We start from the raw sequence: 1060534 nt of genomic DNA, 5'->3' as shown, positions 1-1060534 counted from the left end.
TCCCACTGGTAGAACAATGTCCATGTTAGATACACTCCACTAGATTCTCTGCAGCTACCCTGAAGCCCTGGCAGATCAGACCTCCCCAAGTTGGGATGCTTTCTAACCAATTTCTCTCTCAGAGACTCTCCGTTTCTTTCTCCTTTTGTCTGTCTGTGCAGCTGATTTTTCTCTGAGCTTCCTTGCTGGCCTTGTCCCTTCTGCTTTCTGTAGATCCTGACTTGCTGTTTCCATACGAGTGACTTCATGTGTGACAGAAACAGGCGTCCTGATCTCAGTGCCTGGATGTTCGTCTCCCTCTGCTAATTGGGTTTCAATCACTTGGGCTTCAATCAGGCACGTAAAGCAGCATGTGGAAAAAGGATACGCAGGGATTAAGGGTCTCGGGAGCTTTGAAAGGAAGAGTCCATTGGCCTTTTGGTTCCCAGTCTGGTTTATGTTCGCTTCAGCGTCTTTGGCTGAGAAGGGGATTCGTGATTCCCGTCAGGCCAGGGTGTGCCTGGCTTGTGCAGCGCAGTCCAGATCAGCTGAATGAAACCACATGCCACATAAATTTAACCGGTTACTGTACAACGGGGTGTCTGATTGGTCTGGAAGCGGTACGAGGGCCATTTCTGAACGGCTTGTCCTTTCGAAAGAGGAGGGCGAGTGAAAGGCAAGAGTCGCAGCCACTGCCAGCGGGAGAGCACATCTGCAGGGAGGGCACATCTGCAGGGAGGGCACATCTGCAGGGAGGGCACATCTGCAGGCAGAGCCGAGCCGAGCTGCCGCAGCCCACGCCAGCTCTGGCTGCTCGGGGTGTTGCACCGGCGCATCCCCCCAGGCTGACTCACATTTTGGATGGCCCATAACAATAACATCGTCCGCGCTACAAAGCGAAGATGCCAAATCCCTTTTGTGCGTTATCAGGTTACACTTCATGCGTTGTGCAGCAAAACGCAACGAGGCATCTGAATAAAATTGTCCGTGTTGACTGCTGTTACTGTGACACAGAGCAGGCAGGGCAGCAGTGGAAACAGCAAATGGTCAGCACTGGGATCAAGCACATGCGAGTTTAAAACGTTTTCCTTTGCGCATATTGCAAAGATAGGTTCATAGAGGTGTCTGGAGCCCCTGTGTTACCCAGGCTCCTGATTAAACACAGGCCTTCTGCAGTCTTCTAGCCAGAATGACTTCGTAAAACCTACTTTTCTAAATTGCGCCAGTCAGGGAAACTGCTGAAACCACACCAGCGATCCACTGGGAAGAGCAATGTGTTTAGGATCTCCTGTTTCTATCACAATCTGCTGTACTTGTGCTGCACAGGTGCGTTCTGCTCATGTGGATTGATGCGGTAGGGATGCAACAGCTGTAGTGCCTGGGATTACCCGTAACCTTATTTACAAACTCACCGCCCACACTAATGAGGTGATTTGCATATGGCTATTGACCTTTAGACTGGGACTTTGCGGTATCAAGTAGCCACTCTTCTTGCTGGGCTTCAGGATGTTTAGAAATCTTGAGCAAATGGCCAAAGTCCTCTTTTTTAACTGTCTTTAGAAACCTTCAAACTCGAGGAAAAGCATATGCCCAGGAAAGTAAATATATTGTAGCCGTATATAATAAAATTAATTGCAAATGAGTTTTTTGCTTATCAAGCAAACAGAGCCATACACCTTGTGTTCGTAGACTATTTCTGAATATACTGATGAAGTATTATAAAACCTAGTGGAACAGTTGGGACCAGCTCGAGTGCAGCCGTGGGGTTACAGCAAGTGATTCTCTGGGTGTGGGCTCTAAATTCAGATGGGTTTAAGTATGTGAACAGTAGCTTTTCCCAAAGGGTTACAATTGTGAACATGAAAACTGGTCTAGATGAATCGCTGAGAAGTTAAATATTTAGGCCCGGGTTCTGCAGCCCGTTTGTGTGAAGGTGTCATTTACTTCAGTGGGAATTCAGCTCCAGGAATGCGTAGAGACTCAAACCTCGTGACAAGGCAAGCAAAAAAACATTCTGTTTCTTTATGTATTGGGGAAAAGGATGGGTAGCTGCTGTAGCTCAAAACCTCTCCTAGAAGGATTTTTGTGCAGCTCGAGCAAACCCTTCATTTCCTGTGAGGGCACACCATTTTGGGGAACCACAAGTCTTGGAATGTATATGAACACTCTTAAACTCTCTTCTGTAATGCACAGAAACCATTTTTAGCTTTAAACAGTATATTATCTTGTAGCCTAATGTATTTTAGTGTACGTGTGCATATATCTCTATGGGTCTGTGCTCATCTGTGTGATTATATATATATATACAGCTGCTCACTGAAAACCATGTTTCAAGAATACTAAGCTTGCAATGCCAAAGGTCTGGAAATGAGAAAATCTTCATGACTTCATGCCTAAATAGGTCCATGATGCAATTTTCAGTTATGTACTTATGTAACTATTTTTTTGCTGGACTTTTCCTTCATTAAGTGTGCAGGATGAATTGATTTGTTCAAATTGCGTAAACCCTGGCATTGCTGTCATCCGTGCTTCTTCCAAGACCACCAGTTCTCTGTTGCAAACCCCTCGTTACTTTGATTCTCTTTGATTCTCACTTTGATTCTCTTTGATTCTCACATTGTCCCTCACGTTAGTGACCACTGAGACATCCAGGGGGCTGCTCCTAGGAAGAAGGAATTGCCTCAAAGTCCTCCCATATTTTTCAAGAGACACAGGCTCATATCTGCTCTAATGTGACTCTAAAATGAACCAAATCCTGACATTTGGGAAGAACTAGACTTCCAATTCCACAGTCCACAAGTGCCTGGAGCAGGGGATTTGGTCTAGCACAGCATACGCATACATCATCCACATCCAGAGCTAAACTGGGTTCATCTCTTCTATCTGTACATGTGTTTCTTAGTTTAGGTTGATGAGAAAAATCTTGTTATTCCAGCGTTATGTGCATCAAGCCCCTGTTTGAGTACTTGGCTCAGTTTAGTTTTGCACATGTGAAAATGCAACCTAGTTCACCTTAACCACACACCTGCACATGCCCTAAGCCTTCGGTTTGTTTCTGTGCTCGTCCCCATCTGTTGGCAGAGGTGTCTGACCCTTCTCTGCAAAACATCTGCCAAGGGTGCTTAACACTGCAAAGCAGCTTCTTCGATGCGTCTTCGAACTTTAACTGCCCCCGCTCATTTCCAATGGATTTGATAATTGGAATCTTCATCTAGCAAAGAAGACTCCTGTTTCTTCAGACACGTGGTTGGACATTAACTATGATCAGACACCATCCGCAGCAAAGACTGCCTGAGGCTTGTCAGAGAGTCAAAGACTCAGAGGGAGATACGGTTTGACATTTAAAATGGAGGTAGTGACGTGCTTCCTCTGTTCTCCCTGATTGTCTACAAAACATACAGACTTCCCCAGCCTAGGTCATTCTGGCAGCACCACATGTCTCCCACAAAGTCCTGTATAAAATATTTGAGGGTCTACCTGATAGCTTGATTGACTGACTTATCACAGAAGGGGCGCGTGTTTGCGGACACTTGTAGGCTGCAGTTGCTAAGGGCTGCAAGATGCTAAGTCAGATACTTAGTGGCTTGGAGGACATGTGCAATACACGCACATGGGATTTGGAGACTGAGCGCAAAGTGCAAAAGGAGGTAAGTTTGATTTCAGCATCTCGGTTTTTGATCCCCATGTGACTTCAGTCAGCAGGTCATGCCGTTCAATGAATTAATTAATTTAGCATTAATAGCTACTATGAGTATTTTGGTGGTGGTAGTTGTTAAAGTTTGAGAAAGCAAAGGGTACAACTATCAAGGATATTTTGAACTATAGCCACTTTTGCTGATACCCTTCCTTGCTGTAAAGTAGCATATTTTGGCTTCACTTATGTTTTCCAACCCAAGTGGTAAGCTTGTTTTCAGAGGGAGCCAGAGCTCAGCAGCAGCCAAGGCAGGAGCTCATGGCACCCACCAAAGCCAGGGAGGCTCAGCTGCTTGTAGGGAAGGTGCTTTATGCATCACTTGCCATGGGTAAGATCAAATATACAAGTACAATAAAACTGTCACTTCACCTGGTCCAGGCAACTTACAACCTGAGCTTGACGTTAAATGTTAAATGCTCTTGGAGATACTTTCAACCAAGACAGAAAACACCATGATTTTTACCAGGGACTAGAAAACGCCCTCATTTCTCCTCCTAGGAGACTCGTAGCTTTGTGTTAGGTTACTGTGGGTGGGGATCAACATAAAGTTTTGGCTGAAGAGAGCAGCTGGTGGCTGCCTTTGCCGTGCTGTGCAGAGCGTGCCCAGCACAGGCTGAGCTTATTAAAGGCTGATGTTCAGTAGAAGATGGGAATTTGGTCGCTTGGTTCTCCTTCTGCAGTACCACAAATGGGTGTCTTCGTTGCTGCTTTCTCACCTGATCTGATGCAGAGGGAAAAAAACCCGCAGTACCGAGTGGATTTTTCTATATAATTTTGACTATACCGAGGAGTTTATCTGAGAGATTAATATGTTATGCATAAATCCAACAGAATGATGCTCGTACAGGATAGCCTCTTTTTTGTTGTTGGTTGGTTGGTTGGTTTTGTGTTTTTGTTTTGTGTTGGTGTTTTGTTTGGTTTTTGTTCTGTTTTGTGGGGTTTGTTTGTTTGTTTTTAAACACTTATTAGCAGAATGCACCTGAAGTGGTAACAAAGATATTAACGAGTTTGTTTGGACTTGCCTCTGTTCCCAAGATGACCTCTTTTCTGTGTCAGGTGCTACTGCTCAATACTCACATTTTTACAGACTCTCGGAGCTCCAAAGATATAAAGTGAACTGGGGTAAGTGGGAATTTCTGCCGTTAGCTTGATCCTCTGCATAAGAGGAGGCCCTGCAACAGGGGATTGTACAGAAAACCAAGAATCTCCACTGAGGGTGAAATATGACCGTGGCAAGGTCTTGCTGCTACTCAGCAAGGAAGGAGAGGACAATGGTAGCTGGCAGCTACTGCTTCAGCTGACATACTTGACTTAGATTTGCGTTGGGCTGAGACCACGCATGCTGCCGATCGCTAAAGCTCAGCTAACTTGCAGCAATTTGTTAAGCCGTAGTAAATCCATGGCTTGCATTGTCTCTTCAGATGGCAAACTAGCAAAATGCTTTTAATTTTTCAGTACTCTCAGCTTTCTGTGTGTCTCAGAAAGCAGCACCCATTTTTGTTGTCTTTATTTTCTTTTTCATTCAAAACTGCTAAACACAAGGGGTTTGCTAGTTCCTTTGGATGGCCTGCAAAGTTATCCAGTGGGTGGGACAAACATGGGAACTGCTGCCCCAGAGCACATGGTGCTGCAAATCCTTCAAGAGGAGATGGTAGGAACTAAGTTGCTCAATCCGCTCTGGCTTCTGCAGACTCCTTTGTGACCATTTCTAATACAATACTCTAAGGTCCCTATTTTTCCTGCCCCAATGACATGAGAAATGAGAAACACTGTTTTGAGCACAGATAAAAGAAACTCTTTCCCCTTGTGTTTTCAGGCCAGCATTCAAAAACTTCCATTTTGATGATAACATTGCACAACATGAATTGTGCTTCCTACCAGGGCCCTCTGAAGGGTCCTCTTCTATTAATTTGGCAGCAACACAACACCTTGTATCCAGAACGGACCCCTCTCTAGACCCAAGGCAGGAGAGATACAACAACCTGGAGGAACCCCAAGGAAATGACAGAACTGGGATTTGTCAGTAAAAGTTCACAGCTTCCATCAGGAATCCATGTCCACAGCCATCCTCGGGTGGCAGGGAGGCATTAATGTCTTCAAACACCCACTCTCTGTAACCCACGGTTCCTCGTGGACCTGAGGAGGGGTTTGGCCGCTCAGCCAGCCCATGAGCCTGGTGCGCTGGCTTCGCACCGAGCTGCAGGGACAAGCACTTGGCCAAATGGTAGATGCTGGAGATGCAGTGCACGTAGTGCAACATCGGTCCTTACCATCTCTCCCCAGCAGCCCAAGTTAGGCACGGTGACTTCAAGGTGACAGTGACAGGCTGCTCCTCGCCTTTACAGTTGGAGGCTTTAATTTGATCCCTCTGTTAATGAAGTGATGACTCTTGAAAACAAGAGCGGTAACACAATTATTTATGTTCATCTGTCAGAAGAGGAGATCAAAGCTCTCTGTAGAGCTGCAGACAAATATGACCACGGATGACCCAGAGGCTTCCTTTGTGTGAAGTGACAGACCGGAGCATGACTTCATTGGGAAACCAGTCTTAGATCCATACAGCAAAGCCACCCAGCCTAACGCTGACCCAGGGCTTTCCTCCGCGTTTGCTTACAGCTGAGTAGCGACAGGGGTTAGAGACGATGACGCCAACTTTCCCTGTTTTTGTTTTTCTGGTAAGAGACCTTATTCAGCACACCAGTATCGCTTATGCTCATCGTTATGTGTGCAATCTTCAGATGATATCTCGGCAAGTTCAGACACGATGGAGGCCTTTGGGTTGTGTCGCTGAGGGGTGCGTGTTGCAGCCTGGCGCTGTGCAGCGAGAGTGTCGTGCATCATTTGGGAACCTCTGCAGAGGTGTGAGGAGTCAGTCGCGTAGCAATCACTTCATGCCCAGCTTGGAGCCAAACCTGAGCAGATCCCTGCCATCCAGGTGTCTTGAAGCACACGTTCACCATAGCACTGACACCATTAACTACTAACATCTTCTCAAAAAGGAAGAGCCAAGGAAATGAAAGAGAAGATAGAGAGCAAATCAACAAAAGATGATGTCGAAGGCCAGCTCCCCCCTTGTGTTCAGTAGAGCTCTGTCGGCACGTACCAGCTGCGGTTCAAGCCTCTAAAAGGACAATGGTAATAAATGATGTGGTCACCCCTAAAGCCCCATTATATACTCATCAAGGATCAAGAGAGGCAGATCTGGGCCCTCTGCACCACACAATAGGTCATTCGCTCTCCACAGATCTCTGTGCACAACATTATTCAAGGTGCTATAAAAGGGATTATACACAAGTCATATTCTGAAGAGTGTTGAACACAACATTACAATCTTATGTGATGTTTGGTTCTTCAAAACACAGCCCCTGAAGCACTGTGATGGAAAGAGGGTCCCCATCTGCATTTACAAAAAACAACAACACAAACAAACAAACAAAAACAAACAAAAACCAAACCAACAAAAAAAACCTAATTCCAGCTCCCATGGCTGGAGGGAAATGAAAAAAAAAGTGGCTTCAATGAACACTAAACACTCAGAAATAAGAATCATACCAACCAAAAAAGGCCTCCCTGAGTAAAAAACCAAGATCCTATACATGTGAGCAAATATGTTTTGGGGCATGAATCACGGTGTTTTCATTTTTTGTGGGTTTGGGTCTTTTTTTTGTTTGGGTTTTTGGGGAGTTTTTCTTTGGTTTTTGCAGGTGTATATAATTACAGTCACAGGATGTGTTGAAGCATTTAGTGATTTGGCATAACCTCAGATGACACAAGTGGTGTTAACAGGTAGGTGCTCTGCACATCCTGGAAAATCAGTGTCTCAAGCTGAAAATTCAGTCATGACTTAAGGATGCCGACCACAAAAAATACAGGACACACAGACAATTACACTTAAATTATATGAGGGAACTATGTTTTCAATTTTACCTTTGCAAGAGTACGTGACAGCTATCTGAACTAGAACTCATTGGTTTACGTGGTTTTAGTTTCTTGCATGTGTAAAGACATACACGCACACACTTTTTCACATAAATGACCCTTGAAATGTGCCAGGGGCTGCTTGTGCCACAGGAGCATCAGTATCCACGCGCATCCCTTTGTCTAGTGGCTGAGCACTGAGACCATATTCAATAGAACATCCAAGTGCCTTAGAAGAAAACCATCTATTGCCACATGGTTTTTTTCCCTCTTCATATCTTGTGGCTGCACTGGTGCTTCAGTTAGTATAGTTCCCTTCCACTGCCTACTTTGTGCGCTTTAATGCTAATGTTTGTGTAAGCCTGCATGTTACCTGTGCTATATATATTTGTTTAGAAGCCACAGTGTCTAAGAATTTTATTTATGTTCCCTTCAGCTTGCACTGTGAAGGTGATACTATGAAGCAAAGGCATTTGTCATCAAAGGACAGTTGGGAGCCTAGAAAACACGGTGGCTTTCATTCAAATGCCTTATTGTCATTGGATTAGTTTGCAGGACTTGTGAGTGGCAAAGCCAGGAGCTACAGAGCCCATCCTAAGCCTTGCTTACACTCTCCAGTTCAGCCCTGGGCTTTGTGGGACCCAGAAATAAAAGCAGGAAAGGCGCTGTGGTTTCGCTAGCTGTAAATAGCGACCATCCCTGGGCTGCGCGAGAGCTGTCCTAGGGCAGCGTCTGCCCCCAGGCAGCGGCACTAGCAGTCACACTCCTGGCAGATGTACATTATATCATATATATTCTCTTTCCCTCTGCAGCCCCACAGGCTCTGTCCCACCCTCCCGTTCTGCACAGTGACACTCCTGACCCCATCCGGCCTCTGCCCACTGTCCTGGCTCCCTGGTGACAGGGTGGCACTGGTGGCAGGGTGGCACTGGTCGCACCCGCCTGGTCTGGCGTCTCAGCACATTTCCTTCCCTTCCCTTGCTGCCTGCCAGGCCACGGAGCGTATGCCACTCACCCCAGAAGCGAACTGCGTCACCTGCGTGTCCCCGGGGCTGCCTGAGCAGCGCGTCGGGCTCAGCCCTGCAGCCGGGAGTGCCCAAGCCAGTGGTGACACAGAGAGACATCAAGCAAGCCCAGGGAGCAGCTCCCACACCAGGCCTGGGGGTTCTGCCCCCCATGTGCACCCACAGTGGTGCCTATGAGGCTGGGCAGGCGAGAGGGGGCTCAACTCTGTGAGCCCATCCCCTGCTTTTCCCCATCGGCGTGAGCCCACCTGCCTACACCATCTATGGCAAAGCTGGATGCAATGTGTGAATTGGGTTTTTGTCGTCCTTTAGCTGAAGTTGCTCTGTGGTATTAATCCCAGCGATTATTGGGAGAATAATCCTCTTTCACCTCATTGGTGCCAGATACAGCCAGAGGCCTGTCTTGCTTTCTAAGAAAGAAATTACAGAAGAAGCAAGTGAACAAAGAAATTACAATGGGAGATGACCAGAAAGAAGAAAAGAGAGAGGAAAAAAAAAAAAAGAAGAAACAAAAGGGAAAGGGGAAAGGGGAAAGGGGAGGAAAGAGGGAGGAAAGAGGAAGGAAAGGAAAGGAAAGGAAAGGAAAGGAAAGGAAAGGAAAGGAAAGGAAAGGAAAGGAAAGGAAAGGAAAGGAAAGGAAAGGAAAGGAAAGGAAAGGAAAGGAAAGGAAAGGAAAGGAAGAGATTGAATGGGGAAATTAGTGGAGTGAGGTAAACCCTTAGCATTGGCTGGGATTCCCTGTGTGTCACACAGCTCCGAGGGGCACGCATCCCCTCCCACCCCAGCTGTACCACCCGAGCAGCTGCACGCCACAGGAGAAGGGGTTGCCAGGGCTCGTCTCTCTCTGACAAACCCCAGCTAGAGCCTCACGTGCACTTTCCCCCAAACCACCCAGGGATGCCCAGCTGTTCAGGGACATCTTCTTGCCAGATTTGCCGGGACTTCAGCATGACCCTGCTAATCCAGAGGGAGGAGGCTGGAGGGGAGACTGCTCCCTTCTGATGGTGCGGAGCAGGAATTTGGGTTTCGTTATTCCCTGACAGTCAGGTGTTGGGGGGAGCCCTCTGTCACAGCACCTGGGGTGAACAGCCCCAGCATCCCGGCCTCAGTACCCCCATGTCCCCATCCAGCTCTGCCCTGGGGTTGCTCCCGTCCTCGCCAGGTGATGCTTGCCCTGCCTGCATGCAGGCTGGGGTGTGCTGTCACCTCCCATGCACCCCAGCCTGCACAAAGAGACACACATGCACACCCATGTGTTGCTGCTGCTGGTGAAGCCCATCGCATGGTTGCTATCACAGACCGTGTTTAATTACACTGTGGAGCTCATTACCACAGGAAGCAGCCGAGGCCAAGAATTAAGTAAGACTTTAGAACAGGATCGGCCATTTGAACAGACAATAAGAATATCCAGAGTTGTCATAATTCATGCCGATAAAAATTTTGGAAAGGATGTACAACTCTTCGCCTCAGGGTTTAAGCCAAGTAGAAGAGACCAAGAGGCTTGGTCTGAGAGGAGGGGAGTCGGGGGGCAGATTACCTCACCGTCTGGCTATGGCCATGGCTCTGCGCCTCCCTGAACCATGTAGCCCTGGTCCTTATCAGTGGCAGGGCACCGTTTTGGTGCACTGTGCTGGCACCATGGGCATCTCCTGTCCTCCTCACCAGGCAATGCCTATCTGCCTATGGGAGGGGGAGGGATGGGGAAACTCTTCCAGCTCCATGGAACAAAACCCAACAGGGTCCTGGTCCATACCCACGGCTACAATGAGGATATGGGGCTGCCCCTGAGGGTGAGGCCAACCCCATGTCCTTGCCCAAGCCAGCAGTGAGAGCTGGTGGGAGGCTGGTCCTCCCCTGGTCACACGAGCCAGGGCTCTTTGCTGGGGGCCACCAAGGAGGCCAGTTACAGTTTAACTTGCTCAGCCCACAGAGCCTGCTGTTGGGAGCAGGCTTTAATGATTAAAGCGCTAAACGAGAAGGCATGAACTCTGCGTGCTCTCCCCAGCCTTGCTACCGGCTTACGTGGAGCCAGGCAAGTCAGAACTTCACCCCACCGCAGCCGCCCAATCTGTCTGGTTACTGCCACATCCTTTAAATCCTTGTGTCTTCACAAGGGTTTCTCTTTATTTGATTTCTTGGTATTCAGGACCTAGCTGATGGCTCAGTTCAGCCCTTTGTCCAAGGACTGAGGAGAAAGAGAAAGGAGCTGCAAGGAGGAAGGCTGCAGCCACAGGAGAAAGCCCTGGTACCCTGACCTTCTCTCCACCCTGTGGAGCAAGATGTTCAGAAATGCAGCTCCGGACACCGAATCCCTTGCAGGTACCTGGTGGGCTTCTCAGACCTGCTCTTTTGGAGGACCAGGAGTGCAGGGGCAAACCAGGCAGAGGATAACATCTGTAGCCACTGAAGGTGAAGAGGTAGCCTGCCGTCTGGCAGGGTGGCACACATCAGCCAGCACTGCGGGATGTCTCCATCTGCCCTCTGGAGGCATCCCCCAGCCAGCAGCACCATCCAGGTGGGAGATGGCTCCCAGGGACCCTACTAGTGCATCGCCGAGGTAAGGAAAGGCAAATGCACAGCATACAGTTGCTGCACTGCTCTTTGTGCCCTGTGCTGGTGGAGAGGAAGAGCATGCTTGGAGATGTCCAGCTTCAAAGGCAGCAGCTTCTGTCCATCCCATGGAGCCCCTGGCTGGCTCCTGTCTCTTCTCAGCGGGGTGTCCCTGAGCCCAGGATGGATTTTACTTGGTGATGTCAGGCCAGATGAATCCTGGTTTAATTGACTGTGGGTGAAATCGTGCTTCAATGGTTAATGTTATACTTGAGGCTGGGAAAACTACTGCAAGATCTTAGCAATTAGAGCTGGAAATGATTCAAGTCATCTAATTTGTTTCCTCTCCACCCCCCCATTGTCTCTCCTGGGGACGGGGGCAGTAAGGTTCCCAACAATATGTCTCCCTGTGCGTTGTCTGATCCTGTCTCACTGACTCAGGGAGCAGAGCATCCATGTGTCCCTGGAGAGACAAGTCTACCACTTGAAAGACGTCAACGTTAGAAAATGTTTCAGAAGTTCAGCCTATATTTCCTTTTGTGGAGTGCCACAAATTCTCAGGTCATGAGCTTTATGCCTAAAGGAAACTGGCTGCTTCCCACAAGGGCAGTGGCTGGGAATAAGGTGGTTTTCTTTGGTGTTTGCAAGGGCAGGTAGAGAACATGGGGGTGGGTCAATGAAGGTTTTCACACCTGCAAGGCAGTTCAGATTAGGTAACTCATTTGGAATGAGCCCTCCTTTGGCAAGAGCTTAAGATATTTTTTTTCCATTTCCAGATTTTTATTCCATTAATTCCACATTGACTCATAAGAATCTCACTGCTAGAAACTTGTCCAGTTCCTCGCAACCAATTGACCTCCTTTGTCTTGCTCCTACTACTGCTACTAATACCACCACAGGAGTGTGGGGTGAGTGGTAATGAAAGGGCCAAAAAAGGTCCATCCTGATGAAAGAAGCACAGTGAGAAGCAGCAGGTACTCCTTGAAAGCTGTCACAGAACAGGCATCAACTTGCCCTTGGCTCTGCACTGCATGCAGAGAGGACACAGGACCATCTCACCAGGGGGAGGCTTATTGTGCAGATGCAACAGGAATGGAAGAAACTTACCAAGAGATCAAAGCTTATGAGCACCACAGAAATGCCACACTGAGCCTGCATCTATGTTACGAAAAGTTGGAGCCACATGGCTCACTTTCTAGTGATGTCTCCCACTGCTGAATAAATTCTGCAGGGTCATGCCATTAACTGAGAGGGACTTATGTTCCTTATATAGTTTAAATTGCTCTCCTCTGCCTAATGAGCTGAGTATTTCCACATCTCAAACAGTTTAAGCACTTCCTCACCCTCTTCCTGATCACCAGCAGCAGAGGCCAGCCAGATGAGAGACACGAGATCCATTACTGTAGTAGAAGAGAAAGAGAAGTGTGAGGGCAATAAGAATGTTTCACCGAGATGAAGAGAAGTAAAACAGCTTGTGGTGTCCTAGGGGGCTGCATGGGTTAAGCTACTTTTTGCAACTGATCAGATGTAACATCTTCCCTGAGCATGTTGTGACAGCGTCTCCTACCAGTATTAATCACATCCAAGACTCTGGTCATGGAGTAAAGTCCTCACCCTGTTCAGTTCCAGTTGTGGACACTGCTCATTATTAAATCAGAGGGGCTTAGTCATATCAGGCCATCTTCTAAAGAACGTTTGGATGACATCTTTGGCAGCTGAGACTAGACAGGAGCCCCTCCTACCGGCAGCTGGTGCCCCCGGTACCTAGTGATGCTCACCCCTGGCCAGGGACAGGGGCCCTTTCCTCATCCATCCTCTGTAGATGGAGGAATAGCTTCAGTGGACAAAAATATTCACGAATCACTGTTTTGGTGGAGGATAAAGAGAACTTGGGGAGGAGACCAGAGGAAAAGAAGGCAACCAACTTTTCTCCTTCCAGGAGAAAAACATCAAAGACATTTTGGCAGAGAGGACAAAGTGAGGTAAAGCAAAAGCGGGAGAGGTCTCCTGTCCTTGCCCACCCATGTAAGTACGATGACCAGCTCGTTCTGTGTTTTTTGCCCTCAGCGCTGGCAGGAGTGCCAAATCTTTCCCCTCCTTGTGAGACACAACCCCCATGGGCCATGCACCTTGTTACTGCTGGCTGAGGACCTCTTGCCTGTTCTCTAGCCCTTCAAGTGGCCAGTCAGGGGCCTACGCCCACCCAACTTTTGAGGTGTGTACCCCTAGTTGTCCCTCCTGCCCTTCCTGGCACCCAGCACCACCACAGGACTGACACACGCCTATGTGCCTCCCAAGGGCTCTCCTTGTCCCATCAAAGCAGGAGTGGAGACAGCAAGGAAGGATAAAGACAGCAGGAAGCCCTCTCTTCCTCATGGGCTGAAGCCATGGATTTCCTCATGGACTGAAGTCTTCCTCCTACACTGAAGCCAGCATGGTCTTTCAATAAGCCAGGATCTTTGTTGAATAATCCACATAGACCATAGCTGGAGGTTTTAAGGAGCCTGTGTATCTAGTCCTGCCAGTCCATCTCTACTATTGGTCCTACAGCGGCTCTGCCTTCCCCTTCTGGCACCTCTGACTCTGATGTAAGACATCTCGAGGTGTGAAAAAGTGTCAGACCCAGGAGGATTCCTGTGAGGACTGGTAAGGATCTCTGGCCTGCTGACCCATTTTAGCCAGATGTCTCTCATAACACCAAAAGTGGAAAAGTGTGTGACTTGACAGGCCAAGCAATTTGTTACCAAGTGTCAGTTCTGTGATGCTCCCCTTCACACCTCCAGGTCCCAGGAGGGGACCCTGCTGTTTGCGAGGTCTCCAAAGGACCACCCTGCCCTCCACAGCCTGAACATGCAAGTTAGAAGTTCAACAGACAAGCAGGGAACAACAGCCCATATGGTAAACTGGCTTTACCTCAGAGCAAAAGAGCTGGCACCTAAAATTTCCTGCAGCCATCTGCAATTTCAAGACTGCCTTTGCCCTCTAATTACTTGGTATTTGCTGTACCAACTATTCTCTTTCTAGTTACATAGTGCTGAGGACAATGGCTCCTTATTTCCTACCACAAACACTGGGTTACTATTTACCTCCAGCTGTACCTCCTCTGTCTCCTATTTCCCACTAAAAGAAAGCATCATTAATGACTACAGTGATGGGAACACTGGAACACTTGGTCATAAATTAAGACACTCAGGGCCTTCAATTATTTTCACCATGTAGCCTGTATTCAAACATTTACCTGCTCCTCTAAAAATGCTCATGTATTTCCACTCTGAACCTGAAAGGATGCTCAAAGCTTTTTTGAAACTAGGCACTTGTGTAGGGTGTGTACACCAAGTCTCAAGCTGGTACAAATTTGAGTAGTTCCAGGAGGGCGAATGCCTCCCTGATTGAATTACCTTCAAAACATCACCTGCATGCAGCTGTGCATGTGTAGGATCAGCAAAGAGCTCCTTGCACTGCACACAAGGCTCTGCAGCTCCTGACGCGTGGACACCTTGGATGCCTGATGCAGTGGGACCTGGAGATGGGGATCCTGACATGAGTGTGAATCCTGGCTTTCTTGGCTGCTGCACAGCTATAACCCAGCTCGGAAGCCGAGCATGTAAATCCTGCCTCTGTGTGCTGAGATGCCCAACGATCCTGAGGTCTAGGCACCACTCTCAGTTACATCAACATCAATTTGCAGTGATCCTGCTAATGCCTGTGCAGCTACTCCCTACTTCTGCCAGGAAAAGTGAGAACAGGATCTGGCTATGAATCTGTGAAGTTTTATGAGAGGAGAAGCCGGGGAGAGCCCGTGGTATGATTCCTGGTGTTGCAGGCAAGGGATGGATGTGCCTGTTAAGAGCCACCCCCATCAAGAGCAAGCGGTACGCTGCCTCCTCTGCCAAACTTTGCCAGGCTTTTTTAACAGCGTCCCTGAACCAGGCTTTGCCTCATTCGCACCTTCCCTGCAACCCACCCCTGCCTGCACTTGGGTACAGATGCCAAAAATCCCTGCTCAGATGAAGCAGCAGATCACCAGGTCAAAAGTCTTCTGGCCAGAGCCAGCAACTCCACTGCCCACGCTGGAGGGGCTTTGGCTTCCAGCACGTTAGTCCCTGGGCCAGGGGCCACAAGGGCAGGATGCTCGTGAGCACCCACCGGGAGAAACGTGCAGGAGACGGCGCGTCTGCTGCACAGGGCAGTGGTGAGCTGGGCATTTACGGGCGCTGGGGCCCGGCGGCCGGGGAGGGAGCGACCGCTGCAGAGGTGCGCTGGGAGCGACCCACGAGTGACTGGGAACCCCCGGGGGCGCCGCGCTGCCGGGCCCGGGTGGGCGGCAGGGACCGGAGAGCTGCAGGGGCCGGACAGAAGCAGCCCGCCCAGTCCCCGCGGCCACCTCGCAGCAGCAGGGGGTTGCCCAGGGGTCTCCTCCGGCCCCCTCTGCCGCACAGGGAAGCGGCGGTTATCCCCGTCGCCCTGCCCACCCGCCGGCACAGGGTCAGCCCGACGGCAGCGGGGCCGGCCCTCGCCTCCCGGCCAGTCCCGGGGCCGCCCCGGCGGAGGAGGCCGCCGAGCCCCCTCGAACGAGCCCCATCCCGGCGGCGGCGGCGGCTGCGGCGGTGCCCGCGGCGGGGCGGGCGCAGGGCGCGGGGGGCGGGCACGGGGCGGGGGGAGGCGGGGCGGAGGCGGCCGGAGTCCCCGGGATCCGCCGGCACCTCCCGGGCCCGGCACTCGCCTCTGCCGCCAACTTCGGTCGGCGGTCGCCCTCGGTGCCGCCGTTCCTGGAGCCCAGCGCCGCCGCGGCGACGGGGAGAGCAGCGCCGGCAGCCTTCCCCCGCTCCCCTCTCGCTGCCGGCGGGGGGCTCGGCCCGGCGCTGCGACGGGGCCGCGGCCCCCGGGGCAGGTGCGTCCCCTCGCGGTCTCCAGCCGCCGCGACGCCGCGCAGGGAGGCGCGGAGCGCCGTGCCCGCCGCGGGCGCCCGCTCACCTGCCGCTGCCGCCCGGGGACGCGGCGCCCGGGAGATGCAGGTAGGAGGCAGCCCCGGCCCGCGGCGGCGGGGGGAGGAGGCCGGGGGGCGAGAGGTGTTTCGCCGTGCCGGGCGGCGCGGCTTTCCGGGCCCGTCCCGGTGCCGGGCGGTTCCCCGGGCGACCCCCGACGGGGCGGGAGGCGACGCGGGCGGCGCCGCGGGGTCCCTGCTTTCTACCAGCCCGGGAGACACGGCCGCCCTTCGCCGCTGATCTCTGGCAGAGCGGCCGGGGGCGCCCCCAGCCCGTTACGGCCGCCGGTCCGGGCAGGCAGGGCAGGGGCTGCGAGGGGCGCGGGGATGGGGCGGTCTGGGCTGCGCGGAGGCCCCGCGGCGGGCGGCCCCGGCCGGGGGAAGGAACCGTCGGGGGCCGCGGCTGCAGCCAGGCACCAACCCCCGGGCGAGCTCCGTGACGCGGGGCATCAGAGGGGCGACCGGGGCACTGGGTCGACTAGGTCGACTGCAGAGTGGCCCCGGGGTGGCCTTGACGGTGGTACTGCGGTGGGAGAGACCTGTGACAGGAGAGAAGCTGCTCAGGCATGAGAGGCTATGCTCCAGCTCAGGGGATGTTGCTGGGGTGTGAGGGATGCTACTCTGGTGTGGCAGGCGTTTGAGCTAGTAAAACAGATGTTCCTCGGACGTGACAGAAATGAGTTTGGCAAAACAGACGTTACTTCGGTAAGATGGACGTTACTCTGAGTAGAGGGATGTTATTCTCAGTTTAGGGCTCTGCGAGCACAGCAGCTTTCCTGAGAGCACCCGAGGTCCCTGCCCATGCCGTCCTTCTCACCTGCATGTCCATGGCAGCATGTGCCATCATGGGTTGTGGAATGTGGCACAGGAGAAGGTGCTCATGCACATGGAAACGCAGAGTAGTAACAGTGTGCCATGTCTCATGGTACCAGGGCACGAGCATCCCAGTTATGTCCGTAACAAGCACGCTGTTTCATGACACTTGTTTTTCTTCTGGGAATTATGGTGCAACACTTCCCGTAGCGATATGAGTAAAATAACTTCCCCAAACATATTTTTGTGTGCTGTGACGCACCTTGTTGCCCCATGCTTTTTTGTACTTTTCATCTGCCACCAGATGAGTGTGCCTGTTGGTCTCTATGTTGAACTTTTAACTGCTTCTTAATGCTTTCCCGCCTGCACTCTCCAGCGTGGGACCATCATCACCCTTGCTCTGCTACCTGCACCCACATACTCACGTGTTCATCTTTGGGGTGGTGGGGTTTTTGTTTGTTTGTTTCTTACACATATCTTTGTGTTCTCACTTCATTTTCTTTATAGCCCAAAACTCAGGTGCATGCGTATCATGTTCCTGGTGTGCATCTGCATGCTTCCGATATAATCTGCTCTACCACACTTCACCTGCACACACAGACGGTCTTTTTCACTGATGCCTCCTTATCTGCCTGCACACTGAGGGCTCTTCATGCCTTTTATTTGGGCTTTTGTGTCCGCACAACCTCTGATACACATGTCTAATGGGCACATAAGGTATCTCCTTCCTTTACGCTCATCTTTGTCCATATGTCCCTCTGGAGCCTGTCTGGGAAATGCGTATCTCTGACATCTCCCCCGCCTTCCCCTGCAAGTGGGAGGTCTGCAGGGAGGCACCAATACTCAGGTGTAAGCCTGTTGTTCTCTTCCTTCCCATATTCGCTGCTGGGCATTGACACATGGGCTGAAGCGACTGCTCTTTCTGGTGGTGGCAGGTTTAACCTGCAGGTGCCTGTCTTCTGTCACACACACAGACACTCTTGTAAACGCATAACCAAATTGGGTACGTGTTCTTCTTCCCAGAAGAGAAGGAAGTGAGCTCTCTGAAAGTTGGCAGGAGAGACAGACTCCTCTTAAGCCAGTGTCCTATGCATGGACACTTGGGTTTATCCAAGGTGAAGGCTTGGCACTGCAGGAATTCAGGTGGAATTTTTTTGCCCCAAGCTTCCAACATATGGGATAAGTTCCCACACTTGGCAGTGAAGCTAGCCCAAGTACTCAGGTTTTTTCCTCCTTCGTTGAAGAAATTAGCCAAGTATATGAAGAGAAAAGCAGGAGGTTGAACTGCCAGGAGGGGGTAGGAGGCAGAGCCGGAGGGACAAGCTGGTCCCATTCTAGTCACAGGTTTCCTCTGCTCCCAGGTTCCATCACTCACTCTCACTTCTTTGCCCAGGAGTGTCCACAAGAGATCCCTTCCTTTTGGAAAGGAGTCCCTCCCTGGCTTCTTCTGTGCCTTCAGTAATAACACATCTCTCCTCTTAGTGACTGTAAGCAGCCCCTGTGTCCTTTCCCCTGTCTCTAGTGCATGTACAATGAAAAATGTCTTTCCATGTGTAACTAAGCTGAAGCTAAAATAGTGGCTACAGGCTCCCAACCCTGAGAAGTCTTCTTTCTCAGCCCCTTCCTTCCCAATCTGCCAGAATTTACTACATCAGTTGAAAAACATTGAAGTTTTGAAAGACCTGGGTCTAAAAAGTTGGGGGTTCCTACTTTTTCTCAAGTAGTAAGGTATGTCCTAATTGTATTTTCCAGACTTATTCTGCAAAAGACCAGAAACTCTTTCTCTTTTTAAAGAGAAATTCACATTCTTGCATGGTGAAGTCTCCAGGAGCTTGACTTTCACGAAGTGATCAAATATTGTGAAATTTTAAAAAAATTAATAAATCAGTGCAGTCACCTTTAATGCTGTTTGTTCCTTTCTCTAGCCCAGTAGGCCTCTCTGTTTCTGGACTGCTTCAGATCTTAAGTCTTTTGTCCTGAAGTTGTTGGATTTGAGTTTCAAGGCGTGTAGGGAAACGAGTTCTTTTCTGAAAACTGCATGATTGCTCATTTAAATGAATATAAATTGTTTCTAGTCATAAGATCTTTTTTCTACTAGCTGATCAAAGTTTGAGTGAAGACCATTTCAAAATTTCCAAATTAATTGGACACACACACAATAAGCATTTCAGAGAGACTTTTAAACATAGTACATTTAAAATCAGGATGTGGACAGCCAAGGCATGTTGTCATCTAAGACAGGGCAGTCCATGATTTGGTTCCATTTTTTGCATAGAAAGGAACCTTTGCTTGCTGGAAAATGGCATACAGATGTCATTAAAACTGAAGGCAGTGCAGAGAAGATTCACAGAATTTTTTTCTGGACTGGAAAAAATACTTTTCTAATGGGAGATTTAAGGAATGTGGACCTAGGTAGCATTTCAGAAAGAAAATGAAGAGGTGGCATGGTGCAATACCTGGACGCTTTTAGCGGCGCTGAGTGTAGCTGCTACTTGGAGAGGTTTCTCATTTGAGAGGACAACTTAAAGCGTGTGGCTGGGCATTTAAGCTCTATGCATTCATGGTAGAAACAGGCAATGTTTTAACGGCAGTGTGATTAACCATCAGAACAACCAACCAAAGGCAACGTTAGCTTCTCTAGCTCTTAAAACCTTCAAATAAAGACTGAATGGCTTTTTGGAAAAGATGCTTCACTGGAGCACAAGTTCTTGGGCTCACTGTGGAGATAACTGGCTGAGACCGTATGGACAGAATTACAGATGAGACCAGACCCTGTGATCCACCGCCCCCTTCCAAGCTTTGGCTTAGGCCTCGATAAAGCTTACGCAAGCCTTCCCCTGCTCTGTGTGAGGCAGAGCAGTGGGCTCACTGAAAGCAGATTGTCGCTTTTTAGCACAGCAGTTTCCACAAAGCAGGGATGCTCTCATGTACCGTGCCGTTGCATGGCCACTCTCTGTGAAAACACCTTGCACAGGGAGCCCGTTGTAGATGGCAGGCTGTCCGTACATGGGGATCCTTCACTTGTCCTTGGGAGCTGTGAGGCCCACAGTGAGGTTCGATGGCTCACAGCGGGGCCTTGGGCAGCACAGGGAAAGGAGTGCTGTGTGTCCCCTCCAGTCCTCGGGGTCTGGACGACTCAAGCTGGAGTTTGGCTGAGCCTGCAAGACTTCAGCTCCTTGTTCTTGCAGTAAGTGTCATGAGCAATCACCAAGCCTCTTCTTTTACCCCCTTTTCACTCAGAAAGGGAGCTCAGCAGGGCTCTAGCACCCAGAAGGCTACACCGATGCTGTGGCTCCTGTGTTTCTGGTTGGCTTTTCCCTGGCAGGACCACAAAGCTGGTGAAGGTTTTGGAGGGGAAGCTGTATGAGGAGCAGCTAAAGTCACTGGGTTTGTTCAGTCTGGAGGAGACTGAAGGGAAACCTCATCATGGTCTACAGCTTCCTCACAAGGGGAGGAGGAGGGGCAGGCACCAAACTTTTCTCTCTAGTGACCAGTGACAGAACCTGAGGGGATGTCAGGAAGATGTGCCAGGGGAGGTTCAGGTTGGACATTAGGAAAAGGTTCTTCCCCCAGAGGGTGGTGGAGCACTGGAACAGGCTCCCCAGGGAGGTGTCACGGCCCCAAGCCTGACAGTGTTCAAGCAGAGACTGGACAATGCCCTCAGACACATGGTGTGACCTGTGGGGTTGTCCTGTGCAGGGACAGGAGTTGGACTCGATGATCCTTGTGGGTCCCTTCCAACGCAGGACATTGTATGATTCTGTGGTACCTTTCTTTTGCATGGTCCCCATGTACTGTTCATACCCAGGACTGTGTATCTCCTCAGGCTATGGTGTCCTGCACGCTCCTCTCAATAGCTTTCCCTCTTCCTGAGGACGCTGCCTGGCAGGGAGTTGCCTGGAGCAAATTATGGGGAAAAAGTATCCATGCAGTTGGGTGCTCCCCACCCGCTCGCCCCTGATGGCCCTGTTCTGGGATGCCCCAGCCCACAGCTGCAGCCCCCCAGCAGTTTTTGCTGGGGGGTCCTCCCCAGGGCCCAGCAGCAGCAGATGGTGAGAGCTGTGCGAACCCCATCTCTTCCCCTCAGTATGTTTACCTGTCTAAATTTAACTCCCCAGCCGGCTTCATCCATCCTAAGCCGACCTGTTCTCTTGTGGCTGGGCTGTGGGTCTGGCTCCTGCTGCAGCGTTTCCTGGCTGGCTCGGGCTGGTGGTTTGCCGCTCGCTCCCTCTCCCCGGCGGATGCTGGCTCTTTCGAGGTCTTGGACAAGCCAGTTCTCCCCGCTGGCAGGTTTTATTTTTAAATCTGGTCGCGCAGCCCTTGGGACTGGAGGGTCCCTTGTTCTCTCATCCCCAGTTGCTCTGAGTATTTACTCTGCAGTGGGCTTCAGGAAATCTCCCCTTGTCCCACTACAGCCCACAGCCATTTTCCTTCTGGCTGTGGTTGATCTCCAACGGGAGACCAGGCATGCTGAGGAGCTCCCTGGTCATCTCTAAAGGGACGGTGCCTCTTTCTGCCCCCATCAGGGCCCCAGTGGTGGGGTCGGTAGATGCTTCCCCATGGAGGCATCTTCCTCATTTCACTTTGTTCAGAGCTGGGCTTCCCTGAGCTGGCTTTCATCCCAGTTTGTTTGGGAATTGAGTGATGTGCCTCTTGGCTTCAGAGGAGCTGGAAGGAGGGAGAAGCAGGGGAGAGGGAGCGCTCCTGTTTCTGTTGGGCTAAACAGAATTTGCTTTCTTTAGAGTTCAGAGTTTGGGACAGTAAATATGGCCCAACCTGGCAGCTGCCTTCATCTAAATAAAATCATCGGGATCAAACCGTTCGTGCCCTACATAACCCTGCAAGGGACCCCTAATTGATCTCTGCTTTTCTAGGCATGCCTTCTTGTCATGTAGTTAATGCTGTGGTCAACCACATCACAGGGATGGTTTGAATCCTGGCCTCTTCTGTCACTCTTTGAGCTAACCCGGTGGCCTTGTGTTTAATAATCTCATATTTAGAGGAAAGGTAAGGAAGGCCAAGGTTTTCAGCAATGACTAGTGATTTGGGGTATCTGACTTGAAACGCTGTCAAAGGTCCCGATTTTTTTCCGAGGTTCAGCTATTTCTGATGCTTGGGTAGGCTTAAGTAGTCTGGACTTGATTACTCAAAATGAATAGTCTGTTTTGCAAGTCTTCATCCCAGGATCTGGAGCAGAATTAGGCAAAATAAAATAAGGTAAAATAATGCATGATGTTGGTCTCTAGCAGGGATAGTCAGATGGAGTGAGTCTTCCTAGACTGGGAATCGGTTCGTGGCCAGAGAGCTCATGGCATTGTTACGTGCAGGGATTTGAAAAAGAGTTCTTGGTTTACTTTAATTTGTGGGTTTTGATAGCTCATGGGAAAGGTTTGAAGGGCTCGATAGTTTTTCTCTTAGGGAAAGAAAAGGAGAGCAACATTTCTCTTTATGTTTAGATATGTGGTGTTTATATATACACACACATTAAGTCTTATTTTATTTGAAGGGTTTGGGGAAAATATAGCATGTTTTCTGCAGACTCTCCCATCTTAGTTGGAGGTGGAGACTAAAGTGGTTGGGTGGAACATGTATTTTGAGTTGGTTTTTTTCATCACTAAGGGCAGAGGGTTAACAAAAGCCATACCAATAGTAGTTTTTCAGTGGTCTCCCTCAATTTATCTTCCTTTTTCAGTTGTTCTCTGTTCAGCTTCTTGGCTGGTTTGGTATCATTGTTTCACTGAGTCCTGAAGCATTGTAGCACCTCAATTAGGGACAAATTGGAGTTCTAAAGCAAATTAAATTAGACTCTCTCTTGCTTAGCTGTGAAAATGTTTCTGAGCTTTGTTATTCATCAGAGAATGGCAAGAGAAACATATGAGCTTAAATATGTCTTCATTAATGGAACATTTTTCAGAAAAAATCATTTTGTGACTGCCAGGTTCATTACTCTCTGAGGTGTTCCTAAGTACTCTGAAGTTGTCTCTAATCATAAAAATTTGATACTGTACAAAAGAATATGAAGTACCTTTTTTTCCCCTCCTCTTTTTATAGATAGAACAATTCTAGAGGTTTCCTTATTATATTCTGTAGCCCAGATTTGTTAATAATTACTGTAAATATTGGTCATGGCAGAACGTCAGGGTTTTGTTCAGTAAATATTTTGCCAATATCATTTCTGTGTCACAGCTGGGAAGGTTTGGAGTATCCTGTGGTTTTCATTACTGTTGATTCTGCTGGGCTTTGTATCTTTGAAATCTAACTGGAGCTTTACAGTCTTGTATCAAGAGCATGGCAGATATTAATGGCGTGGCTTCATGACCCACTGAAGTGGAGGCTTCTGGTTTTGAATCAAAATGTCAGCTCTTGCTCCAGTGTGTGGTGTGTCCAAACCAGGTTTCTCAGCAACATCTGCAGCCCTGTGGGTGGCTGCAGCTGTTATTCCACCTGCGGAGATTTCTCAGCCTGCTGTACAGGTAGAGTGGAGGGAGTGCTCCTGTGAATTATGACCAATTACCTGTCCCAATTTCTTTTTTGTTTTTATAGCTATTCCCCATTTCCACCTATTCTTAACAAGCTGTTTGGGAGTTTTGCCAAAGTACAAAATGAACTTCTATTAATTTTTTATTAATGGCAAGAAAGTTTTCAGCTGGTTAAGCTTGGTGAGTGCAGCACCGTTTATGTTCAGCTTCTACTGTAACTGCACAGGCTCTTTCAGCATCTCTACCATTTTCCAAGGAGCCTGCACAATCCTGAAAGACTCAAGAGCTGGCTGTCTTCTCCGTAGCATGCTGAGATGATCTAAGAGTGCATCCGTATTTCTGCACAATGTTAGTTGCACTCCAATGGCATAAAAACCCCATGGCACATAACAACCATCTTTTTGTCCACAAGGCATGTAAAGCTTCTGTATCCTCTAAGAAAATGGTGCCATTTAAGTCGGACTCACATATCAGTGACAATTGCTCTGATCAATCTCTGTCTGAATTTGGCTGCTTGTGTTAGGTGGTGTCTATGCCAGAGCAGTGCCAGCATGGCTTTTCTGCCCACGTAGCTGTGACACCTTTCCACAGACCATGAATAAAGGCACCAACAGCTCCTTCTGCGGGCACAGCTGTGGCCAGCAGACATCTCTGTCAGCACATTGGGGTGTTTGGAGCCATGTGGTTTTATTATACTTTTTTTCACTCCATGAACTAACAAAGTTTTATGGGGTAAACTTGATAATCTGGACCAGGCCCTACTTGCAGAGGCAAGGTAATGTTTCTAAGTCAAGCATAAAACTAAACTACAAGCAATAGGAAGAGTGGTTATGTTTAGACAGAGTTGGTTTGTGTTAGCTGAGCCTAACTTTGGTTTATGGACAAGGCCGAACTAGGAAATTTATTTTAAATACATTAGAGAAAAGGCTCTGTCAGTTCGTTGCCACTTTTGGTAAACCCGTGTGAGATCTGTGTTGGTGAACCTTGCACTTCATGCAGTTGGTGCTGAGCTGAGCAGATGGAAGGTGACCAGGTGCTGCTCACCATCACAGCATGCCTCTGAGCCGGCATGGACCGCTTTGCCTGTCACCTGTACCAATTCCTGCACCTCCTTGAGGCAACAGGGAAGGTTATCCTTAGTTTCAAACCAGTCCAGTAACTCATTCTTCCTCGTGGTAAAAGAGGTGGTGATCTTCACAGAGCCCAAAACCTTTGTCCATAGGCAGGCAAGCATTATCCAGCAGACCTGGGAGTACAAGAGGACTCTGGCCTGCAGGGTATGCTGGAGCTGGACTTGGGTTGGGGAGGATACGGCCCTGTGGAAGTTGTGGCTCATTTGTGTCTTGGGACGGGCGTTGGAGACTGCCGCGCATAGCCTTCTAAACTCAGCCTGGGATTTAAAGAGCTCGAAAGCAACACTTGTTCCCAAGCTGTGGATTGCCATCTAGAGGGTCCATCCACCTGGCAGGTGTTGGGATGTTGAAAGCTGCGGAGTTGCTTGCACATGATCCATTCCCCTTTTGGGTCTCAGGCAGATGTTGCTGTTCTGCTCAGTCACAGTTGTGTCTCCACCTAAATAAATTTTACTTTTCCCTTTAGGTCCTCTGCCTAAATGTGCAAGAGCCATTGGCTTTTAGACCAACATCATCATATCACGTTCATCACTTGATCCTCCCACCCCTTCTTCGTTAGTGCTTTCTCTCAGTGTACCTGAGCATCGTGCTGAGTGGATCTTCCAGACCATCTTGTTGACTTGTAATCTGAGGTCCTGTGTCTGTGACTAGTCACCAAAAATTGACTCGCTGTGCGGGTTTTGTGCTGCTCAGACTTGCATGTTCGTAGCCATGGTCCCATGTGTCCAAAGCAGCATATTAGTGGCATAGTTGCTTTTCTGGTCAAAGTTTACAACTCCATGTTTGGGGTATACTGCTTTCTCTCATTGTCCTCTCTTCCACAGAAAACTCTGACTGGTTATTTCTGCACAGGTCAGAGGTTGCTGGTAGTTGTACATCTGCCTGGAGACATCTTCAGAAATGTTGTGGAACCTAGAGTTTGAGTTAGGCTTTTGTTTGCATTTTTCTGCAAAGAATGAATATTAAATAAGTAACAAGTGAAGTAATTTTATGTTTCTAGAGTCCCGTCTGCCTTTTCCTTTCCAAGGTTTTGCAAAGCAGACCTTTGGAAAGAGTTCTGTAATCTTGCTTGCTGATGAAGACATGCTACTTTGGAGGCCATCTAGGAGTATCCTCAGACTTTACTCCTCATCTGTGTGTAGAAATGGGCTTCTGTTTGTCTAGTGCTCATCTGATGCTGTGGACCCCTTCACCTAAATGAAAATCTGTTGTCGTTCTGTAATTTTTCAGAGGATGATCTTCCTAAACAAGGCTGGGTGCAGGCATGCCAAACTCCTGGACTTCTATAAGGAATCCCCAGTGTGTCCCCAGTGTGGATATGCCCATTGCAGACATCCATGTACTTGGAGCAAATGCTCAGTCCTCAAGCAGCAAAACAAACAAACATGGAGCTGGTGAAATAAAAAGGCTTTCATTAGAAAACAAGGCTTGGTCTAAATTGAAATTTTCAGAAAAACATATTTTTCCATAGTGATGTTTCAAAACCTAATGATTTCTGTTTCCAATTGACATTCAGACTTAAATGTCATTTTAAGTTGAAACCTGAAACAGGAGTTTAAATTTCAGGTCAACATCCCAAAATCTCTTGTTTTGGATCAGCATTTCATTTTTTAATGTTTTGTTTCTATCCATAATATCTTGGTGTTTTTTTCCCTTGCGTTTTCAAATCAAAAACGTTCTGAATTGTTCATGGCATGAAATAGTATAATATTTTGACCTTTCATCCTTATTTGGGACACAGGCAAATGTTGAAATCCCAGCCCTTCTTGGGGAACAGAGATTCCATTCTCCAACCAGATCCACAAAAGTATATTTCCACTGGTTTTGCTGGCCGGTTGCTTCAATACTTTGTGTGTGATGACTTGTAATTCACTGCAGATCGAATCTGTGGTGTGTCCACATGGCTGGTCTGGAGACGCTGAGGGCAGTTAATCTTTCTTGCTCTGTGTTGTGCTTTCAAATTAATATCCAGATTTCTTTCCCAAGATAAATTTTCCTTTCTAACCAGCATTTGGTAGTGCACTGCACAGCTGCTTGATACATATTCCATGCACGGATGAGGGATGCTCAGTCTAGCTACGAGCTTTCTTGCAAAATCAGGATGTTTTAATATTTGAGGCAGCTTCTTGGTTGTCTATTGTTTGCAGTCTCGCAGACTGCCATATGTCTTTCTGCTCAGAAGTTACTTCTCCCCCTTCCCACCATTTTGGGGAACTTTTTCCAGCCAGGCTCTGTGCAGTGTGTCTCTGAAGCAGTTTTATGGTGTTCCCCAGAAGCATGCTTTTGTCAAGCTGCCTCAAAGCATAATCCGGAGCAAGGTCTCTGAAGCAAGAAATGTCTTTTTCTGTTTGGCTTTGAGGTGTTATCTCCCCTCTTCAAAAATGCAATTGGCTCCATCTACATCCCCTAAGCTGTTTTGTTTGGAGCAAAGAGAGCTCAGAAAATCAAGGGAGGCCACACACATAAACAACTGTGTGTGAAATCAATTAATCTAAACGAGCAGGAGACATATTCTTGAAAGAGAAAAGACTGGTTCTCACAGAAACCTCCCTTGTGTACGGCATTGGCGGCACTGTTACAAACATTACGTCACTGGAACAATGATGAGCTAGGTGAATATTTTAAACTTTTTGGCTAGTATTGGCCAATATTTAGAGAAAGAGTGGTGTCCGATTGTGTTTCAAGAGCCTTCCACGCTCCTTCAGAATATTTTAACAAATTATTTTCATTATGGAAATGCTCGCAGATGTAATGTTAGCATGCTAAAGCAGACGCTATTGAAGAGACCTAAGTTTTGACATCTAAACTTCAAATATCCGCATCACAAATTTGATTCCAGGAATTGCACTCATCCAGTCAGGGATTAGAAGCCATGTCTCTCATTCTTGTGTGTTCAGGTAGCAGATATTGTCAGCAATACATACACAGGCAACCTATGGCACAGGAATTATTTGCAGGAGTTTTTATAAACAGATTTTTAATCTCAAATTAGAGAAAAATCTGATACTGCTTTTTTGAAAATCCGATAAGAAAAAAGAGGTTTCCTCAAGCTGTGTGTTATAAAATATTATTTGTGTCTGTGGTTGCAGGACTGTGAAACAGGACACCAATGTGGAGGGATTTCTAAAGCCGGTTAGCTTACGCATAGTGGCAGTGCCCAACCTTCCCTGAGGGAAAAAGGTTATTCATGTCTCAGCACATTGTGGGCCTGTGCTTTGGGATGCCCAAGGGTCAGTGATTACCATCATACCCCAGTTCCTCTCTGCACCTCTTTAAATAATAGTCTCCTCTCTTAGCTGGCTGGCCCCGGGCAGCAATAACACGTCCTGGAAGCAAAAAGCTGTGGTCGGCCTTTCTTGGCTGAGGGAAGGCCATGGAAAGGAGGCCTCAAGGGCTTTCCCTCAAGGGGAAAGCAGTGAGAGACTGGGTAATCTAGGAGACAGCTACTCCACTCAACCTCCTAAAATGCCACAGGAGAGGACAAAGAGTACAGCTCTGAGAAATCAAAAGTCTTTGTGCTTGAAGTGTTATTCAGACAGTAGAGTCTCTTCACAGCCATGAACCTTCCCTGGCCATACCTTACCTCCCGTTTGGGGATGAGGAAAATAACAAGAATAATTGCTTTGTGTTTTGCAGTGAGGTCTCCCTAATGTATGTCCCTCTGCTTAGTCCAGTCCTGAACTGAAAGTTCATCCTGTGGAGCAAAAGGTTCCCAAAGGCTTGAAGAAAAACAACCATGTTAGGGGAAACTGCAGGATAGGGGTCTTGCTTGGATGCTCCTGTTCATGCAACCTCGACATTAGATTTTGCCCGGATTTCTTGTTTCATTTCTAGTATGTAACAAATCATTTTCCTCATTTGAAAAGAAAAGGAAGTCCTTTACAGCTAAGACTTCAGTGTCTTATTTTTCAGTTGGGGCCAGGAGATTGTCCAGCAGGGAAGCCAAGAAGATGTCCTGTGATCCTGTTTTGCAGCTGGAGGCCCTTCTGGAGAAGGCAGAGAGCCCTTCTTAAAGCTTTCTGGGCGGAAGAACATGGTCATCACATATAACCTGCTGATGCAAAAACCCAAGAGGTTTGTGGAGGCATCTGAGCAGCCACTGCCTTTATCATTCTGATCATCATAATTTGTTTTATTTGCTATCTGATCTGCTGATGGCTGAGAAGGAGATCATTTCCCAGGCCCCTCAGGGCAAAACCTGGGCTTCCTAGAGCTAAGCTCTCTTGCCAACCCTCCCACAGCCTTGGGGTGAACCCCGAAGGCATCTTTCTGGAGAGGTGCTGCTAAAATGCACCAAGTCATTTCCAAGTCAGCTGGCTATACACTGCTGAAATTCATCTCCCTCGGGCACTTTTCTAGATCGCAAAAGCAGCTAGTGTGCTTCTTTGGGCACCTAAGTAGCGCTGTTGAAGTGGCTTATTATCCTGCGGTTTCACATCTATGAAAGAGGAATCCCAGCATGTTCATATTTCCGTGATGCTCATGTGGGGCTTACACCACTTTCTCTTGCAACAAACCTGAGGAGGAAAGGTAGATACCGTTCTCGTTCCCTACCTTCTCATCTGGTTCTTGAATGGAAAAAAAAAAAAGAACTTTGGATAACACAATAAATTAAACTGTTAATTTCCAGGACCTCATTACAGCTCTTGGTTTTGCTTCCTGACCTGAAAATAAAACTCCTCTTGCGAAGTTTCCTTGTTTTGTTGTTTGTTTGTTTTAAACAAAGCAAGTAAACAAGAGCCACTGAATAGGAGAGGATGGTTTGCCCGGTTCATTTTCCTGTGTTCCTCTCTGGGTTCTGCTTGGCCAGTTGTGCCCCATGCTGCGCTTTGGGAGGGGCGTACTAGGCTAAATATATCCACGCTGCCTGTGAAATGCAGTATGGGGTGCTGCGTCATTTGGTGGAGTTTACTTGGAAAGTAAGGTGGGAAGCCAGCTTTTATTTTCAGCCTTGGGTCAGATGCATTGGTCATTTGTCTCACCCAGAATTTTAGTCTCGATCAGGAGCTTGTCCTTGAAAGACTGACATAAAACCTACCCTGTAAATAAAAACCGCAGCAACAAAATAATGTTGGGGCAACCATATTTTTCTTGTTCAGCAACCAGATTTATGATCCAAGAGCTTCTTTGGATAGGTCATGTTAAAAAAAGAAAAACAAAGCAAAACAAACAACAACAACAACAAAAACCAAACCAAAACACAACAAAAAAACCTCAATGTAGCTCAAATATCACGGTTTATTGAGTAGAGGACTTGGTGTGATGCTGCATGCTCTAAATATATCAAGAAAGTACTCCAGCGCTGGCAGCACGCTGACAACTGGAGTCCTTGGGCTGTTGCTTATGTTGGGACAGAAATGTACGCCTCCAAGAAATGTGTGAGGAACAGATGCAACGTGGTGACTAAAGAGGATTACATTTTGCAATCTCTAGTCCTCCTCTTTGGCTTGTCTCTCTCTACTGTTTTTGTTTGTGCAGTGGGAGCGAATTCACGGGAAAGGAAGGTATTCCCACAGCACGGAAAATGCCGAGGGGTGGATGTGACACGGGGAGGCACACCTGAGCTCGCTGTAGTCTCTGCCACACGCAGGTAACAGCAGCAGGGCAAGTCTCCCTGCATTGGTGACACAAACCTGCTGGGGACTCTCAGGGCTCACCCAGGCCCACAGGCGGGTGGAAACCCTTGCTCTTTCTGCGTGAGCTTGCCAGGATCATCCGCCTGCACATTTAATGTACTGCAGTCACATCTCTGGCTGCTGAATACATTTTTTTGCTCTTCTTATGCCACTGTGAGAGGAATGCTGGTGTTGATATATGGCTGTCTTACTGAAAAAGGAGAGGAGTAAACTCTTCAGTATAGGGTTTTATATTTATCCAGGGGGATAACGATGATGTGAAGTAACTTCTGCCTTGTGCTTTTGAGTGCCTAGCACATTGGGGCCTCTGAATATTCCCCCTTCTGTAAAGCTTCTGGCACACTGGGGTCTTGATCTACACCAAGGGATCCTAGAGCTCCAGGATGCTAATGACAATAAAGTCTTCCACATTTCTGTCAAGAGGATTCAGTGGTGAGGGTGAGGGCTGGGCACTGGGATTTCTGGGGTTAACTCAGGCTCTGTGGCTTCTGGTAAGCCTGAGTGCCTCCTTTCCTTCATGGACTTCACCTGGGCACTGATGGCTGCAAGCAGCAGAGACTGCAGAGGATTACCATTGCCATTTGAACCTGCCCAGGTGTAGTTTATCCCCTCTGTAACATAGGAGTTTTGAGAGAGCAGATGGGAATTACTTCTCTTTAGTCTCTGGTCCTGCTTTTTTGACTGTCCAGTGGTTCCTAGGAAAGTTGTAGGTAAGTGAAGCAATCCTGGAAGATATCGTTGTAGAAGTCTGGTAGCTTGTTACCTCGTCTTTCCTGTGCTTTGTTCCTTGGTGCTTTACATCTGCGAAGTGATCTGTTCTCTCCCTCTTTCCCTCCATCAGTTACCCCCGCCTCAGCTCCTAGGGGTCGGTACAACTTCTGTAGCTGGGATTACCTGGTTTCAGTGATGGGATGGCAGGGCTCAGGGAAGGAGTTTTTTTCTGGTAGGGGCAGGCAGAATCCACAAATAGCTGTCCTGCAGCCATGTGCTCCAGCTGCTGTACCACATGCTGTGGCATAAACTTAATATTCATGGCTTTTATTCAACCGTTATGTGAAAAGTAAAGGCTATCTGCACAACATGCCAGAAAGGTACCCTCTATTAGGAGAGGAGGTGCTGGATGGAAGCGTGTGTCTCTAGTCCACCTCAGGTTATTAACTAAACTATAATAACATGTAATTAGCCATTCAAAAAAATAAGCATTGCTCCTGTAGGAAGCTTGCTCCCTTCTTTCCCCTTTAAGCCCTTCTACCTAGCCCTGTTATCACTATAGATCGCTTTCTGGCCAGGCACTTCAGCCATCCAGTATTGGTGGGCAGGTTGCAACCTGAGTGTCTGCTTCTTGAAAGGCATCTGTGGCTTTGCCTTGAATCCAGCTGGGGAAGGTGAAATTGGCTGAATCGGTTGCTGTGCCTGCACAGAGGGTGTGTTGTGTGAAATCGCTGAGTGAAAATGCTGTGGTCTGAGGACAGCGTGTGGTTTTGACCCATCAGTAATGCTGCTGATGCTCAAGCTGGAGTTCCTCTGGGTGCCTCCAGGAGTACTGAAGGGATGTGGTCTGCATTTCAGTACGTTAATATCCCCAGTCCTTACATACTGGGACTCCAGGGCAAGAAACTGCCTGCAAAGGGTAGCTGATCTTGAGATGTTGAGTTTGTGAACTGCAAGTTCCCACTCCCCTCTGCAGAGGGATGTGAGATAGCGCCAGAAGATGTAGTGGGCAGGAAAAGTGTGCACCTCTCCACCAGTTCTTCTCCTTATTGCAAGTCTGAACATAAAGCAGCAGTGAGATCCTGGCAGCACCCCCTCTCCCTTTGCCTTCTGCACAGGCCTCTCACTCTGGTGCCTTTGAGGGACCAGCTGACAAGCTGCAGTTTGGGGAGCAGCCGGGCCTTACAGCAGCAATTCCTTCAGCCGTGCCAGACGGAGTAATCATGAGCTTCCCTGCCCTTGGCGGGCATTGACCGCAAGGGGATGAGTAGGGGAGCCAAGAAGGTAAAAGCAGCCTCAGGACTGTGTAGAGCAGAAAGGGAAAGGAGCAGGGAGAGAGCACATGCTAACCCAGCTGGGATGCGACACATGAGAAAGAGGGTGCAGGTTTGATCAATGCACCTCCCAGTATTGACGCTGCAGTGGCGTGCAACCCTGGTGATCCCAGCACAAAATATCACGTACGCGACGGGCAGTGGTGTATGGGGAAGGATGGGATGTGGTAACACACAAGATTAACCCCACTGCTGTGAGCTTTTTTTCTCTGTTGGCATCTATCTCCTGATCTGTATTTTCTCACCCTTGCTTACCTGAGGGTTGTCATCTCCCAGAGAAAACCTGCATGTTGCTCATCTTCTGCGTAGGAAAGCCACAAAACCCCTGTAGCTGCAGAAGACAGAGTAGGAGACAACTCCCTGCCACCCCTGGCCTCCAGTCAGTTCCAGGAAAAAGAAAAAGTAGGGTGTTGTGTCATGGGAGAAACAGTCTTTCTCGTGGGACATAAGGCTTTGTGTCTGACTAGTAGTGGAGGTCTCCTGGCACTGATGCTAATCCTGCCCAGGTTTTACTGTGCAGTACATAATGTAAAAACATGTGATAATTCCTTCTGTAGAAATTTTTCATTTCCTAAACAAGTGTGCTGTGTTCCTACGTCCCGTTAAGCCGCTGCTGTGTGCCGCTCCAGCAGCTCTACCTTAACAGCTTGGCTGGTTTGCTGGGTGGTTTGGAGCCTTTTGATGGAAGGTGCTATTTAATTATCAGCGGTGTTATGTTCCCAGAGCTCCCTACATGAAAGCAAAATACCGGCAGTCTGTAATTAATCTAAGCTAATGTGCCACTGTTTATACTCCATCTCCCAAACCAGACAGATGTAAGAAGACACCCAGCCTTCATCTGGGATCCTCCCAGGTTATTTCTGAGCTATCTTTGGAGAACTGCAGTGAGCGTATCTACCCACCCCGCAAGTCCCTCAGAAATGAGTACCTTTAACTTTTCTAAGGAATGAGTGGGAGACTTTGTTTCCTAGCAGGGAGCAGGGTTAATGCCTTTTCGTTTGCGTTACCACAGCTGGCGCTGGCTGGAATGGTACAGGAGCACATAACTCCTTCAGTAGTCATGAATTTTGCAGTGTGAAAGGGTCCGATGTAATAAGCCTTGCTTCCTCCGTGGCTCCCCCGGCTTCGGGTGAGGAGGAGGCAGCTGGCTATGGGGATGTGCTGGATCTCTTTGGTGGAAAGATGAGTGATTCTCTGGGACTCTAGTTTTAAAAGTAAAATATCATATGTTCATTTCTGATCAGTCTGCTACAAATATTTAGCAGGAGGAGGTGATGAAAATGCTTAGAGCTGTGGAGAGACTGAAAACATTATGCATCTTTAGTTAGGGGGAATAGTAATAAAAAGCAACATGACAGAAGTATATAAACTTTGAAGTACAGAGAAGTAAACCAGGCATTCCTGTGTATACTTTTACATGATACAAGGTTTTCAATGAAATTGAAATAAAACATCTGACATAGGTGAAACTTATTTTTTCCTAACAGCACGTAAATAACTGAGACCAAGAACACAGTAGAATGCAGGAAGGATTAGACGTTTATGTGGATAAAAATCTTATGCACAGTTTATGAATTTCATTCTGGCTGTTCTAGAAGGTATCAGACCTCCTGCTCTTGGACAGCCTTCCAGCTGCAGCTGGTTAAATGTTCTTCCTGGCCGCGTAAACCTGCAATACCTTCTTTTGAAACAGTGGACGCTAGCTTAGATGAGTCATTGCCTGAGCTTTGTGTCCCTGAAAATCTCTGTATTGAATGGTTGCTATAAACCTGGTTGGGATCAGAGGTGACCACAACTTTCTAATCACCTGAAGGCTGAGATGTGGCATATGAGGATGTTGTGGTCATCCTCAGGGACTGTAGATTCCAGATGACAGTTACCCATCTTGTCAAACCACCAACTCACTTGTCTCAGTTACCTCCTTCCTAGTCATCCACCCCAGTGTTGCGGTGTATAGATGACCTCTGCAGGTCTGAGCTGCAGTGGGGGATGTTGCAATATCAGAGCCTATGTCGTTCCCATCCTCTTGGGGAATGATGCATTTTGGGTGTTGCATTGGCACCTTGTTTTCAGCAATATGTTTTGTTGAGTACTAAGTGAGGTGTAAGCAGCTTAGTCACGTGCCGAAGACTTTTGTTGGGTTTGACTTTTCCTTGTTATATGTTTGGGCTCTGATTGTTCTCAATGAACACTGATTTATCCAGCTACAGATATACTGGTGCGGAGTAGTTCTCCCCCATGCACTGGGCATGTTGTATGCTGGGGCATCCCGGGGGTACCCAGGACAGGCTCCCTGCTTCCACGCCCCAACATTTTGCTGGTTTAGGAGAGGTAGCCTGCTAGCATCACTGGCTGGGAGGGAAGAAAAAATTGTAATATCCAGCAGAGGGTGCTCATAAACAGATATCCCAAGTAATCGGGTACTGCTGGTGCCTCTGCACTCCAGTTCTCTGGGGACTGATCCCCAGTTTTTGGTGGCTGTGTCCATGTTAGCAGCCAGAGTGGGCCAGGACGAGAGGGTCTGGAGGGTGAATAGTTAGTGTTGAAGACCTGGCGAACATGCAATAGCACTGTGGGGTGGTGGAGGGGTTTATGTTGGACTAGCTCTTGTCTGGTCTCATGGATATGGAGGTGTGTGAAGTGCCCTCCAGCATGGTCTCCTGTGCAGTTTCATCCAGAGGGAATCCAGTTTGCTGGCTCTAAGGCTGTTCCAAGTTGCAGACCACCGCCAAGGTAGTGTGATTGATAGGAGATGTGCTTCAGAAGTGAATCCTGGTTTGAACTACAGTAGTAGCATGCTCATGGTTGTGTAGGTAATGGTCAGGTCTGCTATTGAGTCCCTGTCACCCATGTCAGGCTGATCCTTTTTGCCATGCCGGTGAGCGCAGATACTCCAGCCACTCTCTATTCAAGGCAGTTTCCAGCCTCTGAGTTTCAAACTGAGTTTATGCCTGAACTGAACTCAAACTCTCCGAGTGTCTCTCCATCAAAGCTTCCAAGTTTGATCAGATTTTTTTTTTTTCGTCCAAGCCACAAGATACAACACAAAACTGTAACTTAGTCCCAGCTGTGCTCAGAAGGGTCACAAACCTTTTAGTGAACCTGGGCTGAATTTGTGCCAAATTCCAGAACCAGGTGTATTTTTTGTGTGTTTTTAGAACTGTGCGTTGTAAATGTCACACGGCTCTGAATTTGAGTCCCCAGAGCAAACATAGCATGTGATCAGAGCACTGGGATTAAGGAAGAAGAGGAAGAATTTTTCTTCAGATAATTATAGGCAGCTGGGTTGCCTGTGGGGGGGGAAAAAAAAAAACAACCTTGCTAATGCTCAGCACCTTGAAAGTACTTAGAGTAGGCATCACCAAACTCCTCTGCATCGAAGTGGAAAATACTTGTCTGGTCTGTAATCCAAGGCGCTCTTGCATTAAAAAAAGAGCATAGGTCATGATTATATCAAATGCAGAAGACTTCACCGCTGTCTTTACAAATCTCTCTTATTTTCCCTAACACTTTTTCTACTGGAAAAATCCCACAATATTTAATCAACATACCTAATTAATAGTGCTATCTTGCATAATTCATCTTTATAGTGCTCTCTTGCATAGGTTTTTCCACCAGTAGCTCTCAATGCATTTTACAGATACATTCTTCTTGTGATCCCCTTTTGCACATGGGCAAAGCAAGGGAGAGGGGAAGGTAGAAGAGACTTGCTTAGATTATATGGCCAACCAAAGGTGGGGTCAGCAATAAAATTCCAGGTTCTTAGTCTGGGGCTCTGCTGAAGCTGCTCCTCCAGCCACCAAAGTGCATTTAGGGCTGGATGAAACACAGCAGCTATTGAAACAATTCAGGACACAAAGTGGAGGAAGGCAGAGATGTGATTACGCACATAGGGAGCGGTCACGTAGCCAAATGCCGATGTGTGTGTGAAGCGACATGTTGTCTTTAATAACCACAAGTGTGGTCGGGCACCCATTTATTTCCTCTGAAAGACAACGCGTCGAGCAGGTCAGCGCCCTCCGGCGTGATGCTGAAACACTGGGTCAGTGTTGACTCAGAGGAAGGAGCTCTGCTGCCTGAGTCACCCCCACCACTGCCTGGGGGACCCTGGTTTCCCCAGCAGTTTTGGCGAGACCCAGCGCTGCCATCCTGATCCTGCTGAGATCGGATGAGCTCATGAGCTGAAGTGGTCTGGCTGCAGTTAAAGAGATACTGGAAAGAAACACATCTTGCTCGAAGGGCTAGAAGGATAGTGTGTTTGGATTTTTTTTGAAATTATTTTTGGTTTTTTAAATGATTTCGTCTTGAATTACAGATCTTCCCCTGACTTCTCCCTCCCACTGCCCCCCCCCCCCGCCCCCCCCCCCCAAAAAAAAAAAAGACAAAAGCCTTCTTTAACTAGCTTGGTAATAATAGTATGGTTTTAAAAGTACTTGTTTAGCCAATGCTGACTATATGCTTACACAGCTACCTCTGGCCTGGGAAAGATCGAAACCACAATGGCTAAGTATAGAGGCCTCTAAAATATCTTCATATATACAGTGCCTGAATACACAAACAGAACTGGTCTCCCTTCTGTCCAGAGGAGCAATATTTTCCATAGGATTTGTATTGACAGAGGTTTTCCTCCTGGAGTTATGCATATTTATTAAAATAAAAATCCTCCAGAGCTGCATCCATGTGCTGAACTCCATTCCATGATCACCTTCAACCTGATGTAAGAAATATGTTTTCTTCCTGAAGAAAGCACTTTTTCATTTTGTGGCGTAGCAGGCTTCTCTGACTAGGGATTGTATTTTTTTGTTTTTCTTTTGTTGGTTGGTTTAGGTTTTTTCTTTCCTTTGTTTTTAAAGAAAGGAAGAAACTGTTGCCAGGACTTCAGTCTTAGCTCTTGGGAGCAGCTTGTGCATGGAGGAGAGATATTCCCATCCTTGAAGTGTGGTGGGATCCATGGACTAAGCGGCCAGAGCCATGCTAGACGCTGGGCACAACGAGATGCATTTGCCTCTGTAAAGAAAGCCCGTCTGTGCGCAGCGTGAAGCTCGCTGCTGGGATAAACTCCTCTTTGCATTTTAGTGCTTTGTAGCCTGTTTTCTGGAGTGCAAATCTCCTGTCTCTTTTGGAGCCAGACCCCTGACTTCTCTGTGTGCCTCCCTTTAAGCCTTTGACTTAACTTTGACAGTTGCTTTTGGGCAGTTGTGGGCAAAGTAGTTTTTCTCTTCCTCCTTTGTGAGCGTGATACCTCAAATATGTTCCTGCTGCTTCCCAGCTGTGGGCTCGGCTTTGTACTGACACAACATATTCTTGGGTAAATGACAGATTTCTCTGAACTGGGGCTGGCGCTCCGCGCTTTGCACGTAGCTGTAGGCAATGCGTGACATTGTGTGGTGGGAGCCAGGAGGTGGTAGGAGTGGCACACTGAACGCCTGCCCAAATTATGTGCTCCAGGGAGCAACACCTGGTTTACGAGACGTGCAGATGTTGCGTAGGTGGTCCTCAGGCGCTTGTAGATTTTCCTGTCGGTTCTACCGTGGTTATCTATCCTGGCTCTGGATCGTTTGCTGGCACACCAGCAACCCTGGAAACCCCCCCAGCTTTCATAATAATGAGAACTTGTCCTTCCTTTTTGGATGCAGCAACTTCTTTAAATGTTTGTAACAATATACAGCTGAATATATAGACAGTTCTTTCAACACCGAGCCCCTGTCTGACACAATATGTCTGCAGTTACTGCACTCAAGCTGCGTTTTGAAACCCTTCTGTCTACAAGGCCCATTCATTCTTCAGGGAAACAGTACGGAAGGGGGCAGAAATGTGCTAGGACTTCCTCTGGTGGTGTTGGGAGGCTCTGACACAGGAATATCGGGCGTGGGAATATTGGTGATTATGTTTGAGACTTCTCTGATGACTTCCATGCAGATGTCTCAAGTTGGGTTTTTTTTCATTTCCAAAAATAAGCTTTTGTGTTCTCATAGGTATGTACCACTCTGAGTTTAAACACAAAGGAGCTAAGATGCAGAGGAGTGGCAGGACTTCCCTGCAGTCGTGCGTCAAGCCCAGAACAGAATCCACTCTGTTATTTGTCCTGAGAGGTACAAGTCACCAGATGCTCCCGTGGTGCTCTGGGACATCTGAGTGCCTAGGCTCTTAAAAATTCAAGCTCTAAGCCTCTTTATTTGCCTCACTCCACTGCCATTGCTTTGCATAGCTACACACAAGGGCAATACACTGTATAAGACACAGAGTTGTAATTTCCTGGATGAGCAACGTTATTTCTGTACTGTATTATAGCTCAGTACTTCTGTTCAGTGATGAGCTTGAAATTGTGTCTCAAAAATAGCAGTGATAGTGCAAGCAGAAAACCACTACCTACCTGTGCACTGTACCTTCATCGAGTACAGAGACATTCAGCATGACTATGCTGCTGAGAGCTGGAAAGGGATTTTTTTTTTTCACTCTCTTTATGATTGTGGGACATCTTACACTGGTGACAGAACTGACAAGAGCCCATGAAGTTCAAAGGCCTGTGATACGCTGAGACAGTTTGGTGCAGTGTACATCTCAAACAGGAGTGGTTCCAGTTGTCACGGCCTACCAGTCCCCTCTTTCCACTTGCATTGTAAAGCTACGCTAGAAAAATAAGATCATTCTACTTTGTGCAGCTGCATGTGAAGCGCTGGTTATCTTTAGTCTTACCAAACTGAGCACATCCCTCATGTCTCCCTCAGTGGCCCCTGGAAGGGGACAGAAATACAGTCCCTGGTGACTCTTGTGGGAAACACTGTTGTTAGATCAAGAGGTGTGAGAGAACACCCATAAGGAGGATAAAAAAATAAAGTAGTGGCAGTGCTGGGACAGAAGGTGGATAGTGAATTACCTACATGTCTAAGGAAGCTTTAACAATTTACAAGTGGCAAGTTGTATCATTATAATACCTTTATGGTATATATTATAAGAATACAGTAAAATATTAAATCTTTATAACGTCCCAGTGAGTAAATCACTTCACGTTGGGATTCTGGATTCAAGTCTTGCAGGCCACAAACATTTGGGAGGATCGTAATAGTTTCCAGATGTGTTTATCTCACATTTAGAAATCTACTTGTATAATGCAGCGTGGTAATTGGGCTCTTCACAAGGCAAACCCTGCGCAGAGGTGGAGTTGAAGCGTGTTGCATTTGAAATCCATCTGCAGGGAGCTGAGCGCAGGGACTAAGGGAAAGGAGTTGTGGTCCAGGCCATGAAAAGGTGCCCTAAACAGAACAGTCATCAACTCTTTTCTGTTGCCAGTTGTGGAGAGCATTAAAAACACAGCTTAATCTGCAAGAAAAACAGAATATTTATGGTGGATCTGGAGAAAAGTTATTAGAAGTAAACTGGAAGTGGCTGGGTAGGGGAGCTGCAGGCTGTGCCTTTAGGCAGACTTTTAGGAATGGGTAGGATAAAGCCTTGTCAGGAATGATCCAAGTATACTTGATCCTGCCTCTGTGCAGAATTTGGATGGTGATCTCTGGAAGTCCCCAGTGTCTCAGTGATACTGTAAGTAGGGCTTTTCAAGGTTATCCATGGACGGCAGGCTGTGTATAAATAGAAGGACTCAGGACTCCAAGAGTGAGGCTTTTCTGTGGCGTTCTGGCTGGCACTCAGTTTATTAGGGTGAGAAGGTGGAGCTGGAGCTGACTCTTCACCTGACCTTAGATTTCTAGTGCCACCAGTGAATCACATAGGTCATATCCTACACTACTAGTTAATGGTGATTCTGAGTCCCTTATCTTTGGATAGTGAAGCTCTCAAGCTGTCTTGGAGAGCAGACTCATCCATCTTCCAGAAGTTAGACATGTACGGAGTACCTTGAAGCACATCAGCCTTAATGAGCGATTATGAGCAGGCTAGGCCATTTGTCTTTTTTCTTACTGTTTTAAAACTCTGCAAAAATAGTGTCCATTTGGATGGAGAGAATGAGGCAGAAAGGGGCAAAAGACCTGATCCAAGAGAGAGGAGAGGGAAAAAAAAAAAAAAAAGAGAGACATTTAGGCAGTATTCCAAATTGCAAAATCAAAATCCCCGGCTTAGGCACCACCTAGCTCCTGGAGGCATCTGAATTCCACAAATGCCTCATTTGCCTTTTTCTCTGTGCTTGTTTGTCTGGTGTTGTTTGCTTTTTTAACATTATTTTTATTTTTACACCTCTCAGGTGCTGAGTGTTGTACTTACGTGCCTGCCCAAAACTGCTGGAGTCTGATCACAATCCAGAAAGCAAGCATCCTGTCCCCTCAGCCTCCCCAGGCATTTTCAGAGCACACCTAGCACACATGGACACGATAAGATCAAAAACCCAGTGGCAGCTGCCACTTTGTTTTGAAACATCTCACATAGCAGCTGAACAGTTGGAAGGCTCAGGGACCAAAACCTCCTTCTGTATTTTATCCAACGGCTGCTTTATGCAACACACCAAGAGGTTTCAGAAGGAGACAAGCCCCCAGAGTAAACCCTCCTGCTCTATAGTCGTTGCTTCTACTCTGTTTCTTGCACCAAATCTGGAATAATCATCCACACCGTAGTGTGGATTATGTGAGGGTAATGAAGAGTGGCCCTTTCTCCTGGCCCTTGCCTGAGGGCTGATGGTTAGTGCCTTCTCCAGGAGTGTTAGATTTGAAGTGCCATGAAGGGAAGAAGGAATTAGGCAGGTCTCCTGCTTCCTTGGACTACTGTTTAACACAGGGCATGTCGCTGCTTCCTCTGGGTATGGCTCAGCTGCTTGCATGCAAGCAGGAACACGGCAATTTGACAGTAGAGGAGAAGCACCTCACTTTGGGTCATGTTTGAACATAGTCAGTTCCTGGTGGCTCCAAGCAAGGTACAGAGCTCCTCAGGCAAAGAGAGCCAGCAGCTTTTCTCTTTTGGCCAGCCCATGCTAAGAGTGCTGACAGTAAGTGGCCCCATGCCCAGCAAGAAGTTGTTTTGGAGCATCAGAGGTATCTGACTCTTCTTGGAGGCCGCAAAAGCACCGAGGACCCTAACCCCAGGATCCACCCTTGGAGCAAGGCCCTTAAAAGCTGGGTGTTGTAGCACACACATCTTTGGTGCCAAGTCTTTTTTGGAGCTTGCTGCATGTAACTTGTACAAGACCTCCTGCATAATGGCTTTGCAGAGCCAAAGGTCAGCCTGTCCAGTAGACCACGTCCCTGCCTGCTCCTTGGTTTTTCAGTTCAGCAAGACCCACAGGACTGAAATCAGTTGCTTTTTTTCAAGCTGTTACTAAAAAAAATAACCACCAAACTTCTACTGTTGCTTCTGTGGAAAAGTGTTTCCGTTCATTGCACGGTGCTGGAGTGGGACTCATCTCATCCTGAGACCAGGGTCCATCCTGTAGGACATAGAGAAGGCGTGCTGCCCAGCCAAGCCCTGGTTTCGCTAGATCCAGCTGCGGTGGTTTAGGTTTCTGGCTGAGCCTGTCTGAAAGCGACACAGAGCAAAACACAAAGAGAGGGAGGGTCGCAAGTACCCCCATTCTCTCCTGATAATCCCTTAAAAAATAATTGCAGGCCTAAACCTCTGGCCTCCAGCAAATTTTCCACTCGATTAGAGGCTTTTGTGAAACTGGGGAAAGGGACACGCAGACTTGCACATTGTGCCGCTGCCCGAAACTTCCAGCTGGGATTTTTTCCATCAAAAGGGGATTTTAGTAAAACCATTATAAGGGGCTTAGTCACAGAAAAGCAGTTGAGCTGAGACAGGGGTAGATTAGCTTTAACATGCTTGTTTTTGGCACTAGGGACAGGGTGGAAGTTACACCCAGCCACTCACATGCAGGCTCCCCCTGTCCGGCTGAGTCCCCAGCAGGTGTGTGTGGGAGATGCTGTCCCCCCGTTTCCTCCCTGTGTGCCTGAAACCGGTGGAGGTGAGGGGAGGGGAGCGGGCAGCCCCGGCGCGAGTCCTCGCGCCGTGTGGTCTAGGTCTGGAAGTCAAAAGTTGCTGCCGCTGGATTGGTCTTTGGTGTGGTCCGGGTGAGGTTTTTTTTGCTAATGGACAGGTGCCTCTCGGGAAGGAAAACTGTGAGGGATGATAGCATTTACAGCCTTAAGGACCATGTCCTGCCCCTGCCTTTGGTCTGCATGGGTGGTCCCGAGAGTCGCTGCAGGGACGGGTCTGGTGAAGATGTAGATAGAGCAGCTGGGAGAGCTGCAATCCGAGCTGTACCTGTTGTTGTGACTGGACGTTGGCCTTCAGGGCTGTCAAGGCTGCACTTTTTTGTCAGCTTGGTGTTTGGCTGGTGAGGCTTGAAATAAAAGCCGTGACGGCTGAAGAGTCTGAGCAGATAGGGATGGCTTGTTGGAGCAGTTCCTCCTGGGGGGTGCTCTTCTACAGCCCACACTCAAACGTCAGGGCTTCTGGGGCTCCAGGTGGCAGAGCTTGTGTGAGAAGAATAGGAAGGCGTCCTCTTCACTTACTGTTCCTCTGTCCTGAACCTCCCTCTCCAGGGCTACCATAGGTTGGAAAACTCATACTGGTTTTTACTGCTTCGGGTGGCAGAATCCAGCAGGACTGGAGATGGGAGAGGTGGGTGCCAGGCACTGTTTGGCTGCTCCCAGATTTGGGATGTAACTTTAGTCAAGTTGCTTCCACCTCTCTTTCCCCATTAGTGATGATACTTCACTTTCTGCCATCTGTGCATGTAATGAGCCATGCAGAAGCTAATTATTAATGCTAGTAAATTATAGGGTATAGCTGCTCCTGAAAAAGGCATTGTCACTCTATCTGTAGAAGAAGTGTGAGAAGTGGATTAAAAATAAATAATAAAAACCAAAAACTATTCAAGTTTAGGTGCTAAAAAGGGCATGCACGTACAGCCCTAGATACCTTCATCACTACAAAGGTACCCCACGGAGTAACTGTGCCAACATAGTGAAGTGCTGCACAACGAAACCAAACCAAAATAGAATCTTAGACTGTCTGGAGTTCAAAGGGACCCACAAGGATCATGGAGTCCAGCTCCTGTCCCTGCATAGGACAACCCCAAAATTCCAAGCATTAAGCTCAGTCCTGTTCCATTACGATTCTCATGCTTGCATGCTTAAAAAAAAAAAAAAGAATAATAAAATAATTTTTAAAAATTCTTAATGCCAAGCTATAGATGTCAAGAGATGCAGACTTGAAGCAGAATTACTAAGCCTACAGATGGGTGTTTTCCAGAAGGCAGCCAGTTCGGACTGGCGTGTGCCGGCTCTCACCCAGCGATGAGGTGCCATTGACCACCGGTCCAGCCACACCGGCTGCGGCTTCTTCCTTTTTTTTTGTTTGTTTTTGGTTTTGTTTCGTGGTGCAAAACCCACAGGAGCCTTGGGACCGGGTGCAGGGGCGTGCTTTAATTTTAAATTAATTAACGTGTGAACCAAAACGTGTGAAGTTTTAATTAATTAAATGGGGGGCAGGGACGCCTTGGCTCGGGATGGGGCAACTCGCCGCCCCCGGGCAGCCGGGGCTCCGCTGGGGCCCGGACGGGCCCCAGCGGAGCCCCGGCTGCCCGGGGGCGGCGGGAGGGGGGCGACTGGTCGACCCGGTAGCCGGCGGGCGGCGGCACTCGGCGGGCAATGCTGCCTCCCGGCGGAGCGGCGCCGCTCCTGCAGGCGGAGCGGCGGCGGCGAGAAGGTCGGGGAGCCGACGGGTCCCCGAAAGGTGCTGCGAGATGGAGAGAGAAATTTGGGGCTGCCGGTGGCTGTGCGGCTCAGGATAGGGGATGGGGATGTATGTAAGGGATGCAGATGCACGTAGGGAATGGGGATGAGGATGCTTCACCGAGCCCACGCCAACACAGAACCTGCCACCTCCCCCCCGCACGCCCCGGTACCATAGGCAGCATGTGCTTTTTGGGCTTGGCACGTTTTCCCCATTTGGTTTTACTGGGTGTTTGGCAGATGAGTTGGCCTAAGGAATCTCATTGTCCCCATCACCTCTGGCCAACCCGCATAAGGATTGGTGGCATGTAGGGTGCTTTGGCCAAGTGGCTGGAGATTTGCCGGAGTGGAGAGGCAGGCGTTGCTTCCCAGGCGGCTCCACAAGCCTGGAGGAGCAGAGGAAACCAGCTCGCCCGTGGCACAAGCAGCTTTATGGGGCTTCTCCCCAATGTGCTGCAGGAGAAGTTTATAGTGCTGAAGCATGCCTGTGCTTCACACTGAAGTTGGAGCACCAGGAATGCAACTGTGGCTGTCACAAACAGAGATAATGGCAGGGTTTTATTGCTGGCTGCTTGACGTTTTAGTTTGCCAAACGAGGAAAGAGGCTGCTGGCTGCAGTGTAGTGCTGTTTGTATGCCTTCTGTGCCAACCTGCTGAGCCCCTTAAGTTGCCAGGGGTTGTAAAATTTGGACACTTTGGGAGAAAAACGGTGGAAGGAGAAAGAAGATGAACCTCAGATAATTTTTTTTTTTTTTTTTTTTTAAAGCTGGGAGGGGAAGTTGCTTCATCTTTGAATCACTAAGCTCTGTCTGGAGACACAAGACTCAAAGGAAGGAAAATAACTAGGAGCTGCCCACTTCTCAATCCGAGCTAGTTTCTGTAGCAGAATAGGAGTTTGGTTTATATCTCAGTAACCTTCTCATGTGGAAATACTTGCTCAGGGCATGCGTCCAGGCCCTGGTATTAAACTTTTGACACTCTTTCCAAAACACGCCCCAGATTTTAGGAAATCTTTTAGGAAAATCCCATTTCCGTTCATCTTTCTGCCCTGAGGACAGATGGGATTTGGATCTTTCGAAATCTCCAAGGTGATATTTCAAGTTGGGCTGCCATTGAGCTAATGCATTTGGTAGATGTAATTGAAGAATGGGGAGAAGCAGTACTGTCCCTGCCAGACATGGCTGGAGTCTTAAGTTCTGGCACAGGAGCCCAGAGAACCCTCTCCAGCTCTTTCTTCCGTGCAGCTCGGGGCTGGGGAATTGAGCAGGACAGCCTTGCTGGCTGGCCGTGGCGGGGAGCGTCACGCAGCCCAGCCAGCAGCTCTGGCACAGGGCCTCGCTGATGTTCTGAAGGGTCTTCATATCCAGCCTGCACCACCCAGTTGAGTTTATCGACCATCTTTTTCCTCCGCAGAAGGCACTTTTAAAGAGCTGCTGGGAAAAAGGGTGGGATGTAAGGTAAAGGAAGGAGAGAGAGAAAACAAAAATTGTCCGGTTTGCTAGAAGCATCCCACACACATATGTTGCAAGGCTGCCAGATCTGAGGGATACCTGCCTTTGAGCAGTTAATGGCAGCCCATGCTAACTGCTAGCTTTGGTTCCAAAAACTTTGGGTGTCTTGGCCACCCAGCTCTCGTTTTAACTCTTCACTGACGGCCAAAAGCAGGTTCAGTAGTAAGCTCTGTACTATCTAGCAGGGAGATCACCTCTCATCCTAGCACAGGCCCCAGGCGGTTTGCATGACAGCTGCCCCGTGACCCCATTATTTATTAACAGGGAAACAAAGGAGCCCAGAATCACCATGACAAACTGATTCAGCTGAACCCACAGCGTGGGGTGGGAAGGTATAAAATGTATAAATCTGTCATGCACGGACCTCCTGCGTGCTAGTCCAAGGGCAGCAGGACCCAGGTGGAGCTGCTTTTTCCTTCCCATCTCCCCGGGAGAGGAGCCAGCCAGGGGAGCAGCTGCTCCAGCAGATCAGGGACCCCCACACACGCAGGGATTTTGCTGTAGCTTGCAAGTCAGCATCCCCCACTGCTGCCTCTTGTTCCCCAGCCACCTCCTCTCTTGCCCAGTCCCTTCATCCCCCCCCTTTGCATCACTCCGGCTCTGCTCCTCTTTCTGCCACCACCTCTCAAGCGTGGTCCTTCTGCTCCCTGTAGACACCAGTCCATAAAGCAGGTCCCTGGCTCATCCTTTGTGCCCCAGCTTTTGTGGCTGCGGGCAAGGGACCCTGCTGTCCCAACTGGCTCAGCTGGGTGGGCTGGGCATGCTTTTGCTGGGCACGCCAGTGAAGGTTGGCACCAAAGCCACCGCTGGGACACTGTGGGCTCACCGACACAGATGGGAGACTTCCAGCTCGCTTCCAACTAGCAGGGCTTTTTTATGGTTTTCTACCCCAGTTGCCAACTGAGTCATGTTCAAAAATTCAAGAGTGGCTAGAGAGTGAGAATTAAGTTTCCTTGTTACCCTGAGGAGTCATACGGTAATTGGTCTATGGTTACTGGCAATGGATTATTTGTTTTAAGAAACCCTTCTCTTTCCTAGTAAACACATGTGTTCCTCCAGCGCTGGCCTCAGTGGACAGGGCGGCTTGCGGCTGTGCCCAAGGATGTGCTGTCACGCTGGGGCATGAGAGAAAGGCAAGAGGAGCACTTGCTCCATTTACGCGAGAGTGTCTAAACCCTGGGCTTGTCAGCTTCCTTTGGCTTGGGTTCCCCTTAAAGAGCATGCCAGGCCATGTGGGCTATGCTTTTGGCTTTTTTTTTTTTTTTTAAGTGGGGAGAGGAAGTTTGGGGATTTTTTTTAGGAAAAAAAAATCCTGTCCTAGTTCTGATTGCAGAACTTATGAACACATACGTTATACGTTGTGTTTCAAAAAGGTGGACCCAATTCGAAATCACTCTATCTCTGCATCCATGAACCACCCATGAATGAAACTCTTACCACTTGAAAGGGCAGGTAATCCTTTACCTTTAACAGTGAAGCGTTTGTAAATTTTTGCGTAATTGTAATGTATTGCCATTGTGAAATATACTGCCTTGAAACTTGGTCCATCTTTCTGAAACACCCTATATTTAGACATAGATGGCCCGCTATTATCCATGTGAACACAAGGCTGAGTGGGATGCCATTTTCACTCAAATCCAGCAGAAACAAACCTACTTTACAAGAGATGTATCATTCCCCATCCCTGGCTGGAGCTGCTGCCTACCCCAGGAACACTAACATTTTCAGCAGTAATGGGAACCTCATCTGGAATTGCTGTTCTTTATAATGTTCATACATATACCCTCTTTTTCAGTCAAGAAGTTACTGCAAATTTTTTTCTTAATGCAGGAAAGACAGACCCCACAGCTCCCTCCAAGTAGGGGAATATGGATATAGTGTCAGGCTCAATTAGATCCAATTGTGGTGGCTTTCCCTGAAGTGAACAATGCAGCTTTTGTGACAGACTCCCAGCAGAAAGCTTGGAAGTCTTGGAAAGCACGGAAAAAACAACACACACCCTGAAGTCCAAACCTTGAGATAGTCCAGGCCCTTAGGATGCGGAGGAGATAATGTTTCTTTTTAAGAGGGCCAGAGTTGGGCACTATTTTTCCCCTTTGAAATGCAGCACTGACATAGAAGGGGTGAGGTGGTTAGAGCTGGCAACAAAGAAGTCTGCCTCGTCCAGCCCCAGCCAAAAACACCGGTCGAGGCCAAGGCTGAGCACCCGGGGCAGGGAGGGAACCTCCTTTGGTAGAGCAGCCGACCCACCTGGAGCAGCACCCCAGCCAGGGCTGCCAGAGCCGGGTAGCGCGGGGGGGAACAAAGTGGCCTGCTCAGTGCTGGAAGTGCTTAAAATGCAAATATACAGGAACTTCAGACCATCCCCCTCCCTCCTCCTCGGCACGGAGGGAAAGCAGCTTAAATACAGCCAGGCCTGGAGAGGAATGTTAAAAAGAGGGGAAGAATCGCCCTCCTCCTTTCCATAGGGACCCGGGCCCGGCCGGATTGAGTATGCATGACTGAGCAAGCAAGCAAGGACAGCTCCTCTTTTAACTTTCCTGAACAATGGCTCCGGCTTCTTCCACCATTTCGCATTCCCCCTCCTTCGAGGCAGGAAGGGGGCAGCGGGGCGAGCCAGCCCGGCCGCCGGGCTGGGGGGAGACGGGCTTTGTCGCTGCCCTGTAAACACCGCTTAAGCTCCATCTCCAGCAACAATAAAAACCCCGCATCGTGGAAGACTAAAAAGGGTCCCCGTCAGGTTAAAAGTCATATGCTGAGGAGAAAGATTATGGTATAGGACAAAAGGATGCCTTGGATTAGCCAAACTTTTTTCTTTTTTTATTTTTTTTTCATTTTTTATTTAAGGTTCCCACTGTACCTCCTCTTTAATCGTAGCCTGGGGAGTGGAAACCAACCAAGACATTTTGGATTTCCCAGGTCCTCATGCACCAGCAAGAGAACAGTTTTTGGTGGCTGTCACTGCTGGGAAATGCTTTTATTTGACTGGTCTTCCACCCAGGGTGGGCCTCAATTTAAGTAAATCACAAAAAAAAAACCCTCTGCCATCTACCTGGACCTTTAAAAAACTAAGAAACACAGCCCTTCTGTCCCCTCCTCCTAAATGTCTTCCTCTACTGCCACGTACTTGATTCACTTGCTAGCGAGCTTCAGCACTTTTGGGTTGTCTGATCTCAAACTGAGCTGACACCTCATACGGACATGCAGCTGAACTTGGTTTTTCCCCGCAGATGCTGCGGACGCCCTTGCAGACCAGACTGGTCCTACCAAACCCCTTCCTTACAAGCTCTTGACGATGATGTTACTCAACATCCTGCACAGGAGGCACCAGGCTCTCTTCCTTCCTTCTCCTCCTCCATCACTCACTGGAACAAGAGCAAGAACACCCAAACCCCTGACATTTGCCACACAGCATACTTACCAAACGCAACAGAGAGATAAATAGAGAGATACATGTCTTTAAAAAGCACAGACAACACAGATACGGCTTTTTTTTTTTTTTTTTCAAAAACATACTTCATATTTCCTCTTTTATTATATAAATATGTTTAACCTTTTACTGTAAGAATATAAAATGTTTTAAGAGGATCTTTGTTATTTTTTTTATACAAATTCACAAACAGTACAATTAATCCATAGGGGTCTCTGGGTTTGCGTTAACTCCGTGGTCTGGCCTGTTACTGTGGAGGATTTGAGATTCTGAGCAGACGAACAAAAAAAAAAGCCACAATATTTTCTTTAAAAAAAAGAAGAAAAACACAAAACCCAAAACTTACTCTTCCTCTTTAAAATAATAATTAAAAAAAAAAATCTAAAGACCCAGCTCCATTTTATTGACAGAACAGAGATAAGACAGATGAACTTCAGTCTCCTCCCCTTCACATTACAGCCTCAGGGCCTGCAGGCCAGCTCTGCTCCTCTCCACCTACAAACAGGAAGCCTCGCATAGTGACCTTTTGTAGGTGATCTGGGAGGGGAAAGCATTTGCATATATCTATATTTATTATTTTTTTTTAAAAAACAAACTTGCATTTTGCATGCTTCTGTTAATAGTAGCCCAATCCTCAGTGTGGATTTTCACGTTACACGTTTATGGTAGAAGAATAAAAATGCAGAAGCACAGTTTGGGTCCCCAGACCCCAGTGAAGAGGGAGAGGCACAACCGGAATGTGAAGGTGGGATACAATGGGGTAAGCTTAAAAAACCAAAAATTAAAAAAAAAAGGGGGGGGGGGGAGGACGGGGCAGAGAGAAAAAGACGAACAAACCCAAGGGGCATTATTCCAGTCTAGGCACAAAAATGTTTCAGTCTCAAAATCTCTTTCCTGTAAGAATTCCAGGGCTTTTGAGGAGAAAAAAAAAAAAAAAAAAGTAACAAATTAAAACGAGGTAGCCAGACATCATATATATATTTATATATATAGAATATATTCAGCAGAAAAAAAATGTACTTAAAAATCCACAAGAACAGCAACTTCAAATGTCTTTAAAAATAAAACCATGTAAGAAAATGAATACTGTGAAGAGGAGAATGAGTGAGGAAAAGTAGGATCAGTTACAGGACGTAAGCAAGGGATAGATGGGAGAGTAAGAGGCTGTTTTTGTAGCAGTAATTTTTTTTATGCATTTCAAAATAAAAACAGGTCACAGTATCTCAAATGAAGCAGAAATGAAGCTGGAGATTCCCCCTCCCCTGGGTGGAGGGGAGCTAGCCACACATTCTACCCCTTCACCCCCGACCCAAAGAGGAATGGATATGTAGCTAGATATGTCTATCCCTGTTGCCAAGAAGGAGAGGAGAAAAAGAATGATGAAAGGGAAGACAAGTCTTGGTAGCTCTCAGTGTCCCCCAGTGCACAGGAAAGCGTAAGAGACTGAGGTCTGCGTCGAGTCCCTACAGAGACAGGAGAAGGAGGAAATGGAGAGATAGGGAGAAAGAATGGAGTGCCCGGGCTTTTCCATTAACCATAGTGCAGGATGGCATGGAAATGTACTGACAAAAGGAGAGGCTGTAGCTATCCCTACTCTCAGTGCAGTGGAGAACTGGCACAGTGGGAGGTTGTATCCACCCACAACAGAGAATAACATGGAACTAGAGATTGAAAACACATTAAAAAAAAAAAAAAAAAAATCAATGTACCTAGGGAGCAGTATTTCTGTCACAATTCCCAGTTGACAGGGGAGGGGCAAGCGCAGAGGTGGAATGGTTATTTTACCAAAAGCTGTGTTTGTGCCCAGCATAGGATGACTGGATGGCCAGGTACATAAATGTGGCTAGGAAGCCTTTTCTGCTGTTATTTTTTTGTTCCCATTTCCATCCCCACTCTTTTATATAAACCAAAAATAATCTATTCTGAATACATGGCAGAACAAGGGTCTGTCTTCATCCATCCTTAGTGCATGAGGGGATGGAATCAGGGAGTGGGGATAAAGAGGGGTGTCTCTAGCCCCAGTGCATAAGAGTGTGAGCTTCTACCTGTTCTGCAGAGAAGGATGCTGTGGGGGAAGGGGAAGCTCTGTCTCCCCAGCATGGAGCTGGAGGCATGACCTGGAAAAAGGATAGGTGCCTTCTCTCTCTCCTCCTGCCCCCCTTCCTCCTCCTCCTCCTCCACAGCAAGAGTAGGTAGGCAGCACAGAAGGGTCAAGGATATACCCTCCTTCTCTATGTTCCTCCCTCTGGTGCCACGTTGCGTGGGTAGCATGGGTCTGTGCGTGCCCCCTCTCTCTCTTTCTCTCCTCCATTGCAGCAGTCAGTCAGTCAATGAGTCCCTCCAGAGGAGATGGAGGTCTTGGGGCACCCCCCTCCTCTCACCTGACCTTCTCGCTCTCAGTCATTTCCCAAAGTCCCAGGTTGAGCACCTTGAGGCAGGGCAGCTGGGTGATGCGCTCCAAGCCCCGCTTGGTAATGCGGGTGCAGCCGTAGAGATCGATGCCTGTTAGCTGGCTGAGGTGTTCAGCGATGAGCTCCAGGCCCTTGTCAGTGATGCGGACACACTGGCCGATGTTGAGGGTGCGGAGCCCGTGCATCTGTCGCACCATGCGGTTGATGCCCTCATCACTAATGTGGCAGGAGCAGAGGGAGAGGGAGCGCAGCCCGTCCAGGCCCTGTGCGATATAGGCTAGGCTCTGGTCCCCCACCTTGTCGCAAAAGGAGACATCGAGGCCAGACAGCCGCAGGCTGCCCATGGCCAGATGCATGATGCCCGTGTCGCTGATGTTGTCGCAGGAACGCAGGTTGAGGCTGCGCAGGCTGCTCATGTGCGACAGGTGCAGCAGCCCCGCGTCCGAGATGCCCCCGCAGAAGCTGAGGTTGAGCTGGCGGAGGCGGCCCAGCCCGCGGGCCAGGTGCTTGAGCGAGAGGTCACTGAGCTTCTGGCAGTCCTGCAGCGTTAGCTGCTCCAGGCCCAGGCAGCCCTCGGCCGCGCTGCGCGTCATGCCGGCCAGGTGCCCGATGCCCACGTCGGAGAGGTGCCGGCAGGAGCGCAGGTTGAGGCTCTTGAGCCGCTGCAGGCCCCAGGCAATGAGGAGGAGGCCGGTGTTGGTGATGTTGCTGCAGCCCCCCAGCTCAAGCACCTCCAGGCCCTTGAGGTACTGGGCGATGCGGCCCAGGCTGCTGTCCGTGATCTGCTTGCAGAGGCTCAGGTTGAGCGAGCGCAGGGAGCTGATCTCCGCCACGAAGGCGTGGCCCAGCCCGTTGTCGGTGAGGTTGTAGCAGCCGCTGAGGTTGAGGCTCTCGATGTCCGCCATGCCCTGGATCACGTAGCTCAGGCTGCGCCGCAGCGACAGGATCTGCACCCGCCGGATGCCCCGCGCCGCCAGGCTGGGGAAGAGCGAGGGGTTGGCGCGGCGCAGGTGCAGCTTGGCCTCCACGCCCCGCCAGACCGAGCGGTGGTAGGCGGCGTCCCGCCAGGCCGTGCACACCTGCGCCGCCCGGCCCTTGTCCCGCACCTCCAGGTACCCGAAGATCATGGCCAGCAGCTCGGGGAACAGGCATGAGATGTGCGTTTCCATCGCACGCCCGCGCCCGGCCGCCCCCGCCGGCGCCGCGCTCCTCCTCGCCGCCGGGCCCGGCCCGCTTCCGCTCGGGGCCCGCCCGCCTTCCGCTCCGCGCCGTGCCGTGCCGCGCTCTCCTCGCCGCCGCCGCCGCCCTCACATCGCCGGCCCGGGCGGCGCGGCCCGGCCCGGCCCGCGGGAGACGCTGCTGCGCGACCGCCGGCCCGGCCCCGCGCCCTGCGGCCGCCGCCTCTACCGCCGCGCCGGGCGGGCCGCGCCGCTGCTGCCGCCGCGCTGCTGCGGCCGCGCCGCCCCGTGCCGCATCGTGCTGCCTCCCGGCGGGCGGGCGCGCCCCGGCGGCGGCGGCGGCCCCCGCGCTCCGTCCCTGGTGCCGGCCGCCGAGCCCCGCCGCCTCCCTTTGTCTCCGCGCTTCCGCCGCTCACAGCCCGCGGCCCCGGGCCGCCCGCATCCCGCGGCAGCGAGAAGGCAGCGAGGGCAGGGGGTCGCGCCGGCCCGGCCCGCCCCGCCGCCGGTACCGACTCCGCCGCTCCGGGCCCAGCCGCCGCCGGCCGCCTGCTCCGCTCCGCCGCGCGCCGCTCGCTGCTGGGCCTCGGCGCCGCGCTCCGGCCGGGCGCGAGGGGGAGGAGGCGCGGCGAGGCGGAGCGGGGGGGGGAGGGAGGGAAGGAGGAGGCGGCGCTGGGCCGGGCCTGGCGGCGGCGGCGCTCACGTTCCCCCCGCCTTCCTCCCTTCCCCCCGCGCCGCTTGCGCAATGGTACGATCCGGAACACTCCGAGCCGTCGCCCTGGAAACCGCGCGGCCCATTCGCTGCGCCCCGCCGTTAACCGTTGCCGCGCCGCCGCGGCGTCCCGCTGCCTCCGCCCCCGCCGCTGCTCCGCCGGGGGCGCCCCAGGCACCCCCCCGCAACGCCCCCGGCGGCCGCCGCCCTGCTTCCCCCCCCGTCGGCGAGGAGAAGTTGCGGCTGGGCGCTGCGTCGTCACTCTGGGGTGACTTGTGCCCTCCTGGGCGGGGGTGGCGGAGCTCCCCGTGAGGAGAGTTGAAGCCGGGGGAGATGGCAGCCGCGCTTCAGCTCGGCCCCGCGTCGCTGTCCAGCCGGCCCTCTTGCTTCAGGCCTCCTTGCCCACCCGTGAGGGCCCGGCGCCTGCCACAGGCCCACCTGAGTGGCGGGGTTTGCCAAGGGCCAGGCGTTGGGCTGGCTGGGAGACAAACCCATGGGGTCTCTGGGGAACCCCGGGCTGCTGGACCCCATAAGGAGTGACAAGGGCTCATGCCACTGCACAGGGTTGGCAAGGGGAAAGCAGGCTGGTGCCTCACCCCTGCCTGTTGGAGCGCAGGCTGCTGTGGTGTGCGGCTTGGCCTCAAGACTGCGTGATGGCCTTGGGAACCAAAATTTGGGAACTCCCCGTCCAGGCGTCCCTGCAGGAGCGATAGGAGCGTGGCTGTATGTAGCTCAGAGATCTGGGTAACTGTCAAGGTTGCTAGAGCTCTCAGTGGACTGTTCTAGGGCCTTCGTGATGGGAAATGGAAAAACTCCTGAAAATGGCTTTCAGCTAATGGCTTCCTTGAACCAGAACTGAAGGTAGTTGAAGTACTCACATGAATTGAGCAATTTCCAATGATTTCCAGCGATTTCTTGAAAGAATGTTTGAAATCCGTGTTTCCTATGTGTCTGTAGCCTTGTGTAATGGTAACTGCGCATGTTTCAACACTGGTCAGTGCTGTGGCAGTGTTAAAAATGGGTTAAGTTCTACCAGGGATCAGGTAAGGCTTTTCAAAACAGTTTCAAAAGAGCAAGGCTGCCCTTCTGTGCCAAAGGATTGTAAAGAAAAAAAAAGTTCACATCTGTTCTAACACAACAGGGTGCATTTTTAATACTGTTTGGATTAGTAAAATACTACTAAAAAACGTGGTTACTGATGTTTGCTGTACAGAGACTTTCACTAACCTGAAGGAATAGGCTCTATTTTAATCATCATCTAGATTTATCTGCTACAGAAGCGTCCATGGCTCCATCTTCACATACAGATTCCAGACTACTGAGAGGTTAAACGTTTAGATTTCATTCTTTTTTCTTTCCTTTTTGCTTTGAGTTGGAGGCAATGCAAGTTGAAGGACTCTGAGGCCCTGATCCTGCAGTGAGATCCCCGTATATATAAGCATCACTATCAACATTTTAGACTGTGGCTTGGCAGCGCAGAAAATCCAGCAGTACCATTACTATTACTAGTGCAACTCCTGTTCTTGGCTCAAAAACGGGGTGGCCGCATGATGTGAAGCGCTGACCTGGTATTCATTCACTCTGCCTGCTCAAGTTAATTCGACAAGTTTTTGACAGGTTAACTTTTTACTAGCAGACTTTATGCTGGATCAGGTATCGCTGTACACAGCTCCAGCCAGATCGGGTATCGTCTGCACCCCGGCGGCTGGCGCACGGCCAGCGCAAAATTGGCGTTGGCTCCGTATCGTGCGCTCTGGCTCATTCAGCAGAAGCATGATCATGTGCCTTGGCCTGATCCCGATCAAATTTGTACTCCTGGGTGATCCAGCAATGTGTAGACCAGTTTTTACTGATTGTGGAGCCACAGCCCTGCACAGACGCTGTACTGGGATGTCACCCACTACGAATTATTTTTGCAGCATTATTTTTTTTTAGGTTTGTGCTGTTGGGTGGGCGGTTAACCATGGGGTTAATAAGGAAGTGATGGGGGGAATAGATTTTGCTGAGCAGCCGTACTGCAAATCTGCTGTGCTCAGACCAGTTGTAGAGCATCGCAACCAAAAAGGAGAATTTCCTTGATGCGAGGAGCAGATGAAAAATGCGGTGTCTCATGGGCTGCATTGGGCTGCCTCAGTGAGGGCTGCTCGGCTGAAGACAGTGGGGTCACCAACGAGAATGCTGAGTCCAGTAGATGTCAGGCAAGATGTGAAGGAAACGTGGTACAAAGGTGCTGCTGGTGTATCTTAGTGATTGTTGCATTAGTCATAACTGGCAGAGCTACAGGCAAGTTATACAAGTCACTCTGAAAAGTGCTAGTGAAGTCTTTTACCATATCATCCCAAATTCAACCACAGAATCTTACCATGGAAGTAATGTGGCATTTCCTCTCTCTACGCCTGTTACTTTCAAACCACATTTGAGGGGAAGCAGGGAAAGGTGTGCTCTTTAAGGTATAAAAGCTTACCTGAAATACTTTTTTCTTTATGTCTTAGCACGTGTCTGTAACACCTGTTGTGTGTAACCAGCAAAGGCTAGAAATAGGTGATGCATATTCTAGAGACCCTGAAGTTCCCTTTCTTGTATGTTATATGCTTCAAGCATCTGTGCTTCCTTGTGAATAAGTAAGATTTACATGTTAAATGGAACAGCCCTGGAATTTGAACTAGTATTCCTAATATACTGTGGGATTGGTTTTCGTTTTATTTTGAGGGAGGCACAGAAAGTATTTTTCTAGTAGTTTTTTATTGCTCACTTTATCTAAGTGACAGATGTTTGGAAACAGAGGTTTAGGAAGATAAAGTAAAAGTGCATGAAAAGGGCCAATTTATCACATGGTTGTTCAGTTGATTTTGCGTTTTCAGGAGTAAGGAAATATGTGCCATTTTTTTCATGATCTCATATGGTATAAATAGGAGGTGGTAATCACCATGCAATAAACTGCATTTTATTAAAAATCTCCATCTGCCTCATATGCACTCTGACGGCTGATCCATCCCCCTGGTACTGTCTCCAGCATTTCAGCCCCTAGAGCAGCTCCCAACAGCCAGTTTCTCTTTTTGAAAGCACTTGCCAGGTAAATGTTTTGTTCTTTTTTTTTTTTTTTCCTCAATTTACACCTGTGTTCAGCGAGGGCCAGACATTTTTGCTTGGCAGGGGTTCAGGAGGATCCACCTAACTCACTTCTACTGCAATTGGAAGTAATTTGTGCTGATAAAGCTGCATCATTGTCTATCCTGTATCTCTTATTGCATGGTTGGGCGTAATGACTACCGAGTCTTTCTGCAGCTCCCACATCAGTCTGTCCCTATTTGTTTGGGGTTTTTTTGGTTTGGTAGTTGGTTTCTTTTTTTGGCTTCTCAGTTTGCAGGGCAACTTTTGGCTCAACTTAATCTTTTAAGAGGTAACAAATACAGAGTCCTTCCCTACCTTTTCTTTCCTTCTGCTACCCTGCTGCATGTGCTTTCTGCGTTTTTATGGCTTCAGCCATGGCATGGAAAACTTGTGAATTTACCCACAGGAATCTGCTTGGCATTTGGCTTTTTCTTACCTGTGGGCGGTGGCCACGCGGACTGCAGGATAGAAATGATACAAAACCACTTGAACAATAAAGCCTGTGGTCCGCTAACTCTTCTCTCTCTTTTGATCCACTTAACCTTAATTCTTGAAGTGATACATTTCCCCGCCTTGGCTAGATAACTGTACTCCTTTCCCTGACCTGGCTCCTGGAGGGACTGTGTTCCTCGCCTTCTCTTGCTAATCTCTCCCATTGCCCCACTGACTTTGCTGTCCCACATCCCAGCACCCAAGAGACAAGAGGCAGCTTCATCCGAGGGAGCAGCTAAGACTGCAGGGAAGGGGTGTTACAGGCAGCTCAGATTCACGTGCCCCACTCGGTACAGCTGTGATGATCAAAGAGATATGAGGGAGGCAGGAGCCCAATGGGATCCTCCTTGACACAGACAGCTCTGGAGATGGAGGCTTTCATTTAAAACGTTGGTGTTTTACTTCCCACCTTTGAAAAAAACAAGGCACGGATGGCCTCAGCCTCCGTCATCTGTTGCAGAGGCTTCAGGCTGCTGCCATTTGGGTAGTGGCCTGATGGATTCCAGTAGCTAATTTCGTGTGACAGGCTGATGTTGGGTTTTCAGTCCTTTTGTCCAGCCCACCACATTACTTTTCAGCTTATAGCATTTTGATGCAATCTAAGCTACAGTGGGAAAATTTCTCCACTCCAAAAAAATGCGACTGGCTTTAATGAGTAGTTCAGCTAATGCTGGTTTGGGACTGGTTCAAGTTCTAATGTCAGCCATGCTCCAGGGGACTACAATTGACCTTCACAAATTGGCTTCCTGACCTTCTTCATTGGATTTGAATTGTGTCCACAAAAATCAACTAAGCCTGATATAACCCAGGGTCTTAAACTGGGTTTAAAGTTGGTTTAGTGGAACTTTAAAGTCAATTTGGGGAACGGTTTTTGTGTATGGATGAGACCAAAACCATCCTTTGGCACTAATGCCTAAGCCACCATCTTCTGACATGGCTCAGCAAAACAAGGGTGCCAGCTTGTCATGGAGAGAATGTGGTGCTCATCAGCATTTCACACTGAGTGAACTCCTGACTACTACTGTAGAGCATATCTGTTCTTTGTCAGAGAAGCTGTGCTGGGGTGTTTTAGAGGTTACTTTCCTTCTTTGAGTATAAAGCAAAAATGATCCCCTAGAACCCTTCTGTGAATGCAACCAGTAATTATATGACAAAGATCTCTGTTAAGACTTATGCATTTAAGTGTAGGCGGAACAGATGTGTAATGTGCATATTTTAGATACATAAGCATGTATACATATCCATGTACATGCATACACACATGCATAAATCAGGATAGAGCTGTTAAGTGAATGGATTCCCTTTGGAATTCGTGCCAGTCATGATCTTTTTTTGACCAGAGATTATAAAGAAAATGTAACTAATGAGCAGGTTATTTGGAAATTGTAACATTGGGATCCTCTAGCATGCAGAGCTTTGTTGTGAAGCTTAGGTCACTATGAAGCTTTCCTTAAAAATAAAAAACTTGTATTTTTTCTGTACTTTGTAGGTGTCCTGCCTCTAATACCGTGAGATGCCCCGCGAGTCTGTGGTTTAGGATTACATGGTTCCTCCTGCACAAAGTAATTCTGTTCTGCCATGTATTTCCTGGTATCAGAGTGGCTTATTCAAAATACAGTGTACTGTGAATATGTGGTCAGGTGCTGGGGCAAAATTCAGAGCCGTTGTGTCCATGTAGACTCTAGCTCTAAATTTGAACCTTTGGGATTCGGGTATTTTCTTCAGGTTTTTATTTTACCTGTTAGTCAATAACTGACAAGAATATAACTGTGCTGATATGAGGAGGAATGGTCAGAGGATGTAAAGCTTGGGAGGTTTGGATGGTATTCCCAGTTCTGCCATTAAATTGGCCAGTGGCGGTTGCTGCTGTAACAGATTGAACCAAGCATAAACGAAAGGATTGCTTGAAGAACTAAAATAATATATTATGGTCCGAGCAACTGCACTTGAATGCCTTGTACCTGTCATGTATCTCTCATCCGCTCTGGTGGGACAGGACTGTCTGGTGGTTTGAGCAAGTGACCTGGGCCCCTGGCTGCAGGCAATTCTCTGACTCTGCCACACATGCCACACCCTTTATGGCTTATACGAAGCTCAGAACTCAATGATTAAAAATCATCAAAGGGAAAGTGCTCTGGGAGGGCAGGATGTAAAATCTCAAACCTCAGCACTTGCAGTTCATTGCATTGGGTGCTTTTTTAAGTGTTGGGCTTTGTTATTTCTTTATGAGCAGCACCAAAGAAGATGGAGATGGCAGAAAATATCTGATGTAATCATTATTATTAAAAGCAATGGCACAGAACCAAATAGATCTTTCAGGTAGTAATTGCTTTCATAAACCATTCCTGGGGATTGAACTCTGAGACCTCAATAACTCGATCTAAAAGAGGCAGCTCCTGCAATCACAGAAGAAACGTGTGTCCGATGTGCTGTGTGGTACCTGTTACAGCAGCAGGTTTGTGAAATCTTCCTTAGTAACAGGTGTTTAGTCCAAAATCCAGTAGCGATGGCTAGACATTGTATGTGTGTAGCTCTGCTGACTGCCAGCACATTCATCCTGGGATGAAGTAGCAATACTGGCCAGTAATGGTTATTTGGCTATTGGAGAAGCTTCTTGCTGTTCTCGTTGTCAGAAGCTCCAAGGAAGAAAAGGCATCAGTGCCTGGGCTTGTCCCTCTTCAGACGAGCCTTGCATGGGGCCCTAGGAGCAAAGTCCAGGGATGGGTAATTCATATATTCTTGCAATAGTGAGAGTTAGAGGTAACCTTGCAAGAAGGTAAACGTGGCCCGAGGAGGGTACAGGTGCAACTGTGTGGTTCTTAGAACACAGGATTTTTGTACCTATGGATTACTGCACCATTACTTGTATTAACTCCTCCCTCTCTGGACTGTGGCCACCAGCACATTTTCAGGTAGTAAATAGCATTCTAAAATTGGCAGTTCAACAGAATTGCACGAAGTTATGTCACCTGCCTTACGAGCGTTGGCTCCAAACTAAGTTCTGAGAGGAAAACTGAAAAATTGGGCAGTATTGTTTTGGAATCATGCTGTAAAAATCAGAGTCACAGTTAGAGCCCAGCACAAACTGCAGGTGAGAGTTACAAAATACAGTTTTATACAGAAGGCAGGTTAAAGATACAAAATACCATTTTATACTTAATAGAGGGTTTGCATTAGTTCTGGTCAAAAACAAGGTTACTTTAACATGTTGTTCCTAAAAGCAACAGTGCAGAAACTGTTGGTGCTAAATTCCCCGGATCTTCTGAAAGTTACCTGGTGCAACTCCAGTGGATGCATGAGAAGTGGTGGCAAAAGGAGGTGCCTTGCAGAAACTGCTTTCTTTCTTGCTTCTGTTCTTGAGTACACGTGTGGAGTGTCTTGAGGACACCCCAAAATGCCATTTGAACTGCTAAATTTACCACCACGTGTTATCTACCTGTGCATGACAAAAATCTTGAAAATCCTCTCTGAAAATGCAGGTGTAAAATTAAGGGCAGATGCAAACAGGCTGGGAAGAAAGTATAGAGTTCACCGTGTTGGAGGTAGAAATATAAACGGGTAAAACAAGATCTGTGTTTTATGTTAGTTCTTTCAACTTGTTTCTACATAGTTCACAAAAAAACCCCACAATGATCCTTTGCCTTCAGTATAACATAAATTAATCTTCTATGTGACCAGAGCCTGTCATGTACAGTGAGAACACAACTTTCTTTAATCCATATGGTTTCACTTTTTTTTTTTTTAAGCGTGTGCACAGAAAAACGTAAGCTAGAAATACTGCTTTTACGCCTTTCCCACCGCCCCCCACCCCACCAGCATACATGCTGACTAAATTGTGTGGAAAAGCCTCTTTCTTTCCACTATTTCACCCCTGAGATCTACTGTTTTCCTAGTCTTGTCAGTGGTGTTGTCCTACACTTTTTGCCAGCAATTCTGGTTTGTATTCTTTATGTTCCTTTTGGAACAGTGAATCCTTTTGCAAGAAGATTATTTCTTGATGCCATGAAGCAGGAAATAAGACAAAAATCTTCAGATGTATTGAAATCTGTGAAAATATATACAGAATGGCAATGCTTGCCAGGATGTGGGAAGCAACAGGTACCTAAATAATACTCCTTTGCGTATCTGTAGCACCTCTCCTTGGGCAAAATGAGAGATCTATGTAATCATGTAATATCTGCAGCTTCGTAGCATTTTGGGTTGCTTTGCAGATTTTAGCCCCATTGCATCTGTGGTGAAACTGAGTCCCAAAACGTATCTTCTGCATGGATGGGAAGTGAGTACCTGCTGCTTAACATTGTTTGAAATCCTAGATGTTTGGGCTCATGCTGTCTCATGCTAGGTGCCCAGAAGTACAGGCATGAAATCAGTTTTTGGAAACTTTGGGGCTGAATGACTTTCCAGCACCACACGCTGGGTTTGTGGCAGGGCCAGGAACACAGCCCAGATCTCCTGGCTCCCTACCCACTGCCTGGACGGCAAGGCCAGTCCTCAGCTCTGTTTCAAGGGATCCTAGAGAGCACTGGCACTTTAGCAAGTCAGCTGGCAACTTCGCTGTGTTTTGTTTAGAATGGTTCACATTCTTCCATCTAATTCCCACACTGAAAAATTCCAGCTTCCTATTTTCCCCAAGCTGTCCCAGCAAGATGTATCGAATATGCAGATGTGATGGCACACACTCACACACGTGCTTTTCCTGAAGCAACTCCTCAAAGTTCATTCTGGATGTTTGTTTTACTCCGGTTCCTCTAATCCCCAAAGTGACATTAAACAGATTTTTTTGTTTAACCTTTGTATGAAACACTCTCTCTCCCTTTATTTGTAAGGATATGCGGTTTTAGTTACATTTTGTTATATTCCCTTGTGCATGGAGGAGACCCTGTTTAAATGAAAACATATTATAATTATTACACATCATGCACGAATGCCTTCTCAGACATCTCCCGTACATGCCTTCCCTAGAACATATTTTTGAATGTGCACGTCACTGTATTTTCAAACCCATTCATGTAATAAATTAGTGCTTTCACTCTATGACTGTTCAGCAACATGAGGGCTGTTCACTCAAAGTCTTGGAAATACATCTTAAAGGCAGCTGAACTTGTGACTGAGAGCAGGAATAGGAGCTTGGAGTCTTGGTGCCCTGTGTCTTAGTGATGAATCCCCCAGTACAAAACTGGCACTGGACTTGACCAAAGAACTGCGTGCTGTCAGCACGAGTGAAGTAAAGACAATGAAAAAGCTGGCTTCTGCTTCGAGTGAGGAAGTTATTTTGCTGGAGCAGCATAAATCCTTAATAGGATTTCTTGCTTTCCCTGCAATATAGAGACTCAGGCAATTCCTTCTCTCCTCCTACACCCTGCCCACTGCAGGGGTGGGTGCACATATCCTCATCCACCAGCTTTCTGTGGTCCACACCTGCAAACACATGTACAAGAGTAACCCTTCTATGCAACACAGCATGCTTCCCTGACCTGCAAGACAAGAAATCCTTACCTTCTCTACAAATACGCTGTGTTTTTGCAGGACAAACACATTTTTCACTGCTAGAACATTGTATTTGTCAAAAAAGCCAAGATTGCATTCCAGATGTACAGCAGTTCCACATACAGAAATGCCCTAGTCCTGTCTAGTCAACATGTTCAATAACATATTGCCAGAGTGAATAAATATGTTTAAGATAATGGGAAAAAAATATCTCTTGTACCGAAAATGTCCTTTTGAATGATAGCATGAAATAGATCATTTTAATATTTTAATTTTCTCTGTTTGAGTGGCAATTTGAAAAGCTTAACCCACTGGATTTCTCCCACTGAATACATTTTCCCTTTAGCTTCAAGGGAAGAATAAACATATTTCTTTCTTTGAAAAAAAGCTGTCTCCTATAGACTGTTCTCTTGTGTTTGGTAAGTTCTGTCTGAGGTATTACTGTGGACATGGACTTAGTAATAACTAGACTTACATGTTTTCACTGGAGGATCTTTAAATGCATTAGAGCCTGTGATGTATCACAGTATCCGCAGGCAAGATCATAATACCAGTCCTGAAATAAAATTACCTCCTCCTGGCAGTTGAAAAAAATGAATTTCAAAGTCTCAGTTAGTTATAACCAAAATAAGATGGCTAAGCAAATCAGCAGCAGTGCTGGGCAGTCCCGAACTGAGCCCTTGCTGTAGTCACCAGACACAGGGTCAGATCCCCACCTTGCCTAGATCAGCAGAGCTCCAGACGAAGTCACCTCAGCGAGGACTGTTTGTGCCAAATCGCTGGCTCTGTACGTGCTCCTCGCTGGAAATGCCAGCGCAGTGCAATTTAAGTGCCACGCATTATATGGCCAGAGAATACCATTAGCATAAAGGTGCGATGCAGCCTCAGTATGACCTGGGAGGGTAGGCTGGCTGGCCCCGCAGGGGTCCTCACCTCATGTCCTCCCTGTGCCCCCAGGGAAAGTTTGGCCACAGGAGGGGATTTTAGCTTCCATCTTCCAAGCTCTGCCTCTTCTGAAGGGAAGACACCTTTCCCTTTGGTAAATTGAGACCTTATTGCGGCCTTTCAGTACTTAAAAGGGACCTGTAAGAAAGATGGGGACAGACTTTTTAGCAGGGCCTGTTGTGATAGGACAAGGGGTAATGGTTTTAAACTAAAAGAGAGCAGATTCTGGCTAGATGTGAGGAATAAATGTTTTACAATCAGTATGCTAAAACACTGGCCCAGGTTGCCCAGAGAGGTGGTAGATGCCCCATCCCTGGAGACATTCAAGGCCGGGCTGGACGGGGCTCTGAGCAACGTGATCTCATTGAAGATGTCCCTGCTCATGGCAGGGGGTTGGACTAAATGACCTTTGAAGGTCCCTTCCAACCCAAACTATTCTATGATTCTCTGATAATTGTATCCATACATGGATTTTCACCGGGGATGAGAATCATCCAGTAGTAACTTGTTTCCTTCTGAGACCTGGTGACAATCTCACACCATCTGATGCTGTAGGTGTATGATCATTCAAAGATGACATCAACCCACATTGCATCAAAATAAGCAGTCCTGCCCTCCCTCAGCTCTTGATAGCAAACTGGATTGAAAAACTGGTTGGCATTAGAAGTCAAAGTATCCAAGTGCCTTTCTGAAGTTTGCAGGATCGTAACCATCTGAATTGGGTACTCTTATCCAGCCCAGCTACACGTGCTGCAGGAACCATGACTTTTAAATAAGTATTTGAAGGGCTGCAAAATGTGCGGTCTCAGAACAGCTTAGGGCCAGATTCTCCAGTGTCCATCATTCATGGGCTTGTACACTACTTTCTCAGTAGATGAGGTGTTAGATAAGCACCTACATTTTCCAGATAATTTAACCCCTTGAAGTTTTGCTTTTGGTGGTTACAACATTTTTCATGTCAAAAGCAGGAAAGGGAAAGCTCAGTTTTCCACAGGCACCTCTGAAATCTGATTCCTTGTTTTGAAGCCTAGGTGTGGGCTGAGGATAAAGTCCCCACCGGTGAAGTGCAGGATGTGTTCAGAAACCCTCGTGATGGGTGGAAGGCTGGTCTGGTGTTGAGGTAGTGCAAGTTTTGACTTTTGTTAGCCCTGCTAGGCCAGCAGAGCTGTGGAAGGAGAAGATGCATGCTGTGTCTGTACCACCAGCAAAAATGTCACATTACAGTTCATGTTGAGGAGAGAAGCAGGAAAAAAGCATAGCTTTTTTTGGAAGGCGTTTGGATAGCTTTGGCAGTTAAAATATCTATATAATCTGCTTTCAAAACTGGGCGAAATTCAAAGTCATTGAAAAGGAATACATTTGAGTAAAGTGCGCTAGCAATTTCAGTTACTTTTCCAGTTCTTTTTTCTTTCTGCTAAGGGAAGGATTTGCAAAGCAGCAAATACTAGTTGCTACACTGGAAATCTCATGTGTTCCAAAGCAGGTAATTTTACACAGAGGCATCTTTCAAATCAATGCTTTGTTACTAATTTATTAAGACTTAGATGTTTAAATTATTATTTTTTTTACTATCTTGTTCTTGTACTTAAGGCCTTGCCCTGGTAACACAGGGGCTTTGGCAGCAATATGGGTTTAAGTAGTTCCTGTCCAAGAAGCTGATGTTCACCCTCTGGGCAGTTGTGCCCTCGGCCTGTGGCAGCGAGCTGTGAAACTGGCCAGGGAATGGATCCACAATGAAAAAACCTCTCAGGAATACAACTCTTGTTGAAGTGCTGGTGCAGCTCCATGCAAATTTAACTCAGGTGAGGGTGGTATTGCTCTGGTTCAGCCCCCTCCAGCCACACGTTCCTAAGTCTAATTTTGAATCTTTTAGAACTGCTTATGTCGTATTTTTTAAGTGCTTATTATCATCAAGGGGCTGGCTGCACCTTGAAAGAGCAGTGTCCTGTGGCACAGAGCTGGGATGAGCCCACCAAGGTGGGAGAGAGCCAGCAGAACCGTATTGTCAGGCTCTGGCATCCTGAGCCTTAAGGGACAAGCTGACACATGAACCAGTGGCTGTGAGCTGACCGTGAATAAATTTAGACTGGAAGTTAGAGAAAGAGTGGCAGCTTTTTGCGTGATGAGATGCCAGGCAGATTAGGGACCCCAAATAAACCACGGCTTTCAGGATGCTCTCTAAGTTTCCATATGAGATCGTATGATATGTCGCTGAAAAGAGGCACAACCGCTTGTTCTTAATGTTAGACCTCATCTACTTAAAAAGTAAAAAATTGCAGTGATTCGACTGAACAGTCTAGTTAAATCAGTACAGATCTTAATTTTAAAGGCTTTGTTTTTGGTTTAAAGGCTAACTAACCTACACAACACTGATATATACATCTTCCAGATTAGGTTGCACATTTTGCTGAAAATGTGCATCTGGAAACTTTTTATTTCAGCAGGTAATAATATTATAATAGCACCTTACAAACGTGATCTTAAATGGGATACTTTATTTTCTGCAGTTAGAATTGCACATATATGATTGGTGCTAGAATAAAGGTGAGATATAAAATTATCTTATTTTTGGTACAAATTTATATGCAGTCTGTTCCCAAGACAGTTTGAACAGGTTTGGCTTAAATCTGTTGCATCCAGAATTAACTGGAAATTCCTACACTGAAGCATGACAGTATAGAAGTTCTGAAATTGGTTAAATCAGTATAATCTTCTGATTTAGGTAGGGGTTTATTTATATCAGCCTTTTCTATATATATTTTTTAATACTAAAACATAATAAGCATGCTTGGAAAATGTTTTATCTTTGATTTGGAAACTGTTTTGATAACTGTGCATGATACAGTTGGTACACTGGGCATTATTCTCAAAATGTTTATTACTTGCATTTTGAATGCACTGTATTTGAGCAGGAACAATGTTTAATTGATGGCAGAAGTATTTGGTGGTTGAAAGAATGGAAAAAGCAAGCAGGTTTAAATTTCGATCCTGATTCAGCAAAAATTAGTAGGTGTATGCTTACTTTTAAGCACCTGGTTTAATGTGTTGCTGAATGAAGGTAAATCTGCACCACAGATTTACTGTTTTGAACTTGTTACTCAGCCCGTCCTGCACTTCTGTAAGGTAAGGGAAAAATAGTGGCTGTTAGAGTTGTGGGGTCTAATGTATGGAGTGAATGTGCTTGCTTTGCAATTCTAGAGAGGAGGAAGAGCTGATCATTAATATTATTTTCATTAGGCTGGACTTTATAAGAACATCTTTGAAGACTCTAACAGGAAAGAGAGAAATTAAATTCAATTTGAATTTATTCCATGGCTTACTATTTCCTTTGGAAATGTATATATGAAGCTTTGGTGGCAATGATTTAACTGACAGGAGGCTATTGATCTGAGTCAGTCTGACACTGGTCCTTGCGTCCTACACTGAGATATTGAATGTCCAAGGCAGAGCAGTAACTGTGCATCTGCCTGTTTCCCCTGGTCATGCATGCCTGGAGAGCTCAGAACCACTGCAGCAGCAGATTAACTGTATTTTAAGTATTTGAATTTCTTTGCCAGTTGATATAATTATTACAGAGCATGGAACAAACTAAAAGGAATATATACTCAGAGCAAAAATGAGGTTCAGGCGTGTGAGATGCAGAGGCATAATCCTCTCAGTTTGGGATGATTCCAGTGGGACTGGGGGAGCTAGACACCTCTTTGGGGAGGATGAAGGGTGCTCTGTGCTTCGCAAGATCAGAGTAACAAAGAAAACACTTAAAGTCATCCAGATGTTTCCATCCCCTGGCCCGTTCTAAAATCGCTGCAGAGAAGTTGCTTTGGCTTGTGTTGCTTTTTGCTGCGTCGTTGCTCACACTGTCAGAGAACTTTGTCCTATTATCGTTCCTAATCTTCAAGAAGGGCTGACATACGTGCTCATAACCACCGTAATCCAAGTCCAGAGTTCTCATGCAAATCCTACAGCCAGCATCAGCTCTCTAGCAGGATAAGGGCTGCCCTCCTGTCACTGCTGGAGGAGTCTGTGCTGCAGGTAACACACCAGCTGCCAGGGTTGGCCCTTGGAAAATGAATAAAGGAGGGATATACTTTCTTCTTTTTCACTTTCCTGATGTAGCAACCCCAGGCAGTGCTACAGGCTCAGGGAAGAGTGGCTGGAAAGCTGCCTGGTGGAAAAGGACCTGGGGCTGTTGGTTGACAGTGGCTGAACATGAGCCAGCTGTGTGCCCAGGTGGCCAAGAAGGCCAACAGCATCCTGGCTTGTATCAGGAATAGTGTGGCCAGCAGGACTAGGGCAGTGATCATTGCCCTGTACTCAGCGCTGGTGAGGCGCCACCGTGAATCCTGTGTTCAGTTTTGGGCCCCTCACTACAAGAAAGACATTGAGGTGCTGGAGAGAGTGCAGAGAGTGGTGACAAGGCTGGTGAGGGGTCTGGAGCACAAGTCTCATGAGGAGCAGCTGAGGGAACTGGGGCTGTTCAGCCTGGAGAAAAGGAGGCTGAGGGGAGACCTTGTCGCTGTCTGCAACTGCCTGAAAGGAGGTTGTAGGATGGAGGGTGCTGGTCTCTTCTGCCAAGTAGCAAGTGATAGGATGAGAGGAAATAGCCTCAAGTTGTGCCAGGGAAGGTTTAGATTGAATACTGGGAAAAATTTCTTTATTAAAAGTGTTGCCAGGCATTGGAACAGGCTGCCCAGGGAAGTGGTGGAGTCACCATCCCTGGAGGTGTTTAAAAGATGTACAGATTAGAATCTTAGGGACATGGTTTAGTGACGGTGTGAGGTGAATGGTTGGACTCGATGATCTTGAGGGTCTCTTCCAACCAAAATGATTCTATGATTATGTGATTCTATGATTCTATGTCTTATTCTCCTCTAAAATGGCTAATCCTCCATGTAAACTTAACCCTTGGGGAAAGTGTTGGCTACATGGCCTTAGGGGTTGGAGTCTTCCATTCCTAGAAACCCGTGATGCTGGGGAGAAGCAGTGTGGGCTTCCTGACCCTGCCTGGGCTAGTGTTTCAACCTGACCTCCTGTGGCTCCTTCAAGGGGTCTGGAGGGCAATTTCTGAAGAAGAAATTGTAAGTGCAAATTAAGGAGATGTGGTGCCTGTTTGGCAAGGAAGCTGTGACACAGTGGGCATGTTAAATAAGCCACTGAACAGTCATCAGAAGATAATGCTTGGTATTTTTGTCAAATATATGTATTTAGTGATTTGTTAGATTATGACTACACACAGTGGAGCTGCAGTCGATTTGCTGCCATCCCATAAACCCTGGTATTCTAGTAGTCGTGGGAACAAGAAGTACAAAACTTGGGCCAAACATGTCCCAGTTCAGGTCTCTGGCTCTTGACTGAGGTCGCCAACATTCAAATAGAGTTCCCATGGAAGCGGGAACCGGATGGCCTGGATCTATCCCTGGGAATATCGTAAATATGGACATTTTCCAGGCAGCCATGTATGTGCAGGGATGGGTCTATGTTGCTTCCTTCCTGATTTCAAAAAATCGAAATCAATTGTGTGTCAGCACTTGCAGCTTCTGCAGGTGCTCCACAAGTCGCTGCTGAGTGTCTTGCACTTTTCTTCGAGTTATCTGGTGCTGGTCTCTGTGGACCAGGCTAGCTCAACACTGGGATTTAATCTGCTGTAAGAGTACAACTACCACCAAATCACCTTGAGAGGGAGGAGGATCATGTCCAGGTTTATCACTGGAGTTTGCTTCTTTTTTTTGGTTGTTGTAGCAGATGAGATGGTCTTGCTCCAGCTAAGCTTGTTGCCTGTCATGTGAAATATTATGTCATAAACACCAATGTTCATAAGGATTTACATATATTCTGTCTCTTATGCTAACAAGAAGCTGCTTTATTCATAGAATTACTATCCTTCATACCTATTCTGGTTTTAAATGGTGAGAATATTCAGTATCTGGCCTCTTTTGTTGTCTAAAACTTCTGCCTTTCTTGCAACCTTCCTCCATTCTTGCTGTCCTTGGTGAGGCACTTCAGGGACAGCTGCCACTGGGTCTGCTGAGACTGGCAGGTATATCTTGGCATTTGCTGCACTACATGCCCTGGTGACAGTGAGACTGGATGTCATTGGCCAGGGAAGTCATGGAAAAATGAAAGAGCAAGGTAGTGGTGAAAGGAAATCTGGATCTGTCAGCAGGGGTGACAGGTGATGAGATGCAGAAAAAGGTAGCGCTTGAGCACATCAGGAGATAAAACTGAGTGTGTAAGTACCAAAAGAAACAAGCAGGACATAAGATGGAATAATCTGCCATTCCAGTGGAGACAGACTGTGTAGCAATTCAACAAAGCAAGGCAATGTCAGGACAAAAGAGGTCAACATGAATGGCTGATGTGCTGGGATACTTTGAGAAGGTTTTATTACACCTTCTGTAACACCCTAGCTGGATCTGAACTTACGGATGTGACTCCAGTTGCTGTTTAAGTAATAATCGCAATACAAATAACATAACACATTTGGATCTGAGAAGGTTGACACCAGTACAGCAACGTGGAGGTACGGTGCTGAGAGAGGGACAGGTGGGCAGCAGAGGAGCAGCACAGGACCAAACAAGTAGAGGCTGATGGGATAAAAGATTATTTGGGTGTCTGGGTGAGGGCTGCAATTTAGCTTCAAGGGACTTTTTTCTTTCTTTTCTTTTCTTTTCTTTTTTTTTCCCCCCCCTAATCTACACTCCCTCTTAAACTGGTTCAGCTGAATGAGCAAGTATGTGACTTTAATGAGATTCCTGAAGTCTCAGTAAGAATTGTGGTTAAAACCAAGCCTGCGGCCAGAAGCAGATGTATAGCAGGATGTCACAGTACATCTCTTGGTGCCAATGGGTCCATGGCACAGAACTGGAGGGCGGGGATTCCCTTTTAAGCAGCACTTGTAAACCCTCCTTCTAGGGCAATGCATCTCTACTGGCACCTTAAGTAGAGGAGATTCTACTTCAGTGAATATTTTTCCCATCTTAATTAAGTGTCTTATGTCAGAGAGAGCAATAAATGTTTCTGGATGCACTGGACATTGCAAGGCATTAAAAACAAGAATTGAACCTCAGTCAAGTTGCAAGAATAAACAGGAACTTGAAAGAGTCTCTTGATCAAGAACATTTTCCAGCTCTCCCCAGTCCAGCAGAAACTGGACAAGATGCAGAAATGAGAATCATTGAGGTTACGTGGAAAGAGACGTAAATTTTCTTTCAGCACTTCTTATAGCACACGATTAAGATCTGTGTCATACTTGGGGACATCTGAAATTTTTGGAAAACAATAAGGGTAGGACAAAGAGTTTGCATGAGTAACTCCTTTTCTAATTTATCAGGGCTGTCTTCCAGCCAGGGTTCAACTTTTTTTCACAGGCTGCCAAATCTTTGCAAATGATCTCATGGACATGACCTCCTCTTCTTTCTTGGAGTCTTGCAGCTTCCCTCCGGCAAACACAGCAGGGACAGTATTGGGAAAGCGGTGATAGCTCTCCAGCTGCTCTGCCGTGACTTTGGAAACTCGATGTGTAAATCTGTGCTTCATGCACAGTTGTCACCTCTGAAAATCGAACAAAGGCAAACACAGGTACTAATTTTAGGCAGCCAGGCAACACAGTAGACAGTTGCCTAGGGCAGCAGACTGATGAATGCAGCAGAATGCCAAGGCTTTACGAAGACGCAGCCTTGCTGCCGCCGCTCTTTCCTCTAAGAAGGGACCCAGCTAGACCTAAGAAGGCAGCATTAGAACTTTAATCTGAGGGTTGAGATTCACGTTCTGTTTTCAGGCAACAGCTCCCTATTTGGCCCAGGGAATCCACAGCAGTCTGGGTGAAAGCATCAGCACTCAGGGCGCAGCATGGGTTCACTGCTGCCGTCTGAGTGAGCCAGACCCACTTGAAGGGGTGGGATGGGACCTTTTCCAGCAGAAACAAGAGCAGCTCTCCCATTTCGGAGGTCTTTCTGCTGCCTGTTCCTATAGCAGGAGCAGTGTGAGTTGATGTGAGTGGGCTGCTGCAGGGGAGTGATGGTTTGGGATGGGAGTGAGAGTCACTTGGGTGGTGCGGAGTGGACAGGGGTGGTAGCCAGGAGGGTTGATCTGCCTAGGGTGAGGTTGGCCTCTCCTGGACTTAACATAGGGGTTAACCAGGGAACAGAAGAGCAAGTGAGACCAGTTTTCTCCAGGGCCTCCCCTCTACCCATTAGTGTAGTGATGCCTTAATGTCATCTGTATGGAGCCATCCCAAACTCCTGCTCATTCTTAGCCTCCCTTCTCCGAGCCACCCATCTCCTGATAACTCTCCCAGCATCCCAGTCGGTCATTTGGGATTACTTGCCAGCAGCTCCTTACTCCCCCATCCCCTTACCTAATGCCTCTCTGGCTCCATTCATCCCAGCTTTCCAGCAGTCCCATTTCACCCCACCTCTTGTCCTGACAAAATTTGATTGACTTCTCCCACCCAGCCCTGCTTTGGCAAACGACCTCGCCGAAGCTGTTCGGGCTTTAAAAAAATAATCCAAGCTTTTTATTTACAAAATCGAAATATTGCTTTAAAGATTTTGGTGGCAAGTAGAAACAGGCATGAGGAAGAGGGATAGATGGTATTCCTCAGACCATTGGCCAAGTGCTCGCCACTTTTGTTCTGGAAGTTGTTAGCTGAGGCTGAAACGCTCCAACACCACCTCACCTGCTATTACCACTTTATCTGAAGTTATAAACACAGCCAGTGAAGAAATTATTTCAAGCATCTTGAAAAGGACTCACTTCCATAATTCACATCTTAACTAAATGGGAGTCATTCTTGCCAGCAGCAGAATTTAGGTAGAATTCAGTTTCAGACCTTTCCCACTGAAGCATCTCCTTTAGTTGCCGCCTTCGAGAGGATATTAGGTTGAATGGATAAGTGACCTTATCCCATATAGCAATTTTTGTCTCTCGTGTTTCAAAATAAGATCATTGCCTTGCTTGTGCTTGTTGGCAGTCAGGTTGCTACTAGCAGTATTCACAACACTTTGCTGTTGTTAATCATCAGCTGCCTTCAAATATTAATACTTAAAATGAGATAGTTAGTTAGTGCCATATGTTTCTGGACCAAGCTTTGCATGAGCACCTCCCAGGTTTTACCAGCTGGAAAAGTTTTCATTTCCATGATGGCACCATACCTTGGGTAGACCACTGGTCCAGCACCACGTGGTGATACATCCTTGCCCCGTGGAGTGCCGCGGCTGAGCACATGCGCCTGGAGAAGCTCACACGAACATGGACATTGACGTCACCCATATTTGTGGAAATGCTGTCTCACATTCCTGGCTGGGAGAGGCACCGGGACGGCTCACCACGGTTTACTCCTTTCTCAGAATCTGCGGGGAGACTTGGTGAGGGTGAAGCCTGGAGATACATCGCTCCCATCATGTCATCTATTTACATGGCACATGCCTTGTGTGCATGTGCGAGACAGGGAGGCCTTTTTTTTCCCCTGTCCTAGTTCTTCTTTCTGGCTGTGGTGAGATGGAAAGGTGGGACGGTCTCATCTCTGCCAGCGAGAAGGTTTTCTGTATCTGAGGCTGGCTTGGAAATTCTTTAGGTGACATCACACCATGTCTGTGCAGACTCATTGTTTGTCATGGAAAAGCCATTCATCCATATACAACTTCCTTCCTCCCCAGACTCCTGGAGATAAACTTTCCATTCTGTCTATTCCCTATAGAAACAGACCCAAAACATGTATGCGTGGCTACACACACATACACCTCGCCATCCCTCCGTCACACTTGGGGCTGTGGGAGGAGGAAAAGGGAGGATATAGAAGATGTGAATAAAGTCACCCTGTTTTCTTCAGACGTGGATCCTGCTGTGCCCGAGCAGTAAAACTCCTCTCTCGCTGAGGTTCTGGGTCACACAAGGCTTTTTTGTCCTGAGGCTAATTCTGGCACTCGCAGCCCCACATCTGCCTGCCAGGTGAGATGGGCCACCAGCTGCAGGTACAGTACATCTGGATGGGGGAGGAAGCGAAGCGTGCTGCAAACAAACACAGCAAGTCCACCGTGGCGGGCGCAAGGAATTCGATGAAAAATATACTTGAGCGGTCTGAGCTGCCGAATCTGGTGATTCATGTCTCGGGCGCTGCTCGTGGGGCAGAGTGAAAGGCCGGGTACTTGTGGGTCTTGCACCACGGATGCCGTGGCCACAACCTGGGAGTTGCTGGAAGGGAGCCATACATTCAGCCTGTGTTTGGGGAGCCGCAGGGGCAGGGTCGGGGGGATGCCAGGCCCAGCGCGAGGCTTTATGAGAGAGGAGGGGGAAGGCATTTGTCCATGGCAGAGAGGTGGAGACCGTGTGGCGCAGGGTAGGACAGGATGGTGAAGGCTATGTTGAGATGGAGGCAGCAGCAATGGTGCCGATGGCGTGACAAGGTGACTATTTCCCTGCGGCAGGCGTGGAGGAGGTAGGGTGCGAGGAGCGTTTGTTGCAAGTACCCGTACGGGTCTGGGATGCCTGCGTTTGGTTTCTGCCAGTGTCTGGGGGGAAGGGGCTGAGGAGCTGCCAGATTGCCCCCACTGTTGTGGTTCCTGGTGAGTCGAGCGGGGAAAAAGGGAGAGGGATGTTTGGACAAGAGGAGCCTTTGAAGCTTTTCTTCGGTCCACCTCCCCTGCTCATAAAGCCATTAGGCTCTGGTGCCAGCCCTATCTGCGCTCGTCGCCGGCAGCCCAGCCGAGCCTCGCAGACCCCCCGCCCGGGGCGCGGAGCTGGGGCAATGGCGTGGGGCCCTTCTGGAGGCCGTTTTGGGGAGGGGGCAGCTCATTTCCGAGCCGGCCCTGCATTACAAAGGCGGTGGGGCCAGCGCGGCGCTTTGATGTGCCCCGCCGGCTCCCCGCACACCTGCAGCCGCGGGGCTCCCGGCCACGCCACGGCCCGGGGGGGCACCCACGGACCACGGGCTGGCGAGGGGGAGCCCGGAGGCTCCGGGGGTCCCTCCCGACGCCCCTGAGGGTGAGGCCAGTCCCACACGTCTCCTCACTGCCCCCGGGCGGGACGGGGAAGCTCCCTCGGTGGCGGCGGAGCCCCGGCAGCGCGGCCCCTTGCCCCCGGGCCGAGGGCGGGAGGGAGGCAGGGCCGCCGCTGGAGTCCCCGGGAGGCAGCGACCGGGGGAGGGTCCTGCGGGGGGCGGCGGGGGCGGAGTGGGAGGGGGCGGCAGCCCGGGCTGTGCTCGCTGCGCCCCCGCCGCACGCAGGCCCCGCTCCAGGGCTTCTCCTCGGTGCTTCTCCGCAGGGCGCCCCGTCCCGGCGGCCGGCTCTGCGGGGGCTGCCCCAGCGCCGCCGCCCGCAGCCCACCATGACCGGGCCGAGGCTGGCCCTCGCCGCCGCGCTCCTCTGCAGCTGCACCTCGCCGGTGGCCGACGCCAGCTCCTGGTGGTGAGTGAGGGCGCGGGGGAGCCAGCGGCGCCTTTGTCCGCCGCCGCGGGCCGGGCACCGGGGGCTGGGACCGTCCCGGGGCGGGCGGCGGAGGGGGAGCGGGGCGGCTGCCCTGCGCTCCCCGCGGGAGCCTTCCTGCTTCCCGGGCTTCTTTCGTAGCAGCTTGCTTCTTTCCAGGTTCCCCCCTGCCACCGTCTCTACCCAGTTTTTGGGGGACGTGGGACGCAGCCCCTCTCCTCCAGGCATTTCTGGGCTCCTTTTGTGCGGGATCGCTGAAATCCCATCTGGGCTTTAAGGTGGGGGGAAAGCGTAAGGAGAGGATGGGTAAGGTTTCCTACCCGCTGCCAAAAGCGCTGGGAGCAGCCGCGGAGCCCCCTTCCCCTAAAGAGCGGAAAATAGCTCGGCTCGAAGGCAGGCATCGCTCGCTGGCGGTCTGTTAAAAAAAACTGCTCACTTTCTTCTTTTGCAGAGAAAGTGCTGAGCTTTCTCTCAGCCTCCTCCTCATCCCGGGTGTCCTCTGTGTTTAAACTCAGGTTACAAACGAGCTGTGTTTCTCCCGCTAGAGCCCTGGAAAAGCCTCGCATCTGGCAGAGTCGTAGAGGGAGGCAGCTGACATGAGAAATGCGCCCGGGCTTTGGGAGCGGAGCGGGGCTGGGCTGGGCTGGGCTGGGCTGGCGGGGAAACGTGCCGGGCGTTTCGCAGAGGGGGCCTCTCCCTCCAGACTCCCTTGGATGTTTTTCTCATCGCAGGTCTTTGGCCATGAACCCCATCCAGAGGCCTGAGATGTACATCATCGGCGCTCAGCCGGTGTGCAGCCAGCTGCCGGGGCTCTCCCCTGGGCAGCGCAAGCTCTGCCAGCTCTACCAGGAGCACATGGTGTTCATCGGGGAAGGGGCCCGCAGTGCCATCAAGGAGTGCCAGTACCAGTTTCGGCAGCGGCGGTGGAACTGCAGCACGGTGGACAACACCTCCGTCTTTGGGCGGGTCATGAAAATAGGTAGGAGCACCCAGTACGGGGCAGGTGCGGGGCTCAGGCCGGCTGTCCCGGTGCACTTTTCTCCCGTTCTTCAAATACACACGCAGGAGTGATGAGCCCCATTAGCGCTGATCTTAAAGTTGCCTTTAGCGAGCTGTTCCGTTGCCTTGTGTGCTGGTGCTGCCTGCGCGGGTGGCAGCGATGCACCTGAGCCAGGAGCGAGCTGGGGCAGCAGGGGGTTGTGTGTGGGGGGCACGCTTTCTGGAGGTGGGGGTGCATGGGAAGGTCAGGAAGAGGAGGGCTGCTTTTGTTTTGTATGCTTGTTCAAAGGTAGGGAGGGAAGAAGCTGGAGGCAGAAACAATGGACCCATGTTATCATTCCCAGCATCTGGAGTGCCTTCAGACAGGGAACGCGGCCCTGAGATGTGGGAAATACAGACTCCTCTGGCATGGGATTTTTACCCCTCCCTGTTATGCCACTTTCTGTGTAAACCTAAGAGATTTTTATAATTCCTGCCCTGCTGGCAGTAAGAGGCACATTGGCAGGCCATTACTGCACTTGAATTGAGGTGTGACCTAGCTACATTGTCTCAGCTCCTTTTGAAATGCAATCATCTGATGGCAAGAAACTGAGAAATCCGGGCTCGGTTTGATGTGTCCGACAGCCAGGACAATAAAGAAAAGGTGTTAAAACAGCCACTCACACAAACATGCACACGCACACACGCATGCTCTCCAGCCCCGTGTGAAGGTTTTGTTTCCCACCCACAAAGCCGATCATTTACCCTGAAGAACCATCACTATTTCTCAGTTGTGAGGTCAGAGAAAACACTTAGCAAAGAGTGGAAAAAGACCTCCAGCTCCTGCACCCCAGCTGCCCCCAGCATTCGTGGCACCTTTTTGGCTTCGCTCTCAAAAAAAGCACATGGGCAGCAGTACACCAAGAGATGCATCTTTAATACCTCTGGGGCGTGAAAGTGATAGGGTACCAGGATAACAAAGTCCTGTGATCCTTTCTGTTTGATCCCGAAATTCTAATGTGTCATCCTAGAGAATTTTATGGGTATTTCTGCATGTGTTACTCAACGTTTCAGAATTCCTAATTCAGCCCACCAGAGCCATACTAATTCCTCCCCTTCTGCATAGCTCATATCCCAACAAATCGCTGTTTCTCTGGGGTACTCCCCTGGAAAATGCAGTTTCCTGACACATACTTTCAGCTCCTGACACACATCCAAGGCATCTGCGCATCCTTGATCTCTCGCTTTCTGATAGCAGGAGTGGTGGCTAGATGAGGTTGCATGCAATCCCATATTGTTAAAACTTGTGCTTTGGGGTATGCACATTGAGATTTCGGCCACTAAAGGAAAAGGACGAACACCATGCCTCCATCTCTCCCTTCTCATGACCCTCCCTCATATGTAACTTATCCCAAAGAACAGGGTAAATTTCAGGTCCCCAAAGAGATCCTAGTGACTCCACAAGGACACCAGAAAATAGGACTCCTCTTCTGGAGCAAACCTTATCCTCTTCTACAGTACCTTCCTGCAGACCCAGGGTGGTCCAGTGGGTGAGTCCACACCTGGAGAAAAGAAGTAAGGGTGAACTAAGAGAAAGCAAAGATCAGAGCTGAAGGATGAAAAACTGTCAGATAGGATCAGAGGGCATATGCGAAGAAGGGACTAGAGTGGATAGTGGAAGAGGGAAGATTCATCCTCTCTAAAATGAATTTGATCCTATTAGTTTAGATAGGGAGTAGATTTGGGTTTTGATAAGGGAAGAGGTGGTGTGAGTATGTGACGGGTGTGTCTGGTAGTCCTGCTGCTGCTCTTTGGTTTGTGTGTGTGTGCATTTGTTAGGGGAACTGTTGTATCTGAAGTAGGAATCTGCTGATGGTAGTGTCTGTGAGATGGCTGCCTGTGTTTGCCTGCTGTTTAAAAACCCATCCTAACAAAGAGTTTTGAATCTATCTCCTTTAGATTCTCTGGTCAGTTAGAGCATATTCAGGTGTTTATACTCCAGCACAAGACAGCACGGAAAAGCAAGAAAAATGTCACCAAAGGTGGCCTGGGCTATTAAAGGGTCTATGATGGTTTATCGCTGTTGTCTATGTCAGTGATAAGCTGCTGTGGAGGGGGATGCTGCCTCTTTTTTTTTCCCCTCTTAGTTCCACCTTCCCCTTTTACTTTTTCCTACTTTGTAATGAGGCATTGCTCATCATTTCGGCAAATCCATTTTCCACACTGGAGAAGAAAACGAAGCCTTTCAGTCTCTCAGGTTGTGCGGACTATAAAGTCATTCTTCCCTGGGTTCATACTGCGTGCCTGTCTCCTGTTTTCAACGTCTGAGTCCCAGTTCTGGACCACAGCCCTTTTTCTGTACTCTGTGCCAGTGGCACGAGAAAGGTCTGGAGACCAGAATATCTGCAAGAGTGCAGAGGCATGCCAGAGTGTTGTGGAGAGCGGGGAGGGGGGAAGAGATAAGAAGGACTCAGAAGGTGTATAGTGTGCCAACAACTCTCAGCTGCCCACCCACCGATGCAGGCATGGCATACGTTATATGATTTCTTGAGCTGCTCTAGATTGTGAGAGGGAAGGAGAACCTGCCCTGGCCAAGTCCAAAGCCTGGGAGATGCTCCCGAGAGCGTTCACTCAGAAACCTGGAAGATTTGTTTCCTTTCTCCCTTGCAGAACTTGGCTCAGCTCAGAAACGGGAGACCCGGTCTGTGTTTAATCATTACACCTTCATTTTGTGCATTTCATAGAGGTGAGGCAGTCTGATGATCCAAAGCTTTTGTAGAGGCATTCATAGCAGTAAAGTAGACTGCTTTTTAGCATTGTTTTTTCCTAGTGTTTGTGTTGTGTTGCCTTTTAAATGTGGTTTATTCAATAATGATATCTGGCGATGTACAAAAATTATCCTTCTGAAGTTGCTTCTTGTTCCGTCATTACAGATTTTAGACTGCACATGTGTGTATATATATCTCTATACATTACATAGAGACACATTCCTTACTGCTACATTTATGAGGGAGAGGACAGAGCACCCAAAAAGGTCATGTTAGAATTTCCTGAGGGGAACAGAGAATATATCTCCTTCTGTGCAATCCTAAACACAGGGCTGGGGTTTCCAGGTTAGTCCAGCCATTTCTGAAGCCAAAGATCTCTCTTCTGCCTTTTCAAATGCAAAAAGAAGAAAAAAAAAAAGGAGTCATAACAAGTCATGAAAGAAGAGAACAAAGAGAAATATATTTACTCTTTCTTTTTTTTCAAGATTGCCAAACTTTAGGGAAATGCTTTTTAAAAAAATCAACTGAAACGAAAACTTTTTCATCAAAGAAGTTAGAGTGACACATTTTTATCATCTTTGCATCAGTCTCCCTTCTGGGGTCATCTCCTTCTCCTGCAGCTCCCAAAGAGCAAGCTGTGGGGACCGACACCTTGCCTGGGGACAGCTCACCTTGGCATCCTTGCTGCCGCCATCCGAAAGCTGCCTCCTCCCCGGGCTCCCCATGCCGGTGGCGGGTGGGCGGCGGGCACAGGAGGGCAGCAGAGCTCCGCGGAGCTCCCCGCCGCCCGGCACAGCCTCCCGGGGACCGCAGAGGCCAGGGAGAAGGCAGAAGCTGGGGGGGTTACTGCCTGACCCTCTCTGTAACCTCTGTTCAGGTTTGCACACATTTGGCTAATAACACCCCTGTCTTTTGAGGTGATGGCACGGAGGTGCGGAACTGGGGTGAACTTTCAGATGGTGAGCAAAAAAACGAAATGCTCTTCCAAGGCTGGGAAACTTGGATGTATAAGCCCACAATTGCCAGCTACAAATTTGCTTTGTATTAGAACAGAGTTTCATGCACATGTCCGATCCCACCTCCCAAACCGAGCCTCAGTCTTCCAAACCTATGTCTAACAAGCGCTGTGGTTTGTTCTGCTTTGTGGGCAGCAAGGGGGGAAAAAAAATCCTGCTGTGACTTGTTTCAGCCTCCAACCGCCATCCTTAGCAGCCTAAACAACTCGTGCAGATTCAGGGACTGCGTATCAAGTCATGCTGCTACATCTGAAACAGTGGAGGTGGTTAGAACATGGGCAGTAAAAGTGTGAATCCAGTCTGTGCTTTCAGAGATCTCCCCCAAGCTATAAGGATGCTAAGCACCTGGAGTCATGCAGGCTCTGTTGCACAAAGCTGTAGCACCAGGAGGTGCTTTCCTTGTGTCTGTTTTAATCTCTATAGATGCAGGGAGTGCTCCACTTAATAGGATGATTGGTGTATCTGCAAGGCCGTCACCATACACACACAGACTGGTAGGGACAAAACTGCACATTAAACCATTACCTTAAAATACCCATAACATATAAAATAAACTAGATGAGTAAAAGTTTGATTTTTTTTTGTTGCTGAAAAATGACCAGAACTCCCTTATTGGCTAGTCTCAGCAGAATTACTGTAACTGGGAGTCACTCCTCTTTACCTCTTGGATCAGGGAGGTTTGGGGGTCACAGTCCTCTCCTTATGACCTGCTAGCAGGGCCCTCCCTTCTATATTATGTGTCCTTTAGTATTTTATCAGTCTTATGCTGTACTCCAGAGCAGAAGCCATTAGTGTACAACTCTCATTTTGGGGGGTGGGGTGGGAAATCACAACTAGTTCTGAAAGGTGGATGCCATTCACAGCCTTGCCTTTGTCTTGGGTCATTACCACTAAGCTGGTGATAAGCTGCTATTAATTACAGATTGTCAGCACATGCAAATTGGAACAAGAGCATACCAAAAGCATCAGCTCAGTCCTGCTGAGGGATCTGGCACTGAGAGCCTCGTGGGTTGGTGACAAACTGTTCTTGGAGCATCTGCCCTCTGAAGTCATTCAAATTTGCTTGAGAGCACTAGAGGGTCACCTCTTGCTGGGGTTTGGTGTAAGTAGCTCTTCGCAATCAGATTGCTTATTCCAGTGAAGCTTTGGCAGTTGTTCTCTTTATCACCTGAAAGTTTGGTGATGCACACAATGACTCTGGAGGTGTCAGTTTAGCTATTTATTACACCCTGTGGGGAGAGCGCAGGTGTGGATTGCCTCCTCCTCATCCCCCTCTACCCGTCCCCCCCGCTTCAGCCCCACAGCACTGGCTGGTGCAGCACACTTGGCCTCATGCAGTGTTCTGGCTGCGTTGGTGCCCCGGTCAAATTGGAGTTGAATCACTGCCAGGAACACATAGCTGGAGAACCAATCCAGCTGCTTGGCTAAGGTTCGAAGCTGTATAGAGCATACACTTCAAGCAGGGCAGTCTCTAGTAAACCTGCTAATGGAAAGTCTTTTTATTATTGTCTACATGGGAAAGTTTTACTTGTTCCAGCACTGCAGTTCTGTAGGCGTTGGGAGAGCCTCTGACTTGATGCTGTCGTGTAAAAACGCGTTTTCTTCAGTTCGTCTCGAAACAATTCTCAGCTGACCTTAAGTAAACCAAAATAAGATCGATGAACTGAGGAGCCCATAAAGAGTGCTTGTCCCAATTAAATGAAAACTGTTCCAGAGTGATACCTGGCTTAACCAGATTGCTCCTTTTGCACAGACTCAACCTTGTTAGTTCTCAATGATTATTGGCAAATTCAGTGGCTGAGGCAGCAGTTGTATTTTCAGTAAGTGAATAACCCTCTTGCTGCTTGAGAGTTTCCTCTGGGTAAAAATGAGAGGATACTGAAGCACTGCTCGGAGGGGAAAGAGGCTGAGCAGTCCCTGCCTATGGTGTTGCTATTTCTTTTGGGCAAGGCATGGAATTTCCAGGGCTCTTGAAAGGGCAAACATAGGTGTAATAAAAATAATAACCCTTGAGGAGCAGCACCTACAAATTCATGAAGAGCATGCTCTTCCCAAGAACACTATTCCAGGTGACAGCAGGAATCTCAGCCCCTTCCCTGGTGTATGTCAGAGAATCAGATTTGGGTTTGATCCTGGTTACACAGGAACTGCCAGCTCTGGACAGTCAGTTGAATGGAGCTGTTAGTGTGAAATGAAAACAAAAACGAGATCCAAGGATTTGTTAGGACAGTTCCCCTTCTACCAGAACAGGGTAGTGCCCTTGTGCTTGACCACCCCATTCCTTCATTCATGTTAATTCTGTGCGCCTTCCCAGGGCGCACCATGTCCTGCTGTCCAGAGCTCCTTCGCTTGCTCCTTGCTGTGTGTTGTGTTTGTTAAATGAGATCTGTCTTTAGTTTATTTTGCTTCTCATGTCTCTCTCACAGGTAGCCGAGAGACTGCTTTCACCTACGCCGTCAGTGCTGCCGGGGTGGTGAACGCCATCAGCCGGGCTTGCCGTGAAGGAGAGCTCTCCAGCTGTGGCTGCAGCCGGACCGCCCGGCCCAAGGACTTGCCCCGAGACTGGCTGTGGGGTGGCTGCGGGGACAATGTGGAGTACGGATATCGTTTTGCCAAGGAGTTTGTGGATGCCAAGGAGAGGGAGAAGAACTACGTGAGAGGTTCGGAGGAGCAGGCTCGCATGCTGATGAACTTGCAGAACAACGAGGCTGGTCGCAGGGTAAGACAGATGTTTACCTTTTCCTCATTCTCAGAGGCAGATTCAGAAGGTTGCTAGATACCAAATTACTTGGAGGTTTGATGAGGGATAGTCCAATGATGCCCCACTAACAGTGTATGGTCACATATTCTGCATTTCTGTGAATATTACTGACACTATTGACAATATTATATCCCAGTTTTAATGGCAGGCTTCCATGGCCAGCTAAAACCAGTGAGTGTTTGGGTCTGCTGAGATACTGTATGACACAAGTGTGCAGGCGTGTAAGCCCTTTCCAAATAAACTAGGTGCTGTCGTGGCTCATTTTCAAGGTTTACATCTCAGAAACTAGCATCCCAGAGCTGCCGAAGTGATGGGCTGGTGGTGAAAGGAAGAATCTGATGGCATGTGGAGTTCTCTTCTACTGCCATCATTCAGATTTTGGGGATGTAAGGCCAGAAGCAAATATTGAATCAGGCTGCCTGGCTATCTCTGAAACTTATGCCTTGCTCAGTTACCTTGGTATTGGGCAAACTAAATTTGTAGCTAGGTGACAGAAATTTTCTAAGAAGATACACATTTTTGATCTGGAGACCACTAGGGATGGAGAGTCCATCACTTCTCTTTGTAGTGTGCTACCATCATTGATCACCTTGTTTCAACACTGTACGTCACTATCATTTGAATTTATCTGGCATCAGCTTCCAATCAGTTCTTTTTCAGACTTTTACAGTTAGATCCAAAAGCCTCTTCGTAATCAGGATTTCCTCTGCATAGAAGTATTTATCTACTGTAATTTATTCACCACTCTTTCTTGACAAACCAGATTGAGCACTGAAGACTCTCTTGCTTTCAGATGTTCTCATCAGCCACCACATCACTTTTACATCACTTTAGTGTACCCTTCCCAGTTTTCCCATATCCTTTAAGAAACCTGATATCAGAACAACATACTGGGTTCTGGTATTGATCTCACTGATTCTGTAAACATAGGTGAAGTTGCCCCCTTTGCATTCAGTATACGCACATTTGCTTTTTACACAATTCCTCTGTCTGTGATTAATAGGCTGGAAGGTGTAGCATCATTCATATGCAGTACAACTGTGTAATCCTGCCTCTTTCCCAATGTAGAGCAGGAATGCTTACTTGAACATTTGTGCCTTTTTCACAGGGTGTTTAAAGTTTTTATCATTCTGCCCTAGTAGTGAGCTCTTCTAAGGTTAATTTTATTTCTAACACATACTAAAAAATGCTATTAAGTGTACTTAGCCTTGCTCTTTTCCACATTCTTAACAAATATCCAGTTACCTTATCAATTTTCTGTCCTTTCTTACTTCTAATTGTTACTGAATTATCTTTCCCTTTCCCATGTATGTCTGTCTCTTCTGCATGTAATTTCGGCTTCATTTTGCCACCAAAGAAGATCTGCTCCATTTTTTTGATCATGAAATCAATGTGTCAGGTTGAAGCACTGCAAATATTCCATGGTTCTTTTGCAAAATCAAATTGGAGTAAATCTGCAGCAGGTGGAAAACTGTGGACTTGAAAGCTGTAGAACTCGATGGGTTTTGGGTTGGGCTTGTTTTTTTTTTTTTTTTTGGTTTGGAAGGACAGAGGGTCTGCATTTGCTTAGAAATGGGGAGGGGGGTGCATTCCTCAATTGAGTAGTAGCCTGAAAGTTGCATTCTTCTCTGCAGTATTTGCTCTGAACATCTTATATGTCTGGAGTTGTGAACCCGGATTACTACAAATAAATACCCTACCTAAAATAGGGAGTGAATGCGTTATGAGACTTTTTAACAGCCAGTCCTGAGACAGAATATGGCCAAAAGTTTGAGGTGCCAGTTGAACTGTGGTAATATCTGTATCAGAAGATCAAGTCAGAAGACTCTTGCTCCACAGCATGGGTAGCACTACCCTGTCTTGTTATTCTTGTTCTATGGGCAAGTGTCTCACTGAGCTGTGATTTCACATGATGGGATGGTGTTAGAAGGAAGAAAGCTTTCTCCTGCTGTAAGGACAGAACTAAAACCAGTTATGTCCTCCCTTTACTACAGTGCAGAAGTTTGTTTAAATTGTGCTTGGAATGCTATGGTGCCCATGCTTCTTTGGACTCGTCGACAAGCTCTCAGGGCAGTTTCTGTCTCCAGTTAACACAGAACCCAGACAAAAGCTTTCCAGAGGGGCCAGCAAAAGACAATGTTATTTCAAGCTTGGTTTTTGTAGACTCTGTAGAACAGATGGCCGTAGAAAATAACCTTAGATTAAATGAACGCAAGTCATTTTATATTAAATTAAATAGAAGTATAAACCAGTGTGTAATTAAGCTTGTGGATTTCAAACAACAAACTGATAAAGTAAGGGAGCTGGTAAGTAAACTCAGCCGAGGAACTCGATGTGGAGGAGGCCTGGAACTTTTTCAAGTCAAAGATGCTAAAGCCATTACAATTCTGCATGCCAAGCAAGAGGAAAAAGCTTGTAGGAAGAATATCCAGACCTCACTGAATGAATAACTACCACAGAGGAGTGTTAGCAATAGACTGAGAGCCTACTAAGAATGGCAAAAAATGAACTGATAGCAAATAAATAATGAAAAGCTCTGTCTTAGAGGTCAAGAAGTGTAAAGATGAAGTGAGAACAGTAAAATATCACACTGAGTCAGACCTTGCAAGCAAAGGGTAGTAAAATAAACAATGAAAGTTTATTAAACTTTGCAAATTGGAGGAGATTGGAAGAAGGGAGACTGCTAGCCAGTGTGGATGGGGCTGAGTCTAAAGACAGGGTAGTTTTGGTCCCCAAAGTAAGTGAGTGCTTTACCTGGGGCTTCAAGTTGGAATAGGGGGCATTGCTCGTGGGGAGGGGTACCGTATGTCTGCTGCACAACAGATGTCTTTCTCTGTCCTCAACACTTCTGCCTAGGGAAGCAAGTGCTTGTAGTGTAGAATTTTAAATCCCCTGGGACTGTGCTTTTGGGGGGAAGCCAGGCAAGAGGCTCTAGGGGCAGGCAAGGTCTAGCACAGGAGGCAGTGGCCGATGGTGCTGGCACCTTGTGGGAGCGAGGAAGGCATGAGGAGACAGCTGTCATGTTCAGACAGGTTGAGGAAGAGGAGCAGCAAGTACCAAAGGTTGGGGCCAGTGGACCTGAGATGGGTGGGATGGTGCAGGGGCTGCTGATGGAGGGGAGTTTGGGATCAGGTCAAATGATTCAGATGGGAGTCAAGTGGCAGCAAAGGGTTGGAAGGAGGATGAAGGGCTCTGGAGGAAATGAGAGTGGGGCTTTGGGGTGGATTGAGTGGATGAGGAATCTGGGGTAGTGAGGAATGGAGATGCTGAAATCGGGAAAGGAGACAAATATGAAAGCATCTGGATGGAGATCAGGCCTGGGGTGGCTGTGAGATGGCATTATGATGGGTTCCAGGTTTTCTGGTGAGGGTGGTATTTGGCTAGTACAGGGGACAGCCTTTCCTTTTGGCTCTTAGAAATGTATTGGCATGGGAGCAAAGGAAAAAGGCTGGAAATGTAAATTATCAGAACCAAGGCAGAAGCAAAACTCAGGTAGCATAAAGGTCTCAAGTCACAGGGAGTGCCCACTTTCTTTCCTGGCACTCGGAAAGACCTGGCACCTGGCGGCACACGCAGTGTGACCTTGGCAGCATTCACAGGAGGACCTGGGCGAAAGGACATCTCAGAGGAAGAGGCGGAATGGCAAACAATGTGAGAAGAATTTCTGAAAGATCGATCACACAATCATTTAGAACATCACTTAATTCCTAAAAAGCAAAATAGTCCTCACAGGTCTTATTTATTGGAACTTCTGTGAGACATTTAATGTAGCCGCTATGTGATGGACAAGAAACTGGTTCAAGGAAGGATGTCAGTAAGTTGTATGAAAGGACGTACCTTGACCTTGACAGAGATTAATTAGGAGAGCTCTTCAAGGACTTGCCTCAAGATCAACACTTAGTATTTTTGTTTCTTAGCCTCAACACAAGAATTATGAATGGGCTGATGAAATTTGCCAATGATGCAAAGGTGGCAGGTATTATGAATACAGAGGAGAATGCAAATTTTGTACAGCAGCTAATGATATCCAATACAACTACATTAAGACCATCATTTGAGGTCTTGTATGAAAAACATTTTAGTCATTAGGAAATAAGTAGAAAAGAATTGGCCACAGCAGTCAGCTGCAGATGACTGCAGACATAATGTGGCTCGGAAGGTGGTAAATATCCTATAATGTACTAGGGAAAGTCGTTTCATAAAACATGAGGGAATACTAATGCCATTGTATTAAGCTCTCTTGAGGCCCCTAAATATTGTATGTTCTCATATTCCCAAGCAAAATGACCTCAAACTAGAAAAGTCTTGTTATGGTTGACCTAAGCGATAGGAATCTTTTCTTAAGAAGTGGGGCTAGAATAGTTTGCCATGTTTAGCCTAGCAAAGTGAAAGTTGAGAGAGGATATGACTGATGTCTGCGTTAGCGGGAGAAGTAATAGGGGAGGAAAAGTACTTTTTAAGCAAAAGGCCAATTTGGCACAATAGCAACTGGGCATAAAGTGAATACATTTAGGCTGGAAATTAGAAAAAGATACTTGATCATTGAAATAGTGATCAGAATAATGGTGGCTGAAAACCTAATTGCTTTTAAAAGCGCACCCTGTACATTTAAGGAAAATATTATTTGAAGCAGTGCCCACAATAGGAAGAGATCATACTTAACAACCAAGGAGGTCCCATCTAGTCCTGCATTCCTAAATGTTAACTTCTGAGATTATGGTTTTGGAAGCAGGAAGGTGCACATGTAACTCTATACTCCCGAAAGCTGTTTTTGAAAGGAGTACTGGAGACAGGGCAGTGAGCTTTGCTGAGTGACCACCAGGTGCCATCCCACATACAGCCTTGCCCCACTTTCCAGCCAGTGTTTCAGTTGATGTCTTCTGATTTCTAGGCAGTCTTTTGGTGTGCCCCCTCACTTTCCTGTGGGCGAGAAAGTTCTCCTTGAACCCTGAGAAACTCTGGTGGCAGGAGAGTAGATCGTCTCTCTGCTCTTTGTGGTTTTCAGAAGGTGCTGAGAGGGATGGGAGGGGACCAGGGGTCTTTCATCTTTCAGGCAGTCCTGACCCCATCACCCCTTCACTCCACATAGGAGTCCTTGTGGTGGTGGCTCCTGGCTTTATTGCTCTTGTTTGTTTGTCTTTGGCTGTTATCTCAGTATGTTCTTTCCTTCCATCTGTTTTTTTCTTCCAGTTGGTCTCCGTTACCCTCTCTTTATTTCCCCACACCATTCCTTATCTGTCTCCCTGTCTGGTGGACTGTGGCGGTCTGTCCTTCCACGTTGTTTACCTAGTCAGCATATGGCAGGCCTCCATCATCAGTCACTCGAGCCACTGCCAGAAGAGCCTGGAAGGGGGTCTTGGCTAATTGACCACATAGGAATTTCCCATTAATTCTCTTCCCTTTCCTGTTCTTGCAAGGAAAGAATTGAAAGAGAACTTGTGCTTATGGGAAGGGGCTTTAAGCCTGTCCATTAGAGGCGTTTTCAACCTGTTTAGGTGGCATGGCCATCGATCAGACCCTGCCCTCAGAACTGCATGTGAGGTCTGTTATTCTTTACCTTGACCCGAGCCAGGCCAGGGAGGCGTTCTCCAATTTCCTCTGTTTTCTCCCCACCTGGGCAGCAAAGGGAAAGGGTGGGAGAGCCATTTAATGTCTGAAGCTGTGGTTACCTCCATGGGATGTTGATAGTGGGAGCTGCGGGGGGCTGAGTGGTGCCATGCTCACCTGTGATAACTGGTAGCATTTGCATTCCCCAGCACAGCTACTGCCCACATGGGCCAGATGTTTTGAGCATCAGTTGCTTAAATCCAAGCCGGAGTGAACTCAGTCCCATGACATTAACTGAGAGGGATCGAGTTGCAGTGTTTTTCTAAAGGAACAAAGCCCAGGATTAGGAAGAATCATAATACTTTATAAAAACACATGCAAGGGCAAGGGAGGCACGAGTGGCCTGGGATTTGACAGAGCCATAACGAAAAAGTGCTAACACAAGCTTATAACAAGTAGGCTGGCAGTGCAGTGAGGATATAGTAAGTGTCTGGGGCTTGGGAAATTCAGCTGTAGCTGTCTGGTTATAGTACAGCAGGAATCCTTAAGTAACGGTGTGGTTGGTCCTTCGCAGTTGTAGTTTGATCCAAGACAAGTGCTTAACTCCCAGCCTATAGCTGTTACATTGCACCATGAGGGATTGCCTCAGTAAATTGAGCTCCGAGGAGCAGAACTAAAGCTTCTCTGTTTTAAGGACTCACTCCATTGACTTTCTTGGGAGCTGGATTGGCCTCCATGTGATTTAGCCATTAAGCCAAATTGAATCTTCGCTAGCTGTCGAAAGTATTAGGTGTTAGTTAGACCAGGGGCAACCAGTTGTTGTAGGAGAACTCTGACCTCTCGCTGCTGGTCCAGAACGTAGTCGTAGGCAGAAGGTTTTGCTTGCACTATGCTCAATTGCCTTAATCACTTACCTCTTGGCAAGCAAATGCAGAGAGCTGGGAAGCTTTCTTCTGTGTCGGCGACTGAGGCAGAAAAGAACCTCAGTGTTTGGCTGCTTTCTTCAGCAGAAAAACAGGCTAGAAGACATATCTCCATCTCCTTCAGAACATCCTAGGTTTTTCTCAGGTTTCTTGATCTCCCCCACCAAATACAGCTGGTGGTAATTTTGCAGCTAATGCCAAATAGCATTGCTTGGCACATGCGATCTGGCAGAGGTGCTTCCCTGCGAACATGTGTGGTGCAGGATGGTCCTGGGAGAGCAGATGTGAGCCTGATGGTGAGAGCATGAGGAGCCAGGGCTGGGGGAGTTAAGCTGCTGGAACACAGCGTAGCTCTGATTGCGTGGGGATGCCATTTCTTCGCTTTGCAATCTCTTGTCAGTGCCTTTTGAGTGCTGACAGGATCTCATGTAGCATGCAATTTTGTACCCATCTCTGGAATTAATGGAAAGAACAAATGCAACCTGCATTTCAGTTTATTTTCCTAGGTTTTGAGCTTTGTTATTCCATAATATTTTTCAATATTTCTCCTCCCAGCTGGTGCAGGGAGAACAGTAAAGACCATTTTCCTTTACACCCCATGCTTGCTCTGCTGAGGGTTTAACACCCACTGCCCTGAATCGTTGAGACTATTTGCTAATTTTGGTTTCCCAGCCTGCAGCAGGTGATGCCTCATTTTCAGGGGTATGATACATATACAGCCCTCGCAGACTCCCCAAAACGTAGCTGAAAGTAACTCAGAAAAGACAGTGCCGAAAGCTTGCGTTCGCTGTTTAAAATGCAGGCCCTTCTGCACGGCGACAGTCCTGTTAGTGCAGGGAAATGTCTGGACACAAGACGGCGCAGGTTTGCAGTTAGGACTTGCAGCTCAGCTCTGCCTTGCAAGGAGGGCGCCTGATAACACCCCAAGCAGAAGTGAGCTCCTCCAGGGTGGAGATGTTCATCTTTCCCCCCACCACTGCCACCCCTGCTTGCTCCTCTCTGGAAAGCAATTTCTCCTCTGAACGCGACCCTGAACAAGCACCTCTCGGCAGAGATGGAGCGAAAGGGTGTGGGTCCATGGATTTATTTCAAAAAGGATGCAGATGTATCCCTACAGTGATAGCATCGGTTCCTGGTGCAAGTGGTAGGAAATGGGCAGGTTCCCTGGTGTTGCCTTTTCCGGGCTCTGAAGGGAAAAACATGCAATATCATGGTGGTCTGTGAGACTGGGGAAGTTTCCAGAGTTCACGTGGATGGGACTCTTCCCCTTCTTCTTTCCTACTGTTGACACTGCTGTCAAGTCAGAAATCTGCCAGGGGAAAAGAAGGTGGGGCGGGGAAGTCATGTTTGGAGGCAATGTGACACGAAATAGAAATATTTAGGGAACAAGAAGGCAGCAGTCACAACAGGAGGAAGAAGAGACTTTTATCTCTTCTGAAGGGCAAAACAACAGAAATTGGGGGATAATCAAAGCAGCTATGAAAAAGTGATGAACTCATTGTAATTAGCCAGCTGCTGGTACAGCAGGAATAAACACAGCTTTGCCTGATTGCACTCACAGAATCACAGAATGGTTAGGGTGAGAAAGGACCTCTGGAGACCATCTAGTCCAACCCACCTGCTAAAGCAGGTTCACCCAGAGCAGATCACACAGGAATGTGTCCAGGTGAGTTTCGAATGTTTCCAGAGAAGGAGACTCCACAACCTCTCTGGGCAGCCTGTCCCAGTGCTCTGTCACCCTCAAAGTAAAGAAGTTTCTCATATTCAGATGGAACCTCCTGTGTTTCAGTCTGTGCCCATTGCCCCTGATCCTATCGTTGTGCACCACTGAAAGGAGTCTGGTCCCATCCTCTTGAGACCCACCCTTGAGATATTTATAATCATTGATAAGATCCCCTCTCAGCCTTGTCCAGGCTGAACAGACCCAGCTCTCCCAGTCTCTCCTCGTAAGAAAGGTGCTCCAGACCCCTAATCGTCTTCCTTTTCCTGCAGGCTGTGTACAAGCTGGCGGATGTGGCCTGCAAGTGCCACGGTGTGTCGGGCTCCTGCAGCCTCAAGACCTGCTGGCTGCAGCTGGCTGACTTCCGCAAGGTGGGCGACCTGCTGAAGGAGAAGTACGACAGCGCCGCTGCCATGAGGATCAGCCGGAAGGGCAAGCTGGAGCTGGTGAACAACCGTTTCAACATGCCAACGCAAGAGGACCTGGTCTACGTAGACCCCAGCCCGGACTATTGCTTGCGCAATGAGACCACTGGTTCGCTGGGGACACAGGGCCGACTGTGCAACAAGACCTCAGAGGGCATGGATGGCTGTGAGCTGATGTGCTGCGGACGGGGTTATGACCAGTTCAAGAGCGTCCAGGTGGAGCGTTGCCACTGCAAGTTCCATTGGTGCTGTTATGTCAAGTGTAAAAAGTGCACAGAGATCGTCGACCAGTACGTCTGTAAATGAAAAGAGCCACCAAAGCAACAAATCTATATTATATAAATCTATATAAATATATTTTATATTTGTATAAATAAACAGATGATAATAATTAAAGAAGCTTATTTAAGAGACATTTTGGTTTTGAAATTTCCCCCATCAAGCCAGCTGATTTGCCATTCCTTCAGTTCTGCTGGGGAGTTTGTCTTTGGATGCATCTCCCCTTGGATGTTTCAGTCAAGGAGGTGCTGACAAAAGTGAATTCCCCCTGCATGCATGCACACACTATTTCATTACAGAAACAAAGCCAGCAAGAAGGAGGAGAAGGGTGGCTTCTTTCTGATCTCTAAATCTCAGCATTTTGCATAGTTATTGCACATCTGAAATGACAGCCAGATGTGAGTTCTAGTTCTCTTGAATTTCAAACCCTGCTACCCCACTAAACTAGTGGGGAATTTGGAACCAATTCTTGATTCCTAGAAAGGACTTGTCATGTTAGAGGGAAAGTTAGCCCAGGCTTCTCTACTGTAAACCATTCCTGGACGCTGCATGGACCACGGTGTGGTAGAGGAAGGTTTACAACCTGCTGTTTTGAGGAAGGAAGGTGTGACCTGTGGCTGACCAGTGCATAGCCTGGCACTCCCCATGAAGCCAGCACCTAGCTCTTCTGTACTGCTTGGGCACAGGGGAAATCTGTCCAGCTCTGACTATGTGGCTATGTGCATGAGGGAGATTTTTTTTTTTCTTTTAATCCTATGCTGCAACTTAATTTGTCAATATAGAGGAGAAGCTGCTGGTGCCCAGGGATGTTCGCAAAGGCAATATACTTCATAGATTGTCAGTAGAAAGAAGCATTGCATGCACACACATGCACATGACTGCATAAGTGCTCCTCATACCACTGCCGGTTATCGTCTTTGAAGTGGATGCAGGTGGTCACCTTGTTCAGCTCTATTAAATCCCCCTCACCACCATCCCAGATGTATAGTTTCTCTTTAACATTAAACACCCCTCAATGACATTTCTTTCCCTCTGCTGCTTGTGTATGTGTGTGGTTTTGTGTTATTGTTTTGGTGGGGTGTCTTTTATTCTGCTGCTCTTTATTTCAGAATCCAGGGGTCATGCTCTCCTCCAGCATAAGCTAACCACAGATAGGTTTGCTCCCAAAATGTGGGTGCATGTTCACCAATGGAAGTATTTTCTGTGTTTTTCATTGGTAATAAAATAGTACCATAAAATTGTACTAGGGCAGAAGGCATTACCAAAGTCTGCTAATCAGTCTTACCACATTGGAATTTTAGTAGAATCCAATTCATAAAGCAGGGAACAAATGCTTTTTCTAGCACAAGACATTTCCTGTGCCTCTCAGCATCTGCAGAGTTCATTTGCAGTCAGAATAATCAAGAGAAGCCAGTCCCCAAAATATAAGGGTTTGCTAATATACATCCCCTTCATTACTGGCATTCCAAGGGTGTTGTTTTCTTTTTTACTGTAAATTTTAAAATGCGCAAAATATGCCAATAAGCAAAGACCAGGCATGAAGATTATTATTTTTATATTAAACCTCTGTTTCTTATAAAGCATTGCAGTTTTACAGATTCCACCATTTCAACCACCAGAGAAGAATTTATATGTACCTTTCATACTTCAAATATTTGAGGATTCCAGAAAAGCACAAGGAAGAAAAATTATGTTTAATAATTAGGAGCTGTTGTTTTTTTAAACCAATGTGTCCCGTTTTAATTTTATTTTTTCTAATCCAACAGGCAATATATTTGCTGGCATCCCAGAATGCAGTTTCTTGGAATATAAACAGTGGCCTAGATTTATTTTATTATATAAAATCCAAAGCCAGTGGTATTGTAATTCAAAGTAACGGAAATAGTTTTCCATGCATGGAAAAAATGTGAGTGCAATGGCCTGATCCAACTCCCATTAAACTTCAGTGGGAGCTGGACTGAGCCCAAGATCGGATCAAATGTGTGAGCTATTCACTCCTGGGATACTATGCATTTCTAGCCCAGTAATAAAACTTACTCTACCTTGGATAAATCTAAAAAAGACCTTTCCTCCCACCACCCTCACCTCATGTTCTTGTCCGTCCTCGTTGCGTCAGTACTTAAAGGTGTCAGCTATTTGTATATGACACCCTCAGGCATTGTTAATCTGTCTAATAATTCCAAATGGTTTCATTTGGCCTTCCCGATAAAGACCACACATCTCCTTGCAGTTTGGCACCACAATTCGTTTTGTGGGTGTAAACAACTTTGGGAGCAGAAAAGTTGGCATTGTTAGGGCTACTATTCATCTGGATGTCCCTTGACATGTCCTTCTTTTTCCACCTAAACTTTTGTCTGGATGGAAAAAGGATGAATTTTGGCCTTTTGTCCCAGCACTCCAGACCTCCGGCCGCCTGGTTGGAGCCAGCAGTTCCTATTGGACTGGGACCACATTGCAGTAGAAGTGACCATTGGATTTCTTTCCTTCCCCCCTGCCCCCGCTCTGGGCTCTTTTTACAAGACCTAGGTTTCAGTCTTCCTCATTTACTGGGAGTTTTGTATCCAAAAACTTGATCCTGCTAAACTCTAGCTTAAAACTTAATTTCTATGGCGCCCACACATAAAAGAACCTCCTTAGAGTGGTAGTAAGTATAAAATAAGAGCACAGCTGGTTTGGTTTGATGCAAAGCCAAAGCAAGTCAAACAGAAAGCTGTAGCAGAATGGCTTCTTTTACCATGAAAGTGGCGGATTTTAAGTTGTGCCTTGTTTGATGCACAAAGTGGTAGAGGGATGTGGGGGTGGAGAGCTATGCTTGATTCTGAGCTCTGCCGATTATCTGCTTTGTAATCTTCAACAAGTTACTTTTTTTCATTTTAGCCTCCAGCCTCCTCCTGTATGAAACGAGGAGTGGAATACCTCCTTTTTCTGTAAAGCTCTTTGAGAAATATGGCTAAAAAACCCCCCATAATTGAAGGCCTACCCTCTACGCTTATTAACTCTGGTAGGCAGACAGCTGTATCCCCATTATGGAGGGACACGCTCAATTCGGGACAAAGAGGCTCAGCGGCACCTCGGACTGTCAGGTGCTCCGAGGTAGTTGCTAGGGGGCTCAGCAGGAACCTTGGAGAGTCTGTTGCAGTGCAGCCCTACACCGGCACAACGCTGGAGGCAAGACTGTTCTACAAAAGAGAGGTGAACACGGGGCTTGTTTATTTATAGGTATTGAATATCTGGTAGCAAGAGTGAGGCTTAGGGAGGTCAGCCTGGTTTCTGAATCAAATATCTGCCTGCTTAAATTCTCTTTGCAGTTTCATATGGATAAGATATTCACACAATACGCTATTATATAGCGTGTGCTGGTAACTGGCTGCCACATTCCAACCCTGAAGTCACTGCACTTCAAGGCTGATAGAAATGACCACCCATAAGTCATGTAAAACTAAAATATTTTGGAGTTAAAGGCACTATGCAAATATACGGTTATTGCAAGTCAGTGAACATCAGCTCCTAAATGGAGCAGAACAGGATGCAAATCTGTCATCATTTTCCAGCTGGCTAGTAATACATAAGTTATAACGTGAATGAATGAGGCCTTGGTATGTTCTCCTGCAAGGTAAGCTAAGCAATAGCTGATCCTAGAACAAATGGAAACTTTCATTTTATATTAATTATGGTAAAAAGATAGTGGCAGGGTTGTGAGAAAATTTAAGTCAACCTTTTAACACCACAGAACTCCAGGCTGTTTGGACTCTAGGCTCCCATTCTTTGTCCCCAAGAAGTCAGTGCCTACCCAGAGCTCAACGTAACAGAGAGACTGCTGCCTTTTGCAATTCAGGAAATAGCCAAGTTGAACCCACACACACAGCTTGAGTGTAACTTACACTTTCTATATGGACCCAAGTTTTGTAGCCCTGACAAAGCACTAATGAAGCAGATCGTGTTCAGTCATATAAAATCAAACATGCAATGGTCTCTCTCTGCTCACTTGACCCTGTCCAGGGAGAAGCCTAGTAGGTTTAAATTACGCTCTGGGAGCAATTCCTAATCACCTGTGGCTACAGAAATATAGACAGTATTTTCATCAGCTGATGCAGACACAGAACATCCCAAGGGGACCTTGGGAAATACCTTCCAGCGACTAAAGGGCATTTCTCAAGTGTCTGTCACAAGGTTGTCCAGAACCAGCTGCTTATATGGTCATTCACTTTCATTTAGCTTTTGTTTAACTACATTTCAGGTTGAATAGTTTTGAGAAAATACTGTATGAAATCAAGCTCACTGAGGGGTGGGCTCTGAAGGAACTCTCAGATGACAGACAGTGAGCAGATGTGAACATAATATTGGATCACATTCTCCTCAAAGGTAGATTCTGTCTATGTCTAATCCATGGGACCCAGATATAAGTCCCATCTCCTTGGCCCAGATCTGTAACCTGGCCATATTCCAACTTCCTGCCAGGGCAGTGCAGGCACCAATCCCCCATGCGCAAAGGCTGATGGATGCAGAGGCCGTCGAGTGGTTAGCCTGTCTCAGCTCCAGCATTAGGGTAGATCGCTGGTGGCTTTGGGACTGAGCCACATCATAAGCATACCAGCTCTGAAGTCTAAATATAACCAGCCTCAAAGATAAGCAAAACCGATTTCTGTGGCCAACAGGACACATACCAGAAAGGACAGAAAGAATCATGATCAGCCATTGTACATCCCCAAATAACAATAAAAAACCCAGTACAATACAATGATCGCAGCATGTTCATGCATTCCATCCATTAATCTTCTCCTGCAGGGCCTGAAGCTGTTACTATACCCTCTTATTTCTTAGCTCTGTTTAAATGATAGTTGAAATCTATTTTTTTTTTTGCATTAGGATTCAAAAATGCATGACCTACTCATAGCATTTCCTCAAAGAGAGAAAGGGGGAACAAACAGTAGGGTCAGGAGTTCTCCCTGTGAGCAGGGATGAAATGCAGCAGCCATTAAATGGAGTACTAAATATTGCCCTGTGCCACCCAAGCTGGACACCTGCCCTGAGTGTCACAGTTACCTCTGCATGCTGCCTGCCCGAAACAAGCTGGGCCTGATGGCATCGTGATACCAGCAACAGCTCTTCCTGTTTGGAATGTGGTGGCTGCAGCGAGCACCAGCCTTTGGCAGCATGATGGCGCGTGCAGTGAGGGTCAGACCCTCAGTGCTTTGGGACGGGAAGAAGACTCCGATAAGGAAGGAAATGCAAAGAGAATGAGCAGGCACGGCTTTACTGGGAGGGAGGGAGATGATAATACCTCCCTCAGGCCCCTTCCCCATTAGCGCTGCCCCATTGTACTGTCACATGGTGGCAGCCATCCTGGGGAATTCAGAAGGGAGCTGCTCAAGAATGTTTGCCAATAGAGATGAAGCAGTTTAAATGCTTACAGTAATAAGGCATAAAAAGGTCTGGGCTCTTCCTTACCCTAGGGCAGTTTTATTCTGAATCATAATTTGTCTTTTGGCTCTTCCTAGAGTGCCATATAGCTGTGTCAGTCCTTCACGTGACTGCATGAGCATGGTGATCACATGGGATGGACAGGATGAGGTACTGCCAGGACACATTGCAATCCTGCCTTTCAGAAGAAAAAAAATAAAAAGCTGCGGAGTAGACCGAGTGTCACTTAATGACTGTTACAGTCACTGTGCTGGAGCTAATTGTAGTCCTGCCTCATTCACAGCCCCGGGGAGCTGCACAAGTGCTTGGCCATTACCTTCCTTGGGCCCAGAAAACCTCTGGACCAGGTTTTCAGAGTGGCAGCCCTCTGCAATTCACTGTGATGAGTCTGGCCAGTCTCAGTTTCATTTACCACAGGCAAATTCATTCTGCCTTGCTGTGGAACATGAGAGTTAACTAATAACCTGCTAACTTTCACAAAGCGTAGGACAAAGCCATTCACAGACAGATTTAAGGCAATGAACATTTTATATTAATGCTGTTATTTCTAGGAATTATCTATAAATGCCCAGGAAGTATCTCAGCTTTTTAAAAAATGTGTCTTTCTGAATGAATACTTTGCCCCGTATGGCAGAGCACAGCTTTCCTTTTTGATTTCCACACTCTCAAATCAGAAAAAAAAAATCCACCCTAATTCCTTTTATTTAATATTTAATGAAATGGTATTCCTATCTCAATTTCCCTCTTAATTGGCTGAGTACACGTTAAGTTATGGTGACAGGAAATGACAGATGAAAATGACATGCAGTTTTTATATACGTATTTTTTGTCAGTGGAGCTCAAAAGTATTTTAAAATCATTAGCGTTATTTTACAGATGAAATACTGAAAGACAGGGCAGGAAATACTTCATCCAGCCAGCACAGGGTGGAGCTGGAGCAAGCGCTGCAGCTGCTGCTCTCTGTGCTGCTGCCTGATGGCTGTCAAAGTACATTTCAGTTGATGAGGGAAACCGTAGATTTATGTAATAGTGCAACTACAACGTTGAGTAACTACCTTGCTTTCTTCACAGTAATGAAGACTTTAATGAATGTGTGAGATGGGACATATTTTAAAGGAGACAATAGGGAATCATAGTTTTATAATTAGAGTTTTAAGGAATGGGCAGTATGTTTTAATGTTCGTATTAGGGATCAAAATGCATGTAATATTAATTTATAGGGATAATTTTCCTTCCATTAACTACCTTTTTCACAATCACTGGTTTGAGCTAAAATTTATGGGTGCGGGTGCAAGTGTATTGATTGGAGTGTTGCTCAGCAAAGCACTAAAGTGTGTAGAGCCACACAAATTACAGACGTGTCCTCCCAGATCATCCAGTTGTTCTCCTGGGCAATTCTTAAGATTGTCCTCTAACACGACAATGTTTCCTTAGCATTTTGACTAGTCTCACTGTATAACACACAGGCCCAGGATTTTCACCATTTTCCCCAAGGACACGATTTCAGAAGCTGACATCTCCACATCACGCAAGTTTTCCTGCTGCTCTGCCTACACTTCCCTCTACTTAACCAGAGAAACTTCTTTTTCTCTTTGGTGCTGCCTTTCCCTTCTCCCACCTCAGACATAGGTTTCAGGCCCTGTCACAGGGGCCAGGCTTCCCAGATGCCTCGAGCAGCATGAGGCCTGGTAACGCTGGTCTGGTTTTCATCATCAGGCATTTAGATGAGGTTCTTAGGGAGATGGTTTAGTGCTAGAGTTAGGTTATGGTTGGACTCTATGATCCCGAGTGTCTCTTCCACCTGAAGTGATTCTGTGATTCTATCTTTCTGGCAATGGCGATGGCTGTGGCCTCCCCACCCCGTTCCATGCCCTGGAGCACGTAGTTCAGTCCCAAACGATAAACACCGGTCCAGTGGGGCCTCTTCCCCCGCCCCCAGCAGGACCTTACGGCGGTTGCTGTGGCCCCCAGGGACGCTTCACAACTTCCCCCTGTGAGTTTCACAGTGCCTCTCTCAGCCTGGATGGCTCACGAGATGTTGCCACGGGTGCCCTCTCTCGGGTGGCCCCTTTGCGCCACGCCTGCGGAAAGGGCTGCGTGGCCTGGCGTTTCCTGTGGCACCGGCTGCTGTAGGAGAGGGTGACGCTCTGCAGCCTGCTCAGGGCCCGGAAGAAGCCGTGTCACAGGAGAATCCCACCGCGCAGCTCCCCCGGGAACCAAGACGGATGCGCCTACAGCCCCGGACCTTCCTGAGGGGCTGCCGGGCCCCTCCAGCCACCAACGGCCACCAACGGCCACCAACCGCCCCACACCAGCGCAGGACCGCGCCAGCGGAGAACAAAAGCCCCCGCCAACGTCACTCGCTTCCCTCAGCCAATCAGAGCCGGCTCCTGCCCGCGGGCGCGGCGGGGGGGGCCCGCACCCCCGGTTCCCCAGCCTGCCCCGCCCCGGTCGGGCGGCCGCTCCGTGCGCCTGCGCCTGCGGCCGGCGGCCGGCCCTCCCTGACTGCATTTCCCGGGATGCAGCCGGGCTCCCTCCCCGCGTTTCCTTCCGGCGCGTCGTGCGCCGGCGCGGTGGGGCGTCCCGCATTGGCGGCGGCGGCCTCGTGCGATGATGACGCTGTAGGGCCGGGAGGAGGCGACAAGGCCGGGGAGGTGGCGGCGGCGGCAGCGGTTGCTGCAGGAGGGGGGCGGCGCGGGGCGGCGGGCGGCACCTCGCGGGCGCCGGGGCGGGCGCCGGCCGTTGCCAGGGCGCGCGTTGCCAGGTGAGTGCCCGGCGGCCCCTCACCGGAGGGGCTGCGCGGCCTGGGCGCCACCCGCGGGGCCGGGGGTCCCGGGCCGGGACCGAGCGTCCGCCCGCTTGGCGGGGCGGCGAGGGGGAGCCTCTGAGGCGGGGGGGGCGCCTCCTTCCCTCCCGCCGATCCCCGGGGATGGCGGTGGGGCGGGGGTCGGCGCTGCCGCTGCCCCCGGCGACGGTGGGTGGCCCGGGTGCTGCCGGCGGCCGTGGCCGCGTTGTGTCTGTCTGTCTGTCCCTGCGGGCGGCTGGCCGGGGGCAGAAGTGAGGCGGGCTTGTGGCTCGGGTGTTTGCTTAGGGGCAGGAGAGAGCACTTGGAAATGCCGGGCCGGAGGAGGCTTTAGGCCGGTGAAGCACTCTAAAGTGGGTCAAGAACACTGTAAGTGGGTCTTGTTTGTACACTTGTTGCTTGTCAGGACAGGGAAATGTGCTGCTGCTCCTAAAAGCTTTTTATGGAGGCGATAAAAATAGGAACTCCTCTGCTTGCACAATATGGGAACCTTGCCTTGCCCGCAGAGCACTCTGTGTGTGCGTGCATGTCTGTGTATCTATAAACACTGGAGTTATCAACAGTAGATAATGTAAATATTTGGCACTAGCGTAGCCACAATTTAGGTATTTGCAAGTAACACTTTAATGAACTTTTTAAATAGGGGTTGTTTTTTTTGTTTTCTGGGAGAATCGAGTATCCATCTCTTGTTTGCTTAGAATGAGCAACAAAGATGTTGAAACATATGGTAATGGACTAGAAAACAAAGAACAGGGGACAGCTGTTGTCCTTACTAAGCTTTTCAAGCGGTATTGGTTTCTTTTTGTGTCTGTCGTAGTATTACGAGTCAGTTGATGTGGTGGCTTTGGGTGGGGTGTGTGTGTTAGCATTTTTTAAAGAAAATCGCTAATATTAACTAAACTTTTTTGATGTACAGGCTTTGTCACTTTGTGTATATAAAGTATGCACCTGTCACACGGCAGGAAAGCTTTTAGGTGTTACTCCTTATTTAAAGATATATTTTGTTCTTAGTGCTGCATTGAAGTTCTTCAGACAGTTGAATTGCCCCGTGTATAGCAACTGTGTTGTGTATTTTTATAAGATGAACGGGATTTTATAAGATTGGCCAGATTCTCTGGGCAAACCCTTCTGGGCATAATCTGGTTTTCAGGAGTTGAGCTCTTAATGTTCAATTTAAACTCTTGTTTTCACTTCTGTGCTTTAGTCAGCGTCAGGGAGTATTAAATTCCCAATTCTGTCCTGGCTGTGGTCTTCACAGCTCTGTTCTGGAAGTCAGTGAAGAGCTGAGTACTGCACAGTCCTTTTTCTGAGTACTGTTGTAAAAATCTTCAGCTTTCAGAGGCCTTTTTGTAGCATTTTAGTAGTAAGGTGCTTGCTTTCTATAGAACCTTAATAAGACTACTTCAAGTTTGGTGGTAGCTGTTGCAACAGAGGAAAATACATTTATGATCAACAGAACTAGATGTTGTGTCATGGAATTATGGGTGCAGCATGGTCATAAAATACAGCCTGCTTGCCTTATTATCTTCAGCTGTGAGCTAATATTGTATATACAAGAAAGGATGTGATTGTGTTTTGAGTTTTTTTTTTCCTTTTTATGTAGGGCTACTAGCCACTTCAGTTATGAAGATTTGATGCTGTGACTCTGTCCTGGTTTTGGCTGGGATAGAGTTAATTTTCTTCCTAGTAGCTGGTATAGTACCCTGTTTTGGATTCCGTATGAGATAGTACCCTCAGTATGGATTTAGTATGTTGATTATACACAAATCTTTTGGTTCTTACCATGTCAAGGGCTTTTCAGCAAGAAGGCTGCATGTGCATGAGAAGCTGGGAGGGGACACAGCCAGGACAGCTGATCCAAACTGACCAAAGGGATATTCCATAGCATATGACATCATACTCAGCATATAAACAGGGGAAGAGTTAGCTGGAGGATCACTGCTTGGGAACTGGCTGGGTGTTGGTCAACAGTTGGTGAGCAATTGCATTGTACATCGCTTGTTTTATATATTCTTTTATTATCATTATTATTTTAATTGTTGTTATTATTTTTCCTTTTTGTCCTATTAAACCGTCTTTATCTTAACCCATGAGGACTACTTTTTTTTTAATTCCCCTCCAATTCTCTCCCCCGTCCCACTGAGGTGGGGAAGTGAGCAAATGGCTGTGTGGTGTTTAGCTGCCCACTGGTTTAAACCACAACAGGCTCTTACATTGTGGAGATAACTTACTTATGTGTGAACTTCAGCTGTACTGTGACGCTTGTAAAGACTATGAGCGTGTGTTGGTAGGCAAACTGAAAGAAGTTCATTGTTGTGTTGGAAGTGTAAAATTAATTGATAAAATATGGAAATAACTCCCTTGTCTGAGCTGATGACTAAATATGTTTAAATAAACCTGTGGATAAGGTTGTTGGCAGCTTCATGGTGAAAACCATGTTGCTAATGTGAAAAACCGAATTGAAATTAGCGATGGACTTAAAAGCTGCATCCCAACTCAGTCCAGATTTTCAAAATTCTGCTGAGTATAAATCATATAAAGAAAACATAATCTGGTGTGAAGGGGCAGAGTGTATTTTTGGCGTACTTCTTAAGCAAAACCTTGCATGGTGAAAATTCCTTCAATGGATTCTTACCTATTACATGTAGGTACTCAAACATAAACGTAAAATGCAATGAGTAGAGAAGCAGAGGAGCTTAAATCGTATCAGGTCTTCAAGAGAGCCAGACACAAACAAAGGGCTCCCCCTTACTCCCCCACCCCAGTCTTTGCACCGATGAAGTTGTGTCAGTGACATTACGGTGAGTCTGCTCAAATGACTAGTGAGCGGTTGTTTTGGCAGTTGTGGGTAAGATTCAGACTGGAAGCCTGACTCCTGGATACAGGAGAAAAAAGCCGGAGTTTGGAAAGCCTGTGCTTGCTCTAGGCAAGAGTTTCTGTTGATTTGTCACGAAGGAAAATTAATAGGAATTGGCAAGGCATGTAATGCCAGTGATTTTAATACTTGGATCTCTGCTGTTATGTCTTCAGTTGCATGTTCAAGGAGCTTTGTCAAGCATTCATGTACAAAAGATACTCAGTATTAGGCACTACAAATTTTCCATGTTTTACAGGTTTCTGGTTGTGTAACCGTATTGTCAAAGACTGTGCAAGGAAACAAGGCTTGCTTTTGTCAGTGCAGAGGCTGTCTGGGCATGAGGAAAATCTCAACAAGGAAACTTCAGCAGATCGTTGGATTATTATGCCATCAGCAGTTTGAATGCTTAAATAGAAGTAGTTCTGAAATGGAAATAGCAATTTTGAGTATTTGTGGTTTGAAAGTGTGTCTGAGTCATTCAGTGAATTTTCTGACAGACGGTGTTGGTAGATTTGAAGATGTTTCACAAGATAATGGTAGTGATTATGAAAAAGTATTGGGGACTGTGTTTAAGGGGAAGGCTATTACTTTAAACTATTGTTCTCTGATAACGAAGTTGTTTTAATGCCTTATCTTTTCAGCAAGACATTGTATTTCAGCTGGTTGTATTTAATGTGATGACCAGCTGCCTTTCCTTTTTAAAGCAATATGTTTGTCAAGGCAAGTTCAATAAAGAAACTGGATTTCAAAAATGAAGAATATGGAGACAAACAAGGTACTAGTTCTGCTTCTTCAGAAAACAGTTCTCTGAAAACATTTCAAACTTTCACTTCTTTATTTGAATATACTCCTACTACCAGAACATTTTCCTTTTGAAGCAGGATGCTGCAGATCAGTATGTAAACTAATAAAAAACAGGAGGTGAATTGTTTCCACATAGTTCCTGTTCCAGTGCTTTGAAAGTATCGACCTCCTGCCTGCCGTGTGGCAACAGCTAGGAGTGAGAGATTCAGACTATTATCATCAGGTAACTGTAAAACTGAGCTGGGGTTTAACTTGCCCACTGATTGCATATGTTTATTGGAAAGTTTGTCTCAATGGTTTGACATAAAAATAAAATCTTTGTCCTAGTCCAGTTCGAAGATGAACTTCAAGGTTTCCTTTCAGGGCACAGTGACAATCTTTGTGTACAGAAGACTGCTCACCACATTGCCATGTGGCAGCTGGTGTGGTGATAAGCAGACAGCCTCTCGGATAAGGAGTTGCCACAGCTTATACTGCTTCTGCTTGATTTGAGAAGTAGCAAAGAACTTGAAGTAAGGAGCTGCTGGCAAAATTAAGGTGCTCAAAATTTTGAAGAGGAAGTAGTATATGTTTAATACCAATTTGCCTCTGATTTAATGTGATTTTCACTAACTTCTTTGGAATTTTCAGAACCTCATGGAAATATCTCTGTCCTTCAGTGTATTTTAAGTGACATCTGTTTGAGTTACCTCATGGCTAGGGTAGGAAGAAAATTACTGTCCAGGGTTGTTGTGTTGTTGTTATTAGCTTAATGGTCTCTTGAGCAGATGAAATATGTTGTAGGGATGATAAGTATAAAATAAAATCAGATGGCAGTTGTATTTGTTGTTCCATGTAGCCATGATGACTCTTATTATGGAGTTACAGATCTCTGCTGCTCTGTTAGTGGAGGAGAGAGTCTCTTTTTCTGGCCATGCATGACTTCTTAGAGCTGCCTTGTTGTTAAATTGCTTGCAGAAAGATGTCTTCAAAGGTACAGGTAGATAAAAAGGTTCACAGTACGTGTAATTGTCAGTGTAGAAAAATTTGCAGCATGCTTCAGATGGATTTCAGTAGCTGTGAAAATGTGATGGAGTCTGCTGGGATGTGCCAGCTGCTGTAGCTCTCTGTGAACAGGACTAATTAAGCCCTTGTGAGAACAGAAAATAGTCAGGCACTATTTACAGGAAGAAAGTGTTGGAACAGGCAGAGCTATAATCATTGGCTCTAAGGTACCTTTAGACAGCAGTAAGCAAGAGAGTTGACAATTTACTTGCAGAATGGGTTGGAAGTCAAGCCTGAATACTTAAAATGGGTATTGCTGTGTTCTGCCAGCAGATCTAAGTACGTTGCAAACTTCTGTTGGGGCCTGCTGCGGGGAAGGCTACTTCCTTTTTTCGCCTGGTCTTTTTATCTTCTTTCTCACGGTATTTTATCTCAAAATGGTTAGCATTCATGTTTCTTCATCTAATGCTGAATAACAAACTTATACTACCTATGTTGACAGATGTCGTAATGCTACAACGTAGCCTGCATTTATGTATGTTGTGCAAAAGTCTAGATGTCTTTGCCAACATGAATTGTTGTTTTTCTAAATGTATCTGCATGTATCCAAAGGTAAGGTGTGGCTTGGCTGATTTATCATAAGTACACCAAAGTAATTTTTCATATCTGTTGATCTAATTTTCCTATTTCTCAACCAAATTAAATGCTCTTATCCACAACCTGTTTGGTTCCATCTGCTTAGAGGATTGCAGAGACTGCCATTCCTTATTTGAAGTCAAGGTCAATTGTGCTGCTCTGTTTTGGTCTAGAGGATGACAGTTTATATGCTACAAATTTCATTAGGGGATCACTGGATGTGTTAAGCAGTTCTCGTACAGCTCTTAGATACGGGTTGTTTTGTGCGTAGGAACCTTTAGTGGACTTCTCTCCGATTTAATGACAGCATTCTGGTGAAGTTCCTGTTTTAGCTCCTTACCGATGGATAAGTTTATTGCTTAACTAGTATAATGTTGTCATAAGTGTGTTTTAGTGAACCGGATTTTTGCACATATTTGAATAAACAGGCTGTTCTTCTGGAGGGAACATGCCATGGACTTACAGGAAGAAAATGTTTCAGTTCTGCAGACTTTATTATAAAGGCATGTATTTGTGCTCTTTTGATTTCTTGTGCATACTACTTGGTGGGTGATGCTAGGTTTTGGGACCTGTTACCATAACAAGGACTTCAAGCCAACATATGTCTATACATTGTTTATAAGATTTTGAAAAATGCAGAACTCGTGATGGAAATGGAGTAATTGAATTCAGGCAGTAAAATCTACCTTTTGAAAGCAAATACCACCTCTGGCTTCTTAGATTTAATCTGAATAGTAAAATTCCTTTAGCTGGTGGTAAAATTCCTTTAGCTAATATTTAACTCCTGCTTGTACTAGAAATACTTATCTGTGTCTCCCAGTCTGCAGTGGGAGCTGTTCTAAAAAGCCATGCAGTGCAAAGATAACTATAGCTGAGGCTGCCTGTTCTCTTAGTCCTGATAATATTGGCAAGCTTTTACCTGCAGGGAAAGGGATTTCAGCATTTGGAACAAAGTGGATAGGTAGTAGGACTTGAGATTAAGAACTACTGAACATGCATTTCAGCTTCTCTCAGCTGACAGTTTAGGTGTGCTTTTGTTATGAAGAATACTGCACTGTATTTCCTAGTAGTTTGCTCCTGAGATTTAGTGGTTGCCATTCCCTGGTGTAAATGGAACGATGTACTTTTTCTGTTTTCCTAATGCTTTATGTATTCATCTCCTTGCCTGGTGGAATTTAAACAAATACTAGTGCTGTGGAGATAAGTTAATGGTGATTTCTGACATTATGGGATGGTGCAACTGTTTTGCTTGTGAAGAACAGTGTGCTTTGCAAATCGCTGTGGTTTAAGCAATTATTTGTGTGTCTGAATTCTCTAGAATAGCATGTAACATTGCAAGATTAATAACAGCAATATTCTGATGTTCTCAATGTTAATCTTTTAGGCAAATATTTCTTTTAATGGAACATGACTGTAGAAATAAAAGGAAGAGCCTATTCATAATTCTTACTAAATTAGCTATGTGACGAAGTGCCAACTACTGGCTTTCTGCCTGCTGTACCTTCAGTGGGGGACAAAATGGATGGTTTTCTGAAGTGAGTGTCCCGAGAGCTGAGAAAAGTATAACAAAGTCAACAAAAGCTTTACTTAGTGGTTTTCTGACCTTTATGTAGTCCAAGCTAAAAGGAGGGTGCTGAAAAAAGGCTTGTGTCCTGATGATCTTAATGTCCATCGTTAAGTGCAACTGCTGCTTGACTTCCTGCTTTGTGACCTTTTAATAATTGGCAACCATATGAATTCTGCAGCATTACAGAAATAGTTCAATAATGGATGTGTTATAAAAATCTTTTCCTTTTTGTGAAATTCACTAATGCGGTGAAGGAAGTTGCTAGGTAGCTTAGACTTGATTTGTAAGATGTTTCTTAAAGGAGCAATTTTCAAATACGTTTTTGGTGTAGAAGAGGAATACTAAATTTCTCTGACCATCTGGTAATTATGAATTATTCATTTCATTCTTATGAAGGATATAAAGGAATGGGTTTTGGTGGTGATTTTTTTGTTCTCTTTTTAGGTCATCCTTCAGAAACACAGAGCGTAATTTGCCAAAATGTTGTTTTTATTAGGATTTTTTCATAGCCGTTCTGGATTTCTTACACCAGCTAGGACTGTAGAGGAGAAAGATCAGTAAAAAACCTTAAAACTTTCTGGGCTACAGAAATCCAATATTTGATTCAGTAGGAGGTGACTTGTTGCTAAAATGATTGAGAAGACTGGTGTTGTTTCAGCTTCTATATCTGTAAAACTCGTCTAATTTGGCCTTGAACCTGTACTCTGGAGTTTAAAGGTAGATTATTGCCTGTTTTCTGCCACGAAGGCAAACTCAGAACTTCAGATTAAGCTGGTCCTTGACAGAGAGCGAGAGTGCCTGACCAAGTTTCACAGCGCTTGCATAAATGTTTCAGTCCAAAACATCTAACTAGCGCGTGATCCTGTTGAAAATGCCAGTTATGTCAACTGATTTGGAAGGACTCCAGTATACGGGGTCAGTGTAGGGAAAGGGAGATGGTACACAAGACTGTCTGCAATGATACCAGAAAAATCTGAGATACTCAGATAAGGTCAGGGTTGATATAACAGTACAGCTCTGCATGGCTGTGGGTAACCTAGGTCTGCTTGGGGTTTTGAGCAGCAGAGTCTTAAAATGCTATTGTAAAAGTGGTACACGATGCTGTCAGATTACTTTTTCATTCTTCCATGTAAGCACTTTCCAGCTGAATTTTCTGTATTAGTTAACAGGTTCAAATACCCCCTTGTTACACATCACAATAAAGTCATTGTGAAAAACAAAGCATGATCACAGACCCCATGACTGTTTTCCTCTGAAAACTCATGTCTTGGCTCTGTTTCAATAGTTCATGATTATGTAAATGCCTGAGGGCTTATCTGCCTGCAAGACTCACATGTTTTGTGCAGTCTAAGGTCATTCTTGAAAAGGTACAATTCCACATTCCTGTTCTTTTAGCAGTAAGTATGATGTGTCTAGTAGTTCTTGTAGTACTACCTGAAATCTTATTACCTTTTGTGAGGCTTTATCCTATGTAGAGATTAGAACTCCCTTAAAACTTGATGCTCTCTTCTTGGAGATCCAATTCTGAAGTAACAGAATATTTGAACACTTTATCATTTCAAGCTGAAGGGACTCCTGCATTGGGTGGTAATCTAAGTTATGTCTTTGTAATAAATGAACAGTTTATAAGCATATTATTTGTTACAACATTCAAAGCTACAGGTAACAGTGGTGGTATTTGGGGTTGACCAAAGCTTAGTTGCGTAATTCCTATTGTCGGATGACATTTAGTCATGTTAATGATGAAGTAATTGAGAATTACTGACACTTAAAATTAATTACTAGGCAGACATAAAAAGGAAAGGTGTAGAATGTCCGCATTACTGCTGCTTGCTTTGGAGACTGCTGCTTCAGGGGATGCGACAGGTCATAGACCTGTATCAGCATATTGTGCTGATGGTGATCCGGTTGCTAAGCGAACACACAGAATGTGTATGCTAAAACTACTTCTCTTCAGTGATTGTCCAGTCATCTTTGTCTTTGAACTTTTAACTGTACTGAAAATCTTGGATCATCTGGTAAGTGGTCTAGAGAATTGGTTATGCTAAGAGGCAAGTGGTCTGTTAGTGAAAACTAATTCTGTTTTCTGTTGGAAATATTGAATAAGGAAGCCATGCAACTGGAAGACTTTAAACTTTTGAGCATAAGACTTCATAAAGAAATATTACTGACACTTACTGTACATAATGTAGTATGTGTAATGTTTGAGCCATCTTTCTGTCTTGTGTACTACTTTCAGTATGGATGAAGTAGGTTGTATAACTTATAAACCTTCCTCTGCTGGAGTACAGTGACTGTCAGTTTGAAGCTGACATGTGAGTGCTGTATGCTTTACAACTCCAGTGACACGAGATTCTAAGATAAACTCAGCGTTCATTTAGAGACATTTTTAGGCTCTAACAACAAGCCATGAAGTGAAGCAGAGAAAATGGAAAAGAATTACAGGAAAAGTCTTCAGCATTCCTTGGTGTTTTCATGCTGTAGTATTTATGTCACAGAGGATCTTTCCCAAGCTCTGATTTCAAACTCCCATGGGGACCAAAACCAGCATTGTCTATGGCTTGACAAAAGTCTCTTCTGACTAACTTTAAGTGACCTGAGGCATATTAACATGTGGATTAGTGTGTTTGACAGTAATAAATCAGTTTTAACAAGCAGTGAGGTAGAGATTTGTTTGGCAGAGAGTTTGAATAAAATATGGTATCTCTAGTTACACTGAACATTTTATGGAGAATGATGTAGCTGAGATGGTTAAATTTCCTGCTCTCCTTGGTTTTGTGCTGATGCATCTTTCTACAATTTAGCTGTAACTGTGGAGTTTTATTTAAGTCAAAGTTGTTGTAATGGTGAGCAAGCCTACAAAAATCAAAGGATTCTAATTTAAATGGAATGCATGCATTTTGTCATCCACTGTAAATGTTTAATAGCTCCTGTATAGCACACATATTCTAAGGAGTGGGGGGGGGGTTTGTTTGTTTTTTGTTTGGTTTTTTTGTTTGTTTTGGGTTTTTTTGTTTTTGTTTGGTTTTTTTCCATCTGCGTACATTTTTTTTTAATCTACTTTTAAGCTAACTTGGAGAAACAGCCTTCATGTTGATTGCACATCCATCTTGTAGGAGGCTTGGACTGTAACCTTCCAAAGCTTAAGTATAAACCTCAAGAACTGGTGGCAAGTTTAAGGTGAGAGAAATTGATCTCTGCTTCCTCACAGGTATTTGTCAGAGAGCAGCAACAAATTAGAGATTAGGAATACCGAGTGTTTTAGGGAAATGTATTTTAGTGGTTAAGATAACTGCTTTGTGTTACTCCACAGAGCAGGTATGAGATCCATTTGTCTCATTGTTCTAAGTTGTGTTTCTCAGGATGTGTCTTACAGGAAATCTGTGTGTTTCTGAAATGAGGTGACACTTCATGTGACAAGCTTGGTTTCCACATTGAATTTGATAGTTGAGATGAGTGCTAGGTACATGCAGAGACAGGACTTGAACTAGTCATTCTTTTCCCCTTAGGAAGGAAACTAGCAGTGTGTGAGGTATTTGGTAGGGTTGTTTATTTGAGCAGTTGTGGTGGTGTGGGGTTTTTTGGTGATGTGTGGCTGTTGGTGTGTTTGTGTGTGTGGGGTGTTTGTTTTTTCTTCTCCCTGGGCTTGTGTTGTATTTGTTTTGGGTTGAGGTTTTTTGGTTTTGTTTTGTTTTAAAATTTTTTCTTAAACCTTTGTTCTTACTGTTCTGACTTTGGCAATGGAAATCAATGACATCAAATTACTGTGTGACAGTTTAAACACTATTCATGGAAGAAAGTAAAAATCATAGTCAGTGGTTAATTGATTTAATCTAATCTGTATGTAAGAATCAAATTTGGGGCACACTGAGTGTTTTAATTTCCTTGAGTCTCTGGAACAAGGTGAATCATTCCATTGAGACTTGGAATTCCAGAATAGCTATCACGTGAACCAGGCTGGGTCAAACTAGAAATCCCTCTGACTCAGGATCCTGCCTTCATTGTGGAGCTGCTGCTTAAGCTTCTGCCTTGTGAGACACTCAGATCACCCTCTTGTGTGTAACCCAAGTAAACTGTGTGATATCCACCAAGTCTGCCTCCAAGCCATACTACAGAAACATCTTTTATGTTGTCATCCTGCACTTGCTCTGTTTTCTTGCCCTTGTGTCCCACCCATTTACAAAGTGACAAGACTTCCTGCCTGAAGTGGGGAGACCAAGAAGCTTTGGGCTGGCTTGCGCTCAGCAGATCTGTGTTTCACTGGAGGCGAGTGGATGGGTAGTTTGAGAGTGGTGCTATGGGTGTGTTCATGGGACAGTTCACTTGATGTGTCTCCCTGCTGCAATATGAAATCTTGACATGTGTATGCCAAATGTGCCAGCTTGTCGCATCTCTCATTGAGGCTTTGACTGTGCTTTGTCCCTAACCTTTGAGTCTGAAGCCCAGCCAAGTACTTTGTCCCTATACCCTTTGAGTCTGAAGCCCAGCCAAGTTACAGGACCACCTATGGGTCCCAGCCAAGCTGGCTGTTCAGCGGAGAAGGAACAAACTTGACAAATAAGATTCTGGCAGCTATAGGGTTTTTCTGTTCCCTGGTCCTCTTGTATAAGTCTCTGCCCAGAGCACCTTAGGGTAGTACTTATTGTCTTCTTGGATGCCTTTGGGGAGTTGTTGGCATTGTTAGGGTGCTTTGCCTGGTGTCCCTGAGAATTTTTCTGGTTTGACCCTCATAATTTCCTGTGGAGTTTTTAATTTTCTGTCTCATGTTCTTTTCAGTTTGTGTGGGTTTTTTGGGTTTTTTTTGTTTGGGTTGTTTTTGTTGTGTGTTTTTTCTTCTTTTTAAACCCCGTCCTTCCTCAGAGAGGACTTTCAAGGTTTTAGTAAGGATGCCTATCCCCTAAATAAGAAAATAGCTTCTAATCATGAATATGCAAGCAATATATGATAGCCAGTATTTAGGGACTTCCAGAGCTTCAGGTGGTTTCATGTGCTCAACACCCCTTGATGTATTTATCCTGTGCGTCCAGTTTCCCTGTGAATCCTCATCTGTAGCAAGGAGTTCCAAAGTATGCCTATTTGCTGTGTCAAGAACAACTCCTTTTTGTGTTTGAGATTGCCATCTGCTAATTCTATGGCCTTACCTTTGCTGACAGGCAATGCTTGGTATTTTCACTTTCTTGTTGTTTTGGGTGGTGATGCTGTTGTTGTAGATATGAAGATTGGGAAACCTTGTGCTGTGTTGAAATCTTACTGCAATTTTGAGTGGTCAGCTGTGGTATTTAATAAAACTTTCTTTGCCATTGCAAAGCAAACCTTTTCTCAAATAATTAATAAATGTGTAAAATGTGCTATAAACCATCTGAACTATTACTGCTAGCACATCATAAAAATAGATAGCAGGTTTTATATTTCATAAACGCAGGGCTCATGTCACTTCATACGCGTTTCCTTAGCTACAACTGCTTGTTGTCTATATAGGTCAGCACTTGCCTGCTCATCTGGGTAGGTCAGTTGCCCTCCAAGATTTTACTACTTTTCTGTTCTAACATACTAAATTCACAACACCGATTATTGACTTTTCTTAGGACTTACAGATCTGTCAGTGTCTACTTTTTTTCCGAAAGCATGCATGCCACTACTGTGCTGTCAATACTGGCAAAACCTTTCATGCTTTTCGTAATAGTGTACCTGAGGATTTTAGAAGTAGATAAGGCCGTGTTTATTCTGCTTACATCTGACTCTTGTACAGAGTTCTCAGCTAGGTTTCCAAGTACATCTTTGGCATACAGATTAGTGGTTGGCTCTTACGTGTAGCGTTCAGTCTTTGTGGAGAAGCTTGGCCTGCATTTTCTCAGTATTGATGATAGCTGTCTGTGCACATCAGATGGATCTGAAGAGCTCTGTGTCTTAGTCACAGCCATGGACATGGTAGTTAGTCTTTGCATCAGAATTATACTAGATTGTTCTCTTTCTGTAAGAAAAAATAAGCTAACTTATACTAGAATGAGATCCCTTGTTTGCTAACTCCATTGACAGCAGATGTTTTGTCAGCACAAGGTACTTTTTCTTTTCAGAATAGTCTGTCTGAGTAGTTATTAATGTATTAACATCCCTTACAGATGCAACTAGGCTACAGTAAGAGTACCTTCAGTGAGTATTTGAAAACTGGGACAAATAACTATTCAGTAGTTTGCTGACCTAGTTCTTGCTCTCTGCTTGTGTTCCTCCTTTCTGGGCCCTTGTCCAGGAAAACAACCCAAATTCCTACCCTTCCTACGCTTAAGACTGTGGATGCTTATCGACTTAGCCATGCTTCCTTCCTGTTCTTAGGGTTTCTTAAAGAAATCAAGTGTCTTCTAAGATATCTAGAACTTACTTCTGCAATATACGAAGTGCAGATAGACAGCGACTGCTTAGCTCACTGTTTTTTGTGTTTAGGTGCTGTTGTAGGAGTGTATGTACATGTATGAAAGGCTCTTGGTACAAAACAACATTGACCGGGTCATCCTGGCACAAAGAGTTCCCTCTGGGGAAAGAATGTATTAAAAGTTCAGATGGCCCATTTGGTTGCTTTTCCTGGAGGTGTTTCAGACTTGCTATTATATTGTAATTTTCCTGTAACACTTTAAAGACTAACAATGCTCTTCAGAGTTGCCAAATGGGAGAAGGAATGGAGGACTCTGCCCATAAGCAAGAATGTAACAATGTGGATAAAGAGGAAACACCCCTTGTGTATGTGTGTCTGTGTATATAAAAGTAATGTGTGTGTCAGTAAAGCCAAGAATATATTGTTAGTATAATGAAAATCTTAACAGTCTGTCTCAATAATCATTAGCCTAGATTTAACTCTTAACAAAAAGACTATTGCACTAGAGTACTTGCATACTGGAAAGTGTTGCCAAACGCACCTAAAATTGTAATACACGCACTTTTTTGTTTCTGTCCCTTCTCCTGGAGTTACTTATACCCTTCCATTGCTCCTCTGGGTCTTTAAGTCAGGAACTTTTGGCTCCTGGAGAGTATAACAGGAGGTTGTCAGCCTCAGGAGTCCTTTGTTGGGAGGAGTATGATGTTGATGTTGGCTATTTCTTCATCCTCTGGGATCCACTTGAGGTGCGTTTTTTTTTTTTTTTAATATGTTTGCTAACATGCTTTTACACCTCTTTTCGTTCTTCATTGGTTTACAGCTCCAGGTTATGTCTGAATTTACTACATATGGTGCCCTTTACATATGTTGGTTACTCTGTCTTTGTTGCCCCTAAAGCCAGGTTTGTTCGGCTCCATGCCTGCATTTTTTGGACTGACCATCAGTGAGTTGTTGTATAGCTGTGGGATCTCTGGTGGCAAACCTGTGCCCTGTCTCCTCCCATGCCTGTACTGCTTTCTCTGCTTTTCAGGGCCTCTGCTGTTACACTAGATCCGTATTTCCTGACATCGTTGTAAATACCTCTTTCTCTAGAGGATAACTGGAGGTTATATCACACCAAGGTAAACAGAAGTAAAATAAATTAGCCATAGACATCTAGTCAATTAGAGAAGCTGCTGTTACAGCTAAACCAAGTAAAAGGCAGGTCAAGAAAAGTTCAGAGAGAGCAAGCCTGGCAACCCTCAGTCTTGCCTTGCGGCCCAGTACGGACCTGATGGTCTGCTGCTAGCACTGGTAGTGCTGTGTTACAGGGCTGGATGGTTATGATTTCTCCCGTTTGATCCTAAATTGCTGCCTATCACTCACAAGTCCAGGAAGGGTGCTGCAAACCCTCCTCTGATTCAAGGCTTCCGAGCAGGACCAAGTAAAGGATCCTGCTCTTTTCCTTCTTTTGCCTTGTGGTGACCTGTGTAGTTCTGAGGGTAGCCAGTAACACTTTGTGTTATATTGTCATCATTACTTAGTATAAGTGCCTTATATAATAGTGTTTTCGTTTATGAATTTCATAGTAAATGCTGTATTCTATGCATTATAAAGGCAAACTGGATGTCTAACTCTAGCTTCTGCTGTTTTGTGTGAAATTAGAGTTTTATTTCTCTTTTGTAATAAGGTATTTTTGTAAGTGTAAATATTGTGTCCATTTCCTTTGAGGATTTTTTGCTTAATCTCCGTTGTCACTATCTTCTATTGTGAGTTATCTACTGTAAATAGATTGACATAACAAAATTAATCTTTCTTTTCCTTTAATGGTGCTGTCATTCATCCAATGTTACAGCCAGTCCTCATTTTACTAAACAAGCGGAGTAGCTCTGTTATCCAAGGGTGGATTGCAATTACATGCTTCAAAGTAGGGACAGTATATTTTTAACTGAAGGTATACAGAAATGAAGTGCTTCTCATTGCCACAGCTCACAGCATTTTGTGTGTGTGTATTTGGGGGGCTCTTTTGGTTTTGGGTGGGGGTTTTTTTGAGTTTGAAGAGGCATGGATCACACCCACTCACCCCCCCTACCCCCGCCAGCTATCTGAATGCATCAATAAGTGATATTAAGTCATGCAAAACATCTAATGTGTATATTCCCAAAATGGTTCCTGGTTACTTGAAAATGAACTTGGAACATGTTTATTGTCTTAAACTGTTTCACACTTAAAATTTACACTAACATAACTGTGCTGATTGGACTGCAGGCTGCAGCTATACTAGTAAAAACCTCTGAGGGGAATACAGTTATACTAGCAAATAGTGATATGCCAAGGTGGTAAAACAGACCACAGCAAGATGAGTCTTTATGTGAGTGTCTTGGTCTAGGTCCTGTAGACATGTTTTGAATTTAAGCTACATCCCTATTTAAAGGGCTTTCATTTATACAGATAATAATTTTGCTTCTTAGAATTTTAGCTGTAATCTCACAGTATCATAATTTGACTCTGGGTGTTTTGACATATTTCCATATAGTACAGCAGAAAGTAAAAGATTAACTTAACATTTCTGCTTTTGAATTACATCAGTGATGTATTGCAATATCAGTGTCCTTGGCCTTGTTTCAGAATCTGAGATGATTTCAAATAATGTTACCAGGAAATAAAAGTCTATCTGAAAGAGTGGCACTAAGTGTTAGAGGACACTAGAAGTTCACTTCAGATTACTTCTTAGTTCTCAACAATAATTATCTTTTAAAACACAAATTATTCTCTGGCTATTGCATTAAGGAAGTTAAGATATGAAATTAATAGGTAGCTTTACCTGATCTTATCTGCATAGAACTTTAGCCATATGACTAAATGTGCTTCTGACTGACATAAATTAGGTACAGTCTAGTTACAGTAGTTCTGCCTCTTTTGCTTGAGTTTTGGTGGTTAAGAAAGGATCTGAAAAAGATGCTGCACAGCTTTTTTTGATCTTAGACTAATACAATGCCATGGGTGTGGATGTCGGTTATTCCTATAATGTTCTTGTAATGTTTTTGCTACAGAAAAGTAGCATGTTTTTAGAGTTGTCTGACTTGTGGCAAAACAACGTTATTGTTTTTGAGGAGAAAATATATGCTGTTTTCAACTGAAGAAATACCATTGTTGAGTGTAAGTAAAGGAGTGAGTTTTCTTCTTATTTTTCACAAATATGGTAATGCAAACATACTTTGTAGACCAAGCCTATCAGCCACAAAATAAAATGCTGATGAGCAAGCTCACAATGTCATGAATAACCTTATCAAGATTAAGTGCTTTCAAAGACTGGGAAGAGTGGTCAGCTTTCTGCAGCCAGCTTTTGAGATCCTGACCACTGTATTAAAATCAGTAATCCTGGTAAGGTGTCTGGTTTGCTGTGCCAGGTGTGGTCTGCAGCTGGTCAACAGGTCATCATCATAAAGGCTGTGGTATGTACAGACATAATAATTAGAGGCGTGGGCCAACAGATAACTGAGAGTCCTTAACAGGTCAGGAAAATGCTGACTACAAAATAAGTAAAGAACTAAAATCTTGGGTGCATGCAGTCCTCCCCTTTCTGTCATGTTGTTCACACTGCTTCTCTGAGGGTATGTCGAGGTTTAAGCCGAGCTAGCAATACAACCATGACAGCCGCTCGCTCACCTCCTTCCCCATGCCCCCCCGCCCCCAACAGGGGAGAGAATCAAAAGGGAAGGGAGAAACTTGGGTTGAGGTAAACATAGTTTAATAAAATAACAAAATACTAATACACTACTAGCAAATTTATATATATAGTGTGTGTGTATATATATATATATAAAAAAATATGTATATATTCCTCATGAACTCTGTCCGCAACTGAGCAGCCAGTCCCAGCATGCCATGCCTGGTCCTAAAGCTGATCCCAGAGAGACAAAAAGAGAGGAAAAAGGCAGAAAAGCCCAAAGGCTTCTGCAAAATAGCAAAAGGACTAAATGTCCCGACCGAACCTGCCCTGGCTCGATAGCAAGAGCCAACACAGAGAAAACGAAAGAGCCAACACAGAGAAAACGAAAGAGCCAACTGGAAAGCCCCACTCATCTGGAGCATGATACTAATGGGATGGAATATTCTCATTGATCAGTCTGGATGTCAGTCAAGCTCTGCCCCATTTGTGCCCAACTTCCTTGATGCCTAACACCTGTAAGCAAGGTGCTCAGTGTGTCCTTCGCTCTCAGACCAGAGCAATTAAAAATATTAACTCTGTGCTGGGGTGTTATCTGCTTGTTCTCAAACTAAGTCCAAATAATGAGCGTGCTAGCAATGAAAAAGAAAGATTTATAACTGCACGAAGAAAATCAACCCATTTTCAGTCAAACCAGCACAGGGTGTATTGAGCCACTTCAGTTTCCTGGTTTGATAGAAGACAATTATTTCATTCTTCTCCCCGGGTTAGCATTTTTCTAGACTGCTCCTGGGAATGGGTTGTGACAAACACCAGAGTGCCTTGAGGGGGCAGGCAGCAATGAGAAGTGGGGCTGTTTGCTCACCCAGGGAAGAGTGGGGCTGCTCGCTCATGGCACCGGCCAACCCTTAAATCTGCATGGTGATGGCATCTAAGTGAAGAGGTGTCCAAGCACACCAGTAAGAAGCACTGAAGGCAACTGTCTTAAATGCTTTCCCGCTTGAAGTTTGCAGCCCAAAATGTGTGTATTCCTCTTTGGTTTTACAAATGAGGTGGTAGTGTTTGTTTTTTGTACAGTTGCTTCAGGCTTTGGGGTATCTTCTTGAGTTATAAAAGGTCTCACTTCAGTTTCTAGAGAGATTCAAAACCACGCTTCCTAGGAGGAGAGTGGTGTACCTGCCAAGGTAAAGGAATGTTTTGCTCTCTAGTTTGCTGCTCTTGATCTTTGTGCCATTTACGTTCTCACACAAATGTGTGTGTTTGTGTTTTTTCTTTCTTTTTTTCACTCAGCAGTTCTTCTGTGAATCAGATGTCTTTAAGGCAGTAGTTAAAAGGATGTATTCTAAATTTTCACTTAAGAGGAAAGTAATGTCTAATTTCAGTCTTTCACTTTAGACGGTCTGTGATCCAAAGTGTTACTAACAAAAAACAACTGCATCTTTTTATTGTTGGCAACTGTGAAGTTAGTTGGTGTGAGCTAGTAGCATGCCATAAAAATAAAATCATGAAAGGGCATGAAATTGAAACATTTCTCACTTGGAGAAACAGAGCCATTTACTGAAAAATGAAGAAAAAGTAATTTTTCCAGGTCTGGGCTGTGGATTTTTGTGGAATGTGATGTGAAAAGAATTTCTGTTCCTTGTTTTGTGACAATTGTCTTGGTTTTGGTTTATCGAAGAGTAGAACTAATTCCCAGCAGTCATCCAGTCTGTAACAACCGGACATTGTGCATGGGGGGTGGGCCAACTGCTGACATGACACTTAACCCAGTTACAAAACTGAGGTTCAATTTGCAGTACAAATTGGACAAATGTTCTAACAATGTAATGGGATCCTCTGAAATGGAAGCATTTCGTTAATGGAGGCAGGCTGCTGGCTTGTTCCCTTTCTTTGGATCCAAACACATCAGAATGTGCTTGATTGTTTGCCCCTGCAGCCTGCTGTGAAATAGCTGAGGCTGAAGTGTCCAGTGACAGTTTACAAGTTACAAAGACAGCTTTTTGGCCACTGACCCTCTGCGGGAGTCTAATCTTTGTTTTGTAGATGTCTCTTTATCTATGGAAATTACATCTAAGAGAAGAGGTGCTGGATTGCTTCCTCATTGTTCAAGATGACCTCCAAAGAATTTTTACAGCCTGATTCATACCCTTCCTTTAGGGTACTTCAAGAAAACCAGGTTTTCTGTGATTTCCACCCCCCCCGCCCCCCCCTTCCCCTGTTCATACATACCCTTGTTTGCTTTGGTTTTGACAGTAGTTTTGGACAATATTTGGAATATTGCTATGGATATTTAACTCTTTCATTGAAAAAGACAGCTCAATCACTGAAAGACTGAAAAAAAGATAAAAATCCCTTATTTCAAGTTATATTATTGAATCTTTCAGCATTACTGTTTATTTAACTTTCTAGCTTGTGGGCTTCCAATGTAGTGGCAATTCACAAATCTACTTAAAGTGTACGGTTTTCTTATCTCTTCTGCTTTACATATAATGAAAAAAATCAGCCAACCAGTGGATACCCCATATAATTAATAAGTGACCCAGCATGGGTTAGCTAGGCCACATGTATGGGTGACACTCAACAGCTGTCTTAACTCATGTGACACAGTGCTCCTTGTCTGACTCCCTCTTTCCCTTACCCAAACTGCATATGTCTGCCTTGTGTTGGCACTGGTGCTTGCCTAATTTCCCCAGTAAATGGATCAAGGCGTCATGTAGGCAGAAAGTCAAAGAAGAGCTGCCTCTTCCCCCAGCCAACTCAAAGCACAAAAGCCAACACCTTACCAACAGCTCACTGCTGATGAACTCAACTGAGTACCAGTACTGGTGCCAAGGAGTAAGGGAACCAGACGGGTGATAGGGTGATGCCACTGTCACCTGAGAATAATTCAAGCTTTTGTGTGATGTTAATGAAAACGGTTGGTGTAAACAAAATACATTTTGTTTAGTATCCCTTATTTCAGTCAAGGTAGCCAGAGTCAACTATTTTGTAAGCAAAAATTCCCCCCCATCGATCTGTATAAGCTTTCTTCTTAGCATGAACAATCTGCCCATGGGTCGTACTGGAAGTACCTTGCTGTTTGTACTTGTGCTAATAGTTATGGAAGAGAAGTTGTGCCTATTCTGCTACTAAGGCCTAGTCTAAACAACTTTGGATTCAGTAGTGTTTTTCGACTGGTAGGTGGTTTACAGTTCAGTTAGCTTTGTCACTTTACTGGCATGGATGTAGTTAGCCAACTAGTAATGCAGTTGTAGCAGTGATGGCACATGGACACAGGCAAGGCAAAGTTTGTAGATTGAGGTAGTATCTCTTACAAGACTTTTCAGGCACTCACACCTTTCATTAAACATTAATGAATGTTCTGAGAAACAATGCAGCCTGAAATTTTCATTATGACCTTTTGTTCTTTTGATAACTAAGCTCTATGAGGGAGAATGAGCTAATTTTATGAAGACCTGTCCAGCTTGTATACAATGTTTATGCCAGTATATGGGATGCTTTGAAGAGGATTAGCAAGGAAAGAGCATACAGTGGATGCCAGTGCCTTCCTGAACAGGAACGTTTCTATCAGAAAGGCTGTTGGTCAATGAGAGGGGAGTGGAGGGGGATGCCATTTTCATTCTTCTGGATACTAGCTACAGACAGAACAAAATAGCTTTGAGGGGATCATTCTTGTGCCGCTTAGAGAGAGTCCTACTGGGAATAACGGGATGCTGGAGAGATTGCTTTGCCTAGGAGTAGTGGGAGGTAATCTGACCATCTGGGACTCTGTTTTATCCTAAAAAGAGAGTTACGGGTCTCTTAAATTTAACTACAAACACTACTCTTAGCATGCTTTCTTTGCTTTGCTGCCATGTGGCATTGCCTGGCTTGGGTAGAAAACCAGTTGTCATGCCAGGTGAATTGTGGGAGATTAGAAGGGCTGTATCACTTGTCCTGGAGAATATCCAGGAAGATCTTACAAAGAATAGTAGCATCATCCTGTGGTGCTTAAGTTTGTGTAAATACTTTTACCTTGTCATCTTAAGGAGTGAAACAGTGTCCTAAATGTGCTCTGTAATTGTGGATGTTGACTCCTCTGACACTGCACAATGGTGCTGAACTGCTGAAATATTTTTGCCTTCTGATTATGTTTTTGGAAAGACAGTGAGTATCTGTCTACAGACCGAAACAGGCACTGACTCTCTTTGCTGTGGGGTTGAGTTCTTCTGAACTGGGGTGGAGTGAGCAGCTGGGAGTGATGACCACTTGGGCTTTACAGGTTGTGTGGTGGCAGCAGCATAGTAAGTCGACTAATGGAGTGCTAAATTTTTTGTTTATAGGCTATGTTTAGAACTATGATAGTATTAAATTGGTAAATCCTTTCTAAAAGCTTATTTAGCCTTTAGAAGTTTTCTATTTTAAAAATAAAACCCAACAAACCAAACTCTTGTAGATGCTTTTCTCAGCTGATTTTTAAACACAACAGGAACTGACTGATTGATCTAGATGCTGATATGCTTGTTATATCTGCAATCATTAAGTTGATTTAAGGTTGTACATCACAACTTCCTCTTTAAAGCTAAGCTAATTTTAATGAAAGCTTTTAGTTTGTATGCTACAAAAAAGTGAAAGGACTTAAATATAAGATTTGTAATCTCAGTGAAACACAAAACAATCTCTTCCAAGACCGCAAGTGTTCTATAGCTTTCCATTTTCCAGTTTTTGTTTTCAGGAACTGCCTAGTCTTAGAGACAGAATGGGCAATAAGTCTCTTAGTTCACAATGTTTCAACCACTATCTTTTGGCTAGATGCTACTGACCATACTTAGACTTCCTATTTTCTTAGGAAAAGGTCATTGTAATCATTCAAACCCTTCACTGAACTGTGGCATCACAGAAACTTTATAATAGAAATTAAAGACCATCTGTGTCTTCCCTGTTCATAATCTCAGGCTGCTTTCTTTCACATGTGAATGAATAGTTTTGGTTATTAGCACTTTTCTGCTGGCAATGCCATGTCACATTCAGGCATGTGGTTTTGGCTTTTTTAGTACATTTTTAAAAAGGACTAAAAACCAATAGCGATGCTTTTGGACTGTTTCTTGGCTTGCTTACCTTTGTGTGCTCAGTAGGGGCAAACGTTGAGCACTAAAAGGATCCTGCACGAAGGGCAACATGGAAACATCTTTGTTCATTGAACAATTCCGCTGTAATGCCAAGAGACAAGGAATTCTGTTTATGCAGAGCTCTAAAGTTCAACTCTACTGCTGAATGCAAATCTCACTTGCTGGAGGTGAAAGGCATCTGTTTTTAGCCTTAGTGATCACTCGGCAGCAAGTGCTAGTGAAGTAAATCTTCAAGGCCTGATTTAAGAAGTCTCTTGGCATTCTCGTGTTAGAAGAACCTTTTGCAAGCATCTTGGCCAAGTGTGGTTAAGCGTGTTGTGTTGGTTATTACTGTATCTCTTTAAGCATTGCTCCCACAATGTTGCAGAGGTGATGTAAGGATGTGCTCCTAGGCAATATAGCAGGTAATGCAGCACAGAATGGCAATTCTATTGCTAAAAGCTGGTGGAAGGAAAAACTAGTAAAACTTGCTGGTTAAATGTCTAATGCAGATTGAACAATCTGTGAAAATAACTATGGCTGTTTCAGCTAACTACCTGTTGGAAATGTGTGGATTATCAGGTAGGAGTGTGTGGATGTGTGTTTTTAACCCTTGTTTACAAACAGCTGTTCTGGTTTATTGCGTTTGTTTGGTTTTAGCTACAGCTTTAAATTGGTACAGTGTACTGTACTGAAATTAGTCTCTTATAAGTTGCCTTCTAAAGACACCCAATAAGTTTCATTTTAAACTATAGTTCTTGTTGCATGTACTTTTCTTTTTTCCCCAGATCAGTTTTGCCAAATGGCAATGTGACGATGTCTTCATGTTTCTCACATAAAAATAGAATTGTGAATTGACTGCTTGAAATATGACAAAAACAGTCAAGATTTCAGTTGTTCTGTGGGTTTCTAAATATTTGTTCTTGATCTGAAAATCCACTTGCTCAAGTTCCTCATTGGGCTTCCTGTGTGATTAAGCCTTGGCTTAATTCTCATGAGGCGTTAGTCCCGTGGCTCTTGTGTTTACCAAGTAAACAGCTGCAGCCATTTTAGATGTTATTCTCAGATGGAGGTTACTGACCCTATAGTGGAGTTAGCAGGAAGGTGGGCAAACCATCTGCTCTGCTGTCATATTGCAAATTTACCTTCCTGGGTGATTAAGGCAGTGTGCCATACTGAACTCAGACAACTGAGGTATCGTTTGGTTCTGCAAAGTCTGTTACCTGCTCATTAGCAGCTCTCTCCTTTGGGGACTGCCAGGCAGCTGAGGGGATATAATATTGCAAACCGCTGCAGCAAAATTATCTGTAGCACATTTGTCAGAGCTGAGAATTATCTTTTAGTGATCATGTGTAAATGAGATTAGTCCCTGAAAGGCAGGAGTACATTATTTATTGGCTTTTTGGAAGTGATATTTTATTACACAACTGCCAATATCAATCCCCATCTTACATTTTTAATTTGCCCTCCTACATTAAGACAAATTTCAGCATCTTTTATTGGGCACTAAAATTCCAATCTAATTATGCACCCTGGCAAGTTAAAAGTTGTTAGATGGGTTATCTTAATGTTATGTGTTAGTCACATCCAAGTACTTAAGACACTACAGTAATAGAATGACACGAAGTGATTAGTACAAAATGAACAGATTCTCATTCAAAGAGATTCTGAAGCCTCAGCTAAGCACCAAGTCGTTTCAATGTTTTCTGGCACTCTGATTTCAAAATGCTCTGGCTCTTGTGCCTCCCAAGGCAACTAGTGTCAATCAAGTATGTCTTGGCTGGCTATTGAAGTGACCACCACACAGTGATGTACAAGCAATGTGGTTTAACCCCAGCCAGCAAGGAAGTACCATGCAGCCATTCATTCACTCGTCCCTGTGGGATGGATGAGAGAATCGGAAGAGTAAAAGGAAGAAAACTTGTGGGTTGAGATACAGTTTAATAGGTAAAGCAAAAGCTGCACACACAAGCAAAGCAAAACAAGGAATTCATTCACCACTTCTCATGAGCAGGCAGGTGTTCAGCCATCTCCAGGAAAGCTGGGCTCCATTGTGCATAACGGTTACTTGGGAAGACAAACGCCATGACTCTGAACATCCCTCACCTTCCTTCTTCCCCCAAAATATATACTGAGGATGACATCATATGGTATGGAATATCCCTTTTGCCAGTTCGGATCAGCTGTCCTGCCTGTGCCACTTCCCAGTTTCTTGTGCACCTGCAATCTTTTGGCTGAAAAGTCCTTGACTTGATATAAGCATGGCTTGGCAACAGCTAAAACATCAGTGTATTATCAACATTCTCCTTATACTGAATCCAAACCACAGCACTATACCAGCTACTGGGAAGAAAATTAACTATCCCAGCTGAAATCAGGACAAGGTAACAAATAATACTCTTGGATGAGGGCTCTGATATAACAGGTTGTGATTAGGTAATTTTCTGAAAATTTAAGTAATCTTTAGCATCTTGAGTAAAATTTACCCCAAATCCTTTCTGCAGTGTACCATGTGTAAAATATAGTTATACTTTTCTGAGTAGAAAGCATGGGTTATGGTTTTGGGGAGGAATTATCTGTTTCTGATTGCTGTGATGGAATGAATGGTGTTTAAATCTGTCTGGTCTAATTCCTTATACAAGTAAAGGCACAGACCCATTGCTGGCAGTAATTTTGAACATGTTAATTTAAGCAAGGAAAATGTAATAACCATGTGTACTAGTGCCCTCCTTGCAGTTTGTCTGAAGTTAGTTGCTGCTTGAGCTCTGCTTGCTTCTTACTACCAACTAGTACTTACTGTCCTAGTTTTGATGAAACCCATCCCAGATGATTGAGCTTGGGTATGAGCTTCATACCCACAAAAAGCTGATAATTATAGAGTGCCTATGATAAGTAGTTTATTTGTAAATGGTATTATCAGCCCAGCAACATTGTAAAAATAAAAATAATAATTTATAAAAACAATGTGCTTTTGTGAATTTACTGTTTATGGAGCTTACTTTCTATCATCTTTCAAAGTTGTGTTTAACTTGTGTTAGGATACGAAAGTATTAGTGGTCACAAGATGTAAATTCATTGTCCATCAGTGTAGAAGTCTGTATAATTGATCCTGTGGGAGTTTGGGCGCATATAAAGGCAGTCGTCATAGCTGTTTGGTATCTTTTAAGCATGTTATTCTTCCAGCCAACTCTTACACTCTACTTTTTAATTTCAGTTTAGTTATACAAACTGTTTGTCTTTCAGAGCCAACACATAACCAGCCAAACTGAACCAGGAGAAAGCAGAATATTTGAGAAGGCTCCCAGCATCTCATGAATGAACTAACGCAACCCGATAATGCTGGTTCTCCAGAGCCAGGTCTACGACTCAGAAAAGGACACATGTCTGACACTGCAACAACACAGGCAGCCTTTGAAGAGGACAGCTCTGAGCAGAGGCTTCTTCTAGTGGAACCACCCTTGTCTTCTGACCAGGATAATGTAAGTTATATGATTATCTATTGGTTTTGCTTGGAAAAAAGAGTTTTGATGTAAGTGCTTTGGTGCTTGAGGTAAGTTCGAGAAATATGAACCAGGAGCCTACAGCCTCTTTCTGCTTGCTGAATAATTGTAAAAAAACCAGGAAGATGTCAGAAATATTCATTTGAATGTATGGGAACTTAGGTGACAAGATGGGGCATACATGTAAGTTTACCAGCTTTGTGGTTTTTATTCCCTCCTCAAAGAAATGGGACTCATAATGGTTTGTTCTCTCCTCAGACGATGTTCATACCAAAGCTTTTTGTTCTGTAACTTCCAATTAATCATAAATAAAAGTAGAAGATAAATTTTGACTCTGGCTGAATGTAGTCTGAACCTTGGCTAATTGCTGTTTTTTTAGAGATTAGGACAGAAAAAATCTGTTTGCAAGCATTCCTGTTGGAAGAATGGCCATACTGAATTAGACCAAACATTTATACTGTGCAATATCCTACCTCAGACAGTAGCCAGTTGCAGACTCATAAGGAAGAGTACAGGGATTGGGAAGCATGTTGTGTTACTTCCCCAGGACACTCTCCCAGCCTTTAATGATTGGTGGCTCACAGATTTCCTGAGCCAGTGGCAATGTTTTTGAATGTTCGGTGCACGTTCTGCACAGTCACAACGTCCTGTGGAAAGGAATTCCACAGCTTAATTAGGTGTCGTATGAAGGTAATGTCCAAGCATTGGACAAAAGGACCTTCTGGTTAGAGAGTTTCAGAACTGTAATTAATGCTTCTTCCAAGATATATACAGATGGGTATCATCTCAGTTAAGTGGAAGAGGCATTCATCTTAAGCTCACTATTAAATTTGTCATAGCTTAATGAGTTTACTGTATCAGCTCAGTTACAGTAACTGTGTGGTTTTAGCCAGGAGCAAAAACATGCTGAGGAGACTTAATGTAGCCTTCAGTGCAAAAGAGTTGGGCTGTTGGTGTAATTACATTTGCCACAGATTCTGGATGTGGGCATGGACCACTATTGTGGTTCAGCTGACGTGAGAACCTGTCTTTATTAGTTTGAGCCCTTGTGGAATTCAGTTTTAAGTCTCTTTGTAAGGAGAAGTCCGAACAGGTATTAATGGCTAATAAGCCAAGCCAATGCACTGGAAGTTATACGCTCCTATAACTTCTATAGGACATTCTCAGTATCATGGTAATAGGAGATACAGTGTTTTTCTTCGCATTATGTGGGAAGTCATAAAGCATGTATATAAGGTGCAAAGTGTTAGCCACTAGCTGAATTTGCCAAGGTTAAAACCAAGAAAAGTTGAGTTGTACTAGTGGGTATTTTGAATGCACATATGTTTATCTGACAGTGTGTTTGGGATCATATTTTTTTGAAGACCATTTATCATTCTTGTCTCTGACTTTCCTGGTTGAATAATGTTAGTTGCCTGAAGATGGAATAGCCCAAAGTAAAAGCTCATGACTGATTATGACCTATAATTCTTTCTGTACATTTGCTTAGCTAAATAGAAATTATTTGGATGAGTCAAAGTGTTTAATTTTAGAATTTTGGAAATGAAATGGTTAAAGTACTCTTATTCTCTCTTTTTTTTTTTCTGGCATTCTTAGCATGTGTTAATATTGTTTGTTTGCTTTCATCTTTATGACAAAAGTATGTGTTTCTTTTACTTTGGGTCACTACAAATATTTAGCTTTCTTGTATTTGTCTTCTCTCTTTCACCATATCCTAAAGTGCTGCCATAGAAATTTGGTTTTGCCATTTGGGCCTTGCTGTTCTGTCTTAAACTGCCTCACTTTCTCTGCCTTATATGGCCTTCTGCTTGTTTGACTTTTTTTCAGCCTAAACTTTTATTTCTGTCCTCTATGATTTGTTTGTTTTAGTACTGCGATATCTTTACTTTTTTTCTTTTCTTCTTAAAAGGCTGAATAATTGATGCTTCAGATGGAGCATCCCAAAACGCTCTGCTGTCAAAAGTACCAATATTGTCTTGCCAAATGGCCTTTATGTGGCATACTGCAGTATTCTAAATAATCTGGAAAAAACATTATGCTATATATCTTCCTCTGTCTTGTATAAGCCCCAGCACAGCTCTTACTCAAATGCCAGCTAGGATTCACTTTTTTGCTCTACTATACATTCTGGCTGTGTGCAGCTGCCTCAGTAGAAATGGCTTACTAGTTCAAAAGCATGATTTTCCTCTGGTTTTGAAGAAAGTCTTGTTTAGATAACAGTAATATGAAGTTATCACTCTTCCATAGGTGGCAATAGTACTTGGGCACACAAGCTAAACATAGCCTTATAAAAGGACTCCAAGTGATGCCAGCTCTGTTACTATTCTAGTGGCTAAATGCAACCACGTTGAAGCTGACGATAACGATTAAGGAATTATTATTTTGGAGAAAGAAAGTGGATGAGAACTGTCTCGATGGCAGAACAACCATGATCATTTAATATGCTTTTAAATGCTTCTGCTTATGACAAGCTAATTGTATTAACTTGCTTGAACATCGTAATATAGATGTATTCTAATAGATACTATACTTCCCCAAAATTTACTGAGCCTAAGACTTGAGGTATGAGTTAAAAAAAAAAAAAGCCTGTATTTTATCCTGCGATAATATTGCATTGCTTAGTTTTTCTGTTGCCTCCTATTAGCCTATTTATATCATTGCAGCTCCTTTATTTATATAAAATCTGCCCCAGACTCTGCTTTAGAAGATTCCTTTCCCTTTGCCTACTTGCATATCCACTTTCTTCTCCACCTGTAGGAGAAACTATTCTGAAGTCTTTAAGAAGTAGTAGTTGCTTTTGATAAATTATTTTAATAGTCTTTTCTAAGGAGGTGTGTGGAAGCAGACCATTGTATTGTTCAGAAATATCTACACAACTTGCATTATATACTATCTATTTCCAATTTCGATGGGCCAAAATATTGGTCCTCTTTAGAAATAAAGCATCTTCATGGAAAAAAAAATAGTAGGTGGAATTAATAAATCAAATTTAGTCCTAAAAGGTTATGTGTTGTGTTTTGTTTTTTGTTTTTTGGTTTTTTTTTTAATGAGGCCTTTGTCCCTGTGCCTGGGCGGTTGCATTGAAGATCCTACTTGCCGTAAATTGTGGTATTCACTGAATACGTGTAGCAAACATTTACTAGCTGTATTGAGCATGCTTATCCTAAATAATACAGCTGCATCTGTCTGCCAGCACTGTTAATCTTATAATGATGCTTATAAGAAGAGAAGGGTCACATAAAATCAATATCCTTTTACACCTGAATCTCTTAGTCTGTATTTTATCCCATGTCTCCGTGTTCTCTCCTAGAGCGCATATTTGTTCTTGCCTTATCCCCTCTTCCAAGGATCTGTTCCGAAGAATAAGTAGACATCTTGCTATCTTGTTTAAACACACAATTAGTGTAGTGGCAGCTGAGCGGTGTGGTTTCTGTGACTTTGAGAAATAGTGACCATTTATCTGCATGTTGAGGATTTAGTGCTGAGAAGAGGATCAGGCAAGCTGCGTAAATATTCACTTTCAGCAGTTTAAACTTCTTTCCCTCCTCTAGTTCGTATGTGCTGGTAAGGCATTTTTCAGCAGGTGCTTCCCTCCTGTAGCATGCTGGATTGCCTAGCCTTTGGGACATAATCGTTCCTCCTGTTCTAGTGTTTCTGTGTCTCAATGCCTTTAATTCAAGCATTGATAGTTCCACAGGAAATCTCTCTTACTGTGGCCTTGTTAAGATGACACGGTCAATCGAATGCATGTGGCTTCTTATAATCTGATGAATGGGTTCTTTACAGAGCCCTAAAAACCTGTGCTTGACTCTTTTCTTTTATACTTTAACCTGTCAATGACAGAAGGCAAATGAAAGAACCATTTTCTCTGCCTTTATTCCAGTCCTCAGGCTTTCATGTTCCTGAATGACGGTTCCTTTTATGCAGTTGAGCTGTGTTGTGTAGTTGTCCTGTGTGGCATCAAAATGCACCCATGAAGTGGAGACCTGTTGCTCTGAAGTGTTTGATATCCCTCCTAGACCTTTACTAGAGGTTATGTAGCTCTCAAGTCATCTGAATGGACAGAAGAAATTTGGGAAAATACTCATCCATATTGCTTCTCAGGGAGCATGGGTTTTGACTTCCAGTGGAACTTACTTGGCCCCTGACAAATTTCATGATGTGTGCATGTAGCTCCAAGAGTCTTCCTAGAGCATAAATACCGAAGTGACTTGAAGGAGCAGGGTAGAAGGATGTAACAGATTTTGAGGTACAAAAGAAAAGTTTTAGAATAATTGGAAGGTGAGCAAATGGCTCAAGACTCTTAGCTTGAATCACAGAACTTACTCAAAGCCTTTTCTGTTACGAGAAGTGTGTATGTATTACCTGCAAAAACAAGCTACAAAAATAGTTTTGGTATTTACCGAAGGGTGTGTGTAAATTCATGGAATTGTCAGCTTGTCTTTATGGTGCATGCTGAGTGAAAAAGAGTTCAGGTGGAGTTTTAAAGGCCAAAGGTAGACATTTGAATTTTAAGAATAGTAATTCCGGAGCTGATATTCATAAATTCTGATTGCCTTAATTTTTGTCCTTGCAAGTTTCTTGCTCTGTTTGAAACCATTTAGCTTTATTTTCAATCTAGCACTTTACTATTGTTCTTTGGAGTTATGATTAAAAACTTGGCATCTGCTTCTGTATTTGCCTTCTTCCTGCATTGCATTATAGGTTTTGTTTGTAGAGGTCATCTTCTAAGTGTGTATGGGAGAGGCCTGGCATAACAGAATTTGAGGTCTCACAAAAACATATTTGCTTTTGTTTTAAAGTAGATTATGTTCAAAATTTGTTTTTCTGTAGACTTCTTCATCACGTCTTCCTTTCTTCCATTTTGCAGCTCTTAGAAAAGAACATTATTTCTTTGAAAGCATGCGAATTGGCATTTTACTTCAGGTCAAAATATGTTAACATCTGAATTTCTCCTTCACTTGTTCTAAGCACTGGAAGTAGCGCATATTTTATTCAGACTGCTAGTCACTGAAGTAAGTGCTGGAGTCTAGTATCTTTCCCTACAAATATGCCTTTTTTTTTCTTGGTACAGCAAAGCATTTTTGGATACACAGAGGAGAATATCTCAAAGTATTCCCACTTAAATAGTACGAAGACGTGATATGTCTATCGAGATGGTTTCCAGGCTCCACAGGCTTCAGTTGGTTGGATGCTGATGCATCTTTCATCGACAGTTGACATGCCTGGTTTATTAACAGGCTTTTAGAGATTGAATGTCTGCAGAAAAGACAGAAACTGTGACCTAGTCAACCATGAGTAGACAGTATTCTGCCCAGAAGGCTGGTAACCTGTGGGAAATGGCCATGTCTCTGTGTCTGCCCTGGCTTTCAGAAAACTCTCCTGTGAATGAACAATAAAGTTTTAATAGGTTATGTCTTGTAGAGTTGCAGCTGGGTTCAACTGTCTCCTTTTAGTCTGGAGAGCCTGAGCTCTTTGAGAGAGGAAGTGTTGGCACTCTGCTGAGTTTGCTGCCTGCCAGCTGGTTTTGTAACCATTGCTTGCTGTGCTGTGTGTTGAAACTGGGAGAGGGAGGGAGCGGTTTTGTTTGTGATTCACTGGCACAACTGTTTCCCTGGACAAGGGTTAGATTCCATGGTTTTTGCCTTTGTTCTGCTGGAGATAGTATCTCCCTGACTTGGGCAGCAACGGGAGATATGATGGCCTTTCACAGTGATACAAGAGAAAATAGTGTTCTGGTCGGTTAACTTGCATCTTCCTCCAACTGTTTTAAATTGATTGACTCTGATATTACGTTAAGTTCAGCAGTATACTTTCAGTCTCTGTTTATTTTAACAGAGCATTTCTTTCCATAAGCCCAGCATGCTTGTTTTCTTTTTCTGCTGTCAGGATTAACAATGACAGTAGAGCAGAAAAGAGTGCATGAGAATCTTCTGGTAGTAGAAGCCATTTCTACAGGCTTTTCACCAAAGTGTATGGATAAGCTGAGCACATGTGGCCGTTGAGGTCTTTGGTATTTGTCAAGTACTGGACATTGACAGAAAAATCAGTAGTTGCTGCTACTTAGAGATTCAACAAACGTTTTTCATCTGAAGATATTTAATGAGGGAGCTGTGTCTAATAAGGATGTATTAGCAAGGTTGCTGAAACCAAAACGTGACTTTGTCCTAGGACTGTTTGCTGAACGAGTGTTAAAAGTTAGTGCTTGTTTTTAATGAGTGCCAGCAAGCAGTCACCCATGACTGATTGTATAAAACCGTTTCCAAGTGCTATATTAAATGGAGTGTAGCTTTTATAAGAAGGTGACCTACAGAGGAAAAATACTAAACTCCAGGAACCTTCGAGTACTTAACATTTTGACCAATAGGCTGAAAGGGTCTCTGGCACAGTGCTATTGAAAGACTTTTTTTTTTTTTTGGTCCTGTGACAGCAAAAACAGATTTGCACACCCTGCATAGAGTGTGAATGTAGTTAGCCTTTTGGAAACTGTGGTGTGCCTGTGTTTACAAGCCTGTCAGATTGAGAGAATGTAAACTCTAAATGACAAAGCTGTTATTTTAAAGTAACTTGGTATGTGCAGAAGTTAGGGGAAGTCACAGAAATTTTTAAGGTGCTGTGCTTTTCCAGTTAATTAATTACAATCCGAAGAACACAAGCTGATGAAATTCTGAAAAATGTGCAGCAGGCTTTTAGGAGAAATGGCATGGCATGGCACCACCTATCAACAGGGCTTTTGTAAGAGGAAAGCATTGATAAAAGGTCAGTTGACAAAATAGGCACAGAGGATTTGCTGGAAAAAGCAATCTGGCTAGCTGAAATGGATGTTATAGGACTGCAATTAGAAAAATAGTATTTTTATATGATAGCCTTGAATGTATCTTGGCCATTATGCTGAATACTCTTGAGTTACTGAATCTGGCATGCAGCCCCAAGAAACATTAAATGACTTGAATGTCATGTTAAACACTATTAATCATTTATCTGATGAGATCAAGATAAACAAGAGCAAGAACTCCAAGTTCATGTCTAGACTTTGTGACTTCGGTTTAATATGGGGGATAACAGTGGTATTGTAAATGCAGCAACATATGTTTTCTAGTTTGTGTTCTAAGAAGAGAATTGTGTATAAGTACTGAGTCTTATAATATCCCACAATTCAGTGTTAATCAAGACTTTGCTTTTTCTGAATTATCTTGCCTGCGTTACAATGATGTGTTCATACTGAGGCAGAGTTCTGTCGGGACACAGATCGAGAATGGGGGAGCATCTATCAGCAGCTGAAGGAAGCAAGAACATCAGAACAGATTCAGACTGCATCACGCTTCAGAAATTCCTGTGATAGCAGCTTTAGGGCACCAGTGATGGCGTGATGGTGGATTGGCATCACAAACAGTTGAGCTTTGAGACGTGAGACTTCATTAATTCCAGAGCTTAATACTACCTAGGTATGTGCACAGTCAGTTAGGCCCTCAAGTAACTGAGTGGTGACTGTCCAAAAAGGAACCCTAACACAGAAGAGTTTTCCCCTTTCTGGGGTTTAGGAGACTTGTATTGCAGTTACTAGTGTTACTGGTTAACGTGCACTTCTGGTTGTGCATCAAATACCATACATGCAACCAATCAGAACTGTCACATTTCTGGAAGTGCAGTCCTGAAAGCTGCTGGAAGTTGTGGGAATACAGCAGCCTACTGAAGTGATCGTTAGTTTTACTTTCCTTAATCCATGGCTAGCCAGGTTTTTAGGCTCCTTTCTAACTGATGTACACTACAAAAAGAGGACTGGAGATCATTTGACATCCAACTGAAACGTGTTGAAAAGAAATATGGCCTTGAACGTGATCCACAGAAAGTATTCTGTAGTGGTTCTCAGTAAAATGGGAGCTGATGCTCCCTTTTGTTTCTGTCGCAGTAGCTTGAGCTCCTTAAATCCCTTGGTTTTCTGAACCAACTATAATATCTAATAGGAAGCTTGCCTAGCAAAAATGTGAGTGATTTCTGCCTGATTAGTGTTGGATCAGCTAATCAACCCAAGGATTAGAGGAGTGCCAGAAGCGGTGTAAAGGAAGATGAGGGTGAGGGAGAAGAGGACCACTTTTGACCGAGTAAGCTTTGTAGGTGGCTTCATTCAAGTCTGACTTATGTTTCAGTTTATACACTCTACTGAACACAGATTGATGCTTTCTAGCAAAATTGCAGTCTGAAGCGATGAACTAGAGCTTGCTTGTTGCCTGTGCAAGTAGTGGTCCTGTGTAAACCCTCAGTCTTTCTAGAAATCTGTAAACTGACATCAAGAAACTACAGACCTCAAGATAGTACACTCTTATCGCTTGAAGTCCAGAGAACACAATTTTTTCGAAAGTGAGAAGAGGGTTTCTGGAATCTTCTTCTACCGTTGTGACTTGACTTCTGACAGGCTTTTCCATAGTAAGGGCATTCATAAACAGTGTATCTGTTAACAGATTTGAGAGTGATAGTATAATAACTGTTAGTCTATGTGAGAAGGACAAGCTGTTGTAGTAGACAAGGGAAGTATATTGCATTTACTAGAGCAGGTTTTACTGCGGTTTTATCTGTAACAGGGTCTTTGGCTGTGTGGTCTGACTTCTTTGGACTGTATTCAGCCAACAAATTCTTGTACTACATGTAAAGCTTTTTTCTTTAATTTTGTGCAATTGCTATAAAAGAGTGAGATTTTTAATGTTAAACTTACTTAATGATGGGCACTGTGCAATTGGGATCTTAGGTTTCTTTCTCTTGTTTGTTCTGGTGCTCTAAGTCTTGCTTTGGGCATTAACCTTTTCTATCCCTACCAAAGCACACACTGAAATTCTTGCTTAGAAAGTGATCTGTCCCTGGAAGTGTGGTGCCTGGAACTCTGTACGAAGTGGTATAATCAAGTCTGATTTCTACCTCTTCCTTTTACTTTTTCTATCACCATTGTCGCAGGAGAATCTGGAAGACGTCTCAAAACAAAATGAGTATGGATAAACCATTAAAACTATTCTCTTCCAGCCATTGTCCCTTGTCCTTCAGGTTTAGTTTATTCTCTGGTGCCATTATTCGACTCGAGATGCATTTATACTTCTGTTCTATAATTTCTGTCTCATTAGGTATCTGTACTATGTTTGTTGGTAGCTTTAACACTCTATGAATTTGCGAAGGGGTAGGATTAAAACTGGAAGGACCGTGTGGCATTTCTGTAGAATTAAGCGTCCAGGCCATCCGGAGTGTAAGTATACAGAAGCCATGATTTTTGATTTGTATGAAAGACTGATTCTATGCAGTGCTTCATGTGTGCAGCTGAAAAATGACAGCTGATGATTGCAACAAGTGCGCTTGTTATAAGTGAATGGGGATTTTGATTTCAAGCTAGTCTGAAATGCTTTAAAAACTTCACAGAATTATTCAGTCAAAATTTGAGATGGCTCTTAAAAGAAATTGAGTAAATTAGATGACGTAAAAGAACATCTGAAACATTAGCCAGGTGAAAATCCTTTTGGCAAAAATTATTCTGGAAGCCCTTGGTTCAGGATACCATACTACACTAAAAGTGGGAGTATTGAGTTTTGTTCTGGGCACTCATTTCTTGCATGATCTTAGGCAAGGGGGAATATTTACCCAACCCGTTCCCCATTTTTAAAGTGTGATTCTGTGGACAGAACTTAAAAATATTTGAAAATGGGTCCTAAAGCCTTTGCTTGGTTATGTTGTTGTATTCTAGAAGTATTCTTGAATTTCTGATAAAATCAGCCAAATAAAAGAGACTGTGGTTATCCTAAGATACAAAGGAGCTTGTCACAGTGGAAATCTTAGAACAATATGCCTTCTGAACAGAAAAGTGGTATTTTTTTCCCTTCAGTCGTTGTCTGAAGAATTGAAGGTCAATAGGCTCCTTCAGATTTCCAAATGAAAACTGACATCGGTGTTGTGCTCCAACTAGAGAGTTCCACCTTCCAAGAAGCACAGTTTACTGTTCTTTCTAATGGGACCTTATGGGAAGGAGTCGAGAGAGGACAGATGTTCCAGAACAGACCTCGTTTTGCCTCCTTAGCAAGAAAAGGACTAAGAAGCTGAGCTTTAGTTTTTTCCTTGAATGCTAATTTTGCAGTTCGAGGGCAGGAAGGAGATAGTAAAATCAATTCAATTTTCTGGCAGTAATCTGGACTGTATATATGATATGAATTCTTTTTATCACTAAAAGAAGCTCAGTAATGATTTGTTTGTAGGCACATTGCCAAAATGCAAACGATTGGACTAGTTCATAAATAGCTGTGCTCTTCGAGCTTTACAGTCTGTTCAAATTTAAACCTTCCCATCATTCTAGAAATGGGAATATGTGGAGGGGGGGAATGAACATTTTTTGGCTTTGAGTCACTGGGCAGACTGCAATGAATACAGGCTTTGATTTCATAAGGGACCTTTTTTCCTTCAGTCCACCCAGTTTTATAAATTGAGGATTACTAACTTGTTCACCCCATTCCAGCTGGTCATGATGTGGTGCTAGGGGAGGGAATTCTAGGGTAGCTGAAAGGCACAGCAGTGCTTCTTGTGCCAAGTACATTGGAACTAAAACACCAGCCTTGCTTTTCTGTTAAGGCATGTTCTTGGAAACCAAAGATTTCTTTGATTTGTAACATTGTGCAGATTATCGTGAGCATCTTATCCAGACCTCCATGGCAGGGGGCTTGGACTAGATGATCTTCCAACCCAAACCATTTTGTGTTTCTGTGACCTTGAGTTAATTATTTATAGTGTTGAAAACTGAGACTCTTAACAAGATAGATCCATTAGTAGAAAAAGCCAGTAAAATTGACAGTATGGGAAATAATGTCAGTGAATGTTGTTGAGTCAGAATGAACCAAATTTGTTTTTTATTAATGCACTTTCTGGTCTAACAGAACATGTGCCTATTTTAGAAGGCTATTAAACCTGTTTACATCTTGGTGTTGCCTGATGCCTTTCTCAGTAGAATTAAGGGGATAATCTAGACAATGAAAGTGTATTTAAGACTGTTTTGTACTGCTCTACGATCTGCCTAGAGCTGATCAATATTTATGTCAATCATCTGCTGTAAAATATGAAATAATTGCCCAGACTTGCTCAGAGGGGATGTTGACTGGAATGATAAACAAAGGCAAGTAGATCGTACAAGGGACATGGATTATGTACAAAGATTCATTTAGTCAATAGAGTTGTCCTAGGATGGACAAATGTGAGGTCATACATAAAATGTGAAGGACGTATACTATGTATTATGTAGCAGAGATCTGCATGCTGTATAACCAAAATTGGGTCAAGATCTATGTGGTGGGGGGACCTCTTCAAACAGTGAAGCTTCAGTGGCTACTGCAAGCCTCTGGTACAACAGCAAGTATTAGCATGTCATTTCTCTCTCAGAAAACCCCCCTGAAATATTGAACCTAGATAAGCTCACTGTAGGTCTGAAGAATTCTCCTTTTATTTATTAAAAAAATGAAAGTTTTAGGCAGTTTGCTCAGTTAACTCGTTCATGGAATAATGGTTAATAAGGCTTTACTCTAAGGAGAGAGCTGTAACATGGGACAAACACACAGCCAGATCTGATCTCTGACTCAAAGTTCAGGACATTAACCTCAGCATTACTGATGATAACCTCAGATACTTTATCTATAAGTTATGTATTAAATCTTCAGTCACTTTGGATGGTATTATTGATAAGTAATCTCAATTTTAAAGTTGTTAACCTTGATATGAGGAGGGAGAAGAAGCATTCTGCCTTGTAATATAGAGGAGAGTGGTCTCCATACAGATTGTGGGGCTTTCTTGGCTCACTCACGAGGTGCGTGGCAGCTTTCGGCGTCAATCCTGAAGGGTACAAAAGACTCATTCTCTCTTTTCTAGCTTTCTCAAACTTGTTTACTTTGGAAGCTGCAGCATGGAATGGAATTTCTGGTGGGCCACGAACATTGTAGTAGGCAAACGGGAATCTATAACTCTTGCGACCCCCACTCCTCCCACCCCACATTTTTTGTAAACGGAAACCTAGAGTGTATTGTAACATGTAGATGATGTGATAAGTCAACGTAGGGTAGAAAACTACCAAACTTAGTGACTCATTCCTAGAAAGTTATTAGTGATACGTACCAGTCGAATAACCAGGCTCAGTGGGGTGTTTTTTGCTTGTTTGTTTGGTTTTGTTTTCATAATTCCCTTGGTACACCTTGGGGATATGTATGTTTCTTTTCATTTGAGTTTTGCTTTAAACTTTGTCTGTTACTGCTTTTCTTTGATAGCTTGCCTTTGTCTAACTGGCAAAAGTTTCATACTAGTTTCTGGAATACCTTGGAAGTCAAATGAGTAAATTTCTATTACTGGATTATGAGCTGAACAGAAGTGTCAGTTAAACAGAATAGATCTTCAGATCCAAACCAAAAATTGAGGTGAAGCATTTATAACAAGGTAAATGTATTCTGCTTTTTGGCTTGCCTTTTATTATCCTGAAATGCCAGGTAAGTTAGAGGCATTAAGGCAAGCATAGTGATATTGAAACATAAAACAGGAAGTAATCCTTCCCTAGAGGTGGGTAGGATGCAAGCCTCAGACTCCATATCTGGGCTTTAACGAAGCGTAACTTACAGAAGAATGCCGCTTTCTTCTAAACCTGGTGAAAACGTGCAAGATGGTTTAGACATGCGAGTTGTTCTCAGATACCTAAGAATATAATAATTTTTTTGCTGGTTGTTTTGAATTCCTTCCTCAGTGCAGTATAAGGAAAGAAGACTTCTTTATTTTCTAAGACCTCAAATCATAGCTTTGTATGGAAAACGTCACCTTTCTCTGTTCATCTTTCTACAAAACATTTTCTCTATTTTTTTCCCTCCAGTGTTCTGAGGATTCTAAACACAATGATGAGCCACCTCAAGAAGATGAAGGGTTTATGGGTATGTCACCTCTCCTCCAAGCCCACCATGCCATGGAGAGAATGGAAGAATTTGTGTGTAAGGTAAGAGCATGTGGAAACAGCTGAAGTAGTTTCAGTAGTTTTTCTAAGAAAATTCAGAGGGCTATACCTGCAGCAACTGCACTACTAATGTGAGGGAGAGCAGATACACATGAGCATCTCTTGTTATAACTAGTAATGCTACACCTTCTCAGGATCTCAGTCTGTCATAAATGAATAAATTGTAAAGCATGGAACAATAGAGACTACAAATGAGACTGTAAATATGATCAGGCAAATGAGGAGTCTCTCTTGAGAAACACCTGTTAGTGCAAAGCAGAATAAAAGCCTTCAGCTTCCAGTGTTTCTGGTTCAAGGCACTTTCATTTATAAGATCATTTTTTTCCTCAGGTTTCTTCAGTCTTGCAAATATTTTGTTTTTTCAGCACCATTTGCATGCATTGTAGAATAAGCTTTGTCTGTTACTTGAAAAGAAAACAAGGCTGTATTAAAACTGTATCTAAGTAAATCCATTGTAAACTTCGTAATTGCTGACCTGGCTCAATTTTTGTTACTTTTTAAAGCCATGGGTCTGTATCAGTCTCTGGCCCTCCTTTCTTGGTGAAAGGAGTACTGCCCCTTTATATGCTTGTTCGTGCTGGTTTTATGAACTATTCTTTGTTTTTGCAGAGGGGCCCTAGTTATTTGGTGATCTTTTCTGTGTGGGTTGTTTTGGGGTTCTTTTAATTTCTTGTTGGGTTTTTTGTTTGCTGGTTTGGTTTTGGTGGTGGTTTTTGTTTTATTTTTTTGTTTTGTTTGTGTGTGTGTGGTGGGTTTTTTTCCCTAAACTATTAATCTTTGCCCCTTTTTAGATGTTCTGTAGGGTGGATTGTGTAAAATGAATTCCTTCCTGCTGTTTCTACCTCAATTCAAATTTTTGGTTCATGAAGTAAACCAGTTAATTTTCTCATTAAATATATTTAAGAATCTAGTCTTCAACTGGGTTGGTAATTTTGATTAGTTTTGTTTTGCTTCCATGAAGGAGTGTGGAGAATTGATTTAAAAACTCTGGGCTCTTGTTGAAACTGGAATAAGAATGTAGTTTTTTTAAACTTAGTGTTTCAGGATTCTTCACACTTGCTCCTGTGTTACTAGCCAGACGACAAACCCAAGGAATACTGCAGACACAGCCCCGGTACATAAAGCAATTCCCTGGTGCCCTCTGCTTGGCAGTGCTGCTTCTGAAGCCAAACTGAAGACTACACGTATCTTATGTTACTGAAGCAGCGCTAAGAAATCCTGTGCACACTTTTTTCATTTGGGACCAGCTGCAAGAATTAGACGTGTACACATACGCGCGCTCTCTCTTTAAAGAAGAAATCTGATGGAATTGAGCGTGATGGATCTGTTGCCTTAACTGATCTCTCCCTATTTGTTTTGGGAGTGTGGGAGCTTTTTTTATTCCAACCTGGAGAAGGGACTGGCCACTTCTCACAGGATTCTTGCCACTTCATGCTTTCTGGCCCATATTAGTGCTGATGGGTGTAGCTTTTTTGCTAGACTGCCCCAAATGCTAGCAAATATATAGTCAGATTGGCTTGTGGTTAGAAGAACAGACTTTTACTTATTTATTGGAGAGAACTAGGTGTTGGCTTTTTCAATTAAATGGAAAGGATGATTTGTGAAAACAACAGAACATGGAAATGAATTAAAAGCTCTCCCTTTGTTAGCAGTGAGGAAGCCCAATAGCTTACCTGTTCAATGAAATACTGAAGTATTTCTTTCTCTGCTGGTGCAGCTCAACTTCATAATGATACGGTTCTGAATAGGGAACAGTGACTTAATTGCATTTCAGGTGTAAAGCCTTTTCCCCAAGGAGCTCCCATCAGCCCTTTACTGTACTCATAGATTACTCCAACGCTTTTACTAATACAGTTTTTCTAACTTTTGCCATAGATCAGAGGAGCTCAGTTCCCTGCATTTAACTATAGTCTTCTAACTTCTAGGTATGGGAGGGCCGATGGAGAGTCATTCCCCATGATGTTCTGCCTGACTGGCTAAAGGACAACGACTACCTGTTGCATGGACACAGACCACCCATGCCTTCCTTCCGGGCTTGTTTCAAGAGTATCTTCAGAATACATACAGAGACTGGTAACATCTGGACACACCTTCTAGGTATTTTCCATTTGTTCTATGCTAATTGGTTTGATTGTTCTCTTTCATTGAGAGCAAGATAGAATGGGGTGGTCAGCATTACCATTCCATTAGTAACCTATTAAATTAACAGGTTGGTGTCCCTCTCCTAATTTTATCCCACCAGGGCTGGATGGGACTTCATTAATCCAGGCATTCAATACAAGGGAATGAATTGGAAATTTCCAAATTGTTAATAAATTACCATTAGATATTCTTTATTCCCAAGTCTGTAGATGTTAATTGAGATCATTTCTTGCTACAGGAACACACTTAAGTTGCACTTTGAGTGATTTTCAACTTGCAAGGAGCATTGAAGGGAAAAGATTTCTCTGAACTATGCCTTTCTCTTTTTATGTTTTGCAACAGATTTTTTTTTTCATTGTTCTAGAATGTCCAACGGGTTGTAGGGCATCTTGCAAAACAATTAAAACTAGAGAGTCCACGCAAGTCTGTATTGCATCAGTTTGAGATAGAAATGGGATTGGAATGCATAACTGAAGTAGGGCAGTACTTCATTCTGCATGTGTGCTGCTGGTTTTAATGCAGCTCCTGTGTTTAGTGCTCCTGTACATTAAAGTCCTGCTTTTAGAAAGAAAAGCTTTCAGTATGCATGTACTTGACACCGTTCTGCCTTTTTTTCAGGATGTGTGTTCTTCCTTTGTTTGGGAATCTTCTACATGTTTCGGCCAAACATGTCCTTTGTAGCACCTGTGCAGGAGAAAGTGGTTGTTGGATTGTTCTTCTTGGGAGCCATACTCTGCCTCTCCTTCTCATGGCTCTTTCACACAGTTTATTGCCACTCAGAAGGTGTTTCCCGGCTCTTCTCCAAGTAAGTGCCTGGAGGACAGGGGTAGGCCAAATAAGAAGCAGGTGGGAAAACAGAGTTGGAATTTGTGCCTGAGCCCAAGTGCAGGAGTTGTTGATTGCATGACTGCATGTACTTTGGAACAGAGTTCAGCAGAGATTTAATGCAGCTTCTTCTAATTATTGTTTGTTTCAGCATGAGCTTTTTGTGCTGTCATTTTAGTCTTAAAACACCTTCATTTTTTGCTGTTTGGCAGGCGTCTGCATGCATCTTGCTGCTGCAAGTAATATACCTAGAGCTGAGTTGCAGGACTTTGAATTTTTAATGCAACTGTCACTTCTTGTCATTTCAACTGTTCTTAGTAACTTTGAATCTTAAACTTATGCAAGACAGCTCCACAATGTATCAGGATGTCTTGGTCTTCTGGTTTTTACTATGTGTTCTTTTTTTGGCTGGCTGCTAAATATCTTCCGTTTCCGAAGATTACTCAACCTAGGGTTGTGTAATCTGCAAGACCACCTCTAAAGTAACCCATCAATTAAAAATTCCCTACTGAAAACTAAACTACATCTTTTGTAGGAGCATTTTGTCAGGGTGTGGTAAAAAGCAATGCCTGTAGAAATCCTTTTTCTTTACTAGTGTACAGAAAAAACAGCGTAGTTGAAAAATTGTGACAGTATTCCCCAGTGATCACTTAAGCTGTTGCCTAACTAACCCATACTTGTCAGATACTAAAGTGTTTGTGTTGGCTGTGCTCTCGCAACATACTGTGTGCCATTTTTTGTGTTCAGAGGACTCATGCTGGTTTTTTTTCCTCATCTGAAGCTCAAATCTGAGTTTTCTTCAAAAACTTTTGGTCTAATGGCTGCTGTATGTATTGCCGATGACTGTCCAAAAATGGCCTTACTAACTGGCTGTCAAGGTAACCTCTGTCGCTGTAGGAGGGTTTTGGTGGAACAGTTGCCATCAGGAAGTAAATTGCAATAGTGATAACAACTTCATTTTGTACTGAGAAGTAGATAATTGGTCTACTGAAGAAGAGAGTGTTGGTATGAGGACTTCTAAAGCTTTGCATTTCTTACAAAACTGATTTTTGTTTCCTTCTAGGCTGGACTATTCTGGTATTGCGCTTCTCATAATGGGCAGCTTTGTACCATGGCTGTACTACTCCTTCTATTGCAACCCTCAGCCTTGCTTCATCTACTTGATTGTGATTTGTGTCCTGGGCATTGCAGCCATAATTGTCTCACAATGGGACATGTTTGCAACCCCTGAATACCGGGGTGTAAGGGCAGGTAAGACCTGAAGTTAATAGTTTTGCTTCTTGACTGCTTTTCCTCCTTCCCACTTGGAAAAACTATCTCAGGAAGACTTAGGAGAGCTTAATTTTATAGAGAGCTAATATTATTGAATTGGGAGCTTGATGGGTTTTCTTTCAGCATTAATTATAGCCAACTGGATGCACAGATAAGGGCTAGTGTGAGTCCTGGAAGTGCATTCCTGAAATGGACAGTAACACATGCAGTAGGATAGGTGTTGCAAAGTATTTCTAGCTATAGCTAGAAGCTTTTCTCTCTCAAAAAAATGACTGACTGCTTGGTGTGTGTGTATGTGTATATTCCATCTACTGTTTGTCTTAGTTTTGTAGTACTAGGCACAGACACTAGCAAATCGTCGAATGATTGAATTAATCTGAATGGTTTGCCTAGATAAAACACATATTTAAGAAAAAGAGCCTAGTTTTTTCTCTTCACGTGATCAAAAAGAACAAAGACAGATTTAGTTTCACATTCTGAGGTAGGAAAAAAGAGAAAGCATTAGGGGGCAGCTGTGGAATCTGAACACAGCTGGGTTGAATAGTAGTATTTCTTGTTACTTAACCTGCACATGCTGTCTACAGAAAACCTAGATTTCCTGGACAAGCTATGGGTGCGCCTTCAAGAGTTCAGCCTTCCAAACTGGATGGGACATGATTTTTCCCCCCACGCACACTTTTTTGACAAGATTTCTGTACTTGCTGCTAAAATCTAAATGAATAAACCATGTTCTCGTATATGGCAGATCAGATGAGCCTCAGATGCTACTTTTCTGTTTCCTAGGACTACTTGTACAGTGTATGATAAATCTCTTTGTCTCTCCTTGTCTTGCTCTTGTTGAGAGATTATGGTAAAGTGAGCCGTAGTTTGTGTAGTCTCAGTGCCCTCTACAGTCCAAGAAGTGTAACTGGCTTAATGTACATTAAAGCTGGCAGACATGATCATTAAATGAAATACTCCAGTATCTGCTGGAATGTATAACTGAGTAGCTTCTGGTATATGAAGGAAGTCTGTGCATTCTTTAAACTTCCTCTCCAATAAAGGTCTTCTGGGGACCTCCAGCTTCAGGAATTGTCCCCTTTCTGGTGCTTGGGCAAATACTGAATTTTCCTTCTGTAGCTTTTGTGTTTTCATTGTCTCCCTTTACCACCAGTGCATTCAAGTCTGACTCTTCCACATTTTCTTTACCTCCCAGGAGTATTTCTAGGTCTGGGTCTTAGTGGGGTTATTCCCACCCTGCACTTTGTCATCTCTGAGGGGCTCCTGAAAGCAGCCACAATGGGGCAGATAGGCTGGCTGGCACTCATGGCATGCCTGTACATCACTGGTGCTGCACTATATGCTGCCCGCATCCCGGAGAGATTCTTCCCTGGCAAGTGTGACATCTGGGTGAGTCTACAGAATGACTATGTGAGGAGACCAATGTGAAAGCTGGTTCCCCTTGAGGCTGGAGGATGTTGTGTCAGTGTTTTCTTACTGCAGGTATCAAACTCCTGCACCAGAAGCGTAGGTCTTAAGGGGCCAAACAACTGTGGCCTCTCTGAGCCTGGCTTATCTGGTGCCTCTCTTGTTGAGTTAGCACAAGCTGGCTGGTCTGAGGTAGCTGCTGGTGTGCAAACGCACCCCAGCACATGTACTAGATAGCTTTGATAGGCAGGTAAGCGACTTTGCGAACCTTTTTATGTGTACGTGTGTTGAAGGTCCTGCAAACACCTATCTTACCTTGCTTCTGTGCAGAATAGTGCATGGTTATTTCTCGCGTGTTCAGTGTGTTCTCTGGGATCTTTATCATGTCTGACTCCTCATCTTGTGCAGCCAGTGAAAGTGTTGGATGGAGGTGGTAGGCTTTGGAGGGATCTATGGCCCAGAAGAAGGGAAGGTGGGCTGAGCGAGGGGGTAGGTGGAGGAAACTTGGTATGAGGGAAAAGATCACAAACACTGGAGAGGAGAAATATGTGGGGAAGGTGTAAAGAAATTGGGTGGAGCAAGAGTAGAGGTGAGAGGGAGGTGGACCACTGGGATAGTTTAAGGTCTCTAAAGAAGATCAGAAATGAAAATGAGGCCTGGATTGTTTGAGTGGCTTTTGCACAGCATCAGTTTGCTAGGTTTGTTTAAATGGCTAAATGAAGCCTTGTCGCGATAATGAGCAAGGCTCCAAAAGCACTGCTGTACCGCCAGCTCTTTTCCAAGCTTCCTGTGGAGCCTGCAGATACACATTTGTAGAAATTTTTCAAGGGTGTTATTCATATTGGTTATGGCTTCCTTCAAACAAGAGCATGCTTTGTCATATAGCTCCCTCATGGTTTTCATTCTGCTGGACTATAATCAATAGCATCCTGGGCATTCATTCAGAACATCTGGTTGTTTCTAGGTTTTCTGTTTCTCTGTGGCAGAAAAATAGAATAATAACATTCTGAAAATCCACTTGGTAAAACTTTATGCCTGTGACCAGAGAAAAAGTTTTACCTGTTAGATGTGTGAGAGAGCCTTTTATTAATAAGCCACCAGCGTGTGTTGTGGAGGAACTAATTTTAGAAGTGTCCTGCTTAAGCCTTTTGCCCAAAGCTCTGAAATTACTGTTGTCCCTTGACAAAGATGCGCTATAGTGTTTATGTAGCATATTTGTTGATTGACCAGCTGGTTAAGATAACTGAAGGAACAGGTAGCTGGGGGGGTGTGTGGAGAATTTAATTATTTTGCTGGTGATAGGAGAGGGATGGGCTTTTGATATACAACTTGAAGAACTTTGCAGCTTGTGGGTTGAGGCACTGCTACGTGTTACTGTGTACTTCAGCTGAATGTGTGGCTTTTTTGAAGACAGGGGATCACTAGAACCCAAAGCCCCCGACTGAACAGAAATGTTTTCTTTTCTGCAGTTCCACTCCCATCAGCTGTTTCACGTCTTTGTAGTGGCTGGCGCTTTCGTGCACTTCCACGGGGTTTCGAACCTCCAGGAGTTCCGTTTCACGGTCGGAGGAGGCTGCACAGAGGAAGATGGGATGCAGTAAGACCAGCCTTCAGCCCAAGATCGTAACCAAAACAGTGCCGCGAGCGCGGCTGAAGCATACAGGCTAGTGAAATGAATACCTAAGAAGAATCCAAGTTTCAGCTGATGAGGCGTGGAGCTTCACGGGGATTCTGACTAACCAAGATAAATTCTATACCTCAAGCAATGGAATGAATCAATTTGAAGACCAGGAAATTCTGAAACCCTAATTTATTCTTGGGATCTACAGATTGAGCTACAGAGGACGCTTTCCAAATCGGCTTCTGTTCAATGCCATATTTATTTGTAGAATCGGGGAGGGATAGCTTAGCATTTCCTTTTTTTTAAAAAAAGAAAAAAATCAAGGTTAAATTTATATCCTCTTGGAGGGTTTGGGAATTGATTTTAGATGCTCTTTTGGGAGAAAAACAAATTGTAAATAAGATTTCTAACTTTCTGTTTAAATAAAATTTATATAAATGTTTTAAACAATGGGTGAGGGGAAAAGGGTTTTTGTAAAGAATGCAACATGCAAGTACCACACACTGTTTCAATTTTGCACAAAATAAATGATTGCAGGAGGACCAGGTAAAATTCCCAGGAGTGAAGCATGTTGGCCCTGCAGATTGTCCTGGTGGCCACCATGCCCTGGGCAATGTGGGGTCCTGGCCAGCACTTGGAGTAGGTTTTGTACGTGCACACAAGGGTTGTGAAGGCTGGATTAATCACATTGTCATCCAGGTCACAGTGTCAGCAAGTTTACTTACTCAAGTAATTCGAAAGACACATCTGTGCCCTGCCCAAGCGTGTGGGACAGCTGCCTTCCAAGCTTGTGTGGCCTGTGTAGTTTTGGATAGCGGATCTGACGGTGAGTTTTTTGATTTTCATCATATGAGTTGGAGTGTGATGGGATAACTGCACATGAAACAGCAAACAGTCTGACTCCATCAGTGCCTGCCTGTACCCAGAGGCCTGCATTGAGCAGATGGTTGCCGTGTGCGGGCCTGCGCTGTTTGGCCTGAGCAAAGGATGGTGATGCCTTTGTCAAAAGATAGTTGAGCATGTGAGGGGAAACAGAGGTGGGGTTGAGATGAACTGGAAAGAGGAAGCTGTGTGCTCCAGGACTTGGAGTTAACAGTTACTGCAGACCTCAAGCACATTACCTTCTCATGCATCAGGCTCCATAGGCCAAGGGAGTTTGCAGGTTTTTCTTTTTAAGAGGGAAAATCTATGATCAGCCCAATGCAGTTCCATTTTTTTTTTTTCTTTCTTTTCCTTAGGTCTGCTTCCCATCTGTGCTTTAGCAATGGGACTGCTGGTATTTCTGAAACCTAAAACTAAGTGTTCAGTTGGACTGCTGCGGAGCAGATGCACCTACTATATATGGGGGAGCATATACCCTTCTCTTGTGTAATTGATGTAGCTTGATCTTTGGAGCCCAGTCAGAAGCCAGACTGAAGGAGAATCTTTGGAGTTGCGTTATGAAACTTGAACGTTTTGTTTGTTATGGCACAGGTATTGCTTGGAGTGTTTAGTTGGAAACTCAGAGCAATTACCTCTCTCACAGATGAGTTAAACAGCTCATAAAATGCTGTGTTTCACAAGGAAGGAAGGTAAAGGGTGGGAGTTTTTGTTTTATGGGTGGTTTTTGGTTGAGTGGGTTTTTTTTTGTTTTTGAGACTCCTGCAAGTTTGAATTTTCATCCTTCAGGAGAAAAATGTGGATTGCAATGATCTTCCCATTACCTGGATATCATGGGGAGTTCCTTTGCCTAATGGAGTCAAGTAAAAGCAGAATGCCTTCCAAAAGTTGACTGGATATTAAGGCTTCACCCCTTGACTGGAGTCTTTGTAAAGCCTCTGAGAGCGATGTCAGCTGCAGAAAGAGGTGCTGCAGTAGAGCCTGCGAGCTTAATGGGATATGTTCTCAGTAGGATCCCTACACTGGATGCCTGTAGGGCCAGAAGTTGTTTATCACAGGTCTGTGTGGTACTAGAGTGAAGTAAAGAGCAGTATTAACTTGGATGTAAGGGCTAATAGCACTGGCATGCCTGACAAAGAGTTGCCTGGCAGGAAACACACTGGCGTCTGAGGAGAACGTGGCACATATCAGAATCAGAGTTGTCCATCTGGCGCTTTGGGATGCCTCTGTAACAGTACCAGCGGATGGGGCGGTCTCCATCCTGGGTCGTCCCGCGTTCACTCCTTGAAGGGAGTCCTGGTCCTACACAGCACAGAACTATTACAAAAACACAGTGCTCCACCTGCTATTCTTAACCCAGTCAGTCTCTCTGTTTGAGAAGTTTGTGTGTTCCACTCAAAGCAACCTAGCTGTGCACTTTTCTGTAGCTCTTGCTGAGAACTCTTCCCAGGTTGGCACCTGAATGCCTTACTCTCAGCAGTCAGAGGCTTGCTTGCTCTGTGTGCAGGTTATTGCCATAGAATAGTTAGGACCTACAGCTTCTTTCCTTCCCTATTAAATAGTGGCCTTGTTCAGTATATTTCTTTTTAAAAATTGCTTACTGTTGAAAGCAATGAAGCACATTCTGGGGTTTTGATGGTTGGGGACTCTGGTGATGGTTCCATATAAGATGGGATCTTATTACTTGCTGTATTCTTAACTTCTGCTAATAAAAGAACCAAATGGAATATTGTCTAGTTTGGGTCTTTCTGTGCTGTGTGTGAAGCTTGAAAGAGTCACTCTCCCTTTCCTTCCCAACGCTTGCAGGCAACACTTCATAGGTAAAAGGTTTCTGCTGGTGCAGAAACCAAACTGATGCCTGAAGGCTTCTTTATGTACAGCTGAACCGATGCTTGCTCTGTCTCCTCAGGCAAAAGCCTGAGGAATGGGAGGTTCATGCACCTGAAACATTAGTTCTGCTGCATGGCATCCTCTTAATGTCTATAATTCATGTCAAGCTTGTGCCTGGTCTTACCATGAGATGTCAATACTCTTTAACATATATAAACATCGCAGCAAACAGGTGTCCATGGGCTGCGCTGCCCCTCAGTGCTGATCTCGAGGGAAATTTGTTTTTCTGAAGTCCAGACTTTTGTTTGATGCCCACTGGAGTTGCCAGTTGTAGCACGTGGCAGATAGTGGTGTGGGGGAAGGAGGTGGTGTTGGGTGTGTCTGGTGCCACCACTTCGTGAAGCTGCTCATCGTAAGAATTCCACTGACATACAATTATTCTGAACTTGCAGAGAATGAAAAGCCTGGGACAACTTTTATATCATCACATTTCTTCTTGGTTGTGACCTCTGCCATATTTTAAAAGTAACTTGAGGAGAAAATGAGATTGGTGTTACTACTAAATTTCATCCCTTGCATTGGAAAGCTTAGCTGAACCCATGCTGTAGAGTGAGGACATAAAGCTGTGGGGTGGTCTTGGGGCTGGGTACCTGCTGTCAGGTCTTTCCATCCCCCAAGTCTCCATCAGAACCCAGGCTAAACATAATTTCAAAGGTTCTCTATTTTTGTATGTTTAGAGACACTGATTTTTTTTCAGTGGCTTAGTTTTCCACTCTTGCAGATTTTAGAGCAGACTGCATGTGTACTGTCCTGTCCCCTCAATCCAAGGTTTAAAAGGGTTTTCTCTTGCTGCTGCAGGCTGGGTGCCAGGGGGGTAACAGGCAGATAAGGGAAAGGAACAAACTGGCCAAGGAGTCTGGCTGGTTGGAGAGTGGTGGAAGGAGCAGAAACTGTGTTTTATGGACAGGATTGGAAAGCCAAAGGTGAAGCACACGTGGATGAGAGCTTGTGAGGAGGAAAATGGGCAGGAGGGATTGAAGGTGCAAAGAACAAGAGCTGAGGAGGAAAGAGGGTGGGTGCTGGGTGCCTTGGTTGATGTGAGCAAATTTTTAGGTGAGTTGAGATTGAGAAGAGACATTCAGGAGACCTGGACTTAAATTCCTGATGGAGAGGAAATGCCTCCCAGCCTGTACTCAAGTAAGGGATTGATTGTCTTTTCCTGGTATGCAGGCTTAGGGGTGGGAAGGAATAGAGTTTGGCTGGGGGGGGAGGGGGGCTGGTGCTGAGCAGAACAGCCTGGTGCCTGGACTGGAGTGTTTGGTCCTTCATGGTTGTTCCTTGGCTGTCAGCAAACATCTGTGAATTGCCAGGGCAAGATATACCTAATCCTGCTCTTGTGTTGGCTCACACTGAGTCTGGGCATCTACAGCTCTGCTGTTCATCAGTCACTTGACTCAAGATATGTGTTTTGCGGTGCCTTGTAAGAGAGTCAGCTCCAATAAATGACCTGTGACAGCTTGAGGTCTCAGGATGGATTTTTTTTTTTTTTTTCTTTTTAAAAATGCAAAGCAAATTCAAGGAGCATGGAGAACTTTGGCATCAGATTACACATGAATTATACTAAAAGAAGCTGCCACGTTTGAACATGAATTGAGTTTATTTTGTTTTCAGGAAGCAGAGTGATACTTAAAAGCTGCCTGGGCGGGCTGAAGTTGTATGTCCTACTTCTGCTGTGTGTAGTTGTGGCCACACTTTGCCCTCTCCCAAGAATCACTCGCTTTGTTCATTGCCAAGGGTAAACTTATCCTGAATAGGGATTAAAGTGCTGCAATCAGGGTGAATGTCTAAGGTCATTGACTAACTCTTTAAAGAGCTGGAAATAAATGAAGCATATGATTAGGACAGAGGAGCTGAGTTTGGTTTAGTTGAAGCTATTAGAGGCTTCCCTGCAAAACTGTGGTTTTTTTTTTTTCCTTTTTTCCCCCTCCTTGCCTCCTGTGTGGCATCAAGCAATTTGTTGGAACCAGACTCTCCTGCTGGTCAGTGCTTCTATGTTTGTCTGGAGTGCCCAAGCTGAAATTCTTCAGGCTGATTTCCAGGAGTACTGAGCATTGATGTGCTTTGAATGAAGTTCCCTAAAAAGATCAGCTCATTGGAGAGGATGTGTGTTAATTCCTAGGTACATATTGCTCTTTATGAAGAAGAAACACTGGCCTTGAGCTCATGGCAAGGTCAAGCATGTCACACTGGATCATCTTCACGTACTTTGACAATGTGCAATATAGGAGAAGCACATGAAGAAACCCTCCACCTGTCCAGCATCACCCGGCTAGCACTTTAGTTTGGCCGCAGAGGAACTGGTTCCTTCTTCACTATCTTTTAGAAGAGCATGTTACAACAGGACAAGGGGTGATGATTTTAAATTAAAGAGTGGAGATTCAGGCTAGACATAAGGATGAAATTTTTTACAATGAGGGTGGTGAAACCCTGGCCCATGTTGCCCAGTGAGGTGGTAGATGCCCCATCCCTGGAGACATTCAAGGCCGGGCTGGACGGGGCTCTGAGCAACCTGATCTAGTTGAAGATGCCCCTGCTCATGGCAGGGGGGTTGGACTAGATGACCTTCGAAGGTCCCTTCCAAACTATTCTATGATTCGATGATTTTGTTCACTCTCAGGCAGGTAGGCTTCTTGGGAGGGATGGTGGGATGCGAGCCTGGCGCTCCTGCATGCCTGCTCGGTCTTAGTTCTGGCATTTCTGGGAGCTTCACTTTTGCTCTTCTCTCCTCTAGTGTAATTCTTGTTTGAACAACAAGAGCTATTTCTGTTTCTGAGCTGGGAGATGTTTGCATTGGAGCTTCAAGACGATCTTGTGTTTAAGCAGCTTTGTCTCTGGTAGTGGTACAACTGGGCACAGAGGCTCTTCACAGTTGGCATTAAAATAACATGAACTGGTCTAGTTATAAATGAGATGGGAAAATCATGAGCCTGGCTGGGTTCCCAGAGCAACGAGACGTTTACCTAACAGAAGCAAATGACACCCAAACCCGCTCCAGTAGGTATATTTTGTTTTCATCTCTTACCATGCCGAACCTGTCCATGTGGTTTGAGCTTTGCCTCAGCGCTGTCTGGAGTCAAGCTCCCCTGGACCGATGCAGTTCTCTGCAGCTGACACCAGGCTGTGGGGCAGCTCCCCCCACCTGCAACGGGAGCAGCCGGGGCTGTGAGGCAGCAGCTGCCGCTGGGAAGGAGAAATGGGAAGCCGTCCATCCCGGGAGGGAGCAGCTGCTGCCACCACCTCCCTGTCTGCTGCCAGCCTCCGCGGCCAGCCCGGGGCTCTGCCCTGGCTCTTGCCCAGCTCCCTCATCCCACTGCCCGTGGGGGTGGCCAGGCTGGGTTTGCTGCCTTTGCCAGGGAGCCTCCTGCCAGTTTTGATAGGGATGCTGTGTTCCTCGGAGCTGGGCAGGAGCAGGGTGACAGCAGGCTCCAGCCCCTGCTCGCGGGGTGGCAACTGGCTGTGCGGCACTGAAGAAAGCCACTGCTGGCTGAGATTGAGCCAAGCGCGCGCAGCTTGGGTTTTTGGCTAGCATGTAACATCAGTGTACTCGCTGTTGCCAGCATGGGGGCTTCCCTGGAAATCCGTGTTATGAGACAAGGGGTAAATGGTTTTAAACTGAAAGAGGGGAGATTCAGACTAGACAGAAATTTTTTACAATGAGGGTGGTGAAACCCTGGCCCAGGTTGCCCAGAGAGGTGGTAGATGCCCCATCCCTGGAGACATTCAAGGCCGGGATGGACGGGGCTCTGAGCAACCTGATCTAGTTGAAGATGTCCCTGCTCATGGCAGGGGGTTGGACTAGATGAGCTTTGAAGGTCCCTTCCAACCCAAACTATTCTGTGATTCTACGATTCTCCTTCCCTGCTGCCCATGAGAAACCAGCCCCTGGTGTGATGGCCGGGGGGCAGCAGGGCCTCGGGGAAGCCCGGCAGCCTCCTGCCACCATCCCCACGGCCTCTGCTCAAGGAGGGCTGAGGAAGCACCGGCACACATCCCTGTGCAATGCATGTGCTGCTCCCCATCATGCCGGTGGGAAGGACGGGGGTGGCTGCCTGGCCCCAGTGGAGCAAAATGGGTGTGTACTTACAGGGCTTGGCGCACAGCCCTCTCCCACCAGCAACAGGGGTCTGCTCAGGGAAAGACGGGGTGACAGAGCACCCAAAACGTGAGGCAGTAGCAGGAAGCAAAGCAGGAAGAGCTGATGAAATTCTCTGCTTGGCCCACGAGGTATTTACTGAAGAAACGTGCTCGGTGGCATTCAGGTGGGGCTATTACAGTTTGCATCAGGTGCTGCTGATGAGCTGCATTGCTGCAGCTGATGTCATGGGAGGTAATGACAGCAGCATTTGGCTGGCTGAGTGACAGAAGATGTGAAGGCTCCTTTCAAGTGTGAGCGGAGGTGGCATAAGGGGCCCTGCAGCTGAGGCAGGGCAGAGGTGTGGGGAGCAGCCTGTGTGGAGGGATTTGGGAGCTCCCCCGTATCCAGGGTGGGCAGGAGCAGCAACCCCCTCCAGCGAGGGTCCTGCCAGCAGTGGAGTCACTCAGTGCATGGGAGTTTGATGCTCCTTCCCTGCTTGCTTTTAAAAAATTGCTTTGTGCAGAAGTGCTGCATTTGACTGCCCTCATCCCCCCTCCCCTGCAAGCAGAGGCATGTAAGAGCGCAGGGTTTCCGTGCAGAAGGTACTAGTGGGCTTTGTCAGCAGAAAAAGCATCCTGGAAAATACTCGGAGGAGCTCTAGCCTGAGAGATGCACACAAACCCAAGCAAGACTGTGGTATTGGTTCTTTGCTGTGAGAGAGGAGGGCACCCCCACTCTGTACAGCTCCTCGCTGCGACCGCTGCAGTGCCCAGCCTGGGGTGTGCCAGGCTCTTGCTAAGTGTAGGCTGACTCTGACCAGCCTGCTGAAAAGCTGCTTCTTTTGTGACTGCTCCCAATTGCGAACAGCTGCTGTAAATCCAGGGCTGATTTTTCTGCTATTTTGTAGGATGAAGTCATCCCTGTCTGGTCATACTTGAAGGTGTAGTCATCTGTCTGCTCTGTCCCAAGCCGTGAGTCAAGGGAGGGCACGTGTACGTGGCGCTGTGCAAGGTGTGTGTCCCTGCCCATGGCTCGGACACCCTCAGTGCCCACCACAGTGTTTGGGAGGGGACGGGGTTACCTCAGCCTGCAGCGGGGTGTTTCTGAAGCCTGTGAGGAGTGTAACAGAGAGATTTTTAGGTCACTTCCCAGCTCCCTCTCCACCTTCCTGCGAGGAAACCAGCTGCAGATTTAGGGCCTGTGAAGCCCCTGATTTGTGCAGCAGCCAGACGTGGCCGGGTGGGTCTGACAAACACCCTTCACTGCAGAGCATCACTTAAGACTTTTCTCCCATTGAGTTTTGCCTTATTCTGTTATCTAATATTCTGTTATCCCCATGCCTACATTTTGTGTGCTAATGGGGGTGGATGGGATCTTGCAGGAGGTACAGCTGTGATTTACAGTGTTGTCTCAGGATGGCAGTGGGATGCTGCTTGGCTGGAAGTGAGGGATGACTCCTCTCACAGCTGCTCCACTGCTGGTCGGATCCTCTGGCCACAGATCTCTGTTTGCTTTTGCTGACCTATTTTCATCTCCTGTGCCCAGCACATGGCTGAAGATATTGGGAGCTGGAGCAACTGCTTTTCCCAGGGATTTTTCCCTTGCTGCAGGGCTGTGAGCTGCTATCTCTGCCAGGTGAGCAGAGCAGTCATTGGAATTTGCTTGATCCCCAGAGGGATACCCAGTACTGCCCGATTGGTGTTGCTGGAGCTTCCTAGGGATCCTGGGGTCTCCTCCATCCCCCTGTGCAGGACACGGGCAAGGGGGATGCTTAGGACATCCCTATCAAGCAAAGAGTGCAAGTGCAGGTGCGCTCTCTGAAGCACAGCGGGAACAGGTGGTGCAGCCCCGTGAGGGGGCACAAGGAGGTGTCTCCCCCCACAGCCCTGCAGCCAGAGTTTGGGGAGTTCTGCCACAGGAGTGGGACACCCCTAGAGCAGCCCCAGCTCAGGTAGTGGGGGGCTGTGGGCTCATGTCTTACCCTTGCCCCTTCGCAGAGGCCAATCTTCTCTGGAAACACACCAGAGCATCTCCCAACTATTAGTTGCTGTCTGGTTTCACCCCCCTAGTCCCCAGCTTAAGCTCTGCAGTGTGGATGGGAGAGGAGCTGTTTGCTGGGGGATGCTTGGGGGGCAGCTGGTGGGCTGCTGAGGAGGCAGCACAGGCTATAATTCACATTTTCATTCTCTCAGTGCAGGTCTCCTTAAAGAACCGTGTTTATGGTGGATTAACGCACCTGAAATCAAACATAGTTTGTATGTGGCAGGGCAATGTGTATTTATATATCTTTTGTGAGATGAGTGGAGATGGGACTGCTAATACTTTCTGACAGGGAGGTCACCCTTGAGAGCAGTGCCCCAGGAGGGCAGGCGCACGGAGCTGGGGGAACTGTGGCAGCCGGAGAGGGATGCCCTGAGCCAGCGGCTCCTCTGTCTGCCAGCAACTCCTGACTTCTCGGCTTTGACAGCAGTCCCTTTTCCCTCTGTGCTGCCTTCATCTTCCTCGGCTGCTTCTGGCTCTGATAAGGTCACTGCATCTGGAGCCTGGAAACATCTCCACCTCCAGATTTACGTCCAGTAGTGCAGCTGTTCTTTTTTTTTTTTTCTGTAGTATCACCTTAGCGAGGCAAAACCAGCCACAGCAGGAGCTGTAACATCCTGAAAGGTCCCCATCGGGGTCTGGTTGTGACCAGCACTGTCCCCTTATTGTTGAGTGACACTGGCGGCAAGAATGGCAGCATCCATACCGACCCTAGCACACCTGGAGTGTGTTTGGGGGCTCAGATGGGGAAAGGGATGGTCCCAGTGTGAGGAAAAAGCCCTTTCCCACAAAACTGCCCTTTGCAGCAGCTGCTAATGGGTCTAACCCCAGTGGCAGTGGTGGCTGCAGGAGCGGGTGGCTTGGTGGGCCCAGTGGGGAGCCCAGCAGTTCCACGCAAGCAGCACGCCTGGAGGGCAGCGTGTGGGCAGCGCTGCTTGTTGGGCACAGGCATGTGCCCTGCAGGAGCTGGCACCTTGGCCCGCAGCTCTCGAGGGGCTGTAAGGGGTGCAGGGGGCTCCCGAAGTGGCCTGCCGGGAAGAGGAGGCCATGGCAAGGCTCTGCCTTGCTGGCCTGACTCCTTGGTGCCACTGCGGTGTACCCACGGGTGCTGGGGTGGCTACAGATGGGGATGGTACAGAGCTCAAGGTGAGACCCCGTTTGCTTCTGTAGCTGTGGCATCCCTACTCCAGGCATGTACCCCGCCAGTGCCAGGACATCCAACCTGCCTCAGGGGTGACAGATAGCTGTGGGGTGCCAGTGTGCACTGCATAGACAGAGGCTCTTCTTCCCGTAACTCTGGTAAAAACAGTGACCAGATGCTCTTCTTCACATTCCCATGAGTTGCCAGCATCTCCCTGATGGCCAGGCCACTGTAGCCATTTGCAGTCCCTCCACCCACAACTTCTACCCACAGGTCTGGCAGGGAGAGGGGTTTCTGGACTGTAGCACAGGGCTGCAATTCACACCAAACATGACATGATGAAGCTTAAGTATCTATTTAAAATATGCCATATATTTGTTTTTAACAAGATGGTACGGAGTAGTTCATACAAAAAAAAAAAAAAAAAAAAAAGGAAAAATGAGTGCTCCCCACCCATTGTCCATAAAGCTCTGTGAGAAAGGGCCCATGCCCACCAGCCAGGAATGCCAGGCTCAGGGCAGGGGGCTGCTTCCCCTGGTACAAGCAAAGACGGCTTCAATGAGCAGCACAGTGCTGCTCCGAGGGGAAAAGTGCCCGTTTCTTAGCTGCTTCTGCAGTGAAATGAGCAGGCAGTGGGGAACATACCCCTTCTCAGAGATAAGTTCACTTCTAGACAAGAATCTGGATGCTGTGCTAGCAGTGTTGTGAGAGATCTCCTTGGCAGAGCTGGCATTGCTGCAGCTAACTAGTCAAGCCCTGCTACTTCCCATCGTCCAGTTGTGTGTCACATTACTGCAGTTCAGGTTAGGTGCCACCATGTCCTGCCCCTGTGGTGTCAAGGACCACCCCTGAGACCAGGAGATGCTGCCTCCCTGCTGGGAACCACTAAGAGCCCTGTTCTGGCAGGGCTGTGCCTGGGCTGCTCCAGTCCTGGGTGCTCAAAATCCTGGCAGCTCCCACTGAAGGACGGGCAGACACCAGACTGCTCTCCTAAGGCCAGATCTGCCCCACCGAGCCCTGTGCCTCCTGGGGTCAACTATCTCAAAGTGGCTCCGTGGGAGGCAAGGTGATGGTGAAATCCAAGCCATGCCAACAACCTTGGCCATTCAGGCTGGGAGCTGATGGCTGGAAGGAGCAGCTCAGCAGGTGGTGTGCTGGGAGCCGACCCTGCCAGTCCTCAGAGAGGCCTTTCGCGGAGGGATTTTTGAGGAGGGAGCAGCTTCCACTGTTGGCACCACGCTGGACCTTGTGGTGAAGGACACAGGACATGCTGTGCTATGTCGTTAACACCTCATCTTCCCGGGGAGCTGCAGTGGGCATCCTGGAATGGCCTGTGCCTCCATCTCCTCCCCTCCTGTTGCTCCAGCCAGCGGCAGCCCCTTTCTTCCCAGGTCTCTGCCACATAAGGCGCATTGCAGGCAGCGTCACCATCGCAGGCAGTGTCACTGTTGCAGGCAGTGTCACCGCAGGAGCAGTGCCAAGGGCAGGAGGAGCAGTGTCGGTGAGACGGAGACCTCAGCAGCACCACCGCAGTCTTGGGCATTTTCCTGGCAGATGGGAGAGAAGGCGTCAGCTTGCTTGCAGCCTGGGTGGCTGCCTGCAGAGGGAAGGGTGCCTACCCCTCGCCTTTGGAAGGGGGAGCAATGCCTGCAGCAGACGGTCAAGAGGAAGGATCACCGGGGCCAAAGGAAGGGACTAGTTTGATGCCCCTGTGCCATGGCGTCCACCTGTGAGCCAGGAAGCCTCTCGCCTTCTTGGTTTTTACCATGCTCTGCCCCACACCCTGAAACCCATCCCTGCGCCTGGGAGGCTGCAGCCAGATCAGCTCCTGCCTGCAGGTCCCTCCTGCAGCGCCTTCCAGAGTCCCCTGCCTGTGAGCGTGTCCCCGTGCCTGCTCCTGGCCATGTGGGGCAGGGACAGGCAGCTGGGCTGCCTCACATGCTGTGTGAAGGTGCCTGGACCAACTCCTGCCAGCCCGGCAGGTGCGAGAGCTGCCTGGCTGCACCAGGCCTGGGTCACAAGGGGTGGTTACAAGAATCGTGGCTCTTCCAGCAGGTGACCCCCTTGAAGAAACCTAGCAATCCTCTGCCAGCCAAGCTGAAGCCCTTCCCAGGTGTCACCAGTGTGACCCTCCTCCTGCTGGGAAGCCCCCTGGGCTGCATCTGGGTCCAGACGGAGAGATGGACACTCCAGGTGCACAATGCAGGGGTGCAAGAGGGGATGTGTGTGCATGGGCACAGGCATGTCTGCAGTGAAAGCCAGCTGTGTCCTCCCCTTCCTCCCCTCCGTCCCTCCCTCTCGTGTTGTCCTGGGGTACCTCAGGGTGAAACGCGTGGCATGTGTCCGGCCGCCGCCTCAGCTTCTGGGAGCGCATCCGTTCACACTTCACTGAAGCGTTATGTGCGAGGCTGTTAAGGACACTGGCAGCAGCAGGGCAAGGGAAAAGTGGGATGAATGCTGCACGGACTCACAGGGCCCTGATGCAAGTTGTGCAGGTGTAACTGCACAGCCTAGGGGACAGAGTGGGGAGGACAAGTCACCCTGCATGGGCTGGAGACATCTCTAACCACTAGAAGGTGGCAAGAAAAAATGGTGGTGGCCAAAATGCACAGAGAGGGCTCACCGTCACAGTGACAAGCTGCGCCACATCACTGCCCTTATGAGGAGTAACGGATGAAGACTTAGCAGGGATGAGTTAGGGAAGCACCTGGGAACACTGTCAAGGAGTCAGCCTGGCTGTGCCCACCCCACCACTGACCCTTTCTCCTGGCCTGTCCCACTCTCACCCTCATACAGCACATCTGACAGCCTGGCCAGGGGAGGCTGGCTTCCTCTTGACAGTCTGGAGGGCAGGACCCAAGGGAATGGCAGGAAGATGTGCCAGGGGAGATTTAGGTTGGACATTAGGAAAAGGTTCTTCACCCAGAGGGTGGTGGAGCACTGGAACAGGCTCCCCAGGGAGGTGTCAGGGCCCCAAGCCTGACAGTGTTCAAGAAGAGACTGGACAAGCCCTCAGACACATGGTGTGACCTGTGGGGCTGTCCTACACAGGGACAGGAGTTGGACTTGATGATGCTTGTGGGTTCTCTCCAACTCAGGACATTCTATGATTCTATGTTTACCGTTACCTCCTCTCCACCACACCTCAAACCTGCCTGCTCTGTTTCTCCCTTCCTGTCTGTCCCACAGGTCAGGCCATGCTCTCCACCCCTGTGGCAATTGCCACAGCAGCAGGTTTTTCCACCCTAGCAAAGAGGGAGCCATGCATCCTTGCTGCGCATGGAAGGATATATTTGACCTCTTTCACATCCAGCAGGACAGGTGGGAAGACACTGCAGTCACAGGTAGCATCCGTGACGAGGAGCAGCAGGTTACTGCTGGTGATCTGTTGTGCCACAAACATCCTGCAAGAAAAGAGTGGGCAGGAGAAAGCACATCCCTCCCGCTGCAGGGCCAGGGCAGCTGCTCCCGCACCACCTGGCCCACAGCAAAGAAATCCAAGGAAAACACATAATTGGAAACAGGATCTCAGGAGGAAACGGGAGAGACACAGCAAGCAGCTGTGCACATGGGAGAGGAGGCTTTAGCACACCTTTTTGGTTCTGGGAAGCTCTGAACTGGCTCAGATTTACAAATCCATGCTGGGCACAAAAGCCAAAATCAAACCCAAAACCCAGCCTACCAACCACAAATACCGACCAGCCAACGAAACCCAATACATGCCCTCCCCAAATGGGGCAGCATCTCGCAGCAGATGATACCTGAGAACACCTGGTTTTCTCCAGAGGTGTGCCAGTGTCCATCCAACATACACTTATGCATATGCTTATACAATGCAAAGATGTATGTACTATGTGGTCCTGTAAGGGGCAGAGTTTTGCTACAGTTCATGTTGCTGGAGTGAAAGATGGAGGATCCCAGTAGCATCGCACGTTACTTTGGTGTGATGGGACTGACCAGCTGGTGCTTGGTCTTGCCCACTGCCATGAAAAACATGCAGCATCACTTGGCAGCCACAAGTTCGCCTGCCCCTTCTCCTCCCTGTCGGACAAGGGTGCGGTGACGAGCACAGGCACGTGCTGGTGGGGCTGTGTCTGCATGTCAGCGTTTGCCGCAGGACGTGCACGTGAGGGTTTGCGGAAGCGCCGCTGCCCGGTTATGCAGGTGGCGGAGGGCTTGCGTGGGCAGAGCACGCTGAGGGCAGGCACGTGTTTGGGCTGTGTGCAGGGGTTTGTGCACATGCGTGTGTGTGTGTGTGTGTGTGCATGGGCAGATCTGACGTGTCTCTGTGCTCACGAGGCTGCGTGCACCTGTGACCGTGGGCTCGCTCACTGGCACCTGCCCATCTGCAGCCCCCCCGGGGCGAGCACGAGGGGATGGCAGGGCTGTGCTGCCCACCCTGCTCTCCTGCCCGCTGCCAGGCTGCGCTGCCGCCGTGCAGCCCCGGCAAGGAGCCAGCAGGCTGGCCTGGGGCCGCTGGGCACAGGGGAGGCCAGGGATGGCAGGCTCGGCGTGCCTGCGCTGGTGGCCCGGCTGCAGTACTGCAGCCAGTACATGGCTCTGCACACTCCTGGTCCTGCCAACCACCTCCCTGCCAAGGGAGAGGCCTTCTGGGTTAGAAATATGGATTTGTGAGGATGTGCCCACTGCACCGACCAATCTGACTGCACTGGAGGCCCGCCCTGTCTCCCTGGTTATTCACCACTGAATCTCAAATCTCGTGCCTTCTCGCCTCCAGGGATTTCTGTATTCGCTTGTAGAGTTGTTGAATGTCACACACTGCAGCTCACAAACATTTCATTAGTATTCCCGGCTAATGACTGCTTTGGGAGCTTTAACATGCAGATTTTAACCCGTGCAAAATTCAGGAACCAGGATGGAGTGTGGCCCATGCACGAATCCACAAGCTGTTTTTTTGCCCAGGATGGAGCACCCAGCCTATCCTTGCTCCGCTGGCAACCACCTGAGCTTGTGAAACATGACGGGGAAAGCCTGCATGGCTGAGCGGGCCACTGGCTAATGCTCCACAGAGGCTGTGTGGGGGTGCATGTCTCTCCTGAGCATAAAAGATGCACAGGAGAAGTGCCCAGGGCCCAGAGGCTGCAACTATGCCTTTAACTATGAAGGAGCTGAGCAGCACTCAGCGGCTGCTGCTGACGGCGCTGGTGAGGTGCTGCCTCACCCCTTGTATCACATGGCAGTGAATCGAGTGGGATGGGCGGTAGGAGTCTATTCTGTAGTAGAATAGAGTCACAAAATCATTTTGGTTGGAGAAGACCCTTAAGATCACGGAGTCCAACCATTAACCTAACACTGCCAGGCCCACCTCTAAACTGTGTCTCTAAGAACCTCATCTATGCATCTTTAAACACCTCCAGGGATGGTGACTCCACCACTTCACTGGGCAGCCTGTTCCAATGCCCAACAACCCTTTCTGTGAAGAATTTTTTCCTAATATCCAATCTAAACCTCCTCTGGCATAACATGAGGCTATTTCCTCTTGTCTGATCACTTGTTACTTGGGAGAAGACACCAACCCCCTCCATGCTACAACCTCCTTTCAGGCAGTTGCAGACAGCGATCAGGTCTCCCCTCAGCCTCCTTTTCTCCAGGCTGAACAGCCCCAGTTCCCCCAGCCGCTCCTCATCAGACTTGTGCTCCAGGCCCCACACCAGCCTCGTTGCCCTTCTCTGAACTCTCTCCAGCATCTCAATGTCTTTCTTGTAGCGAGGGGCCCAAAACTGAACACAGGATTCAAGTTGGCGCCTCACCAGTGCCGAGTACAGGGGGATGATCACTGCCCTAGTCCTGCTGGCCACACTATTCCTGATACAAAGAAAAAATGCTTGTCACCCTGAGATTATTCAGCACCCCCCACCCCAGCTCCCACCACTCAGGGATTGCTGTAAACACCACAGTACAAAATACCCGGGGAGGAAACCTCTGCCAGCTTTCACGGGGAGGGCGGACGGGTGCGGGGCTCCAGCGGGATGGAGGCGCCGCAGCCAGGAGGGGTCAGTCCCAGGCTGAGATCTCTGCAGCGACAGCCTAACTCACAAACAGGTCAATTTGGGGCACGCAGCTCCTCTGGATCCACTCCGAGCTCACTGTACCTGCGCAATCCCTTGTTGTCACCCAGTCTGCAATCTCTTCTTCTAAAAGAGTGTTTGGCAAGGCCTGGTTTTCCTAAAGTCATGCTGACTCGTGCAGGCTGTTTTCCTAACCTTTAAGTCTTTCCTGCAGTTGGTCCAAGACTGAAGTCAGAGTAGGCAGGATTATTATTTTTTTTTTTTTTTTAAGAGGGATTCCAGCGAGATCTGTGTGGACACCTCATGTTAGGAAAAGCTGGCCCAGTGGAAATTCATCCTTCTGTCAGCTTTCCACACATGATAGGCAGGTGCTGAAAATGGGCTCTTTTCCCAATGACTTTTCTGTTATTTTGGACCGTTCATTCTCTTAAAATGAAAACAGAAAATAGAAAAGTGGATCCCTGTTCTAATTTCTTACTGTTTAGCACTTCTTTTTTTTTCTTTCTCCCTGCTTTTCTTTTTTTTTTCCTTTCTTTTTTTTTTTTTTCTGTAGAAAACCAGAAAAAAAGGGAAAATTTAAAAAAAAGGAAAAGGAAAGCTGAAAGCATTGCACAAATGAAAATTTTCTATGGAGAAAATTTTTGCCAGAAACATGAAAAAACAGAAGTAGTTCCTTTCAGAAATCTGTGGAATGGAAAGAGATATATATATAGGTATATAGATATAGAGATATATTTTAAAATGCTCTTTCCCTCATTCTGCAGCCACCTGTGCTTATTAACAGATGTTTTTAATTTTTTCAATCTTTTATCAATAAGTTGTAACCCAGTCAACCTCCCTGTTGTCCAGCGTGGCTGTTTAGCTTTGCTCTGTGGCCAGAGCTGTGGATGCAGCACTAGACCACACCATGGGGACAGTGGCAGGAGAGTCTCTGCAAGTTACTGCCAGCCCCAGCTGGCTCGTGTGCTGTCACACCCTGGGGAAAGGTATCCCCCAAATTAAAGGGAAACTGCAGTTCTTACTTTTGGCAATCTCCGCACTCGATCAGCCCATTGGTCTCCTTGATGGCCGGCTCGTACACAAAAACGGGGTACTCGGTGTCGCAGGGCTGCAAGGTGTCGTGCTTCTTGTGCTTGTGAGCTGCGGTGGTAAGGAGACAAGGTGAGAAATGAAGGGCAGAGGATTGCATTGGAGGGGGTCTGCACTGGGATGGAAGCATTTAAGACTAGCGGTGCAGGTTGGAGGACCAGCCCTGCGTACCCCCTCAACAGCGGCCAAGAGCAGGTGCTGACCAAAGAAGGGGAAGGAGATGCTGCAGCGAGCAGCCAGGCAGCGATCTCTGCTCCCGCTAGGTGGTGTGGGAAAACCAGCCTATGTGAAAAATATGCCTACTATTCCCCCTCGCCTCCCCAAAGCAAGGCTGAACCCTGTCCTACCCAAGCTGCAGTGGCCGCAGCACCCCAGGGACCCCGGTGGCCAGTTATGCAGGGGAATTTGGGCACTGGTGCCCTTGTGTTCAAAGTGGGGGGCAGGAGGGAGGGTCGAATCTACGGAACCAGCAGCACCAATAAAATCCCTCCTGCCTAACCCAGCCCAAGTTCATGCACTTTTTAAAATATTCACAGCTGTGACTGGGCTGTTCCTCAGTGCCCATGCTGAGGGACCTGCCCCTGCGGGGACCCTGGGTGTGCATGGTGGGGTTCTCCTTCAACCGCTGATCATTCCCAAGCCCTCTGACATGTCAGAGCAAGCCCACAGCAGACAATTTGAGGGGTGAAATACGTGTCACATTAAAAAGAAAACATCGCTGGCAAACATCTGGCCTGAGACCACAGGGAAGCTGACGATGGGTCTTGAGGACCAGCAGAGACCTGGCTAACTCATGGCAGTGGCTCCGAGGGGGAGCCATCCACGCAGAGGTAGGGACCAGCTGCTCCACCACTCATCACTCACACTCTGTGGGACTCCCAGACTAATTTGGGGATGAGGGGGAGCTGAACCGCCTTACTGAGCCTCCCTCAAGAAGCAAGGGCATCCTTTCTCAGAATTCAGCAAAGTCTGAATTGACTGAAACTACTGCCTTGGGCCTTTCTGGCAATTATTTTCTGCAGTTGGAAGCAGCAAAGCCAGCTCTTGCCTCTGTAAGACACAGGGGAACATCGCCGATGGAAATGCGAGGCTTTGTTGCTAGGGGAGAGGTGGCTGCAGCTCAGCCAACAACAAGTACGAGAAATGGTTTCTACATCAGCTTTGGGTCTGAGCACAAGAGACTCGCTCCGCAGCCCTCCACCCACGCAGCGGCTGCAGGCAGCCCTGCCGGGGGGACGGACAGGGCCCAGAGGCCTGATGCGGAGGACAACCAGCTTATCCCTTGCAGCAGCGGCGCTGAAGATGTATAGGAAAACCTCAGAAACGCAGGCTTTAATCAGTGAGTGGATGGTAAAAAGGCACCAAGAGGGTATCCAGGATCCTGATGGGTAATTTGCGTCACTGTAAAACCCTCCCTGAGATCTGTGGTCTCCTCTCCCCTGACACTGCCGGAGCACACAGAACAAGGCAGGCACCACTCTGCGACACTTGCCATCTAAACAATGTGGATTACATGAGAGGGAGAAAAAACCCGGATGATTTTCGTCTCCACCACAGTGATCCAGTGCCACAAGACATCCATTTAAGAGCCAGGGACTGCAGCCCAATCTCTCCCCTCTGATGCCTTCCCCAGGTGAATATGATGAGTACTCAAACACCTCCCTGCAGTCCAGAGTCTCCTGTAGTTGTGCCTTGTGCTTTTCTTTGGAACTCTTCAAAATGTCACTCATGAGGCAGCCTCCTCGTTAAACCCTCCCAGATGGTGGGATCCACCTTTTGGTATCATGGTTAGGTTCATTTTGCACAGATCCAAAAGCACACAGGGCCTGATTTCAGCATGATGCCTCATTCCATGTTCACCCTGGATTCACACTAAATTCATCAACTAAACTTGTCATTTCAGGGTCTGGCAGCAAATCTACCACCAGCCAGGAGCTGCCTGGCTGCGCTCTGTCACCATTTGCTGTCCCTTTCTGCAAACCCCATGCTGCAGGAGCATAGAAAAGCCTCCGCCTTTTTTTTGCTCTGACTGGTACCTGTCACAGGGGTGAACAGTCCTGAAGACATTCAGCATGAGCAGAAGACTCTGTTGCTGAGATGAATTTCAAAGGTTTAGACATTTCTGATGAAACACACAGAATATCTCCGTTTGTGCTGTAAGGAGAGAAGCTGCAAATGCTTTCTGGCTCAGAGCAGCTCCAGGCCTGGTAACCATATTCTGAGCAGTGAAATCCTCATGGACAAAAGGAGTGTGAGGGCCAGAGCAGGAGCCCTTTTCCTTCAGCCTTAATTCACTGTACTAGTAGCTGGGAAAACAGTTCCAAACTCTGAAACAGGTGGCCAGACCGTTGTAGTCTGGGCCAGGGACAGACCTTCTTAGGGACATGCTTGCAGCAAGACCACACATTGGTCCCTCAGCCCGAACCATCAAAGTCCCATTGTGTTACCACTGGATTTGCAGCACTACGTGACCAGGGCTGTCACCGCAGCAAAGCTGTTGGCGATGGACTGTGCCAGTTCTCACTCAGAAGAACATCTGTGATGACCACAAAGGTGACCTGATAAAACTGGGGCACAATGGCTTGCAAGAATTTAGCGTATTGCCTATGTCAGGAGCGGCAAAAGGTCCTGACATAGCAGGCACTTCAGCCAGGTCCTCATTTTTCCCCTACCCCTGGCAAAGAATGACGTTCTCCACTATCTCCGTCTTCCTGATGTAGTGCCATCAAAGCAGATGGAGTTAAAGCCATATAAAAACCAATGGTGTGAAGAATGGCATGCAGGGAGGGGGTGAATCAGATCATCGGCTTGGAAAACATGGGATGGAAGGAGATTTGAAGCCTCCCAGCCTCAGCCAGTGTTGAATCAGGGCCATTATGCTGGACTTGCTGGACTTGGAGAACTGGGCCTCAAGGGGAAAGGCAACTACAGAGCCTGCACGACGCACACCCAGGACAATCCGGGCCGGCACAGCCTCCTGGCCTGACCCACAGACATGGGCAAGAGCTGTACCTCAGCTCTGGGCACAAGACTAGAGAGACAACCTTCCAGCAGTAACCCTGGGCCAAACTGCGCCATGGTGGCACTCACAGGAGCAGCCTGGGCATCGGGAGGTCAGGGGTGAGAAGTGCACGGGGTTTAGTTCCTTCAGGGGCACTTCTGCCACTGGCAGTAGGGACTCAGTCTCGGACAGAGGCTGCGTTTCTGTTGGAGCCTTTCATGAACATCTGCAATTTGACTTGCTCTAGGTTAACCTCGTCATGTGCACGAAGATGTATTTTTAAACTCTGCTAAATTGGCACAACTCCCCTGCACACACCATCTTAAATCAGTTTCTTGGCACAGGCTAAATGAAAAGAAGCCACTTTAAAAACCTCCTAACTTCTGCACAGAGACAAGACCTATGACAGAGATTATGCTTAAGCCTACTGCCACTTAATTTGCTTGGAAGCGAAGCAGCTGCAGCAGTATTGAGAAGTTCAGAGGAGCCCTGTGGCATGTACATCATCAGCAAAATGCTTGGGCTGAGCCTCTGTGGGCACGTGCTGGACATCAAAACCTTATCAGCGCTCTGAGAGTCTGGTGGTCAGGGATTAGCAAACAGTCAGAGGAGCCGATAACAAATTGCAAATTTTATAGCAAAGAGTGAGTTAATTCCAGGCTGTCGTTGCTACCATCTGCACTTCCAGAAAGACTCTGTCAGACATTTGGCAACTGATCCTTCAGAGTAGCAAAGGCAGCCGCCGCGCCTTGTTATGAACCACACAGCCCAGACTGTGAACTCATTCCCACCAGCATAAGTCATGGATAAATGCACCCAAGTCAATGGATTTACCCTGGGACACATGAGACAAAATCTGCCGCTTAGTTACAAATACAAAACACAGAATTTAATCAATTACCTTGTGAAATATCCTCTGTGTAGAGTACCATGCAGTCAAAAAGAAACTTTTCTGAGCTACAGAATTCTAGAAATAGTCCTTCATGAGCTACGTGCCTTGGCTGGAAGTATTTTTGGTTTAATTAAAGGCTTTCAAACCTGTCCTGGTGTCCATAAAAGTAGAAGCCCTTACAAACACAGAGAGGAATGAGATGCTGAGAGCAGTGAAAAATCTGTGTAAGCAAACTCGTCTTCTCACCACCTCTGAAAAGCAGGTTTGCGTGATGAATGCAGGCTGAATATATCATGCCCGTATTCCAAAGGCAAGTCTCACCTTCCCAGAAAGCAAGAGAACTTGGGTAGCAGAAACAGGCTCCGCGTTCCAGAACCAGAGGTGCACAGCCAGACAAGGGTGAGCATTAGATCCCCTACCATTAATTCCTTTGCACATATCCCTGAATAAATGTGTGCTCAGTTTCTCTCTCAAAATGTCTCCTTCTCTCCATACTTTTTGCATACACCAGCCTTGGCAGGCAGTCAAGAAAATGTTAACATCTCTGGCAAAAATCTACAGCCCATTCTTAACAACATGTGCAATCCATTTCTTCCAGCCCCAATAGTATTCTTCCACCCTGCTATTCCCTCCCCTGCACATGGACACTCATTTTTTTTCATCCATAGCCATACTCTTTCTTTTCCTCTTCTTTGTACAGTAAGATACATTCCAACTGTCTCTGCTTCTCTATCTCTGTCTCACACATACGTCTTGCTGGGCAGAGGGCAAATCAGCAAATACAAGCTAGATATGGAAGCAGGGAGATATACAAATATAGCCACAGTCTGGACTCTGTCTTGGAGGGATTTCTAACTTGCCTGTAGGAGCGGATTTGTGGGCTAGAGCATACACTTATCAGTTGAACTGCTTGAAAGTAATTCTGCATTATCCTGGAGCTGGGCTGGAATTCATCAGAAGGAGCTAAGCCATAGGGTGTGGAAAAGACGACTTAAGTTGCCTCTTAATATCTCAAGTCTATGAGACTTGTATAGTTTTTCCTGCAAGAAGGCATATGTTGGTCTTTTGTTTTGGCATAACAACTGAAAAGAATGGTGCAGCTGGGAACCAAGGTGAAGAACACAGGCTACAGGCCCATTTATGCCATAGTATCGAGTGATAGCGTTGTCTGTGCCCGCAGTCCCTGAGGAGGCTGGTGTGTCATTTTTATTGATTTCTCAGTGACAGATCTTCAGTCACCAGCTCAGCCAGCCAAAGGAGCAACAATTTTGCAGTGCAGGGAAACAGAACCAGGCACCGCCTTGTCCCTGTCACACCTTTCTGCAAGTCCCCCATTGTCCAAAAGGTGGAAAAAAGTCTTTCCTAGCCTGGGATTTCTAGCTAAATCCTCCTCTTTTCACTGCTATGTGTTTCTACTTACAGTGATGGAAGACAGCCTTGGCTGGAAAAGTCAGATGACACACACAGACGCACAACGAAGATGGAGCCACGTGGCAGTTTCACACGATGGCAGTGCAATGAAGAGATGAATTTGCACACAGCAGTCATGGCGGTGATATGGGAAAGAGATGAAGAAAGCACAAAAGGAAATGGTGATGAGCAGGGCAGCAGTGAGAACCTCTCCCTCCCTTTTTCCTTACATCTTCTCAAGCAAAGACTAAATCAAACTGCGGTCATTTAGCATCCACAGCAGCTGCTCCCATTATCCTGATGCATGTTAAGCAGCAGCCAGGGCTGTGTAGAGGAAAGCTGCAACTCGTGCTGCCGTCTCTGGGGACCCTCATTGGAGGAGGTGAGTGAGATCTCAGCAGTACCCAGACACTGGGCTGATTCTCTGACTAGAATGAAATCCTGCTTTCTAAAAATGACTGTTTCCCTGTTATGCCAGGAGAGTTCAGTGCAGAAGACTCTGCCCCACAGTTAGCAGGGAAGGTACGACTGTCTCCACTAAAAACACCATTAGTGCTGAATAATTAGTGAGGATGTAACAACAGCACCTACGTGGCTGCGCAGAGCACTCCTCACCTTTCCTTTTGGGTTACCTCAGGGTCATTAATATCCCTCCTGCTTGCAGGGGCAGGGATGGGACCGCAGAAACTCCTGGGATGATTTTAGTAGGCAGCACTGCAGTTGCACGGCAGGTCACTGGATTTCACCCCAGACACACCCCTTGCTGCACTTGTGTACCATCATCTCCTCTATTCTAGAGTCCAGTGGGCAAGTGAAAACCTTCAATGTGTTATTGAACCTTACTGGTTTCTGGCTAGCTCCCTGGGACCCCTGCTAGGCTCCGGAGAGCCTGCTGCTCCAGTCCTGCACTGTCCCGTCCTATAGGCCACCCTTGGGAAAGACTGGAAGGGGATCTTTCCAACCGAAGGCCTTTGCAGCTGAAGGTTGCTCTCGTCCCACTGCACATGGGGTGGGGGTTCTTGGAAAGAAGAGCCTCCCGTCACGCCAGCAGTTACCCTGAGGAAAGCAAGTGGTGTGCTCCGAGCTGCACACACCTCACTCCGACCTTGCTCTCGTGCTGCCTGAAATGGGGGTGGGAGTGTGGGGAGATGGGGAAGTGGTGGGATGTGGAAGCTGGATGCCAGGGTCCACGGAGGGAGAGGCGGCAGGGCGGATGGTTGGCTCCTCACACGAGGACAGGCTTCCCTGTACAACTTCTTCTGCCACCAGTGGCTGTAACACTCACATGCTGTGGGGCGGCTGGACTTTTGTGTACTCACCATCTGCCAAGTTGTCTGAGTGCCAGAAGCTACTCATGTTAAACTCCAAAAGGAAGCTGTCAAAAGAGCAAGAACAGAGGATGCTTTTTCAGCAGCCTGGAAGGATGCAGGTGTCAGGGAGATGGCCCCGTTGCCCGGCAAGTATCAGTTCTAAAATGTTTACTATGAATTTGCTGGCAGTGGAAGTCTGAGGTTTTTTTATTTTATTTTTTTTTCCCCTCCACATGGTGAGAGTGTAGCTCTGCATCATGGGATCTGTACTGTGGAATAACTGAATGGGCTTTTACCTGAAGTGCATACTGTGTGGGGCCCTCACCAGCCAAGAAAGGACTGAGTACGGCAGCCCCCGAGGTTGGGAGGGGATTCAGCCACCCTAAGTCCCACCCAAGAAGCAGGCACGGATGGCCATCAGGGAGCCCGTACACTGGCTACACAGAAGTAGCTGCCCATCACATTGAATTATTCTGAATAATGCTTAAGCATGAGGAGCTGGATCTTTGCCATACCTTGCCTTTTGCACAGCCAGCAAGCTGAGCAGCGGCACTTTCATCCTCATTTGAACTTGAACTCTGACTCCCCCCAGCAGTTTGAGGTGATCCTGAATCCAGAGCTTGATTCATGGCCTCACCTCTCTCCTCCCTTGCCTGTCACTCAGACCTGAGCTCCCTGGCTTCCTTCTTTCAGCCTTCGCCCTCTGCAAAGCGAGGTTGTGCATCTGCTCACCACGGGCGAAGGAGACAGGCGAGAGGACTTCGCATCAAGTATCTGCGCGGGGCCCCGGGAGACCCAAGTCCTATTTCTGACTCTGCCACTTTGTATTGAGTGACTTCAGGTAAATCCCAGACCCGCTCCAGGCCTCTGCCTCTCAAAATGGGAATAGTAATAGGTTTCTGTCTCCCAGGAGCAAGGCGCTGAGTTGAATGTCAGTAGAAGGCTGAGAGCAATGCCCTACACAGGGGCCTCCGCTTGTAGCTTTCTCAGCTCTCGCCCCCACTGGTCTGAGCCTCCCAAAACCCCCATCTTTTGGTACTCACATGAGGAAATCACTTATCAGCCATTTCACTGCAGCTAGAAAGGCATATATTGGCTGGAGAACAAAAAAAGAAATGAGAAATACCATAACAACCTGGTCAGAGAGTTTATAATTTTTATGCAGGACCCCATATTTCTGACCAGTTCCCTCCACTGATCAGAGCTCTTCAAGACAGGCTGGAAATTCAAGGCCTGAGCATCACTGGAAAATGTTCAAAATACATCAAAAGCCAGCAGAGCTGCCTTGCTACTAATAATATCTTCTCACTCCCACCCTGTCAGGGTCAGGGAGTTTATCACAAATGTATGAAGGACTTTGAAGATGTAATTGCTTGATGATTTCTCTCCAGTATGGATGACCTTGAGAGCTCAGAGCAGAAGAGAAACACAGCTAAATGGGACACCACCAGTTTAGGATGCTTTTATATTCTGATAGCAAGTGGTGTTTCTGGGACAAGCAACAGCATTACCCAGGATTTAGTATTATCTGCCATTGATTGATTATGCTTAACTGTGCTTTCATCCAGCTTTTCCTCAAGATGGCATGACTTCTATCATCTTTTCAGCTACGAATTGGAAATCCAGCATTGTCCCAGGGACAATTTATCTGCCAAGGATCCTGCTGCTTCTTTTCTTCATGGTAACCATGTCTAATTTCCATCTCTCCCTCTCATAATCATGCCCGTATCCTCAAACCCAAAACAGATGCAGCAGTCCTAGGACACAAGATAATGTTCCATTACCGCTAGCTGACTTATCCTCAACCAAAGTAAGTCAGCAAATAGTAAAATGTATAGATGGTTGGGAATTTGACTGATTTTTTAGTTTGAACGATGCATATGAAAAATGGACTTTCCTTGATTTTTTTCCTTTTGGAGGGCTTTGCTAAGAGGGGAAAGGAAGAGATGAAGGCTGAATGCTCACCCTTTTATTCTCTTCCCAATCCACCTGTTTTTTTGGCAGCTTATATTTTGTGACATTTCTTTCAGTCATCAAAATTATCAAGGATACGATCAAGCAAATATTTGCACTGCAATCACAATATTTTACCTATCCAGCTTAAGTATAGCTATTACTAAAACTAATATATTGTTAAAAATAAAACAGATTATTAAAAATTAGCATTTTGTGGAAAATTCTTTGACTGGAAAAAAATGACCACGTGATCCTGTAGGATGTACTTCCAGCACACCACATTTTAAAGTATCAAAAACATTATCATAACAGCAAGAAACACATCCCTGGTTAGGGTTGCTTCGACCAGTTTGAAGTGGCCTGAGTGCTGACTAATTACTTAGTTCTGCCTGTTCGAGGCCAGTTTAGGATGGTAGAGTGCGGTTAGACTATTAGTTTGTATCAGACTAAAGAGAGGTTGCATTTGGGTACTGCCAAATCTGTTCTCTCTGATAGCTTTTTCCCTGGGCTACCAGCATTTCTCAGCAGCTTTAGCCCCTCTCTCTGTGGCTCCAAGCCCACCCATGCTTCCCTGAGAGGCTGACAGCTTTCTCCCAATGTTCTGTTCCCTGATAGTGCAACCTTTCTTTTTGAGCTGCTGCGTAAAACTATGCCCTGCAAAAGCATTTCTGTTCATTTCAGTTGCAAGCTGGTTCTTCAGCTTTTAGGAGGAGCCTGGCATAGTCTAGATGCTGTCCCCTCCCTGGTGCTTCTGATTTGCAGTGACATCCTACATGCCAACAGAGTGCCAAATTGGAAACCACTATCAGTGGCCACCACTGCCTCAGAAATCTGCCTTACATGAGTCTAGACATTCCCACCACTTGAAAGCAAACAGCTACTAAGCTCTTTTGGGGACTGTGCTACATCAAGGTGTTGGAGATGTCCTAGGAGAAAGCATCCAGAGCCGAGCCCAGAGAGGGCTGTGTGCTGACAGATACGTACGCTGAGCAGAGGCCGGGCACCGCTGTGGTGGTGGTAGGGTACTTTGCACATTGCTTGATAGTCATACATGGTCACCCTGCAACCAACACAAAACAAGCAAGCTGTAAAAAGCAAACAGTGAGGCTGCCTATGGGATGCACATATCAGCGTGCACTGCTTTTTCTGGAAATGTTTCTGTGTGGAAGAACTAAAGCACTGGCGTGTTTACGTGTGTCTTTGCTGTTTGGTCGGTGCTGGATTTTGCAAAGCGAGAAATACAGGCCCCGGATTAATGTAACTGGGTCAGTACAGAAGGAAGTATGTCCCTAATTTCAGATAGTGAGTAAAGCAGGCTGCAAAGCATGAGAATTATAATTGTAGCTACCTCAGGTCCCCCTAGTTGCTGTTTTCAAGCCACTGAAACTCTGAACTCTCTTTTGACATGGGCTAGGGGAGTGGAGTGAGACAGAGTTATTTTTAGAAGAGAGAGAGAAATGTGCTCAGCCAGCTGCAATGCCACATCTGGGAGGGCTCTCAAACAACTGCTCATAGAAAGGCTTTCCAAGTGGCAGAAGGAACTGAAGCACTTCACCCAAAACACCAAGAAGTGTTTCCCATAGTGTCTAGCCCTGGAAAAGACAGAGGAGCAGCTGCTTTCTGTCAAAACGGAGATCAGGACTTACGGTCTCTCTCGGTGCTTTGCAGCAGGTGGAAGAGCAGGAGATGAGGAGAAACAGGGTGTGTGGTGATGGCTCAGTGAGTCAGGGGAGCGGGCAGGTAGCTAAAGGAGCTCTTGCAGCCAAATAAGAGAGCCACATGCACCAGCACATGCACTTTCCCCTGCTCAGTGGTGCCGCTTATGGGGACCAGTACGCTCTGACCCACACACCAGCTGAAGAAAGAGAAGTACAGCACAGAGATCCTCCACTTACCGCCTGAACATGCCCATGTTTAGTAGCTGGGTCATTACTGAGCCTTCCACTGCACCAAAAAATTTTCCAGTCTGCAAGCACAAGAAAGGAAAAAAAAAAAACAGAACAGAGTGTCAACAGTAAAATTTCCAAGTGCTCGATGGCTCCAGCTGAACCAGTCTGTCTGGAGGCCTGCTACACATAATGAGTGTTTCATAAGGAGGTAAGGCTGAGCTTTATCCTTTGGCTGGCTGGAAAGCTTGAGGGAGGACTTCCCCCATCACCAGCTGGGCATCCTGCACCATTCCTACTGCGCTTCGAAATGATTTAGCCCACGTAAGTCCCTGCAGCTTGCGACAGAAAAAGGCAGATTCTCAAGCTGCAGAGACCCCACACGTTGATTTCCTGGCAGCCTGGGCTCTCCTGTGGGTTTTTGTGAATCCACATTCGCTGAATCTGAACGCCCGAGCCTCTTTCCACTTGAGCCTCTCTGCCCGTCCGTGGCCGCAGCGGCTTCGGAAACCTCTGCTCTCCTGCTGCCCGAGGCGAACTGACTTCACTGTGCGTGCACATATTTATTTAGGTAGCAAACACAATCTGACAACTCACTGCTGTGCAAGTTTGGAGCAGGCAGTAACCCAAACCAACACAACACACAATGACCCATCCCTTTAGCTGACAAACTACGTCCTGGCACGGCCAGAGCTGTGCCAGCACAGGCTCCACTCCAGCACAAGATGCATTCGTGGGGTAACAACCCCCAAATCCTGCTTGCATGCCTGGACTAAAAGTGGAGCTCATGACTCTCTGGTCCCATTTACATTTTGGAGTCAATAACCTCAAATACAGTTCTAATCTCAAATCTGGAAACCACTGTTCGAAAGACTTGTTCAAATAAACAACAGCTCTGGCTTTCCTGATTACTAAACTATGACAAATCTATTACAAAAAATGCTTTGAATCTGCCAAATCCACTGCTTTGTTTGCAAGCAAGTAAATAAAATACTCGTAAATAATAAAAATGCAGATATGAGCTGTTCATCTATTTTCCTGGCTCATGGGTCTTGACACAGTAAATAGCTTCTATATGTTATGGAACTGTTCAAGCAATTTGGGGGGCATTTTACATTTCCACTGATAGGCTAGCAGTCATTTAGCATGTATTAGGAGATGACAGATGACTTCATTTATTTAAGTGGGGCATTTCCACTAAAAAAAACCACACACACACAAACTTAGGCAGATTTACCTAAAATCACATGGTAATCATCTAACAGTAGTGTTACATGGTTATGAGCCTCTTCCCAACAGGCTTTTGAAGGTGTTTCACTGTATAAATCAATACATAACATCAACTCCCCTTCGAGCATTTAGGTTGTAATCATCTCAGACATATTGCCAAATGTGTCTGAGCAAGCGCTAACTTTTTTTTTATCTCCCTTGCTCTTTCAATCTGATTAGGGTGGTGAGGAGGCCAGCTGCTTCCATTTAATACCAGTCTACAGCCCCAGCAGGAGCTGGAGCTGTGGGATTTAATGCAGTGCAAGCTGCAGCTGGTGTGGCAAGGGCAGGTGGCCACTGTGGGACTGCAAATGGGCCCAACCCTGTCCAGAGGTGCTGATATCTGACTGAATTTGTCCAGGTAGGATGCCATTCCTATAGGTACAAGTATGAGGAGCTACTAGCGTAATTGCGAGTAAGGCCTAGGGAATGTGCTCAGAAAAGCATCAGCAAACTGGCCTTTAAAACTGAATCAGACATTGAAAACTCACTGCTGTTTTAGGTACCTCGTGCAGGTGGTAACACAGGAAAGCATCACTTGGCAGAAACCAAAGTGGTCCTGTACTGAAGCGACACCTTGCAAAGCAGGTCTCATTACAACCTGCTTCCTCCAGTAACTGGCTGCTGCTGTCCCAGACATCCCTCTGCTGTGCTTCTCCTAACTCCCAGCTCTGGGCAGATTTCCACAGGCCCTTGCAATTTCAGAGGTTCACAGCACAAAGCATCACTTGTGTCATCCTGCATGACACACACTGCAACACGTCCCCCCGCAGCTGAGAGCGTACAGGTACATATGCAGGCTAAGCACGAGAAGGAGATGCATCCTGGAGCACACATATGGCTCAAAAGGTACATCACTGCTCACAGACATATATGCGTCACAGAATCATAGAATAGTTTGGCTTAGAAGGGACCTTCAAAGCTCATCTAGTCCAACCCCCTGCCATGAGCAGGGACATCTTCAACTAGATCAGGTTGCTCAGAGCCCCATCCAGCCCAGCCTTAAATATCTCTGGGGATGGGGCATCCACCACCTCTCTGGGTAGCCTGTGCCAGTATTTTACCACCTTCATGTCCATGCTTTGCTGGCTCATTGAGCAATTTGCACTTTTGGTACACACAAAAGCTGTAGACAAACAAATGGGCCAGCTGTTGCTTCTCCACAGCCTGGGTCCAGCCATGGTGGGATCTTGGCTTTTTAGCTGTCAGCCTGCACCCTGTCCCTGCAGTCCCCCCTGGGCAGAGCTTGCAGACAGAGCCTTTGAGATGCCTCAGGCAGAAGGCAGCATCCCAGAGAAAGAGTTTTAGTGAGTGAGGGGGCATCTGGATGCAGCATGTGGAGGGAGCTCCAGACCTGTGATGTGCAGCTGTGTCTCCATCTGGCAGCATAACGCAGTTAAAAACTTGGGGGCGATTGTGGGGCCACAGCTACAAGCATCAGCAGAAACGTAGTGCAAAGAAGCCCCCACTGCAGCACAGCCTGGGCGTACCACTTATTTTCCCTTCCTCCCCTGCCCTAGATTGCCTAGTCCTCACCCAATCCCTTCTCCTGGCCCTGGCTATTAACTCTTTGCTCCCTCCGTGATGAGTCTGGATGGGGAGGATTAGCCTGAATTAAGAGATTTACTCATTCTTTCACAAGTAATCCTGCAGGGAGCTTCCAACTCATCACTCATTAAAATCCTGAGTCCCTCTTTCTTCTGCAGTGGCTTCTGGCTACTGGTAAGCTTCCTGCTGCCTTCAGGCAGAGGATATTAGAGCTGATCCCCCATCCCAATCCCCCATCCCAAGGGCAGAGTGGAGCACACCCCGAGCCAGGCTATGGGCTGAGCACACTGTAAAGCACCACAGACCCGAGGGAGCAAGCAGAGAGATGGAACAAAATATCTCAGAGCCCCCGGACTGGGTCCCTGGTGCCAGCTACTTGCCCAGGGGCTGTAAGGACACAGGTACTTCGGCACCTCTCTGCTATTCTTAGCTGAGCCACTCTTGTTGGTCCTGGTGTGAGGTATGAGGCAGGAAGGGAGGGCAGCAAACTAGCTGATTTCTCCAGAAAGGCAAAAAACCCCACAAAAATCCAGGTATGGGATTTTTTTTTTTTTCATTAAGTTAAAGGATGCACTGAGGGAAGAGTGTGGGATGGGGCAGGAAAGGCCATATAGCAGCAAGTGATCCCACACAGCAGCATTCAGGTAGCAATGTTATTAAACCCGGGGTATGGATTTAATGCTGCTGCTGTCTTGAATTCCCTGTAGGGTTTAACAGTCTGGACACTCATGGTACCACTGGGAAATAAAAGCAGTAACTGGAACAAGATAAAGAAATCAGCAGAAAAGTAGTGGTGAACTCTCTGAGGTCAGGGGAGGTAACAGCTGGAGGAGATGACAGCTCTGGTGCCTGCCAAAATTCCTAATCTTGGAGGCATGTAGATGATGTTTATAATTTAACCAAATCCACTATAATGTCATGTTTTTGCTAGTCAGGTCTTTCAGAGACGAGCTTTTTGAAAAACCCATTTTCCATAAGATGCAGGAAAAATACAAAAATAGAACCCAGGAGGCCAGTGCTTCTTTTTTGACATATCTCGTCATTGTAGGGGCACTTGTACTGGAATATTCAGTGTGTGAGGTAGGTCACTTTCCTGACAGAGAAGAGGCTGGTTATTCCTTGCAATATGCCCTTCTTGCTATCTGTCTGTATCACCCCTTGGTGCCACTATGTTGCTGATTCATTTTGCTTTGTGAGCCTCAGTAGTTCTCATCTTGGCCCCCCTGAACTCACTGTGTAGTGGCTGCAGAATTCATGATCTCACCTTTTTCTTTTGCCAGTCTATTCTGAAAATGCTAACCAACACAAGACCAGATGGGGAACCATGGGACTCATATTGGTGATATTCTCTGTCTAAATACCCATCTAAAATTTTCTTCTTTCTTTTCTGTCCCAGCTGCTTTGAGATCAGTGCCACTGCTTCACGCTTCACTCTTTAACAGACTCTTGTAAGGGATGCTGTTAAAGGCTTTTAGAAAAAACAAAATGCAGTAGGTCATCCATTCTCCCTTATCTCCTGATTTATTCACACTGTCAAAGAACTATAGCTGATAAGATAGGTTTTCTTCCTTTATAGAAGCTATGCTGCTTGTCCCAGTCACATTCATTGGGTGTTCTGTTACTTTATATTTAATTTCCATTTCAACCTGCTTGTCACATCTTGAAGAAAGTAAGTTCTGGGATCAGATCTACTGCTTTTTGGAAATACGCATACAGTATTTGTTAACTCCAGTACTATGGCAATTTCAATGAAACTCCACACTTCTGTCAGTAAAAAAAAACTGCTTCATTTCCCATTTCTTCTATGAGCCCACTTTTGCTATTGACTTATTGCTTTGTAGTTTATGAAACTGTTCCAACACGTTACTTTCTGACATCCAAATCTATGGCCTTTTATGATTTTGAAACAAATAGCTCTCTGGTGAATTTACTGGAGAGCAGAAAAGTATAGCTAAACCATGCAGTGGCTGGTAGCGTTGACTTTACCCAGGCTGCAGGGGATGTCACATCACAAACTGTGCACCTTCAGCTCCCTAGAAATGGTCATGGAGGCACTGGTAGCAGGAGGAAAAGGAAGCAATTTCAGTTGCTTATATTTTTATCAGTATTCCGAGTCTTCCTTACTTCTTTCATCTCCGCAAGTCCACTAAATCATCCAGTTCTTCAGGTGTGCTCCTGTTTTCAATTTGCATAAATGATTTTGTCTTCATTTTTGCCTTTGGCATTTTGGTCTTACCATCCCCTAAGTTTTCTTTCCTGAAGAATGCCTATCTCAACTTCAGAGGTGCCCAAGAGTGCTGCTCCCTTCCCTTCCCTTCCTGTGTCAGGTAACGCCTGCCTTCTGGGGCTGTCTCAGATCATCTTGCAGTAGCACCTGCACCAAGGGAAAGGAGTTTAATTTCCTCACTTCTGATAAAAAGATATTTTAGATAGTTCTTTCCTTTATCACTGCAAACTCCTTCCTCACCTAGGATGCGCTGTCACTCTGCTGGGAGGCTTCCCCCTCACCACACAGCTGAATTTAAATCTAAATACCATGGCCACCCTTATTACACAACTGAACTTCATTTGTTTTAACCAGCTCTGGTGGGTTATTTAGGAATAAGCCAAGCACACTCTCCTTCTGCTCTTATGCTCTCTTACCTCTGCAGGTCTTTTGGAAACAAATATAAAGCCGTTATTATCAATGAGGAAGCAATTCAGGATCTGCAGAGATGAAAGAGAAGCAACATTAAAGACAGTTTTTTCCGTGGTTGTCTGGTATGTACCACTGTGTGCAGGATGGAGTGGTGTAGGCTTGTGCTTATGGCAACAGCCTCAGCATTTCCACACCTCGCCCCACGGCTCAGCTACCATGGATTTGACACAATTGACTTGTCCTTCTCTGCCTCCATTTTAAGGTATTTAGTTTGTGAGCTGACTGTGACAGAGACTGCCTCTTGCCAGGGCTGTGTGCAGGCCTCGCAAGCTCTGAGCCACACTTAAGAAGACAAGACATCCTGCAGGAAGCGACAGGATATTTGGAGAGCACTTGTCTTTAATAAAATTCTACCTAATGCATTCCATCTTCAGATTTCAGAGTTTTATAATCACTCGTGAAATAACTCTTTCTTCACCATTGAGTATCAGTGCTCGTCTTTATTTTGCAGAGCAGGAAATGGAGGCAAAGAGTTTAGATGAAAACCTTTAGGTCTCACAGGGAAAAACAGGGGAAATCCTACATGAACATAGAAGGAAAATTCTCTGGTGATCCCACTCTCCAGGGCAGAGGAGCCCCTGTCCCAAATATAGCAGAGACCAAGGCTGAAGCAGTGGAATAAATGCAAAGAGGGGTGTCATGCATGCATGTCATGCTGACAGACACTCTCTTTGGCAGCCTTGGGAAGCCAGTGAGACAGCCTTAGAGGACATGGACTCTCCTTAGAGTCACTGGCTGGAATCCCCATGCCCCTGCCCAGGCTCAGCTGACAGTTCATAGCTAAGGAACATCTAAACTGCAGGTTTGTCTCAACAGCATGAGGTTCTGCCCCAGCTGTGCGGCCTCTTGTGAGGAGATGACAGGCAACACCTGACTTTTGGGGAGACAAAGACCTCCAAAGAGCAGGTGGTCAATCACACCCACCACAGGTATAGAGAAGAAATCTGGGCAACTTACCTCATCCTGACAGCTAAGTGGACAGGCACCGTCCAAGGCACTGCACTGGAAAGGAAAAGCAGGGCATTAACCATGTCATGATCTCATCTTAGTCTCCCTCTTGGGACTCCTGAGCTGAAGTTCTCCACACCAGCATCTCATAAAGCTCTGCAATTTAGCTGGCATTTCTAAGACAAGCTCTACAGCACGCACCAGTACCACCTCTTGGGTCAGCCACTCAGTGGCTCTGCAAATTCCCCACCTCTCTGAGCAACGTCCCCTTTGCTGAGGGCTCTGATCCTGCACATGCTTCCCTGATGTGCTTCCAACATCACCTGTGCATCTCAAGCAGAGACTCGCTAATGAAGGGGACAGCGTCAAGTTCTCCAGCTGTGAAAGCAAAGATTATTGTGCACCAGTGAGGAACGGGCATGCATTCCAGCCTCTGCAAGTATCTGGACTGAACACATGGTGTGATATTTCAGATTCTTCTCAGGCAGGGGTTTTTGTTGTTGTTGCTGTTGGTTTCTTTATTCTGCAGTCAGCTAATGATAAAATAGGATGTGAATGGTGTTTCTGTAGCCCAAGGCACCATCCATTTGTTTCATTTAGAATTTCTGTGTAGTGGACTTGACATGTGTTTCACAACATTGAACTGGATGGGGATGTGAAGGGTTAAGCGGTGAGTAACAAAGCCCTTCAGGTGATTATTGATTTCATAATTGTTCTGAGTTTGCTGTGGCTGCATGTGTCTGTCTCTTTGTGTTATTTTATAATGCTATTTTCTCCAGCAGCAGAGGCAAGAAAGCTGACATGGTGTTGCCATTTCTGTACACGGGGTCCCTTTCTTGCCAGAGGTTTTCTGGGGCTAGGGAAGGATGCTGACGTGTCGCGTAGCCTGCCTGCTCTCAGCCAGCTGCCCTTTATTTCTGCAAAACCCTTATACATAAGCCTCAGCCCCCTTTCTGGATGATTCTCAGTAACAAGAGCTGAATTTGCCATTTCAAACCACAATAAGACCATTACTTTCAGTTAGAATGTGTTTCTCCTCTTGAGTTTTGCAGACCAGAGCCAACAGTTTCAGGTTTCTGTCCCTCCGCTCAACTTCAGAGGAGGCTCGGAGATGCCTGATCTTGCTTCAACCCCCGTGGCTTTGCAATATCGCATGCTCACGCTCCAACTCCAACTGGCTTTTTGAGGGTCTAGGGATGATGGTTTAAAAACAGCCTTTTGCCCGCAATTGCAAGCATCGTCTCGCTCCTGCCTCACCACAAAATAGCATTGGGTTGTTTTGTCTCTCTGGACGTACGCATAGAGGTGGCCCTGTACTTTGTCCCCGGTATGTTCCTTCCTTTGGTCAGCAGAGAATTATGGCTAAAACGAACCACTATTACGGCCTTGGGGGTTAACAAATACAGAGTCCAGAGCTCAGAAACTGGAGCAGAAACCCAAGTCAACCAGAGTGGTATCCCATAAGAAGGGCCCATGTCTCACAGCATCTTCCTCAGCAGTTTGAGGACCAAGTCTCGCTGCCACTACTCTTCCAGACCTGGAGAAGCTCCAGCAGTGCCCAGTGCTGGCTGGCCATGTAGCATTGGGAGCACGGTGAGGAGCCCAATCTGAGAGTACCACCAGCTTGCAGGGAGCCCCTGAGAGGGTGCAGAGCTGAATCTGAGCTCCCTGGATGCTCTGAAACCACATCTACTGCCTTATGGGTGCAGGGCTGAACCTGAGCTCCCTGGATGCTCTGAAACCACATCTACTGCCTTATGGGTGCAGGTCCCTCCTCAGAGACCAGCCTACCTCACAGCATCCTCCTGCTGTTGGTCAGGTCTCCGAAACACTGTGACCCAGAGCCCTTTCAGCTTTGCCAAAGACCCTTAATTACTGTGAAGACAAACACAGCCTGTGACAGGCTTGGACTATCTGCAGTGACTACAGACAAGGGACAGTGCCTATAATATGCTGGCACACAAACGACACAATCACGAAGCTGTGCTGCAGCGAGGCACGCCAGGATGTCTCCCCGTCCCCAGCTTTTGTCTACTTACATCACTGTCATTGGGCTGGGAGACAGGAAGCACAGCGTGGACATCCAGAGGGGCACAGCATGTGGTGAAGCAGGAAAGAGAGAGAAAACAAAATCTGTTAGTCATTCCTCTGTCAAACAGCGGTCACGTCCTGCGAAACCATACGCAGGCTTTTTTCATACCAGCACCTACCAGGGCCATGGCGTGCAGGCACTTGGTACACAGGCCTCCTTTTGGCTTCTTTAGTAAGCCTTCCCGGTCTCACTTAATGCCCATGTGGGCTTGTTTGTGTGAGAACTGCCTGGGTATGGCCCTCAGGAGATTTTTTAAAATGAAGCTCTCTGCTGATGCTTGAGGATGTGCTCGTGTGCTTTGCCCAAGTATTTTTAGCTCAGGTTAGGTTTATGTGACCTCCCACCTGTGAGGATGCTCCCGCCACCGCAGCCAACCGGGCTTTTCCGTTCCCCAGGTGTGCTCGCTCCCAGCAAGCAGCCTCCTGCCCCCTCCTCTCTGTTACTCCCATCTGATGGCAGTTCCCTCTCCTGACAGCAGAGAGCCGCTTCTGCTCTATGCTGCTTCGATTCTGTCAGTCTCGCCTCTCTAGTATACCTCCTCGAAAGCAAAGCCCGGGGCCAAAACCCCTGGGTGGTAAAGGAAAGGTGTTTCACTTTTCCTGCCTCTCAGACTTGGTGTGTGAGGGGCGATGTTTTAATTATTCCACTTCTCTCAGTCCAGCAAGTTTCCAAAATTAGGACAATACTGAAAGCTTATCCCCGGGGCAAATAATTTTTACTTTGGCAAGCTGGTAGCATTTTGTTACCATTAGCAAGATGATAAGAGATGGCAGTGGATTTTTTTTTTCCATGTGCCCAAAATTGCAGATTTCCATGAGGTTTCTGAAAGGCTGAATGAGCACAAACATATTTCCACAATTAAATGTGTCATATGCAGCAGAGCTAATGCCAGGCCAGGATGCTGACACTGTCAACATGGCATTTGCGGAACAGACTCATGGCTCACACAGCATTAGTGCCATCAAAGGATTACGGAAATGTGTGACTTCAAACTAATCTACTTCATAAATCTTTTAATATGAATTCCACAAAAGCCCTCATCAAAATGTCATCGGATATGATGTAACATAGCAGTGACCTAGCTGAGAAAGAGCATTGAATTGTCTCTGCGTGATTGCTGATGCTCCTACCTGTTGCATGGCCATCCAAAACTTGCGTTGGAGCAACTCCAGCTGAATTTGCACACCCACCGCTATGAGAAACAAAAAAGGGGAGGAGGAAAAGAGGAACGTGCAAGAGAGAAAAAAGACAAGCGCAAGTTAGGAAAGGAGGGGTAAATATTCACCGGAACTAATGGGATGGAAATCCCAATTGCAACCTGCTTCCAAGTGTGAAGGATAAGCATCGGGGGATCAGCGCTGAGTCAGACTGCCAAGTGAGAGTCAGAGGTTTAACAAAGTAGAGGAAAAGGGGACACTGGTTGCTGTACCGAGGTAACGACACTCCCCCCCCCACTACAGAGCTACAAACAAATTAACAAAAAAACCACCTAAATAACAACACAAACCACCAGAAAAACCTCAGGAGAGTGAGCATGTGAGCTTTAATCTTTGTCTTTTGTAGCTTTGCCTGGCCAGAACAGATGTTTCTGATCACTCCAGCCTCACCTCCAGCACCACACAGCATCAATCAGAAATAAAGCAGGTCAGTGTGAGGAAGGGATTCAAAACCCCACCTGTCTCAAGGGGATACCATAGTGATTTAGATTGCTCATAAACCACTACGGAAGTACAGAAATATGAATGCCACTTGATGGAAAAGCGTCGATTAGAAGTAGTGCTTTGTTACCCAGTCCCAGCCCAGTGCATGCTCCACTAAGCAGAAGTGTGTGTGTGTGTCTTTCTTAATGAAGAGCGTCCTAATTTCTTGGCTTAATTTCTCTTCTATTCCCAGCATCATGTTCCTGAAGTAAGGCATAGCTCCACATGAGAAGAAATAGTGCAGGGTCTCCCTGACAGAGTAACCTGGCTGTCCCTGGGTGGGTTGCCTACAAGTACACATAATAACCACTGCAGTCATGCACAGCCCGGCGTGGTGACAGGGAACAACAGGGCTGTGTGTCAACTAGTTGAATCCAAGAGCTCTGCAGGAATTGCAGCCTCAAGCAGGACCTTGAAGTAGAACATAAAGTGCAAGTAGAGGGAGAAAAAGGAGTACGGAGGGAGAGTTAGAGCCTTTTTCATGACCACCAATATCAGGCAGATGAAGTGTTGCTGTTTCTACAGATTTCCTCTGAATTAGCAGGAGCTTCAAAGCCTGGAACAGATCCTTTAAATCTGAATCACATCGTGTGGGTGCTTTTAAGTTAACAGTATGATCTGGTGCTCTAATTCAGATGGGTATGAATTAAAACCAGAGTATGCAATGGTGTATTTTTTTTTGCAGCATGAACAGAGACCCTGGCATCGGTTCCGCTTTTTATACCAGTGTCAGTGTCCTTCTTATCACATTCCCACTGCTGGTACATCTTGCAAAATCCTCTTCACAGGTGCATTTCTTATCCAGCTCTCCCTGTTGTAGACTGAACCTGACTGCCTGTACGTGGGGGAAATTAATGATTTTGTAGAGCTGCCTTGCCCTAAGCCTCACAGAGCACAAACCAGACACGACAAGGAATGCAAACAAAGGAGAAAGGACAGGGCTGAGTCCAGCCCAGGTGAAGATTCATCAGCTTCAGTAGGGCGATCGCAGGCACAGCTTGGCCTGGTGCCTGTGCTGACAAACTGGCAGTCCATGGCAGAAGGCAAATCGTGCTCTTACTGCCGAGTCCAATGAGATTCACGTGTCCAATTCGGTACGCAGCTTTAAATAAATTCATTGTTGTCCTCTAAAACCATCTCAAGAAAGAGTTATTCCCCTTATGACAGCAGATCACACCAATAGGACTGAACATTACCCAGGACATGGAGTTTTTATGAGACTTAAAGACAAGTTGATACCTTCAGAACTAACCTTGCAGTGCAGAGCCTTACTGAGTCCCTCATATTTGTGCCAGTGAGAACATCTACCCTCAAATTATTCTTCAAAGGAAGCTTTGCCCCTGGTTATGAATCCTTGCCTCTGCCCAGGAGGCATGAGTAGCATGTACCAAACTTGGACAGAGTTGCTTGCAACATGAGGAAGGAGAGTACCTGAGGGCTTGCAGTGGCCGGTGGCAGGGACAGAAAGCAGAGGCTCCCAGCTCTCTCCTTGCTCTTTCCACATTGCTCACAGCCATGTCTAGCCTGTCTGTGGCATCTGTCAGCAAGCCCCATCCTTTGGATGCAATCTTTGCAGCTCTAACCTCTCCATAGGGCTTGAGCTCATTCACCTTCTCTGCACCAGCCCTTTCTTTCCTTCTCAGTAGTCCAGGACACATTTCTAGCTATTCCCCATGGAACTGCAGAGAGCACCCCTCTCCTCCTCACATCACAGCACAGTCTGAAGAGGACAATGAAAGCAAAGCTGGGGCCTTGCAGACAGGTTTGTCTGTCTGGATGGTGCCCATCACAGGGAACCGTATGAGAGGGATTGCTCCATGCTCCAGCCTGGCAGCACCACTCCTCACCAGTCGTGGTGGATTGGCAGCACCTGGAAAGAACTGTAAGAAACTTCCACGCATTCAGGTGACCTGAGGAAGATGTGTATGCTGAGGAGAAACAGGCCATAAACACCCTCCCAGTGCTAGTAACGAAGAGTTGCCTGAGTGCCTTCAGGCTGTTGGTGAGGACGGGTAGAAAGGAGGAAAGCAGTGATTCAGACTGAGGCAGGGATGATGCTACAGCTCGGGTGGGAGCGAGAAAACCAGAATAGCCCTCCCCTCTGCTTGTTCCAAAGTATAACTGATTGTTAATCAGCCTTTTTGCTCTGGTGTCAAAGAGCATGCTGCAGAAGCAGGAAGATCTGAGGCCGGTGAAATGATCTGTGGCCCTGGTGTGCAGCACAGCAAAAACCGTAGAGTCCTTAGAGAGACCGTGGCTAATAGTTATATTCCTACTAATGTGCAAACAACCTGCGCAACTGTAGCATCTCAGCAGTGAAATAAAACACGAGGACAAGCAACGCTGCACACCTCGCATGGTCAGACGTTCCTTCATCATGTCGGTGAGCCACCCAGCCCTGTGCATGACTTCTCACCAGCAGGCACCCTGCCTGCAAACCAAAGCAGCGCCCGCTGCATGGCTGCAGCCGCTTTCTCCAGACGCGTGTGCTGCCATTCACCGTGGAGATAAGAGTCTGCCCCTCCACCTGTTCATCCCTCCGTTGAGCATGTCTGCCTCATTAGCTCATCCTCTGCGTGTCTCTCTTTCTGTCTGCCTTTCCTGGCTCTTCTCTTTGATGATCCATATGCTGTTCTCATAAGGAGCTTTTCCCCAAGATTTAATTCTTGGGCCTGCCACACGACAAAAAGGCACAACGAAGAGTCACAAGATTACATCCTGTAGAGTGCTTATCAAGATGCACCTTGCCATTCATAACCTGTTTTCATGGAAGCCAGTCCAATGGTTAAATAAAACCTATGATTCAAGGGAAGAAGGTGCCAGAGCAGCAAAGCAGCCCTGCCTGTACTGTCTATTTGCACTCCCCATTCCTTGTTTCTGAAATATTCCCATTTTCCTTCTTGAGCCAGCAGCAGAGCTGCCCTGCTCAGAATTTTACTTGAAGTGTCCTAAAAATTCTACTTTAAAAATAACTTTCAGGCAAATTAAAATTAACAAAAGCCCAAACCAAGGGCAGTATGTCTATGATGAACCTGACAGAAGAGGCAGTTCAAGTGGATCAGTAAAAGAGTAATTATTGCAAATGTGAGCTGCCAAGGTCCTCAGCAAGCTGGAGAAAGGCAAGTGAGGGGTCAGATTTTGGGGGGACAGGCTGCAGGAGCCCATGGGAGAGCACAGAGGGAAGCCTGACAGAGGCAGTGGGTTGGATTCAGGTGCTTACAGCACCCCTGTACCAACAGGCTGTGTTGGGGAGGGCAGGGGATGCCTCTGTCATGGTGTGGATGTAACTGCACTCCACACTTGTGCTGGACATAGGGGCTGAGCACGCTCTCCGCACCGCACACCAAATCCAGGGGAGCAAACTGTGGGTGCAAACAGTCTCATCCATTCCCTGTGGCCCAACTACCCTCTACCAGCACTCCTGAAGTTCTCCCTGAATCCCCAAGGAAACAGACACTGGCTTGTGCTGCATCCAGGCAGGGGAGCGTTACAGTAGCCCCGGTGCTCAGCTGCTGGGGATGCTTGGTGTGGCTGGGCAGGATGCAGCCAGCCCACCACTGGCACCTCTCGCTTAAATCTCTGTCTCAGACACTGCTTCCCCCCGCCGTCTCCAGAGCACCAGTGGGAAAGGGGTGCCCTGCTCCCAAGCCCCTGGCTTTCTCCCCTGCTGCCTTGCCTTGGCTGCAGCCACTCACCTAACCCCTAGACAAAACCCAAGGCTTGTCTCTCCTCCTCCTCCTCCTCACGCCTTTCTCTCTGGGTTTATTGTCATCAGCCATACCAGGCAGGGGAGGGATGGAGGAAGGGGAGGAGGCGTTCAGCTGGGTGCCTCCTCTCATAACCTGTGCCTGAACAACCTGCCTCCCAGGGGTCTGCGGGGAGCTCCCCCCACCCCGGCATCTCCTCACCCCTCCTCTATCCCCTTGGCTCCCCGCACCCTGAGAAGGATGGCGGCAAGGCGGGGAGGAGAGAGACAGAGGGACTGACAGCAACTGCCCCTTCTCCAGGATGGGTTGAAAGAAATGAAATCCTCCCGAGCTCCTTCCTCTGGGTGTTTGGGAGCAGATCCTGCCTGCCTGGCGGGGTGACTCCTCTGCACTGTCTGTGCGCGCTCCTGTGTGTGTGCTGTGCCACCGCAGATGTACCCCCAGCTGTCACTTCCCTGCGCGCAGTCGCTCCCTCTCCCGCCTCTCTCTCTCTTTCCCTCTCCCCCTATTTATTATTTACGGAGGATTACAGTCCCTTTCCCACGCTGCCATCTCGCCGTGTGGCTCCTCTGCCCTCCGTGCGGGGCGAGCGGCTGGCTAGGAGGGGCTCCTGGAAACTAGGAGAGCCGAGAGCCCGGCTGGCAACCGAGGGACTTGCTGCTGGATTTGCTTTGGGATTGTACCGGGTTCACTGGAAGAGCTGCTGTTCTCACAGGAGGGTCCGTTCCAGCCAGAGAGAGGTAAGTAGAGATGTCTCCCTTTTGCATTTCCCCCACCCCCTCCTTGGCTATGCGAGATCAGTGGGGCTGCCCCCCAGAAACCGGCTCCTCTGGGGAGAAAAGCAGTGGTTGGGGGTAGCACCATCTGCCAGAGGGCACGGTGCAGGAGTCTTGGTTGTGTGAGGCTGATGGGCAGCGAGCTTCCCGATAAGGCAGAACGACAACCCTGCCGCAGAGGCTGCTGGTACTGGTTCCAGTCCAGTTTCAGCGCGGGCAACTGGGAGCAACTTCTCCCAGCTGTGAATGGCACCAGCGTCTTTCGCTGCAGCTCGGGCAGCTCAGGCGCTGTGGTCACCGGGTGCCTGGCAGCTCCTGGAAAGCCCTGGCTTCTGTCCCCTCCTCAGGGCTGTGAGAGGGGCCAGCATGCAAGGTGCCACTCACCTGGCCCATGGTGGCTTTGCTAAGTCTCAGCTGTCTTAGTAAGAACAGCCTAAAATGGAGAAGTGAGGATCAGAATTGGACAGGTCCAGCATTCAGTAAACAGGCTTTAGGCTGGGGAGTGTGTATGTATGTGTGTATATGTGTGCATGTACAATTTCACTCACAAAGCTCACAGACACGACCACAGGACATGAAGTGAAGGATGCTGTTTCACAAGTGGAGACAAAAATAAGTCCGAAGTTGCTTCCAGCATCTCTGCAGGCTGAGCCTGCGATTTCTGAACTTTTGGGTGGAAGGCACAGCACTGAGGGTGGGGGTGAAACACAGCACAGAGAAACTTCATAGCCTTTTCCAGCACTGCCTGGGAGGCAAGGAGGAGAATGAGGTCCCAAATAAGCTGATGTGAAGCCCCCTATGGATAGGGGTATATATGTGAGTGTTAGTGTGTGTGTGCATGTACACACATGCGCATATATACACATGCACAGACACATGCAGACATACATCCCACTCAGGGCATTCTGCCCTTCTCCTGCTGCCTGCTCAGTTTATTACTGCCACTGCACCTCATGCTAATTAAGAGAGACATGTAAAATTGGAGCTGTCCCACTTTGGGGAGAGAGGATGCCCCAGGCCCACCAAATGGACCATCAGGTAACCTGAATGTGGCATGTCCAGCACATCCCTGATGGCAACAGTGTCGAGCAGGGTACAGCACTGCTCTGCTGTCAGTGCCTGATCTGCCACCCAAGGATGCAGGGAGAAATGAAGATGTCATTTGGGGAAGGACTGGAGCAGCTGCTCTCGCAGGGTTTAAAGAAGAAAACCCTTAAAAGACAGCGGGACCCTTAAAGGCACACAGGGACTTGTCAGAAAGCAGGGGACGTTTCTGGCAGTGAGGAGGAGGGAGCGCCTTTCCAGAATTGCAGACCATTTTTCTTCTGAGCTTTGTCACTCAGGTCTGTTGGGGGCTGGGGGGTGGATCCTCCTCTAACTGCTGTGGGCAAACAACATTTGCAAGGGAATTATTCCACATGAGCGAAAGGCTTGCGGGAGTTGTCTCCCTGTCAGACATCAGTGCAGTCTCTGTTAGCGTATCTTGCCCACTTGGAAGAATTATGGTAAATCCTGAGCAAAGGGGCTGTTTGCAAAGAGAAAGGGGGGAAGCCCTCTTATGCAATTTTCACACCAGATCATAGATTTACCCTTGCCTCCAGCAAAGTGAATGCCACATGCTAGCAAGGTGCACCCCCTAGCTCGGATATCTTCATCAGCTACTCCAGCTCCCTGCCCTTCCTCCGGCTTTTCTCAACCTGAAGCGGAAGGATTTTCTAGGCTTTTCAGCACCACAGAAGGCTCATGAAGGCAGACCTGCATCTCGGTGCGGCAGGGAGCGCCAGCAGCAGCACAGGGCCATGAGGATACCTGGAGAGGAGCATCCAGGGAGCAGCAGAGGCTGTAACAGGATGGGGACAGGCTCTGGCCTGTGGGAGGGCATTTCTAGGCAGTTCTTCAGTGACTCTTCAGCATTTGCCTGTTGCTGATTCAAAAGAGAGACCAAGCAGTTTCCTTCACTTGCCATGTTTGGTTACAAGCAGCTGCTTACACCGCTTGACATCTATCCCAGCCCTGGGTGTCTCAAGCCGTAATTCAAATGACTATACTGGGATGCTCCTGCCAGCTGGGTAATGCTCCAGAGTGCTACACCATGACACATACTCCAGCTCTCAGTGGGAAGGAGCTGGAGTTCGAGTCCTGGGCTGTTTCTGTCCCTACTGCATGGAAATACCTTGTAACACATACCTTACTCCTGCTATGGCTTTACCAAAATGCTGGCTCACGAAAATGCTTTGTGTGGCTGAGGGCATCCTAATAGCAAGAAGAAATTTTTTTTCTATAAACCAGTTCAATTCCAGGCTGCAGAGATGGAAGGAAAAGTTGCTCCACCTGCGAGGGGTGGGATTACGTGAAATATGGTTTTATTCGCGTTGCAAAAACAAGCAGTTGAAAGTTAGGAAATGTCAGGATTCAGGGCAGCGTGCCATCTGCACCGGGTTGCAGTCCTGACTGGTGGGATCACGCACTGTATTTTCAGAAGCTGCCTCATTCAGGGCACCAGCTACACGATGCTCAGGCAGTGAAGCAGGGGGCTGTTATTTTATTTTTGGTATTGCAAAGTGTTTGCCTGTTTTATTTGTTTACTGCCTGCCATCCAAGCCCTGCAGGCAATACATCATTATTCATTGTCTTGTGGTGTTCTGAAGATGTTCACTGCTGCAACTGCCTCGTAGCTGATGATAGAGAATTTATGCTCTTGATGAGGCAAAAGAGAGTGGTTATTTTCCTTGCTTTTGAAGGGAAATGAGACTTCCCATTTAGCCACACGGGGAAGGAGCAGCAGGTGCAGGACTAGAGCTTGGGGCCTCTTGGCTCTTGGTGCCACTGAGCCCTCCAGACTGTACCAGTTTGCTGGCAAAGCTGCCAGCATTTTGGAAAACAGCTGTGAGCGCTCAGCAGTTCTGCAAAATGGCCCCTAGGGCCTCATGTTGGGCACCCACGAAATTAGGAATGTATAGACTGTGGCTACATGCCAAAACTGAGGTTTAATATTTAATGCTGACCATATAAAAATAGCCTTATTTATTACAACATCCTCATTGTTAGCTGAAGTATCAGGTGTCCTTTGCACTGAGCATGGGACAGGGTCCTGTGAAAAAAAGAAACAAGACCTGCTGGGGTAAGCAAAGGCTGTGTTGTAAGGCGTACATGCAAGTGGCTGAATTGACGTTGTGCAGGTATTAGCTCACATTTAAATGCTCGGCTTTGCAAGCCAAATGGCATATTTTATCATATGGCAATTACAAAAAAAAAAAGACACTTTCTTGATTCTGTTTTGATGAATGGGAAAACAAGAGACTTTCCATTATTTATACACTGCAACGTCCCACATCCACCACAGGAAGGACTGAGACTCAAATTTACAGCAAGGCCATACAAGTCTGAACTTCAAGACTGACTGCAAGCAAAGGCTGTTACTCTGAAGAGAAGCCCTGCTACCACATTCCTCCTCACTCCAAGGAGGCTGGGAAGCTGGGGAGCTTCCTTCCCCATGGACCATGCCCTCAGATGAGGAATAAAAAAGTAGGACCACACCGTGAGTCTGGAGAGGAGCTGTTAGAGGAAACTTAGCACACTCATCACTCAGGTTCTCCTTCCACTCCTGGGTCTCGGCTGCGGGTGCTCTCCAAAGCAGGGTGTGCTGCTGCTGTGGCTGTGAGGTACCTGAGAATTTTGCTGTGAGGTACCTGAGTGGGGGCAGAGGCACTGAAGGTGTGCCCTGCTCTCCACACCACTTGCATTTACTGATTTTGATGAGATATGAACATTGCCATGCCTGTATCTCTTCTGTGGCTGCAAACCCTCCAGAAAACTAAAGAGACACCATATGCGACGACCCTCCCCAGCCCCAGCAAGCTCTGCAGCATGGGCTGTGGTGTGTGTGCTAACCCAGATGCATCCAAATATCCCTGGCGGCAGCTCTGGGTTGTGAGAGCTGTCACCACATCTTGTTGAGCTATAGGCAATGTTCCCAGCTTGTAAAGAGCATGTGTCCCAGAGATACTCAGGCAGCCCTGGAGCTACAGGCTGCAGCCCAGACCCCAGGCAGTTTGTGTGGACTTTGTGGGGACGCTCCTCTTGGATGCTCTGGGAAGGCGATGGGGATCAATGGGGAAGGGCAAGAAGAGCTCCAGGCTCTCTTTTACAGGCAGCGTTGCCAACCTCATGCCACAGTGGCAACCAAGTGAAGCAGATCTATGCAACTCAGGAAGGCAGAAAGAGGTCTCCTTCAGAGTTCAGTATAAATGCATCGTGTGCAAACAAAGAGAGTCAGCCTTTCCTTGGGAGGTTTGCCAGGAGCTGTGTGCATGCTGGGTCACTGATCCCCTTATGATAAGAGGCAGAGAGGATTTTTACTGCTGGGACCTCATACTCTGCCCCACCGCTGTGCATGCATGGATGATCCCTGCCCCTGTGCACATGCCTGGGGCACAGGCTTGTGAGGTGAGGCAGCAGTGAAGTTCTTCCCTTGTCCCACCATATTTTCTACCTCCTCTCTCTCCTCCTGCTCCAACTGCCAAAGTGGCAAGTCACTACCCTTGCAGCCGGGGGTCTCATCCTGAGAGGCTTGCAGCTGGGGATGAACAGCCAAGGTGCTGGGTGAGGAAGAGGAGAAGGGACTCTCTCAGCAGCTGCGGTGACAGCTTCTCCACCAGAAGCAAAAGTAACAAGTGTCAAGCACTAGGAAGGCTAGTGAGCTTGCAGGCTTGGTATATTGCTGTGAAAAAAGGCAAAGCCAGTTCTTGGGCTAATGCAGACAAGAATGATGGCAAACAAGCAAGTATGGGACATTTTGTGCGCAGGGGACCACCCAAGCTTGCAGAAGCTCATCTGATTCTAGGAATGAGGAAGCACAAGGAGAAAGGCTTATGGCTGAAGTGCCCTGTCCCCCATATGATATAACAGGTGTTTCTTGATAGTGATCTGGAAGCCTCTTGATTTGGCAGTCTGGCCACACTGTTTGATAGACGCCTGGCCTAGCACCCCAGGGACAGAACTGTGAACTGAGAGCTTACATTAATAAAAAAACTTACGTTTTCCTGTTTTCCTGCTAAATTGATGCACCTCCATGTAAATGTATCTCTCATCTCAGACAGGCTGGTATCTTCCCTCTTATGGACCTGCTGCATCCATTGCCCCTAATGGGAGACCCAGGGAAGGTACTGGGTCATTTCAAAATTTCTAAGCCCTCAGAGAATCCTTCACAAATGTGGGCCCATACATACCCTCCTTCTTGCATACCACCTGAATAAAAACAAGAAAGGGATTACTTTGGGATCCAGGGCACCAACCAACTAAGAAGTGTGGAAAACACCTGTGTGTGTGTTGGGGAGGGGAATGAGGACCACAGAACCAGGATTCTCCCTCCAAGCCGCTTTCTCTGCCCAGAGCCTCTCCCTGGGCTGTGCCACGCACCCACACCCCCACGGTAGGCTTGGCAGGAAGGGAGGAGCGGCATTTTAAATGCCAGTGAGCTGAAGGATGCTGGTGGGGTGTAAAGGAGGAATGGGGAGCAGAAGGGTGGCTCCCTCAGACCTGCTGGGTCAGGAGCGGCCATAGTCCTTCTGTCAAGGATTAAGGGCATGAGCTGCTATTGGCCACAGGATTAACCCCTGCAGGAAATTAAAGTCATAGAAAAGGCTCTTCACTCCACAGCTGAGAGAATGAGAAAAACTGGGATCTGGATTAGAATTGGCAGGGCTGGTGACAAGCCACCACCCACAGCCAACTGTTCCCGGCTGGATCAGAAAATGTTATCTCGGTCTTTATGTAGAACCCCCATCCACATCTCACTCAGCTACCAGTTTTTGCCAACAGTGAGAAGAACGACAACATCACTCTGTGGCAAGAAAAAAGAGCAGGAAACTGGGTAGCCAGCTCACGTGTCCCTCCTCTGAGCCCCTCTCCCACTCCCTCACCCACTTTGCTTCTCAGCTGCCTCCCTTTCGCACGGAGGAAACATGCACGTGGTCTGTCGCGTTCGGAGAAGATGCTGGCACACACATGGCTGGATTTCTTCCTGTCAGCTGCCCCCTCAGCTCTCCTCCTGCTGCTGCTCTGGGCCTTCTCCATCTGCCGCTCTCTCACCGTGCTGGGACTTTCCTGTCACTCCTGTGTTGGATATCCCGCTCCCCCCACCTGCTTCCACAGCTTCCCAAGGAATCCCACATCTCTGTGGCAATCTGGGTCTTTCCCATCGGTGCTACCCGCCCTGGCTCCCCTTCAGATGCTCTGTGCTTTCTCAGAGGGTTTGACGGGGCCTGATGCCTTTGATATTTCCAGCCCTGCCAATATCTCCAAATTTCACTGTTGTGCATTGGTCAAGGAGGTTTGGCATGCAAATAAAGTTTCCTGCTTAAGGTACAGGACAAGGGATCAAGAAAACTGGATTCTCTCCTGATTTTGGCACAGGCCTATCAGGAAACTTTGGGAAAGCCCCACCAAAACTCCTTTAGTCTGTGTAACTTTGATAAGCCCTACAAATCACCACTGCAGGACAGGAGAGCATTTACAAGCCCAAGTGATCCAGCGCAAGCCCTACACTTGGCAGCTTTGAAAATCTTGAGTGGGGAACTGATGTGGGCTCATGGCAAGGTATCAAGAGCTGGGCAGCTGAAATTTCAGCCAGTCAAACTCATCAGCCAGTTTTACCTCTGTCGTAGTTTACCTCTCCATAAAATGGGGATAAAGTTGATTTTTCTTGGAGGGGCTTAGGGCAGAAACATTTTTTAACACCAATCACATTTGCATTTCAGAGGTGCCTACACATTGCCATTCCAAAAATCAGAAGCTTTTTGACCTCTTCATGTCCCAGAGAACAGGGTAAAGTTTTTATTCACACCAAGTCAGGAATGTGGCAGAGTCCCTTACAACACCAAGGAGGTTTTGCACGCTTTCTACTTTACAGCTTTCTGTATGAGGTGTTTTGCATAGCTGTGATCGATCACTGCAAGTCAGATGGCACCATTTCTTCTGCAGCTGGGTTTCTCGTGTGAGTTTAAAATGTGCTTTCCATTGATTGTGACAGCACAACACTAATGAATCCTGAACATGTGTTAATAAATCGGCAAGTGCTGGAAATGAAGCCCCCAGCTATTTAGCTTAGAAGCTCACTGGGGCAGCAACACACTGTATGTTTCTACAGAGCTCCTGAGCTTGGCTGCCACCTCTGGGTGTTTTGCAGTCCAAATAAACAACAAATAAGGAGCTGAGACAAGGTGACCTCTTGTGGTCAATAATTTGCTAGACCAACCTACCAAATTGGAGGACCAAGAATGGGCATTAACTCCATGCCATCTAAACCCACTTGTGGTACTGTCAGGGGCACAATTCCCCACTAGGACTCATCAGACAGGTTACTTCATTAAGTTCTGGTTGCTGCGATCAGACCCCACAGCTGCTGTGTCTCCCTGCCCTCTGTGCCAACTCTTCTCCCCCAAAGGTTGATGCAGGAACAAAATACAGAACAACACACTTTAATCACTGGACTCTGCGGTACCACTGTCCCCCTACATTATGGGTGATGATAATAAACAGGAATCTTAAAAGCAACAAGGAAAGGTGAGGGAAAAAAGAGAATCTCCTTTAAGTGTCCTCCCTCACCCTGCTGCATTTCTGATAAAGGCTAAAGCAATTCAGCATTAGAAAGGAGAAAGGGACTTTGCCACCTCTTGTCAAGGAGAGCGTCGGGGAGGGATGAATGTCAGCATATACTTCCTGATAATTTATTGCTGGCATCTGTTGCAGCCTCTGGTACCTACCCTTTTGTAATATAGGTCACCCGCATGCCCTGCCACTGCTCGTAATCCAGGCTGTTAACGAAGTCTGATCCCTGAGCCATGATCCAAGGGTTAGTGCTAGGGACTAGGAGAGATAATCAGAGACAGAGGTTGCTGGGCTCTGTTTCTGACTGCAACTCATCCGAGTGACACAGTCACCTGTCTCTCTAGCCTCAGTGTCCCTGTCTGGAAAATGGGATAGCTTTATCCACCTCCCTACAGCAGAGGCACTACAGGTTACAACCTCAGCCTTACTTCTGGGGGGTCATTAAATATAAAATAACACAACCACCACCTACAACTGTGGTAAGGGCCATTTGTAAAGTAAATGGAAATCTTTGGATAGAAGGTATCACAAAATTGGGAAGTGTAACTAAAACAGAATGTGGATGCAGGGAACTGAAACCCTCCCTACCCTCACAGTGTGCTCCTTGAGACCTGGCTTATGAAAGCTTGGGCTTTAGAGTGATGCTGCAAACATTACTGGTGTCTGGGCAGGGAGAGGTGAAGCACAAGACAGTGGTAGTGCCTGCTGCAGCTTTTATGGCCTGGCAAGTGCTGTAGAGTCATTACAATCTCCTCAGCATCTCCCCCCCAGCAGTAAAGTTCCCTGTTCAAGCTAATTAGGGGAATCCTCATTAGAGAGTCCTCTAGAGTCTGACAGCAGGCCAAATGTCCAAGTGGCACTTCAGCTGAGTGTATTTTTGGCCACTGGAGCCCATGGGCCAGAAATTGATGATTTCATTCTGTTGCTTTGAGCTGAAACTCTGTCTTTTACTGTCCTATATCAAACGGCAAGAAGAAAAGGCCATCGCCAGCCCCACAGACTGCTCTGTTCATTTCTCCAGAATCTGGAAAAGAGAATCAACTCCAAGCACATGGAGGAAAGCTCAGGACACTGTGTCCCATGGATCACAGGGCATTCGGCTGACACGTTGCTCCAGGGAGAAGGAACCATCTAGTAAGCCTGGAAAAAAGACTAATGTCTGGTTTATGGAACCCTTGAGTGACTTCAGAGCATTCTGAGCTCCAGTGATGCAGATCAGCCTTGAGCCCCCAAACCCAGGCAATGCCACGCTAGTTCAGAATGGATGGCATAGTGCCTCTCCTCTTGGGCTGGGGGTGTATGGGGGGCACTCCTAGGTCTGGCAGAGTCCTTGCTGCTGGAAAAGTCCCTGGCTGTCAGGCTGAAAGCAGCCGGATAGATTTGGTGGTGCTCTGGAGAGCCTGGAGGTGTGGGCAGGTGTTAGTTGCCCCAGGACTATTGGGGTTTCCAGTGCTGCATTGGCAGTGAGCGCAGCTGGCCTGGTGCTCTGCGGAGCAGAAGGCATCTCTTGGGCCACAGTAAAACAGCTAACTAAGTCAGAATTAAAGACAAGTCAAAGAAAACCTTTAAAAAAGAAACTCTTAAAAGTCTTTTCTGTCTCCTTGCTCTCTCCTGGCTGCAGAATATTAAGCTCTAAGGGCCTAAAGTGCTTATGGGCGATAGATGCACGGGAGAAACTGTTTTTTTCTGCATCCTTGGAATTAAAATTTCTCATAAACATACTACTTCAAAGCCTAAATGCAGAAGCTTATTGTCCCTTACACTTCAGCAGTCAGGAACCGCTACCTATCCCAAATCTACTGCTCTGCCACCTGAGCTTATGTTATTCTTGGAGAAGCAGGCAGTTTTGTGCAAATCATGGAAGTCACAAAAGAGTTCCTGGCATGTGTGCAGGTCCAACTCTGTGTACACATTTGTAAAAGTAAGCTAGATTTGCACCTATATCTGCATACGTACATGAAGATAGCTGCTTTAAAGTCTTATAAACATGTGTATGAGTGCACAAAGGGTGGCTGCTATCTATGGGGCAGGGAGTGTTGTGTTTATGTGACATGCATTTAAAATAATCTTGGGTTTATCAAGGCGCCTCCATCTTTGTGCATGTTGCAGCGCAGGAGACAGCATTAAAGCCTGAACAGGTGTTAATCACTATGCACTGTAATAAATTCTAAACATAGGGAAAGGGTTTATTTATACACAGCTGCTCCTCCCACCCTGCACTTTGTGCTTGAGCCTTGGGGCTGCCTGAGAGGCAGAGGCGCCGGTGAGGTACCAGAAACCAGTGCCAGAGCTGGACTTGCCTTGCCAGAGCATCAGGAGCGAGGGGCAGAGACCCTGACCCTGTCACCATCCTTGCACCCGGGTATGCTAGTCCTGCTCCAGCCCCGCACTGTCCCCTGGGGATGGTGTGGCCAAATTGCAGAGAGCAGCAAGAGGAATGGGGGGGACACCAGCCCATGGCCTGAGTGGGGACCTGGGCTGAGGGGACACCACAGAGGGAAGCTATGTCACAAAGCACCCAAGGAAGCTGTTTTGGTTTGTTTTTTTTTAAAGCTTAGCCCCCCTGATTGGAGCCAAGCCAGCTGATACAGATGGGGTGTTACAAAACAGAGCCAAAAGGCAAGAGTGCAAGGAACAGAGCTATCTATAACCCTGACAAAGTTAGATGGAGTGAAGGTGGGGAAAGGGGAAAGACAGAGCATGGCTGGCAGCCCCTGATGCCGAGAGCAAGGATGCGATCATTTGGCGGCGGGATTTGGAGCTGATCGACTCCCGCTATCCAGCAGGCAGATAAGGCTCTGTGGCTGTCAGCTTAACTCTGCCGTTTATTCCTGTGCTGTAGGGAGTTAAATAGAGCACACGGAAAGCCTGCAGCTGAGGAGGGAAAGTCAAGGAGGCAGAGGGAAGGAAGAGGCTGTAACTGGACAGTGCCCGGGCAGGCAGGTGGCAGTAGCTGTGGGCAGAGCCCCTCCAGGTAAGTGCTTGCGGCTTTTCATCCTCCTTGTCGATACCAACAGCCGGGGACAGGAGACTTTAGGGGTGGCATTTAGGATGGAGACATTGATAAGGGGAAGGCTGAAAGTCTCCTTCTCAGTCAGGGTGAGCGCAAGCACCGACTGGGGACAGCTATTTGTTGCGGCTTCTCCTTTAGCATGGACTGCAGGGAAAGGGCTCCAGCTCGGTTTGGGGAGCGGGGGGCTGCAGTGAGTGAAGGTTGGATCAGTTTTGGTGCCGTGAGAGGTATTAATCTACTTGGTGCACTGGCATTTGGGTAAATGATCTAAATAGCCTTGCAAAATGTACCAGTCCAGGCACCGAACCTACTTGTCTTTCTCACCGAGATGCTAATTTAAATATATGATTTACATTCCTATATAAAATAAATCAGTCATGGGAGCCTGGGGGAGGGGGAGCAGCTGGCACGTGTGTGGGGAGAGTGTCCCGGTGGGAGTGCAGCGCCCAGCTAAAATAAAGGCTGTAGATGTTGTCAGAGCCCCACAGAGGGGATGGAGGATGGTTTATTTCTGTATCTTGTTTGGAATGTGTCCCTCTAACTGCTGCTGTGTCTGTGGGTGGCACGTCAAAGAGCAAGCAGGAGAACAGGAGGGTCCACGGTGTTTTCCCTTTTCCTGCTTGCCTGTATAAAAAAGGGAAGCGGGAGGGAAGGAGGAACCTGTTGTCAGTCTTTTATTGTCAGGGGAGAGTTTATGGTCTTTGAGTTTCTAATTAGACTGAGCATTTTTCCTTCTTCTAATTAAGATGTAATTCCTCTCTTTTCAACACTCCCGCTCAAGTCTCTCCTGCCCCAGGTCCTCCTTTCTCCTCCGAGGCTTGCTTGCTCCTCAGCTCCTGCAGTTGCTGCAGTGTGGAATCCCCAAGCTGGAGCTGTGTTTTTGCTCAGCCCTTCTCTTGCCATCACATCCATTTTACCTTAGAACAGAAAGGAAGCGCTGGTGGGGAATTCGGGGATTGGGGAGAAGTGGCTTGGCAGCTGCTGGTGCCCAGACCTTGGAGAGCCTGAGCCGTGCGTCAGGGTGAGGATGCACAGGTGGTACCAGCCTGCATGGTGGCGACAGGGAATGAGCTGGAGTCTGCTGCCCTGGCAGCAGCACCTCAGCAATTCATCCCGTTAACCTTGAGCATGAGGGTAATGTAGCTCCTGTAGCAGGCGATTCAAACACAGACTTGTCTCTTCTGCACTTAGGTGAATCAGGCCTTATTTCTGTACTGCAATGTTCAGAGTGAATTAATGTTGAACCTTCATCACGCTGCGCCTCCTGAAACATCCTCCATCCTTCCTCCAAAACGCAGCTGATGCCTCAAAGCCAACACTCTAGTTGGGGAGGGGGAAAGGCAACACTGAGCCCAGCCCAGCCCCACGTCGTGTACCCAGGGAACTGAATCCCACCCGCTTCTGCTCTGCTCTCCCCCTCCAGGACTCGGCAGGCAGGCTACAAGGTCATTCCTCCTCCCTCCGAGGCTGTGTGCCAGGCTGGCTGGTGGATGTGAAGACACGCTGGAGAAGACAACAATGCTGCCTACAACTGCTGGCCACCGGTGGAGGAGTGGGTTCCTCATGAGGTGGCAAGAGGCTTGTTGTAAGTAACACCTGCTCAGGTACTAAGTACAGTGATCCTGTTTGTCAAGGGAGTGGAAAGAAAATAGGTCACATCAGGGTTAAGAACAGGGGAGAGGGACAGCTAAGAATGGAGATGTTTGAACTAATTCCTGATTCCTTTAGAGGCCAGGCTAGCTGGGAGGGAGAGCGGGACTCTAAAGATGAAGATGGGCTTAAAGTGGGACAGTGAGTGATGATTGCTTCTGAATTCCAGTGGGCCTGGCAGGTGAGAAACAGCGAGACAGATACCACCGCACAAAGATCCGCCCTGAACACTTCTCAGATCAGCATCCTGTAAGCTGCAGACTCCTCTCTGTGGTAGGGGTTTACACGTAGGCTGCTGAGCAAGGGTCACGGATCCTTATAGCAGAAGTCGTGACAGATTTTAGAAGGGATGCAGGATGCAAATGCAGAATTCTCCCACTGGGCACTGCCACATGTAGTGAAAATCAAGGAGTAAATAAAGAAGATCTCTTTTAAATTAAATTGTAAAAGTTCAGCCTGTGCATCTTCCCAGTGGACTGGGGTATCTGCTACAGTATTCCTGAGCGCAGAGCAGAGACTGCTAGGGTGATGTGGGGATCAGGGAATGTACCTGCACTTCAGAGGGGCATCTGGGAACCATAGTGGAGGAAAGTGAGCACTTGGAGGGTGTCCATCCATACTGCATGCCCAGGGAGCTGAGCAGGTCTGTTGTTTTCCTTGTTCCTGCCCCCTGATCAAATTTGGGGCTGCCACTGTAAGAAGCCGGGGCAACTGTTTCCTTCTTCAGAAAACAGGCATCCTCACAGACTAGACTGCTGCATAAATTATTTATAATGAATGCTACTGAGTCTTGACTTAATCTGATATACCTGGATCAGCTTTCTGCCACCTACTAGAGTCACCAAACACCCCACAAAGTAACTTCATCTTCCCCTAACACGAAAACACATGCTACACATCCTTCTGTAGGGTTGGAAGACAGTTTCAAGTTCTGTCTATTACTTCCCTGCCTCTCTTCCCTGTGGAGCTGCATGCATCCTAACCAGTGAGATGAATTCCTTGGTCTCAGCTTACATCCTAGTGGATGCATCTCTTGCAGGGACTGAAAATGAAATCAGACCATCTCTCTATGATTTTAGTAAAATATTTCCAAGAGCACAGAGCAATATATGGGTAACAACAAGACATTTTTGGCACATCCTACACGGCTGCAGAAACTTGGCATAAATCCAGTTCCCGAACATAACCACAGCAGCTGCCTGAGACTTTGTTCCTACCAGCCGCTGCCAGCATGCATACTGGTGGAACCCCACAGCCACCCAGTCGGGGCTGGTGGTGGGTAGGCATTTTGAGAGATAAGCCCTGAACAGAATGCCACCCGTATAGCATTACACACAGTCTGCTCTTGCGTTTCTTGGTGTACAAAGCAGCTAAGTGTTATCTCATCATCACAGCTGTCAATCTATTATTAATACTGTACTTTTGTTAAGCATCCAGGAAAATACAGGGTCACTTGAGTGACTCATGGCTCTCTCCCTTCCCCACTCTAGCTCCCATTCTTTTAACCCTCTCCCTAAACAAGAGTGCGATGTATTCTGAATGGAATTAAATATCAGCCAGACAGACAGTACCTGCACTGTGCCAGTCCATGGGCTATGAACTGCTTTCATGGCAGTCTCTGCTGTTGACCCTAACCTTTGCATGACAAGAAAGCACAGAGGTGCTCAGAGTAAAGATCTCTTTTGTATTCCACCATAAGGATCCATAATTATCATTAAAAGAGCAAAAAGACTGGCATAGCCTGGGCTGGTGTATACCCGACATCTCAACTGTAGGAGAAAAAAAAAATCTTGAAGGAATTGTAAAAGATGGATGAAATGAAAAAGAGCTGAGATGCTCTCTCTGAACACTTATCTCTTGGTCCTCAGTAAAGTCGTATAGCTTAGGATCCAAACTGTGTAGTTCTCCTTAGGCTACCCGTCCACAAATGCAACAACTCTCACAAGGATCATGGGAACACAAAAAGGCCCTATGCAGGATGACAGGGTTTGAGTGTGAAGGCAGCATCGCTGACAGAAGCCAAGTTAATATAAAAAATTAGGCTATGGGGCAGACTAAACTCTAGAGAGAGTGGCGCAAGGGAAGAGAGGAAGAGCATGGCTGACTGCAGAGATGTTCCAGGCAGAGCTTCTCCAGAGCATGGGACTCCACTGAACCCCTCTCCTATGGCAATCCTTTCGCAATTCCTTTTGGGGTTAAGAAACAAAACACCTGCTTGTTGGTTCTCTGGAAAAAAACAAAAACCAAACAACAAACAAAAAAAAAACCCAGGACAGAACAATCTGGTTTCCAGTCCAAGAAGGAACCATGAGATGATAAAGACATCCACTTTAGCTACCATTCACCCCTAGAAAGACTCTACCAACCCCAAGTGACTGCCTTCTCCCAAGAGAAGTGAGAAAGGGAGAGGACAGGGCATGACGTACAGACAAACCTGCTTCAGTTTTAGTCAAATGCTCAAACTTGTCACCTTAAAAAACAGCGAGGGAGCTGAATTTGCTTCCCACATTGAAGAAACTAATCTCAGTTCCACAAAAGGAATTAAGATGAAGGATGAAAATGTTTTACATAGTCTGCTTAAACATAACTCCCACTCCTCTAATGACAGGAGGCATAAAGCTTGCTTTCGTGTTGCTGATACTTCTTTGTCACAGAACTGAGAGTTTTAAAAGCTACTGGCTCCCAGGGAGGGTTGGTAACTAGTGTCCTGATGCCACTCACAGGATCTGGACCCATGTCTGTAATGGTGATCCACAACAGCTCTAAAAAATGCTGTTTTGTGGATTGTCTGACCTTGCCTTTGAGACACTGCAGGAGAAAGGGGGAGTGTGCTAACCCTTTTCCTAACAGCCCTTTCTTCAACCAACAACCTGCAATTTTTTTCCTCATCTCCATTGCTACAGGCAGTATTGGTTAGAGGAGATACTTGCGGGGCTGTTGCTGTGGGATTCAGAAAATAATTGGAGAGCAATGGCGAGTACCACGTGTCCAGTGGTTTAGGGTCTCCCTGTTACTTTTTAACAGCTTTCTTGGTCATCCCTTTGTAAAGTAATCTAATTAATAAAAGAGTCCCTTGCCACAAGGCCCACGCAACACACCGTAGATATGGAAAGCAAACAATACCCTGATTAGACTTAGACCTGAGTCTGATCTGTCACAAAGGTTAGGATTCAAGTTGCAGGAGCACCACTGAGATGTAGGTTGTTTTGGTTTAGTTTTTCTTAAAAGCTTTTCATTAACATGTCTATTTCTGAAAAAAAAAACCAAAAAGAGCTTCTTAAATACATACCAGTCCCTCCTCTCTCAACCCTGTTTAGAAAAAGCTGTCTTTTATCAGAGGTGACACCTCTCAGCGCTCTCTGCTCCATCCTCCTCTGACAGGTTCCAGTACTCCAGTATCTGGCAGCAAAGTCCCCTGGGATGCCCCATTCTGACCTTCTTGTGAAACTGAAAGGATATTTACTTGCTTTCTCATGAAAAAAAAAAACAACAGGCTAAGAGGAAAGTCATGCTGCTGGGGTGCAGGCCAGCAGTAAAGGGATGTAGCTGTGAAGAAGCTCATTACAGTGCAGGGCATCGCGGTGCAGAGTGCCGCTGTGAGGGTGATGGTGTAGCCGTAGCGGAGCTCCAGGTGGCGGTGGGTGAGGATGGGAAAGCACGGCTCTAATACCTGCACTTTTTCTCCTCTGCTTTTGACCTACCAGTGCTTGGCTGCTGGCTGTCGCTATGTGCTGCCGAGTCCTTCTTTGTGTGTCCTTCCTCCTGCAAGTGTAACAGCCGCAACCTGGAAGTGGACTGTAGCGGCTTGGGCCTCTCTTCCATCCCCTCAGACATCCCCACAAACACCAGGACCTTCCTCTTTCTCAACAACAAACTCAGCATCCTGCCGGGAGCAGTGTTTTCCAACCTCTCTGCCCTACAGAGGCTGGATCTATCCAACAACTTCTTGGACCAGCTCCCTCAGAACATCTTCAGTGACCTGGGGAACCTCACGGAGCTCCAGCTGAGGAACAACAGCATCCGGGCCTTGGACAAGGACCTGCTACAACACACGGCGCTGCTGCGCCAGCTGGATCTCTCCATCAACGGCCTGGCCCAGATACCCTCGGGCATCTTTGACGACCTGCCAGCCCTCCGCTCCCTCTCTCTCAGGTCCAACCGCCTGCAGAGCCTGGACAGGGTGACCTTCGAACCGCTGACCAGCCTGCAGCAGCTCCAAGTCGGGGACAACCCCTGGGAATGCGACTGCAACCTCCGAGACTTCAAGCACTGGATGGAGTGGTTCTCCTACCGAGGTAGGTGCTCACGCAGCGGGAGCCAAGCGCAGAAGCGCTGGTTTTCCACGGAAAGGCAGATAAAGACAGGCAGGGAAGAAGCTCAGGCAGATACATCTGGCAGGTCAGGCTGACCCAGATGCCTGATCTTAGCCAAGGAGCATGAGGACTGTGCTACAATGCTAAGAGACAGTTTAGTGCCACTGCACCTTCATATGGCAACACTGCCAGGCTGAGGAGTCCTCTGCAGCCCCAGATCTCCTATTTCCTTATTTTGTTTCTAATCTGAAAGATCGCTGTTTGGTTTGCTGTTGTTGTTTGTTTGGATTTTTTTTTTTCCTTTTCTTTTTTTTTTTGATAGGAAAGAACTTCCCTCAAATAATATCAAAATTTTAGGATTATGGATTCCCCTCACCCTTTCTGCCTAGAGAGAAGAAATGCTTTTCATGCTTGAAAATAACCATGCCATTCTGTTCCTTAAGCCAGAAGAAGTAAAAGCCAGATTTGGCTGTAAAGCATCAGGTTTGTTTTCAACAAAACAGATGTAGCAGACAGTGCCACTTAGAAAAATACTGCAACTAATATTAGCAAACCCACACTAAAGCTCCAATTAACAAGCCAGGCCTTATAATCTGGCTATAAAATCATCATTTCAAACCAAGCAATTTTTCACAAGTTTGTGTTTCCAGCTTTTCCTCAAAATACAGAAGGCTGGAAAGGTGCGCATCACTTAGCAGGAATGTCGACGGGATGACACGCTTTCAGGTGCTGAGACTCAAAGAAAGATGGCACTTTTTACAGGAATGACGACTGAAAGCCTAACCTTCTGTCGCTGGAGCCAATGAGTAGGAAAGGGTCTCAAATCATGCGGATAGCAACAGTCAGCTGTCACATCCCTGCTGATCACAGCCATGCTGCGAAGAGATTGTCTACGCCTATGGCTATGCTGCGGTCTGAAATATGAATTTGTGTGAGCAGAATCAAACAAGCATATGAGTGCCACCTCCTCCTCCTGCCCCTTTTATTTTTTTTGTTTGTTTTCCTTCTTGACTCTTATATCACAGAGTCGATGGAATGCACATGGAGTTAAGTTTGCTTTTTTCTCTCTGTCCAAAGAAATTGCCCAAACTTGCTCAAGCATTTGTTTCAACATCTGTCACTATTCTCACAGAGGGCGGATGGATTAGTTGTTAGAAGATGGGACTGTGTGTCTGTTGTTATATTGAGAAGATACAGCTCGGTCCTATCTTTTTGCTTTAATTTCTCCTTTTCTAAAATGGTTCTACTGACACTTACATAACTCACTAAACAGTATGAGGCTGACTTAATAGATGATCTCAGAGGGCTTTCGTGTCCTGGCCTGGAAGATGTCTGTCCAGATATCATACACTGTAAGCTCTACTGTCAAACCCAAACCCAATCAGCTGCCATGGTTGAAGCTGTCCCAGCTGTGGAGGGATAAGGCATGCAAAATGTCTCCAAGTTAGGCAAAACAATAATTTTAAAGGATACCATGTGTGTTCCTTCTGCCCGGTGCACGGAGGTGTAGCCATTCCTCCCTCCACCTTCGACAAGCACTGAGGATCTGTCAGGCTCTCTTGAATATTCTCTCTACTCAGCAATGTACTCATACATGAGGGACTGCATCTTATGGCCTCACTGCTATAATAAAGCAGTTCCCCACTTGCTAACCATAATGCTGCTATGCCTGACTTCTGTAGGGCAAATGCCTAGAATCATAGAATCATTTTAGTTGAAAAAGACCTTTAAGATCATTGAGTCCAACTCTTAACCTAACACTGTCAAGTCCACCTCTAAACCATGTGTCTAAGAACCTCATCTGTATGTCTCTTATATACCTGCAGGGATGGTGACTCCACCACTTCCCTGGGCAGCCTGTTCCAATGCCTGGCAATCCTTTTGGTGAAGAAGATTTTCCCTAATATCCAATCTAAGCCTCCCCTGGCGCAACTTGAGGCCATTTCCACTTTTGCTATCACTTGTTACTTGGAAAAAGAGACCAACAACCTCCATGTTAGAACCTGCTTTCAGGTAGTTGTAGACAGCGATAAGGTCTCCCCTCAGCCTCCTTTTCTCCAGGCTAAACAGCCCCAGTTCCCTCAGCTGCTCCTCATCAGTCTTGTGCAGGTGTGAATGGAGTGATAGGCACTTACTTCACCTGAGGATCTAGCTCTGCTGTCACTGTATCGAGATGAAGCTGTGGTTCACTCCTATTATCTCTGTTGGCACAGGTGGGAAAATCGACCAGCTGGCATGTACCCTGCCCAAAGAGCTGAAAGGGAAGGATATGCGAATGGTGCCCATGGAGATGTTTAACTACTGCTCCCAGCTGGATGATGAGAACAGCTCCACAGTGCTGGACAATACTGGCCCACCCTGCACTAAAGGAAGCCCAACTCCTTCCAAATCTAAATCGGGCTCAGAAACAGAAGTGGAGCCCAGCGTGGGATGCCCTCAGAAACAGCGATATAGGCCTGTGAGCGTGCGCCGGGCTATTGGCACTGTGATTATCGCAGGGGTGGTTTGTGGCATTGTTTGCATCATGATGGTGGTGGCAGCTGCTTATGGTTGCATCTATGCCTCCCTTATGGCCAAGTACCACCGGGAGCTGAAGAAGAGGCAGCCACTCATGGGTGACACAGAAGGTGAACATGAAGAGCAGAAACAAATCTCTTCTGTGGCATGAAACTCCTCTAGGAAGGAAGAGACAGCAATGAACAAAGGTACCTGAGAGCAGTCAAGCATGGGGTTCTCCCAAAATACATCCTCCCAGACAGACAGACAGACTGTGCTATTGCTACACTCACTCAAGTAGTGCAACATGCTTCTGGGGGGTCAGGGCACCTGGCTCAATTTCTGTTGCTCTGCCCCAGGCCCATTTTGTGTCCTTTCACCCTTGGGCCCTCCCAGACAAATAAAGTAGAGTCAGACCTCAAGTGCTTGCTGTGCCTCATGCCCTTGCACAGAGCTCCCCTCGCATGTCAGCTGTGGAGGCAGCTGGCACCTTCTGGGAACCTGTGTCATCCTCTCAGCTTTGGTCCTGAGTCACCTTGTATCCTGTCAAGAGCTCTCTGCAAACGGAGAGCAGCTCTGTGAAAGCTTATGATGTGAGGAACCGGACGCCAGAAGTGTCCATGCCTCACTTTTAGGGTCACTGCTGTTGTGTGACAGTAAGTTGTTGCCCACTCTACAAGTCAGTGCTGCCGAGAGCACATCAGAAGGAAGGGAAGGTTCCGAGGGGATGACAACCGTCAGGGAGAGATTTCCCTTCTCACTTTTAAAGGTGGAAAGATACCAGTGTCACCCTAACACACTGCCAGAGGGTGCCGTGTCCCTCTTTTTGCTCCTGGCCAAGTCCAAATCTGTGAGCTGACACACACGTCATCAGGTGCACAGATACAGAGCCATCCTCCTGTACACACACACAGCCCGACTCATTCTGATCCCACCACACACACAGAGTCAGTCCCAGCTCCAGACACCCAGGCACCCCGGCACCCCACCTGCACATGGAAAGCCACATGTGCCCAGACTGATCTGCCCTCTGCGGGAAGCCATGAACACATTCAGCCACTTTACCTTACTCTCATCGTAACTGTGCATAACACCTTCTGGTTCAGACAAAATACATGCACCCTGCCACTGAGGAGCTAATAAAAACATCTCAGCTATAGTGCAGAGGCAGTGGAAATGGGCAGGAGAGGATGGAGAGAGGAGAAGTTATTAAGGTTACAGCATAAGTCTGTGGAAATGAGTACACAGCATGAAAAAAATAAGGTCTGCTCTTGTTTTCTATTTTACATTTTCTATCATAAATGGTGAGGGTAAGGAGATGAAGCCTCCATTTGGAAATGTTTGACTGGCAGAGCAGAAGTGGGTCATCAGGAAAGACTAGAGGAAGAGGTGGCTTACCAGCCTCAGCATTGTAAGCCATACTGAGGAGCAGCGTGAGCCTAGGGGAAGGTGGTGGGAGAAGACACACAACCCAAGAGCTGGTGTGGCTAGCAAGAGGGGCAAGAACAGTGTTTGGAGCAGGGTTATGCAGCTGGGGCGACTGAAGAGAGGCAGCAGAATTCTGGAGGGTCTTGAGGTGAAGGCTGAAACCTGGACCACAGGTGGGAGAGCCCAGGAAAGGTCCGGCACGGTAGGCAGCACAGCCCACGTACTCTCCCTTTACCGTCACTGCTGTGGTCACGGCCATTCACAGCTGCACATGAGTGTGCCCCCACACACAACCGCGCACACTGCCACTGTCATGTAGGGTGACTTCCCCCAAACCAGATTTGAAAGCCCTCAGACTGCAGTGCCTCCTATTAGTCTCAGCTCTTTTCGACCTGACAGTAAAAAAAAAAAAAAATTGAAAGGAACTCAACATAAGGACTCATTTTGTATCGCTGGAAGTGGGATAACATGCTGTCTCCAGGGGAGAGCGCACATTGCCATGGTAACCTGCTCTAACCCGTCACAGTGGGTATTCCTGGGCAAGGAAGATGACACCGGAGGTCGTGCATCCGCAGTGCCTGTGGATGGTGTGATCCCTGCCATCAGGAACCGAGCTGGCAGCCAGCCCAGCTTTGCAGGGTGTTTCACTAGCAACCTGTGCTCAGAGCCCAGCACGCACTGCAGGTGGACCCTGCCAGGGCACGTCACCTCTTCCCCCTGCTCCAGCTGGATCCCGATGCCTTTGGATGTCTCACAGCCCTGCTGCTCGCTGCTGCTGGATCCCTGTGGAAGTGACGCACGCTGGCTCCTCTCCCCCTTCTGGTCCCAGACAGGTGGTTGTCCTGACCCATGGGCACATAATTCCAAGTCGTTAATCAAAGCCTGGAGTGGCAAACCCCCTCCTGGCCTACCCAGGGTGACCGGAAGCAAAGAGACAGGATGCTCTGGGTTGTTCTGGCATGACATCCCTTTGACACAGGGATGTATGGGACAGAAAAGGACGCTCTTCAGGAAGCAGAAGACCAGGCTGTCCTGGAAGAAGGACTGGGAGAAGCAGTCCACCCCCAAGTGTGCGCACACATTGTACCCCCACTCCCAGCTTGTGGGAAAGAGGAGGAGGAGGGGGGCTGGCAAGATGTGAGGAGGAAGGACTCTTCCCCCATGCACTGTATAGCTACTCCAACCATCCCATCTGCTGCAACCGTAGCCCGCTCTGAAGGGCAGAACTGGTGCAGTGCAGACTCTGTACGCGTGTTACTGCTGCTCCACATTCCCAGCAAGCCAGGACTAGACTCTGCCTGCTGGATCCAAACCTCTCCCCAGTCTCCCTCTCAGGGGAACTTCTCCCTTTACCATACTGGACTCCGCAGTCATACTTGAAATGGGACTTGAGTCAGAGCGGTATATTTATAGATCTATATTTTACTTGCATCAAATAATGGTGAGACATTGCACAAAACAAATGGAATCTATATATGTGTGTGTGTGTGTATATGTGTGCGTGTGTGTGTGAGCGAGCAAGAGAGTGAGACTGTTTTTAAGGGGACAGACTAGAGGTAAAATGAATAGGAGGAAGGCAGGGGACAATGCAAGGGTTGGGGCAGGGGAGAAATCCTCCTTTCCCTCCACTTTCCCTGTGACCTTTTCTGGCCCTGACCAATTTTTCTTTATTGCTAATAATATTTTCTGTATCTTGTGTCGTGGGGCTGATAATGACCTTGCCCATCCTTTCCTTTTTGTTTTCATTTATAAGGCAGAAAGTTTGGATTTATCTCAACCCTAGACAAGGGATTGCTACGTTTAGAAACCCATCCAGGAAAGGAGAAGAAGGGAAAGGGGATAAAAGAGAGTTGCTGAGAAAGATGAAGGCTGGCTGCACTGGAAAGCAAATACTGTGCTTGGAATTACAAGGACCTGTCCTCTTTCATGCAGACCAAAGTAACAGGGTTCACTGGGAAATGTCCTCTTTAGGCTGCTGCTGGCAAACGGGCTCTTACCTTGCTCCCCAGCACACCTGGAAGACAGGCTGCCCTTGTGTGACTGAGCTGCTGCACCATCCACTGGCACCCTGGGGAACATGGTACCCAGCCTGGTCAGAAACAAAGCTCTCCTGTGGGATGCTGGATACAGAATGTGACCCAGTGCTCCCTGCATGCCCAGGCAACACGTTCCTGTGGTGTGTGGGGACAGGGGCTCCCGTTCTCCCTGTGGGCATGGCTATGCACAGGGGGAAGCCCTTGAACACACCCTTTGCTGCGGGCAGGTGTACCAATGCCACGTGCAGGTGCTTGCCCTTGGGAAATGGTCATCTGGGGCAGGCAGGTCCAACACGTGCCAGGGCAATGTAGGGGCTGGCAGGGCCACCAGAAACACCCCTTCTGCTTCCCCCGCTCCCCTGGGTACAGGTACAGGTACAGGCAGGCACATTTCTTGCAGGGAACGGATGGCACTTGTAATTTCTTTTTCTTTTTGTTACTGTTTGAGGGAGAGCAACAAGATTTTCTTAAAACGATTGAATGGAGGTTTCTTTGGCATGAGGCAGAAAATTTTTAAAGGTATACTATATTTCTGGCTTGTTGTTACAGAAGAATAATAAAGAATGTATTTTCCTATGCTCCTTCTTGTTTAAATGAGATATCTGATAGTAACCTTCCCTCTCTCCCTTACTCCGTGCAAAAGCAAACACTGCAGGGATACAGCCAGTGAAACAAAAAAGCCCCTGAATTCCCACATATGTGTATGCTTGTCTATACATGGTGCTTGAACTTGGAATGAACATGTACATATATACACACACAGACACACTATATCAGTGTCTAGGCAAGCATGTACCTGTAGTTGGAGTGAGGCTGTAGGACTAAATACACAGTTAAGGTGAGACCCTATATCTAGAAACACAGACACACAGTGCTCCAGGGACACAGCCAGACAAGGGCGATTGTGTAACGAGGATAAGATACTGTGGCAATCAGCTCATTACATAAAAGTAGAAAGGGCCAAATTAATCCCTAGTGTAAGAACGCAGAAGCCAATGGAGTTATATTCAGGTCAAATTTGATTCCAAAAGCTTTTTTTTTTTTTTAATTAGAGCATAATGTTCAATAAAACTTACAGTAACAAATAGTGAGCCATGGGTTCCTACATCTCCAGATTCCTGACCCTCCTGAGCAAGGTTATTTGGAAACGGATGGAAATTGTTGTCTAATCCTATTGCACCCCCAAGTACACAAGCTGTCACCCTTAGAGCTAAAAGAGTCTCTCCACCAGCTGTTCACTGGCTAGGTCTATCACACACAGTTAAGAAATTTAAATTCCCCAATTCTCCACTTTTCAGTGCAACGCATACACAATCATTCACATGGTCTGCCTGTGAGAAAAAGCTCATCCGGATGCACGTGGAACCACAAAAGATGTTAAACTCCGCCATGAACAAACCCTTCTGCCACCATACTCACACTGTTATACTCAGCTGCTCTGCTATACTCAGTCTGATCTTCACAGCAAAACTGGGAGCAGAACCCAGATACTCCTAATCCGATAATATCTCAGGCATCTGTTCTGCTGAAAAGGTATGTGCTGTGAGAGAATCACCATTATTGCTTAACAGTATGGTGCCTATGACACATAGTTTAATCTAATTTTGCCATGCAGGTAGAGGAGTGCACACAGATACTACTAAGCAGTTCATATAATACCAGAAATGTAGAGCAGAAAAGTGTAAAGCCAACACACTCATCTGATGACTCTAGACTGCTTCAGCTCATGAATTATTTTGGAGCAGGCTGTGATTTTCTGCAATTTGATTATCTTTCATTTGGCAAATGTATTTGCCCTGTATACATATCCGCTCATGCACACATATAACTCCATATATATAAACACGTAAATGCGTATATGCATATATAATACATGTAAAATATATCGAGTAGAATTCCTCCTCACTATCTTGCTCATTGGCAGCTTGCTGTGCCAGCGTGAAAAGCATTCGCTAGTACTGATTGGAAGCATGGGTCAGAGGGTCAGCTTCTATCCTCTGATTAGATGAGGGCAAGTCCTCACATAGGATTTTTGAGGACTGAAAAGCCTTCCCTCCCAGAATACTGTGCAACGCAGACAAAAGAATAAGCATTCCCTGACAAGTATGGTTACAGAATGGAGTGGAAGTAAATAAAGATTTCCTGTGTCATTTTGGGGAACTCCCCACATCAGTAGCAGCCCTGGAAATCTGGGGACAAGGCAGCATCCTCGCAGCTTTTTTTTTTCCTTTAGAAGGTGGGGGGAGAAGCAACCAACAGGGGCTAAACCTCTCCTTCCCATGGTGGCGTTGTGCTGCAGCCAGGCAGAGGCCATGTGCAGGGCACCTGGAGCTGAGCAGAAAGCAACGCGTGATGCTAAGAATAACTCTGCCTTCCGTGGAGCTTCTGGGCCAAGACAACAACATGCTGCTCTTTGCTTGTGGCTCCAAGTTGAGCTGTGACCCTTCACATTTGTTTTTTCTGTGTCTTAACTTGGGAATAAACTTGTTTGTTAGAACAGCTGCAGAAAATCAACTCGTAAAGGGCATCGAACGAGTGATAAATGCAGGTATTTCATTTGAGGAAAAAGGCACAGACGATACACTGAGATATTCACCCAGCTCTGCATAAAGCTCAAGGGAAATATCCAGAGTAACAACAATGCTTTGCATTTCTGTAGCGCTTGCCTTTGGCAGCTCTCTGGGAGCTTGCAAACATTAATGAATTCACAGAGGCAGAGATTCAGAGAGTATAAAGGCCAGAAGGGACTTTAGATCATCCAGTATGACCTTCTGCATGCTGCACGCTACTTGGAAAGTGTGTGGAAAAGAACCACAAACATTATTTGAGGGTGGCAGAAAAATGCCTTGCTGTGGAAGGCTCAAAGAGCTCAATCTGCTTAGCTTATGAAACAGAAAATAGAGAAGTTATCCTGTAGAAAGCCCAACAGTGAGTGTTTACATGCAGCTAAGGTGAATTTTCCAGAAAGGCATCTACCTTTGATTTGAAAACATTCAATAGATTAAAAAAACCCTTTTTCCCTTGGTACCTTACTTCAATAACAGTTCAAGCTCACTGTTAGCATTCATGCTAAATATCTTATTTGAATCTGTTTGGTTTCACTTTCCTGTCATAGGTTTTTGTTATGCTTCTCTCCCTCAGATTAAAACAAGAAACACTCAGTAACCAGCATCTCTCTCTGTGAAGGTACTTCACACTCTAATCAAATCATCTCTCATTCTTCTTTTTGGTGTAATACACAGATTGAATTCATTAAGTCTTTTGCTGTAAAGCATTTCCTCACCTCTGGAACGACATCATAGCCTTTTGGTCGCACTCTTTCCAATTTTTCCTCCTCCTTTTAAAAGTATGCTCCTCATCCATCAAAATCTGTCCTCTGTGTTGTAGGTATTACCTGATTATTGCCATACACTTTACACCTCCTCACCAACCATGTCTCACAACACACTGGCTGTGTGAGCATTGCTCCTACTCTAAAGATGGAGGCATACGGAAAACACTTGGACAAAACCCTAACAAGTCATTTGGAAGGAGTCAGATTACGGGAAACTGGTTCTGATCCCACCCATAAGCACATTTATAGTAGTATAACTGCACTGGATTTTAAACAAGAGTCTCCAGTTTTCTTGGCAAGAGAAAAAACTAGCCTTTTATTTGAACTGATGGTCTCCTTCTAGAAGTCTCCACTTTCTGACCCACTCGTGGTCTCATACGGTTATCTTTCACATATCTCCCACCAGACAAAAAATGTCTTTGATTCCCTAGTTATTCTTTCTCTCTCCCCCTTATTTTCATCCTCTTGTGACTGATCATCCCCTTTTCAGCGACTGCCTCTGACCAGCTGCTTTTCAGATTCTCCTTTCTCTGATCTCCTCAACTGTCACTTCTCAGCTGCCACAAAACACACCAGCCCCCACATCCCCATCTGCTTTTTAAAGGCTTGTTGTCTTAAGCAGGGGCTTCTCCGCTCGCTCTTCTTTACTTTGCCAAACCCACATCAATCAACAGAAACCACCACACTGTGAAAGGCTGAGAGAGGAGCTTAGGTCAGCCCTAACTTGTGGCCTTTCAGGTTCAGTGAAAAGAAACCACCGCACTGTCTCCCGGGGCTGAGAGAGGGGTTTAGGTCAGCACTAACTTGTGGCCTTCCAGGTGCTGTGCTGGGGCTTTCAGCTGCACTAAGAAGCATGTTTTTATTCAGTCATTATGAAAATCATGGAGTGTATGAATCACACGTTAAAAAGGCCCAGCCTTGCATCCAAAGGGAGTGCAAGAGGTGAAGGGGGAGAGCTCTGAGTGACTGCCCCGTAGCTTGCTTGCCTGCTGGTAGTTGTACTGCGGCACGGTGAGACAGGGGACTTCAGTTGTTCCCTGGTGATGCAGAAGGGCCTGCAGGCTCGCAGAATCTCATCTCTTTCTATTCAAGGCATCAACACCTTCTTACAGACTTTACAAGCTCCAGCTTAAACTCATTTACCTTTTTACCTCAGATTCCGGCTAAAGCTGCATTACACTAAAGGCTAGAAACCCGCTTCTAGTTCTGCATCCTAAATATTTTCATGGCCTATGTCTATGTATACTACACGGGCTTCATACAAGCCGTGTCCTTTAGTCTAAATGTTTCCTCCAAGATGCATTTATTATAGCAATCCTATCTGCTGAAGCCTTGTTTCCATGTGGTTGAACAAGCTGGGTTCTCCCAGGCTCCTCTCATGGAGACAGGCTTCCCCTTCCTCTCACCATCTTTCTGTCCTGTCTGTACCTGTCCCAGCCCATATTCCTCTGGCCAAAACTGTAACACAAACTAGAAGGAGAGTCTCAGAGGGCTTTGGGCAGGAGCACTAACATACCCCCAGCCTCACAGGGAACAACTCTCCAGTTAAATTCTAGGACAACGTTTGCTTCATCCACAACTGCATCACATCACCACTTTCCATCATCCTACTATCGCTTCTCGGCATTTTTGTCCTCAGCTTTCTCAGGATATGTTTACAAACTCCATCCTGATGAGCTGAAAAAAAAATTCCTTAATTTGGTAAACAGATCCTAAGAACATGCACATTTGAGAGCCAAAGGCTAGTGAAGAACAGAGTGGAGCACAGCAGGATGTGGCTGAGACATGACCAGAGCTGCTGGGGACTGCTGAGTCTACCCAGTTGCCTTTCGGCAAGGATCTCAGGGCTGAATTTGGCAAGGCAAAGTTCCCTGAGTTTTATGTAGGCATAAGGGGGCAACACAGCCTACACTGAGGCTTGGCAAAATGGGCCCAACTGTACCCAGAAGACAAGGGCTGCCTCTACTCCTGTTTGCTGTGTACTCCCCCTTATCTCACAGAGTTCCCAGCTTACAGAAGACTTCCAATATTCATTCTCAGGCAGATGACCTTGTCTGTTGTACTACTGAAATTTGTTCTGGTTTTGGTACTCCTGCCAAGGTCAAATAAGGCTTTCTCTACAATATCCTGGGCCTTCACTGTACTAGCGATGTCTTCTAGCGTTGAATCATCAGGACACTTCCTCACTACATATTGCTGTCTGTGTCAGGGTCTCAGATTAATGCTAGCAAAGACCAATCCATGACTGACCATGGGGGAGTGCTACAAGTAATCTTCTGCTAGACTTTTACTTTTGTAGGTGATTTTGCTGCTGCCACCATCCCACACTGACTTCTATAATACCTCCCTGCCCCTTACAACTCCTCCACCTTTCCTAATCTGCTCCAATTTAACCCACTGTTTCTTACATGGCAAGTGCTCTACTGAAATACCGAGATGAGACCTTTGAAATTTATTTTTCTTCTAGGAAAACAACCATCTGACAGGAAGTGATCTGGTTAGTCTGGTTAGTCTAATTAGGTCAGCCCTACCTTGTGGCTCTCCAGGTGCTGTACCGGGGCTTTCAGCTGCATTAACAGTGTATTTCTATTCAGTCATGACTGAATGAAATAATCTGGTTAGTCTGGTTAGTCTATTTATCTAGCATTGATAAACTCATATTGCCTGACTCCCTTTTCCTCTAACCACTTGATAATAATTATACTTTCCCTCAAGATCTTCTCTAATGCCCTGCAAACATTACACAGGTCACACTTCCCAGCCTGATACTGACAAACTTATTTCTCCCTCTATTCCTTAACTCTAACTGCTGAATTCTCACTTTTCCAGCTGGCAGGGAGTCACCACTGCTGGTAGAGTTAAAAAAAGATCGTTTCTATAAGCCTGTGTTTCCATGTGCCAGCTCTCCCGGGGCCGGAGAGCACTCAGGCCCAGCACTGTGAGTGCACTAAGCAGCTTGAGCTGCTCGTTCCCAGTAGTCAGCTTGTTTCCTTCCCCAAAGACAATATTGCTGTCCTTATCAACAACTTGGGTGCAGAGTCCTCTTTGGTTTTGGCTCAGACTATAGTCTCCTTCAACTTGACTTCGCTCTTACAGCCCAGAAGTAGACTCACTTCTTATTCCCTTTTTTTTTTTTCCCCAATAGCTGAAGAATTTTTTGCTGTTTGTTTTAATCTCCTTTGCAAGGTCTAACTCAGCTTGATTTGTAAGCAATTCTCACTTTATCCCTATATTTCCTGACCTCTAAGATGCAGCTTTCTTTGCTGTCTGTTCTTTTTCCATTCCACAGAACCAGCTTAAGCAGCCTAAATAGTTGCCTGTGGTGGCAGATGGAGGGCAACTGAATCGGGCGTTGCTGTTTACTGACTCTTCCCAGAAACGTGGGCTCCACAGTGCCCCCAGTAGCCGAACTTCTCCCTCCCCACTCCAGACTTTGCATTGCTGCCTGTGAAAGCAGTGCCAAGAGCCAGCAGCAGACCACCCCTCCACATGCCCTGGGCAAGCAGTGTTGTCCACGGCTTGTCTACCTCTTGAACACACACCACCTCTGCCCTGCCTTGGGAAAGCGTGGTGCTGCCCAGGGCTTCCAAGCAAGAGGTCCCAGCCAAGCTACCCCACAGGCAAAAGCAGGATGGCCACCTTCCAACTCTCCTCTCACATCCTCTGTGCCTCACCACCCAACAGTGGGCTCATACCCACTGCAAACCACCTTGCATGAAGATTTGCTGACAGTCCTCGTACAAAGCAAGGATAGGGAGAGAAAAACAGGATGGCTATAAGCACACCCTCTGCACGGTATGGACAGTGAGAGCACAGTGTATGAGCATTAGGGAGGAACAAGGAATATTTCTGGGAATATTATTGCAATAAAGCACTAAGCAAACTGGTCTGATCTCATAGTTGACCCTGCTTTGAGCAGGAGGCTGTCTAGAGACCTCCTGAGGTGCTTTCCAACCAGAATTATCCTATGGTCCTATGGTCCTTCTGTATCCCAGTGAGGGAAAGAGGGGAAGTAAAGGTCTTACGAGGGGAAAGTGCTGGTAGTAGGAGTCTCAATACATAGCCTTATGTTGAAGAGATTTGTGCCTTAAGTGCATAGGTAGTGAAGGAGAAGAGGAACTCAGGAAGGAAACAGGCTAAGTTTGGCGGTAAAACAAGAATATCCTAGGAGTAGACTGGAGCTGTCCTGAGGTCTGCTAAGTTTCTGTGGTTCTCACCCTGCAAAACCTGTCTGCTTCTGCCTTGGCTGAATTTAAGCCAAACCATCTCACAAGATATTTCCTATAACCTCCTCTGCTGTAATATTTACCACCTTCATTCCTACATCTGCAGACTGCTGCTGTTATCCCTTTCAGCATCTTCTCACATTGACTTCGCACCTCTGCTGAACTATAGGTCCTAACACAGGTCATGACATCAATTATATCTATGCTAAGGCTGTAGTCCTTGCATGGACAACACCACTTTCCTCTATATCCTGAGATGAATAGGTGTGGGCTGTTGTGGGAGGACACATGAGTGAGGCAATGAACTGGCCTTGCAATCAAAAAAGATTTAGGTTTGCACCCTACTTGGTCAGATGTGTTAATGCCACTTGCTTGGCAACTGGTGGATCTTCACACAGCTCCGAATGGCAGGTCCTGGCCCATTCATGACCCTCACAGTTGGTCAGTCCTCCTGAACACTCAGTGAATATGGACAGATTCTACACATCCACAACAACTACACCCTGGGTACACCTCCACGTCCACAGGGATTACTCATGTACCTACCTGTGTGCACACACAGAAAACACGTGTCACCACAGACAGGAATACAGGCAAATTGCTCCACGAATATATGCATCTGTGCACACACCTAGTTATACTCACAAACAGGTATCACAGCCACACAATACACTGCAGATAAACTGTTTGCCTATGCAAATACACACTCATATGCACAAATTCCCCCACACAATGTGCATCTACACATACTCCATATGCAATGCACTCCTAAGGATCCCTGTGGCCCCAGGCAGAGATACAGGTCCCTGCTGATGCTGGCTCAGTAGGAGTTAATGCAAGAGAAGCTTGGGAAGGAAATTAAAAGCAAAAAAAAAGTTGAAAGCCCAGCACATGATTCTTCTCCTATCACATCTGTGAATCCTGGGGCGCAAGAGTAATTGTCTGCAATGAGTCAGACCAAAAGGCACAAGGAAATGGTTGCTATGGCAACCCGCACACTGCTCTAATTCGGCTCAGAATTAGAATGATATCAAATAATTTGCACGCAAAGGGAACACAGCAAAGGCGCCGGGTGCCAATCTAAAAAATCCAGCTATAAGCAAGCCTCTTCTGAGTCAGTGTCAAGGGCTCTTTTCCCTTCAAGCATGACAGCCGTGGCAATCAGAGGAGCTATAGAGGCGGCAGTGATGGATAACCTCAGGCTAGAAGATTTCTGCTACGCATGGGCAAGAACGGGCTCCTGGGCTGGAGCTCCAGCCCGGAACAGGCTCCAGGACTGGGGATGTCCTGGAGAGATGCCTCGGCAGACCTCACAAGAGAAATCCCATTGCTCACAAGTTGTTATGGTGCCCCGTTGAGAAAATACCCCGAAACAGGGTATTGAGGGCAAGGTCTGGGCACAGGCACCTATCCACAGCAGGGGAATTCGCTCTGTGCCGGGCAAAGCACTGCCTGCATGGGCTTAGGAAAGGAGGGCTGTTTCACTTAATCACTGGGGGTGTTTTTTTGTTTTTGTTTTTTTCCCAGTAAGTGGTGCAGCATGCAAATGCTAGCACTCAGCTGAGACTGCAGAGAAATATTTATTCTACAGAACTGGCTATTGTCTTGGCTTTTCCCCCAACCAAGGGCTCATCCCCAAGGCTACAGGCAATGTCCACACACACAAAGTGGAGGCGTGATCCCCAAACTGAAGGTCTTGCAGACAATGCAGACGGCAGGTGCACCATGGAAGAAAAGGAAATTGCTGATGTCCAGCAATGGTGTGCAGAATCCTATGGAAGATGTCTCACATACCTATTTTTAGCATTCTTCTGAGGATAAAATAAACATATTTGACCCATTTGTCACAAGTTACTCTCTATGCATGGAGACATCTATATGGAGTTTTGCAGGCAGATGCTTGCTCTTTCTGCCTGTTCACTGACCTGGCTGGAGGACAACCAGCTCTGAGCAGGGAACCATGTGGCCCCAGCACTGATACCAAACCTTGGCAAAAGACAGAGTTTGTAAGATCAGAGTCAGTGCAAAATAAGGCAACCATCTCACTTTTATCTGGCTCATAGAACAGCTTGTGTTTTCCCCAGGAACATCCCAAAAAGCAGCCTTTATGCTTGCAGGTCTCTCCCTCAAGGCTCAGCATGTAAAGTAGAATGCAACGGATGGCAGGCACATGGATGGATGAAGGATGCAAGAGACACTGGTTCTGGCACATCAATGGCATCATGTAATGTTGATACCTTGGCCTGTGGAGTATTGGCTCAGGCCTTAGGCCAGCCAAATGTGTACTGGCTGATAACAGCCTCCAGACAGATGTCCTGAGAGGTGGAGCTGGCACGGCTGCTATTAGTACTAAAATAATCAGCATTTCTGCCTTACTAAGTACTGCTAACAGTTTCTGTGACTGAGTTCCAAGGCACAGACCCTTCAGATGTCTCTCATTTTGTCAGATAAAAGGGATGCCAAAGTAACTGCTCAGTCTTTGGGGAGGGAATGGCATCGGGCAGAAACCAGACGTAGCAGGTGATGGGCTGAAAATGACTTGAGTCTTCCTTCTTTCTACCCATGCTATCACTGGATGTAGGGGAGGCTTTGATTTCCATAAAGACACCCAGCTGATGCCTCAGGAGCTCACAGAAGTCCCTGCACTGGGACAATGATGTCCGCGCAACCTTCGGCACTAAAAGAGGGGCAGCATTCCTTCTGAACACCGCAGCACACATTCAAGAGATCAGCTGCTCTCAGGTTTTGTATGGGTAACATTACTGCCAGTTTCCACCCCAGTCTAGTGAAATAATTTTACATCTCCAGCTTGGACACTGCTATTCCCATGAAAAAGGTGCTTATGCTATTGTAGCTTATTTCCATGCATTTTAGTGGCTTCTACAGGTGCGACTGTAATGTTCTAGAGAGAAGGTTGAAATGTTTTATCCACCCTAGCAACAAAACTGGAGGAATACAGAATTGTGCATAGATGAGTTTGAAAAGATGCCACAGCAACAGAACTGCTAAAAAAACCACCTGCACCTTCTGTCCCTGCTCACTGGTAACAGACAGCAGGTAGCCAAAACTAGGGACTAAGAAAGAGGAAGGAGAGACGTCAAGCTGGCCAGTAATCGCCTCTCAAATGAAGAGCTTCCGTCGGACTGATAGAGGTTGGTTGGATTTTAGCCAGCGGTATAAAGGCAAAATTACTTCCCATTATCTATTTTCCAGACTGTTTGATTTCAAATACTTTTGGAAAAAACCTAAGCTTTTTAAAAAATCTGTTCCTGCTGCAAGTACAGAGCTCTTCTGAAAATGCTGGCCTTAATAACTCAGTGTCTCAAAAACCTCTGTAAAATAGAGACAACATTTCTCTTCTCTCATCCTTGTTTGAGCTTGCCTAGGGCTCTCCCCATACATGCCCAGGTGGTCAAAAAGGCCAACAGCATCCTGGCTTGTATCAGGAATAGTGTGGCCAGCAGGACTAGAGAAGAGATTGTGCCACTGTACTCGGTGCTGGTGAGGCCCCACCTTGAATCCTGTGTTCAGTTTTGGGCCCCTTACCATAAGAAGGACATTGAGGTGCTGGAGAGAGTTCAGAGGAGGCAACAAAGCTGGTGAGAGGCCTGAAGCACAAGTCTGATGAGGAGCGGCTGAGGGAACTGGGGCTGTTTAGCCTGGAGAAAAGGAGGCTGAGGGGAGACCTTATCGCTGTCTACAACTGCCTGAAAGGAGGTTGTAGCATGGAGGGGGTTGGTCTCTTCTCCCAAGTAGCAAGTGATAGGACATGAGGAAATGGTCTCAGGTTGTACCAGGGGAGGTCCAGATTGGATATTAGGAAAAAATTCTTCACGGAAAGGGTTGTCAGCTGTTGGAACAGGCTGCCCAGGGAAGTGGTGGAGTCACCATCCCTGGAGGTGTTTAAAAGGCATTTAGACGAGGTTCTCAGGCACATGGTTTAGTGCCAGAGTTAGGTTATGGTTGGACTTGATGATCCTGAGGGCCTCTTCCAACTGAAATGATTCTATCCCTCCTTTCTGTTCTATCTGTATTTACTGTCGGTATCATGGGATAACGATTTCACTGTGGTCCCATCACTGCAGAGCTACCAGTAACTTTCAATATAAACAGAGGAGAGACATATTGTATAAAATAAACCTGCATCTCTCAAGTGCCCATTTGTTGGGGTTTTTTTGTTTGGTTGGTTTTTGGGTTTTTTTGGTTTTTTTGTTTTGTTTTTTTGTTTCTTGGTTTTTTTCCAATCAGGTACCATGGAGCCTATGCACGCCCCATGGCTTGCTGGTATTGGCTCTCTCCCATCCCTGAGACAAAACAACCATGGCAAGGAACCTAATAGAAAGAAACCCCTACCTGCCCCTGTTGGGATTGGCAGGCAGCTGACAGCCACATAAGTCGAACAACGAGAAGGTGAGGCAATGAAAGAGACGTCACACACAGCCCAAAGTGACAGCTAAACTCCTGTGCAGATTCCAACAGCTTCACTGGGGCTTTAAATCACTAAAAGCTTCTGTCAGCAGCTACATGTGATTTCTGCCATGCACCCCGTGATGACTAGAAAGCCTCAGGCTACTGACTCACGGGAGGGAGCAGATGACAGTGCTATCTGGGGCAGGACTTGGCTTGGGGAGAGTGTCATCACAGTTCCTTATTTTTCATTTCCAACAAAGTTAGTGTACGTGAAAGGTACTGGACTGACATCCCAGGAGAACAGCTGCCTTCTAATTAATTATAATTAATCATCCAGGCATTACTTAATGTTTGCATAGTGCTTTGAAGTGCCAAAGTACAATATAGCAGGTAGATATTATTAATTCGAAGAAACAGGTATAGCCAAGCCAGGGACTGTGTGGCTTCCCACCTAAGAGACCACACCAACTCAGCTTGCTGGAGCAAGTGCATTCCCCCCGCTTTTTTTCCGTACATCAGAAACTTCTTGACCGATGGACCCTGCATGGTGACTCCAGTCATGTACACGCTTTGGTCTGGTGCTAATCATCACGTACACACCTGGGTTTGGTGACTGGTCACATATACCCCTTGGCTGAGGGAACAGGAAAGGCCGGACCCCTCAGTCAACACACAGGGCCCTTAGCCAATGAAATGCCTTGGTCAAGAGAAGCTTCTAAACTGCTAATCATATATGATCACAAATCAGATTCGACCTAGGCTATAAATGGAGCCCTTCTGGAGATCCCATTTGAGCTGGTCCTCCTGGGAGCAGTGGGTCTGCAGTCAGGGACTCTCCCCTTGGGTTGGGATGCTGCCCAAGGAAACTCCTCAAGGACTGAGTGCCCTTGTCTTCTTGGTGAGTGATCATATATTCTGGATTATCCTTGAGCGCCCTTGCCTGATGGGTGAGTAATTGTACCTTGTGGGTTACCCCTGAGCACCCTCGCCTGACTGGCGAGTGACTGTGTATTGTGGGCTGCCCTTGAGAGTCCTCATGGAGTGAGTGTACATTTTGAATTCCTGTGTGTTCATGTGTAGTAATAAGATCCCAGCTGAGTCTGTGGGTTGCTTAATGTTATTGGAGTATTGAATGATTTTGGATAAATCCCATTTCTAGCTGGTTTTCTGCTAAGCAATTTTGGTTAGAATAAAGTTTGTTTTGAGTTTATCATTTGCCTGGTTTGGTTCTGGTGTGCCTCCATGACACTCGCACACGTGCACCCTGCCTTGCCTTCACCATGTCCTCTGAGAGACCTGCAGGCACCTCAAACCCTTTGTGCGTCCCCCTCATGCCCCAGATCAAGGGCTTGGCCCACAGGGGAAGGAGCGGGATGGGTGAAAATGGGAGAGGGCAGGGCAGAGGACACTGCTTTTCCCTCCTCAATTTGGTGACCTCCCCCCATGTCCTTCTGTGGAGCAGCATCTCCAACAGTGAGAGGTGCATCTTGGCCTCCCCCCAGACTTGTTCTAGGACTCCCTACAGAGCTAAGCCAGACCAAAACGGGGAGGAAGGAGGCCCTTGTACTCTCCCCCCAGCTCCATCTCTGCTCTCAGCCCTCCAGCCTGGCTGCTCTCTAATCCCAGCTGACTGCTCCCTCACACCCTGACAGCATCCAGGCCTGTGTCATCTTCTGGACATTTGATTTTACCAGTTTGCCTTTCTCCACCTTGGCTGGGGACTGCCATTCAGCTGCCAGAAGACAAGGGGCCCAACGCTCCCTGTCACTGGCATCCTCCCCATGGGGGCACTGGGGGTGCTCCCACCCCACAGGCATGGCTGTAAATCCTAGAACTTAATTTTTCGCTGCATGCATAGTGAACATTTCAGAGTGCTTACAAATCCCCCCCAGCACCATCAAGTCAAACAAATGACAGTAACAATCACTGGCAGAATGACAGGCCAGTTCATACCACTTGCACTTTTACAGGGGCACTAAAAAGCCCGTGTTGTTCCCTTTTTACAGAACTGTAGCAGCATTTACCCAGAAACTACAAGCCTACCCAGATATTTGGCTTTCTGGGAAGCAGTGCTAGGTACCAAACTGACTACTGGTAATATCCTAATTCTAAATGAATATGTTATCAAGCCCACTAAGGGCTGATGCCATCAGAATAACAACAACAATCTGCATCCCATTCTGCTCTGACTGCCTCTTGCTGCATCTCCACTCGCTCTCCCTCCTTTACCTCCCTCCTGTACCCAGGACGGTGTTACAGCACTGCCCAGCATCATTTGTGCTGCAGCCTCTGCTGTGGGGTGAAGTCCCGTAGAATCAGGTCCCAGCCACTCAGGGTGGTTATATTAGTGTGAGGAGGGATGAAAAGAGATCTACATCCTTACTTTCGAAGCTGCCATCCTTAAGATCGAACAGTAGTGCAATAGGTAGTGTGACCACAATTCTTTTTTTGTTTTTAACCACTATTTGTGTTATGGAAGATTCAGACGATGAACCTAGTCACTACTGGAAACAAAGCAGATGGTAATATAGATGTAATACCTTTTTGCTCTCTGAAATCTACAAAACATGTTGTAAACCTATGTCCAAGCCGGCAGACGGAACACACATCAGCAAACCCTTGCACTCCCGCTGAAGTCAATGGGCGCTACAGCTGGGGGCCTGAAGGACTTTGGATCATTTGGAAGAAATTCTTTCTCTCAGTGCTGTCCTGCAGCACATACTTGGGATGAAATATTGGTAGTTTTCCTCAATGCGTAAGAAACGTGGCATGAAGAACACCCAGTTGAACGTACTATATGTGGAAGTATGCAGGAGATACCTGTGGTCAGATTGCCTAATGTGCCTTCTAGTGACAGGGACTATGGTATCTTTATCTTTAAGGAACAAAAGTGATTGAGAATTCATTTCTGTGTCTCAACTTCTGTGGTTACCAGAGAGGAAACTGGTTTGTTCTGTATCATTTCCACAAATGACAGAAATTTTACCTTATTGTTACTGTTTTAACATGATTACTTTCCCTGTCCTCTGCTGGTTTCTCCACCCTCCTCTTCCCTCTGCAGGGGATCCTGTTCCTTCACAGCATGTCCACACAGACAGTTGATTCAGCATTCAGCATAACTGAGGGGGTGGAAATCTCCACAGGGATTGTGAAAAGTGCTGCTGACAGAAGAGAATGGCTCTGTCAGGGGTAGATCCTCCTGCCACTTGTTCTTGCTCTTCCACCCAGAAGTTTCCCTCCTTGTATTTATGCCGAGTGCCAGACAAACTGTGTGCCTCTGCTCTAACTCACAGGTCAGGAAACGGAATGAAAAGAACCATGAAAAGCAATCTTAAAAAAAAAAAGATTTTTCTATTTTTCTCCTCCCAAATTCTTGCTTAGGAAAATTATCTAGTGCTGCAAAGAGACCCTTGGTATAGTTTCAGTGCTATTTCATCCTCTGCTGGGTGTATTCATAAGTGTCAGCTAGCATCAGTTTTGGGAGCAGTTTCTATGACCCAAGCACCTACTTAACATGAACTTTATTGAAACCATCTCTATTTCACAAGGGTCTCTGGACAGACTTCGTAATAATTTTCTGGCTTTGTTTGGGTTTGAAATGGTGGTATATTAGTGAAAAATGCTATTTCATAACACCCCTCCCTTAGCTTTAATACTTTCTCAATGCCCAGTTGATACATACAGAGTACCACTGTCAACTGGGAGTTATTGAAAGCCTGGAAATGAAGGAATGCTTCATCAGATGAAGTGAAACTGCCATAGTTTTACTGACTAGTAGATTGAAGACCATTCATTGTGTCCTACCCAGCCTAGGCAAAAGCAACATTTTACTCTCTGATCTGAAGGTATTTGCAATATGGCCTTCTCTCTACTGGGTATTCCTATAACAATTGGCACACTCTCATGATGAGATAAACATAGCACAATTTTTCTTTAGAGAACTAGACATCTACTGTAATGCTACTCAGTACAGAAGGAAAGTGTAACTGACTTTATTGTTAAAATTAAAAGACATTACCATATAACTGGAAACTCAAAGTTGTAGTTCAGTATCTGTTCTACTCAGTATTTCCTTCTACTATATGGGACTCCATTAACACTAACCTTTCTTTCACAGGAAGCTTTGCATCGCTGCATGTTTCTGGTGATAATTACTCCATTACCTGTTCCAGCAACCTCTTCCCTTAGTCAGTGCTTCCAGGTCTAAAAAAATTCCACTGAGCTACGTCTTCTCTTACCCAAATACTCCCATGAAGAGAGTTTAAGTTGGATATGATGTCAACGTTATTAACATTGCTCTGTTTCATTAAATGGCTGTTCTGTTTCACTTCTGAGTTTACTGTACTTCTGCAAAGGCTGAAGCAATTGTTGCAGAAAATGGTAAAGCTTTACAAGCTTTGAGGTTCTGTTGGAAATAATGTGCTCTATGCATTTTCCAAAAGTAGATGCAAAGTCTAATGAAGGTCTGCCAGAGCGGGTTCAAAGCTCAGATACAAGGACAAGTTTGGCGCTCTATGCATCTGAGTTGGAAATCCAGCAACAAGCCCATTTCAGCAGCAAAAATTATTTTTCAGCTGAGATAATGATGGAGATGCAGGAACATGCTGTTCTTCCAAAACCAAAAGCGTCTCCTGCAAATGGCTCAAAACCTGCATGGACTTCTCAACCTACTCATGCTCCAGGGAAACAGACTCAATTCACGAATTCACCAGCATTGAAGATGGGAAGCTTCCATTCAAACAGCTAGTTTCCTTTTCAAAAGCATATCAGCCATTCAGTGCTTGTTCTAATATTCTCTGTTTAGCCTAGTTTTCAACATCACAAGCTATTGTGGCTCCCGTCACTTCCCTTGAATGACAAGCTAACAGCTCTCAGCTCCCACTCTCAATACAAGATGCAACCATTTCATTCAAGATAAAAAGAGAAACGAGCATGTCCTACCTGCAGCAATACCCATCTTCCCATCCACAGACACCGCCACAGCCGTGCTCACTGTCACCACTTTCGGCAGGCCACCTCCCTCTGTTAAGAAACAAATGCAGCAGGCCTGGTTAGCTTACCACCAGAGAGGAGTAAAATGCAGGAGTAAAATCACATCCATGCCTCAACCCTGAAAAATCTGCAGGTTTGGAGGACTTCATCTTTCAAGACACATAAGCAACCTAAGGGGCTAATAAGTAGATTTTTTTTTTTCCTAAATAATGCCCCACGATAAAAGCAGCATCCTCAGTGTGACTTGTAAAGGACTGGCCTCCTCAATTTTGGGCATGTAGAACTTCTCTTAGGCCAGAAGGCTGTTCTGCTTCCTGCACCAGCCAAACTCAGCAGGCAGAGAAACCAGACAGGTATTTCTGACACTGTCTCTTGCACAGCAAAGGCCAAGTTAACCTCTAGCTCTGTTAACCAAGCCAGGCCAGCACTACAAGCTGGAGGGACAGACACAGCACTTCCAGGTACTTCCAGGGTGCATCTGTTTTAGAAACAAAGTCTTCTGGGATAGATTCAGCTGCCTAAACTCTGTTATGCTCCAGGGTCTCCTGCTTATCCTTTAGCTGCTGCTTTAAGCATCCTGTAGGTCCTGTGTCACATCTGCCAGCCCCGTGCAGATCTCTTGGCTCCCACAGGGCATTTAAAATAGCACGGCTGGATAGGTTTAAGCAACTGAACCCCACCTCCCCTCTGTTAGTGCAGTTGTTTCAGCCTGCAATTGCCCATGTGACAGATTCCATTTCTGTATTTTTTAAAGCGATTAGATTAGCTTCAGCTGGGGCACCTCTTTTGGAACTGCCAGGGGACAGTTTGAAGGTCAGCATGATCGATTTAGCCTGCAGATGATTCTCTCCTTGCATGCTGTACAAAAATCTCTTGCTCCGACAGACGGGTCATGGATTCTTTCCTTCCCAAGAGCTTCAGCATTTGTTACTGCTTTCCATTTCTGCCTTCATCATTCTAGATGGTGACCACTGTGTCCAGAGCACAATTTGGTGTATACCACAGTCTAGCCTAGAGTGTCTCATTTTTTTTTTTTTGACTGAAGCAAGGATATCAGAAATAGTAAAGCCCTTGTGAAACAAATACCCAGCCAACTTAAGCTCACATGCCTTGAGCCTGACCTTGCCTTTATGGTGAACCCCAAATGTCTTGTTCTTCCTAGGATGGGACAAAGAAACAAAATACACTTAGCACCTCCAGAAAACAAAACAAAAAACACTAAACACATGAGAGATCTGGGCTGCAAGTTCTACTTGACTTGCAGAGCTTTTTCTTTTGGACTCTGGAAGGAGGAGACCTGGATAAATTATTCTAAGGAACTGCAGCCATTCCTGCTGTTTTCCTCCCCAACTGGGAGGTCTATGGGCTCTTCCCTTTTATGTGATGGGAAGTGCATCTGCCATGAAAACCCCTTGTCACAGGGCAGGCATGTACTGAGTAACATGGAAAATATGAAAGGGGGACTTTGGCATCAAAGTATCAGAAATTTCTTAAGAAACTGCGTGGCCTGCTCTGGCCAAAAGGTGGGGAAACCCTGCTTCACCGCATCTCAAAGAAAGGCCTGGACTTTTCTCTGACAGTGAAGCACTGTGTCTCAGAGGCACCGAGTATTATTTCTTGGCTCTTCACAGGCATCTTGTGTGATCTCATGGATCACAGTCTCTCTAAGCCCAGCTGTTCACTTCTAAAGACACAAACAGTCTCCCCAACAGCTCAGAGCACATAAGGTCTTCAGGGCCAGGCACTACTTCTTACAGTGTGCCTGTAGGGTTTTCAGGTAAATGGGGCCCTGGACTTGGTTGAAGCTTCTGACCGATAGCCATGTAATCAAAAAACAGCAGCAGCTGCTTGTCTTTTGTCTTTATCTCTGCAGAACTACCTGTGACTTCTAAAAAAGTCACATCAAGCCACAATCCCTATGCTTAGCCAGCAGTGACTACTGGGGCCAGGGTAATGCCTGCCTTAGGAAGCCCCACAAGGTGTCACTGACTGGTTTTCTAACTTACACTCTATTCCAAACAGTAAATGCCATGGCATGCAGGGGACTAAAATGTACCTCCTGCCAATGCTCTGCTTCTCTCCACATTTGCCTTTTAAGTGAGATGTAAGGATACTGGGCAGAGAGAGGCTTTTGTAGAAGATTTCAAGTATTTTCTCTTTCCATCCCTTTCCTGGTTCATCTCTTGCCTCCCAGTCTGGTTTTCTCCTCTTTGCTACTTGCTTTCCCACCCACGAGCCTCCCACCGCTGTGCCACAAAAAGCTTTAACAGCTAAAGTGCTGAGCTCCGTGACTGAGGTGGAGTGTTAAGGGCCAGGGAGGAGCACAGAAGGGATTTCTGCTTTCTGTGTAGGAGTCTCACATGTGTATTTTGTTTTGATTGTTTCTTTCTAGGCTCTTCTGCTCTCTTCCAGCCTTTGAGGAGGCCCTGGTTGGCCCTGAAAACTCACAGGAACCAACACTCTAAGCAAGAGATACTGAAAAGTCACTCACTCTTTGCTTTCCTCTTGTGTTTGAGCTCCTTAGCTGGGCAAGAGATGCCATATTCTAGTAGTATGATGGGAAGGACACAGGGCACCGATGAGATACCCTCACCAAGAGGAAGCTATGGAAAAGCCTCTCCCTCTTTTCCTCCACCGCCCTCCATAACAAGCCCATCCTTTCCTATCATGGAAAGTGATGATGGAAAAAATGATATCCTCTAAACTCTTACACTGTCTGTTACTATCATCCAGTATGCCTGACGATATTCCCTGGTCATACCTGTGTGTCTAATCCTTCTGTAATACCTTTACCTACCCCCTCCCACAGCCCATGATGTCCTCCAGGCCTGGAAGTACTTTCTGTTGCCGCACGCCCCGCATCCCTAAATCCTTCAGTCTACCAAGGCCCTGTGTTTCCATGTGTCCACTATCTCCTCTGCAACCTGATGTTACACAGCCCTGACTGCCTTCTCCACAGCTTGTAGCTTTGTCTTTCCACTGTGTCCAGTTCCCATATCTTGGCCATGACCCCTGTGCAAAGACAATGCCAAGAAGCCAGGTCTCAGCACTTCCTACTACTCAAGAGGTGGCACTAAAGGGATTGGCATGGCAGGGGACACAAGATATGCAGGGTTTTCTCTTCTCTGCTCTGGCGTTCAGGCTGGGGTTACCTGAATCATCTTCTGAAACAATGCTGTAGATGAAGCTCCCGGGGGGATGCTCGGCCGCCCGGCGGTACCACAGGGGGAAGTGGTCCATGGTGAAGATGCTTTCCTTGTCCTTCCGCGTCAGGAATTTCCTGCCGGGGCAAAACCCAGGGCAGCCTTTTGTACGGGGTGCAGAGGAGCAGCAGCCCTCCCCAGGGCTGGGCGCATCACCTGCGTCTCATCACCTGGGGCTTCTTCTGCCACGGAGGGAGCCCGGGGACCCACGGGTGACCCAGCCGCGCAAGGGTCTTCGTGGTGCACCCCTCTCCCCGGGAACTCTGCCGGGGGGGGGCGGGGTGTGAAGCCTCCTTCGCCACCGAAACGCGGACACCGCACGGGCTCAGCGCTCCCACCGCCAGCCGGGCGGGTCAGGACGGACCCCCCCCGCTCCCCCGCCGCCACTTCCCCTCAGCGCCCGGGGGGCCGGCGGCGGCGCCCCCGCCCCGCTCCCCGCTGCCCCGGGGCCGGCGCGGCCGCTCCTCTGCCGGCCGCCCGCCAGGTGCCGCTGTTGCCCCGGCCGAGGCCCTCGGCGCCGCCGCCGCCGGCCACAGAGGCGGGCGGGGGTCCCGCAGGCGGCCGGGCGGGGCCCGTCGCGGCTTGCGGCGCGGGGCTTGTGCCCGCGGAGGGGGGAGGGAAGGCGTCCGCCGGAGGCCGCGCAGGTTGCGCCGTGAGGAGCGAGGGGCAGGGCCGGGCACGGTAGGTGCGAGCGGGTGGGCGAGGGAAGCCAAGCTGGCGTGTGGCCGGTCGAAGGCTGCTAGTGGCCGTGGGAGAACGGGAAGCGGGTGAGAAAAGGGAATTAGACAGTCTCCCTACAAAAGGAAACAAAACCCAACAACGAAACCCAAACAAACAGACAAAAAAACCCCGCCAAAACACATCCCAAATGGAAGGCGATGCTGCTGTGGCTAAATAGAGAACTGGAGATGCAGGGGCTGAAGTACTTGAGGGAACTCCTGAGGGCAGGAGGACGAGGCCCTAGGGCACGGCAAGACAGGCAGTGGGTGCTCAGGGGACACCTCGTGAAAACCAGGTCGCTGGCTTCCCTGGGGTCCCTGCTGCCTTGCTTGACAAACCCGCTTTGCTTTCAGGCTGTCATTTTGCTATATACTTTGACGTAACGACAATTACTCATTTGTACCGTTCCTTCCTTTCAGGGGATTCCAGAAGCGCCTCTCGTGTGACACGCAAGGGGTCTGTCACTGCAGTGTGGTGGCTGCGGCTGCTTAAAAGCACTGAACGATGCTCCTGATGATCAGTGGGGGACAGGGAATCATCATATTGGCTTCCCGCAGCACACATAGTTTTCTTCCTTGTTGCCTGAACATGACTACTCTGACTTTAATCCAAATCGCCTCAAAAACGTGTCACCTTTCAGGTACAGCAGAGCTCTCTGGCTTGAATGTACGACTCGTGTTTGGGGAGCTCGGAGACAGTGAAACAGCTGCCAAAAAGCTAAGGACCACCACCGACACTGTCCCCTTCTGTTCCATCTGCTGGTGTGCCTCTGTGACCTGTCCTTTCTTACAGCAGCATGCGCCAGCCTGCGTATTCGAAAAGCCACAGAAATGCAAACTATACCCTTTCCATGTCAAAACCCTCCACTGAACACACACATTTGCCTTGAGGGAGAGAACAAGAGGATGAATCATATATGACAGATGTCAGTCACATCACTTAATGCCTCACTGGAAGGCACTGGGATACTACTGCGATGTGGTCTATGTAAGAGGTAGAACAGAACAAACCTGGAAAAGGAGTTGAGACAGAAATATCAAACCTAGCCAAGTTGGAATGTCACCAGGGCGCTGGAGAGCAGAGCCTCTGCACTGCAAAATGGTCCTGGGGATATATGGTAACTGTGGACATTTTCTCTGTTAGCTGACAAAAGTCAGGGAATGATTGGAGGTTTTCACTGAAATGAATGCACTTTGGGACAGTGTTTTAAGAAAAACTCAAAAGGACAAGAGCAAGAGAAAGGACCCTTACCCTGACTCTGCAAATCGGCACTAATACTATCATGTTGCTCCCTTGCTTTCTGTTTCTGTTTTCCCAAATACATTTCTAAGGCTGGTGGTGATTTCTTGCTTTCTGTTCAGAGTCATTGAGAGAAACCCCTTAATGCAGTTTAGGGACTTACCTGTTGGAAATTTTCTCAGATCCAACATATAGGGCACTCCTCATGAGTCCAGCCCGAGTGCCCAGAAATGCCACCTCAACACCTGACTCAGTCTCCCTGTGGAACAGAAACACACAAGCAGAAGCAAACGGTTCTCAGAGCAGCAGCCACCTCCCTGCCCCAGGGTGAGGACCTTTCAAACTAGTAGCCACATCTGGAGGTGTGGTCCCAAGTTCATTTGCAGTATAACCCATTTACACCAGGAGAAACACTGGGTCCTACCTGCTAACAGCAACTGGTTGTTACTGCCTAACAATTGTCAGAATTAGACTTGTACCTAGATTCACATCTTTAATGTTTGGTCATTTGGCTCTCTTGTAGGTAGGCCATAAGCTCTTCTCCTCCTGCCAGCCCTGCTCCAGGCTGCCTGCACGGAGCTGAATTGAGGGAGAGGGACAGCAGAGAGAGAAGAGCTGTCTCAGACATGTGCAGGAGGGGCAGGGTAGCAGACTGACTCCGAAGCAGTAGATTGATTTGGACTCCTGTTGCTGGAGGCATCAAGGGCACAGATGTGACAGCTACATGGTGGAGAGCTGGCTGCAGTGCGGTGGCCTTAAAGCAAGAGTGAGAGTGTTGGTGTAGCTGTTTAAAGATGCACTGATAATGGGGTGTCCTAGCACGATTGCTGCTGGCTCACGCTCTGTTAGTGGCAGCGATGCTGGTAACCAAAATGGGGGCAGGAGTCCCATGGCCACACATCTAAGTAGCATGTTGTTTGCTGAAAGTAGATCTTGTGATGTGGTACTAGATACTACAAGCAATAGGTGCCTCACTGGTAATAATAAAGTAGGAAGTTGTTTACTGAAGCCAGCCTGAGCTTCCTGAGGCTCGATGTGAAGGCATCACCAACAGAGACAAGATGAAACTCCCTTTGCTGCTGGTAAGGGTGCCCTGAGACACCAAACTCATGCAGTGCATCTGAGTCAGGTGCTGCAAAGAACTGGTGCTGAACACCCCTTGCAGTGACACATCTGGATCGCTGCTGTCCTCCAGTGATACTCAGACAAACTCACCAAACTAAAGGCTCCTCTGAGAAGGCCCAACCTACTGGAGTCCACTCCCGAGAGACACTTTTTGAGTTATTTCTAGTTATTGAGCTACTTCTATCAGCTTTTGGTACTATTTCTGAAGTTTCTTATATGCTGTGCAAGCATCTGTGACTGTTTCAGGCACTGCATAAGCCCATAGCATCTGGAAATGCATCCTCAGTGGTGTTTTACTCCTATTTATTTCTCATACACTTACGTGGACATATTGAGAGCTAGTGTTGTCCAGTAGGCCTCCATGGGTGCAGTGACCACTGCATCAAACAACACTTCCTGGACCAACTCCTCATCACCTAAGAAGAAGAGAGAACAAGAATCAGGAGAGAAAGACATGCCCTTCCCTAAATGTCTTAGAAAGTTCTTTATTATGGAGCATCTGGCTGACCCAGGGCAGCGAAGCAAAACAGCACAAAAAGAGGCCTCCCCTTCCAGGGCTGAGCACAGGACATGCCACCCTCGATGGCAGAGAGCGCAAGAACAGATGTTACTGCTAAGATTGTTAGACTGGTTCCCCTGCAAATTCAGGGGAAGGGATTTGGGTTTGAAAGTGTTGACTTCAAAGGAAATTATTCATCAGGCCTTCACTCTGACCTTCTTCTTGATTGAAGAGGCTGTCCACAACCATTTCCTCAAATCCCTGCTTTGACCTTTCTTCTAGATGCCCTGTAGAAGGGTAGCAGACACTCCATTCCACTCAAGAAGCTTCTTCAAAGTCCCTAGTGACTTCTTCATGGCTTCTACTCTGTCATTGTGTTCATTGGCTTCTCTGTCACCCCTCTGTTCTTCCTGTAAATCTCACAAAACACTGCCCTGTCCTGGTTTCCCTCAGATCCTCAAGCCGGTCTACCACGCTACCAGTCTAGTCCAGCCTGGACTGGGATGAGAGGTGTTTAGGAAGGTTCAAATATGCCACGTACTAAATGGCATATTCTAAGATCCCATTTATTTGACCTGCTTCATTTCTGTATTGCCCTGCCTGCATTCATTTCGTGCTGTGAGAGTGTTATGGCTACTGTATTGCAGATACACTCCTTTCAGTGCAGTTCGAGATGGAGCCACCCATCTGCCCCATTTCAGTGTTTCTGCCCCCACTTAATAGGCTGAGGTCCCAGGTCTCCCCTAATATTTTCTCCCAAGTTCTCCCAACATTCATTCTCTTTGTCACAGTTGTCAGAGTCCACTTCTCCATCCTTGCTGTCATTCGGACCTCAAAACCAGAGCTCACCAGTACATCATTTTCTCCCCAGGCCCTACATGTCTAAGATGTATCCCAAATCCTATTTCTTTTTCCTTCACAGCACTTCCAAATCTGCATGTTTCTCATAGTCAGCTCTCCTGAAACTTTCCTCCTCCTCCTCCCTGGCCTCTTCAACTCGTACATCTTCTCTTTTCAGCCTCCTCCAAGGACAGCCAGGAGGGGTCTGCTCACACTGTGCAAGAGAGAAACAATTATTGGATTGCATTTGGGTTTAGTTTTAAGAGATTTCCCTTTTCATGCCAAAGGTTTGTGCCTCTTGGCTGGAGCATTACATGCAAAAGCTTGTACTTGGCACAACTAAGGGATCTGAAGCCATGGAGAGTGAAGGGGCTGAAGGACATCTTAAAGCTAAATTGCTGTAGGGAGTTCCCATGCAGAGCTGCCCACCTCTGTTCCCTGACAGAGATCCCACTCTGTAGTGGTGCTATATCAGCTGCTTGCGTGGCTACAGGTGGCCTGGAGAATGGGAACTGGTGAAAGGGATGAGCAGGAGGGGGAGCAGGAAAGAGAATTGTTCTGTATCAATTTTTTCCCCAAATCAGTTACCAGTTGTGTTTGCAAAACAGAATTAATAATCCTTGTTCTGGAGAACCCATCTGACTGGATGGCACCATGCAGCCCTCAGAGGATGCTGGCTGGGGCCCTGGGGAGCAGAGTAGTCACAGCAGCTTTCCTGACTCCTCCTGCCATCACTCCCTCTAGCCCAGCAGGTCAGTCTGTCTTAAACGTGGTGTGCAGCCCCCACCAAGCTCCTCTCAACCCTTTCACCTTTCAGTATTTCCTGTGCTGAGACCTTCAATAAGGCCGAGTTATTTGACAGCTTTGAAATGAAAAAAAAAAAATTCCTCTGATGGCGACAAGAAAGTGGAACCTCAGCTCATTTCCACATGTGAATTAATCTGGGCTTGAGCTTAGTCCTGCCTGTGTGAGCAGGTGCCACAGGAACTCAATCTGACACCAACCAATTTGTCACAGTCCCCTCTCCCCCGTGATGGGTTCAGGAAAACCCCAGCAAGGCCCTTTTGGTGCTTGGGACTCACATTCCAGGTCAGGCTCCTCTCCAGTGAGGAAACGGATCACAGCCTCCAGCTGGCTGAGCTTCCGATGGTCCGGATCAATGTCAGTGATGCAGTAAATCCTGGTGGGGAGAGGAGAGGAAGACCACAAGGGCAAAGAAAAAAGCCACAATCAAGCAAATGGCTCCTGGAAAATAACAACTGCAAACAAAAATTCATTGAGAAAGCTTGGGCTGCAAAGATTTTGCTGCTGCTGCATGCCATACCCACTCAAAATCTAACAATTTGGCTATAAGTCAAACCCTACCAATAAACCAAACACCAATTAGTCTGACTGCTGCGCTTAGTGGGGCTGCTGTTGTGTTCTCCAACATAAGCTCACAACACAACGTAGCAGTCCCAAACCCTTCCAGCAGTCATTTGTATTACATGTTATTTAAGATGTGTACCTGTGTCTGTATAAATAATAACAATGTGATGGAGAGACCTGAAAAGCATACAGTCACATGGAATGTGAGTAAAACTGGATTGGGAGCAGATAAACAAAATGAGGAATGAGCTTGCAGTATGACATGGTGGCAACAAAAGCCAAAGGGATACAGCTGCGGGAGCCTCAGGACTCAGTTTGGGGATAAGTGGGAGAATGTATTACAAATGTGTTATAAAACAAACCGGTCTTCTAATCCTGCTTCCAAGTTTGACTGCTTCATTGTCGGGACAACAAAGAGGAAGGGGTTATAAGAGAGAATTACAACTCATAAAGGAGCTGAAAGGAATGATTTATGAGAGGCGTCTGAGAGAAATGAATATGTAAAGTGTGGTAAGCTGACACCCCAAGTCAGGAGTGGAAGAAGGAGAAGTCACTGCTTGTGTCTCAAATGCGCTGCCTGTGAAACTTGACAGTGTAATGAGAGGTGTGAAGGGCTGCGGGGCTTCTTGAATATAGTTATTTTGGCATTGATACAGGCTGGGTTCATGCGCCTGAGTGTAACTGAATGTTGGGTTCGTGAAAATCCCAAACCTCACAGCAATAAATGGAAAGTGCCATGCTTCACCCTATTTCATATCCAAACCAAGCAAAACCATAAATTATGTTTGCTATTGGAACAGAGGTTATAAATCACCTCCATGTTCCTTAGAAATTAGGTCTAGCCTCAGTTCAGAGAATGCCAACCAAAAATAAGCTAGGATTTAAAAAAGCATTTCAATCTCTCACTAAGCTTGAAACAAAATTTCCTGACAGGTCTGATATACTGTAGGTTTTGTAGCACAATTCTGAGCAATGTGAGGAAGAACAAAATGAGTTTGAGCACAGAAGACTGAGGATAACTGTCAGGAGATGTTTCCTAGCAGAGGGATGTGCCAGGCCTAGGTGAGATCTCCCGAAGGAAGAGCTGGAACTGAATTGCCTGGAGACAATCAGGTCTTTGCAAGTACAGCCCATGAACATCTTTTTTTCTCTAGGCCACAGAAGGTGGTGAAGTCAAGCCAAATTGCTGGGAGCTTTGCCAAAATCTCATGACAAAGTCCTGTGTCGTAGACAGGATTCCCTCCACTTACCATTCATTCGCTAAGGACAAGTCTGGCTGGAGCAAGTCGTGCAAACCTGAAACCAGATAATACGCAGAGTATTCAGGTAGGTAGCAGGCAGGCAGATACAGGCTGTGAGGGTGAAGTGAAGCAGCAAAGTGCAGAGTAGCTTCCAAGTCCCTTGGGACAGCGTGACTGTTTCGTATTAACCTACCTTCTTCCACTGAAGTGTTCCCCAGCAGAATGTACTCCCCGTGTCCCCTGGACAGCACAACACCCAGGCTGCAGGCAGGAGGGAAAACAAAGGGCTCGTCAGCAAGGAGAGATGTAATCCCTAAACATGACACTGCGTTTCTCGCAATTACAACCCTTAAAGACATTAACTCCCGCCACAGCTATTAAAGAAAAGAACATCATCAAAAGAGGATTAAGTGAGATCTGATTTCAGCACAAGAGGTTAAGGAACCTGTCTGTAGAGCTATGAGGCATTTTTGGTGACAATATCTTTGGCCAATGTTGTAGGTTCAAGTCAAAAACAGCATTTCTCAAATCTGTGCCAATTTCAAACCACTTCAGCTAGAGAAAAACACACAAAAAATTTAGCTTGCTTTCTCCTGTGATGTTTTGTCATTTTCAGTTTATAACAATATTTTGTTTAGAGCCATACACCAGAACATAAAACATATTCAGTAGAACCCAAAATTGAAGATGTCTCATTTCTGTGAAATGAAACAACATGCTTCACCTAAGGTACAGATTTTGGACTTGGAACTTCAGGCAAATCATAATATTCCTTTTGAGTTGACCCCAAACAGTATTTTAATGTCAATAGAAACAAAGAAAGCAGTTGTTGTAGCCAGCTTTATGAAGAAAAGGGACCGATTTGCTGTCCCTGATGACAGACTCCTGATACACTGCATTGGTGTCACGTGAGTCCTTGCTCACCTGAAGGGTGTGCCACTGATGTCCGTGAAGAAATAATCATTGGTGAGAAAGAGAACTCGTTTCTGGAATAAGAGCATGAATAAGAAAGTGAGAGACTATCTGACAGACCAAAGCATAGCGATGATGAGGACGCAGGATATACGTCCCCAGGGCTAAGCAAAAGCAGTGGATCATTACCAGCACTTCACACCCTGCTAGGGCTGGCTGGAGGCAGGGATGAATGTGCAGTGTTCAGCATATTCAGCAGCCTGTGACTTTCAGGATCCAGGCAGCCACTCTGTGTTTCCATCTAGGGCTTCAGTTAAGCCTTTCTTTGCTCTAGGGCTCCTGCACAGGCTGTGGGGAGGGCTGGGGGGAAGCTGCTGTCCCACTCTCGCACCCTCTGAGCCAACATGCTAGGGCCCTGCTGGTCTTTTGCTATACAGAGCAACCTTGATGGCTTTGCACATCATCATCATCCCGAGCAGGAGAATGGGGTTCAGTGGGGCAGGTAGGAAGGAGAGGTGGGAATCGGAGGAGAGGCAGGATGGCAAACCTACCCACTGTGTGGGTGGGCAACTGAGGCCAAATCTCCCCACTCCTGTGGGAAATGCTGAGATTCCTGACATTTGCTTTCATGCCAAACTGGGACAAAACAGTGACATGTTCCAATTTTGTTAAAAAAAATCAGTGAAAAAAAAAAAACGTTTTCGAATAGAAAAAAAGTGCTGATTCAAATCCAAGCTGTTTTGATTCACATGAAAACATTTTTTTCAGACTAACATTTCCACTGAAGACATTTCAGATTATTGAAAGCTGCTTCAAAACTTCAACTGTTTGCCAGACTGGCCTTTTCCTGTAGGAAAGTGTTGATTTCAGTGGAACGCTTTTCCAAAGGAGAAAAGTTTTTGGAAAATTTCTATCCAACCTTTATGCCAGTATATGAACCCTAATATGTTTAAAATCCCAGCTTTAGTCTGAAAACGAGGTGAGAGGATGTGTGTGGGAGACAGGGAGTGAACACAGAAAACTCAGTGTTCCCCAGGGGAAGCCATGCCTGCTGTAAACTGCTGGAGCTGTGCAGCAGTGGAAGTGGAGCGAGGCACAAAGGGTGAACCTGTGCCAGCTCCACAATGTGCCCTGAGCTTGTGTACACAGCGGATGGGCTGATGGGGGTTATTAGTGAGGAGGTGGCAGACGGCTCAACCTCTCCCCTCCCCTCTCTCTCCATGCATGGCGATCATGTACTACTGGGCAACAGGGTCTTTTGCTGGGACAAGATGCTCCCAAAGTGCTGTGATACCCCCCAAGGAGCATGGCATTGGTGATGTTTCGGTAGCTGTGGGAAAGGTACAAGAGGTAGTAAGCTTCCTTCTCCTTGCCAGTCTGAGGTAATGGTGGAGAAGTTGAGGCACGGGGAAGGAGACCAGGGGTTGTAGACCCGCCCCTGAGGGAAAAGATGCGGTAGAAATTAGTGCCACTACTCTGAGACCCTTTTCTTCAGCAGGGCTTTTTTCTGCTCCTCCTTTGTTCCCCTGACCTGTCCCTCTTCTGCACGTGCAGCCACTCAGCACTGGTGGGTAGTGGGAGGGAGACCAAATCTCCTTCTGGACAGAGGCAGGTGTTGGGTGGCCAGCCCTCCTGAAGACAGCTGAAGGTGCCACCACTCATCCATGGGAAGAGAGAGAAGCAGAGGCACTCTGGAGCCAAGCAGGGCTGAGGAAGATCAGGCAGGACTGTGCCACAGAGCAAGGGAGAAGACAAGACAATGGGCACCTTTGGCGCAGGGTAGGATGGCTGACTATCAGCACCTGTGGCCTGAGAACACGTGTATTTCCAGTTTTGGTATTGTCGCTGCACTAGGCTGTCACTCCTGGCTAGTGCCATTATCAGTGGTTTGCCACAGCTCCTACCTGTGTCCTTGCTCTTTTGCTTTCACGGCCACAACCCATTTGTACCCTGGCTGCAAGCGAAGGCATTTCTGCCACCAGATATCTCTAACAACTGCCCCTTGTCTTTGATCCTTATTTTACCCTTTCTGTCTCACTCCGCTCTCCATACCTTCCTGAGATCAACCTGGGGAATCAACGTTTGTGGCTGACAGAATAATTGCTGTCCCCTTCACTCAGCCCTTGTCTCTGCCACCTGGCTGCCTCATTCTCTTTGTTTCAAGGCTCTGTCAGCACTTCCTTTGTTTCAACCACTGCTCTGCTTCATCATTTAGCAGAGTACATGTGGGATTTGCCAAGTTTCAGTTCTGGTCCCCGTTCCGTGGGTATTCTGATAATAGTAAAACTGTCACATTCTCAGCTTCAGTCTCCTATTATCCTTCATAACGCTTGCAGAGTTGCAGAATAACACAGATGATACCTTTTACCAAAGCTACTTTTTGTTATCTTTTTTCCCTGGGTAAGAGGGCATAAAGATGTCTCTAAAATATGGAACTAAAAAGGTATCTTTGGATGACTCAGAAGAAATGTTATTGTGAGTGCACAGAGACAGAGAAAGAGGTTAAGCTAGAGAAATAAGCAATCTAGACTTACAAAGAGTAGATCTTGCTGGAAAATCCTGATTGCTTTTCTGACAGAATAACAAAGATAATGGATGAAGGGAATAAAGGACATGCAACGTATCTGGATTTATATAAAGCACTTAAAACAGCTTCTCAGGAAATTTTATTCTAAAGAATCAGTTAAAATGAGCTTAAATAAGATGTGGAGTGAGAACCAGCAGCAATACTGTAAACTAAAGAAATCGTAAACAACAGGGCACGGAGGGAAAAAGATCTAGTGAGAGGAACAGACAGACTATGTCTTAGGAGCCCTAACATACAGTGATCGGTAAAGACAAAATAAACCAGCATTTCTCTTCTTACTGAGAAAAAGTCCCTACAGCCCTAAACATTAGAAAGACTGGACAAAAAGAAGTAATGGGATTCATGTAGGAAAATGGCAACTGGTAAAAATAGCTAAGAAACGTGGAAACCAAGGCAGCCATTCCAGTGCAGTTGTGGGATGGAGAGAAAGTTGAAGGGACAATAGGAAGGAGATTTGAGGCTCCCTGTTCAGAAATACCCTGCTGCAGAGAACAGATGCTCTCTACAGAGCATCAGGGAAACAGTACTCAAATAATTCACTGAAGCTTCACTTCTGTACCAGAAATTGACACAGGAGACAAAGGGAAGAAAAATAGTTGCTGACCTGCTTGGACTGAAAAATGTGCAAGTATTTCAAATGCAGATGTTGGCAATGCCCAGGAGAGGAAGGGCAAAGCCATTGACTGGTAGTTGCAAACATTAGGAATAAAGAGAACTTGGTTACAACATCTTGCAGTATAACCATTCAGAGGAAACAGAGGGGAGTCTTCATGAGGAAATGGCATCATTTCAGCAGTGGTTGTGAGTAGTTGGTTTGTTGGAATTGGTGCTGACTGTGTCTTAGCATGGGAGCAGTTCATCCAGCCTGGTTACTGAAAAAAATATGCTTTCTATGGAAGACGGAAAATTTTCCTGAAATATGGAAGACTTCTGGGCAGTGTAACTTGCAGGACTCTGGAATACTTCCTGACAGGAAATGATGAAAGCCAAAAATCTTTACGAGAGTTAAATAAACCTGAATGAAAAAGTACCAGTGAACATAAATGTACATGACAATTTTGCACTGATTCCAAGGGAAGATGTATTACCCTACATTAGAGCTGGTAGGGAATGTTCTAAAGTCTCCATTTCACTAGAACTTTTCATAAGACGTCTGTAAATATTTGCATAGAAATTTAATCCTGGATCTGGATAAAGGAAATCATATTCTGACAGTGAGGGACAAAGTTTTTGTGAGTGCTTTTGGGTAGAGAAAGAGAGTAGCAAAATAGTCTCCAAATCTCTTTCTGTCTAGGTCAGCTCAGCATAGTCTTTCCCCATTTTAAACTCTTGAAGATCTCAATTTCATTTCACAGCACTATAAACAGTGAACAACATGGGTTTTGGCTTTGCCTGGACAACATAGGGAGCTACGAGGCATTTCCAACAGCTTTGTAAGAGCAGAATGTCAGTAGGTATAAAGGGTACTTCTAAAGATGCTCTATTTTATGTCTTTAGCACATGTGTTATATATGTGGTGAAACAATAAAATCCTCACGCTCAGAAATGGTGAGCATCAAATCCACATCCTTCGTGGCTCTTCAGCATCCATTTCCCATCCTCTCCCTCCTGCGACCTGAACAGAAGGATAATTTCTTACCCCTTTATCCACAGGGACCTTCACATCCATAGAGAGGTAGCCTGTTTCCCCATTGATCATGGCAGTTCTCAGCTGCAGAGGTGAAGAAGATTAGTATTAGTGCCTCCAGGTGGGGCAGGAACTAATAGAGCCACTTGTCCTTAATGTACAGGGGCTGGCAGAAAAGAGTGACTGCAGGTTCCCCCCCCTCTTTCTTGCTTCTTTTAAACTGAAAACCTGTTCTCCGTGATCAGGATGCTTGTTCAGTCAGGCTGATAAGTGACAGAAAAATAATGACTTATGCTGAAAGCTTGTTGATACGTCTTTTTAGCGAAAAGAAAGGATCTGGAAGCTATGAAATTGCCAGTCCAAGTTTCAGACTTCACCTTTTGGCAGACAGAAAGTCATTAACACAGTGCTTTGAGAGCCTGGAAGAGGAGACACCTGAGAAACGCAATAACTCCCCCAGACTGATTCCAAAGATCTTAAACACTTTTTAAACCGATTTATAAATTATAGGCTGTATTCAGCACTACTTCTGAGATGCAGCAAAGCAGCTGTTTAACACAGCAAAGCAAGACTCTATGATGGCAAGGGCGTACAGCGAGAAGACCACTTTATTCAATCCAGGTTCCGAAGGCAAAATGTAATTTTCACAGTGACTCCCAGTCCCTTCCAAGAAAGAGACAGGGAATTTTTCCACAAGTGCAGAGGCTTTAACTTTATGTCCAGCCTGACAGAGTGTATCAACCTATTTCTTCAGCCTGGATAGAAAAAAAAGGTGGGAAGTAGCTTATTCATTCACACAAATTGCTTCCTTACTTCCAGAGACAGGCCTCCATTCAGGTGCTGGCCAATCTTGACTGCGTTTGCTTTACAAGGCCACAGTTCTGTTTATTATGGCTGTTTGATGTGGGTTATTTACAGACCTAGAATATAAAGCTTGTGTTTCCCAAGGCTCACGTCTTGGAAATCAAAACACTGACTGGTACTATTACTCCTTTTTGGCTAGGAGCATTTGACCTCCTGCCAGAGCCACAGCATATTCTCTATTCTAGTTTGACAGCCTGCAACATTTTCTATGGGTTCTGGGTCTAGTTCAGATATTGTTATTTCATCCATATTTTCTTCTTGAATGTCAGGCATCTCTTGCTGCCCCATAAGACAGCAAAGAAGTTAATTAGTGGATATCTGAGATCTCCTTGGAACTCCTAGGAAATCCTTAGCTCCAGCTAGTCTGCAGGCATGCTACTTGTCCTGTGCCCAGCCCCCAGGTGGCAGTGGCTGTAGGTTGGTGCCACAATCCAGGCTTTCTGCTTCTTCCTCAATAGATTCTCTGGCTCTGAGAAGTCAACTACAGCCCTGGTGTCTGGGAGCCACCATCATGATCAGTCCTTTTGAGGCAGCAGAGCTTGGACAGAGGGATTATCTGGTGTGTGCTGAAGCACGTGTTCCCAACACCCCAAACAGCAATCTCTCCTGCTCCAGGGCAGTAAGTCTGTGCTGTCCCCATCACTGGCAGTGGGCGCTGCTGACTCTTTTTCCCTGTCTGCCTGTGTAGTTTCAAACCACTGCAGGTACACCGTTTTCCTGAGGGATCTCACAACATCTAGGCATTTTCCCGCTCAAGTTCAACATCCTTGCAAGCTAATTTCTTCTTCAGTGATTCTGTCAAGGCTGAAGAAGATCTGTTTGGGTGACAGCTCCTAAACTGCTGGGGAGAATCCATCAAGCCTTCCTTTTCCCCTCACACGGGAAATATCCCTGTGTTGCTTTACAAGCAAGCCAAACTTCCTTGCTGCCCAGCTGCAGTTAGTACTGTTGGTATTTTTCCAGACAGAGCCATCTTCCCTCCTCTAGATTTCTTTTTAGCAGCTGGCTGTATTACACATCATTAGCACTTGGGCATATTTTTCCAGTCTGAATTTGCTGCTTATCAGTGTTGCTGAGATTATACTGCAACTGATGTTCAGTCTGTCATTGATCTAATACCATAGCTGCAAATCTGAGTGTTGAAATGTTGGCAGCTTTCTGCTGCAGTGGGTGTATCTTGGGAGTCTCTAGACTTGCTGAAGTCACACTGCAGATATCGGTCACGTCACTGAATGTCTCTGTACCCTCAGTGACTGCAACCTTTCTTTCTTCTGGATGATGCAGTATAGGAACACAAGGTAGTTTTGTTTTTCATGCCTCTTTTTGGCATTTTTTCCCACTGGATAGTTTTACAGACAGATGCCTCACACTTTGCATCTTATTTGCATTCAGGTATCAATATTATTTGGTCAGATGGGAACCTGCTAGCCAAATAAATATGACAGCAAATAAAAATCCTCTCATTTCCTGTTTGGTTTTTTGTTTGTTTGTTTTTTGTAGAATAGCAGACTAGGTCAAGAGGAGCAGCTCTAAAAGTGATTCCAGTGAGAGAGAAAACTACAACGGTAGCAGAGCTCCTAGAAGACACCAGCAAACCCACACAAAGCCATTGGCAACCTGCATCTTGGTCGTTCCACTGCATGTGAAGCCTCTTGTTTTTGTCCTCCTTTCCACATTACACACCCAGTCCTGTTGTGTTTCCTTTCTCAATTTGCCACTCTTCCACTTCCCAAATTCCTTTGGTGTGGCCCTTTGTACTTGTCCTGCACTAACAACAGCAGCTACTTTGATCCTCTTGCTGGGCAGTTCGTTTGCCCTACCTGTTTAAGTGGATATCTATAGCATCAGATCCATTCATCTCAGCAGTTTCCCTTGTAATCCAGAGGCATGTGTCCCACAGCTAATTCTATCTTACTCCAAATTCAGGTCTTAACTTAGTAACTTAAGTATCTCTTCTCTCCTAATTCCTCTGAGTAAAAGAAAGCCAGCCACAGAGGAACCTCTCTACCTTCTCATTATACATGGGTTCCTTGTTGTACAACGTGGCAATGTGTAGCTGATGAGGTGCATGCTGTTTCTTGTTTATCACTTTTTAATAATTTTGCTCTAAAGACAGTAGAAAAGGTATCTTCTAATATTTTCTCTCTGGTCAGCTATTGTTTTCAGCAGCTCCACACCTGTGCAATAAGGTGGTTTCTGGATATTTGTTTTTCCCAAGTGTCTAAGTCCTTTATCTTATCCTCTTTGTCTATTATTAATAGTGACTGCAAGCTTCAGTCTCTTTTTGAATGCACTTTCTTCCTTGTTGCAGACCTCATTAGTTGAGTGACTTCAGCGATATCTCACATACTACATGTATGGGTAACATCACGGGACGCTGCCACACTCCTAAGCTATCTTGGCTTTGTATTATGACAGCATTTGGGCATTGTACACACAGACTGGCTCCCTGCAACACCCTCCAAAGTGCTTCCTTCCTCCTGCCAGTGTTTTCCCTCCCTGTTCCATGAGAAGGAAAACTCATACTGGGAGAGATGACAGACGCTTTGAAGGGGAGCATCGTCCTTGTCCTCTTGTAGACCACCAGCCTCTCTTAGTCAGGGCCAGCTAAGCACAGAAATAAACAGGAGTGCGTCCTGCCTGCTGCTCTCCCACCCCTTCTGTACAGGCACACAAAGTAATAAAAAGGAGCAGCTACAAAAAAGGCTAAATTCACTTTCTGATACTCACTATTTCGTCCTGGTCTTCCCATTCCACTTCTGAGAGGTCTACACTGTTGTAGTTCGGCTTAGGCTTCAGTTTCTTTCCTTCTTTGTACTGGTGTTTATTAAAAACAAACAAACAAGTAAACAGCTAGATAACTTCCTAGACCAGCCCTTTAAGGCTTGATATATAATTTGAAAAAGAGGGGTGTCTTTTCTCTGATTAGGAATGCAGTGTTTGAATGCAAGTACCTTCTTGGTCCCATGCCATGTATTTCTTTATGGAGTGTGGGGCTGGGAGATTTCTAGTGGGCGAGGCTGATCCAGGATCAAGGGACAGGCAGGAACACGGATAAACTTGGAGGTAAAGGCTACAGCCTCCTTTATGAGAATACTCTTCAAAATAGATCAGTACGGTACCCTTGCCTCCAGGAAATCAGGTTTTTCCCACAACTAAGAGTGTAATCCCATTAACACTATAACACCAGCAGGAGATCTTTTCTGATGGGAATTATGCTTTGGCTCTGCTGACAAAAAGGCAGTCTCTTTTCACCCAAGGCTAACTGATGCATGAGGCCCATTTCCCCGCAGTCTTCTGGGCAAAGGAGTGGGTGTGAAGCAGACTAAGAGAGACCAGTTTTAGGTGGCAAAGCAGTGCCGTTGCAAAGCTTTGCTTTGCCCCATTCTGCCAACACGATGTGTCCCTTCTCTTCACCTAGTGAAGTAACTGCCTGTGCTTGTGGGTATCCCTGTGCAGAGCTGCTGTTTTGCTGACGGCTGCTGCAAAGCCCTGTGGTGGCACCATCTCTTGCCAGTAACCACACTAGTGCCTCTAGCTGTGTGCAGGTGGACTTGTGCCAACAGGCATGTGTACGAAATGTAAAATCATTGCCTGCCTATCTGGGTAATGGGTCCAGCTGTGTGTTTGCAGACAGATGTGCAGTTTGGAGCTCCAGGTGGCATTGCGAGGGAGAAATCTTGCCCTTGTGTCCACTCCCTCAAGTCCCAGAACGTCTTTGCAGGCTAATGGTCTCTCAATTGTTTCTGACTTGCCACACTAAGATTAGTGGTGCTGGATCCTGCTAAACTCAGATTCCCAAAATGCCCAATGCTACAGCTGCTGGGTAGCTATTACTAGGGTGTTATTCATGATAAATCTTCTTGCAGGAGATATGCCCGAGTGAAAGGAATTTTTTCTTCAGCTCAGCAGCCAAACCTTGTGTGGATGCAGATACATGTGTAGCAAGTGCACACAGATAAAGCCCTCACATGCACTTTTATGGAGGACAGGCAGGGTGCCTTACACTTCATACACATGTGTATGCATATGTATCTATATATCTCTATATCTATGTATGTGTATTGAATTAGTTTATCTGGCCCTCACGCTCCTGGATGCCTATATATCAGGGCCCAATAACCTTCACAGCTCAACAAAATATGAGAAATCAGGAGCATCCCCAAAAGCCACTGTTTCCAAGTAAGCAAAGTTTCTCAAATTCACAGCTATACATACCAAAGGACGGAGGTCTGGGTGTGAAAGGATGTAGCCATTGTTGGTGTTGAGAAAGGCATATCCATGGACGCCCAGCTGGAGAAAGAGGCATTAGAATAATTAGCACTTTAAGTAGAAACACTCCTGCGTAACGGGTGCCACCAATACCCTGACACCACCGATGTTCAGAAACATTTTCCTTTTAAAGGTATTGACCAGCAGAAAATAGGATCCATCCCAAACCATTTATCTCTGGATCTCTGCCTGCTCTGTCCAAGCAGGCTGACTATGCTTGGAAGCACAAAAGGATGGGCAGGTAGTTGATTTGTGTACACATTCAGAAGAAGATGCCCTCCTAGAGTCTGATTGTCCTCGTGGACAATTACCACCCAGAGGCAGAATAAGCTGTCCGCAGCAGGCACAGCAGTGCTGCACAGAAAAGGGGCAACGATGGGGAATGTCGTAAGCAATACAGAAACAGTGGTGACAGGTCTGTATGCCCATCACTACATGTGCCCAGCAGCAAATGAACAAGCAAGTACAAATCTCACAGGTGGCTTCCCCGGAAACCCAGTTGGTCTTCAGAGGAGCTCTTCTCTCTGTTTCAGTGTTGACAAGACCAGACCTAGCCTAGGCCAATTGTACAAGCGTGTAGTCTTAAAATGTTTTTTAAGGAACAGCATAATCTAACAAGAGCAGACACTGGCTGACCTGATCTGCAAGAGATTTCCGAGAGAGCAATTTACTCAGATCAAGCCCGTATATAACACAAATTCCAGGACTACAGCAAACTTCCTTGTTGACCTATTAAAGCTGAAATTTCCCAGCCCAGTGAGCATGATCATAAATGTATGAGCTCTCAAGGGCTGTAACTCTGGAACTTGCCCTTTGTAATGCATATGCCAGGGGATTCAAGTTGAGGATCCTAGGTTTCCAAACTGGTCTGGAGCTGTAAGAGCTTCTGGGAAGCTGTGTGCTGCCCCTGACGTAAAGAAATTCTTCAGATAATTTTCTCTCCTTCCCTGGCACTGCTTGGAGGAAAGACCAGTGTCCCTCCTTGTCCCAGAAGAAAGATTGTTGTGACACGTGGCCTTTGAGTGACGTGGAGGAGGATTAAAAGGTGTTAGTTTTACAGAGAAAACAAATGTGTATAAAAATAGAATTTCCTAGACAAAGTTACTCCAGACCCCAACCAGCTGGCCTTCGCATGCTGAGTGCATGCACCCCAACACTCATAATTCCTGGGCTGCCTGAAGGATCATTTCCTACAGCTGCATGTGAATGGTCTGCCTGGCATCCATGTCTGGAAGCACCACACAAATTCATAGCTTCTGACAGCACTTTCAGTCCTGTGAGGCTTCAGCAATCATATTTTGGACAACTGCCTAACTGCTAGTAGTTGTCTGATAGTTATTTAAGTGAAAATGAAAACTTGGAATGATGGCTTAAGTTGCCTGATTTTTTGGCAATCCTCAGATGTGCTTGCTGTCTCCTGGTGTGCAGACTGATTGAACGAAAGGTCACTGCGCAGAATTTACAGCAGAAATCAAACTAAACAGTGCATCTCTGGGGAGTTTCCTACAGATGAGTGTGTTTTTTTAGATATATTGAAGACAGAGCTAATGGAAAGTTGTTGGACTAACAATTCTGGAGGGCAAATACTTTATCTAGTTACAGCACAAGTGGGTGAGAGCCAGATTCCTGTACACTGTTCTGCCAAGGAATCTTCATGCTGATCTGGAGAATGGAACCTCGAGGCATGTCAAAAAAGTTGGCTCTCCGTAGTCCATTCAGTCCTTAGTTTTTCTGCTATGAAACTAGTTTAATGTTTTGCCAGTTGGCATGGAAGCTTTTGTCCACGGGGAACTGGATATAAAACTTCAATTCTTCTGACGTAGGCTGTCAAGTCTGTATCATCTCTGAGGGATCTAGGCTGGCGACCATCAAGATGCAAATGCTCCATGACCTCTTGCCAGTCTACTGGATCATCCAATACTTGTGTTTTTGACGCAGCCTAAGAGCTTCTAGTAGGGAATGATTTCCCTTGTGCTGTATAGAAGCCACACATCACCACATCTCTTGCTTTATGCTCATAGTTCCTCCTACAGGTAGAGGAACTACTTTTTAGTCATGCCCATGGAAGAATGACTACTGACTTTGCTGTGCAAAATAATGAATTGCATTATGTCAGTCTTACCTTATACCGCGGAGCAAGTTTTAACAACTCCCTCAGCGGTACATCAGAGCCCACCACACCCAGGAGAATGCCATGGGATCGCTTAAAAACAAAGGAGAATCCGTTTTCAGAAGCAAAACTTGAGTAGCTTTCTACCTGAATACACATTATTGCCTTCCTACTAGTCTCTCACGTAACCTCTCTTATGTGAATATGTTCATTCAAAATCAACTAACATACCTCAAAAAGTCTAAAGGGATTGCTTCAGTGTTTAGGGAGAGGAGAATTTCTACCCAATACTATTCAGCATTTGTTATGATTCGGAAGTAACATAAAATCACTAAAAACAAGTTTTGAGGGCAAAACCCTGCATACATTATGTGTAAATAACAGAAAGGGCAAGGCAATCATGCAAAACAACATGGATTGACTGATAACTTGGGCCAACTAAACTAAACACCAAATACAAAATTGTTAACCTAAGAAAAAAGAATGCAAGAAATCCCCACAAAATGGGGAACTGGTTGTTTAATAAACATCTGAGGAACACAATGGAAAAATGACGCACAGGCTCTCACTGCAGTGCTGTGCTAACATGGGTTAAAACCAACCTCAGGTGGAAAAGGTATACAATTCTTCATAGGATCTAGTGTCTTGTACAGCAATAGTGAGCTACCGTCTGCCATTTAAAAAGGGTGCTGAGAAACTGGAAATGGTACAGAAAAGAGTGTCTAAAGGGTTTCGAAACCCAGAGGAAATGCCCTTATCAAAGACACCTAAATTGTTCAACCTTTTTCTCTTATCAAAAGATGGACAGGTTTGACTTTATTGCAGTGTAGAAGATGCTTCCCAGGAGAAGATACCGAATAGTACAGGCTTTTTAATCTAGCAGAAAAAGCCATTATGACAGGAAGGTGAGTCCAGACAAATTGGAAGTGGAATTTAAACACCAGTTTTTAACAAAGAGTGAGAAACCACAATGGAGAGCTCAGGGCTGGATGCCTGTCTTCAATGACACTTTTGCCAAGCACAGGTTATTGGGCTCATGAAAGACCGTCTATATGAAATGTAAAGGTCTGCAATAAAATGCACAGACTAGACAAGGTAATGATCTCTTCCAGCCTGAAACTTTATGGGTCTGGGAATTAGTCTCAATTTGAAAACAGAAGGGATAAACCAGGAAGAAGTGTCATATTTAAGGGCTATTTTGAAGAAATAACATTCACAGGAAATGACAGACTATAATTTTGACAGATAAATATCAGCTACACATCCTGCCAGAGGTCCCTAAAGGCCAGCTTTTCTTTCATAGACCCATTGGCTTTAAAAACCCCTCAAAGGCTCGCTGCATCCCTTCACCTCTGCTGGCTGGAAGGAAAGCGAAGCCCATGTTTCACTCACCGTCTCGTTCTTTTTGCTGAAGACTGGCATAGCCACTGTTGTCATGAGCAACAGACTTTGAGCTTGAGATGCAAAGAGCTGCCACAGAACAACGAGCCACGTGTTAGCAAATGCAATATCGTGGATAACCCAAATGAAAGGCACTGGAATTCCCAAGGACTCCAGATGTTGATTACAATTAGCCACCTCCTTGCCTCCCACACCCCTCCAAAACCAGATGGCAGCACTTTTCAATACTCCGTATCCAAGAGGATCGTGGGATGGATGCTTGCTCATGTGGGGTGATAAGGATGGGATGAAAGCCAGTGAAATGTATTGAAGCAGGAAAAATTAAAGTGTTCTTTTAATGAAGAGACAGGAACCTGTAGAAGTGGTGGCACAATTTATACCCACCATACTTTGGGAGCATAGACATGAACACTTATGCAACAAGTGTAAAAACCACCAACACAAAGAGCACAGAATAGAGAAGAGCAGCACAAATATGCACAAGATCACAAATAAGACATCATCTATATTGCAAACACATGAATACCATGAATGAGAAACACCACATACAAATATTTGAAAAGCAAAAATATACACAGAGCCTGCTTATATATACTTGTTACTCAAGCATCTAAGCTTAGGAAAAACAGAGACAAAATCATGATCCAAACAGATATAACATGGTGAGCTATCTCTACAGGGGATACAGGACATGCACATGTAATAGGCCAATAGATGCTCCCAGTACTGCAGAAGAAAGATGCTCTAAAAACACACAGGAAAGGAGGTAACACAGGCAAGACACATGCAAAGGGGTCTCCCAAACATGCCCAGCTATCAAAATGACCTAAACTCCTTGATGCCAGTAGCATCCCCCTTCCATCCTTCATTTGGTCAAATAAGTAGCAAGGCAAGAAATGACCTCCTGTCTCCATTACTGTGCACACTAGGAACCATAAAGGAGCCAGTCAATAATCTGTGGAGTTGCTTGATGGAGATTTGAGCCTGGTATCTTGAGTTACTGGTCCAGATGATTCTGTGTGGAAATTTCCCATTCACAGCAACACTCACACCAACACACAGCAAGTAAACTTCTGTGGCACTTACTGGACGTATGGAAAAAGAGATCTGGTGAACTAAGCTACAGCACAACAGAGACACCCCCAGCTACTCTGAACCAACAGCACAGCACAGCTCCCCAGTACATCCAGCATCGCCTCTTCTTGTCAGTGTAAGAGGGCTTCTTCAGCCCTGCAGCCCACCCCCCCTCTAGATGTACAGGCCAGCTGTGGCTGTGGGCACTGGCACTGACACACCAACTGGCACAAGGGAAGCAGCACGCTCACAAAACACAGGGGTGCAGTTACCTCCTCAGACTGTGGCAGCTAGTGAGAGACAGGGATGAACAGGTGAATGAATACATGCATGGAGGAACGAAACAAAGATGGGAGAGGCTGGGGCAGAGGAAGTGAAGAGCAAGCGAAGTGGTAAGAAATGAGATGGAGCAAAAAAAGTGCAGCAAACAAATCCCTGTGGCTACCTTGGGAAGTGGGACACCACACACCAGTGCCAGGGGTGGCATGCCTGCTATTAGAATTAACTTGTTGGGTAGCTAGTAGTGTTTCTGGAGGTTTTGCTTAGCACACTCAAGTACCATGTCCCCAGATCTCACTTGGCACAGCTCCTGCAGCAGAAGACATCCCTATGTCACCCTCACAGAGCTAGTGTGCCATGGCTGCAGCCTCCATGGTCAGCCACAGCACTGAGATGAGGGACAGACTCTTCCCGTAAGAGCACAGCACCGATGCACCATGATGGTGCAAGCCTGGCTGCCTTGTCGGTATTTCCTGGGGTTTCTGTGGTCTTGACTCTGAACACAGTATCAAGCACCACCATGTGTGACCTGGACTTTCATGTTTCCTGCTGCAAAGTTAGGTTCGGTACCCCTAGTTTTACTTCAACTCAGAGAGTTCAGGTTTCTCACCGTGGATCTTAAATGCAAAAACTGTGGGTTCTCCCCCGTGCTGTGGCAGACACCCTAATGTTGCTGCTGCCCAGACCTGGGCTAATAACTTCAGTCCCACAGTGGGATTGTGTATGGAAACGTTCTCCATGTTTCTAGAAGATTTTTTCCCTCAGATAGAATAAACAGTCTTGAGACCTCAGGTATGTTTCTGGAAGAGGAAAATCTGACTTCTGGTCAGCTCTGTCACACTTATGTAGACACTTCTCTGGGGTGAAGAGTCCAGTGTAGGAAAAAACCCCTTTATCTCTCTGAAAGCACAGAGAGCCCCAAAAGAACTATAACTTTCTCTTTCTGCAATGTAGAAAGGGATGATATGAAGACTGAATAACACCTATTTTGGGAAGTCAAGGGGAAGGCTTCTTCAGTGGTGATGTACTCTGTTGTCCTTTCTTTCACTCCTTTGAATTTAAAGCTGCCTTGGCAGCACAACACTGTAATAGTACCTGCTCATGGTCCAATCCAAGTGTCTCAAGTCTTCCCGTAGGGCAGGCCTGAGACAAAGCAAGGGGTGTTGGGAAGGCTGCCTGTCTGGTCCTTTGCAATATGTCCTTTACCCACAGGGCTAAGCACTAGACTACTGTGGTGACATTAGGTCTTGCTAGCCTAAGGAACAAAAGAGTGAGCCTGCTTCCCAAACTGAGGTCTCTATCTTCGAGCAGCAAGCAGTATGCCGTTAGCTACTGGGCTGGAGGAGATAAACCTTTGTGACCTGTATCCTGAGCTGTAAATATTCTATCCTGTGAATAATCCTTTAGAAGATAACCTGCTTTCGCAGAAGCATTGCTTAAGTCTTGCTGTGCCTGTGTGATTAGTCCTGGGCCCCTGGGTCACTGCAGATTCAGACCTCAGTCTACATACGCATCTCAACTCCAGGAGTGAGGAGAAAAGAAATATTGTCTGTCTCAGCAGAGCCAGAGACCAGTAATTTCTATCAATCAGCCAGCTCCCAGTTTTGCATAAGCTTCAGGGCTTTATTTGGTTCTGATACACATAAGAAATTTAGATGGGAAGCTAGGACAAGTTGTATGCCTAACATACTAGCTGGGTGTCTAACACCTTTGCCAGTTTGGCCCATAGGTCCTACTGTTTGCTGACTAAAGCACTGTGCTGCAGGTCCTTACCGCGCTGTCCATGTAGGCTTCAGTCCAAATAATGTCATGGTCGTGGTTGATGACCATGGGACGGCTGAGCACGTGCAGGTACTCCATCACGTTCTCCTGGACATCCGCCAGTGTGGAGATCTGAGTGTAGTAGCCTTCACAGAGAAACAGAGGTATGAGGCACTCTTCTAGCACATCTTCATTATTTTTAAATGAGTGTTTGTGTAAAGCTAGAAAACTGGATGTCAAAGACTGTATCTAAGTTACCTGTTTCCAGAACTTTCTCCCTGCAGATGGACCCATAACAATCCAACACTATATCAACGAATACAGGGTAAGAATGTCTTCAAGTTATCAAAATGTCTTCTAAACTAGCTGCTTAGAAATGCTAGCACAGTGTAATGTCATGAGGACTCTTTTCCTGCTTTTCACCACATGGAACTGATTGGTTGTACTTGGTATAGGACAGAGTATGTCAGATAGATGGAAAACTTTTGTTATCACTAGGAAAACACTGCCATGTGGAAAGGCTCATGATCTGATAAGCTTTGTGATGTAGAAACAGATTTAGTGCACTTGAAAACAAGGACTACAAGAGCTATACAATGTGTTGAAAGAGAAAAATCAAAACCAATGAGCCTTCTGCAGAGCTCAAGTCTGGTGAGAATTCAAGTGCAAAGAGCATATTTTTGTTTTGTTTGGTTGTTCAGGAGGAGCCATTCTCACGTTTTATGGTGAGCCAACAGCAACATGAATTCCGTGTCACTAATCTTATAGCTGAACATGCAATCTGAAATCCAGGATTTTTTATCTAACAAAACCTAAAAATGTTACATGTGATTCATAGTGCTAATAGACAAACATTTCAGCCTTGAACATGCCTAGTTCCACAGGCCAGCAACTCTTGTCTGTCAATTATTTTCAGTAGCATATGCACCCATGCATTTCACAGACTGCTGAAACCACTGGTCAGACAGGAAAAGAGTTGATATACTAGCTAGTCAGCCCACAGCTTCAATCTTCCCTTCCTTTCCTTGTTTAAGATGGATACTGTCGGACCAAGCATTGCTGACTGTCTCCAGGCACACTGAGACCAAGTCATGCCCAAACAGGGAAGACTTCTATTTTTTTTTTCCCACCTCTTCCTCTCTGTTGCACATTCTTGTAGGGCTAACTGGATGCTTTAACTGGCCCCAAATACAAAGAGGTGACTCATCTACTCTGAATGGATTTTCCCATTCATGCCATTTCATGCCAGCTAGAGAGAATATTGGTTTTGGGGTGGGATCAACTAGCTATTCTGATACCTCAGTGAAACCACTGGCACACAAAGAATTTGGCCAGGATACAGGGATTAACCCACAGATCTTGTGAAAAATGCTGCAAAATCTTTAAAGAAAAGATGTTTGTTTTACATCCCAGCCAAAAGATGTCAGGCTTTCTGACAGAGGTTTAGACAGATTGTCTAAAGCCAGTAACTGGGACACAATAAGCACAGGGGCTTAGGTGGACAACAGCCAGCATGAATCTCGGTCACAGTGTCCCTTGGCGCTGTGACAGGAAAATGTGGTGGCTCAGCATGGAGGACTTGTGTTAGTTGGACATGGGCACACTTCATGGGGACTAGCAGGGTTCACTTTTTCCTTAGGTTGTCTTCCAGCTGAGGGCTAGTGGGCCCCAGCTGTAGTGGGGAGGCCTTAGAGGGGTCCAGAGCCCTGTGACTGCAGCCCAGGTGTGAGGTTGGGGATGGGAATGATTCCTGTACAGCACCTTTGTTGTTGCAGGCAATCCATTTCACGTTGGGGGCAAAAGTGACCTCCCGTCCAATGAGGTAAGTAAAAACCCGGACCTGGGAACAAGAATGCAAAGATAGAAGAATCAGGCTGTAATGTGCTACCAAACCCAAATGACCGAGGTTCGGCATCCTGCTCTACACTGGTGTGAATGCCTGTTTGTGGTGCATAGCAATAGCTCTGCCTTCACGCAGAGACAGGAGCCTCTTGCTCCATTTGTTTCACATTTTGTGGGCTGGAACTTCATTTCCAATTACAATAAGCCCTGAAAGCCAAGTAGCACCCGGGATCATCTGAATAACAAGGCAGAAGTGCAAATTCTGTTTGATTTTATGATAGCAGCTCTGCCAGGCAGTCAGCAACCACATGCAGAGAGGTTTATAGCTCACAGGAATCCTTTACTCAGGGGAACAGCTGGCCCCGTGAATCACTTAGAGAAAGCTTCACCATTTCTCTTGTGTTTCACCAATAACGAAAGAGCCAATCCTGAAATAAACTGCTTTAACAGCCCCATGCTCTGGTCTCTCAGTAGCCTGCTTCTCTCCCCCTTTGTGCATTGCTGCTAGCCGAGATGAGGTAAACAAATAAATTAAGAGGGTTTAGGATGAGCCATGGTCTATTCTACTTTCACAGTCTGCTCTGCTAGTACAAGCCTATTATCACAGACCTCAGAATAAATAGGACTGGAAAGCACCTAGAGAGATTGTCTGTGCCATTCCCCTGCCAACCATAAGAACTGGGAAAATTATTAACAGTTCTGGATGGGATTAAAATTCTTTACACTTTTTTTTTTTTTTTTTTTAGTTTTAAAAAACTCACCACAGTCTTTAGCATCTTATCAGGGAAATGTTTTTATTCCCCACACCTTTGGAAAATGAGGTGTATGAAAAAAACCCTCAACCTGCACTGACGTACAGATATCCGTTTGTGATCCTGCTGCCTCTAAAATCACCATAGCAGGCTCCTGCCAGGCTGCTTTGTTTTGTGTTTACAACAGGATGCACGTGGGTATTGGAGGATGTGAATTCTCCACTCTGCCTGTCATCTTGGCTCACACTCCTGTATTCCCACCGTAGCAGCATAGGACCTTTCCTGCCCTTTCTACTTATCACTTTCCAGACAAACCTTCCGATCTGGCCAGTTGTATTTTTCAAACACAGCTTCATAATCCTCCACTGCTCCATCTGTGATCAGCATGATAGCTTGGTTACACAAGCCTCCTTGACCAGCATCTCTGAACTACAAACAGAGAAAAAGAGCATTAGTTTGCACAGGCCATTTCTGTGTAGTTGCGGTGTATTTATTCATGATGGGCCAGATCCTGACTCCCTCTTGCAAGTCTCACACTGTGCTCAGAAAGAGATCTGCTTAAATAAGGACTGTGTTTGTATAATGCTTATAATTTTTTTATTTGTACAGCCCTTCCTAGCACATGTGGACACAGGAGGCTTTACAGAAGTAAAATAGTAAGGAGAAAATAAGTGCTGTAGAGAAAGGGTGTGATTCCCTGCTGCCTCACATCTTGAACAGTCACATTCATTTATGCAAAATGACTATAAACTGACCATAAACACTGCAATTCTGATTTGACAGCAATAACTGTCACTTTTTATGACAGAAAATGTGAGAGGCAGGGGAAATCAGACTCATTATTTCAGGGCAAATCCATCAATCTGCCAAAGAAATAGCAGAGAAAGGCGGGAGCACATGAAAAAAGATGGCTACTGCCACCAGTGCTGAAACAGGTTATGAATGTGCCAGACAGAAAGGCCATACACTATAATGACAGATGACGTGTCATCTGTGCATAAGTGACATTTAAGGTAGAGTGGAAGTATGGCTGGGACTCTGGAACAAATGCTCCCAAGGACACATGGAGAGGTGTTGAACAGTCACACTCTTGCAGGCAAGTCAGACCCTGCCTGTCCATCAGCAGGGAAGACCGGCCCTTGGAATCACAGAATCACAGAATGGTTGGGGTTGGAAGGGACCTCTGGAGATCATCTAGTCCAACCCACCTGCTAAAGCAGGATCACCCAGAGCAGATCACACAGGAATGTGTCCAGGCAGGTTTTGAATGTCTCCAGAGGAGGAGACTCCACAGCTTCTCTAGGCAGCCTGTTCAGTGCTCTGGCACTCTCAAAATAGAGAAGCTTCTCTTCATGTTTAGATGAAATCTTCTATATTTCAGTCTGAATGCTGCTTGTCTAGTGCTCCTGCTTGCAGAGCTGCTTGCTTCTCATGCCCTCAGGTACACTGGCTCTGGAGGAGAACCCAGTGCCTCACGCAGCACCGACACAGCTCTGGAATCAGCAGTCACCAGATGACATAGCAGAGGACATCGAGGCACAAAAAATGAGCAGCTACTTTGCTGTGGTGCCCAGCTCAGTGTCAGTATGCGCTTCTCCTTGCACAACATCTCACCGCTTTTATGCTCTAAGCAAGAAAAAGTCTAATTGACAAAGGAGGATACAGAAACTCATGCAGAGTAAAAAAATATGGAAAAAGGAAGATATGACAACTCTGCACGAGAGATTAATGAGAGGCAATAGCATGAGATGGAAGGCATACAGATTAACTGATAAGAAACTAAGGATATATCAAACACAGCAACAATTTTAAGCTGGGGAGGGTAGTTATATCTTATAAATGAGGAAAAAGGTATCCAAGTAGCAAGACTAATTGCATAAAATAAAATCAAGCACTGGATGAGAGAACAAGAGCACAGGGTATGAACTGGGACTTTTTAGATGTTTTAGGGTTCAATTCACAAGTCCCTTCTGGTTTGGTAAAGCTGTGTTAGGACAGAAGGCAAATGCCTTTACTAACACAGATGGCACTGTGATTCCACGGCAGATTAACATCATGACCATCAATACGTGGAAGCCAACTCCAAGTCCAGATATCCCCTGTCATTTCACCACTCCCGCAATTACCTCTGTGTTTGTTTCTTATTAGGAAATTACCAGGTTCAGTGCTAATGTCACCATGTCTCTTTCCAGCACCATTTATATTATCAGTGCTGCCTCCTTCAACATTACTCTTAATGTTGTTTGAGTACCTGTTACTTAACTGCAGTAAGCATGGATTCAACAGCTTCTGAGTGACCACACATACGAACACATCTCTCCCTGTTTCTTGATCATCCCATTACTTGTGGCAGTGACCAGAATCAGTACAGATGGTTTTTGGGTCCTTTTGTGGCTGGCTGCAGCTGTAGCAAATGATCTGACAACATTCACATCAAGCTCTGAGCATAATTCCCTGCCCTGGCTGAAGTCTCAGGACAGTGAAAGAAGGAGAGATGAGGAACAAGATGTCTGAAGAGATGCAGGCTAGAGCTCCGGTCAGCAAATGAGGCATGGAGCTACATCTTATCCCATAGAACTTTGGTCATGTTACCAGGGGTAACAGGCATGTTCTAGTTAATTCAGGGTCATCGTATCGTGTACTCCCTTGTTTGCTCATTGCCATTTACTTTGCAGTTGTAGCCTGGCACAGAGTTACTAGCGAAGGGATAGGAACATCAGCATAACTCAGTGGGGGGCAGGCACACGTGCTGATTATATACACATCTGGCCAGATGTTGAGCGGCCCCTCTGTCTCCTCCTGTCCCATTCTTATGCACACCTGCCTCCAGAATTACTGAAAATTCAATCTCAGTGGAAAGCGTCCCATGGGGATAAAATTAGCAGTAGAGAAGGACACAAAGCCAGTGAAGAAGAAATGAGAGATGGCATTAAGCAAAATGGCATAAACCGGTAAACAGGAAATTGTGAGCTTTGCATATCCTAAAAAATATGCTCCAGATTCCAGGCCTATAAAAATGTGAATGGAATTGAGGAAAGATTTATAAAGATTTAGATAAGAAGCAACAAAGGGAGTAAAAAGACTGTGTTGCCAGATGATAAAAAACAGAGGGAAATGGCCAGGCAGAGATGCTTTATAACCTCCATATTCATCATCAAAAGGACAATATTGTAATGGCCGGGCACATGCTGAAGTGATAAGAAACAAAGAAAAGCATGAATGAATTACAGGCAGGGTCACAGAGTGTTAGGATTAAAGAAAAAGTTGATTGAAAGCATTTGAATAGTCTGTGGACAGCAGGGAGGGACAGAATTGCTGAAGGTGTTGCTGGACTACTTGCCTCATGGGCTGAGACCTGACTGGGACTATACAAGATTCCAAAGGATAAAGAGGGAATCAACAGAAAACATGCTTTACAAGAAGGGAAGAAACTAGATGGGAAGATTGTCCTTAAACATCTAGCACATTGACAGAAGAATTAGTAACAAAGTCCTCTTTGAGTGTACAAAGTGAATGGGTCTCCCCACAGATGAGGCGCAAGAAGCCACAAACTCCTTTGATTACTCACAGCAGCAAACAGGTTTATTCTTTGTATGATACCAGTGTGCTCAAGTTATATGGCATTGTACATCCCACTGAAATCCAGTTTGTTACCAGTTTCATCATTTTTTGTTCACCTATTGCCATTTTGGAGCTACTACTCATAATTAGCCTTGAAATTGGTGTAATGCCTGAGCTCAGCAGCAAGTCAAAGCACCATTAAACCAGCTTGGTGTTAAGATGAGGCATCATTCCCAGATGGCCTCAGAGAAAAGAACCTGGGGTTTCTTTTCCTTCACGGGGTCAGAAAAACATCAACTTTCAAAATACCTACTTACACTGAGTGGATCCTGAGAAAGAAGGACCCGTAAGAGTCACAGATTTTGTACTACCTAATCCTAAGAAAGTCATATATATTGAATAGTATTAGGGGTGTGTGTTTGCGTATGTATGTATATACACACATATATGTGGCATGCCTATGAAAATATATTAATATCTTTACAATTGGTTTACATTAGAAAGAATAGGAGGCTTAATACTGGCCAGAGAGGAAAAAGGCAGAGGCAGATCAGCTGGATAGGAATTAGCAATGTGACTGTCTGAAGAAAGGTAACTGTTGTCTTACGCTCTGTTAAGAAGACTATAGTGTGTAAAACAAGGAAGGTAATTATTCTGCTCTGCTTAGCACTTGATAGCTCTCAGCTGCAGCACTTACATGCTGTTGGGAGGATGGTGTTTCAGGGAAGGCAGACAGCCTGCAAGCAGCCAAGAGCAGAGCAGTGGCCAGAACAAAGGGGTATAAATCCTACAGGAAAAGGGTGAGAGGACAAGATATGCCAAGCTTGTTGAAACAAAGAGGAGAAGGCAGCAGCGAGATAGGCTAAAACATGATAAACAAGAGCTCAAAAGATAGCACTTGATGTCTGAGAATTTTGAAGCACTTTGTAAATGTATGCTTAACACCGTGGTTTCCCTGGGATGCATATTTTATTGAAACCACTTGGTGTGTGGCTAAATTGAAATAGAGAGTTTAAGTGGTTTATTGAGCATGGCAGAGAGGGGTAGGGAAGGCTCTGGCTAACTGTTCTCCTGAAACTGTTCTGCAAATTGCGTCACATATTAAAATATGCCTGTCTACCCCGGAGCATAATGGAGGAAAACGAAGACGGTGCTGCTCTTCAACCTCTCTCTGCTACTCATACCTCATCGAGTAGGTCTCTGCTGGGCTATTAATTCTATGAGCAATTGGACTGAGGAAAATTACCAGGGAAATTTTGCAGTCACTTTCATTACAGATATTATTATTGGTTGTCTATTGTAATCAGCAAAGCCTGTTTCATCAGTGCGATGTAGCAATTTTCATTTTCATTCTCTTGCGTATGCCCCTGTGAACAATAACAGGACAGTCTGTGAGGAACGGCTGTGATTACAAGCTGAGAATGTGAATTTTGTCGGATGGGAAGGGGGTGGCCAATTCCACCAAAGTTCCCCCTTCTCCCACCTGCACGACTGCAGCAGCACAGATTTGTTTTTCAGGACACAACAATGGAAACCCTTTTCCTCCCCTATTACTGATATAGACCTGAAAAGCTCTAAGAGAAGATTTCAGAGTCCTTAAAGCCTATGAGCACTTGCAGGTGGTACACTTTTACCTTAAGGAGCTTAGCTGTGGTACTTGCAGAGCCTGGGGTCTCTGAACTGATGATACCAAGGCACACTAGATGAGAAGGGAAGCTACAGTTTGGGGAAGACTGCTGCAGGACAACAGGCCTGATCCTCCACCTGCCTGCCTGTGTACATGCAGCCTCTGGGGCTGCTGTGTGTGCACCGAGACACAATCTCTGTCTCTTCTGAATGTCACCAGGTAGACAGAAGTCCTGGGATGAAGCTGCAAAGTGACTGCGGGGTGTCCTGCAGGCCTCCTGCTGCATATGCAGCTGGCCCACAGCTGGCTATCAAGAAGGTGCCCAGCTGATGGCTTCAGTGACCTTGGACTGAGGTCCCAGTTTGCTAGAGAGGAGGCAATCATGGTCCATGCTACAGTGAATTATCTCTCTTCTGTCATGCTGCAAGAAAGCTGCAACCACTGTTGCTGGGAAAGCTGGGTGGAAGAGATAGATAGCCCTGCTTCACACCTTTCTTTGACAAGAAAAAAAATCACTGTTTCTGAACTCCTGTTTCATGGAGAGCCGTTCCCAAGATGCAGAAGAATGACACCAGCAGCCACCAAGTGCACAGCCACCTTTCCTCATCTGCAGATGCTCAAAGGAAAGATGCACAAATGGCCGATTCAACTACCCTCTCCCCAGATGTGAGGCGATAACGAAAGGCATGAGGGAAGCAGCACCTCACTTTGTGAATCAATAACATCAGAAGGTTTTATCACAACTGGGTGCCATACTGTCTAAAACCAATTTCAGAGCCATTTTGACCTCATTAGCCATGGAAGGATCAGGATAAGTGATGACTACTTAAACTGTTGATTGCATTTCTTATGCCAATATTTTCTCTACCTGCCAAATAGCATTCTCTCTGTTACCGCAGTGGAGTTATGTTAGTCCACTGAGCTGCATGAACACTACTCTTTTTCTCTGAAGGTATTTTTGGTCCAGCTATGTCAGTGGAAGGCAGTTTTTTCTGTCTCAGCTGTTCCACCATGTACCTTCTATTTCCCAGGGGCATGCCTGACCCAAAGTATGCAGGGTTTTTCAAGGGTCCTGTCTCCTTGAGTCTTGCATAATGTCTAGTGAGTGAGCCATGCCTGCCAGAAAAGAGGTGTGAGGTCTCATCATTAGTGGAACCACCCCAGTTTTAGCATCTGTGCCTGCATGACTGGCTGTGCTGGTTGAGAGAGTCTGCAGTTGTACTGCATTGGGCTTCTTTAATGTGTTGTCACTGTACATAACCAGTGTTATATTACATATTAAGAAATATTTTTCCCTCTGGTGGAAAAATTGTTTAAATATTCTGATTCATACAGTGGAGACCCATATAGGCTCTGGATCTTTGTTTTTAAAGATGAAGTTAATTTTGTCATAAAATGCAAGGATACATATAGATAAATCTAGCAGCCATCTAGTCCATGTAATTGTTCTAGGTTTATATCATTACTGCTTCCCTATTCATCTTGCTAACTAATGCCCCAAAGATGTTGAACCATTACCACTAGGAGTGCTACCGTCCTATTACTGCAATGTCAAGGCTACATCACACTCATCTCAAGTTACCATGAAGACAGTTATGCTTCTATTACCACAGACAAGTCAGCTCAGCTACCATCATCCCTGGGTTCAGTGCTGATCATGCTTGCATTAGCATAAATTAGGAACAGCATTACCATAGACAATGAACTTAAACTTTTAGTTTGTAAAATAAGTAAGAGTGGAGAATCTTTCCTGGGATGTTAATACCTCTAGCATGCTACCTTTAGCATCAACACCATCATTATGGCCACTAGCACTGTACTGTGTCCACATTTTTGTCAGCACCAGAGGCATTGATGCCAATCCCACTATGGATGGTACAGTGAGGAGGTGGGGGTATTCAGCTGGCTCTTGGTCCTTTTTTGGATAATATTCCTTAAGAAACAGAGTTAAGTTGTATGTTTACCTCCAGGCTACAAGTCCCAGTTATTCACATAAGGCAATGAATCATTTGTGATTCTTATCACAGGACGTGATCAGACTGATTAATTCTCCTGTACCTGTGATTTCTCCCCCAAGCACTGATCCTCAGCAAACTGACATTGAAATAAATCTGGAGCCTGAGAATAATCTTTCATGTCTTCATCATCATCTACTTACTAAGGCTCACTAATAACATTACTTATGTCCAGAATTATTGCCCTTAGCCAATCAGTTATATTTTATTGCCACCATCTATAACCAAGGTGCCTGGGCAATGCCCGGTTATGGGGCTCATTAAAGAAACACAAGACCAAAGCCTTGCTGGCTCCTGAAAAATTACCCCGGGTTACTCCTTGTGCACTGAGGGGAGCAGATCCCAGCCCCTATAACTCTCACAGAAATCATGAGACTGACAGCAGGAGGAAATAAAAACTTCACTCCCGTTGGAGTCCATGAAGTTTCTACACAAAAGCAACTGATTTTAGTCCAGCGAGGGCAGCTGGGTCAGTTGTTGGGTCATGTCAAGACTTCTTGGGCTGTTTCCCTCATCTTGCTCAGCCAGCAGCCAAAATCCTCCTGTCCCAAGATGAGCTGGCACAATGCAGAAATGAGGAAGAGGAGGAGAGGCTGGTTTGGTGGGGCCAGCCAAGGAAAGCAGGAAGGCTGCCACTGCCCCAGCACCCCATCAGCAGAGTCCCCACACCTGCAAGTTCTGCTCTGCTGGGCACCCCACTGCCCATCCCTGCCCGCTCTGCTGCCCTCCTGGGCAGGGATTGGCAGCCCCAGGGCACCACGCACAAACCAACACCTCAATGAAGCCATGTCACCCCTGCACACTGCTCGTCACAAATTTGGGGCCCTGTGAGATCAGGTCACACTGCCTCCTCCCTGCAGGACCATGGCAGATGGACTAAGCTGTTAGATGTAGACATAGAGGGGAAAGGAGGGATGGGCAGGGACACGTGTGCCCTATGCAAGCATCAGCACCAATTCTCTTACCTCCCTCAGGATCTTGAAGGCCTCTGTCAAAGCCTTGTTCACAGTCCCCACTCCTTTTGCCTGCAGTTCGTCCACCAGCTGCTTGAAGTGCTGGCAAAAAGAGAGGCAGAAAGGCAGCAATGAGTTGCAGGTGGCAGGCAGGGCACTCCCTGGGACCGAGGCTAGGGAAGAGTAACCTGGAAAAGTCTGTGCCATTGGGCTGCTGATCCTTCACTGCTACTGGCAGGGCAGTGCTCCACTGTGGTGGATGGAGGTGGGAAAGTCAAGTGGCTGCTCCATTGGCAGTGCCATCATGTTGCACCTACGCTCAAGCAGCCACAGCACGACTGCGTTTCTCTGCCTGTGGGCTGTGAACCATTGCTGGTCCATGGAACGTCATGCAAAGGACAAAACTATTAGAAATCCCGATTTTCCTTACCTACCCTTTCAGGAAAAAAAATAAGTCATTCCTGTGCATGCAAGAACAACAGGATTGGGGGAAAAGTAATAAAAAAGCATTCAAATTTTAACAGGCATTGTTCTGGTTGTAAATTAAACCCTCAGAAACTGCTCTCTGTAGGATGGACAGTGACCAAAAGACTAGGGGTTACTTTGGGAAACACTGCAGGAGACATCACCCTGGAATCATACTCTGTGACGCACGGCTAAGCTGGGAAAGAAATTTGGAGGGAAAGCTGGTTGTTGAAGACATGGAGGGATGTGCTACCTCTGTGTTTATTAATAAAGAGAGAAAAAGGAAGAAAACCACAGTAAGAGTAGCTAAAAATACAAGTCAGGCCAGATGGTGGTGGAGCAGCCTGAGCACCTCGGGGCTGCTGAGCCCTCCTGGATCAGAGCAGCATAAGGCCTCCTAAGAGAAAGACTACTGGCAGTCCACTCTCGTAAAGGATGGGAAAGCATTCACCAGGAAAAGGCTGATTTTTCTCCATTGTGAGGGCTGAGGACAAGGGATTTCAAAGATGGAGAACCTTCGCCCCCTGCACGCTGTTTTTCCACAGCAGTCTGGAACAGGTCCACTTGTGCTCCGGCAGCGTGGTGGTGCCGAGTCTGTTGTGACGCAGGGAAGCTGGTCGCTGCTGTTTAGCTAACCAGCTGACCTGGTGTTACAGAGGCTTTGCGTGAGCAATGTGAACCATGGAGCCAGCATAAGCCACTGATCTGGTGCTTGTTTTTGAAATATTAATGCAAACCCCCCAACTCCTGGGAGATGGTTATTCCTTGTCACTGGAGTTTCATGTCACAGAATCTTAACCCCATGTACTTATTAGATTAAGAGTACTACCTGAGTAACATCAATAGGAGCCTGGTACTCACCTCTCTGTTATCTCTGTCTGCTTGGACCAGGATACCCTTAAAACAGGGCTCGATAAAATGAACATAATCATTGTACTGCAAAGAGAAAATGAAAAGAAAGGGGTTGTAATGGGAGAAAATTCACAAAATGGATTCAAGTCCTAGGTGGATGTTCAGAAAACAGTATGGAGCAATATGCCACCTATTCCCCTTAAGAATTATTTGCATTGATCATGGCAAATTCTAATTTTGACGAATCTTGTATTTGTTTAAATAATGTGTTAATTATGGTGTTTTGCTGAGTTCTATCTGAGCATATCTACACATACAAAGTTACTTTTTTTTCCCACTCACACTCCAGAGGTTTTATCAATACTCTATTAGCTTGTTTCCCTGGTTTTTCTTCTAGCACTATTTGCACATGTTTTTGGCTTCTGGATACTTTGAGCCCGCAGTCACCAGATGAACCTTGCAAGTGGTTTTGTAGCCTAATGTCTGATGCCTCTGGTGCACAGCCGAATGATAACACATCGAGTTATTGCACAACCACCAAACTGTGATAGTTAGTGGGGTGTATGCTTCTAGCCTGATACATATGTGAGGTAAAATATGCCAGTGTAAACCTTTTCCTGCAAGGTTCAAGAAGAGCATGATTCATAAGAACATGGCTAGCAGGCCGCTGATGCCCAGCTGATCATAAAAGCTTAGGTCAGGCTACAATTTGTCTGAGCCAGTAGGTTCTTTGTGTGACTACAGCAAAGAAATGTATGTTATGTGGTCTTTCCAAGATTGTTATTGAAGAACAGATGATATTTCAAACTCCTTAACGGCTTCCCTCAATTTTACTGCCAACACTGTTCACTCTTTCATCTATCCAGCCATATAAAGACAGAGCTGTCACCACTACAGTTTCCAACCATCCTACACATTAAGTAGCTATCAACAAAAAGTAGACTTTATATCTCAGTGACCGTGCCCTGGCAAACTTTTACAGAAAGGAGCCTGGGGAAAGAGATGGTGCCTGAATTAGCTTTGAAAATTAGGAGGTGAGCAGCCATTTGCCTTTAACCTGGCAGCAAATCCCCAGTCTTGGCATGGAGCATGGAAATGTTTCGCTTTCTGTGGTTAGCGGTGCTGGTTCTCTGTGGATAACTGGCCCATCCTCATCCTGGCTAGAGCTTAAAATGGGAGTGAGTAACACCAAGGCAACCTGACCAAACTCCATGCAGGCCTGTGCAGACTGACCCTGAACTGGATTGCAGCCTTGCAAGATGCTGATGCATAAAAAAGCATATGGCAGTAATTTTCTAGCCTAGAAACATTATCCTGAGGATTATACTGCTGCTGGGCCCAAACACAGTATTATGTTATGCTGTTCTAGGTGGATTTATTAGCTCAGGTCCCTGTTAGCTCAGGTGTCTCTCTACAGCACCTTGTTATCTGTTGCAGTCATATCCCAAAGTAAGCAAAAAGATGCAGTTGGCATCCTCCATAGAGGGGAGTGAGATGACTTAGCAGCCACCCTGCTGACCACACAAAGCTGACTTCCCAAGGATAAGTGGTTTTAATCCCCTATCCGATATAGGTACTAAGCACTGTAGTTACGCCACTCTAATGCCTGTAGTTTGCTGAGGGGCCTGAAGGGTTGGTGCGAGGCACAAAAACGATAACTCAGCACTGGAAATGGGACATACTTACTGCAATGATGTTGACAAAGTCATTTTCTCCCAGAGTATCTAAAATGGTGATGATGGTGTGTTTGGCAATGGTCATCCGCAGGCCCTTCATGCTACCACTGACGTCCACAATGATGACAATGTCCTTGGGAGACGTGGCTGCTTGGATGTACCTTTATAAAAAGAAGAATTCAAGGAAGAAGGGTGAACGTATGGGGAGGAGGAATGCTGGGTGTGCTGCTGTCACATGATGCTAACCACAGCATAATATACACCAGGAGCACAGCTATGCAGAAGGGTCAGGCTGGACATCCAATGGGTCCCTTCCTACCCACCTTCCTCTCTCACCAGCCCCAGCATTTCACTTCCTGCATTGTCAAGTGCTGGGCCTCCTGCAGACATGTGTCCACTTTCAGCTGAGAGTGACAACTGCTAAAGCCTCCTTTAGCCATGCTGAGTAGACTGAGTGAATGCTCTGCATCTCAGGAGTCTGAACAGCCCCATCCCTCCGGTCACAGAATTATAAAGAGGATGGGACAGAGGAAGGAGACATTGGTGGCGATCTCCATGTGGTATGTTTTAGATGCCATATGGAAAGCTGGCACTGGCAGGTGGTTGGGCTTCCCAGCCTGCAATTGCATTTGTTTATGTACCACTCATCTCTCTCAGGAGCAGCGTGGGGCAGTACCTGCTAATCAGCAACTCACCAAGGTGTCACCTTGGAAAAAAGGGAGAGAGGAAGACTGAAAGGTGCTTTGGCCAAGTCTCTCCAAAACTCTTACCAGCCACGATTCCTGCAGTCGAAGGAGATGACTCCATTCTCATCTGGTAACCACTTTATTCCTGAAGGGAGCAGCAAAAGGAGCAATCAACACACACAGACAAGCAGACATCTGCTCCCTGCTCCCCAGGCACCCTCACTTCTGCTGTTCACTGCTGAGGTGCGGATACCCCATGAGGACACATGAGACTGGCCAGCAATAGCAGTGACCATTCTGCACAAATACAAGCAGAGCAGCATGGTCTTCGGCAGTTCTTGGTAAACTATCTATTAATTTCTATTTAAAAATGTACCTAGACATAGTCTGTTTGAATTTGAGGAGCAATTGCACTTATTTTGAACTTTCTGCCACTTTCATGTAGTTTTCAACAGCATCGTTTTCTCCCCAAGGGCTGTTGAGAGCATCACAAAGCAGCAGCGGTGACAAGGACGTGTCCCAGATTCCCTGCTAAAGGCTCTGTTCACAGTCTTCTCTGCTTTCCTCTTCCGCAACATGTGACAGGTCACAGAACAAGGGCATGCAGCCATCTGACGAAGGGGCCACCAGGCCAAGCTACAGCTGCGGAGGAGCTCATGGGTTCCTCCGAACATGGGGCCTCCCTCTCATGCTGTGACCTTATGTGCCACTCACAGCTGGCGAGTGGATAACAAGTCAGGCTGACCAGATCCATCTGCCATGTGTGGCCTCAGATGAAGAGAGCCTGTAGCTGCCACTAAAAACCACAGGGGAGCATGAGGCAGGGAGCCTTCCTGCAGCCTCTGCACCCCACCTGTGAGAGTCACAGGTCCTGCCATGGGGTTTTGTGAGCTTTTTGGAGAGCAGTCTGCCTGAGGCACACCCCTGCAAGCAGACTCCTCTGGGGTTGCAAAGGCAACATGTCTGGAGAGCTGGTCCACATGAGAAAAAGGGGTTTATGCCTGCCGTGGACACTATTCCTTCAGCCTAAGCGGCAGCAGTCCATCCACCGAGTATTTTGCTCACTGCATCCTGCCCTCCCTGGGGCCATGCTGGCCCCAGCCTTCCTGTTGGGCTCTTCCATGGCACAGACTCTGTCCTGCAAGATTTTTGCTTCGCACTGGAAGAGCAAAGCAAATCTCTGCTCTTTTACCTCTGCTCTTTTACCTGGATAGAGCCTGAAGAATCCAGTGGAACTGCCAAAGTACTGCCAGGTCAGCGTGGGATCCCTTTCAAAGTTGTCCACAAAAATAGGATTCAAGGCTTCTGACATGTAAACGCCATTCAGGATGTCAGGGTCTGTGGGCAAAAGAATAGAAAAATGGAGAAAAAAGTGTGCAAGAGAGGGGAGGACATCCACCACCCCCAATGGAGGAGGGGGGTGGAAACAAAGGCAGCACCAGGAGGCATGCAGCCTTGTCCAAAGCTTTGACATTGGGCAGGGAATTGGATGCATCAAGAAGAGTGTGGCCATCAGGAACAGAGAAGTGATCACTGGTGAGGCCCCGCCTCAAATCTTCTGTTCAGTTTTGGGCCCCTCACTACAGGAAAGAAATTGAAGTGCTGGAGACTGTTCAGAGAAGGGCAACAAAGCTGGTGAGGGGTCTGGAGCACAAGTTTGGTGAGGAGCGGCTGAGGGAACTGGGGCTGTTTAGCCTGGAGAAAAGGAGGCTGAGGGGAGACCTTGTCACTGTCTGCAACTACCTGAAAGGAGGTTGTAGCATGGAGGGTGTTGGTCTTTTCTCCCAAATAACAAGTGATAGGATGAGAGGAAATGGTCTCAAGTTGCGCCAGGGAAGGTTCAGATTGTGTATCAGGAAAAAATTCTTCATGGCAAGGGTTGTCAGGCATTGGAACAGGCTGCCCAGGGAAGTGGTGGAGTCACCATCCCTGGAGGTGTTTAAAAGATGTATAAATGAGGTTCTTAGGGACATGGTTTAGTGCTGGAGTTGGGTTATGGTTGGACTCAATGATCTTGAGGGTCTCTTCCAAGTGAAATGATTCTATGATTCTAAGTAAATTCTGGAGGGCAGATCACCACTGGCCACTACAGGTAATCTCAGCTTGGTCATATGCTATCAACCTCATTTCTCTTTCCATCCTTGTCTGCTCTTGGGCTTTATCTTTGGTTGGAAGAGGGCTCCGAGAGACCCAGGAAAACCAGCACTGTGCTGAGCACAACTGGCACACCACACAGACAGGGCTCAGCTGCCACCGAGGAGGGGACATGTGGATGTTGTAAGGCAGCTGCGTGATGCACCACTCAGAGGAACAGCCTTTCTACAGAGAGCGTTTAAATTTGTGCTAGATATAATTACCCAAGACAGAGCAGCTCTAGGATTTACATGCTGTTTGTCTCTCTCTCCTCTTTCTCCAACAATTCTTTCTATTCTTCTTTGCCCGTCCTTACTTTCACAAAGCCTGAGCTGTCCTTCCCTGCCCCTGATCTCTTCAAAATCAATAGGAAGTTGCAGACTTGCAGGGAGTCATATGAGGCAGTGTATATTTGCTGTCTGTGTAGACTCATTGCCTCAGGAGACCAAACAGAGCAGCAGCAGTAGAAACAGGGAATAAGAAACCTGTCATTGTAGGATTAACTGTATTAATGTTGAAAGGCATGGGGCTTTGACCTACCACTTCCTGTTTAGTCACTTTGCTAAAGGCGGTTTTAGTCACAATAGGGGAAAAACTGAACTGTGGCTCCCCAGCCATGAGGCCCAAGTAACTCATGCAGGAAGGGAGCTAAACGAGCTGTGGAGAGCCAGGCTTGCTGCTGTTTGCAAGAGGGGGAGTGAGTTTGGCCAGGCACTGCTCTCGGGAGGAGCCCCGAGCATGGAAGAAGCCCTCATCCTCCTCCTCCATCTCCTGCTCATCCTCCCGCCACAGCCAGAGCAGCTGAATGGTTTGTGTTGAGCTGTACATGCAAGAAATCAGGCAGCTGGGCAGTGCCTCTCTGCTGCCTTTGACAGCAGCCATTTGGCCATCTCTTTCTGTATGCTGCTGTAAGCAACAGCCTACTTTGCTGGTGGCTCAATTGTGAGCAAGATTTTAGTGTCTGAGGCTGCCAGACCAGGTGGAATTAATTTAAAATCATGGTAGAAATGAAACTCCCTCCCTCTATGTCCTTCTAAATAACATAGCACAATCACCAGCGTCTGCCCTGTCTGGTCCTGAAGATTGTAAAGGTGCTCCATCTATGAGAGAAGTAATGGCGTTGTTGGTATGGTTTTGGTTGTGTGGGTTTTTTTGTTTTTGTTTTCTTTTTTGTTTGTTTGGTGTTTTGGTTTTTTTTTTTTCTTGCCCAAAATTGTGCAAGGGGAAGAGTTGATGGGGAAGCAAGGAGGGATCCAGTTCAGGCAGCTTCGATTGTTGGCCAAAAAGAACAGTAAACTTAGGACAATCACAACTGGTGTCTCAGCCTGCACATCTGGCAGTGTGCTGACCAGCCCGGACTAGTTTCTGGTATGTGGCTGGAATGGTGTGATTGTGCAGGGGGAGAGGACATAGTCCAGGCATAGACAAGGCCATGTGAGCCTCAGTGCCTCCCTGGGCTTCTGGAGCTGCCAGACTGCCAAAGGTTTGCTGAGAATGGAAAATAGCCCAGAACACTCATGTCCCAGTAGCAGCTGTCAATTACCCCCAGTCCTCTATATTCGCTGGGAACTGAGAGTGTTCCTGAGAGGTGTTAGTGCCTCATAACAAAGGTAGGCGGGGTCTAAATTCTCAGCTGAAATCAATGAGATCCTTGACACCTGGAGACCTGGATAGATCTGGCCCTTTGTAAAGAGTAACCATTGCCAATAAATTCACATCACAGTTTGTTCTCACAGCATCTTTGATTGGGTAGATGAACCCTAGGAGACTTTACTGCCTGCCTAAGATGGATCATTAGATACATCATTAGAGGTCTTCCAAGAGCAAATTATACCTAAGCCATGTCACAGTGAGGGACTGCAGCACAGACATGACTGCCTTGGAGCAGTATCTTTTGAGCCCTTTTTTTCTGTCAGGTGTTGTTGTTGTCCCATCCTTTTTTTCAGTATTATTAGTGGTAGTTTCCACAGCAACCTACTAGTAGTGAGAAAGTAGAGGCCAGTACAGGCCCTTACCTTTGTTGTAGACGTTGGTGGGGAGCTGAATATCACTGTACGTTGTGTTCACCAGCAGGTTATTGAAATGTTCATTTGGCTCCAAAATGAATTCATCTCCAAGCTCAACATAATTGTCATTTTCATCTTTCTCATTGATCAGTAGAGAGTTGTAGTAATCAAACTGTTGATGAGGACAATGGAAAAGAAAGGCAACGAGAGAATAAGACAGACTATTACCAGTACTGCCTGGAAAACAAACAAACAAACAAACAAAAAACCAAACCAAACCAAAACCAAACAAAAAACCACAACCCCCCCACTAAAACCAACAACAACCAACAACAACAAAAAAAACCAAAAAAACCACCCCACACCCAAAAACCAGTAACAAACCACTCTTTAAAACACAAAAAAGGACGTCTGGAGAATCCAGGCTTCAAATAAGATCAAGATGAGCAGCGAACAAGAGCCATTACCAATTGAAAAGCATTAGGCTCCCCAAATGATGTTTTCTGCCCTATTTCTTGTTGTCAGGTGCCTGTGTGACTGAAAGCATGGTCATAACCAGCAGCAGAAGAGCCACTTGAGAGCAAAGGGACACGATGGCAGAGTCCTGTGGTCCCTCAGGGGTATTTAAGTGACTAGCCAGAGAGGTGGAATGTCTCCCTGGGTCTGGCTCCCAGGTTTGCTACAGGGCATGTGGATGCTGACCTTACTTGCCCTGTCTCTACAGCTGTCAGAGGTTGCTAGAGTTAACTCCTGATGTACATCCAGCCAGGATTATCCCCTCACTCTGTCACGCCAAGCAGCAGACACTCATCAAGAGCAAAGGATAGAGCAGAAGGTGCTCAAAGACGATGCAATTTTCCCCCTGCGAAGGCCACCAGGGCTTTAGCATCTATGGTCACTTCAGTATCTTCAGGACACTCTTCACTCTTGGATAACAGATGTTTTTAAGATGTTTTTGTTGACTTTATCTGAGGCCAGAGTTTATTTAAGAATTTATGTTCCGGCAGTAACTGTGCTTAGGGGCTGTGAACTGTGTGTGCAAATACAGGGTGGTGTACCTCGACTCACCCATGATCTTTACCATGAATGCAGATAACCCAACTAGCATGACTGTAACACGATTCTTAAATAAATACATAGGAGAGGAGAAACTGGTAGCTTGATTTCAAGAAGCATTTTCATTCCCACACTTTCCCAGCATGGAGAAGTGTACGTGCAGGGGTAGCCTGGCCTTCTGCTAAGCACTCTGCTTGTACTGTGGACTTCCTTCATCAGAGGTTTCACTCCAGCTCCCTTCACCAGCAATAATCCCATAGCTTGGCTACAGTTTTTAACAGAAAGCCAATTATCCAAATTGCTTGGATAGCACCAAGCTTTCACCTAACAGAGAGTCCTGACAAGGGGGTGTCTGCATGGTGGAGAAAAGATGATGGGAGCTGCTGAGAGAGATGGTGAGAAACTCAGCTCATTGGGATTAATGGTTTGCTGTGGGTATTTGCAACAGCGTCCTCCTCATTGCTCAGACACACTCAATTTTCATCTCATTTTCCAGTCAAGTAACCCACAAAGCACCAACTAATTTGCGCTAACATGTCACATAATGACAATGTTGGTGTGCAGTAAATGTAATGCAAATAACATCACACAAACCACTATCCTTGCAAATCCTTCCCCTCCTGGAGCAAAGAGACTGACCCCTAGGTGTTACTAGGCTTAGGATATGCCAGGAAAGTCACTTAGTGACACTGGTTTATGGACAAGCTGAATGTCCTGAAGACAAGGAAACTCCTAACCTGTCTAGGAGGCTGAGGTGGCTGGGTGCTGCTAGGCCTGCCTTTTGGCTGGTCTCTCTGAGGATACGTGTCATATTTTGTCACTGAGGGGGATAAACTTACCTCCAGTGAGGAGTTGTACTCATGGTTCAGATCTGCATCTTCTGCTGCTTCCACCAACCTCTAATGCAAGCACACAGAAAGAAAGATGAGGGGGTGCTGTGGAGGCCCCTCCAGAAGCTCTTCCAGCTGTATCAGCCATTCATACATGTAGTGAAAAGACACATGGCTGCCTCATTCACCACAACACAGAGTCACAGGGCTAAAAACTTCCCTCTTTCCCTCTTTTCTGCTGACCTGTCATTCTGCACCACAACTTTACAGCTTGGAAGGTATATTCACACCTACTTACTCCAGTCGCTACTAAAGCCCTGAGCAATCTTAGCTATCACAGGACATATACAAACAGAAATATGTCCATTTAGAGAATCAACAGCCAGAGATTTAATTTCGTTTTCCATGAACCCTTCCAAAAATCCATGGGAAAGGCATTTCAGACCCAGCCTTATGTCAGTACCTCATCAAAGGAAAAGGCCTTGTGGGAGCCTCAGTCTGGTATTGTTAATGAAGACAAAGACCACAATTAGATTTCACGAAGGGCTCAGCAATGCTGTGGCCATTTATGATCTCTTACCATTTATGGAAGGCAATATAATCAACCAGTATTCTCCAATATGTTGCTTCAGGGCACTAATTCTCATTTGGTACTGACTGGGAAGGAATCCAGCTAAACATGTACGTATTTTCAGAGTTGCACAATCAGCAACAGTCTCAGCAAAACTACTTTTCTTCTCCTTCACAAAGGATAAGGCAATCCAAATATTGGAAAGGTCTGGCTATGAATTTAATGTTATGGGCCAAAGCTCTGGGTCTAAATATGTCCACATTTCACTTTGAGATTCAAATGATGTGTTTCTGGATGACTTTTCCACATTAGACACCTTAAACAGTCAAGGCTCTGTGACTACAGAAACGTGCTTTTCATAGTGGGTAAATATAAGGCAATATAATAGATCCTTAGATGCAAGAAGTAAGAGGGGCCATAATGATTACCTGCTCTGATCTCCAACACAGCAACAGCTAAAGACCTCTTGCCACCTCCTCCATGCTTCCTCCTGTACACAGCTGGAAATCCAAGCACCTTCCTTGCAGCTCCTGTTCAGTGGCTGCAGGAATTTCCCTTGAGCCACACATACAGCTGAAACAAGCTACCAGTCTTCAGTGGTCCAGAGGGCATTATGCAAGGATGAACTCTATTTTCACTTGTGGGAGGTTTGTGGTTTTTTTTTCCCTCTTTAAACAGCTATATAATCAAAACTCTTTTCTCCAAAAAGAGTGTTCATTCCCTCATATTTATTCCTAGACTGTTTTTGTCTTATTTCCTACTTTGAGCTGAAGAAGCAGCTAGCATTCCCTTGTCTGAACACCCACATCCTCCCACCAGTATCTACTTAAAGCTCAGAGCGAGCCAGCTGCACCAGCAGGCATTTGGTTCAGCAAGGAAGTCCTCATGCAACCCCTGCGCCCACACACTCCTGGTATAGGCAGGAGACCAGTGTCTACTGCTCTGGGGCTGACAGCAGAGGACTTCCTTCTCGTAGCCCCCATGGCCATACCTCAACGGCTTCGACCTTCCTGCGGAGCATGCTTTCCATCTGCTCTGAGAACTTCTTCACCAGCTCCAAGCCATCCACCTCTTTGATCTTCAGGGTTGGCTCCACATCTTTGTACTTCTACCCAAGGAAAACCAGAAAATCCTGCTGAGCTGGAGGCTTATATGGAGAGGGGTGAATATCTATTATTGTTAGCTGGGTATTGTCTTTGGTGAAGACAGATGTGTTCAAAGAACTGGTCTGATTTACTATCTGATTTACCACCTTCTCCCGTCTTTGCCTTTCCTCTTTTTTTACACCATAATTTGAGTATATGCAGATCACTGACCATAACACAAAACATTTTGACTAAGTAAAAGCAACTGATTCAATTGTGAGCTCATGACTTTTAAAAGCAGAAATGTACCTGGAGCTATTGGCGCCTAAAAGTAAGGGATAAAAGCAGAAGGCTGACTTTTGAAAACCTAAAATGAACATTGTGCTTACATCCATAGTTGCACTATGTGCATTGCATATCTGACATGTACTTAAGGCAGAGGGAACTGCAAAGGAATGGAACTGTATGCTGTCATTACACCACCTCCTATGTCATATATGCTCTGGGGCACTAGTGACAGGGATGTAATGCTAATGCATGTCCTGTCCTCCCACAGTGCCACCATATCTGTAGGGTAACCTGTCAGGAGAAGGGTCTGCTCAGTGCTTAGGTGGGAGACTGCCAAGGGAAGGTTATCTAGACAGTTATGACATTACTTATTCAGCACACGTGAGCATGCTTTGGGCCAAGAGCAGCGCAGAGACAAGTCCCAGAAACCAGGAATTACAAGCATGGCTACTTAGTGCTGCCTCCACTGGGAGAGATGCTGTAATGAGGACGATCGGGATCTGACAGCTTTAGATATAGCCAGTTTCTTCTGACCATGTTTCATATAATCTAGGCATTAAAAACCTCAGAGTAGTCCCAAACTGGGTAACTGTAATCTGCCTCCCTAAATCTGCCCTTTCAAGAGTGGATACAATGGTCTTTATTTCTCCATTTCAAGAAATCCCAAAGCTAACAGAGATAGGCAGAAAGAAAGAGTAAAAATGTTGCAAAAGGACACAATACAATTAACCTATTTCAGGAAACACGGAGACTTATCTCCCTGGCAATGTGGAAGCAGAAAGGCAACCAGCTGCATTTCCCTCATCATCATTTCTCTCTGCAGTGTATATACATCCCCTACATCTTTATGTTGTAGTAGCACTGCAGCAGCAATCTCAACCAGGGCTGGATTTCTTCTGCTGGTACAAAATGAGGGGGTGAAAAGGGTAAAGGGATGGCAGAGGCTTTAGTGGCACATTTGAATTAGAAGGAATTGTGGGGGGAAGGAGTTTGCATGCCTTTAAGGTGAGCAAGCAGAGCTCTTTTTGTTCAAGAAGCTCATTGACTGTCCAGGAGGGTGGCTGAGCACAGGCAGAGTAAGAAACGCCTCGGGGCTGGGGCCGGCTGAGGAGGTCAGACAGATATAGCAGCAGCATCCAGCCTGCAGCAGGCATGGCGGGGAGGCTGCTCGCTCTGCCTGGCGTGATTAACAGCGAGGGTTTTACTGGATTAAAACCGCCAGGCCTCGCATCCCCTCTGCTGCGGCTGGGTAGCCGGGATGGGCGGGGGAGGAGAAGTGCGGGTTGAGCACGAAGGTTTGCGTAACCACGCTGCCAAAAGAGGGATGTGCAACAACCCCCCCCCTGCCCCGACTGAGGTTCCTGGCTGCTGACATCCCAGCTGGTGCCTGTCCCATTTAGCTCCATGTCATGGTTTTGTCAGAAGGTTAGTGATCTCTGCCATGCTGGGCTTTAATCAGGCCCTCCTCGGGGGGAGAAGGGTAATCTCTCTTGGGAAAGCCAGCGAGGAGGGGGGACAACACCAGCATGGGCAAGCACGGGCTTTACAAAGTGACCTGCCATTGGTTACCTTGGGTCATCCCTTGAATTAAAAAGATCAGGGCTCTTTACTTCTCAATTATTTTTTAATGTGCTTTAGACACATTGACAAGTAGACACTATTAGGGTAAAAGTAATCATGAGCAATCTGCTAATACCATACGCATGTCTCAGCTCTGGGATCTAGCCAGAGCTGGGAAGACAAAAAACCCCCGAAAGACTTTCTGCAAAGTTTCAGTTGGCTGTAAGGAATTCACCATGTTTGAGCTCAGATCCTCTTTGAGTTTTTTTTCCTACAAATGATCCAGCAAACGCTTTTGTATCTGTATTCCTGCCCCTAGAATCTCCTGCTATTAATGAATATTCCCTGCAAGAGTTCCCAAAGGTGGGCAACAGAGTAGTACCTGTGATTTCAATACTGTTACCAGACACCATGGCTGGAAGTGTCAACACAGGTGCTTGGAGCTGACCAAGATTAACCTGCACAAACTGAGTCTAGGGTTCAGGTTATCAGATCATTATAATTTACAGAACAGGCATCAGCTACAGGCTTGGGAGAACTGGCTGTAAGGATCTGGTGTTGAAAGGGGTCAAAAAGTTAACTCTGATCTAATGAAATATTTTCATATTCATCCAGTTCTTAGTGTTTCCTTAAAACAACAGAAACAGCTCATTAAGATTCTTCTTCCACAGTGATGGGGGTGGCAATTTAGAAGTGGAAGATCCAGGATTCAGTATCCTTAGTTCTATCTGTGAACAGAAATATGTCACCAAATATATTTTCTTGTTCCCACCTCCAAGAAATTTAGCCCATTGAAGTATACAGTGTTGCATTACTCACTGCTAGTGAAACTATATTAAGAGTGTGAGAGACATTCCTTTCATCTTCACCCAGGAAAATGTCTTGACTGAACTTCTTTAATTTGTCTGTTACTTGCCATGGAGTTATTTGTCTTACTTTCTAGTAATTACATAGCTGGAGCCGAGTCCTGCTGTCCTTTCTCAGCCCTATCCACTGGGGAAGGCAATCAGCACTGCAGCTACAGAGGGAAGCAGGAGGTAATTCTCAGAAATGCTTATAATGCATCATTAACATAGTAGAAGAAAGAATAAGTTTTGAGTCTGCTGAAGCAGCTGGCGTTTCTGTCATTCAGAGGCCAGCCCTGAGAAACCCAGAGCCACCGTAGCATCCCCTCAGTGTGGCTGCAGTCAATGGCCCCGGGCCTTTGGTCACTGCCTGGCCAACTGCAGCAGCAGGGCTGTGGCAAACAGACCAAGCAAGCCACAGGTACAAGCTTTCTGTTCCTTAGCTCTGGGAGATGCTACTGCCCTCCATCCTGCTAAGCCTTTTGCTTCACCTCTGCTCTGGCTGTATCGCCCTCAGCTGTCCTAGACCCTGGCCAGCATTTTAATACAGTTCCATCATCTCTGAGCCAGGCTAAAGAAATGGGGGCTGAGAGAAGGACTGAAGAAATGGTCCCAGGGAAAGAAGATGAAATAAAATTGCTCAAGGAGTGGCACTTGAGGGGTGAAAGGTAAACCTGAGCTGTTTAAACTGCTTAAGGGAAGTTAGGGCAGGACGTGCATTTAGAAGACGAGTCTGCTGGAGAGTGTTGACAGAGCAAGGTTGGATCAAGCTTGTCTGTAGCCCCTGCTGGAAGAGGTGACAGTGACTCACCGAAGGACAGTTTTGCTCTGAGCCACAAGTGACACTATGCCCCACTCAAGGGGGTCTGTGCTGCATTCAGGCTCAAACATGTGCAAGAGCAAACCAGACACATTCCCCTCTCCGAGAACAAAACCACAGGGACGTGAACTGGGGCAGGCAAGTGTGATTATTTTACAAGGCTGTCAGACCACTGGAGAAATATAGCTCTGCCTTGGCTCCCCTTGACATGAGTGCTAGATTGGATTTGGTTACATTCAGGCTTCTTTTTCATCAGAAATTAGTTTTCTTTGCTTCCAGAGAATGACACCAAAAACTGATAGAGTTGTGAATTTTTGTTCACAGTCTGGTTGTCATGACTGTCATTTTTAGTGGTACTATAATAGCATCTACAGGTCTCATGTAACCCCTATCCTGAAGAGTTCAAAATCACAAGAGTCAAAGCATATAGTGTGGACAGAGGGAGATGAAATTACCTGGTGCAACATCTCCAGAGGACCAACACAGCACATCTATCTTGATACCCACCTCAGTGCTGTATCTGCCATCCTTGACCTCCACTGTTAACTTTTACAATGCTGGTATTTTCAGCTAAGCCCTGTTCTGCTTAGTCATGCTGATATTTGGACCTTAAGAAATGTGTACTCTCTTAATATGTTAGTAGAAGTAGCCACAGAAGCAGCACAAGTTGGCTGTGTTGAGGCAGTAAGGAGAAGACATAGCGGCTGCAGTATGGCTTCACACAATAAGGGGACACCCCTATCTTCCAGAAAGGCCTGGTGTCTGTAAACTTTCTGTTGGACAGCAAATACCTTTACAGCATCAGACACAGATACCTGACTATCAAATAACCCAAATTTGTATCTACTGCCTACTGGAGCTGCAGCACCCACCAGAGATGCTGTAGCATGTCACTTTGCCTCTGGCACTACCACTTGGGGACCCCATAGAAGAACAGGCAATGCGGAAGCAACATCAGAACTTCTAAAAGCCAAACTTTTGACTGCATTGATGTCCCACTACAGCTGCCTCATGATTAGGGCATGAAATACCTACACCAGTGCTAATAAATTTTCATTGCATGGTGGCGCATTCATCCTAAGAAGAGCTGAGGATCAGTATAGACTTTTGTGATGGATGCTAAAGGTCTTTCTTGGCCAAGCCTAGCAAAAGTGATGCTCTCTTCCTCCAGACAGAAAGCAGGACTGTGAGGACAGGGAAGCCAAGGGCAAGGCAAGGCAAATGATATCCAGATCCCTTTTTTTACACAGGGATGAGGGTGTTATTACTAGTCAGAAGACAGAAATCAGACACCCAAAAGGCCTAAGAGGCAAGGTACAGCTTGTGTTGAAAAGACTAATCAGAGAAAGACTAAAGAAAAGGAATCAGACAGCCACATGAGGTGGAGAGGGGACTACATCCCTTCAGATGTACTCAGCAGCCATCAGGCTCCCTGAGCTGCATTTGAGAGGTGCTGATCCATACAGCCCTGCTGCCACAGTGCGGAGTTCACAGAGCCTGAAAGAATCATAGGATCGTTTTTGTTGGAAGAGACGCTCCAGATCATAGAGTCCAACCATTAACCTAACTCTGGCACTAAACCATGTCCCTAAGAAAAGAGGAGCAACCTGATTGAGTTGAAGATGTCCCTGCTCATTGCAGGGGAGTTGGACTAGAGGACCTTTGGAGGTCCCTTCCAACCCAAACTACTCTATGATTCTGTGACTTCAGGAGTCGAAGGCAACAGAACAACTTCTCTACAGCTGCAAATGGAAACATTTACTTAAAGCCCTTGGAGCCTTTAATGCTGGTAGAGAGTTAAGCCGAGTAGTGCCTGTTGTTTGGTGACCGAGCCAGGCATGCCAGGCTGGGGAGTGAGGCAGATCTCTGCACCTCTGGAAGGTCACACCTTCCAGGGCATCTGCCTCAGAGACCCTGTCCAAAGAAGAGTTTTAAAGGCACAATTCAAAGAACTGATGAGTTACTGGAGGAAGACAGATAAAGCAGCAATAAACAAGAGTGCCAGCTGGAGAGCTGCAGGAGGGGAGGATGAGCAGGTGAGTGATGAGCAGGAGGAGAGGGACTGATATGCACTTGGGAAGGGCGGAGCGAGAGGTCAATGTGGAAGGGCATGAAATTATCATCAGAGGGGAAACACAACTAGTACTCTTAATTTTTTTTTTTTTTAAATGAGACAGTTTAGCTGACATTTGGCCATTACTAATGAAAGAAGGAAAGGCATTAGATGTATCCCCCTCTGCAGTTCAAGGGGAATTGCCACAAGGAATCATTCTTTGTGTATGGATATGAACCTGCATGGTTTTGCAAGTTAGCTGGAGACCTGTGTGTTTTGCTTTTTTCCACCCCAGGGGAAAGCTTTGGAGGACTACATGAGGAGATGATGCAAAGCCGAGGGAAACCTTCACAGCTTTTACCTACCTTCTGCAACAGGAGAGAGCCTGAATACTTAGTCACAATGGAGTACAGCTCCCCACTGAAGGCATCTGCCCAAGACTTCACCCTAAAAAAGGAAAATCAGTGTTGATAATTCAAAGTCAGCAGGACTGCTTACTTCTTCAGACAGGGAAAACTCCATCTTCCCTAGTATGACCTCCCTCTATATTTCTCTAAGCCACTATAGTAACAGTGACAATGCTTTCTCCCCAGATTGCTAGCCAGACAAGCAGTAAGGCAGGAGGCAGGTGCTGCTCTTGGACATTCTGCCCAGGACGTCAGTCAGCAAGGAGAAACACTGAGTTCTGCTGGTCTCGGTCACTGCATTTTGACTGGGGGTGGAAATTGTCTCATCTAACTTTAGAGGTACAAAAGTTGTATGCTTGGTCTTAGATATCATCTGTTTTCCTCTGTTGTTAGCAAAGTGAAATAAATAGCCCTGCAAACACCTATTTGTCTTCACTGATTGCAGAGAGAGCCTGGGGTGAAGGGCTAGACAGTGTCAAGACTGCTGAAGAGAATTAAGTGTCAGACCTGAAAGAAATTGTCAAGATTCACCCCTTGGATTCAATTCCCAAATCTGCGTGGGGCAGAGACTAACGAGGCATAAGAATTCACTGCTTTCAGTGAAGATACTACAGCTTGATAATGCCAGAGTAGATTATGCACCTCATAATTGTAAAACACTACTCACATTTTTGCCATCCTGTAAATAACTGATGATAGCAATACCACATGGAGAACATAAGGATGTTGAAGAGCAGCCTGAACACTGAGCCATCCAAATCAAAATAGATGGCTCTTGTAATTGACAGAGCACTTCATCAGAAATCTGTTACATGATTCACATTAGGCAGTTCCACCTACATACATTTCCTTCAACAAGGATTCACTTAGAAGAGATTTATTTAATGGGATAAATAGCCTGCTCCACTTACCAGAATACACTACTTATTTATGGGGTGCAGAGTCTTACCTGTGGCTTCCAGCAGATTTACTCCAGTCCTAAGCAGACTTTAACACCAGGGCCTGATTTCCTAGTGCATTGCAACACTTTTTTGATAGAATAATATGCCAATATAGAGACAAGCTCCGGAGTAAAGCCAGCGCAGCAATGGTGGAATAATCAAAACGGCTAACTTTAGCCTAGGAAAGTCTGTTTAGGCTCCCCTCTTGCAAACAGAGACAGATAGGCAGCTATAGGGGATAATTTGGAGCATACATAAGGCTTCTGCTCTGAACTGTATCTCTCTCTACTGCCTAGCAAAAGGAGTATGATAAGAGTGGGTGCCCTTTCTAATCACTCCTTAATTGCCAATGAGGCATTCATTTCTAACCACTGAGTGCGATCCAGCACCAGCTGAACTCAATCAGAGCAATGCTTTTTTGTTTTGGTTTGGTTTGGTTTTTTTGACATTGTGCTCTGCATCTTGTTTTGACAGCCAGAGCTTTTATCTTTTCATTTTATTCTTACAGAAAAAAAGAACGTAGTATTTTCTAGGAGGCCAGGATTCATTGTCCTTATCAGAGTTGCGCTAGGGAGCCTAGAATAAAAGAGGAAACCAGAAACAGGGACCCTATGGGAAGCTTTCCTGTTTGTTGTAGTGACTAACGCATTCCCTGAGGTGTGTGGATCTCTGAATCAGCATTTAACTCGATGCTTATCTGCAGCTGCTGTTTTTATAACTTTTATGTATAAGATGTTTTGTGCTGATATTAACGCATATTCTCCAGTCTCATCACCTTTTGCTGTAGAAAGGGAGCAGCTAAACATAGAGTTTGGGATATTGATGTTAGCAGGGAGGTTTATTTTTACCTCATTTCCCTGACAAAAAAACCCAAGGTGCACGTGATCCTGGTCTTTCTCTTTTGTGTTGTGTCTGTAGTTGTGTGTGTGCCCCTATTCTTCCCAATTATTAACTTCAACCCAGCAGGGCAGAAGAGTCTGTATATCAATTTCTGACTAGCGAGTGTGGTTGGGCAGCTTCAGCAGGAAGATGCTATTATTGAGGTAAAAGGTCCACAATATCAGCTTAGCAATGATCAGCCAGCAGAGAAACCAGACATAGACACAGTTTCATAGAAGACTCAGCCCTGCTGCTCGTGGAACTGCTTGTTTGAAAAATCCTGAAGTCCACGATGGCTTGGGATTCTCTGCTTTCATAAAAACAGGAAAAGGGAAGGTCAGTTTTTAGCCTTTGAGGCTGTGGAAAAAAAAGCCAAAGTAGTGAACCTTGAAACTTCCACTAACAGCAGAATGCAAGGAAAAAAAAAAAATCAGTATTTGTGTAACTTTGCAATTTCTACATGGGTGCCCTTGGTGTGGGATGCTCAGCTGGGGAGAGCTTTCCCAGCCTGCCTGAGGCAGTAGCCCCACAGCCACATCTGAGCTGCTGCTCCAACCTGGGGGCTGATATTTCTGCTGATCTCGAAGCAGGTCTGCAAGGCACTGTGCTGCAAAACCTACTCACCCTGGGAAGAGGTGAGGGGTGTGAGGAGGAGGAGAGGAGGGAGGAGGTGCAAAGGCATAGAGGAGCAGAGAGAGGATCAGAGACTGGCAGTGTCTGTCTGGCTGGAAAGTTAGGGGGCACAAAAGAATGAGAGGGCACAAAGGTCCCAAAGCCCTGTGTGACAGGGCTGAAGAGTGGGTAGTTAAAAATATATGGTGGCATTTCAAGGAAGTTGAAGATGAGGCAAGTGAAGAGGCAGAAATATGCTGGCATTTACACATTTAAAAGACTATTATTTGCCAGGGAAGGGAGTGAGCTAAGGGTACTGGTAGATTAAGGGCAGCCTGCTGGATTTAAATAGGTTTCTTTATTTTTTTCATAAACAAGTGAGAGAAAAGGTCAATCTACAATTCATCAGGTTGCAGAGAAATTTCACCTAAGGCTGCTGGCTCCACAAACTCAGGAATGGATGCAGTGAAGCAGTAGGGACAGCCTGAAGAGGCCATACCAGGTTGACCTTCGCATCTCCCACCAACGTTTGCTGAAGTTTCTGGAACCCCAACAAGCAAAGGCTGAGCAGCCAGCCCCAAATCCTCACCATCCTCACAGCTGCCAGCGCTCCCGCCCATGCCATGGCCAGCTTACAAGCAGAACAGTGTCCAGAAGGAAAGAGGAGGTGGTTTCTGTGCTGAACCTGCACCCCAGAAGCGTTGCTAATGAGTGAATGAGCAGATTTTCACACTGCTGGCGTTAAAGCAGAGTGAGCTTTGCAAAGATGCGAATAAGTTGGCGGCGAACTGAGGGTGGTGCAGCAAAGCCAGGCACGACTTTGGGAGCAGCACAGGCCAACTGGGCCTTGTGTCACTTAACTGTGATTGAACCCAGCTGTTGCTTAAAGGCCTCAGATTTGGTGTCCTCAAAATGTCCCTGTGTAATCTATGGAGCAGGTCCATTTTCTGCTGATTTACTCTCTTTGGTCCTCTGGCCAGTGTGGTGTTCTACTGAAATTTCATTCAGAAAGGGCAACTTTTATGTTTTAGTTAAATTCATGAGCATATTTGAAACACCAGGAACTAATTCAGCTCTTGGTCTGGTTTCAGTACCAGGGGAGAAAAGCTCTTTTTCTATTGTTTATTCTTTATTCTTGTACATGAATAAATCCCAGATCGTACAAAGTGATGTAACTCTTTTCTCATAGTAAAGGGCTATCACATTATAAACAAACACATCAGAAAAGGATTTGGTCAGAGGTTGCCTGCCTGTAATCCCCGCACTTGTATTCCGTGGTGAAAACAGCAGAAAGGACAGGCTGTCTTCTTAATGCTACAGATTTCAAGACCTAAAGGCATTTCCATGCAGTATTTACCCTGGGCACAGAAAGTTGATTTTTATTTTTTGCAGTTTGAAATTATCAGAAGTTGGATTTTTTTCCCTCTATAACCTCTATGTCCTTTTTTGTGAAACCCAAATCAAAAGCACTTTGTTGAGGAAGGGCTTGATAGTGCAGCCAAGAATAAAGTCGATGGCAAAGTTTTCTGAGATTAAGTCAGCGCAATGCTTGGTAATCACATGGGCTGTACTGGCGAGCACATCTGCAAGGGTCTTATTGGCACTTTTTGAATACAAAACATTTTCTCAGTCTCAGGAAAGGGCTTGAGCTGACTCTGGTTGGTTTAGTGGCCATATCTCCTCCTGAAACTCCATAGCAGTGTTGTCTTCTCTCCGGACTGATCTGCTGTCCTCTGCAGACAGAAGCTGTCCCCCAACAACTTTTACCAGCCGCAGTGCTGCCATTTTTAATCCTTAAAGGATTGAACTTGCCTAAATCAGCTTAACAAGGTGAAGTTTCTATAAACTGGGTCTGCTGAGGGCTGTTAGCCTCCTGCCAGGCTGCTGGGGTGGGCTGCACTGCTGGTGGGGACTTTCCCAGCAGCGACCATGACGGGACCAGCACAGGGCGGGTGACCATGATGAGGGAGCCAGTTGCACACACCAACAGGCACGTAGGCACCCTGCAAGCCCACAGCCAAAAAGTTGCATCAAAATTCCTTGTGTGCGCACTAGCACCTGGCCCCAAATGCAGTGCCTGCACAAAACACGGCTGTTTAGGCTTTGTATTGCAACTCAGATTTTCATTCCTATGTTCTAGAGCTCTGGGAAGGGCTATTGAGCCCTTTGTAGTAAGGTGGAGCAGGAACAAGCAAGGAAAGTTACCATGGCCTCTTTCTTCTATTTAGCCTCCCACCACTAATATCCACTGACATCCACACACATGAATAAACATGTATGTGTATTACCCAGTCTGCGTATATATACGAAAGCCTTTTTTCAGCCTTCAGTGTACCAGACCAGTGCATTGGAACAGTGCCAGTGATACATAACGCTAAAAAAGAGCTGCAAACATTGCATTGCACAATCTGGATTTCCTGGAGGTGCCTTCCGAGGCCAAATTCTGACCAGGGCTATGCAGCTCCGAGGTGCCCCCGGCAGGCTGCAAACCAGCAGCGTCTGCTGGAACTGCTCTGCTAAACTGGGGAGCTGCTAAACTGGAGCCATTTAAATCTGCCTCCATGGCTGAGTCGCCACAAATTGCACCAGCGGTGGGGTTTTACGGACGTGCCTTTAAACTCGTTTTGCCTTTTGCCATCCAGTGCATTAAGCAGAGCATTAATAGATGTCAAAGTGCTTAACTAAAGCAGATGATCATCATTGCCCTGCTTGATGAAGGGGGCAAAATGGGGCACGGCACCCGTGCTAGACCTGAGAACTGAATTTGTGGCTCCCGTGCTCGCGTCTTCTCCCAGGAGCCATCACCACCATCGTAAGGAAAAGCCACCAGCCCCCTGGCAGCGATGTGCCCCATCAGAGGAGCCTGCACCTGCAGTGCCTGCCACCGCTGGGGAGGCAGTCCCACCCACCCGTGCCCACGGCATCACCCACCCCGCACCAGAAATGCCCCATGCCAGAGAGGGGAACACTCACGTCTCCAGTGGGATCTTCGTCTGGGCCCTGGTAGAGGGCAGGAGGCAGAAGAGCCAGAGCATCATCCACGGGACGGCCCAGGGCCCCATCCTCCACCCACCAACCATCAGCAAGGGGACTGGCTGGTGGGGTGCGGGGGCTCCCCGCCCTTCCTGCTGCCCCGAGGGGGGTCCCATACGGCCCCCGCCATGCTGCCGGGCTGGGTGCTCTGCTGCTGCGGGGCCCAGCCCCGGGGCGACCCCGGCTGCCTCTGCCCCGGGAACGTTGCTCCTGATGCTGGGTGCTGTCAGGGGTCTCTGGCTTAGGGCAGGTGGCCAAAAACCCAGCGGGGACCCTCGTCAGCGGGGACCCATGGGTGCAGTGTGTCTCCGTGCCCCGAGGAGCGGCTGCGCCAGGAGGGAGCTCTGCGCTGGGAGCTGCATCGGCTACGTAATCCCCCGCCAGCCCCTTAATCCCCTCGCCGAGCAGCAGCAGCCACAGATTTAGGGAAGTGGAGTGGGATAAAATCACCCAGGATTACTCTGATTCCTGAAGACGGGTCTGGGCTTCTCCAGCCGGAGGTCAGGCCGTGCCTGCTTTGAAGGGGTCGCATCCAAACCCTTGAACAAAAACGCCCAGCCTTTGATGTCTGTCTGGCAGGCCTCCCTGTTGCACTGAGAGACGCTGGAGGGTCACCCTGGCACCACCTCCTTCCCACTGGGGACCGCGGGGTTGGGACCAGAAGCATGGGGCACATGGTGGGCTCTTGCAGGCACCAGTGGGTTTGTGCCATGCTGTCACCTCGTGCTGAGGTTTACAGGGGACCAGCGATGCTCTGCAGAGCCGGTGCCTTGGCAGTATCCAGTCCAGGTCACAGAATCACAGAATGGTTGCGACTGGAAGAGACCTCTGGAGATCTAGTCCAGCTCACCTGCTAAAGCAGGTTCACCCAGAGCAGATCACACAGGAACGTGTCCAGGCGGGTTTTGAATGTATCCAGAGAAGGAGACTCCACAGCCTCTCTGGGCAGCCTGTTCAATGCTCTGGCACCCTCAAAGTAAAGAAGTTTTTCCTCATATTCAGATGGAACCTCCTGTGCTTCTGTCTGTGCCTGTTGCCCCTGATCCTATCACTGGGGTCCTGCCAAGGTGCTCATCCTCCAAGCCATGTCTGGGGACCTCACACAGGCAAGAGGAGAGGAGGGAAAATGGGCAGCGGGAGATAAAACCAGCATGAAAAAAGAGGACTCTGACAGTTAACTGATTGCCTCCTAATGTAAGCAATTATTTATTAATAGTTGAACCTCTCTGTTTGGGCAACATTCAGTTGAGATTGCCGTCCCCTCATCTGTGTCTGGAGACGAATGAATCAAAGGAGCCCAGTGGCTGAACTTGATGAATAGCAGCAAGTAGCAAACTGCACACTCAGATGAGAGGCATGCTATATAAGCTCATTATCATCACGAGAAGTATGAATTATAAATAACTATAGATACAGCAGTGTAAAGATTATAAATGACTAGAGCAGCCTGTTGAATAGCTTGACTCTTTGGGCTACAGATTAACTCGTTTATTAGAGTATCTTCCAATCACCTTTTGCACTTTTGCAAATGGCTTATTTAATATAAAATGCAAAGCTGTGGTAGATCGTTAGGTTTCTCATGAGGATGTGGAGAGGAAAATTGGCTGTCAGAACACCGAATTAAAACTAAAGCACATATTAGAGATGTGCTACTGAGTGCAGCATTGGTGCTGCACTTTAAATGGGATAACAGAAGCAGCAGAGGAAGTATAGAAAAGGGAATAAAACTGTGAAATGTGGAATAGAGGTTAAATTGTATGATGAAGAGGCTGAAAGCCTGGGGTGAGCAATTAAGTAGTTACAGTAATAACTCAACTCAGGATAAGATGGTTTCATTATTTATTACGATCTTTACTCCAGACTGAGTATCTTTTTAGAAGTTATGATCTTGTTCAAGCAGAGGTTGTGGGCCTCAAGGGTGGAAATTTCCAGATGATGTTTTTAATCTGTGCAAAGGGTTACACAGGAAGGTTGAAATGCTTCTTTCTGACTCGAAAATCTACAAAAAATCAATTTCTACGCACACAAACACTCTAGAGACAGTGCCTTCAGGGCACCACATGGCTGTACAGCAAATGCCACAGTCAGTATGTGAAGGCAAAAGGCAGAGCAGAGCTGGATCTCAATAGTGCATTTCTCAAATGACCAAAATGCGGTGTGGGGGCTCTTGCCCTGGTACGTACAGACCTGCATGGCCACGAGGGAGTCTGGAGGTGAGGGCAATACGGAGAAACATCTTCCTCCCAGAAATGCTCATTGCAGACAAGGGGTGCAGCGCGTTGCCCATTAGAACAGAAGGGGCTGATCGCCCTTCCTTGGCTCTGGCCTCACGCTGCTGGGGCCAGGGACTGCGGGGCTGGGCTTCTGCTGCCTCCTCCTTCCTCTGAGCCTGAAATGAGGACAAGTTTGCTCTTAGAGGGGCTAGGAAGACTGGTCATCAAGGTTGCATTTCTCTGTGTTTACCAGGATTAAAAATGAGGGGTAGTGTCCAGGGTAGCAGGCTTCTCTGTCTGGATACTTCGGGGAAGAGATGATAAAAATTCGTGTTCTGAAAAAAAATCTGAAATGAGATCCGAAAGCAGGAGAATCAATGTTTTAGATAGAATTTTCTCACCACTTTGCAAGGAGTCATAAGCAAATAGTTATTGTGAGTGATTTTTGCAGGGTCTTTTCACTAACCCTTCAGGCCACTGTGTGCTATTTGCAGCTGGGACCCAGTTTAATCCAGATGGGTTCTGGCAAGAGCCCTTGTCTGAGTATGTTCGGAAACCCCTGAAACACTGATAGAAAAGGCAATAAGACACAGCAACATGCTGAGCTGGGAGATCCAAATCCCTTTATTTGGATTTATCTCATTTACTGGATATATCTCACTTAACCCCTTAATGATCCAAAGTTGCAAGGGAGTGGGATTTGAAGATGAAAACAGCAAGGAAAAGGGGAAAATCCCAGGTGACTAGAGGGTTCCTAATGGGATTAGTGCGCATCCAGTTACTTCTGCAGAGCTCAGCCACCACAGTGTGCAAACACAGTTGGAGCACAGGGAGGAGATAAAACTGGCAAGGTCTGACTGGGGAAAAGGAAAATTAATCCCATGAGAATGAAAGCAAATACATAATGAACAGTGAGAATTTGAGGCTCCAAGAGATATGGGGTAAATACAGCAAATTAGAGCTAAATTTACAAAACCATGGGGCAATAAAAAGTGCCAGTGTGATTTTGTGCTGTGTTTACAGGTGAGAGAAGACTTACCACCTCTATTTATTTCTGGTTTGATTGTAACCTGAGTTTAGTTTGGATTATCTTGTTATGAGAAGATGCTGGCAAATGTCAAGACCAGCCAAAGAACAAATATAATCAAAACATTGGTGTAAGCAGTGTGTGAGCTGAGTTTATTAAAAGCAGTAGAAATCCTCATTTGTAAATTGCATTCATGTGGTGACCCCGACCTGGAAATGTCTGCTCAGGCTAATATGTAATCTTACAGTGGGATAAACATGAGAGTGGGGCAAAATGAAGAACGGGGATGGCACAGCCTCTTGAGGCAACTTGTCTCCAGGCAGTATTGGTCAATAAGGCACATTTTGTAGCAGCCAAGTGTCCCTTTGTTAGAAAGTCAGCTGGAACAAGGAATATGGCAACAACCTTGAACACAACAAGGTGAAGATTATGCAGCTTCATGGAGACAAAGAGCAGATGGGACAGTGTCTTGGCTTCCTCAGGCATCAAGCTCACTGTGATACCACTCCTGTTGCCAGGAGGTTTATCAGGCTGGTCACCGGAGACACTTCTTCCGCATGGCACCCGTGGTACTGGTACCCAGTAGGCCCATGCAGAGAGGCAGGAGTGCTCCCTCCTGTTTTCTGGGTACTCTGGAGCTGTGTCTCAGGGCCCACACGGAGGGAGCAGCAGGGTTCTTTTTGCACTGTAGATATCGGGACTGGGGAAGAGTTTGCAAGAGATCGGCACTGACTTGTTTTTCATTCTGGAGATACTGGGATCTTGCTGTGTGCCTGACACCACCACATGCCTCAGAGCAAGTCTCTGCTCCATCGTGATGCTGAACTTAAAACCTCTGGGACATAATCAATAAGAATATTTTGCTTTGATTTTTAACAACTTAAAACAAGGCATGGTGGGAATAAACTATGCGATCTTGTTCCTAGCAGATGCATTTATTTGAGATCATAACGTTTTGTGTCTCATCTCTTGGCAGGACTCAGATAACCACCTGGGTACAAAAATTTCCTTTCTACCCTGGTCGAAGATTCTTCTTGTGAAACTGCTCTCTCAGCAGTGTTTGAGCTTGTGTCCTGTTCAGGAGATATGAGGACGATGTCTCTGGCCTGCCTTGAGTAGATTTAGCTGTTCCTTGAGGTCGTTTGGAAAGCAGTCGTGCAGTGTTTTGCCAGTACTAGAGAATCTGATCTCTCTGTCCCAGCATCCGCCAGGAGGAGGGGGCCCTTGCCAGAAGCAGCGATGGAAAAGCACTTTTAGCTGCGGTTTTACTGGCTGGGCATGCAAATCTCTTCTGATCAGGTTTCAGTGCTGTGGAGAGTTAGCACTCACAAGTCGAGTTTGCAGAGATGTGGATTTAATAGCTGAGCGGGGATGGGGAAGGGGCTGCAGACACCCTTCTGCGTGAGTGCTGGTGCTGCAGGCAGGGCCAGGCTGGGGCTGTCCCCCTACAGCTGAGTGCTGCCAGTTTGGGGCATTTGCAATCCCAGCTGAGCTCTGGGAAGCCGCATGTTTAAAAATATCTCAAGGGTGGATGTGAAAGAGGATGGGACCAGACTCCTTTCAGTGGTGCCCAGCAACAGGATGAGGGGCAACAGGCACAGACTGAAGCATAGGAGGTTCCATCTAAACACGAGGAGAAATTTATTTACTTTGAGGGTGCCAGAGCCCTGGAACAGGCTGCCCAGAGAGGTTGTGGAGTCTCCTTCTCTGGAGAACATCCAAAACTCACCAGGACACATTCCTGTGTGATCTGCTCTGGGTGAACCTGCTTTAGCAAATGGGTTGGACTAGATGATCTCCAGAGGTCCCTTCCAAACCCAACCATTCTGTGATTCTGTGGATCTTACTGTTTGGTCCAGGACTGGGTTGACTGTGTGACCGGCAACGTGCCTGGGACCTGGGACATTTGGGGGGGTGAGGCCTGGCAGATGCGCAGCGCTGGGTGGTGCTGGGTGAGCTCAGCCTCTTCGAGTGTCCCTTTTCACCTCAGCCATTGTGGGAAAACGATACCTCCCTCACTCCCAGGTGTGTTTTGAGTTAAATTACCTGCTTTTAACACCATCTAGGTGCAGAGGAAATGCTCCATACAGTCTGAAGCTGTGTGTTGAAGGATTCTTCTGCTGTCAGAGGGCAGACTGATGAGTGCCTGTGGTCACAAGGAGACTCCGTAGAGGAGGCACACAAAAGTCTGTTTACCGTAGGAATGCAGCTAATACCTGAATTCTTGATACCTCAGTAGGATCTCTGGAGAGCAGGACAGACTCATCCCTAGTGTAACATCAGGGGAATACGCAGGGAAATGTATAGGTACACCAACTGACATGTAGGCAGGTATTATGCCACTGACTTCCTTCATTTCAGGTTGCCTGAAATAATAATGGGTGAATATCTGTCCTGCAGAGCATTATGAGACGTCAGCAGGATGACTTGGACCAAATGTGTCCTTCTAGACCCCACATTCCACCTGGGTACTCTGTAAATATCTGCCTACAGACCCATTCATCTGCAAGCCACGTGCATTCCCTGTTGTTTATAGAAGCAGCCACATAGGTGTCGTATTAATTAATGCCTTTGGCTGGTTACTTTGCCTTTTTTCTTTTTTTTCTTTGATTTAATTTTCTTTCCATAGCTCTACTCTAAATTTAGACTTATTTAAATACTCTAAGATGAAATGAGCTTTTTTTTTTTCCTTTTTTTTTCTTTTTTTCTTTTTTTTTTTTGCTGCCAGCATTTTAAACCCTCATCAAGCAGTGTTCTGAGCAGCAGGAAATTTAGGGCACAAAGGGAGACACCAAGGGAGAGCAGAATGCACGGAAAACAAGGAGTACTGAAGCATCTTCCCACCAACTCTGAAGGCTAAGCAAGGAAAAAAAATAAAGGAAAAGGAAAGGAACAGGAAGTGAAAGCAGATGCCCAGTTTGGGAAGAGCTGTGAGCAGACAGCAGTTTTCCCGCGTGCTGTCACAAAGGCACCCAAAGCGAAAGTCAACTTCATCCTTATCTCTCTACTACCAAAGGGTTAAGCTTAATCTTTTCCATTTTGAGTCATGTGACCCAAAAGAATTTGATTAGGAGGGAAGGAACCCCTGTTTTAAAAGAGATTAAAGCCTTTTGTGATAAAGTGGCTGCACTAGAACAGCTTTTTTTCGAGGGAGGAGGCTTTGCTTCAAGGGGAGCCCCAGGAATTGTGGTGCCTCAAGTGACTAAATAAATGATGCCACTTATTCTGCTAATCTCCACGGCCACAAAGACACTTGACTTGGTGTATGTCTAGCAACATCATTTATGTTGCCAAATCCTTCGTATTAAATGCATGATGCAATGACCCTATTCAGAGGACATGCTACAAATACTTGCTTCTCCCTACTCAGAGTGTTAATAAGGATTCAGGACTTTATCAGGACAGAGGTATTTGGGTCAAATTAGGGTTGCTGCAGCCCGGCTGGGCTAGAAAGAAGGGGGGTCCCTCCTGCCATGTGTTCCCCTGTCAGGGTCAGCAGATGTGCAAGGCACAGAAATGAGTTACTTGCCTTTGTGATCTGACTTCATGGCCTCACCTATTTGTTGAAATCCTAATGAGGACTTATCTGGTAACAGCTGTAGCGTGCTTTGGAAATCCAGGGTGCTCTCTAATTATTTGCACTCTGGCAAAGGGAGACAGCAGAGCCCTCCGCGGGGCAAGGACCATTTTCTCCCTTATCAAGTGATCTACACAGGCAAAGCAGCAAACCTCTCGGCTTCCTTCCCTTTCCCTGATTTATTGGGATCACACTGTCAGTGGTCCAGGGGTCTGACAGAGCCCACGGGGAGGTTTTATCTGTTCCCTGACAATGGGGGTGGGTCAGGGAGCCAGCGAAGCTGGGCTGCAGCATTCTGCAGACCTCTCTGTAGTGATCTGGGCATTAAGCATCTGCCTGTCAGGAAAAATGGCATCAACACAGATGAGCTGACTACCCACAGTGCAGCGTCTGTGGGCCACGGGCTCTGCGGCTGTGGATTTGCACAAGATATACAGTAGTTGTGCCTGGGGAAGCTACTGCATGCTACCATAGCATAAATAAAGGGCAACATCTAGGCAGAAAGCCTTTATATATATATATATTTTAAATCTTTCAAAGGTTTTCTATTAATTTTATTTGTTTTGCTGCGGATACTGAATGTCCAGGCAAGAGAGCTATTTTAGAAATGCATATCAGCATTACTGGAATATTCAGAAGTCAATTAAAAATCTTAAAAGTTTGATTTTTCTTTTTTTCCCCTCCCTCCCTTTGATTTCACAGAAGGGAGCGCCTTTGTCAAAATTCTAGGTCACAAATTATAACATTTCATGCTTTTCTCCTTTGAAAACAAGACTATTTTTTTCCCCACAAAAATGAGAGGCGATCAGTTTCAGTGTGATTAAAGATAAAAGCTGGGCTTTGGATACATTTTACCACACATTGATGTAGGTGTAGATAAAAACAGTCCATTCTTTCATGAATATTAATGAAAACATGTTTTGTGATTTTAGGCAGCCATCAATTGTTATTAAAAATACCCTGACAGTTTTGAAGAAGAGAGAGAGAGTGGGGGAAGGGTCTGCAAGGCTTTCCACATCCCATTAACACTATTTTTGCAGGAGCTTGCCTTTTGCTCTGCAATGGCCCTGCAGAGAGTGTTAAAGGTGTTTCGCTGACCTATGGCTCCTCAACGTGCTGATGGGGAAAGGTCTTCAGCCCATCTGAGCACGGCAGCTCCGGCGCTGTCTCCTTTTAACCTCTGGCTACAATTCCAGTCACTTCCCGTCACCCTAAATTGCCTCCGAGTCGGTAATTAGCTCAGTCACCTGCCAGCCTCCATAACACACGCTCACTCTTCCACCCTTCAACATCTGACAGCATCTCGCTCAGTGAGCAGCTTTCAAAGAGATTCCCCCTCCACCCCAGGGGTTTTCGTGCCGCGAGCTTGCCCTGAAAGGATGAAGATACAAACCGTGTTGTGCCCAGAAGGATCATTAAATGCCTTCTTTGATTTCCTTCAAGGAGCACAAATTAGCTGAGGAAGCATTTCTTGCTAGCAGTTTTTGCTGAGGTTTTTCAACCTCCATCGGCACGGGATGATAGAGCCAGGAGAACCCTGCGGTGGGTGAGGTCTCTCCAGGTTGCAGCCGTCTCCTCCCGACATGGGTGCTGGACAAGGAGAATGTCCATCCCCTGAGAAAGAGTGGCTCATGAGGATTTAGCCTGGTTTAGATACATAAGGCACAAGAGCAAATAATCTCTCTCCTACTGCTGGAAGGCGTAACTGCTGGAAAGTGTATGTCTGAAGAAATCAGTTTCTAGCAGCATCTGGGCAGCACGTGGGACAATCAGTAGAGAGATGGGGACAACTGGCAAGCAGTTTTCTTTGGTTGGGGATGGAGCAATCTGCAGCACTCCTGAAACAAAAGTAAGAACTGCCTTCACTGTCCATGACAAAAGTGGAATTTGGGATCACTAGCACCATAGATAAATAAATAATGCACACGTATGTTGCAAACAAGAAAATTTCAATTCCATTTTAGGATCCAATTTAGCATTACTAGCACTATAGATAAATAAATAACGCATGCGTATGTTGGAAAACAAGAAAATTCTGGTTCCAAGTTGTGATGTCTGTCTAAAATCATCTGCCATTTGCTAAAGAAGCCCTCCAACTGCCTCCCTTCTGCTTGGTGCAGAGTCAAGGTTGAAGTTAACATCTTTCTGAGCCAGAGGCTCCTGAAGTTTCAGACAGAAGCCAAACAGCTGTGCCCCGAGGGATTCCTTCACAGGAAATCTGATGTGCATAAAGTAGGCAGAGCGGCACTGAAATCTCATTAGTGATGCTTGCTTGCTGCAGCTCTGACCTTTGCTTAATTCGTTCAAGTGATGCTGGAGTTAATTGGCATTCTCAGTTTGGAGTGATTCCCTTTTCTAGCTGCAGTTTAAACCTAGATCTGCTCTTCTCACCAGGCCTGTAAATCCCCTAGAAAGAAAAAGCTTTACCTCGCTCTTCTTGTACTCTAATGTACGGTCTCACATTCTGACAGCCACTAAGCTATTTTATATCTGCGTAACGGCCAAAATGTCATAGCAGGCAGTGGTAAAATGGGTATTGCAGCTTGTATGCTGGTAATTCTGGTGGAGCACTTCTGCTCTGAACACTTGCAACATCCATTAGACTGCAACGTCTTTGTCCATTTTCAATGCATTACATTGCAAGAAATGAAGACCACATCTGAGACACCGTGATGGATGGTGTCAGCAAAGCCACTCGGGCAATGCCAGCCCGGGAGCGGTGCCAAATGCTGGTTTGAAGGGGCAGGTCCCCATGGTGGGTCTCGCAGGGTACACGGTACCTGCACCACACTGGGAAGGAGAGTGACAGCAGCCTCTGCCGGCACGGGGGACCCATCGCGCTGTTGGTGTTGTGTCTTAGGAGAGCCCTAGGCAGACATGTGTGACGTTTCCATTGCAGGCCAGGACACAAGCGCTGTCACCTGAGCAGCTGTGGCTGTGTGGAGGTGGCTGTGACCCGGCAGCAGCCCCGCGTTGTGCTGCACAGGGACCTGCCTTTTCAGCATTAGCGATGTACGTAGTCTGAATTATTGTATCAGGCAAGTCATGCTCAAGTTTCCCCCTGCACTTCCCAGCTACATAAGACTAGGAGCTGCAGAGTGTCACCTACCCGTGTGGAGACCAGTGCTGGAGAGAAACCACGACTAAACACAACAGCTGGGTTTTACAGCAGAGACTGTTACGCAGCCTTATGGTTATCTGCTCTGCTCTGCCGAGGCACAGGGCCAGCCACCTCTGCCGGGACACTCCACCTGCTCTCTCCTCTTCCTGAAAATGCCCCTTGCTCAGCTTGCACCTCCACCCCACAAGCTCCAGCTCATTTAAGAGTTGAATTCCAGAGAGTGGCTGCGGCAGGGCAGTGCACAAGGCCAGAGATCCAGTGCTCCTCAAACCTTGGAGATGTAAAGAGTGCCCAGGATTAGCAAACTGTGCTGCAGCTGTTGCCACAGTCCTCAATTTCTCATCAGCTTTGTCTCGTCTTTAAAGTGCCGTAAGCTCCCACTTGGCTTCTCGAGGTTTTCCGGAGCTCTACTGATATTTTTTCCTGTGCACTAATGTCTGGCTTCACATCTACTGCTAGCTGCTTTCTCCTCATCTACCCAGGCAGAAACAGAAACTGCAAAGGTTATCTACTTGCAGAGCCTCCTCTCCAAGGATGGTCTCCAGCAGCAAAGGGCAGGCTGGTGACGGTTTCTCATCTCACTGGCACAAATATCTGTTGAGGATGATTGGGAAAGAAAGGAGCTCAGTGCTTTCACAGTCCTTCCAAAATGCTGGGGGGTGTAGGGGGGGTGGGGAAGCGCTGCACACTCCTGGTAATACCTGGGCTAAAAGAGAATAATAATAATAACAAAAAAATAACCTAAAGCATCTAGTATGAAATAAGATGGAAGCAGAGGAGGTTGATGTAACCAAAACTCCTTAGAATTGATTGCTGAGGATGGCTAGGAGGGCTGACAGGCTAAAATAATTGCGGAGCCCTTTTCCTGCTTTTTCACAGAGAAAACACCGATTAGCTAGATTTAGTATGCACATGTTAACCAAGTAGGAAATTGTTATTAGCACTAGAAAATTGCGAGTTGCATATATAAGGGCAAATAAGGTGCAGAAGCAAATGCAGATAATGTGAGAGCACACAGCGAGCTCAAATCTCTGTACAGGGGCTCTACGTAGACGAAGTGAAGAATTGCTGCATTCAGGAGTCAAGAAGATGTTTTATCATCCACAGCGGTTTTCGGCATTGCTGAGCAGCACTATGCTGGGCCATCTCTGAAGCATGAAGACTGGAGTGGCAAAGGACAGGGGCAGAAACAGACCTTGACAGCTCAATCGTCCAACTTGTTCTGGCAAATGTGCATTTTGGGGAAGTCACTAACACATGGGAGGCTTTTCCTTTTCCTCTCCCACCGAAAATAGGCTTTTTGTTAATTCTGGTCTTTTCTGAAATGCCAGTAGCAATTGCTTACCTCTGGACAGGCCATCAAAAAAACCTTTAAGACTCTCATTAAGCTGATGCAGTCATCTGGCAGAAGAAAAACATTTCAGAGGAGGAAGCGCAACAGCAGCTTTGTCAGCAGCACATCGCAAATCACATCAGAGACTCTGAGCAAAGCGCTGAGGGAAGAGCAGACACTAATGAGACAGGAAAGATAATGGGAAACTTGCACCAACTGGCCTCTTTAGCATGATCTCTATTGCACAGCTGGAGACAGTACATTTCAGAGCTACAGTAATTTATATTTTGATCAATACAGGAATTGCATATGACAATACTGTCGCTGTTCCATTCATTCCCACTGGGGTTATTCATTCCTCTGGCCCACGACAGGCACAGGGCACACCGGGCTGTCACACACCAGCCTGTGGGATGCAGAGGAAGGGAGATGGGAAGAGATTCCTGCAGGGTCATACAGCACCTGCAAAGGGAAAAAATGTAACATCAGAAATCCCACACTTGTCAGGACCCATTTTTGGTCGCTAGGCTGCTGCCGTTGCCTCTATCTGTTCTTTGCTTTTTCCAGTTTTCCCCACCTACACAACATGCTGATCTCTTACGAAGTGCTGCATCTTAAAAACAGAGCAGTTTGGGCTGAACTGAGGGATTTTTCTGTTTGCTGCAAACAAAACAGAGTGATGGAGAAAGCAGAGAAGCCCCAGTGAGGCACAACTGAGCATCAGACTCTGCCTTTGTCTCTTGACTTCTGCAACCTCCAGATATCCATTATGGAACCACTCTTCATGACCATTTAAAATGGAAATGATATCTCCTCCTTTGCAAGAGTAACTTGTATAAAAAGCACTTCTAGATACTTTGTATCTGTCTAGCTATTTTTGTAAAAGCTGTTTTAGAGCAATGCTGAAGATATAGAAATATATATGTAAGACATAGAAATCCTTTAAAATCATATTAGTTCTTATCCAAAGAGGTTTAAGTGGATTACGAAATCACCACTATTTTAATCCTTCAAAAAAAAAAAAAAAAAAGCAGATTGCTTTGGGTTAAATATTGATCAAACTGTGTCCCTCCCTTCTGTACCTGAACCTACCCATCTTCCCCACCCCACCATCTGTATATTCAGACCTGCTCCCTCAACACCGGTGTAATGAAACATGTTGTTATGGTGTGACAAGAAGAGCCCCCAACTTTTCTCCTCCTATCACCTCCTAAGCTGGTATTTTATCTTTGAAATCTCCCCATCTCCTGAGTTGATTTCTTCAAGGTATGCATAGTAGCATTTGCAGAGCACTCTGCTTTGCAAAGCCAGCTCCGATTGATTGCCTGCTTGCTGATGTCCCAGAAATGAGTGCATGTGATCTTTAGCTTGGGTCATCAGCTGGTTCAATGCACTCGACACTGAAGAACGTTTGTCTGATGGATTTAGGAGCCCCCCGCCGCAGTCAGGGATTCACTTAGTATTTCTTCTGAACTTTATTGCTCTCTAAATTTCAGCTTTTATACAAGGAAGGGAAAGTTTTCCTGAACAAAATGGTGTTTCATTCGTGCTTTTCCATCTCCCTGCTTCCTCTTCTAATTGCCACAGCTTCACTGCTGTCCCTACAGGTGAGATGAAAATTCCCAGCTTTCACTTCTGTTTATAATTATTCCCTATCCTTTCTTTTCTCACTGTACATAGCCAGTGTTTCTCCATACCTCTCAGTCAATGGATTTAACTGGAGATCTTCATCATCTTCACATTTCTACTCATTGCTTCTACTCTTCCCTTGATGAAGTTGATGTTTTCCTGCAGGGACTTTCCCCAAAGATAATAAAGCTTTTATTTGTTATAGGAGTCATCATCTCCATTTTCGTTGGTGTTGCAATTGCCCAGACATTCCTGAGTTGTGGCACACATTTTTGGTGGGACATGATCCACTTGAAAGTAGTACGTGGTGACAGCTTGTGCATGCATGCCAGACGTGGGCAAACATCCCTGCCAGCAGCTCCTTTGGAGGAACTGGAGGTGGGGATTGTAGGAATTGAAGCAGTGGTAGGAAAGAGAGGACACGTTACCTGGAAGTTTTGGGCTTTGAGGTTGTAGAAACAGGAAGAGAAAGGTGTGTCACAAGAGGGCGAGACAGCAGGGACAGGCAGTTGATCCTAATTGCAAATATAGCCCTAAAAGAGATGGGAAGTAGATCTCTCTTGCTAAACAGCAAGTGTTAAGTACGGGACCCCTGAATTATGCTATGATACCACAGGCTGATGGACCTCTAATTCAAACTCTCAGCCGCAGCTCGCTGCATCCATGGGAGAAGCCAGGAGAGACAGGACTCCCCTGATAAGAACCTGAGAGGGGAGCCTCAGACATAGAAAAATAACTTACTTAGATGAATGAGAAATGCAGGCACTTTTACTAAGTGGTAGGTCTGGGGCTACCGCTCTAAGCGGAAAGAAGGCAGCTGGTAGTGAGCCAGGCTGCTAAGAAGCAGTAAAAAATGAAGGAAACCAGAGCTTTTGTTCCCAGCCTGAGTAGCCCTACGCTGGGAGCATTGCCAAGAGCCTGCACGCTCCTCCCCTCTCTCCCTCTAAACATTTATCTACAGGCAAGTGCTGAAGAAGAGCACACGGGAGCGTTGGTTTTTGAAGTGACTCAATAATCACCTCCCTCCCTTTTTAAGTGTCTTTCACACACAGATTTCAGGTATGGGCTGAAGAGATGCACAGCAGCACGGTTCAAGGCAATGTATGGCAGCTCTGCATTCAGCATCTGGGCCTATGGAACAGGCTGCCAGGCCTTGGCCAAGAAAAGCGTTAATATTTATCTAGGATCTAACAATGGAATTAGCATCCCTCTATGCATGCAGTAGCGGCTGTAGGACTTGGCCATCATTTCCCATAGGTCCCTCATAGTTTGAAAGCAGGGTCCAACTGAAACACTTCTATTATTCTATTCTAATTCTATTCTAATTCTATTCTATTCTAATTCTATTCTATTCTAATTCTATTCTATTCTAATTCTATTCTATTCTAATTCTATTCTAATTATATTCTAATTCTATTCTAATTCTATTCTATTCTAATTCTATTCTATTCTATTCTTTCCTGATAGTGAGATGTCAACCTTTCTATTTCTAGACTTTAGTTTAGTCACCACATGCCAGAGGGGTTTTTTTCTTCTGCCTTTATCAACGGGTGCTGTTCATGAAGATACATTGTTCTGATCTCAGAACTTAATCTGCTCTTTGCAGAATTTGTGTCCAAAGACAGTAAAAAGGCCTTTTAATTAAAGTATGCTCCAAATACATTCAAAAATACTTTTAATACATGTATGACTGAAACTGCTACTCTCAAAAAATGTGTGGTGACATCCTATTGAGTACACCAGACTTTTATGCTAAATTTGTTCTCCTTGAAAGTCTTCATGATGTTGCTTACCTTTTAAAAGGAAGAAGCATGAAGATTAGTTGCAACTATTCCTTCCCATAACAACTCTCTTTTTTGCTTTCCACAACAGCTATAAAGTAAAGGCGTTCATATACTGGACACGCTTTCTCCTAAAGCTATTCTTTAAAATGACCTAAAAATCTCCTTTTTTCTCATCCCTTTATCTTTCCAGTACTTATTTCTAGTAGTTTTCTCAGGTACACATACAAAACCAATCTGGTTCCAGCATTTCACATTTGCTTCCATGCTGGGCAGATTTATATCTGAACAGTCTGTTCAGGTTTGACGGTAAATTTAAAAAAAAAAAAAAAAAGGGAGGGAAAATTCACCCAAAATTCTGCTGTAGTGTGAGGAAAGGTAGGAGCTGACTTCAATGTCAGTACTGGTTCAGTACAAGATGGTGGTGGTGGGGAAGGTGTTTGCAAAGACTAACTTTAGCCCAGTCAATCTAATCTCCCAGGCTAAATTAGGTTTGTACTGAGACTTTTCCTCAAGAGGATCCTGTCTTTCCAGTGGCTCTGCAGAGAGAGGAGGCTCCTGCACCGTGGTTACCCTTTGTGGAGGTATCTGCAAACACTTTCATGTGTTTCCACACAGAGCCAAGGTAGAGGATCACAACAAAGTCACCTTCTGACCTTTGTGGCATCTTCCGAGTCTTAATGTCAGCAAAAGGGCAAAGGCCTCCAGATCACGATGTCACAGAAGCTTCATGTCAGGTTAAGGCAGCGCTGCAGCTCGAGTCTCCTGCCTCACGTTCCTCTCCCCACATCCCAACCCACTTATCCCCGTGGTTGCACCCCCTGTCCATGCACCGATACAGCTGCTGCCCGCTCTGTAACTCCTCTGGGTTAAACCCAGCCTTGGCACCTGGACTAACTCTGCTGCAATACATTTTACCACACAGCTGTCTTAATTAAAATTAAAAAGGAGAAAAATAAAGGAAAAGGAAGGAAAGCCTGGTGTGAGGGCAGGGATGAGCAGTAAGGAGTGTGTTGCTAAAAGTGTTTCTAAAGCTGCAGCCCTTGTTTCTTCAGTGTCTTGCAGAACCACGTTTTCCTCCTCCTGTTTGTATATGCCAAGCTCCCTCCTCCTATATTTGCGACACCACTGCGCACAGATTTACATCTGGAGGCCAGAACAAGCTTGTCAGAGATATCCATAGCAGCTTGGAAAACCCAAGGACCTGTAAGAGTCTCTTAAAAGTCCTTAGGATTAGCAGTAAAGTTTACTGTAGGTTGACTGAGGATTAATTTTTTAGTGCATTATTCATTTCCAAGACTAAAATTTTGCCTTTTTCTAGGATTCAGGAATCCCTCTGGGTAAAGCTGCCATCTCATAACATTTTCTACATTACAGCCTCAAATGCTTACTGAAAAACATCTTTTAATTTTGCCTTTTCTTCAGCAAAGATCTCCAAGTTTGCTAAAATATTAAACTACAATTTTAATATCCTAAAGGGACGAAGATATCTAGAATACTCATTGCTGTTATGACAAATTCAAAGCTCAACATGTTCTAAATAGGCTGTCAGGAGGGTCGAAGCATCCTGCCTATTCAGCTGCATCCTGCTCCTGGAAAATTTTATTTTGCTGTACAATTTTAATTACCCCCTTTGCAGCTACAAGAAGCAAGAGTAAATAGAGAGCAATAGAGATTTAATGAATAAAAATCAAATTAAGGATTTGAATTCTCTGTGAGAATGGCCTGAGGAAAGATTTGGATGCCTTCATTGAATAATATGGATTTTCATGATAAACACTGACAGACTATGCTTCAGTATTTCACTGATTTTCTACTCTTCATCTTCTAACTCTAGTTTAATATGTGTGGAATTTTGTAAAGAAGTGGACAGTGGTTAAGTGAAAAAAACAAACAAAAAACCAACCCCAAAACTTAGCAGTATATTAAGGAATACACAGACAATAAAAAAATATTACACATGCATACTGTGGAAGCACCTAAAGCAGACTTAATATGATCCTTACATACCTTCGGATTTTCTGCTTGCTACTTTTTTCTCCTTTTTCAGATAAAAAAACCCACAAGCTCAAAGCAAGGCAATCCTATCGGCTGTGGCCTTTTCCTCTCCAAAGGCCTTGATAGCTTAAGGGCTTTCTAGTTCCAACAGTGTCTTAAAAAATAAACTAAATTAAACCGGGGGAACTGGAGTGTTCAGAACCATTCTAGTTCAGAGGTGATCTGTCAAACCTGAAATAAATGTTTTGGTATCGTGCATAGATCTGGCTGCATAAAGAGACAGTCCCAGCTCATAAAAAGGCTATCGAACAAAACACAACACCAAAAGGCAGACATGAAGTTTCCAGTATTATGTGAGGATCCTCCAGCTTTCCCACGGTACTGGAAGCCTACAGCTATGTATCTGGAAAAAGCCTTTTTCTGAGACAGATACTTCAGTCTGCAGAAGAAAGAAGAGAGAAAGGGGCACTGCACAGTTTTACACTCCAGTATGACTCCCAGCGCAGTCTCCAATTCCCAAATGCCTCTGAAGAAGCAGATCTTGCCATCTGAAATGGAAACCTAGACAACAAGTTTGGTTTCATTTCTCAGTGGAATTCTCTCACTACTTTTCTGTTCATTGTCATAAAATTCAGAGTTTCTTTCTGAGCCCAGTCTATCTTCTTACCTCTTGTTCTTCTTGCTAAGCACGCAAGTCAGCTAAAAGAGCACCTCTCTTCTTTAGCAACTACCCTTCTTTTCTCCACCCCACAAAAGGCAGGTTATGCCTCCTGAACAAACACAGGAATCTCTTATAGCATAATACAGTGAGAGAAATCCACCTCCGCCAGTGTTACTTGGTGTAGATGTAACCAGAAGAGAGGGCAGCAAGAAGAAACCTCGAATCAGCTCTGTCCTTGTCTGCTTTAAGATAAGCCTCAGCTTGTCAAACGTAGAGCCAATACTATTGTCATAAACACTAAAAGTTAACAGATGCTTAAAAAAATAATGCCTTTAATGTTTGTAAATGATATGTTTCTCTGAAAAGCAACAAATAAGGATGCTTTTAAAATGTCTACTTGCCTTTTTTGTAAATAAAATGTTTCCCCCATGACCAGAAAATCTACCACAAACACAGCTTGAGATGCTTAATGATTATTTTTACCTACCAATTACAGAAGTTCTACAAGTCAAATGAGGTCTTAATATGTGTCCCCATCATCTTTAAATTGCACTCTCTGATAATCCAGCATCAGACACCAATTATTCATGTATTTAGCCTCATACAAACTCTTTTGTGCAGATTCCAATTTCTTCCATGCCAGTTCATTCAGAAATAATACTAATTAACTCAGTAGAAACCCATAAATTATAATGGCTATATAAATTATAATGGCTACAGGCTTAGAACTAGGACTTGCTATCTTTAAAGTTTGCCTTTCCCGATATCTGCTCAACATGTTCTTTTCACTGAATCTGCAAGAATTGTAAGTAATTGGGTAACAAAATGGAACTAGAATACAACTTGCTCTCTATGAGTGTAGGAAAAGTCTGGCAGTTTTGTAGGCATGCGTCTCTTGGGGTTATTAACTTGTGTATAAAGAAAGTAGCTCTCAACTTTTTTGGTTTTAAATATTGATTTAGAGGCTTTCCCAAGGAATGTGAGCAAATCCCCTCACCCCTTGCCTCCCCCCCACCAGTCACACTCTTACACTGGAGAAAGGCCAGATGTATGGGGGTGGAAGCAGCTGTTTGAATCATTACAACTATACTAATTGAAACCTGCATCCTAATTTACACCGAAGAACCTTCACAGATGAGGCTACTGAGTTGTGCCGACATCAATGCCCACAGTAGAGTGTACACTCGTTTATGGGTTACTGATTGGGTTCTCTGCACCCACAAAAGAAATGCCTCCTTGGCAACAACTCTGGGTTCCTAAACTGTAGTAAACTGGTACTTTAGCAGCAGATGCCAATACAAATATACATATAATTTATTTCAGTAATTTATTCTAATTGATTTAAAACCTCATGTGTCTTCTGCCAAGTGTAAAAACATTTTAAAGTCATACATGTACAAGTGACCCAACAATTCTAAATACATAGCTCATGGTACATAAAAACAAATTCAGCACATAGTGGGGATTATCCATTTTATTTTCTTTAGAAACAGATCAATGAAATCACTGTGCTCCAGGAACATACTAAAAAAAAAATTAATGGGACTTTTATACCAGGTAGCTTTCCTCTGAACCAATTGTACATTGCTTATAATAATGCAGATTGGATCTGGAATAATAAAAACATGAATCCAGTGCCACTCCAGAGCTATGCTGATAGCAAGTACATTCACAAACAAACCCTCCCCCCCAGTTCTTCAAAACACGTGCAGAGTCTCATTTCTACAGCTAGCTAAAAATATTCTTGTTAAAATAGAAAAAGATTTTTCTACAAAAATTTGGGGGAAGGTCATGGCATTTAATCTAAATTGCTTTGCGGACAACTAAGTACGATGGTAGATCAGCCTTCCCAAGACTTTCCCTTCCAAGATTTCACCCGGATTTTCATGTTCCTAAAAGTAGTCCAACATTGCCACCCTGCGGCCAGAGATGGGCCCGCTCATCGTGACAGACGATGCGACGTCTCAGCGAAAATCCATGAGAGATAGCTAGTCAATGAATCATCACCCTGCAAGTAAAAAAGGAAACTGAATTCTGAGAACCGGGTCCTTATGCAGAGAAAGCAATTTTAAGTATGGGCCAATATAAGAAAAATAAGATATTTTGTGATTAAGTCTTCAGTATCGTGATGCTCCTCTCCCTCAAGGCACAATCCACTTCTGCTCCCTTCTTTCTCAGTACAGCATGTTATTTGCCAGCAAGCAAAATCTATGTGTATGCAAAATGCCTAAGACCATTCATTTCTTTAAACGTAAACGTATTTGAAAAATTTGAGACCTTTTTCCTGGAGTTCAGGAAGCAACAGAAATTGAATTTAAAAATCATCTTTCACATAGACTTTTTCATTGCCGCCTTCCTCACGCTGAAGAGATATGCTTCATAAATAATATTTAAGAAGTTGTCATCATTCTGAAAAACAAAACAGGTAATTGTTAGTGCACGATAGGTGTTTTGAGTGAAGAGATTAGAAGGATTTTCTATTCCATGGACCAGATAATTTTCAACCTTACAGTTTTAAAAAGTGAGCAATAGGAAGGCTGTTTCCTTTACAAAAAAAATACATATCATTTCCGAGCCTTGCTAGTAGCCTTAGCAGAGCTGGACGTGAATATAAATTTTACTGCAGCAAACAGGACTGTATCTCTATAAGAAGTAATGAGTACAGAGAAAGCAGATTGTCCAAACTCAGTGGATTTAACTTGAATCCACTATTCTTGCATGACAATGCAGTGACAGTACAACCCTGTAATTTCTTCTCTTTGGCCTCATTTACCGAGGGATTTCCTTAAGTAGTTTCCACCATTAGGGCAGTGATAATTCCAAGCATGTCTGAAGGAACAGTGAAACACTCTGGGTTTTGATCCTATACTAAATCCTACCCAGGCAAATCTTTGCATCTTGTTTAGCTCTTTCAAACTTAGTCCTCCTAACTGATGCTGCTTCTTTTGCTCTGATGTTTCTTTTAACTTTTTCCTTCTGAGGATCATTTTGCAGAAATGAGTTAACCCACATTAAGAAAGAGTGTCCTAGGTAGCTCACATAAACATATAAGGACAATTTAAATCAAGATACTACTTCAGGAAAATCAGGAGCATCCCAGATTCTAGTTTTATATAATGGAAAATAATAGGTAAGAAATTGGCAGTAAATAATTCCCATGTAATTCAGTTAATCCTAACTACCACCAAGAACAGCAGGGTCAAACATACATTTTAGAAGTATACAGTTTCAGAGGGTAAAATCCAATTTTCATTGACTAGTTTCCCTTTTAACTTCATATATGGTTTTACTACTGTCTAAACACTTGAAGTATGTAAAGACGGGACAATGTGATATTCTTACTTTTTAATCCCAAATTAAAAATACAGGGAAAAATGAGAAAAGTCTCTAATTTGTTAAAGATGCTATTGTATTTCTGGGTCTATAACTTAAACCACATTTTAAGTAATTCAACATTCCAATAATTACTTATATTTTTATTCCAAAGCCATAAAGACACAGTTTTGGCCTACAAATTGGACTCTTAAAAACTTGTGTCTCTATTTCTTGTGCTTTGTAGCGAGGTCTTTAGTTACATAAACTCTCAACTTCTACTCTTCAGATATTAATCACACGGCAACTTAAGAAAAAAAACATTCATAACCACTCACATCATTCCAGAGCAGTAAACAATCATCTCATACATAATGTTGTTAATGCTTTCTTATACTTAAACATGTAAAACTGTAGCAAAAGGAATTTTAGCATTTGAACTAGAGAATTGCATTGTATAAACTGAGCTAGTATATTTTTTAGGTTATCTAATCTGTATTTTAAAGTTGCTCACGCTCATCTTGCAATTTTAATTTCCCATCTGAGCTCCTCTTACTGCTAACACACATCTCTGAAATATTTGGCAACTAGGATAATCACTCATTATTTATCCTCAACTAGAAGTATAATAGATGTCTCTCTGGCTCATAGGCCAACCTTATGAGGCTTTCAGTCATCTTTGTTCTTTTCTGTCAAATTTATTATCTTTCCTGAACTCCAAATCAGATGCATTAATCAAAATCCAGTTAAGCCAGCAGTGTGCAAAGGGAGGCCATCACATCCCCAGTCTATGTCACAGCGCCCCGTTAACATGCAGCCGTACGTAGCACAAATTCCAACAGATATTTTAATTATTCATTTAGCCTCTAGACAGACAGACACGGCCGATCATAGGCTGCTTATATCAAAACAGGAATCGGGATTTTAAGCAAAGCAGGAGAATTCTTGGTGCTTTACCTGGATCAGGTGTAGAAGTGTTTCCTGCAGCTGCATCTTCGTCATCGAGCTGCTGTTGACCACAGATGTCTCGGGGGGTTGCAGAGGCAGGAGAAGGGCAGCTGAGCCACCAGCAGGTTCCTGGTTTGCTGTTGGCAACCGCCCACTGTCATTCGCTTTTGGTGGAGCAGGTGTGGCCTGAGTGAACACCATTGGGGACATCAACAATGTTGGAGTCACAGTGGCAGGAATGCGCTGAGGTGAGATTACCTGTCCATATAAAAATAAAGTCATCGATTAAGCCTGTCTACTTAATTCTATGGGAATAAAGATGATGAAAACTGCAGACCAATTGGCAACAGGTACAGAGGCTGCTGGAGATTGACAGAGTTCTGTGAAAACTCCAGTTCAGGACCACCTATATGATTTATTTCCCGATTAAAAGGTTTTCCATCCAATTTGAGACTGCAGCAATGGATTCAAGTGTGATTAAGTAGGCAAACAATCTAAGGATGAGAGCATTTTATTACAGAAATCAGACTACTATTAAATATCAATACTGGTAGAGAGTACAGCTATAAAGTCTTCTACACAGGAACAATAAATTGTTAAATTTAATCTTGGAGAACATGCAAATACCACTATTAAAGACTAATCTTTGTACCTAACACTAGAAAGTATTTTCCAATTATAACTTTCAAATTACTCTCTCTATATATGTACATATCTTTTTCTTCTCATTTTACTTGCGGAGAAGGAAAAGAAAACAGAGATTACGTCATTTATCTAAAGAGCCAGAGTGAGCTGGTGGCACTGTCAGAAACAGAACCAACCCCTAACCAACATGCAGCTGACAAAGTCAAGGCAGTTCTCAAAGAGAAGAAAAACCTTGTTGCTGCACTAGTCCTGCAGGTTCCCTCAGTATCATATCCATGTCAACCTACAAAGATAGGTGTCAAAGAATTTTTACTTTTAAATTTTGTAATGCATCTCGGAATTCTAAAACATCCAGGAAAAGCAAATACTATCAGATACAATATACAACATAGCAGAAAGTTTATTCTGTTTGCAGATATTGGAGCTCTCTCCAGATAATTCTAGTAATAAATCTTAATCCTAATCACCCATCTCCTTGCTATTCGAGTGTCCGATCTTTTTTTTTTTTTTTTCAAAGAATAGAACATACAAAGGAATTAATATGACCTCACCAAAGCTCCTTTCTTTTGGGCTGAAGCATGACCTACTGCTCCTGTGTGAGGATGAAAGGCTAGTGCATTGCTTCACTGCGTGTCCTGGCTTCCATTTGAATTTTGAAGAAAAATTTAAAATAAGTAAATAAAACTGAGGTTTATCTCCTAGGTGTGCAAATCAATGTAGTTTAATATTAAATAACATTCATACTTTTGTAGCTTGTCTTAGTCTTAGTTATGATTGTTCTAGCCAAGACATTTCTAAATAGGAAACAGAAAGAAATGAGGAGGACTGAGATCTCATGATGTTTTATGCAAAATTTAAGGAAGCAGAAAGACTAGGGGTCAGGAAAGGCTCACAGATATTACAAAGCGTGCAATATGCACCTAATGCAAAAATCTCCCAGTACACACTTTAGGTAAATGTTGTTTCAGTTTCTTTAATATAGAGTACTGCTTAAAAATGAAACTCCTGACCTACAGCTTTTTTCTACATAATCATAACAGAAATCGTAAAGTCTGTGTAACACACTCTTGAATGAGTTAAGGTATTCCTAACTCATTGTAGGTTTGCTTCAAACAGTAAGGGAGTGCATATGTTTGTGCACCTACACTTGAAAAACAATGCTCATCTTAGAAGAAAAGCCATGTAAGTCCAAAGTGACACCTCTATGGAGCGAGACCTTCAGACCATGCACAGATGCTCTCCTGTGATAAGATAGTCAATCTTCCACAGGCAGGAGAACAAAGTCCAGACACAGCGCTTCTGCTCTACTCCTCCACGCAGCTGAAGTAACTTCTCTTTAATTTACTTCAAGCAAAATTGGCAGGGTTTGCTTAAATCAGATGATTCTTCCTAATGCAATTTGAAGAATGCATATACAAGCTGCTCTCCAAGGGCAGGAACCTCCAGCAAAGGGATGGTGGTGAGCAGCTGGAGGAGATAAACTGTCCCACCAATACGGCTGAATTTACTACAGACTATGTCAAAGACCGAGATGACATGTCCTTCGAAATCCAAAGACATTTCCCTCTGCAGTCCAAGTCAAATAAACAAAACGCAAGACAAACTGTACTTTTAATAATATACAGTTACTACTGTCAAACACGTATAAAGTTGTGGTTTAAAAGACACGTGAAAAATGGTGTTTTCCTGGGATAGAAATGGCTTTTTGGTAGGACTTGCCAAGTATATGGAAACTATATGGAATGAGCAATATTGCCATCTACTGGTGACACAGCTAATATTTACAGGCTACTGCAAAACTTTCGTGTCAGAATAGAAAATAAATGCATCGATTTTTTCAGGGCATAGCATTTGTTTCTGTATGCAAACATTAAAATGTATTTTTTGCTAACAGTTTGTGCTCATAGCTTCTGCCATTTAACAAACTTTTACATACAGAACATTCTTTTTTCAAAACACAGAAGGCAAATTTTCATTTTAGGTTTAGTTCAGCCCACCTTCAGTCACTAGGAAAACTGACACCCACCCAAAAATGGGATGCTGATCTTGGCATTACTGGTGCAATTCTGTAGCACTATACTTTTGCTGAAAGCATGGAAAAGGCTCTGTAGGGACATAACAGCCTTTGGGCCAACTTTTAGCTTTAAGTAATTTCACACAAGGAATAACAGCCCTTCCAAAAGGCTGTTGGTCAACTTCTTTCCCACAGAATCTAACCTGAGTTGCTTGTTCATCCAGCCTCTGCTGAATTATCTCCAGCTTTAACAGGTCAACACTTAAATCTCTGAGACACTAATAACAGAATAGGGGGTCCACCATCAGTTGTGCAGCAACAAAGTACGAACAATGAAAAAATGTGCAAAATAATCATTGCAGCATATAGTATTCCTTCTCTGAAGCACAGATACTCACTAAGATATCTGTTTGATATTCTGGGTGGCTGCTGGCAGCTAGGTGACACGATAGCTGGCAAATTCACATAACACCATGAACTAAGGAATGTATTGGATCTCCTGTAATGCAAACTGGCACCCTCTGTTGCTTCCTAGACTTGTGGAATCCCACGTGCACCAAGTGCTCCTCTGAAACATCTAACTGGTTTTAGTGGCATCACTTAAAACCGAGAACATTTAATCTAAGAATGGTTCAAGAACCTTGAAGACAGTTACTACTAAAATAAAGCCAGCTACAATGCTAACATTGCTTTGTCTGTCAAGTTTAATTCGGAATTTTTTAATCCATGTTTAACTACAGAATCTTAAATTGCTTTTCAAAATGAGCTTATTGTACCTATTACATTCTTCCTGTACATGTTTACAATCTCATGTCGGAGAACAAGTAGAGAAGTAACAGTGAAATGCTCACATCAAAGATATTAGGTACTGTGCATGTATTCAGAAGAAGTAACACTATGTACAAAATACATTCTTGATGGAAAATGCTCCATGAAATGAGAAAAATGGGCTGCAAGATAAGTGGCCTTCTGAAGAAAAGATAAATTTGTGTCAAGGTTATTGGAAGCACTTTTAAAACCATAACTCTGATTAACATAAACACTTAAGCATGCATATATCTATAATCAGGATAACTCATGCCTAACACTAAGCATATGCTTAAAAGCCCACTGCAGATTAATGCTTTTTTATTGCATCTTAAGCACACGTTACTCACTGTCTGCATTAGGAATACTTCACAGAATAGGGCTGGCACCAGACCAGATTGAATGCTTCTATGTATTATTCTTCAGCTCTTTTTTTTTTTTTTTTCTTTTGGTAACTGGTCTCTTCCTTTCCATGTGGGAGATCAGTTCTTACAACATATGGAGATGCAGCAGAAGCCAATTTAAACTTGGACTTGTAATGTGTCAATTGTGGAAAAGACTATTGCTTTCTTTTCCTTAGTGCTGCTGATGGATCTAGTGTGTTCCTTTAATATGATTTTTCCAACAACAGACACTGTCCAGATACCTTTCTATTCCTGTCAGACTTTTTCGAATTTGCTTTTTCTCTATGCTGAATTGTAGTAAAAGCAGCAATACCAAAAGATAAATAATTACAGAGAACAAACCTTTTGCTGCATTTGTTGTCAGAAGCTGCTTTGATCAATTTTGCATGAGCATGTGCAGATATATTTGTGCCAATTCAATTTCACTCGAATGTCTGTGTTTGTCTGCAGGCATGGCAGCACTTAAAGCCTTTGGTATACAGCAAGGATGGTATTATAAAAAGATTAATGTTGGGTTTAAAAGTTGTTTCAAATTTTTATTTTGTTATTTTATTTCAAAAGTAGGAATATCTCACGTGGCTACTTCATGGCATTCTACAGGAACACAGACTCAGTCCTTCATTTTTAGCTCCACTCTTTTTTTTTTTTTTTTGGTTGGCAATCTGCTGCATGTAAAAGAGGCCATTCCTTCCAGATTATAGAGCTCTAGGTGTCCTAAACAATAATTAGCCGTATTTTCATTACCATTTTTATTCTATGTATTAAGTCTCATTAACAATACTAAATGTGTCAGAAGAACTGCATCTAATACTGCTTTGACAGCAGCTGTTGCTGTGCCAGCCCATAAAGCCACTCCTAGGCAGGTTCAGTCTACCCAATCTGCTCACAGCCATGCAAAGCGAGACTGGGAATCTCCTTAGTTGCCTTTTCTATTTTTTTTAAGGCAAACTTGCAGTAATAATTGCAGTGAATGAGACTTGTTCCAGTGAAGGTTTTTGCCTTCTCTCAAGGTACTGTTCTACTCGTACTCAAGCATAAAATTATTGAAATTGCGTTATGTCAGACCTCAGTAATTCCCTTCCCGTATTGCAAATAATGCTGCCATCATTTTCTTTTTCAAATATACACAAAGTCATTAGCCATATCAGTATCAATATGGATTTTTCATTTGAAAATATATTAGCATATTTGCCATTTTTTATTTATGCATACTGGCACTTGCCTCATTTCACTTTTACCTTCAAAGTAGGAATGCCTTATGTCTCCAAGCTATCTACATCTACCAGTGAAATCAGAGAATTTCATTTATAACAGGCAAATTCCATTCCCAGTGAAAACAGAAGTACGTTTTTTGTGACTCTGGATTCTCTTTTTATTCCTTAGTACTCCACTGGAAAGTCAGAATACCATCTGTAAACAGCTGATCCTGAATAATTTCAATGACTAATCCCCCTCGAACTCTTTCGCACAGATTCAAAGGCATGCTGCTTTAATTAAAATAATAAAAATAATGATGGCTATTTGCTATATCAAATTCATCTTCCTTCCAGAATGAGAAATCTTGACCTGTCACAGTGTTAGTGACAGATGTGGCCCTTAATTGTTAAATGACTGTTTCGGCCTCTTCATGTGTAGGACAACTTTGTAGAATAAGGAGGATTCTCGGAGCATACTGAAGTATTCTGTAGTCTTTCACTCAGCTTTCAAAGAAGTTGCAATATAAAAGCAGTTTGTGAGCTTTACACTGAAAAGGTGAATGTTTTATTATTTGGATAAGTAACTTCTAGACTCCAATACAAGTCAGACTCCAATAGAACACAAGTCCTGTGGACAGTCTGTCCACACTAAAGGAAGTAAAAAAGGGCTGAGATGCTTGCTCATCCCCAAACAGGACATTTAAAGATGTTTAAGTGCAGAAGATCCTACAGAGAATGAAGTTGTTAACTGCTGAACTGTTGTTCTCCTGAAATTTTAAGAGACCAATCTGACTTTTAAGGTCACAATTGCCAGAGTTAATGGTTTGGGGTTTTTTGACAGCATTCAGGCACAACATATATTTTTTCAAAATAATAGATAGCAAAAAAAAAAAAATAGCTAATGAATGCTAGAAGCAGCAGTTACGGTACAAGACGACTAATTCAGCAATACACAAATACTTAAAAAATCTGCTGTTAGAAAACAAGTGACCTTTTAAGCACCTTTAGCATTCAAAGGAATGCATAGCTACACAGGGAGAGCTATGACTAATTTTGTAAGAAAAAATAATTATTAAACCCAAGATATTACACTCAATAACCAGCAATTACACACAAGAACTTGAGACCAAGTACAGCAACTGAAAACTAGGTGAATTTTCAAAGTCTCTGGAAAAAACTGCAGTATTTTTGGTCATTATTGATATGAGAGAGATGTAGCCTTCAGTATTTACAGTATCACAGCATGGTAAATCATAACTTACTTGACGCTATTAAATTATCACCCAAAAAATGAATTATGTGCCACATGTAGTAAGATAATAACAAGAATATACTGGTCAAAACAAAGACTAACCTTACAAAATCCTGAGTTCAAAAGATTGCTAGATGTTTTAAAACTCATTTTAAATTTGGAAGTTGCCCATTTACCTGAAAGAGCGAGCTCTGTTTTTCTGTACCCGGTGACTTTTCTATCCAGGAATCCAGTGGTTTCAGCGTGTTGGTGTTCTGAGTAACAACAGGAAACTTAGCTGCCAAGGTTGGTCTGCTGGATACATGCAACTGTTGCTCTTGTTGCACAATCTGGAGTTTTTTCAATAACTCTTGAGGTGAAATCACCCCAGAAGTAGGTGCTTGATTGCCAGAGAGAGAAAGTGGCTGTCTAGGAAGTTTGGATTGTTCTTTACCAAGTGTTTGAGACTCTAAAGTCTGGCCCGGTAGGGAGCCATTGAAATACACCAAAGGTGGCTGGTTCATATTGTTTACTGGTGCTGCTGGTGCTCCAACAGCAGCAGGAGTCCTGCTGAACACAGAGGCTGTCGAGTTCACAGATCCTGTTGCACTGGGGTCCATCTTAGTCACTGACCCCGACTGACTCTGTAATTTCTGCAACAAGCTCTGAGTTCCAGCAGTATCCTGAACCACATGAGACGTGGCAATACCATGAGAAGTCACAGGTTGGAAGAGCCCTGTGAAAGTCTCACCCACAGGGTGGATATTGCCATTTTCACAGAGTCGGTTCTCGGGAAACTCAGCGAGTGGGTGAAGGTCTGTCCCACGCACCATGAGCTTCTGAATGGCGGGGCAAAGCTGCTTCTCGGCAGAAGGCGAATGCCTGCTGGGTTCTTCGTAGGACAGGGACCGTACCACCACACCCTGCCTCACAGGAAGATTCTCTTGATGCTGTTTATTAAGTGGGTCTGAGACATCTGGCTTTTCTTGCTTTCCAAACAGTGCTGTCAAAGACAAGTGCTGCGGTTCAGGATCCACATTCTGTGAGGGCACAAAGGAAAAAAGTAAACACAGTTCCCTCATGCATAAGTAACATTAAGCAGTGATAATATTTAGCCAGCAGAATTCACGGAAAAGCCGAGGAAACAGCTATGTTATTTTCTCCCAAGAGAATTTTTAATAGTTTTGTCACATAGGAAGGGCAAGAAGACAGTTGTCAAGTTGCTAATGTGGGAGAAAACCAGTGAAACTGAGATCTAGCAGTGGCTTCACTTTAAATAACATGAAAGAGCATCTTCCCTTTCAGCCATCCGTACGATATTAGCAAGAGACAGAAATCTCTCCTTGTGTGAAGCAGGGCCACTTCTTGTGCATCTTCCTGTCACAAACTAATTCAGTTTCTAGGATTTTGCAGTGTGATTTAGCTTAAATATATATCAAGATACTTTTCTTTATTTAGATTAACCTAAAGAAAAAGAACACAAAAAATGTGGTCCAGCAATTGACGAAATCAGCCTGTGATCAAAGCAGCTCTTGGTTGCATCAGCATAGTACGCCTGCAATTCACATGCTTCCACATCGTATGGTGGGGGTTGGAGGCTTTTTTAGAAAACAGATTAGTTTTTTATTAAAGTAACTCCTTACTGCAGTTTCACCTCAAATTCTGGCACTCACCTTCTGACTCAAATAAATATTCCTACATGGCTCCTCAGTTACAGCAGCACTAGTCAGAAAACACACAAAACATTTTACCTTGCTTTGCTGAGATATTCGTTGATGCTGGTTTTCACTCGGCTTCACTGGAATTGGTTTAATTAGATTGGGGTTGTTATAGATTGCAGAAGAACTGGTTATTTGTTTTGGTTCTGAGCAGGTCTTACACTGCAATAGAAAGGAAATATTTTTTAGTAAGCAGGACAGTATCTTTTCCTGTAGTTCTCCACTATAGTAAAATCCAGACATAGCCAAGTACTCAATAACTAAAAATATTAGTTGCAGCACTGATTATGAAATGTTATGCTACTGAAAGAACTATAAGAACTGCAACCTAATTTTCTAAAACCACAAAGCACACGTAAAAATAAACACTTGATTCCAAGATTCCCTGGGTATAAGGCCTCCTTCTAATTTAAATCTCAGTTCTCTTTCTTACCTTCTGCTTTTGCAGCACTTAAAAAAAATTTTAAAAGCACCTTAGAAACCAAGTAACAGACATGTTTTTCCTGCATCAGTAGGCAGCTAGGAGTAGTTTAGGTACATGGAGTATTAAAGTGCCCATAAAGAACATTTTAAATGCTCTTTCTTAAAAGCTGGAATTCTAACTCTTTTACATAAATATTCCACATTGTGCAAACTTGGAGGATGCATCTATCTGCACAGATAAATAATTAAAGATTTAATCCATTTGTAGAATCAGTAGATCTTCTGATTAAATATGACAGGATTAATAACAATATTTATAACAAGATGGGCAGAGACCGATGACTAAAAGTGATCAAGGACATGGAATCACTAACAAGAAGAGAGAAGGGCATGATTTAATTCAGAAAAAATGCACAGAAAATGCTGCATGAAAGAGAAAATAAATGGGATAGGAAAATGTCTTATTTACACTGTACAAAAAATAAGAATATACTCAATGAAACTACAAAAGCATTGCGTATACAAGGAATGCTATTGTCAGCAGGAAACAAGACAGTATATTGCAAGTCGTTGTCTCTTGATACAACTAAAACCAAGAAACCGGAAGGATTTTTTAAAGAATTTTTTAAGAAAAAGTTAATCCTATCTAACAAGAATATTCATAGTTAATCACCTGAATTTGATGGGCTCTAAATTTTATGATGCAGGACTAATGGTTGCATAATGAATGATTACTTTTGGTTTCTCACTCCTTCCTCCCAAGATCTCAGTCTTGTTCATTACTGGCGACAGAGCTCTGGACTGGACAGGCTGACATCAGGACACACAGCGATGTCACTGCTGTGCAATTGTGAAAATGTCAGCGTCCTTTCCAGAACTTTCTGAGACAAACTCCTTAGGATGCAAATGTGTTAGGCGAGAAAATAACCCCCACTCTCAAATACACAAAATTCAACATTTAATCCATTTCTGGCACCTACTACAACAGTAACCAGACACACTGGTTCCAGGGCTGCTCTGTAGAACAGAACTGGAGCTCTCGAGGGGCTCTAGGAGGTTCTCAATGCCTTCTTTGCAACACTTGCCTCTGTCGATGGAGATATTTAGAACTTGACATAACATGGCCCTGAACAACCCACTTTAGCTAATTCTGCTACAAACAGGGAGGCTGGACTAGACCATCTCCAGAGGTCCCTTCCAATCTCAATGATTCTTTGAGTCTCTGCTGAAAAATGATCTCGTGGGTATTTGGACAGCCAAGGGCTTCCGCAAGGAATTTCTGAAGACACGATCTTGTGAAGTAGAAGTGTAGTCATGTACCTGGCTTTCTTCTTTTGTATGACAATTGTTGGTTCAAATATTGATCTTAGAAAGAACTTTAAAGCATGCACAGACAATCATGCCATCAGTTGGTTAGCTATTCATTTGGAAGAAAGAATAAGCACATGTCTCTCCTTTCCTGCTCTACCCCTACTGCATAAAGTGAGAAACTTCCTCAAGCACTAGACTGGAAAAAACATGAAGAACAAAGTACTGACTTTGCCAACAATGCAGAGCTTCACAGCAAAAGTGCATTTCAGTTAAATATAAAACTACATAGCAAGCGCCTCATGGCTAATCTGAGCAGGCCACATTCGCCATGTAAATATTTTTAAATCCAGCAACATTTTCTTGCCTTCTCTGGAAAAACTAACAAACAAACATATAATTTTACTAGAATGTAGTTTCTCATTCACCAGAGCCTTGCTATGCATCTCACGGTGCAGTGCAAGTTTGATGGCTCAGGATGTCCCAAAATTCAAATAAAGAGCTAAGTCCAGGGAGTACTCATGGTAAGCCAAACAGTTTTCTTTTAAAGCTAGTCCATACTTATTGCCCTTCTCTACGATTCAAAGCCTGATTAATGGAAACCCTCAACAGGAATCTACACTTAAGTTTCACTTTTTCTAAGCAATTCATATTTAAAATAGCTACAATGGATTGCCTTGAAAAATCATAACAGAAAGAAGCCATGAAAAAACAGTGTAGAAAACAAGGCTGTAACACTAACATAACTAAAGCTTTTACGTTAAGGAAAAGTTTTCTTTCCATTTACTAGCTCCGAGTTACATTTATCAATGCACTACTCGAACAAATTTTCTTAGGCTCTTCTGAGCTTGAATTTGAGTAACTTAATTTTTTGTTGTTGTTCTCTACAAGCTTTATTTTCACATCATTTCCAGGCAGTTCATATGGACTCTCAACAATATCCTAGTATTGAGACTTCTGCAACCTCATCAACCTTTTAAAAATTTTAAATATACTAGGACAAATGACTGAATTATTCTTAAATCATTTTCCCATCCAGTTTCTGAGTGGTGACCTAGGTTGTTCCTCATTTACTTAATGACAGTTAAGCATCTTGTCTAGTTAATTATCAGGTGGAAGTTTTTTTCATAGTCCAAATAAGTGCTTCCTATAGCCCCTATTTTATCTATACTAAAACAGGCAAAGATTTTTTTTTTTTAGATTGGACGGATCCTACATGATACTACATAGACCAAAACCACACGTCAGTAAGATTAAGTAGCTTTTTTTTCTCCCAAACTTTTCTCTTTCTAATGATGCTGTCTTTTCTTCAATATACCTCCTTATCAATATTTTTCAGCATAGCTTTTTGGGCAAAAAACATATAAGCACATACTTAAACTTTTTTCTTTAACATGATAGATAACATACTCTCGTAATTTTGCAAAATTTAAACAATACTTTTATTTCCCCAGGGGATTTTAATAGGCTGAATTCTTCAGAAACCATGAAAATTTTTGATTGTACCGTCCTATGCTGCCTGCTCACAGAACCAAACATTTAAAAACGAAGTGAGAAGCAGCAGAGTTTAACAGAATTATCGCTATATAAGCATTTGCCAGATCAAATTCCTCAGAAAAATGTGCAGCAGTATACACAAAGGTCTATAGAGAACGACGTTGACCTGACTTTGTATCATCCCCATGGTTTGATAACATGGCTAGTAGGCTGGTATTGAATACAGAGAAGTATGCTGAAGAGAAAAAAAGCCTGTGATGGTTTTGAAGAACTCTGTAACTATTTGAGCTCAGAATATAAGGTGATTTTGGCAGATGGATAGCACGGCCTTGCCGATGAATAAGTTAGGAGCACCGGCATGACATTTTAAACAACTGTCAGGTGGACAGGTAAAGAAGATTTCAGATGCCATCAACATCAAACATGAAGGAACAGCATGAAAGAAATGTCACCATGCTCTTTAGCAATAGAACCAGAAGGGTACTCATCAGCTACAACCTTTGATGATTACTACATCTTGCTTCACACAGGTCTGGCCCTTAGTCATGTGTCTTGTTCAAAGCTAAGTTCCTGCAAAAGGTGCATAAGAAATCAAAAGGTTCTAAGTTCACGTCAAAAAAAGCTAAGCAACATTGGAAAAAGTAGACATATGGGGTGAATGTCAATGAAAAAGAACAAGACCATGACTGAGGGTGTTTTGGCAAGTTTGGTATAGTCAGAGACATTTGAGACAAACAACTGCTCTGTGTTGTGAGATTTTTCATAGTCTACCTGCACAATATGAAGTTCTAGCTGAACAGAAGATTGTCAAAGCAAATAGACAACAGACAAGCGTCAGACCTCAGTACTGCAGCTCTCCTGAAGCAAATACCATGTCACATCCCAATCTCATGCTCTGTAGCAAAAACCTGACTTTGAGACATATAAGCTGCTAAGACCTGTTAATTACCAGGAGGAGATGCTAGAAAGTCTGTTACAAGGAAAGAAGGTCAGCCAAGAGCTGACAGAACTTAGAAGAGCTTTGTAGATAGATGTCTATACCGAAAGAAATGAAGAGGACTTTGAAGGTGTCAGAGCTAAAAAGCCCTGGAAACTGAGCATTTCTACCTAGCTGATGTAAAGCAGCCACACAATGACATTAATGAACAGTCACATGAAGATGTCCAAGGTGCTTTGCAGAACAGAGGAACTAAGGAGGACAAGAACTTTCTCAAAGAAGATCAGTAGCAGCACGGATTTCCAGTCAGAGCCCTGCTGAAGTGAGACATGCAGAACCAATACATGCTGTTCAAGAACAGCAGAGTAGACTCTGTATCGTCCAGGCTGTGCATGACACAGTGCCCTTGGGAAAGCTCGGCCTTCTGGGTCTACTGTCAAGTGTCTCATGCAGTTAACAAATTAAAAGCTAACGTGCCATTGGAACATTTTGCTGAAAGAAAGTGAAGAAGCAGTAAAAGAAGAGAAGTCCAGAGGCCACGTTTGTTTGCTACCAGGAATTACGTTCTTATCAAATGGTTGTGTGTCCTTAGTAATGACGAAGGAAGCTTCAGTTATTTTGGGCATATCAACCAGACACAGGACGCCCATCTAATCTGATCTTTAATAAATCAAATAGAGTATAGTAATGGGTAGAGGATGTAGAAGAACTGTGCACATAAAACGAAAGCCTGTCCTGTAGCACAAGGCAAGGCACAATGGGTAAGAGAAACACATTTTTTCGTACTTGGTTCTGTACCCTAGCAGCTCTTCAACTGTTTATCTCCCCAGCTATCATTATGAGGCCTGCTAATATCACTTCTTCTCACCAGATATAAAGAGAAGACAAGAATGTAAGTAGTACATTTTTAAAAAAATACTTTAGTCATTTAGCAACTTAAAGCTCCATTAGTAAGAAAGGGAAGAAGGAGTCTATGTATTTTATTTTACATGTAACCTCTAAATGTGTAACTTAATTTGGGAATAAGATATACCCTCCAAAGTCAGTCGCACTCTTAAAAGAAATTCTCATCATAGCACTTTAAAATTGAGCAAAATTCCTTAGATGCTTTGAAAATTGATGTTCTTATTCTGCAGTTTCCAACACTTTAAAACACCCTCTTCTCCAAAACCACACAGAATTCTAAAAGAGAACAACATATTTCGTAACCGATTTCAGCACATCAGCACTGTAAGTCATAAGACATACACTGGCAAAGAAGTAGATGTCATAAAGCAGCCAAAAAGCATGACTGCTCTGAAACATATTGGCATTACATACAAAAATGGTTGTCATTGCCTTTATTTATCATACCCTTCTTGATTTTGTATTACTAACAAAGCAAGAAAAAACACATATCCAGTTCTTAAGAGTCCAGATACTCCTAGCACTCATGTCCCACATGAAGAGGAAGTTTTCATGTTATTTCCTTAGCAATCCCTTAAATACAAGAAGATTAAAGATGAAGAAGAAAATGTGCGAAAGATCTTATCTGCAGTGAAAGAATTCAAAAAGATTATTTAAACAGTAGGTCTTCTAGAATTTCCTCTCCTTTGTCTTGATTTTCTGTGTGCTCATGTAGAAATGGAAGGTAACTTTTTTTAGATGCATTACCTCCTACTCATAGAATCTGAAGACAGTCTGATATTTCTCCAGTTTTCCATTCACAGTATTTTTAAGGTTATTCAATTAAAACTGCTTAAACATTTCATAATATCTCAAATCACACTCTTATGCCAAGACTAGGTACTGATTCAGTATTAAAACATAGAAAAAATACCAGGTTTTGGAGGTGTTTGTCCAATATAATACCTTAAATCCCTAATACGGAAAATACGAAGGTCCTAAGCTTCAAAAGAAGCTATAGCACAACAAGAAGGGCTACACTTCACCATAACTCAAATAGTTTGCTATTTTCTTTCTGAGGATCTTATTAGTAGCCACGTTTCAGAAAAATAACATTTTCTCTCTTTAAATTGCTTATGTTTATCTATTTCCAGACTCAGAACCCTTATGAGCTTTATTATTGCATGGCAACACATAGGAAACAGCAGTAGGAACCTGCAGGCTCTGTAACAATTTGCAATGTATATATGAATAGTTAAATTTATTAGAATTTTATTTTCCAAAGTAAAAAGTTTTTGATTGCTCAATAATAGAGAACATTATTAGTCCATTAGTTACTTCTTTATTTAGAAGCCTCAGAAGTCCAAAGCTGCACGAGCTGAAATCATACTACATTTCAACCTTTCCATTTCCTTCCATTAGTGTTTGAAAGTAGCTAACGACCACAATTAAAAGCAGTAACTTCACTGTTAAAGGTCTCGTCTGAAGGCAGTAATTTGTTCAAACTACAGAAACTATTAGCAGGTTTGAATACTTCACGGAGAAAGAGGACACAACTTCCAGATGCTACTCAATAAGCAAGAAGCACAGGAGCTCTAAGGGTCAAACCAAAAGACAATTTATACTTGTTCTTACCTGCTAGCATTCAACAAATAATCATATACGTGTTCTTTCAGAAGTTTTTATTTATGGCATTAATTGCTTTTGAATCTTTAGCAAATTCTGACAAAACTTTTCTACTAGCAACTTTTATACAAAATAAGAAAGCACACTGTCCAAAATCCACTTCACTTTGAGTAAAACTATTTAAAACCAAACCAAAACCTTTTATGTTTTAAAATGTGAAGTGTGAGCAAGCTGGCATCGTAGTATCACCAAAAAGAAGCATCCTCTTTTTATAAACAGCAAGTCTCACCTTGGTATACTCATCTTTGGCCTTGGTAAGCATCCGTAAGATATCCACTTCCTTATTATTAGCAGAATTCGTGATCATTGGGGACAGTCCTGTTCCTGTGCCCTGCTGTGCTTTGAATTGTTCCTGCTGAGTTAGGCTGAAAGTTGGAGGTAAAAGGAGAACACACAAGACAAAAACCAGATAAAATATGGAAAGTTTAACCACAATTACTTTACAATAATTAATCAAAACACAAATATTTTCTTTTTTTGGCCTATCTACATTAAAACATCTATTAAAAAAAAACTATGAAAAGATCTATATTAAAAGATCATTTGACCAGGCATGAGGTTCATTTTCTGTATTCTCGAATACACTAGGCTATAGACTAAAATTTCTGTAACTCAGTCACAATTTTTATACCCAGAAGGAGCAGGAAATTTATAGTGTTATTCAGTTCTGCTGGTGGCGGAGAATGGCAAACACACAAATCAGTCATTAACTACTAGCAAATGACCGATTTCCTGCCCCAGCTGTTTCATTATTATTGTAGAATGCTGAGAATTAAAACATACAGCCAATTGGCTGAGCAACAGGGTATTTTTTATCTATATGCAACACTGCTATTATAAACCACTATACGTGGTTTACAATTGCATGAATCCTCTGAAAACTAGTTTTTATTGTAGTAAATTACCAGTTTGAAAGTACCTAATCACCACCAACTGCAACTTGAACTAGTTAACTCAAATTAGCTGTCAAAAACCTGGGTTTTCCTAGGGTTCATTGCTTATTTCTGTAAATACATCCCCATCAATTATTTCTCGGGTCACAACTGACTCATTTTAGAGCTGTAGGATATACAGCAACACCAACAAAAACCCCTAAACAAACCCCCACTATCGTCACAGTTTGCGTTTCACAATGTTTTGTCACTGCAAAATGAAAAGCAGCAGGTATTACTTGAAACAGAGGTATAGAGGAAATATGTATTTTGTAACAAATCCTATCTGGAACATTGTGGTAGAAGAGTTAAAGCACTGCCATGGAACGAGATGTGTTAGGATGAGCCTTGTTTGAACTTGGATTGCAGGGCACACAAATGGGCTTTTGGGCACTTGGTAACTTTGGCAATCAAAACTGATGTCACCTCCCCAGCATGCTTCTGGCTACAGAAGCTGTTAAGATGGGGACAGGCGACCTGAAAAGGAGAGATTCACAGGTCTGGCAGCGCCTTTGCATTGCGCTCTGTTAGTACCTAATGCTGTCAGCTTGACTGTATCCACCTCCCGTGGCTTTTCTTGGGATGAGACAGACCTGGCTCTACATCAGCCCTCCTCCTGTCCCTTGAAAGAATTGTGACACAAAGATATGTCCAACCCTACATACCGCAGGAAACCAGTATATCCAATCTCTGCCTGTTCCTATCAGGCCCTTTTACTAGATCCTCCACATTATACCTCTAAAAAAAATTTAAAGTGCATGTGTCGACAAAAATCTGTAAGACTTCAGCTCCTTCCTCCTCCAAACAAACATGAAAACCTGCAGAATATAGTCATACGGCAGGGATCATTACAAATAAGCCCATCATTAGGCCAACCAGAGGGTAGAGCAGAAGAATGAGCCGTGCCCATCCTGGACACGTGAAGAAAACAGTGACAGTGAAAAAACTATCCATGATATTGTTAGATTAAAATATAGCTGAGAATACAGTTCTGTTTAAAATTGCAATATCTGACTTGACAGCAAAGTTAAAGATTGTACAATGTACAAAATATTATTATTACGTACATAAAAGCAATGAATTCAAAGTCTTGCTTTAGATTCCAAAACCAAAGTGAATTTTGTACATATTGCTAAGAAATGAGAAAGCAGGAATTCACCCATGATGTAGAAACAGGACAAAACCCACAGAAATTGTATTATTACAGTATGGCTTCATGACTGCCTGCACTTACATTGATATAGGGAAAAAAGGAACAGCAACATTAAAAAAGAAAATCTCCCTAAACTGAAAAATATACTAAAACTCCAAAGAATACAAGTCTTCAAAACAGATCTCTGAGTCATCAGAAAATAAACCAGATGAACTGTTACACTCTGATGTAGCTGGAAAGCTGTGCAGCAAATTATGAAAAAGTATTGCAATACAGTGACTTATTTTTGATTATACGAAATGCAGGTGTGTGACAATTTTATTTGCAACAAAGTCTATAAATATAGGTTTACAGTAGAAAGGTATGACCATCCTAGTAATATAATGTGCATGTATGTACAGAAATACATACATTAAAAAAGCACAGAAAGTCTTGTTTACCCATCACTTACTTTTTCATGAGCTCTGCAATTCTTTGGCATTCTTCCTTATCATAAAACCAAATCCCATATATGGACACTGTAAATGCACATCAAACACAAACTATGAGCATCTTCTCAAACAGCAATTCTACCTGGTAGATCTTTAAAAGTGACCTGTAAAGGAATTTTTAAATTTATTTCTGTCTTATGTTTTCCCCATCTACAAACCTAGAAACGACACCTCCAAAATCAAAAAAGATCAAAGGCATATCTCTAAGGATGTAAATTACAAGCTCTTGAACCTTCAATAAAGGCAAAGGTATTTGATCCTTCAGAACACTAAACTAGAGGGTTTTTTTCTTTAAAACCTTTTCTTCTTGCCATTTTTTTCAGTTGCCATATCATATCCATTAGACTCCAGTGACCATTATATTGCAGGTAGTGTTGCATACACACGTAAGGCAGCAAGATCTGTTTAGTTTTCAGCAACATCCAGGTCTATCTTATGTATCATCAAAGCTGTTAGAGTAGTATGAACGCACCTCTGCCTTCCTGTAGATTTCCTAAAATGTTGCTCATTATTTTCACCACCAAAGAAGTAATTATCTGTAGTCGACCCCAGGATTAGAAAATCTATATCTAAGTTCAGACATCCACTAAGGTAAGTGCCTGCAGCTTTGCCAGGCAACAACAGATTTAAATTTACTGCTAGTTCAAGATTCTCAAACGTGCACACTGCTAATGAAGCCATCATGATGGTAATAGCCGTAATGGAACTGTAGTTAGCGCAGCTTCCATAATCATCATAAACAGGGAGGTTTTTCCACTCACAACCATCTTACATAGCTCTTGTAAAAGACAGCCTGGGAAAAAAAAAATCTACAACACTGTCTTCAAAATAATCTGGCCACATTTGTCAGGGTAACTGTCCTATTTTTAACCTCAGGCACAAATTTGCCATGAGAAAAGGATGGGAGAAGCACTTAAAGGGTTAACATGGATCTTCCCTTCTCTGTAACTGCAACCTTGAGTAACATTCATGTTCCCTTTACATGATACCGTAGCAAATAGCCTTGTTCCTTCCCCCTCCTACCACACTACAGGCCAGAGTTCTCCCTTAATCTTACTAAGAAATGGCAATTCCTAACATGTCTTCCAACACTGCCGGGGTGACATTTTACTTAAAAGGAGCAGAAATGGATTGAGTACCTGTTTAAAAACAATTGCAACACTGACCCTGATCGTGTAATATTTCCTTAAATTGGCAGAATCCAAAAGCAATCGCTTCTTCAACTCCACAGAACCAAAACCACGGCATACGAAGTATAAGTTGGCTTTATTAATGTTTGGAACAAAAGCAAATGTACAGCTCCTTGTAAGACACAAGTGTAATACTTCTCTCCATTCCCCCTCAAATATTCAGCCATGTGTTGTCTTTTATATAGCTAAAAATCGTTCAACTGTTTCATATAGCATACTGATGAAAAGCCTAAAAAAACCCCAAACCCAACAGCCACCATTTAGACATACAATAAATAACATTTAAAAGATGCACAGTCCTTTTTAGGATTAACTTCTAGAAAGTGTGATGATGATTTCTACTATTCACCTAGAAAGAGGCAAGTAACGTAATATGCGCCAGTGGTTTTACAAATGTGCAAACGTAAGAGCTGATCTGAACTGCACAAATAATATGTTTTGTAACACAGATATTAGCATTAAAATATGCATTTAAAATAGACATTAATATTCTGACATACTGCAACAAGTATATAATAATAAACTGCAAATCTGTAGAAAAGTGTCCAAACAATTCACAAGGTTCCAAAACACCGACCTATTCGGCAAAACTATGCATCCTTCTGATGAAAAACATTTGAAAACCATATTACAAGTAACCCTATATTCTTCAATGCGACAGCATAGCAAGCGGACTGAACACCCCAGACAAGTCAAATTTGTTTCTTTGTTATTAAAAAAAAAAGCTCAAGTGCAGAAGAGCACTGATGAAACTTTGACCATCTGCTCCATTCTCTCTTTTATTTTTTTTTTTTATGTCTGCCACAACTGGTGGCATCACCAATATGCAAGACAGGTTGAACAGATTCACCTTTTGGCCAATTGATCAAACATGTCCTGGACTATTTATGAATATCCACCAAATTCGAAAGCTGACAGTCCCATGGAAATACCGCAGTGCTTCTGGCCATTAGAAGTTAAAAGACGGGAATCAACAGCAGAAGCAAGGTACTTCAGCTCAGCTCAGTGACAAACACAAGTAAACTGACTGATTACCAGGATCAAAGACCATTTCAGATTTTACAGAACTACAACTAATACGATTCAAACAAATGCAGACCCATTTCAAATCGCAGAATAAGGGCACTAATTACTGCCAGTCCCACCAGATCAAACCACCACTCGACAATATATCACATCTTAACTGAAGCTTTAAGCCAGGATATTGCAGACCCAGAGACCTTCAGCCTAGATGCTACCTGAGCTTCAAACGCACCCACACTTCCTTTCTTACCTCAGTCAAATGGCACTTTCAACCCAGCCTAGGAAGCACAGCTGAATGCAAGCTAAAACCCAAACCCAACATCCTCTGAGCTTACAGCTCACTCATTCAGCAGTGAAATTTTGCAGAAGTGGACGGTCCTCTTCTTTCTCCCACACTTCTCCCGTCTGTCCAGAACACATGAACACCTTGGAAATAAACTGAGAAATAAGCACACAGCAGCTCCATTTGTTACAGCACAATGTACTGTGAGCTCTTTCATGCATGGCGAGAACAATGGACTGGTGAGAAGGACATAACTCGGTTGAAACTGGAGATACCAGGTATGCAAAGTACATCAATGTATGTTTTCATATTGGGTGCTCATCACCTGGAGTAACCATGGTGGAAATTCATACGACAGTAGCATATTCTGCTATAATCTACATTTAATGAAACAAAAATGTAAATAATAGTATTAAAATGTGTATTCACAGCCATCTTCTTGATTAAAGCTGAACACAAAATGGCAAAAAAAAAAAAGTTTATGTGTATGACACCACATAAAAACCCATGACCAGCAAAAGAACCTAAGATGTTTAGAAACTGCAGCTGTCAAGCTAGGAAGCTGGTACACTCTTTAATAAAAACTAAACACACATACAATATAAATTTCACTACAAGCTTTCTACTAGCATGAAAACACCGCATGTTTTATCAGGATTAAATCTAAATAGATTACTTTTATCCGCCCTCCATCTCTATCAGACTGTTTGACAGAAAGGAAATCCTGAATTAAGTATCATCTGTAGAATGGTAATTTCACTAAAATGTTCACATGTTAAAAATGAATCATCGAACAGCAGAGGCACAACTGAATCACTAAACAGCAGAGGCACAAAGCAAATTCTTCTACTGCAGCATAAAAGAGGAGATAGTAAGTCACTTCTAGGCCCAGCTTCAGATATAAAGTTATCCAAGAAGAGATTATTGGGGAAAAAAAACCCCAACAAACAACAAAAAACAAACAAACAAACCAACCCAAACAAACAAAAACAAACAGAAAAAGAAAAAGAAAAAAACAAATCAAAGTCTCTTCTGCTAACCCAGTGAGCCAGTTACATGAAAAGTAGCTAACAAAAGCCCAATAAGGAGAGTTAGTTTTATACTGAAAAGTCAGTACACATCTATTCATCCACTTTGAACAGTTCCAAAGTAATTTACTAAAATAAATGGGACTTAGTAATGAATTGATCATGTTAAAGAAAGACACCAAAGTTATGACATTTTTAATAAGATTACACAAAACTAGAAGGATATAATGCAGCTATCAAATCAACAAGAAACAATTAATATTGAACAGGAATAATCTAAATAAATTACTTCAATCACCTAATTGAAATTATTAAGTATTAAGGGATATCAGTCTTCGGAATCTTTAGAATTTGAAAAAGGTAAGTTACTCATAAAGCAAACTGAAAAATTTTAACAAAATCTGTGAAACTCAATATAGCTCAGTACTTGAATTTCAGGAAGTATATTATTTAATTTTGAAATCACAACTTCAGAGCTAATTCTACAGCTTCCGCCTTACAATTTTCATTTTTTGGCTATGGATTTCTCCTGTCCTCACCAACACTAGAGTACTTGATACTATTTATAAGCAGAAGCTGACAGCTGCTATCTACCAGAATTATAGATGACAATTTCTAACCTCTCAAAATCTGAAACATTTATTTATTTATTACAATGATGAAGAATTTCTTAACGACTTCCATATTTCATGCCAAGTATCCTATCAGAAAGCAAGGCATTTTCTCTAGGATTGTTTATTTTACTCTTCATTTGTCTAGCTTCAACTTCCAGCTATTAGATTTTTGTCTTCTGGATAGACGTTTCCATTATCAAAGTTTTGGGTTCACTGCATCTGCAACATTGTATTTTTTAGATATTGCTCTCCAGAGCAATACATACAGTATTTAAGCTTGGTAAAATAAATACAGAAATATCAACTACTGACTAGAGACTTCCCTGTACCTAGAAAATGTTTTACACTTGCTGGTATTAAAAATAAAAACATAAATAAAATGATTATTCAATTTTCTTGTTTTATTCTTGTTATCATGCTTCTTAAGGTACTTTATTCCCTACGTATGACCTAGATTCTTGCTCCTGAATATATTAATCCACACTTTGCTATATTAAAATGCAGTTTATCTATGCACATCTTACAAGGTAGTCAGGCTCCTTTATGTTGTTCATTTTTTCTCTTGCTATCTACCATTCATGTAATATTTGACTATTCGGCAAACTATCAAAGCTTGCATCTCTTTTTCGAGTACTTTCTAGAATATTGGGGCCTCCATTTTGCAGGATGTACTGAAAAAAGAACCAAAGTAGGTTATATCCACAATAATTATTTTTAATGTACGAGTTCTTAACTTAGAACATGAATTAAAGCATGTCATGTTAATTTTGTGCTCTTCTACTCTGATACAAATGTGATCCCTTTGTCCACGATACCATCTTATACAATTATGATACAAGTCTACGATGCTTCTTCCACTTTGCTCAGGGTTGAGTAGTGAAGGAGATTTGCCTGTTGAAGCTCCACATCCTGCTCTGCAGCATAAAGCAAGAGAGGACTGCAACAAATGAAAGAGAATATAAAAATCCTGCAGCTAAAGCAGCTGCACACTACCTTGGAAAGCTGAATTCCATCTCTGACGCCGCTCCAGAGATATTATGCAATGATACCCAAGTTGTGAAATGTCATCTTAAGTGGCTGTCACTGATTGTGTTCAGTTCATTTCCCAGTGTTCGATTTGAGGTCCTAGACCTGGGTGTAAGATTTTATTGCATGGCCCGCAAAAACAACAGCTACTTATAATCACAACTGAAGTCTATAAGTGTTTTTGGACATACAAATGATAAATATATTGGAAAAATTAGGCCCGAGAAGTTTAAAGTCAGACATCTTGCATTTAATTGATCTCTGTAATTGTAACTACTTTGCCCTAGGATCCTAGTTTGTAAAATGGGAAGAATACTACTTCTAATCTGAGCAAAGTACAACAGTTCAGCTTATTCACGAGTTATCGGCTATTATACTGATATACTAACCACCCAAACCAAGAAAAAAAACAATTAATAGTTCTGTTCCTAGTGCAGAACTTCAGTGGTATCTAACAAAGCAAGAGGCCCACATACCAGTAATGAGATAAAAACAGAATACTGCGTAGCCACATTTACATGAACGCTATTCAGACTATTTGATAACTGAAGCAAAATCCTTATTGCAAAAGAAAATGATCATGTAACTTAAAATTCCATAAGCAAAACAGAGAGTCACACAAGCAACCTTAATTTTGGTATTTGCTAATTTAGGAGCCTTGAAGTTCTTTTAGTTGTTTACAGCTTTAAAGTTCTTTCAGACAGAACATGTTGCTTAGCTCTTTAGGTATTTAAAAACAAAACACTAGAAAAAAAATATTTTTCATCCTATTATACCATATTAACAGTGACGTGGGTCATCAACAGGACCGCAACTTTCAGGTCTCTTACTTCTCTACATTGTGTAAAGAAGCACAATGCAAAACATATATAAAGCAAGTGTATTTGTTTATAAATAATGGAAATTCAACTTAGATACATCCTGTTATTTCTGGAAGTTCTTAGAGGGGAATTAAAAGTTTTATGATCTCCTAGGCACAAAAATGCCAAGAAATTGAAGCAAGGTAAGAATTTTTCAAACAACCAAAACCTGTGTTTTGATATGAGCTTAACTTAAATTCCTAAAAAGCTGCTGAGAAAAAAACAACAATCCTGTATAATCACCAGACACTTGTTCTTTCATTTAATATTGATAAAGCTCCTGATCCACTTGCTTGGGGAACTTTTTAATATAGACAGGGAAAAGGATGACTTGGTATTTTTGTTATTTCAAACATTATGTATAAACCAATAGGAAAAAGGCAGTTATTAAAGGGAAAAGCATCCTGCTCAGAGACCAATTAATGCAAACTGACGATCACACGTAGAGAGTGAAAAAGCTGAGTTTGGCCAGTCAAATTCAAGTCAGGAGGGAACTGTTGAAGCAACTTTCTTTAAAAAAACCCACCCCAAAATAACAAAAAAAAAAAAACCCAAAACCTCAAAATGCAAAAGCCCCTCAAAACCCATTTCCCCAAAAGCAGATGGGTTGAGAGCAGGCAATGACTGGCAACACTACTGAAGTCAACAATAAGTTCCTTACCACCATCTGTTTAATTGTGCCTGGAGCTATGCCTTAAAACAACGCAAGAAGCAATTTTTTTGTTAGTAGGATGGACCCTGAAGTATCCCTACCATCTCCAACCAACATGAAACTTGGGTGACCAGCTTGCAGACTGCCAGACAGAGCCAGCAAATACTTCTGATTTCATGAGGCAAAAAAGGGACAACTAAGAGATGGTGGATTATTTATTAAATCACATCTATGGCTCTACTGGGATAGCCTGACTTCAGGCAGATTTTTAATCAAAATTTATCAGAAATACTTTAGGAAAAAAACCAACTCTGTAGCAGACATTATCAACACTGTCTTACTAGAATGCCCCAAAGCTAAAGTTATGTTAGTACTGTAGGAAACTTTAAAGCCCATTCATGCATTTATTTCCATAAAGCTCAGCAGATATAAGAGTCCATAAGCAGGTTCTTTACTTGAATTTGCAAGAATTCTCTTATAATTGCACTCTGTTGATGCTACAAGAAATTTTTAGTCATGACACAGGAATAGGATCTATGTTACGATCCATCTGGCTTAGTACGTTTATATTTTCCCTCACCACTGGCTCTCCAGTCACATCCACTGCCGTTGCATCATCAGTTCCAAATAATCTTTAAATCATGATGATGCGTGACACTGAAATTAAGGCAGGAAGTCTGTAGATGCCAGACTATCCATTTCTTAAATAAAAAGTTGTTCTTAATAATCCTTTATTGTTCTTATTTATAAGTTGTTCTTAAATAACAAGTGGTTCTCATTACAATTTCACAACAGACTTCTGAAATGTCCACATCAGATAGGAGCTCCATTGCCTTTTGTAATGGAAATGATTAAACAGTCTCACTCAAGGAATGCAAAAGCTAAGTGAAGAGGTATTAAGATAAACGAATGGTCAGTGAAAGTACTGTTCCATTTTTGATATAGAAGAATGATAGACACTGACTTTAGAAAGGTAAGTGAAGAAGCTAAAAATCAAATCAAATATCCTGAGTCAGCAAAAGCACCTTTCCTGTGAAAAACACCCCATTAGAGAACGGCTCGGTGGAAAAGAAACGTAACATCTCAACATCAGAAACTATTACCTATATTAGCTTACCAGTTCTCTACATTCTCTGCTTTCTGCAGCAAATCATAAAACGTCTTCTACGCACTGAAATGAAGTCAGGCCCTGATCTACAGGAATCATCTGAATACAACACAAAAATGTCATTAAAAAAATCTTGGTTAAATATATATCCATGACTTCTATTAGCAGAAAAGCTTACTCTAGCAGAACACTATCCCAAGGAGAAGTGGAACTAGAAACCACAGTCTTTTCTTGATTCTATGCACATCACATTGTACCTCGTAGCTAAAAGCACTGAGAACTCTCCTCAATCAAGGAGAAAGGGACAACACTGCCTTTCCAACCTGAAGGCAAAAAACCCCTGCTTTTATTTTCAATAATAGGAAGGAGAGCTGCGTTCACCTTCTCAATTTTTCAGCCTTTTTATTTCCACTCTGCCTTCACTAGGTTAAGAAAAGCAGCAGCTTCTGTTACATTCTTGTGGAGTATCTGCGCTTCTAGTCCTGTGGGGATAAAGCTGGCTCTACTGTATGTGACATACACGGTTAGTAGAGGACTCATCAGGATTAGAACATCATGGTTCTCATTTATAATTTAGTCAAATCTAAGAATACGTTCCCAATGATTTTTAAAGTGCATCTCTGAGGTACCAGCCAAAGGTCAAAGTACACTTCCAATTCCACAGCTATGGTCAAGTCCAAGGTCAAGTTCTCCAAACTCTGCCGATGCCATTTTTTCAGTAAAATAGAAAAGAATGGAAAAAAGAAGGAAGAATATTTTTATCTCAAATAGGTGTTCAATAGCATGTTATTTTGTGGTTTTTTTTCCTGAAACCTGAATTTTTACTATAATCAGTCTGATGAGCTGTCACCCCAAATGGTTTAACTCCCACAAAATTATGAACAACTTCAAAAACAGCTTCACAAAGGAAAAAAGCAACCTTAACTATAGATGATGTTTCCAAATCTGACTGCTGTGATCTCCTCTCTTATTTCTTCATTGCACACCTTCAGATCCTACCTAACGGAAATATATTTGCAGATATGGACTAAGTTCTAAACCTGCAACAACAAAAGTTTCAGTTGCTTTTATATATATATACCTGTTCTTGTAACAAGTAACACCTAGGAAATATCATAAGATTAACTGAATTTAAAAAAAAAAAATATTTTTCCATTTGTATACTCTGTACACACCATCATTTTTCCTATACCATGTCTATTTCTGAAATGGTTAGAAAAATAATAAAAAAACACACCACACAGAAACAGGCAAACGTAAAGTCAACTAGCCTTCCTGAAATTTCAAATGTTTAGTCCATATTTACAGCATAGCTTATGCATTTGCTTTTAATGATTTGCCATAGCTTGTTAACATGTTATATTCAACATATTAAAGAGTCCTTTTCTTCTAGTCTGTAGCCATTCCTTCTCTTAGAGTCAGCTGTGAGATTGCCTTCAGTAATATCTGCTTATCCGTAGAGCTGCCGCTGTAAATTTCTAGCTATGTATGATTTTTAGCCATACGATACAATTTCATGGGCACAGAAAGGACTTTCAATGTTCCGATGTAGTGACAGGCAGACAGTAATAGATTTAGTCCAGTTGTGAGTAGGTTCATGCTGTACTTGCAAGCTAAATTTCAGTAGATGGCTGCACTTTGGACACTTTAATCACTACATTTAATCTTAAAGTATTAACTAAAATAATAATTAAAATAATTAAATGACCTACTTTCTTCTTGTGAAAGTTGCAATTTAGTAATTTCTTTCAAGAAGATACAAATACCACCTCTTCGAACTACCTTACTGCTTTTTTCTTTTGATTGCTTTAAATCTTTTTTAGCATATTTGTATATATTTTAAAAATTTATTTTAACTATTGAAGTTAGTGGTTAGATTACTACGAATATGAGCAGTTTACTGACTTTCCTACCTTCTCGCACACAAGACATTATGTGTGGGTATAAGTACATAGGGAGAAAAATAATGTACTCCTGAGATCGAGTTTGTCACCAAGAAAACACAACTTAAGCAGTAAGCATTTCCTAGTTTCAAACCCGTAATCCAACAGGAGGAAAAACAACAACAACCACCAACAACCAAAAAAAACCCCAGACAAACAACAAACACAACCAACAACAACAACATCATCAAGCACCTCCTCCCCAAACCAACAACAACAACAACAAAAACAAACAAAAAAACCAACCCAAATACATTTATCAAATTCATTTTACATTAGCAGCTACACATTGCACAATAGCAGCACTGGGAGCTACACTGCAATTTTGAATCCCTGAATATGGAACAGATACACACCTAAATTCAAATTAAAATTTGGAATTTTGCATTGGGTGATTTTCATTACAGCAGTTGTATTATTTTCACACAGAAAGTTAAAGTGCGTATTTCATTTTGCTTCAGAAGTCAGCAGTATTTTACTAGCTCATGGATAATATTTTAGGAATAAAACATATCAGTAATCATCATCTGCTCTCCTCTCCTTCAGCTTTTAACTATCTCAGTGCAAATTTGAACCTCTACTTTGTTTTCTGTTCGAGAGAGAGATGTACAAAATATTCATGTGAGAGAAACCAGAATAAAACCAGAAGAGTGATGACAACAACAAAAACGAGGTAAAGCACTGCAGGAAGGCATATGATACCTTACATAAAAATCCAATGTTATTTCTCTCCTCTTCTAATTATTATGAATTTTCATGAACCTCATTATTGAGAGACGCTACATGTGCCTGTATAGAGGATTTAACACTGTATGTTGTTAAGCAAGTAATACTGCAGAAAGGCAGTTTGTTTGACAGAGACAAAAGAATTGTTGGATCACATCAAACTGAAAGTCCATATCCTGTCTAAGACAATGACCAGAACCAGATGATTCACAGGAAGAATCTTCCTAGTCCCGTTATTGTTGACTTCTGACCTGAAGCATGTGTCTTACATCACTTACATTTTTTTTTTTCCCCCTGGCTACAGGATCTCTGGTTGTTTTTATTCATATAAATAATACCGCTATGCAAAGGGATTACTGTAACAGGCTCCAAAAGACCTAGGAGTATCTATGTCCAAATAATGAAGCTAGCAGGTCAAACCCATGTTTTTTTAAAGACTGATTTTAAGCAATACATAACAATATGAAGACGATACATTTTATTACATTTTATTAAAGCAAGCTCTGCATTGCAAAACCAACAACCAGGCTGCAGCCACAACCATTAAAGGACAGCAGATAGCAAATAATAAGCCCAACGCTGTTACTAGTTTGTACGCCAGTTAAGACAAAAAGCAACACTGCATTTGCAGCCTTAGTGGAATTCCACTGGAACAGTTGCACCGTGTTTCTGTATAGAACACATTCCTTGTCCTTTAAAGGGTATGCTATCTTATACTTGAGAAGGGTTTCTTTCTTTTTTCCTCCTGTAATTGAAAAGTATTGTTTACTGCCGATTTAAGGCTTGTTTTGACGAAGAGAGAGCTGATGAGACACTCAAGAGTTTGTATTAAATCAATACTAGACAGAAGCCAGCAGCTTGTATATGCGCTGTGGGATACACTTGCTCACATATTTATCTTCCATGTTTTGAGGGAAGGTTACAAATATTTTTATATATATACACACATATAAAAGAGTGCCAGTGAGCAAGCTCACATTCCACAAGAAGTTTTCTGGCTATGTCAGGAGTGAAGTCCACCCCCTACTAGACAAACCTATTTTTTTTCAAACAGAAGAGGATATTATCAGAGAAGTCTGTGCTGATATACAGAAACCAGAGATCGTCAGGGCTCGGTGAGGTGATGAGCTGACGGGTGGATGGCGCCTATTATCTCCACTTCTCAATCCAAGTTTTCCTAAAAAACCACAGGGGGAGGAGAAGGCTCCAGCTCAGCAGAAGGCACAGAGGACAAGAAAAGGATTAGGAGTGAAGAGCAAGGAAAGGAAGGATAATGCAAGAGATATTGCAGAGGTTTCAAAGAGCTGGAAAATAGTTTCTAGATTAAAAGACCAACTTGTCAGTAGTTTAAAGCAACATTCGGGTTTTAACTTCTGCACGAGGCTACTACATAAAATAAGTCTGAAGTAGGAAACTATTCACCGAAAGGAATTTACCTTTACTATATATAGAAAATATACTCAGGTTCAGCTGTTTCAACGTTTCTTGGAATTTTAAAATGTTTCAAGCCTTAGTTCGGCAAGCGTATCACCCTCTATCCAGCCACCAGCCAGGGGAACCTGAAACGAAGTACAAGGGGAAGCTGGTACATGAAACTCAGCTTAACTGCTTCTACATCAAACCTGGAGGTAAGACATTACCTAGCTGTGTGCACACAAATTGTACTGGTATCTACTTGCTGGGATAAGAATTCCCTTTCTATTTAAACAGAAGAGTCTATATAATGTATGAAACAATACTAATAACTTATAGTTGTGGATAATGTACTGTGAAGTCCTGTATGTGTGACTACACTACCACAGGATTTAGACAATTCTGTTAATTCTCAAATCTGCGGAGTCAATAGATGGATGGCTTTGCTTGGCAATATATTGTCTTTTGAGTATCTCATGAACATCGCTTTCCCACTTCTACTTTGACATGAGAAAAAAAAAAAAAGGCAAGTATAAAAAATAAAAAAGAAAGTTTTGTTTCATAGACGATGAGGCTAAGAAGTTTAAAACATACAAATGCACAAAATATTAAATGCATATGTGAAGGAAGTTTCTAAAAAGCAACTAGCTCCATAATATTTTCATTTGCAGAAGAAATATATATGCATTCATGTACATATTTACACTGATCTGGAAACATCTACCATTTTATACTATACAAGGAGGTGTGTATGAGGTAGAGGGTATACAGGTAGTCACATGAAAATAACCTATTAAAAAAAAAAAATTATCTGTTCCAACTTGAACTCTTGAGCTTTACTGCATCATATGCCTATCTTATCTTGAAAAGATGTCCGGAATTCTCAGTGCTGGCAGTACACACTCAGCCGTAAACGTCCAGACAAGCTAATACATTGCTTATATGCTGACATCCATAAATGGGAAACAAAGACTGTGTCTAGCAGATATACACAGTATTAGACTCATTTCGTTCTATACAGAAACTCATCCGCAACTGCAGGATGATTGATACATGCTTTTAATTCTATTCCATATACTTTTTCTACCAATTTGTTTGCCCAGGCAGGAATACAGTCCCACCACGCACAAAATAATTACCAGCCATCAAAAAACTACATAGCTTCGTTATCTTAGCTCCTTAGCCTGTTTCTTCTCACGTGACATATAGTTTCTCTGACTTTCAGATTGGATTCCATCATTCCACATAACTGAAAACCTACGTTAGGATTACTGCACTACTTTTCCTTACACCTTTTTTGGTTTTTTTTAACCACCTTCATCACACAACAGCAACACATCATTAGAGCAAAAAGGTGGCTGCAGTCATGATAGTTACAGCTGCAAAAAGCCACAGGACAAATGCAAAGTATTCTAAGCCCTTTGCTTTGCTCAGGCTTCCACAGCTGGTAACAAATCTGCAGGGTAGGAAGGCTGAGGAAGGAACAATAAAATATCCTTTTAGGAAAGGCTGAATAGAAGTATCTGTGCTGAATTGGGTGGAGTGACAAGGGATACAGTTTTAAGCATCAAAACTTATATCTTACTCTTAAAGCCTTCACAACTGGCGTGTAAAATTTCCACTGAAAACATATATTGTATTTAAAGGAAAATATGAATAAGGCAGCCCCAGAAAAAATAAACCTGGTAACACATACTAATACAAAAAATTTTGCTTTAAGAAAAACAAGCAAAAGAGGGATAACATAGATCCTCCACTGTGTTGTTTTACTTCGAACCTTAAAAACCTAAATCATTTACTCTCCACAATAACCACAAAAAAAATCTCAAACACTCTAAAGTAGAATTAACCAATACCTGCTAATCCTAGAATTGTGTTAATGATTTAGTGTGGTTGGGGCCTCTGCGTGTCATTTAGCGCAGCCTTCTGCCCAAAATAGGGCTAGCTTCAGTGAGACAGAGTTAAGAAGAGAAGAAATTATGATCAGCTACAAGTTACCAAACAAGAGTATATGCTATGGCCCTTTTTCAATTATTTCTTAAGGTAATTTGCATATATGTATTCTCTACAACGAATTATCCTGTCCCTTTCACTACATTAAAAATCCACTCCTGGTTCTACAGACTCAAGCAGAGTTCAGTTACAGATTTCAAAACCAGGCGTATCAGGTTGTAAACTCTAGAACAGGGAAGCCAACTAACCACGAGACAGCAAGATCGTGATTCCCCATCTCAAACACCACCTGCCTTCAGCCAGCACTGCTGCATGACTGTCCACACCTGATTGCAAAACGGCATTTAGTTATGCCATCAAGTTACAATAATATTTTTATATCTTGAAAGACAAGCATGAAAGATTTTTTTAGGTATCCTTGAAAATTAAAATGAGAGATAGAAAGCACCAGAATATAATAAAACATAAAATATGTACATGTATATATTTATAAAAATTTAAATATCTATAACCATTTCCAAGGGGAAATTTATTATTTTCCTTGACATCCTTTATACCATCTTCTAAGCACATCAAAATCATTAGTATGTTGAAGTATAGACCACAAAGTGAGGAACTAGATGGGAAATGTAGGAGGAAATTTGTAATGCTTTTACATATGCTTTTATAAACTGGTCTAAGAACAGATAATTTCTGAGTGTAGGTACAATGAAGTCAGTAAACTCAGTGCTAGACTGCATCTCACATGAAAAAAAATCATCACTGTGCATCTGATAAGCAAGTTTCTTCCTGCTCCTGTTTATTTGCTTCTCTCAAGAAAATTTGCACATGACAAACTATAAAATAGTTAATCTTGGACGCAAAATGTAAAACAGGTTTCCAAAAAAAAATAAGGCATGCAACATGACAAAGCTCATGCTACAACCTCAATTTTGGGGGTTTAGAATCAATTCTTACTACAAAATTTAAGTATTTTCAGTATGTATACTTTCCTTTTAAATTTAAAAAAGGAAAATAATATCTCTGCTTGACAGCGTTAATATTCCAACACCATCAGCAAAACTGAGGTTTCACTTTAAGGTCAGTAACATCCAGGGAAGGGAATTTTGACCGATGCTGCTGTTTTGTCTTGCTGGATACATGATGAATTTTTATAACGCTGATAAAAGGAAAGAAAGTGGAATGGGAAGAAGGAGGAACAATTTGTTTACTTCTCTGAGACAAAAATGTCCCCAAGGACAGAACCTCAGGTAAACCACAAGCATTTGTATTCTGAACAAATGGCAGTAGTCAGTCCAGGCAGGCTTTAAAAAAAAAAAAAAAAAAGGCTTTAGCCAAATCTGTTTAGCAAACAACAGACTGAGAAGAACATAGCTCTACCGAGGGCAAGGCCCTTCTGCCAAAATTACTTTGAATTTCTTTAGTTGGAGCTTTCACTTTTCAAACACTTTTGTTCCAAATTGAGAAACATTTCTCAGAGTTTTAAACTACATAAATATTTTCTTCAACAAAACATGAAGGTTCTAGCAGGACAGAATAATAATTTTGCAATCAAACTTAACCTCAAAAAATTGTTAAGTTATTCAGCTGTAATAAAAACATGGTGTTTTGCTTAGTGATACAGCAACAGAAAGCCATGTAATATTTCTGAACAGCAGATCACTGAATTTAGAGAAAAATAATACAAATTGAATGAAGTTAAAAACATTCAAAGGTATTTGTTTCAAAATTCAAAGAGACCAATGCGCATTTGAGGAATAGTCAATTGAATACACATTTAAGTTTACTGTGTTCATCCTGCTGGGTTTTTTTCTGTTACTGGATCAGATACTGTATGTTGGCAGGTAGGAGGCTGATAAATACAGCTCTTCATTTTAAACTGACATTTTTACCGAAACCAAAAACCAAACAGAAACTCTATTATATCATACAAACAAAGCCTTGAATATCTATTTTGCCTGTCTCAATGGAAACAATTGAGCAAGTATCTGTTTATTGGTCAATATGCAGAAGGTTGAATTTAAATATATACACAAGTAAATTTAACCACCAAATGCTGTTTTCACACTCAAATAAAAACATACTTCAGAAGGAAGAAGATATTTAAAATACTGAATTAGAGAATATATAGACTAAGAGCATATTTCAAGGTAAAAAAGACACTATAGTATCCAAAAGAAGATTGTTTTTCATGACATATTCATTTTTACATATCATTCAAATTCTATTACTGTTGTCTCCTGCTTTCTCTTCGGAGGCAAATTTCTAAGAGTCTTCGAACCAAGATGTTCTTTACAAGAGAAATGCTACTTGCAGGGTCAACGGGTCTTCAGAAATGCCTACAGAAATGGGACACTTGTTATCCATTTAGAATTTTTTACCAGGATGAATTTACTTAGAAGGGTGACCTGAAATGAGCCACAATTGGTCTCCAAGAACATGAGTTGTTCTGTTTGAGAGGGCTCTAGGATGCTGCTACATAGGATTTAAGAATGAAAAATGATAGTTTAAGAAAAATATACACCATTACCTTTTCCTGAACATTTTTCACTCACTTAGCCCCAGGCATATATTTGGAAAAATTTTCACATATAAATAATTATGACCTACAGGGAAAAAAAAACCCCAACCAACCAAAAAAAAAAAAACCCAAACCAAACCCAAACAAAAAGTCCCCAAACAAACAAAACAAAACACAAAACCAAAATAAAAACCAAACAAACCCCAAAACCTATGCTACTTCTTTAGAAACCTGGCAAACTTCCCTCTCCCTCCCATCCCATCTCATCCATTGGACATCATTGCAGTGTGAGAATCTGCAAAAATAATACTAAATTTTCAGGGTTCTGGTAGACATATGGTGGCAGGTTAAACTGGATAACTGAAACTAGTATGAGGTTATGTACATATCACGTGTCTAGACAGTTTTACCCAATCTAGGCATGCCTGGTCTGCTTTTGTACTGCTTCCTTAACCTCTGCAAAAGCTCAAATTCAGTAGAATATGCCACGTCTGATGAGGAAGCTTCATCCAGTTTCAAGCCCAGGAGATGACATAATCAAAGGCGTTGCTACAAGTGTGGCACAGAAATGAAAGTAACTTCCATGCCCAAATACATACAGAATCTAGTCAGATACAGAATACCTGTTGACCTGTCACACAGTTTCTTCCTCCACTTGCTATGGCACAAAAGTACCCAATTAACCTGCATCAGATCATTGTCATAATTAGCACACTAACTGTTATAAGGTAGGATCTTGTATTTTTTCTGGCAGCTGAAATGCTCAAGCTGAAGTTAGCTCTAAGATATGCAACTTAATATTCACCAAATTCTCTGTGTCCTGTAACCATGAAAAACAAATATTCAGTGATAAAATGATAAATCAGTCAACTCAAGGAATAATTCACTGATCCAGCATACACCCATATACACCTGGCACAACATACAGTTGAGAGTAGTTGTGAGCAAATTATATAGTTGACCAGTGCTAAAAGGAGAAAATTAAGTTAGTTTAACCAACAATTTACAGTTATGCATTTCTTCTGAACTATCTCATATAAACCGGCATCAAATATTAAGCAACAGGCTCTAAACATTGGTTTTCCCAATAAATATCACCAAGAATTAAGGAAAAAAAAAAGCACTAACTATGTAGTTAAGATTATTCAAATATAGAACCCCGGAAATTTTTAAAAATCCTTAAAATCACTAGATGATCTAAACAAAAACAGAATTACTGTCCTGCTCTTGGAAAGCAAGCGTCTACAAATGCAGCTAACTACATAAGTTTAAAGGTCACATTGAAAATACCAATTTGATCCATGAACCTTCTGTTTCTTGGTGGACAAGGATTTCTGCTGCAATAAAAACTGTAATTTGAGCTTCCCTCCTGGCTTTGAAATGAATAATCCTAGCTGTAGCCTAACAGATTTCCCAAACTAAACTTTTCTGTGAAATAGTGGATCGGTGCAAACATTAACTGGCACAGATCCCAAATCCAGCCTGAAAAGTCCTGGGATTAGACTGTAGGTGTCTGCAACATGGTGTTTAGACAGTATTTCAGCTTTACATGACCAAGATCATATGGAACAATAGAAGACATATGAAAACCAATAGAGCAAAAAGGTTAAAATACTTCTTTTCTTATTGCAAGTACTCATAAAGCTTACATTTATTGTGTTTAATTTTGGGAAGCTTTTTCTATTGTAATCATGTATTTGATGCAAAGCAATCTTTACAAAATGATAGCTGTAACATGACAAACTGTTGGCGGACTTGTCCAGTACGCAAGTACTACCCTTCTGCTGCCAAGAGCATTTATTTAGTGTGATACAAGCAGCCACAGATATTTAGCTGTACTGAAATTAAGTTGGTTTCAACAAATATTCAAAATATTGGAAGAAACAAAACACCGGGCAGGACTTCTTTATTTCTCCAAATGCTTGCATTTGTATTTTTCTGAAATTTACAGTCACAAAACCCAAAGGTAAGTCCTGGGAAAGCAACTATACCAACCAGAAAAACAGAGGAAACTCTGCTAGCTTAGTTACATCTAATACGAAAATATGTATGAAAAATAGAGTCAGAAGTAACCAACTCAAACAAAAGGTTAGAAAAAGATAACTTGTTTCCAGATCCTGCTAAGTATTACTGCCAAACTGTCTACTGTTTTGCCAAGTAAACAGCTATTACTGAGTACTCCTTGTTAGTAGCTAGAAGCAGGAGATAAAAATAACATTATAAGATTAGGACCTCAGAAACCCAGTTTTGGATGAAAACTCCATTTAATAAGGAAGAAGCTTGAAGCCTTAATTTTGCAAAAATTATAAAGGCAAGTTTTGTAGTACATCAAAACACAAGGAAAAAATTAATACAGAAAATTCAAGACATATCCAGAATAGTGTTTAGACAAGACCATAGTGAAAACAGATACTTCTATGAGTCCATGATACATTCTACGATTCTATGATACATTCTACGATTCTGTGATACATTCTATGAATTAATGTTGATGAGGTTCCTTAATTTTATGTAGCTTTAAAATAGAAGGAAGAAAGGGCTATAGGTATTCGCATCTTAGTGGATAAATCACCAGGTGAACAATCTGTAAGGACCTAGAGAAAACCTGGAAAAGTCAAATTTTGCTAAATAACTTTTCTTCTATGGGTCTATACCTGCAGCACATCTGACACTGAAAGAAATACTAAACTAGTAGATTTTTTTAGTAAAGCAAATATGAATCTTGTCTCAGACAAGAAAATTCTCAAATCAAATAACATATATAGATTTAGTCATGGCTAGATCAAACAGCTTATTGAGGTAAAAATCAAACCCACAGACCCAGGCCGAAGATGCCTTTATAAAACTGGGAGTACACTGGCTGGGGATCTTGTTATTTCTTTTTTATGGTTGCACTCAAGGGAATGATACAGTAAAGGGCACCACGAGGTCCAGAAGCTCTCAGATCTTGTGGCTGAGAGATCCTAAACTGAAAGAAAGGTGTTACTTTCATGTTGCCACTGGCAAATTGTCAGTGTAGGTGTTATGGTCTCACCCCAGCCAGCAGCTCAGCCCCACGCAGCCGCTCGCTCCCTCCCCTCAGTGGGATGCAGAGAGAATCAGAAAGGCAAAACCAAGAAAACTCGTGGCTTGAGAATAAAGAGAGTTTAATAGGTATAGCAAAGCTGTGCATGCAAGCAAAGCAAAATAAGGAATTAATTCACTGCTTTCCATCAGCAGGCAGCTATTTAGCCATTTCCAGGAAACCAGGGCTCCATCATGTATGATGGTTACTTAGGAAGACAAAAGCTGTAACTCCGAACATCCCCCATTCCTCCTCCTTCCTCCAGCGTTTATCGCTGAGCACAATGCCACACAGTGTGGGGTACTCCTTCAGGCAGTTGGGGTCAGCTGTCCCACCTGCATCCCCTCCCAAATGCTTGTGCACCCCCAGCCTATTCACTGGCAGGGCAGTGTGAGAAACTGAGAAGGCCCTGATGCTGTGCAAACACAATTCAGCAGTAGCTACCCTAAAAAAAAAAAATCACACATTGCCCAGACAGAAGCCAGAAAAGAAGCCTTCTGCATTTTGCTGTCACACAATTAGTCGAAAAGCCTCAGACGAGTTACTTGAACATAAGTCCACTGCTCAGAAGCACCTTAGTACTTATTTTTGAGACTCCGCAAATCTATGATTCTGACACATCTTAGTGAACAAACAGCCTACACCCTCAAAAACTCCCATTTTTTTCTCCTAATAAAAAACCCCAAATGAATCACAGTTTACATGCAGTAATCAGACTAAAGATGGTCTTACTTCATGTCAGCATGGAGTTATGACAACTTCTAGCCACTCTTTTTACACCAACCGTCTCAACAAAAAAGAAAAGTTAATATATTGCATTTCAAAAGGTAGATATTAGTATATACATACATAAACTCCTAATGGAATTTCAAAGGAGTTAAAAAAAGATTACACGTACATAGGAAAGCATCTTCAAAATCAGATGGGAAAAAAAGGTCTCACAGTACGTAAAATCCTAATGTCTGATCTACTCTAGGTTAACCTGGAGGTGTCTGAATTTCTTTCCTGTTTCTTTGGCCATTTCAATTCTTTGTCCAAATATTAAACAACCTAAATGAAACTTCTGAGAGGATTTAAAATGTTATTTCTCTATTGTTTCCACCACATAGTGCGTGTGAACAACAGGATTCCATCTTGATATACTTTCCTATGCCAGATTAGTTTACGAAGTAAAAAGGTCTAGGAGATTATCAAACTGGGCTACTTTCTGTATCACAAATTTCCTCTGCTTTTACTTCATCCAGAGGGAACACTTCTGCATCACAGTTTACACAAAACATTTTTGCAATATGCTTTTATGCAACAAGCAGAAAGTATAGATCATACTACAGCTCTGCTTCCAAGTACAGATATAAACTGTATATTTAAAACTGCTCATTCTCATATAATTGCACACTGTAACAGTCCATATGTATATCTGCATGTAAAACTACAGCTTTCTCTCATCTTCCACTTATTTCTGAGTTTGCCTGACACTTGCTAATTCTTGTATAATCATGCAAGATAAACACAGAGCCCAAAGTAATAACTTTGTCTTTCGTCAGGGTTTAAATTAGGCTCAACACTACGTTGTCAAGAGTTACCCCTAATAATCGAGAAGTAACCTGCCTTCCAACTTGCTGTAAGGACAATATTTTGTAGCTGGAGCAGAACACAGGGTTTGAATTGGCTCCATTTGTCTATTTTGATGCAGAAAACCAAGACTACAAATATTACTCCAGCCCTCAGTAGATCTGCTTTACGATCAGACTTCCCAACACTGACTGGGATATATTTAGAACAGACAATATTTCTGTGAGTCTCTACACCCATCACATACACATGACCATAAAAGTCTACTATTTGTCAGCTAAATGAAGACATTACTGTTAAGCACATTCTAATACTTTCTTTAGAAGGGTGGCATTTTAGGAAGCACTGAGCAACTCTTCTCTTTCAGCATGTCAAAAAGCAAACTGTATTCCTTCAATTTTAACTATTAACCAGCTAGTTTCAGCCCTTGAAAGCTGCAGTCTAATCATCTGGACTGCTTTAACCAAGAACAGACTCTAAAGAGGGCCTGGCTTCTTCAATATTTAACCCAACATATCACATACTTACATCTGGCATTTCTGTACAGTAGAAAAGGGTCCTGCAGCTGGAAATCGAGGTCTTTAGTAATAGGTTCTGTTCGATTTTCCATGCTCAGTCTGTTCATAATTGTGAAGCCATGCCTTGGAGAAGCTGATCTGAAAATTATCAATTAGAAATCACATCAAGTCAAGGAAAAAAGAAACAACTACAATTTCTTCATTGTATAGTTCTCCCATTTTTTTTTTTTCTAAGAGGTACTATAAAAATCTAATTTTGTTGCCAAGGAAATAACAATTGACTCCTGCGGTGTTTTGTGCAATCCTTTTAATTATGTCAAACCCTGCATTATGTATGAGAAATAACAGAAGCACCATTAATCTCACAATAGCAATAGAGAGTATGCCACATCGGTGATATTACCATTGCAGGTCAAATGACTTAGTCACAGCATAATCATACCTGCGTGTCAGGTTTTCACTTCAAGTTATAAGGCCTGCAACTTCTGAACAGGTAAAACATTATAAAACACCACTCTGCCCCAGACCATCACCATCACGTTGTCCAACCACCACCATCTACCCTATAGTTTCTCAAGGGAGTAGAAAACAGCGATTATAACAATTCAGTTAGGCCAGAGCAAGTGTATTTTTTAACACTCAAGTTAATGACTGCAGATAGTAACAGTCAACCCAGGTAAGATTTTCCACACTGTCTAAAGCATAAGAACAAAAGTGAGGGTGGTAAGACACAGAATAGGTTGCCCAGAGAAGTTGTGGATGCCCCATCATTAGAAGCATTCAAGGCCAGGCTGGATGGGGCTTTAAGCAACCTGATCTAGTGGAAGATGTCACTGGTGGTGGGAGGGGGTTGGACTAGATGACCTTTAAAGGTCCTTTCCAACCCAAACCGTTCTATGATTCTAGGACTCTAAATCATTATGCTTATTCATGAAGGTTACACTTCAAGTCACTTAGATACTTTTATTAATGTGAGCTGTTAAACCTATCAGTCCTGACAGGAGATACTACTTTCAAACCAAGTATGACAATAAAGGAAAAGATGACAGCTAAACATCTCTGGTAATTGCTGGGGAGTGGATTTCTCTATGAAATCCAACACACAAGAACCTGCATTACAGGACTGTAGTCAACAGAAAATTAAACAAAAGTGGAATCCTTACCAAGAATCCTTGTTTGCAATAGTTAGTACTTAAAAACATCCAAATAAAGACACAAAAAACCAGCCCACTTCCACTAGTGTTATCCCTATTGGAAGTCTGATGGTTTTGACCATTTCTCAGAATTTGCAAAGATGTGACAGGTGATAAATAAGTCAGCTCAAGTAAAATGGTCACATTACTTTACATCGTCACAACAGTAATAAGAAGCAACACAGGCAACAGCAGCGGTCTCCAACCTATGGTCTTTTGGCAATGTTTTTACCATAAGACTTTATAACTTCGTACAAAGCCACAGGAAATTTAAGTTGAAACTGCTGGGGAGGCCAATGTATGATGTTACTCACAGCTCACAACCTGTTCCATACTGTTGCCTATAGGGCAGCCAGGGTAGCAATCTCTGCTGTAAATGGAAACTTCCTCAACCAACAAAAAGAACAGTGAAAGACCACAGATGCTACAAGTGCCAGGTTACATGTTGTCAGTTACAGAGTTTTAAAACCAACGTACTAGAGAAATACTACTTCTGTTGTGCAGTCCGCAACTAGCCACCTCCACCTACTGCTAGCACAACTAAGGGCCAGTTCTTTCCTCTTGTGGTGGTAATTATAAGAGCATCTTATCTCCTCTTACCTGAAAGCAGCTTAGAAAAATTACTGATGACAATTTCCACTGCTGGTACAAAAGAGCTCAAAAGATTAAAACCAGCATTCCCACTTCATACAAAGCTCACAGTCTCTTGGGCCTCCCTGGCATTTCACATACATCTCTCAGCTTCTCAAAACAGCCTCTTGCTTTCTCAGTTCTTCTACCAGATCCTCATCGTCATAAATGCTGAAGGAGAAAGTTTCTGTGCTGGTGACCCACCCCAGTAACTACTGCAAGATCTGCTTACTGTATTATTTCCTGATTTTAACAATAGTCACAGGGAAATGATGGTACACTAACTTGGAAACTCAAATAGAGGGAAGGCTGCACAACAAATCTAAGGTACATGCTATTAAAAATTATGTAGTCAATGCTCTGAAAAGCCACAACCAGAGCTGCTGCTAAAAGAAAGCATTAAAAACATCCAAAATGTTGTATGAGCTATACATGAAAAATTAATAATCACAAGCAAGGAGTATGAAAGTACCCTAAGTAGGGAACGTAATATTTTGTAAGTTCTACCATTTGCTTACTTTAAGGAATACAATTATTTATTTCACTATTTGTTTTTTGTTCAGATATCTTTTAAACTGCAAATGCTACCTTCTGTTGAAAACAACATAACAGATTTATATGGTTTACCCATATTGAGATTTAAATCACATTTGGAAGTCTTCACAGAATCACAGAATGTCAGGGATTGGAAGGGACCTCAAAAGATCATCTAGTCCAATCCCCCTGCCGGAGCAGGAACACCTAGATGTGGCTACACAGGAATGTGTCCAGGCAGTCTTATCCAAATACAAGGTGATGTCTCCTTCCCAGCATTTTCTTCACTGCACTTGCCTCTGCCAATTTCAGTTTCTTTTCACCCTTGAACAAGGAGGAGCATTTTATTTCATTTCATTTCATTCAGCCATGCTCCAGCCCAGCTAGCTTTTCCACATCCACAGGTTTCACCTGCAGACATCAAAACACTACGTCCTCACCTTGTGTAAACAAACAGCGTTCCCTCCACGTCAGTCTTCTCCTGAAGAAAAGGAAGGTTAAGAAAGTTGTAATCAGGGCGGTATTCTGCTAGCCATCAGTGAGACTCCTTTTATCTTTTGTTTTACCAATACCATTAGTCACACCTCTCTGACCTGAGCCATGAAATATAATAATAACCTGGTGGCACAAGACTAGAGCTAGCACAGCTCACCGTGCAGCTGACCCAAGTTTTATAACAAGATATGAAAAGGCTGAAGGCTCAACACCACGAGACTAAACACTGTGCTGGATTAACTCTCTGCTATGCCCAAGGGTGAAGCACAGGCCAGATTCAGGGAGAGGATTTTCCAAACAGCTCCTGCGCTCAGGGGCGACGCACAGGACGGGCCAGGGGGAATCACACAAAAGGCAGAATGTGCAGGTTGTCCAAACACAGGCTCTAAGCCCCACCACTATAGCAAACCCAGAACCACCCACGAATAGCCAGAATGTTAAATTACTGAAAGATTCCCCACGTGAATTAATTTTTAAAATCTTAAATAGCCTTTTTAGCATTGGTAACTCCAATGCACTTTTGTACACGTTTTGGTCCTGCTATGGGTGTTTGGATAGCAGAGGAGGTCCCGAGGCCCAGATCCTGGTTTACACCCTGGTCTCCTATGGCCCTGCCCAGCGGGATAAACTTTTACAGCCCTGTGCGCCTTTCAGCACCCGCTCACGAGGCCTCGCAGAGCTCCTCACGCTCCCCGCAGCAGCTGAGCCAGGCACAGCCCCTCGCCCAGCCTGGTGAGGGCAGGAAGCACCTCAGCGCACCCTCCCTGACCGAGGCGCAGGCCGGCCCCTCAGCACGACCCTCACACCCGCCCTCACACCTCAGCCATGGCGGCGCCCGCCCCTTCCCGCTGCCCTCCCTCACACCGCGCAGGGGCGGGGCCTCCTCGGCGCCCGCCCCCTTTCCGGACGCCACGCCCCCAGCTATGGGCGGGGCCGCCTCTCGCCCCGCCCCCACCTCTCCGGGGCGGAGGGTGCGGGGAGGGGCGGCCGCACGTACCCACTCGTTGGCGCGGTGCCCGAAGGTGTAGAGCGCCACCTGGCTGGCCACGTCCACGATGCTGCTGATGTAGGGGTCGTGCTGCTGCAGCGCCGCCAGGCTGATGTCCAGCCCCTTGCCCAGCAAGGCGGCCCCGGACACCGCTGCCGCCATTTTGCCTCTCACAACAACACAGGGTTCCTAGTAGGCGAGACTAATCCAACACCGAGAGGAAGGGTGGCGGCGGAGCGAGAGCGGGCGGGAGAGTCAGTGCCCAGCCGCCGTAATCGAGCGCCGAGCGCCGCCGGCTCAGGATTGTTGCCGTTGGCGACGGGGCAAGGATGAGGGGCGGCCTGGCGGGGCCGGGGAGACAATGGGGTGCAGCTGGCATCGCAGCAGCCCCTCCGGCAGCGACCCGCCTGCGCTGGCTGGTTTTCCCTCTGTGCTGGCACCCTTCATTTTCAAGCCTCTCCCTGTCACCGGGGAGGCCACTGACTGGCTTCCTTTGCAGAGTGGCAGCTGCCCGCCCGGGAAACAACATGGTTCCTGCGGCTGGAGGCCAGAGAGAACCAGCAAAACTCGGTGGGACGTGCTGAGCAGGGAGTCCTGTGCCCACACCACTTGTCTGGTAGCCTCAGCGGGAGAAGGTGTGTTGGTGTGGTGTGGTGTGCGCCGCACGGTGCAGAGAGCCCCAGGAGGGCAGGAAGCCACAGGCCAACATGGAGCTGAAGCCACTTTGGCTCAGCCTGACATAAGCACGGGAGCGTTTGGGCACGCTGGTGTGCCTGTGGAGGGAATGTACGGCTGGGACTGCCCAGAGTTAGCAGGTCTGTAAGCACGTGTATCTATAAGGACGTGTGTGCTTCACGTGTGCTCACGTGTGCACCAAGGCAATGGGTGCACGGCACTCCAACAGGAAGACAAGTTGGTTCGGAGCGATGAATATGCAGAACCTGCATTTGCTGTCATACACTTGCAGACTTCTGCCTAGAACTTAAGAGAAAAAGAACACAAATACAACAATCATACAACCGTGGTGTGTGTGTATATGTATATATATATACACACACACACACATACATGTGACAAGTAGCTGAAACACAAACAAGCATACTATGATATGGAGATACCCAAACAGCAGAGGAACAGATGGACAAGAGCATGAATTTAGTTACCATATTTTCCTGTCAGACACACATATTTATTATTAATCTATTGATATCAACAGTTTACAGCAAATACATGAGCTTTATGTGGCATACAGATAACCTCAATACTTACTTACATTTATAAGATTTGCTTAACTGTGCAGCCTGAACCCCCTGCAAGAGCAAAATTTTTTTTACTTCATCACCTCAAGCTGATATAGCAATTCTGGAAAGACCACCTTCTGTGTATGGAAGCAGTAGGGTTACCCAGAAAGGGATACCCTGGAAGAACAGAAGGCAAAGGTAATGGATGCTATCATCATGTTGGTTTGCAATCACAACATTTTTACAAGCTGGACATAGGGATGAAGGCTGCCATTTTGTTTTCTCCCTTTTTGCTCTAGGTCAGATGGAGCCTGCGGGATAGAGCACGCAGTAGCGTCTGCTCTGAGAGCAAATAGGCAAGCCCTGATGAAAAAGCTTCCATAGTGTGAAGTAGGGGTAGGAGAGAACTGAGAGAAGGCAAGGTGGGAATTCATAGTATTAAACGTAGGGACAGTGAGTCTTTTGAGTGGAGTTAGGAATGGGCATGCTCTCAGGGCAGAAAGAGAAGCTGTTCTTTGTGACTCAGGAGAGAACATGTAGGTTTCATTGTAGCCCAGAAGCCCACTGAAAATTGTGTTGCTAAGAAGGACATACAGCTTGCTCTGCAAGCATGTGGTGGGAGAGGAAAACTCTGTACATACCCTTTGATTATAATCTGTCTCTTTTTCTAAAGCCACCTTGTTTCAATTGGGGCTGTAATGAGACACAGCTTTACATTTAGAGGGGTTTAAGTGTTTTCGGTACTCTTGTGGTAGGAAAATGGCTCTAAGCAGTTCCATTGCAAAGCTCCAGCTGACTTACAGATCCTGTAACAGCAAGGAGGATATGCGGGTGCAGAGAGGACAGGGGAAACTGCTGTCCTTGGTCTGGAAATGACCAGAGTATAATGGCCAAAAAAAAAAAAAAAAGTAGTAAGTAGGGAAGATAAGTCATGTTGCTCAAATAGTGAACAGATGCACAAGCATTTCTTTTTTCTGATTAGTCCTCAGTTCCCAGTTTCAAGGCACACCTGAAAGCACTCCTCCTCATGTGCTGGAGTTTCACATTACCATCTCATCTCCAATTCTTTGGCAATTCTCCTGCTTACAAAAAGTCTCAGCTTGTCACCAAGGCATAGAAGTGTCAAACTTTTGGAGTCCCACTCCTGGAGTTTCCTTTTTCAGATGCCTTTGCTCCTTCCAACAATAATGCTCACAAAAAAGATGCCCTGTTTGTTTGTTGCTGTTGTTGTTGGTTGTGGGTTTTTTTGGTGATGGTGGGAAGGGAGTATTGCAAAGTCCCGTAAGGAAGAATGTGTTATAGAAACTGTATTTCAAGGGCTATTCATTTGAACTGAAAACAGTTACTCATAACTGTTATTGGGCAGGAGAAAGCAGTATACAGAATATGGAAGATGTATTGCAGCCCTGTTCCAACTGAAAAAAAAAAAATGTTTGAAGCCCCCTTTGTTAGGTCAAGCCTTGCACGTTTGTTATGTTATAGAGACAGACTGACCAAGCGTGTCTCCTGTGCCCTTCTCTTCACATAAGAAGATTGTAGTGCCCTGTTTCCTTGAGATCCATGGAAGAAAACTCAGCTGTCAGGTTAAATATCTCGAAGTAGGCTTGTTAAAATTTTTGCCTGTTTTTGGTGCCCTGTTTGTAGATACTTCTTTAGAACTACCTGCCTCCTGGACTACTGTGTCCCTTTCCAACACAGCTGGACAGATGGTTCCCTAGCCCTGTGTTTTGAGTCAGCAAACGTGTCAAGCTTCTGATCGGGCCTGTTTGTATTTTCTGTTGCACTGTGAGGTAGCTTCTGATGGTTCCAGCTGTTTTGCTACGTAAGTGGGATGTAATTGCTCTTTCCATTTAGCCTGAAGTAAAGGTACTTAATAAAGCCATTAGTTCTGCTCTGCTTTATGAGATCACTTGATAGTAGACTAAAATTCTTCCAATGCAACAAGATCTTGTTAAGAGGAGGAACACTGTGAATTCTCACTGCATCTAAAAAGTTAAGGACATTTTGGCAGAAATGTCACAGTTTAAAAAGGGTGATTCTTTAAACTGCAGTTATTTGCTTGCAGTCAGTAATCCAGTAGTCCATAATAACTATCAAATTGAGTTAGAGTGATTTTGCTGTAATTTGTTTATGAAACAAAGTAATTTTCTAGCTTCCAAAATGTTGTAATTTCATGAAGTATATAATTAGAATGTCACATTTTTGTCTTCCACCCACCTGGATACTATTCTGTTAAAAAAAATACCCACACCTATGCTTTTGACACAGTATAAAAGGGATTTTATATAGACTGATTTAAGGCAAAATCCACACAGCATGACATTCTTAAGGTCTCCATTAATAATAAACATTAACATGGTTAGGCCAAGCCTTTTCGCGAGGATTGTTCAAACAGATATTAAGTGTTTGCTTCACATTCAAGAATCCATGGCACTTGTAAAGACTAAGCTGTGCCCCTGACAGCAAATTATCGACAATAAGGATATAATTTTCTGTGACTACATTTGGTGGCACTGCTGGGCACACGCAGCCCCTGACCCCGGTCCCAGCCATTCAGTCCTGCCGTTCTGGCACCTTGGTACTGTACAAGGGCATATGTGGCCACAGAGTGAACCAGTCAGACTGGGGAGATGAACTGATTGAAAAACAAGTGTTCATACTGATGCTGAGATCACAGCCTCGACTGGCTGCTCTCCTGCTTGTTCACATTCAGGCCTTTCTCTAAGCAGCAGGGTTTTTTAAGAATCAGCAGGAATCACTTGAGAAAATATAGTGTTGAGCACCTCATTTCCTTCACTTCCTCACCTCCAGCCCCTTTGGAGTTTTTGTTGCACGATAGTTGCCTTTTCCTTTCTATTCCTTCCCCAAGACTACCAAAATTTCTTCTCTGGTGGCACCACTGCTGGCCCTGCTAGCAGAAAGGGTGCTGAGGCAGTATTAATAACCTCCTCTTTCTCCATCCAGGGCCACGCAAATATCTTTGCACGGTGCTTTCCAGCATGACGGCTTCACAGGGAACACCAGGTTGCTCTTGTGGAGCTGGGATGGTCCCACAAGGCTTGGCTGCCCATGGTCCACGTATTTCTGGGGATATGCTTGCAATTCTGCAGTGTGGTACCTCTCATCACTTGGGAACCAGTGCTCCTGTGGTTTGTGCTGGAGGCTGCCTGCATCCCTTCCCAGACACTGTTGAAATGTATGCCCTTTTCAGCCCACATTTATTACAGGCTCTCAGTAGCTAGCTTTAGAGTCCTTTCCTCGTGCTCAGAAGTTGAAATTGTTGGTTGTGCTGTTGGATCACTTCTTAACTCCAGTCCTAGTGGTTAAAGCAATTTTAGTCTTTTTGTTCATAGTTTACTACTTGCTAAAGGTTCCTTAATGAATATAGGGTCAGACTGTATAGTTTCATCTGGTGCAGTTATTAAAAAAATTTCTCTCTGAGCTAAAACAAAATCTGGTTACTGTCATTACAATCCACAACAACTCCCTCTGCCTCCAAATAAACCCCTGTGCATTAAATTATTTGCATATACTTGTGTGTCTATAATGTTGCTCCCTGGTGAAATTTATGAGACTGTTTTGAGATTTTCTGCAGATGTTAGTCCACACAGGAATAGTATTCTTTGGTATTGTTGGTTTTGAAATTCTGATATTATACATACTGTGTATAGAATAATTAACTATAATTTACTATGATTTTCAGTTGAAGGTTGTTTTGGTGGGGGTTTTTTGGGTGTTTTGTTTTGTTTTGTTTTTCTGCATGTAAGAGCCTGGGTTTTTACCAAAAGACGGTTTATTTCTTTGACTTACATTTTGCTAAGTGATTCTGGTAGTAACTCACTCTACGCATTTTCTTTTGCTATAGATATGTTTGCAAAACACAGAGCTTTACCTGTCTTATAGGCTCAGCTTCTGCCAGTGGCCCAGCTGGAGAAGCAGTAAAGAAAAGATCCCTACTACTGTTAATTGAACTACAAGTTTTTTCTTTCTGACTTCCTATGTAGATATAATTCTTCTGGAGTGAAGAATTCTTTTTTATTTGAATTTAATCACTTCTCAGAGGGCATAATTTGACCTTAAAAAAATTGTAACACCAGGAAAAGACTATTTTAAGAGGAGAAAGGGAGAGGCTGTACCAATATAATTGCAATGCATTATAGTGTTATACAGAAAAAAAATCTTGTATACATTTAATCAGTAAAAAATCTGATTTTTATCAGTGGTAGATTTTTGGTGTTTTGAGTGACTATATGATGTCAGTGTCTTATCTTTTAGTAGAGCAGAAATGAGAAAATGATAAACCTAAAAATTAATTTTCTGTGTGGAATATTTTTCCCAGTTATACTAGTTGATACGATAAAAGGTGTTACCTTTGTTCATAAACTTTGCCTGACTCCTTTAACTATACAATTGTGATTATGATTCTGTCAGATCTCTTAATAAAATTCTAGATTACATCCTCCAGTCTCTCCCTAATGCTGATAATGTTCCAAACATACATTGTTTATTTTCCTGCTCTAACAAAGAAAAAGTACTGTCAAAACTTGTTGGCTTTTTCCACCTTCTTTATTTATTTAATGTAGCAGAAAACACTGACTTCCTTCAGTAATATTTCTCATAACATTTAACTTCACAAGTTCCTTTACTTTCAAGCCTACGCTGCTTTAATTACATTTTTTAAAAAAATAAGACTGGATTTTATTATGAGAAGGCAACCACTTTGGTCCAGTATTTGAGTTTTTCAGTAGTTTTGTTACCGCAACTGTATGTGCTTATAATCAAGAAAATATTGTTGATAGCCATGACCTTATTGCCATCCTGATAAACTGCTATGAACTGATTTGGTCCATCAGCTTAATTCTTTACACAGTTCATTGGCTAGACAAACCACCAAAATGCTGATGAGGGTAGCACATTCCTGCTATTTCCCTGTTTCCAGCGGGTTAATAAGATACAATAGTAGTTACATCTTACCTAAGATATAATAATACCTTTCCAAACACATCTTTCTGGTAATCGCCATTTAATTTAGCAGAACGAAACACCTGTAGCTCTAAAAGAGCTATTTTCCAACTAGTTACAGAGAAGACAGCCTCATTGAATTAATTCCTAACATGAGAAGTTCCATTAGATAATTACATAAAGTCAGGACCTCATTTTTACACCTCACCTGGCGTAGGAACTCTTGCTATATTGAGGAGATGGAGTCATCACAAAGGCGTGCTGCTGCTGCTGCTGCTGCTGGGAAGAAACTGGGAGCAAACTGGGAGCAAGGCCGGTGGAGCACTTGGGCTGAGTCTGGTCAGGTGCTGGGATGGGGCGCACAGGGAGTTGTACCACTGCTGCCAAAGTATCTTTTTATGAAAATGAGTTCTATACATTCAAATCAGCTTTTTTTTTTTTTTTTTTTTGAGTTGATTGACAAAGTAAGGACAAGCTCTGAATAACTCTTATACCTGTAGTTGTCACAGTGTTACTTTATGAGGAAAACTTGCATTTTTGCCTTCTCAACAGAAGTATATCGGGTTATTGTTTGTTTATGTTGTGGTTTCATTTGGTTGGTTGTTTTTTTGTGTCGTGTGTGTGTTTTAATGGAGAATGTTGGCATTTATTGAAGACTGATAAAGGATTTCATAGCTTTAGATGTAGCATAAGTGAATGAAGTTAGTATCAGTACTGAATTCCTGAGAGCTGCAACAGATAAAGGATGATATAAGGAAGAATCCTTAAAGTTAAAATAACCAAGAAAGTAAAGTAGGGTTTCTGCCTCAAATATTCCCCCAATCTTTTTGTATTTTTGATAGCTGCTCATGAAAATTGCCATGGGGAAATTCTTGTGATGCTAAAGGCTATTTCATATCTGGTCCCACAGATGGTAAGAGCTTCTGAAAGTTCTTACAATTGTATCTTCTGTAATTAAAGTTAGGCTTAAAAGCTATTGTATGTGTCTTTGAATGTGAGGTCACCTCATATAATAGCATGGTCTTTCCATTTTGGTATAGTGCTTTGGGTGAGCATTTTTATTTGTTGGTGGCTTATTTGGCTAGCAGACATCAAAGAGGTACTTCTTTTAAGGTATACTTCCTTTCAAACTGAAAATTGTATTTTTTTCTTTTGTTATGCGACGTGTTACAATAAAGATCCACAATTACCCCTACGCTTTAAAAGCAATTACTTACTTCTTCCTGAAATTTAAGAATGCTTCATTTTGATTTTATGTCTTTATTTTGATTATTGTTTGTGTTCCTCTAAGGTTTGTCAGCATGGGAAGAAAGGCCTGCATAGAAAAAGGAGCTCAGATTTGTGTAACGGTACCAGAAGATAAAACTTGAAACATTTGAAGTGTTGCCCTTGGAAACAATGAATTCAGTCTGTCCCTGTTTTTTAGGAGGGATGGATTTGGGCAAAGGCACCTTCCAGCAGGCAACCAGTAGAAGATTTAAGCACCTTAAATGAGATTTTGAAGTGGAAACTAAAGGTATTAGCACCACAAACCTCCAGTGGGTATCTGAGTCTGGGTTTATTACACTTGTGTGAATTTGTTTCCCCTGGTGAATTCTGAGAGCTGTGAAGGCATTTGGCAGTCCCTCTCCTACAATCCGATTTTGTCATTTTCTGGTGACACTGTGCTATGTCTTCTGTCAGATTAAATTTACAGGCTTATTACCTTGCTTGACACAAACATGAACTATGTGGACTTTTCAAAGGAAAACTTCTCTGAGCAGTAACAGGATGAAGTTTCTTTCTTCATTTTACTTTTCCTGCTTGCTTGCCCATATCTGTTAATTTTATTATCATCCTAAATTAATCTTGTAATCTTCAGATGGAGGTGCTTTGTGATCTACAGTGAAATTGCTGTGTCATTTAACCAGTAGTAAACTTAACAACACTGCGTAAACCTAAACCAGATTCAGGACATTTTTGTTAAGTGCTTCTGGTACTCTTGACTCTATACTCAACTTTAAGAGGAGATCTTTCTGAAACAGCTTTACATGGCTTCTGAAGGAGTTCAGTTATTAACAGATCAGATAATACATTGTATTTCATGGTGCTCTCAGAATCACAGAATGGTTGAGGTTGGAAGGGACCTCTGGAGGTCATGTTGTCCAACTCCCTCAAGCAGGGCCACCTAGAACGGGTTACCCAGGACCTCCAGTGCTCCAATGAGGGAGACACTGCAGCATCCAGTGCTTGGTCACCCTCACAGTTAAAAACCAAAACAAAACACAAAAACCACAAAACCAAAAACAACCCCAAAACCAACCAAACAAGACCAACCAACCAAACCCACCAACAAACAAAAAACCCCAGTGTTTCTCGATGTTAAGTGGGAACCTCCAGTGTTTCAGTTTGTGCCTGTTACCACTTGTTCTGTCACTGGACACCACTGAAAAGAGCCTAGCTTTGCACTCTCCATTCTGATATTTATATATATTGATAAGATCCCTCCTGAGCATTCTCCAGGCTGAATAGTCCCAGCTCTTTCAGCCTTATCTCATGGAAGAGATGCTTCAGTCCCTTAATCATCTTTGTGGCCCTTCGCTGGATTGTCTCCAGTACACCCATGGTTCTCTTGTCCTCCAGGTTGGCCACCATGCTAAGCAGAGGGGAAGGACCACCTCCCTTGACCTGCTGGCAATACTTTGCCTAATGCAGCCCAGGATACCATTCAGCATCTTTGCAGCAAGGGCACATTGCTGGCTTATGTTCAACTTGGTGTTCACCAGGACTCCCAGGTCCCTTTTTGCAAAGCTGCTTTCCAGCTGGGTGGGCCCCAGCATATATTGGTATATGGGGCTGTTGCTCCCCAGGTGCAGGACTTTGCACTTGTCTTGTTGAACTTCATGACATTCCTATTGTCCAGTTTCTCTAGCCTGTTGAGGCCTACTTTGTGTCATTTGTGAACTTGCTGAGGATGCACTCTCTTAAACAGGAGTTTAACATCTTAATGGCTTTAGTCCTTATTCTAATAAATATGTTGGTGTGGCTTGTTGTGTTTGTGTTGGTTTGTTGTTGTTGTTTTTTCTGATGCAAGAACCAGCATGTTTTGTTTTACCTCTGACTCAAAAAGAAAAGGTGTGGGGTGTGGAAAAAATGCATGAACAACTTGGAAGACTGGATTGTAAAGGAGAGATAAGGATTGGAAAAGAAGTAGTGATAGCACTGTATTATTGTTGATACATGACATGAGCATACCAACTGGTGAAGCAGGATGCACATGGAGTCACAGCTGATGATATGAGGGGACAGAAGAACAGGATGGAGCACAGGAGGCAAAGTTGACGTGGGACAAGGCTTGCCATGATGGAGTGGAAGGCAGGATTAGCATGGGGGCAAAACTGAAGAAAGCTTATGGCCGGAACGAGACATCTGCTAGGAATAAAATGAAATGGAAAGGACAGAGTTGTGTAGATCTTGGGGCAGAAAAATTCGGGTAGATTTTATAACTGGAAGGAGAGTGAGAGGAGTGTTTTGAGGTTTTGATGGAATGAAATGCTGAGTGCAAGGATGGGTAAACAGTGCGCTGTCCTTACTGGAAACTGCCCTTCTGCCATGACCATTTTTTAGGTCACTTTAATTACTGCTTGTGACATGACCTAGTTGGAAGTGGTTGCTGTTACAGAACAGAACGTATGGAGAGTCTCTTCTCATGCAGCGCTGAGCAATTAGGAACCAGATACAGCATCATGTACGTTTTCTGTCTCTTTGTCTCTCAGTGTTTCCTGAGGGAGACAGAATAACAAGCATTTTATCTGCCTGCTTGAGAAAGAAAAGGACATAGACTTGAGAATTGTAGGAGAAGTTAGTTGACCATCAAGAGAAATGTTGCAATGATTGAGGAAAAAATTAGTAAAGGATAAAGCCTGCTAGAAAGCATCTCTGTTTTCTCTCTGCTTGGCAACAGTTACCACAAGATGTAAAATCCCCCTGTACAATTCTGAGATGATATAGTCTAACATTTTCAAATGGTTTGGTAGCATTAATTCTAACTGATAAATAGCAGTTACATTTTATCCTAAGAGTAACTGTATGTCAATAGAGACTAGCGTTTGAAATGTGGCTTAGGATATAGAGGGCGGAAAAGGCGTAGGGTACTATTTTTAACATTCTATCTTGGATGTTACTGTGTGTAAAAAAAAAAAAAAAAAAAAAAGAAAAAAAAAAAAGAAAAAATTATGTAAACCAAGCTGTTTTGTCTGAGCTTTAGGTAGTATATGTATGTGTGTTTGTATACAAAAAACCCCAAACAAACAAAAAAAACCCAACACCACAAAAAAGAAAAATCAAAACCAACACAGGCCTAAAAGGGGAGATGGGCTTATTTTACTGAAAATTTCTAGCAATGAAATGACGTAAAGCATTTCTGAAGTTTGATTTCCTCTAGCATTTTGTTATCTGCATTAACTCCATTAATGATGACTCCATTTTCATTCTGCGTAAGTGAATAAGATGGCTTAGCTTATGGGTTTTTCCTTTCACATGGCAAATCTGTCTTGCTCTAGAAGAGCATTATAACTATGTTAAGCTTGTATTTTCATTGATTCTCAAGTGTCCTATGATACTGAGGAATATGATCTTTGTTCCGTGAATGACAATACTGTACTTAAACTGCTCAAGTAACAGAAAAAAGATCCCAAATTTTCTTTTTCCATAAATATGACTCTGAGCAGATCTTTGACTTGAAGCAAAAGTAGTAGCAACAGGAATGGAGGTTCCGCAGTATTTCTGGGCAACCTATTCCAGTGTTTTACCACCCTCATAATGAAAACAATATTTTCCTTATGTCTAATTGGAATTTCCTCCTTTGTGACTTGTCTGTTGCCTCTTGTCCTTTCACTGTGTACCTCTGGCAAGAGGCTGGCACCAACTTCTCTGTAGCCTTCCCTTGAATACCTGAAGACAGCAACAAGTTCTACCTTAATTATCTTCAGGCTTAACAAGCGCAGTTCTCTCAGCCTGTCCTCACAGTTCGTGAGCTTCAGCCCCCTAATTTTCTTAGAGGCTCTGGACTTCCTCCAGTATACCAATATCTTGTACTGGGTAGCCTGAAACTAGACAGGGTACTCCAGTTATGGTCTCACAGAATGACTTCCCTGTGACCTACCGGCAACATTCTTGCTAATTAGGTCCTGGATGTGGTTGGCTTTCTTCACAGCCAGGGTGTGTTACTTCCTCATGTTCAGCTTATTGTCTACCAGGACATCTGGTCCTATTCTGCAAAGCTGCTTCTTGGCCTCTACTTTTGTATGTGAGATTATTTTAACCCAGGTGCAGGATTTTGCGCTTGCCATTGTTGAACTTCGTGTGGTTCCTATCAGTCCATTTCTCCAGCCTGCTGAAGTCTTTCTGGATAGCAGCCCTGCCTTCCAGCATATTGACATCCCCCCCAGTTTGGTATCATCCACAAGCCAGTTGAGTGTGCACTCCCTCTGGAAATCAAGATTGTTAATAAAGGTGTTACACAATACTGGCCCCAGTTTCAATAGCTGAGGGACATATGCCACTAGTAGTTGGCCACCAGTGGGGCATTACACTGCTGATCAGAACCCTTTGAATATGTCAGTCTGGGGAAGTTTTTATCCTTCTTTGTTATCCAGTCCATATCTCTACAATTTAGCTACAAAATATTATGACATACTATCAAAGGGCTTGCTAAAGTCAAGGCAAGTGACATCTATTACTTTCCCCTTTTCCACAGAGCCCGTCTTCTCGCCATGGAACGTAGTCAGGCTGGTCTGGCATTGTTCGCCTTTGGTAAATCCAGTCTGGCTGTTCCTTTTTGTCCTTTGTGTGCCTGAATATGGCTTCTGGGATGACTTATTCCATAATCTTCCCAGGGATTGAAGTTAGGTTGACTGTGCTACAGTTACCTGGGCCCTCCTTCTTGGAAATGGATCAGAAACCTCCACTGATAGTCATGACCTTTCAAAAATGAGTGACCTTGCAGTGACATTGGGCGCCTTTCTCCACACCTTCTACAGAAGACCTTCTTGCCTTTCATATCTCCCATTATTTCCAGCTCCCTCTGAGCTTTGTTTTTCCTGACTCTATCTCTGCATTCATGGGCCGTGTCTGTGTATTCCTCCTGGGTACCTGATTGCTGCTTCCACCCTCTGCATACTTCCTTGTTCACATTTGAGCTCAGATGGGAGTTCCCTCTTCATCCATGGTAGTTTTCTGCCATGCTTGCTTCACTCCTACCTGTCAGAATGGCTGTTCCTGTGCACTGGAAAGTGGGTCCATGAGGACCAACCACCTGTCCTGGGCCACTTCGCCCTGCAAGGCAGTCTTCTGTGGGATCCCACACAGCACATTCCTAAACAAGCTGAAATATAAAGTCTGGACTTGTGATTCAAATATTTCCCTTGTTCACTTCTTTCAGGATGTTGAACTGCAGAATATCATGTTTGCTGCAGCCTAGGCAGCCCTTGACCTTCACATTACCCAGTTCTTCATCCTTTTTCATAAGTAGCATGTTGAATGCCTCTCCTGATCATCTTGCTGAAAATCTGCATCAGGCAATTGTCATCAATATCTTAACATGATGTCATCAACATCTTAACATGATTAACAAGATTTGATTTCATGAAATGTCTAGTTCAGAATTACAGACTAAAGGAGTTTGTGTAAGTTTCCAAAACTACTGGGTGATTATCCAGACAGAACTGTTTAAAGCTCTCCCACTCCTTATATTAATAGGAGCCACAATATTCCCATGCTGACTATGAGGGGAAAAATCAATATCAGCAAACGTGCATTCATATTGATTTATCTTCCCTTTTGGTTTTCTAATTTAGTAAAGGCTACTAATGCAACATTACATAAAGATTCTCAGGAGAGTAAAAAGGCTAATAAGATCAGGTATCACTGTTTGTTCTGTGGAAGTGAAGTGACTTTACTGCGTACAGCCAGCTGTGGAGTTGCCTGGTACAGGAAGGCCAAGGCATACTTTTGAGCCATGTATCAGAGGGACTAAAAGGAGCCATTGAGATGACTTTTTGGGATGCAGGCCTGGCATGCTGTTAGGATACGAACATTAGAGAGGTCCAAGGAACAAAATACTAAGCATTTTTTCCCCTATAGTATTCCAAGAAACGTGCATGTATTTGAATGTCCTACTATACATATCTGTTCAGAGCGGTTGGTAATCTTTGTCAGACTAGATTAAAAAAGGGTTTTCTGGTCATGTGCAAGTTCTGATGCAAGTATTTGATTTTTAAGGTATTTCATTTGTCGTATGAGGAAAAATCATTCGCATAATGAAAATGATCAGTTTGCTTCACTTACTCGTTCTAAACAAAGGGTAGCCAATATAGTTTTTATTATTTGAAAACTGAAGTTCATGACTGTCCAGAACACCAGAAAATTGTCTCATGGGAAAATAAGTCAACTATATACATATATGCTATATGTGATATTTAGAGATGAAAGTAGGACATGACATGGTGCAAGCCATTGTGTGTTTGAAAGGATCTGAAGCTTCAGAAGCAAAACTTGTTCATTTCACAGACTACACTTAACATAGCCATATCAATCTTGTATCACTATTTCTTGCACTGAATATTAAATCTCAAGATATTCAACATTAGAATTAAAATACATACTACTTGTTATGTTACAAACATGGAAGTGCAACGTTATGAAATCAGAACAGTATTATCTGTGTTCTTACTGAACGTCATCTATATGCACGGATTCATGATTGGAAGTATTTCCTTCATTCCACATAGTTGGGTAGTTTTTCCTTCCTTTTTGAGGATAGGACATTCATAAGGGCACTGTCAAAAAGTAGGACATTTCCTTATCCTACCAAAGGACAAGGAATACAGCAGATTACTGAAAAACAACACTGAATAATTAGGTCACCGAAGGCCCAGGCTCATAGAGGTATTTAGTGTCCCAGAAGAACAGCTGATAATCTGCAGCTGAAAAATCACATTTTCAGGATGATTGTAAAAGTTGAATTCTGTCTCTCAAGCCCCAAATTCCTAACATTTTCAACTTCTAATAGATTTGGCCATCAAGGCATTCTACTAGAGATATAAATACAAGAACAGTATTTGTCCCACTATAATTGATGGAAAATGAATTTTCACTAGTCACTTTCAGTGGGCCATCAACAACTTCTTGCTTATGAAGAAGGATTACGTCTTGTTTTGGAGTACCAAATGATAAGGTTGCTAACTCCAAATGGGCATGACATAGTTTAAAAATAACTGTGTTCAGACTGCTCTTTCCCCGTTGTCCATCAGCAAAGACTGTGACTCCTGCCTGGAGCTACAATAACGCTAGTTTGGTTCAGTATAGAGATGTGTCTTTTTCCTAGGAACAGAGTTTTTACTGTAAATATGACCTCTTTACTCAGTCCTTTGCTTCCAAAGGTAAAGAAGATAAATAACTATCACAGAAGGTATTCCAGTGGTCCTATCAGAACGTAGTACTTGGACATGACTTAAATATTATAAGATATTACTCCATGGAAACAGAATTGCAAGGTTACTCAGCCAAGCTTAATTCTTGTTTCTTTCATGTCGTCTTTTGAATATAATTTTCTTGTAATGCATCTCCTGAAACACACACTTTCACCCACCCCCAAATTTAAATATATAGAATGTTATTACTGTACAGTTTATTGGAACAGCTGGAACACTTCTATTCATAGCCCTTATTTTGCCATTTGAAAAACAAGAGTAACTGATCACAAGTGTAAGTGATCATACTGGTATGAGAGAAAACAGGGACTATGCCTGCAGAAGATGTGGAATCTGTTCTCTCTGAGCAGAAGAATGCTAGAGATCCAGGTGTGGAGTTCAGTCTAGCCTCTGAGGTCAGTGACTCTCATGGTCTGGGATGTTTCTGGCCCTATAGCTTGTTCTTTTTCGATACTGAGCACATGGAGGTCACAATTCTTTTATGGAACTTGAATTTTACAAGATTAAAGTCAAGAATCTTCAGGACAGAAGGCCTTGAAATCTGTGCAATTTTGCTTGTCAGGTTGCTAGTCCTAGCTCTGAAGCATTTATTCATTTATTACTAATTTTCACTGATAATTTCTAGTATATGATTTTTTGAATATCGTAAGATAAAGCACTTCTTACCCTTCTCTTAGAAATTACCGTTGTTGTTGATTAGGGGTTTTTTTGTTTGTTTGGTTGGGTTTTTGTTTGTTTTTGTTTTTTGTGTGTGGGGTTTTTGTTTGTTTTAGCTAAAACTTTGCTATCAAAAACTGAAAAGGATCTCTTGCGGTAGTGTTTCCTTGTACTTATGTCATGTAAAAGAGGGCCATTTGAAAATGAAAATAAATTTACAGGGTACCGTTTAGAAACACAATAGTTCACATGTAATAATATGGATTTGCAGTTCTTTCAATATCTCAAACAACTTCACAAATATCATCTCAGTGAGGTGTAGTATGTTCATCTTATTTTTGAGTAAAAATATGGGAGAAAAAGACCGCAATTGGTCAATATGAGTGAAGAGGCAAGATACATTTGAGGTTAGAGGAGAAATAATTTACCATGTCCTTCCTGTTAACCTTTGAAACTCTAGCTCTTCCTTCTGAAAGGTTCTTTACAAAAAAACTTAGTATTTCCATCTTTGTTTAGGATGGGTGCATTATTCACTGAAGTCAATGTGACCCTTTGACTTCAGTAGGTTTTGAATTAGGTCTCTTGTTATTGCTTGCACAGTCACAAAATCTTTCTTAGTGACAAGAATCTATATATATATTTTTAACCTCCATGTTCCTTTGTAGGTAATACTCTCCTTGTCCTGCCCAAGTGCCTGGTCAGTGAATCAACAAGTATTTTAGATATTTACTTCCATCATTTTGGCCTGGCTAGTGCAAAATCACTAACACCTGTGACATCTTGTTGTCTAGGAAAGTGCTATTTTGGAAATAATTCTGGATAGCTCATAATATAGGACTATCTTGGTGCCCTTTCTTTAAATAAAGTCTATTGACTGTAAGTTAAATGGACACTATGAAGCAATAATTTGTATGGGGAATTTTTTAAATGTATTTTAGCCATAGGCCTGCATCTTCCAGAAATAATTTTTAAAAGTCAACACTGATATATTTGTTTATCTTTGCTTTTCATTGTTATGATTAGTGCCATTCTTCATCTCTAATCCCTTCCACCTTTTGTTTCTAATGCACTAGTCAGTAGTTCTTCATCTCATGTAGCTTGGCGAAGTTATTAACCGCTTTACAATCAAGGATTTGCCCATATTAATGAAATAGCTCTGAAGAGACCTGATATAACATCTGTCTGGGCAGTTTTCTGCTGTTGATAAAATAATGAGAAATTTTTTCAAAAATATTTCCAGTATTCAGAAAGTTTGCCAGTAGAAATATTGCCAGTATTGCACTTTCCCTCACTGAGATGTCAGTGAGTTATTAGGGTCTGTGGGGACACTAGTTTTCACAAATCATCCTCAGGCTTCTTCAGAGGTTTTAGAATGTACGCCACTTTCCTGAAAAATTTATTTTCTGATCTTTAGTTTTCTAATCTGAGGAAGGGAGGCCTACTTGCATGTAGCTGTCCCCTGTCAGTGTTTATCCAAATGCCTGGGTGATATTAGAAAAATATATGAAAAAGATAAGTCAAAATTCAGTCTCAGAGAGTAGAGATGAAAGAATAGATGGGAAAAGCAATGCAAAGAAATCGTGATGCACACAGTATCCTGTCATGAGGAAATCTGCCTGAAGATTAGAAGTGTTGGCAGCCTTGTGTTCTCCAAGATATTTCATTACTTTCAAAAAGCAACAAAACTTCTACTGCTAATCAAATATTTTCCACTGAGGTTAGCAGGAAGACTGCATGTCCTCATGTGAAGCTCAAGTTTAGTCATAGAAAGCCATGTGCATGCCGTGGTCAGGTTTTTGTGTCTCCCTGCTGCTATCTTTTCCTGTGAAATGTGGAGACTAGAATCTTTGGGAAGAGGAACACAGAGCATGGAGAAGAAAGATCGATTTGATTCTTAGTGTTACAAGAGGCTAAAGATCTTGGGGGTATACCTAGGCAGAGATACAACTAGAAGTTGGCAAGGAGATGTCAAGTGTACTCTGCACTTACAAATCTGCTCTTCCCCCTTCCCCCAGCTGGGAGCACACTGGCTTCCACAGTGGCTCACGGGTGGAGGGGAAATATGGGAAGATGTCAGTAAAAACATCCTTACTAACTGTATGTGGGGGCTGGGAAGAGTGGAGGACATGACAGTTTGGCTAAGTCAAGATATGTCTTGAAACAAATATTAAGGAAGAAATCGTCTTTCTCTGTGGTACTTTAAATGCGATCTGAACCCAGAAAGCTAAGTAGGGGTAAGAATGAAAAACTAAGAAGAAAGTATGCAGAAAATGCAATGCATGCCTTAAATAGTGTGAAGTATTGAAGAAACAAAAGTAAAATATGTTGCATGTTTTTTTGTGGTTTTTTTTTTTTTTTGGAGGTGGGGAGGGAGATACAGCAGGTACATCTCGTTTATTCAAATATGTTATATTTTAAGTTATAGTCTGTCTTATCCTTTAGAACGTGAACAGTTTTCATGTGTTTAGTAAGGTACTGAATAAGAGAAAGTAATAACAAAGTTCTTGAGTAATTCAGAGGTCATTGATCTTTCTCTGATTATTTAACAGTCCTTTTCACTTGGGTATGAAGGATGACACCACTCTTTTCCTCAGTATTTTGTTATTATGAGAGTAAATGACTCAGGAGCACCTTCTTTATGTACCACTTGTAGTAACTTCTATGTGTGAGCCCTTCATAGGCTGACATTTTACTCAGCAAGTTCATGATTACCCACTAGTTTTTCCCCCACCATGTAACTCATGGCTCACTTGACTTGGTGGGTGTTTTTTCCTTTCAGAGCTGAAGACAGTTTATTCAGAGAGGTGAGTGCAGAGTGCTTTTTGCTTTGTCAGATATTTTGTGACACAGATAGCTGCGGGTAAGTGGTACCCTCGGTTCCTCCTGGAATCCCTTCTTGCATTCAGAAGAAACAAGGTGGTGGAAAATGTCTTTGCTCCCACCCTGCTGCATGTGGGTTTTCTGGTGAGAGATGATAATTCAGTTGGTGACGCATTCATGATGTGCGTTGTAGTTTTTTCAGGTCCAGCTCTGCCAGATGTGAAGACCGTAACAGGCTAAATGCAGTATTTTACTTTTGTCTACAAAGAGCTGAATTTGGCTCTGGAATTAGTTCTAATTGTTTAAAGTTACAAAAGCAACTTTTTTCCTTTCTTTTAACCCTATACAAAGGAGAGGGCTGCCAGTGTTGCAAAATAATTGAGTCAGAGCCTGTTGCAATCAGAAGATGATTAGTTTCTTGTGTTTATGTGTGTTCTGATGTGAATTAAGCCAATCTATTATGTCTGTTTTGTGTTCCTAGGGATGCACTATTTTTATGTGGAACTTGCAAAAGCAGACACAGTTCACTGATGTTTATTAGTGACCTTGTCCTCTGAATTATGGACAGTCTGCTTTGAACATGGCGAAACGCTACTAGCAGTCATTATGTGGATGTTCGGGTTTTTTGTAGTTATTTAACCTCTCCAAGGCCCTGCCGCAGTTCTAGATGTAAAAAAAAGAAAAAAAAAAAAGAGAGATAAACTGAATTATGGGTGTTTAAAGCTGAAGTATTTATAGACACAGTTTTTATTTAAAAATAGCATTTGTGCCTAAGACGATCAGATGTACTAGTTCAGTATGAAAAACAAAACCAGATTTTAGTTGATATTATTAATAGAAATTGCATGAAATTTGGTAATGTAATTTAGCTGAAAATATTTTCTTCCAGTCTAGGTTTTGGAGTGGTTTTGTGTTACTAAATTTTATAAAGGAAAAAGAAAATAATATCCTGTATTTTTTATAGTTAGAGGTTACAAAACCAAATAGTCAAATTACTGTTTATTAAAGAAGAGAATATACCAAGTATAAGAGCATACACCATAGAAATTAGATTTTTCAAATTAAAACAGAGGCAAGTGATATTAGAAACATGATTTCCTTACTATGGGAAGATGGGATTCCCATCTATCACCAACAAGGTGTTATCAATTAAGATGGAAATGTGTTCTGGAAATAGATTAAAATCAAAAACTGGATTATTTAGGATCAAAATTTTCCTTAATTGCCCGTGGAAGCAGCTTACATGGACATTCAAAATCCATCCTTATTAAAAATGAAAAGCAAAAATATGTGGAATCCTGAAGACATTATTGATTTGAAGTCACTATTTATGTTGATTAACATTTTACCTGAATGAAGTCAAGTACTGCAGGATGTGGCCCAATTGATTCGAAGGTAGCAGCAATCATTAGTGCTCCAGTATCAAAACTGCATCCAAATTTGGGTCATTGGGAAATGCTTCCTCATTTGAGAAATCATATAGTGATGGGATTGAAAGAGTAAAAAAGTATTATGTTTCTCTTCTAAGGCTCAGGTGAAGAATGTAACATACAGTGGTGTTTTTCAGCTCAATGAAAGAAAATCTTGCATGTTCTTTGTAAAATGCTAAATTGTGATAGTGAGTAAAGTAAATGCCTGTTATGAGTTACTGCTTTGACTTTTCAAATATTATCTTGGAGCACACTGAGGGAGAAGAGAGGTACCCTCGGAGCAATGACCCATGATTCCAAACAAAAAATGTAAATGTGAATACATTTTGAAGAGGGGTTTTGCTCCACTTTCTTCAATATTTGAAAATATTCACAGTACTGTAACAACTTTCTTAATAAAAATGTGAAGAAAAAAGCCTGTGTAAAACTTTGGGTACCACCTACAAGAAACAAAAGCCTGTCTGAAAAAAGAGAAATTCCTGCTTCATGTTTCTTTAGAATGACAGATCTCCTTGGCTTTGCAGCCTTCTCCCCCAGAACAGCATGAAGCAGCACTCTTGATTAGTCAAGAGAAGGCAGCATGCAACCATTAATATTAACCGTATCACATCACACCATCTGGCTCCACCAGCTTGGAAATGATGGTCTGTATTCTTTAGTCACGGCTGACAAACAACAACAAATTAATTGGAAGTACAATTGTGATTTACCTTTTACCCCTTACTCTTCACTTCCCATGGTCTACCATTCATTTTGCCTTCTAACTGTATTGGTTTATCTATTAAGAAGAGAATACTTCTTATATACTGGAGCACTAAGTTTAGAAAGAAAACCAACAAGTAGATGAAAGATGGTGTAGAAGTTAAGTTTCCTTTTAAAAAGCACACAAACTTTTTTTTTTTTTAACTACAGAGTTGAAGGAATATACTCTTCTGCGAGGGTCCATTTAACATTTATTCTCAAAGGTATTTATGAACAGAGAGAGGAATGTTAGCATGTAAGAATACTGCTAGGCAGACGTCTACTCACCTTTTTATTTCCTAGCACATAGTTGACCTGATACCCTTGCTTTATTTGAAAATACATTTGATCTTACCTCCATAAGTTTGGTTTTGTTGCAGGTAAAGTTTCTAAGACCCCTGCAATTTAGGCTAGTTCAATCTGAGCATAAAGAACGAGAACTTATTCACTATCTTCATAGAGCTCTAAAGCTAAATTAGCCCATGCTTTTCAGTGCTTTAAAGAGTTAAAAATGCTATGTAAGCACTATAATTTGGTTCTCTCTAGTGTAGCCCAGCTTTTAATTGCTCTGCTTGCTGTATTACCTGGAATTCAACTCCTGCAAAATAAGCAAAATCAGTCATAGTTATTAATCGGATGGGACTTCAAGTAGAATTCAGAGTGACATCAGATGTAGTGAAGCTTCTGAGCAGATTGCATTCTTCTCCTGGAATAAGTACTGAGCCAACAAAACTATATGCTTTGGGTTTCACTGTGCTGTCTAATATGCTGCCTTTCTGTAACTGTGACATACATCTGATAGCTCAACAATTTATGGTCATTATAGATGTCTCTGAACATTTTTGTAAAGTTTAGAGGACCAAGCTAATTTCCTGTTCTTATATTCTGACAAAATTCTTACAATAGCTAAATAATTTCACATGGCATTTTTAATTTCCAGTCTCGAAGTACGGTGCGGTCTTAATCCAAAGTGAAACTTTAACTCAAATGTCAATTCTATCTTTGTGACTGGTAGAATTATTTTTAAACAATTTTTGTGTGCTCTGAAGTTTTTTGGATGCAAGGCACTCTGAATATCATCAGTGACTGTATGTGCTGCTGCAGACTATGGGAGCTTCATCTCAAGGACTGAGAAACTTAGAACACGGGGAGTCACGAGTGTGTTCTCAACTGGTGCCAGAACATCAGCTCAAGCTGATTGCTCCTTTGTGTCATTCTTAGGGCAAGAGTGTGATTCATCACTTCCATTTTGCTGAATACTGAGGTGCAGATGCATCTCTATGGGTTAGATTTTACTTCCATTGAAGACTAAATGGCATCCTGATCTCATTTGTAATAATGTAAGTTGGGAGTAATTTGGTAAAACTGATTGACCTACATCAGTATAATTCTTGTGTGAGATCTTGTCAGATTCAACAGCTTCACTGGAAATAGGTTTGATCTTAGCAAATACATAAATTTAGTGCCCTTGAAAAGCATGTGGATTTCCCATGCACCGGGGAGCATGTCTGGATTATGACTGTTATTTACCAGTAGAATATTTGTAAAATAAATTCACAGAACATGTTTCCTGTATGAAAGTTCAAGCATGATGTAGCTTTCAATGAATGGTTAGACTTGACCACCAGCCTGCCTCCATTTTGACAGTAATACCATCTGCCATTCTTTCATCGTGTGCTTGTTCTTCTATCTTTGTAACTCTCTTGATGACTACATTGTTTTGATATGCTAGGCCAGTTAAGCTGCAAAAAAAATCCAGTTTAAAAATAGCTGTATGATTTTAAAATGATTTTAAAACTGGAGGAGCACAGAAGAAAAATTGTTTATATATTATTATAGATCTATTTCTGTAGTTCTATTTCTGGTAAACTGAAGATATCTGATACACTGGAGTAGCACAAAAATGAAGATTTATATAAGTATAGATACAGAGTCATTTTGGGCCGTGGTCAGGATGATCTCACTGGCATGTCTTTGGGTCACAGGGCCAAGCAGGGTTTGTTTTTTGTTTGGTTGGGATTTTTGTTATTTATTTTTTTCTCTGTAGCATTCTTCTTCTATCAACCTAGTTTATTTTGAGAACAGAATTTCCTTGCTAGTTTCTTCCTCCTTCATCTAATCATTGTCTTTCACTTCTAGACATCAGTTAGGCTGCAAAACAGCGGTACAGTAATGTACAGCTAAATAGAGATATTCAAAATGTGAAAACTGTCAGTCCATCCCCTGGGCACAAGTCTGTGCCTATTCATGTTAGAACAACAGTCACATGTCTTATTAAATCAAGTACTCTTTGTGCAGCCCATGTACTGTGGATTTGCTCTACTATACACTGCATGAGCTCCACTGTTGTGCTTGTGCTGATAAGAGTTCTTTCCTTAGGCTGCAGTGAAAACCAGCAGCTCCTGTTGTGCGTGGCAGCAATTGCCATAAACACCACAGACTTGAATGGAAGAGAAATGGAATCAGAGGGATATAATAGTCCCATATTATTTAAATATTCATTTTCTACATTCTGAAACTCTACCAACCTGAAACTCGCAGGCTACACTTTTCCTTTGGGATTGACAGGCAGCACTGACCAGTAGAAAGCTCAGAATGTCGATACCTCCATTTTTCTCTCTTCCTCCAAAGTTCAAGCTGTGTTTCTTCAGGAGATGGCAGCAGATGATACAGTAATTGTAAAAGTCATAGACTCTCCTATGAGACTGAAGAAGGGAAAAAAAAACCTTGTTTCTGTCTAACAGTTACTCAGTTAAATAAAAAAATGATCAAGCCTTTTACATTATGTTGATACAGATGGAACTGAGTAAGATTTCGAACCTTTTGTGTTCCTTTGATGCAAGAGAAGTACCCTCCACACTAAAGGAAGATGTTAAAGTACAGGTGGAAGTGAATGAACAGGGGGTTTTTGTCTGTTCTTGTTTCACAATTGCAGAATATCAATAGACATTTTATACTGATTACAATAAAAGACACACCAGCAAAGTCTCATAAAAATTTTGGCATTTTTTTACCCCTTTCAGTCTTAGAACAGCTGATGTTGGTTGGAAGGGACCTCAGGAGGTCACCTACTCCAACCTCCTGCTTGAAGCAGGGACCAGATTGCTTAGGGTTCTGTCCAGTTGGCTTTGAAAACCTCCAAGAAATATCCTTCTGAGAAACCTAGTCCAGTGCCTGACAGCTCTCAGGGTGAAGAAAGTTTTCTTTATGTCAAGTTGGACAATCCTGTGTTTTAGTTGATGACCATTGTCACTTGTCACTTGTATCTGTTGTAAAGAGCCTGGCTTTGTTTTGCTCTGTAAGTCTAAAAGAAGAAACTGAGGAACTGGATAGAGAGACTTCTTCAGGGATTTAGTTGTTAAGGAGCAAGATCTGAAGTGTTCATCTTGCTTTCACTCACCCAATCTTCTTCTGAAGTCAGAAGACTGAAACTGTCTTATGGAAACATAAGTAAACGAGATATAAAGAACATCTCCTGAAAAGACAATCACAGAAGAAAATGGGAAGTGTGTCCTCCCCTGTTCTCTTTACAGCCTGTTGCCTGTTTAACATTGGGTCAGACATTTATTCTGTTTTTCCCAATTTGTAAGAGAACTTACAATAAGTATTATTATATTTTATCAGTTTATTGGTTTAATGTCCAAAATTCTGGATCACGATCAAGGCCTGAGTTCTTTACAACTCCCGTTTTTTTTTTCTGATTTAAGAAAACAATGCAGAAAGGTGAGGAGGACAGGACAGGAAGGAGGGATAATGGCAAGGAATGAAATGATGCAATTGCACATGCTTGCTGTATGTGTAATTGGCATGAGCTTTCAATTCTCTTTTGATTTCATTTTTTCTTATTGAAAAATGAGTAGGTTTTCTTCCCACAGTGGAAAAGAGGAAATTAAATAAAGACTGAAATATTCCATGGTGCTCTGAAAAAGGGTGAGTTATGAATAACGCTCAAGCAGCCTCAGCTGGTGATGTAACCTGTTCTGAAAACTACCTATTTTGTTACTTTTCAGAATAGTGTAATCTTGATTAGCTGGTGAGAAGACAACAAGTTTTCCCCTCGGTGTAAAATTATTACTATTTTAAGTTCCAGCAAAAGGTGGTCCTCCTCTAGTTCTTGGTTACTGTCTCACCCTAAACCAAAGAAGATCAAAGCTTACTTCTTGTAATGCATTTCTTTTAGATAAAACTACCTTTTTTTTTTTTTCCTTTTTCTTTCCCACTTCTGCTGTGAGTGTTAGGATCTTACCTTGGTCATTCTTGGTCTCATGGAGTTCTTGAGAGGCAACTCTTATAAACTAGTGTACACATTGATGGCATTATCAAATAACTGAACTCAACTATTTATGTTAAGGAAATACAAGTATTTCCTTCAGAACATGTGGAACTAGTAAGTATGGATTTTAGAGCTGTTTATTTGTTTCATTTTTCTTGTCTGCATGCTTAAGCAAAGATGGGAAGAAATGAAAGGGGAAACATAAATAAACTGTTGTGATTGCATGCTGGAGGGGTAGTTTAAATAACAGTATAATATTTTTCTCAGTTTCTAAAGCTACAGATTTTTTTGAGAAACTGCAAACATAATGAACATTTCTTACACTGTGTTGATTCAAAACCTGCCCTGTTGTATTATCCCCGAAATCAAATAATGCTCTCAGCTTTGCTGCCTGTCACTTCACCTATTTTACTGCTTCTGTTCCACCAAGGTTCCACAGCAGCTAAGGAAGCTTTGGAGGGCACATATTCAGGAAACCACCCATTACATATTGCTGCAAGTATTTGGAATATTCTGCAGCAGCTGTGGAGTTCACAAACACTGACAGCCACGCAATCATTTTAAAATTAAAGCTATCTGAATAACTGTTGTGTGCAAGCTCAAATCCATGCAATTGGAGTGGATTTAATTCATACAGGAACATTCAGGAACATTTCCAGGATGCCATTAATATCTCTCCAGCAAAATACACTTTGAAACACTCTGTTTCCCGCTTCCATAACTTCTGTAACACTTTATTAAAGTCCCACAAAATGAGCTTTTGGATGTCCTAGGAGAAAGATTAGTCAAGATGGAACTGTAATGAAATGCACAGTTTTAAAGTTGATGATATAAGCAATTCAATTAGGGTCTGTGCAGCATTTGCTTATAGTGTTTTGATGATGATTTTTATGAAAATAGAGCTATTCTGAGCGATCTGTTGGAACTAATTTTGTTTTAAAGGGCTGTTTACAAAGAAGGGCTTTAGATCACTTGAATGCAAGGTTTAGGTGATACTGAAATAACCGTGGACTGACTATAGCCTCTAAGCATACGATTCTGGAACCTGGAGTTGAAATCAAATATTGCTACATGTGGAAGTTGTCTTTAACTTAGCACCCATTTGAATTGAACACGAAATCATTATTTAGCTAAACATAATTACCAGTCGTTTTAACAGGAGGCAGTGGGAGAACTGCAACTTGTAGAACAGATTTTCAGGTGACATGAAATAAAGATGCTGCAGTTGAAACAGAGGCTGATTACTAGGTGAGTTGTGATTTTATGCATTTTGGAAAGAAATAATGATGAGAAAAGCCAGAAAAAACACCGCAAAGATTGCATTATAACCAGATACCCTTACTAATCAAGTTTAGTCCTTCAGTGTAGAAAGACTTATTGTTCAAAATGAGATGTTGGCATTGTGCGTAAGGCAAATTTCACAGTAACTGACTATACCAATGAATTAATCTAATCATCTTTCTTGCGCCTGATATATAAGACCATGTATTTTTTTAGACCATTTTATCTCATTAGTGATTATTGTAGATGCCCCCAAATCTGTCAGAATTCCAAATTGTTGGCTTCCTTGAGTTTATCAGTAATTTTCTGTGTTGACAAGGCAGATTTAGAAGTTCTGAGACTTGAAATGCCAAAAGAGAAGGAAGGAACTTGGTCTTATAGCACACCCCTGCATTTAATTTATTTTTCTTTTTTGAGCTCAGTTTGTGACTTTTATACTTGGACTTGGTTATACTAGGGAAACACGTTTTTCTGCATTGCCTTCTTATTTTGACTTTATGTAGTTTTCATTATTTAATAATTAGATCCACTGAGGTTTCCAAATGCCAACATACTGTAATCCTTCGAGTCACTGTAAAGTCTTCCTTACCAGTTTGCAAAATCTACTTTTTGGAGAATGTGTCTCTCAAAAAAAAAAAAATCAAAACAAAAAAAACCCAAAGTCTTTGTACTTGCCCTAAATCTCAACTTATGTGTGGTGCTTAGTTATGAACAAGATACAAACTGCATATTCCTTAGTATTTTGTAGAACTGCGTTAGAAGATTAGAACGGTAATAGTTTCTTCATCTTTGTTGTGTAAGCAGTGGCAAGTATCTAAGATACCCTCAACAGTTCGCATGATGATTTTTTTCACCACAGTGTAGGCTGATTGGATTAAAAAAATAATTTTTCATTGTAGATCTCCTTGCAGACATTATTAGGTCATGTCTTTTGTCTGACTAGTGATTTCAGGCTACTATAGCAGTAATTATTTTGCTTTTTTTTTTTTTTCTTAATTGGCAGTAGCTAATGATTAGCTGCTGAGTTTAAATGTCTTTGTATCAGTATATATCCAGTCTAGATAGGCCGCATTATTTCTTGTCAAAAATAGAAACAGTGCAACACTTTTTTTTAAGTTTGGATCTTCCCCTTAAGCTTGTATGGCAAAGTCAACAATTGACCTTTTCCCTTCTTGAGGAAAAGTGACTACTCCTGTATTGTAATTCTGCAGAGGTGTTAGAACTTCCTGACTGCACTAATTAGTTCTGTGGTCGGGTGTCTGTGATGGAGATGGCATAATGAAAACTGCCACAAGTTCTCTTCAAGCCTGATAAGCATACCTGCATTTATACCTTACTTGGGATAAATGTCTGTCTTGTTTCAGTGTGTTCAAGCATTTGTTTGCTGCTACACTTCAAATTTGTGCTTGAATTCATACAATGCTACATAGTAATCGTTAAATACTAATCACCTGTTTTCAACTAGAAATGGCGACCTCTTTCATTTCTGCAGTTGGAATTTAAAAAAGCACCACTACTACCACCTATTGAAATAGGTCACACCTGAAAGCTGAGATAGCTAGCAAGGTTTGAATAAAACCACACTTTCAGATGCCCGGGTTACTTTCTAGAAAATTCTGCAGTCTAGAAAATCAAAACCTACTTAAAGGCTATCAATTTCTTCTACTTCCTTCTCTTCTGTGTATAATGAGAGTTTATTCTAATTACTAGCTACTTTCCTACCCAGTTTTCAGTTATTTCATTCTTTCATTTTTTTCCCCTCAGATCTAATATTTTCTATTGTTTACCAATACTAGGCCTTAATATGCTTTAGTAGACCATACAAATATCTTGATAAATCTTATCATTTTCCTTCTTTTTGTGGTTGCTTGTTGACATTTGAATGTAAATATAAAAGCTAATGACTGAAATTTCAAAACCAAGTAAGTATTCCTATTAATTTCAGTGTGAAAAATACAGCTATGTTTTCCAAGTTGACTTTGAAAATCAAATTTCAAAAGTTCCTGTGGATATTGCATTCCTCCAGATTTTAAGAAATGAAATCACCTAGAAATTCTGATCATCAGCCTTCCTCTTCTCTTCCATTCCAGATTTCTTTTTCTTGAGAAAGTCTCCTGTGTTCTAGCTAGGTGATAGTTTTAAAAGGTCTGAAGTTTCCTGACCACACTTTGAATAGCTTTAGATAGGACTGTCAGTTGTTTTCATTCAAATCAAAATTAAGCAACCAAAAAAATTAATCAAATAAAGAATATTTTTACGAATCCATATTCACAGATGTGAACAGTTATTGTTTTTCAGTAACAGCTAGGAAGATCAAATGGAGAGGATGACACATTTTTAGATGATATGTAGTTCAATAGAATAAAAAATAACTTTGAGAACAATTCTACACAGAGCAGTCCCAAATTATGAGAAAAAATTGCTATAATCAATACTTGTTAAAAAAATATATATAGTAGTCATGCAACACCAGCAAATACCCAATGTTTCTATTATGCTGAGTATGGATGAATGATGCAGCATTGTCAGAAATGACAGAAGTTGTTAAGAGTATTATGTTATTCGTGCATAATGATTCTTTCAATGGACCCATGACTGATCAGGCTATCGCTTTAGGTTTGAGTACACTGAAGGAAAGAGACACTAGACAGAAACCAGAATTATTGGCATGCTTGTCTTTGAAAAAAGGAAAGTCAAAGTCTTTGTGCAAAGATTACACTGTGTTTAGATCTCATTTATTTAAATCGGTGACAAAAAACCCCCACAAACCTATAGTTTTCAGTGCAAGAAAGTGCTGATTCTGATGGGAAGCCTTCTCTGTTTGTTGACAGGGGTGCAAAACCTTAAACTTGTGGTGAAAAAAGTACCTTTCAGCAAAGTAATAAAGTGCTCTGGCACTGTTTCTCTGAGCTGGCCCTGGAAAGAATCACATTTGTATAGTGAGCCGTAATACTATTTCTAGATAAATTTGTTTCCCACTTTCGAATAACTTACCTTCTTATTTTATATTAAAATACATTATTGCCAAAATAGTGTGAACATAATATACTGCGACTAGATAGCTAGATTAGTTATGCAGTAGGCCAAATGAAAACCTTAAAACATTTGAAAAGTACTGAGACTGCTTACAAGAGCCTTTCAAATGATTTTATAAGTTTTAAAAAATAGTTCAATACAGAATTATTGTATGCTTTTGTCTGTTTTCATCCCATTACTTTCTAACCCCATCTTTAAATACAGCCTGACAGTAACTCTTCCTTTCCGAATCAAGGAGTTGTTCTCCTGTGCAACCTATTTGGGCAATTTCTGTTCTGAAGATGGATGTAGGTTCTGATACTGGATTTTGAAGAAGCTGTTGTGCTCAGTATATTCTATATATGGCTGGGTAAGGGGGAAGGAATACTACATTGTACACAGAACAAAAATTTCCTGACATGAAGAATGGACTGTTGCATGTTCACATTATGCACCCTACAAATCATCTTTGACACTTTGTAACTTTAAATAGCTGTTTCTCAGAAAACTCTGTCTTGGTGCTTTGCATGGCCCTCATTACTATTGTTCTCACAGCAATTGGAGAACAATATTTCTCTTCGTAGTATTCCTGTGGGGTAGAAAACTAGTATCTCCACTTTAGAGCTGGCTTAAGGCTGAACATACATTGGATCGTTTGTCCAATCTATAGTCATCTGCTTAGAGGAAGTCTACAAGCACAGATTCAGCCTAGTGTGAGATAACTCTTCTGTCTGATCATTGCACTGTTTACCTCTATATCTGCTGGCTGCCATATCGGGCAGGGACTAAGATCTTTCTAATTGGTTTTCTATTGAAATAATATTATTTCATAAATCTTTTAAGATATTTCACTTATATACTCCTCTTTGGGCTGCATGTGTGGGCATCTAACTCTGAAGAAGGCAAAGTGTGCTTCCCCCTTCAGAAGGCCTTAAAGCTTTTCAGAGCATCGGTCATTCAAAAGTAACAGAAAGCCTTCTAATTCACTTAGGCTGCATACTTTGCCTTCAGAGTCCTGGCCTAGAACATACCCAATCGGAGAGCTCAGGATTCAGAGGGAAGGGGTGTTGTCATCCCTGAAGTCTCCAAGCTGGTGCTTTGGAACATCAAATAAAATCCCTTCTGCATTACTTCTATGAAAAATGGAAAGAGAGAGTAAAAGGAAAGAAATAAATTTTAGGCCAGTTGAATTTTCCTGGTTTGCTTGGAGGGTAACACCTCAGGTTATTTCCTGAGGGAATTATTATTAAATGAAAATTTCAGTAATTACATTATTAAGAGAAAAAAATCTTACAAGCACCTTTATTTCAGATGCCACTCTTTACTCAACCTGTTTTCACAGACTATATCTTCTTAGTGTACTTTGACAGTACAAATGCTTTAGGGGAAAGTGCCGTGTTCATTCTTACGCCATCTTATTCTCCTTCATTAGCAAGATCTTTCCATCTAATCCTACAATTGGTTTCTTTCCACTTCTCTGTATAAAAAATTATTTGCATCAGAATTGCTGAGTAAGGAAACCTCAAGTTATAGTAGAATTTTATTTATGCTGAAGAAATTAATGCCAGCTAATATTCTTGTTTCTTGTTCTATTTTTCTTCTGTATTTGATTTTTGGTAATTGGCCCAACTTGTGGCCCACTGTGGAAGCTTGGCAGAGAGAGAGGGATAAAGAACGAAGAAAAAGATTTGTAGGTGGCAGGGACAGCTTGTGTATGTGGCTGCATATGTATGTGAGCTGGCATAAAGCAAGGCTATGTGGACGTTAACTGTTTAATACTGTATATAAATCCATAGCTAGCTGAGATTGCAACCCAGGAAGGGCAAAAGAAGTATTTACAGGTGCCCCACTGGTGTTCGACTTCCGTACAACAGTGATCAGCATGCACTTAGTTGCTTCCCCAGAGATTATGTTCATGCAAGGGTAAACCATGCAACTCTTGGTCTACCCATGGCTGGAAAGAAAATGAGTTGGCACAATCCAAAATGGCAAGGATTTGTGGTCACAAGGAGAAAAATAAAATGTATATTTACCTAACAGATGTAGGCAATGAAGGCTTTGGTGTCCAGTACTTCATAAAAAGGATGAAGAGATGATATTTATTTTTAGGAAAAAGGCAACTTGAATTAAAAATGAAAGCTAATATATTGCCATTCCACCTCTAGCTGTGATCTTGCTTGATCTGGTAAGTTAAACAGGGTAAGTGCATGTGACATTATTAGAGAAAAAGTAGGCAATAGAGGAGAGTATTTTAATTGCTCAGAGGAACTCTTCCTCTTGAGTCAGAAATAAAACTGCGTCTCTACATGCTGTCAATGGCAATATGTTGTTGGTGAACTACCCTTTGAATAGCATCTAACACAGAAGTGGTGATGATCAGTGGTTATTAGAAACCAAAATGACCTTTTTTTAGGACAAGTGCTTTGACTGCATCCAGTTTTCGGTAAGTGCTTTACATCTGTTCCAGTTTCTCTTGTGGTTCCGAGTGGATGTGTTGTTTTCTTGTTTCTTTGCCTAAAACTGTTAGGTGGTGTTGTTTTCTATTATATTTTGAGTTCCATCTGAGGGACAGCTCATTTAGAGTAGTGGGGGAAAAGTCTCAAAAAGAGATGGATATTTAATACATCCCACAGAAATCCATTTGTAGGGAAGGCACTAAATTCGTTCTAAAGCAATTCCTTTATAGGGGTATTACCAACTTTAAAATAGTCTTTTTCTTGTTGAAATGGAAAACCACTTGAAAGGAAAGATCCACTGTGTTTTAAGTTCCACAAATAGTATTGCATGCATGGGATGTTAAATGGATACTCTATTAGCATGAGGATTTACAGCCACGGTTTGCACGTAAGGACATGATGTTCTGGACATTAACCTCCATGTATGTCAGAATGGTTTAGTTTCTCAGGTTGTGGCAGTTTCTGCAGTGGTTCCTGAGGGGTGTTTTTGAACTCTGCTTCTCTTGTTTAACATGGCAGCTCAGCGAGTCCGGATGCATTTAACATGTACTGCATTCAGTTCACATTTCGTTTTAAAGAAGTAATTTTTGCTCTCTGCAGAGGCTTCAATTATAGAGGGCCAAATGACAGGCATAATTAAGGCAAGCGGTGGGATACCAGCGGAACACTTTGGTGTTTCCACCAAGGATTTTGCAAATCCTAGCTTGATTAATCTGTTTAAACATCTGTGCATCCTCTCGTCTGTACAATTTATCCCTGGGTATCTCTTTCCCTTCCGCTGCCTGCCTACCGTGCCTCTATCTGCTCGTAGCGGATCAAACGCAACCGCAGCCCGTTCTGCCGTTTCGTTAAACGCCTGCACACGATGCCGCCTGTAACGCTTCAGCAGATGAGATTGTCCTCCTTGAAATGCAGCTCACAGTCGCATTCCGTAGGGGAACCGCAGGGCAGAGCCCCACAATATTGAGAAACCGGATCGAAGCGGGGCCGGAGGACGGCGGCGCCGGCTGCCTCGGGGTGCTGGGGGCGGGCGGGCGGCGGGCGCGGCTCTCTGCCGCCGTGCCGCCCCTACTACCGTGCTGCCGTGCCACCGTAGTACCGTGCCACCCTGTCACCGTGCTGCCGTGCCGCCGTGCTGCTCCCCGGCCCGGCCCCGCCGCCGCTCCCCTCGCCTGTCCCCCCACTTCTCCAGGCAGCCGGCTCCAGCTCGCCTCCTTGACGTCATGTCTGTAGCGAGGTTTCAGCAGGCGCAGTGAACGGCAAAGGCAGCGTGCGTTCAACTTTCAGATCAAGTCCGGCGGCTCCTGAAGCCGTGCGCAGGGGGGCTGCGTGCAGCCGCCGCAGCTGGAACATCTGGAAGCGTTCAGTGTGTCTGTCTGTCGGCGAGAGGGAGAGAGCGGGGAGCGAGCGTGCTGAGGGAGGGGAGGGAGTAAGGGGCTGGGACTGTGCTCTCTTCCTCTGCAGAAACAGCTCCCTGCCAACACAACGCGCTCAGAATGGCTTTGAAGAGGAGGAGCAGCAGCGTTTGAACATCTTTTTTTTTTTTTTTTCCTCCTCCTTTTCTTACTCTGGTAGTTGGTGGACTTTAAAGGGACATTTAACCCTCAGAGCTTTGTCCTGGATGGTTTTGCATTTCGTTCTTTTTTTCTTCTTGTTCTTCTTTTTTTTTTTTTTCCCCCTCTCGTTTCCCCCCTTCCTGTTCTTTTTTTATGGTTTAACAGCCAGAGGTGCTGTGCTAAATTCTTGGAAGGGGCCCGGATGTACTGAGGATGCATTGCAATTTCACTAAAGGAGGCAGTAGTGGAAAGGATCAGTTTTTGGTGTTTGATGCAATAATGGGAATCAGGTAATAATAAAAGGGGAAATACTGCAGCTCCCTTCTTCTTTGAATTTTACCAAGCCGATTTTCGAGGGATTAATCTGGACTCGTTTTAAATGGTCAATGAAAACAAGAGGATGTACATTCCAGAAGAAAACCATCAAGGTAAGCCTGAGATTTACCTCCGAGGATCTAGCAACCATTCTCTCCCCTAGCCTTTGTCCGTCATCTCTCGGTTCAGTTCAGCCGCTGCCGCCGCTGGCACAGCCAGCGGCAGGCGGAGAGGCCGGGGGAAAGGGACAGCCTTTGACACCGCTTTCCATTCGGAGACCCCTGCAGCCCCTCGAGGAACGGGTGTTTTATAGGAAACCCTGGGCAAAGAAAAGTTACATTAAGTCGCCGTCGTTGCCTTCCGAAGCGGAGGGGCGAGGAGGGGCGGCCGGCAATGGGATGCGCGCTGTGGCCGTGGGCGAAGTGAAGGCGCGGAGCAGCCCGCTCGTCCGTGTCAGAGGAAGATTAACTCGCAGTGCGGCCGGGATTAGGCAATCTTTCCCAATTAATGTCGTCCCGGTCCTCATAACCCTCGTCTGGGTACGGCTCCCTAAAGCACTAGGAGAGAAGCCTTTTGCTTCTCGTACACTATTCTTAATCTCTCACACGAAATGGGAGGGGAAGGGGGAATTATCTATTTACATACATAGGCACGCACTGAGAGACTGAGGGACACTTGGGGATGCCTATATTAAAATTGAAGTTGGGGTTTACTTCGGGCAGCGATTTCTTGCCGAGCTCCTCTTAGAATCGCCCGCATCATGGATACCCACCCGTGCTGCTGCTCCTCGGCATTAGCAAACGTCCCCAGCTATTCCCTGTAGTAAAACTTTGTTTGTCCAAACTACAGAAACCTTCCTCCCCCGCCCAACCTCGTTCCTGAAGTTATTTTTATCCTGTTACCTGCGTGTTGTCACCCCCTCCCTTCCCCACCAGCCCCGGCTGCACACACACGTCGAGATTGCAGAGCAGACAGAGCCATTTCCTCCCCTCGGCGAGAGAGGAGCAGCGCTCCAGTGGCTGCGAGCCCCCGAGCTGCCTCTCCCTCCCCAGCAGAGACCCCCCAGCCGCCGCCAACTTCTTCCTCAGCTTCCCCCCTCGCTCCCGGCCTCGCCCTGCGGGGCAGCCTCTCCCTCCGGGGCCAACTTGCCCGCCCGCAAACGCGCCCCCGCCCGCTGTGACTGAACACCTGGTCCCGGTGCGAGAGTGCCCGGGGGCTGGTGGGGGCCCTCACCAGGCCGGTACCTCCACCCCACAGGTGAGCTCCCCAGGTGCCCTCTGCCTCTGAACCCCTTGCAGGGATGGCCAAGGATGCAGCTGGGGAGGTGTATTTAGCCCTGTGGCAGCCCGGAATGGTGGAGGGGTAGTGGGTTTCAGGAATAACACCCCGCTCCTTCTGATTTAATACAGATTAAACAGGAAAAAAAGCCACCAACCCCCCACCTCAAGCCACTCTGTTGAAATGAGGTGGGAGGGGAAAGGAAGCAGCCCCTGATCCAGAGTGCTCCTTCCAAGTGGGAGCGAGTCCAGAGCACATGCAGGTGTAATTGGGCTGCTCTTCCTGGACCAGAGCTGATAAAGTGGACGAAGAGCTCAGCCTCCATAGCAATATGCCAATGCTATGGCAACCTAAATCCAGCTCCCTCCTTATCAGCTGCAGTGATTATATAATTGGAGGAACAGTTTTGCATCTCTCTTGATGCGGATTGTCATTACTCCAGGTGAAAGAGCAACTTCTAAAGCAAACAGAAAATCAGCCAGGTGGAAGAAAGTCCTGTTCTCTGATAGCGTTCAGGCTGCCATTTATTTACAATCTATTTTTATTTTGTGCAAACAGCACCTGAAAGGTTAAATTGATCAGTAGTCAAGAAAACCTGGTGGCAAGGAGATGGGAGCAAACCAATCACAATGTGGAATGAACTAATTAAAGCAACCACAGATTCCCAGTTGCATGGTAGAGATAAAAACGATGAGGAGAATGCAAAGCTAGGTCTGTGATCCTGATCTGCTTGTCACCTATAAGCGGGAAGATTGATTTGGATAAGTCCTTACTCTTGCATCCTTCTCTGTTACTGGCATCAAGGTGAATGTTCCAGGTACTACTGATGCAAGACAAATTTTTATGCCTGTTCTTGAAATGTGAATGACATGACTAGGCCTCTGCTAGCATTTTCTTTTTGCACATGTCTGTTCTTGGTTAATCCCTTATCAGCCTACCTGAACAGCCTTATGCTGAGGAGTCTGGGCAGTAGGGGAGCCAGCATCATAGTGGTGTTCTTAAGATAAAGAAGTAAAGTATGCTCGAGGCCATTAGCTAGATTGTGAGGACTGTGGGGAAGAGGAATTGTGTTTGAAAGTGCTTTGTTGACTTCTTAACTGGTAATTTGGGTAGGTTTGTAATACTTGTTTTATGCTTTTGAATGTGACCTGGTACACTGAAAATCTTTTGCCCTGAAGTAAGAATTTCCTTATTTTTTTTTCATGTTAAAATATAAGTCTATTGGGTTTTTATTGCAGTCTCCTATTGCACAAAGAAAGGGGGGCTAATGGTATTTTTTGTTGATGCTGAGACACTTTTCAATGTTTATTTTTGCTACACAATGGGCTGTATTTTTATAACAATTAAGTATTCATTATTACCATAGAGCATACGCTTATCTAGAAAACTTAAAAAAAACACCCAACAAGAACCTAAAAGCTTTCAGAACTAACTACATCACATTTAATGCACATGTGGGACCGGGTGGAACCCTAGATGGGCATCTTTAATGCATTCCCTCATAATAATTTGAAAACTTGCTCTCATAATATAAAATGGAAAAATCAGTTTGCAAACCCATGTTTTACAGCCCTCTCCAGGGAGGGACCAGAACGAGTCAACCCGGCCTCCGGTTTTGCAAGTTTGATTGTCAGGCGTAGTTTAACCATCTAGTAAAATTGTGCTGCTTGCGATCCTGGTATTTGGCGGGATCTTTCCTGGTGAGATTTGGTGAGCAGCCAGAAAATGAAAGCAACCCAGTAGTTTTGCTGTGTTTCTCAGTTCCAGGGCTTAGGGAGGAGGGGGAGTGAGGAGGGTGAGCGGGTGGGGGTCCCGGGCGGTGCCTCTCCCAGGAGGTGGCACTACAGGGCTGCGGAGCCCCGAGGCGCTCCGGAGGGGTTTGGCAGCAGACACTTCTAGGTCTGCTGTGTCCGTCCTCTGCTTTTCAGGAGGAAAGGCCAGATATAGCACCGATAGGTACATCTCTATCCCAGAATAAAATTCATTAGGATTGTAGAGCCCTTGGTAGGTCATTTATTCAATACAGTAGTGATCCTCTGAGTGAAAAGCCATTTCTGATACCATGTCTGAACTACCCTTCCTTCAGTTCCAGGCAATGCCTTTGGGCTTTGTCCTTATTGCATATTTTGAACAGATTTCTACCTGCTGCTTGTAAAAAAGAACCCCCTCAGGTATTTGTCAACCATAATTAGGTCTTCTTGCAACCTCCTTTCCTAACCTGCACATATTCTGTTCTTGAAATCTCTCCCTGTAAGACATGCTTTTTGTAGTCCTTGTGTCTTTTGTATCTGTTAAATTAGGAACTAATTAGTATTCCTTTTATTTCTCAGAAGCCTATTGATAGTGAGAGGGTCAAGTCACAAGCACAGTCCCTGGTGCATTTTCTGACCTGAAGTGAGGGTCAAACCCACAAATATTCCCCTTAACTTTGCAGATATAAGTGCAGAGGTGATTGTGTACGCTTCACAGCTGATTTCAGTTGAAGGGTTGAAATCTGTCTCGTGCTGTGCTACAAGACAAAACCAATGGAGATATGGACTAGAATTTGCTTTAATTTTCTGCTCTATTTTCAGGATGCCGTTTGTATTTCCTGTAACTTTTGGGGACAGTGCTTTGACGTGTAGGAGAAACTGTGCTCTTTCCAGGGTGATAAAGTGATCAGATTATCAAACTAGGTCTTCATTTTTGTGTATTTGTTTTTGTGCTCTTGTTTTCCTGTAAAGGTTTGTCAGAGTAGGCATTAGTTGTGGGGCATGAATAATACTGCTAAGTGGTTTGAAACAGCTTATCTTCAGGATTTTTGGGGAAGAAAACCTGAATCACCACTCTAATGCAGCACTAACATTCCAACCCTAACTGACTTACCAATAAATGCTTGTATTTATAATCTCCTATCTCAAAGTACTTGGAACATTAAGTAAGTGTTAAGCATTTAATTCAATATAATGTGAAATAGTGAAGTAATATAAAAATATTTAATATGATGTTAAATAACAGTATTTAAAGATTCTGCATAATATGTTGCACTGTGTTTACTTGTTGTAGTTGCCAGGAGAGCCTTCAGTAAAATATTTAAGTGCTTTCAACCATTTCCTATCCTTAAAAGGAGTATTTAAGTGTCCTGCTAAAGGCATGGAATCTAAAGCATATATTTTTGAAAGATTTTCTTTGACACGATCTTCAGTCATAGAGTCCAATTAGGGCTAGGTCATCAGCATTGTTCCTGCTACTGATTCTTCCTGAAGTTTGTGAGTTTCTGCCATCCTGAGCACTTTCTTGTGAAGACCGAGCTGGTGCACTCTCTGCAACCAAGACAGCCTCGTGAACCCACTCTTGGTTGCATCTCTGTTCTGCAATCGAGTATTTTTTGGGGGTTACAACTGTGTAATTCACTGCAGCAGCTGTGACACACCCTTGCCATGTGGAATTAATTTATCGTACCGGATATTTACTTTAAATTATTTGTCCTCATCTTTTTGTTTTGTTTTCTTTCCTTAAAATACTTTAGAGAACTTGTCGGATAACTGCAATATTACCACATATGCTTAGGTTTGGCTTACTTTTGATTTTGTGGAACATGGGTCTTGACATGCTTAAACTAGGATTCATCTGAATGGCGCTCACCCTTAAATTTACTTTTTTGGGAGGGTTGATGTGTATGTGTGTGTGCAAATTGTCATCATGGTCTTTTGGCTTGTTAGGAACTGTCTTGTTTAACCCTTTCTGGGAATTAATTCAAAGAACAGAGTCACTGAAGTTTGTGAAGAGCAAATAAAATATTTCCTCTGAGCAAATATGTTTTTAAAAATTATTTTCTATCTACCAACATAACAGATGTGACTATGTGCAGTAAAAGTCTCTCTTAAATTATTGAAAACAACAAATCAGATCAATGCTGAAGAAAGCTTTTACCAGTGGCAGATATATGCTTTACAAAACATAATGTTATTAAATGGTTCAATTACCTATCTCCTTTTATTTTTAAGACTGTAGACAACACCAATATATTTTTTGAGTCATTCATTTATCTGCGACACTGTTTCTATTTAGATAGTGTGGATGAGATGAATTTGAATGAAAGAATACCAGTTAATGTTTATTACTGGATTTAAGTATCATTAATTTGAAGGAAAGAAGGCAGCATTAGGCATTCAGACATATTTTTATGACTGAATACATTTTTCTCGACATAGTTCATCTATTACATAACATAGAATTGTCACTTTTTTCTTGTAATTTTACCAATGAACTTTTTTTTTAAAGAATACCATTTTTGGACAATTTTTACTTTATTGGAGTAAAAAACACCTTTGTGTGTTTAAGCAACTTGAGGATTTTTTTTTTCCCTCATCCTTCCCATTTTTTTCTTATGGGAGAGGAAGTCATAGTCAGTCTTCCATGCAGAGAGTATGGTGATGGGCTTATGATACTTCCGCTAGAGAGCCTGTGTAGTTTCAGGTGATAGAGTGGTCCTGCTGGGAGCTCTGAAACACAGTGATGAAGTTGTATGATCACAAGAACACCTGTTGCTATTGCAAGGTTGTGGAATAAATCAGGCTGTAGTCAATAGTTTATATAAATCTTCATCTGAAAGAGTCCTTGAAATAGTTTCAGTTTCCATGGATGGGACATAACGATGAGAGTAATATAAACTTCATTAAGAACTTGGGAGTGATTCAGGGTAACCCTCTTGCAACTGCAAGAGTCACAGGTGTCTCTGTACTGTGTACAGAGATTTCCTTTACAAAAGCTGAATTTCTCCAAGGAACCTAAATATAACATTAATAAATTTTATTGTTTGGATTATTTAAATTGATAGTTCAATAGGGGTGGGGAAAAAAAGAAAAGATTAATATATGTATCATAGAAGGTGACAGAAGATTTGATGGCATCATTTTGTCTTTATGTTGTCATAGTGGCAGTTGTCCAGATACCACGGTGAATTATTGTGATATATAAGACGAGAGATTATTAGCACGGTTTATCCTCAAGAGAATCTTAGATTGAGGGCAACCCAATGATGAGGGCTTTGAAGCTGGTCTGCTCTGTGTGTTGCCTTCCCAGGTATCTCTCCCAGAAAGTGTAGTTTGGGGAGACACTGCTCTCACTGGTACGCATTTCACTGCAAAGAATTGTATTTCTAAGGAGCGGGGATTCAATAAAATCATAATGTAGGATGGAAGGGACCTGCAGAGGCCAAGTAGCTCAACACTCCTGCTCAAAATGGGTCTAATTAGATGAGATTGCTCAGGGCCACGTCCAGTCAAATCTTGCATGTCTCTGAGGACAGAGCTTTCACAAACTCACTGAACAACCTGTTTCAGTATTTAACTACCCTCATGGTAACAAACAAACAGAAAAACTCAACACATTTTTCCTAGTGTCTACTCTGTATATTTAAATCTGTATATTTTAAGATGGAGAGCTAATTTACATATGTCAGCCAATAGCTAAACTACAACCATGTTTCTGTGTTTAATCAGACAGAGGGTTTTCATGTGTTGAAACTCTGAGATAGAAGACTTGAGGGACTTTTGCCTCAATGCATCACACCAGTTTCAGAGTATGGGGCGTGCTTTTTTTTTTGGTTTTGTTTTGTGTGTGTTGGTTTTTTTTTTAAATTTTATAATAGTTTATAGGTGAGGTCAGACAGCCTTGGAGTCTGCATTGCTCTGATAGACACACTGAGTTTGTAAGTGGGTTGTTTTTCGGCACTGTGCTAGAATAGCTTTCATGCAGAATTGTGGCTAGAGGCAGAGACTGGCATGTATAGTGATGAGGTAGTAGAAATCTATGAATAGTTCACTTTAACGTTCCTACACATGTTAAGATATCAGGTCAATAGATGAACCTTGCTGTAATTTACAAACGTTTGGCTGAATCTAATTACTTACTGTTGGTGTGTGTGTATATATATATACCCCCACGCATACAATTGCAATGGAAGTGATGACTATAGGACTTGAATCCATCCTGACTTCAATTTAGATTCCTTTTTCCCTACTGACTAAAGACAATTGAGATAACTTAATGGATGTTCTATGGGATCTCAGAAGCTTACATAGGAATGCTAAGGCTATATGTATTCGTAGGGGATGCAATTTTCTTTTTTTTCTGTGTGTGTGTGTGTGTTTTTAGTCCTAGTTCTAAATTTCAGTGACTGTTTTAGCAGGCAAAACATTTAGAATCCATTAAAAGAGACCAGCAAGTTGAATCTCCTTCAACAGCTGGAAGGAGTTATCAGAGTACCACTTAAAGCCTTGTCCGTGGGGGAGAGGGGAAAGAAAAGGTTATTTAATCTGGGACCTGTAAAGCGATAAAAGAAATCCATGAGATTCATCAGCCTCCTGAGATGGGCACCAACAAACTTAGGACAGGAAGGAGTTAGGGAGGGAAAACTTGCTTCTTTGCTAAAAGGCAGAAGATTGAAATAAAGTAATTCTTAAGGGTGACTGGAGACTTAATGGTTTTCAAACCAGACCTAGAAATGAGACAAAAATCTGGCTAATCCCATGGGAACTCTTTGCATCTTGTACATAAATCTTAAAAGTTAAGTGTTTTAAGGAAAATGTTGTCCGAGATCCATCTGCTGTTAAAGGGTGCTTTATCATATGTTTAAAATGTGCCTCTCTAAATGGTATTGTTATTTATCTGCAATTTTTGGGTTTTTCAGCTCATGATGTGGAAGATGGTTGCCTTTGGGTATTTTGGAAAAAACAATTAAATATGACTGAACATGACATTACAATTACAAAGTAAATATGCTCTAATTGAGTAATTAACTCAACATTTCTTCCTAAAGGCATTGTAGGAATGAATTCATGTTACTGATCAGATTTCAGATTCTTTATTACAAAGGAGAAGAAAAAGACTTCCATTCTACAATATGGCTGTCTAGATGTAAGACTACTTAAGATACTTGTTTTTTAAAATTCAATACGTATTTTCAATATATCGGGTGTTCCTCTAACACTTTTTGTCAGATGAAATAACCTCTTAAATATACAAAGAGAGTACCTGTGCCTTTTTGCTTGCAAGTCAGTCCCACTCTGTTAGGTACCAGCTATGTTCTGCTTCGTGCATTATAACAATAATTCTGAAATTGAAACCTGTATGATACAGCTGTTAGTAGTAGTTTATGAATTTTTAGATACAGAAACACTACAAGGGACTGTGTGAAGCAATGGAATCCAGGTGAATTCAGGAATTAAAATGGATGTTTGAAGACAGTGGAAAAATGAATTATTGTACTTAAATACACTACATTGTGTATTTATCTTAAAATTTATGTTGAAGTCTGATACAGATTGATAACTCTCAGGGAGTTGAAAGTTGACTGATATGCAATGCCAAACGTTGCTGTGTTTTCTATCTTGCAGCTTTCATATAGTTCAGACCCTATGTGTAAATATTAGAAATTTCGATTTAGTTAAGTATCAAGGCATCTGATTTCCTTGGGATAAATTTAGCATATTGACAGCAAACTTAGCAGATTAAACCAGGTAAGCCCAAGTGTCATTAAGCAAACAGAGGAAATCCATACTATTCATTACTTTCTCAAGTTTTAAACAGACTCATGTGTAGAGAGGAAAGTTCACCTGCATGCTGAAATTCCCATATGGTGGGTAAATTGTGTATTGTTGATTTATAAATTGTATAGATGCTCAGTGTTTTCAGGTGTAATTTAAATTTGAATTGGTGTCTTTAGAGAGAATTAGAATGCATTCATGGAGTGCAAATTGAAAGTGATCACGTATAATTGTGGTTTGAATGGAATTTTTGTATGACTGTATTCCGGAGCAACAGGTAGGAGTGGACTATAAAAATTTTATGTCGCTTTCACCTAAATGAAAATTTTAAGTGAAAAAAGCAGAGATTTACAAATGTCAGTTAGATTTGGTGCAGGCAGCATCAAAATTGAATTCTTAAATCAGTAAATGGCCTGAGTGATATAACTCCAATATCTTTAGTATGTCAGATTCTCACTAGCTTTGGCTCAATTGCACAAATTCTGTGAGTGTGAAATGTTTGTTAGCAGGTGTTTGGGATGTGGTAATCCCATACAGAGCAGTACACTCTGCTGAGCTCTGAAACACTTTTCTCTCCAGTTTTCTTTGAAGAGACTAGTTTGTTATTTTTTTAAATGTAATGGAGCTTATTGTTTAAATCAGAAATGGGGGAATCCCAAATTCCTGGTAATTTCGTGAGGGACTATGTTGAAGTTTAATTCTTATATTTTTGTGTGTGTGTTATTTATTTCATTAGGCTATGACCAAAATAGTTATAGTTTAATTTTGGATTTGAAAATAAATGCAATGGTGAAGTAGTGACTGGAATAAACAGAGTATCTCTTGTCAATTTGGCCATTATAGTGAAAGTCAGAAATAAAAGTACAGAGTGAAAGATTAGGATGAGCATGGCTTGAAGGCTTTTATCTGCTTTAAGGCAAAGGGTGTTAAGAAAGATCATAAGAGATGAAATCTTGTGTCCTAATTATCATGCAGTGACAAAAGCTGTTATGCATGCCGGGAAGTCAGTAAAAAAATAACTAGAGGTACTTGGTACTGGGAGTTCCTAAAACAGCTTCTAAAGTGTTATAAAATAAAGAAAAAGTCAGATATCAAGTTTAAGATAATTAGAGCATGGAGCTCTACAGGTGCTTGGCAGAATCTCCAGAGAAGTATTTTAGCATATGGTCAAACTCTAGAAAGGATCGCATCTTAAAATACGAATAATTCAACAAAACACTTAAAAAAAAATGCTGATAATGCAACTTCCATTAACAGTATGCTTAGACATCTTCTTAAATGCTTTTAATTTGCAGTGTGAGTTACACAACTTAGAGTATTTCTGTCAATAGATATTTATTTGACTAGACCATACATCCTGTTGCCTTAATGCAAAGGTTATACTGAAATAAGTTTTCATTTGAATCTTATGCTATAGATGGATCAGCAGCTTTCTATTTTTCTAGAACTTAAGATTCTTGTTGAGAACCTTGCAGTTATCTTGCTTTGCCTTAGTTTTGCTCTTATTTCACCAGAACACCTTTTTCCTTTATTTTGGGGAATGCCTTTTGAGATTTTGTCTGGTGTATTTTTTAAGGTGGTTTCTCATGGAGAACATGAGTGCATAGAATACAAAGCTGAGTTTGAGTGAATGTTGTTAAGGATGTTGGCATGAATGCTATGGAACAGAGAATGCATTATTTACAAGAAATATGGATGGGGCAACCCTATGTGGAGTCAATTCTACAAATATCAGAGGGGAGGAAATTTTTCCTTATAGCATCTCTGAGTGATATTTTGATAATTCAAAAGGAATGTGATGTAGGCTCATCCAGATGGCTTAATATATTGGTGAATTTTACTACTTATCTCCCTATGTCAGTGTTGAAATACTATTTAAAAAAAACTATTTAAAGATAGAATTACTGTAGAAGATGGAAAGCCCCACTTGTCATCTTGGGATTTAAACCTCTAGTTCATGTAGCTAGTTGTTTTAGTAACAGCAATAGAAAGTACCTAAACCTAATTCTGCAGATACTAAACACTGAGAGATTTGACAGATTGTCAGGTGCTATTTGGGAGATTAATGTAAAGACTAAAGTACAGAAATTTAGAGGATCAGACTGTATTAATTTATTTCTGTGTTACAATGTAGACTTCAGAAAGTCTGTCATACCTCCACAAAGGCTATATTTTTCCTTTTCGAAGGTTGGCAAATGAATGTTTTCTGTGAAGTTATCTACCTATGTTCTTATATATTTACATGGTCATGATCCCCCTAGTACGAACATCTCCCAGTGTTAAATGCTTTAATGCTCTTCCCAACGTGCTAGGTCAATAGGCTTGTAAAATTAATTTTCTTTTTCTCCATTAACTATGTTGTGAGTGTGTTATGTGAAGATATTACTTTGGGAGGTTCAGGCAAAGAAATTAATAAGACCTTTAATTCTAATGAGGTGAGTGTTATGAAATGGTATGTAGCTACTGGTGTTCTCAAGCCTGTAACAGACACTGACATGGCAATATTGGGTTGCTCGATCCATCTATCTGGGTGTAAGCCAGGGAGAGCAACCTCTGCCCTCGTCCTCCTGACTGCACAAGCAGGTTTGAGTCTTGTGATATGGTCAGAACAACAGGTTGGTTTGTTGTTGTGGTCCAGCTGTGGTGATCAAGTGCAGGGCTCCCGATGGGTACCTCCATACAACTGTTGCCCCATGATTTTCGCTGTACCTTTTCAGTCCTTCTGACTCTCATTTTCTCTGCCTTTGTGCCTCCCTTCTCTGGCCAGTCTTCTCCAAAATAAACAACCCACTCTTAGCGTCCTGGTTTTCTTAAAAACAAGTCTCTCTTTTAGTGAATTTCCCTGTCGGCTAAAGTTGTCTTATTAACTGCAGTTTTTCTGAAAAGCTAGATACATGTTTTGGTAGACAAAGCAATGGTATGCAAGGTTGCTGGACTGATAAGGGTGGATGTACATCCCGCAAGAGGGGCAATGAGAAGTAGTGAACTGAAACTGACCAACTAAGTATTCCATCCCATTCACGTGATACTTCATATGAAAGTGGGAGATCATGAGGATCGCGTCCCTTTTTCCTTACGGCCGACACTAGGAGAGGACCTTGCGTGTTGTCCCTGTGAACTGAGGCCTAGTGACAGACTGAATCCAGCTCCGGTTGGCTGCAGAGTCCAGTCCAGGACTTCGGGTGCCGGCCCTACACCTGCCGGAGCAGTTGCCAGGACTTTCAAGATTGGTTTTGTATATTTTGTATTATTTTCTCTATTTTTATTAGTAGCATTAGTAAAACACTTCTAATTTTTCCAACTCTCTTCTCTTGGTCCTTCTTTCCCTCTCAGTTGCCTGCCCTTAGTGGGAAGGGGGGAGAGGGAGGGGGCAAAGGGGGAGAGGGCCGGAGAGGGGGTTAACAGTACATCTGCCACGATTTTATTGTCACCCTGCAATCAAACCTCAACATCTAGTCACATTTTTCCCCACTAGTCCCAGCTTTTCTACATCCATACTCAAATTTGGCATTTCTGATACTAGTACTTGGTAATCCTGGCCTTATTTGTCATTACTGACACAGTTACCTGGGCGCTGTTGGCCTTGCCATACTCCACAACAGGACTCCAGTACTTCCCTTCAGCTAAATGCAAAGTTTGCTCATCTCTGACTCAACTCCTGTCTAACCATGTGTGAGATCTGGCCAGTCCTCACAATGCTACCCGTAACTCTTGTCAGCTGCTCACTCTGTCATGTCTGGTAATTTCACATGTCGTATCCAGTGGTTTTCCATGTCCAGTTCAGTTACCCGGGCCAGGACTGAGTCATCTGCCTGCAGCCCTAATACCGAGTGTTCTGAATAATCTTAACTTCGACAAGTGACTCCTGTGTACTAATAAGTAAAGAGGATTCCCTTCTGTGTACTTGCACTCTTTCCCTGGTGATCAGCAGTTTTATAGTTCAGAGATGTAATGGTCATTGAAGGAGATCCATATCTTGGGTAACTGGAAAGAAATTATCAGACAGTTTGGTCAGAGATCCACAGGTTTATGAGGAATAAGTGCTGAGAACTTGGTATGAATTTTGGACCAGATACTTATCATCAGCATGTGTGTGGTCTCACTCTGGATGTCAGTTGTAGAGATAGTGCACTTCTCTTGAATGTAGGAGTTGCCATGATCAAATGTTAACCTGATAGAAAAGGGGACTGCTGTCTGGTGTCTTTCTGGGGACTGTGCATGGTAGCGTGTAGTGTGCACACAGTGTACTCGGTGCTAATGGATAAGAGGAATTATGCCTCTTTTCCTCCCATCTCTACACACACTTCTCAGTAGACACCACTGAAGCTTGAATAGCAATCTAACTATACAGGCAATACTGGTTTTATCTGCCACCTTTCTAGTGTGTGTGCCGTGAAACATTTTTATTTTTGTTTTCAAATAGCTGGAAAAAATTGTCTACACTCTGGAACCATTAGAATGTCTCTGAGATGTCTGCAATTGCACTATGCCTACACAGTTGTGGAGATATATAGATATAGATATAGATATAGAGGTGTATATAGATATAGATAGATATAGATATAGATATAGATATATATAGGCAGCAGTATAATTTGCTTAGTGGACCAGAATGAATAAGTGACTATGATTGGAAGGGATCTAGCTGTGTTATGAAAGATTTGGAAAGAAATACAATAGTATTCAATAAGAGAGAAATGGTCTATGTTTTCAGGTTGTCATTCTTCATATAATAAAACTCATAATTTGGTATAGATTTCATTTTACCTCTCTGTAGGTGTTTAAATTGTCTAGTTGGACCTAATTGTCTAGGGTCCATGTGTAGTCAGTGGAGAGGAAGGCAACCATGGCCATGAAACATTATAGACATCTAAAATAAGTGGGATGGACTGCTTTTTTGAGGTACTTATCTGTGCCTTGACTATATAGAGAAGGCTCTGAAGACTAAGTTAGACTAAATGTCAGATTTTAGATTGCTAGAACTAATGAAATGAATTCCATGTTCTGCACATGTGTTGAACTCTAATTTTGGTTGTCAGAAACAAAAAGGTAGTATGAAGAAAGGAGTTATGTGCCTATAATAGATTTTAATAAGTCACCTCTTTAAGGTGACTTGTGTGAATGCAAATACGTTAAATGGATAGTTCCTGCCTGAATGCATGCCATTAAATAAAATAAATTGTTAAAGAAAAGCGTGACAAGAAAAACAATATAGACGGGAAAAATCCATTGGAAATTCAGGGGGGCTGCTACTTGAATAATATCACTGTCTCTATCTGGAGTGAGAACAATTCATTTTTCCCAAGACAATGTTTAGGAGTCACAAATATTGTGAATGCAAAATAGGTAGCCTCAGGAAGGAGATGGGGCTTTCCAGGCAGTGTCAGCGGGGGATGACAAGCATGCCAGAAGACACAACATCAGAGAAACCATGCTGTAATCACTTCAGTCAGCTTCTTGTAGCTAGCGAGTGTGGTTAGCCAGGCTGGCTGGAATGTACAAAATTTACAAGGAAAGATTAACAGTTAGGTAATGTAGAGACAGTTCTCTGCATTAACTCTGTGTGTTTTGTGCTTGTGGATGAACAAATACAACATGCCTAATTTTGAAAGCGCCAGAACAATTGCAAAATGGTACAGTAACAGGGTCCTAAAGAGAAGATAAACTGAGGTGCCAAGTTCATTTGGTCTCGTCAACTTGGCAACTTTGTCCAACTTTGGACATGTTGGCAAACAGGCTCTGCCTGCCAGAGCCTGGAGTACCAGGTGGAGTGTGCTGGGTCTTTGAATTTCAACCAGAGGGAGAGCTGTTGTCCCTTCAGGATGCAGCTAGAGGAGGAATAGAAAGGTATGACATTCTGGTGACATCAGGAAAGAAGGTTAACCTGTGTTGGCAGGACAAGTTTTATCATGCTAAATGAAGTGTGGCACACACAATTTCTTTATATCTTTATAATACTACATAATCTCAAAGTATGTGTGTCTTTTCAAAATTTGTTCCTCTCACTGCCACAAGCAGGAATACAAAGTCTTTATGTATCATCCTATTTATGTCTTCAGAGTGTCATTTCCCAGAATTTATACAGAATCGCAGAATGATTGGAGTTGGAAGGGACCTCTGGAGATCATCTAGTCCAACCCATTTGCTAAAGCAGGTTCACCCAGAGCAGATCACACAGGAATGTGTCCAGGCAGGGTTTGAATATCTCCAGAGAAGAAGATTCCACAACCTCTCTGGGCAGCCTGTTCCAGGGCTCTGGCACCCTCAGAGTAAAGAAGTTTCTCCTCACGTTCAGATGGAACGTCCTGTGTTTCAGTCTGTGCCCATTGACCCTCATCCTATCATTGAGGACCACTGAAAAGAGTCTGGTCCCATCCTCTTGACACCCATCCTTGAGATATTTATAAGCATAAATAAGATCCCCTCTCAGCCTTCTCTTCTCCAGGCTGAACAGATCCAGCTCTTTGTCTTTCCTCATAAGAAAGATGTTCCAGATCCTTAATCATCTTTGTAGCCCTCCACTGGACTCCCTCCAGTAATTCCCTGTCCTTCTTAAACTGGAGAGCCTAAAACTGGATGCAGTACTCCAGATGCGGCCTCATCAGGGCAGAGTAGAGGGGGAAGAGAACCTCCCTTGACCTGCTGGTCACACTTTTTCTAATGTACCCCAGGATACTGTTGGCCTTCTTGGCCACAAGGGCACATCGCTGGCTCATGGTGAACCTGTTGTCTACCAGGACGCCCAGGTCCTTTCTCTGCAGTGCTGCTTTCCAGCAGGTCAAGCCCTAATCTGTACTGCTGTCTGGGGTTATTTCTCCCCAAGTGCAGGACCCTACACTTGCCCTTGTTGAAGAGGGCACCTGGACTCTGTCATGCTGCCCTTTGCATAAGCTATATAGTGACTGAACACCTGCTGTGCCCTGGAAGAAAGGCTGTGCTGTGGCAGCTAAGATATGTGAAGCAACTCTTGTACAACAGCTTCCTGAAGAGCATCAATGAGAAATTCTCCTCAGAGAAATTGTCATCTGTGAAGGGGTAGACCACTTTAAAGCAATACCCTTCTTTTGAGGTGCTGATAAAATAATTGAACTTTTTGAACTCAAATTTGAAAATTGAATTTTGAAAATAGGAAGTTAGGGGAATTTTTGCTGAAAATAACAATTTTTAAAATGTAGCATTTCCTATCACTGGATTCCAGCTTAAACTTTCTATAGAAATCACAAATATCTGCTATGCCTCTATGAGAAGCTATTCTGTAATTTTGCATAGGGTTGTCTATGATGCTATCTGTCATCATTTCACCATTTGCTTTTGAATGCTCTTTTACTGCCTGTGCCTGGTAATGATACAATGACTCAAAACTTGAGACAAGAGAATGTTTCAGGAAATGTATAGATTTAAGTGGGAGTAGTTTACTTAAAATAACATAACTGTTTTTGTAACATTACTTTTCTGATTAAGCCATTGTGCTGCAAATAGTTTGAAATAGGGGCAACGATGGGGATCCCCAGTCTATGTGTGAAAATGTTGCATTTATCCCACCATGGGCCTCAATATGTTGCATGTTGCAGAGAAATTTCCCATTGATGTATTTTAAAAATCATAATAGCTTTGTCTTTCTTACCGTCCTTGGGCTGTCTGCGCATAACAGACTTTTGAAGGCATCTGCCAAGCTGAAGAATGTTGCTCAGTGGTTTCTGCATCCTTCTGTTTGAGCCCCAACAGGGTCATTAGCAAAATACCTAGGCCTGACCTGGAGAGACAAAGTGGAGGTCACCCCTGAGATTTCAAGGTTAAGTTTTCCAGTGGTTAGGCCTCCTCATTGTTAGCAACGTGTACCTTATTAAACATCTGAGTTTGCTTAGTTACATCTACAAAATATTTAATCTCATAAGGGTTTTTCCAGTTAAATTAAAGAGTCATGTGGTGTCGAATCTTTCACATGCTCATGCTGATAAATTCTGATCAATTTTTTTTTAACCATCTCTTGTATAAGACTAAATGATTCAGATTTATTTAGTCTCACAATGTAAGGTATTATCCCACTCTACATTTTCTGGTACATCCTTTTCTGTGTTCTTTAAACAATTTTATTATTCTTTTTAGGATTCTAGAACTGGGGCCTGCAATGTTGCATTCCATAGTAATGCTCTGTACAGCCACATTACCTTGACATTTAGGCTCACATGTAGATTTAAACTCCTTGAGGATCATATTGTCTGTTAGTTCACTCTGACCTTCAGATCTGGTCAACTGCCTCTCAAAACAAAGCAGCTCAGTCATGGAAAAGGAGTTAACTTGCAAAGGATCATAGAATCATTTCATTTGGAAGAGACCATCAAGATCATTGAGTCCAACCATAACCCAACTCCAGCACTAAACCATGTCCCTAAAAACCTCATCTACATGTCTTATAAACACCTCCAGGGGTGGTGACTCAACCGCTTCCCTGGGCAGCCTGTTCCAGTGCTTGACAATCCTTCCAGTGAGGAAATGTATCCTAATATCCAATCTAAACCTCCCCTGGTGCAACTTGAGGCCATTTCCTCATGTCCTATCACTTGCTACTTGGGAGAAGAGACCAACACCCTCCATACTACAGCCTCCTTTCAGGTAGTTGTAGACAGCGATAAGGTCTCCCCTCAGTCTCCTTTCCTTCAGGCTAAACAGCCCTAGATCCCTCAGTCACTCCTCATAAGTCTTGTTCTCTAGACCCTTCACCAGCTTTGTTGCCTTTCTCTGCACTCTCTCCAGCACCTCAATGTCTTTCCTGTAGTGAGGGACCCAAAACTGAACACAGGATTAAAGGTGGGGCCTCAGCTGTGCCAAGTACAGGGGGACAATCACTTCCCTGGTCCTGGTGGCCACACTACTCTTGATGCATGCCAGGATGCTGTTGGCCTTTTTGGCCACCTGGGCACACTGCCGGCTTGTGTTCAGCTGGCTATTGATCAACAGCCCCAGGTCCTTTTCTGCCAGGCAGCTTTCCAGCCACTCTTCCCTGAGCCTGTAGCGCTGCCTGGGATTGTTGTGACCCAAGTGCAGGACCCAGCACTTGGCCTTGTTGAACCTCATACAATTGGCCTCAGCACATTGATCCATCTGGTCCAGATCCTTCTGTATGGCCTTCCTACCCTCCAGCAGGTCAACATTCCCACCCAATTTGGTGTCATCTGCAAACTTACTGAGGGTGCATGCAATCTCCTTGTCCTGATCATTGATAAAGAGATTAAACAGACCTGGCCCAAATACTGAGCCCTGGGGAACACCACTTGTGACCGGCTGCCAACTGGATTTGACTCCATTTACCACAAGTCTTTGGGCCTGGCCATCCAGCCAGTTCTTTACCCAATGAAGAGTATGCCTGTCCAGGCCATCAGCTGCCAGCTTCTCCAGGGAAATGCTGTGGGAAATGGTGTCAAAGGCTTTACTGAAGTCTAAGTACACAACATCCACAGCCCTTCCCTACTCCACTAAGTGTGTCACCTTGTCATAGAAGGAGATCAGGTTGGTCAAGCAGGACCTGCCTTTTGTAAACCCATGTGCTGACTGGGCCTGATCACTTGTTTGTCTTGCATGTGCCGTGTGGTGGCACTCAAGATGATCTGTTCCATGACCTTCCCTGGCACCGAGGTCAGACTGACAGACCTATAATTACCCAGATCCTCCTTCCGGCTCTTCTTGTAGATGGGCATTATGTTTGCCAACTTCCAGTCCACTGGGACCTCCCTAGTCAGCTGGGACTGCTGATAAAAGATGGGAAGTGGCTTGGTGATCACCTCTGCCAGCTCCCTCAGTACCCTTGGAGGGATCTTATCTGGCCTCATAGACTTGTGGGCATCTAAGTGGTGTAGCAGGTCACCAATCATTTCCCCGTGGATTATTGGGGCTTCATTCTGCTCCCCATCTCTGTCTTCTGGCTCAGGGGGCTCTGTTCCTGGAGCACAACTGGTGTTACTGTTAAATACTGAGGCAAATAAGGCATTTAGTACCTCAGACTTTCCTTCATCCTCCGTCACTATGTTTGCCCTCACTTCTACCAGAGGATGAAGATTCTCCTCACCCTCCTTTTGTTGCTGATATGTTTATAGAAACATTTTTTATTCCCTTTTACAGCAGTAGCCAGGCCTAACTCTAGCTGAGCTTTGGCCCTTCTAGTTTTCTCTCTGCATGTCTTCAAGGCATCCTGGTAGTCCTCCTGAGTAGCCCACCGCTTCTTCCAAAGGTTATACATTCTCCTTTTATTCCCGAGTTCCAACCGAAACTATTCTGCTGGTGCCACCAGTCCCACAGCCAGGTATTGATCTGCTGGGCCTTCCTGTATCTTTCCTTGTTGTACCCTGCAAATGGGGGGACAGAGAGCACTCCACTGCATGTACACTGCCTCCAGACAGGGAAGGCACAATACTGATGCCAAACTCCAGACTCCAGAGGTAGTGAGAGGTGCCTTCTCCTTGTAAATAGGCTGGATGGTGTTGTGTGTGGGTTGTTTGGTGTTTTTTTTTTTTTTTTTCTGCTGGTTGGTTGGTTGGGTTTTTGTTTGGTTGGTTTTTTGTTTGTTTTTGTTCATTTGTTTGTTTCTTTCTTGTTGTTTGTTTTTGTTTCCATAATGAGCAGTAGAAATGTAGAATCTCTTGTCCAGTGTTTAGATGGTATCAGAGTAAACAGTTTATGAGAAATTTCTTGCCTCTTTTGTGATGCTGATCTGATGAAGTGCGGTGTCCTAAGAAAGGAACACAAAAGCCTCAGCTTTTGCTGACTTTGGTGTGAACTGAAAACTATGAGAAAGATGAAGCTGGAGCAATGGCTGGAGCTCTAACTCAATGGCAGTGCATAAATATTGGCCACTGACTTCTAAGCAAGTGCTCTACAAAACTGGTGCATCTGCTTTACTCACCTTTGCTTTGGTACGTGTAAATTCAGTAATGAACAATGAATCTGCTTTTATGTAGCAGGATTTTTATTTTTAGAAAGAATCTATAAAGAAGACTGTTCTCAAACATTTGTCTGCATCTACTGCAGAAAAGGTCACAGAGATGCTGGTTAACAATGTTTGTACAGACAACCAGTGACATAAGAACTATTTCAGGGTTATGTGTTACGGTGTTTAATCTAAAATGTAAGCCAGATGCTTTCTCCCTGCTCCGTCCCCATAACAGGTGCTTACAAAGCTTGTCTCTTGATTTTTCCCACCTTGGATTATACATGCTCCCCCCTCCTCTTTTTGCTACAGCTGCAATATTATGATTTAGTGCCTTATTTAGTTTGGAAATGCTCTTAACTAGCAGAGCAAGTCAAGAGTGCTTGTTTTTGCATCTGGATATTACATATGCTTAATATTCAGACTTGGAGCATTCTGCAAGAGTATACTAGTAAATAGAATGTTAGAGAAAAGTCTGCATATTAGAGATAGAAGGTACCAAACAACTCAATGAACTTATTTTCGTCTTTGCAAAGTGACTATGAAAATATGACTAAATCTGTTAATGCTGAGATGCCTCTAGATCACAAATGTCTAGTTTGCTAAAAGTGTTTTCTTTGTTTTTGTTTTTCTTCAAATTGCCTTTTAATATCAATTTGAAATTGAAACGACACTGTTTTCCTTCATATAGCATGGTTTATGTTCCTGCAGTTAGTAATTTTCTATGTGTCTTTTTTTTTTTAACAGAGGTTTATAAGGGCTTCCTTTTTCTTGCTTTGCAGAACATGTTGCATATGGAGCATCCTCTTGAGATCTGAGGATGAAAGGAAATAGAAGGACAGGACTGAGGCACAATATTTTGCCATTTTTTGGATGATTTCTTTCTAGCACCTTAATGGTACCAAGTTACAAAGAGCCCACCTGTTTGAATATTTTGTCTAAAATTATTAAAAAGATAACATTTATCAGATTATGAAAATAAGGGTAGAATCCAAACTTACCTATTTTCACATCCTTAATTCTTAGGATTTGGTAGAACTTCTTGTATAGTCTGTTTCAAAACTTTCTTCTTCAGTTGCTTTTCTGATGTTTTGTTGGTCTTGCTCCAAGCAGTAGGGAAAAAAAACCCCAACCCAACACACTGCAGTTTAAAAATAGAAAAATATGGTTTTTAGAACCCTAAGATTAATAGCTGAAATCAAAGTCAGTTTTGACACTTGAAATACCTTTTAATACCTCTTCCTTTGGAACTGCCTGCATTTCAAGAAGTGAGTACATCTTTAATTTATTAGGATATTGCATGCATAATCTAAAATTAGGTAAATTAAGTTTAAAATAAGTTCCAAGTTTTGCCTTACTGAAAAGCAACAAATAGTTTTTAGGTGACTGTTTTGTGTGGGTGCTAATGATATAATTTACAGATGTCTGGTTTTCACAAAGTATAACGTAGTATGTACCTCTTAAAATCAGGTATATGTTATTCTCTGAGGTGGTATGCCCAATACCTGAATGAACCTTTGATTTAAGTGCCTGCTGTGATCAGTCCTTGCAACCTTATCCACAGACTCAGAGACAGAAGTAGTGATGCCAGGTTTGGTGCTGGCTAGCCAAAGGAGTTGATGAATTTTGACTACTTTGAATGAGGGGGCTAAAAAGAAGGAGAGATGTGGACCAGACGGCCTTCAGAGATCCCTTTTAACCTAAGCTGTTGTATGATAACATGGATTAATGTCTTCCAAATGAGGGTGTTGCCACTGGGAGGGAGGGTTGGTAGGAAGTACTTATGGCTTGTATAGGAAGGTTAGACATACACTCTCCTTTTATATACTTGCTAAGCCCTTTCCAGCAAACTCTGCCTGCCATCTGTGTTTGTGCAGCTGAGCATTGGCCCCATAAGCAACAAGAGGAAGCAAAAAACTCAGCCTATAAGAACTGGCACTCTGTCTTGTTTATCAAGGCTAATCTCCATTTAGATATAGATACTAAAGGTTTGGTTTTTTTTTGTTTTGGGGGTGTGTGTGTGTCTTTATTGAAATTCATATTGTCTGTAGCTCAGATACACATCTATACAGCGATCTCTTTGGACTCTTTAACCATCATCTACCTGATGTAACTGGGAATAGACTGCTGTTTCTGGACTGAGAATACTATGAGTTGTGAAAGAATTATGATTTTTTTCTAGGATGAAGAATCATTGAAATTGCAGGCTTTGAATTATTTAGACATCATACATTTGCATGTATTTTCCACTTTTTGTTAACTTTTGTGCCAAAAGCAGCTACAGAGTTGCTCTGTACCTTGTGCACAAACACATGCATGCATCTACTCCCCACACATAAGTGGGAGTCATTTCATTTCATTTAGTCCACTTAAAGTTGATGTGCAATTAAATTTGTCTTAGATTACTTCTGTACAGTCTGAAGAGAGACTGGCACTTCCAGCAGTTGGTTTCGCTGGTATTTCAGACATCTGTCTTAATAATGGAAGAAATGGTCCTCTGTACTGACTATAGAGGGAGCCTAGATAAGATCCCCTTTTTAAAAATGATTTGGGTAGGGTGAGGCAAATCACACTAACAGGTTTGTTTATTGATTTCTATCTCACTCTGAAGAGAAGCTGCCTTCTCTGTTTCAATTCTGCATTCTCAGACAAATAATCTGGACACTATCTAATACAGTAAAGATTATTTTAAACCTGCAAGATCTTAATTTCTATAAAGAAGTTACATTACTCTTCACTTAGTGATTAATCTAAATCATTCACCAATAAGAAAATGATGAGCAGTTAAGTTGACAAGTTTGTCAGAAGAATCCAATCCATTGAATTACAGTTAATCTCCAGAGGAATTTTACCGAAGTCAAGGAAATTTTACCAAAGATGTGCTTGATTCCAGTATCCTTAATGACGATAACATTAGTTTATATGAATGATGCAAACCCATACATTTAAGCAAGAGAGCTCTCTGTGTCTCTGTTTGAGGATCTGTGCCTGGGGGATGTCCAAGAAACATGTTGTTCTTCCAAGAAACTCACCATGATGTGTATGCACATTACTACAAAGTTTTTGTACTGATAGGTTCCCTAGATTACTTTAAAAAGATGTATTAATGCACCATACCATGAGACGTGCATCTACAACTGTCAAGTGAGGAACCTTGTTTTTTAATTTATGTGCCATTTGGTGTTAGAAATGCCTTTGTGCTTTGTGTTCTGTGGGAGACTGTATTATCACAGTAGAACTATGGTTTTATGTAAAAGCTCTTGCTAGCCATTTCTTTGAATAGATGGTTAATTGGGTTCTCTAAGGCTTATTTGAGACAAATACAAATACTGTTATCAGTAAAAACTGTCCCTATGTCACTGGTCCTCTGTTGCTATTTTTGAGTTTTATGAATGTTTCAGTGAGGTGTGGTTGAAGGAAAGTGTTCCCTGGTTTGACTTCTGAGAACTTAATCTAGGTGCCACCAGAAACATGTCTCAAGAAACCAAAAAGGATTCTTTGTGAGTTTTTTTGTTTTCTTGTAGCTTGAAAACCACAAGAAAATACAAATGCTTCAAAGGAAATTGGGCTCATCACCTTCTACACCACCTCCCAGCCTAATAAATTTATGTCCTAATAGAATTTGTAGTCCAGCTGAGTTGTATTATAGACTTCTCTGGCTCTTTTGATATCTACATCGATCATCAAACTTTTCATATTAGACACTTGCCTCAGGGCTTAACATTTAGTAGGCTCCATAGTTTTTGCCCCTATTCCTCCTCTATAAATAAAAGACCAGTCTAGTTCTCTTGAATCCATAGTTACAGAAGAGAAAATCAGAAGCTAGGCAGATTTTTGTGACTGCTGAGGATTTTCAAACTTGTGGCTTTCTGGATTCTTCCAAGCAAGATTTGACAAGATGCATCTCTGGTGAAGGAGGCAGAACAGACCATTGCTTTACTTTGTTTTGTTTCAGAATGGAGAGATAAAACTAGAGAAATAAAAGAAGAAACATTTGAGTGATTAAATCTTAGATGATAACTTGCTATCGCCTGTTAATTAGAAGGGAAAAGAGGGGGCAATTCTATCATTTGTGTGTTAGACTGCTGTAAAAACCCAAAATTTGTTAGTAAATAAGAATATAATTTACTACAAGTATGGGATCGTATCTCTTATTAAAAAAAACCCAAGGCAACCCAAGCATCCCCTGCCACAAAAAAACCCCCAACAAACCCAAACAAAACAAAACCCCCAACAAAGCAAAACAAACAAACAAAAAACCCAAAGAAACAAAAAACTCAACCCACCCCAAACACCTGAATTGTGTTCATTGAAAACCATGGCATTTTCAAACAGAAAACTAAGAGAAATTTATATCTAGGTTCCTAGATCTTTTACGTGTTCAAGTGCACATGGAGGAAAGGTCTTATCAGCAAGCAATGGGTTTCCAACATATTGTGTAACAAGCTATTTCTGCATAGAGAGAACTATATACGTGGTGATTTTAAGGGAAGAGTTGTTCCATTATTTATTCCGGTGTGGACAGGGAATTATGACTGCTTGTATTCTTGTTGTGCCTTATTCTTGAATCTATGCTGGGTGTTCTACCAAAAAAGAATAAAAATCTGTCCTGTTCTCAGAAAATTCAAAATCTAAATGGTGTTGGCAAAGTTACGATAGCTTACCATGAAGTGTCCGCAGCTAATTTTCAAGCATAAATATTTAACTTTGGAGGCATTCAATACTTGAAATGAGAGGAGCTTGTGCACTTGCTCTTTTTATTGAAATAGACTTGCTTCTTCACATTGCTAGTAGCTCATTGTGTCGTCTTATGTTAATGGCATTCAACAAGAACCTCTCTGTTTGGAGGGGGGAGATAAAGGAAAAGAAAAATCTAGTTGCAAATGAAGAATGGTTCTTGAATAAGATTTTTTTTGTTTAGATTTAAAAAAATGTTTAGTCTCAATGATGGCAAACGAACTATCTTAAATCATGCATCTCTTACATGTGTGTTCTGAAGTCCCCAAACAATTTACAGGAAAAATTCTTTAACTCTCTTATCTGGGCTAACAACTACATACTGAATTTTAATCTGACACGATGTTTAAAGTGTATGTATATACTATAAATGTTGTTATAGAAACAGCCATAGTTCAAGTTGCAATCCAGCTTTCATTATAACTCCTATCTCTACTTACAAATTACCTCCAGAAAAATCTTCTTTTTAGAAAAAAAACCTATTGTCACTTTAGCAGTTACTTGTCAGAATTAATGTCTTGTAAACTTTTTTTTTTAATAGGCAAATAAGCAAAAATATCCAAATCATGCTTTAAAGAGTTTTATGTGTGTGCAACCCTGCATTTGCCAGGGGAAATTTCCAGGGATGTCAACAGAAAATTGAATAAAGATTTCCAGAAAATACTGTTTTCTCATACAAATAAATGGATTTATATAACTTAAAGATTTTAAACTTTGGGTATTTGTTGTAGTCCTGATATACTGAAAGACTTCTAGAAAAATATATTTGCAGAGTGAAGCTTTAAAACCAAAGAAATAGAGTTCCAGGTCAATCATTCTGAGGGCTCTCACATTTTCCAACGTGGAGCGATGAGCATGCATATGGAGTCTTACGAAGTGCTGATGTAGGTGTGATGGTCTAAAGGTTTGAATGAAGCAGGGTTAATACAGAGAGGTCTCTTTTGATAGATTAGCTGATGGAAGAAATACATCCACTTTCTGTGCAAAGGACTCCCTTCAGGTCAAACTTGCTTCAGACTAACAAAAGAAACTACTACCGACTATAAATCTTGCCTCATGTATGTGATTCTGGAGAAATGTTTTTCTGGCCTTGTCTAAAAGAACTGGAGTGCAGGAGGTAACTGTCACCAATCCAGACAGTCAGTAGATGTGCTTCATTGCAACTACGGTTAGAAAGTGTTTTCTGAAGGTACATCCTGAATTTTTCTTACTGCAAAAGCTGTTGCTCGTTCTTATTTGCTAAGAATATGGTAATAAATATTCCCTTTCTGTTGTTTGAAATAATATACGCACACATATAGCTATAGATATATATTTAAAACCTATATATAAATGTTATCATACCCTCTTCCCCTTCATGTCTTCAGGAGCAGCACTCCAAGCTCTGGCACTCCCATTTCTGTAACTTTGTCTCATAGTTCACATCTTCCAGGCCTTTGGTCTCCTTATTCTCTTCTGAGCAGCCTGAACTGAGCCACATCTTTCCTGAAGTGTGGAACTTGTAACTGCCCACTGTGTTTCAGCTGAAGCCCTGCCAGTTCTGAGCTGAAAAGCATTTCTTGTAGCGTTGCATAGATTTTTATCCCTGTTTATGTGCTACGTTGCAATGATTGGGAAGAAGGCAGTATGACAATATCAACTTCTGTTCTGTTGGGGATCCAGTATAAGCCCCAAGGCTTTTCTGAAAATAATTTGGGCGGATGATTCATTTTGCTTAAATGCTTTGCATTTATCCCTGCTGAACTCCATTCTATTTTTAAGACTTTCTCCAATTAATGAAGTTCATTTTGAATTCAAATCCTGTCCTTCAGTGTATTTGCTTTACCTCCCAGCTTCATAGTTACCTGCTTGTTTAATAACACCATTCACCATTTCGTCATCCAGGACATTAATGAAAATATTGAACAGAATCATATCCAGGGCAGGCACTTGGGTACCTGCATGTGACATGTCCTCCAATTTAGACTGTACCAATGATAACTGCTCTCAGACATCCACTGGTTTTGTATTCATTTTAGCTTTTTTTTTTTTCCTTGCTCATATGTGCCTAGCATCCTTGTGAAATTGTCATACAAGACCTCCTAAAACTATTAATGAAGTCAAGAGACATGACAGTTACTGCTTCCAACTTGCCTGTGAATTCCGTTACCTGGTTCTGGAAGGAATTGATTTTCTTTGACACAATGTATTCCTGGCAGATCCACATCATTTCCCCTCTTCCTGCTTTTTTTAACTGGGGACTCTATTCACTCTTCTGAGACTTTTCCTGTCTTCCATGAGTTCAAACTAGCAGCCAACAGCTTTGAGATTACTTCAGAAATCTCTTTAAATATCCTAGGATATTGTAGAGTATGGTACCTAGGTAGCTGGAATGATGGACATTATCTAAATACTTTCTAACATCTCGTTTCCCTTTTACAGTAGGAAATGATACCTGTTTTGGGGACTAATTGTGCTAGTCACCGGCTCTTGATAGATTTTTAGTAAAAATTGATGCAAAAAGGTCATGTAAGCCTTTTTACAATCGTCTGTCAAATGCTCTCCTTTTTCCATTGGTTAATGGATCGATATTTTCCATGTTCTCCCTCTTATTAAAAGAAGATCTCATACACCGACCATTTTTTGGTGTGTGTGTATGTGTGTTGTTATTCATGTTTCTTGTTAGGTACTCCTCACTTCAGTCTTTTATAACTTCTTTTCCTATGTGCTTGAATTGGTCTTGCATGTGACCTTAGTACTGTGACCAGTTTCCTACATTCTGTTTGCTTTCTTTCAGTATTCAGTTAGGACACTGTTTTAACCAGTTTTGTCTTTTACTGTACTCATCTCTCCTTTGCTTTCAGGAAAAATACAGCTGTGCAACACAGTTTCAAGGCTTGCACTTTTAGGATTTGGATGTCTTTAAATTCATGGGGGAAAAAATAAAAGGTGACACTCCACATTGGCATAGCTCTATTTTCATTTAAAGGATTAATCTAAGCACAAATTAATCTAAAATAAATGTGTGGCTAACTAGATGAAGCCAAGAAAATCAAAAGTCGCAATTCCATCGCGTCATTAACTTGCTCACTTCTCATATTAAAATAATCACTGCTTTTTTTTTTTAATGATGCTTTTGAGATAGTTAATACGTGGCATGATGGGTAGATGTTATTAAAATGCAAATAGCACTTGTAAAGGTATTAGTATCATCACTGTATATTTTAATAGTGTTTTTGGTGATGAGCATTTAGGTGATTTAGTTATAAGCTTACAATATCAGGTATTTTGTGCAACATGGTCCATTTCCTGTTGTTTAGCAACCTTATCTGTTACTTTTCTGACTTATTTCTGGTTTTGAGACCTGTATTTCTGTTGTTTTTGTATTCTATGTAGTTCTGCAAATTTGCATTTTGACAGAAATGAAAGTCTCCCCCAAAGATTTCGTCATCAAATTTGTTCACTTATATGGACTTTTACCTTTAATTACTATTCAAATGCTTAAACTCATGATCTATATCACAGAACTACTTGGGAGAGAAGAGTTTTTTTTCACCAGCTGGACATAGTCAACAGTACAAATTCTTGCCAAAGGGTGGTAGGGATTAGCAGGGTGATGATACTGTGGATCGCAGTGCTTAGTGAGTTATTGCAGTTGGGTGGGGGCTGAATCTCAATTTCCCACTTCTGGTCAACTTCCAGCTTAATAACAGTATAAACAAATATGACAAAAGTGATTTAGGTATCGTGAAACTGTATTTGTAGTGGGGAAATCGAGTGAAGTATTTTAACTGCTACATTGCAGAATAAAAATAGCAAATCCAGTAACTGCAGCTCTTAGGTTGCATCACAGTTTTCTGATGGGGGAGAAATGAGTGCTATAGGTGAAATTTAGCATGGTACCTCACAAGTTCAATATGAATTGTGTTCTGCTTACTTCCTAGGAATTAAGCGTTTAGATGATAGGGTAGAATTTACTTCTCCCTAAAACTTTGGCTATGCTGGCTTTGAAAATATATTGCTCAGTTCTTGAATGTACTTTCTGTGAAGCTGTGTGAGCTTCACTCTTTAACTTAAGCCATTTCTATAAACTGCCTGTGGATCAAGTCATTTGCCACTGCCATTAGTTATTTAGTACAGATAGAGTCTGCCGTCTCTGAGCTTCATAAAACAGACAGATCCTTATCTGTAATCAATATTTGTAATATTTGTTAATATAAATCTGTCATTACTGACTCATCTTTTGAAATTAATTTGAGACAAAGCACTTTATTATGGAACTGATGGTCATGGTGGAAACAAAAGCAATGAAACCACCAGAAGTTGTATCCTTAAATTTGCTGGCGCATCAAAGTCGAAATGTATAAACTTGAATGCTCATGTGAAACTTAATTAATAAGCAATAATAATGGTGAACTTGACACATTCCCAAATTGCAGAAAAGTCTTCACTAAAATGCAGCAGCTGTTTACTTTCAGGGCCACATGGTCTAGTCAGCATGATAAGAACACTGTGGTGATGGATCAGCAAGTTTGCTTTTATTGCAAAACACACATCTTTCTTAGCTGCTCTAATGGGTCGGTATTAAAGAAGAGCAGGAGTTGGAGAATAATTAGAGTAAATTTTTTTTTCCTTTTCTTTCCAGCGTGCCTTAGGCTAAGGAGGTCAAATAGATGCTAAAGAGAAAAACTGCATCTGGAACTAATCTGAAAATAAATATCTATCCCATGAGTAGTGCTGTGTACGATTTGCTTAGTCTTAGAAAACTAAGTTTGTCTGCCAGCTGATTGCCTGCTTCATTGAGGGAAATCTGCTTAGCCTGTGCAATTCTGAAAGCTTTTTCTTCAGTTTCAAAATCTGAGAGATGTGAATTAACTATATCCCATTTCTTGTGTCTTTCAGCTTTCCCTTTCACATCAGAGTTGTATTACTCATCAGCTTCCTTTTGGCTGGTTCGCAACTAGGAGGTTTTTCAGTGAGCAGAGATAAGCTCTAGATTTTCCTGCTATGCAATGAAACTATAACAGCCTGGAAATCTTATAGCGATGCCTGACATAAAATAATATCTGACTCTATCATGTCCTTCTTTGCAATTCAGTGAGATGAATTTCAAATCTTGCATGCTTTCTAGGTAGAGGTGTATCACGGTGCACTCTGTGCATCAATGTGATAGTATTTATTTTACCTGCTTTAATTAATCTGTAGTGCAGTTGTTGCTGTGATATCTTGGTGCTGCACATCCAGCTATGAAATATACATCTTCGGGAATTATTTCTGTTCAAGAACAGTTCGCCAGTTCCTTAGTTTTGAATGTCTGTCATCCAATATTTTAAAGAAAACAGGGTGTCGTGTTTATCCCTTTGCTTTTTCTAGTAGTGTATAGAAGCCTGTCTGATCTATTTAGTAACTATTTTTGTATTAATCTAAAATGGAACATGGTCAGTAGTAGACTTTGAGCTTGCTTTGAAGTAAAAGGTGATCTAACTCCTTTACTGGGTTTCTGCTCCCTGTCTCTGGCATGTACACTCTTTCTGAATCAGTCTCTGCTCACCAGATGTAAGGGCAAACACAATCTCTTGAGTGTGCAGTGTTTTGAAACTGAACACTGGTTTCAAAGCCTGTGAAGGAATAAGATCTGCAGGCCATTTGGGCTTCCTTTCACCCCTATCTCAACATATGGGCCACAGGCAAACTTGCAAGTCCATAGAAAAGATAAGTAGTCTCTTAAAAATATAGGACATATCTAAACAAGACATTCTTCCTAATTGAAGTTTGCTGTTGTGACTTTGTGTAGATTTTATGTTGCACGTTTCTAATGTGGTTATATTTTCTTCTGTGAAGTCTGGGTTGAGAATTCAGTTAATCTTTCACAGGTTCTCACATATCTCAATTGAAGCCTACTCCAAAGAGCAAGGGAGTCTATTCTGAAGTTTTAAAATTCACTCATTTTGAAGTTATTTAAGTTTTAATTTGAGTCACTGAAAAAACTTAATTGAAGAGGCATAAGTGACTTAACTGTCTTTACTGAAACAGTGGATCAACTGCACTAACTTGAAAGGGTGACTTTCATTTTTTTGTACTGCTAAGGCCCTCTAAATATCAGCCATCTGTCACCTGACATATATGCTGTTATTATGATCGGGCAAAGGCATATACTCCCTCAGTTTTGGCTAAAACAGGTGCAAAACTTGGGACTGCCAGCTTGTAGCATTCTTATTAATACACACATTTGAAGTAAGTGTGGCTATCAAGTTGGCTTATCAAGATCAGGAATCAGTTCCAGTTTCTAAATATTTGTTTGTTGGCCTAAACTATCCACAAAGCATCCTACAGAGCACAAAAGCCATGAAGTGTGCATTTGTGTTTTCATTTCTGCTTCAGTGTACCTTTGAGTCAGGCTGTTCTTAGGCTTATACCTATGTACTGTTTGCAGAGAGCTCTTGTCAAAATTTTACTGTACCTTGAGGTGATCTTGAAAGTGGATATCCTACACTTAACCTTAGCTATTGATTTTACTGATACTTAAGATTTTTAAAAACACTATTTCTCTTTTCTGCTGTTTAAAAAATATCTTCACAATTTTTTTTTTCTTTTTTTCCTCCTTTCACAGGTTCCAACTATGGGAGTCCCCGTCCAGCTCATGCCAACATGAATGCCAATGCAGCTGCAGGGCTTGCCCCGGAGCACATCCCTACTCCAGGGGCAGCTCTCTCCTGGCAAGCTGCGATTGATGCTGCCAGGCAAGCCAAACTGATGGGTAGTGCTGGCAATGCAACAATATCTACAGCTAGCTCCACGCAAAGAAAACGGCAGCAGTATGGGAAACAGAAGAAACAGGGTACCACCACAGCTACGCGTCCTCCCCGGGCACTGCTGTGTTTAACACTGAAAAATCCCATCCGGAGGGCATGCATCAGCATCGTCGAATGGAAATATCCTTTTCGATGTTCTCATTTGGAAAACAGCAAATTGTTTGTGCCCATCATGCACTATTCATAAGTGTGAAGAAATCAATACACTAAGCTGAAAGGCACCACTGGGAATGTAAAGTACATGAATAGTTTTCGGTGTTTTAACAGAATTTCTACTGGGGGAAAAAAGTTTAGGACTGAAGCTCTAACTATACCTTTGTGTAAGAAACCACTAGAAGTTTAAATTATAAAGGTTAGGCGTTGAATTTTGCTCTTTTAAAAACATGTGATCCAGGCTGAAATCGGTGCGACGTATGCAAGATATCTGAGGCCAGAACTAAACTGACTCCATGGGATTGATATAATAGCAGATGCTGGCTTTCCCTTCTTTTTCTTTGCAGGTACTTAAAGAGGTGCCATCAGTTAAACAGCTCTGGTACTTTGTATCGTACACTTTTTCTTGTTGAACACTTGGCATCACACTGTCTACAGTATGGAGAAAAGAATGGGACAAACAGAGGAGGAAAAAACCCAAGCCTATGTGATAAGACCCTGAAAGAGGGCTAAGGTCTTATAATGATATTGGGATTCCTCTTAAACTAATAAGACTCACTAATGTATGGTAATAGATATTGGTTATCTGGAAGCAGGGAAAAAGAAAGAGAGTTAGAGTAATACTGCAACACCTACATATGCAGTACAGTGCCAGATCTAGTAGTCTGAACAAGAGACAGACTGTGTCACAGATGATAGATGGTAACCACTGACACAACAGAACTGCAGAATGTAAGGGTCAGTGCTGCTTCCCTGGAGAGTCAATGAAAGTTTGGCCATTGGCTTCATCATGTGGAAGGAGCAAAGGCTTTTTAGTCAGCCAAGTCTGATCAGCACAAGCTGGAATTCAAGAATCTGGTGTGAAACACAAACTGAAATAAAATATATCTCCCTCGCCTCCCCAAAGAGAAACCAAGACGAACCCTGAACAGTAATTGTCAGTAAATCACAAGCTAATGGGGTTCTTCAGTAAATACAAAAGAAAAACCATGTTGTTAGGGGTAGATAAGCACGTCAAGGGAAGCCAGTACAGAACTTGGCAGTAGTTAATATGATAAAAAATGAATGTTGGCATTCAGGACAATGTGATAATATTGTTCTTTTGGGGGCCTGGTGGGATGTTAGAAAGATCAAAACAGAATATGAGTATATTAGGTCTTGCTGACATGGGCATATTTTTCAGATGAAGAACATATTAAAAATGCCCTTGTCAATTCTTACATGTCCTTAAATTACCTGCCTGCCTATTTCTTTCCTCTTTAGATGCTAATTTTTAATCCCCCTGATTAAGTTTGCTACTTTTTATCCCTTCTGGCATAGCTATGATACTTTAAGCATAAGATGATGGATGATGACTAACAGGATGAAGCTGAATATTGGTTTACTTGCTAGCGCCCCAGTAACCACATGTCTTTAGAAAAAGAGCACAGAATGACATTTGATAAATGAATAAGATCAGCAATGAATGATGGGAGTGTTGTGATGTAAAACAGGATACAGCACTGCTGAGATCAAGAGAGGACGAAACAATGTGATTAAAGGAATCCAAAGATGCTGATGCTTGCTTTTTTTGGTTTTGTTTGGTTTTAGGTGAGTTGATGGCAGTATCCGCCCCCCCACCCCGATCATAACCTCTCATTGGACATGTGGTGTTTATAAATGTGGAACACTTCAATGACATGTAACGATATCAAAGGGTTTTCATTAGGTTTAATTTTATTCTGTACTCTGGCTTTTCCTAATTGCTAAAAACTACCGAGAAAAGTTTAGCTTAATTTGCTGAAGCAAAGTCTACGCATAGTAGATATTAAAAAAATATCAAATGGTACTTCTGTGGTTTCTTACCCAAACATTATAGCATTAAGGGCCTGAAGGTGCAATTGCATATAAGAAAATATGAAATTAAGTAATTACCTTATTTTGCAAAGATTTAGCTGTGAATTTAATTTTCTGCTGTGTGTGCAATGTATCTGTAGATTTTATAGCATAATATCTTTACAGTGTGAAAAGAGAAGCAAAAATGCATAAACAGTGATAATTTAATAGATAATAATCCTGTGAAAAACAAAATCTAGGAAAAAAGCAATTAAGAAAAGGAAAGCCTATGAAAATTCAGGTTTTTTTTGCAGTAAACACTATATATCCAGCCTGAGGTATCTGAAAATTCCTGTTGATTTCACAGGTAGTCTACCTACACTGATCTGCTCTTCTTCCTCCATATTATCACATATCTCCTATTATTCATAGTCTTAAGCATGGTAGTCTGGCAAGCTTGGAACCCGTTGACTCTTCCATATGTGAAATGCAGAATGTATCTGAGCATATACATTGGTCAGGTGACTGGGATTTGTGTATATCTTGCAGTTCAGGCCACTTCACATCCTGATCTCCAGTTCTTTCCTGCTAAAACCTGCCAAGAACAGTAGTCTGCTGACCAAAATCATACATGCTGTGTTGACATTTGGCAATGCTGCAAAGCCAGTCCCATTGTAGATCAATTTGTACTCAAATATACTCTATGGCACAGGTTTTACTTGGTATTCTCCTTGTCCTATCCTGCTCTTCGTTTCCTTCCAGACTACTGGTGAGTTACTCCAGACCTAGCCTCCAGGATATTCTTGCAGGCAAATAGATGTAGACAGACCATAAATCTGGGCTCTAGTCTGAATTTGGAGACACTTCACAGCAATTAAGGTTAAGGAGTCCACACAGGTAGATAAAGTACAGTACCAGCAAATTGGTCAGTAGAAAAACGCTTTTGGATTCCAATGGAAAGTCAGTGGGACTTCCCATTTATGCCAGGCTGAAACGCCCCTGAATGGGTGCTAGTTCCTATGTCATAAGGAACTCTGGAACTCTTAGCTTCCTGGAGTTCCTAATATACTGTGTAGGCATGTGTTATTGTGGTGGTGGTGTTGTTTGGTTGGTTTGTTTGTGTGTTTGTTTTGTTTGGTGTGTGGTGTGTTGGGTTTTTTTTCAGTGTGCAGTATAAGCACGTTTTAGACAAAGACTTTTTTTTTTTTTTCCCTTAAACTGTATCATCATTTATGTGCCTTCTAACTAAACGTATGTATGTATTTTTGGGCCCTTGTGTTTGAGATGAGAAAGAGATTGAGAAAGGGGGAAAAAATACAACAACAGCAAAAAACAAAAACAAAACTTCTGTTAAAATTGTTTCAGGATTTGTAAATGCAGATGGAAAAGACAGAGAAACTAATCATAAGAGGAAAGATGACATTCCTTCTAGAACAGGCTTCTGCTATTAAAAATAGTATAGCCACACTTGAAGGAAAATAGAGAAAATGCAATTTAAATAAATAGAAGAAAAAACTTTAAAGAAATCTGTGTTTACTCTGGCACGCGACTGGCCTACACTGCTTTCGACATATTAGGAAGATTCTTGGCTGGGAGCTCCTAAAAGCACTTAAAAAGGCATATGTTTCTTTTCAGAATACAAGGGGCTTGGAATGTTTTCTTTAAACAGAATTCTTATAAATCTTCTCTTTTTGATTTTTTTTTTTTTTTTTTTTTTTTTTACATTTTATTTGTGTATGCACGTTTTGGAACAATTTCCTTAACTCCATTCCTCAGACCATTTGAAATAATTATTTTACTGACTATTTTTGCCAATTGTGTGGCCTTAGCTATCTATATCCCCTTTCCAGAAGATGATTCCAATGCCACCAATTCCAATCTGGTAAGTCCTTGATGGTGTTTAGTCTTACTATTTTGAAAATCCTTCTTAAAAGTGACCAGAGAGACTGTTGAAGTTAGGGAACATAAATATGTCCACCAAAGATGAAACATAATAAACTAAAAATTGGTTTTGAGTTCCATATCTCCTCTGTTCGTGTTAGCACCTGTTTCAGTTGAGCTGGTTTTAGAAAAGAACGTTCAAAAAATTGTGTGGGTGCTGTATGTGATATTTTCATTAACAAACCTCTGCATGCTGCAAAAGTGCTTGGTAAGTTTTAAACTGCAGGTATTTACAGAAGAAATCTTTTAATCATAGGTTATATGGTGGTTTTTGTCTTAAAGTGCCATGGAGAATTTGATACTGTCTTCATCTCAATGGATATACGAGAGCACAACTTGATGACTGATTTCTAGGAAGTACATTAACACTTAGATTTCACAGGCACATTTGGTTGGACAATGTTTGTGGATTTGAATTTGTGTTGGTTTTTTGTCGTGTGTGGTGGGTTTTGTTGTGGTGTTCGTGTAGTGGTGTGTTTTTTTTTTTTTTTTTTTTATCTTGTTGGGGAAAGCTTTTCCTCTGTCACCACTGATGATAATGTTGGTACTTTGGGATAGAGCTGTCCATATAAAAAGGCAAGAGTGTTTACTTTTGGCTTAGCATGAAATCAGCAAAGAATTCTGTTCAGTAAGGGCACAACACAAAACAGCTCTGGAACACGATTCACTGGATTAGCAGAAAATATTTTTCTTCCTCTCATGTGTGAACAAATTTCCTACTTGTCTCTTTGAATCAGGATGAAAACTTGCTCCCACAGTTTAAGAGTTGGGATGCTATTTCCTGATTAAAATTTATTGAGACTGAAGAAATTTTAGAGCAACAGGAGAAAACAAAAGCCATACTTCCAAAGTAGGGATAATTGGGATGGCTGACAGACATTGTAGTCAAAATGATCCATGCTGTTCGTGGAAGTCAGTCGTTTGGTTAAATATCCCTTGAAGTTGTATAAAACAAATCATGCACTTCAGAACTTTGCTGGAACAGTACTTCTGTGGTTTTTTGTTTGTTTGTTTTTTTGGTTTTTTTTTTTTTGTTTTTTTAAAAAGAGAAAAGATAGTGTTGTGCTTTTCCACTGTAACTCCTTAAAGAAGCTTAAAAATAGGAGCAAGAGGAGATAAGTAACTGTCAAGTTTTAACTGTTCTCTGTATTTACAGAACATATGAGTTGGTCTTGTTTCTCTTTTGCTGTTATCTCTTTGTTACTTTGATCTAGTGTTTAACAATGATGAACTGTGGTGTGTATGTTCAAAACACTTCATTATGGCACCTTTCAAAAGTGAATATCTTTTATTTTAAAAAAAGGCAGGTCAAATCGATCTGCTGATTATAAAAGTTGCTATGTTGTTTGTTGCACGTTCTGACTTGCAAGGTTGAAAGAGGAAAACAAAGCAGAGTTGAAGGTTAGAGACTCTTAATTTTTCTTGAATTTAATTGAGTGTGGGTATTTACTTTATTTCAGTGATGAGGTTGCTGGCTAATACAAGGTTAGGAGTACATTCATAACTAAATGAGGTGTATTGAAACTGTTCTACTATGGGAAAATATCTGCACCTTGTGAGCTGAGCTGCTATTCTGCATCTGTTTTCCAAGACATTTTTTGCATCATTTGGTCGATCTATCAAAACAGTCATGTAATTTGTGAGTAGGATTTAAAAAACCCCAGTCAAGCAAGAATTATCATCTTGGCGAAATTTAGGAATGTAACTGCCTCGACAATGAGGAGGCATTGCTAATTTATCTAAACTGCCTCACAGAAGTAAGAGGAGAAGAAAGTAAAATGGGGAGTCTGCCTGATTACACTTTGTTCTTTGGGTGTTAAGGGAAAGAGTAGTTAAAAATGGGAAATGGGGTACTTACTACCCCATTAGTGGCTTGCACTGGTGGAATTAAGACTCTCTTTTACACTACAGACAAAATCTTGGAGGTCTGACTGCTCAGTAGCCTTTGGTTCTGTGATCTCGGGGTAGTCCCTGTTTGTGGTGATTGGTTTTTTTTATGTTGTGGTGGTGGTGTTCTTCATTGTTTTCTGAGGGTGATATACATATATCTTGCCATGTATATACTGCAGCTGGGAAACAAACTTTTTGAGTATATTTTGTATACTGCATTCTGAAATTTTTCACAGAATTGTGACGAGTTGCATGTCGTGATTAGTGAGTGAAGTACTGAGCAATAGGGAGGGGTACTGGAGGTAAATTGGTGATAAAGGTGAAAAAATGTGTTACTTGTGTTTCTTTGAATGGGATGAAAAAACAGATAGAACTCAGAGTTAAAAGAAAGATATTCCAGGCAGCAAGAATTGCAGAGGAGTGGGACCTTATTCTGAAAGAGCCAAACTGTACAGGGAAGTGACTAGAAAGAAGTTGGGTTTAATATGTTCATGTAAAAGCTCATGTGCTCACCTGATTTTTTTTTTTAACATTTTTTTTTTTCTACCTGCGGGCATATATTTTGCCATCAGATTTCTTTTGAAGCCATGAAATCTAGAGCTCCAAAGGCTATTATGTGAAACAGGAAAGGAGTGTATGTCTGCAATATGTGCATGTAGGTTAATAATGTCCACAGATGTGTGTACAGTGCAGAAGTGTGAGTCTGAATGCATATAGAATCTTCCTAGCTGCCCCAAAGAAATTTTCACTTGTGTAAGAACTCTTGATTCATTTGTTTTGCAATCTAGTTGATTTAGGGGTAAGGCTGCCACAGAAACTCCCACACCCCTGGTTTCCTGAGCCATCCTTAACTTCCTGAGACATGAAGAAACTATCTACAGAAAACATGTGATGGGCAGTAACCGTTTTACAAGGTCTGAAAGTGACACTGCAACAGTTTTCCAATAAGCTGCCACTTTTCCCTTAGGATCCAAGCATTCCTTCTCTAGGTTTCATCATAACTTTCAAACAATGTTTTCTTTGGGAGTTGAGGTAAAAATTCAATCAGTTTTTAACAAGCTAATGGAGTAAAGAACAGTGAGAGAAGAGAAAGGAATTCTGAATCGTGTGAGTGACTGATTTCCTTCTCTCTGTAAAAGTAGAAAAATGATAGCTAAATGATGTTTTGATAAATACTTGCACTGTATGAATTTCACAGATGTGATCAGCCGTTGGTCAAATAAGGCAGACTTGTTGCTGTATGTCTTCCACATAAGTTTTGAAGAGACACACGCCTCATTTACCTGTACAAAACCAGTAACCCATAGTCATATCTCCAGTTAACTAAGTCTTGTCTTTAGGTGCAAGACCTATCTGATATGATACCACAGTAATTAGTATGAGCACTGGAACTAAATACAGAAAAGTCTAATAAATAATTTCTTCTCTTTTGTGTTAGCAAGGAGTTGTGACTAGCTGTTCTGTATTACAAGCTTATGCCCCATACCGTGTGGATGTTCTGACTGGTTCTCTGCAATCTGGCTTCCTATTATGATAATTCCTGTAAATCCTCAAGCCGTTTTTACCAAGTCTAGGGATAGTAATTTTGACTGTGAAGCACTTTCATTTTTCAATTGCACATTTATACTAAACCCCAGATTTTGTATTTTTATGCTCAATGCAGTCTCTTTGTCACTGGTTTTAAGATAAATGCCAGAGCAATATAATGTAGTAATAACAAATGCTTGAAGTTGTCTTCAGCAGTTTTTATGTTTTACTTCTACAGTGTGTTCACCGGAAAACTATTGAACTAGCACGAAAGGAGGGTGCAAAATTTTTTTTGTATTAATGAACTCTGCTGAGACTTTGCTTAAATTTACAAGTAAAGAAAGCTCATGCATGACCCTGTGCAAAGAACAATTATGCATTCTCTTGATGCAGTCAGGAAATTTGGAGCTAGTTTGAATGGAATTAAAGTTAGCCTGCGTGAGAGGCTGTAACTGATATGGAGGCTTTCTGCTTGTTATCCCTGCAATTATGCATTAGAACAGAGATAACGTGCATTTAGGAATAAAACTATAGACTGTCTAAGATAGGAAGCTGAGAGGAAAATGCTTCTGTCACTTTACTGGCAATTGCAAATGGCACAAGCCTGGTCAATGTCACAGCATGGTGATAACATAATGAGGTTAAGACCAAGGTTTACAACACGTTCCATGGATGACGACTCAGTCAGTTGTTTATGCTTTGGATAAATAGGAGAAGATTCCTTGTGGTGTTTTGAGAGCTCTGCTTTCCCTCCCTTGTCCTTATTACAGGAAGGAAATCCTGTTGTACACTAGTTAAATTTAAAAAATGATCTCATATGTTTATGTGTGAGCTCATAATGGGATGTCACCTTCAGACTAAACTGTTAAACCTGAAATAGGACCCTGTGAAAAGGAAAGATGGGATTTCTGTTTGCTTGTCAGTGTTTGTGGGAATGCCTGCCTATGGAAAGGGGGCTTGCATTTCAGGAAGATATGGCTGCTTTATTAACAGGTGATTATGATAGTACTCAGCTGAGCAGGTGATTCCTGTACAAAGAAAAGAAGAAACTGTTTTTAATCTTCTTTGCATTTGCAGCAGACTGACACAAAAGGTGTGGATGAGGTTATATATATATATGTATTACATTTCTAGATACTCGCATGACAAACTCAGCATTTCTTTATATCAGAGAATTCTGGAGTCAGCATATTGAGCAGTCTCTCAATTTTTCCTGTGCAAAGTCAGAAAATGTCAGAGAGCAAAGTGGGGGCGAGGGGGTCAGGAAAAGAAAGGATAGCTTTTCTGGATAAGGATAAGGAAGAATACTGCACAAAAGCTTTTGGTTGTCTTGTGTCATTGCTATAGTCCTCCTGTGTGACAGTTCCCAACTAGTAACTGAACACAGTAATGAGATATGCTAACACTAGGGGTGAGGTACAGGGCAGGATAGACTGGATACCAAGCTAATAAATTCTGATAGGTTTATTAGATTGGGCCTCATGCCAGCACTGCTACAGCTGGAGGAAGTCATAGAATTTGAAAAGTGAGGAGTAAGTGACAGAAGCTGGAAGAGAGGAGCTGAGGAGGCTGGAAAGGGACTGGAGTCAGGATGCAGAGAAGAAGAAAGGAGATTGTTCCAAAAAGTCTTTGAGGACTTTCTCCAGAAAGATTATGAATCACTGACCTATGTGATGCTAAGGAAGTTGATTATGATGGAATTTAGGTTTAACCTTTCCCAAAGTCCCCAGAAGCCCTGCCTCTAGTAGGGAGAGACTGATACTCAGCATTTCTAGCAGTAGTGAAGTACAATGTAGAAGAACAAGCACTGGCTTTGAGAGCAAGACATTCAAGCTTGTCTGCTGGTTCTGGTGTTGGCAAACTGTATGGCCTTGGGTAAATTGCTGTCTCAATTTCCCCACCTGTAAAGTGGGTTGGTTTCTGCTTTCATCATGAAGGTAGTCAGCGCCTTACGTCACACAGACCATTACAGGGAATGCTGTAGAAACGACTGTAAAGAAAAGAATAAAATCTGTAGCAAACAATTCCAAGCCAGTGGTCACTAACTGAACAAGTGTAAAAATGTAGGATAGAGGCTTCGTTTCTTTGCACTGATGGAGGATTTAATTTCTGCAGAGAAGAGCATAGGACTGCATCATGCCATTTTACTTGTGCGTGTTGAATTAATTTGATGGTGACTCTAAACTTTCAATACTTGCAGCCTTTGCATCTTTCTTTTAATGTAATAATGTCATTTCCTAGGCTTTGTGAAGACGAAACTAGTAAAGCAGAAATTAATGCCTATATGCGTTACTAGCAGGACCTGTTGGGTTCCTGGGCAGGCCTCTGCTGCTTGAGTTGTCTGGGTAATCAGCAGTGGCAAGAGGTGGTTCTCTCTGTGGAGCAAGTGAAGACAGGATTGGGAAAGTTTGGCAGAGCCATTCAGAGGAGCTCGCCCACAACAGAGGAATGCTGAGTTCTATTCCAGACTCTAGAAATGCATGTACTCAAAAGTCTCTTCTGTATCTTTGGGAAAAGGGGTTTTTTTCCTAGCTTTTTCTTCCAACAGTGCCTCCTTTTGAACCTCCCTCCATCTCAGCTATCATTATCTTTTTCAGTTCCATTTCTGTTTTCTTTGCCAGATTTAGAGTCCATACTTAAGGTTTCTTATCTTTCTACAATTTCATTAGCAGTTTTCTGTCCTACACAGGGCTTGCTGTTGAGTCCAAATCAAATCCCAGCCTTCTGCTTTTCTTTATACCAGTGGTCCCAGTGTCCTCACCCAGTCTGTGCTTCTTGTTTACCATGTCTTGATCTGATCTGAGATCTCTCATGTCTGCATGTCCTCATGTTTTTGTTGCTTTTCAAATTCATTAAATTAATTACATTCATCTTTGCTTTGCCAAGTAATTTTTCTCCTTCCAGCCCAGCTTCCATCAGACCTGTCTCTTTTGCTTTCCTGTTTTACTCGTAATTGCAGTCTCCCCATCCGTAGTGGTTTCATATGTTACTCATCTGTTTTGCCATTTGATCTCAGTGCTATCCTCACTCAGCTTTGGCTCCCTGACCACTTCTCTTGTTAATTCTAGTCTCAGATTCCTTTCTGCTCCTGAACCTAGTTTCTGTAAACAAGGAATCCTAGTGCTCCTTTCAGCATCTTTCTTATTTTCCAACTCCACTCTCAACACATTGGTCTCCCAGTCTGAGCCTGTCCCTGGTTTGCCTTAGCCCTTTTACTTTTAAAACCAGTAGTGTACTTCCCAATAATGTCTGGATTCCAGCGGCAGAAATACTGAGAGAGCAGCCCCAACTCAAAGTTCAGTTGCTTTATTCTGGCTTGATTCAGACCAGTTGAGAACAGTTATTTACCTGGGTCCTTGAAAGCCTTTGTAGCCCTTTCTCAGCTCTATGGATGTGACACATTCTGGTCTGCAGAAACTGTAAGATGCCTGATTAGTATTTGTAATAACAGTTTGGGTGTTAAGTCTTAGCAAGGCTCTGTGAAGCCTGTGCAGATGGAGATTTTTAAAAGCCAATCTGGCCAAATTTAAGTGGGTAGGCAAGGCAAAAGACAAAATTCTGACACAGGCCACATTTGGCAGTTCATATGACCTCATCGCAAAGAATGTGATCACTAAAGAAAATCATTGTTGAGGTTTGGTTGGTTTTGAACTGGGATAAATCAATGGATATTGTTAAAGAGTTTTGTCTTAAATAGTGTACAAATACTCAGCTTGAGAGAGAAGCAAGCCTAGAAAACTGTAGTATGAACTGGTACAATCACAATTAAAAGCAGCTGAAAACAGTATCTTAATAATGGAAGGTGTTGGGTAGTTTTAACAGAAGTAGTGCTAGAGATTCGCCTCCTTTAATGTCTTCCATATTGAAATGTAACACAGTGCTTCACTGAATCAGTGGCATGTTGAAAAGTGGCATAATAGGCTTTCAGAGTTAAATAATGAATTACATATAATGCTGTAATGATATCAAGTACATTTACCTTATGCAGTATATAATGTAGTAAAGAGAAGAGGATTAAGAGAGATAGGCCAAGGGGGAAAAAGTAGGTTTCGGATAGGATTTGAAAGTGAAATGCGTGCCTTTGAGGCAAAAGTCAACTATTCAAGAAGGGCTGTCCTGGTTTGGAGGACCTGCAGAGGAAGGACTTTTGTACAAAACAGCTACAAAATTGGTAGAAGAAATGGATACTCCTATTTGCTTGCAGCCAGACTGTAAGTCTAAGTTGAGAAAAAAAAATGACACAAACTAGTCCAAGTGCATTTGCAGATTGTGTGTTTCTGTGTAAGCGATTTGGAAATCTTAACTATAATTGCATGATGTAAATTGATGTCTTGATACTCACAGTGAGCTTACTCATGCAGACCTTAGGCTCCAGTGCAGAACACCTGGCCAAAGCAGCGTACCTGCTCTTTGAAAACTGTTACGCTCCTGTGGTTGCTGGTATTAGAGTTTCTTTACGGTCTCTCTAATGGTGGTGCTGACACCTTTAGCCCCATGCACTAAGTTTGACAATGCCAGGAGCAAGATGCGCAACTCCCACAGCATAAGCTTTCCAGAAGCAGCATGGATGTGGTTCCCCATCTAGCTGTGCTGGCAAGTGTGCAACTGGTTTTCAGGCTGTCCTGATGTAGTTGCACTGATGGGAGAGTTTGGGGTTTTGGAATTCTTACTATTCTGCTGGCTTGCTATTGTCTGTTGCTTGTAAAATTTATATTTAGGTAGCATATATTAGAAACTGAAGCAATCTTTTGCGTATTATTATCTTCATATGGTATGTTGATATGTTTTTCTAGTTAGCAATAAATGTGCTTAATCTCTTAATATTACTCTTCGATCTGAAGCATGGTGAGCACTTTTATGTGGACGTTTTGAAATGTTTTATTTCTATTACATACCCTCAAATATAAAACTTCAGACAAGAGCATAACACGTTATTTTATTATTATTATTTTTATTTTTATCTATTGAAAACTACTTACAGTGCTGTTATCCTTGTGTGGCCTTATTGTTTGAGTCACTTTAAAACAAGAATCCCGGTTTGGCTGCATAATCTCTTTTAAACATGTGGTCACAAAAGACTTTTTAAAGATCTAGTTGCATAATTGTTTCACAATCTAAACTTCTATTTAAAACAAAAAAACCAGAAAGCTTCTCCTCATTATGGTCACCAAGATAATGTTTGAATTTGAACAAAAGACATATCAATTCCCTTCAGGAGTAGTTGGCTGAGATGAAAGACTGCAAGATGAAATAATATGGGAAAGAATGAACAGCTCCTGTTCACCTTCTTTAACTGTTAATGCTAAATCATAACAATGACAAACTAATGTAACACTTCTACCACAGTAGTGACAGATATTGGGGAATTTAACTGTTAAGGATTGTTTTTCTGTAGAACAAGGAAATCTGCTGCCTCTGCTCTTTAAACCACTGCTGTCCTTGCAACAAAAGGAAGGAAACAGAGGATTTCCAGCTTCCCACTTCTATTAAATGCCTCAGGTGCCTCCTGAGTTCAAGAACATAACATTGTGTAAATACCGAATAATCATGCACTATAGTAATGGAGCAGCACTATACCTCCATCTGGATTTTTCTATAAAATCCAGTGCTATATGTCAAAGTGGGGAGAACAGTAGGTAGAAGTTGGCATCTGCATGTAGATATCTGGGCTGGATGTGCAGCTGTGGTGTACACCTGGTGTTGCATTGATTTCTATGAGCAAGAAACTGATAAATCTCCTTTAAGACAAACAACTTGTATCCTAATTTAAACCAAACAATTTGTATCCTAATTCTTATAAGTCATTAACTGTGATTTGTTCTTCCCTTATTCAGCCTGAATCAAGTGTTAGCTGCGAATCGAGTCACTGACTTCTTAATAGCTCTTATCTTATTTAACATTTTTACTGTATCCTACTTCTCATTTGACAATTATATAACTTTTATCCACTCAAGGATGTGATGCTTTCATGCTGACATAAATAAATTCTGGTTTATAGCAGTTCAAACTCCAGCGTTACCTTTTACTTGCTCAAATTAAATGTTTAACACATTTTACAACACATTTAAAAAATACATTCCAGTTTTGGCCCTTTTTTAAAATATTGGATATCAATATTTATGTCCAAATATGTTTTGTCTCCAGTTTTCATTGTCCTTATGATAAACCCAGCACTGCTTCTATTTTTTTTTTTCCTTTTGAAGCATCAGACTGTTGCATACAAATATTTGACAATCCATAGGGGAGAAAGGAAGAAGCAGGCAAACCAAAATTGAATGTTTTAGCCTTTCAGAGGCCATGAAATATGAGAATGTGTTTGAGTCTTTTGGATTATCTTTGTCATGAAATCTTATGGAGTGAAAGAAAAAGAGGAGGAAAAAATATAAGCTGAAATGTATTTGTAACTCTCAGAAGGTCTAACTCTGCGAAGTTTTGAGCATGTACATAGCTGTCACCCCATAGAGGACATGGCTATATGAGGGACATAGTGTTTTAAAGGTTTGAAGAGCAGGAGTTAATCTACAGAAAATGCAATGTATTTGAGAGAACTAAGTGCTGATACAACTATGGAAATATTTCTGATAAATATCTGTTGAAATAAATTCAGTCCTGGCTGGCAGCTCATTTTGGAAATGTTTACCTTTGCTTTCACATTTCAATATTCTATTGAAAAAGGATATCACAGAGATATTGATCCCCCTTTCAGAGGAAGAGACATCAGTTTGTATTCAAGCTGCTGCTCATGTGCTTCTCTGCTCTATTCATCTTGGTTACTCAAGCCGTTTTCCGTGGGAGGCAGGTAACATTGTTGGGCTCTGGCATGAATCTAAAGGAGTGTGTTTAAAACAGTCAGTGTTTTTTGTGGTTCTTTTCCTCCCTCCACTGTCCAGATGTGAACTAACATGGCTCCCAGGCTGTGTGCCTGCTGCTGCTCTTCAGTAGAATACAAAGAGAGGTTTCATTGGACGCTAACTTACCATAACTTATACATTTTTCCTTTTCTTAAAAGAATAATAGTTTCTCAAGAAGGATTTTTGAACCACTGGTTCTTCAGCATGTCTTGGCTTTTTTTTTAAAAGTCTCTGTTGAACTAATACATTGAAGCAGAACTTACAAAGAGCATGGTTCCACCTTTGCTAGGTTCCACTTGAGAGATCTTCTTGGGGGCTAGAGTTATGGATGTTTCTCAGTGATGCGCATAGCAGTTCACACCACCAAGAGGCAGCGTGATTGTCAGAGGCTGGCCTTGTCCCTGTTGTTCCCCATCTTTAACAAAAGTACACACTTGTGCCGACACAGATGCTCAGGGTAACAGGCACCAGTCTGGAGGCTTCTCCCTTGTCTCTGCAGGCAAACACAGCAGCTGCTGCATGTGTAGGAGGAGTTGCCTCTTCCTCTTCCTTGCACCTTCCCTCCTGTCTCTCTGGGGTGGGTAGCAGGTCCATTTGACAGCCTGTGCAGGAAAGGAAGATTTTCTGCTTTTGAAATAGTGGCAGAGCAGGAAAGGCCTTTCAGTGCTCTCCCGTGGGTGACTGTTTTAAACTTTGATCAGGCGAGTGTTGAAAATTGCCTCTAATCGATGCATGTGCACGTACGGACAGAGGGCTGAATGCAGCTAAATACAGTGACAACCACATTGCTCTGCACGCCTCTGGCCGTAGAAACTGATGTCTTTACCGTTCCAGCCCAGAAGGCAAACTGGGCTCAGCAGAGCCTTTGACCTTTTGAAAGCATGAAAATCCATAGGGAGCTGAAAATGATTCCTTTTTCGTTGAACTGCTTAAAATAAAGTGGCCTATGACCTCTTGAAAGTATGTCTGACCCTGTGGGACTAGGGATAGACCAAATGAACTAGACTATAGCAGGACCTAGAGGTGAGTATAAACTCAAATTTGGAGGCAAACTCCATACATCAGACTATAATGTAAAGTGGGAGGTGGTAAATTCAAGCATTTAGTCTTGCTTTCCACTGGTCATATATATTCATGCAGTAATTCTTCTATCAAGAAAAAGGAAGATGCGTATAGCATATTTGTAAGGACAACCTCAATCTTAATTTAAAGCTGTTTAAGAATAATGTAACCTGAAAAAAAAATAGTTTTTTTCATTGCTTCATATATTCTTCTACTACTCTACAAATTTACACCAAGAAAGAAAATGGCTTTCCTAACTCCGTATAAATTCTGTCAGATTATGCTTGTATTATGACTTAATTACCCCTATTATAAAGACTATAACTTTTTCTATGCTTTCACTATTTCCTGATGATTCTTTTTTTTTTTTTTTTTTTTTTCTCCTGAAAATACTCATTAGCACCATCTTTGAAGGATGTACATTGGAGGTAGATAAAGTTTTCAGTAATGCTCTCACTAGCACAGCATAGAAAGTTAGTAACTCTTCTCTGGTTCAGTTTTTCTCCTTGGGCATTCTAGATTCTTATTAGTCATCTTCTCCAAAAGCTTTGCCCTGATGCTTATGTTCAGTTGACCTTGGATGTGATCTGGAAGCCACCCTGAAGAACTGTTGCTCTCCAATATGTAATGACAGTTTGATAAGTTTGGCCTACATTCCGTGATCTCAAACGTATGCCTTTGTTTTTGGCTATGCTGAAATACATTGTTCAATAGTTTCCAGTTCTCTGATAAATACACTCTTAAGCTTACCCTGCTTTATGAACATCAGAAGCATTCAGATTGATCTCAGTGAGTCTCACTTGTACAGCTTGTAAACAACATGTTTCTTTTCTTCTGCTGTTTGGCTACTCCTGTCATGTTTCTCTCTTCTCTCCATCTTAACCTGCTGGAGCCATACATTGTATACAAGTAATTATGTAGTTATTCTGTCCTGCTATCAGTAAATATGTTTTAATTGCAACAGAGAGCAAGAGAGACTGATTGTGGGCTTTGAGTCTGTTGTATTTACTTACCATATTAAAACCTGTTATTTTACATCCCCTGGTCTGAATCAGAAAAGCAAGAACTGGAAGCTTGTAAACAAGTCCAAGTCTTGCTTCCTAAGACACAGATGAGAACATATTCTCCCTCATCATACGTAAGTGAGAAAAGTGGTGATAAAGCAAACACTGAGGGGAAAATGGCTCATAGAATAATGTACAGAAAAAAAGCACCAAGTGAATTTTAAAAAGCCATCACATTATGCCTAGCCAACAAGGATTGCACAACTATTTTTTCAGACATTTAATGTCAGGAAAAGAAATCATTTCTGCTTCAGGATATTTGCCATTTTCGTTATAATAGTGAAATACTATATACAGCCCCAAATCTTTTGGAATCTAATCTCATCATATCCATCAAATGACCATGCTTGAGGTATTTATTGATGAGGCTGGATAAATCCTAGCTGAAGAGAACATCACTTGTCATGGAGTGAGTAAAATCCTGGGCATGATGCCAGACTCTCAGGGACAATTTTGCCTTCATGGCATATAGTGATTTATACTTGTCTTTGCTTCCGTCACTGAGTGCTAGAACAGGGAGAAGGGGGAAGGAGGAAAGCAAAGGCACTGTATCCTCACACGGATGTTATTTACTTAAAAATTAAAGTCTTCTTATTGCCTCGCTGTTTTCGGGGCCAGGGTGGTGGTGGGGAAGTAGATTCCTAACTTCATTTGAAATGATATCATCTGTGCTAAACATGAATCAGATATGGCAGTTGTGATCTTTCTTTCTCACCCTAAATTAAGTTTTTTCATGCTGAAATAGTCATAATCCTGTGACAACAGAAGCTAGTTCATGTTAAATAATCTTAGGCTGGACTGCTAATAAATAGACTGAGTTCTTGGTAGAATTTTTCTTGCTACTCAGTGATGTTTTGTTTCAGTGAGCAAAAGTTGATTTTCCAGTCTGCTTTCAGTGAATCATAGTGAAGTTTATACACTTTAAAGATGGAAAATGACCAACATGACTTTCAGTAAAGCTTTTGGTTTTGCTAGCTTATTAAATGAATTTTTGCACTTGGGAGCTGACTGACTTGTGCAAGGAACAGTAGTTTCCTCCTATTCCCCACAGCCTCACAGTTAAAATAGCATTCCCGGACAAAAGTTGAGTCAGGAGAGAGAAATGACTCATTCTCTGTACTGTTCCCCTCTGACATTACTTCATGAACAATCAAGAGGTTTAGTCTGAAGTATGACTGTTGTATAAGAATGCAGAAAGTTTACATTAACTCTAGGGGAGAATGGAACAAGAATTTGGAAGAGATGTCCACTGAGAGTTAATAAATGGACAAACTGCATCAGGCTGAGGAAATCCCCTGAGCTGAAAATAATTGAAGGATGGGAGAGTATGTAGGAGAGCTACATGCCTGTCCTGTCGTTGTTCTTCCTTTGGTTTTTGAATATGGCCACCCTCAGAGGCACAATACTGAGTTAGATTAACCCTTTTTTGATGGGGTAGGGAAGCCTGAAAACCAGAACTTTGGGATTCAAAATCCAGAAAGAGTCCAAGTTTTATGGTTTTGTGGCCAGCCTTCTGCTGGCATGGAGGGGAAGGAAAGAAAAGGAATAAATATATTTTGAATACCTAAGACTCATAATGCTGAAACTGTCTTTTAAGGTCAATAATCTTTGCCTTTTAGTGAACTTTGTTTGACAGAACATACTTGTAAGTGAAGCTGAAGATTTGCGGCTTGTTATTGTAATTAAATCTGAGGAAAGAGGGAGGTTCAAATTTGTCAGCTGAAAAGCTCATCCTGAGACAGTAATGTAGGAGCTGCCAAACTCAAGTAGGTGTCCGAAAAAGCACTTTTACCTAGATTGCTAATTTTCTTGGTAATAAGCTTTGGCTTCATACATATTGTTGACTTAGATCTGAATGCAATTGGGTAATGAAATCTGAATGTGACTGGTAAAATTATTCATAAAGAATTTTCTTCTTTCGTATCCCTTCACATGAGAGAACTCTTCCCAAGAACATCGCTTTAATTCCCTCTTATTAGTTTCTTATTAGGCTGGTCATCAAAGCTGTGGCTTGTAAACCCAAAGCATCAGTGATTCCTACCATGAGATAGTACTGTCCAGATATATTTAAGGTGGTCTCGCTAACAGCAAAACTAAATTTTGTGCTTTTCTGAAACTTTCAGGATGCTGTCATGAATTGTCCACAGCACTGAAGGTGAAAGTGGTCTTGTTCTGTAAAGAAGTCTTTGCTTTGGGAGTTCAGTAATCGTGAAAGAGTATTCAGTAGGAATTCTACATCTCAGGGTGGTACAGAGAGTTGGAAGAGTGGTATTAAGCTGAGATGGCAATCTCAGCTAGGAATTGAGGAGGAGGGATGCGGATAATATCACACTGTCAGTTTGTTCACTTGTGATACAGCTCTCAATTAAAAACATATCTTTTAAAATCCAGTTTTGTTTTCACACTGCAGTTAAGCAAGAAAAATTGGAAATCTGAAGTGACACCACGAATCCTGCATTACAATCCTGGCAATGTAGTGTCTCAAAGAAGCTGACAACTCACCTTCAGACTTGTGCCACTTTCTTTTCTCTTCATAATATCCTTCAGTAGCTTTATTTCAAGGAGTTTTCAGTGGAGAGTCACACACAAGGACTATAAAGGAGATGGCAGAACCCAAGACATTTCGGGCTCTCTCCAAGGAAAACAGACCTAGCAGCACGGTCTAGATACTGTCCCTATTTTCATCAATTCCCTAGCAAGTTTGAGTCCAGATATAAGTGTCCTAGATATCAGAAAAATGGATCTCTCTAAGGCCTCAGAAACCTTGCCTGAACAGAATCCTCTCAGTCTTTCCAATAAAGTTCCTGACCAGGAAACTTTCTTAGAAGACAGCTTAGAGAAACCGGTTATGGTTAATATTAATACTTATGCACAATATCAACAAGTGCCAGCTCTAATTACATAGGGGTATTCTACCCATTTTTAACAAGGTGTTTGCTTCCCTTTTAATCTCTTCACTTCCTGCTGTCGTGGTTTGATTGCGGGGTGACAAAACCGTGGCAGATGTATTGTTAACCCCCTCTTCCCCCTTCAGCCCCTCCTTCCCACTAAGGACAGACGATTGGGAGGGAAAGAAGGACCAAGAGAAGAGAGTTGGAAAAATTAAGTGTTTTACTAATGCTACTAATAAAAATAGAGAAAATAATACAAAATATACAAAACCAATCTTGAAAGTCCTGGCAACTGCTCCAGCAGGTGTAGGGCCGGCACCCGAAGTCCTGGACTGGACTCTCCAGCCAACCGGAGCTGGATTCAGTCTGTCACTAGGCCTCAGTTCGCAGGGACAACTCGCAAGCTCCTCTCCCAATGTCGGCCATAAGGAAAAGGGACGAGATCCTCATGATTCCCCCACTTTTATATGAAGTATCACATGAATGGGATGGAATACTTTAGTTGGTCAATTTTCAGTTCACCTCCTGCTTGCACATCTTGTGAGATGCATTCCATTGCTATGTCTGCCAAAACATGTATCCAACTTTCAGGAAAACTGCGGTTAGTAAGAAGACTTTAGCTGACAGGGAAATTCACTAAAAGAGAAACTTGTTTTTAACAAAACTAGGACACCTACATACGGGAAACACAGCACCTGTTTGACATTTTCCCAAGGTGGCTTAGCCAGTTTACCGACTGTGCAGACATCATGCTATAAACCATTCAAAGCTGGGTGTGTAAGAGCTTTGAGGCAACTGCATTCACTCTATATTAGTAATGAAAGGGAATTTCTCTGGGATCAGGAATTAGTCTGGGATGAGCTCTGTGGCATCTGGGTCAGTCTCTAGTGTTGTTTGAATCCAAGGTCTGGATGCTGACTCTATGTTGGAAAATATCCTTGTGGTTTTGCATGTGTTTTTGGCATTTCTCAGATTCTCTAGGAAGACAGTTCAGCAAGGTTATTCTGAAAGCCAATTATAAAAAGCTGATTTTTTTTTTTTAACACTCTAGTATATCACCAAGATGCCATTAGAATTGAGACATTGATGCGTTTCCAAATCGAGAACCTTCGCTCTATGCACACTTTTCTGTTAAATTATGCTGTTAAATTTATCTTTTGTTGATAAGATTTCTTTGAACCACTGGTGGTTGCTACTGATGTCCTGAGGATATTATTTAAAGTCATTTAGTAGAATTTGGAGTTGCAGTTCTGAATTTCTAAAGATGGGCAAAACAAAGCTGCTGTGTTACATAACCTGTGGCTGGATCTCCTTGACTTCTAGATGGCTGTTGTTCTCTACCAGCAGATGTGGAGGGTGATTAGCATGAACCACTTTCTGGATCAGTGAACTTCTGGGAAGCTCAGATGCAAAACAGGACAGAAACATAGGAATAAATCACATAGAATCAACATGGTCCTATAATGACTCTTTGGGTCACCAGGTCATCTTCCCAGACTTACCCTAGGTTCAATCACTATATGAAAATGTTGACGAAGCTGCTGCTTATTTTTTATTATTATTTTAATGGCCTAGAAATCCGACCAGAACATTTCTTGTTATTTCATTGCTATTTTTACAACTTCTTCAAGTATAGAACTGTCATGAAAAAAACACACACATTTCCAGTCACAACTAATAAAGAAATAAGGAATATGCTAATTGTTTTACCGCATTTGCTTTAGCTTCCAGTATTTGAATTAGAGACCTGGATTTAGGACAGGCATCAGCTCCTGTTTGACTCGTACTTAGAGAAGGTCACAGAGCCCATAGAAATATCATCTGTGAGGTGTTACAGTATTTTCCACTTGTAGATTTTAAGTGTTTTACCATGACAATGCCTTTGTCATTTTAATAATAGTTAATATAGTGATTGGAAGAAAAGCAGTTCAGTTCTGTTAGGAACACTAATTATACACCTTTGAAAAGACTCTGATAGTACATAGGACAAAAGAGTTATAAAATGGTTATAAAAATCCTTTGAGTTGAAACTCTCCGGTAGGCAATTCAAACTGATAGTCCTAATTTAACCAGCAGAAATAAATCCAGCAAAAATATCTGTGACCTAGATTATGCAAATAACAATTACTATAGTCTTTGAGAAGGTTCTGAGTGTAAACGCTGATAACCACTATTTAAAAGACTAATTTAAAACTGCAGAAGAAAATTTATTTTCTCTCCAAATTATGTTATTAGCAGAAAAGTAGTCACTAACAATGTAAATTAGGTGTTTGTTTCTTGAAAGAACTTTATTTGAAAAAAAGAGGAAGCTGCATTTACTAATATTTATCTGGCTTGGTTTGCCTTTTTTTTTTAAAGCAACGTGGAACTATATCAAATAACACAAGCACTATAATGTGTAAATACTGACTTTTTGCATTGTTACTGATTCTGAGTTGGTTTATTGTTTTTAAGTGATATCAGTGCTCTCAGAGGTGCTATGTCCCTTCCATTACTGATATGAATGTTTGTGGTACGGTTGGCAAGATATGAGTTCTGGATGTATCTCATTGCTTGCTGTTTAGGACAGCATGTCTGCATGTGTGTTTGGGAGGGTGGAGGAGAGTGCAGTCATCACTGTTCAGGTGAAGGCAGTAGAGTAAGTAACAGTTTGCTTCTGAAAAGGGTTTCAGAATTGGAGGAGTGGGTTCAATTTCAATAGGCTGGAGCTGATTTTAGAAGCATTTTGTGTATCATTACGAAAATTTCTTCAGTACAGATTTAGTTGAAGCTGTCTTCTTGGGTTTGCTATCTTGAGCGAGTGCAGCTGCATGGTGAAATAATACTTGAGTAGCACATGGCATTTGCATTAGCATCACAGAGTAGCACACAGATTGATCTGGGCCATCTATGCCATTAGACTGCAGTAAAATTATTTAGAGAATCAAAGCTGCTAGGAGCCCAGGTGGTAGGCCAGACCCCATTGTGCTAGGCATTATAGAGAATAAAAGATGATCCCTAGCACAAATCTTTCAGTGTAGTGCTTGGAAGAGGCAATTCTGTGTAAGTCAAACCATTTTCTCAAAGTGCTGCTTTTCCTGCATGTGAACAGAGAATGTATATATCAGTATAAGCTGATATCTGAGTGAGTTTGTCTGAGTATCAAGAGTTGTCTCAAAGCAAGACATGTACCATAGCAAGCGACATGTAATATAGTGAATTACTGCTTTACATGCCTATATTTAATAATATGTGAGTTTACATAGTATTTCCAGTTCCTTAAGTTGTGCAAAGTTACCAAAACAGGAGGAGGGTGTCTAGGACTACTCTGTCATAACACTATATCGGTCAATGTAAATTGATTTTTTTAAAGCTATGTTTTCTTTAATGGTACAATTGGAAGAAGAGATGTCTGTTGGCTCTTGCATATCTAGAAGTAGAATAAAGTACCATTGCCTCAAAGCAAACTATATAAGAATATGAGAATGTCACTGATTTTTTTTTTTTGTGCTTTACAAAATTAGATATGAATTATGATAGCTGTGTTTTCACCTGCATCTAATGAATGTAAGGTAAAACATATGAGGAAGAAATTTTTAATTAAAATACGCAACGTGATTCCAATGATCTTATAGTATTCTCTAGTAGAATAGCTTGTAGGTCACATCATATTCTCTGTTTTGTGAAGAGAAAAAAAAAATAGTGCTAGTGTTATCTTCAGACCATGTTAAATATTAATTTTCTTTCCCCCCCCCACCAGAAGACGAATCTTTAATAGTTTCAATGTCTGACAGCCCACAGTAAAAGTTTTGTGCTACCTTTACTGCATGTCACATTTAGATTTAAGGCAGCAGGCTGAGATTCAACAGACGGTATTGCTTCCATGCACTGTTAGGCTTGTTGCTCCTGATGTTCCAGTGAGTGGCAAGTGCAGGTGTTCCTTCCTGTCTTGTGAATAAAGTGAGTTAGGGCTTTGAAATTGCTACTGCATGGTTGTGGGACCCTCCTCTCCTATCTGCTTTCTATAACACTGAATATTCCAATTGTCAACCATTCTGAGAGGCCAGCATTATACACATGACTGCTGGCTTGAAGTGAGGTTTGGCAGAAATGGGCATGCTTTCATTTTAGAATTTCCTTATACTTATGCAACTTGTGTATGGGTAGGACAACACAGAATCTTTTTTGTTGGAAGAGACCCTCAAGATCAGAGTCCAACCATAACCTAACTCTAGCACTAAACCATGTCCCTAAGAACCTCATCTACACGTCTTTTAAACCCCTCCAGGAATGGTGACTCAACCACTTCTCTGGGCAGCCTGTTCCAATGTCTGACAACCCTTTCCATGAAGAAATTTTTCCTAATGTCCAATCTAAGGACTAGGGAAGAAAAAAATGTCATTTACTTTTCAGAGAGGATGAAGTAAATTTAAAACAAACTAAACAAAACTGAAGAAGCAAAAAAAACAAATAGAAACACACACACAAAACAAAAACAAAGAAAAAAACAACAGCAGAAACCAACCAAACAAAACCAAACCATAAAGTGGGATTTTGCCCAGGCTTTACTGACCCTTTCTCTTTGCCTGGAATAAACGTCAGGAGGCTCCACTATGTTACATTGCTGGCAAGTGTTCAGAACATGTGTATCTAGCCCCATGGTGACTTACTGAGTTTTGGAAGAGAAAAGCATTCCTGCTATAATTACCCAGCCCATTTCCTACAAAACTTCTGCTTAGATTTTGTATTCAGGTTCTCCTTGTGCCACAACCTCCTTGGTTTTTGTGATTTAATGTTTGAGAACTGTGGCAATGAGAACTAATGAAGCACCAAGAATCATGGATATTGCCACGGTATTTTGAAATTAATTAGTGAGTGGTTGATTTGAGACTCTGGTCAAAGGGTTATGTTTTTTAGTTTAACAAAAGTTTCCAGTCTTGGTGCTGGAATTAAAAATAAATCAGAAAAGTGATTGACATGCAAAGAAGGAACAATAGGCATAAGGACAGTAGTCTCTCATTGCCTTCAGATACTTTACAGGTGGATAATAACTGCAGATTGGATGAAGCACAGTTTCTTATGAATTATGGGTTATGATAACTTTATTAAATAGTAGTAAAAATGCCTGTTAAAAAAAATGGTTCGTGACTAGCAATTTGGAATAAAGTCATCCAGATAAGCTGCATCCTTTTTTTGTGGCCTTTGCAGTTCTGCTTTCTCCTCCCTCAACCTCTTAGAGCAAATGGAATGTATACACTTTATATTCTGCATTTCATTCCTGAAGTCTAAAACTTAGAAGTAGATTAGTTATTACATATTTACAGGTATAAAACATTGTTATAGGACCAGGACAGAGAATGAGAGCTTTCTGCTAGACACAGAGCAATTCAAATAAAATAAAAAATGTAATAATTCAGCTTCATTGTAGTGAGTCACTGTCCTGAAGACTTTGTTCTGACACAGTAGTGGATTAAGACAGACTCTTCCATCTTTTCTTCATGCATGACAAGTCATTTGGAAGAACTGTGCAGCTGGCAGAGAAGAGGTGTGAGCATGTCTATCTCCTTGACAGGCCTGACACTCTTCCAGCGACATTAGGTAAAATTAAGTGTTTGACTAGAGGCAACTTCTAGTTTGTGCCAGGATAAGAAAGAATACCTTGAGCATGTCTTATGACTTACCTTAATTTTGTTTTCCATAGGCTTTATAATATGCAATTCTTTTAAAGGTAGACATATTTGCTAGCAACACAAGTATTTTTTTTTTCTTCACATGTAACTTTGAGCAGAAATTTGTGAAATGCTTATAAAGATGTTAAACTGTAGGATTTACTGATAAAACAATGTGGTAGCTGGACTTCAATGCAATAATATGATATCTATCACATTTTAATTATGCCACATGCTTTGACAGAAGAGGTTTGCATGTGGGAATCAGTGAAGTTCCTTGCATCTCTATACTTCCCATATATTCACAGATTTCTAATCTCATCAAAGGGTATGATGGAGATCTTGTGCTTTCCTATGAAATTTCAGAAACTGGTCACTGCCCAATATAGGTTATCAACTACATTAATGACTTGGCTGTATTAGATATTACATGGCTTCTTAGGATAAGTTTATTCTCTTCTCTGGCTTCCTACATATTGGAGTGGTGGAGCTTTCATCCTATGGTTGTGCTTGGAATTCAGTAGTCTGAATGTTGTTGTCTTTGATCTGGAATGTCAACACTTGTAATCTTGATAAACTCTTGGCTGTACATTGGTATTAAGACCACAAAGGAAAAATGTATTTATTTTTGTGTTCGTATATGGTACAATCTAAGAGGCATTTTTGAACTTCAGAATGGGAACACAGGATTTTAAAAATGAGCATGGAGTAGTACTATAGTGAGCTTTAGGGTGCTTCATGAGAACATTGCAACTGCCACATTACAAAAGATATTGGCTTTATTGTTTGCTGTCCTTCCTTTGGTAGAGGACTCTAGTGGTGTCTAAATAGAAAAGTGAAAGAGAAAAAGCCATTATGATGTGCAAGCTTGTCTGAGAGGGAGAATATTTTTCCTCACAGCAGTTGGTTTAGGCTCTAAAGACATTTTATTCCTGTGCATTCCTTTTAAAACCTCACTGAAGTTCTGAACACCCTAATTTTTTTTTTTGTGGCAATGAATTCTAGTATTGATATAAAAGCTTTTATTTATTTAGTCAAGCTTTCCTGCTTCACCTGTCAAATTTTCTAGCCGTATCATGAAAAATGAAAGCAAAACATGTCAAATAAACTTTGAAAAACATACTTTCTTAAAAAGAAAAAATAAAATCTAAATTTCAGTGCCCTTTATTATTATTCCTGAAAGTTAAAGTAGGAGCTATATGCTCAGCACTTTTGAAAATTAAACCAAGGCTTTAGATGCTTAAGTATAGACATAGAATGCTAACTTCAAGCAGTGACTTTACAACTTCTTGGCTTTGGTTACAAATGTTAGTGAATACAGGTAATAGCGCAAGTATTCCACATCAGGCCAGAATCTAAATAATGAAAAGATTTGTATGATAATAGATTAAAATCTATTATGAAAGCATGAAGGGATTATTATCATTAACCCAATATTAAATGACTGGATAACACACGAGGACATATTTTAAACAAATACCTTTTTACAACGTAATAAATACTTGGCTTTGGAGCACATGAAGGAAGAGGGAGGACATAAAAAACTTTCTTATTGGGACTGATGGAGGCAAATAGGGCATCACGGAAGTTACCAAATGGTGGCAATAATGTGCCATTCCCTTGGCCACCCATTTCAGCTTGGAAAGTAAACTCACCTGCCCTGGGAATCCTGCTGGTATACTAGATGGTGAAATGTGGCTGCTGAATCTCTGGCAGACACTCTGCGCACTGCTGCACGAGCCCCGGGGACAGTTATCTGGAGCCGTGTGAATTGGCAGAGCAGATCACTTGATGTAGCAATGGCTTTTTACACGGGATGAATTTGAGTTATGGCCAGAACCCAAGGGAATGGCAGGAAGATGTGCCAGGGGAGGCTTAGGTTGGATATTAGGAAAAGGTTCTTCACCCAGAGGGTGGTGGGGCACTGGAACAGGCTCCCCAGGGAGGTGTCACGGCCCCAAGCCTGACAGTGTTCAAGAAGAGACTGGACAACACCCTCAGACACACGGTATGAACTGTGGGGTTGTCCTGTGCAGGGACGGGAGTTGGACTTGATGATCCTTGTGGGTCCCTTCCAACTCAGGACATTCTATGATTCTACTCAACTGTCTCCAGGTTTGCCTATGAAATGAAACTCTTCTTCCTCCCCTCCTGGGGCAGCAGTGAGCACAAGGCACCTGTACTCCTCCAGTTGCTCCAGTTCATGCAGGTCCCAAGGGATGTCCCCTGCCCCTCTGCTATGCTCAACTGCCTGGTTACTTCCTTGTCTTCTCTGTGCTAATACTGCTGCTGCCGGGATCACAACTCAGTCAAAGAACTGGTCGAAGAGCTGGAGATAGTAGGGTGACAACTGTTTTTTAGAATTTTGGTAATTTGTAGCAGTTCATAAGAGCAGAAATTCATAGACCCACCCTCTATACAGAGGTCTACAAGTAGTTCAGCTATTAAGTGAGGGTGCTCTGATTTATTAGCAGAGGTGTTCTGAAGGCAATTTACGTGGCTTTGTTATTGTGAGGCTTGAAGGAAAATAGTTAATGTGGTTGAAAGTGAGATGGAATAACAAGAGAAACCTTAAACTATAAAGTCATCCTTGAGAAGGCCGTTTAAATGCGCTTTGCTACAAGAATAAACAGAATAATGAAATAAAGGTACTAAGTTCGATGCAATAAATCACAGAATAGAACTAATCCATTAGAGCTTAAAAAAACTTAAAAATCGCTGTAATTCTGTCCAAACACCATTAGTAGATTGGTGCACAGGTTATGATATGACCTGAAAATAATACTTATTAAAAGATAGGAAGATAAATACAAACAATAAAATGCTCTGAAGATATGATATAAGGCAACTGAATATATAAACAGAGGCTTCTGCCCTAGTAACAGATGATCTAGAGAATTCTTTGTATCTCAGAAAATATTGAGGAAATTCTTTGTTTAAAAGCATTTTTTAATAGAGAATTTTAGTATGGCCTCAACTGAAGATAAAACTTTTGGAACAGAGTTCATGTCTTTTTAGGTATTTGCAATTTGATCTGCTCCTTGACTGGCTCAGGGTTTTTTGGAATTTTTTTGATTGGGGTGACAGCAGTTTGCTGAGTTTTAATTATCTTTTATTTAAGTACCTATAGTAATAATCAGAATATAGGAGGAAAATGAAAACACCAGAATCAAGTTATGTTCACAGAAGCATTTTGAACAGATGGACAACAACTGAGATGTTTGGGTCTATATTCCAAAATCTAGGATGATTTAAGATATTATTTTATTTCCAGTCAGTCTCTAGATCTAAAGCATGAAAAGAAATGACAGATATAGGTGAGGAAACATCATGCATCCACAAAAACAACTGCGATCAAAGGCTTGAACTTACCAAAAAAACAAACAGAAAAAAAACCCCAACCCCAAACTGTTCAGACTCTGAATCTGTTTAAGGACAGAAGACCTGAAGTCTGCTTGGAGCTCAGAGCCGATCTTTGAGTGGGAGGTTGGATTGGATGACCTCCAAAGGTCCCTTCCAACCTAGATTATTTTATGATTCTATGATTCTCTCTGGTCTGTTTTACAGTAGGCACGGAGGGGTACAGTTTACCATGGACTTGTGCTGGATGAATTTAAAGGCATAGCAGCTCTCCTGGCAGTGCCCCTTTATATGGTACAAGTTGCCACACGTAAGCACTCCTCTCAGGGAACATGCTGACTGGCGTGGGTGTCGGCAGTGGGCTCGATTGCCCCAGCAAGGCAGCACCAGGTGGGTAGACTCCCAAGATGGTTGGACGTACAGCAGAGAGCCGGAAAGATGCAAATGCTTCCAGGAGTCAAGTGAGGATGGGTGGGTTTGGATTTGGATTCCCATTCTGCAGCAGATACTTTGCAAGTGAAACACTGAGCTTGTGCTCAGTAGGAGTCTTGAATGCTGTTTATTTTTCCTTTATTTGGGAATTAAGTATGACGAGTTGTGTGTTCATAACTGTCAGTGTGTTCACCTACATGGGTATTGTATTTGGTTTTGAAGAGTAAGCCAAGATGAAATAATTTTCCTTTTTGAATAGTCTGGGCAAAATTGTTTAAACCAGCCCTTGGTTTTTAATGACACTCTATGTTCATTAGGACAATATCTAAATCTGTGTGAAACTTGGCTTGTTGTCATCCTCTCTGCATTGCTTGGTGCCTAGCAACCTCCATCAGGGCCAGTATTTTCATCCACTTTCCCTTTGAAGTGTTTTCCAGTTTCTCCTAGCTAGGGTATGAAATAAAAACAGCCTGAGAGACACTTACCTCTGTATGTAATGGCAATAGCTGATTTTAAGTACTTCAGGGCAAGCTTACCATAGTAGGAAGCCCTCCAAATCATTCTTTATTATTCTAATATTATGATTTGGAATCCTTGCACCTAATCTCTTGGAAACCCTTCCCATGCATGTGGTAAGAAAATGCAATAATTTGTGTGTTCTTTATCACTTAATAAAAAATCACAGGTCATCTGCAGGGAGGAAGAGAAATCAAAAAATAGTCCAAAAGCTTCATTTTCCCAGAGCTGTTCTTCAAATGTATTATCAAGAGAAACAGTCTTGAATGCTTTCTAAATAAGCAGACAGCTTGCAGATATAAACAGTTTTTCATCTCTGTGCTGTTCAGATAATAATCCCATTTTCTCAATATTAATAACTGCAGAGGCTTTAGGGGAAAATCTACTCTTGCAGCAGATGTTAAACCAAAACGGCATAGCCTAGACCTTATGTGCAAACTACTCACTTCCTTTGCCAGGTTTCAGTTGGAAGGTATGTTGGTCAAGTATCATCCTTTATTTTTTCTCCTCTATTAGGAAAGTATTGTGCCTGCATTAGTTGAACAGTATCATGAGACTTATATATGTATTTGCAAGTGCTATTTGTCTATTGCATAAGGCTGCTTTCCTAAGTAGCGGCTTAGCATGATTATTTCTCTCAGCAGTAAAGCGAAAGAAGGAAATAACAACTATGTTTGCTTTCTTTTTAATCAAGTAGCTTTAAAATTGACCATCTACATTGCTAGCTGTGTAGCATTTAATTTCTTTACAGGATAATAGCTCAGCTGGGGTATGCTGGAGCTTGTAGTTCTCATAGGTTCTGCAGAGGCAGTTCAGGGCATGCTGCAGAACTTGCAGCTCACTTGGACAATAGCAATACTTGCTTTAATGAAAACACAATTAAAACCAGGCAGGAGCCTCTGGACTCCCACTATAAGTTATTTAATTACAAGTCATGGAGAGCTGGTGAGATGAGATTATTTTCTGCCCATATGAGACTCTTATGGTGATGAGCTATTTGTGGAAGATGAAATGGTTTACCATTTAAAAAAAAAAAAAAAAAAAAAGGCCAGTCTCGGAGCTACATCCTCAGACTGTAAACTGGTGTAAGCCCACAGATTTCAATGGGACTAGGTCGTAACTGTTTGAAAACATGGCTGTCATGTTAAAAACAAACTTAGATGTGCCGGGGGTGGGGAACAACCTACCTATAAGCTCCTCTTCCCTGGGCCTTTCCTTATTTTACTACTTTCCTGCAGTCTTCCCACCTACGTAGTCTTTTCTCTTTAACAGTCATACCAAGGAACAAAATGTATTTGTGTCATCACAATACATTTCGGGAGACTGTCCTCAGAGACTGGTTGATGTAGCACAAACATAAACTAAGGGTGTATTACCTGACTCATATGAACTATGCTGTTTGAATGAGAAAAGATCTTCTGCAAATATTCTTTCAGCTGGTGACTGAATTTTGCCTAGTGCAGGTTTGGGGTTTCTTATCTGATTACTACACTTTCCTGAAACATATTCCAAACCAGGATTCAGTATTTTTTTTAAACAAATTGAGTGCTTACAGCTGTGAAATTAAATGTTATGGATTAAGATCTGGGTGTTTTATCTGATGAGAAATAAATGTGTGTTATCTTTTACTGAGCCAATGAATGTACTGTTTCATATGTACAGACATTGTACTGCTAGTATGTATTTGTAATTCATTTGGTATTTGCAGCTGCTCAGTAACATCCCAGCTAAAATTTTAAAATACTAACCTTAGGTATATGGCAGTAAAAGGTCACCTGGGCCATGTGTTTATTTTCCTTGAATTACCAGTTCTGCTCCAGAAGTACCTTCAAAAGTTAAAAAACATTGAAATATATTGCAAATTATGTAATATGGGTAATGATTTTCTTTGATTTGCTTGCAAACTTTATTTTTTGAATGGCCTACTGTCTCAGTTTTGGCTGTAGGGGAGAAAGAATTTAATGGTAAGAGGGACAGATTATTTCTTTTGGCAGTTCCATAGCTTGTGTGGTCCTTAGTGCATGTGGAGCAAGGAGATTAGGAACATGATTGTCAGAGTGTGCTTGTTAAAACGATAACTGGAAGAAAGGTGGATGAATTCACCCAAGATGGCATCATCGTATTTTCCACCATATTTGACATATGTGGCAGCTTTTGACTTGGAACACTTACATTCTTGTGGTAGCCCCTTCACACAGAGATGTAGGAACCAAGGCAGCAGGTGAGAATTTTTTTATAGAAGCCTCATTTTTTAGACAGAGGACTCCCAGTAATTTTGTCCTCTAACTCAGATTCAGCCTGAAGAAACATCAGTTTCTATCATATAGGCTGCATAAACGTCAGACTGAAATTTTCCTATTAGCGCTTGTGTCACAATAGGCATTTTTTTATAGCAATGTACACTACAAGTTTCTGCAGGAAAAGCTTTTCAGGTTCAGAGTGGAATTTATAGCAAAGATGAGAACACACACAACCTGAAACAGCACCTGAGAGGTCAGTGTCCAGGGCACTCACTTGATGAGAGCGATTCATATTCAAGTCTTCAAAAAGCTCAGCAACCTAAGTGGTGATTCCTCTACCCAGCAAATGCCCCAACTACCAGGTTACAGAATCATTCATGGCGTTTTACCTGTCAGAGATATTCTTGGTGAACATAATTAAATACAGTGAGGAAAAAGTGAATGGAATTGAATCCATGTCCACAGTTAGGACAACGACTAGAGATGTGCAAAAGAGATTCAAGCCTGGTCTACAAATCAATCATTTATATATGATGAGAGATCTCCAACAGGAAACCTTGAGAGACAATAATTCTGTCACCTAGCTGCTAAGACATTATTTTAAAAAATTGAGAGTTGCATCCTTAAATAAGCAGCATAAAGATCTGTCTTGGGATTTCCCAAACCCAAGAAGAATGCTGTAATCAGCTTCAGAGCTTCTGGTTATGCAGTGGGTATGGCAGCTCTGTTTTTTCTTGTAGATTCCAGAACACATTCATCTTTAAGAAGAATTTGTTTTGCTTCATTTCAAACTCTTGTGTTAGGAAACTAGGGACCTATTTCACGTTTATTCAGTTGTTTGGGTCTAGATGGAGCATTACATGGTGCCTCAGCAGTGAGGATGATAGGTGGCTCCACTCCATTTTTATATGTATGTTCTTCTCTTGCTGCTGTTTCATTATGACTCTCTGTGGACAAGGGATGTGCATCTATGTACCAAACTACTTGTAGCTGGCTTCTCTTTGCAGTTCCCCATGTAATTGGTCAGAAAGAAGGATGAAAGCCAGTAATAACAGCAATACAGTTTGCATTATTAAACTGCCGCCTTTGTTTTGAAATGCCTCAAGTGTATAGCAACAGGAAAAATTTTAGAAATAGGCCTGTGTATATTTCACTGAAATGTTTCAATTACTTTAACCCTTATTTAATGAACTACACTAAGTGCTTAAAAGCCTTATAAATAGTTACAAAGATTGTAAGCAGCCTTTTTGAACCCAAAGCAGGCTAATGAGAAACATTGATTTAAAGGAACTGTATAACTTTGGCTCAAATTAGTAGTGAGACAAGAGAACATTTTACTGCTTCAATAGCTTGTGTGAAATGAATTGGTGGCCCCAATCCAGTTTCTAGTAAATGTTTCACTGCTACAGTAATAGTCTCTCTATAAATCATCAGTAGTGCCCACATCAGAAAAGTCACCACTGATATTTGACCATAATTGGCTGAGTGAACATGTTCATGCAGGATTGTCCTCAATGCCTTTCAAAGGAGTTTCTCTGTGCTCATGTTAAAAAGCATTGGCAAGGAATTTGGGGGTATTGGTGAGTGTTACTACAGACATTCTTTGGGTAAAACCCTTTGATTCCTAATTCTGTAGAAGCTTCAGTTTTGTCCAAGCTGAAATTCCGTGAAAATGAAGTAGAGGAATGTAAAAAAAGGCATTAGACTATACAGTCCTGACTTTCTCCTGTTCTAATGGCTGATGTTTCAATTTTTCTTATGCTGCTGCCTTTCAGTAGTACAGACAATAGTATCAATAGTAATTCTGCTTCTGAGTGTTCACAGAAAATGCGTTCTGCAGTTCTGTACTTTGTCCTAACACTTGCTGGTGTTTTCTTTACCTTTAATACAGTAAACCTGTTGTGTACTCTAAGAGTTGTTCTGAGTTGGCTGCTGGTTTAAGTTCTCTTTATGAGATGTACTATTTTGCCTGCTGTTGTATTGCTTGCCATAGGGAATCTCCATAATAAGTTCCCCTTAATGGGAGCTAGTAAGATATGGTCGGTCAAATTGCGAGTTTGTCAGAGAAAAAAATGCTTCAGGGTCTTAATCTGATATCTATGTAATAGCGCAGGTATAAGATCCACAGGACTGTGTTATTAGAGCACATAGGACAGCCATTACCAATAGGTGAATTAGTCTGGTTAAAATTAGAACTGACTCTGTTCTTTACCAAGTCCTTGAACTGAACCTAGATCAGATTACTTTTCAAATAACCGTCAAATCTCTTAGAGATTTTTAATTGGAATCACTAATTCAGGACTCTGATCTTTCCATTTTGTTAAGCTCTTAAAGTCAATCCACTTTTGTCCATTTTCATGAACTCTTCACTTCCTTGTTCTAGCAATGGCCCTTTGTGCAAAATCTGCATCATGGAAGGGTAGCTCTTCCCACCACAGCAGATTTGAGAGGAACCAGAAACTTCCCCGTGGAAGAATAAAAATGAACCAATCCATTACAACAAAGCAAGAAACATATATTCCCCTCGTCTGCTCTTGAAAGACTTCCTTCTGTGTTAAAAGACAAAAGGATTTGTTAAAAGTTTGAGGAATCAACCATTTGGTGTACTTAACAGAACCTTGAGGATGCAGTGGTTTGACTGTCACTGTTCAGCCTTAAAAAGTCTTTCCTTACTTGAGTGTATTATGTATACCTAGCAGCCAGACTCTCTTTTAGTGTGCTTCCAACACAGTAGTATGCTATTAGCATTAGCAGGCAAATCTCTTAAAGGTCAGATGAAGTCAGAGAAGCATGTTCCTCAGTGATAATAAAATAAAGCCAGAGCTGACACTTCAGCAGTGCCAAGGAAAACGCAGTCTCTCTTTGTGTGCATGCATGCACATGCACCTGAATCAGAAAGCCAGTCTCTGCACTCTTTTAGAACACCGTAAAAACTTCATGAACAGTAGGTTCCTCAAAGAAACATAATACTGATTCTTGAAATGAGGATTTTGTTTGTTTTTTCCTGAAACACTAATTAATAAGCATCAGTGATCCACATGCTGTGTCTAGGAAACTGTACAGCAAAGCCCATACCTGTTGCATTTGTACAATGTTTTTGCTTTTGGCAAATTAAAATAATAAAATCATTGGAGATATCTGAAGACCAATCCATCAGGAAGGAGTTTGATAAAATTGTGGTACTTCTTGTTTTGCCTCATGCTACCTTATTGCTAGATGTTGTTCAAGATAATTAGTAAGTAAGACTTCACAGTGGTATGACAGACAATGCTGGGAATGGTACTTTGGATTATTTCAGTATTTACTCTACAAACATATTTAGTCTAATTGGGGCAGTCAGGTAAAACTCAAAACAAGCAGGAAAAGAAGAATGGCTCATGGGCACTCCCTTCACAGCAAATCCTTAGAGGTTCAAATTTTGAAAGGCTGTTTTCTCACTCAGCACTGCTGATCACGAAGTCCTAACTGGAGTGAAGCACAGCAATCCAACTCAGCAACATCTACTGGGTTATACTATAGCACATAATCTGGTTATGAGTTAAAAACCATAGGAGTCTCCTGCAATGTGGAAGAATGAAGCCTAGGAGGTGCACAGAACTAGACATGAATTGGACACCAACTGCACAGGAGCACCAGTGGAGCAGAAGTAATTGTGTGGTTGTTCTCATACTGTAGGTAGGTTAGCAGTTGTGTGCCCATCAACTGTTCAAAAGAAAAACTATTTATTTTAGAATAAAGTTTGTTTACATTCCCCAGAGTGATAGTTAATATTATCTTCATTATTATGAAGATGATAGTGTGTACCTTGAGGTCTGTTCTCCCTTCCCACCTCCATCTAACATATTGGCAAATGATTATCTTCAGAAATTAAAGCTGCTTCCTAATGAGGCTAATCTTTGGAAACTAATGGAGTTTCTAGAACATTGATGATAAAATATATTATCTGTAGGAAGGTAACTGTCACATCATGTTCATTGGTAATTTTCAAAGTCAGGAATAAGTTGTCTTATTACATATAACAAGACCTTGAACACAAAAAGAAAAAAAAATCTAGCAAAATTGAAGAGACCATTGGTGTAAGTCCCATGAATGTGTATCATTCCTACCTCTTTACACATATGCCTCTTATCTTCTATACTTGCTTGTGACTTCCTCAGCTAGTTTCAAACTGATGATCTTCTGACTTCTTCACCTACACATCACCCATTTGAACCACAACACAGAGATGCCTGTTCTGCTTCCAATTCTGGTACAGGTGCAATTGGCTGAATGGGACAGAAGCTCCCCCTTCAGGCAACATTCCATCAGGGTCCCTCCTCCTTCAGGGCTCCAAGGTGTGTGAGATGATGAATGCTCACAGAAAAGGTTAGAGGGGTTGGAAATATGTGCAAGCCTGGATGATGACTGGCCAGGGAGAAGTGGTCATGCAATTTAAGAGCTGCTTTGAAAACAGGCCTCAAAAAAAAAACACCGAAAACCCAGCGAGTTGAACTCAGTGAAGAATCATCATCGTAGGATGTTAACTGCAGCCATTACTCATGAGAGTTGTAAGATGCTTCTGTCCTTAACCTGGAAAGCTTGACCTTGAAAGCAGACTCGGAAAATAAATTAGGTCAGTAGGGACTTCCTACGGTCATTTGGTCTAAGCATCCACTCAAAACAGAGCCAACTTTGAGCTTAGATTGAACTCCATGGTTAGATCAGATTGCCCAGTGCCATGTCCAGATGAGCTTTGATTGTCATCAAGGATGGAGATTCCACAGCCTGTCAGTTTGACCACATTTGTGATGAAGTGTTTTTCCTAATATCTTATTGGAAATGCTGTGGTAAGGTTTTCTACATATGTAAAGTCTGCTCTGAGTTACACCCTGCTATGACAGAAAGGATATATTCATAGTTTGAAACTGTTTGCAATTTATTTTAATCATTTAGAACATTTCAACACTTTTTTTTTCCTCTGGCAAACTGAAATTACAAAAGTAGAGGAAATACTTCCATTCTAAATAGTTGTTAGGCATGTAGCTTTAGGAGAGAAAGCAAATAAGGTATCTGAACTCTGAGAAACTAGATAGATGTTGAAGAATGAGTGAAAGAAAAAGCTATTAATACATGTTTCTGAGGAGCACCAAAATGCAAGCTGTTATTTGTTAAAGAAAAGTTTGTTTCCTTTTTATTAGCATGAGTTTTTAATGAACATATAAGACCATGCAATCCCAAAATTGCACTAAAAAGATGAACAAAAAATAAAATGCTTAGATTTACTATTTCTATGCTAATAAATACCTGTGAAAATCATACTGTTCTCTGCAGCAGCAAAGCCTATAGAGAAAATCATTATTTAAGTATCTTTTCAATGTGCCAGGAATCAAATATCAGTATGTTTAATTCCCTTATATAGGCATTGAAGAGATTTCACTAGAAATCAAATTTTCAATTTTTATGCCACATTATTCCTTCTTAGTGGTTTTTATACCGAAGGTTTTAGATGTGTGTCGTTTTCCATTGCAATCACGTATAGGTAAGAAATGCTAGAAACATTTCCTTTTTTCCTGTGGGGTAGATATGTTTACATATATACAGATATTTCTTCCATGCTTGTGCTTTCTTGACTGAGATTCTTGTAGCCAAGCAGCTTTCCTTCCTATATAGGCATCTTTTGCACTGGTTCCTTGATTTGACCTTGGATCACCTGTGCAGCTGCTTAATCTCAATTTTGCTAGGATGTGCCTTCTCACTTTGTGCTTCCTTTAGGGAACTAAGCATTCACTTCTTGTTAGTTTTATTTCAGTTCATAGCCACAGTTGTTCTTGGATGTTGTCTATGTCCTGAACATGCTGGACTCTTCCTTTCTGCAAACCTTCAGAGTAACAATAGTATGGTGTGTGTTTGTTTGTCGTTTGGGTTTTTTTCTTGTTGTTGTTGTTGTTTTTTGGTTTTTTTCATTGCAATGGAACTGGTGTGAGTTGCTTATTATGATGCTAAAGTGACATTGCTTTAGGAATCAAGATGAAACAAATAGTGTGAAATAGAGCATCTGAGATGAAGGTATTCTAGTTAGGTGAGGAAAGCCATTTCATGGTCAGAAACTGTCTCATAATCTCAGCATAAATACATTCACATCTTGATTATTCCCATATCTTCCATCACCTCGGTCAGTTCCTTACATCTCATTCAAGGCTGTTTTAGATGTGCCCTAGAAACACATAGAGCATGAATGTCTCATCTAGATCTGATGAAATAGAAAGCATAATTAGAATGTTTTAACATGTTTGTGGTTGCCAGCACATCATTAACCAAAGATTTAGCAGGAGTCTGTGGCCAGTAGATTTGGATGTGTGTAAAAGACCCAACAAAGTCTTTTAGTGCTTTTGTCTTTTGTGATTTTTCTTTTTTTTGAGTGAGCAACGAAGAAAACATGCAGAGATCTGAAAAATCTGTTCTAGAAATCTAAATTTTATCTTCCTTTGAGGTCTGACATTTAGTTAGGGAACAGTCCTAGTTCCATGGTAAAACTCCCACAAAACAGGAAAGCACTTTCAAGATGGATGTATCAATTAATCCTTTCTTCCGTCAAACTCAAACATTATTGATTGGTTTAGAGAAGTCTACTGGCCTTAGAGATCTGTTTCACCCTGGAAATCGCTCATCATATCCACAGCTCTTTTTATGTAACATGTTTTTCAAATCAGGTGTTCTTTGCTGGAAATACCTCTTGTCTTTGTGGAATTTGTAGGTTTATTATGATTTTATAATTAAAAATACTTTTGTTTAGAGACTAGCAAGGACACCACTTCCTTTGCATTTGATAGTGCATAACATACCCTGGCCTGTATATAATGATTTGCGTCAACCACATGTGAGTTAGGAACTAGGAACTGACTGCAGGGCTGTGCCTGGGAGATACGTGGCAGGTTCAGCAAGCTCATGCCATGCAGACAGACACTAAAGGCATGCTGTTTCTATACTAAAGGGTAAAGCAATGAGCTTTTATTTTCAAGATTATTAAGATTAGCAAACATTTCTCGCTAGATGTACATATAGGTATGGATATTAATATAGGTACGCAGAGCTGGTCAGAACCCTGGATTTCTACCACAAATTTTGATTAAACAATGAAATGCATTCTCCACATCAGCATGCAACCAGAGGAGGCGTTGGTTTGTTTGTTTTTATTTCCCATGATGGAAATTGCCTGAAAACTAACATGTTTTGTTAAATATTTTCTTTATCATTACTGATTTTGATTAAAAAAAAAAATCTAATAATGTGCTGAGGAAAGCTGCTGGTCACTAAAGTTATGAGGCATTATCACTACCAAAGATGATCTGATATATGACAACAACTTGATGATTATACTAAAGTAGTAAAAATCAGATGTAGTCCTGTAGCACAAAAAGCAAGGTCATGCGTTAAGAAGATTTCTGGTATCATCTGGAAGAGCACTTTTTGGAAAAAACATGATAGTTACAGTTTGACCAGAGGATGAGTATGAATTTCCACTGTAACATAGCTGAGAGGAAGGTTAATGTATTACTTGTGTCAACAGAAGTCCGATAGATTGAATGAGGTATTAACCCTGTCGTACATGGTACTCCACAGATAATGATCTTTAACGTTAGATGTGAATGAAACAGAGGGTGGGGAAAGACATCACAGCAGGACTAAGGAATGGAAACCATTATCCATCAAGTCAATCAAAGTAGTTTCACTAGTCCTGCTTACGGAAACAAAACTGGAGAGGAGATACAGTTACTGACTGTGACTTCTCAGGAAATAAGTACAAAGAGAAAAATACTTTGTTTAAAGCATAATTTAATGGTTTACAACATTTCTGGGGAAATCGTTTATCACACTGTTAAAACTTATTTTAAATTTGCACATGATTTTATATAGAAAAAATAGAATTTTTTCAGTTCCTCGCTAATACCCGACCAACCACCACTTGTTTTGAAGCAGTGAGGGTAATAACTCAAACAGAAAGGAATAGCAATGTCTTCTATGTAGAACTGTGGGATTTGTAGTGACTGTAAATATTAGAGGGTCTCAGCTGTAAAATGGTGCCTGTTGCCAGTAGCACAGCACACACAAAATTTGTGAGATCAGCCATTCAGTTATTGGTTTATCGATTCTGCTTGTGTAAGAGAAAGCCATATGCTGAATCATGGATGAGGCTTTCTGCAAATATCGCTTGTGCTGTCTGCTTACCCCAGTTCTCTTAAACAGCCAGTAAAACCTCAGACAAACTTGGGAAAAGAATTTTCCCCAGATGCACGTTTCGAATTACACTATTGTGCAAGGTCATTGCTACAAGCCCCACTACAAGGTGAATGGTGGAGGCTGAGCTGAGCAGAAGGTGAACATCTTGGTGAAGTGAAAAGAGCTCAGGTCTACGGGTACTGAGGAATGTTGTGCTGTTATGTACATGCGGTGACAAATTTATAGCATTTTCACAGTCTGTCCTACTTAAATTGTTGTCCATGTTTATCTTTAGAGCAGCAGAAAGACTAATAGTATAACATCATACACTTGAGGTGTCCCATTCAAATATTGTGGACAGTACAACTGCTTTTATACCCTAATAGAGTCCAAAATCCATTGCATTTGCAGGGATTAGAATAAATTGTTTATTGGTCACCACTGAAGCGAGCTCATCTAATAGATGCTATAGGTCTATAGGTTTCAAAAAAACCAGGTCGAATATGTTCTCCAGTATCCCCTTCCTTGCGAGCAATGATAGCATCCCTGAGGTGCTAAAATCTCAAGGTCACTTGGAAATTTTATTAGGCTTTGGTAGTCCTCTCATTTGACAAACAAATGTGGCCAGTGTTACAGGAGTACCAAAGGAAATTTAAACTTAGCAAAGTGCCGATAAATGCTTGCTTTTTGGAGACTGTTTTCTCATAAGGGTCTGCGAATCCTTTAAAAATGACTGCATAACAACTGTGAATAGGGCTGGTCAGGACGTTGCTGTTGTTGGCTAAATGTTTCCATCCCAGAGTTCAGCGAAAAGAAAGCTTTTGTAGGAACTTAGCACTTCTGATGAAGCTTAAACCAGAAGGGGTTCTTGGATGGGATTCCTGGCTGACAGCACTTCAAGCATAGCCAGCATTCTGGTGGATGAAGCACTGATTTGGGACACAGGAACCAGGGCTTCAAGTTCTCTGCTGTATCCTACTGGGAATCTGAGACCGGGCTTCAGCTGGAATGGCTCGACTGCCAGAAGAGTGCAGTTCTGTTTGTTGCAGCGAGCAGGTGAAAGTGGGTTATCCTCATCCCACAAGAGACACTGAAGGCTATATTTTTTTCTGTCCTTGTTATTACTTATTAATACAAAATAGAACTATTACAACAGGAGATGCTAGAAAGGAACAGCTGTGGCTAAGTCCTCAGCTGAGTTTAGACTGTCTAGGATTGAAACCTTTATTGCCCTGGCTGTGAATAGGGGTTTTAGTTCTTGCTTTCTACATGTCAGAGGCATTCTCTGACCAGTACCTAGGTGGATCTTACAGTACAGTACTCTGATTCTTATTAAATGAAAAAAAATCTGGAGTATTTTGCATTTTTAAGGCAAACAATTTTTTAAATCTTAAAAATCATATACAGCAGGAAAGACACCTTATAAAAATTCATCTTATAAAATTTCTGTCATTCTTTACAGATGAAGTGTTACTTCTTGAAGAAAGAATATTTTACTCTTGGTCAATAAAAAATGTGTAATACAACAATAAATGTTATACTGAATCTGAGTTTTGTGCTGAAAGAATAGCACCATAAATGACAGCTCTTTGAACTGTGCTTTTTCATAGGTTATTCAAGAAAAAAAAGAATAAATGATAGTCTTCTGCTAATAAATTTTGAGTTTGTTAGCAAATTTTAGTCAAAATTAGCATGTAGACATCGCAAAGGTGTTAAGTTCCTAAAACAATTACCAAAAAGGGGGGCTGATTAAAGGAGAGGAAACCCTGTTACTGGTTCCACTGACAGAATGGAAAACTCAACCATTATCCATTGAGTTTGGCAACAGCCAGTTGGGCAGTCAGCATAAGTGTACATCAGCGAAGAGCGTGTGTGGCTCCAGTCAAACTCATGTTATGCCTTGCCCAAGCAACAAATGTCAGTGAGATTTGGAACAAATGAGGAGTATCACTGCTAGGAGATGGGGTAAAGGAACATTGAGAGTAGTATTGAGAAATAATGTGAATATGGTGAGGCACAGAAGGTCTTTTGTAGATATCTGGTATTGCAGGTATCTGGGGAAATGTAGATCTAATGGAAGTACAATAGGAAACATGGGATAAGTTGAGCTTCTTGTCCTGGAAGTGGAGGAAGAAGAAGGCATCTGGTATAAATCTGTTTGAACTCTGATTTTATTAGTTCTCCTGCCTCAGGAGATATTTGTTCCTTTTTATTTTTGGGAGTGGAGGGAGTGGGGTGATGCACTGTTCCTCCTTTTAGGTAGGGCTCTATACAGCAGAGGTGTAGTGCTTGCATCTCTGCATAAGGGTCTTCATCCCAAAGAAAAAAAAATGAGTTATACAAGTTGGTTTTTTTTTAAATATTGTACATGTTTGCAGACTCCATTATTGAGAAAGAAGATAATTTTTAGGTTTGACTCTGTTTTGCTTGTCACATTCAAATTTTCTTTGAAGATTGTAAATTAGGGATTTGTGCTATGTCAGAGACCTTTCAAAAGAATCAGAAATATCCATATTCAAGGACCTCATGTTCTTTGGATGCTGATCAACATCTGTTTTTTTCCTTTGTGCCTCTTATTAGTTGAAGTAAATGGATGTGTCATGCTACCTTTAGTTTCCTTTTTTTTTTTTTTTAAAAAAAATCTTTGAGGCTCTGCTTGGAAGTCAGTGTTTAATCTATCATTTCAGGTTGGTTTATTCCTCACTTAAACTCATAACTAAAGCTGATTAAGTCTTTCTCTCCAAGAAGTAGGATGTTTGTTTCGATGACAATTACATCAAATCTTGGATAGATTTCAGCAAAACAGGTACAGATTAGTGTAAATTTGTGCACACAAAAGGCATGGGAGATGTGTGATCGAGTCCTTTTTCTGCCAATCAAAAAAACCTGAAAGAAATCAAAACTTCAAACACTTTCAATATGTAAATTTGTTGTTTTCTTTCCATCCTTACCAATATTCCATTTGGATAACACAGTTTATTGTTTGAAGGTGATGAGCCTGTTTCAAAGAAATAGTCTAGAATCATTAAAAAATATTAAGCAGTAGAACATATGGATCTGCATGTGATCTTAGTCTTTCAAAATGGTCCATTTGGTTTTCAAAATGTGTTCATTCCTATGTAGTAGCACCCTGAATAATTCTGAGGAGAAAAAAACCAATAATGGTGGATCACTGTGGATGTTGAAGCAGTAGGATGGAGAGACAGGAATGAGGCTGGCAGGTCTCCTGGCCTCTCTTATGAAGTAATTCTCAGAAAGAAAATGGTGCAGAACTCCAGCAACAGATCAACAGGCTGATTTCTGGCCCATTTTTGAGAGCTTCCCAGGAGGTGGGAGGTGGTGATCACTCCTGAAAGAGAAAGTTCTTCTTAGTTGTCCTGTACATCTCTGAGGGAAAGCTACCCTTCCAAGGGGCATATAAGCTAATTGCCTTGAATCTAAAGATACCTGCTAGAGCTTTGCTTGTTCATTATGCCCACTTTCTGCTTTCATAACCGACACAGACCTCAAAACTCGAAAGACTCCTTAAATTGCATTTCTTCTTAGAAATGTGACTTTGTTTAAAAATAAAAAAAGATGAGATAGGTTGTCATGTTTCTCTCTCTATAACTTCAGATCAAATATATTTAGATTACAGATATTTTTGCTGTCAGCCTTGCAGACTTAGCAAAGAAAGACAAGCCTGATTCTTTCCTACTTGTGCATCATCACCAGTAATATTCTGCAGCATAGATTTGACTCACAATGAAACTTATACAAGCTCATTGTTTCAGTGTAGTTTTACAGGTGCCATAAACTTCCAGATCTAGCACTTCTAACGGAGACTTATGAATTGATATACAAGTAAAAAAAATGAACCTGTCTGACTTTGTTCCTGTTAATAGAACTATTTTTATGCATTGCTATGTAGATGAAAAACCATAAAGAGATTAGTGAATCTTTCAAGTATATTTGAGTCAATTAGAAATTTTTAGTGGAAATTAGCTGCAATTCAATGATTCTAAGGAGGATTTTACTCCAAGTTTTAAGTTTAATTAGAGTTTAACTGGCAAAAAGTTTGTTAGCACCAAAATGTATGTGTTCATGCAAAACCATTTTAGATGTGGATTTTTTGACCAGAAATTCTGCAATTCTTACCCAGTCAAGGGTCAAGAGTAGAGTATCTTGTAACTTACTGAATTAGTTACAACTGAACAAAACCACGGAATTCTCTGGTGAAGGAAAAGAATAAATATGTCCTCATGGGAAGGGTATTCCAGTATACCTGTTTTATTTTAAATGGATACTTTGCTGCTATAATCCATTTAACTTCTGTACATAGATAAATGGTGACATATTAAAGAGATTGGGCCTTCTAATGTCTAAGTGCTCCTTCCTTCCTGAGGGTATAAGAGGTGGTCATGTTATAATACTTGATGATTCAAAACAGAGAAAGTGAATGCAGATGGCAATTGTGACAAGTTTAGAGCAAAAAGTACTTCCTCAGATGACATAACACTTCTACAGTGTATTTAAGGTGGTGTTTTCTCAAACTGAACAATGGTCCGGTAGAATTTGAGAAATGACATCAGTGCATCCTGATTCTAGTGCTGCACAAGAATGAGATCTGTGTTCTATTTTGGCTATGGTTCTCATCAGCAGTTCTTTCTCCAGTGTGCAATCTCTAAATTTTGGATTAATAGAGACACATCTGTTGTGTTTTGAATGCTTCCTGGTGTGGGACTCCAACTAGATGCTTTCCCCTGTTTCTCTGGTGTTATCTGAATGCAAAGCTTTTATTTCTGTTTTGAAGTGAAATAGGTTGATATTATGGCAGGTTTTTCATGTCTTTCTGGGGTTACCTGTTGTTTTAACCATAAAATAAAATGTAGATGCAAAAAATAAAAAGTATAAAACACTTCTTGAGGCTAGAAGGAGGATAGATACAGAATTGTTTGATTTCAATTGATATTTTAATGCCAATATTCTGGAGGTAAATTAATAATCACTTTTTCTTGCATGGATTCAGTTTAGCTAATGCTCCTGGGCTCCAGCTGTATTCCCCAGAAAATTCATGTGAATGTGTGATGATAACTTGTATCTAAAATACTAGGTTTTCTCTTCCATGGGAAATTCAAAATTTGAGTAGAAAATAATTTCAAGCTGGAATATACATGCAATATTTTCTGAATGAAGATTCAAAATATAGCAATCATTTTAGTGGTATCAAAACATTTTGATTAATTTAATTTCCACTTTTATATTGTATTATCTCACTAAGTCTCATACATATTACTTTTACATATACAATTTCAATTACTCGTTTAATATGACAAGGAGTAGACTAATTGCTATGTTCAACATCTGAAGTGGAAAGCTTTGACAATTTTCTGTTAAAGATTTAGTTGATATCCACGTGTCTGCAAAACATTACAATTTTGATAAAATCATTTTTATGTCAAAGAGAAGTTTTCTGCCTTTGTGGCTTGTGTGTTTGGGTTGGGGTTTGTGTTTTTTGGTTTTTGTTTGTTTTGGGTTTTGTTGGTTTTTTTGGGTTTTTTTTTTTAGCTTTAAAAGATACCAGAAGAAAGACTTAATATAGGTAATAGAAGTGCAGCAGAAATAAAATGAGAAAGACATGATGAGACCACTTGACGATGGCTGTTCCCTTATTTGCCCTTAGTACCACACATGTTAAAACTAGAAATAAGAGCTCGCCTCTCACTTTCTCCCCCCCTGCTCCGTCCCCACCCCCTACTGCCTCTGTGGTACCCAGTGAGGAAACTCTGCTCCAGCTTAGCTTGTAGCCATTGCTGGGCTTTGATCTCTGTACCCAAGGCAGCATTCGGGCCCTCTGTTTAGGATGTTGCTGAGGGATTTGCCACAGAAGACTCATTGGGGCAGCACTTCCCCATAACTAGTTAAGCTCTGTGGAGACTCGTGCATGCTACAGGGAACAGAACGTCTTTATAAAATCTAATTATATTTGAGAAACAAAACTGAGAAACTCAGAGAGTTCAAAATAACTCTTTTGAACTTCCTCTCTGGAAACCATGCCTGGATGAGTATTTGTGTTTCCCAAGGGGATGCAACAATAGGGAAAAATCGGGTCAGATTTTTTTCAGTATTTGAGTTTGTGGTTTCCTTACAGGTTATCACCATATTCAGAACACATATTTTTTTGTGTTTTTGTGGGAGTTGAAGCCTATCCAGACAAAAATCAAATTCTAGGCTGAAATCAGCAGAGTTGAGATACAGTTGTATTAACCGTTCTGTGTGTCTGGCTATGTTTGTATAAATTAATCTTATCTGATATTCAGCAAGTCAAAATGTATAAAATTCAATGACGGATGCCAGAACAAAGGGAAGAGGATAAGAATGATTGTTCTAACTAGAAGAGACATTTTAATTTGGGTTCTTTCTGAAAACAAACAGTCACTAGTAAGAAATCCAACTCTCATTGTTTTAACTTTCTTTGTATTGCTCTTGTTCATTTTTGGAAGTAATTTTCCACTCAAATTTGGCCTTTTTTTTATTTAGTGCCATTGTAGGATGTCTAAAAATATATTTTTAGAATATTTTCAGTAAATTCACTGCTACTTTATGTAACTGTTTCAAAGGTCCCTGTGCACAAGGAATGTTATTCCAGTTTCTCAAATCCACCATGCAACTATTAAGTGTTTGTTGTGACATTTTCCACTTGTCATTGATTCCTAATATACACTGAAGAAGATTTATGTTTTATTGAAACAGGAAAAAAAAAGGCAGAAATGAGAGTATCAGTTTCATCATAATGCAACTGATGTGTTGCTTCTTTCTAAACACTGGGTCATGTACAGCACAGGATTTAGGGGGAAAATATTGTCTGGGCTGGGTGCTTGAGGTAGAAGAGAACTAAATATTTTGATCAGACTTTACTGCTACTGAAGCATACAGATTTTGCAACATCAAGATGTTTTAGAAATTCCTTTTTTGTTGCCAAGTTATTCATTTGAAGCAACAATATTCAAAACCGACCAAATGTTTCATTTTAGCATCTTAAGCATTGAAAGTTTACGTATTTGAAACCGAAATTACTTTCCATTTCATGATTCCTTTTTGGATTATGTCATTACATCTTGTTTTCAGTTTACAAAAAAAGAAGAAAATAATGTTTCCTAGTAGAAAGAATTAATGCTTCTTCAGACTTTCCTTACTCGAAATGAAAAAAAAAAAAAAGTAAAATTCCTTTTTTAGTTAACAGAAAGGAATTGTTTATTTTGTATATTGAAATGGATTCAGACTTGATATTTCATTCTTTGTCTAGCTTTTCTTGTGAAAGGAGGCAGCTGGACAAGCAGTTTGGCCCAACCCTGCTGTATTTCTGCCATGGGCTTATCCCTTGAAACCTCCAAGGAATGGTTCTGGGGAATCCAGTAGCACAAACCCAAGCAGATCTTGGAGTCAATAACTGGAATACACTGCTGATTAGGATCAGTCTTGATTCTGGTATTTTATTCTGGTATTTTAGTTTGCAGAGGCTCTTACAGGTATCTGGCCTCTAAAATAATTGCTTCTGGGAAGAAAGGTGCTGCAGATCTGTCTTTTCATGTGACTTTGGGGTGAGTTGTGGTTGTCATGGGTTTTGTTTGTTTGGGGTTTTTTTTGGTCGTGTCCATGTAGTGACCAGGAAGAAGCGGTGAAAGCAACCTTTTATTTTCTTAGTTGAAAATTTTAGTAACTTCTGTTGAAGAATTTTTCACTTCAAAAAACTCTTTCTTTCCTTGGTGATGGGCCTTTGCAACATTTGCTTTCATAAACCTGGTTGCAGTTAAATGTGGCATATCTTGCATTCCCATCATGTGTTCAGTTTGAAAATGCCAAAGACCTTGATGTGTTCAGTTGCACAATATTCTAAGTCATGTTTTCTGTTATTTTATAGGGCCCATGTGCATAGGGAATGTTTAGGAATGGAAATGAAATTATTTTTTTTTCCTTCATCCCTGAAGTACAGCACAGTTCCTATAAAGATGATGTAAACCAGTAGAGCTGCCATAATTTCTGACTCTACTGAAGTAGAGATTTAGAAGATTTTTGGTCTTTTATCTGTCAGTTTCTTTGAATATTTAGAACAGTTTATCTCCGTTTCTGCTTTTTAGTCTCATGTTTTCATTGATTTGGAAAATCTTGCCACTGTCATGTTTTAGTTGGTTTTGTCGCTTAGAAAAATGTGCTAATTTTAAAAGGTGATCAAAGACTGCAGAATATAAACACCCCGTAACTGCTGAGCTCTTGAGGGAGTTTTATTATTATTTTGCCTGTTACACATGAACATCTAGGAAAAAAAGCCCGACATCTTTATTTTTAGGCCTTGCTAATTCTCAGTCTTCTCTTAGCGGCGGGCTACCTGGCAACAGCTCATCGCCATGGCAACGCTGTGCTGATGAGTGGGGCCCAGCCTGTCTGTTCTGTCTGGGTAGCTCTGATGGATAGAGAGCTGCAGTAGATTCCTGGCCACCAAAGGGGATAAACCGACAGGCTCCTTGCTCACTCGAGAGGCTGCAGTGCTGCTGGGGAGCTCCTGCGTGTTGTAGAGGTGGAAAGAGAGGGAAGGAAGGAACTTGTTGCCTGGCATTCAGATTTGTGTCGGGAAATAGGGAACTATTCCTGTCAAATTCATTTCTTCTTTTGAGGCATCATCCAGACTCTCGATGTGCTCGTTGTCTTCATGCAATTCACAACTGCAATTGCACTGGTACCTGTTTGTGTTCCTTACTCTGCTTACTGAAAATGTTTTTCTTTTACTGTTTCTGAATTCTTCTCTCAGCCACAGGCACCCAGCCCATGATGCTAGAACATATCCTGATTACATTCAGATGGTTCATGTCCAGCATCGTACCTTCTGCAAAACACCAATGGTAGTTTTGTCACTGATGCTAGAGTTTTACCTGGGACTTTAGTGCCAAAGCTGTAAGCCAGAGCAGAGTTTTGAACGTTTGACATATTGAGGTTAAACTAGCACAACAAGAAAGAGCTATTAGTCCTTTTGTAAGATTATGTAATACCTAGTGATAATTCAGAGGTTAGATTTCTTATTATTGTTTGTGTTCATTCCACAGAACACTCAGAACATAGAATTTATGATTTTCTGACTTCTGGAACCTAGGCACAAAGTTTGCCAGAGAAAGACCATTCTCTCCCCTGGATGTTAGGACACATTGCTAGCTTTGCTATCAGCTTTGGATTGCTCCAACTTCCATATTTTGGTTTTAACTCAGTGCATTATAACTTAGACCTGACTGTTCTTCTTTGCAAGGTTGATGCAAATTAGAAGTGATTGGCATCTCTGAATTAGAAAATATTTTTAATTGAAGTTCCCCTCAGTGCTGCTTGAGGAGGAGTGGATGGATCCTGCAGGTGAACAACTGGTCACACAGCTGGTTTTGACAACAAGGATTCTGCTTCTGTGACCATAGGATCCTCCTTGAGTATCAAGGACTGCTGGGAAGAGATGGGATCCACCTTACTGAAGGGGTCAAAAGCATCTTTGCCAACAGACTGGCCAGCTGGGTGGGAACTTTAAACTAAGAGCGATAGGGAAAGGAATGATGATCCACAATCGATTAAGGACGGAGTGGTCTGCGTTCTTAAACAAAGGCTGCAGGGTTCTACAAACAGGAGAGAGCTCTTAATACACAACACTGAAGGGGGCCCACATTGAGCCTATGTGTGCAATAAGGAAGTGCCTATAGGACAGCATTACAAGGAAAGTTTTCATACCTTTTCTGGGAAATCAGCATGACCAAGTACTTGTCTGTCTGCTAATGCACATAGTGTAGAGAACAGACAGGAGGAGTTAGGGGTCTGTGTGCAGTTTCAGGGGTCTGCTGCAGACACTCTGATCAAGACTAAGATGTTGATGAAGTCTTCTTCAGACAATTGAAAGAAGCCTCATGTTCAAAGGCTCCTGTCCTCATGTGGGACTTAAACCACAGCAATATCTGCTGGAAGGGCAATATAGGAGGCTACAAGCAATCCATGAATTTTCTGGAGTGCGTTGCTGATAAATTATTGCTAGAGGTAATTGAGTAGCCAACAAGATGAGGACACTCTGCACCTCATACTTACAAAGCAGGAAAAACTGGTCAGGGATGCTTAAGTTGGGGGTCACCTTAGCTGCAACATTCATGAGGTGGTAGAGTTCAGGATCCTGAGAGGGAGCAAGGCAGATAGCAGGATCACAACCCTGGACTTCAGGAAAGCAAACTTTAGTCTGTTCAGGATCTGCTTAGAAGAATCCTATGGGAGATGGTCCTAGGGAGCAGTGGGCTCCAGGAGAGCTGGTTGATTTCACCCCCCCCCCCCCACCAAGAATCACTTCCTCAAATCTCAAGAACAGTTGATGTCGACATGCAGGAAATGCAAGGTGGCTGGAGGTGTGTATGGGTGAAAACAGAGCTCCTGACAAAACTCAAATTTTGAAAAGGAAGCATACAATAGATGGAAACAGAGTCAAAGCTACAGAAGCACTGTCCAAGTATGAAGTGATAGGGTTAAAAAAAACAGAGTCTGCCTGGAGTTGAATCCAGAGAGCAATGTGAAAGACAAGAAGTGCTTCTGCAGGTACATCAGTCGTAAAATGAAGAGAAGGGAAAATGTGGGCCTGCTACTGAATATGGTGGTTGGCCTGGTCACAAAGGACAGTAAAAGACCAAGGTACTTGGTGCTGCCTTTGCCTAAGTCTTTACTGGTAAGACCATCCTTCAGGAGTCCCAGGCCCCTGAGACCAATGGGAAAGTCTGGAGTGTGAAAGACTTACCCTTGGTAGGGGAGGATCAGTTTAGGGAGCACATTTAAAAAAAAAAAAAAAAAAAAAAAAAAGACATACACAAGTCCATCGGACCAGATGAGATGCACTCTCAAGAACTGAGGGGGCTGCCTCTGTCATTGTGAGACTGTTTTTGATTATTTTTGAAAGGTAGTGGGAACTGAAGGACGTTCCTGATGACTGGATCATGCTGTGGTTTTTTTCCTTTGTAGTGTGCAAACAGAGGGTTGTACTAATCATAACAATAGAAGAAATAGTAAATTCAAGAATGCCCTCGAACTGGCAATCAGAAGCCAATTTTCTTTTGGTTTTCCAAAAATCTGAACCCACAAAACATTGTACATGAAAACTAATCAGTGTTACCTACAGAAAAGCAGACTTTTTTTCCTTGAAAGTTTGCTGGTTTCAAAACTTGGCTTTCCTCACAGAAGTTCCTGTGGGAACAGAAAGGCTACTCTAAACAGCCCCCATTTAAATACATTGCTTACTGGTTTGCCATTCCTTTTGGGTTGATGTCAGTGTAACCACGTTAATCAATAAGCAATGTGTTGAAGTTCTTTGATGTTGTTGCAGCCTTTCTGAACATGTAAGGAAGCTATGGAGCAAGTTTCCTTAGAGCAAAGTGAGCAGCCTATGGCAGGTGTGCTAATGGTCAAACACAGCAGGTACTAAGTGGCACAGGGCAGAGCTAGCACAGAGGCAGATCTAGGACACCAAGCACCCTTCAAAAACATTTGTGAGGGCAAGTGCCTCCCAGGGCCTGCTTTCAGAACTCAGTGGGAGGCTTTGACTTGTACTCATGAAGTGAGTGATAGCAAAGTCTCTTGGGTCCTGCTAAGTTTCCACCAGCATGTTCAAATATTCAATACCTTATCTGGGAAAGAAGCATGTCACTGTTCTTGGCAGGTAGATCGCTGATGTTTGCCTTGCAATTTCTCATCTTGAATCTGGATTGGTAGATTTGGGATTTTTTTTTTCTTTGCATTTTCATGTATTGGATTTTCTAAATGCTACTATTTGTTAGGTTCAGCAATACTACTTTGAGGGTTTTGATAATGTACAAGTCAAATGTTTTTCATTTTTATCCAACAATAGCCAAATATACACTATTAAAACCCAGATGTGCTTCCTGTCATGCCACTTTGGGAGCCTGTTGTTGCCCACAAAAGCACTGATTGATGTGCTCGTTTCCCTTATCTGTCAGTGGAATAGAATACTCTGTGACTGGTCTGGTATTTTAGTAACTGTCATCTCATACCTCTATTAGCAGCAGCAAAATACCAAGTGCTTATGCTCAGTTCTGTACTTGGACTTGACTGAAATTCCTGGGTTGATGCAAACTACAGAAGTAATGAATTTGTAGAATACATGTCTTGACTTTGAAAATTTTGGGATTATCTCATTTCAACATTTTGGGGGGAATTTGATTGTGCATATATATATATTACAAGAAATGATGAGATCTATGATTTTTACCATTTACTTTAGTTTCTACACCATCCATAATTGAGTGAAATGCCATATTATGTTGCATGTGAAATATGTTGACGATTATATACATCCTAGAAGTAGCTGCATTTACTAATTTGGATTGAGAGGTTTTTTTAAATAAAAAATATTTGCTGTAAAGCTACAGGCAAAATTCAGATTGATACTCACTCACCGAGAGTATTATGTTTAGTATCGGTGGGAGTAAAAACAGTTTCTTGGTGTTGGTGGGCTCTGCATTGTTGAACCCTGTGAGTTAAATGATTTCCTAAATCAAGATAGTGACCTACTTAGGGGAGATTACTTTTTAAATAAAACCTTTGGAAGCACAGTGTCATTGTAAATTCCTTAGCTATGTGCTATAGCAATCATTATAGTCTAATTCCATCAGTAATTGGTCTTTACTCTGAGTCTAGATTTCAGTGGTATATTGCTGATGTTCTTATGTAAGAATTTGTGGAAGTCATAATAAATAGGAATTTTAAATGAATTTGATTAGTACAAAAGAATTAAAAAGGTTCAATCAAATATTTATAAAGAGATTCCTTTTTGATCCAAAAATTACAGTACAATTTGGAGCTACTGGGTGGTCTTTGCAATCCTCAGTAACGATTTTACAGTTTGTTGGTCCTATTCAGGCCACTGGAAATGTTAAGCTTATCTTCTGTTAAAGACATATTTTACTCATTACATACCTCCAAGAGTCTTACCATTTTAACACTTAAAAGCTGAGGTTATTATTTTTCTTGCATTTACTTCAGTTTCAGAGCTCCAGAAGTCATCTTAAGCCCTTAACACAAGACTTGGGAACATCGAGAGTCTTTCTGGTATCTATAGAAGTTGTCACAGGAAGCCTCCTGAAAACTTTGTAGTGGAAAAAATATATTTCTTCTAATATTAAGAGTGAGGGACCTATTAGAAAGAATACATAAAGAAAAGAGAAACCTCTAATCATTCAAATGCTCTTCCAGGATAAGAAGTTGTCAGTGCTGGGCTGTATTGTGTGCATAGTGATAAGATAGAAGATGACTGACACCTTTGGAAGACAGGGAGGAAAGGATAGGTTGCTGTGAGCTTGCAGGAGAAACTGCTTTTAAAGTTGAGATTATTCGTACAGCCATCATTCTTTATTTTATCACATAATTCAGTTTTGGGGAGACACTTTATGAATGTTCATGTGTTTGTGGTGTGGTGTGTTGTTTTTTTTTTTTCCTGGATGTAGTTACGCTGCTGACATAGTAAACACTTTATTCTCTCAGTGACATAATCTGTCCAACAAGCTGTTGGCAGGATGGGACATGCTTTAGAATACATCCAAGCTACAACTCTTTTTGCAATCACAGCATTGTTGCAGGTGGCTGTTTGTAGTTCATCATCCCTTTGGGAATAAAAGCTTTAAAAATTTGAAGAAAAATACAACCATTACAAGCAGGACTGTGGTGTTGAGGGGAAGGACCATTCTCTAAGTAGGCTTTTAGAAGTATATTCAGAATTGTAATTGTGGCTGAGCCACAGTTTGTTCTCTCTTGGCACTCCAGTTCTTGAAACTGGATGCTTGAAAAATAAGAAATGCTGCTTCTCTCTCATTTCTATGGGCCTGGCAGTACCTTTCTCTTCAGAATTTCCCCTGCCAGCCACATGCAGGTTCCTACCAGTTCTTTCTGAATTCTGCTTTTTGCCTCTCTTATCCTGAAGCCCCTAACCAATAGCTGGGATATAAATACACCATGTAAATATACAGCACTTCGAAACTGTGGGGAGCACTCAGGAGAGGAGAAGGGTCTGGAAAAGTTTTGAGCAGAAATGGAACCTGAGGTGCATTCCAACTGTAGCTATGAGGGGTGTACTGATAGTTTTCATTAACTTCCCATCAATTGCCTTTAAGCAACAAAAGCAGAAAATGAAGATACATTGGGATTTATGGTTTTTATTCCCAATCCATTGAAGTTGCTGGGTGTGTAACTTGACTAAAGAGACAGCCGGTGGGCCTTGATGATTCACAGTACTAAAAAGAGGAATAAATACTGAAATTCTTTAGGAGAATGCATCTATGCAACCCTTCTTTGTAAACTACAATTATGGAGAAGAGCCTGAATCCTTTTATTTTTAACTGTGAAGGGTTGACTATGTTATGTAACTTCAAAATATTGCCCTCACGCTTTCCTTGAACATCTTACTTAAAATCCAGGAACAAAAGCATATGAAAAATCAAGTGCTTTCCTGTCTTGTATCATCTGTACTGTATGCTCTGTAAGCATGGTCAGGCTGGACTGAATATGCAATGCTGTGTACTGTTGCTATCACAGGTGCATTTTTGGCAATCAAGAATTTCCCCTTTCACAAGATGAAAAGATATTTTCTTAATGTTCATTACAGCGTATTAAGACGTTAGTGCTCAGATCCTTTCAGTGCATTAGACAGAGCATTGTCATTCTTTTTTCTCATCAGATGAAATCGGTTATCTGAAATTGCATTACCTTCAGATAAAACAGGGGAGAATATGGGCTCAAGCTTTGACAATCAAGGCTTACTTCAGATAATGCAGTTAACCACTTGAAATAGCAGAGTGAGACATCTGAGCTATTGCCACATAGCAAACCAGCAGAAAAAGGGGCAATGCTTTTAACTCGTTCTACAATACTGCATACCTATTTTAGGACAAAACCTAAGGCAAAGGTCAGTCTACTCGTGATAAACTTTCAAGTTGACTTTGCATTAATAGGTGAGAGAAAGATGAGAAGCTGTTAAGAAAAAATAAGAACATTTTATTTTCATTAACTTTTAGATTTTATACAGAGCCACATATGTTTGCGGCACTCTTCAGGCAAATAAAACAACAGGTCCTGACACTGAGGAATTAAGACCACGGAGAAATGTTACACAGTAAGGGATAACAATATTCACAGGGAGACTGGAAGTAAATGTTTTCCCAGGAGTGAAGTATCTTGAAATGTGTTTATTACACACATTTTAATGTCTATCAAATAAAAGGTCAAAGTAAAGCTATACCTAATATCATAAGGTTGTAACTGGTGTCCCAGAACGAGGGTTGAGCTGAAGGTCATTGATGGAAAAATGCCTGAAAAATTTAGAGCTACTAAAGTGGCTCTAAATCTGAAGATGAAAGACGGGATCTGGGAGAAAACTGCAAGCAGTGGGGAGGGCATGGCAGAAAAAAAATGTATTCTGCTAATCAGCAGCAATTAAGACTCAGACTAGTATGTGACCCTGAAATTTTAATTCTGGTTGCCATCCCAGCCTGAGGAAATGGATCTATGTCTTGGTGCATAGTCCAAGGCTATTCAAAGATCCCATTCACTTACACTCTTCCCCTGAAGAAGTGTCTGTTTTCTCTCCCAGTCTCTTGTGAGTGAAGGGATAGTCTGTTGCAAGGTGATGGGAGTGACCAGGTGGTCAATGGAGGGAAGAGCAGGAGACACCGATGATCTGGATTCAAACAATGAATTGGGGGAGCATTTAAACCTTTTAGGCTCTCTGGAAATAAGCAAATTAAGCAAAGTGGGAGGATTTTCTAGTAACAGCCTACTTGGCTAATCAAATCCCATAAACTTCAGAAAACTCTGGTTTAGGGAAAATGTCCATTTTCTTTCTGGGACATTGTAATAAGGCTTTTTTCTCTATGTGCTATGGAGGTAAACATGCAGAATTTGGTTGGAGTTGCTTGGTTGAGCCTTCTGTGAGTTTTATAACTAAAATGAACTTGCTATCTTTCCTTGTGAAACAGAAGGACAGAGAACATTTTTCAAGAAAATTTGAATTTCACCTGTTATCTAGGAACTGAAAGACACTCTGTTCATAGCAAAAAATCTTCTGCAGAGATCTGCTGTTTAAGAAACACTGCTTCTTGTTTGATAACTGCAGTGTTGAATGTCTTTAAAGTGATTTCATGGTGATGTGTAGTTTGCGTATTTTTTTTTATCCAAATGCATGAATTCAAGGAATTTCTGCATGACTTGGACAGTTTTTGAACTTGGACAAGAAAAAGAATGGGATTATCAATTTTGTGTGCCATGAAATTGTTGGAGTTTGTCATCTGCTTAGTAGTACCTCTATATTGAAGTGAGTGATGGGGAATGGAGTAATGACTGTATATTGCAAATAAAATTCTGAATCTAAGTGGACTTTGAAAGGCATTGGGGACTGGCTACCAGATGTAGTTTCATCAACATAAATACATTAATCAGCTTTAGAGGGCTGTGGTTAAGATATGTGGGGTTTTTTCAGGTAGGAGTGTTTGGAACAAAATGAAAACATCATCCTGGATGTGCCCTTTCCAAATGCGTTTTGAACTCATGAATCTTTTAATCTTGATTTTTTTTTTTTTTTTTTTTAATCAATTTGACTAGAGATGCTCTAGAAGATCTTCGGAATAAAACCATGTGTTTTGTTTCTTTGATAAGCTTAATTTTCAAAGATAATAATTTTAGCTGTTTTAAAACCTATGTAAATACATTTGGCATGTAAAATGACACTTGAATGCATGTTGTACACTGCCAAAAGATGTCCTTCTTAACTAAGAATAGTAAAAAACTAGGAACTTCCCTAACAATTGCATGGTAACAAAGATAAATTCTAATTTAATTCTAATTTAATACAATGAAAGCATGTTTTGGGATTAGGAGAGAATTCCATTGGAAGAGATTATGTGTTTTTGAAGTGAAGAAAGTACAGTTAGCTGTCACAGAGTTATTCTCAACGACAGTTTGTGTAACAATAGTTTACACCTCTATAGGTCCTTTCAGTAAGAACCATGAAGTACTTTAAGAAAAAGGCCACATATTGCTATCCACACTTTGCAGATAAGAAATTGAATTAAATACTATTTAAAGTGCAGGTCCCAGCTCTCAAATGAAGCAGGCGTATCCAAGTTCACAAACAAAACTTCCTTTTTAAACTGTGAGACCATCCTGCCAATCCTTATGACACTTCTTTTTAGCACACAAACTTTAGCAGATTGCAGTGAGATTTTTCTCAACTGACAACCATTTGGGCTTTATGGTGGCTGTTCTTAATTACGCAAATTTGCAATCATTGCCCAAACTGAGATTTAGGACTAGTTGGCAATTATATCTTTTCGAAGTGCTGCTGGGCAGTCATGAATGCTTTTGGATGACTGAACAGATTCACACTTGGGTGATTGCTTGACCTCTAAATGTGAGCTTTTTTTCTTTACTGTCCTGATAGCTCTTAGGGTTACACAGGAGTTTTCCAATGTGTCTTTTATAACTTTGATATTTTCATATACAATTTAATTTATTCAAATATTTTCATCAATAATTTACACAAGAAAAATTTCATAAATTATACTTTACCTAAGAAAAGTTAAATTCTTGCTGCCTACTTCCACGATGTTCCTAAGAAACTACACAACACTACATTTAAATGGAAACTTTCAGATTCAGGTTCATGGTTCAGTATCAAAGACAGGAGATCTAACTTCCCAAACCAGCAAAAATTAGGAGCCAAAATTTAAGTCTAAGCTCTCTGGTGCAATTTGTTTGAAGTCAATAGGAATGCAGGAGAGCAGATTGCCCTTCCCTTCCCACTACTAGCATCCTTCAGCTCCACTCTCTTCTTTCAGCTGAAAGCGTATTATATGTCTTTGGCTTACATTCTTTCAGTTCTCTTTCCATCTATGGTTACTTATTGATACTGTTTTATTGCCCATAGTTATCTTGCAATTGTCTTCCTTATCCATTTAACATCGTAATATCTTTGAGACAAGGACCATCTCAGCTGATGTAGAAATACAATCTCCAAAGAGATGGGAATTGAACTTCCATAACCACTCTCAGTAGGAAAAAGATAAAGCTTCAGGAAAAAAAATAATTCCTGCATCTTAGGTGCTGTGGAAAAATATTATACAGACTAAAATGTCTACAAAACCTACTCAAGAAAGTACTTAAACATTGGTTTCAGTCTCTTTGTAGAACTGCTGCACAGGCCTAAAGTTAATTGTATTTTTAAGCACTTTTCTGTAGCCAGAGCCTGAATTACATTCTGTTGCTGTGTGATTAATTTTAAAAAAAGAAAACCTGCAGTTTAATGCAAGATTTCCTTACCCTTATCCTTTGTTCTTTGGCAAATTGCACAGAGAAGTCACTGGAGAAATAGAAGCCAAAAGGACAGGTAAAGTGGAATAATTGACAAACACTGACAAACACCAAGAGAGCCCCACCGAGACTAAATCTCATTAACATTGTTGTAGAACCAAACTGGATAATCTCTTTCCTGATTTCCATTTTGCGTAGAGAGACAGTCATCACATACGTTTGTAGCAGAGAAGAATCCCAGCTATGCAGTTTAGATATTTTCTTCATTAACCTTTGAGAAGGTCTATTTATGCTCCGTATTGTTCACTTGTACCCAGCAAAGTAACAATGAGGAAATCACTTCTTAAAAGCAACAAACTTCAAGCAACAATCCCTCCCCATCACTGTGGAGGTTTTTGAAATTGGGGAAAAACTTTGTTCTGAAGCCAAACTGAACTTCATTTGACCTATGCATGAGTAATGGCTCTTTGCTATTCCTTTGCTGTTAGTCTGTTATTTTTATTAACTTAATAAAATTATTTTATTAGCTATAGGCAGGCTGCAGGATCTAACATCTTGATGTGACCATGGCTGGCTACTCTGGGTGAGCTGATCTGATGGATAATAATTTATGATGATATGATAGTGATTTGTTAGATGTTTTGCCATCCAGCCAAATTGTGCCATGTAAACAAGGCCCTAGTGGTTTGAAGTGTTAAAACAAAATACATCGGTGTGTAAAAGATCAATGACAAATCTGAGTATCATCTGGATATACAGTTTATCACACATATTTCAATTCTGTATATGCAGGAATGTAAAATATATATGATGTATCCTTCCAGACTTGTAAACACTTTGTCATTAGATCAGCATTAGCAGTCTGCATTCAATTCAGAATGAGATTAGGTTATTCTTAGTGAGTTGATAACATCTGGGATTAGGCATTCTTTTTCATTCATGGAAAACTGAAAAGAAACTCTCATTTGTCATCAGAGAGGATGATTTCTGTGCATCTGTATTATTATATAAACCTACCAGAAATTAATTGACAAAGGATGCCTGCGGAATACTGCTACAGGAAATGAGGACCAAGGAGACCTTCTGCATGGTTCTTTCACATTAGGGGTACCAGGAATCAAAACAATGCACGTATCTGCTTGTTTTTGTGGATGCAAATAGAGAATCTGATGAACAGACCTTTAGCTTTTAATATAATCTCTACCAGCTTTTATTTATCTGTTGCTCTTCATCTACAGGTAGTGTGTTGAATTTGCTGCTATGGTAACTTAGGATCTAAAACCAGCAGAAATTTTTCTGTTTTATAGATTTCATTTTGCCATGACCATCCTCTTCATACTTTTACCAGGGTCAAATTCTGGGATTATGGTAGAAAATAAGCAAAAATAAACTAAAATTGTGTGTTTTCAAGTGAGAATTAAATAGCCTAAGAAACAACTGAGTGAATGTGTTCAGACTGGGGAAGCTGAGGTATGGAAATGCTTGCTGTATGTCTTCAGTGATGTGTTGTTGTGACATGATCGGAAAGCAATTCATGCAGGGTCCTTTCAAAGTTCTGCAGGGAGAGGTTGACACTAAGCATCATGTTTGCAGATCACAAGGATATCAGTAGGAACTGTAAGATGCATGTACCAAATGGCCTTGCTTACAGGATTGATTTGGACTAACCTTTATTAACACAAAAAACTTAAAAGCAACCGTTAGCATCTCCTCGTTTGATTCCCTTTCCTAGGAGAACAAGTAAGCATAGCTCAGAGATTCCTTTGCAAAATCTTTTCAATTTCAATTGAAAAAAAAAATAATAAAGAACTTGTATAGGAGATGGAAGAAGATCCAAGTCTTTATTCTAACTTAATTCATACACAAACAAAACCAGTTAAAAAAAAAAATATATATATAGTGATTCCCTGGAAGCTGATAAAAAGGAGGAAAGAAATTAAACAGAAGCAAAAACATGCAAAACTGTGCTGAAACACATTCCCTAAACACTTATATTTTAGGGGAGAACAGATCAAGAAGAATAATCTTAACAATGTATTTATTACTTGATAATTTAAAAATAGATGCTGATAAATTTAAACCTGCAATTTCCAGTACTGTATGCTCACATTAGCATGAAATTGAATCAGTCTTTTTCTGCCTCTATTCTGTCTATATTCTCTATGACTAGATTCTCTTAGTCAAAAATAATCCCTGTCTCACAATGATTTCCTCACTGTTGTACAAATCCTATCCCACTTCACAGTGAGGTATAACGTGGTCTCATTCTGATCTGGTGCTGGAACGCTTGCCAGAGGAAATAAGCCAATTTTATTTCACTTTTTTTTAATAAGCTTCGTAAGACATGAGTTTCATATCAAGACAACTGCTCCCCAATCATGACAGCTTAATTTATCTTTCTGCAAATCTTTATGGATATTGTTTGATCTGCTCTTCAGAAGCAATTAGTAGAAATGGGCAGAAAAAACTGTTTCCTGTCCTGTGAAATGTTGCAGCATTTAAAATATTGACTCATTCTGTAGATGGACAAGTCTTTCAAAGTAAAGAAGGATACTCCTTCTAGGGCAGTAGGCAAGGCACTCACTTTCCATGGTAAGGTCTATGCTTGCTTGGTGCAAATTTTTAAACGTCCCTCTCCTGTTAGAATATAACAAGTGATTTTCTACTTATCTAGATTGCTCTTACTGCCTAATTGAGCTTGGTTGAGCCATTCCTTTTTCAGGTTGGAGAATCCATCCTTGTTGATACAGGCAAAGATGTTTATTTGAAGTTTTGACTTAAATTTATCAACAGCTTTCTTGGAAAAAAACAAACAAACAAACCAACCACAAAACCCCAAACCAACCAAATAAAAAACACAACACCAAAAAACAAACAAAACCACCCCCAAAAACCAAACTTCATTTGTAAATCTCTGGTGACTGGAGTCACACTTTGTACAGGGCTCTTTGTTTCTCAGAAGATGTTGTTTTCCCTGTGTGATGGAAATCGTAACACCTGCCTGCCACATATAGAAATTGTGAGGGTGAACACATCTATGTTCATGCCTTGGTAGGTGTTCTTCCTAAAGTTAAATGCTGCCTGAAATTGAGAGTTCTGACCTTGAAATGGGTTGTAGTACTGTTACAGGCAAAATTTACCACAGAGCGAATGTGCCAACCCTCTATTTATCACTTACCCAGCTGTTTTGCTAAATTGCAGCTCCTTTAAAATTACACTCTAATTCATCAATAATTCAGCAGTGGAGTCTGACGAAGAAAACACTAGATGCCATTTTGAATAGCTCCACTATCAGATGATAAGCTATTCAGAGAAGAGAGTGGGAAATCTGCTGAGATACTCTGTTACCAAGGAAAATTCACTTAACAGTAGAGAAAGCTACAGCACAACAGGGCTCAGGAGATTGTTTCACAACAGACCTTTGGTAGACACATAACAGAATGACGGGAAGGGAGAGGGAAGTCTGTGGGGTAAATACATCGATGTGATCTTCTTGCAGCTTTCCAGGCTTATCTGGGTATTTAAATCCCACACAAGAAAAGCAGATCAATGCATAAACCAGCATATTGCGCATGAGCGCAGGGGCTGGCAACCAGTCACACTCTGCCAAGGCTGCAATTAGTCAGTGTGTGTGAAAGATGTGTCTGTGGTTTCCCTTTAGATCAGCGCAAGGCTTAACTTCTTGGGGATGGCTGGCACAGCACAGGGCCTGAGCACAGGGTGCTGGTTCTCTGCACTTGTATGTGGGTCTTTCCCATCTCCTGAGTGCATCTGCTCATCGTGCAAAATGCTGCAGAGGGGTGGCTGCTGCAGTGTGTTTACTTTTTTGGTTTTTGCCATGGTAGAGTCATTTCAGTAGGACTTATTGGTATCTTGGAAGTCTGTCTTCTCTCCTACTCCCTTCTTCTGCACCTTTTACTGGGATAGACATTTTATCAGGGCCTGTTGCGATAGGACAAGGGATAATGATTTTAAACTAAAAGAAGGGAGATCCAGACTAAATGTGAGGAAGAAATTTTTTACAATGAGGGTGGTGAAACACTGGCCCAGGTTGCCCAGAGAGGTGGTAGATGCCCCATCCCTGGAGACATTCAAGGCCGGGCTGGACGGGGCTCTGAGCAACCTGATCTAGTTGAAGATGTCCCTGCTCATGGCAGGGGGTTGGACTAGATGAGCTTTGAAGGTCCCTTCCAACCCAAACTATTCTATGATTCTATTCTATGCTCCTACTGTGTGAGACAACATTTGTAATTATGTATCTAGATACAGGCACGGATATGCTATATGTATGCATTAATGTTGTAGTAACACTTAATGGGTAAGATAGTACATGTTAAATCATGGCTAGATCAAATGGATTGAATCATTGGAAATTATTTCACTTGTACAGTAATTCACCTGCCTTCGCTTTTGATTTGCATTGAAGTTCTAATGGGCTTTTAAGAATAAGTATACTTTTGAAACACACTCCAATGTATTATAAATTTTCTTCTACTGAAAACATGCATGAGATTATGAGAGGGCTTCAGTCAAACATACTGTATGTTTGGAGCTTCAACCTTTTGTATGACAGAAGGTGAAGTAACCTTCTCAAAAAACAGTTTTCATGCAAAGTATATGAAGCCTGGAACCTACTCACAATTCCCTGCAATGCTGCAAAATCAGCCCCAATGTGGAAGCTGCGCCATCCGTGGCATGTACAGGCCTGGGCACTCCCATATGAAATTTAAAGTCTTATGGAAGACAAAGTAATCTTATTTTCCAGTTTTGGTTGTGCTTGCTTGTCCACTTGATCCTGGTGATGCTGGTCTTTTGTCAGACATATTTCTCTCCATGCCCTTCTCTTTAGTCCCTGAATTTTTAAAATTTATCTACCTCTTTTTCCCTTAAGCTTTCCAAGGGATTTTCTTTCTCTTCCATATCTTAGAGAACAGCCCTTAGAGTTTCTTGGTTGAGTAATAGCTGCTTTTCTTTTTCAGGGACCACCTTACAGCTATGAAATGACCTGCTCTTTGCAGGTGCTATTTAGCTCTTGATGGGAAAAAAATCACCTTTGTTTCAGAGTTTTGGGGCCACTACCAATGTTAACTGTGATTATTTATATACAGTAATGCCTTAGAACAGCAGCCCCGTCCACCTAGACTATCATTTTGATGCTAGCAGAATTAGAATAGTGCTCTTATTTATAAAACACTCCATTTCTTGTTTTATTCTGTTTGTTTAAAAAAGAAATTGTTAATTTAAAAAAATCAGATTCAGTAATGCTAAATAAATAACATAGTATTAAAATGCAAACAGATTAAAAACAAAGGCAGCATCCTACTATCCCTCTCTCTCCTACACATTCACAGGCTCAGAAGGGAAGCTGGGAAAGCCATAGCGTTAATAAACATAAGGCCAGCAGCAGTCATTAAATAAATATAATTTAAATAATCCCCTTGATATTTAAAAAATGTTGAAGGCTTTTGTTTAATAAAAAATGGGTAGGAATATAAGATGAAATGGGTGCTGTAGAGTATGAATTCCACTATCAAGAAATCAGCCCTGATAAAGTACCAAGACCCGCCCCTTCAACAGGCAGCAGTGGGATCCCTGGAACAAGAATGATGTCAAGCCAGTGCAGAGGTTTCTGTGTTATATAGGGTCTTTCCAGTTGGGGTTTTAAAACTTAATGAGATCACCTTCAAGTCAAAATACCACTCTGAACAGCCCACAGAAAGCACTCAGAGCAGACTAAATCAAACAGCTCTTTGCTGAACAGAAGAGCATACAGGCTGACATTCTGAACAAGCTGCAAGATTCAGAGCTGCTCTGCAAAGACAGAATTACAGCACTTCCAGTCACATGGTGACCAAGGCACGTGTTGCTGATGTGTGGTTGCCATGGGATAAGTAAGCAGCATAAGCAAACTATGCAACAATAGAAATATTTTCAATCATGTATTCACATCTCTTTCCACAGAAATCACCAGCAACTTTAAAGGATACCTGTTTCTACATGTACTGAGGTTTGTAGAGTGGGAGGTATTTTCCAAATATACACAATGTGAAGACTCTTGGGAGTTATAAGACTCAGAAGAAGCTTCCTATTTAATCTAAATAGCTGACAGATCTCTTAACGATGATGTATATAACAGCAGCTTGTGCAAAAGTAGTGGAGCTAGCTTTAAAAATGAATAGTTTGGCTAGCAATAGCTTTTCAATCACAGCAGCACAGAGTTCAACTCAAGCTAACTGCCGAAGTGTTTTCTGAGCTTCTCACAGGAAAGCTTTGCAGCTTTTTGGGCATTCTGGGATTGCACAGCCATGCTGGGAGCTGAACATCTGTAAGCCGTGTTCAGGCATAACTCTGTGAACATGGCTGTGTGTGTATCTGCATACACGGAAACTAAAGCGGAGATGCGTATTTTGTCTAGTTCTGAAAACGTAGTTCATAGATTTAGCACCATTTAGGAGTGGGATCTCTATACCCGCATTCATTCTCTACAGAAAAAAAAAAAAAGTTGCTTATGTTGTTCATTTCTCCTCCTGTGAAAGATAAGTTGGAATATTTTGCAGTTACTGTGAGCTCATATGTAGTGAAAACTCTGAGTTCTTCCAAGTTAATGTGTCGGTGGTATTCCTGGCATCATATAGGCAATGCTTGATAACAAAGAGCTTTTTTGCTCATAGATGGTGAGAGTCCAGACCATTAATTTGTGATAGACCTTTTAGATCTAATTGACTTTTATTGTACCTACAAAATGGAAACGCGTTAAAGAGCATCTCCCTTTCACTTATGAGACCAATAGCCAATTTTCTGTTCTGTGTCTTTTGAGAATTTGTAATTGTCTTCCATGATTAGATATTGTGAGCGTAAACAATTTTATGACATAAGAGGATTTTTTTCAATACAGGGTATGGTGTAAACATCTAGGATTTAGGTTGCTGCAGCAGTGTTTCCAATTTTTCCTTTTGCATTGATTTTTACTTTGGAATTCCTATTTCTTGTTCAGTTCTGCATAATTTCTTAAAAAGTAAAATATTAACAAATGTAAAGATTTCTAAGGTTTGCAAATTATGTGGTCATCACAGTTTTTAATGAGTAAGTAGGATATCAAGACACTCCAAAGGGACATCACGGTTTTTAATGTAGAATAGTTAGTGTTTCATAGCATCTGAGACATCACAACCCATGGTTTTCCTGGTTTTTTTGTGGGCTTCCTCTGCAAAAATTCCACTAGCAAGGTTGCACTGCTTTGCGCTTTCTAGAACTATCCTGCTAGTCGAGGAACATCTATTTTACCCTCCAAAGCAAAACCAGGTAAAAGCAGAACTATCTCAAGGTCTTTTAATTGAAATGCAGATTTCATACTATTTGGTCCGTTTGGATGCATGCAATATTTGAACTCTATAGCAGTTTGCCTTGAGTATTTGACTGGAATGACAGTGGCTCTCATTTCTATCTGAGACTCATTATGCATTTGGTAGGAATTGTATTATATCCAACCGCACACGTACTCCTTAGATGAACTATCTACTGGACGGCTTGGGTACAACCCTCATTCATCTCTGCTGGTTTTGAGAGACTAGTAATCCGTCAGTCCATCCTCTCTCACAGTGAATAGATCATCCAAGCTGTGGAGCTCTAGAAAAGTTACTCAGGTAGAAGATCAGATAATATTTGGACAGCCACATGATATCGCTTTGCTCTGAAGGACATACTCAGCTGTAGGAAGGAACAAATTGGTTCAAATAAGCCTTAAATTGGACTTGATGGACCATAGAGAGGTCTTTGTCCCCTGGTACTTCACATTGTTGCTGTTGCTTTATAATGCATGCTGAAGCATGTGTTTTTATCAAACTTCCCTTTCTTCCATTTTCCTCTTCCTCCCTGTGTGTAGCAGCTGATTTCCATAGCAGTTATTAGGGCATAAACAGGGAAGACTTTATGTCCCATGATGGATAGGCTGGTGCAGTGTGCAAAGCACATGTTATATATCACACCTCCTCTCTTTTTCTTCCCACCTAAGCCCCTTGCTGCTATAACAGTTTGTCCATATTTCACTACAGTTAATAACATACTTCAAATGCAGCAGGCCCTGCTTGCATCAGGAAAAAGACCGCTCTTTTTTTTTTTTCCCCTTTCTTTCTTTCTTTTTTTTTTTTTTTTTTCCTGGAAGGGCAGTTTTAATATTAGTAAGTGGCTGCTCCTGTGATGTTTGCAATATGTTGCTAATCTGTAAGTACCTGCTCCTGCCAGTGACTGAGGGCTTCCTGTGTGGTGGGTAGCGTGCTCCACTGCCATTGATTTCAGTGGAAGCTGAGGATAATCAGTTCCCTGCAGGACAGGCCGTAAGTGAGTGATCCAGGCAATGGGAGCACAGAAGGGTAATCACAGTGCTAATGAAAGCACTAGGTGGCTGCCTGTGAAATTTAGTTTCTCCTATTGAGTTTGTCTTGAGAGATCAGGAAAAGTTTTGCTTGGATCAGGTGTGTGTACAAAAAAAAAAGAAGCAGGAGAGAAGACTATTTCTGTTTCAATTTTCTGTTCTCAAACAACCATACTTGGGTTGCTCAAAGGAAAAGTCACTGGAATTCTTAGATGTGGATGGAAGAATATTTTTCCACAATTATTTCTACTGAAATAATTTAAAAAATGCCCCTAAACTCAAATTGAGGCAGGATGAAAAATTTATATCAAGACAGTTACACATAAGTAATAAGCAGTGGAAAAGACTGTCTTTTAGCAGGATGCACTTAACAATCTTAAATGAGATGTTGCTGACAAGGATATTGCCACCTCTGGTAGCTTGTTTGTCTAATAGTAGAGAGTGAGCGGGGACACAGTAGAATGATGTAAATCTAACACTAAAGAGAACATTTTTAGGATGGAACTAGAGAGTTAAATAGAGATAATGACAGGAAATTACAACAGGGTAATTTTAGGCCTGAAGGGAATAGATTATGGAACAGAGAAATGGTAGAACTCGATTGTTGACACATTTAAATATAGACTGGACAAAATGTTAATAAATGTACAATATGGAACAATTTGACATTGTGCTCAAGGAGATGGAACGGATGCAGTAATGGGTCTTTTAAAAAGGACTGTCAGATTCTCTAATATACTTTATTTCACTTTAAACATGTTTAGTATAAATACAACATAATTTGTCCTATTTATCAAATAAAATGTCTTTTTTCTCCCATTCAAATGTTAAACATTTGATTTCAACGCACTGTCCTTTGTTGTCTTGTAGGTCTGTCTGCTGACTTGCACCTAGTGAGTGCATAGACAGTGATAATTTATTCTTTTGTACCTTATAGGCCCTAACCTGTTCAGTTTTAGTAAATCACTCAACAAGTAGCTCCAAAGAAGAGAATGGCATCCAAATATGGCCCTCTGAATCTGAAAGCTCACTGAAACTGTGAAAGAAAGGCATGTTTATATGTAACCAGTCAGCAGGATCTGTTAGATATTGGTGTTTTCTGAATCTCCTGTCAATATCTCACAGTCATGAATCACCAGTACTAAACTGTTGAAAACAATCAGCGCTATCAAAGGTCATTTTTAATTTGCAGGCAAGACAGTGTGAGAGTGGGTGTAGCTGCCATCTAAGGAAAAGTTATATTCAAATGAATATTTTTTTTTATGATTGAGTTTTGCTAATTTAGTTTATCCTTTCAAACTCAAGTGAATCTTCAGAAAATTGTGTTTGCTTTAGTATAACATGTTGAAAGATAACTAATGGTCCTTGACATTGAAGTTGTAGGTCAAGTGTAAGAATTTACCATAAATCTAGGGAAAAGTACCTTTCCAATGAAAATAATTTATATTTGGTATTATTTTTCATCTTGGAGGAGGTCCAGGTATTTTGCAGCTATTATCTATGTGATAAGGTCTTAGCTTCTCACTAATAGGAATTTATTGTTTACAAATTGTTGGTATACAAAATGTCCTCTGCATTCTATAGATACAGAAGTCAGTTGTTTTCCAAAGTGTTTGTGTGATAATAACAAACATGGTGTAGCAAGGGAAACATACTAAAGTGAGGCCACTCAGTCTTAAGGTTAAAACATAGCTGAGTAAAAATTTTTCATGTGGAAGTCTAGTAAGAAAATATTTCTCTCTACTGTATTTGTCTCAGCTTGCTAAAATGATTTGACTTGAGGATTTCCTTCTTACTAATTCTCACTACTCACTCTGACATTTCACTTCTTGGCACGTTCTTCATACCACTCCCCCTCATTCTGCTAGCCACTGAGCTGGCTGCTTCCTTTGGGACACTACCGCAGGTCTTCTTGAGTGAGGAACGTTATATATTGTAGGTGAAATCCAAAAGTGAGGAGTTCAGAACAGATTATATGTTATCCTCATTATTTTAATGTACACCAGAATTCTGCTGCCTTTCTGCAAATATTCAGCTTGGCTTTGCAGTTGGATGAGTTCATGAAAGAGCTAGGAAACTATAGATCATATTCGAGAACCTTATAACAAATCTAAGGGAATTACCTTTCTGTGATATTGTGTTTTGAGATTCATGGTCACAGTGCTTAGGAGGAAAATGTGTTCTCCTGTTCATAGGTAATGTTCATTATCTTTAAATTTTATATAGCAGAAATGATTTTTTAATGCATCTTGCGCATTTAGGCTGAGGGGAGACCTTATGGCTGTCTACAACTACCTGAAAGGAGGCTGTAGCATGGAGGGTGTTGGCCTCTTTTCCCAAGTAGCAAATGATAGGACAAGAGGGAATGGCCTCAAGTTGTGCCAGGGGAGGGTTAGATTGGATATCAGGAAAAAATTCTTCGTAGAGAGGGTTGCCAGGCATTGGAACAGGCTGCCCGGGGAAGTGGTGGAATCACCATCCCTGGAGGTGTTTAAAAGGTGTTTAGACAAGGTTCTTAGGGACATGATTTAGTGCTAGAGTCAGTTTATGGTTGGGCTCGATGATTCTGAGGGTCTCTTCCAACTGAAATGATTCCATGATTCTATTCTCTCTTTCTTAAAATATTTGACTAGATTACATGGTAGAAAACCTCTTTGAAATTCTGATGCTTATCAACAAGAGAAGACTAAGTCACTCTTATCAGAGGTGTAATAGCACTTTTTTAACCCAAGAAGCAAAATAAAGAAACATAGCATGCCACTGAGCTTATTTTTTAAGAAATCAAACACTGACATAGTTCAATATTATTGTTCCACAAACAGACAATCTCATGGAAGCAGACTTGTGGAAACGTAATACTCTGTCTCTTATTCAAAATTTTTTAACAGTGCTTCTTACCTTTCTTAAGGACATACGTTTTCATGAGAGAATATTATATGAGATCATGTGATTAAAAATAGTGGTATTGAGGAGTTTTTCCTACTTTTAAACAGAATTGAGCATTAAGACACGACTTGCTCATCCTAAATGGAAAGTAGTGAGTATTCAGCTTTTCTTGCTTCTCAGGAAGCACGAGCACCCCATGCCTCAGTTCAGAAGTGGAAAGAACATTTCTGTGCTGGAAAGGCTTTGGATGTCTGAATATTTAATCCATGGCCTCTTAAACAGTTGAGGTCCCAGATGACATCTGTTTGAGATGATGGCTCTTCTTGGTATGTTTTTACCTTGGACATTCAGTATCAAGGGCTGAATCTGCCTCACCAATGTCATGTTTACATGGTATGATTGCTGTACTGAAGTGCATGTTACCATGAAGTGCATGTTGGTTTGGTTTTGTTTTGTGGGTGGTGTGTGTGTGTGTGTTTTGGTTTTTGTTTTTCCTTGGGGTGTAGGCATTTATGGGGATTTCTGCCTTGGCAAACATGGAAAGAGAGGGTATGGGGCAAGCAGTTTGACCTGCTCTTCAACGAGTCTGATGGAGCTGAAAGTGAACCTGTGAGCACGTACTTCAATGCTTTTGATTTTTTTCTAGATCCACATAAAGAGAAGGAGGAAGGCTTGAGGATGCCTCTAAGGTCAGGACCAATGATTGTCAAGTATGAAAGATATGCAGGAGGGAAAAAACTGGGTGGTGAAGAGCACCTCTGCTCTGTAGAGGCATTACGTAGGGAGAGGGAAAATGTTTGGGATGGGTGAGTGCTGGTAGCTGTAGTTAAGGAAGGGTAGGAAATTGGGGACATCCTGAGTTCACAGGATACTCTATCAAAGAGGGCAAGACTGAATAAAAGGCTGTCCATTACTAAATAGTGATTTCCATAGCAAGGACAGAAGCAGGTTGAGGAAAGAGCAGACAGGATTTGACGTTTATTATATTCCGTACCTTACATTAATTCTAAAAATGTGTGGAACAACTATGTAGCAGTCAATTCTTTGTGTCACCTCCTGTTCACCTGCCCTAGAAATGTTATTTTTTATTAAATGACCTAGATATATTAATAATATCAATTAAAAGTAAAGGAGAGGGAACATAACTGTACATGTGAATTCCTTAGCTGACAGAAGGAGAGGGACAAACAAACCTACAATGGATACTCAGTTTTGTTTTCCTTTTTGATAGCATAATTGCCATTTGTACAATCTTGTTTGAAAGAACATCTGCTGCTCTTAAGAACCTTGTGATAGCAGGCTTTTTGTAGCACAGTGGTTAGACACAGCTTTTTTGCATTCATGTTTGTGTGCTGGTCGACACTCAGTTGAAGGAGACAACCTCAGTCTGTCAGAGCAAAACCACTGTGTCTCACTCTAATTTGCATTCCACATGCCATGTTTCAATTTTCCATCATTAAATAATAATTTGTAGCTATGTAGAATCTTTTATTAGGGATCTCAGAAAGCTTTATGAATATTGTATGAATGAATGGAGCCTCGCAACATACCTTTGAAGTACAACTAGGTAAGAATCATTATCCACGTTTTCTGCAGGAGCAAGATAGGACATTAAAGCACAGGCAGATAAAGGTTCTGAATTTCACCCCCAAGTTGTGAAAGTACTATCTCATAGCAAATCAGTCAGCTGTTGAACACGTACATTTGGAAAAGGTTGTATATGTATATGCGTATGTATATGCAAGTAACTTGGGTGCAGTGTCAAACTAAACCCTTTTTTCCTCAAGGTCACATAACGAGTTTAATCAGAGTGAGGAAGAGACTTGATGTTTTAAGTCTCCCTGTACAGTGTTTTAAACGTAGAGCTATTCATCCTCCTTGAAAGACTGAAATTAACAGGGAAGCTGATATATCCCAGTGAGGATTAATCCTACTCAGGAGTTCATGTGGGCTTCCCTGATTTATTTTTTTTTCTCTCTCCTTTTTTTTTTTTTTTTAAATTATTTTTTTTTATTTTCTCGCATTGTCTTTTCAGTTGAATTGTTCCCCATTGAGTTAAAAATAAATGTCAAAAATTATGACCTAGAGAAAAATCTTTGTGTTTCAGAACTGTCTGCTTTCCCTAGGAAATACAAGCCAATTAATAAAGCAAAATAAGGGATTTTGTCTAGGGAGCCATCACAAAATAAGAAGTGTGTATAAATACATGCACAAAGAGACACATACAAACCCATTAAAAGAGCATTTCATTTGGACAGGATCTACTCATCAGCCTGGAAATTTATGAGGCACTGTAGAACATGGACAAACACAAATTATGGGGAGGATGCTATTTTGAAAGGCTGATGAAATTTTCCATGTATATTTTTTTCCTACTGCATCAGGAAGCGTGATGAAGACCACAAAACTGTCTGTGCCGCAGAGGTTCTGAAGCAGTTGTTTTTCCCCAAAACACTTAGGAGGCTGTTATAATTAATTTATATACTACCATATCTATACTAGGATTTTCCCTTGTCATACAGCTTGAGTCTCCCTCTCTCTGACCACCTTCAATAACAGTTTTAACTTTCTCTGTGGAGATTTGCTCAAATACCTGGTTGAAATTCAAAACCAGATTTTATTTATTGACTGTGTACAAGCTGCCCGTGATGTTTGTACATGATCCGTGCATGTTATATGCAAGACATATTAATTTTCAGGTTACCCATCCTTGTCTTAATATTCTCCACCTAAAGGCTGTTAAGTGTTCTTTGATGGAGTTATCACAGCCATGCCAGGTAGCAAAAAAGGCTTCTTAAAAGAAAGACTCACCATTACAAATGCCAAACTATTAAAAGGAATATCTCACTTTCTGAAATGTTAGGGATTGCTTGTGGCAGAGGCAATAAAAATAATCTTTAAAGCGATTTGTGAATTATTAAATAAATTTCTTTCAAACTGCTTTATTACTCATAGGAATTGTATCAATCAACAGTGAGAGCTAAATTACTGGATCAGTCAGAAAATATTGTTGCAGCTGAAGAATCAATGCTAATTGAATCATTAAGGCATTATTACATGAAACACAAATAGCTACAGATGATAACTCTTTGCTCTGCTTGATCTATAGTCTACAAAGAAGACATAATACCAACAATTTTAATGCTTGATTGTTCTCCTTCTAAGCATCGTATTTCCTCAAACAGTATTTTTCACTATTGGTGTCATTTTGCTCATAAATCTCTTACTAATGAATTAAAAAAAAATTAAAGGTTTAGTTTAGATTAATGCAATATACATTTCCTCTGTGGTTCAAAGGCCAAACTTTCTTCAGCCGGACTCCTAGTGGTTGCAATGAAGTTCAGAGCTGGGGACATTTTTTGCTTGGAGTATTTTTGCAATTTTGAAGAGCCTTGTCAGTGCTGCCTTTACTACGCTAGTTGAAGCAATGTTGGGTCTGATAGAAACTTTTGGCAATCTCTAGTAAGATTGACACTGATTAGCAAACTCAGTGCCTTGGGTCTCCTCTATGTATGTGTTTTTTCATGGTTCACTCTTCACTGGCAGCCAGAAAAGCTTGCTATTAATGCAGGAGATGAAGGATGTGGGTGCTGTCACTATCCTTGAATTTATCAGGCTATAGGATCAACAAGGATGGTGTGGTATCTTCTGATTGCTGCCCAAGCCCTCTAACACATAAATAACTACAGTCGATTTGCTAGACTTTGCTCTCTTGATGTGAGATTCAAGGGAAGTTTTTCTGTCTTCTAGCTGCTGTAATATCATTGTATCATTGATAAAGCATAGCAACAGACTGAGAGCCCATGGGTTACATATGTATAAGTGAGAAAGTGAGTATATGTGAGTGTTGGTGCATATATACTAGTAGCGGTGATGAGGATAGGATTTAGGTGGGTAGATGGAAGCTTGCTGGGGTAGATGGGAATAAGAGCATCCATGTGAGAAAGTATGTGAATATGTAGGTTGGGGTAGGTTTGAGGTGGTGTTTTTGTTTTGATCTTCCTACTCCTCCTTTTTTTCCATAAAAAAACAACTTTGTGTTTAACATATGTGCTTGCAGTCATAGCAGGATTTTGATATATAGGGTGTGCTTTTTTCCCCCCTCTTGTCACGGCTGTAAACCCTGCATCCTGTGAGCCAAAGAAGCCTAGAGTATTTCCAGCCTCTTGATTTCTCATTTGTCTGGATCAGGAACATCATTCTAGTGTATAAGATAATTTCTTTTGCAAATTGACATCATCTGCACTCATCAAAGGTTTGGAGTAGTGTAAGAGCATATGCATGTGTGTGTATACAGTGATCAACTAAAGAGCTCTACAAGGGCTGAAAAAAATAAGTCAAGGAATTGCAGAACCCACGACATATTCTTTAAATCTAAAGTTCATTGGTTGTGTTAATAAGATGGATGACTGAAAGAGCTTGGTGCCAGCAAAGGCCTGGAGTGCACCTTTCAAATCTGTGTTAATGTAATTTAATGGGTAGAACAACACAGCTGCATAACTCTTCTGGTTTGTTTCTTTCTTTTAAAGTAAACATTCTGTTTTGTATTCATGCTGATGGCTTTTCCACAACCTTTCCAGGTGGTTTGCCTGCTAGTCCAATGTATCAGTTGGGAAATTTATGAAGTGTTTTTTTCTTTCTCTACCCTTTATACATTTCTGCTCCTCATCACTGCCACAAGTGAGTGGTCGCCACGTTCTGTATTCATAGCACTGCAGATGCTCATCTCAGGCTGGTGTAATTTGGCACAAGAAGCAGTGGGGAGGCAGCAAAACATCATGCAATCATTTTCATTCAAGCTAAAAGATATCTGAAGATTTTTTTCTTTTCCTTTTTTTCCTTCCTTTTCCCCACTCTATTTTCTAGGCCTATATAATGCAAGACAATGCATTGTGATAGGCATACATTCACATTTCACCCAACAAAGTACTTATCTTAACCACTGTTTGCAAAAGCTGGGTTTGTTTGGCAAACAAACAAATCCTTGTGAAGTCACCTCCATAGTCAAATAGAGGAATTGTTTTAAAGTACCCACAGTTACAGAATAATTTTAGAGGAGATCTTTCTGGGCATATCAGATATGAAATAATTCCCCAAGTTGAAATTTAGCTGGTGTGCCAGGCCAATGAACATGATCTGCAAATATATGGGGCTTGTTAGGAGAGAGAGGGGTCTGATACAAAGCCTCCTGCTGCTATTGAAAAGTGGTCCCTACCTAAAACCAAAAAATGCTTCAGATGTGGCCACATTCTAGTACTGATGCACTATTGCTTCTTGCAGCACTTAATTTTTTTCCTTTGGACAGTCTCCATTAGTTAGTGACCTATTCCCACCTCATTCAACTGGAGGTACTACTGCCTAATACAGTGAAAACAATGTGACCGAATTGAGAGATTCACAGCCATTTGAGGTACTTAACAGTGATTTACTAGCTCATCTATTTTGTGCATTTATTTTTTGGCTTTCCAATAAGGACCTGTCAGCAGTTTCTTCAGACGTCTGATCCTACAGACATTATTGAGGTTTATTCCATGTTTTGAGTAGGGACAGGATTTGATCTATAAAGAGCATTAAAAAAAAAAAAAAGAAAAGGAAAAGAAAGTATCCTAAGATCTCTGTCAGGTTAGTTACAGGTGAAAAGCTCTAATACATAGAAAAGTGAGGCCAAGGATAAAATGGAAAGAAGGTCCTGCTCATGAATACTGAGGAGTCTAAAAATACCATACACAACATCTAAAGATAAAGACACAGAAATCAACAAATTTTTTTGCATCATTGGTGATTGTGACAAATCACAAATTCCAAGTTACTTTTACGAGGATGATTCAAAACCTTCATGGCTCTAAAGCTTATAAATTTCTTTTACTAAAATAAGTATATTTCCCAGTTGATTTTAAGAGGCCTTATTCCCTCATGCAGTCCTCCAGGTTTGAATAGCAGGGCTCAGAAATATTTCCCCTGTTTGTACATGAAAAAGGAAAAAACAACCAAGAGGACTGAGATGTGCTTACCAGGAACAATGAAACCAAGTCCTGTTTTGGAGCTGCAGCTTTAGAATGTTACTCCATGCTCATATTTGAAATGTGGCGCTTAGTCCATCCTTAATAACATTCATATGAGAGCTGCCGGGAGGATTCAGTCTTCACACTCAGGTAAAGCTAGACATGGTCTTGCCTCCTAATGAAGTCTTACTTTGTGAACTTTATTCTCCTTACTGCCTAGATTCTGTTCAATATATATATCATCTGCTTATTCTTGCCTCTAGAGGTGTACACTCGACTAGAACTGGGTTTGATGCATAGCTGGATGATAGCTAACAGAGGACATAGAAATCTAAGAAATGTTCAGAACAGAAAAAGGCCACAGATTTCTCTGTTTCTGTTTTTACCCTCCTTTCCTGATTTTTCATTCTGTCCCTTGGTTCTCCTCCAAAAATAAATTGGACATTTCTTCAGTTTCTGAAATGCTTTGATTTTAAAGGCTTCTTCCAGTTAGTTCCCTATAGTAAATCTTGAACAAATTCTCAAAGAAAACAGGTGATGAATTTTTTCAGTGTTGGATTCTCAGAATCAATTTGACTGCAAACAGATCACCTAGGCCATCCAAACCAAATCTGGCCTGAATACAAACCTAATTTCTAGGTAGTTTGAAAATAGTGGTTGAATTCTCCCACCACCATTTTTATCTGGTATCAGCTTCTGGTCAGCTATCCCATATGACCTTGCATGTAATCCTTCCCTGCAAAATTTATCCTACTCTTAAAAGAGCTGTTGACTGGGATCAGTGGAAGCATCAGACTTTCTGCTCAGTCTGGTGCCGGTAATCAGCTCTGTTGGGATCTGATGAAGTTCAGTGGAACATGAGGAGGTCTGTCTGGAAAGTGTCCTTTGGATCAGAGGTGTGCAACCTGTTGATGATGGTTTGAGAGGAATGTTTTGAATGGATCATGGATGGAAAATAAACTTACTGAATTGGGCCTGATGATTTGTTAATGTTCAGATCATCTGGTATTAAGGAGAGGTAGTAGGAAGCACTGACTCTCCATTTGTTTCCAATGACTGCCCTCTGAGAGATCTGTGCAGCTTTGTCCCTTCCTAGCTGCAGCTGTATTACAGCAGCAGCAGAGAACAATCCATCTGCTCTCCATTCTGCATTCTACTCGCTTCCCAGGCTGTGGAAGTCAATGGGAGAGCATCACCTACCTCTTCCTTGCGGCAGCCGTGCCTCTGCCAAAATGCAGTCCACCTTCTCTTCCAGAGGCACCTGGAGCAGCTAAGGATAGGGGACAAGAGGAGAACAGACTGATAACAGAAAATGTGAGATATTTGAAGCAGTTCAGTTTGGTTTAGTCAGACCAACAGCTGAAAATGCAACTGGTCTGCAAGCTGTACGCTGAGTGCCCTACCTTCTGCTGCTGCTGGCCCCTGTCTGCAGAGGTCTGCCCAAGTGCTCAAGTTAGTAGGGAATTTCTCCATCCTCCACACTTCAAGCTCAGCTCTGTGTGTGTGTTTCTCTTTGCAGGCTCCCTCTCTCTGGCCCTGCTTTCTGCATCCTTCTCCCAGGCTGACTGATACTGTGACGTACTCTCTATGTCCCTGAATCTTGGTAGAGAGTATAGCAGCATTCAGGCTGCTCTAACTTGACCCTGTTAGCTGTGATTTGCAAGGGCTCACAGACTGTGTGGCATACAGCATGCTGCAATTATTTTCTTCCCTTCGGCTTGCTGCAGTTCAGACCCCTGGCTGGCTGGACACTGGCCGGGGCAATTCAAAGTTTAAATACTGTTCTCAGCAGAAGAGCAGTTTGGTGGTAGAAAATCTGTCCTAAAGCATTTACTGTGAGCTTTCCAAATCAGTTATTTCAATGCTCACTGTGAAATGATTAACTTCTGTTTTTTTACAGTATGGTATGACAGTGCATCGTATTGATGTTGGGACACTGAGATTCTTCATTATGCAGAACTGCATTTGCTGTCTTTGTTGCTGCGTGAATATGTGGTTGGATAGAGGTCACAATCCTCAAACTCTCCAATAGTTTTTTCTTTACTTGAAAACAGATCCTGTGACAATATTAATTGAAACTTACAGGTTTCAATAATTTAGGTACAGATTCTGCCTTCAGCTATCTGTGTACTTTTCACAAACAAGTAAGAGCTCTGTGTTTATTTTAGATCCATCTGTCCTCATCTCCTTCTGATTTTTCAGAAAGGCAGCTGCTATTGAAATTCAGTGCAAAAATAAGGAAGAGAAAAATACAGAAACCTCCTTTAAAATTCAACTCTGGATAAGGCCTTGACTTTTCTCCTTCCCAGATTTTACCAGGGCATCCCTTACTCATAGAGGCTTAGCTCCTACAGTCCTTTCTCAGGAAAGATTCACATTTAGACTTCAACACTCCTGAGCTATTTTGAAATCTAAAAGCACTTAAAATGGTTCAGGCAGAGTCTCCATTTCAGGATAATCATCTGCGCATTTTGCATTCCTCTTCATATTGTTTATGCTGAACATTCTCTTAATCTCACTTGCTGTAGTGCCGTCGTCTTTGTAAGAAATAATAAATCAAGCTCGTAGTGTTCTCTGCCCCTCACCTTTAGTCCAAGGCCTGTGCAAGAGTGAGCAGATCCAGCCACAGCGATGGCGCAGGAATGCCTGGAATCTCTCTGATCTGTTTCCAAAAAACATTTCCCCATGGCATGGCCAAGGAGCAAGAAAACTTTCCTTTGTAACAAAGCTGAAGCCCTTCCTCCACTCATGCTCCTCACTATATTTAGCTTCTAGCTGCAAGCGAAGTGTTGGGTCCCTGGTATCATAGAAACTGACAGGTGATATATGTTGCTAGTTGGCATCCTACCTAGGAAAATAGATCATAAGGGAAAGGTGGTGGCACTACCTGATGAATGAGAATTATTTTCTTTTACTGGCACAAATTCTCCGATGAGAGTTACCAGAGATGCTCAGGCTGTGCCTGTGATTCCCGAACATTTATGAAAGGGGGTGTGAGGTGAGGAGTAAGGGCAGATGATACTTCTCGTCCAATGAATTAGAGTCAGAAAGTAATGCTGTGTTTTGCCTGTGGAGGGGGGAAAGACTAACTGATTTTTGAATATTCATCTGTACTTCTACATGAAGTAAAATATTGGAGATACTTAGATGATGGAAAATTCAGCTGGTCTCATTAGAAGAAAATCTAGGTCTGGGCCTTAAAGTTTAAAGGTGTGATGAAAATTAGGCTTCTGCATCTTTCATCATCCCAGCTGGGGAGCTACTGAGATCAGTGCTTTGTAAAACCACACTGCCTTTCTAAATATTTAAGTATGAATTAGAAACTTATTTTCAGAAACCTGGTTATTCAAACATGTATCACAGTGATATAAACATTTTTCTTAGCCCTCCTTTTAATAAAGATGGCACTGTTTTGCAGTTCTTTGAATTATCTATAATGTCCAGCAGTTTGACTTCAAAACAAGTTTCCTCAAGTACTTCACTGTCTTTAATACATAAAGCTTTATCACATTCTTGTTAGGCAAGCTAATATTATTATTTCTGTTTTAAGAATGAGGAACAGAATGATTAAGATGATTGGTCAAAGATGCTGAGAAAGTCTATGGTAATGTTTCAAACAAGAAAAAAATCTTGGTTATCTTCTTCTTCTTCTTTTTTTTTTTTTTTTTAAGCCTTTGGTTGTCTCTGGCTTTAGAGTATTCTAAATGGTAGATTTTTTTAAAAAACCCCTATTACTTGTTTTATTTGAAATAACTCCAAGTGAAATTATTTTATTCCTTTGTTTCAAAAAGGGAATTTCAATTGCATTTATGAGTACAAACCCAGGAATATTTTAGGGTTTCCTCCTTATCCTTGTTATGTACTCAACAGTTTTGCTGACTTAGAAACAGATAAAATGAAAGGAAGTAGAAAACCAAGATTAGGAATTTGGCAGCAAGGATGGGTAACTTCTCATACTTGGGCAATAGAAAAAATTTAGGGGAAAATTTTAAAGTTTAGCAAATGGATTACTTTCTCTTATTCCATTTGCATTCTTCTCACGAAAGAAAGTTTTTAAAGTTTTTGGTAGGGTGGTTTTTTGGTTGTTTTTTTTCTAAAAGTAAACACACCGAATAAAATTAGATTTTTTTTTAACCAAAATAATGGATTTATTTTAATCAAACTGTCTTTAAAAAAATATTTTTTTAGCTGAAGTCTGAGGCCTCTGTCTAAATCGAGTCAGGAAATTTTATTTTAAAGTCATAACTTGTTTCAGAGAAGAAAATTTTAACTAGGCGTTGCCTTTCTATCAATATTTTATACGATTTTAAGTAGCTATATTGTTGGGTATTAGCTTTAGTGGGTAAATGTTCACACAATTAAAGAATTATACACAAAAATGTTTCATTAAAAAGCTTTAATTTATCTGCACTGAAAGTGATTTATTCTTGTAATGGATCTTCGAAATCAAGTCATTTTCAGGGGAATAAGGGACCAGTGTGTTCTGTATAGGGAACTAGTTGAAAGTCTTTACACTATATCCACAAACATGTACCAGTTGCATGTTTGAGCCACAGTAGTTAGTTTTCCATATCTAAGGTCACTGGAGGAGACCGTAATTGAAATAAATTATTGAAATTCGAGGCAATATTAGCCCAAAACAATCTAGATTCAAGCTACTGAAAAACGTATTTGTGCAGAATTTGGTAAATAATTTCAATTTTAAGAAATTAAAAAAAAATAGCTAAAGTCAAAATATTTCATTCTTTTCAAAACAGACTGTATGTATTTGATATATAAAATGATAGGAAACATTCTACCTACTTTGAAATAAATTTTCACTACTTAATTTTGCTGGGGAGGGAGGGGGAAAGAAAAAAGTTGTTTCTCAAGCTGAAAAAAACCTATGTTTTCAGCTAATGTCTAAGCTAAAAAAACCCATAAACATTTTTTTAGGTCTAAGGAGAAGTCTGCTTTCCTTATACTAAAAAAAAATAAATGTCAATTAGGATACAAGGTCCACAGTGTAAACTTCACTGTCGCCCAATACCTCTCTGCTCCAACCTTGTTGAGATTTCCTTCCTTGTATACCTGTCCGTGCTTTCTGCTTTCCTATGTAACTCTATGGAGTTGTACATATAACCAGCAGGGCAGCTGCCTGCAGGGCACCCGAAGGCATCAAAACGAATTTTTCACCACATCAGATCCTCAGTGTCTTCATTTTGTGGCCTGTTGTGGCCAGTCAGAACTTCATGGTAATGGCTGAGAACATCTTGCAGTAAGCCTGACCGCTGTTCCAACAGCACAAACCAAATGAATTAAATGAGGCTCTGTTTCATATCGATGGAAGTGGAAGGCCTATCACACACCCGTAAAAAAATTGCATTCTATTCAACAGAAAGCAATGGTGTAACATACACATTAAGAGCCAATTGAAGACAGCGTCATTATAATCAATCTTCTTGTTGGATACCTAATGCAGCCCTGTGACTGTGTCTTATCCTCTTATGTTATATTGAAAATCTGATTGTTCTGCTGCCAAAGGATAAAATGCTCTGGAATTGAGTCCATTTTATCTTACGTCTCAAGTGCCAGTGGCTGGCTTCCACCTCTTTTGTGATATTTGGAGTACCGAATAGCAGTATATAGACTATTTCGGAATCAAAAACATGCCCCTCTCACTAAGTGACAGAGTAGTTCCTAGGACTAGGTAATTGAAATGCTCTCCCAGCTTTATCAGTTTCATTTTACACACATGTAAAAATAATGTTAAGTAAGAATTTATTAAAATGAGCTCATAATCATTTCCAAGAATCGGTGCACTCATGCCACTGAAGTAGTGGAACACACATCTTTGTACCTGGTCATGGATTTATACAGCTTTCTGAGCAGGAACTCAGCTTCTCCCAGTTTGCTTAGGTGTAAAAACAAAATTGAGGGGAGGAGTGTAGGAGCCGTATGTTTCCTTATCATCAATTTTGTTTTAATTTTGTTTGTCTTAATTTGCATCTTTATTGGGAAAGGTTTCTGAGTGCTTGCATGGAGCTTCCAGACAGAAGAAGAGGGAAACTACAGTTTTGTGTTCCACCTCTGTCTGCTAAGGGCCAGGTACTCAAACCTGCATCTCTCATATGCATGTGGCTGCTGTAATCACAAGAATTACTGCAGGAAGGGACTGTGTTTTGTTCTAATATGGGACAGAAAAAATGAAGAAATAAAAGAAGTTTCCATTAAATGAATTTGTACTTTCTATCTCTCCTGGTTAGAAGATAGGAGAGAATGTCTTATGAGCAAAGGTCAGTTACATTAAGCATGACATAGATACGGTGTGGAGGGAGCATGACCAATACCTTGTGTAAACATGGACTCTACAACTAGTTTTGTTGCTCTGAACTGTGAAAGCTTCTAAGAAATTTCACGTATGTTTTTAGTTCAGTAAGAAAGTTCCACTGTTTCTTTTAGGAGAAAGGAAAATGTTTGTTCAGGAAACAGAAAAATAGGGAAGGATATGGAATAACAGCCCTTTCAAGAGTCGAAAAATAAATATTTCTGTCCACTTTGCTCTCAAAAGGCATGTGCTCGCACAAACTAACAAACACTCCTTTGGGAGAGTGAGCTAATGAGGACATTTTTGTGGCAAGCTGACATTTTTTTGGCCTAGCTTCTGCTTTGGCACCTGTTTGACCTGGCAATTTAAGTCCTTTCTGAAGAATGGGGTTTGTCTGTTAACTATATTGGAAATTGGATTTTCAGTGTGAATTTGTGATCCTAGCCTCTTCTAAACAGCCTTTGTCCTTCCGTGTAGGTCTTCCTAGCCTCTGCACAAATTAATATGTACAGAAGCCTCCTAAGCGATGACTTGTGCTGTTTTACTGACTTTTCTTCTGTCACCACAAGCAACAATAAAAGCAGTGAAATGAGAACTGTAACAAGCTTCTGCTTTGGCATAATAGCTTGGAAGTACTTTACCCGTAGTTAGTATGCACCTGGTGCACTGTCAGATAAACACCCCAAGCAGGGACCAGAATAAAAAAATATACCCAAATATGTAACCAAAACCACCATAAACGAACATTTATAGGATCCTGGCTATGCTGTATGTGTGTTTCCCACTTCTGGAATGTGTTGGCTGTTGGTCATACTGCTCTGAATATCATCTTACCTAGAGGTTTCTTCCTGCAGCTCTGTGGAAGGTAAGAAAGAGGAGGGATAATTGTTTCTAGATGAACAGATAATGACTGAATTCAGTGCCAGGGATATGGATCTCATATCTCCTTTATGTTTTAATTTTCAGTTACTCTGTGAGAATTAGGAGCAATTTCTGAAGAACACAGGGAGAGTATGGTTGGATTTGCAACCCTGAATCAAGTTGTTGGTTCCTTAAGTCTAATATCTACCTGGGAGTGGCCTTTATTTGAGGCATCAGAGGAACATAAAACAAACAAACAACCACAACATAATGACTAAACCAACCACCCAACAACAAATAAACCCAACCCAAACAAAAAAAACCAAAAAACGCAAACAAACCCCCCAATAACAACAACAAAGAACAAAAAACTCCAGCAACAACATTCAAGAGATGCAGTGATCTTTCTGGAGTGAGGAGTGAGACTCCCGTTGCCACAGAAGTACGTTTTCGTCAATGATAGCAGCCTGCACTGTTCCAGATGTTATTGATAATGTTATCCAAATCTACTGCATATCTTTTGGCCTCTTCTTATGGCAAATTAATTTCTCAAGTTTAGTATCGAAAGAATAAGAAAAAAATACTTTTAAGTTTCTTTTAGATTTGAGTTTTGTTTTTAAAATGGTGCTAGAAGCTGTATAGTTCCTCTAATTTTTCTCATGTCTGCAGTAAGTAATACCTCTCTTTGCATCCTCTACTTCAAAATATAATAAGTTGAACTATAGATTTGGATCAGTTTGGATCAGAACTACGGATTTGGATTAGTAGGTTTTCTTCCTTGTATACTGGTATACTTTGGTCCGTGTTTCTGTTTTCAGTGCCCTTCCTGACTCTACTTTTGTACTGGTTTGGCTGCCTTAAGTTATTATTAAGTCTCTGCATTTCAGTTTATAGTTCTAATTTTGGTACCAAATAGATTATTTAACATCTAGAGACCTTTAAGCTCTTGTAGGTGTTTATTAGCCTTTGGTGTAGACCACATAACTTTGAACAAGAAAACCTCAGCTGGAACCAAAGCGTAGCATAGTCATTTACAGTTTGGTACTCTGTTGCTTTACCTCTCTTTCCTTCTTCTTGGAAGGTCATGTTACACTGTTAAGTGCAAATTTCAATGTAGTGTTTTGGTAGTAATGTTTTTCAAGCTGTTATGTTTCCCATATTGTCCTTTGCTTAGTGATTTGGTGTTGTGCTCTATAAACAGAATGACTCAGATTTGTTGTATTGAGCATAGACTTGATTGTGGCAGAACTGTCAATATGAGAAGTTCAGCCCTTTTTGGAAATATTTTTTCAGGCTTCTGCAGATTACTTGATGAGCCAAACAGAAGTGGCTAGCTCACTTACAGAATCTCCTCAGCCAGTGTTCACAGCCAGCCTAAGGTCTGCATATAACACCCACCCCTCTTATAATGCTCATAGTAGAGCTAGAGAAGTGCAAGGGCACAAGCTTTATGCTAAGCTTCCACACAGGGAATTCATCTCATCATCCCACTCAAAAGGAAACTTGCATTAGCACCTCCAGTAGCCTCCTTAATGACGTTAATACATAGGAGTTAATTTAAAAAAATTCAGAAACTGCCTAATTTTCTGTTGAAGTGGATGTGTCTATGGTAGGACGTGTTAAGCACTGTCTCATCTGAATTATGTTTTCTCCATCCTGCAGAATCACTGTCAGTCTTTTGAGAGTATAAGAATACTCTTTACTTAAGTTTTTGTTCATTCATAAAATCTGATAACAGGAGTTTTGACTAACATTTTAATATACAAATAAAGGGTCAGCTTGACCTCAGGTTAAGAAAAAAAAATCCTTGTTCACTTTATTGCTATAATTATTTCTAAAAAGAAATAATTTTGTATCTCTAAAGAGATTTTTCAAAGAAGAATATTTTTGATAGACACTCTTTTTTGTACAGACATCTCTTTTAAAATATTTTGGCAGTTAGCAATTCCCAGAACCACAAATCACTTCCAAAACTCAGCCAAATAATTTAGCTCTTACATACCACAATGTCTTAGCCCATCAGGGTTGAACGCCCTTAGCAAATATTATGGCTTTGTTGGACTGAAAAAAATGAATAACTTGGAAAACCAAGAGGGTTGAAAACTGCTGGATCACAGACTGGGAAAATAATATTCCCATTAGCATATTCAGGCGACTACAACAGTTGGGTAAACTTCCAGGTCATAGAAGTCTCTCTTTGATGATCATAAAATGATGCAGGACACATATGTGTGAAATTTTGTTTGCATCTCCTCAGCTAGTACTTTTGCAGCTGAAAAAAATGGGTTTAAAAAAAATTGGAGTTCACTGTCTGCACTGTGACAGACAAAATAAATGAACCATAACTTACAATTAAGTGATGGGTCCCAGGTTTCCCATGTGACATAAATAAAGCCATGCAATAGTCACAGTGCTCAGGCATAAGTCCCTCTTTTCACAGCTCTATGGCTTTCTATGTTCCATATCCAATCCAAACTTATTTCTGTTAGTCAACTATTTTTTTCAGTGCTATTTGTTTATTTTTAATTATCCCATTATAGCCAAAATGAAAGGTGGCTCTATGTTAGCACTTTGATACAGAGAAGCAGTGCATTTTTTAAATGAGTCCTCTGATTGTCCCCACTTAACCACCTCTTGGTACATTTCTCGTGTGTGGTTTTGGTTCATGGTAAATAGATCCTTCTCAGAAGAACTATAACCAAAAACTCTACTCTGGGTATGTATCCAGAGGACTTAAATTCCAAAAGGGGACATGGGGGTCTGAACCAAGGATCAACCTGCTAGAGAGCTTTACACTAAATACATAGTGAGGAGGTTTTGATACAGGAAAACAGATTAAATTTAATTCTGAATTAATAATGCAACTTTGTATGGTAGTGGCCTGAGTACCAGCTGCTCTGACCTATTGATTTTCTTCTGTTGCTTTAGAAAACTTTCTCCTGTAAATGTAGTCAAAGAAAGCATTTTTTTTAATCAGCGGGTTTTCAAAGTTTAGTTGTAAAACTATCACCACCCATTATCTTTCTAATTCTTCTTTCTACCTTTAACCTGATGGGATATTGTACTGTGTTCTAGAGCCACATTTGATAGTTGAAAATATGGGAAGCCATGGAAGATCAAAATTGGAAATATTGTCATAGGACAATAGTCTTTCACACTTTCAGCTCTGCAGGCAAAGAACAGATGTTAGCTGCTGCTATGAAACAAAATTAAATGACATATAAAACACTAACCTGTCTTCCTAGTGAGAGTGCTCATAGTGGTAACATGTAATTGCTACTACTCCTGCTCTGGAAGGTCATTCAAGATCGAAACAGAGATGCTCCCATCTTGTCCTTGGTGTGAGTACAGTTACAGCAGGAAAAAAAGGTAGCCTGGTTTAATGGGAGCCTGCTGCTACTGAACACCTACTAAAGGAAATTCAGGATAGTATGCTTCTGAGTGCTCTGCTACTGTGAAAAGAAGATTAAAGGATAAGTGGCTTATGCTGTTACATTGACTTGAGCCTGCAAAACAAAGTGGCAGAATTTTTTTCTGTGGCAGTTTTGATATACTGTTTATCAGTAGTGTATGGCTTGCATTTGAGAATTATAGTATTAAAGAAATAGATGGGAAAATGTATTTTGTCCTGTTAAGAGGAGTGTATTCCAATACAAGAAGTGTGAGAAACATAGAAATCACTGTTGTACCTAACTTGCTCTATGACTTCAGGTAAATCATACTTTCCAGAATTAAAAAAAAAAAGTGCCTGAAATTATGTAATTGCAATATTGAAGCTTGGCTAACTAAAATGAAAGAAATGAAGAAGGGTCAGAGCCCTGCACACTGATGGAACAACTTTCTGGTTTACAACTTCAGTTTTGGGGAATTCACACCATTGCTGCTTTCAGAAAAATCAGTGGGTTTATGCTGTTGTCTGTGAAGGGAGGCACTTTGAATCATCTGTTTGAAAATCCTATTACAAAAATGCAGCAAGCTTCCTATGTGAGATGTGAAGAAATACTAACTTCCTAAATCATGTAAGGACCATTTCTAATCCAGGGCTCTCATCAGCCAGAGGGTGGAGGCACACCTAATTGCCCCACATCACTGATGATTTACTACACGGGTAAAGGGCAGCATGCACAAACAACCTGTAAATGATGTTGCTAAAAAGCACTTTTTTGATATGCAACATTAGCTTCCTCTTGCTATGATACAAGTGTGTGATTTCTGTTCCTGTCTGCCTAGTTCTGCTCTGCTGGAACTCACTTATAAATCCCTTGCTGTTTTCCTTGCAGGGGCAAGGTAGCTTCTTTCTGCTAAAACCAATACGTGGACTCTCAAGGTCTCATTCGCTGAGATACAAGCATGCTTTTATTCTCCTTCCAAAGATCTGATCTGTCTTCTGAATATAAACATTTATTTAATTCTTAAAAGACACATGAACTCTCTTATCCCTGATAAACTCAATGCTAACTACAGTTCAGTGAAACTAGACCTAAAGCTTCAAGCAAAATTCTTATGGAAGCTACAGTTTTGTGTCTCTCTGGACAGCAATGGTCTGACAAGGTGGAAAGTGGCCCTTTCAGACTGTGTTCTTGTAACACAGTGAACTGGAACGTTCTTTCTCCTGAACTTTTTGACCCATTTTTTTTCCTTGCTGTGCTGGTGAGTCCTTGGCCAATGTGCTGCAGGCTAGTGAAAAAGTTTCATCTCGAGGGTAAGGACAGAATAGAATTAAATGCTCATGTGCAGTCAAAATACTGACAGTTACAAAACACTCCAGACAGTAACTCGTTGGAGAGCAAGCAATGAGCAAAATGACTTCAATATGCAGAAGAAATTTAGATGCCCTGAGGGAATGCTAATTCAGAGAGATAGTGATAGGGATTACTACTTGATTTATAATGTGGCTTGAAAGGAATCAACAAGACCAGATCTTCTGCCTGCGTGTGCGCTTAGGCACACAGTAAAAATTCAGGAAGGAAGACATTAACTGTTCATCTTGCCTTAATGCTACCTTGTCCTCTGACCTCTTCTGCTCAAAGTCCAGGTGGTTTGGTTTCTGTCTCTAATTAAACAACTTCTCTGTGACTTCATCTGTCCCACTCATTTCCACCTTGCACCTTTTTTTTTTTTGCTTCACCTGAAAAGTTAGTGAGTTAATAATTTGCAGCTGTTGCCCCAGGTGCTGCCTCCTGTCTGATAACACACATAACCCACTTCAGTCTGTCTTCTTCCTTCTCTATTCTGTAGTAACTGTACTCATTAAGGTCTAGAAAAGTTCCTTTGCACACCAATCTCCTGTCCTCTTTGCCACCTGGAACACTTTTGCTTGGATATATCATTCACTTTCTCTGTTCTCCTTCCTATTCCCTCTGTTGCATCTTCCAGTTACTGCAGAGTTTTGTCTGGGCCACATAACCTCCAATTTGGAAAAGGAAATTGCACTTTGGCATGTCAGCCTGGAAATACTGCTGACCTCTCATTTAATTTCAGCTGTCTGACATGCTTCATGCTCAGCCCTCTGCTCTTTTGCTTTGCAGTGTTTCTTCTGCCACATTTTATGGAAAAGACTCAGAAGATAGAAGGATAATCTGTGAGTCACTTGTGCAATGATGACTTGCAGATTTCCTTCTTTCCTTCCTCGTTTTTTCCATCTTGTCAATCTTTTATTTCAGTTTCTTCTTTAAAAGGGGGAGAATTCATTTGTGAAATGCATCAAATGCCTCAGCTCTTACTGCAAAACATTTTTAAAATATCAATGCTTAGAGCAGAATTTCTCAACTTTCATCTGCAGGGTGTATCCATAGGATATTTTTTTTTTTTTTTTTTGGTCAGGAAACATAATCTTATCACAGAGATTTTAGAGCCCTCTTCATGACAGCTCAGACAGGGAGATTGTACACCCTTTGAACTCTGGTTCATTTATTAGAAGTTAACAGGAATGTTTTGCTTGTGTGCTTATGCTTTTTTTTTTTCCCCCTTTCCCCCCTCTCTTGTTGTTTCAACTATGTTAGACTACAGAGATACTGTAATATAATGATTTAGGATACTGAAAAATATTAGATTTGTTATTTGGGACCTGAGATGTCGTATTGTGTAAGTGGCTGGTTGAGTGGGGATGCATGATTTAGTATTGATCTGGACGTTTTTGTACTGAAATGACTAAGTATTCTGGAAGTCATCTTAAGTTTCTGCCTGGGGTACAGAGTTGCTGTGCTGTGTGTATTTATTAGTGACTGTCTAGATGGAGAAGACAAACAAAAGAGAAATGAGAGAGAATATTATATGGTTTTATTTTAATATATTTGCTGATAGCTTTGTTCTGAATGTATCTTTTGTTTTGATTTATTTTGATCTGCCCATGAATTAGTTATTACCATATGTTCTATAAGTAGAATTTGTGTCGCTGTTCAACAGTCATCATTTGACTATGAGACTTAAAAACATTTTCAGTTTTTCTTCTTTGACATTTTTGGGGTAAATATGTTTTTGCAATGATTTGGGTTGTCATTTAGTCAAAGCTGCTGTCGGAGCTGCCCAGGCATCTCATCCGTGGCACATGACATCTCATTACTTTAGTCCTGTGACCTTCACCTAGCTCTATGACCGTGTCACATTCAGATTTCAACCTTCCTCATTTCTGCTGTCCCAGATATGTGCACTACCTCTACCACATGTGATCTGCAAAAGCCTTTTTGAGTTTCTCACACAGTTTGCCTAAAGCGTTTCACTTCTGACCTGTGTAATAGCTTTGCTATTTGAATCTCAGGCCTTACTTGAAGAGACATTGTCGCTCCTGTCACGTCCTGCCAAATCTGGTAATAGTCCACAGTCGTAAAGAGTGCATCCTAAACCACACTTTTGTAGCAGCGCGATTCCTGTCACGCAGCTGGATTTGAGGCTGTCTCTAAAACATGGAATTTGTAAAATTAATAAATGGAGACTAAGACAATACCATTCCAGTCTCTTTCCCCTTCAGATATGATATATTCAAGGTCTCAGTAGAGAAACCAGTTCTTTTGGTCTTGTGGTGTTTAAGCAGAACAACAAATGCAAATTCTTTTCATCCTTATGAATGTTTTAAAACATTGAGAGGAAGCTATAATCTTCTTGAGGTTTCCTGGGATGGTACAACAGTTCCATGCTACACAGGTTTTGACTTTTCTTAAGGAATGCAGGAGCAGATCTGTGAAGCCACAAATAATTGAAAACTGTAATTAAAAAAAAAAGTCAAGAAATTAATGTTGTTTTTAAAATCAAGGAGATTATTTGCAGATAATCTCAGAATTTAACGTGTAAAGAATCCAGGTTTTAATGAGGCTAAGTGGGAAAGATCTTAGAAATATGGATTGAGAGTCAAAAATTGTTAGATAACTGATATCTTGACATTGTGTCATTCTCTAAGAGAATACTGGAGCTTTCACAGCTCATAGAGCATAAATCTGAAAGGCTGCATAAGGCTTTAATATTTCTTTAAGAAAGCAAACCACAAATAATAAAGGACACATTCAATCCGCTATTTTGATTTCTTTCTGAAATGTAATATATTTTCTGAAATTCCATCATGCATATTGCAGTTGGAGTGAGTTACTACTTTTTTATTTTATTTTATTTTTTTACAGGCTAGAAGTATTAGTCACTATCATAAAAACGAAATTTGTAACTTCTAATTAAAGAAGCTTAACACGTTCATATTGCTAGCAACATGTGTTTGCATGGAAAAGTTACTGAAAACTGATCCCATACTGGGAAAGTCGCTAATCTCCAAACAGAATCCTAGACAACTTAAAACAAACATTTTACTGCAAGCATTTTTAAGGTCACCTCGTGTGTTCTGAGACAGTATTTCATTGCACATTGGCAATGTGAATGGACTTGTGCCTCCAAAATATTGTTGTTTTTTTCTCAAGGAATCTTCTTGTCCCTATGCCTTACTACATCGTCCCCATTTAATGTTTTCTCAAATGGAATACATCAATTCCAGCCTTCATTTTTGGGTTTCTTTGCTGATTTTTCATTGATTACTCAAAAAAGACATCTTGTCGGCTGTCATTTACTTGATGAAATTTCATTTTAGTACAGCGTTGAAAGGATTTTATCATTTAGAATTACTTAATATAATCAAATTATAACTATATTATTATAATACACACTTAAATATGTTGCATGGATATATATGTACACATACACTTTCAGAAATAGTGAACTACACCTTATATCTCTCTCTTGTGTCAGCACGACTAGTACAATCTGCAGCCTCACAAGATTATTAGAAAAGATGCCTATCTGAAATATTCCACAGTGAAAAGCATCAATAGCTGAACTGGGAATATTTCTCCACTTCAGACATTTGGGTGCAGACAAATAAATGGAACAAGCTGAAGGCCAGATTTGATACAGGTGAGTGCCCCTCAAGCAGGAACAAAACTCCAGTGAGACACTTTCTACAGGGAGAAGAGAATCAAAAACTAAGTGTCAGCAAGCCAACAGCAGTGAGAAGCCTCTAGCTTAGACACAAAACAAAGTGGTTTGTTGTTTTCAGTAATATGATTATCCCAAAGTCATGTTGATTTGCAACTCATCATTATGTCTTTGGGAAAAATGCGCTCCAGTTCATCCACAAGGACAGATCTGATTGTCATAAAAGTCTCTTCTAGCCTCACAGTTCTTAGTGAAATCCTAACTTTGAATGAAATTGGTGACAGAACTACCAAGTTCAATACAGCCATGGCTGCTGCTTCTGAATCTATTGTCTTTATATATATTAACTATTCTAAAAAAACAATGATTCCTTATGTCTCGAAGGTGGGATGGCTCAATGTGTCATCTTCAAATCTTTGAAGTTTCAGATGAAGGGTACTTTGTAGATGTGAAGTATTTATTCTTAATACTTAAGTGCACATGTTAAAAATTTCTGAATTCCTCTTGAATTTACCTAAATAAGTGTGATGATAAAGTCTCCTTACAGCCGTGGTGAGACTTCAGCGATCATATTTTCCCACATTCTCCTGGAGAAGCTGGCAGCTCATGGCCCGGATAGGTGTACTCTTCTCTGGGTAAACAACTGGCCTGCATGGCTGGGCCCAAAGAGTTGCAGTGAATGGAGTCAAATCCAGTTGGCAGTCAGTCACGAGTGGTGTTCTCCAGGGCTCAGTATTGGGTCCAGTTCCGTTTAATCTCTTTATCAATGATCTGGATGAGGGGATCAAGCGTACCCTCAGTAAGTTTGCAGACGACACCAAGTTGGGTGGGACTGTTGATCTGCTGGAGGGTAAGAAGGCTCTACAGGGGGATCTGGACAGGCTGGATCAATGGGATGAAGCCAACTGTATGAGGTTCCAGAAGGCCAAGTGCCGCACCCTGCACTTGGGTCACAACAACCCCAGGCAGCGCTAGAGGTTCAGGGAAGAGTGGCTGGAAAGCTGCCTGGCAGAGAGGGATCTGGGGGTGTTGATTGACAGCCAGCTGAACATGAGCCAGCAGTGTGCCCAGGTGGCCAAAAAGGCCAACAGCATTCTGGCTTGTATCAGGAATAGTGTGGCCAGCAGGGCTAGAGAAGCGATTGTGCCACTGTACTCGGCACTGGTGAGGCCCCACCTTTAATCCTGTGTTCAGGCCCCTCATCATAAGAAGGACATTGAGGTGATGGAGAGAGTGCAGAGGAGGTGACAAAGCTGGTGAGGGGTCTGGAGCACAAGTCTGATGCGGAGCAGCTGATGGAACTAGGGCTGTTTAGCCTGGAGGAAAGGAAGCTGAGGGGAGACCTTATCACTGTCTACAACTACCTGAAAAGGGGTTGTAGCATGGAGGGTGTTGGTCTCTTGTCCCAAGCAGCAAGTGATAGGATGAGAGGAAATGGCCTTAAGTTGCACCAGGGGAGGTTTAGATTGGATATTAGGAAAAATTTCCTCACTGGAAGGGTTGTCAAACACTGGAACAGGCTGCCCAGGGAAGTGGTTGAGTCACCATCCCTGGAGGTGGTTAAAAAACGTGTAGATGTGGCACTTTGGAATATGGTTAGTGGGACTTTCACAGTTGGACTCAGTGATCCTAAGGGTCTTTTCCACACTAAATGATTCTGTGCTGCCCCTTCCTTTCTGTATCCACTTGTTTTCATATTTTTGTGAACTGTATTTTTTTTGTAAAGAAACTGTATTCTGTGGTGTGTTGTGAAGTGCCTTGCCTCGTGAAGGTCTGAATCCAGCTGAGACCTCTGGGTATTACTGTACTGTTAACAATAATTAGCAATACCATGTTTTACTAAATATTTATTTAGTCCTATACTAACAACATTTAGCACTCATATCATTGACACAATATTTCTATGAAACAAGGTAGAACATATTCTTAGTTCTACAACATAAATAGAGAATTCAAATCAGAGAAACAAAAAGGTGTGGCTGGTGATAGAGCTGCATTCTCAAATCCTGTTCTGCCTTCAGGCTTATGCTGGTTTCACAGGGCAGCCTGCAGAAGGAACTGTGCCACTAGAGTTTTCCTTTTAAATGGGAAGCACTCCATTTATAAAATAATACTTGACTGGTCTGATGGTCTGCATCTGGATATTAAGCTAATTAGGTTTGCCCGTCCAGCGTTCAGGTTACAGTGGGTCTGGAGTTTGCTCTATCGCTTATCGCCTCTCTCGTTAGCACATTAAGACTGGTTTTAGATTTCTCACACTTTAATTATATTGACAGATAGCTGTTTATATGAAGCCCCCAAATGGATTTGTTTTCCAGTGCTTCTCCTTTGTTGCATATTAATGTTTAATTAGCAAAAAGATCTGATTACCTCAGCACTAAAAGTGAGAATAGCTAAGGGACTTGCTAAATATAAAATCAGATGCACAGTCAACCTTTAATCTGGTCATAATGCTGTTACCTAAATATTATTATAACTCCTATGATAAACTATGATTTGATTGATTTTGAAATGTTTATACCCAGAGTGTCTGGCACAACTTGTTTTTGTGAATATGTTAAAGACAAAATGTCTGAACTAAAGGGACAACTACTAACAAGCTTTATTTGGGGTTTTCTTCAGTTCAAGTGGTTGTTCTGTGATGTCTTTTCTTTCAGAATGGGAACTGAGCTGGAATCCAAGCTGAACTTAAACCAAGAAAAACAATTCTCTAAGCAATACTTTAGTCACTCATAAATGTTCTCATGGCTCTGAGGACCGTCTTTCAGTGGAATCTGTTTTTGAAGGAATAGCAGGTTTTCCCTCATTCTGGAAATTGTGGGTGCATAACTAAATGCAGATGTAACACAGAAATATATACGAAAATATATTCTTAGGTTCCATTTTTGTTTTGGGGTGAGAGGCGTGAAGCCAAAGATTAGATGGGAGTTTTCACAATGGGATATGTAAGGAATGGCAAACCAAAGTGCTCCTGGTAAGCCTGTCCTTCTGCGGCTTTAATGAGAGCTTTGCTGTTTATTACAACTATTACCACAACAGTTTAAAAGGCTTTTGGCAACATGTCCTCTGCAAAATCTCTAGACTATTTTTTCCACTTAGTTTTTGTTGCTAAGTTCTGTTTCCATACATGAAATCTTTGTGTTTTGTTTTGTATTATGATGTCTCAGCAGCAGTATTTCATCATGCACAGTTGTTTTCATACTCACATATTAATATAGCAATGGACAACTAACACATTGCTCTATTTTAAAGTTGGATCTGCTGTTAAAAATCGTGATTTGAGAACATATAGTAAGGTTGTTGGGATGTTATGTGATAGGACATATATCTGAATTTTTCTGAGAGCATAGACGTTTGATCCAGCTTAGAAAAGAGATTTTTTTTAAACTAAAATTTTGATTATGCTTGGCCTTACAGCTTCCAATCAGAAACTTTGTTATTCTGATTCGAACTTTGAAGCTAAAATAGTTTGAAAATTGCACAAGTGATTTCTTTTTGTAGTTTAGGAACAAGATTTCTTCTGAGAGGATTATGTTTTGCCACAGTTTTGAGCAGTTTGCAAATGAAAGAGGATTTCATTGGTTTGTATTACTATTTATTACAACATTTCCTGCAAACATAATTGTAACAAAAAACTTTTCTTTTTAAAAACTTACATTTTCCTTCAGAAAATTTTTACCAATGTTTTCTTTTTCTTGGAAGAAAAAGCAAACAAAGTATTTAATTTCAAGTCTGGTTAACCGTAAACAAAGTTTTTCATTGCGTTGAACTGAATAGGAACATCTTCCCTTTGAGTCTATTTGCTGTTAATTTCCTGAACTGGTTTTAACGCTTCACAAGAGAGGTAGCTGAGGTACCTGCTGCCTCCCTGCTTCTGTAGGGATGAGCCTTGGTCTACAACACACTTGAAGCCTGTTCTCTGGTTGTATGCTGAGCGTCCGTCATGGGAGATGCAATGTCTAGGACATGGCCTGTCACGTGTGACTGACATGAAAAATCAGAAACATATCTAAGAAGCGATATGACAGGTTGCAAGGGTTTGCAGTAGTATTAAATGAAATTTGAAGAAAGTGTTTTCAGTGAGTAGTATCAAACAGAAATAGTCCAACAATTCCAAAGAGTTTTTAACATCTTCCAAGTAATTTGAAGAAATTGCTGGAAAAAAAAGTCTTAAAGCCTTATCCTTTAGCATGTTTTACATAATAAATTGCCTAAGTGGCAGTTCTTGGTTGTCATTGTGAATGTACAAGTATGAAAAACTAAATGTAAGAGGAACCACATTTCTTGATATGAAAGCTTGCAACACAGACTAGAACACCTATTAGAAAACTGTAAATATAATGCAAATTCCTTTGACCAGCCTTCCTTGGCAGGTAGGGTACAATTTCTGAAGCATACAGTTGCTGTTAGTGTATTGATTTTTGTGGTTAGTTCAATGACTGGATACTCTTGGAACTTTTCTCAGATATTTGCCGACATTATTTTTATTGTGTATTAATTAAGTTCTCCCATTTATTCACTTCTTCAGTGATGTTGCTGGGACAGACCTAAAGCTTTTCCGGTAAGCACCAAAAAGAAAGCCGAATGAAACTGCTCATTCCCTGAGAATACGTTTTTCTCTGCATTTTACATGTTGCTTTGAGTTCTGCCTCAAAGTTAAAACTGCTGACCAAACACCCAAGATGCATTCAAGATTGGGTCGAGGGTGAACCAGTTGATATTCAAGGGGGAAAACACTGAGCATGGCTCACCATGCGTTTGCCTGCCATGTGTTGTAACAGCTATGAAAAGCCCCCTGCTTATGACCCAGGCAACTCCATGTTTTCCATCTGTCATTGCCATGCCATAGCACCACTGGTGTTAGTCATAGCAGATGTCCTGTGGTCATCTGTAAAAATGCCAAACTCACCTGCTGCAAGGACAGATGGGATTAGTAGGTAACCTTGTTTGGACACGGGGGACAGATTTAAGGAGAATACTTGACAGCTTCCAGCTGATCCCAACACCAACCAGCTCAGGTACAGATAAGCAGAGCCTTCATGTTAAAACACCAATAGCCGCAGATAGGATGGTTCCCTTTCTAAAGCATATATGAGCTAGCTTGAATGAGTTTTGCGTGCTACAGTATTCCTGAGTTGGTCATATGTTTGTCAAATTTCCCTGTCTTTCTTCAGTCTTGTGTGCCTTTCACTACTGTTTTCTAATTTGTCCTGTCTGGGTTAGCTGTCCTGATTCCTGCTAGCACCAAGTATGTTTTGTGCATTTGCTTTTTTCTGTTTTAGTGCAATGTGGACAGTGACTCTGTGCGTATAATTTTAATTTTCCAGTTCTCTTGCATGACTTGTTTGCAAAATTAGAATTTGGGGACTAGGACTGTATTGCTTTTCAAACAGGCTATTTGGAAAACAAGAACTTTTTTCTGGCACCCTAAAGATTTAAGAAAAGGGGAACCCACTGAGAAAACTCTTCAATCCACAGACAGTAAATCATTTTGGTCCTTTGTAAATGCTGTCTAAAGACCAGATTTAATTCAAGTGTTTGGAGTGTGAATGTAATCTTTCAGGATAGTTAAGAAGCAGTGTCCTCTTTGATATTACAGCTCTCCAAATGTTCAGGTTGAGCAGAAACACCTGAGAGCGTACCCCAGCTTTTCAGTCACTTTAACTGAGCAAAACAAGTCGAGTTATTAGCCCTCCTTCTGAGAGAGGCAATTGAAATGCTTGCTAAAGTAAACAAAGCAGGTAGCAAGGTAGAGATTTTCAAAGTTGCCTAAGGGATTTGGAGTACCAGAAAAAGTGGCTTTGAAAACTCTACCTTAAAAGTTATCCAAAAAAAAAAAAAAAAAGAGGGGGGTGGAGGGAGGAAGAAAAATAATGGTATGAAAATCTGAATAGAACTGGTCCTTCAGGCTTCACCTTTCTATTCCTAGCTCCCATAACAGATCCTTTCTCCATTTGGATCAGTGCTGCAGCAAGGCAGTTGGTGTTGGAGGTGAAGCAGGATCCAGGGAGTCTCTTTCTGTCCTTTCCCACTGCGGGGCCTCTTCTGGTTCATCCTCTCCCCCCTCACTGTGGTTCCTAGCTGAGACCTGAGCTGTTGCATTGCAGGAGCTCCCTCACTGTTCTGTTACTAATTTGTGTGCAGAGTCCTAATTACAATTTACCAAAATGTTTTTCCATTTTCTATCTATCATGTTCTAAGTCTATAAAAGAGTGGGTGAGAAGACTTGTCAGTAAGTCACACCTCTTCCATTTTTTAAACTTTATTTTTAGTTGACTGACTCAGATGGACTTTTGCTGTCAGAATATAAAAAAAGACTTTCCCAGCATGTGTGTCTCTTTCCATGATCAGTCATTTCGATTTCAGGATTTGAGTTCATGAGGGGATGTATTCGTATCCTCAACTTAATTGATTAATTTCAACTTATGTGTTACTTCAGTCTCCTGAAGATGGAAGGTAGATTTCATGAAGCTGTGAATGTCACGTGTTGCAACCTTAACAGTTGCTCCTTCCAATAAATACTTTCAGTAGTAAGCATTTGCAGTATGTGGCCTCATTGCTGTTATGTAGCCTGAAATTTAGCTCTAATTTTGTTGCATGTACTGATGAGTCTGTGGTCTCTGCAATGACAGTGAACTTGTTATTGATCAGATGATTTATCTAGGATGGTAAAAGAACTTGGATACGCAATAGGATATGGAAGAGAGAGCAGCCACTGCTCTTGTTTAATTGCTGTTATCATTCCTCCATGTCTAGCACTTTTTACAATGCTGCTAGGTTTTCATTTGCAGTATTATGTGACATTCTTTAACAATGCTCTCTGTTATTGGCAAACATCTGTAAATTGTTTTCTCTACTAATATTAGTTTTTTCTTATCTTTTACTTGCCTACTTGCATACACCCCCAGTCACCTATGCATTCTTATACCCACCCATTTACAGGAAATGTACCTGCATGAGCACACACACAATTCTCTTTGTGGAAGATGAAAGTGCCAGAAAGTCTTCTTTATCTTTAAATGCCAATCATTCCGCATAATGGTGTACAAACGTTTTCCAAAGATGTGTTATAAAGAGCTGCTTCAAGTTGAAAGCCCAGCTCTGCACACACTGAACCTGGCAAAACTCAGCTTTGCAGCTAATGTGGTCTTCAACACAGGGGCACAGGGTGAGGCTCTGCCGTGAGGAATTGCTGCTTCCAAAAGTCTATGCCAGTCTTAATTTAAGTCACTTCCATTATGGTCAGAGTGCCTTAAATGTTTCATGCTGTAAACATCCCTAACAGGAAACAATTCATTCCTCATTGATCTTTTCTGGCAGCTTGCTTCCTCCCTCCAGTGGAGTGCACAAGTGCACCTTTGGGTTTGCCTGCCATAGAGCTGCCTATTTCAACACCAGTATTGACATTGCTGAAGCTTTACAGAGCCCATCCACCAAGGGGAGTTAAGGCCTGAGAGTTTGTTGTCTCCTTAGCAGTTGTCACAAAGAGGAGCAAAACACAGATTGAGTGATTGCGGGGACAGGCCCGACTCCAGCTGTCCCAGTCAAGGACAACTGTGTAATGTCACCATACTAGCTTCGTTTCTTCAATCTAATATTTTCTCAACTTCTTGCAGAAAGCTAGTGAATTTCCCCTTTTCCTCTTGTTCTGTCTTTGGTACCAAAGTTGCAGTAAATTTCTGCCCAACTCTATATTCTCCCTCCTACGTATATTTTTTTCTTGTGTTCATATGTGTTAAGAAATTCCTGTTACTAGAGTCTTTGTGGTCATCTTCATTTCACAAGGTTTCTACAAGGACATCACTAATTTCCATGTCTGGTAAAATATGGAAGTGTAAGTCCATTTGCTACCCTCTGTGGCACAGTATGGCAAGTACCAAAAGGGCTGAAAACCATGGTGAAGAAACTTCTGTCTTCATTCCTCTGGTTCTAGGAATCACAGGAGGTCACTGGGGTGACCTTCAGAGGGGTGTGTTCCCTGCAAAACCGGACTCATTTCTAAATTGAAATGAGCGCAGGAGTTTGTGCAGATTTGGCCAGCACAGGTTGCTCTCGTCAGAGCAAATTGTGGCTGAGAGGGGGCTCCTGCCGCAGGTTCCCCCCAGGTGGGAGCAGGGCTGTTGTGCTGAGGGTCAAAGGCTGCCCAGGTGTTCTCCAGTCCCATTAGAGGTGCGAAAGAGCCAGTCCTCCTTAGGGCAGTGGTACACAAGGGTGGGGTCTCTATCCTCTTGATGTAGAGATGAGCTTCTTTCCTCTAAGACGGACAGACGGACATCTATTGCTAAGCAGCAGCTCCCAGTCCTCCCTGGCCTCTCTGCAGGAGCACCTGTGTGAGTGCAGCATCTGACTGGTAATCTATGAGCTGGGACGTTTTCTGTAGCTTGTATTCCTCCTATTGAGATTGCTGATACTTCGCCGGTTAGCAGCGTTTGGTTGTTATCTGATATATGCATTTCTGGTGCATATTTAGTTTATGGAAAGCCTATATTTTTCCTGCGTTGTGTTCCATTTGCAAGTATTCCTTTGCACAGGCTGCACAGTGAATTTTAATAGCACAGCTGCTTGTGTATGCAGCAAACGGGTGGGGGAGAGTACACCGTCCATACTAATGAACAGACTGCTTGATTTGCTGCTATCTAGTGGCTCTCACAGCCTTTGCCGTGTAATATTAAGGATACTTGGTTGGAAGAACTGTGACTGACAAAAGGTAGTGCTAATAGGTACATCTGACCTGAAAATTATACTATAAACTGCAGGGCAGTGTATGTAGTATAGATGATTTTAATTAAACTCTGTTCAAAAGCTATGTAGCTCATTAAAATGTGGGGATGCTAAGTTGTCAACTTGCCAGTCAAACTAGAAGGGTTTCCATCTAAAAAGTGGACCCATTTGAAAAATATGGTTTATTGAAATTCAGCACCTTTCAATAATTATGCACTAAATGCATCTGCCCCGTGAAGCAACACCACAATGGATGGAGTTGTGCCTGGCAGAACGAAGCTTCCTGAGTAACAAAGAGGCTGAGAGACAAGTACGGTTTGTGTTTGAGGGCAAAGGGCAAGGCAGGAGATACCCAGTGGACTGGATGTGCGAGGTCACCATCGTGAGGATTTCTGCTGATTTAACATCTCTTCAGCTTGTAAACTTTGTGATTTCTGTATATGTCAGGGACTTTGTGCAGGTGTGACTGGATTGTTTGAGATCGTGTCTACCTAATGTATTTGTATTTCTTGCTAAGCCATTTACATGAGTATGACTGTGCTATAGATTTAAGGTGATGCAATGGGGGTGTTTGTAGCAGATGCATTTTAATTGTGGCATGAAATTGCAGGTTTAACTCATTACCAGTTATTTTCAGTTTGCTAGTTGGGCTCTATGCAAAATAGTCTTAAAGGTGATTTACAAAGAAGTCTACAGAATTCTACAGCATCATTTCTGAATTTAGTTAACTCATTAGTAATGGAACACACACTCCTTGTTCTGTCTTGGTTTTCCAAGGTCAAGGTTATCCTTAGGTCCCTTATTAACAGTGGTATCCAGAATTCTGAACATTTCAATGTATTTTATCTTTACCGCACAACTCTGAGGAAGAGTAATGCTGTCTGCTCTGATAATCTTGAGAGGAAGGGGCTCTGGAAAACTGTTGTTACCAATAGCTTGGAAGAAGAATAAAAGAGCAAAATGCCACTTGGACTATGGTAACAACTTTTACTGTTGGTGTTTTCATGTGAAGGATATTCTTAGGTTTGCACAATGCTGCTGTTCATTTTACAGACAGCAGGGAAAGTGAATGAGCAGAGTTGCATGGAAAGGCCCTGATGTAGTAGAAAAGTGTGTCTTTGATATCTTTGATTTCTGACTAGCACTATAACTGCTGGACTTTCCTTCTTTTCCAGCAATTCAAATACCAGCTTATTTTCAGGTCTTCGGTCTGAAAATGCTTATGAGACAGTTTCAGGCCATCAAGAACATCTGAAAGATGTCAGCCTGCTCAGCGTAAGTTAGCTAGAGCCATTAAAGCTGTGCAAAGAATGAAGTGTGGAAGAAACCAAGAGCAGTATGTGTTCAACTTCTCTTGGTAGGTCTTGGATCCTTTGTCCTTGTACTTGTGTCAATTAAGGGTGGGTTATTTTTTCCTATTAAAAAAAAAAATACTGCCAGTATCCTTCAAATCTCGAAGGAAATTATTTGGAACACTTAAGAAGCTGTTTCAATTTGGTAACCCCAGGATTTCCACCAACATGCAACTTCATAGCATAATATTGTTGGGTCAGACTTCTTGTATTTACAAGCAAAGTCAGATCCTTGTATAAACTACAAATCATGGGTAAAAGGAAGGCAATTCTTCTGCTTCCTATGGTGATGGAGAATAATTACCATCCCCCAGAAGGACCCAGAAGTGGCCATGTAGATGCACAACAGCTGGGGAGTGTAGCAGAGATCAAGACATGTTCTTCTAGAACAGTGGTGCTAAGGTCACTGCATGTTGCAAACTCTAAGAAACACTGAACAACAAAAAATTTCAGGATGTGGGGGATATGGAGAGGTTGAATGCTGTAGGACTTTTGTTTTGTTTGAGGATAGCAGACAAATAAAATCAAAATCATAGTTCAGTGATCATTTGTCGTCCTCACCAAAGAGATATGCCTGCCCTTTTCTGGCCTCTGGGTATACATTTCTGCCACCTCTTGTGCTGGCACTAAACTGCTTTTGCAGCTCTGTGGTGAGTCAGATCAGGCTGAAAGCTGAGCTTGTAGGAGAGCTATGACTGGTTTTCAGCAGAGCTGATCCCTGCTCAGGTGAAAGGGAAGCGGCTGGGGATGAGGAGCTAAGTGGACAGGGCTGCCCCTTTAGATACCAGCATGTGCTTAGATATTGGCATTAAGCTTCATCAACAGCAGCTTAAAAGCTACAGCATTCAACCTGGTTTTGGTCATGAATTGCATTTCTTTGTAAGATTTGGGATGTTAACTTCTCTAACTTTAGGAAGTGCTCTCTGCTTTTCTAAACCACTCTTTTGGCTGGATACAATAAGCTTCACCTATTAAGTGTTGTTACAAATACTCCCTTTTCCCCGAATTCAGGTGGGGACTGCTCTAGCAATGAGTGAAATAATGGGAGTTTTTACTATCTTCCCTGCTTCTCAGGAGGTGCTATGATACTCATGACTGAAGAATACTCAGAAACTGTTGAATCTAAGGCAGTGTGGGAAGCCTGAATGCTCTTAGAAGATAGAACGAACCTCACTAATATGCCTTTTGCTAATTTGCCCACAGAAAAATGATGGTTTCTCTGCCACATTTAGCAAAAAAGTAATAGCAGAATGCTGCAGTGAGGTTTTCATATTTCTTAAGACTTCATTGTTTTTATAAATAAACCACAGGACATGTACTATTACTTTATAAAGTATCATAAATAACTAACACCATAAATGACATTTGGAAAATAAATCATCAAAGTACTTTCTCTGATACATTGTGCTTGCTTTTGTGTTGGCGTTGTTCATTTACTTAGTACCTAAGAAAATTCAGGAATTTTCCACATGTTTCGTAGTGAAAGAACTGAGAAATTAAAATTGAGTGTATAAATTTAGAGACTGAAGGCTCTAGTTTAGTGGGACAGACAAGTAACTCCACATACTTTTGTGAAGTTGTACTTAGGTGTCACACTGATTATGAAAACAAGCAAAAATATGAAGAATGTAGTTTTGTGTATGGTTAATAATGACTACGGAAAAAAGAAAAAACAAACCATTTTTTTGGACTTCCTCGAAAAGGGATTTTTTTTTTTAATTCTAAAATATTGCATTATATGTATCATAGGTTTGATTTTTTTTTTTAAATGCTTTTTAAAAATTTAATGGTAAACTGAAATATTCTATTCTGAACACAAGTATTTTGATGTAATCTTTTTTTTTTTTAATTATTCTTTCAGCCATCAAGCGATTGTGGTTTGTTTTAATCCAATCATTCATGGTGTATTTTGCCACAAACTGGTTCTACCTCTAACTTCTGTCATGTCTAATTGTTTTTCCTACTCTTTCTCATTTCCTGCAAATGAGAGTTTTTTCACTTGTGGTATACAGCTTACATTACCTTAGCCTTGGCCTCATACCTAAATAAATATGTACCTTTCATGTCTTGGAGGAAAGATAAACAAAATGAGAAGACATCTAAAAATAAGTGAATTGGATACTAGTTTTGCCCGTTTCATGCATTCCTCAAGAAGCCACTTCCCATTTCAATCAGATGTTACAATTGGAAGATGAGAAAAAATCTGGTGCCTTGAAAGGAATAATATAATTTCATTTTGGCAGGCTAGAGATCAAATTTTGTCGTAGTATAGAATTCCCTTTCACTTTAAGAAATAATGGGCATATGAAATAGTGGGTGAAATTTGAAAGTAGAATAGGTGTTTGCTGGTATACGTGCAGACAGTCACATACAAGCTGATGTTATCAGATGCATTTTTGCTGAAAACATTGGAGAAATTTTTAAATCAAAGATCCTCAGTCATTTTAAAGGAAAGCAACAATTCTAACATATTAAATGTGTGGTTTATAAATCTGGTATTTCCAGAATATTTGGTTTGGTTCTGCTTCTTGTTGTTGTTATTATTATTATTATTATTATTATTATTTTAGAAATACTTATATCAGCTATTTAGATAACTGGAGAAATTGCTAGCACCACCTATTGGCTAAGAAATCCTTCCTAAGTCTAAATTGTTCCTGTTAATTTCTGTTCAAAAAGATGTGTATTCATTTGAAGCTGAAATATCTCTAAACAGACACCGTTCAAAGGGCCACTTCATTTAGTCTCCCTTTCAAAAAATATAGTAATTTAATAATTAGTTGCCAGAACTGAGGAAGACTAGGGTTTTATTGCTGCAGCATGAGGGCTTTCTTATGCTGGGAGTAAACCTAAAGCTGCTGATCATTTAGAAAATCCTCAGGCAGAGCACACTAATACTATAGCTGTCACTTTGCGGGGATATGAGGAAGTACTCAGAGCTTGGTGCATCCATTATTTTTGCCAAAAATTGCTTGTTGTTAAACCATTTGTACTCATCTTCTCATAAATAAAAGGTATTCAGGAAGAAAAAAAACCAACCTTCCTGTCTGAGCTGATTTATTTGAAAAATCCTTATGCGGAGCTAAAGCTTTGGCTCTTTAGTAACTATATTTAAAATAGAGCTATGTTGTTCAGCCTTCTTTTTTTTTTAATAGATTATTTATCCTTCCATATACATGAACACAGAAGACATGAAAGGCATGAAGAACAGTTATTTATTTCCACTCCTACTCTCCTGCCTTTTCCCTATTAACATTATCTCCTTGGTAACACATCGCATGGATTGTGTCTATGATATGCTGGTTACTGCAGTTTGTCTAGTATCTTGCTACTTAAATGTATTTGAATTCTTTCTGCGAGGTCTCACCGTAAGTGGTGAACTACTTAAAATTTCTTCCACCCCCATATTTCCTAAGTATGTTTTTTCTTCTTTTTTTTGTGACTTTTTTTTTTCTCCGTACTTTACTCTTGTGAAAAAAACTACTGATTTTTGTTTTAAATATTTGATAATGTGTAATCAGAATCCATCTGAGCCTAAAGTGTTACCACTTTTAGTACCAATTACAGCTGATAAGGTTTTTTCTTTTGCAAGGGGCTGATCAGACAGGTTTATATGAAATTTTTGGAAAATGACTGAGGTCTGCTATATTGCTATAATGTATACATTCTGTATTTCATTACAACTGCTGAAAAACTAGTTAGTTGTTTGGAACAGGATAATATTAATCTCTGTGAATTTCTAAATATGGGCTACATGAACTTGTTTGTTTTGGCACCGAAGAGAGAACCTCTTTAACATCCTTGTCAGAATAATATTAAACTGCATCCTGGGGTCTTTCTCTTGTCTATTAAAAAGTTATTAAATGGCTTCCCAAATAAATACAAGGACATAGAAGTTACATCCAGGCCCTAAAAAAAAAAAAAAAAAGTCCATTTGTAACCAGCCGTCTTCTGTGAAAAATTTTGGCTTCATTAGTTCAGAATTTTCTAGTAATTAGAAACTACGTTGGCTAGTTAAAAATTGACTTAGCCCTGCTAAATATCTCAGTGGCTCCCTCCCTTTTATAGTAATGAATATAGGCGGAGAAGTGAGGATACTTCACTCCTGGTTCTGTGAAGCAGGAATTCTGCCTTCTGTGGCAGACACCTCCTTTGGTGCGCCCTGTCCAGCCATGCAAAACAGAGACCTCAGAAATGGCTTTGGACTCCACTGCAATACAGTCCAAACGAGCTCACAAAACTACTGGTCACTAGTAACAGTGCTGTCTTTAATATATGTTTTATAATAGAAAATGGAGCTAATAATGGAAGTCATCTTTGTAAAATACATAAACATTGATATTCGCAAAGCGAAACCTTAGCCAGTACAGACTTAGAAATGCAAAGTGTCAAAAATACACAGTAGTGAGCTGGAGACATTGCAGAGGGCAACTTCTGTAATTTAATGCTGAGATTATTCTCGTGAGATAACTGAGTATTGGCTGTGTTAGGGGAAAGAAAGCTTGGCGTGAATGACCCACTAATAGGACTTGTATGTCTCGGGTGCTAAAAGCAGCTTAACAACCTGCAACTTCATGCCTGGCTGTGCCTCTGTGTGGGTACTCTGTGTGTGTCCTGGTGACAGCTAACACATCGCAAATATAAATGAATAGGCAAACTCCCTTTTTTGAAGAAGATAAGATTATGTTGAGCTGCTCCATTTGTCTTACCTAATTTATTCATTGGTGATAAAACTGGTACTTGTCTGTATGTGAAGCATCCAAAAATGGCTATAGTTTCTTGGCAAATAGACGAAGAAGTCACTCCAACTCCAAAGTTAAAAGACTGGGAGTAGTGTCTCAGTCTTGGGTGTCTGAGAGGTTCGTGACTTGTCCATGTAGAAGTAAAGACGTTGTACTTAAAGGTACAGTTTTGACAAATTAAAGGCTTAAGCATTTATTTGCTTTGTCATTGTCAACACTCTCTGTGCCAGGTGGTGACAAGATGCCTTATTCCAGTAACTTGTGCAATGAAACCTGTGGACACTTTTCACTAAGTAATCCTTAATTTTCTAGTGAAATAGGGTTTTGTAAAACAGGGGTTTGCTTCCAAGTTAATAGAAGCATTTGCCCAAAACGTGGGTGTTTCAGTATGCAAATATACCTTAATATTCAATTACCTTTATGCTTTGTGACTGGTGTGGTGCTGTATGTGCATGGGAAGCAGAGGAAGCGAAAAGAGCAGGATTGACAAAGAGAAGAAATTATTATTATTAGGCTTTTAAATGATTATTCTACCACATAGTTTAGAGGATATTATCTGAGGACAATCTGAGGACAGGTATTTAAGTAAGCTAGCAATCTACAAACCTGCACTTCTAAATAGCTAGGGACCCCAATATTTTTGCTGCAGCAAGGCTGGTAAGAGGAATGTCAGATTCTTTTGTTCTCAGAAGATTTTTGAGATGTATAAAGTAGGCTTATGCAACTTGGCTGCTCTGAACTTAGTGGAAAGAGCCTGAGTCTTCAAAGTTTCAAGTAGGATGCCCAAAATCTGTGCCAATACTTCTCAGGAATGACTTGTGAATGGCACAGTGATCTTGCAACCAGGGAAGAAATGGGAGTGGAAAGAGACATGTTAGTTTCTGGGAGAAAAAAATGTTGATAATATAATGTAGGCAAGTTGAATTTTGCTTGTATTTGCAAATTTTCTGAGCTCTCTTATTTCTTGGTTGACATGTCTAAATTCTTAAAGTCAATTACCCACAATGATGAGGAAGGCGAGAAGGGGAAATTACCCTGGCTGTCAGCACAGAGCTGCACTATTGACAAGGAGCATTTACCAGACGTGTTTAAAGGTTGTTCGTGTTATCAGCTGCATTGGCTGTGTTATAAAAGAGATACAGTAATCTTTCACACAAGCTAAAGCTGACAAAAATAAAGCCTCTGACAGAAACAGACACTGTTATTAGGTTACATGTTTGTAGCAGGATTTTCTTATTATGATATCACCTGTTTCAAGACCATAAAGACTGCCCAGATGGCAGACGTGGGTTACGGGTTTTACTCCCTTTCCCCTGCCAGGGCAGGAAGGCGGTGGGCAGAACAAACCCTGAGGAGCTGGGGTTTGGCTGAGGAGGAGCACTGATGTAATGTGCTACTTCAGTACACCTTCTGGATATGACAGAAATCTGACCCCACATCTCTGTAGGAGCCCTTATGATTGTTCCTCTCTGTCTCTCTCTTTTTGTTGTGTTTTTTGTTTTGTTTCGTTTTTGTTTGTTTGTTTTAATTTTTTTCCTCCTAAGAATAAATTGCCCTCAAATTTCAGGAAACCCTTTTGGTACAAGACACAATTTTTGGTTTTATGATTAGTTGCAAGGGAAGTTATGAATCTGGCCTTTGGACTTCATGCATGCAAAACGACTTGCAGTGTATTGAGCTGTGATACTTTCAAAAGTCTTGCCAGACTTCTCCTGTTTTATGCTGCGCTTAAGTTCAAACCTCAGCACAACCATTCAAGTTGAGCTGTTGGGTATTATCATTGAGACAATAAGTTTGAGCTATCATAATTTTGTCAGAATATAATAGGAAATATCCTATAGACTTGAGTATCATGACTGTGGCAAACAGCATTAGATCTATATGTGAAGGATTTAGCCTCCAAGCATATATAAATTTGGCAAGCTATATGTGCATGTGTGCAGAATTTTGCATGTGTTTTTATATTACTCTAGAGGTGTTTGGCTGAGTGAAAAATATTTGCCAATAAGCCTGGGAGGATGAGCTTACAGGGATACCATAAGATTATAGTTTGCGTGAGTGGCAAGTGAAAGGGCTCATCCAGGTGTCAGGGAGGATTTAAAGAGCATTAATGGGAATGAAGAAATTGGGTCAGACTATCTGCAGCCCAGGCAACAAGGACAAGATGTTTTACTGCCTTCCAGCTTCAGGAACTATTCTGAAAGTAGTATTTTAGAACCAGGGATTTAATATGTGCAATATAGTTATTGTTTTTCCCCAGGAGTCCCATCAACATGCATGTACAAACATGTATCCCTAGCAGAAATTGCACTGATGCTATGCAAGAAAATACTTAACAAAGGGTGACAATGAAGGATTCACAGGAGCCTGCTTACAAGACTACTTAAGGAAAAATTTGGGTCAAGTCTGAAGTTGTGTTTAAAAAAGGTTTATACAAGAAATACGAGCGTAAGCCAAAATATTAACACTTTTGTTTTTTAGTTTTACAATATTTCTAGCCACGCACAGTAAAGCAGTCCTGATTCCTGTTCCATTCAATCCTTTGCTTAGAGGAATTCCCCTCTTACATACCTATGGCTGAACAGAATAAATTGTCCAAGTTCTTACCCTTAGTGGACTAAAATAATTGCTTTTTGTAAATTTTTAAAATATAAGCAGAAAGTTCCCTTTGGATTACAAATTGTCCTCAGATTAACATGAGGACATGTCAAATAAATGTTCAGAAATTGTCGTGAATAGTTAAGGTACATCTAGACAAAGCAAAGCTGTGTAGGCCTGTGTATTGCAGGGGATGCAGGTAGGCAATTAGTTCTCTTAAGCACAATAAGAAACTAAATAAGAACTTGTTCTCCAAATTTTTCACTAGGAACAGCAAAATAAAAAATTACACTGTTCACCTCTTATTGCATTGACTACAGCTGTATCAGTGACAGTTTTCTTGATAGCTTTAAGTTAATACTAAATCGATGTGACACTTTGGACATCTTGAGTTGCTGGAAACCTAATAGTATGTAGAGATGCTTTTCTGGCCATCAATGATACCTCAGAACTGTTCACAAGGATAGAGCTTTGTGCATATAAATGTATGCCAATCACGTTCTAATTCAGGAAAGTAAATTCCCCTGCTTGATTTTGTGTGTGTGTGTGTGTGTGAAGTTACAGTTGCATACTGTATTCCCTTCTAGTCCTAAAATGCTATGCAGCATTCATTCCTTGTGGTGACTTTGTCTGTCAGGACCTGTCTTCTGAGTGCATGCCCTTTCTGGGGAGGTCCACATGCCTGAATGTCCTTCAGCAGAGAACCTTGCAGTTCCCCTCTGCCCAGACTCAGCATAACAGAGCTTTGGTTGCTCTGTTTCCTGAATTTCTGACCCTTCTATTCCCACTGTTCATATGTTTCTAAAATCCCCTTTAATCCCCTTTACTATTGTCACTTTGTAGCCCAGGAGTGGATATATTTCAAGGAAGAAAGCAGTGATTTCTGGAAGTATGCTTTGTAAGGTAATTTAAAATATTTTTAAGTTAAAGCTGCTGTTTACTCTGCAGCAAGTGTTATGACTAACATAAGGCATTAGAAAAATATTTTTTCTTCTCTTCAAAACCCACTGGTAATTCTTCTATCTAAGAATTACATCACACCAGTTTTTATCCAATACAATAACTGTTTTCTAGGGGAACTATTATGGTCTTCTCACTTTTGGCTATGCTGCAAATCAATTTGGTATGAACAATACTTACCTGAAAGCACGCAAGATCTTCTGAGAATATCCGTAAACCCTCCTCTTCCCAGCATTGCAAGTGAATCTAGAAATAGAAACTGAGAAGATGAAGAGTGTGGTTTACTAATGTCTTTGTCACTTGGAGAGTAGTTTGCTTTGGTGGACTCTAGATGAGGCTACATCTTAAAGCTGTTTGGAGATTGCAGTAATTTGCAGGCAGGAAGGGCTTCTGTCATTTCTTTAATGAACATATTAGCCCTGCCCTCGTCAGTCCAAACTCTCTGGTTTTCAGATATATTTGTATATGTATTTTTTGTGCAACTTTCTCTAGTTTGGGTCTACTGTCTAAGAAGCTCTCTTACTGTAATGTTTTGTTATTATAGGTGGCAATGGTATAAAGTGGAAGAGAGGGAGTGAGTAGGTAAAGAAGCTTGGCTGGCCAGACTTTCTTAGGTTTCTTATTCTTTAGTATGTGGAGTAAGACTCTCTTTTTTTCCCCTCGCTAGTGAGGTAATTCATGCAGGTCTATCACAGATGTTCAGAACTCTGGGCGTTGTATGACGGTATATTAGTCCATTATATTTATATTCACAATTGAAAGTTTAAGATCCATTGAGAATATTTCCTCCGACCTCTGGAATTACATGGGCTGCGGACTTTCTCTAAGTGATTTCATTTATCAAGTCAGGCTTAAATTAGAACATACCTTCTAGCTCCTAGAAAGGAAAGCCCTTGCTTGATGTATGACAACAAGGCACAGCAAATCTGTTGTGCCTCAGTAGTTTGAAAGGCTGTCAAAGGCAGGGTTTGAATCCTTTATTGAAATTTTTACCAATCTAAAGGAATAATTATTTTTCCAGTTTCTAGTTGCTATTCAGGTTTTCATCTAAGTAAGATGCATTCATGCCTGTAAGAATGCTTGTAACCTGCTTCCTTTTATTGACTGATAACCACAATGTAACCAGAAGTAATGGCTCTAAACTACATCCAAAATTTTATGTTATGTTCTGTGTGTCATTTGTCTGGATTTTTACAGCTTTTTTTACTTCTGATCTTGCTTCTCTTTTGACTGTTGATATGGTGACACCTGTTTCCTTGGGCAAAAACCATCATTTTGTATCCAATGGCATGCTTTTAATCTAGCTTGCTGCACCTGTATTGCCCATTTATTTTTTTAAGTAAATGGAAAAAATCCCATATTTGCATATCAGGCACTGAGCTGCAGATCTCTAGCCAGGATCCTCCTTAGAAATATTCATGTTTTCCAAACTGTTATAATGAATCAAATAAAAGCTGCAGAAAGTAGGCAAAACATTGTAAGGTATTTAATGGGTTAAAGAATAAAGCTCCAAAGAAATATCGTGAGTTTGCTCACCAAAGGTTTTCAGACCTATTTTTAGTTGTTTGAACATGTTGATTCTTATATAAGATTCATTCAGAATATAGAAACTAGTCGGTAAATATTCCCAAATATGAAAGAATCATATTTTCACCCATTTTGTTTCTGTCTTTCACATTGTAAAACAGGCCACGGGAGCATTTCAGATATATTTCTGTAACAGTTGCATGAAGTTCTAACATTGATTCATAAGCATACATCATGTGTTAATAACGTTGCCGGGAAGTCAGGACTTGGGCAAAGAGAGAGAGAGATACTATTTGGTATGTGTGTATATATTTAAATAGGCTCTGTGTCTTGATAAATGAGTGTATTGCTCTTTTTTTAATCATGTCTGCTTCACTGCAAAGCTATGACTGTGCTGGTGAACTTTGCAATACAGCTACTTGATCACTGAGTTACTCCATGATGTATTTAACTGCGGATATATCTATATCAGTTTTGGTAGCTGTGCTGGAGTTCAGGCTTGGCTATGCAGAGCAAAGTTGACTTTTATCCAACTGTCCAGAAAGGTAGAGGTTGTGCTTAAATCCAGCCTTATGTTCCCAAGTTTCTCTGCCAGCAGCGGAAAAATCAGAACTTGATTAAAACCTGTTGAGAAACTTTGGTCTCAGGTACAAGACTGAGCTTTCTGGTAACACAAGATAGCCATCTTATGTCTCTGTTGTTATAAGATGTTGAGGATGCAGTAATGGTACTTGACTCTGCACAAGTGTAGCTCAGTCTCCTTATGTGGGCAAATTTACAGCTTCTAAAAAAGAGGGTTTTTTTGCCGAACACTTAAAAGGGTATAGTATGTTTTATTTGGTTTGCTGCTACTTAGCTCCTACTAGTTTTAGGTATAACTGCAGTATGGTTATGCATACTGCTGAAGACCAAGAGCCCAAGAGAACCAGGGGGTTTGATCTGGGAAGGAATGATATTGAGGCAACAGATTTCACTCTGTACTTTAAGGGCATGTTATGTCTGAAAAATTGCAGTTTAATTAGGATTAGCTTGGTCTTTTTAGGTTAAAGAAATATATTTTGCTATACTTTATTATTCATATATAGCACTTTCAAGGGAATAGAAAAATATTTTGGCATATCTCCCTCTTGTTTACAAAAGAAAAAATTGTCAGCAACTATTTGGTGGCAACCCTGAAGAAAGGTAAAATAAATGCTCTGACACCCATACGTTAAATTTTATCACTATCTTCCCTAAATTCCACTGATCTGGAAAGCTATGTGAGAGTTGCTGCTGTGTCCAGTAAGAGAAAAGAGAGGACATCCAAGATCCTGTACTACTTGTCTCATGTGCCGCTTCCTTCAGGCAGAATTAAGAGCCAGTCTGACATAAGTGTTTCTGAGCATACACAGAATAAATTATGGGGAAGGGGAAGTGTTGGAGAGATTTAAAACAAAACCACCTTTCCAGCCTTGCCAAGCTAAATAATTTTAAATAGCTTTCCTTTTAAGAAACGCAGTTAAAGACCAGCATTGCAAATGAGCAAATACGTCCTGAATATTAATCCCTGTTCCTACTCCTCTCTACCTAGGAGAGGAAGGGGGGGAATTACTTCTGCTGCTGCTTCCCTTACCCACCTACTTTGGAAGTGGTTGCAACTCAATGCATAAATCCTGTTCTTTGACATCTGCGTGCTTCCTCACCTGGTTCTGCAGGGTACTGCAGAATATGGAAGAAATCAAAACTAAATTTTTCTTTCCTAAGAGAAATTGCATTACTGAACAGCAAATGTCCTCGGCCAGGTTCACAATGTCCCCCATATGTTGCCAGTGGTGGTCAGTGTGACGCATGGCTCCCAAACATTCTCACACCATAATTGTACTGGGGGTTGCACAGGCCCAACTTGAAGGTGATTTGTAACCTGACCACTACAGGGCATATACGGGATTTAATTAGTGCTACCACCACCACGAGGCCTGTAAGCCTGCAATTAATTGTTGATATTAATACCAAGCAAGGTAAACCGTTAGAAAGAACAAATGCAGTTGAGTGACTTCGTTCCTTTACCTGCAAGAGGGAGGGAAATCACTGATGGTCTGCTATCATGTGTCTTAACAAAAATCATCTTATTCTTTCCTTGTCACCACAATAATTTTGACTGTTGCACACTGGAGATGGAGTGCTGCTTGAAGAAAGCTCAAGTGCCAAGGCGTTTCATTTCTATTATGAAATCAAGACATGTTCAGTATGTGGGCTGATATGATCTGAGATTACTTAAGGGGGTTACGACTGGGCAAAAACCACTAAAGCTAATTCTACTTTAACATCAGAGAGGCTTGCAACATCATATTATGTATCCTAGAAATGAAAGAGCCTAGCTTAGGGACACATGCAATCCCAACAAGTAGTGTGTTGCACAGAGGAAGCAAAACGCAGGGTTTCCACAGAAATGAAATGCAGAAAATCTTCCAGGAAAAAAAAAACCAAACCCCACACAAAAAAACTCAACAAAATGGTTAAAAAATTCTCAAGATGCAGGATAAAATAGCTTCTAGTGAAAACAATGGAAAACAAATGTTGACAAAAAACAGAGCTTAGCACTAATTAATAAACATCAGCCTGCTCCTGAAAGTCTACAGGAGAAAACATAAGCTGCTGTGTGACTCACAGTATGCATCAGATGAAGCAAATTCCAAGCCCATTTTGCTGGTGCCTGGAGATAAACTATTTCAAAGATGACAACTTTGGCAACAGCAGTTTTGGAGTCACACCCTACATAAAGGAGGTGCTCCAGACAGCAGCCGCCTTTTGGGAAAAATGCTGTGCCTGGAGCTGGCAGCAGCTGTGGTTTGGGTTAGGGCTGTAGGGTGATGCTGCCCCTCCACTGTATGGTGAGGTGCTGGGCCCCACCATGGGCTCTGTAGTGTAGGGATACAGGAAGCAACAGCCCCCTTAATGTCACTGCCAGCCCTGCTTGACCCTTCTCTGCCACCTACTTCCATTGCAATCAGGAGACTATTCTACTCTGTAGATTTTGGGGAAAATGATAGGTTATGTAGGGAGATTATATTATAAAATGCATATTATATATGTAAATATATGTATATACACACACTTCTTTTTCCTGAGGCATTAGCAATTTTCTACTAATATGTTTTCTCGTGAGGAAATCTACAATTTTGCCCATACTCCTTGAGTTTTGTTTTTGGAATTCAAAATGACGTTTCACTTTATAGATTCATGCTGTTGAATCAATGTGTTTCAGGTCAATTTGATGTTAATCTTGGTTTGTCTGAATTGCTGCAATTCCTTGAGAATGTTCCAATTCAGGTGGTCCATGTCCTTGTTTTCCTCCTGTGCTAGGCCTTGCCTTGGGACACTCTCTGTTGCGATATTTTTTGTTTGACTATTGCAGTATTTTATGAGACCCAGCTATTCCATAAAAAACAAAATGCTTTTATTCAAAGTATAGCTTTGAGTTTCAATCTGACATTAAGGTCTAAACAAAAAATATTGGCATTTCTAATTGAAATTTTCTGGTACTTCATGTTCGACAAAATATGGATGATGTTTTGGCTTTTTGACTGAGTTTTGGCACACTTCTTCGATAAAAAGCAGTGCTGAAATATCAAATGACAGTACTGAACTTCCCATTTTTTTACTTGTTCTAGGCTTTGTTTACACCATCCAGCTTTAGTGTACTCAGTCTGCTCTGCAGCATTACAGAAACCCATATTTCATATCAATCAAATCATCAAGACTTCAATATATCAATAATAATTTATATATACTCCTACCAGTCCTACTGAAACAGGAGGAAACATGCATTGCCCAACTAGTAGTAAGCAGATAGTAGCAAATAGTGAGTATTGATAGTAATGGCATGACAGTGTCCTCACTGCAATGTTATTCAGTAATGCACCCATGTGAGTAACTTATATCACATGTGATCTCTTTAATTAGAAGAGAACATTGCATAAATGTATCTGTTCAGATAGGTTTATCCACATCATCTCTCTTAACTCTTAAATGAAAATGCTGTGGCTTTACTATTTTTTTTCCTCCCCCACCCCCACTGCCTTTGGTAGGAATTGTCTTGTATTTTCTCTTAACCTCTGTGTCTGTCCCATGTGTGTATTTATGAACCAAAGGCCCAAAGATAAGTCTTCCATGCTGGAGTCATACATTTTCCTGAATATATTTTCCTGAGTATCTGCATGTTGTCAAATATTTCAGTCAAGGTCACCAATCTCTGCTTTAATTGCCACCAGTGTTTTTGAGAAATAAGGGTTCTGCTCAGATGGTGCTATTTTTTGTGACCGGTACGTTTTCTACCTTCCCAATTAGACTTGCAGTAGTGAAATAACATTCAGCGTCTAGGTCTCTTGCACATGCGGTAAAATATGAGAAATACATGTTTCATTCCAACTTCATATTGTATCTCTCTAGATACTGTCAGTTTGACTGCATCATGGTTCTAAAATTGAGATCCACTCCTGTGGTCTTCATGCCATTGTATGAGTTTCAATTAAAATGTAACTTTTCTTGACAGTCCAAAATGCTCGTTCACAATTCAATTGACCTCACTGTAGTATAAGAGACCAGTTTAAAATATTAACAGTAGCAGTATAATAATGCAAAATAATAATAATACAAAATATGTAAATTACAAATATAATACATATAATAATAATACAAAAATTGTGTATATAATATAATAATACAAAATTTGTAATAATACAAAAAAACTACCAAAACCCAAGGTAATATCTTTAAAAGATTTTATACCTGAATTTTCTAGAAAATTAGCCTTACATACAACAGTTGTCCTGTAAGACACAAAAATTCACCTACTCTAATGAGCCATTTTGAGTATTTCTGAATGATTATTGAAATCACAATCTTTTAGCAGCCTCATTAAAACAAACATGGATGCTTCTGTAATCCAATGTACCCCTTTGTACTTACTTGGTGAACTTGTGTAGGGTAGGATTCAGCTGCCCATGTCTAAAATGAGATTCATCTGCTTAAAGGTAAACGTCTCAAATAATTGGTTGAATCTTAGCCTAGAAGTGTTTATTACTTGCCACTAATTTTTATAGTAGTAATAATAATAATAATAATAAAAAAGCTAGTTGGCTAGCTCAGTCACAGACCTGCAATATAGGTGAATCCTCTCATCTACTAAAAAGCTGGGAATCACATGATGCATTTCATATAATCTCTTATGAGAAAATGGAAGAATACTTTCTCCTGAAATAAAATAGCTATGATCACATATGCCAATGCGCCTGAATGCTGGTTGAAAACACTTCAATTCAACTTATTAAATTTTACTCAAAGGAGACAGGGAATAACTATTTGGGCAGAATATGTTATCTGAGCACTTCAACACCTCTCCGCCTGCCTGAGCGTGCTGGCTGCTGCTGCTGATGCCATTTCTGCTGCAGCTTGGAGAGAGACTAAAAAAAGAGAGGGCAGATGCCACTGGGGAAATGACACCTCATAGCACCAGCAAGCATTCCCCGTGTCCCCGGTGCTGGCAGAAGTGGCAGAGCTCTGCAATGTTGTGGGAAGGGATATGTTTGGCAGCTGATTGTGCTTGACACAGATGGGAATAGGCTTGGGAAGGATGGGTTGGATGCCACGGGGAGGGATTGTTGATGGTGCAGGGATGAGCAGGGGGGAAGGAAAGGCCCTTAGATCTGCCCTTGTATGGCTGGGGGACCCTGCCGTACACTGCAAATGCTAGTCACGTCATTGCCTGGCCTTCTTTTCCATGTAAAAACAACACAGTACTTTTTGAGGAAAAGAGGTGGCTGGATGACTGCAAATAGGTCAAGTATGAGCTTATCTCTCCAGTAAGTGAAACACAGAAAATATTGACAGCTTCCAACAGATTGCTGTGCTGCGGCAGGCTCGTGTTTGGAAGAGCAGGGCCGCTTCCATTCAAATTACCTTTGTCTAGTGACTCAGTTTGCAGATGTATGGATTGATACAAAAATCAGACCACTCAATGAAATTATCCTCTTGTGCTGCCGTTAAAAGGAATGGGCAAATGCTTTCTTCCCTCTTTAAGCGTTGTTTCCCTTAAGCTGGTCATGGATTTCTGACTTGTTTAGCAGTTTGTACTGCAGTTTCTTAAAACACACTGGTCTCTTTTTTTTTTTTTTCTTTAAATTCAGAAGACTTTTTAGAAATAGTTAAGAGGTATTATTCAGGAGGATATGAAGCCATAAAAGGTTTTTGTGGATGATGAAATGACAAAAAAGAAACTGAGAGTATGTAGCCATGAAACAGTGTTTCAACTATGTGCCAAGACTGAAAAACAGCCAACACAACAAAGAATGAAAGAAGAATTCTCGAGAAAATACAATATTTTGCTTACATTGGGTATTTCATACAGCTGCTTTTATAGATTCTCCCCTCTTTTCAGGATTTCTAGTTCTGACTAAATATTATTTTCCCTGCAACACCTTTTGTAATCTTTTTATAAGAACTCTATAACAGAACAGAAAATTTCCTGAAGCACAGGCAGAATTGTGACAACATAAGACTATACAGACCCAGTCTTGACTGATAATTGTCTCAGTCAGGAAAGAGAAAGAAAATGACAACTCTGAGGTCTTGGATGTTAGAAGCCTAAGTCCACTTTGACTGAATTCAGTTGGGTTTTTTTTCCACTGAATTCTGTGCAAGAGAAACCAGTATCCAGGTGAATGACAGTCTGTGGATGGAGATAAAAGTGGGAGTCTTTTACTTTGGTGTGACTTCCGGAGGGCTTTCTTCATTTTTCTTACAGTTGTCTTGGGGGTTTTGGCAAAATTAAACTCTGTCTGCTGCTTAACATGATGTAACACGTGTTTTAAAAAAGTGCATCATAGAAATAAATTGTCTAATACTGTCATGTTTACATTAAGTGACATAAGCCTTTAATATGTGGTGTTGGGCTCTGGTTGGTTGGTTGGGTGTTTTTGTTGTTGTTTTTTCCTCCAAGTGCAGGTTAGTTTTTCTAAAGGGCTTAAATACTAGACAAGAAAATAGACATTCTAATAGCATAGCTTTGAAATTTTGACTAAAGCTGATGGTTATTTCTGGAGATTGGGTAAAACTTAAGGTTTCAATGTGAGAAATTGATTTTTTTTTTTTTTTTTTTTTTTTGTGAAGTGGTTAGATGAAGTATGGCTTTTTTAGTGTTTAGGTTTTGAGTAGCTTTGTTATACATATAATTAACATACGCTTGTACCATTTATAGGTAATATCTATAATATCACTGTCATGCTAATTACAAGCAGTAACACCACCAATTCTTTTAGTACTTTTCCTTTGCCTTCAGCAAGTGAGAGAAATGCAGATTGTGCATAGGTATAATCAAAAAGATTGGGAACCAAAAGGCGGTTTGGATGAGCAAGCTGGAAATGCATTATTCCAGCTCAAAAATAACACTCTTATAAAAGGTGTATTTGCCCTTGTTCTTTGAAGTCAGTAAATGCCAAAACTCTTAACTCTTAACCAAAATTCTTACGTTAATAACAGGATATAAGGAAGCTGCTTGCATGTTATTTAAATGTAGCCAGCTGTCTGGGTTATGAAGGAAGATGAATATGAAGGCTCCAAAACAGGACAAATCAATGTTACCAAAGAGTTTGGGATGAGAGGTAAGGCTGAAAATACCATTTACAGCTGAAACTGCAGTAAGGATTTCAAAAGGCACCCTCTAATCAGCCGAGTGGGAATGGCAACCATCCTGCCGTATACAGAAAATATTGTCACCTCCTAAGCTGCCAATGCTAAATATGTTCTTTGGAGGACTTCCATTAAGCAACCGACCTAATACAGCATTCTTCAGCTCCTATTGTGATCTAGCAGTGTCAGGTGGGATGGCTGTAGGCTGTCAGTGGTATGCTGAGATACTGGAGTCCCTGTAGCAGGGGAGGTGTGTAGCAGCTTTGCAATAAAAATCCTTTGCAGTAGGATGATATAGGAGAGATAAGAGTTGCCAGGGCCCATAAACACATCAGAGGAAGGCAATGGAGAAGGAGCCCTTGGTCAGTAAACTGTGCACATGTTCCCAGCAAGTCTGTTCTGCCTTCATAATTTGGTATTGCTTTTGCAATTCGTACCCACACAATCAAAAGTAGTTTCTTTAATGCTGTAGAACATAATTATAGGTCTGACAGGCTCTGACAAGTTGGTAGAGACATTTATTCTTGCAGCCGGCAGATGCTTAAATGATTTTGTATTGGAAAATGCTGCCTGTGAAATGTTCTGTCTTAGTCTCTGTTGCTAAACCCAGACTCATAATGAAGTCTAGCATCAAATATTTATGTAAAATTACTTTAATCTGTAAATAGTTTTATCTATAAAAGATAAAAACAGCTGAGAAAATTAGTCAGGGCAGTTTCAGAAGTTTGTGTTACAAAACAGTGATGTGTTTCTTTTCTGGTCTCTTAAAATTGTTACCCAACTGGTACTTTACAGAGAGAGAAGTCCACAATATCCATTGCTACATGAGAGATGTTCATGTTCTGATGTATTAATAGCCACGTTACCTATCTCTTTTGGGGTCACTATGTATTATTAAAATCCTTTTACAAGACCCATTTGGAAAAGCAGAAGGCTTTATATAATAACCAAGAATCAGTCATAAATAAAACAGTTTCCCAGAGTTGTCCCAAACCCAAATTTGTTCTCAGCAGGAAAAGCCAACATTGTATACACTGACTTGTACATGTGTAGTCCTCTCTACCTCCTAGTTTAAGTTGTGTTATCTTTGACAACAAAACCAAGCGAGCAAACCCACATTTGCCATGAAGTGACCTCAAGTACTTGGAAAGCCACAAGGAAGAGAGGGATGTCTTCAGCTGTTTGAGATCTTACTCAGAGGTTTTGACAGTGACTGAGTTTCTTTTAATGAGTTGAGTCATTATTTGGAAGCTTCGGTAGCTGGCGGTTCATCCACAGCATGGTTGAGTTTGAAAGTGACTGCAGCCCGATCATATGGAATTGCACATTCCCTAAATATTTTAATAACAGCAAATCTCCTTGAGTCCACTTTTTCTAGCTTACATGCTCTCTGATGAAGGGCTCTGTGGAGGCTCTGCTTATCTCTGCCATGAGGGACACATAAATCTCAACCACTGACTCTACTTACAATTTTGTTTTTCATAAGGTTTCTGAAAGTAATCCCTTCCTAGCCACTAATCTGACCTAGTTACTATAAACTGATTTCTCTAGGATGAAGGGTCCAGTCTTTCCTCTGGGACTACTGTAGTGGGATTCACACAGATTACTTCATGGGTTTTATAATCTCATCTATGACTGCGTAATTTGGAGACTATCCACCAAAGTGTTTGTGTAGCCTATGTGACTGTGATATCTGTATATCTCAAAAATATTTTAAAAATAATGGTCTGAGCTGATTCCAGTTTAGAGAAAGAAATGGCTTGTTTCAGTCACAGGATTTTGTTGTTATTTGCTCACTTGTTTGTGCTTGTGGGTGGGTAGAAATTTGTCAAGGGACAGCTCAACAGGAGGAAAAAAAAAAAAAGAATTTGGTTCTGAAACTGAGATTGTGATTAGTTTCCTGTCTTCTAAGTACAATCTTACAAGACAGGCTTAGCTGATCTGAAAGTTGTGACATCATTAGTTGGTGTTTTTATCCGTGTCAGTGAAAAGTAGGTGTTGTAGGAAGGCTTGGACAGAAAAGGGTAGTTTTATGGTGGCCAAGAATAACCCCAAGAAGATTTGTTTTTCTGAATTAGAGACCTTCACCTCTGTACCTAGCAGACAATTGGAATAGGAAGCAGGATATTGCAGGAAGTGCCTTAGTGATTTGTGCTTCCAGCTGCATAAAGCTTCAAGATAAGCATGGCAGTGTCTCCAGATACTTAGGTGATATTCTTCTCTCTGGTCCAGTTTCTTTCTAGACACGCATGCAAGTGGGCTTTCTTGTTACAATGGCTATTTGGGTGATGTCTTAAGGAATCGAGATGAGACTAAATAAACCCCAGTTAGAAAAATCTGAGGACAAATGCCTTTGAGAGGAGAGGAAAAAAAAAGCTACTTCTTACCAGTGTTACTCAGTCTTGTGTAGGTTGTTCAGCTGTAGGTAGATACCATGCCTCCACATGCTGTTTTCATAGAGGCATGGAGAAAGCTGAGGGATGGGGCTGTTTACATGTGATGAAAAGGAGACTTAGAGCTGTGGGTTGGCTCACAGACTGCCAGCACAACAGTGTTTGTTATCTTACTGCCTCTCCTTGCAGCTTCGTATAGACAGTGAGTAACACGGAAGAAAGATCTGGTTCTTGAGGGCTACTCCGATGAGGATTCTGGAAGTGAAAGACCAATTTCCCAGACCTGTTCAAGTGAAGCAAAACAATATTGCTGTTGACTGTTGTTTGTTCTGTTCGGCAAAGGTCATAGAGTAAGTGTGAGACGTAGTGCTTTGATTCCTTTGTCAAAGTCTTGGAAGGAGTATAGACATCAGGCTCTCCTCTACTGATTAATGCATCAGAAGGAAGCCCAGAACAGTTCCTCCAGAACAGTAATGGTTTTGATTTGGGGGTCCTCCATATAGAGCTCATTATTCATACAGCTCTCATAAGGGTTTTGGTAGAAAACAAATTTTGCCCCAAACTCAGTTAATGGAATCAATGCTAGCATTTTCCTGCAAGCTGGAAGTTACCAGTAAAGAGGAAAAAGTCCCTTGTGGATAGTGTAGGAGAAGAAGAAGAAGGCTTCCTTTTTTTCAGAAATAAAAAATTAACAGAGAGTCGAAAGGAGAATTACAGAATACCATTTCTTGCAGATAGGAATAAAGCGTGTAACTGCCAGGTTTACCCTAGATTACATGCACTTTATAGAAAACTGTTTCTTCTTATGCTTTATTGCTATATCTATTGCATGTCTTGGAGTTCTTGTATCTCTGTAGGCACATGTGAATTAGCTCATAAAGAACATTTTTTTTTTTCAGGCATCTGCCTTTAGTGTCTATGAAATTCACTGACAAGAGCAGGACTAGCCAACTCAAGAAGGAACAGCAGAATTATTTTCATGTTTGCTTATAAAACGCACAGTTTGGATTCCCAGCATTACTTGCAATATGCAGACACACTTGATCCTCGTGCACCACACAGTAACCTCCCATGAGAATGTTTACTTGCCATACAACTCCTTATATCCTTTCAGAAACTAAAAAAAATAATGATGTGGTCATTTCACTGAATGTGTGCTGATGGAAATTGTTCTAGAGTATGACAGCAATCATCGCGAAGTCTTGCTCAGGGCTATTGAAATGTTTCCATTTCTGATGGGAGCTGCAGCTAAACCTCTTAATGTGATAAAAGGCATTAAGAATATAAAAAGGCACCAGCAGGTATTTAAAGCATTGGAAGGTCTGGTTTTATAGCCTGTAATCACATATTTACAGTGCTTCATTACTCTAAATTAAAGGTGTGTTAACCAAAGGAACAGACACTTTCTCTAGAAGTCAAGGGAGGGGAGGGCTGCCTGCCTTGATGAAGCAAGTGACTATATTGTTCAGAATAACAAGCTAGAAAAGACCCATTTGTTCCACCTTCTGGGAAAAAATAAAGGGAAAGAATTGAGGAGAGAGGAAAGGAGAGCAGGGAGCAGTGAAGGGAAAAGGAGGAGGAGAATATGCATATCTTGCCAAAGCTCATGTTAGGATTCCATAATTGAATACAGCAGGTAAGGAAACATAGAAGTTTTGTATGTTATAACATTAAGCTCCCCGCACAGCACAGACTATATACTAACTTGCATATTTCACTTTATTACCAGTTATGCAAAACAGGACATGTAGTTAAGGTCAAATTACCTTAATATCGTTAACATCTGTATTTCCTTCCAAAGGAATGTTTAATATTGAAAAATAAGATTATAGTATTCTAGATTTTTGTATTTAATTTCCCAAAAACAAATTTAAAATAATTAAGTGCAGAAAATAATTTTTAAAGGTTTGCAGCATTAGTCCTGGGAATTTATGCAATCATTGTTTTGGCAACTGTGTAGCCTATGTGCATACTGTAGATACAAGAAGAATACAACCAACCCAGAGCTGTATGACTTACTATTCAATTTGCCTTGTAGCTAGAGAAATGCATGATGGATTAATGTACCTAGAAAGCTGTTAATGCTTTTGCTCTTGATGGTGGCTACTTACTCAAGATTAGGTCCTCCACTGTATTCTAGGCTGTGCTTGCTCAGTGCTCTTGGAGAACAGAGCTACACCGTGGTGCAGGCTGGGACCTGCTCTAGTTCCCAGTGTAAGCAGCTCACAGTAGGAGTAAATTATATCCCTGATAGCTGGGGACCCAAGTGGCTGTTCTGGCATCCAGAAATTGTTGAGACAAAAGCAAGATGCATCTTTAACAGGAAAAGCAAGGAAGCTGATATTAGGAAATCAGCACAGAGCTATATAGCCCATTATGCCGTTGTGAAAAGAGTAGATGTAATCTTGGATGCATGAATAGGAGAACAGGTTGCAGAAGAAATGGCAGAACCCTTAAATCTTACTGAGCATTGGCAAGACTTTAGATGAAGCACTGAGCCTAGTCCTGGGTGATACATGTTAAGAAAGCTGTGCAACAACTGCAGAGAGTACAGAGGATGAATGATCCAAGCATGACTTGCAGCTTAAGAATGTTTAATCTGGAGATAGAAGGTGAAGACTAGATATTAGGAAAGAAATTTCAACAATAAGGATGGGGAAGCATTGAAATACATTGCCAAAGAAGGCTGTGGAGTCTCTTTGGTTGGAAGTTTTCCAGAAGACTAAGCAAACATCTGTTAAAAATGATGTATTTTGATTCTCCCTTGGAACATGAAGAAGGAAAATTATGCTTAAAGGGATGAAATAAACTAGCGATTTTCAAACTCTGGGTCATGCTACTCTTGAATTCAAAGGAGTCTTAAAGTGTTAGCAGTGGCTACATCTAATAGCATTTGACCTTGAAATTTCTGACCCCTATTCACATAATTGTTGCGAGAAGATATATAACCCAAAAGGGAGTTGTGCTTTTCAGAAGATGAAAATCATTGCAATAAATGGCTTTTGAAGCTTTGTCTTGGCCTTCTGACTCTGTGGTCCCACAGAACTGCCACTAGAGCAATGCAAAACTAAGTGGGCAGAGCAGATCTGAAATTCAGATTTCAGTTTAGGTTAATCTCTAGCAGTCATTTTTAATGGATAAAAATACATAATGGCTATTGCTGTCAAAATTTAAGCTAAATAGACATTGGTGTTTAAAGCTGTAGTAGTTGGTTTTTATAGCTACTCAAAATATTTCTGCAGAAAGACATGCAAAAATATTGTATTTTTCTCCTTGTGTAATTTATAAAATGGCCAGAAATATTAGCCCACTTCTGTGGACAAACGATAATTATAAAATCTTCTACCATACACATATTTCTTTAAAAATGTATTTGTGTAAGACAGAGCATGGCAAAACACAGGGAATTTTGAAAGTCTTCCATGGGTGAATCTCTGGTTTAGTCTTGATAATAGAGGAAGGCTGCTAATTCTGAAACTCACACACAAATGAAAATGTCTCTAGAGTGCATGAGTGAACCACGAACTAATCAGTTTGTCTAGTGGAAAAATGCCTGAGTGAGAACCACTGCCCATACCTTAGGAAATGTCCATGTATTTAGATCATTTAAACCTGGGATTTACAGTAATGGCTCATCTTTATTACTGGCTTTTAATGTATGCACAACAGAAGAAATCTGCTTTTCTGAGAGAAAACAACCAACAAGCAACAAACAAAACCAAAACAAAATAGAACAAACCACACACACACAAACCCACATAAAAAGGACAACTAAGAAATTATACAGTGTAACAAAAGCACAGAATAATTTAGGTTGGAAAGTTCCTCTGTAGGTCATCTTGCCCAACCATGTGCCCAAGGCAGTGGCGACTTCAAAGTTAGATTTGCTTGCTCGGAGGCTTCTTTCATTTGAGGTGTGATTATACCCCAGGATGGAGATCCCACAAGCCTCTCTAGACACCTGATACAGTGTTTGATCACCCTTATTGTAAAAAAAGAAAAGTACAAAACCAACCAAGCAACCAAACAAAAATATCCTTATAGCAGATTTTTGTCTCGCTGTAATTTGTGTCTATTGCTTCTTGTCCTTTTGTGGTGTAGCTCTGAGGAGAGTCTGGCTCTACTGTCTGTCCACCCTCACATTCAGTAGCTGCAGCTGAAGGCAGTAGCTACATCACCCTCGCACCCTCACCCCAACTTCAGCTTTCTCCAGGCCTAAGGAAACCCAGTTCTCTCTACCTCACTTCGTGTATCATCTCTCCAGCCCCCTAATCATCTTGGTAGGTCAGTATATTTCTTGTCTTTGGTGGAGAGCCTGATGTAGCCTCATATGTGCTAAATGTGGAGAAATGACCACTTTCCTCTGATTTTTGCTGTCATTCCTTCAGTTGTGGCATCTATATCACTTTGACATTAGTTAGATTATTCATACTGCTAGTTGAATACTTGCCATACCTGGTTGTGTGTCTAGGTGATGAGTAGCAGAAGGCTTCTCATTCTCTAATGATTTCAAGGTAATTGAATAAGGGTCAGGGCTCCTTGTAAGTAGTTGTCTGTTTTTAGCATCAGACACCAATGTCTAGTTGTCTCTGTCTTTTACCACAGGGGAAAAAAAAAAAAAAGAAAATGGTGTTGAGAATCTGCTTACACTCTGACATGTACAACTCAGGTTTTGCCTAAGGGGCATGGTTGCTTCTGGTGTTGTCAGAAATGTGGAGTTTAAGATAAGTTTAAGCGTCTTTAAAAGTGTCTTTAAGTGTCTTTAAAAACAAACAAAAAACCACAACAAAAAAACCCCACAAGTCCTCTCATTTTAAGTTCATAAGAGTATTTCTGAATATAAGAATCACAGAATAGAGTTGTAGAAACATTTTGGTTGGAAGAGACCCTCAGGATCATCGAGTCCAACCAAACTTATCTGCTCGCTAACCCTCAGTACCCCTTGTCTGCTTACTAAGATCAGAAAACTCTATATAGTTCTAACCACAAAGACACTGTGTTTTTTCAGCACTTGATGTGTTTGGATCCACCATTATTATTTAGGCCTCCATATTATTTTAAAATCTCATTTGAAAATATAATATTTTTGCCTTTTTCCCCATCCTTTCTTTTGTCTGTTAAGAAGTCTCTTGACTCTTTTTTTTCTTTCTTCTTCTGAGCTTATCCCTTCTTTCCATTCAAAAGAATTGCTGTAGACTGGTATCTTAGGTACATTGGTTGAAAGCTGCTGTAGTCATTAAAAAGAGTCACGGCTTGCTTTATGTGTATTGATACGCAAAATGTCCCTGAGAAACCAGGAGAGATTTTGTATAGAGCTACTGATTAAATTTTATTCTCTAGAGAAAAAATACTCTCTAAAAAAAGCTGACATGGATAAAACTGATTAATGAGTTCTTTTTTCTTTTTTTTTTTTTCAGTGTACCTACCATAAGATATTTTTGCTTAGCATCTGTGTAAGATATTGATATAAAGTCAGACCCTAGCAATGCCTATTTCAGACTTATCCTAGCCAGAGAAAGAAAAAAGTTTATTCTAGTTGAATTAAAATTTTTAAAAAACCTCTGTTTTATTGCAGGAGACTTTCATATCCATTCAGAAAGGAGGACAATATTTTTGTTGTGGTTTTTTGTTTGTTTTTAAATATATATACACTTTATTAAGTTTTTGTCACTGCTCTATTGCATCAATAACAAGGAGACAAAACAAGCAAAGCATTACTGCACTGCACGCTGGGCTTGCTCTCTCTGTGCGTTCCCATGTGCACATGTATACAGGCAAATTCAATCATTAATTGCAGCTGGGACTTTTTCCAAGCTAATTATGGGTCAAAGTTTCTCACAGATGTGATGAAAAGGAGTTGGAGCAGGTGTAAAAGCTACACAGGGCTTGTCCCAGGTGTAAGTACTTGAAGTGTGACACATTGCTGACGACCAGATCAGTGCTGCTTTAAATGCAAGATGTATGGGGGTTTTTTTCAGAAGAAAGCTAATAAAGTTAGATGGCAAAAAAACTATTATTACTTCAGTGCTATAAAACTATGGTCCCAATGAAGATAGCAGAAGCTGTTTTAAATGTCTTGGGACACAGGAAAGTCTTAATTGAATCTGGAAGTTCTGGTGAGTGGACTAAGAACTGATTGCATTTTACACAGAACCTAGTTATAGCCTTCATCAAAACATGAAGCCCTTTAGCTGCATTTGATTCTTGTCAAGAAAAGAAGTTCATGATTTCATAGATACATGTTTGAGTCTTTATTACTAAGGGTGTGCTTGGCATAATTATGTCTGGTTTGATTCTTTTGCAAAGAGGTTCTCTGGAAAATCTTATCTGCATGATGGTCTGATTCTGTCATTATTTGGATTTGTACTCATACAGCGATAAATACAGTGAAAACTTCATTCTAAAGTGTGTGGGGTTTGTTGGTGTTTTTTGTTTATTGGTGTTTTTATATATATAATAGTAAGATTCCTTAAAGATTAAAATATATTTGAAAAATATATTCTGGAATATGCTTAGTACTGGTGCTTGACGTGAGTTTTTCACACTGAACATATGCCTTTGATAGGGTGAAGGGCCCAGGGCAAGTATGCAATAGTACAAATTGTTTCAGCATAAATTGCAAAGCAAGTATCATTACTGGCCTAATAAGTCTGTCTCTTGCTAAGATTGCCAGGAAGAAGGCCACTTGGCAATAATAGTGACTGATAAATAGATAAAAGTGTGGTAGGAACAGAAATGAGACCAAAAATTCAACTTATTTCTTTATAGTAATACCTCTTTAGACAGACCCTTTGTAACAGATAAGATCTCTTCGATTCATGATCCAAACATAGATGATTACAGGAAGTAGCTCAAATGTCTTCTTCCAAATACAGTGTAAGTCATGTTGGCAGAATGATGGTGCTGCTTGCTGTTTCCAGCCATCAGTTTGTTTTCTATGAATGACCAAGTAAGGATTTTCTGTGGACCTCTGCACTTGTCACTTTTGTATCATCACTTCATTTGACCAATGTGAAATTTGACAAACTTGACACTACCTAGTAATTTCTACAAGTGCCTTGTCTTGTTTTCTTAGTTGTAATTTCAGTCTTCTCAGAAGACAAAAAACTGGACAGAGAGGAGGGAAAAAGAAGGAAAAAAAATATATTTTAAGGTCATTTGGATACCAGGTCCCCTGGAAGTTTCAAAACCTGGGAGCATGTTCTCAAGGGGTAACAAGGACTGTGTCAGAATAAGCAAGCTTTAATTCCTGTGTTTAATTCATAGAATCATAGAATAGTTTAGGTTGGAAGGGACCTTTAAAGGTCATCTAGTCCAACCCCCCGGCAATGAGCAGGGACATCTTCAACTAGATCAGGTTGCTCAGAGCCCCGTCCAGCCCGGCCTTGAATGTCTCCAGGGATGGGGCATCTACCACCTCCCTGGGCAACCTGGGCCAGGGTTTCACCACCCTCATTGTAAAAAAATGTCTTCCTCACGTCTAGCCTGAATTTCGTCTCTTTTAGTTTAAAACCATTACCCCTTGTCCTGTCATAAGAGGCCCTGCTAAAAAGTCTGTCCCCATCTTTCTTATAGGTCCTGTTTAAGTACTGAAAGGCTGCAATACTTAAATACTAAATTCCTTGAGTTTCTGAAAAAATTGTGGGTTAATTCAGTGGGTTTCAACCTAAATTCCCTCTAAAGATCATGGAAAGCTGATGTTCTAATCAACTATGAATGCTCTTCACAAATGTGACATTCTTGTCTAGGGTAGACCAACGCTTTAAGAAAGAGCACCTCAGTTTTGTTACTTGTGACATAAATACAATACCTTCTGCTGTTGCCAAAGGTTCCATGTCCAAATATCTGTCTATTTGCATCTCTCAAGAGCCAGTTCAATGGTGCACTGAAGAGAAGCATTTTCAGCCTGCTTGTCAATCTTTGATAATTTTTGGCAGCCACATGGAGTTTTGGGCACTCTTTTACAAGGCATTGTTGCCTAGACTTGACAAGAGTTAAGAGAACAGTCGAAGACTGGACTATTTGGGTTGCAGAACTCCCTTCTGGCATTGAATCACCTTAATCCCTGCCAATCTTGTTTCATTTTTCAGAATTCTATGGATTTTTTTCCACCTTTTCCTCAATATCTATTTTCCAGCTTGCCAGCTGTGCATGATCACATTCTTTCTCTTTCTTTCTAGCTTAGCCTCCTTTAAAATGCTACTCCAGGGACCAGAAAAAATGGGTTGCCAGATAGAGCATTACCTCTAATCACAGCCAAAAAATACTCCTTGAAACAATGTGAAATAACTATTTTAAAAAGAAGCCTGCCCATTTGAGGCAGTCATGAGCACAGGTGTGAGTACTCTAGATAGGATAAGAAAAAATTTAAATATGTTTGGACAATGGTTTTTCTGCTCTGCAGGTCTTTTGGTTTTGTTTGGGTTGTTTTGTTGTGGGCTTGGTTTTTTTTAATATATATAGATAATTTTTTCAGATTACATCTGAAAATATAGAACCTGATTAAAGCACTGCTTTCTGAATTCCGACAGTTTTTAAAATCTCATTTTCAAGCCTAAAATTTTAGTTCCTAAGACTGGCAGTTTGGTAGGATTCTTTGGAAATTTCTTAAATTCTTATGCTGAATTTTTCTTTGAAGACAGTAATACTCTAACCTTCCCAACTATTAAGTTGATCACTCATACTGTTTGGCATTGATAATAGTAATTTCTAAGTAACGCATGCAGGCCATTTGACAAGATAGAAGCACGCAGCTAGTGTCAAGGATATTGAGGCTGGTCTGCAAGAAAATGTGCTGATGCAGGAGATCAAAAGTTTAAGCTTCAGGAGTTCCTTATGATCACATGCTCCAATTCAGTATCTGAACAGGATTATTTTCTCCTATCAGTTCAGAAGACAGTTGCAGTTTCAATTCTGTGAAATTCTGTCATACAGATAAGTCTCTTTTTTTGTTAATTAAAATGATTGTAATTGAAATACTAATAAAATTCATCATGCTTATGGACTCACCATCAACACCAGATTCAGGATAAAAGGTGATATGTATCTGTGTATCTTTCTGAACTCTGATGTAAGCAAAGATATTTCTAATATGTTTGAGCATTGGAATGTGTATTCTGAGAGACCTGTAAAAAGCACTGAGGATTAGGTGGCAGGATAAGGTATCACTCCATTATCAGTTCAGGCATTCTTTCTTAAACATAATCAGGTTACTTCCAGTTATACAGGTCAGAAAGATACATCGTCATTGTTTCTTGAGATGTCTCTTCTACAATTGCAGAGGCAGATTGAGATCTGGTTTTCTAACAAAATTAATGAAATACAAGTGAAGAAACATAATGCGAACACTTTTGTTCATGTTTCACTGATTGCACATATTTGGAGGAAATATGCCTGCATTCAGTTCCAGGGTCTACAGATCCTATTTTTAGCAGCCACACTCTATTGTTAATCTGAGATTTTTGACTATCCAATGAGTCAGAAGGTCTGATTGCCCAGAGATTCATGAGTCAGACAGGCAGGAATAGTCTGTTCTTCTTCAAGACACCAGGAGATGTAGATTTAAAAAGGAGGTTTCATACTTAGTGAACAATACAAATGGAAACATGAAGTATAAATAGAAATCCTTTTACCCTTCACATTAGATTCTTTTCCCAGGAAACTCTTGTCCCCAAATTGTTACTTACTACACTACCTATTTGTATATGAAAAAGGGATAGCTTGCCACCCTTCTTATTCTTTTCATCTCCTCTGTCTATTGGTTAGTTAACGTATTTCTAGGACACCCAATCCTCTCACTGTGACATAGCTATTCCCACAGTAAAAGACAGAATACATCAGAAGCCTAGAGAAGGGGTGTGGGTCAGGGAGGAGAATTTCATAATCATTTAAATTTATCTTCTGGAATTGTCTTTAGGAAGGGCAAATTCCAATAAACCACCAAAGACACAGGGGTGTCTGTGATCCTGAAGTTTCCTTCTGCAATGTATTTTGGTTTTTATTTTCAATTGCTAATACGTGAACCTTTCTGACACTACCCATGACAGTGGAAAACTGTTAATATCCATAGGGCTACATATAATACATTATCTAGATATGTAACAGTAGCTTGTGAAAGAATGAATGTCATGAATGGATGTTCACCCTCAGCCTGTGCAGACTTTCCTCGAGGAAGGCAGAAACTTCCAGCCAACTATAAAATTTGATGGATCGTGAGCTGAGGATCAAGTTTAATAAGTAAATAGGAGACACAAATCCACACTGGAATGCTTAGCAATGGAACAACAGTTCTTTGGCGGCTCAGCAGTTCAGGAATGAAACAAGGATACTATTACTCAGAGGTCATGGGTTTAAAAGCTATCCAAATTACAAGAGACTTAAAGGCATGGCGGTATTCAGAGGAGCAGACATTGGTGATCTTAAGTCTAATTAGACCAGCTGGGAACATGAATAGCATCAGCTGGCTGCCTTTTGGTCAATTTTAGCAGAAAGGCATAAGATAAAGATTAAGGTTACCTACTGTTTAGGTGAAGAAAGCACATGAATCTCTAAGAATCCAGAAATTCTTTTTCAGAATGAGCTACGAAGTGATGCAAAGAAAATGCATTTTCTAGTGTCTGTATATTTAGAGAGAGGTTCTGAAGGCCTCTGTGAGCTTCTAAGTTAAGTGAGAGCTTAGAATGCTAAGAGTTCCCTTCAGATTTGGTCTAAGACAAAGAAGTCTCATGAAGTGATTTGGACAGCTAACTCAGAGGTATTTAAAGAAATAGTGGCCTGCAAATGAAGTGGAACTGGATTAAATGTGTAGTAAAATCGTTCCAATTATTTTTTTTTAAAAAAAGCAGTTGGCCTTTTATTTAGCCTGTAGTTTGATGTCTGTAACATTCATATCGTCTGTTGAGCTCTCTTAGGACTTGAAGTGGTACATGGTTTCTTTTGAGCCAAATATCTTCCTCATGACTAGGAGGTTAGAATAGAATAGTTCAGTTGGAAGGGATGTACAGCGACCATATAATCCCACTGCCTGACCACTTCAGGGCTGATCAAAAGTTAAAGCCTATTACTAGCAAGGAAACCTGTTTGAAGTACCTGTATTCCTGGAGCTGTCTGTTCTTAATGTCTCAAAGAGCTACCTCCTATTCTGCCCCATGGTCACTTGAGTGTTATTTCCAACAGCATAGTTAGCTTTGCAACTGACAGTGCAGAAACGTCCAAACTGAAAGGATGCCTGAATAAGGACATTGTAATGAGTACAACAGTTCTTCATTGCCAGAGGCATCAAGATGTATGACAGAATTCATCCAAGTTTAGTATTTTCCCACACAACAATAGGGAACACGCACCCAGACTCCAATGGATATGGCTCATCTGAATTTCAGTTGTCTCTTCCCCCTCAACAAAAGTTTTAGAAAGCATTGCCTTTGTCAGGAAGACTCATCAGAGCCAACATTTTCACAAAGATATTGCCGAGTATGCTAAGTCGAACAGAAGAGTCTGTACAACAGCTACTGATGGATGTCTGTATTGTTCCCCAAAACTGAACTCTTGTGCATTGTAATACATGATTTAGCATTACTTGTGTCATGAAAAGTGCCTTTAAAGGTGGTAGTCATTTCAGTTTTTTAAGCCAAGGGTGCCTGTTTCTGATGATTGATCAACACATGGTACACAGAGATTAATAAAGGGAAATTAACTTTGCATAATTGGTCATTTCTTTAAGTGAACGGTGAACCAATCTATCATCTTACCACAATTGCATCATCTGACTTCACATTCCATGGAAATTAAATTGGTAAGAGAAATATTAAAAGTTCCCCATGGCTTTTATACTGAAAGCAGTTACCTCTCTGTTTTGCTTAACATTTAATTATCTGGACGATTTCAAGATTATTGCCTTCATGGGACTTCCCTACTGATGCTCTCCTGCTGGTCAATTTCAAGCCAAAGCTACTTAAATCACGACAGTGCCCATGTTGATGCCAGGCTTAAGCAAAAACAATATTTAAAGCTGAGAAAATGAGAAGAAATATTCTTTACAAATTCTTTTGCAGAGTCTGTATTTCATTTTGAGCTCATATTTACCTCTAAACTTTACCCCTTCATAAACTCATTAAATAAAACTAATAACTCTCCTTAATAGTAACATTGTATTCATGAGAACTTTTGAAAAAAACCCCTGATTTTGGATCCAGAGCTAAAATAGAAATAATATGTTAATCTACAATTGAGTATATGGTTATAATATTAATCCAGGTGATCTGGGAATAGAAACAACACAAATTGGTTGATATTAAATGTGAGGATAATTTTTAGTTGAATTATTGTGTAGATCAGCAAAAATAGTTAACCAGCAATCCATAAAATTGAAATAAACCCAACTGTTAGGGAAATTGTAAATGTTGTAATCTGTGTGGGGCACAGTTCATAACAACTGCTCAATTTATTGAATAAACTTTCTGTAATACAAGTCTACAGTCACAACTGTAGATTTGCAGAAACAGATTGGTATCACTGTGTTTTTTCAATAAATGGGTGATTCCAAGCTATTTTGCATTACATAGGCATAATAGTGAATTTCTTAAGTTAGAGAAGCCTCTTGCACCTCTTCAAAAGAGCTGTATACCTCTGTCAGCAGAGCAGTATGGGACAAGGGCTGCAGAAGTAGTAATAGTGAGTTCAGGACCATGGTACTTTGGAAGAACTGTACAAAAGCAAGGAGTTGGAGGTGTAAGAGTGCTGGTTGTGTATCTCTTGACAAATTTTCATAGGAGCATGATATAGCATAGCAAAAAATGTTAGAGGAACATCATGTAGATGGCCAGAAGATCTTGCATGTTGTGATGAAAGTGTTCAGGGAGAAAAGTAATGGGTACAGGTTAGTCCTGGGGAGATTCCAATTGGATACAACAGGGAAATTTTCCATTATGAAAACCCTCAGCCATTGGAATAATCTCCCCAGGGAAGCGGTGGATTCCCCAGTATTGGACACCTTTAAGATTCAGCTGGACAGAATGGTGGGCCACCTTGTCTAGACCATCCTTTTGCCAAGAGGTTGGACGAGATGATCCTTGTGGTCCCATCCAACCTGGTATTCTGTAAGTTATTAGAAATGAGCCATCACTGGCCTGCGCTACACCCGGGTCAAGACAGCAGCATGGCTCCCTTTCGTTTCTATGTGGAGCAAAAAGTTTGTCAAACCAAACCAAACAAACTCAACAATAAAACAAAGAAACAACAACAAAAGAAACCAGGGAAGGAGGATGTACAGGAGAGGTGAAAAAGAGAACAAATGTTTTCAGATCAGGTCTGGAAAAATGAAAAATAAGGTCTTGGGCTCCAATTCAAGACATGGAGGGAGTACCCCTGGTCAGGGCTCTCTCCTCTTCCTTTGGGACTCCATCAGTTGGGTCCTTTGGTCTGCCTGGTCTAGTGCACTTGTACTGCCTGCTCCTTCAGTAGCAAGGAGCCTGAGTCCATTCCAATACCCGCAAGTTCCCTGGACAAAATGATTCTCCATCCAAAGGGAAGAAATTTGAGCAGTGTTAATAACAGGAAACGATATATCTGCTAAAGAAAAGACAACCTAACGGATTATTTTCAAATATTAAACAAGTAGAGGGTTCCTTGCTATTAAATATTATCGTTTCTGTCTTTTCTGTCCATCAAGCATTAATTTATGACAATCTGTAGCTCAGAGATAATTGTTGTTTTATTCCAGTTACGTTACTAACCTTGTAACTCATACAGTGTGTTATCTTAACTATCTAAAATGATTCTGTGGGAGGGATGGTTTCAATTCAAACCAAGATTTTTAGCCTTTTTTTCCCCTCTGTTGTACAACATTTAGCATCAAGTCCTAACAGACACATCAATTATTAATCAAAATTCTTGCTAAAAAAATTCACACTTTTCCTCTTGAATATGCTGTTCTAATGTTCTTTAGAAATTATTAACTAATCTGATTTGGGAAAAGCATCTTCTGGAAGTTTCATTATCACTTGATTGACATCAATTTAGTATTTAACTACAAAAGCATGTACTTTCCATAATTTTATCATGATATGTAATTTCTTTTCCATGCTGAAAGAGATGAAAGGTTTTAGAACTTACAGTTATGACCATTAATACTATTTTCTTTTACTGGAGCTGCAGTCTGTTTCATGAGCAAAAGAAATGGTTGTTAAATTTCTCTCATGATCTGCTTGCCAAAAACGTACAGTTTCCAGCTGGACTTAGTCCAGATTTTCAGTAATATAGATAGAATTAGAGTGAATTGAGAATGTTTCAAGATGCAAGAAGATCTTCGAAGTTTAAACTTGAAATATAAAATTCTGATTTTTGTCTACAATGATGAGGGTTAGAAACATCCCTAATAAAACCAGCAGAAATAACACTAGAGACAAGTCTATGCAAACGATATTAGAATCAGGTGGAATGGAAATAAATTCTTTCCTGTCAGATCCAAAATCTGGTTTAGGCTTAATTTATGCCTGGGCTAGAAGCCGAGAAGATCTTTCTCATGAATATACAGACATTGATTCTGGGTTAAGGAAAGTAGGGGATTTGTTGTCGACTGTTTAGCAGCAGCTACCTTGACCGTGAGTTGTTTTTAGTTAATTTCATAAATTTGCCCAAATAGAGAAATTTATATTGTGACGGATAATATATATCAATCTATACAATTATTATCCAGTTGCTAATCTGGAGAGAATAAGATGGAAGCTGCAGGCAATAAGGAGACGTGAAAGAGGCACATTCGCATTCAGCCCCACAGAGATGGAGTAAACAGAATAAGCAAATATGTAAGAAATATGTCTGATGAAAAGAGCAGGATAAAAGCTTTCACCTCTCAAAACTGGATTGGCTCTTGTTACTGAGGTTTGCTCTGCCACTGATGATGTAAAAATCGGAGTGGGATTTTATCCTCCATTTTCTTCCACTTCTAATATAGAAAGGTAAATGATAGCATTATTTTAAAAGTGACATTTTGTTGTAAGCCTTCATAAATATCAGCATAAACCTTGTCTGGAACATTAAAATATTTTTATAGCAAAAACACTTAGGATAATTTGATAAGGTGTGCTTACTCCAGAGGAGTAAAGGTCCTGTCTGCATTTATTCTTAGCAGAGCTTGAATAAAAATTCTAGAAAAAAGGGAAGCCTGGGGAAGAATTGATACAGGGCCTACTTATCTACTGTGCTTTATTTCAGAAACCACTTCAGTGGTCTGACAGCTTGCACACATTGTTCATAAATCCTGATAGCCACATGGACCATATTTGTAGAAAGATTGGTACCATATGGAGAAGATTTAAAAGTGTCTGCTAAATGCATAATCTCATATGATACGTCATAACAAAAAATGTAAAGCTATTACAGGTAGGGAATGAGAAAAGCGTTACTCAAAGCTCTCTTAGAATATCGCTGCTCTTACTTCTGTCAGCAAATGGGTGTGACTTTGACGGAAGTGCTGTACTTGGTCATTTTCAGACAAGCTCTTGCTGAAGGCAAAAATTGGTAAGAACTATTTAAGGTTCCACTTAGTTTTTCTTCTTCTTTTGCTTACTAATCAGAATAATTTTATCAAGTGTCTTATTTTAATTAATATATTTTGGATTCTGCTTCCATATCTGAAATTTGTGAGGTATTTATTATATACTTTTGAAATCATTGTGGTTTCCCAGAGGTTTATGATTGCAGTGAGGTTAAACATGATTAAAGGAGCTCCTGAAGAGGTAAATGACCATTATTTCAAAAAATTAGCTAGATACAGCTCTCTTAAAATCAACCACTTTTTAGTTATTTAAAAATTTGATTTAAAGATGTAAATTTAAAATTGTATTACAACCAGGAAAGCTTAGTTGCCAGTTAAATAATTAATCCACTAGATCACGTGGTGGCTGAGCTCTGCTATTAAGAAATGTGTGTCTGTGTAGCCTCTCTGAAATGGGGCCTCCTGATGAGATAATATATTAGGGAACAATGACAGGTTGTTACATAATGAAACCAAACTCCCTGTAATCTATGGCTGTGCTGGTTAAGCAGGAAAAAAAAATTGCTGTTCGATCTATCCATTCAAGAGGTGGTGTTCTGTGCTTAGTCCCTCCTTTAAAAAACATTGTAAAATAGCTTTCCAGGATCCCTTTTCTAAGGAAAAAAAGCCTACTGCATCTTGTTGTGAAAGCCTAGATATAAGCAAGAGTAGGAAACAAGTAGATAAAAGGTTGAATTGTCAGAGAACAGAGTTTCAAAACACACAGGTATCTGAAGATGCAGATATGTGCCTAATGAGATTTCCTGAAGTGCCTAAGCAGGTTAGGGCCTGGGAGATGTATACCTTATTTGGTTAGTTGTGTCTGAAAATCTCACTTGTCTCTATTAGCCCTTTTAGTGTTCTAAATAACTATGAAAATTTGGCTAAGGCAGCTGAAAATCTGTTTTATCTCTTCTAGAAGCCTGGGAAGTCCTTTATGCCCTGGCTGCTGGGGAAGTTCCAGTGATTTCTGATGAGTAGATTTAGTTATCTGTCCTCTGGGTTTATAGGCATGTGTTCCAGACGGTGCAGGCCACTACCACAGCAAATAATTCCTCTTTCTTTTGTGTTTTTATAGTATCTGCTCAATGCGTTTAACTGTTTGTGAGGTATGTATGCTGCCATATGAACCAATGTGCAGGCATAAGAAAATAAGATGTGCTATTGGTCCAGGAACACTCAGCAAGTGTGATACGTATATGCATTTGCTTTCACTTGATCTGCACCTCAGCAATTCGCAAGGAGTCTAAAACCTGGACCTTTCCAAGCTGCTTTTTTCACTTTCTAGGGAGCAAAGGCAATTGTATTCCTGTGCTCAGCTTCTCCAGTTCCGAGGTTGCTACTTGGTATAAATTAGTTCTTTTCCCTATTTTTGTAAATCACAAATTCCATTCTGTCTTCCATTCCTAGCAAGGACTTCTGCTTGTCACAATCTCCTTGTAACTGAAGGAGACCATCTGATTTTTTTTGTTTTTCTTTATTTTTTTCATTAATAAGGCTAGACACTGCATGGTCCCGGTCCAAGAAAACTGGTCAGGGCTAACGCTTTATAAAGGAGAATTACATGGATTACATGAGTGCTTAATCATTGAAAACAAAAGCCACTAAATAGCGAATGAAAAGTGAAAGATAAAACCAGATCACTTTTTCTTGGCCTTTCCATGAGTTTGCAAGTCAGCAAAATTAACGCTGTAACTGCAGAAGGCCTAGTGATAAGACAGGCCTTTCAAACCTCCCTTGCTGTTTCATTGTGCTGCACTTCTCTAATGCCGAGTGTGTTCTTTTCCATAAAATGTAACTGATCAAAGGAGACAGAGGGAGAGAAACAGAAAGTAATCCAAAGCCCACCCTGTTTTTTATATAGGATTTTCTAGCTGATTGGATTTGTATGAAAGAGGACTAGCGAGAGAAAAAGAAACCATTTAGTAACAATTACTTTAAAAATATTATTTTATGGTGGGGTGGAGATTGAGGCAATAAGTCTATAAAATTCAAATGGAGAGAAAAACCCTCCCAAATTCAAAAAAAGGCACTTGATTTGTGAGGGTCAAATGTAATTATACAAATTCTGCTCAGTTCTAGTCCTGAGATAGTAATCATATTATCACAGCTACAGAGGCCTTAAGCAAGAAGGTAACAAGAATAATATATCTGCTCTTTTACCCATTTTTAAAAATCAACACATGTGGCTTAAATGGGTTGTTTACTCTTAAATTTTCCTGAACAATGCAGGAGATGGCTATTTCTCAACTGTCTGGGGCATCTGTTTTCACATACTTCAAACACAATAAAGATTTTCGTTGTGCGTTTTGTTTGTTTTGAACTTCCTGTACAACAAAAGTAGGAATGGATGTGAGTTTATAATTGGGTGCCTCTTTTGGGTAAGACAGCTGGAAGAAAAACTGCATGAACCAAATTTTGCCCTTAGTTATTCTTAGATTATCTCATGGACCTTAAATTCTACAAGTGTAGAGAAGACACAAAACTATTCTTAATCATTCTATGTAGAGCAGATGTGTCTTTTAAGGAAACACTGGTTTAGTAATCCTTAGTCAAAATAACCTGGGTTTACTATCTTCTTTCAATCTGTTTTGCAGTCAAGCTCTGTCTCTGCCATTTGTCATAGAGTTGGTGTCAAAATATTTGATTTGCATGTTTTTTCATCCCTCTTTTGAACTTGAATTATTTTAACTTTTCAATAAACTGCAAGTTGCTTTGGTAACAGGAAAAACACCCACAAAGTAGGGACACTATACCTTTAACTGTTTAGGGAGCTAAAAGCTCTTAAACTTTTGTTACACATAAACTCATACTGGCTTGGTGTCAGAGACTCTTTGGGGGTTTTTTGCTACTGTTTTTCATAAACTTTTCTCGGCGCTTGGAAACAAAGGCTGGTCATTCTTTTCTTCTCAGTAAAGGCATTTAGTATCAAGATATTTGTCTTTATCTTGCTAGTCAAATAGAGTTACATTTGTTGTCCATTTTACAGTAGCTTTGAGCTTCTCATGTTAAATCAATGGGAGGAAAAACTGTGCCATTATACTTAAAACATTTCAGCAGTATTGCAGTGTACATTTTCTCTTTCTGCTTCTGTAAAAGGCTGTAGCGAGTGTAATCATTTTATTTATTGTGATATTTGGAAAATATATGTTCTGAATGAAGCAACCTTGACCATTTGAGGAAAATGCCCAATAGAAGCACGATGTTACTATGCAGTTTGTTTTTTTTTGGTTTTCTACATATCAGAAATGGTACTCTCTATTATGGTTTTAAAATATCTGTTTCGTAGTTTTCTGGGATTCTCTCTTTTTAGACTTGTGCCAATATCCGGACTATTGCTTCAAAAAGTAAATTTTTGACTCTAAAGAGAATATTTTTACTTAGTTCATAATTGTGATAAATTGCAAGGATTTGGACGTAACTGCAACTTTTCAGTCTACAAAGCCCAACTTAGCTATCAGTAGAACTACACAGAAGATTATACCGTCTGTATTTCAGATATTTTTTTTTTCTTTATTCTGGCTTTTCCATGTAAAATTCTGTCAATTTAGGCAGTTTCTAGATAATTGTAAAACCTTTTTTTTCTGCAAAAAAGCAAGAGGCCACTTTTCAAAGACAGATTATTTTCAGATAAGCTCAGTAGACCTTTTACAAGAAATAAACAGAATGTGTAGAGAAGATAGCAAATTAGATGAGCAAGTATATTTAGTACTGGGCTAGTGCAAGGAGTTAAGTATTGCTCATATAAACTTTTTGTGGCTCCATATACAATTAGTTCCTCGTTCACTGTGAGTTCATAGAGGGATTGTCTTTAGAAACACAGTAATGGAATTATTTCTTGTTTTCAGCAGAACTGTTCTTTCCATTGTCTGGAACAAAAAATAGAGCATAGCGAGGTTTTAAACGAGAATCTTTCTTAGGAGAAGATGACTGGGTCTGGTATGATAGCTCTTTTCTCTTTACTTCAGTCCTGTATTCCTTTTATTTTCCCGTTAATATATATCATTGGACCAGCTCTGGTTTGAAATTCCGCTTCGTAATATGGAATTCCCCAGGACCATACACATCAAATCTCTGTCTAGGAGGTTGATCTGTTAGGGTCAGAGACTTTTTTTCAGAACTTAAATAGTTTTCTGAACTGATGGTTATCCCTGCATATTTTGCATAATGTTTAGCTCATTTCTCAGATCCATGAGCACGGCTACAGTTTCGATAATCCATGGATAAATATACTCACGCTGTATGTTTCTGTGTAGCCTATTTTGCTTGAGTAGTGTTTTGAATATAGTCCAGTGGGTGAAATTTAGTATGTGAATGGTGTAATAAGAATGGTTACTATTATATTCACTTTTGTGTCTCTATGCACAGAGCTGTAGGCTGTAGAAGTCTTTCTGGCTATTTCTCATTTTTCCTATAATCAGAAGTTGTAATGCATTGCACACAGCAGTGATTCTTTCTCTTGATTTACTGCTATAAGACTTTTTATTCCACTATACTTTTATTCCTAAGTTAAAAGGAAAAAAAAAAAAAAAGCTAATGATTGTTTGTGACCATTTTTTCCCACCTCTTCCCAAATCACTATAATTTCTCTGATAGCACACAGAAAAATATATGCACTTTTTTTTTCTTTTGTATTTAAAAATGTTCCAAACTGTCCTGCCATGAAAGCAGTTTAGGATATACAAGCCAGTTTAGGTAGACTAAGAGCTAGCTGCAGTCCTTCCACAAAACTCAGATGGGGCTCTTTTTTGTAATTTGAAAATGTTCGGCCACTTTTTTGTGTTAATTTTTCATATTTTTCTGAGCTTTGTGCAGAAGCATCAAGAAACTGCAATAAAGACTATTCTGCAGCTTCAAGGGAATACGATACATATCAAATATTCTGAATGTCCACCTGAACCTTCAAGGTACTTGGAGTTTGCCCATGACTAATTTCTGGCTGACTCTGGAGGGAACAGCTCAGGATGACAATTTTTCCTTAGTAATGTACCTGGATGTACCATTTTTTCACCAACCAGGCCTTTAAGAAAGTTTTATTCCCCTTTCTGGGATGTTAGTTTGTGAAGCATTCCTTTGATTTTTTTCTACCACAAGAATAGAGAGAGAGGAAGAAAAAACAAAACAAAACACCTCCCCCCGCCCTCCTCCCCACCCCCCAAAAAAAAACCCCGACATAAAACCCAAAAAACAAGCAACAACAAAACCAAACAAAAACAACAACAAAAAAAACCTCTGCCATTTCTTTTATTTTAGCTGATGCTGCTCATTTGCTTGTTTAAAGTGATGGTAGGGATTGCTAATGCATAATACAGGGTCTGCCAGTTGCCCTTTTGCTGTTGATACAGCTCTTAACAGGCATTTAGTGTAAACAGGTAAAATGTCAGGGTGGCTGAAAAGAAAAGAGCAGTGGAGTCGGTTAATTGGATGAAACACTACAAGGGAAATTCTACCTTTAGTCATACCTGACCCAGCTCCTGAGTGTCAGCGAGATTTTTGGGTGTAAATGGTGGCAGACCATGCCTGGATGTATTTTGCTGAAACGCTGAATAGTAATAGCAGCCTCTCAGAGGAGACTATAGTTACAGGCTTCTGGCATTGACATAGTGCTTGAAATCTCAAGGGAACACACTTCCTTGTAATAACTTGGGAAATCATCTCTTTTTAAGAAGGCTAGCGTGTTTTGACAGTAGCATTTCTTACGTTATTTTGAGGATTAGTACAAAGTGTAGCAACTTGCAAGTGGCTTAAATGTGGGGCTCCTGACTGATCAAAAAATAGCTGGGGAAGTTTTAATACTTGTTTTAGATGAGAAGAAAGGTGCGGGCAATTTCTTTTTGGTTATGACAGTGTTTGCATATGCCAAAATGACAGCTATTTAAACTGAAATTTCTGTGTCCTCAAAGTGAGCAATATTTTCATCCAGCTGTTCCTGACCATCAGTTAACATTGTATTTAGTCAGGAGAGAAGGAAATGGAGGCGTGAATTTTTTTATTATTATTAGCCTCCTTGTTGGTCCGTTATCTTACATCTGGAAAATTTCCACTTCTAGAACATTCATAGTACACAAAGAACTTGCAGGCAATTCCCCACATAGCTACAGCATTTCAGGACGCGGGATATTTTCAGAAGAGTATGTTTGACTTTATAATATGATAGAGAAGAATGGGTAGCTATTTTCAGGGACAGGCATACTTCATCTATCTCCGTCTGTTATTTAATTCTGAATCTCAAGAAATATAATTTGTGGTACAAAATAAGACTTAGTTTCTCTAGGTTCATTAGTGAAGCACAGAGCCATCCTCCTAGCCAATATTTCAATCTGTACTTCAGTCTGACATGTGCTTAAATCTCTTATTAATCATTTTGTTTAAGACAAACTTAACTAGCATCCTAGACAGATAACAGGAAAGCCACCCAGAATGAAAATTTCCTCTTTTTAAAGAATTGAGGATGTAGTTACACATAACAGAGCATAACCACTGAAAGTTGTCCCTGGAGTAATAGTGTACAAATCATTTAGATAAGATTACATTTAAGCCTATTTAGACCTTGTGGTTAAACACTGTGTTTAGACTACTTGTCTCTGCAATGAGGAACATCTTTGAAGAATCTGTTCTAACACCAAATGCCTGTTCCACAATTTTACTTTCAAAGAAATGTTTAAAAAACCTTTTCAAAATAAATTGTGCAGCAAATATAAAGCAGAAGAGAGTATCAGCTGTAGAGGGGAGTGCATTCTTACTTAGTTCACTTCTGCTGGTTTCTCCTTCAGAAGTCGACTCTATAACATGTTGGGATTTTTCCTCTTTTGTTCTTGCTTCTACTCGACTAGCTAGCTGGTTTGGCATCTTATACTCATGAGTATTTTTAGCATCTCTTGAAAAACTCTGAGATGGATTCCTGCTGCTGATCAGCCAGTGCTGCATTCTCCAGTACTTGCCATCAAAATATCTTCTGTCTGCTTCCTTGCTTGCTCTTACTTGCTATCTTGCTCACTCTTTACTCACCTATTTTTTCTGTTCAGTGTCCATAATATTTATACCCCAGCTAGGGTTCCCTCCTTTTGTGGAAGGAGACCTCCGAATTCTAGCTTGTAATCTGGATGTCTTTTGCCCAGACTCTTGACTCACTGTGTAAATACCTGTCAAAAACTTTAGGGGTGTGTTTCCATAGTGATTGCAACATGTTTATTGTAGTATTTTCCTTGTATTTTTCAGGCATAAGAGGTCCCTTTCTCTCTGTGCATTGTGTTTAGTGAGACAGCAGGAATGTGCCTTACATTAATTCTGACAAAACAACCTTTCTGTGTATTTAATGTAATAGGACTTTTTTAATTATTGCAGAACAACTAAAACTAAGAGAGGAATTGTCTTCTGAACAAAGACAAGCCTGCAGGGGTGGTTTTTTTTAGATCTAACCAGTACATCTTTTCCTGATGCAATAACTACCTTATATAGAAACCTGAGTTTGCTCACTTTAAACTCAGATAAAATGTTCTTATTTATTACAGGCTGTTTATTAGCAATGGCAGTTTTCATATCAAAACTCCCAGATTCAGTATCCTTCTGCCTGGTGCCTCTCATAACACTTGCTGGGAGCCTAGAGTGACTGTCCAGTGTTTATCGCTGGGTTCCAGGGACTTTTCTTGCTGAAGCTTTTGCTAAGGTAAAAATGAGTTTGAAACACAGGCAAACAAGTAAAAGGCAAACCTCAAAGTGAGGCAAGATTGGGTTCACCTGTCTCATTACCTGGAGTGCTGTGCGACTGCTACCGCACCTGCTCAGTTTTCGGTCCACAGCACAAATGACCAGGTATCCATTTACAACTGGGTCAAACAAGGACAGTCTTTTACACAATTTCAGTAGGACAGCTCTGCCATCTACATCCCTGAAATGAACAACGTGTTATTGATTTCTTCATAATTCTTCTCACTTTTGAGGGCCAGATTTCTGATCCCCAGAGTACATTAACTGGATTCAAATCAAATTTCCGAATTAGCAGAATTTTCCGGGAAGCACTCTGGGAAGCAGGGGAATGTGGCTGTTGATGTGAGCTCTCTTCACTTCAGCTTAGGGAGGCAGCGTTGCCTGTGGCACTGGCAGGTATTCCTCAGGTGTTGCTTAGCCTTTTCAGCATTAGCCTGGAGAGTTTATTATTGTAGATTCATTACTTCTCCTGTGCCTGTCCACTTTTGCTGTTTCCTAGTCAAGTGAAAAAGATTAAGCCCTGTTATATTTCTTGCTCACTAACCTGAAGCAACAGCAAGTACACACTGCACATTTGTTGTGAGGGGATGGAGCAGCATCTTGGAAACCCCTGGTTTACCAGTAGCAGCCTCATGCAGAAAGCCCTGGATATCAAGTTTTACAGTAAGGAGCATGCGTTTGTGACCCATGTGCTCAAAACAGGAGTAAAAAAAAAACCAAACAAACAAACAAAAAAACACCACAAAAACCAACCAAACAAAAAACCAACCAACAACAACAAAATGAGAGAGAAAATAAAGAATTTAAATGCCTGCTGATGATATCTGGGAGTTTTCAGTCCACTGATATGACAGGTTACTGTAAAGAGAGGGAAGAATCACTGCGCACTAAAGTGGGGAAACAGGGGCACAGAGAAGTCAAAGGGCTGACTGATAATCTCCATTCTCACTGACCTGGCTATGCATGCGGCTGATGGTTCCTGTATCATGTCCAGCTGCCGTCACAGCTTTATGATGTTTATCTTAAATGTTTTACTGAAACCTTATTTATTCTTCTCTAGAAGCTTATTTCTTGTCCATTCAAAACTTGCAGTGATGTCAGACTTGGACATGCAAGGAGTACAGCAGTGTGCCCTACGGGAAGCTGGTTTAGTGCTGCTCAACACTTTCCTTCTTCTAATTCAATATAAATATATAAAAATTGAGTTTCTTATGTGAAAAGATGAGGCTTTTGATTTTCAAAAACAATCAAATGGACCTCAGTAATAGCCTTAAGGTTTTGGTTTCTTCTGTTTTGCTAAGAAAAAAGATACCAACTAACACATATTACATTTTGACAGTGCCTTTCTTTAAACAGAAACCAATTTATCTGAACTCTCAGTTAATTGGTTTAAAAATATGAAAAAATCTCAACTGGGGTGTGCAGCCAGCTTTTCATAGCACATCCCGGAGTCAGTTACCATGGCACTGCGAAAGATTTTTGGTCGCCATGGCAACGTCAGGTCGGCTTGTTGCACCTTTTATCTTGCGCAGACTGAAAGCAGGAGCTTGTGGTATCTGGAGTTAATATGTCGAGGAGGAGGCTGATACATTACCAGAGAGGTGTGGGTTGTGGTTTTGGTTTTTTTTTCCCCTGCTTTAAACTTGATCAGTCTCTTAATTATTGCTGATCAGGATAATGGCAGGAGCCGGCAGTAAGGGGTGAGTGGAAGGAGCACTGCCCGATGGGTGGTGGGGAAGCAGAGTGCTCTTGAGAGCCCTGCAGCAGGGGCAAATCTCCCCCCTTCCCTCCTGAGGAACAGCCTGCAGAGCTGTAAAGCCATGGCTCCATGTATTTTTTGAGACACCCTTTGCAGCCAGTTGCTCCAGGCGGCTTTTTGCTCACCCCGCAATGAGGCGGGCTGTGCCTTTGGTTCCCTGTACGCAGAGTGTTCGGTCAGGTTGCTTTGGCTAAGTGGACCCCACTGTTAGCATCCCTGGTGTGCAGCTGTGTCTCCTGGCCATTGCTCCATCCTCTCACCAGCGGCTTCAGCTCCTGCTGCATCTGTGATGCCTCGGGGCATTTTCCTGCTGCCTGGGCACAGCGAGAGGAGCAGGCCAGCCCAGCCGGGGAGGGTTGGGGCATGGTTTCCATGCATGAAGCAGGGCGGGACAGAGCATAGGCACCAGCTTGAGCACTGGGAAATTATGCTTCAATTGCTTTCTCAAGTAATCAACATGTAAGTGCTGAGTGACTTCCACAGGGAGGTGGAGCAGGCAGTATCCTTTAGCTTTGCGGTCCAGCTCTGCCGGCTGTGGTGTATGGCTTGTAGGGGATTTGTTTTGCTCATGTTCGCTCAACCCTGTCTGAGCTAAGCAGGATGCACCTTTAGACACAGTTATTACTGTTATTATACAATAGGCCCTCAGTAGCTGTGAAATCTGAGGCTGGAGGGAGAAGCTGCCTCCGTGCTTTTCTGGCCCAAGCAGAGTGCAGGAGCACGCAGTCTCAGCACTCCTGGCTTCCCTTGCACTCTCTGCCTTCACACGCACTTCACAAGCATTGCTGTGTCGCTCTGGTAGATCGCCACGTTCAGGCGACTGTTGCTACAGAAGATAGGGTGACACAGGAAGGCCATAGGAGGACCACCTCCGTTCATTAATTAAGCTTGTCTTGCAAAATCTTGGTGGCAGCAGTCAGGCCCTGGTGCTGTACAGCACGGAAAAGTTCCTGGAGCTGCAATTAGGGAAGTGTAACTCTGGCAACCTGGTGCTCAAAGCTTCTTCAAATGAACTTTCATACACTCACTATTTGTTTACCTTGCAATTGTAATGGCTGTGGTAGTGGGCTGGTGAGGAAGACTGGCAACAGAGGCAGGAATTAAGGTAATATTTTCTAATTCCAGAACAGATTTAAAACTCTTTATGTTGATCTTTTCAGGTCTTCTGTGTGCTCTCAGGGTGGAGAAGCACATGCAACCAGAAGATAGTCATTTCACAATAGGTGTGTGTGGTGTGAGGTGAAGCCACTCTACTTACACAGTTGACTAAAAATGGCCAATGCTTAACCCATATTAATAGTGATGTCTGAATGTTTGGTCTACCAGGACCTCCCTTCTTAATAGCCTAACAGAGCTTTCTGACTGCCTGTTTTTTAAAGCAGAACTTACTACAAGCTGCAGAAGCACATAAGTTTTGGGTTTGATTATGAGAAGATTGTCTTCAGATGAAGCTGGCAGCCCTGAAAATCTTAGGTAGCTGATAGACAAATGAGTATTACAATACATTTAAAAATGCCCCTACATTTTTCATACATATTGCCTTGTATTCACACAGCTGCCTCCAAGACGCATTTATTCTTCCTCTCCCTCTGTCTGAGCGGGTGATGAAAAGAACCTCAAGAGGCCCATAGATTTATTCAGTAGGCTTTTGTTAAACCTCATTTGGGCTATAGAGTTTTCTGCTTCCTTAATGTGGAAAGAAAAACTTTCCCCCCAAATCAAATCTTTTCTCAATTTTGCTTCTAGTTCAAGACCAGGGGAATGAAAATCAGGGCATATGGAATATTTTGAGGCCTCAAAATAGATTTGTATTTCATATGGACATAGGCTTTAGCTAAGTTTTATTTTATCATCTGTTTTTAACCTAATGATGAGGCCAAGGAGCAAAGTTTGGATCCAGTTTTGGCGGAGGAAAGTATGTGTTGCAATGAAGACTGTATTTGTGATGGTGTTAAACTTTCTGGCTAAATTTAGGAAGTCTGTTTTAAGATTCAGAAATGACATTTTTGTATAAAGCATTGATACATAAATCCGTATGCTTTTAAATATATGGATTTCATTTAGAAGTCTGACAGCCAGAATTGAAAACACTTCACTATGACAGAATATTACCCTGTTAAGTAACAGGGAGAAAAGAGGGAAGAATTAGCAAAGATGGGAACCAGATGCAAGAGCATGTTTTAAACTGATCCCTGCATTAGAGGGGAGTGCTTGCTTTCTCGCCTGTGTACTGGCCATTCTGCACCGGAGTCGAGCAACTTCCCTGCAGCTTTCCCAGCAGGCAGCTGCCCTGATAGCATCACAGTCCTGCTGCCTTGAGGAGGCAGAGCTGTAAGGATAAAGTTCTTGTTTACATTTTAAACGTTGCTCTTCGCAATACATTGAAACACCGAAATATATACACTTGTAAAAATCCAACAGCTTTTCAAGTTGGTCCTGACGCTGGAAGCTTCCTTGTTTATTTTGCCATAGCACTTGTTTTTTAGAGAAACCTGTGACTGCTGTAAGGGGCAATTACTTGTTCTGACTGCAGTGGTTTTCAGTGCTTAAAACAATGCTTAACAAGTGCATAAGATGTCTGTGCAGTGTTTTCAGGAATTGGCTCTGTAGCTACAGAGAGAAGGAACAAGCAAAGGCAGAGCACGCTCTGCATTCTGCCTGACTTGAGATAAATGACAGTCATCACAGAGACAGTAATGTGGCCTTTTCTGCTCTGCCCACCTGCTGCTGCTGTCAGGCTCTGCGCTCTGCTGCCATCCGCCGTGACAGCGGCGCCTCCAGCTTGGCACTGCTGGCAATAATTAGGGGTGGCACGGCTCTGCAGCTGCTGCGGTGGGAAACGGGAGTTGGGGGGTGCAGGCAGCGGGGGGGTAGAGGTCTGGTTCGGAGCACACGTAGCAGGAAATTAGCTGAGCTGTCATTCCTGCAAACGGTGAGCGTTTCAGCCCTGGTATTAGCTGAGGGCATGAAAGGGAAGTTTTTCTATCTGGAAGTCTGACTGTGTCACAGGGTGGAGGAAAGGGCATCATGAGAAGTCCAGCCATAGTCAAAAGTGTATATTGGCATAATGTAGCTCAGAGGGCAAGCCTCGGCATCTTTAAATACAGCCATGGTCCTTTGAAGTTTCTCCTGCCCTTCACAGGGCACCTCTGGGCCGGGCTTCAGTGGGATCATCCAGGGCAGAAATCGTCCCATGGACAGCAGGCTGTTTGAAAGGGCAGGCACTGTCTAGCTTTCAACACAGAAATGGCATGTCTTAAGACACTTCAACACATCTGAGCTGCAGTTATTGGGGAAAAAAAAAAAAAAAGAAAAAAGTCATCTTTAAGTGTGTATTGTTTTTATTTAATAACTGTTAATGGTGAATTTAAGAATGCAAGCCCTACTGGATGTAACTAATTGAAAAGACTATGGGGATATGGAGACCAGGTAATCAGCAAGCTGGCAAAGGAAGCAGGGTAAAGAGAAGCAAGTTGTAGGACACAGAGGTCTCGCTTAGCTCTGAGTTGACGGACTGAATGTAGATGTGATATTAGGGCTAAGCAGTGGCTTTTAACCATGCAGAGGTCGGGGGGTGAGGCAGAACCTGTTTCTAGAGATTGGAGGTGTTCCTATTAATGGCATGTATCAGTACTCATACTGGGCTGCAGCATGTGAGGTCCTTGTTTTATCTGATCTAGCTATTTTAGGCTGACCCTCTATAGTTCAGCATAAATAAGGACAGTTCTGAGAAATATAAAAGTATTAGGCTTGTTCTGAGGATATAATAACCTACGTTGCTTTGTGTGTGTGTACATGCATAAGTTTTTATGTATTTATATATATATGCACACATACATATAGCATAAAATTATAAACTGCCATGACAGTGTCTCATCCTTTTGGGATGATTGATTGAAACACATGTAATGCTGTAGATAATCTAGAATTGATCATAAAATGAGAAATAAATAGGGGTAGTTACTGCCTTTCTGTATCTTTATTGAAAAAATTAACTCGTTGCTATTTGGAGACATCTGACATGGAAGATGCTTAGGATCTATCATCAGTGCCTTTGGTAGGCCTCTGTGCATGATGGTTTGGGGCCCTCCCATAGTTTCCATTGCTGCCGTTAGACTTTCTTTAGTCAGACCCTATGGGTTACCCAGAAATGGGCACCCAAATTCGAAGCCTTCCAGTTGTTCAGTAGAACAAAAGGATAATTTTGCACATTAACTTTTCTTATCAATATTTCAGTGTCAGTGACAAATATTCTTTGTATATTGGGAAGTAATCTCTAAAATAATGTTCCTACCAGTTTGCACCTATTTTCGTCTAAGTCTACTTTTCTACATTTATGTCATATAAAAGCACATTATATACATTAATGAAGTCAAGTGGTATGACGTCTAATGTTTTTCCTCTCTTTCCACAAAGCCTGTTACGAGGTCCTAAAAAGAAATAAGATTGGTGTGACATGATTTTTTTCACAATCAGTCCCTGCTGGATGTTGGTAATTACCTTCCGTATAGTTACAAATGTTTCATAATTTTTTCCAGAAATTGAAGTTAAACTGACTGTTTCTAATTCCCTTGCTGCTTCTTTCGTGTCATTTAAAAAATAAAAAAACTAGAGAAGGGTAAATTTGATGTCTAGTACCTTCCCCAGTCTTGATGAGTTCTCAAAATAACTGCTAAAAGCTCTAGATTTCAACAATAAAACCTTTAGGTTTAAGCTGGGATGAAACTAGTTGGGTCTGGGCAATTTGAAAACAATTGAATTTAATACCTGTTAATCTGTAGAGTCTTTTTTTCTATTCAAAGACTTAGATCTTGCTCTTTTCTGTCTGAAATTAGATGTGGTAGCTGTCTGATAAAAGCTTATCTTTTGTGATGATCAACACACAAAAACCCATTAAACAACTTCACCTTTTTGACATCATACATCAATAACTTTCACTCAGTTTCATGGCAGACTACTCTTGAGCCTACCTTTATTGTGAATGTCATTACAGAATTATTTCGTGTTTCTTGCTGGTTACATCCAACTTTGTACACTGGACACTCTTAGTGAATAACCCTGTAATGTAATCTTGTTGGGCTTTTGTACTTTTGCTTGGCAATCTTAGTTTTCACTGCTGGTTTGCTTCATTTTCATGCTTCAGGTCAATGAAGAGCTCACAGTCTAGTCAAGATTACTATGTGACTTTTATTTTCTCAACGGTGAAAGAGCTGGCACATAAGGCCATAAGAATTGTTTCATTAAAGAGCTTCCATCTCTCCTTAATGCCTTTTTCCTTAGACCATCCCCTGAAGGTCTTTCCTGACGATCCTCTGGGATTACTGAAGTATGCTCCCTTGATATCCATTTCTTTGACTTCCCTGTTGTGCTACCTTCCCGTCCTAAGAATTCTGAACACTTTTAGCCTTTCCCTTTAAGTAATGCCACCAGCTTTTTTTCGTCTTTGTGTTTTTGTTTGTGCAAGTCCCCTCCAATTGTCCCAGATTTGACACACAAGAGTGTACTCATTCACATCACCTGCCTTACTCAGGTGCCCAAGTTCAGAGGTTGGTCTCTGTGTAGGCTCTTGGAACAGTTGGTGTAAGAGTTGGGGTATATGTGTGTGTGTGTGTGTGTTAGCAGAGTGTGATTCACAGGCCGCTTCAGCTCTTGCTTTGAGTTGCCATCTAGCAGGGCCCCTGTTTTTTCTACAGAATGTAAATGGAGACTGATAACCTAATTTAGGCTTTCAAGTTTGGTGCTCAAAATGAGGTGCTTTTCCATGTGATGCCTTTCTTCACTTTCCCTCCCAAACTCCATTTTAGCCTTGTGCTGCATTGAAATGTCTCTTTAAGACAGAAATGGAGGACCTGTGGGGAAGAAATGTGATCTGGAGAGTCACCATGCACAGTACAATTTTCTGCATTCTGACTGATAAATTATTGTCTTCAGTGTGCTTTGGCATGCAGTGCAATTTGTCCATGTAGCAGTGATGATAGGTTGTCCTGAGCTAATAATCAAGACCTCTTTGTTTAGATTCCTCAGCCTTTTAGGGAAGTCTTAAAAAAGAGTTCTTATCTCTTTGTCAGTTTTTATTCACATTTTATCATAAATGGAGCAAGCATTTAGCCTTGAGAGTTTTACTGTGATCATATTAAGAAGCAATTTAAGAAAAGAAAAATAATCAGCTCCGTTTGCAGTGACAGATTGTCTTTGTGCATCGCAAGAGGATACGGTTAATTGAATGTTGCAAAACGCTTAGGAAAGGAAAGCTGCTGTTCTTGTTGTACATCTGAGATATCTGTGCCACCAGAAAGCAACAATCTGGCTTTGCCCTGGAGTTCCTTCAGCCTTTCAGCAATGGTGTGTGATTTCACACTTTGTTTGTACCCTGTACCTAATCATCTTCATTCCACCTTCTCACCCAGAACAGTATTCCAGCATGTGATCCACAGCCTGGTACCCTGTCTCCCACTCTTCATCTTCCATAACACTTGCTTATCGTACAAGCTGAAAGGTCTCTTTCAAATTAAAAATTGGCTGTCAGGGTTGCAGGGGCAGTGCAATTAATTTGCAGAAAAATCTTGAAGGGAATTAATTTAGCTATTCAGCTTTAAGCCTGCATTATTACCTACTTAAATCTGATTATTTACACCAAAACTATTAATGGGTAGTATCTCGAGGGACTGAGACTGTTTCCTCACAGCAGAGGGAGTATTGACAGAGCAGGAATTGTTCCATGACTATCCAATGGCAAAATTAAAGGAGGTTGAAGGTGGCTTGTGTCCTCTTGAGTGCTTGTAATAATAGAATGTTTTCACTTGCTCAGTATCATCTGTAGCTCAGCTGGGTCATCTTTCACTGCAAAATGTAAGACTCCCTTCTGATGTTTTAATTCAATTTAAGATTGCGCGTATTTTGTTTTCTTGATTTTATTTAACGGTAGAGATGTTTGGCCTTCAAGATTCCCTTGTTCTTGTTTTGGGGATTTGCTTGGTCATGTTAGTCCAACTTCATGACCGTTTTAAGATCAGTTTTAAGTAACCAAATTAATATAGAGGCAATCTGACTTCTCACTCACCTAGTGCTATTAAAGAAGTTTTCCAACCAATTTCAATGACAGTAGCCTTTCAGTTTATTGTGAGAGGCCAGTTTAACAAAAGCATTTTTATTTTCCAATATCTTAATCCTTTTTTTCCTATGTCAACAAAGCTTAGCTCACCAAGACTGATGATTCCAGCTCTGTGAGACATTACAGCATGTACTGTACTATTAGCAACACCATGGAGCTAGTAATTAATATTTCCATGAATACTATTTTTTTCAGAGCAAGTGGATTCATCAAAACTGAACCAGTTCACAGTCACAAGTTAGTTTTGATTAGTTTTTCAAGACAAATATTTTTGGGGGGTGGAAATTTTCCAAATGTACAATACATCCACTTTGACCTTTTTTAGATTTAAAAATAGTGCTTTTTCATTTCAAAAATGACCTTTCGTTTAGAAAGCTAAGCTAATTATCATTAAAAATTTTCAAAACTGAGAAGTTTAGTATTAAATCTTTTCAGTGAGCTGAATATTTTTTTTTTTTTTCCTAAGTCCTCCAACTTCTGGGACAGAAAATTACATTTCTGCACAGCCACAGATGTTGCCTGCCACTGACCATCATGGAAGCTAGAAGCTTGCATTGAAGCAGAATACACGTTTTGGTGGGGGTTTCATGGAGAGGAGCCTATAGTCTTTGCCTATTCACTTATATAATCTGGAAAAAAAGAACAAGTCACTACACAACAAGATAACTACTGTGGCCTTTTTATAGTTGTAGATCAACCACCTGTTTAACACAGCTAGCAACTTCTTGAGAAGCAATCCTGATCCTTAAATCAGAAATTATGCTTGCCATAACTGCAGCACACATATCCAAGAACCTTTTTACTCCTCTCCTCCGCTTTCTCATGAGATTTCATGTGTGTTTTGTGGGTGCTTACCAGGCTGTGGACTGTGGTGAACTATCATGTTGAAGTTTTGAAAAATTCCTATGGGAGATCCAAAAGAAGAGCTCATAGTCTGTAGGGTAAATAAGCATCAGAAAGATGTGCAAATGTTTATTGCAGAAAGAGTTTTTCTACATGAACTCAGCTATCTTACAGCAAAAACCACAGCTATTTTTATGCTTTCCAAAATCATGTACTTGTCAACTAACACCTGCCAGAATGAAGACTGACATCAGTTTTCCGAAGCACTATGTCTAGATGTTATAAAACTTCTTTAGCCCATCAAACCATGGTTATTCAGCCTTGTATTTTCTTACCAAGATATGATACCCAAGGCCTCAGCCCTTGTTACAGCTTCCTCATGTGAATGCTTGCCAGACTGCTGTGTTTTGATCCTACCACCTAGACAAGGAGTAGTTACATTTATACAGTCTTAAAATTACATTTGGCCCTTTGAAGGCAGCCACAAGGCTGACGTGGCCCCCGGTGAAAAAGAGCTTGACACCCCTATCCTCGAGCCTACTTGTTCATGGGCTCCTACTGTTCCTGATACAGAGCTGACTAAAGCTGTGAGCTCTGCAGTACTTACTAGGTACATGGTCGCTGTCTACTCCTCCTTGTAGACGTGCTCCTTGTATCGTGCAGCTCATTTGCCTTCTCTCTGCAGGATCAGTGCTGACTACTTATCCTCTACCTTCAACCCAGATATTTTATGCCTCATACTTATTTATGCCCTTTCCTGTAGATCCACCTTTGATATATCTGCAAGTTCATAAGGGGCTTTTTGAGTGACATATAATAACTGAAGCATAGAGTCTCTCATAATATGTATGGATTCTTCATTGTATTTATCTAGTCTCTTTTTGCCCTAACTGGCCAGACTCCTTTCTCAGTGGGTTTCTTAGCTTCATGAGAACTCTGAGAGATGAACTCAGGTCCAGGCCTGCTCAGGATTTTTTGAGAGTCATTTTATGTGTCTTGCATATCTCTTGGGCTCCATGACATTCAAGATAAAGTCCTAGTTTCTGAACTCTTCATCTCTATGTGAAGATGTTTACCACTGTTCACATCCCAGCATTTGTCACACAGTTTGGAGGAAGCTTCTTTTAGCCATCCCACCAGACATGCATTGAGGTTTAATGAGTGTTCATTTTCCTTGGCCTGGGAAGTACACACAGTAACAATGACTCTGTGTGCTGAAGTATCCCCTGGATCACAAATTACAGAATTAATAATTTGTACATGGATAGATTCCTTAAAAGTCCACAAGGTCCTAAGCCTAGAGGAGCCAAGATTGCTAATTATATACATAAAGGTCTAAATCTGTGTTCTGGAGTCATCACTAGGATCCTGGAAACAGTATGAAGAGATGGGGTCGGGTCGCTGAGGACTGGCAATAAAGCTCAGAACCGGTAAAAAAACCCCAAAAAACAAAACAAACCAAAACCAAACAAAACCAAACACAAACAAAACACACACACACAAAAACAACAAAAAAAAAGGAGGGAAGGAAGCAACTGCTGTGAAGTCCCCTTTCAACAGTGTAGTTAGAAATCATGACTATAGATTCTAGCTTCTTGCTCCCTTACCAGAGCCAGACAAGTTTGATTTATGGACTTTAGTCTGCATTTTCTTATCAGCTATAGTACATTTGCACTGATCTTATGAAATTAAGACAAAAATCACAGCATCAATGTCAAGTAACAATAGGACACACTAAGCTTCTAAGTCAATATTTTCTGTATTGCCTTTTTTGCATTTGGTATTCTATCATGGTTCATACTGTCCCACCATCTACTTTTCATGTCCACAGCATACTGCCTTCAGTGATAACCCTGCCATACTGTATCTGTTATATAAAAAAAGCGAAATCACATGCACTATGTTTTTCGTGTCTAATCCTTGCCAGTTTTTCCATTTAGTTCTCCATGCAACTTTTGTACGAGATGCTATGTGCAGTGAGAATCTTTGTGACAGGGACAGGCAGGGACAACAGCAGATTAGGCTTTAAGCCTTCATAAAGTTAAAGGAACTACAGAAGTGGTTGGGGCACTGAATAGCTGAAGTCAGAGAAAGAGGAAGCCCAAGGGGGAATATGTTTTAAGCGGGGACATGGAATAATGCAGTCGAAGTAAATTTTATCTTACTGGAGAAGATAGTCGTACTGAAGTTATGTGGCGGACGACTTAGGAAAGTAGGCAGAGGAGCACCTGCTGCAGTTACACACCTTAATATGGAATAGCGTGTCTGACAACAGTGATACTTGGGACAGATTCCTGCATTACTGAGGGGATCACACAACTTAGCGTGTCCAAAAATGGTTTTGTCACAGTACTCTTGTTTCCAAGAGACATAAGATTACTTTACTGGCAAGAGTCTGGTACTGAAAAAATAAAGTTCTGGGTTTGCAGTTGGTTGGCTTTGTGTGCTAGGATAACTTCCCTAAGCCTATGTTTGACCATCCATAAATGAGAATAATTCTTACCCATCTTCCAGGCTGCTGAAATGTTTAATTAATTAGTAGTTTCAGAACTGTTCTGGACCATGCACATATGAGGCACAGTAAAGTGCTACTATTATTTCTTAAGACTACATACGTACCTTCCTTTTTTTTTTTTTTTTTTTTTGGTGACTGTAAAAACCCCCTCTGCGGTAAGCTACTGAAGCTGCATGGTGTTTTGTCTATCATGCTATACTAACTTTCCAGCCATAAAAAAGAACTGAGCCAGACATTGAAACGTTTACAGACACTTTTCGGTAATTGCTGCAGTTAATAGAAACTCCAGTTGCTTAAAGAGAAGTCTCAGTTTATGGCTGCGCTTGAATTTAACCTGCCATGAAACCATTCTGACACGTACAAAGCCTGAAGCTTTTGCTGCTCAAACCTTTCTCCATGAAGCTGAGAATCCCAATGAGAAATGAAGGCCTCAAGCTAAGGATCTTGCAACAGGCTGTTGCTATAAACAGAGCAGAAAATGCACCTCAAGGTGAGAAATCCTCTCTAAAAGATGACTCTGCTGTGGAGGTGGAGGAATGCCAGAGCTTTCTTTAATGACCATATCATTTGGAGCCAGGTAGATGTTTTGGCAGCTGCTATTTGATGAAGGAGGAAAACCCCACGGCACCTTGGAATATTTCTGCAGCAGTGCTCTGTGGCTGCTACAGGAGCTCAAAAGAAAAGCCCCTCCACTATCAGAGCTTCTCTTTCCTGATCGTTTATTTAATCCTCCCACTCACCAACCCTTTTTTCCCTCCTGAGTACACATCGACCCAAAGGTGGCTGGATGTGCAGTGTCCTTCCTCTGTCTTCTTCCTGCCACCTGCATCAAATCCAGACCAACCAAGTCGCACCCAGTCGAAGTCTATTTCTGGTATTTGGGTTATTTACAAAGAGAGATTCAGTGCAATGCAGCAAATCTAGCCTAAATTCTTGGTTTGTTAAGTTCCTTCACAAAGCTGGCTCTGGTCTGTGGGAGGCCGTTTCCAGAGGAATGGCTGCTGCCAACCAGGTGTACTGGTGTGGTCATGAGCTACCTGTCCCAGCAACACCCACTCCATGTTTTCCAGAGGGATTAGTGTGAGCTTCTCAGATTAAGGGTGAGAGGGTTAAATAAAAAATGCTAGTTAATTATAACCTCTGTTACTCTGCACAATATAATCTTGAAACAGATCTGCTTACTGATATTGTGGAAGTAAAAATTCACGTATAGCTAGAATGTGGTGTTTCTCAAGGCTGTAGCAAAAATCTTGGGCTGTTTGTGGATCTGGCTAGTACCAATTTAATGAGGGTGCAGAACTGCTAACTTAGCACAGGTACTTGCTGCTTTACATCAGAAACCTCGGGGATGATTCTGTCTTTGCTAAATGAAAAGGCTTAATAAACTGGCATGTGTACAAATATATATATAATTATGCACACGGATAAATATATAAATTAATGTGTACTAAATACATATAAAGGATCTGGAGGAAGAAAATTATTTCATATTTGTGTTGCTGTTGTTGCCAAAACAGAATGAACACAGTAAATTCAACAATGCTCTCTGATCATTGTTGTAATCAAATTGAGTGTAAATATTTTGGCAGAGACTCGAATTTCTGTCAACAATTATTAGTCAAAAATATATTTGGTCTTTGAAAAACAATTTTCAATTATGTCACCCAATTTAGCTGTTTCAGGGCATATTTTCAGTGTTACGTGTTTTTATGCATTAGGCCTGCTGCGAAACTCCCAGTTCCCTTTAATAAATAGATGTGAATTATTTAACAGTTGCTTGAATCTTTGTACCTATCCTATCTGATTGCTCACTGTGGGAATGGCCTTCTTGTTCTGTAATCTTTTTCATTTCTTGCCATGTAGTGGTATATTTGGGAGGAGAGAGAGACATACGTAATGGTGTTTGTCTGGAAAAGGATTTGCAATCTATTCTGATCACCTATTTTGGAGTCTATTTGTCCCATATACTCATGTGTTGTTTACTTTGAATGCAAATGGCACAAGCAACATAAAAACTGTTCACTGACATTTTGGCTAATAAAAATGAAAATTATTAATGGTCACCTGCAACCAGAGAGTGTTCATATAACCTGGGCCTTGAGCTCCCATTCTACCATGCTGCCTGTTCCAGAGCTGCTTCTCTACACTCTGCATTGAGAATTCCCTCAGTCTGGCCTTGACCGTTTTCAATACCTAGATGATTTAATTCAGCTGACCCACAACATACAATCTCCTATTACATCCTCCTTCCCTGGGTGTCTCGGTTGTTGTTGGAGTAAATGAGCTCATCAAAGACATTTGAATTCTTGTTGTCTGGTATAGCTGGCTTATTGCAAACAGAAAACATCGTTATCTCGAATTAAAAAGATTGCAGATATTTTTGTCGAATGTGTTCTCAAAAAAGAACGCATTGCAAAATTAATTCAAATCCCCTTACTTTTGTAGGTTATTTCTAGTCCACAAGGAAAGTTTTCAGTTATACAGTCAGTATTACCAAAGGCTGTGGGGTCATGAGTAACATCCTTGTCTTTCTGAGAGAGGAATAAATTCAGTAAATCAGATTACCCATTAGTTGGGTAGAAGATCAGTTTAGAAATTGTTTCTTTTCAGCCCTTCTCTCATAAAGGGAGGGTGGGTTTTGGGAGGTGGTAGCTTTGAATACCTATGAAAAGAGTCATGAATCACCTCGTCGTTGCTCCTGAAAAGGGCGGTTTGGTTGGTTCAGGTATGTAGCTTGGCTATCAGAAATGATCTTCACTTGTCAAGACTGTTCTAGTATCAGGGCTTTCTTCTCGATTTAGTGACACTGAATGACAACTTGCCACAAATTCCCTGTAATCCAGAGGGTACTTTTAGCTTAGTTACAAGCTGTGATAGAAGTTGTAGGAATTCCTTTGGAGAATCTTTGAGTTCATGCGCAACACAACTTCAGAGATTTTTGGTCTATTGAGAAACCTTAATATGACAACCAAAAGGGAATGAAAACACCCTTTTTCTGTTCAGCAATAGAAGTTTCTTAGAGACGTAGCAGAGCAGTACTATAACTGAAGCTTCAAAATTGCAGCAGTTTTTACAGGCAGAGCGTTTCTTTTTTGCTGGTTTTTGTAATGGGAACAAGCACTAGTCTGTAAATGTGGAATGGACATTGTAAACAATATTGCTGAATCACTTGGTAGGACATCTCCAAGAGAGAAAAAAAAAAAATAGAAGTATTATCCATCACTTATCAGTGGAAGTGGAAGATTCTTGCTAATTTCAAGTGCAGTACAGAGAAATCGCTGAGCTCTAGTAGCCCATCGGCTTTGTTAGTAACAAACATATAGCAGATGCCATGTTGTTTGTTATTGGTGACACCTTTAGAAAGCAGAGAATAGCGAACAGATTTTCTCTGTACTAGTGGGATTCGAAATCAGTCTATTGCAAGGCTGATGATAGCAAAGTGTGTATTTGGCACATATGAGAAGAAAAAGGAGTGTTCTTTATGTGCTGTCACAACTACCTCATTGAGAAACGCTGACAGGCGCAGGATGGAGTCTGCAGTGTACGTAGAAATGGAGGAGAGCGCGTGAGCCTGGGTTGTGTGAAGGAGGTAGTCAAATAACTGTAAGTCAACTGCAGGAAAAGGGGCACTAGGTTTAACCCTCTAAAACAGCGAAGTAGAGGAGGATGAGCAGGTCGGGGAGATAAGGTACTGAGCTGAAAAGTGTCTGGGGGAAATGGAAATATTGGGGCATATTTAGTTTTTTGTATGACAGACTGTAGGCTTCATTAGTAATTTTGCTTATTGTTAAATTTTTCGGAGGGAGGTTAAGACATGTCATTGTTTAAAAAAAAAATACAGTGCTAGATTAATCATGCAATTGACAGTGTCCTGTGCAGACACTTGTTATATAGAGCTGGCCCACTTCTTCCAGCATTCTCTTTCTTTTTTTTTAGAAATTATGCTATTGTCTGTGTGACAGTTATTTTCCAGAGTATCCTGAAAGGGGCAAGCAGTGAAGATTTGGTTTGGATCCCTTTCTGGTTTGGTTTAAGTTTAGCTCATTCTCTGGGCCTTGGTTCTGCATTACATGTGACATCGCGTGGCGGCAGCATCACTGCCAGCCTGAATTAAAAAATACTTCATTTGAAATCAGAGAGGCTTGAGCATGGTTGTCCTGAACGGAAACAAATTTAACACGCTAAGTCAAGATATTTTTCTGTGCAACGTGCAATTTGACCTATGTTACAAATAAGCAAATAGTTTACCAAGAGAAGATTTGACATGTGTTTGAATAAAAATAGCGATTAACCTGGTTGGGTTAAGATTACGAGCATGTCAGCTCCCTGAGTTTTAAGGAACTTTCAGCTGGCATCAGAAAGAAATCATGCATGTATGCGGCTGGTTTATAGTACCGAGATATTCAAGGCTTTGTGTAGGTCAAGTACTTTGGATTATCTATAGCTCTTTTATTGCATTTACATATGGAGTAGCTGACTTTGCTGTTGAAGAGTTTCTGTCTGTATCAATTTACTTGTTATTCTTGGGAAAGAAAGAGTGAAAGAAAAATTTGGGAATATCACAGGCTTCCATGATCATTGAAGCCAAGCCTTCTAGTGCTGCAGGCAAACCACAGTATAATCGCTTTTATAAACTGATCAAACCTCATTTTATAACAGTTTTTACTTGACGACTCTTACTTGACAGGCTGTGCTAGAACCCCATTTTTTTTTCTGTTAGAAATCTTCTGATTTCTGCTTGAAATGTAGGCATGTGCTGTTTCTTGAGCCACTGTGTCCTGTTGGTTAAACAGGTCTTCTCCCTCCCTAGTATTTACCATGGTTTGTGTACAGGCAGCAATTACATTCCCCCAGTAAAATGTTATTACTGGCTAGCCTCAGGTTAAGAGATTACGTACCAAGCTCACCCAAGCATTAGTGCAAATGTGTTCCCTTGTAAGAGAACATAATGTAGCCCTATAATTTGGAACTGTATGTTAAAGAATTTGAAGTGGTAAAACTTTCAGAGTTGATAAAGCCCATGTTTATTTCATTCCCCTAATCAGAAGTGATGAGTCATTTTTCTGTGCAAACCCAGTCCTGTGGCCTGTCAGCAGCTTCTAGGAGAGAATAATTTCTGAAGAAATATTGTCACTTCTGTGGTGCTGCTTGTCTTGGCAAATCTGAAAGCAGTTTCCAAAATGATGTTGAAACTAGATAGGAAGATTATTTGTCCACTCCTGAAGTGAAGCCGTGTCTCTGTGGTGGGATACAGTGGCTCCTTAGCAGAGCGTTTTATTATTATCATGAGAACAAATGAGGTAAGGATCAAATTTACTTAAAACTGCATGGCAGACTTAGGTATTTTGAGGCAGATGCTGGGTCAGCTGGTGTACCTGCTGCTGCATTGGGGCCTACCAGGTTTCCTCTTCCCTTTTGTTATTTCTGTCTTAACTTTGCAGCTCCCTCAGTCATGTCTGTTCTACCTGGTGGAATAGGAAAAAGCCCTAATGGTAGTGCTGCATCTGTTTTCCTTTCCTTTTGATGAATTTAGGCTTTTTGATTAAGTGACAGCTTTCATCACTTTCAGCAGTCACTCTCTGACAAGACAATTTATAGATGCATTGGCATGATATGATTAGGACAAGAACAGTAAATAACAAATGAGAGTGATTTATTTTGAAATCTAAACAGATCCTCCTTCAAAATTCAATGTTCATGCTGTTTTAATATAAAGAAATATATTTTATTTGTTTGCTGAGCATTCTAATACTCAGTGCACCTTTCAAGGATAACGGCTGCTATGCAACAATGAACACAAAGGACAAGATATTTAATATCACTGTGAAATTTGGTCTGTATTTCTGCAAAATCTGAGCTAGCTAGGTATAAAGAAGGAAAAGTTAAAGTTCAAACAGCTCTTTGGTGTTTCCATCTTCCACCAAATCAGCTGATAATTAAATGTCATGCTCTGGTTAATCAACAGCAGTTAATCTCCAGCTACCAATGTAACTATCTCAAACTCATGGCTTGCAGCCTCTCACTGGGTGTCTTAAGCCAGCTGTGCAGAGACAGACAAGCACTGGTGATTGACACAGCTGCTGGAATTGATCAGACATTTTCTGGAAGTATTTCACGTCTGAAAAAGTAATTTCAGCAAGCTCGAAATGCTTGAAAGATGTGTGTTAACAAAATAGATAAAACACAGAAGGAACAGAGGCAGAACATTCTAACATTTTACTTCAAAATTTTTGGAGAAGAATATTTTGATTTTTCATTTTGTAATGCATATTTGTTTTCAATAGCTCTATTGATGTTATACAATATAAACCAAACATATGAAATTGGAATGAAAGATTTTATTTGCTCTGAAAATTGTTTGATAGGTGTAGGAAGATTCAAGAGTTTTGGGGTTCCTTGCTTCTGTTGAGAATGTGGTTAAGTGTTACGGACTAGGATGTCTCTAGGAGCTGCTGGTAACACCAGCACTAGCTGCAGTGTAGTTATGTACAGGCCCATGGGGACAAACTGAAGGATGTCCAAGATGGGTGAGGAAGTTTCTGGGATTATGTGATGCTACAGTCACTTACAAAATCGTATTTGGATGTGATACCTCATCTGGAGAGGCAGTAATATGAAGCACATAGGTCCCAAAGTGGTACATTTTGATAGGTCTATTTTCAACCAAATGTTGAGGAGAAGGAAGGACAAAAGAGTCACTTCAGTAGTAGATGTTGTAGGTGCACTTAACAGAGCATGACCAGTGAATTGTCACGTATTAGTGCCTGATAATGGACTAGTTGCAGCTCTTGATACTCTCTAGCAGCTGCTGCTCCAGCTCTCAAACTGCCAGCCCAGGACAAATTATAAGATTTAGAAGCTCATGAAGTTTTCGAGACTGAAACCAAAACATGTTCACCAAGCTTTTATTACCTTCTCTGGGAATGTTCTGAGCAGATCCTGTCCTTGTCCGTACTGAAGTGATTCCCTCAAATGCGTGATGTCTTTGCACTCTGATACTAATTTTGCTTTTCCAGAGGTGGATGTTAGAGTAGGATGTAGTTCTTATTTGGTAGTCGGTTATAAAAACAAATCTTGGGTCTTCTCATGCCTCATGAGAGACTCCTGGAGGGGTTTCATTTCTGTTCTCACTACCGTTTCACACATATCATACTAATTGCCTCATTTTGAAAAAAGCTGTTTGGTCTATTAGTCTTCTGTTGGGTTGTTTGTCTCAGGCCTTGAAGCCTGAGACGAACAAGCAGGTTTCCTTATTTAATTTGATAAATGGGTGTGAATTTGACTAGGGGATTGAATAGAAATAAAAGATTAATGAAAGGTTGCTACCAATCAAAAAATGATGGTGTTTTAGTTTTTTTAAAGATATGGTAATAGAACACTGAAATATCTTTAAAGGACTGGCTTAAACATTATACCCAGGTGGCTGTGCATGTTCCTCTGCAGCCAGCTACAAAGGTCACCCAAGCTGCCATGCACGGATCCAGGGTTCTGTAATTCCAATGTATTTAAGCTGATTCATGAATTAGATTAATTTATTTGTGAAATTCCTTGAGATCCCTGCTAATGACAAATTCTTCTTAAAAGCATTTTTTTTCCTCCTAGATAGCTCCAGCTGATACAAGGCTATCTCTCAGGCCAAGTAACATTATGTTTTAGACCTTGTTCAGCGTATCTTTAGACCTCTCCTGCTCAATCTTGTTCATAATCTACCCTCGATTTGCAGCCACAGAACTGGGGAGCGGAATTCATCTTCTTGTCACAGGGAAGTGCACAGTGCAGCCAGGAATTACTTAAATGGATATGTGCAATTTCTATTGATTGAGAAATAGTACTTGCTGTGCAGTGGGGTGGGAAGTCACGGTATGGAAGATTACAGGACACTGTGGGATTTAACTCTGATTCACTGAAGGTGAGGGGAGGGACAATACTTTGATAGGACAAGAAGAAATGGCCTCAAGTTGTGCCAGGGAAGGTTCAGATTGAATATTAGGAAAATTTCTTCACGGAAAGGGTTGTCAGGCATTGGAACAGGCTGCCCAGGGAAGTGGTTGAGTCACCATCCCTGGAGGTGTTTAACAGACATGTAGATGAGGTTCTTAGGGACACGGTTTAGTGCTAGAGTTAGGTTATGGTTGGACTCGATCTAAAACCTTTCTTCCAACCAAAATGATTCTTTGATTCTGTGATTCTGTGACTCTAAGTTAAAAAGTTCTCTGTTAGAGGTGGGGCTGATGGATACATAAGCTAAACCACAAACGTCAGGATTCAGTAACACTGTTTAAGTTGAAATACCATGAAGGTTAGTAGCTGACTTTCCCAGAGTTTAAATGCAAGGGGTGGTGTTGAAACTTGACCCTTTTTTGTGCCTTGATATGTTGTATGCTGACCTTTTAACCATAAAACATAAATTCCTGCCCAAAGCTTCCTGCCAGACTCGGGGATTTCTAAGGAAGATCTATGTAGAGGCTTCCTTATGGCGTGCATGGAAGGGATGAGCCCACTCGCTGCCAGGAGCCAGCGATGCCCTGCAGCATTCTCGCAGCTTCTGACTCAACAGCTCAGCCAGATAATCCTCCCTTCCCGCTGACGTAAGGCTGCACCGCCGCTCAGAGCTCTGGCAGTGGCTGGAGCTCAGCTCGGCTGCGTGTCTCTAGGAGTGCCTTTTCTGCCAGCACACACTTCTCTGAACAACTCTGGGGCCTCTAAGATGCTTCACAGACCTAATACTCTTACGCTCAGGCTAGCCACGGTAGCCAAAAGCCAAGTGAGCCCTCCAGTTTTTCCTGGTGGGCTGCAGCCCTTTCTAAGAGCTGCCATAGCCCTCCTGCTTGGAAATGCAAACCTGTCTAAGTTAAGCATATGTTTATTCAAATTCTCAGGAAGCTGTGAGTTGAAGGATGCATTTTTGTCCTGGATTCTGTCTGCCTGTCTTCAGGTTTTTGCTTCCATGCCGCTGCTGTTGCTGTATGTGTTGGTTAGAGGCACTCAGACACTGGGACATCCGTGCTTGAGAGGAGATTGTGGGCGTATTGACAGAAGCACCAGGAGGTACTATACATGCTAAATCCCAAGAGGCTGGAATTAAAACAGAATTGCTGCATGAGAGCAAATGAGTTGATATGGATGTGCTTTCTAGAAGAGTGTGCTACTTACAGGGCGGGCATAAGGATTTTATTTTTTTTAACTCTTTTCACATTTCTCAATCCAATGTGCCTTTTTCCTTGCGAAGAGGGGAATTAGTTAAAATTGTAAACATTAAATTTATAGTGGGCATAAATCACAATCAAATTAATGGGTTTAAAAATCTGTGTACTTGTGGAGTTCTGGATACATTGTTAGCAGCTAATTCTTTTCCCTTTAATATATAACCACAAACCAGGACATAAAATAAGGATATATGTAAATCTGGACCTTTCAATCCAAGTTCATTTTTGCTTTTGGCACCGGCTTCTTAAAGTCAGATTTGCAGGTAGCTGCTAAAACTGTGCAGAATGTCAGTGGATGAACACACTTGCAGCACAATGCATTAACACATTCAAGCGCACGTTTGCACATGAAGATGCAATAACTGTCTCTCCAGATATTAGGTAGGTGTAAACGAGTAACAATTTCTGCACACATGAACCTGAGAGCATTTACAGGTAGTGGAAAAAATGGGTTTTCTGGAGGCTATTAGGACACGTGATCTCAGATACCTCATTAAGCCAGCATCAGTTCAGGTTACATCTTCTGTCTCTGTGAAAGCTTAGTAAGAGTTTACTTACTCCAGATTTCTGGATTTTTTTGTTTCTGCTTAGAAGGATGTGTTGAAAATGTTCTTCTCTGTTATCCTCTGTATTAAGTAGCCTTGAGTATTGCAGTGTCAGCTACAGCAAGTGAGCTCTGCACCTCCCCGGCTTCTGAGGAGAAGCGAGTCCGAGAGCAGGTGCGTGCAGGCAGGCATCCGGTTCTTACTCCTGGTTTCAGCCCCTCCATTGCTAATTAATAATCCCATGCACCTCATTTTCCCTGCCACTGACTAGTTTTAAAATACGCTGTCATTTAAGAAAAGAGCCTGGGTTCTTAGAGAGCTGCTTTCCAGCTCTAGCTGTGCCACAAACTTCCTAGGGCAGGTTGCGATTGAAATCCTAATGGGGAAACTGTTGTGAGTTTAGCATTGCTGCCTTCTCCTGGCAGCGTTTTTGTACACGTCATGTTTCTTAGATTTGAGAAATGACTTGGCCCCAGTACATGCAAGTAATGATTTTTCCGAAGTTGACAGGAATTATTGGTTCCCAGTAACCAACATTCAGTCCCTGTTCTGCTGATGCTCTGTACTGTATTTTGAAGAGGAACAGCATTGGGTAGTGTTTTCATATAAAATGAAAAGGATTAAAAGTTGTATTGTGTGGGTTCTATGCTGTCCCCACTCAAGATCAGATCTTCTGATTTATAAGTAGAGAAACATGTTTGTTTGTTTCTGACATAACAGCCAGTTCTGAAAATGTGATCTGAGAGCCAAGATGGAGTCTTCTTGGTTAAAGTAGAAAGTATCGTTCTGAAGCACAAGTAGACCTTGATTAACAGTTTTATTGCTAGTGCTTAAGATACAGAGTACAGAGGAATGCAGTTTCTTTTCAGGATGCAAACAAATGTCCTCCATTGTATTTTAACAAAAATATTTCATTTAGACTAATTCGATTTTTTTTGTTTATTTATGTATTTATTTTTACTTCATTTCACTTTTAGGCAGCTGTTTTTCAAAGTCCTTTGCTAGATCAACTGGTCTCAGGTATGGAGTGAGCCTCTTTGCAAACAACTGCTGTTACTGAAGACGTGCTCACCTACAGCTTTGTTAATGTCAAATGAGATTTGTAAGTGCTTAGGGACCTTGTAGTCAGGTCGGGGATATTTCTACTTTCTACCCAAGATGGCAGGTAGACTTGTACAGGCTTTCCCTGTTGTGGTCCTTAATTAGGCATATTTCCTACCGTGGCTAGAAGTGGTGTAACCACGAAAGCCTCAGGTCCTGGGGCTCAATTTTTGGACGTAGCTGCAGGTTGCAGCCTCCTCCCCTATATAAGGAGCTGCTTGTCTCCTGCCCTCACATAGCAACAGCATATTCCCACCAGAGAAAATGTTTTTCTCAGTTGCTGGGCCTGCTCATGTCTACAGCCATCGCGTGGCTTTTTAGATTGGTGCAAAAGGAGATAATCTGTAATTTGAATAGCCAGCTGCATTCAATCACAGCTGAACTGCGTTTTTGAGAGTTGTGCTGCATAAGCTGCTGTGAGGTTTCATAGATTCTGCAGGCAACTGTGTGGAAAAGGGGTTTTTTGTTTGTTTGGGTTTTTTTTAATACTTCTAGGTAAGTTTCGCTCTGCGTATTGGCACCTTTAAACACAGTACATAGCACCTTATTGCCCATCAGGAAATGAACAACTGCCACTTAGGTTGATACATATATCTGTGGAGAGCTCTGACATGGTTTACTATCAAAATAATGTTCAAAACTGATGTATGTTGGGCTGGTGAAGTATATTGGAATAGCGTTGTGCAAGGGAGCTGTGTAGGAACAATACTTTACAATGAGGAGAATATTTTTCTTTCTTACTCTTCTTGGGGTGAAATGCCAACCTACAGTCACTTCAGGTGTTATAGGTTCATGTTTTCTTCTTGTCGAAGCTATTACAAATGAGGAATACTTTGAGCAAGGAGACATAAGTGCAGATGGGACATGCAGGTCTTTGATGATAATGTCTGTGGAACTGGTGTGCTATTTCAGCCTCAACAAAACAGGTTCAAATGTAAGTAGTTGTAGGTTAAGGACTTCAACAGTAAAAGTAGACCTTCGTATACTTTACCACTCATATCTTCAAAAAAATATGTTGGGTATTTCATATTGATTTATACAAGTTCAACAGCTTTACAGAAAGCCCGTAGGCCGTACCTTGCCACAACCACGTTTCTTGACTTCTGTGCAGTCAAAATCTAAACTTTATGCCCATAGGGATTTTTAAACTGTCACATGGCTGATTATTTTAAAAGGTCTTCCACAGAGTGCTTGATGTTTGTTTGGCTTTTGCTTATATTACTACTAGTAGTAGCTGACTAAAGATATATCAATGTTTTCTGGGGAGGCTTGTCCTTTATGCACATATGTATTCATGCATGCATAACAATATACTTTCGTCTTATTTTATAACATTTAGGCTATTTATATTGCTGTATGTTCACACCCAGCCTTGGTCTAAAAGCATTAAGAATTATTTCCTACTATGATTCTCCGAACTTTGAAAATAGGCATTGAACAATGCTCCTGATGGATGTTTTTAAAGTGATTTAAAAAATTTTAAAATTGTAGATTTCTTAGTGCAAAAAAAAAAAAAAATCAGCTTTCCTAATCCCAAGAAAATCCAGATTCAGTGACCAAATCAGCAGCTATAACTTCAGCTCCAATATGCTGCATACAGTTTGTCTCAGTAAGAGACTGTTTTGCAGATGGAAATGATTAGCAATGAAATGTATTGTAATAACTGAGCGTGCTAAGGTTACATAAGTTCAAAAATACACAGTAAAACCACACTGTCTTTTGCCTTCTCATGCATCTGACCCAATTAAAAATGCTCGCTGTGTTGCATCACATGAATAGCCATCCTCTTAGTTCTCTCCACTTCTTTCCTTCAGTCTCCTTCCACTTCCATTCTTTTTCCTCTCCTCCCTTGATCTATCAGTTCTTCCCAATTAATGTTTGTGTGTCCCATCTCAGCCTCTGCTCCTCTATTTCCACAGGGAATACTACATTCCTTCTCTGTGGTTCTCTGAGAAAGAATGTGCAGAAAAGACATATGCCTGGTAGATTCACCCCAGGGTGCAACCCATGCCAACTAAGGGAGCAGTGCTGCCATACAGAGCTGGGAACACGTGTATGTTGATGTGGTGACAAGTGTGAAGGTTGCCCTTTGTATTTCCTTCAGGAATGTCCATTTAGCAAATGAATCAGTGCAGAGGGCTGGCTCAGTTAATGATAAATCATACTTTTCCATTCCCACCCAAGACGTAGTAAAATGACTTTTTTTCCACAGCAGGAAACAGGCAGGTGCACATGCTCCTTTGTCTGGCAGTGCTAGTAGCAGCTGTTCACTTATCCTCTGTTCAGGATAGCTGCGGGGAACAAGAGTATACAGGTACCACAGACTGTGTATTGCATTACAGTAAGCCTGAAAAAGCCATTTTGAACTGAGTTTTTAAAATCACAACTAGCACCAGGTGGGGATGTAGGGAAATAGCTGTCCACCGTCTTTGCCTATGCATGAATTGCAGAAGACAAAGGATTATGTGGAACTAGCAAGTGATAGGACATGTTCAAAGCAGTCAAAGGAACCTGGCTTTTAACATGTCCTGGGCTTCACCTGTGGAGCTCCTTCGTGCAGGCTTTTGTGGATATTGAGAGATCACAGAGGTTCAAGAAGAGATCTGGCTCATTCACAGAACAGAAACCCACCAAAGACCATTAGGTGCAAAGGTAGTACTTGTGGCTTAGAAAGTCCTTCAGCTGAGACTCTTGTGCTAGAAGTGGTGCTCTCCAGAAGCACCACTGGGCTTTTAGCTGAGCAGCTGCCGTTGGCCACCGTGAGAGCCAGGATAAAGGGCTAGGCAGATCTTCCACTGAACTGCAGCCTAATGTGGTTGCTGTATTTTTATGCTATCTTTTCTTTCCTAAGCTCTCCTTATTGCTCTCAAGCATTACTCCTGTTATAAGCAATATGAACCTATGCTTAAAATCAGGCTGCTCCTGATTTGAGTTGACGTTTTAATAATATACCTAATCTCATGTGGCAGCTAACTGATCCAAGTATGTCTTTTTTCTTTGATGGGTTGGCCACCTTTGTACAGTAGGGGCTACCAATTTCCACGCAGTTCATGCTTTTTTAATCTCACAAGATTGTTGGAGAATAAGATTTGACTCTGCCACTGTTCTCCATCTTTCTCATTCTCTTCTTTTCTTATTGAGTGTCTGGCTCTGCCTTGTGGTCTTCAACATTTAGAGTGCAATTCAGCTACCTAAGCTTGGGCATGTTGTGTCATTTTAGGTATCCAGGGTATCCTATCTGCCCTCCAGGAGAGCTTGGCTCTCCGTTAGGTTCTGTGTCAGATCTGCCAGCCCAACAGAGATGCCTCAGAAAATTTAAGTTTTTCAAAATGTTTCTTTTCAGAAAAATGAAACCCATCCTGAAAACACTTGTGGGGTTTTTCTTAGCAGCTTTTAGCACATCTGCATTGCCTGTATGCTTTGATTCTATATTTTCTTCCTTAATGTCTTTCTCTGTCCTTTATTCTTCATACCCCTTTTATACCTTGCCCTCCCTTCCTAGTTTTTCCTTTGTTCTGCTCTTTTTCTGAATTTCTCTTCTTTTCACTTCCTATCAATCTCGCCTTCTCTTCATGCCCTCCCCCTTTCCCAACTTTGTTAATGCAGTTGTCCTCCCTTTTCCACCCATGTTGTCATCTTTCCATCAGAAAGGCATTTTGGAGTATGGGAGGCACCTTCAGTTTGTGTGCTGAAATTAGCATGTAGATTGTATGGTGAGATCTATATGCATGTGTGTGACTAGAAACTGTTTGGATACTGACACTTCCCTAGGAGCTAAATTACAGAACAAAAGATAATCACTTCAGCTTTAAACAATGACTTCGGGCTTCTCACATGCCCACTAGCTAAGCTGCAATTGGGATAATTCACTAATGAAATCATCTTCCAATAATAGCTGCTTGTATTGAATCAGCTGCATCTCTGTACCTCTTCCTTCCGTCTGCCTTTTGTTTAGAGTATGACTCAAATACTGGAGTGCTGGGGCTCTTCAGAGTACCTAGCCAAGCATATCGGCTCTGTTACGTGGTGGTGGCTGTGTCAAATGTGCGGTCTCTTCAGCCCTGCCACAAGTGAGGTCAGGGCAGACAGGTCCATGAGCTGGCAGGAGCTCAAGGCTTCCTATGAGGCATTCCCAGCAGCCGCCCCTTCCTCGCTCACTTCCCTCCCCTGCCTCCTCCACCCTGGGAATCACAACAGCAAAGCAATTTCAAATCCACAGCACCAAGGAACGGGTTAAAACCTTGTTGAACTCTGAGAGTGAGCGTGTGTGTGTGTGTGTGTGTAATCCCTCCTGAGCCACCCACTGCCTGAGCCCCAAAGGGAAAATCTTAGATCTCCTTATATGGGGATCTTCTTTTCAGAAGAAAGTGGTCAGAAATTGAACGGTGTCTGTGTTCAGTCTCCGTGTGTGCACAGTGCTGTCATCTCCTGCATTACAGCTCCGCAGAGCTCGGTATAGACTTTCTCGGAAGCAGGGGGGTCAGGGCAGCTCAAATACTACTACTTTTAGTGGTACAGCACTGTTACAAAGAAACCTGGTGGGTATGATCTTTACTTTTGCAGATTTTTTTTTTTTTGAGACTGGTACATGACTTCCCTAGTTGAACCTAGTGGTACTATAGATTTGATGCTCCAGCACTACTGCCCCAAATTTTTCTTATATTACTCTCTTTATTTTTTTTCTTCTATTACTCTCCAGGAGTGAGTACACGTGTGTGTAAGAGCACCCACACATACACTCAGCCCAGTAAAGCTGGCCCACTCATTAGCTCAAGGGTATCTGCATGTGCAGGGGGCTTGGGGTGAATATTTAAATTTCCTTATATGGGGATCTTTGTAAGTGTATTTTTATGGTGATTCATATTTTGGCCAAGGCTTGGTCTTGAGCCTTTTTCAGCTTTTTCATTAGAAAGACTGTTACATTTAGTCGGTACAACTATCAAATGAAAAGTAATACTTTGCATTTTTCCCCTCCTGCCTGCCTTGACCTGTGCAGTGCTGCATATTGCACTGCTGAGGAGGAGAGAAGGAAAAGTGAGCTAGGACATGCAGGAGGCCAATGAGTGCAATTAGGATTGTGGACCAAAGACCTGCTCAGTCATTTCCCAGCGTCCTTCCACAGAGTGGCAAAGTGGCTTCCATCTTCCCTGCCTGTCAGTTGGAGCCCCGGGCTTCTTGTTTAATTTCAGTGCTGTACTCAGGGAGAGAGAGGCTGTTGTCTACACACAGGCTCATCTCAGAACCACGGCCACCCTCAGCAATCTCTCCTGTGACCCTGCTCCCCGTCCTGCTGCCTGGGGTGGCCGTGGGGTGCATCCTGGCAGGCAGCCACAGGCTGAGCTGGAGTTTGGCTGATCCCAGTCTGGTCTGCACTGGAGGGAGTTTCCTGTGGCTGCACATCTACAGCGTGTTCCTCTGGCTATGCATTTGCAGTATGTTCACCTTGGAGGAGCTGTGTGGAATAAAAGCAGTGACGTAGCCTGTCCTACAAGCTCAGCATGGTGGCTGCCTGGCCCCATGGTATTGTAAGGAATATATATATGAATGAGCATGCTGTGGAGGGGAAACTGAGAGTGAGCAGAAGATAAGAAGGAATCAAAAAGCAGCTGGCAAACTGTGTGGCACACCCATCACCAGCCATGGACTCTAGTGAGTTAATGACTCCAACAGCTCATATGCTTCCTTTTCTGTTTATATGTTGTATGTTTTATGAGGTGAATAATGCTGCTCCCTCCACCCCACATCCTTTCAGCTTCCCTGTAAAAAACTGCTAAATTGAAGGAAAAGGCAGGTTTCGCAGAGGCCAGAAATCCTTTAAGCCCAAGGCCAGAGCTTCTTTCCCTGGGAGAAGTGAAGTCTACTTTGCAAAGCAGAAAGAGCACTATGAGGATGGGCTCTGGGGAAACGGCAGCATTGTTCAGCCAACAGCCGGTACGAGCACATTTTCCCCTGTAATCTCAGTCTCATGCTTGGACAGGAGAGCCAGGGAGCCATGTCTGCCCATGAGATAGCAGTGTGTTCCCATTTCTCAGGTGTGAAGAAGAGTTACTGCCCTCACGCTGGTGTTCTGGCTGGAGAAGCCATCAGAGAAAGCCTCATCCTGTGGAAATGCATATGCCACACCGTGAGCCTGCAGTCCCTGTGCCACATATCCACCAGCAATACAAGCACAGCATCACTTCGCTGTTAGAGATACAGGCACGAAGTTTTATTTCTAGGAGAGGTTACAATAGTATCCTGTCTACTCTGTGTCCCCTTTCCTTAGAGTCCTGCGTTAATTTTCCGCTGCCTTAAGCTGCAATAGCTCCAGTAGTGTCCAGCAGCGGTACTTGCACAGCATCACATTTACTGTGGAGACTTAAACACCGCATGAGAGCTGCAGGCAACTACGAAGTGATCCAGTGGGATCCAGCTGCTGCCCTTCATTTCCATCAGTGAGCAGTGACTTTCAGCTGACGCTTTCTATTTGTGTTGGTGATGCAATTGCTTCATCCCTTTAGAAGGACTTGAATTAATTTCCGAGGGATTGGGCTCTTCTCATCAGCCTGCCTGTGCCCCTGACAGTACTACTACTGAAAAAATAGACTTGATTAATCATTAGGCTTTTAAAGGAGATGTCGAAGTCTAGCTGCCTGGATTATCTACAGCCATTGCCAACACTGGCAGGACAACCTTTAGCAGAATGGGATATGTTTAAAGTTCAGCTGCACATGCAAGCATGGTATCTCTTCTTTATGAGAGTAAGGTTTGGGAAGTGCTTTTTATATACATTGAGTCTATTTTCACTAGTACAAAGAAGAAATTATCTCATTGAAGGTCAGAAAGGTCTCTGTTCAATTCTCCAGCACGTATAAAAATCACCCAAATATTTTCAATACTGGAATGTGAACATGCTTTGTGGATTCAAGTTGGGTCACACGAAACAGGTACAATTCTTCTACTATTGACCCTTCAAACCATCAAGGTCCTGTTCATTTGAAAGGTGCTGTTATTACTTTTAATATAAAAATGTTTCTACTTCAGTTATCAAATTGCATTAATACAGCTAAATATGTCTGTTCCACCATGTGACTGCTTTGGGGCTGAAAATGTCTTTCACTTTCTGTGATCGTCAGCGTGCTTCTTAGTACCGCTTATAGCTTAGATATTTACCCAAAGTATATTTCTTTTAGTGGGAATGAGCTTTTAGTCATGACATGAGCGGATATGATACATGTCCCATAGATATAAGAAGGGAACACAGAGTGCCTGAGTTCTTGAGAACATTCCTGGGATCAATTATTTGCTCTACCATTGTCTAGTTCTGGACTCTGAGGAAGTCATTTAAGCTGCCATTACTTGAGTGTGTTTTTGTCTCTGATTCCTTGTGGTTTATATCCTTCAGATATGAAACAGAGATATCTGTTGAGTTCTCCTTCATTGCCTCTTTGCCAAGGTTTGCATATTTAGCTTTTTCTTAGTCTTTCCTTTTAAATTGGTTACACTGTGTTTAGATGTGGTGATGTCAAACAGTATCCAATAGGCAATGTATAATACTTTTAGAATTTGTAGAGTATCTTTACCAAGAGAAGAAAACATCCACCATCTTTGTGAGCTAGAAAATCTCATTCTGTTTTGTTTTGGAATAGATATTCAGAGAAGTCACAGTAAGAAGCAAACTTACTAAATCATGCAACTTCTCTGGCTCTCAGTATGGAATATTTTCCCTACAGAGCACTTGCAATTATTTGTCCAAAATCCTCTTAAATACTCAAAGCAATGGATCTTCTGAACTTTCTGTTGGAAGACTGCTTGATATCATCCTAGAACTACTTGTAAAGACAAATTGATGTTTCAGTACAAGTTTATCTTTTCTTAATTTAATGTCATTACTCATAGGTTTCCTACTTCTTGCACAACCCAAAATTCCTCTCCTTTCTTGGTGTTTATAGCCTTCAAGTATTTGTCATTTCTTGTTATATTATTTTTCTTCATTGTCTCTCAGCCAAGGTCTGTGTACTTCATTTTCTTAGCATCTCCTTTTAAATCAGCCCCCGGATGTTCTTGTTTCTCCTTTGCTTCTGCTTTAGCTAGACTTTTGTTTTAGTTAATGAGATGTCTCAAAGTGAATGAAATATCCCCGAGTGTTCTAGAAACAGGGACTGAGTCTCCCTGTTCTCTGATGTGCTGGCTCCAAATGCAAAACCAACTTAATGCATGGGGTTTTGAGAAGGTCAAAAGATCCCTGAACCAATGCAGGAATTCCCAGATATCGTATTTATTATAGATTTCCTATACACATAAAATATCTTGTGTAATAAGGGACTCAAAATAATTTTTCCCGTTTCACGGGAAGCCAGCACTCACAGCTTGCAAAGGCTGCTAATGTGCCTGTGCAAATAAATTGTGCATGCAGAGCAAATTTGGTGTGTTGAATTTAGTGTAGAGGCTTCTCTGAACTCTGTCACATGCTGTGTAGTCAGACTTGCTGTCTGCACGTGTCTGTCTGGGGTTGTAAAGATGTTTAATCATGATTGTGTCATGGGCCACTAAAACCCTTAAGACAGTCCCACCTCATCCTCAGCTATGCTGGGGTTACTTTGCACGTCTTGAGCCCTGAAGCTATTTTTCAAGGCTATTAGAGGGATGGTAACATTCTTGCAAGGTTTTTGGAAGAGAACCTGGCAGTGACATTTTTGCACTGGTGCAATCCACGGCACCAGATACAATCCTTGCAGCCAGTCTGTGACAGTGGCTAATGCTGCTGTATAGAGCTTGTTTCAGTCTCATGTTTTCCAGTTGTGGTTCCAGCCTTTAAAGCTACCTTCCTTTTATTTTTCTCATTTAATTAATGTTTTAAACAATTTTTAGGTTTATAACTAATCTTTATTAATAGACACTTTATTTTTTCTGTAACAGTGATGAAGACGGTAGGCAAATAGTGGACTAACATATTTACATATAATATTCCAGTAACTAAGTGTGCAAATCTGGCATAGTGCCAAAACCTGGATTTTGTTTACTGCCATTCAGTCTGTTTTCACCTTGGTTGATATTGTTCCTGTTGAGATTGAAGTGAATTATTTCTGTAAGTAATATTTCCTGAGGCGCTCTATCAAATGCTTGTAATTCAGGTACATCATGTATACTACATTCCCTACAGCCACTAATTTTACAATTCTGTAATAGATACTCAGGTTTTCCTGGCAGTCTTTATTCTTTACAAACTAGTGCAGCTGAAAAAGTTCTTCTATTATTCTGTAGATTAGAGCTGACTGACTACGATCTGCAAATCCTGGTTTTGTGTTTCATGTGGTCTGCAAAGAATTGTCTGATCACAAAGTGCAGTCTCTTCCCCTAGACATTAAATTTTGTTACAGGTAGTTGGAGTACATTAAACACATTTCTTAATACTAGTCATGTATATAAGCTGTTCTTCTGTTTGCTACAGGACTGTGATCACCAATAAAAGGGAAAGTAATCTGCATAATAGCAAGAGGAAAGGGTGTTGTGTTTTAATTAGTTTGCATTAAACTGTTGACCTTCCTCCAGAACAGAATATATGCTCTAGTAAGAAAGCTCAGCATCTCTTGGTCTTTGAAGATTTACACAGGGAGCTACAAAGGACTTTTCTACACCTTTTATACCCACTGCCTTTGCTGGCAGTCACTGCAGTTCCAGTCCTCTTATGCATATGGGAACTTCTCGTCTGCATATTGCTAGGCTTACATATTCTTCTTGGTGGACTAGAGAGCAGAGAAAACTGTGACACAGACCCCTGTACTGGCCTCCTGCTAGTTGAGCTGGAGATACCTTGCTCCTTGAGTTCTCCTTGCTCTGCATGTGTCCTGTTGTTCCCTGGTGAGATGCAGTCCTTGTGATTGTTGTTACCTGTTTTATTTTAGACTTCTTGTGTTGATCTGTTCCAATTTGTTGCCATACAGAACAAAACACAGTAATCGTCAGCACAAGCTGCACAGCTTGTGTTTTATAGGTGTGTAAGTGCACTGCACACTCAAAGGATTTTTTGCATTCGTGTGTTTTCCTGCCTTGTTGAGCAATCCGTGTTACTTGCCCATCTCTTTTCAGTGCTGTGACTTTGTTCCCTTCTTGCCACAGGCTCTGTGCATCTTTCCATGCCCTTTCTTCCTATATCTGTAGTTTTTCACACCTGGTTTCCTTCAGAGACCAGGTTGCGTCTTCAGTTTCTCTGTGCTAGGGCTCCAGGCATTCCTTCCTTCTGTTCAGGGGCCCACAGCTCATTTCTTCCCTCCTTGTGCCCTCCATTCTTCAGCATGGAAAGGATCTTTTATCCTCCCAAATACTGGCCTTATACCATCTTCCTCTTTCCCCTTGATCCTTTTTCATCATGGAGACAAGAGCGAAGCCTTGCAGAGAGTCAGTGTTACGATCTCTAGATAGGAGACAGGTAAAGGGAACAAAATATTGACTTTGGTGGTTGTTTGTTTTCTGATCTGGAGACAATTATTGAGGCACTAAGATGTGGGCTCTCCTCAGCTGTAGGTATTCTTCATTACCCATTTTTGACTTTGACTCATTCTCCATTTTTTTTTCCTAGACCAATACCTTTATTCCAAAAATGCTTCCTGAAACTATAGAATCACATTTCTTCCTCAGTCGGAAGTTCCCTTACCAAAGCAGGGCAGCTTCAATATGAGATCTCTTCGTCTATTTTTCTACCTTTCCGGAAATCAATACTAGAACCTTCAGACACTAGAAGTTTTGCTTTCTCATACATTTCTACATACTCTGCATTTTTTTGAACGTGTTTTTTTCTTCCTCACTTTGCCAAAAAAGTTGCTCTTAGCTTCTCAGGTTGCAGAACATAAACATGCTTTCTTTTCTTCCCCCCTTCTAATATTCATACTTACAGTAGATATTTTATTCCGTTTCACCCAAGTGGGACAGGGGTCTTTTTTTGCAAGGTCTGTCTCTTGCAAAAGAATAAAGTGAGATTTGTCTTACTTTGTAACCCCTCATTTTCTTCATTAAATATCCTCACATGAGGAGTCAGTGAAACTCACTGTTAACATTAGTTCTTTAAATCTCTGTTTAGGACAAACATCAGTAAATTATTGACCTAGGAAAACTTGCAAAAATAAACTAGATAAGTAAAAAAAATCTTATACCATGACAATGAATTTTGGGACACAGAGAAAACTATTTCTTTGCAAATCTTTGTCTTCCATTAATACTAGTAATGCACAAATTCTTTCACAAGTGAAGGCAGATAAGATAGCCACATAAAGCATATCTTTATATGGCTCTGACCCAGTTAGCTGTCCTCGGCTGGGAACCAGGATGCCTTTGTCATATTTTTTGCCGGCCTGTGTTTTTCTCAGTAAATTTTTCACCTGCTGGTATCTCTAATTTTGTATTATTGCTCCTGTTACTGCAATCCTAAGAGATTTATCTAGCACACATTAGCGTCCTCTCCTGTTGAACTTTAACCCCTGCTGAGTTCTTACTGATGGAAAGAGCCATACTTCCCCAGGTTGCATTTGGCTTGTAGCTGCCCCATTTGCTTAAGCTGCATGATAGGAAGAAATTGCCCTTGTCTGCTGTTTCTGCACCAGCAAGCCAGTTTCTCAAGTTATTTGTTTATACACCACTTTCCCATTCTCCCCAACTTTCGCTGTTTCATGCATATGTGTCACTGAGCTGTGACTTGCAAGGAGTCAGTGAAGTAGGGAGATATTGGATAGCTCTTCCAGCTGGCTGAAGCTGCAGAGCAGGATATTGTAATGATAGGGGTGTGATATTATGGGAAGAACAGAAAAACGGCCTTTTGTGAGACAAGAGGGAGCAAAAAAGAAGCAGACAGATAAGATGATCTCAAAACTGTAGTTAAAAAAATACCCTGATTTTGTTTATGTGCCACCTCAGAAGATATTTGTGCCCCTGTACCAGCTGGTTTTTTCCCATCACGCTAGTCAGGATTTGAGGAGGAGAGGATAACTGATGCTTTCAAAAGTGTATGTAACTATGACCAAGCAGCTGCATGGCCAAGTTGTCTTAGATTAATTGTGAAAGAGAAGATCACACACTGGCTTCAGACCAGGCAAGATGGAGTTAAACAACTTGGCTCATGAAATGTCCTAGATCTGTTTGAACAGTCCTGAGAAAATTCCCGCTGTTACAAGACTGACTGCATTCACCCAGCCACCTTGGGACAGCAAAAGGAGAACAGCATGCCAGCATGTTCTGCCAGTACAGCTGCTGGGGTCTGGTATCTCTTGTTGGGAGGACTGGCTTGGAGCTTTCCCAGGATTAAATTGCTGGCACTCGCCGCATTAGCAGTGAGCCAGAGGAAAGTCCAGGTTGTCTCTGCTTTGTGCTGCTTTGTTTAGATCACCTGAGCTCCCTCCCTGCAGGCTGCACCTTTTTTTCATCTAAAGTTGGAGATTCTGCATATTGCATTTTGCTGTCCTTGCACTTGGTTGTTTTGTCCTTCCTCCTGCTGATGTAGGTGAAGGTGGTGGATGAACATGCTATTCTCCATGTGGGTCACTTTATCTCATCAGGAGCTGTGATGATAAGCCACATTATTAGAAATAATCTTCCTGCCTGTCAGCTGCCTATTAAGAAAATGCTGTTGTGAGTGTGCCTGTGTGTTATTGTAGTGAGAACATCAATGTATTATACTTGTAGCCAGGCCACCCTGCAGAGTGAGCTCATCAGGTGTGACAGCCCCAAAGAGTCAGTCCAGAGGCTTCAGATCCCCCAACATACCATTTCTGCTAATGAGAGCCACCAAACCACCTACTGAATTTGGTGAGAGAGCTAATGTGGTTGCCTACTTGCATGGAGGTCATTTCAGAAAATGTGACCGTAGAGCAGGAGACCAGCTGTTTCCAGCCTCCCTGGCAGTCCTTAGGTTGAGACCTCACATGTGGGACTCCACAGAGTCTCTTCTTCTAACCTTGAAAAACCACAAGCAGTGTTTCAGTTGAAAACAAAGTAAACTTTAACCCCAACGCAAAACCCATTTTCAGAGCTGTGTACAAGATACCTCAGCTTGTCATGGGAAAATGCACTCCTTTGACAAATGCACCAAATTTCACGTCACTACTAGTACTCCCCCTTTAGTGTGCAAATGACACATAATGATCCTCTCTGGTTCATTTTTGCCCCCATCTGGAAGCCATAATGACTTTAAATACAGCTTCTTGCTTATTTTGATGACTAAGTGTCCAGAACAGTCCAGCTTGGAGAAGCTAAAGACAAACCAAATAACCAAGCCCTGCCCATTATTATTCTCCTTCCAATCTAGTAGTAGCAGTATCCACTGTGGTTAGTTGTATGACTTTCTCCAACCCCATAATCTTCAAGTCCCAAATTAAATGTATTTAATATAAATTTATTATGGACAGCTGCATCAAAAATACTTTTATGGGCTGAGTATCTTTTGTCCTTTTTGTACAAGCTGTGAGGTGCATATACCCAAGACTGATTACAATTTTGAAATGCTCATATTGCCCACTTCAGATAATGCCATTTGTCTCCTCCAGGCCCAAGCTCCTGCAGTCTTTGAAGAGGAGGGGTTGGCTTCAGAAGGAAAAGGTTGATGCACTTGTCTATAAATTAATGTTTTCATCTGTACATTAAAAAAAAAAACTTGTACATTGTACATAGCAGGGTTTATCTGCAGCTTCGTGTATTTTCCACTTAGGAATAACCCAAAACTACAAGTTCTTAGCATGCAAAAGTACAGAGAAATATTTTATAACATAACCACCACTCCAGACTGCAGAAGTGTTGATCCTGTTCTTTTGGGAATCAGAGGGAGGAGGAAATGCACTGGGTAGAATCCCAGTCCTCAGGACATTGCTTAATGCACATCCATTTTTGTGTTCACTCCAGCTATAAACAAACACTGAGGTCCAAGTGTGCTTTGCACTGTTTGGATCTAAGAAGTGTATTTCCTGACTGCTTCCAAACCCTATGTTTGGAGGCATGCAGTCTTGCCCTGGGAGGGAAATCCATGCTCAGGGACTGAGAGGCCACCATGGTCTGACGTGGACAACAGAGGACCAGAAGACTGAGTTGTGCTTCACAGTGCATCATGATTTCGCTATAGCCCCGTGACCAAGCCTCATGTGCTGGATCCAGGCTACTTTTCCATACAGTCTTGATTGCAGCCCTGTGGCTGGAGGGTGCTTAGCTTCCTCCAGCTGCAGTAAGGAAATCACTTGTGTTTGGGTCTTGCTTATCCTGTCAGTGATTTCATCCTTACACCAGCTGATGAACCTTGAGCCAAGATGCAATCCTGCAGCCCCACTGCTTGGGCAGAACTGAGATCTTCCCTTAAAACGTTATTCTCTCTCCTTTCTGAGAGGTGGGCTGCCTCTCTGAGCAGCTTGGGGTCAGCTACGCTCTTCGCTGTAATCTATCAGACCGATAAGACTTGGGCTGGCCTGTGTCGTCAGTAGTGCTCTGTGGGTTGCAGCTTACGTGTGTGGACACTAGTTTGGGTATGTTAGTACATTCAATATAATATCCATTCCTGGTTATAGCTTTATTTTGCAGGGAAGCATGCCGTGTTAGTAAGGGAATGGTAGCTTCTGGTTAGACATCACAGGACTGCATCTCTAATGTTACTGCAGTGTGTGATTGTCTAATTTGAATCAAGGTGACTTTATTTGACCCTAATTCACTTTTAAATCTCATTTCTATTTTGCATACCCTGGGGATGCATCTGTCCTCCCTTTCCCACCCCAGTTTAAAAAATCTCCGATCCTATTTTGGTAGACTTCTTTTTGCTACTAAGCACTGAATTAAACAACCAAAAAAAGGAGTTAATTTCTTAGTGTGAAAAAAAAATGCCATACTTCTGAAGCATTTGGTTAGTGTTTTTTTTCTCCAAAGACTAAAAAGAGAACTCTTGGGATAGGAAGCTCATTTGGAAGAAGGAAATGGAGTAAAAACTAGCAGTATTTGACAAAATGATAACTCAAGTATTAGGAAATATTCTAACTGTAAGGCTGCCTGGCTTGTAGAAGAGGTTTGAAAGAGAAATTGTGGAACCTCCATCTTTATAATATAAGAATAACAAAAATAGACTGGACATTGTAGGGGAGAATATGCTGTAGAGCTCAATCCTATTTCTTCATCTGCAACTGTTCAAATCTTTTTGACTTTCCTTACCATGCTATTAGTATCTTTTCTTCTGCCAAGACAAGAAGTGCATGTCCGTGTGTGGTGTTAACCACTAAATGACAAAAATGGGGTTCCTTCAAGGCTAGAGGTGAAAAGAATGGGTAATATCTCCTTGTTTTCCCCATTCATCTCTGAAGGCATTCCACCTCCCCCTTGCTCCCTCATTCTTCTCTACTCTTTGTCAACAATGGGAACAGAAATGGAAGTTTTATATATAGCATTTGTGGGGCCCTTGTGCTTGGCAGCACATTCTCTTGTGGTTTTGAGGCTGGAAAACAATAGTTAATGGGGCATTGTGGAAATTTCTCTGTCCGTGGCTGCCAGTGTTAATATCTGTAAGAAATCAAACTTGAGAGAAATCTACAAATCTCAGGTCATTATGACTGTGGCACTCAGGCTGAGACGAGTGACACAATGGCTATATTCATTAGGCAGAATAAGAAAATTTACTAATGAAGGTGAAGCTTTTAAAAGTTTATATCGCAAAACATAAGTCTCTTCCTGACTCTTTAGCACATACATGTGCTGTTTAGAGATAAGTTAGAACATTGTTTCTCTTGCTCCACAGGGATTTTTTCAAACATAGAAGTAGTGTTACTGACTTAAAATGAGCCTGCAGACGTGGGGGGCTCTGCAAGTGTCACTATTTCTTTCCAAGGAATCTTGAATGTTGGAGGGTTTTGCCCCAACTGTGCATAAAGCTCCAACTGTATGCTTGCAGCAGTCTTTTGTGGATCTGCAATTCGTCCAACCCTTCAGTGAACATACCTCCAAATTCTTGGATGTATATGTGCGTAGGTCAAGATGTTTGGTAAAGGATTAGTCTTTAATATTCATTAGTTAGTCCAAATGTTTGTACAACTGAGGGAAGACAAATTATTGATAGGTTATGGAAGTGTATATAAACTAGATTTTTAAAAGTGTTTAAGCAAGAAAATGTTGTGTATGTGGCCACAATATTAATTACCCATGAAATGCTCGAATGGACTCTGCTCTCACTTTGTAACTCCATTCCAAGATAAAAAACCAAAACAAACAAGCACACAAAAAACCCCACAAAACAAAACAAAACCCAAAACAACAACAAAAAGCAAACAAACAAACCATACTTTCATGAAAGTGGTGTAAGGATGTGGAGGCTTGAGACTCATGCATATAAGTTCACTGCATGCGTGTCATTAATAAACTGTGAAGCTGTGAATTGCAGTGATATGAATACCTGAGAGCAACTTTCTTCTCACGTGATACCACGGCACTTGAAATTCACTGGAATGCTTTGATAATCACCTCAAGGTTAAAGCAGGATGAAGCTGATGGCAGGTTATATTTAGCCCAGGTCCTTGACTCCAGGGCTCAGCTCCCTGCTGGTGCAGCTGGACCCATGTCTAGTGACCTTCAGTTCACATTGCAAGATGGATTCAATTTTTGGGACCTTTGGAAACAGGAACTGGTTATGGATGAATTCCCATGGGCTATGGTGGATGTTGCTTACACACTTGGTCTAATCTGCATATCTTGCTAGATGTCACAGTTTTACCTTAAGTTCCACAGTAGTTGATAATTTTGTGATAGTCCAGTCTTGTGCAATTAAGTTGCTCTCAGCTTTGATCTGAAAACCAGTAAAATTCTAGCCTGCATAGTGTTTTTAGTAAAGTTTGAAAATGTGTGGTAAAGCCTCAGAAACTATGAATCAAAGAAAAAGAACTGTAAACATGCCACTGCTGTTCTTAATAGGTCCTTTTAAGGCAAATTCAGAGTGTGCATATTTATTTCCTGCTAGTTATAGTATTTACTAGTTTGAAATAGATACAGGGTGGTTTATAGAGAAAATACTTTTGAAAAGAGCAATGAGCAGTATACAAGAAAGTGCAAAATGGAGTGTTTAACAGCTTATTTATAACCTCCTCTAAAATTTGCTTGAAAAGGAACAAAATAGGGGACACATTACAGGGCAGGTTTTTTAGTGGTCAGTTGTTTTGTTTTATATATATATATATATATATATATATATATAAAATGATTCTTCTTGTACGTTAATGAAGCTTGACGTAGTGTTACTGGAAACTTTATGAACTGTGCTGGTTGGGACAGAATTGGGAACAGAATTCAACCTTTGGAAGGGAACAGAACTGTAGATATCCTACAGGCATCTCCATTCTAGGCTCTCTCTCATGAAGCACACTGGAAGGAATGTGTTTCACTCGCCCTCATTCAGTGCACAAAATGTTTGGCTCCTTCTTTTGCATTATCAAAGACTTAATACTTTTCCTGTTGCTGTTTTCAAAGTGCTTTCATAGTGTGAGCTGTGGGGTACCCATGATGGAAGGGGCTTCACATGTGATAAAAGCCTTGATCTGCTGTCTCTTTAACTGGCAAATGAAGGTCTTAAAACCATGCTCAATTAAGCTAGAGTGACTTACTAATGTGTGTTTCTCAAATTGAAAGTCTGATAAATGGAGTAAAAGTCTGAGGAGGCCCAAGTCCTCATACTGTATTGTTTCTGCATCATTCATCTCATTCCCTGCTGTCCCCCACTTGAAAGGAAGGATGAGTGCCACAAGTAGGACCTGATATGGGAAATGAATAGCAATATTCAGAGGTACATCATGAGTGGGCTCACATGGTTTTCTTCAGTCCTGCTTTGCAGTATGTGCATTTAAATAAAATCTTACTGGGATTGCTGAAATCTGATTGCCGTCTGTAACTAGTGTCCGTTTCTCAACTGCTCTTTCTACACACTTATAAGTGTAGCCAGATCAGTTATACTAATGATAATCCAGCAGAAGCCCAAAGCCTAGAGTCATGCAAATTTACTTCCCCATTCAGTGTACCATGATATAGGCAAATAATTATGTTTTTAATATTTGGTACTGTCACCCAGAAAAATAATACTTATAAATTTCATGACACCGAAATCAAATGCAACCCACTTAATTACTAGCAAGTAAACAATGATTCTTCCTCCTTAAAGTACCCAAACATGTTCATAATTAGCTAATTAAACTACCCTATAAATGATTATTCAATATAAAAGAGCGATCGAGAGGCAGGCAGAGGAGGAAAAGCAGTGAAATCATTACCCGCAGACACACTTCTTTCTTCAAGGAACCTAGTGAATTGTTACAGGGAGATGATGGGTGGAAATAAGAACAGCAGCAATAATTAACTTGACAGCAATAATTAACTTGACAATATCCGCAGTTCGAAACCAACCAGTATGTTTGTTTTGCCGAGAGAAGACCACATGTGAGCAGATGTTTACCTCTTTCTCAGCACTTTCGCAGTGCATGTTGCAGATGGCGTTGGCAGAACAGGGACTGACAGAGTAGTTCTGGGTAGAGCCTCAGCCCACCACGCACAGTTCGAGTAAATCACATCGGCCAGAGTTTTCATTCTTGAAGCAACAAGTGTGTGCAGAGCTTTTGAGTGGGCCTGAAAAACTGCAGAAGGGCTACTCACAAAATCAGCCTTGCAGTGCTATTTTCTGCTATAGACACAGTAGTTGCCCTAAGTCGGTGCTGCTGTGGGCTGAGTGGCCCATTTAAAACATCACTGTGCCTGATGAGCCTTCACTCATCTATAGCCTAGGACAGAAAAAAACCCCAGCTTCCTCCTCCCTCCTTTGTAATATAACTTGAGAAATCCTTGAAGTTATGAAAGATCCTAACATTTTGCTTAAAGTAGCCATTAGAGTGGAACTGCAATTTGGCGTGTCTTCTGCAAATTGGTAAGATTTGGTTAAAAAACCAGTTATTTCTCCCTGGTGACTGGGTGTCAATGCTGAGTTTTTAATGACACCACTTCTAATATCTAGGCAAACCAGGAAACTTCTGCTGGCGTGTAATTTCATCTAGAAAAATTTGTTCATTCAGGTAATCATAACATACCCGAATAATAAGTGTTTTGTTGTAAGGAAATCTGTTGGTTTCCAAATGTTACATAGGTTTAATTTATACTTCTATGGCACAGCAAAGCGCCATTCCTTAATTTCTGAATCTTTTTTATGTTCCCATAGCCCTTGCCAGTCTGGTACCTGAACATTGCCTTTCAGCTTCAAGACGATAGTGTTTCTCTCCTCTTTCCCTGCAGAAACCAGGCAAAGGGAATTTCAGTCTCTTCCCTCCATCATCTACCCCATGAAACAAACATCCTACATAGATGTTCTGGTTATTTCATGTTTCTTTTTTTAAGTTGAATGACAGTTAAAAAACAAGAAGACTAAAGGGGATATTTCTTAACAAGGCAACGAAAGCAAAAGTTGGAAATACTGTTCAACAGGATGAAAAATGTAGGTGCCTACCAGGTTATGGAGACAAATGTCCTTTAGTAATTGTATGAGTCAGATTAATTCTTTTCCAATATTGTAAACCAGTCTGCTTTACTCTTTTCCCTTTAGCAGATTGGCAGAGGACATAGACCTATTGGTTGTCATTCCTTCCTTAAATCTAATCAATTTTTATAAGGTTCTTTTGTATTTTGGTGTTGGAGAAGCTGCTGGTTTTACGATCACTTGTGATGTACTAAAGTGGTAACATTTCTGGACAAGCATTGCAGAGATGAGGTATGAGTTTTGTGCCCTTCAAATTCTGTTTTCTGAGAGAACTGTCTGAAGTGTGTGGACCTTGATAACTTGAATCAGGCAATAAATTGAAGTGATACCTTAATCACTGTTTTAGCTTTTCTGCCTTGTCGCTGAGATGTCTGTAATGTTTGAAGGAGAAACATGCATTTTGTTTAGAAACTGCTTAACAAGAAGACTTCTTGGTGTCTGAGGGAAAAAATAGAAAAAAATGGAAATGAAGCCTAGGGATGTGGAGTAGACAAGAGGGATGCCTGCAGAATTGATCAGTCTTCCCCAGGGCACCCAGCAAGCAGCTCCTTCTGGGCAACAAGACAAACAGCTGGGTTTAAACCAGGTATCTACCCTCTGTGTATTGCAGAATCCTCTCTCATGCAAAGCTGCCTTGACTCAGTCCCTGTGGTAAACTGCCTTCAGGCCTTTCAAAACCCCATTCAGCTGTCAAATGCTTCCAGGAGAAGCTAGCCAAATAGGCTGGGGTTTTTTGGGGTTTTTTTGGTTTTTTTTGCTTTCACATATTCCTTTCCTTAACTATCCTGAGTTCAAAAACCCTTACATATATTAAGCACATCTTATTTCTGTTTTCTTCTTCCATATTGTCTATGTAGCTTTGTCATTCGTGAATAAGTTTCACAGACAAGTAATCTTATTTATATTTTTATTGGTTTTACCCATGAAAAAGGTCATGATTCTGCAGAATGGAACCCTCAGACTAAATTGTGTTATCGTCTACGTGCATGCACCACCACCAAATACAATGCTACAATCATCTGCTTCACCTTGAGACAGCTTGGCTTCCCTCTGTGTGCTCTTTCAGAAGCTGTGTCTGCAGTGCTGACTGAGAGCTGACTGCTGGAATGAGAGGGAAAAGAGGAAACCATATATCTTCAACTAGTCTGCCCCTTTCCTTATGTATTATACTTGGAGGCAGATGTCAAAGCTTTTCAAAGCAGAGGCAGCGAAATCCATGATTTGGTGCCCAGGTGGCTGTCCTCAAATACTAAAGGAATTTTAGGAGTGTTTGGGAGCTAGGTATTTTTGAGGAAAATCTGAGGTGTAGGAAGGTTGTCTACTTTAGGGTAAAACTAGTCAAGCACAATGAAAAGGAAGTTACTCTGAGCCTAAATTAGTATAACTAAGATGAGACCTGCGAGTTTCCCAAAAGAAAAATCTGAATGTGAATTCTTCCTTCCCATGCCCTGGGAGTCTGTTTCTTATTGTGCTTTGGTTTAGCTTTTCTTTCTTTCTCCTCACTTGCCTGTAGCACTTTTGTTTATCATTCTCTGGCCCTTCTAGCATTAACATCCCGAATTAATATAGCACAATGTAAATATCATGCGCAACTCTACCTAATAAACAAGTGTACATGTTAAATATTAGAACATGATTAAGCACCTCTGAACATGCCCTCTGTCCTAGATCTTGCATGACTCATATGTCATGGCAGTTAATAACCAATCAGCTATAATTGAGTAAAGCAAGAAAAAAGGATAATACCGAAAAGGAGGGGGCTTGGGCCTATTTTTTTTTTTTAATAGTACGGGGATTCTTTTCCATTAATACAAGAAAATAGATTTTTGTGTTGCCTCCATTTAAAGATCTGGGAGTGCTCTGCATTCCTTTCAGGCAGATTGTGAGTATACAGAGGGATTAAGCCACTCTCTGCAGGAATGCAGGCATGCTGAGCAGAGATACAGCTTTTAAACGAGGCAAAACCACTTAAGAGCTCAGGGTACAAAATAAAGAAAGCCTCACCAGTCAAAAAAAAAAATGCAGAACATAGGAATTTCTCAGATCAAGGTGGGCTGTATTTATCTAGCAGAAATTAGTCGAAACAGAGAGAGTGACACTTCTAACTCATGAGGGAAAAGCCATTGGGATGTTAACATCACATCTTATTAAATTTTTCTGAAAGAAAAGTTTCCTAAGCAGATTTGGGGTTTCAGGTTACGGAAGAGTACAGATGATGTGGTACATTTTTAGGTCTTGCTCAGAGGTGGAGAAACTCAGAGGCTAGATATAAGAGAAAAATGTATCCATTAGAATATATTGATGTTGATAGGCTTGTATATGCGACAGCATATGTTTTTTTTTTCCTTCCTAACTGCGCTGAATTTCAAAGACAGTGAAAATCAGAAATTGATAGTACCTGTTACTCTTGGTTCTTTTTTCCTAAGCACCAGCATATTTTTAAACAGTTAAGAATAACTGCTAAAACTACAGTATTCTTCTCAGAAATTACTGCCTGGTAAAACCCAGCCCCATAAAGATTATTTTAGGAGGCTGTAAAGCTCTCCTCGGGAGAGTGCAAAGTAGGAGCCCCGGTGAGGGAAGGGCATTGCGGACACATGTGGGGCTGGAACAACACCGAATCTCTTTCTGGGGCCCCACCACTCTTTCTGATGCACCTACCACTGGTTGTTAGAGGCCCTGCTTTCTCTCCTTGTGAAGATTTTCCCTGCTCACACTGCAATGGCCGTGAGCATCAGCCTTACCAAAAGTTTACTGGTACAGATTTGTAAGGAGTGTGGTAAGTTTACATTAGGGAAGAATGCTTACTGTTAACAGAAAGCCAATATTATTTCCTTTTATTTATGACCTGCTCAGAATTTCATCTCAGATCTCCATTTTAATCAATCTACCCACAGCATGAATTCTTCTGATTGCTTCTAGGGGGGAGTGCCATGGCCTTAGCAGTGAGCTATACTGCACCTATTTTACAAGAGAGATCTAGAGATGTAGGCCTTGTGCACTCAGTAGGTACACCATCTTTTTCTATAATTGGTTTTTATTCTGCCTTTTAAAGAGCAGAGGCCGACTGCATTACTTTGTTGCAGTCCTGAAGAGCGCATCCTGTCAGACACTCTTTTAGTTGAACAGAATCACAATTTTGCAAGGGATGTTTTGGTTTTGCAGAGAAAAACAAACAAACAGAAAAACCAAACAACATAGCAACAGGTAGGAGGAGTGACCGGTTGATGCACAGGGTCTAATTCAGCTTCATTAGGACCCGGGCAACTGGTCAAAGTCTGCATTTATAAATGGAGCAGCAGAATGCTATTGTGCAAGAAGTATCACAGCTCCCTCTCTGGTGAGTGTAAATGCAGCTTATCTCTACCATGCAAGGAGCTCTGCAGCCTTCTGCACACAGGTCAGCAGTCAATTGTGGATTAAACAACAGAGTGGTTTTAGCAAATTAAACTACTTACTAGCTACAATGCAATAAATTCGTTATGCTATGCTGTATTATATCATATCATATCCTCCTTGGTTTTAACCAATGTGGCAACAGAAGGCTACTAGGCTGGTTTTGACAGTTTTTTATTCAGACATGATTTGCTGGTTGAGAGAGAATTTTGGCACTTCTGGTCCCTATTGAGGCTGCAGTTGCAATTGTGATGTCTTGGTATCGTTTTGATGTTATGATGAAAATGTCACCAAATAATATGTGTTGCTGTAGCACTATGCATCAGAATAGTTTACAGAAGTGATGTAAAAAATGCCTATCTCAGATAATGAAGTTTCTTTGGTACCTCATGAGCATTGCCTGGTATGTACGCCTTATCTATGGCATGAAATAGGATATTATCCCTCCAGGATTCCACCATTCCACTTCTGATTTTATCATAAGGTGATAATAAGGTAGGTCCAACTTCCACACATGTCCCTCAGTTTTGAACAGCTCGTGTTTTGGAGATGGAGACACAGACACCTGCAGTTTCAGTTAAACTTCTGGAAATCCTTGTATAAAATGAGAAGAAAAGTGAAGTGCAAAACGAAGCAACAACAACAACAAAAGAACAAACAAATACAAAAAACCCACCAAAAAACCCCAAAACAAAGCCACCACCAAAAACCAGACAAAAGATAGAAATATGGCAAAAACAGGAGCCAGGAGGTGGAATGGAAGCAACCGAGTGGGACAAAGAGGGGCAGAGACAGCAACATCTCAGTTTTCATCCACCAAGAATTAATCAAAGATTTCTAAACATTTAGACAAGGTCTTTTCATGCTTGTCAGAGGTTCGTCTTCTCTAAATTGCTATTAGCTCGTTAGCTGGTTAAGTCAGCCAAGTCAGTGTGCCAAGATCCTGTCCCTAGAGGCATCATCGCTCCAATTAGTCAACAAACCACTTGGTGTTTCTGAAAAAATATAATCAGCCTGTCATTGTCCTAAAATGGGTACTTAGAAACTGGCAGACCTCAGATCTTCAAATACCTGTATCCTATGTATTTCTCAAATTTCCCAGTTGTGAAATTGAGGCAGTTTCTCTTTTGCTCATGTGGCATTATTTGTATTTTCATTCATTCATTACTGTCTGCGAAATCTATTGCAGTCCTTGGGTGAAGGAGACTGTATTTATTCAAGTTACTAGTATTGGTGCTTTGAAGACTACTCTCATCTATGGAAATCAGTAGATTCAGTGGCTTAAGCCAAATTCTCAACAAATTCTGACTCTTTCTGTGCTCCTTGTAATAAGGGAACTCCAGCATTGCTCCAGAGACATAAGGAGTTCAGTGATCTACTAATCCCCAAATTTCTTTAAGTCCAGGATTAATTAAAAATATGCTCAGCAAAGCTCATAGATTTCTGCTACAGGGCCTCTGTGGACCTAAAGAGATCAAAAGAAGGCTAAACATTCACAAGGTCGTGTTCACAAATGCCCTTCAAAGGCAATTCCACTGAGGAGGAGAAACTTCCACCACAAATATCACCAGCCTAGCTGAGAATTGGCCAGAACATTAAAGCTTGAGAGTTTTCTCAGAGAGGGGAAAGTCCCTCTGCTTAACACAGCTTCTGCAGTGTAATCTTAGAAAACCCTGAAACTACACCATCAGGACAGAGAGACCCCATTCCAGTGAGATTGCAGTGGCATTTCTAAACTGATCAGCCCTGGGAAGAAGCCTGAATTCTGTTTTCCCCAAGAGAACCATTGATGTCCTTTTCAAATGATGACATATGGAGGCATTCCTTGAAATCCCAAATGGCTAACAGATTTCTTGCGGAGATCTGCTTTAGTTGCATGAGTGTCAAAGATGTTTCAAAAAGCTCTTCACTCATGAATACAGAAGGACTGTCCCCTGGTGTCTTTCTGTCCAAAACCAATAGACAGCTGCCTTCCAGATGAGACATATCTGGCTGGATCTTGTGGCCATGGACATCTGGTGGAGCCTCAGGAATAAAAAAGCAAGGGCTAGAAGATACCTTGGGAGGCTATTTAGGTATTCTGCCTCACAGGAGGATTCAACCTCTAGTGATTTAAAGTCCAGAACTTCCCAGGCAGTGTACTTTGGCGTATCACCTATATCGGCATCCCAAGGAAAGGTTTCTTTATTGGCCATCGTAAACCTTCTTTGTGCCCATGTAAAGCCATTACCTCCTGCCATATCCAAAGTGAATGCAGACAAAGGGGTTATTCGCCCCCTCTCTGCAGCAGTCTATAGCCTTGTCTTACCTTCTCTATGCTGAACGACCTCACATCGGTCTTTCAGGTCATTTTTCTAAGCTTCAGAAGATCCTTGTTCCTCTCCCCTGGTCCCTCTCTAGTCCATCCATGTATTCCTTCATTCACAGAATTTCAGCATAACTTTCACCCCTGCTGTGTATAGAGGAAAGTTTTTTTCCTTGTCTCTTGTGGTTTGTACGTTTGTTTACACATCTCAGCATGTTGTTTGCTTTTTTTTTCATTTTGCAATAGCATGACATTGAGTCATATTCAGTCTGTGATTGACTATAACCCCTGGAGCCTTTTCTGAACATCTAAAGCACTAAGGTGGTGAGAGAAACTTATCCCTGGCAATATCATCCTTTCGGTCAGCTCTAGAAGACTTGTGGGATAATTTAGCTCTACTGGTTTCACATCTGACAAGTTACACGAGAGATTTCACTGTCATTTCCTTTTTCTGTGTTAACAGCCCAACTAAACACAATATAGTATAGTGAATCTAATGTCATCAGTTCTTGGTAATTGAACTTTTCATGAAGGGAACGGTTGCAGAAAGGAAGCTAATTAAAATTAAAGTATTTCTCTTAATTATTTTATTTTATGGCCTTTGCTATAGACCAGTGGATTCATAGCCCTCCTTACTTTTTTTTTTTCATCTCCTTGTGAAAACAAATGAAGTTTGAAAGAAAGCAGAGTGAGACAGCATAGGAGACTGAAACAGAGGAGGTACAAGTGACAGATGAGACTGGAAGATAAGTTCTGGAAAGCAGTTTGTGGAGTCATGCTCAGGGGCTTGAGACAAGGCTTTGTGACATGCTATCTTACTAATATTTTTATACATTTTCATGAATCCTGATGGATCCTATAAGGAGGGAATGGTTATGAAAGAAAAAAAATTGCTTTGGAAAATTTCAGTTTAGACTGACTAGAATAGGATGATTTCAACAAAACATGAAAGTGTTTGCAAAAATTAAATCACAAAGTCTTTTTCCAGGCATAAAATATTAAATTAAAAAAGTTTTAGGTTGCTTTGTTTTGTTCTTGCAGTCTTTCAAGGGATCAGAAGAATCTCTGGACTGAGCAGTGCTTATTACCTGCAAAACTTGTTCTTTTTCCATCTGTGTGTAACTAACAATACCGAAGACAGTCAAAACAGAATGAAAGATTAATATTGAAATTATTTTTCATCATTTCTACATTCAATCATTTTTACACCCTTTTTGCTAATCTGTAAATAATAGCAGCTTTTTCCATTTAATTATATTTTTCAATTGATTCCACCATTGAGCTCAAACATTAGCACAATGCTGCCTTAGCACAGTTTGTAGGCAATTAAAAGAAGGCACTAAAATCCACCAAGTCTGTGCAATTTGATTTAATGTTACTATAGGAGAATATTTCTGGTATCACTGGACCAAATCTTAGTGTACTTACCGGGTTTTTACTCAGTTCTTGCTCATGCAGACCTTCTAGAAGTTGATGGAAATTATGTCCAAATCAGGACTTAATTTAAAGTCTTTTCCATGAGAGATTCTTTCAAATGTTTGCAAAATCTATGTTATACTCTTTTTTTTTTTTTTAAGTGAGTCTAAGTTTATTACACACGTATCTTAAAAGCTTTACCTGAAATACCATACCATTTGTTTAAGTTATTACTTTTTGCTGTATTAAATATGTAGTTTGATTTGATGTTTGTGAATTTAATGTAGTAGTCTCCAGCTAAACAGAGTAGCACAGTAGTCATTTCATATTTGTCTGGGAGGTAACAATATGATGGGAGAATAATTGTCTTAAAATGACATCTAGGAGTTCATCCAGCTCCTGCCACATTTGTATTGGCAACAATAAGCCTAACTTTACTATGCGTGACCTGAAATGTACCAAAAGCAGAGTGGGGGAATGGAGGGGTAAAAAGCCAGAAAATGTCATGGGATGACACTGTGCAGAGTCTGCGAGGCTATAAGGAGTATGTCCTCGGCACAAGAAGACACTGATGACCCACCGTAGTTCAAGCAGAGGCATCGGCTGTCTTATTTCTGTGGTGTGAGCTGGGGCTTGGCCAGCAGCGAGGCAAAAGCGATAGGTATAGAGTCTCACAGATCAATTGGAACAACTAGTCAGGATGAAAAACTTGGAAGACATCCAGTGCAGCAGCCTGTAACGTTAATAGCATTAAAAATAATTTTCAGGCAGATCAATATGAATCCTGTTTGCTTAGAGGCTGATTGAGGAGAGAGGGAGCCTTGGGAACAGAGTAAGTGAAAACATGAAGTGTGTAACATCTTATTTTCATTGAGTGAACACAAAATCTTTGAAATCCAAGTCCATTTGGTAAAACGCTTGCCAGCCCCACACAGTAGTCTATCTGACGTAGAGGAAATCTGGTTGAGTTCTTAGAGATCACTTCACCGGGAATGACCTCCCGAGCGATGGGCGTCATAAGGATTTGACTGTAACTGATGAAAGGAAATTCTGGTTGTGGGTGGGATTTGGATTTTTTTTTTTTTTCAGGCAGCCCAGCTGAAACCTAATTTTCCCTTTAGACAGAGATCCTGCAGCCTGCAATGCTTGCAGGAGATAGAGCCACCCCTGGAGCCAGGGAATGTAGGAAGAGTACGCCTTTTTGCAAACTGGCCAGAAACTAATCAAGCTGAGTTTAATTAAAGAACATTATAGGATATTAATAACATTCTTGACCTTTCTTTGCCCAGAGACTAATATTTTTCTTATTTTTTATTTTAAGTTTGTCTACATGAGAATAAATATTGTCTTAAGGGTTTATCATAGTAAGAGAAAACACAGGTACACTGGCTGCCTCTCCCCTCTTCTGGCATGAAAATTCATAGCTCACTATAGCTCTTTACAGACTTTTCACTTGCAAAAAGTGGCATGGGTGCAACATTCATTCCTTATTAATGCCTGAATTCGTTAGAAATCTTTCTTCCTTGTTTTTAGTGAATTAAGTGCATTAGCATGCATTAACCCATTTCAGAGCTGTTTCTCTTCTTTCCGTTTTTCCTCCTGCTGGTTTGCCAGTCAGGCTGGTAGAAATCTGGGCATTGTCTGGGAAATCACAGTATTTTGAAGCTTGGTTTTGTTGAATATTACAATGAAAAGTTGAAGTATTCTGTATGTGATATTGCCCCTCTCTACTGTCTCTAAAGGAAAGTTCTCAGAGCGTTTCAGTGCAGAAATAGCAGGGCATTATGTTTAAACATTTTTACTGAACAAAAATGTTTTTACATTCCCAGATTCATGTGTTTGGCTTGTTTGAAGCAAATCCAACTATTTTGTTATGACATGACCTTGCACTACTCTGCACCCACCCAAGTGCTGCTGTGGGCTTACTGAGGGTGATCTAGTGTCCTGCAGGCTGAGGTTACACCAACTTGACACCTTACTCCAGCCTAATCGGATGGAATGTGGTGGTGTTTGGCAAGGTTAATAGTTTGCCCCTTTATCCATGCAATATACACACTTGTCTTACAAGAAATCAAAATACATGTTTCAGTCTGATGGTGGGGGGTGGGGAGGAAGGTGGGGCCAGAATCCAAATTCCATTTTCCAGCATCTTGTCCCTGGGTCTACTTCAACATCAGCAGCCACTACAGTGAGAGGCAGCAGAGTGGCTGGTGGGAGTCAACTAAGGGACAGAAGAATTGGCAAAGAACACCAGATTTTGTGGGTCTTTTTGGCTATCCTAAATTAGAAAAACCTTCTAAAACCTAAAACAATTCTTTTACTTCTCCTTGCCCAGAAGAAGTCTTGCTACTCTGCAGAGCTGTAGCCTTGTGAGCTTCATCTGTTTAAAATGAAGTCAATTTCTATTCTCTGGGTATTGCACAGGTCGCAGTCACGTTTTTAATTACCAATTAGACTTCCATTAAGGAAATAAAATGAGTTTTATGTGCTGGTTGTCAAAGGTCCTTATAGCTGCTCATTTCACGTGCCCTGTCCGTTCAAGCAGCAAGAAAGCGAACAGAAACTTACTCGGGGGTAGTATACAAAAACGGAAAAGCTTTGCCCCACAAAAGGAAAGAGAGAGATTGAGATGGAGAAGCTGCAAGGACTTTTCATTTTTCATTCTCTTCAGTTGTTTTTTTCCTGTCTGTAATGAGCAGTGCGAACAGAATGTTAAATATGCCCTTAAGTTACTCATGGAAAGAAAAGGTCACATGCACATGTACACTCCATCCCTTTCTTTCTCTCATGCATGTGTGTACATCATGTGTTTGTATGAACGTGTATGGAGAGACCCCAACCCTAGAACATTGAATTGTGGGACCAATTATTTGCTTAGAACTTTGAAGAGGGTGAGGTTATAAATAGTCATCAATTCAATTTATTTATAAAGCATTCACTGTCAGGCGTCACTGCACAAACAATTATAAAAGAATTGTAGTAGATTGAAAACATAAATTAGAGCATCATAAAATGCACAAGAGTGACTGGATTAAAATGCATTTGACAGAAATGTTTTAAAAGTGGGATTTGATGAGCTCTTCTGGGTGGTCAGTCAGAGAAAAGTCTGTGCTTAGTGTCCTATTAAGAGAAAGACTCAGGGCCAGATTTCTGCAGGCGCTCTCCTGTGGCACTCAGTAGTTGAGAGTAATTCACAGAGAGTCTAAATTTTGCTGGATGCGGCTATGGTTTATTGAGGAGCCCATGTTTGCTAACATTTAATCCTGTGCTAGCTGCCCAAATACTTTTCCTTTGGCTGTTCTCATCTTTCCCCTGCTAGCCCTGTCCTCTTCTAAGAACATGTCCTATGTAAAGGACTTGCGTGAGAAAGGCAACGCCAGTCATTTTGTCAGCTCAATACACGGGAGTGACCCCTTCAAAATGGGGTTCCCCCTGCAAGGCAATTTAGGGAAGGTTTCTAATTCTTTAGTGCTACCTGAGAAGTTATAAAAGAGGAATTCAGCCTGTAGACAATTACTTATCTAGTAAGAGGACAGTACTTTCCACGTTAAAGCTAGCAGTGAAATTCTCCCCAATTCAGACTATATTTTAGTCTAACCTGACATGTACTAGAATTACTCTAAACCTTGTGTGATTAGACCTTTTTTGTTGTTGTTTAAAAAAAAAAAAGCCCTTTTTTAATTAAAAAAAAAGGGTTTTGAGAGAAAAAGATGCTTATTAAATTAAAAGTATGGAATGCAACTTCTCCACACCCCTTATCCACAAGGGGATTGTAAAAACCCTTGGCACACAAAAAGTCTCGTTATGGGCACATTTCCAAAGGAACTCACTATCCACATGTTGAGCTCTGTTAGAAATTCAGTCCTTCATTTTGGGACCCAGTTTTTGGTGATCTCTTAGAAAAGATGACTCAATACCAACATGAATGTTCCTCAGCATGCCTGTCTGTGTGACAACAGTCTAAGCTCACAGGACAGACAAACTACAGTTGTGATAATGTTGATTCCAAGTAATTAAAAAATCATCAGCTCCTGAAATCATGTGATTGACTAGAAATGGATAAATCTCATGGGGACAGGGTTACTTCTTTTAAGCAGTCAGATGCTTGGGGTTCACCTTTGTTAAGCTTTTTTCGTACGGCTAAGAATTGTAGAGACTTGTTGAAAACTAACGTACTGAAAGCACCAATTGTGTAATGATTATCAGATTAAAACAATATAGTGAGAAGAACTTTGGACCTGTGACTTTAGAAGCCAGGCCATAGATGGTGCAAAACAGTAAAATCATTAGAACAGCTATTGCTGAGGTCATGTAGCTTGTTTCCAAAAGCAAGCATGCCCATGTATCCTGCTTAGATTATACACTATAAAGAAGACCTTTTAGAAACTGTCCTAATGAGTCAATATTTAATTAGATAGGGATTTTTTTAGAATTCCTCCTAAAGTGGGATATATATTTACTGTTCTGCCTGGCAACAAAATGCCCAATATTTAACACTAACATGGTTTTGAGCACAGAAAGATTAGGTTATGCTAGAATGAACTGGTTTTTAATACTACTAATAAAGAAACATATTAGTAAAATGGAGCACTGAAATGTTTTATGGCTGATAGACTTGTATTTCTCATCGCATACTTGATTGAGTTCAAACACCTGATCGTGGTGAACAGCCAGTTTCTAACTTATTCAAGTCATTTTGGGAGCTGGATGAGATATGCCTTGTGATGATCTATTAGATGTAGCTGTCATACCGAGGCAGCTCTGATTTAAATGGATGCTTCTGTCCTTAATCAGTGGTTGGTAGATGGACAATTGACTGTGGTGTTTCAAATGGCTGTGTTAACCTTGGGAGAAGACATTGGACTGCCTCACTGCCTCTGAAACTGCATAAAGGAAACTAGTAAAAGCTTTCTTGTAGGGGTGTATTTAATTCCTAGGCATGGTGGCAACACACCACCTACCCAGCTTTTAATTTCTACCCAGAGATCCTAAATGAGGCTCTCACAGTCATAAACCTTATGCTGTCTTCCCTAATGTTGCTTCCTCTTAGAAGCGTAATCTCTTATTGGTCTGATTGGAATACAAAGTGACAGTTCATTTCAATTTAATCAGAGTAGTGGACCAAAACAAAAGACAGTAGGATACAACATTCTTTGCCTCTTCAGAGCTCTTCAGGTTGGAATGTTTGTACATGGCCTGTTTGAATGGCTTCAACTCTTGGTCATGCTGAAGGAAAACTGAGCCCATAAAGAACATATTATCTGGATTTAATTAATATACCGGCAAGATCCTATTGTTCTATTTGAGTCCAAAAAAGAAGAAATCTTGAGCAACAACGCCCAAGAGATTTCTGCTACTGATAGCCAAAGACGGTAAAGAAAAATCTTATATAGATTAGACATTATCTAATCGGCACCAGAGTCCAAATTTTAAGTTCAAATGGATGCATAATCTTTTATATGAATCCAGAAAGGTGCATGCTTGACTGTTTCTGTTGTGGAGAATGAGGTATCCCACTGGGAGTCATTGATGTGCAATGAAAGGAAATACTGACTTCTTTAGATTATTCTGAGGACTAGAGGTACATTTAGAATGATAAAATATGCATACAGAGTCTCAGACAAAAATATAGGTTGAAGGGGACTTCTGTGGGTTTTCTAGTCCAAACTCCAGCTCAAAGCTCTAGTATACGGGTTTCAGAATAATTCTCCTCTCATATTATGGCGCAAATTATATTGGCATGTCAGCCCCTTCTGAAACGTAGGATTTGCAATAATTACATTATTCTGTATAGCTGTAGCCTGTTTCTCCGCCTAATGTTAGTAAAAAATGTAGGTGAAATGGTGGTAAATCAGAACAGTAATTGCATTTATCATCTGTATTTTGATTTGAGTGAATAGGGAACATATGGCTCACTGAAGGGGGAAGTGTGTTTGTACAAGGTATGTAGCACAGGGGATTAACCCCTTGTGCCTTGGCTTTGTATTACAATTGGACTCTGACACAAAATGTAATTCCACTGAACCCATAAATAAATTCAACTTGATCCTTGTCAAAAAGCTGTAAGAAAAATAAGGAGCTTAGACTAGATCCTGCAAGAGAGCTATATATGAAGGATTGTTTGATTTGCCAATGGTTGTTTTGCCAGCTCTTGAATACAGGGTATGTGTATCAGGTCTGTAATCATTTACAACTATTAATGCCCTTTCTTTTATTAACTTCAGTGGAAGTTCTTTAAATGGATCATGGGCATGTTATGAATAATCATAAAGTACTGAAGGCTGGCTTGCACTATGTTCCTTTTTTATAATTACTCACTTTAGATTAGTGAGAATTCTGCCTTTGATTTATTCTTTTAGCATTGAACACCTTTAAGGTAGCTGCACACAAGAGTATCTCCCATTTACAGGTGTTAGGTAAAAGGTGGTATTTCTGCAGTGCTCAGTATGAATTTAACTCTGCTCATTGTGAAACCTGATGTTGTATAGACACTGCCTTTGTTTGGAGTGACGGCAATACTAGTCGTATTTGGAAATCTAACCTTTCAGAAGCTCTTCCGACTTCTGTTTACCAATATGGTGCGTTATGTTTAGTTGAATGATAGTCACCCACTTCCTTCTTTGGGCTTCTTTTATCCTTGCCAGGATTGATTTTTGAGAATGTTCTTTTTGGGGAACAGATGGGACATTGTGTTTTAGGACCAGCAGTAACAGTAAATGGAGTTACGTTCAGCAGTGTGCTATCTTATCATCCCTTTCTCTTTGGCAAATAAATGGATATGGCCGCTTGTTTCTGCAACGACAGTAATTTTAAGGAGAAAGAAAGACAAAAATCCAAACAGGTTCCTTCCTTCAAGTTTCATTCCCACATGTGCTTGCATACTATTTTCATGCATACTTAGCTGAAAATGTCTCCTGAGTAACTGAGTACATTCAGAAGTAATTCAGTGTCAACAAACCTGTGTTAACATCTGCTTTATTGAATTAATCCTTCAAGTGCACACATGTGGCTCTTCCTTACGGAAGGTCAAAGATATTTAATGCTAACAGTAGCCTTCAGGTCGGCATATTCACCAAGTGAGGATATCCGTATCTCGGATGTGACGATAGCTTGTAATCCAAAAACACGGAACCTTTTTTCATGAAGTCTCTGGGCCATCTTTCCCAGCGCTGCAGTTTAGTCTCCTTACCACCCATCGGAAAATATTGTTGCCCCTACTAGGAAAAAGTCTGAGTGCTTCCACTCTGACTTGTATCTTTCCTAGCCTATTTATGCAATTAATGCCAAAATATCCTATATGACATGGGTCCTTGAAATATTGCTGTTTTACTTGGAGTACTGAGTATTTGCATTACTGAAGAAATGTATTCTCTTAATGTTTAAGGAAGCACTAGGGAATAATAATGCAGACACTGACGTAACTTGGTCTAAGGTCAAACAGGCAGCTTCATAAAGGTTCTAGCTGTGCAGTGCTTGCTGCACATTACTTCAAATATAGAAGATCTAGTTTTTGAAACATGGCTTGCAATAAGCAGAGCAGAGTACAAGCAGAGAGAGACAGCAAAGTTTGAGAAAACATGTAGTGGCTGAATTTTAGGCCGTAAACTGTTTAGACTGGGGTGTATGAGATGTGAGGACCTGATTGTGATTTGAGCCTTAAGCAACTCTTGCAAAGAAAATGTTACAACCTTGTAGTACTGCTGGGTGGGAGGGTTTTGGAGAGCTAGGATCCAGATCCAGTGAGCCATTGAGGACCATTTCTCAGAACTAGCACTGGTCTGCTCACTCCTCTCCTGACAGGACAAAAGCCTTATGGCACTCTCCAGTAATTTGTTTGGATTTCCTGTTTTCAGACTCCTTTTATGAATGCAGGATGTCATTAGGTACAGTTTAAAAATTATAAACAAAAACAAACTTATGACGTCTTCGGAAGGCACTTGGGATTAGAGGGGTTTTGTACTTAATACAGTAATCCTCTCTTGGAAATATATCTTAGAGCCTTAAGAGTAAGTTAATGTTTGTTTCTTTGTTGAGAGGAAGATGATGTATGGTTTGTTTCTTGGCAATGTTAGTGCCAGCTAATCCATCAGCCAGGGCAGCTGAGACTCATGTCCTGTATCTACCCAAGAAAACCAAACCAAACCAACAAAAAACAAGCAAACAAACAAAACAAACCCCCCACGAACAAACAAAAACAAACAACCACACCACCCCAAAAATGAGTGGTAGAACCATCCCCAGGACATCTTAGAGCCAGCCCCAGGACATCCGTGTATGCTTCAGAGACTGGCCAGTTTTCTAAAACTTTTGTCCTTTCTCTTCTTCCACTCATATGTTGTTAGTTTTTTTCTCTGGTTTTCGAAACATTTTCATCACTATTTCCCAAGCAGGAAGTTCCTGTTTTATAATTCTGCAGTCTGCAACATGCTTCATGTGTCTCAGCTACATCAGCATGGTTCCCCTTTCTAAGGCAGAAATGAAAAAACCCTGTTCCCTCTTTCTTACAGCTCCAGAATAAATTCCCTCACCTTTGATGCTATGGTTTGGATTTGTGTTTCAAGGGGCAATGCTGTTGCTGTCTCCTTTCTCTCCTGTGAAGGTAGCGGGCAGCTCCCTCCCTCCCTGTCAACAGGGTGCTCTCTCATCGACAAATGCCAGTATTTTTCTAGCTTGGTTTCTTTTAAAATGGCACTAAAAGGGCTTCTCAGAGGAGTGGGAGTTATGGTTACTTTGCAGTGCTATGTCCCTTGGAAGCCTTAAACGCTGAGGCCCAATCTGTCTAACCTGTGAGAGCACAGCTTCAAATGATCAGCCAGAAGTGTAGAAGCCCATTTAGCAGAGGCAACTTAATCGTTCTGTAGGCACCGAGGGCAACAAGTCCTCCTCTCCTTTCCAACCTGAGGCCAGAGGGCAGTTGAGTCACATCTGCGAGTTCACCAGGCAAGGTGGCATCAGAACTGAGACTGCAAACCAGGTTCTTGGGAGCTCCGTTATGCTATGTCACTACTGAGTTATGCTGTGTTCATAAAGACTCTTTAGTTTTATAGTATAAGGAGAAAGGGAACACAAATTAATTAGTAGACTTTTCAAATTCTTCTTAAATATAAGCAGGAGTAGCTTCCTGAAACGGTCTTGGAGTAGCTACACTGTTTAATCTCAGCAGTATTTTTCCTTCAGCTTTAGAACATGAAATCATTAATTTAAGTGCAGAGGATCATAAAATCTCTCTTGTCTGCTCAGCATTCTGTATCTTATGTTCATTTTAAAGGCTTTTATAGAATTTTATTTTTTATGGATCTTTACACCTTAAGCAGAGTTGTCATGAATTTATTCAAACAGCTGGTAGTTGTATATGTGTATATGCATATATTTATGTATGGTATATATATTCGTGTGTGTGTAATATTTCGGGATATTATTATCTCAATAACACGGTTCAACAAACAGCATTATTACAACAACTAAGCAGGAGTCTTTAGTCTCATAGGCTTCCTTAGAGGCAAAAAGGTATGAGGCTTCTAAACCCAACCAAATGGAACCTGTTAGTTGTTGAAATACTAGCTGGTGTGTGCAGTATTAAATATTTAAAAATAAAAAAGTTCCAGAATTTTCTCAAGTACTTAATTTCTTGGACTTTTGTTTGCATTAGTACAGGTCTTTCAATGAAATTCATGGAGTGGAACAGCTTTTCTGGCCAGGCAGGCCTGCACAGCACTGTGTCTACAGGAGCAGCACAAAGCCAGACACAGAGCTGGCAGCGGCATTTGTCCCAGGGTGCCTGGAGGTCAAGGACAGCATTTGCTGTTAAATCACTGGGCATGGGGTCAGCTTTAGGCCTTCCTCTTCTCTTGTTCTGCCAGTCTACTTCTAACTGGACCTGGAGTTATTAAGCAAGAGAGTAGGCTCCTCAACATCCCCTTGGTATCAGTCTTGGTTGTGAACTGTCAAGAGGTGTTTTTGGGAAGGTCTGTTTTTTAGGGCCTACAGCATTTTTTCATGAGCCTGTGTCCCTGTTTACAGAATGAGATGCTGGATTAATTCAGTGCAACAGGGCAACCTCAAAGACAGTCTGAATGAGAGAGTGATCTTGGACCTACTGTGGCTCCTTTAGTGGGAAGGAAAGAAAGCTTGCTTACAACTTTGGAAAGCCTTTGGCTGAAATAGGGAGCAAGACTCAGTAATGGGCTGGGTTGCAGCAAGAGAAACCTTTGTTTCCATCCTAAAATATGTCCATTCATCCCTAGTGAGGTCACAACGGTCCCAGGCACAACACTCCCAACTCCCATGCTTGGTTCAGGGCAGGTTCTTCCCCTGCAGAGCCCATTTCCATCTTCCTCCAGCCTCTACACAGGTTTTACCTTGTCCTTTCAGAGGTAGAACGTCATCTCCCAGGCAGAGCTACCACGGCTGTCTGCATGGGATGACATCTGGCCTTGCACCATTCTGGTAGAGGCATGTGGCAGCGGAAAGGTGCAGGACAATCAAAAAGACATGGCATAGACTTTGCATCACACAATCATTTTGTGTTTGGTGGTTGTTTTTTGTGTTTAGTGGGGTTTTGTTTGTTTGTTTTTAGGAGGTTTCATGATAGCTTATCTTACTTTACAAACACGTGCACAGAGTTTGATCATTTGGGTCTGTTTGACTATGATTTGTACATCAATTAGTACCCATTCAATTGTCAGCAGCAGTAGAAAGAGAAGAGCTGCCAGGTAAGCCCCTTCCAGGAGTGTGCAAGCCATTATGGAGCTTTTTTCTGTGGCCAAGCCCATGCCTGCACTGCTGGTTGTTAGCACTCATGTGCCAATTCCTGTGCCAACTAAAATAATGCACTTGCTATTTGTGGAGATGAGGACATAGTAGTCACTAGTATTGTACACCATTGTTTCCTTCTCTGAGTTCAAGAGGAGTAAAATCCTTAGTGTGCTGACCAGTCTATGTGTGGGATGATGATGGACGAATTCTGTGTGGTGGTCATGTTCAAAAGCATTATGACTGGTTCAGATAACTACAGAATTATACTTTTTCTTTTTTAAGTAATTCCCATACTAAGCAATGCAAAATAATACTGCAAGCATTGTGAAATCATTGTCTGAGGGAAAAACGCAATATTTTAAAGCACAAACATGTGCCTGCTACTGTCAGATGGAATTTATCAGTCATGTAAAATAACATGTTAATGTAAACATGCAGATGAACTGGAAATTGCTTTTTTTGGATCAATGGGTTGCTACTGAGTTGTTGTTAATTACCTGGAGCTGAATGGAAGAAGTTCAAATGGGCAGCTGAGTCAAATGATGGAATGATTTCTTTGTAATCCTGCACATTTTCTGTTGCTCTGTCATATGAAAATATCATATACGCATTCAGCTGGATAGAGGATCAGGGCAATTGCAGGTGGAGCTGAAAAGAAAAATGAAGTAGTGACCTGCCTGATTGCCTTGCTGGGTACCCTGTAAGATATGACCAAGTATGCCTAGGCTGTTTTAGTTTATATTTATCTCACATTTTTGTTTCTTTAATATTAACTTTTGATAGCTTACTTTGTAGTTTAGCCTTGCAGGGACCTAATCTCCTTTTGCTGTCATCTTGTTTGCACGTACTTTTTTCCCACTCAGCTTGCCATGCAGCACTTTGGTAGTGATTACCTAATGCTGTAGTTTTCCTCCTACTTAGGTGGAGGTCCCTACCATTTCTGCAATACTGCTGTTGTTATTCGACACTGGGGCCAAAAACCTCAGAGACGAGAAACAGTGGGCCTGTGTACTGACTCGAAAAGCCTGCTTGCTTGTCCTGAATCAGACTGTACTGTAGTCGCTGGAAGTGACTTTGTTTGGATGCGCTTAATTGCAGCCTGCATTTCACAAGGACATGTACATTCCTGATGGAATGTCTAAAAGCCTCTAGCATTAGTCAGCCTGATCTGTAAATCATCTATCATCAGTATTCAGCCTACCTATTCCACAGCAACAGAAAAGGGAATCCCAAAGAAGGCACAGTTTGACACACAGAGTCATAGAATGTCCTGAGTTGGAAGGGACCCACAAGGATCAAGTCTAACTCCTGTCCCTGCATAGGACAACCTCACAATTCACATGACATACACGTATCACTCTTGGGAGGGCCCCTGTCTATGTTTCTCTGCATCTCTCTGCAGAAGTAGAAAAGGATTGGATGCAGTTCTGATGGCCGACAATATTTGGCAATGTACTCCACAGTGAGCTGAGTGCTAGGACATGCCTGTGTTAATCCTCTCCTTTGCATAGGCCTATGCAGCGGTTGGTCCCTGCCAAGGCAAGGGCAGCAAATTTCAGAGCCCAACCAAAATTTACTGCCACTGTCCTGTCAGACTGGCTGCGGCCAATGCCAGCCTGAGGAGAAGGGCCCTCTGGCAAGCCGTGCATGTTAGATGTACCAAAGTGGCAAGTCAGTGAGTTGGAGGCTGCATGAGTGGACTGTGACAGAAGAAAATGTCCTTATCCACAGTTTGTCACTCACGCTAACAGTTGTCTCTTTTTTTCTCTTGTCTTCCCCAGGAACGAGTGGAATATCTCTTTCTCATAATTTTTACAGTGGAAGCATTTTTAAAAGTAATAGCATATGGACTTCTCTTTCACCCCAACGCTTACCTCCGCAATGGCTGGAATTTACTAGATTTTATAATTGTGGTAGTAGGGTGAGTACCAGCATTTTGTCTTTGCATACAAGGTGCACATGGGAACACTGGCAACATTTGGGAGCGTGAAGGTGGTACATTACCTATGAGTGATGTTAGAGGTTGTTGTCTATCATGTTCCTCCTGCAACCAGCATTTTTCCCTCCTGTGTTAGTCCCCCTACAGACTCCACGTGTTTTACCAAGTTTTATTGTGTAACCTAAAAGTACAGTTAAGTCACTGTTCTTCTGCAGATATAACTTGATGCATGCTGATTTCAGTGTGTAGCAATGATTTACCCTGAGGTAAATATTAAAGATTGACAATCAGTTGATGTATATATTCTGCCTGGTGTCCCTTGCTGTTTAGTCTTTTCCAAGGCTTTTAGTGGCTTGCAAGATATGGAAATTAAACTGGTCTTTGGGAATATGGATGAAAAGAGGAAGCAGTGCAAGACTATTGGATAAAGTCAAATGCTTGATTATACTTAACTGGAAGAAAATCCCTTTGTAAATCTATATGCACATTAAAAACCATCTAGGCAGGATCCTTTGGTTAAGATTAGAGTTGGATGATAAATAAATTCTGCCATCTTGTGAACTTTTACTGATTTTTCTCATTCTCAAAGATGGATGAAAAATTTAAATCCCAGGTTTTCATATTTACAAATAGAAATAAGTTCTTCAGTTCAATTGCACTGTTCTGCTGGAGATTTCAATACTTTTGATTCTGACACTTCTAATGTTTTAACGTTTTAAAGATTTTTTTTTTTTATTTATTTTTTTTTTTTTTACTATTGTTTTTTACTATTTTTTTTTACTATTGTAAATCAAATTGCCACTTTGAGCTGAAACCTTTCTAATCCCCTTGTTCCTCTCTGTGTTTTTCAAGCTTGGCATTTAATTTATTTGAGCAAAAGCAAAATAAAACACCTTCTGCTTTTTATACCTAAGGGTAACAGATAAGCAAGGGAGTTTAATTGTGGTTGTTGAAGGGAAGAGGTGAAGGATAAACTATCCCTGAAGACAAAGAGAATAAGTATTTCTTTGCCTGAGTAATTTGTCCCATCCTCCCACCACTCCATTGTTAAGGAGTTTCATCGCCCACAAAAACTTAGTCTTTTTACCTCTTTACCAAGGAAATCGTGTGTCACCTCCTAGAGAAAATGTTAAAAGGGACACTCTGACATCAAAAACCCCTCCTTATTTCTACTCCAAACCAAAGTCCACCTAGTTCCTTGACTTTTTTTGTGGTGGCCCCAAAAAATTATGTCAGCAAACTGCTGTGTACTACCCAATTCCTCCCACTTTCCTTCATAGAATCAGAATAATTTTGGTTGGAAGAGACCCTCAAGATCATAGAGTCCAACCATTAACATAACTCTTGCACTAAACTATGTGCCTAAGAACCTCATCTACACGTCTTTTAAACACCTCCAGGGGTGGTGACTCCACCACTTCCCTGGGTAGCCTGTGCCAATGCTTGACAACTCTTTCTGTGAATACATTTTTCCTAATATCCAATCTAAACCTCCCCTGGTGCAACTTAAGGCCATTTCCTCTTGTCCTATCACTTGCTACTTGGGAGAAGAGACCAACACCCTCCATGCTGCAACCTCTTTTCAGGTAGTTGTAGACAGCGATAAGGTCTCCCCTCAGCCTCCTTTTCTCCAGGCTAAACAGCCCCAGTTCCCTCAGCCGCTCCTCATCAGACTTGTGCTCCAGAACCCTCACCAGCCTCATCATCCTTCTCTGAACTCACTCCAGCACCTCCATATCTTTCTTGTAGTGAGTGGCCCAAAACTGGACACAGTATTTGAGGTGGGGCCTCACCAGCACTGAGTACAGTAGGACGATCACTTCCCTAGTGTCCTGGTCACCACACTATTCCTGATACAAGCCAGGATGCTGTTGGCCTTTTAGGCTACCTGGGCACACTGCTCGCTCACGTTCAGCCAGCTGTCAGTCAACGCCTCCAGGTCCTTTTCTGCCAGGCAGCTTTCCAGCCACTCTTCCCTGAGCCTGTAGTGTTGCCTGGGGCTGTTGTGACCCAAGTGCAGGACCCAGCACTTGGCCTCTCTGTAGAGCCTTCCTACCCTCCAGCAGATCAACAGTCCCACCCAACTTGGTGTTGTCTGCAGACTTATTGAGGGTGCAGTTGATCCCCTCATCCATATAATTGATAAAGAGATTAAACAGAACTGGCCCCAATACTGAGTGGTGGGGAACACCACTTGTGACCGGCCACCAAATGGATTTGGCCGCATTCACCACAACTCTTTGGGCTCAGCCATGCAGTCAGTTTTTTATCCAACAAAGACTAAAGACATCCACGCCATCAGCTGCCAGCTTCTCCAGCTTCTGCTGTAGGAAACAATGTCAAAGGCTTTATTGAAGTCTAAGTACACAACATCCACAGCCTTTTCCTCATCCACTAGGCAGGTCACCTTGTCATAGAAAGAGATCAGGCTGGTCAAGCAAGACCTGCCTTTCAGGGAAAAGTGGATGGAATGAGAATTCCCAGTAAGGAGAAGGGAGGACCAGCTGGAACCGATTCTTAATTTCAAGACCTCTCTGCCTCCATGTGGGCATAATGCTTCTCCTTACAGAAGTGCCCGGTTGTCTTTCTCCTTCATTCCTAATGGCAGCCAGAGGATCCCACAGGAAATTAGTAATTGGAAAATCCTGAACCCTTCCCCTGATGTTGGTGTCCAATTCTCTAGCTGGTTCTGCATTTGAATGCCCTCAGCTATCTCACCTGCTTGGGAAGTGCTGCGTAAGTTGAAGAACAATTGGAGAACAAAAGTCCTGTGAATGTACTATAATTATTCCTTTTTCATTTTTATGAGGAAGAAACTTTTTAAAGGGAGGACTCGTTACCTCTTCTTCCATTGGAATATGAAAGAGCAGGGCTCCAGAAATCAGAGGGCAGCATTATATCTAGTTTAACTACAGTCCTTTTCAGTTTTCCTACTAGGACAGTTAATCAGCAAAATGGTATTCAGCCTGAAATTAATTCCCTTGCCAATGACAGAAGCTGTGGCTCTCAGCTTGTCTATCCGTTCTTGCCTCCAGCAGCTCTCAGTCACTAGATGGGGAACAAAAAAATGTAACTGGGGAAGGATTACACGAGTATAATAAACATGGCCAAGACCCCAAGGTCTCTGTTAAATAGTAATGATCTCAAGTGACAGATTCCACTTCAAGGCCAGATGGGTTCCTTTGATGTTTATCTGTTTAAATGCACTCTACAGTACCACAGTCTAAGCTGGTGTGCTGCTTTTTCTCTCTACAACCCCTCTGCAAAGTTTACATGGTGATACCATCTGTTCCTGTTCTGCCCTATCTTCTTTCCTAGAGGCTGTCTGAAACCCCTCAATGATATTATGTTTAAATTTCAGTACATTTGAATATTTGGTCAAGGAGGAAGTCCCGTGGAAAAGGTTTAAAATAAATTTTAGAGAGAGAGAAAGAGGAGGAAGAAAGCAAGTGCTGGTAATGTTTCATTTTGGTGCCTTTTTCTGTCTGTTGATGGATCTATTGGAAAAAGCTGAGTAGTTTAGATACAGCTGTAGCACTGGCCAGAGGGATTTATTTGGTATGTGGGGCAAATTATGGTATGGGACGCATACTGGAAGAATCAAGACCCCCCCAAAAAGTGGTAATTCCCATTCGTGCTTGTTCTACCTCAGGAATCGTCTTCATTTCCAATGATGATTGTCCTTGCTACAAAAATTAGAAAGGTTGGGTAGGAAGTACCTCTTCAAGTAATGTTAAAAGTTAAAGGAGAAAAAAAAAGGTGGTTTAAATAATTTGTCTCTAAATCCACGTAGTGTATCGTGCTTACTACTCATATCTTGAAGAGATAATACAGTATAGCTATCTTCCTTTGTGTTAAAACATACAGGTCAGCAGAGTAAGAGGAAAATGGACATGTGTAGGACCAAGCATAAATTCTAGAGGGAAGTCTCAGTTTTTATAAAAAATTCATATAACAGTGTGCCTCTATACTTTCCCGTGCCTTCTGAAGATAGCTCCCCTGGTATCCAGAGGGATTTTACTGTCAGTGGTTCTAACAAGGCCACAGGAATACACAGCAACAGAGGGGAGCACTGAATACAACTGCTACGGTTTCTAGAGAAAGGATGCACTTTACACCTGTAGGCATTTAACAGCTTATCATTCCTGCAGTGTGGGAGATCTGCTTATTCATCAGCTAAGTCTTTTAAAGCTTGACTCTAGCTTATCTTTAAATAGCCTATGACCCTGCTGTAGCAGCACCATTAAATGCTGCTTTGAAGAAAAATGTCTGTGTGGGGGTATCAATCAGAGGCTCTATGGATAAGAACATTATTAGTTAAGAGTAGCGATCTCACCCCTAAGCTGCCTAATGAGGCACAACCCACAAACACTAATGGGTAGTCAAATTGTTTTCTGTTTCCTTCAGTTTTACTGTTCCTCTTTTGGAAAACATTAAAACTTTCAGATATAACAGCAATGTCCGTTAATATTAGGCCGTTAGAGGAAATCTCTCTTGAGAGAAGACCAACTTGAAAATGTTGTGCTAGAAGAATATCTGTCTTTCCTGGCAGTGCTGTGGTTTGTCTGCCAAGCACAGTCGTTCTCCAAGGACCCACAGCTTCTGCCAGGAAAAAAAAAATTGTAATTTGAAAGGCAGTCTTACTGGGAAGGTAAGCAGTGAAGGTATTTGGAAAGGATCTGAAATTCAGAGCAGACTGGAAAATGCGGTCACAGTACATGTCTTTCTCAAGACCTGTGGGGAGTTTCTAAAGGGCAGACACAAACACTTTCACAATCACAAATCACAGGTGAACTGTAAAACACTGTGAAAAAAAATCATTGTATTTTACTGTTTATACTGGTAAGGATTCTTTCAGCCATGTTTTCTGCTGATTTTTGACCTTAGAAATACCAAGCCCTCTGTTTTTTCTTTATATTCTGGAGGCCCTTGACAAGTTCTTTTTTTATGCTATAAAAATCAGTGTGCCCTCCCCACAGAGGAAGAGATGAAGAGCTGTAGAACAGGTTACAGCCTTATCATGCTGCTGTTGGGGTCATCTAGCAAAGCAAAAACCTTTTGGATATTTCAGATGTCAAAAGGGAAACAGAAAAATATAAGAAAGAAAAGCAGTGAAGCTGCTTCATACTTCACAAGTAAATGTAAAAAAAAAAAAAAACAAGGAGTGTGTCCGTACATGCATGAGTGTGATATAAATTTTCTGCTTTATAGTTCAGAAATCAAGATGCTGTTAATTGTGCTTCATCAGTGGAAAGCACTATATCCAAATGAAAATGGGGCATGAATTTAGGCTGGCAGAAGGTAGTTAGCAGGTAGTTAGCGAGAAGAAAATAAGATTGATTTCTATATCAGTTTTCAGAAAAATGGCAAGATTTTCAGCAGCCACAAGAGATTATCTCTCTTGCATTTTCATACTATCCATACTTTGATTTCTCTGTCAGCGCAATATTCTCTCACACAATGCTCGGTGCACACATTTCAGCCAACTCACCTATTGAGAAGGAAAGAACTGTACCTCTCTCCACCGTACCTTCTGTAAACTTTTCCCAGAGGTTTAAATCAAAGACCAGATTTTCCCTTGTAAATAAAGGGTAGAAGGACTCCGGCCTCATGTTGTATATCAGTACCTTAACATCTATTCAGGTCTTTTAGGATTGGAAAACTATTAGCTGAAAAACTAGAAAGAGTCTATAGAGCTCATAGAAGCTACAAACTGTATATGGGTTGTGGGTTTTTTCCTAATAGAGAGTAATGAAATGGACTGTCAGAAGTCTTACCTTTCTTTTGCATCTTATCATTGGTGCTATTTCTGAACAGAACATTTTTTCCCCCTCTCCTCTGGGACATAAGAATTTACAGGCAGTTGTAGCCTCCAAGTCATAGATGTCTGCCAATGCACTAACTCAGGAGGTGATAGGGACAATGAAGTAGGGTTGGCAAGATGTACTGTCAATTTGAAGAGTGGAGCAGAGATTCAGTAGGCCAGATTGGGCACAGTCTAGGGGAAAGAGAGTGAAATAAATGAGAGAAATAAAAAGTTGTATTGCATTAGTAAAGCAAGGATTATTACAGGGGAAGATATTAAGCACGGAGTAAATTTGTTAAAGCAGAACTAGCAGGAGCAATGCAATTAAAGTTTAAATGTAGGTTTTTAAATGAGGAGCAGTAGGAATTACAGCAAATTGCTCCTGAAGTACAGAACGCAGATGACTCTGTGTACCTCAAGACAGCACGTTTAGCATGTCAATGCTGGAGCACACCAACTGGGCCAACTGGCCTGCAGTGGAGTTGCATCAGTCTGAGGAGGCAGGTTCTTGCTCCGGTGGAGTGAGCTGTCCTACTGGTAGAGTTTCTGTTCATCCTGAATTAGTTTAGGACAGGTATAGCTTTTCTCAGGATGCAGAATTCTAGAGCAGCCCGTGGTTTGCGCATCACATGAGTGGCAGGAGAAATGCCCTTGGTGCCAGCTGCCAAGAGCTGCTGCTTGGTGAAACATGAGGCCAGTGAAAACGGGGACGAGCAGAACAGGCCCACAGTTTTGCATGGTTTCTAACTCAGAGTTGCTTGAATTTCTTGTCTTCAACATGGCAAGAGAGCTGAAAAACAGCATAAGAAACCTTTGGCAGTGAATTCTTTTTCCTCCAGAGAATCTCAGGAGACTGGGACTGTTGTACAGGTATGTCACTCATCATCTAGTATGGGAATTCTGTTGACTAGGAAGATAGAAATGTTTGAATAAGAAATAGGGCATATTTCTAGAGCTTAATCACTAGCTTACTGAAAATACATTAGCCCAAATTTGACCTACAGTGTTTCTATTGTGAAGACCAGCAGAAAATTGCAACTGTATAATTTGCATACACAGCTCAAGAAATACATACATTCCAATAATTCAGTTTCTTTACATCAGCCCTCGTTTATCTCTCTCTGTGATATCTGCAGTCAACGCTGTATTTCTCACAGGCTCTGTTTTTGTCTTCTCCGCATCCTGCTTCTCAGTCTGCAACACCTACGAACTCAGCATCCAGCCTCCCCACGCACAGTTTTTCCCACGCTTGTTACCTAGTTGTTAAATCTTTCTGCAGTGCTTGAAGTTGAGACTTTGAATACATCCAGTTAGGAGTTCCTCAGTCACAGCTGACAGGTTTTGTAAGACTCTTCATATGAAATTTTTTAAAAGTTGCTTAAGAAGCTAATTTTGTGTTTGCACTCCCCTAATCCGTATTTTTGTGTGGATATGGTGCTGGGGAAACACGTTGGCTTAGATACTTCAGTAAATGAATCCTTCTTTTTGTACCCAGGGTAAGCTCTCTATGTTTGTGACCCTATCAGTAGGTTTTAACTGCAGACTGCAGGCATTGGAGCTCCTTGTAAAGAGATCAGGCAGCTCACTCTCTGCTTGATAGGCAGTTTGGGAGTTCTCTGTGGAATACATCAGAACAGACAGATGAGATCCCAACAGAAGCCCTGCAGACTGCAAAATCTGAGAGAAAAATCAGCCAGTGCTGAATCCAGGCTGCTCCAACTAGGCTGTTTCTGATATCCCAAGCGGCTTCTTTAAAGTTATCTCTGGCACCTTCACGGCACGCTGTGGGCCATGGGTCTCTGCCAGTCACAGGCAAGCTTTTTCTACAGACCACCAAACATCCACTTAGACTGGAACAGCTTTTAACATGTACTGAATTTGGCTGGCTTCAAGCTGACGACTTCAAGGCTGAGAGCAATGTAATTAGTAAATTCATGAGGAATCCATCTTTCCCCAAAGATACTAATGTTTTACCAGAAAAATGGAAGCTGCTTCCTGAAAGCTAATTTATTAAATCAAGTTCTTATTAACACGTGGTGTGAGCCTTCAGCTCTTTCAGAGAAGAACATTTTCTTTTATGCCTTGCTCTGCCTTTTCAAATGTGTTCTGAGTGAGACACCCTCTCCTTAAAGCAGCTACTCCTACTAGGCAAGATAAAACATTAAGACTAGTATAATAAAACATTCTAATAATAAGACTCCTACAGTTTTGCACTTCCCCTAGCCAATGCATCAGGAGATGTACAAATGGGTACACAAGCCCGTTATCTGAGCATACTCACTTATTGAAAAATTTGCACCTTGAAGGATCCCTGAGTTTTATACCTGCAGTGACCTTGGTGGATCTTAACTCCTTGTAAAACAGGTAACAGACAATTAATGACTGAATTATTTATGGATGGTGATTTTTTTTTGCCTCCAAGTTGAATTGTTGGTTAATAAAGATAGCAAAGTTTTGGCAGCAGAAAGGGCAAAACATAAAATTTGTGCTTTCTAGCCTTTCCACTCAACTCTCGCTGGGTATGTCCAGACCATCTGGTAAGCACAGCCTGGAGGCTGCCTTCAAAATCCCACCCAGTTGCTCTGCTGTTGATGACCCATTAAAATGGGCACAAGGCATTGCTAAAGTGGCCCTTTTGAGGCACCCGGCATGCCTCAGCACATGGGGCAGGGAACACACCTCCACGTGCCACCAGGCAGGCTGGTCGCGGTGGGTAGTCTACAGCTGCTGCAAGGAGCCATTAGGCTGAAGGAGGAGCGTGTCGTGTTTATGTCTGATCCAGAAACAAGTGTTTTGCAAATGGTATAGACATCACCATTAGGCTATTGCATATGGGAAGAGTCTGTCTCTCCTCCACCATATGTGAATGTCAACCAAGATGTGTGACACCCTTCACAGGTTTGTGAGATAGTTTGGGTGATATGATGACGATGATCTCTGTTCCTGTTTAGCCCAAGGCTGGCTGGCTGCCTACAGATTGTTTCCTCTTTCTTTTTGCAGGCTTTTTAGTGCAATTTTAGAACAAGCAACCAAAGCAGATGGGGGGAATTCAATAGGAGGAAAAGGTGCCGGATTCGATGTTAAAGCACTGCGGGCTTTCCGAGTATTACGTCCATTACGGCTGGTGTCTGGAGTTCCTAGTAAGTAACATGATTGATTTTGTTTTATGTATGTCTGCTGTATGGCACGGAGCAGAAGTGATTTGTGTTACAATTTTGAAGATGGAGAGTGATGTGGATTATTATTGGTGTGTATGGGAGGCCTTTTTTCAAATTAATGTGTATTCATTATAAATATGATATTAATCAAAGGTTGACCAAAACAGAGCTGAAGGGGAGTGGAAGTTTCATGGTATGTCTATCTGATTGTGCAACCTTGTAAACAAAGAAAGTGGAAGATCCAAGATTTTCATTATTTCAAGCAAAAGATCCTTTAAATAGTTGTGAAGTCACAGTGCATTGTTGGTATTAAAAACACTTGACCTTGAGAGAAATGCTGTATGGTCATTTGTGTTGATTTCAGAAGGAGAGGAGCTTTTTCATTAAAATTGAATTTTCTTCTTTGCACGTGATGTTCTGATCAAGAGCACTGGGAACAATTTAGAACCAACAAGACATAGGGCAATGACACAGTCATGTTCTCTCTTAGTCTTATTTACTTAAATTATTCGTAATGCCTCTGAGAAAGTCCTCAAGCAGCTTTTGATAGTCTAACATCCATTTTCTTATTTAAAAAGAAGGTATGACTAACTGCAAGTCTGGTAATTCTATTGTGGAGGTGGAATATGGACATCACAATATGGGAACATTATATCATTTGGCTTGAGAGTTTGTCACGGCTGGGACCCACTGGCCTTTTTGAAAAAGGGTCAGTTGAAAGTTGTCATTACTTTCCATGCTTACAGCAATGAGACATGTAGTCAGCAGGAAAGGAGTTAATCTTTTCCAGAATAGCTGTGGAGAGAGCTTTACTTATTTTTAGTCAGGGAGCTTGCTAGTTTGATACCTTAAAGTACTTCTAACCTTAGTCATTCAAAAACCTTGAGCCAAGTTACCGTAAACTCTGTGAGATCAGCTTCAAAATTATTACTTATTTATTTGCGGGGGGGAAGTGAGGTTCTTTTTTTTGGCTTGTTTTCTGACCCACTGGGTTATATTAGAGCTATGTTTGCAGGCTTTTCTCTGCTATCATAAAAGAGCAGAAACTTTTTAAATGAAAGATGAGAATGTCTGTTGGAGGAGCTGAAACACTGATACAAGCAAGAAATACTGAGGCAACTGACAACACTATTATTTGGTTTCACAAAAAGCCATGCTTGGTAACCTGTCTGCTAGGCTTCAACTTTTGCCCGACTTGGAGTTACTTTGGGCATCAGTGGGTGAGTAGAAAATATTGAAAAGTAAATGGTGTCTATTAGGCAATTAATGACCTTCCCCTCTGATACAAAACTAACATCTGCTATTCTTGCCGCCTCTGTTAGGGATTACTGCAGGGGGTGGTTTCATACAGACACGTGTACCATGTGTACCTTCAGTCCATGCAGAACGCAGTGGCCGGATTTGTCTCTCAAAGTCTTCAGTCTGCACTGGCACTCACTTAATTACTGGCTGTAAATTAAAGTTTTGTTGTTTTTCTCTAGTCCTTCTCTGATCTAAGACTTTTGGCACTTTCTAGTTGTGTGCCCAATGTATGGCAAGGGGAAGGTACTTGAATTTAAACATTTATGAACTGGAGCATTCTTGGTGAGATACTACTTAAGCTGGGACTTGTCCCAAGACTTGTTCTGGCATAGGCTGAGATTAACCGTGCTTATAGTTCTCGCTGTTTTGGAGAACAATGTGTGTTTCCCAAGGCAAAGCATTTGTTACTACTGTTCAAGTCTCTTGACTAGTGCTCTTAGAGAACTAGAGGAGGCTGTGGGAACAAAATCTGACACAGTTCATAGTCATATGCATTTCTGATCCCAGCGTAGACTGTCTAATAGCACTTGTGTGGGTTTTCTCATCAATAAAAGTAGTTAATTTGCACCAGAACAGAGCCAGGGATCCTGGTGCATACTAGCAAATATTTGGTCTAGACAATGAAATGCCCATCCACTGTGAAGCAGGCAAACCATCAACTTGACCTGAGAGACATCCTCCATTAGTCTTTACGGTTCTGACTAAGGACATATTTATTGAACCAGGCGTATTTGGGGCTGATGTGGCTTTTAGAAAGCCTACTGAGGTCAGTAGCTAATACAACCTCAGTCTTCACTGTGCATTTTTGTATTGTACAAATGCCTGTTGATTGGCCTAGATAGATATTATTACATCCATATGTATTAGCCCGTAACTTTTCTCATGAGGCCTTTTAGATAAGATTGCCTAAGCCAACCATAAATAGTACATTACGGGATTACATTATTACATAATAAGTTAGTGCAGAGATTTAGAAGTCAAATCTCTGGGTCTTGTTCAAGTTCTGTCCCTGGGACATTATAAACAGTGCGTGAGTTACCAACATTGTACTTGCTGTCTTTGCCATGCATAAAAAAAATGCCTTTTGCTTCCTTCCCCTTCCAAAATGTAGTAGACTTTTCCACTATGAGGAGATGATCCACACAGATTTGTCCTAAAATTACATGAACATAACATGCACTGCAGTTTCTTCTCAACAGACTCTGTAAGTGTATAGAAGCAGCATCTCATTATTAAAGAGAGGATCCTCTGAGTTATTGGCAGCTGCCTTCTGCATGGGAAGCTCAACATCTGCTGCTTCGCTTGAGGTCCAGATCTAACCACTATTTGGAAAAAGAAAAAAAGAAAAAAAACACCACACAAACAAAAAACCACAAACAAACAAACAAAACCAGTATAAAGTGCAACGATTGTTATAAACTAAATTTATGAAGCATGTGGTGAATTTTTGCATGAAAATATTAAACTAACCAGGACCGGGTTTGGGGAATAGGTTGTGTGAGGTGGAGAGGTTGGCTTGCAGCATGGCATAATTTTTTTCTGAGTCAAAAGGAGTTTGTGTGGATTTTTTTTCTCTCTGGCTCAATCTATAGAAAATAATCCAATTTAAGAGGCACATATTTTGTATTCAGTTTTGAGCATTTAAAGACCTGTTTCAGAAGATAGAGGGTTTCCACATAAGTATGATTAGAAGTAGGGGAAAAACATATGAATTGCCTTCTAAAGTAAATTACTGGTATCTGCATTTTGCAGATGGAGAGACTAAAGCAAAAGTTCAAGGTTTAACAGTTTCAGAATTTTAATAGGCTAATAATGGCTACCAGTGCTAAACACCTGGGTCAACCTGACTATCTGAAAGCTTCAGATAGACAGAGGACATTGGCCTCAGAGCTGAGAATCCCTTTCCTCTGAGTCCAATCCATGCTTAGTTCCTGGGATTTGTCTGTCCCTTGCCAGAAAACATCTCATCTGTCTAGTGAAGAACTCATGGACCGTTCAGTGCAGGAAGTGGTTCATCTGCAAGCAAAGTTGGTGCACCCATAGGCAGACAAGCAAAGGTACCTTTGACAATCTTTGTTAGGATTGAAATGTCCCAGGCCCCAAATTACTTTATTGCCTCCTGAAATCAAAAGGGTTTGAGGTCATGAATCCAACAAATCCTGAAGACTCTATCTGGGTGACTGTCATGGGCAGATAAATATTTCATATTCTTTAAGAGAACAGATTCTTTGTGGTTAAATAGACAGTCACAAGACCACTTGTCATAAGGAAGGAGATAGAAATTTTGTTTAAATGATGAGACAGACTTTTTTTTACCCATGTCACAAAACAATTGTAGCATCATGGAAGCAACCTTCAAAAGTACTGAATTTAATGTATTTGGGTTCCAATTAAACCTTCAAAAATTGGTGCTATGTATTTATACATTTCCAAGCAGTGCAATAGGGATTGATTGGTGGATTTTGTTGTTTTGGTTTGTTGGTTGGTTGGGGTTTTTTGGGTTTTTTCAGGGGGGTGCGGGGGGGTGGTTGTCTCATGGTTTTGGTTGTGGTTTTTTTGTTGGGTTTGTTTGGTTTTGTGTGTGTGTGGTTGTGGTTTGGTTGGTTGGTGTTTTTTAGGGGAGGTTAAAAAAAAGTAGATTGAGTTTCTTTCTTGAAAACTTTTTTGGAGCACTTGCTTTGTTAACAGAGTAAATTTTAAAAGGGATCATTAAGCAAACCATTTTTATTGTTGTTATTATTACTATTATTTCTAACTCTTTTTGAAGTCATACTGCTTCTGGACAAATGAGCCACTCCCAGTCTGTTTAGCCTGGTATTAATTTGTAAATTAATGGTGAATATTTTCAAATGCACACAGACTATTTAGGTCACAGTGGTAAGTCACTTTTGCAAATTAAATGTGAGCACTGTATATCATTGATACATGGGCCAGACTTCGGTGTTCAGCTATTCTGTTACTGGCATACTAACCTATTTCTTGTAGTACATACTTTATTTCACTTTCTGAAATAACTGCACTGCTAGTGTATCAGAGCATTCTCCTTGTAAAAAAAAAAAACAACCAACCAAACAAACAAACAAAAAAAAAACCCAAAAAACCCACCACCAAACAAACAAATGTCACATGTGCATTAGAGCAGCCATCTTAATGTGGCATTAAGAAATGAGAAAGAAGGAAAACGATTCCCTTGACAGACCTAAGTAGACAAGTGCAAAATCAGCATGTATACCAAAACTTAATCACTTTAGTGTCTTGCAAACTGTCACCTAGCATCTCATTTGACAGGACTAAAGCATTGCAAAGCTTCCTAGGGACAGAATCAAGTCAGCCCTTTTGTGTTAAGGGTTTTCCGTTGATTAGTCTTCTATCTCTGTTTTACATTATTAAACATTTTAAAACTTGTTTTAAACATTTTGTGCTTAAGGACAGCAAAAAGAAACATCCAATTCAGTACCAAAGAAGCATAATCCAATTAAAAAAGAAAATCACCCTTGACTATCGGAAAAGGCAACCAGTTACTCCTACGCATGCAAATTCACGCCCATTTAGCTTATTAAATTCCATTTCTATCACCTTTATTCATGCTGCTCATACCACTTCATACATTCTGTTCATCCTCTTAATGTTGTACTTCATCTTCGTGTAACTACATTATGGCCACTAGTTATTGCCTATCTGATATTTGCCAAACTTAATTTATGAGCTCTTCTAAATAACTTGAAATCCATATAATTTGCATAGATGTTGTACTCCATACTTGTATTTTCAATGAGATCCTCGCTGACCACACAGGTTTCTGTGGGCAAAAGACTCTGATACCATTACCTAAGCTAAACACAGGGTATGAGCAAAGAACCCAAGTCAGAGCCTCCTCATGACAGTGCAATGTCTTTCTGTCAGGGAAACAACAGTGTGTAGCTGGCTGAGTACATTTTTTTAGTTAAAATAAAATAAGACCACAATTTTCATGCATGAATGCCTAGAGATGACTATCTTTACATGTATTTAAATAACTAACTAGAGCAACAAATTTTTTTGAGTGATGTTACTGTAGAAGTCCATGATTACTCTGAGTTAATATGAAAATTTGGCACCTTTGGACAAAGCGAATGAAAAATTTAAACATTTTTAGATTTTGGTCTGTTTCATTACTAGTCCTCATTTGCCCTGAAATGTTCTTCTGTATTAAAATTTACAATGCTTTCTCAGTCCCAGCAATGTTCTCTACCCTATATTCAGTGCAGTGTTTTCTCATTACCACAATTTTCTTCCTTCTTTATCCCAAACTCTTTGGCATTAATTAGATTTTTCTTTAAACTTTGAAGTACGTAGGAAAGTGTCCTATCTTTACTTGTAATGTTCTGATAAATCTGAGCCATTCAAGTGTGTATATGCGATGCCATATTTACCACATAGAACAATGAAGATGAGAAGTAAAAAAAGTCCCTGGGGGCTCTACGAGAAGAGTAGTGCATGAGGAAAGTTTTGCCAAATTGAGAGATGCTGAATTGGCAAAGTCATCCAGCCATGTGTGTTGTTAACTTGCCGTACTGTTGCAGGTAGGTGAAGCAAGGAAATCCCAGGGGTGATAGTGCTGGATTTTTTTCTGTCTGGGCTTAGTCTGTGTGAGACACTGCCTAAGTACCTTGTGAGTACCAAATTATGGTCAGTTTTTTAGAGAAGTAAGAGAAAAAGGCTTTCAAATGCTTACAGTGTGTTTAGGCTATAGTCTACATTTTCCAATGGAGATTGTTCCTAACTCTAAGACTGGCAATATTACTTTTTGTTCTCCCCTTTTTAAAGGAATATGATCTAATCTAATTTCAAATCATAGGAGAATTCTGTCTTTATGATCTCATAATTCAGACATATCTCCCACTGAAAGGGAAGTATAGGGGGACTTGTATTGCAAAATATAGAGTAACTTACAGAGCTTATGACAGTAGAGACATGTCAGACCCTCCATGGTAATCCTTCTAATGTTAGACTAAGCCAATCCTCTATCTCATGTTTGATTCCAGGACTCCGAATTTGCTCTTGAATGATTTGTAAAAAATGGGGTTATGATGCCTGTTGCCTATCAAAAGGCCTCTTAGTGCTGTAAACTAGAAACTGGTACTATGCTGCAGGCTCAGTCTTGAGCTACACCTGATGTGGACGTTGTGTACCTAAACAAGGGAGAACAGACATAACATTTTCTCTCTTGTGTAATCCTTGTAAGCTGAATTTATCTAGAGGCCAAATTAAACTCAGGTGTAATTGAAGCATCCTCATAGCCACTCTACCCAGTGTGTGGAGAAGGCTAGGCCAGCAAATAAGGATCAAGGACCATGCAGAGAGCCCAGTTCCTTCTGCAGGCGGCACACTGCTTCTGAAACCTTACATTCTGCCTATACTGTATAAAAGAAGGAGAATGAAATGGTGATTTTTAACTACCCTCAAATGCTCTCTCCCAGGGCAGATTCACTCTTCTCATTTGCAGCACCATGTCAATTTGGATGCGCCAAATCACTTTACTGGAGTGTGAGAGTGAGACCTAGAGCAACTCTACATGTTATCAGTGCTTCCTGTGTTTCAGTGTGCAGTGGTGACATTCACCTTATTCCATCCTCAGCACCTGACTCTCTGGCCTGTTATTGTCCTTCTGCTTGGGCTTGTGATGCCCTTCCCAGCCACTGAGACAACACAGCTCAATCTATTGCAATGATTCCATTTCTCAGCTGTTGAAATAAACACACCCAATGTCATTATTTGGCTTGCATTTGTGATTTATATGGGATGGTTTTCAACTTTTTCATTCATTCAAATTTTTCAACTATATTTTCTCATTGTTTTCTGCACAGGCCAAGCAAATTAACACCACTTTGTATAGCTGAGGAAATAATGTGATTGAGAATTCAAGAAATCCAAAATTACATCTCTCTTGATAACCATGCATTTTTGGAATATGGCAAAGAAATGTGAGCCATTGCCTGGTTTTATATGTTGAATAGCACAAATTAAGTCTTAAGTTTTAAGCAAATACTAACTGGCAGTCAGGAAGAAAATCTTTTTTCAAAATGTGTGTGTTTCTGGCAAAGTATAGTTGACAGTCATCTGTTTTGCACTTGGTTCATGTTAATACACTGTCACTAGTGGAGCTAAGGGCTTAAATTTACCCTCCTGATGTATGTGAAGTTATGGTATAAACAGCACACCAGTGGAGAATTCTGTCTTGCCCTCAATGGAAGGAGATAGGAGAAGTGACTTGATCAAAGCTTCCAAAGTGTGAAAGGTTTGTGTGTAGGTATAAAAGAGTAGAGTAAGCTGGAAGAGACAATATACTTGGCAGTTAGCTGCCACCAAACCTATGTGATGAAGGTCATTGACAACAGAGGGAATTGCTGCAAATAGATTTGGGCAAAATTTGGCTTCCAAATCTTAATTCTGCCTTAAACTTTGTTGTTGTTGCATTTAATATTGTCAGCTTCTGCCAAGTCCAGTTTTCCTTTTGTCTTGGGCTCTAAAAGCTGCATGAAACATGCTTTCAAGCAGATTTCTTATGTTTTCCTTCATTCTCGAGCAAGACTTCTCGACCACTTGTGCCATCTCTCCAGCACATACAGCACCACGCAAGGACAAGTTACACCACCTTTCCCGTGTCATTGCCTGGCTGTTTTTAATCTCAACTGGCCAATTTGTTTTCCTTTCATTACAAATGGGAAGGAAGTGGAGAAAAAAGGGGAGAACAATCTGAACCAGATGTCCTCATTAAGCTTATTTCTTCATAGTTAGCTTAAAACACTACACATGCTTGCAAGTCCTTTATTTACTTAGGTCATTGTTACTAATGGGAATAATTTGAGTCCAGCATAACATCTCCCATAGGTAGAGATCATTCCTATGACTTAGACAATCAGGATCTAAAGCATGTTTCTTTGAGTGGTACAACCTGCAGAATGATGAAATTTATAGCAGAAAAGGTTAACCTGGTGTAGCAAAAAGGGGTTTGTCTTAGTAAAAAAAGATTACTCACAGAAGCATTGACTTCTTGTTATAATAAAGATTTCTCTCATATTTAAGGAATGCCAATGAAAACACAGAAATATTTATTACTTGATCTTGGCCATGTAGCTCTTTTAAAAATAGCACTAACTACAAATGTACCCAGTAACTGTGTCAGCCTTTATCCTACAAATTACTGTGCATGCTGACATGATTATTCAACATGTCTTCACGACAGAACAAAACAAAAAAATCCCAATACCATAATATGGGACCACATTAGGGTGAAGGCATTCCCTTCCAAATGAAGAAAATAAAGCCCACACTGACATCAAAGTGCAGACGTGGGGATATTAAAAAAATCCTAACTTGGCTTAATAAGAGGATGTTCAGAAGTGCTCTGGATGGATCAGACTTTATTTCTAGCACCTTTTTTTAATTCTTCAAGTAATGCTCAGAGCTTTCATTCAGAATGTTGTAGGGCATGGCTCTGAGAGAGAGCCTCTGCTGTCAAGATGTTTGTCCTAAAGCATCTGAAAATCTAAGAATACCATCTGTACTCTCATATGAACAGTGTACTTTGTTGTTTAGATGTGCTTTTTATCTGGACCATAAAGGAGTAGAAGCATATATACAGATTGTTGCTAACTGGTATCAGCAGGAGTGTGTTGGGTTCCTGGTTGCTCACTTGTAGTTGCTGCCTGTTGCTGCCTCTGTGACGGGCAAGGGAAGATACTGCTGTTCCAGATCAAAATAGTGAGGATATGATCTACTCTGTTTTATTCTTACATTCTCTCCCAGATGACCTTTCTGCTGCATCTGATGTCATCCCAAGCTTACATCAAATATGATTTCATACTTTGATTCCAACTGGCTACATTTTACATTGTTTATTAATAAAGATCTTGTAAGGAATGACTTGAAGTGCTTTGTTCATTTTCTCTAAAGTGAATGTATCTCTTTTAATTTGCTGCTGAACTGTGTGGACTTTTTAACATGCCTGAATCTCTCTCATCCTCTCTCAAAGAGGTGACAAACACATGCTGGGTAGCGTTTGTCTTGGAGGTGGGACACAAGAGAGTTCCTTAAAGAGTGTTTTGCTCAGAACACAAGGTGGTACATGGATGCTCTCTGACTCTAGGATCATTTGAATTGATTCTACTTGTCCTGGCCTTCCAAGAGCATTGGTAGGTGCCTGTGCTCATTGTGATTTTCACAAAGCATTATCAAAACATTAGCAAAGCACAGAGTGTTGGACCAGTCAGTTCTCTCAAGAAGGGAATGTATTTTAAGTCTCCTGTTTAGTCTCCACTTTTTTTTTTTTGGTGATGTTCTGAATTTGTAATAATTCTGCATCTTGTGCAAGTGCTATGGGAGGGAAAAAGCCGAAGCACACTGAATGGAGAGGAGGCAAATCTGAGGAAATTTATTTTAAAATCTCAATGGCTACATAAATCTATTGGAGACCTTCCTTCTTCTCTTTAATCCAGCTTCTCCAAAAAGAGCTACTGCTTTCTGAGTTACGTCTGCTTGATATTACTGTGCTAGTTGAGAACACGGAACTATTTCCTGGTATGAACAACTACTAAACTTTTCTATGCTTAAGATGTTCACTGAGGGAACACATAATTTGTTGTTCTGATCACGGGGGAGCGTGGACCAGAGGCAAACTACAGCCCACCTAACCTGCTCAGTCTCAATATTTTATCAAAGTTTTCTTTCTGCCAGGGAAAAGGAAAGGAAATCAGACATCTCTCATAATCTCCCTTTTTTCCAGAAGCAAATCCAATTCCTGTTTAACACATGTAACAATAACCTATCCCATATGTGTTTTGCCCTCTGTTCCAACTATTTTTTCTGAGTTGTCTGAATAGCTATGCCTCTTATTTTTTCAGTCTTAGGTTGTCTTCTCCTGGTTTGCCCTGCCACATCAATCACAAATCAGAAAACATCTGCTAGCCCTCTGCAGAGAATCTTTTTTTTTTCAGTGTCAGTAATGCTAAAGCTGCTCAACATTTTTACATCAGATGAATTTTTGACAAAAAGTAGCTCATGGAATAAAAGAAAGAAGAAATTATTAAAAATCTATTTTTGTCACTTTTTCCATAAGCCTTACTAAATTTTATTTTCCTTAGGAGTGGAAAGATCTGTAGAAATTAAATTTGATTATCAGATTACAAAACCTCCTCTCTAAATTTTCTTCGAGTGTCTCATCTTTGAGTGAGATGCCATTCTTGCAGAGGGCTCTCATTTTTGAAGGTTGTGGTACACACTTGATGTGAGAACTGGGACATATCAAATGTTACACCTTTAATATACATAACAAGTTGTTTTGTTTTCTTTGTATTAGTTGACACATTAAACTAGCAGCATGGCTGACGTTTCTGTCTTGTTTTGCATTGGCTGTTGGGTTTAGTGATTTTTTTTTTTTTTTCTGCAATAACTGCTGTTCCTTGTTGTTCAGCACGTTTGTGCACTTGACTTTTTGTCATAGGTTGTTGCTGTACAGTGTTTTTTAATACGTATTGGAAGTTACCAAAAGGTAAAAGTTCTTTTAATCATGTTTGATGTCTCTGTCACAAATCAAACCAATATGTCCGTGTATCCATATACACAAGCTTTACAAAGGCCTGTTTTAAATTTAGCAGTTCTGCTGTTTAGTATAAACAGTGCCCAGTGAAAGAATTTAGGGTTGAGTCTCACCGTTGCCCTCACAATATAGGTGAAAATTTAAACTCAAGCTTTAGCCCATCTTTTGCTTTTCGCATTCCAGTGTTGAGCTCACTATTTCACTTAAAAGCTTTACTTTGGAAGGGGCCAAATTCCCCTCAGGCTTATATTTGTAGATTTTTGTATCTGTAAAGAATTTAATTTAGCTGTTCAGTTTGCAGCAGGAGAGCCTTATGAGCCCTTGACAGCATATTATATGTAAAAAGAAATTCAAAATAAATAAATGTTTAGTTCCAATACATTCCAACAATATATACACAGTCTGTACAAAAATCTTTTGAATTGTGCCAGTTATAAAGAAAGTTATAAAGAAAGTAAATATCAATAAAGAACGGTTATTTTGACTGACACATACGTCTTTGCAAAAACTGCAACCATTAATTTTTATGCCCAAACATACTGGAGCCTACCTAGTGAGGCATTTTTTCCCCCCAAAGCTATTTTATTATCTAATGCCTGCAAGCAGAGTTCTAGGTCTAATCAGACTTATAAAAAAAATCAAAAGCAACAGTCTTACTCATGTGGAAAATTTAAAAAAGCGAGAGTTTTAGATATTCTGAGATGGAACTGATTAACCACTAAATAGATGAGTCCCTAAATCCAAACTTTCTACTTAAAACTAAGAGGCAAAATTATTCACATATGTCTGGCCATGTCTTTTCAAGGATTTTGGCATCGTACCATGCATTTTCATTAACAGCGTTTTTAGTACTTTAAACAGAGAAAACAAGTCCCATGTGTGCATCAAGACAGTAACATGTCAGTGATCACATATCATGTGGTTCGCACAAATTTGTTCACTACCTGGCCAGGTAACTTTCTATTTTTAGGTTCCCCAAATACTCCTGAAAACCACGTACAACAGTGATTTTGAAAATGTCATGCTATGTCTCTCCAGAGCTTAGTCCCCCACTATTCCCATTAAGCACTATCCAAAGTTAAGACGTGGAGTGAGTTTTCTTTGCCAGGGCTATGCAGCCTGTGTTTGTCACATACGATGCTGCACTTCTACGTAGATAGCCATCTAAAGAGAGAGTTTTAGGGTGGATCCAGCATTTTGTTGCACTTTTTCTGTCATGAGAAGGTAAAACGTAGTGTAGCTCATGGTATGCCGGTTGTGATAGTCTTGGAGCGTTTAACCTGCAAAAACTGTCTTTGTCATCAATATATTTTTCTCAAAGTGCTACAAGACTATACTATTATCATCCCTGGATGCACTTTTACATTTGCAGGATCCCTGGTAGCATTCATCACCTTGCTATCTTTTACCTTTTCTAAACCTGCTCATGAGTGATAAGTTAGAAAGAGAGTCAGGAGGAGCTCAGACAACTAAAAGACACTCTATTGTTTACAAGACAGAAAGGATTATTTAGCAATGAACATAAGGGGCTAATGTCCACTTACCTGAGGAACTATGAGAAAAAACAGTTAAAAATAACGCTATTCATGACCCTGAGATTTTGGCAACTTCACAAAGGCATTTGTGACCCAACAGTCATTAGCCCTCCACTTAAATGCTGGTGCACTCACAACTGAGACCCAAGTGCTGAGCCCATTTCTGTTACAGGTGTCCACAGTTCCTTGTTTCAAAAACTGCATCTTTAGGACACAGTAGTCTGTGTAGTCATTCCTCAGAGCTGTACACAAAAAACGTTGGGCATTCTGAAACAAAGCTCTTTCATCATTATCTCAATCCAGAGGTTTCTTAACTATTGGTTTGGGGGTTTTTATGCTCACTTGACCAGAAGAACAGCAGTACAGCATTTTGACACATTCCTCTACAAGTTTTCTAACTGAATCCGGTGGCACAGGACTAGACCAAAATTTGCTTCTATCCTGGAGCTGGAAAGACTGTTCTCTGTCACAGCTGTGCTTAAGCAAGAAGAAATTTAAAAAGTGGAAGTGTAATGGATCATTTAACTGAGAACTGGTGTAAGCTTCTGGCCAGACTGGTTTTGCATAGCTGTGCAGGGAGAAGGCAAATAAAAGTTCTCTCTATTTGTGATCCTTCACAGTGATTAAGTATAAACAAAACTTTGCAATGAACCCAGGAGTAGTTTTCTCAGAGAGCCCATGAGAGTCTTGTCAGCAGAAAATCAAAGCTATTTCATGAGAAAAGGTGGCAGACTATCCTTGCTGGCCTGAGAACTGCCAGGGCTCCTGCATGCCCTTTACCTGCCTAACTTTCAGCCCATCTTTAGGAATCTTTGTCTGGCCATGTCTGGCAAGTGTAGAGTCTTGCATCTGGGTAGGAACAACCCCAGGTTCCAGTATAAGTTGGAGAATGACCTATTAGAGAGCAGTGTAGAGGAAAGGGATCTGGGGGTCCTGGTGGACAGCAGGATGACCATGAGCCAGCACTGTGCCCTTGTGGCCAAAAGGGCCAATGGCATCCTGGGGTGTATTAGAAGCGGGGTGGTTAGTAGGCCGAGAGAGGTTCTCCTTCCTCTCTACTCTGCCCTGGTGAGACCTCATCTGGAATATTGTGTCCAGTTCTGGGCCCCTCAGTTCAGGAAGGACAGGGAACTGCTGGAGAGAGTCCAGCACAGGGCCACAAAGATGATGAAGGGAGTGGAGCATCTCCCTTATGAGGAAAGGCTGAGGGAGCTGGGTCTCTTTAGCTTGGAGAAGAGGAGACTGAGGGGTGACCTCATTAATGTTTATAAATATGTAAAGGGTGTCACAAGGATGGAGCCAGGCTCTTCTTGGTGACAATCAATGGTAAAACAAGAGGTAATGGGTTCAAACTGGAACACAAGAGGTTCCACTTAAATATGAGAAGAAACTTCTTCACAGTGAGGGTAACAGAGCACTGGAACAGGCTGCCCAGGGGGGTTGTGGAGTCTCCTTCTCTGGAGACATTCAAAACCCACCTGGACACCTTGCTGTGTAACCTCATCTGGGTGTTCCTGCTCCAGCAGGGGGATTGGACTAGATGATCTTTTGATGTCCCTTCCAATCCCTAACATTCTGTGATTCTGTGTATACCTGACCTCATTACCTGCACCTCTATCAGCATAAGACATTACAGAGCACTGTGCTCCTTGCTCAAGACGGCCTCAAAGTTAACTTACTAAACTTCATTTCTGATTTTGATCAAAATAGTCTTTTTTTTTTCTTTTTTTCTGTGATATGCAATTTTCAGTAGAGAATTCCTGCTTTTCTCTCCATGCTCCTTCATTATACACAGGTAGCTGGATGGGAGGGACACAATTGCTGCTTGCTTTTTTTTTTTTTTTTTTCTTACATTGGAAGTGTGTAGATCTTGCCAGGATCTCAGCTGAATTGAACTAGGATCAAATGGCTGGAGAATAAATTTGAGCTTGTAGGAGCTACCTAATGTATTGGGACTGGAAAAATGTGCAAGATCTTCTGATCAGCAAACAGAAAGTGAACACTTACATACTTTCAACAAAAAGCTAAAAAAAAAGGTTAAAGCCTTCTGGGAGGTCAGAGGGACACTTCTATGAGTGGCAGTAGAAGTTTCTTCCAGCAGAGAGGCAAATAGCCTACGGCATCCTGTACACTTATCCAACCATCCTCCTCAGGCACCCAAAAGCTGGGGCTGTGTGGCCACCATGCTGAGGGCAAGCTGCATTGTTTGTCTTAGCTGGGTGGCTCTGATGAGCAAAGGATACTGAAGATGAATCTCTTCCTAAGAAAAAATGATCCAGAAGGAAGAGCTGGGGTTTGTTGTGGCTTTTGGTTTTGTTCTGCTGTTCCTTTCTCACCTCAAAGGATAAGGTATAGGTGATATTGCAAGGCTTGACAAATATAAAACAATTGTGTTGGCATACACAAGCCCATTTATATGAAGCTTCTTTTATGTGTGCCTGTTTCAGTTTGAAAAGTCAGTGAAAACATGGTTTGAAAGTAGAGGAATGAAAACATTGGGAGCAGATGCCAAAACTTTATTTTTCTATTCATTCCAGCATGCAGATTTGAATTGTATGTTCATATATGTTTAAATAACATTACTTACTCAAAACTAGTCACTGTTCACTGTTCAGCTTGAAAAGTGTCTTTCCTAGTTTTTCTTTCTTTTCAATTCAGCTAGTTTTCTGTCCAGCGTCATGTCTTTCTTTCCTATTCCAAGACCTTCTCTATTATTCTTGAAATGACATCTGCAGCCCCAAGAATGCTACACTACGCCCGCAGAATTTGCTTTATCTGGAAATATCCCACTAATATTTTGAGGCTCCAGAAGAACAGTAAGGCCTACCTCCCTGAATTGCTACCCTACAGCTGTCCTTAACTGAACTGTGCCAGGTTATTTCCCTTTGCAACACTGGTGAAGAAAGTCCTCAATGTTTCCCCTCACAAGTTGTTGCAGATGTACTTATCTAAGACACCTTCCCATGACTGTAAACTGGTTTGTGATAAAAATGTATGTCATTTTCCAGGCTTCCTTTAAAACTGGTATAAAACCTTTCATGTTTATGAATATTTAATGATTTTCAATTTTCTTGGCCAATACCTACATTTATAAAATGATAAACATCCACTTTGGGGAGTATTATTGATTATATTGCTTGTGCTTTGGAAATAGAGATAACTCTAGTGGCAGTCTCTTAGTGTATCATCAGAAATAACTGTGATTTGTGGGTAGGCCTACCTCATGGCTGGGGTTGGTGCACAAACTCCATCACTTGAGTCGTTCCCAGAAGTGATCTGAGTCAGGCACTGTGCTGAGTCACAAATCCTCCCCTGCTTCCTCCTTGCTTGCAGAAAGTAGTAGTTTTCTTCTGAACTATATTAGCAGAAAAATAATTACCTCCCACACCCTTGGCACCGGTTTAAGTACAAAAATCTGTGTGTGTTTGTGTGTGTATCAGGAGGCGGAAGACGGACGGATGGAGTTGAAAGTCCTCTCCTTTCCCTTTTATTCCTATTCATTCCCAAAAGGTCATTCGTATGAGACTGTGCCTGCTCATGCTCCTGGTTCAGGCAACGCATGGCCTTGGCAAAATATAGTGCTGGAAAAACAATGAAGGAGTAGGCTCAGGATACTCTTTCTCTGATGATCTGGACTACTAACATGATTAGAACAGGAAACAGCACTGCCCAGCAAACCAAGTTTGGTCCAAAATTGAAGACATATGAAAATGACAGTGTGCTTGGAAAGGCCCAAATGTTGTTGGTTTTGTTGTTTTGTTTTTTTCTGAGACCAACCTACACATAGTTTCCTTAGATATATTTCTACAGTGCAACAATGCCAAGTGCATTTTTGCAGCTGGATCCAGTGCATTTTTTTTGGTGCTATATTGCTGAGCATTGGTTGAAATCCAAAAAGACTTGTAAGTACACAGTGAGGTATGTAGGAAATCCCATTGCTTTAGGTGCAGAGACTTACATACTTAGAGATAAGCACATTCTTCAATAACTGTCTGAATTGTTGAGACAGCAACCAGCCCCTCTCATGATTGTCTTCCTGAGAGAAAAATACAGCATCATATAATAGCTCTAAAGCATCTGTGACGTCTCTAACAGTGTATTGCTCATAGGTTTGAGAGAGATCAATGTCGCTTGGTATGAGCTCTTTTTCTTCTGTCTTCCCTGTCTTTACTCCCCAGTTGTGCCCTAAAACTTCAGGTTGATGCAGTCCTCTAGAAGCTGAAAAGGGCTTGACCTGATATAAAAAGCAATGTTGTTCCCATGTAACAAATATTTGGAATGTTTTATCAGTGTAAATAAATGCTAAATTCTGTGAGCCCAAGGAATGGCATTCATGTATTATGCTTACTGAAACATTTATGCAGTCAGTGTCAGCCAACAGAATGCAGCCAAGGGTTTTCTTTTTTAAAGGTAAACAGAAGTGCTTTTAAAATAAATACTGAGAGCTGTTTAAGATCTTCAATTATTAACAGAAGAAAAGCACGGGCTGAAAACCTGCAAACAATCCCTTTTGTGGCACTTTCCCTACCCTCTGTGCAGTTATCTCTTTGTCCAGCCTGGAGTGAGCTCCTCAAGGCAGATGCTATGCCTTCACAGATGTCTGGAGAGTGTCTAGCACATGGAGAGAGCTTTCACAAATGAATAAGTACATTTGAATGCCAAATATTTGCAATCCATTTACTTGCCAGGATGTAAGTTCAGGGCTCTGCGTTTATGGTTGGCCAGCAATGACACTGCTAGCCCCTCTATAGCAGTGTAAAAAACAGGGGTTTTTTTATAACTTCAGCTGTCTTTTCTTCCTCTGTGCAGAGAAAGACCATGTAAAAGTGTGTAGAAGTTCTCACCATTGGTTAGAAAAAGCTTTGTGTCTTCATATAAGTGGGTGATTCACCTTGACATACCCTGATAGGAAACGCATCTGATCATCCACAGTCACTCATCTCCACCTGCAATACTTCAGAACACAGACTTGATGTGTTTTGAAGTACATGGTTTTTTTATTTAAAAATTGTCTCTGTTTTACCTACTCATGGCTCTCCCCCACTCCTTTAATCTTTCTTTATCTGCTCTCCCTGTTTCTTTTCCCATGTTATTACACTACACCAACTTTTCTGGTTGTCCAGGCCTGGTTCCTCATGACATTCCTTGCAACACCTATTCATGCTGCAGGTGACTGCCTGAACTGAGAATAAATTGACTTCCTAACATCAGCTATATTGCAGCAATAAGTTCGACAGCAATGCCGGGAGCGTGGCGGTGTGCATATATCCCTTGCATTTCTACAACTAGCATTCATTACATCTGAGAGGACATTTCTAAAGTTGCTGCATAGTTAGTGGTTTTAAACTTTCAAAAACTCTCTAAGTACTTTAATGGTAATGTATGGAAGCTTGCTAATGAGTGAAATCATCTGGATTTACAAACAGACTCCCCAGCGGGGTACGGCACAGTTCATGCTGACAAGTATTCAGTGGCTCATCTCTTCCTCAAAGGTGGTTTATTATCCTCAAGCTTTTCTCTAATTGTGCTAGCTGAAGCTCCTGTAAGTCTTCTAGTGGTATATGTTCCCCTTGACTGTCTAAACAGTAACTACTAAATGTAACTACTCCTACATGTAAATGTAACTACTAATGTAAATGTAACTACTAAATGTAATGTAACTACTCCTAAATGTAGCTACTCCTACGTTTATCCAGTCCTAAAATCACATTCACCCCTTTGAAGGCAACCGCAAGGCTGATATGGCCCCCGGTAAAAATGAGTTTGACACCCCTGTGCTAAACACTTTGTCATCTCTTGTTTATGGTGCAAGCCTTTGATTTCAGAAGCACAGCTTTGTTAATGCAAAGGCCATTGGTTTGTTGCAGATACTAACTTCTCTGGACATCTCTCATACACTGATGCACTTTCATGGTGAGGGTAATAATGAAGCTACATTTAAAATGAGAGAGCTTTTTGTTCTTTATTGTGTCTGTCCTCAGTACCCTCTCAAGAGCACTGGATCTATCCTATGGTGAATATTAAATCAATTAATAACAAAAATTAAGGGTAAATTACGTAAGACCTGGTATTAGATCTCTTGACCTTGTAATCCTGGTTACATTTTGGACTAACAAGGCTCCTAAAAACACTAAAATTTGAGGCCTTCATTTGATTTTTTTTATATTTATTTGAAGCTACTAATATTTCAATCTGCAAAGCTTGTGGGCCTTTTTAAGGTTCATAGCCATCTGTAGTCTTTTAACTGTCTTATATCGTTGTACACTGTTTGGGGGAGGGTTGGACATTGTTTTAATTTTCTGGTAAATGTTACATTCTTGATTGCTGTAACGTATTGGAGTGATGTTGATGTGGACTCTAGTTCATTTTCTGTATATACTTAGAATTAGTAGACCAAATGAGGAGAGCATCTAGGGGGAAATGTTGAATGTCTCATGTATCACAGCAATATTTTTTCCCCAGAGACATTGCTTATCCAGAGTAAGTACCTAGAAGTAACTGAGTAAGAACACCTCAGTCTTGTATAGGATGAGTTTTGATCCTGTCAGTATTGTTCTTCACATAAGGATCTCTTTGTGAAAGCCAGAATGTTTCCTGCTGAATATTACTCCCTTTGGATGGTAGAATGAACCATTAACGGATAACTGAACTGACTCTAGACACCTGAATAAAAAAGGCTCTGACTAAAGGGGTGCTAGTAGCCAGCTTTAGGTTACTAGCAGTGAATGATCTTGCTGACCTGGCAGCTGATGCCACCGTTGAGTACTTCTGCTGTGCTCCATCATGGCTGGGGAGCAAACGCAAAGTCTCAGCCTTAGCTGTGAATTGACAAGTGGAGTGCCTATGAGTGAAAGTGCTTGTCAAGAGATGTGTCATCCTTATTAGAAAGTATTTAAATTAGTAAAAAAAAAAAGTGATAAAAATGAAAATCTAACATAATAGATTTTTAGAAGTTAATGGTTATCACAGTCTCTCTTGGCAGATGTATAAGAGACCTTTACAACTTGTGGATCACATTTTTCAAAAATCACAGTTACTATCCACTTCTGTGAGGAGATGACAGCATTTGCAGGAGACATTAATGGCTTCTGGCTCTCAGTCATTGCGAAATCATGAGCTTGTAATTGTTCTGATCTGGCTATTTGTAGTCTGTAGAGTTCTAGAGGTCTCTCAATACTTCCAACATTAATAACTTGCCAGTGACAGTGGTTCCCATCACTGCCACTAGTGATAATAACTTTAAGACCTTTGTAAATGCAAATCCTTACTAAGGGCTTATGAGACAGCTTAGTTATGCGATTTTACAAATGAGGAGAAGGAGACAGAGGCCCATGAATCTGCAGCTTCGGTCAGCTGCATCTGAGGGCACAGCTGCTTAGCGCTTCAGCAAACTCGGCTGCATGTCACCTTCTCTGAGCCATTCTGGGAGTCGTTGGCTCACTCGTGCTTAGGACTTATACCAGTCTCATGCCTCAACAACAGACATGTAATAATATTTTGTTTATACTACTTTCTGAGGACCTCAGCAACCTCTGTTAAAGAGTGATCCCCACACCTTGGTGCAAAACCAGCACTGCTGGTTCTGACTCTGTCCCTCTGTTCAGACTGAAGTAAGGTGAGGTGGATCTGGAGTGCAGAGAGGAGTGCAGGTCCTAAGAGGGCCAGGAGGTCTTAGTCAGTATGGGTTCGGTTGTCCATCAGCAGTTCAGGCTCTGCCTGAGCCTGGCTTGACCTCTGGAAATATCCAGAATTGGAGTAGGAATGAGACTTTAGTTTGCCGTCTCTCCCTATGCTCTGGGGTGCAGCTCTGTGGTACCCCAGAATTTGGTCTCTTGAATGTCTCATTGTTCTTGTTCTACTTCAGTTCTCATTGTTCCTTGTTTTTCTTGTGCTTTAACTCTCCTAAATATGGTCTGGGGATCAGCTTGTGTCTGGTTTTCTAGAACAGGCAAAATAGCTAACGTGTTCCCTCCCCAAGGTGATGGTATTTCAGTGACAGGTAAAGTAATACCCATTTTACTTTAGTCTGTGATCCAATGGTAAATTTGTGAAATGCTGGGGATCTTCTGGAGGGAGGACATCTGTAAATGTACATTTTTACGTCATCAAGATCGTAAGTTCAGGTGAAGGGGAATGAAATAAAAATGACATATTATTGTGCAGTTTATGGCCTCTCTAAATTTTGTTCTCTTGCTGATAAGTGCTTCCTTCTGTTCTCTCTGCAGGTCTCCAGGTGGTTTTAAATTCAATTATCAAGGCCATGGTCCCTTTGTTGCATATTGCCCTGCTGGTGCTGTTTGTCATTATTATCTATGCCATCATTGGACTGGAGTTATTCATGGGGAAGATGCACAAGACCTGCTACCATGTGCAAGGAGGACTGATAGGTAAGAGGAACACTATATCATGCATATAAAGATTTTCTGAGGGAGGCTTTCCACTTATATAATGGAGCTTTCATGCTGGCACAGGAGATGTGTGGCTCTTGCTCCCTGCTGTGTACCTGGTTTAGGGTTTCACAGTGATGGTTCCTCTGTGCTGCTTCTTGGATATGAATCACTATTGATGGAGAAAGACTGTCTCTAATGGTGAGAGTTTAGCTTGCTCATCTTGGGCACACAGTTGTTGTGTCTATAAAGGCTACAAGCGAAACTGCCTATTCCTGCTGAACGCAGTAGTGGACTTTTTAACATGGACCTTTGGCACTACGAGCTAGCCTGAGCTCTTTAATGAATCTCCCAGAGGCTCAGGCAACACTAAAGTAGGTGAAGTAGTGATGATTTCACCACTTGCAGACTGAGCTGCAAATGAGATGGCAGCACAGAAATTAACAACTCTTATATTTTATTATTAATCTTGTATATAAATACTTCTTCATTTTAAACCAGTATCATTGTAAAAGAATATCTACTTGAGGACCAGTAGATTTTTTTTTTTTTATAATCACAGGCTGTAACTGTGGTTAGAAGTGCAGCTAATAAGAAAGCAAAATTATATTAATGGGAAGAAACTTTTTGCATCAAATCCATCAGTAAAGAACTTTCAAATTATTGACAGAAAGATTCAAATTTTAAAATAATTCACTTTTGTTGCCACTCATCTAGCCATCCGCACTTTTTTCATTTGATTTATTCAACTTCAACAGCAGTGATTCCCCATGTGGTGATGGATGCCAATGTCCAAGACCCAGTTCAGCTTGTAACTAAGAAAATATTGTACAGCAGGAAACTCTTTCAGATGTTCTATATTTTATGCTTGTATAACATGGGTAGATTTCTTTTTCTGGAAAAAATGCTAGAACAATAATGAATTATCAGTCTAGTTTGCATCTTTAAAGTATATATGTCTTTCTCCACACTCTCTGTAACTATTACATGTTACAGCATTCAATTCTAATATTGTTATTTCTGGGTTGCTTTGATGACCAGAATGTGATCAGAACTTTTGGAAAATTACATTTTTTGCCATATAAGATAAGAAACAAACATAATTTCCTGCTCCCCCACGGATGCATACCTGCATCTGTTATAAAATTAGCAATAGGCGCTGAAGCCATATATTTTAAAAAATCCCATTGCAGGAATTTTTGTGCTTATAAAAGTGTTTTCTGTGGCATTTTGCATATACCAAAGCATCTGGGCAGGTGTGTTGTATGGGTTCTCAGATCACTGGAAACACGTGTACAGAATAAGGGGTGGATAATGAAGCAGCAGAGCCTTGTACAGTTTCTGAGTGCCACTGGGCTGTTGAAAAAATGCCACACAGCTTCTAAACTGCAAAAGAGCAGAGATTCAGAGACACTTTGCTGCAATTTGTCAGTAGCCCTGCACCATACTGACCCCTCTCCACTGAAGCCTGTCTGCTACAGGGGTTCAGTCTCCTTCAACAGAGTTGCCACTTGGTGCTGCAGTTCCCTTCCAAGATTAACCCAGCGGCCAGGTGACTGTGGTATGAAAACACTGGTCATAACAGGCAGCTGAAAGAAATGTAGTAGATTTGATCTAATGGTCCCTCTCATGTTGAAAGACATTTCAGTTTTGACTGCAAAATTTGACAGCTTGGCTATTATTTATACAAAAAGAAAGTGAAGCACAACAAAACATCCCTCTGCCCATTAAAATTAACACACTTTCTTATGTATTCCTAGAGAGAGCTGTCAAATTCACTGCAAAATGTATTTGTTAAAATCAGATATCCTTCACTCACTTACCAGTGTGTCAAACAGCAATTAGTTCTCTTCATCTCCGTTTTCTCCCGCTCTCCTTTAAGATACGCCTGCAGAAGACGACCCGTCTCCGTGTGCCCCCCAGTCTGCGCACGGGCGGCAGTGTCAGAACGGCACCGAGTGCAAGGCGGGCTGGGAGGGACCTAAGCACGGCATTACCAACTTTGACAATTTTGCTTTTGCCATGCTGACGGTGTTTCAGTGCATCACGATGGAGGGCTGGACAGACGTACTGTACTGGGTACGTATCCGAAAATGATAAGCTGAAAAGCCTGCTCATGTGCTCCAGCTGTGTTAAGATTTTGGGGCTTTAGCTTTCTTGCTTGTTCTATGTAAGTGAAGGCATGGTTGCTAGCATGGAGCTTTAATTAACTCAGAAAATTAGTGGGTAAAATGGGAGGGTTTATCAGGCACAGTTAAATCAAATGTAAATGTTCCATTGATATTTTAATGTTGAAATATGGCACATGGCTTACTGGTTTGAAGATTTGCAATGTACCTTTGTTGAGCAGAATGCCATGTAAAGACCCTCTCTGCAGGAGTGAAATATCTCATATGTCTCCAGATAACTGATGTAGAAGTATTCATGACAGATAACAGCGTGCCTTACCCATGGCATTAATGTTACAAAGGCACTACACTGATCAGCTCATAGGTTTTGTAGGAAAGGCCTCACAAATCCCTTTTCACACCAGCACTATTCCTGATTATTATTTTTATCATAATAATATTAGAATAAGTTCTCCTAACTCTAAAAATGGTATCAATTATGGTTACATGTTTAGCCAAAACATAATATTATCTTTAATTTAAATGCAGTCTCATCTTGTCCTTTACCCTAATTCTGGAAGTTTCAATAGCTTTAGTTTTTACCTTGCAATTCATAATGTGTTGGGAAATTCAGTGACAATACATTTATACTGTTGGGGTGAAACTCAGATTTAACCTTCACCTGTAAACCAGTGTCATGGTTTAACCAGAGCTAGCAATATAACCATGATAGCTACTCGCTCAATCCCCCACCCCCAGACAGGGGAGACAACTGAAAGGGAGAAACTTGTGGATTGAGATAAACATAGTTTAATAAAATAACAAAATAACACTAACATACTGTTACTACTACTGGTGCTATATATTAAATGAAAATAGAACATAAAATAAAAAGATACTCAATGCAGTTTCTCATGAACCCTGCCTGCACTGAGCAGCCAGTCCCAGGCAGCAGCACCCTGGTCCCAAACAGCCGATCCCGGAGAGAGAAGAGAGGAAAAGGCAGAAAGGCCCAGAGGCCTCTGCAAAATGGCAGGATGACAAAAGGCTGAACTACAGAAAGTCCCAAACAGAACTCCTCTGAACAGGTCTCCGTCCTGACTCCAAGCTGCTCCCAGACTAGCTGGAAGATCCTGACTCTCCTTAAATATGAAGCATGACACTAATGGCATGGAATACTCCTATTGATCACTCTGGATGTCTGTCAATGTCTGCCCCATCTACGCCCCGCTTCTGAGCTGCCTTACACCTATGGGCAGAGCTCAGAGTCCTTGGCTCTCAGACCAGAGCAATTAAAAACATTAACTCTGTCCCAGGGTGTTATCTTCTTGTTCTCAAACCAAATCCAAGCAACAACCATGCTAACTATGGAAAAAAAAAATCTAACTGCATGAAGAATATTAACTCATTTTCGGTCAAACCAACACAGCCAGATATAAACATGGTTCTGGATTCAGCTCTTGCCACCAACTTTCGCAGCAATATGTTATGATCCAGGAATTTAATTCACACACAACTCAACCTGTCTGCATAAGGCTACCCTGGACAATGACTAGCTTTGAAGACTGGCGTATTGTGACATCTGATTCTCCAAGATGGTAGAATTTCCAGTGGAAATAAGACTTGTGCTACTATGTGTGACAGAATTTAACTCAAGATGACCCAAAGCACATAAAAGGATAATCTGAACTAAAGCAGCTTGCACTCTTGATCAACATCAGCTTCTCTATTAATCATGAGCCTGAAGCTGCATTCTACCCACTAGTGAGTTAAATTTTACGAGATTTCCCTTTGAAGATTTAGCTTATCTGCAATAGCTGTTCTCTATGTGGAACAGCTAGCAGTTGTCTCTATCCTTGTAAATTTAGATTAGAATTGTGACTCTAGCTTCCTTCTAATGCCTGAGATAAAGGGCAGAGATCAAACCACAAGGGGAGTCTGGGTCTTGGAGCACAAAAATTGCCTTTACTTGAAAAGAGAGTATAGATTAATAAAATAATGAAGAAGAACAGAAGTTAAGTCAGAAAAGGAACTGGGCAAAACTACTCCACTGCTCAGCTATCGCTATATATAATATACCTGTTCTTTTATCACATTTAGCTCACATTCCTCCAGTCCAGTAGCCACAGTTTGAGAGGATTTATAGTTAGTTCAGGAGAAACAGGAAGAGTAAAACATATCAGAAATAAACATGAAGGTAGCCTTAGCAGTGTATAGAATTTAGTATTGTGAAACCTATCTACAAGTTACCATCATTTTCTCCAAAAGCCCAAGTTATAATAGATCCCACCGAGTCCCACACTTCTGGGTCCATGTGTCATTTGCATGACTAGATGTCCATCATTCATAACTGAGATATCAGTTACCTAATAACAGGAGCCAATACCATATACTCACTGCTAAATGATTTTCTACCATGACTGCTGCAGATGGTCTGATTTGTTTTGTGATAGCCCTGCAGCATCCTGGATTGTAGCTGTTGGCTTTTGCTTGGTATTCAGCCAGCTTTTTTCACTGATTTCTGGAGCTTTTGTTTTTTTCTCTAGAGACAGCATGGTGAACTGAGACCTGATGGTCATTATTTTTAGGGTCATTCATATAGTTAGCCTTTTAGACTACGGCTTTGATAGAATGCTTGCTTTGGAAAGAAAAGAAATGTTTGTTATTGTCATTTCTCAGTTACTCCTAGACAAGACTACAAAAGATAAGAGTTAGCACTGCAGGTAAAATTTCAGGAATTGAGGAAGACAAATTTTAGTTTGCAAACAAAAAAAAAAAAGCCTCACCTCTGTTTAAAGGCCATGAAATACAAAGTTTGAGTAGATTCCTGAACACCTGAGATGACAGACATACTTGATTAAGCTCCTGCAAACAATCCTAGGAGTACTATTGTCCCACGTGGCTTTTTGCCTCTTTGTTTATATTGACAAAGCGAGATAGAAGTCAGCACTGATCAGTGTTTGCCATGTAGCAGGGAAGGTGTCTGAGATTCAATGGGTATTTCCTTCTGCAGAGGGGTCTGTGCCGCTCAGGGGGCAGATGTTAATTGGGTAATTACTACAGGGCACACCTATGAGAAGCATTGTGGTTTTAATATTTATCTGTAGAAATAGTCTCTAAAAATTCACACTGTAATGTCATATGTGGATATTTCAAACCATATCTTCCAGCTTAAGGTAGCCAGATCAAAGGGAAGAATAATTCTGGATAGTAAAGAATAGAAAAGATGCAATATTTCAATTGCTGAGATTGAAGGAAGAATTTTAGTAAATGGGGTGGGACATAAATATATATTTTAAATTTTGTGTCAGCCACTCTTTCTTTAGTGAGTTCTGACTCATATTTAACTCTACTCGCTGGTCTTTGCCTTTTCAGCCAAGGAAGAGTGGACTTGGGGTAGAGAACCTGTTGCGGGTTGCATCTCCACAAGAGAGCAGGGATAGGACGCTATTCTCTTCTCAAGTAGATAACACTTTGAAAGATCTGGATCCACAGTGAGGTCATGGAAATTAAAATTTGCTTTATTAGGAAATAAATATGCATAGCTAATTAAAAACCCAGACTTTAAGATTCCCTCTCTCCAACTACATCCTGAGACAAGAGACTTGGTTGTCCATTTTATGCTGAAAGGAAAGATTAAAGAATGTTATAAGAAAATGTTGTCTGTGAATCAGACAATGTTGAGGCTGAAAATTTTAGGTGGTGATTTTCAGAAGTCATTACTTAATGATGTAAGGTAATGGGTTAATATTAAAAGTCCTGAGCATTCAAAATTCAAGCAGACTGATAGGTTCTTAACTCCTCTGCAACTCAGGATAGATACCAAGGTTTGAATCTGGTTCTACTGAGGTCAGTGGCAAAATTCCAATTAATTTTGAAAGGTCAGGATCTCACCTTCTATTTTGATCATGCTGTTGAGATTTTCCACAGGTAGTCATGTGTGCAACCTGACGACTTAGAGGTGACTAATCAGGACCTTAGTGTCTATTATGATAGTCTTCCAAGGGCATACATGTGGATGTAGGGAGTTTTCTTTGCCCCCTCCTTAAATCTGAAAATAAGAGCCTCACCTAAAACTCAGCAGAACAACAGATAAAGCTCTGAGCTGAATTACTTGGCTGGAAATGTTTAGCCAATGGAGCAATTCCCTTGCTTTGAACTTTTCTGTAAGTGCTTTTCAATTATGTCTTCCTATTTTCTGAAAAAATAGCTTTTGAAATGTACCTAGATCTCTGCATTCTTCTCAGTGGGAATGGAGGGACCTCAGCACGTTTCAGCATGTTGCCCTGAAAAATATGCTAGTAATTTCATGAAACCTATGTCTGTCTTGTGGCACACTTTGCAAGGTTAAAACCTGCATGTTTAAAAGTTAGAAAGCTGTATGACCTTCTGCAAGCCCTGGACTCCTAATCCACTTAGTAACTCTTCAAATTTTACCTTCAGTTTCTTGCTTCCTTCTTCATGTTTCCCTTTGTGCTGCCTCCAGCTTTTCACCTCTGTAGTGAAGCCTGTCTCCTCTCTCATGAAATACTACTTCCCAGCCTGTGATCTGCGTCCTAACAAAAAGATAATTAGAGACAGGAAAGCAATGCACTTTTATTCCCTGGAAGGGCTGGACATCAATAAGATTGATACACTTTCCAATCTCCTCTCTCACTCAGCAGATAAGACTTGTGAGTAGATGGGCTTCTTTTGAAATGTGAAAGAAAAACGTTAGGAAAAACAATTTGACACTGCTGTAGTGGCAGGTAAGATAATTACTTATAAGGAGCCAAATTGTTAATGTAAAATAACGATATTGGACTCTTGGCTGTAGGATTGATCTTCTTTGAAAGGAACATTACGTGTTCACAGGAGCACATCTCACATACTGCCTCAGGTTTACAAGGTTTACTTTGTCCCGATATAACTGCCAGCTGTCTGTCTCCCATGCAATCAGTTCATAGAATCATTTCAGTAGACAGGCACCTCTTATGATATGTGACATAGTAATTTTCCTATGCATTGTAGAAAGATTGAGCTTATTATTCTCAAAACTCTCCTTCATGTATGATGAGCCAGCATTAGCAGCTCACTCCCTCATGCAGGGACTAAGGCCCATTTCTGAAGACCCCTCAGTCTTGCGAACTTCCAGCAGCAGATGCAAATCCAAATGTAACAAATCGAGTTGTTTGGTATTTTGTAGCTGCGGTCTGTTATTTCGTATTGTCGTCTTGACTAAGGAGGAAAATTAATCCCTGTGCAGCTGCTAACATCTCGTTTAAGTATTTGTAGGCATTTGTTGTCTTCCCTTAATCTTTTTCTAGTCTGAGCAGATTCAGCTCTCTCAACCTTCCCTAATGGGGCTTCTTTTTAATTATTTTTAATCAATTTGTTACTGTCCTTCAGGGGAAGCTTTGGTTCTGAGTTAAATACGATTTGGACAGTGCCCTGTCTCTAGAAAGTCTTTAATCTTTGTGTGAAATCTGCTTTCTGCAGCTGGACCCCTGTGACACTGCATGCAAAACTGCCCACTGCAGCCTCAGTTTTATGTGCCTGGTTTCTCCACTCCCCTGCACCTAAGAAATTGCATACATAAATTAAAACAGAGTGCAGAGCAAGTGCAAAATGCAACCATACATTGTTGTATTGGGCTATTCATACCGCTGGGTAGTGGAGAACCTGGTCCTGAGTTGTTCTGTGTACAGCTTGCCAATTACAGCTTGAATTCTAGGACCAAGTAATTCTACTTGATCTGTTTGATGTAATGAGCAGCCTTGAGCTTGCCATTGTTTTTGGAGTATTGGCTTTGCCCCATGTCATTTGAACAATGCTTCAGAATACTTGGTCAAGCCTCTGAAAATAACATGCAGTGCCTCCAGGGACAGTTTACCTCACGGCTCTAACTGTAAACTAAAGAGCGTGGTATTATTATAGATGGACCCAAGCCAGGTCTGGATAAGGTCCAGGACACTAACCTGTCCCTGGAAAAGATGTCTGAACTGGCACATAATAAGCTGAGTCCCTCAAATTTGACTGAACAATCCTTGGTAGGCTTGCCCAGCCCCTAGGCAAGAAAACATTTTAGTTGTCTAAAACAGTGCAGTAGAGCCACTGCAATGTAGTGAGAGCCACAATGTAGTGAGATTGAATCAGTGGAAACATTCAGTAGCCTCACATCCGCAAGGACAGCATAGAGTAGCATATATAGATGCAGTGGGTTAAACAGGCTGTCCTGGAATATCCTTCCATCTCAATCTGTGAGATCATACTTGCAGGAGTCACTAAATGAGTTTGAAACTGTAACTCACAGTCACCCTTAAAACAGAAAAAAACTGGACAACAGAAATAACTTACTTTGCTGACAGCATTGTCATATCTTGTGAGCCTGTTGCAGCTAATGAGGAAGATGAAGTGAGGAATACAAAGATATTGCCACAAAGTGGGAGATGTTAAATGCAGAGCTGCAACCCCCAATTTTCACCAGCTGTGTTTTTCCTTTCAAGCCTTTATTCTTGCAGCACTTAGGCTTGAATTAGTAAGGCTTTCCACACAAGAGAATGATCTGATTCTAAGAATATATCTGTCTACATGTTTCCATGGTGTTCATTCCCCATCCACCCCCAGCCCTCCAAGAAAATGCTGGGCTTTTATTGTTGTGGGGTTGAGGTTTTTTAATCATCTTTTTGGCAGGGTTTTGCATGGATGTGAAAAATATACAAAGAATGAGCACGCAAGTATGAGCAACCCATCTCTGTGATTGCAGAGGTTATTTCATCTCTATCTCCTATAGCAGTGATGGGTAAGGGGAGAGGGCACATAGTTCAGAGCACTGAAGGGCCACAGCATTAATGCACTGAAAAAGCAGTGTCCACACTTAATTTGCATAAATGCTGACCTAAATCTGGTTTCCTTTTTCCCATGAACAACTTCATGTGCAACTGTCATGGTTGCCTGTACTGCTGCCTTGAAGGTAAGTAACAGCAGTGACTTGCTGATTGCCACCTGCCACAAAAACCTGCTGCTGAACATTCATTCAATGAAAAATAGGTACTTGTGTGGAATTAAGTTTTTGTGGGCCCTTCAGGTCTCAACTTTGGACCTCTCAGCCCTCTTCTTCTATATAGAAATAAGATCTCCATTAAAAATAAGCTTCTTTGGGTTGGTTATGGGGAGGTGTTAGTGGAGACCCTCTGCCCAGTGTTCCTGCATGGGAAGGACCTCTTTAACAGTCCTGTCTTTTTGTTGCCCTTTCTCTATTCTTTCTTCTTTTGTTCTTCCTAAGACTGTTTCCTAATTGCTGCTGTCTAATCACCACAGAGACTTTTCTTGTCTTTAATCTTTAATCCCAGAGCTATAAAATTAAGAACTAAGATACTGGGATATTTCTATATGACTTTAGATTTTGAGTGCCTCTGTTTGTTGGTGCACTGCTTGGGTCCTACCACCAGTTTTTCAAGAACTGATGATCATTGCCTTCTGAAACAATAGTTTTCAGAGTTTTTAAGTTTGAACCCATATTCACTGAAAGATTCCAAATAATGGGCTTTGGTTCACTATCTAGACCCTGAGAAAAATAAAGATTGGGGAATATGCCCAAGCTCAAAACACAAATGGTGGCTTTAGAATTGACTATTTATAAAACTCATGTTTATTTTGAGTTTAATTTATTTAAACACCTTGTTTCCAAGGCAAAGGGAAATACAACCAGACCCTCATCAATCTTGCTGTGAGTAATAAGCCTTTCCTGTCTGGGAAGAGAATTGGTCCACTAATATTGGCTTTATCCATTGATTTCAGTGGGATTTCTGCCTGAGCTGGACCTGAAGACTCGGTAGTCATACCATCATAAGCATGTAGTTTAGCTGCATCTATGGCTTTGTCTAGAACTGTCTCCAGTCCTCTGAACTACATCCAAATTGGAGGCCTAAAACCACTATTGAGCACGTCTCTAAAGATGCAAAGTGTCCATGAAAAAATGAAGGTTTTAGGACTCAATCAAGGGGATATTTACCATGGAACATACACGCTGTGAATCTTTCAAGCATATCTAGAAAAAGTCAGTCCTGGACATTGTGCTGACCTTGCCTACTTGATGTTGCTGATAAGACTCACAAGAAAAAGAGAAGGGGCAGTCTTGTCTGCCGATAATGCAATTGCACCTCATTCAGGCTCTTTGATAGTAATTTATCCAGTGAACACCTGGCACTTATACAATATCTGTGAGTGGCTAGTGTGCCTGTAAGATTAAGGTTTATTAGCTGTGTGCTATGAGTTGTAGATATTGTACATTCTATTTGAGACTTTTAGGTGTGATTTCACAACTGAAAACAGGGTTCATCATCTAAAATGTAGACCGGACTTCTAGGAAAATCATAGATTGGGAACTAGCTAAAAAGGAAACTGGTATATACTGATCAAGTGAGAAAAAAGAATTGACAGTCATGCCTCCACTTAGTAAAGAAGGTAGTGATTATCTACAGCTAACAGTACTGTTTTTCATTATCCTTATTTTTAAGGACTTAATTGACTATGTAAATCTATGAACAGTATGTGCTTGTGTATTCCTGTGCATGCAGCAATCAGTGCTGTTCTGATATACTCGTGGTAGAATTTGCTATCAGGCTGCACTGAGATAAATAGAAGTGGTTATAAGACAGCAATACAGTTAAACAGGCAGAAAATCCTTTCTGGATAATCAGCCATGCAAATGTAAATACAAAATAAACAGAGACAGGAAGGGAAAGCCCAGAGTTCTAAGATAAAATGAAATCATCAGATTCGGAAACCCACCATTCTAGGGCATATTTTCGTGCTTGAAATCAGCACTTTATTCTTTTGCAGTGAAATTTCCAAAGCCTTTAAAAGATGAAAGGTTTTTAAATAACTGAGCAACAGTAAAAGATGGAACTGCTGCAGTAGCTGTAATGAAAGAGCTATCAGCCCTGTGGCTAAATAGCCTTTGGGCTTTTGGATCACTTTTTCAAAGATCAACCTTTTCCTTTTAAAGGGAAAAAAAGCCCATACACAGTTACGTAGGAACAAGGCAACTCAGGTAAAGCTCTGTGACTTTTGCCTCTGGAGGCCTGATTTCAAATCCTGATTAAGTCACACAAGTCAAAATAACTTCTGGAGGTCACTACATGATATTTTCACAACTTGCAAATTCACCCAACAAGATAACCCATTTGTGTAATAATGGGTCATGTGAGAGAATGGAGACCCTTAATGGGTGCTGTTGCCTGACTTTGGCAGAACACTGGAGATGGATCAGTGACATAAATCTCCTCTAAGTAGATTTACTGTTCAGGAACCAAGAGTAGAGATGTAATAAGAAGGCAAAAGTAATGTCGCTATTTATGATATCTATTGAGTAGTCAAGAGGTAGGGAAAATGGCCTGTCAGTCACCTATATCAACAAGCAGAATGGATCAAGAGCAAGGACTTGGCATACTAGACACCAGGCTATGTTTGTGCAAAGTCCTGAAGACCCGCTCAGTCTGGGCCCAGAATCTTTAAGAGCTCTGCCTGTGTCAGCGTATGGCCTGTTCTCTCCCAGCTAGTCTGTATGACACAGTCAGCCTCAATGCAGACAGAGTGACCTGAGCCAGCATTGAAAAAAAAAAAAAAAACCAAACCACAACACCAAAACAAAACAAACAAACAAACCCACGAAACAACAACAAAACAACCAACCAAACAAAAACAAAAAACCCCAAACAAACAAAAAAAACTTTTGAGGGAATAGCTTAAATAGCTTAGAGGAAATTATTTACATTCTCAAAATGGAGCAGCTCCAGCACACTCCAGAATTAGTTACTTTATCAGACTTCAGGGACAAACTTTTTAGCAGAGCCTGTTGTGATAGGATGATGGGTAATGGTTTTAAACAAAAAGAGAATATATTTAGACTAGAAATAAGGAAGAAATTTTTTACAATGAGGGTGGTGAAACACTGAAACCTGTTGCCCAGAGAGGTGGTCGATGCCCCATCCCTGGAGACATTCAAGGCCGGGCTGGACGGGGCTCTGAGCAACCTGATCTAGTTGAAGATGTCCCTGCTCATGGCAGGGGGTTGGACCAGATGAGCTTTGAAGGTCCCTTCCAACCCAAACTAGTCTATGATTCCATGATTTCTTCACAATAAATGAATTTCAATATTTCACTTTGGGGTAACAGGCCCCTTCAAAATTACATCCAAAATGCATCCATGCAAATATATGGCTGAGATTCCTACACAGAGGGATTCTTATTGCAGTTAGTTGTCTATTTGCATTTCTGTATTGGAAGTTGCGTAGGTGTTTTTGGAAGTTGGGTTCCAAAAAGTTATATTTTAGGCTGCTATCATGGCTACAGCAGTGACTCAGAGTGAGGGACAACACTGAAATCAGTGGGTGATTTCATTCAACCTCTACTTTGTTCTAGGAACACTAGATTCAGTTTAAACCTGCACTCATTTTATGTTTCATTCATCTCTCTCCAGTGTTGCCCTCAAGGTCCTCACTGTGCTCTGTATGCTGAAGGATGAGTCCTGATCTTCTACTGATGTAGATTCTGTTCTCTGCCTTTGGTGGGGTTAGTCTAGAACTAACACTTTGGCAAAAGATACTTGAATTGGTCATGCAAGTGCAGGAACACAGATACAGATTGCCGTGAATCTGGCTGTGTTTTCCATGCAGTGCTACAGGTTTTATTTCATCAATTCATTATTTCAACAATTCATCCAGTTGAAACTGGAGGGGAGAGCTGAGATGAACTGGCCACGACACTAATGTTGGCAGCCTAAATGATGGCAAAAAATCAAGGCATCTACACTGCTGGTGACCAATACACCAGATAAAATTATTCTTTCTGGGCTAACTATGGACAGAAGTAACCACAAGCATTCATTTATGATACCAATAATTCTTCCTTAATTCTCAGTGAACGACACGGTCTGATTGATCCTAAATTATATGGACAATTGTTCTATACGAAACTGAAATATATTTAATTATTTTTTTTCTCTTTTACATCTTAAACTTGGAGAAAAAGAGTGAGGTGGCAAAGCAGGAGGCTTATTGGAGCTCAGAATTTGTCTGTGATGTAAGGAATTCTTGCTGTGTAACTAATGTTTTCAGTGGGAGTTCAGAATCCCTGTATTGCAAAAAATACTGCAGAGTTATGTAGCCCCCATCCAGTTTTCACAGAAAAATAGAGAAGTCCAACAAGAAACCACAAAGAGTACAGGCAGGATGGGAGGAAGTGTGAATGGTAGCTTCCTGATTATTTCTGGTTTCCTGGCTCCTAGTTTAGTTGACTATAGGAGTTTCCCAGTGGTACTTGCACTAACAAAAGTTAATATGCTGAGATTTTGTTAGCAAAATTCACTTTTCAGATAGTTGATTTGCTGTGGTAATCCATGTCCCTTTAGAACATTACTAGAGCTAACAAATCTTGTAACACTGTGAAAACAAAATCCAGTATCACTGCTATTTTCTCTTAGTCAAGGGAGAGCCTAACTTTTTATTCCTCTATTTTGAAATGAAAAGTGTGAAGTCAAATGCCAGGGTCCTTTGCTATCAGTTGAAGTTGTACAGTAAGCTTGTGTGAAGGCCATTTAAGATTACAGATTTAATTAAGACAGTAATAAACACATATTGCCCATTGCCAAGTCTATATTGCCCCTATAACTCTCTGGAAAGCACAAACTACCGTGCCCCAGAAGTTCGGATCACTAAGCATTTTAACAGGAATAGCTTGTAGTGGAAAAACAGTTCAGCTCAATCATTTTGTTCCACAGACGATTTGACTTGCTGGTATTTAAATGCCCATTATAGTTCTCTTCCTACTCTCAGACAGAGACCTTCTATTTCCCGTAACAGCTCAGTCTGTTAAAGAACAGCTGACTGCAAAAAACCAATGTGCACCCAAATTGAAAAATGCTGAGATATTAATATAGAACTTTACTGAAGAATGAAATAATGTTGTGGAGTCCAGTGGTTATACATTGGGGGCTAAAAAACATAGTGGAAGGATTTAGTGTCAGCATACAGTATCAGTAATCCAGGGCTAGGTGGTTGAAAGTTGATATATTTAATAAGTGTCTCTGACTTCATACAGTCTTTCCCAGCTGAGGAAGTGTGCACATCCTTGAAATGGTCAGGCCAGTATTTATTAAATGATGAAAATATGACTTGGTGCTGTTATAAAGAAATAAGCTTGGCAAATTGTCCTGGTAGCAATGCACTTCCCATATACTGTATGCAACAGAAACCCAATACAGTTTTCTTCATATCTTTTATGTGTTCTTCACTGAAGGGAGTTCATATAACAGCAAAATGCCATTCGACTGTGATTGTCTAGTTTCAGAGAACGTCAAACAGCTATTTTGCATGTTTCACTTTGTTCTCAAGGAGCAGACATGGTTATAAGGCAGTGTTTCTAGATTTCTGCTCTAACCTTGTTCTTGCACAGGTTGCAGCAGCCTTAAGTCACACAAGTCAAAATAATTTTTGGACACCACTACATGGTATTTCCGCAACTTGCAAATTCACCCAACAAGATAACCCACTTGTGTAATAATGGGTCATGTGAGAGAATGGAGACCCTTAATGGGTGCTGTTACCTGTATAGGTACCTGACTTTGGCAGAACACTGAAGATGGATAAATGGTAGGGCTCTTCTGCAGGACTTCTGCCTTTACACAGCCTCCCCAAGAAGTTCAAGACAGTCAAGATGTATCTTTTGCAGGAGCATGTGCTCTCATGGCTCTGAGGTTGAGCCTAGCACTGCTTTCACTTGGGAATCTTGATCAGTTCTGGAGATTTCACTCTCTTGTCAGGGAGATCAGATAGCAGAGCAGTGAACTATAACTATACCCAAAGTTTTTGTAAAATAAACCAGGAATTGAAAATCACCTGGATCAGAGCAGGTGTACTTGGATGAGGACATCTACAGCAGATTCAACATAGTCTTTGTTAGCAGGGCTGAAAAAGCAATCTCTGCAGACTTTGTCTTTTCAGATGTCTGCCCGCTTCCCCTTCTCTCTTCTGGACTCACCTTCCATTGCTGCAGTTCCTTTGATTTTTTCTCAAGGGTTCTCTGTTGCAAATTAATGTCTTCCCTTGATGTTTCTGTTGTCCTCACCGAGGCAATCCTTTCTCAGTTAATGGCTCCATTTAGCTCCTGCAGAGAGTTCTGTACAAATTGTCAATATTTCTAGATCAGGGTGGAATTTTAATTTGCTCTTTCTATCACTACACAACACACAGAGCAACTGGGAAACCAAGGTACACATGGGAATCTTGTCATTCTTCCCACTGCCCACATATGATGAATCTTGACTACATTATTTGTTTTTATCCTGCAGTGACCATATAGAAGAATAACCTGTCTGGAGCATTATCTGCCCTGGTACAGGATCCCTGTGCATTTGCCTTCATCCAGCTTGGTCTTGCCCTTCTCCTGAAGAGACTCTGAGGAAAGGTTATAGATATGTGTATGCACATACAGAATAGATGTCTATGTGTACATATAGAATGCGCATATGAAATTTGTAAAACTTCGTGATTGAGGTAACACAGTAAGAAGAGCCTTAAAATAAGTCCTCGCAGGGAACAAATGAGCTTAAAATTTGCCTTCTTCTTCAGTACTTCAAAACAAAAGAAATGCGATTCTCAAAACAAATTATTTTTAACAGGAGCAACTGATCAAGTGCTACACTTCCCTTAGTCATCAGTTCAGACTACAGCTGAGTTGAACTCTGCAGTCTCTCCTTTGCATTCATCTGATAGTGCCAGCTACAAAATGGACAGTAGTTCAGAACAGTCATAAGGAGCAACTGTGGCTTAGAGTCCCTTTAAGACTATAAGAATGTTGATGTTTAGAAATTCTACTCAGAATAAGAGCAAAGGCATCTAGAGTCCTTTGCTTGTATTTTAAGCCATTCAGGAGCAATTTTATTCCACTGTTCCTTAGACCATAAAAGTAAGTCTAGTTTATTTTAGGGTTTACAATTTGCTGATGAGAAGGTTTGGAGTTTTGTATTTTTTTCTTCCATCTCTGTCCTTTTGCTTTGAGTCAGCTCTGAGACCTTAAATTCCCACTTCTTATCACCTGTCTTAAAGACTCAGGAAGGCTGAAAGATCATTTCAGGTGACGAGATAAATTATAATACTTCTTGTGATGCACTGGAATGTCTAGACTGAAATGCTTAAATCTTTTTGTCATTTCTTAGTCACTATGTATATTAAACTTCTAATTTTTCCCAGGGAATTTCAGAAAATGAGCTCCTTATCATATACTTCTCCCACTCTGCTGCCCCATCCTATTCAAGCAAAGTACTTGTGCATATCAGTTCATTTCTGCTGGTAACAATATTATTGACCATTGACTTCAAGAGAATTACTTGTATGCCTTAAACTATGCACATACGCGAGTACTGGATTAAAAACCAACCAAGCAAAGGCAACTAATTACATTTTAAACACTGAAAGATCTGCAAGGTGGAATCTTCAACCTTAGGATAATAATGCATGAAGTCTAAATTCAGCTTGATGATGGGTAGCAGGAAATATGATCCTTTTCTTGCTCCTTCTGCGAATGCTGAAGTCAGATGGATACATGCTGTGTATAGACTTACTTGAGGTGTATGTGGAGACCAGCTAGAGATTTCTCACATAAAAATGTTCTTTTTTCATATGTTTATTGACATGATATGCAGCAGCCTCACACCATTGAGGCTCCAAACAAATCAGCAGATTCAGGACATGTAGGATTTCAGTGCTATAGAAGCAATCCCATAGTTTGCCCCACAGGTTGGAAAAAGTGCTTATGGAGCCTGACATACATAGGAAATAAATTTTGTACGGTGTGCCTTTTTACTGTACCTTTAGTTCTGTGCCCCCTCATTGAAGTCTATCTGGGGCTTCTTTAAGCATTTATAGTTTTGCAAAAAAGTTAGAAATTGTGAATAACGATGAGTAACTTCCTTGTTAAAAGCAATATTAAAGACAGTGGGGCATAATTAATGTATTTATCACAAGTATTACATTAAAAAAAACCCAGTATAACATAAGCAGTGTGCTGATCAGAGGTCAGAGAAAAATACAGTGTGCAGGATTTGTTACCAGAGCCAACCAACAATTCTAAATTTTTGTAAATTTTGGGGTTGGTTTATTTGTGTCATGATCTCAGTAGTCACAGTCCAATTACTTAAGAGTTGTTTAAGAGCATGACCACTAAAGAGAGAGTTTTCAGGTGTCCTTAGATCTCTAAGGAGAAGATGAGAGAAAGAAAGGAGTCAAACCTTCATATCAAAAGTCCTGTGCTTCTCTGATTACTAGCAAGAGCTTTCAAGGCAAAGACTGCAAGTACAGCACAGCCAGGTTGTTCCTAAGCTCAAATCAGCTCAGCAGCTGAGAAGTTAACCAGCAGAGAATGATTCATTGAACAAATAATTTATTTTTCATTTGCAGAGCAGCCTCAAAAATCATGCTATTGCCAGTTACAGTTGTTAGTTAGATGCTGCCAGCAATACCCTTTTTTTTCTTTTGGGATGAATATTTTGTTCCTCAGCTCTTTCTGTTGACATATCTAGCAAAAGTAAAGATAACCAAATGAATCTTTTGAAGTTTTGCTTCTTCACTATACAAATTTACCTGGACACTTTCTTGGAAATTCACCCTGCCTTAATTACTTCTGAAGGGTTACAATGGTTTTATGAGACCTTTTTCATTCACTGACGGTATGAATGAGAGGCATTTAGTCTGTGAAGCTTCAGAAACAAAACAAAGTTTTAATTATCATGAGAGTACCGTGAAGATATAATGGAAGCCAAAACAATAATTGAAGAGTAGGAGTACTTTCCTGTCTAGGGTACATAGTCCTTGCCTGGGATGTAGGATTTACTGTCTATAATGTAGATTTTTTTTTTAATTTAATATTTTAAACAGAGATGTAGCTGTGAATAATGAAGTTTCATCCTCTGTATATTTTAATTGTTTTTATACCTGAGTTCCGACTAAAAAATTTTAGGGAAAGCATTTTTTCCCTTACAGTGCAAAACAGTGCATCATCCTATTAAAAAAAAATGTTTCTAGTGTCATTTAACATGCAGTTTAAAGTTATAGTTCCATGAGTACATGTGTGAATGAAATGTATTCACCCAAATATTCATGGGAAGAGAAGGAAAGAGGCAGAGGAAAAGGAAAATTTGTATATCAATCCAAACCTCTTTACTTACTAATTGATCAGTGGTAAATATCTAAATCTCACATTAGTGCATGCATGGCCCTTTATGTATCACCTGAACCATGCCTGTCAGGAAGATCACTTCATCTTTGACTAAGCTGAGGAAATCATTTCTAGACATCCTTAAAGTTATGAAAGTGTTTTTCCTGAAAAAGCTCATTTTCAAAATGAAAACTTCAAGCAGGAATGTATATTCAGTGACAATTTGGTGTTGCCTTTTCTTTCTGCTGTCTCCTTCTCCCAGTATTCTCTGATTTTATTTCCCCATATCATTACAGCTAGGTTTCAACTAGAGATTTTGCAACTGGACATAACCATTACATTTGGCCAGATCATCTCCTGAGGCGGTGAATTCCACAGATTGGTTGTAGGCTGCATAAAATAGCATTTCTACACAAAATTTCCAAATTTACTGTCCTTTAATTTTATTGAGTACTCTGCTCTTCTTGATTAATGTCACTCTATGAAAGGTTATACACTTCAGTATAGAATACTTGAAGCACTTGACTTGTATTTAAAGAAGGCTATCATAACATTCAATAGTAATTAGAAATCAATTAGCAATTCATTCAAGAAACAGAAGACTAGCCCTGGTGTCTTAGCTAACTTTCCATCAAGCTGCAGCTCTCCAGTATTGTGCACTGAACAAGACAGGCTTCATTTTTTAATTGACCTTGCTGCTTTCCAGTGACTGCTGCCCTTCTGTGACAGACTAAGCTTTTTCTTTAACTTGCAGGTATTTTTGAAAGATGTTTGGCACAAAGTGTCAGGGTATGGATGTGTGAATTGTAAAATCAGAAGAATTTAGTGAATTGTGTCTACTCCTTCCATTAAGAGACTGAAAGACCTCCACCATGTGCTTGGTGGTGCTGAACCATTATCTTACTAGATAATATGCCTCTAACATTATCTTTGAACTATGATGCCTGTGTAATGAATGAGATACTTGCAAAATGTGCCAGACTATTATCCCTGGGAAAAAAAAAATTCTCTAAACAAGTAAAACATGCTTATCTCCTGTGACTTTACTAATATGTCTTCACCTGGTTCTTAAGACCCAGAAGACAGAGGCACAAAGGTCTATTTATAGAGATAAACAGACTTTTTATTCTTTGGCCTCTACTGAAACTGCTGGTTGTAATTGTAATCAGCAAACTACAGAATTAAAAATCTTGGTGTTGTCTGTATCATTGAGAGAAAGGCCTTCAACTGGAGCTTGAAACGCTATAGTCATTGTAGCAATTAAGGATGCTTGGCAAAGGAAGAGCTCTTCCCCTGTACACAAGGTCCATCAGACCTCCAATGTGCTGAAATACCATCTTCTCGTCATGATGCTGAGTGGTTTCTTTTCAGTACCCAGTAAGGCAAGGTAATATCCCACTTTGCAGATTGGAAAGCTGAAGTGTAGTAAGCCAAAATGATGTCCCCACAGTGCCTGAAAGAGTATGTAGCAGAACGTGAGAAGGAATCTAAGACCCCTATCTCTTAGGTCTCTGAGAGATGACATATTAATGTTCAGAAATGTACCAACTTTCCCACTCTAGTAGTAGCTGACTGTGTTGAGATGTGAGCTGAGAAAGGCTAGGCAGTCTGACTCAGAAAGCAGAATTATTTCCATAAATGACAATCTGCAGATTCCCACCAGTGCTGTGCCTAACAGTTGTCTGATACATGTTTAAGTTGACATGAGGTTGCAATCTCCTTGACTACTGTAGCTGGAATATTATAATCCAGACCTACACTGATAGTCTTTGTTCAGAACTGTATATTTATTATAGAAGATGATCCATCTTTTCTGTTGAGATTCATATTGAGAATAGGAAACACTCAGGGAGAAGAAGTGCAGTCGGTGACCAGAGAGCTGAACTGTGTATCAGGAATTGTACTTGTCTGTCCTAGAGAGGTAAACTATAACTGAACCCTCTTCTGTTTACTGTAGACAACACTACAAAATATATGCTGCATACCTCATTTTCTGCACTCAGTAGTGTGTAAATGGTAACACTCCTGATCTTGTCATGACCCTCTGCAGCTTTTCCAAGTCGATAGCATAATTAGGAGAAAATCAACTGTACCACCTAGGTTATGTTTGCAGTAAAAGCCTCCAGCTGCAGTCAACAGGACATGTGTATGCATACACACATGATTAATAGCTACATATTCACAGAATGATGATAAGTTTCCAGTATGCAGTTTCAATCAAACATAGGCGCAATGTTTTTAATGATGACTCTATGGGGAGCATTGTTCAGTTAAGGACAGTCCATCCTGGACTTCTAGGATACTTCAATTTTGAAAGACACATTTCCAGATATTTGGAACGATGCGATCTTAGCCAAGAATTTAATATTTCTAAAATGTTGATACGTTGCTGTTACTGTTCTGAGTAAATCTGTAAATCTATTTTTGTTGGGGTTTTTTTGTTTGGTTTTTGGTTTTTTTTTGGGTTTTCTTGTTTCTTGTTTGGTTTTTTTTATCCCAGTTTCTGCCAGGCAACCTATATCTCTGCATTTCTCCTGCAGGTATTGTTCAAGAGCAAATAGTAAGCTCACAGTGTACTGTCTCCTGTTAAAGGGATTTTTTTTTTAACATCATTTACCAAATACCTAATGTTACATCAGTGTATACATTCCTGTCACCTGTGGCTCAGTCCCACAATGTGTGAAATAATCTCATCTTCTACTAAAGAAAATGAGATATGAGAGCACCAAACATAGGGAGTCCAGCAACAGAGAGACAGTAAGTACTCAGTTAAGTACTCGGTTGTCTGATAAATACTGATGGTTTCTTGAGAAGCTGTGGCTGTCTCTGCCTCTCTGTTATGTGTTTGACTGGGCAATAAAAAGGAGATGAAAAGCTGACCTCCTATATGTTCAGTTTGAGAAGTCCCAAATGCTCTGCCGTAGCAGAATGCAGGTCTGTTTTTCAGGACTAATTTGTGCTGATGCTAGCTTGTACAATCATTATGCAATTGTGCAGGCATTTGGAATAGCCAGAGTATACTATAGTCTTTTTATATGTTTTACCTGGCCACGATGGAAGCTTCTTGCCATCTAGAAATTTCTTGATTACAGATTTGTACAAAAGGACAAGCACCTGAATTCTGTACCCAGCACCCTGGCATTTGCTATTTAGGGTTCACTTGTACCACAGCTTTACAAAGTTCTGCTTTTCCAGCTGACTTTCCCAGCTGATGAAAAAGATTTGTCAATAGATAAATACTGAACAGCTGAGGCTTTTTTATCACCATCTATCATAATTAGAGGGAAATCAAGTCATCATTGTGCCTGTGCTGGTAAATTCTTACAGTTTTTCAAAGCCATCCCTACTTATTGTTTGTGTGGATTGCTTTATATAGGTAGTGGTGTTCTTTACAGAAAAGGGAGTATGTTAGGTCTCATTTATTTACTCAATTCCAGCTTAGGTAGTTATGTTTTGCCTGCCTGATTTCTCCTCTGTGATTTCAGGTGAATATTTGCTTCCATCTTCATATGCCATGATGTTTTGTTCTGTTTAAAGCACTGATGTGTTTCACACTAGAGGTGTCTACTTTTTGGTCATGTGGAATGAAATGTGGCTTGCCAACATAAGGAATAATCAGTATTATTTATAAACCAACTGAGCGATTCTGTGCAAGTATTCAAAGGGAAACTGGATAATATACTTAGGGAATGATAGAGTGACTCCTGAATTCCTGAAGGGAGTTGTTCAGGCCCCCACTTCTAACCACCAAATGTATTAATCCTGTGAGGAAGGAGCTGATGAACTGTTTTCACAGAGGTAGGCTTTGAGTTTATTTTTTAATGAGTCTACTTTAGTTCTGTCACAGCTGAAGGAGCCCCAAGATAGAGCTCTGGCTCAGCCCATTGACTGTGGACTACTGCCAGACAAGGACTTCAGTGGCGGTACTTTGAAAGAAAAATCAGTAATGGACTTCCATCCACAAAGAAATGATTATGTTAGTGTTACTCTCCTGCCTTGTCTTACTGACGGTCTGAAATTCTTTTCCTGAGTTGTTATGAATCTGGAGTCAGATCGCCTCCCCTGAAGTGTGTCTCAGTGTCCATTTCTTCTGTGATCACAACAAATGCTTAGGTTGCAAAGCAGAGTGCATTTTCCTGGAAGGGGAGGACAACATAAGATTTTCAAAAGCATGGAAAACAAATGAACCTGGGCTGCTTTATGATTTTAGGTACTTTCAAGTCTGCGATTTATATTCATATATCATTGTAGTGCTCCTGAAAATGTTAACCACCATCTCTTTCTTTAACGATGCTATGTCTGGCTCAGGAGATAATTGTTTATGAAAAGTAAAGAAGAAGAGACTGACATTTTTTATACCTTCATGAAAGTGACATTCTATTAAAGTATTCAGCAACTTTCCAATATTCTGACCTGTGAAGGTGATTTCAAGATAAAATGGTGTTTATGTACAAGACGCTTTTAGAACATATACAAAATGCTCCACACATAATACAGGTTCTGGTGCTAAAACAGTAGTCCACCTGCTTCAAATGCAGATTCGTATCATAGTGTGAAAGCAAGACCTATGCTCATGTCATTCAGTTTACCTTCTCAAAGCCTCTGAGTATTCAGTTGTGTAGGAATCACATTTTGAAGGAGAGATTTATTCTTCAAAGGGAGAAAGGAAGTTTGTGAGAAAGCTTTAGAAAACATTTGAACAGGTCAGAACATGGTGGGCCTTGAAAGAATCTTCCTCAAAAGCACACAGCTACTGCCCTCACTGTGGGAAACTGTGAAGGTGACCAGAGCCTTGCCAGAGAAAGATCAATATTTGCCCACAGTTACTGCATGCTTCTCTCTAAGGTACATGTACCTGTGCTACAGATGGGAAGTAAATGTGATCTGACAACGCACTCTGGCAGTGCATGGCAAGAACCAGCGATATTTTCACTGGCAGCAAAGAATCACATGTATGTGCAGTGGTTAGAATAAGTTTAGGAGTCATTGGGTGGACCCATGCAGTGCTGTGAGTAAAGTCCAGAAGCTGACAGTCTGCAACTTTGAGCATCCAAAGAAGTGCTGGTATGGCACATGGTTATATCTCAGCCTATATTAATCACTGCCTGTAAGGAAAGAGCTAGAGGAAAAAAAACAATCAAAGGAGCGGCCACATTAAAAAGAACATACAGAAACACTTGCTATGATCATGTGTAAACCAACCACAGGGTCTATTTGCAAACCTTTCCATCTGTTCCTTTGCCTGATCATTTCTGCTTTCCCTCTCTGTCTTCTAACTTTCCTTCATCTTTCCAGATGCAGGACGCTATGGGCTATGAGTTACCATGGGTGTATTTTGTCAGTCTGGTCATCTTTGGATCCTTTTTCGTTCTAAATCTGGTTCTTGGTGTGTTGAGCGGGTAAGCTGACAGTTTTGGTGTCCTTTTTCCAATGCTACAGGGCAAGACTCCATAATAAGGGTTGTTCCCTGTCACCAGGATTCTTTCAGAGGAATTAAAAATCTGAATCCAAGGAAGCTTCATATCAGCTCTAAAATATTTTGACAAAATGTTCAAACATTGCAAATGACAATACAGGTAACAAAAGAGGCGTTGTTGTCTGGCAAAGAAGTTCAACCTCAGGGCATTACAAATAGCTAATGTTAACCTGTCATAAATTTCCAGAAAACTGGCTATTGAAAATCTTATTGCTGGTGACTTGGGATCTCTTTGGCTGGAGCCTTGCAGTGCTCAGAATCTGAGCTTGTCTCACTAATTATCATTCCACTCTTCCAGGTCAATGATGCCATAGGAAGGGACTGGCCCTGGATCTATTTTGTTACACTAATCATCATAGGGTCATTTTTTGTACTTAACTTGGTTCTCGGTGTACTTAGCGGGTAAGCAGTACCAGGAAAATGTTTTATTATTGTTTATTTTTTTAAAATTTGTATTTCTATTCCTACTTTCTGGTTACTAAAACAACGGGCAGTGGTGGGTTGATATCAGGAGCCTTGATAGAAGCCCGAGGCTATTGCTGTGCTAATAGCAAAATATGGCATTCCTAATGGCATGGAAGGAGTCTTTTGACTAAATCAAAGCAATATAAGACAACTCTTTGCCTTTAATATGTTCCTATACCTAAAAGCTCTACCTGTACTCTGTGAGAAGAGGACAACACTATGCTCCCCTGTGGGTGAAGCACACCATTCACCATAGGAGAGGATCACAGTAAAATCTCTGGAAGAGTCAATGGGACTGAAGGAGGAATGAGAGCATGAAACAATTCACATTTGTGGGATGAGATTCCTGCCAAATTATGTCTTCTTACATGAGAATTTTTCACATTGCTTAGTATCTCTAAAGCACAGCCTCATGGGAGACTATTTTCCCTGGAGAGTGTCTTGGGCTTGTTTCTTCTTCAATAAGCAGGAGAAACTGTTGTGCAGATTACAAGCCTAGCATGGTGCTGGGAGAAAAGATCATTTCCCTCTGACCTTTTCTAAGGATGAAGAGAGAAGCAGAATAATTCCTTCTGGTGTTTATGCATCCCTAAGACATCTAGACATTTAGCTGTATTTCAGTTCTGCAGTATAACCATCACTGAAAAGCATCATTTTAGTATCTTTGATTAAAAACAATTGATATTGTCCCCAGTAGTTGAAAACTTTATTGCACCTGGGGAGCCACATAATCAGAGGAATCAAGCCAGCAAACATTCCTTGCAAGAATTTTTTTTAAGTTCTCCTAGAATTAGGCTTCTAATTCCATATTTGGGCATGACTGGGTTCCTACAGCCATTCTGTGTACATGGATAAATATGGTATGAGGACTTTTATGCATCCTCTTTGTTTCTAACATCCTGCCTCTTAATGGGCTCTAAATGAATTTGGTCAGAGCATGTACCTGTTGCCTGAGCCCTGAGTCCCCTGTCTTTTAATCATAAGAGAGGGAAAATGATCTCTGAGCAGAAGAAAAGACTTGATGCCTCACAGAAAGTATGTCCTCAGTACTTGGGCCAACAACATAGGAAGGGGCAGTAGTAGGACTGGAGAAGAAGATCCACCATTGGCCATCCTGCAAAGGCACAGGTAATAGCAGATCTACAGGAGGTGTTAATACTGTCTTCATTGCTCTGTTGAAGGAGACAAGCAGAAAAGATAGCTGCTGCAGAGAGAAGGGTTTCCAAGCAGTAACTAGAGGAGGAAGAAATCTCCAGTAATGAAGTGTGAGGCAATAGTCTGTGTTTGGACATCTGGAGAGTGATAGTCTGGGTACAATTTTAAAACATAAGCTACTCGTTTCTCCAAGTGGATACTCTGATCAGCAGGTGAGGATGTCAGCAGTAATGGAGGATGATGACCAGCTGACAGAGGGAAAGTGATCTGTTGTATCAGAAGTTCACTCAAAAACCATATAAGATAATGGTTAAAGATTATATAGTATCTAATTGGATGAACCGTGCCTGTGAGCCCAGCCTTGAGGAGTGCATACTGTTGAAGCAGTGCTGATTCAATTTATCCACACTCGGATTTGTGTCTGTACATATGTAAGAATTGAATTTCCTCTCTCTTTCATTTTTCAACTCAAGAAAGTGTGTTGGGGCCTCGATTTTCCACCTCCTGACAATACTGCAGCTAGACCACCACAGCTAGTGGTAAGAGATGGAAACAGTCTGTAGAGAGAACTGAAATCAAAGATGAAGTTCACCTTGTTTAAGCTGTGAGTCACTCTTTCTGGCTGTATTCAGAGTGTTATGACAGCTGCACTGTTTCTGCAATTTTTTTCCCAACTGGAGAAAAGTAAAAAGAAGCTTAAGAATCCATGAAAAAACACAGAAATGGTGGGAGAAATGTTCCAAATTTTCTTTGGACTAAATAAGCAGTTCTTAAACAATTAACTTTCTAAAGCAGTTCTAAATTCTGCTGAGTTGCAAAGTATCTTCACTTTGCAGATTCAGCTTTTTTTAGAGACTTGCTATTGCTGTTAATCTGATCTATGTAGATGATCCACCTTTGCATTCTATGTAGATAAAAAGCAGCATTCCTGGGTATCCTTGTACATCCATTCTGGGCATCTATGATTTCTTCCCATTTATTTATTTCAGGAACTTCAGCGAGCATGTTGTGTAGGTAGAGTTCATCAATGACAGATTAGCTTAGCTTTTTTAATCACTTCTGAATACGTAAGTATAATTAATTGTACTCACAAAGACACTTTGATTGCACCTGCAAAATCAAATGCTGAGTTGTGCTCTGCCTAAGGAGCTTATTTGTAATTTGTTTTTCCTCAGGTATGTCATCCATTCATGATCCTTCTGGTGAATTTACTAGTCACATGCTGAACTAAATAGTATGACAGATTATTTATGTGTAGAGCTATAATGCTCTTCCTGTCTTGACTGAGCCAAATATAAATGTATTCCAAAGGAAATCTCCAGTCAGAAGATCACACAGTACACCTCCTGAAGTCCACGCAAAAGGATTTCAGATCATTGCTGTGAGCAGTGAAGTCCCTCTTAGAGGTCTCTTGAGATCAGAAATGTTCATATCTGTGTTATCTGTTTCAGTCAGTTACTGAGGTAAAAAACCCAACAGTATGGGTTCAACTTTCAGAGCTGCTACCTAAGCATATCGATTCACATTTATTTGTATTTTGCCTAGCAGTGATCCAAATCACAGGACACAAGCCAAACAAGCAGTTACCTAGGGCAAATGGAAGCATGAGAACAGCCTTTCCTTCTTGTTAGAGAGGATCCTGGAAAACTCATTTGGCTGATTTTGATGCTCTTACTGCCAAGGAAGAAGTCAGAGTAAATGGGAGGCTGTCTGTTGTTGTATCTCCTCCTTGAGCAGTTTCTGTGGCTTTTCAGGACTTTTTCCCAGTCTTCCATCCCCTCTTCCAACCTTCCCATTCCTTGGTGTACTTGTCAGGGTAGATGAGGTTTGAAGCCTTGCATTGCACTTTCAGTAGTAAGAAAGAGTTTTGAACAGCTAGACTTCTGCTGTTTTGCTCTCTTTCCATCACTCCTCTAAAAGGAAGGAATTATGTTGAGATCACATATAGACAAGAATTACCTATATTTCATCATCAGGATGGGCACAAGAAATTTTCTTCTGGAACAGCATAGAATACAGAGCTGGATGTTTATATTTATCATCTTGACCCACTCTAACCCCACACAGAGAAAACATCTCTCCAGAATACTCTGCTTTTTGGTATTACCATTGGCAGGTGTATCTTTTAATTTCCTGTGAGAGACAAAGTGTCATAAACTGAATTCTGGTAAAAACAGCTAGATTCACTGACTCTTAAACTGATGTTCTTTTGTTCACTGACAAGAGATAGATTGCTTGGTGGTTCTGAAAGCCTTTGTCGACCTTATCCTGATGTGATATTGCAATCTTTTTTGAAAAGGCCATGTCCAGACTCAAGATGGCATTTCCATTAGAAAGCTTATTTGGTCCTTGGCCTCCCTGCTGAAACTGCAAACAATGACCATTTATTGCCAACTGTGATGGTAGCAGAAGTAATGTGCACACCTGTCTGCAATAGGAACTGGACTGAGGTCACAAACTCATTTTACATGGGATGGTAAATGACCATTGGTAGTAATTCTTTATCATGAACCACATTTGCCCAAGTACAGACTGGCATTCCACATGGGATGTGGTTTGAATTGCACGAGCAATTTCCTGAGCCACCTGTTCTCAGTGGTTTAATTTAGTAGAGCATAGGAACAGATAATTTAAATAAGTTATCTTCTTTGGAGAGTCATCTGAGATGTGGAACATCATACACTGTACAGAGGAAAGAGATGTGCAACTGCAGATCATTTAGACTAGATGGCCAAAGTATTTTCAGTTGTGCCATTAAAAAGCTAGGTAACAAGTTCCCTCCTACGCAGACAGTCAGTGCAAAGGCATCCTGCTAAAATGTCACGCTGGTTTAGTCAGTCCTCAGCCCAGCCCAAGTCCTATTTGAGAGAGACCGTAAGTGGGGACTAAAAAGACCCAAGTAGACACAAAGCTTAGATGCATCTAACATAAATGATCCATTTCAGTGCACAGTAGGAATTTCACTTTCTGTAAGCTGGGCTGTTTCATGATGTTTTCCACTTTGGTTTCTCAAACAGCCCTTTCAAGTTAAATCCATGCAAAGCTAAATAGTTCTCACTTGGAGTTGAGAGCTTAGTCCCTTTCAAAATTGAACTCATTTGTTCTAGATTCTAAAATACCATTTTAGGAGTCAAAAATTGAAATATTGGGATTTGATTTATCAAACAGGCTTAATAATACAGGCTTCTTCAGTGACTTCTTTTTTTTTGAGAGAGCATCAATTCATTAATTTTGATAAGGCACTATGTCTGGCCCAGAGGAAAGATGTAATCAAAGCAGAATATATAACTGGTATTGACTGGATTTTTAAAAAAATCGTTTTACAGTTTTTTATTATTGTTGTTGGGGCCTTGTTTGTTTGTGAGAAAAAAATATTTTTCACTCTTGCTGCGCTTGCAATAGCTGTTTCTGCCTTGTGACTAAGTCTGGTCCCAGGGTTGACTGTGATCTACCTTAGGGCCTGAAAAGCCAATGATTGTCTTCCTCATTTCCACTTCCGTTATCACAGGGATGGGCTGAACCCTCAGCATTGTGACGGGGTGATGACCACATAAGCATACTTTGTCACATACTTTGGTTTGAAATGAAGGCATCATCCTACTTTCGTTCTGCTGCAGTGCTAGTTTCGTGCAGAACTCATAATAATAAAAGCCTGACCCAAAGCCTGTGAAGTACGTGGAAATCTTTCAGTGCATTTTGGACAAAACAAGAGGGAAGTGAAGTACTTCACCATCACTGTTAGAAACTCACCTCCATCTCAGTTGCTTCAGGACAGTTCACATGACACTAACATTTTGGGTAGGATTTTCGTAATCCTAATATTATCCCACCAAAGTTAGTAGCAGTTTTGGGGGGTTTTTTGTTGTTGCTGTGTTTGGTTTGTTTTTGTAGGTTTTTTTTTTCCCCAGGAGCAAATCTAAGGCAAATATTAGGGGGTTTGAGGGTTTTTTGTTAGTTTTATTTTGTTTTTTAAATCCAGTCACTGTTGACAGTCGTCGCTGACAATCACCAGCAAGGGTAATGGATAATACATTGGAGAGAATGACTGCGCCTCTCATTTCTAGACACAGTGGGCCATATTATCTGCTGTGCGTGCCTTGTGTAGTGATCTGCTTCAGCAGATCTTAATGCTTAAGTACTCTTGGGCCAGCACGTTTCGCAATCATTAAGCTTACTTTTTAAAATACAAGCACTAAAACCTGGTCTAGAACCACACAAGAGTCTCTAAACGGAGGTAGGTCAGCATTTCCAGAAAAAAAAATAATGCAGTATAAGTGCCTCTGAAAGAGAGGGAAAAACAGCACCACAGGCAAAAAGAAGGCAAAACAAGCACCCAGTTTTATAACTAAGCAGCACAAAATACTTATTTCTATGCCCTCTATTTTAAGGCTATATTCCCAATAGTAGTCTTTCACAAAACTATCAAATGTCTACCCTAGTTCACTTTCTGGCAGAATATATCAGGTTTGTCTACCCAATTTAAGATTTGAAAAATATGTTTCATGTCAGATAACAGCCCTGAACACTGAAAGTCTGAAGGAACACATTGAGGTCTGATTTTTCAACTGTATTGTCCAATACTGTGGGTGAAATTGCCCATAATTGTGTACAGAATTGTGAGTACCATTAATTACACTTACAATTAGCCCATTTTAGTTATGATGGCACGTATAATCTTAAGGACAGATTGAAACCTGGCTAAAAGTTAGAGCCACCATCTCCTTCTCCAGATGTCAGACTATTGTCAAACAGTTCATCATCGAATAATCATTATTTGTATAGGTATTTATGGACAACTGTTGGAGATTATCAAGTGGTAAAGAATATTAGAAACTGTATAGTATTGTACATAAATGTTACATATGTGCTTTATTTGAATTGTCAATCAAATGTTGAGAATGAAAGGATTTAAAGAAAGGTATTCATCTCTTCCTAAGCATTGGTAAAAATGTGGGCACTCCAGCTGTTTTTACATATGTATCTAGCAAGGATACTTCATTCATGTGTCCATCTTGAAAGACCAGAGAAAGCTTGGATGTGTTACACAGGATGTGGAGACTTTCTCATGGAAATCAGTCTAACCCATTGTTTTTCAATCTCTTCCTTCCCTCTGCTCTTGTCCTGTCCCTCCCTCCCTTTTGCTAGGGAGTTTTCCAAAGAAAGAGAGAAGGCTAAGGCTCGGGGCGATTTCCAGAAGTTACGGGAAAAACAACAGCTAGAGGAGGATTTGAAGGGATACTTAGACTGGATAACTCAAGCAGAAGATATTGACCCAGAAAATGAAGATGAAGGCATTGATGAGGAGAAGCCTCGAAACAGTAAGCAATTTTCTTCTGTCTCTCTCTCTCTCTCTCTGTGCTATTAGCAAGGGAGCCCGTGCCCACCTGCTGTAGTGCTGAGATGGCTTATAAAGAAGAACAGGATCTTCCTGAGACATTCACTGTGCTTATACGTGATTCCAGTTTAATTTCTGTAGGAAACTATGGGAGGGAGAAATACATGTACAATATTTGATATTGTTGTGCAGATCCTCAGTTTCTTGTCTGTGATACTGACAGAAGATCCTGATATTAAACAGGAAAAGGATCAATACTTGCTGTAGAAGACCACTATTAGGATAAGTTTAAAAATATACATCTGTCTTCTGTTCATTTATTTCATTGCAGTTCAGTGTTGCAGGCTGTTGACACATGGTTAATTACTTAGAAAGCAAAGGTTTCTAGGCAAATCAGTGCTACAGTATGGGAGAAGGGCCAAATCAGCCCTGTTGTACATTAAGTGAGCCATCTGTAACTCCATTGAAATCAGTGGAATTGTGTTTGCTTTTGCCAGGCTGGAATTAAGCTCTCAGACATTTCTTGTAAGGGAAGTATCTCTTACTCTTTTGTTCTGGAGTCGAGAAGATGTTTGCACAAAGTGAGAATTCACCAACTATCTCTTCTTATTAGAAACCCTGAAGAAGGAAGGGCTTGAAAAAAGCAGTGATTCCCTACATTTCATTACCTGCATTGAATCTCCTCCTTCCACCTCCTCTTTCACCAACACAGGCTGCGTAACATTTCAGAAACATAGCAGTTGCCATTGCAGGTCCCACACTTGGGAAATGTCAGAGTTGGAACCTTTAGATAGTTACACAGTTAATGGACACTGGCTCTACTCTTTGCTTTCATTACTGAAATGTGCATTTTCTTAGTTTGATTTTGGAAGAGAAGACATGAAACATTTCCTTGGAGATCTCCCATCCTACCAAACAAGCAAAATCCGTTGAATGATCCAATCAGGAACGTATATTCTAGTAACAGGAAAATTGGACATGTAAAATTGTGCCTACAGAATAAAGCAAGATTTGTATCAGATGTTAGTGATCTTTGTGGGGGGAAGCACTACTCCTTGTTGCTGACAGAATATTTAAGTTAGTTTAGAAAAGAAAACGTAGGGTCATTAGTATCAGGTGATACCCATGACACTCAGGTTTCTGGACTTGAAGGAGTCACCAGGGTGACTTGCTCAGACTTTCCCCAAATTTTTATTTTTATTATTTTTATTTTTATGTTGGTGCTTCGCCAGGCGTACAGATTACTTCCACAATTTAACCTGAGTAATTACTCAGAAATTAATTTATTATTCATGGATGAAATTTGCTGCTCTGTGGCATGTAATACATGGCAAGTGATGTCTGGTGATTCAAATTAATTTATTTGTAGACAGAATTTCCTATTTAAAACAAACAAACAAAAACATCACTGCGATGGTCTCTGGTTGGTTTAATCTTATGTCATCTGAATGGGGAGGGCAAGGACTGGGTTGACACACAACTCCACTGAAGTCACCAGAAGGCTTTCCCTTAACTTCAGTTGGAATTGAGTCATTTTTATCACATTTCCTTTTTAGGGACCTGCCTCCTGAAGTGAAGTGTAGCCATACTGCTAAGGTAGCGTGATGAGAACCTGCCTTGGTTACTAACAGATTTGAAGTGTTACCTTTTCAATTAATACAGACATAATGGTGCTTTGGTAAAAGAGTTGTGGGATGTGTCAGCTGTAGATTCATTGCATGTGCTGCTCCTTTTATGGATGATGATGTTAAGAACTGAAAGATATCTTCAGCTTGCTTTGCGTTCTTCCTGTTCAGTTTAATAAGGTGAGTTTTGTAAGACATAGTTTATAAAATTAGTCATTTTACATCTGACAAGTTCTCTACAGTTTCTCACCATTGGCTTTTAATGACAGAATTACATACTATTAGCAAACTGACTTGTTACTCATTTCTTTTCTGAACTATTAATGAATATACTGTCTTCAGTGCAGTTGGCCCCAAGCGTCAGTTCTAAGGACAGTGGTTGCAAACTAGTCCCTAAGTACAGAGCATATCATTCTCTATGACATTGTGGCTTTGGGTCACTTTATCAGTTTTTGTTACATGACAGACCAGGCTTGGGAACAGATATCTGCAATGCATAGTGCTATACAGTGGAATTACACAGTAATTAGATTATGTGGTATTCAAGAAGAGACTAGACAATGCTCTCAGACACATGGTGTGAACTGTGGGTTTGTCATATGCAGGGACAGGAGTTGGACTCAATGATCCTTGTGGGTCCCTTCCAACTCAGAACATTCTATGATTCTACACCTCATTGAGAGGAATTGCTCAGGATGTGAAGGAAGGCTCTGGGCTGATTTTGGCCATGTACTGGGATCAGTGGTCATGCTAACAAGTCTCTGCACAAGATAATAGCAGAGACAAGCAAATGAGTCACTCTATGCCTGCTCTTCTGACATGTCCTCTCCATCTAGAGCACACTGTTGATAGCAGTATTCGTCTTAGCACCTATGGCCTGCATCTATGAATGCCAAATTAATCCTTCTTCTAGCTTTGGTGTACTATCCAGTGCTGTACCTTGGCCTTCTTCCCACCACAGGCTTTTTTGACTGTGGAAGTCAAGGGTCTCTGTGCTGCCATCCTTTGGTAAGGAAGCAAATAGCCTCTGGATACAGATGGTAAAGAGCAGTGTTTTCCCGCCCACCAACCCCAAAGCCAATCAGAACACCTGGATTCACGCCCCCATCTAGCAGAGTTGTGAAGCTTAACTTCTGGCCTTTTGTATTTCATAAATTACATTAATTTTTCTTTTCCAGTAGGTTGTTGTAATTTACTTTTGCACAATTGCAGGTATCATGTTGTTTAAACTTTATTGTATTTATTGATACTTCTGAATTTCAACCTTTATTCAGGTGAAAAGCGAGAATGTATTTTCAAAGAGCTTGGAGGTATCCTCTCCTAATATGTCATATTCACTTCACTGTCTGACGTGCTTATCTGTCATGTATGCCACATGGGAAGAAACTCCTGGTATACTTACGGTACCTATCTGTATGATTCCACATCTTGCTTATCCTGCTACCTGTGAACATAACTTCTGCAGAACCACCTCAGCCAACTCAGGTGCTGGAGACTAGTTTACTAACCAGCTCTGACAAGGCCTGTCTGCTCTCCTGATGCTGAGTCACATTGTAGCTGTATTGCTCTTGGGGCTTGGTAGACCTGCTAGAAAATGACTTGAATGAACACTGTATAACGAAATCAAATAGAGAAGTTGGGGTCTTTTCCTTGACATAATAGTGTCAGCTTAAGATAATACCACAGAAAAGCTGCCATGAGTAAGTGACAGGGTGTTTTGCTTGGGGTTTTTTTTGTGTGTGTGTTATCTACTGTGTTGAATATTTTGGCATTCATGCCAGCAGTCAGCCACCAGTAGGGTTAAACTAAAGGGAGAAAGAAGATATTAATTCTCTTCCAAACACCATCTACAAAACAAGCTCAAACTATAGGAGACAGTTCAGGCACGGTTGTAAATGCCCTCAGGAATCCCTTTGGCTTAATTGCCCCCAAGACGTTTGAATCTCACCTACTAGCTGTGCTGAGCTTGCGTTGCTGACAGTCCAATGTCTTCCTTGTCTTCTTGTGTTTAGCTCTTGCTGAAAGAGCTCAGATGCCTCATATGCAGCTTCAGTGTGCTTCTCTCTCAAGTAATCTTCAAAGCTCACTGCCTTCTGTCTCCAGTACAACATCCTGAACTCTACAGAAAAGTGTTACTGCCCCTTTCCAGAACACTTTGTTCAGTGACAAATTAATTAATAATGTTGACTTTTAAGGTGTGAGTCCTGAGCCTTTCAGATAACAATTCACTGAAGTACACAGGGCAGTTCAGACCTCCTAAAGCTGTTGTTTTAGTTCAACAAACTTCAGGGGTTGCCTTTGCATCAGTTATATTGCACTGATGCTCAGGAGATGTGGGCTTCTGCATGAACTGACAGTGACCCACACTGTTACTTCAAAGAAGTAACATCAGTTTTTTCTTCCTCATTTTTCTCCTTGGAGGTTATTTGCAGATAGGAGTTTGGGGTTTTTTATAAAGAATATCAGAAAAGTTCAGAAGTTGAATTAAAATATACTTATTAAACTAGAGTCTCAACTAATGTAAACTCTGAGATTCAGCAGTTTACACCATCTGGGCTCTGACCCAGGTAGTCTACATAAACTGAATCATCCCAAACACAGAGAACATATGTTTCCAGTCTCTGTCCTTGGCTGAAAAGGCAGGTTTGCCACCTTCCTACTCTGTAAAGCAGGCTGCCTGCTTGTCAGCATGGGAACTGCCACCTGTAGAACAGAGAACATGAAGTGCAAGGGAAGAGAGATTCACTTTCATCCCCATTTGGTTTGTCTGCCTATGCCAGTTAGAGTATCATCCGTCATATTTAGTATATGCCACTGCTTTCCCGAAGCTGTCAAACCTTGCCCTAAGTCTCCCTGTGTGTTTACAGCACTTAAGGAAATGGTCAGCAAGTCCAGGGACTACAACAATGAGCATCTTAGTGGAGGAAAGGGTGAGAATGGAAAAGAAATGCAGCCAGAGCTGGACAATCTGTGCAGCCTTTAACCGATGTTCGCCATAGCAGAGGTCTTGGCATTCTTCTCAGGCAGTTTACCAGTTGTCTCTCACATGCGTTGAGGGGTTTTCACAGAACAGACTGAGTTCATTCTCTGCGCTTTGGGAAGTGCATGTTTAAGGCTATTTTTCCTTGTTGTTTGCAAACACGATTTTGCAATTATGGCAGATGTGAGGTGGGAAATGTGAAAAGGCTTATGGGGGCTGTTTGTGTTGATGGTTTTCTTCTATGCTCCTTCCCTGATAGGCCTTCCACACAGGAATAAAACATTAATTCAACAGTGGAGAGAGACACATGTCGTGGCACAAAACAGCTACTGAATTTCAAAATTATATGATAGCAAAGAGAACTGTCCCTCCTGTTGCCACAGTAACTGGGAATTTGCCCTTTATTTTCCTTCCTGAGAGTGGTCTGGAATGCATCTGTGTTGCTGTGGTCAGAGGCAGGAAACCTCAATACAACCCAGATTCTCCTCCTATTGAAATTAATTGGCAAAACTCCCGTTGACTGCACTGGGGTCAGAAAAAAAGCTATGAATGGGCAGGGAGAAGTAATTTTATGTTTCTGACTGCTTAGATTTTGCCCTCCCTCTGTTTGCCTCTATTTCAGTCCTATCTGGTGCTGCCATCTGCAACGCATGACCACATTAATGTCAACAGAGTCTCTAAGAGTTATAGACCCTAATGTTTGGCCTGGAATCTGATAACAAAGGTGTTCTGTGATTCAAGACAACTCTTTCTTTTAGCGAAGTCATATCCAAGGAAGTACTGTAAATTAAAGAACTGATTTCCAAGTAGCTTACCCTACAAAAATTTAAACTCTAATCGTACTCCAGGGCTCTATTATTGTGGGACTGATGGCCGCAGATAATCAGGTTTTCATGTAGCACAGCAGAAAAAGCAGTACAAATCAATGTATTGCTTATCAAAAGCATATAGCAATACTTCATACAGTACATTAAATAATGAAAGGTATGGGAGGGAGTTCGACTCTACGTGCAGATTTATGCCTCAGTTAAAGTGGGAATAGAAATTGCCCTACTGAAGAGAAAAACTACAGAAATACAGGTAGATTCTAAAATATGTAAAAAACCTAAGCTGTTTAAAAAGAAATTGTTTTGAATCTTCACCTTCAGTTTGCTAACGTCTGAGTTCACTGCTTCTAAGGAATCATCTGCAACCTAACTTTTTGGTGGACCACAGATTTTGCCTCAGTCCTACGACGAGTGTTACTTGTGAACAGCACTAGTCATGGCTAGGCAGTAGAGTGCATTTAAACACAGGCTAATGAGAGTCTTCCCGTGGCAAAAATTATTTTGAGACAAGGAGGAAGTTTTCAGCTGCCAAACTAAAACTTTTAGAAGAAACCAAGACCTCCTGGACCACTAGAACTTCTGGAAAATCTATGTCTGTCATGGAAAAACTTTGTGCTTCTGAACATTGGGCCAGAAAGGAGAACAGGGGAGCTGGTGGTTCAAACAAGAGAAGAGAAGAATTTGAGAACTCTAGAAATAGAAGCCTCAGTAATTTCTACACAAACAGGGTTTAATTCCCAAGAGCTCCAACAGTAATTTGACTTTATTATATAACAGGGACAAAAGCGTGACCACCTTTCTCTAAAAGTTCATGCTTTTTAGGATTTATCTATCCAATTTCTCTTGAATTGACTTTCTTTTCCGAAGCCAACTTTTATGCCAGAAGGAGACATCGTTGACTTCAGTGAGGCTATGTACCAAATATTTTCCATTGACTTTAATGAAAGTCGTCACTGACTGCTGGGGACCCTTTGGAAAAGTCAGTGGTTTAAAGCTGGTTTGTGTACAGATCTAACCAGAATTCCAAGATAGAAGAACACCAATTTGTTCAAATCTTACATTTAGTAATTTCATATGTTAGCTTGCTCTGTGGCCTCTGAATAATGTGCTCAGTGTATTGACAAGGAAGTAGCTTATTACTTTCAGCCTGAAAAAATAGCATGGTGCTGTGGGATAATGTCTAAGGCAGAAAGTACATGACAGGATTTTCAAAGGCTTAGTTACAGGCTAAAATCTCAGGGTGGCCTAAAAAACTCTTGGTCCATTTTATATGATGAAATTTAATAGGGAAATGCACAGCTAGGGAATTAACATGGAAGAATCAAAGTGGAAAATGAGAGACAGTATATTTACAAGATGTCTATTTTAAATTCAGTCTTGACCATCACTGCTGTAAAATTCACATCTTTTTGCTCTATAAGCAAAAAGGTGGTGTTCTGAGTTAGTTTTTGTCTCTTCTTTAACAGAATACACTTGAAACACACTTGAACTTGTCTGTTAACAGCAAGTCAGTTCACCTTGGTTTATTCTAGTTTCATCTGCAGAATTTGCCCAATGTATTTCACATACATATGGAAGGACATGGGCAAGCACCCCTTGATAGGCATGTGCAGCTTGATATTTTAGAGGATTTTTCCTAGTGTCAAAAAGCAATTAAGAAAAAACGCAAGGTGCTCTCATGGGATCTAAGATCATCTAAGCAAAAGCTGTGAGAGGCACAGGCTGGAAAATGAAACCTTTATCCGTTTATCTGTTCCAATACCAGTTGGTGGTTTGAGACATCATACAACTTGGTTTGAGACATCATACAAGCTCATTTGAGACATGCAACCTAGTTGCATTTTGCTTTCTATGCCTAAATACAAGGGAATAAAAGCCAGTGTTGTAAAATGATTTATTGTCTGTCAAAACTTCATCTAAAGATGAAGAAAGCACAATGTCATCTACTTTTATCATTGTCCACTGATGTGGAAAATAATCATCTGGTAAGAAAAGATTAGCTGCAGTGCCAACAATTGTAGGCATTTCACAAGGGCACCTGATAGGTGTTTCACAAGGAGTTAGGGAGCTGTGATAGATTTATTCTCTTTCACTTGGAGACAGAAGGACAAAAGAAGTGCTTTTCGGTGTTCACTGCACTTCGAGTTTCTTTTCAGGGGAAAAAAAAAACCACCATGTACCCAGCTTCAGAGGTTCCAGAACATGGTTTGCTTGGACAGGAGTGACAACAACTCCCAACTGTGTGCTGTGCCCAATGCATGCTCTATAGAAAACAGCCCCAGCCGCATTTTTCTACCTCACCATCTTTTGAAGTAGTTCATCCACTGGTCTTAATATAAACACTACAGTTTAATGACACTTACTAAAAGACCTTTGTAAATAATAAGTCAGCTTTGTTTTTGTTGTGTGGTTGTTCTCATCTTCACAGAGAAGCTCAGGTTGCAAAATGCTGCATGGGTCTGTGCTACAGATGTCAAGCTTGAGTCTATAATTAGCATGCTGCCTAGAAAAAGCTTCTGGGACATTAGTTCTCACATTGGGCTGAATCACTCCTGCAGTCCTCAGGCAAAAATCCTACTGAGGTTGCTGGGGATTTTGGCTGGGTAAGGACTTGGGCCCCAATCTGTTTCATCTGAGGTCAGTAACAAAATATGTAAATGTCCACACTTGAAATTGTTGCCCAATGTGAGGTCTTGATGCGCCAGAGACTTCTTTGTGCACACACATTACTTCAATATTGTGTAATTGTCATCCACCAAAGGGAGAGCGTGAGATATTCAGGATCTGAAATCGCTTACAGGACTGAATAGTCCAGCTAGTACTGTTTTCCCGGTGCATAATTCCACTGGCTAAATTGCAGTTGTATCTGGCATAAATTTGACATACTGTCATTACAAGCGTTTTGCTTCCATACCTGTACTTAAGGAAATATGAGATCGAACCCAGATAAACTTTTATATCCTAAAAATGGAAAACCACATATATCAGAAAAGAATGAGAAAGCATTTATGAGGCTCAATAGTGATCCTGTAGCTAGCTGCAGTAACACAGTACCTAGGGCAATGATATTCAGTGCTGTAGATGAAAGTAAAGCTGCTATTTAAAAGCATCCTTTTCATTGTGTAAGTTTCTGTGCAGGTGAAGTAACAAAAGAAAGACGATTTAGAGTGATTCTGCTTCCACTTTTGCCTCATGTTCCATCAATGTCAACAAAACTATGATGCCAACAAGTGACTGGTGTTTCTGGGCTCCTTTGCGTAATTTAAAGGCACAGAAAGGCTAAACGATGCCTCCAAGGTCACCCACCCACTCAGTGTCAGTGCCAGAACATCTCACACCTCTGTTCTGCCCTCTAGACCAGAATTTTGACGTTGGTTTATATCATATAAGGCATTTACAGGTTTGAACACGTGGTTTTGAACTATTTCCTTCCCTGGGAATTCACAGTGATCATCTTGATCACTTTAATAGATACAATTTTCTTGTTCTCCTGAATGTGTGGATGGTTCATTCTGTGTAAATTAATCAACAGGTTGGTTGTGTTATCAGTAATATAATTTAATGACTCAGCTTTTATCAAAAAGTAGCATTTAGGCTCATTGTTCTGTAGATTTCACAGCTTCACGGTTTTTCTTTCTGGCTGAAAGGAAGCTTTGATCATAAAACAAAAAGCAGGCAACCTTTTGAAAACCTTCTTTCCTTCTTTACTGATAGTTACTGCTGAGGGTAGGTAAATCCCATCTAACGAAATGAGATGTAGAAGCAGTTTAGCTCAAGCCTGCATTTTATGCCAAAGCACAATATGGAGAAAACAATTTGTTTCCTTTCTTTGAATGGAGAGCAAAAGAAGAATGAACTGCTGGTATTCAGGAAGCCTCAGGACAAAGCTATGGCCAATGTTACAATCTATAATTCTGCAGTAATTTGTTCCAACATGGTATCAGAAGGCCTGATATTGTTTGGTGAAGTGGGAAAAGCATGTCTAGAAAGCAGAGCAGAGTAACTCTTCAGTTGGGAGGAGGCGGGCTGAATTCAGGCATGTGTCTGACTCCAGCAGCCAGCTTCTTGAGTGAGTGCTGGTGAATAGTGACAGCTCCGAGATAACTAACTGACCCTGAAAGGGTCACTGCAACAAGCATCTACCAAATCTCTGGGCCACTTCTGCTACAGTTGCATGGAGGAAGGGAGGGCATTGTGGAGAGTAAACTCCAAAACTGTGCTAATTTCTGCCTGCAGGCTCAATTTTTATTCTTACTTCCCTTGCAGGCATCAAAAGCTACATAAATTAGTTAAGCTCCCAGGCTGCTGTAGTTCATATCTCAGAAAAAACCTCTTCTTATAACATCCGCTGTGACTGAAAAAGGTTTGTGGGGATTTACACACTCTTTCACTCTCTTGCAGCTGAGGATCTGGCTTGTATTGTCCAACTTACAGTTTTTTCCAGCTTTTCCTTTCCCTGACTCTTGTACCGTGGAGTGCAAACAACATTACAGTGAGAACTGCTGCAGCAGTGATGTGTGACCAGTTACAGCGTTTAGAAACTGACATTGATGTTGATAGGGCATTAAGTTTATCTACTATAAAAGATATTTCCCTAGCAAAGACCTGTCTGGTGAGGTAACACCTCTGTTTTGCCTGCTGGAAGAGAGACTTATGTTGATGTAGGAATCCTCTTATAGTACTAATATTTAACAGAGAAATATCTTTGAAGGTAAAGCTTTTGACAGAATCCATTGTTTATATAGCTGGGGAAGACACCTTTCTGCAAATAAATTAATCTCCATCTGCCCTGTTGGAAAGTATTTCTTGAAGCTGTCAAGATTTCTCTACTGAAACCATGATTCCATTTCTCAAGAAAAGACATTAGAGGAAACAGTCTGTGAGCAAACTGCCATTGCCATACCTTCTGACAAACTGAACGTTCTTTATGTCCCATGGTTAGAACAGCAAAGAAAGCATTCAGTACCAGGATCTCCACAGAAAATTTTAGCAAAAAAAATGCTGCAAACATCCAAGTAATTTTTCAGATGCCTAACATGTGCCGTTATGTCTTTATAAGTGTTTTTTTAAACTGTGGAGTATTCAATCAGTGAGAATGACTCATGATCAGTGTTTGAAAATCAGCTATCATTGCGTATGGAGCCTTAAGAATCTCTTTGTTGAGAAGAAAGCATTGGTGAGCAGGACTGATAGCCGCTGACACCCCGAGGATTTTTTAATGTGGTATGAAGAACCGTTAAGAGAGAGGTTGTGATGTTCAGTAATGGTAGCTGAGGGGCATGAAACATGTGTTTGGAGTTAGAAAAATTGTTTGGGGTGAGAATTAGTTGTATTGCAGTAATGCCAGCTGAGATCAAAGCCACAGTGTGCCTGGGACTGTATATACACAAATTAAAAGTATGTGTATCTACTTCCTTTTTACAGGAAACCAAAGCTAGTATACATGGGGTTCAACTGCCTGAACACACTTATCTGAGGCCAATTTAGACACTTCATGGTACCTAATACCTTCATTGTGGACTGACAGATAAAACATAACAGTTGAGGCTTGTACTCTCATGGTGTGATAGTTGGAAGGGCATATCCCAGGTGGGATGTCAAAAATCCTATCTGATGCCTCAGAAAAGGCAACTGAGTGTTGTCAGTCTAAAGACATGTAGGAAAAATGTAGTGCAACTAGAACCTTCAATATGGATCTTGTAAGCAGAGTGTCTTAAACATGTTCTTAGTAGATAGCAGAATGCAATAGGACGAACTGTAATAGAAATTGTTCTGATATGAGTTTTTTTACCCCTTGGTCTAAGCATGTATTCATTGTGATCTATCTACCTATCTCTTTTTCTTCTGTTCTGTATTGTATATTATAAGTTGAAGATTCTTGTGCAGGAAGATAAATACTGAGGTCCAGACCTTGTATTCCTCAGCCCAGACCAAGAGCTCTGTGTGGGATGGGGTCAAACTGGGAAACCTCTAGGAGACCAGGACAGGCTGAGGGATGCAGGAGGTGCGTTAGCAGAACTTTCCTTGGGAGACAGTCACATCCTCCACCTTCCCTGCCCCTGACTACAAGGTAGCTCGAGTAGCCCGTCACTTTCTTAAATGGATTCACAAGCAAGCACACAAAAAGGCAAATATAATAGCATTTTGTTTTAAATGCAAGTGGGGTTAGCAAGCTGACCCTGCTGTTGTGAAGGCAGCGCAGGGGAGCCATGCAATGAGCTGTAGCTGACAGGAGGTCTGTGACGCTGCGATGTCCCTGTGGCAGAGCTCAGAGACAAGGAGTCTGTGTTACATTACACAGCTGAACTTGTAGGTGTATTACTGAATTCAGCCTGGAGAAGAGAAGGCTCTGGGGATACCTTATTGCAGCCTTTCAGTACTTAAAAGGGGCCTATAAGAAAGATGGGGACAGACTTTTTAGCAGGGGCTGTTGTGATAGAACAAGGGGTAATGGTTTTAAACTAAAAGAGGGGAGATTCAGGCTAGACATGAGGAAGAAATTTTTTACAATGAGCATGGTAAAACACTGGCCCAGGTCGTCCAGAGAGATGATAGATGCCCCATCCCTGGAGACATTCAAGGCCGGGCTGGATGGGGCTCTGAGCAACCTGATCTAGTTGAAGATGTCCCTGCTCATGGCAGGTAGTTGGACTAGATGAGCTTTGAAGGTCCCTTCCAATCCAAACTATTCTATGATAGCCAGTGATGGTGCAGCTGAGAAGAGCTGACAGCTGTGAATGGCACCCAGCCCTTCTCAGAGCTTTAGTGGGAAGCCTGGGACGCTTGCAGCAGGACCCCAGTAGAAGCACAGCTCTGACAGAGCAGCAGTCACACTCTTGCTCTGTGCCCACTCACTTCTGTTTATCGGGTGAGAAACTTCCCATCCACTCCAGTACAGCTGCTAATAGGATAAAAATCTCTGGTTGTTTTTGCTCCTGGGAAGAAAAGCAGGTCTCTCCATCCCAGTTATCTCATCAACAACATCAAGCCTGGAGAGGTGGCAGGGGAAGGAAAATGTTTCCAACTGAGGAACGGAACTGAAAATAGCTGTGGCAGAGTCTGCCTGCTGATTGAAGCAGCTCTTCGGTTAGCAGGATTGTAGAGATAAATCAACAGATTAGAGAATCGGCCTTTCAGGTCTTGAGGCCTAAATTCAAATCCAACTTTAGGGCCCGTGGGTGTTTGTAGCACTGCTCACACCCTCGTTCCCATTTCCAAAGTTCACAAATCACAGGATAATGCGTGTAACTTCTCCTTGTCCACTTGAGGAAGGACTGCAGTCAGACGTGTCCCTCCAAGTGCAAACTACAGAGGTCTTGTAGTGGACCCAAGGACAAGTAACATGGGGATCACTAGAGATCATGTTGAGGATGTTTCTGACTACATTAAAATCCATAGGCTGAAGTAGCAGAAGGGTTAAACATCAGAACAAGGATGCAGTGGCAGATCTGTGTGGATCCTCACAGATGTGCAGATCAAAATGTAAGTGTATTAGCTAGTTGTTTGAAGAACCACGAGCAGAATAACAGGGCTATGCCAGGTCACGAATGACTTGCTTTAACACAGCTGTGTGAGGGAAGCTTGCATAACACCTGCCCACACTAAGCTTAGCTCAAGCTGTTGTTATCAGTCCCTCACTCTCCTGCATGCTAGAAGAATTTGCAAACTAGGAATCTATTATTTCAAGGCCACTATAAAATGCCTGTTTCTTTGGCTTAGGGTAATTGGCCTATTCTCAATGCCCTACTCAAGAGGTGTGAAGGCTTTAATTACAGGTTTGACAAGCTGACTTTAAGGGCAGAACTCTTTAACTTCAATTCTTTGCTTTTCTCCTGGCTGCACAGTAACACACAGCCTGCCCAGCTAGCATGTCTCATGCTTCTGACTCATGATATTGTGATAATAGTGTCTAGTATCAGACTAGTCATTATGTTAGCAGAAGTGTCTGAAAGAACACCACATGCAGGAGCAGCACACAAAATCACAAGAATTTTATTTACTAGGCACAGAAGAAATGTAACAGACTAGGGTTTCAAAACAGAATTTTATGCACGTTGCAGAAGAGGAGAGGTGATTTCCATTTCAGATCATGAAGCTGGATAGAATCATTTCACTGTGATCCATGAATGCAACTACAGGGGTCCAGCACTTTCACACAGCCCTGGCTCCAAAGTGACCTAGATCTGATGTGTGTGTTGCTGGACCTGTCCATCAGCGAATGGAATTGCTTGGTTGTTTACCATCAGGGAAGGCATCATCCAGAAGCCTTCTCACACATCTCACATCAATACTGCTATCAGAAAATGCCTGCACTTGCTGAGAATTAATCTCTGTCAGGCACTGCCTGTGCAACAGGACTGCTCAGACAGTCAGGGCCTTGCTGCCCTCTTTTCTTGATAATATTAATGCTTAAATATTTTAAGCAAGTCACTCCTAAATTAAGTCTTCCCAGATGCAGGAAGCATGCACTGCTCTTCTAGCTTGCAAAGTGGTATTTCAAATGAAAATATTCAGTCACTTGTTCTTTCCCACAGTCCCTTCACGTGCAGCCCAGCCTCTGCCCAGTTACCCTGCCTGCCTTTTGAAATTATACAGCCTGATTTCTCCCTCACATTCACTTTTCCTTTTTTTTTTGTGATGTTCTGCCAACAAGGGCCAGCCTCCAGGAGAATAGTTTCCTTCTTCAGTACCAGACATAGTCCTCAGAAAGACCTAGCACAGTTCCTGCCTCAGGTGTCTGGCTGCAGGGTTGTGTGAGCTCCCTCCAGGAAAGATTTCCATTCTGAGCTACCAGGGCATGACTCCCCACCCGCTGCACCATCTGAACAGTCTTTGCTGTCCTGACATATCCTGTTACGTGCTCTAGCTCACAAACTGTAGGCCCCTCACCAGGTTTTCAGGCATCACACACCTTGAAATGGCTTGTGACACACAGGAATGTCATAAAACAGCTAGAACTGCATCTCAGTTGCTTTGAAGCATAGCAATCTAGGTGGTGAGCAGCACTCCCTGGCGAGTTTTTGATGACCAAAGCAGATCAAGTTGGAACTAGCTTCTGTAATTTTTTTTGCTTCTCCTGGACTCTGCAGGGAAGATAGATTCATAGGGCTGTGAACTGAAAGAACCGAGATGCTTTTGCTGAAGTAGAGACCCTCATCAAAGTTACTGACTCACCACACAGGTGTATATTTGTATGGGTGGGCAGATGCAGAAGTTCCCCCATGCACAGGAATTTCAGGAAATACATAGTCTGCTTTAAAACCACAGTTGTGCTAGAAACTTACATGCTGGTTGTTTTCTTTAATAACAATGCCAGTGAGCAAAATATGAATAGAGTCATGATTATTAGAGGGACAAAAGCCATCAAAGCAGGAGGGATTTTTTTCTTTCTGTTGTGAGTTTTACTGTCTTGAGGGCACTTTCTTTGTGGTTAGTTATTTTGTTCATGATCAATGTTTGTATCGCTTCCCAACACACCATATATAGTGTTTGCATCTCTCATGCTCATTTCTAAGGCGCCTGCCAGACCAGCCTTCAATAATAGAATCCTTCTGATTTTCAAGTGAGATGGTCCTGTTTGTTGTTTGTGGGGTAGACTCAGGCATGTATTTGATGGCACTGCTGCTTGTCCAACCTTCCTTTACTAAAAATCATAAAGAATGAGAGACAAATATTGCAGAACCATTCAGAATGTGCTGTTGTGGTTTGTTCACTATCACAAAATACTGTTGAAAGAGTCATAGATCCTCAATTGTTTTGCTTTTCCTTTTTTTCTTTTTTAATGAATTGCTTCAGAATTCTGCAGGGAACCAGAGGGGTTGTTAAAAAGTATTGGACTGACACCAGAAACTTACACTATAAACCATGTTCTGGCAAGTAAATGCCTTGCACTTTGGCACATCGGTTGTTGCTCCTAGCGAAGCAAACAATGCAAGTCATTTATCAGACAAGAAAGCCAGTTTAGGATGTCATAGGAGGATCCGGATTCAGGAGAGAGAGACATCTTTCGAGATCTGTTCTGGTAGCAGCTCCGTCACCCTGTGACCCAGCCCATCTGTCCTTCTTCAGCCCCAGGGATTAAGAGAATTAATTCCATTGCACTTGCAGGCAAACACTCTGCAGCGAATGGACTCCTATCACAGACTTAGATGTTTGCTCAACAGGGCAGCCAGGTACCCAGGGAGACTGCTTGGTTTGTCCTTTTTAGCAGAGAGTTACATGACTTCTGTAAAGTCTGGTTTTGGATGAGTCCTATATCCTGTGTTTACAAGACATTTGAGATACCACAGGGTTTGCAAAGAATACCTTTGCCCTTCAGGAAGGGAGGTGCGAAGAGGATTTTAATTTCTTCCTTTCAAATACAGAACAGAACATGTGCGAGGCATCTCTTGGCAGGGCCAGGAGTTTGAGTGTGCCCATTACGTAGTCCTCTGTGCAATGTGCATTCCCCTCACAGGCTGAAATGAACAAACATTTGTGGAACACTGGGTGTTACTGTCAATATTGCTATAAAAAGAAGAAAAATGGCAGCTGTTTAAAGTCGCTGTGGAGTTTGTTGTGCTAAAGTAAGATTAATTAGTTGCAAGGTAATGCATTCATAGGTGCTCAATAACCTGCTTGTGATAATGACAGATCTGTTAATCACATGCCTGCAGAGTTGATACATGTTGCCATCTCTTCTGTTCCTCTTTGTGCACGGTATAAATTCACTTAGATATTTCTCCTCAACATCATTGGATGTGTATGTGCATATGGTGACACTCCGGTAGGGGAGAAGGACATGTAAAAGCAAGTCTTTCTATATAAAAAAATAAACATTACAATTTATATTGTAAAATATATAATTTCTCTATGAATGAAACGTTTGGTCATACGACACTCCATCTCAGTATTGGCAATGTTCCTACTCTCTACTGCTCCATTCAGTAAGCTGTGCTACACTGCATCGGTCTTCCTTGATGCTTCCAGTGCCGAGCCTGGTTTTACTGTGATGACAAGCCTTGTTACATCTTTGCTGCTGGTTTACTGGTGTGATGATCTTTTTACCAAAAGCCTTTTTCTGTTTGACTGTAGTGGATACAACTGGCAATCACTTGATGGCTCTTTACTACTACCCTAGATTCTGTGGCTGACCTTCAGTGAAAGTGTGAATCAAGCTCTCTCCTTGCAATTGCTGTCATTTGTACATAACCCAAAAATAGGTCATACAAACCCTATATATTACATGTATTTAATGTAATATTGTGTGTATAATACTTGTCTGTATGAGCATTGGCCTCTGAGCCCTAGGTAAGCATTTTCCAGGTATTTTCACAATTTTTCTGGATTTCTTTTTTTTACTGTACTAGATTTATTGATGCATTCTATCAAACTTTGGGAGGTATGTAGCCACCAAGATCACACATATAGTTCATGTTTCCTTTCCTCTTCATCTGTAGAAGCTTTCCTATTGCAGAGCTCCTTCTTAAAACAGAAAACCCAAAAGAGTTCCCCAGTCATATCTAGTATATTTTCCTGACAAAATCAGGTGATCTAGAGAAAACTAATCTTTTACCTCTGTCGTTTACTTTCTGCATGCTGCTTGCATTTAAGAACATACTCAATGATTGTTCCCAAGACACTGTATGCATGTAGTAGAATGAAAGCTGTATCTTATTTAAATTAATGAATAAGATGAATGAGTGCAGCATTTCTGAAACAGGCAATGAGAAGAGGAAAGCTAGGCAATATTCAGGTATTAATTAAAATGAGAGCTCTCCACTGAAAATATGAGTTGATTGATATTCTGACAGCTGCCCATAGACTCATTCATGAAATGATGGGCATGAGAGGCACCACAGGAAGCAAGGTTTTTACTGGAGACAAAGTCATTCACTTGATGCACATTCCGTTAAAGGAAGCAGCCTGGATATTGCAATTTATTCTTGTTGTGCTTGATGGAAAAAGAAATCTTAAATCCCAGCTGGAGAATTCACAGGACTTCTTTGCTCTTTAGATTTGCTTTATAGTTCTGCAGAGTCCCGCTTGGGAGACATTAGCATCAGTAATAACTACAGTACTTAGCACTTATTGTAATGTGTTTTATCTACAGATCTCAGAGAGATTTGCAAGGTGAATGCAGAATTATAATTCTCCTTTTAGGGAAACTGAGCAGATGTGTAGAAAGGCTTGGTCATATGGCCAAGGTGACACAATAAGGTGACATGGTGGTGGAGTGACGTCATGTTCTTCTGACCTCAGATGCCAGCATGGACAAAAGGGGTGATTTAGACATATATTTTGCAAATTCAATACTTATAGAAATTGAAGTGTTGGAGAACTTGGAGTCTAAGCAAGCGATTAGAAAACACAATCGAGTGGATTGTTGCTTTTCTTAATTTGAAAACAGGTCTTTTTCAATATGAATGGGCATACTGTTGGACAGCCGCACTGTTTCAAGTGAGCTACCTAACCCAAGGGCATAAGGTAAATGCCCAGTCTGTCCACACAGTTGAGGGAGACACCAGTATGACATTCAGAAAACTGGTGATAGGAATCTGTCAGCCTCTGTGGCCTAACTCAAACAGCTAAACTGGAGATGTGAAAGTCAGGCAATGTGAATAGCCTCTGACATATACAGTTCTAAAACTAATGCCCAGATCCGCAAAGTCATGTAGTAACAGGTCCCGTTAAAATCTGTGGAAAATTTGTGCTTTGTCTATGTTTGTGGAACTGGGCACCCTTTGCCCAGGCATGATCTTCTCTGGCTATTAAATTGTCACAGTATTAAAGTGGGATTCAGCAACAAATGTAGCAACATATAATCCATGGAGATAAATCTGGATATTGGAATTACTTTCACTGCCGAGATGACAAATATGTCATAAATGCAAGATGCAACAGCGGTAATGATATTTCTGAACTGGGAGCAAATTATTCTCCAAGTGTGTAAAGGAAAAATTATCTCAGGGCTACACAGAAGGGTATTTGCTTGTGCCCGCTTTCTATTTCAGAGGTCAGAAACATGCCATCTAATAATTCATTGAATGTCCATGGGGCATTTTCTTGGAGGAGGGACATATGTTAGTGCAAGAATAGAGCTGGTATCAATGCTTGATGCCAGTGACATGGAACAGAGGCTCTCAAAGGGTCTTGCACATCTGTCTGTCTAGCCAGTCACAGGCTGCAGACTGTCCTTATTTCTCTCTGTTGGATCTCAGAGGTAGAATTACCATAACAAGAATAATTTATCTGATTTATTTTTGAGGCAGCTGCTACATAGCTTTTGTTGTTACTTTAGTTGCTGCAGGAATGCTATGTAAGTAGTATAAAATTGGAGTTTAGGTAGTCCAGGAGAAAAAGGCTACATTCAGAGATAAGCCACACTGTGACAAGATATAAGAGGTGCAAAGGCTTCAGAAGCAGCTGTAGTACTGGTACTTATGGTTTGCACTCTGTTGAAACTATGAGATACTTGCATGCCTTTAAGAAGTTTCTATGCTGTGCTACCTAGATAATATGTAACTAATGGGAAATTTCATCAACCGAGTGAATTTATGGATGCGATGATAAATTAAAAAAAAAAAAAAAAAGAGAGATTGCCATATAAGCAAAGCCACCATGATTTACCCCAGGAACAGGTACACTGTTGCCCAGAGAAGTTGTGGATGCCCCATCATTGGATGTGTTCAAGGTCAGGTTGGATGGTGCTTTGAGCAACTTGATCTAGTGACAGATGTCCCTGCTCATGGCAGGAGGGGTTGACTAGATGATCTTTAAAGGTCCCTTCCAACCCAAACCATTCTAAGTTTTTGTGAAATATGTAATATCTTCTATGGCACCTGTCCCTGTGTTGTTATTAGTGATTCACTGTACTGGTTCGGTTGAAACAAGCCACTCAGTCGGTGTGCTCGTTGCCCTGTTAGCTGTACTGCTGCTCGTGCTGTCATCCGGCAAAGGCCAACTGCCTGATGGAAATGCCTTCTCTCCCCTTTGACAACCTGCAGTCACTTAGGGTGGAGGGGTGAGGGGGCAGGGGGCAGGCAGAGTTGTTCTTTGCTGTCAGGAAGTCACCCATATAAAACATTGGTATTTAGTTGCTTGACCTAATGCCTTAGGCTGTTAGGTGGGCAGGTGAATAGTATGCACAGGGATCAATCACTGCCTTGCCCATGCTGCAGTTTGGACACTGAGCATTTTCAATGCAAAGTACATGGTAGTGGAAGGTTTAGTGGTCTGCTTGAAGGCTGGGAAGTGTGGAGGTGGGAGTCCCACAGAAGGGCAATGTGCCCTTTACGTCTGGCAGAACCAAGCCACTTGGGGATCTCTGATTTGGTTACAAGCAGTGGATTTCTTGAAGCTGACACGGAACCACTCCTGTAAGAGTACTCAAATCACTGAACACGCGTGGCACAGGAAGTGAGGTATGAGGATTTCCACTACTAAGATACTCTGTGCCCAGGTGGGAGGAAATCTGCATTTGCCTCTTTTTTGCTTTTGTCTCAGCTCCCAAAATTACAAGGAGGAAGTAGCCAGTGAGATGGCATAGTCTGAATACCGTGGTCCCAAACATAACTCTGGTCTGGACTAGAACCCACCATTTAGAAAAAGCATCTCTTCCTGATTAAAACATTCCTGTGGTGGATTTACCACCAGCATTCTTGGTACATGGTTCCAGTAATTAACTACCCGGACTGCAAAAAATGCCTGCCTTCTTTCTAGACTGGATCTGGGGTGTGGGCACAAGGTCTGTGTCTCTGAGAACTGAGTCAGATAAAAAAGCCATCTGGACAGTATTTGATTTCTTTCCTCTCATATTCAGTCCCAGTTTATACACACCTCTTCTGCAGCATCTTCCATTTTCAGGGTATGTTAACTGGCCTGAATGAGTCTCCCAGCATCTGCACTCATGATTATTCCCTGATATGGAAGGTGATGTGAGGTGCCAGGTAAAATAAGTGATTGCCCTGCTGAGAGCATACCATGTTGAGGATTACAGTCCTAATCTCCTGTCTGTCCTGACTTTAAACTTCTAGGCCATCATTCCTCTTATTCTTGATACCATCTTAATACTTTTTATTGTCCTTAACATTTTCTATCAGTGCAGTGCAATGAATGTCTGTGAGCCAGTGCCAGCAAGCTAGCCTGAACCACAGGAGTCTCTTCAGCCCCTGTGCCACTGCATCTGCATCCCTTGCTTTAATTTGGCAGTCTGACAGTTTTGAAAGAGTTTCTAGATATGGGAGTAGTTAAGGAGGAAAGCCAAGGAACCTCATTCAAAAACTGGCTAGTCAAGATTCTGACCACAGGGGTCAGGAGATAACCTTGTGATTAATTGTGATCACCTTAGTCTCATGAATTTCAATAGGTCAGACGGTCAAACAAGATGAGTTTTGCCATTGATATCACTGGAAAAAGGATTTTACCCATAAACTTAAATTCAACTTCCTGTTCTCAAAAGTCAGTTATAAAAAAGAGCAGAAAGCAAGGAAGAATTATCCTCTGATGATCTGTTATAATATTACATACTTCCATATACCTTTGGTGTTAATCTTGTACTTTTAATTCACATTATGAAGTTTTCAGACAGAAGTGGATGTCATGTGTAAGCTGAGTTCCTTGTTTTTTTCTTTTGCCTGTCACTGGCTGCATGTTCTCTATTGATGTCTTGTTCCTGGTACTTGACACTGACCATCTTGTCTATGAAAGGAAGCACTCCAGCTGGCTTGCCTGATAAGAAGAAAGGAAAGTTTGCTTGGTTTAGTCACTCCACAGAAACCCATGGTAATGTTCCACTGCACTCTGTGTCCACACTGCGTATATCTCTGTGTTTGTGTCTATATATCTCTATACAGACTAACATATAATGTACTTTTGTATATTTCTGCATGTGTGTGCCTTGCTTTTTCCGTTGCTTGTGCAGTGTCCTCTTCATGCACTCAAGATAATAAGCTGCCTTGCAAATCAATCTCTTGCTAATGTCTTCAAAATTGTTTTCCATTTGCGAATAAGCTCAAATACGTCTTGAAAGTGCTTTGTCTCATCTTCAAAGATGACTTGCAAAATATCAGTGTTTTGGGTTTTTCCTGAAGGGTTTAGTCTGGACTGAAAATTTAAATTATGAATGTTGTTTTCTTCTTACAGCTTACTTAACGGTTTCATGTGCATCAAAATATGAATTCAGCTGATTCCTTAATTAGTCCTTCCAAACAGATGAGATTATGAAAACATCTAGTATTTGGAAAGGAGCAGGCACCATTAGAGTACAGTATTTCATAGTTATGTCAAGAGTACTTGAGAGTCCATTATTTCATATAGTCCTAAGAGGACAGCACAAGACCTTTAGATTTCCCAGGACATGTGTTGCAGGCATGTGAATTGTTGGGATGGGATAAAGGAAAGATAGTTCATTTTGAGGGGCATTTCTACCATAATGCTTTCAACAGCAGGAACCCAGGACGTCTTTGGAAGAACATTTTGGTGTCTTTCTAGCCTCTGGAAGAAAACTCATTCCCATGCTCCATTAAGCATCTGCCCAGTTGAAATGCAGAACCAATTTATTACTTTCCTTTTGTGCCAAGGATCCACAAATAGATATGTTCTTAATATTGAGTAACGTTTTCTCACAAGCTGTTAGAAGCCCCTCCAACAGCTAACAGTGCATGCTTTCAAGTCTCATCTGAGATATACATCCAAATTCTGATACAGGTCATGTTCTGAAGTTCTACCAGGCATCTGAGAGATCTGTTTAACTCCTCCATCATTCAGCTTTAAGTATAATTTTTTCATTTGTTTTGTGTATCTGAAAAGGCAGGGGGAGGAATACACATGTTGGATCCTATTCATTGTCCAAACTTATGCTGAATGATTATATACTAAGGAGTTATTAGAGCTCATATAAGAGCTGGGAGCAACCAGTGGAATGGAATTTTGAATTTTTTTATGATCTGTAGAAACAAAATACTGAGGTTTGATAACAGATATGATATGTGACAAGTCCTTGAATCCAGATGTGATAGGTTCACACCTAGGGTTGCTTTCATTTGATGTTTTATCCATGACACCTCTGTAAAAGCCTAGGAGATTCTGTCTGGTTCTTAGTTGGTGGATGTCAACATAAAATCTCCACCATATTCCATATTCATTAGCTCCTTTGTTGGTAGGATCTGAATGGGTCAGAGAGTCTGAATTCCCTTCTTATCCCTATAGGTCAAGTTTATAAGCATGAGGTTGAAACACACTAATGGTTAGTATCCATCAGTATTATTTATTTGGTACTTGCTAACGGAAGCCATTATTCTGAATACCTGTCAACCTGGTACTTTTAATTTGCATTCTGCTCATCACACAAGAGATTGGGGAGGGCAGTGAGATGGTTGGGTTGGTGCAAGTAAAGGGGCATTTTTTTAAATGTCCCGTTGAATCAAGCAAAAGCTTATTTGTTGGTTTTGCCAGGTTCTCTAATTTTGGTTCTCATTAATAAAATTTCCAGGCACTAACTCTGGAAGAAATAGAGCAGCTGCTTCTTTCCTTTTTTTTAGCCTTTGAGCAACCCGTGTATATTCCTAAAGTTTACCTGTCCAGCCTGGCCTGTGCAAGGAGCCATTAGACTTGGTCGCAAATTGCTTAATCCTCAGGAGCTGCCACTGAGGGACTTCTCATTAAGCCAGTTCCTTCACTCATGTGATTCATTAATAGATGTGCCACATTCTCATGGCAAACCTTTTCTTTTTCTTCCTCTTGACTCCTACAGTGAGCATGCCCACCAGTGAGACTGAGTCCGTGAACACAGACAACGTTCCTGGAGCAGATATGGAAGGCGAAAACTGCGGTGCTAGGCTAGCGTGAGTACATATACACAGATACATGTATGTAGGGGTTGGATTGAGTTTGGTCAGTTAAAGCCAGGGCAAATGTCAGACTTTTTAAGGGGGAAAAAAACCCACAATGGATGAAAGGAGAGGGTGCAGAAGATCTGTTGATCCCAGTTCTTATCTTAATTGCAATGTAAACTCTCTCTGGACAGTAGTTGAGATCCTCTGGGTTTACATAGATGTAAATAAAGCATAGAATGCCTGGGATAAACAGATCTGGGTTTGCATAATAGCTAAAAGAAGAACTGATGGATAACAGTGTTCTTATTTTAAAATTCCTCTTTGGTGAGAGATAATTAAATCCAGGATATGTTGACCAAATAGTGGAAATGGCTGGTCTATCTGAATTTCTGTAATGATTCTTGTACACTTTACGATGTCTTGTAATAGAAATACATGGATGATAATGCCCATCCTGCAGCCTGAATTGCACACTTCAAATGCTGAACACAATACTGTAGTGACAAAGAAATACGTGTTGGGAGGGAGTAATTCATTCTTGAAATTGCACCATTGTAGTTAATGGAGATGCTCAAGAATGTGTGAGATAGCACTTATGGAATACCATATTATATGGTGTATTTTTCAGCATCACAGAGGGAAGAATATGCAAGAGGAGTCCTTTCTTCCCTTTTGCACAAGTTGAACAAAAACAGACTTTATGCTGTGGAGCGGATACGTTAGTCCCTCCAAATTTCCTTGAAAATTGGGCTAAGCATATCAGTGCTATAGCCTGTACCACGCTGGAGTATTTTGAGGCTCTGTCCTGTCCTTGGGCATACTTTGAGCCCTTCAGTGTTGGTCAAATGCTCCTCATAAGTACATAAAAATGCTCTATTTTGTCAGACCTGTGGTCCAGCTGGCTCAGTGTTCAGGTCTTGACAGTGACAGGAAGACAAGTGTGCAAGCCTGGCCATTTCCTACTTTCCAGCTGAATTTTGGTGCTCGCAAATTCGTGCTTCTTGGATTAGAGATGTTAGAGGACACACTTCTGCTTCTGCCTGTAGTGGCCATTTGTGGACCTCTCATCTATGGATTTATCTGAACCCACTAAGGCTGTCTGCCCTCACAGCCTCTGTGGCAACAGGTTTCGGAAGTTCACTACCTGCTGTGTAGACAAGAACTTTCTCATCTGTTTCAAGCTGATCTACTACTACTTTCAGTCAACGTCCTCTCCTAATACTGTGAGATTTGGTGATCAACAGTTCCACATTCAGCTTATCTATCACTTTCATGACTTTGTAAACCTTGATTGTATCTCCCACACATACCCTTGGCCCTCTCCTCTACAAACTGAAGAGGAGGAGATCTTATCTGCACTACAAGATGTGATATGTAGAATATGTTGTAAATTCAATCCGCTTTCCTGTATGTGTCAGCCAGCGACTTAGAAACCCCAGGGGAAATTCTTTATGATAGTTTTCCTTCACTTGCCTGCTGTTCCCTACATGCTGAGTCTGGCGTTTTAGTTTGGATTGTGAACTCCTTTCTGAAAGAACAAGGCTAGATCTATTCACAGGGCTGAGGCAGTTGTAGCCCTCCCTTTAGCACCCCACCAAGTTGCTCGTGCTCTTGTCACATTACAGGAAGCAGCAGCTGGGTATGTGACCACTTCTTCAGCTGGATCAAATTTGGAGAACCATCTCTATTCTGCAGTTATGGTTCCCAACACAATGGGCCCCCTGGTGCTACACAGTCCCAACAACAATGGCAACTGTTACTATAAAGTTGCATATATTTTTAATATTACAGCTTGCATTCATTTAATGTCCTTAATCCCAAGGGATCCTAGAGCACTTTATGAAATTTAAATGCAGGGATTGTTTTCACAACCTGAGAGTTCAGCCACTTCCAGGGTAAAATGTGACAGATGTTTAAAAACAAAGGGCACAAGTGTATAGGGAGATGTATGAGGGATAGCTTGTTTTGCACTGAAACTGCATGGGGAATTTTGGCAAGCAGAACATAATTATCTTAGCTGGAATGTGGCCAGGAGAGTTGAAGTTAAACCCAACTCTAAACATAATCATGACTTAGAATGGAGTTTAATTAAAATAGCCCAACGTGCCCACAGGAGAATGGCAGTACCGTGGTCTGGCACTGCGGTCGCTATACTCCTGGTGCAAGGAGAATGGATGGCTGTGTCCAGCACATTTTAGTGAAGAAGGCATTGGAAAATGACAGGAAAATACAACTTCATTTCTTCTTCCTATGTTGTAAATGTTAAAACAGGGCTCTAAGTTTCACCAGAGCAGGACGTGTAAGATTCGGGGTCATAAACAGTTTCTTTGCCACTTGCTGCTTCATTTGAAAATGCATGATGCATAGTAGGGGAATTGAAGTCTGTTATTGAGAGGGTTTTTTTACCCCTTACTCAAGGACAGTTAGGTTCCTCAAGGCCTCACTCAGATTGCTTTTAATCTCTGAGAGATGGATAGGCTCCTTCATCCAGGAAAATGAATGGCTGTATGATTGTATTTGAAATTCTGGAGTGAGATACAAATTTTGCCAATGCTTCCTGCTTTTGTAAAATGTTTGTTTCAAACTTGTGGAGCTGCAGATTCCTTAGTTATGGGTAAATTCAGACCTGCCCTTAATTCTGAGGCTTGGAATCCTTTCTGGTTTGTTTTGCTCCTGCATCACACACTCAAGCAGAGAGATAAACCAGCTTTCCTGATTTCAAGAAGTATTAAATCCTCTTCTTCTCACTGAGATCCTCATTTAAACCTCCCATAGGCCATTATTCCTGCAGGAACATATAAAATGTAAGCAAGAATTTATTTGAGTGAGCATCTTCTTGTATTGCAACCCAAACAGAGAATCAGAATTTGGCCTAGTGTTCAAGAATAGAACTAATTCATGTGAGAAGTCAGTTGAGCTTTTCTAATAAGTTCCTCATCTAGTAATGATGACTTTGAGTAAGCATTAATAGTTAGAGTCATGCCATCCTGATTTATTCTAGCTGAAGATTAGGCCTGGACCTTTGAACAGTCATCTGCCCTCTGGGTTTTGGTTTTGGAGTTGAAATGGCTAGAAAAGGTTTTGTTTGATTTTTGAGTTTCATCTATTGCAGATGAGTCTTCATTTTTACTAGCCTGCTAAGATCAGCTAATGGCCATGAGTCCCCATTGCCTTGCTATAAACACATTTTTTCCCAGAGGCCAGAGGTAGCACTGGGCAAGTTGAAACCAGGCATAACTGAAGCAACAGGGAGATTTCAAGTCAAAGGTAATATATTTATTTATTTAGTGGCATCAGGCTGCTAGGGTATTTAACCACCCCAGCACCACCACCATGGTGACAGGCTGACCCTGTCATCAGAATGCACTCATGATAAAAGGAAAAAAAGCACCTAGGAGACTGAAAGAAAAAGCATTTTTATTGAGAGTAACTTAGAATTACTGTCTTTGCTTTTATAAAAAGCTGTAGAGCTTTGAAAGGCTGGGTCTGTGAATGACAGAAAGATCTGCTTGAGAAGCCGGGTTCAGGCATGTCTTTTGGAAAAGGAGATCTTCCCTGACAGCCTTTCTCAGCTCTACAGAGACATATGCTATGTAACATCAGGAGAGTACCTCTCAAACACAAGCCATCTCCTATTGATGAATTGTCTCAAAGAAGCTTTTATTTCTATAGTATATATACTATAGAAACTGCCTTCATCAGCTGTGCTGTCTGGAGCAATGCCAGTCTTCAAACCAGCAGAAGGAGTTTCAGGAGGAATCTAACATCTAATCTCTCTTTGCTTGTTTTGTACATCCAGTTTCTTAGAACTAAAACCAAACCAAACAAAAACCTTATTCATATTCATTCCTGGTGTAATTCTGCTGCCATCAGGAGAGCTGTGGCAGGGACTAGTTCCCTTCATAAAATGGGTGTTAGCTTTATCAGGCACCTGAAACCTGAATCTGAAAAAGGTTTTGTAGGATTCCACAGGACGTTGAAAAGCGTCCCACAACTTTCACAGTCTATCATCCTTGTCATGGTGTTGCCTTGTGCTGCACTGACATCTGCCCTGCAGTAGAAGCACAACAGCTTTTATCCTCAAGGACAGCATTTGGAAGTGGAACTTATCTTACTTCCGATGTGTCACAGCTTTAATAATCTGTTGCCTCTGGGTACAAAGAAACATTCTTCCTCTGCAGCAAGCATCAGCGGCATAAACCAGAACTAGTAGCGATGGGTTTCTATTTACATGATAGCCTTATACCCAGGTCTTCGCAATAGCGAGCAATTTCCTTGAGCCTCTGTGGTTACTGCTGTACAGGACTTAGATTCCTGAGTACAGGCTATTGCTCATAATCAGTAGTAATCTGTTCTGTGCAGGATGTCAGCATATATAATCTTCCAATACAACCAGAATGTTGATTTTCTAGTACAACCAAACAGATCTGGAGTGCTATAATAAAGCTTACTTTTATACATCTGTATTAGCTCTAAAAAAAGAAGAAAAAAAAAATACCCTTGTGGGAACCAGTGTTCCATAGAGCCTCAATAAAAAAGTGAAGCACTTGAGCTCAAATGGAAAAAGAACTTAAAATTATCTGCTTTCACTGAAACAATAAGCCACTTGGCATTTTCACCTTGGCCAGGATTTCCATACATTTGAGGGACAGTTCAATTGCTTTTCCACCGAAGAGGGTTAAAACAATGAAACAGGATAAAACAAAACGAACAACCTACCCTGACTTTCCAACCAAAAACCGTGTGTCCTGAAAATATTATGGACAACAGAAGCTTTCCCTGGCAGCTGAACCATCAGCGATTTTCCCTTGGTGATTTTCTCGTTGTGAACATAATTCCTATGCAGCTCTTGCAATAATCAGCATAGGAGCCAGTGGTAAAGGCAAAAGAGTCTGTTTGCTTGGAAGTTCACTATAGCAGCTACTAGTTTTCACCTAATGAGAAGGTAGCCACCTTCCATGAGGACCAAAGTCCCCATCATCTCTGCCAAAAGCTTCAAAACCACTCCTGACTTCAGCAGGAAAACATACAGGATCGATCCTCATGCGTCAGCCTCAGCTACTGCTCTCCAATTTATTATGAGCAAGGTGTTTTTGATATTCACAGTCAGCTCTAGATATGTATCTGAAGGACAATAGCATGCCCTTGTGGAGGGGAAGTTATCTTCCTTCTTCAGATCTCGTGACAGGATCTTGCCTGTGACTTGCCACAGGGAGAGCAAGATTATTCACTAAATGCTGAAGTTCTGCTCTGTTTTCCCAGCCTGTTGAAGAGCAAACCAGCTCAATTTTAAGCTAGACAGACCTGGTTTTCTTAATGATGTTCTATAGATTCTAAATGCTGCTGGCCAAGAACCACCTCTCTCTTAAAACCAGTGTCGCTTCCTTCAGTGCTTGTGCAAAAAAGGGCAAGAATGGAAGAGGCGAGGCATTGCTGTGTGGACTCTGCTGAAATTCAGTGATAGCCTCAGCAGAAGGATCTCAGTCCACATCAGGGCATGAGTTATCCATGGCCAGTCATCTGTTCTGCTGGAAGCTTTTAGTTGATGGTCAGAAATAAGAAATGGTCATTGCATGTCCCTGTACAACTCCCCAGTGTTAATTGTGTTACACAGAAGGTAGCAGGCAGAAGGATGGAGGCCCATTGCTTCTGTGTAAGTTGCAGAGACATAACTGAGGGTAGAACTTAGCCCCAACACTTTATTAGGCTGAGAAATTATCAAGTATGCGGCATGCATTCCTTAAAAATTTCAAGTCACTATATGGTCTTGTCCCAGTAATATGTGAAAAAAGGCCTCTGGAGTGGGCATCTTCTCTTCAGGGCTGCCAGAATCCTGACTAGAAGGAATGAAATGTCATCAGCAGGAACAGAGAGAAGGGAAAAATGTGGTGCTGCCTGACCAGTAACTGCATGAATACACGGTACTGCACCAAACCAGAATCATTATCACACCAGGACTGTGTTCTCACAGTTCTAAAATCTGTAAGATTTGCACGGTGCAGCTCTTTTGATGTTGCCCAAACTTGTGTATGACGCAGAGGCATAGTAAGTAAATTTCTGAGAACTTTTACTAGTATCCAAGGGCATTTTTAAGTCCTCATGAAGATAGTTGCCTATAGGCAGGATCGTATAGTGTAAAAGTAATTGTGACTAGCACGCCAGATAATTTTGTGGTCATGTTTAGTAATTTCTACACCAGAAAACAACTATAACATGGCCTTTGCATCGTGCTTGGAGACCTACAAGATTTTTCTAGAATTTTTTGTTGTGTGTACAATTATACAAAATCTTCAATCCGTGTTATGCAACAGTGTCACATCCTTCACAAGCACATCATTCACAAGTTTCTCTTCTTTGGTGTCCACCATAAACAGAGAAATGAAGACTTTATCTCTCAGACTGTGGGATATCTTACTGTGCTTGAATTATGCTGATCATCCTGAGTTTATATTGATAAAATATTTAAAACTCCCTATCTTATCTGTATGCGGTACATAACTAGGTAAGGTTAGAAGAGTTTTAGAGATTTTAAAACATAGCTAGCCAAACAGTAGAGGTTTGATTTTTGTGTTTGTCTTTCTAAAATATAATCTGAGTTACATGGTTCCTATGATAAAAACACTCACTAGTGATCTGAATTGGTTTTCAAATAGGCTCCTATACCATGGTTTTAAACACTAATTTCTCAAGACATTCCAGAGCTGGACACAAATGGAGATACTCTCTCCCAATGACATAAAGCTCCCAGGACACCAGGGATGCAAGAGGTCCATGTTGAAACTCAGCAGAGAATCTGGTCTGCCCTGAACCCCTGGCAAGTGCCAGTTTGGAACTTTCACAAAGAGGCCATGGCAAGGCCCCAAATCCAAACTATTTGACAGCCCCTAGTGATGCCATAAAAGCATTTTTTATATGACATTATTAGCCCTAGTTCTGAAATACAAAAGATTCTTAATCATAAGGGTCATTTCGAAAATGTGTTTCAGATTCAGGCATAATGTTTTCAGAACCAGTTATTGTACAGTTTGCGTTTCCAAAATTCCATTTCACTCTTGGATTCTGCCTCTAAATATAAATCTTTTCCTCCTTCCTTGTCCTGTTCTATATATATAGCACACCCACATGTGATAAAGCCTTCTGCCATAGCAGTAAGGCAAGGGAGGCGGGGAGGGGAATGCTGTAGCTAACCTGTGGGAGCACTGAATGCACTTGGCTGCTGTTCATAATGCTCCAAAGATATAATTATCACATGCATGATGAGTACTACACCTGCTACATCTCTTTTGCTTAAATAAATAAAAGATTCCTTAAATGCTGCACAACTCCCTTACTGGGAAAACACTAGCCAGAGAGGTCATCAGAGGACTTCACGCTCCCTGCCCTTCACCTTTCACAAGGCAGGTTCCCCATGACGTCTCTCTTGCTCTCTTTTCCTACCCACCTCCAGCCTTTTCCTGTGAAAGTCCTTACCATCTCCTGTTCAGTGCCCAACTTTCTCCTTCATTGTGATTTTTTCTTCTTTTTCTTTGCCCTGTCCTTGTCTGAGCCTTCTTTCCTGTTGCCTGTAGATCTGATTCATTGCAGTTCGTAGGTTGTGCTTATCAAGCAAGAATTCTCAGTGAGAAGTTTGGATAGCTTTAACACCAAGACTGTGCTTTGTTTGGTGCTTCACTCCTCATCCTTGTTAAAGCTCGTTTTGTCTTTGCAGCAAAGTTAACATTCTGTTCAGCCAGTGCATTATTTCTTCTTTATCTAAAGAGTTCTCGCGTGTGTCTGTAACCACACCGCTGCCTAGTATATGGCCTAGACAAGCTGCCTGTGACACAGCAGGAATGATGTGTTCAGTGAAAAGGCTTTTTTTTCTTTTTTTTTCCTTTTTTTTTTTTTGGCTTGGACCATCTGCTGGTGAAATGTTTCTGTCATTAAAATCTCTTCCACATAAGGAAACTGACCCATCACTGATTACTTGTCAGTGACCGATGTCCTCAAACAGGGACATGACCATTTTTAAGACTGCTATAGAAAGTAGTGTTACATGCGTTGCGAATTACTTCGTCCCATGTCTACCAACAGTGAATCCATTTTTAAGCTAGTACAGTAAGACCTTCGCTGACTGTTATAAAAAATGAATCACTTTCCTATCATAGAGGGAACCTTAGGAAATGCTTCGACCCAGCAGAAATATCTTGTTCATAGTCACTCCCTAGATTCTCATTTATTCTGTTATTGCTAGTGGATTTTGAAGCATCCTAAATCACCTCTGACTCATGTCATTGCATCCATATACCTTTATTTCTCTCTGTGCACCACTACGTATGTACCAAAAGGCAGCCAAGGACTTCAAAGGCTTTATAGGACATGTGTCAAGCAGGGCAAGGCAGTGGTTGAAGAATTGTGGTCTATCTCTAGCTGTGCCTGTGACTTCTCATAAAAGGTTGATGAGGTAAATAAACCCAAGTGCAGGGAATTAGATACCTAAACACATATATAGTGGGAACGTGGCCAAATTTTCAGGAAGGTTTAAGTCCCAAAATTTCATTGATAGCAACAGAATCTGCTATTGTTCAGACCCTTTTGAATTCAAGCCAATTTATATAGATAAAAAAGACAAATAAGTGTTAGTATCCAAGTTTGGAAATATCTGCCATGCACTGTTTTTCCTTCAATTGCTGGGGGAAAAAAAAAAAAAAAGCATTATAGCATTATTTTCCCTATTGTTTCATAATGTTCTTCTATATCCTGAAGTGACAGGTCATGTGTGAAAGCAACAAGTCTGTCTATATGAAGTCACACATATTTTAATATAAGAAAAAAACCTAGTGACCAAAAGAAAAAAAGAGTCGTACTTGAAAAATGAATTGGGTAGCAGATGTAGAGTGCCCCTAGCATTAGTCCAGACTTTTACCCAAGAGAAAAGCCAGTTAGTTCACTGATGTATGTAGGTGGTAGGATCCAATCATGGGATGACTCCTGCTTCGTGACTCCCACCAAAAAACAAGACTTGTATATCAGGGAATTCTAGCCTACATTGACTTACAGGGGATTCAAGAGGAAAACAGTATCCATTAAAAATTAATTAAACTTAAATTTGTTTCTTTCTATTGCTATTTTCATAAAAGCCTGGGAAGCATGGGGCAGCTTCAGAGACTTTAATGGCAATTCTTATCTTTCAGGCATCGGATCTCAAAATCAAAGTTTAGGTAAGTAAACCTGACTTTCGCTTTTCCTCCTTTCCCCAGGTTTTACTCCTTACTGTGTGAAGTGGTTTACTCCTGCATCTGTGGATCACAGTGGTGATTCTAGGAAATACCGCCAAACTTGTCAGATTTTAGTCAGTCATCTAACAAAAATCAAGATCCTTTTTCTTAGTTTCATACTGAAATAAGGCACAGGGACTACTGACAGTATTTCACTCAGATGTACCTATCTGATTGCTACCCACATATGTCAAGCCATAAAATGTAAAAGCAGAAGAAATAAGAGTTCAACCACATAATTATACTACATCCATCAACATCAACCCTGTCAGCTCAAGGTTCTCTTTCCTACACTTTGTTGTACTACTCTGCTTTGCTTGATTGCAAATCTTTCAATTGGTGAGGTTTGCATCTTATTTGTGAAATTCTCCCTTTCACCATGGGACATGTGGAGTTTTTCTGGTGATATTTGTTTTTCTGTTGACTTTAAGCTTTTGAAAATGTGAAGCAGTCCCCAGGTGGTCATTTGTGCATTTCCATTGGAAAGGCTGACTCAACTTGTGGAACTTCGTTGTTGAGGTCCCAGTTCATTTCTACCTCTTCAGTAGGAAACCAGCTGCCTCCATTACACTGAATCCGAAGTCAATTTTATTGAAAACTAAATTAATTTTCAGAATATCTGGAACAAGTGGGTACCTTAGTCCTTCAGCTTACCTAAATAATGAACAATAATGTAAATTCAGGAATGCACATATGTGTACATACTGCCTATATGCATCCCTGTACAAAGAGTTGTGTACATGATCACATTCCTACTATCCATGGATTTATTTGTATGTAGGTGTAAGCACAAAACCCACTTGTATCATCACATGGTCACGTGCATGCACATTTGTGCACAAGTACACACAAAAGTGTGTGGGATTGCTAATGATTTAATGAAAACACGAGTGTCTAAGTTTTGTGCCCATTTTGAAAGTTGAGAAAATCATTTCTTGTCCCAAATCCACTGCAAAACACACAACCCTTATTAAATGTTTGTTCTGGCTAGACTGGGTGACTTTATAAATTGCATATCTAAAACAGCCCGGATTTGATTACCTGTTAAAACATTGTTCCAAAATTCTTGGCCAGTGTGCAATGTTCACGTTGCCTGGGTTGGTTGATTTGGATACTGAACCCTGACCTCAAGCACAGCCATAGTTTATCACTGGAAGTAATATATAAGAGAAGACTAGCCAAGAAAAGGTCTCTCTTCCTCTAATGTCGTACATGTGTGTGTCTCTAAAGACACACATACGCGTGCGTCTCTAAAGACACACACACATGTGCACACATACACATATACATGTATATAATATCTGTATAAAACTATTAGCTTTATTATACAGTGGCAAGGGTTGCCTGGAAACTGGTTGCTATGTAAGTTAAATTCTGAAGAGTAGGAGGTGTGTAATTAGCTTTAAATATCTTCTGTGGTTAGTAATTACCCTCAGAAATCAGTGACACAAGGGGATGCGTTCATGGAAGGCAAACTTTAAAAGGTCTGTTGATTAGCAAATGGTATCCTTCGTTCCAGGCATGAAGGTGAGATGCTGGGGTCCCCTAAGTTTTGTTCTCCTGTTCAGAGTTAGCCCTCACATTGGTCTTACTCCTGAACATTGCTGAATGTTGGAAATGTTCCATGGGTTTTAGTTGACCTCATCTCTCCAAGGACTTAATCCAAAGGTCCATGGTATATAGTGGATTTCTTTTCATTGACTGCCCTGACACTGGGCAAGGTCCCATTGCAGGCCACAAGCATTAAATACAAGAATAAGAATATTTTTTGTGGGAACTGGGCTAAAATCCTCTCAGGATAGCTGTGATGGATGTCTTAATAAGATTAGGACATTGCCTGAAGAGGTTTATTCACCCCTAAATGTTGCAAATTGTCTTAGGGACTAGCTTTATTCATGTGGTTAAAGGAAGGATGATCACAACTGTCGATTCAGATGAGAATGAGGGAATATTTCTCAGGGTGAACTTTAAAGTTATTCTCTACCCCTCTTGAACAATAAATCAAGACTACAGTCTCTCTCAACAGAGATGTGCAATAGCCTAAGGATCCCTATCTGAAAAGAACTTTTCCTGTTCCAATTTTTCAAGTCGTTACTGGCGCCGATGGAATCGATTCTGCAGAAGAAAGTGCCGTGCTGCCGTCAAGTCCAATGTTTTCTACTGGTTGGTGATCTTCCTTGTGTTTCTCAACACCCTTACCATTGCCTCTGAACACTACAACCAGCCAGACTGGCTCACAGAGGTCCAAGGTGAGGAGAGGCGGACGGTTCTGCTTATTGTTGTCGGTGTCAAAAAAAGGGGCCAAGGGACAAGCTGACACATTAGACTGCACGATGTAAAAGGAGCATACGCAGCTTCAAATAGTCCTCTGTCTGTGCAAGATCTTAAATAATACAACAAAATATCTGCCTACAGTGGGAGAAGTTTCAGGGAAAACATAAGTCAAAGCAGCGTTCCACTGGGTATATGTGAAATCAGGAGCTAATGTTAAATATATATTTGCAGCAACTGAATTTCCAATTTATGGATAGCTACTGGAGCCACAGGTTCTCCAAGGTTTTCCCTGAAATGGTATTTGTGATAAATTCTAGTTAGCAGGGAAGTGAGGAAGAGTGATTTGTAAAGTTCTTCTGTCTGCAAAACAGTTGAATCCTCACTGGAGGTGAGAGCAGCTGAAAAGCTTAATTAAGCAACAGTAGGTAGCACAGCAGCTCTTCTATTCCCACTCTCATCTGCAGATGACAAGCGTGATGGGAGATTGTGCACAGGAAGGCATGTTCCTGTCATGGAGGTTGTGTGGTTGTGTAATACATCACAGCTGTATGTGCAATACATAAGAATCTCTGTAAACATCTTTGTAAAACATTTCGGTGAAAGAGATGCCCATGCTGACCCAAGCTTATATGGAGTTAACCTTTCAGACTGATCCTAGAAGGGGTTTCTTATAGGAAAGGGCTGATGGTTAGCTGTGATGATCTTTTGACTAAGTTTCATTAATCTGTTTCTGTTTGTTTTTCATGAGACACTGCCAATAAGGTGTTGCTAGCTCTTTTCACGGCAGAGATGCTGCTGAAGATGTACAGCCTTGGTCTCCAGGCCTATTTTGTGTCCCTCTTCAACCGCTTTGACTGTTTCATTGTGTGTGGAGGAATCCTGGAAACGATTCTGGTTGAGACAAAGATCATGTCACCACTGGGCATTTCGGTGTTGAGATGTGTTCGACTCCTAAGAATATTTAAAATCACAAGGTACTTTTGTGCTTCTTTGGGAATGAAGGAGGGCTACTGCTCAATGTACAACATACACAGGGACAAGTCACTCACATCCCTGTTTTTTTCACTTTTTCTACCACTAACTGGGTAGTGAGAGTGCTAGGTTGACAGTCCTCATTCTTCTGAAATCTCTGGCAGGATGGGGAGGGCTGTACAGACTGGGTATCCCTGATGTGAGTGGTAAGGATTGGTGAGGAGTCTGACATAAGGGGATGGAAATGCTCGGTACCATGCAGATTGTTAAACTGAAATCCGGAAGGATAATGTGAGCTGAGCTTGGGCTCTTATGGTTCCCTGCAAAAGACAAAGTGAAAACAAAACAGCAGATAGCCTTGTGACCTTTTCTGTTGCTTTATGGTGACAGAGAGGAGCCTGAAAGTCTGCTTTGAGCCAAATGAACATTTGACTGAGAAACCTATGCCAGTTCCAGTAGACTCAACAGTGGCCTGAGCGATAGTGTCAACACCTGCAGCTATAGGCAAAGGATGTTGCCAACCCTTCTTCTTCAGAGGACTCTGGCATGAAGCAGCAACTCTGTGAAGAAATCAGATTTTTCCAAAATCCGGTCTCCCCTTTTTTCCTTTTCCTACTTTCTCCTCTCCCTCTGCATCAGGGCACAATGGTGTCTATTAAACAGTCGCTGCTTCCTGCAGTCAGGTACTTCCAAAACACCAGCTTGGTTTGACAGAAGTTTTTCAGCTTGAAGGGAGGTTGTAAAAGAAATCAGCTCCCAGCTTAAGCAGATGGGAGCTCTTGGAACAAATCTATCCAAGTGCTCACCCAAAGCAGCACAGAGTCTGCCTTCTCCCATGTGAGCACCTTATAAAAAGCTTGACTGAGGTGGTGAAAGAGTGCATTTTCTGCAAGCCCAGCTACGAAAATGTCCCTAGAATTACTATAAACTCTCCCAGAGGAAATTTCTGACAAATTTGAGATAAAAACCACAACACATGAGAAAAACAAGACCAAAACTGGAAGGCAGTCAAGGTGGCAGAACTGAGAGGCAGAAAAAACAGCAGACTTGGAATTGTGCATTGTACAAGATTTACCCTAAAAGCTTCTGAGCCTCATCTCTCTGGCAGGATGGATGGTTTTCAGGGTTAGATGGCAGAGACAGAAAATCAGTTTACAGTCTCAGAGAGAGAAGCCAAAGCAAAGCTACACTTATTAAAAAAAAAAAAAAATAAAGAAGTGGTCTGTTTACACTTGTGATCATAGAAGAGGGAAAAATGTTCCAGCTAATAGGAGTTTCCAGCAAGAAAGGCATCTTTGCCCTTTCAGAAATCGTGGAGATCTCTGGTCTGGTGACTGTTTTTCCTGGATCTTAGGGTTTGAAAGCTATCATCACTGAGTCCAAGGCCTGGTTTCTGAGGAAACCAGTAGCTGTTTCAGGCATTGAGTAATCAGATACACCCAGGGCAACATACCAATAGCTATAAAAGCATAAGTTTCAACATAGCATCCTGGAGAGGTCATTGTTTTTTCAAGATGTTTCTCCACTTCTACACAAAATATATACCCTATCTAAGAGAATTCTCTAGTAGAAAGGCAAATGCTGAGAGGATATCATTAATACTTTAGGAAGCTGGGCTACTGGACTACTCAAATATTCTGAAAGCTTCTGGCATAGATGTAATGTTGGAACCAACCAGCAGTAGGACTAGTTAGATTTACTTTAATTCTGTAGCAGAACTAAAATACAGTTTTGCATGGAAGCAAATTTTACCTGGAATATATCTCCTGCAAATTGTAAATGGGTCTGTATGTAAAGCATGGAGCTGAGGAATAACTTGTAATGAATAATGTATTAATTGGATTTAGCTTTCTTTCTTTTTCTTAAAATATTGGCAAGTAGGTTGCTGTAGTCTCAGATTTATCTGTGTTTTTTAATTATTTAGAATTTTCTTCATGATTTTTCCGCTCCGTGGGTGAAGTTCACCCTCATGTGGAAGGCCCTAGCACAAGCCTCCAAAGCAGTATTTTAGGCCCACTCATGTCTTACTGCAGGAGAGAATATTCTGGCATTAAAGCAAAACCTTTACTTCTGACATTCTCCAGTAAAATACAAATTTTTCCATTTTTCACTCAGCTCTAAATACAATTTATTGACAATGTTATCAATACTGGTGGAATACACCACCGGAGTGCAATGATAATCCAGAAGGATACAATCCTAGAAAGCTGGGGAGGGTAGGAGGGGTGATAGTGTAATGTTTTATGTCAAATATCTAGTCATGAGCAGTGACATGGGGACATATAGTGGAGATGGAAAGAGTGATAATCAAAGACATTAAAAAGGCACAAAGCAGGAAAATTATTCTGAGGAGAGTAAATCAGTAGGTAGCCTAATCTATATATTTGTATGAATTTTCTGTGGTAAACACCAAGCACAAACAAATTCTGGGCGCATCAAGAGGATACACTTCTAGGAAAATCACAAATACAGCTCCTTAATATAAAAGAAACAAATAGAGACACCATCAGATGAACAATGCATCATTTTGAGAACCACATTTAGAATTTCAAGAGCAAACATTTTTTTCAAAGTTATAAATACTCTTCAGAATCATTTAGTCTTGTACATTAGACAAGCAGATAATACAATCTGTTTATTATCCCTGTTTTTCATAGGACTTTGCAGAAAATCTCCCTTTGCTATGAGAAGGCAAATTATTTTCTCTTTATAAATAGGCCTTTACTGCTTTATAAACCCCTATATTTATCCCTTTATAATTAATATAGAGATATATATATTTGTAACAGCATACTGAAATTCGACATTTTATACTTCATCTAGATATAACACTGTTAAGTGTGAGGAGGAGAGACAGGGCACCTGTTTTTTGTACCTGCTTGTGGTTGTATATTAGATGAACAGTATGGGAAGCTTTCCTATGATGAGACTGCCAGCTGTTGCTACTGTTTTAAGCTCTGGATCTGTGAATGCCAGTATCATAAAGACATAGTGGAAGGCAATGGAGAGGAGAGGAGGAGAGAGGGAGAGGAAGGAGGGGAGAAGAGAATAAAAGAACACATTAAGTTCTAATCCCGTTCTGCGACTGATTTTTGTGTGAGACGTTGACCAAACCATTTAACTTCTCTACATCATTCCTTCACTTTGAAAACAGGGATCATAACCATGTCCTGCTCACTGGGGTTTCGCAGTGTCTCCTTGACTGGCACCTCCAGGCTCCAAGATCTGCCAGTGGGAGATGTCAAGAAGCACCTTCATTTCCCTCTAAGTCTGAGGCAGAAGCAGTGCTTTCTCTCATACCTCCCATTATATGCTACCTGGTCCAAACCCTCTGATTCCACCCAGCAGTGCCATGAGATTTATTGTAGCTGTATTTTCTTTGTAGTATGTTAACCAAAAAGGACAAAGTAGTGAGAGACTTTTTCTTTGTCTGGGCTTCAACCATTCCTGCTTAAAAGCCTCGAGTGACCCCAGATCTCACTTTGAGAGGGTGTTCATGCTAGTTCTGCAACCATCTAATCTGACAGATGGTAACCTCAGGTCAGGCTCCTAGAACACTAAGATAAGATAATTGTTATTTTTCCTATCCTCTATTTTTTTTTTTCTTTTTTTTTCCCCCCCAATGATTGGTTTGTTCGCTTTTCTAATGGCGTTGTATTTCTAGCTGGCACTCAGTACACAGATAAAACAGCACTAATCTTATCACCGGGTCATCTCAGTTAATTGCTTTAAGTTTGGTAGTTACATAAGAAACTGAATCTCAGGTATTGAGCCATTTGTAAGAAATGCAGGGCTGATAAAAGTCTGGGCAATTGTGCTCTGAGATAGCAGAGCGTTAAGCTTAAAGTGAGTCCCTGAGACTATTCAGATGTATAACAGCATTCCTGTATGCCTCTAAAGAGCACTGCTAGAAACACTTAGAAAATGTGTATCCTGGCTGGCATTGGAGGACCTGGAGAGATATTCTGGACCCCATCAATTTCAGGTTTAAGGATGGTAAAGTCAGTCGAGTTTCATCAGAAATGAATTTTTCCCTTTTCCTGTGTCACTTTTCCTTCCTCCCAAAGTGTAACAGTATGTGAGCTGTAAGCAGAAACGCAAATACAGTGAGCTGTTACATTGCACATTCAGTGCAGATATTTGGTGGCACTAAGCCCACAGTTTCCATGCCCTTACCTTTGCTCTGTATTTTTTCGTTGCTCATGTCTTTAATTGCAGTTAAACTTTAAAGCATTATAGTTTCATCTGAAGTGTTGAGGCTGGGCTGGAGGGAAAACATCACAGTTCTCTTTGAAGCTCAGCCCTTGGAGATGAACCAGTTGCTGAACTTCAGAGGACATGGTGGTGTCCCTCTGCAGATCAGATTGATAACCTTCATAAAGTGATTGGGCTGCTCAAACACTCCTGACTTCCATGGGACAAGTCTTCTTTTTACACTGACATTTAAAAATATTAATTTAACTGGGATTTTAAGAATCCTTGTCTCTAAAGACCACACTATCTTCAGGAAAAAAAAAACCTGTATGTTGAAGGATCAGGCTTCCTCAAAGGATCAAGAGCATTAGACATGTCTGCCATCCTTCTCAAGTGGAACTTTTGTCTCTGAGGAAAATATGGCTACATATTCGGAGTTCTCTAAGGAAAGAAAGGTTCGATGTTAAGGGCTTGGGCAGAACGAAATGGAGGACATTGGCCATGGTGGAATCTCAAAGTAGGGTAGTAGGCCACAAGAGATGCTGCTAGAAGGAAGACTTGGAGATCAAAGGACAACATTAGTGGCTTGCTGACCTGTGAAAGTTGTCGAACTTTGCTAATAATATCCATTCAAAATGGCGTGATTAGAACATGACAGCTAATCTTCAGCCCAGTCTGAATGCTCTGTAAGACTCGAAACTGCCTAAAAGAGAAGTGGTCATGGCTAGTAAAGCAGTTCACAAAGAGTGGTTGAGCAGATGCAAGACTGAAGTGGAAGTTGCTTCATCGGTAATGTGGTGGATTCTTTAGCAATTTTTTCTAAAGTTTTTTTCCAACACATGGCTACTCTGCAGGCTGGCAAAGAATTCAAGCAAACCGACATGCTGCAGCAGAGCGTGCTGCTGGCATCTCTCTCTCTGAACCCTAATGTGAGACCACAAGGGCAAGAAGATTCTTTCTCTGAATCATACATCAGTCTGATCTGGGCACAAGCCTGAATACACTGGAAGAGCAGCTCTTAGCCATCCTCCCATCTGAATGAAGCCCTTCCCAAATGTTCTGCAGCCTGTTTGAGGAAGTATAGTGGATTTGATACCCACAAAAGTTGTGATGGTGTGCTCTTCCAAGATCAAAGGAAACTCTGGACTTTATGGATGTAGAGCACTGGAATCTCTTTTAGGGTCCATGTAAAAGAACCTTTAATGTCTTTCTCATTCCTCACAATCCCAGAAAGTTTAGCAGCCTCCCTCTGTGAGTGAGCCCAAGCACATACTCACACACCAGATTTTGGACAACTTTGTATTTGCATCCAAACTGTTTCCCCATCTGCTTTTGTTAGTTATTACAGGCCATTCTCTGGAGTGAGGTATTCTGGCTGCCATAACATCTGTGAGTGTTGTAATGATGTTGGTTAGAATGTAACTCACTGAAGCAGCAAGAACTAATCACCGTATATTGATATAAGATTTGCAGAGCCTTAGATGGAGAGTGCTGCAATAATCTTCTGGGTGTGCATATGTGGTTGGGGGATGGAGGGAATTGTGTATGTACACGTGGGGTGGTAAAATTACTCATTAGCTGCAGTAGGTCTCATTATCTTAGGGAAGCACATCAATGATTCACTGCTTAACAGGGTGTTTGGAAATGCCTGCTTATAGCAGAAGGCAGCCTGAACCAATATCCTGTGCAGTCCATGAGCACCTGTCTTGGACTGAAGTAATTTTAACTGCCTCTGTTTTGTCTCCCAGATACTGGAACTCCCTGAGTAACCTTGTGGCTTCACTCCTGAATTCAGTCCGCTCCATTGCCTCCTTGTTGCTGCTTCTCTTCCTCTTCATTATCATCTTCTCACTCCTGGGGATGCAGCTCTTTGGGGGCAAGTTTAACTTTGATGAGATGCAGACTAGGAGGAGTACTTTTGACAACTTCCCACAGTCCCTCCTCACTGTGTTTCAGGTAAGCACAAGAGCGGTCCCAACAGGGCAAATACATTGTGTTTACATGGGGCAAGACAGAGAGCAGGTCCTGCACCCTGCCCCTGCAGCCTGACGGTCCCCAAGACTGGACATCAGGCTAACGGCTCCAAAAGCAAAGTGCCACACTGTGCTGCCAGCATAGAGGTATTCCCTTCCAAAGTGGGGAACTGAAGCCAAAATCCCTGTATGTAGCAAGGCCACTAGGTCTTAGCAGGACAGAAGAAGAGAATGGCCATTGCCATGTCCCAAGGCAGCACCTGCACCACAAAGCCCAACCCTGTAGCCACTTTCTCCCTTCCCACAGTACTGGGGAACAAATATCTGCTCATAGCACCATATAAGTAATCAAATGGCCTTTAAACTGACTGCAGGGTTGGGAGTGATCAACCAAGAGCATCGACATCATGATTTCACGCGCAAAGCGAAGGGCAGTGGCAGGGAGGGCTGTCTGAAACAGACACATGGGAGGGAAACGCCTGCAAGAGTTGGAGATGCTTGAGCAGTGTTCTCTGGGAGTGCTTTTGGGCTTCAACCATCATCTTCAAGGGGACATCTGGGGTTTTTTTACACTTTGAGCACAGGCCCTCTTTGCATTTTCCTTGTTCTGTTTTTGTTTTGCTTTTTTTAAGAAAAAATTTGTAGATGGGCACAGCCAGACTCTCCAACCATCCTGGGGGAGGGTATGTTCTCTGGGATAGCAGATATCTTTGTGTTAATGGGGTTTTCAAATTCTCTGTGTACTCTAACACTGTATCCCTTATTGGTGGGAATGTGTCATTTAGATCCTGACTGGGGAGGACTGGAATTCGGTGATGTATGATGGGATCATGGCTTATGGCGGCCCCTCTTTTCCAGGAATGTTGGTCTGTATTTACTTCATCATCCTCTTCATCTGTGGAAACTGTATCCTTTGACACTACTTTTTTCTCCAAGGGGGGCTGAATTTAAAGCCACTCTTTACTACTTTGTTATGTCAGAAAATAATGAATTTCGTACCTCACATTTTTACCTTTTCCCTAGGTCTGAATTTTGGCTTTGCACTTCCAAAAGTTTAACGAGTTTGTTTAATTTTAGCTAGTGTTAAGGCATATAAACAGTTGGAAGAGCCAGTTATGTGCCAGTTTCACATGCTAGCTTTTATTTAGTACCTTTTCATGTTTAGTGCTTTTATTTTTCTTTCCCTTTAATCCTCCCATAGGTTTTTCCTTCCTGCCTTCTCCAGAAACTAGTCTCTGTGTGTACCTACTGTGCTTATTGCATATTTTTGCTTTAATTGCCTTTTCAGTAATATATTCCAAGTGCTTTCATCCCAGCCTTATGTGGAATAAAAATACGTATAATCTACAATATGCTATATACAAATGCCATAATAGGAATAACATATGTTTGACATAATTGATTTATGTGAGATCGTATATTAATTCATGTATAAACTAACAGGAACCACGTTCCATTTCAGTTACTGCAATCTGTGTGTTCTTCAAACAGAAAATCGTGTGCTCTGTTATCTTCCAGCCTGTGCTGGTGCTAAGTAACTTCAGTTCTCTCTGGCTTCAAGGTGAAGTGAGGCCACTGTACATATCCCAGGAGGTACAAAGCACATTGTATGATTAGGCTGTGAGTGTCTTTTCACAGGAATTTGCATATAACACAGAGCTATCGTTCTGTTTCATGTCTCACTTTGCTCCAAATTTGTTCATGTTTAGTTTGTGTTTCCCTAATAAATGGCCCTCCCATGTCAGAGGTGATGTTTCTTTTTATGCTGATTCTTCTATAAAGCCACCTTGTAGTCTCAGCCCAGCTCTTCTGGCCTTTCCTCATAACTCAGATGTCTCAAACCCTGTTATTTGACATTTCAGTTGACCTGCATGCCCTGTCTTCAAAATGAGATGGTGCAATTCCAGTTGTCTGAAGGTCGAGGTAGGCAGTCTGCCTGACAGCTTAAAAAAGCTACAATTTGGATTTGTTTGTGAACTGCAGAAGAAAGTGTGAGCCAGCTCTACATGCTGGCTGACTGTGGAGCCATTAGACCTTGGAGCCAGGGGAGAGTGGTGGCTATATTTCCAGACGAAGCCTTGAACTGCGGTTTACTTAAAAGTTATCATGATGTAATAAGACCCACTCTCACGAAATTTCTAAAATAAGCTGATATTCAGATTTGTAACACGAGATCTGAACACTGGCAAGAAAACAGTTGTGGATCCTTGCTCTGCAGTTAGATGGGCATGACTGACCATGCATGGACTCTTTGCTAGGAGATGGCAGAGTTGTCTGCTCAGTCCTTCAATGCCCAGACTAAATTAATTTCTTTTTGATTGTCTCAGAAATCCTAATGAGAGTGCAATGTTTGCTGCCCATAAAATCCACTTGTGTCTGTGGGAATACCTATAAAGAGGTTGTTCAACTCAAGTACATAGGCCAAAACTAGAAAGCTTAGGTGCCTTTTGGTACAAGGCTCTTGAATATGAGTGCTTTAGTAAAAGTGACCTAAACTGTCAAAAATTCAAAGCATTCAGTGCTCCTCTTGTCTTCAGTGAGATTTGTTGCACAAAAAATACTCTTTTGGGAAATCAGAAACTAAAATATAAGTCTGGATATAGATGTTTTATATCATTCTGCTGTGAAATTTTGGAAACCCCACACAATGTATTAGCCATTTGGATGGAAGGTGCATGTTTATGCATGCTGGATATGCACATCCTGAACATTTGCGTGAAATGGAAGTTTGGAAAATCCAAGAGATCGGACGACAGGTTGCTAAAAAATTTCAATTAAAAAACCTTCAGTATAATGTTGTTCTGCAGTTTTCAAAGCCCATTTTCTTTAATTAGCACACAAACAGATATCCTGCTGAATGTATTTTTGGCTATTGCTGTGGATAACCTTGCTGATGCTGAGAGTTTGACATCTGCACAGAAAGAGGAGGAAGAGGAAAAAGAAAGGAAAAAGCTAGCGAGGTAAAGCCATTTGCATACACCCATCTACGCTCATATGCATGCATTCCTGTGTGTATAATTACACACATTATGCACATATATATGTGCAACTAAGTATGTGTGTATAAGTAATATTTCTGTATAACTTCTCTGTGTGTATAGATTATATATAATGTGATTCATGTAATTATATGTGGAATTATGTATATATAATTTTTTATGTAAAAGAATTCAAACTCAAGGAAAGAAACTATCATGAGCTGGGAGTCTCCACAATTGCAGTGATGTGAGCAGAGGAAAGCAAGCCTGGGTGATTGATGAGCTTTCAGGGCATCAGCAGAGAATGAGTGTGAAATGGTGTCAATGTTGCAATCCCATTTGAGTCTACCTATTACCTTCTGATTGCTTTGGACCACAAGGCATATTTTCAGACTATCATTCCCATGACAAGACTCAGCAGCTTCCTTCTCTTTCAATGCCACATGCTCTTCTTGTCAGTCCTTTTAGTGTTTCTGCAGACGCTTAGGAGGCACGAGCTGGTTGTAGAGCATCTCTGATGATCCCAGCTTCCAGCAGCTGGGAAGCCTCTCCTTACTGGTTATTCCTATCCACTGTCCTCCAGGCTGCTTGAAGGGGATCTCTTGCACAGATCTTTCTGCTTCATCCTGCATGCTAGTCAGCAGGTTTCCCTGGCAAAACTTTGTAGGCAACCTAGTGGAAGTCCACAAGATATGGGTTGAAAATAGTTCATACCTTTGTCATTTGGTGAACAAAGAGATCTCTACTGATAGGCCTAGAATATGCATGTGCACAAACACACAGGCACATACTTTCCCCAAATGCCCATGCATACACACACACCCCAACCAACAGGCAAGGACATGCCATTGCGAAAGCTATAAAATAAAAGGGTGCTGTATACAATGAAATCAGACTCTTTGCTTGCAGATGAGGATGAGATGAAGCCACTGGTATGTAAGCTGGACTCAGAATGGACGTGCCAGCCAGCCAATCATTCTCCTGGTGTGTGCTATACTACATGAAGTTCCTGAAAGGGAAAAAGCTTTTCACATTTGTAACTCTTTGCTTTTTATCTTGTAAAATTGCTAGGACTGCTAGTCCTGAAAAGAAACAGGAGATAGAAAAAACAGCTGTGGAGGAGGAGACAAAGGAGGAGAAAATTGAGCTGAAATCAATCACTGCTGATGGAGAATCCCCGCCTGCTACCAAGGTAAGGTCTGCTGCCAGCTAGCACTATCTGTGCAGTGATGGCATGAACAGCTTGGATTTCTGAGGGAATGAAAACCCTCTGCCTTGTCTGATAACAGCTTTGCTGCTTCTCCTTCCTTTTCTGTCAGATCAACATGGATGATTATCAGCCCAATGAAAACGAAGAAAAGAGCCCATATCCCACAACAGAAGCTCCAGGTATATGTCTTCTTCCTCTTATCCTTGATTCAACAGAGAGAATCTCCAGTTTCTAATGCACATAAAGCCAAATTCTGGTAGCAGGTATGCTGAATGTGTAATGCTTTCATGACGGGACAGGATGATGTGCTTGCCTGTGTTTGAACAGGTGTGGACTTGGTCCTTTGCAGTCCCTATACTGATCAGTCGTATTTGATTTGGTTCTCTGTAAAGCTCTGTATTTGGAAATACGAAATCATATACAACAAATCCCTGTATATGAAAATATACAAATCCCTACAAATCAAAATATATGCATGACTTTGTTTTCAGTCTATTTTTTCATTACTCAGTGGTCAGGGAGACTCACAACAGATACTTATGAAAGGCAAAACGCTGAATGCTTTTCTGCAATTTTTTTCTCATCAAAAAAGAGAATGTGACTTATTAACAGAATTCTAAAGGCACAAGATCTTAGCCTAGAATTGGAAAAAAACCAAGCTAGAGCATCAGTTAGGCTAGTTTTCAAGTCAGTTGGACCTAATTAATTTCACCCTCAGATACATAAAAGGTTGGTTGAAGAAATCACAGAACTTAAAGCAGTTTTTCTTCAAGAGGTCCTGAATAGGGGGTGTGGTTGGGGCAGGATAATTATAAGCTACTCAGTTCAACTTCCATTATTGGAAAAGTGCTGGAACAAATGATTAAACAAACTATATGACTACAAGATAAGGAGATGACTAGCAGCCAACATAGATTTGCCAAGAACAAATCACGTCAAACCACCCTTATTTTCTTCTAAAAGGAGCTGACAAGACTTGTAGACAGGAGAAAATAAGTAGATGTCGTCATTGGCTTTGCTAAGGCTTCTTACTGTCTCTTATAACATTCTCATAAGCCAGCTAGAAAAACATGGTCTAGATGATTGGGAGAGAAATTGGTCAGATCCTTTATGTGCAGAGTAGTGATGGCCCAAGTGAGTTCAACAACCCAAGAGCCTGTTCCAAGTTCAGTTCAGTTCATTGTTAATGGCCTGAATGATGGAAGAGGGAATACGCTTATTATATTTGCAGATGACATAAAGCTAGGAAGGACAAGAAGCATGCTGGAGGGCAGCATTAGAATTCAAAAAGCTCCTGAGGAACTGGATAAATGGTCTAAATAAAATTGAAAGTGCCAAGCTCTGCACATAGACAGGAATAAACAACTCACAAATAAAGGATCTTAGGTGAGAGCTAATTAGGTAACAGTCCTTGAGAAAAAAAAATCTGAATCTTGTGATCACAAGCTCAACAGATGCCAGCAATATTTTGCTGTCTTTCAAAAAGCAAGTAGTGAGATTTATAAACAGTGAAAACATGACCCTTTAGTCCAGTTATGAGTTTCTTCTAGCTGGTCAGTGAAAGCTAAGCAGAGGAAAGCAATTGTTTTATTCTGTTCACAATTGATAAGATCTCATCTGGGATATCATATCTTATTTTGGGTGCTCTGCTTAGGAGAAGTGGGACTGAATTGGAAGAAATGTAAAAGAGCATAGTGAAAACAGTGCTAGTAGGAAGCAAGAACTAAGATTGAAAGAACTGTGGTATTTTGAACTAGGAAAGGCAGGAGGAACATCTTCAAATGCATAAAAGCCTGTTACAGGTAGGAGGGGAATTATCTCCATTATTAAGAAGTAACAGATTTAACATTCACACCAGAGGAGAATTTTCCAATGGTAAGGCTAGAAAAGTTCATGAAGATGGTTGTGGAAGCCCAGTGTCACTGAATGTTGTTAAGAACAGGTCAGAAAAACATCTGCCAGAAAAGGCTTAGGTATAATAATTAGTTGATCCTGGATTAGGAGAGGCATGAACCAGAGGGCCTTTTGTGATCCTTTCCTACTCTGCCCTTCCACTTTTCTACAATTGTGTAACAAGCTGTAATAAACACATTCTCTTCTATTCCATGATTCTCAATAAATGTTTGACAGTAGATTGGTGTAATAGGGTAAAAAAAAGACTTAAGAGTTCATTTTAAATAGACAGACAAGGATTTCAGACAAGCAAAAAGGAAAACTGTTCATTTCATTTGGTTTTCAGTACAAAAAATCCCCTCATTTGCGCTACTTGTATTCATCCGTATTTATAGCCCATTTATCAGGAATAGAGTGTGGTTCCAACACCACACAATACTGTTTTAACATTGCCTGGGGCACTTCACTCTGGCTTTAATCTTCCCAGAACCTCTGTAGGCACAGGCACTTACTGGACACACATCCCCAGTTGCTAAGGGGTTTGTGGGAGCCTTTAGTCAGAAGCACAAATCAAAACAGCTTGATACAGTTCTGTTTCTGCTTCTCAGCTGGCTTGATTTGCAGACCATTACATTTTTTGGAAGGTACAGTCACCTATATATCAAATTTAAGCCTATTGACAATAGAATTTTGTTTTAGTTACCTTCTGTGGACAGCTTATAAATAGTCCAGCATGTGAACTTTATGACAAAAACTACATCTACAATTTGTGTCATGGACACTTCATCTGCAGCTGTGCACAGGATTAGAGTGTGGAAAACTAAGTTAAAACACTTTTAACTCCTGCTTTGGGATGCAAATCCCTAGTTTGGCATACTTTTGAACAGAACTTAAAATCTGAATGGGTAGTCAGGTTTTCTCCTGTCTCCTAAAATATCTGAAATGTAAAGGGACCACATCTTGGTTATTTGCCATTGTATTTGCCATTTCTAAACAGGACTCTTCCCTGAATTGTTTATCAATTCTTTGTGAATAGTGAAGTTTGTCTCTAACAGCTCACAAAATTACCTGACCTCAGAGTTCATGGAAGTCAACTGCAAGGCTCAGATACAGTTAAGTTTTGTAAATCCCTTGTTAGTTCGGATTGACCATAGTCATCTATTCCATTCTACTGTATAAAGCTCAGAAATACCAAGGCCCTCTCATTGCTGATATGGTATGTCACATCTGCTGTGTGTATTCAGTTTTGGGGAACAAGGCTCCAGGGCTTTCCCTGGCATTAGCAAACAAGAATTTCCCAGTCTCCACGTGTACCCTGTCCAGCTCCCTTGTGGCCAACTGACCAGTTCAGAATCCTTCTGCTGATTGCTGTTCGGTCCAGCTGTGGCATGGGTGACGCCGTGCAGACATGAATGGCCCGTCTGGGAACACACTTTTTCTTGCCCACTTGCACATGGATCTGTTTCAGCTGTGCTTTGAGTGAAGCGCCCTATTGCTTCTTAGACACAGTCAGCTGGTTATACCTATTTTCTGTTTATGATTTAAGCTGTTGATGCCTGTGACCTCTCCATGACTCTGTACCATTCCATCCTGTGAAAACACCCTTGACCCTAAACTAGTGTTCAGAAACAATTTGAAATGCTCACTTCATTTCTTTTCCCTTTATTCTTTTGACCTACCTTGCTCAATCTCCTATTCGTTTCCTCTGTCTCAGCCAGTTTTCTCAATAACCTCTTCTGACTCTATTTGCTACACAGTGTTGCTCTTAGCTCCCAGAATAGTCTGTGTACTTGCAGCTCATCAGATCACCTATCCCCTTTGTTGGAGTGAGGGAGTAGTTCTTCCAGAGATTTGTGTACACTAGAAGGATTATTAGGATGATATGTTTATTATAGGAAGACAGGGCGCTAGTCTTGCAGTCTAGTACAGAAACGGACAAAGAATTCAGAATGTCAGACGAAGGTAAAAGCTTGAGATGATTCATGGAAGCTTGAAGCAAAGCAATGTCCTTACACAAGAGTTCTGGTCTTTGTACAGTAAAAAAAAAAAAAAAATCCTCATCGTCAAATGTTTCACTGATGCTGCACTGTAGCCTGTGTGTGCTTATAGTTTCACAACCAAAGGACATCACCATTCTAACGAAGCATAATTCAAGATGACAGTCCCAGATTTGAATTCCCTTGAACTTTAAGAGAGTAGAAACTTAGATCTGAACTTGGCAGCTCTGAGTCATGTTTCTTTAGGATTTTGTGGCACGCTTGACGAGAAGGGTCACTTTAAACACAAATATACCTTAGGTACAGAAAACAGTCAAAGAACAAGTATTGGTTTGCAGTCAATGTACTGCCCACCCCATATGTGAACACCATGTTGGCCTTTGCTCCTATGGAAGCTGACAACTGTGCAACTTATGGTTTCTGTGTGCAGGTAGATAGCTTAGGTAGTGACGTAAGCTGAGGCTGTAATCATTTTATTCTTTTCATATTTGGGCTTCACTGTTTCCTTACTTCTGTGCCCTAGACCCTACTTTAAATGAAATATATTTAGAACATCATTTTTTTTCTAGTGCTAGGGAACTGAACATGTTTTCCATTCTGAAGGTACATGTGATTGCCAGAATCATTAATATATTTCTTACTATATGGCAAACATAAGAAAAAGAAGAGAGGATAAATATTGTTTATGGTCCTGATCCTTCTGCTAAGACCCCATTTTCCTGAGGTGTTGTTCCATACCCATTTGAAAGCGGTTTTTTAAGCATTCCTTCAAGTAAAAGAATGATCTAATAGTGAAGGCACAGAAAAGGGACTCAGAATGCTAGTTTTTTTTAAGTAAGGGCTCTCAAGTATTTTATGTGATCATGGGCATTGGTATTTTGGACTGTTAAAGAAGAAAAATAATTTTCTTACTTCAGTCATTGTCAGCCCATTCCAAAATCTATAGATAAAAGATGCAAGTGCAAAGTATAGTAATATTGTATAAATATGAGTATTAACATTAAAACCAATTTTACAAGTACCATACCACAAAATACTTCTGAAAGAATGCTTCTTCGATACAGCCTGTAGAAAGAGTATTATAAAGTATTAATGTATTACAACATAAAATTGAGCTGTTAAAAAATAGACCAGCTTAAAAAGTAAAAACTCTATATACCAGCTCAAACATCCAAAAATTTATCAAGAATATTTGAGCTGAACTCTTGCTACCAGAAGTATAAAGAAAGAATCCTATTTGCATGCAATAGTGCCACACATTGAAAAGGACACTTTTCTCCTGTTTCCAACATCTAGATTAAGATCTCTGCTGATTCATCTGTTCTTTCTGATGTGTCCATTACTAGATCAAGTACAGTACCTGACCCTAAAGGAACAGGCTCTTACTGGAATTCATCTCACTTTATGGATTCAAGATAAACCTTTTAACTACAGTTTCCTCCTTTGCATTGGCTGGAGGATGAATCAGTTGCATCTAACTTGTCATTCTCCCTTCTTAAAATATTTTTCCCTGTCTTGCTGATTAAGTGAGAGGATTGGGATCTTTAAAATAGCAAAATTGTATCTTGTCATGTACACAAGAGCATCTGACTTCAGAAGGTAGAAGAAATCCCCAAAGGTGGAAGGTTCTCTTTCACATACCACTTAGCCCACGTCTCTGGGTTTTTTTCCTTGAGGGTGCTCACTGATCTGCACAGTGCCTGGAGATCTGCTCCATAGGCATCAGGTTTGAGAGTCTCAGCCTTGTTCCTGCCCTTTCAATTTTCCCCCCACTGAAGTACGGAAAGGGACAATGTTAAGAATTTCTGATTGGTGTAGTCAAAGTGCCCATGCCCCATGGTTGCTTTGTGGTATACATGCATTCATCCAGACGATCCCAGATGGACAGTGGCTCCATGGAAAGACTGTTGTTTTGCTCTAGAAACCAGAAAACCTAGCAGAGATATAATAATGGTCATCAAGTGTGTAAAAGCCTTCTGAAAGAGGAAGGGAATTCTCTATTTTCTGTGCCCATGGAAAATAAGAAAAGAGATAATGGATTTAGACAACAGCAAGAAATATTTAAGTCAGTCATTAGAAGAAGCCTTTTTTTCCAGAAGGGGTGTGAAACATCTGAAGAGACTGTTGTGAGGATATTGTGGGTTTACCAGCCTTAGTGGTTTTATGTAGAGACTGACCAATATCTGCCAGAGCAGTGGATGCTGTCTTGGAGAAAGGAAGTGGACAAGGAACCTCAAGCTTTCATCATACTATTTCAATGAATCTTAATTTTTAGCTCTAGTTATGACGGGGACAAATGCCCCGGCACTCAAAAATAGGTTGTATTTTGCATTAAAATACAAAAATGCTTCTTGCAGCAGAGGAAGATGAGGAAGAACCTGAGATGCCTGTTGGCCCTCGGCCTCGCCCGATGTCTGAGCTGCACCTCAAGGAAAAGGCTGTGCCTATGCCTGATGCCAGCGCTTTTTTCATCTTCAGTCCTAACAACAGGTATTTAAGAGACTGCTTAGCTGGAACAAGGAGATGGACAGCAGGTATCCCTTTCACATTAGGCCCCGAAGGTTATGCGGTGCAGAGCTCCCTTCCAGCAGTTCATACCAGAGACCCTCTTGACCAGCCTCTCCTTCAAAGGCCCTGGCATGCAATCCTCATGAAAGCACAACTGTAGGGAGAACCCTGACAATATTCAATGGGAGCTCATTGCACTTGCAAGCCTGATTAAAGACACAAGTCATGAAAGCTTTGGAATTAAGGGACTTGGAGGCAAGACAGTAATTGGAATTACCCAACATGTTCAGGTCCAAATTACAAGCAAGTCATCATGCAATCAGTCGCACGTGAGGTAGGAGCTTCCTGTCCTAATGGCTGCTCAAAATCCACTCCCAGTAGGGAGTTCATGTGTCTCTGCTCATTCCTACGCATCAAGAATGAGCGTACAGGAAAAGGGAAAAGGAGGTTAAGAGCCCATAGCTCTGAGAGGAAGCTGAAAAGAATTATTCTCCTCTCACACTCTTCCCTCAGGCTCCTGAGGGAAGCCTGTGGCTTCACGTTGCCTCACCTGTCTTTCCAACACAGATGTGTGAGACCAGCACTGTGAGTGGAGGGCTGAGCTGTGACACAGAGAGGAATATATCTTTCCAAGGGTGCAGAAATGACCTCACAGCCCAGTGGTCTGTGCAGTTCCATGTAGCCCAGCATCTCCCTTGGAGGCTTGGCCTCCCACCACAGCCCCAAAGTAAGGCAGGGCTGTAAAAGCACAATTGAATTCAGAGCCAGTGTTTCCACAGCAGGGCTTGTGCCACTCCTCCTTGGATATGTGCAAGAGGGAGGGACTGCTCATGATTGGGACTCATGGACTCTAATGCCAGCTTTGCCACCCACTCACTGTCACTTGTTGAAGAAGTAAATTAACCTCTGCAATCATCTGTAAAATTGCTATAATAGGAGCTTGGAGGCTTTACAGCCAAAAGTAGAGCTAAATAGATTAATGAAGTGCCTCTAGAATTATGCATAGGACTGCTATGAGGTTTAACTCCTCGTATCCTGATACCAACATACAGAAGGTAAAATGGTCTCCAGTAAGCATGCTGCTGTTTGATGGGAGACTGCTACTTCTTTACCTGCTAGTTTCCCACTAAGAGCACCCTACATGGCATGATGTGCTCCCAGAAGCCCTTTGCAAACAGCAGTCTGCCCTATATCCATTTGGCCAGGTCTGTGCCTTGTTAATAAGGTAAATCCCCCATAGCTCCTGCTCAGTGACACTCTAGCCCCGGCTCGGAAAGACGCTGGCCACCTCAAAGCCTGTTTCTGCTGCTTTCCCCCTAAATGAATGGGGAATGGTTCCGTGAATGAAAGCAAGGGATATAATTTTGGATTGGCAGGTTTCAGACCATATCTAAATCACGAAAGGCCCTGTCAGGAGGGAGCGACTGCTCTCCATTCAAATGCATGGAGCGTGAGTCCTGCAGGCAGCCCATCACTCCGTGTCACTACATGAGGTGGAGAGACAGGGCTGCCCAGCGCCCAGCAGGGCCAAGCGCGGCTGCCTGGGCCATCGTTCTCCCTGCTGCTCTGTGGAGCAATCCTCCAGGGCCAGTCCTGCCGGCAAAAGAGGAGGGGGAACTGTTTCCCAGGCCTTGCTGTTCTCTGAGAGATAAAGTTTTGCCTCTCCTCTCTCTTGCAGGTTTCGTGTCCACTGCCATCGAATCGTTAACGATAACATTTTCACCAACCTGATCCTATTTTTCATCTTGCTCAGCAGCATCTCTCTGGCAGCTGAGGACCCCGTCCGACACCTCTCCTTTAGGAACCAAGTATGCTTCCCATCCTGTGTATTATAAGTGTGGTACAAGCAGGTCGTGAGTTGAAGCCAGGAAAGGCAGAAAAGACTGCATCAGAGGTTTTGGGAGTGACTGTCTTCCCAGATTTGTGCCTTTTGTAGCCTGCGTGTGAAATAACTGGGTTTTGCAGGGAACACGAGTTAGTGCAGAATTTGGCCTCTAGTTCATTTCAGAAGCATGTGTAGGGGGAGGAATGACAGGAGGCTGAAGCAAAATTATTGTTACCTGGGATTAAGGCATTAGAAATGGTCTGTCAAAACATCGATTGGGATACAGATAGTTCTAATTCGGGGGATTTGCAGGTTCCCTTTGGAACATTTGCTCTCCTGCCACATCCTCTCTTTTGAACTAAAAAGCCCAGGGCCTGATTTTCACTTTGTTCGCACTGGTGTAAATCAGGAGTAACATTCTTGACTTTGCTGCAGTCAGTCTGGGGGAAATTGCTGTCATCAAGGTTAGAATCAGACTATTTGAATGCAAGCTGCAAAACTCTCATTAAATTTGAGATAATCCTCAGAAAATATGCTGTGCTCTTCTCCCCACCAGCCTAGGGGAAGGAAAAGAAGGCATTCAGCACACAGATACGTTCTTACCCTATTTCCTGATGGTTCTTATTAGCCTTTTGAAACGTTCAGTGCTCCCTTAGTTTTGCCAGTGGTTGTTTCTATTATTCTGGGGTCATTGCAGAAATCAGAAGAGTCTGCAGCTATATGTGAGACTTCTGATCCCTACTGTGTGCAGTGGAATTCTGGTAACTTTATGCTGGGAGAGCTTGCTAGGCTTAAAGAGTAGGAAATTTTGTTGTTGTTTAATAATGAAACCCTTATTTAATGCTCAGTATTCTACCTCCCTGAAATGTCTTGTCCTGAGCATACATTTAAACACACATGCGCACGCAGAGGGGGCTTTAACAGAGGTTTATTTCTGAGCTCATCTCATAGTTGCTTTGCATTTCATCCTGAAGGAGGGTACTAAATAATACGGTTAAACCTGTACCACCAATGACCCGTTTGTGCACGGCTGAGTGTGCACACCACATAGGGATAAATGTATGTCAATATGTATTAGCACTATAGCATGTCAGCTGACATATGGGATTCTGACATGCCACAGAAGCTGCCACAGAATCTGTAGCAGAGAGATTTAAATCAGGGAAAAAAGTAATCAAAGCTGGTTGTCCTGGATAAAAGAGCTGAAGGCTTGGGGTAAAGTGTTGTCTTGTGTATTTGAAGCCACCGATGTTGCATGAAAATCTGTGTTTAATTTTTGCAGGTCCAGATGTTTAAAATGTATCATACCAGGGGACACTGACAAGATGTTTAGGTTGCAAATGTGGGCTGCCTTTGCACTTTGACAGTAGAACAATAAAATTGTGTCCTGCCCTGTGCCCACATAGAGGCCTAGGAGGGAAAAAAAGCAAACTAACTGCCTCTACCTTCACGCTGGGACAACACAATCGGGCATTAACCTGTGCACAAGGACTCATGTGGACTAGTGCTGCTGTTGACACCAACTGTTGCAGAGCAAGAAGACAGGAACAGAGAGAACCTCCTCCAGCAAGGGCTTAGCAAAGAGTCTTGGACACTGCTTCTGTCCTGGGGTGGGCTAGTGGCTGCATCTTTCTTGTGTCACACAGGGCTCAGGCAGCAAGTTTTTGGAAGTACCTCCCCAGTCTAATAAAACAGCCTTCAAAGCCCAAGCAAATCCTGAGACTTTATGTGCTTGCAATATTCTCCTGTTTGCATCTTGGCAAGGTGTTAGTTGATTTTAATATATTGTAGACTAAATTCATATTTAGTTAATAATAAATATGCCTGCAGATAAATGTTACTGCCTGCACAGGAGGAGCGATGATCGTTTTCATTAGGGGAGATTTCATTTATAAGGGACCTCCTTACTAGCTGCAGCTTTGAGGCCACATTCACCACTATGCTCTAGCTGCTTTGCAGTGCTCTGGTGATGTAAAGCAGCTGCAGGTACAGCTTAATCATCCACTTTAATCAAGTTTATGGCTGCTTTATGTTGGTGGAGTCAGGCAAAGCAGCTTGAGAGTACCCATGAATCTGGTCTGTTGATTATAAAACTATTCAATTGATATGATAAGCCAATGTGTGGACCTACAAGGCAGCAATGCGAGGGGACATTTTCAGTTATGTGTAAATTAATATAGGATGAAATTGAGATCTGTCCATCATTGAAATAACCCTTTTTTAATTCTCTAAGTTGCAAAAATTGATAGAGCCCAAGACAGCCTTGAAGTGAAAACAACTTGGGGTCAAAAATTGAGCAGTGACCTAAAGAATTTTAAATTACACAGTAGAACTAAGTGATACATCCCCCCCAATTTATACTCGGTGTTTGCAAATTAGTTTAGATACAGATCATGCTTAACTAATGCAATCTAAAATAACCCTGTGGTTTGCAGTAGCTACCTCACTGCCTATAGCATACCAAGCCACAGGAATCTAGCCACCTATAAATCTGAGTTAGGGTATGGGCATTGAGATACAATAAACGCTTGTGGAATGGGACAGGGGACTTAACTGTTGTATATTTGTTAGCATTTTAGCAATTAAGGTTTAAATTTCACCAATGATCTGTTTTGCACAGCTACCATATATCCGCCTTCTGCTTTAGAACTTGGTTAAGCTAAAACAACAGTAATCCAAGGGCACGATACTTCTGATTTTCACCATTTGTAGTGTAGGTAATGTTAAAAATGTTTGGGATATTGAAATATGTTGGAAAAAGAGACTTCAATTCTGGTCCCATTAGTCAATGAGAAAATTCCTACTTGCTTTTGCGGAACATCAATTGATCGGCAGTGAAAGATGTTTCCGTCCTTGATGCTGTTACTTTGAAAATCACTTTACACTTCCAGAGTTGCTGTTGCTTTCTGTGACACCCTAGGGCCACTTTTTGTGGTCTGCTATGCATGCCACCAGCATCCCCATCACCATGTCTGAGTTTATGGGAACTGCAAGTGTTTCAGCTTGCCTGTTATCCAGGATGCCATTAGAAAGATGCAAGATCTAAGTTGGGCACCTTTAGCACACAACCAAATTATGCTTGCAATACAAGTGCTGGGATTCTGTTCAATTGGCAGAGTCTTTGTTATTCATCCTAATCCAGGGCAAATCAGGATAGAGAAAAAAAATAGCTAGAGCATGAATTTGCAGTTTGCTTTTCTTCCTTTGCGAGAGGCACAGAACAAGCCTGAATGGAAGTTAATAAGAAGGAATCTCATGTTTTCCACTGAGAGACCAGGCGTCCTTGTATTCTCAGTTTGAAAGCCTATTTGGGAAAACCCTGGAATTGTCTGTTCTTTATCAGATTTAAAAAAAAAATATCCCACAGCAACAACCAAAAAGTTATTTTGCTTCTAGTGCCCTCATGGGATTGTAACTGAGAAAACATTTCATGTAATGTGCTTCTTGTCCTCTGTGCCAGGACCTTCACTGTATTCAACAGGACATTGTTACAAAACCATTTCCTATATAGTCCTCCTTGTTCCCTTGTTAAAAGACATATGTATTTGATTTTGAACTGTGATTTTCCCATTCAAGTGATCAGTCACTGATCTACCCTCCCCGCTCCTATTCCCTTTTGTTTTTACAGATTCTCTTTTATTTTGATATAGTTTTTACTGTCATTTTCACCATTGAAATTGCTCTGAAGGTAAAGTGCCCATCTTCTCTACCATTACCTGTTCACAAGCTTACTAGTTTTCTGCCACTATCTGTTGCTAACACACACGCCTGTTTGTTCCTGGGTCACACTCAGTACCACTAACCCGATTGTGCTTATTTTTCAGATCCTAGGCAATGCAGACTATGTCTTCACTAGTATCTTTACATTAGAAATTATTCTTAAGGTAACCAATCTGAGCAATACACTTGTTTTCTTCTTTCTTTCTTTCTTTCTTTCTTTCTTTCTTTCTTTCTTTCGCTCTCTTTTTCTTTTGTGTTCTTTTTTTTTTTTAACCCTGTTATTATTTCTGCACAAAGGATTGTTTATCTTTTGATTTTATTGTTTTGGTAGTTGCTTACAGAGTCTTCTGTGAAATTCTGATATTCAAACTTGTAATTCAGCACCTGTATCAAAACAATGCATTCTAGGGGAATCACAATGAAAGGATGATCTTATTGGGAAAAGCAAGAGGGGACCAAGAAAAAGGCCATCACCCCATAAATTTCAAAACAAGGATTTGTTTGCTGTGCAAGGAATCATGAGCACATACACTTCTTCTTACACATGCTAACACCCAAAGAGCAAATCTCTGTTATGCACAAGTCATGAGGCCAGACCAGACATCAGCCAGTGACTTCTGTAAGGTTATAGGGTGCACAGTCAAGTAGGAAGCAGGAAACACAGTGCAGGAGCTCACTTTTTAGGTGTGGAGAGGTAACCACGAGTACAAATCACTGACACACCGATGACTGTAGCTGCAAATGAATATTGTTGCATTGCCTGTTTGAAACCTGGCTTCCCTTTTCCAAGGAACATGCTCTATACCAAGTGAAATGTGCAGGAGAATGGTTTAGCTCCGAAGAAAGTAAAAATAGGCTGCCTTGTTCTTAACTCTAATTTTCCCAAATTGGTAGGCTAATAATTTAAATAACAGTAATTGAACAAAGTTCTGGCTTTCTAAATGCTAGGTTCACTTGGCAGCTTGATTTTTTTCTCAGCAAGCCAGTTTTAAGTGCTGGCAGGCAGTACCTTAGAGTTGTTCAAATCTTGCAGTTCAAGACCCTAATAACAGTATCCATACTGAAGGCTGACAAGCAGGGTGGCCCCTACATATTTTTGTAGAGAAACATGATTTTCGATATGACTTAAAATCACTAAAGACATAATGTTCTCCAAAGAGTTGTACATATTATGCTTGTGTCAATGTGCATCTGTGTTTACACAATAAATCTGAACATGCACATACGAAATGGCTGATCAAAAAAGCCTGTCAAAAAAGGAAAACCTCTCAACAGCAACATTTAAAAATTAAACCATGGTTCAAGGCACATGTTTGAACTTACAATTACTAATTCTGCTCCCACTGAAGCAAATGGTAATGCTCCTAATGACTTCAGTGGAAGCAGAACCCAACCCAACCCATTGGCCTATTGCTGTTTACGTCAGGGACTGCATAGTACTTGAGCCTTCCAGATGTCCTCCTGTTAACTTCAGTGGATTTATGTCAACACGCCTGGATATTCTCTGAGTTCAAGTGGGAGAGGAGTGCAAGGACTACAAATGTTTAAGAAATTCTTCTGTTCTTATCTTGTCAGTTCCTGCCTCACGAGTTGCTTCATTTCTCAGTGCGTTTCTCCACTACCTTGCATGGAGCACAATGTTTTGCACAACAGCAAAGTTAGTGTAAATGATAAGAAAAAAAAGAATAAATGTAGGTTCAAGGCTGTAGAGAAACAAGCATCACCTGCCCTTGTGTTGCTGATGACACCTGCAAGCCTCACACTGCCATGGTGGAGTCTGGCAAATGTTAGCAAGGTGACCACCAAGGTTTTTTAATGGGCATCCTAAATGCTTATTCAATGTCCCAGTTGGGATGCAGACATAGATTATACACTCTTTGAGAGTCTCTTCCAAGATAACAAAATCTCTCAACAGGCTTGAGAGAACAACAGTTTGTATAGAACTTAAACTCAGCAGAGCTTCCCCTCCTGATTTCAATGGTGTCTCCTTTCTTTCAAGACTGCCATACAAAATCTAACCAGTAAAGGGTATCTTTACCACCTTTGTTATGGCAAGAACCCCTCCCTGCTTCCCCAACTGAATGTGTCTATAAGTATAAATTCTAACCCAAGAACAGAGTTTATACTTCCTCCCCTTCTAAGTTCTGTCTGGCGGATTGATAGTCAGTTCCCTGATGTCATGGATGTTTGGTGAAAAAAATAATCTGATATACCATGTGCCCTTCCTCCCTCCTCTGAATAAAGTCATCACAGGTAGGCATGGCTGGAGATCACTAGCAGGTACACCATCCTGGGCTATTTGCAGGAGCTGGAAAACTCCAGTTTGAATTTCTAGTTCACACTTCTCAGCTGGGAGTCTGGCTAGAGCTCATAATTGATGAACAGTCTCATGCTGTTATAATACTTCAGACATCTAACTTAGATGAGATCCAGAGGACCAACTTTAGAAGCCTGTGTTCCTAATCCAGATAATGGAGGACCATTAGCAGTTGTGGGGATGGGGTTTCTCCAAAGCAGCTACATTAGATTGCTCACTGAGTCTCAGGTAGGTGGTACAAATACCCCCATCACCTCACCCTTTTCGACCATGCCAGACTCTTTTAGTCACTTTCTGTAACTAAACTCAGTCTAAAATTCAAATTCTGAGTTCAGCAGTGTTTAGGTCTGACATTGTGGCTGAGACCCATTTCTGTTTACACTGTCACTTAATCCAATTCTGGAACTGTGACATCCTCCTCAAGGCCAGCAGATATTCAATACCCTTTCATACCCAGATGGGGCGGAGAGTCCCTTGTGAAATATTTAACATTTCTCCCTTCCTCTGCTGGTTGATGTTCATAATAATTACCTTCACAATGAAACCACTCTGTCTCAAGGAATCTTACCTTGGGCTTTGTGAGGAAAATTCAATTGCTTCTAGAATAAAAATGGAGGAAGCTGGATAGGAAAAGGGGTACAGGATTGAGCTGAATGGAAGGAGCAAACTGAAGACAGCAGGAGTTCCTCCTGTTGCTTCAGTTCAGCTCTAAAGCATCAAGTCCCTGAGGGATTCTGCTTTTTCTTCACAGAGGGAAGAGAGCTCAACTGTCTACTGCAGCTGGCCTAAGCATTGAAAAACATTACAAAAGAGCCTTTTTTATGTTATTTTTTTATTCAATTTAGCTAAAGAAGCCTTTATATAATACAATCATCATACTCACAAGTGTCCTCTGCCATTGAAGAAAAAGGGAAAAACATATGATTGCAAAGAATAGTTTTTGCAAACAGTCATTCTGCTGCTTTGCTGATTCTAAATGTTACGTACTTTATGCACTCAAAGTGCCTGTTTTCCCCACTGAACCTAGTATTGGCTTTCCCTAGTTAGGTCTTTCGTGTTTATCTTACTGTCTTTTTCACTCTCTTTTCTTTCAATGGGGACTCAACTTCCCCTTTGGGGTCTGGGGGTAAATTGTCTGCTATGTTAGAAATACTGCCCCTCCCCAGTTATATAGTCTGAGCACAACCAGATGGGTTTGGTTTCTGAACAGATGCTAATGGCAAAGTGTGGTTTTGTCTTCATGTGCCTTCCTGCAGATGACCGCATACGGGGCTTTCCTCCATAAGGGTTCCTTCTGCAGAAACTATTTCAACATCTTAGACCTGCTGGTGGTCAGCGTTTCTCTCATCTCCTTTGGGATCCAGTGAGTGCGCTATTTTCAACTGACTGGTTTTGGGGGATCGTAGGGCCAGGTCGGGATGTGATGCCTCCGGGTAAGATTTTTCTCATGAGCCTGGAGGTATTTTTCTCAGATGATTCAAGACCATTAAAATTCATCCCCAAGAGGGGAGGTAATAACTGGGAGATGCTGCACTAGTGACCTGAAGGGGGGATCTTCCAGAAAGAGCAAATGAGAACAAGAAACTTGGTCCGTTGGGAATCATGACACTTAGCTTTGTTTCAAGATCTCTGATTCACTGTATCTATTCCATACAGTTAAGTGACTTACTGTTCCCTCCTAGACCTCTCATGACCTCTTTGCAAAACGGGGTGATAATCTTTTGCTACTTACTAAGATGTTGTGGGTCTTGGTCAATGGATGACCATCAAGTGCTTGAAGAGCTGTGCAAGGATCTGCAGAGTACTGGTGGCAGCAACAGTCAATCCCGCTTCTGTCATACCACTTTGTCTTGGTTGATCTGTTAATTTGCTCAATAAGTTTATAGTTTACTTGACTATGTGGAACTCTGTGTGTCAGATAGGGAGTTTCCTAAGTAATATCACATCTGATAAGAAATAAGCTCCCTATTGTTACCACGACAGGTTAGCAGCTCACATATGTTATGTTCCAGAACTAAGTCAAGCAGAAGGATTTGTCAGGTCCATCGGGCTTTCAGTCAAGGTCTTAAGAATGGTACAGCGCTTGTTTTGACCTGCTATTTCTTTCTTACAGACCTAGCTGGACTCTTAATATGTTAGCAAAAAACTGTTCCCAAAATCAGTAGGAGGGCCTGATGTCATATGGCATGGAGAAGATTCTCAGTCAGAGTTTTAATCTGTGAAGATGCAGAGAACTCTGTTGTAGTACAGAAGTTATGTTTGGCACTTAAAATCAAGTACAGAAGTCATCCTAATCAATTCAGTGGGAGTTTCCACATCCTTAAATTTATGTACACACTTAATTGATTTGCAAATCAGAGGCCAAACACATTGCGGGATCAAACTGAAAGTGGATGGTATACCTTTAATGCTGGAGTCACCTGGAGTTTCCACTCTTCTATGAATATTTCAGTAGAGTGCTTCTTTGAAGCTTATCTGAAAGTGTCTTGTGGTGACTACATCTTGGCACAATTTCCATATCATAGACATATACAGAGTATTTGGCAGAGTATTTGCTCTGCTTAAGAAAATACCCCGCCCATGTTCTATTGCCTTCATTAATACAGCAGAGATAGTGAAAGCCAGGGGAATGTATACTTGAGCATGCTCAGATCAGGAAACAAGACCAATGAAGTTAACACCAGAGAGTAGTTTCCTTATTCCTGAAGTGCCATAGCAAAGAGTTGCCTCTCTAACTATCCTAAGCACTCTAAGGCTATGTAAGGTTTCAAACAAGAAAGAGTGTATGAAATCCATCTGCCCTCACAGCACATCCCCTATATCCTGTATCTCTCAAACCTTCTCATACTTTCTTCCAGGTCCAATGCCATCAATGTGGTGAAGATCCTGCGTGTTCTGCGAGTCCTTAGACCACTGAGGGCCATCAACAGAGCTAAGGGACTAAAGGTTAGGAGAGTTTCAATGCATTGTGTAAACAGTAAACTCAACTTGTTTCAGGCTACAAGGACTTCTGCAGTGGTTTGAGTAGTGTTTCAGCAGAATCACAGAATGTTTTAGGTTGGAAGCGACCTCTAGAGATTGTCTTGTCTGACAACTGTGCTCAAACAGGGCCACCAAGAGCAGGTTGCCCAGGACCATGCCCAGATGGTTTTTTAATACCTCCAAGGAGAGAGACACCACAGCCTCTCTGGGCAACTTATTCCAATGTTCCGTCACCCTCACAGTAAAAAAAGTGTTTCCCAATGTTCAGATCAACCTCCTATGTTTCAGTTTGTGCCCATTGCCTTTTGTCCTGTCGATGGGCACCACTGAAGAGAACCTGGCTTTGCCTTCTCTGCACCCTCCCTTCAGGTATTTGTATATATTGATAAGATCCCCCAAGAGCCTTCTCTTCCCCAGGCTGAACAGTCCCAGCTCTCTCAGGCTTATCTCATGGGACAGATGTTCTAGTCCCTTAATCATCTTTGCAGCCCTTTGCTGGACTCCCTCCAGTAGATCCATGGCTGTTTTATACTGAGGAGCCCAGAACTGGACTCAGTACTCCAGATTTGGCCTCACCAGTGCTGAGTAGAAGGGAAGGATCACCTCCTTCAACCTGGTGGAAGTACTTTGCCTAATGCAGCCCAGGATACCATTCGTCAGCTTTGCAGAGAGGGCTCATGTTCAACTTGGTGTCCACTAGGACACCCAAGCCCTTTTCTGCCAAGCCACTTTCCAGATGGCTGGCCAGACATCACCACTGAGGTTAAATGATGTAGCTTGCAAGGTTTACAGATGGGCACACAAGCCTATTTTAATGTAGCATTGCTGTATTAGATAAATTCTTTCCTGTGGGGCTGGTGGGTGCCCAGCTATGAAAGTCAGTGCTGCTGGAAGTTTCAGAGAGCTGAGCTCTGGTATTTTGCTATCCCTTTCTGCCTGCTTCTAAGAGTATGGTGAGGAACGTAACAAGTTGGTTTTCTCTCCCTTTTCCTGAGACATTACTTAATGGGCAATAGTTAAATGAAATTATTTTATTTGTATTTTTAGTCTTGAGCTTCTCCCTCAGCCAGAGCAGCTCAGAACAATCCCGCAAGTTACTTTGTTCCTATCTTCCATTTGCAGCATGTGGTCCAGTGTGTGTTTGTCGCCATTCGAACCATCGGAAACATTGTGATTGTCACCACTTTGCTGCAGTTCATGTTTGCCTGCATTGGAGTTCAGTTGTTTAAGGTAAAACCATTGGGCCCATTCATTCATCCATTACCCTGAGCTGTATTACGGAGTGGGAAGAAAAATAGCATGAAGAAGCCTGAAGGGGGATGGAGTCTTCTGTGTAAAAGGCGAAATGTTTGGGGAACTATTAGTGTTACCTGGGCTCCTGTTACCAGTAGTTCACCAAAACTGCATGAGGCATATTCAGAACTCCTGCCCTTCATCTGTAACCGTAAGAAATCATCAGTTAACATCAGTAACTTCCTTCTTCCCTAAATAACTTGTGGCATGACTTAGTGCCAGGGAGGTGAAGGGGGCTGTTCTAAAGGATTAGTACTTACAGGAATGGGCATGGCAGATAATCATGGGAGGTTATTAATTCACTTATTTATGTCTGCTTTTATTTCTTTGCCCTTCACCACGCTTCTGACAACTAGTGTTCTGCAGCACTCAGTGGTCATGCGCCTCAGGACGTACACATAAAAGTACTGTCCAAGCAGATGAAAGCCTGTGCTCTGAGCTACCCAGGTGCAGGCAACTCTCAATCCAGTTTTCTCATATCTACCTGCAAAAGAGCATGTAAACATACTCATAGTCAATTAAACAAGCAGTAAATGCAGTTTCCTTGCTACATGATCTGCCCTAACCCTTGCACTGTCAGGAAAGGAAGCTTCATCACTCTTTCTTCCTTTTCAAGGGCAAGCTGTACAGCTGCACTGATAGCTCCAAGCAGACAGCAGCAGAATGCAGGTGGGTCTGACCTTTCCCAGCTAGCCCCCTTCACTGTCCACCCTCTCTCAGGCCCTCCTCCTGGAAGTGCAGTTCTGCCATGTTCTCTCTCTGCTCTCCATCCACAGAGGGTACTACATTACATATAAGGATGGTGAGGTCAACCAGCCAATGATACAGCCTCGGAGCTGGGAGAACAGCAAGTTTGACTTCGACAATGTCTTGACTGCCATGATGGCCCTCTTCACTGTTTCAACCTTTGAGGGATGGCCAGAGTGAGTGCTTCTTGGACCGATGCAACACTAGCAATGTCCTCATTCATTTCAAAAGAGAAAATTCAAATGCAGAGCATAGTCTTTCTCATTCTAAGTATTTAAATAAGTCTAAAGCATTAAATACAGCAGTAGTAGCATTGTAGTACTATCTACTTTGTACATTCCTCAGGGCCTGCAGGAATTGCTGTTCCTGTACTTGCAAACAGTGCACAGCACTGTCACTAGCTCCTAAAAAAATGATTACCAGCAGTAGCAATTATATCAATATTTGTTACAAATTTTATGTATACAAATGGATATTAAATTTTTGTCAGGCGCTTACCAGTATTGCTAGGTGTTGCAAGTTTCCTGACGGAGCCAGTAGGACAACATGAAACACAGCAGTGCTATCTCTGCAGTATGGGCAGACATGGGATATCTTACCAGGCTGTGCTGTCTGTGCCACAGGGGCCAAGGACTCCCACAGCTCCACTCTGTCAGAGTGACATGTGCACGCAGGATGTCAGGGGGTAATGCCAATAGCAGCATTAACAAATGTTAAAAGTGCTGAGATTCCTTTTTCTTACAAAATGCAGTTCCCAACAACACAGACTCTCCTGTCTTCTGTTAACTGAAGGGCATGCTTTTGTTTTAGATTTTAATTGTTCAACTGTGGAAACATTTCACCTTTGAACAGGTTTGAATGTGTAAAGTTGCTAAGAGCCCTGTCTTGTCTTTTGCAAGAGTTCACACTTAGATCAATGCAGGTCTGCTCATCTGTGAGTGAATTAATTATGATAAAAGTAGAAGAAAATCACGAAGTTAAACTTTATAACATCACCTATAAGGCCTCAAGGCAATTGCAGATTTTCTCTGCATTGGGCTCCTGTTTGCTTTCAGGTTGCTGTATAGGTCCATTGATTCCCACATGGAGGATGTGGGACCCATCTATAATCACAGGGTTGAGATCTCCATCTTCTTTATTATCTACATCATCATCATTGCTTTCTTCATGATGAACATCTTCGTTGGTTTCGTCATCGTCACATTTCAGGAACAAGGAGAACAAGAGTACAAGAACTGTGAGCTGGACAAAAACCAGGTAATTTACGACGCCGTGTTGCCACTAAAGGTCGAAAATACATTGAGAATAAGCATTTAAGAGAGAAATACATACAGAGAGGAACATGTGAAGATTGCCAACAAGATACAGCACTAAGCTGGCTTCACTGCTGTGTTTCAGGAGTCAGGTAAAAAAAAAAAATCTTGCTGTAAGATTTGATGATGGGACAACATGTACTTAAAATGTGTGCTATAGCATTTGGTTCACTAAGATTAGATGAACACGACAGCATTGTCTGGCCAAAGTAAATGCATATGGAACTCTTCAACAGGTAGAATATGCGCATTCAGATTACAACCTAAAAGAAATTCTTCTACCAAGTATTTCCATTTCAGTAAAAAACTTGAAATACGTTGTGTTCTTATTATATTTGGGATAACTGACCAACTTTGTATTTTGTTTCTTATTTTTAAATCTACGCTGCATCTTTCACAGCGCCAGTGTGTAGAATATGCCCTGAAGGCCCGGCCCCTGCGGAGATACATCCCTAAAAACCAGTACCAGTACAAAGTTTGGTATGTGGTCAACTCCACCTATTTTGAATACCTGATGTTCGTTCTGATCCTGCTGAACACCATCTGCCTGGCCATGCAAGTAAGTGAGCAAGCCGAAAACCCTACAGGTGATGAATTATTAGACTTTATTGGGGAAAATGAAGAAATGGCCTAGGCTGAGACCTACTTTCAACTTCACACCATGTATTGAGGGGGAAGGGGGAGAGGAACATGATAAAAACCATTGTACCATGTTCACTCCTGATGACATTTGGTTAAAATGAGGAATCCTCCTCTTCCTGCTAATATCTGACACTTGCAACAATTCTGTTTTAGCTCCTTAAAAACAAATAGATTAAAAAAAAAATAAAACCACAACACACAAACAGTTACATCACAGAACAATTCAGTGGGCACTATAATAACAAGTGACTTTTAAAATCTGATTTGTCCTCTATGAAATGCAAGAATAAGCCCAGAACTGCCACTCGCCTGAGATCTGAATTTTAAATTTTGAGTTTTTCTGTGTAAAAAAGTAGAAAGCAATCAGTTGGCAAACAAGGCAATCAAGGAAACTGGGGATAGAAGGTAGGAAGGTCCTAGTATCTCCTTTTTTTCTGTGTTAGAAACCATAGAAACCATTTAGAAAGAGCCTCTAGAGAGGCTGTATTGTCTATCCCATCACCTAAAGGTCGTATCAGCTCCACCTAAAGCATTTCTTGACAGACATTTGCCTAACTTGCTTCACTACTGATGCTACTGATGGCCTTACTACCCCCTATGCTGTGCATTCATTTTCCTTACCATGCAAAGGTTTTTCAAACTTCTAATTTGAATCCACCAAAGAAACATTTGCAGCTGGATCTACAACAGCTAATAGAGGCAGTAGCTTAACATGTGCAGGTGGAACAGCAGTAAAGGGGAAGGAGTCAAAACCTTTACTAAGTAGCTAGCTTACAAAAAAGAAGTCTTACATTCCTTTTAGTCGGGAAATGGGCTCTCATAGACACAAGCTGTTCCGTACATTTCCCCAAGTCTGTACTTTCCTGGCTTGTTCCTTCCAGCCCGTTTCTGCCCAAGGCCTCCTTCACCTCCCTGTCATTTTCAGTCGGTCCCAGATTCCACCTGCTAACCCTGTCTCTGGAGTCCCAGTTTCCTTGGCCACGCAAGCCCTGTTCTCTTCTACACTCTGTCTGCTTAAGAACTAGTCTGCCTGTCACTCTTTTCCCTAAAATCAATCCTTTCTCCTCACCCAGTCAGGCTCTGAACTCCCTTCCCCGGTCTGTGGCCCAGACAGTCCAGATCCCCACTCCTCAACCAGTCCTTTTCCTCACTCCACAGACACCCAGTTGCAGTTATTCCTCCACAGATGTCCTTTCTGGTCTTTGTGCCCTTTCCATTTGATTGTCTGCTGCACTTTGTTCCCTTCTCTAGTTTGTCCCTTACTGTGAGTCCAACTCCCCATGCAGTCCTACACCAGCTTCCCTTTTGAGATTAGCATCCCAGCACTACATTTTCCACTGGCTCAATGCCAGGCTGCCCAGCTTCCAGCCTCCCCTCAAACATAGCTTCAGTCTCCTATCACTAATAGTCTAAGTCTGCATTCCCGGTTAATTTTCACCTTATTTTGTCTCACCGCCTCCAGTCCAATCTCAACAGCTTTCTTGATCCCCCTACCTTTTCTGGATCTGGTCTAGCTCTTTCCCATCTCCATTGAAAAGGCTTCTTCTGCAGTCTTGACTAAGGTACCAACAAGGGAGTGAGGCAGCATGAGCCTAAGAAAGCACTCAGCTCTCGAACTGAAGTATCAACTGCCCTGCTGTCATGAAGCAACAGAGAGGGACTATTATGTTCACTCTAAAGCTTTGAAACATGCTCAGTTTTTGTGCAAATGGCACATACCCAGGGCAGGTAGGGCTAGAAGCTGTGAGATGTTTATGAGCCCATAGGCAAGACAGCACCTCTGGAGATTCTAGGAAGCCTATATCCCTCTTGAGAAAAGTACAATTTTTCAAAGGCTTATACTGTGGCCAGATTTGGGTCAAACATTGTAAGGGACAGCAAATACAAAAGCCACATGCCAGTAAAATTCTAGGTTGTTAAGTAGAGTCCTGCAGGTACTAAAGCCTTTCAAGGAAAATGTTATGAGAAATTTTGAAAACGCCTCAACAATATGTTTTTCCTTGGCCTGGCTTTCAGCTGCAGCTGAATTGTGTTAACTGAAACTACTTTAAATAAATTACCCTGAGCCAAAGCAGACTACGAAAGCTCATCCCAGCTCGTTAAAGTTTATCAAAGTTAAGCAACTACAAATGGGGTCTCATAAAATGAACTGGAAGATGACCTTAGTCAATCAGTCTCAAGTATAATGATCTGGAAATGGGGTTATGAAGAGTGAGGTGGCAACATTTGCAGAAGACACTATTTGAATTAATTAGTAGAAGACAGAGAGTAACTTCATAGGATCTTAATAAAGTTAAGTGAATAGGCAGCATGATTGCAAATTTAATTCAGAGTTGACAAATGCAAGATAATGCATATTGGAAAGATATGATTTGAGCTGCTCATGTACTTTGCAGAATCCTGAATTAAGTGTAATTACTTGGGGAATGGCTTGGTATAATTATGAACAGCTCAGTGAAACCCCTGTTGACTGTGCAGTAGCATCAAACAAAAAAGTAATCCAAGTGTTATGGAAGGATGGGATAGCAAACACAATTGGAGACTGTCTTGTACCATTATGCAAATTTATAATGAACCCTCAACTGGAATGGTAAGTGTGACTTTGGTAACCCTCACTCAAAAAGATTTTTTTAAAAAGATAGGAGATCCCGAGCCAGATGGCAAAAATGGCCAGAGGCATGGAGATACGTGAAGGGAGATGGGAATTCTAAACTGAAAAAAATGGAGTGTGCTAAGGTTTTCTTTAAAGAACACCAACACGGAGGGGCCCTGTGGATTCCTAACTAGCTGCTGTGTCCGTTCCTCACGCTGCTGCTGGGATGCTGTTTTTCAGCACTACGGTCAGAGCTGCATGTTCAAGGAAGCCATGAACATCCTCAACATGCTCTTCACTGGCCTCTTCACTGTTGAGATGGTCCTGAAATTAATCGCCTTCAAACCCAAGGTAGGTGCTATAGGCATAGAGTTTCCTGGCCTCTGTGTGTGTGTGCATGTGTGCGGGGCAGCTGTGAGGAGAAGGAGGAGGTGAAACTTTCTGATCTATTACCCCACCAATAACTGAGCTGGACAGTTGCTTTCTGGATTGGAGTCTCACATATATTTAATAACTATTTCACTGGAGAGTAGACACACTAAAAACCAAACCAAACCAACAAAAAAAAAGCCACATCTGCTAATAGAGAAGATTCCTAGTTCTGTCTTTTTATTAAGTTATAATAGTGACACTATGTTATGCTAGAACATGTTTTCTATTCTGAATGTTATTCTAATGCTCTCTCTGACTTTTCATAAATAAATTATAAATAGCATCCCATGATTACTCTCCTGGCCCAAGTGAAGTTAATCAAGCCTGACTCATTTTGAGTTATTAGCTTTGGAAAAAAAAATGTTTCTTCTGGGAGGGCTACATCTCAATGATAGTTTGGATTACTTTAGTTTTGAGTTTAATATTTCATTGATAATATTCAGTATCTCAGCAGGTCCTGACTGAACGTATTGTCTTGTCCATTGGTCCATGGCATTCTAGTAGCATAGCTGCACCATGGGTATGATTATAACCTTCAAGTTCTTCCAACTAAGTTGGCACAGCTACTGCAAGACAATGACAAAGATTCTGACCTCACATAGTTGAAGATTACATAAGGCTTTCTTCTTTGGGGTTTAAATTAAGTGGTGCATCATAAGAAGTGGAATCCAGACACCTAAGCACAGGTACCTCATGCCAGTTCATATCTTCAGTGATACCTTGATACATGGGGTTGTGTCTTGAATGATACCTTGATAGCTTGGCATTGGCAAATACCATCTGAAGCATCAGTTTTGACATCCATAAAGATGAGAAGAATCATGTCTGACAGGCTTATTCTTCATGTTAAACTTTTAGAGGATCACTGAAGTTAAGAGCTCCTCATAGCTCTAACCTAACATCTTCCTCATCCTCAGCTCAGAAACTTTGTTCTTCAATTCTACTGAATTCAGTCTTACTTTTTCTTCTTAATTCTGTGTTGACTTTACTCCCACCCATCCACTCTCTCCTACTTGCACACTTTCTAGGGCTTTTTCTTAGAAGAGTCACAACTTCATTTTTCTCATGAGCCCAATATCACTATCCTTTCTCAGATGTAGTTCTGCTGAAAGTTAGAAGCATCTTTTGCAGACCTGGTGAGGGACTGATTTTTTTTTTTTTTTTTTTTGAGAATCTCAAACACTGTCTTAGGAAATTTAGAAGTGTCATCATCTGTTTCAGAAGGGATCGTAATTTTCAGGAGGGATTTACCTTTCACTTTTGAAATTTTGCCATGTCTATTAGCAAGCAAATCTTCCAGCACTTTGTCTTATCTGTACATTATATACCCAAAAATATATTTCACAGGCTTTGTAATGTTCTTCTGATTTCATGGTTCTACTTTACAGGAGATTCTTGACTTTGAGAAAGATGAAGTTCTCAGCAGAATTTGTTTTGATAATTTAGGGAAAAAGTTCAACCCATTCAAATGTAGAGCTCTGTGCATATGCAAGGAAGGCTTTACCTGACATGGTTGCTTCTAACTGTAAGGAATTGGACTTGGTGATATTGGAGGTGCTTTCTACTTCCTGTGTCTTACTTTTCTGTGTTCAATCTCCTTTTCAAGCACAACAAACTCTTAGGTAGGGTAAACATGTATCCTCCAAATAGCAAAACATTGGAACAGGTTGCTTAAAGAGATTATGGAATCTCCATAATTTGAGGTTTTAAGATTAATTTAGGGGAACATTTTAGAAACAGTTTAGGAATGTATGACCTGCCTTGGGACGGGGAATGGACTAGACCATCTCACAAGGTCCCTCTCAGCCCAATTTTCCATGATTTTGTAATTTCCAAACTAAATCCTCAGCTACTAAACTATAGTAAAAGTGTGAGTATAAAATAAGTTTTCCTTGTGATCAGAATAGCGGAGTATTAATAAAATCTTCTCAACAATAAGACAAGAGACAATAACCTCAGGCTGGGTCTTGCCCATCCTAAAAGAATAGCCAGGGAAAAGAATAAAGCTGTTTCAAATCCTAGTCTCGCATGTATGACAAAAATAGTACTAACACTTAAACTTCTATTTTAATTAAATACCTTCACAAAAATTAAAATAAATAAATAAATAAATAGGAACCACCAGATTTACAGGGAAGGAAAACAGGAATTATCTTGTGAAAACAACTAATACAGCAAAAAGACTTGCCTCCAGCAGTATATTCACACTGGATTATGTTGAGCACCAATTCAGTGACTCAAGTTTAGAAACATCAAAATTCCTTGTGTAACTTGCCACTGGCTGCTCAGTACAAGGATTTGGCCTGCAGCCTTCATTCTCTGCTCCATATTGACTCAACCTGCTCTCCAGAGAAGGAAACCACCTCTCCCAGATGACCATTTGGACTGATGTGGACCAATGCTGGGGGCACAATTTGTGTCTCTTTAGGTTGCACATTGGGATTGAAGCTGAACTTGCCTAGAATATGTTCTAATGTGAGAGACTCAGCATGGAGCAAATTGTTACCTCAACCCTCTGCTTGGCAAGACCTTGTGTCCTCCTATCACTCAAGGTATGAAAACACGCTACATTTGCAGATGGAGATTGTCCTCAAGAACACCAGCTGGAAAAGTCAAAAAGGATTTCTTTGTCACCTGGGTGAACATCACTACAGCACAACCACCGTCCTCTCCCCTGTAAACAACCAAGTCCCCCAGACAAAGAAATGAGATGCTAGGTGATATTAGTGTTTCCCAGATGTGAAATGGCAAGCTTAAATGCTCATGAGATCTCTGCTGAAGGCAGATTTGTCTGCCATTTCCTGAACAATAAAACACAAACCAGCCTTTGTTCTAGTTACTTTGCCTCTTTGAATTTGTGCCCAAACATCACTCTTTTCTATTTGAAGAGTACCCTAAAATGAGGGAGCTGTAAGCCTTAGAAATGACAACAAGAAAGCAGGAAACTTGGGTAGCTGAAGGTGTCTCGCCCTCACCTTAGCCACCAGCCCCAGGAGAATGTGGCAGAACAGAACTGAACACATAACTGAAACTGGCAAAATCCTCTCTGTTTTCTCCAACTTGATGGTGTTTAACCCAGCAGTGGGTGCTGCAGCTAACCTTCAGCTGCAGCAAGCAGTGCAGTGACTGACTTGTAACCCTGAAGCAGCCACCACAGATCTCTCCCTTGCAAAGTCGCTTCCTAAAGGCACCTTGGAATGAATGGTCTGCAGCAGCAAAAGAGAATCACAGTTTTCTCCATCTGTGCAAGGTGAAACAAGCTGCTGTTTATTCATACCTTTGCCAGAGAGAATTGCTAAGGGAACTGGGACAGGTCTCTGAGGTACTCAGAGCTGCTACCGCCCCAGCTTCTTACAGAAGTCATCACAGGGATGTACCCATGCAGAACAGCTTTGGGAAGAGTTCCTAATATGCAGAGTTCTTCCTGCAGGCAGTGGTGTGGCAATCACTATTGTATGAAGCAATGTAATACACTACAATGCTACCTATGTATTAAATGCATAACAACAGAAAAGGTGGCAGCCTCTGACCAAATAGATTTTTTTACTGTACCCAGTTTTTGTTTCTTCACTCTTCTTCTGTGAGGAGACGTGTCCTTCTTATTTGCTACTCTTGATAGTAAAGGTGAAAAAAGGCAAACACAGTCAGTTGCACATACATTAAGTAGGATCATATATGTGCCTGACTGCAAAGAATCGGCACAGATAATCCAGCCCTGCAACTAGTTCTTGTGGTAAGAGCAAGGATTCACTCATTGAAAGGACAGCTGTAGGAATAAGGAGCCAAGTCTGAGTCAGGGCTCATCTCCTAACATTTACAGAAAGTATGTGAAGGGGGTTAGAAAGACAAGGACTTTCCTAACTAAACATACTGTTACTGTTGAGATTGGTTGCTCTAGTCAGCAAGTCCCTTTTTATACCTGTCCTTTTTATTGGCCATCTTCTGTGACCAGTGTTTTGGTTTGTTTAATCTCCAGAGAGTCTCTAGAGAACAGGGGTGTGTGTTAGCTGGAGCAGCTGCTGCTGGTATAGTGCATGCCGGGCAGGGACAAGGCCAGCCTCTGAGAGCCTCTGAATTTCTGTGTGGTACATTTTCTGAAGGAGAGGATCAGTTATCTCAGATTTTTTTGCGGGAGAAATCTAAGCACTGTGTAAGATAGCTCATCTATATCTGATGCAGCCTTGACAGAAGGGTATGCTAACAATGAGCAAGAGAGATTCAGGATGATTAGGACTGCTGATAAAGAAAACATCCACTACATGCCCTGCATCTCCTTACAGAGTATTAATGTGCTGCTCTGAAGCAAAACCCCCAAATGGACCTTAGTGTTTGTCTTGGCTGGCACTCATAAACTCACTGAAGTCTAGTCACTTCAAAGAATCTAAAAGTAATGCTGTTGAGCCAAGGCCTTTTGCTGCTTTGTTTTTCTAATTTTATAAATTCTCCAGCCAGTCTGGTGAGCTTGTTTCCAGTTCCTGCATGGAGAAAGCAGCTGCTGCTTCGTGCTTTTTCCAGAGAAAACTACTAAAGGGAATGAGAGGTCCTGTGCTGTCTGGGATGCTCGCAGCTACCACTGTCCTAGCTTCTTAAAGAAGAAATCCCCACAAGCACCAGTCCATAAAGGACCAGCTGCTCTACAAAACCTGCCTAAGGTTTATCTTTTCAACTCAAAGACAATGACTCCAAATTCCTATTCATATGAAACTGCACCATCTGTCAGTGTATGTGCTAATGTGGGTATGGATATTCCTCCAGGAATTTTAAATCTTTACAGCTTCCTGGAACAGGCTGTTTTACTGATGAACCACATCTACTTTTTCTTTCAGGAAACATTGCATCTCTCCTCTCATTAGCTAGGAAAGGACTAGTAATCCGAGAGCTAAGAATTTTCTACCACTGTCCTCACCATCTCAAACTAGGGAAGGCATATCGGTGGAACTACTCCCATGCATAAAGTAAAGCACATGTTCATACATTTTCTCAAATCCAGGTCTGCGTGTGGAAAGGGATTCTTGGGTACTCCCTCCATGGAATTATGACTATCAGAGGGACTATGGATCACAGGTCTACCCCATTCACCAAACACAGCAACTTTCTTTCCTGGGTGTTTATGGATGTTACTTGTAAAGCAGCCTGTAACAACACCATCTGTCCTGCCTCAGTTAGCTCAGTCCGTCATTTGTGACTGCTACTTTACTCTGAACTCTTGCCATTCTTCAATGTCATTTTCATGTAGCAGAGTTCAGGCTTATGTGCACTGTTTCAAACGAGTTTCGCATTCAGTACAAGGCATATAATCCCATGTGATCCCAGGAAGAGCTGTGACCCTGTGAGTAATGGAAGTCATGAGTGTCACCCATGGTTATTTCTTAGTCTCCATTTGCTGATGGATCTACATGTCCTTTGTGTTGCTTTCTCCTGTAATATGCTTGCCCTTCTTTATTCCTCTTTAAGCTCCTCTCAGTCAGCATTTATAATGCATTTGATGCACTGATATCTCTTCTTAAACCTGCAAAATGACTCATCCGTTTTTCTCCTCTTTTTACTACTCCATTTCCAGTACATTTATGCCTATAAACAGATCTGTGAGCAGCCTCTCCCTAAGTCACACTGGCTGCTCCATACTACTTGCATTCTTGTTTCTCACCACAACCAGAATTGTCATTCCTTTGTCAGGAATAGAGGCTTGGTTCCAGCATTTTCATCAACTGAAATTTATATCCAATATATCCCCTGAAACCACAGAAACAAGGTTGTTTAATCTTGGAAATCTAATGGATTTTGCACTTCTTCATTCTAGCACCTTTAGAAATACTCATGTAGCTTAGGTGCTGTCCTGGCATCATTCATCACAGTGTTTTATTTCTCCAGCTTATACGGAGAAAGCAAAGACATTCCGCACTGATACAAAAAAGGTCAGGAAAACTGGTTACAATCAAGTGGTCTTTTGCTCAGCACTGAAAAACACTTCAGGTCCATCCAACAGACATAGGAATCATATTTAGTTAAAATCATATGGTCTGGGATGAAGTATAGTGGTATAAACTGGTAGTTCAGGTTGTCTAAATGTATAAGCGAGCCCATGGTGCAGGCAGCTGCCTCCACCTCATGGAGGCCACACACTTGTCATTGTCATATGGCTCTTACTTTGCGGATTTTCTCTGCTGATTTTGGCAGGTTCATAACCTAAGTAGTCACCTAAATGTTTCCTCAGCTCCAGTATTAACCCTTTCTGTTTTGGAAGGGCAGCACCTTCATATGGCACATTTGCTGACTGAGTTGTCTAGTGCAAAAGGAAGGGCAGTTTCCAACCACCACCCTGCCTTTGGTTGGAACAAGTGAAAAAGTGGTGTGAGAAAGCTAATATCTTTCAGATTCTGCGGGTGGGGAAAAATACATACCTCATCCAACAAAAAGGAAGAGTGAATTCTGCTTGCTGTTGGGTAAAATATAGTAAGCATGGAGAGAACTAGGAATAGTCAGGTAAGAAAGTGTGTGAACTGAAAAAAGCGAGAGAACTGAACAAACTGGAAGAGCAATGTCTCGGGGGGAAAGAGAGAAACTAAACCTGAAGGGGAGGAAAAGCCACACACAGATAATGGAGAGTGAGAACAGACAGAATACCCTTAAAAGCAGAAAGAAAAAAAATATACTGAAGACCCTGAAAGAGGAAAATATTAATAAAATGAAGAAACGATTGGACAAAAAATGATGCAAGGAAAAGAAAAATAGAAACAGAACTGAAAGGAAAAGTGAACACGGAAAGGGATTTTTAGAAAATTAAAAACTGAATTAAAACTGATAGCTTTTAGACTAATTAACATCTTTTTGTTCTTCTTCACTTTATTTAAGTTCCCTGGCAGACATCGCAGGTCTCCATATACAAACACATCAGTATCTCAGCCACAGAGCTTCCCTGTGTATTGTCTCATCAGAATAATTTGCAAAAAAAGTTGAGTGCAATGTACTTCCCTACTTCTGTGGATTAATTTCAGCCCTGTTGCAAAAACGCTTCAGCGTGTTTCCCCAGAAATGCTTCCCTTTTTCACTCCAAATTTTTTTCTGGGTGATGTCTGAATGCACTAAATATTCCTCTAGATCTTCTGTACAGCCACTAGCCCAGCTGGAATTAATCTCAGCTGCTCCAACAAGCTCAGCAGCCATCTGACCAGAAACCCCTGCCACCTCTGTAGCACATGACCAGACACTGTGCTGTATGTGTGCAGTCAGTCCGAGGCTCTCAAGCAACTGCTGAATCAGGCTCGAGGATTTTGGACATACACTAGAAAAGGGAAAAAAACTTAATCCCTCATTAATCACGCCTCTGCTTTCTCTTTACTGTGACTGCCTGCCTCCTAGGTGTTTCATGCATTTTGCATAGCACGCGTGTCATGTGGAGATTTGACCATATGGTCTTTCACATCCACAGGTCTGGGAGGAAGAATGAGCATCTTTTCTAAGCCCTTTCTGCAGAAGCAAATATTAAAAGTACTCTATATCAGAGTAGCATATTTAAGTGACTTTGATGTGAAGAAATACTTGGGATAATTATTCTGGACATAAATGATCAGGTCATTCCCATCCTTTATGCCCATCAGTGGGTTGGAACAGAGAGGCATCAGGTAGACTTGCCCCTAGATGCTGCTTGCCTGACAGAATTTCTATCTCCCTGTACATCCAGGAGAAAGAAGAGAACAGAGAGGCTAAGAAAGTGACTGAAACTCTTGCAGCATGGTCTGTGCCACAGCACTCTCACAGCAGCTCGGCGTTGAGACTTTCTCATAGAACATGGAATGACATCTCACTAGCCTAGGGCCAAAGCAGCTGGCATGATATTCCAGGCCTGAAACTAAAACTAGTCAGGAGTCTGCGCTGCTGACATGTTACAAGGCAGCAACATTAAAGGGAAGAGCAACCACATCCTAGTGTTCTTGAGCGCTGGCACATGAAGTTAAACAGTACACCTGATATAACTGTAGAGACTCATGCAATTGATCTTCTAATTCGTACAGAAAAAGAAATTTTACAACAGAACTCTCAGGGATGAGGTTGATTTAACAGCAATTTCCACAAATGAGGAGTCAGCAAGTGAATAACTGCCTCCTCCGTCATGTGAAAGTATGGGGAATCTTCTTTGATACTTCTTGATTTCACTGAGCTCCTCACCAGTTCCTGAGCGTGTGTGGGAGGGGAAGTCTGGCCGTTCCTGACACTTTGAAGGAGAAGAAAGTAGTGCCAGACTAAAGTTTTCTTATTGTGCATATGCTTATATTCTGAGATGGCATAGGCGTGACTCCATGTAAACAAGTCATGCAGCGTGAAAAACATTTGGTAGGTGAATGTGACAGAAGAAACTAGACGGATTATGAGAAATGGAACTTTGCAGTAAATCCTAGCTCATACCTCTAGTTGAATCTGGGTCAGGAAACATCAGTGTCTTCCTTCCGAACACTGGCTGACATCCTCTGTGAAGTATACTGGTCTCTCTCCCATTTCCTCATGGAAAACGTATGTTGCAGAAAGGCATGAACAGAGTAGTTGTCAATTGGTTCCTTTGTTGGTACCCCCCAAAAAGAGGCCAAGAATGAAATGAGTATACAGAACAAACTTCCCTCTTCATGAAAAAAACTTGTCCTTTCATGTTGCAGTGGAAGCAAGTTGTGAGGGACAAAAAGGCTTGTTTGATCTGCTTCCCATATTACATTTGTTGTTTAAATGCAGGATGTTCTCCTTCCTGGAGGACGAGACCAGCAATTTTCTGCACACAAATAGATCATCTAATTACTATATAAAATGTGTGAAATTTCTAACACTGATCAGCCAGAGCTATGCAATCCTACAGCTTCCTGAAGGATCAATAGGGAATTCAGTACACAGAAAAAAACATTAAAGAAGCTGTATAAGAGCCTGAATGAGAGAGGACCTATTCCTTGACAGCAAATGTAACCAGAGAATTTGCATATTACTGCAACATTGTGACAGATTTATTTTCAGTCTGGCACTTGGGGGTTTTAATGTCATTATAAATGATCAAAAGTAATTATATGACTGCACAATGCAACAGTGTGGGAAGTACTGTATTAGCTATTACACTTAATTATTTAATACAGAAAATTATTCACACAGTGTTAAAAGCCCAGTGGGATGGTGAACTGGGGTCTCATTCACAATGGCACCAGCAGCGTCAGCAGCAGCCTGCAAAAGGAACAGTTCCAGGGAAAAGTGACTTGCTCTCACTCTCAGAAGAAAAATCCCAACCTTCTATCGCTTCATGCAAGGTCATTTTAAAGGGTCAAAAGTTCACACAGATGTGAATCTTCTGTCCACATTAGAATAATACCAGATAAGAGACTGTGATACAGCCCGTTTTAAGGGCTGTTCATTATGTTAGGAAAGAACATTTCCACTGCCAAATGGTCACCTGGCTGAGGTCTAAGAGAACTGATTTCTCTATCAGGCATCTGGCTTTCATAGGCCCTTGGAAAGTTGCATTTTCTGCATTTCACAGAATGGTTGGAGTTGGAAGGGACCTCTGGAGGTCGTCTAGTCAAACTCAACATTTCTGCTTCCCGAAGTGTAAAATCCTTAACAGCAAAACCCATCCTTTTGCTCCTTTGATAGAACTGTTTCATCTTGCTGATTTGGTTTATTGCCTTCAAGAGTTATTTGTTGGCTCTCATCAAGACCTGCTTTTTCTAGACCTTGCAAGTCTTTGAGCATTTACAGCTTCTTCCTAATGGAATTTGACAGCAAAATTCTCACAGAATGCATTTTCTGATAAATGATCTGTTCAGACATCACAAGCTATAACATTCACTTTTCAGTTTTTCTGGTAAGACTGGTGTTGATTTTGTTTCTCTTTGCTGAGAACAAGGTTTCTGGTTTCTGACCGCAGGGCAGTAATTGTTAAATGATTGCAATGTAATTACTGCTCATGACGAAAAGGGGCAAACTGCTCACAGGGTATCACTGTGCCACGACATACATGTAGGAAAGTAAAAAATGTTTATCTTATTTTTCTAGGTGGACAGCAGAATTTATAATAGAGCTTTCTGTTACTCTGCCTCCATTTTCATGCACTTCTATGAAGGAGGCCTCAGGCATTACCTTCCCTTCAAAGGTAGCTAAGAGCAATCCAGGCCAAAAATGACATCAGGGTCAGCTAGTCAAATCATCCAGTTTCAGCGTGTTTTACTCTTATAATTTTCTCAGGCATTCTCAGTGTGTTACTATGAAATACAATCTTTGCCACCCCTAAGAGATGCTTCCAGAATAAATGCTTCCACAATAAATGCTTCCACATTGCCTTTCCATGCCTCTTTCCCAGTCTGTGGAGGACCTGGGACCATAACATTGCACTTCAAGCTTTCCACATGGCTGAGTGCTTGTGTACTACCAGCCACTTTACAATAAATGAAATACAGCAAGGTGTAAAATAACTGTACCACCATGTAGGTAGGTATGGAGGGGCTCACAAGACAATCTGGAAAATAGAGTTCTGGTAGAATGAACTGGGTTGCAAGATCTGGAAATGGGAATTCTCAGTTCACAGAACAGGTATGATAAAGATTTTTCTGAGCATGTTTCCCGGACATTGTCTGTTATCAGTGGGTGTGGAGAGCATAAAAAAGGGTCTGTTGTGACACAAGAGGTTACATAGTTCCATTCTCTGTAAATGTTTAAGTGTATTGAATATTGGCTGGAGGACCTTGGTTCAGGCAGTGGGGTTTTTTTCTCTTTTTTTCCTATGATACAGGTATTTGTCCACTAGAAGCACAGGTGAGACCCATAGTTTGCTTTAGGACCTACAGGATCTCAAACAATAATCAGAAGGTTGTCACTTTTAACCTCGGTTAACAAGCTACCTCAGTTTTATACCAGTGACGTAGAAATAAACACTTGGGGTATTTTTTCCAAATCACAGAGCCATTAAAGTCCTCCAGTTCCTTTGTTTCTGTCAAGCAGAGTGTCCAGTATGTTCCAGTTAGGCCCTCAGACCCCAAGGGACACCTCTCTGCTTTCACCAACGTCCTTATTGTGAGAGGGAGCATGAAGCAAGGTGAGAGAAGGTAAAGGAAAACATAAAAATTATTGAGCACCTATCTTGGTCTATAAGTTGGTCTTGTATTCTTATGAAACAAGCAAAAAGAGGTAAGAGCCTTCTTTGGAACTGGCCAGACCTTTGGGAACAGTCTGGGGAGCTGAAAAGCTCCTCTCCTCACTCCCAGTCTGCAGAAAGATTTGACAGAGGACAGGGGAGCCTTGTACAATTCCCTCCAGCAGTGACTCATTACTGAGACTGGTAGGTGAACTGCAGGGAGTCTGTGTCTCAGAATTAATCCATCAATGGATGAGAGCTGATAGATAGTATGCAAACAGACGCTGTTTTCCTGCAGCCTGTCAGGAGCTCCAAGCAGCTGCATCCTCCACTTTATTCCTTCTCTGTTAGGGTCTGCTAATTTCTCTGATTGCTGTTATGGCTAAATGATATCTTAGCATAACAGAAATTGTATCTGACACAAATCTACATTTGGTGTCAGGAACTATTGTAGCTTTGTAAGGTTGCTCAGGATACAGGCAAATCACTCAAATCTGCTGTGAGAAGGTGTACTAAGAGTCACAGTACTGTGTAAATATAATTTGATTCAGTACTGTTTTCCAATGAAACTGTCTCTTTTGCAAAAATACTTGCAGGGAAAGCCTCTTTTAAAGAAGTCTGAGAACTGACTCTCGCAGCTCCAAATAGTCTGCAGCATTTTCAGAAATGAATTCACATACTAAGCAACCATCAACCAAACTAGTAGCTCATCTCATTTTGCAAATCCCCAACAAAATCTGCTTTGGTGCCCTTTGCAATCAGCAGGCAATTTTTGCTAAGAAATCACACTGAATATCGGAGTATCAGCCCCTTTCTCTCCTTCCTATGTACTCTTTCCAGGTGATTAAGGTTGATGCTTCTTTTTTGTTGTTTTAACACGCAGGTTTATTTCAGATAAGTGCTAGCAAGGTTCTTCTCTGGTTTGCTTTCCTTTTAGACTGTGTAGTTATCTATATGTCTTATTTTCTCCTCCTTGATGCATCATTTCTATATTCACACATACATCCATACACGTACATGCATGTCTTTCTCTTTCCTCCTATGACATTGCAGCATCTTCTTCTACTGGAGACCATCTAATCGACAGTTATATCCCACCCAGTTAATAGCCTTGACCCTTGCTGCGCTCTTGTCTTTAGAGGCTTTTCTCTCAGACAAGTTTGTAATTTTTGCCAGCTACTTCGTAAGAGCTAAAAGTGAAAACCTGGGACTAAGCAGATAGATAACTGCACCTCAAGCAACACACAAGTGACTCTGCAGCTCCCACAGGGCTGGATGCTCAAAACCCAGCTGGTACTGTGACTCAACAACACCCTTCCCCCGAGGATTTCTGTGCTTCAGTGTAGATCCATAGCTCTCCAGCCACCACACATTCTCACTGTGGGCCCCAGGTAACTCTGAGCTCAGACGATTTTCCTTGCTGTTAATGAGGCTTCTTAGATGCTGCTTTTAGGATCTTATATTCACAAAAACTAAAAGAAATTTTCCTCAGGGATTTCAGTGGCTCCACAGGTACCAAAACAAACCCCAGCTTCTTTGATAACTAATCTCATCAACTAGGAAACCTACAAATGATTGGCATATACTCATTCTGAAATGCTACAGTGTCTGCTCCCCTGCACAAATGAGATTCCATTCCAGTCAGCTACTGCATATTTATGCTCAGCCTTTCATTAACTTATTGATCATGTGATGATATACTATCCTTTGCTACCTTTGGGGAAATAAAAAAAATGGGGAAAAAATGTGCTCTAATGGTGGGGCTATTTCATGCTTCTTGAATATTCAATCCAATCCTCCTGGTCTCTTTCTGTCCTCCTTTCTCCCCAAAAGCTTCATGGATCTCCAAAGACATCCCACAAGAGAGGGTGACTACCATTCCCCAGTAAGCCCCTGAGGCTGCCATTATGTGACACGTAGTTATACAGCTGAATCAGGGTCAAACGTCTCCCTTTAAGGGTAAAATATGGTATTACACTCTAAATTCCTGTACTGCAAAAACAAACAGTGCCATCAATTCATTTCCAGTCAGACCTCCACCCCCTTGGGAAAAGTATACAGAACTTTCTGGTGGGAAAAATAGTTTGGAAATACAACCTCTTTATTAGAGTGAAAGCCCTTCCTTCATTCAGCTTGTCTTTCATTAGCCACCCTGGTACACTCCAGTGAGGAATGTGGCTTGAAGAGGTACTTGAGGTCGCAAGAGGCGCGTCCCCAAGGGGTGTAGTTCACTCCCAGTACGTACTCATGACTCCTGACAAGATTATCAGGTCTGATCCAAAGCTTAGTGACCACATGGCTGTTTGTAGGTAAATGTCCCTAAGGAGGGTGGCTTTTTAAGGAAGGATTCCATTACCTCTCACACAAATGAAGCATTCATGTTCTCTGTTCTCTTTGAGCTCACTTACTGTGAATAATATCTTCCTATTTTTCACCCTTCTGTTTGAAAGACAGAAGGAGCAGGTGAGGAGGAAAGGAAGGTTTTTAAATTCATGCGTGTCCTTAATCCAACACTGGCATATTGGATGTGGGGTTGAGTAAAACTGCATTCATATCCATGCTTCCTCTCTATCACTCATCTAAGAGGTACCGGAGGAAGAGAAGAGCCCTCTGAGTCCACCTTACAGCCACACAATAACATACCATGATAATGCTCTTTCTGTGATCCCAGAGCAGACCAGCCCATGACTTTGAAGCAAGGAGCTGGCTGATGAGACTCAGCAGAGCCGAGCAACTCCCCAGAAGTTAGCAGAGCGACTCCAGATATGCTGTGGCGTGACAAAGGTCCAAAGCAGCAATTTGTGATAGCAATGAAAAAGGGTCCTTTTCTTTCCAGGCCTAAGTCTCTCCTGAGATGTGTCAACTGTGTCAGTGTAGTGTCCTTGCTTCCAGTGAGGTTACATTACTGCAATGGGGAGCAAAGTTTAATTCACTGGCTTCAGTTTTCACCTGGATTTTGTACCAAAAGCAAATGCTGTTTTACCAACAGTAATGACTTTGGGCTCTATGTCTGGAGTTGCTCAGTAAAAAGAAATTGTGAATTTGGTTACACCAAAAACATTCTTGCAGTATGATGCCAATCATAGTAAACAACCACCTATCCATCATCGGAGATTTAAAAATAGTCATCATTTTCATGGGCAAAACCTTTTTTGGATCTTCACCCTTGCAGCTGCCCAAAAGCAAACTCCTTTTTTGGTGTTTTTTTGGAGGCTTGTTTGGGTTCCTACTAAAATACTCAATAGTTCCTAAACTATGCAATTCGAGAAGGAAATGGAAGATAGCCATGCTATTGAATACATGTGTTCATCTGGCATGTGAGCAGTGCCATTGCCTTCAGCAGGACTGCGCACATGAACTGGGGCAGGAGGATTGGGTCTGTTGTCTTCTACTCTGTTCTCTTTGATCCTGCGAGTGTGCTCTCTGCCAAGGTCGCATCAGACTGCAAAGGCACTTTTTGCAACTCTGTATGATCTGTGTCTGTCCTTTATTTATTCAAAATGTGTTTGCCTCTACAATTTAATCTGCTGTTCTCTCCCTCCCCTTCCTCTTGGTGAAGTCTAATTACAGTTTTATTCCAGGTCCATCTGGTTGCTAACGCTGGACATCACCACTGAATTCATTCTAATATTTGCTGTGTATTTTCTAGGCTGGACGCTGAATAATAATATTCTCTGAATTTGCTTTTGCTCCTACTTCCTTCCTCCCTGTTGTAGCTAATTGTGTAGCTATGAGATTATTTTTCCTCCCAGTGTAGATCTGCTAAGAGTTGCCTATTTCAGGCTGCAGAATAAAGAGGGGTTTTTTTTCTACTTTTGCGAAGAAGATTTCAAAGTCCACTTTACCAGCTCCCTTCACTGGTGTGGAACCAGCTGGACAGTGGCTTTCTCTGCTTCATCTCTTTTTTTTTTTAATCTAACCCAAAACTAATGCAGTTTATCACTGTGAGTCTCGAAGCATTCTGGAGGCAGTGTTTCAGCATTTAGAAAGACACTTTTTACCAGTGCCTGCTCCATGTGATGGCTGAACCCACAGTAATTTCAGGTTCCCAAGCCTGGCTTGTGCAGTGCCAGTGCTGGGATTTTTAATTTTTTTTTTTTTCTTTTCTCCTTTTTGCTTTCTGCAGCACTGCCTGGGAACACAGACTCACACTTTACCCATGACCTGACTCTCTGGCTAAGAATAGCAGTCACATTGCAACTTGGGTTCAGTCTCACTGGAGACATGCTGCAGCTGGGAAACAGGGAGGTCAGATTAGCCCATGCTCACAAGACCAAACACATAAAAGGAGTACGGAGAATTTTGTATGTTCGCCTCCTTTTAGGACTGCAGAACAAGGGGAAGAGTTTGGCACAGGTGTTCCATGAGCCAAAATAAGTTCTTTACTCATGACATTGACTTGGGCAGGAAGTTTAAATACAGAAGCTCACCTCCTGGGCTGAACAGGACTTTTTCCAAAAGGGTCCTGTATCCTTACAGCCCATCCAGCCAAAAATCATGCGGGCTGGGGACAGCAAGCAGTATTGATTAACATCTCCTGAACTCTGCTGAGGACAATGAGATGTTTGAGATAGCCCCTGAAGTAATTCTGCACAGCAAAGTGAAGGTATGAGTTTCACACACGCTGGTGGATCTGCCATAGCTTGTCCTAGACAGCTGGTGTTGCAGTGATGCTATGGCACAATCTTTAGCATAAATGAGCAACAGGCCTCTCCCTGAGCACATGCTAAAGCCAACTTCACTCTCGTTCTTACCCCTTCTTGGTGGGAAGCACGAGCACATGCTACATTCATACGATCATTTTGTGGTGCAGACGTGCTTTCAGAGCAACAAACACACCAGTCCTGCTCTGTAGTTTTAAGAACCTCTTAGGCTGCTGACTGTTGTAATACTCATTGTGACTGGGTAAGGATAAAGGTGACAACCACTGAGGGTTAAATAGTACATCCCCAGTTTGACTGTGCCTTGTGCTCCATCGTGACGCAGCAGCCAGCTGTTCCCAGCACCAGGACAGAGCATTACATCTGGAACATGGACTGGCGGGTTGATATCCACACCAAGAGAAGGGCAGCCGTTTTTAGAGAAAACCCTTCCCCCGGCCAAATCTAAGCTAAATGGGGAAAGGTGCTGTGTTGCTAGGAATTGGAGATGTCTGGAGGAACTTGTCCTGGAAGCCCCTACTCCTGTGAGTAGCCATGCTCAGAGTGATCCTTCTCTTCCTCCCCTGTCCTAGATTCAGAGGGGAGGTCTGGCTGCTCTGGGATCACTTTAGCTGGGTAGGGGCTGCTCCACACAAGTCAGGGATCCCAGGACTAGGCTACAGCTTGAGACGCAACAAGCAGACTTAAGAGGAAAACCCCTTGAGGTATCAGGGCAGTAATTCTAATGGTAATTTTGAACTGTTTTTGTCTGTCTAACATTCCTTTTTAATCCCCATCCTGCCTGCCCCTTCCTTATGTAGGGTTACTTTAGTGATCCTTGGAATGTTTTTGACTTCCTCATCGTAATTGGCAGCATTATAGACGTCATTCTCAGTGAAACTAATGTGAGTATTACTCTACCCTCCCCAGGATACCACCACCTCCTCCTCCTCTGCTGTTCCTTCTCTCTTTCTCACTTTCTTTCTCTCTCTCTTTTTTTTTTTTTCTGATTTTTTTCCCTTTAGTCATGCTTTTATTGAACTTGCCGTCGTCCTTCTCCTTCTCCCAGGGAAAAAAAAAGGAGGGGGGGAAATGCCTCCTTCTTTTTCACTTGTCATAGCTCGCCCCAAGGCTGTGACTGGTGAAAGCGCACAGAGTTTGGGGTGTGTGTGCTTTTTTTCCCTCCAAAAGGTAGACATGCTTGAGTGTAACTTTTTGACTAACCAGGCTTTTATTGATACCTTCCATCATGTGAAACGTTATAGAGGTTTTGAGCAACCAATACTGTAGAGTGGTAAGAGACTATTTAATATGCCCACGTAACCTCTTTCTTTTCTTATTTTTTTCCTCTTCTCTCCCTCTTTCATGCTTTGTTTTGTTTTGTTTTGATTTTTTGTTTTATTTTATTTTACTTTTTACTTTTTTCCCTCTTTTCTCCCTTTCACTCTCTCTCTCCCTCCTCTCTCTCATTCTTTCTTTCTCTTCCTTTCTCTCTCTCTCTTTCCTTGGCTTCTCTGCCACATGCAGCACTATTTCTGTGATGCATGGAATACATTTGACGCCTTGATTGTTGTGGGTAGCATTGTTGATATAGCAATCACCGAGGTGAACGTAAGTAGCTGGCGTCTGTCCATGATCGTGCCTGCTCTAACATTCATTTGTCTTTCCCGGGTTCTTTTTTTTTGTTTCCCCCTCCCCCTTCCTCCTTTCTTTTGAGTTTGTTTTCAGAGCTTTTCATTTAGTTTTGAAGTTCTCTCTTTTGATTTGTTTTGTTTTCTTTTTATTCTAATTTTTGGAACGACTTAAAGGACTTTTTGACTGTTGCATCATTTTCTTCCCTTCATAATCCGCCTGGCATGAATTAAACTGTATAGCAGGAAAAGTGATGGGAAATGTGGAGTGTAAGTGAAAAATTATTTGTACCATGGGAAGCTGCTAGAATAGTTCCAGGCCAGCACTTTGGCCTACCCAGTGTTATGCTTTGCTTCCCATGGCAGTTCCGTACTCTCCACCCCACAGAGATCTAAAGGTCAGTTCTTTCGAGGTGGAACTGCGGGAACCAAACCAGGAATCCTCCCTGTGCCTCCTCACTCAGGCTTCCTCCAAAAGAAATAAAAACCAAATCATCTCTGTTTAGAGGAACCTGCTCCTAATGTTTAGCTTCTAATTTGAAAAAAAAATGTAGATCAAATAAAAACAAAACTGAAAGCGTGAAGAAAAACAAAGCGCCAGAGTTTCAACCCAGTTTTTTGAGTTTGCAACCCAGGTTGCCCCATCTCACAAATCCCACAAGCACAATTGACATTGATTGGCCCCACTGGTGCCCATCTCAGCAGACAGGTAAAGGATTGAATGAGCCACCGAGACTGAAATGAGCAGCTGGTGTTCAAGGAATAAATCACTTCAGACAAAATTTTTCCTCTGTCTTTTTTTAGAGGTGTATGGATATAGAATTACGGGATAAAGAGCCAAAGGACAGGCAGGAAGCACACGGATTCCCAAAAGAAAGACTACAAAGGACCCACGGAGTTTCTGAGCATGGCCAAAAATTGCACTACAAAATGCAGCTTAGTGAGACCAAGAAAACAGAAAGATCGAAATAAAACTGCTGTAAATATGTTAACGAAGAGCAAATGAATAATGAATTTGGAAAATGATGTGGCTATTCAATAAACATTCCAGCTTGGTATTGTTGTGTACTATAGAGGCAATCCATCGCAAGCAGAAAAGTGACAGCATAGTTTTCACTCAGTGTTGTGTTTAGGAAAAAATGTAGGCAACATTTTGAAACAAATCAAAATGCCTTACTTCGAACTTTCCAAACAAAACATTTTTGTATCATGGTTCTATTTTAATTTCTGTTCAACTCCTTCTCTTTTTTTTAAATGCTGAAACAGGGACATTCATCTAAGTTGCAATATTTTAATTTAGAATAAATGAAATATTTTATACTAGTCCATTTTCTTTGGTTTTTGAGAGAATGGAAAATAGTTTCTAACCAAAAATCAACTTTTATTTTACATCTTTTGAATGTCCTACTTTATGGACACAAAAAAATTGTTTGCTAGAATTTACCCTAGAATGTGGTAAACAATTTTGGTTACACTTTTACTAGAGAGATATTCGGAATGGGCTGACTTTGTAGAGGAAGGTTACAATGATCAGCAGGCTGAAGTTGTTAATTTTAAAGAATGAAGTGATAACCTTTTTTATGCTACCCTTGTCAGAAGAAAACTAAATGGGGAACCCGGCAATAGCCTTCAGATTGTGGAAAAGTTAAATTCCCATCTTTAGAGGCAGAACTGTACATGGTAATTGAGGAAATAAGTACAGTTAACTGGAGGTGAATTATGCTAAACATCAACAAGACTTTCCTGACTTATGCATTTGAATCCATATAAAAGTCTTTCAAGCAGAAAGGAGAGAAATTCTTGAGTTTTGATAAATATATGGAGGTCTATCATAGTCAGAAACCCTGTGCTGGAGGGAAAAATCTAATGGATCCTTTTGAAGAAATTCACAGTAATTTCCTATAAATTAAAGAACTTTTACATCGTGGTTTAAGACACTTTGATATACATCTCATTAACTGTAGTCATCTAAGAGGAAGACAGATAGTCACCCAGGCTTCCTCTTAGTGGAAAGAAACGAATCCCTCCCCATACCAACTGATGCCTCTCTGTGCACCTCTCTGACAGGAGAAATGAATTGCTCTTTGGAGGTGCCCATCCAGTGACCAGAGAGTGTCTAGGTTTGTTAGGTTTGTCTAGACACCCAGCTCTCAGATGCTAAATTTAAGCAGGATAAATCGCATTCGTTCTCAGCATGTTGTCAAGAAGGTCACGCTGCTGATAATTGTGCTGTGTTCAGATCCTCAGTCTCCAGGGCTATCCATACTGGCGTGTTTAATTACCGCTGACAAGGCTCCTTGTCCTTCCCATTCCCTGTCTAAATTCAAGTTTGTGTTGGCCAAGGCCCAGAAGCCAGTTTTTGGTTGCAGAAGTCTATGAAAAATGAGGGCATGCCTCTGCCCAAACAGCCATCACCTGTCTTAGTTGAGGAGGCAGCAGGAGCAGCCCTGACTCTTTTAGTTAGGGTGATGAACAGCATTTCATGATGGTCCCTCTGTTTCCTCTAAAGAATCCTTTCCTTCTATACAGTTTTTACAGATTTCTGCACACATCTTTTTGTTACCTGGCATGTTTAAATCTTCTCTTTTTATCTAGGCAAGTCCTTTGCTACTAGTTTCCTAATGTTTGTTACTAAAAACTTGCACAATCTTTTGATGCACTGGTAAATGAGCAGCAGCCATGAATGGAGTTTGTTCTGAAATGTTCTGAAATCCCTTTGCACTTATAACCCTTATTGAATAAGAGAATGTTTTGTATGTTGGTTTGTCCTGTCAGATTCCCTTCCTGCTAGCAGCACTTGATACATTACATCTGTAGCAGATGGGCTTTGGAAATAGCAGCCCATCTTGGATGGACAGTTGTCACCTTCCCAAGCAGTGTGAGGCAGTTTGTCAGATACACTTCTCCCCTTCTCCTCAGGAGCTTGTTGCTTTCTTGCTGTTTGTGGGTTTGAGCAAACCCTGCCTTGTGTTTCTGTACACTGTCTTGTCTTGTTCCAAGAGACCTGGAGTCTGAAAAAGAAAGAAGAAATAAACCCTAAAATGCCAACAAACTCCAATACTTGGAGATGTTTAGCCTGGTCAGGTGCAGGTAAGATGTTTCTGCCCAACTCCTTAGAAGCTGAAGAACGTTTGTGGTAGGGTCTTGGAAGGTGCCGCTCTTGGGGCTAAGGGACAGTTGTCATTGTGGTCAGGGAAGCTGGAGACACCTGGCACAGGTTAGTTGGACATGTGGCCATAGACATGTAAACCTGAAATCTCTGTGAGGTTCACCAGACACTGGCACTCAGGAGAAGCACACTCAGCAGGTGCTGAGCTGCAATAGCCGTAGTTGTGGTGGGAACCCTGACTGACAGGCTCCACAGTGTGCATGTAGGTATGCGCTTGCATTCATTTGTGCAGTTCCCCATGCTCTGTGTTTTTCCTTTGGGCAATTATTTTTGTTTCTTGAAAAGGAATTTCCCAGACCAAAACCTTCATTAAGATATTTGTGAGCGTGCATGGGTGGGTCTTTGTGTGTGCGCTCCATTGGTTGTAGTATACGTTCTTGAACATGTTTGGATACCTGTGTATGGGCTACAAATCCATGGGAGAATGTACAGACATGAATCCATGTGTGGAGGAAAGAGAGTGTGTATGGACACATACATATTTCATACATATCTGTGTTGTGAATGGCTGTTGATGGAGACACATGGGTTGTGGTGCATGTAACTGAGTCTATGAACAAGTTTTCTGAGCCAACGTGGGTGCCTTGCTGTGCAAGTTTGATCTGCTTATGGGTGGGTGTTTCTATCTGAGAGTTTCCTGTATGCGAGCATGTTCATCTGCATGCTGTGGGTGAGTGGACACTTGCATGTCAAGCTCAGCATATTTTTGTTAGCATCGCTGTGCATTCAAAAGTAGTGAGAAGGCATGCACTCATGAGGTAGGCCCCCAGGTTGCTTTCAGCATTTCTGAGTCCTATGGGAAACCTTCACTTAAAACACCTTCATGGCGTTGAGATACAATGATTGGTAAGTCCAATTGCATCACATTAGGTCCACTTGCTTACTGTAACTTAGGAACATCTTACAGGTCCCCCCAGCCAGCTCCACAAACACGTGGACATTAATCTCACACTACTGAATAAGTGCAAGGGGCACAGGGCAGTTTAAAATCTGGAGAGTTTGAGAACTTCAGAGAGTGGCACAGTTTCTGCCCAATTTGCTTTTAAATCCCCTTACTTTCAATCTGCATTTTCAGAGTTTTGCTTCTCAGTAAGTGTTACAAAACTAGCTTCCTAGCCACAAAATGAAGATTTTTTCAAAATTTTCTGGAAATATTCAGTGTTCCTATTTTGGGTCACTGCTAAGCCACTTCTTAAGTAACTAAAGAGAGAGGGGAAAACATTTTTAATGTGCTATTAAAAAAAAGAATTTCCAAGGCAGAGACCACATCTACCATGTGTCAACTCTGTTTAAGTGCTAAGACCAAGAATGACTCTTGGGGAATAAGATGAAAGATTGTGTAATATATGGTGCCTTAGAGGTAAGGCCTGTGGGTTGTATTCCTTGGATTTTCACTAGATCCCTATACCTCAGTCTCCCCATCAGTATATTGGAGGTTGTTATTATTCCCTACATTAAGAAAGCATTGTCATTAGTGTTTACAAGACCCTTTAAGTTCATTAGGAAAAAAATCAAGGTGGCAAAGATTATTACTATCTATAACAACTATAATAGGAAAGAAAATGTTATAGGAGTTTAATAAAACCCAACAAATTTGGAATATACCAACCCAGAAGCAGCCCCAGGCACGAGCTTGCATTTCCTTCCTTTCCACATCAGCAGACACAACCTGGAGTTGAGCACTGTGAAGGTGACTGACAACCTGCTGTCCCCTCCTCCAGGAAAATAAAGTTCCTCATAACTATTTGTTGTGCTGTATCAAAGGGGGAAATCAAGTTCAATTTGTGCTCTGTGCTGCAGTGCCCAAAGTGACGAAAGGAAAATGGCCAGATCCTGAGTCACTGGCAAAGCTGCTAATGTAACATCCAGAGGTGCTGACACCTCTCTGGTCCACAGGGTCCTTTTTTCCTTCACTCTTTTCCAGTGTAAGATGGAGGATTCACTGTGGCTGAGTCTTTGTCTGCCACCAAAACGATGCTCACAGCAGTGCCTGCTCAGCTGGAGGAGTCCCCGTGGCCACCTGGAAGGTTGGCCCCATCTAGCTGCAGTGGGCAGATGTGTGAGGGTGACGGAGACAGGCTCAGGTGGGAGCATGTGTGTCTGCAGAGCACTGGCATAGGTATCAGTGATAGTGGGGATGTCGCGTGTTTGATTCTGTCTGTCTTGAAAGGATGTCAGGGAGGGAGGGTTTGCACCTACTTGTGAGCCTGAGAAGGGATCCTGCTGGTGCCTCTGAGCGTGTCTGCATGTGAACCTCTGTGTTCATCAGCTGTGTCTGGGAGTGCATGAGGATGACTGAGCAAAACCATCTGGACTGGTATCCATCCCACCCATTCTACTCAGTGACTGTACTTGTGTGTCTGAATGTGTCTGTGAACACTGCAGGAGGTACAGAAGAGGAGGAGGTACCCGTGACAGGTATGCGACGCGATACAGCAGATGTGACAAGCCAGGGGTGTGTGCATGGATACATGATGTGAGCTATCAGGGATAGAGAATTGGTGACTTGCAGGCTTTTTTGAAATAATGGAATATTTCCCTGAGTAAGTTGCCCTTGTGTTGTAGCAGTATATGTTTTTCTAAGAGTGAGTGTTGTGACTGGTCTGAGGGTTGATGGAAATGGTGAGGATTTTTTAATGGGAGAGGTGACAGGAGGAGAAAAAAGGAAAGTAGAGCATTGCATGTGATCTGATCCATGGTGGCCTCTGGGATACGTAGGTGCTTCAGGAAGTAGCACTCCTATGAAGAAGGTTAGGGTAAACCCAAAACTCATCTTGCTGTATTCCTTCCACTATAAAATGTTGGTCAGGTCTGTTGTACTCCAGCCTGCTGTGTAGTGGTTTGGTGTTTGTCTATCAGATATTCAGGAGAGCTGAGTACTTTACATCTTGCACTTCTGAAAAGTTTTCCAAACTCCAGTAGGAAGTCAGCAGAGGGTTGCAGCTTGGTTGATACCTGAGTAAGTTCAGGAAGGCCAGAGAGATACCAAGAATACTTGGAGACCTGTGCAGTGATTTCTCCTTTAGTCTTTTTTTATTTCTCAAGTTAAGTAACTCAGGCTTAAACCAGGCGCATGGGGCCTTTTCTTACAGTCATCTTGCTTTTGGTGTCAAGAAGCTTCATATGATTTGTCATGGGCTCCTGCTCCCATTCTTTGGAATATCTGACAGCCTATACTCAAGTCTCCCTCTCACCTTCTCCTGCACTTCTCCCTTTTAACCCACCCCCTCCCTTTCTTCCTTTTCTCCCTTGCTTTCCTCTCCCTCGTCTCCAGCCACACTAAACCTCACGAGTTCATTTTCACCCTCAATCAATGTGTCCAAAGGCAGAGAACCAGTGGCTTAAATCCTGCAGTCCTTACTCGGGCAGAACTGCCCCCAGGGGCATTTCGCCTGCGCAAGGACTGGAGCGGTTGGGCCCTGCAACACAGTCCTGTACACACACCCCCCGCCATGGGAGCAAGGATCGGTGGAAGGACGACATACATCTTAGCCCGCACCTCAGTTGGGACTCGCATTCATCTCTGTCGCTGCGTCTGTCTGTCTGTCTTTCTGTCTCTGCCTGTCTGGTTCTCTCTGCTTCCATGCCCTTTGCTGCTCAGTTTTTGGCCATCAGTTGCCACTGGAAACAAATCTTTGCAATTGCTAGAACTTTCAAGTTCATTTACCTAAACCTTCTGGAAGAGGCAGAAAACATCTCCTTCCCTCTCCCCTTCTCTCTCTCTCTTTCTCAAATGCCATCTGGGTAGCAGAGGCCTCCAAATTATGTAGCAAAGGGCTGGAGAAGCACAGTGGCTTCTTTTGACATCTTCTGTTGTCATATCCTTACTGCTGCCATCCTAGAAGTTGTATGTAGTCCTGAGCTATCCCTGTGTGTGTGTATATGTATGTATATATGACTTGTTTTCCTTTTAGAAAAAAACTACTGATAAAATATAAGGGGGGGGTGGATTTATTCGTGGTTCAGGTTTTTTTGGTTTTTTGGTTTTTTTAATATCCAGTGGTGTTTTTATTGTTAGAATAATCCAGTTAACACACCATGGTGGCCTCAGCTTCTATATGTAGGAAGCCACGTTGAAGCATGGTTGTGAGCTTTAGCAATGGCAAATGCCAGTTCACAGTGCTTTATTTTGACTTCGGTGAGCTGCTCTGAACTCTTCCTCAAATTAGGCTTAGATCAATTCAAATTTGATCACCTCTTATGCTTAATCAACAATTCTAGGGCATATTTTTTCTCTGTGTTGGTGAGAAAGAAGTATGGTAAGACTATCCGAGCACAACCATGTTTGAACAGGGTTATTTTGGTTTTATTTACATATCTTTTTGTCAGGAAGATGGGGCCTCTTTTTTCTCTCTTTGGGCTTAAAGATGATGATATTCTGAATGCATTTCCAGAGTTCGCAATATGATTTGCCCATTCAAAGAGGTGATTTTGGTAACTGCACAAATTTTTCTGTAAGGAAAACTATACGAAATATGGGCAAACAGAAAAAATGTATGTTTTGCAGAAAAGAGAATGGTGAATGCAAATGACTCCTTCCTCAGTTTACCTGAGCATTTGAGCTGTTACTGATGACCAGCAATATTAGTACCATAAGAAAAAATAATGTAGTTTCCATGTGAAAAACTACTTTGAAAGACTCTCCATACTGCTCAGTTTTGAGGAAATACCCCAATATTCTGGTTTCCACAAAACTACTTGTTATACTTGGCTTCTGACGTTATTCCAGGTGCATGGAATAATCAGAATGTATTTTGCTGTGGGGATTTAAGAGCAGCATAAAAATAAATTTGCTTTACTGGATAAATATAGCCACACACATGCTAGTCAATTAAAATATGAGAAATGGAATATGAAGACTCCAGGAGAACAAATCCTTAAAACCTAATTGTAAAAGCAGTAAAAGGAAAGTTAGCCCTATAGCTGTTAAGACTTGATGCACAACCCTGTCTGGAGTCCTGAGTGACAATGGTTAGAGTTGTCTTCAAAATGCTGAGGCATAATATCTCAATGACTGCACTGAGGAGTGGATCATGGTTTTAATTAGTGCAGGCTTTCACATATCCCAAACTCTGGTGGGTTTTAAGGCTTTTAGAGAGGGAATCTGGATTTCTTCTTTGACTATACATTATTTTTACTATAACAATAATAGCTAATAGTAAGAACACAAAGTACAACAGGCCTTGTCCTGTGTTGGTTAAATGGTAAAATAAGTGTGTGACATGTACATTTCTGTACAAAGAGTTCTTTAAAAAGTACACATCCGGATTGTCTGACCAGTATTTAATTTTCCCTGTCATTTTTCTATCACATCACTTAAAAAAAAAAAAAAGAAAGAAAAGAAAAAAAACCTGCAATATTCTGGCATCAACATTTGTGATATAATACAGTTATATTTAATTTTCCTTTCAATATTTTTTTCCACAAAGCTCAAAAGAAAAAATAATATAAAAACATTACAACTACCCCAAGCTGGTTACATTTTCCATTGGCTTCCTAGCCAGGATAAATCATTCCTTTTGCCTAGTAAAAGTTGCTTTTAACTTTCCCTGAACTCTAATAGAGATTGTATCTTCATAAGAATCCATAGAAAAATCTCTGACTCTGAATCCTTAGATCGTCTTTTAATATATTAAAGTTAATTATGATAGCTCGCTAAGCACCGTAAGTTAGATGGTTGGGTGCTTGGGTGAGTCCAAATCCAGCTAGTTCTGCCATCTAAGGCAATTCCTTGAAGTAGTGAAAGATGTTTTCTGGCATTTAATTCCTTTTTCTAAGACCTACTTTGCTGAGAATGCCCAAGAATTTTCCTACATTACTGTTCTCCACATGCAGATTGCAGCAATAAAGGGTGCACAATCTCCCATATTTCACTCACTCAGTTTTACGTAAAAGCTTCTGTCCTTCATCCAAATTACAAGAGCTTTTAACATCGGTCCTCCAAGACCTCATTCCCTGCACCATCTCTTACTATTATGCATATTTAGAGATCTGCTAATTGGTTCAAGATTGCACTGCCAGTTGCAATGAAAGCAATGTAAGTGATAGAAGAAGGGAAAACACACACAAGTATTTTATTTGTTTTCCTTCTCAACTTTCTCTTCTCCACCATCTTCTTGTCCTCAGTCACTTTCTCCCAGTTTTGCTGAAATCTTTGGTAGCAGAGATCATGTCTCCCATTCCCAGGAGCATTAGGGGTAGTTTTAAGCAAGGCAGTAAATAGTTCCCCTCTGCTTACTGTGTCAGTGATTATTTTCCTGTCTTTCTTCAGCCAAGATACCATCAGTCCAGGGAAAAGTCTGTTCCCCCTTGTGAAGGTTTTTGTGCCAGGCGCTCAGCAGCAGTTCAGCATGGTGATGGGTACCATCCTGCAAACTCAAATGCACAGACTAACAGGAACATTTGAGGTTCCCATTAAATAAAGGCCTGATTGTGGGGTTTTTTTGCTGGTAGGCAAGAGAATGCAACCTCCCAGCCAGATCTGTAATCAAAGGTAAACACGTACAAACTAATTTTACCCCTTCTAATACAGTCAATATAGCACCCTCATTTAGCTCCTGCGCCCCTCCCTCTACACTCACACATACCAGCCAGGCAAACATAGGAGGTTTTGAAATTTTTCACTAGATAACTGTTTTTAAAATGGCTGGTCTGTTCTTCACAGAGACCGTCTGGCACAACATGCCAACAAAATTATTTCTGCTTCATATATCTTCATAGACATCTGCTAAATGGGACCCATTCCCAGTTGCATCCAGATGACCTAGCTGTAGAGACTGGTTTGCTGCTTATGGTCAGCTGACTGATAGCCAAAAATGTGGCTCTGGCTCTAATTGCTAGTAAAATTGACAATGTTGCAGAGTAATGGGACAACCCAGCTGGTCACATCCCAGTTTTCCTCTCAAAATCCACTTTCGAACTTGGAGATACCAGTCAGTGGTGCTGCCTGCTGAGCCTTGTCTGAGCGACTGGGAGAAAATCTGCTTCACTCAAAGCCAGATCAAGTGACATCTTTTCCTAAGCTGAACAGACATGAAGGCAAAGAGACCTCAGCAGTAAAGAAACACTTGTTAATAGAAAGACACTAAAACAAATTGATATTTAGAGCTAGGGATTTTGAGGCTCAACTGTTTGCCCAGACTTGAACACAGTAAATCACACACAGTGAGTATAACATATCATCCAAACTGCCCTACTGGTTTTTTTAACCAAAGAATTCATCAAATCAATAACCCTTTATTCTTGAAAAAAGGTATAGAACAAAGAAATGTTGCTTGGTACCTTTGTAACAGCTAGCTTCAGTCTCCATACGACCACCTCTAACATGCTCTGATAATGCCTGTGTTGGGCATTTCCAATCCCAGAATGTGTCATAGGCTTTATTGTATTCCATATTAACATATAGAAATCCAGTATGACTCTGTAGGCTGTTGTCTTCTAGTAAACATTCTGAATCAACAGTAAATAACTTTGTAACTTAGAAGGCAATGAAAAGATATAGCCTGGGAATTAAATATGGACTGTTATAAATCTCAGATGAAAATGGTCCATCACAAACTCTCTCTTTGGGCTGCTGCTACCTCTGGCTATCCTCTCTTGAGCGGAAATTCATTACCCAAAAGTAACAGGGGCTGCTAGTTCACCTGTATCTACTGTCTCTTGCAATGCACAGTCCTGTTGCATTTGAACAAAGGTGGATTGGGTTATCTTCTGTTTTCAATGTGCAGTTTCTTTGAGCACTTTCATCAAAGCGTAAGATGGCTCATTCATCTTCACCCTCTCCCAGAGCCTTTGGATTTACCAAAGGAAGGGTCCTGGCAACACTGCATGCAGAGTCTTGGAGCTGGCAGACTGCCTGCCTTCTTCCCTGGAAAAAATCTGCTCATGATCTAGTCTCCATCTGGCTCCGTTAGTGCCCAGAAGAGTTATCGTACTGAGGAGTGGGTATTTTGCTACAGACCATAGGCCTGCTTCTGACCTTGATGCCACCAGTGTAATTCCCCACCAGTTACAGAGGAGCCACAAAGATGCTACTGAAGCTTCCTTCTGGATTCACATGCTCCTGCCAACCACATCACAGTAAACCCTTCACACTGAGCTTCCAGCAAACCTCTTCAAAGATGGGGCCCAACAAACCCCAAAGGTCTCCAGCCTCCTTTTGTTCATAGGCAGGTGTGGCTGCCCAGAGAAACCCCAGTAACACCAATACACAGAGGGCACCAAGTTTCAATCTGTTCTTCATTTTTCCTTCTTCCTTTTTACTTTTTTGACATCATGGAATCCTATCAGCTAGTTAATAAGTAATTAACAAATAGCTGTGGAAGTGCTCAAATGCTCAATGCACTGAAGACAAGCACAGCCACAACAGAAGGAAGACATGCTTTTGGAAGCTTGCTTAATCCTTCAAATCATCAGCCCCCAGGGAGGATGAAGCCAGTAGATGACACTCACCTCCTCCGTACTATTGGAGTATTACAAGATGTTGGAGACAGGGAAAGTTCCTGCCAACCTATGGCTCAGGAAAATCATCTTAGAGAATTCTGATGCCATTGTCCTTTTCAAGACTGGCTGTGGGATGGTACAAAGAATGGATAAAACTACACCTCATAAAGCACAAAACAGCAAGTCCTTAAAGTAGCCAAGACTGACATGAATGCTCTGAACAGTCTCTTTTTTTTTTTTTTCATTTCAAGATCAAAATCAGTGGCATGGTCTTAGTTTGGGAGAACCTTAGGAGGCCAATCCATGTCAGATACCACCTCTTTACTTGCAGCCCACCAGAGCAGCTGTGCTTTCACAACATTACTACAGATAAGAAGTCAAAATGATGGAATTTTTGGGTGTTTGGGATGGGAGAGCCTGGATATGAAAAGAACTTTCATTAGGAAATTTCAAAAAGCAGCCCCACAGATTTCCCTCCCTCCATCTCTCACAAACAATGGGGGAAAAAAAAAAAAAAAAAAAAAAAAGAAAGAAAAAGAGAAGAGAAGAATGACCAATGTAAGAGAGAACACAAATCTTCCTAAAGGGGTGGAGGAAAAGAAGACTCCCCTTTCCAGCACAGTGCTAAAGACACCGCTGGGTTTGGTGTTTAAAAACCATATTAACTTTGCCATAGGAAAGCCACTGAGGCATGTTGGACTACTTAGGAACAGCAATGAGGAAACCATTGGCATGGTTGGTAATAGAGTTGAGGATAGATGGAGACTTGTGAACTCTAAATTTTCACACTTGTTCTCTCTCTGTCTTGCTGAGGAGTCTGGTCTGGTCCCAGGGCCATCCCCCCTCAGCCTGCTCTGGGCTGAGACAGCCTGATTACCTCCTTTAGTAGCATTTGCCCTGTTGTGGATCAAGAACTGGGTAAGTGAAAAGGCAAGTTGAATGAAAAAAGTCCACCCTGTCACACATGGCTTCTGGCAGAGATGACCAAATCAGCAAAACCTCTCCTCAGCCAATACTCAAATTGGAAAATCCTTAAAATCACTCCACCTGTAAAACAAAAGTAGAAGGTCCTGCACGCAAGTAGCCTTTCAATATTTATTTGCATGGCTCAGTTTATCTTCAGAGCCTTCCTATCCAGATGTTCTAGGGTTGGGGTTTTTTGGCTACCTGTCCCTCAAAACACAAATAACAAAACACCGGCAAAGCTGCACCTGCCTCTCTGAGTCAGACCAGTACTTGTACCTGAAGATGAGCAGCACATTTCTGATAGTGTTTAATATCTACTTGTTCCTCAGGAGCCACCCAGGCTTGATTACCGTAAGACTTGAACTCATCATTTACCCAGAGCTAATGAGAAGGATTATTAAAACATCCTGAAAATTACGAATAATTTGCATAGATATACTTTACCAATTGTTCTGCTTTCATGAAAGTAATGGGGAAAAATAGAGCTTTCAGCTGTGTAAAAAGTGACACTCATTAACTATCCAGCAATTGTCAATCTAGGGTAATCTGCATAACCAAATTAAAGCAATTGACTTTCCTTATATTTACCTTAAGCACTTGGAACCATAAGATTACTGTCTGACAGTTTCATGCAGATATATGTGAAATTAATTAATAAGCTATTCAAATTGTTATGATTTGCATATTTGAAGGTAATTAGAAAAGCAAGTTCTAGAATTTAAAAATCTTAGAATACATAGGAAATGAAGGAAAAAAACTGATAGCTGCAGGACTCATTTGCTTTAAAAGTTACCTTGACCTTATTAACTGTATTCAAAATAGGCTTTTGTTGCATACAGATATGCTAATATTTCCCCCAATATCTGAGATCATGTAGAATCTATGTGAAGTATAAATGCATATCTATTGCATTTGTATGAGCTGGTATTTTATGTCTATTGACCCACATGAGTTGGTGCAGGCAGAAATGTAATGGCAAACTTCATTGCAGGTCTCACATTTTTCCTAATTCTCCTTATTGCACCAGATAAAATTTTAATTCCCCAGTGCAAGAGATCTTAGTCTCTTCTGCAGAGCTATCTGAGGATTAGCATGTCACATTGCATTGGAACAACTCAAGGTTTTTTCCAGGGAAATCAGCAGAGTGTTCATCATTTGCCCCAGTAAAAGCAGCATTGTACACCTTGATTCCCTGTTTTATTGTAAGATTGCAGCCTTTTCTAATAGGCACTAAAACCAAACCTCAATTTATGACAATTATTTAAAAAACCATCTGGTGCTTTACCCAAGATACAGTCATAGGAAGGTTTGACTTTTTGTTTTGCAAAAGCTCCTTGTAATGGTAACTTTTTTTCTGTTTTAAAATGGAATCAAGATTTTAAATTGCGAAATTTTCAGTAAAAGATTACTCCAACAGAAATAATTGAGGAAAATCAAAATATTTGCTTAAGTAAAGTAAAAACAGTTTAGTCTAGGCTTGGGTTTTTTCATAGTTATATAACATTTCTAATTGAAACGAAAAATTAAATTGAAATGTGTGAGAATAAAATGTGAGATTTCAATCTTACATTTCTTAAATGCTTTTTTCAAAACTGACGTGTTTCTGTGGAACATTTCACTTTCAGCATCAGCATTCTTCTAATGGAAAATATTTTTGTAGAAATAAAAAATTCTGACTAGTTTTATTCAAAATATTCCCAGAAATCCTCAAAGAACGGCACACTTGATTGCCTTTTTTTTTTTTTTCCCTGCCAGTAATTTGATTTTACCATTGGGTTGTGGGAGTTGAGAATTATGCCATCTGCAAACCAGTAGTATTCTCTGTTAGAGAGATACCAGGTACATTTCTGCCTGATTTTGTAATAACTTCACAGACTTTGGTGGCAGGTGGATTATCTCTAGAGCTCTTGTGATTAAAACCACACGCAGCAGTGGCAGACAGATGACTGTGGAGGAGGTTGCGGTAACTTCCCAGTGCTCCCCAGGCTATTACCTGCCAGCAGCCAGGTTGCTTTGAAACCCTGACTTTTTTCAGCTCTCCACAAAGACTTGTGTTACTCAGACAGCCTCCTGAGGTCACTGGAGAATTTTGACACTACAAACACCAGAAAATGTCTAGTGGGTTTTCTTTTATCATGTCTCCATGGCACTGACAAACTCTAAATCTCTTTTTTTTTTTATACCCGGATAAATTCTTGTTCTTCTTGAAGTTATGTCCTTGCAGATCCCATCTCAGCTTGTACGTGACCCACATGTGTGCAAAAAAAATCTCCAGAACAGTAGAACTGTTGGCTTGCACTTGCCCTGTTTGTGTCCCTTACATCCAGCCAAGATGGAAGTGGCCAAGCAGCTGAAAGAGCCCTTCGGTTCTTTCTCACTACCTGTAGCAACAAAAAAATCAGTGTTGCTTGCAAGGTATCCCTTAATGAAACTGCCTTTAACTGCCATCAAAATCTTATCTATATATGACAAGTTCATTTCCCCAGAATGTGTCTTTCTGCCCTTTATTTTGTGCCCAAGAAGGTCACAGATGTGGTATGGTTAAAGTAGGCAGGACTCTTGAAGAACATCTAGATACAAAGAACTTGAGCTAGAAAAGGCTGATGTCCTAGAACTGCAAAGGAACTACACTGCACTGCAGCCTGCTCAGGCCAACTCTACAGTGTGGATTCTCAGAGGCATCCTTCCTGCAATGAGTAGAAAAAAGCAAGTGAACATCTATCATCCTTTCCTCATGGAAGAAGGCTAGCAGACCAATGGACAAGTTTCCAACAGATACAGCATCTTCATGGGTAACTTTTAATTCTCCAAATGTCAACAGCAACCAAGAAAACATCTTAGACATCCATCATCAACAGCCAACTACTGCAAGTGGTCTCCTAAGAGCTTCATCCACAAGCCATGTTTTCCTCAGTGGAGAAATGCCATTATAGATTGTCACAAAAGGCAAAACAAGCATCTGACCATTTGTTTTCTTGAGAAATATGAAGATACTCTGTCATATCGTGGTGCCAAAGTCTCAAACACAGATTTCCTGTCATCTTTTCAAACCCAGGGCTATGAGACAAAAATTAGAAGCCTGCCATTGTACCACTGCATTGACTGAGACAGGTCTAACTAACAAAGCAACCATAACACTGTACATTCAGCTACTTAAATGTTCCCCAGATCGAGCCAGGCCAAAGTTAACCATAACACAGAGGTTGGATTCTATCTCGCAAAAAGAGATTCCTCCCTACGAATGGAAGAAGTCTTATTAGAAAGTTAAAAAGCTATAAGCAAGAAAGTTTTACCCCTCAACTGTCAGAAAGAATTCAGTTTGGATTTCTTAGCAAAGATTGGATCATCTGAAGGAGCTGAACTCGTCATCTTGAGCATGTCCTGTAGTGTTAAAAAAAAATTACTGCCATCAACAGTGCTGGTTATGGGAATGCCACCTGCCTGTACTGCCATCTCAGCTACTGCAACATGCGTACTCAGCAGTCAAGCAGCCTCCTTGGATATATTGATTAAATATGTACTGTACAAACCTAATGGAGCTCCCCTCTAGGCATTTCTAGGTGCTGCTTTTCTGGATAGGCAGTATACAGAGTGTTTCAAAAAGATGGACACAATTTCAAATTGGGTTGAATTTCAAATCAGTCCATCTTTTTGAAAGATCCTGTGTAGTTGTAGCAAACCAGCCAAAAACTCCAGGGAACTCAAACCTCTCAACATGGTCCTTGATCTCCAGTGTTCCACAGGGATGAAGTGGGATTGATATATCTTCTCAGGATTTTTCTACTGAAACTTTCATTTGAATCTATTTATTAACACATCTTATTTTTTTATTCTAAATCTTTATCTATACAGAAGATATTCTGACGCATGGATATTTCAAGGAGCTTTGATACTACCATGATGGTACAAAGTGTTTAGTCTTTTTGCTCATATTTTTGCTTCTGTCTTTACAGCTCTGAAAAGCCCAGTCATCCCTTCTCAGGATTTCAGAATGGATTATGTTATACTATAAACATCATATGATATCGACTGTTACATATTGCCCTTGGAACATAGAAACTGGTTCTCCTGGAGTGCAAATTTTATTGTCTCCTAGATTTCAAAGCATTCGTGCTGTAACCAGGATTTGGAAACCCATAAACACAACCTGTTGCAAACTATTTCCTTGACTTGATGGCAAGATCAGACACCAAGTTTGATATGTGAGTCAGTATGGATGTTCAGGAGACTTTGATTCTCCCTCTACCCATCTGGAGGTTCTTTGCAAATAGCCACCAGAAAGCCTCACTCCCACCTACCCACATGGAGCATGATTAGCAGGAACACAGTGCTACCAGTTACCTTATTAGGTGCTGTGGTCTTGGAGTTTTTAGATATCTCTCCATTGAATAAACCTGTCTTCTTTCCGAGAGACTTGCCCACCTGGGATCCTGAATTCATGATAGGCATAAGCTGTGCCTTTCACTTTCGCGCCTGTAGAGCAGGGGTGTCAAACTCATAAAGCAGTTACATTTCTATAGTCCTAAAACTACATTTGTCTCTTTGAAGGCAACCACGAGGCTGATGTGCCCCCCCGGTGAAAATGAGTTTGACACCCCTGCTCTAGAGGCTTTAAGGATGCACACAGTTTCGCAGCAGCTCGAGTAATGCATCTGTTTAAAATGTTGGTGCCCTAGTACACATTGAACAGTTAACACGAGACACATGCAGGTAAAAATATTCTGAGGAGCTTTTCAGACGTGCTGCAGGGATCCCTCAGTCTTTATCCTGCAGAATCTTTACTTTGGCCTCCAGAACCTGCTTTTCTGTTTCTTGACTTCTTCTGCTCTTTAGCATTTCTATTACCTTTTTTAATATGGTGACATCAAGATTAAAAAAAAAAAAAAAAAAAGAAAGAAATGGCCCAAGCAGTTTCATTGCCCTCATCTTCACTGAGTGTCTTTACATAGATGCATCCTGCCTCAGATATTTCTCTTCCCACTCTTAGCCTGCATGTTCCCTTCTGTGTCATTCTTAGTACACCCCTGGACTTGTTTGTGGTTTATACTTCAGGTCCCTGTTCTCTATGATGGAAATTGCATAAAGCATCATGTCTTGACTGATCTTGCTGTTATTTTTGTTACCCTTTCCCATTCAGTTATGTGTGTGCTGCTTGTGCCACACATGTCAAGAGCAGGGTAGAATACTTGAAGTTCCTTTGCAGGTTAGACCACATGCAGGTAAAACCGAGTACAGCCAAAGCTGCCTTCTGTTAAGTGGTGTAGATTCTCCAAAGGCTTCTTCAAAGACATCAAACTGATGAGGATTTGGTTTTGTACATTGTTCTGAGATTTCTAGAAATAAAATCCTTTCCACTTCAGATGGGAATTAGACACTGGGTTTATTTCCAAGTACCTATCACCATGCCTCAGTCCCTGTGAACTGATGTGACTACTACATTCTCAGGTGCCGAGTGCTGGTTCTTCTCCTGAAACTGGCATGCCCACATCACTTGCAAGGCTGAAGATTCTCAGAAAATCTAGCAATAGCTCTCAGATTTATAGTTAGGAATGGCCACGCTTGAAAGTCCCAGTAACAAGTTCTCAGATACCTGTGCTCAGGTCCATATGGCGACTTTTTGGCAGAGGTGAAAAGTGGTAGGATTTGGCTACTCGCTGAAAGCTTTGTGGATATCAGAAAATGTATTCAGGAACCTGCAGCTGGGGGTTGATTTCCCTTCATATACCCCATCTTAAAATACAGGCCAGTTAGCTCTGGGAATAAAAGACGAGTAAGTCATCCTCTACTTCACTTTCTTAGCAGTGCCGAAGACAGCCAGAACCTTTGGTTTCTAGTTTTTCAATGTGATGCCAACTCCTCCGAGTTGAGCATCCCACATCAACAGTTCCTTGTATCACGATATCCTTTTATACAGCTTTTTTGACTCTGTTACATTACTATTATCTGCACTTTCTGATGAAATACTAACAATATCAAATTAAGGTATAATATTCCACGGCAACTTACAAGGCTTCTTCAGGCAGTCAGTCACAGATGAACAAACACTGTCAGCCAGGGAGGATGGCGAATCCTGAAAGGTGCTGAAAATTGTTGGGCTTCCTTCAGTTAGTTTGAAGGGGCTTTGTACCTTCTACCAGGAATGCAGCAACTAACAGAATAAGGGTCCTTCTACTGTTATAAAAGATTATTTGCAAAACTAGAAAGAGGAAGGGAGATGGGACAGAGAAACTCTTTGCTGGAAAGATGTTTGCCCAGCAAGATAAAATCAAATTCTATGCCTGGTCTGTATGAAATGTTTATACGGGCACCACTCCTTTATTTGGTATTCAAGCCAACTTTTGCCTGTATGTGATCTGAAAAGAAAACACAAGAGCAAACATGTCAAAGACGAGGATAAAATAAATGAAATCTGACACTGCCAAAACAAAGAGTTAACCCAAAAGACTATTATATGATTAGGTGTACCTTGGGTTTTTAATTGTTCTCATTTGCCTGTATCAACAAATAGGCTGTGCATCCAAACTACATTTTTGATTTAGGTAATACAATGCCAGATTGGTTACTGCAGTGTCCTTGGAGAAAAGGAGCGCACTTCAGGAGTGGCCCTAGAGGTGAATTCTGCCATTGGCAGAAGAAGAAATTCATCAGTGTCAGCTTTGCTAATGTAGACACAGGAAGTAATGACAGACAGGTTTAGCATATGGGACATATGGTAGAGGTTAGGCCTTAAGGATTATGTTACTATTGAACTGAAGGACTCCCAATAAAGCTGGTTTTATATAATTTTCAATTCTGCTTCTTACACCTAAGGGTATTTGCAGCCTTGGGTGTTTTTCAGAATTGTTCTCAGTATTGGAAATGGCCTCAGAAGTTAGTCAAGGAATGTCAGGCAGAGTGTTTGCAGCAGCTAGGCTTTTCCAGGCATGACCAGGGCTCAGCTCAGCTCGGCCTCCAAGGACACATCCATTGGGTCCCTGGAGCTTTGCTGTGAGGTGGGTAAAGGTACAGCAAGCTAACCAGTTTTACCAGCCCACTTTCCACAGCTGGTGGTGGGTGGTGTAGGGTTGCCAAGAGCTGATTAGACTGTCCCAACCCATTGTCTTAGTAACAACAATGATATTGCCCAGAACTATGTGTAAGGGAATGGGGATATATAAAGTGTTGCTTTAACACTGGGATATTATGGGTTTACAAATCAGACTGATGCACTAGAAGCTGGCTGGTCCCTGTACAAACATGGCCTGGATCTCAGCTGACAAGCTAAATCAGCCCCTGTATGGAACTTGATAGTAGTCATACAAGAAACATTTTAACAATATGAGTACCTGCACTGCCTGGATGCCAGGATGTCTAGCACTCAGGAGATACTGAGTGCAGTTCACATGTGGTGGTAGTGGATACAGCTTGCATCAAATTCAATGGGAGTTGTACCTACTTCTGCCATGGCCAGCTTTGATCCTGGGCATCCTAGGGAATAAGCCCAGCCTCTTGTGCATTTCTTTCAAACTCCCTTTAGCCCTCTTCTGCCGTTTTGTTGCTCCTGTGTTAGCCAAGACCTAGTTTACTAGGGCTCTTGATTGGAGACTTATTACAGCTTATTTCTGTCTGCCTTTCTTTAAAGCCAGCTGAACATACCCAATGCTCTTCCTCTATGGTAAGACAAAAAATACAGACCACCCTCCCAGCTTCTGTGACACTCTTTCTAACACACTCCTTTATTCTCTTCCTCGTGATCACGAGTTCTCTCTCCAAGTCCAGCCTAGTTACTTGTGCATGAAGCTGCCATGTTGTGTATTGGTGTGAGTCTGGTGTTCACATGAGCTGTGAATATGCTGCACATACGTATTTCTTGTGCATCCTGAGCTTTCCTTGGTCAAGTTAACTGTCGTTCTGCCTTCTAATGAGTCACCAAGAGAGAACTAGACCTGGTAAGATTTCTTGTTAGCAACAAACTATGTCACTATCAGGATGACACTGAATGAGTTTGCAATGCGACTTCATGTCCAAGCCTCCACACTAGAAAGGATGGGGACTCTGACTTTCCTCTTCAATGAGGTGATCCTCTGTAACATTAGAGTTCTTACTTTGCACAAAAAAGAGTAAGTTGTGCCGTGGTGCACAAAAACTCTGCTGCCTTGGTGTTCAAAGGCAGTTCCCACACCACCCCAACAGAGTTGCAGTAACTTCCAGTCTCTTGATTGCCACTTTGCAGAACCTCCTTCCTCTGGCAAGGAGATGCCTTCGAGAAGCTGGATGAAAGCCAGTGGAAAGCAAGCAAAGCTACTCAGGCACTGGCTAATCTGTATCCACCTAGTTGTAAAATGATCATAATCTCCCAAGGCATTGCTGAGTGTTTTTGGCTAAGTGGTTCGATGCCAGTAAATTGTAGATTTGCGTCAGAGAGGAGCCTGTTCTATTTTATCCGCCGCTTAGACTTTGCCTGCTCCAGGACCCTAGGAGCACAGGGATAATGTTCTGCCTGGAGCAGCTGCCTCCTCTTAGCAAGAAAAGACAAAAGAAATGCTAAAACCTTTGTTCAGACTCATGTCCCAGCTTGTTGCAATTCAAAGGGCCAAGTCAACAAGAGCAGCAGCAGGTAGAATAATAAAACACTTTTTTTTTTTGGTCACAACCACAGCAGTACTGTTGTCCAAATAACTTTTACATTTGGACCTCATGTCTCTTTTAGGTGCTATTGGAGTTTAGCTTCTTACAGAAAGTGGAAGAGAGAGAGGCCATAGCAGTTCTCTAGGATTGGGAGAGGTGTGTAACCTTATAGTTAGGCCTCTGGGACTGTGGTGCTCAGTATTGAACGCCATGATTTTTGATTTCCTGGAGGCCATGTTCACTCCTTCACCTCAGAGCAATTCCCTCTGATTCACTGAAGCCACCAGCTTGCCGTCCAAGTTAGAAAACTAGAGTGATGTGAGATGTAAGGAGCACTCTGGCTTTTCTTTGACACAGGCTGTTCCCTAACTTTTTTCACCCAGTTACTGCACAGGCAGCAAGCGTCAGCCTTTGCTGCAGACTGGAGGAAGCTACCCAAAATATCCACGGGTGATTCACCACAGATAGACAGGCACACTGCAGCTGGGGTGCCATCCTGAACTATTGTACATAGCACTGAGCTTTCGGCACGAGTGGGGTCCACACGCAGTAACAAGCAGCCGTGGCCCCTGTGTGTCCCCATGGCTGTACAGCAGGAGCTGGGACACGGACCCAGCTGGGCCCCATCCTGCTCATCCCTGGTTGGAAACAGGAGCACACCCAGCACACAGGTACGTGTCCTCGTCTGGACATTTAATCCCAGAAACGTATGCGCAGGCCTTGGGTTTTATCAGGAGCAGACAGACTAGCAGCTGCTGTTTTCACTGCCCGGTGACAGGAAATCCAAAGGGTCTGTTCTCTCTTGGTTTACACAGTGGTGAGTAGTTAACAGCAGGGGTGATCTGCACTGTTTCTTCCTCCTAAATGTTGCTCTTTTGGTGGTGTTCAGAATGAAACTGTGGTCTTTGCAGCCTGGGTGGGGACAGAGAGGGGGGTTTCTGTGCACTTTGCTCCACGATAGGTCAAGTGGCAGGGTGACAGTGTTATCTCCCCCTGCGAGAGGAGGTCACATTCCCACAGAGCTGCTAGCGGAAGCCACCAGCACTGTAGGCTTTGTACAATATTTTAGGGGGGTAATGAACTGGGAAACGTGGCATTTTCTGTGCCTCATCTCCCCTCGAGCTAGGCAGTGGGTCCTCCACTGAGGTGAGCCTGCTGCTGCGGCAGCCCTCAGACAGACATGGCCTTCACACGTGTGAACGCCAGAGCTGGTTGGAGGCCCAGGGGAAAATGCTTAGGGACAAAGCAGATGCTGCGAGAAGAGAAAAAAAAAAAAAGGCCAGAAAAGACTATTTTAAAATACTGCACGCTTGAACAGTAGCAGTGAACCCAAAATAAAATGTTTTTAAAAAAACAAAAGTCAGTGCGCAGACTGTGGGAAATACAAAGGGGTCATGAGAAATGCGAAAGGCCTGAGCAAAGAGCAGCAGGAGCGAGGGACCGCGGCCCCGTCCCCAGAAGCCTGGCCGCAGCGGCGCAGGGACAGCGGGGCTGCCAGTGGTGCCGGTGACGCCAGCAGCGGGGCAGGGGCAGCGCACACCATGCCCCCGCAGGGTTTTGCACCCCGGGGGCACAGCTGGGACTTGCTACTGTTTCTCAGCAGAGCAAGAGGCACGTGGCTGATGCCCAGCGCCACATTAACCAGAACTGCTGGCTGAGGCACTTTCAGGGTAAAACATCCCAGTGAGGTCAGAAGAGAAAGTATCTTTCCCTCCCACACCCCGAAGTACCATGTCAAAGGAGAATTGCATCTTTCCAATGTAAGGAGGAGATGTAATGGAGGGGTTTATAGCATAACACATCCCTAATCCCCTAAAGTCCAGGCAACCTGAAGGGAGAGGCTGATGGCCACGAGAGCCCCCATAAAGTAGCCACACCACCATGGGAGAGAGCGCAGGCTTGGCCAGCGTTGGCCCCTCCCTGGGGTGCTGGAGTATTGCAAGCCCAGGGAGTGGTACCAGGACAAGGAACAGTGCAGTGAGCTCTCGGCATAGCATCCTCTGTGGCCCAGGGCCCCTGTTCCTCCTGTGCTGTTGTAACTCCTGCCTCTGTGCCAATGGCTTCCAGAACGCAGAGGAAAACTCTCGCATCTCAATCACCTTCTTCCGACTCTTCCGCGTGATGCGTCTCGTGAAGCTCCTGAGCCGAGGGGAGGGCATCCGGACGCTGCTTTGGACCTTCATCAAGTCCTTCCAGGTATTCCTCCATTTATACCTAAGTAAGACCTAACTCTTTCCCGTTTCCCCTTGGTGGCCCCCCAGGGAGGGGTTTCACCCAAGTGTCTTGAGCTGCAAGGCTGCTGGTCAGAGCTGTGCGCAGCCGGGGCATGTGGCACAAATGAGAGTCAAGTAAATGGGGCTCGCAGAGGATAACTGTCTGGGTACGAGTTTCATCTTTAAAGCATGAGTAATTGCTTGAGACCTTCCTGAACAGCCTTGATAGCTCAGTTCGACTCAATTACTGCCTGTCTGTAACCCTTGAATCTCCTTTTTTTTTTTCTATTTTAGCTGTACTTTATATCTGTTGCTTTAAGCGAAATACACAGCTATGAGGAAGGCCCGGGTCTCAATTAAGTTTCCCTTAAGCCTTGTTTTGAGGATTTCCAGTGAGTAGCAGAGGTGTGTGGCCCCTATGCTTTCATCCAGGAAGTATTTCACCTTTTCAGCCCCACACCTTTGGCCCTGGTAATGATGCCAAGTGATTAAATTGCTGCTACTTTTGCCCTGGAGGAAGGTGCATTTCAGTGGTAGGTAAAGTGCCAGAGCAGAGAGGGGAAGGCGAAGGAGAACAGACTGGATAAGACTCATCACCTCTGGGGGAGAGAAACACCAAGAGATAGCTACTCACTAGAAAAACTGCTTCCAAAACACTCCCTAACCAAGCCATGTATAGAAGAATGGTAGAGATGAAGCATGGCATGTTCCTGCATTTTACAAGTATTTGACCTAGACCTACTGGGCCAGCACAACATCGATGTTAGCTGGGGCAGGTCCAGAGGAAGTGTCAGGGAAAGACAGCACAGGACTACAAACAGTTGTCTAAACATGAGAAAAGATACAGGACACATCACTGGACAAAAGCATGAAAAGAGCAACTTGCACAACCCAGAAGTCTCGAAACAGCAACCGCGCATCCCTCAGACTGAGGCTTTAAATGGTCAAAAGCATTTGTATTTACTCAAATGGGAAAGGAGCTGATCCACACTTTAAAACTTAAACCTCATCAGCTACAACACAAGCTGGGACAAAAGCCTGCAGTGCTGTTCTGTCTGCATCAGCAAGAATAGCATGTGTGTACACCAGGGATCAACCTGGACCTTCTCCAGTGCAACCATCAGGTGGTCTCAGTAGCCAGACCCCCGGGCTCACGTAAAGGGCTCTCACTTTGCACACTCCTTGACGGCTAGAGGACCTAATATTACACAGCAGTTTTCTGACATATCTGTACCATATGCCACTTTTTCCATTGCTTACACGGTTGCTAACTTCCAGGTTGTTATTTGAGTGGCTCCAGTGGGAACCATTTTGTCTGCAGGCATAGGAATGAGATTCCCTTGGCACAGCTCGGCCACCCCCAATGCAGGGGACAGAGTCACACTTTCCAGCGCCTGCTTCTCCTCCCCTCGCCCCTGTGCCCCTCCAGCGTCTTTAGCAATAGCTTGCTCTTATCCTGAGCTCAGCTTGCCACGGCTCTTGGCTGGACAGGATGAGATGGATGGGAAAGGGAGTGCCTGGTGCTTCCGTCCAGTGACCTTCAGACCTCTTTGATTGGAGAGTCACTTTTAGGCAGGGTTGTAGGGTGATGGGAGAAAGTATCAAGGGAGGTATCTCCCACAGCAGGGAAAAACAAATTAAAAAAGCACTGCGAGCGAGTGCCTTTTCCCTTGAAAGCCTTTAGCCATTTATAATACAGTACTCTCTGCTCCAAGCTCCTCCTCTTGCTACTACTGGGAGGCTTCTTTGGTAGCTAAGAATAGCCACTGTGCAGCACTCTTAACCACTCCCGCTGTCAAAAACTGGGATCCCTGCAGACTTTGTCTGGCACAGGCTCTTCTCTGTGTCCCCACATGCTTCCAGGAAGCATCCTTGCACACACAGGGCAGCCTAATAAACAATGAACTTGCACTGGAGTTCAGCTGCCATCATAACTACCATGTGCCCTGCACATGGCTCATGGTCCTTCCATCCAAGTTGGGGTACTGGTCAGAGGAGCATGTGGTGGGAAAATGCTCAGCGGGATTTCTGCCTGCAGAGATAGCACCAGAGCCCAGGCTGGCGAGGGGGAGGAGTAGGAAATGAGAGGGGTGCTGAGGGCAAGGCAAGGCCGTGGGAATCACAAGGACAAAGTGGTAAAGCCGGGGAAGGATGGAGCTGGAGGAGGACAGAGCCAGAAGAGTGGAGTATGGGAGGCAGGGAGCTGAAGGAGCCATGGGGAATAAGAGGTAAGTAAGAAGGCGCATCAGTGGAGAGGAGTGGGCTGAGCAGAAGAACATGGAAAGACAGTGGAGGGCCAGATGACCAGGAGGAAAACGCTGTTCCCATCTCCATTTGAAAGACAGCAGAACCAGTTAAGGTTATGCACCTCACATCCTGTCTGGACACTATTCCAGGGACTGTTCTAAGTGTATTTATGAAGTCCCAACTAGATCACCACAAAATGTTTGGAGCCCAATTCTGAGCTGGCATGTGTCCACTGACATTGTGGGGTAACCATACAGATTTGTCTGACCCTCAAAACCACAGAGGAATCAGCCCCTGAGCCTCAAGATGATGATTACAGACATTGTTTAAAGGTTTGAATTTTTGCCATTTTAATATTCAGATCGCTTTCAGATGACTTGTACAGATCTTAGTGAAATGTCCATAGTGGTCAGTGAAAATTTTTCCTCAATTTATCCTGTAGGATTTAGCCCTGTTGAATTTAGGCATAGATTTAGAATGTGTAGATCTTATATTTAAAAATAATAAGGTTGTAGGCCTTCTATACTCTATGAAATGGGGTGTTAAAAATCCAGATCAGGGACCGTACTCATTTTCAGGATGAACGTGTCCACCCATTGCCTCTGAAGTAATGTCTGGAAATGTCTGGTCTAAGCAACATATGTTTCAAAAGCAACAGAGTAGAAAATTCCTCCTCAAAAGCCTGAGTCTCTGAGAACCTGAGCTGTGCCCTTGATTCCTGCTAGTGACGGAGGAAACCCGATAGCAACTCAACACTTTGCTGATCGAACAGACCTCTTCCTTACCAGGCAGCTGTGCATATCAGGGCTCTGCATTTCCTCTTCAGCAGCTGATCACAGACACTCAGTGCATTGCAGACACCATCACAAACACCTAACACTGAACAGGGAACAAAGCCGATGCTGCTTTAGGTACTTAGGATGGTACCAGCCATTGTAGCAGGAGCCTTGAATTTGGATCTCGGCAGCTGTTGCTTTTTTTATTTCACCAGACTGGGTCCAGAAAAAAAATCACATTGCAGTTAGTGCCAGAATAATACTGCTTGTGAGGGTTTTCTCCTCTTGGTAAGCAGCTGTAGACACTGGCAGGACTGCTGTGGAGGCAGCAGAGTGACACCATCACGAGTGGGAGCAGAGTCAAAGCCGGCCTGAGCTGGGTGGCAGCAGGGTTGGTGGCGGGGAGGACAAGCAAATGTGGGCCTGTAGAGGCATCTAGTGGCCACTTGCCCAAATTACAGAGTCCATGTTTGGGGCCAGTTTCCCAAAGCCAGGAGCAAGACCCTGGCTCCAATGTGCCCGGCTCTCTGGAGACACGGTGTTTTTCTTTTTTCATTTCTAGGCTCTCCCCTATGTGGCTCTCTTAATAGTGATGTTGTTCTTCATCTACGCCGTGATCGGGATGCAGGTAAGTGATGCTAAAGAGCTCAGTTGTGCCTGTCTTCTCCTGTTAGAGTTTTGGGATCTGACTTATAAAGTAACTAGATGAACGTGTGGTTGTAAGGGCTTACAAGAATGTTTTCACTCAGTAAGTTAAGATGGCAACTAACCTTGGTTGGAAAACATTGTTTACCTATGCACTTCCAACAGAAGCACAACACGCTCCAGGAAAAAAACAAAACCAAACAAAAAACAAACAAAACAAAACAAAACAAAAACAAACAAACAAAACAAAAAAAACAAAAAAACAAACAAACAACAACCAAAAAAACCCCACACACCACACACAAAACAATACAGGCAAACAATACAGGATCGTGCCTGCCCTCCACATTCTCAAAGGAATACCCAGCAGCAGTGGCAAAGCAGATTTACTGCCTCACTCATTGGTTCAAAACAGTTGTTTCCGTGGGCTTGCAGCCGTGCTGCACTGAACAAATCCAATTTTTCTCTTGCATCGCTTTCACACTGGTGTAACTTTCACTGAGTTGTAAAAAGCAGCTTTTGATTCACACCCATGAAGGTAAATATGGGATCAGACTCAACATACCGACTCTCTGTGTTTGTGCCAGCTCTTCAGGAAGCTGCATCAATACAATATCCTATTCAGTTTGCAAAATGAATTTGGAACCCGCCTGAGCATTCATCTGTGCAAGGAACTGATTTTGCACGCAGACCATTGAAGAAAGAATGTGATATAGGCACAGTGTGTGGCAGTCCCAGCTTCATTTGCTATGCTGCTTTTCAAACCGAGCTTCTCTTTCCACTTTGGTGTTAATCAAGGATCTCAGACAAGTCAGCCATCTGGGACCAGAGACCAAAGTATAGAAAGGCATGGCATAATTGCTTCCAGAGGTCTTCAAACATGACAGGCTTCTTGGTTTCACAATGCTGGCAGAATTTGTAATGAAATTCATCTGACCTCTGTGACCTTGTTTTAATTTGTTTCCTGTTATTATAATGACATCTTTTCACAAACTCATCTACCCTCCCCCAGTCTGAAAAATAAAACTAATCTTCTCTTGAATTATCATAGGTTATCTCAATTGCCTCCAGTAATTACAGCTGTCATTTAGTCTACTAGGCTCATACTGTAAACTTGCCAGTTTTGCCTTTAATACCTAACTAGCTCAAATGGCCAAGATCTTAGAGGATTACCTGTGCTATACAGAAAATCACTTGAGAGTATTACACCAGTGTTCTGTAGCTACGCAAAGCATTAAAAATTGTTTCCAAGCACCCACACAGATCAGGTCTACAATGATCAGGGAACTGCCAGGACTAGATATTTTATTCCCTTTTCTGTCAGCTAGTTCTAAGTTGGCTATTTAATCCTTGTCTTACATTCAAGCCTCTGTTTTAATCATCTCAGCAGCCTGAAGTCATACATCTGTCTTTCACATTGATCTAGATTACTAGATCTCTTCCTGCCCTCCTGTCTTCCAGTGAGAAAACCAACTTTTCTCATCTCCCCTCTTTGCTTAGAGCCAACAGACCTGTTATCATTACTCTTTGCCAAAGTGGCATCTCAGACATTTTGTGTGCTGCTCTCTTCAACCTGCTGACACATAGAGTTCCCTCACACACAGGGACACGTAGGAAGGAAAATCCTTCCTCGCTCCATTAAGCAGCTACCTTGAAAGACTAGGTGTACCAGATCTGACGAAAATAGAAGCATTTCCCACAGAAAGGAGACCTACCACTTTATCTCAGCTACTGCCCTGACTTGGAGCGTAACAACATTCAAGCCTCACTGCCTCATGTGCCCAAGTGGAAAAATCCAAATTGATGCTGATGGATGAAGCCGTTCATATCATGGCCCAGGAGGCACAGACTGGAGACAGGAACCTCTACCTCCAGCTCCTCGTAGGTGCCTAATGCAAAGCACCCATAGTAACTGCTGCCAGTGCCTTGTACGTGAAGGAAGCTGCAGGGTCGAAAGGCAACTCAGACTTCCAGCATGGGAAGTTCTCCTGCCTACACTCGCCTGAAGTGAAAAATACGGGCTGTCTCAGCTCAACCTGCCTCTGAGCATTTAAACTGTCCTCCTGCTCCTCCTCGGTGCAGCTGGGCTGTCAGTGCTGCCCGCGGGGTGGGGGCGGTTGGGGCTGGGGAAGGCCCACACACCCATGAGTAGCCCCTGCAGAAAGCCTGCCACGTACAGGCCTTCCCTCCCATCTGGCACGGCGTCCCCGCCATTGTCCCTGCACTTCTCTCCACATCATCATTTCTCTTGGGGTGTTAATTATCGGTGACATTTGCTTGAAAAGAAGCTCCATGTTCTCTGGGAGCTGCTCTGTTCCTGCTGCTCGTTTTGGCTACAAGATTACAGCTCTCAGTCCTCGAGATCTCTGTCACGTTGCTATCGATGGGGAGTAAATAGTGCTGACTGACTATGCTGTGCAGAGACCTTTCTGACAGGTGAGGTTTGTTAAGCTCTCAGTCCTGGTGCCCGAAAGTACCAAAGATATAGAAGACTTTTTCAAAGAAGCCCGAAACTCTCCTGCACTGGTGACTTCGCATCCAAGGACAGACCCCTACGAAGGTTGATAGCTTCATCTGGTGGCTGGATGAACTAGTTGGTGCAGTGACAGTGGTTGAACATGCAAGGAAGCTGTAAGCCATCCTCGTCTGGCAAATCTAGTCATCATCTTCACACTCCTGCATTCTGGGGGCAGGGAGGCCTGAAACACCTGCGGGTGGCAAGCGTGGCCACTGGACGGGCAAGCATTTAGACAATCTCCAGATCCAAGGCAACATACTTTACATTGTTTTGGGAAGGTCTAAGGCTCCCCACAGAGTTGGAAGCTCAAGGCTTTGCAGCTGCTGGTCTTTTGCTATCATTTCCTCCTGGTAAAGACAGATAAGCAAGGAAGGAGCCTTTTCTTCTGTGTTGTTGATTTCTTTCAGCTGGACCCACCCCCCCATATGACTACCTGTTAAAATAAGGCCCCATGTCACATATTCAGTGTATGAAATAGAATGTCTTCTTTTAAAAAAAGATGTCTCTTGTTACAAAATGAGTGCTTTTCCAGTGATAAAGCACAAGCAAGGGAAGGAACAGCAAATATGAAAGACCCGTGGAAATGATTTTTTTAAGAGAAGAGCAGATTCTGTTAAACATCAGAGTCAGGGTGAGGCCAAGAGCTACAGGTGACATGAGGTTTGGGGATTTTGCAGGGCTAACCTGAAAAGACCTCTGCTTTCTGCCAGGTGTTTGGTAAAATTGCGCTGAACGATACCACAGAAATCAACCGCAACAACAACTTCCAGACCTTCCCCCAGGCAGTGCTGCTGCTTTTCAGGTGGGTGTCTGACAGCTCCCGATTGTGTCAGTCTGGGAGCACGATTCCTCTGCTCTTGGACGCAGCTTATCTCCTTCTACCGTGACATGCTCATGAGGTGAGTAGAAACATGTTGTCCTTTAGTGAGTGAGCCTAGGAGCTATGTCAGATGAAACAACCAGTCCCTGGAGCCTTGCACCCTGCCAACTGACACTGGCCAACAGTCAATGCTGGGGAGGGAGGCAAGTCTTCCTACTCAGAAGGAAGGTAGCCAGTTTTCAGTGCTCTCAAATGCTGATATGCATCACAAGCTCCTGCTGTCTTTCCAATTGAGCCAGTGTGACTTCCAGCTTATTTTAGCAGGGAAAGGGACATGAACTCCCACTCATGTTTTGCTATGGCCATGCCCAGCTCAGCTTAGCACATCGTACTGCTCCAGCTGTGGCCAGGTGTGCCAAGGCCAGGGAGGGCTGCTGAAGGTGTGGGGAGTGCCAGTGTATGTCAAAGCCCAGTCAACAGCATAACTTGCTTTTAATTGACCTCAGTGGCAAAATTCCCATTAACGTTCATGGGAGCAGGAACAGGTTGCTAATGTGCCAGTCCCTCTCACATCGAAGGTCACTGCTGTCTTCCCTTGTCCTTTGCCATGCCCAGGTGTGCCACTGGTGAGGCCTGGCAAGAAATCATGCTGGCATGTCTCCCAGACAAGAAGTGTGACCCAGAGTCAGAGCCAGCCAACTCCACCGAAGCCGATAACTCCTGTGGCAGCAGCTTCGCTGTCTTCTATTTCATCAGCTTCTACATGCTCTGTGCCTTCCTGGTGAGTCCACCCCAGCAACCAAAACCTGCCCTCTGTCAGACTGAGCCCCTGCCTCCCCAGACATCAGCACCGCACAGCAGAAGAATGATCCAAAAGAGGGAAAATGTCCTCATGGGGTCTTTTTCCAGCAGCACCCTTTCAGTGACAACACTCAAGCCTTGGTCACTGCCACTCCTGCCTCCCTCCAGCTGTGGGGGCTGCTCTGCTTCCAATCCCAATCCTTTGTGCATAGCAAAGGAACACTCTTCCCCCCTCCTCCTCAATGAGAAAACCAAATTAGCATGTTGTGGGCTGTGCTGAGGCTAGCAACGCCTCAGCCACACTTCCCACCTTCCCTCCTACCTTCCTTCTGGCTGCTGAGCAGGTTTTTCCTCCGCTGCCAGCAGCGATGACTGTGAGAATACACATATCCCACTTGCATCTGCTCCATGTTGGCAATGCGACATTGCTCAGAGCAACAGCACATGCTCTGCAGCTGGCATCAGTGTGCAAAACTCTCCCAGTGAACTGCAGCAACAATTAAAAAGTTTTGGTCTTGGGTCAGAAGAAAGGACTTTTATCTCAGCCCCACTGCTTATAGAGGATAAATCTCCGGTTCTCCCTCCACTACCCTACTCTGCTGGGCAAAAGCACAGGTAAATAAAAAGCCATCACAGCATGCCTAAGCATTCATCAAACTTGAGCCTCATCTATTCAGTAGGGAACGGAAAAATGTGACTAGCTGAGAGTATCATACCTCTAGGATCTCCCCATTTAAACTGGGGGCTAGCATGGAGGAACAGAAAACCCACCGCCAATGGCTTTCTAGTTTTATGAGTCCAAATCCAGACCTTAAAGGAGAACACAGTAAAGTCTACGGTTACTTGCCTCATCCATCAAGTCATTTCTGTCCTTGTTTGCAGATCATCAATCTTTTTGTAGCTGTTATAATGGATAACTTTGATTACCTGACACGGGACTGGTCCATTTTAGGACCACACCACCTGGATGAGTTTAAAAGGATCTGGGCAGAGTATGACCCTGAAGCCAAGTAAGTAAACCTGCCTGGATATCAGAGTTCCTTGGGAGAACAGGATCATTATTTTCTGTTCTCTAAACCCAGTGCAGTAAGTGCCATGTTCTTCCTGCAGGAGCATTTTTTTTTGCTGCAAAAATCCTGAAATAGATACATCCACAAGGTATTGCTGGTGAATCCATAAGCCAGCAGTGCAAGGATACACACAAAAATCTCAGCATTTAGTCTGCACTGTTATCTGGCAGGACATTGTTTTACTTTCAGTTGAGGGGAGATAGAGACTTCAGGGAGGGGCAGCAGGAGATTGAGCAAAGGAGGTTAGAGGGTTGGTTTATTGCTGCGTATGTTTGCAACATTGAGCGGTGACTATTCTGTTTGACTTTCTACTCACAGTAGAGCTGCTGTGCTCAAGTCTCCATTTTGTCGTATGTCATATAGGCCCATCACAACCTGTACCTTCACATGGCTGCATTACATTGTCTACAGGGTTATTCACATCAGCAGACTTGCAGGGATTTAAAGTTACACAAGAACATCTCACACAAGGGCTTAGCTGACGTTCAGTATTATATGCTCTGTTTGACACAAGCTTAGGCTTAAAGTGCATTTAGATCCCTGTGACATTACATTACAGTACAGTTGACAATTGTAATTGCAAAGCCCCCTTCATAATGCAGAGCATGGAAAGAGATCTTGGCGTAAACTAAAAGCAGACCTCTTTAGGAGACATAGTGTCAAGATTAATTTGGGCTCAGTTTCTGCAATATGTGAGGCCATGTCACATTATCAGAGTGACACGTAAATTGAAACTCTTCCATGGTGACTGCCCAGAGAGACTTTCGATATGGATAGGGGATAAGCACAGAATTCTAATAAATATACTGTTTGTTAACAAAACAGATGCTATGATACAATTTGTGCTTGTTTGAAGGCAAGACTGTAGAGGCTGAAGCCGTATCACAGATAGCTGCTCAGTCCAGATGACATCCTGTTCCTTCCCATCTATAAATGGGAAGTTGTTTTTTTCCTCTTCCCCATCCCTGTCCCGTGCTTGAAGCCCCACCTCTGGCTCTGGTAGCTCTCCTCCCTCCATGAGAGAATTCTTCTTTTGAGATGCCCATTTACAAAACTTAAAATAAACCCAACTGCTGCTGTGGAGGTAGTTCAGCACTATGTTTTGCACTGGCTCCAGTGACACCCCGAAGCATAACTAAGTATCAAAAGACAGTGGCTTGGCGCTATTTATATGGGAGGTAAAGTGCCAAGAAAATAGACCTTTTGTACTTCTATGCCTGCTATAGCCCTGAGATTGACAGGTAAATAAGCAGCCGTAGATGGTGGGGCATAGTCGTGGTGGGGTGACAACCCCAAATTGTCCATTCATGTGCTGAGGAACTGCAGCATTCAAAACACTGGCATCTATTCTTGCAAGTGTTGATTCAGGTATAACTGACAGCTGGGTTGTCTGTACCAGTGGGAGTTACATGAGTGCTGGGCAAATCCTGAGGAATACACCAAATGCAAGATGCCTAAAATAATACCTTCGGCTATTCGCATCCTTCAGTTTCACATCCTTCCACATTATACCCTTTCCCCTAGTTTTGCAGCTTTTACTCAGGCATCCAGGACACATTGTAATCATATTACATCTGTTGGCTAAGGACATGAAAACATTGTGCATTCAACTACAGGTATTTTTCATATATACAGTTACAGTCCATTTTGGGTAAAGAAGAAAAATGACTAAAGGAAAAAAAAATCTTATACTTCCTATAACTTTGGGTAAATAAATTAAAAATCCTTCCAGAGTAAGTGAAAGGGATAATGTTAGAAAGAACCGTTAGAGGCAAGGAGAAAACAAAAAAACAGAAGACCAGACAAAAGCAGAAAGGGCAAAAGGAACAGAAGCTGAAACAGTGATTTTTTTTTTTTCTTTTTAATTGTTGTTGTTAATGGTTTATGTCATTACTGGTATTATGCTTTAAATTCACGTGGGGTTTTGCTTTGTTTTGGGGCTTTTTGTTGTTCTGTTTGTTTGGGGGGTGGGGCTGCTGTTTAGTTTGGTTTGATTTTGTAATTTGGCATTTAAAATGCCAGTTTCACCCAGGCTAGAGGGAGTGTGGGGCTGGAAAGATCTCAGTGATCCTGCTGCACCCGCACTCTGCAGGTGGCTCAGCAGGTCGCCCCATGCTGAGGATGTGACCCTCACTGTCTTCTCTTCTTCAGGGGACGGATCAAACACTTGGACGTGGTGACCCTGCTCCGGCGAATCCAGCCCCCCCTGGGCTTTGGGAAGCTCTGCCCTCACCGGGTGGCTTGCAAAGTAAGGCATGCCGCGGCTGCGGGGGGAAAGACTGTGACTCACAGCGGCTCAATAGCCCGCAGTGGCATTTCTGAGCTGAGCCCGGTGCCATGGCTCCTTCAGGCAGCAATAAGCCAGCCCGAGGGCTGGAGGGTGGCCAGCGGGCGGGTTGTCCGCTCATCAGAGACATCAGAGCCCAGCCAGCCCTCTCCCTAGGCAGGAAAGAGGATCCACGCTAATAACCACAGCTCTCAAATACCGAGCACTGAATCAACCACACGTATGTTTGCGGTATCAGACACACATCCCAAGACAGATAAGGATAGACTGAAATAACAGGGCAAGTGAAAATATCTCTGAGATTTTCTTTGGGCTAAGTGGTGCACAAAAAGTGCAGTGCTATCTCTCGAGAGGTCAAGAGAGGTTCTCCTCTCCCTCTACTCTGCCCTGGTGAGACCGCATCTGGAATATTGTGTCCAGTTCTGGGCCCCTCAGTTCAAGAAGGACAGGGAACTGCTGGAGAGAGTCCAGCGCAGGGCAACAAAGATGATGAAGGGAGTGGAGCATCTCCCTTGTGAGGAAAGGCTGAGGGAGCTGGGTCTCTTTAGCTTGGAGGAGACGGAGGGGTGACCTCATTAATGTTTATAAATATGTAAAAGGTGAGTGTCATGAGGATGGAGCCAGGCTCTTCTCAGTGACAACCAATGATAACACAAGGTGCAATGGGTGCAAACTGGAACACAGGACGTTCCACTTAAATATGAGAAGAAATGTCTTCACAGTGAAGGTGACAGAGCCTGGAACAGGCTGCCCAGGGAGGTTGTGGAGTCTCCTTCTCTGGAGACATTCAAAACCTGCCTGGATGCCTTCCTGTGTAACCTCATCTGGGTGTTCCTGCTCTGGCAGGGGGATTGGACTGGATGATCTTTCGAGGTCCCTTCCAATCCCTAACATTCTGTGATTCTGTGATTCTTGCTTAAATAACTGATAGGTATTAAACAGCAAGGTGAGCATGGTATTAAAATACAGGAAAGGCAAGGACAGATTTTCTGTGAAAATGTCTCAGTCATTTCTTTGGTTGTGAGACTCCAGATATGAAGAAATACTCTCTCTAGTGAATAACGACATGTTTGTAACCTTTATGCTTCTTTCACTTGAAGTTCTTTGTTAATCTCCTCACAAGTCCCAGAGTTTGTATGTGACACTTGTAGTTGATTTTATATCACTCACAGAGCAAAACACAAAGCCTGAGGCCTGTACACAGAAATATATGACTTTCGTGGCCCACTGCCGACCCCTTTCAGCCTGCTGTTTAGCAACCGTTTGTTGTTTTGATCCGGTTCAAACTCCCCAGTCTATGATTGCACTGGTAGTCATGGGGGATGACACCCTTTCTTCCATTTTAGTGCTAAACCAGGCCAGTGGCAGAAGACAGAGCTCGAACAAAATCAACCCCTGAAAATGTAAGAGTTCAGCCCAAGTCCCTGGTGTCTCTTACCTCCTGAGACAGAAGTAAGGACGTAAGATCTGGTGACTCAGCTACGTCTGTCCCAGACATATGGTCTTGGTCTTACTGAAGTTCACCCTGCAGCTGCAACAGTACTCAGCACTCACTCTCTCTCCTACATGGCTTTGCAGAATTACTGCAGGGCAAACACAGCCTAGTTTTAAAAGGGAGAAGGGGAACAGTTGGATAAAGCTGACCAGCTTTCAGGTTCAGCTAATCCCCTTTCTTCAAGCTTGTCACCTAAAGAAAGATTCTGGCTCTCTGTTTATATACATTTGCACCTGGCACACCTTTAGTGCAGACGAGTTTGCAAGTGCTTTATGTGGCATGAAAAAATCAGTTTGTTCCTGATAAGAAAAAAAGGTGTCATTTAAAAGCCAGATGTTTTGGGGACTGGAACAAATCTCTATCTGCATAATACACTGTGGGCAAATGCCCACTGGCCACTGGGCAACACAAAGGTTAGAAAGTGATAGCACCATTGAATAAAGCAGGGTATCTATTATAGCAATGTGAGACAGACCCCAGGGTAAACACATCATAGTCAGGACCATCAGTGGATATGACAAGCACTTATTTATAATTGTGTAAATAAATCCACAGGCTATGGATGTTCACATAAGCGGGGTGGCAGGTCTGGAGGGCATCATGAGGGCACAAGGAAGAGCACGCTTCAATCCATGTGTTGGCAGTATCATTGTTCTATTTCTTCTCCTTACTCCACAGCGCCTTGTCTCCATGAATATGCCACTGAACAGTGATGGGACTGTCATGTTCAATGCCACTCTCTTTGCATTGGTCAGAACAGCACTGAGGATCAAGACAGAAGGTAAGAAGTTTGCTGACTGCAAAGGTACAGAGGTAGCTGAGTGGCGTTCACACCAAAGTGTGCTGAGCTGGAATGCAATAAGGACATCTTGTGTAAAATTATCCCAATTGTTCATATGCAGCACATGGTACAAAAAAGCAATATGAAGATGTTTGGAGGAATAGTATCTTCTAGGGACTGAACAGTATTTCTGCTTACCTAGGAAGCTGGTGCTTCACATGTTATCATCTCAGATTATTGATCACGCTCTTTACAGTGATCTCAAAGTTCAAAGTTTTAGATCAATGTCTGCTCAAACAGCAACCAGGGGAAGGAAGAAGGGCAAAGAAGCCTCCCCTTGTGCAAACTGGTTAGAGAGCTGGGGCACTTTTTGATTGTTGCTACTGATCTTCCAATCTAAGGGAGGCAAAAGAGCTTGGACTCGGGGGTCTCACCTCACTAAAACTCCTCCTGTGCTTTCATTAGCATGAGTTAACATCACATTGTAGTGACGGTGGTGTTGTAGGCCTAAAGACAGATGAGAAGCAAAGGGACTGTTAATAGCTTTGCACAGACCAGCAGGTGTAGTTGGGGAAAGCATACAAGATTTTGGGCACAGCTTGTCCTCTTTGTTGCGCTCTGTCACCTGCTGTGATGAAAGATGTTGGTCCAGAGTTAAAATGTGGTTTCATGTATTCATGAGATGCTCTAAGAGAGCTTGTAGGTCTGTGGTTCACAGCTAAACACCTTTGCCTCAGGAGTGGCTGCATCACCTTTCAGGCATGGGAAAGCAGAGACCAGCAGAACCCTAGCTTACTGTGCCAGGGTTATAGTGACAGCTGAGCCAAAAAAAGTGGTAAAATTTAAAAATTGTATTAAAGCCTCGGTTGTCGTGCTAAACAGAATTTGACTGTAGCCAAAGAGGCTTTCCTGAGGAAAAAGCCAACCCCATCCCTTGTAGAATATCTTTGTGCCTTATGAAACAGAGACCCAAGAAGGATTCATTTCTCTTGTCCATCTTAGCCTCAAACTCCCATTGTCAGTGAACTCCTGGGAAACCACCTAAAGCCTCAAACTGCTTTCTTTTTTGCCTTAGCAGGATCTTGTAAGTGATAAGAGCAGCAGTTTGGAATTAGCCCTCCTGAGTCAGATTTCTGCCTTTGATGCTGTCCACCTGTCTCACCCTCAGCAAGTTCCTTAGTGTCCCTGTCTTTACTGCATCCTATTCAGAAAGAGTTACTGCCACGCAGAGCCCTGTGCAGCACACTGAGGAGTCTTGGTGCTGGGGAGCAATAAGAAAAGCTACAGGAAAGGCACCTTTAGGAGGACAAGATAGTGGTTTTGTAGACCTAGAGGGAGAGCTTCAATTATAAAGGGTTTGAATGTACATAAATCAAGAAATAAAATTGAAAGTGAGTCGTTTGGGAGGAAATGGGTATCTAGAAGGAAAGGATATAAATCAAATCAGCTTCACTCACTCTCAAAGGGGTAGTGTGTAATTAATGCTTCATTTAGCTCGGAGCCCCTTGGAGGAATATGGAAAGTCTAAGTTCAGACAGTTACAAAAAAGGCTTGTTATAGCCTCTGCTGTTCTTCAGAGAATAAACACAAACATCCTGGGACAGTCTTCTGAGTCAGATAGTGAAAGCCTTGCACATGCCTGGAGTGCCTTGTCAGGGCACTCTGCAGACTCCCCAGGGCAGACTCTTGGCATCATGTGAAGAACTTGATACCTGCTGGGAGGCAGAGATTGCAACAGGTAATTCTTGAGAAATGATGCAAGCAGGCCCAGGTCTTCAGATTTGTAGATGTATCTTTACCACCAATTACTAATATTTGCATTCTTCAAACTGTAGTTTTCCATTAACTGACCTCTAGTCTTACCATATTAAACCTTCACTGGATCTCAGTTAAAACCTGAAGGGTTAGATGAGATTGTTGCTTTTGGGAGGAAGTAGCACCATAGTCCTGTTGTTTCTGCCTGCTGCAGACTGTCAATTAGGGGCACAGTCACCTTCCTACCCTGAGATGACTATGCATATTTAGGAAGAAGACCTCTTGCTGTGAGGGATCTTTAGCGACGGTCAGAGCATTTCTTTGCCCAAAACTTTCCACTACTGAAAAAGCTCTGATATTTTCTTCCTAAGATTGCCAAGCCAGACATGAAATTGCTCCTCTGCAGGGTCTGCTTAATTCCTGTCTCTAATGATTTTTCACCCTGCAGGTAACCTGGAGCAAGCCAATGAAGAGCTGAGAGCAATAATTAAGAAAATCTGGAAGCGCACCAGTATGAAGCTGCTGGACCAGGTGGTGCCCCCCGCAGGTGGTGAGTGCAGAATCTTGTCCCAGTCTCTAAATCTCTCTGTGTTTTTCCCCACCTGACGTGTCCTACTGCACCTCATGATCATCAGGTCGAATATGGGAGAGAGGCTTTCTTCTACAAGCTGTAACTTGTATTTCATCAGGCTAAGATCTGGTTTCACCTGTACTAACATGACTACCATGTTCTTACTGCTAAGAAATCAGGGAAGGAAGATGTATAAATAGGAGTTAGAAACCTTCATTCTGAGGTCTTGCCCCAGTTTGATCATAGGTATTTGCTCCTCTGGACATTACCTAGTGCCTGCTGGGAGCAAAGGAAGCAGGTAGAGCTAACTAGCTCCAGGGAGGATCTGACTGCACAAGAGATACGACTTTAGACTCAAGTTAAGGATGTAGCCCCTTCCCATAACCCCTTTGTATGTAGCAATTCTGTCTTTACTACGGTATATAGCTCTTTTAAAGTCATGTTACTACTTACTACTATGATACCTGTCAAAGACTCGTACCTGGGGACAATCTTCAGCCAGTCTGAACTGATGTAACTGATTGCTGTGGGTTTCTGTGCAGTATGCCCAGTGGGCTGTAATTACAAGGCCTCGGTGTGACTCCTTTGCTGGGCTTCTTGAGAGCCCAGATAGATGGGCATCCAGTGTGACCTTCACTGACCTTCCGGGTGGTCCCAGAGGCTATAACACAAAACACAGTTGCAGCCAGATCCTGAACCTTGCTCAGCCCACTCTGAAGTCAGTAGATCATGTCTTATAAAATTTCCAGTGGGTTTGGAGAAAGGAGGAGAGTTACCTAGATAAAAACTCGGTGTACATTTTGGCTCATTGACGGTTCATATTCAGTGAGAACACAGCAAGGACTGAACCATGACTGCATTTCTGGGCAGAGGTCATTATTTAGCTTCACTCACACCCATCCTAGGCACAGCCAGGCCGAATTTCAATGCAAAGAAAGGCCAGATCGGGTCTGGGGTGGATGGTTAGTCAGATGCTGTGGGTGAGCCCAGACTCCAAGTATGTTTTACCCAAGGCTGTCACAAGACAGAGCAGCATGCATTGACCCAGACTGGGAGGCCACTGCTAGAAAGATCCTACATGGTAAATCAGTACCAGAAACTGCAAAGGTTAGAGGCACTTCACCATAACCCATGTACATCCAAAGGTGCACAGCTACAGGCATTCTTTGCCAGCAGAGCCAGTCTATCCTGATGCTATATGCACCTCTCCTCCAGCCTATTTACAGCACACTCTGGCTCTGGAGCAATCCCTTCCTTCAGCCCTGCATCCCGATGCCAAAAAAAGCAGAGATGTACTGCGGTACTTAGTGTTTCTGCTGTGAATTGCAAGCCTCACATTAGCAAATACACTGTTAAAAATCAGTTGCTTATTTAGTTAACATTTTTTTAATACCACTTTCCAGATGACGAGGTGACCGTTGGGAAGTTCTACGCCACTTTCCTGATTCAGGAGTATTTCCGAAAGTTCAAGAAACGTAAAGAACAGGGCCTGGTGGGCAAGCCCTCCCAGCGCAACGCTCTCTCCTTGCAGGTGACAAGCGGGCATAGGATGGACAGGGGTGGTACACTAGAGGCATTAGACCCCACTTCCCTCTCAGCCGTTCTGGGGGCTGCAGTGGGTTATCCCTACTGGAAAGGAGCTTGTAGACCCCTTGAATTACCACATCAATCCTTTTGGATAAACATGTATGTACCACAGGCTACAACCCATAGCTGGAGGTGGAAGGCATGAGTGAGGTATACCCACAGTTTATCAGTCTGCTGGTAATATTTGAAATTTGGGTTCCTTTTAGAGAACTGCTATGAAGTGTCCAGCAGACACTTGGCTGATTACCACATTCATTCTACCCTTTCTGAAGGGACTCAATATAACAGGGTCAGGGAGAGCACGTTGCCAAGAGGAAAAATCAGTTAAAAAGCACAAAGCATTACTGGATGCCAGGGCCATCCAACAAACAGGGCATCATGCTCTAAGACCTGAGATTTGTTCACCACTGTGCTACATGTTCACTGGGTGGCCTACCAGGCTGTGTGAAAGAATGAGAAAGCCCCATTGTCCCTCAAGTCTAGAGTAAGAAAGAAGGGTGACTCTGGAGTTCCAGCAAGCTAAAAAGTGCTGCGATGAAGGCACAGATACAGACTGAGGTCTTGGCATACACACAGCTTACCTCCCTGGATGAACTCTCTGGAACAGATTTCAGTCAGTGAGGGGTTTGAGGACTGTCCAGGTCCAGATGCCAGAAGTTTAGTTATTAAATCCATATTTAAGCTGCTGATTAAAAAGAAGAGATATTCAGAGGCGCCGAGTACACGGTTCAGCTGGAACTGTGGCTGCTCTAGGGCTTCTGGTTGTAGATCTGAGAACCCAAAGTTGAAGGCATGCAGACTTGCTTAGTCAAGCCTGAAGATTTATGTCTATGTCCTGTTGAGAGGAAGCCAAGGGACTGGCAACAAACGTTCCTGAGTTGGATTTCTAAGAGTTTCTCCCTCTCTAAGCTAGAGACGAAAGAATAGAATTTGTTGGTGTTTTTCTAGGAGCTGGGGATGCTATATTAAGTAAAAGGACCCCACAGTGCTTAGGAAGAAATAGCACTGCTTTTATTTCTCATAGACCCACTCGGAGATATGAAGCTCTATAGTTTGCTGTTTTGCAGGCTGGTCTGCGCACACTTCACGACATTGGGCCAGAGATCCGACGAGCAATTTCTGGAGACCTGACAGCTGAAGAAGAGCTAGATAAGGCCATGAAAGAAGCTGTTTCTGCTGCCTCTGAAGATGATATCTTCCGGGTAGGTGCTGAACAAGGTTACACGCTGAGGCTAGACCAGTAGCTGAGCTCAAAGAGTGCTATATTCTCTTTTATGCACTCTGTATTTCAGCTGAGTCCTCCTTCTTGTTTTCTAGACCCTGCTAGAAAACAGAGTGCCGGAGTCAAAGCGCCAGGTCCTGAGATCTTCACACAGTTTTTATCCCATTTTCTTCCCAGTAGAAGTTTCCTTCATAAAACCTAAATAAAATCAGAATGAGAATGGCCAAAGACTCTGAAGAACAGATCAGTTCAGCCATCTTAGTCTGCAGAGCAGCAGCCAGGCACATGTCAGTGTTTTGGTCACTTGTCCTTTCAGTGGCACAAGTAGCATCCTTCCAAAAAGTACACCAGAAGCCAACAGAGCTCCTATGGAACGAGAAATTTTTCTGAGCAAGTTACCTAAACCTTCTCTTTCTTATTTCATTCCTATTCATTGTAATTGTCTCCTCTAGTAATATTTCCTCTTCTTTAGCATTTTCTTCCTTTCCTTACAGAAAGATGCTGTCAGACCCTTTCATTACTCATCATCTAAACAGTAACATAACTGGCTCTTTAAATCTTTCTCCATTTGTTCCTTCAGGTGATTAATAGTTTCTGATGTTCTTCTCAAATTCCCTCTCATGCCAAAATGTTACTTTGCAACTGCACTGTGAAAACCAGACAGCAGTTACCTGGTTCTTGCATCCCTACCCAGTCCTGCATTTCCAAGACTGGTGGGAGGTGCAGAGACACTGTTGCCTCACTTATGAACCCAGCCAGTCCTCTGAAACATCTTAGAAAGCTAAACCTTTCACAGCCTGCATGTTCCCAGTTTCTCTGATAGAGAAGTCCCTGCACTGTACTCTGGTAGAGAGAACACCAGTGCCATCATGCACACTTTGGTCCTCACATTTTTTTTCCTCAACAACAAGCTAAGCAGGAAACACCAGTGCCCTTGCACGTCTTCTCATGCACAAAGTGGTAATCATTTGTGTTCTTTTGACAGAGAGCTGGAGGCTTGTTTGGAAACCATGTCAGCTATTACCAAAGTGATGGCAGGAGTGCGTTCCCCCAGACATTCACCACCCAGCGACCTTTGCACATCAATAAGTCTGGCAACAACCAAGGCGATACCGAGTCTCCATCTCATGAGAAGCTGGTGGACTCCACCTTCACTCCCAGCAGCTACTCATCTTCAGGCTCCAATGCCAACATCAACAATGCCAACAACACTGCTCTGTGCCGCTTCCCCAGCCCACCCACCTACCCCAGCACCGTCAGCACAGTGGAAGGCCACGGGACCCCCTTGTCACCCACCATACGTGTGCAGGAGGCTCCTTGGAAACTACCGCCCAAAAGGTAAGCTTCACAGCAGACAGTGGGTCAAGGGACCAGGGAGAGAAATGTGCATGCAAACACCAGAGCACTGCTGCCTAGCTGCAGTCACCCACCAGACGGTGACCCACCTGCAGCCTGGATTGAGCCTTCAGGTTCTCCACTTGTGCCAAAGCCCACAGTGCAACAGATATGCATCAACTGACCACTGCAAAGCAGCAGCACTCTCACTGACCCACACACTTGATTTCGTCGGGCTTTATCATGAAGAAACCTTTGTAAGAACAAAAAGGAGCCTTATTTATCCCTCCTTCACCACAGGGAGGTGTTTTATCAACTGGTGACTGACAGAGAAAGAGACTGCAATTCATCTCTTAAGCGCTCAAGGGAGAGCTTTGTAGAAGTCAGTGGTTTTTCAGTCAGTGGGTCACATCTCTACAGAGCTCACCAAAAGCATTCTGGAAGGAGGGAGGCAAGGTTTTCAGAGATGCCATACTGTTCAAAGCAAAGAAAATCCCCTTCTCCGGACAGCTTTCAGGCTGTCTGCACACAGATAACTAATATGAAAGGAGTATCAGTTTTATCAGTGGGGGGACTTTTTTAACCCTTTCAGTAACAGCAGGAAGGAGCTGGATTTTTTTTTTTTTTTTTCCAGTACAGGGGGTGGGCAATATGAAAAGCTGGAGAAATGCTGCCCCAGCAAAGGACAGAGGAATTTCAATGGGTGCAGAATTGTGCAAATAAACAGTCCAGTGGTTTTTCTATTTCATGCCTTCCTGAAGGAGGCCACAGGAGTTGCACAACATGTGTTACCATCTGCCTTCCCCCTTGCTGACTTGTGCTGATGTGACACTGCTAACATGGTGTTCTTTTCTCTCCTTGCTTCCTTGGGCACCTTCCTTGAATTAGGACGCATTACTACGAAACACTGGGACGGTATGTGTTCTCCCTCATACTTCTAATGCTCTCTGGGTGTAAGACCCATTGTTCGTCCCACTGAAAGTCCAAATCCCCATAAATGCTGAATAGAGTTCTTCTTTTTGGTATCAGTAGAGCTGAAAAAGAAGTAATGATCACCACAACATCTCCAGAAAATACTCCCAACTCAGGGCTTTTCTGCCCACAGGCAGGTAGTGATGCATGGACTGTTTCTAGCTAGTTTCTAGATTTTGGGGTAGTTTTTTTGAGTTTCTAGCTGGGCTCACACATCCAGGCACTCTCTGATCACAGCACAGTGAAGTACAGCCTGGCATGTTAATACAAAAGTTCTGTATGGTTTTGGCTAAACACAAACTGTTGAGTACCTTAGCAGTTTTACTTGCCTCCCACCTCAGCAGGAAGGTCACTCCCGCACTGTCCTACAGGCTATTTTATACCATGCATATGCACATTTCTCCCAGTGCTTTTTGCCTAAACCGAATAAGAAAATAACATTTCCTATCCAGTCCCTGGAAGATGAAAAAAGACTGCCACACTGTTCTCTTCTGTGAATGCTAGTAACAGCCTGACGTTGGCTCCAGTACCTCCATGTCAGTATTTTGAAGATCCACGCTACCTTCAGTTTTTACTCTGCTCCCAGAAAACACAAACTCGGAATGGCGTTAAATATGAGAGCTGAGACATGAAACAGAGGGACAAGGAGGAGGCAAGTGGGCTGTCACACTTCAGGGTTTGAGCAGATTCTGCTGAATTCAGTAGAAGAACTCTGCAGTGAGTGAGGAGAAAAAAGGGACCAAAGATGGGAAAGACAGCAAGGAACAAGAGCATGAACAGCAGGCAGAGGGGAGAGATGGTGCAGAGTACAGGATTTGGGAGGCAGAGACCATACAGCATAGAGCTGACAGGAGGGTTACTGGTAGTGTCTAGGAGGCTTCTCTGAAATTCATAACCAAGGCTTCTCCAACAAGGGAAAAAGCTGTATTTCCAAGAGCCCATCTCAGATTTGACTTCAAGTTCAGTGGGGTATATCTTTGGAAATGTGGTCAATGTGATGTGCACATTTATAGAGTACATGTAGTCACAAATTACAATAATATGTTTACGTTATTGTCAGCATTGATTTAAGAAACTCTTCCTCTGGAAGAGGACACAGACAAAGGTTCTTTCTTTGTATTTGGTAACTCTGCAGCTCTGCTCAGTCACTGGTTTTTCTATGATAGCTCTTCAACATTATAATAAACTAAGACAGATGGAGCCTGTCATTCTTGTCTTTATAACAGGTTGTCTTTACCATCTCCATATCTTGACTTGTCTTTTTTGCTCATTAGCTCCAGTTCCAGAGACAGCCAGCTGGCAATTGTTTGCCAAGAGGAAGTGTCTCAGGATGAGACTTATGATGAAAATTTGAATGAAGACATTGAGTACTGTAGTGAACCAAGTCTGCTCTCTACCGAAATGTGAGCTTTGCAGCTTTAGTCAAGGTGTTTGGGTGGTTCTTTAATTAAGGGGGAGAGATGGGAAAAGGTGACATTTTCCTACAAATATTTCAATTTATGGGATAAGGCCAGAAGACTTGAATCAGATAACTCACATATCAGAATTTTTTTTTTTTTTAAATGCAGTTCAGCCCTGAGAAGTAACATTTAAAAAATCTTTCACCTAGAATTTTCCTTCTTCTCTGAGTGAGACATCTGGATCTGCAGGGTCTGCCCCACATTCCCTTCTACCATCTAATGTTCCCAAATCTCATCTTTAGAGTGGTCTCTCCCTCGTGGTCTCTTGTTACTGCTCCTGGACCAGCTATAGCTTGAAGCTAGCTCACTATTGCATCCATTTGATAGCATGGTCTTCCTGGTTTCCCTGCTGGAAGAGGGGCTATTCTGTCCAATATCAGCTGCTTTTCTAGAATCCCTCTGTTCTCCTTTCCAGGCTTGCATACCAAGATGATGAAAACAGACAACTCACTCCACCAGAAAACAACAAAGGGGAGGACACCCGGCACTCTCCGAAGAAAGGGTTTCTGTGCTCCTCAGCACTAGGTAACCTCCCAATATGACACATGGGCTGCACTTTCCCCTGCCTCTATTGAATTCTCACCTCTTGCTGGAGGAATCCCAGCGTCCATGGGCACTGGTGTTGCTCTTTGCTGCACGTAGCTCATGAGAACAGGAATTCCATGGCGTGCATACGATCGCGATCATGCACATGATTCTCCTGACTGTATGCTCAGTCAACAGATGAATCTGTGGCTGTTTGGATAGTCCATGGCTGTTTGGATAGTCCACGTGATATGTTTGATTAAGCCCGCCTGTGAATTAGAGGAGTTTATTAGAACACCGGAGGCTCTCCGAACAGTCACCAGGGAGTCACCGGATGGGCTAACATTGAGCCTATGGTGTTCTGCTCTGTGTGTATTCAGCAGGGAGGAAGCAGAGGGTGTCTCTTTTGTCCGCTATAAAGAAAACAGTGACTTTCAGATTAAGTTAATACAATACAAATTTGCTTTCTGTTGCATTTGTACCTGGAGATTTTCAACTGCTTGAGTGTGCAGACTATGCTCAGGCGAAATCCATGAATCACAAGATTTCATGAAACTATCAGGACAAATGTGAGAGGCTAGAAGAAAATGAGATCTTTTATGTAGAATGTTTTTCAGCCTTTTTCCTGAGTACTGGTATGGAGAAAAGGGATATTTGGGGGATAAAGTACGAATAATCCTGTATACAAAATATACACAATATATAATATAATATATATATCTTAAAATACATAATCTGTAAAATATATTCATACAAAAACAGTGACAGACTAGGTAGTGTGATGCTTAAAGTGAGGCTACTGAGTCTTCACTCAGATCCTTCAGGATGCTTGTACAATTGAGTATTTTAAAAGCATTTCCTTTATTTCAAAATTTAAAATATTAGGCAACAATTCCTAGGTCCATCTGTAAGGCCGAATTTGCAGTCAGTCCTTGATACAATGCTTCATTAACTACATGCTAGTGAATAATTATACAGTGGTATCATACTTGTTTTACTAGGTTTTTTTCTCTAGAAAGAGGAAATACTTTTTATCTGCATTGTAGCTTTCATTCTCTTGGTTATAACACATTTCCTCCAGCCTCTGAGAGGGCCTTTTCTCAACAAATCAGTATTAGAGATACCTACTATTTTCAGAATCCTAATTTTCTTCCTTCTTTAGAAAACTGGCAATGACATCAGGAAGTCCACAAAATATTTCAGTGTGCCATGAAGCTCTATCTTTAATACTGGATTTATTTGCCATTCTTCAGAAGCAAAGCCTGTGCACTTTTCATAAACATACTTTGCAGTATTTTTAAATGCCTGCATAGGAAGTGCCTTTCTCATATTTACAGAAGTAAAGTTTAATTTTATCTCAAGTAAACAATGCAACTATTTTAATAGTTCCCCCTAAAATGTTGTGGGGTTTTTTTTCAAGAGAAGAAAAGCTTTTTTCGTTTCCCTTCTTTGCAAATTTTGAAAATGCTTCATGTCTATATAAGCAGCCTTCCATTCATCAGTGAATTCAACCATTCATTAATTCACTGCCACTTGACCTTACTATAGATACAGCCTCATAAACTGTGGTATGTCTGGCAGCTAAGGGACAAAGATCACACACTAACAGGAGGCTGCTGTCACCTGAGCAGCCTGACGGCCCCTCCTGCACATTGTGTGCAGCCAGGCACAGCGCCAGAGCCTCAGCTGCCATCATCAGTCCCGCTGGGGGCTTTACCTGGGCCAGAGAGGTCAGAGAACATTGCCACTGCTTAGGAGGGAAATCAGCTGCATGGTGTTTACCAGGACAGTGTTTTAAAAGAGGAAAAATTAAAATCATCATGCAGAATTTTATCTTGCAGCTTGCTTGCAAGGTAGTGCTGGTTGGCCCATGATGCTTGACTGTTTTTTGTAAATACAGTTGCTTTGGAAAGGGCAAGGTGTTGAGGAAAAGTGGATACAGCACAAAATGTGGGTGTCTTTGCTATGTCTCCAATGGGATTGCACTAAGAGAAATTGAAAACAGATTACCTGTTGTATATTATGAGTGATGGACACAGTTGTGTATAATTGCTGTTTCAGGTCGAAGAGCATCTTTTCACTTAGAGTGTCTGAAAAGACAGAAACACCAGGGTGTAGACGTCTCACAGAAGACGGTTCTGCCTTTGCATCTGGTACATCATCAGGTAAGCATTAATAACCACAAAGTGCTCAGCAATGTAACTGGGACCCTGCCATCTGCAGTGCCCCCCATTCTATCCCAACCAACTTTTAAAAAACCATTTGGGATAGTTTCTCACCCATATCAAAGGTTCCATTTTTAGAAATCATATTTGCCATCGTGCCCATTCCTGCTCCTAGGATTTTTATCATTCCCGGAAGAATGCTACAGGAAAGCGTCCTTTGGAATCAGCAGTTATCATTTTCTGATGTTCATGAAAAAGTTAAAAAAAAATAGCTAAAAGGTAAAATTAACTACCCAAATTGCATGGGCCAGTGAAATTACACTGACTTTGATGGTAGTATGCATATGAATAAAATGTGCAGGGTCTATTTAATATTAATTAAAGGTAACCAGTAACTGTAGTTAATCATTTTAAAATATAAACTGATTACATGTAATTAATCAGCTTATTAAGCCCTTTGTAACTGCATTCAGCAGCCTAGCAAATGTATGCTTAGGCACGGACCTAGGTGATTAGCCAGCTGTCATAGTCCAAAGCAGATTTGTGTCTTTTAGTTTGATGATACCACATTTTGTCACCATAAAAGAAACAGGTGCAGATGGTGGTGGGGCATCCTGCTCTGTGCAGCTCCCCAGGGCAGGGCAGAACAGCCTTCCAACCTCCTTAGGCTGCCACAGGGGCAGAGAACGCCATGTGGCAAGGGCTAAAGGAGTGAGAACTCCTAGCAGAGGAGCGAGAGATGAGTGCGCTTGAGGCTCCCTGGCTTTTCTCACCTCCACTCCCAGTCACTTATCCTTTAAGGAACAGAACATAAAGCGGAAAAGTTGCCTGTACTGAGCACAACAGATTCAGTTGCTCATGAATGCTTGAAGGGGTATCCTCATGAAATACTCATACATCATGATGTGTAAATATATGCAGCTGAACCTCAAAGCAATCCCTAAGAGCTTCTTTCAACCTCCTCAGTACCGTACGTTTAGGACAAAACACCTTGTATGTGTTTCTGCCAACAAGCTGAGAAACTGGTTAATTTGTCCTGCCTGACAGATCCAGGGCTCTCCTTGAAGTCCCAGCAGTTTAAGGGATGTGCTGAGGCCATCATATCTTGCAGAGCGTGACTTACACAGATGAATTTTTAACAGCTTGCTTCCTCAATTAAATTTGATAGGAATCTGACATCTAATTCCTGAGATAATCTTGGTGAAGCTTGTAGATGACTAATAATTGATTATTTTGTTCATCTGTCACTGAAATCATCAGCGCAGTATGGTTATTGGTTCCCAAGGATTTCAGTGGCAGATGGACTGAGCTTCGCTTAATTTTAGATACCTTAAAGTCAGCTGTCTACATAGTTTTAACCAGTCAGTTCACACTCACTGTGGTCAACAGAGGCAAAGAGCATCTCCAAAGGGCAAGTATAAGTCTTGTCTAGGTCTTGTCCTCCAGACAGCATTTTCAGGCAGGTATCCAGAGGAGACAGGAGACTTGCTGGTGTCTCTCTACACCAGGGGTGTCCAACTCATTTTCACTGGGGCCACATCAGCCTCACAGTTGCCTTCAAAGGGCCGAATGTAATTTTAGGGCTGTATAAATGTAACTACTCCTATACACCCCTGGTGAAAATGAGTTTGACACTCCTGCTCTACACAGTCGGCTCAGACTAAACACATAGCCTTCAGATATCTGAAGCTGGATGAGACTAACCCTAACCCAAACAAGAGGATTCTCTGCAACACAATCCACATGCTTTTGTATTTTCCATGCATTTATTCATTTCCTCATACTAGGCAGTAGTGAGCTCTGTGAGATGAGCTTATGACTCTGACAGCATTGCTTATGGAACAAGGCAGCAGTCACCATTAATAAGGCATCAGATCAGCCCTGTGCAACAAGAGGCTTCTTGAGAAATTTGTCATAAAAGGAGGCCGGATGACTCAGAGGTTGTGTATATGATTACAGGAAGGACTGGACGGCTTGAAGTATAATCATCATTGATCCTCCCACCAACAGCAGATGCCTTAAAATCCAGTGGTAGATTTATAGTTATTGCCAACTGCAGACACATATAAAATTCGCATCTGGTATCTGCTCAGGTTCCACAGTAGACGCTTACAGAAAACACAGCAATTGGCAGTAAAAGCTAGCAGCATGGGTGGTGGCAGTGGTGGGAAAATGAAATGCTGGCTCACCCACTAGAGAAGAGGTGGTGTTTCTGGCAAGGCTGTGGGGAGCAGGCTGCATCCCTCCTGTCAGTGCAGTGGCTCCAGGGCTGAAGAACCGCAGTCGTGCGAGTTTTCAGTCTGGTGTTTGGCACTAGTGCAGGATACGCCATTTAAAGGAAAGCTTGCAAAATGAGTTCACAGGAAACATCCAAACCGTTCCAGGAGCTAGCAGCTGTTTTCACAAGCCTCGAGACCCTCCAGGCTTTTCTCGGGTAGTTTCTCCAGAACCTCCATGTTCCAGCCCTGCTGCTAAGAGCAAGTTCTCATCTGCATTGTTCCCCCTCTGTCCACAGGCATTAGCGGTGGCCGGCCTGAGTCCCCTCCTCCAGCGAAGCCATTCCCCCACCATGTTCTCTCGGCTGTGTGCTACACCCCCCGCCACCCCCTGCAGCCGTGGCTGGCCGCAACAGACCATCCCGACTCTGCGTCTCGAAAGGGCAGAGTCCAGCGAGAAGCTCAACAGCAGCTTCCCATCAGTTCACTGCGGCTCTCGGTACCCGGATGACACCGGTTCCAGCAGCCCAAGGAGAGCCAGGCCGGTGTCCCTCACCGTCCCCAGCCAGAGCGGAGGGAGCGGCAGGCAGTTTCACGGCAGCGCGGGCAGCCTGGTTGAAGCGGTAAGACTGCAGAGCCACGAAGGACATGAGCAGTGTCACGGTCAACTAGAAACGTGGCCCTCGGAAGACAAGGGCAACAGATATATTGCTGCCCACAATGCCAAGGGTGGGAGAGCCCATCTCCAAGCAGGGGTTAGCAGCGTGCATGGGAGGAGAAGGAGTGCTGGGGAAAATACAGCGTTAAAGAGGGTTGTGTTGGGGTGCAATGGGGTTGATGATGCAGAGTACTAACGTATGTCTTTGTCTCTGGTTCCCTACCTGCTTTTGAAGGTCTTGATTTCGGAAGGACTGATGCAGTTTGCTCAAGATCCAAAGTTCATTGAGGTCACAACCCAGGAGCTCGCAGACGCCTGTGACATGACGATAGAAGAGATGGAAAATGCAGCAGACAACATTCTCAATGGTAACAACAAGCAGAGCCCAAATGGCAACCTCTTGCCTTTTGCTAACTGCAGGGACCCAGGGCAGGACAGTGCAGGAGAGGAAGAGGAAGAGGTGCAGAACCCGGATTGTAGAAAAAGTCAGGAGGAGCTCAAGGACAGCAGGATTTATATCAGCAGCCTGTAGTTGCCAGGGCTGGAAGCGATGCTGGTTTTTTATTTGTTTCAATGTTCCTAATGGGTTTGTTTCAGAAGTGCCTCACTGTTCTCGTGACCTGGAGTAACCGGAACAGCGTTCTTCATTCATTTCTGTTGGGACGAGTCGCAGAGTTGGGTGGTGTAAGAAAGCTTTTCAGGAGCGGATAGAACCCCAGCACGTGTCCATGAAGGAAGAGTGAGGAGGAGGAAGAGGAGGAGGAGAGCCAGCTCCCTCTTTTTTTCAGTCCCTGCACAAGGAACGACGGCTGCCTCCCAAGCGTGAAGGGGAACCTCAGCCTCCCGCTGACAGCCAAACGGGCTGTCTTTCGACTTTGCTTGTAAAAAAATCATTTTGCACATATTCTGTATGAGCCTCACCGTCTCCATAAAGCCAAGGCCCTCTGATGCGGGAGGAGAGGAGGACTTCTGCTCTGGATTCCTGCATCGCCCAGGGAAGGAGGAAGCGGAAGCCCCAGGGCGCCCACGGGGCAGGTGGCGGCGCTGCCCATCCCTGCCCAGACTCCCAGGCTAGCGGTCTCTGCCAACCAATCTGAGCTCAGGCAGCCACTCCTGCCAGCCAATCAGAGCTCGAGCAATCACTTTCCAGCCAATCCGAGCTCAGGCAGTCTCCTGCTGACCAATAGCTCAGATAGCCGGCCGTGCCAGCCAATGGGAGAGTGAGGAGCAGGCTCCGTGGCGGGGCTGAGCGACCTGCCCCGCGCTTGTGGAGGTGGTGGTGGGCTTGCGTAGATCTCTTCTTGTTTTGCAGTTTGATATTTTCTTGAAAGCATGTTGCAGTTTTTATTTTGACTTTTTTTTTTTTTTTTTGGAGGGAGAAGGGAGTGTTTACAATGTTTTGTAATCACCTACCTTTTTGTTTTGGTTTATTTTCACCTTTGCAAATGTTAAATTGGTTTGATCATGCTGTATTATTTAAACTGGGGTTTTTTTCTCCATTGAAATTTGGTAGAAGTATAATAATAGACAAGTTTTACCAAGCATTATGTACACCAAGAATTTGTAATTTTATTTGCTAGTAATTGAAACCTCCTTTTTTTGTTGTTGTTTTATAATTTAAAGATAGTAGGCAATGCACTTGATATAGTCTTGCACATTTGAGTGATTGATTTGGGTTCTTTTCAGTGCTAAGTATATCTGCAAGTGTGGGAGAAATACGGAGCAAGTGTGCGTGCGGGTGTGTGTAACTGCATGCAGTTCTCCACATCCTGGTTTGGGCTGCAGGAGTTCTGTATCTGGGGCCATTTGAATGCAAAAACAAACCACTGTCTCTGCTTTTGAAAGAGGAATCAGTAACTCTTTGCATTTTCTGTTCCACAAGATATGCAAAAACAATGCAATAATATTAATTTTAAAATATAATTGTAAGTTGTGTTGGCATTAAAACTGTATAGAAAAAAATTGCGGGGGTGGGGGAAAACAAAAAAAAAACCAGAAGGTGTTACGCTTCGATATATTCCGTGTGATGTTTTATTGCATTGATAATGTTTCTGTTGAAGAAACCGTTATACTTGAATTCAGGTCAGTTTCAGTATTTTTCAAATATTTTTTTAAAATGAATTGCAATTGTGCCAAGCAAAGATAATGAATTGAATTAAATTTGTTTAAAAAAAGAGAAAAAGAGAAAAAAAAGAAAAAAATAATCACTTCTTGTATATTTTGCTGCATGTCAAGCGAATCATTTCGTATTTGGAATGTGCCAAGCTTTACCTTTGAACTTTTAAGTGCTTTTCTACGTGTGGTTGGGGAAAAGGGTACTATTTTTTTTTCCTTTTTTAATTTGTACGATGAACAAAGTGTACCTGGTGTAAGTAACTATTCTGCAATCCACTGACAGGTTGGACGTTACTGATTTTGCATATCTTGTGTTCATTTTTGTTCTTCTTCACTCCCTTTAAACATGCACGATGACTTTATTGGTAGAGAATCTTTTTCCTGAGACCAGGACAATTTATTCAGGCTTTGTTCTCTTTCCTTTTGCTCAGTTTTTCCAAAGGTCTCATCCTACTTGAGGGTGGCAAGACCCCCGAGCCTATTTGGCAGATCCATCCTACATATTCAGCTGGCACCAGCAATTCAAGGAGCAAGGGAAAATAAATCTGCATTTGAATTTATTTTATGAAATAGTTAACCCTGATCGATTATAAGAGGATCCTGAGATAAGCAAAGGCAAGAGGCAGAACCGTTAGCAAAGTAAAATTATCAGACTCTAGTCTGGACTGAAAGCAGAGGGCAGGTGAGGGAGGGAGGTCTGGATCATTGCTTAGGAAAATTGCTGCAGTCTGGTCAAGATGAAGATGTTACCTGACTTTCTTGTGTTCCTGTGCACGGCCTAATCCCTTTTCCCAGACTTTAGTGGATGGGTCAGATTCTAAGTCACAAAACATCTGATGGCACAGCATGTCCCAGCTATATTTCCCTCAAAAGAGTGTGAACCTCTGTTGACTTTCCCCACACCAACAGATGGCCCCAACCTGTGAGAGAAGCTGAAAAACCAGGCAGGTATCGTTAGATTTTATGCAACTGATTTTTGTCTAGACTGCTGCTGTTTTTTCTCCCTTCTCAAGATGCTTCACAAACTTGCAGATCAGTGCTGAGCTAGGAGGTATGATCTGACTCAGAGCTAAACTTTCATTCAAATTTTGAGCTTCTGCAGCTGGCTGAGAACATCTTTTATCGCATATGTTATTTTTGTAATGCCCTCATTTTTCTTCTTGATTCTCTGGGGCACAAAGCAGAAATAGCAAAGGATATTTTTGACAGTGCACTTTTTTCAGTGGCATTTTGAACCGGCCAGTAGTAGCTCAAGATACCTTGCAAACAAATCCTTTTAAACTAGAGAAATATGAATCCATTTATACAACCATCTGGCATTAGAGTCCTAATTCAGGACTTCCCTGGAGAAAGTAACCAGCTGATGTCAGTGAGTCCCATCCTTTCCATCCCTTGTGCCTGCACCGAGACAGGCACCCAAGCGCATGTCCCTTTGAGAATTGGCTGTAGGTAGTACTCAAGTGCTCCAAAGCTACTTGAAAGGAAATAATGCTGTGCCCAGCTGCTCCTGAAAATTAAATCAGTGCAAGGGCTCCCTATCTCATCTTCTTCCACCAGAAAGTCCATCTGACCCTCCCAATGGGAGACAGAGGTCTTCTCTGCTCCTGAGAAACAAGGTACTGATCTAAAGTAGTGGTGGCAATGGGCGATTTGGACGCTTGACAGTACAAGACATCTTTTAGAATTTTTCTTGATGAGAAGGAAAATGGTGGAAAGGATTGTGCCCCACACGTTCTGGGTGAAACCTGCGACTCCTTTGAGGGTCAGAGCCTACAATGGCCACGGGAAGTCTTGCTTTCTGCTGGAAGACCCCTTAGGTCCCGCAGAGCGGCAAACACGTAACTAGCAGAGAATGCAGACGACTTCTGTGTTTTGAGGGGCAGGTGTTAAATTTAGTAATTGCTGATGCCAGCTGTCCAAATTTCTCTTTCTGGGGAGGGCAGCATATTTTATTTTTCATTTGAGGTACTTCCAATGTGCACATTATGACAGGCCTGAGCAAAGAGCTACTGCCTCCTTCAGGTGAGGTGGAGTCTGGGGGACGGTGGGAAGGCGGCGGCAGGTTTAATTCCTGGAGTGTCCTTCTTTCCCTGTGTATGGGAGTGGATGGTGGGTACAATCACTGTGCTGTGGATGCAAGCTTTGAAGCAACCAATGGCTGAGGAGTGGCATGGAAGGAATGGGGAAAGCGATCTGCTGTTCACCGCTGGGCATCTCTGACTTGCAAGAGTACACTGCAGACTAAAGACGTTTCTTATAAAACAACAAACCTCCTCCCTGTATCACTCCTGTTCATTATTCCAGGCAGTACTGGGCCAGCCACACCAGGTGCATTTCTTTTTTCCTTCCTTATTTCTGTGTGGCTGATGTGATGGGGAAGAAAGTGGAACTCATGATCCAGAGCTGGAGTTGCGTTACCCACAGACCTTTTCTGCATCATCTGCCTCTTCAGCTGGACATGTGAACGATGATGGTGTAGATGCTGCTGCTACTGTAGGGGTCCCGCCTGTTTTTGTACCCTGCCCACCACACCCCAGCGCGGAGGGACAACCAGAGAGGCACCATGTACAGAATCGCATCTATTTCTGCTTTGTTTTCTGACTCAGAACCCTGCCCCCAATGACTACGACAACAATGACAACAACAACAACAACAAAAAAAGGGCAAATGCATTTTTTACATTTCTTGATAATTTCCAAAGCAATGTATCATTGCTTTCTTTAGACTGACGCCAATATAACAGTTGTATGGGTCTCAGCCAGGCTCCTGTGTCTTTTCTGCCTGATAGTTTCAAATTGCTGTATGAAATGTATGCGCGTTTGCACACAGACACAATCATAAGAGGTGATGGCAGCACCAGCCCGTGGGGTTGTTCACCTGTGTCACAGATTGAGTTGGAGGCCTTGCTTCACATGTGTAGGTGAGAAACCCCAACCCATCAGTCCAGTGAGCTGAAGTGAAGCAGCCCTACTGAGACAGAACCCAGCATCTGAAGATATACACATGGTCCCGTTGTGACTGTCCCCGTGGCAGGGGCAGCATGGGGGAGAGGAACACTAAACAGGGAATCTGGAGCACAACGAAGGTGATAAAATAAGGAAAATCCAATCGGGGGCTTCTGACAGCAGTGAGAATTTATCAGTTCCCATAATGAAAACTCTAGTGCATATAAAGAAAATATTCAAGGCTTTCAGAAGCCCCAGTTCCCATCTTGCCAACAAGAGGACAGAGGGCAGTAGAGGCCAAGGAGATTGTATTCATGCAAAGAATGTGGAAAACAGAACTGGGCCCAGAAAAATTTGATTATATCTTTCCTCCCTTTATTTTCCTCTCCAAAGAAGTCTAAAGAAATATAAATTTAAATAGCTGCACAGAGTTTCTTTTATTCTTCTTTTAAATGCTGTGAAGTTTTAAAAGTTTTATTCTAGGTTAGGAAGCCCCGGGATCCAAAAGGTTTCCAATGGGACTTCAGTCTGTAGTGCTTTGTTCTCTGTTGCTGCTTTGTTTCTGGACAGCTGAAACCCCTATGGCCTTGCTGCTACAGCACCCTGAGATGGGGCAGGTGAGGGCAGAAGCACAGATGAGAGGCTTGTCCTGTGCTGAAGACAGACTGGGCTCCAATTGCTTTCAGTAGCACCACACTGGAATGGAAAAAATAAAATAAAAAGCCCTTTTTTGACATAAACTTTAGTGTTCTAGTTAAATCCTCCATTCTTCTCCTGCCCCTTACGGGAGACTTGACTGAACTGTTAACACTTGAGCATAAAAAATAGGTCTTCTTTAGAGGCACAGGGTTTGACTCAGTTGCTAAATGTGGGCATCTACTGCCACTTGAGATACCCTGCAGCACTCTGCCCAGCCAGCAGCAGCTGGTCCAGAAAGATACAACTCTTCCCCAGGGCTAGTGTCACAGCTTCCAGCCCCAGGTGGATGGCAGAGACCTCAGGTGGCAGGAGAGAATTAGGCAACTTAATCAAGTCCCTGTCTAAAGGGCTAATTGAGAGAAGCAGCACCAATGACTGATGTAATAAGGGAATCTTCATTAAGCATTACCAAGGGCTTAGTTAGGCACCATCAGGAGCTCATCTCCATGCTCCCATGCTGTTATTTTTCTACCCCACATCACCCAGCCAGCCTCTGCTCCTGCAGCCTGAAGTTCAGGGCGCTCTGCCCAGCCTTTAAGTTAGGCCAGGGTTAGCGGCTGCATCCCAGGCCCAGCACAGCAGGAGCAAGCCCAGGCGAGAACAGGCATCACTCCACCCACAACAGATTTTTTTCTGCCAGCATTTGAACAGCCCCTTTCCAAAGCATTTTCCTGTTCAAGACAGTCCCACACGCTCTGACACCACTCATTAGCCTCATAGTTCAGATGATGAAATCCCTGTATTTTTCTGCTGCATTTTGCCCAGCCAGGCAAAATGCAAGCTCTTTCCCAAATAGGTTGTAATGCTTTTAGTATTATAAGCACCCTAAGCCAGTCTGCTCCCATCTCAAGCACCTAGGTAGGCTGGCAGCCAATACTACCTATACATCATCAACCTTATGATCACTCATAGTGATTGGTTCAGGCTTATTCAGTCTCGACAGTTTGAATGTGGGATGATTTCAGAGGAAGAGGAGTGAGATTGTAAATATCTCTTTGACAAACATTGCTGCATCACACACACACACACAAAAGGGGGAGATACTTTTAAAACTGCCTTAAAAAATCAATTCTGAATGATGAAATCTCCCTCCAAACGATTGCTGCTCGATAGAGGAAGGGGTAAGTCGCTTTGGGTGAATTCTGGCAAGAAGTGGTTGGAATCTAGTCCGGTTTCAGGAGTGAAAGTGTAATTTAGGAGCTGATCTCTCAGTCTGAATTCTCATCAGCGCCAACAACTGAGCACTGCAGGATCAAAACTGTTTAAGGTTGGGGAGGGGTAGGGGTTCTGGTCTGTATCTGCACGGTTTGGGTCTGGCCCGGCAAGGTACTGCACACCTGTGTTTCCCAGTGACTTCAGGGAAGATGGGGTTCCTCAGCACCTCTTAAGTTCAGGCCCTGGAGCACCATTTCCTGCTCTGATCATCAGCTATAAATGTTGATAAATATAAGTGTTTTGCCTTCATTTGAATTGCCCAGAGCTGTAAAATGACCTCTCTCAAGTATAAATCAGTCCAGATATAAACCTCCTCTCCCACTCTTCCCTGCCCATCCTCCCTTGCACCTCCGCCCAAGCCCTTCCCTGTCTCAATTCTTTACCTCCTTCCACAATTTTATATCTAGTTTTCATGAACCCACAGAAATGCTTTTGTAAATAATGCTGTACAGTTTGTAACTGTCATGTAAGCCTGTCATCAGTGCCAGAGTCCGTCTTGCCCTCTCGCACGTTTTAAAATCAACAGAGGAAAGTTAGAGCGAATGGCCCGCCAGTGAGCTATAGGGTCATCTCTGTGTGGGACAAATGTATATTCCTGTAAGATTGCATTTTTATCTAAGGAATGATGTTATTTTAAAATTGCTAATAAATTTCTAAACAATGTCCAGATTTGTTTAATATTGTAAGTGGTATCAGAACTCCTTTGACATTGCTCCCTTCTCTCAGGAGTGGCTGAAAAATAAGACAGCTTCCTGCAGCCCCTTATTTCCCTTTGCCAGTCCCACTGCCATTCATTGGCTCTCTTGTGTATTTAAGGACCTGCAGAACAATCTTGGATGGTTGCAGCCTGCTCCGTTAAAGAGTAACTTGTGAAATCCAACCACGCTTTGTACTGTTGTCACTACAGAAATTCTGCCATGTCATGATGTCCAAAGTGTGACTCATGCCTAACCACACACAACATTTTCTCCACAGGATTCTCTTTTTTTTTTTTTTTTAACCAAGCATATGCATCAAAATATGACTGCCCACAGCCTAAATACAGTGTAATTGGTATACACATAAGCCATAAAGCTAATGGGACGATAATAAGTAACATACCACGCGTTTACTCTTCAATCGAACAAATTAATCCTACCATGTTTGTCAAGCAATTACACTGCAGTGCCAGCTGAGCACTGTATTTCCTGTCACAGCACTATAAATCATAGTGTGCTCCGAGTGTGTTGGTATAAGAGCAAGCAAAATAATGCCTAAAGAAAAAAATGTTTTTCTTCAGTTATGTGTGTGTATAAATACTTTTCCCTGACTTGCACACAAATGTCGGAACTGCAGGCTTTGCTGCTGCTATCACTTAGTGGTGTCACAAAATGGTAAAACCCAGGAGGTGATTAAAACCTGTGGATGTCATCAGCGTGAGACCGATCACCAGAAACTTCACCATCTCCAGGATCAGACCAGCCCTCAGTTAAACGTTTGTCGCCACAAAATCGTCTGAAACTGTCAGTCAAAGCCCAGCAAACAGTTCAGCTTTGCTGATAACCTCACTGAGCTGGAAACCTGGCTGAGCTCTCCCAGGCCGGGCTACGGCTTTGTGTGAAAATCATGAGGCGAAAACCACAGAAAAACAAAAACAGGTGAAAGCTGGTCCTGGGCGTCCTGCGGTGCAAAGAACAGCGTGAAACCTGTGAGACAGCTGAAATGTGGTGAGCATCAGGAACAAGCAAAAGGTTTGCACAGCTCCTTGTGCATTAGATGCATTTAGAATAGGCCCCCGACGGGAAAAATACTGTATAGACCTACAATGCTTTTTATTGGGTAGTCGCAGACCGCTGCTGCTGTTGATTTTTAATGCTCAGGGTATTTACCCAAAGCGAGAGGAGCACACTGGGGAAGATGAGCATGCAGACCTCGAGCACCCCTTCGCACACTGCTGAACGCAGAGACAAACCCCGGGGAAAACCAGGTTGGGCTCCTCGGCCCCGACCTCTGCCCACAGAGCAGCCTCTAGCAGGGCCGCAACCACCAGGACTCACTCGGGCCTCACAGCAACCTGAACCGGGCCGGGGAGGGCGGGGAGGATGAGGCGGCCGCCGCCTGCCCGCTCCTCACTGCTGCACCCCCCCACCCTTACAAAACAACGGACCCAACGGTCCGTTGTGGCCGGCGAAACCCTACCCGCCGCCCCGCCCCAGCCCCGCCCCGCCGCGCCGGCCCCTCCTCAGGTGAGGGCGGGCACCGCCCCGCGCCCAGGTCGGAGGCCGGAAGCCCCGAGGCCCTGGCGGCGGCGGGGTCATGGCGGGCGCGGAGCCGCGGCCGTTGCTCCTGCCCCTGCTGCTCCTCCTCGTCTTCCCCACCTCGCCCACCGGCGCGGCCCTGCGGCTGCTGCTGGGCGCCGCGCCGCCCTTCACCTGCTCCCAGCCGGTAAGCGCGGCGGGTTGGGAGCAGCGGGAGCTCGGCGGTCGCCGGCCGGGCGGCAAGCGGCGGAGCCGGGCACGGGGTTGGCGGCGTCCCCGCGGTGCCCGCAGCGGGCCGGGCCCGGCGGCAGGGCTGGGGAAGTGGGGGTTTCCCGCTTCCTATGCTGTGCCGGGGGGGGCCCACGCGTGGCCGGCCCCGCGCGGCCTGGGGCCGGGACAGGGCCGGGGAGCCGGCGGGACAGAGGCGGGGGGCGACCGGGAAGTTGGGGTGAGGGAGCGGCTTCCCTGGTGGAGGAGCTGGGGGGCCGAGGGTCAGCGTAGTCCCGCTCGCCCGGGAAAAGGCTCGACGGGCGCGGTGCCCCCCGCCGGGGCCTGGGACCGTCCCGCTCCTTCCCGGGCAGCAGCGAGGGCTGTGGGGAAAATGCCCCGGAGCCGCCCCGCTCCCAGCCGTGGCGCCGCGTCCACACACGGCCCCGGCGGGCAGAGCCGCTGGCCGGGGCGCTCTCCCTGGCGGGGCGAAGCTGGCGGCGAGCGCCGGTCCGAAGCGGCGTCTGGAAGCGGGGGGAACTGCCCGGGCAAGCAGGAGGTGACGGCGGACGGGACCCCTGCCCGGCTCTCAGATGGCAGCCGGTGCCCTCGGCCTGTCCGGGGCCGGTGTTCCTTACGGCCCTGCTGGTCACCTCATCCTCGCATCCGTGCTGCCTTGCTCAGTTAAGGACTGGTGATTGTTCTTGTACGGGTTTTAGGGGCTTGGTTGTGGTTGGTGTGGACTGTGTGTATCAAAGCAACTGCACATAGCGCACAACTGCATTCGTGTAACGTTAAACCAGAATTATAAGTACGGCAGAATCAGCCTGGCCGTGTGATGGCTGCCAGGAAATGCCTGTCACTGACATCTGTGAGGGGCCATGGCTGGGGCTGAGAGTTGCCAAAACTGCCTGAAATTTACTGAGCAGGATGTGAGTCTTTGCTAATAGCTGAGGTTGCTTAATGTCCTAAATGTTTTAACCTGTTCCTTCCAGCTAGGGGGTTTTTAGGAGGTAGCAGGGCATCTCTGCTGAAGGAGTAGGTAAACAAACATTATATGTACTTGAAGTTTTGAAAAGGCAGGTTTTGGCTGCCTCTTCTCCCTGTGAACCCAGTCAGACAGGGTGCAGATCGAGAGCTGCAGATGTAGTGTCTATATAAAAAGTGAATTAACCAACCTGAGCTAACTTTAGCAGACTGAAGTACAAACTCGTAGCTGGTCTCTCCCTGGGAATTTTGGGGGTTTGTTTCAGTTTTGTTTGGGTTTTTTGTTTTTTTGAGGGAGGGGGGTTTGTTGGGGTTTTTTTTGTCTAAGATAACATGTAAAGAGTGTGTAGAAGGAGGAGATCTGTTTTTACTTTTTAATTCCTATTAATAATAGCAGCACATGCATGAACAGGATAATGGGCAGCTGTCTTCTAAGCAAGAAAGTTTTATATGTCATGATGCATTCTCAGCAGTCTAGCAAAGGCAGTTAAACAGATGTAGCTATAGATGTATGTAAACCAAAATGCGTCCTTTGGGATGAAAGCTTCTATAATCTTTTCCTGCATGCGTTTCCTATCCTTTGTCTATTCTGCCTCCTTTCCTAATGTTTGACTGTATATTTACCCCTGTTTTACCTGATCTCTGCTGCCTTCGCTCCTATTTAAAAATACCCCAAGAAAACAGTCCACCTCTGCAATTTTACTTTAGGTTTGGCATTGTGAAGTTACAAAATGTAAAATCTTAGCAAAGGGGAAAGAGGACATTACAATATTGCTTAGACATCTAACATAACCATGAGTATCCCAAACATTGCTAGTCACACAGAGCTTGAGATCAATATAGCATAGAGTTTCTATGAATCTTTGGATGCTTGGGCTTTGACCGACTTTGTCTTCCTGACTGTACCTCTGTGGTTTTTTTTTTTTTTTGCGAATGTGAACCACAGTAACTCGGTGAGTGTTTCACCAGTACCTCACCAACTTTCACTGAGGAGATGTGTTACTCTGGATGTGCTCATAGATCAGTGAATGTGTAAGCCTGCTACTTTAGCCTTTTCTTTCAATAAGCTGTTTTCTAAGATGCAGGCAGATTTAAAAAAATGAGTTGGCTTAAGCCTGTGAGCAGCCTTTTCAGAAGCAGTTGTGAAGCTGCTGACATATATAGGAAAAAGTATCATCAACTGAAGTTACGACAGTTGAAAACGGTTTTCCCTTCCCTTTCTGGTGGTCACGCTGTTTTCAGAGGATGATTTGGTAACCCTTCCAATGAGTGACTGTTGTGTGGTTCAAAAGAGAAGCTGTTGCTGAGCAGGGTTGGTGAGACCCACTTCCTTTTTCTAACCCACTACACTCGTGCTGCTGTCACTGAGCTTCGGAGTAGCTCACGGTGAGCAGCAGTGGTTTTTTTCAGCATAGCTTTCATGTGGCGGAGGCTGTTTTGGAGACAGAGTGGTGGAGGGAAAATGTCATATCAGTATTGGTAGACACCTGTAAGTTTCGAAAGTAAAACTAAATGCTCGTTAACAGCTTGTCATATTAAAATGCCAACAAATGCACTTAATGGGCCTTATTCACCAGCACTCAATCAAACCTGCTCAGCTAAAAGGCTGAATAGCACAGCTGCAAATCCAGTTCCTTCCAGTAACTATTACTTGAATATGTCATCTGCAGGGAGGCGGGGTTCAGGATGTCTTTTTTTTCCATGCACAGGGGAAAAAACCTCCCACAACTTAAATACCCATCTGGTTGTTCACCATCAAGTGTTTCATCACTGTGTTCAGTCACTGGGCCGTAACTGTTACACGGCATGGCATGCCTCCCTGTCCTGGAGGAATGCAGTGTTTATAACCCGGCCATCTTTAAGGGGCTGGATAGGTCTATGTGGTTTGGTCTTTGAAATCTGTCTTTCTAGCTTGATGGAGATTCACTACAAGTCTCTGGAGAAGAACTGATGTAACATCTCTCATGAAGATGAGCCATGGTGGTACATGTGAGGAAGACTCTTCCTGATCCTCCTTTACAAATGTGTTCATTTTGCCTTCCCTATTGACTGACTTCTCTAATTCCTTTCTGTGACATCTTTTTGCTGTGTCGGATGTTACCATAAACTAGGGGTGTCAGATTCATTTTTGCCTGGGTCCACATCAGCCTCATGGTTGCCTTCAAAGGGCTGGATGTAATTTCAGGATTCGGCCTGTGGGCCTTGTGTTTGCCACATGGTTATATCCATTGTACTTCTTTATCACTGACACTGTCTCATAACACAAAGGACATACTGGTTTTTTCTGCTTGAAAAACAAACATGTATTCACTTTCCCATCTATCATTAAATTGCCTTCTTTCTGCATCAATCTTTCTCTTACTGGACATTTTGGGATTCAGATTGTTCCACCAAAGATGGTATGGTGCGCCACCTAAGTAAAAGACCAAGATGTCCTTTAGGACCAGGCTGAATAATAGTCAGGCCCTCTCACGCAGGCTCACCTTTCCTTCAAACCTCCTTCCCCATAAAGAGTCACTCTTTCTCCATCAATTCTCCCCCTTCATCTATCCCAGTAACGTTCTCCTTATTCCCCCATCGCCAATTCCTTGGACAGCAGCATTATCCTTAATGCTGTTCCCCAGCATGAACATTCTCCTCATTCTTCCATGGTGGAATAAGGAGAATGTTCCTTCAGGGGTGGACATGCCTACTGATACTCTCCTTTTATCACCCCCCCATGAGGAGCATTATCCTTATTTCACTACCACACACACACACATATCTCCCCCCGTAGAAACATTTGCTTTATTTCACCATGACAAATCCTAGCCCACACTTTCCTTCTTACCCCATCTGCTCAAGCCATCCCCCCTTAAAGGGTTATTCCCAACTGGGCAGCCACATTTCATTTGATAAATTAGCCAGATAAATGAACTTTAGCAAGTGGCTGGGACTGTGCCTAACTCCTGCTCATGCCCCAGAGCCTTCCTGTTATTAAATGAAATATTATTAAATGACATTAGCATGTCATTGTGCAAGCACGGCCACCACTGCTGGACCACAGACCTGCCCATATCCATGGAAAACAATGCAGAATTCATGAGTGGGACGCTGGCTGCTGGTTGCAAAATATCTTTTTACAGATACTTTTTAAAAATAACATGTAATTACTAAAGTTCATGTATCTGGCTAATTTATTAAAAAATTAAATGAAATGTTTGCCCGGTTGAGAGTACCCCTTTATGCACACAGCCTCCCCACCCCTCGTAATTCTTGTCTGTCTTGTCTTTCCATGCCCAAGGCAGTTACCAGTGTCCCCATCAGTGTCACCTATTACTCTTCTTACACAGGCTCACTGCTCTCCTGTAGCTGTGGCCGCAGCTCCCACTGTTCCCTGCTCCTGCACTGTAACGCGTGTCACACATGATGCACGCGTGACCAGCGTGCTGGCAGGAACCTGGGGACAAGGAGCTTGGCACTACCGCTGGGTAGAAACAAAGTGCTGGGCCAGATGAAACAAGGTGGGGGGCCAAATTCAGCCTGCAAGGCTGTGTGTTTGACACCTGTGCCCTAAACCATAGTCCCACTTAGTGCTACTAAAATACTTCTGAACTTTTTGGCACAAAAAGAATTAGTGATCAAAACTACCAAAATATGATAAAGAAAACTTTGAAACTGATTTTTGTGAAGAAACTTCAACTTTTGAGTTTGGATTTGATTTTGCTGAGACTTTATATAAGGGCAAGAGAAAAACTTAGAAACTATAGAGAAAAGTGCTTAAAAAGTCAAAACGATTTTGTAGAAGATGGTTGCTTCCTAGCAGCCTTAAACCAATCATCTTTTAGCAGTTATTCCTGTGATGTGTTCATGTCCTGCTGATCTCTGTTTCTTTTAACTAAGGAATAAAGAAAGGGAAACTGTAGTAAACTTCATATTGGCTAGACCTCAGAAGATACACAGAATGGCTCATAGGTGAAAGGGAGATTTTGGAAACCTGGAGCCTTTCCCATTCAGCAGCTGCTCTTTAAAAGAAATCTGGATGCTTGCCCAGCTTGTGGCAGTTTCTTGCTAGTTACCACAGTGTCCTGCTGGGAAATCTTGGCTTCCTATTAATTTAATTGAATTGTCATGGCATGGTGCTGTTAGTCAGATTGCCTTTTATTCATATGATTCTCCATGGCATGTGGTCTGTTCTTTTTTGGTGTCGAAAGCAAGAAAAATCTTGGGGGAAAAAAAAAAAGAGAGTGAAATAAACTGTTGCTTAGCTTTCTGTGAAAATATGGCAAATAAGCATGAAGAGTTGACTGTGCCTGTCATCTTCTGCTGATAATAGTTTCAGGCATCACCTCACAATCATCTTGCTCTCATATTTATGCCTCCCATGTTTGTAGCTGTTCTTGTTGGGCCTGAAAGGCAATAGGAGCCTGGTAAGAAGAGAACATCTCAGTTTAAGCTGCTTCTTCTATAATAATGTGAAGATCATGTTGCCTGGCTGTGGGCTCCATCTTCAGCTTTTCTGCAGAGCTCTTCAGTGTCATTTCTTCTCCTATTTGTCTGCTTGTCTGCTGTGTGCAGACAGACATATGCCTCAGTTCTGTCAACGCTTCTTAAAATGCTGCTGGCTTTATGTGGGCAAGCAGAAGCAACCATCACTGTAATTTTATTTCTGTTGGGCCTTCTAAATTTGTGCTCACTCAAGTAGGGAAACTGGGTTAAGTACTTCTGCTGACCACAGCTTTGTTAATGCACTCTGAGTGACCTGCTGCATCAGATAACATTTTGGATTGTTGGACCTTTACAAAGGAAAATCAGCAAGTATTCACCCTGGTGCTGAGAAGGTAGTCAGTGCAAATCTGGAAGTGGTTGACTTATTTTATTGCAAAACTGACTTGTCTTTGTCTTTAGTTGCTTCCTGGCTTTTGGATGGCATTCTCTGGAGTTACACTTCCCTGGTATTAAAGTATGACCTCAGCTGCAACCCAGTCCAGTTCACATGGGCAGTGTGAAAGAAAAAAAAAGATGGTTTTCATGGTAATGGCTTTCTAGGTATCCTTTGGGGTTGCTGTATCTCTGCTTGCATTGTGGCTTTATGTTCTCCTTTTGTTACTTTTGCTTCCTTATGCCAATAGCAAGGACTTCCTGGCTGGATTAATTGTTCATTTGGGTCTGTTAGGTCATCCCTGTAGCACTTTGGGAACTTGGAAGGGAATGGGAAAACAATTGAGTTGGTGCAGGCTGCCATGTGGTGGGAGAATCCTTCCCCCTCCCTTGTGGTAAAACCTGCTAAATTCTTGTCTAACTGGTGGCAGCTTAAAACACTCCAATGTAGTCAGCTATGCATGAAAAAATGTTACTGGCACAGCAGGTAAACAGGCTAGTGTGTGATAGGAAAAAAACATATGTAGGTAGCCCCTCAAAAATCCTGAGTGGAGTTGAGGAGCAGTGACACACCAGAAAAACTATTGTTGTTTGTCCCAGTAGAAACCAAGTGTTGAAAAGTAAGAGGTATCTTAATTGTCAAGTTTCAGTTCCAAATCCTTACCAATCAATTGATGGTTCCTGATTAAGCTCGTCTTCTCCATGAGGGTCAGAAAGGGCAGAGCCTTGTTGATGCTGAAAACATCATTGCAAACATTTTACCTGGGAAAACAGACCTGGAGGAAGGGAGAATCCATCTATATGCTGTGCTGGTTCAATAATCATATTGATCATAAAACAAAAAAGGGGAAATGCAGCACTTCCTCATTTAACCACATCTTATCTGCTGATAAACAAAAGAAACACCAGTGCTCAAATGAAAGCAGATGTTGCTGCTCTTAAGGCAAATAATGCCTTATAATTTATATAAGAGCTTTATCATGGTGCAATTTACAATAATTACTAATGACTACAACAGCACAAGGACAAAATGACGGAATATTAAGTGATAGTTTTAACGGAAATCATTTAATTACACAGAAAACATGGTTGGTAGCCAATTATTTCTGTTGCCTGTTGTGGGCTCACCCAGGCCAGCAGCTCAACCCCACACAGCCACTGTCTCTCCTCAGTGGGATGGGGAGAGAACTGGAGGGCAAAAGCAAGAAAACCTCTGGATTGAAATAAAGACAGATTAATAGGTAAAGCAAAAGCTGTGCACACAAGCAAAGTGAAATAGGGCATTGATTTCCATTGGCAGGCAGATGTTTAGCCAACCTCAGGAAAGCAGCGCTTCATCCCATGTAACAGATACTTGGGAAGACAAACACTGTAACTCCAAATGTCTCCCCTTTGTCCTTTTCCCCCAGCTTTTATTGCTACTCACAATGTCATATGGTCAGGGCTATATCACTTTAGTCAGTTGGAGTCAGCTGTCCCACTTGTGTCCCCTTCCAAATTGTTGTGAGCCCCCAGCCTACCTGCTTGGGGGTGTGGTATAAGAAGCATAAAAGGCCTTGATGCTGTGTAAGCACTGTTTGGTAATAACTAAAATGTTCCTGTGTTATCAACACTGGTTTGGTCACAAATCCAGAACACTGCACTATACCAGCTGCTGTGAAGAAAATTAACTCCATCCCAGCCAAAACCACTGCACCTGTTTATGCAAAGGGTATTGTCAGGCTAAATAATTTACCTAAGAAAGTCTGATTAAGCATTTTAAGTGTTAGGAGTAATTTTTTTCGTAGCTTAATCTGCTTTTCCATTCTGGTAGTTACAATTTATATGTTTCTGGTTTTTTTAGTGATTGTAGTGTAGCTAGTTTTGGTTTGATTTAATCAGTGTTTGCTTGCTTGCTTACTAGGATTTTTTCCCCATGATCAAAGAATTTAGGTTGAGGATGCTATGTGAGTGTGTTCTGGTGGGAGGGGGAAGAAAACCTGATTTAGGAGGTACAAAGTTGTACTGACAGTTTTATTAACTACACTTGTAACCAGTTTTTCTTCAGTCCAACAGGAACTAAGTACTCAGTGGAGGATTTGTATGTATATTTTTCTGCAATAATTAGGTGCAGTATAATTGTGAAAGCGCAGTTCAGACTAAACTGTATTTATTCAAACGGATAAAGTTAATTCCCCTAATTGTGTCTGGTTTGACCTTTTGAGTACAACAAAAATAGTGAAGAGTACCTCTTGTCATTACTTATTGACATTAAATTCATAGATTTATTTAGCTCTTGGCTATGTTAGAGCTGCTCTGACCCATGCAGGGCACTGCTACACAGCTTTTGGGGCTGCTTATCCCAAGACTGCTGTCTAGCAAGACCCTGTTTGGGTGTTTCCAGACTTGTTAGTGCTTCAGCTTAGCAGTGAGGCTGGGGATCCAGAAGTGAGTTGAAAACTTCAAGAAGATCCAAAAATAAGGGGGAAGGCAGGTTGTTTCTGCAGGTGAGCTGCTAATACCTGGGGCTCAGAGGAGAAAGGAGAACACTCTTTATCCCACTTCCCTCCTCATTTATAAAATAAACTTTGATTAACAGTGAAAAGTAATCAGAATCTTTGTTCTGACTATGGGATGTTGCACCAAAGATTATTTCATTTTGAAAATGCAACATTGCTAGCTGTCTGTTAGGAAGACAATTCTTCACCAAAGTTCAGTTCTCACACAAAGTCTTACATAGATTCATGTACATTTAGAAGTTCAGGCTGGCCGGTTAGGCAGATTCCTTTGTTTGATTGAAATATTTCTTAAGTGATAATGAAGTCGGTCAATATTACTCGAGTGTTGCACTGAATTGTTTTCAATTTATCTGTATCTTGGGTATGTTTTTGGTACTGCTTATTGGGGTGTGGATGTGTTTCTTGTAAAGGGTGTCTGAAGACTGGATTTATGCCTGTGTAATGTGTTGACTTCTGTAGCAAAAGCCTGGAAGAGATTTTCAGGCTTTATTTTATAAACATGGGCACCCTAATGCCAAATCTTCTTGCTTTCCCTCAAGGTTTGTAGGAACGCAGATGCGTTAGCTGACATGTGAGCATTAATGTCGGAAGTATTTTTTCCTGGTCAGTAGAACTCTGCTTATCTTTAAGATTGGCCGTTCAGCACAGCTTGTATGCATATTTATAATCAATAAAAATCTTATTAGTTGATGTGATGTTTTGCTTTCACTAGGACTTCTTCAAAGGCAGGATGTAGTTCTGTCTTGTCACAAGCAGACAAAAGCCAGCAGTGACAGAGCAGTGCCCGCCTTTCTCCTCAGGCCTGGCGGTTTGTTCCAACCTCTCGTGTACAAGCAGGAGCGGAGGTGCAGAAGGTCTGGTTCACAGCTGAGCTCCCTTCTTCCCCTGGAGTTGGGTTCAGGCTGTAGCCAGGTGCCCATATGATCACACACGTGCTTGTGCCAGCACAGGGCAGGCTGCGGTGCTGGGATGGAAGTGAAGGCATTAGGGCTGCACCTCTGGCAGTGAGGCTGTCTAATGCCAACTCAGTGATTGTGAAACTTTAGCTTTCCGTGCCACGCTGGATGGCATGTTCACTATCGACAAGGCACAGTTGGCTTTTTCAAGCATCCACCCCTGAAAATGTAAATAAAACCTTGGATAGCCATGGCTACACAGCTTTAATAAGCTCAGCCCCAAATATACTTGCAGCTGACCTTAACAAGTTGCAGAGAGGTTAAAAACCTGCTGCCTTGCCTCCCCTACCGGAATGAATTATATTGTGGCAACAGTGTGACAATATTCACATTTATATGCCAAGGCATAGGGCACCTAGCCCACATCTTGATTTACTAAATCAGTGAAAACTTCAGACTTCCCTATCACTAGGATTTTGCATCACATTAACCAAGCGAACTTCCGTGCTTTTTCCTGGTGACCGTGGGATCTTCCAGTATAAACAAAACATACATGGGGGAGACCAGGCAGAGCTGACGTAACTCCTGGTGGCTTCTTTATGTTCAGGACATCTTTATCCTTAATATGAAATAATCTAATTCTGACTTTTTTTTTTTCTCTCCTTTATGAGTTGCCTCTCAAATATATTTCTAGAAAGCAGAAGTCACCGTTTCCTGCTTAAAGGCCTGGTACTTCCTACATGTTGTCTTTTCCCTTCCCAGCTTCTTATGAGGCATCAGGAAAAAGACCAGCCATAACTGGTGCAGCCTTTCTGTTCAGGCAATACAGGACTATTCATCACTGTGTGCCACTAGTCGTCAATCCAATTTAAGTTTTTAGAGTGTCATTGTGTGGTGCTTTTGAACCCAAACATCAGATGAAGGGTGGGGGGGGTGCCCTGCAGAAGGCAGCACGTAGCCCAGTGCTTCAGGGGCAAGCCTGGCTGCAGAGAGCTTGTGCTTTCAGTCAGATGGGCTTATACCTTGCAAGCGTTACCAGCAGGATAAGTGCTGGGTAGCAGTAACTTAAAGCATTAGTGTTTAAAAACCATACCCATCTACTTCAGGCAATCTTTCACATCACACTGGTTTCTCTTTTCACAGTCCTGGGTTTTGGAAGGTTTTTACTATCATCATCTTGCATTTTTTCCTCTCTTCTGTTTCTTTCCATTATTGCAACTAGTGCTGCCACATACACAGTTCAGGTGTGCACAGGTTTCATGCCCTGTGTCCTTTGGTTTTCTGATTAACAACTTTGTGCAATTTTTTCTGATTGTTAATTCTTCTAGTTTGTACATGTTGCAGTTCACTGAATTGTTTTCTTCCTGCTCCTCTCCTGCCACCAAGCAGAAGCAAATTACTGTTAATCCAGTTTCTATTCTGAGACTAATATTCTTGTTTCTTTCCCTCCACAGGATTTAAACTGCCATGTAAGAAATAGTAAGTAATTTTATTTCTTTGTGTTTTTTCTCATCGGATCATGCCTTTTTTTTTTTTTTTAACTCAGTTGATACAGTAAGTTCTTCCTGCTGGAATCGGAGAGATGTAAAGTGAAGCACTGCTATCATGCCTTCTTTGGGAGTTTTCAGTTTGATCCATAATCAGCTTCAGCTAAAAGAGGAATGGGAAGTTAAGTCTTTTTCAGGATGGAGTTGAGGGGGCAATTTCCATTTAAAGCTGAGATGGTCAATTTTTAAAGAAATGGGAATTTTAGGACAAGTTTGTTAGTAAATGTTCATTATAAGCTATTATATCCAGGATGAAAAATTAATGTATAAAGTAGAATTTTAAAAGGGGCATAAAGGGGTGCAGCTGAGAGCAATTAATGTGAATTACTTGGCATAAAGTCTAATGAATTAACTCAACGATCCTAAAGGTCTCTTCTAACCTAAATTATTATATTACTCTATGAATTGGAAGAGGAAACTGGAGTTACTGTAAGTCCCACTGAATAAATATATTGAAAATATCAGGTGTAAGGGGTCAAGTTGTACCAATTGCGTGCATCTGAACACTTTAGTATAGTTATGGGTAATGTTCTTTAAAAAAAAAAAAAAAAGGAGAACATTCTGTATTTTTCTGTTTGGTACATGGAGGCATCCGGATGGCATTGCAGAACTCCTTGGCCTTTCTTTGCAGATGTTGTTCTAAGAAGGTTCATTTCTACCTCAGTGTCCAACCCTGTATCGTACTGGCACAAGTTTTTTTTGTAGCCATGCTTGGCATGCAAGATCAGTGAGGTGACTATGCTGAAAATAACTTAGATTTTAAAGGGTTTTTTGGCAGAAGAGGGATTGGGTGGAATTGGATTATATTTCCCATTGAAAGATGGCCATTGGAATACAGCTTGACAACACAGCTAAGCCAAACTGCATCTCCACCATTAAAATGCTGCCTTATTTGAATATTTGGTTTAAATTCTGCTGTATGGTTCTTGTTATGTTTTTCTGCTTTAGGGGAAGGATTTTTTTTTTTTTTTTTTTTTAGTGCTTAGTGTGCTCTTTTCTGAAAGATATTTAATCTTACCAGGTTTTCTATAGATGTTTTTTGATAGAATGAGCATTTGAACATTGTCCAATTACCTCCTAAGCCTAAAACCATGCTATCACAAGAAGGGAGAGTGCCCACTTTCCACTGTTCCCATCACTGAAAGTGTACTTCAGTGAGGGTGTGGGGGGCTGACTCTGCCCTGTATCACAACAAATTGCTGGAGAAAAAGCACTGCTCCTACCCACATCCCTGCTACAGCTTCCCCCAGGGCCATGCTAGCGGTGATAGGCCTGCAGGCTGAGCTGCTTCCCTGAGCAGCCCACCAAGGAAATGGGGAAGTCTTTGTTTGACAGGTCATTTTTATGAACCAAGTCATCCCACAGCCCTATGATAGTTTGAACTTCTGCAAGGGAGTAAGTGGAAAATGTAGCCGAGAGAGCAATCTTCCATTAGGAGTGTAGATTTCTATCACCTGAAACTGGTAGCAAAACATGTTTTGCTTTTGAGGAGTTCAGCCTACAGATTTATTCTCTTGCTCTTCGTTGTTCTCTTTTCAATATTAGCATTTTGGTGTGGATGCAACAAATAGCTAAAGAATATCACACAGTTCTCTCCAAATCCTGTATAATCGTTTTACCTCTTTTTTTCCCCTCTTTTTTGATATATTCAGTAATCACACTAGCCTACTCATATGATTCATAGATTGCATGACAAAGCTCATGTTCAGTATTTTTTCTACTAGTTTTTCAACAGTGCTGTTATAAATAAATAAATACCATTATAAATTCTCATTAGGTAAATATGGCCTACACTATATGTGCTTAGATGTGTATTACAGTGTGTCCAGAAGTGTTTTGTCTGAATAGGTCCAGTATACAAAGTGTCTTAGATTTGTTTTTATTGACAGTTCTGCCTTCCCCTGCCCCCAGGTCTGACAGTTATTTGGGTGCTCTATCATCATTTACTTCTAGATTGTTATTTTTTAGAAAAATGCATTGCATTTGGCCTACGCTCACCCCCACAAAGCTATTTAAAACATTCTAACAGTAGTAATTTCCCACTTGCCACTCCTTGATTTGTCAGCCTAGTTCTTCTTGCATTTGTGCTTCACTGATATTCAGCAGAGCTATTTTTAATATGCTCCGGTAAGTCAAATGTCTTACAAAAGTCTAAGTAGATCATGTCTGTCTAATGCCTGTCATACCTGATTTCATTTTCTGATGAGATTACAGGACCAGTTTTCCCTAACACTGTATTGACTAGCATAATTTTTTTTTTCTGTTCAGAGAGCTCATTAATTTAGGAAAGGCATAACAAGCAGTTGTTCGAAGCTAAATTCAAATGTCCATTCAAATTAGAAATAAGGCAGTTTTTAAACAGGAAGTAACTATTGGAACAATTTCCTTGGGTACCTGACAGACTCGTTATCATCGGAAAGTTGGAAATTAGTACTAGTCTTCTAACTAGTCTTTTTCAGCAGCAAGGTATGAACTTGCTGCAGGAGATCTTGAGTAACCTTACTTGACCTGTTTAACCTGACTGCATTGATTGTGATAATTACTAATGGATTTTAAGGAAAAAAGGAAGTATAAGTTACTAGAATGAGTTCAGAATATTACAGGTAATTTATCAAGTATTTGCTTGCTGAAAACTGCCTTTCTGAACTGTGAAGCAGTCTGTCACCCAGTTTTGCTCTCTGAGTAACCCTGACCCAAAGGGCAGACCATAATTGCAATCAAGCAGAGTTTCCTAAGCCCTGCTCTAAATGGCTGCTTTTGTTTGCTGGGCAGGTACCTGCATGGAGGAGAGCTGGCTGCGGGTTCCCATGTGGACTCCTTCTGCTCCAAGCAGTCTTCATGTCTCTTCTGACGTTTTCCATCAGATGGATGGAAACCTCCTCCCTGTGCTTCGGATAGAATGGAAAGTGGCCACTGATGGTAAGTGGTGGTTGTTTAATGTGCACATGGAGCAGAGGTAATAGGTGTGATCTAGTAAGGATAGAGAGGAGAATTATGACTTCAAGTCTTTTATTGATCTAGTCATGAAAGCAAAGCTTTGAAATTTGGGGGTTTGGCTGCTTCATTTTGTTTGCTTTGAGGGATGTTTTTTCTTGGTGACTGAATCAGGGCTTTGGGTGTGCTGGTATTCAAGAATTTAAAATGTTTCCACTGCTATGGGATAATGACATTTAAAATGGGAAAAGCAGGTAAAAATGGAATGAAGCGATTACACCTTTACCATGGCAATGAGGGGATAAAGGTTTGCACTGCAAGCATTGCCTTTTCAAGGTGTAGTAATGACTGCAGCAGTCTTGTGCAGGGGAATTACATCTGTGAATTGAACAAAGGAGAATTACTTTGAGAGAGCACCAATAGCTTATGTGCTGTTAACCCAGTGCAAGTTCCTCCCATTTGGGCGATCTAGTCTTTGTAACTTAGGTTTCCTATACGCAGATATGTCTTGATAAAGGAATAATTGTCTCCTTGTTGGAGTTTAAATGAGTACCAGTAAGTCAAGTTTTCTCAGTCTCCAGATATCTTGGATTATTTTTTGTTTGTATACGTTTCCCTTGCATACTCTTGTCCCTGGTTTTGCACTGATTCAAGACAGAATTAAACATATTCATTTCTTTCTGCTGCAGGCCCTGTGTCTGAGGACTGTATAGGGTTATTATCTCAGTGCTGTACTAGTGCTACAGTAGTGTAGAAGCAGGTGTGACACAGGTAACCCAGTTGTTTTGTGTAACTATGGTTATAAACTTTCTCATTGGGATTGTACCAAAATAAAAGCATATTTGCTCTGGTGCCCAAACTGCATGAAGCAGCCTTGAGAGGCAGAGCTAAACACAACACTGAACCTATGGAACTGCCAGGATGTCTGGAAGAATGAAGCTGCCTTCTATTCTGCCCCTTCATTTGCACAGATGGAGCTCTTGCCATGCAGGATGACCTTTTAGCTGAAAGTGCTGTTAGTCAGCATTGCATGCTCACTTTTTCATGGCCAGTTATCTTTGTGTTGTGATTCCCCAGTGCTTCAAAGGAGTAAGGTTGTGACAAGATCAGGCACGGTGGTAATCTCTGGGGGGAGGTTGCAACCTCTACATATGCAGATGACAGGAAAAGACATCTCTCTCTGTCCCTGTCCTTGCAGCTAGCATCCGCTATCTCCGAGGGGCAGAGCTGGCTGTGATGCAAGTGAGCAGCAATCAACAGATCTGTGCCCAGTTTGACTTTCAGAACAACTTGACGCTTCAGGTCCGTCCAGATGGAGGCCGGGTGAGTGCAAAGGGCTCTAAACTATTTTTTCTAGTCCATGGGATTGTTTCTGCTTTCACTGTCATACAGCAAGGTTATTGATTAAAAAGTACAGCCTGTTAGAAAAGTCGATGAAACAATCAAGATACTTGGCTTCAGACCTGATGTCATTTCCAATTTGTTTTACACTTGTGTGTAACTGTGTACAAGCTGCTTACTTATCTTCGTTTCTTCTCTTTCACTCTTCCCATCCTTCAGGTTTTACAAATTGTTGCTCCCAGTGCCGAACACATGTCATCGTTCTGGATGTTACTTAAAGCAAATAATTGTAGAAGTTTTTGCATTCTGCTTGACAGCCATGGCATTTATAGCCTTCTTTTTGACTCAAAAGATAGCCTTCCTTTTACTTCCACTTCTTTCTTGTACTCTCTTGCTGTGGAGGAAAGCACCAGCTTTGGCGGTGGTCCTTCATCTTGCACTCAGTCTAGGAAACTCGTCAGAAAAATGCTAAGCATCCACAGCGCCCTTTATGAACAACAGGAATCTGGCATTTGTTCCTTACCATGCAGAACTGGGCCATAGTTGGCTGACCATCTGGAGCCAGTGCCTCTTCCAGAATTTGTACAGCATTGCTGATATGTGGAAAACAGTATAGATTTTAAAATATATGGAGCGGCCAGGTACAGAACTATGTATGTCGAAGTGCAATTCTAAATGCTTAGCACTTGCACAGCACTGCAAGATTCATACTAGACTAGAATTTCAGTCTCAAAACTGCATATTTTAGCCTTATCTCCTTTCAGTTCAGAATGTAATTATGTGGAAACTCCACATGGTTGTTTGGCATGAGACTGTATCAGTTCAGAGATCCCAAGAAATAACTGTACTTCACTCATTCCAAACATTAGGTACATTTAGTACACGTGAGTTCCTTTCTTTTTTTTGTTTTAATAGTCAAGCTTCAGAAAAAGGGTTATGCAAGACAGGGGAACACAGTGGAACAGGACCAAGTCAGCCATTAATTTCAGTGTGTTTACAGGACAACATTCTAGTTTTAAGTTCTTGTGAATATGTTTTGTTTTCAGTGGAATTTCACTTTTGACCGTTTTGAAGTGGAACCTGGCCAGACTTATCAAGTGACTGTCTACCACCTGCCCAAACTCGGTGTACCTGGAGACTACAATTGCAAGTCCACATCTCTCACAATGCCTGGTAGGAGATGCTCTAGTTAGGCCTTGAGCTTAGGACTGAGATGTTTTGTAGACCTGTTGTTGGGTTTCTGGGGTTTTTGTTTGGGTTTGCTTGTTTGGTTTGAGGTATTTTTGTTGGTTTTGTCTGTTTGGGTTCATGTATGTGTGTGTGTTGATTTTTTTTTATTTTTTATTTTTTATTTTATTTGTTTGGTTTGGTTTTTTTCCCAGAACAAATCCATGAAATGTGAGAAAGCTTGGCAATACGATGATAGTATTATAAAAAACTGTTGCCCTTTCTCAATATTACTGTTGAGAAAGTCCATGGTGCTAGCCTTATCTACAGTAGCCCTGTGGTATATATCCAAAGTGCACATATCATTTGTGCTACAAGTCACTATCCTTGTTTCTGGGATCCTGCATCCAGTAGTTTGCCAAATCTCTGCTTGTAATAAGGTACAGGTTAAGGGACTGTTTTGTGAAGGGCAGACTCTTTGCTTCTGGTTGACTGCAGTTCCTACATGGAAGATATTGGTATAAAAAAATTTAAATGCTCTCCAGAAAGCCAGACAAAGTCTTGGACTTAGGCCTTTGATTTCTGAGAAATTGCATTTGTAGCTTGTCAAGAATTCTGCTACAGCTGTGGCTAAAGAGAAATTCATAATTAAACCTGAAAACTAGTGTCAGTGCCCCTCTGAGGGGCTGTTTGAAACTGAGTTATGTTTTGTGGATTTTGTTGCTGACGTGTTCATCACTGGAGCAGACACAAAGGTATTTCATATCCATGAGTGGGAATGTAGAGTAACCTTTCATGCTCTTTGCAGACTATCGCTGCAGCTTTTACTTAATTTTAAATCTTTCAAAGTTGTTCCTCTGCTTGTGGAAGCTGGAAGTACGGGATGGTATTTTCAAATCAGGAGTAAAGTTTGGCTTCTAATATTAAATTTAGACAGGTGAAGTTTGATTTCAAAGGCACAGTTAGGCATAATTCACCAAGAAACTTGATAGAGCTGAGTGCCTGACCTTTTCTTGTGTGTATGAAAATTTTCATATAATTAAAAAGAACTTTTGTTGTTTTCCCTGAAGATGCTGACCATATGCACTGCCCGCTGGCTGCACTGACTGGTTTATAAATATTTGGCACTCAATAGAGCTCGAAAACTGGTTCATAATTTTCTTAACTTGCTTACAGTTGTCAACCTGACTTCGTAGCTATAAAATGGCAAAGTATGTGGTTTTTCAGTCAATGTGAGCTGGAAAAGGGGAGGGAGGCACTTGGTTTTCAGCCCTCTTATCTTTTCTTATACCTGGTCATACTGAGAAATTTCTGGCTTTTATTCTCCACTGTTCTTCAGAAACCTAGTGCACTGTGTCAGACTCAGCAGTTGCAGGGAGCTTTGTTAATTAGAGCTCACATGTGAATTCCAGGGACACTGTATATTTTGCAACTTTGAAAGTCAGAAATTTGTAAGATACGCAGTGTTTCCTTTCAGCTGTTTAAGCAGTGAGTTGTTCCTTTTCCTTTGTGTCCAAACCCTAGAGGAGAGACTTAATGTACGCTGAGACTTGTAAATACCACATTACTAAATGATGAATATGTAACTCTAGATTTGACTCTGAAGAAAGTCCCAAAGAGCAGCGCCAATCTGCTAAATGAAGCAAGGAGAATTATAAATGTGGAAGAGTGTTTTGGGATGAAGAAAGATTCCAGCCTCCTAGTTTTCCTGGGGCAGAATGATTTTGGAGGAATCTACTGCTGTGGCACTCTCAAAGTCCAGAGATCAATATGAAGTTTTAATTCTACTATGACCCTATCTGCACAAATATTACATTAGCAAAAGTTGTCATATATTACTATTATAATAGTATTCTATGGTTTTAGTCTTATTAAATATTTCTGTTCTGGGGAGAAAAAAAAAAAAACACTTCCATAAAATCAGCAAAGGAGCTATTTTTGCATTGGAAGCCAATACTATTCTGCTGCAGAATTTTTCTACTGCTTTGGAACAAAAGTTTCTGATCATCAAGGAGGGCTTAGCTAGGTGTCTGGCTTCTGATAAGAAAATGGGTGTTTTTCTTAAATGGAAGTACAATGTTTGACTAGTCACTGATGGTCTTTCTTGCAGACTGCAAGGACTCTCTAATGAAAAGAACCGTCCCATGTATAAAGACAGGTAAAAAATTTTGTTCAAGTTATGTAGACATGGGTGCCCTGTTGAAATATTTCTGACAGTTGAGAAACTTGGGAATATCTGCACTACTTACAGGCAGTTTGTGGGAGCCCAGGATCCAAGGTAAAATTCTAGATGATACAACTCTACTTGTGAGCTTTAATCCATGGATGGAGTCAGCCCGATACCAAATTCATGTGGCCAGTTTCCTGAATGAGAAGAAGTGTAAAATGATCACACGTGATTTCACTGAGGTAATTGCCTTCATAAATTATATTATCTGTGGTGATTTAGACAAAGATTTCTTTAACGGTTGCTAAACAGGGAGATGGAGCCATGCTGTAGGAGATGTAACAAATGCACTTGTACAGCAATTTTCAAGGAATTATTTTCAAAGATTTTTAATTACCTTTGGAAAAGGGAACTTTATTTCAGGAATTTGGCTGATAAAAGATCAAAAAGAGGTTTTATAGTGCACCGAGCAGTCTGTAAACGTCTGCAGGGAAAACCAAAACTTGGTATTTGGTGCAGAGTTTCAATAAGTCATTGAAGTAGTTTATCAAATGTGATAGTTTGGGGTGTTAATTAAATTTTTTAAATAAAGAATTAGTGGGTTTGTAACAATGTTTCAATCCCATTGAGAATCAGTTCCTGTAAGTCATGCAGCCTATATTGTTGAGAAGCTCAAAGTAGATCCAGAGCATCTTGTGCAATAAGAAATGTTCCCCTTCAGGCATCTAAGGGAGGAGAAATGCTGAATATTTGATACCAGTATCCACCCTTCCTTGGGGGAGGGCAGATATATTGGCATTCAGTTTGCTCAGTCTTTCCATTCCTTCCACACTCAAAACCATTAGTACTGCATGCAGTAGTGTGTGTTATTACTGACACAGCTGTGTGCGTATTTCCCTGGCAGAGGGGAATGTGTCTCATTTTGGAGTATGTATTTGCTAATCATTATGAAGAATATATTTAGATTATCGTTATACCGATTGTATACAACAGGTAACAAGGACAACTTATGTGTCTGTTCTAGTGTCAGAAGCAGCAGTGTTGACAGCTTTTTTTAATTAAACTAGGAAGCTTGTTAATGTTTACACATTAAATCACTGAATCACTGAAGACATTTACATTGTTAAGAAACTTTAAGTTAACATGTGAAGTTACACAATGTACATCCTTAATTGTTTCCTGTTAGCTGTGCAACATTAGCCTGCTGTCTTGATTGTATTACCGTATCTGTCACACAGGACTCCTGCAGTGATGGTGGCCAGAACATTTATCCATTTTGTTCTCTGTGGGCTTCTTGTTAAAAAAAAAAAAAAAAAAAAAAATCTGCTTCTTTGGACCACTCCATATTATCATGTCAACCCCTTGTCTTTTTTCCTGCTTTCATGCAATTTTCTTCCTTCCCTTTTAACTCTCATCTGGTTTCTGCAGGGTGGACTGCAACAGCAAGTGAATGTCACAATCAAAATAGAGAAGAACATAAGAGCTTGCTGCAACTACAGAATACAGGTAGGATCTCACTGTTGTCCCTGTGTCCTTCCTTCACCAACAAGGCAAGGAGCAGCTTAGGAGTGTTATGGGTTTTTGCAGTGTTTTGTTCTGCGACTGGCTAATCGCTAGTCACCCGTGTCAGGGAAATAATGATTATGGCTGCAAGAAGATCTCTTTTATACAGATATTCTCTGTAGACAGTGGCTTTTCCTTAGCACAGGGTTGCCAAGTCAGACTATGGAGTGGGAATGGGAGGTGTGCAACCTCAAGAGCTCACTGCCTTCTTAATGTACACTGCAAGAATTCTTGATAAATCTTGTTTTCTGAAGATAAATGGGAATTCTGTGTCCCTGTGCTAAAATACAGGGAATGCAGAGGCAAGGGGAAGGTAAAGTGGAGAAAAAAAATGGTTTTAAGAGTAGCTTCTGTTTTCTGAATTTATTTCAACTGCAGATTCAGCCATTCTTTGCGAACTGTGGCACAGACTGTCTGAGACACTCTGCTTTCATCCCATGTTCACCAGCTCCAAGTGAGAACTGCTTTTCTGTAAATTAGATCCCCATTGTCTTACAGGTGAGAGCTGAATTTTTAATGTTACTCTTGTCTTTTGCAGGTACAGACCCATCAGGTAAGAAGTTCTTCCAATAGCCTGAAACTTTCTTTGCTGCTTTTTTCCTGTCCTATAGAATAACAAATGATCCTCTCTGGGAATGACCCGATGGGCAGGAAATGTCCTCTTATAAGACTGAATTCAGAATGAATTGTGGTAAGAGTTACTTCACCATGATTTAATGAGGCAAGTATTTGTATGCAGTGTGAGCCTTAAAGAGCAATTTTTTTGGAGATACTTCACTTGCATAAAATTCTTTGAGAAACAGTTTTGACAAGAAGAGTCTTAATATAAAATACTTTCTGTCACTTTGCTCAGTGTTAAAAAATTTGCATAATATAAAGCAGCTTTTGGAGATAATAGCTTGCATATATTCATTTTTATGAATGTCAAGATAAATCATGTGCATAATGATTTGACATCTTCTTTTGGCTTCAACAACACCTGTAAGGAGCTAGTTTGCCCAAGATTTAAAAAGAAAAAAATACCTGTAGATTGAAAAAGATACATCACTCAAAATGGTGATTTTTTTTTAATTTATTTTTTTTTAAGACGGATTACATGAACAGACAGGCCATGGGTGGCATGCCTGTCAAAACTAGATAAACATTGATGTTTAGAGGAAGGTTATTGATCTGTGTTTGCAGTGTGCTGCACATATGGTTCTTTGTTGGAGCAAATTTATGGTATAGAGCATCATCATGAAAGCAGGAATTTGTTTTGAGAAATGACTGGTATGTTGTAAGGAGGAAGTGCTGAACTGTCTGTGGTTTTGGACAGAGCCAGGGTCCTTCTCCCTTGGCCCCTGCTGCTCAAGAAACTCCTGTTCTTTGGTGAAACTCTTATTTGTGTAAAGCAATGTCTGAGCGCTATTTTTGTACTGCAGGTGATATGATTATATGGCTCTACTGGTGTATCACTGGGATCTGTGTGTTACTGGTGGGATCAGTCATAGCATGTGTGATTTGTATGACCAAAAAACGAGCGGGTAAGACTCATACCAGCTAGGAAGAAAAGACTCCTTGCTAAAACTATATTTTTTTTTCCTACTTCTGTACCTATTCCTATTGCTGTTTTCTTCCTTGCTGTTCTGATATCTTGCCACCGAGATAATGCCTGTATAAACACCTTCTTCTGTTTTACATCATGAGACTTGTAACATCCTAATACCATCAATCTACTTAAGTGAAGCTTTATGCTGTCTGATACTCTGTTTTCATAGTGCTTCAGAGCTCATGAGGGGAAAAAGGAACTTCATAGTTCAGCCCTTTGTTTCCTGCAGATTGCTACAGATATCTTTTCCATTTCTTTTTCTCCTGCATTACATAAGAGCTTTGCAGGACAGGAGCTTCCTGTTTGTCCACACTGTAGTCTTTCCCGTGTCCCCCAAAGTCTCTACAAAAATCATTTTTATACTATTTGGAGCTAGATAATGTTTTTTTTAATTAAGACAAAAGAAAAACAGAACAGAGGCTGACATCAAGCTGGTTGGAAAACTGGATACTTTAGGACTTTTGTGCTGCAACCATGAGGCAGTTATTACAAGAAAACTGTTCAACTCGCTTGGTGGGGGCTTTTTTGTTTGTGGTCTTGGTTGGTTTGTTTTTACCTGAGAGGAGCAATTGGAAATTTTTTGGAAAATTTCTTAACATCAAACTTATCTATAAAGTGTAGCTAGAGATATTGTAGTTGCCTCTTTAGAGAAAGCTATCTTTTAAAAAAGCCTCTTCTCCTTCAGGAGAGGTTGTAGAATGATTGGAGGTTCTATACTTCTTGAGGCTGATCAGATCTGGGGAAGATGAAGAAAATCGGTTTTGAGTGCATTCCTTCTCCTCTCAAAGGAAAGATGTGGCAAAGTACATGGCAAAATTGGCTGTAGAAGAGCCTTTATTCATGTAGGGTTGTTTTAATTAGGCTTCTCCCTCCCCATGGTTTTAGCCCTGCACAGTTAAAGATTTTTTTTTAACCTAGTCTTTGGAAGGTGATGTCATTTTTAAGGGTTTAATCTTATTTTGTGTTTTCAGAACTGACAGTGACTTTGTCTCTCTTCCAGGACACCGACGAGGGAAATGCAGCCACAATGACTTACAAACCGGTAAGATGTCCTGCCTCTGTTTTATCAAGCACATGTAATGCATTCTGGAAGTCTCACAGAATTGTCCAGAAGGTGCTCTCACAGGCTCTACTTCTCTGTAGGTGCTTCTCAAAGTTTTTTTAATATCCAACAGCCTTGGACAGAGAAGACACAGGTTGATATGCCACATTTGGGAGATGGGAGATGATTGCATTGTAAAGTGGTGAGGCTTTTGGCCCAGCCAAGGCTGTACTGGCAAAAGAACCTTTGCTAATCATTCAAGCCATAGCAATAGGAGATTGTTGTGGGTGCACTCAGCTCTCCAGCAAGAGAATATAGCTGCATGTGCAAGCCTATTGAAGCTGCTGTATTATTTTTGTGTGGTGAAATTTCATGAACCATCCAGGCATTATTATAAATCACAGCTCCACTGTCTGGTCTTTCATATTAAATTTAGACAATGAGATGTTGCCATAATAGCTTCAAAACTGGGAGATTAACCTCTTGTTAATATTCTCCTGTGTTGATTGCTGCTGACTTGCACCATTACAATTTTGGGAATGTGACTGGGATGAATATTTTTCTGTCTTTCAGCAGCACCATATATCGACCTTCCTCTCCCACCCTTGAAGCCCCGAAAGGTTTGGATTGTGTACTCTGCTGATCACCTGCTGTACGTGGATGTGGTGCTGAAGTTTGCTGAATTTCTGATGACAGTTTGTGGTACTGCTGTAGCCTTAGATCTGCTAGAAGATCAAAACATCTCAGAGTTAGGGCCATTACCCTGGCTTACTCGACAGAAGAAGGAAATGGAAGACCTGTCATCAAAGATCATCATCTTATGTTCACGGGGCACCCAGTCCAAATGGCAGGCCATGCTTGGGAGTGAGCCTGTGTGTCTCAAGCAAGATCAGCAAAAGCCAATGGGAGACCTGTTCACCCCAGCCTTGAATTTGATCCTGCCGGATTTCAAGAAGCCAGCCTGTTTTGGAATGTACATAGTCTGCTATTTTGAGGGGATTAGTAGTGAGAGAGATATACCTGACCTGTTCAATGTCACATCCAGGTACCAGCTGATGGACAAGTTTGAGGATATTTATTTTCGGATCCAGGACTTGGAGAAGTTTGAACCTGGGCGCATCCATCGAATCCAGGAAATCACAGCTGAAAATTACATCGATACCCCTAGCGGGAAGAAGTTGAAAGAGGCAGTACAGAAGTTCAAGAACTGGCAGATGGAGCACCCAGACTGGTTTGAGAGTGAAACCATCTGCGTGGATAATGATGAAGAGTTGCAGTCGCTAAGCAAAGAGAGCCAGGTGGATTCATTGCTAAGTGAACCAGGTGGAATTGTGAAACACCAGCTTCACCTACGGGAGCCTGACCCGAACTGCTGTTGTGTCGTCAACCTCCACATGCGTGAAGGTGAAAGTAGAGGCTGTAAACTCCAACCTCAGCTTAATCCATGTGGGGATCCAACTTCTCAGACTATGATCCTTACTATGGATGAGACTCCTCTAGTTCAGGTGGTGGAGCCAGTCTCTTCTATGGAAGATGGAAATATACTTGGTCATCATGTGCTGAGTAATGAGGATTATATGGTAGGAGTTCCTCTTCTGGAGACAAGCTTTCCAATGAGGAATGACATCATCCTCCATGATGACTCTGAAGTTTCAGCAAAAGATGACCAGAGTCCTGCAAACCTCTCAGGTGAACTCAGACACCATCTGAATGGACTCATGTACTCTCTTTATCAGCAGAGTGTCATTCCTTCAGAGCCATCTCTCTGCCAAGAGGAGGCCAACAAGCAACACCAGTTGGTCTTTGATGACCAAAGCAAAGACCAAAGACAGTCAGTGCAGTCAGACCAAGGCTACATCTCTAGATGTTCTCCTCTGCCTCCTGATGACCTTGTGGAGGAGGAGGAGGAAGAAGAGGAAGAGGAAGATCAGGAAGGACAGGCAGTCTTCCATGAACTTTCTCCAGAGGTCTTGGACAGTCTAAAGAGCCTCCAGCAGCAGCTATTTCTCCAGGACATTCAGCGAAGCTCTGACTGGGGGTATCCAGCTGAGGTGATGGACATTGGCCAACCTTTGGAGGACTGTTAGGCTCTATCTGGGACCTGCTCCATTTGAAACACAGGGATGGAAGATGGTATCACACACGGTGCTGAAACTGCATTTCCAACACCATCCTCGTCCTTGTATTGTAAATGACTTACTGGTGGGATCTTCCTGTCTGCTGCTAGGAGGCAGGGTTGCCCCGCTGACTGGTAATGTTGCTTCCAATCTCTGTGGAGAGAAGCAACAAATATCAGCCTCCCCTGTGAAAGAACAGGCAGTAGTTCTGTTCCTTGGGGAAATGTATCATATTGCGTCCTCGCTGACAGATGGCAGAAAAACTGATGTGGCTCTTCCACTTGTGCCTTCAAAATGCTGGTTCTATTGCACTGGATAAAAGTCATGGCCAGGGTTCGTTTGTAAAATAGATTTAGACAACATGGCAAAATTGGCATTGCCATTTTTAGTATTTTGTTGTAAATGCTATGTTAGATATGTGTGCCTTAAACTTCAGCTATATTATGGTTGTCTCTACCTGGTTGATACATGTATCTGTAGATTTTTTTTCTTTTGCCATTCATTCATTCATTGGCCATTCAGAAATCAAGTGGAATAACTTAGCAGTTGAGTGGGATAAACTTCTAATTAGGGGGCGTCTTCATAAGTCTCCCTGCCTCGCTACTAGGAGGTATGTGCTTGAAAACCAGCAATAGGAGGAAGTGGCAGGGGAAGGGATAAAGGACCAAAAAATGGGATTTGAGCTTATTATACAATTATAAGAATCTGGGATTGAATACAGAATTACTGAGTCAGAGGAGTCTGGTGTATTCTATAACATGTTACTGTTTGCTTTTGGGCATCTTAGCATCAAGAAGACTTGGACTGAAGATCTAGGTAGTGTCACACAATTATGGAAATGAAAGACTATTTTGGAGGGGAAAAAAGTGTAGCTTCAGCAGGTGCCATTTTAGAGTGAAGATTATAACTGAGTTGGGGAGGCTGAGCTGAAATGAGTGTAAGATGTACTTACGTGGGTATAAACTCAAGCACAGGTAGTCCAGACTAACCATTGTGAAAGACCGAATAGACTAAGGGGTTCATCTTCCAGGAGCAGTAATGGAAACTGTATCAATTCCAGTGTTTTTAAAAGATTAGGCTTGATGCACTAGAACAGATTGTTCACTGCAAGTGATTGCATGTTGGCCCATGTGGCTCTAACGGGGTAGCGGACTAGTCAAGGCTGGTATTTATCCCATTTATCACGGTTTCTGCAGTCCAGCCCGCTGGGTAACAGCTTGTGAGATGTAAATACATCCAGGCCTTCCTCCTTTGTCCAGACAAGCTGGTCATCTTCCTGTCCTTCTAAGTTTACTTGTCAAAAAAATGTTAAGAGAATTTTACTTCAACTTTTTAAAAATGTGATATCTCAGAAGATAATCTGCTCTTTTGACTTGCAACCAATATTGTATTATGTATGTTTTAGAATTTTATTTGCTTATAACTTGTGTTTTGTTCCTTAAATTAAAAAAAAAGAATACTTTTGGATATATTTACTCATGTCCTCAATTCTGCTTAACTCCTTATGTTAGTATTTCTTACAGAAATTTGAGGCAAAACCGAGAAGCAGATCTGAACTGGTTGGCAAATACCAAAACATTCCTGCAAAGCACTGTGCTGCTGGGTACAGCTGAGGGCCCTTCTGTGTGGGAAGTGCATGCTCCTCCGAAATAGGTGTTAAAGAAGTGAAATGTTTGTAATTTCTGTGCAGGGCTGGCCCGTGAGGCAGGACTGTTGGGTCAGGTTGCTTTCCCTGCAGCCAGATGCCTAGGAAGACTAAGAAAGGGCCAGTACTTGCATGGATCCAAACTTAAGACTGGGCGCTACCATCCATTCCTGTCTATACAGGACCTGACCCCACAGGAACTAAGCAAGAGGCAGCTGGGATCTCAGTGCTTCTCCAGTGAGAACCCATTTCTCAGGTTATGTGAATAACTGTCATCTTGATGATCCCGCTTCTTAATGTTTCTTTTATCTTACAGCAATTAACATGTAGATCTGAGATTTTTTTTTTTACCATCAGCCTTTTTCAAGTTGTATGAATTTCTGTAAATTGCTTAGATAGGAAGCTCAGAAGTGTCATCTGGATTTTCTTGCGTTAGTCATTCTCTTCTCAAATAACTCCCTTGGTGTTACAGCTTTTAGAATTTGCTTTCATTTGCAAGAAGTTCGTTTGAGGGAAAAATCCAGATACTATTCTAGCAATCCAACATGAGAAAATCAAGTAACTTTAATGTATCTGTTGGTCTCTGAATGCAAAATTGAATAGCACAGCAAGACTCAAAGGAGGGAAAAAAGGAGAAAAATCAGTCACAAGTTTCTTATTTTATTTTAACAATCTTGCTTCTTAAAAAATACAAGTTTTGATTAATGCCAGGGGGATGCCAAGTGTACATTGGCCACAGGCCTTATCTCTCACTTCGGTTTCCTCTCCTGGGAGTAGTCATCTCTTTTGTCGTTATAGCAAACAGAGCAATAAAATCCTAAATAGCTAAGTTGTGTTACAGGGCTTGTAACAGAATCCCAAGGGTTGTATGTCTTAGTATGGCACAACTTTGTTTAGCAAAGTGGTATTGACCTGGACTAGTAATTTAATGTTGGCAGAACACACAGGTGTGTGAGGTGCATGGGGTGAGGGGTTCTTTGCACTTTAATGATACCGCTATCTATTTCTTCTGCAGACGGACCTATTGTGCAGCAGAGGCGTTTAAATGGAAGTAAGAGCTCAATTACCAAAGAAAAGGGAATTCCAAAGGAGGAGCAGGGTTATAAACAAGACATTGAACAGTTTTAACCATTTCTTTGTAGTAAGTAATTCAAGTGGCAGCAGAGCTGCCCTTTTAGTTGCAAGGGGGCTTCTGTACAGCCATCTACAAGAGCTTTACGCTCTCCAAACAGCACATTTACTAACAACCTAGAAACTATGGCACTACAAAGAACCACTTTTTCTACAAAGGAATTCTACGCAACAGAAGCATCATTTTGCAGGGTCATCTGTCCCAGGCAACCTTTGCATCTATGCACAAATTTGAACTATGATTTCACTGTCAATGGCTTAAATATGCCATGGCTAGATAGGTTTCAAATATGCCGTTTTCTCGATAATGTTTTAAATGGAAAAAGGCACTTGCTGTTGAAACAGCAACTTTAGGTGCTATGAAGGGGTACTGAAATAAAACTAATAATTCTGCTGTGATACTTCTCATGTCTCAGCTATGCTTACATTTCAGTGTATTAAGGATGTTCTTCTATGCACTTTGGTGCTATTGTGAACTTGGCTGTAGAAGCAGCAAAATATAGTTGAGGGTCAATAGCTTTTTTTTTCCCTTCACCTTGTTTTGGCAAAGTTTTGTGGTTTTGGTTTGTTTTTTTTTTTTTTTGTTCAGCTGTGTGTGTACATATATACATACACACCTAGGTATAGGTATTTTCTAATCCTTTCTTTAATAATGCCGTAGTTCTTTCTGAGCTTTTACTCTCAGTTTAATGCTGAAAAGGGAAGGTGGAAGAGAACAAGTATCTGTACAACTGCAATATACCTGTAATTACACCTGCTTTGGCCAGGAACTTAGCATCCCCTCGACACATCTCACATCACATAGGAAAAATTCACAGTACCAAGTTTTACAATCACAGTCACTCACAGCACCAAGATTGTCCCGACAAAAAGAAGTTACTGAAGAGAAAGGCCACTGGCCAAAGTTCACACAATTGCCCACCTAAGGGCTTGGATTAAAAATAAAGCACTGGTGGGAAAGTTAAGCCTAGCCTTTCCTGACTCTCCATTTGGCGGGGGGAGAGCAGCATGTCGCCCACCTTAGCTGCAGCTCTGAACAGGAGAGCACTATTGCTCCTTTTCTAGGGGCTTTTCTAACCCCTGAAAACTCACCAGCCACCCGAGAGCTGGGGGAGAAGAGCCGCATGGCACCCCCACTTCTGCCTGTGGGAGCTGGAAGTTACCAGGCTGTAAACATTTTGTTGTAGCAGTCCCCTGGAGCAGGCAGTTGATCCCACTCTGTGAAAAGGGAGGTGGGACAGAGGCTCAATCCCACTGGAGCCTGAGCCCTGAAGGAGAGGATGGATGTGTGTGCAGGAGAAGTCTGGGCTGTGCCTGCAGTCCTGCTGATGGCTCTGGGTAGTGGTTGTGCTTTATTTCCCCTTCCCAGCAGTACAGCCTGAAAAAAGGCTCAGGATGGGAAACTGGCACTTTCCCAATGCATGCAGCCTTGCCCAGATAAAAAAATAAAAGCATTGGACGGGCAAAGTCCTTCCTCTGAGCATGGCCTTTGTGCTCCTGCTTCCATTTGGCTGGTTTCAGGAGCAGCTGTAGCCAGACAGAAGAGCGGATCTCAACCCCTGCCAAACATTCATGGAGCTTAAAACCAAAGATAACTTGTGTTTCTAAGAGAGGTTACTAACAATTTACATCTTCCCCACCTACCCTTAACCACATGCACATGGAGGACAGGATGCTGGTACATGGGCTTTCACCATGGCTCCTGCAGCACTTTGCCTTCTGTGCTGAAAAGTGAGGTTCACCAAGCACAGGGCCCACCCCAAGCAGCGCAGATATCCTCTGCTGTTTGAGAGGGGGCAGTTGGCAGGCCAAGCCCCATCTCTGCTCTCTCAAACAGGGAAGGGGGCCAGAGGAAATCTTTCCAGGCTTCCCAGGCTGTGTAAAGGAAGACCCTATGCTCTGCGTAAAAGAAAACCAACACTGAACCCATAAACATGCATATTCACAGAGAAATGAGAGCCCCAGCAAGCAGTAGGCTGCTGTAAACCCTGTTCTCACCAGAAATAAATGTCTCGGTGGTAATGAAATGGGGTCTAAGCCCCTGGATTATGTCCATGCCTGATTCACGTGTTTCTTTAGAGTGCGAAGTCAACTTAAGATGCAAAAGGTTGAAGCACAGAGGTAGACATTTTCAGCTCTGAGAAAGTGGCTCCTAGGCTTGAAATGACCAGATGGCCAACGTGCTCCCAGAGGTTCCCCAGCTGGCACACAAAGACCCTCTGCAGCTCTGCTGCTGTGAAACAGAGGTGGCAGCTTTGCAAGACCAAATGAAACCAACACGTGTTTCCTTCTGTCCTGCCTGCATCCTGAAGGCACGTCTCTGCTGGTCAGACCCCTCTCACATCTCGTTGTGGTCAGTAGGAGTTCTAAAAGGAGTGGACAAAATCCACTGGTCCCTGTTGTTTAGGAGGAAAAGAAAAAACTAAACCTTTATGGTCACAAAGCAACACGATGTCCTGGGGGTGGGGGAGCGAAAGGGAAAAAGTGGGACCCTCCGAACAGTGTGGAGGGGCAGAAGCACTAGAAGACTTTTCATGAAGGGCAGGTGCATTTTCTGGGGACAAGCGTCTGCCGTAGACTCCTGCAGGTAGTCGGGTTCGCACTGAGCTTCCGCTGCGGGATTTGCCCGGGAGAAACAGAGGAGGAGAGCGGAAATCTGACAGGGGAGCCCGCGTCCCCTTCCCCTGCTCGGCCACGGCGGCGGGAACCTGAGCAGAAACGCAGAGAGACTCTGCCGGGAGCGGAGCCGGAGGCGGCGGCAGCCCCTCCGAGGGCGCCGGCCGGGAGGATGTCAGCCCTGGGCAGTGACCGCCAAGGCGTTCACGTACCCGTGGGGACCCACGTCGACGTCGGAGAGCCCGTGGGCCATGGGGGCGGCGGCGGCGGGGGTGGCGGCGGCGGGGCCGTACTTGGTGAGCGGTGGGGCGGCGGCGGGGCGGAGGAGGCAGCACGTCTCCAGCGCCTCCAGGCCGCGGCAGGCCAGGAAGAAAAGATTCTTCAGCATGAAGAGGGAAAGCGGCTGCTGGTAGCGCAGGAGCAGGAGGCAGCGGAGCGCCAGGAGCGGGGCGTCCAGCAGCCCGGCGGGCAGCAGGAGGTGGAGGGCGAGCCGGGCGGCGCCGGGGGGGCGGGCGGCGCTGAGCTCGTAGAGCCACAGCACCGGCGAGGCCAAGCAGAGGAAGTAGACGGCGATGAGGAGGTAGCGCAGCGGGACGGGCAGCGGCGCCGGCCGCCCGGGCTGCAGCACCAGCTCGAGCAGGGAGAAGCTGTCGAGTAGGTCGAGGCAGGTGGCGAGGAAGGCGGCGGCGGCGCGGTGCTGCGGCGGCGGCTGCGGCGGCAGGAGCAGCTGCCCGGCGCCCTCGGTGCCGATAGCCCGCAGCAGGCAGTACAGCAGCGGGGCGGAGAGCGCCAGGGTGATGCGGAAGCCGGTGGTGCCCAGCGGCAGGCGCAGCTCGATCAGCTCCAGGATGGAGGTGCCCAGGATCAGCGCCGCCTTGGGCGTGAAGGCGATGGAGTAGATGAGCCAGGCGAGGTGCGCGTAGGCGAAGTCGCCGCCGCGGGGGGGGCCCCCGGCCCCGCGGACCCCGGCCCCCCGGCCGCCGGGGGGACCGTGCAGCAGCAGCGGGTGCGGCGGCGGCGGCCCGAGGGGCGGCGGGGGCCGCTCCCGGCGGCGCGCCCGGCTGTTGCGGCAGAAGAAGATGCCCCAGCCGGCCGCCAGCACCAGGTCGGTGGCGATCCAGCTGCACCAGTATAGGTCGGTGACGGCGATCAGGTAGAGGTCCAGCAGCGCGCCCTGCCCCAGCAGCAGCACCAGGGACAGCGCCTGGAAGCCCCAGCGCCGCCCGCCCGTCGCCCCGCCGGGCCCCAGCAGCGCCCCCGCCGCCGCCCCGCCGCCCGCCGCCCCGCCGCCCGCCGCCGCCGCCCCGTACAGCTCCGCCGCCGTCATGCTGCGGGCCGGGCTCCCGCCGCCGCCGCCGCTGCTGCCGCTGCTTGGGAGCGGCGAGGCGGCGGCGGGCAGCGAGGCGGTGAGCGGCGGCACCAGGGGCTTGCTGATGCTGATGCTGTCCTCCTCCTCTTCCTCCTCCTCCTCCTCCTCGGTGCTGCTGCGGGGGCTGCGGGGGCGGTGGGCCCGAGCCGAGCCCGAGCTCGACCCCGAGCCGCGCCGGCTGCCCCCGCTGCTGGAGCCCCCCGGGAAGAGGGGCTGCCGGTCGGCGGCGTGCGGCAGCGGCGGCGGCGGCGGCGGCGGCGGCTGGAAGGAGCCCGAGGAGGAGGAGACCGAGCGCTGGTTGGAGGCAGCGCGGTGCATGGTCCTCCCCGGCCCCCGAGCCGGCGCGCCGGGCCCGACGGCCGCGCCGCGGCCCCCGGCCCGCCCCCGGCCCGCCCCACGCACCCCGCGCCGCCGCACCGGCAGCGGCAGAGGCGGTGGCAGCGGTGAGGAGAGCCCGAGCGGCGGGAGCTGGCGGGGCGCGGCGGGGGACGCCGGGGGCGGTGCCGAGCCGCAACCGCAGCAGCTGCCGGAGCCGGGGCGGGCGTCTCCGCTGGCGGCGGTGGGTGGGCTGGGGGTGGAGGAGCGGAGAGCGGCTGTGCGGCCGCGGGAGGGGAGGAGGGGGGCGAGAAGACGCCCCCCTCCCTGGGGCTGCGGTGGAGCCATTTCTCGGGGAGCACAGCCCGGCTGCCGCCTGCCCCCCAGACCTCCGTGAATGGAGCCGGCCGGGCCTGGGAGAGTCACCCATGGACATACTGCACCTCTTGAACCTACTCTGGAAAATCAAAAGTACTTCAGTCCACCCCAGTCACTGCAGGCTGACCAAGACGAGGGCCAGCGGCCTGGTGCAGAGCCCACGGCTCCTGTGTGGCACACCGTGTTTGGCTGCCCATATTTTTCATCTGTTGTAAGTAAATGTAAATCAAAGTAACCGCCACCTATTTCCTGAGTTCAGCCAAGCCATGTACTGAGGCCTCTGCCCAGCTTGCCATCATGGGGCAGAGCCTTTAAATTGATGTGAATAACCCTTAAGTTCCTGCGTCCAATGAAAGCATCAGTCAGGGCCTTCAGTGATCTGCTACCAATGTCCTCAAAATGAGTTGGGCTGCGTGGACCTATCACAGCACCAGCACTAGTGACTTGGCACACTGTGTTTCAAAGTGGCTCAGTGCTCCGCATTACCAGTCCCTCATTCCTACCTGTGCCCACCAGTGATGAGCCAGGTGCTGCCTGTCAGTGGTGTGAAGCACACTGAACAAGCTGCCTGTATGTCCAAACAACTGGCTGTATTAACTACACTGTGTGATAAAGACACAAAATAGCTTGTCTTTTGAGGGTGTTGCTAATCAACATATAGGGCTGAACGAAACTCAGATGCTTAGTACTGGGAAAGGGCATTCAGGACAGCAGTGACAACTGTCTAATACATGTTGGTGCAGGGTCCCTGAGGACTCCTACTTCAGTAAATGTCACTGGCTGCTCTTGACAACAAGGAGAAATTGATCTGGGGTACCAGGAGAATTCATGCATAAAACTGAAACAAAGAAATATAATAATTGAGAAAGAGAAGGGGAGGACTTGGGGTCGGTTGACATGGAGATCTCTCTAGACATACAGCAATAATCAAGAGGACAAGCAGGGAAAGAAGAATAACAGCAAAAGCATTCTCGTCAATGGAGTCTGGAGCAAGGGCGCACAGATAAATTTATTTTCTAAAAGCATGATCAAAATAGACTGCAGGGAGAGATAATTGGAGGCTAGGCAGGCTTTAATGTAGTTACCTGGGCAGCACAGTACTCAATTGGTACAACCTCTAAACTGGGGCAGCAACCCACAGGCATTCTCACGATGTCCCACACTGGTTGCTATCCTACCTGCTGCATCTCCACTGCCATTACCTGCATGGCTGGGGCACAGCTAGGACGGGGGACACCTATTTTCTGCTACACTCACATTGTTTTCAGTGCTGGGATACAATTGCCAAGATTCAACCTTGCATCAGCCCTACTTGTGTTCATTGTGTTCCTCTAACTCACCTTTTCATGGTTTGCAGCATCAGATGAGACTGAGCACACCTGTGCTCTCTTTCTGTTTAAGAGCCCTTTGTCCCTAATTCCACATTTCAGTTATCAAATAAAAAGACTTCGTTGAGAAGGTTAATAACTATAGCATAGCATAACAAATATGAGTGTTCAAAAGAACAGTCCAGCCTGGAGGGCAGTGAATGGGATGGTGCATCCTATCCTGGCACCAGGATAGAGGACACGAGTCTTCACCTCAGGGTAAAACAGGCAGGACACCTATGCAGCTGCTCGCAGATTGACTGAGATGCGGCAGGCGGCATCACCAGCCTTGTAACTGTGACAAGCATCACTGACATTCACAAGTTTAAGATCAGGTGGGTAAAAATACGACTGTCACTGTTTATCTGCCAGCAGGTGACTGCGAGGCAGCCTCACGCTGAAGACCTCTCACGGCAAGCTCCAGAGAGCCCTATACAGTGGTGTTGCATTTAGTCCAGGCAGCTTGTGTGCCTCTGCTGAAGCCATTGTCCCAGGCATCACGGCTTCAGCATCCCCTCTGCCACACAGCACCATGGGGCTGCCCTTCCCCATGGGCTGCTCTCCACGATCCACATCCCATTTCAAAGCCTCAGAGGTGCTGCCATGTTGGTGCCTCCACAGTGACGCAAAAACACTCTTCCCTCTGTGTTGCTGGGGTGTGATGCTGCCCACGGCCACCCGGCACGGGAAAATGGTGAGTTTTTACGTGACCAAAGCAATGCAGCTCAGTCTGAAGTTATTCAAGAAGAGCGTGAGCAGTGAGCTGCCTCTGCTTTCCTTGCCAGATACACTCCCATCATGTTTGCTTTGCTCTCCAGCCTCTCGAAGCGCGTGGATTTCAGACGGTCTCCGTTATACAGGGAGTGTGAGGCTCGAGGCAATGGCCAGGATGTTTACTGTCTGCATTGCTCTTTCAGCGTCGAGCAGGGCCCAGTGCTACTTCTCTTTGGTGTCGGGAGTTGCCCAGTTCAGGACCAGCTTAGAGTGGCACTGAGGTTTTGTGAAGGACACTGGCTCTCTCCCCTAATTTGGTTTACACAATGGCTGGGGTAGATGGTGGTGTGTGTGCGATCAAAGGTAGCCGGTAAAATCCCGTTATTACATACTGGATCCTGGCCTTTATCTAAAGTGGGTACATTCTCAGATCCTTCTCAGAGTAGAATCATAGAATGTAGAATGGCCTGAAGGGACCCACAAGGATCATCGAGTCCAACTCCTGTCCCTTTTTTTCTTGTGGGGTTGTCATATGCAGGGACAGGAGTAAGCCAACACCTGTGTCACTGGCATGATTAATGTGTGGTCAGTCCTGACCATTAGCTAAATTGGTCTTGCTCCTAACACATTCACCTATTCCACTACAAGAGAAGTTTTCCGCTTCTATGAGAGGATGTGGAATGAAAACCAAGCATCCATCTGGGCCGCTCAGGGCAACAGCCCTCACGCAGAGAGGGTCGCTCCTGCCCTACCTGAGCGGCAGATGGTGACAGCTTTGCCTTGTTGGCTCTTGTGCTCTAGGCTGCCCTGGCAGTCTGCCCATAGGCACTCGCATCTCCTCTGTTTTCAGTCCAGAGGCTCGTTTCACAAAGAAACCACATCTCACAAAGGTTTGCCTGTGTTTCTTGCTGGACTGGTGTCTGCCTCACCTGCTGGGGCAAGCGCAATTGGATGGGGGTCCCTGGGCTTCAGGAGGGATGGGCTGCCACCCACAGCTGGCCTGCCCACCTGGGGAAATGGGCTCTGACATGCCGGCTAGGTGATGTGCTGAGCTCAACCCTGGGGAGTGGGGGAAGTGAGGGCACCTGGGAGGGGGCTGGGTATGAAATGGGCCTGCCTGGGTGTGAGCAGGGCAAGAGGAGCCTTCTGGAAATGGTTCTCTGGAAAGGTAGGCATCTCTGCTGTGGATGGGGAGGCTCCTGTGTCCAAGGTATTATAGGTAGGTAGGAACCTGTGACTATAGAGCAAAGAGAGCTATAAGTAAGGATGGGGGGGTCACTGGGAAGGAGGGTGAAAGCTTATGGGCTTCCTTGGGCTGAGCAAGGGCTCCAGTAGGGCAAAACCAATGCAAATAAACAGGCGAAAGAAAATAGCTTATCTGTGTGGAAGGAAGCAGAAATTGTGCCTGTACCTTAAAATCGGAGTGAGGAGAGAAATGTATTCTTGAGAAAGCACTGAAGAGCTTTTTGTAGCACACTGTAGGATGAGATATGACAAGCTGATGCTTCCTGTGCGATCCAGTTATTTAATGCAATGTGCAGTCACTGGAAGTGTTAGTACTTAGCCATTACTGTTAAAACATTAAAAGGCTAAACTATAAATAGCTTCCCCTCTTCAACAGCTCCAAAGCTCTGGTTTTGGCTTCTTTATGTATTTATGTGTATGCCTAGATATCCATGTGTATATGTATATTTAAAGGCAAGCAGCAGACAACAGAGTTTTGTGGAACAGTCATACTGAATATCTAAAATACTACTTTTTCTAGTTTATGCTAGTAGAGGAAAGTAGTGTGCTCTCAAAAATACCCCTGCTAGGGGAAAAACAAAACTTCATTGAGGGCAAAACTCAAGAGGAGACAAAATAATGACTCCGTTTCTTGCGGGAAGGAGAGGGGAAAAAAGAAAAAGGCAAATACATGCCTGAATGGAAGACCAGAAACTAAATCCCTAATTAACCCTGCAGTAAGCTGTCAGAAACTGGCAGCAAGTGGGAGGGAAGGAGGCAAAGCTCATCTCGGAGAGTTTGAATGTAATCTGCTCTAACCACACTTAAAATGCCTTTTGTGTGAGAAAGGAAGGTTCTGGGATTCTCTGGCACACGCTTTATACTGTTCTTATCTGAGCCATTTGAATGGTCAGGGTTGTGGTTACAGCCAAGTGTAGAAGGGTTTCACCTGGCCAGCACCAAAATTCAGAGCCGCTTTGGTTTGTCCATGTCTGAACACTGAGTATTTGTAACAAAACTGCTGATCCAGTTTGGGGATTATTCTTCAGAAGAGTACAAAAGTGAAGCAATCTATTGCTTGCAATTACATGTCACTTCAGAGAGCTTTCAATACCAGTATAAAATACAAAGAGTGTTGGTTGGTTTTTTTTTTTTCATGCTTATAGTAAGGGGTAGGGGTTTGGAGAGTGAAGAGGATTTGGGGGTTGCTGTTAGTCTTAGCCCACAGTGTGTATTGGAACTGACTTTGAGGAAGAAGTGAAAGTTCTTAGCAGTTGAACTGACTGAAAGGGAAATGCAGGTTTATTATAGTGAATTAGAGAAAAGTGCTTTTTTGATGGAACCCTTTGGTTCCTAGAGAACGTGTAGCTGCCTTCCTGGTGTGGGGTTTTAAACCGTTGCAGACTGGATCCATAAAGGTCTTTAAGTGCATGATTTTCATCAAATTATGTGGCTGCAAAGATCCATGAAGACTTGTGCTTTTATAACTGAGGTTAGGTAGATTCAGTAAAGGATGGGTTTGGGCATGCCCCTGAAGGGCCAAAGTCTGTACCAAGGTGAACAGGTAACTGCTTAGCTTGTGTTCAAGGCCCAGAATCCATCGAAGAAGCATTTCCCAGGACTTACTCTGGTTTGGCATTTCCCACTGCATCCACCTGGGAACAAACTTCAACTTGAACAGGGTTCTCAGTCCTTCTCATTCAAGCTGCTCCTTCTCTGGTGTTTCATGATGCCAGTGTTTAACTCCGCTCCTTATCTTGGTATAAGGATTTCTGTGGGATTCTAGCTTCCAGCTAAGGCTGTCTCCTACAAAAGGCACCTTTACCCTAGGCTGTCCTTCTACTTTGACAACAGTGTAGTGATTAAAAGCATTTGAGAGGTTTAGGTTTTGATCTCCTTCTGCCTAACTAAACCTTGATCTGCCCTATCTTGGGCAAGTGCTCCAACTACTGGAGTACTGGCTGAAAGGAGAAGCCTGGTTAGTGCTTTTAGTATCATTTGTTAGAAGTTGGGGCTGTAGGTAATTACTCCAGGATGTAGCCTTCAACTCAATTCCTCTGTCCCCTGAGAATGGGAATCTGTCCAGTCCCTGCAAAACTGCTTTTACTGCCTTATCAATTGTTCCTTTCAACATCAAGTTCTTGGGACTCTGAATTGTGCTTTTTTTTGCTGTCTAATGTGGCTCCTGTGAACTTTGTAGATGGAAAACCTTCTGGTGGAATATCTTATAAGAACAATGCAAGTGAATTAGCTGTTTCTGGGTGATTAAAGCTGAAGGCTTCTGCCTAGCAGGATCTTTAATTTTCCATTTGCTGAAATCAGTGGAAGCTTTTGACTCTAATCTGAAAGTCTCACTGTTAGTTTATGTCTGCCTAACTCCACTCACCTTTTTCACAGAATCACAGAATGGTTGGGTTTGGAAGGGACCTATGGGGATCATCTAGTCCAACCCACCTGCTAAAGCAGGTTCACCCAGAGCAGATCGCACAGGAGTGTGTCCAGGCAGGTTGTGAATGTCTCTAGAGAAAGAAACTCCACAGCCTCTCTGGGCAGCCTGTTCCAGTGCTCTGGCACCCTCAAAGTAAAGAAGCTTCTCCTCGTATTCAGACGGAACCTCCTGTGTCTCAGTCTGTGCCCACTGCCCCTCATCCTATTGTTGGGCACCACTGAAAAGAGTCTGGTCTCATCCTCTTAACATCCACCCTTGAGATATTTATAAATGTTGAAGAGATCCTCTCTGTCTTCCCTTCTTCAGGCTGAACAGACCCAGCTCTCTCTATCTCTCCTCATAAGAAAGGTGCTCTAAGCCTCTAATTGTCTTTGTAGCCCTTTGCTGGACTCCCTCCAGTAATTCCTTGTCCTTCTTAAACTGAGGAGCCCAGAACTGGATGCAGTACTCCAGATGTGGCCTCACCAGGGCAGAGTAGAGGGGGAGGAGAACCTCCCTTGACCTGCTGGTCACACTCTCCTTAATGCACCCCAGCACCTTTTTCAAAAGGTACCAGGGCATGGCTCTTGTCAAACAAGCTGGGTTTCTTTTATGATCACCAGGAGTTTAACATGGAGACAAGTAAGCTTCTAGCGGTAAGGATGGCTTTCCATGTGCCCTCAGGCTTGATCTTCATCTGCAATAGCAAATTAAGTCAGTGGGATCTAGCTTGTGGCTTCCCCACCCACTAGGAGTAACCATTACAAACAACTGCTTAGTCAGGTCACAACTAAATACCCACCCTGAAAGCATCTCATACACAGGTGGCATCCCAAAACTAGTCTTGACTCTAAACAGTCAGGGCATCATAGCTTGTGATGTGTCCTTTCCCCCCTACAGAATGGGAATGGTCAAAGTTGCACCCATCTTACCCACCTATGGCAGATGTAGAGCTTACAGAGAACTGCGGTTTAGCTCAATCAAAAGAATCACTGGAGGGGTATCTTTCAGAGGGGTTGTCTCAAGAAAACCTGAGAATGACTTCATGAACAGAACAAAAGACAAAATTTGTCCTGAAAATCTTCTAGGGCAAAGACATGAAAGAGATCAGGACAATAATCATGAAATGTACACACAACACCCTAAAATTTATTTTAAAGAAAACATCCTTTATTTTTTAATATGTTCTAGATCAAAGGAGCAACTCTGGAACTGGGTTGAAATTAATATGAAATCTAAAAACAATCACAGCTTGTGATTTCTCTGTATAAGTAATCACTCTTCTACAGTGTACATGACATAACCTGAAACATTACCCATGTATTGGGGGGAAGACAACACACCAGGATTAAGACTGGAAGAAAGGGGACAGTAGCATTATACAACTCCCTGAATGTCAGGCTAGTGGTTGCATGTCTCCTGTGGGATAAAGGAGTTGACCTCTCTGGCCACCATGTTATTGTATGGCATAAAAGCTTCAGATCCAAAACAAGGTCTATCCCTCCTCTGGCTCCTCCCTGCTATTCTCAGTTGCCTCACCTCCCTACATACTCCCTTTAGGTTTGACTAAAACCCATCCATCTGTAGATGGGAGTTGCTAGGATCTGGTCTTCAACATGTTTGTTGTTCAGGGCAGTACACCATATAAATATTAAGGTATTAGATCAGCAAACGAAGTCCCCTCTCCTGCTTGGTCCCATAATCTGACTTCTGTGCAATGCATGAGACAAAGGAAAAGTTTTGTTCCAGCCATGCTTGAAGCTAATTCCAGGAAGCTGCAATTCCAAGGAAAAAGGATTTCACTGAACCCTAGCAATAACAGATGTCCATAAATGAACTGCAGATAAGCTAGAAGCCTGCGCAGCACTCTGGCGCAAAACACTTGGAACAGAGGAGACCCTGGCAAGCACTTTCCTCTGTAGAAATCCTCCACAATTGAGTCAGTATCCAACAGCAGCTGGAGAACCCAGATTTCCTATTCTATCCACTGTGACCATGCAATTCCTAGGCAGTGACTTGCACAAAGTACAGTGTTTCATGGAGCTGAGCAGAGGAAGAAGAGAAAGGTCTCAGTGTTGCTCAGACCAAGGACAACCCATCTGACTAATCAGTGCACAGGCCAACAAGCAGAGCCTTTTATGCAACCTTACTTGGTAAGAATTGGGGAAAGGGTACAAGATCCTTCTAGGTTTCTTCTCTTCCCTTCTGCTCAATTGCAACTCGCAAGCGAAGCATTTCTTAAACTCCTTATTGCTGAAGTTCCTCCTACACATTTTTAAGACTCCCAGAGCACTGTTTCAGCACTAACATGGTGGGGGAAAAAAAAAATCTGCAGCTAAAATCAGATTCGGAATCTGAAGCAGATTCATGTCAGTCAGCTCACCTCCACTGCTATTCCAAAAACAGAGATGCCTGGCTCACTCTCTGTGCAAATGCAAACCTCCTCCTTTCTTGAAGGAGGTGCTACCTCCTTCCTCTGGCTACCTACCTCACTTCTGGCTGAGGTGGGCCGTGCATGCTGATATGAAACTACAAACTGCCTGTGATTTCTCAAAATTCTTTGCAGTGCTACATCCCTTGGGGAACACTGGTTCGGCAGCACCTTGTCTTTGAGTAACTGGCACCACAATCTTAACAAGTAACAAGCATGAGCTCTGCCAAAGCTGAGTGCACACAGATGGCCAGACCTTAGTATTTCTGCAGATAAATAACTACCAAATTGAAGGTGTTATTGCCTGCAACAAGCTCTCTGAGGTCTATGTAATCACAGCCTAGAAGACAGTTCTAATTTAATCCTATGACAGTTATCACCCAAGTTAGCAAATATTGCAAGGGAAGGGAGCATTCTTCTTTCTGCACTGGATGTCACCTCTGAAAAGGGAGGCTGAGGAACACTGGAGCTAGTTTTGGACATCCAGTTTTAGGCCTTGCACACTAGGTCCACGGCACAATTGTGACTGTGGAGATGGGCTGAAAGCTAAAAGATCTTTCCTATGTTAGATGCAAAGTCCTTCCTGGTACTCATGCTTCTGGAAATGGAGATAAGCCCCTGTCTTGTGCAAGTAGATGAAATGGTAATTTCTTTTACTCTCCACTGAAAGGCAAAGGATTCAAATCTAAGACTGTTCCTCATATTATAGCTGCTTTTAGAAGCAGCCAAGCAATTCTTGTTCTGATAAGACAAAGGAAAAGAACTCCAGCTCGTGCTAAGAGAGGAAGAGATTGCTTCGCACTACAGATTTCACAGGAGGGAAATTCACCCAAAGGTATTTTTCTGTTCCTATTCAGAAAACAAGGTAGAGAAAGAAGCCACAGAGAAGGACCTCTTTGCCTGGGTCACTGACAGAGCACCCAGTCCGCTTCAGATGCAGAGCCTGTCATAACATAAACAGAGACTGCTCTGCAGTGTGACCTTCCTCAGACAATACATCAGTATCAAGAGGATGGAGAGCTGCTGAAGCAGAATGTCAGTGCACATGGATGCTAATGTTTTAATTAAGAACAACCCAAACTTTGGCACAGAACATCTTGTTTTTACCCTGTGTATGAGGCTGCCTGGTAAAGAAGGAGGGAAGGAAGAGGAGGCAGAGCAGACCTACTTCTGATCTCTGTGTGGTGTGAGCTAACTAGGAACACCAACTCAGCTATCTGGGCTCCAAAGGCTTTCCATCACACAGGTCTTGATCTTTCTCTAGATAGCAGCTGGGACTTGCCTGCTCAGGAGCATTTCCACCTTCTGTTGCCTCTGTTCTCCTAGTTCGGGCTAATTCATGTTAGGGGGACTCTACCTGCATAAAAAAGGAAGAGGAGGGAGCAGGGATCAGACTGTATGGGGTATTCCTGATTTGCAAACCACACAAGGGACGAGAAGAAAAAAGGAAGTGAAGCACAGAGACATTTGTACTCTTAAGGCTGAAGGCTGGGGATTTGGGGCTCAGGTACCATCCTGGCTTGATTTCCTCTTTCAATCCTTGCATGCAAGGATGGAGCAAAGGTGGGCTGTGACTCTTTCAGGTTGGCCCTCATGGCAAAGAAGGGCCCCTCTTCAAAAGCTGTGCCAGCTGGAGCATGGGGATGCTCCTTGCAACAGCTGGGGTCAGGGTGGTTGCCAAAACAGCCTCTTGCTGCAGCACTGAGTTCTGGGCAAATACACCTCTGAAAATTCAGGCTTTGTGGTGGTTTCCTCTGCTATTGAGAGCAGGCTGCTGGCTCCCTAGTGAGATGCGAAAAGGCAGAAGTGTTCACAGAATGCTAAATAGGGGAGAGGGAACAATATAACTTTCCCCTCAGTCATGCAGCAAGTTGCTCTGGCTACTGCAGCTTCCTTTGAGGGGCCCTGCCTCTCCATAGCTGCCAGAGGGCTGTAAAATGGGACTTTGTTTCAGAGTGACGGTGATGCAGTGACAAATCCCCAAGCAAATTGCATTTGTTGAAGTCCGTAGGCACTTACTCTTCACAAGGCAAATGTTAAGACTTAAAGCCTTCCCTTGGCACAGTGCCACCACGACAGCTTCTGATGTGCTGATGTCACAAACTGGACAAATAGTACATTGTATAAATGGCTGATGGTGGCTCCTTGCACAGGGAAGAGCTTCATCCTCAAACACATCGCAAGGAGGAGGGTGGGCTTGCCTGATCTTCACATACAAATGGTGGAAAAAAAAAAAAGAACTCCAATGGATGAACAAAACTGGGATTGCTGGGACAAGCCTTCTCCTTATACCCTGTTTCCATTATGGCTCAATTATTGATGGCAGCAATGTATGTTCACAGTTGAAAGCCTGCTGGCAGCTGTCAGGATTGCAGATGAGTAGCAATAAAAGCAAAGGGCCTTTAATGCTGAGACAGGGAGTTTTCTTTCATATCGGCTAGATCAGAAGATCACTCCAGGTCCCTCTCCATTTTTCCTCTCTTCCCCTTCCAGTACATAAAATCCCTGATGGTAGATCTTTAGACACACCTGTTTTAACCCTAGCTCCAGTTCTCCTTCTTGAAAGCAAGCTGTACAGCATCATTCACATCCTGCACTATGTAAGATGCCTCCACCAGGCTGGGGTCAAAGCAGAAGTCCCGATGGCCATGGAACACCGTCTCTGTTGTGCATTCCTTTGTGTTACTGGGACCATCTGCATTGTGGCGGTAGACTCCAGTGCAGACCAGAATCGACTTGCAGCTCTCCACTGAATTGTTGCAGTCCTTCCTCAGCTCAAGATGATCCTCGGTTTGGGGACTGGCTGCCTGCGGGCTCTTCTTCACCCCAGCCTGGACCTGGTTCTGGTGAGCTGACTTGAGGTAGTTGTTGTAGAGGTTTGCCCCATAGACATCCGACATAGGGTTATCCCTGAATAAGGTCACAGCGTGAAACAGAAATGAGAAACCAGCCCATGCATCAGTTTCTGACTCTGGCAGACTGGAATTAAGGCAGCACTGAAGAAGGAAGGTGCACGAGGTATTTCCTAACATCAAGGGAACCATCCAGACTGGGTCAGTGAGTCCTGTTCAGCTGTGGTGAAGGCCACATGCTTTACAAATGTCTTTCAAAGGGGAAAAGACACAACCAAAGCAGCCATTGCAGTTTCAGCCATTACTGTAATATATTCCCTACAATCCCAAAGTGCTTGGCCTAACTGGGCTAATGGTACTACATCTTAATTTTTTCCTTAATGCAATTATGATACGTGCACTCTGTATCCTACAGTAACAGCTTCACTAGGCTGATGGGCCCTTCAAATTATTAAAAGTGTAGGGTGCAAAAAGCTAGCAAGCCTCTCCTCCAGGATGTGAGGCTCTCAAGGTGCCATGGGGATTTTGGGATTAATTTTAGAAATATCCATTAAAAACCAAACAAACCAACAACAACAAAATTTAAGAGAAGTCAGTATGTAACTTCCTAAGGAAACCAGCAGGAAAAACAGTCTCTTACCCAACAGCATAGAGGCGTCGGATGGGAGACTTCCAGCCCTGTTTCTCTGCCTGCTGTTTTATCAAGTATTCGGCATAGTGGTAGGTGACTGTGCTGGGTTTGCCAATCAAGGCCTCGTACTTCAGCTCTTGGCCTGTCACTTTCTTGTAGATGGTCTCCAAGCAGAGAAGGAAAGTACCATGGCCAAACCTGCTCCAGAAAGGAGGTCATCAGTATCCCCAGTAACACCACTTACGCAGCTAACATGCCTCAGTGAGGAGGAACATCTACTGTAGCCAGGGTACTGCCTAGTTTGGACACATATCTACACACACACTGCCTCCCCAGCCAGTGGTCTGGTTTTTGCTTCTTGGAAGTTTTAGTCTTTGTTTCTCACACAGTTTGCATATCTCTGCTGTTAATTATGCCATAAAGTCAAATTTAAATGCTGAAAAATGTAGCAAGAAAAGACCACCTACAGGAGAGATGTATGAAATAGGCTAAAACAAAAACCACACATGCTTTTCACCTGGGCATCTTGGCTTCAGCCATCCACAGGAGATCCATGTTGCAGGCAAGGACAGGCAGATGGGGGTATGGTACATCTTGCAGCTCTGCCCCAGGGTTCCCGTTGCTCAAGAGTACATCGATAATAAGTTGCAGGCTTGTCTCCCACCTCACTGGCTCACCAAACAGTATCACGCCTGGAAGATTTCAAGAGATACTTGGAAAGTCGCAGCACCCAAGTATAGGACTCACTACCAAAAGCCCACCCTTTAGCAAAAGCATCCCTTTCTTGGGATGCCCAGGCTTATTCAGCTACTGCTGGAACACTGCTGTTGCCAGGGCTTCAGTCTGCATACCACAGAATAATAGAATAGTTTGGGTTGGAAGGGACCTTCAAAGGTCATCCAGTCCAACCCCCTGCCATGAGCAGGGACATCTTCAACTAGATCAGGCTGTTCAGAGCCCTATCCAGCCTGGCCTGGAATATCTCCAGGGATGGGGCATCGACCACCTCTCTGGGCAACCTGGGCCAGTACTTTAACATGTGCACCACTGCTTCCAGATGCTGGGGCATGGCACTGAGAAAAGCTGGCTTTGCTCTTACCAAGCTTGTGCTTCATGCTGCATGAGGACAGCGAAGCTGCCTTCTGACTGCATCCTATGAATAAGCTGCCTACAGATACTGACGAGCCAACAGCACGTCATTAACTCCCATCCCAGCCGGCTTGCCTTGCTGTTATTTCTGTTCATATGTAACCAAAGGCAATTGCTTACCTTCTATAATAGGGAAGCCAGTGGTTGGAGGAGGCTGCCAGAAAAAAAATCGAAGGCTGTGTTAGTAATGCAAAACCTCATGTCGTCTCCAAAACAAAACTAAAAATTCTTCCCTGGAACCTGCCAAGGCAGTCCCATAAAGAGGCAGGACAAGGCCACCTGGAATCCTGCAGAAAGATTTCTTCCACCTCACCATCCCAGATTGGATTTCACAGATCTTGCGTTCCTGTCTCAGGGCTGGAGATGTCAACCAAGCCATCTTACCACTCACTGCAAGGAACAGCAGTGCAAGACAGGTGTGGCACGAAAAAGGAGAGGGCAAAGTCACTGCCCTTCTTACAGGAGCCCACACTGGAAAGAGCAGAGAAATGCTGGCTGCTCAGTACCAGCCCCAGGCTCCCACTGAAGAAAGTCACTAGCAGACAGCTGCTCTGTGCCTTTGCAGCTTCTCTACCCCATGCTATAGACTATAAGCACCACCACACCACGCCACCCATTCTACTGATGCATCAGGAAATCACCAGCTCTTTTGGCCTCCGGCTCTGATCCACCATGTCTAACAGGGGATATGCCTTCCTCAGTGCCTCGATGGTGACCACATGCTTGAACCCCAGGCTATCACAAACCATCAAGGAAAGTTGTGGATATTGATTTTTTTTTTAAGTGACTGGTTTTTTAAGTTATTTGCAAAAGCATCTACGGGATTAAGAAATACAAGTGCTAGTAACAGAGCAGTTATTTAACTCGGTAATGTATAACCTTACGGCTTTCAGTCAAACTGTATGCTGTGCTTCAACCTACAGGTGGCCCTAAAGGTTACAGAAAAAAAAAAACAACCCACTGGGGTGATTTAGTTTGTGATCAGCAATCCCTGTAATTAGGCAAAAAGCAGAGGCTGTCCCAAGACAGAAAGGATGTGCTTTAGGACACCTTCAAGGCCAGAGTTCTCTTACTGGTGCAGTGCAAGGGGCTGGTCAGGCTTCGTGGATAGATGCAGAATCAGTGAAGCTCTGGTCAGCTCAGCTGGTAAAAGAAAATGTTCTGTGCTGATAGAACTACACAACTGAAGGATAAGTTGCACTTATTTACAGAACACCTTGCCCTTAGCTCACCCTACTGGCCTTGGGGAAACAGAGACAGGCCAAGGTTTTGTACCAAATGAAGTTAAATGTTAAGTACAAGGTGTGACTCTGCATGTAGCGGCTGCAATGTCACAAACACTACAGGGAGTTCTTACCTCCTTGCAGATACGGAATATGTCAGACCTGTTTTGCCGTCACCTCAGCCAGGCAATACGCATGTGGGATTGTCATTTAGACCACATCCCTGCAGTGGGATGCTCTAACTCTACTGATATTTGAGTACCTTCAATTGCTGCCAGGAAAACCTTAGCTGTGGGAGAGTTGGGAGTGATCTCTAATGCACTTTGGTATGAAAGAATAGGAGGAGCACAATTTTATCTCCGAAGTGACAGAGGCTCAAAGCTGATGGAGTCCTCATGGTGACATCCCATCAACAGGAACAGCAATCACAGGAGAGGTAATCAACTTGAGAAGCCAAACATAGAACAAGGAGAGCCAGGAGGTGACCAAGATGGAGATCAACAGCGAGTGCCTGCATTTGAACACCTCCACAAGGCTGCCTCCCCATAAGATAAGACCAATGACCTTTCTGTCCCCTCGCGCTTCTACAAACTGACCAAGCAAGTGCCGAGGGTAGGGGCACGGCAGGAGCAGCGGCACTTCACCGGGAAGCCGCAGTGGGACACGCAGAGCACCACAAGACACGCAGAGCAAAGGATACTTCTGGGCATTCTCCTCCACGGGCCCCTGCCCGGCCACCAGCATGCACTTCTGGTGGAACTGGCTGAAGAGCCGCAGGGGGCTGTGGGACAGGATCACCTGCTCCGGAGACACCTGCGGGAGGAAGGACAGGTGGCAAAATTTCCCCCCTCCTCTCTGCGGTCGGGTCCCATCCTTAACCCCGGCTGCCACCTGCCTCCCCCCATCCCCTCCGGCCGAGGCAGGGCCAGTCACTCGCTGGTGCTGCCACCCTCGAGCCCTTCACCCCTCCAGGGGAAGTCGCCTTAGCGGGCTCCCTCCTTCTCCTCCCGGCGCTCCCCTCCAAAGCAAGGATCCCGAACTGCAGAGCCCTGAAGTCCCCGCTTCCCAGCGGCGTGGGCTCCGTCTGACCCCACCGGAGCCGCTTCGTCCCGCCTCGCCTGGCGGTCCGACGCCCGCCCGCCGCCCGTACCTGCAGCCCCAGCGCCTGGGAGAGCTCCTGGGCCTTGGCGGACCTCAGGCAGTTGCCGGCGTTGGTCAGGAAGACGACGGGCACCCGCGGCCGCCCGCTGCTGTCCGCCAGCCTGCGGAAGGCCTGCCGGGCGGCGGGCAGGGGCTGGCTGCCCCGCACCAGCACCCCGTCCACGTCGAAGAGGAACCCGAAGGCCGGCGGCTGCAAGGTGAGCGCAGGGGACGGTCACCCGCCGCCGGGAAACCTTCCCTCTCCCCACCCGCCCCGCACCCGGCCCCGACCCGCGGCGCCCTTCCCGGCCCGCGGCAAGGACGCGGGCGGCGGGCCCGGCCCCCCGGTGCCGCCGTCGCTCACCCGGCCCCCGGCGCAGCCCCTGCGGGCGGGCGGGCCCCGCGGCCCCGCGGCGCGCAGCAGCCCCCGGCCGGCCCGCAGGCAGCCGCCCAGCGCCATGCCGCTCCCGCCCGGCCAGGGCCCGCGGCCGGGGCACGCCGGGGCTCGTAGTTCCCGGACTACAGCTCCCAGCGAGGCGCGGGGCCCGGCGGGGCGGGACCGGGGCGGGCGGAGCGGGGGCGCCGAGGGCTGCCCGCCCTCAGCCCGAGCTGGTCGGCGAGGCGCTGCCCGCGGTGGCGGGGAAGGGTGCTGCTGGCTTGCGGGGATGCGATGTCCCTTCTGCTTCGGAGCAAAGGCTTACGTGTTTGGGGAGAGCTGGGAGAGAAACTGGGGACGGCGAGTGGATGGAAAAGCAGGTGTCGGCGACGGCAGGGAGGCTGGTGGGGAAACGGGAACGAACAGCCCTGCGGTGGGACAGGCGTGCAAAAAATGACGAGCGAGGAGAGATCAGGGCAATGGGGGAGCGACAGGCATAGACCCATCCGAATCAGTTACACCAGGCCTGGCAGGGGTTTATCTAACCCGTTCCCATAATCAAGGAACAGGGCACACCAACCCATTTGCCATTCCAGTGCTCTCCGTTTCGTGAGTGAAGCTGCTCCAGTGCCATACAGTCCAGTCCTTACGGTACAAAGGCATCTCCCAGGATATAGCTTAGTTTCAGTCTAAGGTGGTTACAACTTACCCTGCTTGCACTGCACACGCAAGGTATCTTCACTGCAACTTTTTACCTGTGCAAACTGCTGTCATTTCTACACAAACCCAAGTCTTCTGGACTTTACCTTACAAATCATAGTTTTCTAAAGCTCTGGTCATTTTTCTTGCTCCCTGATGAACTGTTGTCCCAGTGGCTCCCGCTTTCCTGCAGCATGGGACAGAAATCTTGACGCTGAATTCAGCTGAGGCCCTTCCAGACCTAAGGAAAGCAAAAGGTTCACTTCAACTCCATGGAGACGAAACAATGTTTATTTGCTTTCTGGCTAGGCTTAAGATCTCCTGATTCCCGCGATACGGCAGGTTTAACACCTATGACTTTAGTCATCAATTACACAAACAGTGTAATTGTTTGTTTTTATGCTTTCATTGCCATGAACACCAGCCTTAATTCATTTTTGACCCACTTTGACACCTAGAGCCCTTTCTGCAGAGCTGTTAAAGCACTGACAACACAGTTATACATTTGTACAAATGGTTATTCCTCCTTAAGTGCCTTTGCCTTAACTGAACTGCCTACTGTTTATTTTAGATAATTTTGTCAACCTGCGAGGATCACTTTTATTTCTCAGAAGTGTTTGCAGTTCCTCCTGCTCTGGCAAAACATATGCTGCTCTCGGAGATACTACTGAAAGTGTTTAGCTCCAGCAGGCACTGCAGAACTGGGCTTCAAACCTTCTCCTGGCAGAAGGGAGCCAGTTACAGGTACTTTGAAGCATGTCTTCTCAACTGTTTCTATACCCGCTTACAAACTAGGGACAGCCAACCTGAAGACCTCGTTTCCCTTGGCTGCCAGTTAAAAAATACAGTCAGAGAGAGAGGCAAAGGCTTTCTAAACTTAATGACAAAGGCAAGAACCTTGTCTCGGTGTTTCTCAGCTATTCACTAAGGTGGGAAAAAAACGTGATTGATGTACTGTGATTTATGCTTAAGTACTGGCTAATGTGGATTTATGACCTCTTAACTATATATCCACTCGCGAGTTAGATGGGTTCTTTTGGTCAGTGGCTTCTAGTCGCTGACATCAAGCTGATCCAGCTGGATTGCTGAGGTCTCTCAGTCACTTCTTTTTAACTAGAAGGATACTTTTGTACTTTTCCTGTTCCCAAGACTTGAGAAACAGCTGTGAGAGACATCTCGCCGGTTCCCTACTGTGGGATTTAATTTTGAAAATGATGAGTGTATCTAAATATCCTTGAGTTTGGGGCTCTGGGGAGTGCTTTTTGTTTGGTGTATCGTCGTCCCCCACCCTGTTACAGCCAAAGCTCTTACACTTTGATGCCCGCCGGAGGCGAACCCTCCGTTTCCCCCCTCCCCGCCCAGGTCCCGATGAGGGATTTTTCCCACCTAATTTTGTTTGTGCGCGGGGGCCGGCAGGGGTCGCCTCTGCTCCACGGCGCGCGGGCGGGGCGGGGCCGGAGGGGGCGGTGGGCGCAGCCGCTCACCTGCAGCTGCGACCCCCCCAAACCCCGCATCCCCGCCATGTGCTCCGCGGTCAGCGGGGGCAAGGTCGAGGTCGTGGGTGGGGAGGGTCCCGGGGGCGGGGGGGGGGGGTGTTGTTCTGCTCCAAAGCAAACTTTTGGAGATGAGGGGCGACGGCGAGGTGGTTTCCGACCTTCCTCCCCCCGCCCCCTGGCTGAGGTGCTGTGCCTGCTAGCAGTGTTTTTGTGCTTTGCTGCGTTTTCCTCCTGTGGAGCAGCCTTAGGGGAAAGCATCGGTGTGATTTGGGCTGCAACAGCACAAGGAGGGATGTTGGAGGTGGGGTCTGGGGTCGGCAGGGGATTTTGTGCCCACTGTGCCTCTGAGACACGAGGGCTGGCACAAAGGGTGGATGGGTATAAACTGGAACACAGGAGGTTCCATTTAAATTTGAGAAGAAACTTCTTCACAGTGAGGGTGACAGAGCACTGGAACAGGCTGCCCAGGGAGGTTGTGGAGTCTCCTTCTCTGGAGACATTCAAAACCCGCCTGGACGCCTTCCTGTGTAACCTCACCTGGGTGTTCCTGCTCCGGCGGGGGGATTCGACTAAATGATCTTTCAAGGTCTCTTCCAATCCCTAGCGTTCTGTGATTTTGTGCCCACTGTGCCTCTGACACACGAGGACTGGTGGAGAGGGTGGCTGTTTTACCAGCCAGGGTACCCACTGCTGAAGAGGTGCCCCCAAAGCCCGCGTGTGCCCCAGCGAGCATTCCCAACAGGCTGGCAGAGCTGCTGTATTTATTTTTACACGGAAAGCTGTCCAACAGGCTGCTTATTTTTAAACCGACACGGAGGGAGTTTGCCAGCGCTTGGGCACAGGCTGAGCCTGGCACAAGCAGCAGGGATTGAAGGCGATGTGGCTGCCAAGCACAGCACCCTGCGGTGCCTGCCTTAGCTGCTGAACCCTCATCTTCCCCGCACCAGCAGACAGACTTTAGCCCGCTCATCCCTGTGCTAAATGCCCAATCATGTAATTTTCCCTTTGAGAGTTGAGTCTTTCTCCATGACACTACAAGAACGCACCATTTTGCATGTTATACAAGGACGGGCTTTACGATTTCTTCTGCAGGCACATCTAGCAACAGCCTTATCCCCTAATATCCCCAGAGATGGCCTGTCTGCCCTTCTCACACCAGCCCACAGGAGATTCTCTCTTCTGCCCCTTTACGCTGTGCTTAGATGTTTCCCCCACCCCCTTTCATAACTGCTTTTAAAGACAAACAAAACAGGCAGTTGCCCACAGCCTTCTCCCGTGGGCTCCTATGCAAACTTTGCAGCTCTGTTTTCCCTGGACTCGTAGCCCTGTCATCACCCACCCCCCTTCCTGACCTTCTAACATCCCCCTCGAACACAGCTGTACCTTCAGTCTCTTTTCTTACCACAGAGGCTCTAATGACCTGAACCAACCCTTCCCCCCCTCAGTTTATCTCTTCTCTTTCTGTGCTGCAGCCTGCTCATGGAATGATGGACAAGCTAAAGGTTGAGAAAATACAGCAAAATGCCTTTCTTATCCTGTAATGACCAAGGGGGAGGACACAGCCTGATAAAAATGACAAGCCAGAAGAATCAAGAGCCAGACCCTTCACCTGCCTGTCCCTCAGCAGACAGAAGAGGCTTGATAGACCTGCCATGATTGCAACTGCTGCAAGCCTGGAAAGAAAGGAATTAAGTACTGAGCCAATTAAGAGCTACAAGTTTCTGGCTGAAGAAATGTCCTTCTGCTACTTGTGAAGAAATCAGTTCAAAGGCTTATAGGAGAAAAACCTGAAGCAGGCCGAGTGTTGGGGAGCTGGTGGAAAATGCCTCTAGCCCTGTGCTTTATGGCTTTGCTTAGCATCTGGCAACTGTGTAGTCCCACTGCAGTGATGGAGGCTCACATGATGTATAGATCCAGCTGCTCACTTGGGCCTATCTCTATTTTCAACCAGCTACTTTGCTCCTCTGTTTTTATTGGCATGATTTTTTGACAGCAACCACTAGTGCTGGATCAGCCATTTCCTGATGGTGAGTGACCAGGAGGCAAACATTTCATGTGTTAAAGTGCCCCAAAGGTGCTCTGAGCTGCTCTGAGTTGCTATCGGTGCAACAAAACACCGATAGACCTGTGACGTGTGCTGCGAACAAAGCTCCATCCACCTCCCATTTAAACAAACTGAACCTGAAGAGGCCACAGGGAGAGACTGATGGGGGAGACAGCAGGCATAAGGCTTGACGTATTCCTATGGCTGCTTGAAGTAAGCAGCACAGAAACTTTCATGGGTTTTCTACTCCTTCCTTGCTCCTGAGTCTGGCTGGAAACCAAAGTGGGAGCTCTTTCTGCCCCTTTAGGTCTGCACTACTCAGCCTCCCAACTCCCTTGTGGCTGTCTCCAACCCTGCTTGTCCAAACACCTCCTTCATCTCAGGTTTTCACGTTCTCTATCTGGCCTTTTCTTCCCATGCCCACCACTAGCACTTCGGGCAAGGAGCCTCAAGCTGTACCATGTAGTTAGCTGGTGTTCCACGACACACTAGCTTTGAAATGAATGGGCTGGTCGCGTAGCATTTACTCTTCTCTGAGTTTCCCTCTGTTAAAATCATGCTAAAAGCAACTAAAATGACCTCCAGTAGTTCCTTTTACTTTCCCATGCTGTAACCACCACAGAGATGGTACAAAATTGTAATAGGAGGAGAGGTAGCACAAGCAAATTTTATCTGTCAGATAGTCTCTGTATGAAAACATATCCTCGAGCTGGATGCAACTACTGTGTGGTTTGGGGAAGATGGGGCTGGAGGACCTGTGTGGTGTCTCTGCCAAGTGGCTCGGGCTTCACGCCCCAGTGGTTAGCCCCCTGGATCTAATTGCCCTTTGCAGGTCCTGTGAAGACCTTTCAGACTCCCTGATAACTGTACTCCAGGCTGAGTGACGTGAAACATGCCCCTCCACTGCACATTGCAGATTAAAACCACACATCAAATACAGATATCCTCAGTTCTTTTTAACAGAAAAAGAGAAGGGGGAAGGGGGAAATTAAAACCTCGCAATTAACGCAGGTTTAAAAATATATACTATGTTCTGAAAGGGACAGGCAAGAAAGCATTATATGCAGTATATTTGGCTACAAATGTGAGCAGGGAGCCAAGGTATTGAGGGTAAGGGAATATACTGGCAGCAAAATCCTTGAAATGTTACTGCGAATGCCAAGAGCTGAGTCTCAATGAAGCACTGTAGCCAAAGTTACCCAAAGCTTTGGGGATATCTGAATAGATTGATCTTTCTTAACTGCTGCAGTCCAGCCTAAGTCCCTCGTTTTTTGCACACCTAGAGTTAGAGAGGTGAGGATGAAGTCCAGGTTTCTCAGTTTGCACCTTTCTTCAAACTAAGGCCCACTCTATGGAAAAGTCGATCCCCAGCAGTAAAGCAGGCTGGACATCTTCCTGTCAGACTTGCTAAGGCTCTGGAAATGGTTAAAGCCCATCTGTTGCCAGAGGACTCTTGGGAAGCCCCAGACACCACACATGGCAATGCCCTGCGCAAGGAAGGATCCAAGGAAGGCTACACCACTGGAATCAGGCTTCTCCATGTGGTTCAGGTTCACCTTTAAACATATGTGACCATGACAGGAAAGTGTCTGCTATCTGACCAGCCCCAAGAGAGATACCTTCAGCAGAAGTGGAATCACTAGGCTAGTCACAAACATAAAAACAGCCTTGTAGAGTCAAGTTTCACCTTTCTGGGGGCTTCATCTGAAGATCACCTCAGACCTGCACAATTTTAAACCCCTGGTTATGTCTGTGCTGTAATCCTGAACAGCATCCCTCACTGGTGGCTCCAGACATTGGACCACATCACATCATAGTTCCTGATGCAAAGTAGGTAAATGGCCAAGTGCACAGCAGGCTTTTCCTAGGAAGGCAAGAACAAACTGGGCACAACAGGTAAACTGGTCCCAGCAAGCTTTTGGCAAATAGAATATCTCACCTGCAGGTAAGGAGGGGGGAGGACTACAGGTAACCATAAGTCCATCAGTGGTTCAAGCCCTCAATAGAGCATATGCAGGAAGAGCTGAAACCTTTCCACTGTGGCAGAAAAGGGACATGGGTCAACATGTGTTGAGGACCTCAGCTCCTTCCACACTGGCTCTGTAATGATTAGCTTCACGTTGGCAGCAAAGAGGCTCACCGAACTCATGGCAAATAGAAGACCTTCCTCCAACCACATGTAGTAAAGCTGAAAGATCAAAGGGCTCCTTGGAGGGACAAGGCTTTAGGTCACTGGTTAGCAGCCATTCCGCCTGTTTTCAGCCATTTTCCTCAGCAGCATTACAAATAAGACATTGCCCAAGTCAACATCTGACCATGACCATGACCCTGGGGCTTTAGGCTGAGCTCTGTAAGCAACACTCATGGAGTAGGAGGAGGAAAGGTGGCTCTACTCTGGCTCCTCCTCCAGTATAAAGCTTGTCCCAGGACCAAACCTGCATCAAGGCCAGCCTGCAAAGAGCGGCTGCTGGTGCTTCAGAGGATGGTGTGAGCTGTGTGGGCAGAGAGAGCTGGAGCAGAGGCAGCTGTGGCTGACAGGGGCTGGAGGTGTGAGGCACTCAACCCCCTTGGTTAGCGAGGTGTGTAACTGGGTTCTCACTTTTTGCTTTCTGTGGTTTGCGGTGCTGGTTTCTGCAGTGTAGACACTTTTGGTTTGTTGTGGTTTCACTTAGTTTTTGTTGTGGGGTTTGTAGTGTGTTTTGTTCTTTTTTTTTTTTTTTTTTTTTCCTGGGATAACTAGAGATGAACTTGCAGCCTGTGAAATGCGGTCAATTTAATACGGGACACGTGGGCTGTGCAGCTTGATCCACTTCTGTATTAAGTATATTTGCTTCCTGCTAAGGTGTTTTAACCAAGGTCAGGGGAAATAAACACTACGGCCAGGCAGCTTGGGATAATTAGCAGAAAACATAAAGACAGCCAATTTGCCCAAGCTGGTTAGATCAGGAAACAACAGCCCTCACAAATCTGTGGCTCAGAGGAGGGAGATGTCTTTCAGCAGGAACTTTTGTAAATTCTCCCTTGGCTGATACAAACCAGCATAATTCTACCAAAGTCAGGGAGAGACAGTGGTTGATCCCAGCTGCATGATTGGGGTACGTGTGCTGAAGGATTTTGCTGCATTTATTTAGCATCCTGATTAAGATTTCTTTTTTTAATCTCCCTTCAACTAGTTCTTCTCCTGATATTTTTGATGTTGTTAAACAAGGGAATCTGCTTGTCCAGACAGTATTTATTGTGTAGTTGCTGCAATACTTTTTTGCCAAAGAGCTGGAAACTACAAAGAAACATACTGGATATCCACAGTGTGAGACTGGTTCTCCAGCAAGGTGGAAATCTGTCTGACAGACTGAATAAGGCCACATTTACATTCTGAGTTAGGCAACAAAGGCTGGTAGTGGAACCTCTTGAACTCAAAAGTGCTTCCTATAAATGTGAAGCCTTGTGTTAACATGGCCCAGTGCAGGGGAACAGTTTTAATTCAGCTGGATCAGGGTGTTTTTTCTCAGATGAAAAGTGATTTAACTTCCTTGTGACCAGCGAACAGGAAAAGACTTTGCAGGGAAAAAAACAAACAAACAAACAACAAACTGTCGTCAGCTGAGGTACCTCTTTTTGGCTTTATGATCACTGTGCAACCAGGCTTAAATGTTCTTAGAGCAAGTTCCATCAGCTCGTTTCCAGACGTGGTAGGTCCTGAAATAGCAGACATCAGACCTATGACTGGTTCTTCAACCTAGCAGTGCTATTTTGGCAGCAGGCCCAGGGTTAAACATAACAAGAGTCATTTTCAGTCCTTGCTCTCCTGAAGGTCAGTGGCCCAAATGGTTGGATGTTTGTCTTAGCTGTTTCCAGACGAGGTCTGCATTTTGTAACGATAAGGCAAAATGTTGGCAATCTCTTGCGAACTCTAATTAGAAAGCATGTTTTTCCTGAATAAGGATGTCAGGATTTGGTCATCAGTAATTTTTAATTGTGTTGACTGTTTTGTGCGGGGTATTCTTTTGTTGCTGCTATAAAGGCTCACTGCTCCATTTTACCTCCAGTCCATGACTTTCACAGGATAGTGCAGCTCATTCTTTGCATTAAGCCTAGCTTACCAGAATCACCCATTGCCAGGTGAGACTTTGAGGTTCATTCATCTGCTCGGGTCACATGGAAGAAGTAGTCTCCATCTTAGCAATAAGGCTAGCTTGCTCTGGCTTGCTAAATGTCTTCTGAAATGAGTCTCCTCCACTCTAAAGCTCCCTTAAAAAGCTATCAGAGAGGTCAGCCACAAATTGGTCCCATTTGTTCTGCCAGACCTCTTTGGCCTTGGCTTTCTCATCTGGTAGCATGGCACTATATCTGTGAGGAGGACAAAAGTCAGTGTCAGACAGGAGACAAGGGGGCAGCTATTTCAAGATCAGTGACCAAAATGCAAAGGCAGAAAATAGCAACAGATTAACCCTTGCAGGATGTGCTTACACCACATGGAGTAACACAGTGTGAAGACCCCTGAGCTCCTGCTGGCTGGTCTCACACTGGGATGAGAAGCATCATGGCCATACCAACAGCTACTGAGTCCTGTGCCGTGAGGACCAACCCCTCAGTCTGCAAAAGCTGGCAACTCGCTGGGCAGCACCCAGTAATTAGTACAGAAGAGGCAGTGCTGATGTCACTTTCAGATATCTCCTGGGCTTGGTCCAAATCGGTAGGAAATAAGAGTATTCGTTGTCTCAGTGGCCAAGCAGTGCCTTGAGATTGGCATGAGGACTGCCATGGGATTTGGCAAACAGTCAAGACTCTAGGAATGTGTGGAAACACCCTGGGCATGATATCCAAACTATTTTGGGACATAAATAGTTGTCCAGATAAACGGAAAAAGTGGATAAACACACCCAAACTACATGCTGGTAGATGGTTCTCCTGTGTTTCCCCAGTGGGCCATGGCGAAGGCCAGAGCAAGTCAAATTTGGGCAGGAATAGACAGGTAATACAAAATCATAGCATTTCTCCCATACCAAGAACCAGGCGCTAGAGGCAACTTTGCAAAGGATGAAAAAGGGAGGAATAAACTGAGACACAGTTAGAGAAAGGCACTCAAGGGCATGGGCAGAGGAGCCTCTGGGATCCCTGCGTCCTGCCCTTGGAGGAGACACACAGAGGAGATTTGGGATTAACAGAAGCCCAGTTCATGTGGCAGAGGAGACTCTGGGGCCAAAGTCCATATACGGCGGGTTTCCAGGGAGCATTACTATAGCTAGGTGAGGGAGGTGAGGAACTTACTTTATGGAGTTGAGTGCAAGTTGTTTTAAGGTTCTCAGGTCAGCATTCATCCCTCCGATGGCCATGAACACTTCATAGAAGTCATAGGAGACTCCCTTTGCCCCAAAGATAGGGGGATCATCAGGACTTATCACAATGGGGTGCCCTTCAGCCATGAGGTTGGCTGCAGGGTGGCTCCGCAAGTCAGCTACCAGCAGCAGGACCTCGGTGGGGAAGGGTGGGAGACAACACCATGTCAGGTCATTGCTGTAGCTGTGTTTGCATTGCAGCACCAGTCGCTCTGCATACCAGCTATAGCTGCCTGTGTCAGCAGGTAGTCATCAGGAAGAGTCTCCAGAGGGCTGTTCAGAGCATGTTAGGTGTTCTGCTCTGAACTGCTGCAGGAGCAGCCAGCTTGTCTCCACTGACTATCCAAGGAGATTGGTTTCTAAAATTAGTCACGTAAATCAAGGCCAGTGGGGTGAGTAACTTCCGCTTATTTACAACAACTTCACTGTGGGCATTTCAGGAACAGTCTTTTAGTCACGTATTTGCCATGACGCTTAGCCAAGGGCACCTGGAGCTGGTATCAGGGTTCTCTTCCTCAAGGCTCACACTGGTACATCTCTACCCCAGAGCATCCTTTCTGCTTCTCCCAGAAGATGATGGGCACTATGCTAATGTGTTGCAAAAGAGTTCTCCCTGGTTATGCATTCTGCAAACCCCAAAGATGCCCAGTTGCAGTCTCAGCTTCTCAGCCTCTGGCCCTCCTGGCTTTGAAATATTTTCTATTGTATCTCTTTAGGGATCTCCCTGGCTCCAGGCCTCATCTCCACTAGGGAGGACTGCCTTCTCACATTCCTCTGGATAGGAATTTAAATGATTTTGAGCTCGCTGCATTACAAGCCTTATAGATACACATCATGTGTCTACATAGCATACTGCAGGGTAATGTGGTGCAAACGAAACTGAGCCAGCATGGGTGCAACAAAACATCTAGCTGACCCCAGCTCTCTGCTGCTCCTTGCTGCTATGGTAGATCCCATTCCAGTGTCCCAGCCTGAAGACCTAAGCTTTTACCAACATACCTGGTTGGAGATGGGACAGACTTCTACAGGAATATCCCTCTTCAGAGACAACTCTTTGGCTACTGGGTGTTTAATGAGTGCAAGTCCATGGCCAATCCGGCTGGTATTCAGTAGCAAAGCATCCAGCACATTACTGTCTACAGAGGTGCCCTGCCAGTCTGAGCAGAAGACAGGTAAGAATCATCGCAGTGCTGTGAGGAAATCCATCTTCTCAAACTGCTAGATGGTTTTGTTAATAAGTGTCTCAGTTGCAAGGTGAGAGAGTTGCTCATGATCTGAGTTTCCACTTTGCATTTTCAGTGAAACAGGGATTCAAATCTGCCCTGGACACTGCCAAGCATAGAGATACCCACTTGTCTCAACCGGCTGTGGATGTCCACAACATTGCTCTTACAGCTAAACTAATCATGCTGGTCTCTATTCATAGTCAAGAGAGACAAGTAATCATTTACGGGGAATGGTTTGTGCATTAAGATGAGATGTATCATGGTTCAGAAGTGCCTGTTACTGTCCATGGCTTTAAAGGGAGCCTAGGGTAACTACTTCACTTGTAGACATCTTCTCTGTAGATCTCAACATGTAATAAGCATGATGCACTAGTTAGACAAAACTGTCATGCATGGTTAGGATAAATCCCATCCATACGGACTGAATAACATATTTGGGATAATAACACAATGCCCCAGAAATGAAGGGCAGCAATCAGTTGCTTGGATGAGTGTATTCAATTAAGACTGAATTCAGTTAAGACTGGCTTAGACATTCCTTCACCTTAAAATGTGAAATAATGGTTGAGGAATTCTGCTGCTGCTGTGGATGGGAGGTGAGTGCTGCTCTGAGGACAAAATAGCTACGTTGCACCAGCAATAACTCTTGCAGCATGACTCCTTGTTACACACAGGGCAAAGATGCTGAGCGACATGATCCCTGCAGTCAAAAGCAGGGAGCAAGTAGGGGAGGTGCCATGTAGGAATGCTACATCAACAAGCTGATATCGGGAGAAGCATAGGGAAAATTGATTACACATGTGCATGTATACACACATATCCTCCCCTCATCGTCTTGGTACAGTCAGGCTTGCTGCTTCAGTGCTTTGCAAGACTTCACTTCTTCCCTTTGCAGACAACAACAGGCCTTGAGTCCTGACCACTTACCAGTCTCCCCAGCATGGAAAAAATACGGCAAGTTGATCCCCAGAGAGTATGGGATGGTCAGGGCATCCTTCAGGTCCCACAAAGAATGACCTTCATCCTCATCACCAACCTGGGGGAAAGAGGAAAGGTATTTTTGAGCATGCTCTGGAAGATGGTGGGACTTAAAGCAATGTATTGCTGAGGCGCCAACTGTACTGAAATTGTAATGCTGACTCTTTGAGGGAATTTTGTCAATTACCCTCAGCAAAATCCTTAGCTGGATGATTTGCAATTCATTTACACTGATTTCAGTACAGCAGCAGAGGATCTGGCTCTGATATAAAACATATGCCTTATTATACATGTCGTTCTATCACACCTATAGGGGTTAACTTGAAGCCACAGAAGAAATACAGTTACCAGGTCAAAGCCTGCCAGGGTGTCTGGGAAGCGGGCTCTGAGTGCCATGGCAGTGACGACGGCTTCTTTAATCTGGGAAACGTTCAGCATCCTAAAGAGCAAGAGAGAGAAAGCAGTGCAGAGGCTCACTCCCACGGGCCTGCCTTCTTTGGGTTTGAGTTGTGAAATGCAACCCCCAGGGGTATTTCCTAAATGCAAGTTGCTCCTGAATCTGACAACCAGCTTCAGGTCTCCAGAGTAACAGCAGTAGAAAATTGATATTATGAAAGGAAACCCCTGAATGACGAGGAAATGCCTGGCTAGATCCTGGTCTCCCTTGAGTTGTGGCACACTTGTCTAAGATTCACTGGCTTTCCCATCTACCAAGCAGGGAGCACAACAGCATGGAGAGAAAATGTTTAAATATTTTTTTTCATCTCGACTGTTTTGCTGGGAGGTGCGACAGTAGTTGCATTTCAAGAGAGTTTTAAATTTAGATTTCTTCCAGCCCTATCGGACTTAGACTTCACAGTGCATTTTGCAGACAGACTCTGTCCATACCCAAGCTGGCCAGACGCAAGCCAGCTCTGAACTGGAAACAGCATCATGCTGAGCCGCAGTGAGTAAGTGCTGCTGAGAGGTTCGTTATATTTGCTCAGGATCACCTCACATGACTTGATGGCATCTGGCTGACTTGGAGAACAGCCTCACGCCCGCTTGCGAACAGCAGCACGAACATACCGTACAAAGGCTGCTGGGAGAACGGCGTTTGCAGGGTCCCACAAGGACCTTTGCAATACAGAGTGCCCATACTCGGGCACTGCTGTCACTGCTTCAGCTTCTGCAGAGAGGAGGAGTGTGTCCAGGTTTGAGAAGAGAGCACACACGGCTTGGACATGCACGCAGCTCTCCCCTTGCTCACTCCTGCACCCAGGGCTCACAGACGCTTGTCTCCCCAGCACACGCCATCAGCTAACCCTGGCCGCTTTGCACGTACGCAGATTTATATAGATGATTTCTCATCCTCAGCCTTTTACACCTGCCAGGGAATGCTTTGGGAGTCAATAGCCTGGGTCTGACCATGCATGTGGGCTTTGCTAACCAACTGTGGCACTTCAGCCCAGCCCTCAGCATCACTTCTCCTGGCACTGCCTGGGCCCCTCTCTCCCCACCACCACCTCCACCATAGTATAGCCAGCCATACATAAACCCTCTTAGCCCCACTCAGCTTCTACCTGTGTGCTGCAAATATAATCTTGGCTCCAAGAAAGTCAGGGTGTTCCTTCACAAACTGTCTGGTCACTTCCCGGTAGGTTGCCACGGACCATGATTTATTGTGCTGGGTGCCATCCAGTTCATACACCTGCGTGATGAAAAGCACATGGCAAGCAAAAGTTGGAAGAGGTGTTTTCTTGGAAGATGGGAGAAATTAACTGAAGAAAACCTCAGGAGAAGCAATGTGCCACAATTCTGGCAAAAGGGCAGAAAAAACCCAGTTAAATCTGTGCAGTACATTTTCTTCTTGAAGCCTTCACCAGCTGGCAAGAACCAAGGAGTAGTTTTCCTCCCTTCTGTATGATTCAAGAAACAAGTTTATCCATGTTCAGACATGGCAAGCAAGTGCCCTTGAGTACCCAGAGGAGACCATGACCTCTCACTCACGTCTGTATGAAATGTTGGAGCATTTTGCCCAGTTGCGTGGCAGCTCACACACACTCTGTGCCTTGTGGTGGCAGACTGTCAGCTAAGGAAGGCTCAAGGCATGAGAGGGCTGAGCTCCCTAAGCTATCCTTCTGCTCCTCTCTGCCAGAGGTTTGCTCCGTGACCTTGAGCCGTTTCATTTAGTCTTGCCCTGGTTTCCCAGTTCTCTGGCTGCAAACTGGGAAAAATAATCCTTCTGGCATGCTCAGTCTCATCAACTTACTTTGTGAGTTCCTCACAACCAAGGCTATACACAGGGCTTTTGCCCTGATTTCTGCAGAGACATAGACGCTACGTTCCCTGGTTGATACTAATCCATAAAGGCCCTGCCTGGAGTCACTCACAAATGGTGGCTGAAATAATTTGATCCATTCTGTTCTGTTGCTTCTCATCTTTCCTTTCTCCTTCACCCTTCTCCTCTACCCTGTAACTGGTCCACTCCACCTTCTTACTTCCCCTCCAGTGCTGCCCCTTGCAGCGATGCCCTTCGCTAAGCCCCTGTGCCCCATCACGCTGTGGCATCCCCCTTGCAGGCACCAGGAGCTGTGGGGCGGCTGCAGATGCTCAGAGGGAATTTTTTTGCCCTGCTGCGGCCCATGGGAATGTGAGACTTTACACACCTGAATTTGCAAACACAGCTGGGTGTGGGGGGGCTTTTCCACAATGTTTGCTGGTTTGCACTAAGTCCTGACTTTCATTTACTTTACTGCAGGGGCTGCTTCTGGCAGACTTTGCTGCAAGACGAGCTTTTGCAGGGAGCGCTGTTGTCCAAGCCTTGTAGAGGATCTCCAGCCACACAAGCATCTCACTATTCCTGTCACACGCTGCTCACCTCAACTTTAATGCCAAAGCGTTTCCCTTCCCTCTAGTCCCCGCTCCAGCCTAGCTGGTACTTTGCTGCCTGCACTGCCCATCGAGGCAGCAGCCCAGCACATCCCAAGCTCCTTGCAGTGCTAGAGTCATAGAATAGTTTGGGTTGGAAGGGACCTTCAAAGCTCATCTAGTCCAACTCCCTGCCATGAGCAGGAACATCTTCAACCAGATCAGGTTGCTCAGAGCCCCATCCAGCCCAGCCTTGAATGTCTCCAGGGATGGAGCATCTACCACCTCTCTGGGCAACCTGTGCTGGTGTTTCACCACCCTCATTGTAAAAAATTTCTTCCTCATGTCTAGCCTGACTCTCCCCTTCTTTAGTTTAAAACCATTACCCCCTGTCCTGTCCTAACAGACCCTGCTAAAAAGTCCGTCCCCAAACTACCTAGGCTGCAGGCAGCCCTGCCTATACCTCACAGCATGCCGAGCTGCTGGGTGCCAGCACGCCCAAGGGCTCTGGAGGCTCCCACAGCTGGAACCAGCATTAGGGGCTGGATGGGAAGCAAATCTTCTCTGCCAAGCCTCTCTTCAAAAGGCGTTACAACCATGTCTAAGGACTGCCGGTAAATGCAGGGTATCTTCCAGTCAGGCCCACGCGCTCCTATCATTGCAGATACTTTTGGCCCGGAAACCTCTGTGACCTGGGGGGATGCCAGCACTCGCGCTGTCTCACAGCACAGGAATTTTGACATTGCTGTTGTTTTCTCTTTCTAGGTACCCCAGAGACAGATGGTGACTAACTTCAGAGCAACTGTCTTATGACCAACCTCCAACAAAGTAAGAGGCATATAAGCTTTGTGGTCTTCTCCCCTCCCCCCCCCCTTTTTTTTTTCCATTTCAATACACCCTTCTCACCTCAGGCACGACAGAGTGCCAGACTGCAGCCCTGTCACTGAGCCCTGTTTCTCTATGGGGCCATCCCAGGTCACAACAAGGCAGGGTTAGGCAGCCCTGCTCGCCTGGTGTTGGAGTGGATACAGTCACAAAGCCAGATAAGCCTCTAAATTTGTCATATCACCAGCCTCTCTGTTGATAGGGTGGCTGCAGATGCCTGCCTAGCAGCAGCAGTGGTTGCTGGGGTGCAGACCTTCATCTGCAGCTGGCCGGAGCCCACCAGCCATTGCATGCAAGGGCAATGATTTAAGGAAGTTGCTGGCAGGCACATTCAGGAGTTGGGCCACCATGTCAGCATGGCTGCTCCATCCACTGGATGCTCTGGTGCCAGCAGCAAGCTGGTACCCACATTCCCATGCACAACCTGCCACTACCACCTGGTCCTTCAGGTGCTGCTGGGTGGACCCTGCACAGCAGTTTCATTCCCATTGCAATGAACTGTTAAGAACTTGGAGGTGGATGAGGTAATGAGATACAGCAGCCCCAGTTCGTTAGTTTTGGCAAGGAATCTGCCTCTCTGACAGAGCTCACACTCCCGTGCTGGCCCGCTTGGAGCTGGTCTGGAGAACTGCATGGAAGAGGTACACCTGCAGGGTCAAAATTGTCACTGGGAAAGTGGGAACTGTTATAGGCGAAGAACCATGGTGGGGTCTGCTGGTGCTTGGGAAGGTATCAGGGCAGTATGTGATTGTAGGACAGTCTCACCATCTCCAGATGGCATGCAAGGAGAAAGGTCTAAACTATTAACAACAGATTTTAGTGTTAGTGGTGATGAAAAGAGCAGTTCATACTTAACATAGCCAAAATTTTAGATTGTTTGCAAACTGTGGAAGGTTGTGCTTTGCCAAGCACCTTACTAGCCTGTTTGAATAATTCATTCTGAAAACAGCTTCTGATTCTGAAATTCTGAAAATAGATTCAAAATAACATAACTGTTCCAGAACAAGTCTCTATTCAAGATGGGAAATTGTTCCAGAAGAGCTTCCACAGAACAGGTGATTTTGGTGAAGACCAGCCAAGATGCATCTTCCCAACCGGCAAGATTTCAACCCAGCTGCCAGTCAGACTGTACAATGCAGTCTTGTGCTGTTGCTGCAGTAAGAAAAAGTATCTCTCCCTTTCAAGCCCTTGCCTATGCAAATCTCCAACAAAGACCTTTGAATATGATCAAGGTTTTCCAGCATCCTTAGAAGGGCAAGTATGCAAACATCTAAAAACTAAATTCAAGATAGGGCTTGAGAAAAGTTATGGAGAAATAAGGATTTAAAAGAATACTAGAGAAGCCAAAAAATACATACCGGCGGCAGGATAGCTCTTATCTCAACGTACTGTATGTTATCTTCATAGAGCTCCAGCAATCCCTGGTAGAAATAGGCCTTGAAGACGGGTGCATAGCAGATAAGTCCAGAGGCAATGAGAAAGACTTCTTCAAATCTTTTCCAAATGAAAGTCTGAGAAGGGTAGGCCAGCTCGGGGGCATCTGTCACGAGGGTCAGGTTTCTCAGCAAGCTGTAGAAAAGGGTAAAGGGAAGAGGAAGAATGAGGAGAACAAACAACTCAGCTAGCTTTCAGCATTCAAAGAGACACTGGCTGGCAGCTGGGTGTTTGGTACAGGAGGAAATAGGATTCCTCCAAGACAGGTGTGAGTTTTATTTTCGGAGACCAAGTTTTGCGGATGTGGGACTCTCTGACCACATGCTCTGGGGTGCAGCAGGGCAGCAGCTCTGCTGAAGGAGGCACGTGGGTTTTGGGCAGGACCAAGAAAAGGTGCAAAGCCATTCCTGCCACAATAGGAGCCAAATACCTTCTTGGAGCCTGTTGGCACTGCAATACATATAGGCGTAACAATGACTGGTGCAACTAGGAAGCATCCAGGTCATTTTTCTGCCACCTGTATTTACTCCTCTAGTGGCTGGTACACATAATAACTGTATCCTTTGACAGGTAAAAACTCACGTGCTACATGTTGAGCTACAAGCTGGGTAAGACTAGATGTTCAAAGTACCCACTTCTTCCTTTTTTGAGGGGAAGATCTTAAGGAGTAATGGAGTTACAAAAGGAAGTATGATGGGTTTATATGATTAGAATTGTTTTCTCTTACCCAGGGATATCCTTAATCCAAAACCAGACTAGTACATTACTCCTGCAGACAATATATTCTCCCAAACATCTTCAATGCATGTAAAAAGTTATGACTACCAGCCCTCTGTTCACCACCTAAAGGCAGACAGTCTCTGGGAGACACCATGCACTGGGCTACCACCAACCTGCTTCCTGAGCCTGTAACTTGCCCTGGTACATTTGTGTTGTCAAAATACGTAATCTAATATAAGCGGGGGAAAATGATTGTCAATCAGAAATCCTTTCCCCCCTCGGAGGAACAAACATGATATCCTGCCTGCCTTGCTGATAACTTCTTCAGAATTCACTGGTGGGAAACAACTGATAAAAATCACAGGTCCTGGCTTTTCCTTAGTGGGACAGAAACATATTTATTTCCTCCATAGACTCAGCCGGCGTATAAGCCTCTTTCAGAAATGCAGAGGCGGAGGGTGGTTTTATCAAGCAGAGTTTAAGGGAGCCAGTAATTGCAAGACTATCTAGTTGGAGGCGACAGCTTGCATTTAGGACAGGGCGAGCGTCTGTGCCGCAACGCTGTCCTCTGACAAGCTAATAGCCTTCATCCCATCCAAAGCTTTGCCTCAGCAACAGCTCGCCTCCCTCTGCCGGTGGCCACCTCAAGAAGAGTTCGTAATAAATTTCTCAGGCCATGGGTAAAATCTAAATGGCAATACAGGGGGTAATTGACTTCATTCCTGGGTGGGCAAACTGAAGCCATCACAGCAAGCTGTAGAGCCGGGTCCTTGCAGATGGATGGGTTTACCAGTCTGACTATGCCTGATGTTTATCTAGTACTGGAGGGCTAAGCAGGTTCAGACAGAAATACTTTTGACCGTGCTTCATCCTTCAACCAAGTATATTGTTCCCCTTTTATAACAGCTACAGATCTTTAATAATGTTTTGTGTTTGATGTCTTGCCCCCCATCCTCGTGCAGCAATCTGCTCTGTTATATGGGAGAGGTGGGTTTGATTTGTGCTCTTATTATCTTCTTCCAGGAGGTTTCTGTGGATGGAATTAAAAACCTCCTTCCTACAGACATAAAATGTGATCTGGTCCAAACTCATAAACTAAGACATCTGAGGCAGGGACATGCCTTTTGAGTCCCTCCATCTTGCCCATAAAACAGACCCTGTTCCCCCAACATCCGCCTGCTGTTTTGCTCTCTAAGGACCCTCTTCCAGTGGCTGCTGTTTCGTTTCTTCTTCACTCTCTTAATTTCTTTGCTTGAAACAATTTTAGAAAGCAAAACTGTACATAAAGAGATGCTCTTAGCACATTAAGGATGAGATTTTACATGCTCAACAGTCAGAAAAACTCAGAGCTAAGGTTTCCACAGCAACTTGGGTTCTGCCCTCATGTGCTTTACAATAAGGGCTTTGGTGCCATTTTCACAGGACACTGGGCAACCCCAGCTCCTGTTCAGTAATCCATGCAACCAAAGGGGACCAAGCCGGACCATGGCAGGGGCGGGCAGCATTTCAGGAGGGCAGTGGGGAGCACACTGCAGTGGGAAACACCATAGCATCACCCTAGAAACCAGGAATGCAGGGAGCATCTTGAAGGCACTGATCCAGCTGCCAGAGCGGAGATGGTGTGCTCCAGCTTGGTGGGGAGGAGAGAGGAAGTTTCGTGTGGGAAGAGCTGGGGAAAGCAGACTTTTCCACTCCTTTCCTGGCCTCAGCCCTGGCCGAAGGGCAGCTCCCACCAGCCGCACATGCCGGCGGAGAGCACCTGCCTGAAGATGAGAGCCGAGCGGGGCTGTTCCCACCAACCCTGCAAGCACCAAGGGGAAAACCTCCCTGTGGATCAAAAGGCCGTGCAAGCCCGTTCTCGCCACCCTGCACAGCGTTGTTTCAGATAAGGATGGGTGGTTAGTCGGGCTCCCACCACTTTCTCCCCTTGTCCTGTGAGAACTCCGCTCCTCCAGCAATGAGCCTGCACAGGGCTCTGCTCCCTGTTTTTCAAATCTAGCTGTACAAACTTCTGGTTGTTTACTTAGCCTATGCTCTTGGGCTAGAAACAACAATAAATCCCCACACCACCCTGCTCCTAAAAGCACATAAATCAAATAGTGCTTTTTTTTTCTTAATCATCCCCTTCCCTTTGAGACTGATTATTGATCCCTGTAACTGTTGAAGATTTATAGCATAATAGTGATCTATCCTTCATAACTGGATAATCTTCTAAGGGTTCAGGGGCTTTTGCCATCAGTAGCTCATGCAGATGAAGCAAAGCTTCATAAATGCATTTTTTGCTTCTTTTCTGGAATGGGCCCTCGCCAGTGATCAGGTGCAGACTACAAATAGTCTTCCATGTCATGTCATATATGCACTGAATGATGTTATTGCAATGCATATGCCCAAAGGGGCACAGCTAAAACGACCAGCTAAGGCTTATTTATTTTCAACTGCAGTTTTGCTTTCTCTTTTCCTGTTTCTCTTTCCCCCAACTGTTTTGCTTTCTCCCACTATATAATGCAGACGTGAACGGTTTTGTTGCCTTGTTTTTAAAGGGATTCTTTTTCCTGCTTCTCTTTCCGTTCTTGATGGGTAATTATACCCCTCTCCTCACCATAGTATCTGAATGTCTTCCAGTGGTGCATTAAATAGTGTGACTAACATCTGTCACATGTGGTTCATTCGCTTTCTCTCTCTCTCTCGTCCCCTCTTCTTCTCCCCAAGGGGAGACTTGTAGCAGGAGCAGAGTGCTTTGTTTCTGTAGTGTGGTTTTTTTTTTTTCTTTCCCTCTTGTAGTGCACACACTGCCCTATTTTTCCGTTAGATAAGGCAGTCAGAGGACATGGAGGGGAAGGTGATGGAGGTCCAGGCAGCCGTGAGTTCCCAGGGGAGTTGTCCCCGCAGGCTTGGCCATGGTGTCAGCTCCCTCACAGATGACTTCATCCTGGTGATGGAGAGCTCGGCTGGGCTGCTGGAGCTGCGCTGCCGGGGGGCACGGCCTTAATCCCCGGGCTGCTGCTGGGAGGGTGTGGGGTGTTATTTTACAAATATCTGGAATGTCAACGCTGTTTCCCTAAATATCTAGGGACATGCCTGTTGTGAGATCTCGCTTTGGAGACAGTAGCCGCTATGTTGCATCTTGAGGAACAAAATGGTATTCTCCTATGTCATAATTGATTGTGAAGCAAATAAGTGAGGATTGTTTTTTAGTTTTAACTCTCACAGCAAAATTCCTTTCTTTTCTCTGTCTCTTGGCCCACGGTCTCCTGACTCTCATAATAGTATCCTTTTGGAAGCTTACCAGGAAACAAATACTCCAGGGTCTTGGCCCATAACTCATGTGTTTTGAATAGGAATGATTAAACTTTCTTTTGAGGGAAACAAACAAAAAGACTTCCTTCCAACACACACACACACACAGATGTATATGTACCTAAAAATGCAAACAGCAAGAATGCAATGCAGATACCTCTCCCCCTCAGCCCTTCCTGGTCAGGAATGCAGTAAGGTGAAAGAGGTGCAGCCTCTTGGAAACATTTCCATTGTTCCCTTCACATTCGCTGATCCACCCCATCTCGCATGAGAGCCCTTCCCTGCTGCCATATTCCCTTGATACTTCCTTGAAACCACCCAACTATCCATCCGTTCCTTCCTCTGACATCTGCTTTCCCTCAGCTTGTCAGTGCTCAAGGGCAAAGAGGAGTGCGCGGAAGAGGTAGCCTGGGATGCACATGTTCAAGAAACTGGGAGACTTTCCAGAAACTGAGAGGCAGAACAGATTGGGGCCTATTCCTGGCTAGAGACCTGTTTCCAGACGGCCAAAAAAACATTCCTAACCCCTAGACTAGTACCCAGGGATTAGATGAAAATAGGAGGGGAAGCACCTCAATGTGGCTGTTGTTTGTGTGTTTGCACATTATGTGCAGTAGCTTCTCTGCAATTTTGTGGTCATGAGCACAGAAGGGCAAGAAATGAAGGACAACATATTAAAATGAGTAAGTCCAAGCACCCAGGCTGCACGAGTTTTACGTTTGTACTTGGCTCTGGCATGTGTTTGCTGAGGAAAATACTTAATTGGTCTCTGCCTCAGTTTCCCCCCTTCCCTTGGGGAGACCCTTGTAGCAGGGTCTGTCTTGTGTCCCTGTGTGGTGCCTGCCACTCTGAAGTCCTGCCCTGACTTGTGGCTACTAGGCATGGTTGGACAATTAATACAAAAGAAGAGGAACTTGATAACACTGCCTCTGAAAAGAAGTCATGTTCCCAAACAGGACCATAGGGAACCAAACCATGCACAGCTCCACTCTCCTAGGTGTATAGGACGCTGTGGACCCTAGGCTCAGCCAGAAGGGGATGTCATGCTACAGAAACACCACTGAAAACAAATACAACAAAGGGCTGTTCCTGAGACAGTTCTAGATTACCCAGTGCAATTGCTTGGGCTTTAGGGAAGTGAAGCTGCTTCAAAATCTCTTGCACATTATTTATGGGTCTCCTGGTAGGGTTGAACAGAGCTGGTGCTATGGTCTTTTCCTCATCATCACTCCCAGTAGAAATGGAAGGGAGCTAGTGGGGAACCAGTTTTGTCTGTGGAAGATGTAGATAAGTGACTTCTCACTGGATCTTATTTCTTCCATCACATGTCAGGGCGTTCGAGCCTCACGTTATAAAAGGTCAAGAGCGCTGGGTCTGGCACTACCTTCTCTTTCCCTTCTGGAAGTGCTCAGACCTCTGTAGGAGAGGGGTGGTGGGTGCCCTGGAGAGTCAGCTCCCTCTGCCCTGCCCCTGGCTGTTGTTGGGGAGGGAAAGCAATACCATGCTAAAGGTCTGGCAGCTCCTCAGCTTCCCAACCTGACCTCCTTCCCAGATCTGTAGGGCATAGAGCCCAGACAACTTCCACGTGGAGGCAATACAAGCTCCCAAAGAGTTAAAAGGTCTCTGTTTAAAAGCACGCACCCTCACTGAAGAGCACTATAGAGAAACTCATCAAATTTCACTTAGGAAATGCTGTAGCTAGGGTCCACATCACCTGAATCCAGCCTTCTCCTCACGTGTTGGCATGGAGATACTGTCTTTAATTACATGACACCCTACACAATTTTTTTCCATGGGACCCCAGCCCCTGGAGCGCCATGGATGACAGTGCCCTGTGAATGGATCACTACTCAATATTTTCCTTTGTCCTCATCACTCAGTGTCTGACTTCATGCATTATTTAGTGTGCTCTCTCCAGCCCCCTGCACACCACACAGAACTACACGCTTCCTCCTAGCCTTTCGGCAGGACTTTGTCCCAGGATCAATGGCCCCTGGATGAGGAGAAAGGGCTCCCTCTTCCTGCCACCACCAGCTGGGGGGGGAGCTGGGCTATTCCCACCCGCCTGTAAGTGATTAAATGGTAGGTGGCTGCCGAGCAGCCAGCTAACACCTGGTCCTGATAAAAAGTCTGCCAGCAGTTATGGTAGGAGCTGCCTGCAGGGAGAGGAGCTTGTGCAAGGTGGTGAGTGATGCCTTGGGGAGCCATCTGAAGTGTGAGTTCCTGGGCAGCTATAGGAGGCCTTGCCTGTAAGGGGAGAAGCTCTATTAGCAGCCTGGCATTGCGGGGGAGGGAGGTGCTACCAGGCAGAGGACCTGTGTGTAGGGTTCATTGCCTCAGTCAGTGCCTAGGCTGAGACCAAACCCCTTGTCTGAGGGCAAGTCATGGTTCCTTGTGTCCGAGGGTCCTGTTGGAAATCAGTCCTTCATGCTTCAATGTGGTGGATACCAGTGGGTTTCAAAGAGAGTCCTCAGAAAACAAGGTTGGTGTTCAGATGAGGAGGCTGGGTTGGTTGTGGTTTCGTTTGGTTGGTTGGTTTGTTTTGCTAGTGCAGTAACTTTAACATAATTAGTTTGCCCAGCTTCTTGCTCTGAGGCAAAGGAATGACTTTACAAATTACTTCTCTGCTGTTGAGGAGAGCCTGTTTCTCAGCTACCTGAATTCCTTGTCCTGTTCCTGGGTACCTCAATGGATGAGATGGGGTCTTTCACTATACAGTCTTGTCCCTTGCTGGGGGTACATCCAGCTTGGGTGCTGAGGAGAAATGGGGGCAGGTCACATAAATCTGCTTAAACTACTATCTTCAACATGTCTATGCAAAGGACCAGAGTGAGGGTACACAGAAAACTTCAATTTTGGTGATCTCTAACTCTGGTATACTTAGTGCTGCAAACCTCAAGCTCTTATATTGCTATGTGCTTGTTCTAGGTACATTATGATTGGGGGTCTGGAGCATCTCTCTTATGAGGAGGGACTGAGAGAGCTGGGTCTGTTCAGCCTGGAGAAGAGAAGGCTGAAAGGGGATATTATCAATGATTATAAATATCTCAAGGGTGCATGTCAAGAGGATGGGACTAGGCTCTTTTCAGTGGTGCTCAATGATAGGGTGAGGGGCAACAGACACAGACTGAAATATAGGGGGTTCCATCTAAATGTGAGGAGAAAGCAATTGAGAAAGTTGGATGAGAATGATCCTGCTGGCTACACAATGCTGTCATGAAGTACTGGCAGGCTTGCAATCCCTCTTCACTCACCTGCTATCAAACTCTGTCACATTGTGCAGTTGTTTCCGGAAAGTCTCCAGCAAAACCCACTGGGAGCACTGGGCTGGCACTGAGTGAGGAGGGTGAGGCTTGGAAAAGCGAAACCGAACGGTGCCCATGTGTGTGAAGCAGATGTAGCAGTTGGGGAGGTAGGTAGCATTGTATACCAGCCAGTCCACACTCAGGAGGGCATAGTCATGCAGGTGTAAGACAGCACCTGGTGTAAGAAAAAGTACATCCTGATGAGACAAGGCATTTGAGAAGAAGGAACTGAGGCTTAATGTGATAATAGTTTGAGTTTGCCCATCCAGGGGCATCTGGAAATGCTTCTAGATGTCTGTGAGTGACCTCTCCCAGCGGAGTCTGCGCAGCTGCTCTGCCTCCCCTATGCTGAGGGATGTGGCCCCCTCCACATCAAACGCAGGGCAGGCAGAGCGTGACAGCTCCCTGGGAGTGGAGGGAGGGGGGAAATCAATAGGGAGCTCTCCTTCTCCACTGGGATGGAAAATGCTCTGAGTTATTAAAGGTCTTTCACACAGACTTTGCTGTGAGCTGGCTCAGGCCCCACTGATTTAAAGAGGAACTCACACAGTAGGCAGCAGTTTACAAGGCATGCTAGCTGACTCACAAACCTGAAGCAAGCCTCTGTATCCAATCTCTTTGAACCTCAGCCTCATTTTTTTTTTACATCTAGACTGTGCCTCTTCTTTCATCTCTCTGAAACTCTTGCACATACCCAAGTCCCAGACCATGACACAGTGGGGAATTGCACTCAGGTGCAGAAGTACCATCTACTTCTATACCTTATCAAAAGCATGCCAGCTAGCATGATACGTCTGCTGCTGGCTGGCACCAAGGGCCTTTAGGATGCTCTGTTATTGTGCGGCATGTTGGCAACTGCTTGTCTTCCTGGCAGAAGCAGCATCCTCTGCATGCTCACCTTCTTCAGCCCATCCTTTTGTTTTGCTAAAGTCTCTCCTTTTGCAGAGACTTCTTGCATTACTGGTGCTTGAACTAAACTTCACAGTCATTAAGGGAAGATACTGTGAGAGCTAAAGTCTTACAGATATGTATTTTATTAGTCTAGGGGAGACCTCATAGTCAAAATCATTTTGATGCCCTTAGGGGTAAAGGGAGAATGTGAGTAGGAGGAACAAGACAAAATACTGTTATGCATGTGACATTAGACAAACTTTGAGACTATATAGTGGGCTAATATAATATAGACTATAATGTCTATAATCTATCACTACAGAGGATCTCACTGTTAAGATGCTGAGCAACTGTTGTTACTGTTCTCACCAGAGCTAGTGTGACAGAATGGGCATGGTGCAGATATCTAGATCTTACCCTCCTCTGTCTGGCAATGCCACCCTCTTTCCTATGTGAGCAGCAATAGAAATTACAATAGTGCTTGAAGCAACAATCATTTCCCAGGGGCTCTGATCAAGACTGAGGCCTCTAAACTAGGTCCTACTCAAGCAGTTACAAGGATGTCTGTCATCTTAGCCCTAAAACCTTACAGCTCTTGCAAAAATTCTGAGAACCCATTTTAGCATCTCCTGGATTGAAAAGGGTTTTTTTTGTTTGTTTTGATTCCTCCTTGGTATCAAAGATACCTCATTGAAGAGAGGGATACTTTAAAATTCCTTACTATTCAATTTAGCAATGAAAGGGTAATGGCAACTCTGACATCCCAATCATTTATGGTAACAGATTAGGATACTGCAAGCCAGGGATCCCCATCCCACACCAGAGGCTGGGAGGGAGAAGCTGGGAAGTGATGAAGTTGACTCTTAGCCATGTGCCAGTGTCACAGCCTTACAGGTGAAAAATGCTTCTGTGGAGAAGCTGACTCCCAAATCCTCCAAAGCAGGCAACCAACCTGTTTCCAGGCAGCCACATGAGCAAGGCCATGGGACTCTGCATCTAAAGAGGCACTGCCTGGAAGGGTGGACATAGCGATCAGAGACACAGGAGTATTGGCAATATCTGCTGCAGGTGTCTCCTATCATGGTTAAAGAAGGCACCTTGTTCAAATGCTTCCTCACTGAACCAGAGATGCAGGGAGAGAAGCTAGTCAGGTAGAAGCCAAGGCTTTCCTCCTGGGATCAACTCAACCTCCTGCTTCTCTGCTGAACGGTCAGCAGCTCAGGGACATGGAGACACCAGGCTTTCTGCTTCACAGCCTAGGTGGCTTGGATTTCCACTTGGCTAAAAATATCCTCCACTCCTTTTCATCACAACCTGGAGTACTGAGCTTTCAAATGCTGCCATGTCCCAGGCTGCTCATCAGAGGATGAACAGGGTGGTGTGGCAAAGGCATTGGGCGATCTCATGCCATTATCTAATCTATAATGTTTCAAATGCCTTAAAAACTATGTCTGTGCTGCAGTGTGCAGAAGCACTTTTTGGTATAGGGCGTGGCAGCCCATTAGCACATAGCTTGCAGCCCAACAAGGAAGAAATGACATCCATAAACTGAAGACAAGAGGAGAAATGCCTGCCCTTATAAGCAGAGATCTCCTGTAAGTGCACAAAACAGAACCTGATTAAGAAAGACTAAGTGAGAGAATACAATAGTTTCTATAGCATGTTCTGCAGGTCACATCGGCACAGGCTTTGACTTCAACATGTGAAAAAACTTGCAGTGTTGGAGGTAGTGCTTTCCTCCTTTAGTGTCCCCAGACTTTCCAGTAGACTTCAAGGCCTGCTACAGAACCACCTCCACAAAAATTTATTGGGGAATACAGCAGATTTGGCTAAGAAGTGGGCTATGACAAGGTTGGTAGCATCTCTGTGGTGTGTGTGAAAAAAGCAAAGGCACTGGCTGCAACATGCTGAACAAATATGAGTGTTGGTGAACGTCTTGTTGGCTTGGCTTCCTCTGCCCTTTCTCCACACTTGAAAGGCTGAAGCATCCATATTGTAACTTATAGCAAATGCTACAATTGCTGGAAATGTGTATTCATCCAATCCATCCCCCTCTTCCTCTCTCCCCCTGCCCTGTCCCCAACTTCAGAGGCAGGGCTCTTCCTGGAACCCAGCAAGGACTGTTTACAGCTCTTGTGAGCATGCCTGCAACCAAAGGTCTGCCACATTTGTCCCAGCTCTGGCACAGAAAGCAAAAGACAAGAGGAGGATGAATAAGATGAACAACCCTTAGGCCAAGCCTACCTTTTGGCATGCGCTTTAAGATGCTGAACACCATGCTCTGATCGATGAGGCCTTTTGCCCGAAAGAAGTGCATGCTTGGAGGAAACTGTCCCATAGCCATGGCTGTTGCAACCTCCTTCTTCTTGAGGTTTACGAGCTTTGTGCTGAGGTGCTGTTCCTGTCTACTCAGCACCACATTGCCACCAGTCCGATGGGCTTTCTCCTCCTGCATTAGGGAGTCCCGGTCATTCCACAGTGGGGTGGGAATGCAGAGGGAAGCCAAATTGAGGAGAAGGTATGCCAGCCTTATGTCTTGTCCAATTGGAGGCTTCATCTTGGTGCTGCACCTGAAGGGGAATAAAAGAAAATTGGAGCACTAGCAGAGGTCAGGTGACAGCTGTGACCCACTGAGACATTAAACTGCTAGCCCATCTTGCAGAACTTGTGGGTTAATTGGATGTTCAGTATTGGAGGAGCATCTGGTACCCATGTCCCCTGTATTTAGGACTGTGCATTCATGCACTCACCATAATGCTGTCTGCACAGAACAAGACTGTGGGGAGGAGATATTAGTCCCCAGATCAGGCTGACAGCAGGTCACGCAGACCTGCAGTGTGGTGAAGGTCTTGTCCTGGAACAGGGGATTGGTGAGGTCAAAACTCTGGCTTGCAGGATGGGATGGAGCCCCCTCAGAATTAGGGGTGCTAGTGACAGGGTGACAGCCAAGCTGCCAGCATCCCAGGGAGGGAACTGGGGTGGCATTGCACTTGAAGTGCTTTGGGTTTTTGCTTGAGCTAAGAGGTCCTGATTCCTGACACTTAAGACATTGTTGCACCCCTATTGCATATTCCAGCTATTGGAGGCGTTAACTTACAGGCAGAAAACCCCACTGCTTCCCCTGCAGTGACAGAGATGTGTCCCTTCCTTGCAATCCCAGAACAAAGAGGGCAGAAGGGAGGCTGTGGGAGTAGTGAGACATCACAGGAGACAGGCACATGTGAACTTGGAGAACTCTGCCCTTCCCCAAAAAAGCACAGCTGTAATATAATCCTTCTACACCAGGCTTTAGTGACCCTCCACACCAGTCCTTACAGACCAAAGCAATCTGGGGAAAGGTTCACCATTTTGAAAAGGAATTATCTTATAAGTCCCTGCTTGCACATGTGCCTTCTGCTTCCAGCCTCTCCTCCACCCATGAGTCCACAAGGATGCCCTCAACCCCATCGGTGGGTCCCAGGAGATGAAGGCATTCTGGGGGAGCAATCTGCTGGGAACAGAGGGGGGTTAGATGGAGCTACACATCAGGCCTGGCTCTGAACTTAGAGAAAGAAACGTCCTAGAAGGTGCTATCTTATCCGTGGTGAGACTGACTCACTTACTGTTAACTTTACTCCTCCTTGCATCCAGAGCTCATCCAGCTGCCGTTCAAGAGAGCAGGGAACAGTTATCTCCCCTGCAAGCCGGCACTGTCCCAGCAAAGATAAAGAAGTAGGATCCGTCCCGGCGATGCAGAGCGAGGCATCCGCTGGCGCAGACAGTTCCTCTTCCTGTGCCGCGGCTCCAGCTTGTTCGGCTTTTATTTATCCGCGTCCCTACTGCTTCATGAATATATAAAGAGGAGGAGGAGGCAGAGGAGGTTATGAGAAAGCGGGGCACAGGCGCCCGGGCAGGTGGCTGAAGGGAGCTGGGCTGGGAATGGGGAAGCCAAAGCAGTGGGGTCTGTGATGTGAACCTCTCCGGCTCCCACGCAGAATGGAGCTGGACTCTTTAACCCATTATTGCCTGCCTGCGAGACGATCGGGGCATGTCTGTGCAGCCCTCCCATATGCCCTGATACACATACACAGCTTTTACATGCCCTAGAAAAAATGCTTGGGCACGCATTCTGGTATGGGGAAACTTGTAAGCCTTTTTCAGGCTGTCCCAGGAATACACATGAGCTTGGGTATCTAACCCAATGTAGAACACTGTGCATTTAGTGTCAACAACACTGCAAACTATACTTACTAACGGCTTCTTATCCAATAAAACTGTAATATGTAAAAGTAGTTTAAACTAACTTTGCCCAGTCTTTGCCAGCTGTGTGAACCAGGCAGCTGTCAATCCAAGTGGCTGTACCAGGGCTGCATTGGGCAGATAGAGCTAAACTTGTTCCTGGAGACTAAGTCAGGTAGAGGTGGGTATGATCTGGTTTGGGTTTTTTGTTTGTGTCTTTTTTTAATCACAACAAATATTGTCATTTCACTTTTTTATTTTGCATAGCTGAATGGACTCAGTTTTGAAGCTATTTAAAACAGATGTTACATAAACAACTTCCAGCAGAGAACAAAGTGCATTTGGTTTAATTTAATCAAAATTTTAACAATTTTAATTTTTTTAATAGAAAAAGAAAGATCTTGTAAGCCAAGAGCTATTGAAAACAACCCACGGCAGTCACGAAGACTGGTTTTGAGGCAGATAAAGTAGAATCTGGTTAATAAGACATTAAACTTCATTAGCTGGCAACACTGCAACAGATTGAAAGTGAGGTGGACAGGATACCCCTGAATATCCCAGCTGAATACCTGCCTGCTTCCCCACCTCTCCTTGTCCCTTCACCATTTGCTGTCACCAAGATCGGTCCCAGCATCCATGCAGGGATCAGCCTGGGTTCCCCAAGGCTCTTTGGGCCCCAGCTAGGGCAGCCTGTCTGGAGGATGGCTGCAATCCCCTACCTGATCCCCAGCAGGATGGGTGTTTTCTTGAGTCCTGAAATCATCCTGTTCCCAAAAGGAGATCAGAGGAGCAGAAAGATGACTCAGCTGTGCAATGCTCTGCAGAGTTGACGAAAGCAACCTGAGGATGGGAGGTATGGAGAGAGGCCATGGAGGGAATTGTGTGGAGTGGAGAAGTGATGGTTCAGTAGGGACAAGCATTCTGCCTACAAATACCTTCAAGGGAGCAATATAAGTGAAGGAAGAGAATTGCTGTAATTATCTTGGAGTAGTAAAGCCTGGTGTTAGGACCATAAAACCAAAGTCAGGCTAGGCAGTTATGAAACTGTCTCTGCGGTGAGCATTTGGGTGCTAGAGACAGGTTCCCAGGGAGGTGCATTGAGAGGGATTAAAACGCTGTGTGAAAGACCTCAAACAGCAGCTCAGAGCCAGGCAGGAGTCTTGGAAATGCCTGCCAGAGGGCCTCAGAGATTTGCAGTGCTGGTTCATCCCATCAAATCAAGTTTGAAAACCAAACCCGAAGTCTGGTGCTAAAACACTTCTTTAATGGAACTTTTCCACATAAGCAATTGCAGCCATTGCCAAGAGAACACTGTACAGATGCTGCGAGGGTTGAGCTAGGAAATAAGAAGGTGTTTGAGATGCTTTTGTCTCTGCTGAAGTGTGGTCCACACTCTGAAAATGAAAATCACCGGGGGCCAGCATAGGTGAAATAAGACCATAGCTGCTTCGAGATAGGATCTGTCTGGATGTGGAGGGTAGAAGGAGGAAGAACCACAGCCAGGGTATGGTTACCACCCGCCAGGAGCCTTGTTTGTGGGAGGACCTGGGTTCTTCTAGTGCCTGCAGACATTCACAGCTCTGGCTTCAAGTCTTCCTGGGAACCAAGGTGTGGTACTTTCCCCATCTAGAGCACTGACAAGGAATGTTATAGGGGTCATTTCCACACTGACACATCTCTTAGCTAGTTTGAATTCTTGCTGTGAAGTGGGTAGCCTGGCCGGAGATTATGTAATAGCTCTGTGTGCCTCTCTACAAGACCATGATTGCAGTTCCTATCCGGTCTTGACTGGCTCCTGACATAATCTTAAACTCCCCAGCTCTGGTGCCAGGGCTGATGGAGGCACCAGTCGTGCCCTGCTCCCTCCTCAAATGCCCCAGATATTCCTTGGTTTCTTGGGTGGTTTCTAGCCCATGCTGACCTCCCGGCTGCTGCAGCTGTACCTAGCAGTGCTCAAAAGCCCTGTTTTGAAGCTGTCTCGGGTACGTCCGTAAAAGCTGCAGACACACCCTTTCTTCATGCCCAGCTGCACATCAGATGCATGTGAAGCTTTAAATAGTTAGTGGCCACCACTTCATGCTCTCAGTGAATTCCCCTTGCTTCATTTTCAGTTCCGTGTGAGAAACAGAGTTTTTCTGAGCTTCTTGGAGGTAATGACTACTATCTCCTCCAGCACATTTCCCCACTTCTCCATCCCATATCTTCCCTGCTGCCACCACAGCTCTGTGTCTGCTCCCAGTGTTCAGTCCCTTCCAACAGCAGCAGTGCAAAGGAGAGCATGGGCACCATCCCCAGCAGCAGGGTGCAGGAAGCGGGGAAGGACCACAGAGACAGCAGCACTGGGCTCGCAGATGTGCATTTTTCACTTCAGCTTACAGCTCAGTGTATCACACAGTGCTTTACGGCGTCCTGCAAAGCCCGTCTTTCTGCTGCAGCCTCTGCCTGGGGAATGAGCTTGCTGTGAGCCACTGTGGATCCCAGCCCCAAAATAAAGACCTGAAGCACGTGTAGATGACAGCAAAAGCTACAGTGATGGCAAAGCCAGCAGAGACTGCACCTAAGAGTGGTCCAGACCTGGCTATGTTTCCTGTGTGGGCAACCCATTTTGTACAAGCCAAATCCAAACCAAGGACCATTTCTGATAGCACAGAGATTTGGGGTGTCTTTTAGCTTCCTAGCCTCTCTGAACATGCTGAAGTCTAAGACATACTCTGGAAATACCACTGTAAGGCCAGGAAGTGAAAGCTGGAGCCAGGAAGTGCGTTCCCAGCTCTACCAGTTAGCTATATTTTCTGTGGCAGCTGCCTCATTTGTGAAATGAAACTGATTCCCTGCCTAGCTGCCCTGCTTGACAGTGGTGATTATTTACAGTATCTGCTGGTGAAACAGCCACACTCTGCGGGCCAGCGGCTAGATAACTGCAGTGTTAAAGCAAGTGTGCATAAGGGGCACACTCTAGTTTTGAGATGAAAACTACGAGGTGAGACAAGGGGCTGGAAGACAGCCCGTAGGTGGGCAGCCGTGGCAGTGAATGAGGGCAGGCTGTGGAAAGCTGGCTCCTGGAACCCCCATCTCTCTGCTGGGCCTGGGAGAGACCCCAATGCCAGTCCTGGCTCGGAAGCAGTCACAGCCCCTGGTTAACGCCTGCAAAATGCTTACAACGTGTGAAAGTGCTAAGTGCTGTAAGTTATTATTAAGAATAGACTGGCTCAAGATGTTTGGGATGATTATTAAAACCTCCCCACTGACCTGCTAAATAACCTCTGCTTTGGTCTGGCTGGGCACAGCTTGGGTTTTTTTGTTGTTGTTGGTTTTTTTGTTTCTGTTTCACCACACACACACAGACTTTGTGCCCAGCCAGGCAAAAATATGGGTCATTTACCAGCCAAGCAAGGAGGTCAGAGGGATCCCTGCAGCAGAGAGGATGCCAGTCTGCAATGGGTGGTGCCAGCAGCATTGCTCCCCAGCCTACAGCCACAAGCTCCCCTCAACCTCAAGATGCTCCATCCCCATTCAGAAACCTTCCTTCCCCTTAACCACCCAACCATGCCTCTGTCCATCTGTCCTTCTGCTCCTCTCCAGTGACATCCATGTCTCCGATGATTTAAAATAAATGAGGCACTTGAGGTGCTGCAAGAACTGGAGCTGGGAATGGAGAAATCCAGGGAAAGCGCTAAATTCCTAAGTTAACACTGAATCACTTGGGGAGTGGAGTCATTGATTTGTAATCATTGCCTGGCTCCCGAATATAATAGCTGTGAATTCCTCTGACCAGTGACCGAGACAAGGTGCTTTGGGCTATTCCCAGCACACCTGCAAAAATTCAAATCCATCTTGCTCACAAGAGCAGGGCTTGTAGCTCCAGGAGCGCAACAGCTTTGTGGTGGAGCCCACAGCACTCACCAGCAGCAGCACCGCACACACACCAAGCTGCTGCTGCTGCTGAGCTGAGCTTGCAAATAAATACGTCAAATTGCATCGTTTCCTTCAAAATCCCACCCTCAGGGCTGTTCTCTGCTGCTGTCACCCCACAGCAGAGGGCTGGGAAAAGGAAGGACAAAACAAAGCCAGCGGGTGCATATTAGCACCCTGTCGCTTTGGGAGCAGTCAGCAGGCTGCCAAGGGCTCCCAGGGCAGGAGCTGAGAGCCCAGGGTATTTGGGGACAATGCTCGGTGCCATCCAGCGCAGGTCCCAAGCTATCTCCAAGGTTTCTATGCAAAAGCTCCAAAAGAATATTAGGAGAGCCTCGAGTTTATTATTTGTATTCTTGTATTCTCTCTCTCTCTCCCCTACCTACTAGGGGCAAAAATGAGAGCAAGCTAAGCAACCGAAACATCCTGGATTAGCAAGAGTACCTGACTCACTCTCCCTAGGGAATGACTTCAAGGAAGGAAGAAGCCTAGTGCTACTGTATGAAGTGTTTTCTTGTGTTTTGCATTAGTCACATCAGGTTTTCTGCCTGCTCTGGGGGGTATATCTGTCACCAGGCTGTGGTATCTCCCATGGATTAGCATGGGTTTGGAGGGGTTGGCCCTAGTATAGCAAGCATGGCAAAATTCCTGTTCCTAAAAGCTATATTCCATCTAAACATTCCCCCCTCATCCCAGCCTCCTACTCCACCCACCTTACTTCCCCAACTAGAAACTAAAGCAAACCACATTTCTGCCCATATCCCCCCATCTCTGCCCTGGGAGTCCATCATGCCTTGATACAGAAGATCTGAATCCATCCCTGGTCATTCCGCAGCTTTGAGCATATCCATGACCTCTGCCAGAACACCGCGTATCTCCACTTCTCATCTCCTCATCTCACTGGCCCCGCATTTCTCCATATCTACATCACCCAGGTTGCTCCACCATCACGTAGACTTCAAGCCCGATCGGTAAGGAGTACAAGGCCTTGGCAGTCACACAGCACCATGATTTCTCTCTCTCACCCAGGGGTCTCATAGAAATCCCACCAGAAGACGTATTTGTTACACCGAATCCCAAAGCTATGGCTCTATCTAATACATTAAGGCTCCAGAAATGCTTTGGGAGAGAGGATAGCAGAGCCTGGGGAGAACACCAGCAGCTACAACCAACCTTCAGCTGCTCAGAAGTCACTCTGTTGGATGTAGTTTCTTTCCCTCCTCTGCATGAGGCAAGCAAGTTGGCATTTAGAACGTGTTTATACTACGAAATTAACAGTAGTTAGGAGCACTTGAGTTAAAACCTGACTGCTCGCCCCAAAAGCGTCTGTCCTATAGCCAAGCTTCATCCTGCATAGGCAAACCTTCAAATTTTATTAAAGCCTTGAGATATCAAAACAAGGCTTCTGCCTTGTTCCCTTTACAGGTAACTCCAAATACCATCACTGCAAATGCAGACACTGGCCTCAAACCAGTTAGCTCTAGCAGCACTGCCAGCAAAACATCATTTCCCCCAAGCATTCCCCATCTTCTTAGGCAGGGCTGTATTCTACAGGGATTTGTATTGCTATCAACTGTAGCAACACCTGAGCAACAGAGCTTCAAGCAAGGTGAAGAGTGCTCATCACAACAACAATAATCGCCTGCCCAGGGTACACACTCAACAGCAGAGCCCAGCCAGTTGGGATCATTACAGAAAAAGCTCAGGGCATTTCTGGCATGCCTAGACTTGTTAATCCTGTTCTTCAGAGGCATTTCAACCCAGCCCATAACACTTTGCCTCTTGTCCCCTGGCACCTCCCAACCCCATCCTGCAGGTAGCGATAGGTGCAATCTTCACCTAAATAGCTGCACCGTCCCAGGAGATGCTTTTTCACTAAAGCACTACAGCACTACCTGCATCACCGCAGCAAGCAGAGAAGTTCTCAATGCACCCACCCCAACCTGGGCGACGAGAAAGGCATGAAGCACACAGTTAAATGTCACTTTTGCAAGTCCTTCAGCAACAAGCTGCAACATGATCACTGACCTCACAAAGTAAGGCACAGAGGCTTCAAGGATTTGCCTTGTAGAGTGTTCAAGCCAAATAGCCCATGTCTCTTGGTAGCCATGGGGATACAACCACTTCTCAGCCCACCTTGGGAACAGATAGCTCAAGCTCACCTTCTTTCAGTCACTGATGAACAAGCCTTGATTCTTGAACCTCACTGTCAGTTCTGAGAATGGCTCCTGTGTGAGTAATACATCGTGTGACAGGAGGGGGAATGGGCTGCTACCAGGTCCACTGTATAACCTGCATCATCAGCTATGGAAGAAGCATGGCTGCAGGTACCAACCCCTCTGCCTCACCTGGGTTCCCACTCCACATCTAGCATAGCCCCCCTCCAGAGTGGCATGTTAGGAGCCCTGGGGAGCCATTATCACCATCTGCCTAAAATTCCCCATTCCCATGGCCTTCTTCAGTTTGAGAGACAGACCTCATGGCTCTGGCACACATTAAGATTTTGGTATGTGGCACATATGTGCAGGAATGCTGCCCATCGCTGCTTTGCATTATAATGTGTGAGAGCTTCTTCCTTTGTATTCCTCCTGATCGATACATCTTCTGCAGATGGACAACTCCATTTCCCACTGTGGTTTCACTCTGTTGGTGACAGCCAAAGCAAAATCACAAGTGACGTCAGGGATGTAGGCATCAATCAGCGTGTCAGCTGCGAGGAAGCAGCAGGGGCTGGCTGCTCCATGAGGGAAGTTGAGCCTGGAGCTGGGGGCGACAGCAAGCCAGGCACGGGGTGGTGGCCATGCTGGCAAAGGCACAGTCCCACAATACCTGAGCAAGAAGAGCAGAACAGGTCTGGTGATGGTTAATCAGGTTCAGTAAAAGAGTCCAGCAATTGCTGGGCAAGTCTGTGATGACAAGACAGATACGAGGTCAAGTCAGGGACTGAAGTTCACAGGCCGAGGTTCACATATACAGGGTACATGGCACGGTCATGGCTGCAACACAGCTATGAGGTAGCCCAGGTGGACAGTAAGTGCAAGTGCCTCAGCCTGCAAGTGAAGAGCAGAACAGGCCCTCACTGCGGCTTTTTAGCAGTGCTTTCTCAAAGAGCTCTCTTCAGCATTGGACACCTGCATGATTACCTGAGTTAGCCCTGAGCCCAGGGAGCCAAACCCCCAGGGGATGTGCTCAGGGCTACCACAGTGTGTGAGCCTTCTCAAGGCAGGTATAGATGCCAGGGATTAATATAATCTGCTGACAGTCTCCAGACTCAGCACCACACCAGCACAAATGCCCACAGTTAAGAGCAGCTCCTCACCTGTATCCCAGGGTCTCTGCCTGGTTGGGTTGAGCCTGCGTTAACACTGGTGTTGGTACAGCAGTCTAATCTTCCATTCTGCTTCCTTGAACACCACCAAGCCCTGCCATAATACATCCTGAGGCAAACCATGCAGCAGTGCCTGTGCACCATGGTTTCACCAAGTCTTGCCTCTGACTTTTTTTTACCCTCTTGCTTTTGATCTGACAGCAAATGCCACTTAAGGCTGGCTGCCATTTCTTTTTCCGTCACTGTAAGTTTTCTACAACTTTGGGCTCTAGTTTCCCTCCCCATTTGTGGAAAGTGCCCTTTGCCTCTTCCCTGGCTTTTCAGGAAGGTTCATGGCAGTGGAGGGAGGGATTGTTTGTGGCGTTACAACCAAGCAGTGGTTTGGCATCCCTGTGCCTTCTGCAGCAGTGAAGTTCTCCACTCCTACAAAGATCTTGCTTGCATGGATAGGATGTGGTAAGTTGCTGTAAAAAAAAAAAAAAAAAAGGGAGGGAATAGAGAAATTGCCAACTGCATAGAAATAACTGTGTTTTAAGCAAAGTTTTTGAAATGGTGCTGGGGATAGAAAGCAGTGCAGAGCATAGGAGGGAAATCTACCTCAGGGGTAATACCTGTGTGCACACACTTTCTTATACTAAAAGGGTATTTATTCACTTTTTCACTCTGGAGAGGGAGAACTATAAGCCAAGCTGAACTTCTAACTGACTCCATTGACTCTGGTAGTTCTGTTTATTCACCCTGTTGTGAGTTGGACCTGAACCAGATCCTACCTGCACCTCTCTCAGGTGTTCAAAACCCACCTCTGGGAGATGACAGGAATCACAGGATGGTTTGGATTGGAAGGGACCTCTGGAGATCATCTAGTCCAACCCACTTGCTACAGGAGGTACATCTAGAGTAGATCGCACAGGAAAGACAAAACATTCAGCATTCGTTCCATCTTCACCAGTCCCTGAAGGGAAGAGGGGGCTAGCAGCCACCAGCACCCTTTCTTGACTCTTTTCTATGACCAAGATGAAGATGTATCAAGGTAGAGATGTAGGAGGGAGAGTAGTATGATTAGGTTCAAATATTTGGGTCTAAACTCTGCATCCAGCTTCTGCCCTACTGAGGCCCTACTGCAATAGGAGAAATCAAGGTTAATAAAACATATGGAGGGCTGTGCTGCAGGCACTGAGACACAGCCAGGCTGCAGCTTGTTGGAAGGGACCGTCTCCGTTAATGTGAAGAAAGAAGATCCAACAACTGCATTTAGTCTGTAGATATCTTAATGTCTCTGACGCTGCCAGCTTGCCTCCCCCTGCCACCGCCCCAGCCCAGCGTGCGTTGCCGATCGTGGCAGTGACTTGAAGCCGTGATTGCCAGCACGGGGACTGGGGCCAAGGGGAGCTTGCTGAGACAGTCGGGCTCTCCGGCAGCCTGTCAGCTCCTGGGTCCGCAATGGAAATCAATCACTGAAGCTCAAGGAAGCGCACCTTAAACAAAAACCCACTGGCTACACTGAAGAGGCAGGACACGTCCAACCTGTTGAAATGACGTTGTAATTAAAACTTAATAAAAAGCGGCATTTATCGATGAGTTGTATTAACCTTGTCTAAAACCATTCAGACAAATTAAAACTCCTCTCAGTCTTTTCCTGCCACATTAAAAGCAGCAAGGCATGAAACAGATCAATAACACTAGCCACATTGGCTCTTTGTTCGGGCCAGAAGAAAGCTCTGCTGTTGGAAAGCTTCAGCTGGCATGGCTTCAGCCACCGAGACGCTGCCTCCTGGCCTCTGCCAGGGCCCCTGCTGGCAAGCCCCAAAAGAGATTGCCAGGGTACTTACAAGGGCACACAAAGAATGCTCCCAAAAACGCTGCCGGGGACCAGCTGTCCCACTCCGGGGGACACTTCCAGGTTATTTGCATGAGCAGATATAAATGTATGCCCTAGAGAGTGCTGCCAAGGCCCCTCCTGGCACACAGCAGGAGCTGCTGCCCGTGCACAAAGCAACACGGGCCTCGGGGTGAGGCTGTCACAGACCCCTGCATGCACATCGCACCCCTGCGAGGGTGCTTCACAGTACAGCCCCTCCTGGGATCATAAGTAGCCAGGGCGCTGCGTCCCAGCTGGGTCGCTCTCCGCTGCTTCTGTGCCGGCTACAGACCTGTAAAGCAGAAAGGCTGCCAGACCTTGAGCTCTTTCCTTCCCTCGCCCAGCTGCGTCCGTCTCTCTCCAGGCACACAACAGCTGAGCAGCTCAGCACCGCGCCACCTGCTCCCCACCTCCAATCCTTCCCTCCAAACCCCATGCCCGTCCACCCCGGGGACGTTCAGTGCTCTGCCCCTTGGCTGCAACCTCCTCCCACGGGGCAGGGATGATCAAGCGGCGTGCAGTGGTGGGGAAATGAGAGGACACCTTGGAAGGAAACTCAAAATGCATCCAGCCAAGGCACGGTGAGCAAGTCAGCCCCACACATGCCTCCTCCCCACGCAGCCAGGCTGGGTGGGCGGGAACAGGCAGGAGAAAGGCACAGGGACAAACAGGATGCCTCGGTCTTCCACCCGCTGTTGGGGATGCTCACGGTTAGTCACAATCTGCTCACCACGAGCAGTTACTGTGGCTTCTGCTAAGAACTGCCCCTTTGCACACACTCACATTTGCTGTGGAGTTTGCTCAGGTTGCGACCCCGGTGCTTCCCCCTGTGGTCCTGCCACGGCCCGAGTGCTGCTCTTCTCCCCCATCACTCATCTGCTGTGCCTCAGCAGCTGCTGGCCATCACATGTGAACACCACTGTGGGGAGATGGTGGTTTAAATCTGGTGGTTCTCATATGATCAAGTAGGCACCAGGCCTGTCCCCGTTTTGGATGCTGGTAAGTGCTTGGTCTTTGTTAGAACTCGCAGCAGCCAGTGACACAGGGGAATCGTGCTCTGGCTGCCAGCAGCCTTTCAGTGATTGAAGCTGGTACGTGCACACTGCTGGTGCGATGCGGGCACCCTTCAGGGATGCTTAAAACAAATAAAATACTTTTAGATGTAAAACATTTGGGAAATTTCTCCATGGAAATGCCAGTGCTGCAGCATGGCCAGGGAAACCAACTCCTGGGAGAAATAAATCTGATAACAAGAAAGTTTGCTTCTCTCTCAAGCAGGTAGTAGAGAAATAAAACCAATTAAAAAAAAAGTTTGCTTGTTTGCTTCCCGCTCAAGTGGGTAGTTAAGCCATGGAACTCAGCACTCCAAGGTATTTGTTTAAGGCATAGGATTCTTTTCACCTCTTCACAAGCCCCTGGCATAAATGCTTACTGGAGTAAGAACCCTATGGGCATCACCCTCCAGCCATGCCTCCAACCTTGCATCGCCCTCAGGACTGTTCAGCGTTACAGTGGACATATTCTGTGCTCGGCAGTTTGAGTAGAAATAGAGGAACTGGTTTGTGTTGGATCAGACTAACCCTTCCTCTTTTCTAGTGCTCTGTCTTTGCCAGGGTTCAGCATTATAGGCAGGGACGCAGAAACTTCCAGTACATAGGAGCAGGAAAACACCCCTACTTACAAAACCCTTCCCAAACTCCACAGGCAAAGGCTGAATTCAGCTTTGGTAAGCAGGGCTTACATCACTAGAAGCTTTTGTTGCTTTGATTATAGCTTTTAATATCGTCTGTAAAAATGTTTGACACCTGCTGAACTCTTCTCTGACTCCTGCGAATAGCTCTGGGCTTCACCACACATGGCAGAAGCAAGTTCCACAGGTAGGATGTGAATGGTGTGAAAAAATATCACCTTTAATTGTCCTGATATGATTCCTAATGTAATTGAATATTTCTGGATTTCACACAGTGAAACAGGGGCATGAGCTCCCAGTGAATATTTTCAAGCTGCTCATTCTTCTATGGAGTTTTATCAAACTGCAACCACAAAGCAGGGGAAAAAATACTTTGACTCAACCCTGGGTGGGGAGGAAAATGCATTTGTTTTTACTGTTTGGTTCTGTTTTCCATTTGCATTCAGAATTAAAACTACTCTATCTAGTGGCAAAAGTAAGTTCTTGATGCTTTTCCTCTTCCTACACTTTGGTTTTGCCTGAGCTCCTTGCAAAAGCAATGCCAGCGTAGGAGATTAATATAAAGCAAGCAAAATCTGCCACACTGATAAAGGCATATTAAGAGGAAAACCCTGCTAAAGCCTCAGGTCTCCTGTTTGGTTTGCAGGGTTGCGAAACATAAAAAATTCCCTTTTTAGTACATTGGGGAAACGTGGTCCAGAGTGACTGAGAGACAGGTGTGGAACCCCATGATGCCAGTGCTACAGACTCGCTTTTCAAGCTAGAACAATACTTTAAAATGAAAAATTCATTACCCAGATCTGTGAAAAGCAAATGAAGCTCAGCCTTTCCTAACCTTGACATTTTCCAGACTGCTGGCCAAATCCACGGGTAGGACACATGCACTGACATCCACCCCCACCCTTCAAAGGGCTAGCTGGCCCAACAGAGAATGCCTTTCAGATGTGGCTTATCTTCTCTGAATGAGCTGTGACACCACCGAGTCCCAGCATACACGGCGCTGTGCATCTATACATCTAATTACTAAAACTGGCGGTAGTAAAGGCTTTGCAGCTCTGACTGTGCCCTATTCTGGTGTTGTCCCCAAAGACACAAACCAGAGAAAGAGTAGGTGAAAGCAAAGTGCGAAAATTAGTAAGGTCATTCTCCAGAAGACCATTTGCCTGTGCTACTGCCAATTCCCCCTCCAGTTAGCCATTGCGAGCTACTTTGGCAACCTAGGTCCGCTCACTGATGTGAGGCTATCCTTACGCCACCCTCCTTGCTATGTGTTTTGTCCCTGTCCTCCCCCCCGCTCTGTCTGTAATGTGACAGTTTCTGCCAAACAATGTTAGTGCATTAGCCACTTTTCAAACGATCGCTTCCCCATTGGGTAGGGTCTCTCCTGAGCCAGAGGACAGAGACTGCAAGCCTCTCAGCTCCAAAGAGATTTTTCCCCTCTCCAGTTAGTGGTATTCCCTGAGCCCTTGCTGATGAAAGACGCAGATGTGTCTGCAGAGGAGCAGCTCTCAGTGCCTGCCTCATTCCCCAGAGCCCTCTTCAGCCAGTTTGATGTCTAAGTGGAAGGGAAGAAAATAAGCTGACAGTGGGGTTACCACCCAGATGATTTTCTGAATTGATTAGATGCTTTTTCATAGGTCTCACAGCCATACAAATAGCAACCTCGTTGGATCTTGCAAGCTAAGTAATGACCTCGTCTGGGAGAGCTCCAGAGAAAGACCAGCCATAATGATGTGCTGCTTCCCTAGGAAAGAAACAAAGGAAAACAACATGAAGGGAACTAAATAACAACTAGAAAGAGGCAAGGGAAATGCAGCTTGCAAGAGCGAGAGGAAAAATAAGCACCTTTCAGCAGCAGCTGCTCTTTCACTCCAATTTGTATGTAAAGGGCTGGGCAGGCAAGGAAAAGAGAGCTCAGACCACAACTTTCTGAGATCAACCCTGTGAGTGCGGGGCAGGCTCATCAGCAGCCAAGGGCCTTCTTTGGGTGTGTTATGACAGAGGTGATGTTGTAACAAAGTCCAGATCCCTTCCAGCTGTCATATGCTGGCCAGCCCACTGCCACGGGTGGGATGGCCAGGAGCCCCGTTAGCAGCTCTGGCCGTGACCTCCCTGCCAAGCCGAGCCATGCGGGGCAAACATCGCCCCTCACGCCAGGCTCCCGCACCCCAAAACCCTGCCGGTCGCTTTTTTATGGGCTCAAGCGAGCACAGTCCGTGCCGCGGACCTCCCGCCGGCCCCGGCCCCGCTGCCCCCGGCTCTCTGCCTGGGGGAAGGGGGAGCCCAGACCGGGCGCGGCAGATCGGGGCGAGGCGGCGGGGGGCGGCCCCCGGCAGGTGGCAGCCTCGGCCCCGCCGAGCCCGGTCCCGGTGCCGCTCCCCAGGCCGGGCTCAGCTCCGGGGCCCGGGGCCGCCCCGCAGGGCGCGGGTGAGAGCGGCGGGCGGCGATGCTGGCCGTCGGTGCGCGCTGTCTCTCTGGGGTCTTGCACCCCGGCGGGAGAACCTCTGGGGTGTGCAAACGGGAGGGCTGACGAGCTGTACCGGGGCTTCCTCGGTTTCTTCCAGTGATTCTGAAGGGAAGGCTCTCCTTGAGCATCCCTGGGCAGCCCCACTCGTGGGGAAGCTGCATGGTAGGCAGGGAGGGTGGGTGAAGCTCTCTCTGTCCGGACTGCAGAGGACTTCCGGGTGCCACCAGGGCAGGGTTTGCTAGAGCCAGAAGAGGTGATGGGTGGCATCAGAGGGGTGAGTTGTGGAAGTAGGGAGACTTAGGCTGGACTCCAAAGGACTGTACTCATTTGGATCAGATACTGAAAGATCTGTCTTTGAAGGAGGAAAAACGGTCCAGCCTTCCTAATCTTTTGCTTCTGCCTCCTCCTGAAACCTCAGAATAATGCGGATTAGAAGAGGGAGGGTGAGAAGGGTGTTATGGAGCCTCATCTCATTGCTCTTTCCCATCTGTGCTGTGCTAGTCTTGCCAGAGGTTTTTATTTGATGACAAAAAAAAAAAAAAAAAAGTTGGAAATAAAACCCCCACACTCTATATTCCCTCTGCAAATGCCCCACACCTAGAACTACAGTCTGCTGCTCTCAGCACCTCTAATTAGGTAAGCAAGGCAAGCACTCATTAACCCCACCTGGGTCACTCCGCAACTGGGAAAGAGGAGCATTAACCCCCACATGGGTCCAGAATAAATAGGTGAAAGGCAGTTTCACTCCTTGTGGTTGCCTGTCCTGGCAGTAGGGCCCCAGGAAACCTGGCCCTGGAGCAGGGCACCTTTGGGTGCTGGGAAGGATGTTGGTGTGGGGATGCTTGGCGTGCTGACAGTGCTTCTCTGCAGAGTCCGATTCCCCTGTAAGGTACAATTACCTGCAGATCTGGAGGGGAACTTTAGGAGGGGGAAGGATTTGTTATAGTACCACAATGCATGGCACTGCAATTTTACCTGTTCTTGTGCCATAAATGCTTTGCTGGTAGCATCTCCCAGAGTGTATCTGCATGGGAGCAGAGAAAGGCTCTGGCATAATGGGTGCAACTGCAGTGACAGAGTTTGGCTTGGCATTTATCTGATGTTTCATAGCCGTAACTTCAGAGAGCTAAGCAAAGCCAGCTAGCAGCTTAATTAAAAAAATATATATCTTAAATGTGTTTTTTGTTAAAGTTAGGGCACATGGGGTAAGTAAGCACCAAAACTATTCCCTGTGCTGTCATAGAAGTATTTATTTCCTTCTGTGTCAAGGCTTCTCTCAGATCAGGTATTCTTCTCAGCTGTGGTAGTGCATCAGGCCTCAATCTAGAGCCCAGGGTGCCAGGTACAACACATACATGTGAGACAAATCAATCACTGCCTCGCACCATTTGTAGCCATTAAGTAAAAGTCCTTATACACTGGATTGACCCAAAATGCGCAGGTGGAGTAAGTCAGAGAATAGCAATAAGTGTGTGGTTGCTTGTTCAGTAAAGTTCATTATTATTTTTAGGAAATCTGTGCTAAACCATAGAAGGCATCTGTCTGGGAAAGGACGAGAGGAATAGGAGCAACTGCTCTGCCTGTAGACAGGAGATGGTGAAGAACACTGAGCTGCAGTAAGTGCTGAAAAGAAAATATGCCTCTGTCCTTCTCTATCTGGTACAAAGAAACAGCATGGGGCACAGCAGCTGCTGAAGCCAGCAGCAGGAAAAGGATGCAGAGTGCTTAAAATACTCTGACTGAATCTTGGGGCTGCAGAGAAGTTTTGCCTTCCTCTGTGTCCCACACCCCACAGGTGGGAGGAAATTCGGGGCAGAGAAGGCCAGTGGTGTAGCCTGGCATGAAGGACACCCATTCCAAGACTGGGAATTATACTGGGTATTCCAAAAATATGCTATCCTGCCCCTCATTCCTCCTTTGCAATCAGGGCATAACAGTTAATTTGAAACAGTACAATGAGTCACTAAGTCGGCAAGTGACCAGTGACTTCAAGTGACCCCTCCCCAGCAACTGCTCACAGACTTCTTTTTCTGGGAACTGTTTTTCACTGGGCATTGATCACCGACATGGGGATGTCAGGAATAGAGGTAACAGGCTGACAGTCATCAACCTGAGCTACTAGCAGCCTTCTGGGTATAGCCAGCAAGTAAAATGTTCCTCCCCAAACCCTGCCCTCTCTCATGCCACTTCAGATGAAGGGCCAAATGGTTGGCCTGAGCTGCTAGATATGTCCTTGCTCAGCAGCTTTGAGGTTTCCATGCCATTTCCTAAACGGAAAGGTTAAAAAGGGGCAGTCTATATAGACTACATGTGTACTTACACACATATATGTGCTTATGCACACACAGGCCTCGTCATGTTAAAAACATTGTGGGAATTTCTTGCCTATCCTAACCACACTGGCTATCAACACAGGCAATAACTCCACAGCATGGCTATTAATGTATGCAGTCTGTAACACGCAGTTAAGCAGATCTTGTAGCAAATAGTAATGTATTTGGCAGTTCATTATAGCTCTTGCGGTCTCTCTATATAATTTTCCACATACAGCATCTATGGGCATTTAACAAAGACCTGTTGATAAAATTGCATTTGACTACAACTATATGTTAACATCTTCATTTCAAAGACAATGATCTGAGGCATAGTGGTCACTTGTACCAACAGCAGATTACTAAAGCCAATAGCATTAAAAATAAAATTCAAAAAAAGGTTACTATTTATGCTAGTTCTTTCCCTCCTGTATTTTTTTCTCAGCTGGATCAAAGGAATAAGTTTGGCTGGTTTCTCTTTTATTTCAAGTCATCTTCACTTTTCTTTCTGTTTGTTAATCTTTCCCAGCATGGTCTTCAAAGTCGGGGCTGGGAAGACTGCAGGGGAATTTTGACTGACAGTTTGGTTTATATTTAATATCACTGTTGTAATGGTTCCCGAATGTTTTGCTAAAGGAATTTTTGCTTGTTTTTGCTTTCAACTTAACTCCTATCATGCTACTTCAGGACAATGGGAAAGAAAAATCAGTTGAGAAAAGCACTTGCTTTGGAAAGGTGAGAGTAGAGTTGCGATGGGTCTTTAAAGACTCTATTTACATCAGAAAGAGAGAGGAGGAAAAGGAAAGCAAAAGTAGTGAAGTTTGGCCTCTCTAAGCAAAGAGACTCCCCAGGAAACAGTGGCCTTATGTAGGGCCCCTTTCTGAGGCCTTAGAAAGCTGGGAACACAAAACCAGAAATCATTTAGGTAGTCGCCTTGGTCTAGAGCTCACAGGCAACCTGTTTCTTGCAGCCACAGGGCTGATAGGAGAGCACAAGCTAAAGCTGGATGTTACATGCCAGCAGACCAGCTGATGGACTCATGGAGGAGAGGAGCTGGGAAGAGTGCTCACTCCTGGGAGATGCAGTGGCTGCTGAGAAGCTTAAACAAGAGAACACCCAAGAGATTGCACATATTATCATCCCAACCAAAAAGCTCTTCGAATAGGTCCCACAAAAATCAGCTCCTCAGGTGTTTGCAATGAGCAATGCTTTATCCTCCATTGGCATCATTCCCACTTAAAAGTAGCAGAGCACAGTGTTGCCTGCAGAGCGTTGCTCCTTGTGCCTTTAGGCCAGTGGAGACCGGAGACCACTGAAGTCTGGTGAGCCCACCCAGCCAAATGAGAGTGACTGTGGCAAGGCCAAGCACACCCACACTAGCTGCTAGCTTGCCAGAAGGGGTAATGGCAGGAGTGAGGATATTTGTCACTGATAAACCAGATTCATTCTTGAGTGGGCTGGTCCAGTTCGTGCTGAAGCCTACACTGCTGCCTCTTCACCACTGCTCTACACGTGCAGTGTAGACGCGCTCCCCATCCCACTTCACTCCCAACACATGCAGGCTTTTGGCAGGCAGTGCCTGAGCAGGGCATGGATCAATAAGTGCACCCAAAAACCACCTGGCCAGCTCCTGCCTCTTCACAGCCCCTAGATCAAAGAGCAGTTCACTTAAACGTGAATCATGGCTGGCAGCTAGGCAACATTTCTTGACAGATGATACTCTGCAAAAAGAAGGGTGGATTTTTCCCCTGATCTTTGTAGAGTTCTGCCCAGAGGAGGAGCAGGATGGACCTGATCTTGTGGTGTGTGAACTCTCTACCATAAATCTCCCTGCCATGGTGGGCAAGAGACTGCTTCTCTGCCATGTCTCCCTCACACTGGTGAGGATTTTCTCCCATCTTATTGCTCCACAGAGAACACATGTGCCCAAGCAGTGTGTCTGGTGGAGAGCAGGCGCTGGAAGCCAAGTGGACCTGGATAAGGTGGTATGTCCTGTCTACATGTCTCAGGACATCACAGCTGTGTGCTGCCACTTCCCATGGCAACTGTGGGCTGCTGGACCTGTCTTGCCCCCAGAGACTTTGCCATGTCCACTCTGACTGCTAATCAAATGTACAAAACATGTTCCATCCAGAAGCGTCTCTGGAGTATGTACTAACAAGCCGTGTTTCTGCCTCCCAGCAGTCCAGCTGCCTCTAGCATAGACTGTGCACAGCAGGGCACATTTCACTGGGGAAGGGGAAGATTAATTTCTCCTACAGCTGAAGCTGTCTGGAATTGCTTTAAGAGCAGCAAAATGCAATGGCTCAGGTTGCATTGTCCCCGGAATACACGTGCCCAAACAATGCCAGGGGATTTTTAACCATGAGGACTGGCTAGAACCTATATACAATATTACTTCTTGAAAGACAGGATCTCTGGAAATTCTGTCCTGCTTCCTCTCCAAATGCACACCTGCCCCACCAGCACGCTGCTGCACCTCAACAGGGACTCGGAGGGAACATGGCAGACTCTGGATGCACTTCCCATCCTCTCCTGGGTCTCTCTCAGAGGCCTCTCCTCCTGTACAGAGCCAGCCCAGCTTACAGGAGCTTGCACGAACCCAGCTTTTCCCCATGGAGTCCACACGTTTGCATGCTTCATGTCACCGAGGGACACAGGCCTAGCTGGGTGTTCGGGGTGACAGGAGGCAGTGGGAGGATTTGCTATTTGCCTGACATGCTGGCGCTCTGATTTAAGTTCCTTAACCCCCTCAGGCTCAGCTGTGACTCACTGCCGGTATTTGATCATATTTTCAGAGCAGGATTAATTACGCATTATTGCTTGTTCACATAATGGATCAGTATCATCTTCAAAGGCCCATTCTTTGGAGGAGGAGGAAGGAGACATGCCCCATAATTTAGTGACCATTGCCTCTAAATGAGAAGGTTAATAGCTTGACCACTTCATATTTTAACCCTCCAAGTCTTTTTCCCTCTCTAATTGTAAAGCATAATGTTTTTTATTTCCATACAGCAGTTCCCTGTGGGGCTTTGTCTAGATGTATAAATCAAAGCCTTGCTGCTGCCTTTTGGGGCTCAGGGGCAGATTCTTCCCTCACCCAGAGCATAAAGTGGGGTCACCCCCACAGCTGCCAGCAAAATTACCCCATTTTGTCTGCATATCGCTGGGAGTGGCCCCTGGGAACAGGCAAAGGAAAGATGACCATCCAGATAACAAGCAGGATGGTTGGGTGCCAAGTACTTTTGCAAATTGAACTGTTTATCTAGGTGATTACATAGAACATTAACTTCAAGTGGTTGATTTTTTTGATGCCATGGTCTAGCAGGGCAGACGGCATCTTGGGGGCTGAGGTGGACAGGCAGACCTGCCAGCATATGTCCCTCTCTTCCCAGCAGCAAAATGAGGCTTAGATGTGAGGGTGAACCAGGAAGGCTGGATGTGGAAACCCAAAACTTGAAAGCTTTAAAGTGCAGAAGAAAGAATAAATCAGCCAACCCTTCTCCCTGCTAATCCAGGGATTCTGATTCATTCTTTCAAGGCACTGGCAGCACATCTCTGTACCTCAGCTTTGTAGCCAGCCCAGAAATGGTCCTTCCTGGGCTCTGACACAGCCAAGCACCACACTGTTAATGGGGGCAGAGGGGCTGCAAGGCGGTGCAGCTATTTCCATTAGACATGCTGCAGTGCACAGAGTGCGCTGAGCTGTACAAGTAGCGATACGGGGTGCTGCTGTCTCCTTAGAACCCCTGGTTCTCCCTTTCTCTCAGCATAATGCTTTGTAGACACATCTAATACTAAATCCAGGAAGCTCAGGCCACTGGTATCGTTCTTTCACGGACCTTGCTCTGATTGAGACCTGGCTGTATTATTTAGGCCAGAGGAAGTGACCCTAGCTCTTTTCCTTACACTGGAACCAAAGATGTGTCTAAACCAATTTAAATTGTGTTTACGCTGCACGAGTTCAATTATATTTACTGAATTAAGTAAACCAGTAAAAGTGCAGCTTAAACTAGTTCAAGAGCAGCTACACTAGGGGTCTAGAAACAAATAAATTTTGTTATACGTCAAAGAAACTTTTCTTCAAGTAGGCCAGACCTCATATCGAAGCCATTACTAGGAATGTCAACTCCCTGCCTTCGGTATTTACAGAGAAACTGGATTAAGTCTCTCCATCTCACCTAGAATAACAACGTTCAGCATGTAAGTAACATTTTACAATTTCAAAGCAATAAACACTGAGATACCATGGTAATGAGAGCTGACAAGGCACTAGCATTAACTAATTAAGCCTTGAAACTTCCCTGAAGTATCTAAATACGACCATTCCCATTTTATAGATAAGGAAAAAATATATTAATTAATTTACTCCAAGGCACAGAGCAATTCAGTGAAAGAACTGGAACAATAACTCAGTCCTACTAAAGTCTGGACAGTTGCTCAGCTCCCCATGAGGCTCTGCTTTATTTCTAGACCCATGTGTCAGTGTAACCTGGTATCCCATTCTTAGCAGGATTTAGAAATAAATTACTTTTAATTTCTGTTGACTGCTCTGGAAGGAATAGGATTTGAATATCTCCCTAGCCAAACGCAGTAGCAACAAGCGGAGGTATCGGTGAGGTTGAAAATGGATGCTAGTGAAGTTGCAACAAGTCAGCATTCGGGAGTACCACAGAACTCACCACAGAAGTAGCGTAGCAGGAAAAGCAGCTAACAGATGGGTGTCAAACAAAGTGTTGGAAAGGACTGTGTTAGCTGGGTCTTGTCTTTCCAGGCCCAGCCACATCTGCAGCAATCGGTGTGCATACAACCACCCCATTTTTTGATTTCTATGGACTTAGTGGTTTACATCAACACCAAATCTGGCCCAGAGACCTCCATGGGGAGCACAGCTTGGGCATCAGTTCTGAACGGGAACCCTCTTGCTGGGCACAGGCAGGTACCCAGCAAAACTTCTTGTAGCGATATGAGATCAGCAGCTTTAGACAAGAAATCAAGCTTTTACTCACATTGCGTCTTTAGGTAAAGACTACGGAAGACTGGTTACAACAAAGGAAGTTTCAGCTGTGCTGCCAGAGCTGCTTTGATACCTCTAATCGCCCTCTAAGAAGGTGTTGAAACCGAGAACTGAATCATTATGGGTTGTAAGCAAAACGACCCTTCAATTCCCCTCCAGGAACGTAGTTTTTCTCTCCTGCAGTGACTGACGGGGAGCTCCTGTACATGTGGAGGACCGCCCTGCCATGAAGCATCCTCTGGAATTTGTCTAAGGTCGTTCTCTTGGACAAGCTTGGGCTGTGGCGGTGAATCCCAATGAGCCTCTCACTGGGTGTTGGGAGGCAGTCTATAGGAACAAGTGCACAGTATGTATATCGGCACCATTGCTAACCACTGGTCTGGAAACAATGAAAATAACTCTTTGCTTATGCTGTGGCACTGCTGCCTATGGAAGAGCTGTGGATGGCAGAAGCAGAGACGACAGATCTGGAGAGACATGAAAGCATTTGGGTTTGATGTGTCTCTCTGCTCTGCTTCCTCCAAAGGTCTCCAGGGCAGATCGCCAGCTCCACATCTTGCTTTGCAGATGTTCAAGCCAGCCTGCGTCTGACTCATCCCTCTGCCAGATGTAGGGACCAGCGCTCAGCAGCAGCTGTGAGCACGGCTGACCACAAACAAACACACACAGTGGGCCCCTCTCAGTGCTACTCTTTGGGAAAGGTTTGGGAAGATCCAGATTCTCTGGCTTTAAATCCATTGCCACAAATTTTTGTTTGTCTGTTGATTGCTCTCTAGGGGTCAAAACATCAAGTTACAACCTTTGGTTTTCAGCCCCAATGGATTAAGAGCAGAAAATCTGTTGAGCCCTAAGGCTTAGATCTGTTGGTTTGATATGTAGTTCAGTAAAGCACATAGAAGAGGAGCCATGATGAAAGATGCTTTGCCACATCTGTTCTTGCCAAATTCCCGGTAGGTAGATGCTTTTTGACTAAGAGAGATGATGCAAGCTAAAAATGGCACGATGCTGCTAATTTTCTGCATAAACTGATGGTGCTGTGTGTTGTCTGCTCTTATGCTTCAGGGAAAGAGTGGCTACACTTCAGTAATGTGAAATTACTCCTACTTTCCAATTGGTTGCTCAGCTGAAAATAGTGTTGTGAAATAACTGGGAAATTACAGAAAGCATCAATCAGTTTTTTAGATGCTAGGTCAGGTTTGCAGGAGTGACTGTTTTCACATTAACTTGTGCTTTGAACAAGTTGAATGTGTGCATCCAGGAGATGAAACAAACAGTGCACCAGACTTTGGCAATTGCACCCTCTGTGTCGTAACAGCTTGGGCCTGAGTGTGAGAAGTTGGAGGATATGTTCTGACCAAGCAACAGGTTCTTGAGCAGATGAGCCTCAAATCCATGTTGCCCATGACGCAGGCTGCAGGAGTCACGGAAAACCTCCTGGTTACTCAAAGCTAAAGACGTGTTTGTGTCCCAGCTAAATCTGCAACTCTGCTTATCTTAGGTGAAGTTTAAATGTGTCTGTATTGATACTATGCACCCGGCTTCAGCAACAGATCATGTGCAAGCTGGTTCACTGCAGCACAGTGCCAAGTGAGAATGTCAGTTTTGACTTGTGCTACTCCTGTTTCCAACTCCTGTGTCCCACGCTTTCAAGCAATTGTCCAGGCAGACCCTGTTCTCTCTTGTGCCTCCACTCAGCAGCTGTTGTCTGTACCCACCCACCTCTTCCCCATTCATTTTCTGCCTTAACATCTGGCTCTCCTTTTTATTGACTCCCTCATCTTTTCTCTTGATAACTTAAATTTTTACATTGTTAGGCTGCTCAGACCCCACAGTTTATACCTTCCTCATCTCACCTTCTTATTCAACCTTGCGGCATCCCACTCACCAGCCCAGTCTCCTTACCAGCCTGCTCCTTCTCTATGCATTTATTTCATTTTCTCTATTCAGCTTCTCCCCTCCTGACACTTTACCATCCCTTTCAGCTGCTCCCTGCTCTTTCCCCTTCTTCCTCACAGCATTTCCACTCCTTCCACTCGCTGAGTTTTTATGATTACAAATTTTCCATACTCCCTCCTAATTCAGAAGCAGATGTATAGACTCCTCCACTTCCCACCTCTCAGACTATTTACCGCTTTTTCTCATCCCCTTCTTCCTTTGTGTCTCCCTCATCCTACACAGTCTCTTGACTACACCCATGACCTCTATTCCAAATCTGTTTTCCTCTCCTTCAGCACTTTCTGCTCAAAGAAACAGGACTTTTCCCATTGTTCCACTCTTGTTGGCTTTCGTGCACCTTATTTCAGCCCCTTGTGTGCCAGTGCTGTCCCTACTTATAAAATCACAACTAATGGCTCAAAATAAGTAATTATCAAAACCCAACATGGATTTCCTCTCTTGATTCTCCTGGTTTACTTACAGGAAGCAAAGTTTCTCACCTGCTTTCACACCTCTACTGTGATTGCTCCAGCTGCTTCCATAATGCCAGCCCCACTGCCACCCAGAAAAACCTGCACCCTCTTCTTCACCATGTTAGCCTCAGTTTCCTTTACTTGCTGTCTGTGTCAGAAAGACAAGGGATTAAAGCCCTGATGCTAAATACTCCAGTCTTTGCTCTGTTCAGGAAGACTGTTCAACTATGCCATGGAAACCACAAAATTTCTTTGCTTTGGAGGCCTTGAAAAGGGAAGAAGGAACTTGAAGGTGGATCAAAGTGCAAAGAGTCCTAGAAGGTAGATGTGGTTTGGGGTGAAAGTAGGAGGCTAAATCACAAGTGTCTTCTATTTCCTAACTCAGAGAGCAAAAAGAAGCAAAGATAGTGAGATTTGCTGGTGCTAGACTTTTGAGGAAGGTCAGCACAGAGAAGGGAGCAACAAAATTCAGATGTGCAGGAGAAGTGAAGCAATTTACAGAGCGAAATGCAAAAGTTCTGTTTTGAAGAACCATTGGGTTTAGTCTATTCTTAAATTGTTTCCCGTGAATTAGGAAAACCTGAACCCACCCTGAAGCCCTGTGCTTCTGAGAATGTGTTGCCAGTGAGAACAGAGTGTGAGATTTGGCTGGTCCTTCTGCAAGTACTTTTGAGTCTTCACAAGAGAGGACCGCACACCGTCTTGTACCTAGCTTATAGAAACTTAGTCAGTGGGGATTTAGCTTGAAGCCATGAAGTGGAAATGCAAGGAAGTTAAGAGGTTCATTTTAAAAGAGATCCTTATTAATGATAATATCACTTCAGCTGGAGAGGAACTGACCTGTACTATCAGTAATCCATTCTCTCGGAGTTGGACTATAAGAGATCTACCTGTCATTAACCTAATATTGCATTTAAGCTTTGCCAAATCAGGCACGTATTGCAGGTCTTTCTGAAGAAAGTGGAAAGTATTCCTCCCTTCTTTTTGTTTCCAGGTGAAACAATGTGTCATACAGGAATGGGCACATTCAGTCCCTGCGCTTTCAACAACCTTTTTATTTGTTTTTGGCACTTTGAATTTGGCTTTTTTTTTCTCAAGGAAATGAGCTCAGAAATCCAGAAATTCCCTCAAACAACAAAAACATGAAGCTTTGGTTTGGTCTGTCAGCCTCAGAGTTCTTTCTCAGTGCAGCTCTACATGGTGCAAGCACTCTAACTTATGGAAAGTTTGGGAACAAAGGAAGAGGAAAAGCACAGAAGGGAAGAGTGTAAGTATGGAGGGAAGTGAGCAGCCAGGATTCGATATTGAGCTGAAAAGTCAGTAGGTGGATGTCATCTTACCAACAGCCTGGAAAAAAAAAAATGATTGAGAGGAAGAATACAGCATACTGGGAAAGGACACTGGTCAGAACAGGCTTTGGTTTTGTTAGTTATGAGCAGGAATCTCACAACTAAAAGTGGCTTGGAAGGGGATAAGCACACAGATTTGTGAACAGAGATATTTATCAAAGAAGAGGAAATACTGTATTGTATTCACCAAATCTTTGCCTACTGTTGAACAGCAATGGGAGAGCAGAGATTTTTTTGTGCTTGAATAATAAATCTAAAGATGTAATTTAAGAACAGTGTGAGAATCTAGCAAAGTGAAGCAACCTTAAATGATCATGGGCAGCCCCCAGCATCCCTGCATAAAAGTAACAACATAAGACAAAACACAGTCCAACAGAAACAACGGCGACAATAGAGGGAGCCAAATTAATTCAAAAAAGTGAGGCAAAATTGGGATAAAAATTGGGACAATTCTGACAAAAAAGAGAGATTAGTACTCTTCATTAAAGTTCACAAAATTCTTAGTGGGATAGAGAGTGGGGATACTACAAAGCTATTTGGCCTAGTGTCAAGAACAAGCAAAGACGCAGCAGTACAATAAGCCATGGCCGGATATCATTACAGGAATTCAGGGAGGAATGTTGCAAGAGAGCAAGACAGAAATGCAACATAAACTCCCCTTACATGGCCAGTGGACAAAAAGTTTGCTCTATGGAAGAATCAGGCATTAAGTAATACTGTAGAGTTCTGTAATTGGCCCAAAGGAAACTGTGTCTGAGGATTTGTCACTCCAAGATTTCTCACATACATCTACTCATATTTTATAGTGATCCTGTATGTTGACAAAGTGCTGTAAGTTAGTTTGCACTCTTCTCTTTGGCTGTTACCATATTGTAGCTGGAGCTGGTTTAGTCCAGTGCAGTCAGATACAGTACATGAGAGCTCAGATCCTGCCTTGCTCAAGATCAAGTCTTCAAGTCATCGTGCCTTGAAACAGAGTCAGGCTTTCAGTATAACTTATTGGTCTGCTGCAAAAAATGAATTAACTAAGTCAAAAGGTTTTTGAGGAAAACAGATGCAAAGGTTGTGCTTAGATAACTAACAAACCAATTAAACAGTGCGCTTTTTGGCAAAAACCTTAGTGGAAAAGGCCTGGGAAACCTATGCTGTGGATGTGAAATTTACAGCAAGGGAGAGGGAGATCTGTAGCTGAGGAATGATATAAGAGGCCTGATGCTACCTCTTTTATCTTGTCCTCTTTGCTACTCCATTTCTCAAGCAACTCTCACAGCCCCCCAAAAGAACAAAGCAGCTGCCATACCAGAGCAGCCCAGTAGCCCTCCTAATTCAGTCTTCTCACTTCAACAGTTGCCACTTTCTGATACTTCAAAGAAAGGTGTGAAAAACCGGAGTACTGGACAATTATAGAATAACCTGCCCACAGGGGAAGTTTCTCCCTAATCCCTCGCCATCAGTTAGTGGTTACGTTGTGCCTTGAAGCCTGATGGTTTATATCCCTTCTAAAATTTATTTATATCCTGTCTAATGTGTCCATGAATGTTCTCGGTATCCATATAAATGTCTAATCCTTTTCTGAATCCTGCTAATCTCCTGGCCTCAATGAAACCTCATGGTAACAAATGCCATGTGTTAATTATACATGGTACAAATATTTCATTGCACCATTTTAAATTTGCTTCCTTCCAATTTAGCTGGATATCCCTTGATCCTGCAATATAAAAAAGGGCAATGAAATTAGAGCTTGTTCATTCTTGCCAAGCCACACTACTGTCTCTTGATTTGCTGCTTCTATAAACTAGCTCTTCTCACCCTTAGCCAAAGTGTTCCCAGGACAGGCTGTTAGGCGGTGGCCTAGGGCACAGCACAGAGCTCATGCCTTCACCTTATTTTCTGTTGCCAAGCTCATTTTTGAAGGGAAACAGGGAGAGGAAACCCTGAAAGGCTCAAAAGTAAATGCTTGAGGCTGCACACTCTGAAATCATACTGGTCTCTTGATGTCAGCTGATATTAGCTCAGCAGCAACACAATGATGTTGACCGATGCCACTGGCCTTTCCCTCTCTGATGCCTCCAAGTCAGAGGCAGAGCAGGACATCCGAGATGTGATTTCCCCTTAGCCTGACCCAGCTGCTCTTCAGGCTGCTCCTGAAAGGGGAGGTCCCAGTCCTCTTCCCACCTTGTCTCAGGCATTTCACTGCTTCCCTGCATCCGCGCTGGTGGTCAACAGGCCACAGGATTTGTCCAGTCAGTTCTGGACTAATCACTCTCAGCCCCAGCCTGAGGTCTGCATGTCTCCACTCTGCTGTCCTGCGCTGAGCCCACACATTCACGAGCCGCAGCCCGTTACCCTCAGCTGGTTGGAGATGGCACTGGAAAGGGCAAGGGAATGTAAGGTGTGATGGGGAGAGGCTAAAGATGAAAAAGAGGGGACGGGAGGGAAGAGGAAGAGAAAGAGGAGAGGGAAGAGGAGAGGAGAGGAGAGGAGAGGAGAGGAGAGGAGAGGAAGGTACAAAAATGGCCCTGGCCAATGAAGGAGTGGAAGGAAGTTCTAAGCTGTGGTTAAACACTGACTTTGCAATGGTTTCACTGGAGGTAAGACCCCAAGATGTTGTGTCTGCAAACAGCGACACTTTGCAATTGTTTAGAAGCTGGGCAAGGGACACAGACTGAGAGGTTGCAAAGTGATGCAGTGACAGCATGCAAAGTTGTAGCAGCTTGGTGTTTCACTGAAGCTCTGCGTCCCGTGAGGGCAGTCCTGCAGAAAAACCCATCCACGCTCTTGGTGGATGTTTTTCCATGATATATTTCAAAATAGGGCGGTGTTAACCTCTTTGTTTCAGAGGCAGGAGACATGGAGGTACTGGGTGTACAGGCGAGACATTGAAGTGCCTCGGGGCAGAGGAGGGTGGCCGGCCCCTCACAGCAGCAGTGAACAAGTGCCTCTTGGGCTCCCTCACGCAAAACTACAAAGTGAGAAGCTAAACCCTGGAGGGTTCCCCCTGCGCTGCACCCAGGGGCCAGCCCCAGCAGCCACAGCCACCCCAGCGACCTGCCAGAGAGCCCGGGCTGGGGAACACAGGTCTGGCACCAGGGCCGAGGCACTGATCCGGGCAGCCCGATGGACAGCCCCACTGTCCTGGGGACCGCAGCCGGAGATCCACCCGCCCTGAGAGAAGGGGCTGAGGCCGGACACCAGCGAGGCTCGAGGGGCTGAGGGGAGGGGCAGAGGCGGGTGACCCCTGGGGCGAGGGGCAGGCGGGGGGCGGAGGCTCCGCGGTCCCATGGCCTCGCTCCGCCGGGGGAGCGGGCGGGCACCGCCCAGGTGTGGCCGGGGCGCCCCCGCGCAGGGAGGGGGACACGGAACCGCCGCGTGCCGGGACACGAGTGCCGCCACCGCCCGCCCGCCGCGCCCCCGGCAGCGCCCGGCCCCGCCCACCCCCCCGGTGGCTCCGCCCACCCCTCCGGTGGCCCCGCCTCGGTAGGCGTGGCCAGGCGGGCGCGGGGGGCCTGTTGTTGTGATGAGCGCCGGCTCCACCCCCTCCTCGTGCACGGCCGCGCAGCCCCCCCATCCGCCTCGGCCCCGCCCACCCCGCCCTCACGCCTTTTGTCCACTCCCCGCGGCCCGCCCCGCGGGCCCGGCCCGCCCCGCCCCCCGCCCGCTCTCGCCTCCCCATTCGCCCTCCCGTCTCTAGCCCCGCCCACCCGCGTGGGACCCCGCCCCTCCCCTCCCGGGTCCCGTCGCCCCCCCGCTCCGCCCCGGGCCCATCTGTTCCCGGCGGCGCGGCGGTTGCTCTGTAGGGCGCGGGCGGTGGCGCGGGGAGGCGGAGGAGGATGGGCCCGCGCAGCGGCGGCCGCCTGCGGCAGGGGCAGCAGCAGCGCCCCCGCCGGCCCTAGCGCCCCCGCGCCGGCGCCGAGCCGCCCCATGCGCGGGCGGCAGCGAGGGGGCAGCGCGGGGCCGCCGGGGGGCGGCCGCTGAGCGGCGTGGCGCCGGGGGGCGGGCGGAGCCGGAGCGCCGAGCGGCGGCGGCACGCAGCCGCCCGCGGAGTGAGGCAGCGAGCGGGCGGCAGGCAGGCAGGCAGCCGGCGGCGGCCGCGGGAGATGTGCCCGGAGGAGGACGGCGGCTGCGGCGGTGGCGGCGGCGGCGTGGCAGGCACCGGCGGCCCCGAGGCGGCGGTGGCGCTGGACGAGCTCCGCTCCTGGTGGGAAGTCCCTGCCATCGCGCACTTCTGCTCGCTCTTCCGCACCGCCTTCCGTCTGCCCGACTTCGAGATCGAGGTGAGAGCCCCGCGCCCGCCGTCCCCTCACGGTGCGCGCCCCGCCGGGCACCCGCCGGCCGCTCCGCCGCAGTCCGCGGGCTGTTTTCGTGCCGCGGCACGGTCGCCGCTGTGCTCTCGCTGCCCGGCGGGTCCCGCACGCCGCTCCCCGTGCCCCCCAGCCCCGCTGGATCCCGGCGTGATGCAGCGCGGGGTCCCCCCTCCGCTTGCGACAGATGCAACAACTTCCCCGTCCCTCTCGGGTGCTCTCGCAAACTTTCGGTGCGCCCGTCCCGGGGTGCCGGTGGGCGGCTGCGGGCAGAACCCAGTCCCCGGCTGCCGACCCGGCGGAGGCAGCCGCGGACGGAGCGGGGCCGGCCGCCGCCGGGCCGCATTGTTCCGCCGGGCCGGTGTCCGCACACAAAGGTGGGGGGGGGGGGGACGGACTCGGCATAGAGCCGGCGGTGGGTCCCCGTGCCCAAAATGGTGGCGGCGAGAGGCGGGCCCGGCCCGGTAACCCCCCATCTCCCCCGGGAGTACCCGCGGCTGTTGTTGGGGAGGGAGGGGGTCTCCAGCCCGCTCAGCCTGTGCCCAAGTTAGTCCCTTTTGTTGGAAGGTGGGGGGAGGAAGGAGGTCCCCACCTGGCCGGTGCTGCTGCGGGGTAGGGGGCGCGGAGGGTCGCCGTCGAGCCGGGCGGCGGGTAGTGCAGCGTTTCCCCCGCACTCCAGCGAGGCCGGGCCTGTCCGCGGGGCACCGCGCCGCTCATTGTGCGGCTCCAGGGGAGCGACGGTGCCTTCCCCACCGCTGCTGTCCCCCGTGCAGGGAAAACGCGGCTTTCGTACCTTTTTACCCGTTTTCCTCTGTAACTTTCTTGTGCCTTTTGTGGGGTTTTTTTGTTTTGTTTTTGTTTGTTTGTTTGGTTGGTTTTTAGTTCTTATTTTCGCGTGCGTGGCTAATGTTCCGTAAATATTTTGTGCTCTGGCTACAAATGTTACAAACGAAGTGTGCCCTGGTAGGAAACCTTTTGTGCTTACTGTGAAAAGCTATTCTTGCCAGCGCGTTGGCAATAAACCGGGTGAATAACGTGGTGGCGTGTGTTTTTTAAAGACAGTAATTGCCCCGTGAATGAGAATTCCAAAGATGCTTAAAAGTTCAATGGGATGCGCGAAGCTCTAAAGAGCAAAACTCCTCGAGCAGGATGTGAATTTCTGAAGAGGGGGAATCCCTTATGCGGTGCGAAATCTTGAAAGGGGATAAGGTCTCTCAATGATGCAACTTCTTGCGAAAGGGAACTCCCCTCCCCCTCCTATTGATGCCAAACCATTAAAGGGGGAGGCTCTCCGGCCCAGCAGAGCAAAGTCTTGAAGGAACCTGAATTTACAATGATAAAAGGGCCAAGGCACTAGCCTTTCACCTTTGGAGGCAATTAGCATCTGGCTTGCTTCACGAATGAACTAAATGTGGGCTCCCCTTTGGTTCCTGGAGCACGCTTAGGGTGGGGGAGTTAACATCACTCGGAACAAATTAACTTGCTTTTTTGGGGGGGGATGCCCAGGACGAGGAGTGTGTGCGGGTTGGTGCCGGGGGTCTTGCAGAGCAGAAGCAGCACACCAAAAACATTGCCAAAAAACTCTTGTGCATGTGGATGGCCTGCAGCACTTGGCAGAATCGGGTTTTAAAGGATGGTGTTTGTCTGAGGGACGGTGGGAGTCACGGTTAAAATCGGGATGCTGCAAGAGGATGGATGTGGCTGTCAGAACTCTGCATCTTCAGATGCGTAGAGTAAACCTCCTTCCCTGGCATGGTGCTAGCAGCCTAGTGCAGGCGGTTTCAAAACTTGCTGTCCCTTGAAGCTCACTGTCTTCTTACCACTTGCCTGGTGTAGTTGTTCCAGCCTCGTCGCTGGTTTGAGGGATATCTGGGAATAGCGTTTTGCACAAAGAGCTTCCCCAAACAGTTCATAGTGTGAAAGTGATGGCCAGCGATGGGACTTGTACTTTTTGGCTAAGAGTACTGCTCTGTGTGGTTTTTGGTGTACACTTTATTTGGCTGCATAAAGAAGGCTCCCCCTTTGGTTTTGGACCCGGGAATGTTGGTGCCCATTCTGGCCATCTCACTGCTGCCTCTGAGATGGACTTTGAGCTTCAGTGGTGTCTGAATAAAATGAAGGTGCCTGTTTTTCTAGCGGTTTGGGGAAACACTAGAACTTGAGGCAAATATTATGGGGAGATGAAACCCTATCCAGCCATCAAAAACTCAGACTATGCTCATCTACAAATGACATTTTCTTGTTTTAGCATTGGTTGTTGTGGGGAGTTGCTCTTGTGGCAAACACAAGCGGTTTGAGAAGTTACCACCCCTTCCCTCAGAAGTTACTGCCCTTCATGGGTAACCCAGGGGTGAGTGCCTTGGTCCATTTGGATGCAAACTAAAACGTGGTTTGAGTCAACCTGTTTTCTTGTGTGTGGAAGCAGAAATGGAGATCTTGGGCTCAGAGGTTTTCAGCTGGAAGATGGACACTCTCAAACTCCTTGAGCTTCACAGCAAATGTTTATCTGACTCTGCCCAGTGCCTCTAAGGGATGGCCTTGGTCTGGACGCGGTCGGCTCTTCTTGGAGGATATTCTCTTCCTAGGAGGGCTGAGCTCTCAAGTTAAATCCTGGTTGGCAGCTTTTTGTTTTTTCTTTTTCTGATACTAGTGTATCTCCACCAGGGAGTTTGGTGCTAAACTCTTAAACGTTGTTACACAAAGCGAAAGTTTTAAACAAACCTTAATTCTGCTTGTAACAAGTATCATCTGCTCTCTTCCTCCCTCCGATTTTAGTGAGTGGTAAGGTTAAGGTTTCGTTGCTAGTCTCTGCAGTCCCCAAACCATACAAAACCTGATCTTCCAATATGGTTTTGGTGAGTGTTTCTTTTTTTTTTTTTAATTTTTTTTTTTTTTTAAGCCATAGGTATCTTTTGTTTTTCTCCCTCCCTCACTGATTTTTTTTTTCTCTTTTTTTTTCCCCCTCTCTCTCCCCTCTTTTCTTCTGGTGGGTCTGCCCATAGCTAGCTGGAAGGCTCTGTAATGACGGGCCATCTGGACACATCCCTCCTGTGCCGAGCAGATTTGCTGATGGTATTTGAGAAGTTTGTGGGCTTTAGTACAGGGAGGCAGCACAGAGGTCCTTTTTTAAAATTTTTTTTCTTTCTTTTTAACTTCAAACCTTTCGCTCTCTACTTATTGGCCCAAAATAAAGTGAAGCTTCCAGATGCGGCGCTGCCATCAGCATCTGGATGTCAGAGACCTGGGAAGCAGATGTTTTGTTTTCTTTCTGCTGGACCAGTGCGTACCCAGAGACTATGGGAAGGGGTGTCCAAACCAAAAGAAAGAAGTGCATCCATCAGGCTGGGCCCTGGGCATTGTTAGGGGAGGGGGTGGGCGCAGCCGGCCCCCATGCTGGCTCTGGCAGATGCAGGCGCCTGACGAGGCGCAGGGCTCCTCTTTTCAAATCTCTGCCGCAGCATCACCCGGCGATGGACTCGGGAGGGGTTCAGCTACCGACAGCGGGTCAAAAGTTCAGTGGGCCAGGAGCGGGTGCTCTGGGACGCGTTCGGCTTCACGCTGTGTTTTTACGTGGATCTCTGAGGATGGCAGAAAGCACTTCTGCCTTCTGGGGGGGGGTGGGTATCCTTCCTACCCCCCCTTTTAAATGGCTGCCTTGTCGGCCATCTGCTGTACCAAACTTTCATGCCATTTCAAAAGTGGGGTTTTAGTTGTGTTGGTTTGGTTGTTGTGGTTTCTTTCTCAGCGGTTTGTAAAATCAGCTTTGAGTACTTGTGTCCTTACCTACTCTAACAGTACTCCAGCAGGAGAATGTCTGTAAGGGGCACATCGTTTTTTGGTAGACCTTGCCTTGATGGACAAAAAGGATACTTTCCACAGCCAGGTTAGTGCAGGTGATAATGGGGAGTGATTTGTTTCCCTCTTCAAGACCGGATTGTAATGTGGGACACCTCTTGTGACAAAGTCTCTCCTGGCCATGTGCCCTCCCTTCTGTGACTGAAATATCCTCCTGGCAGCTGAAGAGATTGTTTGCATCAAAAATATTAGGAGAATATTTAATGTTTTCAACTGTGTTTCAGTATAACTTGAAAACACTGGACAGAAGCCAGCGTGTCACGGCCACCCAGCTCTTTGGCATGTGCTCCCAGGAGCTGTGGGCTAAAACATTTAGGAACTTCTGCCTGGGTAGGTTGAGGGGAGGTGACTTTCAAGAACGTGCTTGAAAATAGTCAAAACATTGTTGTTAACTTAGTTTATTTGGAAAAGGGGGAAAAGCCACATCACACAAGGAAAACATAAATCTTTTCCTGTGGTTTTTAAAAGTGCCTTTGGGCAAATTGCCTCTGCTGTTAACTTCACTACAGCTTTAAGATGCTTTTCCTCTTTAAGATGCTTTTCCTTGCCTCTTGCCCCTTCCTAGCGCTTTGGGCTCTGCCTCTACCTTTAGGTACTTTCCTCCCACCCACAGACAGGGCACCACTGCTCTTGCCCACCTTTTTTCCTCCCATAGTGCTGTATCTGCCATGTCAGTTCTTGAACAGGCTCTTTCTGTCAGGAATATTATGTGGCTGTTATAAACCAGTGGCTGCTACTGCTCCTGTGGGTCTCCCCGGAGGAGGAAGAGTGTGGAGAGAGGGAGAACTGTGCTCTGGCCCTGTAAAGAAGAGAGCAAATAACAGGGCATCATTCTATCTGTGCAAACTAGGTAGACCTTTAAAAGCAAAAAATATTTTTTAATGTGTTAAACTCAAGGACTGTTAGAATTTTAATACTTCAAAACCCCATGTTTTTCCTAGTGAGGACAGGATGGCCAAATACAATTTGAAGCTCCACTGTCCTGTCATGTTGGGTCCTGCTAAAATTTCTTTGTTCAGCCTATTGCTCTGTGCCCTCTGAGTGGGTCCCTTGTGATCCGTGACACTAAAATGGCATAGCCTTCCTGTTCCGTCAGTGGTTTGTACAGAGTTAATTCCACAGGCAGTGTGGTACAGTACCTGAGTGCTAAGCCTTCACTCTTCTGTAGCTATTCTGGTCTGGTACTGCATTATTTGTACTACAGTAGCGTGTACAGCACCAACTGATGCCTCATCATGTTGTATGATAGCTGAGATGGTCAAGTAGTTTCTGATCAGAAGAATTTAGAATCTAATTAAGATCAATGCAACAAGTAGGTGCAGCAAGCTGATCAAAATGTCAGTGAATTCATGTAGGTCAGCTCTACTCATAGAGGGTAAGTCTGAGCTACTTTAAATGCCTTTTCAGTAGAATAGTTCGGGCATTAGGATGTCTGTCCCTCTTGCCAGTTGCCCGTTGGCAGTAGGCAATGTTAAAGTGGAAGGCACTGTCTGAAACGAGGGCAAACAATAGGTCTATCTGCTCACTAAAACTTAACTCTTGCACAAAGCTCCTGGCTTTCGAAAAAGCAAATTGTCTGAGGAAAGGCAGAGTAATTGGCAGTGCAGGGAGAGGTGCTGTATGCTGAGTAGGCACAGTTGAAAAAAATGGACTTGATACTGAGTAGAAAAAGTGTCAACCTCATTGTGTGGAGAGTCTCATTTATGGACCAGTGTATGAATTTGGGTTGTATACCACAGTCGCTCCACGGTGCCTCTGCTTCCCCTGGGCAGCATCAGCTTCATCAGAGCAGAGGGTGCAGACTGAGTATTTGTTGTTTGAAAATCAGGTTTAAAAACCGAGAATGCAATGGAGGGTCAGTATTGTTTTTACTGTTCTTTCTACCTGTCCCGTCCCCACCATATTTGGTTTTGTTGCTTCAGCAGTGCCCCATCCTTCTCCCTGTGTCTGTTCCAGCAGCAGTTCTTAATTTGCTGGTCTTCACTTTTGCTGCCTTAGTTATTCTGTTCATAATAGAATCATTAACACTCTACATGTCAGTATTAGGCTCTAGGGTTCATTGAGATTAATGGAAGGGGAGGCAGAGACATACTTCTCGGTGCTGTTGTTTCAAGTGGTCTGCAAATTGGAAAGCATTATATCAGTTTCCATTTCAAATGCAAGTCACATCTCTCCCAACTGTAGATCTTAAACTTTTTAACAAGTGTTTACATTATATATAATGAGACTCTAGTGTAATTGGATACAAAAAGAAGGAATAGGTAGTTCAGGAAGCTGATATGTGAGTTAAAACATTATCTTAAGACTGTGAAAAGAAACAAGAAGTGACTGCGTGCAGCCAAGGGGTGTCTGAACAATGGATGCGGAAGGTTATTTTGACAGCAACATTTTGAATGGATCTGAGTTAGGTGACAGGAGAGCTGGGGAGTGACTGTAGCAGTCAAAGGCTGAAGAGAAAGAGGAGTGCAATAAGAATTCTGGAGACTGGGATGGAGTACTGGCAGGTTGATATTGCAGATTTTTTTGTGGTGGTAGTAGTTGGAGGCAATTGCTTCTTCCGCTAGCACAGCTGACTCTGAAAATCATGTCTGGCGTTAGCTGATGCATTTGTGCACCCACGAGTTTAATGGTTTAAGCTGAACTTGTTTAAAAAACAATTTTAAACCATCAAGTCTTTCCCTGCTAGGAAAAAAAATACTCTGTGTAGTAGCTTAAATATGACTTTGCAGTTTGCTTTGTTTACAAAGACTCGACTACCACAAACCTGTACCAATTCAGTGCAGCTGATGTAAACCTCTGCATAGCGCATCTAAATTTGGCCTTGAAAGTTTATTCCTTTTGGAATCTGCTCTAGCCAAACCAGCTAAAAGTAACACCTTTAAAGTGTTGCAGCTTTATATGTAGACCTGCTTAACTGCGGTTTTTCTCTCCCTGCAGATAATGCCGGCATAGCTGTGCCATTCTGCCCCTGGCATCTGTTAAGTGCCTGCATGAAGGGTGAAGAATTAACTTTTGTAATGGCAATGGATGCTTTCATAGACTTCTTTGAGGCAAAAATCTCCTCAAGAAAAGGGCTATAGACAGAAATTACAACAGCCAGGGAGTTAAAAGTTCCCAGATTAAAAGTTTGTCTTATAAACTTTATCGTAGGTAGGTATGAAAATACATTATTATTTTTCCCTCCCCTCCTCATTACCAGAAGCAACAGCATCTGCTGTGGTGGTGGGAACAATGCAGCCTAGTGATTCCTCCTTCCTTACAGTAGAGAATCCTGTTAAACACACAAGGCAGTGCCTCAGAGTGTATCCTTTCAGCAGGCTTGTTCCTTTTAATGGGTGCCCATTCCTGGGGTCTCCATTGTTTCACCAACAATAGCACTAGGGGCAGCTGATTTGGTTGACAGAAAATGTGTTAATTTAACAGATCTATTCCCTTTAGCTGCTCTCCTTCCTATTGTGCCCCAGTTCTCCCCCAGTTCCTGGGGAGGAGGGCCCCGAGAGCAGGGTCTGTTAGGTGGAGGGCTCCTGCAATTAGGAAGGGTTTGCGGCCTTTTGTGTGAGGCACAGAAAACAGCTGATGGGGAAAAGCAGTCCTAGTGTGGTTTGCTTACTGCCAGAACATGTTTTTCTGCTTTTTTCGGGGTGGATTTTAAGTCTGCCTTTACTGGGGACAGGAGAATGACTTGACACTCGGGTTGCTGGTAGTCAAGGTCTTTGCTTTGCTCCAAGGTGACCTCGCAGCCCAACATGGCAACTCTTTTCAGAACTGGCTCAACTTCTTGACAAACTCTTCATATCTTGCGAATGCCTAGATAAAACCCGAGCTTTACACTGAAAAAAAACCAAAGCTGCTGGTATCATCCAGGGTAGGGCTGCTGAGGGCTGGCTGGAGAAGGCAGTACGTGAAGTCAATACTGGACGTTTTGAAACACAAGAGGCATCATGGTCCTCAGGCCACCTCTGCCTGGGCCAGGCCACCAGTTTAACATGGTCCTGGGACTGATCTGATTTAAGCAGTGTGAGCTCTTCACCCTAGGTGCACTTACACAGTGTCCTAGATCTACTTACACTAGTTCAGCTCTTCCCTCTATTAACATAGCTTAGTTCAACATCAGGGTGGTGGTGATGGGGCTGTCTGGTTTTTACGTTGATGTGGTTGAGCTGGTGTCTTAAGCCCGGTGGGAAGGACGCATGCTGCTGAGGGATCAGTGAAACCTGAAGCTTTGGTTTTGGGGGATGACGGCTGCCAGAAGGAATATCTCACTCCCTTTCAAGCCCTCGCCCTGGTTGTGCTTCTGACTCTCTGGTCGGTCCCTTCCCCAGTACCAACCCAGCTGCTTGCTGGGTTCTGGCTGGACTTTTGGGGCAGTTGTAGTCCTGTGGTGGGACCGGGACCTTGTGCTTTTTTGGTGGCTGCAAGCTGCTGGGTCAATCCACTGTGGCTCTTGAAACTCTAGTGTTAGTTTAGTCCTGGTTACTGGGGCTGGTGATGCAAAAGGAGCGCTGGAGGGTCTTTTTCCTCCTTATTGGTAAAGCTGTTAATTCTCTGGCTCTGTCTCTCCAGTTAAGCCTCTTGTAAAGGGGCTGGAGCTTCACACAGCCGAAGGGTTGGAAGGCAGAGCTAGTTCCCTCATTTCTGATGAGCCCTGTACACAGGGAGTTGTGACAGCAAAAATATTTATATATCTGTAACACAAGGCAAAGAGGGTTGTGGTTTTAAATTTTTTTTTTCTTGCTTGGGTTTTTTGTTTGTTTTAGGAGGCAAAGGGTGAGAGTTCACTCAAAGAGCTTGACTCTTAATAGAGCTTGTCATTGTTGCTAATATAAAACAAATGATGAGCATGGGAGAGGAGTCAAAGGCTCCCTCTTCTGGTGTGCTGGGAAGGTTCAAACGCTGAAAAATAAGCAAGGAAAAAAAAATACAGAAAGCAAGACCCCTTCCATGCTTTCCTGTGGTATTTAAGACCTCATTTAGGCCCTAACCTTAACCAGCCCAGCACATATGTTGCTTCATGACCCCTGAAAAAAGTAACACTAAGGGTGCTTTGTAAAAGTGAAATGCATTTTCAAATACAAATTACACTGTACTTGCAAGTAAAAGTGAGTCCTGGTTTTAGAAGGGTTTCCAGTCTGAACATGGAAGATGGCAGCCCTTCACGTTCCCATGTCTAATATTTCTCAGAGCTTCTCTTTGCTTTTTCTGCACCTTCCTCTCACAAAGATAATCTCTTGTCCCATGCAGGTCCTAGGCCACATGTGTGCACTGGCATGTAAACACGTTTGGGATGATTGCAGGGGCCAAGTATGGTGAGCACTCTCTATAGAAACTGCATGTCCAAGACTCCAGCATCTCTGTTGTCTTCGGTTGAGTCAGCCAAAAATTCAAAACTTGTTAATGGGTGATTGATGGAGAAATGTGCACAAGGAATAATGCTTTCTTGATGGTTTTTGGATAAATTTTCAAAAAATTCTTGTATAAAGTGCAGTTGTGAGTACCTCTGAAATTAATAGGATTTCAGGGCCTTAGAGAAGTGACTTTTTTTTTTCTTTCCTATTTTTGTATTCCTCACTGGAGAGTTTGACATCATGTGGCCATTTTCCCTGTGTTGTTAGTGCGGACTCACGAGCAGCGTCTGATGGAACCCAAGGACATCAATTCTCAGGCCGTCTTCCCATGGCAGCTCCTACCACCCGTCACGGATGGCAGTAAAACTGCTCACCCGGATTAAAAACCGCAACACTTTCTTCTTTAAGTGATCTATGTCTAACCAGGAGCGGTTCCCCCAGACAGCTCCCTCCACATCCCCACAAAAGGGTTGTACCAGTATGACTAAAGCAGTGGCATGGGAATGGAAACAGGCAGCAGGGAGGAGAAGGGCTTTTTATAGCTGACACTTTGGCTGAAAGAAATGCTTATCGCACTGCAGCCTTGGGTAGCAGGTGGAGTGAGACTGCACAGGTAACAAGAGGTCATGCAGCAAGGAGGGGGGCATGTGGAGAAGAACTCTTAGCAGCCTCTGTAAAAGGGTTTTGCGGGGGGGGTTGGTACTAGATCAAGGCTTGCTATATTTCTTTTTTTTTAAAGGTAACATTCCGGTTAAAAAAAGTTTAAATTGAAGTTGATGGCGATCCTTTTAATCGTTTCTTCCAAAGTCAGACCCGAACACGAAGTTGAAATCAGTCAAACTTCGCTGTAGCTGACAGTCTTGCACAAATAAAAAGTAGTGCAAAATATTTTATAATCTTTCTTAGAAATTCAGGCTTTAAGAAAAAACAAAAAACAAACAAAAAACACAAAGAAAAAAACAAACCATTTTCCCCAAAAAAGTTTCCCTTAGGCTCTGGTCACCCAGCAATGCCGGTATCTATCCATCAGGATTTGCTTGCCGGTGCTTAAAAGGGTGTAGCAGCTTGCGTTGTTGGACAGGGCAGCCATGTAGAATAAACAGGGAATAGCAGTCTCAATTTCCATTCTTTCAGCCCAACACAAGGTGCTGAGGCACAGAAGACTATTTTGCCCTTAAGATAATTGTGTGTTGGAGAGGATCAAAGGGCTTGAGGGTGGGGTTTTGGGGTTTTTTTGTTGTTGTTTTTTTTTGTTGTTGAAAGAGGATTTTCTCCATAGACAGCTGCAGTAGTGCATTAGTACTGCAATGGATTATCTTTCCATGATCTGTAGGATCTCAACCAGCTATCGAGGGGCCCTGCTGAAGGCTGCTGCTTGGGGAAGGCAGAGTGAAAGTCTCCTGTAACAGAAGAGACCTGTAAGGCCTGGGAGATTGGACCACTTGACTCCCCCAGCCCCAGCAAGGAGGGTGGTGCTGGATATTCTTAGACTGTAGATAGTGCCACAGAGCCTGGGGAAAGGGAGCCCAGCTCTTGGTTATGATTAACTGCAGCTGATGCCCTGCATCCACCCTGCTCTCTGATGGAAGTGCTTATTAAGGAATGTGAGAAGGGAGCCGATTCCAGCTGCTGCGGCATCCCGTAAAGGGCAATGTGTAATTTGGGAGGGTGTTACGAGTCCCTTGGTGGAACAAACTACTCGCTGTAGTAAGCGTCTGACCTGCCAAACACCCGGACTTTCTCATTTTGGGAAGTTTTGGATCGAGGCTGATCCGCAAATAGCCGTGGCATTGAGAGGGAGTCCCTTCACATGTCTGGATGGGTATCTGTGTCCTTGCTGTGTGCAGGATGGGGAGGCGGTGCATGTAGCCTGACTGTGGCAAGGGTGGCAAGAGGGGATGGGACAGGGCTTGGTGCTATCAGAGGTGGAGATCAGGTCATGCTGTGCCTCCCTGACCTGGTTTCAGGGCTGGAGGATGAGGGGACTGGAATGCGCATCGTGGAGCTGTCAAGGAATGCGGGTCCCCAGGTGGCCACTTGAGTCGCTTGTACTTAAGTCCAGCTCGAGTTGCATCTGCTTGCTGGTTAATGAGTAGTGGGGCAGCTCTGCTGCAGCAGGTTCTCCTGCGTGCCCTTCCTGAGGTAGCTGCCAGAAATATGGGGGTGACAATAGTATTTTGGTAGCTAATAAACTGTCCCCCTTGGCATTTTTAGAATTTTCTGCTAACTTGAATGACACAAATTTTTTCACGTTGGGAGTTTTTTTGTGAATAATGAAGCACAAGCCAGGAGGAACCCAGCCTTGGGTTTCAGGGCTGTTTTCAGAATGGGCAGTTAGGTAGGTAGACTTGTATTTTTGTGTAAGCGGGACTGGTTTTAGAATTAAAGGATGAGCATGGACTGCCATATGATGTTGTGTTGTTTTCCCTTGGAAGAGTAACTACTTTTTATAATCATTGGCTAGTTCATAGCCAGTTGGCAGGAAGGCTGCTGTGAATGGATTGATTATTAGTGGATGCTTCATTGTGCTGTCCAAGCCTGAATTTCTTGATCTAACTGGTTTTCTTCATTTGGAACGGCTGTAGTCAGCAGAGAGAAAAGAGAGAGATATGTCTTCCATCTCTGCAGTGTTGTTTCTTGTTCATGGGATGTGCTTCGGAAAAAAAGGGTCAACAAAAAGTGTCAACACTTCAGTGTTCTCATAGAAGGCCAGCCGGCTGGATGGCCAGCTGGGGACTGCTCACAATTTTTCTGCTTCCTCTTGGGATTCTCTCTGTTTGTTTTCAGCGTGTTGACTTAAAACTAGTGCTATTTGGTGTGAGCATCCTGGAGGTTCCACTCATTTCCTGGGAAATGTGCCAGGAGTGTGGAAGCATCACCAGAAAGGTGATCTACTACTGCTCAGAAATGGGAACACTCACCCTGAGTTGCAAAGGCACGCTGGCAGCTGCAGCAGTGGGAGCTGAGTTAGCATTTAAACCAGGAGTAGAGGTTGTACAGATGCAGCAACGTAGGCTTGAGCATGGACAGCAACATCTGTTGGGCTCCTTGGATGAACGCTGGGATGGTTGGGTTGTGCTGAACCACATCCTGCTGAAGCTCTTCTGATAAACCTGGGCTAGCTAATTAAAAGTTTGCATGTGCGTGGCTAGGCAAAAAGCAGCCGTGCCACTGTTGCTCAGTGGACTAGTCGGTACTGCTCTTTGGGAAAAAGAGTTTCTGAGCTGGGTCTGAGCAGGAGTGATCCTGTGGGTAAGGGGCTGACAGAGGAGATGGTGTGGCAGGCTTGGGCTGGGTTGCACACCCTGGCTCAGCTGCCTCACTGAGCGTTAGCAGTTGGAAGAGGACAGCTGAGCTAGTACTTAAAAAGCAGAGGGGTGGGAGACTCCACGCCAGGTCTTGGAAGTACAATCCTAACCCTCTGCTTATCTCTTCCTTTCCTCCCCCACTACTGAAGCCTCTCTTGGGCTGTGTGGAAGTGTCCCAGTTCTTGCAGCTGTGTTAATTGTAATGGGTCATTTAGTCCTGAAATCCCTGTTTAAAAGGGGCAAGTCCTTGCCTCGTGTGACAGCTGCTGCCTTGCACTTTTCCCCAGGCTGGAAATAACTGCATATGACACAGGAGCAGAGTGCGCTGTGGGGGGAGGGAGGAGGGTTTCTGGCTTCCTCTTATTGCTATAATGGCTTTGCTGTGTGACTCTTCTCCCATGTGGACCATAGCAGAGTCATGCCCCACATATTTAGCAGATCTCGCAGTTGGCAGTGCCTAGGCAATGTGCTAACAGCCTGACGCTCTCTGGTTGCCGGTCGACTGTAGTCTTCTTGGGCATCTGGGAGCGGGAGAGAAGGGACGCGTGGTGGTGGTGGCACAGGATACTTGCCTGGAGCACCAGGGAGCCTCTGGAGACGAAGTACTCACCCGTCTGGGAGGAGGAGCCACGCTGTTCTGTGCAGAGGAACAGAGATGATGAGAGGGAAGGTGGAAAGGTTTCCACTCCTTGCTCCCATCCCTTCTCCAAAATCCAAAGCTTTGAGCCGGTGGAAACCTGGCCAGCTTTTCCATCTAGCTGAAGGGCTGTCTCCTGATTGGAGTGACAGCTTTGAACTGGAAGACATTATTTCATTAGCGTGCTAATCAGATACAGAGATTACCTGATTGGCTACTTAATAATTAAATGAAGTTGCCTGTAATTCTTTGAGCACACAGAGAACTAATTAAATTAACCCTTCACTGCCCTGTGTGCTTGGGGTGCACTTGTGTGAAAGGGAGAGGGCAACTTCCCCAATGTGGGAACTCTGAGCAGAAGTGGGTGATGGTTGCAAAGTGGCCAGTACTGGACCGCCAAGGTGGTCCTTTATTATTAAGAGCCTGGAGCGGAGAAGATGACACACCATTATACACTCCAGTTTAGGTGGTGTTTGGCCTACCTGGTAGGTGATCAGCATGTCTGGCAATGCTCTGCCAACAAATCTTTCCCCCAAATAGCCTAGACCAGGGGTCTCATGCTCATTTTCACTGGAGGCCACATCAGCCTTGCGGTTGCCTTCGAGGGGCCAAATGTAATTTTAGGACTGTATAGATGTAGGAGTAGTTACATTTACACAGTTCTAAAATAACATTCAGCCCTTTGAAGGCAACTGCGAGGCTAATGTGGCCCCCAGTGAAAATGATTGAGAGACCCCTGGCCTAGAGAATGCACTGGGCTTATGGAAGTTTGAGTCTAGGCATGCACTGTAAACCAGACAATGGCTTTGTATCACATAATGAAGAGCAAAGCATTATGAAAGAAAGATGCACTTCACAGTTCTTCAGGAGAAACTGTCAAGTGGAGATCAGAAGATGTTCTTGTGTACCTTCTTCCCCATCCCCACTGGCACACAGCCCCAAACAAGCCAGGGCATCTCCATGCATTTGACAGGATTCCACAAAGTAAACTTGACGTTTACCACTTGTTTCTCTCTACTGCTTCAGTGGCTGCTTGAGGAACTGCATTTGCACATGCTCAGGAATACCAGTGTATTTCCTGCAGTTTGAAGAGGACACAGGAATCATATCAGTGCCATAACTTTCCTTTATTGTAGATTTTTTAAAATGTGAAAAGAGTAATGAGGAGAAAGTTTTCCTGGTTTCCATCCCAAATGCTGTGCCCAAGCTTTCATATCCTGTAATGCTAGAGGTGTGGAATGGAGCTTGAAATTTATAGTAAAGGGCTAATTTTTATGACTTGTGAGAATATAGTTATCTGTTGAAGACACTCTGCATTCAATTATTTCATTGCTAGGCTGAATAGTCAGCATCTATAATTTTTTATATCTGTTTTTAGTACTGAGCACTGGGTTGCGGCAACAAAAAAGCTACCTTATGATCCAACTCTGCTCCATGGCTGCTGCTGCCTTCTCCTTCTAGACTTTGCCCACACATGTTAAAATGAAACTGTCAAATTAAGCACATTTTGCTGTCATCCAAGACTAAACTTGGCAGAGAAGAGCCCTTGGACCTTCTGGCCTAAGTTAACCACAGCTGGCTTGAGCTACTCCACTAAGCAATTGCCTCTCCTCTGTTGATGGCGTGTAGAATGACTGCCATTACCTGTGGTCTGTGTCACTGGATATGCCCTCTTCCTCTGCCCTGAAGATCAATGATGGCAGCAGTGTCCTCAGAATCAGCTGATCCTCAGTGGAGGGATAAATATCTGAGCTGCTGCTTTGTCTATAAAATGTGGCTTCCACATGACAAGCCTGAAATGCTTGCAAAAACAGGTCAGGAGACGGAAGAAAACAGAGAGGATGGGAAAAAAAAGGGCAGCTTTCAGGGTAGTTAGGTGGTTGTGGTGCTCTTGTCTGGTAGGGAGTGTTTGCTGGTGAGAAATGATCTCTCATGTTGGCTCTCTACAGATGTGGGTGTGCTGGCAGGGTTTGCAAGAAGAGCGGTGTAAGCAGAGAGAAGGGCCAGCAAGCCTTGGGATTGTGTGTGCCTGTTGATCCCTGAGATTTAGCATCTCGGCTTCCAAGGGAAGCCACCAGACCTGTTCTACCCCACCAGCTGAGCTATACACCCCATGCCAACCTGTGGCAGACCTAAAGCTATGGGAACCATCTCCTATTCCTGGCCAGGGTCTCCCAGAAGGTGCTGTCCCCATTTTGTGAGCGAGTGGGCAGACATAGGCCTTAAAAGTGTGAGTTTGGGGGGAGGTGGGGAAAGTCTGTTCGGCACATGCAGGGTCAAGGTTGACCCCAGCTGCAGAAGCCAGTTAGGTTTTAGTATTATTAATATTTGATGGTGTCCGGTTGTAAAAGGGCAATAAGCAAGGCTAGCAGGTCTGTGCCTTGTCTGTTGGTGCATTAAAAAGCTATTTTCTGAGGAGACTTCTGAAACAAAAGATATTCTAGCATGTGGTAGAAGTGGCCATTTAAATGCATCTGACCATAAAGATGCTGCCTGCCAGCAATTTTGATATCAGCTTGTGGGACTCACTCCTGTGGGCAAAATCATCCTCCGTAGGACAGAGCCTGAATGCCGGAGATTCAGTTTGCGGGGACATTTCAGGGAGGCTTTTTACCTCTTGTGTTCTCCCCTTTGTTTTTGTTTATGGGTTTACGAAGTGGGATTAGCATTTCAATGTTGGAGGCGAAGGCCCTTGGGGTGTGGTGGAAGGCTGCCTGGCGCAGCCGGTTTGGGATTACTGCTCCTTTCCCAGCAGCCGTCCTACCCCGGGGCTGGTGAGGAGCCAAGCCGGAGGCTTCTCCCAGTTGGGAATGTGCCCAAGCTGCAGATATCCCTCCAGCTGAATCTTAAGGTAGATGGGCAGCGGCATCACGAAGGGTAATTACACATCTTTTCAGGCAAGGCTATTTTTTGTTGTTGTTGTTATTATTCTTTTAAATGGTAGCACAAGTGCTGGGGAAAAAACCCCAGCTCTGAATCCAGAAGTTGCTCACTTTTTCCTGCTGTAGCTGCTGGTCTAATAGAAAGTGTCGCCTCTCCACAAACTTGGCTTTGTTTTAAATCCTGGGAATCTCACATCCACAGTCCTATTACTTTAATAAAACAGTATATTGAATAAAACAGAAGCCTCTGCTCCTTTTCTCTCCCCGTCAGCCATAATGCTGTATTCAGTCGCAGCAGTGTTAATTTGGAGCAAGTCCAGTGGGTTCAAGTCAATGTACTCCAGATTTATGCTGCAATTGCAGAAAGCAATGTCTCATTTGAAACCAAAGTTTTATCTTTGGGATATCCCTTGTTTGTTAACTAGAGCTGACTGCTGCTCTGTGTGGTACCCAATCTGTATGCTGAATATGGAGTGCTAAAGAAACAGTCTTACATGCTCCTGTAATGCAAGGCTGTTGCATGTGCTTGAGCTTGCAAACTTCGGTTCATACAAGAAGCTTAAAGAGGTAACTTAAACATAAGAATTTATTTGTCTTTATTGCTGCTTTATTCTGAAGAAAACGTGGAGATTTTTTTTTTAAAACTTCCCCCAGTTTAATTAAATTGCTCCTGTGGCTTTCCTCCCTGTGCAAAGAGAACAATGTATTATTTGGTGAAAGGCCAATCTAAAAAAATATTCTGAACTTTTAGCTATTAACAAAAAGTAAAAAAATTAGTTATGTAGACTAATTTCACCCTCTTGGCTGTCTCAAGTCAAGTACTAATTTTTTCTTCTAATGTAAGATTTTATGACTACTAGTACTTTGTGCTGCCTCTCTTCTCATGCCTAGAGCACTGTGTACACCTTCATTCCTCACTCCCTTCCATGTTACTGTTTGTCTGCTGTCTGGGAGAGAAGCCATTCAAGGTGCCAATATGTTAAGCTGTTGAGAGAATGGGAAGAGATGAGATGAAGGTATTGTTATTCTGTAAGGTGTTAATTGGTGCTATCAACCACTTGTTTGATTTCAAGACAACTACAGCAATGCTTGAAGTTCTGTCTGAGCTAAACAAATGAGAGGGGCTGTGCAGGTTCCTTTTTTTTTTTTTTTTTTTGAGTGCTTATTTCTCACCCCCCAAAAATAGCAGGGCTGTACACAGTTGAACCAAGAGGATGTGCCTGGACATTGAGGAGTGAGTTGGATGTACTGCACAAAAGTTGCCACACTGCGTGTGAGCCCTGGCTGGGATGAGGAGCAGGGGTTGGGTAGGAGATGCTGAACTGTGTAGGGATGTTTCTGGGTTCCTCAGAAGCAGAGGAGCAAAGTTACCTCGGTGATGTTTTCTTCTGTGAGACTTCCTGGTTAACAGGCAGATGCTTGATACCTTGGGCATAGCCCTCTTGTAGGACAAATAACCCAGTTGCCAAATAAACCCTCTTGCTTTGTAGTCTGAGACTCCTGCCTAGCAAGAAGGCAAGTGAGAATCTCTGTTCTTCTATCTGTAGGAAGGGTGTTCAAAGTCTGACCTGTAGCACCAGAAGAGTGGCTTGCTCCTCTGCAACCAAAGAGGAGGAATCCTCTCCTCTGCTGCCCTTTTGTCTATAGGTAGGAAGTAAGGAACCATCCTGATTTATTTTTCTACTTTTTCCGGGATAGAATAAGAAGCGAAATGACAAATGGCACCTGCTGCTGCTTGGAGACAGGTTAATTTTAGCCTAGGTACATTAATGCTTCCTCCTTCCATCAGAAGGTCCAAGGTGTGTTGAGCGTTGCTCAACCATACCTTTGTGTGGACCTCTTAGCGTTCATATAGACACATGCATCCAGCCTCAAATGCTTGTTCATCACGTTCCTTTGGTCGTGCTTGGGGGAGTATTGCCATGTTAGTGTCCTATCTAGGGTGCAATGGCTTTGCTTGTTGCTTTTTCTGACTGTTCATGGCATGCACCTGTTTTTGTGCTGCTGTACATGGAAAACAGAGTGAAAAAAGGCATCCAAAAAGAGAGAGGTGATGCTGGAGGCTGAGACCTTGAAAGTGTAAATGATCCGTGAAGACCGTTACGAAGGGAAATCAAGTCAAGACTTGATTTCAGGAAAGATTGATAAGGAAACCGTGATATAAAAATCACAAAAATATATAGTCAGCAGGAACCTACAGACGTCTCTACTCAAACCTCTTGCTTGGATTGAGCCTGTTGCTAGCAGTAGATCAGGTTAACTGTAGTCTGAAGAACACATAATGCTTTTTTCAGTTATTTCCCACCCCCCCCACCCCCCTGCCAAAAGAGAGAGCAGAATTGTCACAAGTTGTTTTAAGAGAACATTTAGCAATGCATGATCTAAAACTGTTTGCTGAAATTCACCTTGGGCAGGAGGGGAACTGGGAAGTGAAGGTGTGTAGATGAGGCAGGGATAGACTTTTCGCAAGTGTTTTTTGGAACTCCACTCGAACTCTGACTGCTAATAAGAAAGGGTTGGAAACTATCAGTTCCTGGAGCACACAAAATAGCAGCTGTTGCCTTGCCAGAAATCCTGTAGACCAGACAGGAAGTTTTTTAATTATTGTTATTATTATTATTATTGAGAACAGATAGCCCAAGAGTTCTGGCCTTTGGGGTTTTTTTTAAGACTTACCTCATTTAATCTATTTCCACGTCCCCAAAAGTTAGGTGACTATCTAGTCCCTGCATCCCTAGCAGCACTTTCTCAAGTGTGCCAGCACAATTCTTTGCAGGGCCACACTGACATAGGTCAGGGAGCTGATCTGGCCAGTAGATAAAAGGTAGCAAAACACTTTAGCTCCCCTTGCCTGCTGTTACTTTTTGCCTGGATTAGTTTTATGAACTGGCTTATAGAGTGGCCTGGCAAACAGTAGTACCAGCTGCATGATGGTGTAGGAGTTGGAATAAGCGGTGGGGATGAGAAAAGGGGCAAGGAATAATTTAGTGTTCAAAGTGGACTGTCGGGTCAGACTGATCATGCAGGGGTTCGTCACTGTCAGTGGAAAGGAACTGGTCTTTGAGAGATGAGAGGAGTCTATTTTAGACTGGTGTGGATCCTTCTTCCATGGATGATGGAGCGAAACTGAGTGCACCAGCTCAGACAAGATGTCAAACTTAAATCTAATTTTTTGACTCTGTTTTAATAATGAAAATATTAGCATGCCTAATTAATGTTCATAATGCTTCACCTTCAGTGCTCTTGTAAATAGAGAAAAAATCACCAGCTAGAAGCTGAATCTCAAACTTCTTAACAGGGCAGGTGCAAGCAATAGTGATACCATGAAAATCCAACTGCTAGCCATAATGTAACTGGTTGAAGAACTATTAGCTCTGGGGCAAAATACCCACTTTTAACTGCTTGCCCTTGGGTAGGCTGCACATAAAATCAGTCTGTTCCTGCATGCTTTTCAGTGTTTCAGTTCTGCAGTTAGGGCTTCAAAGAGCAATATTCTCTGCCTGCTTGCTGATGTAATTTGTACTTGAGCTCAAGTGGTAGCAGTGGTAGAGAAGGTGTCTGCTTCAAACTACCTCCGTGGCATGATAGTGAGGAGTTTATTGTACGTTATTGTTTTCTGGGTTGAAACTGATGCTAAATGATTACCAATTCAATTACTTGATAGGAAACTATAGATTTACAGTTTCCTGTGCAACCTTTAGTGCATCGCCTTGTACCTGCAGATGAGGATTGTTTTTAATTATGGGGTCATTTGCTTTTTCCATGGGAGAATGGCAGTGCTCGCTCTGTGGGGCAGATGGTGCTCAGAGTATAAATCAAGGCTGTGCACTGAAGGAAGCTGTTAGCTATGTGGTTCTCGCCTCGTTTGCTTAAGAATTTTGAAGGTGGGCAGGACATGAGAGATGGGAGCTGCTGCAGGAAAAGAAGAGCTGTGTTTTGGCTAAGTGAAGGTGTAGTGCCATGCTGGTCTAGCCCATGGCAAGGCAGGTGCGAGGTCTTTGGCTCTCTCATCTTACACTTTTGCTCCTAATCAAGGAGATTACAGCCCCTTTTCACCTACAAGTTCAGTTTTGTGGAGTTATGCTTGAAACCTGGACATGATCCATGTCTCAGAAGCTAAATTTTGGGGTTTTATTTTTTAACTGAAATTATTTTGCTTGTCTGGCTTACAATGAAGCCCTCAACTGAGTGGAAGAGGTGTAGGAATAGAGGAATAAGGATGTGTTTTGCCAATGGAAATACACTGATGAGGAGTTGCCTGTTCAGTCTCAGCACTCATCTCTGTTGGAGAGACTCAGACTGACTTATGGCTCTGGGTGAATCATTTACGCCCCATTTCTCACAAGAAACCTTCATTTACCCAGCTTCACACTCTTGAGGGTGTATTCCCGTGTGCTCCCCCCAAGCTGTGGCAACACAACAGTTTATGAGCTGTTGTGGGAGCTGGGAAAGAGCGTAGGTGAACATGTCACAGATGAGCCCCATGAGTTACTGTGTTGGCTGAAGCACAGAGGGCAAAGGCTCCTTCACCCCCGACTTGCGCTGCAGAGCTTGGATCCATGGTTTCTTCCACATGTCTCCTCCCTCCCTGGCTGCTGGTCATCCATATGATCCATATAAGGGTGTGTTTTCCATATGCTAAATTATCCAGCTGAGGAATGGCTGTGGGTGCCAGGCAGTACAGAGCTAAACCGGGGAGATGTTTTAGAAATGGCAGAGGGAGTTTATGCTTGGTAGCGCTCTGTGGCATTTCTAGTTCAGTAGTGAACCCTCTGAAGCTGTCTTAACTGTATTGCCAAACTCTTCAGCTTGCTGCTGAAGTTGGAATCGGTGCCGGTGCCGCAGGGAAGAGCCTGCCTCTGCCACAGGTTCTCTGAGAGGCTTTGGCCAAGGCACCTGTCTCTCTCTTGCTTTCCCTGCCTCCGGGCTGTGTTGCTGCTGACCCAACTTATCGCGGTCCTGGGAAAAATAACAAAACTCTGTATTTTAAATGCTGCCATAAAAATGCCAAGCATGGGGCTTGCAGGATTTTTTTGGGGGTGGAGAGCAATCTCAAGTAGAGGTGCAGCCACTGGCTGTTTAAATTGAATTGTGAATTTTGCTAGCGTTGGTCATTTTTTCCCTCCAATTTCTCATTTGTCAAATCAGATTAAAAATCATTAACTTGTAAATAGGTTGAGAAAAGAATTAGTGCTTATTGGATTGAGATACTACGTGGAGGCCACCACAGCAAAAGGTCTGTGAAGCGATTAATAGCTTATTTGGTGGCTGGGTTTAGAAGCATTGTAGCAAATTAGGCATAGGGATACATAAAGAATAAGAAGGATAAAAATCAATATTGAACAGCTGTCTTTACTTCCTAGTCTCACGCTCCCATGTACTGGATGAAGTGTAATGGAGATGTATGTGATTACTCATTTAATAACTGTTATAAAGGGTTTGAATAATGGGACAGATCTCAGGTTATTTTTACAGTCCTAAATGTTGCATTTCCTTTTTCACATGCTGTCACCTGAACTGTTAGGGAGGGTCAACAGTCTGCATAGATGATATGAAACATGTAGTAACAAGTCCCTGTGGCAGTGTAAAAAACCAAAATACTCCAGTTAACAGTGAGCAAAGAGTGAAATGAAGCTTTGAGTGTCCTCATTTCAGTGAGTACAGAAGGGAATGGGAAAAAAATTGAGCACTGGTACAGAATGCGAATAGAGGCAATTGTCTGGGTCAGAGGTATGCAGAGTATCATACTGGTTATAGGTCTGGACTGTCCTGGTATGAGATGGCTTTCTGACTGTGGGATTACCAACAGACTCAAAATTATTAAGATATACAGCTCTGACTCAAGACAGGTGATTTTCTGATAGAGGTCTGTAAGACCTAACTTTTTAATAACCTAACTATTGTAGTCTTAACAGATCTGTGGTTTGCAAAAATGCAAATTTCTCTCTGTCTGACGAGGTAGGCTGCATGGAGTGGATGTTGTCAACAAGCTGGCTGGTGCTGCTTGTCTCTTCAGGGATAATAGAATCTGGGAACAATTAAGAGGCAGTGTAATCAGTTCCTGGGGGCAGGAGCATACCCTCTTGCTTGTCAGCATTCCCTTGGCTGACTCATGAACTCTGTTGATTGACTTGGGAAGCAAATGAATCCAGCTCTCCTCCACAAGGAAGAGTTATAGAGGCAAGGCGGTGAGAGGAATACATCAGATCTTGGGCAGCTCCAGCCCTCTGCTGTGAAACGTGTGGAATTTACAATGGCTACTTAGCTGCTAAGCAAGTGGGTGGTTTTTTTGGTTTGGGTGGGATTTTTTTTTTTTTTGGCCTTGAAGTTCTGTCCATCCTTTGAATTAAAGACTATAACAAGCTATAGCTGGGAAATGCTCACACATGAGTACAGAGGATGACTGTCCTTGGCAGCTTGCTAGAAAATGTACTGTAACTATAGTTGTCCAAAAATAAACACAGCCATATGATTTGCAAGCACTTCATATATGTTTTGGTAAATGAAGGAAATAGTGTGTTTGGATTCACAGCTCCTTGGGCTACCCTCTTATTATCCAGCCATTCCCAAGCAGGTAACTAAGAACTTTGGTTTGGGGTGCAGGTGGACATCTCTTGCTTGAGTGCACTCTGTATTTCCATATCTCCTTCCACCCAGGAGTCCTACGGGCATTAGGGGCTAGTTAATGACTGCAGGCAGGCAGGATCCCCAGGAGCTGGGCAGCATCCTGGTCCTGCAGGTGAGGCATGGTGTGGTGCAGAGGGGTTAGGTGACCTGCCACAAGCTTCCTGCATGAGCATGGGCAGTCTGCAACGCAAACCAGATCATCTGCCTTCCAGTCCTACATGTGGAAAACACCAGAGCGCTTAAAGCATGAGAGCGCTCAAAACATTGGGTTTTTTTTCTTTAGTGTTACTTAGTTCTTTTGCCAAAAAGTCTCCTCTCTTTTCTTTCCTTTTTTTTTTTTTTTTTTTTTTTTTTTTTTTTTTAATACTGTATTTTGATGGTGGTGTGCTCTAGGTAGTTACCCATCTCCCAGGCATACAGAGCAGGAGCATAAAAGGTTGCAGTACACCAAAACACTTGCAAGGAAGGGATAGGCTGCCTGAACAGGACTTTCCTTTGACTGAATTTGATTTGTGATATCTTACATTCAGGGATGAGAAAAAGGCCAGTAGTGAAAAAACACGCACAGAGGCTGAGTGGGCTGGTGACGGGAGAAGCTGCGGAGCCAGGGGAGAAGGGACGAGCACATGGAAAATAAGCTCCTGCTCCCTCAAAAATATGCATACAGAATGATAGCGGGGTGGGTGTGGGGGCGTGTAAGCAAGTAACATCCCAGAAGCTGGAAGAATAAAATGAAAAGGCATCAGGATCAGCCCGCAGATGAAAGGCAGCCCCTTTAACATTTGCTCCCGGACTCCGGCAACTCTCAGCAGTTGGCTGGAGACTAAGCTGGACGGTCCTGTGGAGCTCCAACAAAGGGACGAAACAAACCCCCGTCCCCCGGGGCCCCCCTCCCCGACAACGCGTGAAACAACTTGATAAATGATTGCTCTGTCAGGGGACCAGGGGATGGAGACGTCTGGGAGCGCGGGGGGAATGTATCTAATTCAGGCGTGAGGGAAGCGTGGGGTGGGAGTGGGGAGCAGGCAGAAGGGCGGTGGGACGGGAGTATAGTGGTCCCCTGCCTTGGCAGCAAAATTAATAATTACGGAGGAGCAGGAAGGGCCAGGTGGGTCTCTGTGGGGGTTTCTTGCGTGCAGGCTGGTGTGCTCCCCATGGCTGGTGGGGCTGGGGACTCGCGTGGGTTCTCCCATCCTCCAGCCCCCCTCCGCCCCGAGCTGCCCAGCCCTTCGCATTACCTCATGTAACGGGGATGGCAGGAAATACAAACCTCCCCCCGCCGGTCCCAGTTCAATAAGGGCTGCTGATAGCATTGAAAGCTACAGAAACAGGAGCCCATGCCCTGGCTCTCTATTCAAGGGAACATTCATTACCCTAAAACAAAAACAAGAGGAGTTCACAGCTGGGGCCCAACACTTCAGATCCCCCTCCCTCCCTCCCTGCCTCTCCTGCTGTTCCTCCACAGTATGTGCACGCCAGCTATTTATACAGTGTCCCCTCCCAAGCACCCTCAGTGTCCAACCCTCTGCCACTGGGATTTACAGGGATGGTGTTGCACGGGCATCTTGGAGGCAGAAGTGGTCCAGGGGCTGGATCTGGGCTGACAGAAAAGCCACATGCCACTGTTGGCAACCAAGAAAAGGCTATATAGCTTGTGGAAAGTCACAGCAGCTGGAATAGTGAGTGGTCCCCTGTAGTCCGGAGTGCTGCTGACAGAAACCTGGGCTTGAGCAACTTGTTTTGGCACGGGTAGGAGGGAGCAGCAGGGAAACTTCAGCGAGTGCTGCTGGAAGCAAATAGGGATTTGGTGGCAGTGTGTTTTTCTCCCTTCCCCCCTGTGGGAATGGAGCAGAGAACTTAATTTAGAGCCCTCTCGAGCTGCTGGTTAATAAACGCTTGATCCAGGAGGCAGCTGCTGCCACCACTTACAAGGTGACCCAGAGCCCCGTTCCAGCGTGTCCCAGACCACTATGTCATGAGCACCAGTTGCCAGGAATAGAGAGTGCGACAACGTGTATAAATAAATAAAATGGGGTTTGAGTGCACTTCTGTGTTTGGCTGATGAAGAGCAAGGGCCTGGCTTCAGGAGAATTAAATGCTCAGTTTTTGTTGCTTTGGTTATCTGATTGCTGTCACCCATCCGAACAGAAGCTGTCCCCAACCCTCGCTCTTGTGGCACATTGGCAATAAATATGTAAAAATTAGGTAAAATATGGAGGCTACCCATGAGGAAGAGTGCTCTGAAATGTGCCAGCTGTCGGCTCCAAGCGCATCTTCACCGGAGAATTAGATCTCCCCTGTGTGTTGCCCTTCTCCTCTGTGCCCCTGCCCCAAGGTCTGTGATGAGCTTAGCAAGTTCTTTGGCGCAGGTCAGAAGGCTCACATGCTGTGGAAGCATTGCATTCATTTAGATTGCCAGGCCTCTGATTTTTTGCTGTAAAGATAGAACCTAAAGCACCTGAGTGCTCAAAGCCGTCTCACACCTCCCTGATATAATCCTGTGTCTCCACAACATTAATGAATTCTCCCATAGTTCCAAGGGTGACCATTTTGGAACAGCTACACATGTGGTGCGAGAGCTGAGAGATGTCCCTGGAAGTGTGCTGTGAGCAGCCCCTGCAAGAATCCAGCAACTGCTGTGTAACACTGCAGGGTAGCCCCTTGCACTTATTTTGGGCTAAGTGAAATGATGTTCAGCTGAGTTAAGTAGACCTATTTATAATGTCGAGTCGCCTGGTTGAAGCACTGTTGCAGATTAGGAGGGCAGGAGATAGGGGATTAGTCAACCTTTTCAGTGCTCTACCTAGCAGTAAGGAGGAACTGCTGGTGCCAATGCCTGCTCCGATGACTTCCTTTCACTTTTGGAAAGAGGGTACAGTTTGCCAAATTTGCCCTGTATTATAAAACGCCAATGTATAGAAAGACTCTGTGCTGTTTGTTTTGGATTACTGGGAAAGGAGAGGAAAGTAGAAAGAGATTTCATATAATATTATCTTTATATGCTTTCTCTGTACTTTGATTTATTTCTTGTGGACCTGAAACAGTGGTAATGAATAACCACCAAAACCACAGAAATTAATAATAGTACGGGCGAGGCAAAGAATTGTGTTCTTTATGATCATTTGTAGCACCTAAATTATAAAAGCATGACACTGGAAACTTTAGAAAGTAGGCCTTTTCTTGCAGCCTAGCAGGGAACAAATCTTGTCTTGTAATGTTGGATTTTTGCAAGCGCATACAACAGTCAGTAATGTAGGCGGCAACCCATTTGTTTTTCATTTACTGCAAGTTCCCAACTCATATAGGACTCCACCAATATTGTGCAGCATTTCACCTTTTTTGCCCGCAGCCTTGTCTAATACTCCAGGCAGTAAGTTCCTATGGAAGGCCAGAGAGGACAGCTGAGTGCAGTGATTTCTTTTAAAGCCCCTGCCATATCTTACCAGAACTTGTAGTCTTACATGGTGGTAGTTGTTGGTTGTGTTTTGTTTTTGTTGTTGTTTTGTTTAAAGGAAGTAATTTCCTACACAAAAGGGAAGTATTTTTTCATGCGAGATATAATTAAACTGGAATCCATTGCCACAGGATGTTGTGGATACCAGAAGTCGAGATAGGTTCAAAAAGCAATTAAACAAATTCATGAAAGAGAAGTTCATCGAGGGCAATTAAGCACGAAGATACAATCTCTGGCACAGGAAGTCTTAAGCCACAGCTTGCTGGAAGCTGGTAGGGGGAAAGCCTTATGGTATGCTTGCGCCATTCAAGTATTTGCTGCTAGTCACTGTCTGGCAGGATATTGGACTCCATGGACCTTTGGTCTGACCCAGTCTGATGGTTATATTCATCTGTTGTGCTTTAGACAAAACGTACGGCATCCAAGTTTTGCTAAGGAAATGCTAAGAGCATGTAGAGATGTGTGTGACCTTTTGGAGTCCCTTTTCTGTGTCTCCTTTTCCATCTCAAGTAAAAAGCAGACTCAGGACTAGGTCTTGTGGTGACAGAGGACAGCGCCAGGCTCACAAGCAGGGAGGGAGCCAGTGGGGAAGAGAAGAAAACTGGGGGGCTCATCCACTGTCCTGCTGGCACATGAGGTGCTCTGCAGAGTGTGTGGTGTTTGTGGATGGGCTCCAGGAGCTTCATGTGCTTCCAGAAAAATTTGTGTCTCCAGGAGTCCCACCTTCCAGCAATCTGCCCTTATCTGCCAGCTGCTTTCTCTGGTACATTCAAAACACGGTGCCTGTTAAAGTGGACTCAATACGACACTTAATGCTGATTACAAACATGTAGGTACATAAAGCGATTCTTCAGATGGAAAATAACTCAACTTTTAGCCTTTTCTTTAGTGTTATGCTTCCTGCAGTTTCCTTTGGTTCAGAAATTTAAGTGAAGTACTGTTAACGTGACATTATATTAAGTTCTGCCACTCAAGCTAGGTAACGCAAGGTACTATAATACATAAAGGTACTATAATATATAAAGCGTGAGTGTCACGAGGATGGAGCCAGGCTCTTCTCGGTGACAACCAATGATAGGACAAGGGGTAATGGGTTCAAACTGGAACACAAGAGGTTCCACTTAAATTTGAGAAGAAACTTCTCAGTGAGGGTCACAGAGCACTGGAACAGGCTGCCCAGGGGAATTGTGGAGTCTCCTTCTCTGGAGACATTCAAAACCCGCCTGGACGCCTTCCTGTGTAACCTCATCTGGGTGTTCCTGCTCTGACAGGGGGATTGGACTAGATGATCTTTCGAGGTCCCTTCCAATCCCTAGCGTTCTGTGATTCTGTGACTTTTATTATTGAAAACAATTGTTATTGGAAAACACTTGATCTATCTCAATAATGTTGGTTAATTTATATCAAGAATTGTAAAAGCCATAACAAAAAAAACCCCCCTCAGGTCCTCCCTTCCTACCCTGGGCAAGCCTGTAACTGTGCTGCTAGAGGATTCGTATCAGGGTGCCACAGGGATCAGAAGTAGTTTCTGCCTCAAATTCACTGATGATTCAGAGAAGGAAATAGGCAGTGCATTAATTAAATCCATGGATGTTAAAAATGCTGAAGGAGTACTATTCAAATGTGCAAAAGCATAGATAAATGAAAGTTGGAAAGCATATGCTATCATATCTGGACATAAATAGGAAGACTCAAGGTGTGAAAGCAAGTGTGCCATCTCGTGTGACTTTTGGTCAAAATCAGCATTTCATATTTTACTTGAACCTTCAGTTCTTGAAGATGCTTTGATAACATGATCCAAGTATATCTCCAGTTTAGAGAAACAAATTGAGCCCAGTGTTTATTATCATTTTTAAAATCTTGCAAATCCAATAGGTCATTTTTGTTGTGGACCCAACACCTTGTTCTCAAGGTTTTAGAGCAGTAAAGCAGACCACTAGTTCAAGATAAGCTATAAGAGCATAACATTGCATGATGTTTTCTTCTTAAATGTGTGTTAATACAAAGGAAAGATATGGACTGTGTATAAAGGAATGTTATACCATAAAATGTATTAAGACTGGCAGTAACCCCTAGCCTTTTGTGTAACCACACTTGTGGCATGCCTGTTTCTGAACACCTTAATACCAAAGCGGATTGTGTGGAAGTTATAGATTATCAACCAGAATAGCAGTGGCTGAAGGATCCTATTGTAAAGAGAGATTCAAAGTTCTCCTCCATATACTGGATGCTTACCTGTATCTAAAGGGCACAGACACCGGGAGAGCCAAAGAAATTGGGTAATAGAAATAATAGGCTGAGCTGGAGGAGGAGGAAAATGGTTCTGAACACAAGGAAGGGCACCTGAGCAGAAATAGGGAGCTCTGCTCTTGAAACACTTGTCTTATATGAATACGTTGGAGAGAGAGAGGCAACAGAGAATATCCATCCAATAGTACAGGTTTAGAAATAGGATCTCACATTCCTTTTTGTGCCTCTGAATTTTATGCTCATTAAAATGAACAGGAAAGCAGGGAATGGTTAGTACCATGAATCAGTAGTGGGTTCATCTCAGTAACCAATGTCAGGGTTATTTGGCAAAGTATGACAGTGGGGTCACTTCAGACATGCTATTTTTTTTGGTGGGCTTGGGCTAAGTACTGAACAAGTGACTCAGGATTTACAGGAAGGAATTAGATGGCAAATCTGTAATGATCTTGCTATGTGAGTCAGTGCTCTGTGTACTAGCTGACTGTTCAGAGGTCAGGTTTTGATGAAGATGTTTTCCCTCGCTGAAAAGAGATTAAAGATTGGCATCTCCTCAAATACTTTTTTTTCCTCTGGTGGTGGATGTCCTTCAGGCTGATAATCTCACACCCACCTTTCTCTTTGCCTGAAATGATGTGATGTGGGCCACATTATGTGACCTGCAGGGCAGATGTGCAGCCTTTCTCCCCTTCAGCATCGCAACAACATCCGCTCCGAGTTTTGTCTGTGCACGTTACAATTCAACAGCAGCTATTCTACTTTTAAGTCCTCTTTCTAATCTGAATGGATACATAGGTGTGTGCATAACCTAGGCAAAAAACCAAAAGTGCCTCCTGTTTGTTTTTTGAATGAAAGAGTTGACGATAGTAACTGTAGAGTTGATATAGTCTCCTACCACTTTTCAGAGAAAGTTGAATGTTTTAGACACAAAAAGCTCTGTTTCTCAGCATTTTTTTCAGCTATTCTTGTGGTGAGTTAAGCCGTCTTTTCCTTGAATGCAACTCTCACAATGAAGTTAAAAACCTGTCTTCTCCATTTCCTTCCTCTTTCATTTTCAGCTACTTTAATGTCCAGGGTTTTTCCATTCCCTTGCATTGAACCTTCTGAGCAGGTTCTGGATGAGGCCACTTGCCTGGCTTGTTCTTGTTTCTTGTCCTGAGTCATGCCTAATATTAGATGCCTTGAAAGAGAGAGTAACATCTGGCAAAGTGGGAAAACTGCAGAATTCTCTTGACTCCAATTGCTGACATTGTTGATGTTTTGTGGTTTTTAATCTTATTAGGATTATTGCTTCAATAAATACCTTGCAGAGAGGAGTTCCCTGGGTTAGTTCTGTCTGCATGGGTGCAGCGGTATTTTCTTTCATCACTTCTAAATCTATTGTCTTTTATTTAGTTGGATGACTCCTTGCTCCTGTCTTATTGGGAGAAAAAGAAGATAGGAATGGAGAATAAATGCATCCAGATGGCTTTCTGTGCCTGCTTTATGTATCATATGCTTGGATCGTTTCACCTCTTTCTTACCACTTCTTGAATGTAGCCCAGAAATTTGAAAATCATTAGTTCTTCTTCAGCAGATTTTTTTTTTTACGGACTGTAGGCCATCCAAACTCATGCTAACTAGGGTTCCGCAAGCCTCAGTTTTGTAATGTGTGTATTTTGTAACTGAGTTCTTAGACAAGCATCTTTCTGGAGCTCTAATTTATGTCAACGCTTTCTGGACTTTTGAGTTTCTGATATTTTGCTTTGTTACAAAGACAAACGGTTTGAACGCAATGTTCGGGACTGAAATTGTGTTTTCCATACTATTCTTTATCTCTCTTTAATACGAAGCCACACATCTGGTTTGTGGTTTTGACAACGACTGGACACTAAGCAGATGTTTTCCCTGTGCTGTCCACAAGGGCACTTAGATCTGTCTCTGAATGGTTACAATTAATGTGGAACCCATCCATATCCACAATTAGTTCAAACTCTCCTTGGCAATTTGCATAACCATGCACTCATGTGAACTAACATTTATTTGTAACTTGGGTGCGTCCTTCAGATTTATTTTTTTAATTCTTGCTGGTTTTAGCTAACCTATAGAGCAGTATCATCAACATTTTTTTCCTATTTCACATTGTACGTGCCCCTTTCCAGATCATTTAATATATTAAATGTTGATCATAGTATCCGCCCCTGGGACTTCCCCCATTAACCCTCTTGAAAACTGGCCATTTATTCATGCTGTTCATTTTTTCTAAATTAGCTTTAATCTATTGACAGATGTTTACCTCTCACCCCATGACTAGTTTCCCTAATAGGCTGCCATGATTAATATTACCAAAGGCTGTTTGAAAATTCAGATTAATTATATCTACCGTTTTTTCTTCAACCACTATTTTGACTTTCCTTATGGAAAATATGGAGGTGCCCATTTTTCTTGTGGAAATACCATGCTGATCTGTGCCTCCTGTATGGCATTAATCTAACTTTCATAACTACCCAGTTGAGCCATTTTACCAGGTACTAAAGCAAGGTTTACAAGTGGCTGTAATTCCCAAGCTCGCTGTCGCTTTTCATTCACCAGCACACGGTATTGCCTGCCCTGCAGCTTTGCCGCTTCCTATTTAATTTTAATGATCGAGCTGCCAGCAAAATACGTAATACGCCACTTCACTCTTAACATTGTTTGAGACTCAGGCAAGTGCTACCCGGGCCAGTTTGTTTCCAATTTAAATTAATTTTATGTGACTCCAGGCATCATCAGTGGCAGGCTGCCCTGGGTTTTTACAGTGCCTGTTCTTGAACTGCTCGTTACCGGCGCCTGTCAAGGGCTCCTGCAGGGTTCGGCTCTCTGCGCTGCCCTGCTCTCCTATACCGATGTGTTTGGTGTAGCCAACGCAGCATCTGACTCTGGAGAAGCACTTTGACAAGGTCTTCCGAGTATCTTGACAACCCCTTACCCTCAAACGTTTGGGAAGCTTAAACAGGTTTGTGAAAATTGGAGATTTTCACTTTTTCATTCAAGCAGGCAAGCAATAAATCATCATTTAAATATAATTTTAGGATTTTTTCCTTTTATGTTAGTAAAAGTTGGATTGTCTCTGGATGTTGCTAAGGTCTGGAGATTTACAGCCAAATTCAGTCTTTATATTCAATTCAGTATTTTCTTCTGTACATGTTTAAGCAATTTACAGCTTTAATGCACATATAATTGGACTCATTTAACGTTTAATGTTACAAAATCATAACTGTTTCATCCTGCTTACAGAATAAACTATTTGCTTATGACCTATATTAAAATGCTTTCAGTTAAAAAATTGAATGAAAGATGCACTGGGCCTTTTAGTATTAAATTGCGTTAAATGAGATGCCTTGCACCTAAAACTGATTTACTGCAGTTAGCCGACTGACCCACATGGTTTCTTATCCCTCAGGTCCTTTAGGGATCTGTGAAGTCAACATCTCAGCATCTCACATAAAGGTTTTTATTCAGAAATTGGAAGAGGAAAGTAAGTTTTTTGCCTTACAGTTCAGTACACTAAGGGTTGTCCTCAGGTTGCAGGTGGGTGCTTGGCAGCAGTGATGTCCTCCTACATGTTGTGCTGCATTGCCACCATGAGATGGGTGGAGAATGGCTGATCCACCTGTAAAATAGAGCAAAGATAACTCAACCAGCTGATCCATTTTAGGATTGAAAATCCTAAAACCTCCCCGTGCCTGGTCATGAGTGATGCCCAGGGGCCGCTGCAGGGCTGTGAGTGCAGAGAGGGGGAATGCAGGTAGGGGAGTGGGGCACCAGCCTGGCAGCCTTGCTATGAAGTTACACCTGAAATTTCATCTACAGTGAAGGAAATAAACGGAAATGAAATGCATACTCTTTGCTGCTTGCAGGTAGGCTCAATTTATCCTACCAGTAAGGTCTATTCTGGGCTCTCTTGTGTTTTCTGCCAGTTCAATCTGGGAGTCATTTTACCTCTCTTGGCAAATATTTGGTTTGGATGGTTTTATGTATAATTTAAAGGACTGATTAAAAGTCAGAGAAAGCTTTAACTCTTACTGCTTTTAATTATTTCAAATTTAGCTTTAGATAAGTTTTAAAGGTATTAGTGTATCTTAAGTATTTGAGTGTAATGTTTTAGTGCATCAAAACAGCCCATATTGCAGTTCTTGCAGACTTTGCACTGGTGCTGGTATCCCAGCTCAGAGCCTGTTTACATCTCCTTTAGTAATACAGTTAATATTCAAATGATTTAAGGTTTCTATTCCTGATGACGGGGGGAAATAATTTGGTAGAAAGTACTGAAAATTTTGGGTTAAGCATTGTTTCTTTATTTCTAAGTACTCAAGTGCATCTCGGATGTAGGCTCAGATATTGTAATACTTGGGACATTATACCAAATCATCCTACTTATGTCCCATCTTTGCAGTGGCACGCTGGTTCCTTGCTATACTTTGCAGCATTGGTCTTCAGAGGTGTTGCAAACTTTTATGCTCCTTAAACACGCTTTCCATGTCTTACACTTTGACTGGTTTCGGTACCTCTTCCCCTCACACCTTATGAGGTTTAATTTCCCTGAGCTGATTTCCTGCGATGGATTTATTTGCCCTGTCCCTGCCGCTCTGGTTACATCCCACGCTGCGTCTGGTCCCAGCAGCCTGCGAAATGTGGTCCTTGGCACGTGAGTGCCTGGTGTTTGCTGTCCTAACTCCGCTGCTTCAGACACTGCAGTGCATGTCAGATGTTTAAAGAATTCAGCCTCACAGCTTTCCTGTGCACTAAGAAAGTATTTTCTCAGTTTTAAGGAGCAACTAAGTGAAATGCCCAACATCATGAAGGAAGTCTGTGGTGCAGCTGGGAAATGAACTCTGATCTCCCTGTGTCTGTCCAGTACCTTAATTACGTGATCATCTCCACTGCCTCATCTCAAATTTGTCTCTTGATGTTGAATGAGCGTGTCAAACTGCATTTTTCATCTCTTCTCTTTCCTCTGCTTATAGCTTGAGGCATTGGAGGAGAGTGGAGTTTTTACATGTTGGGAGCCTTCTTCAATACTGTTCTTTTATCCCCTCATTTTTGCCTCCTTCTTACATCCCAAGCCATGTGAAGTCAAGTCTCTATTCCCTTCTACATGTGAAATGCAGTTTTCTGTATTCATACACATACTTGCCATCAAAAGTTTCATCTCTGTCCTCTGTTTTAATGCTGTAACAAGACTTTTTTTTTTTTTTAGGACCCTCACATTTTTCTTCCTCTATGACATTCAACTCTAGGCAACCAGTGTTTTCTGCATTTGCCATCTAAATCATGTTCTTTCCTGTTCAAATTTTACTATCCCCAGCCTGTTCCAGCGTGGAATGCAAACCCTTTTCTGCCCTGTATACAAAAATGGATGTATAGGGTTAGATCAAAGGCCTGTCTAGCCCAGCATCCTGTCTCTTGTTGTACAGCGGATACCCAGGGAACAGTGTCAGAATGGGGCAATCGAGCAATGATACTTCCCTAGACTGTGCTCCCAGCCTCTGGCTCACATCTGCAGCTCGGAAACTTCAGTTTGTATTTAACAGCCCTTGAGAGTTTATTTTTTAATTGTTAATTTGCCTGTTTCTTCTGTGAACCCATGTACATTTTTAGCATCCATAATATTCCATGGCAAAGAGACAGGCAGATGAATTATTCCTTGTGCAAGGAAGTGTCTCCTTTTGTTTGTTTTCATCCTGATAATTTCATTTGATGTCTGTCCATTCTTTTTCGGAAGGGACTATGAGCACTCATTCTCCATGCCGTTTCTGGTTCTATAGTCTTTTATTGTTTTGCATAATTGTTTTTCCTGCAGAAGCTGTTTTATGCGTTTGATCACTGTTGTTGCCCTGCTCCAGCTTTTCAGTTCTTTTTTTTTTCTCCAAATGTGGGGACCAGAACTGCATGTAGTGTTCAAGGTGTAGATAGGCTCTGTGTTTATACAAAAGTATAATGATGTTTTACGTTCCTTTTCTCAGCATGCCTACTATTATCAATTTATTTTTGACAGCTTCCACTGTATTGCTTTTACTTTCAGGGTTCTGCACACTGCTGCCCAAGCTGCATCTCTGCTGAGCATGCCCCTTGCATTTTTGCTTGTGCTCTGGACCCTGAAAGTTACTCTTACTTCACCAGAATTTCCTTTATCCTCTTGCTTCTCCCTTTTTATGCTTCCAGCATATCTGAAAGAGCTTCCTTCCTCCAGTGCTCCTACCCACCTTGATCTCTAAATTCCTGCCAAAGATTCATACTACAAAGCCCTTCAAAAGCATATGCTCTTTTTTTTTTTTTTTTCTCCTTATCTAGTGTACCAGGACTGTCAGGCAACTTTCTATTACGCTGGAAATAAAAAAATTGCCTCTAAGATTTGTGCCAAGCTTACAGAATGTAAATCCACATATGTATATCCAATCCACTCTTCTTTTTTCTCCTTTCCTCTTCGCCATCTGTCTTCTAATCTGGTTTCTGCGTGCATTAAGGTGTAATTTTACACCAGCCCGGTTAATTCCAGGTTTAGTTCTAGTTTACACTGTTTAGAAGTGTCTTACGTTAATAGAGCTTAATCTGCTCACACTGTGTGCAACATCTCAAGAAAAGCCGCACTGCAAGTTTTCAAGAAGCAGTCTAGGGAAGTCTGGGGTCTCCTCTATTCCTGCCTGAGAGCTTTTGGATAGAAATCACTCAGATGATCCGTGTAACTTCTGCGTTATAAGCCCAATGTTCCTTCTCTGTGTCAGACCTGCTGCATCACTGATGTGCAGATGTACAGCCTGTTTGCCTTCCAGACGCGTTGGATCGTTCACAGACAGACTTTGTGAGTGGCAAACACATACGCGTGAGGTTGGAGACGTACCAAGCACGTTGTGTTTGCTGCTTGTGCTGGGCTAGCACGTAAGCGTTTGTCCAGAGCTGTCCTGGATGAGCAGCCCTGGCTGGATCTGTAAGAAAGGAATCTGCTATCGGGTGTCTTCCTGTGCAAGTCCTAGTATTGCTGCTTTAACCACAACCAATATGGGGGAACTCTGTGGTTTTATACCAGTATAACCTATAGTTGCTATCTCATCACTACAGGTTATTAAATTACCTTGATGCCCTCTCTCTCCCCTAATAGTGTAGAGTCCAGTTTGTGTCCAGTTCTGGGCCCCTCAGTTCAAGAAGGACAGGGAACTGCTGGAGAGAGTCCAGCGCAGGGCAACGAAGATGATTAGGGAAGTGGAGCATCTCCCTTATGAGGAAAGGCTGAGGGAGCTGGGTCTCTTTAGCTTGGAGGAGACTGAGGGGTGACCTCATTAATGTTTATAAATATGTAAAAGGTGAGTGTCAGGAGGATGGAGCCAGGCTCTTCTCGGTGACAGCCAAGGATAAGACAAGGGGCAATGGGTATAAACTGGAACACAGGAGGTTCCATTTAAATTTGAGAAGAAACTTCTTCATGGTGAGGGTGACGGAGCACTGGAACAGGCTGCCCAGGGAGGTTGTGGATTCTCCTTCTCTGGAGACATTCAAAACCCGCCTGGACGCCTTCCTGTGTAACCTCATCTGGGTGTTCCTGCTCCGGCGGGGGGATTGGACTAGATGATCTTTAGAGGTCCCTTCCAACCCCTAACATTCTGTGACTCTGTGAGTCCTGTACAATTTCAACAAAAAGGGGTTGTTATGGGCCCTGAGCACTTTTAAAAATTGGGTGTTGTGTTCAGTTGCTCCTGTATGGACTTTGGGCCTTGGTCTGAGCTGGGGATATACATGATTCTGCAGAGGCAGTGAAGCAGGATCAGTGTCCTTCTTCCCCCATCCTTCGCAACCAGAGATTTTAGCTGCAGTGTGGTTTTGAAGGTCAGCAGCATTTCAGGCCCTGCAGTTGTGGAGGTGCTGAGGATGACTGTGTCCTTCAGGTTGCATAATTTCATTTACATGTAGAGATGTGATTCACAGAAAAGTATGAATCTGTTCCTCTAAGGTATAGCTCCACACCATGCAATAGTGGGTTGAAATAAATTTGTTAGCTGAGTGTTAAGTTCAGTTAGACTAAATTAGAAATAGATTGATGCTGCAAGACTTGTTAGGCTCGATTTTAGTGCTCTGCATTTGGCTTCCTGTGTGATCTTGAGCAAGTCACTGAGCTTATCTGTGAGAAGCCCACATGGTTGTTGTGAGGTTAAATGCCATAAAGATGCGTGAAGTCCTCTTTTGTATATGTTACTGGGCTTATACAGAGGTTGAAGATAAAGTTAACAAAACCAGTCCCTCTTTGTCAGCCCTTTCTGTGTCCGAGTCATCTCTATGGTTGGAAAAAACCCCACACTTAAAAGTTCCTATACAGCCAAATCTTACTAATATACTTGCATAGACTGTACCTGAATAAATGATGTTGCACTTCAATGATTAGCTATTGAATCTAATGTTTATGATTACATTGGCAGTGTGATCCACTTCTGTAGCGAGTGGCTCTGAGCCATTCTGATGTTAAAAAAGGGACAGAAACAATCAGTAACCCCTGCTGCCAGGCGGAGGAGGGATGAGGGCTGGGGCAGGAGTGGACGAAAGCTTAATCTCTGTCTCTCTCTCTCTCTCTGTTTTTCTAAGAGTTTGAGCAAATTGGTGATAACCAACACTAAAACATCTGAATCATAAATCTGTTCAGCTACTGCGTGACTCCGAACAAACAGAGTATGAACTGTTTGTGCTTTAGCTATTCCCTTCCCCGCTGAGCCGTGCCTTGCATTTAACTCACATATAACCCTTTCTCAAAGTCTTTGCAGGTTTAAAACAAAATCCCATAACACTTCTTACATTTAAGTTATCAGGGCACCCTTTCCTTTTAAGATAGCTCTAGGCAGAAGATGAAATCACTGCAAGGAAGCCCAAAGACCAGGGATGCAGCCAACGTGTTCATTCTTCTTCCCTCTCCCCCCACTCACCCCCCCAAGAGCCAGGACTCCTGCTTCCCACTATTGTGAGAATTAATCCTTTAGTGCTCCTTGCTGCTCTACCTTCTATATAGCCAATAAGCACCAAGTGACTGAAGGGGGGTCTACATGTGTGTTTGAAGGAATGAATAGCAATGGTTCAAACTGCTCTAGCTCTTTTGCAAGTGCTTTTAGGAAAATATAATCAATTGCTTTTTATTTGAAAAATAATTTCGATACCTCAGCTTACATGAAAATGAGTCTGGGCATTCAGGGATTTTTCTTCTTCCTTCTCAGATCAATGGGCAGAAAAAGCAAATTCCTAACTGTGCACCCCAGCTATAAATTGATACAGAGATGGTCCTGAGTGCTGTCCCTTGATTGCCATTCCCTGTGCTCCTGTGTTGACTAAGGCTGCCTGCAGCAGATGCATAGGTGGAATCTTTTCAACACGAAACCTTATTTTGGAGGAAAAGGAAGTGACATTACATTGCTGTGGTTCGATAACTTTTGTCTGTATGAGTAACCTTGGAATGAGAAAATTTTGTAGTCTGCAGAGTAAGATGTGACTTTATGGGGGGTTTTTGTTTGTGTTTTCTTCTTCTGTATTGACTGGATGGAAGTGGCATGGAGGTTATTGAGTTAAAATGACTTCCTGAGATTTCTGCATGCTAGAAGTGAGCGAGTTGTCTTTGGAGCTCCCCTTGACAAAGCTTTATTAGTGAGGCTGAGTCACAGGAAATGTTACTGCCCATCAACACGGTGGGATTAAGTCCTCTGGGAGTGACCAGGTCAGAGTCACCTGTGCTGAGGGGCAAGTAGGTGCTTCGGACAGCAGCGGCATGGGAGTGTGTCGACCAAAATTCTGGGGTGTGCAGAAAACAGCTGTGCTCAGTCTTGAAAGATGTGAGGCTTTGAAATGTTGTAGTGCACAGCACAAGTAAGGCTCCACGTGCTCTCTTTTCAGGAGGTTTGGAAATCATGGGATTGTTTTATATCCATATGTTTTGTACTAATTTTATTTAAAAGTTTGAAGGAGGCTAGTATGTGGAAACTGAAATATGAAGAGTATGTAACTATGACAGTTTGGGGTGAATGGCATGCACCTTCTGAGAGGAGACTCTAAGCTAGTATTGGTTTTCACAGTGGAGATGTCTAGGATTAATTTATTCTTGGAAGGAAAATAGTGATCCTCTTTCCCAGCACTGAGTGTTCTCCATCATCTTGCACTTTTGGTAGTTTTCTGTATTTTACCTTCGAAATCATTGATTATTTTTTATTTTTTATTTTGTTGTCTTTAAGTTGTTTTTAACATTCTTGCAGTGAAAACAGATCCTGTAGAGAGGAAGGCTGCTCTTTGAAAATTGCCTAGCCAGCATGGCTTTCCCTAAACTAGAATTTTTCTTTGTTCCTCAGGTTTGCTCCTTTTGAGCACCTCCTTTGGACAGAAATGGCAGACAGGATGAGACATTTCCTTCACAGCTGAAAAACATGTAATTGGTAATGTTGTAATTCAGGATCCTTGCCTGGATGAAGTGCCCGGTGCAGCTGTCCTTGCTGCTGTGGGACTCACTGTTTGGAGAGGTTTGTGGAAGTCTGCGTACAAAGGGGCCTGCCATCTTCTGCTGTGAGGGATCTGTGAAGAGTTCAGCTGGTTTTTGTTGTCTTACAAATATTGAGCCTCATGAGAGCTTTAGGTGTTTGTCTCTATTTCGTGCATATTGAAAAAGAGCAGAGGATAGTCAAGTGGGTTGCCTGAAGTCATCCAGCCCGACAGAGCTGCGAATAGGTTTCCTGGCTCCCAGTACTGTACTTTAAACCACAAGATTAGTCTTTTTTGAAAAGGATAATCTGTATGTTCAAAGAAGGCTTTATAAAGCTCCCATTAACCTCGGTGCAATACCTAGTGAGGAATCTAATTTATGTTCTGGGAAATGAAAGCGATTTTGAAGACCTCAGTGCTGCAGGTCACTGTCAGACCTTCAAGGTCCATTGCCACCAGTTTAATTTTTCTCCTGCTTGGATTCACCTCTGTCATTCCTGAGAAAGGAGAAGCAGAACTGTACTCTTAAGGAAAGATTTCTAGAGACATCCAGTTGCGGATAACTGAGAACAAAGTCCACATGTGGTTTTTTTGCTATGCTTAGTTAATGTACAGAATGGCTAATGTTCCCATTCCTTCCTTGAAAGAGATACGTGCTGGCAAAGCTCTTTTTTTTATTGCATTTTATCACTTAGTCAAGATCTGAAGATCTGAATTCCAGTAGCCAATGACTGGAAATGTCCTTTCAAACTAAAATGCTGAACTTTAGAGTTTACCCCTGAGTACTCGAGCTACCTTATCTGAACAGCAGAGGAAATTTTTTTCCAGTTTTCTTCCGTTACCATGGTAGAACACAGCATCTGAATGTTAGAGAAGAAGTAGCAGTATGTTAACCTCAGCCCTGCTTTTACTCAAAGATTGTAAGTGTTTTACAGGGTTGGCTGAAGATTATCAAAATTTGTGGGGGGGAGGGAAGAGAGACGGACAGAGATTTAGCTCTCATCACTGAATGCATGAAGTGAGAATAAAAGCCAGGGCTTTTCTGATCCCATGCTCTACTAACAACACTTTTACAAGCTGGTTATATAATTATCTGTTACTGTATTTTTTTCCCCCACTTCAGGCAGATCAACTATTTCATCCAAGGGACATGTTTTGTGCGAATCTTTGGATAATCCAGTGTTATCAGTTCTGCATTGAATTGCAGAAACGAAACTGGCTATTAAGTTTACAAGATGTAACAGAGCTTTGCTTTGTTTTTTCAAAACGTAATGAAACAAGCCAGGGTTTTTTTCCTTTTTCTTATTCTGGATGGCATGATAGAATTTAGGAGAAAAAGGAACTGATGTCTGTAGAGTAAGCATTACAGCAATAGACCTGGTTTCTTTTGTGTCTGGGCAATAATTTTACTGCCCTTCTCTCAAATTACGATGCTGTTTATAATATGTGTTTTAAGAGTGTAGTTAGCATTAACATTTATTAACATAATAATCATTAACATTAATAATAATAATTTACAGTTTCCAGCAGATATAACTATTGTATAAATAGCCAACTGTTTGTAGCAATCTGCAAATTCGTTGGCTGTAAAGACAACATTAAATTAAGCTAGAGAAGAATTCCTGTATGGCGTGTGTGTTGAAGAAGATATTCATCCTGTGCTCTGGAAGAAGAGCTACAAGCACTCCATCACCTCTTTTATGGAGCAGCGTTACCAGATGTGGAATAAAAAAATGGAGTGTCCTTCTCCTGAACACATGAAGGGGCCTGTATCATTTCCCTTGGCAAACACACATGAGCTGAGCTCCTTCCAGATGCAGGCAGAGGTGGTGGTTCTGGCCAAGGGGCCTTAGTCAGGACAGCTGCACCAGTGACACTTGTGTGAATGTCGAGTTACTCACAGTACGTCGCAAGAATCGGCTCCTGAGATTTTACACTTTTCCTGACAGCCAAAAAACCCTGGGACTGACAGCTTTTTGCATCGTTTTTCTGAGCAGACCCTTCTCCCCTCTGCCGTTCCCCAGCCACAGGCCGGAAAATGGGAATTCAAAAACCTGCCTGGACTGTGTAACCTCATCTGGGTGTTCCTGCTCCAGTGGGGGGATTGGACTAGATGATCTTTCGAGGTCCCTTCCAATCCCTCACATTCTGTGATTCTGTGTAATTCCAGTAGGGCTCCTGGATCATCTCCTGACTGCTCCCAGCCCCGAAAGCGGCCACGTTGGTCACCAGGTAACCCTCTTGGGGTCTGGTTGGGTTTCCCCAGCATTCTGTGGAAGATGAGGTCTCAGCAGAGCTGGGCAGGTCTGCGTCTTCAGCAGGACAGACAAGGAAGCTTGGGATTCCCGCTGGAGCCAGGAGGCCAGCTGGAGAAGACAAACTAGATAGCTATCACTTGGGGATGGAAGCTCTGAGCCTCGACAATGATTTAAAAGCTCTGGAGAGCATTTCCACTTATCCGATGAAATACAGATTTTTTTTTTTTTTTTTGGACAGACTTGAAGGTAGAGCGTAGATACTGGAAGAGGTAACTTCTTGTATTTATTTTGACATTGGATCCTATGGTGACATGTGTTATGAAGCCAGAGCTGCGTAAGGAGCTGTGACTAGCATTACAATATTCGACAGGCTTGAAACACCATTTCCTATGACAAGCCTGTCCCTTAGTCTATATATCTCTCATTAGGGTGGCAGCATCTGTTTTTCCTATACTAATTAAAAAAAATGTATAGAAGCCATCAATTTCTGTATTGAAGTATGTCTGGAGTCAAAAATCTGACAGATTAGCAAGGTGGTGCGTACTGTTATCTAAGAGTATGACAGAGACCTGTTGGTTATGCTTCCACAAACTTATGCTGTGGAGTAGACTAGTGTTTTTCAAACTTTTTCTTAGGCTTGAGACTAAGCCTGTTGCAAACAGGCAGTTCACACATCTGAGTGGCTGGCTGGCTGGCTGCATCATCAGGGTTAATACTGGTAGGCAGCTATTTCATACTTTTGCAAATTCTTTATTGCTTAATTATTAGAAAAAAATGCTGCAACTTGGATTTCATTGTAGCACTGCAGTGCAATTCACTCACCATTCATGTTGTCCACACGTGGTGGTAGAAACCTGTGGGGCACCTGTGTGTGGCTGCAGATCCTCTCCGTGACTTTTGTTTTGTTTGACCCAGAGCGAGAAGAAGAGGTTTTGGTGCCAATAGCACCTGAAGGCCAATCTCCCCACTGAGTGGCCAGCCAGGGTTTGTTTGTGGTGGGTAGGCTGTGCTCCGTGCGGCATGAGAATGGCAGGGAGAAGAATGGCTGGCTGTGGAGATCAGATTAAAGGAAAAAAGCAAGGCTTTACAGCTTTTTAAAAAATCTTAATATATTTTACCATTTCTTCATGCTTTTTCAGTCAAGGGTGAGCCAGAGACCTTTCTTCCCCCATTCAAAAGCCAGGTTGTCATTTTTGTTTGAGGGGCAGAAGGGATGTAAGCGAGTCACCTGAGCCCTTAAGGGGTGATCTGGGCTTTCTGTTTGTTTCCACACCCATGGAGATAGTTTTTTCATGGCTTGCTTATCAACTGGCAGCTAATAACATCCCGAAAGGTGAGGGGGGAGTGGTGTAAATGCTGGAGCATCATCGCTGCTACAGGAGAAGTTTCATGGCATGAGTGCAAACCAGCTGCATAGCTTGCGTGCCGTGTTGCATCAGCAGTGCGTGATGGCAGGGAGTAAATCCCCCAGGAGTTTTGGCCCGTGTGTGAACTAGATAAGTGGAGGTTGGCTTAGATGGGCCAGTCTGAATGCATTGAGAGTGGTAAAAATCTCTTCAAAAATTTTTCCTAGTAAGTCTTGGAATCTTTGCAGAAACTTTAGCCAAGCAATCCATTCCAGATTTTGGCACTCATCCTTTCCCTTCCCTGTGCTCATGCTGAGCAGATGAGTGCAATGGCCAGACCTAGAATGAAGAGCATCTACAGTCTGATCTCATCCTGCCTCGCTGCCTTCGGCTGGAGAGGAGGAGGAGCTTTGAAATCGGATTATTACTTCGAGCCTCTTGGCTTTGGAGCTACAGACTGTTCCCCATGTTGCCAATGGGCTTAAAAGCTTAGCAGAACTCCCACTAGGTACCCAGGAAGCCTCTTACTGCAGGAGATGGTGACACGGCAGGATCAGCTGTTCTTTATTTATCGTGCGGCTGAATCGGCTGGGGAGGGACCATAGCTCACCCGGTGATGTTGTTTCCAGAAACAACGTCAAGAACAGGTAGAGCCTTGTTAATGCTGTTCCTCACCGAAGTGACTGCGCTTTCCCAAGGCGTGATGTAAAACAGTTGCTGAAATTTTTAGTCTTTAGCTGCTGGTAGTATCTAGTCAGTGAACGGGAATGATAAATCCAGTACTTGTAGAGAGAAAGAGTTTGGGGTTGTTTCTGCCAGCAAAGAAACTACTGGCATAGGACTACGAGAGTTTAAAAATATATAAGGTCTACAGTATTACGGGTTGGCTTCAGAGTGGTCCCAACTAGCTGTCTGCTTGCCACGTTCCCCACTTTGTCTCCCCAGTAAAAACCAAACAAACAAACCCCACAAACAAACAAAAAACCAAACCCCCCTAACCCAAATAAACCAACCAAACAAAAAAAAACAAACCAAAACATAAACAACACCACCAACAACAAACCAAACCAACAAAACCAACAACAACAACCAAAATATAAACCAGCACAAACTATAAGGAGTTTAACAATCTGAATACATCAGATACAAGTGTGGTTACCAGGAGATATCCTTTCTAGGTGATAATAAATTATATCTTTCTGAGGGTGAGGCAGACAGGATGCAATTCAAGCAGACTGTGTTTCCTCTCATACTGTTGTGTTTGTAGGTTATTTTCGGCTAGAGAAGTTGAACTTGTGGCTTGGGCGATAGTGGTCAGCCACTTTAAGGTGTTTCAGTTTGTTTTGTTGTTTTTGTTAGTGATTTGTTTTGGTTTTAAGGGCGTGACCCCAGTACTTTTCCTGTAAAAGCATGGACTCCTGATCAGAAATTTAAGCAGACTGATGTTAAGCTTGATTTTCTTAACTGCTCTTCACAGGCCTTCTAGAAGTCTTCCACAGGGTCTGCAAGAGGTCTGCAAACCACAGGCTGGAGACTATTGGTTCTGCTGAGCCTGAAATTTCTGTCTCTTTCCCATGTAAAGCCAGCTCAGTGCCCAGTGCAATGCTTCTCCTTCAGCCAGTGTAACTGGCTTATGGTAAATGGTGTAGATTATCTGCTCTGAAGGAAGAGGGGATTATTTTGAAAGGGAGAAATGATCCTTTGGAGGGAAATAGCACGATCACCAAATGCCTTGGCTGCTAATAAAGCTGCTGAAAAAGAAAGATGATGGCCGTGGTATTGAGTGTCAAGCCTTATGGGTTGTCTCTCAGCCTCGCTGCGGAGTGAAGTGTGCCTCTACTAAGGATGCTGGGGTTTGTGTTAGTTTCTCCATCTGTAAAATTGCTCTGCATGTGGGTGTGTGCCTCCCTTTCCTTCACAGGTGCTGCAAGGCTTTGCTGAATTTTCTTTAAATGCTTTGATGCTCTAGGATGAAAGCTGCTCTAGAGGCATAAAGTACTAATGTGTGACTATTAAACAGAAGCTAATCGCTTGTTACTTCAGAGCTTCAGATGTACCCTGTCCATCTGAAAAGGTACTTTGCAGGGGAAAGAAACAGAACGAGCGGCAGTTTCAGATCTTTTAGATGCTGACAATCCATAAACTTCATAACGAATGCAGTTTTTTTTACTCGCGTAGCTTGCACTACAGGCAAGATGAGCTAGGAGGAGAGGAAAGCTTTATTAGCACCGGTATGCTGCTATGGGACATGAGGGAGACTGGACTGATCAGTCTGAAATCTCTTTTCAGTACAGTTTAGCCACCCAGCGTGACCTGCTCGTATTTGTTTGTATTACACAGCAGTGAAAAATTCCAGTTGGAGAGCAAGCGGCAACATGCTGTGCAAACAGGGGAGGGTCCCTGTCCCAAAGGAGAGATCAGGCAGCAGGTTAACAGAGATGGAGAACAAGAAGCCACAACCATTCTGGCCTGTGGGATAGAGGGTAGATAATACAGTGTTCTCAGATCACCAGTAGCCTTGTGCCCATCCTGATAGAGAGGCTAAAGGAACACGAAACCTGAGTATGCCTAGAAAATTCTAGCCTGACCAAAAATGTCCATCAGCGTTGTAAAGACTTTGCATTTCCAAACGTACTTGGGCTAACCTGAGCAGAATTCAGCATTTGTGCATTTCATTTCATAGCTGACGGGAGCCACTGGAGGAGAGGATGGTTTGACGTTACCCTTTGCACTGCCAGCACTGGAGGTGGGGTAGCATGTGGGATTTGTTCTTTGCAAACAGCCGTAACGTGGAGGCAATACGACTAATTCTCCCTAGCTTTCTGTTTATAACCGTCTCCCTCATACAAAGCTGTCATCTCACACCTCTGCTTAGCCCTGGAATAACATTATGCTCCTATTTACAACATGCTTGAAATAGCCTTCAAAGTCTGCTTGCAGAAAGTTGAGGGAGGTAGAGATCTCAGAAGGCGCTGACGGACATTAAGGGAGAGACCTGAAGAAATGGGAAAAGGGAAGACCTTTGCTGCTCTTCCTTTCCTCCCCTTTCCAAATGATGGTCCCCTTCTGACAGGGTAGCTTTTCTCCCTCGGGTGTTTGCTCTTCATCCCTTGCCCTCACACACACCGGTCTGACGGCTCAGATAAGAGCTGGGACTGCTGTGGTGCCAAGCATTGCTAAACCTCTTTGCCTCACACCCCTGAAGCTACTGCAGAAGGCCAGCTTGGCTCCCCCTGATCTTGTGGTCCCCAAGGGATGAGATGAAAATGATGATGTTTTTTTGAGGAGAGCTGCCGAGTTGGTCTCTGCTTTCAGGAGTGTGGGGAGGGTGTTCAACATCCACTCTCCCTGCGATGCAAAGGCATAGCGCAGAAGATGGGGGGGTCTTTTGGCTAGGGAAGCTGTAAGGCTGTGGAGCATCTTACAGAGTGAGGGTGCAGGACTGTGGGGAAGCTGGGAGAGACACATCCGGCTGTAGATTTAGGCAATGGCTGATGTCTCCAACAAGCCACTAAAATTAAGATAACATGGCTGGGAGACTTGATCAGGATCCGAAACCATAACTTCTTTCTGGCTTTAAGGCAGCCATCTAAACCTACTGCTGTTAGTGCTTCTAGGTTATTGAGGCCCTAGGAATACCCTTAATTCCCTACAATGCCCTCCCAGCTTGTCATGCCAAGTGGGGCAGTCTCTGTAGGTTTCATATTTTGGAAATTATTTCCATATGATGGCAGCAATCTCAAGCCAAGAGAGAGTGGCACTGGGCCGCAGAAGGCACTCTGGCTGCTGGGCAGGGCCATGTTTTTTGCAGGCATGCTAAGTACAACCCAGGGGCTGAGCACACCGACAGACCAACAAGCTGAGAGTGAGATTTGGCAGAGCAACCGGCCTATGGTGTAGCTGGATCCTGTCACCTCAGCTTTGGGACCATGTCCCGCTTCCCATTGTGTTGACCTGCTGCTGCTGCTTCTGGTGAATGGGCTGGGTGTGCTCTGTGGCTCAAAGAAGGGGATTATACCTTCCTTTCTGGGATGTTTTGGGGTGAACAGTGGTTCCTCCGAGTCTCTGCATCCTCCTTGCAGCCAGGGAATGGCTGGCTCTTGGGTGGGGTAAACAGCAGGAGCTCCTTACTGGAGATGTGAAGCACCCACACTGGCTTCTGGCAACATGGGGTAAAGGATGCTCGCTGGAAGCATTACAGACATGCAGGTGACTTTCAATCTTCCTGCTCAGTCCTGGCAACTGTACTCTTTTGCATGAATTTGCCTAACTCTTGCCCAGGTACCTGTTGTCATTAATTGTCTGTGAGGGAAAAAGAACATCCTGACTCAATTCAGTGACGGTGTCGCAATTTCAGCGCATGGGTTGGGGCTGGCTCAGCACAGCCCACTGGTAGCTTTTGGTGATCTCCTAAAGCCTGTTGAGTCACTTGGAAGCATTGCAATGGAAATCTGATAACAGCAGCGGTATGGAAATAGAGCTGAAGGGACTGGGGTTTTTAAACTGATGGCTAACTTGGACAAGGCTTAGCGGTGCTTAAACTGGTTATGTCTATCAGATTCAGTTATAGATGATTCAGCTCCAGCACAGAGGAGCCAGAACTTCAGTCCTGTGTCTCACAACCCAACCTGCTCAAGCCAGGCTCTCACATGTGCTGGGCTTTCCCTGCAGCTTGGGAGGAGCCTGTCTCCTGGAACAAGGGCCCCAAACTTTGTGATGCCACCCTCTGAACAGACAGCTTGTAAGGAGCTGGACTCTTGACTGGCTGCTTTCCATACTTCAGAAAGCCAGTGTGTGCAGCAGCCCCACCATTACCTCTGTGCTGGTGTTGGTGACACTGGTGTCAGTGCTGTCATGGTTGTAGACTCATTTATTCACTTTTAACCAGGAAGTCACAGAATCACAGAATCATTTTGGTTGGAAGAGACCCTCAAGATCATCAAGTTCAACCATAACCTAACTCTAGCACTAAACCATGTCCCTAAGAACCTCATCTATGCATCTTTTAAACACTTCCAGGAACGGTGACTCGACCACTTCCCTGGGCAGCCTGTTCCAGTGCCCAACAACCCTTTCTAGGAAGAAATTTTTCCTAATATCCAATCTAAACCTCCCCTGGCGCAACTTGAGGCCATTTCCTCTTGTCCTATCACTTGCTGCTTGGGAGAAGAGACCAACCCCCTCCATGCTACAACCTCCATTCAGGTAGTTGCAGACAGCGACAAGGTCTCCCCTCAGCCTCCTTTTCTCCAGGCTAAACAGCCCCAGTTCCCTCAGCCGCTCCTCATCAGACTTGTGCTCCAGGCCCCTCACCAGCTTCATCGCCCTTCTCTGAACTCGCTCCAGCACCTCCAAGTCTTTCTTGTAGCGTCTATCATCTTTCCTCTCAAAAGTCTGGACAGATACCAAAAAGAAGGAGTATACTGTGAGCAGCCCGGGGCTTGGGTCACCATGCATACGGAGGCCGCAGTGCTTGAGTGCTGTCAAGAGCAGCACAAAGCAGCAATTGCAACAAAACACAGGTGATACTGGGGTTTAATGCACGTTCACGGCAGCAGCGTTTGCTTTGGACTGAAACCTTGTCCAGCAGCATACTGGAGGGGTTACCTGTACCTGCCAGGGAGCCTGGCGTGGGGCAGCAGGTGTGGGGCAGCTGGCCCTGCCCTCCCAGCCCACCCCTGCCAGCTGTTGTCCCAGGGGGCACGGACGGATGGACGGGTGCCCTCCTGCCCGCCCGGGCTGACCCTGCTTTGGGCCAGCACTCCTGGGTGAGGTGGTCACCCTTGCTCTGGCAACCGCCTCTTCCCGACAGCCCTTGCCTGACTCAGAGCGGGATTTAGTCCCGGGCTGGGGGGAGGGAAAGACGTTAAACAGGCTTTTCCCTAATGAGGTGTGACGCCAGCTGGAGAGGGGGAGAATCCTGCTTTTCTCCTGTCTGTTGCTCTCTCCAGCTAGAGGAGATGTGTGTGTGTGTGTGTGTCCCTCCTTCCTCTGCTGATTTGCTGCCTCTTCTGTTTCCTTTCTCTGCCGTCCCCAAAGCGTTTTGGCAAGGTTCAGATTTCTGTGCTCACAGCTCAGTGCTCAAAGAGAAAAGGGCAAAAACAAAAGGGTTGGAAGCGTGGGGGGGGATGGTGGCAGGGAAGAAGCCCAGCAGCTTGCCGCTCGCCCTGGCCGGGCAGAAGAGCGTGGGGACGGGTCCTGGGGCAGGGTTTTGGTGGCTGCTTTCTCCTGAGAGTCCCTGGCATCACTTTGGTCACCTCTGCTCAGATACGCTGCTCCAGCACTGTGCCACTTGGCTGGCCATCCCTTGTTGGAGAGGAGGGCTGGAAAAACAAGGTTTATTCCTTCTCCTCCTGCAAAATGTGGGCTGAAGCATTAGGTGAAAACTCGAGGGGATCCTAACTCTTCATTCACAGTCCTGAGATGTTAAGACTTGCATTGTGTCCTCCCGATCCCTGGCATTCCCACAGCACCCTGGGCATGTGGGAGAAGTCCAGGATTTAGGTGTTTTTGGGCAGCAAGCTGGAGAATCTATCGGGATAGAAAATTGTGACATTCAGTTAAACAGGGCAAGTGGACCCAGCCCTGGGAAATTAAAGTGCCTCTCGCTGCTCTTGCCCCTATCGCAAGTGGTGACAGAAAAAAACAGACAAAAACTTTACAGGACAATGTCAGTATCTTTTTTTCCAAGACAAATAATCACAGTAATACTACGACTGTGCTGGCATGAGGTGTAGCTGTTAGCGAGGACCAGAGTGGGTTACAGGCAGCACCCATGACGTTTGGCAGCGTGGTGCAAACCCCTTTCTACAGAGGCACTGACAGCCTTGCGCCTGCTAACGATGGACCTTCATGCGTGCCATGCGTGCACTCATTAATCCTGACTTGTGCCAGGATGCTTAACCCAGAGCGGCATGGGGACCCTATACCCAGCCATGTGTGGCTCTGTGTGCCCAGTGCCTGTAGTAAATGGCTGCAAGATCCATTTGCAGCCAAGTCTAGTTCCCAAATCTGTTCTGCACCCTCCATGGCATCAGGGACGAGGGGCAGCTGTCTCGGAGAGATGAGGCAGCAAGAGAAGGGGGGAAACTCCCCAGCCAGGTGTTTTGGGGAAGACTGGTGGGTCCCTGCCTAGGAGACAGCACTTTGCCCAGTGCCCGAGGAATGTCCCCCAGCTCCTGGGGTGACCCATTGGCTCCAAAAATGTAAAGGTCACTCTCAGACCTGGGAAACAAAGGCTGCAGATAGGGGCTATCTGAGCGGGTTGTGGCCACTGCTTAAGGAGTGTTAGTCAAACAGCAGGCTGAAAAGGCTCACGGGAAGCAATTTAAATATTCCTTCATACAAAAGGCTGTCGCATCCTAGGAGAGACAGGCTGCTGACTGACAGCTTTAGTGCACAAGTGTACGTGGATGAGGGAAAGGCTGAATAAGGGCCAATATCCTGGAGACTTTTTCCCCTCCCGCTTTATTCTGGGTCCTAACATGTCATTTTTCACATGCTGCACGTTTACTGTGGTAATGTACCTGGGATGTTCTAGCACATCGTGTACTTTTTCCTCTCAGGTATATTTTGTTAGAGGGCAGATGTCCATTAAAGCGATTTACCAATAAAATAAATCAACACTTCCAAAATACTAGCTGCTTACCAAGTGAATTCACTTGATAATTGCTATTTAGATAGCATGATTACTATTTATACAACAAAAATATCACTCTCTCCAAGGGATGGCAAGCAGCAACTGTAGTTTTTGTACTTATCATTAAGCAGAGTAGTCGTTTAGCAGCCAGAACAGAGATTATTGGGACTTTTCCTAGCTCTGCGGCAGGGACACTGTGTCAGGCTTTGGCTGCCCGCCGCCCTTTCCTTGCCTTGAGTTTCCACATACAATAGATGTGTTTAATACATTCTTTGTGGGACAGGTGTCAGGCTTCCGCTCGTGAAGCACTTTGGCTGTGGCACAAGAGGTAAATAAGAGCGGTGTTGATAATGAAAATATGCCATTAATACATTTCCAATAAAAAACTACAAGTGGCATTTAATCTGCAATCTGTTATCAATAATTTTATTACCACAGTTACTGTGGTCTAATAAAAAAGCACTTTCTCTTCTTTATTGGGTAAGTGCCAAAACATTTATCCTTTATTCTCTGGCTATTAACCTTTATTCTGTAGCCATTAGCTTAGCCATTTGTGTTAACAGTCTGTTGAGTAACATTCAAGTTGGAATTTATATTCAACCCATTATTTACTCTGAAACCCAAAAAGAATAACTTCTTATGCCTGTTTTGTTTATCCATATTACAACTTGTTAAGTGCTGTATCCTACTGATGATAACTCTTATACGAAGTGCATTTTTCTTACTGTGAATGATTTTCTGGCATATAAATAAAACTGTAGTTAACCTAGTAATATTTTGAAAACAAAGCTTGAAATTCCTAGCTGAAAAACATATTTCTCACAACATGTATGAAGTTCACAGTAACTACATTTCAGAAGTTTATCCTTTTTTATGGATCAGTTCCTGTGTCACACCTTTACGTGAACTCCATTGTGCTGAAATAAGCCATGATACTTTCTAGCTCTCCATCAGGGGTTGAGGGTTTAGGTCATAAGGTCTGACATCCCTCCATCCTTTCTTCCTCTTTTACTGGAGGGGGAAAAAAAAAGACGGAGAGAGAGAGAGAAATAATTATTTGATTATTTAACAATAATCAAAATGCTTGATTTTCTTTGAGGCATTTTCTTGCTAGCTTTCAGCCATTTCTGGCTCTCCACTTGAAACTGCTACTTCTATGTGTAAGTGGCTTTTAGAGCCATGCTTTCAAAGCACATCTTTTAAATGAACTCACCAGCCTCAGCAAGTGGAAAGCAACACGATTCCTGCCCATTAGCTGAACATAGGAGGAATCATGGGTTTCTTATTAGGCTGTAGTATCTCAACCTCACGGAACCCTATTTTTCTGTTTCCAGACAAAAGCATTAGTCTTCTGGCTGGAGAGTGACATTCGGTAAAAGCCTTTCAAGGTCTTCCCATAAACTCTTGCAATGAAGAGGTGGTAGTAGCAGTATTTTTAATGATGGGGAAGGTCAGCTTACCAAGTGTATGCTCTGCTGCCATACATGTACTTGAGGCTGCTTTGGTCTTTTTGGTCCTGACCAGCTAGCAGTAAATTTTAAGAAATTAGTTTGATGGCTGGAATTTGTTTTTTCTCCTTTCTGCTCAATAGGAACTGGAGGCTGCTCTTCACAGGGATGATGTGGAGTTTATCAGTGACCTGATCGCCTGCCTTCTTCAAGGTTGCTATCAGCGCAGAGACATCACGTAAGTTACCTCTCTCTATGGCTTAAGTGCTTTGCAAGGGGAGCTAATTAACACGGTTGTTGGGATGTTTCACAGCTTTAGAGTGATGACATGGCAGTGATCGGCAGCCACCAGCAATCAGGCCAGATGCTTTATCGAGTGGAACGCAATTCCAGCTCTTCTTGGGTTGAGTTGCAGGTTTTTAATATTACAGACCAATTGTTAAGCAAACTTCTTTGTTGAGACCCTGTGAATTCTGTTTTATGCCCTGCTCTAGCACTAGAGCGTACAGTGAACATCTGCATCGGCTGTTACACTCTGCACTCTGTTTGGTCAAATCAGTGATATCACAGTAAGTCTTTAAATCATCACGTATGATTTTAACATTTTATATGTACTGCATAGAATAAAACTTGCTGTTCTGCAGCCACCTCACTTGCATGGAAGATCCCATGGCAGTTCAAAGGGACAATTGTAATGATTTGCTTAGAAATAAGAGGAGCATTGGAATCATTCAGTTGCAGCATGCTGGGAAGTGATTTGACGTGTTCTCCTGATGTTTCAACATCCAGAGATACTTTTTTAGTGTCCACCAAGGTAGCCTGCCAAACTGAGACATCTGTAGAATGTCATTCTTCGGAGGATCACCACTCACACAGTGAAATGTGCTCCCAGTCATAACAAAGGCTTGTTGCAGTATGTTTTATTTGTTCTTCTGTGAATCATGTTAATAGCAAAGCATAACTGTGGAGACAAAGACTGCTTGGCAGCATTTGCAGTTGCTTAGAAGAGGTGTTTAGCAGTCCTGCGCCCTAAGATTCCCCTCTTGTACAGAGGCTTAGATTGGTAGGTCCTTGCCTTGAAAGCTCTATTTGTAATTAACTGATTATGTTCAATGAAATTTACGTAGTTTATTTTTATATATGTATCTGCCACTTAAACAGGTTCTCTTGCACTGCTGGGTTGACATTCAACGTAAGTATCAGGACATGAAGGAGGCAGCTGCACTGCATTTACTGTTGCTGATTGAAACTGACTTGATGAGAAGCTTGATTGTTAAAGGACTGCAACTGTGTATACCTCCTTCATCAAAATAGCCATAGAGCAATATAGTCTTGCTTATAAACATGCAGCAAGTTTGTTTCTTCATACCATAAACACCATAAAGTACTCACTTAAGTGTTTTGCCGACCTTAACCAGCTCACCCTTGTAGAAGCAGTGGAAGATTTGTCTTTGATAAATTTTATAAATTCAACATTGTGAGGTTCTCCTAAACTCTCCAGATCTAAGAGTGTCCACTTAGCAATAGCTCTGTTCAGCTCTTTTAACTAACAAAATTCAGGAATGAATCACGAGTGAGTCATTGGGCATTGGCAAGTTGTCTGGGGAAGGTTACATGTGGACACGTGTATACACTCACGCACAGTTACGTGATGCACCTGGCAGCTCAACAATGTGTAGTTATTCAGCATTGCATGTAGGTCCCACTTTGTGCCTTTGTAAATACAGCTTTGGTTAACTCCAAGGTGCAAAAGCTGTGAGGAGGCGACATCATTGCAGAAGGAAGAGCTGGTAACCCAACCGTGGTTTTGTGCAACCCAGTCAGATTGCGTTGGTACCTACATAGCTGTTGCTGTGTGTCTGTCCATGTATGAGCGGTGCCGTAGGAAACGGAGGAGTGCAAAGTCACGTAGTGAAATTGTGAGAACTTAACACCTCACCTGAACAGGTGCCTGAAGGAGAAACAAGTTGTACCCTTTCTACAGCACCTCCCATAGAATGGGGCTACCTTGTGGGCAGGGGAATACCAAAAAAAGTCTTTTCTGCTGAGGAGATGAGGGAAAAGAGCACAATGGGAGCAGCTCGGTGGACATGGCTGAAGGAATATATCAGGAAAATGGCCTGGAGCCACTGGCATGTTATGGAGGTGGGCCCTGAAGCACTGCAGAAGAAGCAAGGGGGAAGGCTACTTGGAAATAGAGGGAAAGGTGCTGTATGCAGAAGGATGTCGCAAAGGAAGAAGCATCAAGAGGTAGTCTAAATATGGAAATCTGTAGATAAATGAGAATAAAACTGATAGCTTGGGTACATTTCTCAAACAAGTTTGCCCCAGTGTTTGTTTCACACTTCCAAACCAGATGTGGAATATTTATTCAAAACGAATGTATGTTTTTTGAAGTCTAAAATTCTCCTTGTTCCTTACACATTTATTTCCAACACCTTTGTTCTCTCTAACCTGAGTTGAGCAGGCACAGGCCTTGGCTAAGGCACAGCTTCTCTACTGTACCTAGTTTGTTCCAAGTTAATGGTAAGGATTTGAGCCTCTAATTCGTTTTTTTTTTTGAGTGCGTGGTGGACATAGACATACAAATGTAAGAGGCAGAATTTGTGTAGAGTTTAGATTTGGCTTTTCATGATGGGCCAGGACTTCATATTTTTCTGTTGCAGACAGAAAGTAGGTATCTGTCTCACATGGGAAAAATGACCGGTTTCACAGACCATAACAGTGGCGTTACAGCAGCGATTTCTTCAGCCGTTTGAGCTCCGTGTCCCCATGCCAAGGCTGTGAGCTGTTAATCTTTAGGCTGCAGACTTTGCTCCCTGTTGTGCCTCGGAGAGGAAGGTGGGAGCTTGTTTTCATCCTTGTTCTTGGGCTGGAGCGCTGCGGCTCAAGCACAAGATGCTTCGTATAACTTCATATAAAACATAGTTCGCCTACCTCTCTGAGGGGCTTTCAGGTTTAATTAGTTTTGTATTGCGTATTATCTCTTTGATGGCCAAAATGTTATCTGTCTATGCTTCCTCACAGTCTGAGAGTAGCTTGTACTTCTTGCCACATCTGTTTTGATGGCGTGCAGAACTTGCGGCAGAGCTGGGCTGCCTGGCTTTAATCATGCATCATAGAGGGGTATAAAACTGTCACATACCTTTGCTAATTATAATGTGCTCTCAAGTAATTTTGGAAATGGAACCTAGCTGAGAGCCCTTTTAATGCACAATTTTACATACTCTAGTTTGATTTGCTTGTTATTCTTTGGGGGAAAAAAAAAAAGAGATTAATACTTTTGTAGGGTTCTGTGATCCTTGGTTTTGAAGTAGAGCAACTTTACCTTGGCTTTGATATTATTTATGACAGACTTTTTTTTAAAAAAATAATTATATACAAAAGAGAGCCTGTTTTTTTACACTGCTAGATGACTAAAGTGTGTTGAATGTCTGGTAACTTGAGACTTTCTTTGAGTTATTGATATCTGTATTTAACTACAGAGACTGCTTAAAGGGATACCACATGATCTTCTCCAAACTCTTATTTATCATAACATATCATAGCTGTTAGGAACGCTCCTCATTGATCTGGTTCTTGCCGTGTTAAGCACTGTAGAAGTACAGAACAAAAAAAATGGGAGTCTGCATGTCTGGCTTCCAGCATCTTTAGCAATGACCCCGTAGCTGTCCTTGCCTAGCACCAGATAGTTTGAGCACTTGGCCAGGACACTTTCCCCATTCCTCCCTTCTTTTTGCTCAAAATACTTTTGTGACATGATCTCCAGCTTTTGTTGTTTTATAAATACCCTTCATAGTGTTCATATACTATCCATACCACCTAACTATTAACAAGACAATAACTAAATCTGTGAAGCTTTTGTTTGATTTCTCTGCTCAGTTTTATACTATAGGCACCATTTGGTTTAAAGCCGTTGAGTTTACCCATAGGTTTTCCCTGCCTCTAGCTTTTGTGCTGAGGCCTTGAAATGTCTGTTTTCTTTTAATTGTTTCAAAATACGACTGCCTCGAAAGTGGGGAGTGATGAGGGACAAAACCCTTCACAGAATTTTGGGTTTATAAAAAAAAAAAATAAAAATTAAGCAGTTTGAAAAAATACTGGTGCTTGCTTCAGGTTCTTTCTGATATAAATTGGGCAGCTGCATAGTCCCTAGGGGCTGCGACTTTAATTCCAGCAGGAAATGTCACTTGATGACTTGTATCAAGACAGGAAGATCAGAGCTTCAGCTAACGGCAAAAGCCGCAGCAGGAGACTTCTGCAGCTGTTTTTAAGTAAGAAGTGATGGTGTGACATGGATGTGTACACTCAAGTAAAATAATGCCGAAGAGCTCCTGCTGTTCAGCATTTCTCTGGGTGAAACTCATTCTTCACTGCTCTGTTATTGCGTTTTTGCTATTTTTCTAATATGATGGCATAGGAAGTTTCAACGACTTTATCATATTTCTCATTGGGAGATGTTTTGTGTGCTTCCATTGTCTCTTGAAAAACATTTTAATGGCTTTTTCTTATAACATTTTTATTTTTATTTTTTCAACATGGATAAGTGAGGAGGAACAAAACCAATATCTCTGCTATTGCCTATGCCCCATGAGATTTTTTTTTTTCTTATACCTCAGGAGACTGGTCCATCACTGTAGCTGAAAACTAACTATCTAATTAAACTCTGTGGCACCACAGACAGCATTGGCTTCCTTAGGTACCTCAATTATTTTTTTCTTGTTATTTCTTTCCTTAATGCATTGGAATTTTTTTCCCCGAGTGGATAATCTGTTTTGTGCCCACCTTAAGTTCTTTCTGGATCTGTAAACTAACCCTGGAGTCTTTGGTTTATAGTTTGCAACTGTTTTTTTCAAACTGCTTAATTATTTGTTGTTTATTTGTCTCATACCCTTACTGGTGGCATTGAGAAATACTCCTGTTATGGCACCTGAAGAGCTGTGTTCCCTACTTGTTGCAATGCTAATCGAGAATACTGCTTCTGTTCTTATTTTCTGATGCTTGGTCTGTAATCACTTATTTGAGCTTTCATCAGAAAGAGATAAATCTGAAATCTTCTAACCCATAGGGGCAGAACGCCCATTTCTGAGGACAGTGTTTAACAGCTCTGAGTATTTAACTTCTTGCTTCTGCTATGTCATTTTTGTCCATCCTTGTCCTTTACTCTGTGTGGACTGTGTCTTTACAGGCTACTTGGGGTTTACTCATGTTTTGGTAAAAGTGCCCTCAGTAAAGCGCTTAACATATTGAAATTGCCCTTCTGCACATGACTGTGTGAGCTGTGTCCTTTTAGGACTGCTGTATGTTGGTCTGGTCCAGGGGATAAAGTTGCAGGTCGACTGGGATAGCTGGCAAACCAGTGCCAAATTTTTGGTCTTGTGGATACTATGGTGAATGGGGCTGCAGGAATAGCTAAGCCAAGGGAGCAAGACCACCTGAATGAATTCAGTGCTTCAGTCCATGCCATAACATCTGGGATAGCCAGCCTAAGCTCAGTCTCAGCAGACCTGGGGACCACCACCTTTCGGAAAGAGATTTAACAGCCGCTGCTTGCATTTGTGCGGGTGACCTTGATTATAACACCTGTTTCAATGGCCCAGCCACAAAGCACCTCACTAACTCGGAATCATATTCATGAATGCCAAGTGAATATTAACAAGATCAGCATTATTTACTGTCTGACTTCTAAGAAGCGCTGCTGTGCATACATCATGGAGATAGGTGGATGGCCTCTGGAATCAACCCAGTATCATCGATGCAGGAGATACCGTGAGGGGGCAAGGGAGATGAAGTGGCTACATTGCTCGTCTTGAATCTAATATTAATATTTATTATAATAATAGCCAAACCATACAAGGTGAGCCTTTTAAAGGGTAAAAAGTGAAAATGAGGCAGCTGGCAGGTGTTGGGAAAGGAAGGATGAGATTACAGCAGTAAAATAACACGGTCATTTAGAGATTAATGAGAAGCACAGTGGAATAAAATTATAGAGTTCAAGTATAAATAAAGCTAAGTAAATGTCTTTGATTCTCAGATGGATAAAATGAATCTTTAAAGAAGAATTTGGAGAAAAGTTGGTAGCAGGTTGTGGAATTACTATTCCATAGGTGTGGTAGAGCATAAGGAATGAAAATGGTAGAAGAAAAAGACAGTGTGAAAGCTGTGCTGTTATTGTCAGGGCAGATGGATGAGAGACAAATAGATTGCATAGCTGGGGAGAGGGAGTCATGCAAATCATTGACAGGGAGGAATAGGTGGCTAAACTTAAAAGGATGAATAAAGAACAGTCAGTGAAAGGTCTTGTAGACTGCAGTGATGTCATCTTGCCTATGTCAGAGTTCAAAATACAAAATGGACAGCTGTATTTTTAAGTTATTGATGTTGCAAACCAAGTACTCCAGAGAAGAGGAAGAAAGCAATGATGAAGAAAGAAATTGAGAAGGCAAGTGAAAACATTGTCTCCTTTGAAGGAAGAAGACAGAGTGATGGAGAGAGAGGGACAGGATGTGGAAGTTCTCTCCATGTGGAACTTTTGCCCTCACTTTTAAGACTTGTGTCCCAAGACAGTCATGCTCCAAACCACATGTGCAGGATTTTTGCTCCAGCACAGTTGCAGGCCACCTCCCAGCACCTCAGCCAAGTTCAGAAACCAATCTTTGGTGCAAGAGTGAATATTGGAGAAGTTCTGAAATTATTTTTTTGGAGGCTTTTAGCCCCAGTGAGCTTGATGAACAGCTGGGATGGCTGCTGGCCAGCTGCTAAGCCACTACAATGATTTGGTGTTGTCATGTCAGTCTCTGTTCTAAGTCACCTATACCTTTAGTTTTTATCTCATCTTACCTTTCATCCTTCCTCAGTTCCCTTCTGGCTCAACTGGTGTAATAGCTTGAACTTTGGGGAAGAGAAAAAACCTGTTCTGAAATAAATCGCAAAAGGAACTTCTTTAGGACCCATTTATTTATGTTTAAAAACTTGGTTTTATCCATTGCCTCCAGAAACTTGTGATCTGTAGGGCTGGTTCTAAGCAATGTGACAAGCTTGCTTGCTTCAAGGCAACCCCACACTAGGTACTTTTTGCCTCAGAAGATTCTCTCTTCTCCCACATGAATCATATCTTTCTATGAGCAGCAAGGCGCTTAAGGACTTGTTTCATATGGATTTGTGCCATAATACACGCATGTGTCTTATTTCCCCATCATCATCAAGACAATAACTCTAGCTTCTTCCCCACAGTGCTCATCATCACTGTAATACCCTCAGGTCCTCTCTACAGCCCCTAAACAATCGGAAAAGCTTATGGCACAGCAATGCTGTTGTGTTTCCTTATGGCTATGAATTGGGAGCATGCTTTCTGTTGATGGGCACTAAGAATGAACAATGCAGCATTAAGCTGGCTTCACTTTTCTTCAAGGATCCAGGAATGAATAGTAAGTAATGATCCTCTTCCAGTCTGAATGTGAAGCATAGTGAGTCTCATTCCTATTTGCTCTTTTAGAATATAGGAGATGTATTTGGGTCTTTTGTAAGTTAATCAGCTCCAGCTTCCAAGGGCTGATCTGCTTCTCTTCAGAAAGAGTATCACCATCGAATAACAGTAGTAGAAAGAAAGAAGCACGTGGATGAAAATTGGCAAGCACGGATTGAAGCCTGGTTAGATGCAGGTGAAGGTAATTGATGAGGGAAGCAAAATGCCATCACAGACCAACCAGAGCCCTTGCTATCTTACCAGGTCAGCTCACAAGGTGAAAGTTGGGCTATGGGTATGTTCCTTTATTCTGGACCATCCAGAAGATTCTGTTCATTCCTCCTGAGACAGACTACTATGGCTTGATCATCATTTTGTCATGTACGGAGTGGCTTGTTGTTGGGTTGTGTGGCTGGTTGTCAAGGTCACACAGAGTAAGACACAAAATAAGGTGTGTGTGGGGGCAAGCTCCGTGCTTTAAGAGTCGAAGTGTGCACATGGAGGCAGCATGTGGCAAGAGCGGAGCCCACAGCAGTGGTTCTCACACTTCATAAAGGACCAAGTGTCTTTTCCAGGTCAGATCCCTACGTGCTGGTTGTGCACCCAGTGTGCATGAACCAAAGTATTCCTTAGCAAAGCCCCTCAAAGCATCTTACCAGGCCTCTAGCCCACAACAGCATCACCCAAATCCCCCCCCTCCCCACCCCCACTCTGATTGACACAGTTGGCTTCCCCCAAGGTACTTGTTTCCCTCTTGAGCACCCAGATCCTTCTCTCTCCCTTTTTATTTTATCTAACAACCTGTAACTAGTTCTTGGGTTAGTTAATAAATAGTCCTAACACTGGTTCTTGTTGTTTTCCTTTTTGATCCTTCAAGAGATTGCCTTTTGTTATTCAAAGCTGAAGGTACTTGACACAGAAGAAATGCAGAAGCCCTTAGGCTTCAAACACTGTCTGGGTGGTTGTGGGATCGTTATGCCCAGAGGTGATTCCCATTCTCAGTGTCTGATAAGCCTTGGGGAAGAACTGGGCAGAGAAGAATGCAGCTCTCTGAATTCCTGAGTGGTGCTGTGAGGCATCCATCAATGTGGGGACTGGAGGAGTTTCACCTGAATCTGTGGTGGGCGAAAAGGTACCTCTCTTATGCGAAGTTGTGCTCAGAAATGTCCAGGTCAGATGGTTTTGTTTTGAGGCCCAGGAATTGCTCCTTGAGCCCGAGAACTGACCCTGGGAACTGCTGTGTCTCAAATTCATTGCCTCGTGAGCATGTGCTCTGAGGAGAACCTAGGTGCTTTGCTTTTCCATTCAATCTAAAAAGTGACATAATTTAATGAAACTACTCAGACTATCAGTGTCATCAAGCCAAAGTCTGCTGTAAAATCTCCAGTTTGGCATCAGTATTGCTTAATCTTCTCTTGGTGATCTTACACTTCATCAGGGGACCAGCTGTGCCCTGCAGATCAGTGCAATCCTCCTTCAGCTGGCTCTCCTCCTCTGCATCTCTGTCTTGTGCACCAGCACCGCCAGCTTTTGTACTGATCATCATGACATCTCGTCACCATTATTTTCCAGTCCTTCAGTACCAGCATACACTCCAAGGCCTTCAGTATGCACCCTCGTGTTGGCTCTCAAGCTCAGGAGCTCTCTTCTGCCTCCTGCCATTCTGCCGTTGCCAGTGGCATCTTTTAATCATCTTCTGATTTTGAGCCTGGCAGAAAACTCTGCATGTCGAGGTCTCAGGCGATTCTTACCACTTCATCTGAACATACTATCAGGGTAAAAGATGTGACTCGACAACTCCCTAGGCTGGTAAGGTCCTCAGACTATTACTCACTATTGGTTCTTCATGTTGGCAGTGAAGAGGTAGCAAAGGGAAGCTTAAAGGCAATCAAAAGGGATTTCAGAGCCTTGGGGCAGTTGGTTGAAGGATCAGGTGCTCAGGTAGTATTTTCTTCAATCCTTTCAGTAGCAGGCAAGAATATAGAATGGAACAGTCAGACCCAGCTGATCAACATGTGGCTCTGAGGCTGGTGTCATCAGTGGAACTTTGGGTTTCTTGGCCACAGGGTGGTCTATTCTTCACCAGGTCTACTGACATCCAATGTGATGCACCTCTCTCAGAAGGGGAAAAGAGTGTTTGCTCAGGAGCTAGCAGGGCTGATTGATAGAGGTTTAAACTAGATTGGAAGAGGAAAGGGGGCAGTACCAGGCCAGTCAGTAATGAGCAGCAGGATGGCACACCAAAGCTTGAGGAGCTGCGTGACAGTGAGATTCTTCAGACTGCACCACGAGGTAATGAGCACAATCAACCACACTTGAAGTGCTTCTACACTAATGTGTGCAGCACAAGGAAAAAGCAAGATGAGCTAGAAGCCTTGGCCCAGTCCCAGGGATATGATATCATTTGCATGAGTGAAACCTGGTGGGATGAGTCCTGTGACCAGTATGCCATGATGGATGGCTACAGGCTATTCAGAAGGTATAAGCAGGGTAGGAGAGGCGGGGGGGGTGTGACACTGTATGTAGTGAAGGGGCTGGAATGCATGGAGCTGGCAGTTGGCGATGGGAAAGTTGAGAGCCTCTGGGTAAGGATTAAGGGTCAGACAAATAAAGTGGATGTTGTCATGGATGTCTACTACAGGCCACCCAGCCAAGATGATGATACTGATGAGTTATTCTTTAAGGAACTAAGGGAAGCCTTTAAGTCACCTGCCCCTGTCCTTAATGGGGGACTTCAACTTGCCAGATATCAACTGGGAATATCATACAGCTGGTACAAACAGGTACAGAAGATTCCTAGACCATCTGGGTGATAACTTCTTGGTTCGGGTACTAGGGGAACTGACCAGGAAAGGTGCCTTCCTAGATTTGCTACTGCTAACAGAGAGGGTCTCGTGGATGAAGTGGCAATTGGTGGCTGCCTCGGCCTCAGTGACCACAGAGCAGTCATGTTTAAAATCTATACTAACAGGAGGAAAACTGCCAGCAAAACCTCAACTCTAGATATGAGGAGAGCAAACTTCAGGTTGCTCAGAGAACTACTCAGTAAGGTCCCCAGGGAAAAAGCTTTTGAAGGTGCTGGGGCGCATCAGTGTTGGTCATTTTTTAAGTACCACCTACTAAAAGCACAGGGCCAGGCAATTTCATAATGTCAGAAGTCAAGCAGAAGAGGTAAAAAGCCAGCTTGGCTGAGCAGAAATCTTGTTCTGGAACTACAGTGAAAAAAGAAAGTACGTGGTTAGTGGAAGCAAGGTCAGGCATCATGGGAGGACTACAGAGATGCTGCTCACCGCTGTAGGGAGGAAATTTGCACAGCCAAAGCTCAGTTAGAATTGAAGCTGGCCAGTATTGTGAGGGTCAATAAAAAGCGCCTTTTAAAATACGTTAATGGCAAAAGTCAAACCAGAAATAACATTGGCCCATTACTTGATGGTCACCTCATAAACAGCAACACAGACGAAACCGAGACTTTTAATGCTTTCTTTGCTTCTGTCTTCAACATCTGGAGAGGTCCTGGATGAGTGGAAGCCGGTAAAGGTTGTTCCAATCTACAAGAAGGGCAACAGGGATGACCCTGGTAACTACAGGCCTGTCAGCCTCACTTCTGTGCCTGACAAAATAATGGAAAAGGTTATTCTGGGAGTTATGGAAAATACCTGAATGACAACGCAGTCGTTGGTCCCAGCCAGCATGGGTTCATGAGGGGAAAGTCTTGCTTGACCAACTTAATTTCTTTCTATGAGAAGATTGCCCACGTAGCTGACCAAGGAAAGCCTATCCATGTGAATTTTTTTTTTTTTTAAATTTCACTAAAGCCTTCGATACTGTCTCTCATAGTATCCTCCTGGATAAAATGTCTAGCATATAGCTGGATATATGAGGAACAGTTAAAGTCACTGGGTTTGTTTAGCCTGGAGGAGACTGAGGGGAGACCTCGTGGCGGCTACAGCTTCCTCACAACGGGAAGAGGAGGGGCAGGCACCGAACTCTTCTCTCTGGTGACCAGTGACAGAATCTGAGGGAATGGTGGATAGATGTACCAGAGGAGGTTTAGGTTGGACATTAGGAAAAGGTTCTTCCCCCAGAGGGTGGTGGAGCACTGGAACAGGCTCGCCAGGGAGGTGTCACGGCCCCAAGCCTGACGGTGTTCAAGAAGAGACTGGACAAGCCCTCAGACACATGGTGTGAATTTTGGGATTGTCCTGTGCAGGGATGGGAGTTGGATTCAGTGGTCCTTGTGGGTTCCTTCCAACTGAGGACATTCTATGAGTCTATAAAAAATTCATGTTCCCAGTCTAGCTGCCTTGATAGATCTTATTGGATGAGGAAGCATTGGGCTCTGACTCTCTTCAGCAACCTGACTGTATTCACTAGCATACCAGGGAATTCATTGCTTAATAAAAGCCATTTGCCCTGTCCCTTCCCCAGCCAAAATCATTGTCATCACATGGCAAGAGGTGATATACATTTAGACATCTCCCTTGTATCCTCCCACAGTATCACAGGCTAACTTGACACTAGACTTTCTGCAGGCATGAGACAGAGACATTTTCAGTTCTGTCATTAATTTATCATAGGTGGTTGGGGTGAGATAACTTCTTTTGTTGGTCCTTTCCTCCTTGGACATTATGTGCAATGGCATCAGCACTGGTACCACCCTATTCTAGTAACAGCTCTGCCTCTCTTTCTGGGTAAAGCTTTGGTAACTGATATTGCCTCTTTTTTGGACTTTCTTGGCTCAACAGATTGATTCCTCAAGGCAGGAAAATAGCAGCTGACACTGCTGGAGACATGCATGTTTTCTCCTCTATGACTGATGGACTATCCAGTGCAATCCTTGATAAAGAAGCAGAAACCACTTATTGCTTGATGGACACTTAAGTCTCCTTCCATTCAGACAGCTTGGATATCTGACAGCCTGTCTTACCAAGAGTTTTTTGGAGGTTCTGATATATTTCCAGATGCACAGTATTTTACAATTTCAGCCATATCACAAGGAACTGAGGTCTCTCTTTTTAGAGAAAAAGCAGCTGCAATATCATCTGTTTTCTTCCATGGTGAAGCTCTGGTACATGTTTCAACACAATGGTAGGTAGGAAAGTGCGTGTTAGTGGCTAATACAGAGCTGGTTTCCTTTGGAGTTTAAGTGTCCCTTTGCTGCTCTCATGAGTTGTACATCACACTGAAGGCAACTGATTTGTTACTGAGCCCGTTGACTAATGGCTTCAGGGTAGTATCTTAAACGTAAAATTGGATAAATGGTGAAGTACAGAGTGTCTGTGGGGTTAGTATGTTGGCAAAGCTTGGCAGGTGTATTTAAACACACCTTCAGTGTGAACATGGTCATCCTGAGTCAAACCAAACAATGCCCATGGAAAACAGTATAATCACACTTGTTAGTTGTATTTATGCCATTACAATTAAGGAAAAAGACAATTTTAAACCTGTCTCAAATAATCTCTTTATTTATTCAAGGTAAATAATCCTTTCCGTTCATCTATTGCTACCTTAATTTATGTTTTCACAAATATATATAGCAATACTATTTGCTCACCACAATCATGTTTCAGGATCTTTTAGCAGAATTATTTCCCCTCCTTTTTAATCCAGTTATCCAACCCATTGATTTGTCATTACCAGTTTTCACTCAAATTGCAGCTTAATTAGTGGGGGAGGAGGTTCCTGCTTCTCTGTCCATACCACTACCCTAAAACCCTGCATGCATTGAGAGTACAAATCTTCACTTCATGGAGACTGTGTAGATGCTCACTGAGTTTGAAGGAAGGGTTGAGCTAGCATTGAAAAACAAACAGAGAGTCATCATGGGTTTATATTTATTTTAATCCCATTAAAATTCTCTGAATCTGTCTGGGCAGTGTAAGCATCTTCCTACTCATCCCTTTTGTCCCCAGGACTTTCTTTTCCTTTGGTACCATATTCCTTCAGCTGTTTTTTGGGATGTTTCTGGCTGCTCTGGTTTAATTGCTGCTCATATTCCCATTTCTTCTTTTTCTTAATCAAACAACAGAAACATGCAAGCAGTCTTCGCTCCTACCTAGAAATCAAACGCAGTCCCCCACATTTGGTGTGCATCTAGTTAGCCTTAAGTGTCTTCCTCATCCTCTATGTACTGCATAATCCACCAGGCTTGGCAAATTGAACCCTTCTCTCCTCCAGTGTTTCACATCTTCACACCACTTGCTTTCTTTCTCTGGCTTACTTGGCCAAATAGGCTGCTAGTCTCTTGAAATGGGGAGCTGGATGCTGGGCATCTGCTGGCTTCTTCCTGGCGCTGTGATGGGGAGAGAGAAGAGGGGGCAACAGGGAGGCAGATAAGGGCAGTGAGGAGCAGCTTGGTGTGGGTGGAAGAAGGGTCATCAGTGCCTTCAGATTGTGTTTCCTTCACCAAAAATCACTTGCACCTTCTCACACAGGAGGAGAAGCAACAACATGCCTCTTTGTTGCCTCCCTGTACCTTGAGCTGTTAAGAGGTAGGACAACCACACAAAACACTTGTGGCCCTTCCTGCTGATCTGGGCATGGCAATGAAAATAGAGCAGCCCTGGCTCACAGAAGGGTGCTTGGAGCTCCTGCAAGCAGGGAGACAGAAAATGACAGGACAATTCAAAGTAGCAGGTATGTGTGATTTCTCCTGCCGGTGCTGCCTTTCTCTCACACAGCCCAATTAACAGGGGTCACAGAGCACTGATTAGCTGCCTTGGCGTTTTGTGAACATAAAGCAGTGAAAAATCCAGGGTGAATGGGAGAGAGAAGATCAAATAGACACTTATCTCAGCACTCCTGCCTGTCCTCGGCATTTGCCAGCCTAAGGGAAGAGCCTTTTCAGAACAGGCCAATGCGAGACTGTGCTGTATCTGTGCTGATATCTCTGCTGCTTTTCTGCCTTCTCTCAGCAAAATAACAAACAAGTCACCCCCAGCAGCTGTGTCATGCATAGGGTGGTTGCTAGATAAAAGCCAAATCACAGGAGAAGCACAGACCATAGGCAGCTGGGGAAGATCAGAGCATGCCCTTTTGCCACACCGGCGTGTGAGATGAGTCAGCTTACAACATGTAAAAGGGCATCTCCGTCTAATGCAAGAGTTGGTGAGTGTGGTCTAGTAGTACTAAAGAGCCCAAGCTGGAAACTTCCTTGGTTGCTCAGTTTGTCTGCCATGGCTGAGGGAAGATGTCTGCATGAGCAGACCTGGAACCTCCCTGAAGGGTGGACAGCTGTGGTGACCTTGTGGCTTCCTCTTCTTGCTTTGTGCTCCCCTTTTTTGGGGGTAGCAAAGCAACGCTCTCACTTCAGCTGTCATACCCAGGTTAAGTGGCTGCACTTGCTTCTGTCAAGCCAGCACATTCTCCTGTGGTGTGATCCCTTATTAGACTAGACAGCCCACATCAGCTCTCCGTTCTCTCTGCTTCCCTGGAGACACTGCCTCGCTCCATAGCTGTTCCTATTCTGCTTCTCTGTGGGATACAACATATCTGCCAGCTCCACTTCCAACTTCCCCAGTTTGTATTGTATAGAAGATTGCTTGAGGTAAGATGGAGGAAGACAAGGAGCAGGAGTGCAGTATTTATAGCTGCTGATAGCTTTGGGTTTTTTTAGCTAATTTTCTTCCTCTCCTAATCATGAACACATTAGGAGTTCAGCTGGGAAAGCAGTGGATTCACTGGCATCCAACCATGTAAATTAGATTTCCTTAGCAAGATCACGCAGCCCTTCTGCTGGGGAACCTCCTGTCCTAACTTTGTATTATCATGTTGGAGGAAAGGTCAAGTAAACACCTCTTCAGCACATTCTTGGGGATGGTCTTAGTGCTACATTTGAGCTCTGGAAGCGAGTTATGGGGTGGACAAGTGAGAGACAGGGAACAGAAATTGCTAGGGTGCTGAATTTATTCTGCTGTTGTCTACTTGTGTGGAAAACTTGTATGTATCTTTCGTGGACATGGAAACCTCTGATAACTCATGTTTCAGACTGCCAAATCCAAGAGTTAGACCAGACTACTTTAGGGAGAGCTGCTGCTACTAAACACTTGCTAAACAGTTGGGGTTTTTTTTGTTGTGGTTGGTTGGGGTTTTATTTGCTTGTTTGGTGGGTTTTTTGTCCTCATGGTTTGAAACAAAACCATGGTTGTAATGTAGAAAGTTCAACAAGGGTGAAGACAAAGATCATTGTGTGAAGAGTTCAGTGCAGTCCACACCGATTCTTCAAGCGTCTGTCTCCTCTCCTTCACTGCCAATGCTCCTGAATGGCCACACAGGCAAGCCACAGAACTACTTGAAGTTTGGGCAGCGTCTAGCTAGAACTAGTTTTCTGAATGCAGAGGTGGAGGACAAAGAGGAAGGTCTGTACATGCCTTGTGATGGTCTTGTAGTCGAGCAATCTGCTGTCTTTCTGACTCTCAGAGGAGAAACTTCACTTTGGAACCTTGACAAGCCCAGTTTAATTGTTTTTCCCAATTTTATGGTCTCATTCAGTGTCTATTAGTGAAAGCTCTCCTCCTTTGGTTTACAGACCCTTGTAGGTCACCTGGTCTTCTCCAGGCATGAACCAAAGAAGGGCACTGAAAATTAGGATGAGCCTGGGTGTTTGTTTCCTCCCTCACAAGGCCTCTGCCAGGGTTGGACGTTGCTGATATCTGTCACCAGCTTGGTGTGGCCAGGAGTTATTGCCTCCTTCAAGACTGTCCCTGGCTGGAATTCACGAAGTCTGTCCCCACCAGTGGTGCAGGACAGTGCTGCAGCTAGTGGCACTGACAGTTGAATCAGAAATGAAACATGGATGTTAAAGCTTCGGGTCGTGATTCCTGAATCTCCAGCTCCTTGGTCATTTTGCTCTGCTACAGTGAAATGTTTTGAGGAGGGGCCCCTCAAGGTGCTTGTTGCCCTTGAGCCTCTGCCAATTTGATTGCCCTGATGACAAGTTGGCCTATGGTCTGAGGAATATGTGCTCTCTCTTGGCTTGCACACCTTCTGAGTGAGCCACACACAGAGGGCTTGGAAGGAAATGGGTAATATACCTATTCAACCATTTTCTCCCTCAGAAGGATGGGGTTGTATCTTTTTTTTCCCCTGCATCATGCCTGACTTAGTTTCTCAGTAGGGTAAATTTTTTGAAGGTAAAGTACAAGCTGGTCCATAAGAGTTCCTCCCCCACCTCAAATAAGAAAGCTCATTAATACAGTAAAAAAAAAAACGTCCCCATTGTTGCATGAGAGCTCAAGGTCAGGCTGGTGGTAGTAACTCATATTGCTTCTAAGGTCAGCCTAAGCTTTCTCTTTCTGACAAGCCACGATAGATTGATCATGGGGGCCCTTACATTATTTTTTTCTTCTGAAATAGGCTTTGCTTCTCCTGACCCTGTTAATGATGTTTGACTGAGGTCATCCCAGCAAACCTTGAATCCTTCCCATTACCTTCTAGAGGGCTTGCCTTTGTGCCAAAGCATTGTACGCTTGTTAAGAATTAAGCTTTCCAGATCTCTGCTGTAGCAAAGAAGCTGTCTTCATTGGAGACGGAAGAAATATCTTGAATGCCATCTGTCAGTTAATGCTCTCATTAACACCTGAGTGACTCCCAACACCAATCTGGTGCCTTTTTGCCAATTCAGAACTTAAAAGCTGCCAGCCCATAAGGTGAAATATCTTCAGTCCATAAAATTAATTCCATGGTAAGATGTCTCTTCTGATAAGACCTTGATTTTGCTGTTGTTGTTTCTTTTTACTAGAGAGATCACAGAGGCAAAACCAATCCTCTTGTGTGCTGTGAATTAGATGCCCAAGAAGTCTTTTTCACTTATTACTGAGAACCTTGTAAAAACAACACTTGTGCTGGGTTGCTGAGGGAATCCAAGTTTTTTTCAGCTTTTAAAGCTTTTACCAGAGAGAAGTATCACCTCTATTGTTTTTCTTACTGGCTAACTCTGTAAAAGGAACTACAAGAGTAATTATATTCCTGTTTAAATAGTCTTTGAGGGAAAGGCTGAGCTCTGCCTGTCTTGTTTCCCATCTTTCTCCATCATACTACTCTTGGGCAGGAGGTGGAGGCAGCCTATTGTTGTTCCTGTTCTCTGTCATCCTCTGGTTTTGTCAAGGTTCTTGGTTTGAAGCTTAAGTACAGAACAGTCTTCTGTCTGCGATTAGACATAGGTCAGTCTTGCCATTTTCCCAGCAGTTTCAGCTCAAGAGTGATCCAGTATTTATTCTTCGGTTGCATTTTGTAAATTAAATGAAACAAGAGACTTAAAACACTGTCAACATGATAGATATTCTAGCTAGTGGGTCCAGGCAATTATTTGGCATCTGAACTTTCAGAAGGCTTATCTGTGTGTGCCAGCAGTATCTGAGCATCACTGAGAGATTTCTGTCTCCAATATTTCCAACTCCTTACCCTAATGTTTCTTTTAATCCAGTTTTTATTCCCACAGGGTTGAGGGTTTTGTGTGATGGGTTTTAGGTTTGTTTTTTTATTTGGGGGGGGGTTTTTAAGGGGAGTGAAGAGGGGGAGCTTGTAACAAACTTGGCAGCGATAGAGCAGATAGGGAAGTGTGCTGTGACAGTAATTCCACACTCAGGCCATGGCACCCTGCCTGCGGGAAGTGCAGATTGACACGGGGACTCTCTTACTGAATCAGTGTTTGTTTTTGCTTTTGGTTTTCTTGGCTTGATTTTGTTTACAGTTTCCCAGCCAAGGTTTGATTTACTTTGGAGACTTCAAAACTAAAAGCACAAGTTGCTCTGCTTCCTCTGGGCACAAGGATTAAAAAGAAGAAAAAAAAAAAGTGTGTGTGTGTACACATAATTCCAGCCTTGACAGTGCTGGGCATTTTCCATTGAGTTTGCCCTACAAGGTGCCTGTGGGGCTGGGGTCTCTAGATGCAGCTGTCCCAAGTGTGCACACCAGAAGCTCCAACAAAGTTTTTCCATATATCCTGTCAACCCTGCAAAATTTTTACTCTCTCTTCCAGAGGTCTCTAAAGGAGCCCCTCCGGGAAGCTGGGCATGGCGATGAGCAGGAAGATGGGGGCTTGTTCTGTGAGCTGGCCAAGCTTCTGTTTCCAACAGCAGTGTGGCCCCGTGCATTAAAACCCTGGGCAGTGGGAAGGGTGCCTCTTCTGTGAGCAGGGAAACCCACCACAGAGGCAGGCCGCCGAATTGGGATGCCCAGGCAGGGGGAGGATTCCTCAGCCCTCCTCTCCTGTGGCACAGGGAAACCCACCCCCCTCCTTGGGTGGCAGAGGCTGCAGCACTGGGCTCTCAGGGGGGTGCATCATTTCTCTGACTCTTCTGGATGCTGATACACGTGTCTGGAAGATGCCCCTCCTTCAACTTGCTCCTGTCTTCTTTATGCTCTGATTTTTTTGCAGCTGCTACTAAAGATCACAGGCAACTTGAGCTGTAACCCTGCTGGTGCTCTTGTAGATTGTCTGCAGCTATGTCTTCCCTTGGACACTGATGCACTGGGTCGTGTCCTTCCCTGTGCCTCAGATTTCCTTTTGTATATGTAGAAGTCCACAGTGTATGATTAAAACTTTCAACCATGGGTGTGATTCAGCTTCGGCCTCCTTTCTAATAATTGCAAAAAAAGGTAGGGACCTCTGACAATGACCGTGTGGTTTCAGAGCACAGTCAGGGGCAAAATGAAGAAATTTCATTGGGCTCATGAGAAGTCACCTGCATCCATCTGGTATGTATCATGTAGATGCACATGTGCTATTCCACCACTTCCCCACTACAACTATCCAAATTGCTTTGCATATCGGGTGGCATCTGCAAAACAGGGGACATTGTGACAACCAAGGGAAACTGTATCTCAGTTTTCTGAAATATTAATGATGTGGAGGTTAGTGAGATTGGGAAAAAGACAGTCTGTGGGAAGGATGAAGTTTTATAGTTAACTCCAGGGTAACTTTTCTGACCTCTTGTAGGTGATTTCTGTAACGGTTTCCCTTGGTTATTGAGCTGTACAGAAGATGCTTTTGCTGTATGACAGAAGGTGGTAGAAGTGGTTGAGATACAGTGGCAATCATTGTGGCCTGTGGTCTGACACTTTTGTATTATTGTTTCCAGGAGCCCCGGTTTACTTTCAAGGGAGAGTTGATTTTCCTTTGGATACATGCCCTGAGATAGAATGTGTTTGTGTACCAGTCCATCATCTTTAGGAATACTTCAATTTGTAGAGAAAGGACATTACTGACTTAACATTGCCTCTGTTGGTCAAGTGTTGTTACAAGTCTAAGTTATGCTCAGAACCTCAGGAGAAGAGCTACTTCTGTCACCTCACCTCAGTGATCTCATTCCTGCCTTCTTCCCACTTATAAAAGGGTTTTTGGATGTTCTCAGGTGCAGCAGATGCTGTAGGACTTGCCACACCTATGGGTGTTTGACTGTCCTGTTTGTGAGCTTGAAAAAAAGATATTTGACAGAGTGCATCCAGGTCTGTCTGTCTCATTCTTGGTTTTGAATTGTATGGATAATGCTAAACAGTTCTGAGCATTTCTGCTTTGCACAGGGAAGAACCCCAAGGGCAGAGCTCTCGCAGATTGCTGTGCTCCCTGCAGATTTTCTTATGCAAACCAGGGGGACTGTTAAGGAAACCTTTTTCAAAGGGAAATTTAATAGAGACATGCTAAGTGAGACCAACAGTAGATGTGGCAGCCACATTGAAGACGAGCACCCCAAATTGGTCTGGAGGAAAGAGGTCGGCTCCGGGGAAGAGGGAAAATATAAATTGGGTAAGATTGAGAGTGATTGGGAATGCCTTGAGACATCTGGTTCCCATCTCTGGTTCTCATTTCTATCCTTATTCAAAGCGACAAATGCACAGTAGCTGTCTTTGAAAATTGATGGGAGTAGGAACTCAAAGTACTCTTGAGGACAGAGCTTGTAATGTATCGGACATTGGGTGGATGGCAGAAATTTCTAGTGTTAGCCACTTACGTGAAAGTCAAACTCACACCAAATCGGTTAAGTCAACAGAGCCAGTCCCCAGGGGGAATGAGAGTTACATAGGGAAAGATTTCAAATGATCTTCTGGAAATGAAAGGCTTCCTGGTTCAGTTTTCTTTGAAAGCAACCAAAATGGTAGAGCAAGATAAGTCAACTCATGCAAGTGGTAAAAGTAAATGTCTGAGCCATGCTTTTCCCTTTTTTTTGGTAGAAAAAAATTTAACCAGGAAAATAGGAACAATTAAAGCCCTGCTACTTCTATTGCTTCTTCCTGGCATCTCACGTCACCCACTAGTTTTTCAGGATCGTAGGGAAACTGTCTTTTCAGTCAATTTTACTGGAAATAGCCAGAGCCTCTGTATCGGATCTGATGAAATAATCTTCTGCCTTGAGCTCTGACAGAGCTGAACAACTGAACTTGGTGGGCTGAAACTTGGATGTTCTCTGAGAGCTTACAGTCATTGCCATTATGCAATGAATGAAGCATCCAAATAGAGGTGTTGCTTTCCTGCTTTCAGGAAAAGATGTTCTCATCACTATTTCTGTTCTGAAAGCTAGAGTCAAATCTGGTTTTTTTTGTTGTAATCCAATGGCTTCAGTAAATATCTAGCGTTTTAGCTGTATATGATGAAATAGCACTCCTAAAGATAAAAAGTCTATAAAGAGAATCTAGAATCCTACTTTTTGACAAGTTTAAGTCCTTACGGGAAGTTGGATTGGGTCTTAAGGTACATGAGGAAGGCACTGTGGGAATGCACAGCCACTTCAGGTAGGTGTACTCTGCATTGAACATTTCATCTGTAAAAAAGGATAGTTGCTGTAGTTTTTAGCCTAAAATTAGCACCTGTGACAGCACAGAAATTGCTTCATAAACCTGTCCTCCTTTGTTGCATTGACTGAACTTTATGAGTGTTAGGGACCATTTCAAGTTGTATTTCTTTGATTGCTGATATTAGTGGGGCAAAACAATGACACTTGGAAATACTGATGCTTTGCTTGTGTCACACAGAAAAGAGCAAATGCCAGGCTGCAGAAGGCACTAGATCTAGGTGCATTCAAGCATCTGTTGTTAAATACAACCAGATGGCTGGTAATGCCCATCCGCTGAGAGGAGTTATCTCTGGGAGGTCAGCTTGCGTTTGACGTCAGAAAGAAGAAGGCTGGTGGGGAGTGATCTGCAGGGTGGTTGCATCAACTTCTCTCCACTCAAGGAGGAAGAGGAATGCTGCCAGGTGGACATGGCTTGAGGAATCATGCAGCATCTATTCCTTCATTCTTGCGGTCACTGTCTGGTCATGGTCCATGCAACCAAGTCCAGTCTCTACCAAATGAGCGAAGCCTCCTGTGTAATAGCTAAACTTCTTGTTGACTTTTAACAATCTTATTCCAGTTGGATCGCACTCCTCTATCTCTTTGTTCAAAACTAATAGCTTTTGTAGTAGTTAGCAATTTCTCAGGCAAATGCAATTCTGTAGCACTGGCATGGTTCCATTAATCATACAGAGTAATCTGTTTGTGCCAAAAACCTATCAAGTTGAGCTGCCTTTTTGAGAGCTGGTGGGAATGTGTACCCAGTGGTGTTCTTGCCGGCATATGGACTTCCCGTGTGTGCAAGAATGGCTGGGGCACAGGGGGGTCTCCCGTTGCTGTGCTCAGGGTACACAACTCCAGCAGGCTGAGAGAGCCTGGCAAGGCTCAGGACTCCAAGTAACACGGACAGATCTTAAGAAACTTCTATATTTAGGGACACACAGCCTCACCAGCACTTTTTTCATTCCCTCACCTGAGATTTTCAGCAGTCAGAATAAGGACTTCAGTCTCATTAAAATATAGACAGGAGTTCTTTTAGCCTTAAGCCCCATCAGCAATCTAATGTGTGTCAGATGGGGACATTTACCCTCAATACCAGATGATGGTAAGAAATGTGTGTTTCCTTGGGGTTTATATGGTGAACTGCTGGCAATGAGAGGAGGACTTCATGTGGCCCAGCTAGCAAATGAGAAAGACAGTTTTAATAGCAGTGTTTATGAAGAGCTCGAGTGTTCAGCTTGATCTTCTGGGAGACTAGAGAGGAGAGGGTCCTTGAGGCTGAGGTACACTCATGTTGGGAATGAGCCTTGTTGTGGGACAGGGTCCAAGCCACATGCACTAGTCAGGCTGTGAAGATGTCCTGCCAGAGGCACCGGTGCAGGAACGAGCAGAAAGTGGCAGCGCCTTTGGGGACAGAGGGAGAGGAGAATTTGGGCCACAAATTGGGAAGCACACAGCAGTAGAGCAACGAGGAGGTGGTGGTGGCAGAGGCAACTATGGAAAGTTTCAAGCCGCTGAACTTGGACAGAAGTACTACTTAAGAGGTAGAGAGAGGAGCAGGGCTTGGCAGTGATGGATGTGAGAAGCGAACGGAAAGCTGAAGAAGAGGGTCCATGCATGAAATGGGGAGAGGCGGAAAGGAATCAGACTCATCAGCTTCATTCCATCGTGGTTTATTTAAGAGCTGATGTCAGTGCTCGCTCAAGGCACTGCCCATTGGGATAGAAAGGAGATGGGGCTGAGGTGAGATCACATTGAGCTTGTTCTTTCAGCTTGGAAAGAAATAACAGTAATACAGCATCCCGTGAGCAGTAAGTATGTGTATGATGTGCAATGCCACTGTGTTGCAACGAGATTGCTGGGGTTTGGGAACCTGAGTTACAGAGCTGCAGTTAACCATAGCTGTCGTGGGGCACAGATGTCCTTCAAGTGTCAGCTGTCTCCGTAGTGTTTGTTCGAATCGCTCAGTCACACCGGGTGCATCTGCCATGGTGAACTACAGTGAGTGTTTGGGACTTTGTTTCCTTGGTTAGATCCCAGACATTTCACAGCTACCTGGAAGACATCATCAACTACCGCTGGGAGCTGGAGGAAGGGAAACCCAACCCTTTGCGGGAGTCCACCTTCCAGGAGCTGCCTCTACGCACCCGAGTCGAGATCCTGCACCGCCTCTGTGACTACCGCCTCGATGCAGATGATGTCTTCGACCTCCTCAAGGTGCTTTGGGTAGCAGGGAAGGGGGAAATGGGGTGGCTGCAGGAGCTGGGCTAGATCAGTGAAGAGAAAGTTTGATGCTATTAAGTGTATTTTAAGGCCAGGTGCTCGGTGGCAGTGCAGTGGGTCGGCAGTTCCCCATCTCCTCCCCTGCCTTGCAGAGGACCCAAGGCGAGTGTGCAGGACTGCTCATGGGGCCCTTGCCCTGCACAGATGCATTTGTAACACGGGAGTCGCTAAGTAAATTGGCTTCATCGGCTACTCTTCCTTCGAAGAGTGAATTTGGAGATGCTCCAACTGTAATGGCAGGGCTGCAAGAGCCAAGACCGCCTTGCTGAAGGATGGTGTGAGATGAAAGGATGGGGCTGCAGTGTACTGGGGGAGCTGGGGGAAGGGTGGTGGCAGGGAGGGGGGAGGGAGCTTCTCAGGGCTGTGTGTGACCGTCGCTGCACTAATTAGACCTTCTCTGTCAGGAGCACCAGAGATGAAATGTTAAAATGAGAGAGGCCATTCAAATTAGTGATGCCAATCTTAAATCCCTCCCTGGACAGAGAGCAAACGTCACTGTCCCCCTGGAGTAACATTTTCCCAGCTCAGCCCGGAGGAGCAGCTGTACTGCTGCTGTGGCACGGTGGGAGGGGAGGACGGAGGGAGGTGTTTGCCAAGGGGTGTCGTCATGTTTTGTGTGACAATGTGGCCGCTTTTCAACTTGTCACCGTCTGTCGGGGGGCTCTCGGTGGGCACAGGGCTTGGACGCCGACAGCCTCCGCGTGGAGCCGCTGGGCGAGGACAGCAGCGGTGCCCTGTACTGGTACTTCTATGGCACGCGGATGTACAAGGAGGACCCAGTGCAGGGGAAAACAAACGGAGAGCTGGCTCCAGACAGGTAACAGCCCCCCCTCACCCCATATCCCCTCATGTCTGGGTGCAGGGGGCGAGGGGGGGACATGGCGCAGCCAGCCTGGCTGGAGGGGACTCCGTCTGACTGCTGTTGTGTCGGGGACAGCAGCGGGGGGAGGCCTGGGAGAGGGCTGGGGTGATGCGGGGCGAGACTGGAGTTGCCAAGCAGACTGTGAGCTGCCCTGTGTCGTGCATTGTGTGGGAGCCAGCCTGCAGCCTTTGTGGCACCAGGAGAGCCTGCTGTGGGAGCGATGCTGCCTGCCCCACCGCATTCCTCCCCGTCTGCCCTGCACCGTGCCGGCGGCTCCCAGATCAGGCTCCCAGAGAGTGGGAATCCTCTTCCTCTCCTCTTCCTCTCCTCTTCCTCTCCTCTTCCTCTCCTCTTCCTCTCCTCTTCCTCTCCTCTTCCTCTCCTCTTCCTCTCCTCTTCCTCTCCTCTTCCTCTCCTCTTCCTCTCCTCTTCCTCTCCTCTTCCTGCTCTAATTTAATCCCTCCTTTGGTTGGGTTCCTAGCAGCTGTTCTGATTTCCCAGCCCTTCTCCCATACTGCCAGCCGCAGTTCTCTTGCTCAGCAGATATTTCATGGTGGTTTTGCCATTTTGCAGGGGATGTGGAGGGCAGACAAACACCTCAAATGTTCCTGGCAAAACAGGCAAGAGAAGAGGGCGACCCCCAAAGCGGAAAAAACTACTGGAAGAAAATATGCTGAGGTATGGAAAGGTTGTTCCTGCAATAGACATAAAATGCATATGTTCCCAGAGGGAAGTATAATGTACTTCTGGGGTTCCCCCAATAAGTATGTATATACCATGCAGCCATAATTTCAATGCATCTCTGAAGTGAAGCAAGCTCAGACTTGGTGGCTGCTTTGATCACTCTCCAAAGAAAATTCTGACTGAGCTGGAAGCCAAGTTGGGTGAAAGAGTGGGTATCACTCTTCCAACTGCCTCACTGCGGATGCAGTTCCCCTGTGCAGCGTTAAGGGATATGCTCCTGATAAAGAAGGCTTTCACTGGACAGTGCTTGAAGCCAGAAATCCTGGCCACTCGAGTCAGTATAGATTCTGAGATGCTTCCCGTAAGAACTGAAATACAGTCCTTACCAAACTCCAGCCTGCACCTTTCACTTCTTAGAATTTTATAAGGCTATAATAAATATATATGTCAATATATATATTGAACATGTGTTCTTCATGCTGGTTTTTTCCGTGGTTTTGCTGTGTATTGGATAATGGCTGCATCCCCCATTCTGCTCCTCATAAGCACCTGCATTTTGATGATGTGAAGTAATGTATTTATTGTATCACTCCTCTTTCTTTTTTGTAGGGAGAAGGCAGAAGAGAACTTGCTAATCCGTGAGACTCAGATAAGAAATGGTAAAGAGATTTTGCCGGGTCAGGGTTGATACCATCAGCTAACACGGCTGTTAAATTATCAAAGTCCAGAGAAATGGCTTTCTCAAGAAAGAGAGAGTCTTTCTGCTGGTGGTTGGGGCTGAGTTTGGAAGGAGGGGTTGGCATCAGAGGCTTCCTTGCAGCTGGGAGCCTGGGCACCTGCGGACTTCATATCTTATTGTGGATTAGTTTGGGATGAAGAAATGTAATGTATTGGGTTACACTAGGCCTTGGGGGCTCACCTACTCACTGAAGTTGATGGAAATGGGCTGTGAATGGCCCTTGCTCCTCCAGGGATGAAGTGAACACAAGCCCCTGTTTGTAGCGAGTGCATTTTTTCAGACTGGGAAGAGAGTGGGCTCAGTGATGCCGAGATAGAGAAGGAAGAACATTTTTGATTCTCCTCGCCTCACCTTCCCAGTGGTCACTGGGTGACTGAACTCCGTGAATGATGGCTTGGGGATACCCACCTAAGGGTTAGCAAGGAAAGCAGAGAAATAGAGTTGGCAACATAACGGGAATCTGAGTCTGAGGGGGCTGGGACTCACTTGTCATACATGAGGATGCATTGGCTTCCACATAACCCTGGGGTTCAGCCCCCACAACAAAAGGCAAGGGTGGCGTTTCCTTTCCTGTGCCTCCTTCCCTTTGCCCTTTCTCTCCAGATTTCCTAGCAGCTGCTCCAGAGCTGGGCAGCAAAACAGGAGCGAAGTGAGTGAAGGGCTGGGGGTTTTATCCGATCATTCACCCTCAGTTACCAGTCCCCAGTATGTTAACTGGAGCCGAAGCCAAGGGCAGGTTAAGCTGTACACTGGCCTGTGACCTGGAGCTGGCCTGTGCTTGCTCTGGGCCACTACCACGGCACGGAGGTTGCCAACAGAGGGGAGGTGGCTGGAAGGAGGCTGCAGCTCTCCAGCCTTCCTGGGCCAACCTGACAGCTCGTGCGCTGGAGCTGCTGGCAGCTCAAATCCACAAAAGGGTCAGAGTCAGAGAGAAAAGGACTCTGGCTTTTGCTTCTTTATATTTTTCATAGTTAATTTGCTTGAAAATGCAGTGAGAAGCTACGTGACATCTGCCAGTGGGGGTGTTGACCCTTGCTTGCTTTCCAGTAGCCTGTGGTTAGATCTAGAAAAGTGTAGAGGGAGCTGAGAACCCCTCACCCTGAAGGGATTTGAACCAACATCTCCCCCCTCCCCAAAAATGGGCCACAACATTTTTTGCTTACAGAGCGTCCCAGGGCAAAAGCATGCAAGTTGTAACCCATGAGGCTTCTCTGCTCTGTGTAAACATTTGCGGAGCAGGAACCACATTCCCCCTCTCCAGGTGGGTGTTCCAACCACCACACGAGAGAGTCCTTCCTCCACAATTAATATTCAAATGTTTCACACAAGGCGGAACAGTCCTTCCTCCACAATTAATATTCAAATGTTTCACACAAGGCGGAACAGTTCGGAGTGTCTTGGTAGTTGGGACATGCTTCAGAGCAGTGGGGGATCTGCTTCAGATCCCACTCTGGATGAAGCAGGGCTGGGATGTGAACTTTTGGAACTTCCCCCTCATCTGGCAGACCGATGAAGCCCATCCTTCACTTCCTCTTCTGCTCTTTCAAGTGCCTGCAAACAAAATGTTTCATTTGGGGAGAACAGGAGGTTTTATTCACCGCAGCAAAGGTTTTCAGTGCTAAAAAAAAAAAAATTGGCTTATTTCAAATAACATTAATTTTCAATGTTTTTATTCTGCTGCCAGACTAAATCAAACATTTGCATTACCCTATGTCCTGCTCTGGCTGACAGTCTCCATTACAAGAAACAAATTAAATCCTTTTCTCTGGTCTGTCATAACTGGAATGGAGGCTTGCTACAGGGGTGTCACGCTACCCATGTGTTGCAAAGCGCCACCATTACTTCTTTACCTGTGTACTTCCTCTGTGTCTTGGCATCCCTTTCGGTGTCGCGTGAGGAGTCAGCAGTGCTGCTGGTGGATCAAGAGAGCTTTGGGTCTATATGAAGAACATGTTTCTCGTAACAGCAGCCATTGACCGTATCTGTTGCTCTTCCCGAGCCCTGAGGAGAGGAGAAGGGATAAAGTAAAGTTGTTAGTCATAAGTGCTGTGGAGATAACATCCTTTCATGTTGTTGAAGGGTCCCAAGGGCCTGGCCGTGGGACATGGTGGCTGCTGTGTCAGACGGAAGAGGAGTGGAGGCAGGTCACAGAGAGCTTCAGAGAGAGGACTTCCCTTAGAGAGCGGCAGCTCTACAAACTCTTGAGTGAAGACTTCCTGCCGGAGATCTGCAACATGATTGCACAGAAGGTGAGGAGACATGACATCCTGTTTACCTCTCTTTGACCGCTTCCAAGAGCATGGACGTTTGCTGATGGAAGGAGAGCTAAATCCAAGCAGTCTGTCACCCTGTCCTGCTCCCCCCAGGTCCAGCCTGCAGGTGTTGTGGATGTGGGGGCTGTTCAGCTTGTGTATGGGGAGAAAGACTCTCCCCCATGGAGTGGCAGGGCTAGAGTTGATAATTAAGGATCTGGTTCATGATTGCACAGCAGCGTAGGTAGGATGTCTGAAGGGGTTACTGTCTTCAGCCAACTTCTGTGTCCCTTTTCTGCTAGCAGGGAATCTCTGTCTGCTTTTGAACTGTGGCGATTTACAGCCTAGCTTTTCTATGCAAACTGCCTCTCATTCCACTTTTACTGCCGTTTTGCAGCCGGCTCTGCTGAAGGGGCAGTGGCTGCTTCAGCTGTCCTAGCTAAGTCCGCTTCAGCTGCTACATCAGAGCCCTGGAACTCCGAAGCGTATTGTCCGTTAACTGAATGTTTTCAGGTGGGGCAGATTTGGAACGGGATCCTTCAGCTAGATGGCTTTGTAAAATGTGCTCTGCAGTCAGCATGATGTTCTTGGATTGAGTTCAGTTTGCTTGTTTGCTACCCTTGTAAAACTAATAGGGATTTCATGGTCACTTCTAACCCCCAGAGTTTCTCCTGCCACTATCTCTGATGTGCCCTAATTTCCTCCACTCTCTTTTTCCTTCCCTCCACTCTCAACCCTGTTTCAGGAGAAGCGTCTGCAGCGGACAGAGTTTTCTCCCAGGTGGATGTCTGACCATCAGCCCATCAAACCAATCAAGCAGGAGGTGAGGGGGGGAGTGTGAGGGGGAGGACGACGGAGGGAGGTGAGAGCAGATGCCTCCTGGGGGAAAAAAAATAAACCGCAGCATCGCTATTCAGTGGGAAGGAGTCGGTTTGAAAGTGCTTGTGCTGAAAGAGAGATGGGTGGTAATGCCTGTCAAAGGCAGGCTGACACTCAGGGTTTCTATGGCGAGCAGGGAGGTGCTGCCCTCTGCATCGCAGAGGTAACTGGCCTCGCTGCCGCCGCAGACTCCAGTGCAGCTGCATATGGAAATCTGCGCTCAGTCTGGGGAATTCCACTTCAATGAAAGTGCTGGCACATTCGAGGCAGTTCAAAGAAAAGTTGAAGAAGGATGAGAGAGCTAGAAGAACCGGCTTACAAAGGGAAATGACAGAAATTCAGCCAAGGGGAAAACGTGAGGCTGCAAACACATGAGGGTGTAGATAGCGCAGAGGGAGAGAAGAATGACTGATGCAGTACGGAGCTGAGCTAGGAGGGGGTCAGCTGGAAATGGAAGTCACAATTTAGGCTGCTTAAAGAAATGCTTATCAAACTGCAGCCTTGCCGACTGAAACGGCTCTTTCCATGCCTCTTCACCCTCATCTCCTCTCCACCCCATCACGGTAACAGCACTGCTTTTTGCGGGTCTGTGCAGTGAACCAAACCCAGGAAAATGACTGGAGTTAAATATAACCTTTTTCTTTGGTCGGGGTTATTTTTAACAAAAGATAAGCTTTCTGATCCAGTTCACCACACAGCCCCCAATAGTCACGTTGGCACAGCCAGGGGCACGGTATGGTGGAGATGGGGGGTCTTTGAACTGGCAATTGCTACCCAAAGCAATCGGTCAGGCAACACGGGATTAGCTTTGGAGGAAGAAATGGGTTTGATTCTATCAGGCCATGGCATAATCTCTTGCTGTAAATGTAATGAAAATGTAGTTACCTGGTGTTTTGTCAAACCCTTGGAAATTAAACTGCAGGGAATATTCTACGTGAGCCAGGGTCAGGGGTTCCCACAAAACAAAGCAGAAAGTACAGTTGCCTGCAATAAATATAATTACTTAGAATAGATAAATAAAAGGAAGGAAGAACCTCTCATCATACTGCAGATGAAAGCCTGCCGAGAGGAAAATAAGACCCCAGCAATGGTCAGTTTGGGGATAGAATTGCTCTCTGCAAAGCCCACCATGCAGGAAGCACAGGGACACGTGTTTGTTCACAGGCAACAGAAATCCCAGAGGAGGAGGGGAGTGGGAAACACATGGAGCCTGAATGATGCTAATCAGTACCGCAGGTGCTCCAGGTCTGCGGCAGCAGAGGGCTGTTAATTGCTGCCTGTGGGCCAGTGAAACGTTTCCAGCGAGTGGGGGGCCCTTCCAGCACCCGCTGTGCTGAGGCATGGGGAGCCAGCCAGCATGAGGGTGGGGACGCTGGCAGTGGCTCCCCATCAGGATGTGGCAGTCGTCCCTGTCGCGGGGGAGCCAGGGAAGGTGCCAGCATGTCTGATGACTTGTTTGCCGAGCGAGGGGTGGGCAGCAGGCGAGTCTGGGGGAGAAAACTTCAGCCTGGTGCAGAGGTGACCCCTTCCTCTCAGCTCCGCGAGCTGGATGCCGCATCGGTCTGAGATACAACTGCTCCGTAGGCTCCTAATCCTGCGGAGGATTTCTCAACAGGTGGTTCAGATTAGCTCCTCATTAAAGAGCCGCCTGAGCAGCACCCTCATTAGGGCAGCGCCGTGGAAACCGGAGCAGGGAAGGTTTGGAGGGTGAGGGGCCGGGGCGCCCGGGGCACCCGCGTCTCCTGGCCTCCTGCTCCTGAAGTCTGATACCCACTGTCTGGAGAGCAAAGCAAAAGGCAGAAGTTTGACCCTTTTGGGGTCTCAGGGGGAGAAGGCAGTGATGTTGTGTCCTGGAGTGCTCTCTGGCGGAGGGAAGAAGGTGGTGATGCCGCGGTCGCAGATGCGAGGGGTGTTTTTTATCCTTCAAGTGGGGAGGAAGCTGAAGAAACATCTCTTTGCCACCTCTTTGTTTAGGAAGGAAGTTTAACTTGTGTTTGGTTCTTGTTCTTATTGTCCCGATAGGCATCTGCTTCCATCACATCTAGTAGGAGTTTGTGTTTGCTTACTTTTTTAACTGAGTTGAGAACCCTCATCCTCCATAGGTTTAAGTGGGGTGCCAGGCAGTCGTTATCTCTGAAAATCACATTATTTCTATTTCTGAAGCATCTCGAAGAGCCTGTGTCAGCATTGCCGCTGCCCTGCAAGCGCTGCAGGGGGAGAGTGCAGTTGTCATGGGCACCTGCTGCAGTCCCTGGTGGTTACTGCGCTGCGCTTTCTGATTTTCCCTTGTCTTCTCTTTCTGGATCTCCTAGGATGATATCCTCTTCTTTGCTTCAAATTGTCCCGTTGCTTTGCCAATGCTGTATTAGTGGTGGGCTGATGGGGAACGTGCTGTGGATTCTGTGTTGCACCATTCCAGTACAGGGTGCTGAATGCACCCAGCAGGCTTGGAGAGGTCCTGGTGTGAGCACTGTGGCTCTGGTGTTGTGTACATGTCTCTGTAGGACATGAATGATGGAAGCTGTGTGATTCCAGGGAAAGGGAAGGGCTAACCTGCACAACAACCGTTGAAGAAATTAGTGTGGCACGCCAGTCTTAGATCTATGGGCTGGAGAATCGAAAGGCTGATGGTCACATCCTCAATAAAATATCCTGGTGTACCAACTTCTGGTGGCTGGTTTCCGCTCACCTCTTTCTCTTCCTAATTGCTGCAGAACCTGACTCTTGATTCCTACTGCAATTTGAAGATTAGTCAAGAAAGTTGAGGGAAACTGACAGTGGTCAAGATCTGGCCTGAAAGGAAGTAGTTTGCAGTGCATGAGTAGGAAATCAGATGGCAGAGCAATTACAGAAAGGGATATGAAAAAGAATCAAAAGTGGAAATGTAGAACCTGATTCTGTACATCCTTAACCTCTTGTACTTGGCACAGCAGTTTCAGTCCTGGGCATCCTGGTGTTTGGATATTGATCAATTGGAGGAAAGATCTGAGAGAGATAACTGGAATAATTAGGGAGCTACTGGAAGAATTGCTTTATAAGGAAACATTTAACCTAATTACAGAAACACAGGAGTTTTGTGTAAGTGTCTGGGAAAGCCCATAAAGGCTGGAATGTGGCTGAAGAAGAGGAGAATTTATGCTTGCCCAGAAGAGCGTAACTAGGAATAATTGGATGGAATGAGGGGATGAGAAATTAACTCTAGACCAAATGGGAGGGGAAGCTGGCTGATCTAGGAAAGCAGTAGAAGAGTGAAGTACTAGTATTTGTCAAAGATCTGAAAAAGAAAAAAAATACATGGGCAGAGTTCCCTTGTGCTATTGGGGTTTGCCTAAAAAGGATCAGCACACAATAAGTGCTTTTCTGTCCACTGTGTCCCAAAATGCTGGATATGATCCTAATGTCATCAGGGGTCCCATCACGCTTTTTTGGACACTTCTCTGTGGCTGTTGGTGGTTGAAACATAGTTCTCTTAGCATATTGTTGCTGCTGGAGACAGGCAGATAATACACGATGTTCATCCACGGGGAGCTGCAGGGGGAGATTGTAGGGCAGTGCTGCGTAGCAGAAGGGGAGGCAGAGGGGGAATGAAGGTACAGTGAAACCAGGCAGCATCTCTAGGCATTTATTGAAACACTCCAAGGTTCTGCTTTTATGGAATGAAACAAGGACAAAATAGTAATCATGGTGCCAGATTTTTTTTCTGGGGATTAATAATGGGCCTGGAGAAGTTGATGGTCTGAGCAGCAGCCAAGGGACTCCAGCTGATCGCTAATCCTCAGGAAATGCCTTCTGCCTAGGTGGTGGTTGCTGGTTATTCCCTGGAAATGAAGGTTGAGAAAACTGTATGGACTTTGTTCTTTTCTGGTCGATACTGCCTGCTGATAAGGCACACGTACCTTGGTCTTGCAGAAGTCAAAGAGGAGGGAGTGGCTGGTGGATGACCAATTCATTTGTCTTATAATTAGATTCATCTAATAAAGGTAATACCACACTGCCAGATACACACCTTGCACTTTACTGGAGAAACAGGAGCAGGTGATCCCTGGTGTGGGAAGCCTGCAGTCTAAGAGGGGTCACACAGAGCCTTGTGGGCTGCTGGCAGTGGGGAGGTGAGGAAGCACGGCAATAAAGAGCCAGGCATCCTTCAGTGAGAAAACTGGTCGGGGAGCCAGCAGGAAAACTGTCCAAACAAGCAAGTGAGAGCTAGTTCAGGAGAGATTAACATGCAGAAATGTGGTGGCCCATATTTAAAACAGGAAGGGAACACACTCCAAATGATACCTTGGTGCAAGGCTGTGCCGGTGTCTTTTCCTATCCTAAGTCCTACGTGTTTCATAGCAGAATAGTCCTTTCTGCTCATGCTGGCAACTCAGGACTCCGCTAGCTGGAAGGGGTAGAGGTGTTCTGTGGGAGTGTCAACAGCCCAAATCCTTTGCCCAGAAGGGAAATCCACATGGTGTGATCCTGGCAGAGCAGCAGTTTGTCTAACCCATCGCTTCTCCTTCCTTTTTCCATGCCTCAGTAGGGTTTCATCGCTTGACAAATAACTTTTCTTTACGTTGCTTTTCATCTGAGAATTCATATATAGAAATGTGCTTTTTTTTTTCTTATTTTTTTCTCAGCCATTCATTGTAGGTCTGCTTTAATACTTGCTCAAAGTAAACCTGCCTCTGCTCAGACTTGCATAAGCCAGTGCGTTACATTTTTTCGGTGCATCGTTTTGTCGCAGGTAAACCCGAATGTGCTGAGTTCAGTGGAGAAGCAGAGGCGCAGGGAGGAAGAAGAGGAGCGCCAAATCCTTATAGCAGTGCAGAAGAGGGAGCAGGAACAGCTGCTGAAGGAGGAAAGGAAGAGAGAGATGGAGGAGAAGGTCAAAGCAGTGGAAGGTACGTGTGGCCAGTGTGAAGCAGGGGTGGAAGCTGTCAAAGCTGAGATTGAGATCTGCCATTTCCATTCCTCCCCTGCCAGAGATGCTAATGGGAATATCTTTTCTTGCACTTACCTCAATAAATTGGCTTAACTGTAGTTTCTTTTCCTCTGTCCACCTCTCTCGGTGTTGGTGGCTGTTTTCTAGAACACCCTTCAGCTGTGTTTTTTTCCTCAAATCACAGTTATTTTCTCCCTTGCCCCAGCTGTATTTTTCTCCTGCCATTTATGGTGTTCGGCAGTTCTCTTCTCCTGCCTCTCCACTTGCCTCCTCATTAATTTCCCTGTGAGCAGGATTAGCTGGGTTTGCTCTTGCTGAATAGCATTTGGCCCTTTTGGCCTGATGCATAATAAAAGAAGGGTTCCTTTTGCAGAGAAAGGGAAGGGGACAACATGGGAGTAGCAGAAGTAATATTTTTATATTGGTAGTGGCCTCATCATTTGGAGTGCTAAAATGAGGGGACCAGGCTAAACAGAGTACCAGAGGTGGCAATTTCAGGTGTTGGTCTTGTTTTTTCATGGTTTTGAATTAAATGCTGACTTAAGCTGTTCTGCAAGAAACAGCTGTTGTGTTTAAGATATCAGGTGGAGGCACAGACAGCAGGTGTTCAGATAGTACACATGGGCACTGATGTCTAAGAACAGGCTCATTTCTGACCACTTTCTCTCTGTCAGCCTCTCTAATGGGGATTCTTTTATATGCTACTTTTGCCACAGTGGCTGGCTGGACTGTCGCAGTTCCAGGGACACACTGAACATCTTCAGAAAACTGTTCTGGTAAAATGTGGTGGTATCAGTATCATGAATCCTTAAATGGATAAAGAATCAGAAAAGGAAAAAATATTAAGCCTATGCAAGCCTTGTAAACTTTCCAAGATGAAACAGTCTGCTACCAGATGTTTGGTAGCAGACCAGATGTTATCTAAGAATAGCTTCTTGCTTACCTTTCTAACCTTTAGAAAATCCAATTACTTGCTTGGCCTTCATATACTCCTGGTTGCCAGTCCTGGCTAATCTGGTGCTTTAAACTCAGAATCATCCAGCTTCCAGATCTGCCACAGATATCTGTTTCACCTTGGCAAATTGCATATTCTCTGTGCTTTAATTCTCCATCTCTATGGACAAAATTAATCTTGAAGTTCCAGAAAAAGCTGCAAAGATAAATGTAGCATTCAAGGTTGCTCAGGTGTTGTTTTGGTATAAGCCATGTCCTTTTCTGGGTTAAGACAATCACTACGTCATCTGATGTAAATGCACCAGAGCCACTGAAAGAAACGGACACAGGGTTGAGCAGTAAACTGGTTTAAGACAATTTCGCATACATTTGTGCTTTTCTTGGCAGAGGTGCTTTTATTTTGGTTTGTGAAGTTTCTTTCCTTTCAGTTTAAACTTGTCCTTAGTCAGTTTAAGCAAAGTCAGGAGAAGTCTCCTTTTAAGTTGGTGCAAAAGCTGTTTGGAAAGGTTATTTACATGTCTGACATTCAGTTAAATCACTGCAGTATGTTTCATCCCTAGAAAGAGCAGCTATCCAGGTGAAACTTGGGCTTCTTAACCATCTTTCCTTATCGCCAAGCACACCCTCAATTAGCAATTTACTTTCATGACAGTTCTTATGATGGACAGAGGGTGATTTGAAAACTAAGTAATTTGTTTTGCTTCGTTCGCACTTGTTAAAAACTGGACATGCGTCGACAGATTTCAGGGCAACAAGGATTTTCTTGTATTTTGTAGTCCATTTGGGATTTAACATGAATTCGTGTTCAGTTTTGGGCCCCTCATCATAAGAAGGACATTGAAATACTAGAGAGAGTGCAGAGGAGAGTGACAAAGCTGGTGAGGGGCCTGGAGCATGAGTCCGATGAGGAGCAGCTGAGGGAACTGGGGCTGTTTAGCCTGGCGAAAAGGAGGCTGAGGGGAGACCTGATCGCTGTCTGCAACTACCTGAAAGGAGGTTGGAGCATGGAGGGAGTTGGTCTCTTCTCCCAAGTAGCAAGTGATAGGACAAGAGGAAATGGCCTCAAGTTGTGTCAGGGGAGGTTCCGATTGGATATTAGGAAAAAATTATTCACAGAAAGGGTCGTCAGGCATTGGAACAGGCTGCCCAGGGAAGTGATGGAGTCACCATCCCTGGAGGTGGTTAAAAGGTGTTTAGACGAGGTTCTTAGGGACATGGTTTAGTGCTAGAGTTAGATTATGGTTGGACTCGATGATCCTGAGGGTCTTTTCCAACTGAAATGATTCTATGATTCTATGAAGTGATATGAAACAGGATGGAATATCTGCTCTGAACTTCATCAGCATTTCACCTGCTTCTCGGTTTTGGACTGTGTGCCTGTTTTTAGATCACGTTCCTGTTTCCAGTCTGGGATTTTACTTCCCCCCATTCCAACACATGCCCAGGTAGCAAGTCTCCTGATGGGCCCATCTGTACATTCCTGAATTTATGAGTCAAAGCAGCTTTCTAGATTTCTACCACAACAGCAGGTTAGAGTTTCCCAGTTCTTTTCCCAGATGCTGTTCCAACATTACGTCTTGCACACATGACTTTCTAGCTGTTTGAGGTACTTTTTAGGGCATGGGTTAGATTTTGAAAGATGGTGAGCAGGACTCAGCCCATGCCAACAGCATGACAGTGAGCTCTGCCAGTGATCTTTAGTGTGCTATATTAATCGCTTGCTGTGGTAGGTAGAGGGACCTTCCACTAACCCTGATTGAGCTCCAGTTTGGTACCAGGGTAGCGCTCCCTGATTCCTGTCAGTTTACCAAGTCAGGTCCTCAGCAGGCCTTGATGGATTTTTAAATTCTACATCACCTTGCTTCTTGGTCACTGTTGCCATGAGGTTTTCCTTTTGCTGCCCAAATCATCACCACATGTTTTTCTCAGCTTTCCCACTCAGATGACATTATCACGGATGTCTAAGTGATGCTAGTTTTACAAAAGAAGCATACAATACTGAACTGTGCTTGGACAGACTGCTAACTGCAGTTTGATGTTGGACTTCTCACCACTAAATGTTATAATAGATGCTGATAGATTCTGTAGGACATATCAAATGCAAGTCTTGTCCTCCCAACTTCAGCGCTACCCAGAGTCTTCTACAGGGAAATCTGGACTCTCTTTTAACAGTTTTTGACATACCCGCCCATGGAATGCCCTGGAAATACCTACCTTGCAGCTATTCCTAGTTTTCTGGGGTCCTCAACCCCCATTCCAAGTTTGATTTTGACTGACAGAGTAAGACAGTAAATTAATACTCTTCCATTAGAGCTGGTGCTGCTTGAATCTTTGGCATTTTCCAGAGATGGAGCCTCTGCTAGAGGGTATTAGCCAAGTTTTCCTCATCTTTCACTCTGGGTGTTCCTCTACTGTGACATTCTCCTTGAACATTACTTTCACAGAATTGTGTTCCTACAGAAACTTGGTACAACCGCAGGTGTTTAGCAAGTCAGATGAATTCAGATTTCCTATAAGAAAAAGGAAATGAGGTTCATAAGAGCCCATAAACTTTCTATTATGAAGCAATCTGTTAGCCAGCTGTCTGGTTGCAAACCACAGGTTATATTACCAGCGTTGCTTCTTCCTGTCTCTCACCTCTTAAACCAAAGCTGTCTCAGTGGACCTCCTGTGTGGCAGCTTGCTCCCTCTGGCTGCTGGCCATGAAGGCCTACCCGAACCATCTTCCCAAAGCTAGCCATGGTGGTGGAGGATATCAATGACCCCACAATGACCCCAGTTACTCATTGCCACCCATCTGACAGAACCTCAGCATTACTCTTCATCCACTTCAGTGCAAAACCAGCTGCTTTGCCTTCACCTGGCTGAAGTGAAGCATCTGAAGGGATTGTAACTTAATAAGCCAGCTCTTTCCGTATTGCTGATCTATGCCTAGATCTGTGTGTTGAACTTCCCTCTTGGTACCACACAGTGGTTAGGAATTTGTCTGGAAGCTGGCTAGGGCAGCATCTGTATCACAGTAATGCTTCAAAATCAGTGATAGTAAAGTCAAGGGGAAATGAGGATGTGTGCTGATGGTGTGCTGTATTCCCACCTCCTCTGCTCCTGTGCTGCTGCCACATTTCCTGAAAGAACACCAACATTTCACTGGAGTTCTAGGGAGTTGCAGGAGCTTCCTTAATTTTCCTTGCAGGATCTTGTTGACAGGGAGTGCTGAATGGTTTTTCACCTCTCTCCCCTCTTCGCTGCAGAACGAGCCAGGAGGAGGAAGCTTCGTGAAGAGCGGGCCTGGTTGCTGGCGCAGGGGAAGGAGCTCCCCCCTGAGCTTTCCCACTTGGATCCCAGTTCTCCTGCCAGGGAAGAGCGAAGGACCAAGGACCTGTGAGTATGCAATTGGGCATGCAGCTTGTGGGTGCATCAAAGCTTAGGTGGGGTACAGGGAGGAGAGGAGTGTGGTCATTCACAGGAACGAAGAGGGAGAAGCGAGGCTGGAGAAGAGCGAGAAGTAAGATGAGAAACATCTTGATTTGGTCCACGCTAGAGGAGTGTTTGTGATGAGGCCTGATTGTCAACATTGTGGCACTGTGCGTGGGGTGGAAGGGAAGATAAGGTATGAGAGCATGTGTCCTCAGGCTGCATATTCACTGTCACGTTCCCTGTTACAGCTTTGAACTGGACGATGAGTTCACAGCCATGTACAAAGGTTAGTCCTCCGGCCCCAGCTTCTCCCATTGCATGAAATGCTCCTCTGAGCGTGTGTGTGTAACCGTTCACCTTTCTTTCGTTCCTGCCAGTTCTAGATGTGGTAAAGGCTCACAAGGACTCTTGGCCCTTCTTGGAGCCTGTTGATGAATCGTATGCTCCCAACTACTACCAGATCATTAAGGTATGGAGGCAGAGTGGTCCAGCCAACTTGGCAGATGCACTTTGACTGCAATGAAGTTTTTTGGAAGTGTTTTGAAGTCTTGGGGGCTATGCTACCCTCACAGTCAAACTGCATGACGCCAGTAGTCCCTTCTAGCCTAACTAGTCAAAGAAACCAAAGATGAGAGGCTGTCTCTCAGGAGAGCAGCCTCTGTCCCTCATCCCCTCTCTGAGGAAGCTGGCTATGCAACTTCATACGCCCCGCTATGCTTGCTGTAACTGGAGGTTTTGGTGTGTTTCAGGCCCCTATGGACATCTCTAGCATGGAGAAGAAGTTGAATGGAGGTCAGTACTGCACCAAGGAAGAATTTGTGGGCGATATGAAGACCATGTTCAGGAACTGTCTTAAGTACAATGGTGAAGGAAGTGGTAAGAGCAGTAAGATGCTGTTTGTCTCTTTCCAATGCTCAATCAAAGCAAGCAGCGATCATCTTCCTACTCATGAGTACATGATTTGTGCTTATTCTCTTCCAGAGTATTTTTGGGAGGACAGACAAAAGAGGAGGAGCTCCTGAGTAATAAGGCCTGGAGTTTTAGTGAGGTTTTTAGGACAGTTTGGTCATGCTGGATTGGGGCATGGCATACTAAGGGACTCTCATGTTGGTAGAAGTCTGGTTTTTTTCTGAGCTAATTCCTTTGTTTGCTTGTGTGTGTGTGTGTGCCCCTTTTTCTCGTAATATCTAACACAGACTTTGAAAAGCATCGGAATCTCATTAGCTCTCAGTGCCTGTTGAGTAACACTAGAAAGTGAATGAATCAGGCTTGTGATCCTTTGGATGGAAAATGTGATTTTTAGGTTCCTTGGCTATTGAATGAACATGAGTCTGCAAATGGGAAACCCTGGGTTTACTTGTCACACCAATTAAAATTCTGCATGTTGCTTAGGTAAGAAATCAGATCACATATGGTGGGTCGTCACTGCAGTCTGTGTCTCACCAGCACCACCTTGAAAGAGAAAATAGTTAGAGCTACAGGGCTTGTCACTGTGGGCCCCAGGTAGAAGCATTCCTGAGCTGCCACTGGGAGAGCTCCGTTTCCCAAGGAACTTCTGGGTTAGTTTAGTGGAAACAACTGCAAAGTCATTTGCTTCAGGCCCTTGTCATTAACACCTCTCGCATGTCTTTTCCTTCCTATCCACTCCAATGAAAAGTAGGAGCCCTTCTGAGCAGAACTGTCATGTGGAAATGACACTGGTGTTGGCAGTAGCTTTCATGTCAAGGTCAGCAAGTGCTTTAGAAACCATACATGGAGGAATATGTTTGCTGATCTTCCTCTGTCTACAGCAGAGACTTGAACAAGTCCAAGAAAAACCTCTGAGTGTAATCAAATAGCATTGCTGGAAGTTCACATTTCTTCTCTCGGCACTCTGCTGGCTAACTCTGCAGGTCTCACATCTCTGCAAGCAGAGGTGGTGCTTCTCCTAATGCAATTCTTGGCACTATGCTGGAACACTGGGTTAGTGCTGACTGTGCAAGCCGTGCTGCTAATGGTACTTTGTCATGCCTGTGTGCCTGTCCTCTGGTGGGGTTACTGAATGAATAAGTTCTTCCTCAAAGAAACTTCTTGGAGGGGAGATGATTTACCTGATGAGGCAAGTCTGATGTTTCTTAATTGTCTCTCTCTAAGGCTCTGTCCCTGATATTCTTGGGGTTTTTTTGACTGCAGAATATACCAAGATGGCTTACAACTTGGAAAGGTGTTTCCACCGAGCAATGATGAAGCACTTCCCCGGGGAAGATGGAGACACAGATGACGAATTTTGGATCAGAGAAGATGGGAAGCGGGAGAAGAGGAGCCGACGGACTGGCCGCTCCAGCACAGGCAGCGTTTGGACTCGGTCACGAGACTCAGAGGGACCAGGCAAGAGGCAGCAACGCCTGGAAAATGGAGGAAAACCTCCACCATATCGAGCTACTTCCAGGGCTCCAGCTTCTTCCTCCTCTTCCTCCTCCTTCTCCTCATCCTCTGCAGAGGATCCAAGTGGCAACCCAATGCAGCCTCCTCGAGAAGTGGGCCCTTCCAATGGGCGAGGTTTCCCTCGCTCTCTGCAGTACGGTGGCATGCCCAGCTCTGTGCCACATCCTGGCCAGATGGTAAGGAGTGGTTTCTGCTGTTCTTCACCCATCAGGCCTGCGGAGGGAGGGATGTAAATTAATGGAATGAAGCTCTCCTGTGACATCTCTACCACGTGGCAAGAATCCTTCCCCAGAGATTGAGGGTCAGAGCTATGGTTTCTGCAACTGAAACTTTTCGGCCCTTAGATTTAAACTGGTACAGTTCAGTCTTACTGGGTGTCCATTTAGCTTTGTAAGGAAACCAGTTTTAAGAGTAGTTGGGGATGGAAAAGTAGCTACTTTTGTAACTGAAGGCTGTTCCAGGTCACCACCACACTAGCTAGGAACAGTCTCCTAACGTTTTCCATGGTCAGCATGTCCCTGTGTGGGCTTGGGCCAGCCCTTGCTCCTCCAGTTCTCTTCTCTCCTTGGAGAGTTACCCCATTGTGCATGGAAAACAGTCACATTCCCTTTCTCAGCCTCCAGATTATGATGCTGAACAAGCCGATCTTCTTTTGACTCACTTGTTAACAGATGCCTGGTAACCTTGTGCCATCTGTGTACTACTGCATTTGATTCCTTGAGTATTTATAAAAGCAGTAAACGAAACCAAGCACAAGGCCACCCTGGACTGAAGCAGTGACCTCCCTTTAGCCCAGCATTTCTTCTCTGAACACCATCTGTTCTGCCTCTCCACCGGGCTGTTCCTCACCCGACATTCACTGTCTTCCATTTTAACCGGTGATGTCTTGTGGTGTGGTATATCAGCTGCTCCTTTGAGATCCAGGCTACCCCTTACCATTTTAGCTAGACATCAAACAAAATTTTTAGAGTGCTTCTTGTGATGCAAATACTGGGAGGCAGTAGGAGAGCTGAAGGCAACAAGTATTTTGAAGGAAACCCAGCACATTACCTGGTTGTCCTGCTCTCATGCTCCTGTGGTCCGCTCCTCTACTTGGAGTGAACCACTGCTCCATCCAGTCTTCTTGGTTGTTCCCAAGGAGCTGGGTGGCAGGTGAGTGCGTCGTGACCTGCGTGCAGGGACGTGGAGCTGGGGCGTGAGGGTGGCTTTGGCAGGGGAGATGTGTCACATCCTAGGCAAAAGACTACGTGTTTTTCCTGGTATGTACAAAAAACCTGTCTGCTCATCAATGTGCTTCCTCCAGCCTCATTTTCTCCTCACCTGCAGCAGCTCTGCTGCTTTTCTGCGCTTCACAAATTGTTTTATTTCTCCCTCCCACACCCTTCCCTGTCCCCCAGAGACCAGCTGTGCCAGGAGCATTTGGTCCCCTGCGTGGATCAGATCCCACGAAACTCTATGGCTCGCCGCGAGTGCCTGAGCCCCATCCCGGAGAACCGGTCCAGCAGCACCAGCACTTTGCCATGCAGGTAAGAAATGTCGCAGCCAAGGGGACACAGGTTCCCTCCGCTCCTTGGTGCGACGGCTCTCACCGAGACTCACCCCATCTCTCTCTCTCTCTCTCTCCCCCTCCTCCCCAGCCGACCGTGGGACTGAACGAGCACCGCGGGCACAGGCTGGCTGCCCCAGAGAAGCAGACGTGTGCAGGACCGACCCACGTCTCCAGCCTCGGCCCCCGGCCGGGCACCCTGCAGCTGGGGCGCGTCAGTGGCTCCCCATCTGATGCCATCTACCCGCCAGCCCAGTTCCAGCAGGGCTTCCTCCCCCCGAGGCACAACGGGCCCCCCGTGAGGCCGCCAGAGGGCTCTGAGGTCCCCCCAGGGCACATGTACCGGCCCTACAAATACCTGAACCGTGCGCACCCAGCTCTGTGGAACGGCAGCCATGGCCCTGCCGGCCAGGGTGCCATGGGGCCAGAGGAGAAGTCACCCATGGGGCCGGGGCCATCGCTCCAGCCCCGCGGCATGGGTCATATGATGGACCCCCGGGCCATGAGGCCACCGCTGCCTCCCAGCCAGTGGACTGAGCAACCAAATTTCCTACCTCACGGGGTGCCTCCCTCAGGGTATATCAGACCGCCTGGGAAACCCACCAGCCAGAGGATGCCGCAGCCGCCAGCCACTCTGTTCGGGGGACCGCCTCAGGTGCAAAGAGGGTGCCAGGGCGGGGACTCCATGATGGACAGCCCGGAGATGATCGCCATGCAGCAGCTGTCCTCCCGCGTCTGCCCGCCGGGTGTGCCTTACCACCCTCGCCAGCCGCCCCCACCGCACCTCCCCGGACCCTTTCCCCAGCTGGCTCACGCTGCTTCCACTGCTGGCGTGCAGCCTCCAAAACCCGTTGTGGGGAACGGGAGCTCGCAGGAGCTGACCGGTCAGACCATGAAGCCGGAGACTAACCAAGGTAACACCTCAAGCGCCCACCTGCCAACACGACAACCTGTAGGGTTTGACCTTCCCTGCCTGCATCTGTTACCTGCATCCCCCTGCTCGCCTCCCTTTTGCTTGCTACCAGGCATCCCTCCCCCCTGCTGCACCTTTTCCCCTGCCGGGGCAGACCCTCTGCCAGCTGGTCCATGCTTGCGAGGTGGGCAAGGGAGCACCCCTAGGCCAGCTTTGTTGCTTTTGGGCTCCAGCCTCGTAGGGTCCCAAACGTAACTGTCTTGCAGATGCACAAAACCTGTGTCTGCAAATGTGGGTTTGTTTGGATTTGCGTCACTAGAAAAGCGAAAAGTATTCCCTGGCTTACTGGAGTCAATTTTAAACAGTGACTGAGGCTCAGCAACAAAAGTACTTTTTTTTTTTTCTGGAAAATAATTAAATTATTGATTAAATAGTTGTGGGACACACATTTTTTAAGTGTGTCTTTTTATTTTTTAAATCTAAATTGGAATATCTTTTCTGCTCAAGCCACTGCTTAGATTTTTCTAAGATTATTTTGTTTCATTGTAGCCTGCCAGCGGTCCGGTATGTCCCAGCTATACCTGCAAGCTATCAGTTTGCCATTGGTTACAAATGCAAAACATAGTCTGTAATGCTTCTAGAGATCACTTGGAGCTAATATAAAAATGAAATCTGCAGAGGGTTTGGTAAGCAAAGGAGATGTCATGTGAATAAAGGGTTTAAACACACTCCTTTGAGTATATGTCAGTACGGCTTCTCCTCTGAAATGCACATGTGTCTCGTGAGCTCAACATCTCAAAACCTTCATGCAACAGGACTGTCAGAAAGCCACTGAGCAGCTGTGTCTGTTCAGGTGGGGTGGCAGCACGTCATGTGCGCCATCACAAGTTTCTTTCTAGTTGAATTTTATTCACTCTAGCGGGTAAATTGGAGATCAAAAAAGACCCTTAAAAATAAAACAAACATAAAGTAGAGATCAAAAAATCCCAGAGATCAAAAAAAAAAATTTTTTTTCATTAATTCTAGCTGGTAAGCTAGAGATCAAAACCCTTGCGTCTTTTATCAATCCCTCGTGTGCCTTGCACTAAGAAGAAACTCGTTCCTTGTGTGGCATTGCTTAAGTCATCATCATTTAACTGTGCAGGATATAGAACAGAGTCCGGGGGAGGACGTTGAGTGATTGCAGGGCAGAGTACCTGCATCTCCAAATCACAGTTGGTTAAAATACGGCTGTGATCAGCTCTGCAGTATCTCTGTGTGTGGTAGTGCTTCTGCCCAAGCTGTGGGCAAGTGGGGTTTGTGGACTAGAAGGGGCAACACAGCACGAAATCTGGCTGCTGTTACCCTGGCTTCTTTGCATGCTCTCATGTGGATCCTGCTGCATTTCCCAGCTCTGTCTCTCCATTAGGCAGCCTCTGCACACCCGTGTGTCAGACCAAGCCCACATGTGCAATGTTACCCTGGTGGAAGTGTGACTTATCAGTGGCTTGCAAACTGTAGCAGGCCTGTGTCTCAAGGGTTCAGTCCACGCGTACCATCTTTCCAAGAGAGGTGCAACCTCATGAGGAGTTTTTAAAAGAGCCCTTTTAAAAGAAGGAGCCAGTAAAGATCACCTAACTTTGCAAAAATGTACTTCAGAATTGCTAAAGGTCTCTGAATGAAAGACTGTGTGATAACTGTGGGAGGGAGGCCGCAGCCCCACAGGAAGGGTGGTGGTCGTGTTGCCGTGCTGCGACAGTCCTGTAGGGAGGTTTGAGTAGAGGATGGGACATGGTAGGCTTTGGAGTAATTACAACGGAAAGACCTTTGTGTCTTCAGAAAGTCACTCCTTTTTCTCTTCCGTTTGCACACAAGTGGGGTGCTTTCCCCATCCACATGTTAGAGACTTGTTGGACAGAGCTGCCCAGCAACTTCGGGTCAGCAGTAAAGAGTGCTAAAAGGTTACCTTGGTAGTCCTGGATAAGCTGGCAGGAATTTGGGCAAGTGTGATTAGACGTGTGCATGTCAGGCAGGGAGGGCTGATTTCCGAAGTTAGGCTGACGTATGACCTTTCCCCCCGCTCTCTCTTTCCAGTGGAGCCGCCGGCAGGCGTGGACGAGAAGGCTCAGTGCATCGGCATTCCCGACGGCACCTACACCAAACTCCTACCTCATCCCAAGCCCCCGCTGCCCATGGAGTGCACCAGGCGCGCCTTGCCCCTGGACGGGGAGGGGGACAGCTCTGGTGTGAAGGCTGACCTGAAGGCAGGGCAGGGCAAAGGCACGTGGCCAGCGGAGAGCAGCTACGCTGGCGGCCCGGGCTGTGCAAGGGACCTGGTGCCTGCCTCCGAGAGAGGGGGTCCCCTGCCCGAGAACGGGGTGGCGGGCGAGGGGCCGGCGGGCAGTGCCGAGGGGAAGGGGCTGGCTGCCAACCTGCTGGAGAAGCCCCTCTGCAGTGGGGGGAAGGTTCTGCCCGAAGCAGCCGTGCCTTGCATGGGGCAGGGCACCGGCCTCCCCGGTATGGACGCCAGTTCCATGGGTGCTGCCCCCAACCAGTTCCACCCTCTCTACATGCCTGGCCTGGAATACCCAAATTCAGCCGGTCGGTACCACATCAACCCGGGCCTGCAGGGGTTTGGCCCCATGATGGGGGGGAAGCCTCCTGCCTCCCACCCCCAGCATTTCCCCCCACGGGGTTTCCAGCCCAGTAGCGCCCACCCCGGCGTCTTCCCCCGGTACCGGCCCCCCCAGGGCATGCCCTACCCCTACCAGCCGCAGCCTCAACCTTCCTACCACCACTACCAGCGACCGCCCTACTATGCCTGTCCGCAGGGCTACGCAGACTGGCAGAGGCCTCTGCACCCCCAGGCCAGCCCCAGCGGGCACCCCACCACCCACCCACCCATGGCCAGACCCCCCTTCCCGGACCGGGGGTCCGCCGGCGGCTTGCAGGGCTGCGAGGCGCTGAGCACCGCCCTGGCGTCTCCCAACCGCATGGACGTAGCGAGTGCCAAAGAGGTTTCTCCGAGCGACGGGCAGGATCTGGGGCCTGAAGATGAGAAGTCCGAGGAGTCCCAGGAAAGACCGGAGAGTCCCAAAGAGTTTCTTGATTTGGACAACCACAATGCAGCCACAAAGAGGCAAAGCTCGGTGGCAGCAGGGGAGTTCCTCTACGGAGCCCCCCCACCGCATCTGGGTTCAGGGATGGCATTCGGTCCATCAGCTTTTCCTCCCCACGGGGTGATGCTACAGACTGGCTCTCCTTATGCATCCCGGCATCCTGCCAGTCATTTCCAGCCCAGGACATATGGATCGTCCATGAATGCTCACCTGTCTCATCATCCAGCCTCCGGCCAGGCCAATGGCCTCTCTCAGGAGGGACCCCTGTACCGCTGTCGAGAGGAGAACGTAGGTCACTTTCAGGCCTTGCTGATGGAGCAGAGAGGCAGTGGAGGTGGCATGGGGGGGCCACCCCAGGACTTGTATAGACCCTCGGGGTAAGATCATGTTTTCTGCAAGAAGGCAAAGCGGGAGGGGGGTGATGCCTGGGTGACGATAAGTGTTGGATATCCTTGAAAGGATGGCTTGAAGTCAGAGGAGATGGCAAACGAAGTTGAAAGGCTAATGGGTGATTCTTAGGCCCTTGGAGTAAGAGGTCTCTTGAGCCGGAGAGTCTCATTGCAGCTCCTTTAAACAAGTAGCAATTGCTATCATGGAGACCTATTAGCCTGTCCCATCCATCTCCACACCAGTGCTTTGTTTTATCTGACAGTGTTTTTCCAATGTGTCATCCAGGGTTGTGCATCTCTTAACCAAATGGACTCTTGGCATTTTCTTTGCAAGAATTCTATTGCATCTTTCTCATAGTGGGGCAGAGTAGCTAACTGAAGTGGAAGTTAGCCTCTCATTATGAACTTCTTTAATGTTGCCCCTTTTTTTTCCCTTCCTCTTGCTTTGCCCTTCCTCTCTGTCACAAATTTCCCTCACAGAAAATTACTTCTCACTGAAACTGTGCATATCACGTTTTATTCCCAAGTGGAAAATTCTGCTACTCTAAAAGGTCCCTGTTCAGATTTTATAAATATGCTTTGACTGTTACTGTTTCGTCAGTGCCACCATGACAGTCCTTCTTCTAGTATTAAGGGACCTCAGCTTACAACTAAGCAATTGGGGGAGTGATATGGATTAAAGGTTGTATTTTGGGAGGAAGCTGGAAAGAATACATGAGATGCATGCTTGTATGCGAATGATGTATGTATGCATTCAAAGAAGCAGACAGGATTTGCTCTTGATGTTCATGTGCTAAAACTCTCTCCATTCAACCTGGCTCCAGAATGCAAATGCATCAGGCTCAAGTTCCCTTCCCGAAGATGCCTACGGCAACCATGTCCCGGGAAGATCTGACGTCACAAAAACCATCAGTGTTGCCTCTGGATCAAGTAAGAGCTGTTAGAGCAGAGTTTAAATGCGAGTCTTTCTTTTCCACTGGTTAAAGGAGTGAAGGGTTTGATGAGAGTGGGAAGCACTGGAGGAAGCTGGGAGGTGAACTGCTGCTATGCAGAGGAGTTGGGGATGTCTCTGTAGTCTTAGCTGACTATAAAATGCAACCTAGGCAGAACAATAGTGCTAGCTTTGAACTCGTTGCATGCAACCATGAGGTTATTCCTTTCTAAAATTGCCAGTTAAAGCCTCCAACTCTTGTTCTTCCTCTTCCAGAGCTAGTCCAAGGAAGGAAGGACCTCATGAAGACGAAAGCCACACGTGATTTGGACAAGGGGGAGGAGGGGCAGGCCTTCCTCCCACCCTCCCCTCGCCCGAGCAGCATGTAGCTTCCTGGGTCCGTGGAACACGGTGCCGCAATGGCTTTGGTGTTGGAAACCTGGAGCGGTGCGGGGCCCCAGCAAGCCGAGCAGCTGGCTCGCCACCAAAGGGCGAGCATCGCAAACTAGTGGCTTTCACTGACCGGAGACTGCGTCTCGTTCAGGGTTTGAGGGATTTTTTTGGGTGGGGAGGGTGGGGGTGGGGGTGGAAACTTTCATTGACTGCTAAACTCAGGTATATTTTTCAGGGTGGAAGAGGATGATGATGGAATTTTACTTGTAGTATTAACGTGTGTGTTTTGGAGCTGGATCCAGTTTACAGAATTTAACCTGTTGCCTTTTAAAATAAATTTCTGTTGTTGGTGAATGTATTGTACATAATGGGGGAGGGAGTGGGCCCAGCTTGGAGTGGGCTTAGCACTGGAGGAATCCTTAACTGTTTACAATCATATCACACTGAAATCTTTCAGGATAGGGTGAGGGTTTGGGGGGAGCAGAGAGAGGCGAGGGAACATGTGATGGATGACTTGCTGTCCTCCTCCCTGTCATGTGCATCTGAAACACAAGCCAACAGTTGGTTGACTTTATAGCAGGAATTGCTCAGGAGCATAACGTATCCTCCTCTTTCTCTTGTCTTCTTCCTTCTTCCCCTCTCACTCCCACCTCTGGATCCAGGGCCTGAGCGCACTTCTAGCTCCTGTCATCATGGGGGAACAAGGAAACCAGGACCAGGAATTGAAACTAGGACAGGACACTCATGACATTGTCCCTTCTGCTAGTATAGAACCCTTCTCCTTGCCTTTCTGATAGGAGAAATGTATGCTCTAGAAAAGAGAAAATGGCATAAATGGTCATCTTAGACTTTTTTCAGTGAAACCAGTGGAGTAGCACCTATCCAGTAGAACAAATATTGTGTAAATCTGTCTTGCCCTACTGGCTGAGGAGGGGAGCCAAGTCCCCCCTCCCCCACCACCTTTCTTTCTCTGTCCCTCATCTATATTCACTTCTTAGCAGCAGCAAAGCAGAAAGTACCCCAGGGTTCCTGACCGCTCTTGGTTGCCTGTGGAAGAGGACCATGAGGCCGCTTTGGGGAGCAACAGTTGTTTTGCTGCAGTGTGAGTTGTTTGTTGGCCTTTGGAGTTGGACTTGGTGTTTGCAGGTTGCAGGTGAACTGAAAAGCAACAATTCAAAATCAGACGTTGATGTGGCATGGCTAAGGGGTGGGGGATGAGAGGATCGTATAGTTGAGTTGACTTGGTTTATGTTTGTCATGGTGCCGTAGCAGCAAGTCCTGCAGGGCTAGCGGCAGCTTCCCTCAAAGGCTGCGTGCTGTCTGTGGGGGCTTTCCTCACCAGTTGCAGTTCTGCACTGGGGAACCCCTGCGTGCCGGTGCTTCTCCAGGCACTGACGCCCAAATGCAGGTTTGACAAATTAGTTCAGTAGGAATCTCATCTGCAGATGTTTATTCACGTCTTAAAACCTAACAAGAAAATGCAGCTAATTATTCTTGGAGGAGCTAGAATAAAACAAGGTGCAGTTGCTGCACTACTGTGGTACTGTCTGTGGTACCAGCTAGGGAACCGCCTTTGTCTCTGGGTTTCTAGGGAATTTTTCTGGCTGCTTTGTTGTCTTGGATGGTGCCATCACCCGTATCTTTAGCTGGATTGCACTAGCGTGCATGGCTGCACCGCCTTTGTCCTGCTGTGTAGATTCACCACGTGCTGGCAAAGCCATTTGAGCAAATGGCAGGTAGCATTTGATTGAGCCATTACTCCTTCTGTCCTCAGCTTTAGGAAGCACAAAAATCCTAAAAGATGAGAAATATTCTTTCTTGAAATACTTAGAACAAGGGAAGATGGCCACATTAGTGGCCTCTTACCAACGAGCCTCTCTGCTCTGTTGCTACAGTACTTTTGCCTCTGATGAGCTGTGCAGGGCCAAGACATTTTCCAAGCCTAACAGGAGTTAAACTTCTTCATGCTGTTGCTACAAGTTAGTTTATTATAAACACAGTTCTTCTTACTCACTGCTGCAGCTAGCCTGGGAACTATAGCTGCTGTCTGCTTAGTCCAGTGAGTTGCCTGGGACAGCTGGCTCCTCCGCAAAGGGAAACTTCAATACAATGTGAATTACTTACGGTATCTGTCTATAGATGCCATTACGTTACAAAAGCGAGATTTGTTTTGGTTTGGTTTTCATTTGTGTTCATCTATCAGGGAGCAATTGTCACTGGTGGACTGGTATAAACTGGAATAGAAGACCCTGAAGGTTGTCCTTTGACTGAGAAGCATGTACCTTCTCTCCCCAGCCAAGAACATTATGCTACAGCTCATCCAAATTTGTCCCTGATCTGAAGGTCCATCGCTGGCTCATCAGCTGGCAGTGGGTTTTCAGAGCTGGCCCAGCTGCTCAAAAGTGCAGGTCTGGATCCCTCCCTGAATGGAGGTACTGAAGCAGGAGTAGGTATTTATGAAAAACTGTGCAGGTATAACTGCTCTTCAAGACAATAAACCTGGGACAAACGAAAACGTGTTCTTTAGTTCGTTGTATATATAAAAATAATTTGAAATAGCACATTTAAAAATAGAGGAGCTGTAAAATATAACTTGTAGCAAAGTATTCAAAATTCTGGAAAGGTAAATGTAGATTTTGCAGAAAACCGCTGCTGTACTTCAGCCTATGTCTTCTTTATCACAGACAGTTAAGTGAATATTTGAAGTGCCTTTCATTCAGCTCATTGTGAACTTTGTGGAACAGGACATTTTTAGAAGCTATTAAAAAAACAACCAACCAACCAAAAAGCCACTAAGCTGAAGCACTCTTGGCCTTCAGCTGGAACTGGCACTGAAAACGTGGTTCTAGTGGTCATGGAACCTGGCTGAGCACCAAGCCCAGATCAAAACGGGAGAAATAAGAAAGGCAAGAACTGCATGCGGTCTGCCTGGAAGAGGGTAGTGGAGTGTTAAGACAGTGACAGATACCCTGAGGATCCTATATGGAGTGTGTGGCATGAAGATGCTATCCCTTACCTGACATAATGCAAGTCTGGGAGAAGGGTTTATCTTGCAAATGGCGGACAAAATTGAGTAGTGAAGCTGACTCCTCCTGGTAGGGTTTCTAGGTAAATGACTTTTGATATAGTCGGTAGTTCTTATGAAAGTGACTATAACAAGCTGCTGTTGTGAGGACACATGGTTTATATTAGAAAAGTACTGATGTAGCACAGGTGGAGCTATGGCTGGGCTGCAGGGACAGGGCTGTCCTGGGGACAGGGCACACTGAGGGAGCGAGCTGCTTGTGGAATCTTAGCTTGGAGTTTCCAGGCTTTCAAAGGCTTTGTTTATAAGTGGTTTTCTTTCTGTGATGACATCTAGGGATGCCCCAAAAATCTGAGGTCTAGCTCACTAAGTACAATTAGAGCAAATCACAGAAAATTGGTACCCCTCAGAGAGCACAGGGCTGGGAGCAAATTGCTGGGCTGGAACACCAGTGGAAATGTACAGGGAGAAGCAGAAAATGTGAATTTTATAGTTTTTGGTTTCCCAACCCATGCTGCACAGGGCTGTTTTGTAGATATTGTGAAAGAGATGGGTTTAAGGAGGGATTTCGAAGGGAGTAAAATGGTGGCTCTTTATGTACAGAGTGGTACTTTTTGACATGGGTTGGCATACAATGCAGGAAAATTGTAGCTGCATTTTAAAATACCCTGGCTTTAGAGTGCCATACTTGTGTCACTATCTTAAACAATATTTTAACACAATGCAGAGAAATTCTGGACTCTGGTTGGAAGCCCACTTTCTCATCCCCCAGCACTGGTGCAGTGTAGTATATTACCAGTTGATCCTTCTTCAGCAAGCATCTTGAGCTAGTGACTTTGCAAAGTTTCCTGTAACTATTACTTTTCCTATAAGGAGGATGTGTTTTGCTGTAATTACGGTTTTCTTGTTAAGCAAGACTATATAATACATAGAACAAATATGACATTGAGCATGCCAAAATTTTCCAATATTCTCAGAAGAGCTGAGTGCACTACTCACCCTTTATAGCATCTTGTTCTGCCCGCCACCTCACCCTTTGCAAGTGGTGTGTAGTGTTCCCGAGATGTTTGATTGCCATTATAAATGCCATTATATAAACTCCCACTGGGACTCTGGAAGCTTTGGGCATCTGAAGTCCTACCGGCCCTGGCAATTCAACTAAGCATTTTAAGAAGGCCAGTCACTGAGGCTTCACAGTGATTTTTAGCTGTGTCCAGCAGAAGTTTGTAGTCTATAAATTCCATGGTGTGACCCACCAAAACCACTCAGTAGCAATCCAAAGCACCAGCCTGCAATGAGGAGGACAAAAGAGGAAAGTAAATTTGAAGCTTCAGGGCCCAACTAGCTTGATTTGTGACTTTAAAGTACATGGAGACACTTTTCTTGGAAGAGCTTCTGATCCTTTCTTGTCTGCCAAATGCCTTTCCCATGCAGCCTTTCTGAAACAAATCTCCTGTGTATATTTTTGTAAGTGTAGTTTCTCGGGGTCTTGGAGAGCTATCAGCTTCTTGATGTCTTATCTGTCACAAAGCTAGTCACAGAGGCTGTCTTTCATTCCACTGACTGAGAAAGTTCTCCTGCAGCTTCTCACCCCAACACTTCTCCATTTAAAAGGAAAGTATAATTAGAAAAACAACCTTTTCTTTTTTTTTTCCTTTACTGATCTCCATCAGTCTTCTGTGCATCTCTGTTCAGTCAGGGCTGTTCCTTTGCTCTTGATGGCTTTGTTCTGCTTTCCTTTTCCGGGGACATGGTGTTGCCATGTGCATTGTGGAGTTTTGGAGGAGGTGCTGAACTGAGTGATGAGGAAGAGCCATCCCTAGGGGTGGCTTGGAGAAGACAAACAGGGGAATTGGTGATGGTGTGGTTACCCCTGGTTCCCCTCGCTACAGAGCAACCGTGCAACTCGGTCCGCGCTTAATCAGAGCTACCCCGTAAGAAGTTTTTACTGCAGTGCATTGGTGGCAGAGGAGTTTGCTCTTGCAGAATTCCTGTTTGGCTTTAAGTCCGGTCGGTGCTGGTGGTGGAAGAACAGGTGTGTGAGTGCTGTATCCTTTCTGTAGGGCGTTGCAGCTGCAGGCAATGTGACAAGCTTTAAGAGCATGTGCTTATTGTAACTGAGAAAGCATCTCAAACGTTGACCTTCCAGCCTTTCCCCATCTGTACCTGTTTAACATACAGATGGGGGTAAAGCACATTTGGGCTTGGCAGGACCCCTGCTGCCCATGCTGAAGGAAAATGCTTTTAACCAGCACATAATGAACTATGCTGTCTGGGTTTCACTCTCTGCTGCCCACCTCCCTCTGTGAGAAAGAGCTGGGGAGAACCCATTGCCAGCTGTCTCCGAATAGAATCATCTGGGATGACAAGAGTGAGGCTGGGCCCACCCTCAAGCAAGGAAATTCAGGACAGGGTTATATGTACTTGAAACTCAATAGTAACATCCAGGTGTACCTTCAAAGCGCAGGTGGAGTGAGCTGTGTGGTGCTCTTTCCTTTTTGGTTCCTCTCTTGCCTCGGCTCATGTGGTATGTGAGACACCATGGAGCATTTTGTAGTTTTAACCCTGCTGGTCTTTCACCAACCGAGGTGGTTTTTGTTTTCCTTAATCTGCAGCAGTGGCCTCGATTTCTTTTGGCAAAGGTCTTCCTCTTTTTGAAATGTGCATGTCAAAGTGGACAGTGCATCCTGGAGAGAGCAAGAGCTACATCCACTAGTGGAAGAGAAGATGAAGGATTAATTAGGGGTGAAGATTAATTAGGATTTTCACCAACTGCAGCAAGTCCCTCTGTCCTTTGCCTCTTTTATTTGGAAACACATGGCTCGCTAGCAGAAGGGCGGTGAGTGGAGTATCTTCTGAATAAAAGTGGAACTGGCTCTGTGTGGGAAAAAATCCCTCGTTGTGGACAAAGTTAGATAAGGTGGCCATTAGGAACTCCTTTGGACTTCAAATTGGTAAGAGGCAAGCAGATACCTAGTGCACTGAAATGCTGTTGAGTGTGAAAGAGGAGCGATCTCCCTTTCTGAAGCCAGCCAGGCAGCTACATGAGCTCAGGCCTCATCTTTTGAGTCTGGAACATCCCCTGATCCCCTTTTGTGTCATGCACCGATGCTTCCCCTCTCCTTGTTTCCTAGCTTTCAAGTTTCTTTCCTTCTGCTCGCTTTGCTGCAGTCGGTTCCTGTCAAGCACAGAGATGAAAGCTCACTGCCTGCATCAGTAGAAGGGCAGAAGGTTGAACTCGCCAGCTGTCTCCTCTGCACATGTGTATAGAAAGCAGGTGGAGAGTACATATTTACTCTCCTCATGAAATTAAGGTGTCCTCAGTGGCTTATTTTGTTCTCCCGCGTGCCCCTGGGGTTTACCCCCCTGGCACAGTGATGTCTGTCCCTCTGCCAGCACAAGGATTTGCTCCTGGCCCCTGGTGCAGGGTTTCTGCACATGATCCTGGTGTGTCTACCTCCAAGGCGTCTTAGGTTAAAAATATATACAGTGTACAACCATAAAAACTGTTGCCTCTCTTCCTTGATAGATCAATGAACACCGCTGCCTGATTTTTTTCTGAGCAATAATAACATGCAGCAGTGCAAGTTTGACCTTCTCATATTGTTGCAGGGAGCGGATGGCTATGAAACTGGGGGCCTTCACACTTTGCAAGATGCTTTCTGTGACCCTGCATTTTATATATGCCACGTTCCTGCTTTCCCAGCAACTGTTGGATTGATTTAGGTAGCCAGGATAGAGCTGGTTGCTTCCTCTGTTTTGGGGAAGGTGGAAAGGGAAAGGAGCGAGTTGGTAAAGTTGAGCCTCATCCATGAAGCAGAGCACATGGAAGAGGGGTGCCCGTTGCTGCTGTGGAGCGAGGGGTGGGTGAACAGCTGATTTAATTCCTCTAGGGGAGGAAAGTGACCCACTGCTGCTTTGCTCGACATTGATGGGGGAGGTAGCAGGAGAGCCTATGCCACTACGTCCATTCTTCTGAAGTTGGGTGATGTTGGTTTGTTTGGTTTGTTTGTTGTTTTGTTGTGTTTTGGGTTGTTTTTTTTTTTGTATTATTGTAAGTTTGTAAAGAATGTAATCTGTCTATTGGGGGCACAAGGAGAAAACGGGGGCCTTTCTCTTTTTGGGTGAGGCTGTTCTTATGTTGCTGTGTTTTTTGTTGTTGGGTGGGGAAGGGGTCTAGGGGCCATAGGGGCAAAAGCCTGGCCGCTGTCAACTGGTCACAACTGTCCCAGGGCTACGGGAGGGTGAGGTGATGCTGCAGCAGAGACCTCCCACACCAAGCTGTGAAAACAACCCCTGTCTTCATCCTTCAGTGGGGGGAATCTGACCTGCGTGATGCTCAGGACTAGGGTGTTTTACTGAGTTGTGGGACCTAATGCCTGAGGGCTGGTCCTGCTTGTCTGTGGCTCAGTTAGAAACTGAGCTGGCCGGCTGCCTGTGCTGTTGAGGAAAGGTTAGATTTGATAAGCCCGAATTTCTCAGTGCTGGAGTTGCTTGCCCCAGTGCTCCTCTCCCCAGTGGGGGCTCAGGTCCTGCACCTCTCCATCACCTGGTGCCCAGGAACCCTGGCTCTCACCCCTGCCTCCCTCCCCATCCCGCAGAGCACAGTGTCAGGGATCCTCTTCTCTCTCCTGCTGCTGCAAAGTTGTGTGAACTTTCCTGGTCAATACTGGAAAGGGGAATGCTATTTATTTTTATATTGTGTATATTTTGTCTTGGTCTGCTGATTACCTTTGTTCCCCAAGAGCGACAGTTACCTCAATAGTTAGTTTAATACTGTGTGTTGGGTAATTTTTTTAAAGAACTTTTTTAAAAGCTTGATCCTTGGAGGTCTGTAGATTTTATTTCCATATGAATTGGTTATTTTGTATAAAGTACGTTCTTAAAATAGCAATCACCCATGCTGTATGTGTGTTTTCTTATCTCCTGGATGGTCTCCCTCCTCCTTTGTAAGAGGGGAGCAGATGGGGCTGGGAGGGGAACACAGGGGGCTTTTTTCAGAGAGACGAAGCCCTGGACTACAGTCACACACAGTTGTACCACCTGAAAGCCATTTACAAGACAGCACCTGGAAAGCTAATTGGGATCGTTTCCCCTTCTGAAACACAGCTGTCTGCTATGAACAACCTTGTTGTGGAAATGAGATGGTGTCACTGCTTTCCTCCAAAGTCCCTGGTGGGCTTTGGATTGTTCTGCAGGCCAGGTGTGCTGGAAAACCTGTCTCCCTCCCCAAAACACCATGCTGTCTTGGGTCACAGGTAGCCCATTCCTCCACACTCACCCCAAACCTCTCTTTGCTTTAAAAAGGGTGACTGCCCTTGAGTAAAGCCCATGGTGTGATGCTGCTATGAAAGAGCAACTAATGCAGCCTACGTCATTCTCCTTTGTGCTGCTTTAATGCTAAGCAGCACAGGGTATGGCAGCCCTCAGGGGCTCTTAGAGGAATGGGAAGCCTTTTGAGCTCATGTGCAGTGGTTTGAATCCATATTGGACCCAAAATGGCACTTGCCATTTGCTGTTCATTAAATCTCCTATGTGAGATGAGACAGTGGTTTCAGCCCTCCCAGCAGAGACATCATAAAATTATAGTATCATTAGAATAGTTTGGATTGGAAGGGACCTTCAAAGCTCATCTAGTTCAACCCCCTGCCATGAGCAGGGACATCTTCAACTAGATCAGGTCGCTCAGAGCTGTGTCCAGCCCGGCCTTGAATGTCTCCAGGGATGGGGCATCTACCACCTAGACTTTCTCATGAGGGTTTCAGCAACAAAGCTGGGAACTGGCCATGCCATTGCATGTGAGAAGGCACCTGCTGTAGGTAAATGGGAGCAGCTTGCACTTTGGCCTTGCTCAGCCGGTCCCTGAATAAAAAACTTGCTCAATTTCGCTGATTCAGCAGCTTTTCACCAGGACAAAATCAAAGTGATTTTCCTTAAAAGCCTGCGAAAGGGGGCATGGGAGATGAACAGCGTAAGGTTGGGTTCACAAAGGGTCCCAGGCACATGCTGTACGCCCCTTCCCTTTCCTCCCCAGCTCTAGTTGGTGAAAGCTCCCTCTGCCTCCTCCGGGGATGGTAACAGATGCTCTCGCTCATATCTCCTGCCAAAACAGCTTCTCAGAGTAGCCTGCTTACCTGCTTACACCACAGGCTCTGGCGGGAGCCTTGCTGAGGCCGGGGCTGCTCCTGAGCCCAGCGCACTCGCCCAGCTCTCGGCAATGAAGCTGCCTCTGCAAAGAGATGCTCGCGAAACATTTATCTGTGAGGCCGTAGCCCACACTTGTTGGCCAGACCAGGGGCTTCATGCTGTCCCTGTAGTAGCTCTTCTTTCCCACTGTGTGCCCTAAGCAGCATGTTCATCCCCTCAGGCTGCCAGCATTTTACAAAGATGAGTAAAGGAGCCCCAGTGAACTAATTGTTCAAGAGCTGACTGTAACTCCCCAGTAAACCTCTGCTTCTGTGGCCCTTCAGGGACTCACTCCACCCTCTATGGCTTGGTCTGAGAGTGACTTACCCCACCACATACCTACATATTTTATGTGCGAAGAAGCCTACGGAAGCGCACGTTGGCACCTTCCCACTCCTGGGTGTCTGGAGGACCCTGACCTGCGATCTGCTGCACCCTGACACCTTGAGCACCCCAAAACCTCCCACTGGGTGTGGGAACTGCCTCTGCTGCCCACGTGTGGCAGATGCACTCCCCCCTCGCCCCCCAACCCCAAAAGCAACAGAAACTTCTAGGCCGATGGACCACTATGGTCATGAGCATGCCCCTTGGTCGGCAGACAGGGCCCTAGACCAATAAAAAGTCTTGGTTGAGAGAAGTTTCTAGACCACTACCATAAATGACCACAGCTCAGATTCAACTAGGTCGTAAATGGAGCCCACCAGAGACCCCCCCCGCATTGGGTTGATCTTCCTCAGAGCAGCGAGCATGCAGTTGAAGACTCTTCTGCTCAAACTGGCCATCTAAGAACACTCCTTGAGTGCCAAGACACCTCACCAACCTGGTAAGCAATCTTCTGGGTACCCTTAAGAGTCCTCGCTTTGTAAGAGTGGGAAGATGCACATTTTGAATCATCACTCTAGAGTTTTGGGATCTGATCCCTTGAGTTTGAATTGGCTGTGCAGCAACTGAACTCCTAACCGGTATCCAAACCTGTGTTTTATTATGTTATTGGGGTGCCGAATAATTTTGGATAAACCCTCTTTCTAGTTGGCTTTCCACTGAACAGTTCTGATTAGAAGAAAGTCTGTTTGGCGCTAATCACCTGTTTCAATTGACTTTTGGGGTGCTCCCGTGACACCAGGTGAAGCCAGGCATCCCAGCAGGCGCTTCCCAGCACGGCCACGGCTCCCGGCCCTGCAGAGGCTGAGGCCGTCAGCTCAGCTCCTCCGAGCTGGGGCGAGGTGAGCTGTTCTGGGGGCAGGCGAAGGGCTGCTCTCTGTCACGTATCCCCCTTCCTCCTCTCCCCCCCGTGGAGGCCAGAGTTCAGGGTGATGAGAGCAAGCTGTCCAATTTAGGAAGAGGAGGAATTCGGTCACCCCATCAGTCCCAGGAAGCATTTGGGTCAGAGGGGATTGGCAGAGGGAGATTTTTAATCCTGGGGCTAAGCCGGCGCTGAGTGGAGCTGGTGTTAATTGGAACCAGTCCCAGGGATAGGGTGGAAAGTTGTTGCTTTTGGAGTTGCCTTGCAGCCCAGGCGAACACAAAGCTTATCTGTGCTATAGGAAATGCCATGTCCCAACCTTGCCAAGATGCTATCATGAATGTAACATGCAGTATCGAGCCAGGCCATGTGTCCCCCTAATTTTTTACTGTTTTTTTCTACTTTCTGCTGTCCACAATTCTCATTTCTTCTCCTCCTTCCCTCCCGCCATGGACTAGCAAAGCAACCCCCCTGTACTAAGAGTGAGCTTTTCTGAGCTCTTAGGCTGAGGCTTTAAACTCTCGATTTTCTAGTCTCCTTCTGCCTGAGGACTGGGATGCTGCCCACCTCCAGCTTTTTGTCCATCCATCTCAGAGCAGCTTGCTAATCCTTGAAAGCTTGAACTGGAGATGGATGGATGAATCGTTCTCAATGGGGACCAGTTTAGTGCCCAATTTGGTGGTGGAAATAAATGGCAGCCCCTCACCCCCATCATGGGGCAGCCCATGGGGGAGCTCAGAGTCCAGGAAGGCTGTGCTAGAGTTGACAGATGGTGTATCTTTGGGGGTTGACTAACAGCAAGGGAAGGACTGGAGTGCCTTTGGCACCCATTGGTGTTTTGGGAAGGGTTTGTTTTGTATCTTTCCCTAAAAATAAAGAATCCTGCAGGTAAAGTTCCCATCTTGAATTTTCCTATTAGTCGCCATGCTTCAGCATGGGAGATACCACCTCACACAGAAAGGCAGGACTAAGGCATTTGGAGTAGCTCAGGAGGACTCAGATGTAGGCTGAAATGGAGGATTTCTATTAGCAGAAAAGCTTAGTTATAGAAATTGGAAAAATATATCCACTCATAATTTCAGGATTTTGATTTTGATCCCATGTTGAGATGTAAAATGCAACTTCTCCAAGCAGCTGGGGATCTCCTGAGGAGTGGGACCCCTCTATATCTCCTCCAGCTCTCAAAGCTGCAATTTTTATTCGGTGGAGAAGGCACAGGCGCAGAAATGTGAAGCAAAGCCTCTTGCCTAGTGGGGCAGCCCACAATGCTGGCAGGCAGGAATGGAGCCAAATGCTTTGCTCCTAGCCATAAACTCAGTTTGAAGGTACAGTGTTGTATATATTTATACGTACACATCATGAATGTTAGGGTCTCCTAAGCGCTAACAAAAAATGCAAACTTGTTCTGGACCATAGCAAGAGCCCTAAAGGCCGGCCCCCAAATGGGGAGCCCCGGGGGTCCTGTGCTTGCCCAGTAATGAGGAGACAAGAGCAGCATTCTTGCAGAAGGAGGAGGAGAAGGTGGGAAGGGGCAGGGGCTTGCCGTGGGTCTGGAGCAGCATCTCAGGGCTGCCCCCTCCTTCTCTGTCAAGAAGCCACATGTTCCCTGCCCGCGTTTCCAAATTCTTTTCCCAAAGAGGCTGCCAGGGTGGAGAGATCATAAAAAGTTCACCCCCCCTTGTCACAAATGTACCCATTCTTCCGGGACCGGTGGGTAAAAGTTGTTTGCAATTTCCTCAGGCCATGACCTTTGTTTTGACCATGGTGGAGGAGGATTGCAATCCATCAAACCCTCGCCTGGCCTGTGCCGAGGTGGGGGGAGAGGGCTACCTTTGGCTGGTGAAGGGGGACTGCCTGTCCAAGAGGTGCAAGGACACCGCTTTGCCCCTTGGGTTTGGTCAAGAAGGAGGGGGATACCTCGCTGCTGGCTGAGGTGACGGTTCAAGCTTCCCAACGGGGAATTCAGTGAGGGAAACTGCACCGTGTGTGCCACACTATACGCTCCTGCCAGAGATTTGAGAAAGCATACTTTAATTTTCTTTCCTGAGAGGGATGCTGGATGGTGATTTGCTGCATCAGCAGAGTGGGGAATGATGTCTTGCAGGACTTGAACCTAGAGCCAGCCCTGCAGAACCGCCAGCTGCATCAGAACCATGCTTTTAGCAGGAACTTGGACAAAATGGGAGATGCCAGCAGATTTACCACCTCCAAAGCCCCAGCCGCCAATAGTCCCTGATATTTACAGGCTGCACAGGCTTTTGGAAGATCCTGCACCACTATGTTTTGTTAGGAAAATCAGCGGCAAACAAGAACCATCCCCTGGGAAATGGCTCCCATAGGTGTCTGCCTCTCCACTGAAGTTCCCAGGGGGGCAGTTCATCCCAGGAGCACATGTTCCCCTGCACCCAAGTGTCCCCTTTGAAGACATACCTGCATATGAAATGAATCTCCCCCGAGGAAATGCAGCCTGCACATACCAGTCTACCCCGCTTCCCTTGGCCGCCTGCCCCGTCTCCCCTCCCTCTGATCTCCGCTTCCCCAGGGAAACACATCCTACCGCACTTCCCTGCTGCTAAACGCAGATTCCCCTGGGAAGTTACTCTGTGAGGAACCTCCTCTTGGTCAAGCCCTTGGAGAGCCCTTAGATTTTGGAGTCGGAGGGGAGAGTTTCAGTATTTCACCTGGTCCCTTGTGTAACAACAAGCATGGCCTTGCAACACCCAGACCACCCTTTGTAGGTTGACCACTTGCATGGGAACCAGGGTATTTTTTTTCCTTTTCCTAGGAAGGAGCCATGTGCTGATTTCCGGGCACGGCAAACCATGATGTGGGGAAATGCGCTGCTTGGTTACCTGTTTGATGAGGATACTTTGAGCTCAGAGAGGAGGAGAAGAGACAGACCTTTTATATCTTGAACTGAAAACCTCGTGCTGGAGGGGGAGGCAGCTCCTCGAACTAGGAGGAGGAAGAGGGAGCCATGCACAAGCTCCCCAGAAAGTCTGTAGGAGACAAACCAGAACTCTTGGTAGGCATCACCCTCCTTTCCCACTTCAGTCATCATCACACTTTGTAGCCTGTGGATGCTGATGCTGCTTCTCCGCAGCTCTCTTCTCCCCTTCTGATTTCCTCCCCTATACCTGTGTAGCCACTGTTTGACTTGCACCACACCTGACCCTCTTCTCTGCCCTTGTCTGCTTGCACATCCCCAACACCCGGCTTAGAGCCCAGCTCCCTGAGGGCCAGCCCACCCCACTAAACCCCACCTCCCCTCCTCCAGTTTATCTGCCTTCCACCCTTTGCCCCATGGGTCCCACAGGTTCCTGGTGGTGAGAGCCCCAGGTCTGACAGCTTTGAGGGTGTCCAACATCTTATTTCTTTTCTCCAGCTCCCAGGAGGCTGTTGTGGACCAAGCACAGTGGTGGCATCCCCTGAGAGAGCTGAGCCCTCTGTCAGCAGTCTGTCCCATTGAGGGGATGACTTGGGCAGGGCCAGGGGCAGCTTCTTCTCTAGATATAGAGGAACAAAGCCCACCACTGAAACCACCTTTTTGTAGGGATCAGACTAGGGCTTTGTTTTGCTGGTGCAGCCCACCATGAGCCAGATGTTGGTTTGGAGGAGGAGATGGCAGAGACCATCACAGGGGCGTGCATGCTGGCTGCTGTCCCATGTGTGTGACCGACAGGCATCTCTGTGGGCATCATGCAATGGGGATGCCTGCAGTTTGGTGGCATGGGGCGGGGGGGGCATGCTGTGCTGCAGCAGTTCAGAGAAAGCTGCCCTGCGAGGGCCTTCTAGGGTCAGGACTGCTCTTCTCAGCAGGGGCAAAAGTACCCAAATTCAGTCCCCTGAAAGGTTAGAAACCTGCCAGCAGTTCTTACTGCCGAAGCTTGTGATTCTGGCATGAATCCGGGTAGGGTTGGTTTCTATGTTTGCCAAGCTGCATGTGATGTTACTTGACTGTCATCTTTCATTTTAAAATGTTGCCTGTAAAGAAAAGCTTGAATGTCACCCCTGCTCACATGGCAAGGGGAAATAAACTCTTTTCCATTGTAAGCGAATCTCTCAGGGGAGAGTTTAAAGCTCTTGAGTCGGTAGCACTGGGGCTCAAGGTCTTTGATGTCCCATCACATGGCGACCATTGCTGCAGCTGAACAGGCCCAGCAGCTGCAGGCTCAGGCTTGTCACACAAGGGATTTTGTACCCTGGTCACTGATGGCATTTGGGGTCTGTCACTGCCAAACCACCAAACATGGCCCCTCCTCACAACCCTGACCTGCACCCTGTACCCATCCCAGAGATTATGTCATGCCATCCAGGCTCAAAGCACCTATTTTCAAGCCTCACTGAAATTAAACCCAGTGCACACATCTTTTCCCCTGGCCCTGCTTTAGCTGCTCTCCCTCCAGCCCAGGAGATCCTCCATGCTGCAGACACAGCTCCCACGTTGCTCAGAGCATTTTGGGGGGCCGAGACTGGGCACCCCGGCACTCACCCTGGGGCACTGGCAGGCGTGGGAACAGCAGGGAGCCGGGACTGGACTCTGCCACCACCTGCCTTTTCTCCAGGGCTGATGCCTTCTGCTTGTTTTGAAGGAGGGGATGTGCAGAGCATGGGAAACAGCAATGATCTTGCTTTGGGTTTTCATCCCCCTCTCCCTGTCACGCATGTCTCTGGGCCTGCCCTATAGGCAGATGTATGGCGGATGCCCACGTGCCAGATGTCCTGGGAGATCAAAGTTGCTGCTTGCTGCATCCTTTGTTCACGCATGCGCGTGTACACACCCCTGCACCTCCCAAAAGACTTATAACTTATGCTCTCTATATTCTCTCCAAGATATTTCCCTTCCTTTCCTTTGTTAGCTTTCCAAACCCCCTTTTGTCTTTGGCACTCCCTGCAGCCCGGGCCGCGCCAGCGGGAGAAGGCACCCTTTGCTCCCACTGATGGCATGCAGTGGCCGGGGGGTGAGTGTGGGGTGCCTTGCGGGTTTCCCATCCCGCTTCCCTGCCTCTGGGATTTGCTGCTTCTTGCGGTTGGAAGCAAAGGGACCTGTTACCCAGTGGGAGCTGCTCTGTGGTACCCCTGCACCTCCCTGCATGCCTGAGGGGAGCTGAGGGGGGTTACAGCTCTACATGACGACTGGGAAATGCCGCCTCGGACACCCGCCTTTGCCCCCTGCAAATTTCTGCAGCTCTCTTTATAATTTATAACTTTTATAATTTATAAACACATGTATATATACATATATATTGGGGAGTGTATGTCCCCCAATGTATTTATTTGCTTTTATCAATAGGGGTGCACAATCAAAAAAGTTTGGAGCCCGCTGGCCTAAATCACAAGCCAAAGATTAAAATCAAAGCAAAGGTGGATGCCTGGATGCCAGCACCTCACTCAACTGCTTTACATACATAAAGTAGCTGAGTTTCAGTCAGCTCCAAGGGTTTGCCCCTCTCCTCTTTTTCCCTGCTGTTACCTAATGAGGGGTCAGGAGGCTTGTGGGGGCCATGGGCACAGAACCAAAGCAAGCACAAAGCTCCCTGCTAGTTGCTGCAGATGGGGGATTCCCATTTGGGGTTGTGTGGAGGGGGGAAACATGCACTTTCCCCATCTTCCCACTGTGTCAGGTGTCCCCTCTGCCCAAGCCAACAAACAATTCAGAAGTCAAACTGCCTCTCGCCCAGTTCTTCTTGCAGAAAAGGCTTTATTTTTTTCTGCCTGTATTTCAGAGAATTGCTGTGTGCCCAGCCATGGTGCAGCAGATCTGCCTCCTGCCTGGAGGAAGCACCTGCTTCCCAGCCATGGGATTGGAAAAGCTCTGTCTCCCTGCCCGCAGCATGTGCTGGTTATCTACAGTTAACCTATGGCTATAGCTGCCGGGGAGACACAGAGGGATGAGTGCTCTCACATGCCTTTCCAGCCTGTTCGAGATGAAAGCAAAGCAGAGCTGTGGCTGCCGCCAGGCACGGCTAAGTCCCTCCTGTCTCCCTGATGGCTCGGGGTGGTGGCGGTGCCCGGGGTGCCCAGGTGGGTGGCCAGCCTGTCTCTCTGGGGAGCTTGAGAGGCTCTAGGCCAATGCTCTGGTCCAGGGGATGGACACCAGGCACCTCCAGCCCAGCTACCCCATCAGGGCATGCAGCCGTCACTTCCAGTCACGCGTAGCTGGTGCTTAATGAAAAAGGGAAATGCAAGATGAAAAAGGAATGATTAGTGCAGAGCAATAATACTGATCAGATGCAGCAAGATATGGTAGCAATATATTAAATAAGGAACAGAAAAAAAGCCAGATGGTTGCTCTGATTTACTTTACAACTCCAGATGACTTTACAAGAGGTCACTTAGTGGAACTGAAAGGCAAATGCTTCAGGTTGGATGAAAGTAAACACTTCATGTCTGCTAACATAACATGTAAGAGGCCAAGGCCACAACTCAAATCTTGTGTTCAGTTTTGGGCCCCTCACCACAGGAAAGACACTGAGGTGCTGGAGCGACTTCAGAGGAGGATGATGAGGCTGGTGAAGGGTCGGGAGCACAAGTCTGCTGAGGAGCAGCTGAGGGAACTGGGGCTTTTTAGCCTGGAGAAAAGGAGGCTGAGGGGAGACCTTGTCGCTGTCTGCAACTACCTGAAAGGAGGTTGTAGCATGGAGGGTGTTGGTCTCCCAAGTAGCAAGTGACAGGACGAGAGGAAATGGCCTCAAGTTGCACCAGGGGAGGTTTAGATTAGATATTAGGAAAAAATTCTGCCTAGAAAGGGTTGTTGGGCATTGGGACAGGCTGCCCAGGGAAGTGGTGGAGTCACTAACCCTGGAGGTGTTTAAAAGATGCATAGATGAGGTTCTTATGGACACAGTTTAAAGGTGGACTTGGCAGTGTTAGGTGTACCGTTGGACTCAATGATCTTAAAGGTGTTTTCCAACCAAAATCATTCTGTGAATCTATGATGTCTGTGCAGGGACTTCTCCCACTCCAACCAGCACTTCCAGGGTTGCCAAGGGGCCACTGCAGGCATTGCGGGGTCCCTTGCCATCAACCCAAACTTCTCATTGCTTTGTTCTCCCACGACATCATCCCGCCAGCAGCCTGGGAGGGCTGTGAGAGCTGCTGCTGCTCTGGAACAGCACCCACTTTGCAGAGGCTGCACAGTGAACATGCTGGTTTTACATGCACGCATGCTGTGCGTGGCTTTGGGGGAGAGGGTATTTCTATGAGGTTGCCCACATGAATTTTTAATCGCATCTGTGCTTTTGCACCATGAGTGTGGCATAGTGAGTAGACGTAAATATGCCCATACAGCCATGGGGACAGCGGCATACACTTTTATATGCTGTGCAGATGGTGTATAGGTATCTCAGGTGTCTCATGTCTGGCATTTGTGGATCCAATAGTATCACCCCTCTAAGGTGTTTGATTCGCACTGACCAGCAGACGAACAGGCAGGGAGTGCAGGGCGCTGCTGGCTGTACATACAAGGTGTGTGCAGTCTTGCCTGTCAGGGCAGCATTTAGACCTAAGTAAGGAGGATAACCGTCAGAGGGTAAATGATTAAATAGTTGCTTTAATAACCCAAGTTTAGCCTAGTGGTGAAAAATTATGTGATCTCAACAGGCATATCTATTATAAAGCCTTTTAAACTAGTACATAAGGAATCTCTGGAGCTCATTGCAGGATATCTGAGAAGCCACTTGATTTTTTTTTTAATTGACCAAGAAAATACCTCTGTGTTTGAAAGCAGTGTGAAATAGTGGCTCAGTTCTGCGTGCTAAAGAACTCTCCCAGATGTATTTTGAGCCCTGTAACTTAAAGCTGATCACCAGCTGAAGTTAGGAGGGAATTTATTTTTCTGACACAGAATACTTGAATTCTCTACAGAATTTTTGGCTCCTCATGCCTTGACACAAGAAACACTACTGCTGCCAGGTGGCCGTGGCCCTGTGTGTGCAAGTGAGTGTGCTGTGGGAGCAGGGAACCAGGGAGGAGACTTGCAAGCACAGGGGTGGGTGCTGCCAGCATGGCTGAGAAAGGGGTGTCTTTGCAGTCGGTGTGTCAGTGTGTGCACACGTGTGTCCTTGTCCCCGTGGTGCAGTCGTACCTGGGCTGTCCTCTGCAGAAAGTCAAGATGGCAGTGTCTGGGAGAGGAGCTGGGACTCACTGACTGGGATTTGCTTATCCCCTGAAGATGCTGGAAATTCAGGATCCTGGAGGGTGGGGTGAGACCTGCTTTGGACTGGGGACGTGCAAAGAGATACGCAGGCTGTCACTTGGTGCTGTGTCATGAATCCCTTCGGCATGGGGAAGCACCATCCTCGATAAGCTCTTTGTGCCTCAGTGAGGGTTCTGCAATCCTATCCCACAGAGCCATGGGGTGGTGGCCAGGATGCCTGGGAAGTCACTCAGGCAGTAGGTGAAAGAAGCCTCCCAATTCCTGCTGTCCCAGCCCCAGCTAGCGATGCTACCGTCTTCCTTCAAAGTGTTAGGAGCTGAGAGCAGAAGTGTGGAATGAGTGGCTCTGCTTAAACTGCTCAACATCATCTGTGTGGGGGAAAAATACTCATAATTTCATTTTTAGATGAATTAATCATTTTTTTGTGCTCCCACTCAAGAGTTCCTTTGGGACTAACTTCTAGCATTTTGCTGCTGATAGTGAGGTTCCCCTCTTCTTCTGGAGCCCTCTGAGGGGAAAGCTCCAGCCTTTCTCCAGAAGATGTTCCAAGAAGGTTTTGTCTGTGGTGAGTCCCCCACTACAGGGTTGTTGTGACCATCTGGGTAAGACTGAACTTTGCTGGGAGAAAGGTGTTACAATTGCACTGCAGGCAAGGGTCCCAAGGCAGCCAGGTAGAGGCTGTGCACATGTGGATGAAAGAAGAGTTCTGCAAAAGATAACTGCGCCTGCAAATACCAGAAACACTTCAGCATGTCCGTCTCTCCCTTATTTGAGTTCAGTTCACCAGTTAAGGTAAGCTAAGACAGTTGTTCCCTCCTGTCCACTTCCAGCTAGATGTCAAGATGCTGCCCCCATATTTGATACCCTGCAGCCATGGAGAGCATCGTGGAGCTGTAGATACTCAGGGGTGGCAGCTCTATACCAGCAGCTACCTGCTAAGGGGAGGCGGCCAGAAGGTTGGGAGAGAAATGGGCAGCGAGGAGAGCGGAAGAAGGAAGAAGTATGGCTTGGGGGGCAACAAGTCTTTTAGACCTTAGAGGTTTGTGCTATAAAGTCAAAGCTGCTCAGAAACCAACGATCTTCCAATACCTCCGTTAAAAGCCTTCTAACAAATGGTTTCATGTGAAAAATAAGGATGTTCCTGCCACTGGCAGATGGTAGGATGAAATCCAGGATCCTGAACAGCCCCAGGAGTTTGCAGTTGGTACTAGGTTGGGTATGTGCAGTCACTTGGTGTTTAGGTAGGGGTGTGTGGGCCAGAGATTGTCTGGAAAAAGGAGCTGATGTCATGCCAGCACTCTTGGACACAGGATGGGAAAGGGCCTGCAGAAATGCTGCGAGGGACCACCCTTAACAGTTTCACTATGCAGTCTCTCACAACACGTCAGCCTTGAACTACCTAAAATAGCCTTGATTTCCACAGCTTTTGATTTCCATCATGTAACGTGGACTGGGAAATGACATTTTTTGGCACATTGTCAGCATGATTCTTAACCTGAGAACATTCCTCTACAGATGTTTTTCTTGCTTTCTCTAAAGCAAAGCCAAAGAAGCAATATGGGATGCTCTGAGAGAAGTCTAAGAAGACAGATTTGGCATTTCCCAGCCAGCTCTACCTTGGCTGAGAGCAGCAGGAACTTCCCAGCCCTGGAAAAGCCTTCTTGTCACGGCCTGTTCCCTAGAAACATGTTTGAGAGGCAGGATGGGGGCCCCCACCTGCGTTGGTGAGCTGCCTGTATCAAACAGCAAACAGCCAAACCACGCTGCAGCCTGTCTGGGCTCTTGGCTCAGGGCTAAACACCTTTTGCCAAGTTGCTTTACTGCAGTCTCAAGCCTTCACCCCCCCACAAATAGCAGCTCAGAGTTCACTTAACCAAGGAAAATTTTTTGCTTTGAATTTTCCTCTGGGGTAGTTTGCTTTTATTTCAAATTTATTCTGTTCCTCATTTACTGCTATTTATTTGGAATTAAATAAATGGCTAATTTTCTCTTAATCTCCCAAACTGTTCCATGCAGAGGTTGAGTCTATAGAGATGGCTCATTGTACTGAGGCACAGTATTGGTCTGTGTAAGGTATTATCTAACACTCTCCCATTTTCCAACAGGGATGCGTATTGTTCTGTTATTTATTTCCCACTGCTCACTAACACCAGCAGGCAAGGATGGCATCTCACAGTAAGCAAGGCACCCTCCTTCTGTCAGCTTGGCTCTAGCTGCAGGCTGGGTTCTGCGAGCTCTCTGGACAGCCAGCACCCAAAGGCCTGTAGCCGGGCTTTCGGGGCAGAATTCATGCAGAAGCCGAATTCTCACCGCTGGCTTTTAAACAAGGCTTGTTATGGAAACCACAACTGTGCTTTCCTCCAGGTCTGGCTCACAGCAGGGAGTGGGGGCACTTAAACAACCTCCCTGCAGCATGCTCATCCTGTCACTGCTGGGTTTCTGATGGGTGGCACTCACCCCCTGACAGCCAGCTCACAGCTTTCTTTCAAAAGTTACAGCTCTATCCACTGTTACTGGCTTAATAAAGGCATCGAGGTCTCAGTTCTTGGTACTTTCTGGTTGTTTTCTTCTAGTCTTTCACCTTGACACTCGCATGCATCTCCAGGGATCGTTCATACGGCATGTGTCTCGCTGATTAACGTTAACACCTCTCAGTGTGAAAACTAAGTACTAAAAAAGGGGTTGTGACTCAGATGTGCAGTAACATTTTAAGTCCTCTGCTGATCACTTAGTGTCAAAGCCGCTCTTAAATTTTCCATTGCCAACTGTACGGAACAAGTGCAACATTATCTAGTTCCCTAACTCCTTTTCCAGCACCAGACAGAACCAGCTCTGCACTCCCCATCAATCTGCGGTGCTTGCCTCTCCCATCACAACTTAATTCTTTTACCTGAAGCCTGATTTAATGCCTCCTTTGTTCCCTGTAATTGTCCAGTTTCTTAATGTGCTGATCTGGCTCAGGGCTTGTTTACTATACCCAACTGGAATATTTTCATGCTTATACAAAGATGAATAAAGATCAATATCCTCATTGATTCACCCTAGGTCATCAGATAAATCACTAAAAAAAAAGTTGTGCATCCCACTTCATTTGCTTGAAACAGCAGTACAGTTCAAATAATAAACAATGTTGCAATGACGCTCCAGTAGGAAGTCTGCAATCCACCTGAAATGCTGCTTTTGTTTCACATATTACTTGTAAAAGCCTGTGTCTACATACTGAAAAGAAGCTTAGATGAAAACATAACAGGATTGCTAACTACACTAGGTAAACCTGGATGGGATATTTCCATTTTTCTCTGCATCTCTAAGGTAATCAAATTTGGTGACAGCCCCTATTACCTGGGATGAAGGACAAGGATGTTCCAAGTAACGCAGATGCTTTTTGTAATTAAATTCTCTCATGTGGTTGTCTCAAGATTAAAATTAATTAGTGCTTTCCTGTAACGCACATGCAGGAAGTCCCTGCCACAGCTGACATAGCTCAAGCTAAGAGTGTCCACAATTCCACTAATAAACTGAGGAAGCATTATGTGTGCTTCAGTTACATTGTAGTGGGGCAGGGTGTACTATACCACTAGTCTCAGACTTCAGATGTGATATACATAAAGCATTCTGACCATTTTTTGAGGACCTGCTTTGAATCACTGCTGCCCAAAGTGACTGGCTAACAGTAAAAACATTCTTGAGGTCATTAATTTTTGTACACAATTATAACAGTGCTTATTTCTTTCTCTTTTCTGCATAGGAAGATAAAAACTAACAGCGGAAAGGAAATAGTAAAAAGCAACTTCAATATCTTCTGCTATGAGCTCCACAGTCAGGGAGTTGGGTTTTTTTGCTTTTCAAAGATATACAAGAGCTGGATTTGTGAAGGTCTTGCTACCTTCATGCAAGCAGCAGACCATCAGACTCTGTACAAAGAATCCCTTTTTGTCACAGCCAAGCATGTTTATGTTATTGGTATCAGAGAAAGGTTTGATAACTTCAAATGCAATTTTTTTCACTGAATAAAACCTACCTGAAGATAGTGTTGTAATACAGCCCATCACTGCAGAATGATGTACAACAGAGCCATCTGTCTCTGTGTCCCAACCTTCAGCTTATTCTGCCTGTGACTTCATCTACAAGCATTACACTGTTGCCTTTGTCAGTCTTCCAAGGGAAGCAATAACATTAGGATAACATAAAAGCTACGCTTCTGAATGATGATGGTCCAATCTAGGCCATTCACTTCTTTAGAGATGATCTTATGATCTGTTTGAAGTCTTTTCATGGAGCACTGGAGCACATTCACAGTGCATGTCACCTATCAAAGACTGGTAACCTCCAGTCTCACCCCTCAGTATTTTATTTCCACATGCTGCACTGTTTCAACATTTAGGGTTTCTGTTCCTAGCCCCAGCTGTAGGGAAAATAAAGGCCCAAATAAGTTCAAGTGCATTTCCAAAGCACTGGCAGAGAGCCTACTGATGAGCTGGATGAAAGTATCAGAAAGAACCAAAATAAATCTGTTCCAAAAAGTACTATTTGAATGAAGAAACTAGGCATGCACATGCAAAGGCTTTTCTTTCACTACAGGTATGTCACAAAACCAGAGCCCAGTGCTTGTCAGGAAGCTTGATCACTGACAGTTGCAAAGATTAAAGCTGTAAATGTTATCCAAAAACATCAAAAGTGTAGGACTTTAGTCCAGATACATTTATTGCCCAGTCACAGAACCACATGTCAAAAAGCAAAGCACTAAAAGAACAAATACCATAGATCATCTATGTGGAAAACGAGAACTACTACCTAAATGCAACAGCAAGGAGCAGTAAAACAAACAAACAAATGACAACCTTGCTAAAGATTCTTACTTTGCAAGAGGAAATCAAAAGATTAAATAAGTTTGGATTCAGGATTTTCTTAGCAGTCAATCTCCACTTTAGAGATATGAGGCAGCGAAAGGCTCATCTAGCATTTAGTCTTTACTTTAGATGAGGGCATGCACCTCAGCTGGAGAAGAAAGGGCCTCAGGTTAAAAACCCTGCATAAAGCAGTGTTGCTGCAGCTTGGCAAGTATTTTTCATGGCACAATGTAAAATTCCTTCCATTCCTGAACCACTGCAATACTTAGAGAAGATGATTTCAAAATATACTCAAGCAGTAATTCATTGGAGGAGTTTCTTATTTCTGTGAAACAAGCTTCAGAATCAAGCACCGGCTGAACAGTCAGGTACTCTGGTAAAGGCTTGTAGTATGGAAA

General features: G+C 43.4%; 12 protein-coding genes and 1 pseudogene across 26 annotated transcripts; 7 read left to right on the top strand and 6 right to left on the bottom strand.

The window, feature by feature from the left end:
* The first annotated feature begins 16151 nt into the window (after window positions 1-16151).
* WNT5B (Wnt family member 5B) lies at window positions 16152-91176 on the top strand. The gene is made up of 5 exons (XM_065632733.1): window positions 16152-16181; window positions 74439-74607; window positions 75357-75604; window positions 81814-82106; window positions 90611-91176. Exons 2-5 carry the CDS (start codon window positions 74528-74530, stop codon window positions 91067-91069), a joined length of 1080 nt encoding a protein of 359 aa, XP_065488805.1. The 5' UTR covers window positions 16152-16181; window positions 74439-74527; the 3' UTR covers window positions 91070-91176.
* FBXL14 (F-box and leucine rich repeat protein 14) lies at window positions 49011-53027 on the bottom strand. The gene has a single exon (XM_065643832.1). The coding sequence runs from the start codon at window positions 52450-52452 to the stop codon at window positions 51250-51252; it is 1203 nt and encodes a 400-aa protein (XP_065499904.1). The 5' UTR covers window positions 52453-53027; the 3' UTR covers window positions 49011-51249.
* Window positions 91177-99118: 7942 nt separating the features above from the next.
* Window positions 99119-147590, top strand: ADIPOR2 (adiponectin receptor 2). Of its 2 annotated transcripts, none has more exons than XM_065646069.1 (8): window positions 99119-99227; window positions 124461-124696; window positions 137580-137699; window positions 139643-139814; window positions 140478-140664; window positions 141748-141935; window positions 143152-143345; window positions 144833-147590. In XM_065646069.1, the coding sequence occupies exons 2-8, from the start codon at window positions 124529-124531 to the stop codon at window positions 144962-144964; spliced, it is 1161 nt and encodes a 386-aa protein (XP_065502141.1). In that variant the 5' UTR covers window positions 99119-99227; window positions 124461-124528; the 3' UTR covers window positions 144965-147590. The 2 variants fall into 2 exon arrangements, with proteins under 2 accessions (XP_065502141.1, XP_065502151.1); XM_065646079.1 differs by lacking the exon at window positions 99119-99227 and adding an exon at window positions 99462-99635.
* Window positions 147591-162056: 14466 nt separating this feature from the next.
* On the bottom strand, window positions 162057-287543 carry CACNA2D4 (calcium voltage-gated channel auxiliary subunit alpha2delta 4). The gene is made up of 35 exons (XM_065632503.1): window positions 287437-287543; window positions 281990-282071; window positions 275965-276081; window positions 274412-274471; window positions 272526-272688; window positions 269584-269715; window positions 268462-268522; window positions 267702-267852; window positions 266025-266099; window positions 264711-264800; window positions 256858-256971; window positions 255710-255788; window positions 253961-254094; window positions 250826-250903; window positions 249446-249526; window positions 247270-247344; window positions 245782-245868; window positions 242200-242271; window positions 237986-238047; window positions 237255-237322; window positions 237071-237116; window positions 235535-235632; window positions 233436-233529; window positions 232152-232247; window positions 229979-230106; window positions 226776-226856; window positions 182268-182329; window positions 181085-181099; window positions 179055-179099; window positions 178043-178105; window positions 172592-172662; window positions 171681-171756; window positions 169784-169836; window positions 168750-168805; window positions 162057-162178 (listed from the first exon to the last, which is right to left on the bottom strand). Exons 1-35 carry the CDS (start codon window positions 287541-287543, stop codon window positions 162057-162059), a joined length of 2994 nt encoding a protein of 997 aa, XP_065488575.1.
* Window positions 165973-167997, top strand: LOC135999734 (uncharacterized; annotated as a pseudogene).
* On the top strand, window positions 186715-210394 carry LRTM2 (leucine rich repeats and transmembrane domains 2). 4 transcript variants are annotated; one of them, XM_065632523.1, is made up of 5 exons: window positions 186715-187284; window positions 197771-197902; window positions 199365-199526; window positions 203296-203886; window positions 206118-210394. In XM_065632523.1, the coding sequence occupies exons 3-5, from the start codon at window positions 199460-199462 to the stop codon at window positions 206570-206572; spliced, it is 1113 nt and encodes a 370-aa protein (XP_065488595.1). In that variant the 5' UTR covers window positions 186715-187284; window positions 197771-197902; window positions 199365-199459; the 3' UTR covers window positions 206573-210394. The 4 variants fall into 4 exon arrangements, with proteins under 4 accessions (XP_065488595.1, XP_065488586.1, XP_065488611.1 ...); XM_065632539.1 differs by lacking the exon at window positions 186715-187284 and adding an exon at window positions 196005-196062; XM_065632531.1 differs by lacking the exon at window positions 186715-187284 and adding an exon at window positions 197202-197290.
* An 18703-nt stretch (window positions 287544-306246) lies between the features above and the next one.
* On the bottom strand, window positions 306247-351920 carry DCP1B (decapping mRNA 1B). 2 transcript variants are annotated; one of them, XR_010605646.1, is made up of 10 exons: window positions 351767-351920; window positions 350715-350755; window positions 347928-348055; window positions 326384-326450; window positions 324077-324212; window positions 317145-317273; window positions 315591-316433; window positions 309106-309354; window positions 307114-307245; window positions 306247-306844 (listed from the first exon to the last, which is right to left on the bottom strand). XR_010605646.1 is itself a non-coding variant. In XM_065626934.1 (9 exons), exons 1-9 carry the CDS (start codon window positions 351917-351919, stop codon window positions 307165-307167), a joined length of 1827 nt encoding a protein of 608 aa, XP_065483006.1. In that variant the 5' UTR covers window position 351920; the 3' UTR covers window positions 306247-307164. The 2 variants fall into 2 exon arrangements, 1 of the variants encoding a protein (XP_065483006.1); XM_065626934.1 differs by having other exon boundaries at window positions 306247-307245.
* On the top strand, window positions 338375-823401 carry CACNA1C (calcium voltage-gated channel subunit alpha1 C). Of its 3 annotated transcripts, XM_065626927.1 has the most exons (50): window positions 384868-385088; window positions 416030-416353; window positions 419978-420081; window positions 622421-622560; window positions 631385-631524; window positions 652182-652343; window positions 654226-654422; window positions 676420-676523; window positions 682887-683059; window positions 706240-706330; window positions 715495-715521; window positions 717667-717827; window positions 718601-718826; window positions 724767-724974; window positions 725777-725897; window positions 727837-727951; window positions 729041-729161; window positions 729289-729358; window positions 735427-735559; window positions 737256-737385; window positions 741031-741090; window positions 741227-741286; window positions 744696-744802; window positions 746298-746385; window positions 747544-747651; window positions 748331-748383; window positions 748491-748637; window positions 749517-749718; window positions 750175-750333; window positions 753250-753360; window positions 770001-770084; window positions 770707-770790; window positions 791009-791041; window positions 794062-794190; window positions 797793-797858; window positions 801104-801195; window positions 801829-801994; window positions 802897-803024; window positions 805236-805332; window positions 807545-807647; window positions 809851-809952; window positions 811377-811504; window positions 812628-812762; window positions 813768-814120; window positions 815006-815032; window positions 816364-816492; window positions 816965-817074; window positions 819136-819239; window positions 821755-822078; window positions 822349-823401. In XM_065626927.1, exons 1-50 carry the CDS (start codon window positions 385040-385042, stop codon window positions 822643-822645), a joined length of 6582 nt encoding a protein of 2193 aa, XP_065482999.1. In that variant the 5' UTR covers window positions 384868-385039; the 3' UTR covers window positions 822646-823401. The 3 variants fall into 3 exon arrangements, with proteins under 3 accessions (XP_065482998.1, XP_065483000.1, XP_065482999.1); XM_065626926.1 differs by lacking the exons at window positions 384868-385088; window positions 815006-815032 and adding an exon at window positions 338375-338504; XM_065626928.1 differs by lacking the exons at window positions 384868-385088; window positions 676420-676523; window positions 741227-741286; window positions 770707-770790; window positions 815006-815032 and adding exons at window positions 338375-338504; window positions 675941-676044.
* Window positions 823402-831331: 7930 nt separating this feature from the next.
* On the top strand, window positions 831332-857631 carry IL17RA (interleukin 17 receptor A). 4 transcript variants are annotated; one of them, XM_065626930.1, is made up of 13 exons: window positions 831332-831511; window positions 842227-842251; window positions 845092-845238; window positions 846452-846576; window positions 847641-847767; window positions 849872-849919; window positions 850013-850170; window positions 851357-851434; window positions 851870-851945; window positions 852030-852044; window positions 852913-853014; window positions 854080-854121; window positions 854698-857631. In XM_065626930.1, exons 1-13 carry the CDS (start codon window positions 831383-831385, stop codon window positions 856206-856208), a joined length of 2583 nt encoding a protein of 860 aa, XP_065483002.1. In that variant the 5' UTR covers window positions 831332-831382; the 3' UTR covers window positions 856209-857631. The 4 variants fall into 4 exon arrangements, with proteins under 4 accessions (XP_065483002.1, XP_065483001.1, XP_065483004.1 ...); XM_065626929.1 differs by having other exon boundaries at window positions 854695-857631; XM_065626932.1 differs by lacking the exon at window positions 852913-853014.
* A 3785-nt stretch (window positions 857632-861416) lies between these two features.
* Window positions 861417-863662, bottom strand: TMEM121B (transmembrane protein 121B). Its single transcript, XM_065633827.1, is given in 3 exon segments — window positions 861417-861891; window positions 861894-861961; window positions 861963-863662. Coding segments are annotated over 3 exon segments (1854 nt in total). The 3' UTR covers window positions 861417-861805.
* Window positions 863663-864595: 933 nt separating this feature from the next.
* On the bottom strand, window positions 864596-879341 carry HDHD5 (haloacid dehalogenase like hydrolase domain containing 5). The gene is made up of 8 exons (XM_065626835.1): window positions 879216-879341; window positions 878862-879062; window positions 878412-878524; window positions 877130-877223; window positions 876609-876642; window positions 875857-876031; window positions 875349-875537; window positions 864596-874766 (listed from the first exon to the last, which is right to left on the bottom strand). The coding sequence occupies exons 1-8, from the start codon at window positions 879309-879311 to the stop codon at window positions 874397-874399; spliced, it is 1272 nt and encodes a 423-aa protein (XP_065482907.1). The 5' UTR covers window positions 879312-879341; the 3' UTR covers window positions 864596-874396.
* A 790-nt stretch (window positions 879342-880131) lies between these two features.
* On the bottom strand, window positions 880132-908222 carry ADA2 (adenosine deaminase 2). 3 transcript variants are annotated; one of them, XR_010605637.1, is made up of 11 exons: window positions 907991-908221; window positions 906633-906958; window positions 903447-903672; window positions 896100-896310; window positions 892569-892696; window positions 891355-891445; window positions 890956-891064; window positions 889802-889959; window positions 888735-888937; window positions 887076-887813; window positions 880132-880167 (listed from the first exon to the last, which is right to left on the bottom strand). XR_010605637.1 is itself a non-coding variant. In XM_065626834.1 (10 exons), the coding sequence occupies exons 2-10, from the start codon at window positions 906943-906945 to the stop codon at window positions 887705-887707; spliced, it is 1548 nt and encodes a 515-aa protein (XP_065482906.1). In that variant the 5' UTR covers window positions 906946-906958; window positions 907987-908222; the 3' UTR covers window positions 886253-887704. The 3 variants fall into 3 exon arrangements, 2 of the variants coding, with proteins under 2 accessions (XP_065482906.1, XP_065482905.1); XM_065626834.1 differs by lacking the exon at window positions 880132-880167 and having other exon boundaries at window positions 886253-887813; window positions 907987-908222; XM_065626833.1 differs by lacking the exon at window positions 880132-880167 and having other exon boundaries at window positions 886253-887813.
* A 28618-nt stretch (window positions 908223-936840) lies between these two features.
* Window positions 936841-1036829, top strand: LOC135987872 (chromatin remodeling regulator CECR2). 3 transcript variants are annotated; one of them, XM_065633127.1, is made up of 19 exons: window positions 936841-937221; window positions 988893-988987; window positions 1012017-1012200; window positions 1012944-1013083; window positions 1013702-1013806; window positions 1014422-1014471; window positions 1016631-1016800; window positions 1017549-1017626; window positions 1022412-1022568; window positions 1026815-1026944; window positions 1027229-1027266; window positions 1027358-1027449; window positions 1027730-1027853; window positions 1029153-1029580; window positions 1030802-1030930; window positions 1031042-1031864; window positions 1033937-1035338; window positions 1036175-1036280; window positions 1036558-1036829. In XM_065633127.1, the coding sequence occupies exons 1-19, from the start codon at window positions 937045-937047 to the stop codon at window positions 1036561-1036563; spliced, it is 4434 nt and encodes a 1477-aa protein (XP_065489199.1). In that variant the 5' UTR covers window positions 936841-937044; the 3' UTR covers window positions 1036564-1036829. The 3 variants fall into 3 exon arrangements, with proteins under 3 accessions (XP_065489199.1, XP_065489190.1, XP_065489208.1); XM_065633118.1 differs by having other exon boundaries at window positions 1027730-1027856; XM_065633136.1 differs by lacking the exon at window positions 1017549-1017626 and having other exon boundaries at window positions 1027730-1027856.
* The last annotated feature ends 23705 nt before the right edge of the window (window positions 1036830-1060534 follow it).

Source organism: Caloenas nicobarica, chromosome 1, assembly GCF_036013445.1.
Source record: "Caloenas nicobarica isolate bCalNic1 chromosome 1, bCalNic1.hap1, whole genome shotgun sequence".
NCBI classification, from domain to species: Eukaryota; Metazoa; Chordata; class Aves; order Columbiformes; family Columbidae; genus Caloenas; species Caloenas nicobarica.
Note: the sequence above shows the minus strand (reverse complement) of the source record. Positions and strands in the feature narration are given on the sequence as shown.

Excerpts from the sequence above, each read along its gene's own strand:
- FBXL14 (XM_065643832.1), bottom strand. The coding sequence starts at position 52,452 with ATGGAAACGCACATCTCATGCCTGTTCCCCGAGCTGCTGGCCATGATC.
- WNT5B (XM_065632733.1), top strand. The coding sequence starts at position 74,528 with ATGACCGGGCCGAGGCTGGCCCTCGCCGCCGCGCTCCTCTGCAGCTGC. Across the intron at positions 74,608-75,356 it reads GCCGACGCCAGCTCCTGGTG|GTCTTTGGCCATGAACCCCA; the intron begins GTGAGTGAGGGC and ends TTCTCATCGCAG. Across the intron at positions 82,107-90,610 it reads ACAACGAGGCTGGTCGCAGG|GCTGTGTACAAGCTGGCGGA; the intron begins GTAAGACAGATG and ends CTTTTCCTGCAG.
- ADIPOR2 (XM_065646069.1), top strand. The coding sequence starts at position 124,529 with ATGAATGAACTAACGCAACCCGATAATGCTGGTTCTCCAGAGCCAGGT. Across the intron at positions 139,815-140,477 it reads CATCTGGACACACCTTCTAG|GATGTGTGTTCTTCCTTTGT; the intron begins GTATTTTCCATT and ends CCTTTTTTTCAG. Across the intron at positions 141,936-143,151 it reads ATACCGGGGTGTAAGGGCAG|GAGTATTTCTAGGTCTGGGT; the intron begins GTAAGACCTGAA and ends TTTACCTCCCAG.
- LRTM2 (XM_065632514.1), top strand. The coding sequence starts at position 199,460 with ATGCTGCCTACAACTGCTGGCCACCGGTGGAGGAGTGGGTTCCTCATG. Across the intron at positions 199,527-203,295 it reads GAGGTGGCAAGAGGCTTGTT|TGCTTGGCTGCTGGCTGTCG; the intron begins GTAAGTAACACC and ends TTGACCTACCAG. Across the intron at positions 203,887-206,117 it reads GGAGTGGTTCTCCTACCGAG|GTGGGAAAATCGACCAGCTG; the intron begins GTAGGTGCTCAC and ends CTGTTGGCACAG.
- CACNA2D4 (XM_065632503.1), bottom strand. The coding sequence starts at position 287,543 with ATGGTTGGTGGGTGGAGGATGGGGCCCTGGGCCGTCCCGTGGATGATG. Across the intron at positions 255,789-256,857 it reads ACAACTGGCCAGATCGGAAG|GTCCGGGTTTTTACTTACCT; the intron begins GTTTGTCTGGAA and ends TCTTGTTCCCAG. Across the intron at positions 182,330-226,775 it reads GAAGATGGGTATTGCTGCAG|CGGTGGGTGTGCAAATTCAG; the intron begins GTAGGACATGCT and ends TGTTTCTCATAG.
- CACNA1C (XM_065626926.1), top strand. The coding sequence starts at position 338,375 with ATGTTTCAAGCCTTAGTTCGGCAAGCGTATCACCCTCTATCCAGCCAC. Across the intron at positions 744,803-746,297 it reads CTCATCTCCTTTGGGATCCA|GTCCAATGCCATCAATGTGG; the intron begins GTGAGTGCGCTA and ends ACTTTCTTCCAG. Across the intron at positions 770,791-791,008 it reads TAGCAATCACCGAGGTGAAC|CCAGCTGAACATACCCAATG; the intron begins GTAAGTAGCTGG and ends CTTTCTTTAAAG.
- DCP1B (XM_065626934.1), bottom strand. The coding sequence starts at position 351,919 with ATGGCGGCAGCGGTGTCCGGGGCCGCCTTGCTGGGCAAGGGGCTGGAC. Across the intron at positions 350,756-351,766 it reads GGCACCGCGCCAACGAGTGG|GAGAAGACTGACGTGGAGGG; the intron begins GTACGTGCGGCC and ends CCTTTTCTTCAG. Across the intron at positions 307,246-309,105 it reads CACTTCTACACCTGATCCAG|AATGATGACAACTTCTTAAA; the intron begins GTAAAGCACCAA and ends TTTGTTTTTCAG.
- IL17RA (XM_065626929.1), top strand. The coding sequence starts at position 831,383 with ATGGCGGGCGCGGAGCCGCGGCCGTTGCTCCTGCCCCTGCTGCTCCTC. Across the intron at positions 845,239-846,451 it reads ATGGAAAGTGGCCACTGATG|CTAGCATCCGCTATCTCCGA; the intron begins GTAAGTGGTGGT and ends CTGTCCTTGCAG. Across the intron at positions 847,768-849,871 it reads CACATCTCTCACAATGCCTG|ACTGCAAGGACTCTCTAATG; the intron begins GTAGGAGATGCT and ends TCTTTCTTGCAG.
- HDHD5 (XM_065626835.1), bottom strand. The coding sequence starts at position 879,311 with ATGGCGCTGGGCGGCTGCCTGCGGGCCGGCCGGGGGCTGCTGCGCGCC. Across the intron at positions 879,063-879,215 it reads GGGGCTGCGCCGGGGGCCGG|CCGCCGGCCTTCGGGTTCCT; the intron begins GTGAGCGACGGC and ends CTCACCTTGCAG. Across the intron at positions 876,032-876,608 it reads TGGCTTCCCTATTATAGAAG|GCGTGATACTGTTTGGTGAG; the intron begins GTAAGCAATTGC and ends GAAATCTTCCAG.
- ADA2 (XM_065626834.1), bottom strand. The coding sequence starts at position 906,945 with ATGAAGCCTCCAATTGGACAAGACATAAGGCTGGCATACCTTCTCCTC. Across the intron at positions 891,065-891,354 it reads CCCTGGCAGGCTTTGACCTG|GTTGGTGATGAGGATGAAGG; the intron begins GTAACTGTATTT and ends TCTTTCCCCCAG. Across the intron at positions 888,938-889,801 it reads TCTGTCCCATCTCCAACCAG|GTCCTGCTGCTGGTAGCTGA; the intron begins GTATGTTGGTAA and ends TTCCCCACCGAG.
- LOC135987872 (XM_065633118.1), top strand. The coding sequence starts at position 937,045 with ATGTGCCCGGAGGAGGACGGCGGCTGCGGCGGTGGCGGCGGCGGCGTG. Across the intron at positions 1,012,201-1,012,943 it reads ATGTCTTCGACCTCCTCAAG|GGCTTGGACGCCGACAGCCT; the intron begins GTGCTTTGGGTA and ends CGGTGGGCACAG. Across the intron at positions 1,027,450-1,027,729 it reads ACTACTACCAGATCATTAAG|GCCCCTATGGACATCTCTAG; the intron begins GTATGGAGGCAG and ends GGTGTGTTTCAG.